Raw genomic sequence first — 1153433 nt, forward strand, 5'->3', positions numbered from 1 at the left:
TGCAGATAACTGAAATATGACTGTTTAGATAGCTGCTAAAATAAAACCAGTCTAGTTCCTCTGATTCTAAATCAATTTTTAATGCATTATAGGAAAATGATGAATATTTATATGTTTGGAACTGATTTGCACATATCTTTCAGTGGTTAGAAACTACATTTCAGCTGTACAGTCTTGACCCCCCTTTTTTCCAATATTAAACAATAGTGGGGTTTAATTGTGCTTTGATCCTCGTATATAATCCCTTTTGGTTAACATTAAGTTCGTACCAGAAAATTTAATTCTAAGTAATCTCTAAGAGTTTTTTCACTTCAAAAATATTTTGTTTGTCCAGAGGATTATTAGCTGCTACACAGCTTTTAGTTATGGTAGAGAACATCCAAGGCATGCTCATTTCACTGTCCTACAACTAAAATTATACTTAAAAAAGAAAAACCTATAAAACAGAATAAAGATCAAAGCAAACTTCTTTCCTCCCACCCTAAGGAGCAGGGAAGGGAAAGAGAAACAGAACAAAGTGGATAAAAATGGAATTAGGAAACAGGCAGAAAGAGACAGATAAAATATTAATTTTAAATATAAAGGCCTTCCTTTCACTATTTTACGGGATAAATGGTCACCACTCTCACATTAATTTTTCAGTGAAAAGACCTTTAAAATTATTTTGTGCAATTTTTGTAATAATTTAATTCCTTTTGAGACATTTTATAAAGAAAATATTACTGAAATTATTCTCAAAACAATTTTATTTCTGACAGCTCTTGTTATTGAGGTTTCTTAAAGTGTCACATAATTACATATTAATGTTAAGAAATATTTTAAGTAATAAATAATGTCATTTAGGCCAGTCATCTTTTAGTATTTTTATGGCCTCAAGCAAATATAACTTATCTTTGAAAATACTTCTTCTTTGCTACATGTTGCTTAAGACTAAAAGACAAAAGAACGCAGAGCAAAAGAGAAACATAAAATGTGAAAGTGAAGCTCTAAAATCTGTACATCACTTAAGGCAAAAAAACTGCAATGTTTTAAAAATGTCTATTATTGTTCCCATCTTTAAAAGGGTTCAAGAATGACTCCAGGTATCACAGGCTTGCAACTTCTTTTCAGTATTATAAGAAGGGATGCAGTATAATTAAGGAGAATGTAATGAAATGCTTGGATAAATATATGCTGATATGATCAACCTGGCCTAGCTGCCACAAGGGTAAATCACACATTCTTGACCAGCTAAATTCTTTGAGTCAACAGTACAGTGTATAAAGGGCATCTTGAGGAAGTAATTTACTGTGATTTTTCAAAAGGATTTCTGACAAAATCTCTCAGAAGAAATTGGGTAGAAAAATAAAGCAGCCAAGAGGTAAGGCTGAAATTCTGAGAAGGTTTAAAAGGAAGTAAGCAAGCCAAAATAAGCAACATTTTAATAAATATTTTCTTCACAGACTAGGGAGGAATTCTTATCAGGCAATACGAAACACTTAAGGAAAAAAGATTTTATACTAAAACTAGCTACTAATTTACCTTTTTTCAATAATTATGCTACCTAAATGGGTGTTTTCCAGGAAATCTCTCATGACTGCCTTTTCATCACAGTTAGCTAGGGCCACTGATGTATTATAAGGCACCATTTTATTTTAATCAGACTTTTGTAGTATCACAGCTTCAAAGCATTGAATTGACATTGCTGCAGTCCAGTCCTTCTGACTTTGGTGCTTTGTTTTTTTCAGTGTCCCTTGATGCAGTGAAGTATTTGTCTATTTAGTAAATTAGATCAGAAAACCAATCTGGATCAAAATAATCCCATATCCCCTCCAGCAAGGAGTTAGAGATTGTCCAGGTTACTTTGTTTATCCTGTTCACTGTTAGTCACATAAGTACATCTGGTGATGTAAGAGAGGGAATAGAGCAAGGGCAGGAATAGTGGCTGTAGGATATGCCCTGTTTTGATGGCAATACCTGTTTATTCTTCCTTCACATTATTTTTGAAGCTGTGTCTAACAGCTTCAGGTAGTAGAACAGGTAGTGAAGTCAACTATATTCAGTTCAAACTTGAACTCTAGTAGTTGCTAGCTCAGACAGAAATGCAAATGGTGAGACATTTCTGATAAATGCAATGATGAGAGGTACCATAAAAAGTCTGCAATAAAAATATGATACAAGCTATATATTGATTTTCACCAGACAGCTATGCTGGGATGCATTAACTTTTCTGAACCAACAGTCAAACTGGTAGTCACTGAGAAAAAATATTAAAATTCTTTTGAGTTGGGAGAGTCATGTCTGCATTATTATGAGAAATACTTAAAAATGTAACTGAATTTCACAGGAAGCTTGAAGATTTAAAAATTAAAATAAAAGCATATATGATGAACTGTATTAAATATGCTTACTAATATAGCATTTCACATATATTAAACAAATTGATTTTTTGTGTTTTTTCCAGTGTGTAGTAGGAATAGAGTCAGAAAAAGCTGATTAGTTAGTTTAAACACTAGGCTTAGAGTTTCCTGACATACAGAAGCCTTAAAAAAGCAGTAAAATTTCACCCTTAAACAAATAACTGAAAAAATAGCTTTATGCATTACCAAAATTAATGTAGAGATGAGAAAGATATAACAGAAAATTCCCTGGTTCCTTGGTATGTTGATTACATCTGAACATTTTGACCAAAGATTGTTGGTAATGGATATTGGAGAGGAGTTATTTCTGAGTTTTTCCCTGTTCAGGTACTTGTAGCAGATGATTGACAGCCAAAATATTATGAGCAGTATGGGCACAGTACCATTTCTGGCTACCTTGCAGGAAGATAAACAGCACATCATCTTATTTCAGCTGGCTGTACATGGACAAGAATGGCATGCAGAGCAGGATTTTAGCATGCATGGAAGGAGCCAAAGTTAGAGTTAATAGATTGATGTGGCTGCATAGGACAGTTTCTTCAGCACAGTGGATTTATAAAAAATTCTCTGGATTTATAAAAATCTCTAGCTACATCTACAATCTGTGAATCTTCTACTTAAATTTGGCAAAACTTGAGTTTGTGAACTCTCCAAGCGTAAGGTAGAAGTGGTTCTTGTTGAAACACCAGAGAGGTGCCAGTTCCTCAGAACACAATATGCTCCCTAAACAATGTGTCCTACCATTTATTCACATTAATCTTTAGGGAAACAAATTTCATCAGGTTTCATGCTGCAAAGAGTCTTTGAGAATGCAAGAAAGGAAGCAGCACAAACTCTTAAAAAGGTCTTACTTAACAGTATTATTAGTAATCTGAAAGAGAGGAGTGTTAAGATAGCAAGCAAATTAGAAGGTGTCGCAAAATTAGTGAAAACAGAAATAAAAGCCAAAAGGAGATTGCAAATACAGGAAGGAAATAAGTAAATCAAGGAAAGTTTGCTTAGAAAATTCAAAGTTAATTATACAGAGAAAAATAATATTAAAAAAGTTCAGCATTAGAAATATGGAAAGTAGTAAAAATAAAGAAGCTACGAGGACAATGATTGAAGAGCAAATAGTATATGATTGTGAATTGGAACATGGAACAAACCCAAACAATTTTATTTTGGAGGCAAACTCCCTTCTCAAGCTCTCTGATCTGCAGAGCATGTAAATAAACTGTATCATCTTTCAGAACAGTGCATCTTGTTCTCTCAAGTTTATCTCACCAATTTTGTGAGCTGGTTGCAAGAGAGGATGTATCACCACAATGAAGCATTTTTATCATGCACAAAGTTAATGGATGATGTGAGCTACATTGCTATAAGCAAAAGAACTATAATCCCTCGCTATCTTTGAGGCCAGAGGTAGGTGCAGTATAGCTGTTCATGGCAGAGGGAAAGGCTGTGTCCCATTTCCATAGTTTCAGGTCGTTCTCCTCAGGCTGGGTCATATGGTGGGGCATTCTGCCAACCAAAGAGCTGCAAAGCATATTTTTTGCACTCACATTTTCAGGTCCTGCACAGCACTGCAGTTTCTCTCCATCACTGGAGGAGCTGGAAAGAAACTGCAGTGCTTCACTCAAGACAAGTCTGAACAAATGAGTTGCTGTTGCAATGGTGGAGAATGAGAGAGCAGGTGGAACACTGTAATAATAATGCTGTCAAGTAATTATTATAATTATTTGCTCTAAGTATAATTATTTGCTCAGAGCTTTCTTTTCTCTGTAAGGAAGAGTCCAAATTGAAACACCTTTTGATATTGGAAGGATTGGCTTGTGGAAGAAGGTAAAAGAACTAGACATATGATCATTAATATGACTATGTCTGCATGGCACCTTAGGGGCTGGACCATGGAGCTCACTAAGGCTACTGCGCCCCTTGATGTGTCTTAGTGCTTTTCATGGTCAAATACAGGAGTCTTGTAGCATTCCCTACAGGCTAAGAAAGGCTTCTGGAGCTCACACAGCCTACAAATCCATCTGCCTTTGTATTTCACAACACTGAAACCTGAGACCCTCCTCTGAAGAGTCACATGGCTGACTTGTCACTGGCCATGTTATGGCACTGCAAGGCAGCTGATGCTTGTCCATGTGTGATTCAGTCAGGAGTATGCTCCAACTTGCTTGGACATGATCTAAGTTTGCAGTCTGCAGCACACCCCAAATCTATTTTATGTTCAGTTTTCTAGTACACAATAAATAACCCAAACAGTGGGCCTGGGACAACCACGGGCCTTAAGAAATGGGCTTTAAACACACATTCCACAAAAACAGAGGCAAAGCCTGTATAGCATGCCTGATAGCTAACTGAAGAGAACTTAATGAGCATTCCCTAATAAAACAGATCCTGTACAAGAAAATGGAAACTGGCATGTGTACAGCACTGTGCGGTTTAACATGAACAACAGTAAATGAAAAGACAATGTTAGGATGTTACTGTGCTAACTCTTAAAACACCCTGCATATGTATCCTGCATTCCAAAGCAAGCTGAATGTACTGGAAATCTCCATTGCCATTGTCACTAAACTATTCTGCAGCTGCTTGTCACTTTGTTGAGCCAAACACCAAAAGTTTGCACAGCTATCATCTTCCAAGGGTGCTGCCAGGTTTGAATAGCTTTATTTTATGCCATGATCACATTCATCCTTTCTGGCTGCAGGTATCTCAGGAAATGGTGGTTCAGTCTGTCTCCTTAGGCACTGGGTGTCCTTCATACCTTCTTCAGAATTGCACTTGACATTTCAATATCCCAAACTTAGTATATGTGATACATCGTGTTGATTTCCACTCTTGAGTTAGGCATCAGGAAGAGTTCAATGCTCCTGCCCTAAAGAGAGAAAATATTTCAAAAGATTGAGGATTTTAAAAAGTGCTTAAAGGAGACACAAAACAGAATAAATAATTTTAAAAATAGTGCCATATGAATATTTTGTAGAAGATATATATATACAGTGCAGTCCTATGATAAAGAAAAATAGTTCTAAAAGAGCAGAAAAATGTCGCCAGCTAGGCAGCTGTTAGGGGAAAAAACCTTATCCTAGTTCTAAACAATAAGCTGCAAAGAAGCAGGGATCCTAATGTAGCTGGGACATGGAGTATGAACATGAGATCAGTGGCAGTGAAATGTTTTCTCAGGACAGGGTCCTGTTTTGTCTCTGAGCCCTAACCTGAGCCAGTGTTAGTACAAATACGGCAAGTGGATGTATCTATTTTTGTCAGTCTTTCTCCAGATAGGCTAAGGTAAACCTAAAACTGATTCATTTACTTTGAGATTAAGTCTGGCAAAAGTGGAAAGTACTGTTTTACTGATCTCAGATTATTTCCATTGGCACCTGCTTTGGTATTTCTTACCTAGTTTAAAAGTCTTAAATTATATAACATGGTCTCTAATGTCAGAATTCATTTTCCTATAGCATCAATGCTTACTAATATTTATACTAATACCCAAGTGCCTATTAAAGTCTACCAGAATTATTAATCCCCCCCCTAGTCTTTATTTTTGTTCTTTGGAGTAGGAGTCATTGTTCTTTCTTTTCTCTTTTTCTTTTTTTTTTCCTGGTACAGCTCCTAGCACAATGGTATCCAGATCTGAGTCTGATTTTCTTAAAGTTCTAGAGGAGATGTATTGGAAGCAAAAGTTTCAAAATAGATCTATGCCATCTGAACTTCTGTGCTTCACTGCATGGTGTCCATTTTAAAGGCAGGGTCAGATTCAGGAGCAAAATAGTTGGAAAGATAAAGTGGGGGCTCTGTGAGACTTTAGCCAAAAATAAGATCCTCCATCCATAGTTCTGCAGCCTCTGAGACTGACCTGTAATGTTGTGAAATTATGAACCTCTTGCCAGCTTTCATTTGTGTATTGAGCAAACACAAGGACAGAAGGTTACAACTGCTTCCAAAAGAAAACAAAAAAAAAAATTAATACTAAAAATATGAAAGTTTCATGTGAGGCTTTGGTAATTGTTTTAGCAATTATTTGATTGACTAAGATTCTGCATCTTGTACTCAATAATATTTTGATTAAAAAGGGTAAATTCCAAAATATGTGAATCTTGTATTATTCAGTCAGATAATATAAACTGCAAGAGTGACTAAGTAAGACTGAGAAATAATTAACAAGAAATAGAGTTTACCATTATTAGCATAGTTCTTAAATTTCATTCTTCTTGGTTGTGGAGGGAATTTTCAAGAAACCCCTACTACAGAACAGAGAAGTATTATGGAGGCACATAAAGAGTACTTGCTGATAAGCAATCCTTTGAATCCTTGAAAATCTCTTCTCTTTAATAATTATACCAACTGCCACTTCAACCACAAAGCAAAGCTTAAATGGCACAGTGAGTTGAGAAATGCAGCAGTTGTCTAGGGAGGCTAAACAACATATTATTCTGCACTTATTTTAATAAAAATATACATGCATATACAATTTGAAAATGCATGTACTTTCTTAAGTATAAGCAATAAGAACAAAAATACCTCAGCAAACAATACTGTTGGTGATTTATGATTCCATAATCCCCTTTATAGCCCCCTAATAGGCATTACATGTAGCAAAAACAAAAAAGGAAATTTTCTGTTTTAACCAGGCCTCTTAATCCTGAGAAGTATTTAATCTTTTGGAAATGTCTCAGTGGCACATTGCTGATGGCATGCAATAAAGGTAGTTGACCTGTCCCCTGTGGAGCAAACCCAAGGCAATCTGCTTAATCTCATCCTGGGAAACACACACAGTATCACTGAATCTGATGAAATCACATGGATATTTTTTCAGATGCCTTGCAAATGCATACACAGAAATTATTAAGACAAGCTTTGTTCAGTTCACAATTCAGCCTTTTTGAAGCATCTCCCATGCCCTTGAAGAACAAAGCTGACAGCCGTATTTAAATTTTGTTTTTAAGATTGTCTGCAAAATTACTCTCATCCCCCTGAGAGGAAGTAACTCAATCCCCACAATGCCAGGGACAGTTAAAATCTAAAATAAACACATAAGAAATCCCCTTATTTAAGACACTGTCTTTTCCCATTATTAAGTGTCTTCAGATAAAATACAATTTTGCTAAATTTTAAATAGTCAACTCGAAGCTTTCCATGGCAGGTGTCTGCCTCAGGCTGAAATGAATGTAGTACTTTACTTGTCTTGGAAAGCTTAAGCAAGCAGGTCCATGCCTCACAATAGATTTCATAGGAAAATAATTTTGCTCCTATGAGAAATGTTTACAATTATCAAGGAAACTGTATTATCTTTATGTTCTGGAGCAGTGGCCTAAAGCTTGGCATGAGTTAGGCTGTGAAAATATGCCTACATTTGGCTTGCATTTATAACCTCATGGAAAAAAAAAGAAAAAAGGAAAAAACCTCCATGTTTTTAGCCACTAGGGTTTGGCAGTTACCTTCTCCAAAGCTCCATCTTCACTGGATCTGCTCCTTGTTTGGACTGAAGGGGCCAAGTGAGGCTTTGTGCAATTCCTCCTCTCTTTGACAAGCATTGTGGTTTGGAAAACAGAGTTTGTAGCAGGAGATTATCTCTCTTTTAGTGTCAAAGAACCCCTGCTGATGCCACAGCAATAGAAGGAAAACTGCCTAAGTGGAGCACTAGGAACTGGGCCTGAGTGTTACGAGGATGGGGAAAATGATGGAGCACAGGGCAAGAGAGAGTAACTGAAATTATTAGGGAAAAGAAATGAGGGCAGAAAAAAGTGGAATTAAAATGCAAAGTTAATAGAAAGGAGTGGGAACAGTCAGGATCTCAGAAAGAAATTACTTGACTGGGAAGGCCACCAAGGAATTTATAACTATGATATGGATGTAGAGGAAATAGCACCCTTGGAGGATTTCTGTTTAGGAAATGATAGATAGGTATTGCCTTTGTCTTCCCCTGAAACTAGTGTTTTGCTCCAGCCAGGCAATAATTCTGTAGGCCAGATGAAATGCATGTCTCACCTGCCTCTTGTGGCTGATTCACAGAAGAGGGAGAGTTTTTCACAACTCAAGTACTTTTCTAGGTTACATGTCAGAGGTCTGTACTGCACCCACCAACACAAACTGGTTCAGTGTGTGTACATGTTATGTAACACCCGTTTAGAATTTTTGCTTTTAGAAGCTAGGCAGCTGCACGAGCTTTCCAGACATAGTCCTGTTGTTCTTTGGTCTTTTATGAATAACATATACCTGTTTCCTCAAAAATTGATAGTTGCAAGTTTTTTTACTGAAACCTGACATGAATCAGTCATTCTTAGAATACCTTCAAGAGTCTACATTGTACTTTCTGTTGCCACATACCTCTGAGGAGGAAAAGTCTAAATTGGCATATCCAAGTAATGAAAGTATCTGAGACATATTTAAGCTTATGAAGTTAAAAGACAGGGGTGTATGTATAAGCTCAAAATACATCTGCCTGGAAAAATTCAGTGATGAGAAATTTGCAAGGTCAAAGGACAAAAATCCAGTAAATTATTTTCTGGTCATTTCAGCTATGTTGCCCAATTTACTAGAGCTCTGGAGACAGGAACTGACCCATTCCCACTCACTATGTGGTGCCCTTTATTTAAAAACTGATGGTGTTACTAAGCATTTAGGAGTTTCCTTTGCCTTTGTACAGTAGAACTAACTGGATTATTATGCAACCTTTATATTTTTCTTTTTTCTTACTATTTACCATTTCTTCCCTGCTGTCATTTTTAATAGCACTGATATTTACTTCTACATTAAATTACAAATGAAGCTTTGTTATGAAAGAGAAAAGAGTATTTTGACTGTAGTTCTGCTAAGCATGCAGTGCTTTGTCATGGTAAATGCTCCCCACAGATATCATGTCTTATGATCACTCTTGCTTAGAGTTAAAAAAAAAAAACAAACCCAAAATATGCAAGTGATAAAGTGTACTGCAAGATTGGTGGAACATACTGAAACTCCATTCTAGCTAGGAATATTGAGTCATTGGCATGATTAAGGGAAATGAGATGACTTACTCATAAATCCCTAGCAATCATCATCTCTCAAATACCACAGCTAATAAATAACCATTTGTTTACAAATAGGCTGTATCATCCTCTGGTGGCTGAGGCCTGTGAAGCTGGATCATATTTACCTTTTTCTGAAGCCTTCCATTAAAGTTTCTAAAAGGTTTCCCTTTAGATGATCTTATGTCTATAAAAACTGAATCCCCCTTAATCTCTTTGAATATTGTATTAAGTACAGCTTTTCTCAGCCCATGCAAAAATCTTGAAATATCACAGTGAGAATTTTTTAAAGATAGTTTAATTGTAAGTCATTATAAGTGATATACTGTAGCTGCCTTTCCTTTAGCCTCCAATTGTAATTAATGGGTTAATTATCTTTTGCATTTACAGTGGATATTTTTTTCCAAAAAGTTAGGCCTATTAGGCACCTGAACAGTTTTCAAGATAATGAACAATGTTGAGTGCATCCCAGTTATTACAATTGTTAAACAATAAGAAGGAAAACCAAAACTTGATTACCAATGAGCACCTGAATATTATGACAAAGCTGTTTTCTCTGAATTAAGTATTTCACAAGAATTTTTCAAAACTTCTCTCACCTTTGAACTGTTTTGTTTTGAAAACCCTATTTTTCAGTGCAGAGAAAAAGTTCATTGATGTAAAATTCCTTCTGAAGAAGAACAGGGATTTCACTCATCAAACCACCACCATCAGTCATAAAGGATGTTCATACCTCAGATTTCTTTCAGTTGCCTCCTGAAAACAAAACAGATTTAGCCAAGTATTAGAGAGATAACAAGGAGCTGTATTTTTACCAGTAGAGATAACTTGGTTGCTATGCCAAAGACTTAAGTTTTTATTTTTGAAAAAGAAATTACTCCAGAGAATTTTTTTCCCACAACTCTTAAAATATACACCAGCACCAAATAAGCAATCATGGATTCACTTGAAGACTTGAGCTGTGAAATTGCATCTCAAGCAATTAAGAATTCTTTGTACTATGACAAGTAATGCATACTAAACTTGTTACCCAGAACGGGCCAAATGAGATCTTCCAATATAATAGTAACTTTTTATCTTTTTAGTGAAATCAATACCTGTAATTTTAACTTTCCAGATTTTCTGAATTTCCACTTGAGAGCATGTACAGCCAATATAGTCCTACATCTTTTCAATTTATATCTCTTCTTTCTGCTGCTCTCGAATTATAAACTTGTTCTCCAGCCAGTCTTCTGCATCCATTTAATTTAGTTTTAGCTTTCTGCTTAATCTTTTGCTATTCTTTCAACACTTATCCATAATCAGCTACACCAATTAGCTAATTTCTATTCAGATTAATTTCTTTTCCCAACATTTTAGAATTGTTTAATCAATCAAGATTTTATTCTGGATTGTTTTGCGTTTTGTTTTCCTCCCTTGGAGACTGATTTCAATTGGCTTTTGTGTTTGAAAAGAGATTTTCAATTTCCATTGATAAACACAGTTTTATTTTATTTTATTTTATTTTATTTTATTTTATTTTATTTTATTTTATTTTATTTTATTTTAATTGGTTTTTTCCCAATACCTTAGAATTTCTTGCTTGTAAATGCTTTTCTAGTTCATTCTGAAATATGGCAAATGACAAGCAAGGGTGCTTTAGTTTACCATATACCCACTATTTCATGTCATATATGGGGGGGTAAGTGCATCCATATAATATGGAAATATATGCTTTATATATGTTTGTGCTTTATATAAAGGTACATACTCATATGCTTAAATGCACAAATGCACAAGATGGTTTCAGTGGATGTTCTAATGAAACATAGAGACTATTTCTAATATTTTCTTGTCCTCTTTATTTTTGTAAATTGCAGTTATACTTGAACCATATTGTTTCCTAAATGGAGAATAAGAAAGTTCTCACACTAAATGGCATTTGTGAAGTAAGTTTCTTCAGAAAGAATGGCCCAAAGGCAATATTATCTGCTTGTACCTATTTAATCTTCCCATCCCTCTGAATCATGTGCCAGAACACAGGTTTTATTTGTGGGAGGCAAATCTTAAATAAGAGCTCTTTAAATAGATTGTTATGTTGTTGTGACAGGTAGAAAAAAAGTTAATGAGCTATTAGATGTCACAGAACTGTAAAATCACCAGATTGTTTAGAGCTTCAATCTGACTGATAGCACTGCACTGCAAGATGCAGCTGTAGAAATAAAAATGCACATCTGAACAACGCTGAGTCATTACTCATGTTTGAGAATGTAATGTCTGCTGATTTGAATTTGCTTTGCTGTACCTTATTTTGGAATTTTAAAATGGCTTTGAAATTCTTAGAGTATTAGACCTTTATATGGGTAAAGAGAAAAACAGTTACAGGAGTTACAGCAAAAAATATTTTTACACTGTACATATAATTTGTTATTTTGGGCATAAATTAATGACAGTGTGGTGGTAATTAAGAGGAAAGTCTAGTACCCACTAGTTACTGCATATTTATTTGGCACTTTTGTCTACTTATTTTCCTTTGGAGTATATTTGACACTGGGCACTGTCAGGGTGGTGGAGTAGGAGGCCTGTTGGTCTTAGATAAGATATCAACTCCTAGTTTTCATCTAATTTTCTTTAGAAAAGACAGAAGTGCCTAATACAGTAAACACAATTATTCCAGAGCACTTAATAGAAGGCTAACAAAATAGATAACTTGACAAGCTTATAAAAGCTGTATGAACATAGCAAAGTATGTAAACTGCAATGTTTTTATTAGAAAGTAATAGAAATGCAAATTGATTTCAGAGAAGACACTCAAAATAGGGGTTTTTTCCTGTAAAATTGTTTTCTTATTGTGAGACACCAGTGTGGTAATGCCTCAAGAAACAACAGGCATTTTGCTGTTGGCTTAGATCTAAGAAAATAGGGATTTTCCCAGGACCAAACAGGTTATTAAACAGCTCTATTGTTTATAGTAAAAGCTGTTTAGTACTTTGACTGTCTTCCAGTCAGATTTCCAGTATTAAACCAGAAAACATTTGCTAGGTCTATTTCATATAGGCCTTCTCTTCACAGACACATCCTCTAGCTCTTGAACTTGAATTCCATTTTTAAGTATACTGCATTCTGCTATGGAGGGACACCATTTATCTTATCTGGAGGATGAGTTTCAATTGAAGTAGATATAGGTAGATCCAAGGAAAGTACCTTTTGGAAGTCAAGAATAAATTAATTGCTGATGAAGAAATAAGAACGTAATCTCTTGGGTTGCTGTTGAATTCTGACTTCAACTATTTTCTGGAGCTGTGAGTTCTTCTAGCGCTCCCATGAAATGAGATAAATAGCTGTATAGATAAACTCACAGACTATGAGTGAATGTGTTTTATTTTTTGAGGGCTAACATTGTCTCTTAGAGGCAAATGCAAGAACTAAACTGGACAGTGAACAGCTTTATAGTCCCACTCCTCTCCTCGGCAGCTGGGCCTTGTGTTTTGGAATCTAAGCACTTACGCTAAATAAATTTTATCTAGATCTTACTATAATACCCTGTGAAACATGAATAAATATAGAAACAATGTATATTAATGGCAAATACACAAAGGCCAATGGATCCCTGTGCACTGGGGAGAGCATGGACTGTGCTGATACAGAATTTGGTGAAGGGGCTAGCTCAATGCCAAAGATGGCACAGAGAGAGAGGTAAGCTGATTAATTCAGCCTCACACCTCTCCTGATCCAGGAATTTTGGCTCTGTTTACACGACTGGCACCATTGTAAAGAACAGACCTGCCATGAGTCTTCATGGAAGGATCAAACAAGAGTACTTAGAGTTATGAATTGTGTCTACTTGTAGCAAAGCACTAGAACCTTCTCTGAGGTAAAGAGACCTCTACAACTGTCAAAATTTTATGAACTACTTCATTGTAATTAAAGGGCACAAGAAAGGAAACAGACAAACACAGTCTTAACATCTGCATGATGTCTGGCATCTTGTTTGTTTGATTGTAACCTGTGTTATCTTATTTTGGTGTCATTGCTGGAAATAGATTAGATTCTGTCTGTATCGGGACATTTTGCTTTTTCTGAGCACTACTCAGAACCACAGTTTTGAAATCTGGCATCTATTTTTCAGGTACAATTTGAGCACTGCTTTTTCTGCAAGCAAATGATAAAATATACAGATATGCATACAAACCTCAGCTGTATGTGCTAACTGAATACAAACTAAGCACAAACAGGCTTTTACAGATGTAAATTCTATCATTTTCTTGTACAAGTGACAGTGATAAACAACCACACACACCAGTGATTTGCATACACAGGGCTGAAGTTTAGCTTTGAGTGCTTTTTGAGACCTTAAGTGTCATACCCTGTTGACAGAATATTTGACCTGAGAACTTCAGCTTTTAAATCAAAACATTTCCTTGCAACTTCAGTTTATTTTCTTTATATCCATTACCATGTATATTTATTTTTAATCTGTCATCAAAACATCTATCTGTGAATGGTTAGGCTGACTGGTGTCTTTTGCTGAGCTATTTCTAATATGCTGGGAGGCATTGCTGTTTAAGTACATTTGCTTAATTTTGGATCTAATTCTATTAATTTTGCAATGACTGGACATTTTTCCATAGGGTCTTTTGATTGTACATTCCTTGGGGCAGGGATGTGTCTTCCATTGTTATTTTGTGAGTGAACTGCCAGTGATGGTATCCAAGAAGTACAAGTAGACAATAACCTATTCTTTCAAGGAACAAAAAGATGTTCTTTCCAATGCATTCATCTTTCATCTCTCTTGAGTTTGCCATTCAGAGTCAGAAACTGTTTGCAGGGTTTTTAATTTTCATCAATTTCCTAGGTATTTTGCATCTTCTAGTCTTCTCATTTCCTCATTAATTTGCTTCACTATTATACTCATTAATACTCACTCCTTGTAATGTCTATTTTAAAATCTACAATTCTGAATAGAAAAATTAAAAATCAATTTTTCAGGTTGCTTTTTGAAGATATATGATATCCCACTCAGCAAAGCTTTCCTTCAAACTTACTCTGTGGGTTTTTTTTTCTCTATAACATCAAAAAAGCAGAAATAATGAAAACATGGTTTTTACAATTGAGGAGACATTGCTAGCTCCAAAGTATAGCTATATTGAAACTATTTATGGAATTTAAAATTATTTTGCAAAGGGAAAGTTCTGGATTTTGTGTTTCCCCTTCAGAACTATGTCCTATATTTCACCTTGTAGCTGTAAAACTGGCATCAAAACAGATTTATCATAGACAGCAAAGTCAGACTCTTTTCTAAATATTAAGGTGCTGAAGACTATACTACTTAAATACATACTCTCTGCCTCACTGGATTCAACCAGCTGCAGGTGAAGACCTGACTATAGTGGACAAAACTGGAAAACCCTGTACTCAAGTCCCGGTACTTGAATAGAAGAGTAATTGATAATATATACACTTATTATCAGTTCTTAGCCTTTAGAAGATGTGATGAATTGTGTTCAGTCTCATTTATGTGTAAGACTTTGCGTTTTTTTACTCCAAAGGTTGATGAGTTTGAATATATTTCCATTCTGCAGAAAGAACAAGGAGAGAATGGGGCATATCTCAGCAGGACCAGAGAGCCAGCAGAAGTTGAAAGAAGTAGTCAAATTGAGCAGTATGCATTAATTTAAAATCTAAAGAAATGTTTTAAGAAAGTGGGTTTGTGCATATTGTTTATACAGATACTACCAAACAGATTACTCATCTATTTTCGTCATCAAGAAAATCTTCCAGACTTCATTTTGATAGTTTTAAACAAAACCCATCATCCCAGCTCAAAACTGTATTTGCATATGTATATATGCAGTCTACTATGAAAAAAAAAAAAAGATGCTATTAGCACATTGAGTCCTTATGCTTCACCCTACTACAAGAGACAGAACTATGAAAAGAGATTGGGAAAGGAAAAAAAAGGAAAGAAAACCTAAGAAAAAAAGGGATTGCTGGACCTAAACACATAATTGTTCTGGGCTTCTTCCTTATCCCATGGCATGCTCCTGTTCTGATGATGTTTCCCTACAATTCCACTAGGAATTTCAGATATAAAGGCACATAGGAACACTCCATGGCATGGAAGATCAGAGGAATTGGTGCTCCTAACACCTGCACTTGTTCCTCCACAAATCTCCTCTGCACTTTACACAGCAGGACTGTGAGTGGCTTTCAGACCAGCTGGTGAAGCAGAAATGCTGAAGGGTTTAGCCCACACATCATCTTGTCTCCATCTCTCCCTGTTACTGTGACTCCAAACTTCTGTTCTTGCACACCAACCCTTGGCTGCCACTGAGGATGTTCTATCCCGTGTAGAACATTCTCATGCCTTTATCTACTTCTGTAAGTTTCTTCTCTAGCAATGAAGATGTAGCATCCATTAAGAAATTATCTAGATAAATTCTTTTTCTGTTGTTTTAAAACATTTCCCTTTTGTTTGTTTCTAAAAATTATTATAGTGACAAATTACTTTTTCTCCCAATTTCTAACTTAAGTGAATTCAGTGGAGATATTCCTTTCCCAGGTACTGAAAACTGTGTAAAACTTTTCAGTTTGACACAGATCCAGGCTTACCACAGGAACCAAGAAGACTGCAGCATCACCCAGTGATATACAGATGTTTTCAGTGTGTGAAACAAATGTGGTTTGCTGCCCACCCACATCCCTCAGAGCTTCATTTCTTCCCTTTGAGCCTCCCAGGTTAGGCCTTTCATCCCACCCAGTGATGTCTGACCAGCTATGAGTCCAGGCCAACTCTCAGAAAAGTCAGCACAAATAGCTGCTTCTTTTTCAACTTCATGTAGCAATTTTGAGGTGAATAAAAGCTTCCACACAAAAAAGAACAGATACTTGTGTGCTCAGATCATGATGCTGCTATGGAAAGTGAATGCATGCCCATTTCTCTCATTGTCTTGGGCAAGGAAGGATGAAACTTTGCCTATGGCCAGAGAATAGTTTTGTTTGTCACTCATGTAGAATTTAAACTACAAGGAGCTATGTTCATGTTTAAAACTCTTTAAGCCTATCAATTCTATTTTGATAGTTTTCCAGAAAAGGAGAAACAGGATTCTTTATTCCAAAAAAGGAATGGAGATAAATCTTTAAAAATGTCACAAATATCATTCAAGGCTTGAGTTGTGCAGCCATTCTTTGTGGTTTTGGGATTTGTGAGCAAAAATGTTAGAATGCAGGGGAGAATGAATTAAAATTGGGGTGGAAAGCTAGAAGACAAGATGTTTTTGAATATGTAGCTTGTAATGTATCAATTTTCATGTGGACTGTGCAGACAATGGTAAAATTCAAATAGTACATTCAGCTTTTACTCTCTATGAACATCCAGATCATGTTTTTATATCCCAGTGCAATGTAATTGTTTTAGGATAGCATTTATTAAGCACATAAAATTATAGACTTTTTGAGACAGAAAATACCTGCATAGATAGATCTCAAAAATTACAGAAGTCCCCAGGTTACCAAATATTTACTTACCTGCAGTAAAGTGCCTAAGAGGCAGAAGCAGAGATCGATGAGTGGGAAGATGACCCATTGGATATTTGTATTAGCCACTTTGAAGACACAGTATGGAGGGAATTATTGATAAAGTCACAGCCTTCATGAGAAAGCAACTCTGTTTGCAACTCTTAAGTGAGAAATGAAATTGCCTAGAATGCAAGTTGACAGATAAGACTGTTGAGTGAGGCCCCAAGGAGCTTGTGTTGACAACAGGAAACCTTTTATTTGAATTGTCTAAGGGTGGTAAAAGGTCAAAATTATTCAAATGCTGAGTGCAGCAGATAGATGAATCCTGAACCAACAGATTTGTGAGGCAGCAGAAAGCAAAATGCTCTGATAGCTGCATTTTTATAAAGATTATGTAAGTCTCTCTAATTTGTAATAGCCACCTTTTTATATTTTAAATGCAATGTCTTCAGTTCATCCACATTAATGTAAATGTAAATGTGCTTGAGAAAGACCTGAAAATATCTTTGAAGATTAATTCTTATGTAAGTAAATATCAATAAATGTTTTAGTTAGCTTCTGAGCAGTTATCCTAACTACTCACAAGAGGTGACAAATTGCTAAGTGAAACAAATGACCAAAAGAAGAGATTCTGGAAAAGGCATAAATGTTCTTTTTAATCTGCTGCTGAGCTACTTTATGATCTTAGGCAACTCATTTAATTTGTGCATGTCTTCCCACCATTTCTACCCTTATTTATTAGGACTACATAGAATCTCCCTGCCATGTTGGCTGCACAGTATGTTTTACTATCATCTGATCATAACCAAGAATAACAAGATAAAAATTACACTGGATTCTAGAAGAAGTCTTTGACCCTTTCCATTAAATTGTTCCAATTCTTGGCCTGTAATTAAATTCATATTGTCATCACTCCCCGAGTTTAATTTTTTGAGCTACGAAGAATGTACTTGGTCATGAAAGGTCTTCCTTTTGCATTTTAGAACATCAGTGTCTCTGTAGTCTATTTAGTCACCCACACCCAACTCACAACTGCAAAATATGCAAGAGCATGGAGTGTGTGTTAATGAGTCATAGTATTGATTTCACCAGCAATATTTTAATGCTGTTTCTCTTGAAAAATGTACAATAGATCTGGGCTCAGAAATCCTTAATATATGTTGTGTATGGTGATAGACAGTCCATATTCAGTAATGTACTTTATTATTCTATATAGAAGCTAAAATATACGCTGTTTTACCACAGTGCACATAAGCGAAAGATCCATGCTAATTTTTTTCAGTCTGTCAGGACATCTGAGAAGCATTCAACACAATGTTGTTTCCTTAGGAGCTCAGCTTATTTGGTGTGGATTGGCTTGCCCTCTAGTGAGACTCCCTGCTTTCTGCTTCTCAAATGCATGCTCTTCCAAGACTGCTGTTGTGTGGTAAAATGCTCTGGTTCACCATTATTCCACCTCAGCTCCAAATACAGTTCTGTGGTTTTAGTTCAGTGTAGGTACCAAGTAAGTTGGAGGTTCCAAAACCATTAGGCAATACTGATGAACTGCTCAGTTTTGTGGCTCATTGCTTTATCGTGGTCTGTAGTCCCATTCTTCAGAAGGACCACTGGAAGGAGGTCATGCTTCCTATCTCCCCAGGCTGCTGGTTCAGATCATGTTTTCCTGTCCAATTTGTTAGCATTTCTAGATTTGTAGTTACTGTTTCTAGCTCAAATTGTGCTTGGCCTGGAGATCTTTATTTCTCTCACTGAGATTTGCAATGATTATTCAGAACTTTACCTTAGCCTAAAAAAATATATTCTACCTAGAGTTCTCTAGAAATCCTTTGAATAACAGCAATCTGGTTTGTGCAGAGAAACTGAGAGCACACTGTTATGATGAATTGATTTTAATAATATTATTTTTGCAATAGAGTTGTAAATCTGTTGCAGCACAGAAAGGAAAGATAGGATAAAAAAGAGGAAGAAAGGGAAGTTTGAAATCAGCCAAAGGCAAAAATTTGTACTGACTTTTATATAGTCTAGGGCCTGCCCTTTTCTTCTTATGTATGATCATGTTCACTTGAACTATCTCAGAAGTTTCTTTTGGTTTTGGGGGTTAAACTCTCTAGGATTAGGAGCAGATCTTTTTGAGTCCAGGGCCCCCACCTTTGGAATTAGTTTTCCTTGGTTCTCTGCCAATGTCCAGCTCCAGTAATCTTCAGAGCACATGGACAAATATTTGTATTTGGGTAAGTTTTTCTGTATTTTTAGGCTTGGTTTTGCTTTGAATTTTACTTTACAGTCCTTGAGATGGTAGACTGGAAACTGTTATTTTCTAACAGGATTATTTAGTAATACCCACCATGGGAAGTTTTCTATGTAATTTATCAGTTGTTTTTAAAAATGAGCACTGTGGTGCCTGAGTGAACAATGTATTTATTTTCACTTTTATTTTGCCATTTTCCAACCTGTGATACTGGGAGTACTTTGACTGAAAAGCTCTAAGGACAGAAGTTTGTTCCTTGCATGACTTCTCTGAGCAAGGCAGGGGTGACTATGCAGGTGGACAGACAGTGGGATGGCTTATCAGCTGTGTGGGCTCACTGCTTTGTTCTGGGCAATTCTGCTGTCAAGTCCACCTTGGTACACGTTGTGCAGCCATTGTGGCTGTGCAGCTCTCCCCTCCAAAGTGCCTGTCCGCAATTGGTACTGCTTTCTGCTTATGAGACCAGAACTGCGAGAGTGTCCAGAAGGTGTAAAGCTTTCTACCCAAAATGTAGCCTTTCAATAAAGTCTATTGTAATGATTACAAATGGATGACTGTAAGTAGTCTGAAGTATTTGATTATAGAAGTTAATATATATGGCTTGATTGTCTTATTATTTACTTCAATATTAAACAATTGTGCTGGTAATTTCAGTAGAAATGCTCTTCATTTTCACCAATCTGAGAAAATAGCAGGGACTGTAAATACTTGACATGCTTTGAGAATAATACAAAAGGATCTTTTATTAGAGATCTTAGAGATGTGTATTTTAAAAATTCAGTTTTGGTGTGACAAAGACTTGTTTTCTCTTGTGCAAGGTTAGCTCTTGCCCTTTGTCTAAATATATTGTAACAATAAGAACTGTTCAGGTTCCCACAGTAACAACACTGTTGGGGGACAACCCAAGGCCAGGAATAAAAGGGTGTCATAAAGTACCTGATAGTCACCTGCTTCCCAAAATATCCTGGGAGAGGTTCTCTCTTGGCGTAAAACAGACCAGCTACCGAGGATGTGGCCCGGTATCTGGGCAGAGCGGGTAGTCGCTGTCGGAGAGGTCAGTACATGCATCAGCTGGATGATGTATAGATCAGATCTTTGCACTGCAGGCTCTTAGGAGATGTTTCCAGTTAACTTCCAGAGCAGCTGCTCCTCAGGACAATGGGGTGTTATATTTAGAAGTGCAGACTGGTCACCTGATGGTGTCCTGATTTAAGAACGATCAGGTCTGTGCTCACCACTCATCTCTTTGAAATGAAAAGAGGAATAGCTGAAGAGTTGGCTTGGCTCTGGCACCGCTAAGAAATTCTTGTTTTGGTATAAACCACTCTTAATGAGATTGCATTTTTTTCCCTATCACGTCTAACTTCAGTCTGACAAGGAAGATAACACAAAGAATAAAACAGTCGAGAGTGCACAGCGATCACAACTGATTTAGCAGCTTACACGCGATTTTTTTTTTTCTTTTTCTTTTCTCTTCTTTTATCTGTGTTGATAAAATCGGAGAGCCGGTGGCTAGCGCTGATTTAGATTTCCAGCCTGGATTTGTTCTTGTTTTTCTCCTTACTTCAGTTCTCCTTGTGCAGTGCTGCGTGGCGCTGGCAGCCTGAGAGAGAGGGAGCTCCAGTCACACGCATAGACTGAGACCGCTGAGAGGAGATTAACATCAAGGAGCCCACATTTGCAATAGCGGGTGGTGCTGGGGGGAGAGGCGAGGGGAAAATAAAATAAAAGCAACAATCGGGTAAATGCTCCTCTCTTCTCGCCACCAGCACCTTGCACAGGTCTGAAATCGCTTGTTTTGCTTTGCTGTATTGCGCTTGCCTGGGCTGTGGAGAGGGGAGGGGGAGGGGAGGAAGGGGGAGGTTTAACTTTTACTTGACATTACCGGGTTATTGTCACTTCCTCCGTGTTAAACCCCGGCGGTTTCCCCTCGCCCCCACCCCCTCCCCGGGCTCGGCTCCCTCCAGTTAACTTTGTTCAAAGGGCTGCAGCCGGGAGGGCTTGTCCGGGCCTGGGACACAGATAGCGTAAAGTAAATAACCACCACAATTAGGCTGGGGCCGCGAGTTGATCTTCGTGGCGAGAGATCTGCTTAGTTAGCGTTTGCCGTTTCGGGGCGATTGAAGGCCGCCGTGCCAAGGACACGCACACGCACACACACAGACACACACAGTCACTCTTACACACGCACGCTGGATACAAAAGTCTGGAGGATCTAGGGGAGAATTGCAGCCGCCGGATCGGTGCAGCAGCGGCGGCCAGAGCCATGCGTGTCACGGCCTCCTGAGGGGGGAAAAGGAAGGAAGGAAGGGAGGAAGGAGGAAAAAACAAAAGAGAGAAAGAAAGAAAGAAGGAAAAAAGAAAAGAGGGAGAAAGGAAAGCAGAAGAAAGACGCGGGGTGGTGGAAAGTGTTTGCCTGCTTTTGTCTCGCAATACAGTGAACTGGAAGATGGAGATGGATGTTAAGGGAGTTTCTCCGTGCCCGGAGCCCATCCCCCCGGCGGCGGGGTCTGGCGGCTGCCCGCACCAGCGCCCGCACCACCGCGATGGGCAGCCCGCGGAGCCGGCCCCCGCCGCCGACAGCGGCCACCCGGAGCGGAGGCACGGCACTGAGAAAGAGGACAAAAAGGTAGGTCCGCTCCGCCGCCGGCCGGCCGGCGCCGCGCCCGCCGGAGGGGCCGGCTGCCCGGGGCCGCGCTCGGCGGGGCGGGCGGGGCCGCTGCCGCTCCCGCTCCGTTCCGCTCCGCTCCGCTCCCCGCCGGCCCCGGCCGCGGGCAGCCCCGCGCCGCCCTTTGTCAGCGCGGCGGCGGCGGCGGCGGGAGGCGGGGGGCCGGCGGCCGAGGTTGTCTGAGGACACGGGGGTGGCGGGGCGGGGAGCGCGGGGCCGCCGCCGCCGGGCCCGGGGCGCCGGGCATTGTTCCGCCCGCACGCCCGGCGGGAGCGGCCCAGGTGCCGCCGCCAAAGTTTAACCTCACTCTTCGAGGGGCCGCGGCCGGCGGGGCCGCCGCTCCCGTTCCCTCCCCGCGCCTCGCCTCGACTCCCAGCCGGCGGCGAGGGGCGAGTCACTTGGGGGGAAGGAGCCCGGGCGCTGTGTCCCTCCAGCCCTGCTGTGTCATTGCGGACCGGGGGACGGCTGCTCGCTGCCGAGTGAGAACCTGCGGGTGACGGAGTTGAGCGAGAAATGGGTCAGATCGCACCCTTTGGTGCGGATGTGTCTGCTGCTGGGAGAATCGGAAAGTAGGGAGGATGGGATGGAAAAAGGTTGCCATTAAGATAATGTCAGCGGAGTGCATTGATCAGTGCTTTTGTCTGTGGGCACTGTCTTCATTCATTTTTCTCGGCATGGGTTTGCTAAACTGAAGCCGATGAATTCTGCTGTGTCTGTAGTCTGTGACAGGCAGAGACTGGTAAATGTGTAAGTTTCATCGTAATTCGGTGATGGTTGCAAGGTGTGATCCCTGTGTGCTAGACCGTAAAACACATCCGTTTATATTTTACTGAAATCCGAGTAATTGTCTGAATGCACAGATACTCCCAAACAGATTATAATCCTAGAGTAACATAAAAAAGAAATGTTGGCATGTACTGGATTTGAGCCGTGTTTCTTCAACTAGTTTTACTATAGTTTGGTTTTGTTACAAATGTGTAAGAGAACAGTAACACAATGAAGGAATGTAAGCGAGCAATGCAATAAATCAATGCAACAACTATGTCACACCACATATTTGCATGACTAGAGCTCCAGTTGTCATGAGAAAGATTTCTCATGTTGTATTTTTTAAAAATTGTATTTTTAAATGTAGACTCCGAGTTTTCAGCATTTGCCTCCTACACTTCTGGGTTTGTTACTGTTCGGTAAAATCTGTGCTATTGTTTTAATTAAAAGAGGGTATTGACGATGGATCATTTCAGTAGGGCCCGTACAGCTTAAGAGGGTGGATGCAAGGGCTTTATTTTTAAAATGGTAACTGGTGGTTTACATATTGTGATAGATGAGCACAGAATTCCATCTCCTTTGAGTTTATGAATATTTAATTCTGTCGTGACTGCATGTTACTGTACCTAGCTGAATGATTTGTGTGTGTGATTTGTTTCTAGGATCCCTTTCCTTGCACTGGGCTACTTACTAAACTTAAAATTATTTTATTTAAAAATAGTTAAAATGTAGAGCCAAGGTTGCCATTTACATGACTTCGTTTTGCCACTGCCTCAAGAATTTTAAAACCCTGCCATCAGCAGAAATCCATGCTCAATAATTACTTTCTGATGCACCACACAGTCTCATGTTTTACCAATCATGGACATGAGGAAGGCAAAGAAGGTGTGACTCAAGGTGAATGAACACCAAAGAAGGCCGGATTCTCTGTGGTGTGGCTATTTAATGTGTTTAGACGACTCAGGATTGCACTCTTTTATTCTGTATCTGCCAGCATTTTCTGGACGTATAAACAAAAGCACGACCTCCTTTTTTTGTTTTTTTGTTCTATCTATAGCCATGCTAAAGTACTGTGATATATTCATCCTTTTTAAATTCCACTATTAGCTTTTCTAAGTTTGCCATTGCCAAGGTTGTTGCAATGACTAGCTTGTATTTTTGGGATGTGCTGTGATATTTCAAACCTCCCCAAATGTATGTATCTTTTCTGGATGCTGTCCCAGGACAACCAGTACTTCTTATTAGTGCAGAACTATTTCAGATATCTGGTAAAGTACTGGCAACAGAAATATAATGAGAAGGGGAAAAACCATTCGAGTGATAGTAAAATCCAACACTATTGTGAAAAAAACTCAAGTCTACTAAAAACTCAAACTACAAAACTGAACTCAAGCATTTCTGGAAGTATCATCTAAGAACTTTCTAAATTGATTGAAATAACTGTACCACTGTTCTCTTGGCCCTTATACAAACTTCCAAGGCACACTGATACATGCTAGAAGTGTCAGCGCTCTACATGGAAATTGTAAAGGACATTAGAACCTGGACTCCTGACAATGTACAATTATGACTACCTAAATATTAAGATCTTGCCATGTCTCATGATTTCACTGTCAGATTTGCTTTTTGGGATCATGCTTCAATTATAAAAAAATCTCATATATAATCATTGAGCTCCATTACCAGTGGACATAAAAAAGTTCCATCTAAAAGGAACTGGGTCAAATTTATGTTCTAATAAAAGTATTTTTTGTCACTGTCTCCAAAAGGAACATTGAATTAACCAAAGCAAGCATTTTCCTAAGTCTATGGAATTTTAGTAGAAGATACTACCATAGTCTTACTTATACGGATACTAAAGGTTTTTCCTCTGCTGTATATTAGTTTATTTGTCATTGAGCTTCAATAAAATTTTGAAATGTTTGTAACTTGAAATATATCCCACTGTCTTCAGCTGGGATGCTGATGTGCTGAAGTGTGTGCTTAAGTGCTTTGTTGGAGGAAGACCTAGGCTACTTCTCTTATATCTTTCTGTTGAGACCATCTCTAACTGATGTATGAGAATAGAAATTATGAAGCTAGACTTTATAATTTATTAAGTATACTTGGTGCTTTAAAGCCTAGTTGCCATTTGGGTGGGAGAAAGCGAAGCACAAATAGTAGAGTGCAAGATTTAGAAAGCTAATAGGCTGACTCTATATGGATACTATTTTTTTTGTCTTAAAGCAAAACACATCAGAAAATATTTTTCAACACTCCTACAATGTTTTCTGTTATTTTAGTTAAAAGCATATAGGTCTTATATACAGAAGCATGTTGACATTCTCCAGTATGGCAAAGTGAGTGACTGGGGGAGAGAACAACCCGCAATCCTGGCTGTTCATTCCTGGCTGGAGGTGCAGCTGATGCCTGTGACAGGTTGTGTGGGTGGCTTGTCACACCATCTTGCCACTCCACGACTCGGTGCCAACAGATCCAGGCCCCTAAATTGTACTGAGAATTCTTTCCATCTTATGTTGGAATGATTGCATCTTTACAAGGATCAGTGTACGGAGCACTTTGGGAGTAGAAGGCAGCTTTGCAGTTCCTTTGCAAGCTGGTGACTGTAGGTGAGGTTTATGACAGCTCACAGCTCAGGATGGGTGGAGTTTTCCCAGAGGTGATACCCTGAGCAGGACTTTCAAGCCCTTGGCTACAGCCAATCTATTACAGTGTTTTCATTTTCCAAAGCCCCCAAGTTGTCCAGAAGTTTGTCTGAGGTATGGATTTGGTAATGTGTTTTATACTGAGGAAGACTTCTGCATCTCTCTGGTATGCACAAATCATTTAGCACAAATTATCTACAAGCACCTCCAGAGCTTTCACTTTATACCTGCATTCCAGATATAAAACCATCTGTGAAGTGGCTCCAAAGCGAAGAACTTTCTGTGTATTTATATGGAAGTGAGCACACCGAGGTTATAGCAAAACCAAGCTTATGTGGGCTGGCCACATTGTATTCGGCTTCACAACCAATTCACCCGTGCTTGATGCAGGAGTTCTGAGGTGTTTTGTGGGCTTTTTGTATGTTATTTCCCAGGATGCTCACTTGTGATAGTGCTGTGTGATAATGGCACCCAAGTGTGAGCTTCTAGAGGGGAAAAGCTGAGTGCTTTGGGAAAAGGCACTTGGTATTAACTTGGGAATTCTGTTCTGCTGTACACATGATCTGATCATCCGTCTCTTCTGCTAGCATATTTACAAGAATACTGCTATCAACTATGCAGTGCTTGTTCACTCATCCTCCACAAGCAGTAGGTCAGGAATAGTGGGAGACACTTCAGGGGAATTCTTTTTTAATAGTTTCTCTTATATATTTAGTTATGTTTGCTTTGGAAAGCCAAATGTTACTGTGTGTTTACATTTAGAGAGAGAAGGCTCAAGAAATTCAGTTTATGCTTGAAGCAGATGGTGGGGATTCTTTCAGGGGGTAGATCACTCCAATCTCAAATCAGATGTGCTTGTCTTACCTTAGGCAGTTCTGTTGTGAACAGAAGAGGAGTTGTAAACCACTGCCATGTTTCTTGGAGATTTGATTGAGTTTTCTTTTGCCAGATAATCCGGACTCATCCCATTGAGCAATCAGAAGTTGAGAACTAAAAACTGAAACTGAAATCAATAATGGCTATGAGGAACCAGTATAGGGTGTGTGGGACGAAGAAAGCAGAAATAGACAACACTACTGGTTGCTTATGGTAGCAGCTTCTCCTGATAATAGTGTAAAATGCACCACCTTGTATTAATTGGAGTTTCTAAGTGCTAAAGGCTTTGTGCCAAGTGTATCATGGGCTATGGTTCTGCCAAGATGTAATGCAGGCATGAATAGCCAAGGTCAGGCCATTGTATGGATAGATGGACAAATTCTTCACCACACAGATAGGGCAGAAAACTATACTTGTGGTTGTTGTTATTCTGAGCTTTTGATGTCAGACAAAAATTCAAGTGTATGCTTAAAGTGAGGACAGAGCCAGAGAATAACGTCTTTGTCTAAATCATTGGTAAGAAGATTTCAGAAATCATTCCCCAGCCCAGCAACATCAAGTCTGTCTTTTTCAGATCCACTCTTAAGCATCTGTTCTTTATTCTTAAGCTATTCCTATCTGTGCTGTGGACCATTGTGATATTGGTGTTGATCTGCATAGTTCAGTTTCTTCCTGATGAAGTGGTCTGAAAAAAAGTCAGCACCCTGTTCTTCCAGGGTTCCCAGAGCCTGGTGGCTGCCTGAGTGGTCAGCCTGACCCAAAGCCACAGATCCAGGGCATTCTGAGTCCCTCATATTCAGGTATTTATCCTGCACATTCCTAGATCACAGCTTTGGGCCAGGCTAACTCATGGCTGTATGGTGAGACTCCTGGACACCTGTTCCTGGAATGGCTGCCCAAAGCCAGAGTGCCTGGCAGGTGCCTCTGGAAGGGAGGTTTTAGTTCTTTGTATTGCTGATGTGGGCAGCAAAGCTATTAGCCCTGCCATTAACCTGTTTTGATGAGCAAGACCCAAGAGCTATCTGCTTTGAGGAGACTAAGTAAAAAATTTAGATTAAAAAAAAATAAAAAAGAGGAAATGCATTATGAACCGAAAGCCTTGCTTTGCAGGCAGGTCTACTTCTGCATTTTGATGCATTTCATGTATCTGCTTCACTCTTTTTTCTAGTGAGAGAATGAATCCTTAGATGAACCTAGGATTGTGCCTCTGTTACAAAATTAAGCAGATGCGAAGAAGAGAGAGAGAAAGAGAGAAACTGTTAGTATCTGAAGTCAAGAATAACAAACTCATGTTCTATTAGACATCAAAGAATCCAAAAGGAGATAAGATATTGGGAACAAGACCTCACCATTTTCATATCACCAAAATTACTTTTTCATTATATTTTGGCATTTCCTTTTACCGCGTGACCAGCATGCGGGTCAAGGGCAGCGATTCTCCCCCTCTGCTCCACTCTTGTGCACCCCACTTGGAGCACTGCATCCAGCTCTGGTGGCCCAACATAAGGAGGACATGGAGCTGCTGCCCCAACATAAGGAGGACATGGAGCTGCTGGAGTGAGTCCAGAAGAGGCCACAAAGATGATCAGAGGGCTTGGGCACCTCTCCAGTAGAGACAGGCTGAGGGAGCTGGGGCTGTTCGGCCTGGAGAAGAGAAAGCTCTGAAGACCCTAAGCAGCCTTCCAGCGTGTAAAGGGGACTTACAGGAGAACTGGAGAGGGACTTTTTACAAGGGCATGGAATGACAGGACAAGGGGAAGGGCTTTAAACTGGAAGAGATAATTCTTAATTAGGCATTAGGAATAAACTGTGTGGGTGGTGAGGCGCCTGGAAGAGGTTGCCCAGAGAAGTTGTGGATGCCCCATGCCTAGCTGGATGGGGTTTTAAGCAACCCAGTATAGTGGAAAGTGTCCCTACCCATGGCAAGGGGTTTGGAACTAGATGGTTTTTAAGATCCCTTCCAATACAAACCACTTTAAGATTCCATGATTATGATATGGGAAAAAATCTTACCTTAAGTAGATGTCGACAGTATGACAACATTATTCTTACACTAAATAAAAAATGCTGCACTCTCCCAGCTACTGATAAGATAATTAACTGAATCCCAGAATTTGGAGTGTGGAGAATGTGTGTTTTATATTAAAGCATAAAGTTGGAGAACGAGGAATTCACACCTGTGATTTGCCCGTGTCTGTGCTAAAATAACACACATGATAGTGCATGTGAATGATTCTTTAAAATTTTATCCAATACAAAGATTTCTGAAAAAAGAATATGCTATTTAAAATAGTTGTCCTCTCAAATAAATCATATGAGAAATGTTTTGGTGAAGTTTATCAGTCTTACAACTGTTAAAATTTTTCATCCCACTGATCAATAAGTGGATGAAGCTTGAAAAGGTGATCACACTCTGACTGGTTCCTGTAGTAAACATATTCATTGTAATAAAGAGATTTCATGAAAAGTAAATACTGCTTAGAGTTAGTACAAAGTGAAATTAAGTGCATATGTAGTTGATTGAATAACAAATCCAGCGACATAAACAATGAACATCATGGGTGGGAGCTGAACAATGCTCTTGAGTCATCGGCAACACAACCACAAGTTTTGTGTGCAGAAGACACAGAACTGACTCTCTGGTTAAAGGCAATTTTGTCTTGGCTGCAGAAGGGTTGTGAGGATTCCTACTTGGACGAAGATGCAGCACTGAAAAGGGCTTTGTTATCTCCTCTTGAGCAGTTGGGCCATTGCCTTGACTCAGATGTAGTGGTATGTGCTCATGCCTATGTGCTGAGACTGGAAAGCAGTCCTATTCAGGACTGCATATGACAGCTCAGAGCTTGGCCAGTGCATGGCATATCCTTCCCACTTAAGTAGAGCTTGTTCTCAAAAGCCCAGTATTCACAGGAGTGCCTGGCCAAGAGCTGAGTGCCAGCTTGTAACAAATCTGAGGCTTCAAACAATGGATAATCAATGAAGCTAGAGACGAACAATGCCCATGTTGTTGCATGCTATTCCCAGTGTTTTCCTAGATGCTCGTAGTGTTTTTAGACCATCTCCAGCTATGATAAAAACTTACTGTTCTGCTGAATCCTTACAGCACAGCAATTTATACTAGACTGAGGTTTCAGTTTACGTAATTGCCTAAGCTAAGAGAGATGTATAGTTACTGATGTGTGAAGTGGTTCAGTTTTTCTTTGGTTCCATATTTGGTTGTTCTCTGCCTGGCTGTAGCCATGCTGTTCATACGTGACTGGGATTATTTCCCAGCACCTTGTGCTAGGTGGATTTTTCTACTGACTCGCTGCCAGCAGTAATTGTCCGGCAATGGTATAAAAAGTTGCAGAGTCTCGGTAGAGTTATTGTTTTTTAACACCTTTTCTCTGAAAATACCCAAATAGTAAAGAAAATGGGACTACAGCTGCAAATGGGAAAAGTAACAACAGGACCACTGATAATAATTTCCATAAAAGTAGGGGTCAGATCAGGTTTTAGTGTGATGTTTAAATGTGTAGAAGGAAAAAAAAATGGATCTGAAAGGCAATGCAGATGTTAGTATTCTACAGTAGTTTCTTTGCTTCCTCACTGTCATCCTTTCTGCATGGTTCTGAAATCCTCCTCTGCCTATAACAAAATTTTCTGTTTTATTTCAGTTCCCTACATTGCATTCTGAGATACAGGGGCAGTATAAACTGTTTCAGGAACTCTAGTAACCAGCACATCTTAACTGGGATAAAACAAGACAACATTTGGCTCATAGTATGGACAAGGACAGTCATGTATAAAATTTGTTAGACAGCCATGATTTACTAGAAAAGGAGTAATTCTTCCATGCCTAATGGCTTCTGCCATGTGTTTAAATGCAGCTGTTATTTTTGTTATATATTATATGAAGACAAATCTTGTTACAGAAGCAGAATAGGAATAGTTTCGTTGACTGAAAAGCAAGTGTTGAGTGAATCAAAATTACAGACTCAAGCCACAAAGCTTGGTTAATGCACTTAGTGTTCCTGGGCTTTGGAGTTCATTCCATTGAACACCTTGTCCTATGGTTACAGGGTTTATTGTTTCCAAAAAGCTATTCGGCACAGGTTATTCAAAGTGATAATGTGATCAGAAGTGCAGGGAAAATAAAGGTAACATTCCCCCCTTTAGTTCTAAACCCTCTGCAAAAGATTCTTATAATTGATTGGAGAATTAAATGAAAATACTGTGGAACCCATGCCTGTTCCATCAGCACAGAGTGTGTTAATTGATTTCAACAAGTGCCTCAAGCACCACTGACATCTCTTTTTTGCTATTACCCAGTGATGGTTTTCTCACTGAGGTTATTACTGAGTCCGTACTGATTTTTAGGAGACCATAGCAGAAAATCTGGTTTTGGACCCATACTACTCAAGGTCTTTGTGGAAAGGGAGTTAAAGGGCTAGTATCTAGCAAAGATAACTTTTATGGCTATTATATTAGTAGCAATTTTGTATTCAACATAGTATAAATAAATAGGCATTGTGCTTTTCTGTGGATTCAAAAAGAGTAGTTTATTGCCTTGAGGTGTGAATCAGGCATGACACAGGAAGGGTGACTACAAGTCCTCAGAGATGGGCAGGTGAGCATGATGTGTGGGGGTAGGTTGTAAATAACTTCTGCTCTTCAGGTGAATTAAGAATGAGAGGGAGTGACGTGGAGGGGTGGAAAGGGAGTAGCTGGAAAACTAATCGAAAGCAGCAACTTTTGAGTAGGGCTAGCAGAGAGAGGTTTGTAATGTTTGTGTTTTGAGGCAAAAGAGCTTTATGAAGTGTGCACTGGGTCCATGTGGAGTTAAGGAAGCACACAACAGAATTCCACAGCATTCACAAAACGCCAACTGAGGCTTCACAGACGTACAGTGCCCTGGTTAGCCTTGTTAACTTTATTGAGTGTGCTTCGAGGACATGCAGACTTTCAAAGTATGTGAAAACCACTTTTAATAATTAATTGGCTTGCTTTCTCCCGCCTATTGTTTCATATCTAATAAAGGGCAACAGCAAGCCATTGCCAAAGAAAATAGATACAATAATATTTAGGTTAGTTTGGTTTGAGATATGACAGGCTAAAAAGGATCTCCCCAAAGATCTTGGAACTTAAATAATCCCCATTTTTTGTCCTGTCTTATTTCTCTCACCATCATAAGATATGCTCTTAAACTAAATTTTCCCCGATCTAGTAAGTGGTTTCGGGAAGATTGGTCCATTTATAGAGTGCTTCTATATGAACTAATTTATAACTGGAAGCATGTTTCAACTTTACTATGCCAGGGACATGCTGAAATTTCCAAGTGATAAAATGACTTTTTCCTTAAGCAGAGCAGCCAGCATCTGCATTATCATCTACATCCCTGCACACATGGTGTGGCACAGGAAATGACACACCATTATCAGATGGCTGTTAAGATGGATGCAGGGAAATGGTGAGGTTGCTGGCATGGCCTCAAAGACTGACATCCACAGATGTTCTGTAGTCACTTCAGTGCATGTAGTTAAAGGGTGCCTGCTGTGCGCTTGGGGAAATTTTTGCTTAAACAGATAACCTTAAAGTTTCGAGGAGGTCATGAATATCCTTCCAAAGGGAGAAGGGAGGAGTAGCAAGCTTAGGGGGAAGGAAAGCCATGCAGATTTTCAAGAGGAGCAAGGCAGCAACAAAGAGTCAGACTTACTTTGCCTACTACAGTAGGGAGGTGGCTACTGCGGTGTCATGTGCTGTTGTGGTCTTACGCAAAGCATAGCCTTGTTTGACCTTAAAGTGGGATCCACAAGGGTGCCACTTCTTGAAGTGGTCAAGAGAGCACACCCTATGCAGAAGATAAATAATTGATGGATCAATTAAGAGAGAGACCATGTGGAGGTTAGAGCATCAGAGGTGATCAAGGTCAGTGTGTCTCAGGGAATCTTTACGACAGGAGTGGCATGAGATAATCAGCCAGATCAACATCAAAACTGGGATCATCGTGTGCTGGGAAACACTGCTCAGAGCAGGGAAAAAGCTCTGGGCTCCCTGATCTGCTCTCTGCTCTACGTGTTCTGCCTGTTGGTAAGATTCAACAACTTTCTCTCTTCAGGCAGTTGTTTTGCAGTCATATGCTTTTGTATGCTGCTGCACACAAAACAGTCACTGAGGTCTTCCTAACCAATCAGGTGATGCAGTCACACTTGTACTTAATTGCTGCTGTTTTAGAGTCACACTTAGCTCCTCACAGCAGAGTATCAGTTTGGTCACACTGTCCTATTGACTGGCATTATTCCTGGTATCCTGAGTTCTCCATACTGCCCATGTTTGTCTGCAGATTCAAGCAAAGCCCGTGGAAAGGTGTCATTCTGCAATGTCAGTCTGCATTTCACAAGTGACTGTGCATGTTACCTGTGATCATAGTGTGACACCTCTTAGTCATACATCCACATCTGATGGTAGTAAGTGGAAGAGACTGGAGACAATAAAGTCAAAAAACCATAGATAACAGGTACTTAGGTACTTTTGTACTATGAACTGTGTGATAATAAGAACTAGGAGCAGGAAAACACAGTGACACAATAGTTAACAGCATTACTCTTTTATTTGCTGATAGAGATGACTTGTTTCTCACCTACACAAAGGAAAATTATAGATGAATCTGTCATAGGTAGGACTTTTGCCATTTTTAAGACTCAGGTCAGAGCAGTTACACCTGTTGACGCACAGTTCTGTGGTATCAATAATCTCAGTATGCAGTGTGGTCCTGTTTTGTCGTACATCTGTGACGGAGACTGTCACAGCTACCCAGAGCACTGTGAGAAGTACAGAAGTTCAGTAGCCAGGGTCAGGACCTCTGAAAGGTGGTGTGGAGATCACTGCAGAGAATTTAAAAGGTGAGCTACCAAATGAAAAGTACAGAAATGCACTGTGTGCATCAAGCCACTCTGTGCACAAACATAAGTGTATGTGTTGTGCAGAGTAAAGACAGAAAATGTTGAGCTCTTCTTCCAGCCAACACTTGTTATGTTATCATGGTGCATAAAATAATGGGGGAGAAGCATACGTACAGCAGTGAGGCAAAAATAATAAAACTCATATTTAAAAGCCAAACCAATGTAAAATGCATAAATGGGATCGAGTGATAAATTTCATAGGCTAAGTTACAGAAAAGAAGAATGAGGCAGTTCATCCTTTTCCCTCAGTTAGCAAGAATGAGGGAATGTGACCTGCTTATATGGCTGGCCACTGCTTGGTCTGTAGTATCTGGAGGCACATTCACCATAGGTAAAATACTATTCCCATATTCCATTTGTGCAGCTGGTGCTGGATGCCAATGCAATGCTGGCCACAGAGGGACAAAGTCTTACCTCACATCTGTAGTCTGTTACTGTCCTCTCTTCTGATCTCCTTCCAAACCAGTGCCAGGATGGCTGGCAGTGCTCCTGCAGACTCTGCAACAGAAAACAGAGACCACACCCTTGCCATGACTGTACCTCTCTGACAGCACTTCACGTCAGCCCAGAAGTGTAAGGATCAAAAGGACTAGTAAATTATTAAACTTAAAAAACACAGGGTTTGGAAAAGTGCTTCAGCATCTTTAAAGCTGAGATCTAATATTTGATTTCATGTAGGCTAAGGACAAATTTCGTGTCCTGCTAGCAAAGGAATTTCACCATGTTTTTCACAGGCATGTTATATTTTACTGACTTAAAATGATTTATGACCAAGTAAAACTTGTTATGAGTAGAAATTATGCATGAGAGAGTGGAGAAGTACAGACTGTTAAAAAATAATCCAGAGGAAGGTGTATTAGCAGGTTCAGATGGGGTTAGTTGGGCATTGTCAGTGCTCTAACGACTTTCAGAATTTTTACATATACACACTTAGGAGAATGACATTCTATAGTATCAATGGGAAATTGAAACTCACTTCTATTCTTCAGAGCTGTAAGAGGATTGTTTTGAGCAATATAATTTTGGGAGAAATTTTCAGATTTGGAAAATAAGAAAAAGGAAGGAACACGGACAGATCTCTTTTTGAAATAAATCTGAATATTTAAAGTTTACTAAAATTACAATTTTACTGAGCATGCATTGTTCAAATCTTTCTGTGTTCCACACAAAACTCTCTAGAAAGTCCCTTGATGAGATTTTGTTTGGGATTAGGAATTATCCTTCCTTGGAGCAGGAGAATGCTGTAAATCTTCCACGTAATTTCTGTATGGTTCTGTGCTGGAAAATGCTTTGATGGTTTTTAAAATGAAATGGCATCTACTGAGAGTTTTCAGATACATTTAAGCTCCAAAAGTTAATATGAATTACCTGACAGTTGTCTTAAGTGATTGCAACTATAAATAAAACTGCAGTCTTACATACTTGCATGATCAGATCTTGGAATTCTGAGGTTTTGAGTGAGAAGTGTCATCCTCCTTTATGTAATTAAACAGTGCTGCTACAATGAAACCTGTACACTTCCATGTCCATGTAGCACTAAGTGTAATATTTCAACAGTATAAAATTGCATACCCTACTCTATCAAAAACAGTCTTAGAACTAAGGAACACCAGTGTGCTGGGGATGTGATACCTAATCTGAATCTATTTTTGGTATTAGGCAGTTGATATAAAGTGTTAGTGTAATAACTGAACAGTGTTTTGAAGGACCTTAAAAAGGAAATGTATTTTGAAGTGGAAACTGTTGGCTAACTTGCATTTTCCAAGGCTGATATATTTAAAGAGGTATTTCATTACAATACAATATTTCAGATTCTAAGTAGTCTTTTCTAGAAGGGATGTGTAACAATGTCAAATATTGCAGTTGATAGTGTAGCCTTAGCCTGCACAACAAATTTATAAAAGTGGAATTCTTTGTCCTCTTGCCCATGCTGGATCACCAGTTTGAGGAGTAACACATCTGTAATAGAGTCAGGCTGCTTTTTTATCAGCAGCTGATGGTGACACTCTTAAGAAAGGGCCGAATTCATACCTACAAATAAATTTGTCAACAAAATATGAGCATGTGAGGCAACAGTTCAGTCACGTTTCACTTTCATTTTTTCTCTTTTGTGCTAGGGAGTAACTTTAAAGTGTCAGCTCTTTCAGCTGAGTGTCAGCTTTTTAATAATTTGCTGCAGTGTGTCAACCCCCTCAGAATTACCATATGTTAGCTGTTTACCATGTTACCAGGACTGAAAGCATGTGCATTGAGCTGCTCCCCTTTGCCTACCTGTGTTGCTCCCAGTGCTAGCCAGGTGATTATTTTAGCTGACAATTCAGGCACCATCAGAATGCCCCAGGTGTATTTGGTGTGGCTGTGCACAGTCTGGGAAGGTCAGTCAGTCACAGAGCCAGGCAGAGGGAGGAATGGGGCTGGGTGGTGGATGTGCTTGGCAGCCTGGATGGTGAGCAGGAAGACTTACAGGCCTAATCCCTTCCTTCCTTTTCTGAATAGTTGGGCAACCAGGAGACAATTACACTGTAGGTTGTGTGATCTCTGTGGGAATTTGCTTCTGAGAAGTCCTGGCAATGGAGGCAGGAGAATCTGTTTATCCTACTCTCTGCCTGTTTTTGACTAATGCTACCGCTATAGGATGTTATCACCCAGCAGATATTTGAAATACTGTAATAACTCTAATTTTCCCTGTCCTCACTGTCAAAAAGAAGAATGACAAAGGGTTTTACTCATAGCAAACCTTGTGTTAATAATGGTAATGTGCCAGTGTGTATCTAGTTTTGGACTGCATCCTGTGGCTGGTTCCTGACTGTGAACCGGAGCTTTTGCTGGCATTTTCCTGTGTCTGACATTCAATTTGGACCTGTACTGCAGAGGGAAACAGTAGTAAGCTACTAACAGAGTGCCAGATAGTAAGAGGATGACAAGTCTTTTCCAGTCTTGTGTGAATGCTATTGAATGAGCAGTCAGTGTGCTAGGGGCCAGTGAGCCAACAAATATGTTCAGCGTTCCCAGAAAATAGTCTTCAGAATAGTAGGAGGGGTGATTATGAAGAGGAAGCATTTGAAAGCTATAGATAGTGGAGTTAGGCAGGAGAAGTGAGCTGGCAGGAAGGCATTTTGAAGCAAAATGGGGCTCTTTGTAAGCCTTTCCCACAGCAGCTCTGCCCATCCAGCCTGCACGTCCCGCTAGTGTGGAGCTGATGGGGGCAGGAGACTGCCAGCACATTTCCCTGTGGGAAAAGAGGAATGAAGGTTATAGGGAAGTGTCAAGGGGACACACACATGGCATGGACACAAAGGGCCATCTCTGCCAGGACTGCAGCTGTAGCAGTGACCAGGACTGACTGTGTATTTCAGCTGCTTTTGCCAATTTTCCACATTCTGTGAAAGTGAGTTCTCTGAAGCTGAATTGTTTGACAGTCCCTCCTTTTATACTTAGCTGTATTATTTACCAATTTTGAAAGTGGTTCAGTAGGGGATAACTAGTGTTCTGAGATCATGATGGGTCTCGTCAGGTTTCCAGAGAGTAGAGCAATTACTGTGTGAATAGAGGTGAACGTGACGGACAGGCCGGGTGGCTGCTCTCTCTAACCTGAGCATGAGTTTTCTCTTGTTTATGTGCACACTTCTTCTCTGTGATTAGCCTCGGTGGAAATGCCATCGCCAGGGTCCTGCAGGCAGCAGCAACTTAATAGGCAAAATGGAAGGGGTTAGGTGTTCTTCTGTCTTTTTCATTTTTCATTAAGTAAGGCAAAATACACAATAAGTGAAGTCTGATTTGCATGGAAATTTGTATGCATGTATAATAGATCTGAATGTTCATGTGGGAAATTACTTTCTTTCAACTCAGTGGCCTGTATGTTTGATTTTTAGAATTATTTGCTTCTTTGTAACTTTCTCTAAGTTTCTGTTGCAAAATACTGCCTCTAAATTCCTTGAGATATACTCAAGCACTTGTGGCTTAGTAGATAAGGATGTTGTTGCCTTCTATTGGGAAGTATTTTTTATTAAAATCCATTGGCAGCTTTTCGATAAATTCCTCTTTTCTTCCTCTGTCAAATGTATTACTACAAGGATAACAATGAATACTGTCATTAAGAAATAGCATGCATTTAATAGCCATTATTTAAAACTTCTATTCCATAGGCAAATATCTGTGTGCCTGTATGTGTAAAAGCCAGTTTTCATTGGGTTTTGAGTGCAACTAAGTCTTGAAATGAACTAGCAAATGTCCTTTGTTTAAACTTAACAATGATTGTACTTGATATTTTCAGAATTAATTTTTAGACCAGTTTTCAATATATTGCTGTTGTGTTCTGAGTACAATAGGGCAGCTTACTTGCAGCTGAATTAAAATCTGTGGTTTAATAGCACTTTGCCTTGCCTAGGCAATAAACTATCTCCCACAAATGGAGGTGCTATCAAGGTAAAACATGTTAAGTTAATTCTGTAACAAATCCTTGTGTTGCTGATGGAAAATATTTCAGAAGAATTGCTCCCTGCTATGCGTGGGGGCTTCATGAATTTCAGGATAATGGAGATAACACTCTCTAAGAGGTCTGCTGAAATATACCCTTTCTGAAGAACTGTCTGAATTCTTCTTGGAAGTATTTGTGGATCAGAAACTGGCTATGGCCTAACTACACTTTCATTTGCTTTGCTTTAACAAAAGGTGTCATTTTAAACTGACTTCAGGAATTTGATGAAAAATCCTGTGTGGATACACTTAATTCAGTTAAACCTAGCTAATACAAATTTAATATGCATGGCTAATTTATAGATACAAGCTAAGCTAACAGAGTAAGTTTTTAACTGTTTACATAAATCAGTTTTTAAACAGACAAGGAAAAACTTTCATATAGCACAAGATTGAAGAGATTGGGGCTGTTTACCTTGGAGAGGAAATGAATCAGAAGTGAGATGATAAAAGGTTACAGACAACGAAGGTGTAGGCTTTACAGAGCAAGAAATGCTATTTCTACCATCAGGGAAGAACAAGGAGCATTGTGTGAAGGTTAAAAGTGACAAAGTCAAAAGTAAGTCAGAAGAAATGCTCTGCCATGCCGGGAACTCATTGCTGATGGAAGCTGAAGTCGCTGGATAACTCTGAGGGCAAGAGTTTAACAGGGTAGGCTTAGGGACATGATTTAAGGGTCAATTTGGCAGTGTTAACTGTTGGACTCCATGATCTTAGATGTCTTTTCCAACCTAAATGATTCTATGATTCTATCCAATTGCAATGGTAGGGATTAAAAAAATAAAAAGTGGTGGAAAGGTAAATGCCTGTTTGTTTGAAGCAGCTCTGTTATTGATGAGGTCAATTTTCCCCCATATTTAGCTGCTGGTTCAATCTCTCAATTGCAGTATTGTGTCTGGGTAGATCTCCAGTAGCAATTTCTTGTTACTGTACAGATTACCACAATTGTGCCCATTTCCTTCCAAAATCTCATCATGTCTGCTTATTTTCTAAAAGCCACAGCAGACTCTTTTGTGGTCTCATTAGGAATTTGAATCACTGCATTTCACTGTTTCTAAAGAGCAAATGCCACAAATTTGTCTCAAAAGGTGACTGTCTCTCCCACAGATGTGGATAATAGCAAGTACCTTTGTCTGGTTTCCAGAGTATGACATAGGACAGGTTTGGAAAACTTTCAGTGTTGCATAATGCTTGGTTCTTGGGAACGGGAGTGCATCATAGGCCAAGGTGGTTTGTTCATGGCTGTAGCTGCTAATCGAATGACTGGGATGACAGAGCTCTCCAGAGGGCTCCTGGCTAATATCACAGTCTAATGGATGGGCCCCTGAGAATTGCCATGGAGAAAGCAATGCAGACAGAGCAGGAAAATTAAGATTACCTGTTCTCACCTGCTGCCACATCCTGGTGACTTGGACATATCCTGGCACCTCTTGAACACGCTTCCTAAAGCCTAAAGGGGACTGTATTTTGCTGAGTAAACAGAAGAGACTAGAACCAGGCTTTTGAGTTGGATTTGTGGAGACCATGAGAAAGACTGCAGTGCAGAGTTAACCAGCATTTCTGGATTGGTCCCCATCAGCCTGGTGAGCTGTGTGCTACATGGATAAGAGATCTGGAGAGTGACATCTCGTTCACGTGGATTCCAGTCTTTTTGTTGCTTACTGCTCTGCAGCAGACTCTGAGAGTGTCTCTGCTGTCTCTTGGCTCTCCTTAATCAGCAGCTGCTGCTTTTTATCTCTGGAAGCAGCCTAATCATCTCCCCTGGTAGTTAGTGAGGTTGTTCTGGGACCCAGATGCTACCTGAGTCTTCTGTGTCTCTGGTGCAGACTGAGCATTGTGGCAGCCAAGAATGAGTGTGCTGTGCTATTTCTTTTGTCTCATGTGCTCAGCTAACCCTGCCAGGTTTTTGATCCATACAAGAGTTCTCTCACTTTTTGCCGTTTATGATAGAATGAGGTCACAAGTTAGGTCTGAGGCCATTTAATCATTCATTTTGTCTCTATCACTTACCCTCATATCCCACCATCCTTAGTCATGCCTACAGTATCAGTGGACTAATTGTACTATGGTGGAAAGACCTGACATGCAAATCTGCCATTGCTCATTATTGTGGCCTGCTTTGTGCGCCAAGTCTTCTGTCTCTCAAGCTATGTACTCTACAGAATCACAGCCTAGTGACAATGACCCAGTTGTACTCAAAGTCTGAGAAGTTCCCTCTGTTTTCCTCCCCTCCTCCTTCTTTTTTTCCTTGGTTTCATTTGGGTTTTTTTTGTTTGTTATTACTCTGTTTTTCTTCATTAGTGTAAGTGAGCATTAGGCACTGGACAAGAGTCAAGATTAATTTTTTGCCTACTACTTTCTTTTTCTCCTCTCCATTTCTTGCAGTCCCTCTTTGTGGATCTCTGAGGATGCAGCTTCAACAGATCCAGTAGACTGGATGGAAAGTTGATGTGTCAATGGGGGAGCTGAGCTGGTTAAAAGAATTTTTCAAAAATATTTCCTTAGAAGAATTTCAGATTTGATCCTATTTCAGGAACTCAGAGACATGTTCTCATGGCCAGATGTGGATTAATAGCAAGCTTAACAGGAGCCTGTTACATGAACATATTCCTTGTGGGAAAGTCTGATGGCCTTGCACTTTGGCACTTGGTGTGGAGCCAAGACTTTCAGAACTGTGTAAGTCCCAGCAGTAAATGGTGCTTACCTCTTAGATCCTCGGGAAAAAGCCTAGAGAGGTCAGATAGCTCTGGAGAGGCAGCAGAACCAAAGGTGTGAAAGCTCTGGTTTCGCAGTCCATGGCAGTGTGGCTGCCAGGAGGGAGCTCAGCCCTCCTGGAGCCCTGGCCCTGGCAGGGGTGACAGCTGCTTGGAGTAAATGACATGTTCCTCAGGCTCATGGCTACGGCTGACATCAATACCAGGTTCCCTCAGGCTCAGAGAAGTGGTGGGGATCACCTCCCTCCCAAAGCAGAAGCCTGCAGACTGTCCCAGCCATATGGCAGAGGCAGCTTTAAAAAATTTATTCCATTTGTTAAAATACTGCTTCAATCTAAAGGAAGATGAAAGCAAATAGAAAGTAATTCCTGGTGAACATGAACTGCTGTATTCTGGCTGGCTCCAAAGGGGAGCCTGAGAACAGCTTGCCAGCTGCACTGGGGAGCAACTTCTCCCATTAAAGGGATACAGCAGTGCATTTCTCTTCCCAGCTGGCATTCACTGCGGCTCATGTTTATGGCACTTTCCGGTGGAAGCAGAGCTCTCCAGAGGACTCCTGGCTAATAACACAATCTAATGGAAGCACCCCTGTGCTGAGTGATACTGAGGATGGAAACCTTACAGCCTGCACTGAGAAGTCAGGCCCTGTAAGTAAAAGCTGTAATGATTCATTTCCCTCGTGGATGGACTGTGGAGAGGCATGTGTAGTGTACAGTTACAGCTAGCACGACAGTAACACCAATATAAAACAAAACCGTGCCAGTAAAAGTAACACTGAAAAAATGTCAGTGAAGAACTAAAGCAAAGGTGATACATGGCTCGTTCTGCAACCAGGACGTGTTTGTCAGTTATTCTCATGGGAATATCAGGTTGTAATTCTGAGATAAGTAACGTTAATACTAAAATAGAGTTTTGTGCCTGTATACAAATACAGGGCTTAGGAGGGTGGTAGTTTTAAAAAAGCTCTTTTCTGATGCTTACCTATGGCTCCTTTTTGAAATATTGTTTGTACACTAAAATATACTGCAAGTATAAGTCTATGTCTTGCATTTAGATCTAATGTTACAATGACTGTAAAATAACCCATTTAGAATAATATGCAATCGAACTCCATTAATATTGTGTTGTAGCCCGAAATTTCTGCTGTAGTGAAGTTATTTTTATGTAAATAGAGAAGTTTGGATTGTAAAGTAAACAATTTCCATTCTGTATTCAGCAACTGAACTATATTTCTTTTTGACACTTTTGCAAAATGTGTTACACAGGATTAGTAAAAAAATCACTCACTGGAGCTTTTATATTTAATTTCACATGGCTGTGCTAACTGAAAGAGGCAGTACTATGTTAGAAATACAATATTTTCTTTGTTTGGAGAGCGGGATGTTACCTGTGATTTACTTACTTGTGGTTATTGGTTGTTACTGGGAACGCCAACATTTTGGAGCTGAAATTAATAAAGTTGAGGTACATTAAACAGAAAAAAAATGTAAAAGAGAAAAATGTGTATTCCTTTGAAAATCCTGATGTAGGTCATAGTACAGCTGTGTGTAATTCTTTTAGCTACTGAAATGTAAAGTAGGTGATTGGAAAATGCCTAGGTTTTCTGACTCCCTAGGATACTAATAATCATACTTAGGTACAAACTCTCCATGTCATGGTCTTACCAACTCAGCCTGCTGCTGTGATACTGGTACCATCAAATTTGAGGCCATACCAAATATGGTTAGATGCTGTCACAGTAAATTTAACCCTCATCCATTAGGGAAATAGTCCAGGTGAAAGGTTACTTCCAATATCAAAGTGGCCATTTAATGCTTTTATTTCCTTTAATTGGAAATGATAATCAATGAGAATCATTTATAAAACCTGTCCAGAGTAGTGATTCTCTACTTAAAATGACATCTTCTGCCCAAGGCACCGTAATTGCAATCAGGTTGATGCCATATGATCATAAAGGGATTCAGAACTTAATTATGTGTATGGTTAACCTGTTTGCAGTACTTGGCAAATAGACCTAAGCAGGTTTTTTTCTCTGATAGGAACTTCATTGCGTTTGACCTTTTGTCATCCAAGGATTTGCATAAAGTATTTCCTTCTCTTGAATTAGGTTCTTGAGCGAAATGTTTCACGGGCCTGCTTAACTATTCATCTGTGCTACAATAGCAATTAATGTCTGTGTAAGTAAACCTTCTGTTTTAAAGGTCATTAATTTTCTATACATGATACAGCTCAGAGATCCTGTTACTAAAATAATTGGGAGCTAGAGGTACTGATTTATGAAGGAGGATTAAAAATACTAAAAATCTAAAGATTAGCTAAGTGATGACTAGGAAAGGTTGTGATCCAAGTCTTCCTCTTGGTGGTTTTGTTTATATTGTATATTCATATATTTGTCTGAAGGACTTTGGCTTTTGTTTCAAGAAAGTCAAACTAGATGTTCCAGTCACCCTTTCTGGTCTTAAAGTCCATGCATCCTACCTGCCTACTTCTTTAAAACCTGAGGAGAAATATGTTTTTTCTTTTTGTGGAGAAATATTTTACCCTGCAGACAAACTAACGGGGCCGGTTGTGCTGTAAGACTTGAGGATGTAGAGAACTTTTGGGTGGTAATGCAGGTCCAGTGTGGCAGCTCTGCCTCTACATTTTATTTTTGGGTCAGTGTGGAATCTGTGCCAGGCAGTGTTTGTTCCACACACAGGCTGCTTTGCAGTGGTGTCACATCACTATCAGCATTAGCAGATCAGTCTTTGCCCTGATGGAAAATATCCTTAGTCCTGGCTCTCCTTTACATCAGTTCTAACTCACCTGTATGGGAGTTACTTTGGTTTTACAGCTGTAACAGGGATAGGCTGCATTTCATTAACTTTATGAAGATTATGCTAAGGTGAAAAAAGGTTTGTGTGGCAGAAGCTTTTCTCACTGATGAGGTTGGTTCAACATTAATTCCTCATATGGATTTGTTTTGGATTTGGCTGCTTCTGTTGGCAGCACAAGTAGTTCTGTAGCATCTGGAAAATGGCCGTGCATCATACATTGCCATTATAAGAATACTTACTGCAGTATATTATTTATTTGTAGCAATGCCCGCTCTTTATTGGGGCTTTCCAAAATGTAGGAATATATTTACTCTGAAGTAATCACAACCTAAATAATCACTAACGTACCAAAATTTAGAAATTAACCATTATTGCCAGCTAGATCCATAGAGAATATTTGATGGCATGGCTCAGAGTACTTCAATTAAGAATTGCTGATGAGAATCCAACACAGTAAGTAACAAATTAATGGAAGGGCAAGCAGTGGAGCTTCTTGCAATATTTCAGTGTTATAAAGCTCCATTTCTAAATTAGGAGAGTGCGCATTACCAGACTTTCAGCTTGTTACTGATCCAAAAATGAACGTTGTGCGTGAAACACTATTGGATAGTGTCATCTTTGCAAGGAAACCATGTGAAGAACTGTGCAGGAGAAAGCAATGTTTTCTTTGGCAATTAAAAAATAGGTAGCTGTTTGAACCTGTGCAGAAGCTGAAGTGTGAGGAAAGCAGAGGGAAACTGGTCAAAAGCAAAGGAGAATAAATGGAGCTGGGCCTCAATGCAAATGGAGTGAGGAGTTCAATGCCTGGCTTCTATGCCACAGTACTTCATAATTTTGCATCACATTTTCCTAAAAACTGATCAGCACTCTGAAGCATGATAAACAAATTCACAAAGAAAATGGAGCTGAAGAATTCTGTTAAACAATATTCTGCAGTACACAGATTCACTCCTGGTTTTTAGCAGAGCAGTTCAAAGCATCACGTGAAGCACATCTCCTGTTGGATTTCTTTTAGTTTTCTGTTAGATATTTCTGTCAATGAGTGTAAGTTCTCTTCCCCATACGACTTCTGTTGACTGGCAGAAACCATCTGGTTAGATATTTTTATGCCTGTTTAATTGATAATCAAGATTGAATCCTGTTGAAAAAATCTGACTTGCCTATTAGTAAATTCTATTTCCCCATTAAACTCTGAAGTCTAGAATACAGAGAGAAACTCATTCCTGACCTGTAATAAAACCGACAACTTCTACCTTCTGCTGGTTTCTGTAAGTACATCCTCTTTAATCATGGTCTAATTGAGGCTTTGGTATTAGAAAGGAAGAGGAGACTGTAAGAGCCTGAAGGGACAGTTTATCTTAAAATGCCAAGAAAAATTCCATAGCTTCCTAGCACACAGAGCAAAGTGAGTTATGTTCACCTGTCGGGAAAGGAAATTCAGTGGTTATGGTAGACATTGCAGTTCAAGTCATGAAACAGGATCCCAGTGATGAGTATGGCTTAGGACTGATGAATGATTTATGAATGGCTTTTGCTTTTTAGCTTCTGGAGGAATCTTCTTTTCAAGACTTTTCTTATGCTCTGCCCGCCACCTTTCTGTAAAGGGAAATTTGCAAGTATGACAAAATACCTTGATTATTAGAACTGAAGGTTTAGGAAAAAAAAATTGCTAAATACTGTAAAAGTAGGAATTTAATCATGAGAGCTAGCAGGAATGTGCCTAAGGCTTTTCTTTTTCTCCCCCCACCCCCATCTGCATATCTCTAAAGGGTGTGTACTGTGGAAAACTTACTGCTTTCTCCTCTATGCCTTCTATATGCCTTGAGTTCCTGTAATCTTCCCAGCCTGCTCCAGGTCTAATTGATGATAGCAGTAGTGCTTTCTACTGGAGAAATACTACTGTTCAAATCCTGTTCATAGTATTTTGGGCAGTAATTAAGTTCAGAATGAAAAGTAGGGGAAGGACAAGTTGTAGATTGGGAGGTATTGGGGATTTGAACACAGCAGTGGCCGATCACAGTTGTCTATTGCTGTCATGCTAGCAAAGCAATAACTTTTAGCTTTCAAACTCCCAGGTTCTTGTTGATAGCTTTTGCAGGTGGCCATTGCCTTCCCTCCACCACAGAAGGTAAATAAACTATGTAAAAGGCCATAAAGTTATCAGGGAGCCTGCATATAACCTGGAAAAGTTGTAGGAATCTGAAAGAGGGGGAAGGATAGATGCTGCATGGCTGGGCAGTCGAATAAACTTGGCCCAGGAAATTGCCAAGTAGTTAAAAGAAGGATCTGTGATCTAGTCCATGGTCAGAGCAATTGTCCTGGGCATGCATCTGTACACAGAAATGTGCATGAGGAAATCCTTGCAACTGTAAGCAAAATCCAAGTAATTCTCTGTGTTATTTTGTTTGGGACAAGGGGTTCCCTGTACCTGCATGTGAGCTACGTGGCACATTTCCCTCTGCCTGACTGGGAGCTGCAGTAAGTAATCACACAGCTTCTGGTTGTTCTGCTGCAATCACCCAGGTTTAGATTGCAGCTAAGCATTATCCTCACAAGGCTTAATGGTGAAAGACAGGTATTTCCAACCTCTGCAGCATAAGCACCAACATTCCTGTTTGAAATGGATTATGTTTGTGCATGTAAGAATTTTATTTATGGCTGTTGTCTGAAGTGTTGCATCTGCTGCTCTGTCTTCACAAATGTGGCATTTGTGTTTGTTTCAGGGCTGAGGGATGTATTTGTAAGGATGAGAATGGCTTCAGCTTGCTTTGGTGGTATAGAAGTTTTTGTAAAGCACAGCTAAGGTTTGAATTTAGAATGCAGTAGCCCTGTGCCAAATGGGTGATTCTGCCCCCAGAGTGACTGTGTAGTTCAGATTAGGTGGAAAACAGGGTCTTAGTGCAGAGTTAGAAAGCCCAGGTGAGAATTAATGTAGAATATCTATAAATTGCTCCTTTCCCAACTAGAAAAACACTAGACAAATTTACTCTTTAGCCATCAGGCAAACAGAGACTCTCTTTCCTTGGATTCCTCCTTATATTACAAACTATTTGTAAATATTTCTTTTGGCTTTAAATGCGCTATTTAATAGTCTGAGTATTTTTTTAATGTAAATGGACAGTTTCTTGTAGCTTGAATGGAACCAGTCATGATGCTGGCTTGTTGCTTGCTTTGTATAGGGAATTTGGTATGAGACATTTTCTTCATTGTGGTTTCTTTATTTCTTTAGTATTGGAATGTATTTTATTTTATTCTGAAGTCAGTGAGCATGGGGCAGAATATGTTCTCTTGAAACCCTGCTGGACTTGATGAGCAGTTTTTCTAGTTAATCCTCAAAGCTCTAGTGCCACTTTTCCCCCTGCCTTCATTATTTTGGTCCCAGTTTGGCCCACTGCATAACAAAAACAAGCTCGAAGGATGCTGTAAATTATATTGGCATGTGTGCTCCCTTGAGAGATAATGTGCTGCTTCATCCAAGTCCCAGGGTACCCTGACACCCATCTGCCAGGGAACTCCTCATCTGCCTAATGTGGGATTAGATGCTGTATGAAGCACTTGCTTTTTTTCCCTTTTAAATACATTTTCTGAATACAAAATATCTCTTTCTACACCCACATAGCTTACCTCTTTCATGTTGTTTTATAATAAGTGTCCATTATTAGCATAATAACTGCTCAAAGTGACATCTTACATTGCATTGTCAAAGATCCATGTATTAATATTTCCATAGTTCTGATGCTATGATACACTGTAGTACTGTAATTTTACCAGAGATTATTATTTTTATGTCAAAGACCTGCCTATTCCATTTACATACCATACAGTGACACCAAAGCTACTGATAGTGGGCTGTTGTGAAGGTTCTGTAAAGCAATGTGTCAAAAAAAGTATGTAAAGCATAGCAAACCTTGGAGTGCTTTGATTGCTTCTTGAATTGCTTGGAAAAGGAGAATGAGAAAATTCATTCATGCAACATTCCCCCGTTGTGTATGGATTTGTTTATTTTAAAATTGTTTAGGCCTGTCTTATATCCTTTCTTATAAGCAATGTGAGTTGGCAAAGGCCAGCACGCCCCTCTTAACTCTATTTTATTACTTATCAAAAAGCCTTTGTGCAAAGATTAACTGTTCTTGCTCTCCATTTGCTATTATTGCCCCCCCACTGTTCAGTAAGTACCCCAAGCAGTTTTTGATAAGATGACAGAAAGGTTGCCTGGTTTCATTGTTGCTCTTCTCAGAATCTCTTGTATCCTCTGGTGAAATGTTATCTTGTACTTTGTTACAGTAATAGTCCTCAGTGATTCAAAACAGGTATTCTTTTGTCTCCTGCCCTAACAATGCATGTATGGGAGAGCATTTGTTCTCTTTCACCAGCTCTGCTGCTGCTAACAAAAGCCACGCTGGATCAGAAGAGCAGCTGTCTTTACACCCAGTATCAATAGATCTCCCTCCTCCTCCTGCATGATGATAAGGGAGGGGGGGTGGCGAATGAGCAAAATCATTTTGACTCTTTCCTTGCTCTGTAGGCTACAGACTTCTCTCTCTGCTGCAAGGCATCTTTCACTGAGTGGTTAGACACGATAACAGTGTGGAACTCAAGTATCTGTGTGCTCTTGAGAGGTGTCCTTCTTGAGCTGCCCCAGTTCTCAGGCAGGGTCTATAAAAAAATGTAAAAAATGCTCACTTGAGGTGAGGATTTCCTTTGACAGTAATGTGCTTATAAGGTGGGTAGAACTGCTAAATTCATACTCTCTGTTTACACATAAAATCTGGAATCTAAGGGAAGTTCATCATCAAGCTATTCCATTTTTTACCATTGACAGCATCTTGAAAAGGATCTGAATATGTTTCAATATATAATGAAAATATCAGTGGATATGTTTTAGCCCTCTGCCTCTTTTGGGGTAGCAGGAAAGGGAGTTTGGGAGAGGGGTTTCTTTTCTGTGTTTGTTTGGGTTTTTTTTTTCTTTTCTGGGAACTTGGATGAAAGCATTTTACAGATATCATTTGTGGGTAACTGATGATCTCATCCCAAACTTCATCTTGAGGTTTTCTAAAGAAACCCAGAAGATGGGAAGAGAAGAAAGAAGGAAACAGTGCTTGTTGAAATCCCAACACTGGATATCCCTGAGACTTGGTCTGGGTTATGTCTGGCATTGACCCAGATCTTGACGTCGTGCAAAACCATCTCTCACCCTACTTTGGGAATGCTCACCAAAGAGCTGTAGGCTCTCCTGGGATGTTCTGTTATCCTGAAGTTCTTCTGTCATGAGAACAATAATGCTCATAGTCTTAAAGCCAGAAAGACAGTGAGAGTGACATGGAAGGGTTCTCATTTTGGCTCCCATGAGTGTTCTGTATAAAGTGATGCAAGCCCAGTTAGAAGTGCTGAAGAAAAATCTTCCTCAGAATAGCTTTCAATTTCATGATTGCATCTGTCTCCCCAGAAATGAAAGCGCTGGGTTAATGTTACTTCCCTACCTAAAACCTTAAAATAAGGACTCTGTCTCTGTTTGTTGTAAGTACTAACACCCCATAAACATGTGATTGCCACTGTAGAAATAACTTGTGAAGAGTGTATTTCAAGGTCTTTTAATATTTGAGTGGGTGTTGGCTGTTTCACTGAGCCATAGTTATTTGCCAAACACTACTTGAATTTCTCATGAGCAATATTAAGATCACAGTAAGTACAAAAAGCATGCAGTAAAACCAATGTCCCCATCATCTAAGCAGACTTTGACCCAGCCCTGATTGCAGTCTTTGCTAAAAGATAAAAAAAATTAGAAATGGTATTTTGGTGCACTGCAGCACCTACACAAGAGTTTGTCTTTCCGTCCTCTGGTCCACCAGGGATGGCAGGTTCTTATTTTAAGGAGTACATAATTCAAACAAATGCAACTCTAAATAAAAGAGAGGAACCAGTACATTCTGTAGTTATTGGAATGTATTTAGAGCTTGTAGAGTTAAATGATTTACAGCTTTAGATATTTGGATGTGATTTCCATCTGTATGGTGTTATTCATTCCAAAGGGTCAATGAAAAGTACAATATTTTCTGTACTTATTTCCAATCAACTAATGAGATTTCTTGTGATATTTAGCTGCAACAATACACTGCAAGATAGGAAGAGACTGTTCATGAAGATTTGGAGGCACTTCCCAGACAGGCAGTTTCTCTAATATGCCTCTTGGTCCTTTCATTTCTCTGATGAGAACATAATGTGCATTTATGATGAAAATTACAACTTCTCTACATCTTTAGTCACTCTAGCAAACTGCCCTGTTGAGAGTGGTTTGTTCCACAGAAATAAAATGTAAATGAGATCATTTATTTCTAATAGAATAGGTGTTGTGCACTATGATTCTCACAGTACCTGCCTGAACTCTTTCATGTACAGACCCAACTCTTACCTGATTTCTGCAGAAAGTTTGCTGGAACCTCATGGATAAGGACCATGCATGGAAATGTTCTTGTCCTGACTTACTTGTTGGTGAATACTCACTCACCAATTAATTTCAAAGACAGACAAACATTTTCATATTTTGTTTCCCTGTTCAATAATAAATTCAAAGGGGTAGATTGGACCGTGGTTGGTAGGCTTAGACTATGATACAGATGTTGGTTGTGTTTATTGACATTATGATGTCAATTTACGTTTTGCCTTTAACGTTCTAAAGTGGTTGGAAACAGTGGGTTACTCTGTTCTGTTGATGTAAATCTGAGTGGCTTTGGGGAGAACTGGTTCCCTCTTTCTCATCCTTTTGGGTAACTGATTTATTTGTTTGGGATTCTAGACTTGGAATTGATTTTGTTTATGTGCTTTAAGCTCCTGTGAGGCAGTGACAAACATTGCTGATGTCTCAGTAACTCTGCAGATCTGATTATCTGAAGTAATTGCATTATGTGACCTCTCACTTTCCAAATCTTCAATGTTGTTACCTGTTTTAAGACAGTCTCTAAGAGCAGCTCTGAAAGGAGGCTGAATTGCCCCTAAAGTGAAGCTCTGTAAGAATTTGAGGAAGGGGGAATTAGATTTCTTTTCTGCTAAATGTTTCTATGTCCATCTTCATTACACTAGATAAAATGAGAATGAGGTAAAAAGGCTCTGCAACCCTTTCCAACTAGCTTTGTGAAACACTGAATTTGGTGTGCTGCTGAAGACTGTACCAGAACAAGCTAAAAACTTGTGGAGATCAGCTAGTCCCAGGTTTACTGAAAAGTACAGTTTAATGAGAATTTTTGCTTTAATAATAAATAAGGCTGTTCTCCTTGAGTCACAGACTAATCAAATGGCATTTCCAATAGTACTGCTCCTTTGGGCTGCTGATGAGTAGGAGCTTCAGTTAATGTGAAAGGGTGTGCTGCATCCTCAGATACTTGACTGCTGTGACGTACAGAAGTGGGATGTCTGGCTTTTGGCAGTGTTAATCACCTGTGCTTGAGGGACATTTGTGCATGGATTAATGAAGCAAGAATCAGGGCAGACTAGATCATGAAAATACTTAGATCTAATTATCTATTTATTAATTCATGCTTTTATTGACTGTTACAAGACTTACCGACAGGTAGGATCAGAACCTAAACTTGCTGGACGACTGTATTTGGGGGAGTGGGGGAGAAGAACAGTATGGAGAAATGGAGCTAAGTTTTCTTCTTGAGACTGTTGCTTGGAAAAAATGAGTAATGTTGAAAACTACTGCTGGTGAGTTACTGCTGTCTTCCCTGCTCCTGCACCTTTGGAAGCAACAGAGTTGTCACAGCCAGTTCCCAACTGGTTCTTGGGTGTGACTCTGGAGCAACGCTGTTAGGGAGTTTTTTGCTAATATTTAACACACTGTTTTTCAATAGCTTATTATAGCTAATATTTAATATTTTACTAAGATCAATTTTATTTAAAAAATAAAGCTATAACAGGCTGTAAAACCATATCTTTTCAACTGTTCTTTCAGATTTTTTCCTATCTCTTTAGTTCTTATTGATTCTTATGCAAAACTTGAAGGGAAAATAACCCCAATAACCCCAGCTAGGTTAATTCATTGTCTTATCCCTTGTACTTTAGATACATGGGGGGTGTTTTTTTACCTCCTTCCCTTTCCCCCCACCCCAGTATTTTACTCACAATCTGCTCAGAGTGCTTGTTTCTGTGCCCTGCTAGAATTTGGGCTGAAGGAAGGCTGACCAGGGTGGCAGCAACACTTCTGCAAATGCCTGCTCACACCTGAACATGCCCTTTGCTCTTTGGGACTAAGATAAAATGGGAAAGCACTGGCCTCTGTCCAGTAACTTCCCATGCTGATCCCTGTGGAGCTGTGAGGATTAAGCCCAACACAAGTGTTTGCTTGGGAACGTGGCTGTAATGTTTTTCAAGTTTCAGATGCTGGCTCATGGCAGTAGACAGCTCTTTTCCATCCTGAATACAAGCCCCTTTTCTTCCTGTCTACTCCTATATAGTCAGCACATCTACCATATGTGCCCCACCTTGCAGATGTTTTCAAATTTGCACAATCCTTTTACTTGACCTGCTCTGTATTCTGAACATTTTCCCTCCTCTGGTAAATACTAGATATATTGAATTTGGAGTAAACCCCTTGTCTCAACACTGTCTGTATCTCAGGCTGAAATCCTGAGCTTGCTGCTTTTAAAATAGAGCCTCTAACATGGTTTGCTTAAGGTGAAGATGATTTCCCAGTTTGTTGTTTGCATTTTTTCCCTTTTTCTTTTTTGGCTAGGTTTTTCTTTTTTTTCCCCCTGTTTGTTTGTTTGTTTTCTCAGTTCCTCGAGGTGCTGGTGATCTAGAGAAACTTGTAGCTGCATAAAACATGCAGCATTACAATATGGATACTTTGTGGCACTGAACTTCAGAGGCTGGCTAATAGATGTGGAAAGGGTGGAAGCCTTTGGAGTGGTGTGTGCAATCTCAGCAGACAGCAGCACAGAGTCACTTCCAGCAGCCCTTTGCCAGAGCAGTGCTGTGTGTTTTGGAGGCAGGGTGTCTGCATGAGGGTCACAGCTGACAGTTCAGACAAGGAGCTCGATCTTTGTTGACCCGGACTTTTGTAATGATCCATGAGAGCTGTGTGAACCTGTTATGTGCCCATACTGCTGTAAAATAGCAGGATAAAAGGCACACACCAGAAATTCTCTGTCTTTCCACTGGCAGTGTTCTGTCTCTTTTATGGAGGTACATGATTGCAAAGCAGTGGAAAAATTGACTTTACTACAGATCATTATAAATGTCTCCTGTTTCTGCCTAGGTCATAGAAAGAGGGAGAAGGAGAGGACTTTAAATTTGGACTTTTTTGTCCCTCAAAAAGCCTAAAAGATCAATGTTATTTACTGTTTGTATTTAGCCCAAAAAAACCTCTCAAACTCTTGTTGGTTATTTTAAAAACCTTTCTGATTTTCAGTACCAATCAGTAGAGAAATTGCAGATATTTTTAATAATTGTTTTATTGTAGTTTGTTCCTATGTGGGCGCTGAAAGTCATACTTCAAGATGATTTCTGTCTGAACTTCTGCCTAGCATAAACATGGGTTCATTTGTTAAAATAGTGTTCAGTATATTGAAGAATTCAATTCGTACTTCTTTGCATATCTCTTAAGTAATATTTAGCCAAAATTTTCATATTTTGTTACTTGCTACATGGAGATGTCAGGCAGTGAGTTTCAAGAAGGCAATAATAACTGGATTCATGTGTTTAAGACCTGATGTATTGGTGGCTTCTGTGTCGTGATTTGGTACTATTGAATTTTATACTAGAGACTTTCTTTTTGCTGGCTCTGAACTTCCATTGCAAAGATGGGAATCAGTAAGTAATATCTTCCACTCCTGTCTTTAGTGAATTTTGCATGCTGAAGGCACTCCCTTAAATGTTGCTGGGGTTGAGCTGGGGTTGCTGAGCTCACCTGAAACTGTTTCTCCTCCCTTTTTTAAAAAGAGCCATGGTTGAAGAAAAAGTGTGTGTTATGATGACTTCAGGAAAAATGTGTAATATCTCAAATAACCTCACTGCTGTTTATATTCCTCAAACCCTAGGCACAAACTAGCAGTGGAATGCAGGCACTCCTTGGATCTCCTCCTGCGCAGGGTTAGGTGCTGGCTGGCTGAACCCCTCTGCCCTGGCTTTCCAGTAATGCTTCTGGACATCAGCTTCATGCTCTGTGTGTGTCAGGAGCAATGCAGGGAAAGGATTTGTTCTTGTGGCAGAAAGCGTTCTTGAGAGGCTCTTCACCGCACAGGGCCTCACACTTATGTTTTGACAGGATCTCTTCTCACACTGTCATGTTCTCAAAGCCTCTCTCACTTGAAGACTCTTATGTAAGGAGTATGGAACTGAAATAAATGCTGAGGGCCAAACAAGTCCTGACTTGATCAGTACACAAACACATTGTCTTGCTTGTCTGAGAATGGCCTTTTTTGCTTCCCGGGCTAAATAAATGATGTGTCTTTCTCCAATGGGAATACAAGGCTGAGTATGTCCACACCTTTTGTAAGCATGCTGTCTGGCAGTGCTGGCTGGCAGCAAGAAGGCCCTTGGCATATCATCTTTGATGGTGTCCTGGATACAGAGAAGCAGGAAGAGGGATTATTTTGCAAAGGTACAAGCTACTCTGATCCTCTTGGGGCTGGGTGACTTCCCACCGCACTTTCCTTGGGGATGTACTGAAATGCCATAGTCTAGCCCACATGCTTCTGCTTGGAAATCTGAACCTCCAGGCATGAATAACTTACTGGAATTAATCTTCAACTGTTGCCATCCACTATTCAAATATTAATGTGGCTGATCAGAGTGAGGCAGTGCAACCATGGTGGTCATGCAAAACAGCGCATCGCACAAGTGACATTTCCTAACGTGAGGCAATGTTTGTTCTTCTGTAAAAGGCATTCTAACATTTTTCTTCAAACTGCCAGGCTAAATGGCTTGTGCTGGCCCAACCTCTGCACAGAAAGCAGTGCATTTGTGGTGAACAGCAAATATCAAGAAGCAGCATTTGAAGGGGGAAGGAGTAGTAATGGAAATGCAAGAAGGTTCCCTGGAGGTGATGAAACTTCTGAGATGCTGCAAGTTTAACAAGAACTGCTCTTTCCTTTGTCAGCCATACAGGCAGTGTAGCACTGGGAAAGAAACAGCACCAGGATCTGAATGAAGTGATCCTTCCAGGGAACAAATGACCTGGTAGTTCTCAGAGTGGCAGGTGAGACATGCCATATGCCAGATTTATTGTGTGCTTTGAACTGTAAAGTTTGGTGTGAGTTCATGAGCTATGGCACTGATCAAGATATTTTTCAGCCTTTTTACTGAAAGGCAAGTGTCATCACAAGTTAAATAATCTTGGATCTAGTTTTTTTTTGGGTTGCCACAGAGGAGGCTTGTGTGGTAGGAAGTTATGTCTTCTTTTTAAAATCACCTCCTGGGTTGCATAGGGAGTTGGAGCAAGTACTATTCTCTCATGGGGCTCTGTTTTTCCCATCTGTAGTGATGCTTGCAGATTTTATTTAGCAAAGTTTCTCTGAGTAGCCAACAAAAAGTGGCACGTAAAACTTGAAATCACCATGTTTTAAGTAAATTCAGGAAAAGATTCCAGAAGAATACTCTATTTGTTCATGAGAAGGAATGCTGTCCTAAGTCAATGAAGCTGCTCAGATCAGATTTTACCTTAGTACCAAAGTTATCCCCTTGTATGATATTAGGATTAAAACACTCTTTGAGGGGAAGGAAGCTGCACTCTTCAATATGGCCATAACTATTTCTCAAGAATGAAAAATATCCCTTTCCTCATCTCCTCCACAGTATAAAGTCTTTATGCAATGACAAGGTGCACATTTCAAAACACAATTTCCTAACTCTCATTGAGCTTCAAGAAATAGAGGTGTGTAGATAAGTACAAGCTGAGACACCACATGAATGGATTCAGCTACAGGTTACAAAATCAAGCCTTTTAAAATAAAACTACATGAACAGACCAGGGAGTAGGAGAGACACAGGAGAAGAACTTGCTCCCTGCCAACTCACTTTTTGAAAACCCCAAATTAATTGTAGAGTGTGAAATGTGAACCTCTGTGAGTTGTTGGACAGACCAGAGATCTTCCTGTCCACCCCATCAAGCAGGGCCACTGTGGAATAACTGGTGGCCACCAAGCGTCTTTCCCACAGGCTGGCATGAAGCATCACCAATCCCATTTATGATTCACTTCATAGAGATTTGACAGAAATCTTAGCTTTTGTCTCAGCCATAAAAATTACCCTGGTCAAGTATTACAGCGACCTGAGGAGGTCGCTTGGGGTGAGAGAAGGACGAGAATCTTGTTTCTTGATCAGAAGGCTGGATTTATTGATATAAGATATATAATACATTATAACTATACTAAATAGAATAAAGAGAGAAGTTGCAGAGGCTTGCTAAGCTAAGAATAGAATAGAATCTATAACAAAGTTGTGTCCAGGGACTCTGTCCCCAGCTTGCTCCTGTGATTGGCTCTTAATTATAAACATGGGAACATGAACCAATCACAGGTGCATCCTATTGCATTTCACAGCAGCTGATAACAATTGTTTACATTCTTCTTCTGGGGCCCTTGCTTCCCAGAAGATGCAGAAATCTGAAAGAAAGGATTTCTATGAAAAAAATGTCTGTGACAGTCAAGGATCTTCCTCTGGTCCGTCTCTGCTTGGACTTTGGTATTTTCTGCCATGTTGGTTTGTTCCCACTGAACCTCAGGCCTGGACTCCTTTCCAAAGATTCTTCAGCTAGTTGGTTCCCCTTGGACATAGTCTCAGCATTTCTTCTGCATCCAAGATCATCAGAGCTGAGACTCACACCACATTGCCACACCTCTTTGTTGTGGTGGTTTTTTTGGTTTTTTGTTTTTTGTTTTTTTTTTGTTTTTTTTTTTTTTTTTGACAGATTTCAGTGCCAGACTTGTGAATTCTCTCAGTTTCCATGACTTTCAAATCCCATTTCTCATCCATGGTAATTTCAGCCTCTCCAGGCCAGTCATTAAGGGTTTAGGGAAAGAATTTTTCCTACCTACATACTTTTTTCCCCTCTATTTCTCCCTAAATGTTGCAAGCCTGACACTTTTGTCCCTACTATGTTTGTTTCTGAAAACTTTCTCTTCCATGTTCACCGGAGCAAATGAGGTGTTGGCTGGGGAGACACCAGTGGAGGGAGAGGGTATTCATGCTTTTATAGAGAACAGCATTCAGCACACTGAAATTGCAGTTTTAGGGAAAGTCCTGCTCAGCCCCAGCCTGGGGCAAACCTACTGGCTTGGGAGCCTTGAGGGAATGGCTGAAATTGCCTAAGCAGCTTATCAGCTAAAGCAGCTAAAAAACTAAAGCAGCTAAAAATTGAATATATCTTTATTGACTATTTTTTAACTGGTGGGGTTTTGTTTTTTTTTTTTTTTTTTTTCCCATCCTCTTTGAGGACTTGCAACCTGCTTAAATTCAGGCCGGTTTTTGTTTAGACACATGCCTGACACAATTAGGAAATTTTGGATCTGTGACATACTTATTGTCAGACCCAAGGCAGGGCCATAGTGGCGAGTCCTTACTGGAAAAGAGCTTTCCACATCCACACATTTCCCTGTAACCTCTTTCTCTAAACTACCTACAATATTATGTCTGAAAACATTTTCCTCCCTCCCAAATCAGGCTGCAGCACATATTTAATGCATTTCAACCCCAGTTTCCCATTGGAGGGGGTCAAACTTTTGCAGATTTATTGGTGATTGAAAATGAAATCTTATGTGGGGAAGTACCAGGTAACCTTGGTAACAAGCAGAGCTGTGCCCCACAGCTCTCTGAGCTGACACCCCCCACCTCCCTCCTGTGCCTTTTCTTGCCGCTTTATTTAGCTCAGGGTTTCCTATGATTGAGCCGGTTCCTGTTCTCAGCTGAAGTCAGTGACAAACTCCTTGCTGGCTTTGGGGCTGGAGTGTTCATTGCTGGATAAAATGGGAACACACTCAAGGGATCAATCCGAGGGTCACAGAGCCCAGCTGGCTGAGGCCACCGCAAGATATTCTGCTGCTGAAAAATACAGAGCAGAGTCGGATGCGCTCTTCTGTTTTGTTTTAACTTCATAAACATCAGTTCATTTTAAATAGCCTGCTTTTTTTGCCTTTTTTCTTTTTTTTTTTTTTTAACTTTGAAAAGAGTGCTATTGCTGGAGGTGCTGTAAGAAGGAAGAAGATAAGTTGTTTGATGCTGCACATGACACAAAGCTTGGGGTAATGAAGGAATGGGTATGTTTCAGGTCAGCCTGAGTTCAGGCAGTGAGGTCTAAATAGCTGCTGGAATGGCACAATTTATCATTGTGTGAGAGAGAAGATTTTGGTTGCTAGACCCATTTATCTATGATCTATGTGCCTTCTGAAATCACAGGGCTTTATTTACCATAACAGAAGTTTAGATATAAACTTAAATATATTTTTTAACATAGGGAGAATTTGTTAGCATCCAGATACTATGATAACATTATCTTAAAGTGTGAAGGTGTGGAAACACAGTAAATCAAGGTAAAGTATCTCAGACTAAAGCAATGCTTTAATGTGTAAATCTTTTCTGTGGCAATTTCCTTGTGGTTTTGAAGTGGCATAGAACCATATGGCATTCTTTCTATGAGGCAAGACTTTTTTGAAGCAATTGTAAGTTATCCTGGATTTGCCATAAGGCACAGAAAAACATACATGTAACTGGTTGATGTGAATCAACAGATGTGCAGCAACTCTTTGTAAGTCTAAGGCCTTACTAAAGTCACATGTCACTGGCTACTGGGCATGGGCTGATATGGAGAGTTTTGATAAATACAGTTAAAGACTGGAATTCATTGAATGTACAAAAATGTAGTGAGCTGGGGTACTTCAAGATCCAGATTAGGTGAGCCTTTTGGCATATTTAATTATTGATGTAAGTCTACCTCTGCAAATAAAAAAAAAAAAGAGGGAAAGCATATTCATAGAGCTAGACTCTAGACTTCTTTTTTTGATGGTGGTTTATGCCATGTGAAGTCATCATAAGGTAAAATTGAAGCACTTTCAATATCACATTGATTAGCAGAGGAATGAAAGATAGAGGTGGTGGGGGATGTTATTGATTAACATAGCAGAGTAAAGGAGGATTTAAACACAGAACAGTTAACAGAAGAAAGAAAGATAATTGTGATACAGTGATGAAAGAGGTGTGGTGCAGGGCAGAAGGTAGGAGTTGGAGTTACACGGCTGCAGAGACAGCTGCTGATGAAGAAAAGCTGAAGGAAAATACCATTGACATTCCTGAGTGGTTCTCAGGTTTGGTCTTGTTTTTAAAATGTGCTTTCCAAATAAGCTTTTAGCAATGCCACTGCATTATTTTATCGCTGTCATTTGTATGCACTATTCAGCTGCAGCTTTCCATACGTGCTAGAACTGTGAGCTGGGACTGGGGCTGGCACATGGGAGATTCCTGCAGGATTCAAAAGGAGAGGAGGCTGGAGGATTGAGTGACTACTGCAGCTGAGAAGAAGGAAAATGTATCAGTACCTTTGGGAAGTATTCCAGATGGGAGAATTTTTCCCTTTGTATCAACATCTGCCCAGCTTGAGGCTGGAAGAAGGGAGAGGGTACACTGATATATAACTGCAGGTGTTTCTTTGAGAAATTTCTGGAAAATTTAGGGGTTATGCCAGCTTTATTTAAAAAGAAAGAGACATGACTAATGTGGGAGGAGCCCTGCAACACAAAAAATTTTTCAAAAAATCCATAATTTTGATTACTGAGCGCCTGTCCTGAAATCCTACTAGGAGCAATATTTTGTATTGGATAAGGAAGTGTGTCAAAGTTTTTTGGGGGGAGAAAAGATATTCTTACACTACTGTAAAGGTAAATCAGTAAAAATACACGACATAGCAGAATTTCTAAGTTAAATCAATAACTCTACACACTAAAGTAGTGCTTTGTAAGCTAAAACTGCTCCACACATCATACTAATCCATTGAGAGTGTTGAGAGTTTAGGAGATTGGTTATACCGTCTGCAATATCAGTAAAATACAGTATTAGGTTACATATGCCTGCTAGGGCAGGCATCAGTAAATAAGTATGTGATATTAAAAATTTGATACTTCTAAGTCATTCTTTGATAGCAGAATGTGTTTATTGGCATGTTGCATTTACCTTTCTGTGTATGTGAGCTGAGTTAAAATCAGTCCTTTGGCAGAGTTAACAGGCTGCTTAAAGCATTGGCTGGTGTGGGGATAGACCTGAAGATTAGTGCTGTAATAGGAACAGGAGTTGGAGGGCTGACATTAGTTTTCAGAGGTCTCTGGGGTGCCTTACCTGCAGCTACAGAGGCTGCATTTGCCATTAATTTTTAAATGGTGAATGAGCTGGGCTGAATCCACTGCTTGCTCCCTGCTGCACTGGGTCTAAAGGAAGCAACATGTGCTGCAAGAGGTGCATCCTGGCCAGGATGGCAGGGGCTGACTGCTTTCTTCCCACAGTGTTTATATCCTTGAGAAAGGTAGACTGGGGTTTCACTGGTTACCTTGGGGAAATCTGGAGGGTAAGTGCATCCTTTAATTGCAGTGTTGACCAGTCTCTGGAGTAGTCTTCTCTGAGGAGAAAGTACCAGCTGCTTCTGTGCTTTAAGGCTGCAATGAGCAGAACTCTGCTGGAGAAGGCAGAATCAGAGTAATACCAGTATCTATTTCCTTCAGTTTTTTGGTTTTTTTTTTCAACTTTTCATTGCTTAGGAGCAATTATGTACTGCTTCTGGTGCAGGAAAGGGCCATGCAGGGTCTGAGCAGACACCTTTCAATCCACAGCACTGCTCTGTGAGGACCACCAGCCACTTCAGATCTGATGTTTGCCAGGGGCCTGTAGTTTCTATGGTGAAGATCCTGTTTCTAAAGAATCTACATGTTGTAGCACAGCATCCACTCAGTGTGTTGACCTAGCAATCCTGGAGTCGTGCTTAGCTGAGGTTGGATTGCTGTCTAAAAGTTACAGTTCTTTTGGTTTTCTACTTCACTGTAGCTGTGTGCTTTGCTTGCTGATTCGGGACAGACAGCTTTCTCCAAATCATTGGAATTAAAATTCTCCCACTGTGTTTTTGTTCTTAAAGTGTATGCATGCAGTAAGAATTGCCTCTTTTATTATTCTCAATGGTACTCACCAGCTCAAGTCCCTGAAGGGTTATTGGCATTATATTTGAGCCAATTATTTTTATTTAGAAAATTATACTTATTCATCTAGTATAATATTAAGTTACCAGGCTTGATGTTTTTCTCTTCCTCTAGCCTATATTTGCTGAGCTAGAACTGGGAACATATGCATCACATTCCTTTTTATTTGGTGGGCCTCAGAGTCTAAATTGGGACTTCTGAACTGCTCTTGAACACTGGGAAACCATATGTGGCATTGTGTTGTTTGAATGACGTTCAAAGCCAGAGGGTTTGTGTGAGCGAGGAACGTGCATCATTGTTCAACCTATGCATGTGCACAAGAAGGCTGAGAGTGGGGGAGAAGAGCTACAGCTTTTCCAAAATACAAAAGAACAGGAAAAAATGTCTTTCCAGATGGAAAAAAATCTCCAGAGCTGGTGTATTCTACTACATACCTTGGCTTAATGGTCCTGGAAGCAATGGGGCACTTGCAGCCCATAGCTGGGTGTGGACCTGGCCCTCATGTTAGCAGCTCCCTGGGATTCAAGAAAGCACAGTGAGAAAAGCTCTCTTTGAGGCATGTGACACATTCCTCACAGATGGGGCAACTCCTGTGGCTGGGGAGGAGTTGTTCCAGGCTGTAATGTATGCTGTCATTTCAAGAAGAAGCTAAAACCTCAGTGTGTGAAGGGTAAGGGTTACTTTAAAGAAGGGTTGGACAGAAGATTTTTGAGCTTCAGGATGTTTGTGCTTCTGTTATAATCACATAAACAAATTTCCCAAGTTTTGTTTGGTTGGTTATTTATACATCTTCAAAAACTTTCAATGGGCTAAGGCGCAAAGTCCTTAAGTGGATCAATAATAATTTCAGTTTAGGAAATAAAAATGAGGGGAAACTGGCCAACTTTTAGAGAAGGGATGGAAAGACCAGTGAGGTCATGCTGTTGAGTCTGGTGCTGCTCAGCATAGTCCTGAAAGAGGTGGAGAATGAGGCAAAAAAGCCTCCTGATGATACCAGATCAAACAGGATAGCTGAGGTGAGGATGTGCTATGGGTCTGCAGAACAGCCTCGCCATACAGAGTGACCAAAGGACCACCTGGCAGAACATGGAATAGTGCAGAGGAAGAGAAACAATTCTAAATTGAAATACACCATGATGGAATGTAAATTACTGTTTGGAAAGAAAGCTTGGTTTATAATGACTGTATAAAAATGCCTGCTGAATGTGCAATAGGAATGAGAAAAAGAAAAAAACCCAACCTGAATACTGGGACTGGTTGGTAAAAAAATTGTGAACAAAACCAAGAGTCTTTATGCTACAGCGTGAATGCATGGCATGCTTCAATATTGCATCCTTGCTCCATCATTTTAGAAAGGATGCAGAAGAAGGGGAGATGATACAGGAAATACTGATAAAAATGTGGAGTGACTCCCATATGGAAAACTATGCTTGGGTATCTATCTGAGCAGGAAGAAACAAAGATCTGTGAACTCTCAAGTGGCATGGAGAAAGCAAATAGAAAATGCCCATTCACTCTCTCATGCCATGGGAGCCAAGCAGCCTCAAGAGAATTGTTAGGTGACAGTTTTGAAACTAGCAAAAAGGACTTCCTGTAGCTGTGAAATTGCCCTGGGATATTATAGATGCCAAGAATTCCCATGTCAACAGGGGTGTTTGGACATACCCCTTAAAGAAAACTCTCCTGAAGGCTACTGTACTACAAAAATGTAGTTCTGATTCAGGGAATCGCCTCACCAGAGATTGCTGGGAGCTGGGGAGTCCCAGAGGCTGGGACAGTGGGACTGGGGAAGGAGCTGAGGCTGTTTGCATTTGCCTGAGGAGGAAAAAGGGCAAATTGTGAGTGTGATAGGATGCTCAACTTCCTCAGTCTCTGAGCCTATCACATCTGTCTCTTCCCATGTAATTACACCCACCCTGTGCCAGGGTATTGTTTAAATACATGACAAACAAGCTCCTGCCCTTAAAAAGCAATTTGAGCTTTTGTGGAAGGATTTCAGTGAGCGTTCTTGCAAAAAAGAATGGCAGAAGGATTTTTGAAAAGAGAAGTCTGGGATGGACAAAACCAGGTTCAGGGTGAAGTCCTAATTTGCAAAGATATTTTAATGATTTTGAAGGGTCTTTTTTGTCTTAATAGCTGTATACATTGTACCTTAGTGTGTCACCCACATGTGAATAACAGTGATGTTGATGTCTGGCAATAATCTCCAAATTGTGAACATCTTTCTATCCAGGCACTTGCTGTAGCTTTTCAGAGAGACTGAAATGCAGCTGACCCGAATAAAGCCTGTGTACTGAAACACCTGATTTTCTTTTCTTTGAGGGTATTGTAATGTGTGCAGTGTATGTGCTAAAAACGTTGCTTTCTAGTTGGCTCTCCACGTAATGTTGGATTGCAACAGACTGCTCTCTGTCACACCTGATGACTAAACCTGTCTCACCCACGCCATGGGAAAGTACTGGTGCATTGAGCCTTCTTAGAATCAAGCTGTAGGTTATCCTCAGATTTCAAATCTCCTGTGCACTTTTTTTAATATGGCCTCTAACTCAAGAAATACAAGCACAAATGGATTCCAGGCAACAATTAATCAGATAAGTATTTATTTATTTAACTCAACCTATAGAATTATGCTGGCAATAGTTCTTTTTTTTTTTTTTTTTTTTTTTTTTTTGGAGTTAGACTTTCATTGAGCAAAAGACTGTCTTTTAAACACTTTTCTCTCTTTTTCAGGCATCTACACAGAAGCATTCTGGATTTCATTTGGCATGGTAAGAAACTCCCACTTAATTACAGAAAAAAGAATAAGTTAAGAGCTGTCTGCTTTGTTTACCTCCTGATATGTTCAAAGTGAAAATATGGCTGAGGAAACTAGATGCATTTGATTCATGTTGTGCATTTTAAAAAAGGATGGAGACACAATTAAAGCAAACATACATTTCAACTGTGTGGTACAGCATTTACTACCACAATACCAAGAACTGGGTCAGAATTGGCTGTAAGCTGGGGATGAGAGTTCATCAGAAATTGCAGAATGTGTGTCTGCATGATGGAGGGAAATTTTTTAAACAATCAAAATTAAACTCCTTTTAAATGGCCCTAGGTGAGCCTGCAATTGCATACTTGATGCTGTAAGTGTTGTCTAGGAGATCCATGGTTACCAGAGTATGGGCAGGAAGCAATGCAAAGCCAGGTGACTGGGGAGGATGCACTGTGCTGTGAGGGGAAAAGCTGGTAACATAAATGTTGCTGAAATATGAAGCACTTCAACCTAATTGAGAGGAAGGCTTTAGTCTTGCTGCCATAGCTGTGTCAGGTAGGGATTTATTCTAGTTTTGTCATCATTACTATGCTAGCAAAAGCCCTAGAACGTATGAAGTTAGACTAGGGGAAAAAAGGATTTTTTTTTTGGTCAACTCAATATTTTCATGGAAATGTTGTTAAACTATACCTGCAAATGGCCTTTCTGTAAGTGTAAATTGTCTATGCTTGTGTAACTATACCAACACACCATTCCAAGAGTCTACAAGTAGTTGTTGAAAAGAAATCAACTGCACAAAGCTAAAGACAACAAATAATCCTTAGTATAAATTGACTAATTCTTACAACTGGACATGCTATATAAAAGGGAAATCCAATGACACCCCAAGTTTTTTTGGATTGTTTTTTGATTGGGTTTGGAGTTTTTTTAAGCCATTCCTCTCAACATGCAGTTCCTAAAGTTCAAACTAAGGAAAATTCAAGACATCATCATGCAGATGTTTTTACCTCCTTGGGCATTTATTGTCTCTGAGGGACTGGTGGGGCTTGAGCCAGCGCGTCCCAGCAAACCTCGCTGGCGGGCCGTGAGAAGTTCGGCTTTCTCGGGCAGCGCTGAGGGAGTCTCTCTTTGAAGACTCCCTCCTCCCACATATGTATACTGGGCTTGAAGCCAAGCCTCTCTTCTGTAAAGAAACCTTGCTAAAATTTCTCATTTCATGCCCCTTTATGGAGAGAGAGGGAGTGCGAGGGGGAGAGAGAAGGAGGTACGTGCCAAGAGTATTGAGAGAGCAGAGCAGAGTAGATCCTTCATTTTGCATTTTGTGTGTTTGGGGACAGCAGGGCAGCAAGGAAGGAGAAGGCTTTATATTAATTAGTATCATATTTGCCATCCCTTCCTCCCACCTCAAAAGTGATAAGTTGTCCTCCTTCTCTTCTCCCAACCACATCTGTGTTTTTTTTAGACAACGGTTTTTTGTTTGAGTCCTTTGAACTAGCAGAGACACTTGAAATAAATGCACTTGTAAATGTGCCTCCTGCCAGCCTCTGTCTAGTCTGCATATGGAGACTTAAAAGAGTTAAAGAATGTGTCTTACGTATCTTAGAAAAATGCTAAGTTCACAGTGGTGGCACCTGAAATGACTTTATTCTTGCCTCCCTCTTAGAGTACAGTGGAATTGCTAGTGTATTATTTGATAAACAATCACCAATTAGTTGTTCCAATCCTCACTAATTCAGCAACTGCTCTCCAGGGCCTCCAGGCAGCTTGTATGCCAGTTCATGTGCTCGCCCCAGGTAGCTCTGAACTGAAGGAGTTTCCTTAATTGCTTTTGCTGTTATGTCTGTTTTAAAGGTTTTACTGTTCCTGTTGATGAGCTGGGTGGTGTATTACAAATGTGTGTTTGCTGTCTTACCTTTCCCCAGCGTGCTGTTAGCAGCACAAGTGACATAAACCATAATGCTGCGTGGTGGGTAAAGACGCCCACTTTGTGCACCAAACGGAGGGTGGTCTTGCTGACTGGAGGCTTCACTTCCTCCATCTTTTATAGGTTTGGGTACTGCTGGGTGTCTCCATATACAGCCCTGCTGCCCCTGCTGTACACCTAGATCACAGATAAATCAGATATCACTCATCTGCTGATCACAGAATGGCACAGGACCAGGAGATGAATTAGTCACCCTTGATCTTAAAGATTCTTGCAAATTCTAATGAACTACAAGCTGTGGATGGGAAGAGTGTCTCTCTGTTAACACTTGTTCCTTATTCTTTTGTCTTACAGGTGCTTGTGACTGATTACAAAATCTGCTGCTGAAGCAACTTTAGAGGTGGTGGAAGACCTATGGTTGTGGATCCTTTGCACATATAAATGTTATTGTGTGTGTCTGTTTGACCATGGTAGGATATTTAATGTATCATAGAAACCAGTTTTGTATCTCCAGTTTCAGTGTCCTTCTCATCATAGAACCTTCCTTTCAAACATATTTGCCTTTGTTTGAGTCTTTAAAAAACCTTGAAAACCCGAAACCTTGAAAAATTGTAACGCTCTATGAGAAATGTACACTATTGTCATCTTCTGGGGAAAAGGGGAACTTTACTGTGTCCGCTGTTTTTGTAAGTGAAATGTGGTGTACAGCGTGCTAAGTAACTGCTCAGTCAAATGTCAGTGTAAATTCAGAAATCCTCAGAAGAGGAAAGAAATAAATATTTTTATTTTCTCTAAAAGCTTCCCTGTAACATTCTTCTAAAGATTTTCTTCATGAGACAACACAAACTAAGCATTTGAGTGCCCTTTCACTTCTCAGCTTGATGGCAGGCTTGACTTTTGGCCAAATGCTCTGAAGCCATTGTAAGCCTCCATAAAGATGTAGCCCATGTTGTTAACCAGGGATATGCCTCATCTGTGATGAGCAGGAGGCTTGAGTAATAGATTTTTCTGTTTTAAGTGACACTTACCCCTTTATCTGTACCTTGAAAGAAACTGCAGACAACTGACGTGAAATGCTGCTCACAATATCTGGGCAGAAAGTTGGGCAAAGCTGTTCCTTTAAAGTTGTTCAGCTAAACCCCTTCAGCTAGACCCCTTCCCTTCCCTTCCCTTCCCTTCCCTTCCCTTCCCTTCCCTTCCCTTCCCTTCCCTTCCCTTCCCTTCCCTTCCCTTCCCTTCCCTTCCCTTCCCTTCCCTTCCCTTCCCTTCCCTTCCCTTCCCTTCCCTTCCCTTCCCTCTACACTGTCTATACTTCAGCATTTTCATTCTGATTTGTACATTTTTTTTAAGTCCTAATTTTTAAACATACTTGCTCTTTTTCAATTCTCCAAATGGATTCTTTGGCCTCCACTTACATAATCCTCCAGACTTGTGGAAATTGTAGATTGTAGAGAAAAGCTGATACCACAGCATAGTATTTGCAGCATAGGGCATCTGTAACCAAACTAAATAGCAAGGCATTATTCACAAGGAGGTGAGGTTATATTTTGCTGCTGCTAAGCTCTTTGCTGTTCAGTTTTAACACTGGATGCCTGGGTTTCTTTTTCTGGAGTGCCTGTTTACTCTTGTATATTTTTATAGAGTGAAAGGGTGGTGGGGAGAATGAGGGTGTTATGTGCAGTAGAGTTATAAATAACGTTGGCTCTCAGGTTATTTGCATTATATCTACTTGCCTGAATGCGTAAAGTTAAACAGAAATGTCTTATAAGAAACCAAAAAAAGGGCAGAACAATGTCATGGATAAGAGGTCTAAAGGCAATGCTATAGAATGTATTGATTGGGGAGTATTTCCTACCTAGCTAATAAGCCAGACAGAAAATTGCTTACTCCTCCCTCAGCCTCAGAGATCAAACAGAATATTAAAGCCTTAAAGATGCTGATGCAAGGAAGAAGGAGGGTTACTCAGCACCCACTGCACTAAACTGATAGGCAAATGGGGAGCATGCTGGGAACAGAGCTATATTCCCAGCCCAGAGACAGTGATCCTGGGGTGGATGACATGATGAAATGCAGCTGTTATGGAGCAGGAGAAGCACACACATAGGGGGTTTTGTTGTTGTCTTTTTGCCCTGTATGCTGTTGACTTGGGGGCAAATAAAGAAGTGACCACTTTTGGGCTGCATTTCAGTCACTGTGGTGGCTTTTGATTCAATAATGAGACATTGATAATGTTGCAGACTCCTGAACAAACAAGCGTGGGACAAGGATCCAAGGGAGAGTGGCTGCACTTTCTTCACTGACCTGTGGATGCTTACATGGAACAAACATGCCAAGGTTTAGTCTTGCAGGGCTGAAACTGAAAAGAAGGCAGACTCTAATTTTGGGCAGTGAAGGACTGAGCCCTGAGGAAGCAATGCTGACATTGTGAGGGGTGTCTGGAAGATTTCAGAATATGTCTATGCCTTTGAGTTTTTCAGTGCTGGAATTTAGTTTCTGGAGTGTAATAACACCAGTGCATCCTTGTAATTTTATTGCATTTTTATTATGGATATCATCTGCAATAACCCTGCTGTCATATTGGCCTCTGCTATGGTTTCAGTAGTCTCTCCATCTAAGATGATGAAAGTGAAGTTGGGCCACATCATACACACTAGGTTTTCTTTCTTCCTTTGTTTCCTTTCTCCAAAATGCTGCTTGAGTTAGTGGAATCCTTCGGGCATGTTCTTTCTTGGTGTTCATCCTCAAAGGTACACAGCATCCAGTTGATCTTTTCTTGGAGAAGAAGGAGTAAAAATATATCCTTGACAGAGATGCTTCCTTGGTGCAGCAGAGATCATGGAAGACACTGTCCTACTCATTCCTCCTGTCCTTCCTGGATTGCTTAATTGCATCCCATATCAAAGTCTTGAATTCCTGCATGGCAGATGAGTCTTTGGAGCTCAGAATTCAAATTCTGGAGGACCTTGAGGCAAGAAGAACCCTTGACAGGCTTCTAGAATAGCTCTGGTTTCCAGAAGTGGTACAGAAACACCCGTGAATCTGCATGGCAGCCTGGCAAATCTGCAAAGGAGAGCAGTGCAATACTGAAGATAACAAAATACTGTGAGAAGAAATGGAATGGCTGAGAGCTGGGATTCAAGCAAGAGCTGCTGAGTGCTCCAGTAGCAAACTCCTGCTAGACCAATTGGTCCCATATGCCAAAGAGGACTTTGATTTGTGGCTGGGTTTCACAGTGATTTGAGCCTTGTGTCTCCTATAAATTCTATTGGAAACAGAGCTTCAGCTGTGAATCAGTTACAGGCGTAGTTTGTTAATTCAGTGATATATTTAAGTAACACTTTACATCTGGACTTGGCAATCAACTTGAAATCCTCATTTAAAAAACAATAGTAAAGTACCAGAGAGGCATGATGTAGTCCACCAGGGTTTTTTGGTTTTGTTTTTGGGTTGTTTTTTGGGGTTTTTTTTGGTTTTTTTTTTTTGTTTTTTTTTTTTATTTGGTGGGGGTTTTTTGCCATAAGAGCCAATGTTTCAGTGATGTTTCTTCTAGCATGGAGAATGTATTAGAAAAGTAATGAGTAATTGGAAACAAAATGCTGTTGAGTGACAGAGCTCTGGACAAAATTAACCTACAAAATCTCCAATGTTGTGGAGTAACAGGCAAAATACTATTATCAGACTGAAAGCTAGAGAGGAGAGGAAAAGCAGAGGGTTAGGCTAATGTGTTGGGGTAGAAAGAGACCAAAGCTGGGCTTTGGACATCTGCAAATTAAGTAAGATTTCTGTTGTTTATGTATTTATTGAGAGACAGCTGGAGCCACCATGTTGCAAAATCTGTGTGGAAATACTTACACAGTCTGTTCAGGAGGAGCAAGAAGTATTAATTCTAAAGTTTTCCACCAAGTGGGCAGAACAGTGCTGGATGAAGATCAGTGATGAATAAAGAATGACTGAGTGTGAACAGTCAGTCCTGACAGATCCAGAAGAAATGAGTGTGAGAGATCAGTGGGAACACTTGGTCAAATTACAGCAGCCAAAACCCAACTGTGATATTGGGTTGCACATCATTGAAGACTGCTAAGAAGTTGAGTAACTGAGAGGACATTGTACAGACTTTTGTAAAAAGCTGTGCCTGTGGTCTCAGCTAGAACACAGTGCAGTTTTGGCCTCCTGAGCTCAAAAAGGATGTGACTGAAATAGGGGGGTTGGAAAAAGGGTGGCAAGAGCATTCAAGAGCCTGAGAAAGCTCCTGCCATAAGAAGGACCAAAAATATAGCCTTAGGAGATGGAGAAGAGGAGAAATAATACAAGTATGGAGGATACTGCTTATGGTGGAGGTAAGAGGTCAGGAACTTGGTCTCTTCTCATCCCATAGCATAGGCCCACAGGGGTTCCGGATGAAACCCCACAGTGGTTCAAAAAGATAGTAATTATGACTCATTTGGGAGGTGATATTAACAGTTCAGCCTTAATGTCATGACCTCAACTTTAAGATTTTAAGAGGGTGAAGGATAGGTGACAGCTGTAGTCCTATAAAAGCGTAACTCCCAGCAAATGTGCCTTGTCAGAGGGTTTGTTACTTAGTTTCTTCATGCTCCAGTTTTCAAACTGTTATTTGAATTTTTTGTGATTAGTTCATCTTCTGAAATCCTGTTTACATTCTATAATAGAAGTTAATAATACAGTGTACTTTACTCATTAAAAAAAAAGAAAAAGCCTTTGATAGAGATGTCTAGTGCTTGTGCTGATACAGTGTAATTCAGCTACTGTGCTACTTTACAAAATCTCTTTTATAACATAAGGTATATAAGGTAGTAGTATATAAGTATATATAAGGTAGTAGTACCTTATTAGTCTAGTTGGCATGCTTTGGAAAAAACCAGTAGCCTAAAACCACTTGCTCAGGTGTACATGAAACAAATGCGTGTGTCTGGGTGTGTGCAGGCACAAATGAATTTATAGTGCAGAATGATAGGGGATCTCTTAATAGATGTAAACAATAATAACATGGTGTGATTTTTTTTTTCCTAGTGGCTTTCATAACTTCCTTCTTTCAGGGTTGTACACAGATGGCTCTTTCACAGTAGGTCCTAGTTCCTTCCACAGTGTCAGAAAGTTGCCTTTTGCTTTGAGAGATTGTTCCTTGAAGCAGAATCATAATTTTTAAACTTCCCTTCACTCTGCTGCTGCTCGGGGTCAACATGTTTGTTGTGCCACAGCAGTGTACTGGTTAAATTTTCCTGAAGGCATGATGCTGCTCTCAAGTAATATGTCTGTTGATGATGAACTTGCTGGTGAGCATAGAATGCATGGCCTTAGACATTTTTGCACTTCTTGGAGCATAGAAATTAATCTAAACATCCGTGTGCCCTTTGTATTGATTTGAAGCATATGGAGACATTTAACAGCTGATCTCCAAAACAATCTGTTATACAAAGCCATACCTTTGTTTAGCTTGCCTTGAACAACTCTCAAGAAATTATGTATTTTTTAACAATAAGATGAACAAATATTCTGAAGCCTGAGTCTTCCCTCTGACAGATTTATCTTTTTTTTTTCCTTAAAGAAACAAGAATAAATTGGTTAGATTTTGCAATATAAATATTGTTAAGGACTCTCTCAGGCTTATAAAGAGAGAAGTGTTTATTTTAGAATGGTATATTTCAAGATCAAGTAGTAAATTATTAATTTTTTCCCTTTCTCCATTTTATTACAGCTTTCATTTCTAGGCGGCTGGAATGATTAATGGGATATGCTGGGCTAATGCCTTGTATTTGGGTATACAAATGATAGAAGCAGCTTCCTGCAAAGCTTTTAGTGTTGGTGCAAGATTGGAAGATATTTTGAAGGCAGTGGGATGGCCATGGCAGTTCCACTTCTCTCAATTTAGCCATAAATCAATTGTGAATTATTCTCCCACAGCAATTTTTCATACAGTTTGAACCTGGGTAATGAACATCCCTGTCCTGGAGTGAAATTGTGATTTTTCTAGATCTTGTTGAAGACACAATCAAGATTTATGAAGGGTGACAATGTAAACCCATTACATTTGCCTCTCTCTCATTTGCCTCTCCACCTCATCCATCCATCCATCCTTCCCTTCCCTTCCCTTCCCTTCCCTTCCCTTCCCTTCCCTTCCCTTCCCTTCCCTTCCCTTCCCTTCCCTTCCCTTCCCTTCCCTTCCCTTCCCTTCCCTTCCCTTCCCTTCCCTTCCCTTCCCTTCCCTTCCCTTCCCTTCCCTTCCCTTCCCTTCCCTTCCCTTCCCTTCCCTTCCCTTCCCACATCTGCCAGCCCAAGGAGCTTTAAAATGTCCATTAGAGCACAGCTGTTGCATAGCAGTGGCTCTTACTGCATGGGCAGTAATTTATCTGTGACAGACAGAGGAAACAGCAATAACCTAGATGGATATGAGATGGTTCAGATCAAGTAACAGGAGGATGTGAGCAACCTCCTCAGTTCTGAACTCTTTTTTTCCCTCTGAATCTATTACATTCTCTTTTAATGTTGCTTGATATAAAAGTACAGGTTGCTTAAAAAGGAACCTTGCAGAAATTATGCTATCTCTTCCTCACTTTCAGTTTCAAATGCTCAAAAAATGTCTGAAAGCAAAAAGATGCTTTTTTGTTTGTTTGTTTGTTTTCCTGGCAGTCCCCAAATCTTCTCTGAACTCTGAAGCTCAAGGTATAGTAATTTCTTCCTTCTGTCCTCCTCCCTCTCCATCTTTGCCATTTACTGATTTGAAGCTGCCAGCACTGAGTAACCTCACTAATGCCTTGCTAATGATGCCCTTTGCACCAGATGGCAAACCTACATGACAATCACACTGGAATTCTGCATTTGCATACTCTGGAATAATCTGCAATGTTTATGCTTCTGTGTTGCTTGGTTGGTAGCTGTAATGTTGAGCTGCAGTTTATTAGCCCTGGGTAGGGGTCCTTTCCTTGAGAAGGACCCTCTAGGTCCCTTGGAGGCATTTGGCAAGTCATATGTCAATAAGTACTTTGGTTTTTCAGCCAATAATAAATACACACACACACAAAGTCATTTGGCTGCAGACTGCCTGAAATTCAAGTTGCAGATTGTATCTGGCCCTTGGGCCAGGAATTCCTTTTTCCTGTATTAGACAGTGCCTAATAGTAGTTGAAAGAGAGAATTTTTAGAAATCATTTTGTAAGTGGCTCTGGAGAGACAATGAATGTAAATCCTTGCAGACTCACAAAGACTGCAGTCAGAATACTGAGTGAAACTCAAAGTGCAACATAGCGGTTCCTCCCTCATCTCAGGCTTCAAAGATTTAGTATTCAGAAGAATGTGGGAAATTGGGTCATTTCTGTACAGTTTAGAAGAGATCTGAGGTTAGCAACTTTCTTGCTTTAGTCGTGTAGAAACTCTGAGTCTGGATTAGCAGGAATCCTGAACAGGATTTTCCTCTGCATTTAACATGAAAATCTAATAAATGTCATTTAACTCAGTGAGTGAAATTCTGTCACCATTGAAGTGGATATCAAAATTTCCATTGGCTTTTGTGATAATAGAATATCACCCTATAAGAATAAATCCAAAGTAAAATCTCTAGGTTTTTGAAGTAGTTATTTCTGTCAGGACACACCTGTGAGGCTTTTTGGATATGTTGTTTTAAGAAAAACAATTTAGCTTTCTTACTCAGAAGTAATTTTTCTGCCTTTTAGAAATGGCTAAAAGTTGCTTTTTATGAAGAGCATCATTTAGTGTGACACCTTAAAGATGTGAAGGAGGTGGTGTTAATTACTGTAAAATAAAAGCATATTTACTATCCTTCCTTCAAGAAGTTTGAATTTCTATTACTTGTTCCCCCCTGCTCTTGTTTTTGGTGAGAGTTTATGTGATGACTTTATGGTTCCCTAAATAGTTTTCAGAGTTTATGGGGTAGTATTTTATAACTGCATTCTGCAAGCAGTGGTGTCTTCTGGAATGGCCGTGAAATGTTATAGTAGAGATTTCAAAATGACAGGGTCTTGGCATGGGTTTCTGCAGAGAGGAAAAATGACTTTGGACTTGTTTAGAGTCTGTCTCAGTGCAGGATGGCCCCAGAGCTGCCTGGCTTTGTAGGCTGAGGGGTCTGTTTGATCAGGTGGGAATTAGTAAATGTAAGAAATGCCAGAAACAGACTCAGTGTGTAAGTCCAGGTAGTATCTCCAGCACAAGCAAGTAGCAGATGTCTTAGTGAGCTTATGGAGATACCTCTTGGTTATACTTTCCTAGATTTAGGAATCTCCTAAGCCAAAAAGCACAATAATAGAGGGGGCTGAGAAGGGGAAGCGACATCTGGTTTATCTTTCTCTGTGACAAGGCTCTGGAAGAAGGCTTCCTTTATCTATTTTTTCACAACACCTGTGTCTCAGTAATTGCCCTGCTAGAAACTAGAACAACCTGACACTATTTTTACACAGAGCATGAAAGTACTTAATATATGAGTTATATGAAAGAAGATCTGACTGGGAGGAAGCTGAAGAAAAAGCAGGAAGTTAAATAGGGTGTAAGATAAAAAGGTTGCATTGCTTTTTACTGTATTTTATTCTTAATTACTCTTTCAGGTACTTCTCCCTTCCAGTATCTCAACATGCAAGATAAATCTATTTTACCCTGTGTGAAAACCCACAAAGTTTGATATAAATTTCATTTTTATATACACCTGTTTCTCCAAACAACCCCAGGCTAACATTTTGTCTTAGTGTAGAATTTGTCCAAGAAAATAAAGTAAGCATTGGCAAGGAAAAAAATAGGAATTTAATGGTATAATAGAAGTGTAAGTTTAAAGGCATAAAGTGATGGTTCACATAAGGATTATGAGACATTTTGGTTGCAGGCTGTTAACCATGCTACCAGTACATTAGAGGAGCCTAGCTTGCAGTTGCCAGCATTCCAGAGTTTCACCCACTAAGTCATTAATTTGTTCTCATCTCTGGAAGATTTAACATGACACTGTAGTTTCTTGCATAATCATTTTATTATGCTAAAATGAAAAAAAGTAGCTAAAATGGGTTCTGATAATAGAAACCCAAATACATGAGACTCTGTTTGTTCTGTTGAATGCCAAAATCAGTTATGGTTGTGTTTGCATGGTTTAAAAGCAAAAATTGCATGCAGATTTGAAAGCCCAATGAAAAATCAAAGTGAAAAATATCATATATTGAACAACACAGGCCCCTTGTTTCCTGTGCAAGTCTGAAAAGGAACATAAAAGAAAGTATTGTTGATTGTCATATAGAAAATGGACTCTGCTGTATTATCACATAAAATACATTTTCCCAGTTTCTAAGAGGAACAGATTAAGACATTTGAGCACCTCAGCTAGACTTCTTAGAGATTGGATTGAAGTTATCGAACATATGGTGTTTTGGGTAAACAGAGAGCAACTAAAAAGATATTTGAAATCTTTTAGAATATATATGCCAATCAAATTCCCACCAGGATCTGACACTGTTGCATAGAGCTAGATCATGTAACCACTGCTAAGCCAGATCTAAAAAAGGAAGCAAATAGCCAGAGCTAATTCTCTGGGTTCCTTCTGTAGTCAAGGAGTTAAAGAGGTAAATTCATTGCACTTAATTTAGAAGCCCGTGTTGGAATTAAATGAATCTTCAGCTGCCTGAAGATTCTGATTATGATGGGAATTAGCTGGCTAGCCAAGGATATATGCTTGAACTCTGAAATAAAGTGAGTTAGGTGAGATGAATCTTATCCCAAAGATATTACTTTCCTACAGTATGGTCTGGGTGGAATTGTAGTCAAGGCAGCATTTTTGATGATTGACAAATGTGACCCAGAATGAACTGCAAAGAAAAGTCTTCAGGACAAGTGGGAAAAATACAGGACAGGGAATGGGTTCTGATGGTTTTCCAGGGAGTTGTGCTATTGAAGCATCTGAAAACTGCTGGAGAAGTTTGTGTGTTGGAACTGCCAGGCAGCAATTAAGCCCAGCAGCACAGGCTGTTTGTTGTCGAGACTGAAGCATATGAGTTGAGTACACCCTGTTCTAGAGGGAGTTCATGGGCTGGCTGTTTTGCTTTTGTTGGAAAAAAAATCCCAAGATGAAGAAAATACGCAGAGTTGTGCTTTCCTTTCTCTTTTGTGTTTGTCTCTAAGTGTTTGGCAGAGCTGGGGTTCCGCTCCAAGTGGTTTAAGGGCAGGCTGATCTGTGCTGTAAGGCTGCGTTGGCAGCAGTGGCTGACATTAGTCCTGCTAGAGAGGTGTTCTCACCAACTGCAGTGGCAGCAGATTTAGGCCTGTATTGAAGTTCACTGTTGACAGATATTAGGACAAAAGTAATGGATGTTCTGTTTGACTGGAGTGTTCAGGAAGACATGATCTGGGGAGGAGGAAGAAACTGAAAATGTTATCAGTACTTAGCATATCTTTCCCTTTCCCTCCTTCAAACCTAGCTGTTTTATCAGTGACCTACACTTAGGAGTTGTTCAGATAGAGGGATGAATGCTTGTGGGTTTTAAAACCTTCTCTTATCATCAGGTTTGAAGAAAACATATTCTCATTTAAGACAATACCTATGCTCTTCATCCATACAGGCACAATGGCAATGTATCAAATTAGATTATTTTTCTATGTCCCTCTCTTTCAAGTGTTCAGAATTTGATGCATATCAGCACTTTGTAGAGGATTTATGAGAGAGGATGTACATGAGGAAAAGATAATTGATATGCCTCAGATTATGAAGAGTGTCTACGTACATAATATAAAATATTTTTTTGTTTTATTTATCACCTTCCTGGAAAACACAATAATCCAATCAGGACTAATAGTTTTTTTTTTTATGTCATTGGTTTGGCAAGCTAGCACACTGCGTAATTCCTTGTTTCTTTTTGGGATGACTGAAAAAATGGCAAAAAGCCAAGCTCAGGAAGCAACTGATCTCAGGCAATGTGCTAGAACCTCTCAGTTGGTCTTTGGACTAGAATACAGCAGAGATTACTTTTGTGCTGCTGATGGATGATTTCTTAGTAATAGCTCATAGACAGATTTATTTCTGGCCTGTCTAGAATATTTGACATTGTGAATAACGCATTGCAGCTGATATGCCTTGAAGATCTTGTGAAGATGTAAGCAAATCATATGGATTGTATCCAGCTGCAGTGACTGAATTGTAATGCATAACTACAACTCTTCTCCTGGTATTCTTCTTTGTGCAAAGCCTGCAAAATGCTATCCTCACTCCTGTCTTGGTATGAGCACAAAGAGAAAATTAACTGCCCCTTAGCATGTATAAGCATCTGTCCTTTGCATTCAACTTGTAAAACATAAAACTTCTGACTATTCTTGTAACTAAACTGAAAAAAATAAAAAAGACTTCCCTGAAAAGCTTAGGCTTAAACCATACACTGGCAAAATGAAAGGAGCAAGGAAAAGCTAACATTTTCAAGACTAGATAATGCACAACATCATCAGTTGCCCATGAAACTATTCCAAATGCCATGTACTCTTCCAATGGGTCTTCACTTTTTTCCCTTAGATCATGGATGATCAAGTAGTGATGACTTCCAAAATGTTTCATCCCTCCGCTTAGCAGATGTTCTGTGGACAAATAATGTTTTCATAATGTTCCAACATACCTTTAGCTCAGGTTATATTCTGTTTTCAAATTGAAAATCTGGTCTCCAGAATGTCAAATTACCTTTTTAAGTTGCCTAGATAAAAGTTGGCCATCACTCTTATGCTCTACTCCCCTTCTTGGTTTCTCTTAAGTATGAGATTAGGTGGTAAATCAAGCTTTATAGGGCTTAAGGGCAGGAACCCTCCATTCTATATGTAACCAAAATCTACCATAGCATCAAGCATTCATCCATGGGAAGGAATTAATTTGGAGATAAAATATTCAGATATCCAACTCCTTGTTTCATAATTGTGTCTTAGAGATCAGGCATATTGTAAATCAAGTTGAAACTGATTTGAATAATTCACCTATACTTATCAATTATTAGCCAAGGAGGAGGCTACAGTTGTCATTAGCCAAGGAATAGAGGAAGAGAGATTCATGAAACTGCAAATGTGGCTGATAGGCAGATTATGGTGCAGGTCATAAATGTTATTTAGGCCAATATATTGTCCAGACTCTGGGTGGCATCACTTTGTTATCCTGTGTGGGCTGTAAGACTTATTGTCCTGTGCTCATCCTCCTCTTTCAGAACCAGGTGCTTAGCTGCATGCAGTTTATTGTCTTCAGAGAAAAATCTAAATCATAACAATGTACATAACAGTATCTGGATAGAGTAAAATCTCCCAAATATCAACAAAATTCCTGTTGGCTTCATAAGAGCTGCACATGAAATTACTTCAATATTTTATCTGATGAATCACTCTTTTTCCATTCCTTCATAACATTCAGAAGATTATATACTCCAAGGAACATTTTTTTACCCATTGCCTAAATGCATTTTTCACAGTAAAGATCAGAAGATCACATAAAGGTGTGGTTGTAGTTTACAATGATAATTTATTAGTGCTATCATTCATATTTTATTTCCTTGCCATACCCTTATGGCATGGAGTGATGCTATCAAAGCATAACGCATTCAACTAAGCAAACATTTTGAATACATTTGGGTAATTTTAAAAGCTAACTGTGTGGTTATACTGTGAATCCTATGTGAGTCTGAGATTGAAACCCTTGTCTGAGATTAATGAAAGGGGCCTGCCTTCCTCCCTTTCCCCTGCCCCAGTTTTGGCCTCTGAAGTTTAGTTTTGGGTCTAGTATAAAAAGACAAATATTGAAGAGCATGAAAAACCAATAAACTAGGTTATGTTAATTCTAAACTTTAATGGGTTGAAAGCAAACAAGTTCAAAACTGTGTTGATTTTCTGAATGGCTTTAACTGGAAGGTAGCTTATTTTTTTGCCCTTGTGGCATGAATTCACTGTATAAAAGAAGGGATTTACTAGGGGACTAAAATGAGATGTCCCTCATGTAGCAGTGTAGCAGCTATATTTTTTTCACTCTTGCATGATCTTTGCCCTACATTGTTCCTCTTGTTGCATCACAGATTTCCCAGGAGCAATGTGTGAAGTTTCCCTCCCCTTGCTCAAAACCTAAGCCTTTTTTCAATAATCTTGAGGTTTTATCCAGTGATATATAAGGAATTATTTCTATTACCACCAAATCCTCGAAGAGAACCATTGTGAAAAACCGTTCAAAGCCCAGGGTGAGCTTTTCAAAGGTATGTGCTTTTATAGGGAGTTGGTTTCATATCATCTCATGATGCGTCTTTGAAACTGTCCCCCATATGACTAAGACCATGTGTGAGACTCTGTGCCTAATTTGTGAGCAGTCATAATGATGGTACGGTAATAGGCATGCAACTGAGCCTGCGTTTTGTTCATAACTCCAAGTGCCTTTAGCTGAATTTTCAAAGAGGCTGAATTCTCACATCTCCTACTACTTCAGTGGAGCTGTAGGTGCTCCGGGACTGAAAATCAAGCTACTGACATACTGCAAAATTAAAGCTGAGGTATGAATGAGTCAATCAAATATCTACTGTTCATTCCTAAGTCAGACTTACCAACTGACTCTTTCTGAGTTAAATAGAGGCTGCTGCCTTCGTCTTTCAGGAGATTGTCAGTTCAAGAATTCCCTCTTTTTGTCACCTCACCTCCCAGACTCTAGCCTTACATAAGTGGTACTTTCTATTCACAGGTAACTGCCACATTTTATTTATTAGTTTGTGTATCTGGTAGCCACAGAGCTTGGTTGATGTGCTGTTTTTTCATCTTCATACTGTATGTCTACATGCAACACTTTTGATTTAGGCTTTGTTTTGGATGCTCCGTTGACTGAGCCGTGATCAATCATGTCATCAAGGCTGATATTCACTTTTAATACATAGAAACAAAAATAAATAATACTTTGTATCACATATTGTGAATATTAATACAAGTTTACACTTATGAATGTGTATAATTTCATTAATTTATTTAGCATACTGGTATATATAGTTAAGCAGGTATTTTCATGCTTGCAGGGGAAGACATTTTCTTTATTTTTTATTTTTCCCCTCCAGTTTCAACCTCTATAAATCATGTTTTACTTCAAGAACATCATGATGTTGGCTGAAAAAAAATGGGGCTTTAAAAAAATGCACACTCTTTTTACTTGCCTTTTGGTTTTTGATCTTTTATCTTCAGCTTGGAGATGTTTTCAAAACTCCTCTTTTCAACAATGAAGGCTAAGAGCATCTGGATTTTTATTTTAAAGGAAAAATGAAATCCTTACATAAACATATCATTGAAGGAGCTGGGCTTTAAAAAAACCACCAAATCAAAAGACAAAAAATAAAATTATGAGCCAGGGGTAGAGAAGCCTTAGAGAGAGCAACCTATAAACATAAAAGAATATCTTTTTATCAGTTCAAAGCTTAGAGGCACTGAAGTAAAGACTCTTGAAAGGTGTGAGTTTTTGAGACAATGGAGTTCTAGGAGTCTCTCCTCCTTGCAATGCTTAATTCAGACCCACTATCGAACAAGTCTGAACTTCACTTGGCCAAGAACTTAATGTCTGGATTCTTGCAGGTGCTAAAGGGTTACTGATGAGTAGGTGGAGGAATTTTGGTTATATATGTTGGTGTTTTTCACTGCAATAGCTGTAGCTGTTTGCAGTGTAACCACCTCACTTGAGGGTGAATTTTCCTGCCCTGCCCTTGCCTTTGATTGTGGTAAAGCACCCATGGACTGTGAAGAAAACAGCAGTGCTTAAGTGTAGTCTATTCAAGTATATTCAAAATACGTTATTTTTAGCATTATTGTTAATATGAAATGTTCCACCAACCAGCTGGAATTATGCAAATCCTAGCACATGCGTTCCTCACTAATCTGCACTCTTGGATGTACTCTTTACATTCATTTCATTTTATGAATGTCTTTCCAGCATACTTCCCTACAATAGGAGATTGAAAAGCCTGCAATTTTCTTCTTGCCTGATTCTCCCATTGGGTTTTGTTAGTATTTGAAAAAATAAATTGATGTCTTTTTTTATTATTTTTAGTTTTAAGCCCAGATTGAAGAAAAAAATCAACCTGCCAGCACAGATGAGTAGGGAGAAAAGGGAAGGCTCAGCAACTGCAAAATCTGAGTTCTTTATGTTGTTCTTTGTTGACTCACTGTTTGCAGTGGAGACACAAATTAGGGCAGTTATGGAAGGAGCTCTGAAAGTCTGCAAAGTTTTTCAATAACCTCTCATAACCTCTGTCACTTTCACTGATGTTACCACCAAAATATCATGGGCCAATTTCTAGATGGGAAGGAAGGTAAGAAGTGATGGGTCTGTGGTGTTGGCCTGTTTTACCTGTGCCATGTTTGTGGATCAGGAGGACATGGCCAAGGCCTTTGCCATCCTCATCATCCCAACACCCTTACTGTAGGGATAATGCACAGCCTCTGTTACACATTTCTCCTTCCTGCTTGGGGCCTGCTTTGGGTAGCCTGTGTGTGTCCTGCTCCTCATGTACCTTTGCATCCCTGTTGATTTATGGAACAGGCCTTCAGTGCCTTCTGGCATCATCGTAAGCACAGCTGTGGGAAAGGTTTCTGTGGGGCCCTGGTCCACCTGCTGCTGCAATAGTTATCATTTCCTTGCACTCTAGCAGATTTCCTGGGGAGCTGGAGGATTTGTCCCAGAGGTGAGCAGCCTTGTTCCCTGGTTTGAATTCCCATGGTTAAATGACATTCTAAATCTCTGTTATATCTTCACCTTGTAAGTTGTCTGTTTTAAAGCTTTCTTAGAAAACTCATTCAATTTTAAAATCTTATTTACACCTCTAGTTCACCTTGTTTTCCTATAGAGGTCTTTTCAAACCTGGTAACTTCAATAATTTGTTGTGTCTCTGTGTTTTTGCTGAACTTGTGATTTCCAAATTGAATTGGTACAAGGTTTATTTGCTGCTGCTGTTTTAGTTTTCCGCAATGGAAGATAAAACACACAGCAAGACAGGATTTTTCAGGCTTTTTTTCTGACTAAAATAATAAACCAGCTCCAATTGCTCCTAACCAAAAGCTGGTGATGCATTTCATATTAGCCCTTCTGGGCAGAAGTGATCCACCCTGTGTGCTTGCAGACTGCCTAGCACCTCTGGGTCCTGCACACAAATTCTGATGGATATTGGGATTTTTTCATTGCAAGATTCTTACCTTGCCTGAGGTAATCTCTTTTGTTAAGCAAGAAGGGACATTTAGAGTTGTCACTGTGCACAAGAGGTTTCTCACTTCTCTAACAAAAACAAACTTGCAGTTCTGGTGGCTTAGACACACAGTCTTCCATATTGACCTAGAGCTCCAAGAAGTGATAGGGGTTTATTTCTTAATTGCTTCAGTCAGTCCTGCTTCCCAGCTACTAGTTATGCTACTTGTTTTTATCTATTTAGGGCCTGATTCTGATCTGTGGTTACTAACACTGTTTCCTTAAACAAATGGAATATTCATTGAGCTACTGTTCAAAGAAGGTGAGAGGGAAGGGAAGATCACTCTGTTAACTAGTTTGAAAACTAAAAACTAAAGCTGACCTTTATTTTGCTAGTTCAATATTTATTAGCCTTTTGTAAACATTATGTGTGGGCAGCTCAGTCTCACCTAATTCAAATCAGATTGTTTGATTGAGATTTACTGATGAGCAGATCTGAATGCTGATTTTAAGTATTCTGGCACTGAAACTATTTCCTATGGTGTAATGGTAACCATAAATGTTAGCCCCATAGGTTAATAATATTATACCATGATTGCTTTACAACCACAACTAATTTTTTTAAATTAATTCCTTCTACTCAGGAGTTTGTATTGTAAAACAATCTGTCCTCTTAATTTGATATGGTTTCTGGTTTCCTAATATTTTGATAAAGTTGCAAAATGTTGTTCAGAATTATGGCTGTCCACATGACCTCTGTTTCATACTGAATAGCTTGATTTGAGTGCTGTTGCTCTGAATAGCTTTCAGACTTTCCTAGACCCAGAGTTTAACTAATATTGCCATAATTAGGAGTATCATATGAACATAATTAGGTGTATCAAACTCCAGATGAGTTGTGTGAAACAAAAAGGTGTATCAGATGATTTCTTAACTTTAGGAATTTAAGCATCCCAGACATAGTAAAGAGAATGAAAGAATGGCAATTGAGTTTAGCCAGATTTCTAGAACACTTTTGTCTCCCTTGGGTCAATCTGCTTTGGATCCCTTCATCGCATTCTGTAGGAAAGAAGTAATTTTGTGCCTGTATCCATTTAATGGCAGGTACCATGGAGTCCACGTCATCGATTAGAGCTTCTGTGTGGTATTTCTGTGCAAATGAGAAATACCTCACACAAAGCATGGACAGGATTTGCTTGGAATAGTGTAAAACTGGCAGCAGTACCTCTTTGCTGGCACTGATTTAATATTATGTAATGTTTTGTGTAATGTTTTTCACAAAGACACCTTCTGATAGCTGTTTTAAATAATTTTCGCAGACAACTCAAAAACCTGCAAGATGAATACTTTAGCATTTACCAATCAGGGCTTTAACCTTCCACTCAGTTGAATGGTGTGGGATTTCAGTTTTTTCTGGATGCATTCCAGTGGTAGTGATTTCCTCTGTGGGGTTTATATTGTCCTTGTAGTAAGGTAAATGCTGAGTTGCCAAAAGCATACTCTTTTCAAAACAGGAATACAGCTCATCCAGCATAAGGCAAGATTCAGCAACATTCCTGCCTGGTATAAACTTTCTACATGGAGAAAATTCCTTCATGCAGGAAAAGCTTTTTCCATAAGAATCTGTTGTACAAAGTATAATATTTTTTTTATTGAGCGGGTGAAATAGGGGCATAGCTCTTTCAGAAAACTTCATAATTCAAAGATCTGAATTGCCACAGGTTAATCATATATGATAAAAGAATATTTCCCATTGTCTTATTCCAACTGTAAAATGTAAGCAGCTTAAAAAGAAGCAACAGCACATGGAACTCTCTAGAAGTCAAGACAGATTCAGCAAATCTGACAGTAGGACTGGAGAAATCAAATATGTTTCTAAAACATATTTTTCTGATGGTGAGAGATTGTCAGAAAGTGGTGGCTAAGAGAGGTGGCTAAGAGTAAAATAACAGAAAAAGAGAGGAGGAAAAAAGGAGACTGAGGAGAGATTGTCTTTGAAACATCTCACATTTCACTTTGCAGAGCATGCACACATTCCTTTTCCCGATCTTGTTTGCACTATCTGGACTCTGAACCAGAGAAGACTTCCTAAAAAAGGAAGCAGTGGCTTCCCCCTTAGACACAGGCTGCAGCCTATAGGGTCTAAGGGGCTGAGTGATCTCTGCACCTCTCTGGCTTGCACACCTTCCCCTGAAGAGCTGGCCCATGCTCCAGGCCCAGGGCTTGTGCTGGTAGGGAGCTGGAGGGCACTGGGGGACTCAGGGCTCCAGCCTTCTCCACTGGCTGCAAACTTTTAAAGGACTTGTTCTTTTCCCACACAGTTTTTATTGCTGCTGTTGTACATGGAATGAGTATCAAAGGCTTTAGATGCCTTTAAAATGCAACTCAAATACTGTAAAAAAAAGTCTGGTACAGTCATGGATTAGAATTTCAATCCATTTCAATAGACAAGACTCCAGGCAATTACCAATTCGGTTTCAATACGAAGCAAATGGATGCTGAGACATTTAGAGGCAGTGAAGGAAAGCAATACCATGCTGCCACGGGGTCATGTAGAAATAAAACTGTTTGCCTCTGTCTTAAGAAATGTTGACAGATTTCAACACCCCTAGGGAAAGAGTGGTAGACGATGGATAGAACAGAAAGAAACTTGTCTTAAGCAATAAGTTGGAGCCCACCAAAAAGTGGTTGCCTAGTGATGGTGCTTTGTAAGATCCGACAAAATTATGCTGGGAACTTCAGAAGTGAATTGATGTAGTCTCCAAAGAGAGGAGGTTTTCGGTTGCAGGCAGCTTTTTACAATGTGTCTGTCTGTGACTGGACTAGTGTTCAGAGATGGAGGGCCAACATCATAGCAAATCAGATACTCATCCAAACCCAGACAGCACATGAAGATGTGAATAACTTTTTTTAAAAGTTGATCTGCTTTTCTACAGAAGGTTGTTTTGACACTCATGTTTTTGATGGATCCCTGGTTCCTAGCATTTGTTGTACTCCTTTACCTGTACAATTTATTCTGTCCTTTCATTGCCACAGCTGTGCTTGTTGGCACTGGTTTTTATTTAGAAAGTGGGAAAATGGCAGGGTCCATGGCTCAACCCGCTCCTTCTGTTCCTTTATTCCCCCACGTGGAAGCAGAGACAAAATTAAATTGCAGAGCATGAGAATTGCTGAAGAGCAAAGTGCTAAGGCAAGATTATAATTGATACAGAACAAAGTTACCGTATGGTGGAGTGATGTTATGCCAAATATTTTTGCAGCCTTACTAAAAGTGGGAGCATAACTTTGCAAACAACTAGGAAATGCCTACAAATTGCCTGATGTGAATTGCTTTTCTTCGTTTAGCAATTTTTTTAGGAGAACAGAATGGTTTTGCTCAATTTTAGCAGTTAATTTGATATAATGCAATTGATGTAAATCATGTAGTTAGCTTGATTTATGTAATTTGTACCAGCAAAAAATTGTTTATAAACCAGGCCCAAAGTGTCTTTCTTAACACGAAAAGTACTTTTCTGACAACTACTGCTGTGAAGTAGGATACATATTGCCAGGCAAACAACATTTCAATTGTATTTTTGATTTCTTTATGGTTGGGGTAGAGAAAAGACTTGAATTATTAATTACAGAACTGTGACATTTTGTGGTAATTTCTTAGCAGATTTGGGAATTTCATTTTCAGAAAAAAAAAAAGCTATTATGTTCAAAAGACATTTGGAGAAATAGAATGTTGTTTTCTCACTAATGTATTTCCAGTAAACATGGAGATTTAATGATTTTCAGAGATCTATAATTGTATGCTGACAGTTCCTCCACTGAGGGAAGACCACTTTACTGAGGAACAATTGTCCCACATGTGGATGATTCAGAATTCCTTTTGCAAGAGATTTTGTGGCTTCTGTGGGCATTTATTACAGCATTTTAAAATATCATGTCTTAAGACAGTGACATTCACCGGATAGTTCTTCTGTCTCAGGATTCTCTTGCAGTGAATCTGTAGCAATTTCTGTGGGATCAATGGCATTACACTGGTACAAAACTGCTGTAAGAGGAAAACCAGATTAGATGCATGAAGTTATTTTTACAGTATGCTCTGTATTGTCATCAGCACAGGCACAATAATTAATAAATTTAAGAGTTTAAAGTATTTGAAAAAGAATGGCTGTTTTTCTTCATACGGAATACTTTGAATAACACATCTAGCAAGTGGTAGTTTAAGAATCTCTGAAAACCAGTGTATGAACAAACAGCTTAGGGTTTCTGCTCTCTACTGCATGTATATAGGTCTTCTGAGGGGCTCCAATAGCAACAACATGCAGTATGCTCCCAGTCACACCTCTCCTTTCCATATGCACAGAGCTGCCATATGTTTCTTCAGTTTCTCTGTCAGCTTTGCTGTTCTTGTTCCTGTTAAATGCAGAGCCTGGAAGCTAGATGTGATTTGCCTCTGGAGCAGTAGTAAATGTGACCCTCTGGGAGGGAAACTCATTATGTGAAAAGGCTGCCCAGTGGCATAAATCAGCCCCCATGGAGTTTGGGAGAAGTGTTTCACACCCTTGAATCTCTGCCAACACTAGTTAAACTGAGAGTCAGTTGTAAGCTTGTTGCATACATGCTCTTCCTAAAGAAATGTTTTGGGTTTTTTACCCCAAGATTACTGTGTCCTTTCCCACTGAATAGACCAAATCCCATTCCACTATACGGACAAATTGAGTAATTTGGTTGCTTGCGTTCTTGAGACACTGTCTTCTTGCTGTGCTGCCTCAGCGCCTTTCTCTGGGGAGCTGTCACAAAACTCCAGCTAATGCAAGTTAGGAAAGCAAAGTTGCTGTCAGGGCTAGTTCCTAGGGTTGTTACTGTCCCCAGATTCTGACTCCATCCAAAATCCTGATGATGCAGTTCATTTGGCTCAGGGCAAACACGCACTTTGTTATACATAACACAGACATGATTACATTTTCCATTTGGTAAAGTCATAGAGTAGCTCCAAGTCTGCCAAAAATAGAGACATGATTCAAGTTGCAAACAAGATGGAAGGATTTCAGATGGCTCCATTACACGTAGAGCAAGCATAGTGAAATTAATAGGAAAAAGCTGGTTTGGGGACAAGGGCTGCACTCCCTTTTCCTAAGAAAATGCATAGTTGTGAGGCTGTGCAAATCAAGAGTTCCACTGTTGCAAGTAGAAAGAGTCTGATTTACTTAAAATGCAGGCTGTTGCAGGCTTTACCCTCCTGAAAAGAAACAATTTTTCCTAACTCACTGACCCATTTGTTTATCTGCTGAGTTGCCAAAAATGCATTTACAACAGATGTTTGCATGCATAGTGTGTCTATCTACTGCATGCTTTTGCATCTTTTCTTAGGAGAGACTGAGGCTATTTTAATTGCTAGTTTTCCACTCTCTGTCCCATTACCCATAGCAGCCTCACTGACCTCTGCAAAAAGAAATGTACAATTTAATTGCAGTTATCACTCTTTAAGCTAGGAGCATGTGAATAGGGTGTTCTTCTTGTCTTTTGGTGCAAGGGTCCAATATGCCAAATAGTATTTAATGGATAAATAGGGACTGCATCTGTCAGGCCTGGATATCAAAGCCTTTTAAAATGATGCCAGCATTAGTTTTACAGGGAGGGAAAGACATCACTGTTTGTTCAAAACTGCAAAACAAGGCCTGAAGAAGAATTGTGAGTGGCAAGTCCCAGGCTCATTAAAAAAGAAGAGATGCTCCTTAAAAGACACTCCTGGTTTGCATGTTCAGGTGCTAGGGCAATAGACTCTTGGCTCTCTGAAATTCCAAATCCCATTTGGGGATCTGTCTGGGCTATTTGTGTAAGTCATTCTGAGTCTCACACCCCTAAAATGATGATATTAGCCATGTCCTAGTCTAGAGGTCTGAGGAGGTTAAATTCAGGTAGGAAAGAAGAGGAGATGTCTACATCTTGTTATGGACATGAGGCTAGAATACGGGTTTGGTGGCCTGTTTGCACTAGAAAAACCACAAAATCACAGAATTATTTGTGTAAGAAGGTGCTTTAAAGATCATCTTATTTCAACCCCTTTGCTGTGGGCAGGGACATCTCCAGCTAAATCAGGTTGCTCAAAACCCCAGCAAACCTGATCTTGAACACTTCCAGGGATGGAGCATCCATAACTTCTCTAGGCATGGTTTCAGTGCACTGCTAGGCATTCTCTTTCATTGTCTCACCCTCATGATGAACAATTGCTTTTCAGTCTAAATTTATGCTCAATTTAAAGCCATCACTGCTTGTCTGACTGCTACATGTCCTTGTAAAAAGTCCCTCTCCAGATCTCTTGTAGGCCTTCTGTAGGTACTGGAAGGTGCTCTAAGGTCTCCCTTGAAGCATTCTCTTCTCCAGGCTGAAGTACAGTCTACTTTCTGCATAAGGCTTTGGAAGTTTTAAAATGAACTGGACAGAGATCTGGAATTTTCAGGATGAGAGGACATAGCCTCAAGTTGTACCAGGGGAGGTTCAGGTAGACACTGGAAGGAATTTCTTCATGGGAAGGGTTGTTAAACAATGGTATGGGGACACCCACCATCCCTGGAGCTGTTCAAGAAATGACTGGATGTGGCACTTGGTCTGGTTGTGTGCCATGGTCTGGTTGGCGTGGTGGTGATTGATCAAAGGTTGGACTAGATGGTCTCAGAGGTCTGTTCCAAACTTAATGATTCTGTGATTTTCCAGAGACTGAGAAGAAGGTTCCCTCCTCCTCTCACTGTCTCCAGTGTGCTGGTCTGCTTTGCTGTTATCTCCCCATAGGAACTGCAGATCCTGGTGAGGGAAATGATTCACTTAAAGTAAAATGAACCTTAGGTAAAGAGTAGCTTGTAAAATAGCATATTTATATAGATGTAATCATTGTATTCGATGATTAACAGTGAACATTATACTTTCTGCATAATAAATATTTTAAAATCAGGTATCTATTTCTATAGTACCAAACATTTGAGTTTTCAGAAAGATGAAATCCTGGGCTAAGATTTTAATACATCAAAATAATATTCATAGATGCTGCTGTTCATAAGCATTCAAGTATAATCAGTGTGCTTTTAGAGATGTTATGTATGTTAATTTCTTCACTCAGTTCACAGTAGTTTTGGTGTTGAAAGAAAACAATAAGAAAAGCAAAAATGTAAATATTCCAATTTAGATATCGGTTATTTATTTCCTCACTGATGCACATGAATAAAAACTACATGAACAAAATAAGAAAAAAAAAAAAGCCTGAAAACATAGAACAATATTCTGCAGCACACACAAGGTTTCCATTGGAACTTTAATGAGGTTTATTGGTTTCTGATTTGTGCCAAAGCTCAGGTTATGACCAACCCTGACTCCTTGCTGTTCCTGTGGCCCAGCAGTGCCTCACTCTGCCTGTGTAGTTATCCATTTTTTCTATCCTACTCATTCTCGTGACAACCTCTTGGGAGCCTCTGATCTACCTGGGGTACAATGCCTTGTTCTTTCAGTCTCACCTGCTTGCACAGGGGGTCTCCTGAGCATGGCTGACACAGCAGACACCACCAGACACCCCAACACACTTGTAAAAGACAGGCTGGTGTCAAACTAATCAATTTGCTCAGGGGCTAGACCCAGGTGTAAGTTGGTTGAGCACAAGGACACCAGCTGGGGAGTGCTAGTGTGGGGAGTCACACCAGTTTGAAACTGGACTTAAATGGATGCCAAAAGTTTGGTGGTTTGCAGGGCTGCATTTCTTCGTTCTCAAAGAACCTGCAGGAAAGCACAGTCTGTCTGCTCTGCTGCCACAGAGCCTTTGCCTTGCTGTGTGCTGCCTTTGGAGTTTGAATTGTTTGTTGACTTACAGGGATATAGCAAAATCCAGATTAAAATAAAGACCAAGTGTTGCTCCGTTTGATCTTGTCATTTCCTGTTGCTAGCAGTAGATAATGATGGAATAATTTGTTACTGTGTTCAAACTCTGCAGTATTGAGAATTCTCCTAATCTAGTTTAGCCCATAGTTTGTTCATGGGAAAAGAACAAGAAATTTTCCAATGATTCTCTCATTTCTCTTTTAAAGAATGTTGAACCTGTTTCTGTGCTTGAAAGCAATTAGTATTGAGACTGCTAAGAATAAATTGCTGATACCCTCGAATCCTCTTAATTGCTATGCTGATCAATGACACGCCTGCTTAATTGGGATGATTGTCAGGCAACTAATCCTGTGCAATGCATTTCAATTACTCTAAACAATATATTAATGGCCTACCTCTGTTTAAATGACACATCTCCTGTTGTCTTCTGCTGCTGTAAGCTTTTCATAAGAGCTATAGAGAGAAAGATGGAAGCTTGAGAGGAGACATGTCCTACTTATGCACCCCCTTGCTTTCTTTATGTTGTTCTCCCACTTCTATATCACTCAATTTTATCCCAAATATTTAATACAAAATTATTATGTGTACTTCAAACACAATTCACAAACTGCAGTGAAGTATTTTCCCTCATCTCTGATACCCAGAAGAACCACTTAATTAGTTGTTTTCTGTTTACACTGGGTTCTTTGTGCTAACCAGGGTGTGCTGTTACATGTAGCTTCTCGCTTTGTTTTCTAATGGTATAAAAATGTGTAATTGGACAAGCCAAGGTCTTAACTATTAGAAAAGAATACTAATCAAGTATATTAATGTTCTCCTGTTATTAGGGGAGCTCATTTAAAAAATGTCAGTGTTTTAATGATGAAAGAGAAAGTTGTCTAAAAAAAAGAGTAAAAATGCATTTCATTTTAATTAGCTCTAATTAGAAGATTAATAGATTTTAAGGACTAAAGGAGTCATTGTGATCTTTAGGGCTAGCTCCACAGGACACAGTGACATTAAAGAAACCAGATGCAGCCTCTGATGGTGCATCAGTGTGCATACAACAGATATCTGCTGCTTCCTGGTCATCTAGACCCATTCTTCTGTCAAGAGGGAGGATGTGACTTTCACCTCTTAAGTAAGATATCCAAACCAATTTAAATTGACTGTGTTCTAAAGGTACCTAAGCTAAAAAGAGCCATAGACTAAAAAGAGGATTGAGAATGACTAGGTCAATATGGTGGATAGCAAGCCATAGAATAGATTAATCCTACTGTGTGTCATATATCTCACAAATAATGAAATAAGGAGTGAGCCTTCAAGCCACTGCCATAGCCTGAAGGTGCCTGAAGTTACATACAGAGTATTTTCTCCCTGAGAACTCCCCATGCTGCTGTTCTCTCTAGTGTAAGTGGCCAGGGCTGCTTTTGTCTGACCAAACATTTTCATACTGACACAGTGGAAACATTCAGTGAAGGAAAGCCCCCTGACTGTGCAGGTGCCATGCCTGCTGCTGCAGGTCCTTTGATGGGAAGCAGAGTGACTTGGTGATGTGGGAGTGCATGCTGGTAGCTCCTCTGCTTGGGATTATATGGTTCACATTTCTTCAGGTAAGAGGCAGCTCCTTGGCTTTTACTTTATACCTAAACCATGTGCTCCTAAACCTCTTGTTGGTACCCACACTGTAGATTTGCTGACTTCCCTCTGACACAGGCTGGTACACCCAGGTCCTTCACAGAAGCACAGAATAGTTTGGGCTGGAAGGGACCTTTCAACTCATCCAAATCACCTGCAATGACCAGGGACATCTTGAACTACTTCAGGTTGCTCAGAGTCCTGCCCACCCTGACCTTGAATGTTTCCAGGGATGAGGCATCCACTATACCTCTGGGAAAATTCTTCCCTGTATCTAGTTCACCCAGAGGCAGAAATGGCCATTATCTTTTTAACTCACTGGAGGGAGAAAGGGAGCTATTTTCCATACAAATATATAATGATCAGGAGCAATTTAGTACTTTTTTTTTCAGTAGGAAAAACAAAGTCACCTGCTGTCCCAGTCTGGGTTCATTCAAACCTCAGTGCCCTGCATATAAAAAGACTTAAATTGAGGCTGCTGTAGGTGAAAATTCATCCCTGCTTTTCTTATTCTCTACTGTTACAAATCCTGAAGCACACAGTAGTTGTGTTTGTATGAGAGAGCAAAGGTACCTTTAGTGTTTCCCCTGCCATCCCTCCAGCTCAGCAGGGAAACCTCTCTCTGGTTCTCACCTTTCTCATGAGTTCATAGGAAGGACAGTGTCAGTGTCACATCTTTTTTCACAATGCTGTCCAGTTGCTTGCTCTAAATGTATGATAAGGGTATGGATTATTTTGGATTGCTTCTTTGAAGGGTTGTCCTGGTGCCAGCCAGGACAGGGTTGATTTTTACAAGGAGGAGGCATGGCTGGGACCTGGAGATTATTCTATATCACCTCATGTCATTGCTGGGGATGGGGGAAGGGCCTTCTTCTGGGTCACTGTAGCATAGCAGAGGAAGGGGTTGGGTATTTGGCCTCTTTCACCCTCTTCATTAGTATTCTTGCTGCAATTGTTTGTCTTATCTCACTGCTGTTTCCAGTAAATTGTTCTTATCTCAACCTGTGATCCTCAACTTTGGTGCCTCCAATTCCCCTGTCTATTCTGCTGAGGGAGAGGGCAGGGAGTAAGCAGCAAATGGTTTGGAGACTAAACTGGAGAGCACCATTCCCAAATCATTACATGTGTGTATTTCTTCACATGAAGACAGATTCCATACATAAATCTGGTGTTTGGATTCAGCCTAGCAAAAGGAAGGGACATCAGGTTTAGGATTGGAAGATCCTCATAGGAAGTCTTCATGTCTTTGGGTTTTTTTTGGCATCATTCTCAGTTTAACACTCCATCATGATTCTTGATAAACTTATAGCTAAATTATCTATGCCACACTTCCAGGCTTCACTTACCTAACTCTGTCTTTTCTGTTCAGCAAGGAATTTGACATAACCTAATTTGACTCAATTAAATTCTTCTTGTAGAAATCTTTATCCTACCTATTTGCTGATGTACCATGTGAAGTATGTAAAACAATAATAGAATGACTATTTAGCTTTGCTTTGTTAGGTCACAGATCACATAGCTTACATCTTCAGTTTTACAGTAACAGATAATAGCTCTGGTGTATATTGTTAAAAAAATGCAGTTTTAAAAAATGTAAATAGAAAAAAATGGGTTGATTCTTTATTAGGGATGTTCATTTCTGTGCATCCCTTTCATAAACATTTTATATGCCTATTTGTTTCTGTTTATCCTCTTACTGATGCATTTCTGTGTAATTTGTGATGAACAGGCAAATGCATTGTTTTCACAGCACTTACACGTGTAAAATAAGATTTTTTATTTTTTTTTTTTGCTATAGATTAAACCTCTGGAGAATTGTAAAGACAGACTTCAAGATTTCTACCTTTGCTACACAGCTTTGCAGCCCCCAGTCTTATTATTGTCTTTATATGTATAATCACTACCTCAGGGACAAGCTTCCTTCCAACTAAGAGAGTGTAGTTGCTGAATCTGTATTTTTAAAGAAATCTTTCTTTTCCTGACAGTTACTCCAGAGTAACTGGAGAGAAAAGAACAAGAAAGAGAAAAGGACAAGTGTTTTCTTAGATGTTGATTTGGTGACAAGGTCAGGAGACTGAGGAGGTTGGAGTATTTATGTGTTCTTTTAGGGGAACAGAGGAGAAAAGGGAATAGTGAGAGGTAAGAGGAATAAAAAAAAAAAACCCAAAAGACCAGAAGGATATTGTGTGGATGTGCAGAAGGTAAGACAAAAGGAACAGGGATGAAATTGCTGTGACACTTCAGGGAAGTTGACAGTGGGAGCCAGTATTGATTGGCCACTGCTGGGGCAGAAGGGCACTGAGACAAACTTCCATGCCATAGAGGAATAGGGTGGTCAGCTACCAAGATTTTTGATTCAGCTTTGGTTCTCTGTGATGTTGCTGTCACAAAAGCCCATTTCTTTTGCTTGAAGTGCTTCTCTGTATGCACAGCACTAGGCTGCGTGGGCTGGCCCTGAGCAGTGAGTGTAAGCCAGCAGGGCTGCAATTCATGTGCAACAGGAGATGGTCCTAGCAGGGAAGACAAGTGAGGGTGTCTGGGGAGAAGGAATGGGGGCCCGTGGACTCCCTGCATATGTGTGTGTGTATGCATTGTGTCCACCCAGTGCACAGGGAGGGCAATCTCCAGCCCTGTCTTTCAAAATTCTTCTCTCTGAGGAATGGGACAGTGCTTCAAGCAGACTTTTGATGGCTGTCTTCATGAATAATGCTAATTGCGTCATAATACAAAAAGTTTAAAACTTTAGCTTTTGTACAGTAGGAAACGGATGAACAGTGCATCAGAAACATCTGTCAGGTTATAGAATAAAGGCTTAATTAGCATTTTTGTATGGTGCAGAATAATTCATGCTGGGACATCAAAATTTGTCTTCTCAAATGCACAGGAAAACCACATTTTTTTGGTCTTGTTATTCTCAGGCTGGAGGGAGGGAGAAAACAGAGTTGTACCATGTTAGCACCAGTGAAAGTCTGCAGGGTGCAATGCAGTAGTATGTGCATCTTCAAAGTGCTTTAGAAACATGAATTAACACATTGATGTTGCACTCAGATTCTGTGGCAAGGGTAATGCTGCAGTCTTATCCAGAGTTCAAGGGTGTGATTTACAAAAGCACAATGGATGCTACAGAACTTTGTAGCACAAATTCAATTCAGAGACACTTAGGATTCTGTTGCCTAAACCCTGTCTTGAGTTGGCACTGAAATAAAGATAGCAGAAAAAAAAAAAGGAAGAAAGAAAGACCTCTCTGAATGATCTGTATTCTGGAAAATCTGTCTCACTGTCACATTGCAAATTCCATGTGGTTTAGTTATTACAGAATTGCATGTATGGCTATAGAGAAAGTAGCTGCCTATTCAGTCTGGGAAATGAAGTGTATTGCCAAAGACAATAGTTGGAAGGAGCAGCTATCAGTAGGAGGAGGATCTTGAGCAATTCAGAACAGAAGTCAGTGTAGGTATTTATTCTCCTAGTCTGCTTTTAGCTCCTTCAGCTGTCTCTGACTCAGTGTGCTGAAGCTGACTGACTGCCTCCTTTCATTGACTAGGCAGGGAACTCCAGTCCTTCGCTTTGATCTGTTGAATAATTCCTAAGCTAGATACCTAACATGGGCATGCATATATGATGTGAAAACCTGCCAGAATGTATACTTTTACCTGCAAGGCTATGTTACAAAATTGGAAGAAATAGATGGAAATCCCTAAATGAAGGTTGGATACTTGAAAAAAACCCAACTATTCCAGAAACCCTTAGCTTTATGAAAGAATCCTTGAGTGAAATACTATGGCTCATGCCTTGTGAATATTAGAGTCATATTAGAAGGACAAAATGGTCCCTTTGGCCTTAAAATGAATACGAAAATAATTTTAAGTTGCTCTCGGGTCTCTTATACTCCTTATGTTACATGCTGGGCCATAGGGTTTAAGGAACAGAATGCAACATATTCATGCTATGTCTTGTCTCCACTGTGGCAGAGAAGTTTAAAAAACTGTAAATAATCAAGAATTTATTAACCCCTTGGTCTCAGTTTTATTTTCCCTCCCCTTTATGTACTGTAGATGCACACAACATTTTAATTGAATCAATTATAAGTATGATGGGCTAGTTAATAGGATTTATATGCTTTGTATATCCTTCATAAATTCTGAAGCACCATAATGCATTAGAGTTACAGATAAACTATATGAAGAAGCTGGTGAATTGAATAATAGGAAGAATAATAGGAAAACAGTAATTGAAAAACCTATAAACTCCATTAATGTGCGCCCTTCCTTTATTAATTTGTAATAATAATGTAGTGGCTAAATCAATCAAAGATATTACAATAGCTGACTTAAAATGTTCTCTTCTAAAGAGATTTTTTGCAATTTTACTCTAATTCCCCATACTGAGTGAATTAAGGATGGAGTCAGTTAGATATTGTTCTGTGTTACACCCAACTGATTTTGAGTGGAGCCATATTAGTGTAATTGGTAGCAGAATTTGGCCCTGAACTCTCAATTCCCATGCGAGGAAGGAGAGGGGAGAGACCCTCCCCAGATTTGCCCGTAGTTTTTTTAATTTGAGACTTGCGCAGAAGGAAAGCCTGAGCCCAAGTACCTCTGTACCCACGGCAGCATCCATAATGCATAAGCTATTAAGTGTTGTGAAGAGTGCTCTGCTTGTTGGATAGCTGCAGAATAACATGGCTAACAGATGTTGTGCTTCTAAAGCAGTTGAACTCCTGAGTGTGTTTTTATCTTCTGATCTGCAGCGCACTGTGGCTCCCTCACTGGTGCGTACACAAGGCAGACAGATTAGCGTTAATTAGAGATAGGCTTTGCTCATTTTTCCTTGCCAGTTTCAGTTTTTTGGGAAAGAAAACGTTTCTCTCCTTTGCAATTTAAAATAAAGGCATTTTAGAGTATATGTGGAGGGGGAGGGGGATTAGGCATTACTCAGTGATGCTTATGCTTAAATTGGCTGGTCCAGGTCTGGGAGTCAGCTGTCAAAGTCCCAAAGTGGATGAAGGCTGGTGGGGAGGATGGGGAGGGCAGGGCCAGGCTTGGTGCTGACTTCAGCACAGGAGTCCCAGGAGGGGAGCCACAAGAGCCAAGGAGACGTGCCATTTTGCAGCATGGCTTCGTGAGGAGAAGCATTAGCTGATTATTCCTTCTAGGACATTGCTGAGCTTTATTAAAGCATTTTGCATTGCTGCCTATAATGAGAAAGGAAAGGGAGCTCTCTCCACCTTCTGACCCCCCTCCCTCCAGCACCAATGCAAGGGAGGATTTATTGCTTCATTAGCAGCATGATCACGCTTCACAATGAGTATTAAAGTATTGGCTTACTGAGTTATTTAGGGAATGAGTCTCCCCCCAGCTATTCCTCTCTCCCACTGCTACTGCACCCCCACTTTATTTCATGTGTTTTTGCCATTTACCCACCATGATCAAAATATCACTGTTTCCCTTTCAGTAGTGATAGGACACTGGCAATAGAACAAATATTTTTGGGTTGACAGTATGTTGCAGAATTGTAATGTGGGCTGGGTAAATTGAAATCAAAGCAAAACCAGATTCCACTCATTCTTCAGATTCCCAGGCAGACTGAGACAACTTTTGCAGTTCATTGATCTTTTAGCATGGGCTTAGTGATCATTCCCAGACAAAGGGGTGTAAGTTCCCAGATGGTGAAGGCTGTGCTGACTGCTTCAGTTGTACTTGTTTGTTTGGCTTTTTTTTCCCATCTCCACAACTCTCCAGTTGTGAGAATATGGCAGAGCCTCTGCAGTGCCTGCGTTTACCTTCCCCCCCTTTTTAATGACCCCTATGATGTGGTATTTAATCAAATCTCATAATTCACTCTATCTAGTGTCCTCCTGAATATATCAGTGACAGAAAAGAATTTCAGCTTTTGCAAAACAATTATTGTGGTAGGCTTGTGAATGTTGCCTTCTTCTCTCATTAATTTCAATTATGTTCTGTTAGATTTCCACAACAGCTGTCCAGCAGTGAGGCTCTGTAGGCCACCATACTTTGGCGCTTTAAATTGTGGTTATGTTTAGAAAAGTGAATTCTTATTCAGCCTGTCTGTTGCCTGTGTGCTTTTAGTCATATTTGCTTACTTTACTGACACAAACACATTGTTTATTACCACTACAATCACAGTGCCAATATACCTCCAAGCTGCAGGATGACCTGTAATCTGCTCTGTCTCATGTAGCCTCAACAACATTGTCAGCTTAAATTGTAGATGATATTTTGGCCCTGGTGCTTGGAACAGATGCAGCTTGGCCTCCATCCACAGAAAAAAATTGTAACAGTGTGTTTTTTTCTTTATCTGTAAGGAGGCAATTCACTACTTGGTACTTGTTGGTTTTGTCACAAGTGATCAGCCTTTGATACTACCAGAGCAGCAGTCAGAGCAGAGAGCGTGCAAGTCACTTTGGTGAACCTCAGGGGTGTTCAGCAGATGCATATGCTCGCTCTCTGAAGCCTCTTCAGAGGCAGCGTCCTTGTTGGACTTGCTGCATTTGTATGAACCAAATATTCTGAGCTGCATACCTGTTTTCCTATTGGTTTTTCCCTTGGACTTGTGAGACTGCTGTGCACGCAGAATTTTACTATCAAAGGGTACGATGCTTGTTTTGGCTCTGTAGTTGATACTTCTTTTGGCTGTGTAGTAGCGAATGGATTTATTTTTAACTTTCAGCCAGGCTAATCTGACAGTGCTATTTCAGTTTAACAAATTAACACTTTAATTTGTCATTCCTACCATCTCTTAGGGGAGGGTTTATTCTGAAGGGTAATGTAGTTACAGTGGCAGCAGGCACCACTGTCACTGGCAGCAACATTTTCTGACTCCTTGCAGTTTTGTAGTGGTGAAAAATCAGTACTGACACATTTTTCAGGCTATGGGGACACCTGCATTACAAGCACTCATGCCAGGATGCTTCCTTGCTGTGGAGGAAGGAATAACCAGGGCAGTGCAGAACCGGTCTGCTGCTAATATTCATACTGAGGATGACTACTGTTCTTGTCTCTATTTAAGTTTTTTTACCATGGGTGACACTGTGGCTGCCTCTCCTTTGAGTTTCAGTTCCTCCTTTATGCAGCCAAGTCTCTACACCTAGTTACACCAAAGATCCTTTGATATCCCTGAAGCAAAGGGCTCTGGCACAATGTGTGTGCATGCTGCTAAACTCTCTTGCCCCTCAAAACCTAGGGATGGAATTCAAGCATCCTGTGGGAAACGTGGGGCTAGTCCCACTAACTATTGTGGGAATTCACTATTTTAGCAGCACGGATGTGATCCTTGAGGCCAAATAATTTGCTCATCTCTTGTATGTTGACTTGTGTCTGGTATATCAACACCACTCTTGCGCTAAACGTTAAACAGAAAACTTAAGGGTCAACATGGCTGATGCCAGTGGTCTTTATTGTGTTCCTCCACTGAGTCTTAATGATGTCTGTCTGACACGTGTTCCCCATTTCTTGTCTGTGGTGTTGTGTCTTTTGGTCCACTGCTTTTCACAAGGTCCACAAAGTCCTCTAAAACCTGTGTACAAAAGTAGAAAATCCAAGAATGAGTTTTCCATTCCCCCCCTCCTTTTCCCCACCAAAACTGTCTCCAAGGGGAAGGCATCCAAATCCCTCTGTATTCTCTTGAGAAATGGTGAAAGCATCAGATGGGGCATGCTGGAGAGTCCTGCACAGAGGTGTTGAGCCCTGTTCCATGTACTGCACATGTGATGGAGCTTGTAGGTGCTCTCTGCTGCTTTGTCTGCCCCAGGGGGATGGATACAGGCCGGGCCCTGGCAAGATGGTGGTCCCCAGGCTAAGTTTGCCCACCCCCTCATCACATTTTTAATCTCAAAACTGTGAAAGTTGGTGGGTTTGGGTCTGGCATGGTTTGCCATGGGACAGCAGATTGAGCTCGGCCTGGGCGAAGGACTGGGGGGTTCTGTGGGAAACTGTAGGATGCTTATAATCAAAACACATGTGATTATCATGCAATCATTTTTTGTTGTTTCTGTGGTTGAGAACACTTGGCTTTGATTTAGCTAGGCCCTGAGCACAAGCTTATCATTAATAATCAGGAAACTCTTCTACTTTTTGTGTTTAGTTAAAAGGAAATTTTTTCACTATTCACCACATAACCTCATCCTTTAGTGTCACAGTTTTATTTTCTGGCTATCCCAAACTTTGAGAGTTAATACCTCAGAGCTCAGGCATTGGATGGGATAAATATTCCATTTTTAGTGTCAATGGTTGTCATAGATACTCATAATTAATATTTAGTGTCTAGAAGAGATCTCAGAATAACTTGAACATAAAAGGATGCTGTGAGATTTTGGCAAATCAGAAAGCAAGTACCTGTTACAGGAATGAAAACAAATCAATTTCAACACATTGTCACTGACAATGTTTATTTTATTGTCTTTGTTCCATAACCTTGTTTCATGGATTTTCAGTTTCTTACATTTTTTCCTCACAGTGTAAGTGGTATGTTGGGATTAAGGCATTAACTCTAAGACAAGGCTTTCCAGTTTCTACATTACCTCACTTGACAGTTACTATACATTAGGTTTCACATTACAGCTCTTTAATTTCCACAGTCTCCTAACTTGATCCTCTTACAGAAAAGGGTTTTCCAGAGTGTTACAGCTACATCCAGCTTCATTTTAGTTTCTGCCTTTAACAAACATTTGGCAAACTAAGGCATGAATGGTACAGGAAGAACCACTTGCTAAAGGCAATCACAATCATGTCCTTGCAACACATTAAATTACAGTTTATTTTGTAGTTTGCTAGTTCTCCTGTTGAAAAATGTTTCTGAAGTGTGTCAGGGTACTAATCTGTCAGCATGTGGTAGATTTTGTCTGACCTTTCACAAATTGTAATTTTGGATATGTAAATTTCTTTTCATTGGCACTCTATGGTAAGGATCATGATTTCTTAAATTTTTTCTAGGCAGCATACCTGAGATATTTTACTCCTTACTGGATAAAGTAAGATTCAAGAGTGTTCATAGGGTCATAGTGGTTTATCAAATTTTGTGTTGGCCAGAGATGAACAGCAAACCTCTGTTTTGATACAAGGTGAACCTCAAGTCTTTCACAGCAGTTGGGGTTTGTCTGCACAGCCCAGTGTCTTTCCCCCAGTATCTTCCCTCTCTTATGTCCAGGTGAGAAGATGACACAGTTACCAGCAATGCCTCCAGGTAAGAGGCTCTTGGGCAGTATCAAACTTTATTATCCCCAAGAGCTCGGATGGGAAAAGCAAGAAATAGCAGTGCTGTTCTCGGTGAAGGATTTTGATTTTCCTTCCTAAGCATTCAGCAGGAGGTCCGACTCTGGATTTGCCTCTTAGTTAACACCTATGTTAACCCCATTCAGAAAACTATCCTTGATTCTCCAGAAAGAAAACTATATCATCAGATCAGTTTTTTTCATTAATGTGAAACTACTCTCATTTAAAAAGTTCAGCTAAAACTGCAATCTAGTAATGCACTTCTGTAGACAGACAAATTTGTGTTCTCCTTTTTCTTACTTCCTTTTAAGTAGCCTTAAGAGTATAGATTAATTAATTTTTTTAATATAGAAATAATCCACAGTAATAACTTGATTCTTGCAATTTTTGTGCCCTTTCCCCAGTTGTTCCCTGATCACTATAATCTAAGTTCATTTGCTTCTATCAGTTACATCTTTTTGCTTGTACTGTCAGATTAATTCAGAAATATTTCCATTGTAGGAGGTATTTAAACCTTCTTTCTTTAGATCCATACCAGATAATCAGGGCAATTTGATTAAAATGGAAGGCTGACTTTTGATTCATGTTTCTTCTTTTTATGATGAGGGAAGAAAGTTTGGGTCATCTTTCAACCACACATAATACTAGTCAAAAAACAATATGATAATCCTGACTCCAGTGGTCTTCATCTCAGCAGGAACTTAATTCTCTTTATCTACGTGTAATTCCTATTTAAAATATGAATTAAAACAATGCAATTTAAAAAAATTACAACTGTTCACACAAAATGCAGAGACAATTATGCTGAAGAATCTGTAGAGACATAAATATTCTGCCAGTGCAGCAGAAATAAAATGTGTCCATAGTTCCCTTTAAGAAAAGAGAATGAAAAGTGATACAGCAAAATGGGCAGAGGACAAAGCACTATTTTGATGTGAGATTTTTAGAAGGTACTTAAAAATTCTAGTTGGGTGATCAGCATAGCAGCCAAGAATTTTTTGTCCTGAAAAATGTAGATTAAGGCATGGTCAAAGGTAGATTGCTTATTTCTAAGCACTTGGGAGGCAGAGCTGGACAGCACTGCAGGGAGTTCTGCATGCAGAAATGGTCAAAAGACGAACAAAAGACTTGCTTCAGTAGCTTTCTTACTGTCCCTGGAACTGGGATGTTTTTTTCTCAAACTGGATGGAAGCTTTTGGGTTTTACATTTTTATGAAACTGAAGTTGTTTTAAGGGACAATCAGTTCCTGCAGGTAATAACTTTAATATTCCTTTAATTTCTTCAACACATCAAGAAAGGAACTAATTGATGCCTGAAAATATGACTGACTTCTGCCTCTGAATTTCTGTGCATTTCAAAAATAACTTTTTTTAAAATTAATTTTAGTTGTGCATTATTCTAGATAACCAAGACTTAGGAAATACAAGTCAGTTTTTCAGAATTATGTTTATATATTCATTTTAGTTATAGTACAGTTCAGAAGAGGACTGCTGGGATGACGTTTCTCTTTGGTTTCTGTTTGGGTTAGATCTACTGGCTTACCAATATAAGTTGAATGCCTGCCTTCCCAGAAAGGGCCAGAAGACTTTTGGGGTTGTTGGATTGCAGTATCAGATGCTGTCAGATGAAGGGACACTTTCCTAATTCCCATCTATTGACGGAAGAGAATGGCCAAAGCAGTGTGGCCAAGAGGGCAAGGGAGGGGATTCTGCCCCTCTATTCCACTCTCCTGAGATCCCACCTGGAGCACTGCATCCAGCTCTGGGGCTCCCAGCATGAGAAGAATGTGGACCTGCTGAGGCAAGCCAGAGGAGGCCTACCAAGGTGATCAGAGGGCTGGAGCATCTCTCCTAAGAGGATAGAGATGAGGTTTTCCAGCCTGGAGAAGAGGAAGCTTTGGAGACACCTTAGAGAACCTTTCTGTACCTTAAGGGGCCTGGAGAGAGATTTTTTACAAGGGCATGCATTTATAGGTAGAGGGGAAATGGCTTTAAACTGAAAAAGGTAGGTTTAGATTAGATATTAGGAAGAAATTCTTTACTGTGAAGGTGGTGAGGCTTGAAACAGGCTGCCCAGAGAATCTGTGGATGTCCCATCCATGGAAGTGTTCAAGGTCAGCTTGGACAGGGCTTAGAATAACCTGGGCTAGTGGACAGTGTCCCTGACAGGAGGGTTGAACCAGGTGATATTTAAGGTTCCTTCAAACTCAAACCATGCTACAAAGCTATGATTTTATGACACTGGAGTAGTTACCTGATAAATAGGATTTCTTGTATTTCCCATTTTCAGGATTTTTGGGGGAATATTTTGTTGCTATAAGAGTGACTGACCGTGCGTTGCCAGTGCGGCATGGCAAGTGTTTGTGCCTACCCATGTTCAGCAAAGCAGTTAAGCGCATTCCTAAATTAAAATATGTGAGTAAAGTTAAGTATGTGCTTCACTGCTTTATAAAAAGTTATGGCTGTCTCAATCTTGGCCAGTGAAGACTAATTTTCTGACATCTGGGCAAGCTACAAAGGCCTGTCCAGCTGGGAGTTGCCGTCTCTCGTTTCTGCTGTGATTCAGACATGTCTGCAAGAGGTCAGTGTGGCTGAGGGACTGCAGATTGCAGATTTTCTAGCGATGCCTGCATTTTCTCCATTATACCTGGCACAAACAATCAAATAAATGCAAACCAGAGAAGCAAAATAAATCAGACAGAAGCCTCAGAGGTAAATGAAGAACCTTTGTTTTCCATTTAAAACGGCTGGAAGCAGTAGTCTGTATGCCAGACCTCGGATCTCTTGAAAATGACTTATTCTCAGCATAATTTGCCACCTACATTAGACTGAATGAAAATCCATCAGCAAAAAGCTTCCAGATAGAGACTCTGCAACACTTGGATTTAGTTCCAAATTTCAAAGGTCATTTAGAAAATCCAGGTCAGGATACAGAGTTGAATTTCAAATGTCCCTGAAGTTCATGTTTGTTCAGACCTAAGCCTAAAGATCTGAACCAACATGATAATGCAGATTTAAAACCTGAGCTTGTAGGTTTATGCGGAATCATTTATACAAACCCTTGGTTACTTTTTTTCTCTATGGTATTATTTACCACACACAAGGGCATGTAAAATAACTACTTAATAATTATGAACTGCTAAAACCTCTCATTATGCATGGAAAATGTGTGAGTGCAAATTCCCTAAACGATGTGGAAGTTGGACTGTTGGGAACATTCAGCTTGTACATTACTGGAGTGTAGGCTACTCTCTAGTACATTTGTCTGATATACAAGACAATTTCATCTCAGCTTGGATGAGATACAGAAGTGTAGGCTCTGTGGAATATGAAGTGGGCTTGGTGGAGCAGAGGGAAATTCGTGTTATGTTCAATGTGCCTTGTAAATAATGAGATATTAAATTATAATGTGTTCCAGGAGTTTTCAACTGTATTTTCTCTTTAATCATTTCATTACTCAGAGTCCTTTGTTTCTGACTTGTGTCTTTCATTAGTTTTTTAGTACTTGAGTGTGTGTGTGGGGAGCTCTGGGTCCCTGTGGCACCTTTGCTGTATTGATCCCTCAAGCAAGGAGATTTGTCCATAGCAGAATCACTTTTTTTGTTTCCGGAGCTACAGATTTCTGCTATGGGCATGGGCTAGCCCACGAGGAGAGGCTTCACCCACAGCAGCCACCATGTGTAGCCAAAGCTCCCTTGGACCATGTCCCGCTTCCATGGCCCTGCACTCTGAGTGGGCAGATGTGAGGCCTTTTCCAGAGACACTGGCAGCAGAAGTGACCTGGTGTGACTGCAGGTCTGGGAGCAATGGAAAGGGCTCTTGTAGCCTCATGTGAGCAAGCAATGACCTGCTCACTGTTCCTGTCCCTTGGCATCACTGCCTGAGCATTGGACCAGCAAAGGAGGATTGGTGCCTTCAAACAGATGGGCCTGGGCCAGTCTGAGCCAAGGGAAGCAAATATGTGAATCACTTGTGGATGTTAAGGGCAGGATTCCCATTCAATGTTCTCAGCATTGTAGCAGGTATTAGGGTCCAAGCATTTAAACATTAGAAGTGACTTGAGCTTATGAAAAATGCATGCTGGATAATTAGATTCCTCAAAGTAAGAAGGGGAAGGAAGTTTCTGCAGGTGTTCTCACCAAGGAGCAGAGGATTTAGGGATGTGCACTCTGGTTTGTACCAGTGAGTCAAAGAAGCCCTGGTATGTGAATTTGTAACCAAATTTGCCACAGGAATGCAAATAGGCATCTAATGCATGGCCTTAGTGAAATTCAATAGCAGATTTTTCAGGTATTCCCCTTTAATTACCAGGTGCTAAAGTGTCCATTACAGGAAAGCAAAAAAAGTGCCTTTATTATGTTTCCATAAACAAGGTCCTGATTTCTTGGACTGAAGCCTCAGGGAGCATTAGTGTGGCAATTGGTATGGGCTGGTGTACTGGTTGTTTTGCTTGACCTTTTGCTGTTCAGAGGAGCCTAAAGGTGTTGGATCCCTGGTTGCTCATAATTTTCTTATGTTTCTTTGAAAATCTCTTCTTTAATGTTTGCTGTAAAATAAAACCTGTTGACATTGGCTATGTTTATGGTACCAGTCTGCAAGAGCTCTCCTTTCTGTGCTTCACAGTCTGGACACACAAAGAATTTGTCCAAATATGGGAGCTTACTTAACTTACTGAGTAACCTGCCAGATTATTTGTGAGAACACTTACTTGGGGGCAGTTGTTTCATTTCCATTCACATGCCACTTTTATTTTTCTTAGTGTGAGTGAATGGGCCAGCATACTGGTATAGTTGTCAAAGCCAAAACTGGAACAATTTAATCAAGTGTAAATAAAAAGCCAGGAAATCTTTGCAGTCTTGTATTTTAGTGTGGGTCCAGGGTTGCCTCCAAATAAACTTATATAATGGCAGTGAGAATGCAGAAATGTTGCAGCGATTCCAAAACTGGAAATTTTAGACCATGTGCTGGCTGAGTGCTGTGATGCACAGTGGTGTTGTGTTGTCTTTAACATTAATATATAGGCACACATACACTGTCATTAGGAAAATGTGCCCATAGAAGGCACTCAGAAAAATGTAACTGTGCTTCTGACTTATGCAGGATCAATAAAGTTCATTGTTGTGCACTTCAAATGGCTCCCCTCGGTGCAGCTCTCTTTACAGCAGCTTTGAACAATAAAGCCCTTGTTGGATGGTTCTGAGAAACAATAATGAATTTTCAAAGATGCTCATATTTAGTTAAATATATATATATTTATATACCCACACATGTATACCCATACATATGTGTACACTTATGTATTTATATTTATATAAATATTAAGGTTTAAATGTATAATATATATTCATAATATATTATTATAAACATAATAGATTTTAATACATATTATCTATATGTTTACAATATAAATGTAATAATAATATATTAATATACCCACTCATATGTCCCCATACATATATATGTGTACACTTATGTATTTATATTTATATAATACAAAAATTTAAATATATGTATAAATGGAAACATTTGATAAATAAGTGAAAGCCAGGACAGAAAATGGTAAATGTCTTTTAATTTGGTTATTGTAATGCAGGGTGCTGTCAAATAAATATGCACCTTTATTTCAGAAGATCTGTTTTGCTTTGCTTAGGTAAAAAAATATATGCAGTACTGCTCTGAAAAGTAACTTGACACTTGAAAATGTAACCTAGAACTAGCAAAAGGAGTAAAAGAAAAAGCGTTGGCCTGCCAACCTCTTAGCTTAGCACCTGACTCAAAGATGCCCTACATTTAAAATATTTATTTTTTTTAAATGCAGACTCATGGATTTATTTATAACATGACTATCTCCATGTCTTCCTTCACATTTTGTTCCTTTTGTAGACAACTCCTAACTGTGCTCTTGCATACTATATGGTGGCTTGAATCTTTCACAAAGAGTGTACTCAAAACCTAATTGTATGAAGTTATCTGGGAGGCAGTGGTGTCAGTCTTTTAGAGGTAAAGACTCCTCTGTTTGGCAGAGGTTCTTTACTGTGGTTGTTGTCTCTTCTGCACCCCAAATCTGCAGTCTGGTGTCAGACAGTGTGTGCCCTGTTCATCCTGGGTAGATGGCCTGTGTCATCCAGACTCAGTGTCCTGCTTGCATGGCCCTGCATGTTCTGCAGAGAACAGAGAGGGAGTTTCCCCAAGAACTGCTGTTGATGGATGGGCTGGACAAGTGTCAGTACCTTTTCCTTGGCACATCAAACACAGCCTGTGCTGGGCTGTGAGTTCTATGAGGCAGTGTTACAGTCACCCCTCCCCACAGTTGAGTTGTGTGGTTGACAAATTCTCTCTGAACACATCATGCTGCAATACTCCATCCTTTTTCAGTATGGCAGGAAGTCAAATCTGTATGTGCTTACCTCTAAATACAAATGGATACAAATAATAGGTGAATATTTTCATTTGATATTCTGTTCAGTGAAAGAATCAGTCAATTGATTAACCTATTATTCAGTCCATTATTCAGGATTCTATCACCATGAAGTCACAATTATTTAGGAAACTTTGATAAATTTTAAATCTGTTCCTGGCTTAAGACTATCAATTAAGCTATATAAAAAGAAGCAATTAGTCACTTTACCTTTTAAGAATTTTTATTGAAGTCCACACAAAGATTTATTTCTGTTTTGAGAAGACTATAGCCATGTGCCACTGTGTTTGTCTCTCTTAGGTTTATTATTTCATGTACTGTTTTCATTTAATTCCATAAAATTGCTGAAAGCTGTGAGTACTCAGCACCTTCCCAAACTGGGCTACTTCAGTTTCATTGCCTAAGTTTGCATTCAGGCATTTCCTTTAGGTAGAAGTGTTTTGATAAGCTGGGCAGTGGTTTCTGGCAAGAATGTTAATCTTTGCAAGTGCCACCACTGAGATTTCAGTCTTTGAGGGCTACCCCTTGTGGTAATGAAAGAGCCTGTGTTTCAATAATCCTATCATCTCTGCTGGCTGGAGTTTTAACTCCTGGTACGGCCACTTAAGTCTAACAGGTCAAAGAGGGCAGATGAAATGAATTTCACTGTTTTGCTAGACTGGCAGGTGATTGATAGTTCTATAACATATACTCATTAGCAAAATAAAGTCAAGCATCAAAAGCATGCTAAGTTAGTCACACAAGAAAGGTAATGCACTCGGCAATTTTTCCATGAATTGTTGGGAAAGCCAGGTCTCTACAGCAGACTTTACTGAAGGTATGTATGAGAATTTCTAGAACATTCAGAGCTATAGTTGCAATAATGAAAGTTGATAGCGGCAATGAAAGAAATGGACAAATGCAAGCCCTAAATCCTTGTAGCACGCGAACATCACTGCTGACAAAAAGCATTTTAAAAATGAGGAAATCTGCAATATATCCAAGATAGTTACTATTCAGTGAGCATCACATTAATGCAGAAACAGCACCATCACTCGTAGGCTAAGAGCCAGTTATGACTGTGGAGTTACTCATCAGCATGCTCCGACTGACAACATTGCTAGGCCAGGATCTCTGCAATAATGGCAATAACAAAAGTTGAGGCAGTCAAAATATATTGAGAAATGCAATCAGCAAACACCATCCCTGTGTTTTAGATCAACATGAGGGAAAAAAATAATAATCAGTGCCCAATGTCAGAGTTCAGAGTGGGTGGAAATCATTGTTAAATCTGGCTGTCTACAAGTCATAGGAGTCATCCAAATAGAGTCACCAAGGATTGCTTAGATTGTTTTAACTTCTACTGAAAGGAAATTTGGGTCAAAACTCTTGAAGATGTGAGCTGATGTAGATGAGTTGATGCTAGAAGTTTTTTATTTTGGTAAGAACAAATTCATTAAAAAAGCACACTCTTTTATTATGATGATGCAAAAATATGAGAATGAAGCTGTGAGATGTTTAAACTTTTTTTTTCTCAGTGGCAGAAAATGTGCTCTGCTCCTCCTGAAACTGGTGTAACCGCAGCTGAAATATGGGTTTTGGTAGATGGGCTTAAGAGTAGACAGCCTGGATAGACCCCAGAGGAGAGTAACAGGAAAAGAGGATTAGAAAACCTGCTTATGGAAATCGGGTAAAGGAACTGATTTGTCTAATTTAGCAAAAAGAGGCCTGAGGGGAAACTTCATCTTCCAAAACATATATGAATGATGGGAAGGAACAGTGAGCAATTGTGGCGCTGGGACACTCATTCAGGGCTCCTTATTAAAGGTTTCAAAAAAAAGTGGTTAAAGGAAGCTCTGCCAGGGGTAGACTGGAAGGGCTTGATCCCAGCTCATAATCCAAAGAATGGGGCCAAAATTGCCTTGGAATTCTTTTCCAAGTCTTTTTTTTTTACAATCTTAGAAAGCGTAAGGAAAAGGCTTTTCAAGACACAAACCCCACATTTCAGGTTGTACCAATGAAAGGAGTCCAGGTGTATTGAGGCTCAGGCTTTAAGGACAGCGTAGTACAAGGCAACCTGAGTAGAAATGAAGGGAACAGCATGGATAATTTAATCAAGAAGGCCAAACTGTTGGTTAAGCTGCAGTAAAGGATTCTAACAGCTCAGCTATTAATGCTTTTAGACTTTGACTGCTCAGAAATTACTATTACTGCTCTTGCTTTACATGTACAATACAAAAAATATGACAAACATTCAGAAACTTGAGAAAACTTCAGATGAAGCTCATATCACTAGGGAAATGCTTGTGGGAACAAGATGGCTGATAAATTATGGAACTCTTCTGCAAAGCAGGGAAATAGGAAAAAATCCCAGAGAATAATGGGGAATGCAGCACTATAGCCAAAATATCAAAGAATACAGATGTAAAAAGTGATAACACTTAACAAAGTAAGCAACTATGTTACACTTCTGTTGACAGGCAAGCTCTTCCACATTGATATGTAAACCAAAATGAATTAATGGCAGTGCTGCAGCCTGGACTTTGACTTGGAAAATTAATCAGTCAACTCATTTTTCACACAAGCTTTAATCATCAAGAGAACATCCAACAGCTTCAAAAAAACCTTAATACATTTTCTGAAATCACGTGACAGATCTCTTTACAAATAACTCTGAAACATCTTGATGTGTCACAGTGTACCTGTAAAAATATTGAGGTGCTAAATCAGTGTAATCTTGAGCAAATGATTTGATAATAGATAAATTAAGCAAGCATTGTGGCATGATCTCACCTCTGGCATTTGACTAGCCATTAAATGAAAAAGTAGATGGACACAGCACAAGCACCATATGACTCAGAAACTCACTGGAATCAGATTTTGCTGGTTGCAGAAGTCCTTGAAATGGCAAAAAAAGCCCCAACATCCCCCCACCCATTCAAGACATCTTAGCATTGTAAATATGAGCTGGTTATCCAACAGGTGTGAGTAACCAACAGATATTGCAGCAAGAACCCCCCAGGTCCCACCTCACGTGTTACCTTAGGAGGCAGAGCTTACAAATGCTAATGCACATCCTTTGCAATAGATTATGGGTCAGTACAGATGTATAAAAGGATCTGCTGTCAAACAGCCAGAATGTGCCTCCACTTGAAAGGCAATTGAGTTTCAAGGGTCTACAAGTGGAAGGCTAACTGACAAATTTTCAGCTCAGAAGTTACTTTTGATAGATAGAGTGCCTTAAAAATTTGAGGCATTAGGTGGAATTAATTTATAACAAATAGTTGAATTCATCAGAGTTTTCAGATAATTGTGCTTTATCATTAATGCTATTCAGCAAGGAAAATGGGAAATTTTCTGGGAGTTGTGAATCAAAGCAGAGCATCAGCTGTGACAGCTCTGCCATGGGGTAGTTGAAGAAGCACAAGAAAAAGGCCCACAGAAAGAATGTTTCTAATTGAACTTTATGCAGTGTGGGAAATAGTGCAATATTTAACAATTCTGGGAATATGTAGAAAGCTGTCCAAATTAAAAAAACCCAAAAACCTGTCAAGGCCTCGTTCTGGCCTGAAGCTACTTTGGATGGTACAGGAAAGAATCATGGAGGAGTTTTAGAATCTCTTGTGTTTCTACAGTCCTCACAGCTGTAAGAGGTTTGTGTATGGAATGGAAGTATTTCATCACTGAATAATATATTACAGAGGACAACTGGTGTTACTAGTTCATTTAAGAAAATATTTTCAAAAGGCACTGTGTGCCAAAATTGCAAGAATAAATATATTGTATTGTAAAAAAAATACTAATAATTGCTTCCTGGAGATGAGCATTATAGGTTTCAATTTGTAGCTACAAAGCAATGACACTTTGAATGCACTCAGAAAATTGTACATTGTCTATTAAGTGAATTGAAGACTTAATGGATACGGGTGTTCAGTTTTTATCTCCACACAACTGTTGAAGAGTTAGGTAAAACCACTTGCTTTGACGTGATTCCGGAAGGAAAGTACTGATCCAAAATGGTTACTTACAAGCAAAAAAAATTCACACACATTCCCCCAAACTGCTCAAATATGTTCAGCACAGTCTTTCTATAAGCTAGCAGAATTACTCAAATACTTTTAAAAAGGAGTAGAAAACTGAGCAGAAGCTTTAAATCAGTATAGTCTGGGCAATCACAGACTCCCTTATCACTTCCAAAAATGACTTGCTTGGAGTAAATTGAAGAGCTTTGATAGTTCAGATAGCTGTACAATTCACATGTTCAGAGTGGTGATCACCTTCAAATTTAAGCACTTAATTTAAGAGCTTCAGTAATTTTAAATTGCTATGTTTCACTGAGTGGCAGGCAGAGACTCAAGTGCTACACTATTTTAAAAAAACTTTGGGTGTTCTGCTTAATATTTTTCTTTCAGGGAATCCAGAGAGGATTTCTATAGCCAAGCATGGAAAATGGAGCAGATTTCAAGATTACTGTAGAAAAGCAGGAGACTGTGCTTTTTAAAAAGCAGAGCAGAGGAGTTCTCTGGGGAGCGTGCAGCTCCGAAGCTGCGCTTGCCCTTTTCTGTGAACTGTTTGACCAGTCCTTGTGTGGGCTGCTGCAGGAGGTACAAGGAGAGGTAATGACGTTTACATGGGCATCAAGAGACTTCTCTGTCTATTTGCTCTCCTGAAAGAGCCTGCCCAGGTTAGGTTTGTTTCCATTAGGCATTTCTGCTTAACACTACTTGCACAGAAGCAGATAGGAATGAAAGTTTACTGCTGTTAGAACGCTTCCCCCCTTGTGGATTCAGATATTTTTACCTAGCTGTGGGTTTCTTCATTTGTTATTTTGGTTTTACTAGGCTTCAGTTTGATGTCACGATAAATTCTTCCTTTGTGCTTTTAACTAGCTTGGTACAACATTTACTGATTAAATACTTGGCTGAGGACTGAGCTGAGCACTGTAAGTGGTTGCCATGAACTTTGTCTCAGCAGCTAGGAGAGGTGCAGATGATACCACAAAAACCCTCACAGCCCCATATCCCTATCAGATGTGGGGAGCAGGATTTTGGAGTGTGTGAGAAAGTCAGGCTTCAGAGCTGGTTATTCAGGGGTGCCTGGGAGGAGGTGCAGCTCTTTGGAGCAGGAAGGTGGCACTGCAGCCTCCTGCAGCCTGGATCACCACGGGTACTGCTCTTCAGGCTGGAAGGGAACAGGGCTGGGAGCCACAAACTACAGCCTCAGAAAACTTGCAGATGAAATGTCAAGAATTAAATATTACCTGAAGAGCCTAGGAGAGATTCATTGGAGCTGATACCTTGTGACCTCTCATTTAGCGGGACAAGACCAAAATTAGTCTCCTGTGAGGTAAATGTAAAGAATATCTTTCACTTCCAGAAAATTACAATCCAGCTCAAAGACATTTTATTATTCAGGGTGCCACTTTAAATGTTAATCACTATTTGCAGGCTCATTGCAGCTTCAGACTGGCTTCTTCAAAGGAATGAAGGGGTATTTCACATTCATCTACCACTGAAATTTGAAAATCCCAGCTCCAAGGTGTATGAGGGGCACAGGCCAAATTGAGTGAATTTGTCAACTGTTATTTGGGACAGAGTTAGGTTGCTTCCTTGTTTTTATTTAAGGAAAATCAGTAATCTTTGCCTTGTCTCTGAACTTTCACTGGCTTCCTGTAATTTTTCAAAATGAATGTCTATCTCACTGCAAATGTTCACCTCTTGCGTTCTTTCTCTGTTAATAAACCTGCATGTGTTCATTTGCCTGTTCAATTTCTTTTTATTGATAGTTGCTGTCCATAGAAGAGTTCTTATTGCTCCAGTTGTTTACTTTATGAGTCCTGGAAGGACTCCGTGAGCTGTGATTACAGCTTGTCACGGAGTCAACTGAATTGTGTAAGAATGTGATATTAACTTTTTAAGTGGTATCAGACAGTTAAGTTACAGCTCACTTTTGATGCCACCTCTGTAATACTGAAGGGCAGTGGGCTTACCTGACTAGCCCTCTCACTAGCCTGAACCTGGAAAGACTTGCATGTGTGAAGAGACGAGTAATTTTATGTAGAGGAGGCTTATAATGCTTTCTGCAAAAACAATTTCTTAAATTTTATTCAAGTCCATTAGCCTTGCCTGTTACAAGAAAGATGCTGGAGCTATCTTGTCCAGCAGCCTTTTAATTTTAGGATCCTTGTTTGAGTTTTCCAATAAGTCACATCAGGTGCACAGCTGTGAGGGCAGAATTGTACCTCTGTATACCCACAGCTGGAAGGAATACTTAGGGTTTTCCCAGGGATGTGATTTTGTCATGGAAACTGCGCTCCTTACCAGTAAAATTGTGAACATTTTCATTTTTCTCATGGGAAAAAGTAGAATAAAATTAATTCCAAAGCTGAAAATGTTGAATGGCATTCCCAGACTCACCAGTGGCTTATATAACGGGATCTGTCACTTCAGAAAATTCATAACCCAATCTCTCTGCATAGTACATGCAGCCTTATGATTTAATGGCCTAAGAAAATTCAAGAATGCCAATGTGGACACCCCTGTGTTTCACTGCAGGAAAGAATTACAGCACAGTTCATAGGAATTCTATTGTGCCAGAACTAGCAATAGCATAAAAAATGCTGGTATTCAACTAATATGCCTTTCTTTTACCCTGTGTCTCAATTGAATGAAGGAAAAATACCCAAACAAAGCTGTACTGTGTTTTGATTATTAAAAAATTGTGGTTATATTTGACATTGAAAAAAATTTCCATTGAAATAATTTTAGTAAGTGTATACTACCAAATCACAGAAAATACTATTCCTATAAATAAAGATAGCAGCATGAGAGGTGGCTGAGTCAGTGTGAAGAATAACAGGGGTTTACTGGCAAAAGGGTGATATTTTGAATACTCATAATTTATTTACTCAGTCTGTCTTAAAATTTCAGCCCATCAATTATACATGAAACTGAATACCATAGCATAGGAGGGGACTAAAAGGCAAGTATTCATTTCCAGCTCTAACATCTCAGTCTTTAAAAAAGACCTACTCCTTAGCATAGTGGTAAGACAGATGGATAAGTGTTGGGAGATATGAGATTTATAGTTTGGCATTATTTAACTGCTCTGTAATTTGCTTGTACTAGCACCCTCGAGACACATTTTTTCAGAAAGTCTGAATTTTCTGCATTTATTCTAGTAATGGTATACTGAGAGTTGTTAAGGAAATTAAAGTCCCATTTCAGGCCTCAGTTCAGCAAAGCATTTAAGTAATTCTTAACTTAAAGTACATCTTAAACCAAATCCTATTTAACAAAGGGGAAAAAAAGGCCCACAAGTCTTCAGAGAGACTTCTTCACATGGTTAAAGTTAACAGCATGGGGTGTTTTTTAAAGTGAACTTGGAAATACTGCCTGTTTCACAGACTGAAGAGGCTGCCTGTGCAAAGGGACATGATAGATGAAATTACCTGTTGTCCAGAAAGCCTTTATGATGTGGTGAAGGAGGAATGAAACATGATACAAAATTTTGATCAGAACATAGAATGAATTAGACTTACCATGCTTTGAGACAAGATTAAAAAAAAAAAAAAAAAAAAAAGTTGTTTTGCAAGGAAAAGAGCAATCTTGCAGTGACAAACTTATTGGGCATTTAGGTGTGTTCTCCTGAGACATCATGACATTGGAGGCTTTACTGAAAAGCTAGAAAAAAGAGCTTTTCTAACGAATGGAGAGACTTTATCAAACTGGCAGCTAAATCCCTTTCTGTCTTAGGACCATCTTTTAGTAGAATTGTCTCTGCTCCCTGTTCTGGCGAACTTCAGTGGGCTATATTGAGAGTTAATGGCTGTTTTGTCTAATACAGTTCCAGGCCCTGGTAAAGGTCTTGAATAATGTGGATAGATAAGTATTAGATTTGGTCTTGTGGAGCATAATATGTATTTCGAGGTCTCCTCACAAGATTCTATGATACAGCTTTCAGTTTTCAAAGTAAAACACCAATAAAAAATATTTATGTCCACCTCACCTCCCCGGTAAATTGGAAACTGTTATTTACGGTCATTAACCCAAATACAGTTACTTACTTCATACAGGTGGTCTTCCTTATGAAAATTCTATGATATGCACCAGGAAAATACCTGGTGGTCTTGTGTTTTGCCACCTGGTGTGATGCAAGATTAAAATCCAAAATTTCACCTGTGAAGACACTCAGATGACAAATAGCAAGGAAAAAGAAAAAATTACTTTTTGTCTAAGTAGGCTGTTTTCTAGTTGTTCATGAATGAAATTAAAAATAGCCATCAAGTAGAAAGCACCAATCATGATGACAAAGACTTTTTTCCACTCACTAGTTTAGATCATTAGGGAGATCAAAACCTATCTAAACCCCAAGTTTTGTTAGAGGAAAAAAGGCAATTTTATCATGTTTAATGGAAATTTCCCTGTGACAGAAATTCAGTGCTGCAAAATGTGTTATTCTTCCATATGACAGCACAAAACATGACATAGGGAAAATTCAGACTCAATAGATTTCTTAATTAATTATGTGTCTATATTTCAGCATGTGACTTGAAGTATAGCACCCTTACAGAAACAGTATAAATGGGTCTGTTGTGAGTCTAAAAAACCACTCATTAATGTGTAGCTAATGACAAAAAATGCTTTCCTTTATGTGATAGCAAATTGTTATTAAGCAGAAGAAAGTTAATATGCTAATATTGCACTGCACAGTTAATTTCACCACATTCTTATTTTAACTTCAAGACATTCCGAACTTCTGTGTACCTTTTATTAAGTTTGTCTGAAGAGGGCAGCCTTTCCTAATACACTTGGAATTTTCTTAATTTGACAAGGTTACTGTATGCTGAACAAATTGACAAAGGACAAGCTCACAATCTGAAGTTTGCCTCTTATTAGTGCCTGTGTTTTCATTGAAGTTTCTCTCCATGTATATTTATCAACCAACTGCAAAGGATATTATTATTTTAAATATTTGACCCCTCTGGTAAAATACATTCCAATTTCACTTACTCTCAATGCTAAATGAAGGAAGACTTTCTGTGATATTTTTGAAAAGAAATTTTAGGAGAATGTTATTAGGAAATTTCTGGAAATATGGGTGTCGTTTATTCTTTCTGAAGTCTAAAAATAAGTGTTATTCACATGCATTTTTAAATGCTAAAACTGCATGTGAATAGAACAGGAAACTATCTGTCCCTTTGTGCTGACAGTCCTCCTAATCTTTCATGATTTTCATGCTGAACTCCTCTCCAGGCTTCAAAAAAAGCATTAGCCTCAAAGTAGACAGTGATGCTACATTTTCTTTTATTTTATAGCTTAATGATAAGGAAACATTAGAAGAAAAAATCTTACAGCAAATTTATGCATTGCCATGTTAGCAGGAAAGATGAATGGCTACTCTGCATTTAGCAATTAGTGTGATAGATTTAAGGGCTCTTAGAAGAATTTATTGCTCTGGTGTGCCTCGATCACGGAGCAGGGAGGGGCATTTGAAGAAGCTGGGATGATAAATTTTTGCAGTTACTGCTGCTCTCTCCACCGTGTTGCATCTCTTGCAGTGGCAGCCAGGTTTGAAATGCTGTCTCACCTTCTGTGCTGTTGGGGTTTAGATTGCACAATAGGAGAAGGAATGCTCCTGGACACAGGGAGTGAGCACAGGGGTTTGGAACAGGGAGCACCGGGCAGCTGCTGCTGGTAGAAGAGGAAGGTAGGTGGAGACAATAGGTGTAGGATTTCACAGGATTTACATAAACAAGCCTCCTGTTTGCAAAAGAGTATCACCAGCTTGATTAGAATCCCTATAAAAACCATGTTAAACACATTACTTGGGCAGTAAGAGTGGTGGTGTGAGTCCTGTGCAGGACAGTCAGCTAAGCAGTTCTCTCTAGAAATAGCTACAACAAAATCACTTCATGTACCCAGGAGCTCAGTAAGTTTGCTGTGGTGGTTGACAGCTAGCAAACTCTGTGCCACATCCCAGCCACAGCAGCTGTCACCCATGCCAGTTATATTGTGCTTGCACTGACTGCAGTCAAACTGCACTACAATGTCACCCCTTCCATTTCTCAGCTTTTCTCACCTGATGATTAGGTAATACCACTGCCAATCTAGTCAAGAGATCTCTTTTTTTAATTTGGTGACTTTTTAGGGTCTATTGTCGAAAGAAATTTTTCCTTCTGTCATTAGGTTCAAAGCAGCAAATAATTGAATTTATTCCTCCCATGAACTTCTACTATTATTTAAAGCCATCATCACCAAACTCATTGCAACCTCATTGCCTGACAGAAATCTTGCTCAAAATCTCATCATTACAAGACTATTTACCTGTTTTTGCAATCCTTGCATATCATTCCTGTTCACTGATCTAAACCTACCATTTTTTCTCACCTTGTCTTTCCTGCAGCAGTCAGTCAGAAGTTGAGGCAGATTGCTTCAGTGCCTTCCAAGCAATGACTGGACTGATCTGAAAAGTGTGAGGCTTCTTCATCTTCCCATTTTAGTATTGGATTGCTATGAAACAGCAGAAATTTCACTGTATCTCTACTTGAAAAGAGTCAAATTTCTTACATAATAGTCTCATACTTGTCCTGTGATGTTCCAAGATGTCAGATACTCTCCTAACAGGCCAAGGACCCACTAGATTATTGCTAAATCCTCTAAGAAATCACACTTTAATTGTTTTTATATCATCATTTTTCCTAGAGACAATGCCTAACTAAAAGTGATTGCTTGTTTTCATTTTTTGTGGCTAATCTTGGAAAGGAACTCTTTGTCAGACACCAATATTCACCATCACTCACTGTTTCCTGTGTTTAAAGAGTATGTGTCTGTAAAAGGTATGAAAGCTGGATTTTTGAGGTTGAAATGGGAAGAAACATAAAAACAACTTCTACGTTTCCAATACATCCTGGTTTTCAAATTGGAAATGTGACTTTCTCTTTCTGCTCTTAGGAAATATTATCAAAATTAGGTTGTAAAAAATTTGACTAAGCTTATTGTATCCGAGTCTTAATAATTTAGTAGGAATTGCCAGCATTTTTCCTGAATGTCTAATTGCCTTTAAAAATTTGATTCTTCTGGGAATGACTCCTTTATCTGGAAAATAACCATTTGTTTTTCACTTTTATCTCTCACCATTAAAGAGATCATTATAGTACCTCCTCCACCTTTCTATGATTGCATTGTTTGCAAATAAAGATTTTTATCTTTGTATTTTACTGAACCTTCATGATTCATGTCCTGGCCTCCTAGTACTGAAACACATGTAAAATATTCTGATTATTACATCTACTGTATGCCATATTTTACTTTAATTTTTTCATTGTCTTATCAAGGCTATTCTCTGTTCTGGCTTTATTATAATCTTCAATGTAAGCATAAATCTGAATTCTTATTTTCTTTGGTAAACATTAATAAAAAAAGAAAAAGTCCCCCCATGCCTTTATGAGAGCATCCATTGTCTTTATATTTGCATTTGTTCTTCTAATGTTTTTTAATACTCTCTATAGTGCATGTCTGATGGTTTCCTACTCAGTACCAGTTTTCAGTGTGGTCACTTTGCTGTCTTTTAATACCTCAGATCCAATATTACTCAAAGATTCTGGGTCACTTTTCATATTTCTTGTCTGCTATTAAAATGGAACAGATAATCTTTCTCAGATTAGCTGCTCAAATAGAACAGCTCTCATTACAATCAATTTATTTTACATTCTTGGTGTTATTCCTTTATCTCAAATCAACACAGACCTGTTAATTCCATTTTTACAGGCCTGTGCAGGCTTCTGAAGAAAGCTGAGTCTTTTGGTCCCACAAAACAAATCCCCTTTTGCTCTCTGCCATAGCCAAGACTGTCTGTGTCATGGAATCATAGAACCACAGAATATCCTGAGTTGGAAGGAACCCATCAGGATCATCAAGTCCAACTCCTGGCTCTGCACAGAACCATCCCCAAGAGTCCCACCATGTGCCCGAGAACATTGTCCAAACACTTCTTGAACTCTGTCAGGCTTGGTGCTGTGACTTCCCCTACATCTCCTATGACTTGCCCTACATCTCAATTTTCCTGAGTAAATGAAATGCTGGGGCATTCATTTACTCAGGAAAATGGTGAGAGTCTAAAGGACAGAAAAGATGTCAAATGTTCCAAGTTCTTCTGATAACACATCTTATACCTCCTTGAGCATTCTTTCAACAGGAGTGGGTATCCTGGTGATATCCAGGACTGTGGCATTCACTGACTCCTTGTTTAAGTTACTGATTGATGATAATAGAACATTGCTTGCCATAATACTACACTTAGTTGCACAAAAGCAGCTGCTTTAGAAAGCCACTTTATGACTAAATTTTCTTTCATATGGCTGTGTTGTGCTCCCCTACCTTCTCTGTAGCACTTGGGGGAGTTCTTGACCTCAAACCATTGAATGTCTCCATATTTTTCTTTTCTTTTTTTTTTTTTTCCCAGCTGATTTCTCCTCTTTATCTAATTACATGTTTCTATGTCTTGTGACTTTCTTACAATTTCTTAATTGTACATTTTATGGGAAAAGAATGCCAACTTTATGTCAACTCCATCTGGAAGACTTGAAGGTTGTTCCTCAATCTCTTTGCAGCTTATCTTCAACCTCTCTCTGGCCTTGGAAGAAAGTGCTAACTGCACAAGAAATCATGATGTCTATAGCATCTCCACAGATTTCTTTCCAGATAAAGGTCCTAAGAAATATGTTATTGCTTCTCACCAACAGTAATGGTTGTTCAGGTTGTTAGTGATTTCAAGGATGCTGCATTTTGTTTGATTGATACAAATAGGAAAGGAGAAGGAATTAGTGGTTACAGTATTGTTGGCTCGAGCTTGATCAGTCAGTTCTGCTAAGGTAGATGTGGTTTGAGATGGATTTCTTATACACAATTTTTAATATCAGTTCTTATTTGATTTGTGAGGTATAAAAGGCCTGTGGACTTCATTACCATTGAAATACATACTTTGAAACTTAAAATGCATTAATTATTACTTTTAACAATCAAATAGGATGTGGGAGGTCATGTAGGGAAAGTCTGGGGGTTTTTTTAGCACAAAGCTCCTGGTTGGTAAGTGTAAAGAGAGTTTATGAAGACATGATATTTTTATCTCTGGCTTTGTCTAGAAGGTTCCCTCGTTTCCTTCTTTAATGTCTTTATTAAATAAGTAAACAGGGGTGGACAAAGAGAAAAAAGAGAGGGAATCACAGTGTCATGAAAACCCCTGCACCATGGTTCAGAGCCCATGTCAAATCATTAGGTCAAGAATCCATGGATGGGGCTGGGTGATAGACATCTACTACTTTTGGCAATTTCACCTCAAAAATTATGAGTCACTATGTTGATGGTTGTGACCAGACAGTGGATATGAAATGTGAGTACTTTGACTGAGTGCCTGAGTTTCTATAAAAGTGTCTATGGAATGCATTTGCTTCATCAAAGCCCAAACCCACAGGTTCAGAGAGATGTACTCCTATGGTTGACAGCTCAGTCAATATCTCTCCTGCTCTGTCTCTTCCTGTCATAACATTGATTTCTGTAAGCTAGAGGAAGTAATCCCTAATGACATTGTGTAACAGCGTTAAGGAAAGATTGTTTTCCCACTACACACTTTTTCATACACAACTTATAAATACATTTCATTACTTGCAAACTTTACCTCTTGCAACTCTGTTACATTTTATGTTCTGCCATTCTATCCAGATTGGCTGATTTCTTAATGTTTTCTTCCTGATTTTACACTTTTATGGAGCAACATACTTGGTGATTCCCCTGCATCACCTCATCACTGCAAAACAATGATGTCACTCTGACATATGCTATTCTCTCAGCTGCCAGGTAAGCTAAGGGATGCATCATGCACCCTTTGCATGGAGGAGAAGACTGTATTGTCACCTCACCTACCATCCTTCCACTGCTGTCAACATCACTGCGCTTTGCTTTGTGTCCTAAGCCCGTGATCAGCAATGTTTGCTGTTGAGGGGTAAAAAATGCTGCATGGCTGCAATGAAATTACATTCCTGTTATTAATCTGATTATATAACCTTTTCCTGTCTTCTGTCTTCCTTTTTTCTAACCAAAAAAAAAAAAAAAAATTCATCACTCTGCAATTTTGTAGAGCTAGCATCACTAGGAAGCAGGCAGTTTTCCAGGAAATTTTGGAGGATTTTAAACTTGTATGGTTTTGAAGAAACCATGGATATTTAAAGTACTTGGAATTTGTCTAGTCTTATGTTCAGAGCACTAGCTATGAATTTCCAGCATGGTATTGGTATTGTTGAAAAATGGGCAGAGGTTTTGAAGGGTGCAAGGAATTGTGTGTATTTATTACACAGAAGTGAAAATGGTTTCATGGGTGAGCAGCACATTTGTAATGAACAGGCTTTACTGGGGCTTGTCTCCCTGTGGAGCCAGGTATGGCACCAGACTGGAAGCACAGAGCTACCCTTTCCACTGAGCTGACTTCTCTGATCCCTTGAGATGATGTTTGTGAGGAAGAGGCTGTAAAGGATTTAGTATTATCAAGTGTGTGAGGTCTTACCTCACACAGAGAATCAGCATGGCTTAAGGGTGTCTGGAGCCGACCAGAGGCAGGTATGGATTGATATGTAGGCATGAAGGCTGTGTTGTTTCATGAGATATTACTGGTTCAAATTTCAGACTGTAATTCCTCTAAGCAGCATTTTTGATCAGATAGTATCAGATAAATTGTCACCATTTCTATTTACCTTGTATGTAGAAATTAATAACTTGTCATTTTCTGTACTGCATTATTGTGGAATAAGCCCAACAAGTGAAAAGAAATAAAACTCAATACTTCAAAAAACCAGCTCCCACTGCTTCAGTCTGCTGTGGTTAATGTCAAAAGGACTTTGCTCATTATTTCTTCCTGGACAGTCATAAAGGATATTATAGCCCTTTATAGTATGAGAACTTAAAACTTTATTTTTCACTTGTGTTTTCTTCATAAATTCCTGCTGTGAAAAAAAAAAAATAAACACGTTAACCCAAAGGCCAAAGGCCTGTGTCTCACAAGAAGCACTCCCTGAATATTGTTTCTTTTTAACATAATATTGCTGGTTCCTCTTTGCAAAAGTCACAGATATATAAAACTCCATTAAAAAAAAGGAAACAAATTCAGAGAAAGATCTTCAGTGCCTTAACATGTTACAGAGTTGTTAGCTATCTCTGTAACTTTGTTCAGGAAATGACTTTTTTTTTTTTTTTAATTTAAGAGAAAATCAGGAAAATTCCATAGCAAATACAAGGAAAAAAGAATTCTAGATATTGGACAGTGCACAATATATCCTGAATTTCATATCCATCTATACATAAACAACTGGACTCTACATTCTTTAAAGAAGCAGCATCTTTTGTAAACCAGATGAACTAGAGACCAGCTGAATGCCATCAAGGTTTTAGGCCAGAAAGCCAAAGAGCCCAGGAATTGGTGGTAGATCAGGTGTTTCATATAACTGTAATTGTATTCTCAGAGTACTACAGGTGTATGTGTAAGTAGATTTTCTTTGAAGAAAAATGGTTTTGGTACGACTAAGTATTTAGTATACATTCCATTTCTTTTCATATTTTATTTTCTCTATTTATAAAGAAAATAATTTTCTCCTCTTCTTGCCCAGCCAAAAATTTCTAAGTCCTGCAAGTCAAGACAGTGTTTCATGTCTTTACCAATGAGCTGCATTTTGAAGAGTAACCCGGTTTGTGGGAGTTCACAAGGCAGTTCACAAGTACCCCAATTGCATAACAAATTTGCTACCATAATAACCCTTTGAGAAGTAGAAGAGGACAAATTGCCTAGGTCCCTTGGTAGCAAGGAGAACAGGGACTGTGGGTAGATTTAATTTCACCTAACATTAGCCATCCCCAGTTAGATGTCTCAATTAAACTGCCTGCTTAGCCTTTCTCTCCAGTGAGTGGATGGAAAGAGACAGGTACTTCCAGAGAGTAAATCATCCCATCTCAGGATGCTTTTCCAGAATAATGGGATGAATTGCCATGCTCATCACAAGACTTTATAAGTTTATTTGGGTGTAGAACAAGTTATAAACGTTGTCTTTGTTATCAGAATATATACTCCTTTTTTTGCTTTTAGAAATATTGTCAGAGTAATGACATTTGTCATTCCGGGCTCTGCTTTTTTTTCATAAATTTCAAGTGTGGCCTTATCTTGGAGCTCTCCTTGACTGACTGAGGAACTATTTAGGGCCTGTATATGCTCTTGGCTTGTATTGCATGCAGTCACTGCATGCAATAAGCTCATGGAGGAGCTTGTACAGCCTTATCTCAAGAATGAAATAGTAACATGTGTTTCCCTGAACTGTCCTGTTGAGCCATGCTCCATTGTATTGACTTCCATGTATTCTTTTTAAAGTTTTTATTTTCCTGGTTTTTTGCTATGTTATATACTGTGTTCAGTAGTAGGAATCTTCTGAGAAAACAGTTTTCTTGTGAACTGCATATAAAAAAAGCATCTTTGCACATATACTGCATAATTTGCTCATCTTTTATCTGTGCCACTTCAGGAGAGTGAGAAGTACTTTTTTTTCTTGGTCTCACTAGGATTTGCAGGCAGTCTGATGTTTCATTCAGGCTCAGGTTTGGCTAAGTGCTTGAAGCATTGCACCTGCATCTACATCAGATTTTCTCCTCTCACACTGACTGCTGCCTGGGCAGCAGTGTGCAGACCACCAGCTTCCCTCTCCATTTTTTCCACAATTTCTATCTCAGTTACAAAGCTCACACATCCAGTTTCCAGTCTTACTGCCTTTGGAAGTACAGTCTTCTGTGAGTCAGACCTTTCTAAAATTTTCAGCAAAACTTTGTGGTCTTTTAAAACAACAGGTGCTCATCTGCAGCTCAGTGAGTTTGACCTCTGTTCACCGGTGGAGGGAATGAGGAAAGGACCAGGACATAAGGAACAGCTTAGACAGCAGGTAATTAGGGCAGTCAGTCTTAATTAGTTTTTAATAGTTGGGGAGGAGCTTTTTGTGTCTGCATATGGCTGAGAGGCAGCTTAGGGAGCAGGAATGAGCTGGGGAAGCAGAATGGAAATAAAGGTAGCTAAGAGTGGGACTTGCTAGAGGCTCTGGAGGTGTTGATGGCTGTTTGGTTTAGGTTGTTTCAGTGATGCTGTTAGGGAGCTCTGCAAGACCAGGGAGGAAGTTTATGTCCAGGGCTTGTGCTAATTGTGCCAGAGGGAGCATTCTTAAATATCCTGTGTTTGTGCTCCTTCTTTCTCAAAAGAAGGAGTGATGTGGGAGGTGATTTTAACTGAAGAAAGGGATATGGCTTAAAGGGCTGAATGCAGCCTGTGTTCTCCCTGGTAAAATAGCTTGGGAAAATGCAACACCTTGAGGTCTTTGAGGTGCAAGCTGCATGCAAAAGCTGCTTATCCAGCAGTGAATATGGTCTGGCTTATGGCCTATTCTGCTAGATATCAAGAGACATTCTTAGAGGTATGTGGGTGTCTAATTTCTACTGGTTGCACCAAAATAGGCGTGGAGGTGTGTGCATTTGGAGTTTGCTCGTGCATGGCTTTTTCACTTGCTTTAAATATTTTAACCATTGAGATGAGCAGGATTTGTGATCTGGCCTTCAGAATTTTTCCTGTTGCCCTTTAGAACTGGGACAGAAGCTTAGATGAAAGTATTTTCCAGATATTTCAGAATCTACTCTGAATAGTCTGTGTGTGAGCAGTACAAGCCTTTGCTGTATAATCTGGCAATCTGGTTGCCTTGCAACATGCAAGTGAGCCTGTTTCTTGGTCTGTGAATGGAGAAGGGGGGAGGGAAAGCCTGGAAGGGTAGGGAAAATAAAACTCTTTTATACTACTATTTGCAGTTTTTTAAAAATGCCATCTTAATCATATTGGAAGATGAAAGTCATCTGATAAGTACTTCTGAAGTGCTAGTGTTTTCTTTTTTGTAATGTTAAAAAAAAAGAGAAATCATCTTCTGTCCTTGTCTTGGGAAGTATTTGTTTGCTGGATGTTTGTCCTGGAAAGGGTTTGCCTGTTTCTCTGTAATATTGCAGTACTGTTTCTCTGTGGGATATTTATCTTTCGGATGTCCTTGAAACTGAGACAGAAAAGTTCAAAAGAGTGATTGCTGTGTAGGAAATGTACCTACTAAAGGTATTGGAGTGAGTAATGAAACCGCAGACTGGTATTTATGAGTTTAGACAGGAGGAAGATGCAGCTTTATTGGATGATCCTAAAGGCAGATATCATTACATATATATTAATTAAGAAAGGTGTGTGGCGCTGGTGGAAAGGGATCTTGCTGGAAAACGATTTCCAGGTGCTTCTAGAAAAAACTCCAGCTATCCCATTATTCAACTTGTTCAGAGATTGGCTGGTCATTCTTCTGAAGCAGATGGAGATAGTTTTTCTCGAAGCTGAGACCAGCATAGTGTGCACTTTGTCTTTTCTGAAATACCTATAAAAAAAAAGTGTTATTCTGTTACATGGTGGATCTGTTTATTAAAAATGCCCATCCTTTTAGGGGTGTCTAGGAGAAGATAAATACACTATACATTAATGCTAATAATTAAATTTGTAAAATTACTGCTTTTTGATATACTAACACACAAATACAATTCCAGCAGTGGCTGTTTTTCATTAGTTAGAATGACATGCCAGCTTTAGAATATGTAATGATGTATAAGCCCTGGTGGTTATAATTGGCATAGAAATGTACTATATCCTTGGGTGTTAAAAGCCATAAGCTATTTATTTTCATACTTACAAAGACTGTACTACATTGTGGTATAAATCTCACATGGTTGTCACAATTACATTTTTTTTTAGTAATTTATGTCCATATGGTTCAAATATGAATCTGTCCCCCTTATTAGCATCCTGCTGGTCACATAATGTACTGATAAATTAGTATCTTATGTCTGAAAAGCCTGTAGTGACATGCTTGCAAGAAACTTGGTTATTTGCTGTGGTATCCAGTGGGTTTGTTTGGTTGTTTTTCTTTTTTTTTTTTTTTTTTTTTTTTTTTTTTTTTTTTTTTTTTTAAGCACCACATTCACATAAGTAAGGAGTGGACTGGAACTGGAAGCTCTTCTATTATACCAGACTCTAGCTTAAACTGGGTGTAGATGGTGTTGAAGTTGATGATATAAAATAATTTTGAAACCAGAGATAATGTGTAACAAAATAATTGATGTAGTTCTATTAGATGCCATAATGCATTGATTCTTCTTCAGTATCAAAGGCAGTTTGATTGTAAAGTCTGTATGTGACACACATGATATGGATGTGAAAGTATGGCCTTTGTTCTTAGGGTTTTGGGGGAAAAAATAGAGAAATGGGTGAAAGAAATATAGAGATAAATCATAAAGGCTGTTTTTCTTAAAAAGAAAGTTGGTATATAAATAATCCATTATGTATTCCAAAAATATAAAAAAATGAAACTTAGGTAAGGTGAAGTGATTCTGAAAGAACAAGTATTTTGTTTTGACACCCTCCTTTCAATCTTCCAACCCATAAGAAACACCATGTGTCCCTGTTCTCCACTTGAACAGTGAGCCATTGACCCCAGCTGAGTGAGACCTTGTTGCCAGTTCTTTATCTGCTGGTTGATCTGTCTGTCAAATCTGTGTCTCTCCAATTTAGAGCCAAGGGTCTGGTGTGGGACAGTGTCAGAGGCTTTTCACAAGCCCAGAGAGGTGATGTCAGTTGCTCTTCCTTTACAGCATGTTTGCTTAATCTGAGTGGATTCTCTGCCTGATGGGTAGTGCTTTGTAGCCTCAGTTTAGGTTGGGGTTTAGCATTTCAATATGCAGTCTAGGGGACAAAGTACAGATTGAAGTGTATATTGAGGTCCTGAGGTTCGAGGCTGAAAAGGGCATTGGTTGCAAATTCATCAAGCTTCCATCTATGTGATTTTAGTGCAACTGTCTCATATTTGTGGTTTCTGGGTCTCTTGCTTAGGGTTTTGGGGTTTTTTTTTTAATTATAGTTATTTACATGGTTGAGATTGGTGAAGTTGCCTGTGTGTACGACAGACGTGTGGGTGAATACTTGACATGTCCTTCTTTTATTTTGCAGAGACCTACAGCCAACAAGACTTCTGGTGCTCCTTCCTACAGCAGATGGTCCAGTTCACAGCCCCATCAGGTAATATGCCCTTGTCAAAAAGGATATGCAGCTCAGGTTGACACATGCATCCTTTGAAAGTGAATTTGTGAGGGGATCTGAGAGCGTTACCTACCTGCACCAGCCCAACTGGGTCACACTGCTCTCTGAGGTTGTTGCAGAATATCCTGTGTCAAACTCTTGGATGCAGCTGCTGCTCATGGAGGAGCTTGTACAGCTGTGCCTCCTCTAATGCAGTGGTGCCGCTCTGGTTTGTCAGGGGTGGTTATTGTGCCTGGATCCCCCTGTCCTTTGCATCCTGTCACTTAAGCTACAAGTGTGGGTGTTTGATGCCCTTTGACAATGCATGAAGTCTGTTCTCATATGCTAGCCCTCCTCTCCCACTGCCCTGGGGTTTCTTTGTGAAGTGGCTGCAATGATCAAAACTTCAGGAGAACTTGCCGAAGCCAGAAACTCTTAAGCGTTAGCCAGGAAACAATATTCTAATTAATGATTATTTATAAGAATTTGAATGGTATTCAGGGTTTCTGTTACTTATCAAAATTGAAAGACTTTTTTGACTATACACTAGGATATGACTTGCCTTTGTTATTAAAGAACTATGTATTTCAACTAAAGCAACTTTGTCTTCAAAAACTCTTCAGGTATCTTTTCAATAATGATTGCATTGGCTTTGCTTTCTTCCAGCCTCTACTTTTGTTTTTTCATACCTCTTCCTACATACACATTAAAAAAAAAACCCACAAAAACCCCAGTAACCCAGAAAAACCAAAACCACTACTCCCCCTTGACATCATGAAAAGTTTAAATTATCATGGTGAACAAACTCTTGATCTGACATGCTAGATTTTCTTCTTGAAGGACGTTTGTAGACTTAAGAGAGGAAACTTCCACTAAGTTGTGATTTAGCCTCAAAAACTAAAGCAAAAGAAACCATGAACTTAATTTGTGTTCAGATTAGGATGGGAAAAAATGTGCCTAAGTGCTTCATGGGCTGTTTTTCAGCCCATGATACTTTTTTCACTATCCTCCCAGTTTTAATAGTCCTGTTTTCACAAAGTATTGTGAGAGTTTTGTGCCTTCTCTTCATATAAAAATATGGTTATTTTGCTTGCAAAGTTTTCCAAATGTTCTGTCTTTCACTTTTTCAACACTGAATTTTTAGGGTAAAAGTGAAGGATGCATAGACAAAAGGTTAACTCTTTTTAATGGTTATTGCTTGCTCCATCCTAGGGCATTAGACAGTGAGCAAGAAAAAAGTTCATAACTAATGCATATGAGCACTGTTCCGCTCTTCCTGTGTGTGTCTGCAGTTGTCTGTTAATAGGAGATGAATTCCTGAGTCAGGAGGAGATCATCCTAACAAGTCATATGAGATGCACCTTATGCTCCGCACACTTGCTTTCCTTTTTGAGGAGGGAGGGAAACATAAGTGCATAATAAAGATTGTTTGTAGTGTTACAACCCTGTCAAACCACTAGCAGAGTTGAGGGATTAACTACCAGGAATGTTGCTTGAAAGTATGTCTAGACTATCCAACATCTGCAGGAAAAAAAAAAAATTGTTCTAATGTATTAAAGAGTGCTCGTGGTAGTTTCCCTCCACGTGTGTTGTACCCTTTGCGTTTGACTCTTGTTTTCCTTTGTCATTTCTACTCTACGCTTTTCTTTTTCTTCCTTGTTTATTGTCAGCTTTTGTCTTCTGTGTTTTGGGTTAATAAGCTTATAAACTTGCCTCATGGATATTATAAATGCCAGTACCAACTGTGAGGATGTATAGGCTTGCTGTGGTTCTGTTTGGGAGGCTGGAATACCGCTGTGCGCTCTCATGAGCTGAGTGGCAAAATATTTGTATTGGATAAGAGATTTGTATTCAGCCTTGCAACTTGCCAGCATCTATATATAGTTTATTTAACTTTTTTTTTTTTTAATATTTTTTTTAAAGATAGCTTTCCAGGAAAGAAAAAGATTAAAGTTCAAAACTCATAGTCTGCATTTTCTTTAGTCTCATGCAGTGAACCCAGCGAAGGCTTTTCCACATGCATCTTACAAGAATCCACACACAAACCTAATAGAACTACATAGCTGAGACCTTTGATGCATCTAAGAAATGTTAAAAGTTAAATTGATTTCTTCCTTCTTTCCCCAAAGTTTTTCTTTTTTCATTTCCTCTATCTATGTGAAGTTGGAAGGTTCATTAGGTGAGAGATTTGAAAGGGTGAGGTCAATGAGTCACAGAAAATAACACATTTTTTCCTGACTTGTTTTGCTTTGTGCTACCCAGACATGCTTATATTTTGTATTGGATAAACTGGAGCATGTTTATCTATCTCAAGTTTTTTAATAAGTTTCTATCAACTTATCACTGTCATGGACACATGGAATTTGTATGCTCAGGTTTTTTTTTATATAAAGCTGTTCAGAGAATAGTGTTGTCTTTCTTTTTTTTTTTTTTTTTCCACTGCCCCTTGAGCCTGAGAAAATGTCTTGTTGCAGGGGAGGCATCTTTGAAACTTGATTTAGAGGTTCCTTCTGACTGCCCTGGGAAAGAGGCATTAGTACCTGGTTCAAGCTAGGTTTGTTCAAGCATTCCTCTTTCTCAATGTCAGAATAAGAAGCCATTAGTCTAAGAGGTTGATTTTTTTGGATTTGAGGAACTTATCAGTTGAATTAAGGAATTTGAAGGAGTGGGCAGGAAAGCCAAACAAAATCTCAGCTTCTGAACTGGCATCCATGTAGCTCTGGGATCTTCCTGCCTTCAGATGTACTAAACCGGCTTGAGGGATGGAATCAAGGAGGGGATAAAGATGCTAATGAACCAAAATTGCATACACTGCGTTCTGGGCTACTGGCATTGCTTGATGTGTGAAGAAGTCTGCAGCAATTTTGTGAGAAGCTCTGAACTTAGTCCTTCTGTGGTACTCTGAAGGCTGCTGCCTGAAGTGCAAGTGGCTCTTAGAACTGATGAAAATGAGTGAGGAAGTGGCACTTTATCAGGGATGATGGTATAGCTCTTTCTAACATGATGCTGCTTTTGCTGAGTGGGATGGCATCCAAGGCAGAGCTTCTTGTAGTGATGGCAAATCCTTGTGTGGGACAGTCTGTCTGACATGAGGAATCAAAGGTACACAGGCAGGCTGGGACACAAGACACTCAGCTTTGCAGCTTGGTTGTCTCTGAAAGCAATTTTAACATGAATTCACTCATTACTGGTAATGACTTGAGAACTGTGTGCTAGTAAAAAATGAAGACAATTAAGAGAAAATCCCTCTTTTTTCCTTAGGGAAAAAAAGAAGAAACCATATATTTCAGATGCCAGCTTAAGGTCGAGGCATTGAAAAAAATCCATAGATAAAGCGTCCTAAAAGAAAGAATAATGGGACAATGATCCTCCTAATTTGCTATGTCCTAACTGTTAATGAGAGGCAAAAAGTCAGTAGTACCTACTCAGATCTCAGAAATACATCCACCTTGTCTGCAGGTAGAAGACAGTGTTAGGCTGACTTTTCTTGCTCATGAGCACACTAGGGAGCTGGTGAAATCTGACAATTCATTTGGTCTCCACTGTTGGCTGGCATCTTAGTGGCAAAATTCCAGGTCTCTTGCACAAAGGTTGTTAGCAAGACTATCTTTAGAAATGCCTAGATTATATTACTTTCTAGAACTATTCTAATGCCTCTTCAATATTAGGTGCTAAATGAGCCTGCAGAATAATTGGTGTGTATTAAATGCCATTAAAAATAATATAGAACATTTTAGCATCTTTCTCCTCCTCATATCTATTAGCAAGGCATTAGTTTATGAGCTAATGAAGTAAAAAATGCAGAAAGTGAAACTGTATCCAACGGGCCACAGGACAGGAGGGCTCTCAGCTGTGATTCCATAATGTTCCTCTGTCTGGTTCCACTGCTGCTTTGTTACAGAGTTATTGCTCTGACTTTCTGGTAGAGGCAAAGCAAGCTAGTTGCTTTCTTGCTGGTAGTCAGAGCTTTGTCCATTGTTGAACTTGACATCAGTGCCTTAAGGCCAGAATATGTTTTTTTCTCTTCAGTAAAGAAAGGCTCTTTAAAACTTAAACCTCTTTAAACACAGGGATAAGTACTATATTTTAGTACAAAGTGGTTAGCAGTTTCTCCTAGGAATCTGGATAGACAATGGATGTTGACAAACATTCAGTGTAGTGTCTATATTTCAAACAGCCAAAATAGTTTATCTTTCCATATGGTAGTTTATAATACCGCTGCTTTGTGATGGGCATGATGGAAATACCAGTATACCAGTCAGGAAGGCAGAAGCTGGGAAAGGTGATTTTCCAGCTATACTGTGGCAGCTGTTTTGTTGAATTTCAGGTCAGAGATTTCAGTATACATAATTTCTCTCTCTCTTTGTCCCTGTTGTGTGTGTGCCTGCTTCCCCCTTGCCTTGTTTTTGCCCTTGTATTCTTCCTGTGTATGTGTTGGAGCAGTAATGTGTTGGTAAGAAGATAATTAGACAGGTGTCTGTTCAGTAGGCTTTTTCACAGCGCACAAGGTCAAAATGAACCTTGTGATTAATTGTGCAGCATGAGAGTAGAGAAATGATTTAGTTTTAGGAAGCCAACTAGGTATGGCTTCTGGTAACAGTTGGGATTGTTGTAGTCTAAAACACCTCCAAGTGGAATTTCATGGCTTCGTGGAGCAGGAAGATGGGTAATAGTGAGCTTCCTTGATGGGTTCTGGCAGACTGCCTGAACACAAAGGTAATCAGAGAAATGGCTCAGAAGATCCATTCCTGTGAAGTGAGTTTTCTTTTAAACTGGTGGAAGATAGCTAGTTCTAAATACTAAATAAAGAGTAATAAATAGTAATGTACTCAACTGCTTTCAGTCTTATTTGTTTTCCTTCAGTGCCTCAAGTCTGACTTGGAAAAAGTCAGTATTGAGAAAGTCACTGTCTCCCTGATGACTCAGCTCTTTGCTTTTCTGCTGAGCACTGCACACTGTGGCAGTAAATTTTAGGTTATGTGCCTGTCTGCTAGAAAACTTACTGTGAACACCAACTGAAGAAGCCACTGAAGCCACTGAACAGCTGTCAAGTGGCAACAGAATTCCTTCACTCTTGACCTAGGTTTGAGCTGCAGTGTGCTCATCTAAATGACTGTGACTTAGTCCAGCTATTAGGGTTAAACCTTATTTTTAAGGGTCAGATGAGGTCTGGCAATTTTCCAAAGGCAAACCAGACAACCCATGCCACAGAAATATCTTCCTTCTTCCAGGCACTTGGTGTTTGCCCCAAAAAAGTAGCAAAAATCAATGGGCTCAATTAGACTTAATGAGGGAAATTTGCCAGTTTTGCAATAAATGGAGTGGAAATCCCTAAATACCTCCTTTCCATAATACATCTTTTCAGAGCTAGGCATTCCTCTTTACCATAGGTCATCAGTTTTGCAGCATTGCATTTTGATCTTTGTTACATTTGGATAAGCACATGGAAAAATCAAGTATGTACTGATAGAAACTGAATTTTTTAACATGTCAAAGGTACTCACTGAATTTCAACAAGCCTCTGTTAGGTTTACCTTGGATCACTCATTAAATTTGAATTTGAGGTGGAGACAGTGCCTTGCAAGAGCAAATTTAAGTAGTTAAACACTTAGAAGGATAATTATTATTTTATGCATCATGTGTTGCCCTAAGTTCACTGAAGGTTTGGAAAATATGAATATCTGTGATCAGCACTCCAGGTGTGCTCTTATTCCATGTATAAGCCATATTATGCACTTGAGAGCCTTTTGGGATTTTGTCAACTATTGATAAAGATAGACTCATGTGTTTGGTCAGTCTTTATTAGTAGCAGACAAAAAATTAGCCATTCTCTTTTTTTTTCTAGTGTGTCTCACCTCTCATACCCTTGTCCATCTTTTCTGCTGCTGCTTGTAAGGTTCAACTGGAAACCTGGTGTTAAAGGTTCTTTCTGCTTTCCAAAGTTTGATGATTCCTCAGTGAAATCTGGGAGCTGCTGCTTCTGGCATGATGCTTTTTGTAGGAGCGCGTAAGGGAAGATTGAACCTGGCATATGTTTCATAAAGCCACAGGAATCTGCACTGGCAGCCCCAGCTTCACCAAGGTCATGGGCAAAGGCAGAGTTGATCTCAGTGACTGCTTTGCAAGTAACAGGAGAGCAGGGCACACTGAGTTGGCTGCTCAGCTAAATGCATCAGTACACCAGGATGTGTAAGCTATTTTTATTGTGTGAAGATAACTCAGCCAAATGAGACTCAGGAGCAATTGTGTCTGTTGCCAACCAAAGTGCAACATAAACTTAGCTTTGTAAAGTTAAGGCTTTTGTAAATGAAATATGAGGGGAACTAAAAAAGGAAGCTGTTTGTTTTTTTTTTATTGGACAGTGGTAGAATATGAGTAAATGTAAATGTGTGCACTGTTATTCAAAGGTTGCTTTTCCAAGTATGTTACCTGTTGTCTGGACATAATTACCAGGCAGCTGTCTGAATTGAACATAAAGCTGATTCCTAAGCTCCAACAGGGTAAGAGCCTGAGCCTGGAGGGCAGCAATGGTGTTCATAAGATCCAACTCCATGCTTTCACTTAACTACTTGTGGAGAAACACTTTGTGTCTGACACAACTACTGACACAGCAGGATGAAGACTGGTGGTAATTTTAGAAAGAACCCCAAACCTATATTTAAAAGAAGGGCTTATGTTTTATAGTCACTGTAAATTATAAAATGCAGGCTCTATTCTGTAATCTGTGCATCTGGTACCTCTAGTCTACTCTATCGGTTGGATATATATATTCCTCACCAAGCATGGGATTTGGGCATTAGTTCCCAATACCAAAGTCTTGGTAAACCAGTTATGTTAAATTTCTCTGAATTATACTGTATAAATGTTAAACTTTAGCTGTAATGGTTATGAACACATAGGAGGACTCTTCCAAGACTCAGTACTGTGTATTTCTCTTCTGCAGGTGTGAGGAAGAAATAGCAGGTTTCCTTTCTCAGAAAGGGAAAGTTACTATTACTCTGTTAGATACCATTGTGTATCATGTTGCACTTTCAAGTAAGGGTTCAGAAGATTCCACCTATAGCTTGGCTGATCTTAAAAATCAGTATGCAGGGGAGAAAAACCCTTTTTTCCCAAATGATGTTTCTAAACAGCTGATTTTTTTTTAGTTTGTTTGGGTTTGGTTTTGGTTGTTTTTTTTTTTTTTTTTTGTTGTTTTTTTTTTGTTTTGTTTTTTTTTGGTTTTTTTTTGTTGTTTTTTTTTTTGTTTTTTTTTTTTTGTCTAGTAGGCCAGCAAACTTTTTAGTCCTTTCAATTGTTGTGTAATTACTTTTGATGACAAACACCAAATGTATGTGTTGTGCTAACCCTCTGCTCAGTGGGCTCAGGTTTGTGTAGAGAAATGTGTGTGCTGGGCATGAGGGAAAAGACTAGCTGCATTTGTAATGACTTCTGTAGATGTAAAACGTTTCCAAAAGCTATTTGTCATCTGCACTTTTGTTGCCTCTCAAAACTATTTTCTTCTAGAAGAAGAATTTAATAAGATTTAAAAAGACTGCAAATGCTATCATTTTATAAAATTTTTAACCATAAAGACAACATTCTCCCCGTGTCACATATTGTGTCATTGCTGGAAGATTCCCAGCCTCATTTGGAAGCCTCACTTCAAAACTGCAGACTCAATTTGAGAAATCCCAGGAATGTTCCTCCCATAAGTCTTTTTTGCCTCTTTGGCTTAGCAAGTTAAGTTTATTGGTATTTTTTTTGTGAATGCTGACTGCTCTCTCTTTGACTGAATTTGGTGAGGAAAAGGAAGGATGCAAGTTTTCTGAAACTTTTAGAGACAAAGAAAAGCATGAGATCACCCTTCAGTAGCCATTGGGCAGTTCATGGGGGAGAATCATAGAATGGCCTAGATTGGAAAGAATCTTAAAGATCATCTAGTTCCAAACCTCTGCTATGGTCAGGAACACCTTTCACTGGACCAGGTGGCTCAGAGTCCCATCCAACCTGGTCTTGAACACTTCCAGGGATGAGGCTTCCACCACTTCCTTTGACAACCTCTTCCAGTGCTCCACCACCCTCACAATTAAGAATTTCTTCCTGATAGCTAATCTAAACTTATTCTCTTTAAACCCATTTCCCCTTGTTCTCTCATTACATGCCCTTGCAAAAACTCTCATCTTTTTGTAGGCTCTGTTCAGATACTGGAAGGTCACAATTAGGTCACTCAAAACCTTCTCTTCTCCAGGCTGATAAATCCCATTTTTCTCAGTCTTTCCTCAAAGGAGAGGTGCTCCATCTCTCTAAATGTGGTGGCAGTCCTCCTCTGGACCTGCTCCAACAGGTTGCTGTCCTTTCTGTGCTGGGGAGCCTACAGCTGGATGCAGTGTTCCAGGTGGGGTTTCACCACATGGGAGAAGAGGGACAGAATCCTCTCGCTTGCCCTGCTGGATGCAGTCCAGGGTTGGATTGGATCAGCTGCATGTTGGCTGGAAGTGCACATTGACAAATAATGTCCAGCTCTCATCCACCAGCGTCCCTGGTCCTGAGCTGGGCTGCTCTTGATCTGTTTGTTCTCAGTCTGTGTTGATACTGACCCAGATGCAGCACCTTGTTATTGGTCTTGTTAAACTGTGAGATTCCCATGGGCCCATTTCTTGAGCTTGTCCAGGTCCCTCTGGATGGCATCTCCTCTTTCAGATGTGTCATCTGCAAGTTTGTTCGGGGTGCACCCTTTTTCTATGTCATTAATGGAGACATTAAATAACACTGGTCTCAGTATGGAATTCCAAAGGACGCTACTTGTTGCTGATGCCCTTTAGAACTCTGAGCCACTGACCACTACTTTGTGCAAGAGTCCAACCAATTCCTTATCCACTTATCAGTCCAGCCATTGAATCCACCTCAATCCAATTTTGAGAGACTGATGTTATAGGGGACCGTAGATGACATCTATGTCCCTTCCCTTGTCCACTGATGTAGTCACTTGTCATGGAAGGCCACTAGGTTAGTCAGGAAGGACTTGCCCTTGGTGAAGCTGTGCTGACTGTCCTCAATCACATCTTTGTCCTCCCTGTGTCTAAGCATAGTTTCTAGGAGGATCTGTTCCATGGTCTTGCCAGGCACAGAGGTGAGGCTAGTATGGGTCCCAGGTCCTCTTTTCTGCCTTTTTTATAGATGGGTGCAATGTTTCCCTTTTACTAGTCACCTGGGACTTTACCTGGCTGCCATGACTTTTCAAATATCACAGAGAGTGGTTTTACAATCAGCCAATTCCCTCAGGACTCTGGGATGCATTTCATTGGTCCCAATAGACTTATTTACATTCACGTTCCTCAGGTGGTGGTGAACCTGTTCTTTACTTGCAGTAGGGAACGTGGTCCCCAATGTGCTCTCCATCCACTTGAGAGGTGTAGGAAGAGGAGTTGCCATTGAAGACAGAGGCAAAAAAGTTGTTTAGTACTTCAGGCTTCCTTTCATCTGTTATTGCCAGTTTTCCAGTTTTGTTCATTGGGGAGAATACACCTTCTTTGACCTTCCTTCTCTGTTTAACATTCCTGTAGAAGCCCTTGTTATTCTTTGTATCCCTTAACAGGTTCACTTCCAGCTTCACCTTGGCCTTTCTCACCCCATCCCTATACATGAATGTCATCTCTGTATTCCTCCCAGATTACCTGTCCTTGTTTCCTCTGTGCATTTGCTTCTTCCCCTTTAGTTTGACCAGCAGTTCCCCACAGAGCCATGTGGGTCTCTTGTCTTCCTTGACCAGTTTCTTGCTTGCTATGATTGCTAGCTCTAGGACTCTATGGAAGACTTCCTTAAAGGTCTCCCAGCTCTGTTTTACTCCTGTATCCTGAGGGCAGTCTTCCAGGGATTCCTATTGATTATCTTTTTTAAGAGCTGGAAGTTTGCCTTCCTGAAGTTCAGGGGCCTAATTTTACTCTCTACCTGACTCATATCTCTTGGGACTGCAAACTCCAGCAATGTGGGATCACTGCAGCCCAGTCTGCCTCCAATCTTGATGTCCACAATCAGCTCTCTTACATTTGCCATGTTATGGATTTCCTAACATGGGGCAAAAAACTCAGTTTTTGGTGTCTGTGTTTTTTCAAGAATGAGGCTAAACTTTTGCTCCTGTGCAGATTTTCTGGTTAAGGGATGAGCTTACCCCAGAGCTCAAGGAATAATTCAGTTAAAGTCAATCATCTGCAAGATGTGTGTACATTCACTATCAGGCTTAATTAGTTTTGTTGTTCACACAGCTACACAGCTGAATTCTAACAAAATTCTATAGTGGATTGATTGAATTCAGAACTCTTTAAATCTGTGAGTCTTTTAAGGAAACTGTCTCCTTGCTGTGTATAGCAACATTATTCTTGACTCTTCCCAAGGTTCAGATCTTGTCATATAAACTTCAGATAATATTGTTTGAAGCTGCACATAATCTTACAATAGGGTCTTTTCATTATGTTATCTGTAGTATCCCTGATGTGTTGACTAATAGCAAAGATTGACAAAGCGTGTTACACGCAAACATCTTGCCTCATGTTCTATTAAATGTGTCATTTGATGTCTTCTGTCTTCGTTTTGACTTTGCTATGACATCTTAAAAGAAAGAGAAGATGCCAACAGATGATGTTTTAACACTTGTCAGCAATTCGTCATGTTTCTTCTTACTTTAAATTTAATTGTTCTTGGAATGAACAGTTCAGAGGGATTTTTTTTTTAAATTCTGCTTTCTGGTTAATGCAATCAATTTGATGCAGATGATAATTAGTATGATAATTGCAGCCTACACACACGCTACTGTAACCCCCCGATTTCTTCAGTGTTCCAATGTTTTTAAAGATTGCAAGATAGGTGGGAGCAGAAGAGTTTAAGTTATTTTTAGGGGCCTTTTGCCCCCTTGTTCTAGTATTTAAAAGTAACAGATGGACTTTGCTCTTTGTGCCTCTCATCTTTTATGCTCCTGAAGCCTTACACCTGGAAAGGAAATGCAATGAAGAGACATGGCTGGGTCTACCATCAGCTGCACTAACAAAGGAATTGATGGTTTTCCAGAGCAAACATCAGCTGAGGTGGAGGGTTTACCTTTGGAGGAGTAACACCTGGCATTGAGCTGCGTCCAGGGGCTGATCTGGGGATGGAAGCATGTCAAGGGAAGATGGTGAAATCAGGGCTGGTGGCATAGGACTGCTTCTCTGCCTTTCTAAACCAGGTCCAGACAAAAACTTCTTTAAGAGCCTTTCCCCTTTCCTGTCTTTTGCACGAAGGAAAACAAAGTGCGCTGATGGATTGTTTTAATAATCTAAGTGATGATCATTCTGTTTGATAATTAGCCATGCAAATCTGAAAGAAACAATTGGTGGATCAACAAAAATAAATCTGCAGGCTACATTTGGGGGAAGAGCTGAAAAAACTAATTTGGTTATAAAGATAGGTTATGCTTTGTAATGAGAAACGACAAGGCGTTTTGCTGCAACTGTCATGGCAACTTTACAGCTCCTTTATATAGTCTAATTTAAAATGTATTTACCCCGTAGCAATGAAATTGCAATCTATGTATGAATCATAAAAGCTGGGGATGGAAAATACCTCTTGAACATATGGACCAGTTCCTCAAAGGATACAATTTATTTTAACTCAAAGTGAGAGAATAAGATATTCTCTGTCTTCAAAGTCAGCTTTTTTGTCCGAGGTTTTCTGAGTGTGGACTCTAGAAAGGGTCTCTTTGTCTAATCTTGGAGCTGGACTTGGCTAAGAAACTTTTGTTAACTAGAGATCTCAGTATTTAAGTTTTGCTTCAACAGCTTGTGAGCTCTGCTGTCTACTACATGGCTCTACATAAGCTTAAATAGTCATTGAACACTGATAAAATTCACTTATATCAAGATGCTTGTTAGTCATGTTTCAAGGCAGAGATTAGTTGCCTACTGAGTTAAGATCTTAATTGTGTGAGTGCTCCATTTTTGTTCCATCAAGCTGTGTTGATATTTGAAATCAAACTGTAATCAGGAAATGAAAGCCTTTTTCCCCCCCGTTCGGTATTAACAGTGACTCAGTTAGTTGTTAATGCTAAGCATTGGTGGCAGTTATCTGAAAAGCAAGAATATGGTGCTAGAAAGAAAATGAGACTTTTATAGTGGTGATTTAAATCAATGTAAGGTTTAGGGTGCTGGTTCTCCCAGCATGTTTAGAGATCCTCTTTCATTCTGATGGTCAGCTTTTAGACTTAGAAGGAAATTCTTTGAGAATTTCATGATATCTTCCTAACAGAAGCTAGTTAACTTCCCCAAAGTCACCAAAGCTTGCATTACTCACTCTTATTCATAGTACAGTATGGAAAAAAATTATCTAAAAATTCCGTTTTCAAGATCCATGATCAATATCTTTATTTCTCCGTAGTTCTGCCACTGTCTGAGAGCCTTCTGTAGAGTGACCATTACCCTCCCTGTGAAGTGGGCTTTCAGCTTTGACTGGGATTATTTTTAAAAACACCAATGTTTCACACATTTTGGGGGATGGCATTGTTAAAAACACCAAGGGCCTACAAGTAACTTACAGTAATACCTCAAAGTCCACTGATGTGGGAGGCCAGGACCTTAATTCCATTCTAAATGAAATATCCAGGTTTTCTAAGGGAATTGAAATAGGGATAATGTAAGCAAAGAACTAGAAAGAACGATTCTGTAGAAACATGACTTACATATTGTCATAAAACCACTGTATTTCTTGCTTCAGCTGTATGTAGTGGATGTTCAAGACAATTAATGTATCAGGGCAACATTTGCATAGATGTAGAAACTTGAATTAAAACTTCAAAACCAAAAGCAACTAAGAAGTTATTGAAAAGACTGAAGTAGCCCAAGCAGAAATCCTACAGAAATCCAAATTTCTGACCGGCATTATAAGAAAAATGTGACTCTGGCAAAATGAAATGTTTTGTTGGTTTCTTTTTCTTTAATTGTGAATGGTGCTCAAATGGGGAAAGCATCTGGACTCCCAAGAATGAATGACAGTGCCTCAATGGATGAGATTGATTTGAATCCCTCTTCATGCACAGGTTAAAATGAGAATGTCAACTGGATTGTTGCAAAATTCAGAAGGGAAAACTAGAGTACTGTTCAGGATTGCAAATGTAACCATCAAAAACTTGTGGTGGGAGATGACAAGCTGGCAGAGTATGCTAATGAGTCTTAGATTTAATGCACATGAACTTTCATCCATGGTTTCCATTTATGGGCAGTGGAAGTGGTAAGCAAAATCATGCTGTGTGCCTTCATAACCGTGGCTGGACTATAAGAAGCAGGGGGGGAAATTGCTGTTAATCCTCCCAGTGACTTTTAGATGGACCTCCAAAGACTAGACAAAATTCTAAGCCTCTTATAACAACTGAGCTCTATTGTGTCCTGCAGTACAGAGCTTGCTTATCCTGCTAAAGATCAAGCTCTGTTTGTAGCCATCTAATAGGAATATATTGAATCTTGCATGGAGTGCAAGCAGGACTTTGATCAATATTGCACGCATTTTATGTGAGGACCTACAGCAGAGGCCCTACACTAGAAAAACAATTGAAGTAGGTCTTGGGAACACTTGACAGAATATATAAACATATGATGTTATGGTCTCTGTGGAAATCTAGCTGTATTGAACTGAAAATAGACCATACAAGGAGAAAATTGTGGAATTGTAGTCCTTGTATTAGGACACTATGCAGTAGGCCAGCAAGCTCTGTTTGGATTCCTTTGGAAAATAAAACTACAATAAAATATCTCCCTCAAAGAATTTAGCACATCTCTCCATACTCCACTATGAACTTCTGAAGGAGGAGTTTCTCTGTCTTACTGAGTGGCGTATACTCCAGGTATCTGATAATAAAAATCAAAAGCATGAGTTGTCCAGAGGAAGACATTGCAGGGGGTGCTCATGAGGTTCCATTTCTCCAAGGGGAAGCATGAATTCTACAGTCAATACACAGTTAGGTAAAATAAATATATTACACCAGGGCTTCCATCACTTGTGTTCTCTCTTCTCTGAGGCAATAGCACAATGCACATATCAAATGACTACATACTGACAAACTTCAGGTTGGGAAATGTTATCTGAGCTACTGTCATCTGTATGTTCACATAACTTTCTGTGTGTTGATTTTTATCTAGGAATGTTGTGTTTACACTTATTTTGAAAAGTAACTAAGGAAAACTAAGTGAAAGTGGGATTAAGTTCTGATTTTTGTGCCCTTTGGCTACTTGTTTTCAGTTCTAGTCATCGGGCCTAAGTCTTTTATCTCAGGGCAGTAGTCTGGTATGCTTTCATTTCAATCTGTTATTTAACTAAATTGCATTGTGAAGTAGGAACTTCTTAAGCTTTTTTTTTTAAAGTCCAGTTTTCTAACTTCTCCTTAATCTTGTTTCTTCTAGGATGTTATTTCCCAGATGTAGTATATGAGAAGTTTTATAGTTACTAAGCAATAGTGGTTGTAGTAGTCTTTGCAGTACAAATATTAATATGAAATCCTCCCTATAACAGTGGTTGTAAAACTGCTGATATATCTGCTTTAAGTATGAGGGGAAAAAAATGATAAAAGGCCATGTACTTTGACTGATAGGGGAAGTGTCCATGAACTAGAGTGTTTTCATGTCACAATTAAGTGGTATTCTTGTTCCAGAACAGCTTCATGTCCATGAATTCTTCATGTTTAAGGTTGCAGTGATTGTTTTTTGTTTTCAATGAGAAAGCTTTCATTTAGGGACACAGTCTGTAGCATTTTTTAACTCCTTGTGTACTTTGCCCCATTACAGAATTTTAGAAGCATCTGCAGAATCAATTTTGAGTATTTAAATCTTTCTCTCATATTGCCCTTGATATGATCTTTCTCAAGAACTACTCAGTTTTGGTCCCTGAACACAACAAAACGATCACTATTGAAGGGGCTTGTTGAAGAGCTGCAAACTAAAAGCACCAAACTTTCGGCTCTGGCTCATGCCTTGTCACTCAGAGTTGTGGAATGTGATGCCAGTTTCTCAAAGAGATGCTTGGGTCTTATTTTTTATATAAATATATACATTTACTGATATATATATGTTGAACTTGCAAGCAACATGGGTGCTGATTAAAACCTCATCTGTAATTTGGAAGTGCCACGAGGAAGGAGATCTGCCTGAACTCTACCAAGGAATTGGCAAAGTCGTAGGTAAGAGAGGCGTGGATCCAGCAACATGCTTGGGTTCCAGCATTAAAAGTCTGACTGAAGTTCTTCACTGAAGGTGCCTAAAACAAATGGAAAAAAGCTCATTAACTCCTCAGGAAAATAAGTCTACTGAGGTGTGTTCAACATAGCGATGCATATCTAACCCTTGGCTCTGAATGCCATCACTTCAGTAGGGCTCAGAAGACAAGAATTTTTCACTCTCCATACTTGAATCTTGTTTTGTACCTTTTCCTGGAGCAGTTGCTCATCTCAGGACTAGAGGAGTACAGGACCCATCTGGACATTTACTCTGAATTGTTACAGCTATTCTGTTTTTACTTAAATGTGTATTATTATGATCTAAAGGTGAACACAGTTCTTGGTTATAGAGAATATTTTTCACATGTAGGGCAGGTCAGCTTTTCCAGCTGACAAACACATTTGTCAGCTGAACTAGCTCTGGAGGGAGGTTCATGCCAGTATCAGCCACAAGGAGGCAGAAGCATTAAATCTTAAAATACTTGTAAACCACGTCCTTGATATGTATCTCAGTTTATTAAAACTATGCTTTGGAGTATCTATAGCTGCCTCTGATGTATACAGAAGCTTGGGGAGAGAGAAAATTTGCAGGGGAGAATCCAAAACATCAAAGAATTTCGTGCATGGTATGGTTTTACTTGGTGCTTTGATAAGGTGGAAAAAACTGTTATAAAAACATATAAGCAGCAATTAAAGCAAAGATAGGCCCCCCTTCCCCAGTGGCAACAGTTACATGACAGTTTCCCATCCATTGCATTTCATACTTATCACTCTTGGTCACTTACCCTTTGTGAAGGCACCCTTAAAGTCCAGCTCAGTGACAGTGACACATTAACATTGCAGTAATTGTATTTTCAAGCATGCCTGGTTTCCTGTTCAGCTAATAAGTTGCTTGCTCAGCTGCTTGCAGTAATTCAGAAACGCAGCATGGCATATTCGTGTTTCTGGACTACCTTTTTGGTCTGATTGCACTGTGATAATTCTCTTAGAGGTTAGCTAGAGAGAATTCTAAAAAGCATGAGTGGTTTAATTGAGTCTGATCCCTTCACAGCACTGCTGAATGTGAATGAAATCCCACTTGCATCCTGGTGAACAACTATTGAAAGCTTGGTGGTGGTTTGCTGTGGATGCTTTTTATACCTGGTAATGCACATGAAAGAAATGGAGAAGGGGAGGCAGAATTCAAAGTGAAAGCTTGTATTTTGTCCTTAATTTGTCCTCCTTTACTTAAGTATCAAAGCACATATGGAAGAAAGGTCACTCTGTTATCTGAAACTACTGCAGCTCAATACGTACCTGGGCATAATGGAATTTGTTTAAGGACATGGTATCATCTGTAATGTCAGATGTCCTACCTGTTACCATCTGTGTCAGACTTCATCTGACTGACTGTAAATACAGATCCTCTGCTGTGTGTCTTAGACTGCTGTCTTGGTTAATGTAGGTTGGTTTGTGTGTTGAAATCCACTTAAAAAAGAAATTTCTTCCTGACTTAAAAAGCATTTGTGTAAGGAACACCTCTTCTGCCTGTGAAGGGATATTGCAGTCCATTGTGTTAAGACGTATTACAGGTTTAAATTACAGATTATGACACTTCAAAGGTGCTCTCTGATACTCATGCAGCAATCAGACATGCAGTCACGATGCTCCTGTGGCTTAGAGGCTCACAACTGAAAAGGAAGGAAAAAGGCATTTGATACCAGAGATGCATTTCTGAAGAGCAGCCTGTTGTTTCACTCTCATCCTGTATGCCACCACAAATGCTCATTGCTGAGGGCAGGCATGTGCTCCCCCACTTCTGCTGCAGGGAGCTCTGCTAATGTGGTGCTTGTAACCTTCCTCTGCTCCAAGCACTGCCTTTATATTTCAATAGCCTGTTGAGCACACGTCTTTCCACAGCCCAGGGCTTGAATTTGGGATCACATCGTCTAGCTTCCACTCCAATTAGCTATTGAATACACTGGACATGTTCATGTGTTAATTAATACCCAGTGAGACGGTATACAAGGTGATGAGTAAATAATGCATCAATAGATGTACATTCTTTCTTGGGTACTGTGAATATCAAGGAGTAGCTATGCCTGCTTTTAAATAGGGGGAATTTTGATTTTATTTCTAAAATTATGGAAGCTTTGGATTGTAATTAATGATGCTGTTCTAGTAAAATAGACTTAGTTAGGTCAAGTTTTTGACCTAAAATTATTTTCCTCTTACATTTTGGAGTTAAATGTAGCTTTTATAATTGTTATTTCTAAATAACAATTTAGAAATTGTGCAGAAATTGTGCATTAAAAGTTAAAAGGGAGTTAGTGAAAGCAGTTTAGCATCCATGTTCTTTCCTTTGTGTTGCACTTTCTTGTGATTTTATAATGTGCTTGCTGGAAAAAAATAATCAGTGGTATGTGTTGTTCTGCCACAGGCCTGACATTCTGGTAAACACTTCTCCCGCAAAAGATGTGTCAGAACCACTGTGAGGAGCATAAAATAAATGTTTTATATAAGTAAGCTGTTTAATGTCCTGTTACAACCAGCAACATCTATGTTGTCCTGCTAATGCAAGTAATCACTTAACCTTTCTGGTAAGCGACCTTTCTTCCGCTGTGTTTAGAAGGTTGTTTGTGCATTTCAAGACTGCTCAAACGGCTGTGTGTGATTGTCACGTAGCAGAACGCATGTCTTAATGTCACACAGGACTGCCTAAACTCACTTCTGCTGCTTGAATGTTTTATCAGTTTCTTCCGTTCAGAATGGCCTGCCACAATTTTTCTATTTTTTTTCCTCTTGGCTAGACATAACAATTTTAACTGCTATTGAGTTTTACCATTTGATTGACTTCTCTGTTATGGAAATGGTGTGTGACATGCCTGGCTTCCTGTTTCCAGGTAAATCGCACAAAAAGAAAGGAGCCTGGTTTACTGTAATGATACTTCACATTTTCAGGTATCATGGCTGAGCAAATGGTTCATTGCTTTAATTACAGTGGTCACTGAGGTAATGTCTGACAGGTTTTTAAGTTCCCAGTTGTCTAGATAATAATCTGTGATAATGATGTTATTGTGGGCTCTTTTTTTTTTTTTTTTTCTGGTGAAATTGGTGATTTCTACTATTCTTGAAAGTCTGCTGTGCATTTCAGCACAACTGCAGCCTATTGCTGAAGCTGGATGTCCTAATGCGCATCACAGCTCTGTGCTGGGAGCAGTCATGGCTCTGGTGGGGAATGCACTGTATCCTTAGATCCTCCAGAGAAATGGTTCTATTTCAGAGTGACTCCCACATACTTCTCAGAAACTTCTAAAAAGAATTTTATATTACACAGCCAAAGTGTTTTCTCTCACTGTGTGTAACACTGAAGTATTTTTCAAAACACCTTGACAGTTAAAATGTGCTTGAGTATGAAGTTTTTTTTCCTGCAGTGTCTGATTATGCAGGTGCAGTTGATATAAATTTTTCCTTTTTAATTCCCTCTCCTCCACCCCCAGCTGTTACCTTGAAGTGGTCTGAAACAAGTTTAGTTTAACAGTTTATGTTCTTATTGAGATGTTATGCTTTTCTGTTGCAAGACTGTCTTACAGAAGTCACTGATATATCCCTTGATCATTTTTTTAACTTGTAGTTGTACTAGCAGTGACCTTACTATGAAGTCTTCTCTGTCTGTTGGTATCCTACTCTTGGATATTATTGCAATGGTATGGTCTAAGTTAAACTGTTTGTCAGACTTTAAAAATATTTTTTCCCCATTGAGGTGATAGTTTGTTCCCTCAGCAGAAGTGAACATGGAACAAAAGCTCTGAACACTGGGAACCTCGGAATTGTTATGAAAGGTCCTTTTTGCCTCACTGAATAATTTCAGGACTCAGATTTTTAATTTTTTTTTTTTTTTTTTTAAGTACAATTTCAGTGGGACCCAAATCTGACTACTCAATAACTACAGCACAACTTATGGGTTGAAAACTTCAAAAGACACTTTTACAACTTGTAAAGCTAAATAACCTTTGAGTTTACTTAATCTCTTCAGGAAAGATTTGTGTTGTAGTGCTCACACCTCTTCAGGTAACAGCATGATCTTTGGGTGGACAATAAGTACATGGTCTGGACATAGCTTTACTCTTAGAGATTCATTTTGATTTTCTTTTATCTTGTGTTTTACCTCCCTGTCTGTTTCTAGCAAAGAAGTGAAGATATAATTCTGATATTGGTTGCCGTCTCTGGAGCCATTTAGTTGTGTTATCTATTTTGTGCCTGCTACACACAAATATGTCCTTGATGTTGCTACTAGTCTGTGATTTAAAACTGCTCTCATTCTTTTTAGTTTTGTCATATGCATACAATATTTCATCTTTTGAGACTGCCTGATATCTTACTGCTGTGTGCTTTCCCTTTATTTACAAAGATAGGTAGAATCTTGTCATAGTTATTAGCTCTGATTCTGTCCACAAAGTCTTTCTTATAAACCTTGTTGTGGCTTTTCTCTACTGCACCTGTATGTTGCTTTTCTGTTTAACTTTTTTACCCTGTGTCTTGTGCAAAATCATATTTTTCCCTCTTTTATACACTTTTCCAGTTCTACTGAGTGAATTATTTGTATGTCTGCTTCCCCAGCTTCTTGGAGTTCATTCTGAACTTGATAGCTGACACTTCCCATGCATTGGTAGAGTTACTGTATTTTCTTCTGTCTTTGCAGATGTGTATCTCTTGTCCCTTTCCTGAAGGGTCTGTCATAATATGTTTTTATTGTGCAATGGCTTTGCAGGAGCTCTGAAAGCCAGAAAATGCTGCTATTAGCCACTATGTATAGAACCCCTCTCCTACAGATATTATAGGCTGTGCCTTTCCCTTATCAGTTCCTCTCAGCCTGTGGTGTAAATCATTCAGCTGTGCTTCCTTTGTTTGACTCTGGGTACAGCTCTGTGTCTTCTCTTTTTGCTGGTCTGAGAGGTTCCCACTTCAGAGCCCCCTCTTACCACTCCTGGGAGCAAAGCTCAAAGTCTTTGCTTTTTAACCAGGCCATCATTGTATGGCATTGGAGCTCCAGCTGGGTCTCTAACATAGCGTTCCTGTTGAGTTCCTTCTTAAATTCACATGTATGCTCTGGTTGCCTCCATTGCTTCCGGGAAGAATGCAATTCCTAGCAGGCATTTAAATCTTGGACTGAATAAGGTTGGCAGCATTACTTCCAGGATAATTTCAGGCAAACCTCTAAAAACATCTGCTAAAGCATCATTATCCCAAGGATAATGGCCACCTTCTATTTCCTACTCACCATTTGGAGGTAACCTGTCCCACCATGATTTCGAGCAAGAGATTAAACCAGTGTGGTGCCAGTTTTAGTGTTCGTTGTGGAAAACAAGATTTTAAAGCTTTGTGAAAATTCCTGTTTCTTGCACTCTTCATGGGAGGAGATAAATTCTCTAATGAGGCACTGTATAATTTTTTTGGACCTTCTCCTTTTACTCACTAGAGAAAACTAAGTTTAAAATGGAGGCCAATAAATTAGAAATTGTTTTGATACCATTTTTGTGTCTTCTCCTGCCAGTCCCTCATTTGCTCCTTTAGACAAGCTGTAATGAAACCTCAGATTCTGACACTCAGCAACCCACTTACTCAGTCTAAACCATGAGACAGGATGAGCAAAAGGGACAGCAGTTGTGTCTTTCTGGAGATATTTTTTGTTTTTTATCAGGTCTATTATATCCAAGTAGAATTATGTAAGAATTTGTCTTAACAGCCTAATTTATTCCTTCTTTTTTTTCCCCTTCTTCTCCCACAGTCCCCCAGCAGTAGGCATGAAAACTCCTGCCTGGCTTGCTGTCCTCTTTGGGAATTACCCATTAATAATTTTTCAGCATGCCCAAGGTTCTTATCCCTATAAAGCTTATGTTTCTTCATTGTGTCTCGGTTCCCTGTTAGGCACCTGCTACTGGTGACCTTGCAAAAGGGCCTGAGGACTCTTCCCCTCTTCCTCTTTCATCATTTCTCACTTCTGGCAAGTCATGCTCGTGGTATAAGCTGAGCCTGAAGCATGCCAGGAACAAACTGTGCGAAGTCCTTTGTGACCTGAACAGAGGCTGAGACTTCGGTGGAGAAAACAAGAGCTGATACCTGAGCTCAGATAGACTTTGTAGTGCCTCAGCTTCATCAGGGCACTGCCTCTAAGCTGTGTTCCTGCCATTTGGTGGCATCTGGATGCAGCAGCTCATCTCTGGGGAGCAATCAAGAAGCATGAGACTCTTTGAGGTGACACTGTTTTTCCTTTGATCTCTTGGGCCTTCTTGATCTGATGGTAGTTTGAGCTGCAGCATGGAGGAATCAGCCAAAAAAGTGCCTTTTCCAGGAAACTCTGAGCAGATACCTTCTGATGAGAAATTCAACTCTTTTCTGCTTGTGCAACTTGAGAAATTGCATGAACTCAAATAGGAGGCCCCACAAATAAACTTCTCATTTGAGGAGGGAGAGAAGTTCCATGGCAATAAGCATTGTTAGCAGATACCAGCTGACACTTGAGTTTCGGCCTTCCTTGTGTAATAATGGATGATGTTTGTAAAAAATACTGTCGTAGTCCTTTACCTTTCCCATTAAGTTCTAGTACAAAATGAAAGAGATTCTTTTAAGAAGAAATATCTTCAGCATGGGTACTGACAAAGTACTTGTGGGGAATACCTGGGCAGAACTTTTTTCTAGTTGCAAGTGAAGATGTACCTAGAGAGAAAAAGCAGCTCTTGGTCTTATTTCTCTCCAGGTAAATATGTTTTCAGTTGGAATTGCAGGGATTTTTTAAAATTTTTTTAAACTAAGCTAATAGTTGGATATGATTCTGTCATTGTGGTCCCTTTGGAAGCATGATTCACCTGAATGTCTGAGAAGGGATGTATGGTGAGTCATGTACTTGCATAGGGTTTCCAGGAATTACTGGTACCTTTCTGTACTGGTGAAATGTTTTTTTTTTCTTTTTTCTGATCAAAAATAGTCTGATGACAATATCTGCATGCATCAGTTTGCTCTAGGACAGATTTTGTGTGGCATCAGATTTTTGTCTTTTGTTGAAGGTTTGCAGCTTTTTCAGAAATCTTGATTTCTGATTTTGAGCATGCCTATAGGAGCTGCCTTGGCTTCCCCTTCCATTTTATGTTTAACATGCATTAGAGACAAGAGAGAGAAATACTCATTTTTATGAATGTTTTGCGGTCCCTTTTAAAATACCCTCTGACAGCACAGTTCCTGGAAACTGCAGTTTTCCCTGTTTAGAATCTGTATTATTTTAATGCATGTGATTCTGGTGATTGTAAACATAGGTATTAGTTTTATTCCTTTTTTTCCCAGGTTTCATGCTGCATACATGAAAGAGTGGATGTGTCTGTTCTGTGGTTTTTTTTTTTTTTTTTCTGTTGTCTGATGCACAACTTGGTTAGTTTTTTGGTTTTTACAGTGAGATGTCAGCATGACATCCCAACAATATGTGCATATGTGTTATATTGACCTCTCTGTAGCTGAGCTATCAAAGTCTCATCTTGAAATTATTTATATACTTAACCTTAAGGTCCTGAGCAAACATACAGGCTTGATGGATATTATTGGCAAACATTAAAATCAGTGCTCTTCCCAACATATGTTCCTGCTGAACAAAACCTCGTCGTTGTTGGATTTTTTTTTTCTCCCTGTACTGACTATTGCTCTTTCTAAGAATATGCAGACCACTCACTAGTTAAACAGTCTAGCTTTTTAAAGTAGACCAGTTTCACTTGAGGACTGAAATCATGACTCTACCATATGATCTAATTAAGAGTTTGCTGACTTGGAAGACAATATTTGCCACGTAATTTGTTATTTGTCATATGGTAACCTTGAAGTTAGTGGGGTGGTGTTGGAAGCTGTAGCATCAAGGAGCAAGCAGTCACAGTGCCCTACACTGTTCTTTTGGGATGATGATAAACTGCATTAGTCATAAATGCTGATACTTAGAAAATAGTATTTATTCCCAAGCCTCTCAGTTGCTCTTAAGTATTTACTTTTTGGGTATTATTGGCTTCAAGGAGCATTAACAAAATGATGATTATATGTTGGTTTAAAGGCTATGAATGTTTATTACTTCAAGCAGAAAGACTTTGATTTATTCTTGAAATCACTGGTAGTAATTTGGAACACCCCACTTAAACATATGCTAGAACTGAGGCTTCCCTTGATAGCTCAGTCAGAGATGGAATTTTTCTGTAGTTATGCATTTCTAGGGGTCCTGAGTGTGATCTACTTGCCAGGCTCCACCCATACCTTATGTGTGCACACAACAGACAGATATAATGCTTTACCTTTTATCTTTATTGAAGATAGGTTTTAATATGAATTGGCACAAGTGTTTTGAATTTGGACTATTATGCAAAGAACAGAGCAGTATGAATATCTTAAATAGTGCCTGAGTTCTGTTCTTAACACCTGCTGGCCTCCTCCATTGGCCTACTATTGTGAGTGTTGAATAAAAGGGAAAAAAGCTTTATGTTTTCAGATCTATTTTACAGCTGAATGACACATTTCTGAACAGATTAAAAGAAAAAAGTAGTGGGGAAACAGCATGGATTTACCAGAAGTAAAGCATTTGACCAATCTTTTGTGGTCAAAGGACTAGGCCTGTGGACAGTGGGGGAGTGGAGGGTATAATTTTCTTTGTCTTTAGCAACACTTCTGGTGTGGTCTCCTGCAATATTTGTGTGCCCATGTTAGGGGCAGGTGTTTAAATCGATGCATAAATAAAATCTGATTGGATGATCAGGCCTAGGAGCAATATGTAGGTAGGGCTGTACTCTGCCTGAGCTGACTCTGAGTGGAGTGGTACTCCTGAATTCTCCTGTGATTCCTATGACCTTTTGTGATGAAATCAAGGTCTACATGAAATATGTCTTTCCTGTAGAATATTTTAGAAAATGCTTTGCTTTATTTAGGAGCTTGACATATTTTGTTTTAAGATTCAGGAAGAGTTATTTCTTTGCTCCAAAGAAGTTAATAAATACACATTTCAAATTCAGGAAGACTAAAATTTAGTATATTGATAAGTACGAACAACAGAAGAGTGAATTTAATAACCTGATAGTAATCTTGCCAGTAACACAACAAGATGTGCATTATAATTCAGTCAGGTTCTTCTACAATAATCATCATCACACTGCAAACTGTACTTAAAGACATGAGCTCAGAAAGAATTTCCAAGTTTACCCAATTTCTTATGAGTTTAGAAGTTGACAACTGCTTTTGTGAATTTTTATACCTCTATCCCATTTTGCAAAATAGTCCTTCCTGTTAGGGTTAAATTGCTGATGGAGTGTCTCAACTGTTAACCAAGAGCATGCACTGTCTTGGTTAATGCACTTACCCTGCCACAGATCTAGGCTGTCATGCTTTACAACAATCCTCTTGCATATTACAGTAGAGAAAAATCAGAGGCATATCAAAGAACTGCATGTGAAATAATTCAGAAAGCTGCCATTTTTCATAGAAAGCTCCTAATATGCCTTGTTAGGTGATGGCAATCTCGTTCTTGAAAAATCTGTGTTGAAGAATCATAAAATGGCCTGGGTTGGAAGGAACCCTAAAAATCCTCTTGTTCCAACCTGCAGTGGGCAGGGATACTTTTCATCCACCTGGTTACTCAGGGCCCCATCCAACCTGACCTTGAACACTGCCAGGGATGGGGCATCCAGAACTTCTCTGGCTAACCTGTTGACTGTGTTTAGTGTAGCTGAGGGGGTTTAACTTGTGCTTTTCACTTTTCACTGTCTGAAGAACCTTACTGTCTTCTGGGAGAGTGTTTGGGTTGATGTGGTGCCACAGTTCAGCCATCAAGAACTGGAGGTACAAACTAGTTCTACATAGGGAAGTACTAAACATGTTGCCGTGCCTCGCCACCCTCACAGTAAAGAATTTCTTCCTGGCATCTAATCTAAATATCCCCTTTTTCAGTTTGAAGATGCTCTGCATTGTCTATAATCATTACACATCCTTGCAAAAAGTCTCTTCACATCTTTTTGTAGGCCCCCTTCAGTTACATGTGGTTACCTCTCATGTTACCCCAAGCCTTCATTTTTCCAGATGTCCAACTTGCTTTTAAAATTGCAAATTTAGTGACAGTACAATGATAAAAGCTTTAATCCCAGCATCCTTTTGCCGCTTCCTTTAGAGGCATCAACATTTGCTATCTTAGCAGTAGACTTGCTGCTAACTATCCCTGCCTGCAATGGCCTGGTCTATTAGCCTGGCTAAGGTTCTGATGGCTAAATCTGAGCTTAGTCTCGATGATGAGCACATTTTTGGGACATGGGTAATTATCCAGTATGAGCTAATTTGATCTTAAGGGCATGAGAGCAATAAAGATGATATTCATCAGGAAGGCATAATTCAGCTGCTCATAGCTGCTTTCTGTCTCTATGGGTGATAACACTAGTTTTATGTGGCAACATTATCTGGGAAATTTCCTATAAGCCTTAATCCTCTTCTGAATATATGTACAAGGGTGTTCTGTCTCCAGCATTTCAGCATGTCTGTTCTGGGTTAGAAATTCTACCTCTCTCATGGGAAGATGCTTGCTTCTTACCCAATAACAGTGTTATTTTGGCTCTGTCTTTCTGGCTGCCCCTGCACCCCAGAAGGTGCTGTACAGTATAGAAATGGCAATGTCTTACTACAGCAGGACATTGAGTAGTTGGTGGAAATAGCACTAAAATATCTTAGTATTGAAAGAGTTGATTGTCTTTCTTAGCCACTGCAATACCATTTCTTCAAAATATTGATAGTCTGTAGCACCAACTCATAAATTTAGAAGCAGCTATATTTTTTTTTTTGTTTTGGTTTGCTCACTGCATAAATCAAACAAAGCCTTTAAGGAAATATAACAAATAATGATGGTCTATTGTTATAAATTTTCTGCTACTAAATAAAAGGAGAGAAACTCAGTATGAAACCTATGAAAACACAAAATAATAAAAGCAGGTATTTGACTCTGTAAGTCGTTCCCAGTTATTCCCAGCACAGGGGGTTTATTTCTGGGTTGTTGTATTTCACCTTTAAATGTGTGACTGCTGTTTTTCTTGAAACTGAGATCTGCCCGCTGTCATCTGAGGACCGCTATGGTCCCTTCTGGGTTTTAGTGAGTATATGATGATCTGGTAGCTGAATTTTACACAGCTTCCTGTGATGAGCATTACAGGCTCCTGTGAGAAGAGACTTGAGCAGCTGAAGCTTGGCAAGCCCCAGTGGATCCTGTTAGAGATCAGAGGAGAAACCCACAAGCAAGGACAAGGAGTAAACAGCGATACATCTGTCAGCAGGCAGCTGATCAAATCTGTGCTCTTGGTACAGTTGGGCATGAAAGAAAATACTCAAATTGCTCTTTTACCTACCTTGTGCTCTGCAGCCTCTTGTAAAAGAATGGCCATCCTGTTGGATTTAGGCTGCCTTCTTAATGAGAAATCACACTATGAGTGAATGTGTGCTATGGAAATTGGCACATCGGATTGCTGTGTGTCTTCTTTGGCAGTCTCTGGAAGAAAAGGGACCAGTGCTCTCTTCCTTCAGCTGGGTTTTCTGTGCTATAATAAAGCCAAAGTCTAGAAGTAGAACTGTTTAATGAGAAGTATAGTAAAAGAGCTCAGTTCTCACTATTAGGACGTTGAATTTTTATTTGTTTTTAAAGAGAAGGATAGTATTCTGAGAGGAACGAAAAATATCTGATTAATATTTATTTTCTGAACTAGTCTCACTTACCCTTTTTTTAAGATATTGGAATTATGTCTGCTTTTTTAATTCCGAGTGGTGAAAATAGGAAAAGAGACCCGAGAGATTTTATGCTTACATAATTTACATAATTTTTTACAGTAATAGTTAGTCAACAACCACATAGTAACTTAACAAACTTAAGAATTGGCATTTCATTCTAGGCATTGCATTATGTGCAAATGTAATATCTTTTTATGATGATTTCTTTGGAGTCTAAACTAGAAGTGCTCCAAAGAGAACACAACAAAATGTGGAAAACAAGTAATGAGTCCTGCTGGTCCTTATGCCATCTGGAGGAAGGGAGCAGAGATCCTGGCACACAAGTGCCCCTTGGTAGGCTACACTGCTGAAAGAGGATAGGATGCTGCTCAGTTGCACTCCTGCAGCCAAAAGCACTTTTTTTTTTTTTTCTGCTGAGCAGAGCAGACATCAAGTGCATGCTAATTTGGTGCATGATACACAGGTTACTTGTAAATTGGGAAACTCATAAGACTGGACCTAGAAGCATTTCTAGTGGAAGTTGCATTTCCTTCTGATATTAGTCTTAGGTCAGAATTGCTTGGCAAAAAAGATGTGCTCCAACCTCATTTGAATGTAAAGGGTATCCCAGGTTGCACCTACATTGGGGGTTTGCACTGCTGCTCTGAAGCAAGTCTGCTCAGCCTGCCTGCTTGCAAGGCACTGGTTTGATTCACAGTGTGACTCTGGAGCACATGGGTTATACCTCTGATGGACAGCAGACTTGGAGGCCAAGAAAATAATGTTACAAAACTGATATTGCCACGCAGAGGATGGACCAAGCAAGACCCCAGCACTAATTGTCTTCTGTGTGAATACTGAAGTGTAACTCAAGAGCTGCCTGCCTGTGCCACACAGGGAAGAGCATTCCACTGTAGCTTTAATGCACTTGGGTGGTGAAAGCGGTGGTTGCTATGTAAGCATGTGTGTGCAAAATATTCATCATAGAACAGATGCATGAAGGACACTGTTTATGTTTTCCTCTTTAGTATCTGTGTATTTAGGTTATCTTACAGATGATGTAGTCCTTTAGCAAGAATCCCTAAGGGTGTTGAAGGATCAGAAGGATGGGGAAGAGGTCCCAACTGCTGTAAGAAGCTCAGAAGAGCCTTGCAGAAATGTGCAATGGGCTGTGGATAGAAATGGTACAAAGATTTGAAATTACCCTCCTCCTCCTGGTCCCAGCAAGTTTTTGGCCGTATACTTTGGTGGATGTTCAAAAAATCCCACTCTGGCTTGACTGTGTTTAGTGTAGCTGAGGGGGTTTAGTAACTTGTGCTTTTCACTGTCTGAAGAAACTTACTTGATTCCGGGAGAGTGTTTGGGCTCACGTGGTGCCACAGTTCAGCCACCAAGAACTGGAGGTACAAACTGGTTTCACACAGGGAAGTACTTAAACCTGAGATGGGGCTAACCTGTTATGGAGAGCAGGAGGCATCAGAGTTGGGTTTTGATGTGGCTCTTTCTTTGTGTCTTTCTGGATCTTCAGAACATGCTGAATCTAGCTGAGCTACTCTTGCTGGTGTAATTTGGCTGGGTTAGGAAAACCTTAAGAAAAAAAAATTGAAACATCAATCTGTGAGTGAAATATGCCAGGATAAGTAAGAAGTGTTGTAGTTAGAGCTGTAAACAAGATTATATTGCTTTTACTCCCAAATATTAATGCCTGACAAATCTCTATGGAGACTAATGTTCTGCAGGATATTATACATGAGAGCTAAAAGTAATGACAATGAAGAAATTAGTGAATTTTTCTGTAATGGGAAAATGAGGCTATAAAGATATTTTTTCAGTTACATTTGCACAGCTTCTACCTTTAAACAAAGGCAGCTTGTGCAAGAGCTTGAATGCAGTGTGTGGTCTTGTAGGGAGTGTGTGGCTTTGACCTCTGTCCTAACTTCTTATGCACTGGCAAATAAAATACTTACAGTAACTTTTTTTTTTTTTTTAACATAAACCACATTTTGAGGTTTTGGGTTTGGCCTCCCTTGTTCATGATGAAGATCTTTTGTTTGAGGTTTTGATCTTCTATGCCTATTGCTTTTCTCAGTTTAATCAGGAGCAGCAACAGATATGCACTACCTTGTTGAGATGCCATGAAATCAACACTTTGATATGGACAAGGAAATCTAAATTTCCTGAGCGATGCTTTTCTGTAATCTACATTTAGAAGACCTTGCCATGCAGTTCCCTGTTTCATATGTTTGATCACATCCAGGAAAGAATGGTAGAGCCTGGAAGTTGCCCTAGTGAGGCTTTCACCCATCTCCACATGGGTGGGACCACAGCTCCATGCAGCCATGGCCAGCACATCCAGTCATCCATCTGCCAGCTGAGCAATGGATGCTCTGTGCTGATGGGCTCTGAACAAGAAAGCTGCTGCTGTCAGTCTAAGCCCTTTCAAAATGGGTGCCTGCCTCCTAGGAAAGAAAATAACCACAGCTGGCTTTAACTGAGGTTCCCTTTTGGAAGTTTCTGTGGACAAAGTGCCAGATCAGCCCAGGTACTGAAAAAGTCACGAGAGATTAAATGCTGCTGGATCAGTGTGATGCAGTTAGTGATGCTCCTCTCTATGGGGATATGCTTTACTCTGTAGCAGTGTGAATAAAGGTTTGCTGAGTTTTTAAAGGAGTTCTGCAAGCATCTAGTTAAAAAGCTTGTTGCTGATAACATTGACGTGGATAAGGATTTGACTGGCCAGCTGTCCACATGACAATAAAAGACAATTGCCTCTCTCTAAGACTTTCTACACACCTGGAAGATAACTGCAAAGCAGGACTGAAGGTTTTCTATATGCCCACCTGAAACCTGAGATAATATTATATCAATATAATAATATTATCAGTATAATTTTATTTGGATAGAACTTTTTAATTAATATAAGAAATAGAAAATTAATAAAATTAATAGAAGAAATAGAAAATAGATGAAAAGCAAGCTTTTGGCACACGAAATAAGTTTTGGTTTGCAAAACTGTTGTAGTGAGTGCAGAAAGCTGCCAGACTGTCTGTTCTGTTAAAGAACCTTAATATTTTGGTGCAAGCTCAATGTGTCCAAACAGAGGTCTAATAGACCAGCAGCCAGAATAAGTCTAAAGATGAATTTGCTTACCATAGTGCCCCCTGTCCAGAGACCTTTCAGGAAAAAGACAGTCTTTAAAGTAGCAAGGATTTCAAATTGCATGGGATTTATGAGCTAAAGCCCATGTGTTGAATTATGCTTGAAAACAAACTGATAGCTACTGTGTTTAAGGACTGTGCTTTCTTCTCTGCAAACGGCTGTGCATCGCTGACATAGCACATCCTGAAACAATTAGCTTAGGAACTGTACTAATTGTGTTCTTGTACTGCAAGGGAACAGAGTAAAGGAATGTAATCCCATAAATTGTGCCCCAGAATTTAAAAAGGTTGTTAAGACATTTGAACAACTCTAGAGAAGGGCAGCAATGCTGGTGAAGGAGCTGGAAGGAATGTCCTCTGAGGAGTAGTTTAGGACACTGGGTGTGTCTAGTTTGGAGGGAAAAGGGTTAGGAAGCCACTTCACTGCTCTCTACAGCATCCTGAGAAGAAATGGAGAAGGGAATGTTGGCTGGTCTCTTCTTCCTAGGATCCTATACCAGGATGTACAGGAATGGCTGAAAGCTGCATCTGTCAGGGGAGGTTTGGACTTAATATGAGGAAACACTTTTTCACCAAGAGGGTGGTCAGATCCTGGAACATGGTTCTTGGAGATGTGATTGATCCCCATGCCAGTCAGCAGTTAAGAGGCATTTGGACAATGCCATTAGTACAATGCTTTAAGCTGTGGTAGGCCCCAATGCTGTCAGGCAGTCAGACTGGATCATTGTAGCACCCTTCCAGAGGAATTGTTCTATTCTGTTCTTCTTCCCCTTTTCCTTTTCCTAGAAGTACATGCAGAGGAAATCTCTGATGACATTTCTTCACTGCCCTGCAATAGCAGAAGACATTGAAGGGTAATCATGTCCCATTCTACAATTAGGTTCATTATTTTGTGGGCAAAAAGGAATGTGCCTTCTGATGGGGGTGACAATTGTGGATTTTCTTTAGGTAATTTGACCACTTGAAGAAATTTGATAAAAAGAAGGTGTGTGAAATGTGGGTTTTGTAAGACTTGTGTTCATCCAGTTTAGCTGTGATTTCACAGGGTGGCTTAGGGCAAATGTCTCAGCTCAGCCCGGGGCCTTCAGACCCTGCCTGAGCTACATTGTAGGATTGCACATCTCTGTCTCCTGGAGCAGCCTGGGACCTACAAGGGAGAGCTGCTCTTCTGGATGGACCCTTCAGGCCTAGGACACGGCTTGTCATGCCTAACTTTAGGGATAACACAACATTGCTGTCTTCCCTGTGAGTCAAATAATGAGACTCTTATTTGCCTGAAGTGCCAGGAGTTTTTCCGTTTCAAATCCACTTTCAGGGACGCATATCACAAAGGTTGCAAGCTTCAGCAGTGTTTTATTGTCTTTCTCAATCTGCTTCAGAGCTGATGTTCACAAATTAACAAAATGAACATATGTGGCCAGGAGCAGGCAGATACATTCTTCAGTTTAGCTTGGAAAAAAATCTTTGCTTCTTTTCAAAAATGAATGGCAAGTGCCCAGCTGTGGTTTCTGATGCTGACTCTGAGGATCATGCATCACACCTGTACCTTCTAGAAGCAGGAGAGGTTATAAAAAGCATGGAATCTTGTAGTAGGTGGGTTCTTCCAGTTGATACAAAGTTCTGGGACAAATGAAAAATTCTTTTTTAAGCAGACTAACAACAAAGCTTCAAAATCTTCTATGAAAGATCTATATGTTTTTCTTTCCCTTTAGGAAAAACCATTTCACATCTATTGTCTATTTTTTAACTTCATATAACACAACATGAAAGCTATAAATTGCATTTTAGAAAGGTCAAAGTTGTTCAGCTCTATAGGAATGTTTTGGTTTATTTTTCATGAATGAAATCTTGTTTGCTGAAGTGCTGTTTGCCATGGAAATGTTATTTTGGAAAATGCTTATCAACAGCTCTAATAGCTCTTGCTCCCTGCCTTAAACAGTTGGACTTTTCTCCCAAGTTGTATTATGAAAGTCTTGTATAATCTGGAAGTTTTACTCATTAGCAAGGCAAAAATTAAATGCAAATTACAGGAGAAAGCTAATCTATTATCTTTATTTTGGCTCAAAAACTCCTTTCAACTCAATCTAGCAGGTTTGTTGTTGTTGTGCTCTTGGGAGTGATCTTTATCCTTGCTGTTTTTGGTTTTAAGCTGCGGGTTTAGATAATATCAGGATAATGTACCATGTAAGTCAAGGAAATAATCTTAATCTTCTGTCTGGACTATGACAAGTGTTTCTAATTGTAATTAATAACTCATACATTAAACACTCAAATTAGCTTTGGTTGTTTAAGGTAGGAACTGGTTTCATGTCAATGACCTGAAATTGTTAGGCAGTCTTTCTGAGGATCGGATCATCAGATCTGCCATTAGATTCTCATTTCTTTGGTCAGACTGTTTTCACAGAATTTCCTCCCTGTATCTAAAATTAAATCCCACTAAATTTCTTGTCATCTTGAATTTAGTTTCTTGCATGATGTTAGAATTTTATCAAGGTTTTGATGTCTAGCTAAAATTTTGTTTTGAAGTGTTTTTTAACCCATTGTTTCAAAATACTTCCTATGGTATAGCCTTAAATACACACATTGCAGTTAAAAATATCTGTGACTGGCCCAGAATCCTGAAAACCCTGGGTTTGCAAACACCTGAACTTTCTCAGCTAGCATAGAATGACACCTTTGCCTACAAGTTTTCTGGTTTAAGAGCAAGCAAAGCCACTGCCTTGCCTCCTGCTCCTCCCTGGGCCGTGTCACGCAGTGGTGGTGCAGGCTGTGTCAGTAGGTAATGTGAGTCAAATGGAGCTCAGCAGCACCTCACCTTTCTGGTGTTGTGGTGGGGTTTGGCACAGTACTTGCTCTTGAGCAGAAGTTTGTTTTTGAAAGGCTGAACTGATGTCTGCGTCATTTATGTGAAAATACAGCTACTGACTGGCACCCAACCTTCCAGAGAGATGCCATAAAGATTTAATTAGGGAGCAGACTGGCAAGCCCCACCTATTTCTCATTTCCTTTGTTTTAGTATGGATGTTAGCAGCTCTTCTTGTGGAAATATTTCTCTTTCTTTCTCTGATTGCAGAACCTTGATTTTTTTTTTTTTTTTGTTCTCTGGAATATATTTATATAAGTTTCTTTCTCTTCTGACCAGCTGTAGAGATGTTACTGGGAAATTCCTGAGCAAAAGCTCAGTTTATTTCCCGTTGTATTCCACATTATGAGAACTCCTTTACTCCCAAACTATGATACTGCTGTGAATAGGCTTGTTGGATTGCCCTAGAACTAAATTTATAAATGGAGATGCTCCTCTATATGCTATGCTATGATAGATTCTGCTAATGAAGGGCTTGGGTGAGGTGCCTTCTCCTGTATGGCTTGAGGCAAGTGCTGTATGAGAAGGGGAAGAAGGAGAAAATGAGGAAAAACGTGCTGCAACTAATGTTTTGCTGTGAGCATGTTTGCAGTATTAAAGCAAATTCATTTTTATAGCCTTGTTAGTTTTGACTTTATGGCCTCCAATTCAATTCATAAACTTAGAATGTCTCATGTAAATGCAAACCTAAAAATGCCAGTAGTGAAGAGTTGGCAAAATAGAGAGTTATCTGTGTAATTTATTGAAAGAATGTAAACAGAGATGAACGAATAGACAGACTGCTCTCATGGGGACAAGGGGAAAGCAATGTCAAAAAATGTACACTGCATGAAGCCATGAAAAGTTAATACAGCATAATGCAACTAGGTCTGCAGAATATCAAGTGAAGCCAATTACTGCTTTTAGCCCAACATGCTTAATAGATTCAGTGTTTTGTCCCTGTCCTCTCAGCTAATTCCCTTGGGACAACACAAGTAGCTACAAGATGTGACTTACCTCAAACAATTTCTCATGCTATTATCAGTTAAAATGTTTGCATTAAGATCTGTGAAACTTGAAACTAATGTTTAAAAAAATTCACAGAACAGTTTTAATGGAGGTTATAACTAGAGCAGAGAGAGCCTGATGCTTCAGTAGATGCCTTGTCTGGGTTTGTGTTGAACTTACACTTGTTTGATCCTTTGAAGTTGTGTCCACAAAAGCTGTGGGGTGGAGGGATGGGGTGGATTTATTTCAGTAATTTTTAATTTATTGCCTGGCACTTTCCCAACTTGTCTTGCACATGCTTTTTCCCCTTGACTTGCACAAAACTGAAGCATCATTGCAGTTACTTTCCTGTATTGCCTCTGCTGTTCATCCTAACGTGACTAATTAATGATGAAAAACCATGCTCAGGACTGAGCAGGTATAGGGACAGTGCTGGTATTTAAAAAGTTGACAAGACTGATCTTGTTAAGTCTCTCACTAGTCACAGATAAGCCAGTTGCAGTGTGGAAGTGGTTTTACTGCTCAAATGTGATGCTGTGCTATGAAATCTGCCTCTTGCTTCTGCCAGGTGCTGCTTTCTCCAGCTTTGGGTGGTGACCATGGGGTATGAATAACAGGAAAGAAACTACAGCTTTTATGCAAGTCTTTCAATGTCAAGCTTCTCATGAAATCCATTTCATTTGTTCTTTAGTCCGTTTTATGTATTTTGGCTGGAGCTTTCATGGCTACCTTGATAAGGTATCATGGTGACAGTACGGTAGGAAGGAATATTCCTTCTTTTCCCAGGAAAATAATTTGAAGTCAGAGATGAACTCAGTCCCCTAAGTTAGGTGAAAAAATACAGCCAATCAGCAGCAGTGGTTTCAGCTTGCAAGCTTTATCCACTGGACTGATATAAAGACCATGTCCTTACCCTGCCTTGGTGTCCTTTATCTGTAAAATTGTGTATAGGACACAACCATACAAGGTTCTTCTGCTGTGGAAGTGAACTTGGAAATAGTCTGCATAGGGTTGGATGCACACTTCAGGTTGTGTGGGTTTAAAGTGTTTTGCTGGAATGAGTCAAGTGCTTAGTGGTTTGTAATGCTGGGGGCATTTATGGCTAAGTGCAGGACATCTCCAATATTCATGAGAGAACAGCAGCCCCATCATGGGACAGCGTAGCAATAAAGTGGTTTTTATTACAGCTTTATAGCCCTCTCGAGATAAAGCCCTGGTTACAGGATTTGTGATCGTACCCTCAAGTGTGTGCAGGAGGACATTTTGCTTCTGTTGTTTAATTTCATGCACCCCTGTGAATCTTCAGCTTAGAGAATGTAAAGATTTTCACAGACATGGGTAAATAAACAAACACCTCTATGTTCAGTAAAATGGGCAGCAAGCCCTACGCTTTCAACACACATGTGTTAGAGCTTTCATGTCTGCTCTAATTTTGGTAGGAAGCCTGAGGACAAAATTCCCATCAGCTTTAGCATGAACTGGTTCCATAGGTGCTTTCACTAAGAGAAAGCTCAACCTGGAAGGGGGGTCACTTACTACTATATCCACAGATGTAGTGAAGTGTACAGAAACAGGATGTGTTACAGCCAGTTGGAGCAAATTATATATATATCAGCATTTTAATGTTTTTAGTGTATGCATTATATATAGCTCAGAAATTATACTTGGGTAACCATAAAGTTATGACTTTGTGAAGGTTGACTCTTACCTTTTAAAATGTACTTTATTGATATCCAAATGAGCAATACAGCACAAGAGCTTTTGGCATACTGCAATAAAACTTTGAGCAAAATTAGAAAAAGTCAGAAGGCAAGAACAATTTTAAAACAATGAAGATGAAAATTTTTTAAATGGGCGTGAGGGAGGGAAGGAACTTGAATCTCTAAAGTAGTGGTGGAAATATTTTTAAAGTGTCAGTGGAATCCTGCCAAGGATACATACTACACTTTCTGATTGATATAGAAGTTGCCTACCAGCAAAATTTTTGGAAGTAGAAGCAGAAAGATGGACAAGAAGGACATTCAACTGCATGTGTAGTGTTACTTCCCACTTCTCTAAAAAAACCCATAAAAATCCTGGAGCCACCAGCCTTGATGCGCTTATGCAGTTGAAGTTTTTTAGCATGCACAGATGCTGTGGTGGGATTCTTGCAAGACAGTGTGTTCCATATTATCCCCAGCAGTTGCTTAGCATGAAAATTAAAAGCATCTACTTATTCAGCAAACCTGCACAGTGCTGCAAAATGAAAATCTTGGTCCTGATGTTTCTCTTGGATGCGGAATCAAGTCCTTCAGCAGCCTGAATGAGTGGTGCTTATACTGTCACTGTAATGCAGATGAACATATGAGAAGGTTGTGTGCTGTGTAGCATGATCACATAGAAAGGAAAATGTGATAAGTAGCAGATGACTGATGATTTTACAATAAAAAACAATAAATAAAGAAAAAGAAGATGCTGTATAGTTTATTGCAATTTTCTCAAGCAAGAGAAGCTATCGAATTACTTTCAAGAAGGATCTCGAGAGCCTTCCTTAATGCACATTCAATGCCAAGCTCTTGAAAGCCCCATGTATTGTATAATATGGCTAACAAAGAAAAAACTGTGCAACAAAGCAGGGGAGGGGCTCATATTGACTGAATGTGGACAGACTGTGATTGATAGTGTTGCCTTTTTTTCCCCTTTGTGCGCTGTGCACAATAATTACTGTAGGCAGAACCTCATGTTTTAATATATTGTACAATAGCCTCTCTTTTGATTGAAATTCATGTTCATTTGATCTTGACAGCAATGCAAAGTTAGTTTTTTCCGGTAACATTTTTAATAATTAAACAAGCTATTTAAAGCTTGGCATTTTCATTATATTTGCACCAGTGCTATCCATTATTCTGATGATCCAGTGATTCTTTATTAAAACGAAAAATATTACATTCAAATATAAATGTCAGGCATAATTCATAAGTGTAATGAAAGTCATATCTGGCTTGGAGATGCAGTCCCCTCATGCATCTCAGTGGCCAGAGATTGCAACATCCTTTTATGCTGGGCCACCTGGGTGACAATGGATGCACTCCTAAGCCTGATGTCTGTTAACCCTGGCATTCTCCCTCTGGAGAATATTCTGTATTGCTTTCAAAAGTATTATTTCTCTGGATGGAAACTAAAGAGCAGCGCTGTCTCACAGTATTGTTAAGTTGAAATACCTCAGTTTTAATAGTCTAGGCCTGTTATCCTGGAGAGGCAAGAATAAAAACTGAAAAGCCCATTTAAGGAGACTGAGATTTAGGTGAGGCTGTGATCAACCTTCTGTAAAATGCCATCATTCCAAGGGTTGTGTATGATATGGAAATACTACAGTTTAAGTTCAGGGCTTAGGTGTAGATTAACTCTACCCACTTCATGTCTTTGCCCTTACATTAGAAATATTTTCTAAAACAAAGGTAAAGAGTCAGAGAGTACTAATTTCCTATTGAGCAAGAAATATTGGTAATATAGGCCATTATGTCTGATTCTCTTCTGAGCAGCACATGCTTTTCTTAGAAAACCTCCTGTCTGGACTCCTGGTACAGTTCAGGACACCCTGTTACAGCACCCTGTGCATCTGTCCCTATGTGGCACAGTGTGACTGACAACCTGACAGCTCCTGAGTTAGCAACACGGATGAGCCACGAGCCTCTGCGCTGTCCTGATGTGCTCATGTGGCCTGGAAGGGATTTGTCCTGCTGATTCCCTTCAGTGACACAATCCCAGTTTGGTATGTCTGTGGCTGTTTTATCCCCTGTCATTAGGGGATGACATACTCGTTGCAGCTGACTGGGGGGATGTCACTGCTCCAGGTGAAGGACAGCATAGCATTTTTCCTGGTTGAGGACAATATAGCGTTTTCCCCCATTTACTTTTCACAAGCACACTGCTTTTGCCTGAGTTGCACCAGTCAGAGAGAAAATGTCAAACCTTGGCTTCTCTCTGAAGAAAACCATTCCAGATGGAAGCTCACCTGGGAGCAGGGCAAGAGGTGACCTCATGGGAAAGGAATACTGACTTTGCAAATACAGGTGTCATTGCTCCATCCTTGCATTGTTTTTCTCCCAAGGGGAAGGAAGGATTGAAATTAATGTGGTTTCAACTTATATGCAGTCCCAGAAGACTGGAATCAGAGTCGTGGTACGATCTGATATTTTTTACAAAGGGCAGCAGTTTTTGGGCTATTTCTTCATTTCCCCTAAATTATTTAGCATCTTCTGGTTTATTGAAATGACATGAAATGGCAGCTGTCTAAAACTCTGGATCCAAACTTAAAATAAAGAGTTGGTACTATTAGATACTATAACAGACTGACAGTATTTTTAGATTATTTAAATGATTTTTGAGAACTTTTTTGGAGCTTTTTCTCAGACAGCAATTTCTGGACCTCTTTTCCGGCCTGCTTTTCTGCAGACAGATGGATATAGCTGGAGAGAAATCTGGTGAGAATTGCTGAGAATTGTGAGAGAGAATCTGGTGTTGAAATGCTCCCTCTGAGACATGGTTCTTCCTGGGATTTCCCAGCTCTGGTCTGGTTTTACACCCAACTGTTTGCTCAAAGCACTGCCCACAATGAGAGCCTTCCCCTTAGCATGTGGCATGCCTGTTTGGAGTCTGTGTGAGGATGTCAGTGCCTGTGGATCAGAGAGACTTCTTCAGAGTCACAGGCAAACTTAAAACTCACAAGTATTTCCAGAGGGGGTTTAAAGAGGGGACAAGATTTTCTTTAGTACTTAGTTCATTTTGTTGCTTTTTATTATCAATCTGTTATTGCATTTAAAAAGAATCCCCAAAATTTAGTTATGCTTTTTTTTTAATACGGGTAAAGCCATTAAGACAGTATTCTGGGTTATTATTTGAGTATCAATGTTGTTGAAGCGCATTTTTCAATTTACTCTGACTTTGAAGCCATGGGAGCAACTTTGCATTTGAATCCAATCAAGGAACTCTTGATGTCATAAATGAAACACCAGGGAAAAATCAAGGGTAACAATTGTATTTTCTCCCTTTGACTTTGGATTTTTAATGGGAAGAATAATTTTTGAACATTTTGAGAAATATTAAGTCTTTCCAGGCGAGCGTGCTTTTGCCTATTTGTTTTTTATGTATTCTTGCCACATAACAGTGGGGGATTTTTAACATACAGCTGAGACTGAAATATAAGCTCCCCTAATGAGTAAGATATATTGTCAGTGTCAAGTCAAATACAATAAAAAATGACTGAATAATATGTGTACAAAAATGTACCATATGCCATTTCGTGATGATTTTTTATTATCATATTTATTCTTCAACTGATGCCACAGGCAGGCAAGCACTTTTTACCTTGTGTGATTCTTTTTCTTTGAAATCTGTATGTTCACTTTTATTTAGCTGATGCTAATCTGTTTCTAGTTGAATAATGTGTGTGTATTTATATATGCATGTCTATAACAGTATGTACATGCCTGTGTGTGGTGTGAAATTCTTGTGACAATATAATACTGCTTGGTGACAGCGAGTGTCTCTTCCTCTCCATGTTTTTGCCTTCTAACCCACGTGCTGGGGTTGAAATGCAGTCCACAACTCAGGCCAAAGGCTCAGTGCCTCACTGGGTGGCTATGCCACGCTCCAAACTCGATTACTTACTGCAGACTCTTCATGCCCCTGTACTAAGAACTGAGAATTAGTTATAGCAGCATCTGAGCCTGTATTTGGGTTTACTGGCAAAGCTTTTATTGTCATTGATGAGAACTATATCATGTGTTTAAAAAAGAAATAAATTCTGATTTTGGCCAAATTCTGTAATTTTATTAAACTTTCTGGTGCTCAGAATCTCATTGCACTCATAGGCAGCTTTTAGCTTGACTGTTTCTTCAGCTGAAATCTTTGCTGGTAGAGCAGGGCTGTGATTTATTATGAATTCTTCCCACCCCACCCACTTCTTCGCTCTGCTTTTCTACCCTTCCCACATATGTTTCTTCTCTTCGGGTCTTTTTTTTTTTCTCCACAGTTTGTTTATTTTCTTTCCAGTGTGCTTAAACATATTGGCCAATTTAGAAGTTCAGAAATCTGAGGAGCTTTATTTGAGTGTCAGATGCAAGATGCTTTAAGATGTTTCAGTTTTGAGAAGGTTATCTTGGTCTTTGGAAAAGAGGTTTGTAAGGACGTGGTAAAAAGTGTAGCCCGAGCTTCACATGACTTTAACAACTCTTTTTCAATTTAGTCAGTTTTGAATTTAGTTCATTCAGATACCAGGAGCAAAATAATTTCAAGCGCTTTTTATTCGCGTTGAGTTCAAAATATTGATGAAACTAGCACTAATACTTTCTGTATTTACAACCACACTCTGAGATTCAGATGGGGAAAAACTTCCCACCAATGAGAATGCTGAGGTTCAAGAATGTATGAAAATCTGATGGGGGCAGCAGAGGAGAATGCAAATTTACCGGATATTTCTGAAATGCTTTAGAATAACAATTGAGTAGAGTGAAGATTTTCTTTTTTTAACCTTGGTCTGTGTTATGTACACATACAAAACTTAAATTGGTTTCCTCTCTTTGAACAGTGGCTCTTAAAAAAATACAAAATGAATCCTGAGTTGAAAAAATGGTTACAGCATAGTGGGGCTGGTTCCCTGTCCTTTTTTCAAATTATGTTTATATTCAAATAGCATACTGTGTTCTAGACTTCAAGGTTATGTTATTAACCATGGATTTCTCTTTAAATGAAGGGATGCCTCTATTGTAATGATCCTGGCTCCTAAGGAAACTCCATTTTCTAATTCAGTTACCCTAATGACATACCAAGGGTAGTATTTGGTGTATTTAACTAAACCTAGAGCACAGGGGATATCAGAAAATTCTGTAATACAGACTTGAATTAAGCAGTAAAAAGTTGTATTATATTCACCTTCTTTCCACATATAAATAAATAATGTGCCCTGTTACCAGGCTGTGAGGCTTCATTGTCTGCAGTTATGGACTTTTCCTGGCCAGGGGGGAAATACAGAGGATGCAGCTATAGAAAAAAAAAGATAGGAACATGTGTGAATTATGTATTGAGGTTTCTAAGAGTTCTGCACTGTCCTGGGTTATTGTAGCTGTTCCTTCCCTTCTTGTGGGAATGATGATTCATTCAGGCACTGCAGGATGAGAAACGAAATAGTTTTCAGTGTGTTGATGAAATATTTGTAAGAGTTATGAAGTATGCCAGGGTTGGTGCAAGAATGAAATGGCTAACAAAAATTATTAAATAAAAGTGTAAAAATATGTAATTATCTGCCACTTTTACAGTATTCCCAGGGATTCTGCTCATCATTTGCTATGAGAGAGCAACTTTTATGACCTTAGGGCCTGGTTCTGTAAATGTAATATTGCTGGCATAATCCTACTGATTGCATTGCCATAACTTTGTGGAAATCTTTCCAACACCTGGTGCTTAATATCCCAATTCTGAAATGTTAGAGCAATACTAAAAAATGACTGTACATCCTATATAGAATGTCTTCATGTGCACATGCCTATATATGTGTGTGTATATGATATAAGAGACACAGGAAGCAAGAATTATTTTCAGTCCTAGATGAGCAAGTACTTTGTCCACCAGCTCCCTCCACTACTCTTTGCAGTCATCCCAAAATCTTGTGCCATGCATCTGTTGTATAAAAATACTTATATTGTACAAAACTTGTTAGTCTGCTTGTTGCCTCATTTCCTTGCTCAGTATTTTGCTCATGTTCGCATTCAGGAAAACACTTCCAGCTCCCAAGAGATGAGGTGGATTCAAAACTCCAGAAACTGTAAAGCATAAACTTTTCTGATCTTTTTTTACCATGTGGATTTCAGACCTTTAGGTTCACAAGTTTACATGATTCTTTACAACCTTCAAGGCTAGAACCTTAAATCTGCTTATATGGTGTTTATGTCAAATGCTGTGAATCTTGCTGGAGTTAAAACCCCAAACCAACTAACCAAAGAAAATACACAACCCAGTATAAATTCACAAGCTCATAAGGTTAAAAAAGAACTGGTTCAAGCACAGAAAATCCTTTCTGTGGAAATGTTAACATCTGAACTATTTCTTTCCAAACTGAAGATGTCTTGGGCTTTTGTCTTGTCAGCTGCTGCACTGCAGTTTTATTTCACTATTTAATATGGTGCCTGCTTGACCTTCTCAACAGAATTTGAAAGGGTGAGAACAGTTATGCAGATAAACTTTTTATCTCTAGAAAATAGCACTTCTCAAACAGAGAAAAGTTCAGTTAGATTACATAGAAATAAAATTACCTTGCTCTAGTGCTAGGACTTTGAGGGGGCTTGGTCAACCAACTAATTGACACATCCCAGGAAGGTGAAGTTTTTGTGAATTTATTTTAGCAAATAAATCAAGATTCAGTAGCCTTCATAAAACCAGCTGTCTAACTGGGGAAGACTGAGAATGTGGGCTCAGAAGAATAACATAGCTGTGTTGAGATTTTTAATGATAAAGGCTGCATTAGAATTCAACCTGCTGTTGCAATATATCCTATATTATATCAACAACACTGAAAATTTCACTATATGCTTCCTGTGATGTGGAGGATAAACTGTCCTTTGTACTGCAGATGAGGTCTGTGCATACCTCTGACCTTTCAAGTCTTGCTAATCAATTCTCATCCATCAGGCTCTCCACAAATTGCTGTATGAATAGCTAGAGAGGGGAAATTCTCCTCTCATTATACACACTACAAAAGGTTTGTCTCCCCCTGAAGCACGGAGGTACTGCTGGAGGCAGGTTACTGAACTAGATGTACAAGTGGACTTGATGTGTTCTGGCACGTCCTGTAGCTCCAGCACGAAGGCACCGAGAGAGCCCGCGCTGGGCCACAAAAATGAGTGGTGCCCAGCCTGACAATTCCGTAACTCCTGCTGTCAGAGTGGTTCTCTGCTGGGGAAAATTTGTGCAAGTCAGGGGAGCTATGCCAGTAAAAAGCTAGGAAAAGCTCGCAGTAAGTTATATCCATTGAAGAGTATTTTATTTGGCAGGGGCTGAATGCCTGTCTCTAAGTGCAGGATATCTCCTGGCACCCATGGGAGTGGTGGAAGTCCAGGAACTGTAGTAATCTGGCTGTGGGAATCTGACTCTGCAAAGTGCTGTGCATCCCTGTTAGGGTGAAAGGCACCTACATAATAGCAATAGGATGTGATGTTAGGATAAATTCAGGATCTTAGAGGAATCTGCTTTCAGTATGATGTCCATTGTTTGATATTCAGGGCTTTGACTTCAATGGCTTATGTTGCTCTAGCATGACATGCTTTTGGGAGGAAAAAGCCCTCATCCTTAAAACAAAATAACCCTCCAATCCTACAAGTTCTTAGTGCATAATCAATCAGAATACAGGAGCTTTTTCCTCATGAAGAATTCCTAGATCTGTTTGTTCACAATTTTTGCAGATGTTTATTTGAGTGCAAGCAACACAGTGTAATGAAACAAATGAGTTGGAAGTGTCAGAATGCCCAATTATCCAACTCACTGCCTGTCTATGGGGCTGAACAATGGGAACTACTAGGCATGCTTTACTCATTTAACTTCGTTTAAACTATTCTTGGCATCAAAGTTGCATTAATGTGATAACTTCTGTGTGGCAATTAACAAACTGTAACAATTGGAGACATTCATAGGGCCTGCTGGGGAAGGGCTGCAGAGTGGGCACTTTAGCTGTTCGGCTAATTTCCTGTTGAACCTGAAAGGAGGAAGGAAAAGATTCGATTCTGGCTTCCTTCTCACAAATCTGAAAAGGAAGAAAAAATCTACAGGAAATCTGAATAGGAGTTGCTGTATCTCCTCCCAAAAGGACCTAAATTCTTCTCTTTGCCAGTTTATCCCTTTAGCCACCATGGCAATTTCCTCTCCTACTCGCTCTCAATTCCTGTGTCACAAAAAAAGGATGGACAGGGGGAGGAGGATATCATTGTCAGGGAAAGGTAGAAGTGAACAGAAAGCAGGTGAGAATCAACTAGAAAAAGGCAGAAAAATCTCATTATATTCAGGAAAAGGACAGCTGGAGTAATAACTGCAGGTGGATCATCAGGGGAATGGAGAACCTGAAGATAAAAGAGCTATTCCTGAGTCCTGCACACTAAGGAATTTTGGAAAGAATAAACTTGATCTTATGCTCTGAAAGCAGCCAGGCAGGCCCTGTTTTCACAGACATTGTTCTCATTGACTTATATTTAAGTTTTCTTTGAACAGAGACCACAGGTTTGAACTCACCTTGTTCAAATAGATGTATCTTTTATACATGCAAAATGTCACTTGACTGTAAATTATTTCAGCCTGTGCTTTCTGTGCTAAGTGGTAGAATATAAAGTGGACTGAGACACACATTATGCGGAATTCTGTATGATTGTTAATAATAGCTGCCCAGCCATTCTCCTACAATTTTATGGCTTAAAAATATCGCTCAGCTGTTCTGGAACAAGAGGCCATTGGAAAGGGGTGAGGGCAGAATCTTTCATAACCTCTGAGTGGAAACAGTAGCCGCTGATCTGTTGGCACAGGAATTACCCGAGCCTATTATTATTCTATAAAAAGTAAATTGTTATTACCATACGTACAGACCTCCATTTGCTGGTGCAGAATCAGAACAGCTTTTTCCTGACAGCCCATGCTTCTCAGAGCTGTGCTCTGTGTGTCATGCAAAGGAGTTTCTTGGGGATGGAGGGTAGAAAAATCACTCATGAAAGGACGACCACCTACTGTGCATAACTACAAGGGCTTTTCCAGGGGATGTGACCTCCAAAATTCCTGTCAGCACTAAAACAATACAGCATCTTTCTCACCTTTTTGTAGTGGAGAACAATACATAGCCACTTTTGGTGGAAGCACATTTTTAGTGGCCAAGCCCACAATTCTCACTCCTCTTTAGCAACACATATTCATGTAGGAAATGAGCAAATAAAGGAGTAGAGAGCTGAGCTCTCTAGAGGGCATTTGAATTTTCTAGCTTCAGGAGAATTTTAAAATCTTTTCCATAATAAAACTTTGTAAGAGCATGCTTTTTGTTGACTTGAGGCTGAAAACCCAAACCCAAGTCTGTGCTAAAGCAACAGCAATTGTCTCCACATGGAATGATAGTGTGACTTGGCAATTTTTGTGTCAGATCAGTGAACAGTATTTTTTTTCTGTCAAACTGACTTCCAGCAAATGGTTTGCAGGAGTAAATACTAGTAATGAGTAACGCTTTCAAAATTGTGACCTGCCAAATTTTGACAGTTTCCTCTTTTAAAAAACTCAGATTTTCTAGAGATGTTCTTCTGAAAGATGCAGAGTGTAATCTGTGCCTGGCAACCCAGGGGTAAAAGCAGGCAGTGCAGTCAGCTCTTGAACAATGTTGCCGGAGTATCAGTTTGTGCAGGGGTGTCATGGCTTTCCTGTAGAATTTGTATGTCACACAAGATCATGGATGCAAAAGAGTAATTGTCTAATTCTGCAGCTTTTCCTTTTGCTGGTGTGAGGTGGGTTCACCTCACTGGGTTCTCAAATCAAATATATTTTAAGTGTGAGAAAATGGCTCTTTATGTTCACATACAGTATGAAGTGCTTAATCATTCATAGCTGAAGATTAGCTGAGTGTGATTATTCACCAAGGTACATTAACAGCAGCTGGTGTTTTACTGCACTCCCACAAGAGAAAAAAAATGTCAGTCCAAAATCCATGCAGAGCTTTTAAAATCATCTGGATAAATATCTAGTGTTAAATGGACCAGATCTTCCTGCCTGCACCTTTACTGACAGAGGTGGTCTTGTTTTCAAATCTCCTGCAGTAAAATTGGAGGATGAAAATGTTTCTTGGGCAGTGTGGCATAGAGGCCAGCTCCCACTCCTTCTGTCGTTGCTGTGTCTCTGTTTCTGGTCTGGATGGTGGAGAGCAAACACTGAACACCTGCTCCCTGGGGAGGAAGAGAGATTGCGCATGTGTCCTCTTTATTCCAGGACAGAAACCAAATATTGCTGGAAACCATATTCGGGTCTGCCTGTGAGTTCTGAGGCACTCCCCTCTACTGCCTTTATCTGTGTACCAAAACTCAGAGGAGGTGCTGTGATGACACCAAGCACCAGTCTAGTGACTGCTCATACATTTTCAAAGAGAGAGATGCTCTGCTAGAAACAGACATATTATACTCCAATCACTTATTTTTCATAGTTACAGTGGAAGGTGAAAGCAAAAAAATGTTGTAGAAGTCAGTCAGTCCATCCACCTGCCCCAAGACACTGCAGATAAAACCAATATGTTTCCGACAAGTGTCTGTATAGCTGTTCCTGAAAGGCCTAAATAATGGTGATCCAAGGTCTCTGTAGGCCAGCTCTTGCAGGACTTAGCTATTCTTACCACTAGAAGAAAGCACTTGCTGAAGTCTAACCTAAATCTCCCTTGCTGCCTTTTCAGCCTATTTCTAGACATACAAACCTTGGCCCATGTGGAAAAGGGCTTATTTCCTTTCTCTTTCTAGCAGTCCTTTTCTATGTTTGAAGATCGTTATCGCATCTCCCTTCAGACATCTTTATTTTTAGACTAAACAACTCTGCTTTTCCCAGACTTCCCTCCAAGGATAGGTTTTGAGACCTCTGGTGATAATTCTTTTCATCTGAAATCCTTCAAGTCGGCCTGCGTTGTTCTGGTATTAGAGACGGCACCCAAATCCGGCTGCAGTGCTCCAGCTGTGGGAGCCTCACTGCTTCTGAGCAAAGCAGAAGGTTTGCTTCAGCTGTCTTAGCAGCAGTGCTCCCCTTTATACATCCCACTTTGATATTTGCTTTCTCTCAAAAGCAAAATATTCTTGACTTGCATGCAGTTTACGACCCATTAAGATTTGCAAATCCTGTTCTGAAGAGCCACTGCCTCTCCAGTGGTTTCCTCTCTCGTGGCTTTTGTCAGCTGCACAGGTATATAGATGGGTGTATACATATATGTGTGTGTATATATATATATTTATAAATGTACATCCAGTCATCACATTTCTAGTCTGCAGCCTCACACTTGCTGAAGTGAATCCTCATTTGCTCAGACACTTTTCCCTCTGTCTCAGGATTACTTGGACACTAAATCTCTTCCTCTAAAGGATCTGTTGTACTTTCTCACCTTGATACTCTCTTTAGGCCTGGTGTTTTCTCCTTCATCATACCAAATTTTTAAAGAAAATACTGAAAACTCACAGAATGAAAACAGGTTCCTGCACTTAATTCAGCTTTCCTGTTTGGCAGTGAAGCAATGCTTGTATGATTTTTCAAATAGTCATGTATTAAACTGTAGTTTCACCTATACCTTGGTTGATTTCTTGTTTATGATAAATTGGTGAACAAGTGTTGGAATAGTTACTAAAATCAAACTTAGTACAGCTTCTGCTTTTTCATTCTTCATAAGAGCCATGATGCCATGGAATAAGTTGTTTGTAGGATATGTTATGTGTGTGAGCCATTTGTATGTTTGTTTATAACTTTCATTGTCTGCTTAATTGCTACTTGCAAATATTTTAATTTCATTCAATATCTTTCTGGGATTTGAAGTTACTTTGATTAATCTGAAAGTGTGCTGAAGGTATTTGGAAAAATGAAACACATTTTTTCGAGATTTCCTGAATATGGTTATCTGGATGCAAATATGTATTTGTCTACCCATCCACTTGAATTTTGTTGAGGAGATGCTTGTGGGCAGCACGACCTTGGCTTAACATGTACTTGATATCTAGTCCCAAGTTTCAATGTAGTTGTCAGCTAAAAATTTTCTGCAGACTGGCTGGCCTCCCTATTTGGCAGCCTCTTGAACCTAGTTTATTCAGGCCACAGGGAATGTGTTTGTTTTTCTGTGCTTTGGGACAATAGGCTTCTCCTCCTCAGTTAGGCAGGAGAACTTCTGTTCAGCCTAACTAGGATGAGAAATGGAATGTAGTTACAGCAGGCAGGTTTGTGCTTAGGTTTGTGAATCTATGACACATATTCTGCCTTGATTTTGCACTTTGTAAATATACAGAAGTGACTGAAACTTCAAAATTTACCTCACTATTGGAGCATGTATCAAACTACTGCTGGTTTGGTTTAGGGGGTTGAGCACATTTGTCACAGGTTTTTTCAAAGTTACTAATGTGTCAGGATCTTGCTATGGCAGAGTTTTGTTCCTGCAGTTTTGTTCTCATGGTGATAGAGCTGTCGCTTCAGCAACATTTTGACATCTAGAATTTTTTCACCAGTATCCTGAGTTGTACTAAGTGATTACATTCTATCTTCAGTGGCGAGCAGAGTTTAGATGTAATTCCTATTAGAACCCAGCCTCTGTCTCTCTGCCCTTCACACTGCTTCAAAATCACAAAAGCAAAACAACACAGTAGCAAACTTGGCTTTCCAGTTCCTATCAGGAGCAGTGCTTGTGTGAAATCAATGGCTCTTAGTTTAAATAGACCAGTTTGGAAACTTTTCCCTTTCCTGTTGGGTTTTTATACTTTTCCAGATTAACTGATTTGTCTTCCATGTTTAATGGAGGAGTCACTAGCAGTTCCTGCTTGTAAATTGCTTAAAATTTACAAAAAGATGGTTGCAGCCTTTCCTTTGAGAAGGTTCTTTTTCCTGTTTGCAGTGAGTGCTTATATGCAGCATTAAGGATGCCCTTTGGTTAAGGAAGTGCCTCTTTTTATTATTTTTTTAAATCCTCTTCCATAGAATGACATCCACCTTGTCCTGCAATATCAAATATTAAAAAATGCCACCTCACTCTGTTGCCTTGTGTGCTCCAAGAAGTGCTGGCAGCCCACCAAAATCACTATAAAGTCTAAAGCCAGGCTCTCACTTGTGCTACACCTGCAAAGGTGGAGAAAGGACTATGAGTGCTAGAAAGGTTATGTAAGAGTTATAATTAAGTGATTCAAAATTACTTCTTGCTTTCCAGGGAGAAGAGAGAAACTCCCTCTCGCAGTGCAGGTTTCAAGCAGCCTGTTGCTCATCCACCTCCAAGGTACCCTTGAGGGCTAGAACTTCTTTAGACATCAGTGACAGTGCCTTGCTCCTCCAACTGGTCCTCATCTCAGGGAAAAACCATGCCAAACGAGAATGTCCAGAACTCATCCCCCATTCAGCCCGTGCACTCTGAAAGAGAAGGTCCTGTGGTGCACAAGGCAATGGTCTGTATATCAGAACAGCTGATTGCACCTGGCCACCATAGAGCCATGAAGTGCAGGCCACCTTTACAGCCTGAGTAAGCATTTCCTGAATGCAGCAGAGCAAGATGGCAGGGTAGATGGATGTCTTGAACCTGATCCATGTTACCAAAGCAGAGGTACAAGCAAAGGTACCCTTGCTACCCTCTCCAGCAGGTTCTGGCTCTCTGCAATGGCTCAAAATTACCTTTTGAGTCACCTGGTGCCTCATGTGCCCCAAGAAACCATCTTGCTCCTGTTGTGCATCACCTGCCAAATCTAGTCCGGTGCTCCTAGATGAGCAAAAGCTGCTGCTAATTTTAAGAGATTCCCTGACTAAAACCTAGTGCTGCATGGCAATTGCAGAGGCAGGGGGTTCTGGTGCTTACTCTTGCCCTTTGGTACTGTCCTGTGTGCAAGGCAATATGCACTTCACTTCCACTACCTGTTCAGATATGTAAACCTTGTGCAAGTGAGTCTCTGAATAGTTCAACCAAATTGCAACCCTGAATCCAACCAAGCAGTTCAACTCTGAAGACTGCAGAATCAACCACAGGTGCAGCAAAAAAGTGTTGCTATTTAACTTTTTATTTCAGCTGAGATGGGAACATACAATCCATGGTGAATTCTGTCTCCTTCCACTCTCTGTCTATTCCCCAGGTATGTGTTTCTTGTTATTGTTGCAAGGAAGGAAAAAAGCTGCAGCATATTGAAATTGCCACACTTCAAGGCAGCATGTTTTGAGAAACTTCCAAAACAAAAAGCTACCACCAGTCTCCAAGCACTGTCTCACTGCACAGCTGGAGAGGACCATCAGGGCTTGAGGAGATGCCATCTGTGCAATTTCAGGGCCACTGAGGTCTTAGAAAGTGTTAATGACATTCCTTAAAATGTCTTCACTGTGGAAAACTTCAGAGCATCTGTCATTTGTCAGTTTTAACAGTGGGAATATCCTGCAGAAGAAAAAATAGAATCTTAACCTGATGTATTGGTTAAATATGGATTCTCTGGCACAAGTGACTGTTTTTTAGTATTTGTGTGCCCTGCTAGGGTTAAGAAATACAACAGCAATTAAAGTAGATGCACTCTGATAACTTGCTTCTGCATCAGTGCTATTAATATCCATCTATCTTTTTGGCTAGTTTCAAACAGGAGACCAAAAGAATACCCCACAAAATGCTGAGGCAATACCTTGCATCATAAACTGCTGTGACTGTAATGAAATAAGATTTACACAGCTTTATTTTATAAAGTGTATTTTGTCAGGCTCTTGACAACGTCCCCCTGTTATCAGGGGCTACCATGTGCCCTACAGTGTAAAACAGACATTGCCATTTGTGTCTCAACTTGTCCAGCATTCCCATGTCTTTGAATTTCCTGGCACTTTAACTCACTCGATAAATGCAGCTTTCTTTTCTCCTTGAGTCAGACACCGCTATTTCCCAGTGGCGATAAACCTGAAGAAACATCCTAAAAGCTAGATAGATACGTCTCTTTCACATTTATTGTGGAAGTAAAATACTCTGCAAAGAATATAAGCTGCTGTCAGGCATGTAGCCACAAGATGGGTGTTTTTCTCACATATGTATCCATTTCTTTTAATAATGAATAATGGACTTTATATTTAAAAGTGATGTTTCTATGAATGTGCTAGATTGTGCTATATTTCTTTCACATGAGTATATTCCCATCGTGGCAAACTTCTCACAGAGCTTGCCTTGGGGGCTTTTGTTTAAAGTAATGCACTTTAATGAAAAAGGGCTGCTGAAATTTGTCAGCTTCTTCCAGCATGATTGCATTTTGGTGGTGGTTTAAAAAAATCTTTACCCACTTTATGATCTTCATGCTTGTTCCAAAATCCCTGTTCATTTTTAAAAGTAAAAAGATATATCTACACACATATTACCAAAAGCCCTAAAACTGCCTTGGACCTTTTGCATGAATAGTCTCATTGAAGCCAATGAATAATAGAGGTAGACTTCAGCTGTGTGCAATTTTCAAGCTCAGGCTGTAGGGTAGATTTCAAATATTACCAGCAATTTAGAGACATACACTTTGTGTGTAGTTTTCAAAGCCAGCAATATATTTTAAGGGCTTATATCTAATGAGAAATGGATGAAACTGATACCTCATTGCCAAGAGACGATTTTGGAAATTATCAACCTTGACTCAGTGAAGTAGAGACATCTTTGGAAGAGTGAGGACATGTGAGTAAAGTACCCTTGGACGTGTAAAGGTGAGCGTGCAAGTTCTTGTAAGTTTTTTGGGTTTTGCATTTTTCTTGCTAGAAGTTCAAGTCCTTTGGCACCAGGCAGATGGGCATGGCAAACTGCATGGCTGCAGTGATCTGTGACCCACAGGTTCTTGGTTATTTGTTTTCTCTTCTCCAGGGGGCTGTAGGGCAGACTAACTGAAAAATAGTACTAATTCCTGTAAGACTGGCTCTCCTTTAACAGCGCCAGTAAGGGGCTGTGTGGCTGTACTGCTGAAAAGTGAGAAAGTATTTAAAGGAGACTGGCACGTCCTTCAAGCCATGCACTGTAAGCCCTGCTGGATGCAAGGTGGTCTCTGGGGGGCTGCTGTGGGCCATCCTGTGGGGCAGCAGCTGTGCTCCTGCAGCCCAGGCTGTGCAGGTGTGCTCCCACCAAGCAGCTCTGCACTGAGCCAGCACCAAAAGCAAAGGTGACCTGCAGCACAGTGTTCTGGGAGCAGCTGGGTTGTAACTTACAGGGGATAAGAACAGGGCGTGCCACACTTTGTTCTGAAAAATGCTTCCTAACTGCAGGCTGTGTGCTGGATTTACAGACAATTGGTTCCTGTGGTTTAGAGGAGCTACCTACTATTCAGGTCCTTTTCAAATCCAGCTAACCCTAGCTTCTCCTGTCTTCTGAGTATCTTGATGGACCCTGACAGCTACAAAGTAAATAAGGATCTCAGGAATCATAATTTTTGGAGATGAATGTTCGTTTATGAATGCTGGTGGGAATCTGAAACTAGAAAATTATACACACACATGTACTCAAGAAATAGAAATGCAAAGTAAAAATAATCCCTCAGAGACTTACTCTGCAAATGTTTCAGGCTGTGTCAGACTGGCCCATGCAAGAGAATTGTCACAGAACCACAGAATAGGCTGAAGTGGAACAGATCCATCAGGGCCATTGAGTCCTGGCCCAGGACGGGACACTCCAAGAATCACATCATGTGCCTGAGAGTGTTGTCTGAGTGCTTCTTGAACTCTGTCAGGCTTAGTGCTGTGACCACTTCCTTGGGGAGGTGGTTCCAGTGCTCATCCACCCTTTGTCATAAAAACCCTTTACATATCCAGCCTAGAACTTCCCTGACACAGCTCTATGTTTGAGCCAGCGTGAGCCTTGCAGGATTAAATTGTCCTTCCTGGCACAGAAGCAACAAAAATGAACAGCAAATGAAATGTACAGCTGTCATCTGATCACACACTTTTCCATAACAAATATCAGCATCTGTTTTCCAATGACAGGCCTTGGGTTATTGCTCAATGGTTCTCTTGATTGTTTGGCAACATTGTTAGGTGTCCCTAATGGTTGGCTATAAACCTGAAACTTGATCTCCCTTTCTTCCTCCATACTGTTCTAGACAGGAAAGCATTTTCTCCAGAGCCTGGACTCATTTCTCTGTAGAGATGTCCAAAATTTCACCAAGCAGCACTTAGATGGTGTCAATCTAATGGTTCAGCAAAGAAACACATTTTAGAGGTTATCAGATAAATATGAAGCCGGTAGGAACTCTGTAATCTATGTAAATTCTTCTTCAGTAGGAGGAAAATTCTTTCAATATGGGAGTGGGATTTCTTCAGATCAATACTTCCTTTTCCCTTAATAAATCTTTAATAGTATCTTTAAGAATTAAAAAAAAAAAAAATAGCATCTCAAAAAAAAAAAAAAAAAAAAAAAATCAGCTCCTATCAGAACATGCCCTGAAGGAGTAAATGAAGCTAGAAAGGGCCAATGTTTTTGTTATTGATTTATATCAGATGTTCCAGTGATGGGCAGAAGTAAATTAAGTGGAGTCTGGTCTTCAGTGGCATCTGTGCCTTTTTTAAAATTGGATTATGTTGTTTGAACTTGCTAGTAGCTCTTCAGAAACATTCTCAGCTTGTTGGGAAAATACTTTGTCATAGAGTAATTTCTGTTTTTTTCTTCTGCAGAGTGGTGTCCATGTTGTTATTCTGCTACCCATTTTAGAGTGTTACTCCATATGGGAACCAGGCAGGCAAATGCTTCCTTCCCACACAAAATGATATCTAGATTAGCTGGTTTTGTAGCTCATATATAAATGCCTAGTGGAGCTCTCAGGATTTTTTTGAATTGCAAGTAATACACAAACTGAGTTATTCGGTAGTTGAAGTGTGACTAATACTTGTTTTACATAGTTCAAGTTGATGATTACAAAGTTTGAAGCTTGGTTGAATAGAATTTAGTACCTAATACTCTGCAGAGCTTGTTTTCATTTTGCATTTAATCAATTGGTTTTTTCTTTAATGGATTCTCTTTGAAATTTTATGTTTGCACCAACGCAAAGACTTCAGTATTGCTGTGTTGCATTACCAAGGGCAATATCAGTTTAAATCACTTCATGATAAAACTTTGCATAATCTGCTCATACAAACTAATTAAATGTCAGGTCATTGTAATACAGAGCTCATATTATCACCATGGGTCACTAGAAACAGCAATTAGTAATTCATGTGTAATCCAGTTAAATTCAAATTACGAAAAAGAATGTCAAGTCAGAGTTTTGTTCCTAATTCCTAGTTTTTATAATTTTGTACAAGTTGATGGGGGCACTTAAACATACAAACAGAACTGGTTTGTAATTTAATTTGATTTATACTGCTCAAGCATGCTTTTAGGTTGTTCTAACCAGTGGTCATATGAGTGCTTGTACTTGGAAATTAATTAACTTTAGAACATGTACATATTTTGAATATGTTAATCCTTCACTAACTACACTGTTATTTTACTGATGGGTATTTAATGGTTTGAAGGACCTCTGCGTTCAGCTTTCGCAAGCAGAAATAAAAAGTGGCTGATTGTTAAGTGAACTATGCAACGCACAAATAAATGAAAGAGCACCATGGTGGAAAGTCATGGAGGTTGTGCAGCCTGGAAAGTGCTAGGTGCAGACAAGTGAGAAGGCAGGAGAGTGCTTTCTTCCACAGGTGGGGCAGGGGCTGTGTGCTGGGGCAGCCCCAGCTGGGGCTCTGTGCTGCCAGCTGTCCAGCTCAGCCTGCGCTTTGTATGGGCCGGTGCCTGCGGGACAATGTTCTGCAGGATGCATTGTCTGGGCTGCCACGTGAGATCCTGTCTCTGCAGCCAAGGACTGGGCAGCTGAGGTCAGTGTGTCCTTCCTGGAGCTTCTCTAAATGTACTGCAGCCAGAGCAAAATCTCCACTGCTACAGTCCTCCTGCTATGGCTCTTTTTGTTTGGAGCTCCAGATAGGGAGGGCATGCTCAGCATTAGGTACCATCAGCTTGCTCTCCATAAAGTTTTTATAAGATTTTCCTTTAATTTTCCTAGATATATTTGGATTCAGGCTTCTCAGCATTTGCCTTTCTGTGGTTAAAACCTCATTAGGCTCCTATCATATTTCAAACTAAATAGAATATCCTGACTAAAATGTCAGTGACATTCTTCTAATGGCTGTGTCTGAAAGAAGCTAAAGTACTGGTTGTAATTTATTTATATAGCATGCAAAGGTCTTAGGTGATTTAGAGAGAAGTCTAAAGACAAACAATCCTTCTGATCATGTAATGACATATTCTCAGATTATTTTAGCTTCCTCAGAAGACACTTAGTTGGTGCAAGCAGTGTCAGAGCTGGATTAAAAGTCACAGCGTGATGATACTCACTATTCCCAGCCCTGCTCTTAAGTACTGCTCAGATCCATACATACCCAGTTACTGGTTTCACTGGGTGATCTGTTGTACATTGTTTTCTCACTACAAGACTCTATCAAAATCTCTTCAAAAACATAAAAGGAGCAGCCTATTCCAGGGCACTTTTATTTAAATGAGTCTCAAGTTCAAATATCTACCTTCAGCTTCCAGGTTTAAAAGATATGACCTTTCTTTTTTTTTTTTTTTTTTTTTGGTTTTTTTTTTTTTGGGGGGGGGGGGTTTGCTTTTTTGTTTTTTTGTTTTTTCCTTAACAAAGTGAAAATTCAAATGCTAATCACAATCAGCCAAGCCCATCACTGCCAAATTAGGGATGACAAGTATACCCTGCTGTGTTAAGAGATGTTTTCAAATATGAATTTTCAAGAAAGGCATGATTTCTTTGTAGCTTTCCTGTCACATTCACTTTGTAATACAGTGATTACTGAGCATTCAAAAATAAGTGGCTACCCCAAAATATTTTTTGCACTCAGTTTATTGGTGTGTGCAGCACAGCTGTGAGCTGTTAACCTGTAACAGTGCAAAATACTGAAAACTTGAACAGCAGAACCAGATAAACACAGAAATTGATCAAGTGCTGTGCTAATCAATTTTTTATATTTAATTAAAGTATTTTGCTTTGGAAAGTTGCTATGAGAGCTGCAGAATTTCTATTCCCATCCCAGGAGATTGATACCAAACCCAGCCAACCCACGAGGCAATGGTACAGAGAGAGGGCTGGTGGGTGTCACAGGGAGCTGGAGCTGCCACAGCTGAGCATGGAGGAGGCTGGGATACACTCATGACTCTTCTTTTCTGAACTGATGAATTAGTAAATATCACACAAGGCTGCATCTTTCTATATCAGCTGAGATCCTGGCCTTGCATCTCTGAGAAAAGAGTGTTTTGAAAAGAGAGGGACGAAGTAATGAAGAACCTGGAGATGGGAATTTGGCACACTACCAAGAGCATCCTTGCTTTAGTGGAGCTGTATTTAAGTACTGCTGTGCTCTTTGCCATTGTTTCAAAAAGGCAATTATGCTGAGTTCATTAAGATGACATCAAAGGCAGAGAGCTCCCACCATTTATTATGCAAGCACTACAGCAAGTCTGCTGTTCATGCGTGTAGAGAAATGGTAGCGAGTATTTTGTTTTCCCACTTTAAAGAGTAAATTTAACATCATTTATAAGCAATGAAGTCAATAAGAAATTTGAAGAATGTCTCTGACAATAAGCCTGCTTTAGAGTAAATATCTCTTGGTGTCTTTAAAGGTTATTTTAGAGAGTGCATAGTTTACAGAATCCCAAATGGGAGAGTTTGCTATCTTTATGTACATTAAGAGACCATGACATCAACTCCCTTCACACTGATGTTGACAGAAAACTCTACCTGGTTTTGAATACTCGGATTTGTTTTCTAAACATAGTCTTAGATAGGTCTGCCCTGCAGAGCAGCAGGAATTCCCATTTACCTCACCTTGTGCTAGCCTAGTCACAGTAGCAGTGATGCTGCAGCTGTGTGCAACTTGTCCCAGGCAGTGAAAACACACAGAAAAAGGCAGCCACAGCAAGCAGGCACCACACTAGTTACAATAGATAAAATTTTAGCTTTTACTTAATAAAAGAAAAGAGTGGGGTTTTTCCCATGGAATTGCATGCTTCTGGAGTATGATGCTTTTTAAGTAAAGACCATGAATGTTAAAAAAAGTAGGTAGAGGTGATCACTATCTCAAGTGGGCATCATTTGAAAGCAAGGATGTTTTCTCATGGGGCATTTAAATGTTTGGCGATCTTTAGTTGTGAAAGAAGTCCTGTCAAAGGAAAGGAATTGAAGTGGCTTGGTCTACATGGAAATGTGGAAGTGAATGAGGATAAATTTAAACTTGAATTAGCTGTGAGGCTGGGATGCTTTCATCACTGGTAAAGGATGAGTCAAAATAAAGTGCAAGTATGCTTAAGAACTGATAGGTTAAGTTTGTCTTGACCTGTAGGTGTAACAGCTCAGAAGCAGCCTGGTCTCACTCGTGTTGCACGAGCTAATGGAAATGCCAGGATTAATTGCCTGTGCACCCGTATGATGACATGAAGCTGCTTGTATACACTCAGCAAATAAAAGCAGCACAGATGTTTCTTCTGAAAAAGCAGTGCATATCATTGTACCAACTTACACAATGAGATGGGCAAGGTTACTGATCTTGGTTTCTGGAGATGTTACAGCAGCCACATCACCAGTAAACTCCCTCAGTGTCTCCCCCAGGGTGATATTTGAAAAAGTTGTGTGCCATATGTTGTGGTCTATGTGGGTGCATTTAGAAAGGAAGCACCCACAGCCATGCAAAAATAAAGCACAAATTGGTGTTTTCTGACCAATTTGTCAGAATCTAGCACTACTGACAGAATAAATATGCTGCCATTTCAGTTGGGTTTTTGGGGGAAGATCTGTGGCTGTGTATGGAGACACTAGTGAAATAATACTAATTGATAAAAATATCCATTGCTTTTTGTGGACAGCCAGAGGAGCTGCCTTTGTGCAGACCAGTACTACTTCTGTGCCCATGGAAACAGCATCCATTAAAAAGAAAACTGGAAAATTCTTATGCGCATTAGCAGAGCATAGAGGGAATGGGATCGTGGCTGCAATAAATCCCTTACCTTTTTACATTCCTCCCTTTCACTTTGGTAACTGCAGCACTGAGAACTTTGCGTTCAACTTAATGCTACATCTGTTCACTTCTGTCTGCCTCTGTAGCTCTGAGGCATTGGGCTCAAATGTTTCCCAGGGCTCCTGCTAGGGAACTGCATTTCCAAATGTGCTTTACTCAAGCTTTCTTTATAACCACAAAATCCTACATGTTGGCTGGTGGACTCTGGGAACACAGACTTCTGCAGTGTAGGAAACACCGGGTTGCTTAGGTCTGAGAGGCAAAGCCACACCACGTGCAAAAAAGATACTGAAAATGCTTCTTTTCATGGCATGCAGCATCACTGCTTGTGCTTGCTCCTGAAAAGCAGTTCATTTAAACTGCCCTGCTTTGTTTCCATAAATGTAATCTATAGAGGTAATGATAAGCCAAGCAAGCTCTAAGGGTCCTGGCACCGTCAGGCTCTTTAGGATTCATTGTAGCAGGGGAGAACATCTGCAGTCTGAAGCTTCAGGAGTTTGGAACGAAAGATTATCCTGTGTGTTTAACCAGCAATGAACTATTTTTAAATAAATGCCTCTCCTATTTGTTAACACTGAGAAAGGACAATAAAAAAAGCAAAATGTGGTCTCACATAGCTTTAGAAGAGACCAGGCCATTAGTCCAAAATTCTTGTTTCTTCACTTATGGCTTTCCCCCTCATTCCTAAGTGTGTCTTGTTGATGACTGTGACATTTCTAGCAGTCAGGATATATTCATGCACTGAGGTCCACAGTCCTGAATGTGAGCTGAAATTGTTTGCGATTCAGAGAAGCTCATCATCCTGCTGTCTGCCTTAAGTACGTGGTGGTGGGCAACCTTTCATTATACGTTCCACCTGGGAAAAATCACACATCCCCTCCCAGTGACTGACAAGAGGCAGTGAAATCTCATCTCTTTCTGCTCTCCATCACCCTGCCTCAGCCCATCAGCTAACTGACAGATGGGACATGGTCCTGATGTATAGGTACTGGGAGATTAAAGAACAACTCTACAGCAAAATAAACCCACAGGACACAAGTAGCTTTTAAAATGGCCTCAGGAGACATGTCAGTCAGCACACAGTATGGGATTTTCTCAGGTAGGAATTGCATTTGCGGATTGTGTGTGTTGTTTAAACTGTAAAATGCCCTACTGCCAACCATTTGCCAAGCTGTTTCTTCCTGAGATGAAGGAGGGAGCTGGATCCAGGGCTCCCTGTGTTCATAAATAGAGATTATAGATCTGTATCTACTGTTATCTCTCCATTTACCTGTGTATGCCGAATATCTCTTTTTAAAATGACACTGGCTAAGTTTTGTGTACAGTGGAGCAGAATTCTCCTGTGATATTGATTACAACACACACTGTGCACATTTCTTGTTTCCGGGGGACAATGACTTAAAAAGTTGTTGAAGCAGAGAGAAGCACATGGGTCTTGGTTTAGTTTAGTGGCAAATCACATTTGTCAAAAGCACAGATAAGGGAGCCTCACCCCAAGCAATTTCTGTAACAAAAATTGGAACAAAACTTGACCCTGGAATCTGTGAATTCTGAGCTCAGTGTGGGAGTTGTGCTTGCAGGAGAGTGGTGGGCTCAGTCCTTTAATAATACAAAGGGCTTTGTCATGGTGTCTGTTTTTCATGCCCTTCCTCTGCACCTAAGGGGAGAATTTTAGCCTAGGATTATTTTTTTTTTCCTGTGGAGATGAGCAGTTTGTGAGCTTTTAAAACCCAGAAGCAGAGGCTCTCAGTAGCTAAGCAGTGATTTGTGCTGTGGTGAGCTGAGCTGGCGTGTGTGAAGCTGTTGGTGATCAGGAAAGCAGCAGTGTTCCATGAGGGCAGCTTCCCTAACTAGCATCACATAAAGTAACTTCTGTTTATCTAAGGATGGCTGATTTGTTGTGCCACTCAAATTTGTAGATATTTGAGGGACTGAGTCTTTCATGACAGGGTGGTTTCTTTGTCCCTTACAGGCAAAATCATTTGGGAAGTAAAAACTTCAGATTGGGGTATTTGACTGCCTCTAGTGCAGGAGATGTGGGAGAAAAGAGTTGAAATCAATGTCACACGTGAACTCTCAGGTGTTCACAGGGTGTTGCACAAAGCAGATCTGTATGGTTGTTTGAAAACCAAATATACCTTTTAATTGCTCTGAAGTGATTTACTCTCAAGAAGAAAACTTGACTAATTTTTTAGTAGTCAAAGGTAACAAAGACTTCTTTGGAATTTCCCATTTTAAATTTTTACATTTTTGATCTCTTTAATTACCTATGTACTCATAGGCTGTGTAACACAAGGCAGTTTTGAATGGTGAGACAAAGAGTAAAAGAGCTTTTGCAGCAGCTGGAGCCACTGAAGAAGTAGAGACAGAATTCTCTTTGGCTCTGGCAGGAAAAGCTGGGGAAGGTCTACTGAGGAAATTAAAAATGGAAATAAATTCTGGCCAAGCCCAGTATTTAGGTCTTAATCTTTCAGTCAAAGCAGCCAGTCTGCTGGTGTCAGATCTGCAAAGAACCACTGGAGCACCTTTTGGGGGATCCCAACTCTTCTGACAGCTAGGGGAGGTAAGGGGTTGCCCTTCAGGTCACTTTTTGAGTGGGGGGTGTGCCTTGGCTGAGCAATGATCCCTTGCAGCCTCCTGCCCCTTCTTGCTGCCCTGGGCTGGGCAGGAGAGAAGGTGTCAGAACAGGGACAGCCTTGTGGGGCAGCCAGGCTGAGGGCTGCCTCTCTCGTGCAGGAACCAAGCCCTTGGCTTTGGGCTAAGCAACACTGGCAAATTTATAAGCAACTGAAAGCACTCTGGAAAGGAAATATATATGATTTCATCTACCATGGCATGCTGTAGAGGGTTGAATTATTAAAATGCATGAGAGTTTCTCTTTCGAGCCAAATCAGGAGCTGTGGTTCTTCTCTGATCTGAGGCCTGGCAGTCGGTCAGATTTTTGCTTTCAGTGTACAGTAAGTACAAGATGTTGCTGCACCTATTTTGCCTTGGTTTTCTGAGATGAAGATTTGCCAGGTGCCTCCTCTTTGTGGCTGCCTCTAAGTGCTGTGGTCATGCACGCTGCAGCCTGAGACAACTCTGGCTCAGCGGGAGCAGTGCCCAGTGGTCACATGTCCTGGAAAAGTGGTTGAAAAGTGAGCTTGGGTGATTTTCATTGCAGGTTTTAGGCAGAGGAAAACAGACTGAAATGTCTGCTCTTCTCCAGACTGTGCTGGCTACTACTGAAGGGCAAATAATGCAGAAGATGACCAGGGAAGCTGCTGTGATTGGTGGCACAGAGTCGAGGGCACCTTTTTGGTACCTGTCAGGCTTTAGCATTGTGTAGAACCAGAGCTAAGACTTCAGTTAAATCAAGACCAGACCTCCTCCCTCAGGAAAAGACTTGAGGAAGCTGGTCAGTCATGAAGCTGTATTTCTTGGGGTTTCCAGCAGGTTCTTCTTACTAAGCAAATGCTCTCTTGCTGAGTGTGTGGGTGTTGAGTTCCAATGGAATCATGAGGAAATTAACAAAAAACATAGAAGGGCCAAGACATGAAAGGCCTGTGCTCCTGGCAGGCTGAGAGATCTTTTTTCCTTGATGTAAACACTCTGTCCCCTTCCACTACTCCTCATGCCGATTTTCTGGCAGTAAAAGTCCATAAAATTGTGCTGGCAAACAAGGCATCCCCGAGTACTGCCTTGGTGGCCATGTGTGACCATGAGGGACTTCATGTGTGGTCACCACATGAAAACATATCCTTTCAAAGAGCTGCAAGCATAATACTTTCACTGTAGCTGGAGCTTTGACAGCTCACTGGAGAGCCTCACATGCCGCTCCTGTACGCTTGCTGGAGAAACGCCGCCCCAGGCACCTCTCATCTGGCTCTTAATTTCCTCCTTGGGAGACAAGGTGTGCGTGTGTGTGAGGGGAGGTGTCAGGACAGCCTGGCTAAAGCTCGCTCAGAACTGAGGGCTGGGTGAAGCTTTCAGCAGGCTGCTGCAGAGTGGGTGTAGGGAAGGGGTAGTGTGGAGCGTGCACAAGGGCACACAAACCCTCGGTGGGCAGAGCAGCCCTGAGGGACCAGCAGAGCTTCTGGAGGCAGGAGCTGCCCAGCTCAGTGCTGCAGTGTGCAGCCTGCCCAGGTGGCTCTGGGAAGCTGATGCAGGTCATGACTCTGTGCATAACTTATGGTACACATGGAAGTGACCTTCCCTGCAAAATAGATGCGTGCTCTCATGCAGGGTGGGGTATCAGCAGGGCTTCTGTCTTTGTTACATCTCTGACACACAGAAAAATAATTAAAAAGAGGGTGTTTTACAAATATTTTTTTTTGCATTGAGGATTTTGGAACAAAAACGAAGCTTTTCCTGTCACATTGTTGTTTTCCCAGAAGCAGTGATTAGCAACTGCGATAAGCAGCGAAGGCTTTTCTGCAGAGATAGTGAGCTTGGATGCAAAGCACAGCAATTCCCACGTCTGTGCTGCATGCTCAGTCCCTGCTGCCCAGTGCTGGATCTGCAGCACCATTTTCACTGCATCCTTCCTAGAACAACAGAAGTAGGGACCTGGATGATTTTATTCTGTAACCTGTTATCAGAAGTAACTCCTTCCTTCTGGCATTAAGCTAATTGCCTTTATTCTGCATAAAGCGTTTCAGTGACTTGCTGAATTAATATTTGCTCCCAATGGAGAGTACATGAAGTATATTCTTTGTGAAGCAAAGTTGTAAACACACACTGTAAACTCCAAAGCACTGATGCAATATTTATGTTGTTCCATGTTCTACTGGCAGATTTAAGCATAATATTGTAGACTGGCAGGAGGCTGTTATGATCTAAACTCCATGATTATGTCAGTGTTTAATTTTAAGTTCTGTTGCACACAGCACAGTATCCAGCTACGTTTTTTTGTGTATGAGTTTCCTTCTGGAAGCAGAGCTATCACTGGCCATGACCTAGACTGAAAAGCATAGAGTTTTCTTCTCACTCAGAGTAAACCATGAATAGTTTGGGTTCTATAATCTCAGTAATTTATCTAGAAGATGTATTTTTGGGTGCAAAGGCAGATGACATATCTCTCACTGATCCTATGTTATCTCTATGTCCCATACTGACACCCCATTATCACCTTTCATCTTCATGTACAAATACTGTAAGAAGGATCCAAATGTAGAAGACCTTTCCTCAAAATGCCTTCAGTTTTATGCAAGGCTCATTTTTTAATTGCATTATGCTGGCAGAACAGATTAGTTGCTCCCTCTCCATTCCCTTTTCTTCCCCATGAGAAAGGTCCATCAGAGCTAACATGCACTCTCTGTGTCAGTCTTGTCTCCTAATATTTAATTGGTTCATTTTTGCATTTAGAGAACTTGACTTCCTCAGCCCACAGTCCTAAGAGAATGCCATAAGCTTATGGTGATCAGCACCCATTAAACCATTAATTTTTGTGAAGGACTCAGCTCCCACTTAAGCAAGAAAACATCTCTCATTTGAAAATTTGCATAGCCAGCATGCTTAGCAATTAGAAGGAGTTTCATGGATAGTTTCAATTTCAGAACTGTGTTTCTTGGAAACTGTGGGGCTTTAGATCTGAGTCTTTAGGTGCTGCAGCTGTGAGCAGTTGCCCTTTCCTGTTTATGGTGGCTGTCAGACTGATGGTTGTTTTGCATGCCTGAAGGTTATTTGTCTGGTAACTAAAAATAGGCTGCCCCAAATAGTTGGCCTCATCCTATGAACTGATGAATTCCTGCAGAAGATACTTTATCTTGGTTCCATCAGTACAGATTGCAAGAGAAGTTGGATTGTATATATTTTTCCATCACATGTGATGCTCAAATAGGTGGTGCAGTCACAGGAGTCAGAAAGTGAATTTTAGTTTTCAATTTGAAAGACAAATAGAAGTTTTTACTTCAATCCTTTATGCTAAGAACATTCTTGAAAACTTAATTGTATTTGTGGTAATGTAAGCCCACTCCATAAAAGGCATTTCATCATTTTACTTCACTATAAACTCAAATTTGTTCTTGGCAGTTAAATATGGAGGCTGAAATTTATCATCTGACTGAGGAACTGTAGCTTCCCTGTGTGGCCAAGGAGGAGAGGTCAACCTAATCACGTCTTAAGTGGGGTGTAGCACCTTTGCAAGCATCTCTCTCCACTGATTGCATCAGCAGCTCTCCTAACTTAAGTACTTTGGTTCTTAAAGTTAAGGATGAACGTAGGCCTGAGGAAGACTCAGTTTTTGTTGATGAACAGAGGTAAAATGCTTACAATTCAGCCAAACATTTTTCATTCTGTTATTCGTTGCTGTGGCTGACTGTGAATGTCTCTCTTCCTTTCTATTAATGAATACAGATGTGCAGCTGCCTGCACCCATCTGGCTTTGTTCAATAAATGTGCAGGCACAGACGTTTAAATCAAATATTGATAAATACAGCTTTTAATATGTAAATTCTTGTGAAGAAAACTATGTCTGTCTGCCTGTTTTGTTTTGGTTTTTTTTGGTTTTTTTGGTTTTTTTTTCTCATGGAGAGGCATTTCTGCTATACTGATACTTTTTTTAATTGCCATTGTATTCTGCCTACAGTGGTACATGCATTGATGCTTGAGAGTCAGAGGGACAGGACTAGTTCCTGGAATAGATTTGGGGAGTGAATAAAAGAAGGTAGAAGGAATTCTTTGGGCATAATAATTATTCTGTTGCAGTTGCAACATGTTCCTCATCCAAACACCTTTTCAGAGATCAGAGACACAATGTGTGAGCTGCACTAGTGAAGTCTTGAAAGGTCCCAAATAACATCTACAGGAGTGTCAGACTGGATAGTGTTGAAATGTGCACTGGTGTGTGTATACTCAGAAAAAGTGAGCAATTATAACCCCTAGCTTTCAAAATTTGTGGCCCTCCTGAAAGTAGTGAACTAAGGCCCTGCTAATATGTTTGACAGGTGCTTAGTGGGGTTATAAAATACCATAAGGAGAGTGGCAGTAGTGGAGAGCCTAGCTAAAGGTCAGCAGTCATTTCTCAGGGTAATTTGTGATCAATTATCACACTTGCTGTTAATTCTAAGATCTTAAGGATCTGTGATTTCAAGGGATTTTTTTCTTCTTTCCTCCCCTTTTTTTTTGTGACAGGAAGTTATTAATCAGAAAAAGTCTGTTGAAAAGACAGGAAAGAGGAATATCCAAAATATCAGGATTGATCTTTTCACAAGAGAAAGCTGCAACTAAGTGTGACTTTAAAGGAGGCAACACTGTTGTATGGGTGTTCAAGGAGCACATGGTGAACTCACAGCATGGCTGAGTGTGCCTTTCTCCCCATTTTAATTTTTTTTTCCCCGCCTTTCCAGAAAATCAGATATAAAATGCTCTTACAATAAATAAGTGGCCTAGTTATATATATATGTATATATATCATTTTTTCCATAGGTTCATAAATACACTTAACTGCACTTTCTGGTTTTCTCTGGTTTAGAAAAGTTTGTCTTGGTTTGGACTGCTCGGAATAGAAAGGACTCTTTGTTATCTTGAAATATGAGACATTTGCCTTCCCACTCCCCACTTTCCTTGGGATTTTTTTTCTCCTTGGAAGCTGGATATAATGAATTATCAGGTCTTTGACTTGCTTGCAGATTGTATGATGCCCTTTGCTACATAAGAAAGACTTCTCCATCTTGTCTTCTTTACTGGACAAGCAGTTGAAATTGCAGCTTTTGTTGGACATTGAGTTGAAGATTTAAGGTACAGGATGAGAATAAGAAGTGAGACTTTTTTATTGTTTTGTTTTAACATATGTTACAGTCTCAGCATAATTTATTTTGAGGCAAAAGGAGTAGAAGCAGCTTCTGTGTCCTTCAGCATCTCCCACCCTGTGACTTGCTTCCTGCTTTGCTGTCTAAGGAAGTCATATGTGAAGTTAGTTCCTGAAATGGAAGAGGTGCATTCTTAGAGCTGTGACTGATGGGTTTCTGTCAGCACTCTCAGGACCAGCCCTGCCATAGCAGACATACAGCATTTATTATGCTGCTAAGGAGACTTTTAAGAGGAATTAAGGTAGACATGTAAAACTGCTGGGTGTGTATCGTTACTCAGTGTCATAAAATGCAAACTTAAGCTATTCAGTCTGTTGAAATACTTGGGTTTCCTCGTCTGACCTCAGAACTTTCTATGGAGAATACTTGTGTGTCACTTATGGCTTTTTTAGTATCTTCAGAAATGTCAGAAATTTTGTTAGTTTTTCCAGAGACACATATGCAGAAATAGATGGCATTGTTTCAGTGGTTTATAGAGAGATTATTGGATTAAACAACCGTTTTTGTCTAGACTAAACTGCCCTTTTTGCGCTCTGGTACAAAAAGTAAAACCAGAAATATATTTTAAAGCATCAACATTTTATTTAAGGCTGTAAATTGTACTTCAAAACATTTTAGATGACATTGCCATTATGTATGCAAATGCAAGGAGCAATGTCAATAAATTGCTCTGTGGGTTGTATTTTATGCTTTGTACTGCGGTAAAGGAATGTATCAAAGAAACCTTTCAAATATACACACATGTTGTAAAAAGTAACACTATAAAACATCAGGATTTGAAATGCTTGCAGTAAGTGCTCTGTGGGATTATGCTGCCTTCATAAAAAGGTTGTCAGCACAAAGAGACCAATTCTAATCTTAAATTAACCAGCTCAGGGGAGCATGTTTTGGTACCAAGTGGCAGGGCTTGTGAATCACTCCTGGAGTATTTGCCCTGTGGATGGAGGGAGAACATGGTCCATAAAGTTCACAATGGTTTTGAAAGGCAGAAATGTGTGTTGGAATCCTGTTGCGCTGTTGGCTAAACTCAGTGGTGGGGAGCTTGTGCTTCATCAGCTCTGCCTTCATCTAGGAAAAAAAAAGAAAAGAAAAAGCACAAAGAAAAAAGCCCCCAGAAGCCATGCATGGGGAAGTTCCTCTCACCCTGAGCCTTCTTTTATTCTATTTTTGCACAGGTTTTATTGTTGGCCTGGGCAGAGTCTTAAGCTTTGAATTTTATGTAAATGTTTTCTAAAGAGCAGTGCCCAGATAGAACAGGATGGAGTACACTTTTCAGCCCTCAGGTTCAACATGTTCTGGATGCCAGGGCACTCACCCATCCTTCTGCAGGCTCCCAGTTTCTCCAGGCAGGAATGGAATCTCCTGCCTTCCCCCTTGTCCCCACCCTGTGCATGTTCTGGGTTGGTTAAAGTATTCCTGGGTCCTTCTCTGAGAAAGGGCATATCTTGATGCTCCCAGTGGCATGTCTCCAAGTGCACTATAGGAACCAGAAATGTGAAACAACTGAGTTGTTACTATTCTATAAAAAATGAGGGTTTTTTCCTTAATTCCCTCTAAAGTTAGATCATTCCTGCATGTAGGGAACCAGAGAACAGTATTTGATCAGTGTTACCTTGCTTCAGTAAAACCCCAAGACAAGACACTCTCCTGGAAGGCCATTGGCATTCTGTGCTTTGTCCTGGGAAATAAACACCTGCCTTTACTGTGCCATTCTAACACTGCTTTTAACAACCTTTGCACACACAAATACATCTGAAGCAATCTAATGTATGTTAACCAGGTGTTCATGAGCTGTGATAGATTACTATTAATGGCTGGCATTTACCTACTCCATCAAACCTTCCTTGGTAGGCTGCTGCTGTGGGAGGATGGAGCTGAACTTTGTGGGCATGGAAAGCCCAGCCCCTGGCCTGAGGAGTTTGAGAGACACTGGACTCTCTGTCCCTGTTGCTTTCCATGTCTATCTCACTGGTCTCTTGCCATTTTCATGCCAGTCTCCATGGAAACTTCTTTCAGGATAACATAACAGAAATGTGAGTTAGCTCCCTGCCTGCAGGGAAGCTGCCATGGTCCCAATGCCAGAGCCCTGGTGAAACACGGCCCCAGCACGTGCATTCCAGTGGGGTTAGGTGGGTTACAGCAGCTGCTTCCAGATAAAGGTGAAAGCTCTCCTTTCCTGCTTGCCTTGCCAGGCCAGGTCTCCTCAGCCCTTCCCTCTCACGTTTGGAAATGTCCCTGTGTAATTATCCAATGGATTACTTTTCCCCTCCTGTTTGCAGGTTTGCATGATTCATTTTACATTTTAAATGGCTTTGTCAATAAAAGCTTCAGTTTTCAAATGAAACATTAGCTGGTAACTGGGGAAATGTTACAGGAAAATGTTTACTAACAGTTGTTGGTAAATTAATGAGTTTGCTGTGCCACAGTGTACTTAGGAAATGGCAATATAAAAAATGATTTAGAGAGTCAGGCAGTTTATTAGGAATAAAGCACCTGAGTTCTGTCCTTCCCTTGGCTGTTCCGGTTGTTTGTCCTTGTGCGAAGTCACTGTTGAGTCCTGTGCTTTTCCTTCTCTAAATATGAAAAAAGCAAATGCTTATACACATTCTTCAAGGATTGATTTTGAAGATTGCACATGAATGCTACCTAAGTGGGAGCCACAGTGGGCTTAGGAGCCACTTGGGGTCCTCAAAAACAGATGTTCGGTTTTTTGGTGTGACTTTAGGAAGTGACCTGTAACTGAGTCCCCAGATAGTCTAGAAGTAGATACTTTAGATGTTTAAAACACTTTTATTTCTTTTTAAATAAGGCCTTGTAGACTTCTTGCAAATGTATTGCTTTGCATTACCCTTTCTTCACAAGAAGTGTCAACTGGAATCACAACTCTGTTGTTCCAAGCTCCCTATGCAAACCTCAAGAGAGACTTCCAGGAACCACTCAGTTCAATTAGACAAGACAGAGGCATGTTGGAAATGTTAACCCATTCTGAAATGGCCTGTATGAAATGTGATAGACCTGCAAGGTGAGTTTTAGATATTTCAACTGGAAAACAATGTCCTCTTTTGGGCTTGTGGGAGATGAGGGAACTCTGGGGACAGCAAAATTAGTAATTTCTTTTAGTTTCATATGAAATCTATGTCTTTAAAATACCAATTTCCCAGTTTGCATTTAGGGCTGGAATTCTCAGCTACACTTACCTCCTCCCCAACATGAACTGAACTTCAGGTTCAATTCAGAAAAGTCAATAAAATTAAATAGCTGGTTTGAAAATGTTGATTTTGAGAACATTTTGTTCAAGGCACCTTTTGTCCTTCGTTCTTGTAGTGTCAAGTGGGAAAGAAGGCAGAGCTTGAATTGCGTGTGTTCCTGAGCTGTAACCCTCTGCACAGCCTGGGCGTGGAGCCTTGGAAAGTGCTGCCTCTGGCATTGGATGAGAGGGCATGTAACAGGTTATCATAATTCCACTCCTCATCCCCAGTGCCCTTCATAGTAGCTATTAGTGAAATGAGGAAAAGAGGCAGTGAAGTGGTCCTTCACAGTCCCTTTTGTATGCCTTCTTTTCCACAAGGTAGGAAGCTAAGCCTTTGAAGTGACCCCAACAAATGAGAGCATGCACAAACTCCTGCAGGGAACTTAAACAGCCTTTCTGCCAGCTGCTGTCCTCTTTTTGCATGGGATGCTTTCTGCTAAATCTCATTAGAATGGGTAGATATTTCCAATAGGGATGGTGTAAAAATTCTGGTGGTTTAGCAGATGCTGGCTTTACTCACTCTTCCCTCTTGTGCTGAGTAGAGAGCATTTATTTAAAATGTTGTTGAGGCATTTGGTATTATTGCATCTCAGTGAAATAATTCATGGTATCATTAATTGTGGGTTGTTGACAAGATTTTGTGGAAGCAGTGAAGAGATACATTCTGCTGTGTGGAAAAAATTAATGTATAAATAGAAAACAGAGAAAGTGGAAGCATTCATTTTGCAACTCATGAACACAGGTGACAACAGATTTTGAATGCAAATATGTATAAAAATAAGGTGTTCTGAATGAGTAATTTGATTTCCTGTGGGAGTGTATGAAATTGACCATTTACTCAACATCCCCAGTCTGAAAATTGAAGCTGCGTGTTGTATCAGCTTGACAACCACATTGCATTCTCCTCTTACATTGGCGTTAAGAGGTCAGAGATCATTAATATTTATGTGTGCAGACCAAAATGTAACATTTGTTTTTTGAATTGACTTCTTCATAGTAACTCTGGCCAGATTACCTGCTTGGGGTGAGCTATACAGAAGGGAGTTGTGGCAGGGGGAATCTCTCCATTCACCATATTGCCCATTAGAAAAATCAGGTTCATTCAACAGCAAAAACCTGGATCCACTCTCAAAGCTGTTGCTCACACAGAAGGGAGTCTTCTGCTGTCACTCTGATCCCCTGCTGTGATAATTTTTCTTCTAAAAGAGCCATTTCCTTGGAGCTGTACCATGGAAATGCAGTGTGGCTCTATTCTGGCAGGTCTCTATGGTGCCCAAACAGATTAATGAAGTCTCTGGGCTTGGCCTTTCATGGCTCAGTTCTCACTGTAGCGTGTCCAGACTGCCAGAGCACTGAGTCTTGAAGAGATCTGTTAGTTTCTGACAGAAAAGTCCTAATAACATTGTTGTAAACACAGCTGTCTCCCACCCCCGGGTGGGAGTCCCTTTCTTGCAGATTTCTGAAACAGCGTGATTATTTGTTAATTTAAAAATATAAACAAAAGGGATACTGCTATCAACAAGGGTGATAAGAAATTAAATTAAAAAGCCTGCAAAAGTTAAGCCTCATGTTATTGTCCTTCATAATCAGGACAGTTGGTCTTTTAAAAACACAGAGAAAGGGGCTTATTGTTCCTTTGCTTGTTTCAGAAATATATCAACATTTTTTACACCTGTGCTGAAAGTAGTAAAGCCTTCTGTTTCTCAGTATATTTGCATTTGATCCAGTGTTCATGTTAGGGAGACAAATTTATTGATGAGCTAAGTGTTTGAGGCAGTATTATGTCTGAGCATTTTGTATCTCCCTCTTGTGCATGATCCTTTTGCTAGTGAGAAGTTCTTGTCATGTTCTTCTTCTCCAGGTATCTGCCTTGGAGGTGCTCTTGCTTCTCCTTGCCCGTAATTAATGGCACACAGTACTGTGTTTGCAAAACAAAAGGACTCTGAGTTCACCTCAGCAGTTATTTACTGTCACCCAGTTGCTTTACTTCATTATCTATTTTGCCAAGTAATGTCTGTGGGTGTGATCAAGTGGAAAAATCTACTTGCCGCCTTTTTATGGTTGGTGTGGGAATTCCTGTGCACAATAGTCACTTGTCCTTGTCCTTCAGCTTGTAAATATTTACTGGACACAGAAGAAAAGTGGATAAACCCTGTTGGGATGTTTTCCCTGGGAAAATCGAAGGATCATTTGGGTTGGAAAAGACCTCCAAAATCACGAAGTCAAACATTTGACTGACCATGGCACTATGTGTCCAGTCATTTCTTGAACACCTCTAGGGATGGTGATTCTACCATCTCCCTGGGCAGCCTGTTACAGGGCTTGACAACCTTTTCATGTAGAAATTCTTCCTGATGCCCAACCTGAACCTTCCCTGGAACAGACTGAGATAGTTCTCTTGTCTTTGTCACTAGTAGCCTGGTAGAAGAGGTTGACCCCTACCTTGCTTCAAACTCCTTTCAGGAGTCAGTTGGTGGGTGCTGCTGAAATTTTCTGCTAAACCCTGTTAACCCAGCTTCCATTCCTGCTTTCCTGCTGCTGATGCTTCTGCCACTATGGGAGATGTTGCTGCTTTCTACTTCTTTATAATTCAGGGCCTTCCTTACTGTCTTGGTACCATCAAGGGTCCTCAGCAGCCTCCCAGCAGGAAAACAAGTAAGTAAAAGGAAGAAAAAAGATTCTCTTCTTCAGTGATCTAGAAGTGTTTGGTTAAAATAGCACCATGTGACACCATTCTTCTCCAAAATCTCCAAAGTCATTGAGGGATCTGGTGAGAAGATAATGGTGTAGAGCAGGACCTCCATTAACTTCCCACTGAAAGTGAAAGATGAGAAGGTTCAACGAAGCTCTTCAAAGACCTGAGACAAATGGTTATACCACTTCATCCTGTATTTAAGTGGCCAAGGATTCTGTGTCTTCATGCCAAATGTGTGAGTTGAAGAGAAAAGCACTGAGAAGCACCGTAGTCTTAGATTTAGGGCCTTGGGGGATTGAAGATTATTTTCTGTTCTAACTCAAGATCATACAGCTCCATAACAATTTGTTCAAACTTTCTCCAACCTTGTTTCTCCACTAAGGATGAGGATGGTTGGGCAAATTATGGCTCATGTTCCTCAGATGTTCTAAAACATGTGTCTTGGTTGAAGGTAAGTATTCCCTTTCATAGTTAAATTATTGATTTTCTTAGTGCAAATTTAGTACATAATGTATTTTTAAAAGTTTCAAATAGATAGAAACTCTACATTAAAAAGGATTTACATACAACTCTCAAATCTCTGTTGTAAATGACAGAATTTGAGATTTTAGAAATTAAAGGTAAAGGAGATTTCATTCCTGATTCAGTACAAGAACCTGACAATGAGGAATACTTATTGTCCGGTTTGTAGAGAATTTTATGTTTTTCCTCTACTGTAGTCAGTCAGTTTGCCAACATTCTTTAATGCTTCTGCATAATCTTGATTTTGATTTTAACCCCAATGTGTTTTGTCAGGAAGAGTCTGCAATGGCACTGTGTTGGGAATTTAGCTGACTAGAGACTGGAAAAGTACAAAGCCATGGCTAATTCCAAGTTTTGCACCTGCTAGATAGTGTGTCCTTGGGCCTAACTGTAGTATGATAACAAATAGTGAAAGAGACATGAGAAAAGAGAGCTGTAGGCCCAAATGAATGAGGAAGAGTCAATGGTATCGTTTAACCAATAGATTGCTTGGCTTACAGAATATTCATAAACTTATTATTTGCTGTATAAGTGTTTGATGCTTTTTTCAATTAACTGGACCTGTGATGAACCATCTGGTGTCCTGGTCTCCTTCCTTCAACAGCACTGCTCACAACCAAAAGAACCTGAATAGTTTTTTAAGATTTCACAATGTCATTTGACAAATGTGGCACTATAATTTACGTCTGCAGAGTTTCTGTCAGCCCATTTTGGAGGCGGGGGAGAAGAAGATCTGTTGAATGTAAGAGTAATTGTTATGTTTTCTTTCTCAGTGATACAGCTGCATTTAGTTGTCAGTTATTTTCCTTCGCGATTTTAGTGTGATTTTCTTCCCTTTTTTTGACTATTCCCTGGTTTGTTTTATAAAGAAATTACTTTTGTCCTGAAAGTGTGTGTTTCATAAATATCATCTGATTAGTTTTAGTGTCTTTTGTTTTAACTTTGTTCCTTTGACATATCCTCATGACTTTATAATCAGAGTAATCTTTGATGCATGCTCAAAACTCATTCCCTCCACTTGACTTATATTTAAGTAGATGTTTTAAAGTCTTTGCTGCAGCAAGATCTCAGTCACCAGTGTCTTGCAAGATTCATTAGTTAAGTTCTGTAAATACCATAAAATGCATGTCAGAAAGACTATCCATAATCTGTGGTTTGGCTAGGAGAAGGTTTCTGCTTTCAGTTTAAGGGGATTTCTTTATTTTCTTTTCTTCTCTTTGCTGCTTTGAAAATGCTTGGTATTTCTAAATGGAGCATAGTCCTAAAAATTCCACTGTCCTTGAAAGGAATTTTCTAAATTCCCTTGTGTTTCCATAGCATAGACGCCCCCTTTATTGCCGGTTAGGTGGCACTTCAAAGCTTTGGTTTGAGAAATTGCTGGTTGGAAGTCACACAAGAATTTTGTTTTAAATTAATAGGAATCTGAATCAGATTTGGGTTTTGTCAGATTTTAAAATTGAAAAACCCCATACCAGCAAGACCACAAGCACTTGTTTCATGCCAGCCTGTTTTATGATGGTGTTTCATCTTTTACTTAGGAGTGGGGATATGATCTACCACCCTATAAGCAGCTACACAGTAAAATCCAAGAAGGCAGTATTTCCTCTCTTTGATGCTCTGCTCTTACTTACCTTCCTGCTCCCAACACTAACTTCAGTGGGAGTTTTATTGTGACAAAAGATTTGTGATTTGTCTCACTGACTTTTAGTAATATTGTTTGAGAGAGAACTATTGCACTCACTCCCAGTTAGTATCCTCCTGTACTTTTTATGGTGAAGCATAAACTTTAGTGAACCCTTTATGTAAAATTCCTGCTGTGGTAGTTTTACTCATCTTAAGCAGATCTACCTTAGTCTGAAGACAACGGTGCACTTGGATGACTTTGTGGTCAGCATCATTAGAAAAACAGGTTGTCTTGGAAAAATATATTTGCCAGTGTTATGCGTTGGAATGTGGGTTTTCCATCCTACCACTCATATTCCAGTGCTGATGAAAATTACAGTTATTAAGTTATTCTGCTTTGTCTCAGCCCAACTAGCATTTTACTGCTCGTTTGTCACCAGCTCAGGATGAAAACTTCTGCTTGCCTTTTTTTTTTCCCCCAAGGCAAAATACAAGTAGAATCTATTGACATTTTGCTTTAACAAGAAGCCAGGATGCTTTTCCTTTAAAAGTGATCTTTGCATGTTGCTATGCACTTGATCATAGTTTCCTACAAAAATGAATATATTTTGGAAGCCAGGTATGGGTTTCATTCTCCCTCCTTGCATTGTCTGGAGAAATCACCATTGTTTGGATTTGGATAGAGAAACCACTGTAGTCAGAAACTGAATTGGTCTTTATTTGGAGGGGAGGGTGTTAAGAAATGCTGGATTTCCCGGGTTTGCATAATGCAACCAAGACAAAGCATGTGAAAGCAAAAGAACTGTAAGAATGTTAATATGACTCCAATTGCTGAAACATATGGAGCCAATCGCTGGCACTGCCTCAGCACAACTGGGAATGGAAATTAGCATTTTTCTCTGAAAAATATGGGATATTTCTCTTCCTGCAGTTTGTCTAATTTTTATAGCATTTCTCTTGTATAAAAGCAGGGATACTTTCAAGATCAAGGTAAGCTATTTTGCCATCAATATTAATTTCTGGTCTTGTTTTTAGTACATTAAAATAGGAGAATTATGTGCAAGGAAAGAAAAAATATGAGGAGGACTTAGTATGCTGTTGAGCATATTCCCTTAACTTTGACACATTCTTGCTGATCTCACTATGGCTCACACTGAGGAACTCCTAATAGTTTTGCAAAAAAATCTGCTCATATCTTGGAGGTGGTACACTGACAAACTGTAAGTTTAAATTGTATTTGAGTTGTGATGTGTCTTCTTTGATCTTAGACATAGATCTGTATTTCAGCTCATTGATGTGATGAGTCACCGTTAAAAATAAGATCTAAAAGCTTTTAAAATCTTAGATGTTGATCTTAAGAATCCTTTAATATTAAGAAAAACTATAAGGTAACTTCAAAAATAACTGTGCTCCAAAGGAATGATTGCTTGATTTGTCCTCTCTGGTGAACTTTCCTCATTCTTCCTCCTTCATTCCTTCTTTTCTGATTTTAGAATTGTTCCAAGTTGAGAAAGCAAGGCTTATTAACCCTGTGGCATCTGGAATTTTTAAAGGACACTTTTTGCTGTTTTCTGTTCATAAAGATTTTTTTCAAAAACTTTACTTTCTTTTTATTGCAGCTGTTATTAATTTATTTATTGTTATTATTCCTTAGTGGCCCAAGAAACGCTATATTTAATTTTATGCCTAGAGATTTAAACATACATAGAGCTGTTTACTGGAATATCACCAGCTGTTTAAGGACATTATATATATACATATATATATATAAAACATTATATATATATATATATATATATACACACACACACATATATATATATGTGTATGTGTGGTGTGTGGAAATTAGTATTTCTTGAAACCTCTGCCTTAATTTGGCAAATTCCCTCTGTTTCTAATAAAGCAGGTCAACTGCTGTTGTGGATGACAGCAGGACTGAAAAATGGTTCTTAAGCTACTTTGTGTAAAACAATGAAAATTCTAACACAGTATCTTTTCTTTCTCTTGTGTTTGTTTTGCCACTGTGTCAGTGGGGAAAACTAAGGCAGGCAAAGAGGATGACCTTTGTTTTTGAAGTAATTTAGATTAAACTTCTTCTAAAAATCTATTTCAGTACAAGCTGCACGTTCACCTCATTATTTAAAATTACCAACCCAAGATGCAATGTGTTTTGGTCAGCAGGAGACAGAACTGAGTGCTCACCTTATACATAGCTCCCATGCACACAGTGACTCAGTGGGGAGCTTCTTTTATGAATTCTGCAGTATCTTCTATGGTTTAACTGGAATGCTTCCTGGTTTGAAGTAGCTCAGGAGAAAATTGCCACTGGGCTCACTTACATGGAGTGTAAGAACTGGTTGGCTGTTCTTTTTTTTTTTTTTTTCCCCTAGTGGAAAGAGCCAGTTTTGTCAAAACTAAAGTGTTTATAGGAACATAACCTTTTTCGATGAACTTTTCCTGGGAAAGAACTAGGTAGAATTTCTAGTGAAAATTCCCTTAAAAGAACAGTGCTGTTACATGTATAAACTTGAATACATATTGAATATGAAAAGCACCAGTCTAGAGCAGTCCTGCTGGGCTGCTTATTTGCCCAGTTCTTGGCAATAAATGGCTTAGTGGCTCTGAGATCAAGGTTGCATCTATGCTATTAACCTTCACAGCCATCACTGGATCCTTCCTCTGTGATCTATTTTGCAGCTGTTCATACTTCTGGCTACCAAATTGTTGGGTGGTGTGAGCTGCACAGCTCAGCTGGGCTTTTCCTGAGAAAGCTCTTTCTTCTGCTGCCTTTAAGACTGATAAGGAGCTTCTCTGGGCATCCCATCCTTGTATTCCTCGCCACTTGTCCAAATTAATTTTGATTTCTTTCATACACTTTTATTGCCCTCTTCTCCAGGTTTTGTCTCTTTCCCAAAGTGGAAGGAATGTCACACCTCTGATCTCTTTTGTACCTCCTCCTGTAGCTTCTCAATTTCCTGTATGTGGTTATTGTGAGATGAGGTGCCCAGAGAGTCAAGCGCTATTTCAGATGCAGTTGGTGCAGAGCATAACAGGGCCCCTTCTGCTTGCATCCTTAAATAAGTGACATTTGTGAAGTCCTGTCACTCTGGATGTCATCTCTCTTTCTATGGCTCAGCCCTTGCAGCCTGGGGCCCCTGTGCCTCTGGGCTTGGAAAGGATGGTCCCAAGGCGCTGCTGTTTGCTGGTGACAGAATTCTGATTTGGCATGAAATAGCCACCCACTTTTCCATGGTGGAGCTCATTAAAAATTGTAAATTTGCAGTCTCATGTTCCTCACTTTTTATGTATTTCTTACTCTAATAACACTGATAATCTGAGCCCTTCTGAAGAGTGGAGTATTGCTGATACCAATTCCTTTATTTCTTCCCCAAAACCAGACCCTTCTTTTAATGACATATAAAAAGGGAAACCATTTCACATAAATGGTCAGATTTTGGAGAGAAAAATAGGTTTGGAGTTTGTGGTTGTTTTTTTAAATTTTGTTTTCTTTAAACATGGATCATCCTGACTACTGAGGTGTGAGGAGCACAGCTGTGTCCTGCAGCCACTTCTACACTCTTCCTCTAGTTACAAAGTGCCTGATTTTCCTGTCTGGAGATAGCAGCCCCACTTATCCAAATTGTTGTATCAGTCAGAGTGAAAATTAGAGTCAAACTTGTTGGGTTCTCCAGCATGTCTCTGCATTTTACAGCATGTTAACATAAATTAAAGCAATGTTTTTGTTACCCGAATAGTCCTGTCATTGCTCTAGGAGGTTTAGATTTGACTAATTATAATGTCAGAGTGGTTTTCTGCCTATAATGAAAGTTTTTCCTTCAATCTGGTTCTATTGTTACGTTTGGTCTCCTGGCAAGAAGGTACAATGTTGAAGAAGGGTTTTCTTTTCTTTTTATAAAATGATTACTAAAAGTGAAACATTTACATCCCTCCAAAATTTTCAGTAAGTATAGGCAATTCTAGGGAAGGAAAGTCTAGAAATTAAGTTGAAAATACAATCTTTTAGTAGTGGTAGGTTGTTCCACAAAAAATGGCAGGGAAATAAGTAGAGGTTTAAAAAATGAAGTAACCTAACCTCCAAATTACTCTTTACATTCAAATTCTCAGCTTGAGTAAATCAAAACTGCTGTGCAAAGTGATATGATCTATTTTCACTTAAAACTATTTATCTAAGTCAGTGGAAATATGCTATTTGCACAAGCTGGCTACTGGGGTATTACAAAGATTGTCCTAAGAAAAACAGCTGCCTTTTTGATTCAACAATGGGGCTTAAATACTTGAAAACTAAAATTAGGCAAATAGTTGATGTTATCATTGCCCAATTTATTCCTCCTTGCTATGAAGAATGACACGTCCCAGACACTGGCAAAATCTGAATCCGGACTTTTAAATTCAAGTATTTTGGATCCAGATCTCTGGGTTGGAATGATGAGTAGTTTTCTTTCTGTTTAAGGCATGTTGAAGCTATTTCCTGCAAAAGGAGGAGAAGGATGATGGAATCCTCTGAAGTTCTTCTGCAAATGGCATCTGACCTTAACGTGGGAACTTCAGTGGGTTGGTTGTCGGTTCAAATGCAGAGGAGCATTCCAATCTGCTGTAAATAAACAACAAAGCTTCAAAGGAGACAAGTTACAGCAATACAAACTGCATGCCCTATACCTCTTGTATTGATTAAATCATTCTCTAAACCTGGGGACATTTGACACCTCAATCAGCTTTCCCAAGTTGTACATCAATTTTCTTTGGTGCTAACAGCTCGACTTCTAGCATAGGTACATTGCAAATATAGAAAGATGGTAGAGAAAAAATACTAGGAAGGCTTTACAATTTACTTTTGGATCAAGGGTCACTAACTCCTTTGATATTTTCTTTTCCTCCTTCTGCATGGTTCATTAAATTCCCTGAAAGAATGGTGTGTGTTGTGCACATAAATGAACTAGCAATAACAAGGTTCCATCACTTACGTCTAGTAACTAGCTTAAAAAAACCAAACAAACCCCAAATCCTTCTACTATTGAATGGGGCTATCTTTACACAAGGAGTGTCCAAGTGCTTTTAAATCTCTGTTAGTCAAACTTGTAAGAATATATTGCACTCATGAGTTGCAAGGCACTTTTTCAGGTAATTAGTGTATTTATTATGAATTACTGTGATAATAATTGGAAGGTAATGTAGGTCACATTGTCAGGTATTGTCTGGTGCTAAGTCTCATGGTTGTGTTCATCATGCAAAGTGAACTGCAGGCCACTGCACTTCAAGGACAGTTGTTGCATCTGGCAGGAAGAGGTGTATAGGAGAAACCTTTTGAATTTGGCATCTGTGACCAAGAGTTTTTACCAAGATTGCTAATTACTATACACTTTTTGTGACAGAAATTATAAATCCACATGATCAGTGTCTACAGCTTCATTCACATTATTTAATGCAAATTAATGTAAAAATACCATATTGCAAAATGTTACAATAGTTTCTGATTTATAGGTTGCAACACACTTTATTCCCTCCCCTCATCTGCAGAATTTTTCACGTTTTTTATTTCAAGGATTTGCATGATAACATTATTGTTCTTTTTATTAGATGTATTGAAAAAAATAATTTTATTATAAATGCTTCAATAAAGAAGGTATTTTTTCTTCTTTGTGAACATGTTCCTGAAAAAATCCATTTTCAGGAATTTGGTTCAGCTGTTTTGTAAATAGTTTTTTCATGAGAATTTGTCCCCTGAGCTATTACTGATTTAGTTAATGGTGTACATTAGCTATTAAAATTGCTATGCTTTTTCAAAGATTGCATTTGCCTAAAACAAGCCTTGGCCATCTCGCCTTCTCTTGCTTCTCAGGCCTTGAAGGAAGTGCAACTAACCCAAGAACATTAGCAAGGTCACTAAATCTGAATTTAGGAAGGATCAGAGCCAATGCAGTGTGTGTTTATTCCTTCCCTTTAGGATTACAGATGCTCCTTGCACAGCTAGAGTTCATAGGATAGGGGAGCTGATAAGGAAGGGAAAGACAGCTGAGCAATATTTGCTGCAGTAACATAATCCCCAGTAAAATCCTTAATGATATCAATGGGCTTTAAAGCCAACTTGTTTTCTCTATGCACACTGAGATCCTTACATATTACCACACAGTGTTCCAGCTGTCTAGAAATCTAGCTCTCACTGTCTAGAAATCACAGGAGGAGTCGGTGCAAGCATCAGGAAAAGTCACTGAGTCTTGTTCTTCTCTCTGGTCTTATGTGACGATTTTATATGACCTTAGAATTTGTCTGGGTGTAAATAAATGAAACAATAAATGAAAAGTAATAAATGAAACTGGACTAGTAATGCTAGTAATGCAAGTCCATTTTAGCTCAATTTTCTGCTGTGAAAGAAGCTTTTGAGGTCTGTTGCCCTGAAAAACACTTCAAGGTGAACTGGATTATCTAGTGAAAATGCTTGACTCAAGGAAATAACAAGAAAGGGGAGAAAATCAGAAGTGAAAACATTTTTTTTGTGTTTCCTGCAGTCCAAACTTATTTTTCATTCTGTGCCTCTTGCTGTTTCTTCCAACCAAATTTTTTATTTGACTTCTTTATTTTTAAAATTCTCTCCCTTTTTTATACTCATTGTGTTTTCTTTATTTGATTACTGATGGCATCAATTCAGCTGGACAAGGAATAAAAAAATAAGTGTGTGTAAGAGGGCTGAAGGAGGAAAGACCTTCAAGCAATTAGGCTAATAAATATTCATTATTATTTGTGTTGCATTCACAATAAAGGAAAGAGAAGAAACAAGGAATTCTGCATTTTAATGTTTGCCAAGAAAAAAGTGTGCTCTGAGGCATCTCTTGCTGTTAATGAATGCTTAGTTTTGTCTGTCTTCTTGCATACTGATGGTACTTGTTAAAACAATGACCTTTTCCTCATTGTCCCTCTGATCCAAATATATTTTGCCCAGATGGTTAGCGTAGGTGTTGATCTGGTAGTTTGGAAATCAGTGAAGTTATCTGCTGGTTTATTTATTGTGATATTTCTGTATGAGAGCCTTAGTTGACACAGATTTTATTTCAGTGCTGATCAATGAGTGTGGATTTCAGCTGCCTCGCTGGCTGCAGAGCTCTCTGTTGCCTTTGGTAGTGTCTGTGAGTTTGAGGGGTTTGAGGTGAGCTCACTGTGCACACAGATGTCTCCCATACCCAGACACGACCCCATGGCAGGGAGCTCCTACAAGGAGCTTCCCTCAAGCGTTTCCTTTCAATAACTGCTTGGGATCTAATGAAATGTAGAATTAATAGCCAGGACTGAGCTTTATATATGAGTTGGTTCTGTAATCCAAGCACTATCTAATGAGATGACTAATTAGCACTTTTTTGAGCATCTCCACTGTTAAGGTGAATTGAATGAAGTAGATGAGCTCCCAGAAATATTTCCCTTCAGAGTCAAAAGAGGCGCCCATCTGCCCCATAAAGTATCCTTCAGAAAATTTTCAGATTTGAATTTTGAGCAATGTTTAACTTGTAGCAAGCCTTTGCAAGCATCTGTGAAAGAGATAGGCACTGAGATATGAGCTTTCACCATTAGATTGCTTTAGCCCATTAAATTTCCTCTACTCCATTAAATGTTTCCATTACCCATTTCTTCCTGAATCATGGAGCTTTGTTCTCCATGGCAGGTTGTTTCTGACAAACCTGATGGCAGCTGTGGAAGACTGGAAGTGATAACGTCCAAATAATGCAGCCAGAGAAGAGTTGGCAGAAGGATACTGAGGCCAGAGATTTTAGCACCCCTGGTAAACCATGATTCAGGGAAACCCCCTTTCAGCAGAGATAGCTGGGATATCAGGCAGCTGTCATGAATAATCAAAGTACATGCATTTTCTTGCTGCCTTGGCTACTAGTTTCTTGTTATGGCTCTTTTTTGGTCTTGAGACTTCAGCAAGCAAAAAAGATCAGTTCCAGTTATATCTCTGCAAGAATTCTGCTTTGGATCACACAGGTAGGAAGACCTGTGATTACAAGCTAGAGAGGAGTCCTACAGAGAATGCCCTTACACTTTTTATTCAGACTGTCTTAATAGAAAAGCTTAAGCAGCAGGGATAGACTAGTTATGTTGTTTAGGCTATTGGATAGGAAATGCAGCATGGAAAATCTGTCTGTTTATGGACAAGAATTCCCACTGGCCACATTTACCTGAAAATCAGGTCCAAGGGGTGGTGGAGCTTTTTAAAGTGGTGAATGAAGGCTGCATTTAATTAAAAGAAAGATGTTAATATGAAAGGATTTTTCTTTTATATAAGCATGGATAGGGATGCTCTGAAATACATAAGAGTCAAAGGTACTTATTGAAAAAGGTCAAATTTGTAGAATGAACAGTTGAAGTGACCAGATATATGCTTGCTTTACAATGCTTTTTTGTGAGGTAGGCTCTCTAATTAAGAGCTGTTTCAATTGAGGAAGGCATAGGGAAAACTGTGGACTTCCTTGACAAAAATTGAATTTTTCCTATGTTAAAAAAAAAAAAAAAGTGGAATGCTTTTGGGCCATTTTATCTATATATATAGCAAATAAAGATTATATTAGTAATTTTTTAAATGGTGAATAATGTGTAGTGCTCAACAAATATTTGTAACTGTGTGTGCCTGTGGAATGTAGCCAGGTGAGCCCAAATGATCTGGTGGTAGTGGTAAGAGTGGAGTGAGTTTGCAAGACTTCTGGCAATATTTGATTATCTAGAATAATATTAGCCTGTATGATTGACTGACTTGTGATTTTTTTTCTTTGTCTGAAGTATATTTGTATTGTTTTTCAAAAGAAATTAGGCAATTTCTCCTGTTTCAAGTATTAATGGAGTGTATGAGTTGTTCAATATTCTGGCAGCCTTCAGAAGACTTTGCTAAAACTGTCTGGTACAGGGTGTGTGCTCTTTGCACATTACTAACAGCATATTGATGCATTCATTTTGAATTGCAGTGATCTATAGACTATCAAAAAATCTGAAACAAGGGGGTATATTGTGGTAGGAGCCCCTAGGATTACTATTTTTTTTTTACATGAGCTTAACATTTATGTGCTTATGTGTAAAGTAACACATCTTACATGATGCAAGATACATCCAAAACAAATCTGGCCCTATTTGTGAATGCTCTTGATCAGTTTTTTCCAGGGTTTCCAAGCTCAGTCTTCAGAATTTTTTTTCCTTTGCAACTCCAGTAAACTCCATTAATCTGTTTTAGTTGTGAGGGTTACAGGTGTTTTCTGCTCAGAAAACTCACCCTGAACTGTGCTTTCTGTTACTTCCTCCAAGTTTGCTCTTTGCTCTACATTATCTGGTGGAGAAATCAGAATCTTTGACAGTTAAGCTCTTTAATGTATTCATTATTCTAATTAGTTGAAACAATTCTATGTGAATTGTTCTTGAGGTTATCATATAAATGCTTCCCAAAAGGGTACATGGTCCATGTCAGCACATGGGCGTTCCGTGCATGGTGGGAAACAGCGGAACGTTTAACAAAGACAGTCTTTAGCATGACTTCCTTCTCTACATTGCCCAGGGCAAGCTATGTCTGTTCATTGGCTCTGGTGGGAACACAGTCTCACTAGATTAAACTCTGCTTTTGTACATACCCTCTCAGCAGTACAGAGCACTTCCATTAAATCAATCAGAATCAGTCAGTTGTTCATTGACGAGTTCTTAAACATTTGCAAGTCAGCTTTCTCCAGTGTCTCTCAGGAGGGTCCTCACACTCCCATTTCAAGAAGAAATGTTTAGCCATCTCCCGTGAAGCATTGTGGCATTTTGGCACCTAGCAGCAGTGCACAAAGCTTGTTTGTTAGGAGGCATTTTGGGGATGAAGTGGGAAATATCTCTCATGAAGGTGTCAGAGTTGATGACATGAACCCACTATTGCTGTTATATATTCAGGCAGAATCCCAGAGCCTGAGAGCTAGGATTTAGGGAAAATAGCTAAAAAATCTGGTGCTTTGCCCGGCTATAGCACTTTTAATTGCTGCTTTTTCTCCTTTTTTTTTCCCTTCATCTTAAGTTCTCTTATTAGAATCAATTGGCAGCAGTATTTCTCCTCCTCCCCCTGCTTCCCACTGCTCTGTGAAGAAAAATGTGTCTCTTAGGGATTGCAGGGAACAGCACAGTCAAGAAAATTCTTTGTATTTTTAAGAAGTGGGATGATGGCTCTTTTGCCCGAAGGTAAAACTCGGTTTGAGCAGTAGGGGGCATGGAGAGTGTTTGTAAGCATAACTGCAGGCTGAAACACTTTTGTCTTCCTTCTACACCTTGTTCTGGAGGGCCAGAGGGGAGGTCGAAAGTCAGCTTCAAGTGTGCTGCATTGCTCTTTTCGAAATCTCCCAGCTCCTGGGGGTCCGATTTTTCAATGAGAAGTGGGCAGTGCTAGGATGAAACTCCTACCCTTTTGTGAGTTACAATGTCTTGTGCTTTAAAAGAACTCTTCCTATAATTACACCTATATCCAGATGTTATTCAGACATTTTAGCTTAAGTAGCCTGGAGTTCTGCAGCTTAGCCTGTGGTCTCAGGGCAGGCCAGTGCTTTAGAAGGAGGACTTGCACCCTCTCTCACCCTCCTGTTCTCTTCTCCAGCATTCTTTTGTACTCCTAATATTTGAATTGCTATTACCCCCAAACAGAGGCTCGTAGGAAAGGATTTTGGCACAAGAGGCTGCTGGCATATTATTTCCTCCTTTGTACTTCCCAAAGGATGGGATCCCTTAATCTCCTGATTGATTTGGAGCCAGCCTCCCTGCTGCTGAGGGAAGGATGTGAAGCTTTTCTGCCATCATCCCTTTCAGATACACTGCTGGAATGTGCCACTAATCACGAGGAAGAATTTCCCCTTCCTGCTGGCTGTTGCTCAATGCTCTTTGGCTTGCCCTGGGTTGTGCTTCTGACTGGTATCATTGAGGCCTTCAAATTGGAGCTGTTCCTTCATTTCCTTGTGTCTGGAGACAGTTTTGGAAATAATCCTGTTCTGCCTTGCTTCCATTATCTCGGTAAGGCTGCTGGCATGGCCTGTAGTCTGTCACCAATTTGCCTTCATCCAGAGCTCCTGGTTCTTCCCTGGCTTCTGAAATCACCTGAAACGCATTGCAAAATGGGGTGGGTCGCTGGAATGTTCTGTACCTTCCTTTGCTTCACTGCTGATGTGGATGGCTGAAGATGTGGATTCCTGACCCTGTGACGGTATTTGTTGTATATGTTTTAATTTCCCTTTTCTAGCGGAGAATCTGAGTTCTCAAGTTTACTCTCTATCTATAGGAAGGCAGCAAAGTTGTTGTAGACATGCACCTTCTGTCACAAATATGCTGTGTGTCCCTTCAGCCTTGCATCATGAACTCAAGAGGAGAAATAACTCAGAGTTTCTCATAGAGGGCTGATACACTGCAACCAGGTCCCTGATTTCTGTTTGTGTGCCTTTGTCCTTGAAAAAAGTGTCACCTTCTGCCCATAGCTGCTGGCCCCAGGAAGCCTAGGTTGGGACTGGAACCACTTTTTTTGGGTCAATATGATGAGCACAACAAAGTACTCAAATCAGTTTTGGGAGATTTTTAAGATACAAATTAATCTGAAATGCTGACTCCAGGCACTACCAGTAACATCATGCAGATGTGAATGGGGATCTGGGGAGCTGGCAGAGTTGTAGTTCCTCACTCTTTCTCCAATGAATGTGGTCACCTAGGAGGAGAAACTCCATCAAAGCACCTGTCCAGTTTTGGGGGGTTTACCTAGAATGCTCGGAGGGATTATTACAAATATATGCTAGTAATTTCACAGTGGTTGCAGTAATAAAGCAAATTTTTGTCTAAAAAAATGCTTCTGTGTGTAGTGTTGCATGTGAATGTTATTAGGTGAGCAGCTACACTAAAGTCAGTCAAGTTCCAATTTATCACTGTTCTGGAACCTACCATGAGTAGTGTTCTGGTGAGGTGTAATGGAATGATTGGGTATTTAAATTGCACAGCAACAGCATAGCTGCTTACAGTACCAAAGGATGATAATGAATTTTCAGTTATTCCTTGTTGCTATAAGTGATGAAACAAAACAGTAATCTGAGGCTTTTCTTCTTTCCTCTATATTTTATTTCAAGGAATAGGATCATTTCAATTACAATAGAATTTGCTTACTCTGACTAATACTAAATGCAGCTAACTAACATCATCTACTCCATGCTATAGAAACCTTTTGACACAGTTTCATTGCTGCCTCATAATCAGTAAGATTTGCTATTTACTTGAGAGTGGGAACCAGAGTTTACTTCTATTTAGCAGATTTTATTAAAATCAGAACTTTCAGGAACACAATAAATTAAGGGTGTGTGCAGGGAATTTGTACAAAGATATATAACCCTGCATGTTATTAACTACTAATAAAAGTTAATTAGTTACTTAATTAAGAACTAATAAAACTTTTGGCTCTCTAAACTGTGATTTGTTATTGGTGGTCAGTTTGCAGGGGGCTTCAGGGTTTAGCTATAGTGAGGACTTTGAATGAGGAGTATAAAATTAGGGCACATTATGGAAAGCCCTGAAGTTGCCTCACATCTTCTGAGCTAACCAGGGGTTTTGTGGCACCCTTCAGTGAAGCACATATTATTTCTTATGCAGCCTTGCTGAGAAGTAAAATTCAGCGAAATTCTGCTTACAGCATTGTGTAAGATGAACTGCTATTTCAAGTAGCTGTTTGGAATAATTCTGTGGTGGTCAGTGATCAATGGCAGAGACTTTCAGCAGAGCGTTGGCCCAAAGGTTTGGGACTTTGTGATCTGAAAGCTACTGTGCAGAACACAGCCTTGTTCTGAATAAATATTAGGAATGCAGATTGTGGTGAGGGAACCGAAGATGTAGTCTAGAATATCATGTAACTCTTTAGAGTTTTTCTTTGCTTATTTATCTTGTAAATGTATACTTCAATTGCCGTCCACTGTTGAGAATAAAAAAATTGCTTGAGGAAACTCTTGAGTGCAATTTTATTTCTCAGCTTTGGAATATGTGAAGCCTGTATATTTAAATAAGAAGCTGTGTTTCATAAAGATATATGGGTACTATACATCAGCAAATTAGGTATGATTTCCTGTCTTTTGCTTGGCTTAATTTTTCTGTGTTAAACCTGAGAATCTTCTTATTTTATTATCCATTCAGAAAGAAAACTCTTTGAATAGAGAATTTCCAGTCTTTTGGGGGAACTCAAGAGACTTATGTAAAACTGTTGTCATGCTGATGATGTTGCTTTCTAGGATTTGCAGAGAGAAGTGTCTTGTTTATCCTAACTCAAATTGGAACAAGTTCTTCCCAATAGATTTCTAACAGGAAGTGTTGGACTACTGTGTCACAACAACTGTCAGATGCTCTGTAAAGAAAGTTACCCCCATACACTTGGTTGACCTTGTAAATAAAATTTGGTTATACCTTTGAAGTGATTGGCCACACTATAGTTAACTTTTTTCCCAGTAAAATGCAATGTTTTTGACAGGTGCAGGATAGAGGAGGAAGCAATAAGGGGGGTAATGGGGGGAATGGAATTGATTATAGGTGGTATAAATTTCAGGACAAGTATCAGCTCCTTGCACAGGGAAACCAGTGATTAAAGACCTGGATAGTTCTACACAATTGACTGCTCTGGAGTAGTGTTCTCCAAATTACAAAACCAATCAAGCACCCTAATTGCCTTCATTCAAAACCAGTCACCAATTTGATTCTGTTACCAGCCAAATAAGACAGCATAAATCAGGCAGTGTGGGTGTCAAGGAATGCACAACTGGGACCCAGCCAGATCTTATGTAAACCTAACAATAATGTATTAAATCCACAGGCAGGGGAGACTTGCAATTCTCACTTCAGAGCAGCATCTCCTTTTGGCTTTCTGTGACGTGGCAAGTGTAGGACTGCAAAGCTCCAGCTCTGAATGCCAGCCCCAGATATGATGGTGTGGCTTTACAATGGCTGTGGTGTAAGCGAGGCCTGAACGGGGCCTTTGCTTTGTAGTGTCTGCTTTTATTAGGATTTTTTTGTAAAAGGCTCTAATGGGATTTACTTTGCTCCCATTGAATCAAACTGTTACTGACATTAGTGAGAGCAAGTTCAGACCCCAGTTAGCTTTTCACTGTTGTTGTAAAAGCATTTATTGCTTTCTTTTAGTGGAGTGGAGCGAATTCTTTTTTCATCTTCAGCATGCATTCTCTTTGTCTGCTTTTGTGTGCATATTCTATTTTTGGGGGAAAAAAAATCCTTTACTTGAAAATCTCACCCTATTTCAGCATGCTTTTAAATGGGAAGTGGAGCTGTATGACAACTTTTGGATCTTGAACACACTGGAATGACTATGGAAACAATTAAATGTTGCACTGCCTGAGAAGTCTTTCCTTGGAAGGAGGGATGAACTTCTCTGTAGCTATCCCTAGGACAGAATACCCATTAAAAATTCTCCAAGCCCAATTTGACTGTCAGTTTAGGAGGTGCAGTCACAGATAGGCAGTGAAAGATCTTGTTGGTCAAACAACCGGAGTTAAAAGCAAATGGTTTAAATAGATGCTTGAAGCAGAAAAATAAATGTCTGACACTGATGGGGTCATGTAAGAAGTAACAAATTGTGACTGCTATACACAGGAATCTAATGTGAAACGTAAGGATTGAATTGTGTAATATGAAAAAAGGGTAAATTTAACAGAATTTAGAAAACTTCCAGATCTTTCAAATGTGAACAAGAGGATAGTGCAGAAAACTGACAAAATGACAGAATAAACCTAAAAAGGAGGTACAGAACATTTCACTGATACATGAAAAACGGAGAATGTCACACGGAAGATTTGACCCATCTCTCTAATTCTGCTAGTAATAAAAGAACATGGACATCTGATTTCTGACAAAATATAAAGGCATTTAATAAAAATAAATTAATACTTTTTTGGAGGAAATATTGAACCTGTGATATTTTTATAGGAGAAAAAGCTGTGTTTATTATGACCAGTACCTACTGCCTTTATAAAGATGTAAATACAAAAATAATTCATTCTTATGTTTCAATATATAAATGTAGCTTAAAAAAATTCCTGTGCTGATGAATAGCGTTATTCAGCTTTATAGGTCTGTGGTAGTGTTTGTTTTCTGAGTTCTCTAATAGATTACCTCTAAACTGGTGAACAGGATGCCAGATTCTAAAATAATGGCAAAGATTTACTGTAAGTATCTGAAAAAATATATTTCCTGTTTCTAAATATTTTCTGAAATAGCTGGAAGATACACTCTTTGACTTCCTTTCGCTGTTAAGTAGAGACAAAACTCACTATTTTAAAATAGCAAGAAGACTTGCAACCAGTTTCAAGTAGGTGAACATTGTCATAACCCACGAATTCTGGTTAATTTTGTGAAATTGGTGTATTCAGTTCAAGGCTTCATATCTGTAGGTATGTCATTTCTGCGCTTGGACAGAGGAGAGAAACAGAGTGGCATGCCTGTGTTGGGCACAATTGTATGTGCAGGACTTGGTCCAGGAGGCAGAAAGCTGGTTGCAAAGAAGTTATGCACAAGGTACAGAAGTCAAAGGAAGGCCAATAAAGACTTCTTTAGGAAGGTCTGACCTAAGCAAAGACAACACTTAAGACTGTTTGGAAAACTGAAACAATTTCTTGGCTTTCTGTACAGTTGTTTCTCAAGCTTGTGGGCCTGCCAGTTGGCCGCCAAAGAGGTGAACTGAGGGAAAAAAAAAAAAAGAAATTATGAGTAGGAGATAACCTCATGCTCTTAGTGGATGAACAGGAGGAAAACTGCCCGCTGGAACCTGGTGGTGATTGGAGAATGTACAGACAAGTGAGGTGCTACTTGTGTAAAGAAACATAGAACTGCTGAGCTGAAAGTGAGCTAAGGAAGGCAAGGAAAGAAACTGGAGCTTCTTTTGCCAAGAGTATGGTGAGGGCCTGCCCAGAAAACCCCTAGACTGGGGGTTGGCTCTGCTCAAACGGAAGTATCTCATTCACTCCTGCAAGTTTCTCATCCAAACCCCAAAATATACTGATCTAATGGGAGAACCTGGTAAAGAGCAGTGGATTCTGAGGAGTATGAAGAAGCCCTTCCCCCCACCAAGCCTCCCCCTTCATGTGCTGAGGGGAGTGTGGAGAATTTCTTCTGAAAAGTGGTATTGTAAGCTGGACAGAGGAAGGAATTGAGTGCATCTCCCTATGAAATCTAATTGCATAGTAAATACTTTTTCTTTCTCTTTTCACTTGTACCCTTTCTGCTATTTTCTCTTCCCATGTCCTGATTTTCATTCCTTCATAGTCTCTCACTTCTCTTCTATTGTGATTTCATGTAATTTCATCATTACTATCTTCTTTTGCTCAGATTTTTGGAACATTTGAATATTTTAGCTAAATATACCAGTACTATAGTCTCTTTGCCTTTCTCCTCTAAATGACCATATTCTGGACCCTGTGTTCCACTCCTTGGCCCAAATTCTCCATCTAGCCATGCTGAGGTGACTCCTTCCCTTTCCACATCCCCAGACGTGTAGAGCACTCAATCTTGGGTGGGATTTAAAGAAAAAAGCTGTAGGTGCCTGTATCCATTTCCTTCTTGCAGCAGGCAGCCAATTCTCTGGAGGCAACATTACTACAGGTCAGACTGTGTCCTCCAAACCCTGAGATGGTCTCAAGCTACTCCTCTTTTTAGAGGAACAAATGTATGCAACGTATTGATCTTTCATACCCTTCAGAAAAATCTCTGTGTTTTTATGGTGAGTGGCCTGAAAGATCTGGTTTTGCAAGATGCAAACAAAGAATCCCAGATTTCAGTCTGCAGGCAGATGGACCTTTAAACAAAACTCCCTGCACAGCAGGGACATCTGTTACAATTTGTGATCCACAAACTTTAAGGATACTCAAAATTCAGCTATGGGGCTCAATCCTTAGCTAGACCCAGCAGGAGAAGTAAAAGGCAAGGTCTTTGTGCTGTGAGATTTGCTGAGAGCTGAAATAGCTCCTGCAGCAAACTGGAACTATGTGGTTTTAACCTCATGTTGTCTGGAGCATTGTTTGGACATCTTTTCTTCCACTTTTTTATCCTAGAAGACCTGACTAAGGAGTTGGGGACAGTGACAAACAGCTTGGTGGGGCCATTAGAGGGGTACTGTACATTAGGATGATATTTTTGGAAATACATCCTGCCTGAAACAGTGCCAATGGCAATTTTTCTCTTACCCTGTGGAAGCAGGAGCCAGCCCAATTGTGTTTACATCTAACACTTTCTGCATCTTCTGGAGATGGGAGTTGGGAGTTAAAGAGTACCAAATAATTTTTGTCTCTGGTGTTACGTGTTGGAGAATATAGAACTGCTTCCACCCTACTTTTTGTAAATTTTTCATAAATTCAGATTGAATTTTCCAAACTTATGAAAAAATAATAATTTTCTATTAAGTACTGGGAAATTTATTCAATGCCTCTTTTCTTTAAAATTTTCAGGGTTTTCTAGAAAGGTCATATGACTCTTCATTGCAGTGGCCATTTCTGATGGCACTGCTAGTGTTTGTGCAGACATTACATGAGGTTTTAAAACGTTAATTACTAGTTGGGATGTTTTTCCCCATGAATGGTTAATAATAAGGGTCATTTAAGACAGGACTTAAGTACTTTGCCTTTTCTGTCACTCATTAAATGTGTATGCTGTCTTTTCTTCAACTTAATTGTTTCAGCAAATACTCCTTCAACTGGATTCCTTGCAAACATTAAGCGAGGAATTCAAGGAGCTTTGCTTAGATGCTCACAGTGTGTTTTACTTGGACAGATAGGACAAACATGAAATTCATAGGACTGTGTGGCTGGCACACCACATGCTATGTTTTAGAAGAATTCTATCTTTAGCCTCCCTGTTCCTGATGCTTTTAGACGTGAATTAGTATTATGTTTATAGAAGTTCTGAACTAGTATCTGTGAATATTTAAAAAAAATAAATCCAGAAGGTGCAAATTTATAGGCAAGCAGAGCCAAAGCCATTTCTATTTCTTCTTTTGGCAAATATTTAGGAGAAATATTTAGATATTTTAAGTTCTGCTTGACAAGTTTCCCTTAATATCTCAGGTTCTTCTATCCCTAATTGCTGGTGTCACAGCTTTTCCACACTTGTGCTCCTGCCAGCAATGGCTTGAAAAAGCCGTCTGTAATCTAAAACTCCGTTTTGAAATTCATTTCACAGGGTATACCTGGCAAGAAGTCAAAGTGCTTCATTGTGTGATCTTTCCACTTTCTGCACTACACAACATGCCTATAGCTCTCCTAACTGTTCTTTCAGGGGTTGGCTCTCCCCACCTCCCAGATCTGTCTCCACATGATCTGACCTTTCTCATTCTGGGGTAGAAATGTGGAAATACAGTGTGAATATTAATTTAGCAACTGAACTGTGTTCTCCAGAAACAACCTTCTCTCTTACATACAGTTGGAAAAAAAATTGATTTAGCATCTGCTGGTGTCAGACTGATGCTTCATTGTGCCCCTTTGGAAGAAAAAGTAAAAAGCAGGTCTTCTAATCACCTTCTCCTGTTTCTCCCTAGTTTGGGGTAACATTAATTAAAAGGAAGAAATTCATGTTTTGTTGAAAATACTGTCCAACCTTTGTCTAAGCTTTAGGGAATATTCAATAGAAGAAGCTTACTGTTTTTCACAGTGACCTATAGTGTTTTTTATCTATTGAATAGTTAATATCAGGTGGAGTGTCCCGTGACTGTGCAGCTCTGCTAATTACCTAATGTTATTTGTAGAAATCATTAAGCCAATTTATTATTTCTCTTTTTGCATAACCAAGTCTGTGTGGAGGTGTTCCCAGCTGGTTCTCTGCCATTTTTAAAATTTTTACCATGTTTAATCCTCTGTAGATTTTTTTCAGATTATCATCTTTTTCTTTGTGGATACTTGAAAACAAACACATTGCTCTTCATAGACTTTAAATTGTACTGGTAAGATGGAAAAACCTGGATTGTGCATTCATTGGGAAAGTTGTCAATTATCAAGTAGAAAGAGGGCTACCCCTGGGGGTTTCCATTTGCCAAATTGCCATAAGAGATCTTTTGCTTGGAAAATACTAAACTCATATAAGATGCTAATAGAGTGTACTTACAAGAACATGCCAGTATCTTTCTCTTTGAAAATTTCTCTTTTAAACTCTTTTTATGTTGCTGCTGCTCGGTTTGGGACTTTAGCATAAATTCTCATTTCCCAGCTAACATCTGTGGTCAGTCTAACTGGGACATGCTTATGACTGTTTTGTTTTATATTTAATATCAATAAGAATAATCTATTAAAATGCAAAGTCTACCTTAGAGAAACTACTCTTCAACCTCTACATTCAAGTTTCAAGAGTTAAAAAAAAAGTTCACTATCTCTCTTAAAAATGTTATAAATTCATGGATATCAATCTTATCATAACTCAGTGAAACCCAGAAGAAAGGAAAAAGATAAGTAAAGACCAGTAAAGTTTATATCAACTCTTAGAATCAGTGGAGATGCCATGCTTCTTATCAGAAGTAATTAATAATAGATTTTTTTCATGTCAGTCATTTGGCTACTGAGGCTTTGTTGGCCATTATAAACCTCAAATTCTTTAATTGCCCATTTAGTCTTGTGCTTTAAATTGTTGTTTGTTTCCTGAGAGTCAGATGAGAATACAAATTATCAGGTGAGGATTCTACATATATTTACCTAACTCTAAACTGCTAGCAATATCTAGAGGGAAAGAAGTGAAAACAGTTTCACAAGAATGTGCTGAAATAAGAGAGGAATGGAAGAGTCATCAGGACAATGAAATGGATACCGAAGAATACTCTGAAGCTGGTGATAATTGAAAATCTAGATGCTAGTTGCTTACTTAGTTTGTCTGCAAATTCTTGTGCTTCTCTAGTCAAATGTAAGTATTTAAATACAGATTACACAACCAGTTCTTTCTGTTCTGTCATCTTTTCTTCATGCAAAAATGTGAGTTTTTTAAAAAAGGTACAGTGGATGACTCACCTTTTGAAAAAATTAGCCCTTTAATAGAAAGTAAATAGAAGCAGGAAGAATACTGAGGGAAGAAGCAAGACAGTGAAATATTTCAGTCGTTTGTTCCTGTTATTGAGTCTTCTGTTTCCAGACCTTAGCTGCACCAATATTTCCTCCAGGAAGTAAGGGACATAATGAATGTGTGTGTTTTTTCCAAAAATGAGTTTATTAAAAGAAAAAGGTCAATAGGGCTCCTTGCAATTTGCAACCCTGTTACCACAGAGGTAGCATTCTGCCAAGAACCTACAAACACTATTGACTTCCCTTAAGTTCAGAAATTTTGCATCATAGCGGTATTGATTGATTGATTTATTTTCAAGCAAAGAAAAGCACAAGGGAGGGAAATGCATAATCTGATGCTATGTTTTAGAGATTAGCATAGTGGAATTCTCATGTAAAGATCAAATGGGGCCATATGCACCCTCTGGTTTTGATTGCTTTATCACAGTGATCGATGCAGCAAGGCCGTATCAGACCATTAAACATCTCTTGTTCCATGAGCCATTGCTAAATGCTTCAGAACAAGGTGCAGGATATACTGTGCATAATAAGAGTAGAACATCCTGCCCAGAGAGTATTAATCTTTCTAGCTTTCTTGTATACCCTGCATCATGAAGATTTATATCCTTTTAAAGTAAACAACAATGTCCCCCCTTTCCTATCTAATCCTCCATCTTTTTGTTCTTGCAGAGAAATAAAGTTTTTATCTTCAGCACAGGATCAGTTCTGTTAGATATTTGTCTTTCAAATGAAAATCTTTTCTATTATTCTAGTATTGTAACAAACCCTCTGAGCTCCTGTAGACTCCTTCCTGTGTTTGTAGCTGTGCATATTCTTAAGGGTTCTTGCTGCACTGGGACCTTGGCATCCAGAACAAAGCTGACATCCAGGGCTTAAATGACACTTGCTAAAGTTATCAAATTTTTGCAGAGTGAATGGTTATCAGAATCTTGTCAAAATGCATGATTCTGATGTTAAAGAGACAGATAAACACTATATCTTCTGCTTCATCGAACAAATTTGCCTTTCTTTGATCAGCTGAATGTGATCCGTGAAAGCAAAGAACTTATTAAAATTTGTCTTACTAAATCTGAATTCTATTGTTTTTATAGTATCTATATTCCTGCATATTTTTTCTGGAATTTGAGGATAGAAGAAAATATTTACTTTTTTAGAGTAAAATTTTCTGCTTCTTTAAAATATTTTTAAACTAAAAATGGTTTTCCATCAACTAATTAAATTATTTTGCATTAATTGATATTTTCTCTAGTGAGTTTTGTAACAATTACAATGTTTCTGACTAAAATCAGAATTTTAGGCAGCAGCAAAAAACCCCTTATGTATGTTCTATCAATTTGATCTATCCATCTAAGTAACAATTCTTATTAGGAAAGTCAGTGTAGAAAATATGCATTTTTCTGTATCATGGCCTAAGTAAAAGAGACCTGTAAAAATGTTGGATAACCTCAAATCATGGTGTGACTTGCATCTATTCAGCATCCACTTGATGTTTTTTTTTTTACTTTGTTAAAAGGTTGACAATGCCATCAAATATTTGAACGGTTTGGCTATTTCATTGCGCAGCAGTATCTGCAAACAATTTGGGAATAATGACAGTCTACAGCAGATATTTCTAAAATTACAGGAGATAGGGACATATATTTGGATTTTCTTCCATATTTAAGCTGTAGACTGTAATTTTTTTCCTGTGTCTTTCTGCATTAGTGTTACATAAAATCTTAGCAGCAGACAGTTAAAAAAAATTATATTAACCCTTTCCTCCTAAATAAATGTTTCTAGATATTTCTCTTGAAATATATAAGTTTAAAAGAATGTTCAAAATGTTGTAACAAGGTGTTTTTAATTTCAAAATTTTCCCCTTATGTAATATAGACATAGATGAATACATGTAAATATGCATAGCTGAATGAGATGGAGTAAGGCTCTATTATAATGATTCAGCTCCTCAAATTTAATTCCCTCATCTTTGCTCTTTTATGCTGTTTGCTGTCTTAAACTCACCTAATTCATGTTCCCGCTTTTTGCTTCATTAAAAAATTAGTCTGCCATCATATTTAAACAAAATTGGAAACATCCTCTGTGTTGTTCTGCCTGTGTTGTTATTTATTGCACTTAATTGTACTTACATTATATATGTGAATTACTGGAGGCCTTTCTGTGTCTTTTGTTGTGGCTGTTCCCAATCATGCAAGCTTTCATACTCATTATATACCTGAACATTGACCAAAAACCTGATTCAGTGATTAGATGATTGGTGACTGATTTGGGACTTTGCTGTTAAAATTTGAATGGACAAAAGATGTCACACATTCTCCCAAAGGGTGCAAAAGAGGAAGCAGTAAATTCTTTTACAGAGGCTGGGAAAGAGCTGTGCAATGTTTAAGTCACATAAGAAGCCTGATTCAGAGGTAATGCTGATTTTTGATCTTCCAAATAATAGTTTTCCTCCTTAGGTGAAAAACCATCTTTTTATTCCAGATATAGTAGGTAAGATTCCTTTCTTTTCTATCTATAGTTATTAACTTACCCTCTCAGTATCTATGTAACAGTTCACTAGATATTGAAAGTTGCACTTAAATAATCATGAAACTACTTATAGGTGATTGGAACTTTAAAAATTTATTTTAAGCTGAACAAATAATGTGCCTCCAAAAATATCTCTTGACAATCTTCAAAAGTTCTGAACTGTTCTGGTAGAATAATGTAACTAGTGTTGTAAGCTTCTGTACAAATCTTTTATTGTTTTTTCCTGTTTCTCCTATAAGGTTATGGCACCTGTATATATTGGAATACAAAAGATATGACTAAATATACTGTATGGGTAATTTTTCTGAAATGTATATTCTAAGCACAGAGCTGCAGAGGTAATCTACTGGCATAGAAACATAAGATTCAAAATGAGACTTTAAAAGGAATTTCTAGGGTATTATTTTTCTGTTAATTCTTTAGCATTTTAAGACCAGCGTCCTTACAGAGGGGTAAGAAATTCTACTCATCTTCAGGCTTTGGAAATATAGTTATCAACTCTAGAAAGGCTTTGACTTGAGAAGCAGAGGTTTTAGAACAACTGGGAACAATGTGACAGGAGAGTGTCTGTTTATCCTCAGAGCCCTCTGCTGTGGTTTCTGGTTGTCTTCTATCTTCTGCTCAATCTCTGTTAATTTCTCTTCTGATTTTTGCAGCCTGGACATGATTGCTGTACTTATATTTTAAAATCTGGATTTTTACATTTCAACAAACATTTGGGAATATGAAAGGAGGCTCTGGTTGCATCAGGGAGAAACACAGAAGTAGAGGTTTCCATCTCCCCATTTACCTGTCAAGTTTATGATGTTGAAGTTCAATAGGAAGGATCTGAATCTTACTCATCCCATTGGGCACTAGGGGGAAAAAAATCCCTGAGGCTGAGTTGCACTGAGTTATTCCCCTAGCTGTCAGTGTTTCATAAGTGAAGAAGTACAGCTCCACATGCCAGGCTCTGAGGAGCTTCAGCTGGATTTCCTCTCTTGAGGCTCAATGACTTCTCTTATTTGAGCACCCTCCAACAGGATTCAAAAGATCTCTGCTTTCCACTTAGAGCCCCTCAATGTGTAGTATGTTTGGCTTATTTTTTCTCAGCAGTGTAATTTCATGACAACTGAAGCTATTTTCAGACCTGCCTGGGTTTTTCTTACTGCAGTAACCTTTCTAAAATGTAAGTAATTGGCATTTTGCTGTTGTTATTTTGGTTTATCAATTCATAAAGTATAAAATGCCAATCTGAAACACTTGTGGCTTGGCCAAAAGCAAGTCAGCCCTGTATCTTTAGCTGGTAAGAATAAAAGGAGTGGCTTATAGTTTGAAGGAAAAGGACTATTATGGGGAGGTTGCTTGTATGCATTCAGATTGATACCTGATAGGAAAAGTGATTTAGTATTTAGAAGCATTTGACTGATATTATCGTTACATGCAGTAGACAGTGATGCACGAGACAACTGAGTTTAACTCAAGAAGTAGTTTTGACAAAGCTTTGTCAGGGATCTGTCTGCTTAAACTCATGGTTTACTCTGAGGTCGTGAGTAGTCCCATTGTTCTGAATGCTGTGCAGACCAAAGCCAGAGCAGCTTTGCTTGGTCAGATGTTCAGCATGAGTGCCTCATGTGTACCTCATGCTGCTCTGCTCCTTCAGATTCACTAAGTGCTCCATTAACTTAATGTATTTTTGTTTGTTTGTTGATGCCTGTGTCTCCTTCATACTAGTTTAGACCACAGGATTGTCAATAATCTGCAGAATTATTTGGATTTTAATAGCCTTTCATTGCCTTTTTTTTTTTTCCTTCAGGGGAATTAAAGCAAAACTAAGCAAATCTTATAAGCTCTGATCCTGTAGTATACTATATTTTAGGCATTTCTATTGTCTTTTATTTTGGGAATTTTAATGTCATTTTTCATTGAGATTTACTTATTTTTTAATGAAGTCTGTAACTGTATATTGATGTATCCTGGAAGTCCTCACTACACTGAAATCATACAGTTTATGGTCAACTTCCCAGTTATAATTTGCTCATCCTTTTTTATAAGTTAATAATTTCTCTCTTCTCCAGTATGAGTGCCCGAAGCTTAAGGGAAGAAAAAGCAGCTTTTCTTGACAACTCAGTAGCCCTGTGTGCATGTTCCTCTGTTCTGTATTTGATACTCAACAGATATCTGAGGCAGTTGAAATTGATTTGGAATACCCTGAGAGATGGTCTTGAGAATGTCTTCTTATTTTCTTTTTCTCTTTGTAGTGCATTCTGCTTTCTCTTTTGTTTTTTGTCTGTCCTACTGAAGTCATGGAATTGTTAGATTGTCTATTATATTTCTAATGGATCAGTTGAGTACTGGAAAAGAAAGAGGATATTAGCCTTTTCACATTCAAATGTGTCATTTACAATATATATGATTCTATGAATAATTAATTTGAGTGAAAGGCCTGTCTGAGTATGATTTCACTAAGCAAGAAATAGCTTTTGATTCCTGGATTTCCTGGCTATCCAGTTTGCTCCTTGTTTTTTATAATGTTCATGGAGCATTTTCAGCCCAACAGAAACCTTTGGCAAGTTCTGATTCAAGTAGCAAAATTCTTATTAGGTTTAAATTTCATTTTAAAAAGATTATTTTCTCTGTTCTATTTATCTGCCTTTTGCTTCATCCTCCTGTGTTCCCTTAGTTGGATCTTTAGGGCTGTGTTGTCTGTAATGTCCCTCAAGTGATAAAATGTGTTGGTGCTTAACAGATAATGAGAGCTCAGGCGTGATATTGAAAAGTGAGCCATAATTTTCCCTATATTCCTTAATTCCATAAGAAATGGTGCTGAGCTTCAGATTGTTGTCCTGAAAATTATAACTCCATGGTCAGAGGAACCAAGCTGTTTTATTGTCAAGGGAGCAGGAGCCTGTTCACCAATCAGCAGTAAAACAATTTATGGGAGGAGTATTTGTTTCTCCAGCAGAAAATAAAAACTGTTTGCAGGGTATTGTAGCTAATGACAGGATGGATAAATCATGCACCTGCAGAACTCCTGGTATACAATAGATATAATATTATGGGAAGGAAATCATAGCTTTGATAAATGTCCTAATCCCACAGTGAGGTTTACAAAAGCATGCAAGCCCATCCACAGGAGTTAGCAGGAGAATGGTACACTGGTTAGTTTTGTACGATTTATAGAATTCCTACCAGTGGCCAAATGAGTTTCATAGCTGCACTCATTCAGTAAAGTAAGCATTTTCTGTACGTGAAGGCTTGTAATATGCATATGATGCTGAAATCAACACTTGCCCTACTGTGGCCAAGGAAAGAAATTTGGCTATATTTGGTAGAATTGCAGAAGTGATGTTGTGCTACAAACATTTTTCAGTTGTTCATAAGCATCCCTCTTCCCTGGTATCTCAGTCCAGATTACATTCACTGGTTAATGTTTCAGATTTGCTTAAATTGTCAGCCAGTTGTTACTCTTGGGGTTGTCTAAAAAAAGCTGTGTATTGCAGATCTAGTGTGAGGAAAATGCATTTTGTATCCAAGACAGTGGGTGATTTATTGTTCATGGAGTAATTCAATATACATGAAGTAAACAGATACATCAGAAAAAATGTTAAGATCTTGTAGAACATAATGAAAAATACCTTTGGGTACTGTAAAAGGGGAAGCAATTCAAGTGTTAATAAAATAATTATTTTTCTCCCCAAACTATCAAAAAATAATGAGCTTCACAAAAGATGTTAGCTCTCTGTAAAAAGTCCCAACTTGGCACACAGGTAAATGCTAACATCAGTCATTAATCTGTAAAGCTCCTGAACTTGTGTTGCAGTTAGTGTAACACAGAAAAATAAGATGTAGGTATAAGTGGTTTGTTGACTTACAGAAGAATTGATAGAAGAGCCCTGTGTACTTGGAAATGTGATCCTAAGGAAATACATTTATAACATTTTTGTTTTTCAATTTTTACAGCACCCTGTTTTGTTCTGTGGTTTACCAAGCGAATGCTATAGCAGTCCCAAATACTGCTCTGTATTTCACAGAAAATTCATTTAAGAGTGGCAACAGGCACATATGAGTCAGGGATTCTTAGATGTTGTAAAAATATTACTCTGGAGATCTGTCAGCAATACGTTTTGTATGTTATCAACAAATATCCTTAATAATAGTGTTCACCAATAGACTTTCTGATCTAGAGCAAATTTTTTGCCTCTGTGACTTATGTGCTTAACAGCTGCTGGTGGAAGAACATTGTTTTCTCCACTCACTCTGTACAGATGGGCTGTATATGCATTTGTAGGAATATTGCATTGAGTGGTTTATGTGGGTGACTTCTTTAGAAATCAAAAGTATTCAGGTCATCTGTGAAAGAGTCTTAGCCAGTTCTGTCTTACCAGAGTTTACTAGAAACACTCAGTTCATGCTGATCTTGTGTTAACAGAATGCTTCACTGCTTTAAATTGCAACTGCGATGTTTTGAAAAAGGCTGGAGTAAATTTAACAAATACCAATGTGATTTATTTTCAGAAAATAATTACTTAATGACCTACCATTACAAGGTCATACAAGTCAGTGTCCTTCTGAGGTTGTTATGATTTAAATTTATCACAATGCATTGACTAAATAATATTTGGAACAGAAGAAACTTTGACATGGCCTTACATGGAGTCAAGATATTCACTGTGTTTAAAAGTAAATCAAAGGTTTAAACCAGACCAAAAAGAATCTAGCAGAAATACATTTTAATACCAGTTTGCTTTTTACAAAGAGGATAACAAAGTTAAACAAATAAAATATGTACGTTTTGGAAAGTCACCTTTCATTTTCCTTTCTGTGAAAGGAAGACATACAAAAGTGTGGCCCAGAAGCATGAATGTCCCCATTCCCTATGGCTTGGTACTACATGGGTATCAAAACCATTAAAGGCGTCTCTTATGCATGCAAAATTCCTTTTCTTATTCTGGAGAAATTAGTTTGAAGTAGAGGAGCATTTCTTGAGACTCTTGGCTTTGCACCGACTGTCCCTGCTGAGAACTGGTGGTGGTAGTGCTTTTGGAGATGGATGTGTGTGCAGAAGTTGACTGAAACCCAGTAATCTCTTGCTTAGAGAATCATCAGGTAACAGCAACTTTTTTGGTGCGTCCCACACAGGTTGCCAAGAGGTTTTAAGGCTTTAATCTGGATTACCACTGGCCTATCTCCTATTACTAATTCTTTGCCCCTGGTGCAGATGCTAAGATGGCAGAAAACCAGCCTCTTCATGGCCTCTTCCTCAAGCTGTGAAGGCCTTCATTTTTTCAGCTCCTCTGCTCACTCTCTTGTAACTACAAGAGCAATGTTTCATATTTTGCCCAGGAAAAAAATGCTCTTGGGATTCAAGCAACAGTTAAAAGTACAACATGAATTACAGTGTTGTCACTGGAAATGACAGCAATTCTAACCAGAAAGTGTGAAAGCCATATATATTTTGTTTTCAAGGCATAATAACTCTGGGGGAAAATAATGAATGGCAAAATCTTTTTCTGGGCTACATTCCTTGAGTTATTTGAGACCTATCCTAAAAAGTCTCCCAAGTTAGCATTTGTACAGGGCCCCAGCTGAAAGTATTCCAGCTGTGCAGACCTGGGTCCCTTTCACCTGGCTGGCAGGGATTCTGCCTGCCAAGCAAGGCAATCCCAAGGAGAGCATTCCTCTCTCACTTCCTGGGAGGGGGCAGATGGGCTGCACGTCCTGGCTTTTGACATGACATGGGGCAAGTGCTCAGTGCTTTTGGACCCACTGGATGAGCTGCAATCTTACATGTATGCCGAGGTATGAAATACAGCCTCATCATTTCTCTGTGGTTTCAGTGGAATGCTATTTCTCTCAGTTGATCCTGTTTTTCCAGGTAGAGCATATTGAGTTTCAATCCCATGTCTGGAAAAACAATTTTTCTCTCAAATTTGGTCATGTCTACAAAGTTTTGTTTTTAAAGGTTATGAGAAAAACTTGATAAACTTGCAATCTTCAATGGCCAAATATTAAAAACTCATTTCTTACTGAAACAGATGGAATCTGGTCCTAGACAGTAAAAGATTTGCAAGCTATGGTGAATGATTATGTTGGGAAAAGTAGCAGCACAAAATTCCTCTTTTTGCCATTAACAAAAACCCCAAAACCAATCTGCAATACCTTCCACGTTTAGTTTTCATAACAACCCCAAAAGAAAAAAAACCTTTGCTCTTCAGTTTCCCAAACCTTTAAGGTCTCTCAGGGGGATTTTGTGATGAACTAACTTCAGATTTGGTTTGCCAGTTTCATATTTTCTCTGAGCATAAGAAAACCCCTCAACATTTTAGCCCATGCAATAATGTTTCAAGGAAGCTATTTTCATTTCTTTCTTTTACAGGTTATAGGAAACCTTTGATTTCTAGTATGGGAACAGTAGTATTTTGTAAAGCATCCAAACTTTTAAGAGCACAGGACTGTGCTTTGCATCATGGCCGGATCCATCCACAGGCATATAGAGTTTCTGGAAGCAGTACCTCCAGAATGGCAGTTTCTCTCCTTGGCTTTTCCAATCTTCTTAAATCATTTTAGCATGCAAAATAGGGGATATCAAATCCCTTGAAGGGATATGGGAAGAGGGTGGATACCCTTTCAATCACAATTCCTTTCAGGAAAAAAAACCAAAAAAACTCAGAAGATGCAGCTGAAGGCAGAACCATTCCATAATGAAAATCCAGGGGACTGAAAACAGCTCAAATTGTGTGGGCTAAGAAAATGACATCATAGCTCTGTAAAGTTGCTTTTAAAAATGAGGAAATGGGAGGCTGAATTCAGATGTTTACACCTCTTTAATCCCATTTGTTTGTTGGTTTTGCTTTTTTTAAAGTCAATGTTAGTCAAGAGGTAGCGTGGAGGAGAACATTTGAGCCTCTCCCTTCTTTTGGACTGCCAAAGCCAATAATAATCATGGCATCTTGTCATGTTTGGCAGAAAGGTGTCTGATAGATGTAGTAAATCTTGCATTTGACGTGGTGTAGAAATTCAGAAGTTAGCACATAGTTTTCCTGTTACTTTACTGCATGATGACCCTGAAATGCAAAAGAGTGGAGGCCAAGGGTGTGATGACACAAAAACTAAGGCTGTGTCAGAAATATCAGATTTGTTTAATGTCCTAGTCAAAGGACATTATTTATCTTGACCCATGAGCTTCATTCACATTTGAATAGGAAGGAGAGGCTGCTAGTTCTGACATCAACTATAAACTTCTTTAAAACTTGGAAACGTTGCACCAGTCAAAAATATTACCACCATTTAAAATGTGCACAGTGCTTTGATGATAAAAAGTGTTCCATAAATACTATATTCTATTTTTTCCACTGTTGGACTTCACACATCAGCTATTACAAGAACTAAGAACCGAAAGCAGTTAAGCTCAAGAAGTACTAATAATACTAATAACACTTTCCACTTCACTCATGCTTATGTCCAAAACTATTCCAATCTTTTACAAACACAAGGAAAAGGTTACTCTAAAAGTTTTAAAGTAAGATTATCCATACTTATAAACCAGAGAAATTAAGGCACAGGAAAAAGAAAAAAGGTTACACTTTAAATTATGCTTAGACATTTAAATTTTACTGCTCTCAATTTTACATTGCATTAGGCGTTTGGGGTATAAAGGGACTGGACTGGCTTGCTCAAGGAAAAGAAAATTCTCCTCTTGCTTTATAATGTTTCTTGTTTCTGGCCAGACATAACAAGGAGGGCAAAAGTTTTTGTGGGTTTTTTTGGGTTGGTTTTGGGTTTGGTGGTGGGTTTTGTTTGTTTTGATCTGATAATTTTCTGCAGAGGTTTTCTGAAAGAAGCTGACTGGGTTGTCCCGAAAGTGGCAGAAGTGGTCTACCATTGGCAACCTAAGAGCTATAAATAAGACATTAGGATTATGGGGAGAGGTGATTCCTTTTCTTGATGGAATCAGTAGTTAAGGGGAAAGAGATACACTTCTAAATCCTGAGTAAAAGCTCATGTGCAACAAGACCTGCCAGTTTGTGGTGAGTTTACCTTTGCTGGCCACCATATGCTCATCCACAGGGTCTTTTACTCCCCCTCCTCAACACAAACAGGGTGGAAAATAAGGTGGAAAAGCTCATGGGTCAAGATGAAGACAGGGTGATCATTTAGCAATTACCTTCACAGGTAAAACCAGACTCCACATGGGAAAAATAACTTAACTACCAGTTAAAATAAGTTGGCATAGTGAGAAAGAAGGGGAAATTATTACAATACTCACGCCTTCTTCCCTCTGCCTTTTTCCCAGGCTCACTTTCACTCTTCTGTTCCTGAGTCTGCTTCCCTGCTGGCACAGGGAGGTTGGGTGTTCTCCCTCTCCAGCTCCTCATGCTCATCCTCTGCTCCAGTGTAGGCCACAGTTCCTTCAGGACATCTCCACCTCCTCCAGCTTGGCTTTCTTCACAGATCCTGTCCCACCCTTGCTCCAGGTGGGCTCTCCAGGGGCTAAGGGGAGCCTCCTCACCCGCCTCCTGCTCTCCCCCAGTGCTCACAGGCAATTTCTCACTTTTCCCCCTCACTCCCAGGCAGCCTTTTGCTCTTTCCAAGGTCCATTTTCCCAGAGGCAGCGCCGCCTTGGCTGCAGGGCCCGGCTGGGCCCTGAAGCATGTGGGTGGCTGGGAGCCAGCTGGGAATGGCAGAATATGGCTGAGTATGGCAGGGTACGGCCCCAGCCTCACCTGGCAGGGGCTCCCTGCACTACCAGCACCTGGGCACCTGCCCCAGGCACCATTGTCCCCTTCCAGCTCTCCCAGTTGGTCCAGTGTCTTTCCCAGAGCTGCCTCTTCACTCTGCTGAGAAGGCTGCAGAGGTATGCAGCATTTTGTTTAAAGCTGAGAAAATCAAACCATCAACTTTTGGAGTCCCTGGACTCATATCCCTGCTCCCTGACCACCTGAGGGGACCAGGCCGTTCTGGGACTTTGTGGCTGGTGGTGCAGAGATCCCTATTTTCTGGCAGACAAGCTGTATTTCTTCAATATTTCAAAGCCAATTATCCTGTGTCTCCACTGACTTTGACTTTGTTTTGCTATGTGTTTTGGGTTTTTTCTGGAGGGGATCCAGCAGCAAGAGAGCAGCTTTTATGGCTTCAGACTTGGTGGTCCCTGACCAGAGCTATTCACAGCAGAAGGGTCTCCTCTCAGGGACCTTTCACCCATGGCTCCTGGCCACCCTGAGGGGTCTGTGGGGTCTCATTTTGTGCCTCTGCATCCTGAGAGATCTTCATGGGAAGGACACCCTCTGCATCCTTGGTGCTCTGAAAGCCTCACTGTTCCTAATGCACCCCATGTGGAGGAATAGAAACAGGGCAGAGTGGCTCAGCTCTGTGCCTGGATTTAGCACTGGGGCTGAACTGTGCCTCCTGCATGGGGACAGAACAGGGAGAACATTTTGTGTAGCACACAAACAAAAGCCAGGCAGAAGGCTGTCCAGCAGCCCAGGGAGTCTGTGTGAAAAACAGGCTCATTTTTGGACCTGTTCTCTCAGAAGTGAACAGGGATAGTGCACATCTGTGTAGTGCCAGGGGCAGATCTCTCCTTACTGTAGTGGAGTTGGCTGCTGTTGTGAAAATAATCAGTTAACAAATATCACAGCTGACAATGCACTTTTACATCCCATCAGCCACAGATACCTTCCACTGGTCCATACAATGAAAACCCCTCAGAAAAAATAGGAAGGAGCAAAGTTATTATTGGGATAAAATAGCTCAGTGTTCACAGAATATTCAATGAGGGATCAACTTCTCAAGAGGAGTTAATAAGCAGCCACACTTAAATATCTGATGTTTATGAAGGGGAGAAATGTACACGGTACATGTAAATGTACATTAGTCAAATGTTCATTATGGCTAAAAACCTACTTGATCTGGTCGAAACAAAATCTAGCCTTCATCTCTTATGTAGAAGCAAGTGTACCAGAGCCCAGAAAGAAAGACTTGTTTTGAGGAGTGATCTGAAAGATAAGTAATATGTCAAATGAAAGAAAATGCAATTTCTGCTCTTTGGGGAAAGAGGGTAAAAGGGGGAAGAAATAAAAAGAAAAACCTCACATTAAAACTCCTCAGTTGTTTTTTTTTTTAGTTTTGGTTTTTTTTTTTTTTTTTCCTAGCTGTAGCTATAGCCTCTTTCCTTTGATTTGTCATGATTTAAATTCATACAAAAAGATTTATTTCAAATAAGCCCCTTTAACTGTAGGGGCAGATATTTTTTTCTCCTAAAGCCTTTTGTAAGAACAAAGTAACCACTTGTCACACACGGTGACTAATGAGAGTTTAGTGTGGGTTTTAGTGTTCATTCATACGCTTTGTGTTCAGCTAGTCGTAAGTTAAATCTTTAGAAATCACACCGCAGGAATCCTTCTCTTAGGAGTGGGGGCGGGAGGCGAATCTGTCGAGATATTGAGAGCTGGTGAGCGGAAACTGCTCTTTTCAGGCTTCCTAATCGGCGGCACAGGAAATAAACACATGCAGGAAGTCGTTTGGCCTTTTCTTGAACTTAAAGTTTATGCAGCAATTGATAACTGAGGCAAACTTTGTGTACTTAAACTTTTGAAAATTAAATTAAATGAAGAGGGCATGTTCAGCGCATGCCAGCATGGACTGTAGTTTCTGCAAGCAGCTGGTCTAAATACAGTACTAAAAGTTGGAAAGACTACAGAGTATATATTTTTGCAGCTAGAATGTGTCCTTGAAACCTTTTTGTATGTCTTCTCTCTGTCCTCTTTTGCTTCAATTTCTCTAATTCTCTCCCAATGAAACTGAGCTGAAGCATTGAAATCAAATTGAAAGTCATGTTTATGAAGCTGTTTTCCATGCTTCTACACCAGACTCTGCTCTTTCATCCTTTCCCTGACCTTCTCATTTATCTTGTAAGCACTTCAGGGTAAGAATGGTCTTGGATCATGTGAAACACCTTGTTTGATGGTGGTCCATATTGATATTTGGTTAATGCTACACGTATGATGTATAAAAGTTGTCTTTGAAAGGAGGGTAAAAATAAATGAAGTGTCATTCTTGGGTATAGCTTTTGAAATTGATAGCATCAATTTGCTCACAGGGACGTTTATAAGCATTTCTAAGAAATATTATTTGTGTTCATATTTCTCGAGCTTTCACCGTATAAACAAGGTCATTGTAAATTTAATGCTCTAAAAAGAATAGGTTTAGTTTTATAATAACCACAATTAGCTGGGGTAAATTTGCATGGGAAATTTAGAACACCTTTGCCAATAAAAAGAAAGCAAGCAAAACCCAAATCAAGAGCAGAATATGGAAAAAAAAGTACATTTGCATGTCTTTGAAGACCAACCTAAATACCTGCTAAAAATGCATCCACTCCTATGCATCTTCTACTCTTTTGAAAATTGATTCTTTTTTGCTGCCCTAATAAACCACCCCTAACAGTGCAGATGTTTATTAAGAATATTTTTCATAAACAAGGATAGAAGCAGAAAGCTGCAATTAAAATAAAATGAGAGAAAGACAGAAAGAATGCAAGTGACTTACATATCTGTAGTCCAGGTTACTTTCAGATTAAATAATTGAATTTTTTAAAAAAATTTCAAGATTTTTGATTTTTTTTCCCTAAGTAATTAGAATGTCATTAAATTTTATAGTGTGCTTAGAAGGTTGCACATTTTATATGTAGTTTTGTGAAGGCTCAACTTTGGCTAGCCCCTAGATGGATTTCAGGTCTTCAAGAAATAGATCTAAACATTGGCCCCAAACTGCCATTTACTGTAAAATGGCCATAACTGATCAGTTGTTCAATAAATGTCAATATAATAAAAATATATGGAAGTTTCTACAATTAATCTTGGGATTGTACCTTCTACACATTTTCAGAACATCCCCTTACTTCTATCACTTATTGATTGTCCATTTGATTTATATCCCAGCCTGAAGTCTAACAGTCATCAATTTTGGGCATTACAGTGACATAGCTCTTTCACTGATATCTTTGATGGAATCCATTTTTTTGCTTTTCCCAGCTCCTTACAGGAAACATTCAACTTAATTCCAGACCATGTGGCATTATATGTATGCACAATGATGATTTATAGCTGCATTATTTGTATTCTACGCTAAAAGCTATTTTTACGTTGCATTTCTTTCTTTTTTGATAGTCCAGCTCCACAGTGAGAACGTACCAAAACAGTAAATCGAGAGTGACCATGAGCCCTGGCTTTAGCTCCCAGTGGAATAGCAGCCAACCTGCTTGGAATACATACACCTTTCCAAGAGCAAGCTTGCACTACCAGTCTCATGCTAGCTACACCTACTGTGCTGGACATCCTGCTGTAAGTAATGAAAACCTTTTCTGCAGTTACCTGAATGAGCTCTGTGATTCCCTAGGAGGTGGAGGCACTCAGGGGCTGATGATTCAGCACCCTTCTCCAGCAGTCTATATGTCCCATGCCAGACAGAACAGCTCACATATACAAACCCAAACTCTAAAAAAAAAATATTAGAATTAGTCTTAGACATAAGCAAATGTGAAAGTTTTATGCCTCAGTAAAAATATATACTTTCTTGTGCATTTAGCATTCTTTCTCCTTGCATGAAATTACTGTTGTTTGTCTGGGTTTTGGTGTCAGAAACATAGTCTGAAAAGCAGTGTTACAGATGGCCTCGTTTCTGTTTCTTGTGAGCCTGTAAGATGAATCAATTATTCTTTCTATTTCAGACATTTTAAATTGTGTGGATTAGTCAGAGAAGAAGAGCATCTCTTCTCATCATTAGATTTGTTTTGACTCACTACTTTATCATTAATGTGATCAGTGGTGAACATGCAATCTTGTTGCTAAGCAAAGACTACTGGTCTTCCATAATTGCGTGAACTGGTGGCCAAAAAGAATGTGGAAGGGTGGCTCAGTGTTTTTGTGTGTTTTAATTTGACAGTCATGAAAGGGTCACAACTATAGGCTAATGGTGAATTTTGTCATATTGGTATTGTTGACTGCTTACAGCAGAGCCCTTTCGTTCATGTAGTTTCTGGTTTTGAAAGACCCCAAGAGAGTTAATGGGGGAAAATCTCATTAGTGTAAGCAATCTTCCTTTCTTCCCCACTCCACACTTTGTTGTTTTAATGTTTGGATTTGAACTTAGCTTTGGACATTTGGTGATAGAATTTCTTAAAAGACATAGCATCTTAACCTCCTGCTGTGTGTACGTAATGAAGTTTTGCCATCCTATAGTGAATTCCAGTGGGGAAATGCAAAAGTGCAGCTTTTGGTACAGAATGGAAATTGTGCTGTGCAGCTTTATTGCAAGATCTTTGTCATTTGATTTAGATTTGCTATCTTACCTGCCAGCAGACTTCTGGCCAGAAGTTTGGGTTAGAAATTGTCTCAAACATTAACATGGTAATTGAAATAAAGTAGAGGAATATATTTGTAAAATCTTACTGTTTTTTTCTGGGATGATGAGTTCTCAGAATAAATTAAACATCTCTATGGACTCTTCTGTTTTCTCACTTCCATTATGGTGTCATGATAAAAACTATTGTGAAGAAATAAAAAGTATTTGACATCACAAGGGCACAGATATTTTCCTTGTTTAGAATGATGGCTCAAAAAGAATCCCATGACAGCTTAATTTATCTTAAACTGTGGGTATTCAAATCATTAACTGCTCCTTAACTTTGATCAGCTAGAATAAACACTATCCCCTCTGTGACTCAAGCTTTGACTCTGCTTAGCAAAAGAGCATATGAGAAGAATGCTGTGCCTTCTGGAAGAGAGCTTAAAATTTGAATTGAAATTTCAGTCTTTTCAAGCTAATTCCACAGTTCCTTTTTTTTTTGTTCAGACTAAAGTTGAGGGTAGCTCCGCTAGAATTGTAGTACAATATTTATACGTTATACACATACAATCTGTACGATATTTGTTTTCATTGAGCATCTTAATATGTAGTCACTGGAAGTGATACACCAGTCTGGAAGTTGATTTATCTGATTTCTGGAAAGCAGAGATTTTAGAATGTTCAGAATTGCATAAACCTTTGTGCAGATTGGTTGATTAGCCCTGCTCTCAGTGTCTCTGGGTTCAAACATTTGCAAAACCTGGCACATTTTTTGGTTCTGGCTCATCTGAGCAGCTATTGCAGGGCTACTCAGCAGAGATTGGACAGATTTCTTAAGCTGGTGGTGAGAAGATGTAGCAGGTTAGCTGCCATTGCAGTGCCTACCACTGTGATCACATGCTTTTTCCATACCTTCCCTACTTCTGTATTCTCTAAGGAAGTCCATAAGCAGGGCCTGGGCAAGGCACTCCAGGAAATTCAGCTGCAGCATCAAATGAATTTCAAGTTTCCAAGAGAAAAAAAAAGCCTTAATATTTGGTTGGATATCTGTTTCATTGTATATTATGAAGTTAGACTTAGTCTGGTTCCCGTTCCTCACGGGGATTGTTTTAATTTCGGCTCAAACCAACCTTTTTATGGTAAATGACAATAATAAAGCTGGATATGGACGAGCTCCTTTATTTGTGAATCTTCCAGTATTACATGCTCAACTGGATACCTGCTTTACTTCAGAGGATTTTATTTGCCCTCATCTGACACAGGTTCAGCTGAACAAGTTGTAGGTTGTAGAGCTGTATGAAGCTGTTTCTGCAAAACCTCCCACATGGAATATGTCTAAAGATCATTGCAGTTCCTTGACACTTTGGAGGCTAACAAACTTACAAGCACTGTGCAAGTTCAAGGCAGACAAATGTCAGGGAGTTGGATCTACCCTTGCAGTACTTAAAGATATTAGTCCCTGAAGACAGTGCCAAGAGAAAAGCTTTGGATTTCTCTACTGTTTGGAGAAAAGCTGAAGGAGACAAAAAAAGATTAATTTTAATTGGGCCAAATGTAACTGAATAAGAAAAAAAATCAATTCTCTAATTCTTTTTTTTTTTTTTTTTTAATCTAAATGAAAGAAAAAATATCTTACCCAGCGCAGTGTTAAGAGACCCTTATGACTCTGGCTGGTCCTGAGTATGTCAGAGCCAAAGGTGGGGTTTTTATTTTGTTTTAACAGAGAGCACCCTTGGCATGTCTCTTCCATAGTGCTGCAACCATTGATTAAAAACAGTTTTTCCACCCTAGGAGAGAAAGGAACAGGAAGTTTGTTTAAACAGGGTTATTTTTCAGCTCTTGAATTATCTAAGGGAAAAACAGACTGCATATCAACCCAGTCAACAGTGCAATGCAGTTTTTGAACAAACAAGAAGGTGCTAATTTCTAGCTATACTGGGAAGCAGGATACCCCGCAGGATCTGTGTATACTAATATAAATGATAATGTGGTAGATGGTCCTTACATAGTAAATTATTTTTGATATTGGGAGCTTGAAATTCTTCTGGCATTCACACTCAGAGGCTTACAGCCAGAAAAATACAGCATGTATTGCTCAGAATAGGAGAAGACACCTAGTCATGTTTTCCTCTTGAACTTTCTTCACACAGGAAGATAAAAAATAGACAAAGTAATTCTGATTATCCCTGCTGGGCAAGAACCTTTGAATAGGAACCTTTGAATGATAGTGTCCTTTGAGCGCTTTCACATCTACACAGGCTTCCTACCCATGCTTTTTCAAAAGTCTTAAAGACTCACTTCATTTCCTTTTCTCCACATTTTGCTGGAAGGATGATAGAATTTCACAGATCTTCAGAAATCTTGTTCACTGAATTAACTCTAACAAATGAACTACTTAGACTGTACTGTTGTTTTAAAGGAATTAATCTGTAAAGTGAGAAAACAAACACAGATCTCATCAGCTTTGGAGTATTCCAGCTGAAATTGTAAGGGAGTCTGTTATGCCTTTCTTGGATATTCATGTAGCAGTCTCAGATACCTGCCATGCTCACCTTTGTAAAAGTCAGTCCTTACTTAAGAAGGAATTTGGCCATGTGATCCCCTCTGATGAAGCAGACAGATCTGCTACAGAGTGTTTTGCCCTGCAGGGTTTGAAACCTTTGTTGTATGCCCATGGGGTGGTGAATTTAGCTGTGTGTATTAATTTCCCCATGTGCATACATCTCTGTAGCATGCACAGTGTCTTTGAAATCCTTATCGAGATACCCAACCCAGCGTGTGTAAGACTTTCCGCTAGAATCCATTCTTCACTCTAACAGGATTTGGTCATGCTCCACTGGATCAGTGACAGCCTTCAAAGCATGATTGGTTAAATCTGTAGAGTTATTATTTGGAGCTCTACACATAATGTTTACAAGCTGTTACATCTGAGATGTCATAGATGGATCAGACAATCAGTTTGCTTAGCAGTCCCCATTGCAACAGTCTGTCCCCAGACTTCTTTCTACGGCTTCTTTAAATGCGTGATTGCTTCTGAAATTATGCTGTTAGTTGAAATGTGAAAAGCAGAATTTAAAAAAAATGTGATGCAGAGTGCTATGAGACACAACTGGCATTCTTCCACTCAATTCTGCAAGCCCTAGTAGGATCTCAAATCTTTAATCTTAGAAACCTTAAGACCCAGTAGAAGGAGCTGTAGCTCCTTTTACATGTTTCTGCTGGCAATCCTGGGATAGAAAAGCAGAAAGGGAGCAAGGCTGTCACTGTGGACAAGTCTAATGGAAGGGCTTACTCACTGTCAGCATGACTATGCAGAGTCCATCGGAAAAATTTCCAGTTCCAGGTAGGTAAGCCTCATTGCTGATGACAGAACTGCCGGACTGCAGCATTGCACAGCTGTAATGCTTTATGTAAACTGACTGTTCTGATCATTACCACACAAATTGGATTAACATCTGTAGTGAGCTCTCGGTGATTGACTGCTTAAGCAACTTATTTTGTATACATTTACAAAATTAGAAAACCTGCCATTTTTATGGGATTAGATAATACAATGTTTAGGAACCACCTGGGGTTGTGAGATAAAATTATCAATTTGTATGTATACATGTATATAATGGCTAAGTAATTAGTTTTAAATGTATATATATATTTAAAAAACCCACAGACCAGGTTTTTGGCTAAAATCTTTGCAGAATGATGTAGGAAGGTTCTCAGTGCAGGGCTGGAGTTGGTTATCAATCTCTAGTTTGCTGATATGATCCTATTCTCTGAAATGTAAACTTAATTAGGGAACACATTTTTGTAAGTGAAATATTCCACTCAAAGTTGGTTCTTTAACAGCAAAATAAGACTGACAGAAGCAATTTACTGGTGCATACCAAATTCACACATCATACCAAATATGATATGACCATACATTATAATGCAAAGATAATGTTTTAAGAAGCACCTTTCTTTAAATTCAGGAAGCGTGCAATACATAGCATGAGTGTCCTATACCAAACAGACCTTTATTTCTCTAGAAATAAAAGTAGAAAAGATCAGCGATGAAGTTTGGTTTGTGTTTTTTTTTAATACTAAGATCTTTCCAGTGAGTAATTCTGTTGCACCTCTCCTTAGAGAAAAAGTGCAAAGAGTGAAATGCTTATGCAGTATAATCCTGTCATCACTAATTTCCGAGATATCTGTTTAAACAAAAGCTGTCACTTTCTGATCTGACTTGAGCCTCCTGCCTGATTCATTTTGTAATGTCACGAACAGTGGATTGTGGATTCGTGGAGTAGAGCTGGTCTGATTAGAGAGGAAGAAACTCCTTTTTACACATGCACATCCTTATAATCAGCAGTGATGGGAAAGGAAATAAATAGTACAGTAGGCATGAATTGGAAGTGTCTCTCTAAGAACCTCTCAATTACACTTGCAGTTCTGAAGTCTTGGCTTTCTCTGTCCTTTGTGTTAACCCTTTCTTACCTTCCTAGGCCTTTCATGTGAGATTGCTCCCTACCATTCTCTAGCCAGTATTTCTTTGGTGCTATTGGCCCTTGTCATTATAATGGCCACAGATGAAAAAAAGTGGAAATGGATTCCAGAAATTATACACTGCTGAAGGACCATTGAGCAAAATACCTGCCAGATGTCACTTTGGTCACAGTCTTACAGTAAATAAAGTGTAAAGAATGTGTTTTGATCTTCTAAAGTTGGTGACAGCCCCAGCTTTCCCCCATTAATAAATCTGGGGAAAGGTCAAGCACTGGCTGGAAAGAAGTAGGAAAGGGCTCTCCAACCAGAATTAAAAGAGTAATGTATCACCAGAAACTATTTTATGTAGTTGTTGACATGTTCCTCATGAAATCCTGCAAGAACAAGTGAGAGTATAAAATGAAGAGGTAGTCATTAAAGTGAGAATCAAAAGGCTGACATCTCCATTGCTAGGTACAGTTGTGCTATAAGAGAGAAGCTGTGCCAGTTAGGAGAAAAGTAATGAAAGATTGTGGAGAAAGGAATATTTTTGATTGACAAGATATTGTAGCTATCAGGTGCAATGAGTAGCTTAGCAATCAGCTGCAAATCCATATGCTAACGGAGACATAAATTATTTATTCTGTTTATCTATTACCTCCATCTACAGGAACAGAGCCTCAAAAACATGAACTTATTAGGCCACTAACGTAAAACACATTTTCACTGTGGCTTGGCTTCTTTGGAGAAGAGAGGGTGGAAATTTCAAACCCCCAAACAAATATGTCTCTTAATTAACTTTTCTCACCATCTGTGCTTACTTATAGCTGAGGCAAGCGGTACCAGTGACTTGTGAGATTGCTTTCAATGCTGCCTCTTTAGGCCAGCTTTTCAAAGCAGCAATCACATGCAGTTAATTCTGATCAGATCAGCTTATCAGCTCAGTTCATTGTGGTGCTTTCATAATAATTCGTGTGTGACAGCCCATTAAAACTTGGCCAGGCCTTAAAAAAAAAAATCACAAAATCCACCAATGGGTTTTACATTCCGCCTTTGAGTTACCCAGCATATTCGTTTTGTGTGTTAAGCTTTGAAATGGAACTTTAGTGAAGGGTTGTAGGGAAAAGTCACCAGCAATATAGAACCCTAGCCAAAGTAGTTAAACTGTATTTTGCCTCAAAGAGTAGTTTTATTCAAAAACGTGTACATGATGCTGTAATAATTGTGTTAAATGCTGCCTGTGCCTCTGCTTGGCTCCTGCAAAGGGACAGTGCTGTGCCTGGTGCCCACCAGATCTGTGGAGTGTGTGAAAGGCCACTGCCCATGGGTGGCTCAGGTTGGCCAAGTGAGTTTTTCTGTTCTGGAGTACTTTTGATGGATGGCAATTACAATTTGAAGTTGAATGCCCTGCTCCAAAAGGGCAGTGCTTCTCAGAGGGGAGGGAGAGCACTGATAACACAAAACCCTTCAACTGACTCGCAACAAATATTTTTCAGAAAGTCTGGGGAAATGGAGAATTTCCACGTAAGTGAGTTCAGAAATGTTTTGTTACAGAATTCTGGTTTTTTTTAATTGTAAGTGGTGTTTTAATGTTATTTTTTCTGGCATCCTCTACTCATTTACACATCACACATATTGTGTTTTGTCATTGTTTCTCCTAATCTTAACAGATTAAGAATTCTGTAGATTGATGTTTGTTCATGCCTTTTATTGATCTGTTTCCTGTGTGTTATTTAACAGAAAAAAAGTTAAATTTTATGCAAAAACTACAGGACAATTTTTTTTTCAACAATTAATGCTAGCAGGATTAGGAAAAAATCCCCTGTAAATAACTAGTGCCTTATTTTGAAGAAGAAAGATTTCTTCATGGGAAATATAATTGAGATCTTCAAAATTACCAAAAGTCCTTACACAGATATATCCACAGCACTTATTTATTGGTAAAATTACTACTGCTGGAAAGTTTCTCATCACCTCCAAATAGTAATAAAGTCAACCACTTTGGAGATGGGAAGTTTTTGTTTTTAAACAGACTCTATGGGAAGCAAGAATTTTCTTGCTGATTCTACATTTTTTTATTCTTGCATACTCAAGAGGAAGAAGACAGAAAGATGGTATTTTTAATAGACTTTAAAAACCCAAACCAGATGCTGCTATTTTTTTTTCTTTCTTTCTTCTTTTCTTTTTTTTTTTTTTAGGAAAAGAAAATTCCCTAAATTTAGACTGTAAAATAGGCTTGTAGGAGGCAGTAAATACAGATCTTAGTAAATGTCTGTAATTTACAGCTACAGATATATATCTACCTATACATATTTCTATATGCATTTCTGTCTGTGTTCATGAATCTGTGTCTATATATATGTGTATACACGCTTCCAGTGTTTGTTTTGGTTTTCTGCTTTAATTTAGCAAATAGGAGATGCATGGTTCTAATTTAGCTTCTCCATCTCATTTTCAGTAAGCCAGACAGGTTGTCTTTAGGATTTGTTAGTTAAGGTGATGGGTTCCTTCAGGCTCCAGAGAAAATCCTGGTATTTGGGCTTGACAGTAGATGCTACAAACTGCCAACCTGTCACATGTTTTGGAGACCCCTGACACTTTTTGAAAGATTGATTATCGCAAAAGGCCAGCAACTGTGTTGCTTTCATTTTAAATAATTAACACGCTCAGGCAACTTCCTTGTATTGCAGCCTCCAAGGGTGAAGAGGTTTGGACTAGTCTGAGCAAATACTGCTTCAAATCATTTTGCTGATGGACTCGTCTCTCTTAATTTTAATTTGGGTTATTGATTTAATATAAACCCACCCAATTCAGTGAAGGCATAAGGGATGAAACTTTCCTTTTGCCCTTAGACCTTGCCTTGAGGATTTATTTACACCAGGGATGCTATTCAGCAGCACTGTTGACAGGGAGTTCTGTTTACAAAGGGAGATGGAAGAAATGCATGTCGGTGGGAAATATTGATTTGTCAAAATTGAAATGTTCTTTTGATGACATTTCAGTTTTTTTACCCTTGATAAATTTCAAATGTTGCTTTACTGTAAACCCAAATGCTGACCAAAGATCATTTGTCCCTTGCTGATTTCTGACATGTGTTCCAGCAGTGATTTAAACCCTCTGTTAGAGCACATGATCTAAAAAAGATCAAAATCCTAGGGTTCTTTGCATGCCTAATTTTTAAAGCAATCTAAATTTTCATCTATGTCACCATTTTCATCTTTGTCACCTTTGTTGAAATGTTTGATCTTGCTTTTATTAGCTGGGTTTCCTCTAAAAGAAACACCTGAGAGACATTGTGATCCGTATTTCAGTCTTGGGCAAGTTTTTCATTAATTTATCTACTTTTGTCCAGTTTTAAGGTTTCTGTGGGAGAACTTAATTTTGAGGAGACTGGAGGTGTTGTGTAGGAGGTATTTCTGCATCACTCTTGAAGGAGGGAGTTGGAGTTTTTGAGAGGAAAAACAGAGATCCACAAAATAACAGGCTTCATTTCTGAAATCCAGGAAACAATTCATCACAGTGCTGTGTTGACTTTTTCCTTAATAAGGACTCTATTGACCTCAGATTTGGATCAAAAATACTGTAAAAGAAAGTCCCTATCACAAGGCATGTAACTAGATGGGACAGAAAATAGGAAGGGAAGCAATGGCACTGAAAGAGATCCTACCCTAAGTTGTTTGAGGGAAAGAATGGCAGTAAGCTTTGGTTTTCATTCATTCCAAGTTGGTACCTTATCTGTCAAACCTGGCTCTTTTCTGTATTTTTTCCAAGTATACAACTAGGCAGTGTTTGCTTTTGTTCTAAACCCTGTAACTATAAGGTGATGGAGGTGTTTTAGTGAAACCCAAAGGTTCTAGCTGAAAGGAGGTATGGTTAGTTATGTCCTCTGCTTTCCACCAGTGTCTCTCTTCTAAGCTGTATCAGGTTCTCATTAAGGATGTCAAATACAGGCGTTTGTGCTTTTGGGAAAAGAGACTTGCTTTCTGCAAGGGTATCTCCCCTCAAGGCATCACTCTTTTGTTTCCTTTTTTCTGCTTTTTTTTTATTTGGGGGCTGTCAATATTTTAATGTAGTTTTCCTTTTAGCTGTAAGATGGACTGCCTGGATTTTTGCTGAAGAGATTGACAACCTTTAGGTTTCACAAGGAGCAGAATATTTTTCCATTTATGTACAAATACCTTTCTTTCTTGTGTATACAGTCAGCTTCAATGCAAGAGGAAAAAGATTGTAAGGGTCTGGAAATATCACAAAGGTCTTTGCAGAGATTCTCTTCAGTATTTTCACCTTTCATGCTTTTTTCTCGTCTTTTTGAGCATTAGCCTTCTGGCATGGTCAGGTGCTAGGAATTTCCTGGCACCAAAGGCAAATACTCTGTTGAGGCTCTGTCCTTCTGCCCTGGTGACCTGTCCCTGGATGCCTGCCAGCATGGCTTGCTCTGCTGAAACCAGAGCTGCGGCAGATCTCTCTGCCAGCTGCTTGCAAGTCAGGGAGAGCAAAACTCAGCCTTTATGTTCAGCATGGTCACCAATTCTTTACAGTTGGACTCTGTCTTAAAGGTCTTTCCCAACCTAAATGATACCATGAACCTGTGACACAGTGTCAAGGTTGTCAGGAAGTTCCAGCATCTTCACTTCTGCTCTGTGCTAGGTTCTCCTCCTGCATCTCTGTGTGGTCTTGGAAAAGCCATGTGGTTTTGTTTGCTCCCCTATCCTACTTTATTTCTTTGTTTGTATCCTGTAAATGAGAACATTTGCCCACAAACACTTAGATGTGTCATTGAGCTTTTTCTTTATTTTTTTTTCTTTTTGTATTGTCAATGATTTATTTCAAAAGTAGGATCTTTTAAACTCCTAGAAAGCACCTCAATTTTTTGCTTTGTTATTAGGGTAGTCTCTTTTTGAAGACTTCATTTTCTTTAGAAGCTGCACTTGTAGAAATCCTCATATTGTATACAGCTGGGTGAAAGGTTGGATTGAGTTGTTTTCCTGCCAAACTATAAAGTGATTTTCTTTTTAAATCTTTCTTTCCATTTGGCTGCTACTTAATGTCTTTTGTCTGCTTAAGGAGGACAGGTGCAATTATTCACCTCTGAGTCCTGGGAAAGAAATAGTAATTCAGCATGGTCTCTTAGAAAGGAATGTAATTCACTGCCCCACATACGGTACATTATGCAAGACAAACAGAACTGTGAAAGCTGTAGCATTGTAAAGGAGAGCATAGGATGAACAATGCCTGATACCAAGTCAAGCTGTTTATCTTAATATTTTGTTTGGGAGTTGGAAAGTAAAAGAATTAATTGTATATTGAAGCTTGATAGAATTGCCTTTTCAGTCTTTTAAAAATCTCTTGGCACTGCTATGTGAAGAAAAGGATATGTTAGCATTTTCCAACTAGTTCATTGGGATGTAGATTTTAAAGCAGTGATTGTGGATCCATTGTTACTTAGATAATTTAATATTTTTTTCTTTCATTGTGATGAAAATGGGGACCAAGATTTCAGGAGTGTAGCTCAGAATCTATTTCTGAAGAGTGAAAGTTCTCACCCTCTCCTAAAAGAGCAAACCTGTCCACCTCTGAGTTAAGATATTCAGGCTACGTAGAGGTTTCAGCCCACAGTGAATATATTCAATATATAATTAATAACTTAATAACTAGAAGAGATCTGCTTACAGAACAAAATTCTGCATTGGGTAAACAGTTTCTAGCTGTGGTCACATAGAACTGCAGAGCAGCCTTGTCCCATTATACTTGTTGCATGACAATTACACAAAAGGAACAGATTTATTTTAAAGCTATTTAATTCAAATTTAAAAAAAAAAATCCCACTCGTGGGCAAATAAGTCAGGTTACTGCTCGTACATAGTAAAGTCTTTTAATTTCAGTCCCTATTTTTACTTGCTGATAAGTTTATGACACTTGTACCTTCCCAGAAAAATCTATGAGGTCTGGTGTGATGCTAGAGGGATGGTGTTGTGTAATTTTGAACAGAGTCCTTTTTGCTCCTCATATTCAAATAATTCAGATGCACTTATTCATCAGATCTTTTTCTCCCTTTAAATGCAAAACAATGGTGTATGGAATAGATACCAGTCTCTTCTGGCAGTTAAATGTTCATGCTTCCCCACTTCCTCCTGCATGCTCAGTTACATCAGGAACAGAGACATAAACTTGATGCTTTCCAATAGAGAGTGTCTGAAGCAGAAGTTTGGTCATCTTGCTCTTCTGAAATGTAAAATGGAGTAATTCTGTGATTCTCTGCCAAGGCTTTTTTTGGTCCCCCTCCACATCCCGCTCTATACCTTCCCTCCCCACCTTTTCTTTTTTCTGCCAGAGGGGTTAACTCAAGGTAAAAGGAGCAACAGAAGGAGGACAAGCATTCAATTTGTTGTTCTTACAGCCAAGTATCATACAATAGGCAAACTGACTATGGAAAATTTCTCTGCTTATGGTTAGATGTACAATTCCCTTCAGAGAAAATACAGGCTACTGTATTTTCTAAATCTAAAAAAATCTCAGAATATGGGAATAAAAGGCTGTGCTGCCATTGCAGAACTGACTGTACCACATGGCAATCACTTTGTTTTTCTTGAAATATTAGTGAAGCAGAAAACAAAAAAAAAATTGCATAACATTAATAAAAGAAACTAAGCATGTTAGTGCTTTTGTGATAGCTAAGTTGTATGGCTTCATGAGTAACTGCTTTTTAAAGGGCAACCAGCACTGAAATCTTGTTAACTGACTAAAACCAAATTAAATTATTTGAATGACTACATCCAATTTTGATATTTTATTGTAAGACGTTCCATGTGAATAAACACCTTTTTCTAGTCTTGTTAACCTCATAAGGGGCATCTGTGTTGGTCGTGGTCGCTCTAGATAGAGTAACTGGCATGGTTGAAAACATTTTTCCTTTTTTAAGGCCAAAAAAAAGAAAGGGGGGGGGAGTGTAAAGATCTTTTTCCTCTATAAAAGGAAGAATAAACCCACACAGAAAGAAGAATGCCAGTCAGATTATGTTTTGGGGAAAACAGCTAAACTGTCTGTAAACAACATGTCAAATATAAAGAAGGAGGGAAAAAAAATAAACATAATCTCTTTCAGCAAAAGAGCGAAAGTGAACTTACATTGTTAGCTATAACATTCTTAAGGACTTTTCCATATTGAAATTTGTTCTAAAAAACTCAGTACCTTGTCTCTCTTGCTCACTGAAAACCTAAAACCCAACAGAAATGTCATTCCCACTCAATGAATGCTTTTTAAACCAACCCTATACATTTTTAGGAATCACATGTCTGGAAGAATAAAACCATCTAATTTTACTACATCCAAAATAAAAATAGTTCATTCTGTTTTAAATGACAGTGAATAAAATGGAATTGAAAAGCAGAAGTAAACAAGGCTAGTGATCACAAAGTATTAGTTGCTGGTCCAAACAGGGGAGTGAAGGAGAAACTTGAGAGTCAGTCTGTGCAAATTACACACTGTAAGGAGAAGCTTTTTTCCTGCTTTATACAATTCCTAAATTTCACGAGGAAGGGAAGGTTTCTTCCATGAAGTCTCTAACTAGAGGGATGTTCAGTGATGTTGTTGGTACCAGCAGATCTGCAGCTGAGTGTGAATGTCCTTGCTATTGGACATTCATAATGCAGATTCCAGTCTTTATTGTTGTGCAGAATGTCTCCCACAGGTATTTCACTTTTGCTTTTCCCTCTCTAAAAGCCCCAAAATATACACTTGCAGTTTCTGTCTGGAGAATACAATCAGCCAAGCTCTCACATGATCAGAGGTGATGAAGGCCCACTGGCCTCCACCAAGACATTCCAGTTTGTATTCACTGATGATCAGAAGTAGAAGGTGTTTGGTGCCAACACGGACTTCTTTGTCTTTGTGTCTTTATTATCTATTGTATCAGTTCACTGAACAAGGTTCAGGTGGTTCTAAAGAGGCAAAATGGCTCTGACCTTGTTGCTTGACCACATGTGTACATACTGTTATTTTCTGTCCTCATCTGGCTTTTCTTGAGATCATGGCAGAAAGGAAAATACCTTTTCTACATGAGGTAAAGAGATTTTTTTGTTTTGCTTCCCACTATTTTCTTGGCTATGTTTCTGTTCTTTTGCAGGTGCAAGAATCCCCTGCCTACCTGTGGGGATTTTAAGAAAATAATCCTTTAATATGGAAGTGTTTATGTTCTCATTAAGGGGTGAACATAACATTGATTTCCTGTACCCTCACCCAAAATCTAATTGCAAACTGTAGTGACTGGAGATAAGTCTGCCCACCAGGTTTAGTGCTGTTTTACTAGTTTAATTACTTTTGGGTTTAAGGTGTTTCATGAGAAGAAAAGGGCTTCTCAACAGTTGGGTTAAAAAGGCAGAGAGAAACTACAGCTGTAAGGGCACTTTCCCATGTACTTGAGCATGATTAAATGTAGCAGGGGGTTCTTCCTTCACTGAGTAAATTACCTTTGTCCCACGTGTATATTGATATAAACTTTAAACATTTGCCTTTGCAATATATCTCTTGCTGCTCAGGGTCAAGAGAGAAATTCATGAATGCTGACAGGAAATCTCTCTCCAAGTATAAGGAATAGGTGTACAGTTTCTCAGATAAACAGAAGATTCAGATTGTCAAATTCTTTGTGTGCTTACTTTTAAACAACACACATAGCAAATAAAGCGACATTTTCACCAGATTTATATTAGTGATTTAGATGCCACATCATTTCTCTAGTGTCATACATAAAAAATTTCTTGAAAAATCTGCTTCCCTGTACAGATTGTTTAATCCTGCTGTGATGATTCAGAAAAAAAGACTGGTTTGGGTTATTTGTTACTATTTTAGAAGCCAAAGATCTGAGTCTTCATGAAACTCTACCTGATGCTGCCAGATGCTACTCAAGTGATAGTTGCATCAAGGTGCCACAGGGTTTTAATAAGAAGTGTGTATTTTTTTTTCTCATAGGAATATGAGATCAGTTCATAAACTTTTAATTTTCTCTCCAAACTGTCCCATCTCTATCCATCTTAAAATATTTTTCTTCTCTGTAGCATTATGACAGATTTATGATCCCAGCTGAAGGCTAAGACATAAATAAATTATATATGATCTACTTAATCCAAATGTAATTTGTTAAAATTTGTTCAAAATATTGTCTAACAGACTAGCCTATATTTTAAAATTCTCCAGATCTTATCTCTTCTATCTAGAATTACTTTAAACTATTTAGGACTGCTAAATGTTTGATATTTATTAAATAGAGTATTAATATATTTCTATACTTTATAATTATCTAATATTGAAACAAATACAAGATTTTCTTGGTTTAACATTAAGATGACATAAATTTGTGATGTGCTTTTCAGTCAAGCTGAAGATATTTTCTTGGACCTTGTTTTCATAAAAACATGAATAACAGGTGTAAAGGAAATATAATGGTTCAAACATTTAGCCATCAAAACTTTTAGATACTAAAATGAGACCAAACCAACTCTAACAAAACACCTCTGGATATATTCATTCAGCCCATGCCTTAGTAACAGTGCTTTCCAGACTTCACAGAATGGGTCAGGTTGGGAGGGACCACAGTGGGGTCACCTGGTCCAACCTCCCTGCTCAAGCAGGGGCCATCCCAGAGCACATGGCACGGGATTGTGTCCAGGTGGTTCTGGAATATCTCCAGTGAGGAGGCTCCACACCCTCTGAGCTTCTCTATGGAAGCAAGAACGAGGTGGCATTTAGGCCTGTGGGGCTGTGCCATGTGGTGACAATTCACCCCACACAAGTCACCAACTGCCAGGAGCTCCTGGCATGGCTCTCATTCCACCACCAACCTACATTGGGTCCTGAAATATCTTAAATGATCTTTACTCAACAGCAAGCTTTTATCTCCGTTTCTGACTGCGAAGTACGTCAATGAATATCCTTGTTCATTAACTACACACTAGTTTTAAACATTTGTTCCATTTAGCCACTCTTTAGGCATGCTATTTCTAGCTCATGCTCTGAATGCACTATTTGATAATGATGGTGAGCAAATAACTTCAGCCATATCACTAATAATCATCTTAACCAATCCATTGTGCAGCTGAACCGGTTGAGTTAATGCAGAAGGCGGAGGGGTTTAGAACCAGTTTCCCTATCAGAGAAGTGTAAGGCCAATGTATATTGATTCAGATTTTATTAAAAAAAAGCAAATTGCTGATCTGAACAGAAATATACGCCAGTCAGAATCAATATTGGCCTCGATGAGATTTATTTTGTTGGAGAAAAGGATCTAATATTCAGGAGACACTTGAGCTGTGGTAGTTGTTGAGTGTTGTTTATTCAGGCAGTTGAATTGTTGGGCTGAAGTAGGGAAGGTTTATTAGCTCTGCCTTGGGCATCAAACTATTAGATTTCATGTAATTTCAGCAGGTTTCTAGGAAATATTTTACACCTTCATGAGTAAATTTGAAATTTTGGCCACTGGGAAACTACATGAGCATTGCATTTTTCATACCATTTTCCAGATAGCGCTTACTTCCTTGAGACCATAATGTTTTTATTATGATAAGCATTATTTGTCCCTCTGTACTGTTGGTGCTCATTTTCTTTTTAAGGAGAATATAAGAATGAGTGCTATACGAGGTGCTGCATAACTATGTTAAAAATAAAAAGGGGAGGGAATGGTGGAGAGCTGCCTCAGATGAAAAATGCCCAGTATGTCAAGGAAAATATATTCCCCCTGTGTCATTTCATGCTTTGCAGGGGTCTGTTTTCTTGAGTCCAGTGCAAATGCATAATCTCAAGAAAGCTATTTTCTGCTTAATGTGAAAAAGAAGAATAAAGCATTTTTTTATTCTACTTTTATACAATCTTGTCAGAAAAGAGAGGTGGATGAAGAATTACAATCTTTAGAGATGCCATCAGGACTCCCTAAACACAAACCTTATCAACCCCAGTCTGCAATCATGTCAAATTTCACAAATTAGGCAGGACTGGAGATTCTGCTTTGGACACCTCCAAGGAAAACCCATGACACAATAGGCACTAACGTGAACAATTCCTTAAGCAGGTCTCTTTTTTTCCTCTGAGTAAACAGGGATGAGATGAATATGGAGAAAGTATGCAAGTCCTCCCTTTGATTCCCTGGAAGAAGTTCTCTACCAACCCTTCCACCCCTCCAAAATTAACGCTTGCTCTGACCTATTTTCATATTTTTTATTCCTTGTGCTCTGTGCCAGAGAGCAGGCACAGAGCAACAGTGAGAGTTCATGCAGCCGCCTGCAAAGACATGGAATGTGATGCAAGAACAAGCTAAGACAGGAGAATTGATCTCTTCAATATCCCAGTGGCAAGCACATAGTGTTCAGCTCCTAAATGAGTCTAAACAAAAGGTCCTGTGCCCTTTGAAATGTGGGATTATCCTTCCTTGCCTACAGCTCCTGCTCTGGAGGAGCACAGGTCTCCTGTAGGTTTTGTGTGGTACCTGCCAGGTCTCTGTGGTTGCTGAGGGCACTCCAGGGCATCTCAAATGGCACCAGGCAGCTATAATTAGGCAACTTGATCAAGCCCTTAGTTCCTAGGACTGCTTTGCCAAATATCTAATTTTAGCTGTCAGTGATGCCATGAGTGGACATTTCAGATGCTGCAGAAAATGAGAATTGTCACCATATGACTCACTGAACCTGCCAACCCAAATGAAGTGCTCAGCAAAGCATGAAAAATCCAAAGACCAGAACCTGCAAATGGGATGTGTACCCCTGCAAATGAACTTATTTTTGGCTACTCGCTTTGCTTGCATTGGATTTTGTGTATCGAAAGGGGGAGTGATGTGCAGTAGTAAAAACAAATGAACCCAAGGAGACAAAGAAATCCCCAAACCCCAAGAACAACAAAGAGCTTTCCTGAGATTAATTACTGTAGACATTAAAATCACTGAATATTTTGGTAAATCCTAAAAGGACTCCAAATCTCCCTAAATGAAGTCCTACAAATTATTTGCGTTTATTATAGGTCAATCTAAATCTAAAACTTTGTAGAAAAAAATTCTTCAGCTTGGTAGTGTTTTATTAAATAAAGTCTATATAAAATTGTAACATAACAGTAATTTTCCTGCAGTATTGCATGATAGTAAACTAACTTTCCAGGATGGGTGGAAGTAAACTAACTTTCCAGGATGGGATTGAGGTAGTCACACTATTCATTTTAAGAAGCTGCCCTGATAGTACTCTGCAGCATCACTTCCAGACTGGACAAGTAGTAATGCTTGGAATAATTCTCAATATGATTAGAAAAATTCACCTTTCACATCTTTATCTTCCCCTAAATTCCATGAATGTAAAAATCATAGTATTCCTGCAACTGGAAAAGAAGAAAAATGCAGTCTCTAAGAAATGGCATCTAAGAAAAATCCTCACGCTTTCCTATTGATGTAACAGTTAAAATACTTTCATGCTATACTCCATCCCCATATGGTTTTCTTCAGTGTTGTTTTCTTAGTTGATGGAGGGAAATTCCCTAGACACATTTTTACATAATTGCTTGTACGGTTGCTGTTGCTTACATTTGTTCTGTCAGTTGTGGATAGTTCATATTTCGAACTATTTTGTTAGAAGTATTCAGAATGCTTAAAAATGCTGGAATAAAGTATATTTAATACAACCACCCACTTACAGAGCTGTACAAAGCTGGAATTCATCCCTCAACTCTGTCTCATGGAAATAGCTTTGCTGTTTTCTTTTGCTTACTTTTTCAGTTTATGGGGTTTGTTGGTGGGTATTTTTGGTAATTATTGGAAATTATTTTGATAGCTGCTGAAAATACATGTTCACCACTCCTTTTGTTTGAAAATTGCTTTTTTCCTCTTTGAGGCAACACAGGCTGCTGAAAGAAGCCAAGGCTCTAGACCCAGGCAATGTAACGTTCCCCTGCACTTCTGTTGATGATATTTTTCAGATTAGTTAATAAAAGGATTCTGTAGCATCACACAAGTATTAGTAGTTAATCTCAGGGTTTCAATGGGAGAACATTTCCTTTACAGTTTAGGAGAACTAGGGTGGAATGAAACTAGATGGGGAGCTGTACTGGCATTGGCACTCATGTTTATTCTTACCTTCCACCTCGCTAAATGGATCAGAGGATATTACTCACCCATTTTTTTTCTGTAGCATTTTACCCCCTAATCAGAATGATGCAGTAATACTTGCCATTGCCCTTCCTGATGTTTTGAAAGTTTTGTCAGTTCCAAGACAGCATTAAGTCCATGTGCACAGAGACAATTGCCTGAGGTAGAGATGAGGGTGACTTCCCATGTGGATCACCTTGCGGCATTTGGGATGTTTTTCTCCCAACATCTTGGTTCTCTCACTTTGAAAGTCAAAGTCCAAAATCAAATTAAATCTGACCTAGTCAGTGAAGTATTTTTTCTGTAGATCTGTAGAGGCCTCCACAAGTTTGATCTATGACTAAAAGGAGTTACACAGGATTTTTGTTTTATTTCTTTGTTTATTTGTTTTTTAATTCCAAAAGACTGATGTTGGACATATTAGAGGTGACATGAGGATGAGTATTTCTTAAGCATATGCTCTGCAAAGATCTATTCAAAACATTAATCTTTTAAAAACCTAAGTATCCTGTCTTGTAATAAAATAAGATGCCAAATCTCATCAGGAAAGTTCTTTTATTTAGACTTTCTTCACTTGCTGAAAAATTACTTGGGGAAAACTTCCTGAAAGTCAAACCAAAAGCAATAGATTGTGCCTGTAAGAAATCATAAAGTTCATTATGTACACAATGATGTGGGAGAGGAGGAGAGCTGAATTTTTAGTAGCACTGGATGAAAATTAAAGTAATCCTGGGTAAGTAATATGTTGCAAAGTGATAGTTCAGTATGTTTGAAACTCATTTGAATTCAGCTCTGATGATAAGTGAGATCTTAACAGAACATTTTAGAGTGTCTTTTCAAGTCTGTAGTCTGTAGGAGAAAAAGATTTTTATTTTATACCTGCATAATACAAACAAAAAAGTTTGGTTTTTTTTTTTTTCCTAGGATGAATTTAGAATACTTGTCCAGTTTTATGTGTTCCCATAATAACCCTTTGCTGGGGAAATAGTCTATCAATTATTCCTGTTTTTCAATTCAGACGTTTTGCATTTTTTAACACAAAGAAGGTGAGAAATAAAACTAATTTCCCAAGTGACTTTGTTTTTCCTCATAATGAGAAATGCAATTTATAGTATTTCAGATGATACAGAAATCAGCTGCTGATTTAAATGGCAAATTTCCATTTTCCATTAATATGACAGTTCATTCCAGTTGAAGAGACACCTTTCCCTGCATATTTGGACATCCTGCCATACAAGGAGATGCTGCATTTGGGAGGGTAGTGGGGATTTTTTTTTATTTTGTTTTTTTTTAGTTTTTAGACTACTTATAATGAGCATCTATCAGGATTAATTTCAAGGTACAGAAGGAGAAGCCCTTTCTATTTGAGCTCTGTTTGCTGTAAATAAACAGCACACTGAGAGAGATACATAAGCCACCCAAAAACACAATTGTAGTTTCAAATCTAAGTAAGCAGGTAAAGGGAATAGCCCTGAGAATTTGATGCCTTGGGAAACTTAACTTTCTAAATGTTTCTGATAGTGGTTTACCATCCTAAAACCAGCAAATTATCTTCCTGAATTTCTAATAGACATAGGAAAAAAAAAAGGGAAGAATTTTTGTTTTGTGAAGGGGGGTTCAAAAATTGATCCTTAGTTGTGCCTGCTGTTCATTAATAATGCCATGACAGAGTAACAATTTTAACCATCTTTTAAAATAAAGGTCTCTAATATAACTCCCCAAATATGTACATTAACATTGTATCTACCCTTCACTTTCATGCAAGTAGTATGGGTCTGCCAGTTTATGCTTCTGACTTTTCTTTCCATTTTGAGGCTTTTCCCCACGATTTTCTTCAAAGTGCAGTTCAAGGAGTGGATTTGGCTTGGGTAATCTGGACAGGATTGGAAGTTTGTGCCACTGAAGGGACAGGAACAATTTGTTTGCTGATGTGGTGACTTTGTCTGTCATTCACTGTGCTTGGACTCCCCAGTTCTCTCCAAAAGTTTGAGGTTTGTAAAGAAGATTGTGCCTGTATCTCAAAATATTACCTCCAAGATAGCCTGCTGATCAGGTGAGAAATCACCCTGAGGCTGCTGTTGTGGTTTGTTTTCATAAATTCAGAGCAGGGGTGCCAGTGCCCTTGCCAGGCTGAAGGAGAAAAGAGCAGAAGAGGTGATGCAGCCCACAAGGAGATGATGGGCTGGCAGTAAACGCAGCATGCAGGCAGGACCAGAGGAGCCATGCAAAGAAGCCATGCAAAGTGTTTGTTGAGGTTACAGGCAACTTGTGATACAGGAATGTAAAATGAGAAAAACTAAGATCTGTCTTACCCAGTCATCTCTTCTCACACGTTGTCTTAGGACATGGTAGGGAGCAAGGCAAACTTGAAGGGCCAGACACTGCTGCTCTCCCAGCCTCCAAGAGCTTGCAGCTCATGTGCTTTCTTTTTGTTTCTGGAGGAATCACAGCAATTCTGAGGAAAAATAGGAAAAACTGTTTTTCTCAGTGGTTTTTAGGGAGAACTCCTCCCTCAGGCAGTTCTTGGGAGGGACAGTCTGAGAAACATTTATTTTTGATAATTTAATACACGATTAGTGGGGACCAAGATTAGAATTCCAAGTAGGAGTTGACTTACTGATGCAAAATGAGAAAGAATATTTAATTGTTGCATGTGAGAGTGAGGATATCCTTAAAAAGAAAGATTACTGTTGTTTCTGGTGGAAATGTCATTATTCCCTTGCTGTGTTCAGATGCCTTTTTTCCCCTGTAGGGTTTGAAGTGGAAGAGACACTGCCCCAAGGACTAAAGGCTGTAATACCCATTTCAGTTGCACTGAAACTGAAGTCAAGATACACATGGGCTGAAGGGTTAAGAGTTGAGTAGCTAAGATGGTAGAAGGGCTCAAGTGCTTTCTGAGGTTTTACTGAAGTGCAGCCAACTGACTTGAAACTTCTCATCTGAGCAAACACTTGAACTGAAAATATTTCTGTATTTTCCCAGAGAAGTATTTCATTAGTCATCAATAACTCTTGGGGCTATGTACAACCACCTTCACAGGTGTTAACAAATAGCTTGAAATCCGAGAAGACATTATTTAAAAATAAAAGAAAAAAAGAAAGTAGAATTTGATTAAAAAAAACAAAACAAAACAAAACAGAATAACTGCTCATTGCCTTGTTATTTTCTGAATAAAATTGAAATACAGCAAAGTCCTTGGTTTTTGAATGAAGAGTTAGGTGTAATTTTGATTATGTCATCAGAACCCCTGACTGAGTTGTCAAAGTATGAAGAGCTCTGTCCCATTAAGTAAACATTTCCCAGTATATCTGTTATCTTCCTTCTCTTTCTTTCTGGGGCAATGTAATATGTTGTGAGATGGACAACTGTCCATGCTGGTGGACATGTAAGGGAAAATAATTTTAAAAATTTAAATGGTAGGGAAAATATTTCATAAATTTCAAAATTAGAATTATATATAAAATAGATAATAGTAAACTTTTCTATTAATTATAGAATATAGTTACTTTACATGGGGCAAATTTGGGTTGTCGCTTTTGCAAAGCAGGCCTTAAATTCTTGTCATAATTTTGCTCCTTGGCAGATAATAATCTTTCCTTCTTGGACACTGTCAAGTTCTGTATTTCCATCAGTTCCAAAATGCTGACTGCTAGTGCTCCATTAGCTCTTTTCACAATCTGGATATCCTGAGGCCTCAGGGGCAAGCAAGGTCAATTCAACCATAGTGACCCAATCCAGGAGCTGTGCAGGGAAGTTCTTGGCCCTGCCTGAGGATGTGCAGGCGCACCTGGACAGGCTCGGGCCAGGCCAGAGGCTCAGGCCGGGCTGTTAACAGGAGCTGTGGAGTGACATTTCCACTGACACAGTTTTCAGCCTTTGGCAGTGTCTGACTTCCTTATCCCAATTACATGTAAATCAGAGTATTTCGTAACTGTTAACAGCCTGAAGATTTTTCTCATTTCCCATGCTTCTGGTCTATTAAACTGTCTTCTAGCAATGCTTATTTATGCTGGCTAAGAAAAAACAATTAAATATTTTTGGTGGGTTTAAACCTGAATTGGAAGTTAGATATTTTTGATGTCTTGCAGTTGTCTGACTGCTGTTAAAATGGGCAGAGGATGTGTTTTCACACACCAGAGAGAACTGTTTTGCTCTTTTTTGCAAGTAAAATGTAGATTTCTTCTAGTAACTATGTAATTGTGAGCTATCTCTGCTCTCTCTCTAACCAGCTTTGCTGGGTGGGGGGAATCCCAGAGCCTTAGCTCACACTTTAGGAGATTTAATAAAATATTTCAATAGAATAGTAGCAGGATCATTTATTTTTAGCACAGTGTAGCTACTGCATTTTATTATGAGATACAATTTATAGACTGTTTAATTTTTTTTCTGTGAGACACAGCTTGAATTTATACTCATTGCTCTTTAGCAATTATTAAAGTTTGTTTTGTATAATCTTAGCTATAAGCTTATAATCAGCTAAAAGAACCAATGAATTTCTATAGCCTCTGAAGTTTCAAATGATTTTTTTTTTGCTAGTGGCTGTCTGCTGTTAAATCACTTCAAAGTTTGGTATGATCCTTAGGTATGACAGATACGGGATTTTTTTGGAAAAGAGATTGTTTGGAGAGTGGCTAGAAGGTTGACTATACAGAAATATAGCTTGCATGAAATTTGTGATTAAATAAAATCAATTAGTGTCTTCAGGAAAGATGAAAACAGCATTACTCTTGGTGGTCCATTTAAATTACCATTTCTGAGCAATGCCTTCTGTTTGAAATTTTTTAGGGACAAGAGCAATGGGAGTAGTTGAGGAACATGAAATACTATCTCTGAGAAGAATTGGTTACTTTAGCAGCTACCCAGGAGGAAAGATGGAAACTATGGTTCATAGGTGATCAGGTTTCTGTGAATTTATTGGCTTAAACTGTGGAAGGGGGAGATGGAGATTTACATCATGTAGCTTCTCCAAAATGGAAGCTAAAGTTTTGAAATACAAATCAAAAGGACACACAAGTTCTCAATTCTGCCATATTACTGAGAGTTAAAGAGAATCCTTTTACCAAGGAAACCTTTGTACAATAGAGATATATTGCCCTTAAATTTGAGCAATCTATGCATGAGGCAGGAGCCAGTCACTGTCAATCAGCTGATTTGCACTTTCCCTCTGCTGTGCAAGGCAGCCAGCAGGAATTTAGCAAGATCTGGCTGCTCAGCATCTGACCTTGCCTTGCATGAGGCAGGCTTGGAGGATTTCATTTCAGACTCCAGCTCCTGCTAGCTCAGTGCTTATAAATGGGTTGGGAGGGAGACCATTTCAAGAGCCATGATCATGAGTTGGGAAATCAGGCAAGGATCTGATAGAACATCTGATAGGATGTAGGAAGGACAGATCTCTCTTTTATGGGATGTAAGCATGTTGAGTCTCCTTAAATTTAAATACTTGGCCTCAAAAAATAGCTGTGTACACATGAGAAAAATAAATAACTGTCTCCTTATATCAGGGTGGATTTTGGAATTTCTCTTTTAGTCAATAATTTGGAACAGCTCTTCTGGTTTTGGTAGAGTGGCTCTGTACTAATACATCTGAGTTCAGAACTTGACCCCAGCAGCATAATGAAAAGATCTCCCTGTTGAAGCATGGCATATATCACCACCTGGTGATTTCTGGCTTTTGGTGAGAAGGAAATTGGGCCAACACTGTGCCTGCAGTGAGAGGGATGCTAGTTGGACTGACCCAATATTGATGTAGTCTTTTCAAGTTTAGCTTCTGTGTTACCTTGAAATCTTTGGAGAGTTTTCAGCCCTTGTTTCCAGTTAGAAATCCTTTGGATAGCTATTATGTGCCATCTTAAGGGATAAGCAAACAAATCTAACTTCCAGTCTTACCTTTGCCTGTGTTTCACAAAAGCTGTGGCCTTCATTCCACTGAAAGGCACACATGCAGAGTCATTATTTCCTCACTTGAAAGATGAACTACATATTACTGCCTTATGGAAAGTTTTTTATTTTTCCTTAATTTTCAGTTCACATGCACATCTTCTGTTTTGATCAGTCTGACAAGTTAAAATGTAAACTGAAGAGTGGTGCTTATTTCAGATTTGAATAGACCAGAGTACTTATTTAAATATTCCTTCATTACACACATATTCAAACCTTTTACCTGACTCAGGTGCTTATTGCTTTTATAGCCTTCCCAGCCAGTCTTTACAAGGACCTGGTAATTTTATATATTCCTTTTCTACATGATTGAAGTAATCCTCCATTGATGCAAAAAATGTCAACATTTATCGATGAGAGAGACTTGGAGAAAAGTAACTTAAAATGCAATCAGAAAGGGGCTTTTTGTGGAAATAGTTGTGGTTGTAGCATTATACCTGCCCAGTGGTCCAATTACCTCGTCAATGAGTGAAATACACTCTGAGAAAAATAGTGGAGATTAATATACACAGCCAGTGTCTGAAGATCAATATAGTCTTGGATCCAGCTCAGATTTATTAGAAGTGTGGATAGCTCTATAGATGTAAAAGGAATTTGAGAGAGAGAGAGTAATCTCTCCATAGTTTTAAAACTGATAAGCAAATTTGATCCTCAAAGCTTAACAAGAAACAATTCAAAATGGGTTAATTTTCTAAAAGTGCCAAGATGCCAAAGGTTAAAGATTTGCTGTCTTTGGGGGATTTCTAATTGAACATTTCTCCATAATGGAGGAAGAACCAAAACCAGTCAATTTTTATGTCCTAGTAAAGTTCTTAGTCTCAGGAGCTTCCACATTAGATATACTGTGATGTCAAGAAATAAATGAGAACTATCAGCTGATGGTAAGGTAAAACAGACTACAAAATCTCACAATAGGGCTCTGCATTTTTGCAGCACGTGTAACAGTGATATGGAAAAGAGAATCTAGTAACAGTTGCCACCCTGACTAAGGTATTCTATCTGTATTCTGAGATAAACAGACATGAAAATGTTTCAGAGGCTGAGGCTAATAATGCAGTTCTATTATGCCCTGCCTTTAACACTGTGCATTGGCTTTTACATAGTTCAGCATAATGAAAGCACCAACAAAACAATATGTGTTGGCTGTCCAGTGTGAAAACAGAGCTGACACTTTAGTCAGACACCTTGCAAAGGAAAAACAGCCCCAAAGGTTTAGCAAAAATCTCAGAAGATGTCGCTGCTAATTTACACAAAGCAAAGCAGCAACAAAATGTCTTCCTCAGGGAAGATGTCCCAGGACAACAGCAGAGAATCTGTTGTCTTTGAAAAACAGATGCTATGCAGGGAAGATGAAAGACAACTGGGAAGGCTGACCAGACTGAAAGATTATGCAACCATTCATTGCTGCAATATGGAAGTCAAATGCATTTACATTTTCTGGCTAATAGGGGAAGCTTTACAGTAAACAGGAAAGTCATGGAAAAGGATAAGAAGCACTCTTTTCTTCCTTGGTAATTCTGTGCATTAGGCAGAGCAGACTATTCCACTGTTTGCACTGAGATGACGACAACAAGGGCAGTCCAGTCAAGATGATTACTGATTTGTGCAGGGTTGCAAAAATAATGGCAAGTCTGAAATTGAGCTGGAATTTGTGTGGCTTGAATTCATGTCTAGTTTCAGTCAACAGAGACTGTGCCCTTCTCAGCATCATTCAGCCTGCAATGATTCCAAGTTTGTGTTATTTTCCTCTCCCTGTCATTTTAGGATTTTGCAACCATGGTTCTGTTCTGTGCTAATGTTCATTAACTCTCCTCTTGGATAATATGAGTTCTCAAAAGGTGAAGCTTGTTACACATTTAGACAGATCCTAACTATTGATTAACACACTTGTGTACTTGAGGAAGTCTGTCACATTGCAAGCATACTGCAGGCTGTATAATCTTTCTGAGTGACCCCTTCATCCTCTGCCTTTGTTATTTACCAGACATCTTAATTTTCTGTTAAGGTAGGACTGTTGACTGCCTTTAAACCTGGAAGAGCATAGGATCCTGCAGAAAAGCTGGCAGGAAGAAACAGGAAAATTTGGTACCTTTTCCCTTTCCAGCGCTTAGGGTTTTCAGTTCAACATAGATTAATATAGAGTCAAAACCTCTGCAGATCTGTCTCTTCCCAAGCCAGATCCTTGCCAGCATCTCCATTTGAACCATTAAACATTGGCTCTATATTTCTTCCTGATCACTATCATGTTAGCTAGGAGAACTAAACATTCTTCTCTGTTCAGTTTAAAAAATGGTTTCTTCAAAACCGCCCCTGGAAAATATTGCCTAAGACCATCTTTCCTCTCTTGCCCTAGTAGGAAAATGTTCATCTTACGTTTCATCCTGGCACAAAATATACACAAGTTCTTTTATCTGGATTAAAGTGAAGTTAGTTTACAGATGAAGTAACATCTCTTCATTCAGGTGAACTGTAAATTTTGCCAAGTTTACCAAAGCTAAGTTACCAAAGTAACTGAGAGTAGTTACCAGTTTTTAACTTTAGTTCCTCTAATTTCTTGATTTCAAGGCTCTTTTGGAGACCTGGTCTTGATGGAGACTATGATGCACTTGCAGGGAATACTATCTAATGCAAAGCCAAAGGACTATGGAAGCTGTAACCGCATAGACAAAGCCTTGCCCAGTGCCAGACAAATGGCATCACTGTTTGGGCTGGTGTTGACTATTATGGTGTCATATAGTGTGTGTTTGAGCAGTTGGACCACAGCTGACCTCACTGACATGTTAAGCTCAGCTTTCTCCAATTGATGCACAGGAAGGAGGTCACCTAAATCAAAAGCAAATTTAAGTTAGTTCTGTCTGGTCTGTGTCCAGAGCTGTGAAAAGCACAAAGAATGTACAGTGCATATTCACTGAGACAGGCAGAATTTCTGGAGCTCTTTTCTGGCCAGCCTAGACACCTTTCCGGCATAATGTGGCCTCAAAATGGGAGGCAAAAAGTGGGCCTTGGGCTTCTGATGTCTGAATACAAATGTTTCTTCTTAACATCATACAATACATGAAAGGAAGCATCAGGAAGGAAATATACCCTGTAGCATCATTCTCAAGGGAAGGTATACTTTCACAAAATGAGAATAAATGAGTTGGTATTATGGTAGTCTAATACTGTGATGTTATGTACAACAGATGCATTTTTCTGCTAAGGGTTTAATCCCTTCAGGCCCATTAAGCAAGGGGAAAAGTTTAGAAGGGATGCTGTTAAAAGGAGACATTAATGCACCTTTAAAAGAAACTAGTTGGAGCACAAATCCCAGGAGAAATACAGAACAAAATAGTGAATGAAATATTTATACTTTCCACTGAAGCTGAGTTTATGCACTTGAGGGAGAAGCCCTGATGAGATGGTCTTCCCCTTTGTTCTGTATCTATTTTTCCGATTGCTCAGACACAGCTGCTGCTTTCACAGTCACTCTGAGGCTGATTAGATTAGAAATCATAGGCCTGTCTGCTCAGCATGGCCAATGACACACAGGAAGTTTGGAATGCATTCGAAGCATGTCGTTTGGGTAAAGGAGAATTTCTTTTTCTGTGCTTCCAGACATAAATTGGTTCTTCAGGATTTAGTGTGATTGGATCAACTTTTCTGTCTTATTCTGAGCAAAACAATTTAATACATGATCTAAAGCTTGTATATGTTCATGTGAAATCTCACTTAAGGGCTAAATATGCTGCAAGGTTGACTGGCTTTTCCAAGGCTCATGACTCTCACATTTATATACCATTGCTTTTAATTGTATTTGTTCACTGTGAAGCAAAAGTGCATAATAAAAAAGCTGTGAATGGTTTTAGGGGGAGATTCTCTAAAACAGATGGAGGCAAAAAGTGCCTGGCTGGAAAGAGAATTGGACTTTGTACTTTCTAGAACCCTTTCTTTCTCTTTAGACCTTGACACTGAGATTTCTTGTACAGGATCATTGTCCTTTTAAAGAAATTATTTATGGTTACTCGAAGAACATTTTTTATTTTCAAATAGCTTCTGAAAGAAGAGCAAAACTCAAATGCAATTTAGTGCCTTGTATTTTGCAGAAGGGTTGTCATGTTTCCTCTACATGGCTCATTTCTTTCTAGAGGGTCTTTTCCAAATGCTGCCCTCCTATTCAGTCTCATTCAAATTACCTACTGCATCAATTGCCAAAGTGCAAAAAGTGAAGAAAAGGTGGTGCTGTGTTGTTTGGTTTTGGTATTAGTTTATTTTTGGGTTGGTTAGCTGGTTGGGGTTTTTTGTTTATCTGAGTTTTTTTTTTCTTTGCTTTTTTTTTTTTTGGGGGGGGGGGCTGGTTGAGTTTCTTTAAAGTATTATGTACTGCAATTTGTAAATATGTCATTTGATATAAAGGGCAAAATGACCTCACCAATGTCCCTCTTGTGTTTCTGCTTTCTGAACTTTTTTAAGCTCACAGTTCCACGATCTGATATAATACCTCCACCTGCATTTTCCATAGCTTTGCATTCAATTCACAGAGCTATTGGGGATTCACATTAGGTATTGTATACAGAACATTTAATACTGTTGGGATTGGTTTTTATTTTTCTTTTTTCTTTTTGCTTAGAAATAGCCTTTGTTTTTCTGGGGTTTTATATTTATTTCAATAAATATAAATAGATTTTCTAAAAGTTTAGATAAATCTGAAGGTGCAAAGCATATTTCAAAATCTCTGAAATTATTAAGTATCTAAAAAATTGTTTAAAAATATTTTTACAAGAAGCAGCAGTAGCAATCTTTGTGCATGCTATTTCTCAAGTACATATAAGTATGTAAGAATAAGCTGGAATGGACATTAGAGAAGATAATTTGCACAGAAAGTCTTAAAATTGTGGCTCTCAGGAGTAGTTTTAGAAGATGATTGGGGTCTACTGAATAACATTTTTATTTGTAGTGTCAAATCAAGAGCATATGTAAGAGTGAAAACCATTCCTTGAGAACTGTCAAATCTGATCTTTCTCAGTTTTGCTGCATTAATGAGTAATCGATACATAAGGAAAGGAAATGTAGTAATTTCCCCTTGAAAAGAACTTCTACTCAGTATTTCAATAATATTTAGTTCTTATGGAGCCTTTTGCTTCCTCAAAATATGTTAAAGATATGAACTTATTCAATCCATCCCTGTTAATTTTCCCAGCCCTTCACTGAGACTGGCAGTTACACACTCCTGTTTCTGTCCAGGGGGGAGGATAGGGCGGGTTGCTTAGGCTGCTTCATTAACTTTTTTGTGGACAGGAAAAAGGGGCACAGTTGGATCCCATTTTAGAACTAAGGATTTCCTGATTTTCAGCCTTCTGTTTACACAACTGCATTGTGCTGCTCTGACTTGAACTAAGTATTCCCTGGCTTAAGGGACTGAGGTGTGGTAGATGTAATCAAGATATCCAAGCTTGCCTATCTCCAGTAGGCACACTGGGGCTTTGTGAGCTGTTACCTTGTGCTTCCTGCACATCATTTGGTGTTGTCCAAATGGATCTCCTAGTCATGCATCCATTGCCTACTTGGTAATTTAGGACACTGGATTTTCCCTGTAATTTTAAAGCCAAATGCCATTCAACACCGAGCTTTGGTATTTCTTTTACTGTATTGAACTAAAAGGTGCTTTGAGATATTTGCCAGTGATGTATTTTAAGGACAAGGTAGCAATTTTTTTTTTGTTTACTTCTTAGAACTTTTTATTTTCTGGTATTAAGGATGCTTTTTCAGGGCGGAACACAGGGAATTTATTGTGTAACACCTGTTAACAAAAGAGGAACCTGATTAATTTCCTACTCATGGTGCTGAGACTGTTCCCCTTTGTTGTCATTTTCTCAGGGTTATTACTCATTACCCTTATTCATTCTGCTTTGATAGAGGTAAATAGCTTTTAATTCCCCCTGCCCCCAAACATTCTTAAAGTTTCCTTTGACAGCTTGTTGTAATTATGCCCCTCATTGAAGACACATTCATTATTCTCTGTTGCCCTGAACAAGATTATTTAAGGCTCATTTTGGATTTACTCTGTGCATGTGTCTTGAATGTATTTCCCTGAAAAATAGAAAATAGCAATATAAGGGCAGTGTGAGATGCTGGTAGATGTGTTACTGGTCACAGCTTGTATAGTTGGAGGTATTTCAATGAACATGAGCAATGTCCTTGTCATTCCATGACAAAAAAAAAAAAAAAAAGAGAAAAAAAAAAGCCCAAAGGATACAAGCAAGAAGCTATTGAAGCCTTCTATACAATGTGTTATTGAGTAATTGTTACATACAGTTTACTGTTGAGCTGTCGCTGTATCCTCAGCTTTAATAAAATATGAGCCAATATTAGGGGCATTTTTTTGCTGTATCAGGAATCTTCTTTTGGAAAGTATCCAATGGCATTATGAATGTTATTCATAATGTTATGATACTGCCATGTGACAATTAGTACATCCTCACTTTCTTCACTTCATCTCCCCAGACAGAATTTATTTGCCAGAATTCACAAGTTCTTGGGAGTGTCAAGATTCTTGATTTGCCACAGCCTTATTGTTACTGGGACATCTCAGTGCTGAGGCATTTAACAAATAGCTCAGGCCATTCCTGAGAGGCCCTGGTTCTTAATTCCATGTCTTCTTTCCTTTCCCTTAGAAAAGCATCCTGCTTGGTAAGGCTTCTGTTCCTAACTGCTAAGGCTGTTAATTCTTTGACAGATCAGACAGCAGGAGTAGCTCCAGAAACATACCTTTGCCCTTAAATGAACTTGAATTCACTTGAATTCACAATTTCCTATGCAGGGAAAAAAAATTAATATCCCCCTGTAACTCTCAAACTATCCCAGTAGTTATGCACTAGCTTTTATAGATTATATGTAAGTGATCACATTTGAATTATCAGCTCTTATAAAACCTGCAGTCACAGGTTTTTTAGCTGCATTGCACCTTGATGCTTTTTATTTGGAGACAGCAGGTCTCTTTTGCTTGTGTCCTTGATTTTGTCTTATTGCCTGCTCCCTTTTATATTAGGAATTGCAATTTTTTTGGGTTTTTTTTTGTTTTGTTTTGTTTTTGTTTTTTTGGTTTTGTTTTTTTTTTTGTATTGTAACAATCTTAGAGTGTTTTGTAGTAATCTGATTCATTAAGGTATTGGCATTTCTAGTTATTTGAAAACAGTAACATGATACAAGGAATGCTATAGAGATTTAAGGGCGACAGTAGTTACTTTACAAATTAATAATGAACACTAGTTCCTGGCTTATCATCAAGAGTATCTTCTGTTATACTTCCATAATATTAAACTCTTTGGTTTATGGCAGACATACTCCTGATGGGGTGAATTTTCAGACTTGGACTCTGTTTTGCCCATAAATGATCCATAGAGAAATGACTGCATATGCATAGCTTTTTAACTGGATATGTTAAATTTTTATAAAAAGAAAAAAGAGGTTTCTATGATGACCCATCCCAAGTAAGGAATGTCTACTTTGGAAAGCAAATAGTTGTATTTTTACAAAGTCATGGGCAGTAGGTGCAGATGATAGACTTAAAATCTTTACTTTCATAATTTGCTTTTTCCCTGGTACCTTATGTTTTGTCTAAGCCACAGAGGGTCAACAATTGCAAAGCTACATGTTGGAGGAGATAATTGTTGTTGAAAAGGAAGTGGTTAAATAAGGATTCACAAACAAAACTGGGAGCACTGGTGGTCTAACCTTTACACAGTTTGTGTTTGCTGGCTGGTCATGGGGTCCAGGGTGCATTGCATTTGCTGCCCACCTGAATCAAACTGGCTGTGAGCAGCAGTTTTTTTACCTGCTGGCATTTCTGGATGTCTGTAACAGAGGCTGCCAAAGCACCAAAACCCCCCCTGAAACAGTAAATGCATGACAAATGGTGAAATATCACACTGGTTAGCAGATTTGGCAGGTCTGCCTTTGCTCTAGGACCACCCTTCCTGTAGAAATTTACTTGTGAATTGTGCAGCTCTGCATATTGTGTGTGGGGAGATGTGTAGCTTCCAGATGTACGAATGAATCTGTGATTTACAGTGCAGTCTATGTGAATAATCACAACTGTTGTGCATGCACACAGATTTTTACAGGATGTTTCCAAGAATTTTGTATAAAAACGACATGGAGCCAGTACATATTTCAAAGATATCATCATCTATACATGTGTCTCTCCTTGCTTCATACAGTCTGCGTTCCTATAAATAGGAACAATCCCAGTCTGAGAAGGAAAATGAGAAATAGTGCAAATAATACAGACTTTTTTTTTTATCATAAACGTCTGCATGTGCCAAATCTAAATGTGCACACAGATGCCACTGAAATAGAGATGGCTCCAAACCAGTCTCATGCCTTTAGCCTAGAAAACACTTTTTCATTTCCCAGAAGAATATGAAATCCCTCACTGAGTATGAGAGATTGTACCTTAAAAATTATTTCAAGTGATTATATTTATAGGGTGTTTATGAGGCTCATTACTATGTACATGAGCACATAAATGAAATTAGCCTCACAAGAGGCATTTATCCAAGGACACACAGGATGTCTGCAGCAGAGCCAGGAACCAGAAGATAGCTTCCAAGTTTAGTCCATTATCTTAACCACACTGCTATTTTTGCCTACTTGTGTCCTACCGTACTCCATTAGTGACCAGAAATCTTCATGTGAAGACCTCTGCTCTTTCTTTCCAAAGATCATGTTGGCTTCCCATTCTATTAAGATATCTCAACAAGAATATGCACTTGTGTCATCAGTCAAGATCACAACTTCTAAATGACTGAAGGAAGTAGCAAAAGAAAACACAAAACCTATGTAAAGTAAGATATTACAGATCTTTTTTTGAAAGAATATCTCATGCTTCTGCTATAAAGAAATATCCTATTCAGAGAAATCCATTACCCAATTTAGTATGGAGGGGATAATCTACTGTGGATGTTAATCCTTTGGAGTCTATTTTAACTCTCTATTTCATAAAATTATTGCTTCATTCTCTGATAATTTTACAATTCAGTATCATTAATTTTATATATAGAAAAGGATTGATGGAACTACTTATTGTTAAGATTTCCATCCTTTCCCATTAGGAATCTTTCTTTTCAGTTGCTGTAAGAGTAGGATTAAGTTTACTGAGCAAGAAGATTGAGATTAGCATGCACGTCTGGGCCTTGGAGCAGCACCTGCCTGCCAAGGTCTCTCTGCTGCCAGGATGTACATGAGGCTCACTGCTGCAGTTTGGTGGGCTGATCCCATAGGGGAGGACAGGAAGGTTTTGTCCCTGCTGGTCACTCTGTTTGTGGCTGACAACTGGCATAAGATTGACCTTTGAGCAGAACTGTGCCATATGATACACAGAATTCTGAAAATGTAGCCTCTTCCTTAAAATGTGCACTGAAATCCAGCACTGACTTTTTGGTGAATTTTGTATGTGCCTGTGCTGCCTACCTGTTAACTGGAGATGAACATGGTTCTCCATCTCCTGAGGCATTAGGAAGATAAATTTACATGTGTTACAAAGCACACTGTCACTACAGTGAAAAAAAAACCTGCTTGAGAGTCTATGCAAACATTAATAATTCTGTCTTCAGAGCAGAATTTGAGTGCTGTACAGGAAATATGGTATGGCATTAAAAAGTGATGAGAAAATAAAATATGAAATATTTTGTCGTACAGCTAGCAGTGCCCATTCAACACTGAGAATAAGGCAAGGGGCCTCCCATTAGAGTTAGATGCAATTCTGCAGATTTTTTTTCTAATGAAGAGACTCAAGGATGTAGTTAAGGTGGAATAAGCAGTCATAATTCCAGTGCTCCAGGAATTTTAGCTGTTCACTTTGCAACTTGTCTTTTAATATACTTTCTGTTGTGTTATATAAAGTGGCTAAGGTGGAAATTCAGAGGCTCCATCAGGCTAATGTAGAAATCCTAGTATCATATTCCAGAAATCCCAGGCTTGGTATGACACCTCTTCCCCGGCCAAAAGCTGCTGGTATTCGTGCTGGCAGACGTGCAACAACCACCAGCTCTAAGGAGGAGGCCAGAGTTGGGGACTGAGTGCTGAAGGTATTCCAGAGCCACATGCAAGCAGAGCCACAGGCACTGCAGGGCTCCTGGGGGAGCTGCACTGAGTGGCAGGGTGTGCAGCTTGCAAAGTCTGCTGCTGCAAGGGGGTTTTAGTAGCTGGTTCAGGAAATTATTGTGATGTTTAAGAGGGAGCTCTGCTGGATCAGGTCCAACTGCTTCCAAGCAATCCTGTGGGACCAAGTGTGCCATGGCACCCTGTCATCTACCAGCCTACTTGGATCATGGGTTACATGTGTGTGTAAGTGTTTGTACATAGGGAGCCATCCACCATTTCAGTTTAGAGATGGTCCTTTTCAATGCAGCATGTTGGAAATTAGAGGATCTGTTTTCATTCATCTTTGTAGGAGTTGTACAACTAAGTATCCATACATCACCTGATTTCTTTTTTTTCTTTTTCTTTTTCTTTTTCTTTTTTTTTTTTAATTGTCTTGCTGGTTAGCGCTGTTACAAGACTAGTTCTTGAATTAGGTGTTACTGTGTTTCCTATATGCAAGGAGGCAGCAACTAAATTACTGCATAAAACAGATACATAAATCTGGTCAAGTTCGTATACTGCTCTTTGTGATGCTGAAGAACAAGAGAATGACTTGCTGTGACAGTGAGAGCATAGGATCCATCACCTTTCTTATAGCCAAGAACTTAATAATAGAAAAGAGCAATTCAGAGAGGCATGCAGAGAGGGTCTTTCATTTGCCCTATCATTCTTCACGACTGTTACCTCCTACTTGATCTTTCACTTTACACCTAAGACATATTTCTCTTGCTGTTTGAAGAGTGCTGACTAGAGATTGACTCTTATCTAATATTATTTAGTGTTAACTCCCCTTCTCCACTCAGATTGCAATGACTGCTTCAGGGTCATGCGGCTGGAAATGAGAATGTTGTGCTCCACAGGTAGTCAGCTCACTGAGCTGGCCCCCCAAAGTGTCTGCTCTTTACTACAAACAGTTTTTTTTTTCTTTTATTGCAAACAGAAATCTCAGCTGCCAAGAGAACCACCTGCATATAAGCATGCAGGTAGTGCAGCAGTGGTTGCTATACAGTACACATTAGGATTCTAGTCTGAATAATGCAGATGTTCAGGGACTTGCAGTGGCTTTAAGGTGACCCAGAGTTACTTGAGTGACCAGGATTTGGGACAGTCCTATGGGTCATTTATTATTATAATTATAATACTTTGGAAAGAAGAGCTAAGAGCTTGCTAAAAGCTGACATTTGCAGCTAAAATATGTAATGCCTGAAGAAATGCAAACCAGCCCTTATTAATATTGGCTTTTCCTAGCAGTAAACTTGAAATATGATGATAGTCTGTAAGCATGCAATGCCTCTTTCCAATTAAAAAATGTTCCTAGTACCGTGTCTAAGCAGGAGTCCAGCAGTGAAGGACAGCACATAAAACTAAGGTAAATCAGTACAGTGTCAGATGGAAAGGAGGGAAGGAAATGGTTGATGCCTTGCTCTCAGCCACAACCCTAACTGAATAAACCTTGTTAATTTGGCTTCCCCTGTTAAAACAATGGGAGAAACGAACTGTAGAATCAGAAAATTTTTACAAAACTGTAAAAACAGAAGCATTAAAAAGATGAGAGTTTGTAACATGGGCCCATGGTCCCAAGCCCAAGAGTTTGTAACATGGTCCCAGCTGTTGAGATAGGAACTATGAGTGTGCAGAGAGGCAACAACCAAATGCACCCCCCACTATCTCCTGGCTGTTGCTCAGTAAGATAATCACTGGCCTCTTCTCATATTCAGTATAAAAATTTGTTTGAAAGGTATCAAGCAAATAGGAAGACTGCAGATGGTGTCTGGAGATTGTTATATATCATTACACAGGCAAAAAACAATGTTAAAAAAACATTAAGGTTGCAAAGTCAAGTGTTCAAAAGGCATAAAATTACAGACTAATGGTTGTCTATGCAGTTATAATGGGCTTCTCTGTGAACACTCGTTATCATTTTATTGTTCATTATAATTATGCCATTACTCATTAACCTTAAATGTGGGATCATATGGAATTTTCCCACTTGTTCTTTTAATTTAATTTATGTGTGAAAAAGGTTTTAGCTTTAAAAAATAAAGGAGCCTGAAAATGCCATCCCATGGCATATTGACAAATGGATTGTCAGCAAGGTTGAAATCTTTCTATTTATCACAGAGACATGGAGAGTCTGGAAGCATTAGATTTTAATAGTCTGTGTGGACCAGTGCTAGAAGGGGCTGGATCTCTTTGCAGCTGGGTGTGGATGATTTTTGTTGACAATGGAGGAGTAGTCAATGTCAGGAATTTGGGAGTTACAGTCAGGATGCAGAGGGAAAAGGGCTGTCCTCGTTTTTGTGTTGTGTGTCTCTGTGCCCTTCTGTTCTCACCCATTTTGGCTCCTCTCATGTCCTGCCTAGCCCTCCCAATCAATTTGGATCGTCTTGTCTACCTGGTTGCCATCACTACTGCTTTTTCAGTCTCAATTTTAGTTGATTCTTAACCTCAGGTCCCATTTTCTACAGGTATTTTGAGATCCCTATTTCATTCTTTTCCTCCTCAGACGATAATACTTACTCACCCTGGGGTCCTTTTATAACACTAGTGACTTGATGTACTGTCTTCACTCCCCCTGTAACCAAGGCACATCCCTCTTTTACTCCTCAGTCTACTTTTGTGCTCCCTCCTCCACACCTCCTCATCTCAGTGAGTGATGGGCAGCAGCCCAAGAGCCCAGCAGAGACAGTGCAATACCTCCCAGTACTGCTGGAGTTATGCGCCAGCATCTCCTGCTATGCCCATCATCCCAGCCTCCTGCTCTGTGCAGCTCCTGTTCCTGGGAGGAAGGTGCCGTTCCCTGTCTGTCTGCAGAGGTCGGTGCAAGCTGGGAGGGAAGCAAATATAGGGGCTTCAGGGAAATGTATGCTGAGGATGCAGGCACTTTGCCTTTTCAAGTTTCTCATGTGGCCACATCTGGAAAGTTTTCACAAAAAGGTAGCAGGTACATCCCTAGTAGAATGAGTCACCCATTTGGGCAAATATCTGGTCCCTCTGCCACATGTTCTAAGGAACTTTGCCTTCCTTCTCGTTCCTTCCAGCCACTATCCAAGAGAAGAAGATAAGCTTGGCTATTTTTCCTTCATTTGGCACCACCTTATTCCAACACAGGTTAAAAAAATGGCATCTCTCTTGGGAAACAGGAAAAGGACAAATGGTTTGACTGAAATTTCTCACCATGAGCTCGAAGGGAGGATGTGATCTGCAGGATGGAAATACTTGGCTGCAATGCTAGAGTTCTGACAAACCAGTGTTTCACTCCAATGAATGTCTGAGACCATGGGAAATGTCAAGGCCCCATAGTGACAGAACACTCCTGGCCCTTCTGATAAAACATTCAAGTAATTGACTAGCACAAAGAATTATTTATTGCAAAAATACAATTAAATGAAATAAAGTTATTGTTTAGGGGTTTTTTTTTCTCCTACAAGCTCTTAACAGTACAGAAACATCTACCTTTGCTTGGTGGGAATGTACCAAATGACCAAAATGCAAATTATCTGCAAGCTGAATTTGTGTCAGTATTTAATCTAAAAAAACTATATCGAAAGATTAATATTTAACTCCTACTCACTTTCAGTGGTTTCTGCTTGTAATTCTTACCCTGCTGTACGAGGTGAGAATTCTTTGGCAAAGATTGCTCTTAAGGTTTTAAGCTGATATATGTCTTGCTGCCATAGGATCCTGAAAAGACAAGCATGGTGAATGTCAGGGGTGTACAACTTGCAGTTGTGAGGAGAAGGGAATCTGTGTTCATCTGTACGTACCAGAAATGTCTTTAAAGCCCTTTATTGAAAAGAAGTCAGTAAGAGGTGAGATTGATTGGATCCTCAGTTTGTGAGACCCAATTCTTCCTCTGTTAATGAACTTAATATTCTCACCTTCTACTTTATTTTAACTCTGTCCACAACCCTGCCAAGGCACCTCAGCTGACATGAATTTAGATGTTTATGGCACATTGCTCTCTCTTTCCATCTAGAAGGATGGATTTCCAAGTTAAAAAGAATAGCGCAGCGGTATCTTTTTCCCCCCGTGAATATTTTTGTTCTATATTCAAAGAACTGCAACATAAGTAAGAAAGTGGAGCCTAAAGCATCTGTGGCTGAGGAATAGGGGCAAGAGAAAAAAATAATGGAGAGAGAAATCAAGAAAAAGAAAGTGCTTGTGCTGGCAAGACAGGCAGTTAGGCAGGGACAGAAATAAAGAGGAAACAAAACAGATGAAGGATTACAGAGTGAAAACTATTTGGGAATAGGATGTTGGGAGTGGTAAATAGGCTAGAACAATAGGGATGCACATTTGCTGGATGTGAATAGAAATCACTATAAAGTTTCCACCATTTCCTAATAAAAATACAGTAGCCTTGAGTCCTTGTGCTTTTATTAAAAATTCCAGCTGGAATACATAAAAGAAGGCAGGAAAATTATTCTCAAGTCAGATAACTTTCAGATGAATGAGAGTGTAGAGATTTGATGGGATTTTTTGAAGGCAAAAAATATTTGATGAACAAGACTGAAGAAAAGATGCACAAAGGAGGGGAGGAAGCAAAAGAAAAAAGAAATTGTAGAGAAAAAAGAGGGAAGATTTGAGCTATAATTAGCATGTCTGTTTGCAGGAAATAAATGATCTCTTACCCAAAGAATTTTTCTGGTACAGCAAAGTGTCAGTCCTAACCCTGTTTTTGTTAGATGTCAGGTATTACTCTCCTTTTTGCTCTGGCAAGTGTACAAGTGCAGGATTAGGAGGTGAAACATTTCTACAGTGTGCTCTGTTCAGAATGGGATTGGTACTGTTTAGTGGACAATGAGCTATACTGCAGCTGACAAAATACAGGTTTCCTGAACCAAATATATTCAGTTCAATGCATTTTCTTTGGTTATGATGGACAGTAATCTAGTGTGACATAAGGTTTCATTTTGCACGGCAGGCTGCATTGGTCCTGTGGTAAATGGAAGCTGTCCATTACAAAAAAATGCCATTATTCCTATAAAAGAGTGAGCTGATTTGAAAAACGGAGAATTGGTTCAAGTCTGCAGCTTACCTGCACATGGAACTTTTTACCCAACTCCCAGTACTGTACTTCACCATTTGCTATGCATTCTCTCCCTATCTTGGTGAGACAGAATTTGAGAGGCAGAAATTCCCCCTCTGTTGGGAATCGTTGCACACAATCTTTTGATTCCATATTTAGTGGACACTTACAATGTTTCTTGTAATGCTTTCGGGGAAGCTTTGCATGTTGATAAGAAGGCACTAGCAGTCCTGGTACGTGTTTTTATGTGCTTTCCACTTCAGTTCCCGGTTGTGTTTAGGTGAGAAGGAAAAGAATAGCATTTTCTTGTGGCTGAAGATTACAGTTCCTCTCAGCCTGTGATTTTTCTTTATTTATAAAATGCTTTGGACTGAACAGACTCAGAATTACTGTAGGGCTTACTGGCGCAAGCTAAAGTGCAGATTGCTTTTCCCAGTCATGAATTTCAGTTAAAAACAAACAACTGGTGAACACATTTCCCTAGAGACTGATTTAAATAGGGGTATTTCATTTGTATATTTCCTAAATAATGTTTTCCTGCATGTGTAGAGATAAAAGAGTTTTTGCTTAAGATAGTTTTGCTTAAGATAGTTTTGAAAATATGTTAGACACTTTTTTTTAGACTTTGATTTTTCCTTTTTCAGGGGGACTAAGTAGGAAAATATTTATTGCAGTTAAGCCAAGGAAGAATTTTTATGGAAAAATTAAAAATAATTCAAATTTGAACTAAATTAAAAGAAAATTAGGTAATATTTTGAGATTTCATCAAAACCATAAAATTTCCAGAAGCTGTAATGAAAGGTTATTTTTAAATACTTTTGAATGAAATTTTGGACAAAATTGCAAGAGTAGCACCATAACTGTACCATGTTTTACAAGGGGGCCTATTAGGAGATGAAACAGAAATTGTTAGCAAAGGCTCCTTCAGACCTTATTTACAGCCAGCATTAGATAAAGTGTTACTTAGTGGGCAAATTAGCCTGCCAGATATGAAAGAGACAAAAAGAAATGTGTCTTGGCATGCTGAGGAGGATATAAGTATGGAGAAAGCAGAATCTATTATATTTGATAGCGATGGAATGTCGCCTGAAATGACCCTCCATTCTTTCCTATTGTTAACTTTTTCTCATGGAAAAAAAAAAAAAAGGAAAAAAAAAAAAAGCCACAGCCAGTGAATTCTCTAATAGCAGCCGTCTGGATGGTAGAACAACAAACTGTTTGCATACATTATTACAGATTTCTGCTGTGTTGTTTTGGTGCCCAACCAAAATTGAGGTTCCCCTGTGGCACTGTAAAAACATAGAGACTGTTCTCACCAGAAAGAGTTCCAGTTGACACTCGTGAGACACAGACAGAGAGGAGGGAGCAGGAGAAGTGGTTTGGCCAAGGTCATGGTATAGGTCAGTTTCATCAGCACCAGCAGGAAAACAGGACCCAGAAGTCTGTGTTTGTGTAAATAGGGGCATTTACCAGCATAATTATTCCCAGGGATAAATGCCCATATGAGGCATTACGTGGGTATAACTGCTGTTGAGGATGCTGGTGCAATTACATCAGTAAACTTTCCCAGGCAGATGAGCCCCTGCTCATGGGCTTTAAGCACAAAATCCCATTGCAAGGAGACCTTCTGCCAAAGAGTGTTGTTGGAAATCTAGCAAGAGGAAGGAAAGAAAAAACAAAACAAAACAGTCCTCACTTCAATTAGAGGAAAAGATAATTCCTTTCAAGTCGAGAGGCTCAGCTCCTGCTGGCCTTTGTTCTTAAGCTTACCCTTTCTGTAATTTCACAGAGTAACTTGAATAATGCCAGTTTGTTCTGTGATTACCCTCAGCTGGAGCACAAAATTAATATCTCACTAAGTAATTCAGTACATGATGGGTGAACAGTTATTCAAACATGCCCTAAAAAGCTAGGATTTTCAATGTTTGCTGGAACTCCTTCAGTGACAATTAATTGCCTATGTTCGTATATGTTTATGAGCCTCAGTAAACAGGCAGCATATTTACATCTCCCCATTACCTTCAGAAATAAACTTCCTGAAGAGAAAAAAACTCATGTTCCCTGATTACAATCTAATTTTAAGTAAACAAGGGGTGGGGAAAATGACTAGTAAGCAGGACTTTGGAGGGAGGAAGGTGGGAGGTGAAGAATTTTCTCCCTCTGGAACCATACCACATCTAATGCTGGTAGTATTAAGTTAATATGCTGCAAGAGAGAAATGGCCTTGGCTAGTCCTGTTAGTGTTTGTGGGGGGGTTGTTTGCCTTTTTATCCTAAGAGTTTAGACTCAAGACCAGATGCAGTATTTACTAACTTGTGATGTGGAGTTGCTGTGGAATATGGCACTTTTGAATGGCATGTCTTCTAACCTGTGCACAATCTTGGCATTTTATGAAATCCCTAAACTACTGCTGTGTGATCCTCTGATATGCTACAGCCAATGTCTCTCTCCCATTTCTTCACATTTTCCTCACTGAAGTTGCACTGCTTTCTGTCTATGTGAATCCCTTCCAGAACTGAAAGTACCAAGCTTTTGCCCCATTGGTCTTATTTGCTGTGTCTTTTGCCATGCAATGAGGGTTTGTGGGGTGACAGGAATCCTCCATTTTTTGTCACAACTGGGGCATTGCCATTGACTGGTCGTGTTACTTAATCCTCTTCCACATTGCAGGATGAATTAACTCTTGCAAGGTGTTCCTACAGAGATGTGTAAGAAGCAGACTGTAGACAAAGACTAAGTATTATTTACTTTGGTTGTATCTATTAACATCTGCAGAAAGACGACATTAGTGCATAATTTCAGTCTGTCTGTACAACTGACTGCTAGTTTCATTGGTTTGTGCTTTTAAGGAATTATATCAGGTGGAAAACACAAACAATTTAGTGAATGTTCATTGTTGTTCACTTTTCATCTAAAATTTTTCACTCTGCTGCTATCCAAAGATTTCCTTTTGGACTGGGTGTTCAGGTAAAAGTATACTAATGGAAATCCCTGAGCCATAATATAAAGACAGAAGATGATAAAGTGAAAAATAATGAAGTATGATGATAGATGGCAACTCTCTGCTGTTGTCCAAAATCTTATCCATTAACTTTTTCAGATTTACTTTAAGGCCATCTGTAGCTCTGCCTAAATCTAGACTTTGTGCTGTTGTGATGGTTAGTGCTGAAGGGTGGAGAGCAAACCTGATGGGTTTTTTCTTGCAGGCAGGGAAGGGGGGTGTGTGGGTAAAGCCATCTCGAGTGGTGTTTGGTCTCGTAGGAAAGAAAAGCACCTGAAAACAGTGGCATCCCCCAACTCAGAGAGGTTCTGTCAATCCCAGACACTTAATGCTGTCATTGTTAAGCTAAGTGGTTTGATCTTCTGTGTCTTTTTCACCTTCTCCGTGGCTATCACATGCTTTACTGATGGGTGCGCCAGAGTGTGTCCTTTCTTAGAAATTTGGTTAGCTCTCCTTAGGTAAATCAGCTCCATAAATGATCCATTAAATAGTAAAGTTCTGTGTTCATTGATGAAGTTTTAAGGTAGCTGGACTGAGGGAGCTGACAGATCTAAAAACAAAGTCAGTGCTCTTCTTGTAATCCATTGTAAATAAGCTGTCAAGTATCACTATGGTCTCCTTTGTAATAGCTTTAATGAGTAAATAAAGAGAATAAACGTAGAGAGACAGGGTAAAAACTGTAAGCCAAATATAATTGTTCTTCTTTTTTTTTTTAACCTATTAGATTGCCTTAGGTGGTGGTATCTCTATTTCTCTAGTCCTGACTTAGAAAATTTTGACATAATTTTGCCAGTTAAAACTTCTAGAATACGCATGGCTGCTTTTCAAGAACAAGGAGCTAGAAAATGTTTGAATTGCCCCCTGACTCTGATATCTGACTTTAGAAGGTTTTATTTGGATAGGTAAGCTTATTTAAAAAAAAAAAAAAAGTGTATGGAGAATTGTATTTTATCAAATAAAAGCCTCTGAATTTTCTACTAGGTATCTGCTTTTTTCTTTAAAATCAGTTTTTGTGAATGAAGAAATCTGCTTTCTATGACAGGTAAAAATACATCCAAACATATGTAATTTTTCTGTACTTCAGGCTGCCAGGAAAATGAGTCTCTTCTTTCTTTCTTTTTCTTTTTTTTTTTTCCTTCTGTTGGTTAACTTCAGATTTCTTATCCACAGCATTGGTTGTTGCAGGGTTAATATCCTTTGGTGCATGTCTTTGAATGCACTTGGCTGTCAAGTTTACAGATGATGTGCTCCCATTTATCTAATTTCATTTCTAAACTTTCCATTCAAGGGGTCCTTACTGCTCACCTGGCTCTTGAATCTGCCCTCAGGTCAGTGACAGCAGTGGCAGCAGTGCCTTTGCAGATGCTCTGGGATCTGGCTCACTCCCTGGGCTCCCGAGGCTGGGACTGGCTGGGGCTTCATAATCAGCCCTCCCATAGGAAGAAAAAAAAAGTTGTGAAGTTGCTCACTGTTGCTCACTGGGATCGAACAGCTTGTCTTTTCTTTTGAGGAACATTTATACTTAACACTCGGTAGGCAAACTGCTATTTCAGTTTGCAAGTGGATTCAGTTATTCAAATGCACAGGCCAGAAAATGAAGGGGATTCTATTTAAACAGTGTGCTCCCAAGTCACAGATGATCTTTTTGATGTCTGTATTTTGCAAATGGAAATTTTCCATTTTCCAGAAGTAGCATTTGTTCAGAGGCTGTATGCTATCTAAATCTGCTTTTGTGGCTGTTCATTTGCATTTTTGCTATGGTATATTGCCTCCTGTCTTCTCCCCTTGGCCCCCCACTCATTTATATTGAATTCCTATTTCTGCTGCCTCCACTCTGTCTTGCATCTCTGAAGACTCAATCATGCAAGATGCTGAGCACTCAGGGCAAACAGCAGAGGCTGCTCAGCACCTGGTCAGGATTACAGGTGAAAAGGGAAATCCAAAGCATCTGCATATTGAAGATTTTTGCTGAGAGAGAGCAGATGAAAGGTGGAGCTGTCCCCCACTCACATAATAGTCCCACTTCTGTAGCTTCCCACCTTTTCTCAGTTGCTAGAACTGATGGAGCTACTAGCCAGTGCATCTGATGGAAGAAGTGTGTGTAAATCTTGGGTTGAAATTTTATGGCATGATTTGAAATACTCACAGTAGTCAGATGATGTAGAGAAAACAGCCCTTCCCAGATTTAAATTAATGACCACGGAAAACCTTGCATGTTCATGTAGCTTTCTTGGTCAGAATGCAGAGTTTTCTACTTCCTTTAGTATTTATCTTTTATTTCACCCTGTACACATAGGTTCTTTCTTCTCCCAAATCTGGTTACATCCACGTCTACAAGCCAACCACTTAGCTAGAAAAACTGCGTTAATATCCTGAGGGAAAATTGAGAAGGTGAGGAGAGAAGCACAACAACTTAATTCTGGCAGTTGAAAGAACAATCTGAAAGTTGTCTCGGCTCAAAGTATCACATACAGTCAAGTAATCACTATTCACTTCTGCAGATCCCAACCCTCAAAAAGTCTATTTCGCCCTTAGGGAAAGCCGGGCGGGGGGAAGAAGAAAGTGTAAGCAAGAGTATCATGCACTACGATGAGAGACAGAGTATTTAAAGCTGAGCACTGATACAGACCGTGGGGCTGGGAGGCGGGGATTGCAGGCTTCTCCTCCCATTCTTATCTTTTTTCTAAATTCACTTCTCAGAAGAGAAGATGAATGAAAAAGAGGGACCCTCAGAAGAGAGACTGAATGGTCCTGGCCAGGTTGGAATGATAATACTAAAGATAGGGAATGAAAATACTCAATATTTTACCCCACCAGGCTCTCCCTCTGAGTCTGTTGGAAACTGGGGCAATGGCAGTGCTCCACAGGCTCGTCCAGGTGTGCAAGAACCTGCCGAATGCCTGCACAGTGCTCTGGGAAAAGGGCACTCGTTTCCCAAAAGTTTATCTCCTGCCACAGGAGGCAAATACGTGTGTGAGCATGGCATGGTGTTCCCACTGTATGGCAGAGAGCTGGTACCTCAGTACCCACGATTATGAGTGCCTGGTGATGAAAGCACAGTGCATAGGTGATATTATAAACCTGTGTATGGTTTCCCGCACTGCCCTTTTGGACTGGCTATGGGGCAGTTATGGGAATCCATAACAAAACCCTCTGCTTATGAGAACAGCAAACTGCCAGAGTAAAGCGTGATATTTCCATGTTCCTGTCATGTGCAAGCACGTGCCCACAAACCAAAACACAGCTGGCAAGTCTAATTTTAGCTCTACCAGCCTTGAGAAATGTCCCTTTAAAGACATTCTTTTTATAATTCCTTTTTTTTTTTTTTTAAGCAATTTGGTTGATAATGCAGCAGCTGACAATCCCACTGCCATACTATTGATGATTTAAATAAAAACAAAAAGAAACTGCTGCCCCACATTTTTTTCCCCAAAAATTTATAAATAGGCAAAACCACTGTAGAAAGGCCTAGCAATCTGATGACATGTTCAAGAAATAAGTTATTATAAAAAAAGAGAAACGCTAGGATTTGTGTACAAGAGGAAACATTTTGTTATTCACGCACTTTTTTCCCCCTGATGATTTATAGCCGTGTTGTAAAACAGACTCTTCCTTCGAGTCTTTCGGAGAATAAATATTTGGGATGGCGGTGCTGACACAGGTCCTGCACGCCTGGGATCCGTGGCAGGTGTGGGGCTCTCGGCCGGACGCGGGGGCCACACCTGGCCCTCACCTGGGCCCGGGCTGCGGCAGCTGCGTGCGGGGGAGCCGGGTCGGGGGAAACGCAGCCGCGGGTAACTTTTGTGGCACCGTGGTATTTTCACACGTCTGGGGGAAGGCACCCGCACGTCAGGCCGGCCGAATTTCCTCTTTACCCTCTTCCTCCATTTTGTTCCAACTTTAAATAAACCAAGTCTTATATAAGCGGTTTAACAAAGTATGTATTTAATATGTCTGGCCCGGGGTCGCCTCTCCGCGAAGTGCCGGATGACGGTGCGGAGCGGTTTTCTGAAGGGGGAGGACGGCGACCCGGCTCCGTCACCTTCCCCCTCCCGTTTGTTAAAACACATATATACATATATTTAAGATTAAAACAATAAATGTAAAGCCGCGTTTCGGGGCTGCTCTCCCCGTCCCCCGCCCCGCGGCGTTGGCGTTTCCCGGGTCCCAGGGCCGCTTTCCGGAGCTGCCGGTCCGGCGCGGGCGCGGAGCGGGCGGGGGCGCGGAGGCGGCCGCGCGGCCTGCGCCGACCTCCCGGGGGAGCGGCGCGCCGAGGTCCCTCCCACCGGCGGCGCGGCGCGGAGGGGGTTTGAATGAAAGACAGGACGAGCCCTGAACACCATGTCACTCCGTGAAGGAGGCAGCGGCAACTAGGCTGGGGAAGGCTCTTCCCTCCCCCCCCCTTTTTTTTTATTTTCTTTTTTTTTCTTTATTTTTCTTTTCTTTTTATTTTTTCCTTTTTTTGTCCTTTTTTTTTTTTTTTTTATTTGGTTGGAAGGGGGGTGGGTGGGGAAGCGAGAGGGGAGGGCTCGAGAGCGGGGCGAGCCGAGGAGAGGACGAGGAGAGCGAGCGAGCGAGCAAGCAAGCAAGCAAGCAAGCAAGGGAGCGAGCGGCTCTGCGGAGATTTGGAGTTGCACTGTCTTCCCGGCTCCTCTCGCAGGACGCTTCCCTCCCGAGCCGGGCAGCGGGCACCGTCGGAGGCACGCTGCTGCCAGCGGGGGAGGCGGGCTGCTCCCCGCGGGCTCCCGGGCACGGGGCTTCCCCCCACGCACGCACCCCCGGCCGCACACACCCCTCCGCGCACACACACACGGACACACACGTATATGTTCGTGCGGGCGCGTTTTCGGCTGCGCTGGAAGTAGCGCGCGGTAGACGGCGAGGAAGTCTCGGCAGCCTCCTCTGTCGCCCGCGCTGTCAGGAATAGCGGCGTGAGAGGAAGAAAGGCCCTGGGGCACTACACCCTGCCAACGAGTTCCCCGCACCAGCCAGAAGGACTCCAGCTACATGGGCAAACGCCTGGACCAGCAGCCAATGTACCCTCAGTACACCTACTACTACCCCCACTATCTCCAAACCAAGGTAAGGGCTGGCGGGGCCGGCGCCTGGCGGGGGATGGAGAGCGGAGCCGCGCGAATTGCGGACTCGCCTCTTCTCTTTGGCGATTTTTCTGTCTCTTTCTCGGGTTTGGTATCACACAGAGCAGAGCTGGTAGGCAGAAAGCAGGCGTGAGAGAGGCAGGAAGGTTACTGTCTGCCCTCCCATTTATTTCTTTATTTCTTTTAATTTATTTTTTTTTTCCCAAGGGCTGCTGGCGTCGGCTAATTCCTTTTATTGTTTGGGGAGAACAGTGCGGTTAACGCTATCGTAACAGCGGGCAGGTAGTGTGTTTGTTGTAGCATGGGATAAAGATTGCTCTGGACAGCATCGGACATAAAGCACTTTTGGTGGATTTTCCAGGGATCTCTACGGTTTATTCACAGCTTAAAAGCATTTTGCTGTTAGAAAAGCCGTCTGTGGCAACTCAAACTTTTAATCAGCTGAGGAGGAGATGCTGTGGAGCTCGGAGGAGAGCTCGGAGCTGAGGTCGGAGCTAACCGTCTGTAAACCTGGTGGAGTTTGTTTCAATGCATTGCACTGGTTTTAATATTTCATTAAATATTGAGGATGATATGGTTGTACTCTGTTGCATTTAAAAAGGTCTAGAAATAGAGGCTAACTACTTTTGGAGAGAGTATCCAAGCGTGGACGCTTCCGTTTTCTTTCTTCTTTTCTTAATAATTTTTAAAATGCCAGCAGACTGGAAAGCAGGCCGGCCTCTCCCAGAGAGGCTGGGTGAAGTCTATGCTACCTGGCCATGAGTTAGTTAATTAAAGCCTTATTTTTATAAAGCCATTGTATAATAGTCTGCTCTCTGAAAAGATTTCCTGTGACCAAAGGACAGTAACAAAAGAAAGCCCTAAACCGAAAGTTTGCAAACCCTGTCAGGACGCTGTATTTGGAGGGAAGAAAAAGGAAAAAATACACACTCCACGAGGTGAAGTGTGACCTCCCAGCCACAGATTAGCAGTTTCAGTAAATAAACGAGCATCCTTTAGGAGGGAAAAGCCAAGGCAGGGCACACACACGTGCATATGGTACTGCGTGCAAACATACACATTGTGCTCCTGTGGCAAATTTAACACATGGGACATCTGATGTGTGCAACTGTGTGTGGTGAAGTGCCATAAGGGAGGCTGACTTCTCCACACTTTTGGTTTGAAGCATGTTAATCTGGCTGCGGTTGGCAAAGGATAAGTTATATTCCTTGTTAATAAAAATTACTTTCCCGTTAACGTTTATAGCCTGACTACTGCATTATATAAATTAACTAATTGTAAAAACTGTGATTCAGGCTGGTTGGAGTTGTGATGACACCAGAAGCACTCAGTATGATTACAGCCTTGTAATTCATGGCAGGGTTACCTCTCACTTCTTTGCTCTGCTGTTTCCTTCACTGCATCGTGCAGATATTTTTTTGGTATGAAATTCATCCTTTTTTAAATTTTGTATTTTGGCGTGAAATTTATCATTTCTCCACCCCTTCCTTTCAAGGTCAATCCAAATAGCATTTTACCTTTGTGACCATTTAGTGTGTAATGTTGCTGTTGCAGCAGCAGCCCCGTCACTAGCTTGACTGCAATATTGCCTATAGCTTTAACTGTTTGGGGGATTGGGGGACGCAGGCTGATGCTATTCCTCAAAACCTGGCAAACCAAGGACATGAAACAATTGATGGTGTTTTTTTGAAAGAACAATAGCCTCGAGTATTGGAGGAGAAATATTGGACATTCCATCCCTTTTACTCACGTAGCTTATATTTTGCCAGTTGTCCATTTTCTTTCTTTTTTCTTTATTTTTTTGACTTTGTAAAATAAGCTTTTTTTGTGAAAATTAGCCTTATATTTGGGCTTAAAGTAGAAAAATAGCTTTTCTGTACCATGACTTTTTTTTTAACCCCTTGCTTTAAAAAACAACTTATATGCATTTTTATAGCCGGTATAACAAATTATCAACCCCGTGAAAAGTCATGTGCATCAGTCTTGGCACACTTGCACTATTACAGTAAGGACAGGTAAAATTTCAAATTGGTGATACGTTTTATATGCCTTTAGTTTTTTTCCTTTTCCTTGGTCCACAGTCAAGGGCGTACATAAACTCTAAATAATAAACACACATACACGTGCGTGTGTGTATATATATATATATATTTGTGTGTGTATGCACAGATGCAAGTATTTCTCTTCTATAGACTATAAGACTTTAAAGTAGTGCAGACAGGCAGCATCTGGATTTTGTTACCTTTAAGCTAGCCATCAGCTTCTGGGACGTTTTAAAGCAGTTAGATCCATTGTATGTCTAAAGCTAATAGTCGGGTAATCAAATAATCTTGTGGTGGAGAGCCGTATCTTTTATCATCCCTATTGGAGCAACACATAAATAAACCTTTGTATGATTCCAGCCGGCCTGAGAACTTCAGCTTCTTATTTTCCAAAAACTGCTTTTTGTACCAAGCATGGTAGGATTCAGCTCTACAGAAAGAATGTGTTTTTATGCTCATAGTCATGCATGCTGGGGCTGGGGGGGGTGTACATTCATTTGTAATTAAGGAGGAAATTCTAGGCTTTCTTATGGCATGGTACAGCTTCTGAAATTCAGAGTGGCAGCGTGTTCAACAGGCAAAGTTTGGGAATTCACGTTCCCCAGCGTGTTTGGGTGAAGTGCTGCTTTTCTTTGCTTGTTTGGTGAAGTTGCCTTGGCTCTCCGTTGAGAAGTACCGCATTACTGTACATCACGTCCCTCTCACGGGGGAGCTCGGAGCTGCGCAGGATTCCAGCCTACAGACACTGTGTGTGTGTGTGTCTTCTAACGTGGCTAGCACGTTGTTGTGCAGAAGGGGTGTAAATGAATAGCTATATGGGTAATGGGATTATAAATAGAAAAAATGGATTCCATATGTTTGTCTGATTCCTTTAACTTTTTAGAGTTTTGTGGCCATTTGTGGAACACAAAGCATGCACTCGTTCCATTTATTTGTGCTCCTTCATTATCAAATGCCACCACTGAAGCTAAAACTTTAATTTCAGGTTTAGGAAAAGCCATTGTCATCCAAAAAAGAGAAGAAGGGGAGGGTGCCAGTCCTTATGAGACAATTGCAAGGAATTTAATATGTCTCTTAAGGACAAGCACTGACTTTGAGGCACGACATAACCTTATTTCTGTTTTTGTGTGACGCTGTCTGACAACTTCAGTTTGAACATACAGTTTTGGAACTTTTTTAGGCAGATGCTGAGAGTGTGGCAAGAGTCCAATTGTCCTAGGAGTGGAGTTTATTTCAAAGTGTTTCTGATTACTGCTGTAAGCGAAGCATAGTCTTGTGTTCTTGTTGCAAAAAATATTGCAGGGAAGTGGTTCAGCTCATGTATATCTGATGAGAATCTGTGGTACTTTTTCATTTTATTTTGAGACGTTAAGAGAATTTCCTTAGCTGCATCCTTGCTGATAGTGTAACAACTGGTTTAGAGGAGTACGTTGCAAATTGTCACGTAGAATGTTAATGATGCCAAATCTTGCGTTATGGTCTGAATTTCTTTCTTTTGTTTCTTGCTTGCCAAAGCAAATTCTTTTCTCTTTGCCATTTAGCACAGAAGGAAACAAAAATAAGCACTATGAAATATCATGTAATGAGAAAAAGGGGAGAAAAATACTAACTCTGAATATATTTGAAGAGTCTCCTTGATTTAGTAGGTGATGTGTTTTATCTTTGCCCTCTGCAGCTTATGATTAGACCTCTTGCTGGGGTCAGCTTTCTTTGCAAACAGGCTAGTGAAAAAACCTGAATCACTTGGTTAGAAAGGAGGAGGTGCCACAGTTACCTGTCGACAGGAATTGTTTGGTTTACGATCTCTCTACCTGCACTCAGGGTAGAAATATGCCAGTTAAGCAGCTATTTCCGTGCGGTTTGCTTTCATGCATTCTCCAGATATTTCCTACTTATTAGTCATGGTTTGGGTCTGGTAATTTAACTCTCATAGTGTTGACTCTGTAACCCAGTCAGATGGCAGAAACACCCCAAAACAAGAGGCAGTGTTTACAGTACCTACTGTACCTCTTCATCTCTGTATGCCTGATGCATGCGTGTACATGAGCAAAAGGAAAAAGTGTGATTTCCCAACACCTGCCTGAATCAAATCTCATCTCTGTGGCTGTGAAAGGGATGCAGACTAACCTGCAAGCAAGAGGGCTTAATGAGCTTGTTCCTGATACGACAGATCCATGCCCCAGCTGAGTGAAAAACAATTTGAGAGTTCCAACAGGTGTACTCAGAAGAGATTAAGTTTGATATAGTGATTTTATGGGCACACACTTAGGTGTGTGTTATATCTCCTTTTTTACATTTTTTAGGACATCTTTTGGTGTGAGGGAATTGAGGACTTCCTTCGATTGTGTGGCATGAACATACCTTCCTCCTTGCTCCATCAGGCTCTTTCAGAAAGTGTGCATTTGGAATTGGTGCAAAGCTCTTGCCTCTCTTCACCTCTTACCTACCAATCCTGTGCTCTTTAGCCACTCACGTTTCTGTTTAGCGGGTTTACGGCATTCCCCACTTTTGGCCATCTGGCCATACAGAAGGCCTTGAAGAAAGCGTTCCAGATACGGAGATGCCTGACAGGGCTTCTCTGGCTGGTAGTGTTCAGATTGTGTTTGGTGCCTGGTGTGAAGCAGGGGTCAGGTGTAAGGAGTAATTCATCAACCACACACTGATTTCAGGCTGCATTTCCAACCATCTGCAGCTTGGATCGCTGCCAGAGCTCAAAAGTCTAGCTGGAGCCCATGTGATCATGCCAAAGTAAAGGCAAACACTTGCAAATAGAGAAATGCATTTCTAGGAATGAAGTTTGTTCGCACTTAGCCCCGTTTGATTCAGTATGGCACAGCATGTTTTAAATGCCTCAGAGAGCTGCCCAAAAGGAACACAAATTCATTTAAATGCCATTTAAAAGTATTTCAGCCTGGCTATGATTTTGATGGTAATATTAATATCTAGCTCTAGTATTTGCCAATTGGCTTAAGCAATAAGGAAGATAAAAGTGTTCCTCTGGAAAATGAAGGAATATATGAACTCATTTGCTTTCCATTTGTCCTTGCATTCCTGGATAAAAATAGTTTTGTTGTTTTAAGGGACACGATGATATGTATTGTTAAAATGGTGTTAAATTTCTTGATTGATCTTCCTTTCATATGCTGCCTCAATGGAAGTTTGTTTAAATTAAAAACTAACCAATTCACAAATACCCACAAATGAAAGCACCAAATAAAAAAGAGGAAAAAAACAAACCAACAAACAAAAAACCCCAGACCAAACCTGTGGAAAAAGAACATTGAGATTTTTACTACTTCACTTACATATTATGATATTCTATGACTATTTATTTTATCTTTGTAATAAAAGATGGAAGCTGCAAGTATTTGCCAGATGAGGCTACAAAGATCTTGCTGTGGTGAGTGTGTTAATAGTTATAATTTAGAATGCCTTTTACAAGGTGCCCTTTCAAAATAAAGTGCAGTGGTTCAGAAATGAACTGGTTTGGTTTTTAATGCATGAAGTCCTTTCTAAGAAAGCATGATGGTATGCTTGCACTTTAATTCAAGTATCTTGGTAAAAATCATCAGACTGTCAGTTCTTAAATTTCCATGAATTAAAAAACAGATAAGAAAGGCTGCATTTCAAGTAGGATGTCTGAGTTCATTTCAGGTCTTGCTGTGAGTAGTTTGTATAGTATTCCCTTTGCATGTAATTGTAAGCAGTGTTTTCAAATTAAATTTAATTTTCATTTATTTATTTATTTATTTAGGGGTGGGAAGTAAATTTTCCACTGTCTGTACTCCAGGCAGGGACTGAGTTTGCTTGCAAACAATGACATACTGGATTGTCCAGGAAGAGGACCAGACTTTTTAAAAACACAAATAGTCTAATTGTATTTTTTTCCTTGAAGAAAAGAATTTTAGTGCTAGAAATTTTATGTAGAAGAAAATAGTTAATATGGCTCAAGAATTTGCTTCTAGTGCTGCATTAAAATTGTGTTTTGTAACAGTCTCATCAGCTACAGCTGTATGTGATTAAATAGTGTAATATCAAAAGCATGTGTGAATAAGAGCTTTTATGATATAGTTGTTCCATACCAAAGACTGCAGATGGGCAGAGAAGGGAGGCAGAGAACAGTGATTTACTCAGATATTGTCAGAGCCTATACTCCGAGTATTCCTGTTTGCAATTGCTTTCCCACTCATATGGGCAAGATCGAGTAACAAAGGGAAGGTTAGAAGTAAATAGTTTTACAAAGAGAGCTAGTCTAAACAAGCAGGTATCAGCCCAAGGATGGTGTCTACTGATGCAGAATGATGTACCAATATTTTAAGTAGAGGATTAACAATAATATTATTGAATAGAAGTTATAGTGAGAGGGATCTGTTCTGCTACCTTTGAAAAATCAATGAAAAAGATTCAGTTGTCTTCAGCAAGACAGAATCAGGCCCACAAAGCACATACCTATCACCATGGCAAAACCAGGACAGCTGAACAATATGCAGGTTAAGAAAAAAACCAAACAACCAAACAACAGTCACAAAAGAAATAAAAACAGTAAATCAAAATGATCCTGCTTTGTGCAAGGGGCTGAGGACGTAGCTCATCTGATACTTAACATCATTTTGTGTTTGCTGTGGCTGTTATTTCTATTTAACATTATTTCTCGTGATTTATAATTTTAGAGAATGAGCAGCATAAACCAGATGCTTTGTCTTTCTGTCGGTTTCTCTGTCTGTCAGTTCAGATACAATTTATACAGAGGGGAAGTCTAATTGCCATAGGAGATGTGTCACATGGAGCCCAGTGCCTATAATGAAGATTAACAATTTCAGTAATAGGCTAAGTGCACTTAATCCACAAAAAAGTATCAGAGAACTGTTTTTGCTTTTAGTTATGTAATTCTTAAGATAAAAATACTGTAGCCTCTTTGAAATTTGAAACAAGTCAGTTTTCTGTGTTGGTCTTTTCTGAAGATACAGTGTTTCTAAATGGAGAATATAAGCAGAGGTTGCTTGTCCTATCTGTAGCTGATTGGAAGTTCCTGTTGAATTCCTCATACTGTTTTTTTATATTTTGTTGGTTTATAGCAAAGTCCAAACTGGAAGTTTTTTATTAGCTGAAAGACTTCAGGTCTGACATTGTCAAATAAGAGAAAGAGGTTATTTTCCCTGCTTTTTTGGATGGAAAGACTTTTTTTCTCTCCCCTTCCTTCCTTCTTTCTTTCTTTCTTATTTGTCTTGTTTGTTTTTGGGCTTGCTTGCAACCATGGTGGAAATAAATTGCTTATTTGTTGTAAAGTTAACTTCAGTATCAAATGTGATAGTTTATTAAAAAGTAAATATTTACATTTTTAAGTGCTTCATTTGTGGTATATTTATGCAGATGAAATTGTTTGGACAGATTTTCTATGAGGGTTCCTCTGTTATTTGTATTGACTTCATTCAGATGCAAATGAATGAAATAAACCACCTGACGTATATAGATCATAGTAGAAGCCAGAAGACACATAAGATTGCATGTTTACAATGTAAAGCACTCTGATATTTTGTTCCTTGTTGGTGTCTTCCTGACACATGTTTTATGGTTAGTACCATGTGGTTGTTGATGATTTATGTGCTGTCATGTTGTGGAAGTGATGTCACTCCTGTGTGATTCAAATTCATTCAAGAAGATAAGTTGTTGAACAGATTTGTGTTCTCCCCTCCCCAAGTATAAATCAACCAGCGTATTTTTTTTTTTTTATTCTGTGAGTTTGCATTCATAGATTTAATCCTGAAGCTGTGCTTAAATACTCTGCTGCAGAACGTGGCATAGTAGAGAGGGCAAGTCTTACTGGTCGACCAACATGGTATTGTTGATTTAACTGATTTCTCATTTGGCTTCTGTTCCACTCCCTTCCCCACCCACTTTCACGGCCCTTCCTCTGCCCAGCTATATTTAGAGAGCAGCCAGGCTGAGCCATTCAGAGTTCAGCCTGGATGCTGTGCAGGAGCCTGACCTTTCCTCCTGCCGGTGGGAGACGGCAGAGCTGGATCTGCCATCAAGTCTCGCTTGTGTGTCTTGCCTGTGAGAGACTCTGGTGATTTGGAACAACATCTGAGGAAGTCTGGTTGTCTTCCCTGTTGAGAATCTGGCCACATTTGTGCCAGGGTTATGGGAGGGTGAAAGGCAGCCCGAAGACGCAGTGGATAGGGCAGAGAGCTGATTTGGATGTGCAGTCCCAGAGCTGGCAAAACCTTGCAGTGCTGCATTGGTGACTTGTAAGATGAAGGGACATTAGGGAACTTCAGATGGAGGCGTTTCACCAGAGGATGAAATAAGGGAGCCTGGTGTACCGCTACATCACAAAAGGTTTTTAAAGCTAGGTATCCATAGTTACAACAGGAGAGTTAAAATCTGGATTTCAGGGACTCACCTGGTGTAATGTCCTCCTTCCCTTTAAAGAAGAAAGTGTTTGGCAGTTCTTAAAGCTGGAATGATGTGCCTGTGTGAATTCCCTGATGCTCAGAGAGCTGCCTGTTTAAAGTTTGCTCTATTTTCCCCTCTTGCTCTAATTTTTCTGTGGAAAAAAAATGGCATTGCAATTCTTAGCCATATAAGGGACTTGTTAGTTTCTTTATGTGGTTGGGAATTGTTTCTTCTTTTGGTCTTCAAAGGCTGTTGCTGATGAGTATGCTTTAAAGGGAAGGAACTACTTGCTCAGACAAAGGCACAATCCTTATTTCTTCTCTTTCTCACTTCTCTCTGACCTTTTATTGGGGACATGCATATAAATAAATTCTGCTTTTGGAGTCGTGCAAGTTGATGGATACTCTTACAAAGAGAGAAGCATAATGGGAAATGCAGTCTTCATTTCTGTTCTCTCATTTTGTAGTGATGAATTTGGTTTGGTGCCAGTTAGTAAGTACATGACCTTTTCCCTACATCTTTTGATTCACGACAGGGAGTGTCAGAGCCGTGTTAGTGATCTCTTGTTACAGCTTTTAACAAACTATGAAATATTAAAAATGAATTAGGTCACTTGGAGCTCGGCTAATATGTCAGTGATGCAGGGTGGTGATTTCATATTAACACGGCGTAACACACAGCTTAAAATACAAAATTCAAATTTTTGTGAACACGGACAGCAGGGACATATCGCTTTTAAGTCAGGCCATTTTTATCTTGAAAATGTAATCCTGTAAAGACAAACCAAACAAGATATTTTGCAAAGATGGTGTTATCGGCCACATTCATTTAGTGTTCATTCCAGAAAATCGTATCAGCCTCAGCCTAATTGGAGCTAAGTTTTTCAGTGTATTTACTTTAAGATCAGAACTACCGACAAGATTTCTTTTAGTATCAGCTGAGATGTGTCTACACAGCTGTCGATGTTCTGCTTAGCTGCTATGCACAACCTGATAATCTGCCACATGTAACTGAACGGTGCAATATACACTCGTTTGGTGTGCAAATGACACTTCTGGAATTGTTTAGTGCAAGGGAGACTGGTGATAAAAATGTGCTGTGAACAGTACAATGGATAAGGTAAAAAATAGGACTGATATCTCTCAGAAAAGCCTCTGCCTGGTTTTGCATTCATGAAAACTACCTTTAATACCACTCTATACTTGCAAGACATCAGAAAAAAGTCAGAGGCACTGCAGTCCTTCAGATGTTTGACAAAGCGTGCAGCAGGACTTGGTAAGTTGAAAGCTTTACCTAGGCTGTGTTAAGATGACGTTTACTGTGTCAATGTGGAGCTGCACTAAGTGTACTGTTAAACAATCCTTCATGAAAACAAGCACAAAGCAGACATATTGCTGTGGCCTTTAGCAAAGCAGCTGGGAACTTTCTGCCTGGGGGAGCATCGCACTCGTTGCGTTTCATGTTTGTGCTCTTTGTGTCTCTTTGGAGCTTTTGCCTCCTAAAGAAACACATTGGTTGGTCCAAATATTTCCATGTCCTTCTTAATGTTGCTTTTACTGTGTGTGTCAGCTGGTGGTGCAAGATGGGATAATAATAAAGCTGGCTGATGTATGGTGACTCCACGATGACAGTAATAGTACATGCCGATCAATGATGTGACTGCCATTGCCTCACCGATACAGGTGTGCAATGCACTGAGTTGTCTTGAATTTTGAGATTATGGATATAATTCCTGTCTCTAGGAACAGCTGTGAGAAAGATACAGACTCCTGGCCCACCAGGAAATACTTGTTATCTGTGTGATTTAGAAGCCTTGCCGGCCACTCAGTTTCTGCTTTATATCTCTGCCATTTTATGAAATCACTGTAATTGTATACAGTTGTCCCTGTGCAACATGCAATTTCCTCTAGTTTGAAAAGCTTTCAGCTTAAGATTGTCTAAACTTAATAGCATAAACATTAATTTACTGTGTTAGATGGGTTATTGGGTGTTTTTAGCATGCATAAGTCTGGCAGTAATTGTGTTGGACAGAAAAAATAAGTTTTGTTTCCTTCACTGTCTGCCCTGCTTTGACTTAAATGGATCCCTGGTGATGGTAGTATTTAGCATGTAGCAGTCATTTCAATTTTCAGTGGGCTGTATAAACATTAACTAATCTTCAGAGCCCATTCTGAGAGGTGCCTTAAACACCTTATTTGCTCATGCAATGGCTGCATGCAATTAATGACCTCAGAAGCCTGTACTGGATTATCAAGAGTTGGGGAATAGACTTGTGTAGCATCCACACCTTCTCTCTCTGGGCAGAATCTGGAGGTGGGGAATGCTGTTGCTGCTTTATGAGAAAATATGGTGCATGAGTAGTCTAAGAGTGAAGAAAAAGCTAGAAAAAATAATGGGAAAGAATTTTTAGGAGGGGATATGTTCATCTATAGTTATCCCAAAGTGTTGAGTGCCCACAGCTTTTGCTGATGGAGTTCTCAAAGACATTTGACACTAAGCCCAATGTGACTCACGGAATTGCAGGGCACTTTGCAAGACCACTTACCTGAGGCTAGTGGCTGAACCTGCCTGCTGGTTCAACATTTCACCTTCCTCTTGAGCCTTCTTTCTGCCAAGGAAGAGGACAAATGGAGCAGGGTGAGAGGATGGACTTTCTGGAGGAGAGGAAATCCCTGTTGTGTCCCCTGTGTTGGGGAAGGAGGTTGACTGCAGTCCTGCTAAGGTGGCTGAAAAAGATCTTTGTGGTGTTTGGGCAGTGCTGTGAGGGGCAGATCAGGGCCCAGCTTGCAGTGTTTTAGAAATTTGAACAGTGCTTGGCCCAAAAGTTTCCAGGAGACAAAAACTTAGCAGACACCTGGACAAGGATGCAAAGGACTTCCTCATTCTTCCAAAGAGAAGAGAAAAACGCTTTCAAACAGTGCATATGCACAGCCCACAGTCCCACTGGCCCTTGCCAGCTTTGTCAGGCACTGATGGGGAAGGTAATAGAAAAACAACTGTCACAATTCCACCAACATTGTGTAAGGAAATTGGTCTGTGTTTGAGTCCTTCAGGTTAATATTTCAAATCTCCAGCACCCTTTTAGTCACCAAGGCAATAGCAAAGAAGTTATTTATGGGTGGGTGTTAGCTAAGTAGTAGTTGATAGGTACAGAACTGTCTCAGCCAACTGGCTTTGGTCTTTTCATGCCTGATGTTGTGTGCCTTGCCAGGACTTATTTTAGATTTTCTCTTGTCATTACTCTTTTTATTCCTCTCACCTCGGCTTGTAACAGTATCATATTTGCTTCCCTCTCTGTTTTGTTGGAAATAGTTGCATTTTTAAAAATCACAGCTTGTTTAGCTCAAAGGTACTTCATGGATGGGAGAGAAATGATGATATTCTTGGTGCTGATAACTTCTTGTGTCCCAAGGGTTTTGTTTTAAATATGTGAAAACACTACCAACAAGCGTTGATTATTGGTGTTTTAAAACTGAACAAGGAACTGTGCCAATGGCCACACAGATGTAGATTGTGATTTTACAATGTGTGTTGAGGAATGAAGTAGGACTGCCATGCTCCAGCAACAGCCGATGAAGTAGGCGTTTATGCTTCATCTCTCCTGGTCTTTTAGCACAGGAGTAAATTATTAGTTGTTTATTATTTCTTAACCTTCAGTGGGTGACTTCCTTTCTGCATTAGTCAGCTATTTTGAGGTAGAGATAGGTGGATTTTATTTCCCTCCTCCTCGTTCCCACATTCTCATTTGCTCTCAGGATAGATTGTCAGGTAAGTTCATGCCTTCTTTTTTACCAGCCTGAGGGTCAAAGAGGTGATCTGAAGCTTAGGTGACAAGGACAGACCTTGAAAAAGCTGAGGCATAAGGGTGTCATTGACATGACATGAATGTAAGGAAAGCCAGAAGCCTTATTTCTATTCTACAATTTGTCCATCATTTCTGATTTAGCAAATCTACTTCTTTACCAATGTCTTTGCTTTGATTTCCCCCCTCCCCCCGTTTTGATGTTCTTCTTAGCTTTATAAGAGCTCTGCTGATTTTCATTTTTTTCTTTCACCTAATTCTAATGTGTATGCCGTGGTGTTTGTTCTACCATTTGACCATCAAAACTTTTTTGTTATATATAGATATTGCTGTTGTATTACCTAAGCAGTCATATTCTTCCCCTCTTTTTCTTTACCTTTTCTTTTTTTAAATGGTATTTTACTGTTTGCAGACTGCTTCTGCCTGTGCAGTTAGGTTGTGCTGAGCTGCATACAAAGCCAGGGTAAGAGACAGTCCCTGCCTGCAAGAGTTTATGAGCAATGTAAATAAGGCAGCCTGACAAAGGTGGGCAGGAGCAGCAAAGGAGAGAAGTTAAATGCCTGGTAGATTTCACTGCAAAGCAGTGCCAGGACCTGGATGGTAGATGGCAAGCAGTGTTTACTGTTTACCCATATACTGTACACTACTCCTTCACCTTGAGAACGAGTCAATCTGCCTTCCCAGTTCTTGCATTGCTGATTTTCTTTAGAATTTTCTTCCCTAATACTCAGGGTTTTAGTTGCACAGAATCATTCCTCCTTTTCTAATTTGTGCACTACCTTTGTGCTTACTGGCCTTTAATTTCTCCATCTTTGGTGTTTGGTGGCCAGTCTCCCATGCATCATCTGGCAGATTTTGGTGTTGCAAAGTGAAGAAAGCCATGGTGTGGATTTCTGGAGTTGCCCGTGCCGGTAAACTGGCACTGAGCAAACCTGGTCTGAGCTGATGTTGCTGGCTGACTTCAAGGAGAACATAATGGAGCTGGACAAAAGAGCAAAGCAGTTGAGGTCACTGTGAGACAAGAAGTCTATTCCCAGCAGATGAGAGCTCTGGAAATATCCTGGTGTGCAGTGGCTGGCGGCTCGTGCTCGGTGAGGATTAGAGCTGGTATGTTTTCATGCTTGCTTCCTGTTCCACCAGGGCTGTAGTGCTGCAGGAGAGCCATGCTGCCCACAACTGTTCTGTGCTTTTGAAAAGTAAATACTGTGGGGAAAGGGGTGCATGTGTCTTGCACTTCAGCAAGCTGGCTGCTGGTAAATGCTGAAATTTCAAAGGGACAGTGCTCTGTACAGTAGCTTGGGGCCTCAGAGCCAGAAGTGCTGGTCACCTGCAGCTCCTTTTAATTTCAACTAGAACCGTATGTACTTTGCACTTTTGAAGACCAAGAGCTCCTTAGGGCCTAAATGTTACCTTTTTTTTTTTTTTAAATAGTGCTTGCAAGCTGGCAGGGTAACCTCTTACTTTTACTGTATTTTTTGTAGGGGAAGAAAAGAGTGTTCAGAGACAAAAGGAAGAAGTTTGGGTCTTTTGGGGTAGTTTTGTTTGTTTGTATTTTCTTTTTTTTACAGCCATGAATAGAACATATTTCCAAAAGCGGGTATTTCTCTTAACAGGTAACTCTTCATTTTGTCAGTGGTATGATGTTAATGATTCAAATAACTTTGCTGTTTATTTAGCTTCCACAACTTAGATTGAATAATGAAGAAGGATGTGATTTCTTCCCTTATTTCGTTTTAATTTTTAAAAATGTTGTTCTGTTTGGGATGCATGGACTGCCACAAAATGATTATTTGCTTAGATAGAAAAAATGCAACAGAAGCTTCTCTAGCAGTTATGCGAAGTTTATTTTTATTAAACATGCATTCTGAGAAATTCTCACTGCTTTGGTCTGTTACCAGCTCTTTCAGTTATACTAGTTGGCAGGAATTTATTTTTCCTAAGGTACTTTAGTTCAAAAGGATCTAAATTGTCAAAATGTGTATTTGTTTATGTATCAGTTCTAATCTCCCTCTAGATTGCAGGGAAAAGCTTGAATGCCTAATCCAGATATACCTAAAAGGCTCAAAAGTCACACAATGCAAAGCAGAAGGAAGTCTTCTAAAAAGCTTGGGATGTAACATCCAGCCTCACCGGAGCTCCCTCTGTTCAGGTGTAGGTTGCAGTGCTGAGTATTTCTTGAGTTTACAGACTCAAGTAATTTTAAGTAGCAGTTTTAACATTCAGCTGATGATTGAATTTTTTTTAATTAGACATATATTTTGAAATTCTGGGTTTTTGTTTCATGTCGATGCCAAGTGCTGCTGTATCTGTTGCTTACTCAGCATTTACAGTGGGAATATCCAAAGCAGACAACTAGAGGGGAAAAAAACCCCATGCCTGATTTAATTGTATTAATTTTCTTCCCACTGAGGTTGGTAGAAGTGATTTATTGGGACAGATGGAGTGCTGGTGTTGGGAGCCTGGTAACCCGTGAGGTGTTTTCCCTTTGGGCCCCATCCTGTGGTCCAGGTGTGCTCCCAGCTGAACACTGCCTTGTCAGCAACTCTGCTGAAACTGCAGCACTGCATACAGGATAAGGAATTATTCAGTGGGAAAAGGACTGTCAGAATTTGGCCTTTAGGATAGAAATTTCATTTTGTGAGTGTATTACAAACAAGAGAGAGTTAAAAGATGAAAAACTGCTTCTACATAGAAAAATAATACTGTTTCAATTTAAGCCTCGGTTTAGTAAGCTTTCTTGGAAAGAAACTTGTTCCTGAGGGCATTTTATCTATTTCTCTCTCTCTCTCTCTTTGGGTTTTATACTGCTGCCCATCACGGTGGTATCTGAATGCTTTCCATGTAGAGATTGATAGCAACTTTGAAGTCCTCAGTGAACTGTGCAATCTTTGACACATCTTTCTTTAGGGGGTGAGAAAATACACCAGGTGGGATTTTTTTTAAAAACATATTTGTATTATGTAATTTTACATTCTAATAGTATTTTTTTAGATTGTTGTTTTGGAAGATGTTAAGTGTTTTTTTTTTTTTCCTTTTCATGATTTGACTGAGGTTATGGGTACAATAAGTGTCATATTCAGAATACATTACTGACTTTTAAAAATGTGTTTTCCTAAATGTCACATCAAGCAGATAAGGGATAAGTTATCAAATATCCAGTGTTACAGAGATTTTCTTTGTTGTTCAATGTTATTTAAATTGTTTGAAAAACATTCAAATAATATTTGCACTTTTACAGGTGATGCATACCAGATCTATATCAGCTAATGTAAATTGTTAGATGCAATCTTCTAGCTTTTAAAATTATTCTACTAAGAGTAAATATTTAAATTAGTATATAGAACTAAGTTCCTAAAGCTAGAAAGATTACAGTGAGAGGATTTACTTACTGGTTTAGATATTCAGTTCTGAACCATTTCAATATTAGTCTTATGTGGCTACTCTGTCTATCTAGCTATGTAGTCTGTTTAAACAAGGTACTTGGCTCTTCCCAAACAATTTCAAAGAGAAATAAAAATAACATTGTTTTCTCTCTTTCTTTCTAGTCTGTCAGAGAAACACCTTGATTAGTTTATATTTAGTTTATACGCGTGGGTGTCTTCCTTGGATGTGAATAGTAAGAAATTTCTGAAGAAACTCAAATTGTAGTAATGACTCCTGTGGTTAATTCAGAAGATGAGTGATCCTGTCATCATTAGTTAGTTGTTTTTCTAGAGCAACATAGACCTGCCCTAATGCCAACATTTATGAGTGCTTCCAGAAGTGTCCTAGTGAAGATGGAAGTCTGTGGTAACTTTTGACTGAAAAATTACTGGTGGTCATTTCATAGCTAGAGAAAATCAAAGGTAAACCACTCATTATTAAGGCATGGATTTGAACTAGGCTGTGCATTGAGTAGGCAGTTTTTGGAGAAGGAGAAATTCTGATAGAGTTCAGGAGAAATGGGGAAAGCAGGGAGGATAATCTTGCAGTGTGAAATTTCATTTCCTCAATATGCTGATAGCATTTTGTTAGAAGGTGTGCAGTATTAGAAGAGACCTCATCCAGACCATGCTCCCTTCTTCAGAAGTGAAATCAAATGGATTTACAGTACCTCTACCAGACATTTCTCAGTGGCTTGTATTATAAAGAGGTGCAAGGAATTCCTACCTCATGGTGAGAGATGTGGCTGAGGAAGCTGCTGAATTCCTCACCCTTGGTTAGAGAGGGCTCCTAGTGAGAGAGCTTTAGGTGTGTTAGTAATTATATGGTGAAGTGGAAAAAATAAAGGCAATTTTGTCTGGTTCTTTAATTTTTTCCTTCAAGGAGAGCCTGCTGTCCCTCCCCCATAAGACACCTAATTTTAAACATGTGAAGGTGAAGGAGCACAATCAACTCAGGTGTGACAGGTCCATCTGAAATGTCTTTTTTAAAATACTTTTATTACCTTTTTCTACAGCTTCTATTTTAACTTAACATGCTCTTCAAAGGTGTCAAACATGCGTTATCACATGAGTTAAATCAGTTTTTACCCATGGATTCAAGAAGTCAGCCTGTATATTCTTGTTTGAAAAGCTGTGTAGCCTTATCATATTTTTCACTGTCGAGTGCCCATTAGGTTTGGTGGGAGCTACTATTACTACATAATATTTTTGGAAATCAGGCCATTGAGGTATACTTTGGTTATAAATATCTATAAGCTAATTAGGCTTTAAAACTCTAAAGATTCACAAATGAGACACATCTTCCTTCCCTTTCCCTAGTAAAAACCCTGGGTCAGCTTGGATGAGTTCCTCGCTGGCACGGACGGCGTACCCACGTCTCAGTACGTTCTTTGAGCAAGTTTCCTTTTTGAGGCCTGTGAGTCAGCAGGGTTTTGAAGTGGATGAGTCATAGACAAACTAGCTGAATGATGGTTACCAAGTGGGTGGGGGAAGCAAGGATTTTATTCTGGGAAGGTGTAAATGCAGACAGAGGCCAAGCCTGGAGGTGAGGGAGGCCACAGGATGAAAGGCATTTGCAGATAGGAAGCGCTGAACCGATGTTTGATGCTGGCTGCTCTCTGCAGTTCGCTGCAGCCATGTGCTTCCTCCTGGCTCTGTTTGATGCTCCTGTGCAAAGTCTGTCCCCCTCTTGGGGAGCAGATGTTCCAAATGAGCAGCAGAGAATCCTGACAGATAATAAAGCAATGTTAACTTTGCCGAGAGCCAGTTAGTTTCCATCCAAGAGTTACATTATTGACCAGAAGAGAAACTGACCTACTCTGTGCTTCATCCCTTTCAGTCATCTGAGGTTGGCAATAAGGCCTATGGAATCTTATGAAACATGTTCAGAGATACAATTGGTATATATATATATATATTTTAATATTCTCAGGTGGTGGGAGCTGTATAAATGCAAACTACCCATATTATTTCCCATAATATAAGATTTTCAATCGTGCTTCTCCTCCAGAATCCCTGTGTTCTCTTGAATGATGGAACTGCAAATGTTCCATGAAGTCATGAGCTAGTTCCATGAGCTAGTCAGAGCATAGCCCTTTAACATCTCTCTGAGTGGGACAGGTAGCATCAACCATGCCTGTGCAGAGCAGACTAGTGTGCCAGCCTCTGAAATCAGAACCCACAGAGGCATATATTGAACTGTCTGAGAAATCTTCTTGGAGGGCTTGGAAACAAAAATGCAAACAATGTGAAAACATCCTGTTCTGGCCAATCCCATTTGTGGGTTGATAGAAAACGAGAATGCCGCTCCAGAGCACCCCTTTATGTGTTTCTCACGTGTTCCTGCAACTCCTTATGTTGTAATGTAATTTATAATAAGGTTTCCCTTAAGATGGGAGGATTTTTTGTTACACACTATTTTGTAGTTCAGCAGGAAACCAGAAAATATGACCATATATCATTGCCACTAGAGCTACTGCTGACCACATATCTCTGTATATTAGCAGATGGTGATAAAATCAGAATTTTTTTGTGGGATGGAGTGTTCACTTAGAGTGGGATAGCAGAATAAGTGTCAGTCAGAGAGCTGTGGAAGGAGCTGAAGAGCAGTGGTTTAACAATCAAGCCTCTTGCAACCCTGGCTCTCATTCTGTTCTTCCCAGTATGTTCAGATAGAGCAGAGAGAGTAAATACTGCAATTGATAATATCCTGGAGTGCTCAGATACTGAAGGAAGAGACTGTGGTGACCAGATTCCAGCTGTCCTGTTTCCTCTCCCAAATGAAAAAGCTTTTATCAGGATAACATATATAAATACTTTTCATTGCAAGCTCAACTCATTGTAAAACTATTTTGAGTACAAAGTTTATGTTCTTTTGCGTCCGGATGTAGAAAATGTGAGACAGTGAACTGAAGGGTGAGAGGCAATTGAATATATACTCTATAAGAAATATACAGAGAAATTCAGTAGAACAAAGAAAGAGGCAATGGTTGAAAGCTGAAGCCATAAAATTCAGCAGATGACCCAGTGCATGTTTTGAAAGTCAATGGTAGTTTACCACCATTGCTGAGGGATGTATTGCTGAGGGATGTAGCAGATTCCTCTATCACCTCAAGTCTTTAAGCTGACATTGGGTCTTTCTCATTCATCCTTGCTGTGTTCAGTCCAGGGGTTTCTGGGTTGTATTTATTTCTAGCTTCTGTTGGGCAGAAGGTCAAACTAGACCCTTGTAATGTTTCTCCTGACCCTAAATTGAGGGTCTATGAGCTGTGACTGCTTGTATCATTTGAGTAACAAATTCAATTGCCAGTGGTAATGGAGGATATGCAGAGCCAAATCTCAAATTGAATCCAAGCACTGGGAAGAGTGGATGTGCATGTGAGAGACACCTGGCTTCCCTAACTTCTGTGTTGCATCTATTTAGATTTCCTTTGAGTCATGCTGATTTACCTACACTCTGACTCTCACTTGGCCCATTGCATTTCAGGGATTGTTGATGGCATAAATCACAGGATGAGACAGTGAAGAGAGCAAGGGTTCAGGACAGATTAATGAAGAGAACAATATGTAGGAAAGCATGACTTTAAGTGCCCCAGACTTAGGGGCCTTACAGCATTTCTGACTCTTTGATATATAAATTACATCAATTTAGATTCCCTCATGCACCAATAGAGTGGGTAGAACAAGTTCTAAGGGAATCTGAGTGAGCATAAGTGGGTATAAATTACATTACCTTACAGATTGCCTCTGAATTTGGCCCAGGTTCTTTCCTTTATTTTCATTATGTCAACTTTGTGCATTGGCATTATAGTCTTTTCAGCAAGTGGCCTGACAGCTAATGAGTTCTTTCTACCAACAATAAATCAACCAAGACAGACAATGCTGCTCCGTGTAAATACTTCTCTTTATGTTCAGAGTATTCAGAATCCCATTAAATTTGTAACAGTGTGCTAGTAGAAATGCATGTGAAGAAATGCTATAAAAAAGTGCTAATTATTCATAAGCCACCTGGTTTCCTCTTTGCTCCCCAGCTAACCATGTTCTCAGGCTAGGGGAAGATTAGAAGGGGACTAGGCAGCACTATAATGCTGAAATATAAACTGCTGTATTGAAAACAATTAAGTCCAAGTGGTTTTAGGAAGTTTCCTCAATTTATGGCTGTTTGTACTCCCCAATATTCCTGCAACAAACAAGGTTAAAAGAAAAAGTCAAGAAATGAACTAGTAACATTTCCATCCTGGAGAGCTGAAATGAAGGAAATTTTAACTTTACTTCATTAGGGAATAGAATGGATTTTTCCTTCTATTATTGAATAGAAGAAAAATTGTATTTGTATGTTAATTAAGTTACAGTAGAATTTGCTTTAGGAATAAGTTACATGCTATGCAACTTATTTCATCTCTCAGTTCAGAGTATATTGCTAAAAGGCTAAACTCTATTCCAGATTGCAGCATTGATAAATGTTTCTGTGCCACTTCATTTTGTTTTAGAGAATTTTTTCTTTTTCTGATGTCAGCACTTAAGCATTTAGGAAGCCATGGGGTATGTAGAGCAAGGAATTCCTGACTGGTTTCTTCTTTGGCCTTTTACCCTGCTGTATGAACTGAAGAAAAACTCACTGTTTTGTCTTCCTTTTCTGATCTGAGGTTGGCAAGAAGGCCTATAGGATCTTATGAAATATGTTTAGAGATACAGTTGGTATCTTTTTTTTTTTTTAATATTCTCAGATGGTGGGAGCTATATAAATGCAAACTACCCATATTATTTCCTATCATATAAGATTTTCAATCGCGCTTCTCCTCCAGAATCCCTGTGTTCTCTTGAATGATGAAATTGCGAATGTTCCATGAATGTCAGTGCAATTTATTATCATCCTTCATTCAGAGCATTACAAAATGATTTGCAGATGCAGGTGTTGCTAATGATTTTCAGCCACCCTCCTTAAAGATTGGAGAACATAATTGTCCCTGTTTCTATAACAAGAATGAAACTCCCTAACTAAAATGAAAAGGCCAGTTTGGAAGGTGAGCTTGTGTTGCCTACTACATCTTCTTGGGGTTCTTTTATTCTTCTGCTTTTTCTGTTATTTTTGCTTAGTGGAATCCATTGGCTACATGGGAAGCAGAATTTTAAATAAAAAAATTAACGTACAGAAGGATTCTTTAGATGAAAAGGAGGAGGTAAGGGGGAAAAAGAAATGCTGCTTGGCAGTCCTAAAAAAGTAGAGTGCAATATTTAACTGTGGACATAATGGCTCTTTCTTTGTTATCTAAAGACTCTTAAACCTCTGTTTTATTCCTAAAACATACTTCAGTGGCTTCACTTGCAGTATCATACAGATTGTTTCTGATTTTAATGTCCAAGAGTCCTTTGTTAATAGGACGCATCATATATGACTTTTATAAAGGAAGTTTTTAAGGGAATATGTGGGGAAATCTATTTCTGGCTGTATCTCAAAACAGTCCTTTGTTAAGTTTCCTGGTGAAGAAATCACTGAGAAATCAAAGGTATAAATGGAGGCATACTAGATGTACTAAATGTTTGAGAATGCATAAGTCTATAGACTTGACCTCTTGGATCCAAGATCCTGGTGATAGGACTGACCCTTATCAGTAGAAAAAGGACAAGATTCCTTCTCTCTGAAGGACTGAGCAGGTGTAGTTGGTCCTGGTTGCACAGAGATGCAGAGATCCAGCCTTCTTTCTCTGCAGCCTCAAATGGAGAAAGTACTCTTAAGCATTAGCTGCAAATTAAAGGGTTTTTTTCCATAGGAAACCCTGGGTGAAGGTTTATGCAGTCATGACAGCTCTCTCTTGAGGCAAATCCTCTTAGGCATTTCTGTATAAAGGGATGTAATTTGAAGCCACATGCCAGTGGGAATAAGTCTACTGGGATGGTTCATGTGGCCAATGTCAAAGGTATTTTAGCACAGATGAGGCTATGATATTTTTGTTGTTATTGTCTTTTAAAGTGAAGCTGTACATACTTTGCTTGTGGCATCTCTCTGAAGGTTCAGTGGCTCACTTTTTATTTGATTTTGATTAAAATCGATGTTTCTGCCAGCCTGAGCGATCTCGTGAGTGAGGTACCTGAGTTTGATTCCTGGATTTGATTTTTCACTCTTGTATGGTGAGGGGAATCCCTGCCTCCCTCTAGAAGGGAAGCAGAGCTTCAGATCTCTGTGCAGCAGCCCTGTTAGGGGTGGGGTGGCTTTGATGGACTCCACAGGAGGGGTCTTGGCCGCTAATTAGCTGTGGATACACACCATGTAGGCATTCCCAGCAACCTAAGCTTCCCAAACACAGAACAGCCAGGGTCGGTGGAAGTCTCCAATCTCTCCCTGATAATCCTATTTAATGTTAACAGGGAAAAATCACATCTTGTGGAGAATTGAGTACTCAGCCTTAGGTTTACATAGACCTTTGTGTTTCTCCAAGGGCTGAGAACAAGGGGTAGTTCTTTTTTGGCTCAGCAGATATGAAGATGGCAGGTTGTGAAGTTTTTGTGAAATTAGGCTGGGCTCTGTACAGCACTTTGTTGCTAAAATGTGTTCTCTATTACAAAAGCTGAGCCAGGCTTACTGGCTTAGATAAACTATCCAAGAGTTGGTGAAGTAATTAGCAAATGTGCACTGTCAGACCAACTAATTTGTTTAATTTTGAACAGGCAGTGTTTATAGATACTTAAATCATCTTAAGAAGTGGCTGTTCAGAGCCATGGCAGGATCGTGATCTATGCAGTGCTGCAGACAAGCAGACCTGTTCCCTCCCTTTGCTGCAACACCACTGAGCTCCGTAGAGGACAAGCACAGCCCTGCTACACTGCTGTTTCATGGTTATTAAATTCAGTTCTAGTGGTAGGAGGTAATTCTGTCCTTGCTGGAAGCTGCTCCTTCCCTGGTGCAGACATTTGCATTTGTGTGGCTACCAGGTGAATCAGGCTAGGGAGAAGATATGTCTGAAAGCTAAGACATTCTGGTTTCTGTTTCTGTTGCTTTTTTTCTTTTTTTTTTCTTTTTTTTTTTTTTTCTCTCTCCTTTGTCCTTGGGCTCTCAGAGCCAGCTGAGCACATGGCCAAACAAGCACTACAACAAGCCTCCAAGAGGAAGTACAAATACCCAGCCAAGGGAGGTAGAGAGGGCAGAGACAACTTGCATTTTAGGCAACTTAATTGGTAACAAAACTGCAACCTGAGTTTACATGCCTGTTTGTGTAAATTGAATAGTTTACTGACTTCTGGCTCGAGTTGTGTTTGGGTTCTCCAGGGTCCAGGCACAAAAATGTCAGAAGCTTCACTGTAGTGACTGAGTCTTTCAGCTTCCTGTGTGGTTCTTTGCCAAATTAAACAGAGCCAGAAATCTCAGCACCAGCAGCTGTAGGGAGTTAATCCCACCCAGATCCAGATTAGCCATGGCACATTCTTGTAACCATAGGCACGACAGTTTAGTGTAGACAGCTGTTCTGATGAACTGATCTGGGAATCCTGCCCTCTTAGGAATGTTTGATGTGTACTGGTCACAGAAGTTGTTTCAAAGTTATGGTAAGACAAACTGGTAGCCTGGATAACAATTGCATGTTTTTGTTGGTGTTGTGATGGCAATACTACATGGGTATCAAAAATGAAATTAATGATTCAGCTTTAGAAGTAGAATGAATTTAACTCCTTGCCTGAAATGATATAGGTGCAATGCCAGCACTCTTCTCTTGTGTTGTGGGGATGATGCCTATTTGCTTATCCAACAGAGACTTGGTACAGGGTGACAACAGGTGTAGAGGGGGACAGCCTGCTTCCCACCCTGAGCAATATCCTATTTTCAAAGAGGATTTTCTTCCCTTCTGGTTTTGCTCTTGTGGCATCATTGTGGATGGTACTGGCTGGATATTTTGTGGAAAAGAAGCACAGGGATAATTGAAAAATAGGATAATGTGGTGATTGTAGACAATGACAACTTTTGACTGGGTGAATGGTGGTAAAATGTTTGAAATTGTTTGGAGCCATTGTGAAGAGTTACCATGGGTAGTTGCTTGAGCACCAGAATTTGAATCTCAGGACAGGGGATTGGGTCACAGAAAAAGAACATATTTTGCCATAGAATAATGGCATTCTAAAAGTTCACCTAGGTTCCAAATGAGAATTGATAATTTCATTGCATAGAAATCACTGAGGAATTGCTTCCAAAAGGCTGTGCATGCAATGTAAAACACACAAACTGTTAAAGGCTGGGAGTATGGTCAAAGGTAGTTATTTGTATGTTTCCTGTGCTCCTGTCCTCTCCCTTTGCCATGTACTTCTGGTTATTGAAGATTAGACAAGATTTGGGGCTAGATGGAAAAGGACTGACATAGTAAGTAGAGTATTGTAACCATAGGCACAAGAGTTTAGTTCAGACTGCTGTTCTGGTAACTCAGTCTGGGGATGCTGCCCTCAGAGGGTGTTTGTGAACTGGTCATAGAAGCTCCCAAGGTCATGGTGAGCAGGTTTGAAAGCTTCCCTGATAGGGTTGGTAGTCTATAAGGGAGCTCATTGTCTTCTCAGCTGCGCCCTTAGTGTGCTGTTCAGCTCAGGACCAGAGATCTCAGCTGTTTGGCTCAGCTCTCCTATTCTCCTGACACACACCCTTTTACTGTGTTGCCATTTCAGTTGTCATCTCTGTCAGCTGAGGACTTTCTTAGGCTGTGCTTGCAGAGTCACAAGTGAGGCAAAGCCTTCCAAAGACTTGGCTCTGCAGTGCTGGAAGTTCTGCCTCTCAGCAGAATTTCATTGTTGCTGCACATTAAAGCAGGTTAAACTATCCTGAATCATTGCCATTAAAATAGATTACACTAACTTTGACATTGTCATAGTTGAGGAGCACACGTGTCAAGTGAGATGGGGTAGTGTCCCAAGGTGTCCTCTGTCACCAGCTTCCCCTTGTGCCACTGGGGTCCCCATGTTCTGCTTGGTGCTTTGCCCAAAGGAGCTCTCAGTCTGTTTTTTGTTGCTACTCACTACTCTAGTAATAATAATAATAATAATGATAAATCTGAACATCTGAGCAGAATCGTTTTGCTATTCAACCTCTGCTGCTCCTTTGATTAAGGAAAGATTTAATGCTTTAATTTGAGACATGTTTTGTTAAAGAATACAGGGCCTTTGATTCACATGTTTATAAAGGGGTGCACTTCCTCAGCAGAATGGAAAACATTCTTTGGTAGGAAAGGATGTTGAAAGTACAGGCACTCCCTGCAGCTGATGGATTTGTTCTGGGCTCGTATTTTATCAGTACCTGTTAACACAAAAGAAAATATTGAGGTATTGTTCCATAAACAAGGTAAATGATAGTTTTTCCCACATTTTTGCTGAGATTGATGCAAAACCTTAAGCTCCATCTGAGTAACTTCTTGATGTTAGGACACCTTAGTGGCAGGATTTCTTTCTTTCTTTCTTTTTGTTTGTTTGTTTTTCTTTTTAATTTTTGTTACTATATGTTAATTCCCTTCCTTCTCGAGTGATTGTATTTAATGTCAGCAATTATTTTAGAATGATGTTTGCAAATAACGTGCAACTTATATAAAATGATATTTTACTGTGTTAGATAATTTGAATTGCAAATATAAAACTCTCACAACAAACACCAGCGAACTCCCTTGGTGATTTGATTTTCTGGTCTTTTTGAAAGACTGGTGGCTGTTTCTGATAGCAAAGATAGATATTTTTCTCAATTTTTTTTTTTTTTCTGAGGGAATAAAGTTAAGTGCCTATTCTAGAGTAGAGAAAGAACGTTTATTACCTTAAATAGTGGTCTTCTAGCTACAGTTTGGCATTATGATTTTATCAGCACTCCACAGTGTCACTAATATGACCCAGAGCTTAAACTTGCTACTGTCACTCTAACATGTGGTTCTTCTAAGACTGTTACTGTCAGCCAGTTCCTGCAAGTCCAATACCACATTCCAGCATCCTCTCTGAGAGCTAGGCTCAGCCTCTCTGAAGCAAGGCTTAGCTTATCATCCTCCTGGTGCAGAAAGGGATGTGGTTTTGAGCTCTGTGGGGTGCAATCAGAGCTGAGAAGTGCTGTTCTCCAGGAGCAGTACACAATAAGTACTGAGTTTTAATCTGCTTTCTCTTGAAAACCTACATGAGCATCTCTGGCTTGGCCAGAACTCAAAGAATTTTCAGGGTTCTTTAAAGTAGGGGTGAGATTAGTACAATTTGAAAGACCTGAAGACCATTATGGCTTGAGCAGAAGGAAAACTTGCAGCTGTTCTCTAGAAGCCTTGCTGTTATTGCCCCTTTTGAGAAGGTGCACCATGTCTGTCCTTTTTTTCTTGTGCAAGACAAGTCAATTGCTGCAGGCAGAACCCTCCACGAGTGCTTTTGAGAGTCTAGCACTGGCCTCTGCTCCATAAATTGGAAGGTTGTGAATCCTGGCTTGCAATGCAGAAAATATATTGTGTATTGTAGGCTCTTTGAGATCTTTTCCCCTTTGCACACCTTCACAGAGCCAGGCACAATCCAGGCCATTATCTCCATGTGAGAATTTTCACTATTGCAGACTTGTAAAAGTTTCTATTAGCAATTCTGATTTGGAAAGGACAATTGGAGGCTGAAAGAATGGCAAATGCAACCTGGATATAACTTTTTGATCCCAGAACCCAATTAAACTTCTAGTTTTAAAGTGCATGTGACTCCTGAGTTCAGCTGTAATACTGGATTTATATTATTTCCTGGAATGAAAGTCACTGCAGACAATATCCAGAAGAGCATAATAATGATCCAGTGAAAAATGAACCCAGCTTTTGACTTTTCTTCCCCAACAGAAATAAGATAGGGAAGCAATTTAGTTTTATATAGGCTATTCTTTTAATGCTCAGTAAGTTTCCTACCACCAGTGACTTTTTTTCCCAAAGACACCCAAAGATATCTACTTCATTAGTGCTGCTGCTTCTAGACAGTGCTAGTGTGCATTTGTCTTGACATGGCTAGTGCTGTAGTACTAGCATATATTTGGGAATAAAACCCACAGAATGTTGGTTGAAATATATTATTTAATATCCTATTCATAAGCTCACTTACAGTGAATAATTAGCATTCTGTGAGCCATGTGTTTCTTTCTAAATCCTGTCAAGGTCCTCTGCCTAAAATGATGCTTCAGCCTGATCAGTTTAGGTAAGGGGGAACTTTAGACAGCAGTAATCATGGATGCTCTGTACTGAGCTTCTGTCTGGCTCAAAACAGCCTTCGTGCTTCTGAATTATTATTAGAGACACTTGAGTTTTGGACTAGCAGTACTCTCTCTGTGTCTCATTTTCAGTTATATCACAGGACAGCTTTTGTCTCATAAGGAGACATCTTAGTTCTGCTGCTTCTTGGAGTTTGTGGCCCCTTTTTGCTCTTAGAGATCTCTAGGAAGGAGACCTGAGCTATGTCAAAGATGAAAGCAAGTGTCCTTGCCATCCTCTTTACTCTCTTTCCTAATCTCTTTGCTATGGAGCATGGCAGGTTCTGCATGTGGTATGAGGTTTTCTGTTCTGAAAAGTGAGAGCTTTGGAGCAAAACATAAATTATTCTTAGGGAGAAAGAGCCTACAAATTCTCTTTTCCATGGAAGTAAATGAAGGTATGAAGGTGTGTGAGAAGTGAGAACTCTTCTATGGAGTTGAGCTTTTTTTTTTTTCCCCCCACCTTTGCTGCCTAGCTCTTAATTTTGAGGATACCAGCTACATTTTATCATAATGATATTTTTGTCCAGCAAGGATGTGCTCTGGAAATAAGCAAGAATCAAAGTGCAAATGTGCTTTCTTGATGTTATCAATGGACTTGCACAGACATGAATGAAGTTGTCTATTTCAGCTTCCTGAGGTTGGAACAGTGCAACCCATTTGACCTCCTCCTCTAACTTCAGATTGAGCAAAGCTCTGTCTGGTGTATCTGACACCTGGTATCTAGGTAGATTCCAAAAATAGGTGCATCTTCATATTCTCTCTTTAGTTTGAAAATGAATGGCAGCCTTTGTTTTCAGCCTTTGGTTGCTGCTGTTCAAATGCTTTCCCAGATAAGGCCGACCTGTCTGTAAAGTAGAAGCGTATTCATTTTTACTTCTGAGAATTTTTCTTCTACCTGATCTGAGTTCTGTCCAGAGACAGAGCAGAGGGAAGCATAGATGATAATTTAGTTCCTGGATTACCCTGGATTTGCTGTAACCACAAACACAAGGGGATGAATGCTGTCAAGAATGACTTTCAGCTCAGATGAATGTTAACTGAAGATGAAAATCACTATGAAAAAATAGAGCTGTTGCTGCTAAATCAAAACAGTACATCCTTTTTTAACCCTCTGGGAAAGCCCTTTTTCCACAAAAGATCTTCTGTGAATCAAAAGGATATCGATTAATTCCTGTTATCTCTTCCCTGTTTCACATTAGAAGATGCCTTGGCTATGATGATCATCATCTTTTATTCTTTCTCTGCTGTCTTGACTGAATACAGAATATGACTCTGTGGTCAGTTTAATCCTCATATCAGATGCTGAGAGGAGGGGTGCTTATTTATGTCCAAAATGAAAAAGCAAAAACAACCATCCAGCTGAACTTGGTGATACACCAAGATCTTGGAGCAATGCTTTTTCTGTGAGCCGCTCACTTATTCAAACTGATGCTGATTTACTGAAAAACCTCTCTTGGATGATACAGAGCTTATTGCATCTCTCACCATTGCCCAATAGAGGAAAAATTCAATAGAATTAAGAATTTACCCCTGTGCAACTTTTTTTCCCTCCCTTTCTTTCTCTTTTTCCTTATTTTCACTCTAAGACAGTTTGGTAGTTGACCACTTTGCATCTTGATAGACAAGCCCTGTACCTTGAGCTATCTCCATTTGGCGCAGCATGAAACTGGGCTGTGTCTCTCAATCTATTTTTTCTTTCAGACTCTGGAGAACAGCATTGTGCTGTTGGTACTGGTTTTGAGCTGAAGTTCCTATCTGGATAATGTATCCCTGGATGTGGCATACTGAGCTTGCAGAGCTGGTCTGCAATGCAGTCTGGGACCAGATGAGGAAATGGATACTTGAATGAAATCATTATTACTCTCACAGATGCAGAAAAGTAGACATACAGTAATGGCTTAGACAAAACGTATTGTTTAAAGACCATGTTAAATGGATTCCTTCAGGAGGGCTTGTGTTTTTATGGAGAGTGCTGTCCAAGCAAGAAGGATCTGTTCTTCCTTAGCCCAGCAGAGTAATTGAAAATGATTTGGAAACTTCAGTCTGCTTCATATATTTCTCTCCAGGCCAAATACCTGCAAAAATAAACATTCTACTACTTTTTCCATCAAGATAGACATGTTTAGAGGCCCTGTTTCTAATCAGACAATTTTTGAAGCCTAGTATTATACTCTGAAATCAGAGCAGTAGTCTTCTCCACTGATTCACATGTTTTTCCAAAGTAAATGTAAGAGATTTTCTTTCTTCTGTTGAACTTCAAAATGTAGTCCTGAGAAACTTTTTTAGGATTTCAAGGCAGGGAAATCACCTTGCCTGGAGTGACACAGGCCAAGTGGCCTCAGGGTTAGGATATAGAAATTCACCCATTGTGCCTCTTTGTCACCAGTCTTTTAAGTGTGTGTTCCCAGGTCTGTTCTATGCATTGGTGTGTATTGAGAAAAAAAATTTTATACAACTTGTCTCATTCTCTATATTTATATTCTAAGGAATGCATCTGGGAGGAAGAGGTGGAAATTCTTTTTACAAAAGATCTTTGATCCCTAGGATCATGATTGATAGGAAGAGATGTGTCTGTATTTACTTTAAAATCCTTTCTTTGAACAAGATGATCCACAAGCACAACTTTGCTAGAAATAAACAGATCAGGGAGGAAGGAGTCGGAAAGTCACTTGGTTGCTGTTACTGAGAGCGTGCTCTGCAGTTCATATATTTAGAATATATATTGTAATAATTTCAAAAGTTGTTTATTAGCTTTTTTCTCTAGCTTGTACTTGGGAACCAGTGTGTATTTCTGTGTATAGGAAATGACCAAGAGATAAATTAGCATGTCTAAATTTTTAGTAAGCAAATAATTAACATCTTTTAATTCTGGTTTCATACAAGATGCTGAATATTTCACTCATTTGCACATGCACAGACAGGCACACACATATGCATTGCTTGTCAGGCTATCCATTTATAGAGATGAAAGCTGGGTTTGCAGTCTATGATGTGCCTTTAACCTCTTTATTACCAAGATGTAGTTATAAATAAAGTATCAGATTTCCTGTTATCCATGTTGCTTCTCAATATGTGAGCAAGTCTATGCACTAGTTGTGATTTGGAGGCTTTCTTACGTGTAGAAGGGATTTTTGGCATGAGTGTTTCTCTGAAGGGGTCCAGTGTAATAATAGACTGCTTTGCTTTATTCAGAAGTGTTTATTTTCAATGTCTGCTTTTGCTGCTCAGAAAGTGGTAGGTATTTGGTGCATTGTGTCTGCCTGAGAAGAGTGGGCTCAATGCACTATTTCAAGGTTTAGTTGCTTTTGAGATACTTGATACTGAAGAAGTGCCTGGTGTGAACCTCGGTTTTCCTCTCAAGTGTGTAATGATGTTGTGTAAGCAGAGTAGCACACAAGCACAACTGCCTCTTGCTATGCTAGTGTAGTATTCCAATTTTAGCTTAGCCTGAACTGATCTGAAATCTTTATCTTGTGTTTGGTGCAAAGATCTGTATCAAAAGGCACAGCTGAGCAGCGTGAGGAAGCTTGTGTTGCTGTCTCCAGCATGGTTGAATCTCATTATGATGGGTAAGAATTGTCACAAGAGCAAAAACTTGAGGCTCAGAAGGCAATGTTTGAAGGCTTGCTAAAAATGATGAGACATCACTGACCTGGCATCTTGTTACAAACATCTCATTGTGCTGGTGAGGAAAGCCTTCATATCACTAGCCATCTCCTGAACAGTTTTCTCTTCCTTCCCCTCACCCATTGGCTGTGATCCTTATGAAATGATACAGGGCTGGACTGTGGGGTTTTTGTTTTCTTCTTTTCCCTATGGGATCCTAAAGGAGTATGGTGTCCAACTAATATTGGAACCTCAACAGAGATTGGTGGTCTGATTTTCATTCCAGCATAGTATATCATGAATATTAAAACTGCTAAAATATGCAGCTGTGTGTGCATTTCTGCAAGTACTACAACCCTTGCAAAAGCAAAGCAGTAATTTGCTGAGCTCTAAACAAAATGCTTTCTTCCTTAGGAGATGTTTCACAGTTCAGGTATCAGGAACAGGTGGGGACAAGGGTTCAGCAGCTTGATATTGCTGATGGTGATGCTGGTACTGGGTTGTGATGCTGGCACTGGGAGCATCATTCAGACTTGCACAAGAGGAGATGTTTGGGCAGGAATTTCATATTGCTCTGCAGAACTGGGTGCAACAGTTGGAAAAAGTCTTGATTCCTTTTTCAGCAAAGGCAGAGTGGTTACAAATGTCCAGGCATTTGCTAAGGGCCTGTGTGCTCTGTTTGGGTGGTAAATTGCATTTGAGCCAAACATAGAAGCCCAGCAGTTTCTGCAGAGCTGCCTGTGGAGTGGGATGCCACACAAGTAGCCCCAGCAATTTCTGGTCTTCATTGCAAAGAATGGAACCGGAAACAAATGTTCAATTTTTAGTTTTCTACATGCATCATCTTCTATTAGTAAACACAAATGTAGTCATGGAAATCTGTATGTCTTCCATGTGAAGTCTCTGCTTTTATATCCATTTCCTCAGAATGTAGAGCAAAGCTAAAAAAAAAAGTGGTTTTATGATGCCAACAATGTTTTTCCTATTTAGCTTTCTGAAAGCAAACCTGAAATAAATAGTTGTGCAGCCAGAGTACAATTTGCAAGCAGTATTTGAATAAAGATAATAAAGAAGAATTACAGTTCACTGTAAGAACTGTTTAGTTGCATCAGTCTTAATGCAGTATTACATATTCTGCATTTATAAAAGTAAAAGAAATAAAATTATAGTGGCCCTAAAACCTCAATACTGCAATATAGACAGCTGCCAGTAGAATCCAGTCTTCATTAAAAAAATAACTTTTAGTATTGCAATAGATTTTTTTTAAAATTAAGACATCTCTGTATCTTTATCCTTCTTGTCCCCAAGGACTTGATAAGTTAGTGGTTCTAAATTCAGGGCATATGAATGATGCAGCTCTACAAATGAGGTATATGTGCAAGAAAAATCATTCCACTGTCAGTCTGTTAATTTATCCAAGTAGACATTGTTCTATCCATTTGTTTTGCATTCATAGTGTTTTAGTTTGTAAACCTTTTGGAGCAGAAACATCTGACTTTAGGTTGTGCAGGGAGCGGGGTTTTGGCTTGGACTTGTCAGTGCTGCTAGGAAAAAAACCTTAAAAATATGTTCCTGGAGGGAGGGGAAATATCTAAAAGTGTGATAAGTAATGCAATGTAGAAGTGTAAACTTGCACATACCACGTTTCAATTCTGTTTGGGCTTTGTTGTATACATATCAAATGGTAGGTGAAAACTAGTGAATAACAGCTAAGAAGAACTTTTATGTACTTTTCCTAAGTGCATTATAAATGCACAAATACATTGAATGTGGCAAAATAAGACAACATGATTTCACATATGTTTGTAAGAAAATATCAAATGGGATTACTCCACGGCTTTTATTAGACAATTGTTAGTATAATTTTTAACTGCCTATCAGTGTGATTTGATCAAGAGTTTCTTAGTGAATGTACTCATTTGATTAATAAAGTTGTATATAATATCAAAGTGCTTGTAATTTAGGCAGAGAGTTGTTATTTTTATTGGGAAAAAAGAGATAAAATCCTATTGATTTGCTGAAGTAAGCTTTGATGTTCAGTAATATATATTGTTTCTCATGTTTTAGGGCCAGGTTTTCCTTTCCTGAGAATTCCTTGTAGAAATAAAATAATTACCAGAGGATGGCATGTCTTCTGTGCTTTGTCACAGCAGGAGCAGAATTCCTGCCTTACCCTGTTGCAGTCTTTACGCTGCCCTCAAAGGGATTTAGATCAGACCCATAAATCTCAGCTCAAGTCCGTAGGCTATTTGAAGGCATTTCTATAGAGTCAGGTTTCTTCCATTCCTGTTCTATTCACATGATTCACGGTATTTGACTGAGGAAAATGTTCAGGGATACCTTCTGGCAAAATCACTCATCAGGGGGTTGGGTTTTACTTCTCGTAATTAGAGAGAACAGGGGAGGGGAAGTTGTGAGTGCCAGTGGTGGTACTCAGAGCAAATCTGTTCACACCTTTGCTGTGGCTGTGGGGGCTGGTGTCAATTCCAGACACCCTGTCCCAAAGCAGGATCCTTCAGGCCTGTGAAAGGCAGGAATTTTCTCTCCATCACTGCTGCATCCTTGAAGCTTTGCTTCTGCAAAAGCTCCCAGCTCCATATTAGGCATGACTAAGCTCATCTAAACAAAGGGCAGGATTACCAAGCATGTTAATAGAGGTTCTTTTTACCTATTTTGGAAGTTCTTTCCTTAATGGTACCTTGTTTTTCCTTCATGTGTTTTCCTGATGATAGAGAAGTTGTGGTCTGAAAACAAAGGAGTCTGAGTATTCATGCCAGGTACTTTGTTCTGTCTTTTTGCTGATACATCCTTTTTCAATGCAAGTGAGAGAGAAGGATGTCATTGCCATCCTATGCTTAGATTTGGAATGGCTTAGTAAAAACATTTCTCAATTTTAAAAGTATATTGCTGACTCCATGTAATGTACTGTCTTTAATGAAGATCTGGGTTTTCAAAATTGGAGGTGCCTGACTGCTGCTCTTCACGCTGGCCAGTACCTGGTCACAAGTGATACCCTGAGAAACAGGTGTTTTGGTACAGTTGGCCAGATACCAAGGAAATTGGAGGTGTATAAATATAGAATTTAAGAAATATATTGGTTCATGGTCCAGTTGTCAGCATCTGGCTTTAATTCTCCTGTAGGAAGTGTTCTGCTGTCCTTGTAAAGGGGAGCTAAAGAGAGAATGGGGCTAGTACTTAAAAACTAACTAGAAGTTGGCTGCTGAATGAAAGAAATGTGTTTTTAATAAAATTTAAGGGAAATATTGTCAAAGATTTTAAAGATGACTGCTCATCTTCCACCTCTCTAGCCCTACCAAACAGTAGTTTGGAGAGATTTTGTTTGGAGTGAATACTCAATGAGAATTGGTGGGGTGGACTGGTACTTTTGTCTCCTGTAATGCTTCTCCTCTTACTACCTTAAATTATTCTTTTTGTATTTATACCACAGTGGGAAAGATTTTCCTTACATTACAATAGGGCTCTTTCTTTAACTCTTCACTTCCACTGATACTTCATCACTGATACTTTTATTTCTAACCATCAGTGATGATGTCTCAAAGCATTGATGCTTTGAGAGCATTTTTTGAGGGCTGCCTTAAAACACAGGTTGATGCTGTTCAGAAATGCTGTGACATGTGTTTGGGGTTATGCATCACATAACTGAAGTTATAATGAGATTTTACCATGGATTAATGAAGGCTTCTGTGGTCTCTTGTAATTGCTGAATTTGTCTAATCAGTGTTGCAAACATCTTACTGGTGATGGGTCTACAGCACACTTGATTGAAATATTAGTAACTCTAGAAAAGAAAATCATCTCTTCTTCCAAATATCAATCAATTTGTATGTCTTGTGATTAGGATATTTTTTTAGTTTGTTGTTTTAAACAAACTAAAAAAAAAAATTTAGTTTAAAAATTTTAGGTCTTTTTGAAACATGAGACTATACAAATGCAGGGAACTCTGTTCTCAGCCTTAATATAAAAGCAGTTTTATTGGATAGGAATGTTAAATTTGCCACTGTAATCACTTTGGGGAAAAGTTTCAAGATAAGTGTATGGATAGTGAGTGTGCAAATCCTGTTTGCAGGATTATAGAGCTTGAATGAGAAACTAATTCAGTATGGCATGTTGCTTTTTCGTTTGTGAGTCTTGAAAAGTCAGACAGCACCAAAATCAGCACTGTTATACTAATTGTGAAACACTTTAGATTTGCAATGAAATAGGCATGGAAAATGTACATGTCGTGACTCACTGGAAGGGATAGGAGCCTTAGTCCTCCAAAATTAAATTTGTTTTGCAGTAAGAGGTAATACAAGAGGTAGAAAGCAGTTTTTCTTTTTTATTTTTTTCCTTTGACACCTTTTGATTGGAAATGTGAAGTGCCACAACATCTGTTACTTTCCTATAATTGCTCCTTTTACACATTTATCATGTATGTCCCATCAGATTTGATTTTTCTTTTACATACTGTATCCTCTCTTCTAAAATTCCTTTGAATTTAGGTGTGTTACTGGGACTGCACCAGGGCAGAGGGGAGGAGAACAAAGCCAAAAGCGTCCCTGACTGGTATTTCTGAGTTGAAGTTGCTTTGTGTGTGATGATTTCTCTCTTTCCTGGCAAACTCTTCTATTCTTTGAGCTGCTATTCTTCTTAAAATCCCATGATGGTGAATATACTGACTGCTGAACTGAAGCTCCAGTTTCCCTTGGGGATGTTTTCCCTCCTGGCTGGTCTGTTACCAAAGATTTTAAGCAGAGTCAATCTGTGTGCAGGTTGCTGGTCTTGCAGCATCAAACGGCAGCTGGATGGGAGCTGTCAGCACCAGGCTGGTGATGTGTTCAGCCAGTGCCACACAAATAACTGGTGACTGACCTTCCCCCACATCCAGCCCAGCTAGAAATTCTCCTCATCTCTCTGGGGTCTCTTCTGGGAGGATGAGGGCTTTCTAACCCTTAGGGAGTCTGAGCATGTTACAGCCCACAGCAAATGGGATGGAGGTAGGTGGAGGGAGCTGTTTCTTCATCTCAGGCCTCAGGGTAATTGCAGAAGAGTTACCAAACCCCTCTGCTGTGTAGGATTAGCTGGGTCCTTCCTTCGAGTGAGTGTGAGAGTTGGGTTTGGAATTCTACAGTAACTCAGGGATGTCTTTAAATAGGACCACAGAGCCTTGTAAATTTAGGATTTGTTTAGTCTTTCATTGTTCTAAGGAATCTTCAATTATAGCATTGGTTTATGCATGAATGTATATTACTAACCAGTTTTTTAAATGCAAAATCCTGGGAGAGTGGCCTTTTGCAAAGTTGAATCTTGGCATGATAAATTCATTCTTCTGCATTTGAGTGAAATATGAGGAAAGAGTGCAGGTCAGTCAGAAATTAACTCCATGTGGTCCTTGTTTTGGTTAAGCAATTGGGTGCCCTCCATTCTTTCTCTGATAACTTAAAGTATTTTCTTGCCTTAAACATTTCTGTTAAAATCCTCAGGACATCCCTTCCAACCAATCAGTCCATCCCTGAGACCCTGTACAGGTTCAAGTAAAAACTCCAAACAAATCCACTTTACACTGAAGTATTCAGACAGCTCATAAACGCTAAGCCAGAGTCAATATGGAGTCCTCCATCTCTTGGGATTAATGAGCAGCCACCAAGACCAGGGGAAAGGGTGGGAAGAGAAAGAGAAGAAAAAAGTCCAAACTACTCTTTGTTCAAACTTGTTTAGTACACCTGTGCCTTTTAAACAGTTCTTACTGTAAGCAAATTTTTCATTGAAATTCAAAGTACATTTTCTAGCTAGTCACATTGAATTTCAGGAAAAAATCCTAATCTTAGTGGAAAGGATTACTAAAATGATGATATGTAAGTGCACATTGTGTTTTTTCATTTTGCTTTGAATTTTTGAGACATCAAGGTACATTTGGTTCCTGTTCTCAGGCTTTTATGTACAACATGAGGGCTGAAAGTATGCTTTGGGAAATGAAAGCTGACATTCCTAGAGGATCATTTGTTTGGAGCAGCTGGGGTTTTAAATAAAACATCAAATATGAGAAAATCAGAAGAACTGTCAATGTTGTCGTTACCCAAATGCAGTTCAGATCAGCAGTGCTGAAAAGTTGTCATCTGATGGTTACAAGATGGCCTGTGACACAGAGCAGTTTGCCCAGAGACAGGTGTGTATTAGGTTGATGTAACAAAATTACAACCTGCAGAAAGATGGGCAGAGCTGCACTTCCACTCCTCACGTTAACTTCATCTGCAGTGAGGGCTGGGAGACCATGCTAATTGGGAGGGCAAGAAATACTGAGCAATTCCTCTGGGGAGAAAAGAGTCTGCATGAACTGAGAACAAACCAAGTCCATAACTGTCCTGGATTCTAGCATTGTTATAAATTAAAAACACATTTAAGTATGGTTTTGCTGGGGTTTCCTTCTGAGGCTTCATTCCCTTTTCATTCTGTTACGTTAGTTCAATCAGAAAATGTAATTCCAGCTTTTTCTTTATTTTTTATTTTTTGTATGTGTGTGTGCCTTGATTGTAAAACACAAGTTTGACCTGCCAGTGTGAGTGCAAAGAAGCTTTGACATGTGCTTAGGCAGAAGGGTGTCTAGCACTTGCCTGAGAGTGACTTGACAGAAGAGCTTTTAATTCCCCTGTAAGTGTATGGAGACCTGGCACCCACTTCTGAGGGCAGCTGGGGTCAGTGTTACCACACACATGCTCTCGCAGATTGTTCCTTTCCTTGCAGCACAAGAATATTTGCAATCTGTTCAAAACTTACTGATTTCTGGTTTTAATTGTGGAATGTGCTCAGGGATGTATGTGCTCCTAAACTCCACTCCTTTTGTGGGTGAAGGCCTCATGGAAGTGTAAGCCATGCAAATAATCCCCTCAGAAATGACAGGCAAAGAGGGTGAAATGTCTCAAATCCAACAGTCAGCCTGGCAGAATCCTGAATTTGAACTCAAAACTCGTGAGATGCAGTCTGGAGCTTCTATCACAGAATAGTCCTTTTTTTTCTCTTGCAGTCATTTTTTTTCAAAGACGTTCCTGTTTAAATGTCTTGACCGTGTACAGATGACCTGTAAGGAGCAGTCAATAACCAGAAAGCCTTGAGAGGCTCAGTTATGCTTTATTTCAAAGCCCTGCCCTGTGCAGGATACCTTCTGAACGTGTCTGACAGTTCCCTCTGATTTCTAAGCCCTCTGTGGCAGAAATTTGTCATGAGCTGCCATGAGTTAGAGCAGAGAGGCCATTGGCAAATGTAATGTCCTTTCAATATCTGCTTGAAAACATCTAAAGCAAATCAGGGAAACAATGTTTACGTAGCATGGTCATGAAATCATTAGCAAGCTGGCTGGCAAATTATTTAATTAAATTTTCCTTTTCAAAAAATTCTAATGACATAGTTGTAGTGCAGTTTCATGTCCTCCTCCTAGACAAGCATTCATTATGAGCTTGAGTAAATATTAGATATTTATCACATAAGATGTTAAATATTTAATTTTTTCTGTAACAGATATATGTTCCTACCTGGTAGGCTGCTGCTCAATATTGAATTAGAAGGACAAGTTTCTCTTAAGTTGTTTTCTTGTTTAGGTGCACAAGCATTGAACTATAAGTCGATTGAAAATAAGATTTTTCTGTAGTGATTGTGTGCTACTCCAGGCATTAAGGCTTTTATTTCCAAAGGATATCATTGCAGCCTGGGCCAGAAGAGTCTTGTCATCTTGTCAGTGGCAACCAGCACCTGTAGCTGGTAGTGTAGGGTAAAGTTATGGAAATTTTTATGTTGGCTTTCATGGGACTTCTCCCATACTGGAATTTCTTTTTTTCTTTTTCTTTTTCTTTTTCTTTTTTTTTTTTTTTTGTGTGTGGTGGTGTTGTTTTTTGTGGGTGTTTGAACTCTCTTTGGCCAAACCTGCCATGGTCTTTTCCATGAGTATTTGTGCATCCCAGCTGCCATAGAGTTACATGGCAAGCTTATATAACACATAAGTACATGAGTACTTGGGTTTCAGGTGTAGGTTCAGCTCCAGTCTGGAAGTAAATTTTGCTTGGGTAAGCCTTCTAATGTTCCAATATGTTGTTTTTTCCTCTGTTTATATTCCATTATTCCTCTCATCATTTTCTAGTCTCTGGGAAAGAAGCTGCAAGGGGTTGTTATAGTTTAGCCCTGAAGAAGTTGGTCCAGGGAAACTGGAATCATTGCATTGCTTCTTGATCAGCAGATCTTCATAGAAACTTAGATCTAGATCTGGGATTTGTGACTCCAAGTATGCTTGAAACAGCAAAATGCTATGGAGCTAGAAGGAAATGTATTATTACACTTTGTGTCTGGTTTGTCACTGTGCCACCAGCTGAAAGGGAGTTTGAGGTATGTGGCATGAGGAACATTATGCTGAAACCAGACTGGCAAAGTGGAATCAGTTATGTTGCATGTGATGTCTTCAGCAAAGGTATTCTTGTGTTATTGCCTTGTTATTTTTTTTTTTTTTTTATTTCAGAAAAGATACGTCAGCTGTTTGTAATTTTGAAGCATTAGGAAGCAGTCAAAACAGTGACAGCTAGATCAGAAAAACAGAGGCATTCCTTTGTCATAATTGCATATGATAACCCTAAGCATTGTTGTTATTTTAGAGGAAATTGTACTGATTTTAAATTAGTCTTTGATTCGAGTTCTGTGCAAGAAGCACAGCAGAGTTATCTTTGCTTTGGAATTGACAAAACTGCACCGTTTGTCATTCAGTCGTTTAATAGCAACTGGCAAATGCAAAACTGCAAAACTATAAATCAAAAACAAATGTTTGCTACTGCCTTTAAAAAAAGTTGCTGACATATTAGAGGGATGCTAAATGAACCTTATTGATGTTTCATTCAAATTAAATACAAGGTAAATGTTCAGTAATTGCACCTTTCATTAAAATGTGAATGGGTGATTTGCAAGCTTCCCAGCACTGCCCTTTAAAAATCAGCAAGTATTTCGGCCTGGTGGCATTAAGTCACTATAGCTTAGCAATGTATTGGTAACTTAATAAGCTGTTGGCATTTGTTTTGGAGAAATTGTCCTTCACAGGCAAAGTTGTCAGACTGCTTGACTATACAATCTTTCTTCATGTGAAATAATATGATCAGGTTCTTGGTATTGAATTGAATGCTTTACCATGACCTGTGCTTGCGATCTTTGTGCATGGACTGGAATTGCTTGACAGCAGTAGGATCACTTGGTGACAAACATGCTGATTTCATTACATCCATCTATCTCATTTACATGGTAGATCACCTACTGCTGCTGTGTGCTTAGGTCTGACCAGCTTCATGTTACAAAATGGAGCTGTCAACTTCATTTTTTTTTTAATGTTGTTGTAATTAATAATTGTCGGACTTGGTCATTAGTACTGCAGGTGAGTTTATGCCTCCCATGATAGTTTGGCATATGTCTTTCTGTGAAAGAGGATAGGGAAAATTTACATTTTTGCCTGCTTTAAATTAGGATCTGTATTAACGATTTAGGCTATTGTGTTATGAGAGCATCGATTTCATCTTTTCCAATGATTCCTTTTAATGAAATTGTTCAAGGCTCAGTTCACCACAGAGGAGAGGCTGCTCTCTGCATTATTGGAGCCAAGTTTAGGTCACAGATCTTGGCCCTTCTATCATGAGAATCGTTCAATAGAAAACACGGACAGGCCAGAGAACAATTTTCAGCTAATTCCGTGATTGCTTTGAAAGCAGTGGTGAAAAGCACAGGAGTTAATGAGTCTCTCCATTACTTACCCATTCCAACTAACTCAGAAAGCCAAATAGAAAAAGCCCCTGATTTTCAACTGAAGCTATTTTTTGTAACTGTCCCCAAAATAGACCTGTTTCAGCTGAGGAGGAGACCTCTCTCTAGTAAAAGATCAAATGTTTGAAAGGCTGATTCTGCTTCTTTCTGTTCTCCTGTCTGTCACTGGCCTTGGAAAAGTCACTTCATCTTGATTTCTGTCTTCACATTTGAAAAGATAATATTTTCCTACTTCATTAGGATTGTGACTTTGCAGTGTTTGAGCTGCTTGAGGAAACACAAGTGCAATTAACTACAAAGTATCACTGAATACAATTAAAATACAGTGTTTCCTTTATCTTACTGTGTACTTGCTCTATGTTAAAAATACTAACAAACCCCGATAAAACCAACGAAAAAAGAGCCAGTTGAGATCTTCTCTGTTTCCTTATATGATGTATCTGGCATGGTGTCCTTTAAAAAGAAGGATAGGCACTCAAAGAAGAGTACACAAGTGCAGGAATTATATTGATAAACCAGCACCTCAGTTCTTAAGGAAATAATTACCATCACATTATGCATATGTGGATATTGAATTGGAAATGTGGTTTTGTATATAATATAATTTTATATGTACCTTATACAAATATAAATATTTAATTAAATATAATCAGTATTTATAACAACTATAATAATATGTAATCATGCATGCTTGAGTACTAATATATAGATAGCATTTAGTAAATAGACTAATAATTGGGTTGGTAAATAATATGTTTCATATTCAGAATGTCCTTGACTGGCAGTTCCCACTTTAAACATGTTTTTATAGATTCCTGCCCTAAAGTATCTTTATTGTGGCAAACTCTGAAAGCCTTTCTTCTAGGGCATCGTTTTTGCATTCCCTGGATAGCACTAGGGAAATAGAAAGCTAATTTCCTTGTTTTCATGTAAACAAGGAAAGCTGCAATTCAGAATGCTTCGTCTGGCACAGAAGAGACAAATTATAGTAATAATACCTATCTCTTATATAGCACATTTCAGACCATTTGGTCTAACTAGGGGTCAGGTGCTCTCAGGAAATACCAATTCCTGGTGTGTAATCTGTGGCCTGACTCCTGAATGCTCCCTGGATCCTGGAGTACTGCTGCATTGTGTCCAGCGTTGAAAACAGAGACACCCAAAATTTAGGGCTTTCATAAAGGAAAGTCAAGACAAGAGAATAATCCAGGATTACAGGTTTTGAGAAATGTGCTTTCAGCAGATGCAATGCATGTTGGAATGCACCTGAGTTGTGATTTTACTACAGATGTGGGTAGAGTTTAAAGAGCCCTTTCTGTATAGACAGCAGGACTGTTATCCAGACTTATATTTCCAGCCCCAGTGCTGTCAGGAAAAGGGGCAGCAGTAGCTGCTTCACCTCTTACAGATCATGGCTCTGTGGCACAGGAGCCCAGGGGCTCACCCAGTGGTCCTCTCTTCCCTTCTCTGACTGTTTTTGCAGTAGCTTAGTGCTTTCTTGTGATTTGTCTGTATCTTGATCTATTCTCATTAAAAAAGGGTCTCTCAAATAATTCCTCTGGGAAATACACAAAAATATTGGGAAAGCCCCCAAAAGAAGTGTGCTTCACTTTCAGGAATGTGCAACTTTTACAGTTGAGTAGGAATGACCAGGGGGAAGAAGTGCCGGGAAGGAGGGATAGAACTCCTGGACTTGATTTTGTGTTCTAACTGAAGCATCACCAATATGAATGTGATTTTGAGTCTGTCTGGTCTCTGTAAGTGATGAATGACTTCTGCTGAAGCTGCTCTGCCTTTTTTCTCCTGATGCTTCCAGGCTCTGACTTGCAAAGAGGTCAGCTCTGCAAGGAGAAGCAGACATGATGAGATGCAATTCTTGAAAGTCCTTTCTAGTGATAGTAGGTAGGGGGAAAAACCCCCCACCTTTAGTCAGGGTCAAGGTAAAACACTAGGACTGCAGTGTATGTGGGTTCACAGTTACTAAGTGCCTCTTAGAAATAACTTAAACCCAGCATTGCAGAGAAAAAAAGCCTTTCTGATCTGGATCACCTCTCTACCTTAAACTTCGTTTATTGAAATAGGGCAAAAAAGACCACCTAAACTTTATGGATGATCATACAGTGCTTGGTTATGTAGTCTGACTTTTGAGTCAGCCTGAAATGTTAGTGAATGAACGAGGCAAATATAAAGTATTTTGCAGAATTTGCAGGCAAGTCTTCAGTTCTTGATGCTTAAAGAGGAGTTGAATGCCATATCCTTGTTTTAATTAGACCTGCTGAACTGTAAGAAGTGTTTCACTGCTCTTCAGTTTTTGGAGGAAGTTACCCTAGGTAATAGTAGTTTTCCTTATAACAAAACAGGTCAACCAACATCATTTTGATGTGGACACACACATCAAAATATTCTCAAGCTAACAGTGGACATAGACTAGAGATAACAATAAAAACCTGTGAGTGTCTGCATAGGAATTTCTGTATTAAATACATAAGGAACAGTTTGCTTAAGATTGCTGAAAATTAAGATAGATATGACCATAGGATTCATACTTACCCTCCTTGTTGGTAATTTAATAGTTGTAACAAGACTTGCTTCTAACAGTGCATACCATAAATAAATTGAATAACCTAGGTATGTACTGCAGAGATTGCTGCATTTATGTATGTGTATATATATACATATATATTATTTTTAATTTGTGACTTGCATGGCATAAATCCAAAAGCTTCATAATGTTAAATTATCCGAGAAAAAAAAATCATTAAGGTCAAAGTAACTGGAAACTGGGAGGTGAGGGGAGCCCCAAACAGTGGAGATAAAGGAGCAAGCAAAGTGTGCTTGATAATTGGGAAGTAATCTGTTTCAGTAAAAGTTTCCACCATGGGAATAGAGTTGCCTTGTTCAAAGCCAGTAACTGAAACTCATTCAATTAAACTTTTACCTGTACACAGAGGTGTGCATGTGATGGGGAGCATGAAGTGCAGGAATCTACAGTACAAACTGCACATGTGCAGGCTCAGGATATGACAAGCATAATTGGGCAGAAACCAATTTCAGAAACTTTTTTTTTTTTGAGTGAACTGAATTGGTTTTTAGGATCTGATTTCTCAGGTCCAATTTTTAGCTAAAAACTACTTTCCAGGTGGTAGTATGAGGCTGCTTGGGTTTTGCACATATTGGTTTTGTTTCTGGGGTGGTTGTTTTTTTTTTTATATTTACGTAAAGATTGTGGCATGCAGAGATACTTGGAGAAAGGTTTTTGAGGTGAAAATTCATTACTAATAAATTTTGCTCTATTTGCAAAACTGGCTCTATTAATTTCTTTGCTTAGAAATACGAATTTTTGAATTAGTCCTCTTTATCTGGTACTACTAGAGCTGGAAGGGAAGCTCCTTCATTTAAGTATCTAGATCTTTGTTATCTACATTTCCTTGCTGAGACCCAAATTTTAACTGGAAATTTTTTTTTCCTATTATTATAGCCTTGTAAAATAGCCAAATATTTCAGGGTTTTTTCAGTGGGCAAATATTTAATTCTTCCTAAGACATGAAGAGTTGATTTATGGGGGAGTGAAATGATATTAACAGGACTTACATCATCATCAAAGACAAACTTTTTTTGTTCAAATCCTGATTTATTTAAACTACCTTGCACTGAAAAAACTGTTCATTGATACATACATTTAGTTCCCTTTTTCAATCTCTTATTTATTGCCTTTCCTTTGCTAGCCTGTGTTATGTTCTCAGCAGCCCTGCTTTCTTATTGTACTTTTTTGATGTTCTTCCACCAGCTCAAAAAATCATATAGTTCATCCAAAACAGTAATTAGGAAAGAAAAGTCTGTGATCAGCATTACTTGAACATGAAATGGTAAAATTAGAAACAGCATGAAAGTCTTCTGATTCATTATAGCAGGTAGCTTTTTTTTTCCCCTGTTGTTGAGAGGGGAGAGCTGCCCAGCCTGGCTAACTGCAGCATTTGCATGTGAAGGATATTTCAAAGCAGAAAGCAATCCTGGCAATTACTGTAGGGGAAAAGAAGGAGGAAATAGAAGCTAGTGAAACCTTGATATGTCAAAATTGAAATAGAAGAGGTATGTAAGCTGTTGCTGTAATTCATCTTCCATTAAAGACAGTTGCAATGGAAATTCATGGCGGGAAAAGTGGTTTGATGACATAAAAAGCAAGAGTTGTTTTCTTTCAGGGGGATTATCAGTGGAGTAAAATACATTTACTCAGAGCTGCCTGCTTTAAACCAGGACAGGACCTGTCCTTTGAGCTTGTATCTCTGATATTAAGAGAAAAATTATTTTCCCTCACTGAAAAATCCCCAAAGGAAAAATTAACTACATTATGGGAAAAGTGAAAAGACTTCAATATTTTGCTGGCAAATATTTTAGCAATGTTTGTAAACTATATTTAGATTCTTGAGTCATATTTCTTAAATAATTGCTAGGCACAATTTCAGTCTACAAGAATTTATTAAAGATATGATGAAATTGGAGCAGGGATGAATTCCGTACACATCAAGTTGCCAAAATAATGCTTAGACCATTTTACAGTTTGCATTTAAATGGAAGTTTACCTCAGAACCTTGCTATAAAGCACAACATACCATCCTTCATAAAACGTTTTGTTTGATAATAAGCTTTTAAGAATACATCTTATAAATCTGTTGGATTACACCAGTAATGTTCATGTAGAAAGTATGTTCCAATACAGCTCAGACTTTTAGGAGATAGAATCTGTCTGTGTGTTATACTTCGCCTGGATAATGTTTTGACTTTATTATTAGCTGGCTGATGATACTGGTGTTCTCAAACTGCTAAATGGATTCAGTGCATTATAAAATGCCTTCCTGTGGGATATTTAAAAAACTTAGATAATTGTTTTCATTGTTTGTTCTATGAATGAAAATAGTTATTGCAAATGTGTGTAAAAGTTGTAGAAATCCCTAGAATTTGACCTTAGGTATGTTTCCCCCTTTTAATTGCCCAATACCATTCAGGCACTGTCTTATTTTACATATCAGCATTGTCAAGCATCAGGTATAGCTATTTGTATAAGCCATCAGAAATTTGGTGACAAATATGACCTGCCTCTTGCTTTGCAAACACCAAATTCTTGATATTTTCACGAGAGAGCTGCTTTCTGAGTGTCAGGCTGTCCTTTCCTGTGCGTGTTATTTTCAGTTCTGAAGCAGCTGTAATACACACAGAGCAACACAATGTACAAGGGCAACTGGACACTGCTTTTGAAGCTCCAGGTGGGGCTTCTCGTGTGACTGCAAATGCCTTGCTCGGTATGGAGGAATTTTCCAGTGCCTTGAGACCCTCTGAGCTCACCTGTTCCCTGGAGCACAGACAGGGCACAGCAGCACCGTGATCTGTCAGGAGTGCTGTCACAGGGTTCCAGTTGTTACTGATGGCCAAACAGCAGGAATTACATTGAGGAATGCTTTTTTGTATACTGGGGCTAGGATTTTAGTTAAGACCTTTGGGAAGCAACGTTTTTATAACACAACTTTCTTATGATCCAGCATAGAGCCTAAGCAATAGTGCTCTAGCCCTTACATCTTCCTGTAAGATGGATACATATTTTTCATTTCCACACAGCTAATTCATGATGGTTCTACTTGGTTTCATTTCTTTTTTCCCTGGCACCTGCCATGCAGCAGCAGTTCTGTGGAGTAGCAGCTCTGCATTCACCTCTTCCACTGCCCATGCAGTTTTGGTAGACTTTGCTCTTATTAGTGCCCATCCTGCTCTCCATATTCAAATGTGTCAGCCTTTTTTAGCCCCTCAATGTAAGGGGCAGGCTGCTGGACCAAAGTTTAGGCAAAAAACCTTTGGCTTAAGGCTGCTTTGTTTAAAAATGGCTGTGTAAAATTAGGCATCCCAAGCTCTGGTCCTAGGGGACTCAAATAAGTGGCCTGTTTTTCAAACTGCTAACACCCCATTAGTTCCCGTGCAATGATTAGAAACTGCTGAATCTTCAGCAATTTTGAAAATTAGGCCAAGGATTTAGTTGCCCGAGGGTGGTGTTTTCAAAAGAGTGTGGGTTAGGCCAACACAAAGTGCTTATAAGCACCTTGCTTCAGTGGCAGCTTTAAACGTGTGACTTTACAAAAGCTAATACTTTTCTTTAAAGGATAGTTATTCCGCCTCCGAGAGGGGCAGATGGGATTTATGGAAGCTGTAGCCAGGAAAGAAAATGCGAGGTATGCATACTTTCAGGTGCTGTGCTGTTAGAAATGTTAGCTTTTGAGAAATATTCTGAGAAGACGTGGAGAGTGGCCAGTCTGTGAGTTTAATAACATGTTTTTGATCTGTAAATGCTACTGTGCCGTGGTTAAAAGGTAACTATATTTTTCTTGTCCAGTAATCACTACTGGTTTAACTGCAGCGCATTTCCTTTCAGAACTGTGTGGTTATAGCAGAAATGAGCTATTGACTGGAATCTTATCATTTATCTAGACTTCTTTTGGTTATTTGAAATGTGCCTGAGAGGTAATAGGTGGCAATTTGCATTCTTTTGTTCTGTGAATTTTACCTGACAGTCCTGTCTACAGGCTCTTTTGTGAGGTTTAAAGGAACACCAGGGAGGGGAGGAAAAAAGCTAAGCAAAATCTCGACCTTGCCAGTACATATTTTTGTTGCATTAAAATTCTGCCAATTTAGGAAGGCTTCACTGAAGCACATGCAGAAACAGGAAGGATCACAGCTCATCACAAACTAGAAAGGAAAGGATTATTATCTTCCTTCTCTGCTACACTTCCATTTAAACCGATTTCCCCCCTATTACTTTTATGAGAATTCGAATGAGGGACAAAAATTCCTGAATTCCTGAGACAAGAGTTTCAGGAGGTTGGGTTTTTTAATATGTGCATATCAAAATTCAGAGGAGCGTGTTCTTTAAATTGTCTATATGAAGACCTGCCTATAATGGAATATCCTAACATGTAGTTTAGCAATTTAAAAGAGTATTGGGTAAAAAGCGTAGGGCAACAGGATCTCATTAACAAAACAGATTTGATTTGAAGCCCTGATGCAGCTGTTGACAGCATAATTAAAATGATTAATTTGGAGTAGAAGAAGTACTTTGAACTAATTTGAAAAAATGGTTATGATCTTGACCATACATCTGACCAGTGTTAGGCAGGTACATAGAAATGCTTAAAGGGGAAAAAAAAATCTTGAAGTGTTTTAGCTGAAGGAGAGAAGGCTTTGTCTCAGATCCCTGTTTTTTTCAGACATCAGTTGTTTCCTAATGAAAAAATGAAGGTAAAAAAGTGAAACAAAACCTGACCTAAACACATGAATAAAAGCAGTAATATGTGATTTCTTTCCTAAACGTCTTGGGATTTCTGCATGTGCCACTTTGTCACAGAGAATCATATTCAACATCATAATTAGGAGTATAAATATTCCAAATTACTAATTCCATCTATTTCCTCATCTGAAATGCAACTGACGACATATTGTTACATATTGTTTGCATATATAGATAATTTTACCTTTATATATATATATATATATATATATATATATATATATATATATATATATTTAAAAGTAAAAGTATATATACATATATACTTTAAAAAATACATGGTTTCTTTTCCTCTTTCTCTATCTTGATCATGGTGGGAATTTCAGTTAATGCCTGGGGCAAAGTGCCCTGCAAGGATGTTTGGAATTCCTTTGCTCCCCATAAAGGAGATCTTTGGAATCTGTAAGAGGGTTAGAAAATACATGGCTTTTCTGTAACAATTGGCTTAACTTCTGCAGGTTTCTCTTGTTTTCTTGCTATAATAAATAAATATGCTTGATATGCTTCAGTTATACACTAAAAGAAGAGCTGGGTTGTGTTTTGTAGTTATTTTAACAGGCTGAATTAGAATGTCCCTTTCTTAATGTCAGCTATGTCACATGCTGTATTTTCATGGGTATTGTAATATGTGTGCATTTAAGCATATATATGTAAGCTTTCCTTTTGATTGGACATCTTATATCTCAGCATTTAATAACTGAGGTTTTTAACATGAGTAATATGAATTGCTCCCCCAAACTGGAGTTTGCAGTTTATGTGATATTAACTTGTTCAAGCATCTCTTTTCATACTACTTGACTCATTTGTGTAGATGGGGCTACAGGGCTGTGAGGTGCAGAGAGAGCATGAAAACTGGGCAGAAGTTTTAGCTAGAGCAAGCAATCAATTACATAGTATTTGTTTATTAAAAGTGCATGTATGTTAAAAGTAGATGTTTTATGTTAGAATGACAGTTTTGTCTGAAATGTGGAGCTTAAGGACTACTTTATTTCTCTCCTCTGGGCTTCTAGATTCATAATTGCTTTTCCTTACTTCTTATTATAGTAAAGATTAAACGTTTTTCTTTTGGTGGAACCAAATGGTTTGCTTTGTAAACACAAAGCCACACACGCACTCTTCCTGCAGAAGTATTTTTGTTACCGACGCTCACCCCTTCTGCCCAGGAGTCAAGGCAGGTCTGCATCAAATATGTGACATCCTTTTCTTTTACAGCGGGCAAAGGAGTTGCCAAAGTGAGTGTGCAATGCTGTGGGACATGCTCCCACTTTTTCTAGTTCTTCTGCTTGAAATTGAGGCCTGATTTACCACACAAACAAGCAGTTCTCTGCTAAAGATTCTGCATCCTAAATCTAGGCAGTGATACATCGTGTTAGCGATGGTAACACGAGTTTTCTGGAAGCCTGAGTGCCTGCTTAGGACATGTAAGGTTTTTTTCTTTACACATTTAATACCTCCCCCCACTTCCAAAACCCAAAGCCCAACCAAAATTTAAAAAGTCAAGAAACAACCAAGAACCCCAAACCACCCAGATTTCTTGAATAAATGGTCTGCTTTTTTTTTAATCTTGGACTGACCTTTGGAGTTAAGCTGCTCTGTGGTGTATAAATAAGTGGTGACCAATTACTCTTGGGAAGAAGGAAGTTTGATGAATCACAGGAAATAGTAAATTATGTGGATTCCACATGATTCCCAAGGTTGAGACTTTTTTTTTTCTTCCCCCCCTTGCACAGGGGCCTTAACATGTCACTGATTTGATGGGATGGTAGGCTCGGGTTACTTCTGGAGGGCACTGTGGGGGGAGTGAGGAGCGGAAAGCAGAAGATTTCACAGTTGTTATCACACCGAGTAGGTTACATTTGCTCTCCTTTGTTTCCACCCTGGAGGGTGGAGGGAAATAATTGTGGTGTGCTAAAACTGTTCAAAAGCATACCAGCTATTTGGGGACAGCAAGTGATGAAAGTGGGGCTTTTAAAGGGAAAAAAAAAGGTGTGTGAGGCAAGGCTGTGGTGCTGATAACCTATTAAGTTTTACTCTTACATGGTCTCCCATGATTTAAAGTTTCAACATATCCATGAAGTGGTAGTAATATAAATAGTTAGGGTGGGGAAGGCTGCAAGTACTAATAGCAAATAGACTCCAGGATGTGAGAGCAAATGGGGAAACAGAGCCTTTCCTGGTCTACTCTGTCTCTGTCTCTTTGCTGCTATTCTCTTGGCTTCCTTGTCAATTAAAATAATTGCTGCTGAAGATATTTCCCTAAAGGAGATCGCATACTAGGACTTTTCAGGCAAAATCATTTGCGAGACTTTTAATCTAGTCAGGATATATTAACAGTATGCAGGGGTTTTTATGCGTGAAGGGAATGCTTTGAAATTGTTACACTGTTCATGAGCCCATATAGCTAGACAAAACACTCCCTACTTACTGTCTCCAGCAAACAAAAGTTAATTTATACAGTGTAGCAGCATACTATGTTGTGGAGCCACATTCATATAATATAGTTTGAATCACAAGAATTTTTACTATTTGATTTAGTCTTTTTCATAGCAAAAGTAACTTTTCAATGCAAAAGAAAGATTTTTTCCTTCCAATTTCTTTCCCATCTTTTTTGCTCTCTTCACATTTACATGGGGAGGTCTGAGACCTAAAATCTGCATTGTGCCACTAAATGTTTCTATTCTCTCTACAATCCCTCTTTCATTCACTCTACAATAGAATTTATTTGTAGTGTGTGTTAATAAAATGCGTTAAAAGAAGCATGAAAGAATGGTACTGAAAAGTGGTGTATCTATCTGGAATTTAGCACAACTTTGGGGGAATTAATGAAAAATAAAACAACCCAAACTCAAACCTTTAAATTACAAGTAGGTGACTTTTTTAGGTGAGCTTTTGTGAGGTCTGATTTGGTCACAGAACTTCATTGTTTGTGTATCCTCAAATGTATATATAGGTATTTTCTACTAAGAGCATTAGCTTGCAAATGACTGTGCTTGCCAGAGGTAAACTCTGCTCTGAAAGGCCCCTGTGCCTAGGAGAGCACCTCACTGTGATCAGAAACCTGTAGGATGAATGTTATTTCTTCATTTTAAGTCCTCCTTGCTGTTAGTGCGCATTCCTTAATCCCAAGGATGTGTGTGATGCTTTGTAAAGCAGCGAGATGGAGTCCCTGTCCCGTGGAGCGTAGGGTGGCTGTGCTCATGCAAAGCTGTCACACGTTTGCTGTCAGGTTTTCCCATGTGCAGAGCTCCAGAAAAGGCTTTTAGCATCGACCACGTGGTTGGAACCTGGGTAAGTGGTCTGTAGTCGCTGCATGAGTGGTGTTGTGAGAGTATTGCAGCTTTCCATGGGATAAATGCTGGGGATAAATGTGGCACTTACAGTAGCCTTAAAATTGTTCTCAGTTCAGGCTTCTTTGGTGCATCTTCTGCAGGTCAGCTGCAAGGCTTTCATGCTGCCACAGCTCAGGGATGTGGCAGAAAGGAGCTGATGTGGAGATTGGGGTCTTGGTCTAAAACATGAAAAACATCTCAGTTGTAACTTGATCTTAGAGCACCTTGATTTCAGACTGTTTGGATGTGGCTCTTGGGGGAAGACTGCAATTTCCACCTGGATGACTTCCCAAGAGCACTGAAGTGTTGACCTGACAAAACAGTACTTTTATTTTTAGATATGTGGTACTTAGGTTCCTCCTGGTTCGGGCACTCTGTCCTGGGCACTCACCCATTGCAAGTTACCCTCCAGAAACTTGAGCAGTTGAATTCCAAGAAGTAAGAGAGATGTAGGATTGCCATAATTACCCACTGGCTTTTCAGCAGCTCATTTGTACTTGAGTGCTACCACTTTTTGGGGACATTCATCTCAAGTCATGTAGGAAGCAACCCAAAATAGAGCAGGGGGACTGGAGCAAGGTGGGAGATACATCCAGCTCCACAAGTAATGTATAAAGGGCTTTCAAGTCTGACAATTAATTGGAAAGTTGGCTAAGTGTTGATTTGCATCAAACCAAAGAAATCTAAAATTTTCCATCTTAGTTAATGATGCTTTGTCCTTTAGGGTAAGAGTGTTTAGATCAAAACAGCTCATCTTTTTCTGCTTGGAACATCCTGTGCATTGCTCACTTCTGGGTTTGTTTGGGGTTTTAATATTTAAACAATGTCAGCTTCAAGTGATTTAGTGAAAAAATGTGGAGAAAAACCTTACTATTTTTATAAATCAAATTTCTCAGTTAATATAGGAGCTGAAACCTTCCTTTCTCTGAAACTATTATCTGAGTTTTAACCATGGATAGGTTCTGTTCATATTTCAAAACACAAAATAAAATTTGCAGTGTATTTAGTATTGATTTCTTCCCTTTCCCCTGATCTAGCTGAAAGTGTTATGTGCTTATTTTTATTTGGACTTGCAGGTACCTGATTAGCTTTCTACAAACTGTGGCTCAGTCCAAGGTCAGTTCAGTTTTCAGGCTTGCTGGGGCTCTCAGTAAACATTTAAACCAATTTTCACTGTGACTGACCACTTGGAGAGATTTGCAGGCAAAGCTGGGCAGGAAGTTACAGAATACCACTTCTTCCAGATTTATTCATTGCTCAAGTATCTACCAACTTCAGCAAGACTCTAGGTAAATATTTCTGAGGTGTATGGTGAGTTTTCAGTTGAGAGAGAGGAAGAGTGTCCAGTGCAGTCACTGGGGCATTTTTTTGGGATAGTCCCACACAAAGAACATGATCACAGTGCAGTTTCCAGCTGCTTTCTAAGTTGTATGTGAGCCCTGGTTTCTGGGTTTCCCACACCCAAAACAATGTTTCCCTTCTCTTAGATTGGTTCAGTTTTGTAGAATTAAATATAGATTCATTCAAGAAGGGCTGGCTCTCTAGCTGCATGGATCAGGCACTTACTATGGCACACACATCAGAACAACTTCTTTTGAATCCTTCCATCTGTTTGAGGTGTCTGGAAAAGAGCTTTATTCCAGGTGGAATGTCAAGTTGGTGACTGAGAGGGAAAGGATCTGGTGGAGGAAAGATATGAATTATATTTTCATACTAAAAGCCCCCAAAGTATATCTGTGTACTAGCAATGCCTCTTTTCTTCAAATGTGAATAGAAGAAATATCTGGTGAGGGAAGAGGGAAGGACTGGAAACAGAGGCCGAGAGCTGAGCACGGATGCCACTGACCCACTGCCCTGTGATGGGTCAGTGACTGAGGTGCAGGGCTGGCAGTGCATGCAGAGAGCTCTGAACTGGGCTGGGCTTCAGTTTTTGATGCTGTTGGGTACAAGTAGCTCTCAAATGCTCTCCATCCAGTGATCATCTGCTCCTTGTGAAGGCAAATTCTGCTGGCTGTGACTGAGCAGAACCCATTGGTGCTATTATTGGTGGACTTTCAGGCCAGGCAACATAGTTTTACTGAAGAGTGTTCCTAATAGTCTGAGTTTTTTTGAAATGCAAGATTTTCACCCTGTAAAGAAACAAGATTAATTGTAGGAAGGGAAGTGCATGTGTATATAAGTAAGGAAATTTTTCTTTTTGTTTCCCAGAAAAGCACTAGCTGAAAATACTTTCCTTTGTTTCTTCATCTCTGGAGGCTGTTGTCTCATGAAATCTGAGGTTTCAGAAACCTCCCAGTAGAATGAGAGTTGGCAAAGAAATTCCCTTTTATTATATCATCTTCTTGTAACAGGAAAAAGTGTGGTTGCCAGCAGACAATTTCTTGGTGTCATTTATTCTAATCAAAATGTTCTATCATTGGGCTGCTTTCACAAGTAGTCTCATTTGGCTCTCTTTCCCCTGTTGGAGTAATGACAGCATCTTTTCATTCCCAAATGACACCCAGAAGTCCCCTGCTATTGAGAGTCAGACAGCAGTGTGATGCCTGTGACTTTCACACAATCTGATAAGTATTCATAACTCTCAGGTAGTTTCTGCTTAGCTGGCGCGTATGAAAAGTGGCCACTTACAGCAGTGAACTGACAAAATGTCTTTGTAACTAGAATCTCACAGTCAGTTTCTGGGAGGGGGGAGGAAATAGTGAATGTTCTTGTCAAATGGTTTAACATGATCTCTACCTCTGGGCATGCCTCGTAAAACAGAAGTCATGCGGTGAAGGGGAAGAGAGCACTTTTGATGTATGTATTATCCACTCTTCTGCCATGGGGTGAGAAAGGCTTGAGCCAGCCTGTCTGTTTATCCAGCTAAAAAGCAAATCAAGGTTACCCATAATTAGAGATGGTTGAAGAAGAGGGTGTTCAGATCTGAGTCTGGATTACAGGCAGGCTGCAGTTCGTGTTTGAGGCTGAATGATCTTGTCCAGCTTCAAGGGCACTGACACTGGAGATGGGCAATTTTCAGGCCTCGGATCTTTCCCTCAAATAGCAGAAACACACCGTGTGTTTTTTACAACTTCTTTATGAGGAGAAGAGAAGTTTTTGACTTAGAGTTTGGCCCTGGTAGAAATGCTTGAGAATTTCATGCTCTTGCCCTCCCTGTGAAACTTGTATTTAATATTCAGTGCCATGATACATGAATTCCAAGGAGGCAATGAAGTGCCATTTATGAAAAGGGCAGAGAGCTGTGGCACCAACCCTGATGTTTTGTTACCTGTGGGATGTTCTTGTGGGAAAAAAATTATGTGGCTTAATTGGAACTCTGTTTTGTGCCATTGGCTCTCTTCATTCTCTGCTACTGGAAGATTTATGGGAAGTGTGGGAATGTTTCTTCTCAATTCTCACATCCCCAAAGAACTAGGATTTCATCAGTAAGGAAAGGAGATATAACAATCTTTTTTTAAACGCATTTGTGTATCAGATCTCTGCCAGATTTCCAAAAATCTAGTGCTGGGATCATTAGTTATGTTTGTGAGCTACCAACATCATAGTAATAGGACAGCATATTTGTCATGAACGTGCTGTTTAGGTCTCAAGAGAAAAGGAGAAGAACATGAAGACTTCCTGCCTCTCCCTCCCTCCCTTCCTTGCCCCCCCTGCTGCAGTTATTTGAATGATTACATCTTCACATCTAAATATGTGAGCATGGTCTTGGAATGCTAAAAGTGGATTCTTTTCAGGTTTATAGATTAATCTAACAAAGAGGGGTTAACAGTCAAAGAGATTTGATGGTATCTATCTAATTGCCTTTTTACATAATTTATACTTTGCCAGCTATAAAAAGATGCTTTGGAAATGATTCGGAAAGTCCTTCAGGAATAGTCCCAATCTCTGCAGCCTTATTAAATGCATACAGGCATGTCTCCCAGTGAGAATCTCAAGCTGTGAAAGTCATTAGAATAATAAATTAAACTTCTATGTATACAGGCATTTTAAACTTCAGGTGAAAATTCCTTATATGCCATGTTCTAATTTTCAACTCAAGGGCTAAAGAAACAAGACTTTGGAAAGGATTGGTGATCTTCTGCAATATTTCACAAGCATAAGAAGTCACTGGGCTGTGCTGGCCCCTGAAACATGCTGCAGAGCTTGAGATGTTATTGCTTTGAAGGGTTCTTTCCCTTTCTTGACTTCTAGGACTGCTAAAATCTAATTAAGCTTTTTTAGACTATTTAATGGTGGAAACTACACTGCTAATAACAGAGTGCATGTTGCTATTTTGGATTGGTTCCTGTCAACACTTCCTATTAATATTTTAGTCAATATTATATTGTAAAATGGATTCATTGAATACATTGTGTAATCAGGATGACAAATTAACTTCATCAGGTTTTGCAACTGGAACAACATAGCTTAGAAGAATAACTCTAAGAATGCAAAAGTCAAGGGGCCAATGGAAACATTCTTTCATGGAACAGTCTGTAAGAATAGTGTCTGTACAAATCTGCAGAGTCAACTCTGTAAGAATCAATTTTTGTTTCCAAAGCCGTCTTGCTTGCGTTAAATTGCTTCATTTGATGAGTGTGTTTGCTTGGATGTTTCAAGGTACTTATCAGCCAGTTAGTGAAGTGGGCCAGAACCAAAGAGTGTTCTTCATGTTTTGACAAAAACTGTCTCTTGAACCACTAGAATTGCCTACTTGACCTGGAACATTTTACCTTTAGCTATTTTGCACTACTTAAATGCATGGCAGAGTATTCACCCATGCCCTGCATGTGAGTAAGGGGAGGAGCATGGTATGTGTCAAGGAAGACAAATACATGAGGAAAATAGTAGTAGAGTTGGAGACAGATTGGCAAGGGGGCTGTAATCTTTATCTTCCAATTAAGAATTTGGTGTCTATCTTGATTAATTGATATGGAATACTCCTTCATAAGTTTCACTAGAGAGAAAAAAGATACTTGTATTTAGGCAAAAGTTGCAATTTCTTCTATTTGTAAAATTCTGAATTTTTTCAGAGAGAGTGGGAGAATTCAATTAATGAAATGGATTGTTGTGAGTTGAAAGCTGCTGCCTAAAAGCTAGGGAATGGAAACACCAGAGTCTTACTTGATTGTGTGGGGCTGTTTTTTAAATGTCTGGAGGTTATGATTGTGGAGGATGCTGGATTCTCTAATTGAAATTTTAGTTCTTAGTTGATACCTTAGGCTGTGATTGCCTAATAAAGTAGTTTAGTCAGAAAGTCTAAGAAACAAAAATTAGAAAGGGATACATTTTTAACAGGAATTAAATTTGTCTTATTGGCTTCAACCATAGCCAGAACGATGTTTTCGCATTATAAGTGTGGTCTCTCACTATGGTTGGGTTGGGGAACTTAATCAAGAGCATTTTTTTTCCTCTTATAGAAACTGCAGAAACCACTAGAAACAAATGTATATGCAGGGCAGTTTTTAGAGGGGAAAAAAAAGGTTCAAATACTTTCCAAATAATAACATTGAATCCAACTCTTGCTCATTCTGCCACAAAGTAGTCTGTGGCAACAACTGCTGCTCAAACAGCTAAAAACACTGAAGCATGTATTTCAATACAAATAAAAATAGACCTAAAAATGCTTAGTCTGAACCTAGTTCAGAAACTAATCCAAAATGATTGTATTCTGGGAATTGGCTGTATTCAACAACTGATCATTTTTAGCAATTCATCAGGCAATAGTGTGAAAGAAATATCTACTTTAAAAGTACTGAAAATCCTAGTCAATCACAGGCCAGAATTGGACAGAACAAATGGTAACAAGTGGTAGTGTTTCCATCTGCTTTGGTGGACTCTCAATTCATCATGTGGTGACTGTTTGCCCAGAGTGCTGGGCTCGTTTTGGCCTGGGTGAGTAACAGCAATAATGACCTTATCCTGCATTTGTTTTCCCTGACATAAGTCTTTTAGGATTTATATATGTAGCCTTTTTTCACATCTTCCTCAAATCTGGATGAAAACCAGCCTCTGTAGCATTCTATTTTTCTTCTACAAACTCCTAGGGAAACGTCCCTCTTTTAAGATAACTTCCAAGAAATATAGAGACCACTTACACATTGTCTGAATTCCAGATGTGTACAAATCCAGCTCCTCAGGCTTTCAAGGTGTAAGAGAAAATTCTTCCTCCTTTTTTTCCCCTGTTCCTGTCAAGAGGACATGACATCATTTCTTAAAGAATGTTTATTGAGTCTCCAATTAAGAATATTCTCAAACATTTCCCATAATGGAATTAATGCCTGTAATTGTTATGGCAGAAGAGAAACATCATCTCATCTCACATTGCTACCCTGATTGTATCGTGGTGGCCTGACATAAAGGCAAAGGAAGTATTTTTCCCAGACATGCATTTCTTGAAAGACCTGCTTTGCTGTGCTCCTCTGAGCCAGCAGAGCTACGTGGATTGCTGGTCCTGAGACTGCCCATCCAGTCTGAAATTCAAACTCAAATGGGCAGTTGAGAAGCCAAGGGATGATGCCCATGTTGGTGCCTGGCCCAAACCAAGCCCTGGACAGGAGGAAGGTGTCAGCAGCACTACAGTGGTTTTAAGGGCTGCACTCAGATGCTGTGCTAAGTGCCACTCCTCTCTTTGGGTAAAAGTCTTCCCTCCCTGCTTGTCAGCTGCTCCGTTTGCAGGAAGGACAGAGAAGAGGTTTTCCTAAAGCTGTTTAACAGGACAAAATAATGTTTTCTCTAAATGACTGGAACCACTCCTTAAGCAAGAGAGAACCTGCAGGCGGAGGAAGTGCCCCTGCATTCCTTCTGTATTTCAGCAAGAGGACAGGCACAGGCTTTTGACAGGTAGTAAGCAAAGTTTGATTAATTGACTTATCTATGGGAGATAGAAGGAACTGTAGCAGTCAGCACTCTGCTGGTTTACACCTCCCTAATACAGTTCTTTGCAGAACAGAGCAGTCAAATAATGACCACATTTCTCCGCCCTGCACACACACACTTTCTAATGAGTTTTTGCTGAGCTTGTAGTTCTGCTAGGGATGTACTTCTGGTTTGATAATTGATGCACAGAGCCTAACCTTCCTTGGGACAGGTTTGCAAAAAAACAAACAAACAAACTAAAAATAGTAGTTTATGAGTAGGAGCAGGCTGGCTTAGTGTTTTCACCATATGTAGCATCCCTTCTGAATTGTAGACTCTTTATTGCTGCTATTACAGTAGGGAGCTCTTCTCATAGTTCTGTCTTTTGCTTGTCTTTAGTGCACAATATGTGAATTTCTAAATCCAAGTTTTACATCTGAGTGGCCTGAAAACTGAACTGCTGTTGTATCGTGAGATAAACCTAGCTCCTCTTCTCTTTTGGCTAACAGATGGATGCATCCACTATGTCACATTAAAGGAATAATTAAAAGCTTCATTTACATGCAATATGAAATGTCCAGAAATAACTGCACTCTGCTTTGAGATGTGCTGTGATATGTACTGTAACTTTGGATTGTTTTGGTTTTCTAAAAATAATAAATGACCCTCCAAATAGTGGTTGGCCGGAGGCATGCAAGAAGCAATCCATAGTATATGGATTTGCTCAATGGCATTTAAAGGACCCTGATTAAAATTCAGCCCAGGCTGGAGTGATGAGAAGACTGTTTACTGAGGGCTGTTTGAAGTCGTCCATTGCACTGCAGCCAGACCAGAGGGATGCACAGATTGAAACGTTTTACCTTGCCTGTCTGCATCTGCCTGTCAGGAGCTGATGACACTCTGAGAGAGAGGTATCAACATGCTCGAGAGGCCTGACTGCTCCTGCTTATGAGTCTTAATTTTCATTGTTTTCAGGCAGCACAAGCTCAGCATCAGAGATCACGGCAATAATAAAAACCTTTTTAGCTGGATCTGTGCTTTTTTGTTTACTGCTACAGATGCTACATTTAGATATTTGATTTTAATGTAGTATGCATTTGAAAGTTCACACTGTAAAAAAGACATCACTTCTATTCCTTTTTTCCCTTAGCCTTATCCAAGTACATCTTCATGTGACTCTGAAGAAAGATGAATATATTATATTCTCCTATTTTTCTGTCTCCTGCTCTGACTAGAGTATATAAGTACTTAGGGATAAAAAAACCCAACAAAGAACCCACCAGGCACTGTGTCTAAGCTCTGTATTATTTTATATTGTGGGTTCTTTTGTTTTGTTTGGGCTTTTTTCTGTTTGAAAAGAACAAAAAAAAAAAAAAAAAAAAAAAAAAAAAAAAAAAAAAAAAAGTGGACTTGTTTTAAAAAGAAAAGGAAAAACAATTAAAAAAAAAAACAAAAAAAGGGAGTTGAACATGCAATTGAAAGATTTTCATTTTATTTTTTCTTGGGTCTGCCACTTGACTAGGTTTCAGGATAATAATTGTGAAAGGACTGCTCTTACTCTGCTTCCATATGTATGCTTTGCCACAAGCTGTGTAACCTTGGGAAGGAGAGATGCAGGTGGTACAAAAGGGTTTTAAAAAAAAAGTCAGTTTAAAAAGTTTGAAGAGTAGGGTTTTCCTTCTAGAATGAATCCTAAAGAAAAGGAATGTAAACAGGGTTCATTATTCACTCTTAACACATGGAATGTTTGCACTGTCTTTAAATTACTCCTTGGAGTACCTGTCCACTACTTTTTTCACAATCTTTCCATGGATTCGTTGAAATATCTACTTGGTATATAAAACTGGTTAACAGAAATTATGAGAGTCAAACCATCATTAATTAATGAATAAAGTAGAATGCAAAGTGCCATGCTCTTCAGGGTAAAAGGATAGAGGGAAAAAAATCTAGATAACAAAGGAAATATTTTAAAAGTGTGTTGATAAAGACTTTGAAACTCCTGACATTGTATTTTATCACTCAGGGTAATTCAGCTGGTCTCTGGTGCTGAGAGCTCTGTGCCTTCTGCTCGCTCTTGCTGTGATGTGAAATTAGAGTCTCGCTGCCACCATCAGCTCGCACACCTCTGCTGGAAGTTTTCTGGGTTTTCCTTTTTGCAGGTTGTCAGACATTTGGATGTTGTGTCAACATCCAGAGTGTGTTATCAGGCTCTGGTTTGGCTTATCAGTTTCTGAGTGTGCTGGGACAGGTCCTGTTTCCTTTGGGGTGTTTTGTGTTGTTTCCCGTCTCACATGGGTGTGTGTGCAGCTAATAGCTGAGTGTAGGAGCAGGGAAGCTGCACAAGAGTGGTCACAGGAATGTGAAAGAGACAGTTAAATAACCCATGATAAATCATTATGTGATACTGATTCCTTCCACTATCTCCTAGAATGATGTTGGCATGCTAAGCTCAATTATAGAGAAGGCATAGAAGTTTGTTTCAGAAAAGGTGGGGCTCTGAGAACTTATTCAGCCTGGTTTGTCTGCTGTACTTGGATATAAGCAGATATTCTGAACTAACATGGTCTCATCCAAAGTCAATCACCATTCTTGGATCTATGCTATGGAGAAAAATTCATCTGTATCAATACTGTCAGTATCAGTTATTGATACTGATTGTTACAGGCCAGGGATTTTCAATAAACATCTAGATGTATGTCGTGAAAAATAGTGATTCAGTAAAATATGTGGGAAATGGATAATACTGAGATAATTATCTAGGAAATTGGAATAAATAAGTAAAGCTTGGTCCCAGTTTTGAGAGAAGTCGTTGGTATTGGTTTAAAACTCTTAATTGCTGCTTGTAAATGGTTATCAGTAGTTATTACCCATTTAGAAGAGTAGGGCTGCTAACATCTGAAATGGAGCAAAAAGTGGCAAATAATTGAGCCTTGAGGGACTCCTTCACTTAGGGAATCACAGATGAAGTTCATATTGCAGCTTATGGGTGTGTGCCTGTAATGAATACACTTATGGTTAATTACTTTTTTGTCTAACGTTGGCTGAGCTAGAATCAAAACTCATCCAGAAGTATAAATGATCACAAAATGCAGGGGAGGAGCTGAAAGGGTTCATGATGCAGCTCAGCTAGTGGTGAGTTTCTGAGTTGCAGTCTTGTTTGAGATATTCCTTTACTGGGTAATGCAGAAAGCTCCTAGACAGAGGCTTATTTTTCAGTGACCTACTGGCACAGCTAAGTTTTGATAAATTGAGTCCAAGAAATTGGCATAATTGTGAGCAGAATGGGTTTAATGCTTTTTAAAGAAGTTGAAGCATCAGTTTCAAACAATAGCTTAGAACTAAGTAACCAAAAAAACATGGGTATTACCCTGATGTCTGGAGGGAAGTAGAAAAATAGTTTTAAAATTTTTTCCCCCCTCAAAGAAACAAAATTTGATGTGAATCTAGTAGCTTCTTAGATGTCCTGCCTAACATTTTAAGTATATGCTGATAAATATTTTTTCCTGTGTTAGTGGCAGGCTTTAAAATTTCAATAAATTCAGCGGAACATTGCTAAATGACAGTGGAGAACTGTTGGACAAACAGTTGAACAAATGCTTTTGCCAATCTAGATTAAGAGTTCAAAAAAAAAAAAATCAATGTTATTTGTACTGGAGGTAAAGTAGGGAACAGACCAACAAGGAGTGAGATGTGGAGGAGATTAAGGGTAGCTGGCAAACAAGAGCAGAATAAGTAGTCTGGGTGAAAGCTAAACTGCCTTCACATCCCGTGGTAGTAACTGTGCATTTAGCTTTGCATGGGTTGTGTGACCTAATGTACTGAGGAACCATTTCCCAAAATGCTGTTGCAGACAATAAAAAGAACTGTGTCACTTGACAGCTCATTAGGAAGCAGAAAAATTTCCTCCTCCCCCTGATGCTCTACTGAGTCCTCAGCTGTACAATGGAAACACTTATGAATGGCACAGATTCACGATACCTTTGCATTGCAGTGTTCATGGTAGTGTCAGCTGCTTCATGCTAATAAGATAAATACAGATAGAATGTCTTCAGACTGTCTTACAAAATGTGAATTTGTTTTCTCTAAGGTCTTTGTTAGTCTTTTCAGCCAGGTGTCATTTGTAAGGTCCTTGCTAATACTCTATGTCATCGAAACCTTTTAAGAGCTCTGTGCTTCATTTTTAAACATGTGCTGTCTAAACTATTTTTTCTACACAAAAAGAATGAAATAAGAAGAAATAATAAAAAAACACCCACTTGAAATGTCAAATTAGCATCTTTGCATTTTTAAGTGCCTCAAGAGTGAAGGCCGGTGAAGATTCGCTCTTCCTTCCTTGCTCAGTGTGTTTCATAGTCCAGAGCCCCAACACATTTTTTTTGGTGGAAAATCTTCCCCTTTTTTGTTCCCTTGGCTTTCCATCCTGATCTCTTACATGAAAATAAATTGTGATGTGTTTCTGTAGGTAGTGAAAGCAGCAGTGCCTTTGGACAGGTACCTTTTCCCTGTTGTTGTGCTTAAGGTCATGATGAAGGTTTGACTGATCCTGAGTGCATGTTGGGTGCCCAGCAGTGAATACTTGCCAGCAAAGCTCCAGAGGGGGTACTTGTGGGGCAGCTGCTGCTTCCTGTGAGCTGGGACTGCCTTTCCTTTCTGTGGATCAGTCTACCCACCAGTGATGAGAATGGGAATCAAACAGCGCCTAAAATCTGTGTGAAATGCAGCTGAACTCTGTTTCACAAGGTAGAAAAAAGGATTTTCAGGGACAGTCTGAGTAGAGGACATGTACAAGAATGCTTGTCTCATTCCCCTAGAAAGCTGGTAGTTAATCATGCATGCAACATCTGGCCTGCTAGGACACAATCTGTGTGTTGGATGTGGGCTGTAATTTCACTTCCTAGGGTCTAATGCAACATGACTTGCATCTCTGTGTGGGTGCTGCTGAGGTCTAGCTTTGTGTGTGGCTTTCAGGGGTGTTTAGAAATCATGTTTGGCTTGAAGCAAGCAAAAATTTTCATAGCCCTTTGTTAGACCAATGTATGCTAATCCTGTAAAAATTGTCTTGTACTGGAGCAAGTAATTAATCCAGGCACAATATAGGAATTCTCTTACAATGTATAATTTTAGGCACAGGGGTACATTACCTTCTGCTCTAGTTTTCATACCTGTATAGATGTTCATTTTTGTCTCTGAGATCTTGTAAACTTTATAGGGATGGTTGGAGTAGTTGTGTGGAGAATGATTTGGTATTGAAGCTGTGCTTGGTGAGTACACAATCTGTGATGCTAGAGAGAAGCTGGATGAAGCTGTTTGACCTAAATTGTCATCTACAGTATGGCTGATCCTTAACAAAGATGCATGTAATTTTTTTTTTTTTTTAACAAGGGTTGCCTAAGAAATAGAAGGGGTAAATGATAAATCTTTGGATGTTTATCTGTTCCATGTGTGATTTGTGTGATTTTCAAAACTAATTTTTGAGTCTCAGATCATCCAGAGCAAGGTCCTGTGTGTTTCCAATGGCAAAGCTGATTTCACTGGAAGAGCTCCTTCAGGTCCTACAGGGTAGCTGCATGGCAGAAGATTGTTCCTGTGTCTGTGACCTTAGTGCCATGATGGTCATGTAAATTGATCTGTAGAGGAGGATTCCTCTTTGTGGGCAGATTTTAAAAATCAGTGCAAGCTAGAAGTTAAAGCTCTCTGGTTCAGCACTTCAAATGCGATGCAGTGTGTTGGGACAGAGACTAACAGAGGCAGAAATGGGTAACAGCTTTTACAAAATGTCATATGGTCCTCAGTGAAACTACTGCATCTAAATTGTATTGAAAGTATGGGGACAGGAAAAACCCAGCTCTGCTTACCCTTCCGAAAAGCCATCAGCTTTTCACAGCACTAGGATTTACAAAAGCAAGAGCTTATTCAGGCACAGTTTGATCTGGTTTGATTTGGGGCACGGGGTAAAGCTCACACCCTTCGGTTCTTGTCTTGCCCAGAATTATTCATCTACCAGTTGCTGTTTGTTTTTGTTGTGGAGAAGCTGTATTCCATTACAAATTACAGTAGTGTTGGTGCTGTGACTGAGGCTCTGGCTCCATTGTGGTCACTGAAGGGATGATGTGTGGAAGGCTGCTCGTGCCCAGCTACACAAAGCTCCGAAACAGGTACCAAGCATTTCTTGCTGTTCCAAAGGCCACTTTGAGTGAGGCTTGTGCTCACATGTGTTGCCAGGAGTCTTCAGCACTATTAACAAGAAAATAAAAGAATGGCTTTCTAGTTAGATCAAATTACCTTGTTCAGACTAAATGAAGATTAAAAAAAAAAAAAAAAAAAGAGAGAAAAAAAAATCTGTTTCCTCCTTGTTATGACAGGTCTGGCTGTCAAAGCCTGTACTGTTGCAGTGCTGCCCTGCAAGGCAGTTGCAAAGTCACCTGAGCTGTTTGGCTGCTTTGCTAACAAATAAGTGTGGCCAGAGTGTTGCAACACTCGCTCAGGTGAGCAGTGTTTCAAACACACCAGCAGCCAGAGTAAGCTCAGCAGCCCCAGATATTACACTAAAAAACCCCACTCCTTTCATTCTGTGTGTCAGCTGTAGTGCTGGAGGGGTGCAGGCAAGGGTGAGGGAATATAACTCTAAACAACAGCACATACAATGCACAGTTGCACTTGTTGTTACATCTGGGGGCTTTAGGAGGGTGACAGGCAGGGCTGGATTTGCTTCCCAGGTGAGGCCCCGAGTGTTTTGGCCATGAGAGCTGTGTTAGCATTTCTGTGCAGGCTGGTGAGGGATGGTGTCTGTGTGCCTGTGGAAAGGGAGTGGGTCAGTAAGTGGAAGCACATGGTGTGGCTGGCATTGCTGCTGCCTGTGTTTGCAGTAGGATAGAGTTTCTGAAGGATTAGATAACACGCCAGAGCTCCATGGCGTGCAGTTTTTAAACTGTGTTTACAGTTCAGGAGGTACTGTGAGTAGAGATGATTATGTCCTTTAAGTGCTGTTTTTGTTGCAGCTTCTGTGATAAAAGGAGGCTCTGATGAAGACATTTTTTGCTGGCAGATATGTATTCTCAGAGTTGTTGCTGTGCAAACTTTTGGGGGATGGGAGCAACCTGCAGAGATACCTCAGCACTTCCCTTTAATAAAGGCACATCATTAAACCATTTCCTGCACATCTGAGAGGCTGTTGGAAGAACAAGATGGTATTGAAATGAAATTAAAGAACTGCTTGATTTTTTTTTTCTTTTAGAGTATTATTTAATTTAATCTTTTTGTAGTATTATGGTTTCTGGGGGAAAAATAATGTAATGAAGACAGCAGAATTACATTGATTCTGTGGTCTGAGTAACTAGAGGGAGAAATTTCAGTCTCTTCTCTCCTTTCCCCTTCTGAAAATATAAAATATGGAAGAGAGTACAAATTGTAAAATTGTTTTACTGTGTCAGCTATTAGATTGACTGAAGCAATCCCTGCAATAAAAGAGGCCTTTTGCTGATGTATGTTCCCTGCAATGTATATGTGTATATATTGTATAGATTATGCAGGCACAAATATGCATGATCTATATAATGTATACATTGTATTTATATGTAAAGCACCATGAGATACCATAATGGAAATAAAAGAGATTAAGAGGGAAACCTCCTTGTGTCCCAGGCTAGTGATGGGTGTTGGGTAGTGGGCAGCAGCACATGGGCCAGGCAGGTGCTGAGTGGCTGTCAGGACCTGTCAGATGGGCAGGGCTCTTTCTGTACATCTGTCCTTACAGGGCTGTTTCTGTACATCTGTCCTTACAGGGCTCTTTCTGTACATCTGGCCTCCACCACCAACTGCTGTGGTGGGGATAGGTGGGGTAGAGATGCTTCTGATAACCAGCACACTCCCTGAAAAAGAGCAGTTTGCTCTTTTTTCAGGGCAAGAATGACACCTCTGTGTCCCCATTGTGTGTTAGGGATCATGAAAAGCTCTTCAAGCTATTATGAGCCAAACAGCTAATAAGATTTCGATGGTAAAAATGAAACAAATAATTTAGGTTTTTGGTGATGTTTGGAATTTGAAGATCTTATTCACCTACACAGAATTTCTGTTAGTATGTGAAGAGTCCAAAATTCATAGTGGAAAGATGCATAAAAATTATAACTTGGAAGATGCAGACATAGCAATACAGCTCAGAGTATTCAACAGAGTTCTTGCATGACCTTTATTCAGCATGGAGGTGGTCTTGCAGCACTTTACTGCAATAGCTCTTTGCAGCATATTGCTCAATATCATAATGGCTGCAGAAGAGCCAAAACATCATACTCTTTCTGTCATCTTCAATATTTTTCCAGAGTTGTGAGCCAGCTGCATCTAGCTGCTGCTTTTTTTTTTTTTTTTTGTAAAGAAGCTGACAATCCCACTGACTTCCATAACAATGAGTTGTCCTCAGTTTGTTTGTGTATAAAAACTACAGAGCAAAGGCAAGTCATGTCTTTGTAAGTCAATAACTGAGACATGGATGAAATTATTATTTAGCATCCTAAGGATATGAGAGGGATTTTTTTTATTGCTGGTCTTTGAATTGAAAGGTTGAAAATATCTTTTTATATGTGAATATGGACATGGTATGTGCTGGATTTTTATCTGTCACACTGCATTTTGATACTTTCCTCAGAGAAGAGAACCTTTAAACATGTTTCAGCTACGAAAAGGTATTATTTTTTCACATAAAAGCCTTGCACTTTGAATAAATATTAATGCTTCATGTTCAAAACCCCATGTTGAGTCTATGCTGTGCTCTGTTTACAATTTATGTATGTTTAACCTTCAAAATGTGGATATTTTAAAGACTAATCGTTAAAATGCATGGCTAAGACATATTTCTGGAAGTATAAAATCAGAAGTAATGACTTTGGGCTCAATCCTCCAGTTCTTTGTCTCTCACATACTTGTTTGGATTACAAATCAGAGCAAACAGCTTTTTAAGTTATTGATCCCAAAGCGGCTCTGTGCTTTTGCTGGTATTGAGCTGAAAGGATGGGTCAGATTTAGCTTGACACCAATGACAGCTTTCCATCAGAGGACTGGTTTTGTTCCAGGTGCCAGATGGAGCAGACCAAAAGTTGCTGCAGTTTATACCTCACTGCTGTCAGCCTGCTGCTGATGCTCAGGCTTTGCTGTGAGGCACCCACACTGTCTGGCTGTGGGGAACGTAAGCAAGGGGATGGTAAGGTGTCTTAACATAAATACTGCTTGGGAAAAGTGAGGATGGAACAATTTTCAAAAATAATAAGGAACTACCTGAATACATTCAGTAGTGAGAGGGATTTTCTTAATTTCCTTACATTACAAATGTCTCAGTGAAGTCTGTGTGAGGAAAACAGCCCAACCCACAATCGTGTTAAGTTAGGTATGCCTGCACCTATAGAGGGAAGATTATTGTTACAGCACCCCATCCCATGAGAAATGTAAAGCATTCAGCAAAACCAAATCCGCGTTCTTTACTGGTGGGTTCTGAATCCTCTGAATTAATCTCTAGAATTTCATGTAATACAGATTTTAATTGAAAATTAATTCCTTGGTAAACACCAACTTGCTGGTAGATATCTTCTAAAGGAGGTTTTCAGCCTTCGCTGTGTTTTCCCATAATGTAATGATTTAGTGTGTCAGGACCAACATTCAGTAGAAGGGTGAAGTAAATTTTGAGAAATTTCTCCTTTACCTGTAATCTTTCTTAGTCAAAAAAGAAGCTTTATGTTTGTTGCTTCCCAATTTAAATAATGTCAACCAGGTTTGACAAGTGGCACCAGTAAAACCCTGTGCTGAAAAGCAAACATCAAAGATATTATGGAAATCTTATTTATAGTTCTTCAATGGTTTGTAATTATTACTGATTTTTTAATAGATTTAATTGATGGGCTGTCCTATAACTTCACCATTAAAAGCTATGGCAATCTCTTTTTTTCTTTTACATTGCCTTCAGTCACAGAAAGAATATTGCTTATGATGACATACATGGTGAGAAAAGCCTTGCTGCTTTTCTGTTTTCTGGGATGGAAGAAAACTGTGTTTTCTTAACTTGGAGTGAAACATTATTTTTAGAGGCTCCACAAATGCAAAATGAACAATCAGCTAATGAAGAAGATTCCATTTTTCCCTAATTCTTTTTCCTGTTGGCCAAAATAAGAGTATGGGATATATGCAATTGTTGTTAACATGTTTTAAAAGCAGTTCCAGTATTTGAAACAAAAAATAATGGTTGAAAAGCTTAAAAGCTTACCTGCCTGTATGTGCAAGTTTTACATATACAAAAGATGACTTGGGAGGGGAATCTCAAGAAACAAAAGTTAAGCAAAAGCAGAAAAAGTGCTTGTTTTTGGGAGGACTGATCCAAAGACACCTGTTTATGAGTTTTAGTAAAATGCCTAGTATATGTTTCTCAAGTTTTTTGTGCATTTTATCTTTTATGTGCTATAACTAGAACAAACATAATAGAACATATTTTTGTGATGACGCTTAACATTTATTATTTTGTATCCCCTGCTATATGATCGCTTTTTAAAAAAAATTATAGTAATTTTCTTTCTACTGGAATTTGATATTAAAAAAAGTAGATAAGAAAGTGAGGATATAAATAAATATACTAGAATTAGATATTAAAAAAAAGACAAAAACTCAATGGTTCAGATAAGTGATAAGAAAGGACTGATCTTGTTCTTTCTGTCAGTTGCCTGTTGCTGTTGACGAATGCTGATAAAACCAATGTGATGGGACCAAAAATAGATTTTAAGTCTTTTAAAAAGTAGTGGGATTTTATTGCCTCTGCTTCAAACAAAACTCCAACACCTGAACTCTCTTCCCTCCTTGCTAAAAGTACATTCTCTTCATTTTTCCCCTTCTCCTTTTCTTTGCTTAGGGCTATGGTTACAGTAATTAATTTTTAAAACAGGAAAATAGAGATTTAAATAGAATTAGAGAAAGACGCCTTTGTACTAGGTACTGTACAGTATAGTGTTTTAAAAGTCAGAAAATATATTAGCAGAAAATGCCTAGACTGTAATTTAGATAACAACCCAGACAATGAGCTAGCTTGTTAATTGTAAAGGCTGGTGGAGACCTGCCAGTTAGAGAACTTGTCTTTTTGTATGGCACTGCTCCTCACAGCTCTCCTAGATGGTGAATGAGAGGACATGAACTTTTCTAGTTTAGGCTTTACTTCTTTTAACATTATTATTTTCCCCCTCTTTATTTCTAAAAAAGAAAAAAGAAACAAAACCAAACCCTCCCAAAAAACCCCCAAAACCAAACCCAAAAAAGTCGTTGTGTCAGAAGAGCCAATAGTGGAAGTTTTACAAGAGTAAGAAATAATCAGCACTGTGAGGGAGCAGGCAGATTGGGTGGTCTGAAAAGCAGGGTAAACAGAGATCTGTGGCCTGAACATTGGTGCTGCAGACATCACTGAAAATGCTCTTTAGACCAAGTATGCAGTTTGCAAACAGTGAATCTCGCCAAATTGCTCATCTGAAAACTGTTTCTGAAATAGCAGCCATGAGGTATGCAAAATTACATGCTAACAGCCCTCAGACACTTTTTTTTTTTCTTTTTTTTGCATCTGCATTAGAGTAACTGCAGTGATGGAGAGGCAATCCGGGAGTCTCTCTTTGGTCAGGCTGTTCTGTAGCTCTTGGGGACAGTTTGCTGGGGAGAGATGGGTCAGGCAGCACTCCAGCCCTCCTCACTGCATTTTGAGAGGGCACTGGATGATGGGAAGATGACCTAGCAGGCTGGTCTCCAACCCACAGATCCTCACCAAAGCCTGAGTGCTCTTCAATGGCAGATTTTGAGGAGCAGAGATACTGTACCTGATTCAGAAGTGACCAAAACTAATTTCTGAGGTCCAAGCAAAGAATTGAGCGCAACTTGTCCATAAACACCTGAGTAACTCTCCTGCACCTCTGCAAAACATTAAGGATATGGTTACAGTATTCTGTTATGCAAAGAGTGGTAAGAAAACAGCTCTGGTGGAGATGGGAGCTGCCTGCTTCATCTCAGAAGAGTTTTGGTATGATTGCTTCCTGCTCACAGTTTAGGCTAGGATTTCCTAAGGAATTCTAGGGAATTAAGCACAAGAATGTCACAGCATTTCAATGGGGTTGAGGTGTCTGATGCTGCAAGGGCTAAGCTTATGCAGAATGACACTAGTCCAATGTATGGTGTAATTTCAAACTGATGTAATTAAACTGATGCTAAAGACTGTATGCATAAGCCTAAGTCCACATTCTGTTGGCTTTATAACAGTTTGGTTTAAATAAATTAGGACGAAGACTTAAACTGAGGTAGAGTATGTCACTCTTAAACTGAAATGTGGGTATATTTGATAAAATAACTTTGCAGGTGGGCATACTGAAGCTGTATAGATATGGATATGCATTTCCTGGTCAAACTCACCTAAATTGCCTTACTTTTCTTTGCCAGAACAATAGTTCCACAAAAATCTCTCTTTGGGTGTTTGCATAAGCTGTTAAATTATTTAGTGGTTTCCTTTAAAGATTGATAGAAGTAAATTTTCTCTTTCATCTACTCTTCAACTTAATATGTCCAACCACTGTGTCTCTGCAGACTGCAAAATAACAGGACAGCCACTCTTGTCTTAGAGGAAACTCAACCATCAGAAGCACTGGAGCTTCGTGTGGTTATGTTTTACTCTCTTCTTGACTTTTTCTATTAACTCATCCTAAAGTTTGGTAACACTTGAAAATTTATGCCTGTGGTTTTGGAAGATAAGTGGAAAAGTCAGGATGAGTATGGCCCCACTGCAGCACAGATTTTGGTGGAGGGTGGGGGAAGGTATGTGAGAGAGCTAGTGCTAGGCTGCCTACTTGTGGAATGAATTTATTTGAGAAGGGATTGCTTCAGCAGCTGGTGGTTTCCTCTTTTGACCTGTGCCACTTCCAAAGAGGGCTCAAGATGGTTTAGTGGTGATGAATTGGCAGACTTGTCACTAAGCTGTAAATTTTGAATCTGCCTTGCTGGGTTGAGGTGTGAACCCAAGATCCAGAGGAGGTCAGCATTTCAGATTGCTGCTGTGTATATAAAACTCTGCAACCTTCTTTAGTGAAGGAAGTATTGTTAATAATAATGATATATTTCTTTCACTTTTACATTCTCTGCTATTCCAAAATTATTTGATGGATATCTGTCTTACTGATTAAATGCAATTGAATTAAAAATGAACAAACCCCCCCAAGACCAAGCTACCCAACCCCATCCCCCCCAACCTGAAACCAAGAAAAGGCCATCAAAATTGAGCTCCAAATAATTTTTTTCTGATATGACTTTAATTTTTCCTAGTTCCAGGACAGGTGTAGAAGAAACAAAAAATCTCCCTTGTTTAATTGTCCCTTATGATACTGATACTTTTGAGTGTTATTCTGATGTTTCCATTAGAAAGATAGGTTTCCACATAGGCTCTAGATTTTTAGACATTGGATATTGTGGGACTGCATATTGTTTATGCATATTTCGTTTTTTACATTCTATTGTTTTTTACATTGTGTAAGGAACTGTCTGCCTGGCATAATGCAACCTTAAATTAATTCAGCTCACTGTGAATGAGCTGCTGGGTCTTATGCTTGCCACTCCAGAGCAACCAACTCAGGTGCAAAAAGCAGTTTATCTCTACTGTTAGGCTTAGCCTTACTTTGACTAAGCCTTAGCCTTACTATTTCTGGTTCTGTTATACTGACCTTTTTGCTGCTGGTCATCCAGTTTCTGTCTACAAAAGGTGAAAAGACAAAGGGATGTAATGCTGTATTGTATTGGTTAACATGTTAAAAAAACTGAACTTATTTATTTTAAATGACCACAAAGTTTTCACCTAATTTGTAGAAATCAAATTATTTACAGCTTCAGTAGATAACATATTTCTAATAAAATTGAAAGTCTTAAAATCAAGTGATGTGACAGTATTTACAACTCCCTATCATTAGCTACTGGGTAGATACATGCATGCTCCTATGTAATTGAACTGAATGAGGAGCTTAAATTGCAATGCTTATTTGTCACACCAAGAGTGAATCTTCTCTTCACAATAAAAGTCCAGGAGTGAGAAAGGGTTGGTCTCTGCAAGAAAGAAAATTTGAGAGACTATCAACACAATTTCACCGCAGAAAGCTTTGCTTCCATGAAATCCCATTATTTCAAGTACAATCTACTCCATCTAAAATTAGCATATATAATTGAATAGTGCCAAAGGCTCAAATAATTTACACTTAAGCTCATAGCATTTTTTGTAATGCTAAACAAACACATTACCCAAACAGAAACACCCTCTGGGCTTTATCCCTCTCCATCCACCCTAATTAAATGGACTTGAGAACCGGGCTTGAGATATTATGATGACTGAAGATGCTCATCTGGAAATCCTGCAGCTTTTTAACACATAAAGTGGTGACCTATGTCATAACCTAGATTTGCAGATAGCTGTTAGAAAGCTCTTTTGTGCACTACTGTTGGTTTTGGTTTTGAATAACTATGGAAGTGGTAGAAGAGTATTGCTGACAGTAATAACGTTCATTTATAGAGCTTTTCTATCCTATGACCTCAGAAGTGCCTAAAATAAAGTTAGTGTTCCCATTTCACTTAGAAGCAATGGGAGTCCCTAGTGACAGCTTAGTCAAAATCACGCAGCCAGCTAATGACAAAATCAAAAATAGCACTGAGGTAGCTATACACCCAAAACCAGGACCGAACTTCTTGGTCCCTCCTCTGTTCTCAAGATAGATAATCACTCACCACAAGCAGGAGGTTCATAAACAAATCTCAAATCTGCAAACAGCTCTTCTTTGCTGAAGGTCTCCAGTTTTTCATAGCATCACACAGGGGTGTATTCACTCATTGTTGATGTATTATGGCTCAGCTGGGTTAAATCCTAACCCTTTTTGGTGTGGGTTTTGTTTCTGTCAAAAATACTGTTTGCCACTTGCTGTGGTATGTTTTATGCTATGTGCAGAGTTTAGTTGCTAGAGCTGAATCTTTCCTCAGGGAAGCCTCTGTTTGCGTGCTTAATTTTTAATCTGATCTCTGCTAAATGGCAAAGAATTAGTTTAAGCACTGGCAGACCCTCCATTGTGCATTAGAACAAGCTGTAAGGAACAAGTCTGAAGAAGAAGGCAAAACAACAAAATTCAGTGATTCTGTGCAGGGGTTCTTTTTGCACAAGTTGCAGCTCAGCCCCACTTTTCAATCACAGCTTATTGTCTGGTGTCTGGTGGTTATTCTAATGTGGCTGGGAGCAGAATTTGGCCAGGAGGTTGTGGTGATTGCCAAGCAAGTATGGAGTACACGTGCTTTTCCCTGGAGTGCACGAGGGCTGCAGCAACTCAGCAGGTAATTCAGCCACCCTCAGGGCTTGACCTTATATTTTACATAAAGATATAAATTTTTGTTATGAGTCCAATTTGAATTTTTTCATTCTTCTTCCTAGTTTGTTAGGACGCAGCCATGTGTAGTGCTAGGAGAAATGAAAGATCTGGACTTAGGCCTGAGAAAACTTAGCCTTTGGTTTAGCTCTTGAACAGAACTGCAGCAGCTGGGCTCTTGTACCTGCATATAGAGGGGATATTTTAGATTGTTTCAGGTGCAGGAATCAGCTTTACATGCTTTCTTTGAGGGTTTGGGATCAAAATAGATCACCAATATAGACAGGCTTTGGGAGACTCTAAAAAAGTCTTGCTTTAAAAAAAGCAAGTAGCTAGTAATTGTCTGTACAGTGCTTTTGTTTTTCCATTTTGCAAGAAAAGTGTCTTGTTGCTTCAGCCCATTCCCCAAAGCAGGAACTTGGTGCCTCACAACTGGCTTTCAGCTTCTTTTTCTCTTTTCTTCTTTCCTCCCCCTGGGGGTTAAAAATAGCAAGCAGTAAGAAGTGATATTGTATACAAGGCTATTACACTTTTGTCTTGGCCTGCTTAATGTCCTTGACACGTACCCATTTCACCCAGGGACAGGCACTATGCAAATTGGCTAAAAGCTCCATTAGGTTGTTCAAGGCTGGGGAAACCCATCTGTCAGTGTCTGTGACACAGCCGGGCTGGAGTCTCACGTGGGAATCTGTCCTTGAGATACCCAGGCAGCTGAGTTTCTTTTAGCCTCTAGTGTTCCCACAATCAAAGGAGATTGTTGTACGCTCTCCTTCTTGCTGTTTGTGCTTTTTATCATTCCTTTTGTACCTTGATCCCCTTTTCAGAAAAGCACAGGCACAGACTGAGAATTAAGAGGGAAAGATGTGTTTTACTTCTTTTTCACTTGCTTTGCCATAAGTGAACAATTATGCATATTACTTGTGGAAAAATAGAACAGTAGCTATTTGTTGTCCTGAAAGAAGAACAGCTTTATAATCCTTTTCCATATTTTCCTGTGTGATCTGCTGATGGAACACATGGGGTGGATATTTTAAAAAGTCTTGCTAGGGCTCAGCTGCAGTAGATATGTTCTCTGTGAGTGGACCAGAAGTGCATGATAAGCTGACAAAATACCAAAGAATGCACCTATGAAAGACTTTGATTGAGAGAATTTGAATGTGTAGCCTGATACTGGGAGTTGTCTCTGCAGAGACAGAACAGCCCAGCTCCTGCACATCAGTTTGGGAGCAGGCTCGAGTCTTTTCTGCTTGGCATCCCCAGGGAAAAGCTCCTGCAACAGCACTTACTGTACATCTGTTGAGGGAAACCACTTGCTTTTTCTGCTGGGTGTTGGTAAGGTGGCAGAGTGGCAATTTTGCTGGTTTTTTGCTTTCTTTCTGCCGAGGACTCCATTAAAATGCCTAACCAGTGAAGCACACTGTGATGGACGGTACACAAGTAGTTGTTAACCTGTGAGTGCTACAGTTAGCAATGTTACAGTGTTTTGTAATATGAGACAGTGGCAGAAAATAGTTCAGATTTTCATCCCCTTAGAGCAAGAAGAGTCGGCATATGACATCAAAAGTAGTGCCCTTCGAAGTGTGTAAGGTCTATATAGACAGGCATCTCAAGCTCTTGATTATTTCCAGCTGGTTTCAAGTAAGAGCCCTGAACACAGAGTGTCTGGCAAAATAGCTTGAGTAACTTCAATGCCCAGTGGTGTTCAGATGTATGAGATAATTATAGCCTTCTCTATAACAGATGTTCTGTTCTTCAGTTTGGCATTTTCTTTCTTCGGCATGCAAAAAAATTTCTCTACCTAAGCTGATGGCCATTTTGATCATGCAGATACAGTTTTTTCTACCTAAAAGTAAGCAGTGTGGTTTTCATGGAAACGCTTGTATAGCTACAAGAGTGGGATTTCCCTTTATTATCCTGTTGAGGAAGAAGAAAAGCACTTTTGATAGCACTGTGTGGAAACTGATGACACAAAGAGTTAATGTGTTGGTATAGCCAGAATCAGTATAAACTTCATCTTTCCAGAAATAGAAGCCAGTGATTCAGCAGTTCTCCTTCATATTGCCAAGTGCAACTTATTCAAATCATGTCATATTCTGCTTTCTGTGTTCCAAACCCAGTCACGTTGTAAGGAAGCTTTTAGATTAGCATATTAGTTTAGATTTTAGACATGCCATTTTGGTTCTCTCTCTTAGGCTCTCAAGGCTTCTTTTTTCTTTTTTTGTCTCTGGTGGTAACATAGACCTTGCATGTAACTTCCACTAAAAAAAAAAATTAAATATTGTGGTAAGAGGGATGGTATATGCATTTTTCTAGAAGTTAGTTGTGTCTGGCTTTACACAACTTTTGTTCTCACAGTTGAGTATATTTTCATACTGCCCCAATTCTTTCAGTGCCTGTGTGAGTAGCTCAGATTTGCCAAGGGGAGCAGAGGGCTTGCAGTCTTGCTCAAAGCCATTTCTGCATTTATGTTTTTCTGGCTGTCTGGTCAGACTGCCACTTCCTAATGGGAGCCAAAATGCAATTAAACATTGGTGAGTTGTGAAAAGGCATAAGTGTTTGGCCTTCCTTGTGCAAGGGGTTCCTGTGCATAGGCAAAGTAGAAGATGAAGCAGAATTTTTACCCGCGTTTTAAGAAATTGGATGCCCAAAGCTGTTGCGAGCAAAGAACCTCATAAAAATTTTTTGTCCTCACAAAAATTTTGGATTTAATGCTGAAGTCCTGTTTGAGAAATGAATACTCCTTAGGGCAAACTCTTGCTGCAACTGGCCCTATGTGCAAGAGGGACGAGAGTGTGCCATAAGGAATATCTTCTTTGGCAGAGGAGGAGGGAAGGGCAGAGACTTTCTCTCAGCAGGTCCAGGGCACAAGGGCCATTGCAAAGCATAAGCTGAAACGCTTTCTAAATGAATGTAAAAAATTATGGGACTGCATAAAAAGCAAAACAAAACCTGCGATGTGTTAAGTTTTTGTGGCCTATTTACAAGTGTCTGAGAAACAGATTTTAATTTTAGTCGATACTCACAAGCCCATCAGTGGAGCAGCACAGGGGGACACCATTCTAAAATAGCTCTAGCAGATGCCACAATAATGTGAGTTTTCCCCGCATCTCTCATTTATTTCTTGCTGTGTGTAGTTTCTTGCTAAATCTGTTCCCTTGATAAAGCAAAGATGTTCTTGCCATTGGACAGAATGGCTAAGTGCAATTGTCACAAACACTAACTGGCTTAACCTTCTTGTTGCATAGCTACTGCTGCTGTTAAATATTTCCTGGGCTAACAGAGATCTCTGAAATGAGTTTTAATGGGTTTTCTTTTCATGTACACAGGCCATGGCTGCTAAACAATGGCAGCTTGAAGAAAAGCTATTCTAATGATAGCAGCAATAGTGTCAGTTATTTGTATAAACTGTCAGAGGGAGGCTGGCCAGCGGTGGATCACTGCAAGGGAGCTTAGAAAATTGACAAAATTAACCTGCTAATATAACCAATACTCCAGATCTTCAGAAAGGATAATTGTCCTATACCTCACGTAGTGTGCAAGTGTTAATATTGGTACTAGATGTCAAGAGACCTCCTATCCTGCCAGTTTTACCTTCCTTTAAAAAAGGCTCTCCTTTCACAGCTTTGATTGCTTTAAATTCAAAATATGCAAGTTGATACTGATTTATGAGGCATCTTGGTAATCACTTCCCAGCCTTGTCGCACAATTTGTATTATTTATTTTAAAATTTATTAATTGACAGAAAGTGCCAGCAGCACTGTCTGCATCCATTTCTGAGAGCTTCCGCTCCGTCGCAGAGTGATGAATGTGAATAAGGGGTCAAGTGCTGCTGCAAGGCAGTGGCCTTCTGCTGAATGGTGCTGCCTGAGATCCTGAGGGTTTGCATCCTCTTCCTGGTGGGACTTCTGTGCTCTTATGCCCAGCATCTCCCCCCTGCTTAAGAAACCTGTCTGCCCTGGGGGACTGTGGTGGTCCTTGAGTGTCAATGTTGTCTCTCCTCCCTGGTGATGACAAGAGCATGACCAAGCTCTTGGACCATAACCTTGTGGGAGAGGTGTCTGTCTCAGCCTATGTGGGATGGCAAAGGGAGCTGATCTCCTGATGCCACCCTGTTGCTAATAAATGCAGCTGAGGCACTTTTAAGCCCGCGGATGCAGAATACAAAAATTGCAGGCTTATAGTGGACAAAGTGTTGAGAATTCTTCCTAGGTGGTGGTTTTTCTTTTTGGTAGGACTTTATTTTTCTTTTGTTTTTAAAAAAAAAAAGCTGAGCTCACTTTAAAAACCTGTAAATATGAATGATAGTCTGGGAACATAGGCAGCAAAAATAAGCTAATTTGGGTGTTTGTTTGAGTAAGACCAGCTACTGCTAATGAATATGAAAGTGATTTGTCCTGTCCTGATATCATTAATGAATGTTGTATGTATATTTTAAAAAATTCTGATCAATAATGAAATATTTCAGGAACCAATTGAAAGTTGAAGCTATGAAACATAACCAGAAACAGCCACATAATTTTGTTAGTCCTTTTGTTGCTAATTCTGAAGTGCAGTGAAAAAAGCCTAGTGCCTGGACTATTGACAAAAAAATATATTGCAAAAAATATTCTTAAACTTTTCTATTGTCTATGAGTATTTCTTCCTCAACATTTTTTTCTTTATTATTCTGTTTGTAATGAAGCTGGACCTTATTTTTTCTTTCCAGTAGTTTGATAAATGGCTTGAGAGGAATCGATAGTGATGGCCTTGTTTGCTCCTTAGCAATTGTGTCAGGGGAGGGGATTTTGTGCTTGTTTGTTTTTAATTCCCTTTTATTGGCATAAATGATTTTATTAAACATCAAGGTCAGTTCACAAACTTGGGATGTTGGGTGAGAACTGCTAATCGAGAGGTCTGTTTTTTTAAAAGATGTCTTTAAATTTGGACTCAAGTGTAAACTGACAAATATGATTGTGATCAAGTGAGTAGCTGATAAATGCTAGTTTAGCAAGTAGTCTGTGGAACTGCCCTCTGCCAGGGCATCTTCAAGTAAAATGCTGCAGCTAATTTTATGAAAGCTCAAAACATTTTAGGCCCAAAATAACAGTGTTTGTAATTAGAGATACTAAAACAGAAGCAGTCAGACCCCTGAGGATTTAAAAAAAAAACAAACCCTCAAACATCTCAGTCTCTCCCTACCTCAGGTCTGCTGACATGGCTGTGGCTCCAGCACATCCCGGGTGCTGCCTTGGGAATTTGTGGCCAAGCCAGGACCTTGCTTCAGGGAGAAGCCACTTTTCCTCTGCCACAGGCATGCTGCACAAGAAGAGGAGTACGTGGGGCAGTTGATTGAGCTGTGCTAGAGCTGAGGTGATGATAAGCTTTAGAAGCAGGTGGTCAGAGCTCTGTGTAAGTTGAATCACATTAGCTCTATGTCATCCTGTTGTATGCTGTGTCATGTAACACTGTGATATATATCTGGGTTTTGTATATGTGCAAAGGACTATTTATGCTTCCCTTATGCAGGAGATATAAAGCTCCTAAATGAGTTAATAATTTGGTTACACTTTCTTTATGTGTGCAGACTGTGATGCAACTTTAGAAGATTTAATTCTGCCTTATGTTATGTTTGAATCTGCAAATCGACTTCAATACACCTAATTTTTTGTGAGTTCTCTGGACAAGGTTTTGAAATAAAAGAACTGTAGCTTCTTTGCATGGCTGTTATGACCTGCATGGCACTGTTTAGGAAAAGGGAGAAGAAAAGATAAATATGACCCGGTCCTTTATCTTTCAAGTCTGTCATTCAGCCTTCAATTAGCTGCACCTCAGTGGTGCAGGAGGGAGGGATGTGGCCTGCAGAGGAGTTTGGGATGGTCCAGGGTGAAATGTGCAACAGCTGCCAAGGAGATGAATCCACTGCAAGGTTGGTGTTTATCCATGTAGAAGGGTTCAAGAATAAATAGGCATCTGATAACATAGTGGTGCTCCAATAAAACAATTTGTCTGTAACATAGATATTAAGTAGTTTGATGCAGGCCAGAAATGGTTCTGAAAGAGCACATTTAGAGGTGGTTGTCTTTAGCACCACGCAGAAAGCAAATGACAGTGCAACTAAGGGATGACACATAATGAGAAGCTGCTTGTATAAGTGTTCTTTACCAAACTGTTACAGAGATGAAAGTATTCCGACTCCACCTTTAGGAACATATTGTATTTCCCTATTTCTGTTTGTTTCCTACCATGTGATGAGGTGCAAGGGAAGGTGCTGCTTGCTAAGTTTAGCCCTGCAGACTGTGGCTGCAGAAACCTGGCAGTTCAGGCTCTGAGAGGGTGGCAGTGCTTTGAGGGAAACCGGGCTGTGCTGTGCCATCGTTCTCCATGGCACCCCTCACAGGGGGCCACGGGGGGAGTATTGCAAAGTCCTGCTTTCCTGGCTGGTGTTAATGTACCAACAGCTTCCTGCAGAAGAGTTACTGCAGACTGTAAAAAGCATTAATGAGAAAAGAAGAGCTGTTACTTCGGTGAATAAATAGGAGCACTGAAAAATGCAGGGAATGCATTTATGCAACTTCACAGCCATTGCTGTATTTTTTCAGAGCTCTGGTACTGAATTGCAGGAATTATTCTGCAGATTGACTCTCACCTATACTCACTCATTTTGCCATCAGAGTCTGAACAAACCCTGTCTTTCCAGATATTCTGAGTCATCTTTATGCAGCATCTTTATGTTTAGAAGGGGAAACGGAAAGAAAGGATAGAAGATGTCAGGAGACCACTTGTGGCTCAGAAACCCTCAGTATACAGCCTGCAAAGGAACTTTTAAATTGTCCTCCTTGTCAGACCAGTGGATCATCAAAGGTCTGCTGGCTATAGGGGCTGTTCCAGATGTGTTTGGAGCAGGGTAAGGTCTCAAGATCTGAGATGGGAACATGGAAACCTGGGCTATGGTTTGGCAGCCGAAAGCTGTGGCTGGTCCTTCCCAGAGGTGCCATGATGTTGTATCTATTTCCTTTTCTGCAGCAGCATTTTATCTGTTGGGTTTGGTAGGATGGGGGAATTGTAATGGTAAGTGGACCTCAGTGAAACATATAATAGCCTGATAACAGGTTGTTTCTGTCCTTGAAGGACTTCTTGCCTGGCAAGAACTCAATAGCCCAGGGTTCACAAAAGGAAATTTAGTGGCAAGCCATTGCAAAAAAAATATTAGGCATATGAGGGATAACACAAATATTTAACACCAGCAGAATTAAGAGTATCAATATACTTTTTGTGTAGGATTCCCTGTTATTTTCTTTTAAGATAAATTCTTGTGAAAAGATATTTATAAATATAGACATTTGTTTTTAAAAGTGTGTTAAAAACATCCAGTGCTTTTAATAGTCTGTCTCTGTATTGTGTCAAATGCATCATCATGTTAACAGTGCAACTTATTTACTTGCAAAAGATGTGATAGCATTCCCACTGACTATGTGGCTGCCACCTCCTCGTGTTTTTGAGGATTGTCCATGTAAGACATGGGATAAAATGTTTCACATAAAATGTTCTGAATGGAAGGAAGAAGGGGGAAAAAAGAACCCACTGTAAAACAAGAGTGCAGACAAGCAGCATCAATTACACTTTCTTGGTGGCAGATTTAAAACACAGATTGTTTTTTCTTTAATATGAAATCTAATTCTAAAACTGATTCCCACTAGGAGGTTTTTAGAGGACTAAAGTCTGATGGGTCAAATCACAGAAGATGTAGGATGATGATCTGTGTACAACATCTGGTAGAAAAGTGAAAAGTGTTCTGGGGATATTTACTCTCTGCTTGCATTTCTCTTGCCATTTCCTAAGATGTTCCCACCTGTTATTAGCAACCCAAATGTAAGTCCTTTTGCTAGGTAGGTCGTCTGTTTTCCCAAATGGGTTGTTTCTTACAGAAACTAAGTCTCAGTTCCTTTTATCATGCTCTGCTAATTCTGTCAGGGGAAGTTAAGGTTTTATCGCCAAAGAGTCAGAATTCAGGAAATACTGGAATTCTTCATGAGCCTGAATTTGGATCCTGTGTGAGCAGTCATTGGCATGTGGTCATTTAAACACTTGATTGGAATGTTGTGCTTTCCACAAGATCCCAGGCTTTGCTGTTTTTAGGGATAGTTTGGTTCATTGTAACTAGGACTCAATCCTGCAGCTGTCCTCAGACCCACCTGGAAGACCTGCAGTATTTTGCTGCTGTCTTTCAGTGTCCGGTTGCGGATGTTTTTCAAGTTTTCTTGGATCAAATTCCCCAAACCTGAGGTTTAAATTGAAGTTAGCCCTTTAGATGGACTATGTGTGACACTTTATATCTGACATTGAGCCTAGATACTCTGTGCCTGGATCAACCATGCTGCCCATTTGGATCGATGCCTTGATATGACTGAGAGAGTCAGATTCCCTTCACCATTTTAAGATGATGAAAAAAAAAGAAGAAAAAGAATCAATTTGTTATAACTATGGATACATGTAATTTAACACCTTACCCAGACTGAACTTTGATTATCTGTTGGCAACTGGTAGTGTCATTAATTGTGTAACTTTTAGTCTCAGAGATTTTTAAAAACTTTTCAGTTTATTTAATTTCAAATGATTGAAAACCAGACTGCCCTTAAATTAGTGCTGCTTTTTCTTAGAGAGTCTTTCCTTAGTCTACACTGTAGATCTTCAAAGAAGCTGAGGAATAGGATATTCAGTATTTCTAATTCCTTTAATCCAGGGATATTGCATTAATGTAAATACTACTGCTGTTGAAATCTGTGAGGAACATTGTTGTTTAATAATGACTTTAGCAAATGAACTAAATTTGAGGTCAAAGCATAGCAAAGGAATAAAGTTCAGATGTCTCAGTTTTAGTAAATCCTTTTTGTGCAGTAGAATTTGATTATAGGATGTACCTGCACAAATCACTTAGTAGTCATTTGTTCTGTAAGTAAACTTAGAGAGCTTTTAGCATACATAATGCATGAGGTGAAGGAGTTTTGTACTGAGTAGTTCTTTCTTATAGCATTGGATATAAAAATACTGGATATTGGATACAATAACATTTTCAGACAGCCCTTATCTGTAGTTGTCCAACCACTCCCCCCACCTTGGTGTTACTTGCAGTGCTGGTGAGGGTGCAGTCCCTCCTGTCCTCCAGCTTGTTGTGACAGTGCCACATTGGAAGCCTTGCTAAAGTCAAGGTGAGCAACACCCCCTGGTCTGTGGAGCTGCTTGTCCCAGCACAGAAGTTGAGCCAGGTGGCCAAGTGTAGTTTTTCCTTGCTCATCCTTGTGGATGCTCTAGTCCCTCACATGCTTTGACACAGCACCTATGAGGTTTTTCTCTTTAGTTAGGCTAGATTGTGGCCAGCCTGATTATCCCCCCATCCTCCCTCTTCTGAAGAGTTGCTATGGCCTTTCAGAGAGAGGAGAGAGCAGCCTCTGGCTGACCCTGGCTGGCTCCCTTACAGTTTGTGTTCAGTAACCCCTCCCTGGCTTCCTGGAGTAGTTTCTAATGTAATGCTCCTCTTCCTCAGCAGCACTTCTCGCCCCAGGCCCTACTGCTAGGGGAAGACAGCCAAGAGGACTGGCAGCAGACCTTGCCAGTGGAGACTGAGGCAAAGAAAGCACCAAGTACTTTCTTCTGTCCTTTGTCACTTGTCCCCTGTCCTATTGAGCAGTGGCCTATCTTTTCTTCCGTTTCCCTTTTGCTACCAACACTCTGGTAGACAAGCTGGTATTCCTAATGAATTTATCTTTCTGCTCCAGCTGGTAGCACTGTGTGTTATTATTACAAAAGTTGTAATACTTGCTAAAAGTATTGTAGTTGCCACTCTTCCCCATTCTGGTTTGGTCTTTCTAATGTAAATAATTTTTCATTTTAGACTTGAACCTTTTTTTTTTTTCCACAACATTTTGTGCATATGAGCCTATGACAGAGGCATTAAGTGGTATTAAGACTTATAATATTTATATGTATCTGATTTGAAATATAAACCTTATTATTACACCCTGTAATTCTTCAAGCTTCTATTCTAAAGCATGGTACAATATTTATTAAGAAACTGTATTAAGGAGATTTTCTTTCTTCCTTTGCTTATCCTGATTTAACATTTGAAATTACTTCCAATACATATTCTTTGCAGAGGAAAAAAATGCCGACTTAAAAAATAAATCATGCGTGAATGAAGAATATTAAAAGGTCAAAAAGCCAGAAAGCTAACAGAAGAGATTGGAGGCAATGCTGCAGTGCAGAAGGAAATTTAAGCTTTTGTTTATCAGGAAATATATTATTTGGATGAAAAACAGTAAATAGAAATGGTGACTTGTTTCAGGAATTTAACATATGTACCCTGTTACTCTGAATTCCTATTGCTTGCACCAGGAGTAGCTCGTTATCCCAATTAGTGGTGCGTTGGTTTTACAGGGATGCGTGACGAAGCAGCTGCATCCCCACACTGCAAAGCCCCTCACCTCTGAGCGCGGGAGTTCAGCATCTTCGTATTGTCACTTCGCGTGGTATGGAAAAAGCACATGGCACAGAGCCCAAAATGGTTTAGGCAGAGCATCTTCAGCTGAGTCTGTGTCTGTTAGCAAGACACTTGGCTCATTGTGCCACAACATTTAGCAGAAAATAGTGATGATTTTGGGGAAATGAGAAAAAGCAAGTTGTTGCGTTGAAGTCAAATTTCTGCACTATGAGACATCCTAAGCATATTGGAAAAAAGCAAGCAGGTTGCCTTTAGCAAACTGAAAGTTAGTTTTGTGTGGATATTTTAATTGAGTCAACATTTGTGAGTGCATGAGTCAAATGACATTTGAAACTTTGGACAAGCACAGTGGCACACTCTGTTGTTGAAGAAATGGGAAAGGGTTGAGAAGTTGCCCCATAGTAAATGTAGAGCTTTTAAATTTCTTTCCCCCTGCTCTGAAAACTGCTTAAAATCAGAGGTAGGGGAAACATTGAAGAAAAAAGTAGGAATTAGATGGGAAAGGACTTACTGAATAATATTGGATAGCAATTTTAGAGGTGATGGGTCCTTTGCACATCTGAGCAGCTGGTCAGGTGTATCTATATTCAGATTCACTGTTTTTGAAGCCAAATCGGCATTCTGAAATTAATTTTACTTTTCAAAAAAAAGCTTTGTAGTTTTTATTTGCCATATAGGAAAAACAAGCTAGAATCTCACTCGCTGCAAAAAACTTAGTCGACATTTTTCAGTGACTCTGAGTATTACAAAATGTCCATCATTCAGCAACCCTGTGGTTCCAGGACCTCAAGTCTTGGCAACAAAGAGCATGCTGGGCATTAACTGCTGTGGCATCTACTCAGACAGGTGGCCAAATACCCCTGTGAGCGGGTGGATCAATTAGCACCTTTGCCTCAGTCTGCATTTGGTGTGAATATAGATACACCCCTTGAATATAGGGTGTATCTTGAGAGTGCAGTGCTCAGGCTCCAATTCAACCTAAGGTACATGTGACTTCCTTATAAGAGTATGAGTGGAAACAAAAGTATGGCAATATTTTGTTTCATAGATCCCAAAAGACACTAGTGTTGGGGTTTTGTACTCACTCTCAGCATGCTTAAGTAAGTTAATTCTCAAAATCAATAAAATCTACAGAAAACTGAGTTTTAAGGGAAAAAAAAAGTCTGTCAATAAATTGTATTTAATTCTGAAAATTCCAAAGATAGAATAAAGAAGTTCTCTAATTTTTGCATTAATTATTCAGTTTATTTAGTAGATTTTGCCTCAAGTGGATTTGATTGATGTCTGGAAGATGTTTTAATTGTAAGTTATATTAGATACTTGTTAAATCAAATAAAATTAAACAGCTTTTCCCATACTACCTCCCAAGTCTGCCACATGAAATCTAAAGAAAATGGAGATTTGATAAGGTATCAGAATCCGCAGTAACAAAGTTGAGAGATCTTATTCATCTTCTGTAGCAAATAATTTAAAGCTCATAGTTGACATCCCAGAATGTTCCTGGCATATCTTGCTCACTTTGCCATGTTCATAATGTTTTTTGTGCTCCTGAGATGCCTGTGATGTGATGCTCAAGCACATTTTGACCTGAAGGAGGTCTGGAATTTACCTTCCCACCAAGTTAAAGCTTGCAGAGTCCTGGTCCTTTAGTCTTTCCATGGTCTTAAACAGTATCTCAAGTCATGCGTAATGGTGACTTCATTATGAAGTTCTCTCTCTTACACAGTGGACTGTCTTTAAGAAGGTAGAGGAGTATCTGGAATGGGACAGAGCAGTTCTTAACATGGGGTTTCACACCTGCAGTGAGCCCTACCCCAGCTTTCCTGTCTCCCTTAGCCTTTTTTTGGTACAGTATTCAGGGCTGTCAGAAGCATGAAGGTGACTGGCACCACCTTTGCCAGCTATGTTCATCGGCTGACACTTTAATTTTAACCTAGACTTAAATTCTTACCCCTACTATATCAGCTTACTCCTAGGAAGATTTTCTAGCTCTCCTATAAATGACATTACTTACACTGGTCTCACAAGCTTGGTTGTGTATTCTTCTTCCTAAGTGAGGAATTATGTATGAACTGTAATGACTTGTGTGGGCAATTTTTTAAAAGCTGTTTTCTGTGATGAATGTGCTGGATGAGTTTGCACTGGAAGCAAAAATGTGGTGAGGTTTGTGATGGCTCATATCTTCTGTGGGCATCCTCTGGCATCCTGCCTAGGACCAGAGTGTTACTGTAGCTCGAGGGGTCTCAAAGAAAACATGAACTCTGGCTATTGTGAAACGCCCCAAGTTCTGTGGTGATGATGCCACGCTGCTGTGGAAAGGAAAAGCCTTTCCCAAACTCTGCGTTCCGTGGATTCTTTTGGCCACAGGACGGAAGGCACAACTCATCTTTATATATACTGGGTGGAGGAGGCAGAGCTTCCCCATGCACATCCAGAAAAGATCATTGTGGTAACATGGGGAGATGATGAGCAACATTCCTGGGGAGCTCTGCCATCCCTGAATCCTCCATCCCAACAGTGCTTATGTCAACAGTGGCAGATTTCCTGCTTAATTCTTCCATAAGAAAGATAAACTTAGGAAGCTTGGTTGGATCTTGAGAAACCTTTTTGGTTGGGCTTTTTTTCTGCAGAATGAAAACACATCTGCTTCTGATCTCAGCTCGCCAGATTCTCCACTGGAGAGCAAAGAGTGATATCGACATTTAGTTTTGTTCTGTCCTCTAAATTCAGGTTTATGTGGGGGCTTTTTTTGTAGCCAGGTTCTCACAGCAGTGTTGATGCCAGGGTATGTGTGGACTGTGTGCAGAAAAGCAATGCAGTGCAGCACGTGCCTGCTGCATCTCATTTCCAAGATGCTCTTAGGCTGCCACATGTAAACAAATATCCAGAGAGTAAATTTAGTTTCTCAGAACCAAATATGTGTTTGTTCTTGCAAACATTTGGAAAGTTAAGTATCAGCCTTTTGGTCTGCATTTTTGTTCTTGACCTTCAAATGGACTAACAGCTCATTGAAGCCCCAAAACTGGATTTGTGGAAATGTAACAATAACTTCTTGAATTTATTTCCCCCCCTCCCTTTTTTTTTTAAACCACAGAGTTGTTGCATCACAAACAGTAACTGCCATCAAAGTTTGATCTGTGCTCTAAAATATTCTTATTAGAGGAATTGCAATGTTTTATTGTCCAGATTGCCCAGATTTAGTAATTTCAAGATCTAAAGTCTGTTCACATTTAGTCTCAGTGCATCAATAAAATATGAATGGATTGGATAATGAAGCAATAACAGTAATTTATGTTAAAGAATATAGGCTATTGTTTACGAGTTTGCCAAAGTGCCAAAATACTTTATCTATAGAAAGAATTCTTCTTCTCCCTTGTGAGGAAATAAATAATGCCTCAGGAATATTCTGCCATGGGAGCTTCCTGCCACGAAATAAATGGGAGGAGACAAAGCTGTGAAGGTTATTTTCCACTCTGGAAAATATTTATTTGATGACACAGCTCTTATTGCTAATTTTTGGCTTTTTAATGGTAGGAACTAAATTTTGCCCTCCTGACTGGACATAAGAAGGCCCAAGTTCAAAGAAGTCACCATGTTGTAGACCCAAACTACAGGTAGTCTGTGGATAAGCAGAAAATTGCTTATGAGGGATGAGTAGCTCCATCTGTGGTATAACAATATGTGGGCAGGAGAAGGTGAAGAGCTGGAGCTGGCAGCTCTGCAGCATCTATTACATGTATTCAGTGTCCAAAACCCAGGCAGGCAGTGATGGCCAGGGTATTCTGCATCTGAAAACAATGTTTCTGATTTCTGTGCCATTCTCCTGTCTTGGGCTGGTTTTTGCTAGAGCCCATTCGTCCTCAGGTGAGATCATCTTCAGACTCTCCAAATGAAATGCTCCCTAATCCACTTTATTATTTCGACTTCGTCATACTTCAAAATAAGCTACTTTACACCTGACCAATTAGCTTTTCAAATTTCCTGTTGATAATGTGGTGTGCAGACTATTTCAGTCGGTCTTACTGGAAATAGGAGATACTGTGATTAGTGAGAAGATTTTCAGGCTTCTAGTGTATGTCACCCTGGCTAATGACTGCTAAACTCAGTGCTCTTGAAGACAGTCAGAACAGTGAATTCCTGGAGCTTTTTCTTTGCTTTATTGGTTGGTTTTAATTCAGAAAACTATAAAATAAGACCTACTTTGTGGGTAATGTTCATTAAAGAACTTCCTCTTCCTGTGGATGCCTCGATTTCTATGTATTGTCTAGCTGTAAAATATTTATAAAATTCTAAAATCTGCACAGTCATGACTTGGAAGAGAATTATTTTGGAATAGAGAAAATTGAGCCAAATTTTGCTTGTGATTTCATACTATAGATCTTGAATGCTTTGTGCTAGGTTCAAGGGAATTGTAGGCCTCCGGAGTATTTAGCCTACTGATTTCTACAGCTTTGTCAGTGAAGCAAAGATCTCAAAGTATTTTATTGATCCATCAAATCCCACTTTCAGTCTGACTGTTGAATGACTACTGTGTCTGTTGGAGGACTAAGTTGGGGCTTTTTCTTAATTTCCGCTTTCCCCAAGTGACTTTTTTTTTTCCCCTGTGTGAAGTGAAAGGGTAAGCAAAACACAATTACACCTTTTTCCCATGTAATAAAGATATCACTTGGAAAAAAGTGAGTTCAGTACATATTTTACAATCACAATAGTCCTGTGAACACATAATTCTAAGTTTGCTTTTAAATTAGAAAAATATTATTAATGAGAAAATGAATTTTATTGGTATTTTAGTATGTTAAATTATTTCATTCATTCAGTTTAGATACAGAATAGCAAAATCATTGTATGCAGAAATCATTTTTATCTGCAAAAGAATTAGGTTTAGTTATTAGGTTAGACTTTAATAACATTTTCCCCATCTTTAAATAATATTGCAATCCTTGTATGTCTTTCATCCAGTAATCACAGAGCATTATATATGCCTTAGGAAGGTATAATGAAGAATCATTACAGATTAGTAAACTGAGATGTAAGGAACTTAAATTACTTGCTTGGAGTAGTGCAGTGATTTTGTGGTACAGAGAGTATAACCCGGCAGCTATCGCTCACTGGGCTTCTTGTATCCAGCAAATCACTTTTAAAGGCCTTGGAAGGAATTCAGAGAAATCAAAATCCTCTTGAGGTGTGTTCTGGTTTTCTTGATTGAAAGAACTGTGAGGGAATAGACTTTGAACTTTATTGTCAGTGTTCATCTTCTGAGTTTACTCACGTTTTCACATGCCATTCCTTTACAAATTGAAAATGCTGCCAAGAGGCGAGCTGGTACTTCTACAGAAACAGTCTAGGAAGCTTTGCTGCTGTGCAGAGGGCTTAGAAAACTCAGACCCTTTTACATCTGTTTATTTTCTCTTATATATGTAGAGAAGAATCCAAAAGAAGCTCTGTCTTCCAGGCCTTCATTGGCCAGACGGGAGATAGGGGATAGTCATGGCTGGATTCTGCAAGAGCACTGAATACCCCACAGACTTGGGAAGAAAATTATAGCTGGAGTTCCCTTGGCTGCAGCCTTTCTAAAATGCATGAGGTGTCTGTGTAGCCTGCTTAGATGTTCATTTTTTATTCACTGTTCTGCTCCACCTGTCTATGGATGGGAAATACAGCTTTAACTTCTGGTGCTGTTTGTCACTGAGGAAGCAAACCAAAGGCAGGAGAGCTGCTGCTATTTTGACCTATGTTTCTTTTCCCCTGTATTTCCCTTACTGCTCTGCTTTCTCTTCAACTGTGATGATTGTCTTTTGCTTAATAGGAGATTTTCTGTTCACTCAGCTCCAAAATCCCATCAACAGACTAAAAGTTGGTGGCATCCTCTCATCTTCTCTGTAATTGACTAGTAAGAACTCTCCAGCACACGAAAATTACTCCTTCGTACAGTAGGGTACAGAGAGAACTGTGTGTTCCTAATGTGAGCTGTAAAGTGGTATTTGCACAATTTATTTGTATTTACTTTGTCTTATTTTATTTTTCTCAATTGGGAGAGAAGGGAATTGTGTTGTAATTGGGCACTTAGATGAATCTAGCAGCTGGAAAACACTCCATTCAGAGTGAAATGGATAGTGTATGTTCACAATTGCTTAAATAACACATGTTTTAATGTAGGACTGTGTGTTGTACTCATTTTTTCATATAAAATATGGACTATGATAGGAAAAGTCAACATATCGGTGTTAATAGGGAATCTTTCCAAGACCTCCCTTTCAAGTGGATAAAAGAGTACAAATCTGGGATAGCCAAAGGTGACTACAAACAAATTGGCCAGCCCATTAGCATAGCTGTCCAGCTGCATCCTAGGCTCTGAGGCCACTCCAAAACCACAAGCCCGACCGCCTCAGAAGCCTGCCAAGGAGCCAGCTGCTGCTAATAAAGCAGACTCTACAACTTGGCATCTGGGGCCTGTGATTCCCATCCAAAAGGAATTGTATGTGAAAAATATTTGAAATTTGTCTTTTTAAGTAGTGTTTTGCTTTGGAAAGAAAATACTTTAGTCTAAGCTTGCAACTAGTGAAAAACTACCTAAGAGTACTTGGTTGCCGTGGAAAGATAAATACTGTTCTTGTGTAAGGAGGTTGGATGTTAGAAGGAGGAGCGTGGTTCATTTAATATCTGAGAGGCTTCTGGTTCAACATTTCTGGGTTATTTACTTAGAAAGACCAAGGTGTATCTCATTATTCATGCTTAGTTGTGTGCAGTTTCACGGGAAACTGTCTCAAAGAATTGAACTGTAGGGTTTAAGCAGAAGGGTGCATTCCTGAGAATGGATAAGAATTAGCACATTAATTTTTTCACTTTTAAATAATGAAAAAGGAGAAATTTTATTCATTTTTCAAAGATGAAAACAAATCCTATTAGCCATCCATGCTAAATTAATAAGCTGCTTGGAATGATCTACAAACCAGTTCATTCCCCACACACTCTCCACTGAATAATGAAGCATGAGAATTGAAAAATGAGTTGGTTGCATTGGTTATGTGAAAAATTAATGGCAATACCAGCTCTGAATTCCAGCTCTCTCTTGAAGTGAAACATTTAGATTTTACCTTTTTTTTTTTTTTTTTTTTTTTTCCTTTTCTAGAGGTGTAGGTCCTGTACTTGGTTGCTGTGGCAAAACCTCTTTTGCAGGTTTCTGCAGCTGGTGTCAGGGTGTTTCGAACCAGTCTTGACAGTGGTGCTCCTTCTGGCTCTTGAGGCAGAGAAGTTAAGTGCTTTTCCCCCAGCCACGGAGGGGTCCGACATCAGAGCAAGGCACAGATTTCCTGCTGCCAGGTGTGCAGGTGGTTCCCCAGACAGTGCCCACTTTGGCATCATCCAGGATCCTGTACCTAGTGGTCCATATCTGGGATCATCGTTAGGTTGCCAGTCATTTCTTTCACTCCAGTTATTACTTGGAGATTACCAAACCAGATCTTTTGCTCATTTAGAGGCACAGTGCATACTTCTGCCATCAGTCATACATTCAGCAGCTCAGGAAACAAGAACGGGAAGCTTTCTTCTGACCTGAGGCTTTTAGTCTGGCAACCAGCCAGAAGATGTCATCAGCCTCAGTACAGGCAATTTTGTAATCTTTCTGCAGATGGTATTCTGGGGTATTGGATATGCATGGAAATTACTGTAGGCTGCTGTGGCTGAGATTTATTAGTGAAGAGGGTTTGGAGTGTAGCAGTGTTTGCTGGGCTGAGAAGATCAGCATCCCCTAAAGTGCAGTGTGGCTGCCTCTCTGCCCATCCTTAAAGCATCTCTGAGGATACTGCTGGGAACCCAGGCATCCATGTGTGCCTGTTGTCTGAGCAGTTCTTACTTGAGGAACAGCCTGTCATATGCCCTCATTCTTTGTATACTGAGGACTTTTTTCATTTTTTTTTTAATAGCTGTGGCCTCAAAATTGGTGTAAATGTATTTTGTGTTTGCTTTCACATCCCCTTTCAGCTGGCTGAGAGGGATAAAATGTCTTAAGCTTAAATTAGAATTAGGCCCCCAGTGTTTTCTTCTGTGTGAGGATAAAGATCTTATAATAGAATGAAAATTGCTCTTTGTATTTCAAAGGTAAATTTCCACTTTTTTTTTTTCCTTGTTTATTAGGTTGGTGTGAGGATAGGACATTTACTCATTATCCCCTGCTAAGACATATATAATAGTAACAATTAATAATTAAAGTACATAGCACTTCATTGGCTTATGGGAAGATATTTCACTGCTTTACGTCATTTACGTGCATTCAGTGTGCATGGTAATCTGGGAGGTGTAGGGCAAAGCAGAAAGAATGTAACCTCGATCTCTGTTGTCTTTTTATTTAACCTTAGCAATGCTCAAAATGTGCAAGATTACCACGGGATATTTCCTGAGCTTTTGATATGTTAAAGCCCAATGTGTTATACACAGTCATACCTGTTTCTTCCGTGGCCATGCAGTGCACAGAGATTAAAATATGCTTTCAGATAGGATTTGATAATATATCTGAATAGGTGCCTACGTATTTAATATAGGTTAGTGTTGCCTGTAGTGTCATCCAGCTGGGCCACAGCCATGGCATAGAGCTGATTTCCAAGATGTGTCCCCCGTGTTGGAGCTCAGTTGAGGTGGTGCCTGTGCTGGTACTCAAGGCTGCTGCTTCAGCTCTCTATTTCTGGGAATGACATTGAAGCCTGAGTGGGTGGGGATTACCCAGTGATAAAATGCATGTGCAGAGAAATATGATCCGTATGCATTAAGTGCTTTTGATTGTCAGCAAAAGTATCTGTGCAGAGACTTGGGGAAGGGAGCTCATTGCCCTTTCTCTTTTACTGGAGATGAGAGTGAATGTCATTACTTGATAGCATGGTGATCACATTAAAAACCAGTATTTTTTCCTTTAATGGCTCCTGCTTGAGTCACATTACAACCAGGTGAGATTGCAGAGGAATTCTGATGTCTTGACACTTGGAGCTATGTTCCCTCTCTCCTGGTTTAAATGGGAGAAACTGGGAAGATGGAAGGAAGAGTCCAGGAGGAAAGGCATCAGTGCAAGTGTGGTGTTTCGTTTCATTGAAACATCTGATCATCACCTGTCATTGATGCCCTCCTTATAGTCTCCAACTTTTTTCCTGCTAAATAAGGGACTCTTTCCTGCTAACAAAGGGACTTGTTTGAAACAGTTTAGAGCTGCTAATTTAGAAACATCCATCTACCAAGACTGTGATTTAGTGTATGCATAATTATAAGCACTAAAGTAGAGCCACTGACATTAAAGGGGCAGTTGATTAGCATGATCAGAATTACTCACAGACTTAAATATTTTCTCTGTCCAAGGCCTAAAAGTAGAACAAGCATATTAGAAGTCACTAAAGTGTCATTGCTGCTGTAATGAAAATTGCAGATATTTTGCTTTTATTAGTCCATTAGCTTAGCACGGTTAACTTAGCATTGGTCCAACATTTACCTGCTGTTGTCACTAGACATACAGCTAGCAGAGTGTGCTGGTTGCGTTGTGGAAATGGCATTTTCTCCCTCTCAGCAGGCAGTTCCATTCCAGGAGCTCTGACTCCAGTTCCCCTGGCTGCCCATCTGGATCTTGGTCCTCAGGATACTCCAGCTCCTGCAAGTTCTTCCCTAGATTTCAGCTTTTCTGCGTAGGTCGCAATGGTGACAGGATGGTCTCCTCTTTCCAATCACTCCTTTGTTCTCCTGGCAAGCACCCTGTGCTGTGAGTAAATACTCCAGTGGTCAGAGAGCCAGGGATAGTTGCAGCAATTGAAATTCTCTGTTGTTGCCTCAGATCAGAGATGTTTAGGTAATTTTTCTAGCATGTGGGTGTCTTTTTTCACAGCATGTATTCACCAGTGAGTTAGGAGAGAATACTGTTTTTCCCTGTGAGAATGCCTCCCTTCTTAAGCAATATTTCCCAGTTGCTGTGCGTGGTTTGTGGTTGTTCAGAAGTGGGTATGATTTTGAGAGCAGAAGGTCTTGGCCTGATCGTCTTTTCCAAACCCTGTTTCTCTATTGCGAAAGACATCCGTAACAACAGAGTGTTTTCAGGCTGCTTTGGAATTTTTCTCCTCTCCCAGCCTAGCCAGCCCTCTGCCACCTGTACTGGGTGCTCCTCATGTTTAGAAAAGACTAACTCGGCTTCTGGCACCAGCTTCTGTACCTTTGGCTAGATACTCTTATTTGTGTTTTAGCATACTCTTAGAGCAGATTGTGTTTAATTTCTTTCTGTAGTGCTAGTTACTCCTTGAGTATCTGTCATTTCAGAGCTTTGTTTTGTGATCTAGCTACTTTAATTCCAAATTAAAGAGTAGAGTAGAATAATGCATTTCATAGCTATGGCATTTGCAAGGCATTGCTGGCTTGGAGTGTGTGCAGGTGCCATAGGGGAGGGCAGCTGGAAGTGGTCAGGGAGGGCAGGACAAGCATAGCACAGTTCTGCATTTCCAGGTAACGCACACGATTCTGCCGCGCTATTTTGCCTTTTCCAGTAACAGCCTTTCTGTTTTGCTCTGTTTGCAGCAGTCCTATGCACCAGCTCCCCACCCCATGGCTCCTCCCAGCCCCAGCACAAACAGCAGCAACAACAGCAGCAACAACAGCAGCGGAGAGCAGTTGAGTAAAACCAACCTGTACATTCGAGGCCTTCCACCCGGCACCACCGACCAGGACCTTATCAAGCTGTGCCAGCCGTAAGTGCCCTTCCCATACTCGGTGTCTTTTGTAGGAAGATGTCAGAGCTGGCCTTCCTGCTCACACTTGTGTGGCCCCTAAAAGGCATCGGAAGCCTTCTGCACTTGAAGGTTGAGTGTTTTTCCTTTAGTTTGGATGACTAATTAATGCCTGCTAAAAACCTTCAGGTAAAGAGTTTAGGGGAAGAGAGCTGAGGGCCTTCACATTGACTTTTGTTTGCTCTAATGTGGTTGATTTCTTGTGTTAAAAGGAGAATTTGCATGGCAGGAAAACCTCCCTAATGACAGATTTTATAGTTATAATGATCTGTGAATCACAACCCAGTGCACAACACAACATGGGTGTTCCTCCCTCAATCATTTATCACATTTTATGATTGCTGTGTCACATTGCTGGGCTCAAAGACTGAGAAGTATGAAACCCACTGAAGGTGGCCTTGTAGCCATGTAATTAACATCTAATTAACTGCAGTGCCACTGAAAAATGATGCTGTAGAAAGTGGCACCTTCTACCTCCCTGATTGTCTTGAGAGTCATATTTGACGACTGTACTGATAAAGATTGGTTTTATTGTGTATTATTTCTGTTGAAACCAAAGAGGTGGCATAAAGGAGCTTTTTGCTTCTCATGTATCGTCAAAAGAACTACTTCCTAAAACGTTGCACTCTTCTACCCTTCCCTTGACTAAATGTAGTGGACAATATGGAATGACAACCTGATTGGAATTCCAAAGTCTTGATTATTATTGTTGACATGTGGAAGGGAAATAATCCAATTTGAGATTCCAGCCAGAGATCACCATGGTGGAACTTAGCATAACACTTTTTTTTTGCATTGGAATAAGCACAAGGAGAAATTTGAAAAATAAAAGTCCACTCTTGTTATGATGCAGAACTGCAGTGGTTTTCCCATAGAATCATCTATTCCAAAAGACAAGATCATCTCTGTATTTTGTAATCAAAAATCAGCCTTTCAAAGAGATATCAATAAATGAAATCTGGTAAAGTAAGGAGCAGTCTGGGGCTGATCTACAGACCTGAATCCAAATGACTGTTGTTTTGAAGCTTGCAATAGGAGTAGCAATTCAGTGGGCTTCTACAATTTTGACATTCTGCCTTTCCTGATTTTGATTTAAAATCCTGAAAGACTTCCCTGAGTACTCTTTATGAGGGCATGAGTGGCCAGGACTGGAGCTAGCAGCCTCGCTGAAGTGATACCTGAACTTGAGTGAGCTTGAAACTCTTCCCTGTGACTTTCTGCCATTAAAGCTTCTGTGGGTAGAACTGACTGCTCACAGGAGAATAGCCTGCTGGCGATGTTTTGTATTTCATGCAAGCTGAAATGTGAATGTACCTGTCCAACATTTGTACAAACTACATGCACTGACACTTTCCACACGTGACAGTCACAGATAATCCCAGTTCAAGGGCCAGATCCTCAGTAGGTATAAATTGACTGTAGTCTACTGATGTTCAAAAGGCTGGTTTGCTTTCAAAAAGCTGTTTTGCGATACATCTTCTTGCAGTCTGACCCTTCTCCAGTTCACATAAACCCTTTCAGCTGATCAGGACTGAACTAACTATTCCTAAAGGAGTCTCAAGCTTTGGGGCTTAAGTGCTGCAGTCGTGGTGCGGGGCTGTGGTGTGAGCAGTGATGCTTGAATCATGAAGTTCAGGCAGTGTGTCCCTAACCCTTGTCTGCGTATGGGAAGTGCAAATCAAGTATCTCAGAGCTTCCTTTTAGCGCTGTGGCAACTTTTTTAATGTGCTCCACTAAACTTAATCTGATACAAGATTAGAGGGCTTTGTCTTGCTGTCAGGAGGTTCCTGTGTGAACAGATGCTCTTTAAGGAAAATGCTGACACTCATTTTGCTGATTTTTCTGTCCTTTGGCTGAATGTCAGTGAGGAGAAATCAGATAGTTTTTCTGACTCTTTTTTTCAGAAAATTAAAAGAATTTATTGAGGCAGAAGAGAAAGACAACGTAGGGAAACTTAAACATATGAAAATACAAGAATTTGTGCTGGCCACTGTGGTGGTGCCTTCCCCCCCACTGTTCTCCAGGCTGTAGTGTGATCTGACAAATGCTTAAATCTGACTTTTGCTCATACTCTTGCCAGTGATGTTTTAAGCAATCTCAGACACTCTTGCTCACGACAGCAATATGTAGATTTTAAGTAATATATTGCAAGATATTTTCTTTACCTTTGCAGGTGGTTACACAGTAGAAGTAGATAAAGGTCCAAAGCTCCTATCTCTTCACCTGTCCCCACTCCCAAAAAAAACCCTCAAACCCAACCCTTCTCCCCAAAAATCCCACTAAAACCAAACCAAACAGTCTGCTGCTATATAAACAAAAAGGATTTTTCTGCTCAGAAGTGTTGTCCTCTGTAGAGCTCTTTTGTAGCTTACATGGCTGAGGCTTCACCAGGCATTGAATTCTTCATGTGAACAGGTATTTACAAATGCGCAGAAGGTGCTGGCTCCTAGGCCTCCTGCATAGCCTAATATTAGCATCATTTGCTGCAAGATGTGAAGTAAAAACCTTAATTCCAATCTATGAGCCATGTTATTATTTTGAAGTACAATATTTTTGAAGAGCTGTACTTAAGGGAAGTGTTCACCAAAGCTGGCTTATGTCCAGCCCACTGGTTCCCATAGGCTAGCTGCCAGTGCCTAAAATGAGTCCTTCTGAACCCATTTCCTCTGCTCTAGCATGGGACAAGGCTGCTAGCAGTACAACTATCATTTCTAATGTCTCAATGTCTCACATTTGCCAGGCTGAAGAATAATGTTCTAAACCCACAATATTTCCCTGTCAGAAGTACAGGAAATGCTGTAAACACTAATGTTTATGTACATTATCATAACCCATCCCATTTTCAGGTTTAGTCCCATATGGAGGCCACTCTTCAAGTCATGTGTAAAGTTTTTAATTTAATTTCATTTTGTGAGGCGCATTAAAAAGCGAAACCCCTTTAATCAGAATTGTTTGATAAAGTAAGGGGCTGTTTTGATGAATCCTGCCTTCTTTTCTTTCTTTCTGCTGTGTGTTTTTGTTGGTGTGCATTGCACACTAAACAGAAAACAGCAGACTGGAGTACCATTGATGCTTGAAGTGCAGAGTCCATTACACGTGATGTGAGACATTTCTGACAAATGTTCCGACACTATCAAACCTTTTATCAATTTGAGAGTAACCTTGTCACAGTAATCTGTCAAACTGTTCATATAACTAAAGAAAAACAAGTCATCATAGGCTGTACAGTAGCTGAGTAAATGAAAAAAAAATTGCTACTGGAAGATTTTTCTTTTTTTGTGGTTCTGATCCTCAATAGTTGGTATAACATGTGTCCAGCAGAATTTCATCAAATTTGCTTTTGCAGGAGGGAGCTGTTAGGTTGCACTGTATCTCTTGGGACTCTATACAATAACTCTTTCAAAGGTTACTTCAAAAAAGAGTAAAAGTGTTAAAGCAAGCAAGAATCTATTGTTCTTTTGTATGCATAATCTTCTGGATTTTCATAAACACTGAGTAAAGGACCTTGGCCTCTCTCAACCTTTTCTGAGGTTCTTAAAAAAAGAAGCTTTATACGTATCTGTGATTACATTGATATCAGAACTTATTAGTCTAAAACTTAAATACTTACATACTTCATAATGTTAATAGTAAGTATCACATAGTTCTCATTTATTTCTCAGAGGTACACACTCTGCTGGTGCAGTGGTATACACTATTGTATGTGTATCTATCATTGAATGTGTGTCCAGTAAAAATACGCTTTTCATCAAAAGGGAAGATAATCAGCCTTAAAATGTAACATTATAGACAGGAAAATTTGCAGGGTGTGTCATTTTATAAGCAAAATATAAATTATTATCTTTGAAATAGTCATAATCTGTCACTTTAATTTTCATGCCTTGCCTTATATTTCACCCAGAAGAATTCTAAGATCTTCTTAAAAACATACACAGATGAATTAGTGCCTTATTATTATACTAGACTCATCCTGTTCTTCCTAACTGCATCCTGGTGAAGATAAGTTTAAAGAAATCTGACACACAGACTAAATATCTGAGGTTTATTATTTAAAAACATATTTAATTTAAAGAAGTCAGTCTGCTTCTCAAGATTTTAATTTTTCTGTTTGTTCTTATATTTTTGTACTGAAGAAGATTTAGGCCCAAAATTTTTTAAAAGATAAGATTTGCAGAAGGGAAAGAAAATTTGGGAAAAGAGTTGTTTTGTATCTCTTCTTCCCCCCTCAAGTAATTTTGAAAAGTTGGCTTACAGTTCCAGCATTTGGCTAAAGCCTAAGCCTTCCTCATTGCACAGTTAAGGCATTGACACGTATTCAAAAGATGACCTCTGTCCATCTTGATTCAGTCAACTTGAGTTCTTTGTGTACCAGGCTAAAATTAAAGGGCCTGTTTAATTAATTAAAGCAACAACAACAATAGAAATAACTAGAGAGAGTAAGTCTGTCTAGAAATATCTAAAGAGGGTAAGTCTGTATGCTGCTCAGACTAACTCTTGAGGAAGATAGGACAGAATTCTCTGAGGTTTTCCAGGTATGGGAAATCCCTGCTGCATGATTTCCATGAGTATTGCTTTCTTTAAATAACTTCTAGATTGATACTGTTGAGCAGATTATTCAATGTTTTGTAGTTGTTTTGGGTTAGTGGGGTTCGTTGTTTTAATGATTTTGGTTTTTTTTAAATTTCTCTTTTGTCTGAAGGTATCCTGATTGACTCCTTAACGATTCATTAAGTGTGAGATTTTAGCCTCTCGGTTAATTTTGAATGTCCTTGCTTTTGTCTCGTGGAATGCCTAAATAAATATTCAGGCTGTCACTGTTTAGGTTCTACTGAAGGGTTAGTCCCAAGGCTAATGTGACTGAGGTTATCAATTGAAAACTCACACATTAATTTACTTAAATTCTAGACTATTTTTGAAATGAACTGTGTGCATTCCTTTTGCCCTCACAGAAAAAGGTTGAGTTCATTGAGGTTTCAGAGGGGTTCAAGGTGCCTTTCAGGATAGGTTATCTTGTTAATAGCTGCAACAAGTGCAACATTTCCATTAGACCAAGCCTTATAGCAAGTTCATAATCATAATTCCTGCCATGTGTTAAGGCAGCTAGAGTTATACATTCCTGACTATTTTTATTTTCTTTTTATTTTGTTTAAATAACAAGACTATATTATATTAATAATAATATATTATCAGTTCATATATTTCATATATTATAATATATTTTCATATAATATCAGTTATTATATGAAAACTGATGGAATGAAGGGGTGGGGAAAGCAAATTCTCTTTCTTTCCATTTTCTTACTGCATTAACAAGTTAAATAAAAGTAATTGAAAATACTCTGAACTATAGATAAAATAAAGGCTAACCAAAATACAATTTCCATAGTGAGCTCAGGACCAAAATACCAAAACAATCTCAGCAGTAAATCTGTTCCACAATGAAGTCAGACAAATTTGTACCCAGTGTAAACTGATGTTCTCATCCCGACCCTTGTGAAAACAAAACCCAAACTATTTGAGACTTACAGACTTACAGAGCATTAGGCTGTGTCTGCTCCTCAATTTTTAAGAAGTAACCTTTGGAGTGGTAAAGGAATTTACTGCATTCTCTAACATTCTGTATGTTAAAGCAATGTGCACTCTGTCTTCCATATTAATTCAAACAGAACCACAACCTCCGTCTCTCCTGTAATTAATATCAGCTGACACCATTGCTCTGTGATATAGCAGAGACTGAGAGGGCATGAAGGTGAGAGCACTCATTCAGTGGGATTAGCTCATATAGGAACCATGTGGCATCACAGGGAATAGTTCCTGCTTAAAGTCTTGGTGGATATTTTGGTTCAGTATATCCTGGTAATATGAGAGCTAGGAATGGCTGTGAAATCTGCTGAAGAGATCAGTCGTCATGGGGGCTAAAGAAATGCCCACATCTAAGGGGAAAAAAAGAAAAAAACCCCAAACCTCCCCCTTTCCCCTCCCCTGGATTTTCTTTGTAATTCCAAGTAAAATCAGGAAAGCAAAGGCAGTCCTAAGAATGGTGCACTGCTGGACCAAGCAGCCTGCTGGATTAATGTGCTGATAGAAAGTAAGGAGGGAACTACATGAGCATATTCCTCTCATTTGTAAATGTTTGTGTTTGCAGACCAGAGAAAAACACACTGATGCATTACATTAAAGAAATCTGCATGCTTCTCAAGTTCTTTGTATCCTGGACTTCTCCTAAAAGTTTAGTGAGAGGGGCAGGATGGGGAAGGAAGGGTAATTTTTTTAAGTCAAATTGCTTTTGATCAGTAGCCAAATGGTGAATGCTAAGGGTGCATAATGTAGGCATAAAAGCAGAGAAAACTGATACTGTGGACATGTTTTGTTAATTCTTGCATTGAAGACATCTTTAGTGATGATGCTTATCAGTGCTGTGAGAAACATTGTGGGACTCTTTAGGCCTGAAGTGATGCAAGGCAGTGACCTTGTATTTCCTTTGAATGACATCTTCGTTTCCAAAATCAGTTGTTTTGCAGTTTTGCAGTCAGTTATATTAATATTATATTTTTGCAGTGTGTAAATATGACATGGATGTGTACAGATTTTTTCTCCTTTACCTGATATAGTTGAAAAATTATTTGTACACTCGTTGCCATTGAAATAATCCCCAAATGTCTTCCATTGTTAGAAACAAACATTAAAGCTGCCTCAGTAGGCAACGAACCAATCCCCTTCTTACCTTGCCTCTTTCATCAGGGAAAACAAAACTTTAGGTCAGCAAATGCCCACAGCATACAGAGAGCTCCATCTGGGATGTGAACGTTCCCATTGTCAGGAAGAGAGGCAGAAAAATCTGCGTAAAGTAATAAATGAGCACCTGCACTCTCCTCTGTTTTGAATGTGCCTGTCTTTTCACTGGTGTGTGACAGAGTGTCAGTGAAAGTTTCTCATCTCCTTTCAAGTTGGATGAACCTGATTTAATGGAAGATATGGGACGAGGAGAGCATTTTCAGACACTGCTGCTGAAAATATTTCTTTTGATGAATTTTAATTAAAGTCCTTGTGGAATAAAAAAGAAAGAAAAAGTAAAAAAAACCAACCCAACAAAAAACCACCCCACAACTAAAAAGAGAACTCAGAAATATTGAGTTTTCTGTAGCAATGTGAAGGGCATGACCATAAAAGTCACTTGTTCTGCTGACTGTGCAGGAGGGATGTTGAGATAGGAGGGCAACACAGTTAATGAGCTTCTTCTAACCTATGCTGAAATATGTTTCCAGTCTTTCCTTGTCCTCCTTCTTTCTCCACTTCTCCAGTATATTTTTTGTGCAGCCAGTCAGCTGTGGCATCACCATCCATTCATGAGGCTATTCATGTCTCCATTTGAGTCTGAAAGTGCTCATGGCCAGAAACTGTCTAAAGGACAGACAGACAGGTTCTCCACCATGTGGGACATGTCTATTTTTGTAATGTGGATGTTCTCTGTGAAAGGGCTTTCATAGCCATGGATCTCTCAACAGTCTGAATTTTTCAGCCCCTTAAGGTGTCTTGTGAAACTCTGATGTTTGGTTTCTGTTTTCCAATGAGGGGGCTGGCTGAAATGCTGTTGGTTTGATAAAGGTTGCTTCATTGCTGTCCTTTAAGTCATAGCAGTGTTTTGTTGGTTTTTTTTTTAGTGCAAGTTCTGGTTATCTTTATTTCTTCTGTTTTGAAGCTTATCCACGTGTTTTAGATTTGTCTGCATTTTTGGTGTTTGTTCTCCTAAATTCCATGGTGTCAGGTTCAGTGTGTCTTTCTGATCTCATATCCTTTGAGAGCTGATGGCAGCAGTGGGAGAGCAGAGCCAGTTGCTGTCTTGCATGCACAGAGAGTGGAGACAGAAGTTCTGTGACTGGCATGTGTTTTACTCCTTAGGAGCCACCAGCTTTTGAGAGGAGATGGAGACATGCTGTTCACACTCTGACATTTGTGTAGCAGAAATGTTTCTTTAACCTTTTCCTTGAAGGTATGACGCAGATAATGTTCTGCTCTGTTTGAGAACTACATTGTCCTAAAGCTTTGCTGAAGGAAAACAATACCAGCTATGCTTAACAACCCCCCTCCCCAAACCAAGAATAACCTGGGCACTGCTTCCAGCTAATGGCAAAAACCTTAGTGCATGCCTGCAATTTCTATGTGAGGGGAAGTGGCAGGCCAACTTTGGTGGCAAAGCTATTGAATATTATCAGCACGAGAACAAAAATGTCATTGTGTTCAACCGCTAGACTTTCTCATACCATTCCAAACAAGCATCGACAAGAGCTCTGTGCTATGTAGCATGCAATGTCCTTCATTCCAAGTATTTGGTAACTTCCCAGAATTATTTGTGTGACAAGTGTTACTACTAGATTTGTGTTAAAAACTGCAAAGGCTTTAATTTGTTCTAAAGATGTTCACCAGAGGAGGAATTTCTTAGAATTGTTGCAACTATGTAAGAGGTTTTTCTATTTGCCTCGTTATAAACAGAGACAGGAACAACAGAATGTTTTCAGCCTAATTTTTAAAAGATGTTGAACTGACAGAGATCTAAAAAGGTTTTCTTTGTCTTGGGCATGTATTTTCTGTGTCCCCATCAGGAGCTCTAGGGAATGTGGAGACAACTAGATTCTGGTTCTCTTGGAAGGTATCTAGTCACACTCTGGGGGCAACCCTGGATAAAACAAGGAAGGCAATAGCAACGTGGAATTATAGGACCTAGTCTGAAATAAGATTTCTGCCAACAGACACCCAAGTCCATGGAAGCTTCATAGAAGCACAGCAGTCTGTTCAAATAGCAGTTATTGCAGGATCACAGGCATGTTATTGTTTCAGTGTGATGCAGGTAATAAGTGAAGCATTTATGGCTATTACTGCCTGGTGATCACATAAAAAAAAAGAAAACAGACATGCTTTCCTTACTTCAGCTTCCCAGTTGAGCATTTCCACATTCTCCTGGGGTTATAATCCAATTATAAAACTTCAATTATTTTCTGTAATTCATTGATTCCAGAAGAACATTAACTTTTTAAGCTTTTTTTATAGTAGGGAACTAATAATTAAAAGGGATAAAATTATTCACAAAGTCATAGAATTTAAGATCCAGAAGAGACCAAGGGACAGTCTACCATAATTTTCTGGTTGATTAAGATCTTCAAATTTCCCTTCTTTGTTCCTGGAATAAGCATAGAAATTTATTTTGATGTAAAGAATGTGTTCCAGAACAGCACCCACTCTGGAACTGAAGATATGAAAACAACAGCAAGCCTACCACTGTTACTAAGAATTTGTTCCTGTTAAACATGTTCCCTGGTCAGAATTTCTAACCCACTTGCAAATCAAGTTTCTGGTCTTAATTTTTCACTGTTTCCTCTCAATGTAATGAGATTAAGGATCTCTCTGAATTTTCTTGCCCCATCTTCTCCCAGATGCACTTACACAGTCACATCTCAGATTGTTTTTCTTTAAGAATCCAAAAAGATGGAGCAGTTTAAGTATCTGATTTTAAGACAGTTTTCTCCAGCCTTCAGATAACTTCATCAAGGACTGCAGGCATCATTCAAATGTTTTCAAAACTAATTATTTCATGTTTATGGACATTTGTTATTATATTTAGCTTATGTATGTTTGCATATGTCCTTAAGTGGATGAAATGTGTTACTGGAACATCTGTGGTTTTAAGCAGAAGAAATGATACTCAAAAGCTGCTGTAGTGTCTTAGTAGGAGTGTCAGGAGGTGCCACATGTACTCTGTGAGATCACAGAACACTGGTACTGGCATTATGTCAGAAGCAGAAGCTCATCTCTAAACCTCTGAGGTTTTGATTACCTTTAATGTTTAGTCATGTGTCTGTTCATCCTTGGCTGTGAGCAACAAAACCCCAGAGAATGAGAAAACTGCAGCACCCATCTAAGCCATACCTAACAATTTTTCTACTCATCTTTAATGTATTGGGTCTCCTCTGCTTTACTTTAATCAACACCAAATTTAGAATTGCCAATTAAATGGACTATGGCTAGGAAGTTTTTTTAATGATAACAATGTAACACAAGTATTTCAATATAAAGTTTATTAAGTGACCTAGGAACAAGTGAAGTGCCTTATAACAAATAATTCCTATCACATATGAACATACAGCCAGTTCAAGGACCTGAAGGATTCATATAGAATAATCTCTTGGCTCAGAATAAAATAAAGTCAAGGCTAGTGCTTCTAGATAGAAAGGAAAAATGATGCCTATGGTGGGAAAAATGGAAAGTGACCAAGTCCTTGGTGGGGTTTAAATGAAGGCAGGGCACTATACTCATGCTGTGATTTTGGTCATTGCCTAAGATAAGAATTGGACTACAGACGTAACTGTTAGCAGGTCTTATAGACATGGGAGGCAGGTTGTAATGATACAGCTGGTAAATGCTATCAGCACTTTCCAGAATTGTAGTTGTTCCGTCTCTGTTTTCATGGAGTGGTAAGAAAAAACTCTCTTTTTTGTAATATGGGATTTGCAAGTGGTAATTCTTATTAGATTCCTGTGTTTGTTGGTTCTTACTGAACTTACATATAGAGAAACAAGAATTGCTCTCAATAACAGGACCACATTTCTTGTCCCTCCTGTGTCCCTGCCATGCTGTTCCCATAGTCCATTGAGGACATAGGGCTGCTGTTACTTCATTGCTAGGAGCTGCTAGCAATCCCACTGTTTTTGTTCAAGTATAGCTACATAGGCAGCAGAGAGACATTTTTTGATGAGGAAGAGGTGGATTAGAGAGGCAGGAAGTGTAACTACAGCTCATTGCAACTGCTTGGATGATTTCGTCTGTCAGTGTGTAGTGAGCCAACCATGTGTAAACTCCTTATTCTCCCTCATTCTTTTTTCCATTGCTCCTCATCTCTCCCTCTCTTCTCTGATACAATCCTCCTCTAAAGAGGGGTGTGTCTGCAGAGTAGTCAGCTCATATTTGCTTAGGAGGTGCTGGTTAGCAGGGCAAGGGTATTGATGAGAAACTGGTGTTGAATCTCCCTTTGGAGGCTGCTGTGGGGTTTTTGCAATTCACGTACGTATGGCATTTTAATCTCTCCACAAAGACTTGGGAAAGAGATTTTTAAAGCACTGTGCCACTAGTTAGTAGCTGTCACCAACCAGTGTGTGAAGCATGCTCTCAGTGGACAGTTTAGCAGCCCTCTGTTGCACCTGGAGCCAAAAGGTCTCCAAGTAAATACATCTCTATCTTTTCAAGCTGCCAAGTCACGGCAGCATCGCGTGGGACTCGGGATGTGGAGCCTGTGAGAGAGATCTCTGCATGTGAGAGAGATCTCTGCATCTCAGCAGACTTACAGGCCTGGGGACCTTTTCTGGCTGAGGGATATGCTGTGGCAGGCTGCCTGGTGGGGACATCAGGGCAAATTGGACGTGCTGAGGGCTCTTGGGATTCAGGCTGTGTGCCAGCAGTAAAGTGCTTGTCCCCTCCTAACGAGGTAGCCCTCCAGTCCTGCTATCAGGAGGGTTGCAGCTGCTCTGCTTAATGGTATTTAGTAACAGTATGAGCAGTAAAGTGTGCTCTCCTGTTACACAGAAATCCATAATGCTGGCATCAGGAGTGGCGGGTAATTCAATCACACCCCCAGAAATGATATTAACGTAGCATTAAAGGGCTGCGTAGACCAGCAAAAGACAGGAAATTATGGAGTTCAGGCTTGAAACTTTATCCTTAACTCACCCGTATTGTGTCGAGGTATTTGGAAATTTCCACAGAGCGTGTGATTGTATGAGACATACAGTGGGGTGGATTGTCCTGTTTGCATGCAGAGGATTTCCTTGGTTAATATCAGCCAGCATTATTGAGAGTTATATAAAGAAATTGCGGCACAATATACAAAGTGTAGCTGGACAATGTGAGATTTAAATATGAACATCTTGGTCTGGGCACTTCCCCACCCCAGCTTTTCTGAGGTGCTGCATCAGGCATTCACTGTGTTGACATTGTTCAGATCAAGTTACAGTTCAGTAGCTAAGGCCCTCTTCCAGTTTCAGGGCTAATTTTTAGAGTTGGGTTTTTTTCTGATCACAGTCATTAAAAAGGTTTTCTTTTATTTAAAATTTGCCTTTTGATTTAAAGACATTGCTCCTTTTTATTTAATGTAAATTCATGGGAACCAAGCTGAATATTAAACAGAAAGCACAAAAGCCAGCTCTATATCCATCTTTAAGCTTTATGAAAAATTTTCCTTATATTTGGTCCTGCTGAAACTAGTAATGTAGCTTGTGACTTTGAGTCCTCCATTGTACCTCCCTGTAGCAGCAGGGACAAAGGGAAGTTCTTACAAGAACCTCAGGAGGAGATGAGTCAATTTAGAGCCCATCCACAAGATGTTTCTAGAGAAGGCTTAAGCAATTTATGCCAATTTTGTGCTACCCATTGGCATCAGAGACACCAAGAGTCGAGGGGAGAATTCCCTGTCACTCCAAGGATGGGATGTTGCTGCAGTCAGATGTAAAATGGCAGATCTCCACCTTACATGTAAGATGGTGAAGCCAGCAGGTACACTACTTGCAAAGCAGCTGGAATGGCAAGAAGTGCAGCACCCAGGTATTTTCTCACATCTTCAGGCAGGTTGTGCAGTCTGTGCTGAAATGCATTCTGCCCTTGGATAGCCTGATGCCAGCCCCCAAGTAAAAACCTGTATGAGTCCAAGTAACATCTGATTAGAGTTTGTTTCCATGTGGGGGAAGAAGGGAACTAGCTCCCCTGGGAGAGAGGAAACTACATAATGGTTGTTACCTGGGAGAGATTAAAAAAAATTCAATCTAATGCAGTGGAAGTTAAGAGTGACAGAAACCAGCAAGAATCATTTTATTCTTGTAATAGCTCATTTGGGGATTTTGTATGGTGTTTTCTGGGGACGATGAACTCTTGGTATGGTTGAGCTCTGAGGCTGTTACAATTTTTCCCCGTGTGCTTTCTGTGCTAAGGAGCAGGGGAGGAGTGCCACCGTGTCTGTCTGTCTCTGTGGTGAACAGGATGGTCATTAATGACCATGCATAGAACAGGAGGATGGCTGTATCCTAGGGGAAATCAATTTTCTGCAGAGAGACAGGCTTGTAAAGAGTAGAAAATTTCCACTGAAGAGGAGGAGGGGAATAGGGGACAAAATTGGTAGAGCAGGGATTAAAAAATACAAAGGCTTCAAAAGTAAGGGAAGACTCAAAAGGCTTTCTGTTCAAGGTGGTTTTTTTCTTCCCCTGTCAAAATTGAGCTGGTCTTGAACATACTAATCTTAGAGGTGGGCAAGAAATTGGCCTCTGGGAGAAGGTTGGGGGTGGGGGACATGGGGAGGTTGGTGAGAACCCTGCCTGGGGTTTAAACAAATGATGCCTCTTTTTTCTCTTTTTAAGTGCTTTCTTTTAGATAGGGAAAAGCATGCAGAACTGAGTCAGTAGCGTGCATTTCACATTCACAGCATGCAGTTCCTGAAGGAGCCTCTATTGAAGATGCTTCTGGGTTTTAGAGCCCTGCAGTGAAACCTGGGTCAAAGCCAGCTGAGAACACAGCCGTGTTCTCCTGCAAAACTGGCATGGCTGTGGTGTGTGCAGGTCCTTGTGTTCCTCACCATGGGCAGGTGCAGTTTGGGAATTCAGACTAGGGCCTGGATTTTTCTGCCATTCTCCACTGTTATGCTTTTGTGTCTCTTCTCTGAATCAGTTTCACTGGGACATTGAGTGTCTCTCTCAACTTTGGATGGCCTCCGGGCTATGAAAATTCTCCCGCCCTCTCCCACCGCTGTAATAGTTTGCTTGACACTCAATTCTGTGAATTTCTTTCTAATTCAACTTTGCTGTTCCCTTTGCAGAGCTGGGGAAAGTTTTTTCAGACTCTGATATGAGACTTACATGGCAGCATCCTAGCGAAACAAAAGCTATTTCACAGGCGAGATAAGGGAACTAAGCTGCAACTGGGGTTAAATATCATTGTTCAGATAACAGCATTAATAAGAGTATATTTTCTTAGACTTTTTAAAGTATGTTTGTGTATCTTAAAAATGTAAGCAGACATAAACCTTTGCATCTAAAACAAGAGGATGATTCTTTTCTGACTCTGCTCAATATTAAAGGCTAAACCAGAGATAAGATAACATACTATAAACATGGAAGCTTGAACAAAGAAACTGTTGTCCTGAGAATGTGGGAAACACAAAGAAACTGAAGTCTGAACATAGGAAATTGTCTTAAAAAATGGAATGTTGCATGTAGAGTAACATTTAATGGCTCTCAGAAATTGCAAAACAAGGCAAATCCACAGGTTTTTCTCTTGATCTCTGTGGTCTCTGGAACAAGCCCAAGTAAAGCAAAGGGCAAAGGCATATGGGAAATGAGTAGCTAGAGCAGACCTTTTCTTTTGCCTTGGCTTCTTACTCAAGATGTTGGTCTTTTGAGGACTTCCTTTCTTGAACAGCAGTAATGGAAAGGGTCAGAAACTCCCAAAGTCTGAGTCAGTGGGAGGAAAGGGTACAAATGCTGTTGATGAATAAGATGTTTCAGGAATGCCTAAATACATGGTTGGATACTGCAAGTGCTAGGTTGATGAAAGCTGACCATTGGGTGCATTCAAGACTGTCCAGGATATTAATTTAGTCATTCACAGTTGTAAATATTTGCAGAATATTTGCCTGTTTCTTGTAGGATGTGTGTTTGACTCCATGAAGAATGACTGTGACCCTTTTACATAGGTTTTGTGTTTGCACTGCTTCTGATGGCATGTTCAAAAAGCAGACAGCTTGCTGCTATAGGTGATCATTGTGTTACTAATTTTCAAACCCAGCACCTCTGGGAGATTATATTTGGCAGAATAGCTATGCTGGAATATAATTTGTCTGTATATGATATAGACTTGTTATTTATGTGTGAGATAGCATTAGGTGAGGAGTGTCAGCACTGCAGTTTTGATCTGTCTTTAAATCCAGCTCTTTTTATAAAGTAGGGAATAGATCACAGGCTGGATTTGTTCCTTGCTATAATTTTTTTTTCCTTGGGATTGTTTTCTGGGACCCAAACCATGCAACTGTCAAGCAGTGTTCTTACCCTAGCTGAAGTTGTTCACTAATATTTGATGAAGACGTAGCCCTTGGTGTTGCCATGCCTCAAAATTTTATTTCTAGGTTCACAGTATTTGTTTCTTAAACCCTTAGTTCCTTAGGCATGTGATAAGGTAGAAAACTCAGCTTTCAATTCTTATAAAAATGTAGGTTTCTTTCCCTCATGACTCTAAAGAGAAACATGAAAATACAGCCTGAGTCTATAACAGGGGCTTGAAATATATAAGAAAAAGAAAAGGATATCTCATATTTATTTATTTGTAATTTTTTAAATATCAAAATTAACTTCATAACCTTTTCTTGTGCATTAAAGAGCAATTGACAGTGAGCTCCTTGACGAGCTTTGGGAAGACATGGATTTATCCCAGTGAATCACAGTTCTCTCTCTCTCAAAGTATGTCCAATACTCGGAATGAGGTCTCAGATTTTCCATGTGTATCTTTATATGGTTTGAGGATTGTATCTTATTTAATTAGTTTATTTGAAGATGCCTGAAGCCAGTAATATACAAAAGTCTTTTCTTGAGGGCTCCCAAGCAATTGAAGCTAAATTGCTTCCAAATTCAGCATTACTGGTCGTATTTCAAAATGGACTCACTGTGTTTTTTCAGTGAGTCTTATGTTCCTGGGGTAAAAATCTTCAGCAGAAATATAAAGTATTTAAATTCTTGTGTCTTTCTGTAGATCTGCCCATGGATATTTCAGAAAGGATGGGCTACAATGCATCTCTTTATTGCTTTCCTTCTAGGGTTCTGCCTAGCGGGACCAACCATGTGTCCTTTTAAGGACAGAAGACTCTATGGCTATAAAGAGTTTATTTCTTTAGTGAATCCCGTGGCTTGTCTCATCCCTTCCTGGTCCCTGTTGGTGTTTTTGGGCACAAAATGAACCACAGCAGAGCACAGCAATTGCCAGTGTTGGCTTTTCTTCTGTAGAAGACTCAGGGCCAAGGTGCCCAGTGCACAAGATTTTCATTAACTAAAATTTTGTTTTTCTTAGGCTCAGGAGTGTTGACTGATGAGCAGAGTGCTACAGGGTGTGCCAGTTGAGCTGCACAACCCACCCCTTGATGTTTTCTCAAAGTAGATCTTCAACACTTCAAGACAAGGGCAATCGCTCCATCATTGTAAATTAGGGCAGTCATTGGAGCCAGCAGAAGGGTGCCACCTTTCTGGAAAGCAAGAGTCTGATCCAAAGGGAAGTTTTCAATAAGCTTTCCCCCTCCAAAGATATTTATCCATCTGACATAGTGAGGCTCACATGTTCAAATATGTCCATCTGTCTTTGGATAGTAAAGAGTGAATAATTATTTATACAGTAGACAAAGACTCTAAACGAATTATCTTTTTAAACCCATAAATGTGTTTTCATATCAGGTGACTTCATTTAATGCTACATTCACTTGCAAGTTTTTAGTGGATTTGGAAACATAAAAAACATTATTACATTATTCATAATTGTGTATCTATATTGTGTGGGGGGCAGCTTCACCTAGTTTGAATTTAATTGTTTACATAACTATCACTCAAGAGAAGGTTTTGGTGAATACCTGGGAGTTGTGGTGAGTTACCAGCCACAGCAGATTTGTCTCCTTCAAGCTAATTTCTGTGGTGGATATAGGCCTGGCACTGGGGAAAGCAAAGCCCTGGCTGACAGGGAACATGCACTTGTATGTCCCGTGTATGTCTGTTTGCTGTGTCGAGGCTGTAGGGAGGACTTTCCACACCAGACAAGCACAATAATTTATGAGCCTACAAACATAATTTAACCTTGAGAAATGTCGTTCATCCTGTTTAAGTTCAACATGCCTGAAATTGTACATGTGTATGAGTATTCAAAAGTATCACGGACAAATAGCTTATCAAATCTGCTTTCACACACTCTCCCCAAGCCTGTCATTATGTTAGAGTTGTACAAATAAATGGACTAAAAAATCTTTGCTTTTATAAATATACTAGATGGAATTAAAATTCAAAGGAACTCAAAACCAGAGGTATTCTGTCCCAGTTCTGAGTGAGCAGTGTGAACTTTTGCCCGCATAATTGTAAAAATCCAAATCCAAGCTCTTGCTGTTTCTTCTTGAAAATTTCAGACAGAAAAAAAATATGTGCCTCTGTGCCACTTTTTTCAAAGTTCAGCCTTTGGAAAGTGAATACAACTGTGACATTCCAGCTCAGGAAATAAAAGGATTAAACTAAATATATTGAAGAAAAAGAATATTTTCTATGATGTAGTTCCCAAATGATGTATTTTGCAATGTAAAATACTCAAGAAACAGTTCCTCTCAAAACTATATTATTTCTAAAGACAACCCAGGTACCTGGATTTTTCTTACTTGTAAATAATGAAATGGGAGCTGTGTGAACTCAAGAAGTCTCACTCACACATTTGACTCAAGTGGCCTCTGTGTGAACCCTATAAAATGCTTTAGCTTTAAATTATCAGTTTGAGTTCACGGTCCCTGGTGGTGGCTGGAGTTCTTGCTTTTATCTGTAATTCCTTTTCTTTTCAATTCCTCTTCTTTTTCTTGTCTATTATTAGAGAGCAACCATCTGATTGAGGCATGTATATATACATAGATATATTACAATATATTGCAGTCATTGAATTAAGAGTAAATTGTTTTAGTGAAATGTCAGAAAATCTTCGCAAACTGAATTCTCAGAGTTCCCTTGAATAATGAGGCTATTGTTAAATGATTGAACACTTCAGAGATTAATATCATGGTATGCTGGCATGCTGCTTCATACCAACTGTAATTTAACAATGAATCTTCCGTAAGTAAGCAAGACTGTGAATGAGAAATTGGATTCAAGACAGCACAGCATGCTAGAACATACAAAGCAAACAAATTCTACATTTTGGAATGATATGTTAGGGAGAGGGGAGGTATTTCCACAAATATCTAAAATAATTGAATTGTTGGGTAGAGGAAATTTTTTAAGTTTGAAGAACTGATTCATTTTTTTATTTCCAGTGCTGCTGAGCAATGTCTTTATCCTAGAAAAGATTTAGACTTTTAATAAATCCACTGCCTTTTGAAAATTAGGGTATGCCTGGCATTATCATTTGTGACAGGCTACAGTGAACCAGATCTCTTTCTCTTAAGGGTTTCAGTTCCCTAAACTGTCTTCCCAATAGTGCCTGCTATCATACAGAAAATTTAGAGGCACTGCTAAGTGTCTGCAAACAAAAGTTGCATTTTATTTTTTAAAACATCTGAATTCTTGAAAATGTGGAATAATTAGTAATTGAAGATTTAATGATGGCCCAGCAAAAGAACTGAACTGTACTGCATGAAATCATAGTTAGTAATTTGTGCATGAATTTAGTTTTCCATACTTAATTTAGCAACTGTAGAATATTTTGCTAATTAATTATTAACAGTGGTTATTTGTCATGGCAGAACTGCGAGGGAAAAACATAATTTTCTGTCAGAGTCAAAACATAAATGTAATAATTTTGATATGATATACAATAATGTAATTAATTTTTAAATAGTCTTAAATAGCTTCAATATTTAAATATACAGATTTAATATGAATATAATGCATAGCACTAATTAAGAATAAACAGCATTTAGACTAGAAACTGCAGCTAATAGCCAAGTGTCTTATTTGCAACAAGCTAAGGAAAAACTCTGTAAAATGTCAGGCTATTGTGGGGAGTGCCACATTACTAAGTGGTGTTTTATTCTGTCCAGGGTGACAAGGGTGTGATAGCCTTATTGTAAACTCTGTCTATAGCATTTGAGGTTGAACCTACTGAAGGCAATGAAAAAACTGTCTTTGATGTCTAAAAGTGTTAGATTAAGCCACTAAATTTAATTTATATGCTGAAAAAATTCTTATTCTGATTTTGGCAAAGAAAGGGACAAGGTTACAGGAAAAGCTACCTGGAAACTACTAAAATTATATACATCTTGCAGGTCTGAAAATTCAAGGTCTTACTGTTTCAACAAATGTTGTGTCTGTTTATATTTCATTTACTTCAGCTTCTGTTTTACTTGGTTTAATTTCCCAAATACTTAAAAGAATTGCAATAAGCCTTCAAGCCTGTACGCTCTTATGTGAAATTGTTTTTCCAGAGGTGAAGGTTCATATATAGATATATAAATGCAGATTAGTTTGAATATGAAGTATGACCTTCTCTTTCCTGGTAAATATGTGTTGTCTTGTAAATACATTTCTAACTTTAATGTGAGACAAGCCTTTCAGTTAATGAGGGTGAAGGCAAGACACATTCCTGGGCTTTAATAGCAGTAGATTTTCTTTTGGAAAGGAAAGCTAGAATTTTAACAGCAAAGGGATTTTTTAGTTATAAGTGTTTCTTTACATGCTTGTTTATTTACAGGATTATCTTTCTGAAGTTGTTGACATTTTACAAGAAGCAAACTTCACTAAAACTTCTAAGTTTTCCCTATTCTTCAATAAAAGAGCACCAAAGGACCTAACACAGCCTTCCAGGGCTCTATTAGAGCCCTGTGATTTGACATAAATGGTGCTTGTAGCTTCTGAAAAGTGGGATTTCTGAATATGATCTGTAATCTAAAATAGCTTTTTAGGTTCTTTCTTCCTAACATGGAACCATTCTTCAATAGAATGGTAAGATCTTGGATTTCATTTGTCTAAAGCAATAATAGTGTTTATAGACATATTATATAATGTAGCTATTTTATGGATTTCATAGCTTTTTCTCTCTCCAAGTTCCAAAAAATATATTTTCAGTGGATGTGGGACAATGGTGCGTAATTGGCCCATGTATGAGTGAAATGACTACACCCTTAGTAGTAAATATCTGTACCAGAAGATACTATTGAATATGTATATGTTGTTTTAGTGATTCATCAGCTTGTATTCTCTTGAAAATTCACTCTTCCCACATACTATAATGTTCATTACTGTCTGCTTAAAGCTAGGCTTCTCATTGTGCTGCTAGGATCAGAAATAGAAAGTCTCAGTTTCAAAATTGCTGAGCTGCCCTTTCAGAATTTGGTGCTAACGACTCAGGGCTGGTTTAGATGTACAAACAAAAGATTTAAGAGGCCCCTCTCACTTTTTTGGTGACATTCCAGAAACTCTTGGACAAGTTGTCAGTCTAGATTGTTTACTGACTTCACAGAATATTCTGTGCAGAATTGGGAGAGACTCACTAGGATCATCAAAATCACCCTCTGGGTGGAGAACCTTTATTTAAACCACCCCTGACACAACTTCAGGCCATTCCCTTGGGTCCTGTCACTGGTCACCACAGGGAAGAGACCAGTGCCTGCCCCTCCTCTTCCTCATGAGGAAGTTGCAGACTGCAATGAGGTCTCCCCTCAGTCTCCTCCAGACTGAACAGACCAAGAGACCTCAGCTGCTACTCATATGGCTTCCTTTCTCGACCCCTCACCATCTTCACAGCCCTCCTTTGGATACTCTCTGTTAGCTTTGTACTTTTCTTAGATTGCAGCACACAAAACTCCATGCAGGACTTGAGGTGAGGCTGCCCCAGCTCAGAGCAGAGCAGGACAATCCCCTTCCTTCCTGGCTGGTGATGCTGTGCCTGATGCCCCCAGGACAGGGCTGGCCCTCCTGGCTGCCAGGGCACTGCTGGCTCTCATTCCACTTGCCATCAAGCAGGACCCCCAGGTCTGTTTGTGCAGTGCTGCTCTCCAGCCTCTCTTTCCCCAGTCTGTCCATACACCCAGAGTTGCCCTGTCCCAAGCACAGAATCTGTCACTTCCCCTTGTTAGACTTCATACTGTTGGTGATTCACAGTCTGGGGATTTGTCAAGGTCTCTCTGCCCTTGAGAGAAACAGCAGCTCCTCCCGCTTTTCTATTCTCTGCAAAGTTAGCATCCCTTCCAGTCCTGTGCCCAAGCCATTTATGAAGATTCTGAGCCCTGGGCTGAGGATGGAACCCTGTGGAACCCCACTAGTGGGGTTTTTCAATCCCATATAGTGGAACCCAAGTATGTGTCCCCTCATTCACTGTGACCCTTTGTGCCCAACCCATGAGCCAGTTGCTCACCCACTGCAAGATGTGTTTATCCAGCTGTGTGCTGGACGTTTTGTCCCGTGGGATACTGTGAGAGACAGTGTGAAGAGCTTGTATTTTACTGAGTGAAAGAATGATTTTTTGTAAACATGACAGCCAGACCAAAGTAATTAGAGAAGACAGAGCATCTAAATGTTAAATTCTTACAGAAGCATGGTCTTGTCAGTCCAGTCCACCATCAGTTTCCTGCAAGTAGCTCCTTTTGTTTGTTCCCCAAGCCATGCACTGCTCTGTGTGAGGTGGTGTGAGTGGCATGTATTTTGTTGTTGTATTTTTGTGTGAATATGAGAATTTTATGTTGAATTTTCGGTTGTTTTTTTTTTAATTAAAAATAATATGCAGAGAAAGGGCAACAAAGCAACTCAGTCTTTAAGGGACAGAATGTCATATATTTTGGGAAAAAAATGTAAGCATTTAAAATGTCATGTAGTACATGAAATACCCAGAAATTATAATGCAAATATATTATTTTTTAAAGTGAATTTCCCCTTTGTATGTGTTTGGACATTGTAAGTTCACGTCACAGTGTATTATAGGAAAAATGTCTCTCCAAGAAATTCAACAGCAGTTCTTTCCATACTTTAGGTCTTCATAATGTGGGCTTTATTTTCTCCCAAAACCCATGAATTGCCTAATAGAGTCTGCTTTAAACAAAATAAACCTGGTTATGCTATTTAGATATTAATTCACAAGAATGAAAGAGCCTCAGAGTTGCTTATCTAAATCCAATTACTGCTGGTCAAATTCATCCCAGTACAAAAGTTCCCAAGATAAAAGTGTACATTACCTAAATGCCCAGAAACGCAGACAGTTTTCAGTTGGGTGGATTGTGCTCGGAGCAATGCTTGAGGCCTTGAGTGAACTCAAATGCTGGGCATGTAATTATTAAGCTCTGAACTCAGAAATTACTCAATAACTCCATTGGTTTTTACTAAGCAAAGGAGAGTTCTGTATGCTGGTAACTTGAGTTTCAATTCCAAGCTTCCCGTTTTTTGAAGCATGCAAGCAGTGGTTGCAATTGGGTAAAAGCTGTGTTTTGTTCATGCCTGTGCACCCAGTGCCTACAAGGAGGAGGATGGCAGCACTAGTACAGCACAGAGTGGGGTGAGTGGTGAGAGATTTATCCTGTCTGCTCCTACAGACATCTTGTGTTACAGGACTAGCTATGGCCAGCCTCAGGGTTGGCTTGAAAGGTGGAATATGCTGTGCCTGTCCCAGAGTTTTTTTTTCCTATAACGACATGGAAAAATTGAAAAGTTTGCATGACCCCCACCAGCCTGGCCTCCTAGGAAATCCATTTTTTGATGCAGCAACTCCTGGTCACAGCTGTTGCTCAGCCAGCTGCTTCTCTTGGCATGTTGCCTGCCAGCAGTGGGGTGGGTGACACCTGGCACCTCTGCCTTGAGCTAGTCCTTAGCTGAATGTCACTTGTCCCCTAACCCTAGCTGTCCACTTCTCTTCCCTGCACCCCAGCTTCCCACAGGCAGGAGGAGAAATGGCTCAAATTCTTCGTGTGCTTTGAGACAGCAGATTCTCCTCTGTTTGGGGTTGGCTGTGGTTAAGGTTCATGCATCTTACAAGGGGTATCACTCACAGCTGAATGGTTTCCTTCAGGAACTATCTCCATTTTAACAGCAGTTATCAAATAACTTCCTGGAAATGAGCGGGCTGAGATTTGTCTGCAGTGTAAGTGCTGATCGACCGCCTGCCTGAAAGCTCTTAAAGTGATCTGCTTTGATGTACATACATTAAGGGCTTATTTTGCAGTGCTTGCATCTTTCCTGAGTCTGCTGAGTAGTCTGAAAACGTGGGGTGCAATGGGATGGGGCTCTCCAGAGAGATTTTCGACATAGCTCTATAGCCAGGACTGAACAGGGAGAGAGTTTCTTTGTGCAGAGCTCTTCCCTTAGTTCTGCCTTTTGTGTGACATGGTGTCAGTTACTGCTGTTGGTAAGTGAAGAGTTTTTAACTGACTTTTGTAATTTTAATAGTGTATGTGAGATGACTTCAGCAGTTTCACTGATATATACAAGATAAAGTGGAATTGGTTATGTTTCTAAGAAGGTATTTCCACCCTTAACTGAGTGTTTTCTTGGAATATGAGTGGCTGGGCTGGGCCAGATAGGAATTTGTTTCAGCAGCTGGGGAGCTCCCTGAGGTTAAAACACGGACAACATGTGATGATGCTACTCTGGCATCCTCTCGCAGTTTCTGGTGGTATGTGACTTCCAGGACACAAATGTGTCTTTGCTTTTAATTTCATAGTAGATTTTCCCTCCTAGAAGCTGTCCAATAACATTTTGTAGTGATGTCTCTGTTGGGGCATCAGTGTGGGCTGTGGCAGTATTTCACCAGTGTAGCTCTCTATTCTGGGACCTGCAGATTTTAAGCTTTATAGTTTTCTGGACAATCCTTATATGTCATGAGAAACTGTAACAAAGACAACTAGTCACTATTTCACTGCATGGGTTCTTCATTATTGTGGTGAAGTCCTAGTTTGTGCAGTTGCTCCTGAAGCTCTTCCAAAATCTGACCACCTGGTTTTCCAGGAAAATTATTACATAAGAAAGAAATAAAAGCATAATTGAATATAAATATTTACAATGATTTTTAAAAGCACTTGAACAATCTTGTTAGTGGTTACTGTACATTTAGATAACACTTCAGGAAGAGTGCCTGGAAACCTTTTGAACAGCAATTTCAATTCAGATGCTCCACATACACATTCTTTGAGGTAGCCAGCTCAGATTCATGATATCTATTTCCTTGGATAGTGTGATACAGTAGGTTATCATTAATGATACAGCCATTGTTTTGAAGGGTTGAGGCATTGACGTGGACACAATTCAGTCATCCTTTTATTACCGGAATTTTTGATTCAATATCTTTGAAAGAGTACTTCCATGAACTGTACTCAAGAGAAAATAAAATAGTGCTCACACTTTCTCACAAAAAGGAGACCATACCTGTTATTTCTTTACATTAATGATATCGGTAATTTGTAGAACACAGGTGTGCAGGCTTGTGAATTTCGTAATAATTTATATTTAAATATAAGAGAACAAGGGGTAAACTCTTGTGATGTATTTTATCCTTATTTTTGTGAACATCCCCATTGAATACATTTATTTTTTTTTACTTCTGGGTGAATCAAATTACAATTACAATTAAAGAGAAAACAAGCAGAAAGCCAAACAACTCTGGAGATGAGCTATAGCTTAATACCACACTTCACACATGAGAGAAAGAAATATGACTGCATTTGTAGGAACAAAATACCCTCCTGATTTCATGCAGCACACAAACTAACATTCTTCATCAGAACTGATGTTCTGATTACTGTAGAATAATTACTTGAAATATTTAGTAAAACAGTGTCCAAATTAATTCCAATTACTTTCTTGTGGTAACACTCAGGGTTTATAGCAGTGGATTAAATCGCCGACATATGGCTAATTGCCTATAACAGTGTTTGTTATTGTGGTGCCTCTTACCACTCTGATGTCTGTTTTTGCAAACCTGAAGGTGTGCACATAACTTTGAATGTGGGGAGAAAGCATTTCCTGACCAAAACAGAATTCTGTGAGTAAAATCTCCAGTGCAATGAAATGTTTGCAGGATCGCAGTACGCAGCAAATAACTCTGTGAAATCTGTAATAAATGCAGTGGAACCACAAATGCCTGTCTCTGCTGGCAAGAAATGTAAACTTCTTGCTCTCACGTGACTTGGATGGAACAACATATCAATTCATTAGGAGTGGCTGGACTGAAATGGAGGCTGGGTGTCAGTTTTTATTGGCGGAAGTTTAGGTAGGAGTTGTGTTTTATTTGAGGTTGTTGTGGGTTAGCCACTGATTTTTGTTGGATTCTTTTCCCATATATCTGTCAGAGGTGCATTACTGTACAAGATAGGTGTGTTTTTGCATGTTTTTCATGTACTTGATATTAAATCTAAGTAAATCAAATAAATGAAGATGCACTGCAAAGGCCAAATTTCCTGCCGGGTAGGTTGACCCACTGAACAGCCATAAATTACTGAACTGAATTTTTCTTTGCCTTCTAAAGACGTGCTCTAATATCTAAAAGGCCAAAGTCAACTTCAGGTACTACCATGAAGAATTATAAAATTAAGTGGAACATGAGTGAGTATTAAGGCCCCAGTTCTTGAAACACCTGAGGTTAGAAAAGCATGTGATCTCATGGTTGACATTAAATTTCTTATATATTTGGTCAGAGTGGAGCTAGCTATGGCAAAATAGATTCTCAACTACCTACCCATCATAGTGCAGTGAACAGTGGATTGCGCCTGCCTCCAGAGCCCAAAATCCTTCTGGTCTACAGAGTCAGCAAAAAAAAAGGGGGAGAGAGGTGAAGGGAAGGAAGACTTGTTTGACTTTTTTGGTTCCTAAAAGATATCTGAATTGGGGCTTGACTTAGTTTACACAAATTATTAATACCCTTAAGTCAGTTTTTTCCTCCTTCTCCTGACTAGTTTCAGACTGAAACAAAATGAAGCAAAGCATGCTTTTCCTCCTCAAATGAAAGTCAAATGGAAACAAATGCTTTTGTGTTTTCTTAGGCAAAGGAAAAACAGTGAAATGGGAAGTCTCACTTTCCATCGCTCTTTACTCTGCTTTCATGAGTGATGCAGGGACAGTGCCCTTTATCTTAAGCTGAATGGCTACAGGTCACTTGCAGTATGGAAACTTCAGCGGAGAACTTTGTCTCAAATTTTGCTGGTATCAAAGAATATGTTTAGTTAGGCCATTCCCAGTCTTTCCTGTATGTGCTACTCCCCTTCATGAGGTATTCAAGTGTTTTCTTGATTCCAGACTGAAATCCAAGGGTCTCTTTTTTACTCTGAGTTATGGTACCATTCCCTTTTTGTCTCCCCCAGTTTTTTTGACTGGTTTTCTCCGGATGTTTACAGACCCATAGGACAAAGAAGAAAGTGTTGTTGAATATGTGGTACAGTGCTCTAGCTGCCCTTAGAATTCTTGGGTTCTTTTCTGTATAGTGGTAGACATGGATTTCATGCTGAGGCAGAGAAGGGAATAGCAGCAAGGTTTTTTCCACATTCTGGTTTCTGGATTGCAAGTAGAAGTCACTAACACCAATTTTATATTGCTGTTAATAGAGATTAACCCGATAAGCATTTGTCTGCCATACGTTTCAATGGTTTATAATTGATGTTGGTTATTTTCCATGGGTGTTGCTTTGCCATTAGAAGACGTAATTTTCTTAAATCTTTCTTAGTAATATGTCCTTTGTGGATGTAGAAACTTTTGTTTCATGGAAAAGCCCTCCAAATGAAAGCCCAATATAACAGAGTATCAGTAATACAATTTAAAAAAAATGTAGGAAAGGGCATTTTAAGGGAAGTTCTCTTCAGCAAAGACCAAAATGTATCAGTGATTTGAGAAATAAAGTTATTTTACTTATTCTTCTGATGTCTTATACTCATCCATAAATGTCATCTTCTGTGATCTTTTACCTGGATTTTGTGATACTATTAAGTCTGCATTTTTAGTCAACCACTGGAAGGTAAACACAGATACCTATTTTATGGTTTAGTTGCTTTATATAACAAGTTGTAGCTGCCCAAATTCCCTCTTCACTGTGTTTAGTCTATCAAATTGCACTGCAGTGCCATGCTATCTGTGGGAGGGGATATAAATTCAAATGAGTGTTAACATTCATCTTGGCAAGAGCTGGGAGCTGCACACAAACCTCAAAGGTTCTGTTTATCCAAACTAGATGGAGTGTGTGCACACATAGACATGGATGCACACATGAGCACAGCTGTTGGTCCCTGTGTATAAAAAGTGACCATAATTCCTGCATTTTCATTAATCCTGAAGAAATGTGGTCCATCTGTATTTAACCTAAACAAACTTAAAATAATTTACTCAAAGAAGCCTCTTTACTAGTGTCCTAAATTCCTTCCTATGATTGGTATTTACGTTGGCAGTGCATGGAACAGAGATGGACAGGTTGTGGCAAGTGCTCTTGGGGAACTCTAAAGGTGTTTGAGCTAGTGGCATAAGGGATCTCTCCAGGATATCAGATGAACATTTTTCAAGAGCTCTAGACTTCTTCCTAGGATATGTGTTATATATGCATGCAAAAATCACTATGTACTTTACTAAAATATAGTAACTTGTACCTCTGATTTTTGTTTTCTCCATAGGTATGGGAAAATTGTATCCACAAAGGCAATTCTTGACAAAAACACAAATCAGTGCAAAGGTACGTGCAAAGTGTCCACCCTGTGAGTTCATTATCAGTTTGAATGATTGACTGGTGGCTTGACTGCCAAAGCTCTGGCTCCAACTGTGCAATCAACATAATGCACAGTATATTACAAACATATTTAATAATGCCAAAGCTTTGAGTTGTGCTTCCAGTAACATTGCTCATTAATTTTTTTCATTAACAAACAAAATGAAAATCACAAATCAGAACAAGTATCAAATTGCTTCGGCAGAAGAGTAAATTGCCTTCTAACCACATAGTGCTGTCTGATTTGAATGATATCATCAGTGATGCAAATTGATTTCCTATATAAAACTGAGAAACCTTTGGGAAAAGTTTCCCAAGGAAAACCTGGTCTAATTTTTATATTTTTGTGAAGTCTTGGCATATGCTAATAGAAGAATAAAATATTCTTTATTACATAATTAGATATACAAGTTGCAATACTGAGATATAGAAGTAATTCCTCTTCCAGTTTTATGTTCCTAATTTTTTTGCTAATGTATGAAAATATTTTTAAATGAAATATAGCATGTTGTGTGTGTAGCTATATTTGCTGAGGAAAATATTGACTAACGGTTGTAGCACTATCTCAGGACTAGAATTGTTACTCATTTATGAGTCTGCAGTGTCACTGAGTCTGTGGCAGAGAAACTGTGCCTTAAAATGATTCTGTAGCTTTCCACTAGTGGTATACAGAGTGCTTTTAGAGTAATAGGATCTGCTAGGGTGGGTTCTCCTGAAAAGAAACACATCCTGGAGAGCATTTTGGTATGTGTTAGTAAAAAGAAAAGGCATTGCAGTTTAGGACTGTCTTGTGAGTGGCCGGACATGGGGTGAAGAGAAGCAGCAGAGAAGCATTCTGGGGAGATTATGAGATGGGAGAAAAATTCTGCCACCTGTGCCAAAGATGTTTTTGAGATTTGTAGAACTGTGTGACCTTATCTATTGCTTGCCAGAGACAACATTTATTAGCTACTCAGGAGAAAAGCAAGTTGGAAGGCTGCAGTTCTAGACTTAGGAAACTCTACCAACCCAGTTGGTCATGGGCCATTGTCATAAGCTTGCACTGCTGTGCCTTTGCTTTTGCCTGAACGTGTGTTTGATTTCCTTGGGGCACTCTCTTCTGGCAGAATTCTGATACCATCACTCAGTATTTCTTTGAATATCACACCAGGAACAAGACCTCATTGTGTTTGGGGTTTGGTGTTGTTTTTTCTTTTTTTGAGATGACATTAGAAGGGAATACCCTTGTGAGCAGAACTTCCTTTGCTCCCATTGCCAGTGGTAAACAGGGAAAGGAGTGGATCTGTTTGTAATACGCAAAATGTGAAGTGAAAATATTGTAGAGAATATGAATGCTAAAATTTTGAGAAAGAAAAATGTCTGGGTTTAGTGTTTTTTATGTTACAGTTAGCTTTAAGATTATTTTAATAGGATCCATATAACAATGAGTTTGTATTTTCTGTTAGTTTGCTTTCATACTGTTGTATTACACTGTAGGGCAGAGATATCTATTTCTATTTTCAAAGACGGATCTTTATGACATAAGCAGTGCCATTAAAAGATCATAAACATAATTGGATTTATTAACAGTATGCTTTATGGCATAAAAATAATAGATGTTTTACTGCTTTAAATGCTGGGTACAATTTTCTTTCTCTTCAGTAAGGCTGCCAAAAAAAGCCAAAAACCTTCCCAGGAATCAGAAGTGGAAGGGACCTGAAGAGGTCAGGACCTGCCTTGGGGCAGGATCAGCTCTAACCCACTGCTGAGGAGTATTTCTGTAACCTTCACTCAAAGGCCTCCAGTGGTGGAGATTCCTCGAGCTCCTCAGGCAATCTGTGATAACGCTCCCTCTCCTCACTATAATGAAGCATTTCCTAATGTCCAACCCAAATCTCTCTTGATGTAATTTAAGTCTATTGCTTCTTTTCTTATCCCCAGTGGACATGTAGAACAGTTTATTCCTTTCCTTTTTGCATCAAACATACACATTTGAAGACTGATCTGCATCTGCCTTATCTTTTCCTTAGACTAAACACTAGTCCTTTAACTTTTTCCTTTAGGGCAATTTGTTTTAAATTTCTCAATATATTGCTCTTTGCTGGTCTCTCTAATTAGCTCATTCCTTACCTGAAGAACTTGGAGCTGGGCATAGGATTTTAGATGGCCTAAATTTGATCATTTTAAATAGTATAGAGGGGTTTCATTTGTCTTCTCTGTGATCATGTTTCTCCTCTTTATTGATGTATACATATAAATAATTTTATTTGTATTTAAAATATAGATGCATCTCTGAGGCAGAGGGTGTTGCATGAGAGAAATGATGCTGGTTTATGCTGTGAGATTCTGTGCAGCCCCTGGTTTTGTTACTCTATTCCAGTGCTGCTGCCAGCCAGGTGTTCCTTATTGCATACTCTGGTCTGGGCTGTTGATTATTCCCTCCTAGAGCTAGAACTTTTCATTTGTCTGTATTGAATTTTATCCTATTTTTTTCCTGTGGTCTCCTTAATTTACTAAGATTTGAGTATAATCTTAAGCCTCCAGAGTGCTTGCAGCACTTACATCTTTAGTATCGTCTTCACAGTTAATAAATGGTTTCTCTAATCCACTGGACAAGATAATGTGGAAAAGAGTGAATAATGACAGACCTGGGGAAGACTTTTGAGGAAACCCTCTCAGCACACTAGGTAGTGCAATACTGAGCCATTGAGAACTTATTTTTTAAATTGGATCTGCTAATCAGTTTGACACCTACTTCACAGCATTTTCAGCTAGACCTTTTTTCTCCTATCTGCTGAAATCTGAAGTTTAAACTGTCTCTAAAACAGTGGAGTCTACATCTATTCCCTAGAAAAACCCAGCAAAAATCAACAGACAACAACAACCACCAACTTCCCCCCCCCACCCCACAACCCAATCCGTCTTTCCCCCCAAACCCAAAAAAAATCCCAAATAAAACCCAGTATTCAAACATCAAAAAAAGAGAAAACCCACACTACCTGTCTGCTCCTTCCCAGTCTTTTGGGTCTCGCTCACTTTCTGCCAAGTAAGAGATTATCTTGTTAAATAAGCACATCGTCCTGTGATGGGTATCCAATGAAGTAGGATGGATTAAATTCAATGATAAAAATTATCACATGATTAGTGATTTCAGAATTTATTGCAGTGTCATTTGTGTGTTGATGAACGTATAGAGTAAAGCTGAAAGTAGAAAGATTTAATTTAGCAAAGAAATTATTTCAAACCTCCATGTAACAGCAGATCTGTTAAAACAGGTTACTGTTTAGCAAGAAGTGTTAGCTTTCCTTTTGGAGAAATGAGAAAGACATTCAGTGATGTATTTTAAGTCATTCTCCATTATTTCTCAGATTTTTAAAAAGAGACCCACAGCATTCCTGTCACGATAAGAAGCAGTGTTATCTAAGGATTTCTCCCTGGTCTGAATTAAGCAGTCAGATCTAAAGTAATCATATAGCAAGGGAGTTTGCTAGGGACACCTTTTGACACATAACCTCTCATTTTCAGATTGCTCTTTGTTGGTGGTTTAGCTGCTAAGTGAGGCAGAGGAGAAGTAACCATCACCCTGTAACAGAACAATATATAACAAATAAGCACAGTCATGACAACATGGCCAGAAATCTCTGAACAAAGCAAAGAACAAATACATATGGAGAATAATGAAAAACAGACACATGATTCATTCAGATGTTCAAACACAAAACCCCTAATGAACAAGTTGGAGAATTTTGGCTGCTTTTGCTTTTTCCCTTTCCCTCCCCTCTGTCCTTCTTCCCCATGCACATTTCCCCTTCTGGGCCTACTGTATTTGCTAATTTAAAAAGTGGGGGAAATGAAATAAAAGAAGCCATTGAAGACAAGCATTAATCTGAAATGTGTAGACTCTTCTCTTTCCAGCCCTCTCCCCCCACCCTCTGCAGCCTGGCTTGCCTTTGGTGGACCCACGTGCTCAGAGCTGAGGGAATGAGTAATGGTTGTTTCACAGTACAGTTTCCATACCTCATAGCAATGGAATACAGAACAGTTAATCTGCCAAATACACAAGCCCATTTCTTAGAGTATGAATTACTGTCATCTGCGTCTGCCCTTGCAGACACTGTAATTGCATGCATGCAGATTTGCTTCCTGGTTTAATCAGGGACTTGCATGATTTTGAGTATTTTGCTAGTACCTTAGAAGATGAGCACAGGAGAATGACTCAAAGTCTGAAATTCCACCTGTGGGATTTTTTTTTTTTTTTAAGAAAAAAGCTTAGTAAATTTGTAATTTGTAGGAGATAAACACTTCGGTGGTATATTCTTCATTTCATGTCTCTTTTTACAAACTATGAGTGACTTGATATGTTGAATAACAGTGTTTGTCTTAGGAGGGAAATGTGCCTAACATGATGAGGAGAGCTACAGTGATTCTGTTTATAATTTTAGTATTTGATTATGACATTTTCCTGGTTGAGAAATGTTAGCAATGGTCTATTTATTTTTAAAATATTAAAAGTGTGGGTGCAGATATGCACTCATTAGGACTGGGGTAGGTTTATGGTAAGAAAAAAATGCCATGAGGTCATCTGTGTTAACCCGCCATATATCACATACAATTTTATTTCTCCACTTACCTTGCTGTTTTTAGACCAGGACGTAAAATTTACCATGACCTATTTTATAACTTGAGAGTTTATTTGTGTAACAAAAATGGAATAACTGGAGGCTTGCTGTAAGTGCTAGAGATAATTGGAATGGCATGATAAAGTGATGTTTCATATCTCCCAAAAGGAGTCTGTCCTGCCTTGTGTCAGTGTTGCTACTCATATGCTTAAGCTCACCAGCATCCCTAAATACTCTAATGCATTGGAGCTTAATGAGCTGGAGGCTTCTGCTCTGGTGTTCTGATAAACAAAACTTATATTTGTATAGTAGATATACCTTGGTATGTGCGTTAGATAAAATACTTTCAAAGCTTCAAATTTTAAAAGTGTTCTCTGGACATATTCTATAAGGAGTGAAGGTTATTTGTGATTATATGAAATTATGCATTTTTACTTTATATTTTTAAATTCATATTTTTAAGATGGCACAATTTGGTTGTGACTAGGAATGTGAAGCAAGTCTATGTAAAATAATAAGCTGGTGGGAAAGAGCTAAGCTACACAGAAAGCTATTTAGTTAATAAATTTTATTTATTGGGAATAAGCTCGAATTACAATAACTGTGCTGTGTAATTTATGATTCTCAGAATTGCCATTTTGAAAGGGAAAAAAATCCAGACAAGTAGGTCTGTGCCTGATCACAGACTGTAAACTGTTCACACTAGGAGGGCATGCACAGTGTGCTTCAAGGGGAAATGGATCTTGTAGAAAGTAAATAATTTGTAAAACAGACTTATTTAATTTTGAAACCCTAGACTTGTGTAGCTAATAAATCAGTCCTGTTTTCGATGCCAGAGTAGCAATAGATGTGCTGGTTTTTTTGAACATTAATTTTGTCTGTTCCCTTTTTTCTTTTCTTTTTGATCCACTCCAAAGCATTATGTAATCAGTGGCGTAATAGTTCTCAAGTTATGAAAAGTGTAGCAGTATGGAATATTTTAATTCAGCAGGATTTCTGACAGTGAGGGGCTTGTGAAACCTGGGCAGTGCCGAGTGTCTGAGTGTGGGGCACGCGTTCAGTGAGTTCTGTCTGTCCCTCTCACCACTGACCTGCAGCAGCCCCAGCTCACCTGCTCCTTCTGTTCCTGGGTATCCTGAACAGAGTGCACAAACTATGCTGAGTTGTACCACTTTTGGTTAGCAAGCCAGCTGACAAAATCAAATCTCCAGAGATAAAAGGACAAAGTCTTCAACAGTGTCACTGAGTCCCCATTTTCAAACAGTTGAAAGGAAAAAAGCAAACTTGCAGTGCTGTATGTTTTGATAAGATACATTAAACAACATGAGGCTAGCTGTTTAAAATTTGTGAATATTTGAAGGATTTTTGTCTGTTTTGTCTGTTTTTTTTTTAAACTTCAGGGTTTTTTTTTTTTTACTTTCACTCCTGTGGTTTTTACAAGTAAAGGTTGAGATAATTTTCTTTTGTTTAAATTAAAAAGTGATATTACTATGGAACCACATGAGACTAAGAGTTCAAGTCTTAAGAAAAAAATGCCTAAAGGAGGCATCTGAACACCATGATGGCAGGCATACATCAAAATGAAGTAAAAGGAATTGCCAGTAAAAACACACGAGGTTGTTCCCTCACAAATGAAGTCCAAATTCACACCCTAGCTTAGCAAATAAAAGCTTGTTTGATCTCTGGCCTCATGAGCTATAATGCCTTGTAAATCTGACCACTTTAAGAAGTTACCAGGAACTATATGGGGGTGGGAAAGCTGCATATATATATTAAAAATAACTACATAGTTGTCTCCTTTAATTTACAGATTGTGTTCATAGGTGTTTAGGTATCATAACAAAGCTATTTTCCTGGCACCTGTTGGGTTGGCCAGCAGGCATTATTATGTCTTGCCAAATGTGCAAGTGTTTTGCAAAAATCTCATTTTAGCTTGGAGGTAGAGATTCTCCTGTCTGTATATTTTTGAATGCTTTTCGCATCTGCTGAAGTGAAATAGGAAAGGATTCAATGAGTTGTGCCCAACAAGTCATCATAGCTGGAGCACACCAGCACTGGGCAGGGCATCACCATGGTGAGGACTGAGACATCCCCACCCCAATGCCTGCAAAATGCACCTCAGCAAACATTGTTGTCCGCCTCTAGACAGTGCTCTGTCTCTAGCAAGACCTCTAAAAGTTGTTTAGTGAGTTTAAAGCCAGGTCCTCTACAGAGAAAACTCCTTCCTAATTAGTTCCCCAGACACTTTCTTAAATGGCTTCTTTGCAATTAAGGAAAAAATTTCCTGGGTCATTATCTTTTCATAAATGAACTCATGGCCTAGCATATATTTTATGTAGGGAGACCCAAGATGCTCAAGTATTCCGTGACATATCTAATCTGTGATTATTCTTAATTGACTGCTTCCAAAATCTGCAGGCCCATGTCGCTGACAAATAATTGGTTTAACTTTGTTTCCTTCCAGACAAATAAAAAAGTAAAATTTCCATTTGTACACAGTGATTAATGTTTTGATTCATTGGTCTGTATAAAACTTTGCCAATAGCTTGGCATGCACTTGAAGTGCATTTTGGGACTGGGTAATGCTAGTAGGCTCTTAGTGGTCTCAGCAGACTTGAAAATATCTATTTCATAGCACAGAAATGAACAGAAGAGATTTTTTTTTTATCTGAACAGCGGCTCATAATCATCTTTGTTGAAAGCTTCCTTACAATGCCTTGGCTTTTTCAAATGTCTTGAAGAATCACTTTGCTTAATTTTTTTTTTTTTTCTGATGCCATGATATAGCATCCTATACACCAGTAAATCTTTTCGGTCTCTGCTTGAAGGCTTGTCATCTCTTCCAAAAGTGATGGTTCTCTGTTCAGAAGTTACTTTCTCAAACGTCTCAAGACCTTCAGCACAGCAGCTGCCCTGGGGCAGAGGCAGGAGGAGGCCAGTGCTCAGCTCTTCAGTTTTGCTAGAGCCTACTCTGTTGAGCTCTTTGAGTATACAGCATATGCAAAGCATATGCTGCCTTGATATAGTGACAATTTGCTAATGAATCCAACTGACAGGCTCTTATTGAGCGTGGGTACTCAACAGGAACCATTCTGAATCAGATCTGTGAATTACAACGTGACTTCATTTCTGTGGTTTGCCAGCAGAGAGGTCACTGCTCGCTTCTCCCCTATTACTGCACACCCCCTGCTTTTGTGTCAGAGTTGTGTTCACTTACCCAAGTGAATTAAGTAGATGTTCTCTTTCTTGGTAGAGGGTATGAAGCTGTAAAACACTAAGAGGCTGGGCCATCCTTTTTATTTAATCTGTCTTTCCGGGTGTCTGTCAGTCAGGGCTGCCTGTCTGGAGATGGTGCAGGATTGCTTGAGCAGGAATAGATGGGCAACACTGGAGAAAAATCATAACTGCTGGCAATAAAGATGTAGTTCCCTCAATGCTGATCGAAATACCCACCCACACCCCTTCTGGGAAAGGCATTAATGATATTGCTCCATCTATTTAGGCTGTGGTAGCCATATACAGGTATGTGAGCACTAAAGCTCTAGGTGCTAATCAACAGTACAGAAAACAATGGTACTCCACAAAAAAAAAAAACTAAAAGGCAGCCTTGTCCTATGGACTTTGCAGCCCAGGTCTTTGAAAAAGAGCAAGGTTCACAATCAATTTAGGTACTGTAAGTAGTGTTAGGATTTTGAATGCAGTTACATGGCATTTCTTTAAATTACTGAATTCTCCATAAAAAAAAAAAAAAAAAAAAAACAAAACCCAAAGCCCAAAAAAACCCTAACCAAACCAATCTTTCAGCTCTCCTGAGAATTGTCATACATTTGGATAACATTTAGTGTGTTTTTTCAACCCAGAATGTTTTGAGAAAAGCTAAATTTATAGATGAGAAAAGGAGGTGCTGGAAATTACTCTCCTACTTGATAAAATAGTTTTTGTCTGACTGGGTCTTCCCCAGGGCCAATAATTGGCTGATGTTTTCTTCCATTAGATGGCAGTGGTGTGATACGTGGCTTCTCTGGACCCCCAAACTACAAGTTTTAATAAAAAATTACAAATGGTTAAATTTTTCTTAGTTTGGTTTCCAGTTTCAAAGTCTCCAAGCTGTCAATTTTTTATTCACATAGAAGTTTACAACTTATTGTCCAATTTAAAGCAAAAGAGGGCTGGGACTTTCAAACAGAACCAAGTTAAATATTTTCAGAAAATGGCCTGTTATGTAGAATGGATAGACACTCAGTTGTCCTGCTACAAGAAATGTGGGATAGATTTAGTTTTGGTCCACCTGCAGTAACTACAGTAATTCACTAGTTGTTCCTCTATGGTGGAACCAGAGCTTGTACTAGTTTTGGCCAACAAGGTGTTTGGGAGAGAGGTATAGGTATGAGAATAGAGGGTGGAGACAGTAAGGAATGTTTGGAGAGAGGGATGGGAGTCACTGCAGCAAATTGTAGCATCACACATGGGATAGAACGTGGGCAGAGGCAAGAAAGAAGGGACTCAAATGGATTAAACAACAGGCTTGCTTTATTTCATTGTATAGAACGTTCTGTTTTATTCTAAACAAAGGAGAAAAAGGGTTGGATATTTTTATATGATCTTTATAAAGATTTTCAGCCGCATTCCTTTGCTGCTTGTGATATTAGTTCTGCTGTTGTTTTTTATTAACTTATTAAATATGGAGCAGTAAACACTATTTATTTTTAAATTAATTGAAATGGAGTTGTTGCCCTTCATGGCTTTTTATTAATTGAATATTTTTGCTAAGCTGTCTGCTTTCAGAGCAAAGGTTGCAGTCAGGAGATGGGGGTCAATGGGACCTCCATTTAAATGCATGTTATCTCTGTGTTAATTGCCTGCATATTTAAGCAACCAAGCATGTCATTCTGCAGAACTAAAGGGTTTTGTGGTCAGCCTTTAATCACAAAACAGCAAGAAAAAGTCTGAGTGACCTGGTTTGCCTGAGGTATCTTGGTTGCTCTTGTCAGTCACTTCAGCTCACAGTAAATTGCAGGGTAAATTCCACATTATCAATGGAAGGTATCTTTAGAAAGAGCCCCAAAACTAAGGGGAAAAAAAACCCCAAACATCTGTGCTCAATATTTTAGTGTTTAATTTTTTTGTTCATTTATTGGACATTGTTTTAGTAATTTCATTTTTAAATAGAAACAAGTTTTATTGCTATTATAGACAGTTATTAGAGAAGAAAGTCATGGAACAGACAGTAAATATGCTTCGAGTTTTGGAGACACATACATATTTATCAAGTTGGGAGAATTTGAGTTCTTACATCAGAAAGAATTGCACAATTCTGCCTGCCATGCTCTGTTATCTTGGGTTTTTACTGCAGAAGTGGTAAAATTGTTACACTTAAAGGGAGGGGGGTGTATGATGTGTAAAAAATTCTTCTGAGACTGCTGGGATTAACAAACTTCTGCTGTGTTTTCACCAGTGTCTAGTAATGAGATTGAGGTTTTGGAACTTAAAAGTGTTTGAGATTGCTACCACTATCAAATTTGCTTGAATGGAGTCAGTCAGTTCAAAAATTATGGGAAAGGAGGGCCTGACAGGGAAATATATGTAGATATTTCTGCTGAATGTTCTTTGCCTTGCTTTCTGCTTCTTTTGTAATAATTCCTGGAATTCAATTTGCCTTTCTGAGCAAATAGGAAGCTGACACTTTTATGGACATTTCAAAGGGCATCATAATGTAAAGCCAGAATTTTCTCCCATGTGCATCACTGCATCTATCTCCATTTAATTTCTTCTTCTGGTTTATTACCCAGTTGCTTAATTTAATAAGGTTCTTCTGCAGCTCTTCACAGATGCATCTCCTGTTTTGTCTCCTAAATTATCTTGTCACCTCACTGCTTAGCCTCTTCCCGTCATTTAGAAATGAAATCTGCAGTAAGGGTCCTGGCAAAGTTCCTTGTGGAAGTCCACTGGTCCTACTCCCCCCTTGTAGGAAAGATCATGCCCTCTACCCTCTGTTTTTATCTCTTAACCAATTGTTTACCCAAGAACTTTCCCTCTTAAGCTGTGGCTGCTTAGTTTCCTAAGAAGTCTTTTGTGAGGGTCTTGTCAAACGTCTTTTGGAGATCTGAGCAGACTGTATTAGCCAGATCAGCCTTATCCACAGGCTTGTTGACCTTTTCAAAGTAGTCCAATAGGTCTGTGAGACAAACCTACAAAAGTCAGGTTAACTCTTGCAACACATTTTATTTCCATTGATTTTACTCTATTTCTGTAATTTCTGGTGATATGACATCAAGTTTACAGATCTTTATGTACCCGGATCTTACCCGGGGTGTTTTTAGAATGTTGGGACAATGTGTGCCACCTCCCAGTCCTCAGGTACAAAGTCAGTTTTAGGAAAACAAACCCTGTATATAACTTCTTAGTGTGTGTAGTCAGTTATTGTGTCCTGGAGCTCTTTTCAAACTGGGAGGGCGAATACCATCTGTTGTTGCAATTTGGTAGTGTTCACTTTTGTCAATTTGTCCTATAACCTTCTCTGTGGTCATTTAAAATTAAGAGTTGCATCTGTTCTGGGCTTCCTAAGCAGCTGCTCTCTGAAACAGCACCTAAAAATGTGATCTTTGCATTACATCTCATTTTGCCCAATCTATGTAGGGATGATAAAAGTCCTCTATGAGCACTCCACTTACTGCTTTTCTCTATAGTTCTGCATTTCAGCTCCTGCAGGTTATGTGTTGCTCTCTGCCATGCTTTGTTTGATCATTTCTACCCCTCCAGCACCCCTGCTCTGTCTTTTTTACATCTTGGTGTTGAGATGATCCACTCATTGCCTTGCTTTCACAGTTTTTCTGTGACTGTGTTCTGACTGTAGTATGTAGTTAAGTTACCCATCTTATTTCTTAAGGCTTAAGACACTTAGAGATCCCCTGATATTTCAGTTGTGTTGTCAGCACTGCATTTGAGTGACTCTATGGTTACCTTGCATTACAGTATGTCCATTTATCTTCTTGGGCCTGGTGTTTTATTTGCAAAAGGGATAGATCTAGATCACCTTATGATTTTCTCAATTTGTCATCACTCTAACCTGCTCCTTCCTTCTGGCTAGCTCCAAGTTCTAGAGGGACACTTTCAATGCAAGAAGATGCAATGTCAGCAGCTCTCAGTGGGAAAGATGCAGCACTGGATTAAATCCTGCTTTACCACCTGAGTCCTGCCTTGAACTGCCAGCTGCCCTAATAGACCTGGACCTGCTGCCCTTGTGTGCAGCTCTCCCACGGGCAAAACATGGAAATGATGATTGGCATAATAAATTGGTTAATTCCTACTTTAATTTCTTCTCCTCAACTATTTGATAGGGTTGTTCCTACCACTTCTTTCTATCCAGGTAATCTAATTGACCTTCCCCTCCTCTTGCCTGCCCTAAAGCCAAAAGCCACAGTTTGTTCCTATTCTTCCACGCAGTCAAACTCACGCTCCCATGGTCTCAGTTTTGCTCTAAGAAATGCTGAGGCTCTTCTTACTCGAAAGAGTATGGAGAAGGATTGGTGAGGAATGGAAGACATAGCATTTAAAAGAACATCCAAAAAACCAGAACAAAATGGGAATGTCTATGAAGAAATCAGTGTCTGGTATTAGGCAAGGGAAAAAAAATGTGTGCACAATGCTGGCAGCAAGAATAAGTGAGAGTAAACAGGCCATGATTAAATATGGGTGAGAGTTTCTGACCACCAGAGCAGCCAAGTTTTGGTCCAGAGGGTGGAGCAAACTCAGTTTTTATGACAGCAGGAGCTGTGGCATGAGCCTGCTTGAGAGTGGGGTCAGGATTCTTGCCCCAGTGCATGCACTTATTTCAAAGAGTTCCCCCAATATTCTGAGTCTGGAGTCAGGCAAATGTTGTGAGATATGTTTCCATACAACTGCTTTAATAGTCTCAGTAGCTGCACCCCTGTCCAGGAGCAGTGGGGAGGGAGCTGGGAGACACATTCCCTGTAGGGCTGCTCTCCTTGGGGCCAGGGTGGCTGGGCGCTGGCTCAGGGCTCTTGGGATTGTGGCACCACACTATCTACAGCCCTTCTGAGCACATCTTTACCTGGAAGACAGCTGCTAGGGCAGCTCTTGGAAGTTAAAATAGAGGGCAACTGTCTCACTCATCCTGAGCCAGCCTGACTGGCTGTGTTAGGGTGCATGGGAGTGTGTGGGGGAAGCTGTGATGGTTGGCTGAAATGCTTGGGAGCAGGAGCTGGAGGAGTGAAGTGTGGCTCTGTTACAGTTCATCTCCTTGCAAATTACCTGTGTGTGTTTGCCAGTGTGAGGCCTAGGAAATGTCTGCAGGTTTGGACATTAAAGAAAAAAAACCCAGCTCCAAAATGGACTTTGTCAAATTAACCTTCAAAAGCCCAGCAAGGTGAACTTTCAGTGCTTTGGAAGGGAGGGAAAAGCAGAGGACTGGCTATGAAATGTTCTTCTGTTATTTTAAATGGAAGTTTTGACTGTTACCGAGTCATTTCATATTAATAAGGCTTGTAAGAAAATTGGATTTTCCGATTACAATTTTAATGCCTCATGTTCCCACTGTGTTTTAGGGAAGAGTAGAAGTACATTGCCTATAGGACTAGGTGAAACCAGAAATTTTGTTTTAATTTGGACAGTCTTTACTGACACTCAACTCCTGTGTTTGGCATTCCTGAAAGGGAGAAGAAGAGTGGAATGTAAAAGGGGAAAAATTTTCCAGTCAACATTTGGTTTGAATTTACATACAGCTTTAGAAAAGAATGGGGAAAAGGAAAAAGGTACCATTACAATTACAGTCTAGGTCTGCTGTATTCTTAGAAAAATTATCTGTTCTGTAAATCTCCACTATGACTTTCTTTCTATATACTTCATCAGTATCTTGGCACTGTTATTTTATCCTGGTAAATAATGATTTAAATAGAGGGAACTTTGCAATACAGAAATATTTGGATTGGCATATAGAAAATTGTGCCTCATTGTTTATTTTACTTTTTAAATTTATTTTATAAATTGAATAGACAACCCCCCACCCCCCACCAATTCCTTCAGAAAACAGAAATAAGATCTAATATTGTAGATTATCTCCTCCCTGGTAGAGATCCACAGATTGAAGGTCTAGTCTGTGCTGTTGAAGACATTGTAAGAAAACATCTCAGACTAAAGAAGGCCTTCAGTTCTAAGGCCTCAGTTTGCTTTGCAGAGCAGTGATATCAAGGAGCTTGGGATATATATGGAGATACATGTAAATATGAGTGTGTGTTGAACTACTTTATGAGGAGTTGATGTCTCAGTGTATCTCATATAACATCTTGAATCATTATAATGCAGGAAGAAACAATTCTGAGCATTTAAGTATAAGTTATATGAGGCTCAATCAATAAATCCTAACTAAAACTGTAATTTTAATCAGGTGATAAACTTTCTTAGAAAGAGTAGTTTATCAAGATTGGCACTGACATTTGAAGTTGACAGTAGGGTTCAACTCATTAATGTTTCCATTTTGCATGTGTCATTTACTCTGCTTTCTGAATTTTCTGAACATAAGATGGGGCCACCACAGGATGTGTATGCTTAATATTAGATGCAGGCTGAAGCAAAGTAGCAAAGCACTGAAGAAGGCTTTGAGTTTCACTAAAATCAATCTTCTTGATGAAACACGTGTCAGCTCCTAGGCATCCTGGTGCTTCAAAGTTCATTTTAGGACAAAGGATGCGTAAACTCGCTATTACAGAACCCACAAATGCTGCTGTTTATACTGAGCCCTGCACCTCAGTATTTTGTTTTATAGGACTCTTAGAAATATCACAGGCCTGAGGATATATTTGAAAAGCTTCCTGTCCCTTTCATGATGATGTAAAGCTAGCGTTCACGGATCTGACGCGCTTGGAATGAATTTGATCATTACAGCTAGATTGCGTGACAAAAATTTTATCTCCATTATTTCATTGAAACCCTGACTACCTGCATAAGATGGTGGCAGCCTCATGGAGTATGTATCCTACTCGCTTGGAGGGCGCATTATACTCCTGGTATTTAAGTTGGCTGGCCTGCATGCTTGTTTTAAATAGATACTGTTTGGACCATTTGGATCACTTTTCAGATTTGGGGCTGAATCTTCAAATGTTTGTCAGCCACTCTCAAAACCGAGGGGCTTACAAGGTCTCAAAGTCTATGATACTTGTGGGAAATACATTGCTGCACTTGATAAGTGCTTGCTTGTTGTGCTTGCACTACTGCCTCTGAAGCTGCACGTGCATCAATCTCTGTGATTAAAATACATTTAATGGATTATTTTGATGCACAGATCTGTAAACTCATATATTTGTGTGTATGAGTGTGAATAACTCCTTTAATTATTAAATGGGGACTGCTAGATGAGTAAAAACTTCTGGAAAGCTCAGAGTTAATGTAGAAGTGAAGAGGACATTTTTCTTTGCAAACTTCTCGGAGCAAAGAAGGTATTTTACACCAACTGGCAAAGAGCTTATAGGGCACACTTCCAAACCTTCAGAAAAAGTTTCCCACAAAGACTTTTCTTCTTTTTTTTTCAAGTCATGCTGCAGGAATTAAGTTGGAGATATCACTGACCGAAAGGACATTTTTTCTGAATGAGCCGAGAACCAAAGGAAATGACTCCGGGGTTTGAAATCCTTTTATTTCCTCTGTGGAAGATATCTGTGCAGCTGAAACGAACCATTCTGGCTGGCTCCAAGCCAAACTTTATGGGAACTGAGATTAGGAAGTTCTATGGTCAAAATAGCCATTGAACAAATTGCTTCCAGTGTAAAGCCTCAAATTTCCTGATAAAGCTGCAGTGTTTAACCCTTCTTTTTCACTTGGGTGAACAGCCTGCCTGTTATTAGGCACAAACTGTTTATCCAGTTGTGGTCCTGGCAGTGCTCTCAGAATTGCCTGCAAGGGTTTTGCTGCTTTTTACTTTTATGTGAGGTAGACAAAGAAAACCCCAGAAAAAAAAAATGTTAGAACAGTTTTGGGTGATGCTTCCCACTTAAGATAGCAGGAAAAGTGCTATAAACAAGACATCAGATTGCCAGCTGCAGTGTATGGCATTTTTGTCTTGCAGCCCTTTCTGAAAGGGATGTTTTATTTTGTTTTGTGATGGTGCTAGCTGGCTTGCTTGGCCTTCATGAACTAAATGAAGAGGCAGGAGGAATAGCAGCTGTTCCTCTGAACTGCACTATTGACTCCAGAGAGTGCTCAAAGGCAGAGTGCTGTGCCTGGAGCACACAGCCTCTGAATGCTGTGGCATGGGCTCACTAATGGCCAAACAAAATTACCTGAGGTACAGAAACAAAGTGCTACAGTTTTGGTTATGGATGTCTTTTGCTGCTACCATCAAGGTAACAGCAAGGAAGGCCTGCAAGGGTGGAAAATAGAGCTGATGCTGGAATTGGGAGCAAAGACCAGGTGAGCTGGTGTGTCCTCACCCCACTGTGCCTGGAGCTACACTGGGCCAGGAGCTCCTGCCAACAACCTACTTGTGCCCATGCCCATGTCTTTTCCACGTGGGCAGTGCTTCCAAGCAGAGCTTGTGCCACGTGTGTGTAGGCTGTGTTTTGGGCAGTTCTTGGAGAGGATGTTGGTAATTGCACTGTGGCCATGGAGCTGAAACAGGATGTGGTTGCATCCTCTCCTTCTGTCCCTACCAGCACTATTCTGTTCTCCAAAGGGTGTCTGTGCACATTTTGTGGTTCATGCATTAACACCTTTGTGCAACCTAAATTTAAAAGTCCTAAATCGTAGACAGGTGTTTCCATCATTTCACCTGAGAGACTAATTCCCGAAATAATAAAACTCATTATTAGTAAGTTTTTTTTCTTTATACTCAGCCTAAATTTTGCTTTTCCTAATTTAATCCCACTACTCTTCATTATCCTTCCTCCCATACCTCTGGGCACCACACTAATTAATTCATCTCCCTCTTTGGTTTTTGCTTCTTATCCTTCAATATTATAGTTCAATGTTAAAATGCACTCCTCTTTTCTTGTATTTACTCAGCTCAACTGATATATTTGAACTCCAGCAATGTTCCCTTGTAAAACTTTCTGCTGACCTCTATTCAATGTTATTGTTCATCAGTGAACAAACCCTCTGGTTTGTTTACAAATTGCTGGTATGAAACTGATCAGAACAAGGTGCATTACCCCAGGTAAGTGTGTGAGTGAACTTGTAAACTGGGATTTTATATATCGGTGCCTTTAAATAATTTTTGTTTGCTTTTTCTTGGGCTTTTTTTGTTGTTGCTGGTTTTTTTTTTATTTAAAGGCAGACTGATTGTAGTTTTTATGATCAGGTATGAAATCAAACCAGTTTGACAGTTCTTAGATGTACTTAGGAAGTCCTATTTAAGAAGTATTTAGGGCATTGGTGATTTTAATAATTTGATGATTTTTGCCATGTGATATATATGTGGGTGTCCTGGCATGAACCTTTCAAAAGTCTCAGCTTGCATGTCTCTTCTTTTCCATCAGCGCTATTTCTAGAATGATTTCTTAACATTTTGAGGCCCCTTCTTTACTATTCTGCCCTTTGTTGGGTAAATAAGTAATTAGACTCTCTGTTCTTTAATGACATTCTAGCTTATATTTGTACGCAGCTATCACATCTGCCCTCCCTCATTTTTTTCCCCTGCTATTATCATCAGCATCCTAGATATTCCATGTCAGTTTTAGGTAAACTTTAACAACTCAGTAATGAAACAAATGCTTACTCTGCCATTACTCATCTGAACCTTGACAAAACCATCATTTCTTCTCTTCCTCCCATGGGTATTAATAGACAGGCTTGGACCCTACAAATTAATCTTTTGGCCTTAAAAACAAGACTTTACACCCTAATAATATGTCTTTGAATGTGCCAAATGAGGTATTAAAAATGAAGAACATGAGGCTTTGAATTGTTAAGTGAGGAGATTTTACCCTGAAATGAGGCTTTGTCCATTCACAGGAGGCTTTTAAGGCGAGGAGCAAAGCTTTGGGCTCTAAAAATTAGGATCTTGGCTGTAGCAGAGAGCTTTTGAGGCTCAGAGGAGGCTTTATAACTCTCAAAAACTACCTGAAAGGAGGTTGTAGCAAGGTGAAGTCAAGTGTTTCCTCCCAGGTAACAAGCAACAGGATGAGAGAAACTGCCTCAAGTTGTGACAGAGGAGGTTTAGATTGAATGTTTGGAGAAAAATTCTTCACTGAAAGAGTTTTCAGGTATTGGAAAAGGCTGCCCAGGGCAGTGGTTGAGTCACCATCTCTCGAGTTGTTAAAAAAACTGAGTGGATTTGGCACTTGGGGACATGATCTAGTGATGAATATTATGGTGCTGGGTTAATGATGATCTCAGAGGATTTTTTCAATCTTTATGATTCTGTGAAAAAGGGTACTTCGAATAATTTTTTCATTTAATAGTCTGCTCTCCTGTTTCAAAGGGATCACAGTACCATCACATATTACCAATCACCTTAAAAATAAGAAAAAAAGACCCAACCAAACCTAAGTAGGAAAAAAAAAACAAACAAAACCAAGCCCATGTCCCAACTGATAAGCAAATAAAGGCTGGAAAGAGCATGTCCTTGTCACTTGGCAAATATGGTACACTCCACTTCAAAAAGAAGGAACAGTATGAGCTTTCCCTGAAAAGAATAAATCCTTTATTAGAGATGGTGTCTGTTAGGAAATATTGGCCAACACCTTCTGCTAGAAGTCCTGTAAATTATCATCTGAAAGTTCTCCAAGACTTAATATTTTAGTAGAATGAAAAATAGAAAAATAATCTGTTTTTCTGTCGCCTGACAATGAGGAGACCCTCTCTGGACCATGTTTCTATGATTGATTAGGAAGAAGGGCCGAGATGTGTAAAAGCACTGGTGATAGTACTTGGCCTGAGGAAAATTGTTGTAGGCCACTAATAAATGCTAAGCAGGAGAGGTAAGAATAAGGAATACTCTGAAAGAATGCTCTGAATTCATGTATTTTAAGTCTTTACCTTAGAGATTATGGAAGAGTCCTAATGGATGTAACAGGAAGATCAAGTAAGCTCAAACTGGAGAACTGTCACAAGAACTGGGCTACTGGTCACTTCAGAGTTAATAGACATGTGAAGTGGTTTTTGCAGTGTTTCTGTTTAAATGGATCAGCAGTAGCACTAAATTGTAGTGAGAAATTGTATTCTGTGTAAGTGTTTAATGAATTGAAGATCTCCTCACAGGTGGTCTATTTTGAGATCCTTTCAAGGAAACCGAAGCTACTGATGGAGGGAGGGTGAGGTTGTCTTTTATCTACAGTCTCAGGGGGAAGTGTTGGCAAAGCTAGGATGAAACATTCTGACTTTTCTTTGCTCTCTTGCGTGCATCTCACAAAACTCCTTACAACTGGCTCCAGGAGGCAAAGAATTCGTAAAACCCATTTAGACCAGAAAAAATCTGCATTAATTGGTGTAGTTAAGAAAACTAAAACAGAGAATCCTGGCAAGTGAAATAAAATTATTGAATGATAAAAATGAAGTCTGCATTTTAAAATGCTGTGTAGTAAAGCTGAGTTTCAAAAAGGAGATTCCCCCTTTTTCATGTTGCACAGTTGAGGGAAACATAATGATTTCTGGCCATGCAAACTATGAGAAGTGCTATGAAAATTCCAAATTTATCCACTAAAAACATGTAGCAGTACACCTCATGCAAATTACAGCTACAGTGACTGATGAAAACAAAAATACAGCAGTAGAGATGGATAAACAGTTGCAGATATGTTCCCACACATATGCTCTTGAATTGATAATGAGTTTATTGTGGCCATACCTCCTTGTGGACCTTCTCCATTACTATCTGAATGCAGTGAGTTTCACAGTTGTCATTGTTTATGGAAGTACTGTTTAGATTAGTGTGAGACACATTGTAGTCTTGGGGGGAGGACAGTATTCCATCTGCATTTGCCATCAGAAAGCAATGTCATGGTGTGTCATGGTACTTTGCTGTTTTAAGTTTAAACCTGATGGGCTCAGCACTTTGTTTTATTTCTAGAGAGAATCGAGAGAACTGCTGAATGCAGTGTTGCACAATGAAAGGCTTTTGATAGCTAAATAAAAAACAGACACTTGTATTTCCTTTTAAATGATTAAATGGAATGTTGATTTTGTTCCTGGAAAAGCTTAAGGACAGACATAAAATTTCATATTTAAGTAATCTGCTTTCTTGTGTAATTGTATAATTGAATTCTGAAGTAGTGTTGCTGTAGCAAATTGCTATACATTCTTTGCTAATATTATAATTATATGTTTTTTATAGCTCTAATCATTCTAAAAAGATACATTGTTTTAAACTGGACATTTCTGGAGGTCTGAGCTTGACAAAATTTGTACTAAAATATCTGGTGAAATATTGGTGCTTATTCTTTCAGAGACATGGCAGTACATTTATCTGATTTGTAAACACTTTTGAAAAACATGGAATTTTCACGTGTACATTTGTTAGCAAAACAATAATTCTTTAAAGTGCTGATTTCATGAGTAGTTTAAATCACTACATGTGACTGATTTGCACATGGAAAATACAGCAGGTGTGTAACTGTTGTGAATGAACACGTGGGAAGTATAAACTCTCTTTACCATTAATATCTTCTTATTAGACCTATATTTCAAAAGTGCAGAGTTTGCAGTAATTCTTATCAGTCCATCTTTAGTTTCTTGCCTTTTTTTTTTTTTTTTTTTTTTTTTTTTGGTAACTCTCAATCTGATTTTCTAATCTATTGTTACAAGCAAAGCTAACACACAAATCCCATGGGTGTCTCTGTCCCCACATTAATGGCTTCTAAATCACTGCTCCTTAACTGATAACTCTTTTCTCTAAACCACCCAGGCAGAAGTAATGCCAGTGGAAATCAAGAGTCATTCTTCCAGTGTCATTAGTTAAAACATTGCCATGAAAGTTGTTTGGTAATGGCAAGCCCTGGATGCTCAGAGCTGTAAGATCCTGCAGAAGGATTGAGGCAGAGCTGGTGCTGCCACCTTTCAAACAAAAGGATTAGAAGTGACAGCCAGCTCTTCTCTTGACTGACTTAAACAATCACTATCAAAATGATTATAGTCATGCTGCATTCAGTCATTTTGTGCTCTATATGCTAATACCAGTGATGGGATGGAGGAGAGGGTGTTTCATATGCACTGGGCTATGTAGTTAGGAATCTGCTAGTCACTTATCTCCTGTGCTGTTATTCCCAGTAATATTCTTCATCTTGAAGCTTGTTCCAAATGTCTGAAGTACTGGGGAAAGGGGATGAAATTCTCTTGTGGCACTCTCCACGTATTTTTTTTTGAGTGACAGGTTGCTTAACTTCTCTCTGCTTCAGTGTTTCCCCATGTGGTATAAATGAGGATTATCTGTCTGTCTTGGATTCTTCCATAGCTTGCATCACTGAAGTATCTGAGTGCCTCCTAGTCTTGGATGCATTTGATCTCCCAGCACCCCAGGATGTGGGAGATGTACTGTTAATACCCTTTTAGAGAATTTTAAAGAAAGTGTGTGGTAGAGCAGATTTTGCAGGTCAGTGGTTGTTATGAGATGTTTTTTCCCTCTAACAGTATATAATACCCAGAGAAGGTGGAGGATCCTGAGAGTAACATTTACTTTTTTTATTATCCTCCTGGGTGAATTGGGTAGTTGAGTTGGCTAAATAACTATTGTCTCTCTTGGCCAAGGTAGGCCCTGCTTACATTATAACCAGGACAATCTTTCAGGAAATATGCTGTGACACTGGCTACACCTCTGGTATTTCTCAGTTAAATGTAGTTGCTCCTGATCAAATTAGAGCTGGGTGGCCAAAACTGCTCTTCACAGAATCACAGAATGGGTCAGGTTGGGAGCACAGTGGGGTCACCTGTCCAACCTCCCTGCTCAAGCAGAGCCATCCCAGAGCACATGGCATGGGATTGTGTCCAGGCAGTTCTTGAATATCTCCAGTGAGGGAGACTCCACAACCTCTCTGGACAATCTGTTCTTTACTTGCATGGTAGAGAAATTTTTCCTCATGTTCAGGTGGAACTTCTGTGCATCAGATTCTGCTCATTGACTCTTGTCCTATTGCTCAGCACCACTGAGGAGAGCCTAGCTCCACCCTCTTGGCACATATCCTTTAGATATTTATATACATTGGTGAGGTCCTCTCTCAGTCATCTGCTCTCAAAACTCAACAGGCCCAGCTCCCTCAGACTAGTTTTATAAGGCAGATGCTGCAGTCCCAAGTAGCTCCAGTGATGTAGCCACTGTATATCCTGGGCTAAAGTAGAACAAGACCAGGGTATGAACATAACCTTTCTTTCTATCTGGGAAACACTGCCCAGTGTGAGGATGGGAATATGACCAGGTTTTTGGTAAAATTTAAAACATAGTCTTGTGCTCAACATGAATTTAATAATAACATATACCACAAATAGAATAAAATAAGTGTCTTGAATTTCTTATGCAATACTGACATGTTCTGCTGTACCAGAGGGTGTTGCAAACTTACAGGAAAGATTTCTGTCTTTGTGGTTGAAGGTGATGCCTTTCTTTCCCAAACAAATTATCTTGGGTATGTGTACATGAGAATAATCTTGCCCTAATTCTCATAGCAAGCTGTGAAGCAGCTGGGGGGAAGGACCCCCAAGGAAAGCAAGGATTGTCCTGAGAACTGTTGGAGATGCTCCCAGTTTTGTGGGGAAACAGGATCCAACTCAAGCTCAGCCTTGCAGTGCTATTTTTTTCCTTTAATCAGCAGATTACCAGGGCAAACACATTTGTTTCAGGGACACAGGAAAAAATTCCAGTGCTAGCTGTGATAAAATGGCTTCCCAAACACTATGTACAAAACTGTCATTGGGAAGCAGACATCTCAATTCAGTATCGCCAATGCCTTTTCTTTCCTTAAATCATGGGAATATTTCAGAACAACAGCCCTCCACTTTTGTTCCTGTTTTCTCCAGCTCTCTCCTCTGCCAGTTGTCTCATCAGGCAATAGGTTCTATCACTTGCTCTTTTTAGGACATGTGTGCTTTTTGAAGATACTTTTCTTTCCATGGTTCAGCTTTACCCACAAAACTGAAACTGGGCATACCATTTGGCTGCTTAGGGTATGCCTACATTTGCAGGGGCTATTTGATTTGTGTTAGTGCAGAGCATTCTGGAATATGTGTTTGCATAAACAAACTTCTTTTGTTTTTTTTTTTTCAAAGCCTAGTGGAGATGTGGAATTGCCCAGCATGTATGGGCTATTCCACATCTACCTGAGGTTTATGTCTATTACTGTTGCACCGCTCAAAGCGCATCCAGAAAACAGTTCAGGGATTGCTATTTTTGTCCTTGCTCTGGGTGACATGCACACACATCTGTGCCTCCTGTGGTGTCTGTGTGGGGTGATCCCAGGCCGTGAAAGGATGAGGTTTTTCAAGGCCCCAGTTTGGTTTGCAGGCTTTTCAGTATGTGTGCTGTGAACTGGTGCTCAGCCGTCATTTCCTCCCTCCTGCTAGCGCCAAGGACAAGCTCCTATCTCTCAATACATTAAACCTGTCAATGCTTGACATAAGCAACCAAAAGATTGATGAATGGAATGTGAAACAGCTGGTTTTGAGGGTGTGTTATTTTGATATTGATAGGCCAACACTTTTTTAACAATGAAACCTGTTTCAAAGGTGTCTGTTCAGCGGTTATTTAAGGCGTTTTAAAAAAGAAAAGCAAGTTCCATCATGAACATCCATAATGACTTGTCCTGAAAGTGACCAGTTCTCTGCAAACACATACATTCCCATCATTAATTACTTCTCATGGAGGTATTAGAAGGAGATTTGATACATGCATTTCCAGTAGTTTTATAAAAACATTTTCTCGGCAGCAGTAGAGCATTTGAAGGTCAGGTATCCAGTGTTCTGCTCTGAAGCATGACAGCACACTTGTCAGTATTTACCTGGGATTATGGCCAGAGCTCTGGGCATGGAAGGATCATTCTCAGATACCAGAGAGTTTCTCTGTTGATCTCGATCCTACCCCTTCGTCTGCTGAAACAAGTACTCTGCCACCTTCTAGGTATCTGCAGCTGGTTCCCCTCTTTCTAACATCTGCCCTTGTGAAATGAAATTCTGCAAAATCTCCTTCATAAAAGGCCTTCTTAAATCATAGCCTAGAGTTGGGCTTTTTTTTTGTACCTGGAATGATCTTTTCAGCCATCTGCCTTTGTAAAAGCCTTATATTTTCTAATCATTTTATGTTCTATTTTTATCTGAAACAGTGCAAAGGGCTGAAATTGTGGGACTACTGATGAACATTTTATAGGAGGCTGTTCTTGACTATCAAGTCTCTTTAAATATCTTCTCTTACAAGCAGCAATAATTAATAATTAGGAAGGGGAAAATCTATTTTCTAATTATTTATTTGGCAGGAAGCTTTTTCTAGGAAGATAAGTAAATACCAAAGGAACAGTGGGTTGAAAAATATTGTGCAAAGTTTATGTAAACAAATTATGTTAAGATAAACAAAAAAATCCAGAATGTGGGCTTTTGGCTCTTGATTAATGTGCTTTTCCGGTGTTTTGCTGGACAGGATCACTCAGTTACACCATGCTGAGTATAAAACTCTTCTAAGGCTTTGTGCATCTGTTTCTGGAACTCTCTCACCCAAGATATGTTTTTATTTAAAAATCCTGATGTGTATCAGTAAGTGCAATGGGCAAGTAGGTCTTGATGTAACCTTGAGGTCACTGGAAATATACCAGGGAAGACTTTGGTCCCAGCGTCTCTTCTCTTGCCGATGGCCACCCAAGTGCAGTAGCAGTGTAATCATAAGCATGGATGTTTGTTTTTGTCTGTTTTTTAGGGTAAGCTTAACACTTGTTGAACTCACATATCTATTGTGTGACAGACAGGCCAAAAGCTCTGTGTTCAAAGGTGGTGTAGGACATGAGGAAGGATCCCATCCTGGTTCATAGCATAGGGCAAACCAATTCCTGCTTTATTTAGCATTTAAAGAGAAAGTCAGTTGTTTTCTTAAAGCTTCAGAACTTACACATACTCGTGGCCTTTAGAATCATCAGACATGGAGTACATATGGAAGGATTTTTATTTTGCTTTAATCCACAGACTTAGTATTTTGTCTCTAGATTCTAGAGTGCAATAAGAACCCACATTGTGTCAAAAATAAACAGGATTAAACCTCAGTGAAAGAAGAGACTCCAGTGACTAAATCAGAATGCCATAATTACATATGGCAAGTACATATGTTTAGTAGGTTTTTGGTTTTGGGATCCAGAATCTGGTGGCAAGGATAATATAGTGGTTATTTATCAGCACTAGCCCCAAATACTCTGTTAGACTTACATCCCACATTAAAGTCACTTGTGGATTTGCATTTTCAGCGTGTTTTGAGTGTTTGTTTCAGTTATTTAACAGTGCAGTGTTTCAGCTATCCTGAAATAACACATGGATAACAGCTGTAGGAAATCATGCAAAAATTTTATTAAGCACTAGACTCTGAAATTGCCTTTTTCCACTACAAATGCCCTACATCTGGGTCATATCTTCTGGTTAATTCCAATGTGCCTGACAGTGTAACACACGAACAAATGAGGAAAACAACAGAGAATGCAAAAAAGAATGAAATAACAAATCAGTGTTCCTTGTGTTTTAGATATTGTATTCCAGAATATCTTTCAGATTTTCCTAATAAATCAGTCTGAAGCTCTGAATTCTAGAGGGGACAACTATGGAAAATCCCTATGACAGAGCTGGCCACCACTATAATGAAGTTTTGAGGTTTATTATTTCCTACCAGTCAAGATTGCAGAAAATTATGTCCAAAAGGTAGAAGCAGGTGTCCTCCACAGGTTTTGTTACTGAGCAGTGATAATATAAAAAGGTATCAGAAACCATTGTCAAGTTTTCTGCAAGCTTTACAGTGAGAGATGGTTGTAATTTCAAACAGATTGTAGCAGGCAACAACAGAAATGCCAGCTGTGTAGTAATTGACTGTCTGGATAGCCTAAAATTTATACCTATGCAATTTTTTTCCTTTTTAAAACTGAAATTTGTATATCCACATCATACATAAGCTTTTGAACACTAGTCTATCTTTTAATTCACAGAGGTTAACATGAGAAAAATGCTGGTATCCTTAGAAGTGAAAAAATGCTACAGTGAAATATACAATCTTTCTTCAGTTGGTAGTTTAATATGTATAACTTTTCATTAGTTACAAAGCATATTTATTACAGGCTTCAAATTATCAACGACTGCTTGGTAGTATAAACCTGTTCTGAGACATACTCCTTGTAATATTAGCATAAATTCTGCAGTTCCAAGTGAGATTAAAATGAGGCTAGATAAAAATAATACTTGTAGAAGATAGGGCTGGGGAGAATTTATCTAGTCCCTCCACCTGGTCTTAAGGGAGGCTGAGCTGTTTTCTAGTTATTCTTACATCCTGTCTGCAGAAAGTTCCATGATTGGGATTCCTAAATATTACTAGGCAATGCATGCTGTGCTTACCCATAGGGTTTGGAGTCTTTTTCTGACACCCAAACTATTTTCCTTGCTGTGTTTCAGGCTACTGTTCTAAATGAACAAGGAAACATAGTTTTACCTTTATACATTGCAGCGACTGTTAATTTACCAGCTTACAGTCATCTCTGCTCTGCCTTGTCCAGCAGCTGGACCCTGAGTTTTTCAGTCTTTCCTCGTAGCTCATATTATCTAACTTTGTAATAAATTTTTTTTTTCTACTCTGGACTTTACCAGTAGGTCATGAAATGTGGCTTTCAGAAAAGGGCACAAACCTCCAAACTAAACAGTGGAAAGGTTATTGTAGTTGGTGTTAGCACCACCTTCCTGTTCTTTCATTGCAGTAAAATCAGCTTTTCAGTGCTCTGATGGCATTGGTCACTTTGCCAGCACTATTAACTCCAGCATATATTTTTCAAAGCTATTGTCAGGCAGTCATTCCCCTCCTTAGTTAAAAGTATGTCCCTGGTATGACTTAAGCATCATATTAGATTACTTTTGTTACAAAATCTCTTCTTACCACTTTTTTTTTGTTCTTGCTATTTATATGGTGAAGTCAACAAAGGAAGGAGAGAGGGAGTGATTGAAGACTCATATGTGCAGATTACTGTGAAGCAGCAAGTTCTTGCATGCTCCTCAGGGACTGTTCAGGTCCACACACAGCTCAGGACATTGGGGTAAAAGCACATTATTTACCAGAGAGATTACTTTCAGCAAAGGAGCAACAAGCTGCTTTGCATTTTTTATGGAGTGAGAAAGGGGGTAGCAAAACAGATGATGGATAGTAATTTGTTCCTGCATTGCTACTTTAGTTTCATCCTGAACTATAAGAAAAAATAATTAACCACATTTTAAATATGAAGGGCTTTATAAGCATAACTTAAAATGTAGTAGAAAAGTCTACTAATTGAAACTAGAAATTGTATTGCTGGATTTAAAATTGTGAATTATTTTTATTCTTTCTATTTATTAGTGATACTTTTTGAGCCAACTGACTTCAGAGCACTCAGAAATTTTCTGGCAGTAAGGAAATAGAATCTTTCTATTTTTAATAATTCAATTGAAATTTTTAGTCATCCAGTTAAAATTACTTGGAGAGGAATACACAGTCCTGTTCTAGAAAGTCATATTTGAGCTAAATCTCATTTTAAGGATATTTTTCCTTATGTGCAAAAGAAATTAATAAGCTTTTTTTAAAAAGGGTGAGAGGGGAGAGGAAGAAGGGACATCCACTTGACTCCCCAAAGCTGCACACAGTAAAATTGCAGGGATGGCTATGGACAGATATTCCCACACAAGACACATTTACATGTTCTTTGTATACACAAAGGGCTATTTCAAGTGAGAAAAGGGATTTGATTTTGAGCACTTGATGTGATCTCTAAAGAGCCTTCCTATCTCGGCTCAAAGTCCTGCTTTGGAGATTTTTCAGTGAAAAACGTCTTCTGGTACTTGCACTGCCACCAGGTTCAGCTGCCTGCAAGCTTCTCCTTCTCACAGCAGTTAACTCAGAAGAGCTCATGGATCTCATCAGTTCTACTCATACTTAGTATTTCATAGTGTCCGTGCACATACAGACATTCTGGAAACGCCATTATTTTCTATCCATGTGTGGGTTTAATGGGATTTCCAAATAGTTCAAGAGCTTATTTTTCCAAGATGCTGAGAGAAACATGAACCAGTTCACACAGTGGCTCTGGATTGCTTTACCTGAGCTATTTGCATTGGTTCATCATCTATTGATGTGCAGTATGAAGCAGTGGACAGTATCTAAGGAGAGAATAAGAATATCCTTTAATCGAGTAAAAAGTCAATAAAACACAATTTAAATGAGCCTGAAGGCACGAGCTATTTTTCATAAGTTTAGCTCTTTCTTTTTCAGTCCTCTTTTCTCCCCAGTCCGGTTTTGTTATTAAGCACAGTGGCTTTTTAATCAAAGCCCACAGTTACCCAGAGTACATTTTTATGCTGGCTCTGCCCCAAGTGCAGGCTGCGAGGCTGCACATCGACAGAGAGCCCAGAGAAGCGTTCCTCAACTTGGACCTTTTGTCCCAGCTTACTTCCTGTTGACCGGCGAGTGGCCCTTTGCCTGGCTTCTTGTCAGGTTGTTCACACAGAAGAGAGTTCAGTGTTTCTAAGGGCAGGGAAATCTTGAAGCAGATTAAAACTTGTATGTGATGCTCTTGGACAGGAATACCAGCTTTTCCCTTCGTGGGTTTGCTAAAGGACAAAGGTCACAAGGACGAGATAGAGAGCTTTGGTATGCTGGGGTGTAATTACACTCCTGCTAGGGAAGAACAGCACAAGATATTTACTGGCTGACTGTTCTCCTTAATGGCAGTGTTGAATCTCTGACCATGTGTAAAGCCTCGTGAAAATGTGCTATTACTTGTCAGAAAACAATTTTAATACAGTTGCTACAGCTCTGTTGCAGTATGTCCAGCCTAAGCACAGCCTTCAGGAGCTGGAGGAAAGAGCTGTATTTGGACATGTCCTTTAATGCAAAGCCTGTAGTAGGATGTGTTTGTCATATTACCTGCAATATCTCATTGTCTGGCTCTTTTCCTCTGCTACATCCATGTATCAATATATGCTTATGTGCACATATAAATACATATAAAAACTTCAGTGTTTATCACAGGAATAAATATATAGCTGTAGCTGCAGCAGTGCAGTGATCAAACTGGGAGCCCTGAAAAAGTCATTGGTGCCCCAGAGCTTTTTAGCTGTCTGAGCTGGACTGCAGAAAGTCACTGCTACTCCCTGGGAGCATTATAGGATTTGCCTTGCCTTTTTAGTGCTAGTGGCAGGGAGGTAGGAAAAGTGTTGCTGTGAAACCTTCTCTGCTCAGGTAATCCTCCTGGCACACCAGCATTTTACTGCTGTCCTGAGCTACAGGGGATTGATATAAATAGGAGATTCCTTAACTACCTGGCCTGGAGGATGATTCAAGAGCATAAGATAAAGGCTTACAGAACTAAATAAAGAAAGATGAGGCTGAACATCCAAACCCCATTTTCAGAGAGCAGGCTTGTGTCACAGGCTTGTGTCACAGGCTTGCGAGGGCAGTGGCTGGGCATTGCTGTGAGTCACCTCACTGAACACGACAGGGCATGGGACACAAATGCCTGTTTATACAGGCAGGGGTGGGAAGAATTAAGCCTGCATTTTCCATGCCAAGAGCTCAGTGTGCTGAATAAGGATCAATCTAGGTCCAAAAAATGTTGAAGAGCTTTTTGTGTATCTGTTCATGTGATTTTGAAGATTGAAAGCTTAGCTTTTTCTGTGTTTTTTGAGGATACATCCAGGTTAAAATTGATAGGAAGGAGCTTGCTTGTATGAGGTTTTAATAGGAAGCTGGCTCAAAGCAATACAGAAGTAGGTTATGAGTCCTAGTGTGTGTCTCTCTCTCATTCCTCATTTCTGTGTCTGCATTCCTGAGGGACTCCTTCATATCACGAAGCCCATTTGACTTATGACCTAAGACAGATTTCATTTCCCAGCTCAACAGAGGTGAAAGGCTAGGGCAGTGTCCCACAACCAACCTAGCTTCCACATTGTTTTCCAATCTGAAACATTTCAGTACTTGGAGATAATTTTTTAGTGTCAACATGCTGCCTCCGGTGGCTGAAAGACAGGGGGAAGTTAGGAGGCTAATTAAACATTTCCAAAAAAATGTGAAAAAAACCCCAAAAAACCCTAATACTAAACATTTTAGAAAATTAGGGGGAAAAAATCTGGCCATATTTCTAATTGTAGAATGCCATTATTTTTCCTATCATTTATCAGTACATTTAATTTATTGCTGCATTTTTCCCTTCTGTGCATTCCTGGTGTTTTGGTACTCTTAATAGCATACCCTTTAAATTATCATAAAGGAAGAGAAGGATTGCTTTATACTTATGGGAACAAACATTGTTAAATATGGAAAACTAAAATTTCTTAATTTTTTTTCTTTTGTTCTTTTTAACTTTGTGTTTGTTCCAAAAAAACTTTTCCCCTTTGTGAAGTGCTTTTATGTTAATAATTAGCTGAGCTTATTACACGTGGAAAATTATCCCACTCCCATATGTTAGAACTCAAGAACCATCAATTTTTGGAGCCAGACCACCTATCCATGCATTTATGTCTCTGATTTTCATGTCATCTTTATGGTTTTGGCATAGGAAACCAGACAAATTAGCCTCCTTTAATTCATTTTTTTCCCTCAGCTTCCAAGGTTTTAGGTGCCTGAGAATCCTTTTGATGCTCAGGCACCTACATTTTGGTCTGTGAAGTTATGCAGCTAATGGATCACATATAGTAAAAAGGACCAAATTGCCCTAGAAATACACAGAGGTTAAAAAAAAAAAGAAAAAAAAAGGGGATTGGATGTGAAACAGGAGACAAAAGAAGGCAATGTATGTGTTTGCTGGAAAAGACCAGTGGGCACCAGTGATGGCTGCAAACGGAGAATGTGGAGAGGCTGTTCAGAGTTTGAGCATTAGAGGGCTTCTTTGACATTTGTCCTTGTTTGAAGGACTACAAAGGAAGCACAATGATATCATAAGTGCATGCAGCTAAGAGGCAGCCTTCAGCTCAGCCCCAGTGTCACAGCACTGAAAGGCTGGTAAGAAATGGATGAGCAAAGCATGCTCACGCTGCTGGCATCAGGGGCACCAGGAGCACAAAGCCACTGGCTCCCAAGTGGCTGAAAGAAAGGATAAACACTCAATTTGCACACACTAAGAGAACGCTTCCTTGACAAGGCAAGCTGAATTACACCCAGGGAAAATTCCACATGCCCTTAGAAAAGAAATAAAAATCAATATAGTGTTTCAAAATACATTTTTATTCCCCGCTTTCAGTGACTTCTGTAAGCTGCATGTCTGCTGCCTGGTTTCCAAGTCCAAGCAGCAATAATGATACATTAAATAGCTGTGTTTTTCTAAAAACAATCTGTTTTCTTTTTGACTTAAGTGGAATATTGAAGAATCCACTGGCAATTGTGTTAAATTAGTTGTTTTTTATTGGATGTCATTGGTGAAAGAAGAAATATGAAGTACAGATGTGTGTACTTGAGTGCTCAGGGAGGCAACTTTAGGTGATAGGATGTTGATCACATAGCTTGGCCTTTTGGGCCAGTTCAAAACATCTGTGCAGCTCAGCTGAGTTGCGTTTTTTACTGTTTGGATAGCAATATGTGTGTCAATACAGAGTTTGAACAAATGAAAGGACTATTTTCTTGGCTGTCATGAAAAAGCCAAGAATGTGGACCCATCCCCAAGCATAAATGTAGTTGTCTGAAAATATTTTAGTTAAAAGTAGGTGTAGTTACAGATAGCCATCACAAAGATAAGACCCTTAGACTTAAGTCCCCAAATCTCTGCAGCATTTTTTAAAATCCAAATAATCACTTTTATTGCCAGTTACTGTATTAGCAGGCAGTGTCAACTGGAACAACACTTCCATGATTTTTTTTTAAAGTTAGAAATAAGCTTTTTGTCTAAACGACTTTCCTATGTCGTTTTGGAGTGCTGTTTCAGTAGGTTTTTTCCCCTTTGAGATCCAACTTTTCTGTCAGCTGCAGTCAGCTGTGAATTAATACTCTTGGATGAAACAGGGGTTCCCATCTGTTAAGTCTTCTTGAGGATTTCTTCACCTACTCTGGATTGGGATGAATGCAAGATTTTAAAAAAATGGAGGCATGGGAGAAGAGATTGAGGGAAGAAATAGAAGCTTTTTTGAATTGGAAGGAAAGTTTATATGTGCACAAGTATGTTTCCCAGCTGTCTGTTGGTCTAGTAAAATGTATTTTGTCTGTACCTGTGTTTGTCCTGTTCTTAGCTTGGCACTGTTAATAGTAATCATGGAAAGGAACACCCTATCCAGAGAGCTGGCTGAGGGGTGAAAAGCTCAGGCTGGAGCTCTGGGTCTGAATCAGCACCCAGCCTGACCCCTTCCACCCCCACTGAGGGTGTCCTGACCTTCAGGCTGCTCAGCCTCCCTTAGCTCTGTCACAACTTTTAGTAGAAATTATGACATGGAGGTGAAAGGTCTATGGAAACCACGACATTGTTTTGTGTTAATTTGAATAGATTGGAGTATTTTCCAGAGGAGAACTATTTCTTTGGCAACACCCCAGCTCATTCTGCTGTTGAGGCTGCAGTATTTGTGTCTGCCTTAGGAACAAGTTGCAGAGAAAAGCATTAATGGCTTGGAGAGTCAGAGTGTTGGGTTATGTAGCCCAGGAGAGTGACACGCCTGTGTCCAGGACTGCTTGCAGACTGTGCTTGGTCACAGAAAAGCCTGAAGCAGTTTGGCATAGTTTGTACGGCCACTAAGCTGTAAGACTAGGAGTAATCAGAGCAGTGAGGAGTTCGCTAGTCTGGCCTAGAATCCTAGAAGTTAAATTTAATCAGAAGAAGTAAGCACCCAACTTACAGACATGAATTGACCACTAGCACACAGCTGTAACTGTGTGTCAAGATATTGACTTGTATGTGGGAAGTAGAATTGAAAACCTTGCAGGCAGGAGCATGTAGGAAGACATCATGGTAAAATGTGGAACAGTCTTTGATTTAAAAATTAAATAGCTGCAGTAAATAGTATAAACACTGTAAGACATAAGGTTTATGACTTATGAGAGGATTAAAACATTGCTCTGACATTAGATGTTATGCACCTCCCATCCTTCTCCCTCAGATGAAAGTCCCTCTCTAAACTGAGACATTTTGGTGGTTACCAGATGAACATTAAGAGGAACATGCTGCCAAATGTTAACTCTAAATTAAGATGTTTGTATATTTAAGTGATTATCTCTTTAGGCGTGTGCCCCCAAATGAATATCTATAGAGAATCTTTTATAAATAATTCTTTCAGAAAATTATAATGATAAAGTGACTTGTAAGGAAGAGAGGACAAGGAGTAATTCCCTGTTGTGATGCCTTATTTATTCTGAAGCATATAAACAAATGTTATTATAATAAATTCTCTGGCATATCAACATACAACAGGCAGATTCTACCTTCAACTTACAGATTTGACCAAGATTTTCTTTCTTTCTATTTTTGCTCTATATAAAAAGCCTGTGAATTCTTCCTGCTTATCTAGAAAAGTCATCACAGGATCATAGTTAAAGCTGTATATAAATGGATCATTAACTGGGGTTTCTAGAGACTGGCTTTTAAAAATGTTATTCTAAGTTGTCTTTCATATCCTTCTGTGCAAAGCAGAATGCCATGTTGTGATTGATCTGTCTCTGTAAACCACTGCATATTGTGCAATACCTCTGCTTTCTTTGGTTTTAAGTCATTAGGCTTTCTGAGAATACCTTGGATGAAATGTTGAAGTGAAACATTCACACAGCCTGTAGGAGTGCTACATGTGTCCCTGGGGGGAAGGTATGGTAGCAGTTGTTATCTGTCCAGCAGTCCCCTCAAAACTGATTCAGTTCTTTTGCAGTATTTATGTCAATGCTGTCAGAGACACCTCCTTTCTGATACAAAAGAGCTATCAAAGGTCTCCTGTCTGACTTCTAGCCTGACAGGACGTAGCCATAAGGTTCTGTGAGGAGCTATTTCTCCATTTTAATTTTCTATAAATAAGTGGGAACATAAAGTTATCCTTAAGATTGAGATAAAGCTACTTTTTCTAACAATATCTTAGATGTGCATTTCTAAAAGCCCTGGTTTCTAGAGCTAGAAGACACAAACCCTCAGAATCCAATTTTAGCTGCATCACTCTAAATTAGAATAATCTCTCATATTGTCAGTGTTCTCCAGGTATATATTAAGACCAGAATCTGGTCAGTAGATTTCAATTTGCAATCTTTAGCCTGGTGACAATTTAATTGCAAGTAGATAAGTTCTGATTACCCATCAAGCTTCAAGCAGAGACCCATAGTTTTCATCACTTTTGCTAAGATATCTGCTGACGCTCTGTGTCATTTTCTAGATTCTGTGAACAGTTACAATGCAAATAACGTGTTAATTAATACTGTTAAAAAAAAAGAAGAGATGACAAATTTGCTGCCTCAAATGAAAATAATTTAAAGGGCATAAGAGGACAAAACTGTCATCAAAGCTAAATGCATAGATAACCGTAACAGTGGTGTTTAGATAACCTTAGTTATGAAATTTCAAAGCTAAACGTGGCAGGTTAATGCAGTCTACTTAAATGGTAAAATAATGTCATATTTTACACCTATAGTAGATGCTAATGCATGAATTTTGGCAATTTCCAGAATGCATTTTACGATCAGAAAATGTGTTTTGCCTGTCTTACTAGTTGCACAAGATGACTTTAAAGTGCTTCTAGTCTGGTGCAATAACATTAGTCCTTTGTGTAGCACAATGTCCTACAGCGAGCGTAATGACAGTGTAGTTATCATAGCTGTTAACAAATGGGCCTTAATGGTTGCTTCAGTCTTTATGACTCAGGCGAGACCCTTTAAAAATTGTACTGTAAACTCATTAGATGTAATTTGAATTTGGAAGTTCTAGAAATAGATGCTAGCGGATAGACTTTGTTGATGGTCACAGAGCAAAACAATTAATCCCTAGTTTATATATCCTGCTGGGTTGGTTCTTTGTTTGTTGATACCTGGCTAGTTGGAATTTCTTTCTCTGAAGACTGGTTATGATGTTGTGGGTTTGTTTTGTTGTTTTGTTTGTTTGGCATTTTTTTAAGGGAGGCAGTAAAAAAAATCTACTTTTTTGGTGTCAGTTCAGGTTTGGAGAGTTGAAAACCTGGTTTTCAGTACTGCTCCCTACATCCCTCAGCTGTCTGATAAGTTGTGCTCTTTCACAGATGTGAGGCAGACTGGTATAAACAGCTGTCCTCCTAGTGAAAAATCGAAGCATTAGATCAGTGTTGATGTCATTTTTATTTATTTTTTTCTCTTGAATGCTAGTAAATAGTGGTTGAAGTTCATGTGAACAAGGATGTTTAGAACAGTATGTCTTAACTGCCTGACTCTCAACATGAGGCAATGTGTAATTCACATAAGCCTTCTGCAGAAGTTTCTGGATCACATACCAAGTGAAGTACTGGCCTTGTAGCACAGAGACCCTGATTGAAGTCCAGCTTGCAGTTCCACAGGCTCCTTTTTTTTTTCCAGGGTAGAGCTCTTTCCAAAATCACAAATGAGTAGTTAGATGATGTTTGGATCATCAGCTGTTCAGTCTTATGACAGAAAAATAGTTCCTTTCCAGCATTAGTTGTTCTTCTGAATGGAGTGGCTCAGCAGAGTCACCCAGCTTTGATAGCAACCAAAAGCATTCCTTGGCCAAGGCCATGAAAATGTTCTTTTGTGCAGTACACAGGGTATCGCTGGATGAGCCGGGTACAGGCACTTGAGCCAAGGGCTGGGCGTGAGCGACTAACCTGGCAAAACAAAATCAAATTCAGATTTGGAGCACTATATGGGGGAAAGCCAGCAATGTCTCCTGCTCCAGCAGTGATTTATGATGCTTCCTCAAATATGAAACATCTGGGAAGAGGGATCAATAAAGTCCCTTCGAGAAAGTGCATGCAACCGGGTGGCAGAGAAAGGCAGTACCTATGAAAACTGCCATAATCTTGTATGAGTTCATTTCAGCTCTAAAAAAGCAAACAAATAAATAAAGGTTTCTTCCTCTCTCCTTAGCCAAGCATAGGGTAATGCTCCTGATGGATAAGTTCGTTATTTTATTTTTCCCAGATAATGAGTCTCATTTGGGTTAATCCTATGGCAAAGCAACATGCCAAATTAGAGCCTCAGCTCCTGCCTGTTCTGTGGTGTCATTATTTCTACACACCCATTGTTTTACCACATAGTAGATTTTTATTTGGTGTAGTGAGCCTTTCTGTTATGATACTTGCTGATATGGAACATATGATATTGTGACTAGTCCACGTTTTCTGTCATATTTCGCTAGCATAACCTTGCAAGCGGTATGAAAGGCTTTTACACCTGTCAGAAAGGCTTACTTAACTCATATGTTAGAGCTGCTGCAAAACCGTCTTGCAGAAATGAGCTGCAAATTCAAAGCAGCATATTGAATTTTTTAATTTATTTATTCGCAGCACAGGTCAATTAATTTATTTCACAGTGATGTAATATTTAGTGTTTGGAAAAAAATAGATAAAACATGGGTGAGAAGCTGTTCTCTGTTCAGCTGAGCAAAACAGCAAATGTTTTTCCTGTTTGCAGCAAATACAATGCATGTCATATGCATAATGCTATCCAGTGAATAATAGGCATTCTTGCTGAAATGGTTTGGACTGTATTGTTTTTCCTGTCAACAGAAGATTCCTTAACATTCCTTATTAAAAGGCACAGTACAATTAAACAAACAAATAACTCTTTCCCAGACAGGAAAAATAAATAATCTTTCTGGGCCTCCCAAGCTGAAATTGTCATGCATATTTTATCCATAGTTGATTGAGACATGAAATATATCTCCTGTTTTGCTCTACAGGGCTTTGCAACATGGGCCCCAAGGGTAGTGCAAGCCTTTCTTCTACAATATAATGCAAATAATCAATGATTATCACAGTGTCATATTTTTTTGTCATCTTTTAAAATGGCACTCAAAGAGGTAGCATTATGTGCTTAGTCAGGTTTGTTTATTCCTGTTCCTCAAGCCTCATCTTTTGCTGAACCCAAACACTGAAAAAGAAAACCACCAACAAATCAAAAATTATTAGGAAAATAAACTCTTGAGTTTGACTTTGAGATGAGTCACCGAGAAATCTCAGATCAAAGAACTACCAACAGTAGAAACCTAGGGTTTGTTTTTATAGCAAGAAAGCCCCAGAAATGCTTGTAGGTCCAGTGATATATCCTGTGGAGTATAGAAAATAATGGAGTAAGGGCAATAAATGTATGTATATGATGTACTTTAACTGGAATACATCCTGTGATCTCAAATAATAACTCACTCTTGGACACCTCTGGCCTGGTCTCAGTACATTTTCTCTATCAGGACCCATAGATTATCCCTTCCTGAAGAAAAGAAATGCCTAAGGAGAGATACCCTTATATGTTCCCCAGCTGCCTGGTGGTTGATGGTAAGGCTTTGTTCTTAGCAAATGAACTAGGTATTTTCTTCCTGTTTTCAAGATAAATTACAGAGACTATTACCATAAATCTATCTTTCAAGGGTATTGTTCTATGCTAATTTGTTAAGGGGAAGAGGACATATATTGCAGTCTTAAGTGTTGGATTTGACAGCCAGATTTTGAGTTTGTTTGAATGAGTAAGTGCTTAACACCTTGCTGATAGGTCTTTGTGAATATCCCTCTTAACGTGCCTGCCAGTGCCAGTATGTATGAATTCTGCTGTGTTTTCTGCTTTAGAAATTCATTTGTGATCTGTGTTTTTTGTTAATTTATCATTTGCAGCATTGTTTGTGTTATTGTTACTGGGTATGAAGTTTTGAGGCATGTATGTGATAGTTGAACTGTGACTTTGCTATTTTGGCACTGAATGCCAAACTTTGGCCTCGTGCTAAAAGGGTACACTGATTTTAGACAGTATCCATTTGTCCATTCCTCATGTCAAAATCTGTGGCAGTGTCCTGCAGAAGACAAACAACATATTTTGCTCCCATGCCTTTATTGTTTCACTTTGATATCTCATCTTGTGGCTTGTCATTATTTTTAAAGGAATCCATGGCATATAAAGATGCAGAGATGCTACAAGTGAGCAAATTTAACAACAGCCTGGATGATAATAGTGCTGGCCACAATATCTATGCCACCCATGGCAGAGTCCTAGGAACCTAAATTTTTTGGTGCTGTGACCAACAAGGTGTTGGGATGGGCTGGAAGGCGGCTACTACTGGGGTAGGGCAAAGTGTAAGGGGACTCTTTTCACATTGTCTTTCAAGACCTGAAAACCAAATTGTTTCTTCTGTTCTTCTCTGGTGAAAAGAACAATCCAGCCATGGCCCCCTGTGTCTGCAACAACAAAGGTCTGTTTTGCTTCTGATCAACCTTCAGATGCCTCTGTTAGTGTTTAAGTGAGCAGTGATGGAGGCTGTCAGATGCCATCAAAAACTGATTAGGTTAATGAGCTTGTTTTGCCACTTGATGTGCTTCTCAGTAACTGTTCTGAAGGTGAAAATGTGGTAGGCACACAATATCTTCTGGATTCTGAAATCCAGTCTGCTCTTCTCTTAAACATGCTAATATGGGTCATCTATTTTCCCTGTCACCAATAATCAGACTCATTTAGATCACCTTTGATTTGCACTCTGTGTTTTCCTGCCTTTTCCTTTGAGGCCATATTTTGGAGAAATTAACATTTGTTTTGACTTGATTTCTTTCTCGTGCTGGTACCCCACCTCTGCAGGCTTTCAGATGAGCCTCCCTGGAGCTGTTTGCAGCTGTAGCTGCTGCATTGCCTTTCAGCTGTCATGCAGACAGAACTGAGGTGGGTCAGTTCCTGAGATCTGATCTGAGATCTCTGAACCCTGCTCTTCTGGTCAGCCTGGATTTCTCCAGTGGGATATCAAATCTCTTGGATCCTCCAGCTGTGTGCTAGCTGTTGCTTTTCCTAAAATAGTGAGAGCAACAGTTTTTTCCAAGCTGGATTTACAGTTTTACCTATCAGGAATGACATTGCTCATGATGTTAGTTTCTCTAACATCCTGGTGAGATGGTCTAATACATGGATAGGTTTCAGGACATATGGTGGCACTGATTTGGGGAAACTGGTGATATGCTCTCTGGTGATCACCTTGGTTTTCTACTGAGTAGGCAATGGCTATCAGTGTCTGACTTGCCTGTAGTTTTCTCTACTCAGTTGTCAATGTCTCTGTTATGCTGAAGTTTCCCATTTTCCCATTCTCTTTTGTGGGAATGTACCAATAAAAAACCTGAAGATTTAATCTTTGACCTCATCATCTTAGTCATCTTCTAGCTAGTAACATTCTATAATTGTTATTTTTGCATGTTTTGAAACCTGCCTTGGAGCAATCAGTTGCTAATAAGTTCCTTCAAGATGAGAAATCTTCTTTTAGAAGTCCTAATTAATGATGCTTCCTGTGTGTGGTAACTATCTTCTCTCTTCGACTAAATTGTGTTTTTATTTTCATTTTTCAGTGGTTGTCTGCTTCTCATTATTAACTATTGCTTATTCCAGGAAGAGTAATTACTCCAGGAGGAGATTCTATTTGTTGATTCTTCTCATAGCCTCCTTTTTTACCTTTTTTGCAGCCATGCTCCAAATGCTCCAAACTTCTATTTCAAAAGTACATCCTCACAGATTCTGTTATTTTTCAGCTTTCAACAAGAGTCCATGTTTGCTAGTATAGACACTGTTACCTTGGTGTGTTCTGTGCCACACATCCATCTTCCTGTGTCCCTGACCTCGTCACTTTTCTTAGACAGCCAGAAAGGACCTTTTAAATTGGAATATATCCCTTAGATCTGGGTAATTCAGATATCTGAAACAGGAGTGAGTGAAAGCCTAGCAGAGTCTTACAATCTTTTTGCCACACAAGACCCAAGCCCCAAAGAAAACGTTTATTTAAAAGAAAGATGTATGATATGTGTTATACATGTTTGTGTGTGTATATATTTTTATATATATATATGCATATACTCTATGCAAATGCAAGTTTCGGAGATGAGTTTTATTAAGATAAATTTTGGCAATAGATACTCTAATATGTGTGTATATTTGTGAGGAAAAACCTTCTTATTTTCTTGCATTGTGGAGGTTTTTTATTGTGAGTCTGATTAACTAGAGCACCTAAATGCTGTTTTTACACTAAGCATGTGCTTAAGGACTTCTGCTTTTGGGAATCCTGGATCCATGAAAAGAAGCTGATCAGACAGTATTTTGAGCCACAAGGAACTTGGTGTGAAATAAGCTGACAACAGCTCCTTAACCAGTTGAAGACTGGAAGTACAAGTTTGCATAATCAGCAATGGTCCTGCTGCCAATAAGTGAGACTGGATATTCAATTTGCCAGCTGGCATCTTCCCTTTCCCTCTGAATTTTGATTATTTTTACAACAATAACAATAAAACTTAGTGTTACTGTAATGCTTTGCTTCTGAGGAGCTTGAGTTCTTTACAAATGCATGATAACTGGTTAATTGGATTAGTGGATCTAGTTGCCAAAAGGTGAATATAAATGTATTACTCCCATTTTACAGAAGAAGAAATTGAGGCAGCAAGAGGTTAAGTTACAGGAAGGTCTGCAGACCTTAGCCTTGGTGTAGTAAAGGCAATAAGGAGGACAAGTTCAACAGATAAACAGAAGGGGAGATAAAGCAAAGTAACATTCCCCCTTTGATGATCTAGGAGAATAAATGAGAACTCTGTATTTCATGTTACCCTTTTAGTTGTAGCTCTGTGAGCCGGACCAACTCATCCTTCCTTTCTGAGAGGAAAGAGTAACCCCTGCAAAGATGAAACTGAGATAGAACCATAGAATCATGTAGTTTGGAAAAGACCTTTAAGATCATTGGATCCAACCATTAACCCAGCACTTTTAAGGCCATCACTAAGCTGTATCCCCAAGCCACATCTACACATCCTTTAAATACCTCCAGGAGCGGAGACTCAACCACTTCCCTTGGATGCCTGTTGCAATCCCTGACAACCCTTTCAGTGAAGAAAATTTTCCTAATATCCAATCTAAACTTCCCCTGGCGCAACTTGAGGCCGTTTCCTCTTGTTCTATCTCTTGTTATTTGGGCTAAGACACCACCATTCACCTCCCTATAACTTCCTTTCAGCTAGTTGTAGAGAGTGATAAGATCTTTCCTGAGCCTCTCGCTATTCTCCAGGCTAAACAACCCCTGATTCCCCAGCTGCTCCTCATAAGACTTGTGCTTTACATTTTTTTTAGAATTATTGTTTTTGTTAGGGAAATGGAGGTAGCCAGTAAAGCTGTGATGTGTGAGGCCAAAAGAAGTAAAAATAGTCCTACTTAAGCTGTGGAAGAAGTGAAGATGTTTGTGAGGCAATTGCTGTGCTAACCTGGGTCTGCACTGACCATTTTCCCTGGGTCCTGCAGCTCTGTTGCTTCCAGCAAGCAGGCTGGCTTGTTGTTGGGAGCTCTTTCAGGGACCTCTGCACCTTTCTGCCCTGGGCATGGGCCTCATCAGGCTCAGTTGCACCAAGGGTGTTGGTGACCTCCAGCAGCAGAGCAGCAAAGCTGCTGCTGCTTTCTCTGCCCGTAATGCAGTCAGCTGTTATTGATCCCCTGCTAGGAAACAGGCTTTGCACAGCTGAAGTTACTGTCCTCGTCCTTCTCTCAATTTACTGCCCTTGCCTGGCATGGGGAGATTTGGAAATTTATGTGTGTTGTGTATGAAGCAGGTTATTGTATTTTAGATTAAAAACAGTGGAACTGTCCTTGAAAGGTACAGCCTGGGGAAGTAACAATGAAAATGGGCTTAATTTTTTTTAGTTAAGAAGAGATTAAGAAAAATGCTTTGATCTCCCATGGTAATGATGAACTTCAGCAGATGTACCTGAAGTCTGTAATGTGTTTTTCCACTTTCAGTTAAGCAAAAACCCACCATAGTCTTGTTTATTTCTTTTTTAATTTTTATTTCAAAGAGAATCTTACTGAGGGTGAATGAAATGCTCATTAAATTGAGCCAGCGTGGTAGATAGTTGTCTCCACTAGCTGGCTAATCTTTTGGGCATCAGCCATAATCAGAGAATGATTATTATTGTAGTCTGTGCCTATGCAGTGAGTTGTTTGTTGCTTGAGATGTCTGCATCAATCCACATTTGGATTTGAGTGATAGTGCACACATATCATGCAAATTTAAGGGAGCACTTCAGGATTTATTAGGGTGCTGTATACTTGGTGGGGGTATGCTGTCAGTCTAGTGAATCATACCAAAGTTGACCTCTTATTTTTATGTAGAAATTTTGCATACACGTAATAATATTATGTAGCTTGTATGCTCTGTTTACTTTGTAAGGAAAAAAAGAATTCAAGAAGAAAGGATTTGTTGGTTTAATTGATTCAGCTCCTTAAAAATACACATAGTAGCACATTGCTTTAAAATTATATAAGAGAGCAGAACAATTCGAGGAAAAAATTTTAAAAATCCTGCTTTCCAGCTAAAACTTGCTTTTCATTGTATCAGCTCGCTGTGGTTTGTCTGCATGACCCAGCTGCAATGAAAGGAATTGAGCAAGAGCCTTTTGCTGGAGCTTTTGCTGTGTGCTAACAGGAAGAAGTAGTGGTGACAGTCATACCCTTCATCATCACTGGGAGAGAACAGAGAGGGGCGGGAAAGGGAGACCAAGACCAAATGAGAACAATATTTGGCCCAAATTACTTTTCCTGACCAAACACTTGGTATTTCTGTTCCAAAGGCCTCTGGCTCACAATGAAAATGAGCTAATCCCTGTTAGGAAGTCTTTCTGGATTTTGACTGGGAAGTGTTTGGTGTTGAATGAAAAAGCTTTGAGAGAAGCTTTTGTCCATGTTGTGTTCTCATTAGCAGTGTTCTCATTAGTGAAGCCTTGAGATAAAAATGGGTGTATTGCTCTAGTTTTTATTTATTAGAACTAAAATCCAGTGTGCACGTATCCCTGATTTTTTTTTTTTTTTGTTTCCTTATCCACCTATGCTGTGCCTTGCACGAGTGCCTCGCTACCCTATCCCTTCCTCTGTGTGCAATCGCAGCGTGAGAGTCTCACCCTTCTTTCCCTTCCTTTCTTCTCCTTTTGGCACATGCCATGAGCTGGCAAGATCTCACCCCATGCTGTAAGCTTGATAAAGGCTGAATAGTGACACTCGCAGAGGGAAATGTCTGCCCTGCCCAGTTTTAGAAACAAACACAAAACTCTCAGTTTTAAACTGGTTTTCTTAGAATCTGTATCACTCTGCAGAGAGAAGCTCCTTCAGAGGTGGTTCAGAAAATGAGTTTACTTTTGGGGCTCTGAAGTGCCCTACAAAGGAGCTGCTCTCCATTTCCTCCGACACATAAATAATGTGGTGCTCCTGTCTCCTATATTAGTCAACATTACCTGAAGCTGGGCAAAACTGAGGTTCAGAATCTGAGCTGTCTTCTGAATTGTCCTTGGCGAACAAGTTTTTGGTCTACTTCTCCACCATACTTGGAGAAGTAAAATAATAATCTTCTAATACATGTTCCTTCGATAAAAAGATAGTTCTATTAAGTGTGTTCAGAAACTTTCCAAGGCCCCAAGTTCATCTTGAATGTTTTCTAGGTGTGTTTATAGGACAGAAGCAAGTGTCTGTGAAGCAAGTTGCAGCAGAGAATCCCTGCAGCAGGCATCCAAAAGCTGTGACAGCAGCAGAGTACTGCCTTTCTCAAACTTTCTCAAAGGAATGTGCTGCAACCTCAGGCTGCAACATCCATCAAGAAAAGGTTTTGGGTTCTCTGTTCTGTGCCCTTTGCCTTTCAGCCAGGACAAAACTGTCCTGCCTATTGCAGGGTGTGGATAACAAAGCCCCTCCTGGGGCAGCTAGACTGAATCTTAGAAAGTTGATTAACATGGCAGACTATTAAACGTATAAGTACAGCATTTTGTGGGGCTGGTTTTGTTTGAGATACAGGGCTGCTCTCCTTCATGAGAGAAATTTTCCATTAAGTACTTAGTACTTTCTGTTTCTGATTTATCTAGAAACTCTGGCATTTTCTCTGTCTAAAAGTCTCATTACTAGTAAGACTCTCATGATATTTTGGCAAGTCTACTCCTCATTATGGATAAAGTCAGTAAGTACAGAAACATATTGGACAAGAACTTTTTTTTTAACTGCAAGAAAAGAAAACTTGGATTCATTTTTCACTTTACTTTTTTCCCTAATTGCTTCCTTTGTTGCACTATCATTTCAAAACAGACCTTTGTCCTTACTTTTCACCTTTTTTCAAAGTCCAGTTTTCTTGTTTCTACTGTAAAAGCTGAGGTGGGTTTTTTTCTTTTTCTTTTCCTTTTTTTTTTTTTTTTTGAAAACTACCATTTCCATCTTAATTGCTGAAATTAGCAGACAAAGGAAATCGGAAGCTGAAGAAGCTAGAAAAACACTAGGAAAGAGGAGATGATGGAAGAAAAGAACAGAAATATATCAAACACAGTAAAGGAAAGATAAAAACATGGGAAGTGTGGGAAAACCAGAAAGTATAGTGAGAAAAAGCAAATAGAAAAGGAAAAGAATTGCGTTGCTAGAGAATGAGATCTTCACTCTCTCCTTGCCTGCACCGGAATGCTTATGTGTTTGCAGGAAGCATACTGGGGTTTATGGAAACATCTTCCCTGTTGTCATCCCTGGATAGAATGATTCCTTTGAAATTACTTACAGGAGTGGAAAAGTCATTAATCAAGTCATCTTCCCAGCCTATTCCGTGAGTCTTTCTCTTTTTAAGTCACCTTAGAGGAACAGGGAGAGGAGGAAAATGAAGAACAGGAGTGATTGTCTCAGAACTGGAAAAAATGGACTAGGCTGTCTGGAAAAAAGAAACAAAAAGTCTACAACAGAGCTTTCTACTACCAGTGTATCTTAAAAAAAAAAAAAAAAGGGAGAATGTGGTTGTGAGTGATTGGCTAGAGGAAGTAGAGGAAGGTCAATAAAATAAAAAAAAGCCAGCAACTTTAAAAATATTATTTTCTACTTTATATATTTGAAAAAAAAAAAGGGGAAAGCTTAAATGAAAAAATTTTATTTGTGCTTGTTTGGATGGTATGATGGCCAGGAATTGTTTGTTTCAAGGGGGTCTGCTTCACCTCTTTGTTCTACTATGGGAACAAGTCTCTCACACTGTTTATGTCTCAAGACCCATGCCAGAAGTCTGCAGTTCTTGTCTTCCTGTGCAGAACCGTTTTGCTTGGCTGTGAGCATAAAAGCTCTAGGGAGGCACTGTCTATTAAGGCTAATTCTGTTTCAGCCTTATCCAATACTTTTGTCTTTTGTGTGGCTCTCTCACACTGTGTAGTTTGGCTATAGTTATAATCTGTGTGCCTCTGGCCTATGAAATGTTGTGCTGGTTCAGTTGCTTTCCAGTGGCTATGTTCCACACACTCTTTCTCAGAAATTTGCAGAGCTGAAATGTATCCACCGATCAGTCTGACCTTCTGCACAGAACCAGGTCAAGAACCTTTTGCAGCAGACCCAGCAAATCCAGGCTGCATCTTAGCACAGCTGGTATGGCCTGGAAGACAGGACCAGTGGAGATCTCAAAACAAGTTGTTCAGGAACTGGGGTTTTCAAAAGTGCAGTGCTTTACTGAGTAGGCCTGTCCAAATTAGTACTGAAACCAGTGACACAGTGGTGCTCTGCTAGTTCTTTTTGTACTCGATGAGAAACAGTCCTAAATATTCTGGGAGGACCACACTGTTCAGGCACTGCTCTTTGCCATGTAGGCAGTAGTTCTTTGTTCAATGCTGGTGGGAAGGTCTCTGATGGATGCTGGTGAGATGCACAGTGGATGTGCCTGTTGCATTTCAGGGACAAATAATCCCACTGACCTCCAGTGGAAGTTCTAGAAGCACTGCTGATTTTTTACAGTGTTTCTGATAATCCCTCTCTAACTGGCTTTTGTGATCCACATGGGTGGTTGCTGTTGCTACTGCTGCAGAGAGGTGATTAGTATTTTGTGAAATCCTGGAGAACCCAAACAAATCTAAAGTGCTGTGGTTCTGTGTGATCTCCACACAAATAGCAAAGAGATCTTATTCCAACATGTATGTTTTTGTGATGTCCTGCAGAGAAGCAACATATACTGGGGGAATGATCTTAGTCAAATTCTTAAGAGGATACTGTGATGAAGAGTTTTGGTGCTACACACAGCGTCTGGGATAATATCCAAAAAGCCCAGATGTTTGGTCTTCAGTGGCTTCATTTTAAGCTATTAAATGCGGAGTTTGTTTTGGGGTTGGAAGATGGCTTTTTCCTAATTTTCCTAGCGTGCACTAAAATGTTGACTTTCCTGAGAGAAGCTTGAGTCTGTTGGTTGGCCATTAAACAAGTGCAATGCACTTGTGCCACATATGTGAATTAGGATTGGAATAATGTAATTTGCTGGACTTTTTTTTAAATTTCTTTTTTTTTAAAAGATCTTAGGTTTTATTATCCAGGACAACAATGCCTTGATGCAATAAATGCAGGCTTCCTAAGTGAAAAAATCCATGATAGAAAGGTGAAATGGGCATCCTAATTAGATGTAGTGTAGACTTAGGGAGGGAAATGTCTAATACTGTAGTCTGTCTCACATTGTGTCACGCCATCATGCTTTGCATGAGATCCTTCATCTGCTCCATGTGCTTGTTTCTAGATACAGGCAAGGAAAGGCTACTCTTCTTCTTCATGTGAAATGTTTGTCCCAACCATCTGGGAAGAAAAAAGAAAAAATAAGTAATAAAATGACATGACAGAATGGTATGATTTCTGGAAGATGAGGGAGGTTTTCTCTTTCCAAATGTTTTCCCTGTCTGTTGCTGGAACCTCATATTGTCTCCTAGTGTAGGAGAGAGCATTAGGGAGGCTGAATTTTCCACCTCATGAATAGATGAGAATAAATGGCAATCCCCATTTCTGTCAAAGGTTCCAAGCCTGGCACATGAGGGAATTTGCACCTCAGCTCCATGTTACCCCCTACTCTTGCCCTTAAGAAGTGAAATATTTACCTGCTCTCAGGGTCATATAGCACAATATCACTCAATGTAATAGAAGTAGCCAGTGCAGGATCTTTTGGTTGCATTATATACAGAAATACGTGGACATGCCATCTTCTGATTGATGCACCACCTGCCTGTGTCACCTCTGGAAGAAAGAGTCCAGGTCTGCCCCAGAAATACAAAGCGGTGCCTAGGATGGTGTAGAGGTAGAGTAGCAAGTTGCTGCCATTTCTGTGTAATGGAAATGAGATGGGTTTCCTTTTGTGGACACCCTTTTTGTCATGGGACCTCACTAACTCTGTGTTCATTTTTTCAGCCAGCTACTACCTCACCATCTTCCTCCACAGACCCCCCTCACTGCTTTCAGGGTCTGGTGGTGGTGTGGGAAGGTGCTTCCCTTTGCATTTGGTCACAGAAACAGCTTTGAGAGCTACAGGCCAGCAATGAAGCAAGCAGCGCATTTTGTAGCACAGCATTTACACTCTTACGAAAGCACAGCCGTGCCTGCCGGATATTTGCCTGGCTAATTCTTGCTGTTGACAGGAAGCAGACATTCAGGCTCAAAACATTTACATATCTCTGCATTGACAACACCAACATGAGTTTGGCGTCTGCGCGAGGGATGCGCGGCAGTGCCTGTGTCTATTCCCTGTCTCGCCTGCTGCAGCAAGCGAAGGCTCAGGGACTGACCAAGAGCACACACACAAAACTGTGGCAGATTTCGCTCTCTTTTGTGAAAGCCCCCAAAATAATTTTTGATTATTGTTTCTTTATTTCTTTGATGTGGTATATGAGGATCCTGCTGGGCATTTCAAATGTCTTTTTCTCTTTCTGTGCATTTTGGCTTCCTAGGCAAAATAATGTTTGCTGGGTTTGTGCATCCCAGCTAAACTCCTTGCTGCTTTCTTTTTTGTTTTTGTTTATTTGTTGTACTACAGTGATGCACAACCACTCTCTGCAAACTACTGCAGACCTGGACATCCCAGTAATTCTCTGTATAATTTATAAAAATGGGGATTATTTTAATAATAAAGTATCCTCATTAATAACAGCATACGATTATATCTGACTTGTCCTCGCTTTCATTTTTAAAAAAGAATATTTTTGCATATCTGCCTTCCTCACATTTACCTTTTTTTAAGCTTTGAAGTTCATACCTTAAACTGGCTTAATGTGGTCAAAGTTGTATATTTGGCCTTTCACTGGCAATATATATCAATGAATTTGCTTCTTAGTTAAATCCTTAAGGGACTCTGGGGACCCAAAACTTATCAGCTTTATGTTCAGAGGATGCCTGAGCATTTAGGAAAAGCTACTGAACCATAGTCCTTGCTGATATTCTTATGATCTGAATTCAGGATGGAACACAGCAGTTACCACCATCAGCAATGCCCACCCACACCCTCTTTCTAAGGCATGTATCAGATTTCTCATTTACTCTTCAATCATATTGCTGCCAAAGCTCCCTCAATACCTGCTTGTTACACAAGGCAATTACATGGAGAGGTAATTAGATGATCCTGAGGACTGGATTTTGAGAGAAAGAGAAAAAATCCAATAGTAAACCATTTACTTAGCCAGTAATAGAAGAAATCCTGAATGGAAAGTTGGAAAATTATTTTTAGGGAAGGTATCAGATGATTTTCTAAGTGCCCAAGCCATAAATGGCCACAGTTGTGAAGCCAATATATCTGGTACAAGGATGTATCAGGCGAGATCCTTCCAGTAATTAAAGGGTAATATTAAAAGAACTTTGTAAGTCACTGATGTAATCCCATGTGGTCATCTAATGTTGAGTTTTCATCATCCACATTCCAGAAAGACCCAGGATGTCTCTTCCAATCCCATAGTTGTGCCTTTTTTTTCTTTACAAGCTCTGTGAAGGTTGGTTGTAACCATGAATTTCAGTGTGCAAGAGGCTTCCTACATATTGGCATGTGCACACAGGAGATTGCCCTCCTGCTGGCTTGACCTCCTGATGCCTCACAGTCATCATCCAGGTGGCTTCAGCATGGGCTTCAGAGAGCACCTTCATCAGACCTTTGTGGTGTGGTGGGACCCCCATGTTCTGTACCAGCAGGGAATGTTACATGCTGAATGTTACATGAAGAGCTACCTTAAATTCAAGATAGGAATGAAGGTGTTTGCTTCAGATTCAAATGTTATATTATCCACTTGATTATTTTTCATGTATTAGAGATACGGGATTTCTAGTGATAGGAAACTTCTACTAGTTCAAAATTCAGATTTGATGAAAAGCCTGTATTTTACCCACTTTATCTGTGTCTTCCACTTACCTACATTGCAGAACTTTCTCAAATCTGAAGAAAATGGATTAGAGATCTTGAAAAGAGATTTTCGGATGTGGTTATTTCTTCTCTTCTCCATTCCTTTTTTTTCCTTTCTTTTTTCTTTCTTTTTTTTTTTTCATTTTTCTTTTTTCTTTTTTTTTTTTTTTTTTCCTTTTTCTTTTTTTGTTTTTTCCTTTCTTTTTTTTCATTTTGTCTCAGCCTGGAAAACTAATAGCCATTTCTGGCTACCATAATAATAGCATTTTGGAACTTCAGGCTACAGATAAATGTGGTAGATACACGAAAAAAGAAGGTACAACTGGTACTTAATCACAAAAGAAAAAAGAACACTCTGGGCAATATAACCATAAAGCTTTAAGGATGCTTGCATTCTGATTGTCTGAAATACTGTCGAAGTCCAAAATCATTGGGCAAAAATGTACACTGTGTTTTTAAAATGGATTTTGTTCTCACCTTTGTATTGTGGCTTATCCTGCTCTTTGCTGTCCAACTCTGCTGTACTTCTCCTCCATAGCACAGGTGGAATGCTGGTTGTTACCACCAATCATTTCTTGAAAGGACATTGACCTCTTGCATTTTAGTATTTTAGCATGATGGCGATGGTGGTGGTATCATGATCCTTTTCTTTGAAATATGAAATATTCAGAAGGTACTGCTCATCTCTGCCTAAACTCCAAGAAATCATGAGCGTTGATGGGTTGGAATGGGAGCTCTTTGCATTTTATCCAAAATGTTTATCACAGCAAAGGTTGGCATGCTAGAATTGGGCAACTGGCACGAAAAAAACATTTCACTTTCTTGGGAAAGTGTTATCATTTTGCTGCCTTTTAGAAACTATAGTTGTTTTCTGAATTACAAGTGGTTTGCATAAAGAACATAAATTGCTGTGCTCTTTATCACTGCTTACTGTGTGACAAATATACAGTCCAATTTTTCAAGTGTGGTGTCTTGAAAGTGAATGTGCATTTGAAATGAAAACCATTTCAGTACTTGAGCATCCTCCCTCTGGAACAGACTGGATAATAGCACGTTCATCACCTTGGGTTATTTTAATATTTCCTGAAGCCTGCACAAGATGCTTTCTATTTTCTTGTCAAAACATACTGAAAAGAAAATTATTTTTAATAAAGTACAGTAATCACAGTGTGATCACCAAGTGCATCTTCTCTTGTCAGATTGTTTCTTCCTGCTTGCAAGGATTTGCAGTTACTTAATGTTAAGGTTGCTGAGCAATCCAGTGTTGGGAAAAAGAGAATGGAATATTTCATTTCTGACAAAGATCCCTGGGTGATACAAAACATCCTCCTTTGCCTCCTAGAATAGTATCACTGTTTAAAATGAGTGCTGGTAGAGTTGGCTGCTGAGAGATTTCATTTCCCTCCTCCCAGGATTTCATTGCTGTCTTCCATGGGTGTGGTGCACTAGAAGTAAAGAACCCATAGATTCTGTTTTGTCTGTCCATAAATTCCTGCTGGAATGCCATGCCAGATTCCAACCCTGAGAGATGCAGGACAATATTAATGTTCATTTCTCACTAGCCCTCAGGAGCTGGAATTAGTCTCATAATTTCTTAGGTTATGTGCCTTTTTGGTGAACAGCTGGTGGATAACTTGCTTAGCTTTGGGTAAACTAAGGTCCAAAATTTAGAAGAGAAAATCAGTTGTTTTACACAGGCACTGGGAGCTTTCAGAAGTAATGGCTGAATGACTTTTTCCTAAACTGTTTCTCTACACCAGGTTTTTTACTCAAGTCGCTCAGGTCTAAAATAAGTGATGGACAAATCTCAGGAGATTTGGTTTCATATCTTACCCAAACATTATCCAAGCTAAGTAAAGCTCTGGAGTCTGCATAACTGAGCATGAAACCTCAGAAGAGCAGACTTTCTCATGAGAGTGTCAGTGTTTCCTGCTGTCTGGAAATATGGAGAAAATAGTCTTTCTTGTGGTATTTTGAAACTTCGGCATCTGGACGTCACTGTAATCAGAGGAAAGTGAATATGAAAAATAGTGGTTTAAAAAGCAAACCCTTTTCCAGTCTTGGGTGTAAGGGTTCCTTTCAAGTTTTTCAGGGAAACTATTAATTGATACTGTAACTCTGGATCTCAAAGCAGGTGATGTAAATCTGAAACTGCAAATTCGGGTTATTTTGTTCTGGATATTGCAAAATATTGTGAGGCACTGAGTGTTTCTCCAGTCAAGGAAAGAAACAGCTATTGTATCCTTCCCTCCCTTTTATATAAATATGTAACTAAGCACTCCTCTTGTTGGGAGAACATTCTGCCTTCTTCAATCACGGCTTCAAGTGTGAAATTTAGCTCAGCTGCAGAACCACAATGACTGTCTCATGCTATAGAAGTCTAGTGAAAATAATCTTAATGATTACATTATGCAACTAATGTATTGATAAAAATGGTATGGTGGTACATAACTGTAATGCTGAATCATATATAGATTTATGTGGCAATTGTAGATGTAAGATATCCCTGTATTTAAAAATAGTTACTCTTAATTTTGAATTTTGATTGTGAATCAATGGGACTTGCAGAGAAATTTACTTTGAAAGTTAAAGACTGAAAAGTCTGTTTATGTCTTGTTCTTCTGGCACTGTGAGATATACAATATTTTTTCTTTAGTCAGTCCATATTTAGTAACTTGAGAAATGAATTTTCCATCATTGGTTTTGTATGATTAATCAAAGTTCATGCTGTTAGCAAATACTAGGAAACAGTTCTCAACTTCCCTCTTTCACCAAGATTTTTGCTCTTTGACACGTCCTCACAAAGTCTTAGCTCTCTCTCTTTCTATTGGTGATGTGCTGCAGTTAGGGTTATCCATAAGTATTCACGCACGCGTAGGTTTTAAGGCCCCAAACATTTGTCATATTGTTAGGGATAAACAAATTGTGTTCTGCCATTTGCAAAATCTGGATTTTTATGGCTATGTTTGCAGTTTGCCAGTCTTTGGGGTTCTGAATTGCCAGGAAGGCAGTGGAAATTGAGAAATTGCACTCAAGTGCAATACTGTTTTCTTGATAGGTGTATTTGCTAAATTCGTAACTTCTTATGCCTCTCTCCCTCACAGTTGTTATTGTAACCATCTTTCACAAAGAGTTTTTGTCAGTTTTGAGATCTGCTTCTGTTCCTTCAGAGACTAAGATTTTGGAAGCATGAAGTTCCAGAAAAACAGACATGAATATGCATATACATATAGTTACTTGTTGTATAAGTACTTCTTTCCTGCATAGCAAAATTTTGTAGGTGTCTTTGTACTGTTTCCTTTACTTATCAGAGATTGACAAAAATAATTTAGAAGCAGTTTAAAATACATTTAAAGATCATCATGAGTTTCATACTTCAGTTTTGCATTAAAATATTATCATTAGTTACTCAATGCAATTAATAATAACCTATATTCGTATGTGCTCTGCTTAATTCAAAGTAATTGAATGTTCAAATTAAGAATGTGTTTGCAAAGAGATCTCTAAAAATTCTGTTAGTTAGTGCTGCTTTTCTGCAGTTTTCTTGTTATAAAGGGGATTCAAATAATGCAAGAAGCAAAAGAAATCACTGCATAAACATAATCAAAGTGACAGTTTTGTGCTGTATTTCCATATCAAGCTAAAGCAAACAAAACAAATCAGCTATATATGCATACTTAACAATGTAGGTGCATCTCTGGGGAGGGATCTGAAATGAAGGGATTATCTTTTCTTTCTTGCATTTAAGAGTCTTCACTTCCAATTATTTTTCTAACTATATATTAGCTGTTTTAATTAAAAGGTGATGACTCACCACTTTCTAACCACTGAGAAGATTTTTATAAAGTAGAGATTTAAAAATAGTAATGATGTAGACTATTTTACTATTACTCTGAGCATTTGAAGCTGTAGGAATATTTTAGCACAATTTGAACAATGAAAGAAAAAGCTGTTTTTGGTAATTTTGTGTTCAAGGGTGATTCAACCTCTCTGCTTGCTAACTCTAATTTTCCAAGGCTTATAAAACTTTTATTTGATTCTTTATCTGAGAATAAAACAATGTCTGAAAATTGCATAGTAAATTACTAGATAATCACTTCTTTTACAGACTGATTGTCAGAACAAATACTGCCTTTTAAGAGGCACTCTAAATAAGTGCTGGGCCAAAGTGAACTTGAAAACTCAAATTAACTTAGGCTTTTATGAAATCCTAGAGGTTTCTTCTAAGTGTGAAGGAGGAACATCTGTGATAATTATATTATCTTTGATTATACTATTTGCTTAGCTGTGTACTTATACTAGTGTTAGGATCAAAACTTCATGCTTGTGTCTTCAAATGTATGCATATATATGTAGAGCTATGTGGAAGTCATATCATGAAGTTAAATTAAGGTATTTGTGGTAAATATATTCTATTTAATGGCTTCTTAATTCATCAAGCAATTTTGAGTGCTGCCTCTTCCCTAGGCTGGTATTCCTCTCCCTCATCACATTTCCTTTTGGGGGTGGTTCTTAATTTCCAGTCTATAAGTAACATTAGCAGAAATTGATGAAAAAAGCAAGCACTCTCTTGAAATTACTTTATCCTCCTTTTTGTCCAAATATTTATGCTCCTTGAAGACCCAACCTGTATGATATATTCAGTCTTCTCTGTTCTGGATTTCAGATCTGATATATTGAATTCTAGATGGTCAGAAACAAGGACTGGGAACTTTTTTTACATTAAAAAACTTCGTATGCTTGTGGCAAGCATAGTTCCAAATGTTCTGATACATCAGACCTAGGAAAAAAGTTTAGGTATAATGGAATTGTAATTACACATGACCAAATCTGTGTTCATCTTTTAAAAGTTTCTGCACTATTATGTAATATTATGCAAAATTTACATGTCTTATGTTGCCAAAAGGAGTTGATGTGACCAAGTCAAGCTCTCCAATGTGGGAAAATGTCAGAGCTGGAGTTCCTGCTTTGCCACAACTTCCCTTAAACGCCCACATCAGCCCCTAGTACACAGAGCCTGGCAGGAGTAGGGGCTGCCTGGGATATTTGGCCTTTTCCATCTGTCAGGAAGGAAGCAAAGATATTAACTTACAGAAGCCAACCATTAACTCTTTTGATGAAGTGAGTTTGTTGGCATCAGTGGAACCAGAAGAGCTCCTCGGTATGTGTGAGCTCCCCATCAATGTATTTAGGTGCTTTCAAGGTCAGTGAGCCAGGAACACTGGCTGCATTAGTGCCCAGACTCCATGCCAGTCTCCTGGCTGGATGGGCCAGGTCTCCATCTCTTCTCTCTGCTTGTGTGGATGTGTGAGAGGCAGAAAACAGAGAGTACTGGTTGACTCGCATTCAAGTGATTCAAAGCAGCACCTGGTCAGAGGTGAGATGTGATGTTTGTCCTTGTGTCAGGGACAGGCTCAGAGCTCACCATCCCTGACCTATCTTCCCTCATTTGTCATGGCTCCTCTTTCTCAGCCCTCTGCCAGAGGTTCCTGTCTGCAGAGCTCCAGCTCAGCAGCGTACCAGCGAGCTCCACTCCTCACCTCTAGGAAACCACACTTCTCCTGCTCTTTGGCCTCTTTTCTCATTTTATTTTGACCCAGGGTGAGCAGGTGGCTGCCGAGCTGTGGCTTGGCTGCATGTTGCCCTTTCAAACCCATTGGTGGCTGTGGGGCCGTGGGCGGGCTGGCTCTGGGGGCAGTGCCAGCAGGAAGGATGGAGCCTCTGCAGGGTTCTGAGGCTGTGGAGCAGGACAGGAAGGAGGGCAGGGCAGGCTGGTGTGGTGCAGGGCAGCCTAGTGTGGTGCAGATTGGTTCAGCAGCCGTGGCAGCTCCCTTTCCCACGGCGACAGCAATGACGACTGTCAACAGAGCATCCTCCGTGCAAAAAAGCACCTTGGTGTGCTAGCTGTAAGCACTGACTGGGGGACCAAGCTGCTAGGATACCTCAAAACTGCTGTTCACACACACTGTGAGTAACTAATGCTGCTTTCAGCAGTGACTGAGGGACTGCCTCAATGCTCCAAAAAGGCAGCAAGGCTCTCATTCCTGTCACTACACCAGCGGAGCTCCCTGGAGGTGAAGTGTAAAGCCCATGTGTGCCAGGGGAAGCTCACCTTTGCTCTGTGCCACCGTCCAGCACTTCACAAGAATTACGGGAACCTCAAGTGGCAGGCAGGTCCTTAAATTATTTGGCATTGCCCCTAAGTACCCAATCCATCAGGGCAATTCAGAGTTTGATGTCTAAGAGCCCTACACACCTGTAATTACTTAAATCCACAAAATTGCACCCGTAGGTATTTGCAGGCACAAAAATGTTGGCGTCAAATTAGAGGCCATTTCCTAAAACCTGTGCCGAAATTTTGATGATATACTATATGAGGGGTTGTTATTTTGAAATGGATTTGTGGAAAGCAATTGAAAATCTCCAGGCATCCCATTTGTGTTTAAAGTAACAACAATAACAAAACTTTAAATTAGCATAGGAGATTTAAGACATTTCAGGAAAACATTGATTAAATCTGCCAATGAAATGAACGTGTTTGGCGAGTGACCTAATTAGTGTATGCTTGGTTCTTTTTCACTGCACTGCTTACCACTAATTGCTGTTCTGCTGGTCTTCTCCTGACAAGTAAGAAAAAACAAGGATGAGGGATTTGTTGAGGAAATAGTGACATTCAGTTTTAATTCATTTGAACCTGCTGCCAAGCTTAATTATGGAACTGAGAAACTGAGACCGGGAGGCCCCCAGCCATTTAGGTTATAGGAGACGGAGATGTTTAGTGTCTGCCAGTGTATTTGGGTAGCACTTATTGCAGCTAGCTATAAACTTGAGTTTGCTGATGCTTAGCTGTTTTCTTTCCCCCACAGGTAAAAAAACCCCTTATACTGGTTTTATTTTTAAAATTTAATTATTTAGCCCTAATGGCATCAGGCCAGTACAAAATAACAGGCACTGTATTTCTTAAAGGAAGGGTTTAACAATTATTCTAGATAGTCTTGTACTGGGTTTCTTTGTGCGTTTACTTGCATGTAGGAACTTGTAATATGTCATTCTACAAAAAAACCTCAGGATCCTGGAGGACTTGTAGCACTGGAGTACCAAAGTCACCCTCAGTCCACGTACACTTGAGGTGAGGGGGTTCATGTTTGTGATAAGTGCAATTCCCATCTCTCAAAGCAGGAGGGGACAACACAGCTTTCCTTATTTGTGTTTGGAGTTCTTAAAGGAAAATGTCAGGATGCTTCAGGAAAAAAGGGGAAATAGTTTTGGTTTTGGTTTTTCCTGTGGTGGTGATGGATTCTTGTAAGCATAGTCTGAAGGTCCTGGTTTAGAATCTGAGTTCATTTTTCATTATGTTCTGCATAAAAACTGGGGGAAAAAAAGTATAATCAATTGACCAGAATGTTTACAAGGCAGTGAACACACAATAAAAATGCAGGGGAAAGAGAAGAAAAAAAAAGCTGTGGAATTTGAGTCTAGCAGAGGGACAGTCTGGTGGGGCTTGCACTTGTTTTTAAAGGAGGAAAAAGAAATGTGTTTTCTTAGAGCAGTGTTTGATTGGCAGATCCTGATCTGAATTTCATCCCAGGGGATGATTCCAGCCATTTTCCTACCTTTTCCTGGGAGGAACCAGGGAAGAGAGCAGGGATAGATGCTGGAGCAGCCAAACCCAGCCACGGTGCACCTGCCAGGGGCAGCCACAGCAGCCCAGTTCTGCTGGCAGGGAGCACAACCCACTTCAGCCCCAGCCTGGACAAGAGGGAAGGGCTCTCAGCACAGGGAATTTGGGGCTTCTTTTACACTTTGGAGAACACTGGAGAGGATGTTCCAAGACCCAGTTTTAGCTTTTGTAGGGGCCAAACTTCATCCACCCAGACAAGTATATATTAAAAAAAAACAAACTAGAAAAACCCAACACACAAAATCCTGAAACCCAAACAGAAAAACCAACGCTATTAGTTAGTGCCCGAGACACAAAAAATGAAGTGAGATTATAAACAAATGAAATATTTTAGTGTAGGTCACTAACATAGACTATAAACATCTACGTGGAAGAATGGGAACTGTACAAGAAGGCATCATGCCTGGTTTTCTGTTATATAGCATTGCAGGGTTCTTGTAAGGATACTTGAATGCTGAAACAGCCTGGGAACTTGGCTTCCCTTGCGGCAGATTGATGTTCTTTGGACGGGTTTTCAGCCATGGAGTGATTTTGTCCTGATGTTCTGTGTGTGGTGCAGAGATGTGTCAGGAGGGGGGAGGGCTAGAAAAAGATACTTGGAATGGAAATGAGCTTGAGGGAAGGAAAAAGAGCAGCTTTGCAGTGAGACTGGGAGTAGTAATACTAGAATGCATAATGGGCAGCTAAAGATGTGGAGTTTTTTGTCTTGAGACTCCACTGGATCTCTGATATGGTCATAGAGCCTTTTGTGTCCACTGAAAAAATTATTAAAATATATTAATGGTTTTAGATATTATGGACTAATGTTACTCCTCAATGATTTATTATGCTAGATATACCTGATATCTATGATACAACACTGGAATATTCTTACACATTCTAGTTTTTATTTATAAGCAAAACTAACATAGCTGTGAATAATTACTGTGCTGTCTAGAAAGTCAGATTAAAAATAAATTCCTTTCTATTCCTTCATGCATGAAACCTGCACTGTACACTGGTGCTAAATATAAAAATCTAACTCCATAATCTGTTTTTAATGACAATGTTAAAATTACCTTTTGCACTTTTACCTCTTAATTGTTGGGCATGGAAATGATGAGAAATAAAAAACAATTTCAGTTTCCTGAGAAGACCACCTCACTGTCCTAAAAAGTAATTTTCTCGTTGTTTGATCCAAGCCATCTCATCACTTCCCAAGATGTTTCAGATTTCCCATTTGACTGCTCTGGCTTCTTGTCAGGATCTCTCATATAGGAAACTGGAAGTTGCATCTAATTGTGTCTCCTTCTTCCTCCCAGAAGTTTCTCTTCCAGAGGGCAAAGGCTTCCAGGGAGGACTCTTGCTCTCCTGTAGTATGTTTTTTAGTTCAAAGCAGCATCAGCTTTACTGCTGCTCTGCAGTGAGAAGAGGGCTTGCATAGCACTGCAAAGGAAAATGCGATGTAGGACAAGCTGATTTAAAAATGGCTTGCAGTAAAAAAGGAAAATCAAATGAGAGAATCAGAGAAGGTCAAGCACTCCTCACATCCCCAAGCTGATCAAACTCTAGTGTTTATTAGATTTGTTATCACAGTGTCCCTCAACCTGTCAGTGTCTGTATCGCAGTGTCCCTCAATCTGTAGTGATGCCGTATCAAAAAAACCTCCCCAGTCCTCCCCACGACAAGAAACCCTGCACCAAACAAACCAAAATAGAAAACTGAGCAAAGAAAAGAGAGGTTCAGATCTTGACTTTGCTACAGAATAGTGCTTTTCACGCTCCTTAAGTTAGCAATTTCTTTAATAATTTTTTTTTTTTTTTTTTTTTTTTTTTTTTTTTTTTTTTTTTTTTTGGTTTTCTTAAAACTTTGTGGATGAGATTTAAGCCAAGAAACAAAAACATCCATGTGCACAAAATCTTTCATGGCTGGACATTGAGCAATGTATGCATACCAAAATAATAATAGCGATGTTTGTAATTTGGGGGGCAAGGTGATAAGTATATAATCTTATACCTAGATTTGGTGCAGAGAGGATGGCAATGAAGTCTCCTAGGAGTAGGAAGAAAGGCTGGGAAAAGAAATACAAATGGATACAGCAGGAAATCATATCTGTGGTTGCCTCCTGTAGGATGTGTATTGACCTAGTAAATGGAGATGTCTGCAAAGAAGCTATAAATGTGCTTGTGCTAATATTATTAAAGCTTTCAGGCAGTTCAGTTTCATCCATATGGCTTTCCAGGGAGAAGCCAAAGATGTGGCCCTTGGCCACAGCTTGTCTGAGCAGCACATGCCTACCTGCACTGTAATTGCTTAATAAGATGTAAGGGTTTTCCCTGGATGGATTGTGAAATATATGCAGCTGCCTAAATAGGTGCTTGGTGAGATTTTTGGATCTCCCTAATTCAGTTGAAATCTTGATGAGCAAGGCATTTGAATGCTGTTGAAGGTCAGAGAGAGCTCAGTACTTTAAAAGTTGTGAAAAGTCGATTCCTTGCCTTCTTACCCCTGCTTTATGTCTTTAGGAAAATAAAAATACTTTCAGAGTTTTTGCTATCCATTAGGGGCATAACAGCACTGGGCTTGCTTGAACATACCAGTGTTGCTGGCTAAAGGAAGAAAAAAATGGAGAGGGAGGAAAAGAAGATAGGAAGTGACTGTCTGATTAATATACTAAACTAATGCAAATACTGGGAGTAAGAAAGCCACTTAAAAGCAGATGATTATCCCTTGCCAATCCCTAACATCTAACCTCTAAGCTGTTGTTCAGATGATACCCCAAAGCAATTCCTGGCAGAGATCTGTCCCTTCTTCTAGCAGAGAGAGCAGGGAGATGAAGGGGATGTGGTTTAACCAAAGCTAAGACTTGGCTATCTCACCATCTTCTAGAGCTGTCTGGCAGTTGCCTGTAGAGCACACATTGGGATTTCTCCCTGAACTGGTCCCGCCTGCTGGAAGGCTGCTGTCCCTGCCCCTGCACACATGGCCCCAGCCTGCCACACAGACTTGTTGCCCTCCTCATCTGAAGCTTAATCTTTGTATGGCTTTAAAGGACAGGAGAAGGAGGGTTTTCTCGTGAAACCAGCCACTGCAAGCTTTGTATCCCAGGAAGGTCCATAATGTTACCCGCTCTTGTGGAAGAGATGGGGCAGGACTCCAGAGCACTGAGTATGTGTGCCCTCCTGCTGCCAGGGACCTTTAATCTGTTAGGACAGACAAAGACCTGCCCACACTCCCCCTCTGCTTCATATTTTCTGGCACTTTGAAGCTTTGGGCCACTGCATTCCCTTAAACCCCACTAGGTTCAGGAGAAAAGATGTGACAAATAGAGGTGTGGTGGCAGTGCTACTGCAAGATTATGAGACTGTGTGAGAGAATGGAAAGATTTTCCTCCTTTATGAAAATAAAATCTTTATCTGTGCTCATACACATGGATAATACTGAAAATCTATATTTATCTGTTTATTTTCCAGGTTATGGTTTTGTAGATTTTGACAGTCCTGCAGCAGCACAGAAAGCAGTAGCATCTCTCAAAGCAAATGGCGTGCAGGCGCAGATGGCAAAGGTAAGAAGAACTCTGTCATTGCAGGTTTATTTCAGCTGTTGGGTTAAATTTACAAAGGTTTGTTTTGCTCCTGTTTTTCTTAAGGTTTTGGATTACTTATTCCAAAGATTCTTTCATCCTTTGGCTCCAGTGCCTTGTTCATGGTTTGTCTGTATTCTTGAGAGCTGTGTCTCGTGTAACGGGCTCTGCTCTGATTCTCTCTCTGTCCCCCTGTTTGGAGAGGGCTGTAAGACAGAGCAATGAAGTGGAAGAGCATTGGAAATGCCTTTTGCTAAGTACTGGGTTAAAGAGTTGCCTTTTCTTCACCTTGAAGAAATGAAGTTGTCTTCATTTGGTTCCTTTTCTTTGGAAAGTTACTCTTTTCTGATGTGGCTGGTGGGCTTCTCCGAAGGAGTGATTGACTGAGCATAAGGAAAGTCTGGTTGATCTGCCTAGCTTTGGCTTCTCCTGCTTGTTGAGGTTTTTTGTTTTTTTTTTTTTTTTTTTTTATTTTGAGGACATAAATGAGAGTGTAGAAGGTTGCTGAAAGAAAAGTTGCTAAAGGCTGTCTGGAGATGATTGGCATCTGCTCACAGAGGCTGCAGGAGCCATAGCAAGAACAGTGAGCTCAGTTACTCTGGTCTTGGAATTGTCCCTTGTCCCTGGGCAAAGGGGCTGATGGTGACACAGGGGTTATAGTCATGACCATCGTGTCCAGCTGTTGCCTTTCTGAAGGTGGAATAATCTGTCTTTGGGCTCTAGGCTGTGTCAGCCAGCAAAAATAGCTGTTGCTTTCTACTTTAAAAATGCCTTGCCTGAGAATCACAAAAAGCACTTAATAATGCCTGATTTAGTCTCTCTAGAAATGATGCTGTCCTAGAATCTAAAACAGTGAAAGCAAACAGGTAATTACAAAGAAAGACGGAAATCAACTGATAACCATCAAATTTGAAGATTTCCACTTAAAGTAATGTTGGTGGTTTAAACCTTTGTTTTTCAATGATGTCTTAGTAAAAACATAGTTTTGTTTTGGTGTATGAGTTTTTTATTAATATTTTATTTTAGGGAGAAAAGTAATTGCTGGTAAATGAGGTTAGCCTTCTACTGAATTACACTCACTGTGCCTGAAAGAAGCTGGATGTCAATGATGTATTTCTTTTTAAAAGCATCCCACAATGCAAGCTAGGCTGTTTTATTGGTTCTTAGTTTTTATTGACACATGGTGATAAAAAATATTTGCTTCAAATGGGTAAAAGATGGCAAGCAGAAGAATGTGAACTTCTGCTAAGGACTGTGCTATTTTATTTCTCAGACATACAGCAGCTCCTTGTTAAAATATAGGCAATTTGATGCATTAGTCAAGCTGTGGAAAAGAAACCAAAGACAGGAGATAGGTTTTGTCCTAATGATTGATATCAAATAGCCCTTTCCAGAAAGGAGTAAATCTATATAAATCTGTAAAAAATCTAAATCCATATAAAACTATACAGTTATGGATTTAAAATTACAGATTTAAAGATAGGATTGAAAGATAAATCTATGCTTGGGGTTGTCTATTGAATGAATGAACTATTGCAGTACTTATGTTCATGGAAACACCAGAAAAGATGGTGGCTTAAAACATTGTTGTTTGGATTGTCCAATATTTAGGGACTAAAAGCAAAGTCTGATGTTTTCAGAGTGGGAAGAGCTGTACCAGCCCTTGGTGGGTTTGTTTTTTGGGGAACCTGTGGCAGGAGCAGTTTTTGCCCTGTGAGATTTTGAGGCGGCTGGTGTGTACAGATTTGTTTGCATAAGATTGACTGTATTTTTATTATTTAGCCATGGTGCCTGGAATCTCAGATAGATTCCTTTTACTGTGTTTGATAGCTCAAGATAAATATACAACTAACTTTTCTTATCTCAGAAAAAAATCTAAGTATTTAGAAAAATTAGGTTTCAAAGGAAATTGAGATGACTCCACACAAAGTACCTCACATTGCCGAGAAGGCAGGAGCCTGGGAAAGCAAATCCATTGGAGAAACATGTTAGTTCTTGCATGTGTTGGAAGCCAAGTTGCATAACAGGACTGAAAGACAGCATTACCTGCCAGTGTCGGAATTAACAGTGAGGGCTCAAAGAGGTTTGAGGAAAGGGGCAGAATAATAATCTAACCTGCGTTTCTGGAAGTTTAGCCAGAGCAGCTTTATTTCAAGAGCTGCTTTAATTAGTGGTGAATGGTGGCTCTCAAACCAAAAAGGAAAAGTTAAGTCTGAAGAAATTCCCTATACCTTTTGTGTGCCATGCTTTCATAGTATCAGTGTCCTCTTTTACTCTGCATTGCAAAGCAGTGAAACTGCCCTGTGTAGAGGCCAGAGAGGAGACAGACTGTAACCTGTGTTCAGCAGGTGTCAAAAAATCTCAGTCCAGCTGTGGATGCTTTTGAGTAAAGGTGAAAGAGGCATTGGCCAACACTTTCTATGAGCTGGCCTTCTTCAGTAGTGAGAGAAAATATGCTGAAGTCTCAGTATTGTCTGTGATGTTTTCCTGGAGAGAGCTCTTGCTTGGAAAGAGTGGTTCTTTCTCAGTTTTAACACAATATAATTTTTCTCATAGAAATCCAGGAATCTTCTTTGAAAAACAAAAAGCAGAACTGAACCCCAGTTCGTGTTGGCTAGCAGAAGTATCTTGTGGATACTTGAGTAAAATATACTCATTTTATCCATGTTAAAATACAGCCGCCTCCCTCTTTTTTTATAGAATTTGGACAGCATTTTGGCTGATTTTGTTTCAGAGTGCTGCCTCTGGAAGAAGGTTAAACTCTGGTGGATTGATGCTCCAAGTCCCATCAGTATTGGAAGACTTGTTCTGTTGAGGCTAATACACCCCATAAACCCACAAAGGGAAAAAACCTGAACTGTTAAAGACGTCTGAATTTCTTTTTTTGCTCTGATTTGAAGCAGGCGGGTGAGGATTCGGCTGAGGGAGAGGAACAGCAGTAGTATGCCTAGAGAGGTAGTGGAGGCAGCTGAGGAGATGAGGTCTCATGTGGCCCACTTGGGGGGACAAGAACCCAGAGGAGGACCCGCACAAGCTCCCACCCACAGGAGAGCTGTGTGAGGCTCTCTTGCACTCAGGAGTTGTCACCTGGCTTCTTTTGCATTTCTCTCTCAGAGTTACATGAACCTGGAGTTCTGACCACTTCTCCTGTCTTATGTCCATCTTTTTCAAAAGTGCTTATCAAGCATTTCATTTATTGATCCCTCGGCTATGCAGCTGCCGAGGGATGTTTTCCTAGCTGGCCTGGCTTGTTTTGCTGTGTGCTTCCTGTGTGCCTTTGGACATGCAGATTCATTTGTGTATATGTAGTGCCTACTTGGTCAGGCTCGTAGAGTCCAGGTGGATTTTTGGGTTTGTCTTCCACTAAAAATGGAACAACTGATAGGCCTCTGGGTAATCTCACAGGAATTACTGATTTGGTTGTTTCTTTATGCTAGGGACTACAGAAACATGGCAGAAAAAACCCCATTGCTTATGTGCATATATATCAGTTTAGGTTTTTTCCAGATGCTCCTTTCCTGCATTTCCTAGAAAAATATTATAGACAGAATATGGAAAATTAATAAGGAGAATCTTAGTAATATGGGAGTTGGCTCAGACAAGTAGGCAAAGAAGCCTAGTACACATGAAAAATGTATCAGTGTTCTAATAAAATCTGTAGACACATCTATTCTTGGGATAGTCCTTCACCCAGAATTGCACATTCATGAAGACACTTCTTAAGCTACTTTATATGTAAGTTTTAATGATGCCAAGGAGTCTAAATCACCTGAAAAATCAATAGAAGTCTGCTGTCTAAATAAATTTGAGCTTCTGAGCTTGTGTCAGCCTGCAGTTGAACTGTGCAATCAGTTTATCCCTTCACAGACATTTGGGGTCCTCTCTGCCATTTTTTATTTCCAGTTCTAGTCTGCTGTAAGATTGCATAATGTGAAAGTTCAGGTGAAGGCAGGTTCTTGCAGAGTATCTAATAGCTTCTTTAATACCTAGCAGCCCATCAAGAGTGTTCAAACAAATGCATTCACAAAGAAAGGATTTTATAAGGATTAAAAATGTATTTGATCTTGTGTATCTTCTCTGGGTTTTCCTTTTGTGCATATAATGCATTTAGACATCCTCAAGACCTGCGTGAAAAATGTGGATATTGAAGGAATATTTAATTAGCACTGGCAGTTGTCTAAGTCCAAGGAATCATTTCTGGACTACTCTGCTGCAGTAATTGCCATCCAGAGAGTACACTGCAGGAACTGGTTCTGAGAAAGGGTTGTGCCAGTAGGCTCTGATGTGTTTTCCTCCACAAGGGAATTGCAGTAAGTGATTTTCCTTCTTGTGTGATATTTTTCTCATCTTTCCATCATGCAGAAGCTTAAATACAGGGAGTAGTCACCATCTAGGTGAAAGATAAAAGGGAGCTATTTCCCACAGACCAGAGCCAAGCACAAGAGCTTCTAAAGAGGAACAGAGAGCTGGTTGCTGTATAGTTAAATAGACAGATTTTCTCCAGGAACCAAGGAAAAGGAAATCTCACAGAAGAAAATCTTATTTATTTTCCAGACTTTTGCGTAGGTTTTAAGCATTGCTCTGCTATGAGTCAGCTGACCAAATAAGTTCTTTCTGTCTGCTTATTTTTCAGCTTCCTATTCTCTTATTTTTAAATTACTTACCTTTTTTTTTCTCTGTCAGACACTAATTCTCTAAAGGGCTGGTCCTTAAAATGGAAAAACTCTGATGAAAACTCTTATTTCCAATATTTTTAACCTATTTTAATGAAATGTTTTGTTTGTTTTTGCCATTTAAAAATTAATGTAAATAATTAGAATGCTGTCCGAACAAAATATGAAATATGGCCTGTATACATGATACACTGGTTTCCTAACTCATGATTGAAATGTCTGCAAATTTTAGCTAACAAAACCTCAGGATATTGAGTTTTTTGATAATATTTTTGGTTAACAGCCCTTCTGACTGAGCTAACCTTCCTTTTGAAACCAAAGTGGGATTCTAGGAGTTTTAGAGCTCAATATTGAAATTGTCAGGCTTTGCTTTACTCCTGTGCTTTAATTATCAGACATCCCATCCCCACCAAACTGTTCTATGCAGTCTAGTATTTGTATTGGTGATTTATTAAGCACTGTTTTCGTTTGCTGCTGGGGCAGGAGCTGGTGCCTCTGGAAGGCTCCCCATGCTCAGCAGTGTAGGAGAAGCTGAGAACATGGCTGTGCTGGCCACCTTCCACATGGTTTCTGAATGAATTGCACAGCCAGGCGTGGGCTGCTGCTGCTGCAACACTTGTCAGAGACGTTTGGCACAACTCTTGTACGGGTGTGGAGCACTCTCCAGTGAGCTCTCATCTTCTAAAAATGTGCACCCTCTCTCCCTGTGCTTTCGCACAGCCCCTACTGGCTGACCAATATTGACCTGAATTGATAACACTCCTGGGTTCAATGAAAATGGAAAGCTACAGCTGGAAAGAAATGAGAGGCAGTTCAGTTTAGATTTGGAAATTACACATCCAGGTGTTTCTCTCTTCTTTGATTTCTTTTGCCAAGTCAGCCATACCAAAGGTGTCCTGCAGAAGCCCTAACTGGAAGTTCCAAGTTTCATGTACTGCTGCTTATCAAAGTCATGCTGTCCTCATCCTCTCTTGCCTTCTTGCCTGCTTACCTCTGGTTTTCATAAATTATCTTTAACTCTTGGGATAAGGAATCATAGTTTCCCAGATGGAGCTGGCCTTTATGTGCAGGTTTTGAAAATATAGGATATTTTTCCATTTCTTAAAGGATAATAATTGACAAAGCAAGAACATTACGAAGATGCCAAATTATTTGTTGGTATTAGATTTAATATCAAAATTTCTTAGGGCGATATACCTGGAAGGTTTTCTTGGTCAATTTTTGGGGTTTTTTTTGGTGGGGCTTTTTTTTTTTTTTTTTTTTTTTTTTTTTTTTTTTTTTTTTTTGTGGTGGGTGTTTTTTTTTTTGTGGGTTTTTTTGTGTGTATGTGGGGTTTTTTTTTCCTCCAGATGAAACACTGTCTAAATTCAGGATTCAAATCACAGATATGATAGCAAAGGGCTAACTTTAAATTTCAGAAAATCTGCATTAGCAGACGACAGTGTCCTAGACAATCAAGACTAAAGCAATGAGTGTCTTTGCACAAACAGTGACAGACTGGGGTGATAGCAAAGATACCTGACATTAATGGAAGGACTTCCTAGTCTTATCCAGCCTTGTGAATTTTATGCTTGTATCTGAGAACTATATGGTAGCTGGTGTGAAATGACCTTAAAATCCTTTTCCTACTTTTAGACTGCATTCACAAGCCAATATAGAATGCATTAGCTTGAGCCATTCTTGAAAGAACATTAAGTTATCCTGGGGGTACTAAAATCCAGCAGTCCTTTCACACTTGCATGTGTAGCTCCTGAAAACATGTAGATCAGCATGAAGGAGGGTATGCACATCAACAGTGTTCGAACCACACCTGCCAGATTTATAAACAATAATTTCTTTGGGGGTTTTCAGAAGTGCTTAACTTGACATAATTCTACTCTCTGAAAGTGCATGGAACTTTACTGTTGGCCAGTTGAGAGGAATTAGGTCAGTACTATGTTCCTTTGTTCCCAAAAACTGTAGCTCAGCATCTTTCTTCACCACTAAGTTAGCTTAGAAAATCTTACAGCACACACAATCATGTTTATTCTCTAGCTGTCACCTCAGATAGACCTAGCCATGGTATTTTCCTTCCCTTTTCAAGTGCTGCTTTAGTTTCTAGATTTACTCTATTTTTTTTTCATACTGTAATTTCATCTAACATTAAAACATTCCTCTGCCTTTGAAAATTTAAATACAAACAATCAGTAAATATATCTACCTCCATGCTATTAGTGCCTTGCACCACAGAACAGATGCTGAAAGTGAAAAATGTAGCCAACTTTTAGGCTGAAGAATAGTGGAATCACTGGGTTCTTTTCGGGTTATGAACTTCAGCCAAACAAGACTTGGCCTTTTTTCATAAATACACATTGTTCTTGACTTTCCTCTGACTTGGAACACATTTGAATTGGTAATAATACAGCTGAAATCCACAGAGCTTTGGCAATCTAAGCTGGGGAGAAGAATGGGGCTCCCTATCTTTAGCACTCACATAGCTATACATCTTGGAAGCTCTTACTCACTCTTTGCAAACCCTTTATGTTTGCAGAACAGGAAATCTGAGTCCTGCAAATGAGTTAAACACTGGAGTCAGATTAATTCTTTTTTGCCTCCATACTCAGGAAACTCCAAACGCCCCACAGAGGAGTTATCCGACCACAACTATGCAGCTTGGGAATCTGCAGCTCAGACTGAGCAGAACTATGTTCTAAATTCAGTAAGCACAGCTTTACTCACCAGGAAAAAGCCAGCACATGCTGAAATGATCAAAAAACTGTGGTTTTAGAAAATATTACTGTGGTAGAAAATGGACATAGCCTTTCTTTCAGTGACATATCATTTAATTATGTTCTTCTGTAGATCAGCCTGAGGACAATGCTCTTGTAAGGTGAGAAACAAAAATTCATTGTATCTAACATGATGATTCATGTGACCACCAGCAGGAGGATACGTGCATGCTTTTTGGGGTACCACTTAGTCTGGACTGAGACACAGCTTCAAAAGCAATGCAATTTTGTGTGAAAACCAGGCCACTTTCAGATTATTTGGTTTGATTTGGAAAGCAGCTGTGCAAACTTCAGTGGCATTTCTTCTGAGTTGATGTGAGTGCCTGTATAACAGCTCATCAGCCTGGAAATACACAGGTGCACACTCTACCAGTAAACACAAATCTACCAGTAATATGCATAGATATTCCCTGTGCAGCTATGCATCCCCCTCTGAATATCTAAATGTTACTGTATTAGTGAATACTCTGCTTGTTATTAATGACTGTCTCCCATTCAACTGACATGACTGAGTAGTCTGGCTGTAATCTAAATAAATTTTAGTTTAGATGCAGTTTTGTTCACTAATGAATGATAATTTTTGCCACTATATTAGGAAACTATTTTTCTTTTGTATAAAAATATGAAATTAGGCTCTGCTCATGCTATATGCAACACACTGAGTCATAATGGAAGCTCACTGAATTTTTTAGTCCTTTCTCTTTACATATTTGTGCTCAAGAAGGGAGATAATGATAACACGAACAGTTGAATTCTATTTGTAGTCATGATAAATTAGCTTTGATGTGATCAAAATAAATGTAAGAGATATAAGGTTGTAAAATCCATTCTGGCCATATCAGACCAGAATAAAGTTCCTTCTGATATCAGATTCTCTTTCAGATAATGCACTATAGCATGTGCCAACAGAGGAGTACAAGAACCAGACAAGCATCTGAGGATACTTCCCCAGAGTAGTCTCTTAGCCTCTAGCAATTTGCAATTTGGGATTTCTTCAGCTTGCATTGAATAGTCATTTGTAGAACTGCCTCCCCATCCCCAAATAAACAATTTATGCTGCCTGTTTTGCATTTAAAATTTTGCCAGCCCAACATCTAGCTTTAAGAAATTCTTCAGTTTAACTTCATGCTCTTCAAAGATCCATCTCCTTTGCTTGCTCTAGACCTGCAAAGTAGATTTCATTGATTGCTTGCTAATTCTTGTATCAGGAGAGACAGAAGGCTCTTGTTCCCTATGAATCCTTTTCACTGCACTTATGATTTTATAAAATGCAATCATAACTTCCTTTAATCCCTGTTCTGTTTTCAGTTTTAAGAAAGATGTGCCAGGATGTGCGTGCGTCAATAAGGATGTGGTTCTTAGAAGCAAAGAGCAGTTGCTAAGTAATGAACGTGAAGCCTGTTAAAGTGGCTTTGTAATATGAGAGCAGAGCTGACAGGAAGCTTAGAGGGTCATTTTATATCAATATGTTGGACATGAGGCAAGTATTGCTAATGCTGTGTAGTGCTGCAGCCTGGGAAATGGGAAAATGGACACAGAGAGGAACAGTACATTTGGCGGGTATCAGGTACTTTGTAAGGCAGTCCTCATTTTGCACAAGGATAAATGCACATATATGATTAAGCCTAGGAAGATCAATTTTTAAAATAAGAACTGTCAGCTTTAGAAAAATGTACCCCAGAAATAATTGAAGTGTTAAAAAAATGTAACAGAGCTATTCCTTTAAAGCAGCAGGTGAAGAGAAGTATAACCCCAAGTACGAGGACATGTGTTCAGTGTGCCAAAAGGAAATATACCCAACTTCCCCCATCTCTGTATAAATAAGGCATTATAAATAATTGCCTTAAAGTCTGGAAATGTTTGGTCACAGCTTTCCTTAAATATTAGATCAAATTAATATCCGTCACGTTGACGAACAATACCTGAAACTGATGCCACCAATGGATCAATACCTGGCCAATTCTGTCAGCGGGCTTGAGGACTTTATCTTTGCCAGGGGCTGCTGAAGCACCCCTGTGCATTTTGTCTTGCACCCACTGCTTGGGCATGATGTGGCCAGCAATGCTGCAGCACGTGCCTTCATATCTAAACCCAGGAAAGGGCAGCAGCAGATGTCATGCTGTGCAATGAATCCTTATTTAGGAGAGATTTATATTCATATTCTTCTTTCTTCAGAGCTCATGGCAGAAAATGTTAGTCATCATATTAATCATAGCTCAAAATGGTGGACATGTGGAAGAACCTAGGGGCTCTAAATTGCCAACTCCTCCACTGGAGGAACAGATGGAGTCTTTCTGTGATTCCCAAAGGAATGTACTGAGTACATCTGGGAGATGTACAACTACCAAAGACACCCCTTACACTGCCTTAATGGAGGTGCAATGGCTATTTCCTCTATTGCTCCTCACAACTTTGTGCTGTCCAAAACCACAGAGAACAATGAAAATTTTGATGAAAGCAGCTGTAAAGGCATTTTTTGTAATGGAAAAATTGGTCCTTCCGGTGTGAACACATGGTTAGAATATGGATATGGTATTTGGTTGGAGGTATATTTTTGCCTTGTTAAAATGGATATACGTTTGTTTATCTGGGTGCCTGTAAGTAGCAAAGTGGGAAGTGTTCAATGATTACCACTTGTCAGTCATCTTCTATCCTGATATTCTTACCACAATTCAAAAAGGAAAACAGATAGTGAAAAAAGATCTTAGTTTCTAGCAAAAAACTTTGGAGTTGAGGTAATTAAGGCTTGTGCTAGAAAGCTTGGCTTTGAATTCCTCAGAACAAGTGAACATACCTTTCTAGTAGTTGAGACTGAAGTCTGTGTCTCAGACGTCACTTCATGCAATTGAATCATTTTTGGTCTTTAAATTCAGTTGGTAGACAGGTAAAGAAAGAGAAGACACCTTGAATAAAGGCTTCCCCATCTTCAAAGCTATCTTTGGCACCTTACTACCCCACTTAAGTGATAGATGATGCTGTTCCAGTGCAGTATCACAGTTCTGTCTCTCTGTGTATGGACATATGGGGTTTTACTCTGTGCATGCCTAGTTGATAAGTATGCAAGCAACTATATTTATATCAATGTATGCCCACATTTAGAGATGATAATTTAGAAATATTCATGAGAAAATTTTATAATGAGATTCTCATGAGTAGCGAAAAGTATTGCAGTGGTATTTTCATAATATGTACTGTTGGAGTATGACTATTTGCTAGTAATAGCTCTAAGCCCTGAAAATAAAATAGTATGTGGGTTTTTTAGGCATGTGCTGTAGAAATAGGAAGGAAATTGGAGGTAAATTAAATCTTGGTCATAATCAGCCAGTATTTTTCCATCTGTCAGCAAAACCTGGCAAAAAACTCCAAAACAACAACAAAACTGTAAACTCTGAGACGAGATTTAGTGATTTACTGTCTGCTTTAACTGTGCCTATAGCTTGCAGTAGAGCTACACAGCCTCAGGGTTTCCCACATATTTCCATAACTTATTTGTCCATTTTGCATAAAAGGTTATGATCCCACCATTTATCTAAACATTTTCCTAGTCACCTACTCCAATTATAGCTTGTTACGGAAAGCCAGGACTATCATTTATATGTCTGTGTTGCTATATTATAGGGATGCAGCATAAAGCAGCATGTGGAGTGAGTGAAGGGAGGCTTTTTGCACTGTCTTAGCTTCCAAAAAATCTTTTCCCTTGTTTAAAAACTGTTCATCAGTGAAAGGTCACCACTCCTAATAGCATGACCTAACTCACTTCAGCCTGCCTTCCCACTGCACAGCACATTGCACATGGTTTGGTAAAGGAGACAGAACTGATCCAAAGCAGGTTGAAGTCTGGCTGTAATAGGGTCACAGTGGTCTCGCTGCCCTGCCCTCTCTCCTGGGACTGCTGAGCCTAGAGTAATGGAAATGCTTCCCTTTCAGAATAAAATTTAATTAGCTGAAATACATAATAGCTGTCTTTTGTATGATCAATCTTCTGAGTCTGCTTGAACTCAGGCTTTCTATGTTAAAAAGGAGTGTTGGATGCAGACTTTGCTTTGCTTTCCTTGGAGTTCAAATAAATAGTTTCGTCTTGCATGATTACATTGTTGCATGCTGTTTACTTCTCTTGAGTATATAAGAAATTTCAAGATTGACTTACAGAGGTACCTTGAAGAGGCTCAACATTTTATGTCAGCGAGCAATTAGATTGGTTTCAGGGGTATCTCTCTGCTCTCCTCTAAGTGACTCTTGTGCTGGTTCTCTTTGATCCTAAGACATCTGGGAAGCCTGGTGCAGACTTATCTAAAGGACATGGTCTAAAAATTGTAGCAACTTAGGCACTGTCCTCCTGGGAGGATCATCTAGTACTTTATCTGTTATTGTGGGTTTTATTAAAAGTTTCTCCATTTCTTTGTTGAGAGGTCCTTTGAATCAGTGTAGCAGCTGAGACCTGAAACACTTTGAATCAGTGATGGAAACCTCTCACAAACCACAGCACTCTCAATCACCTGGTCTTAGCAATCCATAGATCAGATCAGACATTGAATAATAGCTATAAATACTATTTATTGCCTGTTTGCTGGGGTTTTTTTGATAACCCATTGTGTTGGTCTTTAACTTAATATTTTAGAAGCTTTTAATATGGTATTTGACTTGACAAATGTTTTTGCTTCTTTAATTTTGCCCTTTGTTCCCATGTTAGTGGAGTCCTTTCACTTTAGTTTTTCCGCTCTACTCAATCCACACAAAGCATTGGAAAAGCAGAATGATACCACATTTGCATCCTTCATTTTGCTACTTTGAATATAATACATTCTTTTTAGGATGTTCCTACACACTTATCACAATCCTGTTGCAGTTTTGGATCTGAGCTGAGTGGTGCTGTTGCAACAGGCAGACAAAGTCTCTCTTCTGGGATATTCACAGTTCTTCTTGGGTTATTCCACTGACTGACAGTGTTTTTCTATACCTTTTCTATTCAAAATCCATCTTTCTTAAATCTTGTTGAATGGAGCTGTATGCTATTTTCAGAGAGTCTGCAGTGCTGTAGTATGTATATTTTATTGCCTTTTAGTCAATTGATGGGCACTGTAGAGTTTGCATCAGAGATTCTAATTTTTAGCAGATGTATAACTACATTATTTTGCGTGTTCAATTGTAAAATTTCATTTGCTCAGTTAAATCTCTGAATGCCTTACCATGTCTAGATTCAAATGCAGATTTTATATTTTATAAACACAAGTTTTAAAATTATGCCAGAAGTGTTTACAAGCCTTCACAACTAAAGATCTGTTCTTTGGCTTGTCTTTAGTGAGTGCACCAACTGGTTGGCTGTTTACCACCATAAATTTGACACCCCAAGTATCTTGAGTTGTGCTAAGAGAGGCTAAGTGTCCCAGAGCTTAATTTCTAGCTGTGTATATTTCCAAAACTATATTAAGCCAACTAGGAGATATAGAAAGTAAGTTATATTTATGAGTTTCTAAACTTGAAATGCTGCATTTCACAAAGGAAAGTGAATGTGAGAAATTAGCAATAGGAAATAGATGGGTTTCTAACATATTAAATCCTGGAATTTTTGCCCCATGGGAACATTTGCTTCAGTTATGATAAAATCTCACATTTTAAGAAATGAGGATTAGGTTCCATGATATTGGCAGGTTTTTATTACCTTAAAGATTGCCTTTAAAAAAAAACAACCAAACAACCACCACAAACTCTATTATCTATGCAGATACTTTACTGCTAAAAGGTTTAACATGAAGATAGAATGGTGAAAAATACAGGGGTAAGTTAGAGAGCTATAAGAAGTAAATGAGTTCTAGTTCTCCTTTCATGTTTTTGGTTGTGTTGTGGTCCTTTATTTTGGTCAGAATTACTGTCCACATAAATATTATGTAGAGGAAAACCTTGAGATGTACAAAACTTTTGCTAAGAGAATTATCTACTCTGTTCAAATTGCTACTCCTGAGAGATGCACTCTTGAGATATATGTCTCTAATCTTTGTTTTAGACAACTTTGAAATCCTGCTGTCCCAATATAAATATCCAGATGACAGATACATGTACAGATATTTTTCAGGGAATCACGTTTTGTTGTTTCAAGGCAGAACTTGATTTTTGTGAGTAGGAGCTCCAATCTGGAAGTTTGGATGACTCAGATGACCCTCAGCCTTGTTGTACTGCCACTTCTAATCATGTTTAAAAACAAGATTGCTCAGAGTCATGATGCAGTCATTTGTGGTTCTGAATTTAGTTGCTTTAAAATATAGACCTATATTTTGGACCCAAAGTTAACACGAATATTCAGCTGGCAATAATGAGTGCAAAGTCTTTTGTTAGAAAGATTTGCTGGATTTTTTCAAGATTTTTGACAGTCTGGGTCCCTAGCTAATATTCACCTATGTTAAATGCTTCACTGTGTTATCTCTGCTTCTTATTTTATCTTGCAGCAGAAATTGAATATATTGAAGGGTTTTGTTCAACAAATGATCTTTGTTGATCTTTTAAATTTTAATTCCATCCACACTTTTTCTTAGTTTTTGTTTTAGAAAAAATTATTCAAGGTAGTATGTATTTTGCAAAAAAAAACTCTCAAATATTTGATTTTGTTCTTCTTGGTCAACAATAATGTAACTGCCCTTCCTTAACATATTAGTAAGAACAAAAACAACCAATAACTTGTTTCTTTGAGAATAAGCAACAAACTTTGTTTTTCAACTTTAGTGATGTGGTGCAAGATTTTATTCTGGAAGAATTTAGGAATGGGGTCAGGTTTGCCTTTCAAACTCAAGTCCCAAGTAGAGGAAAATATCCATATTAAATGATTCCACAAAACTTTTGTGTCTCAGTGTGGGTCCTCTGTGCCTGCTGTGGATAGTTTGAAGCCTGAAGGCAAAGCTGAGATAACAGAATTTTCCCCAGATGTCAGCTTGGCCCATCAAGCTGAAACCAAAATCTAAGCATCTGGCCTTCTGGGCAACTCTGTTTTTATCAGCCACAGTCAGTGATGTGCACTTTCACCTGCTGAATCCATGAACCCTCTCCTCCCTCACAAATCTAAAGAGCTGAAAGGAGGTGCAACTGAGGCATGTTGGGACCTAAATCATAGCTGGGGTTCCAGCAGTTTATTCTAAAGCTCCTTCCAAAAGAGGACTGCAACTGACTTGTATAAGCAGTATACATTAAGGCCACTATTTTAGCTGTTTGAAGACAGGTTAGAATTTTCAAAACCAGTCCTAACAAAGTAAAAAGGCACAATTAATGGGCTTTCTTAAAATTAGCAGTCAATAGCTTCTTACATTATGCAGAATGTAAGAAAGAAGCCATTGTTTCTGAAGCTTTCCATCCAGTGCCATTATTATATACCATTACATTTTGCCCTGTTACACCAATGCAGTTTGCTATGTCCTGTGTTTGTTAAGATGAAACTGTAGCATCACAAGTGTTATTAACTTCTGCTGTTCACTGTATGTGTAAAGATTTTATTTCTAGATGCTGAATGACAGATTGGATCAAGGTCCAACTGTGTAAAACTTGCAAGGTCAAGACACATAAACAAGTTACGTCAGTAATACATTGCTGATTTATCCTTCCTTTAGTGAAAGATAAACTGACCTGAAATTGTTACATGTATTTTCAGAGAACAATATTCATCTGGATGGACTCTGAAAAGTGGTTGATGTGTAATAACCTGGTTTTGCATGAAAGCCCTGCAATATGCACAGGCCTGGGATGAATAGGTCATGAATCTGGCTTAATAATATGAATTAGTAAATAAGCAATTTACTAAATATGTGGTTTCAGTTAAAGGTAATACACTTATTTAAGAAATGTGAGGGTTCTTTTATTTATTGCCTTCTTCTAATTTCATTAAATGCTCATTACCTGAGCACCAACACTGTGCATAGCTCTGTGGATGTTACAAATTAAAACTCAGTGCTTGAAGTGAATAAAATAACTACCATAGGAGAAACTATCAGGATGCCTTGGGCAGGAGTTGATTTCAGGCATTATCTCTGGTTTCTGCTGGTGTGCCTGTGCACGCCTGCCTGCCTGACGCGTGCATTCAGGGAGGGAGCGATGGAAAGGTCAGATGGGGGCTATGGATATGATCTCTGTTCATCTCGCTGTGCTGATGAAGTTTTGTTGATTGAATGTAAATATGCCTCAACTCTTCCACAGCATGTGCATCAAAGAGAGCATTATTAGAGCGGAGACAGGCATTTGTTGGGACAATGAAAGTAATACTGTCTGTGAGATACTGTTTAGAGGTGGCGTGCAGTGGCATCCGGATGTATTTGCATCTAAATGAGATGAGCGTTTCTTTTCATTCGCCTTTGATTTACCTTGATCGCTACAGGTTTTTATTCCTTCTGGGATTTGGGGAACCATATTCCCATTATGTGCTCATCTTGCCTACACATACTGTCTGCCACCTTCAGTCAGTGCCGCCAGATAAGTATATATAATAAAGATCTTTTACATCAGATCTGGTTACCATGCTGTCAGGCCAGTTACTGGAGTCTGGGACTCAGAAGGAGCAAGGAGTGATGAGTACAGCATTTATTTAACTACTGCTTTTTTTTTTCCCCCTCTTGTTTTTATGTTTAGTATTGACTGTATCTCAAAATGCTTCAGCATGATTAATTTTTCTGAGAATAGCTGGATGATAATGCATAGTTCCAAATTTTTGTTTCAAAATTGTTTTGAAATCTATTTTCCTTTTTTATTTATTTTGGTCTCTGAAGAGCCTCCAGTAGCTCATTAACCAGCATCCTAAAGGTTTTTGTCTGACTCCCCACTCAGTGAGTTTGTAGATTGCTGTTGGATATGTCAATATGCTCTATTTGTTCTATGTGTCACTTAGCATGGGTTAGCTTAGCAAAAGTATTTCTTGGCCCACCTCTTCTCTTGGTTGTATCAAGTTGTATTTTAAAGCAAAGTCATAGTAAATCAATTTAAATCTCGGTATTGTGCTACATGTAGCCATAGCTATGGCACTTAATGGTAATTATGTAGAAAAACACTTGGGAAGTAAAATTTGTAAATCAGCATACATGGGTGAGCCTCTTGTGTTGCACATTATAAACTTTTGCTTTGAATTAATGCAAGATTTCAAATCCTCCTTTGCACGGCATAATCATTCACTGAAGTTTTCTTTCCTATATTCTGCAAAATGTAAAAAGATTTCAGAACTCTTTCAGCATTGGAAAAGGGGAAACTATCACTTGTTGGTCGTTTTTGTTGGGATTGTGCAACCTTACAGGGAGCAATGGACACTTACCAAAGGCAGAGGAAGGTCCATCTCATGCCCCAAGGACTGTGTGGTTTGAAAAGGCAAAGGCAATTACACAAGGTAGTGACAGAGTAGTGTATACTCTTCTAATGAGAGAATTATCCCCTCGTTAACAAGACTTATCCTCACTGTCTTCACTTTTTCTGTCCCTTTTCTCATTTCAGAGAGAGATTTCTGGTTTCTTACCTATTTGCCCAGGTTCTTTATGTTCATGACTTATGATGTTAAGTACATTTCCCTTTCAGTGGAATATCTCCAACATTTCCCTTTTCGTTCCCACTCCAAGTCACTGGGGCAGTCCTGTCCTTCTGACATACTAAATGGGATTTGTCAAGCCCATGGTGTAACCATGTTTTATTTCCATGAGTAATGAGACATTGTGATAGGGCATCTTGTCCTGCCCTAAACGAGACATGCCAAGCCAAACATGAAATGGAATGCCAAACCCTATGTCCTATATGTTTGTCAAGTGTGTGATCTATTTTTTAGAGACCCAACTCAGTACACTGAAATATTTTACTACTTGTGAACTTTAGCTTCTGTTAATATGATTGAAGCAAGTGGAAATGGAAATTGTCAGGGCAATTTAACAAAGCGAGTCTGTAAAACTCATTACATCCCAGGTAGTAAAATCACTTTAGAAGGCACATTCTTCAAACTTGAGCTTTATTCAGTAAACTGCATTGGTGCCTGACCTTTTAAGAGCTTTCCCTTGCTTGAGAGGGAGGAGGGGAAAAGGCCCTGTTGTTCAGAGCTACCTATCTTAAATTACAAACAGCAGCCAGACTTGACTCTGTGCTTTAGATCACACAGGATGACAAAGTGTGCAACTGCTCCAAACAGACAGTTAAATGGCCAGCTATTTAGATGAGTTTGATGTGTATTTCATGTAATTGTATACTCCATAAAGCAGTAAAAAACCAATGTTGTGTGCTGGCTGTATTTTAGCACAAAGTAAATCAAAGTACCAATCTCATGTTTGTAATTCAAGCTAATCTTATCAAGAGCTGATGCTTTAAAGAAGCTTTAGATTGATACTAGGTGGTGGGTGTGTGAGGGTTAAAGATGCTCTGGAGAAAATAATTCCTGCTAGGTCTGTATCTAATTTTCATAGCAAGATAAATTAGTTTCTTGAGAACTCTCTAAGACCATGGCTGGGTTCCTCCTGCACTGCAGTGTAAACATGCCCCTAAGTATGCCTCTCTCTGCGCTGTCTCTGTGCATGTCTCCAAATAGATGACAGGCTTTTCCTGCCAAAGTTATGAATGAGCTGTCAACCCACCCTAGATAACAAATTTAGGCTCTCTTTCTCTTTCTATTTTTTTAAAATACTTTATTCTTCCAATGGTGCACCACAAATTTTGATTAGTGGCATACATGAAAACCAAATGTGTCATGGGCTGTGTCTCTACCAGTTCATTATTTTCATTTTCCAGCATCTAAACAATTATGAGCTGTAGAGATTGCATTTTCTTGGAGCTATCCTTTACCAGGCTCATGAGCACAAGTCAGGTTGCTCATTAGTGAGCTCACACAGAGTTTAGTCCAGTAACCTTTGAAGTAAATGGAAAGCCTCCCACATATTTATTCGGTGTCAGGTAGACATTTGGTGCACTCTGTGGAATTGAAAGATTTTGCCTAATTACATAATGAGGGTTTTGCCTTATCTGTGTTGTTTGTGAAGTTATGGGGAGCATGTTAGAGCTGATTGTGGAAAACTTTGAAAAGAGAAAGTGTTATCCTTCTTTGCAATTTTCACGTGGTTCACGTAATTTTTTTTTGCCATTGATGATATGCAATTTTTTTTCTTCCCTACTGGATCTGTTCCCATCTTGCCTAGAGGTTTTCTGAACACCTTTAGAGATGGTTGGTAAAAACCATAAGTGGAAATAAAAGATCATTTAGAAAGGATTGAGAGTGGGGAATAGAAACTAAAAAGGGAGTTTGCAAAAATTGGTATGAAACAAAGAAAAATATTTTTCCTTTTTTATTTTCTATGGGCAGTAGGATTTGCAAATGCATGAATGGTACTGAGTCCTACATGCAGTGAGAATAGTCAGGTTCCATAGGTGACAGATAAAAAGCTGTGTAAATTCATAGCACTCCTGGTAAGACTCTTCCTTGTGTATGCAAAGCGCAAAAAGTTTGCAAGCATAAAGAAATTATGTGAGATGATATAGGTAATGGAACTCTGCAGTAGCTGTGTTTTTTTTACCACAGAGAAGTACTGATCTTTGTGTATAAATTGTTTCACATCAAGGGGAACTTGGTGCCAAGCCAGATGTAAAGCTTAGGATGATGCCTCTTAAAAAATTTGGCCTTTAGTCACACAGAAAAGAAATGCCCCTTGCTTTCCAAGAGGTGAAATTTATTCCATTATTGTTCTACATTGGTAGCATTTCTTCTTTCCTGTTTAAATTCCATTTTCCAGTGTGTGGCACTGCCTTGGGTTTGAATCATCATAAGGGGAGCAATTATAGAAAAAACATTAATGTTTCAGGAGGTGTTAGAATGTAAATGATCTACCATCCTGAGGAACAGGAATGCAGATGAGCTCTTGATTGTTGGTATATGTGGCATGCTTTATGGCTTTCTTTCATACATACTGTCCTTTGTAGAAAACAGAAATAGGGATAGCTGGGACCATGCTCTGTCCTACTAATCAACCTGCAGACTGTGTGCTGTAATGACACTGGCACAATACCTTTTTAATGCCTAGTTGCTATGTCCAGCATTTAAAAAAACATACTTTAATACAACACAGTGTGTTTGCTATCCATAGCTGGGTAATCTGTACCTGTTGTTGAGGTAAGAGGCAGTTTTGAAGGTTTGCATTTCTGGAAGGAAGGTTGACATTCACTGAAGTCATTTAATTTGATGGTGAAAGAAAGTGTTTGTTTAAATACTCAGCTTGCCTTCATTTATTAGAGTTGTTTATGTCGTCCACTCTGGGGCTCATAGAAATGATCACGAATTGCCTTGCCTTAGTCAAACATTTTCAACCAGCAGTACTTTCTCTTTATTTCTGAAATTTCAGATTTTAAGGCAAATTATTTTTCTTTGAATATAACAGATAATGCAGCAATCACTCCCTCCCTCCATAGTCCTCTACTTGAAATGCAGGTGAAATGTCGATGAGAAAGGGAAAAAAAAAAAGAAAATATTGGATTTTGCAAATAGAATTGTGATTGATTAATAAACCTCAATCTCTATTCACGTATCTTGTCACTATTTTCTCAGCTTTTGCAATGCTGTGGTTACGTTTCAATTTTTTGGCCTTTTTTCCTCCATTTGCATTATTTTGCATGTGCTCTCTTTAGTGTCATCATCTTTTAAAGTGCTTTATTATAGGTAGCAAATGAATTACAAATAATTTACATTAACACATCTGCACAGCCTTAGCAAATGTGTTAATGTAGATCCCTTCCCTCTTTTTACCAAATTCTATGAGAAAATGCAACCTGGCCTTAGTTCAGAAAAATATTTTAAAATATGGTGCAGTTCTAGCATTGTAATTGATCATATTAGTTTTTGTTCACAAGGTGAGCATAACTATGTTAAAAATAAATATATTAACTGCTCAGACAGGTTTTCTGTCTGTAGCTCAGATGTCAGCTCTAATGTCATCTCTCTGATTTTCATTTTGCTCAGAACATGGGTAGAATGAGTTCCTGGGGAAGTCCCTACAGAATTTCCCTACAAACACAGCCTCCTTGCTGAGGAAAAGAACTGACACTGCCCTTGGAGCACAGGGTCATTTGCAATGAGTTTAGTCAGAGGTTTCCAATAAACTGTCTTAGCTGGAATTGTAGTTTTGCCTGGTGACTTTGATGTCACTCTCTGTGAGCAGGAGATGGTCACACCCTCACATATGTTTAGGCTGACTGTGGTTCCTCCACAACTCATGTGAGGGAAAATATGTTGGCCTGCATTTAACTACCTGGAGTAAAAGGAAAAGATCTATTTTTACAAAGATGGTCAGAAAATCACATTACCCAGGGCTTTTAGAACCCAACATAAATAGCACTAATCATAATTATTGGAACATTTTTCCCAGGAATATGGTAGCAATGTTTGAAGGCATAAGAGTCAGACCTGTTTGTCTTCTTGAAAAGTGTGTGTATTGGAAAAGAGATGCAGCTGTTTAATATATACACCATTTTCCTGGTAATCTGAGTCTATCAGTAGCAAAATGAAATGATGCATAAATTTATTGTTGAAATGATGGGAGAACATGGAGAACACTACAGTGATTCCTTGTTTGTCATAATTTCCCCCCTAAAAAGATAGATGTAGGCAGTAAGCATAACCCCATGTTCAACCATTTGGGTTTTTTTAACAAATCATCATATTTTTGTTAGTAACTGCAATTATTTCTTTTGACCTAGTTTTTATTCTTCCAAGTCATAGAATTCCGGGATACAATTAATTTCCAGCAATTCTCACCAATTTTAGTGGGATTTTCAAGCTATCAGTTCTTTTCCAGATTGCAGCATGGAAATATCTATACTCTGTATATGTATGTGTATATGGGAGGCTGGAGCTGTATTAGATAGTAACCATTACTGAGCATATTATGTACAATCTGTTGAATATCAATTTGCTTTCTGCACTACAGTTTCTATTTTGAATAACTAGTTTTTCTTTTTCTCAGCATTGCACATAATATTTTTCCTGCAATTAAGCAAAAAGGCAGGCAGCAGGAAAGGCACATTAAGAAAATATAATAGCTAGGTGCATTTTTGTAGGCCTTTGTCTTTTTTTCATGCAGTGATATATAAATGATTTGTTTAAATTTTAGGCTACACAAAGATGAAGAATTAAATACAGAGAAAGGACATTTAGGAGTCCTCGTAGCAAACACAGTGATGCCTAGAAACAATACTAGTGCTTTCTAGAGATTTGGGGCGAAGACATTTTAACTCATTGTAATTGTGATCAGTGATCCCTTTCTCATCTCCTAGAAAAAAAAAAAGCCAAATTTTAAAAAAAAAATTATCAGTGACAGATAGAAGATTTGTAAAAAGTTGGGGTTTTTTTTGTTTTGTTTGATTTTACAATTACTTGATCCAATAACTATTTCTGAAGTAGCAGTATTTTGAAAAAAAAAATCAGATCAATATTAAAGCAACTTAACTGGCTACATGGTGTGTCTGCACTGTGCTTGCTGCTTTCTGATGGAGGTTTCCCTGTCTAAAACATTGCTGTGTAAGGGCTTGAGTAAGGTAGAGGAGTTTCTGTCTGGTAGGGTGTACTTGATACAAACAGACACTGTGCAAAGCAAAGTAGGCCTTACAGTAGCACTGGCTTAAAATATTCAACCTGTACTATTCAGGGAAAAATTTCCAGTCTGGTAGCTGTGTCATATTTTCTCTCAAAACACTATTTGTTTTCTATAGACAAAGAGCAGCTTTTGTATAGGTAGTTGAAAGTACAAAGAGGTCTCTTGGCAAATCATTAATCTTGCTTATAATTGCTAGTCAGCAGTGTAGCTCTTTTCCATAAATTAAAAGAGGAGGGTTAGCCAAACATCTTGTGTTTCCTGAGGCAGGGAGCAAGAAGAGCTGATTGTCAGGGGCAAGGACTCCATTTGAGACTTATATTAATGTGCTATACCATTCAGTAGGGGAGAAGGGAGGGAAGACAAAGATAGGGAAAAAAAGTATTAACTTTGTTTACATCATTAGAAAGATGGAAGACAGACTTAACTTATCCTTGGCTTCCATTGTTTGAATGGCTTTCCTTTTGCTCATGAGTAAATGACATAACTGCCCCTGTTTGCCTCATGTTTTGTTTCTTGTGAGTGTATTTGCACATGTGTGTCAGTTGAGGAGGGACCCTGGTGTCACACCCCAGAGGGGACATTCACACTGGGGGCTGGCAGGACAAGGACCCTGAGGAACAATGGTTTAGCCATATCCAGAGGAGATGATCTATTAACACCTCCCCTGAAAAGAGTTGAACTGCTCTTCCTCCTTGATGATGTTCGCCTAATTATTATTTTCTCGGGGGCATGGTTGCATCACCAAGGTGCAGTTTATGGTATGGGGTGAAAGCTGAGGGACCTTTTGAGAGAGGATTCTTCTCATTCTTCCCTATGTCTGCTGTTTTATTCTTTCAGGGGAGTGTCTGAGTTGTCCCAGTGTGACAGTCTAGACAGGGAAGGAGTAGGCTCTCACTGTGTTCTGAGGGCAAGCTGCTTGCTCATGGGATCAGAGCAGGTACAGAGAGATGGTGGGATCCCCACACCCTGCGGCCCTACAAAGATCATGCAGGTGGTGAGCTGGGCTTCTCATGTCCCTCTGTCTTCCCTTTTTGTACTTCTGTCATTTCCTCCTAACTTTTCACAAGAGAAAGCTCTTAATTAGCCTTTTCTTAGTCGGACTCTGAGTCCAACTCAGCTGCTCGTGAAGAGCTCTTTAGGTAAGTCAAGTGTGGGGTGTTCTTCTGTTCTGTGTTCTAACAGAGCTTGTAGCTCAGGGATTTCACACACTGGCATGGCAAACACTTTTCTTTGTATGTATCTCAGGACTACTACTCTTACAAAGCGCTTTAAATGCATTTAAAAAAATCCCACACAAGGCAAAATACTTGTCTGGGAGAGCTTGCACAGTCCTGTGCTTGTGGATTAAATATGTACAGCATGCAGCTATACTGCACTAGCAGCTCTTAGTACTGAACCATTCAGCCTCCTCTGATAAAGGCTGGCATATTTCCCACTTCCTTATAAGTTTCTGGATACAGCATAATGGTATTGAGGATGTGACCAAGAAAGCATGCAGCTCCAAACAATCACACTGGTGCCTTGCATGCCAGGCAATATGGTGCTCATGGCACGGGGTGTTTCCCTTTCCCAACATTTTTCTGCCTTGTTTAGATTGAAACCTATTCTGGGAGTTTCCTTATGTTTTATTTTTAAACTGTCTGTCAAATTCCAATGCTTAACTATCATCACAGAAGAAAATAAACAACATCAATTACTCTCTAAAAATAATGGACATTGTACTGAAAGTTGCACGTGCAAATTCATAGTATTACTCAGACTTTTTTAAACATTGTACAAAATTCTTCTTTAGCAAAAAAAGGCAAAAAGTACTGCTGTCTTCTGGGCAGTAGCACTGTGACATTCCTGCACAGCAGATTTTCCCAACTTCCCAACTGGGAGTACAAAGTTGCATGCCCCAGGGGGACTGCAAAACAGTATCACAAAATGCCTAAAAGCTTGGGAGGCCACGTTTTGTATAGGAGCAGAAATGCTAATAATCCTGTCCCCTTGATAACCTCTCAAGGGCCACTAAAATGGCCATGCTCTATCTCCAGTTTGAAAGCTGCTGCTCTCCAGGCGAGGGATTAACTCAAGCTTCCCAGTACACAAAGGAAAGGTACTGTTAATATTGAATTCTTAGGCAATATAGAAACTTGATTACATGAAGGTAAATGCAAAGACAATGTTTGTTGTCAGAGAAGTTAGTTCTCTGCCAACAAACAGTTAGTAAATGAGATAATTAGAAACATAAAAAGCAGAAAAATATGAACATGGAATGGAGGAGAAGTCAGAGCTTGAAGAACAGTATTTGCATACTGCTCAGATCCCTGTTGTTTTTCTTGTTCATGTAAATTCTCTTTCCTGTTTTATACTGTTCAGCTCTTTGGTTAGTTTTCTGTTAAAATTTCAGTTCGAAGTATATGAAGAAGGACCAGATGGTTATACAGTCAGGATTGGTGGCAGAGAGGTAGCAATTGATTTTATAATATGAACAAACCAGGTTCTAGCTGTTTGATCTCAGTAATTTCTTCCTAGGTCAGAAACCCATCTATTACATTTCTGTTTCCCATATGGACACTCATAGACTGAGACCAAGCCACCTCTAAACCATCTCTTTGATGAGTTAAATAAATTGATCATCTTGCATCTCACACTGTGAAGCAAATGCTTTGATCCTTTCATCATTCTTCTTGTTTTTTTCCCCTGCAACTGCTCTAGTTTTTCCAAGTCCTTACTGTGAAAATGAGAACTTGGACCTCGCTTTCAGTTCCTGGATGGCAAGCACTAGAGCCAAGGTGTTTCACTTACTCATCCTGCACCCCCCTTTCATCACATCATACCTTAGAGTAGCAGTGCTACTCTAAGAATTCATGTTCATCTTCTCATTTAGCCTGACCTCAAGACTTTATCAGAGGTACAGCTCAGGGCTGAACTCACCACCTAGAAAAATGCTATTTCTTATTCCTAGATGAAAGCCTTTATGCTTTTAAACAGTGCATTGTTTGGTTATGTTGATGCATGAGAGGGCACACTGATGTCAGCTTTTGAATCAGTGTGATCTGGGGCTGTAGTGAGAATAAATAGTTTTGCTATTTCCTTTGAAAATAGCATGATTGTAAGATGAATGACTGTATATCTGGAAAAAAGAAAAAAGGCTTCAAAATGCAGATGAAACATGAAAAGAATCATGCATAGGATTGGTTTGGTTTTGTGTGGGGTTTTTAAAACTGATCCAGTAATTCTATTAGCCTAATTTAGCATCTTAGTTTCAAAAGTTAGAATTTGTGCACTATTTAAGATGGTCGTTTTGCATTCCCATGTTTATATAAAAGACCTCATAACTGAGTATAGAGAGGGGGGAAGAAAATCCTTTGATCCTTCAGCAAAATGTTTTTATGTAAGTAGCCTTTTCGTGGTGAGCTCTGGAAGTCTGGACAGATCATTGTCCATCTGTTTTTACAACTTTCTGTGATCACTGTCCAGCAAATGCTGTTTAATCTACAGAGAATAAACACTTCCAGAGTTGACAATGTGCTTCCCAGGTGCTGAGGGGGAGGGTCACACAGCAAGGCCATTTGCTGAAATATAGGGAAACAGTCATCCAGAGAAAACAAATATCTATGGAGACTTTAGGGAAGAATCACATCTCTTTCATTTTCTTTTTCTTTTAGAAACCAGACACTCTTTTGGAAAGAAATATAAAGGTACTGGTAACTTGTCTTGTGCTGGACGGATTAGTGCACAAGAAGGAAGAGATGCCAAGATCTTTAAAATCAGTAGCTCTTTTTTTAAAGATTAAAGGAGTGTGAAGGAAAAATGTAATGTTGGTGCAGAAGGCTAATGAAACAAATTCCTATAACTGTGTTTCCATCTGGGCCACTGTTGATTGCTGGAAGAGGGATTGGAGGCCCACAAGAGCAGCATGGAAACGAGCCGCTGTGTCTGGATCTTGTCATGGCAAGGAGCTTTAGTAGCTCTGAGGCGCTGCCCTCATTTGTGCTGGAGCTTAACATCCCCTCCAAAATGTTCTGCAGCAGGGAGACAACCAGCCCTCATTGCTGTTCATCCCAAGGACTGTCCAGGTCCTACATTCAGATCAGAAATTCTGGGCTGATTTTCCCACCCCAAGAGAAGGTTGCAGGGCTTAGGCTCCCTGGCACAGGATAGAAGTATTGTACATATGTTCTCATGTTATGGTAACAAAAAGGCATGTGCCACTGACACTGGTGCTGCTCTAACTCCAGCACTGCTAGCTTCTTTTTATCTCAATCTCACCTTTGTGAATTCTTGTATTTCTATTCACAGGATATTCCTTCATGGAAATCCAAAGAGCATTACAGAACTCATATACCAAACTTTCTCTGCTGTAAAACCTGGCTTCAAGTACCCTACACCTCTGAAATACCCAGAATATTCCGGGTTCTTTCCTTATCTTTCTTAATAGTTCATCACTCTGAACAAGACCCTGTAGTCCAGGAAGTTTGTTCCCCAAAATATTTAGGGTACCTCAGCTCCAGGCCTCTCTTGGGATTTTTAAATTTGTTTTTTTTGGGTTCCTCTCTTTTACTAGGTGGTTAGTCAGATGGATAATATGTGTATGAACCTAATTTGGGGGCCTAACTAACTTTCCTGGCATCTCTCCATCAGGTGCATCACCTGTGTGTGGCAGGGTTTCAGAGGGGGGAACAGGAGAGGAAATGAAGCAATTTGGCTTTTTGGCTACTTCTCCATGAGCTGTTTGGAAGGGGTGTGACAGGGCTTTGCTCTTCATCAGTCCCCAAGTACATAAAAATAAATCTTGTCCAAACACATGCCTTTGTCTAGCTGCAGTGGTTTTAAAAGCAAGTTGCCCTCTGAGCTGGGATTCCTTCTGTGTTTTCTCATCCCAGATTTAAGGATTGGTGGTTTTAAAATGTAAGTAAGTGTTTCCTAACTTTGCCTCTAATCCATTAATATCACATATCATGTAAGCTGCTGAAATTAATAAGTGTAGTGAAGAAACCACATCCACACCCCAACTGGCCTTCTTGTGTGGCTGGACTAGGCCAACAGCACTGCCTGCCAGCAGTATCCATCACTGCCAAATGCAAGTCTACTGGATGTGCAACAGTAGGTTCATGAAATATTTTTGCCACTACAGGTCAAGCAATTGAATATGAATATTGGCAGGATCACATTGAGAGTGTTATTTAATAGAGCTGTTCCTTCTTACAAAATAGGTTTTTAAATGGACTGTGGAGCTAGCTCATGATGGAAAGGTCTTGTGTCGAACTGAAAGGCTGTATAAACTAACGGCAGCCAAGACAAGGTGTAAAAGCTGGGAAAACTCCATGCCCTGAATGTGGCTGAGTCACATTCAGGGTCAGCACACTTCTATTCTGGACAAGAAAAGTCAAACCCAATCCTTGCCACCTGGGAACACCAAACAACTGAGGTTACTGGGAGTTTGTTTGCTAATCTAAGTGGGACCTTTTTGTTTGTCATGACTTAGGCTACTTCAAATAGCATCAACAATTTCCATCTTGCTAATTATCTCTAGTTAGGAAGGCTAATGAAAATTTAGGAATAGCTTCTGCTCTCACTTTGTTACCTGCAAGTGTTTTTCCAGCCTGTTACAGTTTTCTGTTAATCTATTCACCACTATGAAGTTTAAAAACAGTAATGAAGAAAAATAATTTGTGGATGACATCATTTCAGAACAAACCTTTGAGGTTTAACTGCAAGGTCAAAGTCACAAGGCACTGGTTTTGACACAAGGTGCTTTATCATCTGCAGAGTTTAAGTTCAGTGGTTATTTGAAAGCTGGGGAGATGCCTGCTGAGAACTGGTTTATGTCAGGTTGACCTTACCAGCAATGGACACTGTGAGCAAAGATCTTAAAAGGGGGTGTGCATGACACATTTATTTATTTACCTATCTGTCACTGATGGTGCTTTGAGACATAACAGCCTTGCAGAGCCTCATTAGATTCACGTAAAGGAAAGAATAGGGGAAAACGACTTTGTCTTGTCAGTACATATTAGATTTAATATGTACATATGTGTGCATATATACACACACAGACCTCTAAAAAGGGAGTGAACTGTTTTTTTAACAGATAATTTAAAATGGCAAAAGTACTTGCTGGGATTCAGGGCTTTGGCACAGGATATGTTGTCCCCAGAGTACTCTAAGCATTGCACGTAGTACTGATTATAAAAAAAAAAATCTACATCTGCTACTTCAGATTTTGGTCCTTCATTCTGGGTTGCCAGAGCATGGATGACACAATAGATAGTACCAACCCTCAAGATTAAGAGGCAACAAATTCAGGGCAGTGTGGATACTCTTCCATGCTCTGCTGGTGGTTTGCTGTGTGACACTGGTCAACTCAGTTTTCTCACCATCTTGGTACTCTCCCTAGCTTTTTTGTTTTTGATACCTGTTGCTCTTGGACACTTTCTTACTTTCTACTGTGCAGAACATAGCACAGAGGAGCCCTGTTCTTGTCACTGTAGCATAAATATTAGAGGAAAGAGGGAGAGAAGCATTTTTCTCTGTTGTTGTTCAGTGTTTCCATTGCACTCTAGGGAATACTGTGGCCAGGTTGACATAAAATTTGGAAATGGATAGTAGGAAAAAGAGCTCTTCTCAAAGTGATCCTCCCACTCCCTCAGGATGGTGTGGAAACTGGATGTCTGCTTCCTGTGTGTGATGGAGCTGGTGGCTCTGCTGGTAATACACCTGCTTAAGTGGTTTTGGCTGGATCACAGCCTGAACAAATTGTGAATTCCTTATCCTCTCCTATCTCCATTACTGCATGCTTCAGAGCTGTAGCAAGGCATTTTAGTGTCCAGGGTAACACCTTGGACTTGGCAGCTCTCCTGCTCCCCCCACGTGGTCTCCTGGGTGTCAGCACCTGGGCTGGGGTGGGCTCAGGCAGCGAGTCCCAGCCGGCTGCAGCCCACCTGGTGACCAGCCCCACTGCCACCGCCGTGACACTGCCCTCCCTGCCACCGCCGTGGCACTGCCCTCCCTGCCACCACTGTGACACTGCCCTCCCTGCCCATGGCACTGCCCTCCCTGCCACCGCTGTGACACTGCCCTCCCTGCCACCACCGTGGCACTGCCCTCCCTGCCACCGCCATGGCGCTGCCCTCCCTGCCACCGCCGTGACACTGCCCTCCCTGCCCATGGCACTGCCCTCCCTGCCACCGCTGTGGCACTGCCCTCCCTGCCACTGCCATGGCACTGCCCTTCCTGCCCATGGCACTGCCCTCCCTGCCACCACTGTGGCACTGCCCTCCCTGCCACCGCCTGGCACTGCCCTCCCTGCCATCTTCATTTGGAGACAGTGCTGAGGGAGGGCACTGCTTCTCACCTTGACAAGGCACTCTCTAGCTACCTATGTTAAAAAGTTTGGGCAGTGGCCAGAGGCAGGCTGCTGGGTTATTCCCACCATTCAGTTTGGATGCTTCTTCTGTCCCTGGCCTTATCTTCTCCCTGAAGGTTTCCCTGTCCTTCCCCAAGCCGTGCTTCTGTCAGCATCAAAAACTCTCAATCTGCTTGTACGCAGTCCCTGCTTCTGAAGTTTTACGTGGCATGATCTTATTTATTTAGACTGGTCCCAAATCCACCGTTACAGTTGATCCATTTATGCAGCAGCCCTGTAACTCCTATAGTTTTGACAGTAAGCCCTTGTAGGTAGGTCTACCTCCAGGAAAGCCTTTGAGATGACTGAAATGTAATTAAAAAGTGAAGACCAGATGTTTCTTCCCAGATTATGTTTTCAAGATCACAACAGTCCTTTCAAAAGGGAGGGGAGAAAATGGAAACAAGAGAAAACCTCTACTGCTCTGCTTTAGCAAGGGAATTTCCTGAAGCATATGCAAGAAAAATCTGGATTTTGTTAAATCTTTTTTTTTTTTTCATTCCACACTGAAGGCTGTAAGCAGCTTGAAATGGTAATAAAACAAAGTGGACTTTCCATTCCATTGTGCAAAGCCAGCAGATTTGTTTTTTCCCCAGTGCACCTGCTTTGTTGCTCAGCCTTTCCAGAGGGGAAAAAAAAAAAAAAAAAAACCTAATTTTTTTTTTTTTTCTGGAACAGTGCTTTACTAGTATTTTTTTCTGTAATTTACCACAATAAAAATGTTTTCTTGGATATACTTTCGAAAGCCCTTCATTCCATTCTGTGAAGGCAAATAAAGATGTGGAGTAGTTGGGGGAGAAAAATCCATTCATTAAAAGGGAGTATTTGAATAGCTGCAAATCTTTATAGTAAACCTGCCAGGAAACACACAACATTAATATAATTATGATGTTGAACTGGCAAATTAGAGGAGATATACTTCTGCCATTTTTAAACAAGACACTTCTTATACAGACAGAATGGTTATTTGATAGGTTAAGGTTTCTTCTAAGTATTTAATTTCATTCTGTGATCTATGTATTATGTTGTCTTTGTGCTGTCCTTGACAAGAAAAAGTCCTGTCAAAAAAAGTAGGTGTTTCCCCAGGAGAGTATGATGATGCTTTTTGTCTTGTAGACAGCAAATATGTGGGTAAACTTTACAGGTATTTGCTTATTATCTTTATAGAAAGTTAGATATGGATATGTTATTTAACTTACCAATTTAAGCTGACTTTTAAAATTCAAGTGCTAGTAAATATGCCACAAACCTCTTCAGGACATACTAAATCTACTTTTTATCTGGGGAATATGTTTTTCCTTGTCCTAGGCAGCATACACATTTACCATGCCCATGAAAAGAGATCTTGTTTAATGGTCACTAAGACTATATTGCTGTAAGTTTTGTTTCAAAGTGGGACTTTTTTTTCCCCCCCACTTGTTTTGACACTTTTCATGATGTGTTCATTGCAAAAATTATGTCCGCATTAATAAGACCAATATATATGAATTTATGAAATTATATATATGAAATTATGAAATTTCAGTTTCACACTACCAGAAGAATATATATATACTTGACCAATATTTATATGAAAGTAGCATTTTTACTCCCACAGAAACCATGAAGGAGTTTTTAGGTGTTTTCTTAAATTGATGCTGCTAAGAATTCATCATTGCTGTCCAGACCTGGGGACAGCAGTGGGCAGTCAACCTTCCTGTCCTTAACTAGAGTCAGTGAGGACTGAAAGGTGTTACTGTGTGTTGCTTTCTTGGGCGTTGCTGCTAAGGACAATGCTGGAGTGACACAAGGGGACCAAAATGATGTCTGATTCTGAGCTCCTCACTCACTTGTTTTATCTTTAGACCTGCATAATCTGGGTATATTATTTAACGGAGAGCAAAGTGGGTTTGTGTTTTCCAGCCAGGCAGTTTGCTGAGCTAAGCTGAGAGCTGTAGCCCAAGTCCAGCATTCAGGTTGTGCCTACTGTAAGGAGCAGTTTGGACTAAAGGGAGCAGATCTGGGGAGACAAACAGTGCTGCAGAGCTGGCATCCACAATGTGCAGTTCATCTCTGAAATAAAACTGAGGTTTTATCTCACACAAGTTCTCCTCAGGCCCTGGAGGCACCAGGCTTGGTCGTGGTGGAAGTACATCAAGTGGAGTCCTGAACTGAACTTCTGGGTAAATTTGATCTGAAAGTACCTGAGTTCCCTGTGCTCCACAATGGCTCTGTGATATGAACCAGCACATGTCAAGTGGGAATAATTAGGAAATTTGCATAAAAGATACATGCCTGAGTCACACTGAAATGCAAATGTGGATGCAACCTCGATGAGCTTTGTGCCTGTTTATATTCAAGGTACTTTGTACCTCTTGGAAAATGTGAAGGAAATAAGTGAGAGCAGATGAGGATATGGGAATAATTATAGACTGGGTAAGTGGGAATCAAGGCTAGTAATTGTCTTAATTTATGTTGTAAATAGCTTCATACAGCCATTATTGGGAAAAGAGCCTAATAGAGCAAGTAGATTGCTTTATAAGGTTAAAAAGATATACTGGATTGTCTTTTGCCCATATTGTTATCTGTTCATAACAGTGCAGACTGTGTTTTTCAGTTACCAGTTTAGTCCCTTGAGCCTTTGTAACAAAATTTCTGCTCAGTATAGAATATTGCAACGTGTACTGTCAAGAATAACAGTTATCTAAAAGCATGGAGGAAAAAAAAATGCAATGCCTGCTATCATGTTTCTTCAAATAGAGTCTGTGCTGAGGAGCCAGAGTTCAAAAAGCATATTGTGGTACAGCCTGAGCTAAGGCACTGAGTGCTCACACTGAAGAGGATTGCAGGCTCGGGGACTCAGGCATGCAGGGGATTTAGTCCACATTTACCAGAGGATTGCTCTAAGGGTTTTGTACCTTAGGTTTTAAGCATTTGGGGAGTTTTATAAAGATGGGTATTTCCAGGTACTCAAAGGCTGGATCATGAAGTGCATTGACGTGACCTGAGTTAAGATGCCCTTTTGCTCTGGCCTCTTTTCTTAAATAGACTAAGTTGCGAGTTGTAGCTATTTATAAAAGATTTTCATCAGAACTGTCTCTCCTTAGATTTTTATAATGGCAATCCCCTGGCTCCTAAAAACCTTGCTCTAATCAACCTCATTGACACCTCTATAATTAAATGGAGAGACAAGAGGCTGAAGAAGTGGAAAAGAGATGATAGAATAAAAAGGAAGCATTAAAAACTGTGCTCAGAAGTCTCTGGAGCCACTCCTGACAAAAGATTTGCAATTCTTGAATTTTCAGGATCTAAAAATGAGGACAAAAGGAAAAAAAAAAAAGACTGGCTATTTGTTTGTTTTATAATGTTTGTCTGTTACATCTATTCTTCCCCTGATATTTTATATCAGTGCTGTAGATTACTGTAGAGGAGAATATCTCTGTAGAGCTCTGTGTCATCTGGAGCTTCACAGTCCTATCTTTAAATGTAAAATATTTTGAAATGTGCAAAACCAATCTGAATCTCCCCCCTCTCAACTCCGGTTATTTCTGCTCTACCTCCTTATCTCTCTCAGCTTGTTCCTTCCTCTGCAGCCTCTTTGAATGCCAGATGCTAAAATACCTGCTGAATAAATGTTGATTATGGTTTGGAAAAATAAATATTTTGCGAAGAGTTGAGGGAGGGGAGAAGGGGTGCCCTTTGGTAAATTTCTGGATGCTTTGAGGAATTTCTGGATGTTTTGTAGCGAGTCCCAGATATTTAATGAAGAAAAACCTGAGAGCTTCCAAATGTCCTCAGAGCCACTGGTTTCACTGTACAGGACAGTGCTGGTGTTGTGTGCATTTTCAGTCCTCTGGATGTCTTAACCTGCAGCAAGAAACCTAAAAGAAATCAGAGTTGTAAGAAGATCCCTATTGGCCTTAACAGTAATAGCTTATTTATTTGCAGTAGATCCCTCAGAGGGAAGCTCTGGAATCCTCTTTGTACAGAACATGTTGGGAGGTGAGGGACAGAAGGTGTCATGGGAGGGATGCTGGGTGCAGGTCCTACCCTTTGGTGCTGTTGATGAAGTCCATGGTGTTGCTGTGGCTTCTTGTCTCTGGCTTGCCCTGGGACTGGGACAGCTGAATCTCCTTCTCCTACATCACTGCACAGGAGATGTGGCTCCCATGGACCTGCCCATAGGCCAGCAGCTCTGCTTCATGGCAGCTGCAAAATCCTTCACTGGTACCATATGAAAAAATAGGATTGTGTCTGACTTATTGGTCTGATTTGTTTGTTGAAATTTCTTTTCCTAATGCTATTTCTGCAAATTTGAGAAATCTTCAGCAGCTCTCCTATGAGAGCTTACCAGTAAAGGGCACAGGTGCATGGATGTGGAAGATGCTGCAGAGACCACCTGGCTTTCCCACCCTGTTCCTGAGGGATTTTTAGGTGCAGCTCCAGCTATTTTTAACTGTGTAGCTGCACAGCCTATCCTCCTGGGATGGGATGCTGACTTGAACTTGCCCAGGGTGGGCCTGTGTTCATACCTCTCACCAAAAGCTTGCTGAAGCTTTGGCTTCATGAATGTATAAGCACTATCTTACTATTGCTACTTGAAAGTTGATAGAGGTTATTTAGGACAAGAGGATTTGTTCCCTAATTTTAAAATCAGGATTTTGATAGTCTGTGCTACAGGTTGACTTTTGTTACTTCCTGATTTTTCTTAGAGTCCTTTCCAGCCTTCAGCATCCTGGTTACTGCAAGGCTTGGGACAGGGTTGTGAAAGTTTTCTATATTTTATTTGAATACCCTGAGCAGGAAGACATGTTGGGGATTATCTCAGCAGGTCTAGCTTTAATTCAGAATGTGCAGCTCCCTGACCTCTGTAACCACCATCAATGGCAAACCCCTTGCTTACATCCAGGTAGTATTCTCTGGCTACCAAAACACCAGAGAAAGCAGAGATCTAAACAAAAAGTGCATGCACATGTCTTCACCTTTATGTTTTATGAGAAGGCCAGATTCCTTCAGACTTTCTGTAGTCTCTGCCATGCATGGTCTTGAACAACACCTGAAAAGTGGCTTCCTGCTTCCTCTCTCCATTCTACAAAACTTTTAAAATGCTATTCTTTCTTTGGTCCCTGAACTTTCAGTAGTCACTTTTGTGAACTTGTGCTTGCCCTGGAGATGAGATGCAGTCCCACAGAGCTGGTCACACTCCACCATGTATCTGAAGATGGCTGGTTTGAACCCTGCCTTGTGTTAAGCTTAATCAAGGCAGTCAGGAGGTAATTTTCAACCATTTACTCTGATTTTATGGTTGTCACTGCCCATATTATGTATGCTGTTCTCAGCCTTTTCCTCCCATGTCTCTGTGCCTATCATGGACCCAAGGCTTTGCCTCCCAGAGCTGTGTACTAATTAGCAGATTTTTTTTCCGATGAGATCCACGTAGTGGATCCACGTAGTTGGGCTAAACCAGTGATGAGGTTGGTGACTGCCATCCTGAGAGCTGCTAAAGGAGGTTTGTAAAATGAGCATGACATAATGAATGTACAGCTCTTTTTCATGGCTGGATTTTCAGTGTGCTGAAACACAGAACATTTTTTGTTTATTTTCATGTGCTGTGTTCGTTACCTGTGTAATACCGATCACAAAACACTTCACAGAGCTTTCAGAGAAGTAAATTTTGCCAGAACAATGACTCAAAGCTTTAATCTGCTAAAAATCTTTAATGATTGGATATTTGTTTACTGTGTTAAATTATTATTCAGTAATGGAAGAAAATAGGAAGTGACTCAGACTGTAATAAAAATTATTTTTTTCCCAATCACAGCAAATGCATTGCATAGCAGTTGGTGGTTAATAGTAAATAAATAATGAAAGATGCTATTCCAAACAGACCTGCTTTATTTCATGTTGTTTTCAAAATGTCAGTGGATATGCATTAATAGGTAGAAGTACATACAGAGACCTTACAGAGGTGAAACACAGGCAAGCTTTGATAGTCTTACATTTTGTTTCTGATTTGTTTTCTTCCTGTGTTTTGCAATTCTCCTTGTTTAAGAGGGGATTTTTTTGTTTTGTTTTGTTTTTGATTGTCTTGTGGTTGCCTGCAAAACATTGCCGGTAAGCAGAAACTGATTGTCTGCACTGCACAGCTCTCCTGGGATTTTGAGCTCCATAAGGTTCACTTGGTTATATTGCTGGGTTTCTTTCCATTTTTCAGAAAATTTGACTGTGATTGCAAAGGATTTGTGTAGTAGCCATAATGCAATTTATACTAAGGTCTCAAAGCAATGGAAAAGACTAAATGGTTACAGAGGACAATGAGTGGCTACTTTCTGAGGTGAAAAATAGGAGTGTTATGATGAATAGCAGGTGCTGCTGTGTTAGCAATTATGTCTGACTTCAGTTCAACTGAAGATAATCAGCCTGCTTGATTTATTTTGCAGTGTGTTGTGGGAACAAATTATCCTGATTGCATATGGTAAATATCCATGGTATGACCTGACTACTTGCTGTATTCTTGGTTGAACTAGGTTAAGTGACTTTATTTTTCATGAAGAAATTCTATTTATCAAGACCTCAAAGATTCTAATTCTTTGATGCAGTCCTAAAGTCCTTCCAAGTGCAATTTTCTGAATGCAATGAAACTTCAATTTATGTAGGTTGTTTATCAGTTTTCAATATTTCTACCTTCTTCCTTCTTGACTTAAACACTTGTACATCTCTTATTTTTGTGTAGTGCCTTTCATCATGAGTCTCAGTGGACCACTTAACCTCACTTTGCTTTGCCACTTACAACAGTAGATAAATATGATGGTGAAAAAGGCAAGATCTTTTTTGACCTTACCCACCAAAAGAAGAAAAAAGAAAAGAGCTGCAGAAGTTTAATGGTGAAAGAATCTCTTTTTTCAGAACAGTTAATAATTCAGAGCTCAGGGAACTCGCTTAGGTTTTGGTGGTTGGCCTCGGCCCTGAGTCAGTATAATTTGCAGCAGGGGCTCTCGGGAGGATCTCTTATGGCTCTAAGGAGGGGCTCTTACATGCCAGGTGATTTCCCCTCCATCAGATTATTGGCTGTCTTGAAAGAAGACATTCTCATTCTCTCTCACCCAGACCTTTCTCACCTTGCATGAATAATTGAATAATCATTGGGGCAGGGCAAGAGACTAAAGCTGTAGCCTGCTAGGTATCAGGGATGTAGGGCCTTGAACTCAGAGCTCTCACATCCTGCTGGAGAAGCCTGGAGTCCCTGTGGGGCCTTGTGCTGTCAGATTGTGTGCAGCGCTTTAATGTTCTTTTCTGATTTGGGAAAAGGCAGGATAATCCGCCAGCTATTCTTCCTGACCTGCATTCTCCTCAGTCCCTCAAAGCCCAGCAATGGACTTGTGGCCATCTCAGTATAGGTTTTCCTACTAATATTTTGTGTGCTGTAAGATACACTACTTAATCCATAGAGATACCCTGTTGCTCTCCCAGCTCTCAGGTTTCCTTGTTTTGTACAAAGCAAAAAACAATGTATTCCCGTGGAAAATGATTTTTGTTGTTTATCAGTAGCTTTGATTGTCTAAGACTTGTGCAAAAGCCTACCATCAGGCCCATTTTGTTTACAATTAAACCTAAGCTCACTTGTTGGCCAGGGAGTCTGAGGTTTTGGGTTTCTTTTGCTTTTATTTTTTTGTACTAACTTAGTGATAATGATAGTAATAGCAATAATGAGAATTAATCTGTGCCTTCCTCCCTGAAATTCACTTAACCATTGTAGAATGCAGCCACGGAGGTTTCAATGATACAAATCAGAAATGCTAGAAAGGGGGAATCTGTGCCCCCAAAATGAAAGGCAGGTGCCAGAGGCCCAGTGCAGACTTCTTGCTACTCACCTTGCAACATGGGTTGTGGACTTTCTGGGTTAAGTGATAGCTTCACTAAAGATAATGACAAAACTCCCCTAAGTTTTGTTGCCCTTTTCAGAAAAGCTCCCTTCACTAGTTTGTGTCATTTGATCCTGATCATTACATGGACACCATGAGACTTTGTGTTAGAGCTGTCATGGATTGGGCCCATCACTCTACAAATCAAGAGAAGAGCAGTCCTTGCCTCATGAGTGGAAGAGATCCACGTGGAAGGCAGCAGGTGATGAAAGATGCAGGATAATACAGTGCATTAGAGGGTGGCCATGTACCTGGATGTTGTGGCATCTCTGTATCTGTAGAGAGATAGGGTTACACAAATCTGAGGCCATGCAAGGTTTAGGCAGGATTTTTTTTTTCCCCACTTGAGGAAATGTTTTGCCTGGAGGTCATTGCATTCTAAGAAATGAAGCTAATGAATAGTTTAGTAGGAAGAGAAAACCCTGGGTTTTAGGCTTTGTTAACTAGTGCTTTCACATGACTGTGGCAAATTACTCAGCACAAAGGCACGAAGGGAAAATGTCAGTAGTTTGATGCTTGTTTACACAGCATGTCCCTGCCAACTCTATTCCTTCCTATACATCCATTAATAAATAAATGCCTCTCAAAGCTGAGGACAAAATAGAGATCAAACCTGTAAGACAAAACCTGCTGATCTCAGCCCGCTTCAATTCTGCTCTGCCTTCTCTGCCCTGTAGCTGGCAAGTGAAGTTACAACCCAAAATGTAAAATGAGAAAGCAAAGGGGCTGTAAAAGAGGCACTGTGAGATCATACCTACTGCAACACTCTAGCTTGGACATGCACCCAAGTTCGGTGTATGGCAAGATTCAGGTTCCAGTTGGAGGTGGGTCTGAGTGTGGGTGGCTCAGGCTGCCCTACAGCACTTCCCTGAGCCCAGCCTAGCCTGGTCCTCCAGTTCTCACATCAGGACAGCCTCACTGCACTCATTTGTTCTTACATTATGGAAAGGGCTATTTATTACCACCAGCTCAGGAAATGACCTAATGTGGCCTTGTAAGGCAGAATTAATTTGCAATGACTCCAGCTGAAAGTTGGCCATCTTTTAACTTAATAACTGCAGAACTGTCAGCTTCCTTTGAACTTAATAGCAGTCGTGATGTTGAAATAGGAATTTTCATACAGGAAAGCAAACTTGACTTGATTTGAATTGCAGTATGTAGTGTTTTTCTCAGTGGAATAGAGGGAGAGGAGTGTTCAGCTGTAAAACAAAAAGCATTCCTTTTGCGTTTAAATAGAACTCTTACTATGCTGTGTCTTTTGAATACAAACTTAGCAATGATGTTTTGCAGTGAATATTCAAGCTGGAAATATTTAAAATGTGAGTGATTCTTGTAAGTTGTGTGTTTTTTCACAGCAGGGACCACACACTGCAAGTAAATGCGAGCCTACTTTGGCTCTACCACATTTCACCCTGGGATGCAATTTCTGCAAAGGTGTTTTAATTAATTTTTCCTTAATGAGCAGAGGAGCAGTTCAGATGTAGGATGAATAAAGGATTTATTACTGTAAATGCAGAGGTTGCTGATTATTATTTTTCATCTCTAAGTAACTTAAACTTTAATAAATTGGTAATTTTGGGTTATCAACAAACAGATCATGTATACACATGTGAATGTGCAAAATGTAGCTGTTTCTAATTTAAACTACAGTTTATTACTGCCACTGGATCTGCTTCATTGCTGCTAATGAGATTTTAGGGGTTCTCATAATGTAACAGCATGAATAACCTTTTGTTAAGGAAGGCCACCCAAAGTATGTGAAGTGGTGGATACTATTCACATTAATGGTTTACTGCGTTGAGTTCTCACAAAGGGCTGGATGATAGCCTTTCAAAATGGACAGCACTCCCTCCCCAGTGCATGTAAGAATGTGATTAAAACACTCCTACTCCTACCATGCTGGCTTTAATCATAGTCCCACTCCTTAATAGCCAAGATGTATTAACATCTGAGAGTTGTTAGACACCGTGAAGGGTGTCAGGGGTTTCTGTTCAGCTCATGCTGCACAGGTGTCCAGGGAAGACCTCCATCACAGTGAGCATAAACACACCTGCTCCTGAGCAAGCCTGAGGGTGAAAACCCAGGAAAATGGAGTTCCTCTCTCACAACTGCATGGGAAGGTTTCCTGCATTATCAAAGCAGCCTCAGTGCATGAAGAGCTAGAGTGCAATTAGGCAAAAGCAAAGTATTTCAAATATTAGGCAAGGTTTTATGAGTGCATGACTGCATGGACATGTATCTATCAATCTCATAAACAGCACAGACAGGTGAATAATGTATTTGTACTTGTGGCAGGATTAACTTTATATTAATCCATCTCTCCCAGGTCATTTTCTGCTGTTCCAAGTCCCCGAGCAACCCTAAACAAGTGCCATTTTACTTCTGTCAAGTAGTCAAAGACATTTTTCTTTCCCTTACTCAGACAAAGAATTCTTTATTAAAAAATTACTCCAAACCCCTTTCTGTATTGATTTTAATTCCAGTCCCCTGAGTAGTGATCAGAACACATTTGTACCCAGTAGCCCAAAATCATCCACCCAAAGCTCTGACTCATCAGCAATTTTCTTATGCATAGTTTTTTAAGAAATGTCACCGATTTGGGTTTGAAAATGGGTGAGGGTATGTGATAAATCATGGATACATATCAGCCTAGCTCCATTTAAGCCAATGGACTTCTGAAGTTTTACACAAGTTCTCTGTAAGGCACACAAAGGCCCTAATTGTTGGGAATGTCAGTTTTCTGTGGGAACTTAGTTTTTTATAGCATTCAGACGACATATGCAAATGTCAAGATTTCTTCAAGGCACCGTGTTTCTAATCTCATTTCTCAAGATAATAATTCCGCCTGTATTCACAAATAGAGTTTGTTAATACAAATATCTAAGCATTCCCTTTTTATTGTACTTTGATGGAGACAATCTGTCAATTTTTACTGTTCATCTCAGTCTGTGAGAGTGGAAAGAGTTAATTTGAATGTTTTCATCAAATTCTAGTTCAAGAAGTTCATTGTAATCCCTTTTCTGTTTTCCTTAGGTAAAGTGTCAGTCACTTCTTATCCAAACTTGCTATTTGATGGTGCTGGGCACTGTAGATCAGCCAGTTCATTTTCCCCACAAGATGGTTCTGTTTCAGCCATAAGTGAAAAAGACAAATGATTCTAATCTAGTTTTATAAAAAACAGAACCTGTGGGTGGAAAAAAAAGGTTCTCTAGATAAGTATCTCCATATAGTTAACGTAATTAGTTTTGTTATTCTAACTCTTGCTGCAAGTCCTTGGAACTATTATTCATATTGAATATGATAAACATATATTAGTGTTGTAAATGCAAGCCATATAACAGTGATATATTTTTTAATGTTAGCTTGTGCTCTTTACATTTATAGTTTACTGTTTTAGTTGCTGATCTACCCTTACTTTATTGCCATTGTTGTTTATAATTCTGCCCCTTCCCCATTTCATTCCAGATAATCTTGTACAAAAGTGTAATCAACTTTTTCAGTTAAAAATAAACAAATAAACCCAAAAGCCTTTAGAAGGCAGGGGGAAAAAAAAGAAATGCAGGTATAGATTTACACTTGTAATGTTTTTGATATTCTGGTGTACTTTATCAGAGATGTTTCACCTTTTTGGCTTCAATACTCTCTTTCTTGTGCAAACTTCAAAAGATAAAATTTTCATCACATTGCATAAATTTACCAGTGCAACCAGGTGAACAGAAAATTTTGCCTTTATTAATTAGCAGTGGCAATACTTCAAATAAGGCAGTATTATGTAATTTAAAACAAGAATTGAAAATACTGGAATATCAAGCTTCATGCCTTGTTCCAAATAGCAGCCTTCTCAAAATCTGCAGGAGCAAGACTGCAGTGGTGCTGTGAGCTCGTGGGTGCCTCAGTGGGGAGAGTTGGTTTGATTTTGGGGTAGGGTTACAATGGGACAGCAAAGCTCCCTGTGTTAGGAACCCTTTTTTCCAAGGGCTGTTACTCTGTGCTCTTCAGGATGATGGGAAGCTCAGCACTGTTTTCAGCTGAGTTAAGATACTGGCTCAGGTTTGGCATGTGTCTGTTCTTATCTTTTACAAGGCTTTCCCAACCTGCTGATTACTTCAGGAAGAAATACCAAACTTATTGATCCTCGTGAGATTCAAATGTGTGGGTTTGAAAATGGTAGAGTAATTTGTGTATTTTGGGAACTGGTAACTGAACGTTACGTTCCGGTAAAATCACAGACTTCATATCAAGCTCTGTCAAGGTCTTCATGGAAGGAAGAGAGGAGCCAAATACCATAAATATACTGATTATTGTTTTAACATCATGTGGTGCAGTACCAGTTATGGGACTTGAGGAATACAAAAACTTTTACTTCCCACGTTAAGCAGTTGTGGAAGATCCAAATATACCTGCTGGCTCCTTTCTTGGACTGAACAAATCCCCATAAGGAGCATGTGAATGAGAGACTTGTTTCTCTGTAAGCAGGACTTTGAAATGTTCCTTCTTTATCCCCCATTAAAGTATAATTTGATTTTGCCCTCCCATTAAGTAATCTGCCAGATGAGTATTCAAAGCCCTGTGATTCCCATTTATCAAGTCAAATTAAATGTTTCTGACCAGGTTCATCAACTAGGTATGTTTTAATCAAATTTAATGACATTTTCAATGAAATAGTAAGTGCATTGAGCATTTTTCTGTTTGGATGTGTGGGGGTAGAGGAGGCATTTGCTTCCTTTGAACACGAAGAGACTTGGTGTCAGTCTCTGTTTATTATTGTGAAACATGACAGTTATCTGAAGAAAACCAGCAGGATTTAATCTGACAGCCCAGTAAGGGAAGAGTGCCACCAATCTAATTATCCAGTAATCTAGTCAGAATGGGAGTAATTCTGGGCCTTTCTCAAGTCAGTTAATCACATTTCCCATGCATTAGCAGCTGCACATGCAGAGCTTTTAGGGATGAGCTCTTAGCCCAGTGTAGCCCATGGAAGACACAAGAGAGGCATCATGTCATTGTCTTTGTTTGTTGTCAGGTTGTTTTTTCTGAATTATGATAAAGCATTTCTGTTCAGACTTGCTTTCACTCTTTGAGATAGCTTCTTTTGATACTTTCTCAGTTCACCATCCATCATTAAATATAAAAAATACTTACTAATTTTGGATGCCCCAAGATGTAGGAAAAGGAGTGTCACCCTAAGGGTGACATTGATAACATTGTCAAAAGTCATCATTCCTCCTTCCTTTTTTTCCTTTTTTCTAATGTCCTATGGTAAACTGAGGAACGTAACAACAAATCAAAACCAAACAAAACCTTCGTGCTTAGCCAACAATTATCAAGTTATCTTCAGGCCAGATGTCAAACAATGTGACATATATGTGGTATAGACGGTGGGTTGGGGGGGATTTTTCATGGAGAAAAATTAATTCAGTTTGTGGCAAAAGTTCAGATGTTTGGGTTTTCTGCTTTTGTTGTTCTTTTTTTATTTAACAGTGCTTAAGGCTTGATTCTCCTATTTGCTAGTTGTGTGAAAGGCACATTTATCCTGCCTGTCATTTCTTCCCCCCCATTTTATTGTCAAGCCAGGGGAGAAATTATTTCATAACTCTGTCCTCAGAGGTATAACTTGCCAGGCTGAAATATCTACTTTGGATTGTAAGTAGTTGGGGCGAAAAATGCTGATCCCTGAATGTTTCATCATTTTTTGCAAGGGCAGCAGACCTCGTGCTGTCATATATTTATTTCTGCTGTCCAACCCACTGTTCTTGTAAGTGGGCAAGATATGTCTTGCTCTTACTTCAGAGAAAAAGAAAGATATGTTCTAAATACGGGCCTTTCCTACACTTGCATTTAAAAGAGAATTCTTGTGGGCTGCCAGATGATATTTAAATGCTTGCTTCTCAAGTTTTCCTGTGAAAGCAGAGGGCTTGAACTCGCTGAAGGTTTAGATATCATCAGGTACCTTTTGGCTTGGTTAACTCCCTGCAATGGGGCTGCAATTTTGTCTCTGGACAGCACCCTTGTACATGAAAACGTTACCCCTACATAAAGCAGAAATAAATTTCAAATAGAAGAATTTAAAAATAGAAAAAAAAAAAAAATCCCATTCAGTTCCCCTCTCTAAGCCTTTGCTTAATTGAAGGAGTGCTAAATTAGCTGGCCTGCCTGAAAGACTGCTTGCTCTTACATCAGGCCAGAACATCAAGTCCGCCTGGAAAGATGGGAATGGAGTTTTCTCCTATCTCTAGAAAACAACTGATTAATAAAATATTTGAAATTTGGTGGTCTTCCTATTCAGTGTGCTTTAAATTGCGTCTTTGCTCCATCCTGGCACTCCTTGTCTCTCCCTCCAGCACTCACATAAGTATAACACTTTGGATCCAGATGTTGCAGTTCAATTTGATTTTTGCTATATCTAAATTCCTTTCATCTTTCTCACCTTGCTCAGATTAAGGGAGTTGAACTGAGTGAAGACAGCTTGTGCAGCAGCAGTAGAGATTGGTTGTGCATTTTTTTCAGCTTTAACTTTACTTGTGTAACTCTGGGTGTTGTCACTGACAGCAGGAGCTGATTTAAATGGAAGAGCTGGTTGTTTTCCATTCCAATTTGACAGGGAGGTGGTGGAGGTCAGAAACAGAAGAGCTGCCATTAGTGCTGTGGATTTCTCAGAAGGGCAAATGGCTCCAATTAAAAATAACAATAATTCCTTAAGAAGATATACCAATGTCTCCTGTGAGACCCTAGTGACTAAATAGAACTCACCAAGGAGGCATTATGCACCAGAAGGGAGAATGGAAAGAAGTGACCCTGTGAGAAGAATTGAGCTAAACTTCATGCCAAGTTCAGCATTTCACTTGCAAATGAGTACCAGATCTGAGCTGATCTCCAAAAATGCATTTGTAAAGTTTGACAGAAAAAGTCTGTAAGAGCCAGCTTTGCAAAAGCATGGCTCCTTTTTTTAATTTTGACTTAGTGGGAAAAGCAGTTCCAGAACACTTCTAAGAACTGAAGGTGCTGCATTCCATACCAGGGTCCAGTAGAGTCATGTAAGCAATTGTTAGTATGCCCAATGTAGTTTCATTTTTTTCTATCAAGTAGCAAGGAACAGCAATGTATTTCATATATAAGTATAGTTCTTCTAAACACTGTTTTGTATTCAGGAGCTTCAGATCCTCCTTTTCTAGTATTTTTTTTTTTTTTTCTTGGCCATACTTTTGGAAATATTAGTGAGATTCTCCTGAAGTTCTTCAGGCATCCTCTTTGATTATTATTCCTTAAAAAAGCACAAATAATTAAATTTGTACTCTTGGATGTGCTGCCTATGTGCAAAATTTACTTATGTGGTTGACTTTTTGAGACTACGAAACCAGTGTCTTGAAACAAGCAGGACTTGTTAATGTGTTTAGAAATTTGTGTTTTAAATACTCCCTATGTGGCTAAATAAGAGACACATGCTTTGCTTGGCTTTTTTCTTAAAAGAATTTTTTAAGTGAAATTACCTCAATCTGCAGATAGGGGCCTGTGGAATCAACTTTATTAAGCAGAAAAAAAACCATCATCAAACTTCTGCTCCAAAAGACATAGGATAGCTGAAAGGCTTCCTTGTCTTTTGAGGTCCATTTAAATTAATTATTTAAATTGTGGTTAATGATTGAGATGTTGAGACTCAGACCAGCAGTTTAACAACTCCTGCTGGGCGGGGCAGTGGCAATGCATAGGTATGCACAAATCTGAAGGCCCACTCACAGCTTTACATCATGGGTCTTGCATTTCTCCAGTGATGTTGAGCTGTCAGCAGACACTTTGATTTCAGTATTCAAATTAATATCTGCTGAATGAGCAGTGCTTTGCAGAAGTTGAGCTTTGTGTCTTGTTCATTCTTAGCAAGAGAGCCTGCTGCTGTCTAAGGAATTTCCCAGTGACAAGAAGGGCTTTGTGTAAGGAGTAAGGGGGGGAAAAAGACCTTAACTGACGTAAGGGAATTATCAGTCTGCCTTTCTGTACAAGGAAATAACTGTGGACTTTGAACTCTGGGTAATGATGACGGAGTTATCATTTCAAATCTTCATGTAATATATAGGGCCTTCAATTTTTATCCAATTTTCCCCTTGTTTGTTTCTCTTCACTTTTTTTGTGTTAATAAACTGTGGTCAGGTTCCTGACTGATTTTATCCATGTTGCTGCTATTCTTTCAATCTCTTTATGCCATCAAATGAAATACTCTGGACTGGAAGTACAGCATTTGTATTTAACCAGACCATGAATTTCAACCTTATTTGAGTTTAGGTTTTGTCAGTCTTGCTTAATCCTACTGCCAGACCAGAAATACCATTGCTGATATGTGAAAAATGGTATCATGCTACTGATACCATTGCTGTGTGTAAAAAATTAATTTTCCCTTCTTCTTCAACACCAGCATTGGACCACTGTTTGGCAGCCTGTGTGTCCCTGAAGTGGAACAGCGTGAGCAGACAATGTTGAGAGACAAAAGCCTTTGTGGTCTGTGTAGTATTTATAAGACCATAGGAGGAGAAAGAGGTCTGAAGAGCTTAAATCACTTGGTTGAGGCCATTATGTCAGAGCTTGGCATTATAACCCATCGTTTTGCTCCCAGCGTAATACTCAGGAGCCACATCAGTCACAGGCTCACACTTTGCTACATCAATCCTTAAGCTTTTAGTGTCCTAAGAGATGGTGCATATAAAAGTGTTTGTACCAGGCAGCTTTTCCACACAACACTGAAGAGACCCCAGTAAAGCTCTCAGGTTAGCCCTGAGGAGGAGGTCTTACACCCATGTCCAGAGACAAAGCTGGAAATGTTCTGGGGGGTTATTTTTCAGGGGATTTTTTTTTTTTGTTCTGTGTGTAGGGGTTTATTTTTACTAGTGCTCTACCTAACAAGACATTAAATCATTGATTCAAAATGTTTAAAGAAAAAATATTGAAGTAAAAGAAAATACTACAGTAGACAAACCTAAAAGGTCAGCACATACCACAGAAAATGCTGTGAGTGTTGGAAATGTGTGGCAAAGTCAAACTTCTGCATTGAATAGAAAGAATGACCTTTTAAGGGTACCTTTCCTCTGTGTTCCATGTTCTTCATTTAGATGTCTTCTCATCTTGAGGCTGTCCCCTGCCTATGGTTTCCTCTGATATTTATATTATTTTTCATTCTTCTAAAATGCATTACATTCATTTCCACCCTGTTTAATACTATGGAGATTTTAATGGAGTGCTTCATTTATTTGGGGGTTTTCTCCTTTCTTCTTTTCCAATTTTAATAAATAGCTTTCTCCCTGATGTTTCTAAGTTTTCAAATCTGTAATCAACTTATATCCTTTTCTTCATTTCACTCTACTTCTCCCATCTATAAAAATGCTTTTTTTCTTTTGTTCTTGTCCTATCTTAACTCATTCTGAATCTAGAATGAAGGTCGTGCTTGAATTAAAATGCAAATAATGAAAATTTATGAAGTTGAGAGATTGAGAAAATGAATTGGCCTCTAAACCTTCCAAGACTGAATGAATAAAGACCTAAGAATTTAGAAATTTGATACTCATAGGCTGGTGGAAAATGACTTTGCTAAATGTACCCATCTGTGCAGTCCTCCTTTATAAACCTACATATTTTAGTTTGTCAGGTTTCCATTGGTTGTCTACCATTATTTTAAGCAGGACAAATATGTGGAGTGCAGAGCTGTCACATTGTGTTTGTGAGGGAAAATATTTTATCCTGGTCAAAAACTCAGTAAAAGAAGTTGGAAGTTTAAAGAAACTGAATCTCTCAGTGATATGATATCCATGACTTCAAAACTTTATAAATGAACAAACCACAATAAGAATGCAATGATGTAAAAATACATGGTCTTTTATGAATAATAAATAGAATATCTTATTTATAAAGGAGAACTAAGTATTTATTTTCCTTAAATGTATTACATTCATTATTATCCTAATGTGAATTACTCAAATATGTTAAAAATTTAATATGAACACAATTAGTAATCCCAGTGTTTATCACCCCAAGTTATCTAAATTATGTAAATACCATTTTCAATGCAAAGCAAGGTGGAGGAACAATACCCTGCAGTCCTGCAGTATTTTAGGGGAAATGCTGTCAGCCAAGCTTTGCTGGAATCTCCCAGTGATCACTTAACCAAAGCTCATGTAACATGCATTTGGTAGAGATGCTTCTGGGGGGAAAGAGTTCTGCCCTGGCTCTCCCTCACTTTCCTCTCAATGAGCTTCTTCAGAAAATTGCAAGAAACTGATGTGATAAGCTGAAGCCTGATTTTCCCATGGGACAGTACTAATAATGTAGCTTGGGAAGAAGAAAGATGGAAACTGTGTTGACCCTTGAGACTGTCCTGAATACATCAGTGGTCAAAATAAATGGAGCATTTCCTATTAAGGATTAAGTGTTGTAAATGTGATGAAAGACTAGACGTGGGTCATAAAGGCAAACAATGACTCTGATCTGACTTAATCATCCTTATTTTACTAGACAGTCAGTCTCCCGTGCTGCTCTTTGAGCTCCTGGGGCGTATGAAACTCCTGGAATTACTCAGTGAATCCAGGCAAGAGGGGAGGGTGTGGGCTGTTATTGTGGCTTTTCAGCCATTTATTCATCTGGCAATCCCCAGTAGATTGCTGAAATATCAGAGATCTTTGGGCATCTCTGAATTATGGGGGAAAAAATAAAAGGAAGGAAGAAAGAAATGTCATGGGTTTGGAAGTCCATAAGAGACTTATTTGGCATCTTGCACACGGCAGCCTCAGGGATCAGCTTTGATCCCTTATTGCTCATCACAAGAGAGCTGGTGCACTGCAGCCCTACACATATTTATGGCAAGTGGTTCTCTTCATCTCTGTTCAGAGGCCTGCCAAATGGGGAGAGGTCCAGTTTGCATAGTAATGCTCCCTCAAACCATCTCCTTAACCTTGGTTTCTCCTCCAGCTCATCCATGTTGCTTATCCAGCACTTGAAATCAATCCTGTGCCGTATAAAGGACAGTGAGTGAATGTACTTAGCCTTGTGTTGGGTTGGTAGCTGGGAGACCTCTTGAAGACTTTGCTGTACCTCTTTTAGCCTTCCTGCCACTGGTTTCACATGCTGGCTCATTACTGGGCATCTCTGTGCTAGCTGCAGGGTAAGGGGGTAAAAGCTGTCCTTCCGCAGACTTCTTTAGCTATAGCACTTGACAAAAAATGTATAAATCTTCATTACCAAGCTGGTTTTAATCCAATATATGCCTGGAATATTGAACTGAATATACTGGACCTCTCCAGATCCTTGTTTTAAACAGAAAAGAGCAATCTTGATTTCTGTTTGAAAATGTTTATTACTGCATCAAAGAAAGTGTTATCAATCTGTCAACCTCACTCAGTAACAACTTATTTGGACCAAGTACAAATGTTTCTTTTGCCACAGGTTTATATCCCACGTCAGACTAGGAAAAGAGAGAGACTTTAAAATTTTTTTTCTGCTGTCATTAGCACAGCCTCCTACAGGACAAATTGATTTAATATGTGGAGCAGTGGGGTTGTTCTCATTTTGGAGCTATTTATCTGCCTTCAGAGAGCACAGGGCTACCTGGAAACAGGCACAATGGATCAGTACCCACACACAGGTCCTGTGCCCCCCTGCACTGCAAGGCAAGCCATGCCTTCCACAGGCAAATTTTTTCGTTACTGGCATGGATGCTGGCTTTGCCTATGGAGGCACCTCTTGGAACACATTAGTGCAATGTATCAGACTATACCATAAACAGAGTTATAGCACACGGTCACATCCAACTGATAGTTTTCTTAGGACTGAAGAGAGAGATCTCTATTTTCAGGCAGAGCGCATAAAAATATTCTTATCCAAGCCTTGTCAACTCTCCCATCTAATTAAAAAGCACACCTCTCTAGGTATAGGAATTTAAATGCCTTCAGTTCTTTCTCTTTTTTTCAGTGCCATCAGCATTCAAATTGTAATTTACAGCCCAGTTCTTCCAGCAGATGTCTTTTTCTTGCAGATCTCATTTAAGAAGATGTTCTGCTGGAGGAGATCTAATGGGACCCAGTTCTAATACAAGGATTTAATTGCTCTTGCTTTCAAAGTGATGAGTTGGCTGATTAACTTACGGAGGCTGGATGGGAGAAAATGGGCCACTATTGGTCAGAATTTCAAATTTATTTTAGATATCTAAAGATGCACTTATGCTTGAAGACAGATTTTTAAAAGCAGATAGATACTTAACTCCTAAACACGGAAATTCCATAAAAAACTAACCCAGAGTGCTTTTTTGGAAAGTCTTAGGCTAATGGTATGCTTTGAATAGCTTTCTCAGACAATTCAGCCTCTCGTGGGAAGAAAAGGTGTCCAAAACTACAAGTTTTAGTTGTCTTTCTTGGCTCTGTTCGTGAGAGCTGTGGGTGTTTTGTTAGGTTCTTAACACCCTTAAGAGCAGTATCTAATCTTGTGTAAGATTTATAATGTACATATGTATGTTTTCAGCATCTGTCCAGGCTGTCTTTACTGTTGTGGCTTTACAGAGGAATTACTAGTCTGTAATCCAGCCCCAAACTATTGAAAACCAGTTTTTATCTAAGTCTGCTCTTATCTGCATCTGTGTTTAAAATAATTTTCCCAAGAGGAGTCTAAAAGCAAAATTGAAATCCACAGGAGGTATTTTTATACTAAGAGTTTAATATTCATTTCTACGTGTGTTTCAGACACTTTGTCTCAAGGTAGTTGTTTACTTATGAGATTAGCAGGTTAAATCTAAAAATAGTTTTAGTTCATTTTAGTTCATTTCTTAATTAAAAAAGTTAAAATCGGAGTTTATTTTTTTCAAAGCTAGGTTTGCAAGAAGGCTCAGAAACATGGTGGCAGAACAGTGGTTTTGGGTTTTGTTCTTTTTGGAGCCTTTGGGTGTTGTTTTTTTTTAATCAGTATCACCTCAGTGGTACTGAGTTTTAGAAGGGGAATATCAGGCTAACAGTTTTCAAAGCTTTCTTAATATCTGTGGGGGCATTTCACAATTTAACTTCCGCCACAGATGAGATTTGGGGTCTAAGATGCTTGGGTAAAACCCCCTCTGGTGGATTTAAGAAACTTGCCTAGTGTTTCTGAGAAAGAAGGGTAGCCTATGATTTACAATTTTATTTTAATATTAATTTTATTTTATTTTATGCTTCAATCATGCAGAAAGAATATTGTAAGGCTTTGAAGGCAGCACTTGGAAAAGGTCTGGGATGCTCAGCCTCAGAGTAGCGCTGTGGAGTGAGAAACTAAAGGCTTATTGTTTGCATTTCCTCCCTTTCAGCCCCAGTGGGCTTCCACACTTGGCACAATCTAAGCATTGCATTATTTTTCCTGACATGAAGGCACATTGCTCAGCTTCTTTGCCTTTGGTCAGATATCAGCAACACAAAATGATGTCTTTGTGTAGCAGTTTTGTGAGGAGTAGCAGCTCTGGTCAGTATTTCATACATTCATTTTATTGGTCAAGATCGAAAACCTTCCCCTTTCTCTCCCCATATGAGGGAGGGACACTTGTTCCACAAAAGACTGGTTCTCACAAGACAGTGGGACATTTATTTAAAAGCCAGATTTGAATCTCTGAGAACTTTTCTTCCTTCCTTGTTTTGTCTGGGACTGGAAACAAAAGGAGCAAAATTCCACTAACCGCCCCCCCCCCCCCCCAAAAAAAAAAAAAAAAAAAAAAAAGTACAGAGGCTTGGTGGCCATACCTCTCTCAAAAGCTTTCTACTTCAAACTACATCTTGGATTTTCCTTAAATCCTTGGAAACCTTACTGTCTTTCCATGGATATGAATCAATGTCATTCACGAAGAACTGGCTCAGTGCTGATGCTACAGAGTCCTTGCACTGGCACATTGACTTCTTCAGCCCTTCAGCTTTGTGGTGAGATTGTTTCACATGTTTTCTGTGATCTTCCCATCTGCAGCACTTCAGAATTACTCCTGGGCTGGCTCGTGACCCACCCAATCCAAAGCACAGTGTCAGAAAACTTTAGCAAAGTAGTCTCTTCTCAGCATTTCTCCCATCCACTTCCAAAAAGTTTGCAATTGTTGTTGGACTTTAAATTCTCTTTTCAGGCTTGTGTATCTAAATAAATTCTGGGCAGAATGGTTTTAAAATATTTGTCTAAATTAGATGTGGCTGCAGTAGATAGCAATTGGAATAATTATTTATAGCTAAAAGAATGCTGTGTAAACATTTGAAGGTCTTTCTTAAGATTTGGAGAGAATTGCAATTGGTCTTCAGCAGGCCTTTCTCTGGAGTTTTGTTTTCATATCCCAAGGTAAAATAAATGTGTTTCCTGAGCTGGTTATAGCAGATTTGTAGGAATTCTGCAAGTTTTGACCCAAATTCCTATATGAGTTTTCAGAGGTAAACCTCAGGCTCTTTGATTGGAACTTAGAGGATGAATTTCTCCCACACTGAAGCCAAGGGAAGTTTCACCCCAAGGGTCAAATATGCTTTGGCCACTGGTCTTCATGGATTCCTGTAGTGGGATCTATTTTGCTAGCACAGTCTTTATAGAGCAAAGGAGAAGATAAAGAATTGAAAGGTGTTACCAGTCACCAGCAATGAAACAACACTAGGAAGAAAACTGGACTTTTTTTCTTGCCTTTGGGACTTATTTGCAGCATACCTAAAAATCCATCTGCACGTGTGGCTGAGAGAATTGCTGCCAGTCTGTGCTCTGGCTGCCAGCCTCTGTAATACCCTGGGGCTCCAAAGCAGATCCACATGGTAGCCAGCTTTCTGTGTAAGCTCTCCTGTAATCAGAGTCCTGCTGAGGTCATTACATGATTGACCATTGATTTCTGTTGCCAATATTTTGACCCTTTAGAGGCGTAGTGAGATTAATCATCGGCTGATCTGACTTCATGTGTATTCATTTTGAGGGGAGATGAGGGCTCCTGAGGGAGATGCTGGTCAACTTGAGAATTGGTGAAGGAAGGTGTGTTAGGAAACTAAAAGCAGGCAAGCTGCTTAGGTGAAAGAAAAGGGTCAATAATATGGTAAAGCTCTGAAAATATACTTATTGCAAACTTCCTTTAATGCCTCAGACCTCAGATCACTTTGTGTCTGGCTTGACATGGGTCTCTGTCTGGGTGACGTGCATCTGTGTCTGTACAGGTGCACCACTCAGTGCTTTCAGCAGGTTGGGAAACAGTATTCAAATGTAAGGTGTGCAGGGATCCAAACTAGGAAAACTGAAATTTAGCCATGAGATCAGTTTAGATAGATGTCTGCTTCTCAGAAAATTTTCTTTGGAATATCAGTGGCACAGTATAAACTTGGCTTCACTAGTCTCAATGTTGCACTTGAATCTTCCCAACAGATGGAAAGATAAGACAAAATCACAGCCTGGGGCATTCAAAACTCTGTTGTAGGGGTTTTTTCCAAGGTAGACAAGGAGCTCAACCTCCCAAGCAACAATAGGGTAGTGACTGCAGAAAACAAAACCCAGAAAGAGTAAGGCACTGTGACATGTGAGCAGAAAAGAGGAGCAGAGCTGAGAGTGTGCTGGCTGCAGGCTTGATGTGCTGGGGCTGTGCTTAATGCGAGTTGCCTTCCTTGTGAGAACGGTGTGCAGGGACAATGGGAGCCGGGGATTAGTAGAACAAAGATGGAAATGAGGAGGAAATTCCTTTTTAGCACATTTTGCATGCTCAGCCACCTTGCAAGGTAGGACTGCCGGAGACAGTAGCTGGATATTAATAGGTGGCATTAAATAATTGCGAAATGTAAATGCAATTGAATGCTTCTCTCTGCAGCTATCTAAGTGTTCATTATGCCATAAAAACTAGTTGGTTTTCCACCCCTGTGTGTACAGAAAGAGCTCGCAGTAGCAAAATTCAATTTGCATGAAAGATGAGGAAAGATGAAATATTCTTTAAGTCGTTTTTATTCTGTGTAATTTTATTGTGAGCAGATAAACTGTGTATATCTCATTGGTTTTGTTAAAGTTTACAGTAGATGTTACATTATTTCAGAAGATGAAAGAGTCAAGGGTAATAATGCAAGTCCCTGTTTATAAATCTGTTTTGTTGAAGTCTCTGACATAAGTACATGAAAGTGAAAAATCAGAAAATGAAGAAAACAGCACAGACATTCTCATAATAATTGTGATTCACATAAAAATTAATCACTGAAGCTTGGTCACTGGCTGTATCCAAAGTTAAGCATAGCCTGTAGCTTGTCTGTAAAATCAAATACTCTTTCAGAGTGTTAATGGAAATCTGTTACTCACGGCTGAGGGTGCACAAGTGATGCTTGTAAATAAGCTTCAGGTTTTCTTCTTTGAGTTGTTTGGGATTTTGAGAAAGCAAAGCACTCATTCCTGTTTGATAATATTCTGCTTCAGTGAGAGGCATCCTTGGGGCCTCAGCAGCAAATTTATTCTGAAAAGCAAAGTTAGTGCATAAATTATCCTGTATCTAAAAAACATTTTGATTTTTTGCCTCCTGCATAGGAAGTGATTTCTGGCTTTACCCAATTCTTCCTTCACGGCAGGCTTTTTTCCCCCAGCAGCTTATGTCATTAGCTTATCAAAAAAACTGAGGAGAGGTTAGGGGTATTAGCAAAGAATAATGGATACCTTTTGAAGTAACTTTTTATTTCTCTAATGTAGTTTGGTGTGTCCCTGCTTAATGTTAACAGCTACTGGGTTTCCAGTGGAATAATTAATTTGGGTCATTGCACTGCAGCATTTTGCTTCTCCTGTATCCTAATGCCTGGAAATTTCTGGAGTCTTTGACACATTTGTTTCATGTATTCCTGTACTTTAAATCGGATGTCAAGATTTTAATAGATCCTGAGCTTAATTATCCACCCTTGTCCAAAGTAAGTTTAATGTATGCCCTGTCTGAAACAGGAGAAGTGGTTTCAGGTGCTTTTGTCTAGAGGCTGATATATGGAGAAGGATTCAGTGTAAATGGCTGTGTTTGCTTATTTTCCAACATAGTAGCTCTGACTACTTTCCACTTGGTACAAATTGTGCTAAGGCTCCATTCATTCTTGCTTCTTTTTTAATTTATTAAACTGGCTAAAACTCTTGTAGAAATTTAGTGGGCTCTTCTGGCAGGTAATAGGGAAAACCTAGAGACAACTGGACAAAATGGAAGGAAGTACTCAGAGATAATAATCTTTGATCAGCAATTTAATGAGACTGGGTGCATTTCAGAGTAGAATAGGCAGAGAACAGGCTGAATATCTCTGCTGTTCGGTACATTGGTTCTATGCATCTCCATTTGGCAGCATAAATTGTTTTATCCTGTGTGCTGGTGTGGAGCTGAAGACCATTAGGAGGAAGCTGTTGGTGCAGCAGTGGAGCAGGTGGGCTTGGAGTGTGGGGACAATACCTGCTGAGAGCAGGGGTGAGCCATGCCTCCCCACAGGGCTCAGCAGCCCTCCTTCCTGCACCAGGGTCTCCCTGAAGATTAGGACTTAAACTGCTACAAGGCTCTCTTCTGGGGCAAGGAAGAGGCAGGAAATGGCCATGCAGAGAGATGGAGGCTGTGTGAGAGGGGTCAAAGGTGGCAGGCATCATCCCACCCCCTCTGCAAGCAAGGCTGGAGCACATGGCTCAGGTTTGCAGCCTTTGGGTGCTTTGGAGTCAGCAGCAGTAGGTGTGATGGGAGCTGCTCTTTGTGGAGCACTGGGCTCTCAGAGCTGTATAAACTTTCTCACAGATGGGGTCTGTGGGAGGGTAAGGGGGCTCAGAATTGGAGCCTCACTCCCTGCTTGGGTCTGGTTTTGCACTCAAGAATCTGCTGCAGTATAAATATTAATATAACCAAGGTGGAGAGTCCAAAAATACAGAGTTTAAATTTGTCACATGTATATTTTGTTGAGTGAGATGATTATCAGGAAAACTTCCATAAACATATTTAAATTATTTAATATCTTAAACTGTGAAAGAGAGTTTCTTAAGGTTTCTCAGAAATTGCTGTGTGGCTCTCAAGGCATTGGCATCTGCCTGTATTGCCATCATTTTGGTCTAGTTTTAGAGTGGTAAAAGGCACATAACAATCAAGTGGCCCATACATTTCCATCACATTGGTAGTATTCTTGTTGATAAGTGGAATCCAAAAATATAAGATTGAGGCAAGTCCATTCCTTTCCAGGGAGGCATTTTTCAAGGTCAGGTTTGAAGGGCAGTTTAGAACTGATAGGTGATTTTGATCTATCTCTACCTGTATTATAGATGTTCTGCAGTGACATTAGGTTTGTTCTGCAAGCCTTTACCTGAGCTCCTGGCCTTTTATATCACCCACCTCCGTGGGTGTCATGGACAGGCCAAGTCTTCTGGTGGAAATTTGCTACCCCATCTCTGCTATCCACTGAGGTTTTGTGTTTCTTTGGAGAAAAGCCTAAACTTGATCAGCAGGTTAAAATTTAAACTCTTGATAGAGGTCCCATAAGGGATGTCAAAGCAGGTCTGATCTGTAAACCAGGGCATCAGGACCAGTGTATCATCAAAGAGAGACAGAATTTACATGACAGGCAGAAGATTCTCCCTAAATTCTCTGCCCAATGGCCTCACAGCATAGTTCTGGATCCAAAATATGAGCTGTTGAATTCACATGCCTTTGAGCTTTGTGCAGTCAATTATGTCTCCAAGATCCTGGGAGAAGCTCCCCATCCTTCTCTTAGTCTCTGAGGCGGGTGAGGAGGAGGAGAAGAGCTGTTTCACTCCCTCCTTGCTTTCTGGCAGAAGGACACAGCAGAGCAGCAGGAACATGCTGTGCCTATAACACTATTGGGGAGCCTTTGCTGGCCCATGTTGTCCCCTCTGCCCCATGCACAGGGAGCAGTGCCTGCTGCACAGGCTGCCCTGTGTTCCCTGTGTTGCACCACCCAACTCAGGCTTCCCTTTACCTGCCTCTTTATTATCCACTTTTCCTTTTATTATCCGGCTTTGTCTTATTTATGTCCCTTGTTAAAAGTCGATTTATTCATTTTAGAGTCCCTGTCTTTTCTTTGTCCTGGCGTTCATTTATTAGTGAGCCTCTTCCATCTTTTCCCTGCCTGACATGAAGTATTTGTAAAAGCCTCTCTTACTCCCCTTAATCCCTTTGGCTAGCGTGAACTCCCCTTGCTATTCTGTTACTCTTACTTTCTCTGCAAGTCTTTACTGATCCTCTGTAGTCTTGTGTGGATCCTCTCTATTTCCAGTATGCCTGCTTTTCTTCTCTAAACCCTCAGAGCAGTCCCTTGTGAAGCCCCACTGGCTGCTCCTTCCTTTTCTTTGAATTTTTCTCTATCACAGGGACTACAACAGGCTGCGTTTTCATTAGAGCGCCTGTCAGGATTTTTTTGCTGCCTTTTGCACTCATGGCTGCTCAGAAGAGGGGCTGGATTTTAAGCACCCCTTTGGGAGGAACAAGCTACATCCCTCCTGCCCACAGCTCCCCCTTTCAATTTGCAAATGAAAACTAGTAATAAGGGACAGATTAAACAGCATCATGCCTGGGTGCACTGCTGAGAGAGGCTTTCAATGGGCTTGTGTCCTGCTTCTGCAGCATGTAGGGGCATGGTGTGCAAATACAGACATATTTAGGTGTACCCTGACATCCCTGGGCTGGGTTGCTTCACACAGATGGGATCTTTTTTCCATACTTATCGCTTTGTGGATGCATAGTCACCTAAAACATCCTGTGCCAGTGAGTTCTACAGTTTTATTAAATCTGCGTATCTGTTTTAGACCTCTGACAGTTTCACATGATGTTCTCTACTTCTTTAGAAAGAAACAGAGCACTACCCTTCTGTAATCACTCTCACTGTGCTGTTTAAGATTGAATTGAATTTTATCCTAGAGGCCATTTGGTCTGACTACTTTAGATAAACAATATCTTTAAAAAACCCAGCATGGGGTAGTTTGGTGTACACACATTTTACCTAAGCATTTTTTAAGGTAGGCTAGCAACATTCCTGTCTTTAATTGATTTCATACAGATGGGTGTAACATATATGGAAAGATACATAGACATTTTTTCCTTCTGATAGCAACAGGTATTTTAGAAAAAAAGAAGGACATAATCTGTCTAAGGCTGAAAGTGAAAAACATATTCAGCATTAACTTGGCTAGCATCCACACAAATATCTACTGCAAATGAAGTAATAGGTGAATATTTCGGTGACCCTTGGTGATGACTAATTCAGTATCCACCCAGTAATGTAGCAATATAGAGGTATGTGAATAAGGCATGAGGCTGTGGCCGTCACTAGAGTGTCTGTAAGCCCTAGAGCAATGCAGAACAACAGTTGGGAAACCAGAAACACCTTCCAAAAAGAACATGTGTCAGGCCCAGGGTCCCAGCCCCAGAGAGCGATTCCAGATGACTTTCAGAAATGAGGTTATTGCATAAGTGCATAAAATGAGATGCCTGTGAATGCCTGTGATCACCAGAGCTGTGTGGCCAGTCATTTTGAATCTGTCTGCTGCTAGAGGCAGAGCAATGCTTCTAAAATCCTTTTCCCTCACTGTAATTTTAAGCAGTAGGTAGGCAGAGTCAAGTCACGCTCTGGATTCCAGTAATAAGGAAGCAGAGTGTCACAACCCATGTTCCCTTTTTATTCCCTCTTTTTCTGAAAACCCCGTGAGTTTATTAGTGGTGCTGTTTTGAAGGTAAAAGTGAGCACCGGGATCAAAACTTCCTTGTCGTATCCTTGTACGTGGTGGGAGCCAAGCTGTGCTGTGGGCTTGACAGCAAGACCTGCTGAGCTGCACTGGTGCCTGTTAGGCTGCTTGTGTGTTAAGAAATTGGTAGCACCAAGTGCCTTGTTGAAATTCATCCTTTGCTCCACATGAGGTACTCTCTTAGCACATAAAGGAATAATTCATGCTCAAGACTTTTTTGGACACAGGTATTACTGTCATGATATTGAGTAAGAGTGAACATGTAGGTGGAGGCACTGGGGTAATAAAATAGTTTTACCAAAATAATGAGGAGAAACAGGAATCCTTGCATGGATTTTATTTGTTAAGAACCCAGAAATGGTGTACGTGAGATAGCAATATAGTGGCATGCAGGGGAGCTGCCTCAAGTGCAAGCAGTGCAGCTACAGTCCTGGTACTATCTGGAAAGGAGGAGATCATTTCTGTTGAAAAAAAGTGGCTGAATAAGGATCCACAAACAGAATTGGAAGCACTATGGTGGTCTAACCTTGTGAAAGCACTTCTGGCTGCAAACAGAGTTGAAAATGCTTAGTGGGTAAAAAATTTTAAGCATAAATAAAAATAGGCTTACGTTTGGACTTTTAGTAATAATTATATTAAAATGACACCATTCATTAAATAATGCAATACATTCACATCTCTAAATACACAGCAGCTGTTCACTTCTGTCAAACACGATTCCTTTAGGGACTGAATAGGGAAGAGTAACATGCTGGCTTGCATGGTAATGTTCCGATGAGCTCTGGGCTGCAGCCTGCCCCCCACACTGATTAACAAAGGGTGTCTCTGCCAGTGCCAGGTCCTGAAGGTGCCCCTCGGGCTGGGCAGGAGGTGCCAGCTGGGCAGAGTAGGGTAGGGAAAGAGTGGATACAACACAGACTTTGGAATTGTCCTTCTCAGGCTTTGTAGAAACTGAGCATTAAAAGATGTTTCAGCCTAGGGCTATAAGCAGATGAATTTGGCAGGCTGTGATGTGCTGGAGTTGAAGCTCAGAAAAAGATTTTATTTTAAATTTTTTTTTAAAAATCATTATATAAAAAAAGAGCTATCCTCTTGATGGATAGCCACTTGAGAGAGGGAATTTTCTGGATGTGGTGTCATCCTTGCCAGACCTTTGGTTGTGGAAGTCCTTGGCCAAGCTTCTAATTCATAATAATTGATATAAAAATGCATTGATGCACCAACTAGTTAGGCAGTAGCTATATTTTTATTGCTTTCAAAGCAGAGGGTTTTATCCTTCACACCAAAACTGAGGTAATATTCTGAAGGTGCAGAAAATAGAAAAGTCTTACCAGCAGATGATAGGCACCTGTGAAGAGCCCAGCTTAGAACAGGATTTGAGTTTTTGTATTGTTGGCTTCATATGGTTTCTTATCAAGGGCAGTGAGCTGCATGTCTCCCTTACACGCCCATGCTTCATTTAGAGAAATCCCTGGGCATCCACACGTATAATTCAGACCTTTATTTCTAATCACAGTGAGAAAGTCTTTGCATCTTGTAGCAGTCTTTACTAAATAAGGACATTCTACAGACAAACATCCGCTTGCTAATAGAATGCTGATCCTGAAGATATTATATGACTTCTATGTTTTACCCTTTCAATAGATTTATACATGACATTTTACTTTTACTTCTGCCAAATTTAATTTTCATATTATGTTGAATCTAGTATCAGGAGGCTTATAGTCCCTCATTTATGCAAGAAGAGAATTCAGAGTTAAAGTTGTCTCTCTGTACCAACATTTGTAGAGAAAATGACAATACTCTACAAAATTAGGAGCTCAGAGCTTGTAATTTCCCCATGAATTATTCTTTTCTTGTTCCTTTCATATCACTATACTCGTATAAATAGATCATAGTTTATTTTTCTTTCCTGGTGATGTATTTGGAGTGTTTGTCACCTGTGCTCTAATATGATTTGTTGTGATATATTGAAGGTTTTTATCTTGGTAAGGATTTTTCTCTCTTGTGCTTCATTTGGGATTTTTTCCCCCCTCTTCACTGCAGTATTTTTCAGGCACTAGGTTTTTATTCAGTAACATAACAAACTTCCTAACAGAAGTTTGATAAGAACACTCCAGAGAATAAAATTCTGTCATGAGAAGAGACTTTAAAAAGAATACCCCAATTTTATTAACTGGTACACTAAGTTGTGTGGCCCAATATTCGAAGTTCAAAAAGGCTTTATGTGCTATTGGTGAAACTGAGCATAAGCATAATGACATGGCATTGGCAGGCTTATTGTTTGGGCACTATATCTTTATCCACTGCTGGTTTGTACTGAACAGATGAGCTCACTCACTCTGTATCCCTGCATGCTAGCAAAGGTATGTGCAGAACTTTCTCCTTTCAGCTTAAATCCCCAAGAGTCCAGTCCCTCGCCTTTAGGGACAGGAAGAGGCAGCTACAACATTAATACAGCTTCCCAAGAGTTAGTGTCTCCCCTCTTTTAATTCTTGATATAATCTAGGTATTCTCTCTTGGTCTTCTATTATCTGTTTTCTTTGTGCCTTTACCTCTCACTGAGCCCACAATGTAATGTGATGGTGAAATTGCAATTGAGTGCACCTAAATCAATGTATGGCTTTTAAATTCTTCACCTTTATGATCTGCATAAAGTCAGGCCTCTGGAATGTAGTGGGGAAAAGCAGCAAAATCTATCTACAGGTGACTTCTGGCTTAAAGGAGAAAAAACAGGGCATGTGCATTCCCTTTGTTTATCCTCTCAGGATCACAGAGGTTATCTTTTCTGTTTTGGTGAGATTAGGCGTTTGCAGAGGTTCCGGGAATAGGGATACTCTGGGTTAGATATTAGCATATTTCCTGTCTGACATCAAGTTGGCCTTGCTGTAAGATTTTAACTCTTTCTTTTATAGGGTCACTGATAAGCACTGTATGAATTTTGAACTTCTATATTTATCAATATTTTCTACACATTTTTGTAGCAGTAAACTAGTAGTAAAATAATTAACAATAAATGGTTAACATTTTGTTACTTTCGCTCAGTTTTGTTTTTCCTGTAGGGCTTCTTTTAATTTCTGTTCTCTCCTGACTCTGTGCTCATCAAGTTGCCGTTGCTTTTCCTCACACTGTTTTTGCAGAGAAAAGGACACGGTGCTGCTCTCCATGCTCAGACAGTTCCTCTCTGACTAAGGAGGTACTTTACCTCCTGCTGTCTCATGTCTGTCTTCTCAGATGAAAAAAATCCACCCAAAACCTCCAGAGAAGAGCTCAGGTTCTGTGATACTTTTTCAGTAGGTAATACAATCCTGTGCAGTAAAGGCTAAGCAGCTAAATTAAAGCAACTTTGCTGAAAATGTCCATCGAGCATCTTTCCTGCTGCAAAAGTGACAGCCCTTCACATTTTCCTCTTAATTTGTACCCTTTGGTTGACTATAGTATTGATTTGTGCATTAAGGATGATTTAATCTTTCTTCCACCCTCTTATTAAGAGGGTTTGAAACCCTACCTGGAGTCTTTATTAGCTTTTGACATCACAAAGGGAAATGTCAACACATAATGAGATAAATTTCAACATCACAGAAGACTGGAATACAACTTTCATGAAAGATGGATATAGGCAACACTTACCAAGAGAAAAAAAAATGCCCAAAAGACAGAACCCTTCCTTTTCAGCATCCATCCATCTTTCTGTTTGTCTGTTGCTGCATTATAGTATTTATTAGAGTTTGTCTTGCTATACAATGGATTGCCAGAATCATGATTAAGAAGCTTATTCAAATGAATTAAAAATGTTTAAATGAAAAAGACCCGGAGAAGTAATTGCCAAAATTTAATCAAGGATTTAATTTGTAGCACAGACCAGCCAAATGGATTTTGCCGTTTTTCACTGCACTGTTTGTACAAGGAAATTAAAAAGTATAAAGAGTCAAAGACTCAGCAGTGTAACCCTTTAAGAATATTGCAGTATGCTCACTTATTCTCATTAGCTGCATTATATCAAACTTGCTCCTGAGGGCTTGTAGTTTGCAAAGCCAGACCACAGACTGGGGAAAAAAGATGATAGCATTTTTTCCAATGTCATAAATTACTGCCAGCACACATTAGATGATTTCTCCATGCATTGCTGTAAGCAATGGTAGGTTAAATATCCCCCTTCTTAATGCCACTTAGTAATAAATGCCCTCATTTTAGCATGTCATCTTTAGCTGAACTGAAATAACTGAGACTAAAGAGCTGTCGGGGTTTGAAACAGAAACATTTCCCTTGCATTTACTGCGGAGAAATACATACATGGCACCATTATGCTGTCTCTGTTTCATTGATGATAATAAGGTATCATCAAGCCTGGCATATCTGTTTGAACATGTTTTGCAGAAGTCTAATCATTAAGTAATATGTATCCCATTTCATCCGTCATTTCCACACAAAGAGCCATACAGTGCAATTGAGAGAACAATACTTTATGAGCCATGAATAGCTGGAGCAATGATAACTTCCAAGTAGCATATCACAGGCCCAGAACTGTGCTCTAAATTACAGCTCTGAAGAGGTAGGAGGAGAGATAAGAAGCCCCTGCTTGTGAGGAGGAGGCCGAGATCAAGTGTGCATTTCTTTCCCATTTGTTGTGTTTGAAATAAACATTCAGCAGAGTGCTGAATGCTCAGCCTCTTGCTCAGGCAGAGAGGGAACTGGTGCTGCCGTGCTGCACTGCCTTGCAGAGCCTGAGGCAGCTGGCAGGGTGGGGTGAAAGGGTTTTGGGTCATTCAGGAGCTCTGAAGTCCCTTTCTTCCAAAACTGCTGACAAGGATGTCTAAAGAAGCCAAACGAGGAAAACATGCAAACCACAAATGGTGAATGGCTTCTAGGTAGCCCGGAAGAGTTTACAGGTTCTCTCCATAGCTTAAAATTACATCAATTATTTTAAAAATGAGAAGAAATAAAAAGGCTTCACATTTAGCACATACCTGAGGTGAATCATACCGACTGTAATAGCAGAGAATGGCAGAGCAGTGTGTAGCACTGGCACAGGGTGCAGTGCACTAAGGCTGTTCCCCTACTGCAGGAGGAAGGATTTTGGTGTTTGTTTTCAAGTTTAAAGGAAATGGTGTACAGTCAGTGATTCCCACCCCTCTGTGTGTCAGAGAGACAAAGTTGATATTTACTATTTCTTCTTTATTTTACTGCTGTAGCCCCTGGTGAGTATTAGCTTTATAGCAGAGAGGCAGGCTATGTCTCTCCCAGCAAGAGGTAGTGTTGGACACAATAAGGTGTTTCTAAAGGTAAGGAGCCTTTCTGTGAGCAGACACAAGAACCAGCTGTGGCTTTCCCTGTTTCCCTGCCCCTGCAATCCCTGGGAAGTCCTGCTCCCTTCACATTTCTCCTGTCCTGTATGTTGGAAAATGAGGGAGGTAGGGCTTTTGGAAAATGGCAACTTTCTCCTCTTGAGATCCTTGGGCTCATGGACTTGCTTAGCTTGCTTCTGCTCTTAGTCATTTTTGGTTTGCATGATGCCTTTACACAGTTGCTCTCTTCACAGAGCATTTTTAATTTAAGGCATCTCTTGCTTGCTCAGTTAAGTGGTTATAATTTTATTTGCACAGCAGAAGAGTTTCTGATAAACAAAGTTAAGACATTGGAAAAGGAAGGAGTCCAAAATTCAGTGGTTGAGTTCCAAATATTTGAATTTTGTTCCTTATCCAGCCTTCTGAGCATTCTAAAGATTGTGGCAGAGTAAATTATGCAGCTGCTTCTAAGCAGAACTTTAAAAGGTCATTTTGTTTCATGAGATCCGAGTTAAATTCATGCATGTTTTTACTTCTTGTCTCCCTTTTAGAGACTTACATTTTTATAAACCATGGTGGCTACACCATGTTTTTGCCAAAGTTCTTGCCTTTAAAACAACAACTAAATACTTCTGAAAAGAACGAGCAAAAGCATTATAGCAGGAGAAATCAGTGGCTATTCTCATTCCACACACACATTATTTTCACAATTTATTCTAAATCCAGTTTTATTTGCCGTTGAATTTCACCTATCACAGATCTTAACATCCGCACTGCAGAATATGGCTGTGTGTTCATACTGTTTTCAGCTGATGGGGCCCAACTCAGTTTAGGTGCTTTCCTTGGTCATAAAGAAAAACATTTTAGGTCACTTTTAGATTGTGACTAAATGTGTACTTTTTAAATTGTATGTAAACCCATATTTTCCTTTGATATTTTTACATCTTTTTTTGAGTTGTAAAACCAGCAATTAATTTTTTCCCCCTTCCTGGAGTATTTTTGGAAATCTCTCCTTTACTGGGATGTTTAAGAAATGCAGTTATTTTTCCAGGATTATTCTGAATCTCTGGATTTGAAAATGAGAATGAATAAATGTGTCCCATACTTCTTCACGGGATTTCCTGAGCAGAAGTAACTCTGTGTGAGCTGTTAAGCTGATGTGTTGCACATCTAAGACATCCAGGAAAATCATGAAAAAAGGGTCTTTTTTTCTTTATTGCCAGAAAAAAAGTCACTGAACAAAACAAGCAAGTCCTGAGAAAGAGGAATCCATGGTAGTTGGTAGTCCTTGTCATTCTGCTCTTAACATGAGAGTCTTTCAAGAAAAGAATATGGTGACTTCTGTGTCAATTTTGTATCTCCCAAAATATGTTTATTTTAATTGGTTATTACAGAGGTAAAAAAATGTGTATATAGCTTTGAAAAAAAAAGAATTGTGGTTGTTTGCTTTGGGGGTTTTTAGTATTGAAATTTGGATTTGCTTCATTTTGGTTCTGTTTTTGTTTTTTTTTTCTGGTGATACTGTGACAGAAGAGCATTGTACAAAACCTTCTCAGCTACAGCATGGCTTTAGCTTCTCCAGGGACCCTGCTCAGATTGCTGTTGATTTCCCATCCTTGCCAGTTCCTCAGCAGGAAATAAAACAGGGAGTTGCTGCCTCGATCCAAATAGACTCACACAGCATTTCAACAGGGAAACAGAGCTGAAGAGGAATGTTTAGACTGATAAGCTTTTAGAAAATATTTCTGGGAGTGCACTTTTTGAACTGGTGAGCAGAGACAGTCTGTCTGTGTTGGGCACTTCTCCTTCTCCTTATCATGGAATTTACTATGAAAAAAAAGCTACCACCACCTCCTTGAGCACAGAAAGAACCTTTCAAAATGCTGTTTCTCTGAGCTGCTGATACTCTGGAGTCATGCTGGAGGTAGTAAATGAATAAAGCTGTTTAAAAAAAAGTGAATAAAGCTATAGCATCTCAACTATGTTGGAGAATCAATCATAGGCTTGAGCTCATTTGTTCCACTAGAGTGTAGTCTTATAAGAAGAGAACGGCTTGTTCCAGAAAAAAGTGTGAATAATGTGATAAAACAAAATGAACTGCAGAATATATTCTAGCCAGCAGCCAAGAAATTATTCACACTGACAGATATTACAGGTAGAGTACATTTTCTGTCTAGAATACCACCTTCTACTTTCTCTTAGCATATGCATTATGATTGCTGTTTTCCTACCTGCTCTGTAGAAGTGCACCCAGCTGTATATGTGTGATTGTGATGCACTTTCTTCTTGTATATCATACAAAGAAATCGTTATCTAGTTAGAGCAACTGCCCTTACTTGTACAATTATTCAAATATTTTTAGCTGTTTTGAGAACTTAAATATTTAGTGTTGAAACAGAGCATTGTTTCTCTTCTGTTTTTACCTTGAACTGATGCACATACATGCACATTTATGTCTAAAGAAAGATGAATAGAACCTTAGACCAAAAGAGTAGATTTGCTATAGTCTGAAGTAATAATTCTATGGGCCAAAGTTTTGCTTTAGCCGAGGTAAGGAATTCATGGATTTTTGACCTATTACTTGAGGTGGTTTCCACTATATCCCTCTATATAGCATGCATTATAAAATGCATCTAGATAAATAAATCCCTGTATTTCTTTATCCATATCTTGCATTTTCTTAAACTCATCCTTACAGAGCTAAGGTGGTCATGCTGATGTCAAATGAGCTTTGTTAGGTACTGCAGCCTTTAGTACAAACTCATTAGTATTGCTCTATGCAAGACTTGCCTAAATTAGGTGGCATCAAATATTAGCAGTGCAGCCCACAACAATAGGCCAAAAATTTACCTGGAGGAGGGAGAACAAGAAGGATTTTGAAAGGAAAAAGTAGCCTGGAACTGGACAGACCTAGGGGAAGAAGTTAAAGGAAGGGGGAAGAAATAAAAGGTGATAACATACATCTAAATATTCTTCAGCATATGAATGATGTGTTTAAAAAATGTCATGCTCTTTCTACTTTTCTTATTGTATTTACAACCTGGAACTTCATTCATATGATTATGTGACATGTGGTAGGTGTTTTACTGTTGACACAGATACCTTCAGGCTTTTTTCCTAGTGAGATTTTTTGTTCACCCTATGGAACATATGTATTACACATGAACAGCTGCCAATCTTTTATGAAAATACATCTGAAGCCATATACGAAAACTAGGGAGTTTGTCTTACATGAATTGAACTGATTACAAGAGTCTGTTAGAGAAAACATTAGAGAAAACATTGCAAATAGATTTTAATTTTTTTTTAACTCATGGACAAGATTAGTTCTAGCACTGCAAACCAGTGATCAGGTTTGAATGAGTACACCTTTATAGGTCAATTGTTTGCTTTTGACCCAAGTGCACCATGGTGGCAAAATCTTTCAGGATGCTGGGAAAATGGATTTATACCTGTAGTAAGTGGACAAAAGCACTGTTACATTGATTACACATCTGCAATTTGCCTTTCACTCTTGGAAGTGACCTAGCCGACACTGGTTTCATATTTCACTTCACAAAATGTTTTGTTTGGGTCTGTTTTCCTTTGAGAGCCTGACTGGGGAAGAATGAGGTCATGCGTTTTGAAAGTACATCACTGTGTGAGGATTTTCTTTATGCATAGCTTCTTTCTGAGTCAGAAGCTTATTCTGGCATGAGTAGCTGCTTATGCCATGTCCTATAAACTGTGTCAACTGAGGACATACCTATGAGTAGTGGAAAACAGAGAGTAGTAACAAAGGACTGCAGCAGGTTTAGCTTAGGGTATGGATAAGCCTCTGCTTAAACTCTGACGTGTATGAAAACAAAGCCAGTGCCTTAACTCATCAATGCTGGGTGTAAAATGAAGAAGTCTGTGAAAATCAGGTTCTTCAAAGTAACCAAGAGGCAGCCAGTGTGTGCCATTGACTTTATACTGGCAGTGCCATCCGCAGGGCCCCTGTGCCAGCCCTGTGCTCCCGATCACACGGAGCTGCACGGGAGTTCGCTTCCAAATGGCAAGGTAGTTGACATATTGTGTCTCAATTTAAGCCCCATTACCATTCATTAGACATGCTCCCAGTTAATTATTTTAAAAAATAAATGTAAATAACAAGTTTTAATTATACCCTCGAGGCCATTGATGTGTACAATGTTGGCATTTCATGTTAGAGAGGCTGCCTGAAAATAGAATAAGGAGCAGTATAATGCAAGGAAGAGGTTTTGGGAAATATTATTGCTAACATAATATTTTATAATAGTAATTTAATCAATTATAAGTCTTAATATTTAAATAATGTTCTACCGAGAATCTGTTGAGAACAGCATTTAGGTGATTTCTTGGCTGTTATATTTCCCTGTGCATTTGAAAGGTTTATTTCATTAGAAAGGGTTTTCAACCACTTATAACATCACAGGGTGTTTTCGGAGTGGTCATTGTACATGTTCAGTTGTAGGTTTGCGTCCTGTCACTTTTGAGCACTGACAACTTTCTAGAGAAATGTCATAATGGTCTGCACCTCACCACTGTCATTTCTTCTTGCTGTCTGGTGATTTCACTATATTCCCCAAGAAAGTTGTTTGGTTTGTTTTTTTTTTTTTTTTTTTTTTTTTTAACTCTTAGACAAAAATTTCTTCTTGCCTCATTGCATAGTCAAATAAAGTGGGTTTTCTATGGTGAATCCAAAAGTTTGGATTCTTATCCAGGTACCTTATTTTCTGGCATGAAATATCTGAAAAAAAATGTCTGTTTTTTCCCAATGAAAAGCAAAATTAGATGTGCATTTTGGGTCAATTTGTCTCTCTTAAGATCCTGTACTATGATATATGCATCTGATTTCATTCCTTTTCCTTACAAAAGTGATCTTCTCTGTAGGGATGACCAGTTGTATACTTTCAGATTATTCTCAATAATCATTCACTGTGAAATTACATTAGACCTGTTCTGAGTAATAGCCAAGGCAGGCTTTTCTTGGATGAAGAATTTATCCACGGAAGGATAAAACTCAACACGTAGATCTGACTCAAGAGCAAAGGAGCAGTCTGGGGTTTGCTCCAAAACTTCTGGTGGCAACTGCTGGAACTAAGCCCCCAACCTGCTGTGCCTTCCCAGTATTCTTGGGCCATGCTGCCAGCTGTGGCTGCCTGTACACCAGGGTTCCAGCCAGGCAGTTGTCTGTCTCCAGCCAGTTTGCACTGTGTCAATAGTTTTTATAAAGTCAGGAGACAGATATTCACCACTGACTTCTTCATACAGAGAATTCCTGATAGTACTGGGCAGTTGTACTCACACAGAAGTCACTGGCATTGGAACCTTCTGTCTGTCGAAGCTTCTGCTCCTGCCTTCAAGCAGAAGTAAAAGAAAATGAAAACTAATGTCTGTTTTTAGGAGACACATTGATGAGAGGGACAGGGAAGAGGGACAGGGGAGAAGAGAAAGGGAAAAGGGAAAAGGGAAAAGGGAAAAGGAAAAGGGAAAAGGGAAAAGGGAAAAGGGAAAAGGGAAAAGGGAAAAGGGAAAAGGAAAGGAAAGGAAAGGAAAGGAAAGGAAAGGAAAGGAAAGGAAAGGAAAGGAAAGGAAAGGAAAGGAAAGGAAAGGAAAGGAAAGGAAAGGAAAGGAAAGGAAAGGAAAGGAAAGGAAAGAAAGGAAAGGAAAGGAAAGGAAAGGAAAGGAAAGGAAAGGAAAGGAAAGGAAAGGAAAGGAAAGGAAAGGAGGGAAAGGAAGCTTTTTTATGTGCTTGAGGTGGCTGTTCAGAGTGACTTCCACTCTCCTGGTGGAACACACAGACCTGCAGCAATACAAGCTGGGCAGAGTGCAGTTCAAATCAGAGTGCATTCTGTGGAGCTGCCTGGCTTGTACTGAGTATTGTCCCTGATGCTTGCAGGCTCTTGAGGATAAATCTGAGGTGTCATATCCCCTGCTGATCCTGCTAGCAGCAGCTTGCAGCTTCTCTTTTCCCAGTGCTGCCAGGTTCCCTGCACAGCCTCCCACCTTCCTCTACCTCTTTTTCAGCCTTGTTTTTACATTCAGACCTAGCAAAAAACTTGGGAGGGGTTGCAAGGCTGTCCTCTGTGATTTAGCATGGGTCTAGCATCTTCTGATTCTTGGGGTGAACACGAGGGCACCCTTCTCCCAATTACTGCAGATAATGCATCCTTTATCTCCTGAAATTATCTAGTTATCTGTGTCATATCACAAGCTGTCTTGGCTTCCTTAAGAGGGAAAAAACATTTAAAAAAAAACAAATAAAACCAACCAAACAAAACCACAAGAAACTGAAACAAAACTAATCAAAAACAACAACCAAAAAACCCAAAACAAAATAAAAAAGTAGCAACCACAAAAAATACCCTTTCTATTCAAATCACATTGTTACTTTCCTGTGCATAGGGCTGCAGTGATACCCTACATCTGCAAGAAAGTAGACATGAACTTTTCCTTTTGCATTTTGTGATCAGGGTAATAACATGATAAATTGTAGCCTGAGATGTATGTGTCTAAACTACATGGAAGCCCATTTTTCTAGTCGACTGCTCAGATTTTATATTGTCCTGTGATCTTTCCATGAAAAATAATCACAGGTCACCATGTCTGACTCTTGACTGTGTTATTGTTTGTCATATATTCAGTAATAATATAAGGAAATTCCAAGTAATTTTATCTTGTATTTGTAAGGAAGGGAATGTGGGGGCTGCTCTAGAAATTTGAAGCATTATATAAACTGCTTCAGGCTTTTAAATACATTCCTTTTCCTACCATAAACCAACCTAAAATTAACAATCTTAGGAGGGGCTATCAAGGTTTACCCCCATCACTACTGCTGCTGGTTGTGTCTGCATTAAGGTTGAGATTAAAATTATTTAGTTTTTAAATCTATTTTAAAACATGCACAAATGAACTTATGAGAAAATGTTGCCCTAAGCATAATTTTATGACCCATACATTTTGAATATTTAAAGCAGTACTAATAAAAATAAAGCAGTGAATATTCTCAGGGGTTTAATTTTGCTGGTGTGTGTTGATCTGATGGTTTGTGAGTTTTACTACATTTCATTAGGGAAATTTTACCAGAGAAATGGAGTTGAATACACAAAATAGTTTATCCTAAATTGGCAGCATGAATCCTCAGTAGAGCTTGTTTACACGTACTGATTCACTTGAACACTTACTTTATGAAGAAACGTTTTGGAAATAATTTTATTTCATGCAGCACTTAAACAAGAAAGGTAGAAAAAGACTTGCTGAAACAATTACTTTTGGATGGAAGTCTTTCAGATCCTTACAAATGTTTTATGCATTTATTTGTGTTGAACATTATTTTCCTATCCATCAGTAGAGTTTTAGGTAAGTTCAATAAGGCTATTTTCAGATAACTGCATTGAATTTTTATTGATATTGAAGTTTGAAGTTAAATAAATTCCATGAAGTCAACAGCATTGAAATTTTACTAGATCTCAAGCTCAAAGGAGAAAATTCTTCCAAGCTTAAAAATGTTGGAGGTAAGCACAGTCTTTCCTGCAAAGCTTGAAAGTTTGACTAGACATGCCTCTCTGAAATTAAACCCTCTCAATATTACTTAACTTTCTGTTTATAATGCTGTAATAGTAATTAGCTAGAGGAACAGCTCACACATACATGCTTAATATGCTTTAAGAGAAATAACAGATAAAGTGTATTTGAAAGAAAATTGTCATAGTGCTGAAAACAGTAAAGAGAAAAGTGCTTTTCCTTTCAAAATCAATTTGCAGTGTCCCTGATTTGTCATTTATACTTTCCCTTTTTTTTTTTTTTTAATTTGGTTTTCATTTTGTTTGGAGCTGCTTTTAATGTTTACTGAATGCTTTGTCCCCCAGCCCTCACTCTTAAAATTCAGCAGCAAGTTAGATTAGTGTTTACTCTCCCCTGGAGAATACTCGCTTCATATTTCCTTTTAAAGATAATGGAGGAATTCTTTGAAGTGAAGAGTTTCATTGGAATTAATTCTGTGGGGTGAAAGAATGATTTCAGCTGGTGAGAGGTGAAAAGGAAAAGATACGGTTGTTTTTATTCCAACATTATATTTTTTTCCTTGATACTCCTAGTCTTTTTTTTCTTGGTATTTGAAGCCTGACTGCAAACAGGTATTGGAGAAAAAACATTTCTGTGTTCACACAAGACTTCTCTTCTTGATTCCAAGTCCACGGAGATTTGGAGAGACATTTAAACTCCAGACATTTCAGGGCTGACTTAGCTTTAATACTTCTGTCACGTTTCTCTACCTCTTGTACAGTGTTGACTGGTATTTAAATGGTGCTATTAGAGGGTGTTATGCACTGCACTCCTGCAGTCATGTTTTACAAGTTTAATGAGGACCAGGCAGGATATATTTCTATTGTGGCCTATTGTATTGAATGGAAGCTTCAATTTCTCTCTTAGTCCCAACATGAGATAACTTTACGACGTGCTGAAACTGAGCGGTGCTTGCTGAGGTTGGACCCGCTCCTCACAATGCTCAAGTGAGCTACAAAGCAATCCCAGTTTGCCATCTATTACAGTTTTTTCTTATTCTTTTTTTAGAGATTAGTTGCATTGCATTTATAATATTATGGAGCTAGTAAAGTGAGGTGTTTCCTGTTTTTTGTTTGATAAAGGGATTGGACAAGTAAGAATACAGTAGCATTTAGGTAAAAATCTGGATTCAAATAAACAAAAGAACAGCAACCATAAATATTTAAAGAGGTATAATTTGTGCAAGTATACCTTATAGTATACCAGTTACCAGTGAAGGGAATATAATCTCTACATTTCTCTCTATACATATGATGGCAGAAATGGCAGAATATGACAGCTACTTATGAAGTTGCATTTATAAGGTATATAAATATAACCAAAAAAAAAAAATAGTATTGAGTATACCAGCTTGTACAAGATGAAATTTGGATATTTTGACCTGCATACTGCTCTAGTTCACCTTTCTTGAAATTTATTTTTCACATTTGAAAGTTTTGAACAGCTTAAAGCACACATCACTGATTGTCTGAAAAGGTGAGGGTAATCTTTCTGCTATGATGTCATTTTCACTTTTAAAAGTGTGAAAGTTGCAGCTTTGGACCAGTCAAGGTAAAAGCAGTTGTGCTGAACCTGGCCAAATGCAGTGTGGCTCTCAGCAGAAGTGACAGGCTGAAGCATTGTGAAAGTATAGTAGGATCTTTCTCTAAACTGCACAATAATACATTTTTTTGGTAGTTAGGAGGGGAACTCATTTCCGTAAAATGAAACTAGAAACACCCAATATCTCAGTGATCTAATATTTGTTTTTATCCCTGAATGACTTTAAACTTTTAAATCCTAATATTATTGCCAGGGAAATACCAATTTTCTGTAAGACTTGAAAACATCTTCAATTGTTCTTATTCTGTGCACTTCTTTTACTGGACACTTTTTAACAAGGAAAGCTTATCCGCACAGGAAAACAGTGAGCAATAAAAAAGACACACGATATGATTGTTGGAAACGCTAACACATTCCTAAAAGAGTCACCCCTATTTTTGATGCTAAAGTCTACATCCTTGTATTTGCTCCAGATGTGAGGCAAGCACTAAAGAAAAAGAAACCTATTAATAAGTACAAAGGATATGTGGAAAGATATCAATGTCTGTGGACAGCTACCTCTCTTCACAGCTGGTCTTTCATATCATTCATAGATACTGGTCCAACAGGATTTTCTGCACAAAACTGACCTTAGAAACTCAACTAATTAGTCAGCATTAACCTTGAAACATCCAGCTGGGTGTAGGGTTTGGCTCACCTCATAGCAAGTGATGGAAGCAGGGAGAGAGTATATCACCAAAGTGCAAAGAAGGGCTGCTAATACCAGCAAGTACAGTCTGTAGACCATCAGTATGTTCCAAAATGGGCATAAAGTCACAGTTTGCATGTTGAGTGTGCTTACAAAGAGAAAAAAATTGTTTTCCCACAAGTTTTCATGTTGAACTCAAAGCTGTGATTGTTGATGTAGCATCCACAGTGCATCAGGCACTTTCAGATGCAGTGTCCTGAAGTTTTCACATGGGCACCACCATTATGAAGTCCAGCATTATCATTGCCATTGAAACAATGCTTCTTTATAAGCAATAGCTGTGGGAATTTAAGTGAAGCAATAATGTTTCCTTAGGTTTTGAACTGTGGAAATAGTGACTGTCAATATTCTTCGGAGTGTGTCCCACTGCTAACAGCAGTGGGAGCTGGGTAAAGAGTGCATTGAACTTCCCAGGTCTTGGCACTCTTAAAATCACACCTTGCTCACCTGTGATGTTGCTTATCTTTCAACTTCATCTTTGGAGGAGTGTTACAAATAATTTCTTCACCTAGTCTTCTGCTGGTGGGATGACCTGTTTGTGCCCTCTTAAGAATGGGCACATTTAAGGCAGGTGCATTTTCTTTCTTGGTAGTACATTAAAAGCAACAATGCTAAAGCTCTGAATTCAAGAAGTTTCTGTGGCTTCTCAGAAGGCAGTGGGACCAGCCTGGTGCTACTCTCACTCAGCTGTTGACTTTGTGGAAAGTTTAGGGACTATTAAAGGACTATTTAGGAAAGTTTAGACACTATTAAAGTAAGAATTGCTCTTTTTTGTTTTCTTTAGCTAAAATAATATTGTAGCATTGCATTATGCTACATCATACATATGTGATGCATAAACACTGAAGAAAGTAAGAGGGACCTGAGAGGGGTTTTGGTGGAACATTCAGCAGCAAAGTATCCAATGAATTTGACCACTATGATGGTATAGAATTTAACAGAAACTCCTTGTCAACTAGCTGATGTCCTGAATTCACAGCATGAATTGGCATGCACATTTTGGTTACTTCCACACCATCTTTTACTACTGTTCATTGAGGTCTCAGCCTGTAGGAGAGGCCTTTTCTCCCCCTTTCCTCTCTGCTTTACACAAAGGAGATGCTAATAAATACAATTAAGGAATCTCTAGAAGACTTTCTTGCTGCCATTTAGCACCTCACTTTTCAGAAGAGAGCTGCACAGGGCAGTGAGTGTTTTGGTTTGGTTTTTTTTGGTTGGGTTTTTTTTTCGTTTTTTTCTTTAGCCTATCCTTTAAAGCCTGCCCTTAAAAAGAAGCTGATGGCAATGGCAGCCTTCCTGATGAAATCTTCATTAGGGAATGGGTTGAGGCCATCCATCATTTCACAGGAATAACTGAAATGGTTCCTGGCAGCAACAGCTCTGGCACTCTGGAGCTGGACTGAAACTGCAGCCTCAGGGAAAATGTACTCTCATCTTTTTTGCCCAACAGCTCCCCCAGCCCCCCAGTTTCCACATAGCTGCATCAAGCAGCCAATTCACACAGAGGGGAGTGGATGCTTTATGTGTAGTTGCACATCAAGTCTCCCAGGGCTCTGAAGCATTTAACTCATTTTTTTCTTTGGGAAGAAAGAAAAGTAAAGCTCCAGATGTTTTGAGTTTTCTTTTCTGAAATGAGTGCATTGCAGACAGCTCCTGTGCCTCCCTGGGAAACAAGTACCTGCCCAAGCAGTCCTGCTAGTGCAGTGATCATCTCTTGATAACCAAGGTACAGAGGGGAGTTTCATAAAAGGATCAGCACCCACTTTTTACCATTAATATCTTTCTTTTACAAACAGAATTGTTGGGGGGGATTTTCAAGGCTTTTTATTTGAGCAGTATATGAGATCTTTGTTTAACTCAACTCAACTCCACTTTCACTGCCAACTATCTTAGGGATCCCTGGGGCAGCCTGGTGCTCTGTGGCCATGTCCACAGTGTGCAGATGTTCTGCAGTGTGGCTGAAGTCACTGCTCATGCACGCTGTGCTGTGTCGCAATGCACAGCGAATCCAGAGCATTGAGCCATGAATGTGTCACCCGGTGATTTGTGGGAAACAATAATCCCAGCATTTGTTGCATTGGGATTTACATGTGGACGTTTTTGACTGTTTGTAAAAAAACATATAGAGTATGATATTGAGTTTACCAAATATGTGCAATAGTTGTAGGCATAGATTTCTCTCAAAAAAAAAAATTCTGGGTAAAAATTGTTGGAGTTCACACAGGAGAATAGTTTCCTAAGGCGTGGGTAAAAAAGTTAGTGTGGATGTTGATATTGTATACTGCATACTTTTTTTTTTTAAAAAAGAAATGTTTCATTTGTTTTATTAATCTTTTCATCAATAACTTAAAAAATGGTTGTCTTTCAAGGCTAAATACTTGCCCTAGCACCAAAAATTTCCTGTAGGTAAAACTGTGCTTCATGGGAAGCATATTCATTTGCAGTAAACTTTTTTTTCTGAGAAAGAAGTCACTTGCTGTCATGCATTCTTATACATTTTCAAAAATTGCTTTCAGTTGCAGATAGCACATTTTTCCACAGCCTAACATATTTGATTATACTTGTGGAAACATTTCAGGTGTTTTCCTCAAAATTAATAACAATTGTATATGACAAAATAAAATTCCATGCCACTGGAGTTTGTTATGTAGCCCTCAGGAAGGGAAGAAACACTCTGGCTTTGCCTGAATCCCTGTGAAATTAAACCTCTTTCATTGGACATAGCAATTACTTTAATTATAGCGCTGGGGATTTGGAGAGAAGCTGGTCTGCAGGGCTCTGCCTCACACCCAGCAGCCTGCTAACTTCAGCTTCAGCTGAAATACAGCCAGAGAGAAACGCAGCAGCTATAAAGTGACCTTCCTAATGATAATTCTCGTCCTCTGGGAGAAAAGAACTGGGTGGAGGAAGGAGGGAAAGCGCAGAAGACTGGGAAATATTCCTCCATGTCTAGCTTAGAAGCAAGGAGGAGGATTGTGCCTGGTGCTGAGCCATCCCTGCACTTTTCCTTGCTCGGTGGTCAGACAGATGTCCTTTGCTTGTCCTTCACCTTGCCTGGCTTCAGGCTGGTGAGGTGGCAAGGAGAGCTGCATAAAGAGGAATGAAAGAGTGCCTTTGCAAAATGGTAATGGTGCTATTGGCATTGCATTCAGCTGCCCTCTGTTTCATCATAGTGTAGATTTCTCTTTCCTTTTCATTTTGACTGGTAAAGGAGGAAAGTGAAGTCTGGTCACAGTCCATGTCTGGTTACTGTCCACGTCTGCCACTCATCTCTGCCTTTCTCAAGCATGAAAACAGAAAGTGAGGGTGTCAGTACTAGTAAACCAAGAGGCCAAACAGTCCAAACTGGATACCATGTAGTCATCAGAAATGTTTGTGATTAGTATTCATAATTAAATTTTAAAGTAAATTGACCTTTTAGCTTTTCTTTTTTTTTTTTTTTTTTTTTTTTAATTGTAGAAAGGCAGGTCTAAAAGCTTTGCTTTTTCTATGTGTTCAAACCTAAATGGGGATGTATTTTCTTTTCTTTTTTTTTTCTTTTTTTTTAATTATTAGCTTTTCCTGGGAAGAAGGTGTGCACATACACTGTGATTTCTAAAGAATGCATAACAGCCTCTCTGCTTGTCTCTGAAAGCCAGGTCCTAATTTTTCTGAGATGTAGGCTTCAGCCGTGCTGAGCAGGTGGGATCTGCACAGCTATATTGTCACCTAGTGAGTTGCCAGTTTCCCCCACCGCACTGAGTCCCTCCTTGCACTTCAGGGAGGGGAAGGCAGGGTGCTTGTTCCTGCAGCAAATTACAGGTGTAATGCCCATAGTAGAAAATGAGACTGGCAGACTGGTGTGATGGTCTGTACCTGAAATCTCTGAGGTTTTATGTGGTGTTCCTGTGTTACAAGGAATCCAGGAAATGGGATATTTGAGGCTGAATTGCTGTTTTTACTGCCCTTGGCTTCCCAAAGGAGCAGCAGGTGTGTTAGTGTGGACTCTGCCTTCTTCCCCATCGTCTGTTGTCCTTTTTATCTGGCTGGTCAGTGCTAGTGAGCTACAGATGTGCCCATGGCCTCATAGCATGGCTGCCAGGCTGCCAGGTTGTTGTGACAGCATGATTATGTGGCAAGTGGCATCAGTTCTGCAGTTTCTGCCACTCAATGTCAAGAACCAAATTGCATGAAGACCATAGTATGATTGAAATTGTCAGGAACATTTAAATTACAGAATGACTGTGCTCCCAGGCTGTAAAATTAAATGTTACTGCTCACTGAAGTAATTGAGTTGAAATGGCTTGCAAGAAAGCACTCCAGTAATTGTCATTTGAATAAAGTGTTGTCTGTGCTCAAGCCTCCCACTTTCTGAATGGGGAAGCCAGCCAAGTGCCTCCAGGATGTCCATCAGGAGTGATGCAGCAGCGAGGCTGCAGTGCCCAGCCCCACCTAGGACATGCCACAGTCCGTGGGAGGGAGGGATGTTAGGAGGAGCAGTTTCACATGCTGTGTGCAAATGAAGTGAAGCATTTGGCTGCATGGGTGCAGGTCAATGGGGGTGCAAATACAGAGGTAACTCAGGCCGCCTGAATGTTCCTGCAATGCAGCCACCCACAGTGCAGGCCTGTCACAGAGTGGAGCCAACAGAGTATGCTGCAGTTATCTGCAACAGCATTCTTAACACATCATTCCCTTTTACACAGTCTTTACACTTCATTTTTTTTCCTTACAGTTGGAGGGACTTGCTTGATCTCTTATCTTCCTTTATGACAAAAGACACGTAGAACTACAGTTTTTCTTTGAAAACCTTATCTTTCTCTTGGGTTTAGCAGCTATTAGGTTAAAAACTATGAACACAAGCAGCATGTTTGGTCATGGCACCAAGCCTACCAGAGTTCAGGTGTTTGGACAATGCTGTCAGACAAGTGGTGTGGTTTTTTGGGGTTGTCCTGTTTGGGACCTGGAGCTCGGGTTCATGGTTCTTGTGGGTCCCTTCCAACTCAGGATATTCTGTAATCCTATGTTTGCCTCATTTCCCTAGGAACTTGGATAAAACAGCAACTGTTTACTGATAGGAGATGGTAATAAAATCTACTTTTGTTTTTCTAGTCATTTTTCAAACATGGCAAAGTAAAAGAAGACAACAGTAAGCAAATTAGTGTGTGTGTGTGTCCATGCATATGTGGAGCGGAGCACATGTTGACAGGGGATGCCATTCCCATGGCATTATTCCCCCATTCTCTATGGCATTCAGGTAGGAAAAAATGCTTGCTCCTAACTGCAGGTTGCCTGAAAATATATGGAAAATTAGTGGTTGTGATTGTTAAGAGCTTAGCCAAACAGGAGCAATTGCTCCATCCGCTTGAGAAACGAAGCAATAGCCAGGTGAAAAAAGAATAGTGTAGGGCGTAGTTAATTGCTCAGCTAATCAGGCTGCAGTCCAGCTCATGAACAGAGGAAGCCTTGAACAGACATGAGACTGAAAGCAAGTGGAAAAAGCATTGCAGTCACCTTGTGGAAGATACCACACTTCCACTTACCTTGCATTAGGTGAGCAGGAGGGGTTTGAGAGTGATATTTTTCTTCCTATTTCATATTCACCCAAAGCGCTTATCTGTCTTTATTGTCTTTAATCTGAGAATCGATATCTCCATTCTCCAAGCCCTGAGTAACAGTGAGTCTGCCCTTCTAACTTGTGTGGAAGCATTATATTGCAACCTGTCTAAAATCAGGTTTGAAAATGAACTGTTTCAAACAGTTTTCTCCCACCATTTACACTGAGGAGACTTACATGTTCTTGCTAGCCAAAGGAGAGAAAAGTGTACGAATTCTCCCTCAAAATTGTTTTCAAAGATTTTCTCTAGTACCCTTTTTTCCTCTTAACTAGATTGCTCTGTGCTCTCAGTTAAGCAGTAGTCACTGATGGAGAGAAAAACCTTTTCTCTTGTTTTGTAAAGTGCCTTGAAAGATTAGGGGTTAGACTGAAGTGCTTGCTGCTTTATGGTGCTCCACTGATGTCAAGCAGCTGCTAACTCACTGTAACCATTCCCCTGAACTGGATTTACAATGCTTTGCATTGCTGTGATGATGCAAGGCAGCTGGAAAAGACCAGTGAATCTGTTCCTTTAAAAGAAATAAAATACTTTGATAATTAAATGTACAATAGTACTTTTATCTCTTTGATGTTTGTTTTCTCTTCAACTCCCTGTTTATAAGGACCAGATTGTGCTTGTGATTGCCATAATCTGAAATTAAAAGGAATGTTTATGGAAAAGGGTTCTCAAACTGAGGGAGGGCAACAGAATTAAGGCCTGGGAGACATGTGAGGAATAGAAACCTTCAAATGACAAACATGTTTGAGTTGGGATGCAAACCTATTTAACTCTTGCCACAGGCCAAGCACACCCATATTAAACAGGTATTCTGTTCATACTCTTTCTTGGCCAGCAGTTGATTGATACCGTTTGCTATTATTAAAATCCTCTCTTTTTCACCAAATCTGTGCAACTCTATCGGAAGCCAGGATGCTAATCAAGGGCCTAATCGTGTTGAATTTGTTTGGAGCTCATTGCATCTCCTGCATTGGTACAGGACATTGAGGTTGCAGTCCCTTTGAGCCTCCTTGCAGAATCCATCCTCACAGGACAGCAGGGCCTGGCTGGGTTGAACCATGGCTAAGTCAGCATGTGTATCTCTGTGCACAGATGAGAAAGTTTTTTTTTTTTTTATTTTTTCCCTTTTCTTTTAACTGCTCAGTCTTCCATGTGAGATAAATGTGCTGCATTTGGGGAGGTTTGGCATTTGAAGAAGAGGTGAATAAATTTTTCTCCCTTTACTTATGCAGCCTGTTTGTTTACTGTAAGAGAGGAGGAGACAAGCTAATGCAGGCCAACATATAATTTCATATTGCCACGGATGAGTGAAAATATAAGCATTTTCTTCTTGATTTTCAAAACATCCCCAATAATCCTGTTTGCTAGTGAGGCATGGTGATGGTGGAACACACACTGAGAACGTATCGGGAAAGGCAGACCGAAGTGAGCTGCTGTTTAACAGAAAAACCTAAATATATGCCAAAAGGGAAGGCAGTGATGTTGTGTAGCTGCACAAAGAGGTTTGTGTTGTGTTGTTTTGTTTCCCTGCTGGTGTGGTTTTGCCCCTTGGTTTGCCTGGAAGGGGAGTTGGAATGTGCTGTAATGTTCTGCCCTCCGTGCTGGCGGCATGGCGCAGGAGTGCCTAGCAGCAGGTCTGGCATAGGGTGATTGATCTCTCCATTTAGGAGGCATAATGCCTTCTGAAGAAACGAGCAGATCAAAGACTTTAATGATTGACAGCGATTTATGCTGCTTTTGTTTTTAATTCCTTGACTCCTGACACTTTAAGATGGGACTTTATAAAAGAAGGATGCCATATCCTAGGGTTACACCTCCTTCCATAGCAGGGAAAGCTGAAGGAGACTGATATCCAGATTTCAGATATATTAATTTTTATTTAAATCTGAGGTTCAGAGGTTTGTGGGCATGCTGTTTCTGTTATTAAATCATTATGCACCTACCTGGGGGGAAAAAAGCCAACAATCTTACCAGGAGTGCCTCTATAAACATTTCTTACTCTCCATAGCGTAAGGCTTGTATATTAAAAATTCTTTGAATAGCTGACCTCAACAGGTGTTTTATTTGAGCAAACAAAACAATAAATAGTAATATAATCCCTGTGGAGCTGGCATTAGGCTTTGTGGGAAATGCATAATTTCCTTTACTAAGTGTAGGAAGCAGCACAAATGTAATTTCTGCATTTTTGTCATTAATACCAAACCATCCTGGAGCTCTTTTCTCCTTGAGGCAGAGGTCCAAAACCTGTTGCATAGGCTACACGGAGGGATTTTCTGTGCTTTGTGTTAGGTTTTTCACTCCTTTGTCAGTGCGGGTGCCCTTGGGGGGTATGTGCCAGCCGGGGTGCAGCAGGGATGAGGGCATCCCAGCAGCCCTTTTGCTTGGGAGAGGCTGTTTCTCCATCCTGCTCACTGGGAACAGGGAGCGCTCTCCCCTCTGAGTGGCACTGGATGTGCTGCTCTGCTGGCAGTCCCTGCCGTGCTCTCTCTATAAAGCAATTACTGTGCTTTTGGCTTCTTGCTCCTGGAAGGCCTCATAATTTAAGGGCTGGTTTGTTTGTTTGTTAGTTTTAATCTAAACCATATGTAGGTTGGAGTTTTAGTGGCTGTATTTGACATGTTCTGGAAGGATGATGTCAACTTTAAAGATGTGCTTTGCTGAAAACATTTTGTTGTTTCTCCATGCGGCAGACACTGTGGTGTTGTTCTGGGGTCTCCAAAGACAGGGACATGGATTTCCTAAACCATTGCCGCTGCCATGACAGGCATTAGAAGGTCCAGGCAGGATCATGTAGTCTTGCAATTTTCTAACCTAGCCTTTCATTTTAATGGCAAACAAAGACAAGTCGTGAAAAAAGTTTATAGCTGAAATCTATCTTGATTTAGGCTATTTTCTAAGTACTGTATAAAGCAGTAGCGACTTCTATTTTCATTTTCCCATATACATGACTAAGCTTCACTGTTATATTAGTAAAAGCTGCTGTTAGTTTTGCATTTTGATGACAAAACTGGTGTAAAGGGATGTAATCTCCAGGTTAGGTAGGCCAGCAACCTCACCAAGACGGCAAATGCTGCCTTTTTATGCTTACTATAAAGCCTGAGGTCCTACCCCTTTAGAGAGAATGGCTCAACTGTGGAAACCATTAGAAAAGCCCATCGCTATATTTTATTATTCCCATAAAGTTCATGAATTAACGTCCACATTTTAAGCATCATTAACTGTTAACTCCTCTATTAACTATTTAGGTATTTTCAGAAAGAAAGTGCTCTGGTAGCCGTTCTCAGGGGATTTGAACTATGCTTAACTTTTAACTTGTGAACTCTATTCAGCTTGCTAGGTACACAAATCTGTTCCCAGCTTTGAGCACATTTCCATAAGAAGATTTGAACTAATTTTTGTCCTCTTTGTGTTGGCAAACTAAAGAATTTGTTTAAAACCATGTGAACATGGAAGTTTAGTTTTTTAACATGTCAAACTACAAGTCTGACATGTTAAAAAAATGAAAAAAAAATTAAATTATTATTTCAATTATTTCTTTTTAATAGAGTGGGCCCAAGTGTAGAAGAGTCAAAATGCAAACTTAAACCCAGAGGATAGCATTTGCAAAAGTAATTCAAAAGAACACTTGGTATATGCTGATGCTGGTTAACAATCTTCCTTACGTTTAGGTATTTTTACCTCATGAGTTTACTGATATGCACTCTTTTATTGTTTCTCTAGCCTTTGATCTTGGGATTTGCAAACAAGTATTGTGCTTTTGCTTGTGCACAGCCCTTGCCATTCAGAATAATTTGTGTTGAGCCTGCTTGGCCAAATTAATATTTAGTCTCTGTTTTTTTATTTTTGGTTACTTGGGCAATTGAGAAACTGCTTCACTGAAGTTGAACAAAAGCTTAGCTACTTTATATCAAAAATACAGGAAGTCTTTCACCTCCAGATTTTCTTATGCATATAGTATTTAGAGAGAAAGACGAGGAAAGATATTCCCTGATAACTTAATTTTGTTTCTGTGGTTCTGTTGCTGCTAGAGATTTTATAATAACTAGTGTCAGTTAGATCAGCAAAATGCTTGGCAGAATAAGGCCTCATTGACTCATATACTAGAAACAGCTGAAAGGGAAATCCTTTTTTGTTTGTTTGGTTTTGCTTCTTTGCTGAGGATTTTTGTTGTTGGTATGATTTTGGTTGGATTTTTTTTTTTTTTTTTTTTTTTTTGTGGTTTGATGCTTTTGGGTTTTATTTCTGTTTAGCGTTGTTTGTTTTAGAAATGGTTCTGATGTTCCATGTCTTTCCAGGCCATATTTGCACATAAGGTGTTGCTGAGGAAAATGAGCTGCTCATTTGCCCCACTCTGAGCCTTTACACTCATCCTCTGAATGTTACCTGGCAAGGAAAGGCCAGATGCTCAAAACCACAGGGGATTGCAGGAGAGAGCACTGAGATCTGTATGAGGATAGACCTGAAAGGATGGCACCATTTTTATCTGCCACAGGCAGCTTCTGGAATCAAACTGGAACTCAGGAGTAAAAGGAAACACAACCCAAACTCTTAACCAAAAATTCTTGGTCTCACCTTAGATACCAAAGTTAAATTTAGTCATTTAGAATGGCTTGTTCCTCTCATTTCCTCTCTAAACCGGTAATCATAGGCAGAGCATAGAAAAAACTTTTAAAATCAGGCATAGTCCTTGGGTCTGCAATTTACACAGGCTTTGCCTGGATGTGAATCTTGGCGCCAGATTCTTGCTAAAGCAGGGCAGTTTTGGATTAGTGCAGTTGAGATCCCTTATGACAACAGCCCAAGCTAAAATGTCTCTTAAATGTCTCTTACATAGGTCAGAGGGAAACTTTCTGTGAGGAGGTACCTAGTCCCAGCTGCAAAGCCAGATACTCTAAATACTGCAGATAAATATTAGTATTTCATTTGTGAGCCTAAAACTTTAGTAAATGCTTTTCTTTCCACTATGTGCAATCTGGACAATGCCTGGAAGCTATTCAGATTATTTTTCTGGAAAGAACTTCCCACGTTGAGGGTCAAAGTAATATTAATGAAGAAAGCAAATAATTCAAACTGTTCTCAAAAGTTGGTTTGAAAAATAGAAAATATTTCATGCTTGGAGGCACTGTGTTTGAAATCAAACAAGTCTTTTTCCCAGAGCCAGAGTAGGATACAAAAAGCCAGGTGTATAATGCACATCCAAGTTTCCATGATGGTCATGGAGATGTTTGAGCTCTTACTTCTGCCTTGGTGAGAGGTTCAGTCACTATTAGCAGCCATATGCTTTCAGCTCCAAATGCCCAGTATTATTCAAGTGCAATGATTTGAGACGTAGAATAGAAAGTTTTGATTTGTGGTTTTTAAAATAATTCTGGCCAAGATCTTCTCTCCTGATGGGAACTTACTGTGTAAAAATACTGGCCCATACTTAAAATTAGTAAGATTATATAGCTCTTAAGGTGTACTTGGTCACACTGCATAAGGAGAGATGCTTAATTGTACTGCTTGGATGCAAGCATAGTTGTGTTATTTTCCAAGAGAACAAAAGCTTTGGCTAAATAAATTAAGGTAGTTGATAAGACTGTGATAGAAGGTTGGCATCCTATTATAAGTTTGCAAAACACAAGATTGCAAAGTTCAATTACTCTAAATTATAGGACAAGGAAAGCCCTGAGCTGTCAGCATAGGACAACTTTTACAGTGGGATTTCAAGGTGGAAGCTTGAGTTCTGTTTGACTCAGCAAAGGGAATGGATTCCACAGTGGCCCTTTCCCTTTTGTTGTAATGAAATGATCCAATAGAAAGTGTAAGATGGATTCAGGAGGGAAAGCCAAAACACTTCAAGGATAAAAAGCTGTTGAAAAATCTTATTTTTCTGCTGGGCACTGTTTTCCTGTTCAGATGGGGGAAAAAAAAAGACTATCAGCTATGTTTTGAAAAGCTTAAAGGTCTCCTTTCCTTTTTATTGACCCCATGCAAAATCAATCAGACCCCGAACAACTGGCCAGAGGAAACTGGTAAGCCCTTTTCTTACTGGGTTTTTTCAGGAAGAAGGTGGGATTTGCCACTGCTGTGCCTCTTGCAGCATTTGACATGGAGGCAGACACCGCCTTTGCCCACAGTGCTGATGGCCATGCCCACAGTGCCTGGTCCCAAGTCTCCATGGCTGGGAAGCAGTTGAGGAACGTGATCCTGGAGGGGGTAGGCAGGGGATACACTTGTGTGTGTTCCTGTGGCAGTCAGCAGGCAAGTTTTCTTGCTCTCCTCACTTGGCATGCATTAGGTATCCCCAGCTGAACATATGGAGCCAGAGCCATGTGCCAGTGGTGGTGTGCTTTGTCAAGAACTGTAGGGCTGGGGTAGTACTCTTTAGCTGAGCTTTCAAAGCTACATTTTTTTGTTGCCGGTAACAAAACCATCTCGGCTTGTACACTATCAAAGCATCTTTTGCTTTAACCACATGCCTTGTTTTTGTCATACTGTAATCTTCCCTCAGAATGTTGCTTTCTCTGAGTCTGTTTGATGTAGACTGGAACTCCCACGCAGAACCCTACCCCCTCTTCTTCTGTAATTAATTCTGTGATCTTTCTTGTGAATATCTCTTGTTGAATCTTTCAAGCCCACTTCTGAAATAGATAATCTTTTCACCAGTTTGGCATTGTACTTTCCTTTAGTTTAGAGGAGAAAAGGGAGAAACTTGCCCCTCTCAGGGAGACAGTCCATTTGTTGCTTTGGGGAATAGTTTGAAATAAACAGAGTTTGCACATAGAATTTAATGAGCTAAATAATAGTCCCAAGACTGTTTCTTTCAGTTTTGTCCAGCATCAAGATTATGATGACTCTTGTGAAATGTCTAGAGTAGTCACTATTTCCACAGTTGTTACTCTCACTTAATTTTTGGTTGGTTACTGACTCTTTTCCCTTCTGTTTTTCAAATACCAAAGGAAGCGCGGTAGGTGGCCCAATGGAAATTTACTTTGAAACAAATCCTTCAGCTGAAGAAATCAGACTGGTGCACACTAGTTTTGATAAGACTTGGATTTCTTTGCCCTGGGGTTGGTGAGACCTGTAGATATGAGAGGTGCAGTTGTGACCCTCCTGATGAGGAGAAGGCAGAACATACCGTTCCCAGGCCAAAGGGAGGGATTGGTTTTAAGTGCTGTTTGCAGCCACTTGGTGTACAGAGTGGCTGGCTGGGAAGGGTTGGGCACTATTTACTTTGATGCAGTTGGAGAAAGACGGAATTGTGTTGAATCTCAGAAATGTCTTCTGGTCATCAGGACCAGCACTGTGCATCTGCTGGAGAATGTGTCAGAAATATTTATGGGGTGACCACAAGTTTCCTGAGGACTTGGGCTGTTTGTTCTGGTACCGCTTTGGAGGCACAAAATCCAGCCCTTCAGTGATCAGGGCAGGAGGACATTTTGGCATGCAGAGCGACCTTTGCAGATAGTGTTAGTGAAAACACCCACCCAAATGCTGAGTCCTGAGCTTTGGGTTCAGAAAAGTGACACCCAAACAAACAAAGTCTACTTGGCATGGTTTGATGGGTGACTTGAGAGAAAAACATGGATTGTTTTCCGCCTCTGAAGATGGTTTGTTTCTTTTTGATGGAGAAAATTGAATTACATTCTAACAAAGACTCAGCGATAGCTGAGGGTTTTTGCTGGGGGAGGGTTAGTACAGTATGCTTGTACATTTTTCTTTTCTGTTCAGAATATTAGTGTTATTGTGGCTTTTGTTTCTTACTTTCAATGGAAGAGGTTGACGGGGAGGTTAGATACCAGTTCTGCCTCAGTGATTCATTAAAGCGGAGCTGAAGGAACGGAAGTCGCCCTGTTCAAAGGTGTGGGGAGTGTTTTATTGTTCTGCACGGTGCTGTGAATGCCAACGATTTTGCAGCTGTGAAAAGGGCTCTTAATGAGTTTCAGCATTTTAATGTACTTCAAGTTCCCAATTGTACAAATTTAAGAAGCTTAGCAATTCAGTATCTCCTGAATAATAGCATTTATTTTATACTCTAAATACACTTGGGGAAGTCTCAACAATATTGCAGGAAGTCTTGGTAATATTGTGGCTCCTTCCCGATGTAATAGCTTTAGAGGACCTAATTGACTTGAACAGTGGAATTGGTCCTTTAAAAAACACGCACACACAATTTTTGATTAATGAGCCCCATAATAAATCATTAATCTTTTTTGGCTCAGCAATTGTCTGAATAGTTTTCAAAGTAGAAGTTGTGTATGTGTTCCTAAACTGTCTTTGTGATACGGTGCTTGCATTTCAAATCTATCATCTTCAATTAACAAAAAAAATAATCTACCATAATGTAATTTTTAGAAAAACAAGTCTAAACTCTGAACTGCTTGGTTACTAAGAGGCCTGTGAAGAAATATCTAGATAGGAGTACTTCCTCTTAGAATAATAAAAGCACTGTAAAATGACCATGCAATAAGTGTCCTTCTTCCTGAAGGATCCTAAAGTGCTTTTACACATTTTCTATAGTCAATGTGGGTTATTCACCCATCACTTGAATGAAACCAGTCTTTACTGGCTGTGCTAAACAACACTTTTTATAGGAAGGAAATCACAAATAACTCTTGCATTTGAAACTCTGGGGAGAATTTGAGGTAGGCAGATTGTAATTGCCCAATTTGGAAATGGGCCAGAAGACTGTGATTAATATACCCAGGCTGCACTTTAATTGTCCCAGAGAACTCAGGGCCTTGGTTTCAAGTGGGCTTTGTCTCTGAATAGTATTTCTCTTTCTTCATGTTAATTTTGGAGCTTATAGAATATAGGACGAAAGGTTTAGCAGAATTGAAAAGTGGGGAAATTTGTTACTTACATGGGGATTAGCAACACTGGGACAGTACAGCGCAATTTTCTAGGTGTATCACAAGTGGTAGAACCTGGTTGTGTATTTTGTTTTTTCTTGTTTCACTGCATGACCTGTGATTTGGTTGAGTACCTCAAAATATTTTTTTGTCATACTTCACTATTTTTAACTCTTTCAATTTTGTCATTGAAGGTCTTAAAATTAATAGCACAGTAAATGAAAATAGCTCTACTCCTTAGCTGTTCACTTTCCAAGGAATTGCTTGGATCTTTTGAAATATGTAATATCTCAAGAACCTGTGAAAGGCAGCCTAGCAAGTTAAGTTTATTGATCTTTAAAAATAGGGTAATGTAACTCGAAACTATTTCCCATAAAAAACAAACAAGCTGCAGAAGTTGTTGATGCTTTTCCCAGCAGAGACAGCCTCATCCGCTCCCTGGCGTGGAAAGGCTGGGAAACCTCTGAGTGTCAGATCCCATCCTGAGGCTGCTGGATGTGCAATCCATCTGTGGCTGTCACCAATCTGCAGGTCCACAACTGAGTCAACATCAGACTGAGACATTACTCAGTGGGATTCAGTGGATATTTATTTTTATCTTGGAGAACCTGAGCATTTTTAAGGGTTTTTTTGCTAGATTTGGGGTTTTGTGACCAATTTCATATTTAGCACATAGATGTGGGGTGTTTTTGTGATTTTTTTTTTTTTTCTTTTTAAATGGTGCACTGAATACAAGTAACGTTAGCTTGATCTGTTGACAAAGTTGAGCTGGACGCAGATTTCTCAGGACTGCATAATATCAGGTTTGCTCCCTTAGGTTTAAAGTGTTTACACAGCTAGTAAAGAAAGCTCACACATCCACAGCAGTATGTTTTACCATGTGCCACCAGGAATTGTTACAGTCATGACAGGACCCTCACAAACAAACTCTGGAATTTCACAGGTATCTTTTTCATCTTACCTCCTTTAGAAACAACTCATTTTACCTTCAGAAAAAAATGGGTGAGGTTTGTTTTGGTTTTTGGTTTTGGGGTTTTTTATTTTTTTATGTCATCAACTGATGATCAGTATCAGCAAGGATAAGCACTGGCGTAGCAAGTGCACCTCAGATAAAGCATTCCTAATTTGCATGATAAAATGGCTCTCTCTCATTCTACTTCTTTGCTCTAGTGGTGTAACATTAGAGAGCTGAGAGTTTATGTTCCACTTCTAAGCCTTCAGCTTTTCTTTCCACTAAAACTGTTTTGAAAACAAGTTATGAATACAGCACCTGAGAGAGGTAATCCAGAAGCCTAAATTCTTCAGTAGTTCAAGTTCTCTTCTTTAATGCTGTCTTTTACATTATTGAAAAAGAAAAGGATTCTGAATCTGGAATAAAGTCATAGAATCATAGAATGGTTGGGGTTGGAAGGGACCTTAAGGATAATCTAGTCCCAACCCTCCTGCCTGTGTGCAGCGACACCTCCCACTAGACCAGGTTGCTCGGAACTCCCCCTCAGGGCCCCAACCTGGCCTTGAGCACTGCCAGGGATGGGGCATCCAGAACTTCTCTGGGCAACCTGTTCCAATGCCTCACCACCCTCACAGTAAAGAATTTCTTCCTGGTATCTAATCTAAACCTACCCTCTTTCAGTTTGAACCCATTCCCTTTGTCCTGATGACTCAAATCATTTAAGGACCAGCACAAGAACCAGGTCCAGCTTTCAGCATCCTAGGAGGACACCATACCACTCCCTCTATACCCTGCAGAAGATTTTCCTTTGTCTCTAATTCCCAGCCATCCACTACATCCAGAATGCCCAACTGCAATTCCTTTCCAGTCTGGGACTCAAGGACTGCCTGTACATCTTGTCTTACAGTTTTATTACTGCAGAAATTCTCAGAGCTGGTTATGATTTACAAGTGAGAAAGAGAATAATAACATCCTTCATTTGTTGGATTGATGCAGCCATCACTTTTTATATGAACAGTTTATACACATATACAAGTAAATGTAAAATATGATCACATGCAGATATATTTAATCACACACAAGCAGACCACCAGCTAAGCACATTAAATGGCTATGCATGGGAATACCTACTTTTCATACACAGTCTTTTACACATATGATGCTTAATTGCAAATGTGCATCCTTTTTTTGGAAGTCTGGATGTAGTTTTGTATGTTTTTACACGTAGGCATCTGTTTAGCCAGATCTTCAAAACTGAAAGCATATGTAAACTGGAATGCACTTTTATGTGTATATTTTGTTGTAATATATATGATACAGCACTATACTTATGTACTCAAACATATTATTCCATTATTGATGGAGAGAGGCTTTTTACAGGAGCATGCAGTGACAGGACAAAAGGAAATTACTTACATTTGAGAGAGAGTAGATTCAGATTAGATATTAGGAAGAAATTTTTCACCATGGGGTGGCAAGGCACAGGAACAGGTTACTCAGAGAAGTTGATACCCCATCCCTGGAAGTGTTCAAGGCCAGGCTGGATGGAGCTCTGAGGAACCTGATCTAGTGGAAGGCATCCCTGCCCATGGTCAGGGAGGTTGTAACTAGAAGACCTCTAAGATCCCTTCCAACCCAGGGCATTCTATGATTCCCATGAATGTACACATACATACAGGCTCACACACATGCATACACACCTTACCCACAGCTGAAATACTTTATAGACATAAGAACAGATATGCATGGATCTCAGAGAGCTTAATATTGGAATGCTAGTGCATTTTCTCACAGGCCACTTTAGTACAGCACAGCAAGTCATTGACATGTGAAGTCACAGCCAGCCAAGTCCAGATTTCTGGAAACAAAAGGAAGGATGGGCTTATAAGGCTCGGACCATTTCCTTCTTCCATTTCTCTTTCTTGTAGGGACTGGTCATGTGCACTCAGGCTCAAGTATTGTGCTTTGTTTGAATTCAACTTGCAGTATCTTTCAATCTCTTCTGTGCTGTTCTCTTGTATCATCTTGTGCCATCCTTGTACAGTTTGCCTCCTGGTCTCTGGGTTACAAAAGTAATGAACTGCATGAGCTTCATGCAGCAGCACCTCTGAGCTTGTCCTTCCCACCCTGCACAGTCCTGTGCTGCACAGCCCCTGTCCAGCCACCCCAGTCCTGATGCATCTGTCCTGCTGACAGCTGAATCTTATTTCATGTAGATTGCCAGATATTTTTGCTTAATGGCTTTCTCAAAACTCTGTTTCTGCCACAAGAACAGCACATGTGCCCTTTCACACGAGTTTCTTGAGCAGAGGGAAATTCTTTTTCCTCTCCACAATAGGACCAGGTTATGGCCCTTCATGGCTCCACAAAATCTGCTTTATAATTCTGTCTTGACCTTTGATAGCAGGATAGAACTGGCCACATTGTCCACCTTGCTATACCTGTTTTAATTTCAGAGTGGTTTTCTGCTTACTTCTGCAGATAATTGTTGACTTTGTGTTTTTACTCTGTGAATATGCAACTGGAAACATTCATTGGCTTGGAAAACTCGAGTCAGTGTTTATTGCTGAGAAAACAGGATTCTTCTAGCTGATATGAAATGTGGAGGGAACTAATGAAAGGTTTGCAGGAAAACTCATTAAGAACTTGTGCTTACCTTGGTTTTTTGATGTAAGAGAGTTCATAGACTACTTTTTGTTTCACTGCTTCCCCCCACCACCATCTTGCACTATGTTCTTTGGAGATTGAAAAGTACAATAAAATCCCCTTTCTTCTCCATTTTCATTGCATGGCAAGAGGAGAACCTTGTTTCTCATACTGCTCTTTCTATCCTTCCTTTCTCCCCCAGTATAGTAGATATATAGGAGTGCTTACTACTCTCTCCTGACTTTCCCCAAACATCTAGCAATGCACAGAACCACTCAGATATCTATTTTCTGCCTACACAAAGCATAAAATGCCCTTAAATAATGCTCTCTTCCCCAGTGGCACTTTGTTTCTGTGTCAGGGAAGGTAAGATGTGACACTTAGCTCATCTGCAGCATCAGGATCACTATGTGATCCTTTTGTGAGTTAACTTCCCTACACATCTGTGCCCATGATTGACTAAGTACATGGTATTTCTGAAGGATTGTGAAGGGATATAGAAAGATTACTTTCTTTACCACTCTTCTAGTGAAGTTTCATGTGTTTGAACAGTGTATAATTGACCACCATGGGTTATCAATTTGTTTCCTGTCATTGCTGTGCATGGGCATGACATTGACTGCAGCTGTGGAGCAGGGGACTTCCCTGGTAGGAAAAATCCAGAGAGGCAGTCCCAGCAGTGCTGAGACTCCAGCCTGGACACCATGGGACCATCCATGCCTGCTCCATTTGGCAAAGAGGCAGGATGTTAACCCCATCATTAACCCTTGCATGTTTCTTTCTTGATGTTGGCCACTAATCTCAACTTCATTTACCAAGGCAATCTCATCACATAGAGCAAGAGCTGCTCTGATAGTGCTGAGGAAAGCACAGACAGCTCAGAGGTTCAGGACTGTGTCATGCAATGGGATTCAGCAGTGTTAATCACAGCAATTCGACCCTGCTTTTTTGTTCTATTTTTAGTATATTGTGCTTTAAATAAAGGAAAGTTTCGCTTTCCTCCCTTATCATAATATTTCCTCATTTTCATCTGTGGGAGTGGAAACTGATTATTTCAAGGCCTTCTTGCTAACCCTCTGCTGGGACATGCTGACTCAGCTTTGGAAATTCCACAAATAGGGGAAATGTGGTAGTGTTGCATCTGTCGTGCTTCTGAGTGATAACCATCCCTTGTCACATTTGAAACATGACTTGGTTGCCTTTTTATATCTGATGCATTTAGATACAGTAGAAGTATTTCTGCAGTGTGTATTTTGTGAAGTGAGCCTGAACTTAAATGGAAATGGTATTTTTGTCTGTGTTAAATACAGATTTCTCAAAATAAAGCTGTCAAGGCAGTGTTTTACGATGGATTTTGGTTTCCCTAAGCAGTGTCTATGTAGATTTTTTTTTCCTTAGGTTTCTGTAGTAGTTAAAAGTATCCAGACTCCCTGAAAATTGATGCATCCTCAAGGACTAGTAGGTTTCTATTTCTGGCATGTGCATCAAGATGAATAACTATTCTCTAGCAGTTTGCATGGACTCAGGCTAAGTAGGCCTCAACCTTTATCCCAACAGGAATTCCCAGACTAGAAAATTCTGACTTCATTTATGGTTTATAGGAAGTAACACAAAACATGACAAAAGAAAGCCTTCCGTTTTCCTCACAGGCAATCACATGGGACCTGTGCACTGCTTGAATTCACCTTTGGGTCAGTAGGTCAAATATTAAAAAGCCTTTTACTGTCCCAAAAAGTCCTCTTAAGGACTTTTAAAGCTTTTAATGCGGTCCCACTGCTGATAATTTACTACTGTTAATAGCTATGGTCTTTTTCCAGTCCAACTGTAGATAGTTAAATGTTAAGTCTTTGAATTTTAAATGAAGAAATCTGAGTTTCCTTAGATTCCTCAGACTTAGCCTCAAATCTAGAGAAGTTTCTCAAGAGAAACACCAGTTCCTACTGCTCTACAGGTGGATGCAACATTGACAATAATTTAACCCTGTGTGCAAATCTGTTTTGTCTTTATATTTCTGGCATCTTTGAAATGAAATATTAAAGGTAAATGCATGATAATCATCAGAAGAAATGTATTCACCGAGCTATTTGCATCTTTATTAAACTGAATGCAGTTCTGAAAATATTTTCCAAGCACAGATCCTGATGCTGCCAACTAAACCAAAGTGAATTTTTCTGTGGCATTCAGTTAGAGAAGGATCAGGCCATGACAGAGCAAATACTCTGTCCTTGGAAAGAACAGCTGCTGAGAATAGTTGACAGAAACTCCTAAAGCTCCTTGGCTCCGTGGCCAAGTATGGGTTATGTGTGCACAACCACATTTGTAACTTGTGGCTCTGCTGCTCCACTATGCCATCCTATAGCCTCTGGAAGATCAGACAGCAAAGCCCTCACCTTTGCCATGCTCCTGTTGTCTAAGAAGTCCCATTGCTTCCTTTGCCAAGGAAGGAGCATCCAACCTCTGCTCTAACACCTGCTGCACAGGAGGGGCCAATGCACAGGTTGACCTGAACACTTTTTATCTGCGGTTTGAGGAGCCCAGTTTTGTCCTCTGCAATGACACTGCACTCTAACCTCTGCACTGAGCAAGTGGTACTGTATCCTGAGACAGATTAGGGAGAAAACCATTTGTTTTCACTGCTATCTGCAACCCTTTTGGTCTAATGTTACTCTCATGAGAGCGCAGACATTCTGCTTCAAGCTTTGAGGTAAGGAAGTGGAACAGCCCAGTCAGCTCCAGGACTCACCACTCTTCAGAGTTGCCATCTTGACCAATGTAGACTGAAAAACAAGATCAAGAAATTCTGTAATAGTTTGAACTATTTACTCTGGAATCTGCATTGCTGTGTGCACAAATCTGGCTTCTGAGTATTGGTTATCATAACTCTTGATATTTCAGCTTAAGCGGAATAGAACTGTAGAATTCTTTTAAGAGTTATATTGCCTCAACATAACAAGAGTTTTGTCTGGAAATACTTGGTGTTTATGTCAGGTGTTTGGAAGTATGATTTTAATTAGAGCAAAAATAATTGTGAATTTCTTTTTCACATATTATCGCAATCAGATTTTTTTTTTCACTGAGCATTTTACATACATACAAAAAAGCATTTCAACTAATTAGTGTCACTGGCCCTGCAGATATTTTTTGAAGAATTGAAGTAAGCAGTGCTACTAAATACTTATTATTTGCTGTATCATGTTTTTCAAAATTACAAATAATAATCACAAGAATCAATTAAAATGGGATGTTTCAGTGCATACTTCTGAGGGTTTTTTTAAAGAGCACTTTAAATTAAGCTGTTAATTTAATGTTATTGATTTAGTGCATATGGAAATTCAGGTCAAATTAGTTTTCTTTCCTCCCTTATTGATAGCAGAAAGTTTATCCTGTGGTCTGATTCATGCTGTGTCCTCTGCAAAGCAAGTAATCTCTTCCATGACCTCTTTGCTCTCTGTTGCACATCACAAACTCACCCTTTCTGTTGGACAGCATCATGTAAAACACAGTTCTGGGAGAAAGTGAATAGCAGAATTAAATTACAAGATTCATTGACTCTCTGTGGGGAAAAAGGACTTGAGTCTTGTCTAAATATCAGTAAGAGAATCCTGAAAAATATACATCAATCAGCATGTCATTAGCTCAGTATAGCATAAATGAAGCAAGCATACTTGAGGCAATTTTGTCCAGTGGGCAATAGAAAAACTGTCAGAAATTCACCAGCGTAATATTGATGAAAAATCAAAATAAAGAGATAAGGGGTTCAACTTAGGTTGCTGCTCATCTGGCAAAAAAGCCTTTTGGTTCCAGAGGTTATAAGTGAATTTCTGATTTCAAGCCCATAGGTAGGGGTTAGTGTAGAATTTTCAGAAATTGCTATAACAGTTATCAGATCATCTGAGGTTATTAATTGATTCTTACTTAACAGCAATAGAAACAGCAAACCAGTCACTGAAACAGTGTGAAATTGAATGTGGAGACAACTGAACATACTCAGAGTTAGAATGACACAATGATTTTTCTGAGTTGATCTGACTTTTTGGCTCTACTGTATTGTGGAAGATGGAAGCTAGATATTTGTTTCTAGGAAGACTAAGAAATAACGAGTTTTGAAAATTTCACTTTGTAATAGCAAAAGTATGAATAAGAGGTGTCTACATCAGTATTTGATAGTTCTGGTTACAAGTGTATTCTGTGGAAGTGAAGGGAGGTACCATGTATCTTGTAGAATCTGAAGGCAGCAACCATAGTGACTCAAGCCCATATTTCCCACAGAAGACAAAAGGCAAATCAGATCACCACTGGCAGGTGAATTGCATGATGGAAGGTTCTGCAGCAGCTCTGTGCTGGACTGACCAATAACAATTCAGTTCCAGCAATATTTAGCTTTAGCAAATGCTCTGCTGTCCATGAACAAACTTAATTAAAAGAAAGCTGAGTCCAGCTTACACAGCAGACACAGCACTCTGATAGTTTGCACAGAGAGAAGAAATCCTGGGCATATATAAACTGTGAACTCTTTTAAAGTTCATGGTTTTAATTAAAACAGTAGTTATAAATAATACTCCACTGTGCAGCTGATACAGGCATTTGCGACAAATAATTTCCTACATTAATTTCCTACAAACTTTTTTGGTTTTGCTCTTCGTAGGTTTGGGTTGGTTTTGCTCTTCATAGATTTGGTGTTTAGGAATTTGCTTGTTTGCAATTTTTGGACAAAATTTGGTAGAGCAATCTTTAGTCTATGCCTTGTTTAAGCAGTAACTGCAAAGAGTGTTTCAGTGATGGCAAAGAGTGTTTCAGTAATGCTGGGTACCTAGGTCACATCTTTTCTGATTACATGACTCCAGGAAAAGGATTTCAAACAGCAGAAGTTCTTTTCTTGGGTCATTATAAAGTTCAGTTGTGCTTAAACTTATGTATATGAATAACAAAAAAATATTTTTCAAAAGCATTGGGAAAATGCTTTTCTTCAGAATAGCACTTATGAGTGTTTTCTGTGTCCATGTGCAGAACCACTGTGTCTTTTTAGAAAGTCACCTTGTTAACAGACTTTTGACATGACTTAATGACAATCAAGCTTGTGCAGAAAATGGATGCTGCAGGTTTAGTTCTAGCTGTATTTATAACGTTTAATGGATTCAGCCTAATTATTATTAAATAGTGGTTGCATAATTATACTGGGGCCAAATCTCCTGTGACATTTTGGAAGCATCACACTTAATAAATTTTGAGCCATCATAGTGTTACCATCAGGTAGGGCTGGGCACAGAAGAAGGATAATTTATGAAACATGTTGTCAGCACTAAGTAAAAAGACACAGCAACTACTGTGAAGTCGTTATGTCAGTGTGTGAGATTTAACATCTCAGGATGTCAAATCTTTGTGTATTGGAGCCTTTGGAAGGCCATCAAACAACACAGAGATTCTTTTGAAGGTATCTAAGACAAAATAAGCTGCTTTGAATAACCAAATGTCCTCTGTTCTTCGGTATTTTCCCTGTGAAACCATCCATGTTTAGACGGTCTTGGTTGAGGAGATAGCTCATGCTTCCAACAGTGTTTAATGCAAAAAAATTTAAAGTGGAAAAGGGATAAAACCAGGCTCAGTAGAGATAAGCTTGGGGGCATCATGCCAGTGTGTGAGGGATAGTGTGCTAGTGAGATCTGCTGTCTCAGTGGAGATAGGGGATGGACATCCATGCAGGAGCAAGAGTACAGGGGTTATTGATGTGTTGGAAACCTCAGAAGCACCTGAGAGTGTAATAAGTAGGGCTTCTTCCCAAAAAAACATGTTGGGATTGACAACCCAACTAGAAGGTAATCTGACTACTGCCATGAAAGAAAATGAAAATTGCTTCTATAAATACATCAGCAATAAAGAGAGAGCTAAGGAAAATGTCTATACATTATTGGATGTAGAGGGAAACAGTGACAAAGAATGAGGAAAAGGATGATGTACTTAATGCCTTCTTTGTCTCAGTCCTCAATAGTAAGACCAGCAGTTGTTCAGGTGAGTTGAAAGATGGGAATGGGATCAGAATGAGGCCTATATATTCCCAGGGGAAATGGTTAGTGTTCTGTTACACAAATTCATGGTGCCAGATGAGATCCATCCAAGGATACTGAGGGAGCTGACATAGTGCTCATGGAGCCACTGTCAATCATTTCCCAGCAGAAAGGTTGTGGTTGACTGGAAGTTAGCAAATGTGACACCCATCTGTAGGGACAGGAATATCTGGGGATTTACAGGTCTGTCAGCCTGACCTTGGTGCCAGGAAAGGTTATGGAGCAGATAATCCTGAGCCCAGTCACACAGCACATCCAGGATAGCCAGGGCATTAGGCCCAGTCAGGATAGGTTTGTGAAAGGCAGGTCCTGGTTGACCAACCTGGTCTCCTTTATGACAAAGTGACACACTTAGTGGACGAGGAAAAGACTGTGGATGCTGTTTACCTAGACTCTACTGAAGCCTTTGACACTGTTTCCCACAGCCTCTGTCAGAAACTGGCTGCTCATGGTTTGGATGCATTTTCACTCCATAAAAACTGTCTGGATGGCCAGGACCAGGGCAAGGTGATGGATGGAGTTGCATCCAGTTGGCAGCTGGTCACAAGTGGTGCTCCCCAGGGATCAGTGTTGGGGCCAGGCCAGTTCAATTTCTTTATCGATGATCTGGATGAGGGGATCGACTGCACCCTCAGTCAGTTTGCAGATGACACTAAGTGGGGCAGGAGTGTTGATCTGCAGTAGGGTAGGGAGGCTCTACGGAGGGATCTGAACAGTCTGGAATGATGGGAAAAGGCCAATTGTGTGAGGTTCAACAAGGTGAAGTTCCTGGTCCTGCACTTGGGTCACAATAACACCACTGAACACTGCAGGCTTGTTGAGGAGTGGCTGGAAAGCTGAATGGTGGAAAAGGACCTGGGGGTGCTGGTTGACATTCAGCTGAACATGAACCTGTGTGTGTCCAGGTGGCCAAGAAGGCCAATGACATCCTGGCCTGTATCAGCAGTAGTGTGGCCAGCAGGACCAGGGCAGGGATTGTCCCCCTGTGCTCAGCACTGGTGAGGCCACACCTCAAATACTGTGTTCAGTTTTGGGCCCCTCACTGCAAGAAAGACAAGGGAGGGCTTGAAGTGGGTTCAGTGAAGGGCCATGAAGCTGGTGAAGGTTCTGGAACACAAGTCCTGTGAGAATCAACTGAAGGAGCAGGGGTTATTCTGCCTGGAGAAAGGGAGGCTCAGCTGAGACCTTGTCATTCTCCACAACTGCCTGCAAGGAGGTCGTAGCCAGGTCAGTTGCACCAGGGGAGGTTCAGATTGAATATTAGTTAAAAATTTTTCACCATTAGGATTGTCAAACATTGGAACAAACTGCCCAGGGAAGCGGTGGAGCTGCCATCTCTGGAGGGATTTAAAAGACAAGTACGTGTCAGGTAGGGACATGGTTTAATGACAGACCTGGCAGTGCTGGGTTAAGGGATGGACTCAGTGATCATAAAGGTCTTTTCCAACTTAAACAATTTCAAGATTCTGTAAAAGAACTTCAGAAATATTCTTGACAAGGAGACCTGCATTACTTTTAGCAGTTTCCTTCAACTGTATTTGTTATATTATTAATACATTGTGCATTTATAAAATCCATGTGAAGTTTAGGCTTTCTCTACAGCATTGTAAACCTTTTGGTGTGGTCCTGAACAAGAGAGTGAAACTAGCCAGGGATCAATAGTTAACTGGCCATTGATTTAGCTTTCTATATTGTTAAAAATGTGCCCAGACAAAAGAAAGCAAATAAGCAAGGAAAAAGTCAAAGGGAACCCTGTCAGCTACCCTTTATGCATTTTGCTCACTGCAATGATGGTTTAAAATATGTCATTGGCAAATCTGGAAAGCTGCATTGTCTGGACCATTGTTATAGCAAAAGTTTCATGAGAGTTTTTTTAGTTTGTTCCTTCTTTTTATAAAACAAATATGTAATGTAAAAAATCTTTGGAAGCAGGTCTCTTAATTCATATCAGTGTATCTTCATTGATTGGGAAGGCACCACATGCAGGTACACAGGCACATCCCCAATCCCTACACCACACCCTTCCTTCCCATCCTTTCTGAGAAGGAGGAAAAGGATTTCCTGCTGTCACTTCTCTGATACCAGGAGGTGGTGGAGTTTGGGGTAACTTTCTTTTAACTTTCACATTACTAGCCCATATTCATCCTATCTAGCAGTGATTAAGTAAGTTAGGAGCATCCTGCCATGCCTGAATAGGTCAGTGACGAGAGAACATCTCTAAATGTTCCTTAAAGACATTAGGTATTAGAGTGGAAGTTAAACACCAGGATTATAAATTCAATGTCTTACTCTGCCTGAAACCAGGCATCTTTTGCACATGTGAAAAAATATGCTATATTAATATGAGAAAGCAGCTGGACTAAATGGAGCAACAATAGAAAACTGGGGGTAAGGTCTTTTCATTCTGAATTTTGGTCTGTGAATCCAACCAAATGTGCATAAGATCAGCTTTTAAATTAATGTCTGTTTCAGATGTCCTGAAAGTTCTCATGATCTGCAGTACTAAAAATGTGAATATTAAAAATATAAAAAATGAAACAAGAGGAATTATTGAATGTGAATCTTCTGAGGGTAAATATTGCATGCTTCCTCTAAATTTAATTTAGGCTTAGTGGCTATAAAGGCTCCAGTTTAGAAATAATTTAATAAACTGAAGATGAGACTGATGCTGCCATACAACTGCAGTTTTCAAAATGGTGAGCAAACGCTGGAAAACGTGTGAAATACAACATAAATGTTTCCGTATAGATGATCTTGTTTCACATATATGGATCCATAAATGGCTTTTTCTATAAAAAACATTACTATTTTTGTCTTGAGGGGATACAGAAGTTCAACCTAGATCTTTAAAGGAAACAAGGAGTTCAATGCATAGGCTGAAGATCTGGGCAGTAGCCATAAGGCAGAGATGAACTAATTGTAGGAAAAAACTGCTTAAAGAGTGTTTTGAACCTGCATCTAAAAAGACAGAACTGTTTTTCTAAAGGTGAGCTGTAATATTGACCTGTGTCAAAATGAGTATAACAAAGACTCAATTTATTAAAGACAAGCAAATAAATAAATATTGATATATTGATAGTACTATTGATCAATAGTATAAATATTGATTATATCTTTTAAAGGAGGAGTTCAGAATCTCATATTGATCCACATGCAAAGTTAAATACCCAGAATAAGTTTGGAAGATGGAAAAAGAAATAATTCGAACTCATAATCAGTGCTTGGTTTCCTAGAGCAAGTTGCTCTAAGGAGAAATAAATTAGGTTCAGTAAAAGGAATTGGTACATAAGGTTTCCAGATAAACCAAACATACTCAGTTTCCAGTCCTACTGAGATCACAGATTAGAAGAGTTTTGAGTTCCTTTTGGGAAAAAAATAACATTGCCAAAAGCTGTCTGCCCCTCCCTACACGTGTCTTTCAGGAATGCATTACTAAATGTACTGCGTAAGGAGCTTTAGCCTCAGCTCACACAAGAAGGAATTGTTCTTTCAGCTTTTCACGCGTTGCTTCCAAAGATTATCTCAAGATGGGAGGGAAAATCCCATCTGAACGTTGTCCTTCCTTTCAAAAGTGTCTGGGAGGGCCCAGCAAAGCAAACAGCAAACTTGGAGTTGTAGCACATGCCCCACTTGGCTGGGTTTGGTTTTGTTTCTTCTTTTTTTTTGTTTGAAATGCTGTTGGTGTAGTGTGCTTCAAACCCTCTGCTTTATAAACTTCTTTTGCTTCCTTGGCACAGGCCTTGGGAGCTGAGCGACTGGCCCAGTTCTTGCTTAAAGGCAGTAACAGAATTTCTGGCTGTTTCCCAGTACAACTGCTCCAGAGCCTTGCAGCAGGACGCCTGCTCTGCTGACCACTGGAGTTGGTCTGAGCCAATCAAAAACATGGGCTTGACCTTCTGCTGGTTTGTAGTATTCACAATTTTAAACCCTCCAATTTTAAGATTGGATTTTTTTTCAAATTATAATTAAAAAAAAATCTTCACAATTTTAAGCCTTTCTAGGAGTGGTTTTGACCAGTTTGAGAGTGTCTATCATACACATCCCAAGCCAGAATATGCATGCAGCTAAAGCTGCTGGAATACAAGGGCCAGAGGAGCTGAGGTATTATGCTCATACAATGATGGTGAAACAGGCTGCAGTGGGAGCAAAGGGAATTGCAAAAAGCCATGCACTTCTCTGGAGAGGAGCTTAAATCGACTTAATTTCTTTTTTCTTGTTGTTGTTGGCTCATTCTCTGGCACTCAGTGTACCCACACAGACTGGCACACACAAGGGTCCCAGAATGAGCTTAGCCTAAGGTGGGAGGCTGTGCCAGGATTTCCTAGGGTTGGGACTGACTGGCTGAGTTTATCCCTGCTTCGTTGGGGCTGCAGTGCAAGTGCAAACTGTATGTGGAAAATCCTTGGGCTGTCAAATGGGAGACGTTGGCTAAAATGAACATCTGTGAGGACAGCCAGGAGCAGGCTTTTGATCGTCCCTTGAGACTGCACCTGCAAGTTTGCATGTCTTGAGCATGGTTCTTCTGCAGTCGGAGCACTCAGCAGGCTGCACAGTTGCTTCACTGCTGTCTTCATGAAGCAGCAACTTGGCCTGGTGTTGTTCTCATTATTTATCTGTGTTTGGCATAGAGCCTGGGAAAGGCAGGGGAAATGTGCTGCCTCACTGCAGAGAGCCTGCAGAGACCCCTGCTCCTGTGAGCCTCCAGGACAGTGGTCCTGCAGAGGCTGGCCCTGGTCCCCCTGGGAGGCCCTTCTCACTCGTGGGGGATTAGATCCAAGGGACAGGTGTGCTTTGGGAAGGCTGCATCCACAGGTGTGTCCCTCCACCACAGTGCAGGGCCAGCATGGTGTCTCTTGTGTGGCCCATAAGGGTAAATTCCTTCACTGCAAGAATAGTCAAGGATTGGAACAGGCTGCCCAGGGAGGCAGTAGAATCACTGTCCCTGGAAGTTTTTAAGTAGTGCTTAGAGACACAGTTTAGTGGTAGACCTGGCAGTGTTGGGTTACTGGTTGGACTTGATCATGGAGATCTCTTCCAACCTTAGTGATTCTAGGATTCTGTGAACTCCCTAGCAAAGCCCAGGCTCTGCTTGGCTGGTGCCCCACAGCACTGGCTCCCAGTCTCCAGCTGTGGGGCATCCAAGTCACAGTGCTGTTGGAGTTGTTTGTGGTGAGCGTGTGGCTTTCTGCCACCCACCCTTTTGGTTCCTGCCCAGACTATTGGGGTCATAGGATGAAGATGCAGTTCTGAAGTGACCTTCAGTATCAAACAGAAGAGTTTCAGCTCTCTCACTGATGACTGGTCAGTCAGTGCATTTTGGGACTGGAGACAATAATAAATGAGATTTTAGTGGCCCAAGATGGAAAGTAGCATTTTAAAGTCTAATGAAAAGTCTTAGAGAGCATTGAATGAACCACAGGGAGCCTGATCCAGACACTAACAGCACCATCAGTCCTGCAACCCCGGGAGCTGTTCCTTCACTGAAGGCAGAAACTGAGCTGTCAGCTGTGAGGATTATGAAAGACAAGTAGTTCATGGGGTGCTTGGACTTATGGTTCTGGTTAGGCTTATCTTGTCAACAAATAGGCACATTTTGAACAGCAGGACACTTACCTTTGTCAGTGAAAAGCTCAGCAGTGTCACGGGGATAGGGAAGAGAATATCTCACACAGGAGCTTGGGGAATCTGGGAGGGAAAGGCTTGGGCAAAATGAGAGGTTTTTGTTTGGACCTCCACACTGAACATCAGAGATCTCTGCACAACTGAAAAAGATCACAAGGAGCCTCAGTGCCAGAGACTGGGAGTGGGACCAAGACTGAGAAATAGGGACTCATGAGGGTAGGTGGCAGTGGGGCCTGGCTGCACAGTGACAGGGCAGCTGGGTTCCACATCACCCCTGTAAAGCCTTCTCAGCTCCTGGCTGCATTACTGTAAAGGCATTTCATCTTGTTTCAGTTGGTTGTGTGATATATGGCTTCTGTGGGCTGATAATTCTCTCTAAAGGAAAGGGGTATTTCTCTAAATGCTATATTTGTATAGTAAGAAAAAATAATGTGAATTTTTTCATTTCTTAGAAAACACTGTTGTGTTGCAGAGGTAGCGTGAGTGGCCTCATCTGTCTCTCTCTGTTTGCAGTATTTATTTATCACATTGATAAAAGATAGACTTGGCAAATCCCTGTGAAAGAGTGACTATGGTCTGCTAGTCTTTCATTCATCCTCAGAGTGTAGCTAACTTTCCACGGATATTTAAAACAACGACATTTAATCTCTAGCAGAGTTAAAAGGTTTATGTGTTCCTGGTTCAGAAGTGAAACACATTGGCAACGGTTCTTATTTATTTTGTTTGTATGACCCAGCTTGAAAACTGAGTAGTCAAAGGAGGAGTTCTCATTTTAATGTGCTGTGGGACTGAGTTGCTTCAGTGAAAGCAGAGGCTGTCGGGAAGTTACTGATGCATAACTCCACTTTTCCACGTTAGTCTGGTCTTTGGCTACAGGGATTTCATCAGCATATTTTTTTCTAAATATTAGCAAGAGATGTTAGTCCTTGAGCATTGATTGGTGGATTAATCAAAGCCCTTAACCAATCAATAGGTAGAGGTTTGCATAATAATGGAATTATTTCTGAAGAACTGAGCCAATTGGAATTGCAAAACTTTCTGCTTCAATTTGCTTTTGAATGCCTCTGCTTACCTGCCTCTATTGCTTATCCTTTCAAAGTACTTAGTAACAATGAAGATGCTTCCAAATTCCTACATGTTTCATTTTTTATATGGTTTTGGGGTGTGGAGGGTGGATAAGGGGGGAAGTAACAATAAAACTTACATAGCTTGCATACAGAAAAGGGGGAAAACATAAAGAAAAGGGAAAAAAGAGACAGAGAAAGAAAATTATTTGCATTCTTGTCTCCTTGCTTTTCCCAAAGCTAAAAGTGTGATCTGAAGCTCATATTCCTCTTCTTTTCTTGTCTACCTTCCCTCCAGGACTGTTTGCATGATTTTCCTTCCATTGTTGGTACTGTAGCAATTCTGACCCCTCACTAGCATCTTTTGGTTACTGGAGAGGAACTAGCTTTGGATGTGTATAAATGTAAATTGATGTGAGAGCAAGGAAGATAACTGCAGGGAAAGATAATTGGAAAGGGAAATAAGATTTTTCTATATTTGAGGTTTGTCACTTCAGTTGAATTTGCAGTAAGTTCAGCGTTCCCATGTATGGTGCTCCTCTCCTCTCTTCTGCCCCTTACTTAAAGACGTGGTAATAACTGGGTATATTTTTATGGAGAGCAGCTTGAAAACATGACTGCTTTAGTCTTTTATTTCTGTTTTGTAAAACAAAAGAATTCATCATGCACAGTAATGTGTTGTTTTGCGGGGTAGTGAGTCGGGAGATGCAAAGCTAGAATGCAGTGGTCATTAGCCAGTCCATCCAAAGACAAGCATCCATAACCCTGAGATCAGAATCCACATTAAACAGCATAACAGTATTACATGCCCCCTGATTTTGGACCTTTTAGGGTCTCTATTTACAGGTTTTTTTGTCTCATCCAAAAGGGTTAAAATTTCCCTAGAGTCTGAGGTAAGAGAAGCTAAAAACTTTCTTCAGCTTCCGATTCTGGTACTTAGCTACCTTAGATTTGCCTTAGTCATTCTTGCCACTGCAAAGATGGTGTGTGTGAATCACAGCTTGAAGCAATTTCTCTTTCCAATATTGAGGCCTTGAATGTAAAAGGCAGTGATGAAGCAGATATCTTGGTTCTGTCCTGTCTTCATACATCATCTTGAAACAGAATGCATGATTGTGTTTGACAAGGCACATCCTCACTGATTTTAATGGAGTGAAATTTGAAACTAGTTTAGTTAAACCAGGGCAGATGGCTGCAGGACTGTGTGTAATTTCATAACAGTGCAAGGTTGCAGTGCTGCTGCAAGGTTATTAATCTGATTTTAGGACAACTCAGCAAAAAAAGAGTATTGCTGTTGTCAACTCAATGTTGAACAGGTAAAAATTAATTCTGCCTATTAAAATGTGTAATAAAAAGAATTAAAAACTCTGTCTCAGAGAACTTTCTCAGAGAAGGTGTTGTCTGGATTACTGCACAATATAATGATTGCATCTTATATTTTTGGTTATTTAACATTAGCTGCAATTATGTAGTAATGCCTGATCCGAGTCAGGCTTGTGCTGGCAGGTGATCAGATATTATGTAAAGCTTATATCAATAAAAATGGACAGAGCCATGAAAATTTGCAAGGGCATAACTAAATTGATTTAATGCAATCAAGACCTGGTTGTCTGTAGACAAGGGGTTTTTTTATTGCTTCAATACAGTTATTTTACATATGGCATCTATGTCTCTTTCATGTTTCTATGCAAGAGTTCAGTGAGCAAGAATAGGAGTTGGAGCGGTTACCAAAATGGAAAGTTTAGCCTGAAGAGCTGAAATAGAACAAGAAACTGCTTTCAAATTTGTTTTTTCAATTATTCATGCTACAGGCTTTGTTTTATAAGATGTTTTCATTTAGTCTCAGAATAAACATGTGACCTGTGTCACCCAGGACCACAGGTTGAACTGCAGAACTCCCCCCTCCTCTCCCAGCCCAGTTAGATCTTGTTGCTTATTATTAAGGAAGGCATTTTAGATGGGGAAAGAACAGGAGAAGATACTATGAAAAGTATTCTGTGTTTTCAACCAACCTTTTTCATGATGAACAGGCTGAATGGGAAGTGTTCAGGCTGGAAAGCACATCTGCTTAAAATACATGTTGAATTTTTTTTCTTTATTTATGTTAACATTAGCACATTTGGAGAAATCACGTTTTCTTCACAATCTCTTTGCTAAATTAGGACACAAATCCAAGAACACTTGTTCATGAGAGTAATTTTCTATAAATGAGTAGTGTCACTGAGTTCAATAAGAGCAATCACGCACAGAATTAAGCACATGCATGAGAGTTTGCAGAAATTTGGCAAATATGTTGCCTTCATGAAAAGATTACCCAGCTTTTCTTCTAATGCAGCTATGAATTCTTGGCTTGGTCCTATTTTGAGCAGCCCTTCTTCTACAAGTCATAAGCTATTCTACTGTGTTAAGCCTAACTGAGGATATTTCTCTTATTTTGTCACAGCAACAAGAGCAAGATCCCACAAATCTATACATCTCAAATTTACCCGTGTCCATGGATGAGCAGGAACTGGAGAATATGCTGAAACCCTTTGGACATGTCATTTCCACCAGAATATTAAGAGATGCAAATGGAGTCAGCAGAGGAGTCGGCTTTGCCAGGTGAAACCTTTGCTCTTACTTCTCATGCACATTTTTTCGCCTTTGGTCCTTTGCAGTTGCTGTCTGTTCTGTAGCTTTGAAATCTCACAGCTATGGAAGATGCAGAGTGGCACCTTTATCAGGTTGTATCCATTCTTTCCACCAGAAAATGCCAGTGTAGAAGGATGTTCATTTCATTGCTCTAAAAACTGGTTCATTCTGTTTTGGTATATGTAAATAAAAATGGCTGGGAATAGTGAGCTATCCATTCAGGATTAAGCTTGGGTAATAATAAATGTCCTACAGCAAAAAGCACACATTTGGTAAAGAAACCAAGGCCTGTGCTTAGGAGATCCTGGAGTGAATTTATTGCAGCCATTCAGTACCTGAAGGGGTCCTGTAAGAAATCTGGAGAGAGACGAGACAGTCTTTAGGGTCCCTTCCAACCCAAACCATTCTATGAAACTGTTTAAATATTTGACAATATTTTTGCAACAGGAGAAAGTAAACTTAGCAGCTGGAAGAGCAAAGGGTAGGAACTGTGACTGAAGAAACGTGTCTTCCTTGAAGCTTCCTTCAAGCTTCCTTGAACTGCAGCTATGAAAAGAGCTTAAGGAGAAATATTTGCATAGAAAAAGCCCTGATGGAGTAGTCAGACATTTTAGACAGAATGGGCAACATATTATTACCATGTATTTCATTGTTAGTACAGATAGACAAGGCTTCATGTTTACTCTCAGGGAATATTTACATAGAATCTCTTCAGCTTGAAACATTCTCAAATCAAATAGTTTTCTTTTCAAAAGCCAAGAAATAGAGTGCTATATATAGAAAGGTATTGAAAAAACAAATCAGAAGAGAAATTTGCAATTCTGCTGCAAATCGGTCTTCTGCTTCGAAAGAAAAGGGGAATAAAAATCCCAGATCATTGTTTCTACAGAATATTCATAACACTATGCTTTGTAAGGGAAGCAAAATAACTTCTTCATACATAAAATTTCTTTGAAATCCATCATATCTTGGTATATCATGGCACTTCTGTTAGTTCCATAATACCACTGAGTGAAATGAGGCACTGTGTGATGAAACATTAGCTTTCAAGAAAAGTGACATTGTAGTGTTACCTCAGCCCTTGATGTGAAAGGTCATTGTGCACAAAAAATGTTTAGATAATATTGTCTGAGTTCAATGAGAAAAGGCAAAACATTTATGCTGAAAGATGGCACACTGCATTCTTGCAAATTATAACATGATTTTTTTTAGCTCACTAAATATAGATTAGTTTAAGTCATGGATAAACTTGCATTTTTTGAAAATTGACTTACTTTTTGAAAATGTATTTAATTATGGAACATATTTCAGGGATCTTTAATGATCTAACTTGTAGGTTGTGTAATTCACCATGCCAATGACAGTGGGGTAAAACCTTCGCTCCATCAAAGTGTGCAGGAGATCTCCCTCTGATTTGAGTGAGGCTAATGTTTATCCAGGAATTTAGAACCATAGTTGAATGCTGACTCCTGGCTTTGCAGAATTATCAATACAACATTTAATTACATAACCAGCTGACTTTCTTTTTGTAAAGAAGTGCTATATGGTATCTTTTTCCTGTATGTCAAAGCAAGCAGGTTGTTAATTTGTTTAGTTGTGCTTGTAGTCATGAAGGCTTCATTCTAGTGTGCCTATGGCGTGGGCACCAAGGCAGTATAGGTAGGGGATGGAAGCTGGATTTCCAGTCCAAATAAGATTTTAGAAGTTCAAAGCAGCACCCCAGGTGAGAATCCTGGCTATTCTGATTGGGACCTTTTATCACAGTATATCTTGCCTGCCTGTGGAATATACCATGATGCTTAGCATAGCTCTAAACAGAGCCACAGAAGCACCAGAGAAAAAAATTAAATTTGCATATGCTGAAATGATGCAGCATCCAGCAATTTTGAAATATGATGTTTCAAAGTTATTAATTACATTTTATGATGATTAAAAGTAATTTTCTGAGTCTGCCCAATCATGGAAATAGTCAGTCTCAAAATAAGCGTATTCATTCAAAAACAGTGAGAAGTAAAGACTGAAGGTAGGCAGCTATTGTCAGATTTTTCTTCTAAATGGGTATGACTAGCAGTTTTATAGTACTGCAGGTGGCTACTCAATCATTTATAACCTGGAGAACTTCAAATGTTCTTGGATCAAAATTATCTTAGTTATGTCTGGTGACATTAACAGCCTCCCTTAGAGTATGTGTGTACAAAATTAACTCTGAGTGAAAGTCAAGCCATGAAACAATTTCCTCTCTTTTGCATCCTTCAAAAGCAACTGAACAGATTTTCCTGAATCTTTCCAGAGCATTTCAGTGTGGCCTGAGCCAACAATGCCTGGGTACACCCCAGGGGAGATTTTTGGGAGGAGAGTTATGAGCAAGGGGCCAGAGAAAGGAAACTTTAGATTTCGACTGTGGCTTCATAAAAGCCAATCCATGCTATAAACTCTACACATCTGCCTCTGCCTCACCCCTGGCCCATGATTTTTATTTCCAGGCCATTTTACCTGCCTTCAGACTCTCCTTGGGAGCTGACCTTCCACAGGGCTCACACTGCTGTGGTCTTTGGCAGGGCTGTTTCTGTTGACACCGGCAAGAAGCTGAGACTAAACACAGCCTATCCTAGAGCAGAGAGAGAAATGAGAAATAGGAGGGGACAGAAATGCTTACTAGAAGTAGGATATTGGAAAAAAAGGAGGCACTTCTTTGGATGTGAAGCTTTGAGTTCAGTCTTTTGTAAGATTGCCTGTTAAAAGAGGGAATGACACTGTGGTGCCATTGCTCAGAATGTTGTCACAATGCTTAAATTTGTAGGTGTTTCTCTTAAATACCTATTGCTGGGAGTTGTCTAATAATTTCCGCAGCTGATCTTTCATTTCAAAAGTGTAAGTGTATTCTTCAGAGCTTAGAACAAAAACATGGTTCTTCATCCAGAAAAAAAAAATCAGCAAGATGAAAGAGAGCAAAACAATACCAAACAAAACAAACAAAAAAAAAATTGAAAGAAATCCACAGAAACTGGATTTGTAATTTCAAGATATAATTTTAAAGTTAATATTTTATGAGTTTGGCAGACAACATTTGTAGTGATGTTGATGGTATGAGTAAAAAGCAGATCAGAGATAGTAAGAAGGTCTTTGAGGGACTCTGGAATTACTGGAGAGGAGAAGGTATTGAGAGCATGGAGGGAAATATTTATCTTCATCCCAAAGAAGTGTTGCCACTTAAAAAGAGGAACTGTATGTGCTGGAAGACTTGGATTTCCACAGGCCCACAGAGGATAAATTCCAGATGTTAAGGTGACAGAAGATAAAGGAATGACAAAATCACAGTGGAGGCAAAGCAGTGGTGCTGTTTGCTAGGAGGAATATTTAGAGAGAGAGATTTCTGAGGATCAGCGATGATGCTACTTTGGAGACGGAAGTGTCAGCAGCACCAGGGGATAAAGAACATTCAGGCAGTTTAGGGATGCATTTGTGAAGAGGAAAACTGCTTTGTTCTTCCTTATTCAAGGGTTTAATTGAAGGTGGTTGAAAAGGTGCTATAATTTAGCTTGAATAAATCCATCATCTGGGATGGTAGTTCAGGCTTAGATATTATAAGGATCATTCTTACTTTCAGTCAGAAGAATGATCTGTCATATCCTGCATCTTACACAGGAAATTGCTTTATAATTTAATATCTCAGGTGAAACTGAGATATTAAACTGATTTCCAAACTAATTTGGAAGTCCCAAACATGCTCCAAAGACTTTGTGTGATATCTGTAAAATATGTCTGTGGTGATATTTTTCCACTGAAAGGCCTCCCTGGAAAAGCCTCAGAGCAACACTGCAGGGTGGTGGGGAGGTCTGTGTGGGGATGTATCTCTGAGACCCTCAGATATCCATCTGCTGTGGCACCTGAAAAACTCCAGGGAAGGACATATGGATCATACATACGGATCCCTAGACAAAAATCAATGGGACTCCATAAGATGAAAATGAATATGCAGCTCTGAAAGGTGATGAGGGAGGAAGCTGGAAAATTGGGAGCCATCAGATAATTTGGCTGAGTAATTTGCGTAATCCAAGCCTGAGGTACTGTGAGTTTAATTGAAGAACTTTTAGGACTTTGGAAAAGGGAGTAAGGAGATATTGGTGTATATCTTGGGGAGGGACTTTACTGGTACCACTGAATCAATGAAATAAAAATTGCTTTTTATAACCCCACAATAAAATACCATTCAAGTATTATTTAAGTATCTTCCCTAAAGAGATAGTATTGTTAATAATACCGTACACAGGTTTGTCACACTCAGCTGAGCAGCAGAACAAGCATTTTATAGGTCTTTTTAAATGATAAAGTGCAAAGAAAGAGGTAGAAACCACTAACTTTTTTATTTTGTTTGCTGTCTTGTAACTTAAAACGACCTTGCAAGATTCCTCCCACAAGCGACATTTTACAACGAAGTCATAAGCTTCTGAAAACAGAAATTTATGATGGAAATGCTGACAGTCAGACAGTCAAGTATTGCACTGCTGGCAGGCACCAGTATAATACTTAACCTGAGACTGTGAAGACAGTAGCATAAATCAGCCTAGGTCTAGGTGGAAATGGCTGTGTGCTCGTGCTGTTCTTTTCCAGTAACACGAGAAAACCTGTACAACACAAATGGTCATAAAAAAATGTTATGATGCTGTTCCCAGCAAATAACCAAAGTCAAGAGATTCTCAATTAGCTGTCACCTCAGAGCAAAGGTACACATCAGGGAGATGCTTCCATCCCTTTGTGACCTAGCTGGGGGTCTGAAGTGAGGCATTTAAACACTGCTCTTGGGAGTTTGGGCTTCATCCTCATCTTTTCCCTACCTTATTCTAGGAAAGCTTCTAATGGGTTGCTTTTCTTTGCTTTTTCTATCTTTTTTACTAAACTTATCTCCTGCTTGTCCCCATTTTACATGTCTTAAATTTAGTCTTTGGAAACAATATTCAACACGGCAACTAAAAGGGAGCAACAAAAACTAGGAAACGAGATTTTGAGCCATCACAGGATCATTATTCTATTTATAGAAGCTCTGCATGGATTTCAGTAGAAATGGTTACGCTCCAGTTTCCACTGATGTAAAACTAGAGAGATGAGCCTTTAATTTCTATGGTTTTGGGTTTTTTTTTTTTTTCCTTAAAGGAGGCTGTGCATCTTTCAGAGGTTATCAGGATAATGTATATGTAATGAAATTATTTCTTCTGACCCAAACAGGTTTCTCTGTGGAGAGCAGACCCAAAGAAGTTTTGGGTCTCTAGAGTTTTTTTTATCTCTAAAAAAAGATAATGTAGTGCAGAAATGCTCAGGCAGCTCACCTTGGCATAATGGGTGATGCCGCAAGGTACAGAATGAACCACATCTCCAGAGGAAAAGAGTGGTTTCTGTAGATTTTTTATATTTATCTGAGAAAGTAAACAACCTCCTGTTGTTCAAGCAGACAGTTGAAGAATATACAGGGAAGACATGTTGGGAAAAGATATAATTTGTGAGCCATGAGGAGAACTTGTCAAAATACATGTCTTCTTAGGCTGTGAGTGGCAAAGGGAATAGCATTTTTCCAACATAAAATGGATTCAAACCAAAAAGCACAAACATCTTGAAGCAATCTCTTACTGACTGAAAAGTTGGGGAGATAAGATACCTAAATCTGTTACAGGGAAGGAGGAAGTCAGGTTGCAGCCACATCAGGGTCTTAGAATGCCTGGAATTAAATTAGCAAAATAAATTTAAAAACTAGTGAATGTATTTCCATGGAAGGATGAAAAACACAGGAAACCTCGTGCTAATCAAAACTATCTTGTTTAGAGATACTCTTTAGAGTATTTGAGACCTGTAGATAATTTTGCCTCACATCTTTTATATCCTAGCAGTTGAAATGCTACCTGTTACCTAATATTGAGATAATGCTCATGTCTTACTAAAATAAGACTTTCAGAAATTATTCAGAGACATCAACCAGAAAAAAAGGACCACCATTTTTCTATCTAATGTTTGCCGGTGGATCATCTTCCTTGCAGTTAAGTGTTTCTGCCTAATTTCTCTTTTGAATTTATCTGGTTCTTGCCACAACTTTCTCAGGAAGAGTAAAGAAGTCCTCACAAAGGTATTTATAAAGTGCTATCAGACTGCCCCTCTGGTCATCTTCTTGATGTGCTAAAGAAAGTCAGTTCTCTGGTGTGTATTCTAACTATGGTCTCCATTCTTTAGGCTCCCCTCACTGTGGAATACTGTTGCTACCTACCTGCTTCCATCTTTGCAAAATGCCTTAAATAGTAAGGAAACATTGTTCTTGAAGATTTATTATTCCCCTCTTCTAAATGTAAACAATATTATTTTGTTGATCATAACATTAATGTGGGAGTAACAATTTAATCTTTAAATATTTATTTTACATATTAAAAAAATAGTCCTAATTCTCATTTACATTATTATTATTAAGTAAAGTGACTATAGGATATATGCAAACCAAACCCACACTTTTCCACTAAGTGGTAATTACATGGTACTGAATATTTCTCAGGTAATAATTATGTAATTACCATGGTATTCCTTATATAAAAATTTTATTTAGCTGTTTCTTGACACTGCATCAATCTTTATAATAACCATGTATAAGAGCTTTAGGTAGGCAGTTTAAATAATATTTATTTTCTCTTCTCTTCTCTTCTCTTCTCTTCTCTTCTCTTCTCTTCTCTTCTCTTCTCTTCTCTTTTCATTTTCATTTTCATTTTCATTTTCATTTTATTTTCATGTTAAATGTTCCCTATTACTTCTAACAGCACATAATGACTACTTTGGTGCCATTGGTGTCTGAGAGATAGATAATACAATTTTAATATTATAAAATAAATAATTTTAATTTTATTTCTATAATATAATAATAGAATATAAATATAATAAGTATTTAATAACAAGATCTAAACATCAAATTATTTGGTTTTGATATTTGTTTAAGCATCCACTGTTTAAGTTTGTTTGGATTTTCTTTTCTTTTACTTTTCATGTTGAAGTATCTTTAGTTTACAAAGTATAGCTAGAAAAAAATCATAAAAACATTCTTCAGATTTAAAAAAAAATTACTTCTTTTCAAATTGGACAGAATATGGACAGTCTCATTACTTATTTTGTATTTGGGATCCCTACAACTTAGTTTCCAGAATTGGGAGATATACAGACACAGGTAAAAATAAATTATCGTAGTTTTATTAGTTCTTCTGGGTTTATATAATTATCTGTATCTTTTAAAAAATTACAAAAACCTATGACTTTGATAATAATTTTTTTTTCTGCGGTGCACTCCTGGTTCAAAATAATATTTAGTTGCATTATGATTATCTCCAAATTTCATTTAAAGATGAATTATTGTTTTATATCCTCTTAGGATAAACACCAAAAATATGCAGTTGAAAGGAATTTGAAAGTGACACTTCACAAATTAGCTAATGAGACCAAATTTCTATTATCACATGAAGCTGTTTTCCTTTCCTTTCCAGCAAGTATTGAATATCTATCTCTTTCAGTAGAAAGTTTTGAAGCATCGAGGATCTTTATCTTTTATCCGGAATATTATATTTTGTCATATTTTTGTTCTATCATTATGAAAAGAATGCCAATATTAAAAAATGTATTAAATTAAAAAATATATTTAAGTGTGTTCTTCTCCCAAGTTTACCCGTGCTCAGCTGACATTCTTTTACTGAAAACCTTTTAGCATATAACGATTCCATTAGTGATATTTTTATTAAATCCCAGTCTCAAGCAACATTTTGAAACATTGCTAGCTCGTATAAGAAGAATAATTCAAAGCACATTCTACAATAGAGGAGTGCTGCAGCTTTCTGAAGGAAAAGTGGGAGGAATTTATTAATGTGGACCTTAAGAAAGTGTATTTTTGGGATCTCTGCCCAGATACAGCTCATCTTTATGGATAAAACAAGAAGAGGAGTAATGTGTGAATCTGTGTGTGTGGATAGATTAAACTCGTGTGTAAGTGCCTGCCATAGACATTGACACATAAATGGCTAATATTGGTCAGAATTTTAACTAAACTAAACCCAGGGTCTTGTTAAGGCAAGAACCAGAATTTTGCTAATATATCTGGTTGCTCTGTACCCCTAATTTTTCCCAGTCAATCAGTGAGCTAATCATCCTGAAGAACTCACTTTGAAAGGTTTCTTTCCAAGCAGAGGGGTGTTGTGGACAATTACAATTCATGTTTTGGTGGCCCTGGGCTGGAAGCGTTCCTGATGAGTGTGTGGCTGCCTGGCCAGCCTCTGCCACCCCCACGGGCAGAATTGCAGAAAGCACACGAGGGCTCAGGTGGGGCGGGCAAAGGATGGATGCAGTTGTTACTCAGCAACACATCTGAGGGGAGCATGTATAGAGGGCTTTGTCTATTGTGCTGCCTTTTCAGGCTGAGTCGATAATGCCAGTGTCGGTTTCAAGCGAAGCGTGTGCCAGATTACAGATAGCCAGCAATGGCATTTGAGAGCCGTTAATTGTGAAACTTGAGAGGAAAATGTGCACATTCTTTTTCAGAGTGCTATTCGAATTATGGGCTTTTTATCCCAGAACACTGTGGGTTTCACTTTTATTCTCTTCCCACATAAAACGCATGAAGTGCACTGAGTCTCTTTCATTTGGCAGCTTATATATTGCATTCTTTGCAGGGATTGCTTTGGCTTGTTAAAATGTACCCCATGTATTAAAATGAAATTGTCACTGCTGTGTGGTGCAACATAACATGGTTTGACACCAAGTGCCTGCAGCTACAGAAAACAGACTTTTATTGCATTTATTCTTTCAGAGACAAGAGTCTCTAAAGGCTCAGCGCAGACATTCGCTTAGTTAAGCCTGAATGAAGCCAAAGCGAACAATCTAACTCACTGTCTTTGTGCTTGTAGAAATGGCCCAGCCCACATGATACACGGTGATACAACCTGGAAGGGGAAAGTTTTAATTTCATCTGAAACAATTGCACAATAGACTGACTTGCTCAAAAAATTAAATGGAAAGGCAGGATTTTTAGGGCTTTTTTTTTGTTTTCTTTGTGGTATGTTGTGGTGTGGTTTTTTGGACTCGAGAAGAATTGTATCCTGGGAGACAAACTGCTGCTGTGTGTGAACCACTCTTTCCCCAAACTGTGTGACAGAAAGAGTAGTGGAAAAATTAATTTTAAAATGATCTAGACTGCTGAGAAGTAAGCAATATATATGTCAGCAGAGTTATTTTGTGGACAATACCTGGAGGTACATACTGGTGCAATGAAGGAGCATTGAACATGATTTTTAAATACAACTTTTCTAGGAAATTACCAGCTTTCCATTTCTCTCTTTCCTCTTTTCAAAGTTTCTAAACCCCCTCTGTAGCAAAGTTAACGCTTTTTCTGGACTTGTATGCAGTTAATTTAGCAGATCTGAAGCAATAGTGAGTTTCCAGATGTGGTATAACCATGGCTTGAGGTTTGAGTAGTAACTCTGTATTTTTACAATTGTTAAAAAATACATTTACCAATTCACTGTTAATATTTTAATATCTCAATGCTGAAAGTTATCCTGAACTTATAGAAGATGAACAGTAAGGCATTTCCTCAGCTGGTGTTGCACATAAATTACTTTCTTTGCCCAGAACTTGGCTTTATGTTGTAATCGTCATATATGCATTGTCTTTGGTTTTACTATAAAGCCTGTCTTTGCAGGTTGCTTTCTTAACATTGTAATCCTTTATAATTGTTGTTTAATTCTCCGTGTTCTTCTCCAAATCCTGCAATTCATTTCTTTAAGCCATTTGAAGTTATTTTGGGTGCACAAGGAGTCTAGAAACGTGTCCATTGCTTTTCCAAGCAGCACGTGAGAGCATAAAGGATGTCCTTGTTGTGGGTGATGCCCTGGAGCCAGAAGGGGTCTGTTCATTTACAGGGCTGTGCTCAAACACAGCTGGGAGTGCAGCTGCAGGCAGGGAGGGTGGCAGGTCCTCCTCAGGAGCCACACTCTGACCGAATGGGCTCAGCCAGTTTCTCTGCAAAAATCAGCAACAACAGCTTTGAAGGTTTCTCTCAGCATCTGTGCTTATCCTTTTTTTCTCCTTCTGCTTTTTGGGGTTTTTTTGCTGACTGAGTGCTCTCATAGCAGTCTAGTAACACATATTGCCTCTACCCATATCCCACTCTCTTCTCTTTTCCAGAATGGAGTCTACAGAAAAATGTGAAGTAGTAATTCAACATTTTAATGGCAAATATCTGAAAACCCCACCCGGTCTACCAGGTAAGTCTAGCGATCATTGTGAAATTTAAAATTCACTGAAGAGTTTAGAATACAGAAATACTGGAATTTATCTTGAGAGTGGCTTAAATTACTGCCCCTGCTAAGAGGGCATATAACCTCCCTGGCTGAATCCTATCTTTTATGACCCATAGCAACTTTTTCTTACCCTGGTTTGTATGTTTTAAGCATTTGTGCCTGACAGCAGCAAATTTAAGAACATGAAATTCATGTTGTCTTGCTGTGGTTTTTTCCTTTTGAATGTGGTTTTCTTGATGTTTTTTTTTGGGTTTGGTTTGGTTGGTTGGTTTTGTTTGGGTTTTTTTACCAGTTAGTATAGCGGCCACATAACTAAATGCCAATGTTTTTCTAACTAGGAATATAACTTATATAAAAGCTTAATTATCAATTCATTATTGATTATAGCTTTATTATTGATTATTAATATCCAGGATTTCAGGTTGTTAAAGCTGTATATTCATCACAGTTACCACTTAGTATTGCTTGCTACTATTACCTGTATTGACAGCAGTAGCTGTTAATACTGAGGATATTTCAAATATTGGTATTTTTTCTTGCCATAACTTAATGAAGTCCTGACACTTTCTCACAATACCCTCAGAACACATTCACTGGTGTGTCTGTGCCACATTGAAAGTCAAGTTCCAGCTATTATTTTGCTCTCCAAATCTTTAGCTATCATCCATGCATTCATCAGCTGTGCAAAGTTTAGTGATCAGTTGCTCGATACTTACTGCTTGACAAGACCTCTCTAAGGCCGCAAATTTTCAAGGATTTCTCCTGAAGGGCTGCATTAAATGAGCAGGAAATGCTTTCAAGAATTGTGTCCTAAGTTATCTCCACCTTTTTTTTCCCCCTAGCTTCCTTTAAACTATTTCCTTTTTTAGTTACTTTCATTAAATTTCTTCTTATTCATTGCCTGGTTCTTTATGCAGAAGATGTACTGAATACTCTAATTAAAAGAAAGCCATCTGCACAGCTACAGTGTACAGTAATTGAATGCTGCAATGTACATATAAATTTTAGTCAGATCACCTTCATGAAAGAAGATAAAGCTTTTAGTACAAGCTGCAAGACTCCATATTAAGACTGCTTTTTCAAAAGTAGTCACTGACTATTTTTCTCAGCACTAGCTAGTGAATTACACCACCAACTTTGTCAAGTACAACAAACTTGGGCTGTGTAGAGCAATGGGCTGAGCAACATAGGCAGAGAACTTTAACCTTTGCCTTGCCTTTCTGTATGCACGCTTGGAGTCCCAGCAGTAATCTGTTTAATATCATAGCAACACCCAATGGAAAGAGTGTGAATAGCAAGGAGTCAGTAAAGGCTGGCTTTGTCAGTATAAGTCTGTGTGCTCCATGGTCACATTCCCAGTTGTCTCAGAGAGGACACATCATTAAATCCAATATTAAAGCAGAATATTCTTAGAGAGCCTGCTAGAGACAGAAAGCTACATGGTAAAGAATGACAGCTATAAAACAAAAATAATTTTCTTTTTTTAATTTTTAAATAATCAGAAATGTACTGGGTATTCATGAACAATGTCGTACATCGAAACAGGGGTTTTGATAAGACAGCTTATTTTACTACTTGATTATTTACTTCTCATTATCTCATTTCAAGAGATACACTGAAATTGGATTTTAATGGCTATAACTTTTGATGCTTTCTTCAAGGACATGAATCAGTTCTTAGTTTCTTGAGGAAGAAAAGATGCCTGTGTGAAAAGATTGTCTGCTCTGTTTCTCTCATGATTGTTGTTGTCAGATGGAATTTAGTTGCAAGGATTATTTGTGAAGTGACTATATTAAGGGTTTTAATTTACCTGAGTGCTGTTCAGATGCAGATATAGCATAATGCAGCTTGGGAAAATAATCACTGAACCATTAACTGAACTCACTCAGCTATGCAGGAGGTATCTGTAAGATCCCATTTTGTCCTCGAGTTTTGGGAGGCAGATTTTGTATCTCTGAACACAGGTAGTTAGAACTTGTCACAGGGTATTTGGTCCACTAAAAGAGGCTGTTTGTGCCTTGTTATTAGAGTAGGTCACTCTTTAAATCCATAATTAAAAGATTTTTTGTATTCGTTCCTCTTCTTAAGAAGCCAGGGCATAAACATGATCACCTTAGCAGTGAGGTTGATTCAAGGGATCATTTACATTTTATCCAGTGCAAAAAATTATTCACTCCTAGTTTCTTCTTGTTGTAGATTCCTGTTAAGCTTGTACTCAGTTTCATCTGTGCTATGAACCTGTACTTAAGCCTCTCAGCAAAGACAGAAGTGTCTTGCATGAAGCAGGAAGGAAAATCAAGTCTCTTAATGTACTTGGAAAATCACAATTATAGTCTGAAAAGGATTCTCCCAGCATCTCAGTAATTGGCATGGAGGGAGAATCGTCTTCAGTTTATTTATGTGACCTCTTCATGGATATCAGTTAAAAAACAAAGAGAGCATTACTGGAGATATGCAACACTGTCTGGTACTAACTCTGCTGCTCAAAGGCCTGGTCTTAATGACAGCAAAAATGGATCAATACTTTTAGGGTTAAATTACATTGATTTTGGATTTCCAAATGGATTTCTTTCAGGTGTGGCAGTGAACTGAAAGGGTTTTTTGCATTTATGTCCACATCTCTTATCCAAGCTCTAATGTTCTGGTTCAGCTTTACCAGCTAATAGAAGGTTGCATGAGGCCCATCAAGAAGGAAATCAACCTGGCTGTTGGCCATGTGCTACTGGCCTGAGGCAATGGGATTATGGACCAGACAAATCATTTTGGCAGCTCTCCTCCATCCCTGCTGTCTTCCCCTGCTGAGTTCCCTGAGATGTGATCCTGGTGATGTGTCACCATACATTCTGTGGGACATATGTTTGTGACATCAGCATATTTAGAGGATAAAATGCTCGTGTGCTGCAGGGGTAGTTTTGTCTGGTCACCCAGTCATGATGGAAGATCTGGAGTAGGTAGCTTTCACATGATGTTGAACTGCCCATTAGAAAGACTGGGCACCATAGCTCTGGCTTTCATGCCAGAATAAAGTTATACCTTACCTGACTTAGTTATACATTCCCAAAGAGTTATCTCAAACATTAATTTTGAATAGAAAGCTCTTTTCCAATTAGTTTTTTTTTTCTTGGCAAATGAGATGTAAACACAGTTAAATTTTTCTTAATTTGGTTTTTCTTGTTGTCAGGTTTGGGGTTTTATTATTGTTCTTGTAAGTCAGAAAAAAGTTGCAAGAGAGTAAGTCCTGTGTACCTGGATGTTTGAGCCTAGCCAAGAGTCACACATCAAAGCTAGCCCAGGCCAACAATGCAGCAGGAAAGCAGTGTTACAATGGAAGGGAAGGAGAGCACACAGGGCACCTTGGAGGCTCTGTCCTTTGTACCTTCTGAAAGCAAAACCACAACCACCCTCCTTGACTTTTTAACTTCAATCACTGTTGTTTCTTAAAAATTGTTGAACTGAGCACTTGTAGCTCCAGACCGCTCAGCTTCAACCCAGTGACAATGTAAAGGTTATTTTCTGTCTCTTGAAACATTTTGATGGTCAGTTGTGCAGTGCCTAGGTAAATTGAGCATCGCTGTGTCTGTGTTAGTGAATAATTCTCATTAAGGGGCCTTCTTCATTCAACTCCTTGGCTGCATTCCACTCCAGAAGGAATTGCTCCACTCTCTTGCTTGCTCAACTAATAAGCATTTCATGATGTTCAGTCTTAGATTTACAGTACAAAATAATTGGTTGTTCCATAAATAATTAGTTAATGTCTTAGCATTTCTTTCAGACTGAGAAAGCACAGTCATCTGCAGAAATCTGCAAAATCTCAATTCTTGGCAGATTTCATGTCAACTTCATAAATATTCTGAGTAGCTTTGAGTGATTATTATTTTAGTGGGTTTTATTTGTGAGAGGTTTTTTTGTTTTCCCTTTATTAGCATTGCTTCTCTGATATAAATAGACCTGCACAGCCCAGTGGGTGTATTTTCATCCTATAGAGAATTCAGCCTCATGTGAAACTAATGCTATAGACCCTGTATGGCCATGCTGAAAGTCAGCAAATGAATTCTGTATTGCTCTAAATCTCCATTGAATTGTGAAGAGCACTACTAATAATGCAGGTAGCTCTCTCCCAGTCTTTCTGTACTGCATCTATTTTTGATGGTGAATAGGAGACTTCATATCAAATCCTGCTAATTTATTACATTTTGCAATCACTGAATTAAATTAAAATTTCCTAGTTCGTCTCTCAGTAACAAGTTGGCTTCAGTTTCGATGGGGAAGTTTAGGGAATGATATTTACACAGTTTTTTGTTCAGTATCCTTGGATGTTTTAAAGTAATTAATTTTCTCTTTCTGAATGACTGCAAAAACGCAAACATTCCTTACTTTTCTCTGGAATTTCACAGAAACATGTCTCAATTGTGGTAACTGTCTTCTGCTGATATGTCCATTATACTCCCTCACAACGTTTTCTGGTTGTTACAGTACATGGTAGATTTAATTTTCTTTGCATTGTCAGAGGTCATTGGGGCAGTTACTTTCTCAGAGAAAACTTAAAGCAAGTGAGACACATAGATGCTACATTACATGGTCAAGAATCCTCCTTATCTTATTGCTAATTTAATTACAGATATCTAACAAAAAAAAAAAGAAGACGGAACTATGATCCTTGTGTACATTAAGAACCCCACAAGTAACCAGTGACTATCATTTTTATGCTGACTTTTACTTGAGTAAAAATTCTTAAATAGAAAGAAATTATCTGCAACAATACAGATGTATTTGCAAATATCTCATATCTTGCTTTGATCATTACTGGATGTGCTTCTTTTTTTATTATTTTTGAAAGTGTTCAAAGCACTGCATTTTTATGGACTCATTTCACCAAAATCAATTGATATTTTCTGCCTCTCTACTTAGTTTAAATATTTCTGTTAGGACATCTCTTATGCTCTTGCACCACAGAGAGTAAATTGAAATAATTAACCTTTGCTTCAGAGAAGTAGACTTAGAACTTGGAATACTGTCTTGAGAGCAACATGTTTTCTAGGATATTATGCCTTAAATGGTGATGAAGGAACAGTATTCTAGTTGAGAGTTAACTGTGTACTGGATATTAACAACATTTTCCACTGTTTTTCTCTTAGTATATGAACAAATACTATCATGTTTGTCATTAGCGATGCTCTAAATTGCTTTTCTGAGTGAATGAACTTAAAATGTTTTATTTCATAGCTTTTTAGACCCTGTCTCCTGGTGTTTTTTAAAAATCTTTTTTTATTTAATTCTCTGTTCATTTATATAGATAAAACACTGATAAACTCTTCCAAATATTTCTTCTTGGGGCATTTGCATAGCTGTCTGTATATATGTATGTTTTTGACATTTTAAACTAGATAAGACAGCAGCCAAAACTATAAACCAGGTATTGGTTTGTAGATATCTCAAAACATTTGTTGAATGCTACAGAGAACTCAAAATAAAGAGGATTCTACTAGATTTTCTGCTGGTAATACTCAGTGAAACTAGTTTAAAAAGAGGGTTATCTTTTACATATTGTTATCATCAAAAATTTTATTTTCCAGATTTTCTCACTTGTATTCTCAGTTCCTTTCATGTATATGATATTCATGTTATCTGAATCTTTTATATTGTCTAACTGAATTCTAAGAATTCAGGTTTGTAAATACTTCCATTGTTATCTGCTGACTGCACTATATAAATTATTCCTCATTGTATCATAAAATATGATCCTTCTAAAGACCTTCATAAAAAGTAACAGTTTAACAAATTTTCTTTTTATTTTTCCCATTTCCAATTTCTGGCTGTCATTTTTTATGGAATTGCTGTTGTCTTTCACTTTCTGTGCTCCATAAATACACAAACTCAGCTCATTGTTAGCAGAAATTTCTTTTACATCGCCAACCCTCTGAATATTCTTTTAACTTCTGTTGGTTTCATCTTCTTTGCAAGTCTTCATCTCTGACAAACAGCTAAAATCTTTAACTCCTGTTTGAGTCTTGGTGGTGACCACGAGGACTGTGTAACACCTGTCCTGCTTTGGGCCCCACGTGCTTCCCATGCCCTCAGCAATGTGCAGGCCCTGTCCCAAGCTCAGTTCTCTCTGACAAACAGTTCTGTGCAGAATGGGCTCTCTGGACCTTTTGCTGGGGTTGTGTTGGATGTTAAAAGGTGCCTGGGTGGTGTGTACAGAAGAGAGGGTCCCTGAGGAAATAATTTCATTTTTCAGATATCACATAATGTTTAAGATCACATAGACTTTGCAGAAGATGGTCATAATGAAGGACTTTCTAACAAAAAATCTGCAGAATGGGTACTGAGTTATTGGAAAATATAAAACCTTTTACTTAGAAAGCAGTTCCCTGTTTAGATGTCAGTGACTTCAGTTTTTGGCTCGTGCAGGCTTCTATGATGTTGACAAAACCTCATCACAAACTCCGAGTTTGCCCTCCCTTTTAGACTCACAGCTGTCAAACACAACCAGCACAGGCTCCTGGCTTCACCCTCCTTCCAGTACTTGAGCAAACATCATTTGTAGTTAATCCAAGGTGTACCAGCTCTTCAGCAATAGATTTCCAATAGCTTTTGACTTCACCCGGAATCAAGTGTTTCTTGGACTTTCAAAGTTCCCTTCCTTTTAAAGACAGCCTTTAAAATCTGATGATACTTGTTTTGCTTCATGGCATTCTTAAGAATTTCAAATGTGAAGTGTATCATTTTGTGCCGCTGAACAAGATGGGGCTCTCTTTCTTTAGCTCCTTTGGGGTTTTTTATGTAACCTTCAGTTGTCCTTACTGTGCTGATATTGCTGTAGATGTTTTTGGTTCCATATCACATATTTTCATGTCATGATGCAAAGATACATTCCATTTTACTAGGTCTCTTGGATCTTAAAGATTGTATATTCTTTAGATTCTTTAAAGGCAAGGGTTATTTTTTCTAAAAAAAATTCCTACCTAGTCAAGATTTTATGTCATTTCCATTTGATTAGGAGGATATGGACATATTTATTTCCTCAGTAAACCCCAGTAGTTGGTACACACTAATGTCCTGGAGGAATGAGGGCTGAGCCAATTTGTATTTTAGATATTAAGAAATATGTGTCTATGTATCAGTGCTAATCCATATAATTTGAGCTCATGAGGAAAGCTGTGTGAGGAAAGACAGAATGTTACCATCATCTAAAGCCTGCTTTTCCAAAAATACATAAAGTTGTTGATGATGGGGACAGTGTCAAGATCTGAAGTGCTTTATATTTATGTTTGGTTTCATTTGATCTTGTACTGGTCTGTCAGTTCCCAGGAAAAGAAGGTATCTTTTTGTATTTCAAAAAGCTATATGATCAAATACTGAGTTTTGTAATCTAGCTGTATAATTAGGGAGAAAGTATTTTACAGGGTTGGGGTTTTTGTATTACTTTGTAACAAGAAATGCATAAAATCAGTTTGTTTGTGATATCACAGTAATTCAGGTCATGATCTATAAAATAGCATTACTGCAGTTTGGATTAAAGTCTTCCACATGGTTTATAAGAATGAAAGTTAGAAAACAATATGGCATATAAATGAGAAAAGATTATTCCTTTTTTTTTTTCTTCCTGCCACAGTAGCACCTGCCGTATCTTTCCTAAGATTTCTAAAGGTCTGCAGCATAAGCAGAAACTGAATCCTTTCTGATTCATATTATCTGGTGACAATGAAGTCTGCCACAGTTTATCTAAACTAATTTCAACATATACTTTTCTTTCTTCTTTTAACACAGGGGCATTATTTGCTGTTAAGAGTGACTATGTAAATCTTCTAATTCCGAAAATCCACTCCCTTTATGGGAAATGGTAGATATATTTGCTTAAGCATAAAGAAGTCCCTTCTGTATGCTCCTGCTGCATACCCAGCACAGCTGAGAGTGTGTGCACTGAATTCTGTCTTGCCTCATACATCAGCAGGAGAAGTGTCGACAAGTTCCTGGTGCAGGGACAGTTCCTCGGATGCGCCTGTAAAATCCGAGACAAGACAGACGAGTTGCGCAGGTGTTCTGGCAGGCAGAATTTATGAGCCAGAAAGATTCACAGCTTGAATTTCAGATTGTTTAGGTCTAAAGGGCTGGCAATTTAAAACAAACAAAGCAAATAAATAAAAAACATGCAAATCAGAGCATGAAACAATGTGGAACATTGCAAAGTTATTTGTGCATGATTCAGATTTCAGGGAGCATTTCAGCTTTTGCATCAGCTGTGGCCAGCAGTGGCACAACTCCTCCTGTTTCCTCCTCTCCTGCATTACTTTATTAGTCCCTTCAGGACACTTGAAATGATGGAGTACATCTGCTTTGCAGACCTTACTGCTGCAGTATGGTGTTGTCACACCTGAGCCAACTAGTTTAAAAGTCATTTAAAAAGCCAACTTGAGCAAGGCTGAGCACAGACTAACCACTTGAGCTCATAGTGTGTTATGCTCAATAATAATACCCAGCAAGTGGTTTGCATGATCTCATGGTTTTTTTTTTTTTTTTTAACCGAGGAAAATTATTTCCCTTTCAGGCCTTTCACAGAAGAAATCTTCCTTTCCTCCTCCCTCCCTCACACTTTTCCACTTGCTTACACATTGAACACTTTTAAATTCAAAGTGTAGAGAAATTTATGTCAGAAGCTTCAATCTTCTTTACCTATACCCTGTAAATTCCAATTAAGCTGAACAAAAAAAGTTTTATTGAAGCTTAACAATGTGCAAATAGATATTTTTTGACGCACTCCTTTGTGCACCTGTATTTCTACCAGAAGTGGAAGCCTCTGGGAATGGACCTTTCAGGTGTCCCAATAAAATCGGAGTATTGAATTTTCATGTTTTGGAACACCACTGTCACTCAACAAACATCCAGGAGAGGTACCGTGAAGTGCCCTTGGGTGGCAGACAGCCTTATGGAGGCTTTCAGCTGGGTTTGTCCCATCAGGGCTGGTACAGAGAGTTTTCTGCAAAGACATTTTCATTGGCAGAGCATGTGAAAAACTTGGTAGCTGGAAAGAGAGGATTCGTATCCAAGCTGCTGAGTACTTGTCTGAACAGAAGTCATCCTGCAGGTGCATGGTGTGTCCTTAAGCATTCTGGGAAAAATTTGGCCCTGATGCCTTTAGGAAGGTCTTGGTAGTGAGAAAGGGGGCGTCACTGGAAGGGGAAGACACATATAAGGGGAAAAATTACACAGGGCCTGTTGTCCCTTTGTAGTCTTGTCTTTCTGCCACACTGTGCCACACCTTTCCTCCAAAAGTAAAACTGTCCCTGGCACCAGAGGAGCATTAAGGACTCTTCTGCAAGCCTTTCCCCAAGCATGAAGTGACATGAAGTGTCTGAAGTAGCGAGTGAAGACATTTCCCTTTGAGATTCATCCTGACAAAGATCAGGGGTACCACAATAGCAGTTTCCATATGTTTTGAATACCAGAACCTTCTCTCTCCCTTCCCCATATGTTTTGAATACCTCAAGGTACTCAAATAAGTATGCAAGGAGCCTCTTGAAGTCTCCCTTTCACCCTTCTCCTGGAATGGTGCTGCAAAACACAGAGAAAAGCAATCCAGCCTTGAAAGTAATGGAGGAGCAGAAGGCTAAGATTCTATTTGATTTTTTATTTGTTTGTCCCAGCAACAATGTCATTGTGCTGGTCAGCAGTCCTGAGGAGCTGTAAAAGCCCCATTTCTTAGTCATTTCTCTGAGACTTTCTTTTTTGAATGGCAGCATTTGATCACAAGATCATAGAAAGGTCTTTCCCAGGTTCAATCACAGGAACTTGAAAGAAGGGCAAAGCAGCCTACATTTTACTTGGGCTGCCTCCGTGTCTATGATGTGTCTGCCATTTATCTTCTACAATGTAAGAAACATCAAGAGGGAGGGGAAAGGTGATGGATATCTGATTTTACATTTGTCCTTTTTGTTAAAGCTCATTAAAGCAGCATTTTATATGTAGCCTTTACCCTACCACCCAGTATATAATCTTTCTGTATATAGTATTTTTGGAACTGCTGCTGTTCAGCAAAAAAAAAAAAAAAAAAAAAAAAAAAGAGAGAGAGAGAAAAAGGGCAAAGGAGTAATTTAACTTTTAGATTGCACAGATATGGTAGGAAAAATAACTGTCAAACACCAAGTTTAACAATCCTTACTTCACATAAGACTTTTACATTTCAAAAAATGCAAATTTTAATGTCAAAAGAAATCCCCTCAAAACAACTAAAAAGGTATATATCCCAGTTGTCATGGGTGGCTCTTCAGTTACAGTATTACATTACTGAATATAATCAGCATCCTTCTCAATTAGGTTACTGATTGCACAATGAATTATGAGCCTTCTTCTAATTCTGAGCCTTTTTTCCTATTTTTCCTTCCCTTTCCCTCTTCATTTTCTTTTTTCCATTTTTTCCCTCACTCTTCCCTCTCTCCCATCTTCCCCTCCTTCTCCTTCTATCTCACTTTCAGTAAATACTGTAACTTTGTGATCATATGAGAAGCTTTTTAGTTCAAAGCTTACACTATTAAAATATGAAATATGCATTCAAATTAAGAAAATATGACCCAGCAGCTTCCTAACTGTATTCTTGTCTGGATTTCCCTTTCCAACCTCACCCATGGTAACAGCATCATGAATGAGCACCTGCCCTACAAAGAAATTCTTCATCAGCTGAATTTTACATTACAGTGTAATGAAAATCTCAGCATTTGGAATTTTCAAAAGAAGCTTGGTAGCACAGGAGTAAATATATTGCAAGAACCTGCATTTCACTAATGTAGGAGTTGCTGTCATTGGTTATTTTCATCTGTAATTTATCTTATTTCAGACTAGCCTCAAGGGTGGCTCTAATAGAAAGCAGGGGAAACTGAGCTGGATTCTTGGAAAGCATTCTTGAATGTGAGCAGTAGCACCAAGAAATTTACCTTTGCCTTAGGAGGCTTTAATTCCAGCAGGTGTGTGGTGGATACAAGTTTAGGTTAAGCAGTTCATTTTCCATATAAGTTATCTTTACTTTAGCATAGTGCATGCAATGTAAGAGGAAATAATAATTAAAAATTATTAATTTTTTAAAAATGCAACTTTTTGTGCGGTTAATGGCTTGGTAGGCAATTTTTAATTTTTATATGTTTTGCCTGCCTGTAATTTCAACCAAATAGTTCTTTTGTGTATAACATGACCCAGATTATTGATACAGCATTAGGAGCTGCATCCAAAGTGGATTTAGTTTCAGTGCTAATAAAATAAGAGCTGTAGATAGGAAATTATAGTTGAAGGTGGGAAATATGGAAGATATTGGGATTGGGGTATGCCTTGAATTTAAAGGGTTTTTTTTTTTTCCCAAGACATTGCTTATTTGCTGGCTTTGGAAGAGTAAAAAATATTCAGCACCGCTAAGAATATACATAAGGGGTGGTCTGAATCAAGATTCTGCTGTTCTGATCATTTTGTGTGATCATTGACTCCAGAAGGTTTTTCTGAATGCCAGAGTAGTGACATAAAGGAGGTTTATTCTGTAAGCGTGTTGCGTATTACTTCTCTGATATCTGTTACTAATTTAACATTTTGGGCATTTTTTGAATTAGTTTGAGTGAGAGCTATGTCAGTCCCAATAATTTTCAGGGATACTTAAGTATTGAAGTCTTTTAGGGTTAATTGAAACTATTGACTATTAATCAACATTAATGTAACCAAGTGTATGAAAATTAATAGATAGAGCCAGACTGTCAGACCTAGGAAATAAAACTGTATCTTCATCCAACAAAAACAACTTGGAAGCTGAAAGCTTCTATTTGTCACACAAGAAAGATCAGCTCAGGGTCAGGAAAAAGATCCACCCTTCCTTTAACTCAAGAGTTTCAAAAAGATGCTAATTATATTGATTTTGATAGTGTTTTTTGTTCAACAGATGTTCTTCTCCTAGGAAATACATAGAGACCACCAACATACTTCAAACAGATCCCCAGAAAAGAGCAGTTACCACATAATGGCTTTCAGTCATCACTGATGTGTCTGAATCAATGGCTAATTTGTTATCTCATTACCATTTCTCATGCATCAGGTCCTGTACCTAGCAGTGATCATGAAAACATTTCTTCCTGATTGCTGCATATCTTCTAATAACAAACACAGATTCTATTTATTTTCATGTTCTAACCTTTTGCAGAGGGAAAGCAATATAGGCAGAGACTAGTGGCAAGATTGCCATTGTAATTAGCCCATTTCCCAGGAACACAGTGATTCCCAAGCAGTCCAGTCTCAATCTGAAACCTGTAATAGTGCCCTAAGGAGGTATTGGGAAAGGCTTTAGCCAGCACAAGTACATTTAATAAAACCAAGTGTGGCTGTCAGAACTTACAAACACTAGAAAGAAATCAAAGTAACTCTGTGGTCTAACACAGCTGATGGATTCCAGACTGGGGTGGTTTATGTGCAGCATCTAAGAGGGATGTGGCAGGGGAAGATTAGGCAGGGGAAGACACAGTGCTAAGTTCATTGGGATGTCAGTCCTACTACAACTATGAGCAGAGACCTTTGGAAACCAGACATCATGCTTTCTGTGAGGGAGTTCAGCTGTTAGGAATATAGTATGTTTGGTCTTTGCTTTAATCTACATTTTAAATGTTTTTTAGTGTTTCTTAAACTGCAGCTTTATTGGTAAGAACTGGTTTGACCTGTGCAAGCAACTACTCGGGAGACAGCTGCCTGCATCTCACTTTGCTTGCACCTTGCAGAGAATATCTCGATTAATCAAAAGGTTGTCCATCACTCTTCCCTGTTCCCAGCAGGCTTAGTGCAGTGTGTCTTCCCTGCAGCTAGCATTGCCTTGCTGTCACCATCTCTTTTATGCCAGCATTTCAAAAATTTCCTCCATGGGTTTTGAGCAGCCTCAGCTGCACAGAACTTCTTGTAAATACAATGCTGCATCTCCATGTGCTGTGCCTGCAGCACTAGATCAGACACTGTCTGCATCTTGTCACTTATCCTCTCCTGAAGGAAGAGTTTTGCTGGATGATGACACAGCACAGATTCCTCCACTCTTGGTAGGCAGACTGGGCACCAATGACCTTAACCTACAGCCTGTCTGTTGTGTCCTTTTCTCAATGCAGAGTCAACACTGCTTAATGTTTTAGCCTGTGACAAGTTAGACAGCAGAAACCTTCTGTTTTCTGATAACCTCTTTTGATAACAAGTTTTTGTCATTGGAGCTAAATCTGTGTTACAGTTACCTGTGTTGGTATATCCCTTTTGCTTGGGCTTTTCAAGTTCTGATACATATGAAATATGCTGACTTGAATGTGCCTTGTAGATGTTGCTTTTTGTAGATGAAGATACAGTCCAACAGCCTAGGAAAATCTGAGTTGTGCTCCCACCTGTCATGCCAGAATTGTTGGCAAGGCCATTTTTCCATTAAAGCTGATTCTCTCAGGATTGTGTGTATGTATAAATATATATATGGAGTTTATTTTCCCCCTGAAATCTCACTGATGACCTTGATTGAGAAAGGTTTCTTAGCACATACTTAAATAACCCCTATTCAAATTTTAAATAAATGCTTGATTTTTTTTATCTGAATAGCAGTGGTCTCCCGAGTTGGAACCTTCTGTATATAGATTAAAAGAGTGTTTGGGTAAGAGCAAAGTTCATTCTCTAACATCTGCCAAGATTTTGAATGACAGTTTTTATCTTTCTCTTAAAGACAAATGAAAATTAAAAAAATTTGGGTAGATCAAAATCAATTTGCCTGAATTGGTTGAGCAAGCCAAGAACTCCTCTGAATCGCCAAATCTTTAGATGCATATTGACATTCACTTACAGTAAAAACAGTTCTGTTCTTTTTATACTCAGAATGCTTTGGACATTTTTGTTTGTTCAATATGCATCTCTATTTCCATTCTGTTCAATGTCTCTAATATTTTACCATCTTAAAAATTAATTAGCTCGCAGAATAAAATACAGAAAATCTTTGGCCATTCTTTGGCAGCAAAGGTGAGACCAAACAAGAGAAGATATTATGCAGGAAGTTTGGAGCGCTAAGAATAATAATTAATGCATAGCTTTTTTGTGTACTTTTTCACTAATGGAGCTCAAAAGAAATCTGGTTTTAAATCCTACATCTTAGTTCAAGCTCATTAACTCTTCTTAAAGTTAGATTGTGTTCATTTTGATGGTTTTGATGGATTTTATTTTGGGTTTAGTGATTATAAATCTGTTTTCCTAGGTAATCCATTTTAAGGAATTAATTTTCCTGATATTTTACCATTGTGTTCTGATTTTTTTGAGAGAGCTGCTGCCTGCATCTTCATTCTGCATACTGCTTTTAATTTGTTGGCATATGCTTTTGTGCTGAAATACCTGTCTTTTAGAATTAGATCTTAACTGAGCTGGATAGAGAATTGAGCCATGAATGTTAGCATTCACTTGTCTTAGTTCATTTTTACAAGCTTCTGCAATTGAGCTTAGCTCTTAGCAAAGGCCTTGTGTTCCTTTCAAGAGGATATCCTTTTGCTCCTGTGGCACTTTAAAGGTCTGTCCCTAGTATCTGCCAAAACCAAAATAACAATTCCTAAGGTATTTCCTGTTTTCTCGTGTTAAGAGCTCAAAAGCATCTATCAACTTAAAACAGTTCCTTCTCTTCCGTGCTAGCTTTTAAAAGTTGTGTCAGTCTTAGAAACATCCAGTTTTCAGAAAGTCCCCTTGACTTTGACATCCGGATAGATTTTTCTTTTAATATTCAGTCTTTAGTTTCATACTTTTTGCAGTGCATTGAAATGTTTTCACTCCTTGTTGCCTAGTTGGAAATCACAAAGCTCTATTCCAGACAAAAAGACAATCTTTAGGATGCTCAGTCTCCTCATTTGCCAAAATTAGAAACATGCTTAAGACTTTTGCCAGATCCTGGATTTAATTTCCTGGTTAAAGGACTACACCTTCCTTTTTTTCCAAATTTTTTATTTTTTACCTTTATTTGCCTTTAAATAGTTTGCTTCTTTCCCTGTGCAGTGAGATGGCAGTTCAGAGAATGTCTTTGGGCTTGTGAGCTCACAGGAAGAGGATGCTGGGGAATAAGCACTTTGTGGCATCATCACTGCTTTCCCATGGCTCTTACTGCTTGGTTCAGAGAAAAGATTCTTATCTACTCTATTTATATTCTTCATTATAATTATTGTTTTTTTTCACTGTATAAAAATAAAAAGGGGTAAGTTTGGAATCTCTGACCCCTAGATTCTAAGTAGTATCATTTTAACAGCCCACAAAAAAAAAATTTTTCCTCCTGAGACTCTGCTTGTCAGAGTCCAGTACTCTCTGATCTAGTTCCTTCAGACTTTTCACATGAGAAGAGTTCGCATGAGATTTGTTTAAAGATACTTGACATTATGTGGGGTTGTGATTTAGAAGAGTAATACACTAAAACTACAACACAAGCATGATATGGCAATCGTTTTACACAACAGAATCAGAATAGAGGCATGATTCCCAGGGCCAGTCTTATGCTGCACTGTCATGATGCCAAACATTCCCAATCACTGCAGAGGAGCATGTGGCTCAAAGCCAACTCAAACCTATTGCTTTTTTTTTTTTTTTCCCCAAATTTCTCTTATTAACTGCCTGTATGTTACACTTTACGTGGGCCTAAAATTTGTAGACATTTGCTGCATGGTTCAGAAAGACATTTACACCCTTTGGATTGAGTCAGGGAATTCCATTTACACAAACAGGTGATCTACTCAACTGATAATGCTCTTTGTCTAAAGCAAAGGGCTCTTTACCTTGTGGGTGTCATTTGTGTTGTGTTCAGTTTAGCTTTCTTAACAAGACTGCGCTTGCCTGTATATTCTTCACTCGACTTCATGAGGACATTCCTCACCTGTGCCCATCTCCTAGCCCAAGGATGATGAGCTCTCGGTCAATGATTTTCTGCTCCCATCTCAGGCATACATAGAACCACAGAACCCTCTTGCTGGCACAGAACTCACCAAGCTCCTCATCCTTGTAGCACTAAGAAAACTTGGTAAGTGCCAGTCCTGGCCTACAAACTGTGGCCAAACAAACTGTTAAATCTCTTCAACGGGTTTGAGGCAGCAGGAGTGTTCAATGTTCTAATGCAAATGTAGGGTTTTGAAAACATTTGATGTTACATTGGATTTTGATTTGTAAGATTCATGTTGCAATATGTGGAAATCAAAACACAAGCATGATACAGCAATACACAGTATTGCTGTAATATGCAATATTGAACTACAATACAAACCTGATTCCAAGTGCCCATGGTTTTTTGCTCCACCATCATAAAGAGAGACATTTTGTCTTCATTAAAGAATTCCCAAACACAGAATAAAAAAGAAGCCTGGAAATCTTCAGATGGCCTGCAGTCTGCAGGTAATAGTAAGACTTGAGGCAGTCTTACTATTTGTTTCCTAACAGTTTGCATTCTTCTGCTTCTTTGTAAGAATCAGTGTTGCAATGTTTTTTTTTTTTTCCTCTACTAAGACATAGGTCTCATTTCAGCCACTACTTCTGAAAGAAAATTCTTTAAATTTCACTAAAATCAAGTCCTGAAGTTGTTGGGGGAAGAGGAGAGCCTGCATAATGCCTGGAGTTATTTGCAGATTCAGAGTCAAAGACTCTAGGGTAATTGTGCGTGACATTTCGGATCTGAGATCTGTCTGCTTCGGGAAGGGGGACAGCTCACTTGAAACATTTCCCAGGATCAAAGCTTTTTCTGGCTCCATCAGGAGTTTCAGGTTTAAATGGCAATTCAGTCAGATGTATTTTGTGCCATCAGCATGTGGATGCCAGCTCAGCCGTGCAGGGACAGGGTGGCTTTGTGTGCTCTGGTGGGAAGTTACACCGCTATGTAAGGCTGCATTTGGTTAATAGAATATAAAATACCATATGCACTGTTGATTTCTTAGGCATCGTGATTGAAGTGAGGCAAAAGCAAAGCCATGAAAGTTAATTTTCAATTTGCCATGCTAGAAAAGGAGAGAGGGGAAGTAACCTGGATAAGATGTGGGAAATACAAACCGTATCTGCATGAAGCTACCCTAACCTTTGCTGTACTTGTGAACAGTTTCTGTAGTCAGCTTTTAAGCTGGCTGGTTTCATGGTCAGCTTTTAAGCTGCAGCCAAAATGTGGAGAGCAGTGAGCATTGTGCATTCCATTTTCTGTGCCATTATGTTGGAGCCAGGGGTGTCTGATGAAATCTCATAATGAAACATGTGAATGCTTTGAGCAGTTGAACACAGTTCAGCAGAGCAGAGCTGAACTAATGTGGACTGCCTGTTTGCCAGTAAACAGATAATTGCACTCTCTTGTTTAATTGAATTTTCATGAAAGTAAAATAGATTTTGGTAAAGTCCACCATGAAAATGTGTTCTACATGTTGATCCTCTATATAGGAGATCAAGATACATGGAGAGAGGGAGGGTGTCTATTAGATACACAGATAAGGCTTGAGGTTAAATTGTTAATACAATTTCCACATCTCATGCAATTTACGTTTTTACACAGAGGGTTTTCCATTGCTGCTGGTGCTGTTATCGGTAGCAATCTCTTGACAGATGGATTAGAGTCAAGGAGCATTATTAGGCCACAAAAAGTTCTTTTGTTTTGCAGAACAACCTTGACATGTACCATTCATACGTGGTTAGTTTGCGTTTCTTGGCTACCAGCCATTCTAAATGGTAAAGAGCATAGTACTGGACAATAGGAGGGTTTGGGGTCTTATTTTAAAAAGGAAAAATCAAAGAATCCTTTTGATTCATGTTATTTCTCATGAGGCTATCATTTCAAAGGCTTGGCATTGCAAGTTATGTCATCATAACCTTCTCTGTTCCCCTTTACTTGCCTCAAGAACAATTTTCTTATGGAGGAGAGGCTGGAATATTCTCAGCAACATGCCTTCTTTTTGAAAAAACTAAAAGTTTTCTAATTTCCTGAGGTGCTGTTGGCAAAATTAACAATTCCAGTTTGTTGCTTCATTCACAGTCACTTTCCATTGGTCATTACAGCTCAACTCTTACTTAAAATTTTGGAATTTGACTTTGGACTCAGAAATCAAAAGCTTGGTACTTGCTGCTTCTCTATGTGCTGTACAGACTGCACTGAGGAATCAGGCAGACATATGTGATCCCCTCTCAGCTGTTGCCAATGAAAGCTGAAGAGCTGAGGCAGAGAACCCATTGTCTGGTTTTTGGACGTCCTTTTGGTGTAGATGCCTACATTTTAAATACCTGAACATGGTTTTCAAATCTAAAAACCACTGAAAATTTCACTGCTTAACATAAACTTTGGAAAATCCCACTCTAGACAAGAAAACAAACACTGTAATAACAGAAATACGGGATGAAGGGAGTTCTCATTTTCTAATTCCCTCATTTGGTAAAGTATGTGAAAAGAAGGCAATTAGATGTTAATGAAGTGTTTAGAATTATTACTGTAATTATTTGGTATAGGTAAAAGCAGTGTTCCAGATTTTTTTGTACCAGTGGACAGCCTTGATCTTCTATCAGCTTGTGAAAGTTTTTAAAAGTTATCATGTCACCACCTCTCAAATTGAAAACACCACCTGTAAGTTTGCTGCGAAGACTTTGTTCTCTGATCTTATGGTCCACAAGAGGTGGTATACAATGGTTTGAAAGCACACTGTCTGTAAGGCATTCCTAAAATACCTGGTTTATTTTAATGGTTGTTCATAGAGTCCTGATTCAAATGCTAGCAGCATATTTTCCTTAATAAAACACTGTCCTTGTAAGGAAGCAATCCATCCCCCAAGTTAATTTGAAAGTTTCTTATTCACTTTAAATATTTCATTACATTAATTTTTCAAAGCAACAAAACAAACATTCATCAAGTGAAACTAAGCATGTCACCCTTGGATCTGTACATCTGTTGCTCTTCTACTGCTTTTCTGCATAATTTATTTTAATACATTTAAAGTGTACATCTCATTAGAATTCCTTACACACATTTATGTACACAATTCATACTTAAAAAGGAAAAAAGGTGGGAAAGTTTCATGGCAAGGAGGTTCATCAACATGACTCTCCCTTAGTCTTTTGTCAATTGAATGTATGCCAATGAACTGCCTTTAACCCCCTACCTCAGCAGACACTGTCATTTGCCTCTCTGAGTCTCTCTAACTCGCCTCTTTAGTGCCTTTAGAAATCTCCTACAGGATATTTTCACTCTACTCCTAAAGTCTTTGTTCCTCTTTAAATGCATATGTCCTCCTCTTTGTCCTCTTGTCATCACTTCATATAATTTATATATACAATGAATTCTGCGTCAGCCCTGCTATCAGCCAAGAGAATACCCATCAGATGCCCTAAGGAGTTCTTGTGGGCACATTGGAGTGCTGGAAAGGATTTTTATTCTATTCATCCTTTCTTTTTCATTCATCATTTCCTTGTCAGTATTTTCACCCATTGCACTATTTGATTTGATTTGATTTCATTTAATTTAGCATTGTGGAGTTATTGTATCTTTTAAACCAGGTGTAGCAAACAAGTCAGTCTGGTAGCTTGAGGTGGTAACCTTTTGAAGTTGGTGATTTGTTATTTCAGTCACTGCTAAAATTTGTTCCCTGAAATCCCTCATAGGTGTTTTGGATTATGTGTCATGGTTAAAAGCAATCATAAAATGTTATCATAACACTTGAAAAACCTTAAGAAAAGCTTATAACTGCATAAGAGGACTCAAAATGCTTTGTCAGGGAAAGGAGGACCATATTTGAAAAGAAGAAAGTATAAAATGGTCATTTAAGGATTTACCTTCCAGAACCATTATTTGGCAATAAATGACATTTTAGGTAAGTGGTTGAAAATTTCTTTGGATTTTCACATTAAGCTTTTGACATGTATCACTTAGAAACCTCATGAGAGGTATATGCTAAATGAAATTCAGAAGTAGCAATTGTCTACTTAAATAACCTTTGTCCTTCTTAGAAATAAGAGTTAAAATACACTGACTGGAAAAGTTTATTCAGAGTTTACAAGGGAAGCATCTCTTTGCTTCCTGGATGTGATACGTCAGTCAGCGAGGAAGAGAGATTGAAAGCCATATTTGAGCCCTTTAAAAAGATTAGGTCAGGTGCATTCAGCCACTTTGGTTTCCTTGAAATTGAGTAACAGAAAGTGCAGCTGTGAAGGGAAAATTGAGAGGGTTCCCTTCTGAGGAAAAGTTATTTCATTTTATCCCAATTACCTAGTTCCAAATAAGCAGCCCAGGTTTAGATTCGGCAGTGTCGAATATAGGTTACGAACGAAGGGAGATGAGCTCAGCCCTGTGAGGTGATGGGTCTGGAGGCAGCTGAGCTCCTGTGTTCTGGAAGGCCTCTCCTTGCACCCAGTGAGCATTTGAACTCTTTAGTAGCAGGCAACCACAATTTTCAGGGGCTGACTGTTGTGACATTAATTCATCTGTGTTCAACATCAAGAGGAAAAGAGTTTCATGTGGACTCTGTTGTCTGGGTTGCCCCTATGTATACAGGGGTATATGTTCCTGGACTTTGGGCTAGTGCACTTCTGTTATGCTGGGATTTTATCTGGTCAATTATCTACTCCAAGTTTTATCACAAAGACAACCAACATTGCATGCTACAGAACAGAAATGGTGGAGATTTTAGAACAGACTGGGAGAACAGTGGACTACAATAATTTATCTTCAAAAGATTTAAGTGTTAGGAATGACTGATGCAAATTTCCTCATTTGTGCTTTTCCTTGGTGGTTGTATGTGCAGCAGAGTTTTGCATTAGGGATGGGGGCCATGCCATTTGTTTCAAGATATTTCAGCTACTGGAAGCATAAGAAATTTAAAAGACTGGAGTGAAGTTCACAGGTTGATTTTTCCCAAGTAGTGCTAGGTAATTTCATATGTATCTCACTGAGATTAATGAGTGAGAATCCTGCAATATATTTTAAGAGACTCAGGATGACAGGGCAAATAATGTTTTCTTACCGTCCATTTGTTTCACAGATGTTTACAGTTTGCTTCCTGGAATTTTCCTTATATGTGTTTGATGTGGAGCACTGTCTGTGGCAGATGGGGCATTGGTCTGATCAGAACATTTCTGGTTTGCCCCAACAAGAACTCTCCTGTCTGGCAGCTGTGTTCATTTTGCTGTTCCATTTTGGCTTGCATAGCACTGCATACAAGGAAAGTGGGACAAAAGCTGCCAAAACTCTTTCTTACTATTTTTATAAGCTAAAAAATCTAAACCAAAAATGTTTCTTATTCTGAACTCCTAATTGAAGTCCTAATTAGTCTATGAACCCAAGTGATTTTATGCTTTCTGCCCTCTCACTACTCATACTTCTATTTGTTCTGCTGCACCAGCTTTATTTAATTTCATCTTAAACTATCTAATACTTTAATCTCTTGATGTCAGTGACTGGATTTGTCTATGCCGTGGAAAGCTCCCAGAAAAATGAGTCTGGGAACTATCAAATGCTACTGCACTGCAAGAAATGGTTGATTAGGCTACGGTCAGGTCAGGGGCTTACTCCTGATCAAGAGAGAATTTCATGTCCCCTTTTATTAAACTTCAATGATGTGTAGCATACTTTGGTCAATAAATAGCATTTTGCTGTTCATGCCCGCTGGAAATAATACATGATGCTGCAAGTATTGATCAAAGAGCTTTACTCTGTTAATCCCCCTGCTTGTAGCAACGTTAAATATTTAGGGATTCTCCCTCAGTCCTCTGAAAAGTGTTTCAGCCCTGCAGAGCACACTCAGCCTTTCTGCTTTATACACGTTTTACCTGTTACTCCTTTTACTTTTCTTCTTTTCTAAGAACACATGCATGATAAAGGATTATAAGATGCTTGCACCAGTTTTTAAGGTTTATTACATAAGCATGTTGTGAATGTAAACATTGATTGGGATGGTGTACTGATTCAAAATTAAAAAGGAGAATGCCTCAGAGAGAAAATCTGTCAGTGCCTCATCTACAAGTGGCTGAGTTACATTAAGGACTGAGAGGCTTACACTGTGCAGCACATTACTGTATTGTGGGAAGACAGATAACAAAGAACACATATTCATATCAGGTTAATTCATCCAAATTATCTGAAAAGTATCAGAGTACTAAAAAAATGAGTTATTTCTCTGCTATGTGCTTGCTTATTGTATCTGTATTCTCATCAAAAAGTCTGAGAGTTTTGTAGCAGAAGATACAATGAATCATGTAGGCTTCTTGTCTCCTGTACTTGCTCATTGACCTCATGTAATCATTTATCCTCGATTTTTATACTAATATATTGAAGGCAAACTTGATATTGTCAGGCATGCAATGGAATATGCGCCAGGACGCCTTCCTTCCAGTGGTGAGGTGACAAATGAAAAAGAAAATAAAAATGGATTTTGCAATTTAAAACATAGTGTGCTCTGGGAAGAATGCATGGCAAGCTATAACGTGATATGATTCATTTCTATATATGCAGAGAAGAATTTTACACAAAAGCTTTATAGGAATTGTATGGGATATTTAAAGTAACATGAAACCTATGCTACATAATGGTGCTTGCTTTATGTGTCACAAGCTAGAAGAAAAGTTTAAATACTTTGCTTGCTCTCTTATCTTTCAGTAAGATGTCACATTATGCTTTGTCCCATTACTTATTTAATCATCCTTTGGACCTGGTTATGTGTTTGGAAGGGAAGGCTAGTAAAGAGAGTAAAACAAAATGCACACATGCTTCTCTCACTAAATTGATGAAGATCTTGTTGATACGATGTAAAGAAATTGCATTTTAGATATCTTCAAAGCTGGTGCAAAAGAAGTCAATGCTTTATGTTGAAAATTTTACATGACTTTGAAGGATATTCTCTTCTTCTAGGTGATCAATGCTGAGTGGATTTTAATGGTTTGAGCTTCTCTGATGCTCATTAAAGATAAAACATCCAGTGTTTCAGATCCTTAAAGTGTTCAGTCTTAAATGCCAAAATGGATGTTAGAAGGGACAGGGTACTTTTTAAAAAGCTAAGCTTTGTTTAAGTGGTTTTGCAGGGTGAAACTATGAAAATCTGTCCATTACTGGTGATAGATTCACTGGTTGATGGTGCCACCACAGAGTGGGAAAGAATGACTACACCTGCCCCTTTCTTTCATCATGCCCCAGGATACAATGTTGTTCATATTTAGGGCCAGCACAGGGATACTATCTTCTTTCTTCTGTAAGCAGTATTCTTAATCAACAGATTAAGAAATCTGGTGTCTGTCAACAGTATTCAAAGTAATGTTTTCCAAATACCTCTTATTTTAGCTTGATTCTATTCCTGTATGTGAGGAAAACATCCCAGTTTTCCCAGTAAAGATGCAGCAAGATGATCTTTTGGAGTTCTTGATACCTTTTTTACTTAAAAGCATCCTGCTCAGATGAGTTGACTTCACTTTCCAAGGACTCCTGCTTTTCCTGTACAGTGAGTGAGTCTCTGATGCCTAGGAAGAAACAGAGCCTAGATCTTTTGCTTTCTATACCTGGGTCTTAATTTTGAGACCAGAACATATGTTTGTAATCCTCCTAATCTTTACTGACTGCCTTCAAAACAGAGTATAGATCTTGGAATTAGTGAGAGGTAATTTTGGTGTAAATGGTTGGGCCCTATGTTTTTGGAGCAGTTCTGCTGAATTTATATTCACTGATTTCTATTGGTATGTTTTCATTTGTGGCAGACAGGTATATCTGAATACGTGATTTATTGTTTTCTGTTACATTTTTGAGCTGATTTTTTATCATCTGTATGTAAATAAATTGTGCTGCCAAAGTCGGGAACTGAACAAAGTTTGCACAGCAGTCATAACCAGAGGTATCCTCAGGTGAAACATTTAGTTTTTAAGGTTCAGGTGGGATGGTGCTTTGAGCAGCCTGATCTACTGAAAGGTGCCCCTGGCCATGGCAGGGGAGCTGGATCTGGATGACCTTTAAGGTCCCTTCCAACCCAGGCTCTTCTATGGTTCTGTGATTGTGTTCTTAGGACTCTCCATGCAGGGTGGGAGTTTATGGGAGGTACAACCACCTTTTGTATCCTCCACAGCTGCTCATGACCATGCCTCAGCTGAGGTGGGCATCCCTAAGTGAGGAAACCTGTCTTTGCTCTGAATACAATGATTCTTTTTTCTGCACAAAGGATTTGAGTCTTGAAATTTTTCTTGAAATATCTCCTAATACTCCAGAGTTTGACACAAGGAAAGGCCCCCTGCCATACTGTGCTAGGGGTTCCAGGTTTCCACTTTTCACACATTTTATGGACAAATGATGAAATGCTGGCTGCTGTGCCACTAACCTGGATGGGATAGAAATACAGCACAAACCAATGCATTTATTTGCGCTGATTGGTTGGCATTTGTTCTAAGTTTCAGCAGTTTATCAGTAGCATGTGATTACTCTTGGAATTTAGTGGATTGCTGGAACAGTTGCAGACTGGTTTCACTATGATGAAGTTGAACTGGTAACAGAGGAGGCCCTGTAGTGGATGGCAGCTTGTGTACTTCACCATGCACAGAACAGGCAATGGTTCCTGAATTCTGGAGGGAGAAGATCGCTTCATTAAAATAGGAAAAAAAATGTAAGGAACATGCTAAATCATAACATTAGGGAAAAATATAGAGCTGAGTGGATGTACGCTGCACTGGAATGGACTAACAATTTATGAAAACATGCTGCAGAGATTAAAATACAAGAGCATAATATTTTTTTACTTAGAGAACACTTGTATGATCAGAACTGTGTGATGAAGAGCTTTAACTTTTGTAGGTAGATGTTTAGCAGAGTGTGTTTGCTGAAATATCTGTCCTTCACAGCCAAAAGCTCTTTTGTGCCTTGTAAGCCCATGTGGCCTGACAGAGGTAGTTTTGTGTCAATGCTGAGTGATTGCATGCTTTCTGGGTCATTCATGTTAACATTTTGATTATAGTGATGAGTTACAAGGGATGAGCTGCAGAGACTGTGATGTTGCATTGGAATGTACTAACTCAGATGAAAAAAAAAAAAAAAGACGTTTTTCAAACTGCAAAGCTTTGAGACAAAGTGAATCACATAAACAGATGATCTTTAAGCAAATTTTCTGCTCTGTGTTGTGTTATCAGCTGTTGTCCTAAAATCTTGGTGTCCTTCAGAGTTTGCTGTGTTTTACAGCAGCAGTGATCCCAGGAAGTCTGTATGAAATACTAGGATGGGCTCATTTGTGGTAAGGTATGAATCCTTATGAGAGCTCAACTTCCCCCATAATTCTGTCTTGTGTTGGGAAAATATGTGTGACCTGGAAAGCACAAAAATGGAAATTGTGAGGAAGAGAGAGGGGCATAGTCCTGCATGAATGAAAGCACTTTGCATTGTAACCAGCTCTGTTCTGCCACTTAACCACCACCAGGAGACAAAAGACAAGACTAAGTGCTCTGCTGTTAAGCCTAAGTGTTATATCTTGATTCTTTTCTGCCCAAAGCACTTCAGACTAAGTGCACAGCTATACATTAGGTTTGAGAATCCCACTTGATTTGGAATTTTTTTCTCAATTTTGAATTTTTTTTCTCCTCAGTGCATCTGTTCTCTGTGTCTGTGCTGGATGTCATAGTCACTTCTCTTTGTTGGTCAGTGTACAGACCTGCATGATCTGCCTCCAAATAAAATGAATTCAGTGTTCCTTTAAAAGCAATGACAGGTAAAACCCCAGACCTATCTTTGGCTTTCAGTGAATTGTATAAAACCTGAAATAAATCTGCTACCAGTCACACAGGGCAAATTCACCTTCCATGAACTTGATTTTAAAGGCTTGTCTACCTCGGGGATCTCTGTTGCTCATTCCCTGTCCCTTCTATGCATAGAAGTTTCATTGATCTCAACAGGATTTCTGTGCACTAGGCACTTACAGGATATGCAGCAGAGACCTGTGGTGCAGAGAAGAAATGCACAATACTGATTGGAATGAAAATATGCATCAGAACATGTAGTTCTACCAGAACATGTAGTTAGCTTTTCATAGGGAGAATGGCACTGAGCTGAACTTATGTGCAGTGTAATTTATGTTTCACACCATTTTCAAGCTTCATTCATCTAATACCTCTGTGAATGCTCCAGGTCCCCCCCGATGCCTTCAGGTGGAGGCTCCCTGTTTAAACATTTGCTAAAATGGGTATCCTGTGGCTATGAAGCATACATGTATATAGTGCAGTATAGGGCATCCTGTGTATGTTTTTGTAGTTATGACAAGTATTTCTTTGAGGTAGAACTATTTTTCAAAGGTAGTGTGAGGTGCTGGATTGACCCACAATCTTCTGTATACTCTTGCATTATCCCACTAGTGCTTTGTGCAATCTTGGAGGATTAGCTTTGCCACAGAAAGGCATAAGAAAAATTAAAATAAGTATACAGCTGTCTAGTTTGCAAACTGGAAAAGAATGAATGGCTCTCTATTATTATTTCAGCCAAATGTGTCCTCTCATACTGTGCAAGGCCTCAAGTGTTTTGACCTGATTATTTTATCTCAGCAGGTCAAATTTAGGGGAGAAGCCATTCTCTTTCCATTGTCTTTGTCCATGCACTGAAAATTTTAATAAAGCAAGGTTAGAAGAGCTGTTAAAAATCTTTTCCTTGTTTTAGTGTTAGTGTCTCACTCTTCTCTCAAATAAGCTTTAGCTCTCATTAAGCTCTTTTTTTTTTTTTTAATTTAAATTGTTTTTATCTCATGTTGCCAACGAATCAATCAGAGGAGCCATCCCTATGAATGCAGAACATCCATGGAGGCCAACATTGATTTCTCCTCAGCTGCGTCTTATTATAAAGTTCCCTGGTGTGAGGAAGACGCTAAATAGAAGCTAATAGACATTACATCTCACATACATTTTCACATTCTCAAAAATACAGCTTGGGAATTTTTTTTTTTATTGAGAATTTAGCTTTTCTTTCTTGAGAAAGGCAAAAAACCTTTTCTCCAATTCTTCTTTCTTTTTTTTTTCCCCCCAGTGCTGGAGAATAGAAACTTGCTCAGGTATTGGGTGTTATTCACCCTGACCAACAGAGTGTAATTGCCTTGAAATAATCACTTTTGTGGTAGAAATGTTTATATTTCCTGCTGTGTTAATTGGTGGTCCTAGTTAAGCCTGCAAGATAGGAATTTCTCAGCTACCAAGAAGTCACTTTCCAGGCAGTCTGATTAATAAAGAAAATGGAAGACAGCCAAGTTATTTTAATAGAATTTTTAACTTTTCCAGGAAAAAAATTGTAGAAACAAAAATAGACCACCTTCCCCTTTTTTTTACTGACACCAGCCTGTTGTGCATAAATTTGTAAACTGTCATGACATGAAAGGCCAGTGTTGGGAAAGGCAGTTGCATGAAGATAAGAAAACCCAGGATAACATAAGTAGATCTGACATTCCCTTGTTGACAGACACGGTGGGCTACTACTCTAACATCATTGTAAAAAAGTGTCCCAAGTCAAACCTCAAGAAATCCAGTTTATCCCTCTGCCCAAGGAGTGCTCCTTGGCTGGGTGCTCTGCATATGGTGATTGTTACTGGGGGCTGTAAGGGTTAAGCATCTCCTTCCACTCTCACAGTTAACTTTCCCATTGCCTCCTCTGACAGCTGAAGGCCAGAGACCCCTTACATGACAGAAGAGTCCCAATGGGCACAGTTGTTCCTCCTAGTTCAGATTTTGTGAAAATAGGAAAAAAACCCTGTCCTCCATGGAGCAGAGCTCTTGACTCACAACCTTTGCCCACCACAGCTGGAATGTTTGCTGCAACTTCCTCTCCAGCATCTTCTTTATTCAAAGAGTTAGAGTAGGCTTGTGAATGTGAAGACAGCTTTTACAGAATCACAGAATGGGTCAGGTTGGGAGTTGGGAGGGACCACAGTGGGGTCACCTTGTCCAACCTCCCTGCTCAAGCAGGGCCATCCCAGAGCACATGGCACGGGATTGTGTCCAGGCAGTTCTTGAATATGTCCAGTGAGGGAGACTCCATAGTGTCTCAGGGCAACCTGTTCCAGTGCATAGTCACCTGCACAGTAAAGCTGTTCTTCCTCACATTCCAGCAGAGCTTCTGTGCATCACTCTCTGGCTGTTGCCTCTTGTCCTATTGCTGGGCACCACCAAGAAGAGCCTGGCTCCATTGGTACCCACCTTTACATGCTGGCAGACATTGATGAGGTCCCCTCTCAGTCATCTCTTCTGGAGGCTGGACAGGCCCAGCTCCCTCAGCCTTTCCTTGTGAGGGAGATGCTCCTGTCCCTTTGTTACCCACACTGGACTTGCTCCAGGAACTCCATGTCTCTTTTGTCCTGAGGAGCCCAGAACTGGACACAGCTTTAGATGCTGCCTGAAAGAGGTCGCTTCACTTTTTTTCCTCTCTCAATTCTTATGCTGAAGGTAATTAGTTGTGTTGGTTAAACACAAGATTCGAGCCTGCTGGCTCTAAAAATCTATTTGGAAGTTTTTAGAGGGATTTTATTTTGTTTTTTACTCTCACCTTACTGCTATCAAGTGGCTACTTCTCAAAACAGACTCTCTATAGGCTGTTGTCTTCTTTTAATCCCTGTATGTGGTGCTTTACCATGATTAAGAGAACCTAAGCATTCTTCAGATGTCTACAGCTTTGGAATTAAAATTTAAATTACTTCTACCAGAAACAAATCAAACTTGCATTGCAGACCTACCAAAAATACATTAATATATATTAAACTGAAAGTTCTTGGTGGAATAAATTGAGAGATTCAGTAATGTTTCTCTCAGCAGTGTCATATCCAGAGACATTTAAATTCATTTTGATCTTAAATTGAGTTTCTTTCTGAATTCCAGGCCAGACCAGCATTTCTCAGCATACTTAAAGAAAGCATCTGCTATGCTGGACTGGTGTTATATGTAAGTAAGTGAATAGCTAAGTGAAACAAGGAGCTGAAGACAATAACTGAGCCCAGGATTTGGATCAAATATTAGTGCTCTGTAGAGTCTACAGTGTCTTCTGTAGGTAGAGGAAATGGGGTGATGGTAATTTCTGTCATTATTTTTGTCTTTCACCCATCCATATGGTGAGGACAGTTTTCACAGACAAGACAAAAAGAGAAAGAGACTGGATTCTTAATCAAATTCTTCATAATTAGGTTCCCTTTTTTTTTTTTTTCCACACAAGAAAGAAGGCTGAAAGGAATCCTTCTCCCTGACCTCTCATTCACATTTCTGCATCACTGTGTCAGAAATAAGACCTGTTAAGCTAAAGGATAAATTAATCTAACCGTAGCATAACACAAACAAAGAAGAAAATGTCCTTGTGCATAGGCAGCTTCAGTTGATATTAAAGAGAGCTGATACAAATACAGACTCTCACCAACACATATGCACATTTGAATTTAATGTATAAGATCAAGTTCATTTTCCTTTTGGCTTTGGAGAAGGAATTCTGTTTACAGTAGGGCAGTGACATAATACTGCAGCATAAGTTACCCTTTGCATTGATATAAATCAATGACTTCAACTTTTGCCATGTCATCAACAAGCAGCCAAGAAATTTTGTCTTTTTTTAATCCGACTCACTAACTTCCATATGTAAAGAGCTATTGCCCACTTTCTTAGCCAATTTTATGATTTAACTGTCCTTTTTTTAAATCCTTTCTGCATATTTTTACCATGATCAGTATATTAAGTGTATTGTTGTTTTTATAGTATTGCTAGTCAGATTAGAAAAGATCAAATCTCACTCCATTTTGGTAAGCACTTCTGTGAGTAGGAATTCTAATCTTCAGGCTCAAGAGCCTAAATTTACCCACTAGAAGCTGGCTATAGAAGCTTGCATGTCACTACATCACTTGGTCTCTTCTCACATCTAACAGAAGGAAATAGACATTTTCAATTCATGTTTCATCTTGTTCTGAAATTGGCTATATGTCCCAAGTCCCAGCTCTGCTTTTTCATCTCCTAATTGCTTATAGAGGAATCTCAGGAGGGGCAGCTCACATGTAGAGATCTGTTATGCCCCAATCTGTTTTAAGGAGAAACAATTCCTTCTGAAAAGTTCAATAACATGAGGAGATCTTGCTTAGAAACCATAGGGTTGATGTCAAATTGTTTCTTCTTTTGTGATGTGGCTCCACCATTTGCTATGTGTGTGCTCAGATCCTTGTGCTGCATTTCCCAACCTCAGGAGAGAGGACACGTACCCTGAGCAGGGTTTTTGCCCAGCCAGTGAGTATATAAACTTCACAGGAAATGTGACATTGCTAGGAGGAAATTAGAGCAGTTGTCCCCAGTAAAACCTGCTGAGTTTGTTTTATTCAGGCAGGCTGCTGCAGAAGCAGATAGCCACCATCTCTGATGTGTTAGGTGATGCTTTGGGAAATCATCCTGAGAAGGCACCCCCATGAATTCTACTTCATAGACAATGAGCTCTGATTCTACCTACAGGAAGTATTGGGCTGGAGGCTTAACTGTGTTTCTCTTCAATGTGAGCAAGGGGAAGAGCAGTGCAGGTTTTGCCAGGTCTCTTAAAAAGAGATTTGTAAAGGTCTTAACCTGTCAGCAAGAGAGAACAGTAACTTGCTCAAGGTTAAAGCTAAATACTGAATGCAGCAAAATATAAAAAATTACATGGACTGTGGATGGCACTGCACAATCTTTTATTATGGACTTGGATGTAATGACTCTCTCTTACAGTTCACTTTGGCAGAGAAATGAGACTCCCCCATCTCCTCCCTCAGAAAGCCAGTTTGCAGATCAGCACACTGAGCACAGTCTGGTATCACAAGTTATAATAAAACATGTGATAGCACAGCATACTTGGCTGGAAGTTGGTAGTTTATCTGTAATAAACTTTCTTTACTTTGTGCTGTGGACACAAAACCCCCGGACTGAGCTGCAGTGTGCCACTGTGGTGGTAGTGGTTGATTCACCAGATGCTGTACTCTAGATAGTGCCAGTTACCAGTGGCAAATCAATACATACAGGGTTACCCCTCTTGCAGAAGGTGAAGTAAAGGAATAGTCAGGGTTATTATAACATATGCAAGTTTTCATCATTTAAGTAGAAAACTAAAACAGTATTTAGCAGCTCGGCTTAAAACGGAAAGGACAATTGCAGATATCAGCCTCATTCTTAAACAGTTTTTAATAATAACATTGGATGTATAGGCTTCAATGAATTTTGGATCTAGCCTCATTGTTCTTTTGCAGCTCTTGAACACATGCTACAAGCAGAAATAAACACCTCTACACAGACTTTTTTGGTGTCAATATCTTTGCAAACATAGCAGTCATGCTGTAGTGTGATAAGACATGTCAATTTAAAGGAATTAAAAAAAGAAAACCAGGAAGTGTTTATATGGGATATGTGTTATTTTCAATTAATTTATGTGCAAATGTGCTACTCAAAGATTCTAGGCATTTCTCATTGTCTCCCTAATTTAGAGTGTATTCTGTGTGGCATGGATATTATATTGGTATTTTCCAAGGCAGTATGCACACACTGCTACCACCACCACTTTTAGTGATAATTGAATAATCACCTACCGAGTCTTTTCTTATTCCTGTGATTCTTTCTATACAGAGGTTACACAAGTAGTAGTTGACTACTGAATAATTCTGAATTTTGGTATAAATGTATTTAAATATGTGCAATGAATGTGTGTACTTACTTTGCATTTGTTGTCTCCAGAGGGAAATAGCAATTAGTTGTTTGTTCAACTTTAAAATTAAAGTTAGTCCCAAAGTGCCAAAAGAATGGAAAAAAACATTTTGTAAAATGTTTCATAACTTACTTTTACTTCATATGGTCAGTTAAAACACAGATTCAGTGTTTTCATATCCAAAAGCTGTACAGCCCAATGTATCACAGATACATAAAAGTGAAATGTTTTGATAAAAAAAAAAAAAAGGAAACAAGTAAAAAAACTATCTTGGGTGAAAATGGGAAGAGAAAGAATTCACAAAGAAAGTGTCAACAACAACAATTCTGAACTCCAGCTACATTGATCTAATTTTTATTTTGTCACTCAAAGCAGGAGAAGTTGAAGTCAAAGTTTAATATCTCTAGACAAGGGCACAAGTTGCAGAACTCAGGAAGAGTTGCCAGCCTCTAAAAGAAGTGCTGATTTTTTTCCCCCTTTAAAAATGAGAAGAAAACTTTTATATTGAAATAACAAAGAGAACTTAAAACAAGGACAGAAAATTTGAAAACAAATAGAAAACTTGGAACAAGAAAAAAGTACAGTATTTTATTTTATTCCAAAGTATTTGTTTTTCTGTCCAAAGTGATGTGATTTTGTAGCATTTCTCTCTTGAATGAAAATCACAAAAATTTCCTTCCTCAAGGATCAAGCAATGAAACCTCATGTATTTCAATGGTTCTGAAAGTGAGTTTGGACTAACTTTCATTAGGGTTTTAACATCTTTTCCTTGATCTCTTTCTCCTGTAAAATGTGCATTGTTTTTCTTTTTCTTTTAGTTTGTCTTGTATATATATATATATATATATCTAGAATGTAGGAGCATCTGAAAGTCCCTATTACAGTTCTTCTCCTGGTGACCCATTCTAAAAATTCTGTTTCCAAAGTCCCTACCTACTACCAGAAAAGTGATGAGTTACATTATTTGTGCATTAAGAACAATGTCAAATATTGTCTTATGTGTCCTCTGTTTCTAGTTTTGTACTTCAGCATTAAATGCTTTGTTTGTTCCCTGTAGGCAAGTTAATACCATAAACTACCTTGTGTTCTGGTAATTCAAGCCTATAATAATGGTGAGGATGATGACAGGATGTTCATAGATTTATAGGAATTAAATGGTCCATTTTGGCCTTTAGGGTGGTTTTCTTCTTTTCCTTGTTTTTCCTTTGCATTATTCTGTGAGTGTAATTGACGTTATTGAAACATGAAGAAATTTTTGCTCAAGTTTTTTTTACTTTTGACTCATTGAGTGTTGTAATACTCAAGTATTAGGTAGTCAAGAAGTGTAATGGAAAATACAGTGTGACCAAGTATGGAGTCATTCAGTGCAATACAGAAAACTGGATTGGTAAGGAATTTGATCAGAGGAATACACAGTGAGAACTGATATGAAATGCAGTTGAGCAAGGTTGTAAGGATAAAGGATGATTTTGTTAATTTGCCATGTGAAAGAGAGTTGAAGAGCCCAGAATCTTCAAATACTTAACTCAGGAGAAATGGAGGAGGGAGTCAGAAAAGAGCATTGAGATGAATATCTCAATTTTTTGCTTTATGCTTTGAGTTTTGTAAAATATATACATTTTCATGGCACACCAAAAATGGGAAGTTTTATTGTATCTAGATCTGCATTTATGTTCTGGCTATATCTGAAATGAAGTATTCATAAGTCAGAGAGCGTGTACTTTGGAAATGACACCAGTACTGGCAAATATCCTAAGCTGTATTCTTAATTCCTTGCTTATTCTCAGTCCTGTGTTTGCATCCTTACTAAATAAGTAGGAAAAAATTAAAATGTCAACAATTGGAGGTGAGGAACAGTGGAACTGTTGTACAAGTTGCCTTACACACACCTTATTTTTGAAATACAATTTGTAAATGAAATAGCAGATGACATTATGTAAATTCATTCCTCTATCAGCAATTTTTGCCAAGTAATGAAAATATAGTCAGAATGGTGCTTGGTGGATTTGCATAATTACACATCTAAAAGTCTTAAGTGGTAATAACCATTGTTAAATTACTTAGTGATATCATTTTTTCTAATTCAAACTAAAGTTTCAACAACTACTAATTGAAGGGAATTAACTAGGCATGACTATTAAAAACAAACACAACCCATGTCAATTTGATCTTAAAGCTTAAATTGTAAGATTTTTCCTTTTTTTAATTTTGCTGGCTCCATGCTTGTCACCCTTACCTTATGGAGTTTCTGGGGCCAATGTTCTCATGTTCATGTTGATATCAGGAAAGCCACATTAACTCTTATGAGATCTGATGAGATCCAGCATTCAGAAAAAAAATTTTAGCCATGTGTTTTGATGGGTTGGAAAATGAAATTGCATTGTAATGATAGTACAGCAAGTTTGTTTTCAGCAGGGGTTCTCTCCTATGGACTGAGTGGGAACACTTCACATAATGTGATAGTGCTGTACCTCTGAACATATATTTTATTCAGGATGACTCCTTAGATTTGAAGGAATGGGGATGACTGTAGAATAAAAGAAGGTAGGTTAAGAGGAAGGGGTCACTATGCCTGAATCATGTGTCAGACACCTGGCACAGTAAATTGAAGCACCCTCCCTTGGGGTGGACCCTATGTAATTTTCCTCATTTTCTTTAATGCAAGAATGGCAAATACTGAGAATGTTGCTACTGGTGGTTCATTGAGATTGATGTCATGGAAGTCCATTCATATAAATGAGTTCAGTCCACTTCAAATGCTGGAGTTCAGATAGGCCAGAAGCCATAGCAATTGCATTATTTATGGAGAGGCCTTGCAGACAAATAAACCTTCTGCATGTTGTATGCTAACAAAAAGAGCTGATGTTGCATTTGGGAAAGGGAGGACCAAGAAGCAGATTAATAATGGAAAAAAAGCAGCTAGATAAATTTTAAGCTCTTTGAAAAGCACATTTGCAGCAGGATTTTCTTTCTCACAATATTTTCACTCAAATCCTGAAGTTTTCTTTCTGACAGGAATATTCCGGTTCTGAGTATAACTTGCATATATTCTGTAGAATGGTCTATACAGACACTAGAGAAGAACTGTAGCCATCCCAGCATGTGGAAAATAAATGTTTTTGGAAATCTGGATTCCTTCAGAACCTCAGGCAGGAGGTTCTGAAGGAATGCAGAGACAGGAGCTGTGTGAGTGCACCATGAATGCATGCAAAGGAGGAGAAATCACTCCATGCCCTTTTGCCAGCATTTGTTATTGTAAGAAGATGAGAGGATAAAGCAGAAGATGGTAAAAGTTTTAAAGTTGTGTGCTCTGTGATTCTAGTTAATTATTCTGATCACATGGCATGGGTTATGTATTTTTGAATTATCCTAGCAGACACAGCAACTGAGTTAAAGCTATTAACAGTGAATCTCCAAAGAATCCCTACAGCTTCCCATCACTCAGTATCAGGCATTAAGATTGAATATAGGCATCAACATAGAAGATTCTCCCAGAGAATGGAGACAGGCAAGTCATCATCAGGCGCAGAATTCTCCTGCTCAGAATAATTGCCTATTTGCTCTGCATTCGAGCCCTATTCCTTGAGCTTAGATCTCCTGCACATCTAGTTAGAACTTGCAGAATTAATATCAGGTTTCCTGTCACCTCACTTATTACTTTTGTCAGTGGAATTCAAGGAGAAGAGTCAAAAACATGTTTTTTAGAGGCTATTTCTTAAGGACTTCTGTTTTTTCTTTTTTGTTTAAATAGAAACCTGTCCGTTAGCATGTCAGGTTATTTTTTGTGGCTACACTGGAAAGGACATCTGAATAAATTGCCATTTTACAATACAGGTATTGTTGCTTGGAGATCATTATTGTGTTATCCTTTCTAACCAGAGCCACACCTTGGGAAAAAAAAAAAAAAAGTCCTTAGAATGGGAAAAATAGGTTAAATAGCAGATCGGATGTGTTCTCTTTAGACTTCTCTTTCTGAAGGCTTCTTCTATTCTGAGTCTTAGTGTAGAGGAGCAATCTTTTGAATAGGACAGCAATACAAAAATGCGTTTAATTTGTTTAATGCAGTGCTAGGAAATCTCAGTGAGTCTTTGTAAAGAATGATGATATACAGATGGCATATTGAGAATCTTCACTGGAAAAAAAAATTATGTCTCCTTCCTAGTCACGTAGGATTCCAGCAAAGGACACAAAAGACTATTGTCCTTTAAACTTTTAAGTAGTCTTCTTTTGAAAGATGACCTGCATTTTCATGCATTAATGAATGGAGTGGTGGGTGGACCTGCAGTGCTGTAAGACCAATAATCACAAGGTCCCGCTGACTTCAAATTATATTGGCTGAGGAAAACTAAAAAAACCCAGTGCAATTCTTCATACAGATAAAATTTGAGTAAATTAGTACAATCCCATACACTCAGAGCAATTGCTACCACAACCTGCTTTGTTCCAAAGAGTGTAAATGCTGTTATAGCAAATAAATTACTGGACTTTGTTAGTCACTGCCACTTCAATTAGTGAGTGTGCTGGAATTCTTACTCACTACTTCTCTCTTAACACTGAGACTTTTTCATTGGTTTGTGCACACTCATTTATATCCCTGAAGTTTTAGCTGTTATTTCCTCTTCTGTGTTATAAAAATGTAAAATACATCATCTTCCTTTCATAATGATTATCTCTGTGATCTCCCTAATCAATAATTAGCTAATATATTTTTGCAATACAGTAACAATGCTAGCTAGTAGCTTAACAGCAAAACATCTGCTCTTATGCTGAACTCTCTCATATGGTCTTCACTTAATGTTTTTATGTAGCAGATTTTTTTTAAAGGTTAACATGCACAAAAATTTTATTAATTGCCAACATCATTTTGGAACCTTCTTGGAGAGAATGCATGTGAAGGAGTTCACCATGACAAAGAAAAGTTAAAAATGTGGGTTGATTTTACTTCTCTGCTGTCATTTATCTTGGCTTTGTCATTGTTTTAAAGTATCATTCTGTATATTATTTAAGTGAGGAAGTTTCAGATCATGCAAAAACCTTCAGTAAAACAGATTTTATATCAGAATATGAAATAAAATTAAAAGTAATGAAAAAAGAAATTAGGTTAAAAGGCCAAAAAACCCATTAGAAACTCTATGTTTGTGTATTATCTAGCAAATCAAATGTCAGGGGAAGACATTTGTGAAATAATTATCAATAATTTAAAACAAAAAGGAAGCAAACAACAGAAGCCTCCTATTTTTATATTTCAGAGGGTAAATCCAGGCTGCTAAATCCATCAATAAAGCAATTATATGGCATTATTCTGATTTTAAAAGACAGTTGCACTGTCAGAAGGTTTGCTGGAAAACTTCCCCACCCAAACATCATTTTCTGTTCAGAGGTAGAAGATTGTTGCTCAAGTGAGGGGTTTTGTTCCACACATGAATAAGAGAGCATTGAAATGGTGCCCACCGGGGTTGGCAGCACAGCTGAACAATGCAAGTTGTGCAATGTTGAGAGTAAACGTGGATTGAGACCTGGGGATAGACACAGGCCTTGCCAGCAGGAAAATTGGCTTTCCAGAAAGTATATTAGTTGAGAAGCATCAAGACAGTAAATTCAGGGAAGGAAATGAATGTTGTTTCCCCTTCAAGTTTCTCTAGTGGTTTGGTTTTCTGTGTGCTGGTCTCTAAGACCCCAGTGAATTTTCTCTTTACTTGTGCGTTACACTGTTTGACATTGGGATATAGCAGGAAAATCCCAGAGGTTTGTGAAGGTAGGTGAATTTGGGATAATCAACTATACTTTGCCATTCTTGAAATCAGCCTTCAAAACTTCTTGAGTATAAACAGGGACAAGTTAATTACAGCAAATTTTATTTAGTACAGACTTACTTGTGTCTGTCTTTGCAATAGCGTCATCTTTGGCTTCACATGAAGATGACAGGGACATGAGCACAACCTCCTAGGTGACATTGCCCTCTAGGGATATAGATATGAGTGTGAGCCTGGAATAGCTAAATATTGCAGTGAATAAATAGGTTTGTTTGAAACTTTGGGTAACTGCACATTTACTGTTCTCATGTTCTGTATTTGATAACTTTCTACAGTTCCAGATAATATAGGTGTGTACGTGTACATATGTTATATGCAGCATATATAGAGAAAGGTGTGTGTCTGTAATTGCATCCAGTCCTTATTACAAGCTCAGTTTGGATGAGCACTGCAGATCAGGTTGCCTTCTGATAAAGAACTTAGTGAGTTGATGATGGCATTGCAAACTTGTATTGGTGAATGAGATTTTTCCTGACCTCGATTGAAGTGGGAAATGAGGCTGAGAAAATGGTGCAGCTAAGCAGAGCTGTTTGAGAAGGGTTAACTTGTGAATAAATACTACACAGCAAGTCAGGAGATCTGTACTCAGTGTCTGTGTGACACTGGACAACTTTCATTATCCCCGTGCTGCATCTCATCCCTTTGTGAAACGAAGGAAATACTTCACTGCCTACTGGGAAAATGAAATCATTAGTGCTTGTAAGGTGTTTGCAAACAAAGTCAGTGATAAGCTCTGTAAAAACCCCCACCTTATTTAGAATGCAAAATGTGGCAGCAGAAGTTACCTTGGAGGAGCCTGGCCTGACATAGCTTGAGAACTGCATAGGCATGCTCATACCCTAATCCTGCAGCACTAGAACATGTTGCATAATGTAAATATTAATAGTTCAGTTTGTATGAGAAGACTCTCCTACAAGGGTATTACAAAGAAGGAATAAGAGATACAGGATTAAACCTGGATTAATTCTGTGCTCACTTTATATACTATGTAAACACATAGTAAAAACTGATAATAAAAGTAAGCTAGTTTGGTCTAGGTTGACCATTTCAAATAAATACATTTTTCTTCTGGTACTATAAAGCAGGTCTTCTTGCAGTGTTTATTCTGGTTTGGCACAAAGGCACCCTTAAAGCAAAAGCTTTTGCCTAAATGTATTTTCATCTTTGTTTATCCACTAGCAAGAGCAGTCTGTTACAAACAGGCTGTGCTGAGGTCTGGGTCACCATGATTTCATCTCATGTCAGATGTGCTTGTATTTCAATCTAGGTACTATATTCTGTCCAGGCCAGTTAAAAATCCCATGCATATACCATGTAGCCAAGCAGTAATTTTCCAGAGATCTCATACGATTCTGTCCCTCTGAATTCACAGTTTGACAGATCTACATTAATAATATGGCACATGTTCCAGAAATCCAGTTCTTAGGGCACCTCAGACAGAAGTGGAGACAAAGAAATCTTACATTTTTCATCTCCTGCCCCACCACCAAGTCCATGCTGGCCTTTTCAGTACAGCTGCTTCCACCCTTGCCATAGAGTTTAGGAGTCACTGGTTATCAGTTTATCCTTCTCCATTCAGAGCTGAGCTTTAGAGCCTGAGACATTGTTCTCCCCACTGGTAACAACCCAAGAAGCAGAACTGCACTGAATAGAAATAACAAATGTGGCTTAATGGCAGCTCTTTTAACCATTGGTTGTCACTCCTTTTAAGATCAACAATCAAACAGAATCCCAATGCTAAATAAAATCTAGGGTTCCATTTTTCCTCTCCTCAACACTTCTGTTAAAGATATGAAAGCACTTTCTGCCATGGTTTATTGTTACAACTGAGTCACATAGAGCTGTACAGTATTCTAGTATTGTGGTAATTCAGTGGAATTAATACTGACATCAGTCTGTTGTGGTTCATTAGCTGGAAATTTTCTTTGTGTGCAGATCCTAGCTGAAGTATTTGGAGGACATTTGATAATTCAGGTAATATTAATATTTTCATTACTCGGTCTTTACCTCACCCTTCATTTAAAACTCCTTGTTCATCTTCTTGCCATACTCAGGACTAGGATTTTTCCTCTGTTTCTAGTTCTGTATTAGAAGGCATTCTCAAAAAGGTTTTTTCCCTCTCACTTCAGTTTGCTTGTCTCTCACCAGGTTGCAAGGTTCAGTACTCACCTGCCTTTTCATGACAGGAGAAAGCCATGAGGTGTCTGCTAGGCCTGCCACATTCCTTGAAGTAGAAAAGTTGTTGCCCTTTAATTCTTACTTTCCTGTGTTGTCTTCAAGTTTTATTAGCAACCTGTTCTAGACTTTGTTTTCTGTCTCCAGGGAAATACTACATTGTAAGCAATAAACTGGTAAAAAGGAAAAAAGAAAAAAAAATAAAAAGAAAGAAAGGAAACCAAGAGCCAGATTAGCATCTCTCTTAACAGTAACGTGAAAAATAAGCTCATGTTTGCAATGAACTCTTCTTAAGATTGTGGAAATTACAACCCAGAGGTCATACACTTAGCCACTGGCAGCAGAATGTTGTCACTCCCTGCTGGCTGATTCATGAAATAATTTGCTGTGAAGAAAATTGCTGTTTCACATCAGCTGGAAATGGCTTTTGCCAGACTTGGATACTGCTGTTGAGTTACAATCATGCTTTTAACAGAGTTGCCCACAGACCCATCATGCCAGCAGGGCTGCATCCATGTGCCTGTAAACCAAAGAAGGATCCCACTCAAATGGGGACAAAACATTAAAAAATAATGTGTTTTGGTGCAGGCAACTATTAGTATTTCTCATAATGCAATTTATCTGGAAGAGAGGTCCTTGCTTTTTCATTCTTCACATAGTCATCTGTAATTTTATTTTCTGTGGCATGTTAGTGTTGGCTCATCTATAGAATTTTGAGATAAGCTTTGAATTTACTTTAATAACAGAACCTTGGTATTTTTGTATAGAGGAGACTCAATAGTCTCTCCCAGTTTCTTTAGTGATTTGATGCCAAACAATTGCCCCTGAGACCATCCACAGCCTCACAATGCAATAGAATAGGTGTTCCTTTCCTCTTTTCAGGTAAAACTACATCTTTTATAAACTTCTGTCATTCTGTTTGCTATAGGCAGTGACATTTAAGCAGCCATTTCTGCTAGAATTTTCTTTTTCTGCAGTCTCTGTGAAGTGTTTGTGAAGGCCCCTGTTGTCATTCAGAAATGGAGGACATGAGTTGCATTTGCTTTTCTGTAAAGCTAGGACATTTTCAAGGGCAATTCAGAAGCATTTCTTTCCCTCCTTTTCCAATTTTTCCATTCATTCTGTTAAAGTGTTTTTCTTTGCATATTTCTATACCTTTCTTTCCTTTTCACGTATTCTTCCTTGTGCTTGGCTCTCTCATGTTCTGATTATTCCAGTATTTTTAACTGAAGGAGTAGAGGGTTGATTTTTTTTATTTTGCCAATCTTAGCGTTGAAATCCTACTCTCTTTGTAGTTTTTGGGTGCATGGCAAAGTAGAATCTAGTATGACCTTCATAAAACCTTTAAGCAATGCATTACAACATTAAAGATTAGTCCATCACTCAGTCTGTAATATGTAGGTTTGCTTCCTTTTCTACTCTCAACTGAGAGCTCTGCAGTTGAAAATTTCAGAAGGTTTTAGTGTTATCTGTTTAATATTCTAGGATATTGTCTCAGATGATAATAAAAGCTTTTTAAGCTGCAAGGGATCGAATTTTCCTTATGTCATAGCACATTAGATTTAGTGTTGGTATCATCAACACATTTTGAAAAGAGCTAAGAAGTATGAGTAAGGTCTTCCATTGTCTTGGGAGAAGATTATAATTTCACTTTTTTTGTCTTTTCCTTGGATAAAGTGTCATCATAAATAGGTGACTTAGTGGAAAATTCCCAGTGACTCCACTGTGCAGTTCTCTGTCATGGAAACCACAGGTACAGTTGTGCCTTGAAGGCAGAGCTTACTTCAAGCTGGTGCAAAGCCTGATGTCCTGACAGGAGCTCCAGGTGGTCGTGTGCTACAGGGCCTTTCTGCCTTCTTGCCCTTCAAGGAATTGGGAGTTCATGTGAATTTTTTTCCCAAGGTCTTATCTTCCTTTTCTAGCACATAAATGCCTGTGCCACATCTGCTCCCTACCTTCAGGTACTTGGTGAGGGGGGCAGGAGCCATTCAGCACAGTTGCTACCCAAAAAAAGTCTGTCTTTCAGACTCAGGGCTTGGAAGTTGCCAGGAGGGGCAGATAGTGCGTCAGGCTGGAGCTGCAAGGGGTGTTGATGTGTCCCATGGGTGCTGTATAGTTTGCAGAGCTTGTTCTGAGCTGCTTCTTGCCCCTTCTTCTGGGGAGAAAAAGGTAAAGGGTATCAGCATCCTTACTTATGTATTGTTTCCAAAGTATTCCCTTCCTCCCTTTGGGCTCATTTACAGAAGAAGATGGTGAGAGCACACAGTGAGGTTTTGTGGTACACAAATTATGCTGTCCAAGGCATTTAGTGTGACTTGGTTATTCTCTACCCAGCAAAATGAACTCCGGCCTTTAAGAATCAGTCAGTCACTGTTTTTCAAGTGCTTCCTGCTTTGGAACCTATATCCAGCCCTGGTTTTGTCACAGTCAGGGTCAAATTCACTTTTTAAAATTATTCCTGCATTGAAGTGAGAAAGCTGGTAATGCTATCTGTTAGCTCCTAGTAAACTCCTTCATTTTAGGGCATACATAATATAACTTTCAGTGAATGCAGAAAAATAAAATGAAAGAAGGGCAACAAATTAAAAAAAAGATTCCCTTCAGATTTTCCTTCTTTCTCAGACTAATGGCAAAATGATATGGCTGAGCTATGTTTTAGATTATCAGTGCTTGGAGTTTTTGCTGCTGCACCCAGCAGTTGTTATTAGAATGTGTGTTAATTACAACTGATTTAAATAAAAGGGTTTTCACAAGGAGGTATGAGAAAAAAAGGTCTGAATATTTCTGAATATTTTAAAACTTTTTAACAGATTGATAGCCAGTTAAAAATTAACTTTATTTTACATTTACACTGGAATATTTCATGCATCTGCAGTAATCAGTGCTTTTAGAGATAGAATTTTTCAGCTCAGATGTCAAGGTCATGTTACTACTTTGACAACACACACATCTCTACCCAAACCTAATATTTGTTGATTGTATATAATTTCTACTGGTGCTTTTTAACAGACTGTAGCAGAGCTGCAAATAGTGTTATATATATATATATAAACATATAGCCACTTTTTAAAATTTGAGTGGCATTCACAAAGAATAAATGCGACTTTTCCTAACTGAGAAAAAGAAAAAAAATATTATTATAGCACATACATGTGAATTGAATAAGCTAATGGTCATAACTGAAGGGGTTTTTTTCCTCATGTAGTATAACCCTGGGTTGCATAAGCTCCTCTGGACATTAATAGTATACATGTGTTGGAGTGTAAGCAGGGAATCCCAAAAGTCAACTTCAATTATTAAACAATGAATGTGCATGTGCAGGAATAGTCATTATGCTGGTGGAAAGAAATAATTTCATTGACATGAGACATTGTTCTGGTTTCCTTGTTTATATTGAAAACATGTTTGAAGAGGTTTTTTTTGTCTCTCTAGTGTTAGTTCTAGCAGTGTCATAAAGAGGAATATATGATGATAATGTTCTGACTTATCTAAATAAATACAAAGTAAAAACTAATACAGAACATAATAAAATTAAATTTAAAATAAATAGATTCCACATTAGATATTGGAGTAACACTTAAACAGCTACATGAAATAACCTTTTATGAACAGAACCAGAATTAATTATTTGTACAGCATAAATTCTAATAATTTTATCTCTGGACTGTCAGTGCAAGTAAGTTTTTCTCAGTGGGAATAGCAAAGTCTCTGTGATCAATAATATTTGTTTCTGAGAATAGTAAAAATAGATTTTATAGCAGAAGCATAGAGCTATTGTTTTGCAAAGCAGCTTTGGATAAAAGGTTTGCATTTGTTCTTTTCTCCTGAGACTACTAAAGAGAACACTGAAAAAGTAAAAGGGGTGACCACAGAAGCAAGTAGGGTCACCCATTACCAGGGATTCATTTTATTTCCATTAGAGAGGAACTAGAAAGCATATCACACTATTTGTACCTGATTTTCCATTATAAATTATGGTACATGAGATAATTTAAAAATCACTCAGCCTTTCAGATGAAGCCGCCTCTGTTGCCATTCCTTAATAATTGAACAGTAAGAAATACAAGATCTCCATTTTCATCCAACTAAAGTGACTCGTGAGATGGGAGAAGAGAAAAAGGTATATGAAGTACAATCTTCTTGAAAGCTCACAGGGCAGCTTCAGGGGGGGATTTAAAGAGTGGTTTTGTATTCACATTTAGAGGGTCAGGTTTCCTCAGTGAGCTTCTACCTACAGATTGGAGTCCTGGGGCCCCACACAGCTGATGTATCAACCACGGTTGGTTCAGGAGCACCAGTATGGAGTACTGGCACGAAAATCAGGGTGCTACTGGTTTAAAAATGTGACACAACTCAGGCCTCTCCTCCAGTTCACTGCCTCAGTGTATGAATTTTCAGATTTAATTCTTCTCTGGGATGATGAACAACACTGTGTAACTTTTTTTTCCCCCTGAAAACTGGTTCTGATGACAGGTTAGCCATTGTCTTCACTCTTGTGGCATATTGCCAATGTGAAGGGATTGCAGCTTTAAGTTTAAAGACCAAATAAAACACAAAAACAAAGTTTGTAAGTATATTCCAGCGTAACTGCTGTCATATTTGCTTCCAGTGAAAGTGTTCTCATCAACTTCACTGGATCCTGGGTTTTTGGGTTGGACATTGTTTGCCTGATCTCTATTAGTTCTTTGTCACACTCAGCAGAAGTGTGTGTCTATGTGGCAAATCATGCATGGTCCAGAAATTTACAGTGAAAAAACACAAAAATATTTTAAAATTATTTTTTAATACAGGAATCTATTTTCATTTTGGCATTTTAAAAATTTTATTTGGAGGACTCAGCTCCTGCCCATCTTGTAGTCCAATGAGCATCTGATGCAGTAAGTCAATAGCATTAAAGTGGTACAGGCAACTTCTAGTTTTTTTCCTCTTTTTTCCTTTTAACTATGTAAGTCAGAATCCCAGAGAATAATTAGTATTTGCAAAAATCTATAAAAAAAAATTGAAATATAATTTTCGTTGTTTTGTTTGGTTTGTTTTGAAGAAATGTTCACAGCTGTCAGCTCTTGTCAACGGGAAGAAACTCTTGACAGGGGACCATTGTATTACCATAAATCTTTATTCCATTGATTATTTACATCATTTCCAGAATAGTAACATAGACTCTTCTTTCTTCAGTGTCTTGCTTAGTTACTCTGGCATGATAGGAAACCAGGGAAGTTAGAGCACCCAAGTTCCACACAAAAATTCTTCACATAGGATGAGTGGGTTTCTTAAGCATTCACCTTTTAACAGTGATGATTGAGCAAGACAGAGACTTTTCTTACTTAACATAAATTAACAGTTCAATACTTATTTGTTGTTTGTCTCACAGATAACATGTGAAGTGATTCCAATGACTTTTAACAAATGGTCCTTTCAAAACATGATACCGTCTCACTTCTTTTGTACATGGCTTTCCCAGTGAGGAAGAAATCCAAGGGATTTTTTTGGAGGAGATATTTACCCAACTGCATTACATGTTTTGCAGTTAGAATTGGCACATTAAAAGCATGTGCCCTAAATTTCAGTTTGTAACAGATACTGTTAGAAAGTCATAGAACAAAACCCTCTGTGTTTAAGCATAGGTGTGTGAAATTATTTGTGCAAACTGATGCACATGTTTAGTTGGTTTCGTTGCATAGTCATTCAGTAAGAGGATCTAGTGTTTTGCTGGAAAGGTTCCTGGAGAAATTATAAAATTGCAAAATAAATCACTCCTTCCACTTCCTTCTCATCCAGTGGTTAAAGATTGTGAGAAGCTGTCACAGCACTGGTTACAAAGGATGAACCACAGCTGGAATTTTTCAGCATTATTCTAGGGACCTCTAATAGGGCAGAACTTTGCCGTATCATCAAGTTTGAGGAAACTGATTTCTGTGGCAAAACCCATGGGCCTGAGTCTGCTGTTGCTTATGCTTACCTCAAATTTAAATTTGGGTTCAGTAGAGAGGCTTTGGGATCAGTGTGAATGTCTAATTTCTGTGAGCTCAGCCTTTTGTTTAAAAAAAAGGCAGAATCCAATGTTAAAATGCTGAGTATTTTATAATGATTTAATAGTTAATAAAATTAAGTAATCAAATTCCAAATTCTGTTCTGTATTTGCTCACCATGCATTCATTCTCTCCAACAGAGACCAGCACTAGAGTTGGATGAGAAATGGAGTTTGGTGAAATAAAAATAAACCATCATATTGCAACGTTTCATCAAGATTTTAATACTATATCTCAGTTTTTCTATTTTGATTGATTTAACTTTTCATACCATATTGAAGCATCTGTTTCTATAACCTTTACAACAGTTCCTCCTTATCAGCAGATTGGAGTGGAGCACTTTAATAGGCCTGAATCAGGCACTCCCAGTTTGCTGTTCCATTCAAAATTTAAAAAGGAAAATAGTTTTAAAAAAACCAAACAGACTGTAAAGTGAACGTTGCAGTTTCTTATAGAAAGGTTTCTGGTCTGCTCTAACAAATATTTAGGGACATTTCAGCGAAAATAAGACTAAGCAGAAGTTTTCCATGTAGTTGCTTAAGTGTTGAGATTGATTGCAACAAGATCTGCTCCACACTTCCATGTTGGCCTGTTGTTTCTCCACACCTGTTCCACCTGCTCTAAGTAATTTCTGTTTCACAGGGTAGAAGTCCTAACTTTCTGCTTGATACGTTTTTTCTTTCTGAAATTTATTTTTCTTTTCTAAGATGTTCTTGGTCTTTAGACGCAATTATTATACAAAAAGATGAAAGGATTGCTTCCCATTTCTTAAGACAAAGAGGAGAACAAGAGATAATTACTTAAGCTCTGATACAATTTATCAAAAGTAGATCAGTTCCTTTTTCTTGTTTACCCAAATAGATGTTGCTCTATATTTTTTCACTTTGGTGTCCTTTTCTATTAACTGTTCCCCCAATTTCTATAATTATGTTGTGAAAGTGAAGTTTTATAGAAACTAAAATGCAGTGATAACTAACTCATTGTTTTGCTTTCATAATCATCTGTACAAATCCAATTAATATCATGTAGTTAAGTTTAACTAAAATACTGGTAAATCTGCAAAGATGGAGAAGGGCCTTGAGGGGAAGCTGGATGAGGAGTGGCTGAGGTCACTTGGTCGGTTCAGCCTGGAGAAGAGGAGACTGAGGGGAAACCTCATCACAGTCCACAACTTCCCCATGAAGGAATGTGGAGGGGCAGGCACTGAGCTCTCCTCTGTGGTGACCAGTGACAAGACCCAAGGGAATGCCCTGAAGTTGTGTCAGGGGAGGCCTAGGCTGGGTGTCAGGAAAAGACTTTTCACCCCAAAGGTGTTTGGGCACTGGAGGAGGCTCCTCAGGGAAGTGATCACAGCACCAAGCCTGACTGAGCTCAAGAAGCATTTGAACACTCTCAGGTCCATGGTGTGACTCTTGAGGCTGTTCCATGCAGGACCGGCCTGGAGATGGAATTTGATGATCTTAGTGGATCATGGTATTCTGTGATTCCAAATCAGGATATTCTATGATTCCATGATATATGCTGTATATGGCTCAACCTCTGTTAAAAGCTAACTCTTGTAAACATTAAGAGTCTCTTCTGTGCCATCACATCTTGTATCATGGACTTCTGGGACAAAATCTATTACTCTGTCCTTTAACAGCTCCATGCAGGATAGAATGAAGTGGTTATTTGCCATATTATTTATGGTTTTCCTTACTCAGGTAACACTTTGTCATTACACATCCTATTCTGTCACGTACCATCTCTTGTAATTCTTCATCTTCATTTCCCAAGAGCAGAATAGCTATGGTTGTGTTTTATAATCTTCCTTGAAGTTCAAGTTTTCTTTGTGTATGACTTTGAGATGAAAAAGTAATGCGTGGCAGGACTTTCCTAGAAGCCAGTGGACTCACTAGAGCAGAGAGTGACTCTATTGATGGCATCCTGGAACTTGTACATTTTCAAAGCTTACAACAGCAACATTCATTTTGTAAATAAACTCTGCAGGCTCTGTAAATACCGTAGTCCTCCTGAGTACATCCGTCTGAGCCCAGATATTAAATCAAAACTTAAACTTGCTCTGTCCTGCCTTGCTGTACAGCTTTTGTGTCTCTCATGTCTCCCTGTGAAATACTGCCTCCTTACAAAATGGATTTGCTGTTAGCATAAGGTGAAGTTTTTCCTAAAGACTACAAATGTTTGATCTATAACAGACAAAGAGTTTGGTTCTTACATGGGTGTTTCAATCAGATGTTCTATGTGATTTGCACATGAAAATGTTACCAAACTACTTAAAATTTGGAAGGCAGTTAGGAATTAAAATAGTTATCAGAGCTTGGTCAGTATGACTGCTTGATCTAATTGTGAACCCAGTTATTACTGTGCACAGTTTTTTATTGTGGAGGAGGATTTGCCAAGGCTGAAAAAGAAATTAATCCAACTTTCTCATTAAAACATACTTTGAAAAAGATCATTAATTATGCAGTGACCATTCATTGTCATACCAATGACTTTTTAATTATTTTTCTTCACATTAACAAAATAGAGGTGGCTAAAGACATACATGAATGTTCACAATGCACATAGCTGTTTTTACTGTAAACGCTACTTTCATTGTTGCAAAAAATGAGAAGAGACTAAACTCTTCCTCACATGCTGAAAAATACTCTGTCTTCAAAAATATTCACAGTAAAAGCAGCTAAAATGCATAAAAATGTCCTGTTACTGCTTTTTGTATATGTAATTCTTGCTGTTGCTGGACAGATGATGCTAAATGACAGTGGGGAACAAGCTTTCCTCAGTAACTCTCAAGACAGTAGAAGTTTCAGAGCACCTGAAATAATGAAAAAGTCTCACCAAATGCAAATGACAGCTTTCATCTTCCTTTATGAAGCACATGCTCATGAATATATACATTTTTGCACATGTAGGAGCTCGAGTGTATCTGCCTTCCGATGAATGAAAGAATACGGAAATTATGTATTCAGAATTAGTTAGGGGTTTGCTTTATTTTGTTGAATTCTCCAATTTAATTGAAATTCCCTTCCTGAGCTGGAACATTTCTTAGAGACTGCCAGATTTGAGAAGGGGGCACTGTTACCCCTTCTCCTTCCTTCAGAAGTTTTTGTGCTATTTAAGTAGCAGTGTTGCTTTTGGTGATGCTAACAGCCTTTTGGCAGTTCCGTGCTGTTTGTCTGCACAATCTGTCCATCTAAAGTAGCAGAGCATGAGAAGCTGATCTCCTGAGGGAACTCCAACAATATCGACAGGCTTGATTGACATAAAACCAGTCTCTCTCTTTCACCTCCACTGAACTCTCTGAGTAAATTCAGGGTCTGACTGAAGTGAGATAGGGTTTTAGCCATTGACTTCCATGGGAACTGAATTTGAACACTAGCAGCTACTGCACTCTCCTAAGGCAGCCCTGAATTTCTTGGCAAATGCTGTTTAGAAGCACTATCAATTTGATCCCACTTCCTTCTCAAGACTGAAAGCCAAGTTCAGGACTATTTATGTCTTATTAACTAGAGAAGGCTTTGGATGGGAACTGCAGCAAGCATTTAAATCTTCGCCTTGAAAAATGGGTTATGGCTTAATGAACCTTGTTCAGGTTAAAGCAGTTATTTATTCTTGATATTTGTGTTTGTTGCTGTCAGATAGAAGTCAATGAAAGAGCAGTGCCTTCTATCTTGAAGAGTTTATCAGGATGGAATAGCCTGAAATTTGTTTCAAGTGAATCAATTCTCACTTTTTAAACAGGAAAATAGCAACAGTAGATTTTCCAGATATGCTTCAAAATACCACATATGCTTAAAACTTAGAGGATGTCAAGAACCATATAAAAAGATCTGCTTATCACTTCAAAATGTGAACATCTACAGATATCCAAATTACATTTTCTATTAAGTCAGAAGTACAAAAGGTGAAAGAAGAGGCAGAGAGACAGGCATTTATTTTCAGTCCATGTGTTCATATAGAGGAAAAAGAGAAAAGTAAAAATGCAGGCCATAAATTGAAGACTGTCTACATGGAATGAAAAAGAAAAGAAGCTGAAAAGTTTTAAATATTCCCTTTTTTCTTTCCTCCCCTTCTGAAGTATTTGGGGTGAAATATACCACTTCTACTGCAACCCATGGATATTATTTATCTAATGTTGATATTGCTTGTCTAGTTCCTAAATATTTTCTTTTTTTAATTGATAACCATGCTACCTAATTGTGATCCTTTTCTTGGCTTAAGTAAATTTATTATTTTTAAAACATGTTGAAAATTTAATGAAACCATTAAAAAAGAATTCTACCTAGAAAGAATTATGCTCACATGGTGGAATGGAATGTTGTCTTTCTAGTATCGTCTGTTGCTCTGTATTTGACCAGTAAGAATGATGGTACTAATATCTGGGTGTATCTGATGTTAGAAAGCCTAGAGGACCTTTCTTAAAAAGAATTTCTAAAGGGCTGAAGTAAGCCAAGGTTTGAGTTCTTCTGTGTACTTAGGGCAACATCTTTGAGCTCCCAAGACTGTTACATACTACTTTACGCCCTGAAAAAAGAGAGATTATTATTACTTAATTTGGTTATATATATATATATATATATATATATGTTACCATAATTGTTTCCAGGAGTAAACCACCATTAGGACCTACACCGCTTCAGATTTAGGATAATCTTCTGTCTTGTTTGATGCTGCATCCCTGTGTTTAGGGGGAAAAAAAACAACAAAACCCAGAAAATCCTCAATCCAAACCATCCTATATGGGCTCTGTCTTCTTGTCAGAACATTTTGTTTTGAAATTTTTACTTCTTTTAAAGTTGGTCAATACAGACTGACTTTATCCACAGAATTAGCCTCAGTTTATTATAGAGGAATATAATTTCCCATGCAGAAATTTGCCTGTATAGAGCATTGTCCTTTTCCACCTTCTTGCCAACCTCCTGAAAAGTCTATGCAATATTTTTTTTAATATTTTTTCTAGATGGGGTTAGTAAAGTTGTTTGGTAGCTCTGTTCAATCTCAATCAACCTTAGTAAGCCACTAATTAACAAATATGAGGTTGTCAGATGGCAATGCTGGAGAGGAGAATTCTGGAAATGGTAACAGCTTCCTATTTGTGGTTGGCCAAATAGAGAGAGGATGTGTAGATTTCCTAGCTTGTTAAACCACATCACAGTACATGGGCTGATACCAGATGTGTTCATTAGCAGATGATCGGGGCGTGTGTAAAAATCCACTGTGCAGATGAGTTTTGCATGGTCCTCCTGACGGTATCATATGTTACTTAGTAGTTGTTCAGTGCTTAAAACAAAAAGCTTTTGAAGCTTCAGATGTGATGTTTAATAGGCCTTTCTCTAATGCTGGCTTAGCACCTGCTCCTCCCTCACCATCACATCAAAGTGAACTCTAAGTAACCACTCTGAAATCATGCAGCATCAGGCCATGGAGCAAAACCAGTGAAAGCACAGGGCAATCAGCCCTGTAAAGTCTCTCCATCTGCAGAAAGAATCTCCATAGCCACCTGGATGCTTTTAAACCTTCATTATTTTAAATTTAAAGTGGTTGGCTGAGCATTGCTTCTAGAAAAATCTGATACAGTAATCAAAGTTGGAGGTGGGGAAAGACCTCTGGGGTCACACAGTCGAGCTTTCTGCCAATAATGGATTGTTTCCTGCAGTTCAGTTTCTAGTGACCTTGAAAATTACTAGCCTGTATAAAATGGTAATGAAAAAACAAAGCTGTTGTAGCTTCAGAAGTAGCCAAAGTGATGCTGTCCCAATGTGAAATTGAGGTTTTGATGTGAGATTCTCTCTGTGTATTGTTTCTTGGTTACAGTTTTCAGGTGATCACAGTTTTAATTTATACTTTCTGGCCCATTTTGAATTGGCTATAATCAGGAGGTTGATGGAGGTCAACTTGTTTCAATACCACATGAGCTTGTCCCTTAACCAAATAATAATTTTTATTACAAATAAATAAGTCAACAACTTGATTAGCTCCCCCTACCCAAAAATTTTCTTCACATCTCTGCAGTTGTATTGTTTCAACATTTCTAGCCTCCCAGAAACAGGAAATGGGAAGGAAAAAAACAGATTTCTTACTTTTTCCATGAAAACTCTTGTTTAATTAACTACAGACTTATCATGCCTGGGAAGTCAAAGATTCCTGAAGAGACTCAGATGTGACACATGATTTTTAGGTTTCTTTCAAACAGACAAATATTGGTTTACTTCTCTGCTGATGTAGGCAATAAAGCACAACCCTAACAGACACCTACTGTATGTGAGTGGGTAGAATTTGGCCCTCCTTTTAAGCATTAAGCAAGAGAGACAAGCTCCCACCAGCAGAGTAATTAAAGTTTTGGCTAAAAAAAATATTTTAGGAGGCTTTGAAAAGCAGAGTAGATGGGAAAGAGATCCCAAGACACCAAGTTCCTTTCCTGCTGTGCCCGTTTGATGTGTGTTAATTTCTTCTCTAGGGGTCCCTATTATGGGCTGCCTTTTGGGGTGTGCAGTGCTCTGATTATCCTTTCTTCCTGGGACTCTGGCCCCTCCTGACTATTGTATTCACACACTCCAGGTCTCACTTGGAGAGGAAAAGGGTTTTCTCAGCTGCCAACTTGCTTAAAAGAGGGACTTAAGAGGAAAAAGAAAGCTGATTGGACTGGGCTTGGCAAAAGTCTCCATTTTATTCTGTTTAGTCAGATTTTTAAAGGACTGGATGTTGAGGAACACCAAAATAGTGAGAACACTTATTCCTTAAGCAGGTTCTTGCAAAGGTTTTACAATTAAAAACAGAAATCTACTTTAGTAAAGCAGTGTTTATCCTTGCACTAATGCTGGTCATGAATACGTGTCTAACTTAGCTGGAACTAATGCCTGACTATACTGTTCCACTACAGCAACTTAACATTCTGCGTAGGCTGATTATTTTTTCAACAATATTTGCTAAATTCTTTTAAGGGCTGCCAGTATATATTTTTTGAAGCTTAGTTAATAAGAACAGCTGCCAGTGGAGTCAAGGCTAAAAGAGGCAAAAAATATCTGCAGAAGGCAAGATTTTACTTCAAAAGATCAGTATTACAAAGCACTACTGTTGCTGGTATAATCACTTTCTTTGGGGGGGATGCTAATATAGACTGGGTTTCTTGTCTTCACAGCCCCCACTGAGCCTTTGCTGTGCAAATTTGCTGATGGAGGGCAAAAGAAGCGCCAGAATCAAAGCAAATACACACAGAATGGAAGGCCGTGGCCCAGAGAAGGAGAGGTAAGTGCCACGTAGCAATTATTTTCCTGGGGTTTGGCAGAAGTCAGCGACAGACCTGGAAGTCTACCTTTCAGACTGTGAAGAAATCAGATTGCACACAAAATGCAATCGTTTCATACAGAAAAAGCTATGTAAGCAGTGGGGAGATGGAGGTTTATGATAATGTGCAGAGTGTAAAGTTACAGGAAAGGAGAATTTCTGAGTTTAGTGAGGAACTGTGCACAGCCTGGTCCCAGTGTGAGTGCTCTGCAGGCAGACCTGAGCTGAGGATTCTCTTACTGGTGAGCCATCAGCAACCAAGGTGTGCCTTTTACAAACCACATCAATTTGCACTGAAGCAACTCGACAATGTTATTTCCTCTGTCTAGTTTCTGGTGGTAAAATATCCTTAGGGAATATGAGAGCTGTTTCAAAAGAGAGATGTGCATCCAGATGTAGTGTCCATGTAAAAGTTTTCTGAAAGCTTATCTGAGCTGAGCTCTTCATTCTCTTCAAGACAAAGCAATTTACAGTAGCCTCAGCTGCATCATGTATACAACATTTTAAAATAATCTAATGGTTGCTCTCTGCCCTGCTGCAAGGAGTCTGTTACTGGAGTTTCTTTTCTGTGTGAAGTGACTCCAAATGAAGGTGAAATAAGAAAGGCATTTTTTTGATTCTTCAAGAGGTTTTTTACTGTTTTTGAATTTTATTACCGAGAAAAGGCTTGAACAAATAAGGTAGATCTGCTCACAGTGCCTGCTTATACAAGGTGTTAAGTATGAAGGCTGAAGGACTTCCAAGTATTTCTGTCCTAAGCAACTATTCCTTGTGTTTATGATTGAGCCTTCAAGGAAAAAAAGTATTGGTCTCAGTTGTGCTCCACTAGAATATAAGTTATAGGGGGAGTGGGGGCAAGGTGTCTCTTTTTGGGTGGAGGGTGAGTGTTGCTGTGTTTACTTCAATTTTACAAGGCAAACTAAAAAAAAAAAATAAAAATTATTTGCTGTTTCTAGTTACATGTTTCTAGAGTATTTCTGCTTTTTTGTAACTTCTAGATTTTTCTAGCTGATACTTTTCAGACCGTTAGTTTATGACATATATACTCTAGCACTATTGGTGAGCTCCCAAAACAAACAGAAAGGCCTTTTGAAAGTGTAGAAATTTCTCCCACTATCCCATGGTTGTTCTACACTCTTCCAACAGCAAAGGGTCCCTTTTTAGCTCTGTGGGATGAAAATCCCTGTGTGGCAGACATGAGGACATTGCAGAAGTCTCCAAAGGCTCATGCAGTATTTTACATTGTGTGTCTCAAAAAATTGAGTTATTTTCTCAGGAGCCATTATGGTTTGTCATGTTCCTCAGGGATCTGCTGAGGAACAAGTGCCCAAGAAGTACTTCAAGCAGTGGACTCAGCTCAGCCTATATATAGCTTGAAAAACAAAGATTTATGTATAGAAGACACCAATAAATTCAGCAATCCATATTTTAAAGACCTCTAAATCCTTGTTTAAAAAGTGAATGCCATCACAGCTATTATCTCCGCTGTTTTATACTTCCTTCAGTTCAAATCAATAATAAAAGAGAATATAAAGTTAAAGCCAGCAAGTCACCATTATGCCTGTGGCCTCAGGGCATCAGCTTATTGCATCTTGTGTAGTTCATTTGTTGCTAGTGGAGTGGTGCCTATTAAGCACAGTGATATCCTGGTGACCTGGAGGCAGGGTGTGGCTGGTGTGTTTGTAGTATCAACACTTAAAAACTGATTTTCAGTGCTGGAAGACATCATTCCTTGTTGTTGATTGCAGTCGAGTACAGAGCTGTGTCATGGTATAATGTACAAACATGAAAAGATGGTAAAGACACAAACTCAGAAATATTTCAGGCTAGATTTTCTCAGATTTCCTCTGTTTACTAACATCTGGTTAATACCTTGCTGCACATTGGACATTTACTACCCAGACCATCAAAGACAAGAATGCATGTTCTCTTTTAAGGTCCCTCATTTATTGAATTTCTTCCCCACTGTTTATTTTCTTATTTCCAAGGTAAAATCTTTCTGTATAATTACTCTTGAATTTCATATGCAATAAGGTTTTTCAAACTCTTTGTCCTTTAACAATTTTATTCTAAAAACAGTTGTTTTTAGAATTCAGTTGTGCTTCAGGATGCAGCACTTGAGTAACCCTCCTACCGTTATTTCTGTAGGTTTTTATTTCTTTTAATTTCTTTTTAAAAGAACAGGCGGTGTGAGTAGTGAAAAACAACTGATCTAGGACAAGTGTCATAGTTCTGATGACAAATGGGATCTGGAAACATTCCCTTCACCTCTGGTCTTTCTTGGTTTCTTCCCCAAAGAAAAGTATTGAAACAGCATCCAAGAGATTACTCCCTTAGTGTTCCCACCCTGGCCAAATCCTGTGGTATCTAGACCAAGATGTATTTTGGCTATTGTTCAGACAAGCCTTTGCATTCTTGAACACTTTAGTGAAGAGCATTTCTAAAACAGCTGAGGTTTAACCAGCCTTAGCACTGAGCGTGCAGAAGGATTATTTCTCGGAAGGGCAAATCCCAGAGAAACGACGGCAACAGTTCTGTCTCTGGCCTCAGACTTGAGCTGTGCCAGTACTCTGCTGCAGGGAGGGAATGGCAGGACATTTAGTGAGGAGGAGCAGGTTTGCTGTAGTCCTGCTGTTCTCAGAGGTTTTGCTCTCTTTTATGAAGAGTTTCTATGGAATTTTATAAGACAGGATTTCTCTTGGTTTTTTGTGAAGTTGTCAGGTCATGCTGCAGAACGCAGTAGAAATTCCTATCTTACATCTTTGTAGATTGCTTCATAACCATACATAATTGGCTGTTAAATTGCCTGCCCTTTTAAAGTCAAATATTTAGGAATACATTGAATATCTCTTGGGATTTTTGGGAGGTCTGGGTGGGGGTGGGTTTGGTGCTTGGTTATTTGGCCAATTGTAACCAGGGAAGATTGGCAGATCTTGAGTAGTGCTTTCTAGTCTTTGCCCTTACACTCTTGTTTGGAGTCTCAGGAAATGTTCAGCAGATTTACTGAGACATTTAACTGAGTGTTTGTGATGGTTGACCAGTTTTGGACTACAGAGCTGAGAGGTTATATTAGTGATGGCTTTATATAAGGCTGTCAAATTAGGCATCTAATAGACAGGTGCAATAAATGTACAGTGAAACCTGCAAGTGTTGGAAATATTTGCAGTGAAATTCTGACCCAGCAACTGACATAATTTCTGCACAAAGTTCAGTCATTTCTTTTTTGGGCTAGCTTCTCCTCAACTGGTTTAATTAAGCACTCTGTTTTGAAACTTAACCTGACAAGATTATATTGAGATCGTGATAGAGGATAATCATATTCAAACTCTGTCTGTAAAATATTTGATTCAATTTACCTTTAAATTGTAATTGACAAGTCTAGAGGTGGGTGACATAAATCTCCAAAAATGTTTTAGTCAAAAATGCACCCAGGGAATCAAGTGTAGTCACAAAATGAGATCAGATTGGATTAAAAACTGCAACATAAATTTTGCAACATAATCTTCTATTGCAGATTTAATGAAACCTTGTTTTGGTTATTCAGAAATAAAGTCTTTTGATACATGTATTTAAGAGCAGGTTTATTTGAAAATTACGTGATAGACAGGGAAAATTCTACCTAAAGTTTATTACTGTTTTCTAGAAATTGTAGCTTTTCTACATCTGGTCAGCCCAGTATGATTAAGGTTTTTTAATGGTCACAGTATTTTGAACTGTTTGATATTTCATTTGCAAGTTCCTGTAAAATTTGTTCTATTTTAATAGTTGCATTGTCTTGTAAGAAAGTACCACCCTTACAGTATTGTTGCATGTATCACAACAGTGAGATGCAGCATTGAATGCATTGAATTTGGTCTGATGTCTATAATGACATTCAATAATTGCCATTGAATTTGATCTGATGTCTGTATTGATATTCAATAATTGTCACTAATAATTCTTCCATTGATTGCTTTTTTACTTCCATAATCTAAGTTACATTATTTTATTTCTAAACATCCAATAGGTTACCTTCTTTTCCTTCCCTTTCTTCTCTTCCTCCCTACTCTTTTCTACTTTATTTTCTTTCAAGCTCAGTTCATGGAATATCCAAAGAATTAAGCATGTTCTTAATTCTTTCTTAAAAAAATAAAATGACCGGGTAGTTTGGGAATGTTGCTTTTGTAACAGTTTCTCTTTTTATCCACCGTTCATTACAACTTTGCCTAGTGCAAACAGCAGTTTAGAGAGAAAAATATACAATAGGTAAGACACTTGCCAAATTTTTTGTAAAGTCAGTACCAGTGAAGGGCTGAAGCAATTGATCCTGGTGCCAGTGGTCTCTTCTTTACCAGCAGATGCATTTAGAAATGATTAGTAGTTCTATTGCAGGCCTATTTATAACTCAGGCATGGATTCTTTTTTTTATGCTTCCAAGGAGATAGGTACTATTTAGTTGTATTCTGTAATCCTGAGTGTGTAGACAAGTAACTTTTCTTATACCTAGACAAACAACTTTTCTTTGCTGTGAGAATCAATTCCCAATTCTGTTGAGATAAGCACTAGTACCCTTACATGAAAACCACTCACAAGGACATTTACTATATATATTTAACATATTTATATATGTGTATATATGCCTGTTAGTTAAGCATTGGCACTTTGCATGCTTATTTTCAACAAAAACTCAGTTTAACAGAGACAGACATTGAACCTGAGAAGAAGCCCTTTCTCCAGAGAGAGGAAGAGAAGGGCAAATGATAACTGACCAGTAGGTGAAAAGATCTAGAATAGTGACACAAGATGCTGTTGCTGTGGGCAGCATTTTGAAAAGATGCCTCAGTGGCTCAAATACCAAAGATCAGTTTGGATTTCGAGCTTATAAAGTTGATAGAAATATTTTAAAAGTACATGGACATATCTTAAACCAATAGCCTACATGAAATCACTGTCAATGCAATCAGTATTTTAAAAGGGACATGGTTTGGTTAAAATAGAATCAGCAATGTACCTTTCCTTAGAGATCAGTTTTCTTTGTTTTCATTTTAGCTTTGAATTTCCTTCTCTGGTGAAAAATGTCATGCCATTTGCCCTGGAGATTTTCCTACAGTTGCGTTTTCCTCCAAGTTCTGCTGCTATAACAGTGTTTTCTTAGGCAGAATAAACAAATGTTGGAAATGTGGAAAGGACATACCTTTTTCTGTTGTATCCCCAACAGATATCAGGAGTGCTGCCAGCCACCGCTAGAATTCTTCCCAATTCACTACAGCACATACATCTAGTGTGCAAATGTGAGTGTAATACACAGCTGGTACTGGATCACACTCAGGCAGAATGGGGATACCAGATCCCCAAAAGCAGATCATTCATAGACCTGAAGATGACATGGTGGAATGTATTGTGGCTGTGGAAACAGAATAATTGTGTTATATTATATATGTTCTATTTTGGTTTGTTTTTTTTTTTTTCTTTTCTATTTTGTAGTCTTCGGCACTTGTATTTTAACAAATAAGATGAGTTGAAGTGGGAGGAAGGTGACTCAATCCCAAGAACAGAAGCTGTGTATGTCAGACTTGCATTCCAGTTCTGTAGGACAAAAGGGTTTCTTGTCATTCATTTGGGTATCTGAACTTGTTATTGTGTTCGTCAGCAGAGTCTCTGATGTCTGAGGTTCATGAATCACTTCCCAAGTTTGACAACAATAGTGTATACTTTCCTCTCCACAGCACTTTTCCCCTCAGAATCTGCAGCTTCTTAAGGAGCACACATCACTAAGAAATGCTCCATTCCTTTCATATGCATCTAGACTAAGAGGCATCACATTTATATTCTAGATTTCTCCTTCTCTAAAAAGGAAAGGTGTGGGTAGTTATTCAGAATTAAATTCAGAAGTCTTTCTAATAATGTTGAATATTTCTGTCAGAACTGTTTAAATAATCAAAGAAAGGAATTCTGCCAAGTTAACTTCACTGGTGACTGAACTTATTTTATAAAATCAGTATTTTGCATTAATCTCATCTGGGTTGATGATTTCTTTTCCCTACTCTCTTCTTTCTTCAAAGCATTTCAATAAGGGTATCTTCTGTCAGGGCACAAGAGATCCTTGTGTTGTGATGCCTGGCAGATACTAGTGATGGAAAAGAAGCAAGTTCAGGAATCTGAGTGTTGAAATTTCAATTGATTCCACTGCAGTAGCCAAGAGCATGCCTTGGGATGGCAGTCCTGCAGTGGGAAAGGGGGAAGCTCTGAGTCCGTGAAGATTGGGAGGACAGACTTATCTTTTAGTCTAACTCCCACGTCAGTTCACGACTGAAATCCCTTAAGTGCAAGTGTACAACCTTACCTTTCCAAATCTCACCTTAAGGAAGAGAAATCCAGGGGAGCTTCTGCTTGGAAAGCCCACCACATCCATGGATTTCACCCCTTTTTAATTTCCAGGCCTCTCCATTTTTTCCAATGGCCTGTGGCCTCCTGCACAGCCCCAGATCCTGCGTGGCAGCAGCCTGCCCTGGCAGAGGTGCTCCAGCTCAAGGCAGAAGCTGGCCAGGGCAGGTTTGAGGAGAGGATGTGGAAGTCTCACCTCTGAGGAGGAAATGTAGCACATCTGTAGCAGGTCAATATTGTGGTGAATTTTTGCACAGTGTTGGGAAGACATGTACACTGAGAGTAGGTATGGGATATGATGGTGAAGATGTGCATAAAAGGAGCTTCCCAGCAATACAGAAGATGCTGGGCTGCGCTGAAGATGCACAGAATAAATTGGTCATTTATAGACATTTATGTTTGCTGGAAGACTGATACTGCACTGCTAAGTTTTTTTCTTGTGACACATCACAGGGGTTGGGTAGAGAAATAATAAATCTACTTCATTTCACATGATATTGAAGATCAGATATCTTATTTTCAAGTCATAAAAAGAAGGGAAAAAAATCAAATCAGAAACAGAACAGCTTGTCTTTGCCCATGGAAAAATTTTCACAGTAAAGTGTTGAACAAAAGGCCTTCAAACTTCCTGGGGAAACCCTTGTTTTCCAGATGCTTTTTGATATTTCCTGCTCTCTATTGAATGAAAGAGCTTAGATTTAAAGACAGGTGCAGACTGAATCTCTTGTTCTTAGAATCTCTTTCACTGATGTCAACAGTTAGAAAACTGCAGCAAAAAGTAACAAAAATTTTCATTCTTTCCACAAGTCCTTTAAGTTCCAACACTTTGTTAAAAATAAGATAAATAAACTCATATGGTTTAAGTAATATTTTTTTAAAAATCACTATTTTTAACAAGCTGAGTTAATTCCTTTGTCACCTGACTTTCTGAACAGACCAGTAGTCATTAAGAATAACCTTTATTTCTATTAGTGTGTTTTCATTCAGTAGCTGAGTCTAGGGCCATTATCTGGCTGAGTGGCATGAAAATTATGTGGTTCAGCTGTTCCTTAATAGAAGATGTATCTGACAAATACTTTCCTAAAGTAGCATTCCATCATCCGTGCCACTCCCTCTGGTGCCATTTTATCAGAAGTGTCACTGTGAGAAAAAAGAATAAGACCCTCTCCTTCTGCTGAGACATGAGCAAACCAGTGGGTGAAAAGGCCCAGAAGAAAAGAGTCTCAGCACAGCAGAGGGCTTCTATAGGGGCATCAGCCAGTGCTTGCTGTAGTTCAGCCTGTATTAGCACTAGGATGGCTATATTCAATTCTGATTTTACCAGAATTGAATATAGCTCTCACACAGAAGTCAGAGGCCAATTCTAATATTCTGCATTTGGTATTTTTGGAATTTCTGTTTGTCTGCTATGGAGGAAAGTTCAGACAATTTTCCAGTAAGTTATTATTGCTCATCAGTTTTTATTCCTGATGAATGAGGATGCTTCAGACCATAAATCTTTGGCCGGTCCAGGCTAAGTGTTGCCACTCCTGGGCTTCCAGCCAGCATAATTTTGTGGGGAGAAATTATACAACTTGATGAGAAAGAAGTAAATAGTCCTGTGTTAGCAGCTATTTGATATAGCAGCTGTTTAAGGCTATGCAGCAACGGGGGATATTAGCAATGTTACTGGGCCAGCTGTAGGTGGTTACCATATGCACACATGGCCACACGCTGTGTCCTATTTGTCCAATGTGAGACTTTCCATTTACTGGTAAATGTGATGGTGATATTTATAGTGGTCACTGCTGAAGTACTTGAACAGATTCTCAGAATCTGTCTCCACACAGTAGAGATATGGGACGTGGATAAAGAGGAGAGGAATGTCTAGCCTATCATATTTCATACTTTTCAGGATCACAGCTCTGTCCCCTGTTCTTAATGCCAATATAGAGAACTGAGTTTGTGCAGTTTGTCTGCATGGACCCACACACAGGTCTGGGTGTGATGGGATTGGAGGGCGAGCTTAGTGTCCATGCCATGACCATGTGCTCAAATATCCATGAGAAAAGTAAATTAAAGTGGCACAAACATATTTGCAGGTCTCACATGGACAGCAAGTGAAAGAGCTGCTGTAGGTTTTCATTCCTGCACCTTCATTCTTATTTATGTCAAAGAAACTAAAATAAGACCAGTAGTTTATTTTCACTTTTCCTCCTAGACCCACATACTTTGTTGTATTTTTTCCCCCAGTCACTAATGCAAGCTGCATTAGTGAGCCCTGATCCAGCAGTTCTAAGGACAACTAGATCTAGAAAACCCTAATTTAGAAAACTTGGATTTGTCCTTTTCCAAGAAATTATAAATTTTTTTTGTTAGTCTGTGTAGACATGAGATGAGAGGTAAAATGTAAACACCTCAATTTAAAGGGAACATCTTAAGTTATTTTAAAAAGTATTTTAAAAAAATGCTAGAGGTAATTTTTCTGTTCCTCTAGGGCTTGTACGTAATATTTGTCTTCACTGGTGCAGGAGTAGAAAAAGAGAGCAATAACAAATTTTATACATGTTGAAAAGAGAAAGGAAAACAAGACAATGTGTTTCCTCAAAAATGTATTGCAGCCAAAAAGTTTTCTTTTCTCTTTTGTTTGTAAATTTCTACATTTCCTTTAGTAATTAATGCAACCTTACTAAACAATGTAATGTGCTGAGCATGCATAAGACATAAGAATATAAAGCCAAGTAAGGGATTATGATTTTCAAAGCGAATTTTTTTTTTTACATCAAAATCATTAGTGGTTTGAGTCTCTCTAAATTCAGTTCTCTGACATTTAAAACTTGCAGAAATAGCCATTTTATTTCTCTTTGTATTAAATCAATACTCCCTTCAAAAAATAGCCCCATGTACTTGGACTTAGTCTCCTGAATTATCCTTTGCTTGGGAGAGACTACATATTTTATTAAAACAGTGGCATTTTCATAAAGCAAAACATTTGCCCTAGCATCTGCTTAAAATAATAATGAGAGAAATGTACAAATTTAATAAGGACATGAGCCTTTTTTTGGCAGCACAAAGTAGCATGAAACCTGGTCTTTCACAGCAGAAATTATTTTTGGCCTCTGGAAATTTGGACCACCTCCTCTTAGACCGGTTTGCAGCTGCTGGGGTAACCCAGCTCTTCCAGGAGTGCTGCCCACCCTCTGCCTGCTCGTCACCAGTGCCTTTACCCTGGCTGCTCACCTGCCTGCCTGGGAACCAGCCAAGCCCCGGCGCTTTCCTGACCTGTCTGTGCAGCCATCTGGAAGGGGGCAGGTGCCATTACTCAGAAGTGCTTTGGTAGATGGCTTTAGGGGCACGAGAAGCTCCCAGCAGGAGCACAGACCATGCCACGTGGTTGGTAAAGCATCTGTCCTTGAAGAAAATGCTGCTGTTGTGACCGTGGTTACAGGGGTTTTCAGGCTGAGAGAGGTGAGAATGTTGACTTCATGATCAGAAGGCTTGATTTATTGTTTTATGATATATATATATAACATTATGACTATTCTAAAAAGAAATAGCAAGGAAAAGGTTCCTCAGAAGTCTAGCTAAGAATAGAATGAAAAATAGCAAAGGAACTCTCTCAGACTCTGTCCGAGATAGCTCAGTCCTTGATTGGCCATTAATTGTAAACATCCAAGAGGGGCCAGTCACAGGTGCACCTGTTGCATTCCACAGCAGCAGATAACAATTGTTTACATTTGTTGCTGAAACTTCCCAGCTCCAGCAGGAAAAATCCTAAGAAAGGATTTTTCACAAGAGATGTCTGTGACAGCCTGTCTCAGGCAACAGGCATAGGAAATGTATGAAAAATGAAGAGGAATACAGTGTCTTGGGGTGGGAGGGTGCTGTGGCGTTTTTTCAGCTGCTCCCACAAGGACAGAGCAGCACCTTGAGCAATTGAGTTTCTCTCTGTTGTGCTTCTTACCCTGCACAAAGGACAACTCATCTCTTGGTAGTCTTACGCTGGAAAGCATTTCACAAAGGGAGGGATAAAAATCTATAAGGAAGGCAAGAAGTCAAAGCAAATGCAGTATATGGGAGGAGAGATTGTCAGTTCCATGTCTTTAAGTAAATGCTGGGGGGAAAAAAGGTCTTTCCTGAATGACCTTGATTGCTATGTTGGAGCATAAGGTAGAGTGCTAATACTGTCTGCAGCCCTGCTCTCTCTCTGCCTTTCCTGTGGTACCTGTGGATATGTCTGCTAAGGGTGGCAGGGATGACAGTTGTTAGCCGGACAATGTTTTGACGCTGCCAAATCCTTTTGCACAGGTCACGGTCTGCCTGGTGGCAAATGGCAGTTGAAAAGCTCTGTGTAACACATTAACAAATTCTTTTGCTGTCCAGACCTCTAAGTATTTTAAAAGCTTTGTTTGAAAGCTCAAGCTTTTCTGCTTCACAGCCCATTTTTTGTTTCTTGTCTCATGGTAATGAATTAACTCTTAACTACGATTTGCCCCTCACAGAAACTGTAGGCAGGGGTCATACAGGGTGTGACCTTTGTAGGAAAGATGAGACTCCTTCCTGTGAAGCTCTCATGAAGTTGGCTTTGGAGTATTGCCCAACTACCCATCTCACAGGCAGCAGCAGGAATTGGGCCTGTCTTGTTATAGTGAATAATCAGCTGTAAGTCATTAATTTCAGTGGAGTTATTAATTGATACTGGTGCAAAAACCCCCCACCATTTTCCCTAAATGTTGTGGAAAGATGGCAACCAACAGACTGAACAGATCTGTTTCTCAGTGATCTCTCAGGCTGGGGAGGTACTCAATCTGTCCATGCTGCTTTTGGCCATCTGAGCTTCCCTTGAGAATTTAGATTTCTATTTAAGTTGCATACAGTTTTTATTCATATTGGCTTTGAATATGTTTCATGTCTTTTTTTTTTTTTTTTCTTTTTCCCCTTTTCCTTCAGTAATAGTAAAAATCTGTTTTTCTTCCCTAACTATGTGCAGGCTGGCATGGCTTTGACTTACGATCCAACAGCTGCTATACAGAATGGGTAAGAAATGCATGTTTTCTTATGTCTTTTTAAAAATTATTTTGAATGTCATCTTCTGTTTTCTCTTTCTGCAGTGAAACTTTTTGAAAAGCAAATCCACTCAGTCATATTTTTTCTGAAGCATATAATGCTATATTGTCAAGTTCTTCTTTAGTTTTCCTTTTCTTTTTATGCCTTCTTGTTTGTAATATCCATTTGAATGGGAAGTTGTTTTTTTCTAATAGTTTCCATCTCTATTTGGCAAATGTTAGTAGATGTCTTTTTAATCCCTCTCTGTCATGAAGTGGAAACCAGTAAAGTTTCCCTTTACTGACTTGGCTTTTGTTAAAATAATCATTGAAGATTGCAACGTATTTTGAATAATAGAGCTGTTACTTCATCTGGGGTTCTTTCTGCAGGCTGGCTTCCTTCCATGTCATTGTCTGAATAAAAATGCCAGATAGGGAGAAAGCCTTAAATTAGTGTGTAAGCAGATGGGATTTAAGGTTAATATTCTGAGCAACACTCTTCTTTACTTCTCAGCTACCATTTGTTGACACGAGGAATTGCAATTTTTTCTTAAACCAAGCAGTGAAAATTACATCACCATATTATTTACCTGCATGATTACTTTTCCAATTATTTCATAAACTAGAAAAACATATCCTCTTTATCTAGCTCTCTTTTCAGCTAGGTTAACAACAATTTGAAAAGAGGCAGGAAGTTCATCCCTGAACTCTTTGACAGTCACTCTCTGATCAGAGAGATGCATGAGGTGATTATCAAATGCCATGCATACTCTCACCTGTGTTCTTCAGCTGAAGGGGAGAATGTATTGATATAGATAAGAATGGGTTTATTTGTTAAATATTTGTTAGTCACTGCTAGTTGAAGGAAAAAAACCCTAACATTCCCAGTAGTTTAAAAAATCAATCGTAATATTAGTCTATTTTGCTTAATTTTCCTTTACAAGGAGTAATTTTGTAGGACTTGTGATATTCCTGTGTTGTGGAGGAAGAGGCCAAACTCAGAAGAATAAAGAGCTTGTTTGTAATTGTGATTTCAGAATTCTCTGCTTCTGTTTTCCTGTTCTGACCTCCACATGAGTCATTCTTCTCTATTGTCATACTTTTCAGCTGCTAAAACATTTTAATCTATAAATAAAAACATCACTGGTTCATAGTACACCAGTGTTGCATGTGGACTAACTGGCTTTTTTTTTTTTTCATATAAGTTCCTGCATGTCAGTTGTGTGAGTGTTTTGGAAACCGTAGTTTGAATGACCCATTGAGACTAATATGATTTTAATCCAAGAAGAATTCTTTTGAAGTTATGAAAGTTATCTCAGAATCAGACATTATTTATATCAAAGAACACCTATGGTATTCAGGCTGCTCAGGTGGTTTGGTCATTTGATTGCTTGAACATGCTGTCACTGATCACGGGTAAAGAAATTGTACCCAATGGAGAATTTCAGTTCTGCAGTTTTTAAAACATTCTTTTATTTTTAAGGCAAGAAATAAATTACATTACAGTACCAGATATCTCTCTAAGAGGGACAATTAATTACCGCTTTGGCATACGTCTTTTTTGTGAAGTGTCAAAATATTTTCAGTTTTATCAGGACTAAACCATCATTCAAAATGCTCTTGTGGTGAGATCTTGACTGTGTGCAGGATCATGACGATCACCAGGACCCTTTTGGTCCAACAGGATTTTTTTATCTCCCCAGACATTCACTCAGTAATCTCTACGTATCCTGTAGTTTCAAGTTTTTTCTCTTTTTCTCTATAAGCCTCTTTACTTGCAAGTACAGTGGAAATCTAGCTCAGGAGTTTTATTTTAACAAAGTCTGGGAGCACCCTGGTGCTTTGCTTGTGAAATGTGTACATTTGATCTGTTGCTTGCTGACACATGACACAGGCATCGGTGTGTGGCCATGGGGAAAGAAACTTTAAGGCCCTTTAAGCTCTGGGAAGTAACAGGGTTAACTCAGCAAAGGGGCATCTTCCTCATGGGAGGGCAGTGTGGCACACCCACCCTGTGCTTAGAAGGCTGCAGAATTCTTTGCCTGTAATGCAGGCCGAGCCACCAAGGTTTGCATGGAGCAATGTCACCCAAAGATCTGTAAAACAAAGGTCTTTTCCTTGTGGCATTCAGCTGGGGTCACCAGTGCAGAACGTACTGAACTGAGTCTGAGCATGAGAAATGTAAAGATACCAAGTCAAGGTGATGATTCAGAAGAGTTATAAATCACAAAAAAAATTTGAAAAGAAAGATTAACTGCACATGCTGATGTTTACTGGAGTTCTTTATAGGGTTGATAGATGCATTTGGATGCATCTAAGTTGCTAAATCCACACAGGATTATGTGGAGGATGGAAGCCTACTAGGCAACCATGTCTCTGCAGCAGGTGTCATGGGGTGGTATTTAAAATTCACAGTTCCTTAAAAGGCATGGATTATATTAGGTTTTAAGTTGAGCCATAACCAAACCTCAGGGAAGAATCTGGACTCTTGTTTCCAGATGAAAAGGTAGGTTCTTATTGTTCATGGTGTCGTACTATCACTTTTATTGCCATATAACTGCATATTTGCCTTGAAAATCTACAGCAGAAATAAAACAGAGTGTGAGAAAGGCTCTCACTAAAAATGACTATGATTTTTTCCTCTGCTAAGAAATAGATGATTTTCTTCTGAGTCTATTACATTATAAAGCTCGATTCTCCATTTCATTATATTGTTTTTATGCCCGTGTAGCTCTGTTTAAGCATCCAGTGGAGTTACATCAGCATAAAACTAGTATAATGGAGTAGAGAATCCAGCCCATAGTGTACCATAGCATTGCAGTATGAGGTACTGAGGATATGGTAAGCACACACTTCAGTAGATAAGATCTTTTTACTTGGCAACCACTTCGCCTTTTTTTGTTTTATAATAAGCCTTTTCTGAATTGTGTTTATAAAGGTACTCAGGTTTTATTTTGGGGAGTAGTGTGCCTGTTGTAATATGCTATTGATTTTTCAATTTGTGGCATTAACATTGTTTTAGTAGTTTTATGCAGTCATACAAGCAGCAGGATAGAGCTCTTGTACTTGCACTGTAAGGAAGCTCATTTAGAATGTTCCTGAGGCTGGAGTCCTCCTGGCCATTTGACTAGATTGCGATGTGCTTTATCAGTTTAGTGCCTCATATCTGGGGGACAATTTTGTGCGTTTGCTGGCCAATGGGCTCAATATTCAGATAGGTCTTTTCCAACTCCAACATCTGACTGTGTGCCTTGTTGCAACGGAAAATTGCTGCCTTGATAATGCTTGGTAATACTCTTACATTATGTGAGCCCCAGGATGCTATTTATGAATCTAACTTTTTCAGTACTGCCCGCAGGCACGAGGCATGAGCAAATGGTGTTTATTGCAGTGCAAATGGGATCTTGCTCTTGTGCAGATTCTGTCTGGAAGCTTGCACATTCCCCAATAGAATGGGAACCATATGGATTTTTTTTTCCACTTTTTGGCAGGGAAATAGTGACCAGACACTGCAGATAATGCAGTCCCCAAATGCAAAGGGAGGGTTGGTGTAGCAGAAGAGTATGTGCTTTGTCTGTTAAGCAACAGAAACTGTTGTTAAAGTGCTGCCTCTGTGTGCCTGATGAGGCACTGGAAATTTGCTCCTTTTTAACATCGCTCAGAAATGTGTTCTTTTGAGCCCCTTATAAACCCCCTTTCAGGAACTTCCAGGAGCATCTTTTTGCCTACAAGTGATGAGTTTCCCCTTAGCTTATGGAATCTAGGCATGCTGAAAAAGTCTATTTTTAATACAAGGGTGACGTCCATTTTGCCTTGCCCTTGCCACCTGCACGCTTGTGCTCCTAGCATTGCAACTGCAGCTGAGGAGCAGGGACATTGTCTTGCACCTGCAAAAAACTTCTCAGATCAATGTAAGGATGCAAACTGCATCTGCAGAAAATGCAGCTGAGCCTTCTGGAAAGCTCTCCTTAGAGCTCACAGGTCAACTACACCACAAAGCCTACAGCTCTCATAATGCCTGGTGCACTGTACTAGATACACTGCATGCATTTTAATGCCAGGAAACTTGGAGGCATAATTTAATATATTTAAGAGAAATCAAAGCCAGTATAATTCATATCTCTTTCCACTCCTCTTTTTGATGTAGATATTTTGATGACTGAGAATCATGTATTCCCTTGAATGAACTTATAACATACATCTTCCACCTCATTTCACCTCTCCCTAAGCCTAAAGAAAAAAAAGAAGGGAAAGCCTAAGACTGAATATAGGAAGGTCCTCAGCTGCAAATCTCGTTGTCTTGCTGTAGGGTTTGTGCCAGAGCAGGCCACTCTTGTGTTTTTGTTCCCCTTGTCCCCCTATTAGATCCCCAGCATGCCACTTGTGCAAGTTACGTATGAGGATTTTAGCCCATTTGTATGTAGAGGAATTTAGAGAGATGCCTCAGTGTCCCATGGGGGAGGATGTGTTGAGCCCTCTTTGTCAATGAGCCCTGCCCTGGCAGCAGTGACTCCAGCAGTGTGGTAGGTTGAGCATCCCATACCTCAGGGTGGCTCTGCTTGAGCCCATCCCCAGCAAGGACACCTCCATCCTCACCACACCACTGTTCTTCACTTATGCCAGAGACATCCACATCCTTTATTATTAGATCCTTTTGGCCACAATTGGCCCTGAGGAAAGAAGACAAGCCTTTGTCTCTTGATGTAAGAAATTCCTGACTGCAAAATCATTTCTTTGCAGCCTGTTGCAGTGGCTGAGATTGTAACACTTGATTTTTTATTACTATTATTAAAATTGAAATATATGAACTGGACTTTCCTGCATTGTCATTTGCAGCATCAGAGTTTCTTCCTTTCTCTTCCTTAATGCCCTTGTGCAGGAATTTTCCCAATACAGCTGAATGTCCTGGTGGTATGTTTTATTTGATCCTTATTTGAGAGCATTCCAAATGGTGACAGATAAATGGTATTGGCAGGGCTGTGGGAAGGGCTTTATTTTCCACATTACTGTAGTATATATTCTACAGGCTTGTGTACTATTCAGATAAATGCATCTCTAAGCTGAAACTGAAATGGCAAGCTGTCTGTCAAATTCTTGGCTTAGCACACATTTTCTGTAAATTTGTTAGTATTTGCTGGGATTTATTGGAGAGTTTATTCCAAAGAGTCAGCACTATTTCCAAATGGAAAGTTGTTTCTTCCCTGTACTTGTCTTTGTCCAAGTGGTTCATATGTGGTTAAGGGTATGAGCCCAGCATCAATGCCAGGTTTATGAACAGAATGAGAAAAGAATAAACAAAAATGTGTGGTTTTATCAAAAGATATTTGGTTTTATATTATTTTTAGTTTACAAGATTTATATATATTTCTATACATTACACATTTTACCCATAGGTCAGTCTGCTATTGAGTATTTTCATTTGCTGCACACAAAATTTCTTAGTTGACCCACTTAGCAAGATCATAGCCCAAGTGATTTCTGGTTAACATTGATCAGAGAGACCCCTGTGAAAGGGGTTAGATAATATGCAACATGCTAGTGCCAGAGATGACTCTGCCTAGTGGATAAAAATCCCTTCTCCCTCGATGTTGTGTGAAGCTAATATTTGGTGTAAGCGTGGGGATACAATTGCCTCTAAGTTCTCATAATAGGATATATATAAAATTGGGCAAAGGCACAATTTTAAAATAGTCTCTGTGTGAGCATTGTGAGGGCTGATAAATGGTCCTAAAATAGCATTATATTTCTATTAAACAAAAAATCACTCAGATGCCACCTGCTGCTTTTGGCATTTTAAAATCTGATTTGGAATAGAAAGAACAAATGATTGCTTCTCTGTCTCCCTCTCCCCTCCTAACTTTGAATGTTTCCGCCCAGCGTTCAAAGAGAGCAGCCTGTTTTTCCAAGGCTATTGGTTGAAGTCAGTAGTTATTTGAGCCTGCAACCAGAATGAATGCATCCAGTCTGAACTAGACTGATTAGTACTAAATCTGTGATGCCAGCGCGATCAGGAAATAGAGCACTTGTTTAAACACCAGTAATGATTTTTTTTTTAGGTTTTTTTTGTTGTTGTTGTTGCATAGCTCTCAGGGAAAGCTACTGTTGATTGCCTCAGAGTAGGGAGGGGAAAAATATAAAAAGAGAGGGAATGCAATTCGCTTCACTGTGCAGAATCTTCTGTTACTTACTGGTGCATCCTCTGTGAGGGGTTTGAATTGTACAAAAGAGCACTGCACGTGAGTGTTTCTCTATGAGTCCAAAATATAGGCATTTAGACATCAGTAAAACCACAAACATTCTTTGTAAAGCAATTTTATTGTTCTGGCTTGCAGTTAAAACTGCAAAAAGGTCAAATGCAAAAATCTATACAAGCATACACGTATTAAGTACTAATACAGTCCAGCAGTAGTGATGATATTTTCCAAGTGATAATTTTATCAATAATCATTAACGCACAGGGAAGTAGAAAGAATATAGCATTTATTACCATCAAGCAAGAAATGGTGCAGGTTCTGTTCATAGCATGCAACAGTGGAAATAAAACTGGCTAAATCTGAGATTTTTAGTGCTGCCTGGGGCATTTAGCCTCATAATTCCTGATACATTTCATCAGAAAAAAGGGGTTTTGCTCTCTGCATAGATGAATATAAAAATTTCAGCAAGAGTTTTTGTAGCCACCCCTTAATAAAATAATTCAGGCATGTATACAGAATGTGTTATTTTCAGCACTGAAGCACTAGGATATGAAAAGAAAACAGTACCCTGTGTAAAAATGAAATCAGTAATGTTGTCTTCGATATCGTGTAAGAAATTTCCTTTCACTAGCTAGCGCCCTGGAAAATCAGCTGCCTTTGCATCTCAGATAATTGCTTCTTGTATTGTGAAGTTCTATATTTGTGCTAGTTGAACTGAAAAAAAATATGCTTTGTGTAAATATTCCTCCTCCTTTCTATTTTCAAGATCTGCTCAATGGAGCCATCACATCTTTTTTATTGTGGTTTTGGAAATAGATGGACATAATTATCTGGATAGACTCTTTTTGTCTTTGCCCAGGAGGTAGTGAATTATGTAGTCAGAGCCTAAGTAGTCAAAAGGTTCAAAAACCTCTTGCCTTTTTCTTTGTTTGCAGATTTTATTCCTCACCGTACAGTATTCCAACAAACCGCATGATTCCACAGACATCAATCACGCCATTCATTGCTGCTTCCCCTGTCTCTACATATCAGGTACGTCAGATATGCTCTTGTCTACTGTGTTTCCCAGTTAATGATGTTTTGGATGTGGATGAAGGCTGAGTGTATACCAGAGAAAACTGTGAGTGCTTGCACTCTTGAGTCACTCTTGAAACAAAGGGCTCTCTAGGAATATTCAGGTATCATTGCATAGTTTTAAGTGTTTCCTGCATTATTTACAGAAGTAATGAAAGCCACTGTAGTTCTTAATTTCAGTCAGCTTCTCTAATAAAAAACATTTTGCTTAATTTCCAATTGGCAACACCAGAAGCTTATCATTCTTATTGAACTGTTTCCTCATTTTGGCTCCCCTTCATTAGCCAAAAGTTTTTTAAGTGTTTGTTTTTCATAATTTATGTTGACTGCAATATACTTTGACCTTTTGACCCCAACTATATTTTTTCCAGTAACAACATCCTTTAAAAGTACTCATTTTTGTCCAATAATCCCTGACAAAACAAATTACTTGGGGATAAGTGTCCTCAAATCGTTCTTTAGCCTGCTACATGCCAAGTCATTCAGAGTTTCTCTTTTCAGCATATCCCTCTCAGATTTCCACTGGGAAATATTGTCTTGTTTTGGCTTTCTGAGATGGAAGTCAAAACCAGATTGTATATTTTTATTATTAGCCATTGTCTGGGAACTTATCACTTCACAGAAGCTGGTCATTTACTATACATTTTCCAATTTTAGTTATTTCTCTCCTGTGCCATCAGTGCTCTTCCAACCCTGAGTCTTACCTGAAATAAGCTACCCAAACTTTCAAAGCTGCATGGTGGGCTGTTCCTAATGCTAGGGTTGGCTTGTTGGGGCTAGGGGATTGTAGATGGTATGGTACTGCTTACAGGTAGTTCTGAGATGTTACTCTGCTTTAAACTTGATCTTCAAAGATAAATGATTCTTGTAATTCTCTTTGACTTTTGTGTTATTTTATTTGAGATGGCTATGTAGCACTTGCAAAACAAAAGTTATTTTGATGAGGTAAATTCAGTAAATTTCAGTAATGGCAGCACCAAAGAAGAGTCAGTGCCAGAGATACACGCTGCATTGTGTGCAGCTCATACAGTTTTCTTGTTAGCAAAGCTGGCTTAAGAGCCATTCTACTTCCCATTCAGGCCACTGAGTTCAGGCCCCCAGGCACCCCAGCCACTTACTTTCATCACTGCTCCACAGTTCACAGTTGCTCCCCTTTTCCCATTCTGGTTTGAACCATTGCATCAGTTTGTGGTTTCATGCATTTGCACCAAAACCATTCTTTTTTTTTTTTTTTTTTTTTTTTTAACTTGTATCATTTTCCTTAGATGGTTTGCAATGAGCAGCAGCAAGCTGTGGCAGCTCTAGAGTGTTTTAGCTCATGGGGATTCCCAGCAGAAAATGTTGTAGTAGAGGTGTGTTCACATGTGAGTGTGCTGGTTTTGGTTCTCAATATGTTTTGCTGAACTTGCTTTTCAACAAAAAAAATAGACTTTGATAAACATATACAAATGTTGGAGAAATAATTATTGTTATAGAATTAATTCTTGACACTTTATCCATTAACAAAATCACTAGGCATCTGGAGAAGTGGGACCTTGTAGCTTTCTCCTTGTTATTCCTGGTCATGCTCAGTCTGAGGTGCTGCACACCCATCTCTGGGACAGCAAGTGAGGTGTCCTCTGATTGCTCTAGCACTGCTACATCTTTTGTGTACTTGTGTGTTGTGGTGTCCAGACTGATGCAAAAGGAAACTAAAATACAAAATTCTATAGTATGTGGGACATTCACACATAGCACAAAAGGTAGATGTGGCTTAGAGATGCCACACATATATACAAACACCCTATAATGTGTCTAATTCTTAGTAAACTTGTTATATCCTTGAAGTATATTACATGGCAGTCATAAGGCAGAACAACAAAGGAAGTCTTTGATGATTCATATGGAGTTCTGGTGGGAACAGTCCCCAGGATGCTCAAGCTAAGAATGATCCTGGAGGGGCAGACTTCTTAAGCCAGCTTTGCTATGAAAGCTTTCAATTAGAATAATTTTCAAAAATTCTGAATTAGATCTGCAGTTCTTACTGGGAACAGAATAAGTGATCCTGGGATTTCTAAAAATGTTATACCTTTAAAAGTTCATTCAGATACTTTTGAAAATAAACTTTGAACATATTCTGTCTCCTGCACTGTCGGTTGGATGACATGTTCATGATTATATTGATGGATGAAAGCAAACAATGCAAGTGAAAAAATAGGACAACATGGAATATTGAAGGCTACTTTACGAGATAAAATGTTGTGATTCATAGAAGTGGTGCAATCACTCAGACTTCTGACTTTGGTGGAAAACATTATCAAATGAAATTTGAAAGCTTTTTCCTTTGTCAATAACCTTATGAAGCATAAATTAATTTTGTGTTGAGTTATAAGACTTAAGTCTTTTGTCAAAATTAGCATCTTAGTTATAATAGAGAGAATATTTTTAAGTAAATCTTTAGGTTTTAAACTTTTCTATGCTAATTAAAAGTATTTGATGTGCAGGTCCAGAGTACTTCATGGATGCCTCATCCGCCATATGTTATGCAACCAACAGTAAGTGGATACTTGGTTCTATCTGGCTAAAAGTGCTTCCATTGTAGCCGTGCTCTGCTCTTCCAGCCACACTGAAGTCTTGGGTCATGTAAGAGCAGCCAGCTGCTCCCTGAGACAACAGCCCTCTGCCGTAAAGATTCTCTTTCTTTAAGGAGCACAATTTGATTTAGTGGAAAGGGGAGGATGGGTGATGTGTTATCTAATTGCACTGATTGTAAGAGAGTAACAAGTTCTGAAGTGTTGCTTCTGAAGCTGTGCTTCAGGGACTGCAAGATAACCACATATCTGTGTACTTTGAATTGCCAGGATCAACACGTGACCTTTCCCTTACATGCTTATCCATCAAAAAAGTCCTGTGCAGCTTTAGATCAAGGACCCTCAGTGCCTCAGTAATGCATTTCAACGTGGTGGAACAGGGTGAAGCACAACTGTCTTAATCTGCTTCATGATTTGGCCAGTCAACTCTTTCTCCCTCTGCCCCAAGAAATTGTCATCTTTATCAATTTACAACTACTTAAAGGTGCACTGTGTTTCTAATCAACATTCTTTAGAACTAGTGCAACTGATTTTTGTTTATCTCACAGAAGAGTTTTGATGCTGTTTACCTAAATATTAGCAGTATATCAGGAGAAAACACCATACTGAATTCCACTATAGACAGATCACTTTAGTTACATTTCTACCTTTTTTGAGTTTCTCAGGTATAGATCCACTTGACAGTGCCATTAATAAAAAATTTAAATGCATGCTCCACATAATCATCAATATATTGATTTTTAGAAGAGGAGTAATATTAAAATGAAGGTCTGTAGTTTAGGATTGTTTGTTATTTATATTTTTATTCAAATATTTTGACGTCATAGTGGTGTAACTTCTGGTGAGTTAGCGGTACAGCAACATGAATATATCTACATATCTTTTTAGTTGCAAAAACATATGTAGATATATATATATATTCATATATATATCTATATATATATCTATATAATATATATAGATATATATAATTTGCAGCCCCCTTTCCACACCCCTCAGTTCTTTGGAGGCAAGTTCTTCAGTTCTCTCACAAGGCAGGGAGCATAGTGTGGGACTGACTGGGGACCCAATTCCTGCTGCTGCCCCTCTCTGCAGACTCTGGGAGAACTTTCCATCTCAGTGGAGTAAAGCTGTTGCTGTATTCCTTGTGGGGAGATGAAATGTGTTGAAATTCACAGTTAACATCAGTCCTGTATTCAAATATTTGGATTTAATAGCATACCACAAGAAGTCTTAGATGTGTGTGTTTGATGAGTTATGAAACTTGTGGAAGCCAAAGAAGTTCCAATCCTTGCAGAAAGACTCCCTTTCTAAAAGAAAAACCTAAGCACTCTACCAATCCAGATTTGTGATTTGTGTGTTTGAGTTTTATTTGACAATATTGAGCAAAGCATTTTTTTGCAGTGATAGTAGAGGTATTATTATGAAGCAATTAGATGTATTTACCCCTTAGTAAGGACATGAAGAAAAAATTGTCTTTTATAGTGAGTAGCACCCTCAAAATGCTGAGTTAAATTGGTGTTCACTGTGAACCAGAGGGTCATGTCAAAAAAGGGAAGTCTGATTCTAGATGGAAAAGCAGAGAGACTGTGGATAAGTGGTGTACCATTTCTGTTCCAGTCTCATTGCTGTTGTGGGTTACTTCCATGTGTTTTCTGTAGCAATCCTGGACTCTTCACTGACAGATTTTTCCCATATGTTTCCAAAGATTATGTTCTTAAGAGGACGTGAGGCATTTAGTACCAAGGAAGCATAAAAACCAAAAAGGCAGAACTACCATTCCCCAGGTTTCATTCAGAGATGAATTCTTTATTAGAAATGTCTGAAAACTTGTCAGAGTATTGCCACGCAGAGAATTCAGGAGACTTCAGAATTAATGGTCTGTTTTGAAAGAAAATAAAGAATCTGTGTTAATTTTAAGTTTCTGTAGTTCCATGCCTAACTTTATATAGACTCTATTATAGGCACCTCCATAGCCAGAAAAAAAAAAAAAAAAAAAAAAAAAAAAAAAAAAAACCAGAAAAGAAAAGATTACAATAAAGTTGGCAGAATTAAGGGTGTGAGTTTTGGTAATCCTGTGAGCTGATGAAACTGGGAACTTTCCAATTTGGTTAGCTTTCTGTTTCTTCTTATAAGCTAGTTTTCCATGCTATTATCTAAATTGCCACCACTTTACTTCATAATATTTTATGAGGTGATTGATTGTGGCATGTGATGTCCCAATGGACACCACTGCAGAAAAATGTTACATTCCCCTTGCCCCAGGAAGGAGAACATTTTGTTAAGCCTCTATTATTCTTTGTCAGTAGAGATGAACTCATACAGAAAGCACAGTTTGAATTGCTCAAACAGTGGTGGCTAATTCTTTGTTTTGATTATAAGTATCCACTAAATCATGTTACTGGATGATTAGCTTTTCATTTCCAACAGAAAGTCCTACTTGATATTTATGTATAATTTAACAGCACGTAGTGTCCCTCCTGACAAAAAGACGGGCAGAGCCATGCTGTGGAGGAGACAAAGGGGGTTTTTCACTCAGCGTGCTGAGCACAGGCAGGGCAGTGTTCTCCCAGACTGGTAGCCTTGCTGACAGGAGGGAAGAGCTGTGCTGCACAGCACTACCATCCTGTGTCTGTCTGTCTGTCTGTCCCTCCTCTGCCTGCCCATCTCATCTCCCTTCCCACCTGCCAACCTGTGCAGCAAATACAAAGCTCTTTCTTCAGAGATATTCCCTGCAGTAGCTTGGCCTGTCAGACATTTTTGTCCTTTATTTCCCTTTGTATATAAATTTCTGCCACATTTTCCTGATACGTGCATGTGTGCATTCTGTATCCATTTACTTGGTGGATTAAAAAGCCCACTAGAAAAAAAGATTGTATCTCCACTTCCTCTATAGCTTTTAAACTACAACCAGATAAACCTCTGACCCTAACAAACAAAAATGACACATATATTAACTCAAAATGTTTGAGTATACTGGTCTCCCTCCTTAGCCTTATTTGTCTTCTTACTTCTGTGATACCCTTAAAAATAGAAAACAACCAAAGTTACATTTTGTAAGAAAACAATAGTCAGAACATTTTTGTCCTAAAAGGAGAAAGACAGATGAACAGTCAAGGACACTGCAGGTATAGAACTGATATTGTAGAATGTTGCTAATAAACAACTGCAGATACAATTTTTAGAGGGGTTTTATTTTTGCTTATCAGTGGTTTTTTGCTGGTCTTATTCCAAGAGCCATGGAAAAATAGTATCAAATAGATTGAGGTAGCATTGCTATTTCTCAATAAGTATTATTGAAAATAAACTTCTGCTGGCATAGTAGGGTCGTGCATGAAAATTTCTCACATCTTAATGCTTACACAACCTTCAGGGTTTTGGAAAGAAGTATTCCTGAATCATGTAGACATGATGAAAATCTACCTGGAGGATCATGTGTGATTCAGACACTTTTGAAATATGCATCTTTTGTGAATTGAACCTTCACCACTTTTTCCCATATTGCTTTCACTGTGTCAAAGTAAGAATACCTAAAATTTGGCAGTTTCATTGCTTTGCCACGTGCCCTGGTTGGTCTCCACAGTTTTAATGGAAGACAAGCTTCAAAAGAGTTACAGCAGTGTGAGTTTGGATTAAAATTGGCAAAACATTTAATGCACTGATGATAGTCCAGGCTCAGTTTAGTTAACTATATCTTTCAAAGTACAGTGCTTACTCTTCTGTGTTTGAAACAAAAGTCATATTTTTCATTACTGCCTCAGGATAAGGATAGACAGATAGTGATGACAGAATGAAAACATAAATGGGATAAGAGTTATTCTGAGGCTTATAACATTTGCCATATTACCGTGTTTTTCCTGTAGTCCCTGAAGGCTGTTTGAAAGTTATGGGGATACTTTGAAAAACATGTTTACACGTCAATTCACATGTAGACAGTCTCATTTTTTACTGATAGGGGCATTTTTAAAAAACATTTTTATTCAAATCTTTATTACAAAAAATACATGTATTCTTCTTCTTTAAAGGCAATTTTTTTAGTGAACCAACAGAAATACGCTACCTTAAGGCTCAATGTACAGACTGGTTTTACACTTATCCTCTTTTATTTCCAAGTAAAACTGTGTGTGCAATCACTGGGTATGCGCAGATAGATGTTCTTGTCAGTCTGGAATAGTTTCTACATAATAGCTGGAGAAGGAGTATGCCAGTGTCAGCAGGAAGGCTGTAAGCAGAGCAGCATATGGAAAAATGTACCACTATAAAGATATAGATAAATTGTAATGATAAAGTATGTTGGGGAGAACTTCTGTTCTGGAAGTTTCTCAAGCCCTTAGCGTCCTTCTAGAGCAGTCAGTGTCTTAACAAACACCCTTATTATTTTTTTCTGTCATCCTTCCTGTGGCTCATGGCTGAATGGAATCCGTCTGTCTTTAAAAGCACCAACAAAAACGTGTCTTTTTTCATAAGCAGTGTAAAACCCCAGCTTGGTGAGAAGCAAGGCTGAATAAGGGCTCCAGATTCTTGCCTCTTGATTGTTGTGCATGAGTGTAGTAGCATAAAAGGTACAAACTGTTCAACTGGAATGGATCAGTTTTCATTTTCTCACTAGTGACTCTGCTGCTTTGGATAATACCCAAAATACCACAGCAGTTTCAGTGTTTTGATTCCTACACTCTGGAACAAAGAAGTTCCTTGTGCTCCAATCCACATCCCTCTCCCAAGACAGCTTTCTCTACCTCACGTTTATTGCTCTACCTTTTTAGTAAACAGAGCCAGGAATCTATCTTGATTTTGCCTGGTTGAGTGTAAGAAAACAAAATATATCCTCTGCAGACAGTTGAGTCCTGCCTCCAAGATGAAATGTGAGAATTCATCTAGCTGGTATGAAAAGTAAACAGGAAATAATCCTTAGAAATTGGAATCTTTAGCAAGTCTTTCAACTTTTAGCTGTGTGTTTTTAAGAGATCCTTTGAACATGAACTTACTTGAACTCTTAAGGCTAAAGTGTTTAGAGGTTGAAATAACTAACCAAATGCCAATGACAAAGTTCTGCTGAGCAATTTTAATTCCAGTGTTTCCCAAGGCAGAAAATCAAGGACTGCAAATTCTATAACTCTGATAATCAAGGCAGTAATTGGCAATGTTCCTTTGGGGCAGGCAGGCTCACAGGAGGTCAGTTCTGCCTCCCCCTCACCCAGCACCCAGTGTACACAGATGTTGTCTCAGTGCTACCTAAACAGGTTTTTCAGAGGCTGGTGAGCATGTGCTTGCTGATCTCCTTTAGTGCCAGGTGTTGTTGTTCTGAGGAGAGTACCCAGGACAGAAAAGCAGTGTCTGAGTTCAACTAACTTAGACCTCTAAAAGAAAACAGGTGTAAGAGATTCAGCCAAGTTGCATCTCCTACTCAAGTGTAGCAGTTTTTAAGTCCGATTATACAATGCTTCTGGAATCATATCAAAGTATTGCTCCAGTCCTTTGTTCTGCTGTTGTAGAAATTAATATGAATGCCAGAAAAAGATACATTTAAGTTTGATTGCCAACATTTTTTGACACTCTGTTAGAGCCCCCTAGTGAAATGGAGCATTTTTTTGTGATGGCAGCAAGACACACCGCATATGGATTCACTTAAAAAACATGGACAGGAGAACCACAAATGTTTCCAGTAGACAAGCCCTTGCATTTGAGGAACTTGTGGTGTGCTGTTTTACCCTAAAAAGACTTCAGAGCTCTAGTCAAATTTTCTTTTCTTTCCAATATTCTACAGATAGCATGAACACTAAATGTATAAACCATCAGTTTGTTTAAAGACATTTACATTAGTGGAAAAAAACATAATGTCTATGTTTATATAAATCTATAAACATAAGTGAAAAAGATATTTGGAAAAGAATGCAGCTGACACTAAATTTGAAAGGTTCCCCAGAGTTTCTTGAAGCCAGGAAATTCTGGTTGAGGTTATGGAATATTGATTTCTTTTTAACAGAAAAGATGCAACCTTACCCGTCAACCTTCATTGTCAAGAAAAACCTTAATACAACAGCTGTTTAAAAGCAGTTTTATCAAAGGGGCCTATTTTTTAAAAAGATAGTTATTAATCAATAGACATTAGAGTACCTTCTGTGGAAGAATGTAGTGCATTTTAAAAAAAATCAATGCCTAATTTTGTACAAAACCTGCATTCTGCTTTCACTTTTCCCAGTCTGTGTACATCATCTAAGAATATCAGCAATACTTAATTTATCTCCTATTAATATATGTAACAACTCTGTTTTCATGGAGATTTGCATTTTCATCAAGTTTTAGACTTACACAATGTGAAAATCCTGAACACAAATCTGTAAGATTCATATGTTTTATTTGCCGTTTTGAGCAAAAATTCCTAATGTGGTGAGCACTGGTCAAGTTACTTATTTACCAGGTGGAGGATTAGTAAGTAGGCAGATTGTGATAGGATCAGGAGAGAGTGGTGGACTGTGTAAATGTATGCTATTAATGATAGGCCAAGAATTAGATGAATCAGTTTGCAGAGAGTAACAGGCTCAGCAGAGTGGTGAATTTAGCTCACCATCAGGTATTTTGCCCTATGTGATGCATTCTGGTTATGTGCGCAGTGAACAGGCTGAGGTGTGTGACATGTGTGTGTTACAGTCCTCTCAAATTTACCCTCCATCATGAACCTTTCTCTTATTTTGTGCCTAGCATTGTCTGCTGTCTTGCAGTTGGTGCTGATGTTACCCACCTTCCACAGAGAGCGCTCTCCTCTGCTGGCTTACAACAAATCAGATGACGTGCACGTCGTAAGCCGGACCCCAGCCTGCTTTTAGCAAAGGTGGTCGTGTGGTGCAATTGCCAAACGTGCAAGTTCTGTGATGGTGGAAGGGAAAGGCAACAATTTTCATCTGCCACAGACAGCAAAGGGCTTTGAATGTGCTCTGTGGTCTGAGAGCACAGAGGTTTCACACTAGTTGGTGGCAAGGCTGGGAATAATCTCTGGGTGCCTTTCCCATGATGGAGATGTGGTTCTCATTTCCATAGTGCAGTTAAGAATACAAGATGTTACCAGAGGACTGTTCACCAGTAGAAGGGGACCTGAATCTCCTTTCTGCCTCCCAAACTCCATCCCTACAACTGCAGGAAATCTGCATTTCCATTTACAGAAGAAGCATTGGGCAGCTTTGGAGAAGGAAACAGGTTCTGGGGTTCTGCAAACCCAGAAGAGGATTTTTGAGGAAAGCCTGTGATTTACAAGTAGAGTAATGCCAGGGCAGCACCTTAACTGTGATAACTCCAAAATAGGATTTATAAAGACTGGCACAACCTGTAAAAGCTGTAAAGGTGAATTCTTGTTAGTGAAGGATCAAGTCAAGTTTTAGGCTGTTGACAAGATGTCCTTTTATAAACAATTGAATAGGAAGAAAATCATGTATGAATCAAAGTGTAATCTTCAAGGTTAATTAATTTACTATTTTTTTAAAATATGGTATTCATTTGAGGTTTTGTTCCAGAGGCTTCAACTGGTTTTGAAAGAAAATTCCAAATGGAAATCATGCATATTTGTTTAGCTACAGATGTATTTTATAGCTGTATTTTTCCTTGCTGTAGTACCTTTTTTACCTGAGCCTGCCTTTCCTCACACTGGTTTCAAAGAATACATGTAGGCTTAGAGCACTTAGTGACAGACACTTTTTCATCTGCCACTGATCAGCTTTTTGACCTTGGAGAAAACATCTTTCTCTTAGGCTCAGTTTCAGATTTTTCTTTTTTCAAATCCCAATCTATTTGAATTACAAAACTGTCATAGTGCTAAATAGTTTTTAGTAGAAGTTTGTGAAAAGTCTGGTGGAACAAGGGCCTATATTGACTGATGCCTCTAAACACATCCTCACAGTGATACTATTAGGGTTCAAGATTTTCATGTTAATTTTTAAAATGCTACAAAAGGAAATATTGGATCTGATTTTTACCAGTATAAATCAAGAGTTAACTTCACTTAAGAAAATTGAATTGCACAGGTGTGAAACAGCAAGAATTAGAAGAGAATCATGCCTGCAGCAATAAGCTGATGAAGGAGACTCTGGCACCTTCTTAATCCTTGGAACAACAGCACTTCCATAAATTACCATTATGTTACAGCCAAGTGTATTCAAGGACCAATTTACATAAGTAGGGAAAACTAGCTAATCTATGTATTACTTACAAGTGCATCATGATTTTTTCTAGTGCAGGACTTGTGTAAAAAAATTATAATAATGTACTCTAAGGACTTAGTGACCAGTTTATAAGATTCAAAATTCCTGTATCCAGGAACCATAGAGTCACAGAATATTCTGAGTTGGAAGAGACCCACAAGGATCATCAAGTCCAACTCTTCAGTGAATGGCCCAAACAGGGATTGAAACCAAAACCTTGGCATTATTAACACCGTGCTCTAACCAACTGAGCTAATCTCAGTGGCATGTTACATAATCCCTTGCAAAACCTGATTAAATACTTTGATTTTATGCCTCTTGATAATCCTATCAGGAGGTTTGTTTCAAAACACCTTTGCTCTGAGGCTTAGCATTCAGTTTTTAATTTCCAACTTAAAGGTGCTCCAATTCATTTTGCCTCCATCTGTTCTTGGTCAAACATTCTTCCTACATTCAGTAACTGTTGTCCTATCTCAATGTTCACCACATTAATTTATAGACAAAAATGTTACCTGCATTTTCATTTTAGGTTAACTATGTTAACATCACTTCATTTGCAGTAATCTAAGGATTTTATACCTCTGGCTGCAACAATGACCCTTCTTTGGATCTATTCCACTTTGAATTCATTTTTCTGGGGCAGCCAATGCTCACAGGATTCAAGCCTTTTGTGCAAATAGCTTTAATACATCCTTCTCTTCTCTGGGACGACTTTGCTGCATTGTAAAATACCTTTCTTCCCTTGTGCTCATGACTGGTAATGCTGTCGTCCTAAATTCACTGAGATACCCAAGTTTTCTCCTTCTTCCACGTTTCCAGCAGATGCTACTACATGATAAAGGAAACCACATGTTAGCCTGATTGACTTGATGAATTTGTGCCTTGCTCTGTTTAGTCCAGCCCTTACTGTATGGTATTCTAATTTGCCACTTTACTTAATGTGCCTTACAACTTTGCAATTTCCCCAAATATTATTCAAGGGAATTATTAAAAGCATTGGATGAGAGCAATCCCGAGGGAGATGTTAGTGACCCTCCCACTGAAGTAGTATAGCTTGTCTTTTAGCACAAGTAATTTCTTTTAGTTTAGTAATTTCTGGCTGTAGCACTGCCTGAAATACTTTATTGACCTTCAGAGAGTTTAGATCTGCTGCATGTCCTTTGTTGAGAAAATAGGTTATTTTATTTTAAAAAATGAGGTTAGCTAGATCTATCTTTGATTTATCTATGTTCTATCTTCATTAATATCCTTTAGTCCTGGCCACTGGACTTGTGCTCATATGTTCCAGCTCTGCAATAGAGATGATCCAGTCCTGCTTCCTCAATTCACCTTGAGTTCAGTGACTTCTCTGGGGTTTTCATCTCCTTTGTCTGTATTCATTTTTCTGCCCAAACACTCACTCTCTGAGTGCTGCCTCTGCTGTCTGCTGGTTCATGTAGGAAATTGAGAGAGTGAGAGAGTGTCCTTATTCATCTGGGGCTCCTTCTGAAGTGTGTCCCCCATCTGCCCTGCATGGGGAGCCAACCTCTGGGTTCTCTCCTTGGTTTTCACTTATCTACGTAAGAAACCTTTTGTTATGTGTTTGAATATCATTTGCAAAGTCTCAGGTAGACTTTTAGTGAATTTTATTTCTGCCCTCCAAATGTAGCATTTTCTTGCCCTTTTTTTCCTCCCTTCTGTGTTCATTTCTGATATACTTGTTGAAGGGTCTGAGTAAGTAGCTGATTAATTAGCACCTTCTCAACTGTAACTGCTGAAACATCTTACTAACATAATTATTTTAAAATCGTTTTTGCAGAGGCAATGCTAATAATTTATTTTTTTTTATCTCAGTGTATAAATGTAGGCTGTGGTCTGACATTCTGGAAGTTAGAAACATTCAAGATACCATAAGTAGTAACTTACTATTGAAAGTATTGAATGTTAGTCAAGTCTAACAGTATTTTACATTCATTTCTAACTGGTAAAATGCTTTCTTTTAATTTCCAATGTCCTTAGAAAGAATATAATATCGACTTAAACTTTGCAGTACAGAGGCAAATAATGTGTATCTTTCCTAAACTGATTTTAGTCCCATTGAAGTGGAGTAATTGCTTAATTACAGTTTTCAGGTTGTAACCTTGTGGCCTTGTTTTCCTCTCAAGGTGGTGTGCATTAGGATTAAGTCCATGCATGCAGCAGTGTTTGCCACAAAGCCTCTTGTGAGTCAGTGGTATCTGCAGTGCTGTTGAGAGGACGGTTTCAACCTCTTTCTTACAGGATTGAGAAAACAAATAGTGAAATGTAATAGCATAGACACTGAACATTCTTTGGCTGTTTCATAGTGGATTGATGAAGAATGAGTTGTGTAACACAGTGATCAACAGAATCTGAAGAATTTTGAAGGAGTGCCAAGTTGTTGTTTAGTGAAATCACTACCTTTAGACTACCTGTCAAAGAGATGCACTTCCAGCAGAGTAGGTTCTCTTATCAAATGACCTATTGTTAACAAGAAATTGGAAATTAGGGGCTGAAATCTCACTTCTTCTTTTTATGGTTTAAATGCAATTTTTCATTTCTTGTTACTGACTACAAGCTCTTGTTAAAGGATATCTGCTGGACAGACTTTCCCAATCTGTGCCTTTTACATAAGCTACCTGAGATATTTGTAATGTCACTGCAGGTCTTGTTGCTGAGGAGGGACCCTGTCTGTAACATCCACCCCAAAGCCCAGGTGTAGCCTTTCACCATTGTGCTTTTCTGAGTGAGCAATTGAGTGGAAGTTATCTTTTCTCTATGCATGGCAAACCATACGTGCACATCCCAAAGCAGGAACACAATTGCATTCCTCATTATCAGTTGTCTGTTTCTGCCTCCTAAAAATGCTGTAAACTCACAGAGTGTGGAGTCCTCATGGGGGGTTCTGTCTGGGATAACTTGGATGATTACTTCAACTTCAAGCTTAGGATCACAGGATTGACACCCTGCTACTGATCACTGTGGTGGGACAAGAGGGCTGCATGTGATTCACAGAGCACAGAGCCTGCTTTCAAACAGCCTTTGTACTTTTACCGTACAGCAATCTGCAAATCATTATGCACCCCCTCTTTGCCCAATCCACACAGGATGTGAGTCTGTGTCAGCTCCCAGCTTGGTAGCTTTCCTCTTTAGCACTATCAATAAAAAACCTCCTTTTTGCAGCTTTGGAAATTACTGGTCTACTGCCTGCCTCTAGCCAAGAAGGTGGGGGTGGGTGTCACATTCACAGATGTCCCACATCTGACAGGGCTGTGGCTAGAAGAGTATTTTCCGTAGGCAGGTAGGGGAAGAGACCCACCACTGCAAAGCTGGTTCATCTGCACTGCTACAGCTGCTCCTGGCTAAGCCAGAGTGCAGTGGTCCAGGAGGACAAGCAGTGTTCCAGGAAAAGCATGGTTGTTGTATGCATTCCACCACTGACGTTTCTTCCTGCTGGCAGGCCATGTCATTTTTGTGGAAAGGAGAGGATTGCTCTAGATGTACTTATTTTAAATGAGGATGAAGTGTTTGATGCAATGATTGTTTCCTGGTGCTTGTCACAGTTCTTTCTTTAGGGAGAGAAAGGGGTGGACATTTGTCAGGAGCAGTTTGAGTGTTTCTGATAGACAAGCAGATGCAGAACCCCAGCTCACTGATTTGTGTCTGTGGAAGTAGCTAAGCTGTATTAGCTCCCTTGCTAACTCCCCTCCAAGTGCAGCAAGCAAAGACACTCATCATGACAGCTAAAGCTGTGACAGGCCACATCTTGCCTCAGGAACAGCACAGGAATAAGAAAAATTTGAAGTGAAAGACCTGTGCAATTCCCCTGGTTTCATGCTGCTTTCTGCAGACAGTAACACCCTATTCACATCATCAGCTTTCGCTTGATACCCAATTTTATAACATTTCAACCTAAGTCTTCACAGGCATTCAACACCTTGGGCTATTGGTTCTACCAGGAGATGACTATAAAGCAAATTTTAGGCAGCTGGTTAGAGCATGGTAATGGTGGGAGAATCTGGTCTTTGGAAGGGAGTCCTGGTACTGCTGCTGCTGCCCAGAGAAGAGTTATGGCTCAGAGCTCAGATTTGGACTCACACAGCAAACATACCTTCAATCCATGCCAGTGTTAAAAGCATGGACCTGGAGTAGGTCCTGGGAACTCCATACTAGTTTGGCTCTTTCCTTTGCTTTGCCTCCACTGTCCAGGATAGAAAAGCAAGATAATTTATCCTTGGATGGCACCATTCAGGTTTGGCTACAACCCTGAGAAACATTTCACTTGGCCCACACAGATGATGTGCATGTCTTTGAGATTCTGGACTTCACACTTCAGTGGTAGTAACCATGGATGTTTTCACTGGGATAATAGAAATATACCAATGTGTGTAACTGCATCCATTCAGGAAAAAAGAAAAAATTGGACATGTGTGTAAGCCAGGTGAACTCATTATAAACATCTTGTAATAGAGCTTGGGACGTTTCAAGTACCACCATTGAAGAGAACTTCCTCACAATATTTAAAATGTCTACATTTTTTATTCTTCCTAGAGTTTTACATGCCATTCAAATCTGTCTTTCAGATAAAAATCAGTGATACAGGTCATGGCTCTGAGAGTGTGGGCTGTGGTCATTAGCAGTGATCTGTTTGTGGTGATATTTGCCTGCTTCCACAATATGCAATGTATTTGAATCCTGTGTGAGCTTCTTTTCATTATTTTGTTCAACAGACAAGTGGAGGAGTAAGTAGAAACGTGCCATGAGTGCTGTTGTATCAAGTGAAGTATGAGACTGTGCTTTGCTGTTTCCTTTCATCTGCTTGGCCAAGCTGGGACAATATGTAACCAGGCATTATGCAATATTTGTTCTGCTTCTCACAGCATAAAAAGCCATGTTAATTCTTTGGTGCTGGTTAAAGTCTTGTGGATAAATACAAGGGACAGAACTCTTTGACGTTGACAATTCCAATATCCAGTATAAGTCATAGGAGCATCACAGGCATTACTTTTGTATGTTATATGTGCTGAAGGACAATAGTTTTACTCAAATGTGGTGGTTTCCCTCTGAGAAGTATTTTCTCTATTTCAAAGAGTGCTATCTATCATTCTGACATGCTCCAAAGTGGAAGCTCAAGCCAAACAAACTAAGCAACAGCAAAATCAGCTGAAGGCTAGAATATGTGACAAAGACTAAAATCCCAAAAGAGTCTTCTGTCAGGCACCCAGTTGTACCCTAGGTATTTCCATTTAATGAGTTACTGTGAAGTGAGTGAAAATTAATGTGAAATTCTTTAGTATCGCTGTGAGTGAGCCCATTTTGTTGACCTCTGAGTTAGGAACTACAGAAAATGTCACGAGCTGCAGCCAGCTGTTCATGCCTTCTGCATGATCTGCTTAGACCTTAAAGCAGCTGACCCCTAGATATACCCAAATAGCAAGTTTATTATAAATACACCTGAGCTGAAGTGAGAAGATGAATTACCATCTTTGAAATATAGGACAGTTGCCAGAAAGTTTTAACATTTTCTCTGTAGAATACGGGGCTTGGGAGTGCAACTTCCTGAAAGTGATGAATTGGTTCTGATGATTGATGTAAGGCTCTAATTTTCCTGAAGGTTTTTAAAGGCTTCTGAAATGTTTCTGAAATATTCTAGTAATTGGTGTTGTACAATATTAAAAATCCTTCCAAGCTGTCTAATTAACTACAGCCATAGTTGCTTCTCAAAACCAAAATTAACTACTTGGTTTGACGTATTGTGAGCACTCTTACACAGGTGGATAATTCTAGCTCCACAAGGAGTTTTGGTCACCGAGTTTCTCAGTTCAGTGGATCTGCAATTGAATCATTTCCTCTTAATAGGTGACTTGACTAAGTGGTTTGAAAGTAATTAGCAAATACAGTGGACCCAGTATTGAAGTGTATGATCAGCATCTTATCAGGAACTACTTATTTCCTGTGGTAAACTGCAGTCAGCTTCTCAAGAAATTCAGAAAGCAACTTGTTGCTCCTGCTTCCAAGGAAGCTAATCAAGGAATGCTTGCACCATCCCAGGCATGTTTTGACTTGTGATGAAGTGATCCCAACTGATTTTAAAGGCATTTTCAGAAAGTCTGTTCTTTATTGCTATTGGATGTTTTATTTGGTCACTTTTAAGAAAGCAGTAATTGTCTTCATACAGACGCAAACTATTTTTTATCCGCTAATACATTTTAGTCTTGGTGCACAGCTGTTAATGGGATATGCTTCCACTCCAGAGCAATTCAGATTGATTTTGTTTCTACTTCAGAAATATATTACAGTAGAACCACAGTATATAAAAGGGCTCAGTGTGTTGAGATGAAGTAGCCTCATGATATTTGCAGCTTCTAATGGGAGCTCAGTACATTTAGAGCAGAAGTGGTGATTGATTGTCTGGTGCTCAGGCTAATTGATAATGGCACTGAGTTAGTCAGAAGCTCTCAGCTCCATCAAAATCACACCTGACATTGGTCTTGTGCCTCTTAATATTGACTGGGTAGTTCATATGATAAAAGCAACATGTTTTGGAGGAGATTTCCAGAGCTGAGTGACTCTTCCTTCAGCTTCAGTTACATTCTTTCCAGAAAGGCTTCCTGCCTAGAGTAGCAGTACTCCTCCGCTGGAAAATTTTTAAAAGGATGTTCTCAGGTCTGTTTATTTTTAATGGGTTTGGATGCGGTCACTGAGATCCTGTGAGGTCAGAAGAATGGAATGAAAGTGGTCACAGATGACACTTGAGCTATTTCCACAGCTGGATGCACACCAGCCAGAGTAGGCGGTCCTCTGCAGATGAATTAGTTCATTGAAGTACATGATACAAAACATCTGTTACAATGAGAACAAACAAAAACAATGTGCCTTTGAAGACTGGGATTTGTTGGGAGCTGCTTGCAAGGGTGCTGAATGAGGCAGTTGTCAGAAAGTCAGAAACATTTTTAGGCTTGCCCTTCTGTGAACTAAAGCAAAACTACATAGTAGAAACAATTAATTAAATTAAGCAAAAGACCGTTTTACCCAAATTTTGTTGCACTGATTCCTCATACAGCAATGGGGAGGGAGAGAACCCCTCTGTATCAAATGTTTTTTATACCCTAAACCACTTTTAATGCAATGATATAACTCCAGCTGAGTGGCTGTAAAAACTTAGAAGCTACAGTGGTATAGTTATTCTGTCAGTCGTTCCCCGTGCAGCTTTATTACCAGCTGTCTTGAAGTGCAATAGACGTTTTTCATTGTCACTGCCACCTGATGACAAATAAAACCTTCAAAATGCTTTTGCTTGAAGGAATAACTCACAGCTCCTAGCCAGAAGTAGACCTTTCACGTCACCTTAATGAGCCAGAGCAATCCAAACATTCCCACCCCATTTTACTCTTACAAGGCAGATGCTTTTGGCTGTCTTTGATTTTTTTTTTTTTTCCTCAAGTCGAGCGGGTGAGGAAGTAGGAATACTAAGATATTTATGGAGTAAACAAACATGCTGTGTGTATTAAGACTGAAGACAAATCAATCAAAGCTAGGTGTTTATCAGTTATTATAGGGCAGCATTGTTCTCATGGACAGTTTAAAGAAAATGTAACACTCCTAAAATAATGTGTTCATTATTTAAGCCATGGTAATGATGAATTAGATGCAGGTATACATCAAAGCATTGGTTCCCCTCTTTTTTTTTTCTTTTTTCCTAAATTGAGCGTGCTGTCACACGGATTTGATGGATGAGAATCGTGTCCTAGATACATAATAGAAAAAGTTTGCACTACCACAAAATGCTCCCAAAGAGGTTTGGATGCCCAGTCTGTGTAAGCACACTAGGTAGACAATGCTAGTAAAAAAGTAAAAAACCTAAACAGAAATGAATCCTTTAGATCAAGCATGTGGTAGGGATATGTGATTTTGGACCTGGAAATCTTTTCGTTCATCCCCTGCTGGTGACCTGCCATGTCTGCACAAGGCTGCTGTTTTTTTAAGGCTCAACAACTGAAACAGGAGCTTCTGTGAATCTCATGAGTTTCAGATAGGCCACTGGGATGGGAGCCTCTTTTGTGGCTTTCCATCTGGGATCCAGTGGTGGGTGTCAAAAGAGGTGAGAAACTGCAGAGGAAACAAAATTAAACAAGGTTCTTGTATAGTTCAATTGATTCCAGTTTATGCCTTCCCGATGAGTGGGGTGTCTGACTGTATATGTAGTCATAATTTATTATAGCTGTACAAGACAATTATGTTAATCTTACTTTTATTTCCTAATATTCTTTGATCTCGTACACATCAAAGATGTAAAATTTTAGTCTTGTTGATAATTAGCTAGAAAGCAAATATGTTGTCTGTCAGTACAGAGGATACAAAGCACAAGAAATTGTCCTGGGGGAGTCTAGATTCTAAACTAATTTTTTTTTTCTCCTCATCAGATTTTTATTTCCCTTTCATCAGTTCCCTCAGCCATTAAATAAATGTACTGGAAGTAAACTTTGCCATTTTGAAATTCATTCAGCTTATTAAACCACCTAGTCAGTCAGTATGAATCCTCAATTGAGGAAAAGCAGTTTGGTACATCAAACAAAAATGAACATCAGTGTTTCCCAAAGTTGCAACAACCCCTTGCGATCTGTACTGACGAAGGTTTCACGCTTGCTTGCTGCTAGTTTTAAGCAGGCACAGGCTAATGCTGTGCACAGTTCTCATTTGATTCACCCATTATAGTCCAAAGACTTTGATTTCTAACTTGTGATTACTGCTCTGGTCAAGAACAGCAAATGAGGATACACTAAATTATTTGGCTCTGCAGTTGCTCTTCAAAGCTGTCTTTCTGGAAGGAGAAAACACACAGGGATTATTTTACAATTTCTGCAGTGAATCTCTGCATCAGTACTTTATGCCTCCAGCTGGTGGATTTATACATCGCAGTTTATTCTGGGATTGACCCCTCCCTCCACTTTTGTTCATGAATTGCAAAGAGATCATTATCTTCATAAATTTGTTTACAGTCCAAAACTTCCATATGAATAATTTATGGCAACATTTCAGCCTAAGGATCCTTCTCAGTGTGCATAACAAGTATTTATTAGATGGTTTCTTACTGGAAATTTTTATTAGACTTGATTCTTTCCTGTTCCAAGGCTGGTTGTCCTTATCTTTATTAATTACTTCAGCTTCTTGAAAAGATGGCTGTTTTGCCAGAAAACAAATTTTGTTTCTAGGTTAAACAAGTTTACAGGCAGCATAGGGCCACAAAATTTACAATTGGATTACTGAAAAAAACCCAAAAATCACTGAATTACAATCTGAATCTGAAAACAAGAGCAGAATCATCTCTGCTAGACATAACTAATTAATGAAAATCTGTCTGTGCTATAAAAATCTTTTGTATACCTGCATAGTGATGTACAGCTTGGCATCTGTCTCAGAGGATTAAAACAATGTGAAATACTGGTAGTTGATGACAAACCATAATTAATTTCAGAAGGTTCAGGATTTCAAGCCAAATTTTTTGAATTCACTAAGATCTGTATGTTACTGTGATTGTTGGATTACAGAAATTTGAACCACTGAAATTGCAATTAGCTTCTGCTAAAATTTTTGCCTCGTCTAGTTCCCTCTTCAAGCTGTGCACTTCTGCATTACTTCCCTGAATCCATAATCATCCGCAGTGACCCTGAACTGAAACACCAGAAGATGGTCCTTCATGATGCTGCAGTTCCTTGATAGTAACAGAAAATACCACAGGAAATACTAGCAGAAAACCATTTTATGTATTTTTCAGTCCCACAAGTGGATTTTCTGTGTGAATGGAAAAGTCACTGCAGAACAGAAATGTGGCTGCCAAGAGGTTGGTTTCTACTGGAGTTTATCAGAACATCTGTTGTTAGTTACTATGCATCTTTTGATGTCAAAGACAAAACAAGAGTTTGTTTGGTTTTTGGAGGAAGGGGTTTCACATATAATGAAGATTCACAAGCATGCAGTGCACAGAACCCGGCTCTCGAGTCCCTGTCACTCTGGAATTAATTAGAGGACTATTTTTTTCTATCCACAGCTCTCAACAAAAGATGGGAGTATTAGCCATTTGCCTATCATCTCATTCCTATTTATCTTCCTTTGGATGTTTCTTGTTTCCTTTACCTCTGAGGCTACCCTTTGCCTCTGGCTATGACTGACAGGACTATTACATATATAATACTCTGTGGATAATAAAATTTGGCTTTGTGGGCAGAATCAAATAATAGCTCTAAAACTTGTCTTCAAGTGAAAATGTGCAGACGGAGAGAGTAGTGACATGGAAAAAGTTGTGAAAATGTTGTTTTGACTCCACTCCCAGGGAGAACTTAGGGAGTGAGGAAAGGGTGAGAAGAAGAACAAAGACCAAATATCTATAATCTCCTTGTTTTCATTTCTGGGTTGTTGAACTAATTTTAAGCTTTTTTTTCCCCTTCAAATTTAGATAAATTCTGAAATTATATGTCATTTTGAAATATGGTGGAAACATTCCTTTTGACAGCTCAAATTTTTTATTCTTTTGGTCACAACTATGTGCCAAATGTGACCTGGATTCACAGGATGTTTTATTCTCTTTCAGAGTTGTGTTTTTTTTTCTTTTTCCAAATACCTTACTGTTCATCTCAGCAATATGTGTGTACTATCCAGCTGGCCTTCTTTTCTCTAGCTTCCTCTATGATTTGTTCCTCCAAAGCATCCTCTTACCATCACGTGAAAGACATCTTCCTGAACTCATGGCAGACTCAGCTGTCTGATCAGTGCTTCATGGAAGGCTGGTCATCCACTTTGGGTCAAAGACTCACTCTGGTACATTTACCACAACAGTGACTCACCAGCTCATTCCTCTCTGGCTCCAGAGCAAGGTGCTCTCTGTTGTCTGAGGCATTTTCAGAGCATTTGGTAGTAGACAACTCCCATCAACTGCCTTGTAACCTGGAGAGTTTACTTCAGGTAGGATTTAGAAAATCACTTTGAAAAAAACTTGAACTGCTCTTTCTTGGCTCATTCGTGGAACCTCTGAAATTACTGTTGACCACAATAGTAGTTAATTTTTAGATGCCACAGAAAATAAACATAAAGATTTTTTTTTTTCCTGAGAAAACGGAACACCTCTACAATACTCAAATAGCTGAAAGAAATTCAGGAAAGCTGCCCAAAAAAAATTTATTTCAGCCTAAACTTCTGCAAATCAGACAGTGTGTGGAAACCACAAAGTCACAAAGAAGTAAAAACATCTTTGGGGTATGTCAGGATCTGACTGCTTGCTGTACATTCCCATGGACTAGTACACAGTGGGTGGTGGGAAATGGTGGTGTACAAAATAAAAGCTGTAATAAATAAAACCTTTTTGTACAGATTACTGCAGCATGGATATGGATAAGAGTAAAACAGAGTAACTGACCTGATTTACTCTGGTAAATTCATTTAGAGAAAAACTGAAGCAGCAGACTTTGACTTCATTTGCCCATGTTGCTTTGGCAATTCCTCTGAAACTGGCAGTGTGATAGCATGGATGTGGTCCATTCACTAATCTGGAAAAAGGAACAGTCTTTGGTGGTTGCCATCCTTCTGATAAAACTGAGTGCCCTGAGAAGACCCAGTGTCAAACACCCTCTGTAGGCAGAACAGCATGCCGGCCAAGGACCATGCAATCCTCTCCCTGATCAGTAACCTGTGGAGATGCAGCTCCCTACCTTTCCCAACCCTTGGGAAGGCTGTTGGACATCCCCAGTCACAGTGGTGTATCTCTGTGCTGGAGAGTTTCTCTGTGGGTAGCTGATACCTGAACAGAACTGAGCAGCTGTTGCTTGATAAAACTTTCAGTCCCAGCAATGACCAAACCTGGTGACCCAGCACTGAGGCTCTCTGTTCCCCCCATGTCCTTTCAGCATATTTAACATGTTACAGCTGTGCTCACTGCTATACAATAGTTAAGAGGGCTGCCAGCATTTCCAGTATGAACTCGTATTTTAAGGATAATAATTCAGCTGTAAAAATGTGCTCTAGGCTGAAACTTTATAAGGAAGATTTCTGCCCAAGAGTGACTTTATCTGGACAGAAAACAAAAGGGAAAATATATCAATTTAGTCATTCTTAATCGGTAAAGATATATTTTTAAAAAGTAGAATAATCCTTGCTGGATTGCTTACTTTCTCTTCTTTCTAGCCTTAATAATAGCCAAAATCTGCATCTTTCTGAACTTTTCATGTCTCCTTCTTAGACTATTTGAACCATTTTTGCACTGAATATTTACTCCCATGGGTTTCTTTTAAATTTCTTTTCCTCAATATTTTCATTTGCTTTTAAGAGACAATGGAGTGTAGAGCAAAGTAGACTCAGAAGCCATTTTCTCTTATTTATTTCAAATCTGCTCAGCATGAATCAAGAGTTAAAATGTATAGTTTTCTTGATCAATTTGGACTAGTGTGTGTAAATGGAACCACCTGTTCTCTTTGGGCCTGCAATGGTGACGACCCAAGATGTACCCCCCAGTCTGAACACTCAATGGCTCGGGAAAGGTCAGACGTAGATCCAGACTCATCCCAGAACCCTGATAATAGACCACCTCCTGAGTTCTCTTTATGTCACACAGGATTTAAAACACTTTGACATCTTTGGTAGAAGGGAGACTTACAAATGTTAATTGTTTATTCTAACACACAGACTGGTTTCACTGGAAGTACCTTAAAGTAAAGGAGAACTTAAAATATCCGATTTTTAGTTGAAAAAATCTGTTTACCCTGTCTAGGCTCCATTTTTTTCTGACTGGTGACACGTAGCTGAGGACTTGAATTTGATTTTATCTATACGATTTGTACCTTCCCAGATTTAGATATAGTTACCTTTGAAGGACCTGCTCTGTGTACTTGCTGCCATCACCTTTACTGGCCTCTTGAGGTCTCATGCGTCTGGGAGAGAAGTTTTAGGCTGGGACACTTCTGCAGCCACAGTTTGCCCAGATTGTGCCAATAGTCTCAGTTGTTCAAAACAGTGTACAAACTGGAATGGTGTCTCATCCAGAGCAGGGTGGATTGTCCAGGAGCAGCAAAATCCAGGTGCTGGTGACATTTTGCTTGCAGAGAGTCCAAGGAGGAGCTGCTCTGGAGTTTTTAAAGTCAGAAAAATCGCGCTTAAAATTTGTAGAGGCGTGAGTGAGGCATAGTCTTGGGTTACTTTTAATGATGGAATAGAAGGTAAGAAGGCACTCTTGGAAATACATGCCTGAGTCTTGGATTTGAGGACTGTCACAGAGCTGGCAGTGCCAGTAGATAGTTTTAACCTGTCAAAGGATAAACCTCAATACAGAATGGAGTGTATTCCATCCATAGCCTCCCCTAAGGAGTTACAAGTCCAGAAAATGAAATGCCATTTGGGATCTGGACCAGGACAAACAGGCTGTGAAAATTTTGGGGTTTAAATGAAAGGAAAGGCCGGCTAGAATGGCTGTCTTTCCATTACTGTGTGGGAAAGGGCTTTGTTTAACATTACAGGTTACAAATCTAACAGAACATGACAGAGAGACAGATTTCTGTATTTGACCTTTCTAATAAGGTGCACTTTTAGTTTTAAAGATAGGTATGAATCACTGTGATCTAGAATTGAATTGATACAAAACATGAACAGTGGCTTAGTACAAGATTTCCCAGTCTATCATCTTCAAGTCTAAAATCTATTATTGAACAGAAGCACATCGTTAGAAAAGCATCCTTACTCACCCAGAGTTTCATTTATAGCATCTTCTGCTACCTGTCTTTCCTAATAGGTAGGATAAGAAGGATTCCTGTGAAGATTATGTGCATATGACTGGTCCTCATCAGCTTTCCAGAATTTTTAAATTTGAAAAATGGTATGAGGAGGGAAAGGACATAATTTTTAGACCCTTCATACCTTTAGTCTTCCTTTGTGCAGGAGCTGCCAACAAGGAGTTGAGACATAGGCAGCAGATGGCAGTGCACCATAGTGCATCCTCATGGAGGATGGACATTTTGTTTGTAGCTGAGTTCAGGAATGACACAGCAACATTAATCTCAGCATTTCAAGGTGGCTTCCTACCCACCCCATACAGCCGTGTACCTGGGCTCCATGACAGCCCTTCCATCAGCATGGCTCTGAGAGTGCAGCCTAGATTTGAGCCTCACCTAGGAATTAGCTCTGATGTTGAAGAGTTCCCTTTGGCTTGACATTGGAAGGGCTGACCTGAAGTCCAGGAGCAACTGTGTGAGGCTGCCTTATTTGTAGTGTCCAGCACTTATAAATTCTGGTTTACAAGAGCCTTTCTGATCTCAGAATTGCAGGGAAACATCCTGATACTAACCATTTCTTAACTGTTGTTCCCATACTTGTCCTCTCAAGTACTTGGGGTCTCACAGAGGAGCACTCTGCTGTCTCCCACCCTAGCACCTCAGTATGTGTCCTTGGAACTTCATTTAGTGATATCACCTCACTGTTTTGAATGCTGAAGTTATTTCAGATATTTCTGCCTAAGTCTGGTTGTGTTAAGTCCTTTTAGTGTTGTGGAGTTAACACCACACACAGCCATACCATTTTCTTCACTGTGTAGAGTGTTATTTTTGTCATCTTACCTCTAATATGACCTTAATACATAGGATTATATTACCAGCCCACTTTTCTGCTTGGTTTTGGGTTTGTTTATTTTTTTTCCCTTGTTGATAGCCAGTTCCTAATAATTTCTGATGTCTCTCAGTGTCAGTGTTTGTCCTTCTAATCAGTGAATATTTTCATCCAGCTCAGCTGTTAGATTACAGCTTACACAGTGCAAGTCCCTCCAGGTTTTGGGGCAGGAGACAAAACACAGCACATCTGTTACTGTCACAGCTTCTGCCCTGTCACTGGCCGTGGTAGTGTCAAGGCTAGAAGTGCACACAGGAGAAGTGTCACTGGACTTTCCTCCCCAAACCCAGTTAAGCACTTTCTGTGCCTGGCAAATGACCTATGCACTGAATCTTGCCAGAAAAGCAGAGATCAGCAGCCCTGTGTGTCAGACACTGGGTCACATCTGTTGCCATGCCTTTGGGGAGCACCCAGACAGGTGGGACTGCCTCACCTTGCATGGAAAACTGGAGGCCCAGGGGGAGAAAGGGCCCCACTACATTAAACATCTTACATGCTCTCTTGTCACCAACCTTCTCTGTACCTCCACTTAAAAGCACAAGCCTCTGGAGGCAAAATTTTCTGTCAAGCATTTTTCTTGTTCTAGGAACATGTTTGCCTGAGTAAAATAAAATTAGCAACCATTTTCAGCTAATAACAGAAGTTTGTACTCATTGCTCATTAAATGTTCCTCGTGAACAGGAAGTTTAAAAACCAGTCACTGTTACTCTTAGTTATATTTGCCATAATAAATCCTGCACTGAGAGTTTCAAATGTTAGAAAAAACCTATCCACATACTGAAAAAACATTGTGGCCTGAGTGGGTGTAATAGAATTGGCAATACAATTTGTCTTCCCATGTGTAATTTTTTGTGTGTATATATGTATATGGAAAATCAAACTATTGAGGATACAAATATGACATCCTTTTTGAAAGTTTCATTTGAACTCACTAAGACAAAGAAGTGAAAACGTTAGCTAGAAACTGGTTCTGGCTTGTATTTTAATGTACAGTTTGATAATATCCATTTATCACCTAGGATGAGCCATTAAGTGAATTTTCACACCTGGTTATAGGCAAGAAGGGATAGAATAGAAAAGAGCTGTTTGAAGAGAAGTATTATTTGGATTTAACTTTAATAGATGAAATTCCATTCTGATATTAAGAAAAACTAGTCCACAGGAAAGAAACTCCTGATTCCCATTTACTAGGATGGCACATCAGCTGCTGGGAGACAGTGAAGGAAGGAAAAATTTCATACACGTCAGAATATATATAAGAATATATACAGAATGGAATTGCTTGTTTTGACATGGATTGAAATCTTTCTTTTGTGAAATCTGATAGTGAAAAGGGCAGGAGAAAATTTGATCTGTGCATTACAGTAGTTATGTCCTAGGCAAATTACCACCTTTGTGTTTCTTTTTTTGTCTTCCAGGGATGCTAAACCCTCTTTGAGTTGTGAGGATTCTTTGTTTGTGGTGACTGTTCTTGGCTTAACAAAAGCACATATGTGGAGTGGCTACATAAAGCCATCAGCCAAGTGCATACTCATAAGCTGAAGAGTAGGGAAAAAAGCAAATGAGATTTCCCATTCCCTTCTAGAATAGGTCACATGAGGGATCAAGACCTGCCTATGGCCTCTCTGCCTTCTCCAGAAATTTTTGGAATGAATACCCCACTGCAACAGGTCATTTCCTAATTGCTGTGGGCTCCTTCCTGATGGCAGATCCCAGCTAAAATACGCACATTTATTCCTGCATATAATACCAGTAATTTTATTTTATTTCTTGCTGAAGAAAGTTGAAGAAAGGTATGAAAACTTCAGATTTTGAGTCTATTGAGAAGCACATGGGTTTATGGTCCAACCTGCATGGGCAGACAGTAAGGGCAAAGGTCTAACACAGGGCTCACAAAATGTGCTTCAGAGTCCCTGTAGGAACTCAGATGTATTTTCCATTCATAAATATTTGTAATATTGTCACTTTCTTGAATAGACTTTCTCTTTAGATCTTACTTTGGGTGGGAAGATACAAGTCACCATGCAAAAGTCAGCTTAGGCACTGAGTGACATGGGCAGCTTTTTGTGTGCAGAATAAATGCTATTTGTTTTTGTTAGGTCCTTTTAGATTAACAGACAGATATATGGTCTGATATTTACTGATTTTTTATGATCTATTAGAAGCATAAACTACTGACATATGGTACTGCCTGATATAATACATTTATTAACTGATACAATATCTTTTCAAGTATTGCTTTATTTGTACACATAGTTACCAATATAAAACTCTTCCTATTGCATCAGTTGTCTTCTCCTTATATCTTGATGTTCCCATTTCTACATCCTTTTAATCTGCATTTGTACATGTAGGGTACAAATGTATCTGTACATTATCAAAAGCTGTATTTCAGACTAGGAGACAGGAAATACAAGGCAAGAAGGACAATGGGAAAGAAACCATCAAAAAAAACGTGGCTATCGTTGTAAGAAAGGTGAAGCCTACACAAGGGTCACCTTTGTTCTTTATTTACCACTCTATATTTGGATTCTTAATCCTTTAAAACCAGGTACTTCTGGGCAGTAACTCTCTTGGACGTATGATGTATGTTTTCAGCCAAAGAAAGAGGTTCACAAACATAGAGCAAAAACAAAGAAAGGGAAAGCAAATGTGCCCATTGCTCCTCAGAGGTTCAACTAAGTTATGAAGGTGATGTCAGATAAGAATTTCAATTAATGTCCAATATTCAAAATATGGGGATATGTTTACATGGTAATGTGAACTCAGGTTTAGTGCTCAGTGCAGAAGCAGGGCTCAGCATTGATGGTTTGCATCAGGTTTGCCTATTCCAAAGTTAAAGCTACTTTAACTTAGAGGAGTGTTTGGGCTTCTTGCTCGCTTTACCACATTTTTAGCAAGCTTTTGAAATCAACAATGTAATGAAACGAAATGAAATCCTAAGATTTGCAGAATATACATTTTTAGCTGATTTTTGCTGATCTTCTTCACTATACTCAAATCATGATTTAACTTCTGATAAACTGGCAAATGCCTCAGCAGTTGCTATCATTTCACTGAGAAAGGGAAAATAAGTTTTCCTTTGTTTTGAAATATCAACAAATATTCCCAGCAGAGGTGATGACAAGGACAGAGAGGATTTCAAAGCTACCTTTACTCTTCCTGCAACAGTCATAGGAGTTTGACCCTTACCAACCAGTTTGGAGTAGTTCAGTAGACTCAGTTCTGACAAGGGGACCTGGTTTTTCTGCTGCCTGTGAGAGGCAGCCCAAGGAGATCAGACAAGTCAGACTAGACAGAACAGTAAATCAATTGAAATATGGCCATCATTTGTTCAGTGTGCAGAGAAAGTGTATTTCTCTGCAAAAAAAGCTTGCATGTTGATTTTTTTTCATATTAATTCTTGATAGATCTGTCTGTCTGATAAGTATAAGGAAAGTCATCCTTTCACTCAATTTAATAAACCTCAAGGAACAACATGTTCTTGATAGCATAAAGGCATTCACTTGGTAGTAGGATAATAAATTTTCAGATGGAATGGCCTGGTGCTCATATGTCTGCACAAGATATCTGTAAACAAATTTGAAAAGTAAGTTTTCTGCTGTAAAGTTTATTGGCTTTACATTGACCAGTATTTACAAAGCAGAATTTGTGAGTATGGTTAAATTATTTAAACTTCCTAAATAAAGGAAAAGTAAATTCTAAAATAAACAGATGCTTACTGTAAGCTTTAAAAAAATATTTATTCAGCTGGTATTTTCCCCTTAAGTCCAGTATCAGTATTAGAACATTGAAATAAAATAGAAGCCTTTAATGCAGTTCATTATTGTAGAAATCTGTGACCAACTAATCCATCCTCCCACTGGCCCCAAAGTGCATCTCTCAACTAGTGAACTCTCCATTTCTAAAGCCTCCTAATACACTTTTTATTTCTGATGTCACTTTCCCACCCTTCAACAGACAAAAGGTGGCATTTGTCTTTACACCAACATGGAATTGTTCTACTGATGCCTTTTGATATTGACAAATATTTAAAGATATTTTACCTCATACACCAAACTGTATTTGGTGTCCTTCCTGTAATTTGAGTTTTTTTGCTATATAGAGGATCTGCAGTGTTCATAAATTCCAGCTTCTCTCTTTGTAAGTGATAGACTATATTCTGAAATATATACATTTACTTTCTTATAGGAAAAGTATGTTCATAAAGCTTAAAGCATTCTAAAACAGCAAGGTCTTTCAAATAAAGTGAAGAGGAAATCAAATGTGTATGTCAGCTTATCTCAGGTTTATCAAAATGTTACAAAAACCATACTTGTCTGTATCATTATTCCTTACCATTTGCCCTATTAATTTCTTTTAAAGCCACTCTAGCATCAACAAAATTGTATGAAAAATCATATGCTAAGAATATCTTGCCAAATTTAAAAGTCATTATTATCAGTTTCTTGTGGGAACTAAAAAAAAAAATAAAAATAAATGTAATCCTAATGAGGCAACAGGGCAACAGGACAGATCTAAATAATTGACAGGACAACTGCATTTTTGCCACTGTCTTTGCCAAAAATCTCATTATAATTTCTTCTACAGGTTTTTTGCCATTAAAAAGGGCTTTAAGTAATAGTTTGCAATGCTAAGATGCCTTTCTATATATTTACAACCTCAGTAAAATGAGACATCCAAACAGATGAAGAAGAAACAATACGTTTGATATAACATTTGCCAGTAGCCAACTGGATGTTTATCAGCAATTGCATATTATAGGCTGAAAAGAATCAAATTACTTTTAATATGATGGCAACATCTGAGGCAAGACATTTTTTTGTCTTCTACAGCTAAATAAATTGAATATGAATGGACTTGACAGCATGTAATATGAAATGCATTATGGTCTGGAGACTGAGGGTCGCCCTAACAACCAGACAATATTTCCTTAATTAAGTATAATTTCTTTCCTACGTGATCACAAGAAGATTGTGAACTGGTGAATTAATGATCTGGGAAATGCATGTAATTCTCTGCTCTAGGTAACTGTCAGCTTAAAACATGTTAAGCTGTCTTAGGAAAGCTGCAAATATTTGATTTGTTTTTCCAGCTTCTTTTTCTAGTGTATTAAATGGTGTATATTTAGGGACAGGAATATATATATTTTCAATTTGAAAATTATATGTTTTCTGTATCTGAGCAATATTTTTGTCCTTGATATATTTTCTCTCTCATCCATATATTTTTAATAGTTTGTTTGCAATACCTGTTGTGCTTACTTATTTGCTGAAAGACAATTGCTCTCAGATTTTTCCATTCTATGTCTGGTAGTTACATTTGTTACACTAAACCATAAGACTTCCTTCACCATTGCCCCTTCTTTATTTCCAGGTTCCTGAATTAAACCCAGAAATAATTATCAGTCTGTCACATATGTAATCACAGCAAGTTCCTCCAGCTGTATTTTTGCAATAAGCATCTTTACACAGGATTGCATCCAGAGGGTTCTTGAGTATCTCCAGTGAAGGAGACTCCACAGCCTCTCTAGACAATCTGTTCCAGTGCAGGATCACCTGCACAGTAAAGAAGTTCTTCCCCAGGAACTTCCTTGGCATCAATCTCTGCCTGTTGCCTCTTGCCTCATTGCTTGGCAACACTGAGAAGAGCCTGGTTCTGTGCTCCTAACACCTTCCCTTCAGATGCTTACATACATTGATGCCCTCTGATCATCCTCATGGCCCCCCTCTGGACCCTCTCAAACAGGTCCACATTCACTTTATGCTGGGGCACCCAGAGCTGGGTGCATCTCTCCAAGTGGGATACCATGAACATGGAGAAGAGAGGGAGAATCACCTTCCTTGGCATCACAAGTGGGAGCCCAGCTTGTCTGTCATGGAAAGGCCTGAGGCAATTCTCCACCTTTGAGCCAAAGGAGAGCACTGCTTGTAGAGGGAATTGAGAACTGTTTATCAGTTGACAGATTTAATTTGAGCACATATGGTTTGATAGAGTAAAAATGCTGAGCAGAGCTTACAATGTCCTATCATAACCAAAAAGTGCAGTTGCAGCCCAAACCCTAGAAACTCATCTGGCTGCATGGTGTCTGAGGCCACTGATTTCAAAGGCAAAACAAGATTATTTTTGTTGTGCATGGCTCTTCTTCAGACTCTTGCATTGATTCTGCTATGCAGGAACTGCTTAATGGGGTGAATGAGTGTGTGCCTAGCAGACTTGCTTTTAGACCCTTGTACCCGAAGGGAAGACTTCACTGTGTGGTGGTTCATTAAATGAGTTAATCCATAAATTAATCAATGTAAGCCAGTGCAAATTAATAATAGCCAATAAAGTGGCAAAAAGTGGGAAGTGTTGCAGGTTTGATCGGCTTGTTTCCTAAGCATTTATTTGGAATCATGACAGATACTCCACAGAGGCTAGCTTCTGTAATTTGTCAGATTTCTTTAGGGACTCTTGTCAATGCAATGTAAATCCACACTGTGACATAAAACAACTGTGTATGTATTTCATATGCTGAGGATATTGCAAAAATTACTGACCAAAATGAGCCTACCTTCTTCTTACCCCACTTCATGCAAGGAATGAGATGCAGGGGCTGCAGACTCTATACTTCTCAGATAGGATGTGCATAGAAAAAATATTGCTGGAAAGTGAGGCACAATTGAATTGATATTTCTCTAGAATTTTGTATTTTTATTTATTTCTATTTGCAAATGAAAATTTGAAATCCTTAGCTTCTAATGAGATCCTTGGCAAAACAGCTCTATGTAAATGTGAGATAAACATGTAAGAACAGATATGCTATGAGTTTTGAAACAAGTTTGTTTTACAAGTTGGTTAAACAAGTTTGTTTATAGATAGATTTTTCCAGTATTCTCAAAGGGGGAAAAAAAGTCGAATTATTTTAACAGATATATTCATCTATGTGATGTGTGCACGCAAAGATGCATACGGAGTAAAAGTATTATTTCTTATGAAGAAATGACTGGAAATACTGCCTTATGTCAGTATCTGCAAGAAAAAGAGCAGACCACACTTTCTGACTGACTTTCTCTAACCAACATAGGAAATAGCATTTTACAACATAGAACTGAAGAGATTTTGCCAGCATAGGACGGTGGGGAGTGGGAGAGCAAAAACCAAGCAATATGAATGGCAAAGGAGCTCTCTCTCTCTTAAGCTCCTTTGGCATGTCTTTTGTTTCATTTTTTGGTCAAAGTCTGAGTCTTGCTTTAGTACATATGGTCTTTGTTATTAATGTCTTTGTTTTTCATGCAGAGAAGAAAAATGCTTTTAAACACTGTGTATGTGTTTTAAATGGGTGTCACTACCAAACTCACTGTCAATAGCTAGTCTTACTTAACCAGCTATAAAATACCATGAGTTAGGGTTCTTAGTTGAGACTGGAAAAATCCAAGATAATTACCATAATAGGCTGAAGATCTCTGAGACTGAGGGCTTTAGAAGGCAGAGAAAATTGGGGACATATGTGTTCTGTCTGTAAGATTGTTCTATATAGGATATGGAGAAACGGAAATGACAGGCGTTTTGCAATGTACAGTAGCATTCATCATAGAAAGAACATATGCATTTGTTTGTCAGAAGCAATGAAGTAAAAAATGACACTTAATTGGAGCTGACATAAAATGGCCTCATTAGCAGTACAAATAATATATGTGTGTAGCTTGGTTGTCAATAGGAGCAAAACATATTTTTTCTGACAGATGTATTAGTGTCTTTTAAGATTCATGTCAAGTTTTCAGTCAGGTTCACTCATTTAAAGAATGCCTTTTTTTTCTTCTTTTTTTTTTTTTTTTTTTTTGGAATACGAGAGGTTGAACTGTAAATAATGTGTGTTTCCAGGGTGCTGTGATAACACCAACAATGGACCACACTATGTCAATGCAGCCAGCAAGCATGATGGGCCCTCTGACCCAACAGATGAACCACCTTTCCTTGGGCACAACAGGAACGGTAAGATCACTCTTTTTTTCTCTATTGCACAGCATCTCTTGCTTACTGATTTTCCTAAGGTAATTGGCTACTCTTTTCAGTGCTTTTGGTGGTGAAATGAGGGCTTCATCATCATAGAGTAAGCATTAGCTATTACAGAACAGAAATGACAAAATAACATGAGCAGTGAAATGGTAGGCCAACAAAACCTGATCGATAATTAAAAAGAATTATCTGTACTAGTTCTCATGTAGTTATGGAAGTACTGCTCTATCAATTTATTTTTAAATTGTTTGCTTGTCAGTCGAGAAAGTTTCATACCACTGGGATCAGGAGTTCTGTCTTTGTGGTAGGACCCACTGCTCACTTCAAACCATAGCAGCCAACCATATGTATTTTGTTCCAGGCTTAGAAATGGGATTTTTGGTCAAGGCCAGCTGTGTTTCTAGTATATCATATTTAAATATGCATATTTCAACAACTGTTTTCAAATTTTCCTTTTCAACTGTGTCAGTCATACTCAGTTAACTCCCCCAGAGTCAGAGAAAGGCAAAAAACCATTCTTAATTAAAATCCTTTAAGCTCTCTGAAAAGTTCCTAAAATACAGCAACTGCAGACCATAAATGGTGGTTTGGTATGTGAATGTCGGCACATTGCATGTAATGTAAATTTTTGCAAAAGTCAGGCATACATATTACACTTCTGTTACTTTAGCACACATGCCATTTATGTAAGAATGACATGAAACATGTAATTACAGAACATGCTCTGTTATGCACTTACCCTTTTTTTCACCACTGTTCTACTTGATACTAATCTATAGGAACACATTTTCCCAACTTTTTTTTTAGTTGAATAAGATATTTAACGCAGTTGCATCTGTACAAAGTTATTTAACTCACTGTGTTGGCTCTCTTCCTGATCTCTTATCTTCTGCTGCTTCGTCCTTATCTGTTGAATTTAATTCTAGCTCCAGTGTCTCTCCCCACTTCTTTAAAAAATCTCAGTTAAGATCTAAGAGTTCTGTATTTTTTTCCTGACAAAACTTAAATATGATGGTTCATTGTTTATTCCTGGCATTTTACATGTTGCATTCAATGATCAAAAGAAGTAGGAATTGCATGACAAAGTTAATCTCAGCATTTTCCCCTTCATGAAATTGAAGGAAATACTTGGTCTAGTGAGAATTTCTGCATGTGTAATTATTGTGGTTCCAAAGCTTGTTTAAAAGTTAAGGCAAGGAAATGGAAAATGAATTCTGATTATGCTGTTGGGCAACTCCTATGAATTTCTTCCTCTGCCTGTCATTTTCAATTCCATAACATTTAACAGACAGTGTCTTCTGCATCGTTGTCTCACAATCTTAATGCAAACTAGAAAATTCCCAGTTAATGTTCTCTTCTTGCTTGAGACCACTGTTACAGTGCTTACAGTAACAAATCCATCTGGGGAGTCGGGCAAAGGGAGGCAGTGGGTCATCTAGTGAGTGAAAATGAGGCTCTGAACTCATGGTACTGCAACCAAATGAAAGTCTTTCCTTTCTTTTCCAAGCTCTTTACACAGTTTTATCTTTCAAGGTCGCAGCATTCCCTGTGATAATTTGTTAAAATTCATTCAGAGGTATACCATAAAGGTTTATGTCTGCTATCTGTAAAACTCCTAAGTCATTTGCAGAAAACTTAAAGAGCAAGAAAGAGTAAAAAATTGATGAGTGCTACAATATCCATAGGCTTTCTAAATATCTCAAATGACACCCTATTTTATCACATACAAGATTTCTCTTAGATAAAAACAGCATCAGCACCATATTCAGTTTAAATGCTCATGCAAGCAGTATAATCATGGATGTCATAGAGAGTTTCTTCTGTTGGGAATTCCTCCTATCAGAAATTACAATTTGGGCTGCCAGTAGCAGTTTTGCTGGATGTATCCATCCAGATGTGAAATTCATTCTTCAGCATGTATTCTGTTACAGAAAAAAAAAAAAAAAGAAAAAAAAAGAAAAAAAAAAAAAGGGGGAACATGAGCTATTTAGAAATTTGATTTATTTATTTTTACTTCATTTATTTGGAATTCTGAGTTTTGGTCCAGAGAGAGGAGCATTGAGAGCATAAAGCATGAAGAATTGTGCCAAGTCCAGGCCATACTACTGTGAGTAGCTCAGCAGGACTAGGTTTTATGGGAGATAAAAGATATAAATTATACATTTCTGTTATGAATATATTTTTCAATTTTATCCTTAAAACTGTGCAACAGAGTGCAATAAAGAGCCACCAGCTACCTTTCAAGAAACCAGCCAGATTTTTTTAGGAAAACAAGACAAAAAGTCAAAATAATTCTACTCAAATAATTCTACTCACTCTTGGCAGTAACTCTGTCCCAATTTAATGTAGAAGCTTGCAGTATGCAAAGCAGTTTTTATTGGAAGGGTTTCATATGTTCATTTCCTTAGACAAAGCATTTTGCTAATTAACATAACATATTTTTCAGCCGAAACAGACCCCTGTGGTCACTTAAGTGAGAGTTGACTTCAAAACCACCTCCACACTTGCCTGATTCAGGATGAACACTGGGTTCCTAAAACATTGCTTCAACAGAAAATCTATTCTCTAGTGAGTGAGCTAAAGAAATAGCATAAAGGTCTATGCATCTTCGTATCTTGTGGGAATTACTCAGCCTTTTGATGTTCCTTAAAACATTGAAGTACTCTGTCCAGTACTCATTCCATCTCCCTTCACAGAGGGAGCCATTCCATCTCCCTTCACTCTTTAGCTCTGTGGTGAGGCAAGTGACCTGAGTAAAAGCAGCCTCTGCCATTTTGTGCCTTGACTCCAAAAACTGGATTTGAGTTTTGATCTCTCAGCCCTGAAGCACACATTAAAGCCCTTGGGAATCCAGGGGGCAGCTGCCTCCATCCACTTTTTTATTTGGTCACCAGCCCAGGTCGGGCTTCATGCTGCTGGGGGTGTTCACTTCCATCTGGGAGCTTCCAATTCAGCAGTCAAAGCAAAGCAATTTTCCTATAGAGTCACTCATGGTCAGCTGCATTTCCCTTGTGCTGGGTAAAGCCTTCCCCCCAAAACCCCAATAACTTTGTTTAGGAAACTGTTTGCCATGAATAGCGGCAAGAAGTTTTCTTTCTATCCAAATTCCCAAAGAATGCTTATTTAATTTCATTTTATTATATTTTTAACATTCTTAATTCTTATCTATTATTGAATTGTCCACATAAAATTAGACATATCTGCTATACCAAGCTCTCCCCAGTCAGGAGGATGTCTAAGCAGGCTATCAAGATGCCTGGAAAAGCTGCAAATCCATCTTTGCTTGCTTCCAATGCCAAAAAATGATACAGGGCACTGGAGGGACAGAGGAGGTGCAGGTGTGCCATTTATGGCATCTCGACCCTATGTTCCTGTGTTGTGAGAGAAACTGGTACAGCATTTGCATGTCCCAGTTACTGTGCTTTGTGCCTTATCCACCAAGAACATAATTCTTTTTTGCCTTAATGAAAATCAAATTGATTTCTGCCGGTGAAAATACAGTTTTGTTGCTGATGAATTGAGAGGCACATGTGCTGCTCTGATCACTTCCCCATTCTGCTTGAAATCTGGAGTTAAGCAGACAATCTGCCAGAGGGGTGATTTCTGTCGTATTTATATGTATTTTTCATAGATACCTCTTCACTCAAAAAGAGCAAAAAGCATTTACATGGCTGTGCTAGCTGTGGGCAAATACATAAAGAAAACCCAAGCTTAAATTATGTCAAGATTACAGCAAGAAAGCAATAGCTCTGAATATTCTGATTAAGGCTGACAACCCAGTCTCAGCTCCTACAATTGTATTAAAATGAAATTTTAATGCCAGAAGGCATAATGTGAAGATAGACAAGAGTTTTATGGCTTGATTTTTTTTCCTAGTTTATTATTATTTATTATAGTAAGTCTTGTTTTTGCTATGTGATATTCACCTACAATTAGGTCTGCTATTAAAAAAGGTACTGTAGAGAGAGAATAGAGTGTGTGTCTGTAAGGGCAACACTGAAAGAGCAGCATTAGTATGTGTTTAATAATGTATAGAGGCTGGAATTGTTCCATCATCAGCCTATCACTCAAAATGTTTCCAATACAGCCATTGATCTGACATCTCTTTCGTGGTTTAATAACATTGTGATTGATGCCTGAGTGGATATAATACAAAAACCTTTAGAAATGTAAAAACTGAGCAGTTTGATCACTGCTTTCAGTTATTGCTCCTTGGCACTTCCAAGTTTGGCCATCAGCAGCAATAATCTGCCTTTTCGGTGGGAAGAAGATTTGCTTTATTCTTTTTCCTCTACTTGTCATTCCTGAAGGAAGTTTGCTGTTTTGCACTTTCTTGGTTGGGGTTTCACTCCCCTCCCTGGTGTTAGCATCCATTTCAGACACTGCTTGGGTTCCAGTTTTATTCAATGGCTTGAGGCAGCCTTTGTTAGTCCTCATAGGCAGAGGGGTAACTCCAGCTTTTTTTCCCTCTCCTTTGGAACTGCCTTAGTGTAGCCTTGTTTCATTTTAAACCTTTGAGGCCAATGGAAGAGTGAGTAGAAGCCAGGCTTTTACTCAAGCTGGTAGTTCAACTGGGCTCCTTAATTGTTCTTCACACTTGATGTTCACTCTATTTTCAGCTTCTAACTTAAAAACTTGATAGGCAACTTACAAAATAAACCCTCCATTGCACTTTTTAAACAGCAACAAGAACAAACAAAAAAAAAAGTTTAATTGTTCCAGATACTCTGTATTAAAAATGCAGTTAGGTGAAAGAATTGCAGTGACATAATGTGGGATCCTGTTGAAACTGCAAACTACCTTAACTCAGCTTTCCTGGTTTATAGTATCACCAGAATTTCTCAGTGGAATAGCAGGCTTGTTATGCAGGTACATCAGTCTTATCTTTCACTTTGTTAGTTCTTTTTGTTGCCAGCAAGACTTGATGATATCTCCAGAACCCTTCAATGGAACAACAAGCTTGTTATAGGTTTTTTATCTATTATTTCCTTTGGATACTCCATGGTCACTGGTGGTTTAAAATGTCACCTGAAGGCCTCAGCAGAATAACTGCTTTGTTAGATAGGGTTGCTTTTTTTCCCTGTTTAATCTCCCATTCTATTTGCAGATACTACAGCTACATGGAGCTGAAACATCATCACATTCCCCTCATGTTCAGATTCTTGTTCAAGAAGTACTCTCTGTTATTCTAATTGTATGTCACAAGGTCCTTGGAGAGCTACAGGAGCAAAGTTTCTTTGCAGTCTTGTGCCTTTCACGTTATCAGGTGTTAATCTTAGAGCTCTTTTATTTTATTTATTGACTGACAGTTTCAGTTACTGTTTGTGTGGAAAACATAGGATTGAACCCATTTCAAATGAAATAGCCTAGTTCAGGCTGAAACTAAGACCTTCCTTATGCTTTTACTCAGCCAAAGTCCAGGGAAAATGGAAGTGATTAACAACATGGAGCTGTCTGGGGTAGGACATCCATTTAAGGAGAATTGATTCTGGTTAGAAGGGAGAAGATCAGCATAAATTCTTGTGAGATTTATAAAAAACAAGTAACTCCTCCTGCATCTTTTTTCCCAAACATTCTCTTGAAAGGCAGTTCCAATTTACCTCATGTAATTTGAGATAAAAAGGAGCACTCAGTGAAAAGCACCAGATTCTAAGCAGTCAATAGCAGTCAGCTCTTTCGGAGACTCTTTCTGCTCATCTGTTTCAACAGGGGTTCCACACTCTATGCTTTACCATAGCTGTGGCTAGATGGTATTTTTGAATGAATAGAGTTTATAAAATCATATCTCTGTAGTGTTCCCCCTTCTCTTCAGAATTCAGCTCTACCTTCCTGCCATTTGTTAGTACTGGCTTTCTGTTTGCCATTATATGCAGGTGTTCCAATCTTGAAAGCCACTACCTCTCATAGGCAGGGAGGGAAAATGTAAAAGGTGAATAAACATAGATGGAGGGAATTCCATTTTTGGCCCATGCACCACTTCATCTGAGCCCAGCAGGTCAGTAGCTTTTATTCTGTGTTAAATTTTACCTTCACACAACACTTCCACAAATGAACAAAGAGTTTTTGCTGCCTCTCTTTGAGGTATCAGCTACTGACTCAAAGTGACATTAGCCCAGATTCCCTTTTAGAGAAGGAATCACTCCCTGATTGTGGTGATAAAAATACACATCAACACAAAGCAACAGCGATGGATCAGCAAAGCAAAAAGTATCAGAAGTATCAGCCAGAGAAGCCCTAACTAATATAACTTCATTTTCATCATAAAACTGACCTCATTCATATAATTGATTTGCAGATGACTTTACGTAACTGTAAACTAGAACATTTAGAGGCTTGTTTCTCATATATTTTCTTAAATATGGGTGCTGCAGTTCTTTTTGGGATTTCTAGAAGTGCCACCTGGTGAATGAGAGTGCAGTTCAAAGCCACCTCTTCCAAGCATGTTGTATTTTTGTTTAGTGATAGCCATGCAGTGCATATAAAATGAAATTTTTTATTTTGTAGTAATGAATAGGAGCTAAAAGCCATAAAACTAGTAGTATCTGACATAAATTTAGTGATCTGCAGAATATCCCCCCCAAAAAGGCTCATCTGTAGTCATACCCCCAGAAATTTTTGTTGATATCTCTCCTCCAGATGAACCAAGATTGCAAACTCATTTTTTTAACTGCTAGTAGGTCATTTACCTAAATACTTGGAATTTCAAAAGGAAAAATAAAATGTTCACACATTTTCTTGTGAAATTGTGCTGATGCTGTAAATGGCAGAGCAAGTTTTGGGGAGAGAAAGAATCTCTTTATTTAGCAGATAGGGAGGTAGAAGAGAGGAACAAATAATAAGTTTAAAAAATCCTGGACATTATTCTAGGTTTGAAACATCCCACCACACCTACAGCTGACAAACTCAATAAGAGGTGGAAAACAAGAGTACTGTAAATGTCAGGTCTGTCATCTCTATTTTCTTGATATGATTCTCTTTTGTAAATGTGTTCCATTTTTCAATCAAGAAGAGAACTCTTTGCCTTATTAAAATGTTGTTTTTATTGTACTGCCTGTGTTTAAACAAGGCTTGGGTAATTCTGACTGAAATGAGGAATATGCTTTCCAGAGAATAATAAATCCAAATATAAGAGGTGAAGACAAGCTCTGTGTGGGATCTGCAATACAGGACAAGTTTGAGGATCTTAGAGAGGTGAAGGGTGCTTTTCAAAACTGCGGCCATGTGAAAAGCAAGTGTCTCCCAGAGATGCTGCTTCCACAGCTCCTCTCTGCCAAGAGCTGGGAAGCAGATCTGTGGTCATTTCTCTTCATATGCAAGTGCACACAAACACATCAAGAAGTCTTGAAATCCTTGAAGAAAAGAACAACATGATAAATTATATGAGGAACCAGCTGATTTATCCTAAGTACTGGTGCAATCCTTCCCACAATATCTTTTAGGTCTAAGGTGAAGCACTGGAACTGTATCAGCTGTCTCAGTGTGAGAGCTAAACTTTAGCTGAAAGAAAAGGGTGTGAAGGTGACAGACAACCGTGGTTTACAACACAACTTAGGTGCATGAAGGGTATCCCTGGAAAGGAAAAGAAATTTTAGTGGTGCTAACAAAAAGGCTATGAAAGTAGAATAGGGAAAGCATAACTTTAATATGTTGCAGAAGACATTGAGAGCTAGACTAGTGTTTGGAATGAAGCATAGAAAGTTCAATGTTTGGGATGTCTAGAAGTCAACTGGACTTTAAAATCCACAGGAGGAATTTCCAGGTGTTGACACAAATCCAGAGCAGTCTAATAGCCTTTTTTCATCTCCAACCTCTGTTTTTCATTACAAAAAGACATTGTTATTTCCGTTCAAAGCAAGTAACACTTATTTAAGTACCAAGACTTCAGGGTATTATAAAAACTTTCAAAAATGTTTACTGAGCATGATGTACCAAGATTCAGAAAAGAGTTGTGCATCAAAATAACATTTTATTTGCAATGTCTGAGGTTTACAGTCAAAGAGTAAACATATGTTGCAACTGAACATTCACAGTATTGTCTTACTAAAAATCATTTGGAACCAAGAGGTAAGATTGATTAATTTCAACATGTTTTGTGTGATTAGTAAGTATACTGAACTCTTTAGATTATTTTTTTTTTCTTTCCAATAAGATGGTTAAATTTCGTTAAGCAAAATGTTTCTACTCTGAGCAGCAACCTTTGAATTATATTTCCCATGTTCTTTCATAAGGGAATTTTTTTTTAATTCAAGAGGTATTGGGACTTCACAGAAACACTAGATTGCAGGTGTTGCAGTGTTTTGGAAGGTGACCTGTTGCCATGTTACTGAAAACACATATAATGGAGTTGAAAGTGAATTTAATCTGAAAGATGTTCAGTATTTTACATATTTTAATCACAGTGGAAGAGATAACATAACCTGTGTATTGGACAAAGTCCTGGGCCTACAGCTGCTCACAAAAATAAAATTCCATTGAATTTCACTGCCTTTTCCTATATCATATCCCACTGAATCTCAGCTCACAGTGCATTTCACAGTTAATCCGCATGGCTTATCAGATGGTTGGCAAACTGGTACCCCAAAGGTTTAAACTTCCTGTAAGACAAATTACCACTGCTTTTGAGGTATCTTTCTTATTTTCTTCTGGAAAGAGCAGCCTGTTCAGGGTTCACTCATTTGTGAAGCAAGGTTAAATGAAGGAGCTAAAGGTGCAGGCTTCATACATTGTGCGGGACACTGGTATCCTGTATATACAATGATTTCAGCCTGAAGTTCTCAGAAAAGGATAAGCTTGGTTCAAATTATTTACAAATCTATAGGGAGCTGCTGATGGCAATCACCTCTATGCCCTCTGATGGTATTTTGTTATCTGTGAGTTATAGGTGTTTCTGTGTCAGAGCTCGGAGGCTGTAGAATCCTCTTGCTCCTGAAAGACTCAATTTGGGAGGAGATTTCTGCTATACCTAATATTTACTATGAAACATCTCAGTCAGCACTTTTCATTGAGCTGTGGCAAGGGGTTTGAGAGCAGCTGTGTTGAGTGAATTTGGGAGTTTGCTGAATTGAATTGTTTTTCTAGCAAGGTGATGAACTGTTGAACTCAGCAGATTTCTACTGTGTGGCGGAGGTGAGCAACACCTCATCGGGATGGGTCCAGGGAGCGCTCATATCCAGAGGCACATCCTTGTCTGGTCCCATGAGGGACTCCTCTATCCTTTGTGACATTTTATGACTTTTGAATGTGATATAATCACCTGTATGACTCTAATTTTGCCTTTTTAGTATTAGTAGTTTGCCTTTTTAATATCAGTAGTTGTAACAGAAAATTTAGGACTTTAGTATCTAAGTGTCCAAATTATTGCGCATTTGCCAACCTCAGCTCCCGGTTTTCCTTTGCTGTGTTTCCCTCGGGGGTTCCTCTTAAATCAATATAATATTTATATGACACAAACTGATTTCACTGATGCAAGAGCTTCATGCTGTTTGTGTTCTCTGGCTTGTGAAGCACAGCTGTGTGCAGTGTTTGCAGAATAGACCAAAGGTGCTATGATTTCCAATGTGATTTTTTTTTCCCAACTGCTCAGGCACCTGACTTCTCCCTTCCTCCTGTTTACTGTAATTTTGCTCTGCTGCCAGCTTTTTCCACCTGAATCACCTGCATTTGACTGAAAAATGAGTTGTATTTGTTCTTTTCTCAATTGCTGTTTTTGATAGTGCAAACCAGAGTGACAAAAATACAAGGGGATGTGAATTGGGCTATGATGATATTCCCACAGATAACCTTGCCTAGTTTATCCACAGAATCAAAATTAGTGCTCAAAATTTTAGTGTTCAAAGATAACTTTTTAACAAAAGCTATTTTGCTAACTTTCTTTTAACATACAAATGCTCCTAACTAGCTTTAGTACAATTGATTTCCTCTGAAGACAATGGACTTATCTCAGAGCCTTTAGTTTTCTGAAAATAAATGGCTATTCTAACAAAATAGCCATAATTTGATTGATTGATATTATTTTCCTACACACATTCTATAAGATTATTGTATTACATGAAGTTTATCCATAACTAAAAAATGCAACTAGCAACAATTTCGGATTTCCTTGATGTCTTAGGGGACATAAGGAAATAGTAGCAAAAAAATTCCACTCAGTGTGTGGCCATTGGTTGAAGAAGTAGGTTTCCTTATTTTATTTGCACCTGAACAGTATTGAGAGCAGAAGACCACTGACCTTGCTGAAATCTTTATCCTTTGTTTAAAACTGAGTGTAACAGAATTAGAAATCCGAAAATGATTGATGGAACAATTTACAGTAATTAATCTGCGACAGAAGGCAAAGAAAATAATACATTTCAAGGCTTATAAATCCACTTTTGTATTTCATTAGTTTTCATACAAATGTCAGCAGTCTTATATTTTTTTGCATTTCAAAACAGAAAAATATGGCTTAAGTACCATGGCATCATCTTGAGCTTATTTTTAATATTAGATTTTTACTTTATTGCATACACTATTGGATATGTGTTCCAAGGACTCTTAATTATATGATTGCAATTACAAGTTTGGCACAGAAGTGTAAAGTATTAATGTCTCTTGTCTATAATTGTTATACAGAGATCTTTGCAGGCAGAGTTGATCCTATTGTAAGCTAAGAAATTTCAGTACTTACTGATAGTTTGAAGCACTTATTTTTTAGGCAGTTCAGTTAGTTCAGTTTATGAAGCCATGGCATTTCTATGGAAGTATTTTAACTCCATCTGCACACATCCTGCAGATTTATGGTAAACATTTCTTCTTTTTCTTTTTCTTTTTTTTTTCCCTAAGGTGCAAATTATACAGGAGGGAGTCTGTAGCATTTGCTTTTCCTCCCAAACACAACAGGACTCCAGTCTTTTCAGAGACATCCTGAGGCAGAGAACAACTGACAAATAGCAACAGCAGCACCTATAAAGCATTTTATATCATCAAGGTGTTTTAAAAATATTAATTAAACCTTATAGCATCATTTGAATAAATAATCATATTAACGCAAGTTCTTCAATTCCCTCTGAGGTAAATTACCTCTGTACAGTGTAGCCTTTCTTAGAGTATGGACAGCAGCTCCTGTTCCAAACCCAGGGATGCTCAGCCGTACATTTGAGGCAAAGCCCAAAATCTCAGTGTGATGGACTGCCATAAGCTGTTCTGGTTAAGGCAGCTGAACTAATTGGCCCATTCTTCTCAGTAAGAAAAGAGAAGATTTTGCCAGTTGAAGTTAGATTTGGCTTTACTGCCTAGCAGTGAATCTTAATTGCTTCTTGCTGAATAGTGTGTAATAATCTGTCCTCTATATTAATAATAATGAAAAAATATTTTAAAATAGAATTTTGCAGTTAACTCAGTGTTCTAAATTCCCATACCAAATTATATCATGAATGTCAAATTTTGGCATTTGTATTTCCCTGAGTTCACTAGCAGTATGGACAGCTGTGTCTTGGTGGTTGTATTTAATGTTTTTAATCTTGCTCTGTTTTCATCTTCATGCTCCATGTAGTGTTTCTCATGATCTTCACAACAAACAAAAAAAGTCCCAGTCCTGAGGCAAGGATGACAGTTAAGCAGATGCTGTTTCAGTTCACAATTACCATTCCTTCCAGGCTGTTAGGGGATATTACAGCTGGGCAGGCTGGCAAACCATCCCCCGCACACACCCTCCCATCTTAAGATTAAATTCGTTGTCCCTGACTTCAGCCACTAAGTGTGAGGAATCTGCAAATGCCCTTATTCAGCTTCAGGAATAGCCAATTTTATACTTTCTAAGTGTTAATGCTGCTAATTTGTATTTCAGCAGCGTGGCCTGTGAGTTCGGTGTAGCACTTGTATGTCAGCAGCGATCCTTCTCTGTAAGGTGAATCATGCAAAGTCCTGTGGCTTTAAAGTGTTGATATAAATTTATTTGACAGAAAAATGGCCACTTTGTCATCTCTGTCATATTCTTGGACAAGGAAATCTGTGGTGCAGTTAGGACTTTGTGCAAATATTTGTACAGCACCTAATCTTTTTTTTTCACATATATTGTGTATAAAAGGAAAGGAGAAAGGAAACATTATGCTGATCAGTGCGTGCCAGTGCAGAATGAAGATGTCTGAGCTTTCCAGTCAGTCCATGTGCCAGAGCCAGAAGTGCATCAAAGAACCAGAATGGATAACCTAGCCTAGAAATAGATACTCTGCAAGATCCTCCTGAGAAGAGCAATTCCCTGACTAGGCTGGCATTTAGGAGAGGCCAGAATTGCTTGCCTGTACAGGCTGGGGTGCATTTGTGCAGCATTTGTTCCTTTTCGCATGATTGGAACCGAGGGATCAGAAGAGCTCACTGAGGACTCCTGTTAGGGCCTGTGTGGAATATTTTAAATATATGCCTTTAAGGAAAGCTGAAGATGATTGAATTTCAGTTTGATAAATGTAGATGGGCTTTCTCAGCTGTGGTTCTTATTTTTTTCTGGCACTGTATGTTTCATCCATGCCTTGTCACCAATAATATTTAAGAGAAATAACATCTCTCACCTTTGCCTCCTGATCTCATGATGAAGAGAGGGGTTGAAAATGTTCTTTAAAAGCACATGGAGGGGAAAGTGTTACAGCCTTTCTTTCTATTTCCAAGTGGCAGTGTCTGAAGCATTCCCAAGTGTCTGTAAAGAACCAGTGGTGTCCTATAGAGGAAAGCTAAATGCCCTAATGCAGATTTGGGAGAGTACAGGACGCTCTCTCCTGCTGACCTTATCAGTTATTGTAGTTTTGCTGTCGTTGACAGTAATGTTCCATGAATCTGGAATTCCATTTGAGGGGATGTAGTGTGGTAGATTTTTTGTCAGTTTTAATGTTCCACAGTGATTTATTATGTGAAATTAATATATTATTTACAGTATATCTACACCTCTGACTGTGCATTGTGACACAGTCAAGGAATCTTGTTCTCTCTTAGAACATCCATCTCCAAGCTCTATTCATTTATTTGCCATCTGGAGCATCTATCTTGTACCGTTTTCAAGCTGTTACTATGCAGCCACTGAAAAAGGAATGAAAAACTGTCTCTAAACTTTGTATTTCATTCAGATATAAATTTGAAAAATTCTATGACAACAGGATTAAACATGTAGGAATTGCATATTGAAACATCTTAGAGGATATTCCAGACCATCCTTCTGTAAATGGAGCAGTGCATCTCTTGGTACATTTTTTTGTTTCCTCTCCTTTATGACAAGTAGCTCATCAGTCTACAGCATTTCCTTTCTCTCTCTCTGGAAATGGTTTTTAAATGTGCACTGCTGAAAAACCTTCCTTAGAGCCAGTCATGACTGGGAATTTTCTATTTTCCCCTCTGCCCAGCCTTATCTTTCTTTATCTTGAATTTGCCTTTGGGGCCAGACCTAGCCACGTTTCTGAGCTGGATGCAAAGTTTCTCAATCCCTCACTCCCAGGTCTGCTCCCACCCCGGGGAGGCACAACCTCGCAGCGCTTGTGAGTGACACCGTAATACATTGCCTGGATGAGAGCTGACAGTGCCCTGAGAAATATGACAGTACCTCTGCCCTTGATCAGGCTTCCCATTTGAAAGTTTTCATTTTGGTAATTACATCCTTCCCAGATAGTAGCCCTAGTCATTGATCACACTAATATCATTATAACTGATTCCTGTAAGTCACCTTTTAAAGACACTTTCTATGGTTTCTTTTCCCCCTATATCTTCTTCCTCTGCTGTCACAGGATAAGACTTTTTCTGTCTACCCTTCATCTGATTGATTGGAAATGCCAAATACTTCCTTTAGGTATGGCCTGGTGATATACACATCACATTTCTTCCCTTAGGATCTTAATCAGAACAAGTAATGGCCTTTAGCTTTTCTCATTAGCAAAATGGAAAAGCACCATACCCAATCCATTAGAAATACAGCACTGTAATATGAATTTATAGGAAAATGGCTGCATGCCAGCAGACAGGGAGTGAGTTTACCTTAAAGGATTTTCAGGGAAAAAAAAAAAAAAAGAAAGAAAAAGTCACCCTTTCTGTCTGACTTGCAAACATTTTGAGCCATTACTTATCATGCCTGTCTGTCAGGCATTTTGCTGTTGCTCCTTAAGTGCTGTTTGGACATCTCTGTCATAGAAAGGGCATTCTTAAGGAGGAAATATGGGTGTTTGAACATGTATCTGTATTTTCTCCAATCTTGGTTCCCTTCCTGGATTATTGTCCTCATAATCTCTATCAGAATTAGAGAGAGGGGAGGAAATTGTGAAGATGTTGTTATTTAGCTTTGCTTCTCATTTTTCACAGAATGTGCTAACTGAAAAAATGTATCGAGAGCAACCATTTCAGCATACTCGTCTATCAAGCTGAGACTGCTGCTACACTTTTTTTAGCCCTGTCTAAAACTATTTACATTTAGTACAGTGAGGGCAAGGACAAGACTGATTAAGAGATTTTTTTTCTCCAATGATGGGAATTGCTTTATATTTGGCCAGGTCTCTATTAGCCATAGAAATTATTAAAATTCATACATCAGCACTGAAAACTTTCAGTGCTTGTATTTTCCAGAACTGTAAGAAGGTATTAAAGCACAAATCCATACCAAATGATAATTGTATAAAATTTGAATGCATATGAGGTGATTCTGTCTCCTTTGGAAAGCTAGCAGTGAAAGAACCCAAAGAACAGGCTTGGAATGTTGCTATTCTGCCAGCACTAAGACGCATCTGTTTTACTGGCCCCTTCAAGCATTGCTCACGTTATTCCTGGTAAAATAACTACTAAGCATACTCATAAAGCTCTATTTAATAGTGTCTTTTGAAAAATGAGTACTTGTACTTTTTTATTTTTCAAACAAACCTCATGTTTGCTATGTGTTAAGTTGCTCACCTGTACAAAGTGAGAGTTAAAGCTGAAGCATCAGGCTTGTGATTTTGGCTACTTTGCTTATGGTTCATCAGCTGTGTTGATCACACTTCCCCAACAAAACAGTATAGGTTTAGAAAAATAATAGGTAATAGTGATAGGTTAAGAAAAAAATGTAATAGGTTAAGAAAAAATACTATACTATAGGGAAATAGTATGAAAGACCTTCAAGAGTCAAGAATGGGAGGCATTCTAAAGGGACCTCTCTCTAGGAGATGAATTACTAAGTAGATTATAAAACAGGAGGGCTTATGGCAAGGAGGGATGGCTATTTTTTGAAGTATTGGGATTTTTTTTTCCTTCTTGCATTTTCTGTTTTGTTCTTTTGGTTTTCATTGTTTTATCTGTTTCATTGTTTGTTTCAATATTTAAAAAAAATTTTGGTATCTTCTTTACCTCTTCCCCTTATCTTTTAGATTAAACAATGACAAATTAGGAGAGATTCTGTGTAAATTTTATCACGCAAGTTTAGGAATTCAACGTTATTAGCAAATCATTACATGGTAGATAAGCTGATGACATAGCAGTATAGTTCAGTCCACTCTGCTAAAAGTCAAGGTTTCTCCTTTGTTTTTGTAGCCCTATTGCTGATATGATCCAATGTGTCTCAGAGTTCCTCCCACAGCTGATAGTTAACATACCGAGGGGCAGACTGTAATATTCTTACAGTCACATTCTATCAGTAGGGCATTGACTTTAATTTTAAGGTGATCCTTCTTCCACAAGAATCTCAAGAGTTTGTGGAAGTGGAAAGGGAAGATTTCCCCAGAAATGCTCACTACTACCACTTTTCACAGCCCTGCCATGTAAGCAAAGCTAGTGATCATGTAAATACATTTCAAGATTTTGACACAATTTTTATGCCAATGCGAAGCAATATTTTGTACTGCATCACTTTAAAATACTTTAGGTGCACTGAAGTTGGCACCAGCCATTAAAGGTTAGTATTCTCTAGTATCCCCACCCTATCCAAATACGCATATGGCTTATCCTTTTGCTGAAGTTGCAGATAGATGAAGAGTTGGCCAAGCAACACTCATGGTTTCCAGTTTGTGGGAAATCAGTCTTGTGAAATTTGGTTTCATTCTGATTCATCTTCTAAAAACTCAGAACAAACCAGAAAGATTGTCCCTTGAGCCAGAAATTCCAAACAGAATTTAATTTTCAGAAACAATGCCTCATGTTGTTCCCAATACAAAATCTAGTCTGCAAGACCTTGGCAGCTGCCAACTGGCTTAAATGTCCATCTTGGTTTCTGTCAGTTTTCAGGCAGCAGCTGCAAAACACTCCCAGGATTTCATGTTCCAGAGCAGCCTCAGCATGTCCAATGCTGTGGGCAGGCTTCCAGACTTCCTATTGGGTCAGCTTACAGGTCTGCTTTCTGAGGGCCAGATTAGTCTGGCAGCCAAGTGAGAAAACCCCAGGAATGTTACTTTGGTGAGGCAACTTGGTGGGATTGTCCTGGAAAAAAAAGCAGGGCACTGGCTTGAAGACTGAAGAGGTACTGCCAGTTTCCAGATGTGTGGGAAGAGGTAAGGGCATCCCAGAGCTTCACATGAGGGCTGAGATGAAGCAGGGCTCTTGGGTCTTGTAAACTCCCTACTCAACCATATCATCTCTGTGTTGGGCTGCCTGGAAGGCCTGAGTGCATGATTTGGGGGATGTTTATCCACACATACCCATGAGCAGGCTGATTTTCCTTGTATCCTTAGGCACAAGGCCCAGCATTTCCCAGTGGGAATGTGTTTCCCCCTGCCTAAGCCTGGACTGGGCGTGTTCACCATCCATTCAGGAAGGGCAGCTTGCAAGGCATCCCTAATGCCACTGCTGGCTTCCAGAAGGTGCCTTGCCCTGGAAGTGGTGTTTCAGGTGTCTGCAAGATGTTTCAGGCTCACTGAACCGACAGCTTCTCCTCCATCTCTGCATGCAGGGTACTGGTGAACAGCAGTGTTTTTTATTAAGTATTGAAATGGTCCCTGCCCTGCCCTCCCTTCCCACAGTGATATCTTTCATACTTGACCAAATATTTTGGATTCTAAGGATCTTTTAGAGATAAAGGACTGAAGAATATCATGCTTTAGCTGCTATTAACAATGTCCAAGGTGTACACTGGTGGTATAATTCTGTTATCTTACTACCTTTCCTCTGCCAGGCATGACTGCCTTTTCACGAAGGAGATGTTGAAATTCTTCCTGTTTCTAGGAAAACTGGAAATACTAACATTCATGTGCCCTTTTGTCTGTTTTTACTGTTCTTTTTGGTTTGGTTTAGCTTCCAGCTAATTGTCCTGGCTTTCATCTGTTTCATTCTTGGACAGCTGGCCCATGAGCTGTCCACTTTTATCCCTGGTCTGAAAGAGCAGTGGAAAGTGCATGTGATGATTGATGAGCAACTGTTATTTAAAGAGTCTAAGCAGTTCTCCTTTTGTTTCAACCATACAGCACGTTTGCACACAGCAGTCTGCTTCTCTTTAGACTCTTCAAATTCATGGAGATTTAATAGCATCTAGAAGACATGTTTCCCTCTAGAAAACAATTATTTCTTCATATATATGGATGTGTTATTAATAATAGCTCAGCGTGCTTATATGTTGAGAGATTCACCAACACATTTTTTTTTTTTTACTTATGTTGAAAATATGAAAATGTACAGATCAGTTTTCCTTCATCTTACTAGCAGCCATTCATCAGGGACTAATTGGCAGAATTGCAGTTAAATGGAAATGTCTAAGAGTTTCCAACTAAAGGGGTGCATAGGGAATTTTTAAGTATCAGAAGCCACAGTTATAATTCTGTTGCACCACCCTTTTATTCTTCAGTATACAGGATCTGAAAGAAGAATATAAATGTGTGAATTTCACATAGAATCTCAGTGATTGCCACCTCTGGTTGACCAAAAATGATGCAGTATGATTATGGTACAGTCACTACACCCTGATTTTATATGGGGCACTGCAGACAGGACTGTAATAAATCAGGCACTAACCCGTGCTCAGAAACTTGCCCCAGAGAGCTCATAATGTGCATTCATAGGACAGGTACATAGAGGGTATTAAAAAAAAAAACCTCTCTTCTAGCGAAACATGTAAGAACTGAACGATTATGAAAATACAGCAAATTGCCAGAGTCTTGTTCTTTGTTTTAAGCACAGAAGTCTTCCTCTCTTGCAAATGCATCCATCAGACATATGGCATTATTCAAATGATACAAAAAAGCATTTTTCACATCTTGGGGCTGTTCATATATGCAGTCATACATGGGGGATCAGTTTACATTTCTGTACAGTCTGCATGGATCCCCACCTACAATGTCACAAGGAAGAGTGAAACTATCATGGGCCTTGGTACACCCACATGGACTGCAAGGATCTTTGGCACCCTCAGGTCAAGTTCCTAAAGGAAGTTTCCAATTAATGAAAGATGCAATCAGAATGGAAATTTGTTTTCACATCCTGATGAGTTTTCCTCTGTTTTTGCCCTTTTTACATATTGATGAGATATCTGGAGGTGGTTTGAGAGTTACTGAGTTCTTTTCTAGTGTCAGCCTTTAGACTAAAAAGTGGTTAAAGTGAATGAGCCAGGTTTTTTTATTTATCTGTTTATACTGCTTGCATTCACTACGGTTGTTACAAAGTGTATGCTAGTGAGAGCTGGTGCACAGCTGTATGTGGGTATCTGACTGTTCTCATATTTATTTACTCTAAATAGTCTTTATCTGATTAGTCCTGATCACTGTGCTTTAGTAGCAGGACTGAATTTCAGACAGAAGAAAAGACCTGTTAGCTATGGGGGGGGGGGGGGGGGGGGTTAGCTCATCTGCACTTTTTCTTCTATACCTTTGTATTACTCTGATTTCCACAGATAGGGATTTGTGAAGGATGTTTAGAACTCCTGAAGAGAAAAGGAGATTAGCTTGCAAATATAGTTCTTGAAGTTATTATTCTCTCTACCTTCATTTAACTTGCTCAGAGAATTAGGTAACATCTCATTAAGAAGGTTGAAAGGGAATTGATAGCCAGCATTCCTAAATACATTTGTATTACTGAGCAGCAGGGAAGGAATGTTAAATCCGGTGAAGATTTCTATTCTCTGCCTGAACAATGAGTGCAGTGGCCCAGCGATGGTATTCTGTTGAATGACAGAGCTGCTCTTGATAGGACTATGGTAATTGTGTGGTAAAATGGAATTATATTATTATATTTTAGGCCTGGCTGATAATTATTAGCAAAATTATTGTAATATATGCAAAAACTTCATATCATTTATTCTCCCATTCTTTAATTGGGAGAAAGTGAAATTAATAACAGCCATTGAATAAGTACAGGATTGAGCTGGAAAATGAGAATGCTTCTGGGTAGCAAAAGATATTTTAAGTTTAAAGTGAAAACTGTGGCAGCTGGATATTGTGTTTCATTGAACTGCCACTGGCACTGATGAACTAGATGGTCCTTTTCTCTTCCTGAGTTCCCGTATCTCCATGCCAGACTATGGGATAAGAGGGCACAGCAAGACAATGTTCTTTTCTATTGGAGAACAGAGTATTTTCAAATGAGAAGGTGGAACCAGAGAGAAAAAAGCAGTGGTTTTATTCCATATTTCATTAAAGTTATAACCACCTGACAATGGTCAAAGAGAGACGCAGTTTTTGTTCTTTGCAGGGAAAGAGATTTGAAAGTGGAAGGGCACGTTTCCTTCATGGGGTTAAAAAAAAAAGGATAAAAAAAAGGTAAAAATAAATTCAGCCAACAGACTCATTTCCTTCAGTTTTCCAGCAATGCAAATGTTTTCACATAATTCTGTTAGTGATGCAGTGTCTAGACTTCTCAGACCGTTTAAAAGATTAAAAAAAAAAAAAAAAAGAAAAAAAAAAGGCAGAAACAAACCCTGGCATTAATTCTGGGAATCCTGAAAAGCTAAGTCATTATCACTGTACTATAGCTCCTGTGGTAATAGGAAGCCACAAATAGTCATTGAAGACCAGATTCTGGAATCCTAGCTTATTTCAGATACATGATTTAGCATTTGCTCACATTAGACATCCTGTTTAATCTCCCTTTAGCAGGCTGTGTTGGTTGGTGTAAGGGCTTACCAGCATAGTCTGGTACAAGGCTTCTGTATTTTGGCTTTCACTGTGAGTGAAAAGGCTCCCTGTCTTCTCAGGAACATCAAGGCTGATGATAGAAGGAAAGAGATCTTTGATTCTTGCAACAGATACACATTGGCATAAAACAAAGCAAAACCCCAGAAAAAAGCATTTGCACATGGAATATATAAAAGGCTTCTTAAACATTTTTTCCTTGCTCATTGTCATTTGTCCTTAGCAAGTCTATTGATTCTGAGTGTTGTTTGAGGTTTCCAGATTTACTGCAACATATCTGTTACTATCTCATTTTGTTAGTTCTTTTTTGTTTTCTTTATACCAGGAAACTTATTCAACATTGATCAGATTATTAACTGTTGTCAGTCTCTAAAATCCCACAGTACTCATAGTGACCAAGAGAGTTCATGCATCTGCAGCAGCCTCTGTCTAATCACAGCTGTGTTATTTTATAGGCAACTAGGCCTATAAATAGAACTGAACTTTAGCGTGGTTTCTTATACATTCTGTTAATGATGGCCTTCAGAATTTAAACAGAATGTGCAGCCAAACTCTTCTGGTGATGTAAATGAAATAGTTTGGTCTTGCAAGAGGCACTCTTTCAGGCAGTGTCTCAGCTCAAACTCAGTAACTAATGGCTGGTGTAAGGGGTGTTTGCTATGTACCTCAGCTGTTAGGCAGATGCCTGACTCTGCATTAACCTGGGCCTGAGAAAAGCAGGCTGAGAGCTTATTAGGGCAGATGAATAAATGGACATTACCTGTGCCACAGTCTCAACGTAAAAGCTCCTGCAAATTCCCTGCAGGTGATTCAGCTCCACCTTTGATGGGTAAATCCTATTATCCTACTGCAGCATGCTCCCTCACTCTGTTGGGTACAGGCAGCTGTCTTCCTCCTGTGTTTTTATTTCCCAGTGCCTGTCACCTTTATGGGTTTGGTGTTTGCTGCAGGCTTAACAGGATCCTTGCTGGAGCCAGGCTGGGACACCCTGCTGTTTGCAGATCTCGAAGAAGTGATGTTGCTCTCTGAATTAAACATGATCCTTCTTGAGGGATCTCATTTTGTCCCCTCAACCCACCTCCTCATTTGTTACCTCCTGGCATTTAACTCTTTGTAGTCACAGAGGGCAGTATCTGAAAGAACAGAGGTGTAAGTGTGCATCAACACTCTTGTTTTCTAGCTAGGTATTTTTTCCACACATTTAAGTTGTTTCAAAGTGGTAAAAAACAAAAACCCCATCGGAAAAGACATGAGTAGAATTCTTAATGTAGCATATAGACTAAATTGGTACCTGATCAGTGCAGTCTGAATTAAGCAGTTGGGCATCATAAAGCATGAATCATATTATAATACTGCACATCTTCAGTGCTGAGAACATTCATTCTCTGTGCCGTATGAAGAAAACAATAGTTTACAAGCAAATTAGGAGCCTGTTGCCACCAGCAATGTAGTCGTTTTCTGTAGTAGAAATTACTGGCTTTTAAAGGATCAGACTGCTGAGAAAAGCTCCCTTATAACCTCTAGATCCATCATCTCTGCCTGTAGAGTCACTATTCATTTTACTGTCAGAAATGAGCAGCTTCTACTTTTAGACCCACAAAGCCTGTACAGCTGTGGAAGAATGAACAGTGGTTTCCTCTGCCTTGCACATAGCTTGTTGAATGACTGATCACATCACAGCACAAGAATCTTTAATCCTGATGGAAACACATGACAATGAAAGGATGCATTTGGGTTCTTCAGATTCTCTCATTTCAATGCTCATAATATTGATATTTAGTGGATGTAGCTGGGTGCTGGGTGCTGCTGAGCTGAGCATATGAGTCATGCTGTCTCTGTCTCACACATATGTGTGGATAAAGAATTATCCAAGTACTGAGTGTGGTTCACAGAGAAAATAAATGTCAGTGGTGGCCTTATGACATAGATGTCTTCTGTGTTTGCCATCTGCCTACTACCAAGTTACATGATGTTCTTGAGGTAGATGGGAAGCCATGTGCAGAGTATGTATATTTACAGGAGCTGTAATCCAAATTGAGCTGCATTACAACAGAGTTCCTAAGCTCAAGGATATCCTTAGACTAGAATTTTCATCCTGTGTGGTCTTAAACTGAGTACATATAAAATATTTAACTTTTCTTTAAATCTCAGAATAATTTCTGAATACCTTTTCCACCTCCTAGCCTGGACTCTACTCACTTTAAAAGATCCAGAGCACATTTTTTAATAGAATAGCTAGACAGAGTGTCTGGGGGACCCAGGAAGAGACATAGATTCCAGTGGGCTCATTGTGTGCTGAATATGGAAGCTGCTGAGCAGCAGTGTTCAGGAAGCATTTTGCTAAACAACCAACCATGAATATTCATGACAAGGAATTCAACTCTTGCATTATCCAAACCCATTGTTGTAAGTATCAACACTGACATTGTGCCTTAGCACTGTGTAATCTTTATTTATCCTGTGAGATCAGAGAATTAGGATTATGTAGTTCACAAAGGAAAGAAATACATGTAAACTTGCTTGAGCCAGTGTCAGTTATAAAAAAAATTAATCTGTCTCCTTTTTCATTACACTGTTAGTAAACAAACTAAGCTGAAGCAGCTTCCCAGCACTACTTCCCATGGTAGAAACTGATCCAGCAGGGCAGACACCTCCAAATTCATGTGGTCTCAGCTGGGACTCCCTTGTGCTGCATGTGAGGGGGACTTCAGACACTAGACACCAAATATGTGTCTCTGAGAACAAAGTCGTACTTGTCCTTTATAGGTTGGTAAAGATTTTTACAGAACCTCAGTGAACCCTTCAGTGAGACCCTGGAGACAGAGAACCAGTTCCAACCCTCATAACATGTTTAATTGCTGGCCCAATAACTCTTGCCTGAAATGGTGAGTGTATCTTTACATTTGTAAAGAGGAAGGCATTAAATATGTTTGGACATTCCACTGAAGGGCACCATGTGTGTACCAGTGATACAGACCACTGCTGCTGTGTGATCCAGGGCCATTTATAAAGCACCAGTATTCTGAAGCACTGAAACTTGGCTAAATTTTCCTGTGACCAAAATCTTTGCCACAAGTACTTTGACTTCATTCGTGCCATTGGTGGAACTAATTTGGTCAACAACATTTTTCTTTTTAATTATAGAACTCTAAGGATTTTTCAGAAAAACTGATCCACTATTAGTACAGATATTTAGACATGCAGAGTGTTATATACAGGGGAGTAGTCACTCTCCTACAGTTCTCCAGGGAGTCTGGCAAGTAACTCCATAACTTTGGTCTCCAGTGCTTTAAATCATCGCTGTTTGGATGAATGCAGTTTAAACTTCTGCAAAAAAAATGAAACCAGGAGGTGTGAGTATCTGAAAAGACCAGGGCAAGCAGGCTTTGGCCAGGGCCACCAGTGGCACTCAAGTTAACAGTACAGTTTTCCCTAGAGAAAACTGTCTGGTAGTGAAAGAAGCAACATGAAGGAGGCTGAAAAGTAAGATCAGGATCTGCCTCAAGAGATAAAAAATAATAGAGTAAGAAACTGCGCACCTACTGAGAGCAGTGCTTTTAGAGACAGCAAAGACATCAGTAATTCCCAGACAGTTTCCATTGTTGTGATACAGAACACAGTGCCAAAGGATTTTGCAAAAATTGAGTGATCTGAATTAACAGGCAGTTGAGTAGTTTATTGTTTGTATATTAAGTCAGATGGGTTTGTGTGTAAGGTAGGGAATGGCAGACAACTGCATTTTATAGGAGTCTGAATGTTGCTCTTCTGCCAGGTCCAAGGAAGACAACAGAAGAAGTTCAAGTTGAATGATACCACTTTATTATTTAAATTAACACTTTCAAATAAACTCTCTATATATTTGTACAAGTGAAGTTAGACTGCATGGGTGTTAGAACCCTTGCAGGTCTTTGCAGAGCACTAAGAATGTGTGCTTTAGGTTAATGTTAAATATTGACACATTTAGAACAATGCTACACAACAGATGTCTTCCCAACATGCGAGGGCATGTTACAAGGCAGAATGAATGGAGCAGAAGGAGCTCTGCAACACTCTACTGTAGCACTCTCATTAGCTGTTGATCTGTGAGGCAGGAGAACAGCCCAACTGCACCGAGTACAATAGGGAGAGTTGGCCTAATGCTTTTGGGGGGTTAACCTTCATATAAAACACTATTGAATTCAATTCTCTTCCTGAAGAACAAGGAAAAAGAGCTGCAGAAAGACATGGCCTGATACAGGCACACAGACACTGAGGGCACTCCTCTCTCTTTGCTCAAGTTCAGGAAAACACTGTGAGTTTGGGAAAAAATACTGTGGTGGTTCTCAACACCATATGCTGCTCATATTGCAAGCATGCCTTCTATGTCACATATGATCCTCACTTAGTTTTTTAATAGAAAACAATTTCACTTAAATACTTTTTATTTTCTTCTACTTGAAAGAATATTTCAGAGTTTAGCTGTAAGATTCTTACATATGCTGTTGTCATTCCCTTAGGCGTTTCTCCAGCATTGCTGCAGTCTTCACCCCACTTTGCAATTTCACAATGCATGTTTGTGACAGGCATATCAAACCATCCAGTTAGTTTAGAATTGAGGTGGGAGAGTGCTTTAAATGTAAATTTTACTATAAACAGCGGAATAAATCTTGCAAGCACTTCCTAGCTCTGCCAGGAAGCAAAGCTATATTTAACTCATTTTAAAATTCATCAAATACATTGTGGGCTGATTCAGATCTTTGGTGTGTCTTTGAAGATAACATGTAGTGGAAGTGTCATACAGTCAGTTGGGGGATTGGGCACATTCTGAGATTCTCGTCAGTGAAGATATGTAGTTAGGACTGGATTTTAGAAAGAAAAGTACATATAGATCTAAGGACTTAATATCAATACTTTATTTGAAAATTTGAACAATGACTGCTGCATTCAGTTCAAGAGGTTTTTGAGAAGTGCTGTATATAAAGAAATCAGTGCCATAGCAATGACAAAATTCACATGCATACATGAATTTTAAAAAAGATTGTCTTGTAGTACTTGGGAGAGACCATCTTTCAGAGAAGCTAATACAAATTGTTGCTATAATAGTTTGCACAAGTTTCAAAATAGAAAAGATCCCTGCATAGTAAGAATAAGCCATAAGAATTTAGCTAAGGTACCTGTGTACAAAAGGAGAAACTCCAGACGGATCTTGCTCTTGCTCTATTTCTCCTGTCTTGGATTGCACCTATCAGCAGCTTTGTATCCCTGTAAACCCAACTTCTGCTGTTGATGGGGTAAATATAGATTGGAATAAACCTCTCAAATTTTATGCATCATTTTTTGTAGATGTTGTAGGTGTCATTAGATAAGATATATATACATATATAGATATATATAGATATATATAGATATATATTTATGTATGTATACTGCTATCATGTCTCCACCAATTTTTGTAAGTGCAAATAGGATTCTCTTAATTTTAGAGAACAATCTGCTTTTGTTAGTGAGATGTTTATTTGCCTATATTTAGACATGACCTGAGTTTGAAGTTCAAGATTACAATTTTTTATAGCTGGGTAAGTTGTACCCAAAGTCCTTACTTAAAAGAAATAATATGCTACAGTCTTATTAAAAGCTCTCTATGGGAAATTGAAAGAATGTCATTTTTCTAACATGGTTTTATGCATCTTAATTGTGGTTTTCTACTGTTCATTTGCTTTTGATTTGTTCTAGTATATGACTGCTGCTGCACCTATGCAAGGGACCTACATTCCCCAGTACACTCCTGTGCCTCCAACAGCTGTCCCTATTGAAGTAAGTTTATCTCCATCCATTAAAGCAGAGTGAAGGGGGAACAGAACTCTTACTTATTATGTCTTTGTGCACCTGTTGTTTGAAAGGGGCCTAAAGGTTCTTTATGGAGTGGTAGCTGGAAGCTTCCAGCTTATTAAATGAGGACTGCTCTTCTCTTTCTCTTTTTGTTTTCTTTCTTTCCTTTTCCTTCTTTTTTCTAACCCCTCTTTTTTTATTTTTTAAATTATTTGCAAGGGCTCTTGTTTTGCATTTGTTTTGTTGTACAGCAGGACATGGAATAAAAACATCAGTGATTATGACTATTTTTTCCCCATGTACTTGGGAGGGAGATGGGAAGAGACAGGAAAACAAACCCAGCAGGCAGACCACGAAACCAAAGAGATTTCAAGAAGAGAAGATTGCAAGAGGGTTTGATGCGGTCCTTAGCAAGCATAGGTAATTGCTGAAACATTTAGCCACCAGAAAAAGTGATTGAGCAATGGAAACCTTCCTCTTGTATATACAGACGTGGAGGATGCTGCACTGACTGAGTGCTTTTCATCCTTGAGGAAGGATTCGCTCCCTCCCTCCTTGGGGCTGAGTCATGCTGATGACAGTCTAATGAGTAAGTATTTACTCAACCCTGTAGACCACAAGCTGCTGGGAGAGCGTCAGCTTGGCCTCCACTTCTGTGAAGCTTCATAAGGGCAGCTGAGCACAGCGAGAGGAGGGAGCCTTGGCATCCTCTTCCCTGTGTGTTTCTCTTTGGCACTACCCTCTCTTATTAACAACTTCTGCCCTACTCTGGGGTAAGGCAAGGAGTGCCAGGGTCTCTGTACTTCTGTCTTCATCTGTGTGACCTTTGGATTTTGTGCTATTACTACTCTGTGCTTTGAGGATGTGAGTTAGTGGTACTGCTGGCGTGGCTTCGCCAGCAGTCAAGTGGGCTTATCCTGTTTCCTCCTGGTTCTTTGCAATTATTCCCAGATAAGGTCCCACAGGAAAGGCTACTGCTGTTCTGTTGTACTGAGCTGGTTATGTTTCAGTCTTTTTTGCCTCGGTATGATTTTGCCTTAAACCTCATTTGTTTGCAAATGCACTGTGAGTGCCTCTTTTCAATTGCCATTCTTAAGTCTAAATCAGGCAGATGCAAATCTGAATTAAAGGAGATGGTGGGAGAGAGAGTGGTTCATATCATGGGGTTGTCTGCACACCATGCTGACCTGTCCAAATGAGAATTAAGGTTAATTTAAATTACTTGTCAAGCCCTCTTCCCTATCCCTTGCTAGTGCAGTCATGCCTTCTAAAGTAACTCAATGTCATAATTATCTACTATAATAATCAAAATGTTATCTGAATCTATAGCCTGTTTTGCTCTTATCCAGTGATGATTATTATTGTTAATGTTTATCTGTATTCATGTAGCATCATGAACCAGGACCCTACCATGCTGGATGCTTCACAAGCAGAGACCAAAAAATACAGTCTCTGCCCCAGAGAGCTTACAATCTCAAGATGAGGTGGACAAAAGGAGAAGGATAAAGACAAGGAAGTAGACAGAAAAAAATAATACTGGCAGTCTGCTAAGCAATAGATACAAAGAATTTCTGAAAAATGAAACTGATATTTTAACAGATGCTTTAAAATAAACTACCTGTTGTTTACACGAGGCTCAAATAAAAACAAAGCAAGTGCTTTGTGCTCCCTCTTCTGGCTCTGTTGTGTGCAATAGAGTAATAAAGTATGTTCCCTGAAGATACTTGCTATTCATGAGACCAACACACCAAGCATGAGAGTAGAGGAAAGAAAATGTATCTTGCTTTGAAAGCATACAAAAAACTTAAACCAAGTTCAGACTGTCTAAATAGGATAAGAAATTGTGCATAATGTTACATTCATGAATATAATCTTTTATGTATTTACTTATCTACTTTTTACAAATATATAAACAAAACAAAACTTCATTGGAGCTTTTACTTACCAGATTAAAGTCTTTAGTGTAAGGAAAATTTATTTTTGAAGGGAACATGCATAGAGACCGTATGTAGAAGAGGGCATTCTTCTAAGGTGACTCAAATTCTTTTGGATGTGTAGTAAAGTGGAAAGTGGTAGGTCTAGATTCTGCCTTTATTGCATTTTAAACCAAACAAAATAAATGTGAACTCACTGTGAAGTTGGGCTAGGTAATCAAGAATTAGAAGAGGTATGTATACATTGTGAAAAAGCCAAGTAAAACTCAGAATCCACCAAAATCAGAAGATTTGCCTCTAGCTTTGAATGGGCAGGGAACTGCCCTTGAGGAGGGTGTTTTTTGCTACAACCTGTGAGAGCAAAGTTCTGCTGGTAGGCTGAGAAATCTTCTTGTTGCTGAATTAGCTTTCTAAAACTGATGGAGTTTGTTGTGTTAGCATGTGGTTCTGCTACCTCAAACTCTCTCGATCTCTAGAGAAATGTGTGAAAGGTGAGCTGGTGCTGAACTCTTGTACGTAATTCACTGCCATGAGCAAAATTTTTAAGTTTTTCATCTTCTCATTTGGTTCCCTAGGGTGTTGTTGCTGATACTTCTCCACAGACAGTAGCATCTTCATCACAGGAAGCCAGTGGTCAACAGCAACAGATGACAGTGGAAACATCCAGTGAACACGCGCCTGCATATTCTTACCAACAGTCTAAGTAAGTAGGCATAGGCTTTGGAGTCAGAAGGGTTTGCTTCTTGATTATAGCAGGCCAAATTTGACTCCCTCTTTCAGAAATATAAATTCTGAATAGCTTTGTTAAGTTCTGATGAATTCTGGATATATAGCACTGTAATTAGCAAAAGGTTTTGGCTGACGTCCTCAATTTGGCAAAATGTCCTTGAGCTCCTGCCCACAGTGATATGCTCTTTAACTGTCTGCTGCTTTTCTGGACTCAGAAGGATCTCAACAACTGTGTTAACAATCATCATGCTGGGCTAAAGCAGCATCTGGCATCAGAGGTTAAAAAGGGCTTAAATTTTGCAGGGGTGAAAATATTGGCACAGCGCACATTGGCACATGTAAAGGTTTCTTTCTGAAAGTGTAGTTAATGAAGCAGTATAAATTACCCCAAGTTGGTATTTGTGATTGTGCAAAAATGCCATGCAGATACGGAATAGGCAAAACCTGGAAATGGAAGAAGAGGGATAAGAAGGAGGTGGGTAGAAGCACTGCTCAATCTGTCTCCATTCTTCTGCTCCCTTTGTTTACTTCCCACGGAATACCTTGGAAAGTTCAAACTTTATAAACTGACAGCTGTATTTAGAACTTCTAAAGAGTCCCTTCATCTTCAGAATAATCTCTTCAAACACAACTTCTCTTTGCTACAATAAAAATCTTCACAAAGGGAAGGTTTCATATTGACAGGATGCTCACTGGGACTGATAAATGTTGGTCAGATTCTAGGAAGAAGCACAAATCCAGTCTTTCATTAATACATGTATATTGAACACCAGCATCACTTTGAAAATAGAATTATACATGTTTTATCTTGGGGAAGAAAGTAGAGAAATAGCCAGACAAGAAATACGATAGATATGTCAGTCAATGCATCATGACTCTCTACTTACAGAGGCATCAGATACAACCTGGTATAGAAAAGATTAGAATTATAACAATTTGTCAATTGCTTTACTTCATTTTTGACCTCTGGAAGTGAAAGATGCATTTGTTTTTCTACCATATGAGTATCAAATGGTTTCAGATTTATGTGGTTTTGACCACAATAAAAGAGAAGACTATTTATTGTCATGCCTATATCTGTATGTACATATTGCAAAAACAATCAATCACAAGCTACCCAATTGGAGACACAGACTATGCAGGCTTATCCTTTCTAGCTGCCAGTCTCTCTAGCACCTATAAATAAATTATTGCAAAATACTTACAACATATAAAAGGCAAAGAGAGAAATATGTGTCTGTACCATCCTGTTGACTTGTTTTAATGAGTGTGTTCTGTAGCACTTGGATCTGATGATTTTTGTGTCTCAGTTCCCTTTCTCTTACATCTCAAAGAAAAAGGACTTAGGTCTAGAAGCCCTTATAACATAGCTGTGAGCTGCAGATTCTGGCATTTTTCCAGCATAGGAGAAAACTACATTGCAATTCTTTATTGAAATGGATGCTGTGTTTCTTGCTCATGTGGTGAATTCCCTGAAAATGAGATCCCTCATCTTTCCTTGTCAGCTACAGCCTTTTTGCAGCGATGAATATACTTGTAATGGCACTGGCATTTATATTCAGAGGACTTTCTTTCTTTTTTAATCAGACAGGCAGATCCACCACAGATTTTTTTTTTATTGTGCTTATTTCAGTATTTTTTTTAGTCTGAAATTGGCCCTCTATTTATAACTGCCAGTTGCAGACAGAAATGCAGTGTGGGAAGCTGTAGAAAAAAACAAAAATATACACAATCTTTGTCTTTAAAAATTAACTTCTGATGGAATATTCCAGTGACTCTTAATATAAAACCAAGTGAATTTGTTTTATAATTAAAATATTATTTTATTACTCTGCTTTTCAAAGGGCATATTTATTAATAACAAACATCATGCCAGATACAAAATGATGATTGTCAGCGTGAGGTATAAGAAAATAATTTACATGACTAGATAATGATTTTGGCAGATATAGGCAAAAGAACAGGCAGACTATATAAAATTATTTCTTGGGAGCTGATCAGTCAGGAGAAAGTTATAATGGTATATTTCCTTACATTTATTTTCTTTGCAACAATCATGAAATTGCAGGCAACGAAGGAGAGAAAATGTACTAAGAATGAACTGGGTGGTATAAGGACTCTGTACTCTCTTTGTAAGTAAAAATAAACCATGAAACTTGGAATTTAAATTCCACTTTCTAATCAGCATACGTGTTCTTTTATTTAATATGCTGAATGCTGTACTTGAGGATCCCACCCACAGAGTTCAGAAATGGCAACTTCATGGCAAAAACCTGGCTACATATTGTGTAGATAAAAAAAGCCCTTGATTCTGAGCAGAGGAATCTACTTTATGAGGAAATCACCTTAATTATTTTAGACCCTACTCCCGTTTTTCCTTGTAAATATTTAATTTTGCACATTAAAGCATGAAGACTATGAAGTGGAGATCAGTGGATATCCTTGCAACCAAAAAGTATATCCTCTTACCTCCAAGCAAAACTCTGCTGGACAACATACTCTGATTTTAAATGTGGAAAGAAATATGTTTTTCTAGAGCCTTTTGTAGGCAAACTCAATGCCAGGTTAGATTAGAGGGCTTGTGCTGTGTTGGTGATATTGGACTTTCACACCTATGGCAGCCACTCGACCCCTAGGGGCAGTAGAATCTCAGGAGGTGAGCTTCCAACTTGAGTAGTCCTACCAGAAATTATGCATAGAAAATCAGAAGAAAATAGTTAATTGTTGCATTCCACAGAAATCTGTTCTTAACTTCCAAAATATTAATGAATGCAATGAAAAAGCCCTTTGGCAAATTTAATATTTAAATTGTAGTTCTGTATTTACGCTCCCAGACAAAAAGTTCTGTGGCAAATGTTAGGTCGTCAACTTTCTTCAAATTTAACTCCTAATTTTAAAATTTATTTTAAACTAGGCAAGGCAAATGCATTAATATTTGCAAAAGGAAAGGTGCTGGACTTTCTTGTGTTGAACTTTGATCAGGAAAGGATTTTTTCCATGTAAGCTTTAAAGACTCTGGGAAAGGTAACAGCTGACCCTTACAAATAGCCCCAGACACAGAATATAATTTTTATGTAGGTTTTGGGCCTCTCCTAAAGATCTCATACAGTCTTTTTCTAATAAGCTAGATGTGACAGATCTTTAAGTGACATGAAACATCAAAAACACAAAATGAGAGGTATCTTCTGTAGGAAGAAGATTGATTATTTTCCTTATTCTCTGTGATAAATTAAGAAATATGTTAACACTAGATGATAAAAAATATATATTTTTCTAATTAATATTGCTTTGAAGGTTTCTGCTAAGTTAGCCTTAACTGGCTCATTAAGCAGACTGCTCCACAGTGTAATTGTTCTTGCCATCAGAAAATGTGCTTTTTCTAGCAAACTGGTTGTATTCTTTTATTGTAATTTTATCTTTCATTTTATTATTAATACCCAAAATAAATAGTGGCACTTATTATTATGAAAATATTCACCCTCCTACTGAATTACCTGTGAAAGATTTACACACTGTTAAGCCATGTATTCATCTCATTTTGGTGCAGTTAGACTGCCTATTAATGCCTAGCATTCCAAGAGTAAATTCATCTGCTTAAGATGTGTTAATGTCCCCAAAGTAGGAGTTCCCTATTTTTGCCTCACTATTTTCAGCTTAGTGGTGGTATCATATTTAAACAGCTGCAAAGTCAGTTTAGCTTGGATAACTTTTAAAGGGAATTGGGTGGAAAAAAAGGAGAAGAGGCTATTTCAAAGTTGTTTTGACTTAATGACCACTTTAATTCAATTGTTTTTACAGACAATAAACAGGACTGAAGAATGTCGGTCTGAAATCTTTGCCTTGAATGGAGAAACTTCACTGAACAAGAAGTTGGCTTCCAGTTTGCACAGGCGTCAAATGAATGCTTTTTTTTTTCTACCTTTCCCAACGAAAACAAAACAGTGTTTTTATGTGCTGTGCAAATGGTTCCGTCATGTAGTCTGACAATTTTATTTTTGCTATTTTTTTTTTCAACTAAAAGAAAAACCCAGAGGAAAAATGCTGGGTTGACATTTCATCTGGATGAACATTTGAATTCAGAATTTACGTGGAGGTGTAGCTAGATTTTTTTTTTTTAAGCAGAAAAACTGATGATGTCAAGAGGGAGCAAGTTGCGATGAAAACCAATTGTCTTCCTCAAAAATTAAGCTACTCTTTTTCTCTCATTTTCTTTTTCTTCTTGTTTTAATCTAGAGTATTTTTTGGTTTTTTGTTTTTTGGTTTTTTTTAAAAGAAATGTTTAGGTAAGGTTTATCTTGAATCTTAATTGCCTTAATTTTAAGGACGTCAAAGGCTCTCAAGGCAAGCTGTCAACGTCTTGTTAGAAAACCCGAGAATGAATTGAAACTGCTCACACCGGTGCTGGTGCAGAAGTTTAATAGACTGAGTTTTTGGGGTGAACAAAAAATAAACTGTACAGTTTAAAAGAAAATGATTTTCTTCTTTTGAAGAAAAGTTGATGATAAAAGGAACTGTGGCAACTGAAAGGATTGGAAAAATGCTGGGACTTTTATGAACTTTGTCTTAAGTGTTGACAGAAAAAAAAATCTAGAAGGCTAAAGCATTTTACAGTAAAGTTATTGAATTGAGAAAAAAACTTGCTGCATTATAGAGAATGCAGGGTTTTTTTCTTGCAGAATGCAGATTTTTTTATTTACGAAGCGTGATCGCTAGCAAAAGCATTAGTGCTTTTTATCTGCAGTCTTTTTTATGAGCTTTAAGAAGTTTTTAGTCTGCTTTGCTTGTCACATTGCAAAAACCTAGCTTAAGAGCATTAAAAAAACTTAAGTAGATAGGAGCTTATGGTCAAAAAAAGTGCAAAAAAAGCAATAGATAGAAGAAATTGTTGACAATTTCTGTAGTCTTTCCTAGTTGTGAACAAATGCAGCCTATGGATGGCCTATTTTATACCAAAGATGAAGTGACACCCTAACGCAGTCCAGAAGATAGAGGGTTTTTTTCTTTTTTTTTTTATCTTTATTTGACCTACATGGCCGGACCAGTTCTTACTTTCTTGTTTGTTTAAACTATCTTCCACTGGTGTTTTACATACTGCATATGTTTGTAGTGGAAATTTCAGAATAGTTGGTATCAGAAGCTGTCCAAGTTTTTGATTATGTGCTTTGGAGAACATTCCAAAGCAAGGGGGATTGGGCTACCAACTAATCTGTCCAGGCAGGCTTTAATTTTGGGGAGTTTTTCTCTTTAATTACCTGATCTTTGGTATTTCTACTGAAACAACAGTCTTCCTTCTGAATTCTAACATACCAATTCATTTCTTCACCTCAGTCTTTGTCATCGTCCAGCATGCATAGCCACCTTAATTGTGCATTTATTTCTCAGTGTTGCATTTGAGTTGCCAGGTAGATATAAGAGAAAGCAAACTTGATATCTGTTCTCATTTTAGCTTTCCCATAAAAGCAGAAATTTTGAAAATTACGTTGTATTGTCATGCAGGCGGGAAGTTAAAAATTGTTCTTCTCTGCTATGATTTCTGTTGTCTTAATACGTTGGCTGACAATCACTAATTAGTATGATCAGGCAAAAAAAAAATTAAATTTAATCCACCAAAACCTGTTTTAGGAATGACAATTACTTTCCATATATAAATCTTTATTATGGCCCTTACTTCTTCTAAACAGACAAATGAAAAAGGTGAGAAGGAAGTCAAAAGATGATTTTTTTCCTTAAGGAGGCAGAAGTAAAGCAGCATTTCATATATACATACATACACACATATCTATGTGTAAATATTAAACCAAACATTTTAAAACTTTCCTCCATCCAGAAGAGAGGGGAAGGCTCATCACATTTACTGTGGTGGATTAGACACAGGGTATCCATTAAAAATAAGGAAAACGAAAACATATGTTTTGGATCAATCTGATTCAGCTGCCCAATCTTAAAAAGAGGTCTGTGTTTCCCTAACCTGACTTTTCTGGGGAAAAGAACACAATTATTTTTTTAAATTGATAAAACAAGATCGTATTTTTTAACATAATGGGAGGGGGGAGGGGGTTTCCCAAGTAAATGCTGCTAGGTATGCAACATAGAAAAGAGAGAAATGGGAGTTCACGTGGTTCTTCACCATAGGAAGAGGGCCTGATTTTCAGAAGTGCTAAAACTTCTGCTTCCTCCAAAGTAGTTGTTGGTATTCAGCACTTCTGAAAACCAGATGATGCCAAAGTAAAAGAACAACATCATCCTCAACATGTTTTTAATTCAGAAACAAACCCCAAACCTCTCTTTCTGTTTCATGTGCTGTCTCATTACTTGTTGCTTTTTGAGAGGGGCACTTGAATTTTGTCCTTGGATAAAGGTTCCCTCTTTCTTTAGAGGGCATATGAGGGAAAAAATCAATCTAGCCTTATTTTCTTCCTTTCTACACATACTCTCTTTCTGTCTCTCTCTGAATTATTTGTACAAATGGAGATAACCCCAGGCACAAGTCAGTTAAATATGAAATAAAGACATTTGTTTCTGTGTTAGTTCTAATGTGACACACAAAAAGTCTCATTTACTATCAACAATGAGGCTACAAGGTAGCTACCATGTGGCTGATGAATATGCTGAGGTACCTTCTTGTTTCTATTCAAAACTCTGCTGCTTTATTTATACATTCAGAAACATTTTTCTTATTTTTTTCAGCAAAGTTAAACAATCTCAGTGTTTTTTATTAAGCTAGGCAGGCAACATGATATCACAGTGCCTGTCACTTTAAAGTGTTTCAAGTGCATTCTGTATTAGAATTGTTTCCTTTCTTTTCCATGCTATAATGTTCAATAGTGTTTGAAATCAAAAGAAACAAAGCAAAGAAGTAGAGGAAGAAGAAGAGGAAAGAAAATGGACCCCTTAACTATAATTCATCACTTTACTGATCCCAAAACAAAAAGTGAACTGGTACTTGAAATCTATGAATTGTAAACACTGTGAGCCTTGATTATAAACAGTCATAGATCATAAGGTAAGAAAAAAGCTTATTGGGAACTTACAAAATGCTCAGAACGTTGTAACTCGTTTCTAAAAGTTAAAAATGAGATAAAAGTGAACAGTGAAATAGCAGCACACTTGCTGCATGGGTGTTGTCACTTGGTGGCCTCTGAAACCTTAAACTGGTTTTCTTTATGTCTGTTCTGGCTAATATGGTTTTTTGAAGGTTTGTAGTTATGCTCTGTTTAGTTTCTGGTTTCCATTTTTTTTTTTTTTTTTAAGACCTGAATTTGTAAAGTCAATATCTTTGTCTGTCTTGCCAAATTAGCTTTAAATATCAGGAGAGTTCCTGAAAGATTGCAGAAGCAAGTCTAGATGTCTAAGGCAATGGTGCCTGGCCCAGAGGTCTAGAAGTAATATCAAATCCATAAACTGAACTGCGTACGTACTTTCCATCACACCTGAATTCTTATAAATAATCAAATCTGGATGTTCAGGTTTGGTAAATTTTTTTTACCTTAAAAGAGAAATACAAAAGGGGTGTCAGAAAACTATGAATTATGGCTAGAAAATTCTGAATACCTGGACTTGTCACTTATCATTGAGGGAAAAAAGAAAAAAAAAAAGACACAGTGGAACTGAAGAGAGTGTTATATTTGCAGGTGCTGACCCGAGTGTAGATCAGGGCACTGAAAAAATCTCACTGTTCCCGCTGAGATTGCAGAGGGACTCTTCTTCCTATCTGGCTCTACTGCTGGTTTTGTAAGCACTTTTCACCTGTGACAGTCAGGCCTCAAGTTGTGAATGTCCTCTTTTTGCCTTCTGGTGAAACAGACTCTTGAAATGTCCTTAGCCTGTGCTTACTTGTGTAGTTCTGTTTACCAAGAGACTGCCTTGGTTGTGTTGGTCAAGAAATCCACCGTAATGCAGAATGAGGCATATCTGAGAGCAATTGCATCACATTGTATCATCTTCTGCTATGGATGCATGCCCAAACCTGGAAGATAAAGGCTGGTCATTAGAGAAGTGAGGGCTTAAACTTTCAACGGGCAATTGGACTGTAGCATTCGAATGGATTTTTACTCGAGTAAAAATCAAATGAAGGGTATTATTTATGTATGTATGTGTACCAAAACTCAGCAAATTTGAGGAAGCCTGCATTGTAATAAAGTTTATTTTTAATATGTCATAGTATTTGGATCTATATTATGTTGTTTATGGTACTGAAGATTGAGACTGATCCTAAGTGTTTAAAAAATTGCCATGCTTCATGGTTTTAAGCTTGATGGTGCTCCTCATGCCACTTCATTTTAATGCTGAGGTTGACATGAGCAAAACAGGTTTAGGCAGACTCACTTAACTCCACCTATAGCAAGAGTCATGCTAAAGAGTGATAATGTGCTTAAAGTAATGAATCAATCCATTTTTAGTGATGAGACCAAATGTGGTAGTTGAAGATAGTAATGTTTGATACACGCGTGGTCAACATTTCCTTTCAAAACTTTATTTAACATGAAATTGGTCTGGATATAAAAGAAGTGCCCTAGGCTAGGGGATTTTCCTGGTCTTTCCCAGTAGCCCACGTGAACCAAGAAAACAGTCACGGTGTGATGGAAATGCAAAACAGAAAACAACAAAACTGCTGACATTTGGTGCATTGGTCTTTTCTGTTTAATGACAATTGACTCTAGTAACGAGGACTCCTTTCATTTCCAATACCCATACCCACAGTCATGCACGCACACGTTCTCAGAAGGAGGGCTGAGTGAGCAGCAGAATTCTCCTCCCCTTCAGTGGAGCAGATTTCCAGAATCTCAGCAAGCAGCAAAGATGCAGAGTAAGGAGAGTTATTTTCCTCTCAAAAAGAGCACCAACTTTTTCTATCTTGCTCCTGTCACCCAAATAGGCTAGAGCTCTGTATTTACCCCAGAGATTTATTCACCTTTGTGCCTCAAAGCAGGCAGAAGAGACCCTTTCTTCTCCCCCTTATTAACATGCTCTTTGTTAAAATTGAACAAAAAATTATGACAGTAAAGCTGTAAAAGAAATTAATCCCAGCACTGATTCAGGTTTCCATGATAAGAAAAAATTCTTGTGTTTATTGAAGTTGTTCAGTTCAACTGTTAATTCCCCAACAGTGACAGCTGAGTTCTTTCACCTTAATAAAAATGTGTAACGAAGTGGAAAATGTCAGCCCTTGACAGGTTCACAAATCCATTTTTCCTTGTAGGTCCAAAGCCTGCAAGGTGTAAGCACCTTCCAAGATCTGGATCTGTTGTCCTTAAAAGAGTACCTGCCCAACATTAATTTTCTGCCTTTAAGTGTCTTTCTCTTGGATAATAATTTTATGAATTTGGTGAAATTTACAGTCAGTTATATTTTTAAAAGCCCAAAAATACAGCCTAAAGAAGAGAACATGATGTTTATGTAATTGAAGTATTATTAAATATGATGTATTTCAGAGTAGAAGAAAATTCTACTATCTTTTTGAGGCAAAACAATTTTATGTAAAACCAGGAAGTGTACAGAATTAATTTAGGAATTTTTAATTGTTTTCCTTTTTAAAGGAGAATGAATAGATTCTATCTGTAAGAAAAATCAAAGCAGCTTTGAAAGCAGATGAACTTCCTATCAAGAAAACATGTATCACAAAAATGGGTCAGAGGTTCTTTACAGCCCTTACAGACTTCACTGCAGCCAAAATGTAGAATACAGAACCTCTGTGATACATTTAAATTATGAATCTTATTTATATGGGCATCTGTGTGCTGATGTCTCAGAATGTCTCTGAAAGATCTGTACTGCTATGATTTTTTTTTACGTTTTCCATTTGTAACACAGTCCTAAATAGCTGCCATTTTCCCACTTCTGGGGCTTTCTGTAGATCAGTGGATGTTAGGTTTAAACTTCTGTTTTCTTTGATGAAGCTTTCAATAAAAAAATAAAGAAAGAAAAGAGCTGGGTGACTCTGTGTTCTTGTGGCACCTTTCTGGAGAGGCTTCCCAAGGCTCTGACTCTTGTGGCTGAGCACAGAGGGAGGAGAAAGGCTTTGCAGCAAAGTCTGCCTCTTCTGCACCTTCACCAAATGGAAGGGAGGAATCAGAGAGACAGGACAGCTCTGCTGCACAGCCACCCCCGTGCCAGGAGGTGAAATCCAGGAGGAAGTGCTTCTCCCACCAGGACTGAATGTACACTGCTGGTGGGGATCTGCTCTCCAGGCTCTCAGCTGTGCACCTGCTAGAAGAACATTGCCTCTGCTTCTGAGGTTTATTTTAAAGAGTGACTTCAGGGCAAAAGTTGCCACATGGAAGACAGAAAATCTTTACTTGTGGAATAAGTACAGCCTAAGCATGGTAGAGTGAGCATACTTCATCTTGAAAGGAAAGTGGAAAGTAAACTGCCTCCTGAGCCATATCTCACAGGGAGCAAGGTATTTGGTGCATTCCCCGTGGCTGCTTCACTCAGCAGCTCTCTTGCTGCCATGTGCATTTCTTCCCACCAGGCAGTTTCTGTGGGAAAGGTGAGAATGGGGTGGAAGGGTCCAGCTCCAGTCTCCTCCCCAACTAAACAAAGTGGCTTTGTTCACAGGTTGGGAATCACTGAGTGCTCCTTTTTACCTACCAGGAATGTGCCTGTCTCCCTCAGCCCTATACATGTTTTGTGGGATCACCTGCACACTTTCTTTTCTCTTTATTTTGCCCAATGAAATACGCATTGACGATCTTCTAATTCCCTTCAGCTTTATCAGGAAAGAACAAAGAAATCCTTAGAGGAATAAGATGAGGAAGCAGCTGAGAGGGGATTTTGCAAGTGCACCAGTACTGAAATGTGCATTAGTTCTGGCTGTGATGATGGTGAGAAAAGGAGGAAGGCAGGAGGCTGAAGGTGCAGCCTGCCTGGAACTCTGAGTGGTGGCTGAGGAGCCTGGGGAGATCAGCAGAAAGTGGGACACTGTGTTCCACTAACACAGATGGGGCAAAGGTGGTTTATAGCTGATGTTCTGGGGTCAGGTTTGTCACTGCCAGGACTGCTCCATTTCCAAGATCATTCCACTGCAAGCTCTACTAAAATGAAATTGCTAACAACTGTGGCACTAGTGGGTTTGATTTTATTGTCTGTCTCCATTTCTGTGTGCATATGGAGCCAGTCTAAGGGCAGTTTGCATCAGCTTCCACAGAAGTTCCGGTAAGAAGGCTTTCTCTTCTCATCTTCCTGGCCCCACTGTCAGTGTCCAAAAAAAAAAAAAAAAGTTAATTGGCAAATTAATTCTAAGGCTAAGACAGATACAATGATATAAAGAATAAGGACAAATGGGGCATTGTTATGTGTGAGGTATATTTATTCCAGAGGACAGAACCCGTTTTTATCAGGAGTCTGCATCTGGAATGGATGTCCATGACTTCCATGTGGAGAAAGCAATGTCCTTTGATTGTCACTCCTTGAGATTTCAAGTAGAGGGGAAGAGAGAAAACAAATCAATAGCTGTTATAGCATAAAATCAGGACAATTCCACAATCAGCAAGTTTACATAAATTTTAATTTTAATATTTTGGATGACCAGAGTTTGCTCATTAAGACCAAGGTCTCAGAGTGCCAATAATGATAAGCAAACGCAGAATCAAAGGGCCAGGAGCAGACAGGACTGCAGCAGAAGTTACTGAAAGCAGCAAGCAAGCCATGATTCAAACCAAAGTGTCCATCTGACTGTTGGCAAACTTGCTGTGGCATTTTTCTGTGCCTCAGCTCCTTGCCCCATTCTTGTCAATCTGATCTTCAGCAGAGCACCGTGCACTGGGCAAAGGTCTCCCTATGGCTTAGGCCAGCACCAGCATTAGCATGGTGCTAATTAATGGCTTACAGAAGTGCTCCTGAGGCTGCAGGCAATGGGAGGATTTCTGCCAGGCAGATAACAAGCCTGCCTGGAGGGGAACGTGCTGCCCAGCACATCCAGGAGGCTGCAGCTGCCCATTTCTGCACACAGGGCAGGCATGGGATGACTCCCATCTCCGCAGATGGGAGGCAGGCAGGACACAGCACATCCCTCCACTGAAGCCCTCCCAGGGCCTGTCAGTTTGGGGAAACACATGCATGGTCATCAAGGTTTGTTTACCAATGTTACAATGTTCCTGAAAAAAATCCACTTTTTGGCCAGGTCCTGTAACCAAACCACTTCCTTCCTTTTCAAAATTTGTGTATAGACCTCTAGCAAAGGTGTGCTCACTTTTAGCAGATGCTTTGCACAGGTACCTCACTGAACTTACTTGAAGGAGTATAAATTATTGCTAAATAATCTACTAGATATGTGCACTGCTTTAAATGGAGGAGCTGAGAGTCGATGCAGTTAAAATGATGCAGGTATTTTTAAAAGTTGAATGGGCTTATGTTTATAGTGTGGCTAGCTGAGGCCCTAGGTTCTGCTGCATGGAAATGCTGCTGAAAAATAGAACTGTGTGAGAAAAAGATAGAAACCTTTATTTACACTTATTATTTGATTTATTTCACCATTTTTTACCAGTCAGTACATTCTCTATCTTTTGTGGAATTCAGCCATTGACATGCAGCCAACTGAAAATTGTGTAAGCTCCTCGAGCATAATTCCTGTGGGATTGAGTTCCATGTTTTTCACTCAGAAATCATTTCCTCCTTATTAACAGTTGTGCTACATCACACGGCTGCTGACTAGGATGGTCTCTTCCTCAGGTAGAGCAACTTCTGCCTGGTGTTAATCTTGTATGAAATACTCTTTAGTGGAGCTCCTCTGAGCTTTTCACACATCATCTTGCTTTTTTCTAGTCTTGGTGACATGCAAAGTTGCACTGCCACCACTGAGTCTCTTTAGTACAGAGGAAGGAGCAGAAGCAGGCAAGTAGACACATCTCCTCAGCTGATACCAAGACCCAGCAATCCTTAGCTGAAGAAAAGAACAACCATTGCACAACAAGCTGAGTAAGCCATCAGGAGAAGTGGAGAGCTGACCCAGGGCTTCCTTTCTTTGTTTGTGCTGCAAGTTCCAGGTTCTCAGCCTGGCTTTCTTGCTCTAAAGGTGAGTCTTTGAGAGGCACAGAAAGTTATCAAAAAAAAAAAAAAAATACAAAAAAAAATCAGTTTTGCAATGTTTCACCCCTGTTTCTCAGCTGTGACCCTTCAGTACTATGTCCCATGCATGCTTCCAAATGAATAAGTAAATATTTATTACAGTAACACACAGTGGCCTCAGTCTCCATTGGATGCCATGTAAACACAGAAGAAAAGACATGTTCTGCTAGGCTTATGAGGGAGGGAAAAAATGATCTGCCTAATCTATTCAGTGATTCAGATTTCTGCTAGACCCTCTGACACACCTGAGTTTAGTGGGATTTGGTATTTCGTGTTACTTTTCACAGCAATAGCTGGCTATAACACAGAGTTCAAGGACTGCTTTCCAAAATCTGTTATCCTTTTCACGTACTGATTGTGCTGTGAGGACTTTGGGATATAAACAGCTGTTTGCAGATGCTGATTTTTGGAGAACATCCAATTCTTTTTTTTTTCCCAGAAGAAAAAATTTTCATAAGAAACATCTACTACTGCTTAAAAACATAGAGTTACCCAGTAGTTTCAGTGCCACCAAAATCATCTTGAGGTGCATGATTCACCCCTGTGCAGACCTGTATGGCAAGGATGAAATATTTCTTCAATCCAAAAAGACGGCCAGACTGACCTTTACAAGGTACTAAAGCTTTGAGCGTGCTCTGGGTAGTGATGAGTGTTGTCTGCAGCAATGACTGAGACAGGATGCTCACAGCAGGGCTGTTTCTACCACACAAGGGAACTGGTTTGTCTTTGTAGAAGAGCACCTCACCCGAACATAACTTTAATGTCTTATACAGTGAGCTGGCCATAAAATTGGCCCTTCTTTTGCCTTTTGCACCGGGGACAGGGCTTGCATCAGAAGTGTTTTCTGAAAATGACACTTTTTCCTTGCTTTCCCTTTGAAAGTGACCCTTTCCATGCTCACAGCGTGCTGGGAACTGTGTCTGTATTTCTAGTGGGGATGATGCCTTGAGAAGGCTGACCTAGAACAGAGGCTGGACAAAGTTAAACAATAAAGTAGGTATTTATTAAAAGGCCTCAATGGATACACCTTGGGCAGCACAAGACCCCAGCCAGGGCTACACCCAAGATAAACCCAAAATGGTCACAAAAATGGACAACCAGTCACAACATATCTTGCTTTTATAAGTTCTGGTCCATTTGCATATTGGAGTTAATTGTCCAGTCATAGTTTTAGGTTATGAAGTCCCATCCTTGTTTTTCTCTCTTCAGTCCACCATTGTTTATGCTCTTGGGCCTGAAATTTGGATCATTTGTCCCTGGTCCCAAGCTAGAGAAGAAATTGTTTTGTCTAGCTGCTCTGTGAAGAGAGCTTACCATCCCTTAATATGAAGCTCAGAACTGCCCACTAAAGCAGTACAGAATTTGAAAAATGTAAAAGCTAAAACGTGAGGCATCAAGGACTCTGCCCCTGCAGAGAGACATGAGAGGCCCCTGGACAATGAAGGTTTTCTTTCACATCAAGGCTTTCCCTGGACTGCAGCTAATAGACCATTTGCCAGTCCTGCCTGTGTGAAATATGTTTATTACTGAAACATGTTTCAGCTCTTGCAGCCAGCTCTTCTTGACAGGAAGTCCTGAGAACAAGTCCTTCGTGTCTCCTCTCCACAAAAAAAAAAAAAAAAAAAGTGTCAGAAACTTCCTCCAGCTGTGGAGACCCAGAATCAGGGAATTGCAACAGCAAAAACCTCTGCTCTTTGGCTAAATTATAGTTGGTTTTATTAGAACTTCCTGCTCCTCCCAATCCACTTCAAGCTGATTTATCTCTCCCTTCCCTATGACACATCCTGTCTGACATGCAGAGTTTAACTTTCTGAGGCGATTTCTATTACTTGCCTACACAGCACTGAAGAGAAGCCTTCAAAAAGTATAGCTTCAACAAGCTAAACCACACTGGATTCTCTGCTGGGAATTCTTCAATTATTTTTTCCCAAAGCATATAAATTTTTGTTAAGCTTGGAAAGAATTCTAATTAAAAAGCAGAGACTTGAGCATCAAAGCTCACTGTGGTAGTGTGGACTGTTTACCTGAGAGAAGCAGTTTGTCTGTTGTGTAGGAGTATTAGATGTTCTAGATAATTGGACAAAAATGTGAAAAACTAAACAAACTTCCCAAAGAGAAGAGGTAGGAAAGAATCTTCCTAGGCTTGGCAGGCTAGTAAGTCTCTATCCAATTTTTCCTCTCCTTTGGAGGCTGCTACAAAGGTTTAGATATGTGACCAAGAGCTACCCTGGTGAGTGAATTAACAAATAATTCTGATTAATTCTGTGCACAGATTAAAGGGAAGCATGGACGGCTGAGGTGCACACAGGCTGTGAGGGAACAAGGACACTTGAATGTTAAATAGCAAGACATCAGCATCTGGCTCAGAAAATTGTCTCCTCCTCACTGTGGCACAAGCAAGCTTTCACTTTATTGGTAAAAAGGGCTCAGAAACACAGGATAAAAAGTTTGATAGCAGGATTACTTTTTCCAGTACTGATATCTACAATCATCCAAAATAAATTATTTACCAAAAAAAAAAAAAAAGGCCCCAGTCACTTTGCTTTTTCAGGTCCCTGTTGCCTGCCCTCAAACCCAGCACATAGAGACGTTTAATCAGCACAGCTACACCTGCCAACAGACCTTATCAAAAGTGCAGGAAGAGACACTGAGTATTTCAGACTTGTTTCAAAAACAGTTACAGAAGATTCACATTTGTGTGATAACTTTTTTTGCAGGCTAAAGTGCTGACCAGAGTCAAGAAAGATGTCTGCTTTCCATCCTTTGCAAAGTTCTGCTTTTCTCTGCCCCTTTATGAAGTGCCATTTAGGAAAGTTGTGCTGTGGATATGAATGTATGTACCTCTGCATGAACAGATCTGGGATAGTTTTATATGATAAAAATACATGGTGCATTATACTCAGTCTTCTTTAACCCAAACCCCATCCTCAGATCTCAAATGAAAGAGCAAGCTACAGAGCTGACAACCTGTTTCTTTCTTCCAGAAGAGTTTCAGCAGTAAATCTGCTTGGTAGAAAGGCACACGTGCAAAACGTGCCTGTCCGTTTGATCCACACCACTGCGTGACAGTGCCAACTTGGGCTTTTGCCACCCTCCCTTTAGTGGCTGCAGATGCCATTAGGTGCCACAGACACAGCAGAGATGTAGTCTGTAGAGAATATAAAGCAGGGAGGTCCATGACTCTAGACAGGGAAAATTATCTCCGTGCAGAGGTCAGAGAAAGACCTAAGCAGGGGAATCTTTTCAACCATAATGAGCAACAAAAACCCCTCTCAGTCCTCTTCCATAGCTTTACTTAAGAAGCCTTCAATCCTCCTTTTCTTGCAATAGAATTCATTGCTTCTTCTGTCCCCACTTCCCACCCAGTGCAGATCTATTCAAAATGCTTAGTGTTCCTGTAAGTACTGAGCACTCCAAATGCAGAATGCCAGTGGGAGCTGAGTGCGTGCTGGTGGGGCTTGGTCCGACACGGCGCGATTCCACCGTGGCAGCTGGCTGCTCCAGCGAAACTCTCAGGGGCCTCGTGAAATTACTGACATGAAAGTAGCGTTTGGGGCAAGAAACGGAACTCATTTTTCAATTGACATTAAAGAGGAAATCATTTTAGTGTCAGCTGATACTGCCCAGACACATTTTCAGTAATTAAGGCCCAGAAAAAGCAGTGGAAATACCTATGAGGTGTTCTAAGAATGAAGCCAGAGGCAGCGTGTGAGAGGTGCCAGCTGAAGGAGCTCCTGGGCTGAACATGATATGAAATGGGAAACCTCATGGAATATGACCATGGAGAGAACAAGAGCAGCCCAGAAGAATCAAGCATGGAAGGAGCCTAAATTGTGCTTTTGAATACAGTATGAGAACAAGAAAGACAGAGGAGATTTCAGAACTGTGATGCATGTGTTTATGTAAGGAATTCTTGTGACATTGAGGTAAGGAGGAAAAACCAATCCTGTGCCCTCTTTCCTCAGCTTTGAAATACATGTGAACCCATTCCTTCCCTACAAATTGCCAATACAACATCCATATGTCACTTGGTTTCCCATTTTTGTGCTCTTTCATTATACTAGATTTCACCTCTACATCCAAATACAAACTTTGGAGGTTTTTACAAGTGCTTAGGTCTTACTGTTTCCATATTATTTCTTTTTAAAATCAGAATCACTTCAGAGATGCATTCTATTACGCACAAAAATAGGTGATATTCCTACCATTTTAGGACCAAAAACCACTGAAAGTGAGCTTGACCTGCAGTATGAGAATACTTTCTTTTAACACGGAACTCACAATTCCCTGATGGGTTTTTTGCTGTATCTCTCTGGTAGCTCTTGAGGCCTCAGATGAAATTACTCTGGCTTCCCTGTGTTGGCCCAAGGTAGAGGTAGATAGCTAAACAAGGCAGATAGCGAATCCCAGGGTGTAAATTTTTGGCTGTTGATTACCTAAATAATTTGCAGATTACCAGACACTATCAGCCCCTACTTTCCACACAATTTTGTGTCACTACCTGCGCAGAGAGTTTATTGTTGAGTGAGGATGTGCAGCAGCACCCCAGAGAAAAGAGCACCTTGAGACCACAGGGGATAATGACCATTTTGAACCTGCATTTTGAAGAAATCACTGGGGCTGAAAAGGGGGTCTCTTTCCTGCTCCTCAAAATTGTGGCACCATCCCATTTACTGTCAGTTTCTTCACTCAGACATCAGTTTGGGTGTGAGTCTGTAAACAAATTGTCTTCAAATAACTTTTTCAAGGTTTTATGAGGAAATGAATAAGCTCCCTCGTTAAATTCAAATTCTTTTTTGTGTTCTGCTTTTCTTATATCTACTAAGAGCCCAGTCTGCCTCCCATCTCAGAGAAAAGATAATATTCCAAGAATGACAAAGGGAGCATATCATGTTCACAGTTTGGTTATATCTTTGTTTATCTGTTAAGATTTGCTTTTTATGAATCTTAGCTATTTTCCTGGTGCAACTCTTTATAGCAGAACACATTGCACTCTTACTTATTCTAGACAGATCCTGTATAAATTTATGGTTCTGCATCAATAATAAGAGTCATTAATCATAGTAACAATGCACATCACAGGGTCTTCCAGGCATTCACCACTGAACTTGCTGAACTGTCCTACAAATGAAACCTTCCCCTTCCCAGTAATTATTTACGAGCTTACACAGAAACCAAGAAAACTTGTTAGAAAAACTGTGAGAAAAAAAGATATAATTTTTTCCCAATGGATTTGTTGAATGATGGTAGTGAGGAAAAATCTCAGCTACAGGAAGGAAGAAAGGGGGTTTATAGATATTAGGAAATGCTTCATTTCTGTAGTAAATGGAAGATTGTTTTTAAACAACTCACAATCAAAACTTGTGGACAAATATTTTGTTTAAAAAATAGTGTGAATATTATTCACAAAACTAGCCATTTCTTTAGTTTAGTTTCCAATCTTCCAACAACCACATTAGCCAATAAGTACAACTTCTCTATATTCATTGTTTATTTACATACAGGAAAGAAATAGCAGGAGAAAAGTAATCTAGCAGATTAGAGCAATGGACAGTAAATCCAATTCTATACCAAGTAAAGTCAATACAAATTATTCTGCTGAGTTCACTGGATACAAGAAGCAGCCTGTGATTCAGACACCATAATATAAGCAGTGAGAAACAAAAGAACATAAGACCAAAAAGCAAGAATTGCAGAAATAAGGAAACAGCTGAAAGAGGAGTCATACATTTTAACTCTTCTTTTTTGAGTGAGCTTTAAGAACACATTTTGACAATGCTGACTTTTGAAGGTCATGGAATATATTTAATTTGGCAGCTATAAAGATGGTTCAACCACAACTCAAGTTCTGAAATCTTATCCAAGATTTTTCTCCTTCTTTATCAAGAAAGACTGCCAATGGATTAGGATGCTATCTCAGCAGGGATGGGATTTTTATTTAGTCATATCACCTCTCTTCCCCACTGCATTTCCATCTACTTTTTTGAGAGGGTTTGATGGCTGTCAGAGAGGTGAACGGAGCCTTAAGAGAGCCTGAGAACTAAGTGGAGAAGTGATATACCACTGAATGGGCAAAGGAAAAAGGGAGCCTGGGGAAAGAAACTGCAGGAAGAAGTGGAGGGGGCTCATTTGCCTCAGCTGCAGAAATGGATTAGAGCTGGTATATGGACATGCATTTGTGGTTGCTCAGCTATGTACTTAAAGTCTCTGCTTTCCAGAGTATTTTCTTTATGAGACACAGTACATTTGACAAACTTTCCAGCCTTTAAAGAAACAACCCTGATCATTTTTTTAATTCACTGATTCATTTCAGGATCTTAATCTGAAAAAAGGAAAGATTATATTTGTCAGGTAAATTTTATTATTTAAATCTACTTTATAAGAATATGAACACAATGTAATGTCCCCACCCTTACCAATGAACACTTCAACTCTTTTTTGTTTTTCTACAGTATTGGTTTTGCTGCATGTATTTCTGCCATGGAAGCCTTAACAATGTTATGCCTATCCCTAGTCCTCAGTGTAATTGTGAGCACACAGTTAGAAGTATATCATAACTCTGTATAAAAGAACATTCCCAAATGACCAAATTTTGCATAACCTAGTGAAGAATTAGACCTTACTCATATTAGGCAAGCTCCCTCAGGCCTTGATCTGTTCTGATGTGAGTGCTGTCCTTGAGGATAATGTATTTCTCTAAAAAAGTAACCAATCCTTTTTTTTTTTCTTCAAAACAAAACAAAACAAAAAAAAAATAATTTCGAGAAAACAAACCCAGATCCTTCATATAAAACATGACTGCCTTTCTCTGACTATATGGCAAGCATTACTCCAAGAAATACTTAAAACAAATGATTGTTCTTATTGTCTAGAAGTTATGGCATGTAATTTGTTCCCAAGAATTGCATCTACTGATAGAAATTGAGACAACTCATGCCAGGTAAAGTTGACAGGGCATCGGGGGAAAAAAACCCCAAACCTTGTATTCATGTAAATATTTGCTCACTGTTAAAGGTTCTCTATGAGATGCAGAGGCTGAAGACATTGAAGATGTCTTCTGTTCCATGAAGTCTGCAGGACTCCAACCCTTCTAACACAGACAGAATCGGGAGAGGAGACAGCTAGAAATGTGAGGGAGTATTTCTCTTTTTTCCATTACATATTCAAGCTTTTTGTGGTTTTAAATGCTCATCAATGATTGCTGCTCCGTATCAATGAGTGTGACAGTCTGACAGTCAAGGCAAGAAGCTTTCAGTGTAGAGACAGACTGGAACTGATTGTGTTTTGATGAGCGCTGTGGCTTCCATTAATCGTGTGATCAGACCTTCCTTCTTTTGGCGTTGCATTCCTTCCTTCCTTCCTTGTTTTAAGGCCCCTGGCACGTTTATTTTCCCGGCGGTAGGGCCGCTGCTGACTTCTTTCCACCAGATGGCACCACAGACTGCGAGCCATAGCCGCGATCCATACGTGTGTGTGTGTACATATTTGTATAAGTGCATGTGCACATGAGCGCAGCCACGCACATGTATGTGCTGGTGAAAACACACGAGTACTAGACACCTAAAAAACTCATTTTCCTTGCCTCTTATCCTACCTAACGAGGCAGAAGGAGGAGCAACACCAACCAACACCATGCATTGAGACCAAGCTAGAAATAATGCTTCTGTATTTGACACTTTCAGGGTACAGGCACCCCAGACTATTTAAAATAAAAGTTATTAAAGAGGTAGTGCATTGTATGAATTTTACTTCCTAGCACAATTCAAAGCAGGCACTTTCTTCTAAACTGAAAGGCCTACTGCATGGTCATTCTCATATACAGTTCAGTTTTAGAAGGATTATTTTATGGAATCCAAATGTGAAATCTTTTCAATCCAACTTTCCATATCCAATGTGGGCTGCCTATCCAATGTTTCTGTAGGAAATGGCAAGGGAATGCTGTCTATCTTAACTGGTTACCTCCCTTATCTTAGTTTGACTCTTCAGTAGTTTCATCTAACAGGTTCCCTGTAAGAAAACTGTAGAAATCTGAAAGATGAACAGAATTTGATAATGGACACAGAAAAACAGTTTTAGAAGAAACTGGCAAATAATACTCATAAAATTTTCCTTATCTAGCAGGTTAGTATTTAAAACACAGGTGGCAAATTTGGTTGTTAATTAGTATCCCCTTTTTTTTCCTTAATTAATCCTCAGTTGTTTCAGTTTATTTTAGAAACAAAACCTCTCCTTTTATCTGAAAAGTCTTCAATGGGGATTTTCAGCTGACTACTTAAATGTCTGAGGTCTTGCTTTTGTAGAGATGAGAAATAATAGTAATTGTTTTGAGGACAATTATATTTAATTGCTACTGTAAAGTTGTTGCTGAAAAGGTGGTATTTCATTCTGCAATGTAGACTAAAGATATATGGTTATTGTTTACAAAGAGCTTATCAGATGCATAAAGGTTTTTGGTTTGTAATTAATTTCCAAGTTTTTTTAATTTCTGACATTTTCATAATCCTGATGGCTTTCCCTCCATGCTTTTAATGAGCTATCTTCACTTGTGCTGTTATCTTTACTTTGTGGCAATTGTCATAATCGATCACAACAGTAAAAGACACAACAGAAGCTATATCATTTTAGTGCATATGGAAGAAAAAAAGGTTTGTTGCATTTTTCCTCCATCTGTTCATGTCCAGCTGTTCCTTCCCTCCCTCCTGATTAGGTGTCACAAAGGTGAAACTGCCCTTTTCTCACCCTATGCCTCTAAGACATTAATTTGCAGCCCTTTCTGAAATGGGCCGGCATCTGCTGCCTCCTGTTCCTGCAGAAGAATCTTCAGCCTGTCTTAGCCTCCAGTCTTAGCTAGGAGCCTAAGCAATCCTGAATGTATTGGGAACTTGCATGGGAACCACCAGGGGGAAAATGCATCACTGATTTATGATGTGTGCCAGAACCAGCAGCAAAGAGGAGCAGTGACTGACCAGCAAACTCATAGCACCAAAAAGCAAGTTGAGATTCCCCACTTGGGTACCCTCTCTGAGAGCCCAGAGACAGGGAGAAGTATTGAAATTCCGAGGATCATTAAATCTGGATGAGGCTTTTATGAGACAGGAAAGCTGCTCTGCATGCAGAAGGCTGCAGTTTCATCTCACAGCATACCAGAGCCTTTGCTCCACATGGTATCCTGCAAAACAGGTTCTGTGTGTGAGACCCTGAGCTCTGCATCCACGCTGCAGATGTTAAGCTCCAGGCTGAGCTTGCCTCGCATGACAGGCGTGCTATATAAGCTGCAACATGTGTGGGAGACAATAAATCATGCTCTTTGGAAATAGTGCAATAATCAATGACCAGGGAAGATAGATAGCTGGTGAGGGAAGATGGATAGTTGACATGGGAGACATGCAGAAATAGGTCTTAGCTTCACAGGACGGATAGAAACAGACTGAGATGCTTGTTAATTGTTTCTTCAGTCATGAATGTAATTTCTTAAAAGCATACTGTAAAATACATTTTTAATGCCTCATCCTTTAAATCTCTTCTATTTCCCTTTCTTCATTCCTCATAGATGCATTGGCTTGTGTGCTTGATGGCACCTAATTTATACATTTTTACTTAATTTGATGAACAACTGTAAGCACTCTTTTAACTTCTGTGAGCATTCAATAATCCAAAGTGTCTGCGAAGTATATAAGCCCTGTTGCTGCTTTATAGGGCCTGATTAAAACAGAAATAATTATAAAATCCTCACTCAAACATCTTTATTCATCATAACTCAGGGGTAAAAAACTGCCTTGGCTTGCTGATCTATTTTTACCCCCTCATTATGACTCTACATTAGAAATTGCAATGAAGTTAAAGAAGTAGACTCCTCATGGTCCTCTGGGTATTTTCTATTAACAAGCAATTTTACATTTCATTTTAATGGCAATGTCCCCACCCCTTCAGCTGTGGCTGGTCAGTCCAGAGCTGTCTCATGCTACCTTTTGGGAAAGGTTCCTCAGTTTCCCCATGCACAGAAATGAGAGTAAAAGTCTTTCCTCAGCACTTCAGCATCTATTTGAAAGCATAAATGATTGTGTTTGCAAAGAATCTGGGATCTTTAAGACACTCATTTTCTTTAAGAATACACCACAGATTATTTTCTAGATTTGCCTGTATGAACTGTAAGTGACAATATTTTTTCTACCCTCTCTTCTTCAGTCTCTCCCCCACCAAGCCCAGATGCAGAAGTAAGTGTGGTTAGACTTGTGACAGCTCAGATCTGACTCTGGTAAATAAAAAAGTCACACTTGGAAACTCTTGAGCCAAACATAATAATCCCCTCCTTTATACTGTGCATCAGGAAGGAATTCTATGTGCATTACCTGCAAGGACATTTTTCCTATTCAAAAGCTCCTTTCTCCTCCTCCTTCCCCTCTCTATGCTTTTTTTTTTTTTTTTCATTTTTCCCTTTCACATAGTCCTTAATATCAGCATGCTCTAACCTACTTTTATTGAGAGGTTAAATGGAGCCAGAAAGCTCCAGAAGAATGTTCTGTCCCATCGGCCTCCCCTCCAGGCTGCGTTCCGTAATTTCCCCGCTGTGCTGGATGGCTGTTCCTCTCTGGGAGCGAAACAAGCGCTGGCTCCCTGAGAAGGAGACCTGCTGCCTTCTCGAGTGCCCCACTCAGCGCCACCGAGGACAAACTGGCAACAGGAATGCGATTCAAGGGCTGCCATGTGTCGGTTTCTCGGCTGTTTAGGTGACCTGGAAAAGCCCGAGGTGGCCTTGGGCAGCCCGGCGCTTCAAAGGACAAGCAGAAACTTCAGATCTTTTCTTGGTCTCGGTGTTTATTAATTGTTTATCTAAAAGATTTTCTCTCGGCCCAACAGAGGTCTGCACAGCAAGTCAGCCATGGGCACACTGAGAGCCCCCGGGGCGGTCACCTATCTTTATACTCGAAGTTACGTATACAATATTTATACTTTTTCCCCAATACCTTTTACCCTTATTAACTGGTGCACTTTTAATAATAACCAATCCCAAAGTGCCAACATCACCACAGAAGATGGAGGCCAAGAAGAAGAAGATGAATAGGACACGCCCCAATTCCTCCATCTTACTTCTTTAGACCCCCCTGTACAGAAATCCTAAACCCTGTGTCTTACACTCTAATTAACCTATCCCTTCACCATTCACCCAGTGAAATCCTCCCATCCTCATACAGGTGTAGGATCGTCTCCAGTGTAGCATCAAAGTCCAGCCACCAGACCCTTCTGGCAACGTTCCAGGACTCCCGAGTCCCCCAAGGGTGATCCCGATCACTCTGCACATCAGTCCTGAGGTGCTGAGATCCCACAGCCATGCACAGAAACAAACAAGGAAGGAGGTACTGGAATAGAGGAGGAGGTAAACAGAAGAAAGGTGGGAGAGCCCTAGCTTAGGGAACAAAGGCTAGAGAGCCATGAATATAAAAATTGTTGGTATAATGATGAAACACCCAAAACAAAGCAGATTTTTTCAGACTGACAGAATATGACACGTGGGCTCACTCATGCCAGGTAGCACTCTGCTGTGAAAGTAGGTCCCCTGAAAACAGTAATACATCGCACTGGCACATATATTTTAAGTGAAGTTTGGTTCTATTTCATGATAGAATACCTGAAAGAAAAAGCTAGAAAAACAGGAAGTTTTCTTTTTCAATGTATTTAAAATCTGAAGTTTTTTCCCACAAAATTCTTTTATTTTCATTTTACATAATATTAAAACATATTAACATTAAGACTTTCTGCTATCTTAAAACATAAATTCCAAGTTTTCCTGGCCACTAAGATCAATGCTGAATATCCATTTGCCAGCTCATCTTTCTGACTCCATTAAGTCCCATCAGGAGAATATTTTTGAGAGTCAAATTGTATCGACCCCACAGCCGGGCACGTATGAGGGGACTGTGGTTGGGCAGGCCATGGGAATGTTGCATAAAACATGGGACAGAAAGTCTGGAGAGACTGGAGGAAAAGCTTGATGCTGTTACAAGTCATCCTTTTCACATCAGAGTGACTGAAGAGCATGCATGTGTCTGAGTGCAAGGGCCAGCACAGGCCGCCCATGAGCTGTGTGAGGGAGCAGCACCCTGAGTGGCCATGCTGGCCGTGGGTACATCTCTTTTCCATCATCTATTCAGAAGCCTTGGCCTTTCACAACATAAATACCTTTGTCTTCTCACAAGGGTTAGTGAGCTTGGGCAGGACCAGGTTTTGCCCTTGCTGCTTCTACATTCATCTACAGCTCCTCTGTCTCAAACCACTAATCTCTGATCCCAGGGTAGACTCTTTGCTGAGATAATCAAACTCAAGTAGGAAACTGCTTTATAAACTGAGATTTTATGAAGCTATTTGGGACTTATCTTTTGATGTAGGGTGAAAAAACCTCCAAGGCCCTGTCTGCTCTGTGTCTTTTGAAACGGTGTCATTTCCAATAATCTAAGTAAAGGAAAGATCTGTGGTTAGGAAGAAAGGTTAGCCTCCAAAAAAAAACCACCTAAAAATTATGAAAAAATGTCCAGGGAAATACCAGAGGCACAATAACATATACCTGGCTTTGGGATTTATTACCAAAACTAACACCTGAATGCCCTGCAAACCAGGCTATGCTGTGGGCAGGAAGGTGAGGAAGGGCACACACTTCCACCTTCAGGGCTGTGCAGAAGGGGGCAGCCATCCCATGCTGTCCCCTTTGACCACCTCGCACTGGAAGCAGATAATAGAGCTAGACTGAGTTTCACCTGGGGATGAGTGCCTAAACCAGGAAAATTGAGTCAACCCTAGCTGCATCCACTTTTTCCAGGGAATCATGGAATCATTGGAAAGACCTACAAGATTGACCCCAACCATCAATGCGGCACTGCCAAGCCCGCTTCAGACTGTGTCCCCAAGTGCCACATCTGCAGACCCTTTAAATGCCTCCAGGGATGGTGATACAACCACTTCCTTTAGCAACCTGTTCCAATGCTTGACAAGCCTTTCAATAAAGAATTTTTTTGTAATATCTGATCTAAATTTCTCTTGATGCAACTTGAAGCCATTTCCTCCTCCTAACAGTTGTCACTTGGAAGAAGGAACTGGCCCACACCTGGCTACAACCCCCTTTCAAATATTTTCCTAATTAGCTCTTTCAGAGAGCTAAATAGAAGTGCTTGCAGCTGATGAAGGAAGCAACCAGGCAGTTGAAATCATGTGTGGTTTCTTTTACCTAGCCCTTGATGCTGACCCAGCAGAGCTGACTGTATGATGCTCTCTCCCATGGTTATTGTTTGAGTCCAAGGAGTGCAGCAAGGCAGCTGAGAAAGTGAACTGTGAGTAATAATTAAGTTGCTTTGAGGGCTAATGTGTGATCCAACTCTCTTGGCAAGGTGGAATAAGGTTGTGATTTTTCCAAGGTAGTTCATTATCATAGTCAGCAGTTTCTTCAGTTTTCTTGACATGTGGTCTCATTTTGCTGTTGCTGCAATTTTGCTGGTGGTTTTAGGCTCTGCATGTGCCCTTTACTTACTTATGAAATTCTTACTTTTAGTTCCTTTAAATTAAACTTTGTTAGCACAGAGCTTTTGGGTTGCAGTGCGCAGTAGTGCTCTGACTGCAGCCCGTAGACATACAACAGCTGATTGCATGTGACATTTTCCCTTTCTCTCCCAAAAGCTGTGGAGTGGTTTTGCTGTTCATCTTGCCCTTTTTCATTGCTCCTGAGCTCTGGAGTGTCTCTGTAAGGAGCACATTTACTGGCGATTTGTATGGATTTCAGTGCAAACTGAAATCAAGGGGAAAATGATCAAGAGACATCTGGGAAATCATTGCCCATCATCTTAGCATGCTAGGCTGCTTTGTGAGTGCTAATACCTGTAAGCAAGCCAGCCCAATAGCTAAGTAATTTCTGTTAATCTCCATTAAAATTCAGGATTCTTCTTTGCAAGGGTAGGAGACTTAGATCAGGAAGGACATGTTCTGTCTTTGTGGTTAACTCTTTGAGGGTCTTCTTTTTATGTTTTGGTGCATTTATGTGGCTTAGATTTCCCATTTCTAAAGTGCCTTGCATCTGTTGGTCCCCTCAAAACGTATGGCACAGGCTGAATTCAACAAAAAAAAGCCTTATCTTTGCATGTGCATTAAGAGATTCCTCAGCAGACCTGCAAGCCAGGTGATCTACGCAATTTGCACTGCATATTTCTTTGGTTGACTGTAGCCTTGGCTTTTTGTGTACCACTTACACTGTGTAACTACTCATGAGACATGAGCCCTTCAGAGCCTCTGCACAGCCCCTTTGAAACTGCAGCCCACTGTGTTTGCCTTGAGCACTTTCAAGACTCTTTATTTCCTAAATGATTTGATGCTGCTCAGCCATTTGAAGTGAAAAGTGCTTTCAAGCACAAAAGACTTTATGTTGATTTTTCTTTTGTTTTAACTAAATTCTTTGAGAAGAACAGGAAGGAGGCAGCTTTGTGAGGTGAGTTAATGATAGCTAGCCCAGTTGTGGGTAGAGAAACAAGGCTGTATGCACAAACACACGCAGGGTAATAGTCTACTTCAACAGTAGGTTCCCTTGCTAATTTGGGAAGCCATTCCAGCTCTGGCTTGATTCCATTTCAACCTCAAGCTGTGAATAAGGAGGGCTTTTAAGCTGTCATTTTCTTAAAGACAGCTTTAAAACACAAGAGGAAGAGACATCAATTACCAAAGCAAACAAACCTATGGAAATAAAAATCTTTTTCTTGATAAGTAATTCAACACCGACAGTGAATGCTACCAGATTTTGCCTTTTCCTTCGGTTATTTTGGTTGGTTGTTTTTTTGTTTGCTTTGCTTTGTTTTCTCAGAGTTTATTCATAGGTTGTTTTGAGGCTGAGGACTTAATGACCAGAAAGCTTGTTTTGGCAGGTGAACACATTAACAAATGAGTATGCAGCACAGGATTTGATTTCAAGTGAAGTCAAAATGAAGATAGTGGGTTAATTAACCATAAAATGTATTATTACTGAATTTGCACTTACATTTTTTTTGTACCTGAGAGAAGCATTTCTGGACCTAGAATAAGGTGTGATTTAGCCCTTTTCTTTCATGGTATTTTCTCCAATCATAGAACGAAATCTGGCACATCCTTTTAATTTTAGGTAACAGATTCTGTCTGTTGTGCAAGACAGAGAGACGTGTCCTGGACATTCTTGAGTGTATGTATTGAATAAATATTAAAGCAGTGTATTTCAACTCTTCGTATGAATGAATCCCTGATGCATTAAGAAACCTGGCAGAAAGGTGAACGCCATTTTTAACCAAAACCATAAAACCAAATGAAACCCTTTTTTTAACCTATTCTAAAGAATTTTCTCTAGGTAGCTACAGGTTACAATCTGAAATGTAACTTTCTCAGAAAAAACAAATTAATTAATAAATTAATGATAAATAATAATAAATAGACCCTGTATTTAATTACCAAGTCACAGAACACCAAGGTTGGAAGGGACCACCAGTGGGTGTTCTGGTCCAATCCCCCTCCTCAGGCAGGGTTTTCCTAGAGCACACAGCACAGGATTTTGCCCAGACAAATCTTGAGTATTTCCAGTGAATATGTCCAGGCTCCACACCCTCTCTGGGCAGCCTGTTCCAGTGCATGGTCACCTGAACAGTATAAAGATCTTCCTCCCATGCAGGTGGAACTTCCTGCAACAAGGAACAAGTTTCTGCCTGCTTCTTGTTAGAGACACCAACAGGTGACAGGTTCCAGGTAAGCCCTGTGTCACAGATGATGACCCTCTGGGATGTGTCATTCTGCCAGTTCTCAGTCCACTTCACCCTTTGCTCTTCCTGTGTTTGCCTATGAGGGTATTGTGGTAGGCGTAGTCAAAAGAATTGCTCAAGTCCAGGCAGACAGTATGGACTGCTCTTCCCTCATTCATCCAGGTAGTTTTGCCATTGTAGGAGGCAATCAGGTTGGCAAGCAGGATTTCTCCTCAGTGAACCCATGCTTATTGCTTCTGAGCACATTCTTGTCTGCCAGCTCCCTCAGCACTTGTGGACACATCCTTTCAGGCTCCGTGGAGCTGCAGATGCCAGGTTTGATGAGGTGATCTCTAACCCTATCCTCCTTGACCATGGGAAACTCTTCCTTGCACCTCTGGCTTTCCCTGGACCTAGGCCTGAGATTCCTGAGGGCTGGTCCTGTCAGTGAAGCCTGATGCAAAGAAGGCATTCAGGATCTCTGCCTCCTTATTCTACATTCCTTCTCCTTCCATAAAAGTACAAGGGCAAGGCCAGTTATTTCTCTGCGATAACAGAAACCATGTGTTCAGCTGGTATCAACTGCTGTTGCTTCATTAACAATAGCAGAAGTGTGCCAGATCATCCACTGAGATTCTTGGCCTGTAATTAACTAAACTAGTGGTTGCATGGTTATATTTTAGTATCTCTTAATGAATGAACTGAAAACTAAGCACATACAGTGAAATTATAGCCTATCCTTTTATTTCTGGCAGAGCAGCCTTATTTTGTCTCTGCTTTATTGCTTATAGACTTTCAATGTTTCATTTGAATTTGCACTGAAAACAGAGGTCCAGGCCTGCCTTGTGTAGTCCCTGAAGTGAGTGGAAGCTGTACACCCATGTCAGAGGAGAAATAATTACCTGAGCTTACTTAATATGTGTGTACTGTATTGTGGTGTTATTTCCAGGGTGTGTTTCCTAGAAATAAAACACATGGTAAAACACAGTTGGTACGCATTCTAAGATGAAATTATGATATATGACTGCTTTTGAATCTTGAGGTTGCTGCATTTTTATAGGACTGTAATTTTAAAATAAAATCAGTTTTATACAAAATAGCTGCAGCACAATTGCCAGCCTACTTTGGAGCTATTAAGGAAGATGAAGATATTGACAAATATGCCCTCTTAACTGAAATCTAGTATCTCTCCCACTAAGATTAATTTTAAGCCATCTTTTATTCTTCTTATGAGTGCAAGCATATCAGAGTGTTGTGCCAGAATTTGAGAGCAACTACACAGATATCACACTTCCACAGACCCATGTGAAGTAACAGGTTTTAGCTCTCTCAGCCCTTCTTCAATTGTGTACTTCTGAGGGTGTGGGAGAAGGTGGAAGAAGGATTTTGGGTCTGTGTGAGTGCAATTGTAAAAAGCTTAATTCATTGCTGTTGTACTTGTTTTTATTGGAGTCTTTCCTGCAGAAATAATGAGCAAAGCAGGAAGAACAAATGAAGCTGTCTTTTGTAATTCCAAACAGGAATACTGAGAAAAATAAATTGGTTGCAGTTGAATTGCTACAAATTTAGATATTGCATCTTCACTTCCCTACCTCCCTGTGAGTTTCCTGTTGCATGTCTTCGTGTTTTCCCCATTGTGCTCTTATTCTCTCATTGTAAAACCTCTAATCTATCCCCTGTCAAGGCTTCCAGATCTGGAAGTCCATCATACCATAACTGGGTCACAGCTAAATGTGGCCTGACTGGCTGCCTGGTTGATGCGTGCCAAAAGGCAAGCCTGTCTAGGCTAACCAGCCCTTCAGTGCTTCATCTGTTTCGTGTTGGACCTTCCCTTCTGCCCCTTTTATGGAAAAAACATGTATTAAAAAAATACACTGTTACTTTGAGATCTGTCTCACTCTCAGATTTGGTAAAGTTAACCAATAGGTTCAGAAATTATGGGCTGTAGTGAATTAAACAACAGGAATAACTTGTTCCCCTGAAAAAGATCCAAAAAGGTAGAAAACAATAGGAAAATATAAAAATCTCCATAGTTAAAACAAAACCCTCCCCCCAAAAAATTCCCACACCAAACCACGTGGATTATTTATGTTCACTCACCCTTGTGGCTTGAGATATGGGGTGGTGGATTAGTTATGTGCATCTTGTTTTTTGCTTTCTTTGGTATTTTGTGCTTGAGGAGGTTTTTGCTTTGAAAGGGTTGGTTGGCATTGTTGTTGTTGGGTTAGGTTTGTTTTTTGGAGTTTTTTTTCAAACTGAAAATATTTACTTACAGCAGATTGTAAGGAAGCAGCTCATGTGAGTGCATGGTGTATTCCTAGTGTCCCAGTAAAAAAGTGAGACCTCTTCAACAGGGTGATATAAGAAAGCTGGTGAGGGCAGAGGACAAGGCATAACTGAGGCCAAGGAGCTCATATTGAGCTCACTGATATTGATACTGCAGCAGCATTGTAGGAAGATGGAGCATCAGGGGGCCAGCTGGGGAACCAGCAGTTGTGGCTCTGCACTCTGGCTAAGGGAGGAAGCAGGACTCTACATCTTTGAAATTTTAACTTAAAGCTACTGCCTTTGTTTCAGCAACACAGTTACACCAGAGAAAGAATACCTGCCATGAATCTGGCACATCCTTTGAATTTTAGGTAACAGATTCTGTCTGTAGTGCAAGACAGAGAAGCATGTCCTGGACATTCTTGAGTGTATGTATTGAATAAATGCTCCTTTGCCCCCTCCAAGGATTCCTGTTGAGCAGGACTGGTGGGCACACACAATATACTTATGCATGACCTGTACATACTTAAACTTTAGGTATTAGGTGTCTGCTTGGGGAGGAAGGAGACAACAATGGGATTTGAAGTAACCTTCACGTGTTTCAGAGGTCATGAGAGCAAATCTTGAGAGATGCTTCAGTGCTGTACAAGTATGAGGTGTGAACACTGAAACAAGCTGGAAAGCATCAGCATCAGTCAGAGTGAAGTGTGATAAGTGAGAGATACTAATTAAAAAAGTCATGTTAGAGTGTTGATTACAACACCCCACTAACTCTGTGGGGCTTATGATTAAAAAAAATAAATAATCCCTACCCACAAACACACAGCAAGGTCTTCCATCAGATCAGTGTCTGTTATGACTCTAAACCACTCTTAGGAGCAGTTTGTAGATGAGAGCCAGTCATGTACTGTGCACTGCATAGCTGCAGGCTTCTCTCTTTCTTTCAACTGTCAGTCTGTCTCCTGAGATTTATCTGGAAATTACAACTGGCTTTGTGCTAGGCAGGAGCTGAAGGATAAATAGTTCCCACAAGCGAAAAATGACTCATTCAAACTACCCCAGTTCCAACAAAAAACGTGGTGTGGTGGAGGTCATCTATGTGGACTGCATTAAGACACTTAAAATGTGTCTAATTTAAAATAATATGTATAGTTAGGTAGTCTGAAATGGATTTTTTAAGACCATATCTAAATGAAAGTATGGCTTAGTTTGATTATATCCAAACTGAAGCTTAGGGGCCCCACCCCTAAGTACCAGTCTAAATCAGAACCTCTTGGAGATTCAGGGAGCTCAAATACAGACTATGGGGTTTAAAAAACAAGTTTGTATAGACAGTAATTTTTTATCTGGAGTTCCTACTTTTGCAAACTGCTCCTTATTTGCAGAAAATTACTTTGAAATCTATGTTTCATATGGATTTCCTTCTAATAAGTGGTGGAGTATAAGCTTAATGTGGTACTGTATTTAATTGTCTGCTCAAGCAGAGAGCTGAAGTAAAACATTGAACAATGAAATTACACTGCACCAGAAATACAAGGTGTGTGGTGATGAGGAATCAGCCTCTGAAAGTCCCAATCACTACAATGTGAAATTGCTTCAGCAGAGTGAAATAGCTTAGGACAGAGTGGGCAGGAGCAGAGCCAGTGAGAATCAGGCTTTGTGCTGGTGAGCATTTTCTCCCCTTTCTTCTCCCCCACCACCCAAGTAATTCACTAACTGTAGCCAGGGATTTATTTTTTTTTTACTTATTTCTCACTTCTGCTTGTATTTTTGCCTGCAATTACCTTTTAAAGAGATTTCACTGACAGCTTCATTATTTCAGTCCCCTGAGCACTATAGAAGAGCACAATCAAAAAAATCTTCTGGTTCATACTGACTATTAATGACCTTTGCCAGGTCTGCAGACCAAGCAGTGCAAATAGCTGTCATTTATAACACCAACATATTGTCTTTGCTAGTGGAAATGTGTTACACAAATGCATGATTGCCTTTGACTGCAACATATAACTTGTGTATCTAAGCAATATGAAGCAATCCTTGCAGAAAAGCAAAAGGAAACAAAATGCCTTTTCCCCCCTTAATTAACTCAGAGAATATTAAAACCATCTTCAAAAAGTAAAGGGAAAATACTCTCATGCTTGCAAAAGTAACAATCATTTTTGCAGAGCCAGCGAAGAGCTGTACTGCCCTTCCATCTCACCTTTAGGATAGCAGCAAATCTTGCTTGGCTGGTGAACCAGTATGGTCTAAAAATAGCCTCTGTCTGAGTGGGAAATGCAAACAGCTCTCGTTTTTTCAGTCTGTCTGTGGGACTTCTGTCAACCTGTACCAGATTCCAAATATTTGGGTAATTTCTTAGCTGAAAGTGTGAATGTCCTTGCTTATATTTGGGATGTCTTCTTCTAGGGGCAGAAGTTCAACATTTAACAAAGTAGATTTCATCCAAAGCACAAGTTTTTTGAGTGACAGGTCAAAGAATCCATTTTCTGCTCAGATAATGCTATTAGAACAATTCACAAAGCTCACAGTGCGCAGGTATTTCTAGACTCTGTTTGAAATGCAATTGCAAATTCTTCCTGAAAGGCTGTGAATTTCTTGAAAGAGACATCCTATTCTATCTCTCAGTACTATTGATCTGTGTCTCTATCCCTTTGGTCAGATAGAGAGAACTTAAATTGGAGACTGCTAGTGAGGGATTTAACAAAGGAGCTGCTTCAAGATTTCCACCATGGGTCTTCACAGCATAGAAAAGGAGATTTAGCAATGTCAGCTATTATACATCATTGGGTTGCTGTTATCCTTGACTGAAAAGGGAGATGCTAAGATAGACTGAGGAGAGAAAAGCAGTGTGACTAGCAATTTTATCATGTTAGCATGTTACAGTAATCTTGCCACACTGTAGAAAAATACTGTCAGTAATGCAGTGCTGAAATAATACCACATCCTATTTTGGCTGAAAAGGGTGTTCTGACCCTCTACTGGTTTGTGAAAACAAGCAGAATATGCTGCTTTCCCTTCAATTTGTCACAGAAAAGTATACTAAACGAACTCTAAAAGGTGGTGAATGAATCATGCAGTAGATATCTCTAAGTAATAAGCTTGTTCAGAGAAGCAGAGTGAAAGCTGTAGAAGCCATGGGCTTTTTCCAAGCTATCAGAGGTAGGCTGAAGAAGTTGTTCTTGAAGATGTACGATACAAAAATCACATTACTAATGTGTGCTACTATATCATACACTACTATAGTGATATACATTATGAACTACCATTACTAATTAGAAAAGGAGAAAAGTCTATTAATTTAAAGTTAGGTGCTAAGCTGCTGGGTGTCAGTTCTTCCTAAATTGCTTTAAACTTGCAATGTTTCATGGCTGTGCAAGTATGTGTTCAATACTTTTCACTGCTTGAACAGAAGAGTGAAAGTAGGTCAGTAATTCTTAAAATATATTGTTCAGGAAGTGCCTTCCTCTGAGAAACCTCTGGTATTGTAACTCTGAAAGGACATTTAGAGTTATTAAACAACTATTTCAGATTAATCTTAGATAACATAAATGATAATATTTTCCTATAGTCCAGCCTTTCATGCTGATGACTCGTTGATGAAGATAGTTACATATAAACTGAATATTCTCAGTGTAAATGTTACAGCAATCCCCAAACAAATACAAAAATTTTCCTCCCATCTCCTATAGCATTAGAAACCATAAAAAATAGCCTATTATTCCTGATGTATGGGATGTAGGGGGTTGTTATTGGGATTTTGCAGGTTTAGGGATTTTTTTGCCCATTGAATTTTGTCATTTTCCTGTGATGTTGAAAATCCTGAAATCAAAATGGTTCTCTTAGGTTCTGTTTATGACTGTCATTGATGTAAAAAGATCTGCAAAAACACTTAAATGCAGATTTAAATCAACATCTAATCAGGAAATTTCTTAAGCATGTGCTTAAACGAAAGGGCAAGCAAAAATATCATTTAACTCAAACCAACCCTGTGTGTTCTCCACAACCAAAACCAGGGGTTTAGTAACTGTAATTATTTTACAAAGTTCATTCTGCTTGGAGAATTTGACTCTAGTCTGGCTCTCTTCTTTGTAGATGCAAGCACATTGAATCCATTTGCTTTTTAGAACATGTGCCAAGATATACTTTTAGATGGGCCTGGATGTATTGGACATCAAGAACGAAGGAAGGTTTTTCTGTTGTTTCTCATTACCAGAAAGATGATTGAGATGCTTTTTTCTGAACTACGCCTCTTATGACACAGTAGGCAAGGGTCTGTCATCTCTGAACAAATCTGAGTATGTCAATAAGCAGTGGTGGCTGCTGAGCCAGATTATTTGTGCAATACCTCAGAATTCTCTGAAATTAGCCTTTAGAAAGTGGTAAAATGTAGCTCAGCATTTCCTCTGTTTCTTGTTTCTTAATTTTGTGAAACTTAGAGCCAGTTAGCTTACATGGCTAGCTGATGGGGGAGGTAAATATGAACAGAAAACTCTCTTCTGTCCCTATCCTATTTTGAAATAGTGAAAAATATGCTGACTGGACGTATGATCTTGAAAACAAAGTGCTCACTGGGAGCCTTGATCACTCAGAGAGAGGCCTGAGAGGTCAGTGCCTCTTCAGGTTGAAAAGTAAAGCATGTAACTTTTAAAACTTCCCATCCTACTATGCTAGGTACCAATCTTCTACTCTACTTTAGCACCTCCTATTAGAAATGGTTTGATTCTGAGCTAATTTTCCTAGGAGGTCTCTTCTGAAGAGATGAGCATTGCAGGAGCCAGTGCAGCTCCCACTGAGCCAAGCTCTGAGAGAGGCCAGAGGATTCACTCTTGGCAGGCACCTGCTCATCTCCCGGGGTTGTGAAGAAAGCCCTGGGGAACCACACTGCATGCACAAGTCTACCTTGAGGTGCCCAGGCTTGGGTGAGGTCCTACTTTAAAGTAATCAGAGAAAAAACTGTTTTCCTCCCTTTTTGGGTTGCTCTATTTATGGCAGTCAGGAAAACTTGCCCACAGTGAGCTTTAGAAGCACAAATGTAAGAAAAATAGTTCCTTTGCATTTCTTCCTGTCACGTTGCTCAGCATCTGGACAGCTCTCAGTGTCACAATAGCTGGCTTCTCTGTTTGCACTATGCCTTTTCCATGGAAAAAACAAGAATTTTGAACCTCTTGGGACCTTATTCCAACAGCTTTTATTGAGGGCAAAACCCATGTACTTTGATTTGCCTGAAAAGGCAAATATGCTTTTATTGAGGATGAGGGAAGAGGAAAAATTTGTCAGTTTTTTCAATACAAGTAGCCCACTAGGTATTAGTGAATCAGTGGATTTATCTTTTATCCTTTGTACTGTTATTTTATTTTTTATTTTGCCTTTTTTACCTTAGGGTGCTAGTATTGCACAGGATATTAGCCTTGTGTTTTAGCCACTAGGTGGAGAAAGCAAGCCTTCTGTAATCTAACAGCATTTGTTGTATTATGCTATTCTGACCTAAATTCCATAGATATTTTGAAGCAGAAAGGTCCCTTCTTTCCTGCAGTATTTCAGAAGGCAGAATAGCAATGGAGAGTGGAGAGTGGCTAGCTACAATCCTGCTAGAATATATTTTAAGAAAATATGGTGGAAAATCAGTTCTTAAAGGTAAAAGCAAGTATATCACAGGCAGCCTTGTATAGTCTTCTGAACTGGAATTTTGATCATCATTCCTTCTGATATATGTGTTACTGGAGCAAGGAGTTGTGCTGCCACTGCAAAAATATTTTACAGAGAGAGTGGGCCTCTTCTCTTAGAGCTAAATCACCTGTCACATCTTCATTAGGATAGAAAGAAAAACAGTGTACAGACAGCTTGTGATGGCAACCTCCCATTTTAGAGCCATTGGGAGCCTTTGTTCCAACACATCAGAACACATAGGTGAAGTTTAAGTTCTTAGCTGGGAATGTTGAAAGACATCGATTTTGGAAGTTTGAAAGATGTTCATTTTGGTACAGCTCAATCAGAAGAGGTCTCTCACTGAGGCCCTACCCCAAGCTGCTATGGGTGGAAATTGACCCCCATTCTCTTATCTTTTAAAGCAGGATTAGAAGGGAGATGGTAGCACTGCATCCTATTGCAAATGATATCGTGAAGGAATAATAATTGGTTTTGTTTGTATTTGCCAAAAGGGATCACTGCAGCATTCTTTTCTTTAAGTATGTGCTGAATTTTATCCAAATATGCTAATAATTCCTCCAACCTGCCCTGTTGTCCTGATCCTACTAAAACTATTTTTTCTGTACTATGGAGACCTCCCTTGGTCTAATTATGAAGGAATTTCAAATGTCTGTGTTGACAGCATGTTCTCATTTTTAGGCAGCATATATTCTCACTAAAGACAGTTTCTAACACTAAAATTCCTGGAACACATCTCTGGGCAGCAGTTTCTGTCATGAGGATTGACAGAGTAATTCTTCATTCAAAGCCAGTGTGAAAACCTGATAAATCTGTTCCTTCCCTGTCCATCTTGATCCTATCCTGGCCTTGCTGCCCAGTCTGGGAAATGAGTTTTTTGCCAGCATGTTCTGCTTCAGAAGAAGGAGTGGTTTAGATGTTCTATATGCTTGTAGCCCATCCTTTTTACACCTGTTTAGTTATAGAAACCTAACATAGCACTTTGTGTTGAGTTCTGCAGGAAATAACTTTGGCCAATTGTCCTCTTAAACTGCATTCAGGACTGCAGCACCTTCCACCATGAATCATGAAAATACACTTAAGTTTGATCCTGGACTGCACTCACTATTGGCTAGAACCAGTTTCTAACAAATTGTCCTGTCCCATGTATCAAAAAGCTGCATAGAAATGGTTCAAAAGAGAATACACAGATGGAGGATCTTGACCAGTGAAGTCAGAACTCTTTTTCCAAGTAATTTAAAGACTTTTCACCTATTTTGATCTGTCACTCCAGCTGAAATGAGACAATTTTCCTGTCTCAGGTGCAGTATGGGTAACTTATTTTGCAGCATGCAGTATGTGATGAATTCTGCAGGTGAAAAACAACATTGAGGCATAAAAATACATAGAGAAAGTACATAATAAATGAACAGGGGAAGTGTTTATAAACACCTTTCAAGCTAAGAAAAGGGTCTCATTAGACTCTGTTGGTTCCTTGATTATTGCAGTTATTTGCTGCTTTCTATTTCCACCAAATTCTTCCACTACAGATTTGGATAAAACCATATAAAGCCATGAGGATGATATTCTAAGATTCTTCATTCGTGTAGCTTACCAAATGGCATCTGAAAATTGTTTCGCTTCGGTGTTCATTCATGGTCACTACTAAATGATTTTTTTTCATTCAGTTTGGTATTTTAGGATTTCATGCTACTGCTTTTGTTTGTTTGTTGTTTTGGTGTTTGTTTAATTAACCTTTGTATGCAGGTAAAGGGATGAGTTTCATTTTCATGTGCATTATCAAAGTTAAAGCTTATAGCTCTGTTCCACTTTTTTTTTTCTCTGCTATCCTGTCCATATCTTATCTTTGGTTTTCTTTCTGGCTTTCACATGTATTTATGAAGAAATAGGGAGAAAAACACTGATATTTTGATTAGTACAAAGTCTTTAAAGTAGGTTGATTGAGCTTTTCCTAAATTATTTTTCATCTTCAACCCTAAATATACTATACTGATAGATGTTAAGCCTTATCAGAAGGCTACAATGATAGTAAGTAATTTTTTTGACTTCATGGATTGTGTAAACTAGGTTTTTATCAGCTAAAGAACTCTTATATATACTGCTGGACAAACTGCAAATCAGATCTCCAAGCAGGTTTGATTTGTGAGTTGATGACTTGTCTGAGCCTCGCTGATAGAGAGGCAGCAGCGCTGGTGAAACACTGCTCAGAGAGAAAAGGAACATTGAAGGGTAGCACAAAGAGCAAAGCCAGAATGTGCCTGAGCCGAGATTACTGCTTTGTTCTCGTGGGTTATCTCAGCTCTAAGGGGAATTACAGAATGAGTGTGATCCTTTTTCAGAAAAGAACCTTGGCCTTCTCATATCTTTCAGAATACCTGTAGTAATCAAGCTGAATGCATGAGCTGCTGTGAATGGGATCTGACGCTGCCCCTGTTGAAGGCAATGTGAGGAGTCCCAAAATCTTCAAAACAAGACAAATAGGGCTCTAAATGCCTGTCAGACTCAGGTGAATGCATGTCAAGCTCCCCACAGCAGCTACTCTGATACAGAGGCAAACACAAGTTGCAAAGGGATGTGGAGAAGTCATCAGTCTTGAGAAAGCGATTGGACACCTGGGAAATTTGATCTGGGAAGGTTTTCCATCAGATGAGTGGGAGGACACAATGTAGAGACCTTCAAAAATACAAAAGGGTGCTGTGTAAAGGAAGGAAGGAGTCTTTGCTTTCCCTGTCAATGATAGATGAGACAAGAAGTGCACCTAGAGAGATTTGTGAGATCTGTGAGATTTCTTCTTTTCTGTGAGATTTCCTTTCCAACTCAGGAGAATGCTGATTTTAACAGCTGGTGACTACCCAGTCAGGCAAAGGAAAGTTTGTTTCTAAGTACAGGTTAAAGAAGCATTTTGTGGGAATGATTTCAACTAAATATTAGGTTTTCTGTTAACTTAGTAGTCTGTGATCTCTGCAACTGCAGAAATTTTAAATAAATATCTAAAGAAGAATATTTATATCTATTAAGTCTAATTTGATTGATAACAGCCTACTAAATCTTCTCTCTTGTATCTCCCAAAAAACTTCCACAAAACAACAATTCAGACCCATTCCATTTGCAAAAATCCAGATTCAGATTGTGGCGACAAATATATATATGTAAGGATACAAATGTTTATATACATAGGGGAGAGGGAGAGATTCCAAGGGCCCACATTTTCTGGGTATTCCTTCTAAAAGAAATAAAGAAAAATTGCAATTCATTTTTATACCACCACTCTTCCCAGTGACAAAGTAAGAATTTTAGCTAAAAGGTTTCACCCTTCAAAAGTTAAAATAATTAGAAAATATGATGGTCCTTGAAGCTGAAGATGAAAGTTGAGTCTGAAGTACAATCTACAACTGATGCCTATTGCTTTCAGAGGTGTGGGTTTTGACCACACCTGTGATGAAATGGCAATCTGGCTTTTCCAGGAACATGTTGTCAGGTCTGTGGGCTACATTGATAGTGACTATAGACACACTGATAATGACTATAGACACATCGACAGTGAGGTTAACTGAGAGGAGCTGGAGTGGCTGACAATTATTAAGTATATTATTGAGGTTAGTAAGCTCAGTCCTATATCTTTAGTAACTGTAAGATGAAGCCCAGTAGGTCAGTAGAAGAATCCTGGACATTTCTAGAGTGTTAGACTATTCCTCTTTTCTATAATTTACATCTCTGTAGTATGAGATTTTTTTTATACTGAATGAAATTTCATGTTTATAGATGCTAGAAGATGACTTCTGCACCAATTTATTTAGTGTTGCATCTTAGATAGCCAGTTGTAAATGCAAATTAGGGCAAGGATGGCAAGCATGGATGGTGAGGTAAAAGTCAGCTTTTCCACTGTGAATAACAGGTACATTGAAGTTAGGCTGTGGCCCATGTAAAAAGGGAAGAGAAGCATCTTGGATTACATTGAGTAGAGTAAGAAAATCAGGGAGGGAATTAGAAAAGGTATGGACCATAAGATGAACAGGAAGGTGAGATAAGAAAATTATCTTTGAATGGCTAAGTGTAGGGCATGTTTGTATTTGCCTAGGTTGCAGAGAGTGTGGTGAGGAGAACCTTGGCTAGCATTTTAAGTAGGTGACCAAAACAGGGACTATCACATCCTAGGTTCTGCAGAGAGAAGACCTAATTATTGGTCACCCTTTTAAAATGAGGTTCAAACAGATGAACTTCGAATATTAATAGGCGTGTGTCCAATTTTAAACATCTACATTTTCAGTTTAGTCTTTTGGTACTTGTCCCTTTAAAGAAGAAAGAACAAAATCCAGGCTGTTGGTTGATACTGCTAAGGGATTCTACCTCAGTTGTGTTTGCAGTGGAGAGTGTTCCAGTTAAATCTGTATCTTTGTGCAGGAAACAGCAGCCAATTTGCTTGTCTAGATTACAAGTGTAGCTTTGTATCCTCGCATGATTGCAGGCTAGCCTGGACAATCGGGCAGTGTTTCAGACCGGCTGGCAGTAGGCAGTCAGAATTCTGATTTTGAAGCCTGCTTGCTTTCTTTATCCAGACCAGCTCCTTTTTCAAGTCCTTTTGGGGACTCTTTCCCAACAGGGCAATGTTAGGCAAGATTGCAGAGAAATAAACTTTGGTACTGGCAATACTGTCATCACCTGGATTCAGCAGAATCTCAGAGTAATGGCGTGGTAATGGAAGTCTGTGCTCTGAAATAATTTTCAATTAAAAAAAAGAGAGGCATGCTTCTCATTTATTCAAAGATATGGCACAGCATCCAGGATTGTCAGGAGAGCCTTACACAGGCCAGATAAACTAAATTACACTTGTAAGCATTTCCTATTCTGTGTGGATCGTCCGGGTGAGCTAGAATAGAGAGCTGTGTATTTTGTACTGCTACAGGAACTGGGGCAGTGCCAGGGCAGAGCTAGACAGACTTTATGTTCCCAATAGGTGGGTGTAAAATTATAGCTGTGGTGATTTTTTTCACATTTTGCCTCTATTTCCACTGAGATTAAAGCTTACCTTTAAGGAGAGATAATTTCTTAGATCAAACATCTTCTCCTTCCAACAGACAGCTGCCACAGGTATTGCCATACTGCAGTTGGAAATAGTTTATGTTGTTCTGCAAGATTCTTACGGCTTTTTTTTTTTTTAAAGTATTTCTCTCCTTTGGGCCATATAAATTACTTTATTGCAATATTGAAACTGGCATTCATGATGAAATTGTTTGATTTAAGGAGGGGAAGTGAATCAATTTAAAACCCTACGCCAGAAAGCTTGGCCTGCCTTTGCTTTCTATACCCAGCCAAACTTTTAGGGCTATGGGAAGGAGATATTCTTCATTCCTTTAACTGACTAGTCAAAAAACTGCCATTTATGACAGAGTGACAGGGAGAAAGTCAGTGCAGATTAAGCAAATTTAGTTTAGTCCTAGGTGAAAAGGGGATCTGTAACAGAGCTTCACAAAAGTTACATGTTGAAGATTATTTCCTAGGAGATCATATTTGTGGTAAACAGTTCATACTACACACCAAAGAATTGCTTATTGTCCATGAAGTCCAAGACATCACAAATACCATTTTCTCAAACTCCTTTTGGCTACTTTTCATTTCAATATTCAATGGGAGATTTCCTAGAATTAGAGCAAGTAATGAAGTGACCAATAACACTTCAGAGGTCCAGACAGCTTTGCAGGGGCCTCATGACACACAGATATGTCAGCAGCAGATTTGTTTAGGAGTAACTCTAATGCGTAGGAAGTTTCTTTAAATGACTTCCACTACCTTCTTTTCATTTTAACATGAGGCATGGATTCCTTAAACTATATGCTTTATTAAACCAGTTTTTGACTTGTGCTGTTGTTTACCCTGGATGGTCAAAGCACTCATTAGAGCACTGAACTCCCACCACCTGCCACAAGTGTAACCCTGTACCTTATGTCTTGTTACCAAGAAAAGCAAAACAGAAATGCAGACCAGAAACGCAATTTTTGTAAACACTATAGTTAGATCAAGATTCCCAGTTTCTGGTAAACATACCATTTGAAGCACAGAAGTGTTTGTCTGCTTAAACTCCTGTGGAGTCCTAGCACAAACATCTAAAAGGCACAGAGGAGAGTTCTTGTGGAGCTGTTCAGCTCTGAGCACATTTATACGTGAGCACTGTACTAAAACTTTGTTGTCATAAAGAATCAATTTAGGTGTAATTTTAAGAGTATACGGGTAGGAGGGACTTCAGAGACTGTGGATGAGAACTTCCCCTACTGTGATGGAGGACTAATAAGCTAGCAGCCTCTCTTGGAGCAACCTAAAAAAAAAATAATTCAGATAGAAAATATTTCTAAATAATTACTTTTTTCTATTTATTTTGTAGTTGTAATTCTTGATTACACTCAGAAGCTCAGAATTTTTCTTAGGCTTCCTATAGTAGCTTTTGATTTTTCTCCCTTATATGTACTGGAAAAGTGTTGCACTGTGTATCTTCAACTCTGCTTTTACTCATTCTCTTCTTTTCAGAGAAGACTAATTCATCAAATCAATCTGCTTTTCTTAATTGATGAGTGTGTTAGCTCTCACACCATTCTTGTTGATATTTTCTTCCTTTCTTCAATTTTTCATGTCCCAAATTGAAAAGTGCACCAGGCAAATTTCACCAGTACTAAATACAGCACACTGAGGAAAAGTGATGCCATGCTCTGGCTTCAAAATTTATTTATTACTTACTTCAATTCCCTAGCTTCTCTTTTGCAGTAAAACAGCTTACATATTTTATCCCATGTCTTATATTTGATCTGTCCTTTCAGCTTGTAGTACTTTACATTTGTTTTGAAGTTTTTGACTTTTGTTATTTTAACCATATTCAGTTTTCAACACTGTGATGAACTTTCTCCTTTGCAGTCTCAATTATTATCATTACTGAATTATGAGAGTATAAACATATGCTCTCATACCTCATTCTGGTCATTAAGAAAGCATTGAGTGGAGTCAGGCCCAGAGTGCATCCTTTAAAACCCATTTGGAAGCCAAAGCTACTTTTTTTTTTTCACCCACTGTATTGTAATGGAGTCATTACTTAGTTTCATAGACTGCTGATAGAAATTCTATATCAAAATCAAGATACACTTTTTCTAGTGAGTTTTTAACCCTCACCCCCCATTCCAGCCACAAGGCAGTCACTGTAGCATAGAAGGAAATGTAGATGACAGGACATATTTTAACTGGACAATTTTAGGATCTCTAAATAGTTATACATAATTTAAGAGCATGTTTTTATAATAAAGATAATGCCACAATCTCAAGAACAAGAAATTGCCTTTTTTTTTTATTTTGTGACTACGTGCCATGATTCAGATTGTCCTTGGAGGACATGTTACAAGACAAAAGGTTCGTAGTGGTATTTATGAATTAGCATAATCCACAAACTGTTGTTTACTTTGTCACTTTCCCTACTCTATAGAGCAACATTTTGCTTTGGGTAGTGAAGCAAAATGTTGGTCATGGAACAGTATCAGGCATTACCAACACCCTCTGCCACCTCCCAAACACTAGACATGTCTGCCATGCCTTTTTCCCCAGCTGTTTCTGCTGCTGATTTTTTATATTTCATTAGTGCTCATGAATATGCTCCCTCAAATGCAGCACAAGATGGATATCAAATTTTGTAGACTGCATCAATGTAGCTTTTTCTGCCTTCATCTGGGAATCAAAGGGGGGTAGCTGAGTTTTTGTAATCTTATTTCTATTACCTCTGCATTCTTTCTTCTGTGCTCCTCTGAAGCAGGAGTCTGTGAATGCAGAGTGCCACTGATCCTCACTGAGAGGTTAGGAGGGATGTTGTATGTTGTATGCTGAATTTTGACTTCTATCCTGCTATCCATGCAGAATGCTTTTCCATTTCCTTTACCTTTCTTATCTCTATTAGCACAGTTTTTTTTATTGCAAATAATAAAGTCACAAGCCAGTAATGGAGTTTTTCAAATCCATTGCACAATCTTTGATAATAATTAGGGGGAGGCAAAGGTGACTTCTCTCATTCTCAGCTGTTGTATTGTACAAACTCAATGTGTTTGACAAACAAATACAAGGAGATCTGTCACAATACAATGCTGGATGCATTTCCTTTTTTCTGTGAAGTTCTGATTTATTTTTTTTTCTCTCAAGTTATGTCCCTCACCATCAAATGTGTCTTCTTTTAGTAACTGGGGAGGGCACAGGGAGAAAGAGATATTTATAGCCTCTTCCTAGGACAGTTCTCTTAGCACTAAGCACACTGCTAGGATGGAAATGAAATTAACTTTAGCAAGCTTTTCAACTGAAGGCTATTTTATTTTGATGTCTAAGAAATATGTACTGAGTAGTGCCAATATTCACATGTTCTGTCCACCACTACTCCTGGGATACAGAAATACCTTCTAAATGTAATTCTATTTATTTTGAAACTATACAGTTGAGTTTGTAAATGTGCATGCTTCAAGAAAAGGAGCTCAGACAGCACTCATGCTGGATCCTGGATTGTCAGTATTAGTGCCCAGTCTGCACTCCTCCCCATGCCAGCTCTGCTTTGGGTCACACAGCTTGGCTTTCTAAGCAACCACAGCTTTCAATATACCACAGCTTTTAAGCTGTGGGTACAGCTGTGTGAAAGAGCACACTCAATGGGCTTTCCCCAGAAAGATGAGTGTCTAAGGCTGCCATGTGTCTGGTGGTGTTTTCTCTTATGATTTGTCAAGGTAAAGCCAGCAGTTTACCCCTCAAGCATCCTCATAATGTGCTCAGGCAACACCCAGCTTCAGCTTAAAGCTGCAAACCGTGATAGATTACAGCAGTGTCAGTAATCACATTGGTCAGTCTGAATCCAGAGACTGAAATAAAACCACTCACGGGTAATTTTGTCTTGGTGCTGTGTAGGGACTACAGGGCACTCAGTAAGAAATGATTTGCAGTTTTCACATAAGCAGTTTGTCACAGGGGGGACTACCTGTGGTCAGAGTGGCTGTGCCTCACTTATCAAGAACAGGGAATGGTCACTTGGATCTTTTTATTTCCTTTTTCTTAAACTATTGTTCCAGTGCTCTTTTTGTTTCACAACCTATGCACTGCTGTAGGTGTCTTCTGCTAGTTATGATTTTGTCAGGCTCTAACAGAAGCTGCCTTTTACTTACTGACACATGACTGAAAACATTCTGGTAAGGGGAAACAGTCGTGAACACTAATTCCTAGGCACAGGATTGAGATGCAGGAGGGGTCGATCTGAATGAGCTCTGGGCTCTGCCACATGCTTTCTGTGTGATTCTGAACTTATTTGTAATCAACACTCAGTTGTCTGTGGATGCTTTAACCAGTTTGAGGTTAATCATACCATGGAAGCAGAAATACTTGAGCTCTCCCCTTACCCAGCCAGCACTGTGCTGCCCATATTTAATGGTTCAGGCCCAATGCCAGAGAGAGGCAGCTGTGCTGCCTTCCCAGCCAGCCTGGCTCTGCGAGCAGTTCAGCCACACTGTGTCTCAGAACACAAACTAATAGCCCCAAAGACTCAGTCTCATTTTGTGGAGTCATCAGGAAGACTTCAGTGCTGTGCTCCTATTTCCCACAAGGAATGGGGCTGCACAGAGGCAGTTCAAAGCCAGCCAGGCTTATTGAGTGCCACCTGAACATCTCTGTACAACTCTGGAGGTTCCAAGATTTATTTGCTCAGGTTCAATGCCAGCCTAATAAATTCACTTGTCATCTTGTCAGCATGCCTGCTTGTGCTGTGGCTGGAGCTAGCACCTTATTCAGCAAGAACCTTTTGAACTCAGCATTAGGTTTCTGGTGAAAAGTATTGCAGTTTAGCCAATGGTGTCTGTGTGCTTCAGATCCCAGCTTTGCTGACTTTTCTTATGCTTCATGCACGCACTGCAATAGGACACAGTAGCTTTTTCAATGAGATTTATTCTGCCAAGGTTCTTAGAGGAAGTGAGAAGTCACCTGAGTTGTGGGATGAAGTAGAAGAAATAACCACGTGGCAGCACTACCTGGTGCAAGCTCAGGGAATGCACACAGCATTAGCAGATCTATGACAGCTGCTCTAGAGGATCTACCCTCTGAGACAGATTGCTGCTGCTCTGTGAAAGGATAAGCCACCACAGACCATACAGAGGGGCACTTTTTGTGGAGTAGCTCATAAACTGTAAACTCATATCCTGGATTCTTAGGTTTAAGGCAAAAAACTTAACTATACATTTCTTTTCTATGAAATGAGAGGCAAGTAACCCTTCTTTTGTATGGCTGTTGACCAAAAGTCTTAAGAATTTTGTAAGGAAATGGTCATTACAGCTATCTGATTATTTTTGAACCAGTGCAAAGAGAAAGGGCAAATTTTGTCTGTTTTTCCAATACTTCCTAATGATATCTAAGTCAGTGATATTCTACAAAGAATGTCTCAGAAAAAGCTAAGGGGAAAGTCTATAGTGGAGGTTAATAAAATGATGTTAAAGATTCCCAGGTGTGACACAAACCCACCAAATAATATTCCCCTTTGCATTCTCAGGAATTAGTTGAAATAATCGGACATGATACCCTATGCTAAAACCTTTGTATGTTTATATTTATAGGAATAAAAAGAACATGCTGTTCAACTACTATCCAGTGTCAATCACAACCTATGCAGCTGATCCAAAACCTTGCAGAAAGCTGTGTAACTCAGAAAGTTTGGCTCAGACCCTTAAGCCTGAAAGCTCCACTCATTGGCTTGGGAACATAAGCGAGTAGAACTCTACATATTACGACACTATATAGATTGTCATGCCTCATTCAGCCAGACACAAGCAATGATAATAAACAAACATACTTAAGGGAGCATGAGTGAATCATGAAGACAAAGTAACTCATTCAGGTCTATGGGCAGGTCAGACTTATTTATAGAAATGTGATTTACTTCTGTGTGGATCTATAGAAAGAGTCCATGATGGAAGGCATGTGTCCTGACAGCATTATAAAGACACTGGTAGAACTTTGGATACACAGTACTTATCTTTGTCTTTGAGCAAGCTGCACTGGTGTTGTGATACTGCTTCCAGGTCCTGAGGTAGCTGATATCTCTATGGTGGTGCATTCACCAATGCAGATGTGTCCTACGAGGGCCATGTTCCCTTGTTCTGCTGTGTTCCCCTGTGGTGCTTTTTTGGGTTCTGCAGTAGGAAGCACAGCCAAAATAGTCACAGCCTTAAGTCTACACTTTTATTTCAGAATCAATTTTTCAGTTTTATTTAAGTTTCTAAATATAGTTTGAGTGTTTCTAGTGGGATCTGTGCTGCTAGCTGAGGCAGGGCTTTCTGAAAATTCACTCCTAGAAAATTAATTTTATGCATTGAAATGTTGGATGCTGAGTAAAATGGGACCTGTTAAGCAAGACAGTGTCTGTTTTCCCAGGAAGAAAATGAAAAAGAGAAACTTGTCTATCTTTTAGATTGCTTGATTTAATCTAGGAAGAAATATTTGGTTGAGTTCAACACCCAAGAAATCCAAAGTCATCCATCTTGCTCATCCAATAAATGCATACAAATGAGAACTATATATAGATTTCTATAGGAATTAAAACTCTCCTGGTTTACCCAGGCTGAACAAGTTTTGATTTCATTTGTCTACGTTTAATAAACCAAAACAAATGAGTCTGAATATCAGCTGCAGATTTCTGGGAAGGGAAAAAAAAACAACCAGTGGGCACTAGGTGGGAAGGCAAGAGCTGACTCCAGAAGAGAGGAAGGCAAGAGAAAGGAAATACAGGGAAGGAATCTCTGAGATATACAACAGGGAAATGTGTGGAGGGAATATAGGGTTATGGGGTGCTGAGCCAGAGCCTCCTTTCATCTGTGGAAGTCTTTCCATTGACTTATGCAGATACTGAAAAGGCCCTACCAGAGTAAGTTTGCGCCTCTGTAGAAATATCTGAAGCCAAAACAAAAATAATTACAGCACTGAATGGATTGCATTGGCTGACTTCTTTAGTGTCTAATGTTCTTTGGCAGGGCTTCATCCCGATTATTCCATCTGGAGATAATTGTGTGATATCATCCATAAAATTAAAACATAAATCAATCCAACTAGTGATCAGCCTCATGAGCTGCTGTTTAAAAACACACATGGAAACCTAGCGCTCCCTGCCGCCTTAGCAGGATGTGCAAAAAAAACCAGTGAAGTGACAGGACAAAACAAAATCTTTCATGAAACCTACAAATCTTTCATGAGCTGTAAGTGTTGTCAACAAAATACATAGAAAATAATGGAGGAACTCTGTTTTACCTTATATTTTACCTAAACTATTACAATAGGCAATATTTGAACCTAAAAACTTTTCGTATTTGTTGGAATAATGTCTTCAACTTTAACAGTTGCAGTGCAGCAATAAATTGGTGACTTAAAGCAAGAAATCAATTATTAGCAACTGAGAAAAGATATTCCTTATGGAAGAACAATTTTCTCCTCTAGGCCTGTAAAGTAGTACCCCTACACCAATAATGTCCTTATGCCCCCTTTCTGTCGGGGAAGGCCATTATATCACTTTCTGTGATATTAACTTCTACCAAGTAGTCTTTGAACCATGAAGAACTAATTCAGCTTCTATATTTCACAGTTTTGAGAAAAGATTCTTTTCAACAAAGATTAACAACCATTCATTTTGACTGTTAGCAATTTACTTTTGTTAAGAGAAATATAAGGGGTTAACCTAGGAAAGGCTCATTTAGGAGATTAATTTATGCCTTATTACTCTTGTCTTACTTTGGAAGTTTTAGGAAAAATGATAAATGGAATCACTTCAAGAGTCTAGACATCTCTAAAAATAACTGCGGTATTTTAAATATGATATAACAATGCAAATTAAATATACATATATTTATACACACACATACATGGTGCTCATAAGTGAGTGCTTATGGAAAGCACCCTTAGCTCTCTTTTGGGAGATAAGTTCTATTTTACTTGCTATCCCTGTTGGTAACATCTCACAGTTGTGCAAAACTTTGCAGAAAGCAGGCAGGACACTGTGAATGAAGTAGTTGTCCATAAATGTTCAACTGGATCTCCATGGCAAGATGTACATGCAGGACTCAATCAGATATGTTTACTGCAATTCTGAATAGAAACCTATTGAGAGACCAAAAAATTTACTCCAAGTTTCTTTCAAAGTTAGAAAAAGGCAAGATATTACTAACCTTTGATAAGGATTGTACACTTTTACATCTTATCCATAGCAACCATGTATTAGAAATAAAACAGAAAAATATAAAACATCAATATTAAAATCAATCAATATAATATTCTGGGTTAAATTTTAATGCTTTATACCTTGTTTGATCTAGATATTAGTCCCAGTCAGACTTGCACTAATGTTTTTTCAGTAGGTACCAGTGTACAGGGCTTCTAGCAAACCTAGAATGAATTGAATTATAGTATTTCATCAGAAAAGATATATGCCATATCTGGGATGTGCTGGTTTTGAGTTCTTTCTTAAAAAGAAATTAAATTAGAATGACATTTAAAATTTCTAATATTACACATATTTGATATACATATCTATGTTGATACTTGCTTTATATCTCTTTATATATTTATGTGTATTCAATGTATTTATATATTGCCTTTATACTTTTTATATATATACACACTTTAATTGATTAATAATTTGATAAGATACTAATCTAAAGAGCAATTGCCAATGATAAGATCATCCCCTCTGGAAAAGAGGAGGAAGAATAAACTTGATTCTTAAGTTACCCTGAAAGTCCTGCAAGGCATCCTGTTTAATCTGGTAGAGGAAAAAAATAGAATAAATATATCTTACTGCTTTTAATTAAAGGTTTGGATGCTTCTTTACCAATCTTCTCTGACTACCTTTTGATTGGGATTCAAAGATTGATCTTTTCTTTCAAAGAAAGTTAAAAGATGGGAGAGAGATTTTCTGTCAACCCCAGAATAAATTTCCATAAAAACAGATAAGAGGCCACAAGAATTGGTAGCTGGAGAAACAGTGACATCAGTTCAAATGTGCTGGAAATGCATTTGATGTTTGCAATTTTGCTTAGAAGTCAGTATCTAATTGTCAATATTTCAACCATATCCATCACTCTGGCAGCATATTGTCTGCACTGGGAGTTTGTTAACACAAAATAGAGAATAGGCACAGCATTCAGCTCACTGGGTAACTGCAGAACAAAAGCTTTTGTTCTCCTAATACTTAGATAGCGACTCAAGATTAGAAGACATAGCATTTTTGAAATTAGAACTGGCAAATTTCATTATTACAGCAAGAAAGAAAGAAGAGTAGTTGACATGAGATGACATCTGCTTTTTAGAGTTATTAGACTATACCCTGAAGAAAGCAAACAAAATAGGAGGAACAATATCTCATCATTTTGCAATGTATCTTCATCATATGGCTTGTTTTTCATTTAAAATTTGGCTCAGGTAGGTCCTGAAACAGAGAAGCAAGTCCAACTGCTGCATGCAATTCTGCAGTTGAAATCTCTGGGGGCTCTAGTGCTGCCCCTGTGACTAACTAGCTGTATTGCAGAGCTATCAGGCTTCACCTGTGAGACTTGGGAGAAGGCAGCTGATGTATATGACTTCACTTCATTACATGCTCAGGCTTATGACTCATTTAAAAACAGGAAAATTAAGAAGGAAAAGCAGTTCTGTGCCATCCACTTCATCCTCCTATGAATGCCAGCTTCCCCTTAATAGAAGATTACTTGGAGTTTTGAACAGTTTCAATGCTCTGGCTAGTTGAACCCATCTTAATTTCCTACAGGGAACTAATTTTAAAATCTCATTCAGAACATGACTTTAACTTCATTCCAAGTTGCTTACTAGTAATAACACTGTTCTGCTGCTTAACTAGTTCTCTTTCTGGTTCTTCCAGTTACCACATATTCTATCATCTAGTCCATCATCTCTCAGCCTACCCTGGTAGGTAGTGAGGTAGGATATGACTCCTTACAGATTAGATGCTCCTGCCAGATTTATTCTGTCCTGAATTTTGGCAATGGTTACAGTGCAGTTTTATACTAACCTACTAGGGTGAGTTGATTTCTATGGACACTGAGTGAGACTCATACCAAGGAATTTTTGCTGCCAATTTTGTGCTTTCTGCAACTTGTATTGTTGTGGCCTTTGGTGGTATGCACTTGAATTAGAGTGTGGTGACCAAACCCACAGCTTAATGCTCCCCTCCTGTAACATGCAATTATAGTCCGCCAGTTGGCCACAAGTCACTGCTTTATTTTTATTTGTGACTTTTGTTAAAGTTTCTGAAAGCCATTAAAGTGTAAGGCATTATATTTGGGGCTGTATGAGCATCTGAGAAGGGCTCCTGCTTACCCTAAAGAGTCTGACATACATACATAGGTGGGAAAGGATTGGAGAGAGAAAAGGGAAACAAAAAGCTGTGAGGAAGCAAGATTTGCCTGATGTGCATGAGATGTGTAGTTAAAATATATTTTGCCAAGTGTGTATATGTCTTTTACTGAAGGCATGCATGAAATTTTTATGCAAGGAGAAAATTAGCTTTGTAGTAAATGCAAAAAAACCCAACAAACCACAAACCAAGACACAAAGAGAATATTAAGTTCCTAGTGAATTGCACTGTGCTACATAATTGGATGAACTCTATCCATGGATAAACCCTGTCATGGAGTGAGTAGTGCCTATTTCTCTTCAATGTTTTCTCTGCCAGAGCCTTGAAACTGAGCCTCTTTTGGGGGAATGGAGAGAGCAGAAGTGCTGACACCACAGCTTCCTCCTTGCCTTCTCTACGTTCAGATGGAAATTACATTCTGTTCTCCTAATAGCTCTGTTTCTTACTATGCAGTGTAACCAAATAAGCTGGGAAATTTGTTTACTGAATTTCAGTGTGTACATTTGTAAAAGTTTGAATAATCAGTGGGATCCTAGCCTAAAACCATCTGATTTTCTCAGTGGTCCAACACTGCCTGTCCTTTCACAAACACACTTTAATTGAAACAGGCCACACCAGGGTGTGCATTAATGGGCGGCTGTTGTACTGCTTGGGTGGTAGAAGGTAATTGGTCTTTGGTCCAGTGCTTCACAATGCTCCAAAGGCATGTGCCAATGCTGTGTTAATGCACACCCTGTTGTGACAGTGCTTAATTAAAATCTTAGGATATCAAAGGCAGAGAGCGCTAATGAAGAAGTTTCTTTCAAGCTGGTAAATACAGTGGTATGACATATTAACCAGTGGAATGTATGCTGCCTGGTCCTGGCCTGCAGAAGGCTCAGCTGAGTCTGTGAATAGGAAAGGAGCCCAGTCCAGGGCTGTACCCACCCTTGCTGAACTGTGCAGGGCTGTAACCAGACTTCTGCAGGCGGGTCCAAATTGTTTTGTGCTTTTTTTCTGTCGATCTGTTTTTCTATGGACCTGATGAATCTGAGCTTTATGCTATCAAATGATAATCAACTGTGTAATGAAGCATTTTCTAATGTGTAGATAGATTTTAGATAAAGATAAATTCAAATTTGGTTATGTAAAGATACCCTTTTCTCCCTCATTTTCATTGAGTTAAATGAGATAAAGTACTTATAAATAAATTATGTTTACAGATTTCTACCAGGAATGCTGGTTTTTGCATACTATATAAGCTACTATGCATGTTATACTGCCAGTTTATGATCACACCCATGCCATCTACAAAATGAAAATAAAATTATGGGCCATTTTTTATGCATTTTGCAAAGGAGACATACACTATTTGTCAGTTTTTGTTTAGTTTTTGAGAAGAGACAAGTGCAACCTGCTTAAGGTTTTACTGTGAATATAAAAGGAGATATGTATTTTATGAGCTGGCCTACCAAATGTGAGTGTGTTTTCTCTAGGTATAAAAAGTATGGAATAAACTAGTCATCTGCTTCTGATGGCCTGACAGAGGATAGAGAGAGGGGTTTTGGAACCCCCAGTCTGCCAGTTTAATGTGAGCCTCAAGGATACCAACCTGTTGTTGCCCCAAACCAAGTTCCAAGTCTGTGGAACACTTAAACATTGCAACTATTGAGGTGAGTGTGGAAGCCTTGTGTGTCCTTCAGCTGCCTGTGCAGGTACAGATGTGCAATCAAAAGCAGGTACACTGCACTCAAAGACATCAATGAAATAATTTGTCTTGTTAATTCTTCTGATTCTTCAGGAAGTTTTTAAGATTCACTGTCAAGGTACTTCCTCATCTTCTCTCTTGTGCATTCAAATATAGTCTAGCAGTCTTAAATCCAGGGCAGTCTTAAATTCTGTAGGGACAGCCTTCAGATATGGAAGCTGAAATATGACATACAGAGCAACACTGAAACCTTAGACATAGGCTTTAACCTCTCTTAGTATTAACTTCATATGATTTTCCTTGTGAGGTATGTGCAATTATCTATTCCCTTCTCTAAAGCAGCCAAAGAGCTATGGTATCTTCCCAAAACTTTCCAAGGAAACAGTGTTTGAACATTCTGCAGTTATAATAGGCCTGTATGGATGCTCTGCTGTAGGTTAAGTTACAACAGTTAAGTTTTGTGTGGTATTGAGTAAGTCAGTTTAAATAAAAAAGAAATGTCATTAGCTCACAGTTTTCTTCAGCCCAGATCTACTCTAAGGAGCTCTTCAGGGGGAAAAAAAAAGTGTTTCAGAAGGTTGTTTATAATGTTTATAAAACAGATAATCACGTCAGTTCTGCTGTTACTTTTTTTTATGGAGAACTAAACTCTTTAGCCTTAAAGAGCTTAAAATTGTTAAAACCTCAAGAATACCCAAGAAGATCCAGGGGAGAATGAAATGGAGGCTTCATTTCAATTAGAGAATAGGGACTCAGAGAATTTGTTGTCTGCTTTATTACTTGGGAGCATTATCTCTGTCCTCTGCTGATATCTGCCTTCCTTCCGGTGTAATTCAGTAACGCGTAGTGCGGCTTTAATCTCCTGCTCTGTCCTGCCTGTATGCTGTGAGACAAGAGAGACAGATGAGCTGGGAAGTCAGGGGGCAGTGGAGCTGCAGCACACAGCTGTGTGCCTGTCAGGTCTCTTCAGCCATGCATTTGATCATGCTGCTTTCAAGGCCTGTGGAGACCAGAAAACAACCCCGTACACGCCACCGTCCCCAGGGAAACAGCAGTTGAACCTCGTCACAGAGACAGGCAGCAGAAGAGAAAAGGTCTTCTGAGAAAAACAATTTTAGGCATTCTGCTGGTGAAATAACGTCCTGTCTGATTTGAAGGGGGTTGCTGGTGCAGTTACACTGGTATAACTACAGCAGCAAGTTCTGCTGTGGGCATTGTGGCCTATGCTAGAAAGCATCTTAAAGCAGTTCTTAAATTCAGTGATCTGTCCTTTTATGTTCCTATAACTGAATTTCTTCAAAAGAACTTGCTGATCTCTATAGATGTTCTAGCACATAAATTTAGATGTGACATAAGCGTTAATAAGTAGGGAAATTACTGTGCTATGGATGTGCTATCTGTAAATACAGAATTTTCCAGCAGAATGCCTCTTCCTGTTGCCTTTTGTAGAGCTAGGCAGCATGGAGACATTGGACAGATATACAGACTCAGGAAGGAAAGGGAAATTTTACAGAGCTTTGTACCATGACCAGCTGAAGTGCAAGGACTGCCCTTTCCAGTCATGGTCTTACCCTGCAGCTAGATTGTCACCTAAACATACATTTCCCCCATCCTGTTTTGTCCAAGCAGCAAGGGCACGTTTTGTGCCTTCAGGAAAAGGTGTACTCCTCTGTCCACAGTAGTTCTGCAGGATATTATATAAAGTGTGTGCCAGATCTTGTGGTGCTATTTGAAACTTGCTGACATGGAGATGTTAGACATTGCAGCCCAGCCTGGACTTTTTATGCTTCTCCTTTTCTCCCCAAGGAATTTCATTCTTTAATGTTATACATGTGCTATGGGGACACAGCATAATTCTTTTCTGCTTTCAGTGTTGTAAGGTGGTTTCTGTTAAATTTTAATGTGTTGGTTTTGATGGTCCACCTTTTCTTTAGTTACCCTTGATGCTGTCCTGACCTTTCTTGAGCCCTTATCCTAATTTTTAAAACATATCCCAACAAAAGATCTCAGACAAGATCCAGCTTCTACAAATTCAGGGCTTGTGCATGCTTGCATGTGTACATAGACACAGGCTGAGACATAAAACTAAAATAACTGTCTCTTCATTCTTTATAGCATTTCTATCAAAACTGTCTCACAAAACTGCAGATGGCACACTTATGAAGTTTTGTGTTAGACTTCACAGGCTGAAAAAGAGTATGATTCTTCAACTGGAGAATCCTTAAAGCAACACAGTCCTCCTCCAGTGGTGATTCCAGAAGCTCCTTGTTTAGTTAAGATCTCTAAAAGGAGCTGGTCATAGCGTGATATACTAAACACCAGCTCCCAAAGGAATAGTCTGAATTAGTACTTGGACAGAGGATATTTAAAAATGATGTTGCAATTACCCCCCAAAAGTAGTGCTGAATCAATAAGTAATTATTTTAGAGATTTTTTTTTTCTTTAACTGTTTCTGTTGAGAAAATTAGTATAGCTAATCTTGCTGCGGATGGCTACTGAAGATCCACAGGGTACTTCATGTCATAGTTATCTGCCCAAAATCTTGACTTTATTCTGATTACTTACACTCCTTCTACAATTTCAGCAACACTCTGCGGATTCTGTTGTGATTCTTCACAAACTAATTTGTGTATTCCAGATGTGAGTGATTCAGAAATAACATATGGAATTTCATCTCAGCCTCACTGAGTTGGTGCAAAGAAAAGGCATGTTTGTACAGGACTTGAGGCCTCCCAATAGGAAGGGCTGTTGAACAACAGTTCTTCAAATATGAGCATTGTATAATTTGTCATGTTGCTTTTGATGCTCAGACATCTGCTTTGCTTAGTTCAGAAGTAACTTCAATTGTATCCACACTGGGAAGTTGCAGCAGGATAAAATTTTCCCTGGTCATCAAGCCATCAGAAGAATACCCAGAACGTATCTGGGGGCTCATCAGCTTTACTTTATTAATGGAGAAAACTTTGACAATGGTTGCAAGATTCTGTCTTCCTTTAAGGGGTGGATTAACTTTGTAGCTATGTTTGAGAAAGATAAACTAGGAGTTCTCTGTTGTTTAAGGCCCGCTGCTTTTGACACAGACTTCGTTTGGAGTAGAGGCATTTTTGGGGGTCTGCAGCCAGAGAAGATTCTCCTAATACTGAATTCTTTTGCATATCTGGATATTGCTAAGTTAACATGTTTTGTTTCAGGCTGGCTTCAGGGCCTGCTCCTGTTCTCTAAATGAAAAGGGTAAAGTTATTTTGCCCAACAGTAACTTTGTGTTGCTAGGACTAGAAGAAACCTGTTAATTGTTGCTTCCTTAAAGCTCTCTTTCCACGTGTTGTATGGTTTGTGGTGTTGGTGAATTCATAATATTCTATCAGGCTTCTTGACTGTTTCTTCAGGCCCTCGATCCCATACCAAAGAAATGGGAGCAGGAAACCACAGGCTGTGTGTCTGTGGCTACAAGGCTGAGTCTTGGAGCTGGGAAGGGGAGTTGCTTGTTGGCATGGTCAAGCCCCTGTGGTTGAGCACTTGCTGTCTTGTCCTGTGGCGCTGGGAGATTCAGACAGACAGACAGACATGGAAGAAGGGTTGGGAATGCTTACAGGCCAAAGGTCTAAGTGAAACCTCTGGTCCAAGCGGCTTCTCCCCTGGCCTTTTGTCCTGCTGCACTTGCTGTGGGATGCAGGGGCTGCACATTCTGCTGCAGAACTGCTAGATGGGGTCCAGTGTGTGTGCCTGAGCTAAACAAATCATGGGCAAAAGGAATGATGAAGGCCTTATCTTTCCTGATCTTCAAGGGTGTTCAAGATGCAGAGACAGTCTCCAGTGCTCTGGAGAAGCCTGAGAACTCTGCTGAGTAGGCAGGATATTTTTGCCTAGAACACCCTCTCTAGAGCAGTTGGGAGAATGTTCAAGTAAAACAATACCTGGTTAAAATTCTAACCAGAAATCTGAAGGTGAAGTCAAGAAACTTAATGAGAGAATTAAAAAACACATGGGCTTGGGAGTAGACCAAGTGGACTACACTTCTCTGTGTGTATGCAAAAACAATTTCTTTAGTGGTTTTTGCTATAGTATCAGAAATTTTGACTGGTACATTTGTACTTGACTTCTTCCTCCCTCCCCTGTTCTATGTTCCTTTCCCCCACCACCTGAGTGTCACTGTCACTTCACAATGGGGTTTCCTTTGATAATAACTTTCCCTTGTTGCTGGAGCACACAATAGCCATCTAAATAGTGAAGGAACATAATGGGGTACACTTTTAGTGTGGGCAATTAGATGTGCAATTCTCATTAAGAATAACAGGATTTGCAGTGAAAATTTTCCTCTATAAATCTACCGGCACAAAGCCTTTCCCCTTATGAGCAACAGATGGATTTTCCATAATGGCTCATTACCTCCTTGCTTTGTCATGCTGCCAGAAATAAAATATAAAGTTATTTATGGATTGAGAAAGATGCACAAGTCACTGTAGATCATTCCTTGCCATATTTTATAGTTTATCTGGTTAGTACTCTAAGTCTCTCAGGACTAGCAAGTTTCAGAAGATGACAGAGCATTATATGAAAATTAAGATGAGTGTCCTTCTGTCTGGTTATTTATCCTGATGGTCTTGCATCTCCAGGGTGATGCTATGGTCTCCACTGGGACTGGTAATTTGGGTTCTTCAGTAGAAAGGAGGCCATTTCTCAAAAGAAATTTTGTCAGCTGTGACAACCCATTTCTTTGAAATTTTACTGTTAAGGGCAGAAGGTAGCACTGTTTTACCATGCATCATACATTTGAAAAGTTAGACAATTTACTTGATAATATTCCTTATTTGAAATTGGCATGGGGGATGGGATCATTGCTTTGCACATCAGTGGGAAATGTTATTGCTTTGACAGCTGATGGTGGAGGCCAAGAAGGAAGGCAATTCTGATGTGGGGAGTTCTTTCACTTATAGTCATTCCACATTATTAAACTCTTTACATTGGAATTTATAGCCTGGGTGTACCACAGATTCACTATTATTTCCACAAATCCTTGATACAGAACAGTTTCTACTGCAAGTGTGTTAATCTGTCACCTTTCATAAGTGATATCTTTATGGTGACTTACATGGCCATCAAGGTTAGGAACCTGAGGGCAAAATTTAAAATATTGTTTTAACACTACTTAAAGCAAGAGTTTTTCTCAAAAGGATCAGCAGGTGGGTAAATCCCAGTACAGCTGGAAATCCTCTCAGAAATGTGGAGGTCTCCCACTAGTTTGAGAGATGTTCTTACCAGGAGTTCTTCCTGCCTGAAGTTCTTCCTCCCACGTTTAGGATGGCATTTTACGTTTTTTTTTAATGTACTTGAGATTGGTCTGACCTCAGTAAATGTTTAAGTATTAACCTGAATTTGGATAGTTGCAACCATGTGCTTCTGGACTGAAGCTCTAAACAATAAACCAAATATTTTGCTTATCTTTGAGCTCAGGTTTTGTTCTTATTAAGTAATTATGCAATTTGAGGAAGTTCACTGAATTAGTACAAGTGGCAGGAAAAGAAAAGCAGGATCTTCTTTCTCTAAAGTGAATAAAAGTATGTTGGAGTGGGCTGATGTTTGTGTGACCTAGCAAGACTATGGATCCCAAGTGTTTCAGTTTTCAAAAGCTTGCCTATTTCATAGCTTGGCAAATTCAGTGGCCTATTCATAGATGCAGTAAGAGATCTTTCTCCTTTTGTAACCAGCCATGCTTTCTGCATGTACTCCTTTGGAATGCTGCTGTTGGGTCCCAGTCTGTGGGAAATGCCTCTGTGCAGTTCATTTAAGGTATAATATAGAGATGGTCACAGGGCAGTCGTTACATCTTCTCTCAGTGGTGTTAAGCAAAGAACATAAAACATGGGTGGAAGGTTCGTAATGGAAATACTCTGGCTGAACACACACTCCCTGTTATTTACACAAATGGTCTCTCGAGGTCACATTCTGACAAAGGTTCTGGCCCATGGACAAAGAGGGGGATGTAAAACTGGATGCCAGCTAAAAAGGGTTGTGTCTATTCTAAATGACTCATCAGGGGCTGATCTATGCCAACCTGTTTACCAGCTAATATCCAGTGGCAATGAAAGGTACTACTAATACAAGAAATGTGAAAGAAAGGATAAAGTGATGCTTGTAAAAACAAATCCTCTTATTACTTTATTGTGATGGAATTACAATTTATTGTATGTAATCAGTTAAATTTCTGGAATCAAAATTTGCATCAGTTTTCAATGTCCATTTTTGTATTTTTTCAGTTGGTTCTCTTTATTACACTTTTTAAAAAATTGTTTCCTATAATCAATGTACTTTTTAGTTCAAGACTTTTTTTCTCCTCAAGCTGATGAAAACCACCAACAAAATGTTTACAAGATTTCATCTTTTATTATTCTAGAAAAAAATTAAGTACTGTACAACATTTTTTTGACTATCAATATTAAAGCAATTGGGATCCACCTTTGTCTTGCCAAACTATCGAGGCTACCCTATCTAACCTTTTTATATATGCAAGATACATAACTTGCTTGAAACGACTATCTTCTTATTGTTGAAATATCTATTTTGATCACCCCAGAGCATATTTTCTTATCTTCACTCCTATCTCATGGCTTGGAACATGTTCTTGTTCCACAGTTTAGCAAAGAAAAAAAACCAAACAAAAAACAAAAGTAGGCTTATCTTTCAACTTCTCCAAGAGTTTTGTCTGCAGCATTCCTCAGCCTCAGTTACCTTGTGTCACCGCAGATTGGGAAGCACACTGAAGTGTGATCAAAGCCCTCTTAGGCTTTTGGATTATACCAGTAATTCATTATGAAAGACCATTTCACAATGAGATTTAAATGCTGTTCCACACAGAAGGGAGACTATTTGTATATTAATATATTCCCCCTTCTTCACTGCAGAATTATACTGACTTTGAAAATGCCAAGTCTGTTTAACATTCAAAGAGCATGTCAAACTGTTTGAAAAAATAATAATATAAAAAAGTGTGCCTTCCCCAGTGCATATTTAAAATGTTTGAAACTATCCCAAGAAAAGGCCACTGATTTTTTTCCCCTCAGTTTTACTTCACAAAGCCTGTTTATTAGCCACCTGGTGAGCATTTCTGCACCTACAGCTTGTCTTAATAAATCACTGACCATTTCATGCTGCTGAGGCTACTCAACCTCAAGTTTCCAAAATCTGCTTGCCTGAGCAAAATAAAGGAAGGAAATTTCCAGGGGAGGCAGCTAATAATTGTGCATGGTATTTTAAATCCAGATGCAGTAAAGTGGAAGCTTGTAATGCTTCCCCCATTCTTGCTGCTGCAGTTATAGAAGAAGCAGACGCTGACTTTGGATGACTTTGAAGTATTGAGTATAAGGCAAAAAATAAATGCCTAGGGAGGATTTTCTTCTAGCAAGTGACCTGATGCCATATTTTAGGACAAGAACAGTAATGTAGAACTGTTAAAATGATGAGATTTTCTAGGCCCTTAGAGGTATCCTGGGAAAACAGCTTAATCCTGACTCTCAGAACTGAACACACAGGCAAGGGAGGGTTCAAATAAAAGGCCTGTTTATTAAGTAAAGAACGAGGATATCAAGCAATTGAGATGGATTCCCTTTGTCATACTGGACATGAATGTTGTTAAGAGTTGATTGTAGGACTGCACCCAACACACACTCCTGTTTTAGCCTGAATGGTAGCAAGGGATTCAGCAAAGCCTTCTCCTGCACCAAGTTCTCTGCAGAAAGAGGCAAGGCATCACTGATCTCATCACATCTTTTACCCCTCAGTCTCATGCTTGATGACCTTGTCAGGATGAATCTAGATAATGTACTCACAGAGAACACCGGCAATAATTTTAGGGAAGCTTAAGCCATTGCTCTGCCTTCCTTCCTCCCCCTGCTATTTTCTTTGAGTAATGAAGTCAGTTGAACCCCATTATCTTAGTGGGAAAGGTTAGCAAGGCTGATTTGGCTGGGATTCATTCCCTTAGGATAAACCCCCAGGGGGATTGCACTTGAGAGGTAAATGCCTGGCTACAGATATCTGCTTTCATGTAGGGAAATTCATGTGAATGAGACAGACTGTTATGAAGCTATGTTTCCTATTATTGATAGCAGCTGCCTTTTGGAGGGGAGAAGTGGGTGAGCAAGGCTTGATTTCAGGGGAAATCTCTGATGCTACAGTTTGATACTGCCAGGAGCCTTTCTGACCAGTTATAAGTTTGAGCTTTGAATCTGAAAATATTTCATCTTTGGATTTGATGTGCCTAATGTATCAGTTTTGTGCATCATCATCATCATCTTTCTGGGTTAAAAAAAAACCAAAACAAAACCAAATTCCTTTTGAGTTTGTGGCAGCTAGCGCTTTCTGTAGTAGCTGTGAAATACATACTCCTGGAGAGCTGTAACAAAGCAAACCCTAAGCTTGATTTGTAGAAGAAAAAGTGTTGTTAGAGCTGTCTCTGCAGATGCACTGGGCTTTTCATTTCTCTGCACATTGCTCTAATCTTGCTGTTTGTCTCATTCCACCCTGTTCTCGTTGCTCAACCCTGCAAGCTCCATACTCCTTACAAATTAAGCCAAGTCACAAGAGATGACTTCAATGTGAGTTGCAGGTAACTAGCACTTGCTAAAATTTGACAGCTGGGTAGCACATGTAATGCCTCAGGTCATAATATAGTTGTGTATCAGATAATTCTCTTCTCTCTTACTTCTACTGGGCACAACGCTGCCAAACTGCAATAGGTTCATAATAATAATAATGATGTCACTGGCATAGCTATTGATTGTTGCTCCAAGTATCTCACAGGGCTTTATTAATTTGTCACGAGTTTCCTGACCAGATCAGCCATGCATTTAAAGGTCCAGGATGCTAAAGGTGCTTGGGCTTATGTAACTGATAGAAAACTATTTGGATTTGTGCTCTTTCCAGTCCAATGGGAAATGGTACTGGTGTGTACCATTGGCCAAGATCAGAACCACAGGCTGAACAGCCTCAGTACTCATAACTTAGCCATGTTTCCTCCTGACATCACTGTTCAGCAGTGAAGCCCGTTCAGCAGAATTAATTTAATGCACAAAGTAAATTGATTTGAGGGAGAGGGTGGGAGAGAAAGATTTTGAAATATTTATTGAGTAGTTTTTATGGGATAAGATGGTGAAACAGTTGGAGGAAAAAGAGAATGAAAGAGTCAAACTTATTTTCACTAGCTGCTGAAGGAAGAAGATGGAGCGTTCAGCTTTTACACTCAACATTCTGGTCTTACCTTCAATATGAGAGTATGATTAATAGTATAGACCTATTTCAGTCATATATCTCTATGTCTAAAAAGGAGGAAGTCTGGGATACTTTATGAGCAGGGCTGGTTATAATGATGAAGCTGGAAGAAGAAAACAGTGCAGGAGTACACTTATTTTCTGTTTATTTTTCTATCTTTTATTTAAACACGGTTATTTGCCACAGACTTCATGCCACACACCCAGCAAAGGTTACTAGAAAAGTGGGAGCAGAGGCTAATGTTCCCCTTTATTTCTCTGTAAAATCAGTGCATGCTTGTATTCCATGCCCTACTTAATGCACGCATTTTAGCTTTTTAAATATTAAAATTCTGTGTTTGGTTTTGGCTTAAAAAGCAATTCAAGGGTGGTTGTTTACTTTGTTTACAGAGCACAAAAAAAACCTCTCAAACAGTCTGTGTTGTATATATATAAAACTATAAAACCCTTTGAGCTCCTCCAAATGTGCCAGGAAAAAAAAAAAGTATATATAAAGTATATATAACTGTGTACCTGTATGCATGCATGGATTAAATCCAGAAGTAAATTTTCTACATTGTGTAAGACAGATATCTTTGCTATTGTTAAATAAGGATTTGCTATCCTTTCATATGTTATAGTTTCTTATTTAACCTCTCAAAAGTGTGACATACTTGAAGACTTTGACGAAGAGTAAATTCCCTCAAATTGTTTGCCTGGGGTCAGCTGTTTAATTGCAGTGGGTGCCCTGCAATGCAAAAATAAATCTCTTACATTAACTCATGCAAACCTCAGGCCAGTATCTGATATTTTACAATAACAGTGCATAATAGCATGTGAAGTTACCTTAACCTGCAAGACTAAGTATTCTAAAAGTGGTTACGTGATTTTCCATGGTTAGGAAATCATGTTGTTTGGGATAGAATTCCTGTCCTTGACTGTAGCATTCACTGGCAGGATTTTGGTAGTTCCCTTACAGTCATTTCTCAGTTTAGGATTGTTCAGGTCAGCAGGCTTATCTTCACTCTTGGTTCCATTACTCTGTTGCCAGCTCCTCTCGATTGCTTTAAAATTACTGAACTCCAGTACCCTCTTAACATTCTGCATTGGAAGGAGATGAAAAATTCTCTGTGTGTCTCGAATTAGACCAAGAATTTGAAAGGGGATGGACGCTGAGCTGTCTTCTCATAAGTGCAGATGGTCTACCCAGATGAGGGTTGGATTGCTTGAAATTTGTGGAGAAAAATGAAAAGAGAAGAAAAGGAAAGAAAAAGGAAGCAAACTCTGCTTTTCCTTGCTTTCAAACTGCTCTCTAGTGAAAGGAGGTCAGCAGCCAGGACAGTCCCCCTGACTCTTTGCAGGTGCGCTAAATATGCTTGGATAAAAGTTAAAGGGGAAAAAAATGCACTTTTAAAGGTGTTGCCTTTTAAAGAGTATAGACTGTATTTAATTTCCTCAGTTGCAGTCAGACTTTACACCACAACTTGCCTCCAGAGGCCTCAAAGCTGGGTTAATCATTTTTCTGACACTTTTTTTTTCTCTCCTGTTTGGAAAAAGCAACTTTGTTGAATCAGAACCTTCTGTCAAAGTTTTCAATGACACTTCATTTTGGAAAATTTCTACCTCGCACTTTCAATGGTGCTGACATTGCCGGGAGTGAAATAATTTAATATTTCTTTTCAGATCAGTATTTCAATTTTTAATACAAATATTTCAAAGGTTATGCAAAATGAAACTTTTTAAATAGGAAAGACATGTTGGATCAGAACCTAATTTTCTCAGGAAAATTCTATCCTCTTAGGAGAAATCCTCTGGTTTTGTGTTAGCTCAGTTTTTTTGCTTGTTTTTTATTCAAATAGAAATATGAGCAAATATTTTACTACTAAAATCGTTTCCATAATAGAAAATCTGGGGATGTTTATAGCTGTAGTGCAAATTTTGATGTTTATCACATTGGTATGAATTCACAATGGGGTCTGGTGTGCATTGGGGTGACATCAGTTACCTCAATGTGATGGCATTCCAGCCACAGTGAGTGGGAACACTCTTTCTGGTCTCCTAAGGATGGTTGTGGCAGCAGATGTGCACTGTGCATGTCCTCCAGTTGCCTGCTTTTCTTATGGCAGCACAAACAGTTTTCCAAATGTAAAGTGATCAATACATTCATTTGCACATCCCAAGGCAGTTCAGCCCAATGTTTTACTGCATCCCAAACCTTCTGGAGCAGCAGGAGCACGTAACTTAAACCACTCGTCTACTTCATTTAAAGATGGCAGACAGACAATGGAAAAGTCACCTCATTGTTAAATAGGGATTTGATTGTTTTTTCCAACATAAAATGTCTAGCTTTAATTTTCACACGCTCTATTTTGTGCATCTTCATAATGAAATTTTTTTCTGTATATTATAAACCACAGACCACTAAGTCCCTCTCCTCTGAAAAGGGACATACATTCTTTCATTGTATGGTTTATTTTCCATTCTGTAATGCTGTTTTCTGGAACATTGTCAATTTTTTAATAGGCATTAACAAGCAGTGGGAAAATTGTGGTACTCAGCATATGTTTGCTTATTGCTACAATTACCATACAATACAATACCCCATTACAATAACATCAATACCCCATTACATTAACATCAGGCTGTCTGTGAGTCTCTTTTGATTACAACTGAGCTGTGATGTCCCACACCACGTAAGGGATTTGGCCTTTCTCTTTTTCCTACTTCTGCACCTAGCTCCATTCCTTGCAAGGTGTTTGTAGCATTATGAGCAGACAGAAAGATGCTTTTCAGAAGTATTCAGCACAGCTGTTGAGTCTAAGTCCTTAGCTAGCCAGGTGTTTAACAGAAAAGCTCTTCCTCCTGATATTACATGGAAAATATAATCTAATAATAATCTACTTCTTCCATAACAAACCAAGTCAGAGAAAATAAGGCTTCCCCTAACTTTGAGTAGCTCTCTGCACCACTTCTGCAGGTCTTTTTGTAGCCAGCTGTGAATTGTTTGGGCAGAAATTGGACAGGAACAGCTGCTTAAACACCTGCTACAAGGCCTTTGATCTCTCCTATTACAACAATAACTTTTGAGCCTTTGAAAGTTTGCTCATCTGGAGAAGAAGATACAGTTTAAATTTCACTGCTGTCAGAGCAGCTGCAAGGGTGTACATGCTAGAGTGGTGATAGAGTTTCCAGGTGATTCTTTTATGTGGGTGCATAAATTGACTTTCAAACTGTTTATGATTATGTGGAAGTAAATATCCCTGAATGTTTTCCTGTAGTGAAATGTGGAGTAGAAGGTAATTGTTATATTCTGGATATAATACTGTCCCAGCCTGCCCAGTACCATACTTCTAGGCTGCTTTGCTCTAAGGACACCACTGGATGATTGTTTTGCTCTTCCCCATAGTTAAACTGTTCTTATCACAGGGTCAGCAATGTGGACACACAGAGGGTTGTTGCTCTCCATGTTGCTGCTAAGGAGGGATTGGATTGTTAATTTTGCTTTAGACAATGTATGGTGCTGTTTAAGGGATGCTGTGTGCTCTCTGAGCTTGCATTTAATTTCACTTATACAACCACTTCCATGGAAGTATGAGAAAGAGAGGTATGATCCCCAGCACAGAAGTTTAACAGCTGCTTTGATTTTCTTGAGCCTCATGGGGTGAATAGGTGGCCCAATTACCCTGGTATAAATGGAAGAGTTGTAGTGGGACACTAGATCTTGTCTGCAATTAATATTTCTATCATGTATGGGAGCAATTTCTTGCTTGATTTTTCCTAATCTGGAACTAATGAAATATTGATGACAGCATTTGGCATACACACTACCAAACTTCACACTGTTCTTCATTATATATATTGCTGCAGCACTGATGCTTTGAAACCTCCAACTCACATTATTATGAGGCAATGGCTAAAATTTCGGGTTTTGTCATAGTTTCTAAAGGTAAAACAAAACTTAAAAGGGAAGCAATACTTCAGGTCAATAAAGAAAAACTGGAACCAGTCGAACTCCTCATGTTTTTATCTGTTCCTGGGTAGCTTGGTGTCTCAGGTGGCAAAACCAAGATAAGATTGAGTGTGCAGTTTCTGAAACTGAAACTCCCTATGGCTTTCCTCTCTCTACTAATAAATAAATATATTATCAGCTGTTAATTAATCATTCCAACAGTAAATAACCTTTTAACAGAGTAGTTAATCTGTATGAATAATTGAGGTTGCAATTATGTGGGTTCCACATTGGTTTTATAACACCCAGCTGGGAGAAAGCAGTTTTGGGGAGGCTAATAAAATGTCTCTATTACAAACTTTTGGAATTCCAAGAATACTGGAGAGTTTTCTTCACCATCCTTAGTCATTCAGTGGAATTCAGGTCTACTTTGAATTAGAGGCACACCCATGGAGAAACATATTAATTTTTGAAACCTACATGATAAAGCTCATCCACATCTCCAGCAATAAAAACTAAATGGCTTCCTTAGATAGATATTTTAATTACATAATTTTAATTTTAGGAGATCAGAGTCAGAAACTTATTTGCTTTTGAAGAGTGGTGTTATTGCAGGTTGTTTTTAGGTTTGTCTGAAATTTATAGAAAACTGAAATTGGCTGATTTTATTTACCCTGGTGTTTATTTACCCTGGCATTTCTTCCCCTTCACTTCCAAAGCAGATCTTTCTCAGATACGCTCAGTGGTACAGGCAAAACTGAATTTTATTGTTTTAAAGATGACAGGCACACTTTTCAGTCATAGCCAAGGACATGTGATAAGATGAACTGGAGATACAAATAGGAAAATAAGTTTATTTTTCCAGCTGTTGATAAAGTGTAATGGATTCATAGGAGACAGTTCCTGCTGCTGGGGTGGGATATTAACTCCCTGCAGTAGCTGCTACATCACTCATTCTAAATTCTTTGACAGAAGGAACAGCCTTAGTTCTGCTTTTTGTGATCCTGTCTAGGTGAGGCAGAGGACAAGGCTTTTCCTGTGGTGCTGCCTCTGTGCCCAAGCCATCCTTTCAATCCTTCTCTAGCTGTGTATCCACAGCTAGATGGTTTCCCTATTGCTTAGATAGTAACAGGCAGAGACAAAATGCAGAACTATCTTTGCCAAGAGCAGGCAAAGCTATAGTAGGAGTCCTAGTAAAATGTATGTATTGAATAAGTGGCCTTGCCCCAATCCTAGTTGTTCTAAATGGGCTGCAGCTGTGATGACCTTAATTGGGTGGCAGCTGTGGCTAATGAAGATAACTGGAATGAAAGGGGGTGGGCTGGCCAGTCAGGGAGAGCCTTGGAGGAGCCCTGGTGAAGAAGCAGGAACAACACTGCTGTGAAGAGATGCTCGTGAGAAAACCACCCAGAAGGTATGGGACTCTAGAAATATGATAACAACAATATGAATACAACAAGTGGTGATCCTGATGAGATAGAAGATAGGACAGCTGAGAGCTGTGGAGGAAATATGACCTTTCAGTGGAGGAGCTGTGATAGCCAGGAGCTGTGAAATATGGCCTTTGAGCAAGGAGCTGTGTGCGTTGTACGTGGCCTTTGAGTCATGGGGAAATGCATGTATTGTGCTGGGGAAATATAGGTGGCCTTTGAGTCACAGTGAAAGATATGTATTGTGGAATATGTAAATATGTCTATATAAAACCTGTTTCTGTAAGTAAATGAAAAGGGGGAAATATAGTAGGAGTCCTAGTAAAATCTATGTATTGTATAAGTGGCCTTGCCCCAATCCTAGTTGTTCTAAATGGGCTGCAGCTGTGATGACCTTAATTGGGCTGCAGCTGTGGCTAATGATGATAACTGGGATAAAAGGGGGTGGGTTGGCTGGTCAGGGAGAGCCTTGGAGGAGCCCTGATGAAGAAGCAGGAACAACACTGCTGTGAAGAACTGCTTGTGAAAAAACCACCCAGAAGGTATGGGACTCTAGAAATAAGATAACAACAATATGAATACAACACAAAGCGAGGCTTTCATCAAGGGAAAAACAGCAGTACAAGAAGCAGTCTTTACAACTTGGTTAAGAGAACTTACCAAAAGTTAGCTGTAACAGAAAATATGGTCTTGTGCTGTCTTATCACACCAAAGTTTTCTGGTAGTGTCATTCACCAGGAGGAAGGCTGCTCCTAGCAACAGCAAAAAAAAAAAAAAAAAAAAAGAAACACTTGGACTACTTAATTTTATAAATTATCCTCAAACAATGCACTGTCCTAGCAGCTATTATGCCTCTAGAGCCCTCCAGACTGTGCAGTTTGAGTATAGGCTCAGAAGACATCTGCAATGAATTTTCAGGCTTTCTTAGCAGTTCTGAGGCTAATTTTTAAGGTCAAGGCCTGGCATAGCTAAAATGTTCTGTTAGAATCTGTGTCTGTAGAGTTGGAGATGTCTGAAGACTGGGTGGGAATCCCTAGGGACCCTGGAGAGCTGCCATCCACTGTCAGCTCTTAAGAGCAGGTGGGAAATGAATCTCAGGCTTGGGCAAGCACACTTATTCTAATCTTTAGGATAGCATAAAACGCCTCTAAGAAACCATCCAGTTCTAGCTGGAGTATCACAAGAATCTGAGTTTTTGGTGCTCTGTCCATACAAAACTTTTCTTACCATTTTGGCAGTATTTTTCCCATCTGATGCTTTTATTGTAAGCAGAACTATGTCTATGTGGCACAGTCACAAGTCTTTCTGATAATCAAAGGAAGGTTTTTTCCTGTGGTCTAACACTTAACTCCACTCCTGTCACACCAACCTCCCCCCTGCAGTTTTTTACTAACCCTCTAATTGAGAGAGACACTAATTTCAAAACTAGGAGTCATTTTCACCAAGAAAATGAACTGCTTTTGAAAATGTCAAAAAGTAAGATAATTTTGCAACTGTGTAACATAGGTTAAACTTGATCTTTCATTACAAACTGACTTTCCCATTACTTGTTTAGTTTATTCTCAATATTTCCCAGGTTAAAAAAAAAATCACAATTACTTGTTTAGTTTATTCTCAATATTTCCCAGGTAAAAAAATCACATAAGATTCCCAACCAAGTCTAACAGTGATATGAATTTCTGAAAGAGTGTGTGCTAGTATCTAGCAATGTCTAGCACCCAGGAAAAAGGATGTCAAGGAAGATCCATGTGCAGTTGAGTAGGGGGAGAGGAGGATGAAACAGCTGAGTCAGATCAGTCTATGCCAAAATATTACCTGATGGTTTCTTAAATTGCCATCCAGCAATTCATGAAATTCAGCATATCTGTGAGAGGTCAGGGTACTGTGAAAGCCAGAAACTCTTTGTGGCATTTATATCTTGCATTGGCAGCTTCTTGAGGCACTGGGGAAGGGTGAGACAAGAAAAGGAGGAATCTTTTCTTGTAAATCAATCAGATTTATTTTCAGCCTACACATGATGATATGATGCCCTATTATGCAGAGTTCTGTATCTTTACACACACCAGCCTGGCCAGACTAATTTTCTTCAATCTTGATTCACATTAGCTGAATACCTGGCACTTCATATTTTTCACCAAATTGAGTTGTTTCCCCAAATGCTTAAACTATTGGTACCTATAAGAAAATATTAATGAGTGATAACCAGAACCAGCCCAACATGTTTGACAAAGTGCAATGTCAGCAATCTTATGGTCACATCAAGCAATGTAAGCAAGATTTTTTGTAGCATGAAGACCATTCTAAGGTTTAACTGTACCTATGATCCAAATACTCCCAGTAATTTGAGTAAATAGTAATCTGAATGCCTGTAAAAATTCATTATGGCCCTACGAACAAGAATTTTGGAGGACACCACACTTAAATCCCTAATTGTTTGGTGCTACTTTAGGCACTTGTTATGTGATAAGGTAAATCAGTTGTGTTTATCATTATGTGAATTACTATTATACTTTCAGAGAAGGTAACCATTCTACTCTTCTTACACACAGAGTTTAGGTATAATAATTTAATTCTTTATTCATATACAGTAGCATCTATGATTCTTAAATGGGACTTGAAGTTGAAATAGCTCTTTGTTTTGAAAGTATTGGGTCAATTTATGGACAAACTCTTGAGTCTTAGAATTGACTGTAATTAACTATATCATGTTACTCAACACTTTTGAATGCTGCTTTGCTCTAGGATGTCATGAACAGCAGCTGTCATCAAATGCCCATGAGACGTGGAATCTATTCTGGTGTTACAGACAGTAAACAGAAATGAGGCTGCATAGGTACTTTTACTTGGTTCTATTTGCAGTAGGAAAAACAGCTTTCTGAAGTCAATGATACAATTTTGTGGCCTAGCCAGGAATGGCCAGATCTTCTTGATAGTCCTATGACCCCTTAGCCAGACATCCCTACAAGAGACCTAATTGTTATACTACCTTGCCAAGTTCCCTATTAAAGCTTTATTATAAACCTCACTCAACTACAAGACAACTGTGCTGAGGGTCCATTTTTTTCTAGTTTGAGTTTTGATATTAAAACACTCAAGACATACAGGAAGCTTTGTGCATCCTCTATGTCTTTTCAAATGTTATAAATTCCATGTAAACCACACAACTTCCCCAGCATAATGATAGGATAAATTGTGAACTTTACCTTTATTCATTCTCAAAGACTATTTTAAAACAGGCACACATAAATGAACTAATCAAATTTTTAATCTTATCTGACTCCCACTTCACTTAGCAAAAGCAAGATCTTTGTTATGCCTCACTTGTTGCATAGTAACCAGCCCTCTCTGAGAAATGCAACTATGCAAGCTGAGAATTAGGGCTCATTACGCCTTTGCTGAGGGCTCATTAGGATTGCTTGCTGAGGGTGCCATCTTAATTAGGAATGAACCTGACCACCTGAAAGTAATTCACACTGGCAGCCAACTGTAGTATTTTCCAATTTTGGATTTGTCTGGCTTCCATCTGCCAGCTTTGTTTTAGCCCTGACTTTCTGTTGACATCAACAGTGATGTTTCTAATATCATGAATTGCATCCTGTCTCCTGGGTGCCATCAAGTTGGACAGTTCCCTTCACAGCATGGTTCTGGGAGGAGGCAGGCTATAGCAGAGCCGTGGTCAAGAAGATGAAATGGAAAATATCAAGTATCAGACAAGACATGAAGTGTATGACCTTGAAAAGTAAAAATTCAAAGCAAAAGCTCCTGCTTCTTCTAAAAAATTTAAGCTAACAAAGCATGCCCTTGCTCTCTCTGCCATCTCTGAATGTACTGAACTGATGCATGAGTGGGGCACAGTGTTGTACTTCACTATGTTTCCTAGAACCAATTTCACCTATTTCAAAGATATCTTAAGGAGTCTGTGTTGATGTAACCTACCAACCAAGCAACTGGAGCTTTATTTCTATGCTTGCTATATCCTAGAGCAGCCACAGGACAAAACAAGGTCAATGTGTGCAGATGCTGTGTAATTATGTTTTGATGACAGCACAGTGACATAAGCAAGTCTACATAAGAAAACCCACAGACGCTCAGGAGCATGAACAAATTTAATTGACTTAGAATCTGTGTGAGATGCAAAAAGCTAAAAGGGTTGGAAATTCCCTACTTTATTTCAAATACAACATGGAACCATAGGTGTGCTGCTAGTCTGTTAAATATAGGGGGAAAAAAAAGAGTTAATTTAAAGTATAGCAACAGGCTTGTGTACTGCAGGCAGGCACATACCCCTCAGCAGCCAGGCTAATAGGAAGTGGAAATTGCAACATATTCAGCTCCACTGAGGTTTGTTTAGTTTTAGCTCTGACACAAACATTTACTGCTATCATGGAGCCACATTTCCTCAAAGTTAGGGATTAAAAATTGAGACAGGTTGTGCCATGTTATGTGAGGTTAATGGAATGGTTTCCCCAGGAGATTACTTTTCCAATTGCTTCTGTAACTCAGACTAATAGGTGAATTCAGTACACTGTACTTCTTGATATGTTGATTTTTCCTATTGAATAATAGTACTTAATAATGTATTTAACATTTTACCTTTCACTCAGGGACTTCCAGCATGGCTTGCTGCCTTTCTATTTTCAAGGTGAAGCAGAGTGATTTTTTAAAAATATCTCCTCTAAGAATGGATAGATGCTAAGTGGACAAATGGCTCTAGAAAAAAAATTGGTTGGATTTCAGATCTGCAGAGAGGTTTTACAACATTTCCACCTGCACAGAATTTTTTGACAATTGAAACCTAAACCTCAGGGAAAAAAAAAAAAAAAAGAAAAAAAAAGTGATTTGTAATGGTCCCAAGGAATGCAGACTTTACTAACATTCTGAGATTCTGAGATTGAAGCCAGGAAAAGTAGAAACCAATAATATTTATCATATCTTTGTGCATTTAGTGTCCCTCTCCAGCTCGCACTCAAGCACTCAATGCTCAGCTCATTTTGCACTGTATTTATGGGGGAAACTCATGGAAAGTAGGGGCCCCTGTAATAATGAATAACCCTGTAATGATGAAGTACACTTTAAGATTCTGTACTCCATACTCCACAAAGTTTCCAGGTGACATCCATATCTCCACAGAAATCAGGTATCTTTAGACTCTCATCTTCTCCATTGGTTCCATAGCACACCTTACTCTGGCAAGACAAGTGTTTCTCACTCAAGCTTCTTGGCCTTTGAGCTGTTTAATGCAGAGATATCACACTTAGAAAATTCTAGATTTCAAAGAGTTGTGTGACTGCTTACAGAAATCGACACAAAGCCATTTTCCTTACTGTTCTCACATCTAGTGGCTGGTGCACTGTAGGAAAGTCAAATAATTTAGGGCATTGAATTCCCTGGCACATATATTTCGTATTGGTAAAAAAACAAATCCCAAGTCTAAGGAATTTAAGTCAGAGTATTGTGGTTAAAGGTTGACCACACTGTAGTTAGCATTGTTTATTTTCTGGATTTGTTCTGAATTTGGATAGAGTTGAATTCCTAAGGCTGGCTTTGTGTACACCTATAGATTCACTGAGTTTTTAATTGCTGTTTTGCTTAAAACAGCAGCACCTATGTCATTTGGTAGTCTGAGCTATTTGCCTTGGATAGGTTTTTCAATATCTCTGGGAGAAATGTTCACTTCAACATCATCCTTCACTTGAACACAATCCTCTGTAACACACTCCTGTCTGTTTTGATTAATTAATTCATATGCAATGGTCTAATTTCATCCTCTTACCAGTTACACCTCATCTCTCTTTGAGTGGGATAAACAACAGAACAGTGCAGACAAATGTTTATATAGAGACTTAGTTTGGCTGGAATTCCTGACTCTTAGAAAGAAAAATTCTTGTACATTATGTACTAGTGGAACAGAGCACACAAATACTCTATTTTGTTGAAAGAAAGCCAGTTATGAATAAGTGTGAACACTATTAATATAAAAGATCACCTCACTTAAGCTTAAAAATGAATACCATCTGCAAAACTGTTCACAAGCTGGAATAGAAAACCACAAGTGACCAAAAAAACATCTCAAAAGAGTATTCAATATTTAAACATGACTGTTTATGGTAAAAAGAATTAGAAAATGGCAAGAAGCTTTTTAACATTTAAAAAAGAACTGAAATATGTAAAACACTGAAAGAGTTTCTGTGGATTTTCAGTTAAGAGGAGCATTTGGGGATTAATATAAATAAAGAAGTATCAAGGTGCAAGGCATGAGGCAATTTTACTTTAGTACATTTTTTTACAAGTTTACTGTTGGGAAAAACATAGATAATCTTTTAAAATGTAGCATTTAATAAGAACCACAGGCAAATTTTAAGACAGTTCTCTACAGTGGGTCTCCTTGTCCAGGATAAAATCACCCAAGAGGTAATTATAACGTTAATGCTAATAGACAGATCTTGTTGTTATTTGTTGCCCATTAAGAGCCCCTAGAAGGAGCTTTAAAGAGCACAGATTTAGAAGTCAAGGCCTCTTTGTAATCAAGAAGGTACCTAAGGACATTGAGCCAAAATCACTTTGATTTGTGGATAAAAATCACTTTGATTGTTGGATATCTGATGGCTAATGGAGCTGCCCTAATGCATCTCTTTTTCCATGCACTCAAAATTTCTGAGGAAGAGAAATATGAAGCAGGTCTAGACTGAAAAAGCAAGAGATCCTTGTGCCCAAAGTGTTTAGCACTAGAACAGCTGCCCTATTTACCATGAGGGTGTGTTCTGCTACTCCATGACTGTCTGTCTGCTGCTAGTAATTTGTTCTTTCTGCTTTAATTCTTTCATCTGCTGGCAGCTATGTCATTTTTACAATTGAAGGGATTGTGCAAAACTTTTCTTTTGAATTATTTTGGCATGTGAATATAGCCTTGTGTGGAAAAGAGGTTTATTCTCTACTGGGATTGGGAGGGATTATGGGAAGTAAAATTTCTAAAGATTTTTTCATCTTTCTTCTGCAAAGCAGTTGTTGGTACTTAGTTTTGCATTGTTTGCTGCTTTCTGTTCTAGCAGTGTGCTGAGCCACTGGCAGTGTGTCAGGAAGAACAGTTGTATCAATTTAGCTTGGTTAATGTACAAAGCTAATGAAATTTGCAAGTGTTAAATACGTTGCATATGATACTCTATGACTGAAGTCATCATCTCTTTTGATGCAGTTCTCTCCAAATCTAAATGTGGGGTTGATCATCAACATTGTGTCCTTCTTTGGTCATGTTCTTCAAGGAATTCTCCTTAACTTCAGATTGTCATATATATAAAATCTATATCTTAGATTGGGCATTTTTGACTGGCATTTTTGACTGCCCATAAGGAATGCAAGGGCAGAAATTCCTCAAATATGTTGATGGGGTCCCTTGACCAGGTACTTTCTTTTGCATGTTTAGTTTTAGTCTTTGAATCTCTGCAGTGTACAGTCTCATAAGCCTCTGCATCTTATTGCTGTGTTGTTGATTGTTTTGGATTTTTATGAACTGATCTTCACCTGTCTTCAGTCTCCTCATGCATTATACCTCCCAAAATGGCAGTACTGGTATTAGAGCAGTCTCAACAAGCAGTACCCCAGGTGGGTGGTTGTTTAGCTCATGTTTAGAGTGACATCTTCTATTTTAGTGTTCCTTTGATAAAATATTCACCTGAAAATAGTGTAGTTTATAATCAGAATTAACTTAAATAAATATTCAGAGTTCCATGCTTCTTCAGTAAAAATAATTTTTTGACTTTCACTGAAGAGCTTCATTCTGGGTAAGATTAGTCAAAAGTTGCCCTTTGTTTCACCAAGATAATCTGAGTGCCTGCTGAAAATCTTTACAAGAGTCATGCTCTTGGAGATGCTCAGCTCATTGGGGTTAATTTTGGAAATCTCCAGCTGTCAGTCAACACTTTGTTACAGTAACCTGAGGTGGGAGGTGGAGAAGACAATTCTCACATAGAAGTGATAATAATAAAAGCTATAGTGATGAAATAAATATGAACAAAAGCGAATAAACATAGAGAGCAGTGTGGAATTTCTTTCTGTTTCTTCAACTTTTTTTTTATGAGACTCCAGTAGACTCCAGTGAAGTGTACACAATGCAATGGTTTTGCTAGGCAGTATAGAAACCTTCTGAAAGCAAGATAAAGTGTTTGATGTTGTTTCCATTTGGAAGAATTCAAGCCATAATTATTCAGTATTACAAAACCAGAAACCAACAATATTTGGTAGTGTCTGCTTGAGGCTCTGGTCTAGGGCACAGTCTTTCACTGGCTTAGGACTTGTCTAGTGTCCTTCAAACTATAGCCTCTTCTTCATCCTGAACAAAAACCTTATTTAGGCATCCTGTAAATGCTGCTCTTCTGAGAGCTGCAGAAATGACACTTTGGTAACACCAAAATGGATTAATTATTAGCAGCTGTTTTCTACAGAGAGCACAATAAACAATGCAGTGGAGATTTGTGATATACTCTCTTTGACATTCGGCTTTTAGATCTGAGTATGAGACGTGTAAAGACTCAAAGAGGGGGGGTTTTTGTGTGATTGTAGCTGTTGTTCACAAGGCATAAAAATAAAAGAAGACCATTCCCCATGCAATTCTGCCTGTGAGTGCCTGGCACAGCTTACATTCAAGCTGATGTGAGCCATTTAAATCCATTCCTAAAAGCAGACTATGCCTTTTATGACAACATTTATGTAACTGATTCATATACATAGGCTTTTAAACTTAGGAGAATATTGATTGCTTAATCTTCACTCTTTTTACACAAAAAAGTTAGCATGAACACAGATTATTTCATCAAACTCTCTTTGAAATTATCATTTCAGGGGGATTTTAAGTATTTTAAAGTGGATTCTCTCTCTGCCATTTCTGAATCAGCATTTGGTCAAGTATAGAATTGTATTTCCTGAATATGAAGTGACATGGAGATGCGTAATCCCAAAAAGCTAAAGCATCCATAAACTAATGAAATCTTGTAAATTGTATTTTTCCAATTTTACAAGCCCCATGCTTCTTTAAGCTAGAGTTGTAAAAAAATCTTATGAATGGTAGACAGTATTGTCATTGTTCATATGTTTTATAAATGTAGTGCAACAACCTCATTCAAATCCTATTGAATTCACTGGAGTTACAGAAGGTTTTGGAAATTAATTTCAGCTATAGAACCACACCTCAAAGTGCCACAGCCATTTTAAATGGTCATAACTTTCAATTTTTTTGTTAGTGGTTCTGACAATGGTAACACTTGACAACTGCTTCAGTTTTTCTATTCCATTCCATTCAATTCTATTCAATTTTTTTTTAATAATTCCTTAATTTATTTTTGCTTCCATAATATCAAAAAATTGGGAGGGTTAAGGGAGAGGTGATTATTCATTTTGTAAGTATGGAGGAAGAGGAATTTGGCAGCTCTCTTAGACCTCCCTGTCGGACCACATATTGCAAATGTAGTCTGAAATGTATCCAAAAAAGACAAACATAGGAACTGAAATTTTAACTCTCATTGGCAGTGACATTAGTAGACTCAACACAGACTCTGGGGTTTGGATATATTTTTCTTGTTTTTAACTACAGGGATAAAACAACTAATACAGCTTCAATCCTTTGTGGTATTTTGCTTTCATGGTGGAATATTTTGCTCTTGCCATCAGACCTCTCTGATGTAAACTGGAACTTGTACCTATTTAAAAAGAGCAGAGTAAGTCCACAACACTGCACACATAAGCATTTGTGTACATATTCCAGAGTGCACTCTCTACATTCAGTTATTGGGAACTTGAGAAATCTCTATGTGTTTATACTCTACCACCTTCTGCAGGGTGCCTAAGTAAAGCAAGGTATTTTTTTCTTCAAAATTATTATCTCAAGAGCTCTTAAAACTGTTTACTTTGACTGACCTTTAGGATGGAATTGGAATATTCTGTGCAGTGAATTTGTAAACAAGCTGGGAAAAAACAAGTAGTAAAATCTGTAAAAGCTATGATTATCCAACATATCACTGGTCGGTGGCTTTCTCTCTAATTCTGCCACATAAGAGCTGAAAAGTCAAATCTGCCCCTCTAATCTCTTCCCCAAACCTGTTGAGCTGGTGATTGGCATGTTTTCCTTCTGGGCAGTGCGAAGCAGCAGCAAAGGCCAGGAGAAAGAAGGGACAGGGACAAACTAGTGAGTGGGCAACAGGAGATGGCTAAACAGCTGTAGTGGGTGGAATGGTGGCAGCAGTTAATGAAAGCAGAAAGAACAGCAAGAGCCAGGCTGCCAAGAAGGTTTCAGGATGACAGAAGGGATTTGCATAGACCAATGGTTCCTGTCTTTTCTGTGGCTTAGACGTACCTTAGAAATTTGGATTGTGTTTTGTTTGACTGACCTCAGCTCCTCCTCTCTCCTCTGTGTGGAAATTCCTGCTGTCTCTGTGTCCCCAGCCCACCCTGTGGCTGCTGTTTCCATCCTCAAAAAGGCCAGGAGGCACTGGACATGCTGCACATAGAGAGAGTGTAGCTCTGGCAAACTTTATTCCCTTGAGCTCTGTTGCTTGTCAATTCTGTGTTCTCGCCTCAGCAAGAAGAACAACATATCTCATTGGGGGCTGCTGGGAGAGACCACACTCTGTGGCTTTTTCTTTTCTATCAATAGAGTCTTCTGAGTGGATGAAGATGGTACTGTCCTACTTTACTGAGGACACATCCTGTTGAGAAGCCAAATTGTTTCTTTTTGTCTCAGACACCAGAATCCCACGAGAAGAATGTACTTCTACAAACACTAGGTGCCTTGCCACAGGCAGGGTAATGACAGAAATGGAATATATCTCAGCCAATGTTGGGAAATTGAGAAACATGGTCATAAACTAGGGATGTCAATGACAACTGGAAGAGATAATGTTATCACTGCTGCCTCTAATAACAGAGGCACTGGCAACAGAACTGGGATTAGCCTGCCTCTTCTTTTCCACAGCTGTACTTTTCTGCAATTTCACCATATCAGCTTTTTTGTTTCTCTCTCAATAAATGTAAATAGTTTCAGTGTGTGAGCTGAAAGCCTGGATCTCACTATAATGGTATTTCCCTTAATTTACAAGCACTCAGAGGGCTTCAGGTACCACTAGATCAGGTGAGAGGATCTGCAGCCCCTAAAGTTTGATTTGATTTATTTTTATGTGTCACATCTCCTCCTCTCTAGTCCACCTTTGTTGTCTTCTCCTAAATCCCACACTACTATCTAATATGGATGGTGTGTAGTGCATTATCACTGTTCACTCATTGCTTACTCCTTCAACATGCAGCAATGTAGACCTTGGAACTGGACATACCCTAGAGAGGCACATCTGCCTTCCACAGCTTCAGCTCAAACTCAGTCAGTAGTAAATCTGTACTGATTTTTCTTGGTCTCACAGAAATACTGTAATTTATCTCTGTCTCTTTTCATCTGACATAAACAAGAATACTATTTCTTGGGAAATGTCATCGTTTTTGTTGTCTGGATTTTCACCCAGGCTGTAGTTCTCCCTTGTAACACATGATCCAGTCTCTATCAGTCAGCCCCAACTATCCAAATTAAACTAGGCAAAATGGTGGACAAATTCTCTTCTTTGAAATATGACATTCAACCTTCTTTTGTCTTCATTTGAAAAAGCACAAGAACCTACTGACAGAAGGGGAGAGAAGGAAAGAAAACTTGTTTGGCTCAGTTTTTCTCTTTCTCAGTCAAGCATTGAAAACTGTTGTTCAAAGTACGCTGAGAATTAGGGAACAGCAAATTTGTGCAATTGAAAACAGTTATGTAAATTGAAATGCCAAATTTCCTGTGCCAGATGCAATATGAATTCACTGTAGGGCAAGAACTATCATTAGAGCTCCCTAGGAAAGGAACTAGAATAGCAAAGTAATGATTTTAGGGTAATATGCTGATGTTATTTGAAAGCTGGGATTGGGATGCAAACATTTGTGCAGCATTTTGTTTTATGCAGTCCCTTGTTAATGCATCTGGTATTCATTTTAACACCACTAATCCTAATGGATTCATTTAGTACTTGTGGATGTCAGAGGCATTTCCTGTAGGTGTTGTGCTGTGATGAAATACTCGATACTGGACACTTAAGGTGTTAGCACATTTCCTTTGATTATGTAATTTTTTTTTCACAAGCTGTGACAATAAAAATCCTAATGGTATGTGTGAGCAGGAGCAGCTGTATGCAGAGACCATTGTATCAGCAGTATTTGATTAATGCCATGGTCATGGGGATTCAAACCTAATAGGTAAAACATTCAGTAATCCTGGCAGTAAGGAAAATTTGAAAGTGTTTCAGAAAAGCAGTCTTGGTTGCAGATAGAGATAGAGCAAATGAGCAGGTTTTGTCTAGGTGGCAAACTTATTTAAAAAAAAAAAAGAAACCAACCAACCTGAAGTCAGTCAGCATTCACTTTATCCAGATGAAATTTGTTTTCTGGCTTTTGTGTGGAGAAAAAGGATATGAATGGGACAAGGGGGCAGTGTGGTTTGTTCAGCTGGATGCTTGCTCGTTCTCTCTCCAGAAATTGGTCTGCCTATCCTATACATTTGCAGTTTGTAGTGGCATTTATTCAAGAATTAGCATTGTCTTGAAAGCTTTCCAAAAGCTTAACTTTATGACAAAATAAAAAAGCTTGCAAAGTGATTCCCCTCAGATTTCTTGGTGGGGTTTTTTGAGCTTTTTGTTTTGTGGTTTTAGTTGTTTTGGGTGGGATTTACAATATGGCTTAGGAATGTGTGATGGAACTAGATCAAAATGGACTGTAACATTTGGTTATATGGTTTGAATTATTACTAGACTTTGAAAAATACTTTTATAGTAGAGTTGTAGCTTTTAATATGTGGGTTTGTCTCACTGCATGTGATCCATAGCATAGTACCTTCAAATTAATTCTATAAAAAAGCCTGCTACTTCTTTTCTCCACTGCAGTAAAATAAATGCAAGAGAATGTTTCACAACTCTGTCCTTGTCTAGTATGTCAGTATTGTAATATCCAGCTCAATAAAATGTCTCACCAACACTAAATGTGAAAAGTAAGCCTTCAGATCATTATTGGGATAACACAGACTCAGAATACTGCAGGTGAAGCTGGGTCTTAAAACATTTTATTCTGATTCAGCTGCATCCAATTTTTCAGAATGTGTTTGCATCCATCTCTTCCTGTCAGAAAAGTAAGGGAGTTACTTTTTAAGTATTGGTCATATATAAAAGCCTATTGAAAGCTCACAGCAAGACCAAGTCCTCTAAAAGGGTCAGAGAAGATAGAAGTCTGTTTTCACAGCTCTCTATCTTTCAACAGTTGTACTAGCTTGTGGTGAAGACAGGAACAGAAGGGTGGACATAAAGGAAAGTTATTCTGACCTTGTGTCCTTAGCCAGGGCAAGGGGAAAATCCAGTATATCCAGTGGCCGGAAAAATCATTGTTACAGATGAGGTATTTTTGGTGGCTTAGTTTGTCATATAGCAGGTGGTATAACTTTGTGGGTAGCAAAACTCTGTCAGTACCTACCATGAGTCCAGCAGGAGTGTCTGGGAGCACATCTGCCAGCAGCAGCCTGCAGCTTCTCAAGGCACCCTGCCTGCCAAGCAGATCAAATCACCATGAAAGAGACTCATTCTCTTTAAATGTCCACGATATTGCTTATATAAAATAATCCTAAATGTGAATTCTACTGCTTTTGTCACTGTGACTGCTGAGAGCTGAACTAATTTATCATCCCTGCAGTCACTCATTTATCTGTTCAGGAGGGGGAGTTAAGTGGACTCTTGCAGGATTGAAATGAGCAGTTTTTGCTCTCTCTGGTTCATGTCAGTGTTCCGAGTTTGTTTTTCCAGAAGCTCATAGAAAGGTGGTCCCCTTGAAATTTAGGTCTCACTGTTTTACTTCCAAAATCATAAAACTCCAACTACCTTCATTCATGTCTTTTTTGCTAAACCCGTACTGTGAAAAAAGATCTATAATAGTGCAGATACAGCAGCTGATGACCAAACCAACCATATAATCCACAGCCAATTCATCCCTGTTGATATGAAATAATGGCTTTTCTGAATATGTTATGCCTTTCTTGCAGAATTCTTCTTTGGGATAAAGGTTAAGTTTCACTCATCATTTTCTATCTATCTTTACTGTCCCTCTCCAACTCCTGTCTTTCTTTTAATGCATGTTGAAATATCAGAAAGCAAATCTAATGTAAACAAATATCTATTGATATCTATGGTTTTGTATAACTGTTTTATGACTGTGACTCCCACCACCTTTCCCCAACTCCTTGATTGAAGACTACAGTGTACATGGTTGCATTTTCACATGAAGGAGTATTATTTCCCATTGCACTTTACCTTATTGTAGCATTGAGATAATGAGATGTTATTGCCTGCTAAAAATCCCTTTTTACTTATAGGCTACTTTTCATTTTCTTGATCCCCTGGAAAATAGCTCAAGTTGTAGAAAGAAATATTTCATATCTCACATGGCTTACACTGACAGAGAAGAAACATTGGAAAGTAGCTATTTTGTTTTTTCCTTTCTATTTTTACTGAGTTACAACTCAGGTCGCCCATTAATAGGCTGTTGCAAATGTCAGCTCTGACTTAAAATATGTGAAGTAATTAAAATAATTTCTTAACACTGAATTTCGTCAAAATTATTTGGAGAGAAGGGACCTCTTTTTGCCTCTTACATTTTTCTTTCTGTTCCAATCCATCTATTAAAGTGGTACAAAATAAAGGATCTTCCACCTTCATTTACTTGGGAAACCCTATACAGGATTTCCACACAGTAATTTTAACAACCCAGCATGGATTGGTTTCCATGTATGAAGTCTCATGGATATTTTTGCCACCTTTGAGGCCATGTCATAGGAATGTAGGGCCTAGGCTTGTAGGTTTTCCTTGCAGGGTTCTGTTTCAGTATTATGTCCCAAAACATGCAGATAGAAGTAAAGCTGATGCTGTCAAGGAACTCTTTACTTTATAAAGCACTGCTTCTCTATTGAGGTATATTGCTCTTCCGTAGAAAACACATTACCACAGAGCTAAATAAAAACACTTTATGTGTTATATATTAAAAAATGGTTATTAGCCAAATATGTTTTAGACACTCACAGTATCATTCTTTTTATAGCACTTCTAATGCTAACAATCAATTTCCAGTATTTGGGCAGTTAAAAATATATGACTTTTCTCATAGAATGCATTCCATTTAATTCTTTGTATAATCAACTTTTCTTACTCAGACTTCCAAAAGATCTCTTTGGATGCTCAGTTAAAAGGTAAATTTCCTTGCTTCCACCACAGTAGAATGGACCCAAGAACATTATTAACTATCTGTAAGACTGATTACATGCTGTGTTCTGGACCTGCAGCGTGGATTAGGCCTGATAGTTTTTTACTGCATAATTCTTTTCTAGGTATGTTTTTGCTTTCTTTGGCCTCCATATCATTAAACAGCATGACAAGTGATTATCCAGAGTTTGTCAGAAGAGAGATTCTCAAAGGAATTCTGGCTGCTTCAAAGGAACAACATTACAGCTTGCTGCAAAATAATTAATGGTGTTCCTTTAAATAAGCTGCTGTGGGAAAGTTCTTTAGGAAATATGGTCTGTCCATGATCATCAAAAGCCACAAGCAAAAGCTCAGGCAAAGGCTGGACAACTTCTTTGTATTCTAGCTTGGCCATGAAGGTCATACCACATACATGAGTCTTTTGGCTGATGTACCATTGGCTGATGTTCCCTTTTTAGTACTTCAAACATAAAATAGCATCTGTGTATCTATTTCATTAACTCAGGTGTCTGTTTAAGTTGTTAGAGTTTGTGGCATATACTAATAGCCTTTGCCTATAGATGACTTTAGAAAAGCTTTATTTTAATCACAGGAAAAGCATTGACAGTCTTCAGAAAATAATGTATTGTTATTGTTGCTTCATCTAATCCGGAGGTGAATCTCTGGCTTTATCTGTTAAATACAGCAGAAGTAGCTTCACTTCTCTAGGTAGAAAATCCTGTCAGAGTAGTGAGCTGAAGCTGAAAACTGCTAATCATGTATCAGCTGTCTGTACTAAACCAGCTGAGAAAGGTAGAAAAGAGACTAATCTTGTGTGTGCCTCATTCTGTATACTCAGATATTCAGTTCTCCTGATAGTTATCATGGTCTAAGGAAGATACAAATAGGTATGATGTCAAATAGCATGAAATATTATGAAATATCCAAGAACTTTTTCTCCCAAACAACAAAATAATCTCACTCTTATCTATTCTGGTGGCATTGGGATATCTGGACCTGGTTGTCCTCACTGGGATATCAATTGAAACATTTGTGAAGTATAATTTCAGAAAGCTTTTAAATTCCTAGGATCTGAATTATATCCAGAATATGTTGTGGACAGTAAAATATAATTATATGTTCATCATGCCATTGATTGGACTTCTATGTGACCAAGGCAGGATGTCACACTCAGAGATGGTTTGTCATATAATTTTCATGTATTTGTCATTGATGTCATTCTGAATTTCTTCTTTGTAGAAGGAATGCACACACACATATATGTCCCTGTACACATGCATTTCCAGTTTCACCTTCACAAAGCACACTACAAAGGTAGCTCCACAAACGTGGATTGAGAAAGGATATTAACAACTGCACTTTAAAGCAGGCTGCTAACTTTCATTATGGGTCAATTGGGAAATTATAAGAATTGATTCATTGCAAACAGCTGTGTTTGTGAAGGAAAAAACCTAACAAAACAAAACTAGCTGTGCTGGCATATATCCACTGCATGTCAGTAAAAGCATAAACATGTGCTAGTCACCAGATCTTAATTAGCTTTGTGTTCCTAGTTTGAGCATGCAAGCATTTACTATAGCTTAGATTATTTTTCTTCACAATTTTGAAGCTATGTCTCAGCCCAATAAATCAATACAGAATGTGGAAATAAATATTAATCTTATAAATTTAATGAATAATAGCTGTTGTTAATGTAGTTGGTAGTGATAAATTGTTGAAAGAACCAAAATGCTTGCATTTATCATTTTTCAGTCCTTAGTTAAGAAGATACAAATAATTAACATTTCACAAATCAAACTTTTCTTTCCAGTCTTATTAGCAACTTGAATTAAATAGATATTAATTTAAAATGTGAAGGTGAGGCAGGATTAATTTAAAATGTGAAGGTGAGGCAGGAAAGAAAACAAGGATATGACCCCAGCATGAGACGCAGCATCATGTGGAGGTTATTACAGTCGCACTGACACTGGTAGTAAGCACATGTTTCAACCTTACTCTGAACCTGGCTGGATAATTTTGACCAATTAATTTAGATACAGGATTAAACATAAATAGCCATGCTATTGAGACTCATGTGGATTGTAAGTGACCTCTGAAGGGCAGAGAGCTTAAAACCTTGCTCAAAGAAGGTCAAACTTCAGGTTGCACATGGACCTGTTCAGTCAAACTTTTTGAGAGTCATAATATTAATTGAGAAAGAAAATAAAAGTATTTTCATGTACATAACTTTATTAGGTCATGTTTGTTATTCCATCTGAAATTGTCTGGTTTCTTTGACAAAAAAAATTACAAGCATTAGGTCATTAAATTTTCTTTATATTTTTATGTAAAAATTGAAAAATAAATACCTCAGTAAAACTCTGATATTTTGTATAAAAAAATCGCTTGTATTTTGCCATCTTAATTTAAACAGAACTACATATCTTGTTTTCCAGTTAGTTTTTCTGCCATCTTGAGATTTGCCAAATAAAACCAAAAAATGAAGAAAATTTATATCTCAAAAGCAGCAGTAAACACTGTAAACACTGTACTTTATATATCATATATTTTCTTTGCTTCCATTTGTAAAGAATGGTAAATTATGTATATTGGATGGTAAATAGTTCTCAGTAGCATGAGTATGGTTTTTGAGCATAGGTTCATAACTCTTATCTTGAGTAGTCCTATCCAGCACAGTCTGTGCTTTGTAGTGTTGGTTTTTATTTTAGTATAGAAAATAATGTATACGTAGGAAAATTATCCTGATTGATATTAATCACAGGAGATGGATATGGTGATAGGGAAACAAATCCTTGGAAGTGTTTTCATAATCTTGCCATTCTCTGCTGCTTGAAGGTGTGGGAGTGGTGGATTATGGTGGAATACGTTCTTGTTAAAGGAAGTGTGGAAAACAAAACAACCTCTGTCTTCCATAACAAACAGTAGGCTAGCAGGTATTTGCTTATACTAATTCACAGCACTGGAGGCAGAATTAGGAGCCTGAAAAACCTCCAAAGCTAACTTCCAGGTCAGAACCCCTTCCTAGCACTTGGGGAGTCGCAAACTGGAATGACTTTTGATGATTCCCTGGGATGGGAGTAAGGATGGGAAGCATCCTCTGCTGAGTTCACTCATGTAAGTGAAGAACAGATTTTGTTCTGCCTGGTTTCAAAACACTCAAGAGCTATTTTAAATTTCTGTGTTTAGGCATGTGGTCTCTGCACAATGGTGTGAGTGTTGAACCTGTTGTTCTGTATTCGAGACACGTTCAGCTGCATCCTGCACTGTCAGAGCACAGGTCACTGGAGCCTGCCAATTAAAACACATCTCTTGTGTTTACACACTGCACTGAAACATCCTGGGATGAGATTCTGAAGTTTCTTCAGTCCTGAACTGTAAACTGTAAGGAATTAGCATGCAGGGGGAGCAGGTAGAGAGACTCCTGAATGCTCAGGTATGCAAAGTCTTTTCATAGACACAGAAGACACAGTGCTGTTGCCGTTCCCTCTCTGCCACAGCCTTTCTTAAAGCACAGGGTCACCTGCTGAACTATGAAGACAGATATTTTCTACAATAGTTTTCCTAGAGTAGCCACTTTTTTTTGCTTAATCTTGCTTCTTTCCCACATTGTACAAACATGTCTTGAACGCACAAGCTCTCACCACAGAAAGACTTTAGAAAGTCTGCCACAGTTTCCTCTGGTTTTGAGGAAACTGTTCTCCTCCTCTGAGTTTTATGAGCTGGTAGTCAAGGTTCAGGAATTTGCTTGATATTTTTTCCTTGTTGTTTGACGTGAGTTAGAAGAATTTTTTTTTCTAGGAAAAGTACTTTGCCTTGGATAGGTTTCCCTGGAAAATAAACTTATGCTAATATTTGGCAAAAATGGAAATAAAATGGCTTTGTTCTGAGAACTTTTGATCTTCTGATATGAATAGAGATTTCTTTATTGGTTGGTATTTGGCAGAAACCAGGGGTCTCTCTTTCAGGAATACAGTCATTTTTCTTAGAAACTTAAAAGCTATTGAAAGAGTTATTTGATGTTTGGTTTGGAGTTTCTTTTTTTCTGGTTGGAGAGACTATTTTTTCCTTACATTGTTGTGAAAATAGTTGGCCAGATTTATCTCTCACATTTCTCCACTGAGACCAAACTCTCTTTCTTCCCTCTATTCCTTCTAGCAGGTTGTACAGAATTATATCTAACACTAAGTTTATGGTGCTCTTTTCCCAGTTCAGGACATTTGGGCAAACTTAAAACATTCTTTTTCCCAGTTTAGCCAACCAGCACAAGGAAAGATGATATGCTACTTAGTAAAGCACTGGCTTCCTCACAGATTTTCTGACAGGAAGATGGAGTTGAGAAGTGCTCCTTTCTGGGAATCTATTACAATTTAGATGAGTCTGCTACTGCGGAGAACTTTGTCTTCTTACTATATCACAGGAAATAGTAGGGCCAAAATGGTGAGGAAGAAAGTTAAATAGCTGTATGGCTTTTTTACACCAAGTACAGTTGCATTTGTAGCATTTCATTTCATAACAATAGCCCTTTTTTGGTGTAATTTTTAACAAGCATAAGGAACATAGTGACGGTTTTGACCGCTTTAAAATAAATTGGAGATTTTGGGCTTCTGCATCCTTCATTATTTAGTCCTACTGGACAGATTTGTAAATTTGTCTGTGATTCAAAGAGTACACCAAATCCTCTTATTTAATTTTATTTGGAAGGAGCACGATTAGATTATTAACCATTAGCAAAGTAATTGCTATGCCCACAGTGTTACTTTATTTTAAATTCCTCCTATTTGAATTCCATGTCAGTCTATTCCATGCTAATCTATTGCATTAAAAAACACGCAGGAGAAAGGAGTGAGGGAAGCCAGCCAAGAAATATTGGGCCTGAATATTATCTTTTGAATCTACTTATTATTATGGAGTGGCATAAAGTAAGATTGCATAACTCTACATGCTAGCTCTAACGTTTTATCCTAGCTAGTAGGTATTCTATGTGAAAGTTCAAATTTTTCTTTACCTCAAGGAGGGAGGACATCAGTTTCTTTTTTAAGACAGTCACACAACTCAGCAGCTATGACCTCTCACCTGCAAAACTGTTCCCTTTCCACAGAGATGGTCTGGTCCCCCTCCACAGAAGATGTAACTGACTCATAAGCCACAGATGCCAAAATCATTGCTGCAATGCACAGGTAACCATCATCTTACTTCTCTACTGATACTACAGAAACAGGAGTGGTGGAGAAATGTTTGCCCATTAAGTAACAATAGAGGAAAAAACCACTCTGTAGTAGGCCCAAGAATATTTGATAACAGTTGACCAGAAAGAATTGACTTTAAGTAGTTCAAAGAATTGTAAGCTTCTGCACATACACAGGACAGACACAAAGTTGTGCTTACCTGATGACAATTTTAATTTTTTTGATTAAGAAAGAGTGATAACTGGCTTTTTAAAAATAGTTTAATAAAAGCCTACAAAGTTTTCCTTATGTCATGTGGATCAGTTACCAAATCCCTCTTAAAAAGTTGTGTGTGTCAACTCTATGCCCCCAAAGTGTTCAATTTATACAGTAAAAGTTCATTTCTTTGTTCGCTCTCTCATACTACTTGGCTTCCAGTCATCTGAGAGATTTCATTGATCACTGTTTGCTCGTAATACTTAGCCTTTTTATAATTTTAGTGGTTGCATGCATTGATGTGGCTTTCTCTCTACTTAGAAAATCCTCCCCTTCTTGAACTGTAGATTTTGCTTGTTAGCCAACCAAGCTGTTCAAAACAAGACTGATTATCTGGTGTCTAATGACCATTTTCAAGACACTGCCAAATAGTTTTCTTTGATTCTTTTAATGCTATTATTTGATTACAAAGGAAATTTGATTAGTCCCAAAGCCTTACAAAACATCAGTTTTAAGAAAATTGTTATTAATTTTTCTCAACTCTTCAAAGATGTTGTCTTGCAAGGCAACAATTACTGTTACATAACTGGACCTAAGAGTACCTTTGGAGAGATTACAAGGCAAAATATCTGAACTGCTGTGTCTTATATTCTCTGTGATAGAAATCATGAGGAGTCTGCAGCAGATAACAATATGAAGGGTATAAATGTATTTTTACATGAGGGGGGGGGGGAAAGTGGGATTTAACCACAGATAAAAAGCTTGAACTGTGGTATTTCATGCATCTCTTCCTTTCAAAGAAATCAGAAGATTAGACCCTCTACACTCTCTCCATAGCCCTCCTCATAAGGCTAAGCCAGTGTACAAAGCTAAACAAAAGGATTTTTCTGAATAAGTATATATAGAGCTAAACAAAAAAAATCTGACTTCCTTTGAGAAAGTGTTATAAAATCAAACATAAAGTAGCAAGAAAATAAAAATCTCCCTCTAGCACAATCCAAAGTTGACATGAGATTATAAAAATACTCACGTATTTAGTCCAAGATTTTTTACTCTGGTAATAAAATAGCTTTCTTGGTCCATGTCAAAAGTTGAGCATGAAATTTTATTTACTTGTACCTACAGCTTATTAGTTGAATGGGCAAAAATAAATTGAAATAAATAGAATTCCAAAGAAACATTCTGCCTGTGTTTTGCTTTGGTTTGGGTTTTGGTTTCTTTTGTTGGCAGGTATAGGGGATTCTTTTACAGATATTGGCAATGCTGTAAGACATAGGTGATAAAACTAAATGTGGAAAATTGCTGCAAGTACAAAAAAAGTAAAATTGGAAATTGTCTCTGTGGTATTATGCTTCCAGTAGAGTAATGTTCCACATGAGCTTATTTGAAAGCTTTATTCTCATTGCACAGCTTTTTAAAATGAGTTACATACACACACAGCAAAAAACCCTCACTTTTTGTGAACAAACAAAGGTGTGAACTTATTTAAAATTGCTTCATGCTGGAGGAAATCAGTAAAAGCATTGGTGATGGTAAGAATAAAAAGTACAAAAGAATGAGAGGAATAAAAACTGCCAGGAAAATTTGTTGATGCAAGGCTCTTTTTACCTTTTCAATGAGATATTGCAAAACATTTGACTGTTCTGATGTTTTTGCTGTTCTTAAGTGGCAGAATTACTTTCTCAATGCTAGTCATGGGCTGCACATTGCTCAGCTCTTTCCACCTCGTGGCTGAAGAAGTACACTTGGCTATGAGGGGCCTTGGAAGAGACAGGGGAGGGGTTCTTCACTTGTGCAAGAGCTTTTCTCGGTGTCAGCAGCACAGGGGAGCAGTTCCCATGGCAAATGTGAGCACCACTGCTGGCAAAATGCTCCCACAGCTGTGTCCTGCTTCCAACACAATGCGTGCACCTCAGTGTGCAAACAGCCTGCCCCGGAGTGAAGCAGCTCTCTGCACTTCTGCACATAGAAAGAACTCAGAAGCCCTGCTTGCTTTCACCTTCCCTGGCATCAGAGCAGCCTGATTTCACAGCCAAGCTATGGTTTTGTTTGTTTGCCTTATTATTATTATTATTATTTTGAATGCCCCAAATACCAATTTTTGTAAAGGAGCGCTTCAGAGTTCTTCAAACCCCCACCCCACGAATTCAGCGTTCTCATCCCTCAGTGCTGATGCTGACTGGCAGAGCAGCCTCCTGCCACTGTGGTGTCTGAAGTTAGTCTTGGCAGGAGTTGTTATAAATTCCTAAGTGAAAATGCAGCATGTAAGTTTCTGAGGAAGCACTAAAGGCAGGCTGAAAAATGTCATGCCCAGATTAAAAGGGAGTTGTGCAACCCCACATACCAACAGGTGGAACCCCACTGGGAATCGCCAAGAAAAAAATATTGGCAAGATTATGGTGGAATTTACCATGATCATTGCCTAAGCCTAAATACGAAACCTTTGAAAAAAATAGGCTGGTGTTACAGAAATTATAAGACTTTATAGGAATTATAAATATCAGAGGGGGGAAAAAAGTTTATTTAATAAACAGAACGAAGTTTGTCAGCTTCTTTAATCAAAGAGTTGTGTTAGAAACTCAGCAGTCTGTGAAATTTGTAAGTCTAGTTTGATGGAATTGGCATAAATTAATCAATGTTGGCTGGTTTTTTAACATATTTTTAATATTTAAATAGTTTTGTTTATGTTGTTCCAAATCTCTTTTTCATGACACATCTGGAAGAAATATAAATTATGAAGTGTAAGGAAATTTGAAGATAATTTTCGTACCAAGCTGGACTTGTCCTGTGTAAAAGTTGAGAAGTGAGAGTTCAAGTACTTGAAACGTAGGCAGAGGATGCTGGAACAATGAATGTGGGTTTGAAGTGAGAGTTCATAAGTGTGTGTGGGAAATTGTAAGTGTTTTGTAAGAAATATAATATACCTTCCAATTTTCATTTAACACATTCATTCATTTTATGAATACTTGAGGGTGGAAGAGTGTAAGGAAGCAGTGATGGTTGTTTGGGGCTTTTTAATACCAGTCTGCTATGTCTTTCAGCCAGTCAAATCTTTTCAGTGTGGTTTAGTTTCACTACCCATTAACAAAGTCCCACTCACAGCTTATCTTTTTTCTGATGTTCCAGAGAATCAAAGAGAGGTTTGTGTTGGCAGTGTAAGCAAAACTAAATACACACTATGCAACACAATGAGGGATTGAGAAGAGTGCTGCTACAGTGGGCATGAGAAATAACACTAGGACACCTCTAGCCATCATTTTGTGGCTAAAATCACACTAATTTATCTGGAAAGGTGCTCTAAAAAGTGAAACTTCCAACATTGGAAGTCTCCCAGCTATGGGAGACTTTCATCATCACTGTTGAAGTAGCAGTATTTTTCTGAGGGAGTTTGTAGTCTATTAATTAGAGTGTTATTGAATCAATAAGAATTAGCCTTTATTTGTCTTGAGGAGAGATTTTTGTCTGTCTTTATAGCTGAACAATGAATAGATTTTATTTTTACAATTACTATGAACAGCAGAAGTGGTATTTTATTGGTATTAGAATTAGACAAGCTTGTGGGACTATAAGCAGACCATCTACCGACTGTAGCTTTTGTAACTGTTTTCTCCTTGACTGTGGGAAGTGTCTGTCTTTGACCCATGAGGCCTGAATCATTCACCATTCTCTTTAGGTTAAATCCCAAGTAGGCATTAGTCATAGAATTATGGTATGGGTTTAGAAGAGTAATGAAAAACAGTGATGGTATTTATAGAATGGTTTGGGTGGGAAAGGACTTCAGGGATCATTTAATTGTAACTCCCCACTTCCACTAGACCACGTTGCTCAGAGTCCCATCCAACTTGGACTTCAACACTTAGAAGAATGGGAGAACCACAGCTTTTCTGGTCAACCTGTGCCATTGTTTCTCCACCTTCAGAGTAAGGAATTTCTTCCTAATTTCTAGTCTAACCCAGCCCTTTTTCAGTTTGAAGCCATGCCCATGTGTCCTGTCACTACAGGCCATTGTAAAAAGTCCCTCTCCAGCTCTCTTTTAGGTCTCCTTTAGATACTGAAAGGACAACTAACGGGTGAAAGAAAAGTGTTTCTAATAGCTTATTTGAAAACCTTCTGGAGACCTTGAGAGATCATTCTAGAAGTAACAGGGTCATTGCAAAGACCACAGCAGCAGTGCTACAATAATATCAGCCAGTTTTTGTACGTTTCACCATTGTTCTTAAGCGATGGTGATGGACTGAAGACTACAAAGGGTAAAATTTTGCCACAAAGCAGCAAGAACAGGGGTGAACATCAGTTAACTCTCAGTTCTCTAGAAGTATAAATCAGCTCCATTTTGAGGTTTTCTATCCCATTCAGGATTCAAACACCTCTATGGAGAATGCTTCCAGTTGGCAGCAGTGTCTACTGATCCTGCTATTGTTAATAATGCTGTTGATGGTTAAAAAGATATGTGTGCTTACAAAGGTGTGCTCCCAGAGGTCATGGAGCTGAAAAATTTTAGAAAATGTATATTTGGGTGAACTTTTGGTGTCAATCAAAAACATGTGTCTTTCAAACCCTTACATTCAGATTGGATAAATTTTATTATCTTTTGAGGACTTCCATTTAGATGATGTACTGTAGAATTAAAAGTAGAAAGCATGGACTATAGTTACTTCCAGATCTGCTGGTCTTTGCTTTAATAAATAATCAGTGCTCTGAAAATTAAAAATATGGTAAGAAATTAACAGTTGCACTGAAAAAGCAGTTAAAAAAACTTTTTTAAAGGGCCCTTTTTATGTAAGGATGTGGTGGCTCAAAAAGCACTATATAAAACAGAACCTGGACAGCATTGACTGTGTACTGGCAGCCATATTCAGTCTTGTCTAAGATGTAGTTCAACTGCTACAGAAAAGTAAAATATTTTTCTTCTCCTTTTTAAAAATTTTTTCCTTTCAAATCAGCAATGTCACTCTGATCCCTAGGGTTACTATTCTCACTAATATGGTGAGAAGAGCAAATTTGGTAATGTACAAGGATGGAGAAGTTAATAGTCTGTCCTGGACAAAAGGAGAGAAATAACTCGGGCTTTGAAGCATCCATTCCCCTAGAGGAACAATCTTTTATATGGGTCATAAAAAGAGAGCAGTACCATCCAAAGAGTGTTACTGGTCTTATGGAGTTTTAAGGGGTTTCTGAAGCAGAGACAGAAAACCAGGGAGAATTCAGAAAGGGCAATTTTGAAGCAGCAACTCATGATTTAAATGACTTGGAGGAGAAGGCTTGGGCTGAACTTGATCTTACTGTAAATATCTTTGATCATGCACCAAAACCTCAGAAAAAATGGAGGCCTGAATTAGCTTAGCATGTTGACAAGGTTTTTCAAAGGAGGTGAAAGCTAATTGTTCACAGATGGCACAGTGACCTGTGATAACTGGAATTGTAGTACCTGCTTCAGGGAAAAAAAATTCAACTCTCTTTAAATGTAAGATTTCTGATAATTCACAAGGCACTATATGCTTCCCAGAAACAGACTCCAAATTTTTTAAAGTCTTGAATTCCAGGTAAATTCCATACTTCCACATCACACTTATTGTGATTGTTGACTTAAAACTGTTAAATGTTTTAATTAAGCCCTTGAAAACAATCCCAGATAATACCACATACTAATGCAACCCCAAGACCACTGTTGTAGCTCACTTCAAGGTGGAAGGGGAAAGAAGGAATGGGGATACTCTGGAAATAAGGCTTTCTTAATGCTTTTTTCCTGAAAAGGAATTCTGCTGTTTTAACACAGAGTATCAAAGTGTTCTATTTGCATGGCATAGTATTGGTGGCTGGGGGTGGTCAGACCTTGGAGGGCTGCTTTGAGTGACTCTTCAGGAAGCTGCTTTGAATAGTGGAGATGGTGATGGTCCATGGCCATGAAAGGAAACATTCAGTGCTACAACTCCTTGGCACTTTTGCCTTGCTGCCTCTCTGGCCAGCAGCCTCACAGTTTGGGCCACTGCATCCAAATCTGCTGCCTCTCAAAGCAACAGATACTGCACAAAGTGCAGATGGTGCTGGCTGTCCTGAGATGCATGAAGTAAGAGTGTTGAGATAAACTTGCTACAGGACTTGTGATTTATAGCTGTACGCACTTAATAATGCCCAAAGCATTTTGTGAATTAGGTGGAAAAAATAAACCAACAACTTGCATTTTGCAGAGTGGGCAAAACTGCTTCAACAACAAATGGTTTCAAAGCTTATTAAGAGAGAAAACTGCAACTTAAAGGGACAAGCAAGTGGAGACAAGAGTGAGTGTCTTTATCTTTAAACAATAAAATGATAGTGGGAGTAAAAAATGACTAAATAAATAAAATGCCATGATAAGGGTCAAACTTCTCATAAGTAACACCTACAAATCATGTGTTTGAACTCTTCTGCATATCTGAATTCATGAATAAAATGTTGTAATTCAAAAGTACTAGGATTAAAAAAAAAAAAAAAACAAACCAACTAATAAAGCATAGTTTGAATCTCATAGTTTAAAACTTTGGACTGGAGGGAGACAAATTTATCCTTCCGACTTTTAATCGCTTCCTGCCCCCATCATTTCATTCTCAACGTATGATGGCAAATGCAGAATGAATACATTCAGCTTTTAGAAAACACAGCTCAATCAATCCTATGCAGAAACACCTACTGCTGTGTATTAACAGGGAAATGTCTTCTATTAAGCATTTAGGAAATTTTCCTGAACTAGAGAGCCTACACAAAATCTAAATATTTCCTCTAATTTCTGACAGATGGGCAAGACCTCACCCAGACCTCTTTTAAATCTGTTTTGATTCTCTTTCCCGTAGATTATTTTTTAGACTAGCATCTGCTCGATTGTTATTGGTCTGTCAGCATGGACTTTATAAATTTTTGCAGGGCTTTGTAGTTCATTTGTGTGAAAACTCATATCAGTACAAAATGTGACTCAGTACAGTTGAGCCTTTGGCTTTGCACTGCCCTGCTGCTGATGTCAACATTTATTCTTGGAGCCTCCTAGGTTCTGTTGGCATCAAGGAGTTAAGCTCCACATTCAGCCTGGTTAGAAAAATGAATTTTGTCAAAAATACATATTTGTTTTAGTAAGCAGCTTTAATGCTTTGCTAGATGCGTGCCCTTTTAAAATTAGTGAATTAGCATGAATTTTCATTCTGTGATAATTTTATTTAGGGCTTTCTTATTTCTCTGAAGTGCTGAAATCTCTCTGCTTTTCTGAAAAGTTTAAGTCATTTTATAGAATAGTACAATAGAACAAGAATAATTTACTGTAGATATCTGCATATTTGTAGTTTACAGTAACTTTTATTATCTACATTCATGGATGAAGTCATTAATGTTTGAGGATATCATTGAGGAATCTCTCAGGAATTTCACACATTCAGAATTAAACCATCACTGCCATTTCTTTAGTTCCCAATTTTGTGTACGTTCCAGCTTTTTAATAACACCTAGTATTTGTGCCAGGGACTAAACAAAAATTTTAGGGGATTCAGAAGGAAATTTATATCTTGGCAATGTTGCTTCTTATATTTTCTATCCCACTGCTGGGGGGAAAGAGGAATTATCTATTTTTATAGTAAGGCAGCTTTCCCAAGCCATTTCTAGTTCAATGCACAGGCCACTGTTCAAATTACAGCCCTGAAGATTCTTTATATACAAAAGCTACCATGGTTTATATTCTGGTGTGCAAGGTGATGTCCAGAGCCTCCTACTTACCACTGCCAATTTGGTCAGTGTACAAGCCGTAGGAGAAACTAATTTTTAAAAGGGTGTGACATACAAGTCAGAAAGAGAGGAGACTGAGATGAGCTATCTTCCCCACTTTCAAAAAGAGCTGGCATTTGGTTGCTGCAAAATGTGGTGCAGCTATCTTCTGTTTCACTCCCTACCCCTCCTAGATTTTCAGTTTTTGCCATTTGTCTGCCTGTGCCAGTGGATTCAGCAGGGTGGTGCACCAAACTAAAAACCACCTCCAAGACATGGAGGCAATTCCTGGCTCAGGGCAGTGAATGCACAACCTCAGCTCTCTAGACCAAGGGCTATAAAACAGGAAAGAGCTTCCATGTAAAGTACAAACGATATAATAAATCAAAATGCAACACTGCTCAGTGGTATTCCTCACTATCTCTTTCTGGCTATCTGGAACCTCCTTCTGCTGCCACTGACAAGAAGGAATTTTGCCAGTGGCATTGGTAGGAGACAGTTTGCTTCCTTTCTGGTGTGGATATCAGTCCAACAGTATTTTGAGTTTTGTATAGTGCTTTGTCCTGAAAATGCCTTTGAGGATTTCACAAACTATGAATGCAGCCACAGTTTTGCCACAAGCCTTGGGCAAAGCACAGCCCATTGTGTTCATTGACTCCAACACAACTCAAGCTGAGAGTTACAAACTGGTGCTTAGGTTCCTCCTAGCACCCAACAAACACTGCCTGGGAAAGACTGGATGCCTTGAGAGATTTAGGAACCAGAATGGTCAACAGAGAGTCACCTGCTTGGTCTAACAGGGCTATGCACTGCACTGCTGTGTTGCAACTTAAAACCTACCCCCTCCATCCAAATAACTCCACAAAGACAAAAGACTCACTCCTGGGAATTGCAGCCCACAGTATCTTCTTTTCAAGGCAGCTTGCCTGCAGCCTGTCAGGCAATAAAGAGAGAGCCAATGTTTCCTCTCAAGTGCAGCTTGGTATCTGTTGCAGTAGGGCAATGTCAGTGGCTGGAACACTGATCTAGGACAGAGGAGACAGCAGCTGATTCTTCTCTTCTCCTGACTGGTGAAGACATCTTGCAAAAGTGAGCATTCCATATGGCTGCTGGCTAGTGAGACCTCCATATGGCTGGTGCTTTCTTTTCCTGAAGCTGTTCCACTTAAGGGGAATATGTTGCACGTTCACTGGGCCAGTGAGGGGAAATGTGATACTCGGCACAATTTTTGGATACTTATGAGGGAAAAGGAAAGGACTGGGTTTAAGTTACTGCTTTGCAGAGGGTTTGCATTTGACATAAACCAGCTATGAAGTATGTGCTGACTTTGGAGCAAGACCTGGAACTTGGAACATTGTCTTGCCTAATTTATTGTCATCATTACCTAGAGAAACAAAATTCTAGTTTTTCTCCACAGGCAGCTTTAAAATTGGTGTTCTCTGTAGTGTGTTATGTATTTGAGGGTCTTCTGAGAATTAGCCTTTTCAGACAGATGGGCCTGGTGGAGATCATGGATTTAAGAATTACAGTTTTGACATGATCAATGTTTAGGCATGAAACACCTCATTTGAATGTATACCTAAGCAAAAGAAGTTTGATCTTCTCACTTCAGAACTCAAACCTAGGTGTTTCAAGCCTCTGACCAATACTGAAGCATGAGCTCACCCTTCCTCTGCTGCTGTTCCTATTCACTGTTGAAATGTTACTTCCCCAGTAGGATTTGCAGATTTTTAGCTATTAGGGCAACATTAAACAGGAGGCAGGATATTGTATCTGTTTGCTTTAGGGGTGCAAACATCATAGATACCTGTGTGAAAAGTACAGTGGGCTGTCCCATCTTTAAAACTGTTTTGGTCCTAAATTTATGCTTATATTCAAAAGACACCACAAGAAAACAACAAAAACTGCCTGTGGCCTCTGAGCCCCTCTCATTGTGTTGGGCAGTGACTCAGCACTGACTCAGACCTTTCTACTGAGACAGTTGGGCTGTTTCCTGTGTGGGAAAGAACCTGCAGCAGGAAATGGGAACCCTACAATTCCAGGCACAAAATAGTGGCCTTAGTACCCCTTTGTGCATTTGCAGAAGGTCCTATCAACATTAATCAGGGCTAGGGACAAAGTAGCTGTGAAACAGTTCAGCAAAATGCTACTCTTTGTTGGTTTTGATGCCTGCTTTGAAGTTTTTTTTCTGGTGCATTTTTTTATGGTCATGGGGATTTTCTGTAGCAGAGCAATCTATAAGCTGTTGCCAAAGGAAAGGGAAGGGATGACAGTGCTTGTAGATCAATTTGAAACATGAGTATCTGCAAAGCAGTCACTGAATTGCACAAAGAGGGGGTGGGCCTATGCATCCATGGCTAAGGGATTTGGCTGATTGTGGGCAGTCCCAGACCCTTCTTCAAAGACTGGCCTTTTCCTACAGTTTTAACATACTTGGGAGGCAGGGCAGCAGCTTAACAGAGCCCTATGCTTCTCTCCTGGCCCTGGGATCATTATTAAACCCTGCACAGGGACACGGTACCCCTGAAAGGGGGAAGTAAGCATTCCTCTCTCTCCCACACTTTGTTGGGCTAGGTGCTTTTCTATAAGCCCAGAAGTTTTCTTTGAGTTCTCTAATTTCTATAAAATCTGTTTAAAATCTGACAGCTCATACTATTTATTTACTTCAGAAGCTGAATCTTCAAAAGTGAACCTTGCTCACTTGCTTGAGAAAAACACAGCTTTATAAGCACCTACTCACAGGAGATTTAATCCTGAGGAAATCCAGACATCTGCCCAAACTCTAGCTCAAGCCTTAAAGCTCCTAAGAGATTCAGGATTTCAGACAGATCCTGGGTCTGGTGGTTTTTGCTGACTGTCCAGAAAGCCCCATGTGCATCTCGATGCCCGGGGCTATAATTCTGACTGCACATCACTTACAAGGGTCCCAGTGCTCAAGCAGGAGCCTGGTGGATTTTTTGGAAGGAGCAGGCATCTAAGCATGAGGTGTTTTACTTGCATGCTACTACATCCCTTATTTGATCTACCACCCTCAATATATCTGTTTAGAGCAGGTAGATGAGACAGAACTTTTGCCAAATGATGTCACATGTGACTCTCAGAACATATGACATAAATCCTTTCAATACATCAGTCTGTCATCTGCTTTCTTGGATGCCCTGCTGCTATCACACCTAGCTTCCATTTCGAATTTTTCAGTCTGAATTGAAAGTTTTTTTAGAAAGAGACCGTCTTTTCTGTGTTTTACACTTGATACACAGTGACTGTCTATTCTCAGATCTTAACTAGTAGCAGTACTAATTGTCCACAGGCATATCCTGAGGACATAAATGCCACAGAGCTTCTCATTTGACTTTGACATTTTCTTTAATAGTAACAGAAAGCACTCTACATTTTGGAGGAACAAATTCACTTTCTAGAATCACTGTTAAAAAAATATGTGCCAGAGGATAAATAGTTGGAATTTCATGTTGCCAGCAGTCATACTAAGCTGCTGGTTCTGGTTAGCACATGTAAATCCAGCAGAGCACTGCAGTTCCAGTGCCTTTCCTTGATGGCTTGTCATTTTCTGTAGCAAATCAGCCTGGCTAATTCACTTTCTCTGCAGTCTTATCTTAAGGAGCTGTTGATGCATCACCTGTGATAACCTCCAACCATTCCAGGGAAGAGCTGTCAAGATCTTGTTTTCACCTTCTTCTGACTAACTGCAACTTCAGGGCATTTTACGGAACTTCCCTGTTTATTTTCCTGATTAGCATCAGGGTTCACATTGAGTCATTCATCAGTGCAGCCGCTCAATAGGCTTTTCCTGGGTCTGCCTTAGTGTTAGTCAGAAAAGCATGAGTGCAGAGCAGCTAGTCACCTTATCTGAGAAATGATCGCCTTATTCTTTGAGTAGAGGATTAGTTTTGTTTTGTATGTGCAAAATGAATATCTGCAGTACATAGTTTGTGGCATTTTGAAGTGATAAAATTTTACTACTCTTTTTTCTGGTCAGCTTGCATCAGTTCACCTTGTTTTACAAAAAGAAAAAAAAAAAACCAGAATAGCCATCTGGAATTGAATAATATAAATGGCCTACTGTGCTGTCTTTATGGTAAAGATATTAACTGTTTAGTTTTTCCTATTCTCCAGTGCTTTCCAGACTTAACATCTTACTGCAGCTTTGCTTTATTTTCTCACTGTGTTCCCAATACATTTGTAAAGTGTGCTGGGGGATTAATTCTTCTCAAATACTCTAATTTTGTCTTGAATACTCCCATGTTTTCAGGCTAATGAATCTCTTTTCCACTGATCTCTTTCTTCTTTCTCTAATTTCTACTGCCAATGCTGTGAAAATGTGGTTTTCTCTGAATAGAATTTGAGGCACAGAGTTGAAGCAGAATATAAGTGTAAATCTTTTGGCAATGTTTCCACTTCCTTCAACACAAATTTTGTTTAGGTAAGGAATGATAGACTAAAACCCTACATTGTGCCTAATCTGCACCAGTGTCATGTAAACTGACCTGTAGCTGTCATGTAAGGTTTCAACATACTTTTGATTGGTCTTATATAATAATAAAGTGCAATTAGGAGCCAGTTATGGCAAAACTGCAAAGTTAAGTAGAAAAACAAAACAGTGTCATGTAGTGCAAACAAACTGAAAAAGTATAAAAAATAGCATTAGAAAGACTACAAGGCTGTTGAGATTTGAATTGGACAGATATTCAAAGACATGAAAGTCATGTGTCTATTGTGCAAATTTTAGAGGCTAAAACCTATCCTTATCCAAGAGTGCCTGTTAGCAGACAATTATTTCTCTATTACCCATGTGTACTTTCTGAAGACTGTAAAAAAAGTTACAAGAACTTATGAGCAAGATCATTTTGATAAAAATTTTTAAATGGAAGCCTCAGTTAAAGACAAAAGTATTAAACCTGCTCCTTTTGTCCTATAAAAAAATGGTGTCTTATGGTTTTACTGCCAAAGAATGATGTGTTCTGCAGTTAAGCTGACACAAATTTATTTTCCAAACCTTAGTTCCTGCTTCAGATTTTTTAAAAGGAAAACGTCAATTTAACAGCAATTAGTATAAAGCGTTAATGGAAGAAGATGAGCATGTAAGGGAACAAACAGCAGCTTACTCAAGCTTAAGCTGTCTTTAACAAGCACATGAGAAAGATGGGGTATGTGTTCTGTGCAGCTGGGCTTAGCCTGCAATTTGTCTGCCTTTTTTCACTTAGGCTAAATATTAATAGTGTTAGCCATGTAATTCCCCATAAAATAATAAACTTGGAAGCGGAGCCTGAGATATTATTAGCAGTGCCTTATTTTTTCTTTCTGTTAATGTTTCCCAGACTCTCCCCTGCCTACATTCTCATTAGTCAAAACTGCAAGAAAAGCAATGGCAACTTGCATTTTGTGAATTTGTAGTTCCATGCACTTTCCTGCACAACTCTCTTTGCTTACTTCAGAACTCTCAAATTACTTCAGCACAAGTGAATCTGCCATTTCTCTATTTATTTAACATTGGTTTGCTGAGTTGTGGGTGGAATGAATGATATCAAAATGTGTAGCTTGTGCTGGTTGGAGGCATTTTCATAATATTTTCCTAGTTTTATGATGCTTGCGCTTTTTGTTTGTTTGTTTGTTTTGCTTGAAGCAAATGTGAATAGTCCTAAACTTCTGAGTTATTTGCAAATTAGGCAGATGTTCCACTTTTAGTACATTTAGGAATCATTTAGATCATTTTAGGTTTTAATTACGTTTCAGGAGTTGTGTGCTTGGACAGAAATTAAAGACAAAGTGCAGGAAGAACTGATTTACAGTTGCTGTTAACATTTCTTAGAGTGCAGACTTTTCCTTTTCATAAGGCCCATAAGGGCCAGTGTAGAAAGCAAACTGCAAAAGTACAAGACCAACTACTTGCATGCTGTGCCACAGTAAATTTCTCACCTAGGTATTTTTCATGAGGACATAGCTGGGAATAGCTAACAGAGTTACCTAAATTGATGGCAGTGCTGCTCAGGAATTCACTCCCGAGGCAGCAGCAGTTCTCCACAGAGCATTTTCAAGCAAACCAGGGTACAAGTTTCTGTTTTGACTCAGCAGCCCAAAAAGGAGTGAGCAGAGTGTGGGAGCCTCAGTAGCTGCCTTGAACTGAAACAATGCTGTACATGAATCAGAGCTGCTAGAAGCACTGTTATTCTGGAAATGTATCAGAGAAACAAGGGATTAAATGACTGGGACAGATCTTTTCAGACAGCATTCCTGTTGGTGATTAGGCCTCCTTGGAAAATCTTCTGACCAACTCTACTTATCAGGGAGCAAAGTGTAGAAAAGGAAGTGTTGAACATGGATGGAATTTATATGAATACCATCCTAACAATTTCTTTTCCATATTATGTGCACTGAGGTAATACATCAAGGGTTCAGAAAGGGAGGAAAAGGCCACGTAGACAAATAGAACATTCTGGTTTTTTGGAATTTTTTTTTTCCAAAACACAGGTATTTAAATGTGAAAAATTTTAGGTAGTTGTGCTGAGTTGTCAGATCATCAGAGAAGAACAGTGAGGAACTGGAGCAGGAATAGAAGAATGAAATGGAATCTCAAGAGGAATGAAAAGGATATTAGATGTCTTAGACATCAATAGAAGTGAGCTGTTCAGCAGCAGGGATGGAGAGGACAAGCAGCTTTTAGTAATGCAAATAATGAGGTAGGAGGGCTGTGCAGCCAGCCAGATAGATCTGAGAAAATGCCCTGTTTAGAGGAATGTGTGTTGGTACTCGGTTAAGAGCTCTTTGATTATTAGAAATGGTGCAGACTGTGTCTGGAGTTTTCACTTCTAGCTTCAAAGGACATTCTTCTTGGCACAGAGGAAAAAGAGGTTTATTTTCAAATCAAACCAAACAGACTTTGTAGCAAAAGAAACCACAATTTGCTTATTTACTAAGAAGGCATACATAAATCTATTCAATTTGAAAATGGAGATAGCCTCCTGACTATACTTTTACAGGCCACCTATTGCTGCCTTAATTGCTGCTACCAGTCAGCTTAATTGGGAAATCAACTGTTGATTTACACAGCTGATATTCCTAACACACTTGCATAAATAAACACACAACCTCGAGTGATTTTTTTTAAAAAAAGATATCAGAAAAGTATCCAGCCATTTTGTCTGGTGGTTTGGATTAACTCTACAAAAAGAAAATAACCTTCTTCAAACAAAAAGTGAAGTTGGATTAACTCATTAAAGAAAATTACTTCGGGGTATAGGATTGACAAACACAGGAAGAACTTACGTTTTCATAGTTCACCTAAACTGTTTTTTCACTGACTAACTGTTACTGTTTTTAGGCTTGTGCAAAGCCTCTAGAGCCCTCACCTGCTTCTTCCATGAATTTATGGCTACTCAGACAAAGCCACCCATCCAGCTGAGCAATCTGACCATGTGTTCCCTCCCAGAGGTTGCTTTTACTACCATTTGTCTTTCAATCAGACTTGCTTCAATCAAAGGGGGTTACCTCATTCCTAAATTTTTGGAGTATGGCTGCAGGCTTGGATGAATGTGGACAGCACTTTTTTTAGTCCCAGTAGAGTACAAATACAGAGCATCATTGCTTTTCCCATGTGCAAAAGTAGTGTGTGCACAGGGAAAGGAAAAACATTGGTGAGAATGAAGGTTAAATGTCTCTAGAGCCTGCATTTGAACTAGCTGCTCTTTTTTTTTTGTGCATTTCTGAGACAGTGTAAATCAAAGTGCTGGACTGAGGACACAAGACGTGCTTCAGGACTTCTTTGTGTCTGTACAGGATTAGACAGATTGTTCAAAAGACCAAAGTCTTGGTCAGAGAGGCTCAGTAGGAGGATTTACATGCTGATAGAAAAGGGACAGTGTTGCTAGCTGTAGTCTCAGGACTGAAAAAGCAAACTGGTCACTGCATTCACCAAATTTGTTTGGGATGTTTGAACGTGGTAGTGACATGGGAGAATTTTGGGAATTGCAGATTTATTTGAAATGTGTGTCGAAAGGAAAACACTGCCCTCAGAAGCTTAGATTTCATCTACTTCACTTTAATTGCACACAAGTATATCACTCTCATGGAGGGTTTGATGGTAGCTCTAAAAACACTAGATTACTGCACAAGAAAACTGGATTACAAGTTTCCACAGTAGGAATTCTTTGGCTGATGTTGGTATTTGTTCAAGTCCATCATTATTCAATTGAAGGTCTTGATGCTCCTGAAGAGAGACGAATTACTGCTTTGAAGAGCAGTGCTGGCAATGAAGAAAACATCAATGCTGCTGCTGGCTAATTATTTTCAAGTCATTGGTAGGGCTGTGTTATTACTGCAGAGAGTGAAATACAGTGTTGAAGATGTTCCATTTACTGATGAGAAGCTCTTCATTCTGACAAAGAACTGGCTTGCTGGCAGGCAAACTTGTCCTGCTGCTAAAAGAAAATTGGTAGTGCAGAGAGATTGTTTTTGAGACCTTCAAGAGGTCTAGAAACCATTTAAGAGATTTTCTCTAAGGCAAACTTGAAAAATAAAACCACAATAAAGAAGACTGCTCCAATAAATAAAACAATAAACATCCCTATTAAAACCCACTCTTGCAGGAGTTTTTAGAAAGGTGGAGACCCTTGAACACCAGTGGAAATTTTGGATGATTTTAGGGTTTATTCTTCAACCTTAAATTTAGGTTTGATTTATTTTCAGGAACGTTCATTCTATGAGATCTGCAATATAACATCTTTGTCATTTTGTGAGAGGGGAGGACAAAAAAAGGAAAATGAGAATACAAAAAAATAATATTGCAGGTAATGTTTTAAGGGAGACACTGACAAAGGAGAAATAGAGCAGACAACAAAAGGACAATAAGGATTAAAATGTTACATGATGAATGGTTTGCAGGTTGAGAAAGTTTGAGGTAAAAGGAGGGGAAGTAACAGCAATTCAGAACAGTAGTGATAAGCTGGAGAACAGTCACCCTTGTAGAGGATTTGTTGTCATGTTGTGTAGTGGATTTTAACAGATCCTTTTTCTCCTAACACACACTGAAACTTTTTGTTTCTGGTTTTAAGCATGAGGCTGTGCCTGCCAGTGGGTTTTTTTTTTTTTGCTGAGCTTTCTGGGGTTACTGAAGCACATAGTAAAAAAAACTTCCAAGGAAGCCCACACATGGATCAGTATTTATTGTTATAACTCAGGAAAACTGAAGCACATGAAGAAAGGAGGAATTGTGCAAAACACCTTGTAGAAGTGATCATTCTGGCTTACATATTATTTGCTGACTATCCCACTTCAACAAGAATTTGCAGAGTGGCATACTTTGACTAAACCACTATGCATTTATCCAAAGTGTTCAATTTGTGATAATGCCAGAGCCTCCAAGCGTATGCAGAGGAAAACCCCAGAACTGCCCTTTGTTGAATTTTCATTACTTTCTCCATTCTTCACGTTTCACAGAATTTGAGCTGGCTTTAATGTCTAAACATATCTTTAAACATAATCAAACTTATCCTGGTGTAAAGGAACTGCCAGAGAACAATAAATAACTGTGGTTTCCTTGGCTAATTCAGTGTAATACCCCTTTTTGCTTTGAATATGAGCATGGAAAGGAATTGTAGATCTCCTTTAGGTATGAGAGGATAAAACAGTTTGCCCATGATGGCATGGGCAGGTTGAGTATCTCTTGCTATTTTCCTAAGAACTGTATATTCAGTAAATACTTCATTTCTGAAGCAGATTACATTTATTATACTAACCCACACAACCAGGATGTCTTCTAGTGAGTCAAAATGCCTCTGTGATGTGGCTTGCTGCCCTTATTTAAATTACTATTTAAAATAGAAATGAAAACTTTATTTCCATGTATTTTGCCATTTTTTATTGTCATAAATGGTTGAAGTTAAAATCTTATGCTTTTCTCCTGCATACTTTACTGCTTAGAATTTGAATTCCTTTTATCAAGCTATGTTGGCTTTAATATTTACATGTATTGTATTATATGATTCTCCATTGCCAAAGGCTAAGCTTCTAGGTGAATTGATAAATTGATAGATAAATAAATAGTGCACTTCTGGAATAAAGTGTTATTCTGTGGCTCAGTTCCATCCCAGTGTTCAAAATCTGAATTAATTGAAACAGCATAAATTTTACAATCCATTTTCCAGCCTGTGGTAAAATGGAAACTTTGCCTACCATTACTAGTACGTTGCCTTTCTACCATTATTTTGTTAAATAGAGTAATAAAAGTAGCAGAAATTGCTTCACGAATAATGCAATAAACTGTTTATAGATTATCATTATTTTTTATTTCTTTTGGGTCTTAGACCTAAGACTGACAAAGTAATAAACATATGTGGTTTCCTTTCATCACAGCATCTATCTTCCCTTCATTAGGTGGTTTCTGTTCTCTGGCTTGCAGGCATGTTGTTTGTGAGGTGTTCCAATGCCAACAACACATCCACATCCACTTTACTGCTATTACTGGGTCCATCAAATACTCATGCTTGCTGTACTGAGCTGTAAATTTACTGTGAGTTTCAGTCACCAGAGGGCACTTGAATGGTTTTCACACAAACCATCTTGCAAATGACAAAAGTGCAGACCAAGCTGTCTGTGGAGGGTGCAGAGTGGGCACATAACTGTAGCCTGTGATGCACCAAGCTTTATGTGAAAAGGAAAACACAAGTGAAGAGAAGTTAGTAGAAAGTAAAATCTTTGAGAATTTATCAGGAAGGCACTGATTTCCTAGCTAAAGATGATGGAGTGACTTTTTTTTTTTTTAATTAAAAAGATGAGTCAGATTTATCTGCTGCGAGAAGGAAGTGGAGTTAGGTTTTGTAATGACTCCACTTGAGGATTTTTAGTTTCTTGTCAGTCTGCCTGTAAAGCTCATACTGTGTTTCCTCTCTGAAATGCCTTTAATAGCACAAAGTTTTGTGTTATAGAAGCCTTCTTAAGTTGATTGAAGAATTTTTTTTCTTTTTGAGCTAATTCCTGCTGAGAAATTTAATTAAGCTCTTGAAGGTGATGTATACTTTGGTTTAAGTTAAAAGACATGTTTACTTCTTTTTTTTTTTCATAATAATTATTAGTCCCTTTCAGAGCTATTTCAGTCATATACCTATATGCCAAAAGACCCAGTCAAAGTCATGGTTCACTCACCTCTAATATTTTTTTTTCTTTATTAGAAATAGGGTTTTGGTTTCTCACTTATTTTAGTTTGCCCGAAAGCAGGGAAATAAACCTAACATCTGTGAGTTTAGGGATTTCTTTAACAAACTGAAAAACAAGATCACGTTGTGGCCTTTCAGGTCAGTTCTGAGCAAGAGGGGATCTGAAGTGCACTGTCTGAGAAATACCCACTCCTGTCCATGTTTCTTGGTTCAGGTGTGCTCCAGGATGGTCTGTAATAGCAGTTAAGCATAATGAGGGCTCCAGACCACATCAAATATGACAGTCAGCTAGTGGGGCTTCCTGCCTCTCATAATGCAGGGTATAAGGGAGAAACACAACCACACTGCCTGTGCACAGCACACAAAGCTGAGGGTTGGAAGAAATTCTCCTCCAGCCTGCATGCAGCCAGTCAAACTCATCATCCACTGATTCTCCTACCACAGAACCATTTAGGCTGGAATGAGGCTGGAATAAGGCTTTAGACCTTAAAGATCATCAAGTCCAACTGTAAATTTGCCCAGACGCTAAAATTTTTGGAGATGCTACCTTTTTGCCACTCATGGAAATCTGGAGCTCGCCTAACAAGCTGAAAACCAGTATTCTTTTTGGCTAGACTCGATATAGGCAGACTTTTCAGTTTTGCTAAAAGATGTCTTGGGTTTCTTGAGTTCCCTTTCTAAAATAACTTGTTCTCTATTGACTCTGAGTCTTAGAATAGCCACAGACAATGAGTGCAACACAAACAAGTAAAGGAAATTAGAAATGTGTGAAATTTTCCCAGAGTTTCATGCTTAACAAAAGATGGTGGCAAAACAATTTTCAAAACCAGAGCATCTATATAAGGCTCTCCCCATATCTGTTGGTATTTGAGAGACCCCTGGGAAAGTGACCAACACTTTCTTTCTGAAGACCTTAGAAAGGGAATAACAGGTGAACATACTTTAAGCTATGCTCTATATAAATCAGTGATATGGCTTCAAGTTTTGCTGTACTTTTCCAATTATGCTTTCCACCTAACAGTCACTTTTTCCATTAGGGAAATGCTAGATATTCCCTTTGGCAGCTCTGCCTAAATAATTTGGGATTCACATTTCTATTTTCCTAGTGTGACACATTCCACTTCCAACACTGATACTGAAACTTGGTTTGCATCTCTAATCACTCCCTTATTTATGCTGTAACCCCAGGATATAAAAGCTGAGACATGGAGCTGATAGCACAGAGATGAGTTGGAGTAACTCCACCAAATTTAGAGAAAACTCTTCTCAGTGATGTAAATGGACAATTTGTCCTTGACTTAAAAAACCTCAGGATGCTACCCAGCGAATTTATTTGGACTGACAGCAGAGTAAATGAAATTAAAATATGGCTAGTTTTAGACTGTGGAATAATAAAGAATTCACTGGAGTCACTAGTTTTACAAATTTTACAAGGTGGATTGTGCAGGAAGGCAAACCATATGAACTGCAAGAGAGCATGACAGCTTAGAGCCTCAGACTTTTTCAACTAATTCTTGGGTTACTTTACTTTTCCTTGGAAACCATGTCTTTCTCTAGTGGGAACTGGATTCTTAATGATGCTTCCCAAATGAACTAATTAGTTGCATTAGTATGTGTTCAACAAATTTAAAACAAAAATCAATCTAAGGTAGTACCAAGGCTGGACTTGTTGCTTTCTATGTTTGGAAGTTGCTGCTTCCAGAATACTGCTAAGTTGTCTTGGGGAAGCTCTACCTGATTAAAATCCATCTCTGTATTGATTTTCTTCAGCCATGGGATTAACTCTAAGTCTTGATTTCAAGTCCCAGTTTGTGAATTTCTGTGTTATAAGTCTTACTTGTCTAATTCATTTAGGCTTTACCACTGGCACAGCATCATATTCCAAGAAAAATGTAGGGAGAGACCTCAAGTTACATTTCTGGTCTTCGAATCTGAAATCTGTCCACAAAATTTGCTAAAGTACTTGAAACTTCAACAAAAAAAGTATGTTTTAGATTTTTACCTCACGCCTCCATTTAATTTGGCTTGCTCATTATGGAGAAAGATTTTAATCAGAGAAGTTAGTGAACTGGCTAATCTGTCATTATTTTGCTTTTCATTACCCTCCAAGATCATTCCTGTGCAGCTACAGTATATTTAACTAAAATGAGGATTTAGCATTCTAAGGCATCAGCTTGTAATGATTCATTATTTCTAATATATTCAGTTCATACCAGATAATTTAAAAGTAAATCCTTTTAACTAGTTCCCTCCAGTGGTCCTTATGTGAGCATTGTGCTCAGATGGACTTCTGGAATCACAATCCATTACAATGTCTTGTGGAACTGGGATTTTGCCTTAAAAAGAAAAAGCAAATTATTGCTGTTTAATGAGGTCTGCTCTAAGTTCATTGACACTGAGTTCTCAACAATACATAACATCCCTGTCAGTCCCTATATTAACTGCATATTATGCCATTAAATGTCCTGCTGTTTTTTATATAATGGGAATTTGTGCCTCTGGATTGCCTTTATTCAAATATTACAATGAAGTGATAGAAAATCGATGATGAATATTTGATTCTAAAAAAAAAAAAAGTAAGTTATAAATGTAGGACTCAACAGTAGGTTCCTAACATTTCCAAAATATTCATATATCATTGGATTTGTGCAATTTGGGATGCAGGGGGAGTTATCCAGCAAAACTCTAGAATGATAAAATTACAGGTCAAAGTCATCCCAAGGTCACACCTGTGCAATTGGAATGAATTCAGGGAGAATGTGTGCCTCTAGTTTTCCTTCCCTAGTTGGACATTTCCAAGATATTCAGAGATGAACTTCATCTTCAAAAGAAAAAAAGGAAAATATAACTTGTTTTTTTCTTTAAGGTAGCATCATGGGGATTTGTTTTGAGGTGTTAAGTTTTTCTGAATATTCAACATTTTAAGCAGGTTCTGTAGCTGAGAGCCATTTTTAGTTAATGTTTCTTGTCATCAAATGTAGGAAATTGAGAAAGCTCATTAGAGAAAGGGCAAATTCTGTGCCTGCTGGACACAGCAGATAAATTGTCGCCTCCCTAAATGTCCTCTCAGCTCAGAGTTTGCCTAAATCCTCTAACACAAGTAACCTGCCTTTGTTTGGTCTCACCTTTCCCTTACTTGATGCCAGCACTACTTATCAGAGTAAAATCTGTAGCTGAGTTAGGTCTAATTAAGATATTTAAGTTCATAAATGATAGATTTTTGGTTTGGGGGGGTATCCATTCCACTCCTATGGAAGGGGCAGTGATCTCCTATGGAAGTCAGTGACAAGCCTACCTTAGCATTCTTTGGTTTAGGACTGGGCCCACAAATGGGATGGTTATATCTATCCTATTCAGTGAACCAGGTTCCAGTGAAATCAGCTTATGGATTGGTCCAAAGTGCAAAGGAATCTTAGAGGTGAAAAAATAAAAGTCTTCAGTGTGCAAAGGACTAGCATGTAAACAATTTTTATTATGTAAATTTTATTATTTTCTTTTCCTCATCCATATTATGGAGTATTTTACTCAAGCTGACTTGGAAACAAAAGTACCATGTTATGAGTATTTCTCCATAAAACCATACGGTTTGAGGATTTTTCCCCATGAAAAATGCCAGTATCTAGATGGCTCTGGCAACTAGCTGGAATATGGGAACTGCCCATCAAGTATTTTCTCTACAAGAGTTGGGAGAGGAGCAGCCACATACACTTTCTGTGTCAGCTGTGTGACTCTTGTGGTTTAACCCCAGCCAGCAGCCAAGCCCTATGCAGCTGCTCCATCTCTCCCCTTACAATGAGATTGCAGTGAGAACTGGAGGTGTAGAGCTAGAAACTTCTGGGATGAGACAAAGGCAGTTTAATAGGGAAAGCAAAAGCTGTGCATGGAAGCAAAGAAAAACAAGGAATTAATTCACTGCTTCCCATGGTCAGGGAGGTGTTCAGCCATCTCTAGGACAGCAGGGCCCCATTACAGTTACTCATGTAGACAAACGCCATTGCTCCAAACGTTCCACACTTCCCCCTTCTTCCCCCCATTTTCTATACTGATCATGATGTCCTAAGGTCTGGAATATCCCTTTGGTCAGCCTGGGTCACCTGTCCCAGCTTTGTCTCCTCCCAGTTTCCCATGCTCCCCCAGCCTCCTCGTCAGTGTGGCAGTACAAAAAGCAGAAAAGGCATTGGCTCAGCATGAGCCCGGCCCAGGAACAACAAAAACATCTCTGTATTGCCAGTTCTGTGTTCAGCACAAACCCAAAACATAAGCCTGTACTAGATACTGTGAAGAAAAACCCCAGCCAAAGTTTTATCGGTAGTGTTCAGCTCTTTTAAACCTCTCTTGTGGATGGCACTTTTCATCTGGGTGAATGAATCTAAGGACTCATTGGGTAAAATTACAGAATTCTCTTCAGCCTGCATAATAGACCACTCACTCAGGAGACTGTCTTTAAAACATGGATCTTGGTTGACATCTCATCCAAGTACCAAATAATTAATTACATCAATCTTTGTTTATCTTGAAATTTGTTTCTGATTTCTGCTGTTGCCAGCAGAGCTTCACTAGAACCATTACATTCTATTGGCCACGGAGTTTGCTTAACTGACATTTTCCAAAATAGAAGTCTTTTGCTGAAAATAACTTGTGAAGGGCATTACTTATAGAATGGAAGTGTGAGCCAGCTACAAAAACAATTCCTTTAGCTCTGCAAAACATTTTAGAATCAAATTTAAAACTTGGTTTTGAACCACAGGTAATATATAGTATAAATATTGATTAGAGGAAAGAGAATATCTTTGAATTAACTCTAATTAAAATGTTGAAAGCAATAGACATTTTATAAGTGAAGCTTTTCTGTTGTTGTTTTTTAATCGTTACCTCTGGCCCTCTAACCTTCCCAGTAATCCAAATTAAATCATTCCCAAAAGACCTAATTAGGTCTTTTCCAATAAAACACAGTACAAAAATGTCAAGAATAACTTCTGCAACATGTTGGGTAAAGGACAAACACCCTTGTCAAAACAGGATACCTGGTCACAGCCACAGATCACTCAGCACTCTCCTTTCACACACATTGCTGCCCAGATTAGAGATAGCCAGGAAGTGCGTGTTGTTTACTTGGAAGCTGGCATGAGAATTGCACTGGTGTTCCAGCTCGCCAGGATGGAGAGGGGACGTAATAAAGAAGGCAGCAATCATCCACAACTTCCCTCCCTCATCCTCCATGGCTTTTTTGCCATTAATTTAGTTTACATTTAACAATGGGGGGAAAAAATAATCATGTCATCCTAATCTTTTCTTTGTAATAGGCTTCAGTTTTGCTATGCTTGCTTGGGTGGATTTTTTGTTGTTTGGTGGGGTTTTTTCTTCATTTAAATTCTGCTTCTTTAGACTACTTTCCTCTGCCTCATAAAATGTTGTTCATTGGTGCTGCATTGTCAGGGGATCAGCATCCTGTGTTTTTTTAATTGGGTACAATGGCAGTGACAATGTGTGTCCTCCGTGAAATTATGGCAAATTTCTATGTGAATTGTTTCATATATTCGCACACATGGCCTGTGAAATTACTGTGTAGAAAATGCTGCAGGCAGGGAAAAAAACAGCCCTACAATAGCCATGAAAATAGCATAGTCTACAGGGCTGGAAATCAAAGATTTTGAAAGGCAAAGCTGCTCTTGATGGTCACTGCTGTGTGGTCTATTACTGTTCTGGATTCTGGAACCTCGAGGGGAGCACAACGCCCTGGGCAAGCAGCCTTCACAAACATTTTCTAACACCACAGAACTGGGCCTAAAATTAGTGTGCTTTTATCTCCTTGTGCCTCTGGGTTCTGTCTTTTTGATATGTCACCAAAATCACTCAACTGGGCATAAAAAAACTGTCAGAAACATTTTCTTAGTTGTTACATCTGCATGGAATAGACCCAAAAGTTTGATGGTTGATCTATATAAATACTTGGAGAGGCACTAATTTTTCTACAGTGGTCACTTTCAACAAACTTGGAGGGAAAAATTCTACCTCATGTCAAAATGCCAGTAACAACAACACAACTTTGTGCTTTGAATGACTAAAATTACTGAATCTTCTAGAAGCTGCCACATAATGATGCAAATGATCTGATTACAAATTTTCAGCTCTGACATCCATGACTGGAGCAGGAAAATACATTTAAAAGCCTTCACTCCACTGTTTCACTGACTGAACTCAAGCAGGACTCATGACCCAAAGTCCTTGGGTAAGAGTTTCAGAGAGTTTTAGCCCAATATCTTGTGATGGCAGCAGAAAAGAGTCTGCTTTCGAAATCCCATCCTACTTCTCTTTTGCCCAGAGTTAAATAACAGAGAGAGTTATTGCAATACTTCATTTCTAATTTTCTGCTACTACACTATTAACATACAGAGACAGGGATGCAGTATGTCTAATATGTCATGTAAAGCTTCAGCAGAAGAGAAAATATTGAACGCAGAATGTTCAAAACCTGTTTTTATTTTCATTTTCAAACCAGAATTTGAAGTATTAACTCTTTCTTTCAGTGAAGAAACTCAAGGAAAATACTAAAAAATTACAAATTTTGGGCTATAACTCACAGGACCAAAAATGTATGCATAGCATTTGGTTTTCTTTGGGTGGAAAAATACTAACCCAAAACTCATTAAATCTATTAAAAAACATCTATAGCAAAGAGTTGCCTTTATACCCTAAAACGCTACTCATAATGAAATATATTCAAGTCACCATGACACAATGAGTTCTTCAAATCATCTCTTGTGAAGATAAAAATTTTCAAATGTGCAAAACACCCTGTGTATTTCAGATTGTGCAGTGCACATTCTTGGTTAGGCAAGCAAAGTGCCATGGTAGCTTAATGTACATTAATATGGAAATACTGTAGAGGACAATCTCAAAGTTGAGTTTTAGCCTCATCCAAAGTAAGGCATTGATGGGATTTCCCTGCTTTGAACTTGTACATCAAGGGACATAAAGGAAAATAAAGGAATGTACATGTATTAACTGTTCTCTGGGCAGTTTGAGTAAAACTGAAGATGGAATTTCAAAGCCAGCTCAAGTCTCCAAAAGTGTGTCTACACAAGAGATTATTGTTCCTTTAAAAGGAATTCAGATTAACTGTGAGAACAGAATCTGATTCCCAAACTGGTGATCTAAGTACTTACTCTTAGTGCAGGAAGCATGGCCATGTTACTTCTCTTAGTCTGTGATTAATGGGATTTATTAACCTGGCTTAATAAAAATTGTTCATGTAAAGGCTGACCCTTTTTTGTTTCTTTTAACCGCTGATTTGAAGACAAATTTCTGAAAGTTTAGAATGTCTTATTTTTGAGGAGGTTAAAGTGAGATATTTCATGTCCCCATTATTTGAAATGTACATGTTCTTGCCTATATTACCAAGTATAACCTACTCAGGTTCTTCTTTCTACTTGAAAAGCTGTAAGGCATCATAATAGGTGGAAGAAATTTGGGATTGCAGGACCAAAGTTAGAAAATATTAGTTCTCTGCTTTCTGTCTTCTCTTAATGAGATGATGGAAAAGCAGGTTCTTGGGAAGCATCAGGTTCAGAAAATTACAAAGCCATTCCTCAAGTCACATTTACTCACCAAATAGAGAATATTTAGAACTGTGAATTATTTCCACTCAAATTCTGAAGTATTGTTGAGACAATAAATCAACTCTATTTTTCATATCACTGCAGAATTTTCTCCCTTAGTAAAGATACTAATGCCTATCTTGGTTTTTTTGATGGGTTTGGGTTTCTTTGGTTTTATCTTTTATTATAAAATCTAAACAGAATGAAATATCATAATGATTTCCACACTAGTACTACTTGTAGTTTGTTTTATGCTGATAACAAAGATTTCTTTTTTGTAAGAGCATTTTATAGCTCCTTTTCAAAAATCAAAAATAGTATTTCCCTCCAAACCAGTTGTGTAAATTAACTTGAATAATGTGTAGGAAGGGAGCTGTTTTTGATAAATAAACCAAATAATTCTTCTCACAAAAAAAAGTCTCTCTACTATCAATATATCCTACCTAATACCAAATAACAATTCCTGGAACAAGGAACACTGATTCTCTTATTTAATTAGAAGACTTGTTTCTCATGGGCACTTGTGCTGATTTATGAATACCTATTGTTCTTAATTTAACTACACATTCAGTTTTGCACAATGGAAGACATATATGCTCTGGCCTTGGTTCATTCAGTATCCACACAAAACCCAAGCTTCTCTGTGTTTTACTTATAAGCAGCTACAAGGTTCTTAATTCTAGAAACCCTTAGGCCACACTAAATATCATTTATCCAGTAATTTACCCAGGAAATCTGTGAAGAATGAAGGGGGAAACATTTTGTTCTTTAAGTTGCTGAATGTCATAAAGTCTAATGAAGAGAGGGGTTTGTTTCAAGTGTTTTAATCAGAGAAAATTTAAATAAGCTTCTGAAACTCAGAGGCCAAATTCTCCCATTATTAGCAATTATATGAACTTATTGAATGTAAGAGTAGCAGCAATTTTCAGCATGATTTGAATTTATTTATACACCTTAGGTCTGTGACACAAAGTCTCCTAAAAATAAAGATGAGGTACTGGGGTTAGGATTGTTCTTCACCCTCTCCCTCTCCTCTTTTTGCTCTCCCCTGATCTCTTCTTCCCCCTCCTCCTCTCCTCATCTTCCCTCACTGTTACTCTGTCTCTGGTCTGTATGGGTGAAGGCTTACAAAAATAAAAAGCAATTCTGAAGTAATAAATACACTTTGATTATTTCAAAAAAAGGTGGACTTTGGCAGTTGAGGATGTATTTGCAGTAAGCTTTTATAATTCTATATAATGAATGCCAGGATTCATTATATATTCATTGTTACAGCTGTAACAAAATATACACATCTTTCAAACCATATGCCTATTTCTTCAAGGCAAATAAGGGAGAACAATAGTTGTAAGATTATTTAAATATCTCAACTTAGTTTAAACTTTGGGGTAAAACATTTTTCAGGCAAAGTTGCAAGAAACAGCAAAGCAAAAATAATTTTGAAGCAGTATAGGCTTGAGCGCACCAATCAAAATGTTTCTGATGCATCACATGCATGATCAAAGCCAGGTATGATTTATCTGTTAAAACACTCTTCAACTGCATTTGGGTGTTTCTGTCAACACAGCTTACAATGTTTGGTCTTCTTTGTGCATGAGATGGCTCCAGACCATGATTTTCTCTTTGCCACCCTAGTTAGCTCTGAGCAAAACTAAGTGTCAAATTTGATCAGCTTCAAACTCATTCTTGCTGGTTTTGATTGCAGCATCCACAACTGAAACTTAGAGCCCTTCTGAGAGTAGTGTCTGCTTCAGATTTCCCATTTGCCTACTGGCACTGTGTTAATTGAGAAGTGATTTGTGGACTGGGCTCTGATGGTTAGAGCCATTTGGTCCTCTTAGATCCTCTCCATCTTTGTCTGAGTGGAAGCTTAGATCAAGGGATGAAATCAAGCATGCTTGATCACGAAAAAGATATTAATGCTGATATTTCTCTGAAATATTGAAGAAATGTAACTTAGCAGAACAGGATCAGAGTCCCAGGGAAATAATCTACACATCTCGTGTCAGTGTCATTCCTGATAGTTATGTATCTCACCACTGGTGAGAAGATTGTAGAGCTTCCTGCAACTTACTGCAGGATTTTCCTTTCCTGCTGTTAGAAAGCTCCTCCCAATGCCCATCCTGAGTCCTTCCTATGGAACTTTAGGCTGTATTAGGCACAGGGAATGCATTTTCCTTCTTTTTTAGTAGCCCTCTCTGTGTTTGACAGATGATCAACTCTGCCTTCTTCCCTACCCCACCCCCCTTCACTATTTATTGAATCTTTCCTTTAAGGTTGTGTTCTGAGAATCTCTTTCCTTTTTCCCTCTCTTATTTTTCGTGGCTCCTGAGTTGAGATTTGGGCACAGGTCTACCACTTCACTCAGCACTCATATGTCAACAGCTGACAGAAACTGAGGGATAGCTTCCTATGTATTGAAAATTGCTTTACATATGTCCCCTGGTTTCATATTTATAATTTTTCTTCCAAACATGACACTGTTAACACAGTTTTTGAGGGATTATAAACCCCAAACCCTAAAGAAGCCCCATCTAATGAGCTACTCTTCCTATGACTATTATATAGTTATGCAGTTAATCAGTCTTACTTAACTGTATGTCCTCTTAGACTTACATCCTATGATTTTTAGGTAATTTCTCCGACTGGCAGGATCACTGGATCCTAATCCTGTCCTCCAAAAAGCTCACAATTTGTCCTAGCTCCATGCCACTTGGAAATTTAATAAGCATGTTCCTGTAATACATATTGGCTATAAAAGAAAAAACGATGATTTTTCATAGTTGTAAATTATTCATGACGTACCTATTCATATGGATATTGCTGTTTTTTTTCTATAATTGCTGGATTTTCACTAATTAAAAAAATGCTAAACAGGATTTCTTGTGGGTGGCATGTTGGTCTAGAATTCCAGAAGTCCTGAAATACAAGTTCATATTTTACATCAAGTTTTTGTGAAAAGTACTGTATAACAGATTCTTAAATGGAGTAGCATTTTAGTTCCATTTTCCTTCAACTGTCATTACCTGAGGTATTCAAAATTGAAATTGGTTTTAGCTGAATCTTCTTCTTGTCCAGGTTCCAAATGGACATCAGTTTCTTTGCATGGAAACGAAATGTAATAATTCCTATCCTCCACAAAGAACCATTTTAGGCATTTGCAGTATTGCAGTTTCAGCAGGGACTTTGCTATTAAATGTAATATGGTGCAGGAGTAATAACTGTTACTGAAAAACACTCTAAAAATTCTTCCTGCATTTTGCTGATTATTCTTTCCAAAACAACAGCCTACCCATGAGTTATGATCCACTTCTCTGAGTGAATGCTGCTATTTGTTTTAGAAATCTACATCTATTTAAAACAAGCCTTAGCTCACTTTGATTTACTGAGCATTTAAGCCCCAAAGGATGCATAGTCAATGCATTCCATTAAAGAACAGATACACAAATCTACTGACAATGACCAGAATTTGTTTATTGCTTGTTACATTTACAGCACAGGTCTGGGCATTTGGGCCTTTGGTTTCTGCTGCTAACTGTGTGTGTCAGTAAAATTATTTAACCTTTCTGTACTCAAGTTCCCTTAGCTGGGCATTTTACCAGCCTCAGAAGGGTATTACAAAATTGAACTAAGAACTGGCCTTTTGAGTTCCTCAGATAAAAAGTGTTGTCTAAGTGCCAAGCAGTACAGAAAATCTGGAGGGACCGTGCTGACATTTAGGATGTGGTTCTCATTTTCATTACTGTTGAGCTTCACTAACTTCAGCAGTTATTTCTGCCATTCATTTGCAGACAAGAATCACATCCTTTGTATTTTAAGGGGCAAAGAAGAGCTGTTCTTCCAACAGGCCCATTCTGTCAGAGGGTAAAAAATGGGCAAGCCTTTTCTATTTGGTTTCCCAGTGAGGAAGAAACAGCTGTAACAAAATATACACATATTTCAAACTTATTCCTGTTTAGTTTAGAAGTTAATGTGCTTCTTGAATTACTTCATTTTGCATAGCAATACCTTCACTCCTCTGCATTACCTTAGGCATAGGAACAGACTGCTAGAAGCAGCTGCTGAGGGCAAATTTAGGTACACTTCCATTTGACTCCTCTTGCTTTCTTCAGGGCATTGAGCAGCAGAAATGAAGGGCATGGCAGGCTGCTCTCCTTCACAGCTCCATGCTCTCATGGAGAATTCTTTAAGAACTATACTCAGGAAGAGATTACCCCTTGGCAACACTTGCAGTGTTACCAGTTATAGCAATCAAGGCCTTATTTGAAATAAACTTACAGTATTTTTTTCTTCCAAGATCATATTTCTATTAACTTCAGTCTCCTAGTAAGATTTCACTTTTTATCTTCCACACCAGGCTAAAGGTACTTTTTCTGTTAAGCCCTTTGTGATACTTTTGTAGTTTCTCCCCTCTTCTTCTACTTGTGTACAAACATCTTTTAACTTTCTCCTGTAGAATTGTCCAGCCACGTTTTAGGAGAATCCAGTCATGCATTCACAACAGGAAGATGTGCTGAACAATTGCAAGGGTGTTTGGTTTTGTTGCTTTTTTTTATAACACAATTTGGGAAACAGTGTGTCGCCTTCATTCCTCAGAAACTCCTGGATAAATTAGTATAATTTTTAATTTTATATTATTTTATTCTTCTTATAGTTCCATGATTTTTTTTTAACTTGGAGGGGAAGAGAAAAAACCTACAAACATGAAACCAGGGATTTTATTAAGCAAATCTGGAAATACTTGGAAGTTAACATTATAATTGCTAAATTTGACAGGGATTTGTTCTTCTCAAAGACTTCTCCAGTCAACTCAAGACATGAACCCTTTCACTCTTTACTGTACACCAAATCAGTGAACATTTATTAGCATTTTTTCAGTCATACCACTCAAAGCTATAGTGTTTCTGCCTCACACGTTATCACAAAAGTGTTGTTGACCATATCCAGATAGATCATAGGTTACTTAACTTCCTTATAAATGAATGTGATCCTGGACATGTTACTGCAATTCAGAACCAAGAATAGCAGCAACATGCCTTCTTGTGTACTAGATATGAAAGAAGCTGAGGGCAGGGAAGTCGACAAATGTTTCCATCAATTAGGGAGAAATTTTTCAATAACTTACATTCTGTTTAACTGTAATGATTTGTGTGTGTTATTTGATCCATGTCAGTGCCATTTCCTGTAGCAATTGAAATGCAAGATTGATTGGATCGAGGCTAATAATATACTCAGCATTGTTCAGTGTCATTTTTAAATGGTTCTGAGCCAAACCAGGAGCTTTTAGAGGCAATAAAATACATGGCTTGTCTAAATAATGCAGTCCTTTCAAAAGAGTGGACTAAAAATTAATTTATTTATTTTGTTTACAGTGATAAACAAAGATAAAGATATCAGACCAGTTATTTTTGGCAGCTGACATTCAGATACTCAGAGACATTAGCATTGACAAAGAGCTAAAACTTAGCTTAAATATAAGTTTAAATTATACAGTAGAAAAGATTTTATGTTCTTCTCCACAGCTCCAAATAGATCAATCAGCTTTTTTACCATGATGTCATGTACTATTTAGCAACCAACTGCAGTATCCTTGAGGAATGGCAATATCTTAGACAACAGAATAATCATGAATCCTGTCACCACGACAGGATTCTCTATGTACATTCTTTACTACTGGGACACAATCTGTGCATTTCTTCAGTACTGACTATGTTTTCTACCTGCTTACAATTTACTTCTATGTTGTTCTCTGTTAAATTGACCTAACATCAGAATTTTTTTTAACACAGTACTCGCCAGGAAAAAAAATCAAAGTATTCTTACTTCATGTGGAAAATCTTCTTACTTCACATGAATACACACCAGTAAATTGAACTATAGAAATAATCTGTGTCCCTGCAGATTGTACGATTACCAGACAGAAAAAACCAAAAAGTATTAAATCATTTCAGCTTCATTTTTTTGACCTCAACCTTCAGAAATATTTCTCTCTTCAAAAACTGCTAATAAATGCAGGTAATGTCCTTGCTTCAAATTACTTTACAGGGAGTCCTGGTTCAAAACTCTGGCTCATTTTTGTCACATGGGGTATCAGTGACTAGATTGGTCCTTGATAAAACTTTTTAGAATTTAGAAAAGATGAGCTGGGTGATACAAAGGAGAAGCAGATGAGTTAAACAGCAGCTCAAATGGGAGAACTGTCACAGGCAGTATTAGAGGAGTCTGTGCAGGCTGTGAAAAAGGCTTACAAACCTGCATCCACTGTGCTGATTCTCCCATCCACTGAGCTGTGATTAACACAGTTCCATATGAATCTGGGGGAAAAAAAACAGGATTTAGTAATATCTGTAAAACATATTGTTGTGAAGGAAAAATAGTCTAGTTTGGCTGATGGGTCTAGGCTAGGTGCCAAGGCAGCTAAATCATCAGTTCTCAGGCACTCCTGGGAAAGAGTGTGGAAAGTCCCCTGATTTTACACAGTGTGTTAAAATAGTTCTTTTGTTTGCATGATGGTAAGGTTGAATAAGATACCATCTGTGCTGAGTTTTACATCTTATGACACGAATAATGACCATAATTGGTCTGATATCAGCTACTTCTACTCATAAAAGAGATATAAAGATGGGTATAACAGCAAAGCAGTCCTGGATAGGTGCCCAGTTTTGGGTCTTGCCTGTAAAGGTTCAAAAAATGCCATAGGACTCTGCACAGATTGGAGGAAAGAAGCAATTGTCTCTAATAATTACTTCAAACCTTTCTAATTAAAAAATAATTAGAAATACTTTAGAATAGTAGTACTTGTTTCTCATGGTAAGAAGGCACAAACAATCAGATAATGTACGTATGAGTCAATTAAATGTCCCCAGGATTGGCTTTAAGACCAAATAGCATGGAAGAACCTGTCCGTATTATCAATTCTCCGATTCTCCAAATCAGGTGTCTGCATCCAAACTGCCATTGGGAATTTTCCCTGGCCAGTGTCAACATCTGAACAGGGCCCAGGACTTTTTCAGGATGGGCTATCAGCCTTGGGCCAAAACTGTGCCTGGAAACATGTCAAGTTAACAGCATGGATGATTGAGACAGAGTGTCCAGGACTGTTCCTGGCCCTGCTGCATTTATTGCTGTAGATGAAATCTCTGTGCTTAGGTGCCACCCTGCTTATATGTCCTCTATGTGTGACATAGGAACCCCATCAATTTAGAATTTGATGCAGAGGTAGAAAGATTGACCACAACAGGTACCACAAGGATGGCGATGAACAGGTAAAATAAAGATTCTTTAAGAGACAAAACTCATAATGTGAGTTACACCTCATATACATTCTAGTACTCTTTCTCTCTCTGTCTCTCTAGTTTGGGCTTTTTCATTATTATTGGCTGTACTGCTAAGAGTGTTCATGAGCATATATTTGTCATTCTGAAGGTTCTTTCACTTATGCCAAAAATGCAATAAGTGAAAATCTCACTCTTAGTGCACATTTCACCCCCTACAAAATTTGTTACTATAAACATCTCACCTTGTTTCTGCCTTTGAGATCCCTGACTACTTAGAAACTGAGTTCACCAAGCTGTAGCTTAGTCCACATATCAGTATGCTTGAAATCAGTATGTATGATATCAATATGTAGAAATCATGATAAGACACCACTATTAGCCTCTGATGTTCCTTTTGCAGTTGTTGGATTTTCTGTTGGTTTAAGTAGTTTGATTTCAGCGAATGACTTGAACATGGCTGAAAAAGGCAGGGTCACAACAAGCCAGAGCCTGCTTAGGACTCTGAGTAGAAAGCTACGTTCACATGGCAGTGGTATAGGGAAGAAATAGCCAAAACTGTGGGAGGGGGATCGGGTGATTTGGTGATAGGATATTACTGCAATAGGCATATGGGCTTTTATTGGTACCTGTCAGTTTTGCCTGAAATGGGGCTGTCCTTAGAAAGTTACCCCATGTTACTTTATGTTTCAAAGTTGTATGAAAGCGCTGGCAGGGAGCTGTATCAGGGAACACATTTTCAAATACCCTCTGTGCTGGCAGGTGGGTGGTGCTGGAGCTCCAAGTATTGCAGAGGAGTGGAGGCTGCCCAGCCACTATGCCCTGCCTCCTCTAGGCGTCTGAGCAACCTGAACAGCAAAAGTGAAGTGCATTGTTCAAGAGACAAATGTGTGTTCCATGCCAATGCAGACAGGAATCCTTCTGTTGTAGGTAATTCCATGTCATCCCCAGACTACAGCAGTATCAGTTCCATCTCAGCTCTGAATCCTAATACATGGCACTCTTTTCCAAATGGGAGGCAGAGGAACAGGAAGCCCATGATTTGTCTGAGTAGTATGGACCATCTGTACCAAAACAGGAAATGAACTGGGTCTTCAGAGCTCCAGAACAAGGCTGTCATCATAGGGTCATCTATTTTCCCTGTGCCACTATGCTTCTTGTGAAATAAAATGCCTTTCTCTACTCCCCTGGGAATCTGATTCTGTGTACTGAATAAATAAAACAGTGAAAGCAGGAACAGGAATAATTTCCTTTCCCTTTTAAGAGTTTGCAGACTAATTTATTCTGTGTTCGTATTTCACTTTTCTCTATCGACCTCGCACATTTTCTGTATTTTCATCCGTGTTTAAAACTGTCTGTTTCACATGTCATTCTTTCTTAACAACATAATACTTGACATAATCTGCCCTCTGGATCCTTTCTGTGGTGTAATTATATTATCTTTGTTGTTATTGATTTCTGTTGCTAGGGGATGAGGTCATGCCACTTCTGGACAGTTCTTTGCAGTTCAGCTGTATACTTTTAACTCTTAAAGATTTTCCTCCTTAGAACACCGATTACCAAGTTTCTGAAGTCCTAAAAAATGCCAGCAATCCCAGAGGATGATTTCGTCTGAGGAAAGATTGCAAGATTTAATTATAAAATAGGAAAACAGATAGCAGTTAGGAGAGATTCTGACCTTAGCTGTTCTTTTCTGAGTGCTGAATTTGGCCAATGAACTTTGATTTATTTCTTCAGCCTTGCAATGTTATTTTTCAACAGTTTGAATGCTTCCAAGTTAAAGTACTATAGGATTTCTTTATCAGTTGCACACTTTCAATTGAATTTTTGGAAGGGGCACGTCCTTTTGAAATACTTAAACTACTTTTGCTCTTCACTGAATTTCTGCTTTTTTGTTGAACCTACATTCCCCTTTCCTTGCAAAATAAAAAATTGGTTCCATAAGATTAAAGAACTGATGCAGAATTTTAAAGATTTGAACAATACTTGAAACCAAAGGGAAGGGTGAAATAGCTGAAGGAGGCTTTTTAAAACAAAATTGTTACTTTCAGTATAAACTGGGATTTATTTTTTGTGTAGTTGGTTGGTTTCTTAATGCAACTTCAGACTGTGCTGTGCTCTGCTCCTGGGTGAGACTTTTATATGGTCTGGGGATAAAATCTAAGGCTTCAGACTTCCCAGTTAATCTCTCACAATCCCACTGCAGTATTTCCCTGTGTACTTTGACTTCTGCCTGCATCTCTTAGAGCCTGCAGTACCACCCAAGGATTTTTGGAAGTTGGCACCTCAGCTACTGTAGCTTACAAATGGTGGCTTGCTTATCTGTGATCTGCCAAGTGGGTTAAGACAGGGTGTGCCAGATCCTTGTCCCTGGTCTACTTCAGCCTGCTCTGGGCTTTGCAGCTGGACAAACTGCTGAGCTCCAGTTGAGGAGTTTCATGGTTGGACAGATATGCCATACCATCCTGGCAGACTCTGCAATACCTAAAATTTTTTATCTGACAGCTTCAGAAAATATTGACTTATAATAGGAGACTATTTTGGAGGATTTTTGACACACTATTTCACTGTATTTTGTCTATTGTTTGCTTTCTTTGTGTGAGGCTGCCAGATTCCACCCAGTATGCAGTAATTTTAACACTTGAGATTCTGTAATTAAAAACAACTCATTTGGTATGTAGCAGAACATGGAAGATCCTATTTCCAACCTTTTATTTCTGTTTGCCCTTAAAATTTGGATTTTACAGAGCTGTCTCTTGGACATGTTCTCAGAATTATGTTCTCTTGTACAAAATAAATGTCCAGCTTATAATGAATCTGGTAACAGAATCTGCAGTTACAATGAGGTCTGTATCTGTGTTCCTGGCTTGAGCAGGGAAATATCCATCTCTTCCCTTTACCTAAGACCACTTCTCTTGTAAGAAATACCCTTGTGCTTTCATTTTAGTATGTTTTTCAGCTTGCTCTTCTCGCTTTGGTAATGAACATGTAGGTGAAAACGGCAAATCTATCTGCCATTAAACTGCATACTGCCAGGGGGAGTAATGTCAGAAAGTGACTTTCGAACTTTGAAACCCAAAGTGTTTACAGCCGATACTTTTTCTTATTCTAACCTAGCCTGGAATATGTCCTAAGCTGAATGCAGTTGTGCTAGGGCAAAATGCACTACTTGCAGCTTGTGGGGTTCTTGAGTGTGTCAGGAGCATTGTGTCCTTCAGTGCAGAATCCTGCACTGTACACAGATATATGCACACACGGCTTTCCCGTAAAGAGACACTGGTTTCTGCAGCAAGTCCCAGCACGGCCCAGGTTTGAAAGCTGGGTAACAATGACATGGCTGGGTACGTGAAGGATTAGTGTATGAACACCAGCACTTCATTGCTGGCAACCCAGAAACAACAAGCCAAATGGATACCTTTTCTTTTGCCCCTCTGGTTTTGCTGTTCCCAAATCCTTTCTGTCTGTCTGCTGTATGTGGTGTCGACCTCATATTTAGTCAGACAGCCAGCGAGGGAGGTCATGCATTTTGGATGCTTTTCCTCTTCCAGGTACATGTAGAACATGTATGGGCTACATGAGGTAGAAGCAAAGTATTAGTGAAAAAATTATTTATTATGACATCTCCTAAAAGCATGGCACAAAGGAATTGGTGGGCAAGTTTTATGTGAGCAAAAATATGTCAAATGCTTGTGAGAGGAGCAAAAGAAAGCATTAACGTCTGCAGAGGGCTCTGTCTTTTTCAAATGCAAAGAGTTGCATAGTAAGTAGCACTTCTTTTAAACCTTACTTTCTGTTAGGTCTCTGTGGTGTTGCCAGCCATCCTCTATGAGCACTGCAGGAACACCATGTTTAGTTACAGATGTCAGAGACAGACTCTTCTCTGCCTTCTCCTGCTGGCAGAGTTCCCAGACTGGGCTGTCTCCTATAAATTTGTTTGCTTAACTCAGCCAGTGGTGTGTGAAGGCATCCCAGAGGACTTGGCTCCCATCTTCCTCAAGGTGAGAGTAGCTCTGTGACAGACACTCAGCACTCAGAGTCTCTCAGCACCAGGGGGTGTGAGCCTGAGATTCCCCTTCACACTGTGCCCAGGCACACACAGCTCCTGACACAAGCTGCAGTGAGGATCCCTCCAGCTGCCTCCCTGGTGCTGGAACCAGCCAAACCACTGAGCACTTACCTCAGCAATTTCTGTTCCTTGTGAGCTTAATCCTAAGCAACTGAACATTTCTTTCCTACCTGTAATATAATAAATGCAAATAAGTGATGTGCATGGGAGGAAATGGGGTGAAGCAGAACTGTATACATATTTGTACAATGCTTATTTAATCTGCTTAAGTTATCTCCTGTTTAGAATGATCTTGTTTGCTTCAGATCAACAGTATAAGTATAAATCCTCACTGGTGCTGTGATCTGAGTCTCCAAGCAAGCCCTTTGAAGGACTTACACCCTGAGCATCTTGGTTATATATTCATTACCTTTTACACCATAATTTACACCATAATTTACATAGTTTATACCACAATAAGAACATTTTATAATATGAAATTTACATCCTTGGGTAATCCACTAAAAACACTTATTTACAGTGAGAGCAATACAGAAGGGGATTACTAATAGCTTTCCTTTTCCTACTACTGCTGCAGGCAGCAAAACAATGGAATTAAATTTAGCTTTTTGTGCTGTCTAATCAGATGATTCCAGGATTACTGACTCTCTCTGGCTGCTATGGCTATGAATACATAAAACTGGTCAGTTCTGCAGTATTGCATTTGTACTCCTGCCACTGAATTAGCTCAAGGCAAGCTTTGTGAGGTGGGAAGAATAGGACTGCAAAGGGTTAGGAGTCAAGGGAAGGATGTTGGACAGCTGGGGTTGATTTGGATTGGTACAATTCCATGGGAGTCCATAAGACTGAGTAATGACTCAATACAAAATTTGGCCATAACATTTAGATCCAAGAAAAACGGTGTCCGCAGTTCTACGGAGACCAAGCAGGGTCATATATTGGTTACTTTCTGGAACACTATCATTCTATTTCTGGGAGAACTTTTGGCATGATATTATGTGTTAGTAGAACCAATCTGCTTTGTACATGTCCTATATCTGTAAGGAAAAGTCATCTGTTTTATTGTAATTGCATAGTGTACAATAGTTTCAATGAAAGCTTTGCAAACCCAGTCCTTGGACTTAATGAATCAGGCATTGAATTCACTGATGTAGGTGATGTAGGCATTTGGATTACATCCTTGGACAATTGCTTTGCAGAGTGTATCTCTAGTCTGATTTGGAATCCTGTGGCGTGCTCAGAGGAGATGTATGTGTACAGCCTTGTGCTTCACAGTGATTTTGAAGAGAGGAGTCTGTCAAATTTATAAATGGCTCTATTTTAACTTTGCAGCCACATGCCTGCAACTGCCCAGCCCCAGTGTTTTTTCTCATTTCCATGGGGTTTTAACAGCTCTGTTGTAGAATCCCAATTCTACGAGCACCAAAGTCCTCCTGCTTGAGCTGGCAATGGGAAGTGCTAAGGGGTAGTTTTCTTTTTTTTCTCTGTGTCTTTTTGGTCACTTGGGATTACACGGAAGGCATTGACCTAATCATCAAAGACCCAGGCTTCAAGCCCTTCCTTAATTTCTGCTCATTACTTACTCAGGCAAGGATCCAGTTGACTTCCTTGAGTTCAGCCTCAGCAAAAAAACAAATTAAGGACTTGGCCTCAGGTCTGATGTCATACTCCATTTCCTTTCACTTTAACTCTTCCTTTTACCAGGTGCGGAATCTGAACTAGAGAAGGCAGAGAGGGATTGTTTTGTTTACAAATTCTTCAAGTTGCCAAGCATTTCTGCTGGGTTTTTTTTCATAACACAGGGTAGATTTCAGGTCTTGAGGGATCTCTGAGAAAATGTCAATGGTGTCGCTGGCAAGAAACAAGTAGGGAAATCAATACTAGTTTCTCTGAATACACAGCATATAAGCAGTTGAACTGATTTCACATAAAGGCTCTGATTACTCATAAAGACTCTGCAGCCCTCTTTAGAGCTCTTTATCTTATCTGCTGCAGGTCATGATGGCATTTCCTGGCTCAAAGAGGACCCCAAAATGTCACAGGATAAGATAAGTGCTGTTTCCTGCCCTGGCACACCCAATGCTGCCTGCCATGCCCCCAAGGGTGGGCAGACTTTGTCTCTCCATTCCATATATAGATATAGATATATATACATGTAAACACACACACATATATACATGTGTATATTATTTTTGTGGTAGACAAGAGATCACTTCTTTACCACTCTTTGTTGATTCAGTTTATTCCCCGTTTGAGAATGAAATTGTAATGCAAATAAATTAATAATGTGGAGTGCCAACTCCATTTCCCCTCCCCTTTGTTGTCAGGGAGACTTAGCTGACTCCAAGTTTTCCATTTTGAGGTCAGGGGCTTAGGCATGAGCAAAGCCTCCCTCAGGGCTGTGCTCTGTTCTTGCATATTTAGGCTCCAAAGAACAAGACAGAAAAAAAAAGTCTTCTAGATCTCCTGCTCCCAACTGCTTCATGAGTGCTCGAAAAGGGCCTTGCCCTTTCCAATTCAAGTTAGCATTTCAGATTCAAAAGACCAGACAAATGCATGATTGTTCCATAGATATGTCTGCCTCAGTTCAATGTCATTACTGGAATGCTGTCAGGGTAGATATCCTGTAGTTTCTTTGAGACAGATGCATTCTGTCTGTGCCAAATATATTGGCAAACACACAAGCACACCCAAGTACGCCCTCACGCCAATGCATTTGTGGAGGGTTCCCAAGCAGCATAGCTACATGCAAATATGAAAGATAGCTGGGCAAGCAGGGTACTCAATAATCCTGGGCAGCCCCCCGAGATGATGTTATGTAGATCCTGACAAAGAGTGGATGGCAGTGACAGTCTCTGGGTCCCTCCACAGAAGCGGCACTGGCCTCGGTGAGAAATTAATTTACAGCTGTAGAACTCTGTGAGGCGAGTGAGGTTTGGAGCAATGTGAAACTTGCACCTTCCCTTCAGCTAACAGGTTTCAGAGTGTTTTCAAGCTGAGTAAAATATTCACAGTCACAGATCTTTCAAGTTTCTTCTGTGCATAAAAAGCACTTTGGTAATTTCCAGTAGGAGTAAACCAAAATTTATGAAGAACAATCATGTGCTCTGAAGTGAGTTTCTGCAGCTCTATTTTTGCATGTGTTTGAATTTTGATAGGAAGTGCTCTAAATGGCCTTGGTTGCCTCATTGGTATTTGCCACGTGAGTTTTTTGCATCCTGTTTCACATTTTTCAGCTAATAATTAACTGTACTGAGGGACCAAACATCATGGGCTTCCTCCCACCCCAACTGCCTCATGCTATTTCATTATTCTTCAATTTTTCACAGCTCTTTCTTCCTTCAGCACAATCATTCATTTGACTGTTAGCTTCTCTTCTCTTTTCCCCTGAGTAGCTGCATATTCCCTGGGTACAAAGGAAAAGCATCTCAAACATTCTGAGCCTGCTCTGTGGTATATGGGTTCTGCCTTTCCTTCCAGTTTATGAGAAGCAGCTCAGCAGAAGAGCTTCAGCTGGTCTGAACTGCTGAAACTCCATTGCCCTTCAGTGGAGCTGCAATGCTGTATTCCAGCAGAAGACCTGGTGGCCTTTAGCTTCTGATTGTTTCTTCAGCTACTAAATGATCTGGAGACCTGTACTAAGACACAGATGAAACAAGGAGCACTATATAGCAAAAAATTCAAGATCCATTTTAATGAAACAGGCTGAAGCATCACCGTGCCGTTGTTATTAATCACGCTGTCTATTTGGAGGTCAGTCCCACTCACCCCCAGGTCAATCAGAGAAGTCACCTGTAAACCAGGAGACTGGAAACAACAGACATGTCTGAGAATGGGAATAAATACCAGTCTAATTCTTTAGTCAGTCTTCAGCTCATGGATTCTAAGTAGTTTCAGTGATGTCAATGGTAATGATTGTACAGTCCAGAACTCCATCTGCAATGAACACAGCTACCACTAAGTATGGGGGAGTTCACTGAAAACTAATTAATCTTCCTCACCAGAATTTTGCCTTTAAGTAGATGACTCAGCTTTTTAGCAATGCTGTGCAAATAATAACTTTCATTTGTATTCAAAGGAAATCTGAAACCTGCTTGATCCAGGGTTTTTTTTATACCCTACCATGTTCCTTAGCAAACCCTTCCAAAGAAACAAATACGCTACATAAATCACTTTTATGCTACTCATGTCCCTAACTGGGGATAGGAGTTATTTATATATCTCTATTTATCTCTCTCTCTCTCTCTCTCTCTCTCTCTCTCTCTATATATATATATATATATATATATAAATATATGTATATGTTTGTGTATATATATTGTTATATTTATCTATTTATGTTTATGGATAGTGCACACACACCAGCCCACAAAGAAAGGAAATGGATGGATCACAGAAAAGGAAGGCATCGTTTCCATCAGCAATGCAATGTAGATGTAAAATCTGGTGGACTTCAGAGTATTTCAGGAAAAAAAGGACAGGCCAAAACTTTTTGAAAGCACATGTTTGGAGAAAGCTTAAAATTGTTATTTGTTATATTTTAAAATACTTTGCAGCCATTGAGAAAATACTGTATATTCCTTCTATAGCTCCAACAAAGGCAGGAATGGTATAACCTAACTCCAGAGAAAAGGAAGAGTTTATTGAAAGAGCTCCTTTTTCTAAAGTGTCAGACCTCTGGCCATAATTTAATTTAAGTGGTACTTACAGACTGGATCTTTCTTGCTGATGCCTTTATGTAATACTTTGTTGACTCTGACAGTGCTTGGGCACAGATTAGGGGGACATGGTTGTGGATAAGCTGGTTCTGTGCTGTGTGCTGATCACCACCATATCTGAATATCCACCTCTGCTCTTTAGCAAAGTGACTGACACAAGTGACTGCAGCACCAAGTTAGTCAAAAATCACAGGGTCTGTTGCCTTACCACAGGCAGTGATGGACAGGAACAAATGCATTCTAAAATAACCTCAGGAATGCACAACTTTGTTATTTTGTTTTCTTTTCTGTGCAAAAGAATGGGTTTTTTTCTTAATTACTTGGCCACAATTGAAACTAAACTTCTCTGTTAAGGTTTTTGCAAAGTATGCCTCATGGATAGTGCAGCATAGAGGCAGGATCAAGTGCTTTATCTATAGGAATACTTTTAGAAACAAAAAAAAAGCACAAAAATTTTATAGGTTCTTCAGTTTGCAAGCAGCATCCTGTAGAGCTATATTGCTCTGCCTTGTTTGCAGCAAACAATAGAACATCAGAAATACTCTGGGAAGGAAAGAGTGTTCAGTTTCTCAAACATCAGTGTTGCTTTGACTAAGCAGTGGCAGGGCTCCTTTCAGTGGTTCTGTGCTGGAGTTCATATTGTATGGATTTCCATTTGTCATAAGCATTCTACCAGTGTTATAAAGGAAATTTTATACTACACATAGGTGGTTTAGTTTGTTTAAGAAGCGTTTGCTTCCCTAAATAATACCATGTTCAGTGTCTAGCTTCCACTCCACATTCCTGACTCTTAGTGTTGCAAGCTTCATAGCTGAGCATCCCTGCCTTATCTTCTAGAGGTCTTTTTCAGTGGGAAGGGTAACTAGAGAGGCTGGGTTCTTGTCTGAGAGTGAATACTCAGGTCCTTCTTCATGGCTTTCAATTGTTCTCTGCCTTACAGTCAACGTTTGGAGAAGTACAAGTGTTTCAGAATGTTGCCTAACTTCAACATAATTGAGAAGAAAAATATTTTGGTATCTGAGAGTCTGGAGATTGCAGAGACCACTAACTAAGAGTTGCCAATAGCCCAGGCCACTTAGTGTGTATGTTTTAGACTAAAAAAAGGTGAAGCTGCAAATAGGAAAACAAGGCTTGAATTTTTCAAGTTAGTCTAAATAACTGTAAGAACTAGAATGCTCAGCCTTAGTGAATATAGCAAATCAATTTCCACAAACCTCTGCTTTTACAGACAATCCTGTTTATTACATCCAAACCCACAAGTTCTTTGTTATTTAAATCATAACTATCAAATTGTTTTCCACTTTTTTGATAAAACCACAATAAAATACATGATCCTAACAAAGGGAAAAGCAGGTGGAGAATGAAGATAGAGCTAATTTTTACCAGCTGGAATCCCAGAACTTTTTCCTTATGAGATTTTTATGTGAATCAGGGCCACTGAAGAAGTAACAGTCCATAAAATTGAATCAACACTCATTAAATCCAGAAGGTGAAGTTAGTTTACATGTAAAATAATCTAAAAAATCAACTATCTACCCAGTTTCTCTCTGGCTGTTTATGTTAACTGCATTAATGTTTAGAGGAAAATTTATCTCTGGGTAGGTCAGTATAATTTCTTAGAAGTTGACTGAGCTATTCCCACACTGAAATTGGTCCTTTATGTTTTGAATGTTAGTGGTTCAAACTACAGTTTGGAAAGTATTGGTAGCTACAACAAGGGTTTTCCATTTGCACGTTGCTGCTGTATCTCCTGGCCCACACAACTGATAAGAATAGCATCTGATAGGACCCATGTGTGGCTCTGAGGTCTGAGCTTGCTGAGGAGTTGTAGTGCAGGAAAAGCCCCGGGGAGAGCTCTGGCTGACTCAGGCAGGAAATCAGCAGTGTGTGCTACCATGCTGGCCCTGCATCCAGCACGTACACCGTGGACACCACACAACCCCCTGCAAGCCAGGAGCCCACACTCACTCTGCTGCAAGGTGGGGAAATCCCAAAGCTGTCCTTCCTCAGCTCACAGAGAAAATCCTCACAAGCTGGCAGAGGCTGTTCAGCAGTTCAGCCTTACACTTTCACAGGGAAAGTATCTGTAAAAACAGTGGATGAAATGGACTGTTTTGTGATACTATGGCAGACCAATATTTTTTAGAGTATCACTCATCTATATTGGTATTTTTCAGATGTGGACTGCAGAAGAAAAAAATATTAAACTGATTATATGAAAGCTTCTTCATTAACACATCTCTATGTTTCCACTGTCACCACTGTGCAATCTCCTAAGCTTCTAAATGCTTTCTGTGCCCTCTTTTCTTTTATCACTCTTTAGGTGATCCAAAGTATCAGGGTAATAGTCTGTAGTGACCTGTGGTGATAAGGAGGTACCTATATCTGTAGCTTCATGATCTCTTCCTAAAGCAGAAATTACTACAAACCAATCCACACCAATGGTTTAGATGTCAGTATGGAACAAAACGACTTGGGTCAAATTTTTCTTCACTTGTCATTGTGAGGAATGTCTATAAGGAAGAAAGCCCTTTGAAGGAAATGAGCAAAATCATCAGCACTGGTGAATATAGACCATGCAAACACATTCTCTCATGAGAATTTATTTTTAAGATGAAATTCCCAACATTCATCAAAGCTGATGTCAATTAATCTAATCACAGCGTACAAAATATTTCAGTTATTAACTGTATTGGCACATATGATTATGTGTGATTATTTTCTGCTGCCTCAGCACTGTGGCATCGTTTTTTATGCATCCTTCCCCAACTTGCTTTTCTTTTCATTGCTACTTGCAAATTGTTTTAAACATATTTCATCAGGTACCTCCCCTCCAGAGGAATTAATGTGCAGTTGGAGCAGCTGAGGCAATATAGTGACAAGTAGAACTCAACAAAAGAATACATTGCAACCAACAAGAAGCCTATATTGACAGGTTGCTCAGGGCTTTGGCCTACCAGATATGCTCCTTCTCTACTGCTTATCCTCATGAAAAATCACTTTTTTTATATTAAAGAAAAAATGCTTAATTCTGATTTATGGTTGCTGTCTCTTTTTCTGCCACTATTCACCTCAGCAGAGCCTGAGCCTCTGCAGGTTCCTGAAGGCATCCCACCTCCAGGCTGAGCCAGCCCCACTCCCACAGCCTCTCCTCACAAGAGGCTTCGGCCTCAGCCACCTCAGGGACTCTGCTGAGCTCCAGTTCACTGAAACCTACGTGTACTGAGTGGCCCAGAGATGAACCCAGTGTTCCAGAGACAGCCAAACCAATGCCCAGCAAGAAGGAATGACTGCTTTCCCCTTTTTCTGGCTGTGTTCCTGCTGGCACAGCCCAGGGCACTCAGCCTTCACCTCATGCCTGCCAGGATCCTGCTGGCTCAGGTTCAGCCAGGTGTGTGCGCCCCAGGACCTCGGTCCCTGCTCCACAGAGCTGCTCCCCAGCCAGGCATCCCAGCCTGTTTCCTCTTGGATGATAGCCTGTTCCAGAGATGGCAGGGCAGGTGTCCTGACTGAATTTCATGAAGTTTCTGACAGTTCATTTCTCCCATCTGGCTCATTCTAAATGCAGCCCTGTCCTTGAGCATATCAGCTGCATCCCCCCACGTGCCTTTCTCCTACACGTGGTTACAAACTTGATGAGAATAATTCTGTTCTCCTTCTCAGACCTAGGGCTGAGCAAGGCCCCTTGTAACTATTTACAAACCCTTGCGTGTAATTTTTTTCCATCCGTTCTTAATTACAAGCTAAAATTGTTGCAAGTATTGCACAAAAAAACCCCCTTGGATAGTAAATCTGTCAAAACATAATGTTTCCAGCAAACTTGTTGCAAGATGGTCTGAAGAAAATAAAATTAGCCTGCCAAGATATTTTGTAAGGCAACGGGAATTGATGGAGTAATTTTACACATTATTTTGGCATTTTCCTATCTGACAAATTTATGGGGCTGGTGAGAAGTGACTTAGACTTCACTTGTGGCTTAGCTCTAAAGTACCTCCAGAAATAAATGTGGAGGAGTGTCAGCATGCCCAAAAGTGAATTGAAGGCAAAAAGGATAACATGTGAGTGGCAGGACACTCTTTGGGGAGAAAAAATCACTCTGGTGTAATTGTATTTTTTTTAAGTTTGATCCCAACTCTCTGATGCTCATGCGGCCCTGACTTCAGAGGTTGTTAGCAGGGTCCTTAATTGGAAAAAAGCAGAATAAGAGGTTCTATAAAGTTAAGATCTCTTTACACTACTAAAACACACACACACAAAGAGGCAAAATGCCAAAAATGTCATATTTAAAGCACAAAAGATGCAGAGCCAGAAATTCCCTGGCTTCATTAGAGGTGTGAATATTGCTATGTAGTTTTTACTCTGAGTTTTGGCTCGGTTCTCAGTTGTCATCTTTATTCATAAGCTCAGAAATTCTGCTGAGTGTGTCAACTGACTCTTTGCTGCTGTGGCCAAATGTGTTTTCTTCTGGTTTGGAATATTTCTTCCAGCTCCTCTCTCTGGCAATATGTTCTTGTTCATTTGTTGGCTTGATTTTGCTAAAAGGATGGGACAGTAGGCTTGAGAAAGTTGAGAATTCTTCCTCTTAACCCTTACATAGGCATTTGCCATCTTGCATGCATGATTAACAGGTTAGCAGATATGAGAGGTTTTTGGTTTTTAATGGATCCAGTGAGAATTTTGTGATTTTGTCCAACTATTCCCACTTGAGTGTATGTCATCTTCAATGCAGCTCTCTGGGTTTGAATTCCATGAGATAAAGAGCTGTGTAAGAGATACCTGGCTGCCCTGAGTAACTTGCTTTGTACACATAACACAGCTTAAAATGCAGCAGACACTAGCTTCAGAAATGGAAGCAGCAGAGCTGCATCAACCCAGCACTAAACTCAGGCTAGTTAACCTCCCTGTAAAACTCAGCACACCACCTAAAACTTTACAGCATCTGAGGTCACGCCTTGTTTTTCCTCCTCTTGAATACATGGTGAGGCTGCTTGATGTCTGAGCAGCACTCTTGAGCATCCCTCCAGTGTGCCCCCACCAATTGTACAGAACTGGGAATTAATTCATGACCGTTGTAATAAAGTTTCCCATTCCCAAAGCCATTTTCCTTTTGGCTTGAATGAGTCAGTGTACTTAGGCAGCAGGATAGAGACACTGAAGCCATTTTCAGAAGCAAAACAGGAACAGCTCTGTAATCTGTAGACTTGAGTGGGAAAAGTACAGCAACTCTTAGGGAGAGAGGCACGACACAGCATGGCAAAACTGCCTCTGAAGATGCTATCAGCACAAGTTCTTCAGTTTTTACTCTCTGTCTACAGGCATAATAATGATGGTTGAGCCCAGGAAACTTTTAAAATCCACCTGAAAAGATGGCTCATATTGCAGCCTTTGTTCTCATGTTTTGAGGGCTGTCATTGAATTTTGATATCCACCAGGGCAGAGGTAACTCCAGGTCACAGCACCCAGACAGGGTCCAAGAGGCCTCCCTTGCTCTGAGCACAACTGGTCCATCTCCCAAAGCAGCCATGTGAGTTCACAGTTGTCCAAGCTGCTCTCAGTCCTGTTCCAGGGGTTCTTCCATGTGGAAATAAACATATTTATTTTGCTATCATAAAATATTGAGTGAATAGCCTTAGCCAATGTCAATAATTCCTGGTTAATGCATATTTTTCCAGTTGTAGAGCAAAATACAGCCATATACAACTAAGCCATTTTGATTGTTTACCTAAGGAGGCTCAGCTTTGAGACAAAAATCTTGCTCCCATGTTTATGCATCTTTCCATATAAAGCATGTGAGGTCCCAAGAAGTCTTGAGATTTTTTTGAAGACAAAGGTTGGTGTAGGTTTATATCATTCATTTAAATCAGTGGAGCTAATGTGATACTTGCTAGCTCAGGATCAAGCCTCCAGACTCAGGGAAAGATATTACTAAAAATTAAAAACACTAGCTGTGTTACTGATGTATTTCAAATTTGCTTGTAAATAGGGGGCAGAAGTTAAAACATTCATGATTTGCAGTGTCTGAGCTTAAGGTCCAGATACAACCATAATGTCAAAAGTAGGATAGGAGGAAGACAAAACTGGGGCATGAAGCATGCTTATTGAAAAGGAAAATATTACCAAGGAAAGGATTGAGGGAAAAGTGCAAAAGTGAAACACAGAAATGGCATAAGAATTTTGTGACCTTTGAGGTGAGAGAGACTCATCTTTGAAACAAGGCATTTAGCTCACTTAGCGAGTACAGTGCTGCAGTGGCAGAGGCAGCCTCCAGTTTTAACTGATTGTCACCTCTTTAAAAATGTTTAGGGTGAGCAGACACAGTACTTCCTTAAATACTGCATAAGATACCATTTATCAAAAAGAAATAGGTGCCATTTGGCACCTGCTGTAATTGCTGTGATGGAAATAGTAATACATAAGTATCAGAAGAATGGGTGCCACATTTTTTAACAGCTCACAGCTATTTTATGTATTTCTAATGGCCAATGAATAAATGATGCAACATACATTTTACATATCTGTGAAGTAATGAATCTGAGATTAAATCATACATAATGATTTTTAGGTGCCAGAAACATTTAATATATTGAAGGGGAAATTTATTTGATGTGAAGCATGAATATAATTACAAGTATGTTGGAGAGTTTGTGGGAATACTTTCTAGGCAGTAGAAAATTATTTGGCTCTAGCAGTAGACCCACCATAATACATGAATCACAGACCCACAGACCTCACCCCAGCTGCTTAGGTCATCTTCTAAACCTCCAGTGTTTAATATCAAGTGCTAAATATTCTTGTTTTAACTGATCTTGCCCCTGCTTGCTACTGTAGTCAAAGTGAACCACTTAACGACATATGGACACAGCTGAGCATAAATGAGTGGTGAGGAATTTAAAAATTAATCATAATGAAAAAATTACATGACCTTCCTGCAAAAGATCCCCCCTCTCTTAATCAGTAAAAAGTGTTGTTCAAATAGTAAGAGAGAAAATTCATTTTTTATTCCAAACAAAATGTCTGATTTTTTTTTAACTCACTGGAAGGAAATGAGATAATCTTTAAATAATGGAATTTTTTAGTCATTTTTTGACTCTTAAGGAGAAAGTACATTGTCTGCCAGGCAGACGAATCTTTCATCAAAGAATTTCAGATGTGATTTTTTTTTCTTAATGTAATAAGACACTATGCATTTTGTCCTCAGTTCTCTGGAAGAGATCTCAAAGAAGCAATTAATATCAAACTGAATGACTGACCAACCATCTGCCAATTCCAGCACATTCAATACAACTGATGCTTTATTCAAATACAGAGTACAGACTCTGCTACCAGAAGAATTGATTTAGGTCAGATGGGAAGGGAAGAATAATATGTAATTATACATACAGTCAGATTTGATCCTATAACACTTTGATGCAGGAAAAGGAGAAAAGATAACAGGAAACTTTCAGTATATTGCAATGTGTAAGATTCAAGTCAAGTCATACTGAATCTTTACTTGTCATGAAGTTGTCTGGTGAAGGGGAGGAGTTACCTCATTACAGAAGGCTTTGCTGTTTAAACCCACATATTTAGAGATGTTAAAAGGATTAAATGCTCAAATCTGATTTATTTTGGTGGACTTGGGCAACATAATCCTCAGGCAGCACTTAACTCTCATGTTTTGACATCACAGAAGGCAGCTGCAGGAACAGGAAGCCATCCAACAAAGGGAGAGGAAATCCTGGGTTGTTTGGTTCAATAGAATATAAATGAAGAAGACTTTCTGAATAAGGATTCAAAGCTTGCAGAAGACATTTTGTGTCAGCTTCTGACCACTGATTTGGTGACAGGCTATAAATCAACTCCAAAGTTAGCTACAAAGTCATGTGAGGTTTTCTACAACCTTAGGATCGGTGGGTCTGCACTATATTTTTCCTCAGTTGATTTGCTTATCTGTGGAGAGACGTGTTAGAATCTTTTCTGGAAACAAGGACAAAAAGTCCTCACATGTGTTAGCATTTCTGTATTTACACAGAAAATATCCTCAAGTCACTCTGCAGGATGTGAGGGGAAGCTAGAGGAAATGTGATTTCTGAAAGTAGGATTTTCATGGCTGGTTCTGCAGATCCTAGGTTTTTGTAGAGAAAAACAAATTATAACAGTGGTCAAAATTAAAAATAGTTCAGAGAATGCCTAACTTTTACTTTCTTTTTAAAAATTATTCTTTGTTGAAATAATGCTATTCTGGTATGTGACATGGACAGAAATCAGGAAGAATCATATCAATCAGGCTTATCTATACAGCATGGAGTTCTGAAAACAGGCAAAAGGCACTACAACTTACACTAGGCACTTTCACAGAAGTGAAAGTGCTAGCTTATTTATTCTTGAGACTCTTAGAACCTCTGCTTTGATATTGCACAGAGTCAGTCAGTCAGAAGAAGTGCTTTGTGAGTCATCAACAGCTCTATGAAGTTGCAGCTCAGGAGTTTTATGAGTGAACTTTGAAAACAGAACTTGATTCTTGACCCAGACACATGGGCCTTAGGATTAGCTAAGTGCTTTCATTGTTCACCTGTTGATTCCTATGTGAAGCACCTGTAGGAAACACATATCTGCACAGTTCAGGTATCACAGATAGTCAGTGCTTTCTCCTGAAAAATACTTCTGAACTCAGCTATTCACACAGTGCATCCTTTGCCTTTAATAACAATTGGAATTAATTAGCAGCATGTGAAAATAAGTGCTAACAATTAAATCCCTGTTCATATAGCCAGGCCCTTTGTAAAGCCAGGATAGCATGTTTTCTGCGGTTGCCTGTAGAAAGATTCTGATTTCATTTTTAATTACTGGTAGTGCTTAAATCACACCTTTTCCTGTTATGCTCTGTATTTCAAAGGTCAGTGAGGATTTATTTGTTTGTTTAAAATAAGGCAAATTAATTTACTTTAATTTTCATTCTCATTGAGTTAATTTGGTGTGAAGGAAAGAGACTTTCTGCTTCTAAGGAAATATTAACTGCTTTTTTGTAATCTGACACTCTTGCTCTATCTGCCATCTCTTAAAATATTGCTGCTGACATTTGTCACCCTAGTGAGTGTGAGGAAGTGAAACTTAGTGAACTTAATTCAGATTCTTTAGCAAAAATTATGCCTGCTGCTTTTTTCTGACATGGCTGGGGGAAAGGGTAGAAGGCCTCTAGCCTGGAGTCAAGCTTGTCTGAAGCCAAACTTTCTTCTTGTTAGATGTTCTCCCTCTGTGCATTCCATCAAGCTGCACCTCCAAGCTGGCCTGCAGATAATGACACTGTGGGAAAGTTGATTGGGTTCTTGGCATTGAGCTTTGCTAACCCTGGTGTGCAGCAGCCACAGAGAGAGAGAAGCTCTGCTTTGCCTTCCTCAGCAGCTCCCAGGGGCAGCTGTAGGCCCTGTGGCCATGAAGGCCTCATGGCTTGCAGTGCTGTCAGAGTGATGGCTGCGATGGCTGCTTACTGGTGCTGAGGCAATTCTGTATCCCTGCATTTCTAGACACCATTTCCTTCTTCCTGTTGTTGTACATTTTATCTCAACAACACAGAGCATCAAAAAGACCAGGTTTTAGCCCAGTGTGCTGGTTATTTAGGCTGCTTTGCTTGGCTCTGCTCTGACACTGAGACCTCTCTTGACTGAAGAACGGCCCCTGTCCAAGCCAACCCACAGCAAATTCATCCCAGAAGGATTTGCTCTCTTGGAGGGAAACAAGGACACAGGCACACCTTCTGACTACTTTCACTTATATACTCACTTCTTAAAGTGAGCTGAAATGCAAACAGATTTCTCTGCACCAGTTTCTTTTCAGCAGCAGAGGGTTCTACGAAGCCTCACTGATTCAGCTCCCTGCTGAGGCATAATGCATGCAACTGTCTTCCAATAGATTTCTGCCCTAAAATGTATCTTTTCCATTTCATTCTTTTCTTTGCTATGGCATCTAACATGAAAGTAGAAAGGACAAAAGTAATTCTTTTTAGAAGCATTTCTTACTGCAGATGTGAAACTCTTAGTGGCCCTTGTAAGTTAATACACAATAAAATAGATGATCAGGCCATCAGACCCTGAGTATCCCAGGAACAGATGGTGTATTGACTGCTAAGGGCTAATGTTCATTTTAGGCACTCTGATTGCAACTGAATCTAATGAAAAGGTATGATTCTCAAACCCCCTGCTGCTTAAAATGCTCTGTTTTATTCCTGCTACTATACTTCTTTTTTCGAGATTGGGAAGATTAAAAGATGAATGAGATCTCAAAATTGGAAGACAACGTGTAGCCTCATGAAAATTAGATTTTTATTTCTTCCTGATAGCGCTAAAGTAAAAAATTATTAACCTTGTATTCCAATTCTCTTCCCTGGGTTTCCAAATCTGTGTTATGTCTTATGAATCTTTGCTTAATAAAATATGAAAATCCTGTAACTCCTTCATCTACAGTGGTGCTTAGTGTTTCCTAATAATAAAAAATAGAAACCATTTTTACAGGATGAATAACTAAATACCACTGTATTAATGCAGACCAAATTTCATTGTATATTTCTTAGAGCTGTGAGCTATAAGATACATATTTTTATTTTAAAATACATAATTTATTTTTAAAAATAGGATCATTAACAATGGTATTTATTTTATACTTAACAATTGTATTTAAGTAACACTCTGACTACTACTTCCTTTTATGGGCATTTCCTCAGGATGTATTCTTATATTAGTATTTCCTATGCTTATAGGGTAGGTCTGTAAATGTTTTTAATGTTTTTTAATCCCTTTTTAGTTCTTCTACTTTACTTTGTTCTCTAATTTTTAAATAAGTCTTTTAAATGGAACTTTTAACTATTTTTGATGCCTCTGTAAGGATTTGATCAAAATCCAATTTGGCAAACTTTGTGACTAGTAGAATAGTTTCTGTAGTGTCGTTGCTATTTTTCTTTGATAAATTAATTATTCACAAGAAAAAAAAATGTCATACTTGGGACTGTCCTGTGCAGGGCCAGAAGCTGGACTTTGATGATTCTTGTAGGTCCCTTCCAACTCAAGATATTCTATGATTCTTTGATAAAAAAGATGTTTCTTAGTTCTTTACAAAGACTTCCTTGTATTTAATACAACAGAAATGCAGAGAATGACTTGGGTGAACTTGGTGATCCTGAATGTTCACCAACAAGGGAACATAAAAACCAGAATTGTTTCTATGGTTTATATGTAAAATGGATCTCTAGGTTACAGTGAGAAAATAATAGGAGTATTATTTCATCACAAAAGGAAATACCACAGTAGGAAATGAGAAACCACGCAGACAAATTATAAAGTCAGTGCAGTTTTACTGTAATGCAATTATGAGGCTGAATACATTTTAAAACATTACCTTTTTTTATTTAATTGGATGTTGTGGTTACTGTTTCATAGTCAATACCACAGAAATGATTGTGCAGGCTGTACCTGTATATGATTTGAAATAGCAAACTTTCACCACTTTTCAGACTTGGAAAAAAAAACTATGAAAAAAAATCAGGTATCTTCCAAAGAAATAGGTAAATATAAAAAATCTAATACAACCTCTTTGCTGGTTCAGACTCAGTGTAAATTTAAAAAAAATTATGGATGCACTTTCCAGTGAAGTTGTGTGTTCAGTCTCTTCTGTATTTAGATCAATAGCATCTGAGAAATGGGGAGAGAAGAAAACTAATTGCCCTTTAGTCTTACCTCAGCCCCCTAGTCCATGTCTGAAACACAGTCTGCTGCTCTAGTAGCATTTTCAGGACTTCATGCAGTACTTGGCACTAGAGTAGCTGAGTTTGGATTGCAGTGTTCAGGGGTTTGTTGTAAGAGCTGTGAAAAGTAATGCTTGGACTCGTCTATCTTTGAGGTCTTTTCCAGCCATAATGGTTCTATGGATCTGTAACAGATCCCAGTGGACTGCTCTGTACAGTGAACTCCTCTGCTAATTGCTCCACAGATCATGTGCAGCAGCTGATACGAGCTCTCTGCACTTCAGAAGCACCAACCTGCAGAGCTGCCTGGGGGAGAAGGAGGAAGAATCTCATTTCTCTGCCGGTACCACCGCTGGGATTAAAGGTATTGACAGTCACCCTTGTGTTAAAGCCTTCTGTGTGCATAAAAGGAGAGCAAAGTACTGAAGCAAAGGTACTAGAAATGATCTATGCCTTAGCAGAGGTGCTTTTTAAGTGAAAGCAATTTGGCTTCAGAGTGAACACAGTGTAAATTACAGCACAACACCCTGCAAGAATGTTATAGTTAGCAGAAAGGTATTTATACATGGATTTTTTTAAAGCCTAGGGAATTCACAGTTAAGATTAAATTCACAAGCCATCAAACACCTGAAAGTTTAAAATTTCATAGTTAGGTCCACAAATTTATTTGGCTTGCTCCCATGGATGATAGCTGTCTTCCCAAACTCCTTTTTATCTCTCTTGTAGATCAAGGGTTTTTAAAATATTTTAAGTCAGTAAATTTGAAGATATTGTACTTTACTTGCACAGAAAATTGGGGAAGGGATCAAAGTGTGTGTATGGTTTTGGTTTTGGCTTTGGCTTTGGCTGTCCCTTCTCTGTCCCTGAGTTGCTGATGAGCTAATATTGGAACATCAGGATGGATTGCTAGGAAATCACTAATCAGCTCTGGATATGTGACCTTAACTCTGACTAATATATCCATTGGATCATGGATCTTGATTTTTTTCATGTTTTTGCCATGTGAGGAAGTGTTGGGTTTTGGTTTTGTCTCATAAATGATGAAAAATCTGGAAAAAATATCTAAATCTAAGAAAAGTCTTTGAATTCCTGGAAGTTTACAAACATTGTAATGATTATTACATTCTCTTTTCTATAAAAAAACAAGCTGAGGGGAAATTATATTTCAATCCTTGCTTTGAAACTTGACTTGTGGATGTGAGGGAATTGTGGGGGGTGAATTTTAGAATTAGGATAAAATTACTGATAACTATGAAATCTGTAGATGAGGCATCATTAATGTATGGTATTGAGGAGTATACAGGAGCGAGGAATCCATTAAGTGTGTTGAAAACACAACTGTTATCCTTGCATAAATATTTCATGCAGTTTAGTGGTGAGCTTTTCAGCTCCAGTACCTGTGAGTTGTTTGAGAGTTACTAAGCCTGCATCTTTTGTACAAATCCCAAAGTAACAGAGGCACTGCAGAGTTCAGAGCAGAAGCTTAACCCGTGTCAGACTTCACTGATGCCCTTTCCAGTCATGTGCATCCTGCCAGCTTTGCTTCTGAATACAAGTCAAATATAGCGGTCTGTAGAAGTAATGAAGAAATACATTGGCAGTGTTTGTTTTTAATTCTCCTTGTGACCTGGACAGCTTATGAACAAATGTGGAAGCCTAATTAAAATAATGCATTGAAAGCTGTCATTAGATATGAACAGAGTGAAGAAGTAGTTACACCTTTTTGATTTAAAAACAAAGCAAGTTGGGAATCAGATAGAAAAATAAAACCTCCTTTGTTTGATGGCTCTCAGGGATTAAAATGAGTAAACAGTGGAGATGTTTGGAGAAGTCTCAGCTTTTCCATTCCTCCTCTTTGTGTATTGCAAATACTGTTACAAGAGAACCATAGGTAATTTTGGCTCTATGAAACAAATGGCTGGCAGTTTTTCAGGCTAGAAGCAGAGAATCCCTTGCACTGATCTTGGCTGATGAAGAAGACCAAAGTGTTTTCAGTAGCTCACAGAGATAGCAATGTTTTGATTTAGAATCAGCGCAGAGTATACCATTCCCTGCTTATCTACAAAAAGCATCTGTTTAAAGATTACAGTACTTTCTATAGAGCTGCAAAAAAGTGTTGACATGTTGTAAGTTGAAGGGAGATGGAGCCCACAGTGTAATCACACAGGATACTGCCACCACTGGAGCCAAAAGCAAAGCTTGCTGCGACTTCATCCAGTTGAAGGATTCGCTCCCAGCTTCTGAAACAAATGCAGTGGAAAGACAAGGCAGAGAGTAAAAGGGCTGTTTGGCAGCTGAGTACTGAGTCAAGTACTTAAGAACAGCCAGCCAACCTCTGACCCTGGCCAGCTAGCAGGTCTGAACAGGCAACAGGTTTCCACTACTTCTGAAGAAAAGGAAATATGGATGTCAGAGTTTGGCTCGGTAGTCTCCCTAGAGGTGTGAAAGCAGGTACATCATGATGCAGTTTGTTTGGCTGTGGGAGGACCTCTACAAACTATGATGTCCCACAACCATCAACCTCTTGTCATTTTCTCACAGATGTGTCTATGTATTCATACTTCATTTTTTCTGAAACAGAGATTTCTTATTTAACATCATCAAAATAATGCACAGAAACATGCATGCACACAAATATGCTGAGGAAGGAAATGTTCAGTGTGTGTTCTGTAACATCCAAGATTAACTATTGTCTTCTACTGGAGTTATAAACACCAATTAAGGTTTTCCGTTGTCTGATACTAGGATCTCCCATGCTTATATTTCTACAGACATATTGCAAAGCAATTTGTGTTTCTCTTCTGGTACTTTAACAGAATTAAGGCTTTGTATTGATTAAAAGTAATCTTAAGGAAAAATTTAATAGCCTTTTTTTTTTCTTAAAGCACCAGGTTTAATTTAATGGCAATTAAGAGTTTGGTGTTTCATATGTTTTATTCCTTTAGAAATATCCATTGTCTTATAATTCCCTATTTCATCAGCTTTATATTTTACATTTATTTTGGTTTTGTAACCTTGCTTACCAAGAAGATTACTGGGAATGCAGGGAAAAATTCTCAGCAAAAGAGTGTTCATGTCTTTTGAAGGGTTGTAGGAATGTTGGGCAGATTTAGTAACGCCTTTCAATCAATGCAGACACAATCTTCTTAGTGTGCGCCAATTTGATTATGTGCATTTGTATTCTTGTGTGCTTTGAGAACACCTGTAGAGGTGCTTCTGCAGGAGGTAAAGGTAAGCAGCAATGAGACCTTTGTGAAGAGCCCATGTAATTTACATGGATTAGTTTAAATAGGGAGCTCCTACCAGATACTACATGTTAGTTGTAGTTTGTTACATAAATATTCATAGGACAGAGATAATAAAAAGGAAATCTCCCATATATTTCTTTCTTTATTCTTTATGCCTAAAGACATTGAAAGTAAAACCTATAAAAAATTGCACTGTACCCTTTTTCCAATTCACAACTGAATAATTTGTTATCATTCCAGACCTAGACATGCTCCCTAGTCATTTGTTATCTCTTGAACTGAATTCCATGTGAGCAGTAGGACTCTCTTCTCTTTTTCCTCTTGTGTCTGTGGGTCTGTGAAGGCTGATGCAACTTCAGGAGCAGAGCTGACAAAGGAGTACCTGCTGTTAGCTTTGTAGGGTGCTGCTGAGCCCCTCCCTGCCTCAGACATCAGTGTCCCACCCAGGGATTGCCTCTCTTGTGATTCCCCTCTTGCTGGGGGAATGTTGGAGTAGTGGCTGCTCCTCAGGGTTCAGTATCTCCAGTGTGGCGCATCTGGCCTGCTGTGAATGAGTGTGGGGAGACCAAAGCTATGGCTGATGGTAGTCACAGGTGAAGTGGTTTCACTGGTGATCATGATCCCAGTCATGGGTTCTGAAATACCTGACACAAATTAAGTATCCTTGTTATTTTCCTCCACAGCAAACAAGACATTTTTCCTCCATGCTTGCTAGAGGGGAACATAACTGAGAGAGATTAGCATATTTATTGGCTGAAGTAACAGAAATTTGGGCGGGGGGTAAATGTTGTGAATAAGAGTCAATTATTACTTTCTTGACTGAAAATTGGTGTAAGAATATACCTTGACTTTGTTAAGACTTGTAAAATAGCAGATGCTCTTACTGAGGCTGCCACAAATGTTTTGTGAGACTTGCTTGTTCTGATCAAGCAGTACAGATGTGAGGAAAGCAGACCATGTCCATCAGAAAGACAAAAGAAAAAGTAAGGGGCCCTTCCCACTATTAATTTCACTGTATTTGGTTCCTTGAGGCTTGTTTCATTTCACTTTGGGGTTTCCACTCCTGATGTGTCTGTCATGACTAATCTCATAATTTAAAGTTTTAAGCCACTCAGGGTATGGAATGGCAAAGCTCTTACAAAAGGATGACCAGCAATATGTTAAACCCATCTTAATTACATTGTTGGAATAAAAACCACTTGCATGTAAGCATTAGCTGGATAAGACAGCAAATTGCAACTCTCTGTAAGTGTTAAACCAACCCTAGGAAATCTTGCACTGTTATGAAATTTTGTGATTTATATCTGCTATTAAGAAATATTAAAAGTCTTCAACTATGCAGAAGTGCACTATAGCTCGAGGGGATCTGGAGATGCTTGTATTGTGAAGTGATCCCTTATGAGAAAAGCTCTTCTTTATTTGACAGCTGCATTGTTCACCCCATGATCTGCTTCCAAAATATTTCAAGTTGTGGATTAGCTGCACTGTTTTAATTACTAAATACAGGCTTTTTTAATCAACCATGCTTCTAATGCCTGAGGAATTTGCCTGATCCTCTGGTAAATGTTAAGTCTTTGTTAGCAAGAGGCATTTGAAGAATAGCTCAGTAGTCTGAAGGCTAAAGAAAATCCATAAAAAACAAAGATATATTTTCATTTTTCTAGTTCTGTATATGAAAAAAATGCTGATATGCTATAAACTATGTAGCCTTCTGCTATTTTTCTAACCCTTGGGGAATGCAGTGCAGAATGGACACTTGTTCACTTACTAAAATTTCTTTTCAGCCTCACAAAGACTTGGCTTCCCAGCTTGATGAAAACATTCTTAGGAGTTTATATATAGCACTGACTCTTTGAGCAGTATTGTTTAGTGACAATAATAACATTATTGTTTTAGTTTCTCAAAAGCTCCCTTCACAGCAGTAGTTGAATAGTAGCAGACTAAATGCCACAGTATGCTCCTATGTGTTATACCATTTTCTTCTGTACCCACACTCATAGAAGATGCAGGTGTTTGCTTCTCTCACCAAATATTTTATATTGTTTAATAATGTCTATGGCCATAAAAGTATTACTGCATGAACCACACCTTCACAAAATGTGAATACAGCTTCATGATTTGTAAAATAGAATGAAAACAGAGATTTTTTTGAACGTGCCTGCCGCAGATGGTATCGATTAAACCAGCTTTGTTGAAGTAATCTTTTTTTTTTTTTTTCAAATGCCCCTATATAGTTTAAGGGAAATATTTTGTCACAGTCATTTTATCCTGGCTCGGGATTTGTCTGCCTAGAGAATTTGACAGCCCTTCCAGTGAAATGAAGTCAACACAGAGGTTGAGCACTTTTTTGCCCACTCCATCAGGATGCTTTCATTTAGAAGTAGACCTTTTTTCACTCCAGTTTGCACAATAGAATATTTGAAATGCTTTTAAGGATTTTTTTTTCAACTTCAAACATTAAGCCTAAGCTTCCAGAGCACCTCTAGACAGATAAAAGAGCCCTTGACTTGCTCAAGCAGTTTAACTGCATATTTTCTTGGTATGTATTCGTGGTAACATAACTCATTTTTGTAAAAGTAATTTATAAATCAGGGGATTTCTAGGTTTCTAATTTACTGTTGAGCATCCATTCTTGTAAAACTGCTGTTTTGCTTAGCCAGAGCTGTGAGAAAACACCATTGTCCCAACCCCAGTTTTACATTATGCTCACAGATGTAGCATAACCTCATGTAATTGAGACAATCCCTTGTGACATGCTATAATATAATATAATAGGCCAGCTGGTAAAAGTGGAATAATGAAGAAATGTAAGTAACTGTTGATGTCAAGATAGGGCTGATGTGAATGTTGTGCTCTGGCCAAATCCCAAATTAGGGCAGAAAACAGTCAGCTGAAATAGGTATGGCTTGAAGCAGCATTCAAAATGTTAGAACACTGTAGCAATGTGCAAAAAGCTCACTCACTCACTTATTTTCAGAGGAACTGAGGATTATCAGCACCTCTGAAAGAGGCCCCTTCCTAAAGAATATTTCAGGGTGAAGTCAGAATGCATGAGAAAAAGAACTTTGCAGAAATTCTTCAGCAAGAACAGTGGTGCCATTTGCATCAGTCACAGCCGTACTTTTACTATATATTTGGTAAAACTCAGGATGTTGAGGATGCAGGCACATTCTTACAACATTGCTCCAGAAACATGCAACCAAATCATATCAATAAAAAATGAATTGTACTTGTTTGATTGTGCTCAAAGATACAGGATGTGCATTGGCTAAAAAAATCACTGTGAGATCCTTATCTGACTTGACTTCTTGGGAACAGAGATATACTTGTATGTACAGACAGTCAAAATTCCCTTTTTTATAAATGTTGACTTGAGCACGAAAATATTTGAGTTTCTTGTCCAGAATATTCTTGAAAGAAGAAAGGGAGAGTTCATTATCTAGAAAAAAATGTTTTAAGAAAACTTTAAAAGAAAGAACCATGCTCCACAAAATGCAGATTTTTTTTTCCCGTTCCTCCACTCCAGCCCTTTTTGCAAATATTTCTGATTAATTAGAAATTTACATTTTGATTTTTCTTTTGCATTTTTTTTTTGATATTCAGGCTTGGAACACACCAAGTCCTTGATAATATTACCAACACTGGAAGTTAGAGCAGCCCTCTGGGGACAGTAATTTCTGCTGGTTTTCACTCAGTGTTTAGAAACAACACTGACACCCAAAATGTTTGAAGTTTTGCAGCTTCTTTGGACTCACTCCTGTGCTAGTCTTCTAAGGGAGTAGCTTGTGGTTTCGCATTTAAGTTAAGCATCAATCTTGCAATATGAAAAATTCTCTAAGAGGCTAGTAAACTTCTCTCACGTTGTTGAACAAGCTCAAAATCTGACCCATAATATTTGATGATATTTCCAGTATGAATGAGGTCAGGAATGTTATTCAGAGTTTAGAATTTTTTCACTTTGAGTTCAGCAAATACAAGCTCTAGCTCTTCAACACTCATTTTGTTCAAACTGCTGAAGGTTAGATGGTTTCCAATTTGGTACCAAATTGATCTTGTCAGTGGAAATAACCAAGTGCTTAACATGTTCAAATAGGCTCTAGCTGCAAGAGATAAGGCTTTGTAAGCATTGAAAAATTGAAACTTTTGTTCAGCTATAACATATTCAAAGCATAACTTGATGAGATAAATTTGCCACATCCCTCTATTTCCAAGTGGACTGAAATGGCCAGCAAAGGAAAGAAATATCTTTAAAAGGGGAAGTTGGAACACAAATTTTTCAGGTGGAAAAGACAAGTTTATGGTCAGACACCCAAAGCTGTTTTTTTGTTTCAGGAAGGGAGAATACAAAGACACCTTAGAGGAAAGAGCAGTCTGCAATTATTATAAAGCTGAACATGAGTTCAGCCTCTGTTCATGTCAGTCATAACCAAGCAAGTTGTTCTTGGTCAGTTCTGTGGAGCAGACAAGGAGAAAGTGGAAGGAGATGTTGTCCAAGTACAAAAGCATGGAGATGACTGCGTGTTCTTTTCCCTACTTGTCATATAAAATCAAAAATTTCTGGAAGTCCAGGAACAGACTGAGATGGGAAGGGGAAGAAAGAATGCAACAGCACACATATTTAAAGAGAATTGAGACATTGAAGACAAGGTGATTTGAGAAAATTAAGTTGCAATAGATGTCAAAGTCTTGATTTGCATTTTTTCATGGCCATCAAGCATTTGCTTGGACATCCTTGTTTGACAGCTATAAAAGCCACTCAAGTTTATGAGTTGAGACAGAAAAGAATCAAGAAAGAAAATAAAAAACTTCTCCCTCAAATTTTCTTATTGTCCACATGTGACCTAGTGTAAATCCTCAGTGAATACTGGTTTGAAGTACAATGTGGTAGAGAAATGAATGAAACAAAATACAGGAATTCTCTAGTTCCAAATACATGTCTGTAAGGGAAAATCACTTAACTTAAACAACTCATTACTTTTTCTGTGTAATTGAAGAAATATTTACCTACCTCAAAGGAATTTATGGATTGGATCCGGACTCTGGTTTTATAGTCACATAAATGAAAATTTTAGCAATGAACATTTTGTCTGGTAAAAAGACCGATTAAAAAAAGAAACTTTTTTCAAAAGAGCCTTTTGCAGGTGCAAAGCAGTAAGCATTAGTATTTCCTTAATAGAATTTGACACCACATAAAATTGTAAATAGTTGCCCATCTCTTCAAATTCCAAAGCCAGTGATAACAGTGATGATACCAATAAAAGCTGGTTTATTTGGTGTCATGTTTAGACTGTTAGCTCCATATGGAAATTTTAGAAAAATTATAACCTTAGCTATATTTTCACTACCTGGAAAATAGTGTCTGGATTTGTAAAGAAATGCAACATAAAGGAAGTTTGCATTCAAATCAGAATTAATGTGATGAGGTTCTGAGTTCCTTATCTTCTGAAATTTGATGTCAGAAGTACTGCTGACTCGAAGGTGCTTCAAACATCTGTCCATACCTGGTAAATTATTAAAAAAATCATAATTTATCACACCCTCAAGCTTTAGGAGTCTAAACTATCATACCCTTGTCCATTTGCTGCTTCCTCTCTTTCCTGCAAACCTTTACCCTTATGTTTCTTTGTCACAGGCCATGCTTGCTTTGCCGTGCTTTTAGACATTTTGGACCGGATAAACAGAGACAGCCACTCTGTGCTTGGGGTAGATAGTTGTGTGCCTCAAAATGGTTGGCTTCAGATATATGGAATCCTAGAATGGTTTGGGTTGGAAAGGACTTTAGAGATTATCTAGCTCCAAGCTCCCTGCTATAGGCAGGAACGCCTCCCACTAGATCAGGTTGCTCAAATCTCCATCCAGCCTGATCTTTAATACCTCCAGGAATGGAATCATAGTCACTGCTCTGCCTCAAAGATGCTGGTTTATGAGTTGCTTTCTCCCTGATGTCTTGTTGAATTCCCTTTTCATGAAAAAAGTTAAAAACTGAAATGTAAAATGCTTCCTTGCCCCAGACTTTATGCTATTGGCAAAGGAGGGAAAACTGCCAGTAACCTTAAAGATGTTTTCAGTCAGACTTTTGAGCAAATCCCAACAAAATCACATAGGTCTCAACATAAAAAGCTTTATTGCCAATTCCCTCACAGGCCTGATGCTATAGTAAATTATTTGATTGCTTTGCACATTATAAATTATTGGGAAGGATATTTGCAAAAGTTCCTAACTTCAGATGTATTTAGTTGTATCAGTCATGACCATAGCTCCCCTCCCTCCATTTATCCCCTAAAATATAATCTAGTGCCACCAGGCTGTTCTGTGCCAGCAGTTCTGTTACCACAGTGGTACAAGCAGCTGTGCTGCAGCTTTGAGGAGGTTGAAGAACTAACCAGAATCTGCTCTAAAAATTTTCTTCATTAAGAAGCCCAAAATGCAGATGAAAATAGCAGAATCCCTTGCTCATATAAGCAATGCAAATGAAGCTGATGGTTCTTCACTTTCCGAGTTCTTAATCTTTTACACTGCTGTACTTAATTGGAGATGTGAAAGCTTCAGCACCTTTGAAACAGCTGCAGTTTGTCCTTACGTCAGGAGATAAAAATATTCCACTCTAAATATCTAATTCTGTTCAGTTACAGTAACACTGGTGCCACATTTAGGAATTCTGACTTTCAGGTTACTTAAAATAAAAATTTAAAAAAAAATCTGATAAAGTTACATCAAGTATGACTTTTCTAGAGTCAAAATTAACATACTTGAATGGCAGAAAGTGACACATTTTCCTTTAAAAGGTTTTTCTGGAATTCACCTTCTGTTCACACAGTCTGCCACACAGCATATACATCTCTTCCTGTTCATGACTTCTGTGGTTTACATGTGCATTGGTTAAAGGAGCATCTTAAATAGCTTTTTATTTGTGTACTGAACTCCATGTGGGACCATATGCAGCAAATCGTACATGAAATAATGGCAAAGTTTGTATACACTTTCCTTCTGCCTTTCTGTCTCTGTTATAAAACAGCTTATTTTTGCTCAGGTTTACATGGCTACCATTAAAATCATCATGTAAAAATCAATTTTCTAAGAATTTACAAAATACTAACCATTTGTAAAAGCAGACTCTAAGGATTCACTAATTATACCTCTAATTAAAAAGAAATCTCTCTCATGGAGCTGTAAATAATTCATTTTATGTAATACACCTGGGAAGAGTAGACTCTCCTTTTTAGGGAAAAGGATTCAGAGTTTTCTCTAAATGTTACCAAGTCAAGGGTAGAAAATACAATTAAAAATGACATTTTGATCATAATCCTTCTTTCTGATATGATATATAAAAGAAAAGATATATTTAGTAATGGATCATTTCACAGAAAGGCTTAAAATGTCAATGCTGCTCATATTTTATACCTTTGCTCTGTGTGTGTTGATAAGCACTTGTTCCATTTGCTACCTACACAGTGATAAAGCTTTAAGCCCCCTTCTCTGGGTGAAAGGATAATCCAGTGGTAAGACTGAAATTTGAATTTGATGAGCAGCTTGCCATGAACCCATATCTGGTCACCTGCTGCAAATCCCTTATTGCCATATGGTAACAAAAGCAGTAAATTTTGCAGGTTTAGCTTTTTTCTAGTGCTGTCTGGCAGACTTATCAGGCCTCGTTGGGTTGGTGAGACACCTTGGCTGGAGAGAGCCACCTTGAAAGGTGGGACCACTCAGTCTGGGGAACCAGGCTAACTCAAGAATGAGCTAAAACACATTAAATGACTTGCACAGGATCCTTTGCAGCACCTGACTGATCTTCTATCATTTCACTATGCTCATTAGTGGGACTCCTGAATGTTTCAGCATCTCACTTTCTTTACTGTACCATACTGTCTGCTTGCTAGACCAGTCCTGAGATTTTAGCTGGAATGGGATAACTAGGTCTCTGTCTGGATAAAATTAGCATCTATGTAGAATTTGAACAAAGATTATTCCACTGGGCAGGAGGGTTTTCTGGTACTGGTCCTCCAACCAGTCCGGTCAGTCACTCACTGCCATTCCAGAAAACAACAGATGGGGACATGACCTCCTGCAACAGCATGCAGAGACTCCTGCTTAGAGAATCTTTAAAATGCATTTAAGATGTCTCAGCCCAAAAGTGGGACCACAAGGGACCTGGAGGAAATAGGATATTTACACCAATATTCCTAAAGCTATATCCCATGAGTTGGGAGAGTTCACAACTATGATATTGATCACCTACAGGGGTGTGGAGTGGCTTCATCAGGAGGGGTTTAAAACCAGCATCGAAATTATCAACTAACTGTATAGTGATCTATCCTGAGGTTCAAGGAAGGAAACTGACATACTGAGCACAGGACAGGCAAATGCTTTGCATGCAGTGAGCCATGGGCTAGAAATGCCTTTGACAGAGGAAAAATGGAGGTGTGTGGGACAGCTGTGGAGCCAGGATTTGCGGTAAGGGGTGTGCATTGTGGAATTGTCTGGGTGATGCTGGGTGTGGATAGGCATAGCAGTGACAACATGGGCTACTATGGACACCTTGGCTAAGGCAAAGCACCCACCCATGGGTGGAAATGGCAAAATGACACACTTCAGTTCCCAGGGTCAGAATGAATATTTCACTGACATGTGTGTTGTGAAATGAATATTTCAGAGATGATTGGTCATTATTAATGAGATTTGTGTAAGCAAGAACTAGATATACAGTGGATAACCATTGGCCCTTGAGTTAGCAACATTTATACATTCTGCTAAACCAGGAAGGATTTAAACAACAGCACAAGGTCAGAGTCCCCCTTATGTTACTTTTTTCTCTTGGATTTAGACCTAACAGCATCTGCTGCACTGCATCATCCTGCTAAACACATCAAAATAGTCAAGAAACACTTCTGAAAAGCTGGTTGTCATTTCATACTAATTTCCTGACAGGAATAAGGCTAAATTGGTTAGACCTTTTTTTTTAAGGAGCATCAGCATTTGGCAAATAAGGACGCATAAAACTAATTGAATACACTATACATTTCAGTAGAACAGGCTTGAATAGTTCCTGCACTAAATTACATATGTGGATCCCACTGTTTCATCTGAGATCATCTCAGCAGGGATGACTATGGAAATGCAAATTTACACTGCTGCCGAGCCCTTGCAGATTTTACACTGTGTGTCAATGATTCACTTAAGGATCTTGGTATGGTTTTTATTCTTTCTTAACATTCAGCAACTCAAACATTCTGCTCTCCAAATTAGATAAAATTATTTAAAAAATATTGGTATTTTCAATATATGATCTGGGCCTCTTTTTGCTTGAAGCAAGAAGTTCCACATTTCCCTACCTCTCCTTTGTGCAAGGTATGAGTATGTCCATCACTTCATCTAAAGTATAGAGGGGACTTCATGACAATGATATTTCATAAAATTTCAAAACATTACTTTTTATTATGATTTTCTAGTTTCCCAAAACCAGAGTCAACATGGTCAACAATTTTGCTTTTTGCACCAAATCCTGCACTTATTCTGCCATCTATTGTTTTTACAAAGTTTCCTTCAAATTCACTACGCCAAGCTACGCCAAGGTAATGACTGATGGAGACTCCCTGTATGGAGGTGTTAGGTATGTTGTTGGACTGGCTGCTAGAATTGTTAAAAGATATCCCAGTTCTTGCCTGCACAAGCTGTTTTCACATAGTCTCACACAGACTATCACAGCCAGTCTGACTCCACGTCTGTAACTATGCAAAACTGGCAAACTCCTAATTGCATCAACCTTTGTACTAATGAAGGAACAATGACCAAGTAAATGACCAAGTAAATGACCAAGACTGGCTTGCTGAAGTTAGGAAAGAAAATACATCTCCTAATGACATCATCTTGCTTTCCTCCATTAGGAAAAAACTATCTGTACTGTGAGCATCAAAAGGAAGAAAACTTACTTTACTATGAATTTCTTTGGTCCTTAACTTCTCAGCCGAAGTTAGGAGGTTTTGCTTAAGCCTTACCAACAGTGGAGTCATTAAGAGAGGTTTTTGATGTTGCAGACTTTCTGGTACCCTATAAAGACTGCACTTGTTTCCCTCGTGGGAGGCACTGATAGCCTGGCTCTGCCCAGCCTTGATGGAAGTGGTAGGAGCTCCATGTCTCTGAAGCTGCCGTGGCTCTGCCGCGCTCACTCAACCGTATTACTGGGGACTGAATGGGCAGGTAGACACAGCACTTAACAAGCCACAGGAGGGTAGGTACCTTACTAACAAGTGTAGAAAACTGTCTGGAGAACTTGTAGCTAGGATAGTCAAACTCACATTTTGGGATGTACCTGATCGTCAGGGGATTGTTGACTTTCTTCCTGGTTACAATAAGACTCTGATACATGCTTCTCCTGCTGCTAAAATTCACTTGTGGGACAAATTTAGGGATGTTTAAAACAACGAAAACCCAGACATTCTGAAAAGTAAACTGCATTTGGAAGAATTCTCAGTATAAACTGGTCTTTCTGTTACCTGGGCTCTTTGGTGCTGTTTATGAGAGCAAAGATTTTTAGCAGACACAGTGAAAGGAATAGCACGCTTTTGTGGCAGTGCTGAAGGTGCTTTTACCTTGAAACTACTGGTATTCCTTGACATGAGAGATTTGTGGAAAGTGTGCTTGGAGGCCTCACTGACTGGAGCATGCTGCTCTGGTCTCCTTAGCTCAAGGGCTGTGTTTTCTTGTAGGTCAAAGAACAGGTGTCTAGCACGAGACAACTAGCCATCCCAAGAATTGAATGGGTTGGATATTCTCCAGTCAAACCACCCTTTTTCCCTTTTTTTTTTTTTTCTTGTTCAGAAAATGGTGACTCATCACATCTGCAATGATTTGTGGAGCTCTGTCAGTTTAGCAAACTGACAGAGAACTGTAAGGAGGTTTTCATCATTGCACGCTGTTTCCTGGCAGGAGGTTGTAGAGCCCAGCAAGTCACTTCTTCGGCCCCACAGGGCTTCTCTGGGTTTTTATAGCTGTCAGGATCTCTCACAGGCATTTGGAGGCCAGAAACCCAAGGAACCTAAGGTCCCACTTGGAGTTTGGCCCACTGTTGTGCAGCAGCTGAGAGATCATGCTGGGAAACCCTCTCAGCGCTTTCATGCAGACACTGCTGAAATTTCCCAGAAATAAACTGCCTTTTTTTTTTCCTAAAGAAAAAAATAGCTGTATTTTTCTATACAAGAAACTTACAGATAATTTGGATGGAAAAGAGAGTCAATACATTTGTTTCTTAACATGACCTAAAATTAAATGTTTAGAAGACCAAAACCCACCAAAAATCCTTAAACTACAGCATTTCATTCTGCCCAGAACAGTCTTGCTTTCGTGTTTTGAAGAAAGAGAGGCTGAGACATTGTTTTCTGGTTTTTGATGCTGGTTCTTGTAGAAAGCAGGACTTAAATAAGCCAACTTAAAATCCTGCTCTGTGTGAGAATCCTGCTCTGGGCATCTTAGCCAGTGAGCTGGAATGTTGATTCCTGTATTCCTCATCTGCTGCCTCATTTGTGGAGTCTTGTGGCCTTGACTCCCTGTTGCTACACAAGGAGCTGGGCATTAAGCAAGAGTCTGTCACAGTCTCCAGTTTCACTGTCATTTTAGCTATTTGGAAACAAAATATTTGGGAATTTCTCACTTCCGTAGGAAACTCTTGACAAATGTCTGTATTTTTGTTCCAAAGAGGGAAAAAAGAAGTCTAGAATTTCCTACAGAGAAGAAATTCCAGCTCTTAATGTGTTCTCTTCAGGAATATCAATGCTAGAGGCCACAGTATTGCAGATTTAGGAGCAATAGAAGCTGGGCAAACTAGCTGGAGGCAATCTGAAGTGTCCATTTTGTGTGATGTCATTTTATATATATCCAGGAACAGCAGAGTGCTAATGCTTTGACACATTCACCATAAGCTATAGCTCTAATGAGTGTAGGGATGCAGGCTTTGTGGGCTTGCCTGCAAATCATAAGAGGTGTGAGTTTTGGATGCAGTCATCTGTACTGCCAAACCTTACCCACGTGTTGTTATATTCTCTTACTGGGATTTTTCTACTGTTGCTTCTATTAAGAAATGGCATTGCTCTCAGAAATTGCAGAAAGTGGTGCCTGCTGCCCCCTCTCCAGCATCCCATTGTCACCTTTTCCTTTTATAAATGTCTTGGAATAATTAGAGCTTTTTAAACAAATCTCTTTGTCAGTGAGTGATGCTAGAGCCCTTCAAAAGCAATTATTAGCAGAGGGACATTGATTAGCCAATCACCCAGAGATTTCTTTCCTTTCTCAAGCTTGGAAAATGTCCATGGAGAGATTAAAATTTCATTCAGTATGCTGTTTGCTAAAGAACAGCCTTTTGGCTCCATGGAATGAGAGATGCCTCTTAGACTGTGCTGTCAAAGCTTGTCCTCTACACTCCCAAATTAGTATGAGTCATTTCTGAGAGCATTGAATATTTGTCTGCTAGTGAGGCTGCAGGTGCTGGGTGTTATTCCCAAAGTGCTCTTCACATTCCATGCTTGCTGTTGTGCTCCCCAGCACTGCCCTTCACTCTGCTTGTTTAACTGAAACATCCATTCAGTTCCTTGCTTGGCCTTTGTTGCAGGGAAACATTGATCCAGGCCTTTTACAGTAACTTCTGACACCAGAGGTGTCTGCATGCTCTTTTTAAAAGCAACCACAAACTTGAAGGGAGAGGCTATTGTGTGCATTAGACCAGCTGAAACACTGGGAAAACAGAGACAAGTCTTCACACATGCAAATGTTTCCTCTCGCCTGAAGGAAAAGCATCAGGCAGACTCAAACTAAATAGTATTGCTCATGGCTACAAAAACACCATATTTTCATATTGCAATGTTGTTTGTAAAGATGCCAGAGAAACAGAAAATTGAAAGCTGGGGAGGGGTACTTTAAATTTTTTGTGTTCTGCATGAGAAACTGTTCCCCAAACTGAAATAATTTTGTTTGGCATTTTTCCTAGGTTTGTACTGACTCTTGAGTGAATATAATCACTTAACAGAGTCACAGCAATATTTATTGGCTGGCATCTTTAAGATTGTCTTCCTCTCTTTTGCCTTCTTTCAGTCATTAGGACACTCCCTCAGCCCTGCAGTGCTTCGTTTTCCTTCCAGCCTGAAGGATGGCTCTCAGGTGTTTATTCACATGCATCATAATGTCATAGTCTCAAAATATCAGGACCAAGCAGGAGACTTTTCAGTCTGTAAATAAGAGCAAAATCTATTAGGTACACAAGGAAGGAAGAATTTATCATTTAAACAATGGATTAGAAACAGTGGGCACAAAAAGATGCTTGAAACTGTATCCTGCATTTAAAAGAAAATAGACCCTGTAATTTACTGACCAGAATTTACTCTTCTTTTTTTCTCTCATGCAAGGAGTGGGCTTCAGCACAAGGATCATACTAATTATATCTTAAACTTGTCTATCTTAAATATCACCCTTTAATCTATGTGAATTATCATAGTCCTCTCTGGAGATGGAGGAACAGAGACAGGCAGCTCCTGAGACTCATTCAACCCAACCCCCTTAAGGGAGAATGAGTAGTCCTGTGTTGGCTTGGATTGCCAGTCTTCAAGACAGCTAAAGCTAGCTGAGATGAGCCTAATTTCCCAAAATGGAACCCTAGATTTTCCCCCATCCCCTCATCCTACTAATTGCTATGTTTGTCTCAGAAGCACTAAAGGAAAAAAAGAGTAGATATCGAGTCAGCTGGCAGGATCCCCACAGGATGATGCTTCTCTTCTAATCATATATATATTAAAAAAAAACAAAAAAAAAAAAAAACAAAAAAAACTGCTGTTAATATTGTACAATCTATAAAGAGTTCTCTACATTTAGCAGAAATAAAATGTAAAGCATTCATCCTTATATTGAAAAGGCCCCTGGAGCTGCAGCAATCCACACTTTGAACAGCTGAAGTGGTGTTGTAGATGTGCTCTAAAGCAGAGCCAGACTCTGTGGCAGTGCAATCCCCTGTCTGTGGTGACTTTGATAAAGAAGGAAAAGTGGAGATCATTGTTAGCCAAGGAGGTTTGGAGAGCTTAATCCTTGGAATCCAAGTGGTAAATGCAACATGGTTGGAGAAATTTGGATTTGTATTAAAGCCTAGAGAGCGCTCCCCATGCTGATGGAACTAGTGGGACACAAGGAAGCTTGTATTTTGCAGAATCAAACACTCATTTAGAGTTCTACTTTGTAAAGAAAGTGTTATGAGAGAAACTTTATTTTCAATACCAGTGGAAATGAGCAGAACAGTCCACTTTGAGGGGCATCTTTAAGTTCCCAAAAGCAATTACCACAGTGTGGCCTGACTGCAAAGTGATCTGCGGGGCAGCAGCCCTTCAAAGTGTGTGGGGATCTCCCCTGTAGGGCTCCTGCGTGATCTCTCCCAAGTGGATCTCATTGCCACCTATCCGTGGGACTCTGCAAAAATGTTTCCAGTCAATGCACAATAACAACACTTGTTGGAGACAGGTGAAGTTTTCTGGATTCCATCAGAAGGCTCTTTCCTTTCTCAAAACTGGGGACTGACTCATTTCAGTACTTGAGTGGAGCCTACTCTGCCATCCCACAGGTATTTAACCACTTTCCAGGAGCCTCAGAACCCCCCAAAGTGATTTCTGGGTAAACCTTAATCTAGAGGTTTTGAAACAGCTGAACTTTTTTTGGGGGGGGGGGGGGGGGAATTAAAACCAAATTTTAAAAAATTGGTTATTCTACTCCACCTTTGCATTTCTCTTTTCATTAGAAAAGTCTGTAACCTCAACAATTACACTGGGGCTTTTAAGAATAAATTCATCTAAAGCCATTTCTACAAATAGGAAGTAATTAGACTGTGGCCTTTGCTTCAGACTTTGCTAGACAGCCACTTCTTACAGTCATCTCCAGGCAGGCAAACCCAAAACTGTCATATAGACATGTTCTGCAGCTGGATGGAGTGCTTGAACCATTTATGACTTTTGGGCCAAATCTCATATTTAGTGGTTACCCCATGTCCCTCTATTCACTCTAATGACTTTGATGTGGAAAGAAATGGAATTGATAGAAACTCAACCTAGGCTTTCAAGCCAAGACTGCAGGCAACAAATCCAAAGCACATTGATTTAATGTATACTGATAAAGCAAATATCTTTGTCCCAAAAATAAGTAGTGTGCTTAAATGACCAAGACTAGTAGGCTGAAGTCTGTGTGGTTCATTACAAACAATTGCACCTTATACTGACAAAGCATGACTTGTAGGAATAAGAAATTCAAAGTCTGGTAAGTGGACACCAATTTTATACTCTGTGATTATATAGCAATGGAAAAGGAAGAAAAATGCTACCCCCTGATATGTTCAGCACTAGTCCTGCTAAATTTCAAGCACTCTGATCCCACAAAATAGAGAAATAAAATTAGTTCCAAGTCTGTGGGTAGTCACATGGAATTAATTACCACCATTACATTTCTTTCAAATGGATAATCAAACCAAAAGTTGCAGTTTCTTTTCTGAGACATTGCACCTACTTAAGGGTCAGCCTGTGGAGGTGCTCAAGGTCTTCCAAAAGGCCAGTCACCTAATACAGGTGGTGAATATGCTTCTGATTCTGATCTTCACTTAAATGCTTGGATTTCAGTGGAAATAAAACCAGCTATAGCCTTTTCAGGAGGATGTCAAAAGCCAACTGTATGTATATATATATATATATATATATGTGTGTATATATATATATGTATATATATATATATATATTTTTTTTTTTTTTCAAGAGGCAAATCTCGTGGTGTCCAAAGTAGGTGTAGAAAGCGCAGTGACAGTTCATGAGTGTATGTGACATGCCCTTGAAATTTCTCATCCAGAAACATGATCTGTTTCTGAAGAGGGGAATGGTGCTGGGCAGCAAGGCTGCAAAACTACGTGGCTGAAAGGAGCAGTTAAGTTGTCGTGTTGACTGAAAGGCATTTGGGAAAGAATGAAATGGGGATGCCTGAGTGTTAAGTGTGAAGTTTTACAATTGTAAGAGGAAGGAAAATAGACTCTGTAAATCTCTCCACTATGATGGAAACACATGTAAGAGGAGGTCAGTTTTCTGGAAGATGGTCATTTGAAACTCATTCTCATTTGAACTTTACTTCCCCTTTGCTTCCTGAAATGAGTGAAGATAGTTTCCAAAATTAAAGATGGGGATAAAAGACTCTGAAAATCTCATGTCACTTGCGTCTTTTCACTGGTAGATCTATTGTTATATAATCACTACAGGAACAGAGAAAAAAAATCAAATGGGGAAGACTCCCTTGGAAGTATTCTGATTAAACTATTGCTCCTAAAAGGCTAGAGAAAAAATTCAGAATTTCTAACTTCAGAATCTTTGTTGGCAGTAGTGTAAACTGTGTTCTTTGATTTTGGTCACTGTGGTTAGTGTAGAAACTGAAGAAAGAGAGAGATTTTTTAAAAAACTCTTTGATTTTTCTGTATTTTTGTGCTCTTAGGTCTGACTGGCTCCCACTGTAAATTGAGACCTCTCTAAAGTGTGTTTTGTTAATGGGCCATGGGAAAGAAAATACAGATTTATCACTCTCTCCTCTGCCTGTGCCTTTTGTTCCCATTTTAGAGGACTGACATTTCAGAGGGAGCTGAGGAAAGAGCTGTAATAGGGTCATCCCCATAACCCGTGCTGATGGGGGAGGCTCCTTCGCCTGGTCCTGCGGTACCTTTCATGCTGAAAGATAAAATGTAAACCTTTTTCATGTCTTTTGCTGTACTCCATGAGAAATACAAAGGACCCATATGTTTAGGTTTCAAGTTACTGTGTTTGCTAACACACAGGGCCCAGCTGCATACAAACCTCTGATCTTTGGGGAGAGTTGGAATATACCCACTTCTACTGATTTTCAAATTGGCACTTCGTTTATCTCTCAGAAGAGCAATAATAGGAACATAAAGAAGTGAGATATATGTTCCACATCAGAATTTCCCTGTAATTAGGAATATTTCAAGTCCTCTTTTTCTGTATCACTTATATAGAGTGGAAAAACTCATCATAAGCAAAAGGCAAGAGATTTTCTATCTGCATGCAAGACATTTATCATTAGGAGCTATGAGAGCATGAACATTAATTTTTTCTCAAGTCTTTCATATCTTGTGATTTCTAACTCACTTTTGTATTACATTTTTGGATGATAGTGTTCAATTCACTACTTAGGGATTGTTCTCAAACTCTTTAATATAATCCACATCCATACAGTATTGAAGGATCTGACTTATATTAAATCTGCAGAAGAAGGGATATTCAAAGTTCTCTATTTTTTGAGTATATCATTCATCTGTTGCATCAATGTTGCTCAGTACTGTAAGATTGTGCACTTGTTGTGTCCATTCTGAATTACTTACATGTCCTTGAAAAGCAAGAAGAAAAGATCAGAAGCAGTGAGCATTTTGTCATAAACTTCATGGAACCCAGAATTCAGCTTTTAAAAAACAGAGTCCTACTTTTCGGGAAATCTTTGCTCAGTCACCAGGGAAGATTAAGCATCACTTGAGAGAAGGTATGGAAATGATGCTTTCATTAGTTACACAAATGTTGATCAAAACTATTTTGATTTAATGGATGACTTAACTCCCTGGATTTAAATGGAGGTGCAGCAAGGTCAACCAGCTGCCAGACAAGAACCAGGTTCATTAATCTTAAGGGAGTCACTTCCACCAATTTTCCAGACATTGAGTTCTCCCATATCATTGCAGGGTGAATGAAAATCTATAGGCAACAGTAAATAATAGAAGAGAATATGATAAAGTAGAGGGAAGGTTAAGGGTAACCTTCCTGTGAGTTGTCTTCCTGCCATGCATTGCTTTACCCCATTGGTTTGCCAGTCCCAGAATGTCAAGCTGTTGCAAGGCTGTTTCAGGCACTTCTGACAATTCTCCCAACCGTGTTTGCTCGATCCATGGTGTATGTGCAACCTGGCTCCCAGGTACTGTCTAACAAGGCACAACTGCATATGAACCTGGAATGTTGTGCATAGAGACCTTCAGTGGTGTGGCACCCTTGGGAGCCCAGTAAATCATCTGATATCCATGCACCACTTGTGTAGGAATTTGCTTCTGAGAAGACTTTTGTTGCTGGAGTTTCAGTTTTAAAATTTATGCCTGATCAGAAGTAGGTTGTGCAGTGCATATGCTCCAGAGAACATTTGCATGCTTTTGGTGTAGTTTAAAAACAGATTTGCAGGACAAAATACGATCCAGTATAACTCAGCAGAAGCAACCTGGCTAATTTTTAGAACTTAAATACTTTTTCTATTTCTTAAAGTGAAAAGGGTTGACTTGCTTCTCTATGCCTTCTCTCATGGAGAAATGCTATCATGCGTAGGTGATGATGTCTCTTAAGAGCTCTTTTAAATTTATTTATTACTATTTTTCATAGGCATTGCAATTAGTATTCTATTGAGCATTTTTTTACTTTTTACTAATTTAAATAAGAAGACAGAATTTTCTTCTTGTTTGTGCTGCTGTAGCTCCATTGTTTTTAGTGCTTCAGGATGGAGTACAATCTAGAGGATAATTGGACTTTTTTATACATATAAGTTCATAATGAAGTTAATATAAAATTTCATTTCCATTTCCCTTATTCCCAAATAAGCTGTCATAAGAAAATGCACTTCAGAGGAATATCATTTGGTCATGGCATATCTTAGTAATTCAAAATCTTGGCTTTAAAGTGAAAAATAGTAACTGGAGGTGAGGTCTTTTTACTATTCCCCAGTATGTCGCTGTTCTGCACTGGACACATGTGGGTTTTTAACATTCTAGTCTGGACACCTGCAGCTATTTTCTCTGTTAACAACTTTGAAGGCTCCAAAGCCTCAGCAAGCAGAAATGCCTGGCTGCAGAGCGGTGTCCTTGCTGCCCAGCTGGGAAAAGCTCTGCTTGACTTTCCCATCTGCCTCCCCCCAGCACTTCTGAGAGCACTGTTCCATGGGGTGGAGCGCTCTTCTGGGAAGAGTTAGCACAAAATACAAGGAACCTGAAAAGAATGAACTCACTGTGTGGCTGGGGGAATGTGTGTGCATGAAATTCAAACCAAATGTCTTAAGGAATTAAGACTGGTTTGCAGAGAGACCTCCTGTGTTAAGATTGTAAGCTGAGTGTGTTCTGCCAACAGAAAGAGAGGAAAAATGAATGTCATGGACCCTGCAGATTTGCAGTCACCTGGGAACTTGGGCATGTGTGAATCTTCTGACACATAAGCAGCCACATTGAAGTCAGTGCCCACGATTAAACTTCTTCCTGAACTGGGACATGGTTATGAATTATTGGGTTAGTTTTCATTTTTTTTCCCCATAGGACTGCTTTTAATTCTGAATTCATTCATTAATGTTTATAAGGTGCACTGAGATCTTCAAACGTGCATGGCACTATTGAAATGTTAAGTGTTGTTACAACTTATGCTTGCAAAAGCAGCTGAAGATGAATTTACTTTAGGTGGCAGTCAGTAATGGCTCACTTGGAACAGTTACACATTCTATGGGGTAAATAACAGGACTGTTATAAATTGGAGCAGTGCTATGTTTACATAATAGACAGTAACCACTCCAGAGGTACCATGACAGTCAGCTTGATAATAGGCATTTTGGAAATTATGTAAATACATCTATATGTGAGGAAGCAAAATGGCTGTAGGAGATAGAAAGTTGACAGTTACTAGTAAATACTGCATGCTTGCAATGTTTTCAACATTTTAATCTTTTTATGCAAACATGTCCATCTGTTAACCAAACATGATGGCAGAGCAGAAAAGGGGTTGAGTTCCACAGGCTGCCCTTAATGTACACACCAGAGCTATTAGATGCACTAGAGATGGACTGAACAGTGTGCTGCTGAGTTTGCAAGCCAGGCAGTGCTGCTAAAAGCTTTCAGGCACATTTTTTCCTCAGGAAACTTCCTCCATCTTCTCATTCCCCTTTTGGCTGTGTACCTTCACGTAAGCTTCCTCCCACACTTTAAAAAATGCAGTCACTTCTTTTCTGCCAAGCACGTTGCCTGTCCTCCATCTGCGCTGTGCATCTGGGAAAAGTCCTCCCAGCTTTGTTCCCTGTCTCTACAGCAGTTACCTGGTTGCTTCTCCCTTGTCTTGCCTTATCTCTAATCTTCTGGGTAGTAGTGTTCTGGTAAGGAATGCTGCTTTATGAGGCAGTGTGAAACTGTGTCTGCCATATGCCATAACCACGCTGTTAAAGGTTGTGCTCACTAAGTGTACTCACTATGGAAATAACACCACAGTACCAGCTGTAAGGAGTGAAACTGTTCTTGACTGGAACTGTTCTGTGGGTGATTGCAAAACCCTTTTTCAACAAAAACATTGGGAAAGCAGATTTTGATATAGATCACTCATTTTGGAAAAGGAGAAGAGGGACCATATGAAAAGGCATAATTTAAAAAATTACTAGAAAAATTATTATACAACTTTTTATTCCCCAAAATACCCTGTCCAAAATGGTCATCTCTATCTGTGTTATTCCATAGCCTTGATGATACCCCTACCATTACATGTTTCATATCAGATATTTCCCCATAATTCTCCTACCATTTAAAGAAAAATCACTCTGTATCACTCTCTTTAGTTTCCCTGACTGTTAACAAAAATCTCTAATAAATTTTTAAGGATTGACTATTAAGGATAAGCTAAAAACATCTAAAATCTTTTTTTTTATTAAAATAATTTTTAGTATCCAAAAATAACAAGCTTAAAGGCAGGAAAATTTGTCATCTAGGAATTCTGTTGATCCTGTGCTGCAATGGTTGTATGACAGTCCAGGAGAACTGTATTCTTAGTAAGAATCATTCTAGTCTTTCCATATTTATCTGGCTTCTGTTTCTTCATAAGGCTGTGCAATTTGTAGCCTCATGACAGGTTTCCAGTGGGACAAGCCACATGAGGTGCAGAAATCAAGCTGCCTTTTCAAATCTGAGCAGCACTCTGCAGGGACACAGCCTGCTTGGTGTGTGCCCACCCTTCAGCCCAGCTCCTGCTGGGGGGGCACAGCAGGAAATCCTGTCACTGGCAGAGGTCCCTGGCCTCTGGTCCTCCTTGCCCTGGCTGACACAGAGAATGTGATTCCTGCCATTGGGTCATCTGGGGTGACACCTGAGGGGAAAGAAATCTGGTGGAGCTGGAGTAAGGCACTTTGGAAGTGTAGCCCGCTGACAAACTGGGATAAGTGTGTTAATTTTTATTTTTTTTAGCAGTAAAATATTGAAACATTTTATTGGGGAGGTTGGGCTGGGGAAATGCTTCACTCCACCAGAGCTCTTATACATCCAGTTTATTCATTAGGCATCCAATCAGAGAATGAACCTGGACTGCAGTTTCAATACACTCTTGCAGCTCAGTCTCATGATATGCTCCTTGCTTGCTCCTCTCTGCCACAAAGCTCTCAAGACTCTTTCACTGCATCTAGAAGCCAGAAAAGCTCTGGAACACAAAGATCTGGGCATAACCCCAGTGTCAGAGCTGAGCAAGTGGAGAAGCGTTGGAGATGATATGGCTTTCCATGTTCCTAATAAGGATTATTCAGATTTAGACTAAAACTTACTGTAGGGATTTGATTTGTTTTTTAACTTATCATCCTGCAATAGTGTCTATCAGCTAAAAAAAAAATTCTACTATTACCTAACTCAGTTGACTGTTTTAAAATCTGAGATAATACTTTTATCCACATTTATCCATGGTTTTATAAATATTTTACATCCTTGAGAATTCTGTTACCAATTTACAAGTAATATCTCTGCGTTAGAGTACATGGCAGATCTAGAGGTTTACAGTCAATAAGATGAAGCCCAGGGGAGGTGGGAAGTCTGGATTTCATTCTTATCTGTGTGCACAGAAACTGGGTTAAAATGAGGACATGCTCATAAGATTGATTTTCTTTTCCTGTAAATACAATGGAGGGATGAGTCTTTACAACTGCAGAGAAACACACCCTGCCATAACAGGATCCCCACCCTGTCTCTGCTCAGTCCTTTTGATAAAAGCCCCATGCTGTGGGCAGTCCAGATTAGTTTTAGATGAAGCAAATTGGAAAGGTTAAGGGGGATGGGGATGTGTGTGTCCAGACTTACAAAGCTGTCCATTCTGGTTTTCTAGGAAAATGCCTAGGACCCACATCTCATCCCATCCCAGCAACTGCTAAAATCTCTGTGTCTCATCAATATCCAGTCCAGCTGTGGGACTGGGACAGTTTCGCTTTTCATTTGGAATGGTCCATCTCTTCTCAGAAACATGATTTTAACTGAAATGTGGTGTTTACGGTATGTCATTTTCTCATTTATTTTGCAACACCAACTATCATTAAAAGAAGACATTTACGGGAAACATTAGGGGAAAAGGCAAAAGTGCAAGAATTTCCATCAGCAAGACACTCACTGGGAAAGTGAGAGACACACAGGCCAAAAAAAACCAAAGAGATATTACCAAGCAAACCTAGATAACAGGGGCTGACATTATTCTTTCTAAAGTCAAAATGTCATGGGAGTAGAAAGGAATGATATGTATAGCATGATATTTTGACTGGTCTGATTTATGGTTGGCTCACAAGTGTTGCACAGAAACAACCCCAGTGACAGATAAATTTTGATCAAGATATAGGTCTTTCTCTTCCCTCTTTATCCTTAAGTCACATCATTAGCCCAAAGAGTGACTTTTGCTTTCTTTTTCATCTTCAAACAGTAAGAGAAGCTGAAGAGGAGGAAAAATATCTATCTATAGAACAGGTAAAGTTCTTAAAATTTAGATTTTGGAAAACATATTTGGAAGCGCTAACTGTGGGACAAACTGTTAAGAGTTTTTTCTTGCAAATCCTTTAAGGTCCAATCCAGCAGCTCCAATCAGGTTGTTCTGAAGAAGAGCTTCTCATAACCAGAGAGTCTCAGTATCCAGTAAGGAGTGGAATTGGCTCATCCACATTGTTTTAAATTTCCTGTGAATTAAAAAAAATTAAATTTCTCTTTACTCTCTCTCTCTAATACCCTTTGTGTGATGATGACCTGACTGTAGCCCAAATTTTGCTTGTACCATTTTAAGTTGGGAGTTTCAAACAGCCCAGGCAAGTCTGATATTTCTTGCTACTGCAGAGCAGGGTTAACTGGGAATCATAACTATTTTTATTAGCTTCAAAAATCTGGTCTTTTATTTTTCCATCTGTTATTAATTTTTTTAAGGGATTTCATTTTTTTGAGGTGTGAAAAAGGCAAACAGATTTTATTGGCTTTTTTTTCTCCCTGCAAAACCTGATAAAAAAATATCTTTCTGCACAGAATACACTCAGCCTTTGACACTGTGGGTGTGGAACTCTTCTGAATCATGATGCGACAGGAGATAGATTTAGTACCTAATTCACATTTTAGTAGGGAATATACTTTTCTTTCCAAACTGCAGCTTCTTTTGATAATTTTGGTGAAAGCATTTGTCATCAAAAGTAGTGTATCCATACATGTATGTAATTCTGCTGTGCTAGGGAGTGTGGTGCTTTATACTGTTTAAAGGTACTGATGTCTGCATTGTAAAATCTAAAAGGAAAGTGAGTTAGCCATTGTGACACGGAGGGGGCAGCTGAGTAACAAATGTATTATTTTTTTGCCTGCCAACCTGCATAAAGGCAGCAGGGCTGGTGTGCTGTGAGGCTGGGTAGGACCCTGTGGTGGTGCTGCTTAGTTCCTCAGGTATCCCCATCTCTCATTCCCTTCGCCTCTTTCTGTGTTGAGTACATCAGTTTCAAGTTTGGATATTTTTTCATCTTCCTTGCAATTTTAGAGGCATTGAAATAAGTGCCTTTTGAAGAGGCTCTTTGGCCTGGCTGCAGGAATTGTTCCTTAGAGGAAGACAGCCAGTAAAATAACACTAGAAACAAAAGCAGAAAATGAGAAAACCAGCCCTGATGGGAATGATTTACAGGCAATCTTGGTGAGATTAGTAAAAGGAATAAAAGCCAAGTCCACAAAAGGAGAAATGAGATACTGATCTCTTTGCAAGAAACACTGTCCCAGAATTTAGGTCAGTTCAACTGAGCAGCAATAAACAAACAAACAAAAGCCAAGAGAGCTTACAATATTTGGGATCACAAAAAGCTTAAAACCGTTCTGAAAGTCATATTAATACTAAGCCAACAGGAGAAACAGAAAAACTCTTGAGTGAGCTACAGCACACCTCTTAAAAAAATTGCCTTGCATCCCCCTGAAGATCCAACATGAATATACATTATCGCATTTACTAAGCACTAGTTGACCATGTCTTGGTATTTTGCAAAGTACTTTACATGCTGTGCCTTGTTTCTGTTAGATTATTTCTACTAGTCAGTGCCTGTATCTGCTCACCATCCTCATCCCTTCCTGAGAAATTTGTCCTCCAAATCCACACACTCAGTTCTGTTCTTGCAAGGTAGTTTGGAATCTTCCACCACTTTTTTTTTCTTTTTGGTAAAATTAAAACTTCTAAGGACAATTTGTCATTTATGACAAAATTTGAATTGGAAAATATTTTTCAGTTCCAGGAGCTTGTGGTCCAAGTGTGAGAATAACATTGTTTCAGGCTAGGTTTCAGTATCTCCCACTAGAAAGAGATCCCTGGTCTTCCACAATTCAGGCATGGCATCAATTTTGTTGTCCTGATCTGTTAAAAGAACCTGACAATGGCATAGGAATAACAGGGAATATACTTTAGGTCTCTTTATGTAAACTGTGAACATGAATGAATTACATATTAACAAAATGCAGTCAAGTAATCTAAAGCAGTATTTGGTGCAGCACCGTGATGGATATTTCTGAACTGCCTTGTTCTGCTCCAGATCTGGGCCCTCTTTGCTGCAGCAGACATATGACAAGTTCAGGCTTTGAGATTTTTCCAGGGTCCACATCTATTATGATCCAGATCAGATTTCTGGATCAGATTTCCACACTAATAGCCACTGCCCACTGATTAGTGCTGCAGCCAACTCTTGAAGCGTTCTAGCAGTTTGCCTGGTCCCTATTCATATCATGTAGGCAAATGCTCCTTAGTTATGTGCAAATAAAACAGATCCCCACTTTACAATCAGCACATCCATTTTATGTTTTAAGAACAGATTGTTCAGTGCAGCAAAGTGCTATTCATCATGGAGGCATTTCCCACACTACAAGCCAGAATCTTTTAATTAGACTCCAGGGATTGTTGCTCCCTGGCCTGCATTTCTAGCTCAAGGGTATGGTGCAGAGAAATTCAGCCTGAGAAACCTTTGTGGCACCTCACGTTCACTGGCAGATCTGAAAGCTTCACCTTCAGGGCCAAAACCTGCACTGTCTTTGAGGCAGTTCTTACTCCTCAGTTGTCTGCATGCTTGAGTTAGTTCAAAGGGAGTTACAACATAAGGCATAAACGGACTCAAAATCCAGCTTTTTCTGGTCAAGCTGGAAAGGACTTTAGAGAACATCTGGTTCCAACTCGCCTTTCATGGGTAGGGAAAGCTCTTCCATGCAGTGGGGGAGAAAAAACCAGAAATGCATAAAGGTTAATTAAAAATTACTTGCAGTTATATAATGTCCTAAAATATAATATGGATAAAAAATCAAGACATAGAGTTCTTTTATGTTCAGAATGAAACACTTACTGCTCTCCAGTAGCTGGAATTGCTGTGAATCCATTTTGGGTTGAGATTATTTAAAAACAATGGGAAAAGGATGAAAATCAATGTAATACAACAGTTTGGAAAGATTTTTCCTGAAGGAGAGACACACCTTTGTGGAAGTCTCAATTGCAAAATCAACACAACCTTTTAGGGTATTCATGACCCAGTGTTAATTCTGCTGCTCTGACAAATGACCTTTTTTTGCTGCTTCAGAGTCAAAGAGAGAGCCACTTTCTGGAGTGAATGGAGCTGGGTGAATCACATGGTCTATGGCAAGCTCTGGAGTGCTTAGCAAATGAAGTCATCCAGACAGGATTAAACACAGTTATGTCTCCCTAGCAGAGCCTTGTTTATGGAAAATGAGTTTGGGCAATTGGCTTAGCCTAAGCACATACTGTTCTTTTTTACCTAGGCACATAAGACTTTCTTCTGTCCCAGGCAGAAAATGTTCCTGAGTTTAATTCATAGAGATGGAGCTTGGAAGAAGAAGGCTGGCCTATCTGCTCCTCTGATTTCTCATAGGCTTGGCAAGCTCCTCAATGTATACAACAGCCTGTGCTGCTTTTTTTTCCTAATGAAATCCTACACTTTTTGAGGTTCCTGTGTCTTTTCCAAATGAAGCCGCCAAGAAACACATGAAACATATATCAGCTGCAATTAGAAAATGGTGGTTTAAAATTATGTTGGTATTTTAAAGCATAAATATTCCTATTCATATGCATCTCAAATGCAAAAATGCACCAGCTGTGAGGTCTTTCCTTTACTTCAGCTTATGAAAAACTCCAGGGGATCAGGAAATTTAGAGCACAAGAATGGTTTATTTTTATACCTATTTCCCTTGTCATTTCCTTTTCCCATTCCAGTCCCTCTGAGAGGAACCAATTAACTTGAGACATTTTCCACATTCATTAGTATCTTCATTAAAAAAAGGGCAGAATTGTTTCAAGACTTGTATCTTGTGCCCACTAAACTGTGATAACATTGCCTGACAGAGTGTAGAGAATAGCAAAACTGTTAGAGATATAAAATCTGTGAATTAATAAAACTGTTACATTTTGCATCTGTTCTTGTATCAAAATGGAACAGAGACCACTACAAAACAGCAAGTTAGTAAATAAAATGAACTTTAAGAAAGCAGGGTAGTGGCCATAAATTAAAAGGGGATTGTCAATGCAGTTGGAGTTAGTTGCTGGCAAATAACCTCATTAGCACTTTTCAATAGAAGAACAAGGTGTTCTGGCTCCAGCAAAAGGCTTTAACACTATCAGGCAAATAAAGAGTCACCAGAATATCACCTGGGCTACATGCCACAGTCAGAGAGATGGGGCAGCCCCATCTGGATGCTTCCTGGGCAGTCCTGGACCCACAGATCCCCTGCTGCTGATGCATGTTTACTCTCCTCTCTTCCTCTCCTCTCTCTTCTCCTGCCATATAGTGGCACCACAGCTGCCCTGCCATGATCACAACCAGGAGCACAGGCAGGGGATGGGGAGAAGCACAGTACCTGGAGGGGCAGGGAGAGCTGGTCCCTTAATATGTGTGGTCTTCTCACCTGATCTGGCTGGTTGGGGGTATTGCTCTTGTCCCAGAAGGCTTCTTACGTGTCTGCTCTGATTTGGCCTGGTGCTGTTCCCTTGCTTCTTGGCCTCAATAGAAAAACAAGAGGTTAGTAATAGAGCAGAAGAAAATTACTTTTGCTGGTATATATCATTCCCTGCTGTTTATCACTGTATTTCTATGGCCATACCATTCCTTTTTGCATACCACCACATCGTTGCATACCACTTCTTTATTATTGTTATTTCTAGGGAATACACTAGCAGGTTCTTTTCTGCTGCTCTTTTTTATTTTTTACTACTGAGGGAGCTGGAATTGGCTCAAGCTGTCCAGCCAAAATTGCATATAATATTCAGAAGTCCTCAGATTTCATAAGACCAAGGTAGACGGTTCTTATAACCACTTTACTTCTTTGCTATGGAGACATAAAATCCAGTGCAGATTTTTCCCATCCTTCAAAAATCAAATGTTGTAGGGTCAACATTAGGCACTGAACAATAGCATACCTTAGAGCAACTACAACAAATTTTCATTTTAGGATTAGGAATTCCTGTGTATCCACAACACTTCACGCTACTCTCCATAATCTCTTCTTTTTGCCATGCTGACCAAGTTGTCACAGAGTTATCAGTTCTCACTAGCAACCCTTCTCTGACCCATTTACCACAAAGAACTCCAGTCTCTTGCAGTGACAGTTGCCCAGCACACACACATCTGACACTATTTTTGGTGAATTTCCAGCAACTTGCTCTGTAATTCCTAGCTGAATCTCTTTTTCTATTGCTAGGGTTTTAAAGTTGCCAAGCACAGCCAGCATTTAAGGCCTAGGTTTTGTGGCTAAAGGCAAATACAGTAAATTCTGAAAGCAGCTAGGGTCTAGTTGCTGCTTGAATGAAATGACTGAGTCTTTGTAGCTCCATCTCAACTATTAAAATTAGAGAGAGAAAGAAGATGGAAGGAAAATCAAAGGATTTCCCATGAAGCGAAACTGTCAACTCCAAAATAAAATGAAGGAACTTTTCATAGTTCTTAATCTGATCCCCCCAAACCTATGGTAAGATTAGAGAGGCTTTTTGGTTAGAAGTCCTTAGTCCTCAAGCTCCTGTATCTTCAAGACTTTACTCCAAATTTTAGTGTGCTGCTGTGGGAAGAATAAAAGTTTTCCTGAATAAATTGTCAGCTGCATTCAGCAACTGCTTGCAAATTATTGTTTCTCTAGGGGAAAAAAGACCCTCAGTTTTAGGGAAAGGGCTTGCAAATGCATGGCAGTCTGTAGGTTCAGACATAGAAAAGATATTTCTAAAAGCAAAATTTAATATAGGAAATATAATAACCAGGTTGTTGATAAACACAATATGACATCACAAACAGCCCTGAATATAACCTCCACCTCTCACTCATATCTGCTGCTGTAATTTAGTATCTGTTATCATGTTGCTTTATAGGCTTCATTATACATAGAAGATAAAATCTCAAGCATCTTTCAGAGTATGCAAGCACAATGCCTTGTAATAGAAAGTATTTCAGTTTCAGAGTGCTGAAAAATTCTCATGTTTAAAAATGTTATGTATAGGACAGTTCACCTCAGAAATTATGTTTAGCTTTTTAAAATAACATTTTTCTGATTTTAATCAGCTTAATTCTTCAGTCTCCTGTACTTAAAATACAGGAAGCAAGAATTAGACAATGGATAAAAGAGCTCATAATAACTAAAACAAAATTTCCTCCCATGAAGTCGGAGATCTGGACCTTGCAGGAGTATCAAAGTGCTGCATTTATTTTCTGTGCACTCAACATTTTTAAATACCATAAGGCTTTTAAAAATAAACACCTTAGAGCACTATTCCTCCTAAAAATATTTTTAACAAATACAATTTTGATTTTGGTTTCTATATTTTTGAAAAGAAGAAAATTAATTCTGATGTAGGGGAAACTGGGAAACAAAGCAAATGCTGCAACATTCCTGTAGAAAAGTAAACAAACAAACAAAAAACACTGTAGGCAAAGATGTACTGAGCTATCAGATTGTAATGGCAGTGAAGGGAATCACAGCATACTGGAAAAGGGAAAATACATATAAAGCCAAGTCAATCTCACTACAGAAAACAGAAAAGATAACTGAAGCATGTGCATTGGCTTTACTTGTCCCTGCCACACATCTATGGATTTCAGTTGTTGATTAGGGATATGGGAGGTTTTTACATTTCATGTGTCTGCTACTGGCTTGAGGATATAGACTCTCTCCTTGACAGCAAACTGCACATGAGACATGGAATCTTGCAAAAACAAATGCTAAGTGTCCTCAAGCCAAGCTCAGAGCTGTGCATTTCAGAGTTTTCCGTGGAGCTGGTTGTGCAGTACTCAGCCTGCCCTAGTCATTAGGGATACCTCTGCCTTTTCCACAGGTTAAGATGGAGTGATAGAGCCAGAGCACTTTATGTGATGAAAAGTTGGATAATAATATTTGTGAATGTTTTCTAAACTGTTGAATAACAGCTGGGACTGTTCTGACAGCACAGGTGCCTTTGCAGGTGAAAGGTCAGCAAAATTTTTATCCCCTGATTACTGACAGAGTAGCTGCAGCTAAATTTTGTGAGCCTTTTGTCTAATGAATTATGGTTTCAGTGATATGATCATTGGTCCAGCTCCTACTGAAGTCAACAAGAATCTTTCCATTGATATTCAAGAGAAGCTGGATATAAATAGTCCTACAAAGTCAGTAGTCTTTGGGAAATGCTTCTTTGGCTTCAGACGGAGAAAGATGCAGCCCAGTAAGGCTGTAAATATTTCAGGATAGAGTTATATACTTCTGCTGGCACAGCAGACACTTTCTTTTTATCTGGACATAAAGAGCACTTCAGACAGCTTCTTGATTTTAGCTGGTTAGAACAGTTTTAAAGTTCACAAAATATTGCATTTTAAGTGGCAGATGTAATCCTCACTGCTGTGGGTTAACAGTGGGAAATTTTTTGAGAGAGCTTGAAAGAACTCGCTGTTTGCCATGTTGATGGACATTCATTGATTTGCTGCATATTCTTGGGGGTTAATTGCAACTTTAGATGTAAGCATTTTGACACATCCATGGATCAGCAAAATCTCTGATGCAGCCCTTCTTGGAGTTATTGCAGGACTAAACTTGCATAGTGTGGATGATCGAGTCAGAGAGGCTGAGCCTGCTCCTTGTGCCTAAGATGATCCTTTAGAAAGACATTTACCATGCTTGCTGAAGTTCCCTGAAGAGATTAAATTTATGGACTAAGACTATTACTAGAGGTAGTGAAAGTGGGGTGGAAGAACCTTAGAGACCTTCACATACAGGAAGTTGCTATTGGATTCAAGTTCTCCATCACAAGGACTTGTTAGGAGTGGGCCAAGAAGAAAGACGTGAACAAATCTCTGAAATCCTAAAAGAGACCAAAGAGAATTTAATTAAATGGACACTGAGCTACCTACATCTGCAAATAAACACACTGTATGGAGAAATAGAAGTATGTGCATAGTGGGGATGGAAGGAAATTCGGTTTCCTCCATTATAAGTTCTGTCAATATGTCTTGCACTGACCAATGTTAACGAAGTAGACTGTATTTTCATCACTATCTGATAACTCTGGCCATGGCAGTGTGTTTGTGTGCATGCTAAGTCTGTGTGTGTGTGGAAAAGGACATTTTTTCTGCTTGTCTGCACCTCCTCTTCCCTTCAGTAGACAAATCTGGCAAGGGGCTACTCTCTTTACCTCTGTTTCTGCATGACCTCCCCTGAGAACAAACGGCATACACTAAAGCTTTGCCCTGAAAATTTTTATACCTCCTCTAAAAATATTGTACACACACTTAAAAAGACATCTTATCAGAAAACAATTACATGGAAGCCCTTTTAGAGTAAATTACTGTAGGAAAAACATATCCTTCCTCTCCTCACACAGCATCAACACATACCATTATTACGTACGTGTTCCTGTCAGGAATCCAACCATGTATACAGCTGCATATTGAAATGTCTGTACATTAGACAGCTACATACTTTGAGCAGCTTCAGAAACTGCAAGCAGATTTTAAGCACGTTCTGTGCTTCATCCTTATGGCCCAGTTCCTGTTATCCATCAAGCCTGTTTTAAAATAGGACGCGTTTTTGGTACTGCAAAGTCAACAGTGCTGGAAAGTTGGCAGGTAGGCTTGTTTAAACAACATTCCCAAGTAGTCTCCTGGCAGGTGTTTCCAGAGTACTTTGAGCACAATTCTTTGGATGGGAGATCTGCCAAAGTACATAGCAACAGGGAAAGAAGTGTTTTCCTTTTACCACAGTTGGGACAGTGCAGTGTTTTAGATGCTGCACCATGCATCCATTTCAGGAGCTTATTTTGGCACTGAGTCAGAACCTATACAATGGCAAAATACACAGCATCTTCCTGCCTGTTTAATGCAAGTGACTTCCAGAATATCGACTGGTGGGTTATCTTCCTGGCAATGGGCCAGCCTCTGACATGCCTCTTGCACCAATCTAGTCTGTCCAGCTATATGGAAAGCTTTCACCTTGGAACTCCTTTTCATAGAGCATCATGCTGCAAGGGTTTGTGCAAGTTCAGAGCAAATGTTCATCTCACAGCTGGCCAAAAGCACAAAATGGGAAGGGTGGATCAGAGAAGCCTTTTCTACCTGGCACTGATTTCTGTTACAGCCAAACCTAGCTTTGCTTAATTGAAACCTGTCCTTTGGATTTGAAAAACACACGAGTGGTTTTATAATCCTTCTGGCAGCCTGCCCACTTCTCAGTATGTGTCCTGGACCTAAAATTACCTTCTATAATATCCCTGCAGAAATAGTCTGTTAGATATGTGTACTCTTACCTACATACAAATGCCCTCTGACCTAAAATAGAAACAGGTATGGGGAAGAGTAAACAGACATCAAAGGCTAAAGGAAACATTAACTGAGGATATGCTGGTTTGAAATTTAACCTTTAATGTACTGAAATAAGCCATGTTCAAAGGCATGGCCACAGCATGTTTGGTTGTTAAGCAAGTTCTTAGTAGTCTAATACCAGAGCTGCAGCTACAGGTGACCTGCACTCATGCAGCCTTGATACAGGCTGTGGAGTGAGCTCTATAGCACAAATCTGTTTTCCAAAGTAAAGGCTTAAATCTAAAATCCAATTCTAGTTCTTAGTTGTAAAGGAAAAAAAAAAAAAGAAAAATCTGGGTCAAATCAAAACACCAGTATTTTCCTGGATATGTAGACAGCCTAATGAAAAATTTCAGATGTGACCTATTCCCATCACTTGAGAACCTTCCACCATTGAGGCAACTGTGTCAGCACCCATACTGCCAGTAATTTCACTTGAGCCGTTGCTGGGCATGTGACACCACTCCATTCTGGCTCTGTGCCCACCCCCTCACCCTTCCACATGCTCACCCACCCCACTGGCTGTACAGTGAGCAAATAACACCTTCACCTCTCTCATTCCTAACTCTGCAAGCTGTCACAGGGACAGAAACCTGCTGTACTCTGTAAGCTGCAAATGACAATACTGTGTGCTAAAGTCTGCAGGAGGACAAGCAGAGTGGGCGGTAACTATTTTTCTGTTTCATTTTGTAAAAATCTTCATTTCCCGATTGAAATTGTCTGGCACAAAGTTTTCAGGTTTGGAGCAGTCTGCATCAAATCCAGCTGGCCTGGCTACAAAATATGTGGACTAGCCAGGACCTTTCTTTGTCCTCTGCAACTGTCAACCTTCCTGTTTCACTGAGGCTGTTTCCCACCCAAAATTCACTTTGGCCTGAGCTAGCAGCGGGCTCTTCTCTAGGGACTTGGCTTCTCCAGTGCATTGTGACTCCTCCTGTCTTCAAAACTAACTTCAAAGCTCTCCTCTTATTGATATTTTCTATGTGACTACTTCCATTATTTTTCTTTGTATTTTATGTGTAAGTAAAAGGGAGATTTTTTTTTAATATTGTATCTTATATAAGTTAGAGGTATGTGCTTACAGACAGGGACTCTGTGGGATCAGGCCCTTGCAAATACAGCACAAACAGAGGCAGCCTGGCATCAGACACCTCCTTGTCCAGAGATAGAGGGTGGATGAACAGGAGAACATGAGGACACAACTAAACACTGCATGGTGACATGGTAGATCTGAGCAGCCCTGCTCTTACTGCACTGTGACATGATGAGCATTGCAGCAAATGGAAATTTTCTGCAGAATTCATGATAAAAACTGTCCAAAACAAAGCACAAGGGATTACTTCAAGGAAGCCCAGCCCAGCAGTATAGTTAAATGCTATATTGTAGGGGAGAGCCTGCAGTATCTTCTCCCTAATAAGTTCTTAATAAATAGTTTTCCATTACTTTGTGTAGTAACTGTTTTAATTAATCAAACCATGAAACAAAGAAAATGTGCAATGGATCCAGGGGAATCAGCTATTCTATTCCTAGTTTTGGTGTCTGACTTACAAAACTACTTCTCAGTGGTACACATTGATACTAGAGTAATACTGAGGCATTACAGTGAGAATAGCTAAGTTTTCTTTTATCTTGTTTTTTAGAATAACTTAGTTATCAATCATTTAATATTCTCAGGGGGTGACATTTACTCTGACGTTGGCTCTGTCCCCAGGGAAGAGAGTAATCCAAGAAAATAAATGCCAATGCTTTAAGTCTGGATGAAGCAAAATTTGAGTGACTATTTCCAGAAATGTTTATATTACTTGCCAGTCTACGTTGCTCAGATAAAAAATAGAATGAATAATACTAGTATGGTTTGTAGGAAAAAAAAAAGCTATATTCTGAGATGTTATTGGAATCCTAAGCATTTCCAGGTGTTGTGCATGGCTTACAATGGTAAGGATATAAATTTTCCCGGCCTCTTTTTCCTTTTTGTTTTGACTTTTTCTAATGTTGTGAAGGATACTAGACTCACAAGCCTAGAGGATATTCATGTGTCCTGACACAGATTATGTATGCTCCTGATGATTGGGCTTTTCCATTCTGATCTATGATCATCTTTCTTTTTTGACTTCATTCTTTTATGTTGGAGCTGTCTACCTTCTCCAGATAACAGAGAAAGACCATCACCATTTTCTAACCAAAAAAAAAAAAAAAAAAAAAAAAAAAAAAAAAAGACACCAATGTGAACACAACACCACTTGCAGTGATGCTAACACTTTTTAGTCATTACCAAAGTAGGACAGATGTAGTCTAATGACCTAAAAACCTCAGATTTATTTTATAAATCCTATAAATCTCTGGATTCCTTAACAAGAATTTGGATCTGTTGCATCTGATTGTCAGATTGATAGACATGCTTGTTCACAGGAATAAAGAAATTTTAGTTCCCTAACAATTGTGAGTGGGCATATATTTTCAAACAACTTGCCTTTAATTTCTGGAGTTTGCTGATAATTGCTACTCTTAGCTAGGAAATGCTCCTCTTGAGGAATGTGCAGTATGCCTATCACTTTTTAAAGGAAAATATTTAAATCTATGTGATCTCAGAGATGTGCATCAGTCAAGCAGGCTCTTGGAAATGGAGCTTTGGAAACAGAAAAAGAAATTTTCAGAGCTTTTCTAAAACTCAGGGGACATTGCCCGTCATTCTCACCAGTAGCTTTTGAAAGAGGAATGTTCCTGGATGTTTTACTTCCCTTACAGTTCTGGCTGTAATTTTACTCCAATGCTGGCATAGCTTTCGCTAGTGTGGGCAAAGGTCTTGCAACCAAATGGAATTTCTGTGAGTGTGGTTGCAAAATGCTTCTTCTAGAGAACCTGACAAATAAAACACAGAAGAATGTGCTGAGTTATCAGTGTGGGGGTTTTTTTGCAAAGCATTCTAATGCCTGTCACCCTCTTTGAACAGTCACTTCTGACATTTTTGAGAGTTTGTCTGTACCAATGCCAAATTACCAACTAGAATTCTGTATTAAATCAACCTTTCAGAATGCAAAGAAATCACATATTTTCCTCTGTTGGGTGAAAGGTGCATAACTGTAATTCAATGGAGATTTTCCTGCAGAAAATAGTGAGCACTTAAAGCCTTGGAAGAAAATGTGTTTTAAGACTAGCTGAATGGTTACCAGGCCGTTGATTTGTAGCCAGCTTTCAGATCCTTGTTTGTTTGGACCTGTATCTAGGCACAGCTGCTAAATCAGCTTACCAGCACACCTCTGTGGAACAGATCCTCCATCTAGTAACTCTCAGCAGTGTGTGCTGCTGTAGCATTTAGCTGCCAGAGACCAGAGTATCAGTTCTGACACATCGCATTTCCTTTACTCACCTCAATAACTGAAATGTGTCCAATGCTCTACTCTTTGGATTTTGTGGCCAATTAATAAAGGGGATAGAGAAGGTTAGCTGGCTGATTAGTTTGTTCCATTGCAAAGACAGTTTAGGAAATCCCAGCCCATGCAGGAGAGGAATATGGAATAACAAAATTTAAATATAGAAGAACAAGAAAGAAGTAGCACATTAGAATTGCCTGTTGGAAGGCAACTCACCTTCTAGCAAGACATGAGGACAGGGCAAGGAAGGCAAAAGAGATTCCAGATTCTTTGTAAGGGTGATACCAGAACTCTTGGGGAAGGATTCTCAGTCGAGACACCCAGAGAAGATCATGGATGTAGCACAGGCTGTTTTCTTACAGGGTGTTGTCTGCTGAGCTTTGTCAATATGACATCTCACTTTAAACAGCTATTGTGTATGTGTTCTGTTCTGTGACACCACCCAGTTCCAGCTATCCCAGGCCTGTTTTAATATAAAAATAACTGTCAGAACCCAAGGATCTGTTTCCCAAATAGAAATCTGAGATTATCTTCAGATTTCAATATGCAAGTGAGAATGGCTGTATTTGAAATGACCATTCCCTTATAATATCTTTTATACCAGAGACAACCAAACAATTTTCAACATTTTATTTGAGCAGAAATACAATGAGAATAGCAATTCAACATTTTCTTTTTATTTTTTTAACCTGTTGTTAGCTCTGTGCCAATGCTCAGCTTCTAACTTGCTGAACAAAAGTAGTGACTGTATTTCAAATACATCATTCTGTTCTACATCATTTTTTCAGGAATATTGCAGCAAATAAATTCACTAATAGTATTCCTAGAAGCTATGAATTTTAAATGCTTATTAGGATTCATCTGCAGAAAATATATTTTCAACTCATAAAGCCTAATTTTTAGACAAGATAATTTCCATAATATTTCAGCATCTTAAATAATTCCATCTCAGCTCAAAATGAATGCCATGCAACTGAGTCATTGTAACAGACCACTGCCATGCTTTTAAACCTGTACCAAGCAGAGTCAAATTAGTTATTGCAAATAACCTCTAGTTGGATTCTGCCACAGAACAGGTGAAATACTCTGTGAATGAATACAAACCAGACTAACTCTCAACCTTGGAATTTTAATTATTGAATATTCTTACCCAACTGTCTGTAAAAGATGCAGTCACTAAATTTTGAAAAGCATATGCATTGAAAGAAAACTGGGAGGTGTTCACTATTTATTTCCAAAATTTTCATTTCATTGAAGTACATGATTTGTTGCAAATTATTTACCAGTTCCATTAATGAGAGAGAGAAAAAAAAGTCATACAACAGCTCCAAAATAGAAAATGTACTGTCTTAAACTGAAGGATAAAGAAGACATTTCTCCTTCAGAGCAGGCTTCAACTGGTGCAGAAAACCATGTACAATGGAATTCATGTCATATCACTTCAGTCATCTGGAAAGTAGATGTTTAATTTAGTAGCTGCTTCAGTATGCTCTGTAGCCAGAGGCAAGTAGGCACCTCCTGAAAATCCTCATGCACCTCAGATGGGTTGGGTACTCCTCCCCAGTGATTACAGAGGAAGCATCAGTAACCTAATAGCTCAGACAGCTGCCTTTCAGTAGGTCAATGTCAAGTGAGATGAATCCTCCTCAGGGAAAGGCTAAAATTACAGGTCAAAGTTTATTGTGCGCACGTTTGTATTTTGTCACAAGGGCCTTTGGCTGGTGAGGGACAAATGTATCCATGACATTGTTGTCCTGCTCCTGGAGTGGTTCTCACTCTGAAGCACAGCAGCCCTGGGGCTGGCAGCACTGGGAAAGAGCAGCTCAAGGAACAATGGACTCGCAGCTGAGCTGTGCGCAAATGAGGAAAGGAAGCCATTTGTCATCCATAGGCCTTAATGGAGAGCCACTTCCTATTAATTAGAGAAACACAGAAATTGAAAAAAAAGAAAACAAGAAACTTACGTAATATGATCTCAGAGCTGGCTGATTCGCTAATGTAAAACACAGGGTGGAAAAAAAAAGGCTGATAATGTGGAACAGTAGGGCATGACTGCTGATCTCATAGAAAAAACATGCGGAAAATACTATTCAAAACACTGGCAAAATGACTTCATGTGAAAGGCAGATTTCTTCTCTTCCAGTGGGCAGAATGTTCCAAAGGAACCTGCATGCATCTGCATGTGTGCTTTTTCCATTAGCAGGCGTGCAGGAGGCTTGGGTATGGCAGAGTCAAATGGGCAGTGTTCACATAGTGAGGGTGTTTTTGCCCTGGATTAGGGCAAAGGGATTAATTAGATTGTATCTGAGACCTTTCCCACTTCAGCCCCGCATGTAAGACTAGGAGAATTTTCTGAGGTTTCAATGGGTTGGGGAGCAAAAGAAAGTTTCTTACCAGATGCAGTCATTCAGCTCTAGCTCTCCAGACTCAAATGGTTAGGAAAGCAGAATTAGCAACAGGACGTGCCCAGTCCCTGCTTTTCAAAACTGGAGTCTGGAGCATGGGCAAATGACCCAAGACACTCTCTACTACTCTCATTTAAACATGTAACAGGTACACTTTTTATTTTATTATTTTGTCAGTCAGGAATGACTGAAGAAATGGGCATTTGCTCACACAGAGCAAAAAGAAAACCTAACACCCTCCCTTCATGATACTTTTAAAAATTAAAATTTGCCAGGCAAAACTTCCCTTGTATTTCACATACTGCAAAAAGGGTTTAATAGTGACTGCTTTAGGAAGAGAGAGCTCGCTGTGCTAAAAATAGATCATCCAGTATTTTGCATGAAATGTGATGTTCAAAATCATTAGTATTTACTAGAAACTTAGGAGGGATTTCTCTAAACGTTTATGAATTCTGACTCCCACTATTACACACTCAAGCACTACACTCTTTTGCTTTTATTGGCAGGAAAAGGAGTTTGACAGGGGCTGATCAGAGACTTGAGAGACAAAATTGTTGGCCTCTGTTTCTCATGCTGTTTTTCCTTCCGTCACAAAATCTATAATAAGCCTGGGCATTGAATGAGATTCCACACATGCTGAAAAATGAACCCAGATGTCCCTTTGGAGTTGAGCATGGTCCTCTCCTGAGCAGACATCTCTCCATCACTTCCCTGGAGGTAAATGTGCCATATCAGCACTACTTGTGTGAGCACAATCTCTGTCACCCCCTTCCTTCCTAGCCAACCTATGTTTCTCATCTGTGTATTTTTGGAAATATCTAGGCGAGGACAAAACTGAAGTTTTAACCCATGCCCAATAACCAAAAAAAAAAAAAAAAAAGCACTCAAGTCCTGAACCCTGGGTATTAGGTGCTTGTCTGTGCATTGTGTATTATTTTGTCTTCTCTGACACCTGGTGTTATGACACCTTTTAATTCTTTGACAAGTGCAGTGGCAAAATTAGTCATTTTATTGCTCATAGCTGTTGCATGCACTGTCTTGCCTTAGTAGTGTTATTGTCTGAATTAAACTAGTCTGCTTCAGGTAAAATCTACTAGGAGTGCCCATTTTTAGGCAACAGTATTTTTGTTAGGTGAGGCACTGATCTGACTCAGATGTAACTTACACTGGCTTTGGGTTCTTTTTAGAGTTGTGCAGATGCCATGGCAACTGACCCAGGCTAAGAGAGGCAGGCGGGGCATTTCTAAATGGGGCTTTGAGATTTTCAGCACAGTTCACTGGAGAATAACCTGAAATCCATATATATATATATATATATATGTGGCACTCAACTGGGATTTTGAAGTATTTTTTTCATTTAGAATATGTTTTTGATAATTTCTGACCTTAGGCAAAATAGCCTTGGCATTTGCAAAGGCTCTGCAGATTGTTAATATTTGACTAGCCCCTATAACTTCAGCAAATCAAGCATCAAGTGGCATAAGGGAGCGTGACAGGAGTTTGTCTTTTTGTTATTCAGGTAGGAAACACACATTATTCTGAGTCATTGTATTTCCCAATGATCTAAGAGCTGCAGTAGTCCACAACAGAGGGTAAGAAGAAGGGTAGGAAACCCAAAGTTGGCACACAGGTATTCTGTCATGCTGTGTTGTCTAGAGGTAGAAGCAACATCATAGAGGAAAGAGAGATCTGTAAAAGGTAACACCACCCTGCTTCTGTTTAAATTTAAACTGCAGTGGAAACCATTGTCTCATAAAGAATTGAAATAACCATCAGTAAAACATTCTATCTTGGAGGTGCAACATGTCCTGGATTTCTGGTGATCTTTTACTAGACAGGTTTTAATCTCTGTTTCAGGGGAAGAAAATTGCATCCTGATGCAACCCTTTCAGATAGGCTGCTGCCACTGGGCAAAAGACTATATTACCTAGATAAGGGGAGTTTTGTAATGTAAATTGTGTCCCACATTTTCTTTTAAAAAATTTCCTTCACTCTCTCTCTCTCTTTCATTTTCAAAACAGCTGAAAATTTGTCATGTGCCTTAACATAGAGCTGAAATCTTAATCCCAGTTTTATGAGGTCTATTAAACTGATATGTACTGTGCTATTTGGGAATTAATCCCAGGTGGCCTCCAGGAAAGCCTGGTGTCTCCAGTTCTCAAGTGATTGTCTCCTGTGCGTGTGATCTGTGTGTTTTCCAGTGTGTACAGTGCATTGTGTATTACAATTTAATGAGATAAAGACAAGTGGAACGTGCACACTTAATCAGTTCAAATGATAGTATTTCCTAACCCATATCACCAAGAAAGGCTCACAGCTGTTCAGGCTCATTCCAGTGAGTAATAGCTTTCAAAAAAAATGAACCATAAAAAACAATAGAAATCAAAATGTAATTAGAGTTAACTAGTAATCTTTCTGTCTTAATTACAGCATTGTAATTGTCCTTACTTCAGAGAGAAAACTCCTGAGAGAATTTTGCCCACTGGATTGTTTAGAGAAAAAAATCAAAACCTTGTAATTTTTTCTCTCTTGTGTGGTTTCTTCCTTTATCCTATAAACTGTTAGGCTCATGTATTTTTAATTTCATTGCCTGGGAACATGCTAGCTGTGGTATGGAAGTGACAAAGAAAAACTGAGTGTTTCTGAAGTCTTATGGAAAAATTGGGCAAAGTTTAAAAAGATCATCATCCACATTGCTGCAGAAATTAGTGATTGTTCTTCTTCAAGGAAAACTGCTGAAAAAGTACTGGAAACTACTTACATGAAACAGGGTTATTACTTCGTGTATTTTGAACTTGGTGGATTGTACACATTCCTCCAAATTAGTTCTACCTCCCTCTTTGCTCCTAACCCTTCATATCCCCTTGGCAGGACATGTTTCTCTAATGCCTGTTTTTGCCCCTTTTAGACTGACCATATTCTGAAAGTTCTTCCTTTAGTTCTTCTTTTAGTTCCCTTTTCATCTTCTCCCCTCTTATCTTGTCTTTCCTATAATGAGCGGTCTAATCCCATAGATTTTCTAGAAGAGAATGTTGTGGGTATACTCTGACTGTCTTCTCAAGGCCTTGTCCTCCCACCTCAGATGTCTCTCTGCTCACCAGAGCCCTTCTGCTGCTTCATTTGATTGTCAGGGTGGGATTCACTCACATAAACATCAATGTCCAGAGACCTTCCAATGCTTAGGGTATTCCATAAGGCTTTCAGTTGTCTGTCTTGAAATCTATTACAGGGCCTGTGTCATTTGAGGCTGTCACAACTATGTTTAGGTAGCTGAATTGTTCTCTCTTAAACCCTCTTGCTCTTCTCTGGCACTGCAACTTGTTCTCTGTGACAAATGCACAGTGTGTAGGCACAAGACAGCTCATCGAATATCTCCTCTCTGGCATATCTATTTCCTGGGAAGCTCCAGCTGTTGCTCCTCTTGAAACTTTTTTCATAGTATCAACTTCCAATACTGAAAGAGTTCTAGAAAATGGGGAAGTCACTCAGTCACGTCAAGGTTTATCCCTTGATAAGCCACATTTGCCAGCAGGATATTGAAGAAAGACAGACAAATTATCACCCATACTTGAATCTACATCCTGATTTATATCACTATATATTATCATAGGAGGTTTGGCAGAAGGAAATGCATTCAGGATTTTATCCCACTTGTAGCACTAAATCCTTATTTCCCAGATTATGATTTTCCCTTGCTAGTCTCTGATAACCCTTCTTTTTATGCCTTCCACATGAGTTCCTGTGAAAATGTAGCTCAGTCAGGTGTTTTGGGTGAAAATCTGGAAGACTCAACAAGTGTAACATGGAACCAGAGTCTGATACTCTTTTATTTTCCCAAACCATTGCTCCATGCAGAGCCTGAAGAGTAACTATGAAGCTCAGCAATGCTTCAGACAAATAGAGCCTTGAAAATGGTGGCAATGGCTTCCTTTTCCACCCACTAATCTTTTAAAACCCCACTTAACATAATTCTTCCACGAATTTGGCTAAATATTTGACCTTATGTGTCAAATTATGAAACAAATTACAGAAAATGCAATGTTTTTCTAAGAAATTAATGAAATGTAATCATAGAGTGTGTCTACTCAGTCTAGAATCTTGTCATCCTGGGATTTTATTACATGTGCAAGTATTACTGGAAGAAGTCTAAAGAACTGGCCCTTTGGGAACACTTTTTTATGGGGAAAATAAAAAGCCAGATAACATCAGTTTGCTGATAGGGCTGAATGATTTTTCTTAAAGACATTCTTCTGTGAGGTGGGAAAGCATCTATCTGCAAATCAGTTCTTTCGCCAAATTTTGAATCTCCTCCTCAACATCTTTGTAATAACAGGCTGGGAAATCTGTGGGCAGTTGTTACCAGCAGTAGTTTTGCCTTATTTCCTCTCAAAAAAAAAGAAAAACCACCAACCAAAAAAACCTCACCCCTGTGTCCATTTTAGCCTTTCTTGCTTTCAGACACAGTCAACAATTTGATGCAAGTTAAGATAATGAACACTGATAGGTATTTAATGTTGTTAGCCAGCTATGTACACTTGGCCAGGTATGTAACATTGTCCTTGTACTCGCATGTGTGACAGGATTCCCTCTTGATCTCTCCTGAAGCCTGACTGAAGTAACATTTAGAGGTCACAGTGTGATCTCAAGGAGCAGTATCATAAGATGGTACAAATCACTTGGCTGTGGACAATCCCTTGTATCAGTACAGGCTGGGAATGAGCAGATGGAGAGCAGCCCTGGAGAGAAGGACTCAGAGGTGCTGGTGGGTGACAGGACATGACCCAGCCATGGGCACTCACAGCACAGAAACCCAAATGGCTCGTGGGCTCCAAAGCAGCGTGGGCAGCAGGGCAAGGGAGGGGATTCTGCCCCTCTGCTTCACTCTGGTGAGACCCCACCTGGAACCCTGCATCCAGCTCTGGGGTCCCAGCACAGGGAAAACACAGACCTGTTGGAGCAAGTCCAGAAGAGGCCACCAAGACAATCAGAGGGATGGAGCACCTCTCCTGTGAGGAAAGGCTGAGAGAATTGGGTTTATTCAGGCCGGAGAGGAGAAAGTTTCAGGGGAACCTAACTGAGATCTTTTAGTACCTGAAGGGACCTCACAAGAAAGGCTGGAGAGAGAGTATCTACAAAGACTTAGATCAGATATTAGGGAAAAATTCTTTATTGTGAGGTTGGTGAGCCTCCCTCCCTCTATCCCTCACCCTCCTGCAGATCACTGGCTTTACTTGGCAGCTCAGTGACACTTACTATTATGGAGCATCTCCCCACTTTGTGAGGTGGCCAGCAGTCAGTCAGCCCTGTCTGAGAAGTGGCAGAATTGTGTCTCTGCAGGGGCTTGATAACTGAGACGTTTTGCAATAGTACCCAGAACCATCAGGGGAAGTATTTATAAAGCAATTGGAATAACTTCCCTGTAGTGCTTTCCCAGACTTTTCCAGCCTCACAGCTCTCTTAGATAACTTTTCCCCCTCGTCCATTTTCATTTTCTCGGATACTTGGGTAGCCACTTCTAAAGTCTATTGCGCAAAAAAATTCTTTCTGATTTGCAGGGGGTTTATCCCTGCACATAGTTCAGAGTCAGAAATCAGCCTCCAGTGGCAGATAAAGTCTCTCCCTTAAATGCCTTTTAACCCTTTCCTTAACTTGGGCTTAAGTGAGAAGAGGAGATATGAAGAACCAAGTTGAAAACTCTTAAAAGAGTAAGGAATGCAACTTTTCTGGGAAAATACATTCCAAACACATCAGCTCCAAATACAATGATTAAGAACCAACAATATTTTTTTTAATTCACTCTGACACCGAGTTAGCTAATACAATTTAGTAGGAACTTCTATGTTATTGATTGTTGAGTCAAAATATTTTCTGTGACAGGTCACAAAATGGTTTTGCAGCATTTCCACACAGCTGGAGAAATAATCATACAAGCAAAAGGGCAGCAGCTGTGACATTTCAAAGTCTTACCAGGAATGGAATTCTGGAAATGTAACAGATGTTTAAAAGTCCCCATCATCTGCCCAGTCCCTCCCAACCTCTTTCTCTTTCTTGCCTACATATGTATTAAATAACAAGTAAAAGAAATTACTGATACAGTATAGTTCTGGTTGTTTCCAATTTATAATATCTGATATTTTAAAGAAAATATATCCATATTAAAAAAAAGTAGAGATTTTTAGGGGTCTTAGGGGTTGGATGTCTCAGCTTTAAGTATTAAATTGTGCTTTAAGAATGAATGAATTGTTGACATCCATTTGAATCCAGTAATTCAAGGCTCTGCTGTGAAAGAAAGGCTGAAATGAAACCTCCAAAACTGTAAGTTCACAGCAGTAATTGACTAACTTTCAGCCCACCAGACAACTGAACAGACAGCTTGCTTTTTCCAGCATTTATCTGAGTCTCACTCACTATACTGCTTGCAACCACTGTGAAAATTATTATCCTGAGATTGGAAGTTTGAAGACTATGGATGAATTGCAGGAAGAGAAAATTACATAGTAAGCAAGTGTAATCAGCATAGTGATTTTTAGAGCAAGTTTTTTAGTGACTTACTCTCTGCCTTTGGGAATAGTTTGTGTTTGCACAGATTTTCTTGAAAAATTCTATTTTTTTCCTCATGCAAAAGGAACATTATTTTCGGTTTACAATTCTTCAGCTAAAGCAAAAGATCAATTTATTTAGCATTCTTAAATATTGATATATGTATTTCATGTAACAGAATTTGTATTTCACCTGTATTTCTTCCTCTCAGTATATTGCAGCATATTTTTAGCTGTTTTTAAAGATTTATTTTCTTCTTTGATTCATTATGAAACATCTTTGCACTATGGGTATTCATTTACCAACTTCTGCAGGTAGTTTCTCCATGGTCACCTTTAACAAGAATCTCTTCTTGATTTCAGTGGCACCAAGAATGTGTGTTAGGCAGAACCAAAAAAGAGCACACAAGCACTCAGAAAGCAGGAACACTGAGCAGATGGCAGGTTCAGATTTGCAACTCAGAGTCATTAATATAATCTAAAAATAGCTGAAGGCATTTATTGGTGATTTTTCTATACCAAAGTATGAAGCTGCAACAATGAAGGATGTATTCCGAAGGACTTGGCAGCCCTGTGCAGAGCTCCTGGTCCTGGAGTTCAGATCCTTTGGGCCATCTCAGTCACAGACTGTCCAAGGTTCCCATTGCTCTCATTTGCATCAGAGTGGGTTTTGGTTTATTCAGTTTAGAAAACTTCTTTCTGGTTCCTGTGTGAGTGTTTTTGAAACTATGGTCATTTATTTGAGATGTTCAGCCCTTCTGAATGGCAAGCCTGTACTTGCATGCAGTGATTTGCATGCATGTTTATAAAGGGACAGAAGAGTGTGTGGGGAATCTCTCTTGGCCGGCACAGCCTGTTTATAACCTACTGACAACACAGGGTAGGTACAGCTATGCTGAAGTAAAGGGAGCCTTCTGATGTACCTTGTGTCACAAGGCCTTGTCCAGAAGGGCTCCAGTAGGAGGCTCTGCCAGCTGATCCCAATTAGCACAACTCTGTCCAGTCTGGACCAGTGAACTCCTACCAGAAGACAGCAGTTGGCACCTTTTCCAAAGTGCTCAGAGTGCATGGTGAGGCTGTTGATGCTGCTAAGGTGTTAGTGAAATATCTAGAAGTGAATTCTGCCTTAATATAAGTTATCTCACAGTTACCATGTCCACTCAAACTTAATTTGTCTTCATTGCCCTCCTGTACACCCCCTGTTGAACAATGCAACCACCGCCACTTGTACCAATTCAAAATGCCCTTCGGGAAGTGTGTAGATGAAGCACAGTCAGCTCAGGCTGAACCCAAGCAAGACTGAAGTGTGTCTGGCTGAAAGGAGAAACACTTTGAAGAGCTGGCCAAAACAATGTCACCACCTTTCCTCGAAGATGCATAGCCTTTATTCATCAAAGTTATGGCTGACTCCTCATTAGAAGAGGTGATCAAATTTGCAGGAATTCCCAGAAATACTTTCTCTCACTTTGAGCTCACTAGGAAGCTTCATCATTTCCTTGTCGATGGACATGTCGTCCCAGTGATTCATGCAGTTGTCACCTCCATCCTGAGCTCTTGTCGCAGAAGTGGAGTCAGAAAACTGTGAATAGATCCAGAAAGTAACTGCTGACTTTTTCCATAGTGTAAGGTGATTTAGCACTGAATGTCTGAACTCAAGTACCTCAGCTGGCTTCCGCTTTCTCTCAGTGCCTGTTTACAGCCTGGGCCATAATTTTCCAAGGAATTGAAGAAATGTCAGAGTAAACCAGGTACTTCTGATGTGCTTTAGATCACGGGGTTCAGGAAAAAAATGTGGGAGAACTATTTGCAAAATCAACCTAGTTTTGTTTTGTGATACCTCTTGCCAAGGTAATGCTGCTGTGGAATGCTCTTCTGGATTCTGATCATCTTGATGAAATTTTGGTGTTTTCCCTATGTGATTGGGTGGGTGAGGAAAGGAGCTTATTACAACCTATGACACAATTCAACAGCTGTTTTTATCCCATAATCCCCTCTTCCTTTTGCTCCCAAAAAACAAAACAAAACCAACCTCCCAAAAGCACTGATACTTAGTAAATATTGATCCCACAGACCATATGCAGAGGTAACCCAGGACTTTACTATTGCTTTTGATTGTTCTGTGAAAGAAATTCAGATAGTGCCTTGTTCTGTTTAGGATTTTAGGCTTAGAAGCTCATTTTTTTTTTTTTACCTTCAGGCTCTTTCAGTTACATTTATTTCAAGGGAGGCCATAAAGCTTTTCAAATACTCTGGGGTTTAAAAAAATTTGAATTCCAAAGTTCATGAGTGAGACCTTCTGAGTGCAAAAGCCAGTTCATGTGATTTATTCTCATGGAACAGAATTTGTTTCTGCTTAAATACTGAGAAGTTCTCTGCTGCTTCATACTCAATTTGAGGTTGTTAAGACTGTGTACTTCTTAAGCAATAAGAAAAATGTTGGAATTAGTCAAGTAAATCAACAGTTTCATTCAGAATGAAAACACAGGAGGGTGGAAGGAGGTTGTATTTAGAAACTGCTTTTAGAACAGTGAAACAGTTTAATGTTTAGGTTTATTTTGACAAGTGAATAAATACAGGGAATACAGGTTAAACCACTGTAGAAAGGGTGGTTTTCATATGATAGTAAAGAATGTGAATAATAGTAAATTAAACTGAAAGGAATACTCCATCAAAATGCATGTCTTTCTTTGGAAAAGCAGAATAATAAAGGTTGACACAGAAAGCTTAGGTGAAAGTGGGGATACACAGACTGTTACTGCACTGAGGCCAAAAGGCTTGGAAGAGTAAGTAAATTGCATAGGAAAAATGCTTTCAGTCTTCAAAATATAAATCACCCTTGAGTTAGTATACGTGTCACAAGGAGAATTCATGGGCAAACTGGCTTGCCTGCAACCTTTTTCATTCTAGAACATCTTACAGAGCTAAGAGGCCAATGACCATATGTTTTACCTAGCTGTAAGGACCAGACTCAGGTCTCAGAGATGTGCTTGATCCTAAGTTGTGAAGCACCAGCTGGGAAACAGGCTGCTGCTTTGAATTAAACAGAGCAGCAGACCTGACTGGAATTCATGACAGAAAGACAGCTGTAAATCTGTGGCTATCACACATTTCTGTGGAGAAGAAGATTGAAAGTTCATTTGCACCAATCATGGGTTGTTCTCTTGGTTGCTCATATGACCAAGAGAGCAGTTGTGTGTCTATAAAGTTCTTTCCCAATTCTCTTTTCCACCACCATTCTGGCTGCATGCATTGCTGACTGAGAGATATACATTGGCCAAACAAATCCTTGCTGTCCTTTGAGACAATCTTGCAGCCTAAACTGCACATCTGATGAATGCAACTAGTTCACTGAACTGAAGAAAAAAGGCTGATAGAAAATATGTATTTATGTATGACTGTCAATCTTTTGGGAATAGAGGCTGCTTTTTGCCTCTGTGCATTCAGCGAGTTGGGCTAGATGATCTTTCAAGGTCCCTTCCAGCCCAGGATGTTCTGTGATTCTATAATGAAATGAATGGTTTGCTCTATCTCCTGTATGCAACAACAGCAAAAAAAGGGAGAAATTATCATTCCAAACTGCCATTCTTGTAGCAAAACTAGGGAGGCAGGCAGGCAGAAACATGTAACGCAGATGTTACTGGTGGGAGCCACTCATGGGAAGAGCCATTTTCCCATTCATTGTGACCACTGCTGGGGAAAATGGGCACCCCAGAGTGTGTAGACAAGGCATTAGATGTGCAGTTAATAAAATTCACACAAATACTTCAGCATAAATTTCCACATTCCTGTCAGACTGAAGGCAGGGATGCTTGTCCCCAGTAGACCCCATGAAGCTGAAGCCATGGCTCTTCCCTTCTGCCATACATGGAGGAACTTCTACAAGAAATCCAAATTTATTCATGTAAAAAGAGCCTGGTAGAAACAGCAAAGAAGCTCAAAGAGAAAGACAGATTAGTTCAAAACAAAAAGGCTAAAGGATCTCACTTTCCTAGTTTCCATGGATTAGAGGTTTTCTGTCCTGAGCCCGTAGCCAGTGAGAGGAAGCAGCTGGAACTAGACAGAGAGAGCTGCTGCCCACACTTTTCCTATGATTTTCGTACTTTTTTGGAGATTGCTGTAATTTATGGTCAGAAAATAAGATTAGTTAACTTAGTCTGGCCCATGTTTTCTTTAATTCTGACTTAGTCCAGTAACTTGTCCTTAGTTGCAACACATTTCCCCAATCTGAAGACCTCAAGAAATGCAGAATCAACCATCATCTGGACCAGGGTTCTTTTTCCAATGATCAGTCATCCTCCCAAGTTTCAAAGGAATGTATGCCATTTCACAAGCATCTTCCTTAAGCTTCTGGTCATTTATTACATATTATTTTTTTCTGGTATTTTCTCTAGATAAGCATAATTAATGGAGACATCTCAGTCTTATTCTTCCCAGCTGAATTAATCTCTGGCAACATAAACCAGGAGTAAATCTGTCTAACAGTGTCCATGGAGAAACAGCATTGTTTTAACGCAAATAATTCATTTTAGTGTTGCACTTTACTAAGCACAGGAGACTCTCTACCACCACCACCCTTCTTCAGGGACCTGAGGCAGTTGTCATAATTGTTGCCAGTGCTAAGACCCAAAAAGGTAATAAAAAAATAGATTGCATATTTCCTTTAATTATAAATTTGCATTATTTTGAAGATTATATTTTTTTATTATTGTTCATACCTGGAGAAGATTCATCAGAATAGTCTGAAATTAAAATTTAGTGTTTTTCTAATTATCCCTTAATTTGATCATTTTAGTGGCAAACTGGGGTGTACCAGGGGAAGAGGAGTGGCAGTAAAAACAGCAAGATAAACACTTGTGAAAATTATAAATATTTTTGAAATATTTTAACAGAATTGGCTTAGGGAATGAAATGTCATTCCCTTTCAAAGCTTACAAAACATGTATTTCTTTAGATTTCCTGAGAAGACTTCACCAAATCTTAGTCCTTTCTACTGTCATGAATAAGGAGAACTCCTCGGGAATATGGAACTAAGCTGGTTTACCCAGCAGATCCTCTTAGGGATATCATAAAGAATGTTTCTTTATGTGCAATTTCCTCAGATCAGGGAAAGCTGCTATATTTGCTGCTTCCCTCTTTTCCCTCCTTTGTGGGGCAGTAACACAGTGGAGTCGTTTCTCAGGGGTATCACAAAAAATGAATACATGGATCTAATGGCTATACCTCACACTGAAGAAAAACAACATTCCTGATCAATGGAGCAATATGAATTGTTTAAGCTCAGCATGGGAAGAGTTCTTACTCCCCAATAAGACTTCAGTAGTTTCGGAACAGTTACATTAGAAATTAGAAAAGCACTCAGAGTAAATAGCAGTAATATAATTATAGCCCCTGGGGAAGGGTTTAGAATTTTGCCTTAATCTTAAAAACAGGACCTTGTTAGGTGAGCAAAAGGAATACTAATGCCTTCATCCTTTCCAGATGATTCACACTGAATCCTGATTGTCCAATGTTGTTTGACATTAATGAAGGTAAATAAATCCACAGATATCTCTCTCACTGATTTAATCTAATTGGTTCTGATTGCAAATCAAGAACTTCTGAGAATGTCATCATTTGTTTAAGGAAGAAGATTGGACACCTTTGAATTTGACTGCCTATATTTTATTCTTGGCCACAGCTCAGAGGTAGACCCAGACACCTGTGCTAACTATTTTGCAAAAGTGTTTGGTCTTGAACATTAACCCCATGACAAATATCAGTCAGCTTTAAACAAGGCATTTGTGCAGTGCTCCACCTGAACAAGGGGTATGTGTGCTGCACTCCTTTCCTTCAAAGGAAGGCCAGGTGGCACTGTTGCAAAAATACTTGCTCACTCTGTCAACCTATGTGTAAACTGATAGGCCTTGAAGAGCTGCTTCTTGTCACTTGTGAGGCATTGTTTTATAAATCTCCTCAGTAAAAATTGCTTTCCTTGCTTTAATCTCTCCACAAAACCCTTGTAGGTAGGTTTGCTGTCACAGCAATCACACAAAGTACTGTACAATGCCAAGACACTATGCTACACATGAGTTCTTACCACATTATTCTCCAAGAACTTCTTTCCACCCAGTTAAAAAGGGGTGTCACTTTTTCCTTTTATTTCCCTTCAACAGTCTCTTCAACAACTACTTAAAATAATTCCATTGTGGATTGTTTTGCCTAAAATGACTTTACGGAAAATCTTAAATCTCTGGCTTATACTCATACAGTAAGAGCGGTAACAGAACAGAGACGGGACCATAAGTGACCACAGGAATTTATCCCTCTTTCCTTCCTTACACAGCCTAACCTACATGAATAGTAGCTTGACATGACAGGTGCTGCTGCAACTGTAGATTTTCCCAGGGCTCTGCTCTGACCTCTAATGTCTGACAGAGTCTTTTTGCTCTTGCTGGTTTTCTAAGCACTTTAAAAACAGCTGCCAGTATCAGCTGAAATGAAATTCAGATAGACGAAGATTTCCTTCATCCAGCACAATGAAGTTTCACACAGAGACTGAGCTGGTGTGTTTGAGAGGCTGACAAGAGCCATGGGGCGATGCAGTGCTAGGTTAGTAATCTAAGGTCACTGAGACTGCTTAGCTGCGACCACAACCACCCCCTGCTACTGTTTCTTTGTACACTGCTGGAGAAGCAGTTGTTTATACAAATAAACTTTATCACACTTTTACAAGAAAATTGCCCAACATATCAGAAGATGAAGGTTTTCAACTCCAGCTCATTTCGTTTCAAGCCAACTGCTGTTTCTGTGCTGCTCAGTGAGCACAGCCCATTCAATTTTAATTTTGTTACAAACAAACAAACAAAGATAACTAGTAACATACGCTTTAGAAAGACTCTTTTTCCTAGGGCAAGATGTTTGCCAAAACCCTTTGCAACAAAGAGCTAAGAGCAAAAACTGTTCTAAAAACTCATGGGTGTCCCTGAGGAGTGTTTCTGAACCACTCAGCTCACCATCACCTCTCACCTACCCGGCTCCAACCTGGGTTTTATACAATAGCAGGAATATAACAATCATTTCATTAGAATGGCTTGATAGTCCACTCCAATCTGTTATCCTATCTCTGCACTAAATCCCTTAGAGGAAACAGCCCACCCCTCCAGAAGCAATGATTGCAAGGTATAAGGTCAAACTAAACAAGGACTATCTTTTGGACATGCTTCTTGAGTTAATATTAAATAGATGTGTCTATGCATGTAATGTAATAAAATGAGATCACAAAATGGAGAATTCTACACACCTAGGGTGGCTGATTCCTAACCAAATGTTAGGCCTGTCAGAAAAAATTTTTAACATTCTAGTTTAATATTAATCTTATGTATATGACCTAAGTGCCCTTTTTCAATCTGTTCCAAGAAAGCAAGACTCTGCTGACTTCAGTGGGACAAATGTCTGGCTTTAAATTTCATACACATAGAGTTTTCTAAATTAGGTAAAATTGGAGCTAAACCAGAGCTGCAACCCCAGACCCCAAAACTTGGAGGAAGCTTTGGTTGGAATACAAGTTTTGCAGCTGGTCTCTGATCTGAAAGGAGCAAGCCCAAACCTCCTGTGAATGCTGAAGAAAATTGTGTTTGGATCCAGATTCAGACTTCACAAAGTGGGGCCCATCTCCTAATGGTGCAGATGAAGGCCAGAAATGGCTGCCTGCTGCAGAGGTAGGCAGGAAGCCCCCAGCAGCTGCATGCTCTGAACAGTATAGCTGCCTGTGTGCAAGAGCACCAGCACAGCAGGGGTGAGCCCACAAAGAAGTGTCTACGATAAACGGCTTTGCAAAAGCTGAAAGTGGTGTGCACCCTTTGTAGAGCAACAGCAGAAGGTTATTCTGTGGGTGCTGCAAAACAACCTCTAATTCCTGTCAAGGGCTGCAAATGCTGCCTTTGCAAAATGTGTGTTAGTCTTTGAAACCAAAGTTCACACTGGTGGCTGCTTATCACATATTGACTTGCACACTCTATCAACGCCTGCAGTTCTCACTTGTCACCACTCCTTTCACACCTGGAAGCTCATGTTGCTAGTCTATAATTGGTACTCAGCTATAAGTAGTAAGTGGTGATGTTAGCAAGCCTTAGATGGATCCCTTTTCATACTACAGATGTCTTGTTAAGAGTCATCAACATGAACACTGGAAAGAGATGGATGCTTGCACCTAAAAAATGTAGAAGAAGCCACATTAGAGTTATGAAGTACATATATCATTTATGGTATTTTACACTTGTGAAGAATTCTGCCCTATAAATCCTAATAGATAAACCCTATCCACACTGTGGGGTAGTAGTTATTACTTGAGTGTTGCACAGAAAAAAAACCATGTCCACAGAGTTATGAGTTATCCAAAATTTGTCTGCTCATGTCCCATACACAAAAGTAAACAACAGAAATAAGAATAAATATACTTTGTTTAAAAACCCATTCAGTGCTGTAAGCAAAGCAATTATTTTTTTAGGTCATAATGTGCACTCATGAGAAAGGAAACGTGCTCATTCTTCCCAGGAGCCTCTTTCTCCATGCATTCCAGCTGAGCATCCTTGAGCACTTTGTTGGAAGCAGTGTATCTCCTCATGTATAAAAATTAGTGTGTTTCCTCTGAGTCTTAGAAAACTTTTATGGCTCCCTGAAGAGAGGAAGAGACTGTGGTCATGAATGGTGCAATTGTGATAATTTGCACCTTGAATGGTTTATTCCAATGCAAAAAAAAAAAAAATGCTTTTTACAAAAATTAGTCATGAAAAGAAATTACTCAGGTTCTTCTAGTGATTACCTCCAGTGGAAGGCTAAGTCATATTTACATTTGCTTCACCAGCAGTTTGAAGGAGGTTTACATTTCCATGTAGAAGAATCAAAATGATACCTTGCTCCCTTCATCACCTCCATGACCCGCCTGCCTTCAAAGGTGTGGCTTCCTTTGCCCTGACATGGGTGTACAATGAGCAGAAAACAGGAAGGCCATGGGGCTTGGCTCTATGCTCCAAGCATCATGCAATACGAACTGGCACCATTTGTCATGGCACATGGAAGGGATTGTGACTTTCAGGGGAGGTTCTGTGGGACTGGAGACTTTTGGAGCCTGTGTTCTAAATGATTGGGCTGACAGCCCTGTCTGGCTTAGTGTGGGCAAGGAAAGGAACAATACCTGAAATGCCTGTGTAAAATTTGGTCCTTGACAGATTCTTATTGTTCTCATCAACACCCAAGAGGACGAGCAACATCAAAACTAATCAATAAGCAACAGCTAGATATCCAAGTTCTTAAAGAGTCTAAGATAGCACTTACTCCACATTTTTATGGGTAGAAATTCAGAGATGAAAACCGCCTTGTCAATCATTATTGACTGTATGACTCTGACACCAGCAAATCACACCATTGAAGTGCTAAAAATCCTGTTTGCCCTTTAAATTCTCTTGCCCACTGCAGCTAAGTAAGGAAAGAAATTAAGCAGTGACGTAGTAGGTGTTTCAGATAGCATTTTTCCTTTAATCTTTATTGGGTTTAAGAAACTTTACAGGAAATACCATGTAATATCTTTGACAAGAGCCATGGAGTGTGACCCACACAGGGTAGACAAAGGCGTGTACCGCAGCATTTCTTTGAAGGGCACAACAACCCAAAGCAACAATGTCAAACCATGCCAGCCCTGGGGGCTGCTGCCTAGCAAACCATGCAGTGTGCTGAGTGGGCTGAGCAGGAAATGGCAGCTGGCCGGAACTCAGAGGGGCTAGAAATAGCTGCAGGGAGACTGTGAGAGGGGACTCAGCAACTGGAAGGACCAGGTGAGAGAATGCAGTTTGTGTGATCACTGCAAATTAGACACCTCTTTACAATGAAAATAGGAACTGTACTCCCCAACATGCCACTAGGATCCATAAGTAGATCAGACAGGAGTGGAAACGGGTTCTGTACAGGAGGCCAAGCTCATTCTGCTAACCCAGCCCCAGGTCATGTCCTAGCACCACATGCACATATAGGATTGCACTGCTAGAAAAGGTGGGACCTCGTGACATGGTGTTTTTACAGGACATTACATATCAGCTTATCAGCACATCTGAAAATAGCTAGAAATTTTTGAGGGTGGTAATGAAATGGAGACCAGCCTGGGCTGGGACTCTTTATTGTGGTTAAGAGGGCAAGTAAATGAGCTGTGAAGTCTGTTATACCACTCTCATTTCTCTGTGCCCTTTATTCAGGGTTTCACTAAAAAACTCTAGGTGAGGCCCAGAGGTTTTACCGCTGTTTAATTAAGAGAGTGTGGTAGTTGCTAATTGTGAAACTAATAGTCGTGATTTTTTTAGATGAAATATAAATGTGCAAAGACAGTTTTGAAAAAGTAGTTTGTAAGTCTAACTCTAGCATTGTTTGACAGACATAGTAGTAATAGCAAAAATGTTAAAAAATTTAATTTTACATAGTAGTCTGTCATTGACACCCAAAGGAAACATCAGTGGGGATGGATTATAACACTCAGAACAAATAAACTGAAAGAAACAGAGGAAAGATTTGATAGAGAATAGGAGAAATGGGAGAAAGGAACCGAAAGAATGGAGGCAAAAATAGGCAAAAAAATGAAGACATGCCAATTCAGAACAGCATGCCCTTTAAAGGAAAAACACTGAAATCATATAAGAGCAATGTCATGCAGACAGCTGTATATTATTTTTCATTTGTGATGGAGATTATTGAAGTTGATTTTTCCATCTTTTCTTATTTCTGAAACATTAGTATGTTTCAGAAATCATGAAAGAAAGGTAGAGATGAAAACCAGGCTAGTATTTATGGCAAGCACATGCATGCATCAAATAAATAGCAAGAACTACAAAAGCTCTTCAGAAAATTCAGTCTGACTTCAACGGGATATTTCTCTCCCTAAGGAGCATCACTACACTTCTCTGCACAACATCCCACTCTGCTGCCTGGCTGTCTTGTTTTACTCACCATAAAGCCTACAAACTCCTCAATTTCTGAGCATTGTTTTGATATAAGATTGGCAGAGGTCCCTCAGGACAGGAAGGCTCCAAGTGCTGCATGATTCAGAGATCAAACTATGGTAGCACCGGACAAGATGTCTCCTTATCTATACTTCAAAGCATGTGAAGAGACATCAAATATTCACTAACACTCTCATCCTTCATCGTTGTCAATTGCACCTCCATTTGTAGGAGGCAGAAGAATTACCAAACTGCTTTCTCCAAAGACAGAAATATCCTTCCAGACAGGGCTAAGTTGAGCAAGAAATGTGGTACATGATTTTATAGAAGGGAAAACTGACTTTGAGCCAGCAATGTGCATTTGTTCCCTCACTGAAGTCAATATCTGGGCATAGAATTTGGGAAATTGACACTCCAGAATTGCCAAATTGACAGAAAATACTGTGTTATTTCTCCATAGACAGTGGAGTCAATATGAATCGTTTATTAACTTCAAAGCATTTAATTCTCAGTTAAGGATTATCTATAACACTTTAATATTGAAAAAGGTAACAAAATGGGTGCAAATTACATTAAAGCTTTCTCTAATACTCCATGTGTTGTTCTAGTGATGCAGGGAATGTTGAGTATCACTGAAGCTGTTGTTTAACAATCTTTGCCTCATCCTTGCAGAGGCCTTTAATGCCCCAATGTTTGTCCCAGCTTAGGAGACAGAGTAGGTATCCTTCACATCTGAGAGTTTGAGGTGAGCATGGTGTAATTTTCACTGCTCAGTGTTAGACTGCTACAGCCAGGAGTTGAAACCACTGGTGGCAGCCTGGCCACTCTGGCCTGAGATGTGACTGGAAATGCTTGCCCAACATTCAAGGCTGGTAGGATTGTATGGAGATAATAATACAACTGGGGAGATGTCACACCAGTTGGAAGATGTGGGAGACTGTGTGCACAGCCTGAAAATGGAGCTTGCAGACTACTTTCATGAAGCTCTTAATCACAGATGAGGAAAATAGCAAAAGTGAATTTTATTAGCTAAGTTATTTGCAAGCCACAGTTAGCTTATTTGTTATGGGGTCAGCTCTGTTGGAACAACATCCAACTCCCAAGGCATTCTGGATCCTCCTGAACTGCTTGCTTTTGACCTCTAAAGCACAGTAGCCACCTCCTGTGACCACAGATCATAAAGTTGCCTTGCAGATAAGAATTATGGAAGCGTGCATTTCCTTCCTGAGAGGAGCAGCTGTGCTATCGCAAATAAATTTGTTTAAAGATCGCGGTCAAATGAGCCACTTTAACATCATCAGTGTGCTGCATTCCTGAACAACACAGACATGATCTTCTGCTTGGTGGGGTGGGAGGAGGCTTTCCTCAGTTCTGGGGCTTTGTGGTTGAAGTACTGAGATTCTTTCTGATTAGATTTAGGGATATATTTTATGATAGATACACAACTCCCTTTTGTTCCTGTGGGAAAAATGAAACAGAAGGGCCTCTGTGTTTTACTACTGAGGTTCTTTGATAGTTTCAGATATTTTCTGAGGCTTGGCATCCAATGTTCAGATTCTTTTTAATGAAGAGCCTATAAAAACAAGCTTTAATGATAGTAAATACTACAAATTATGCAGTAATGAAAACAGGTTCCATGGGTAACCATATTTTTGAGCAACTTAAATTATATGCAGAGTACATCTGTAATAATTTGTTTTCATGGCTTTTAAGAGTGCCACATCACAGAGTTATTTTTACAAGTTCTTTTTCCATGTAGAAGATTCCACTCAAAAATACAACACACTTACGGAAGTGTGTAAGTTTCCCTCCAGCTCAGATACTCATTGTAGGAGATGAAGAAAACAATATAAAGTGTCCAAATGTCCTTTGTTTTTGGAAAAATAAGATGGAAGTTTTAGTTTAAAGGTTGTGTGGTGACATTAATGGTGTTTCCTGCCAGAAGCACTGCAGAAAGATGTCTCTTCTGACACCAACATAGTTCTGCTTTCACTGTTGCAGGGTATTTACACAGCCACAGTAAACACAGAGCAAGCCAATTCGGTGAAGCTTAGAAATGGTTGATTTGCATTCTAGCTAAAAGTCAGAGATCATATGAACAGCAGTTCTCTGAGAATAGAGTCCTAATTTAAATAATATTTCAAAACCTCATTTTGATAAGTGTCATTCAGAAGATTTGTGCAGAAAGCTTTACTAAGATAAATCTTGAAGATAACATTATTGTTGTTGCCTCTGATGTATGCAGGAGTTGATAACAAGCTGATTTCCTTTTTCTGACGGATGATTACACACAACAGATGTTTTAATTTGATTATATCTATGAGATAAGCATAAATGCTGTGTTAAGTCCAAACATTTTTTATAAGTTTTGAAAAACATTTTCCAATGAATGTAACCTTTTGTAAATGTCCTTGCTGGAGGGTGTATGTGTTCTCATAATGGTGCAAATTATCAATAACAAGTTGAAACCAGTGATTATACAAAATAAGAGAACTGCGTTTAACAGTAGCTGTAATTCTGTGTTCTACGATAACCTAAATTAAAAGAGAAATATTATTCAAATGGTGATACAGAGCACAAGAGTTTCACACTGCTCCAAAGAGGACAATGTGTTCTTCAGCCAATGATACACAAGACAGGCAAAGCTTTTATCAAGGATGCTGAAAGGCTAATGCTGCATGCCAAGCACCCTCAATTTGAAAATTAGCAGGCAAATGTCAGTTTTGTGAACAGAGTGCTGCAGTGAATGGAGGTTTTGAGTTTCAAATAATACAGGCTTACAAAATTTGACTTTGATTTGAACTGAAATTCCAAAATTTCTCTGAAAAATAAACTTCTTGCCTAACTGTAGTGAAATCAGTGTCAGATATTGTTCCCATGTTCTTTCTTCATATGTAACATGGAGAGAACAAAAAAAAAAAATCAAAACTAATAGCCTCCTTCAAAACAAAAGCCAATCTGTATCACTATGAAAACATCAAAATGGGGCATGCCAGTTTTTCAAGCAGATTTGCTATTTTTATTTTGAAAGTAGTTATAACAAAACTTGTCCAGAGTCATCAATGGTTTTATTTGGGCCAAGCTACTTCTTCTAGTTACTTCATAAATCGTTTCAGTAAGGCAATATCAGCATACTGTGTACCTGGTTGCCTCGTGTCATTCCAAACAAAAATCACAGGCATTAACTCCAATGACTGCCAATGGGTAAAGCATCATGTAGCTTACTTTATGTGATGTATACAATTCAAAGGGCATTTTCTTTAGGATTCATGTCTTTAACGTCAGATACCTACCAAGTAGATGTCTGGGCTAATTATGCTCCCTATCATCAGCTCTTTGTGTTTAGAAGGGTTTTAAAATATCTAGATTCCTTTCTCTCCTTGGATGATCAAGGAAATGTGGGTGACCTAATAACCTGCTGCCACCAAAATGGCAGTTCTGTTCATCCAGCATTTGTCCTCCATCCTTTGGTTCTTGAACCTGATCTGGGACTATCCCATCACAGTGAAACATCAGACCAAGGCTAAATTTTAGGCAGCTAAAGTAAGTTGAGATGTCTCACCCCACACCACATATATCAGCTCTACACAGGCATGAATATTATGTTGTGTTAGTGCAACTGTATAGGCCTTACTTAAGTCTGCATCTGGGAACTATCTTGTTCTGGGATTGTTACATAAAGCAACACTGCAGTTAATAAACTAATCGAAATAATTGCTTTATTGTGGACATCAGCAGCTTGTGGCTGTGAGCAGAATGGTTCTGAGTGTATGTTAAGTACAGTGAAACAACAGCTTTTTTGTAACAATGAATGTTTTGTAGGAGCTTGAAAGTGTTTTTCTACAAGGATAATGCTGTAGTTCATGTGGTATCTTGACAGAAATAATATACTGAAAGCTAGAAAATAGAATAACAAAGAGATCATTTATACTCGGTATTTTATGGACTGTTTTAAAAGCTATACTTAAAACATGCAGCAAGGAGCAGTTAGCATGTTTTCTCTAGGAGACCCTGAGATACAAGAGGTACTAAATTGTTTGCATTCTCAGTATATATTTCCAAGGCTCAGAAAGAAAACACAATATTCAGTGCTTTGATATTTTGCCTTTTCAAATGAGGAACTGAAAATAGCTGTCTTCCCTTACCCTGTCAGGCTGGAGATTATTATTTACACCATTAATCTCCCACTTTTGAAGAGGACTCTTCCTCTACCTCAGTCAGGCTGAGGTTAAATACTCACAGTTTCAATTTAGAAGAAACTGCTATCTGAAAACAGGGAACTGGGAGCTATGAACAAGGAAATGGAAAGAAATTACCAGCTTAGTCTTGTTTCATATATTTTGGTTGTCCAGGGAATCCTGATTAAGCTGCATTTGGGCCCTAAAAGGGAGGTTTGTAGTGCTCAAAAAGGCAAAATATGAGTTTTCACTAATGAGCCTGTCTGGGATAAATCTGTGACCCAAAGTTGGCTTTACTTTGACTTCCACACAGACTATTGGTGACAAAGATACACTACCCTTCCCCTGAGGATATCCAGGTAAGATTTCCTTCCACACAAAAACATTCTAGTTAACATCTCTCACTGGGGTTCTCTGAACAGTCAAAGCTCACCTGTAGCACAATCCTCACTGCATGATGATCTGTAAAAATAAAGGCAGTTCTTACATGGAAATATCAAATTCCTGAAGTCTACCTGTAGTAGACTCCTCACTTGCTGGGTAACAGGTGCTGTATCACCTCATGTGAGAGAAGGGCAGGGATGCCTGGCTGCACTCGAGGATTTGAGACCACTGGAAACCCGAATACAGCCCTTCCCAAAGGCAGCATCTCCTGCCAGTCTCCATCACTTACTGCCAGACCCTTGATGAAAGAGACTGGGCAGAATATGCCTATATTGGAAAAGAGCCACAGCACTCCTGTGAGGGAGAGAGATGCGAGTGAGACAGTGTCAGGCTTGCCAAGTCATGCCTGGATTGTGACAGGTTTGAACAGTAATATTAAATCTGTACTTGTTTGCTTTTAAACTTCTTTTTCATCTTGGAAGGTAGTCGCCAGAAACTAATAGGAGAGTTCAGCACACACAGCCAACTTTCTAAGCAAACTGCAACTCTTTGGCACCTGCAACTTGACAGCTCTGAGGAGAGAGCAGTGTACAGCACACAGTATATACTTGTGGGAGTTGAGAAATGCTTTTGTTTAAGTGGATACTGCAAACACAGCCACCTTCTAGCACAGAGCTGGTGCACAGGAACTGATAAGAACACCCCAGTCTATGCTCAAAGGGGGGTCTGCAACTTTTCTTACCTCTGGAGGGTGGTGACCACCACATGTTTGAGTGAATCTTGACTATATTAAAAGAGGGTGAGGGAGAGGGAAATGCTCTTGGAGAGAGGTTTATGAGAGTTTGTACAGTAAACTGAGACTTCATGGTGAAAATATGCATTTAGGGAGTGTTTAAAACTAAATTTACATAAAAGCACAATTATTTTTTTTTAATGTCTGTTATAGGCCAATTAAATTCTTTATGCAAACATTTCCAAATTCAGACAGAGGTGATCTGGGACATTCAGAGCATGAATTACATATATTGCCCCGAGGGCTTAGCCCTCCTTCTGAAATACCCAGATCTGTACCTCTAACTAATGTTGTAACTGAGACAAAAGCGAATCAACAACGTTGGAACAATCGTCCTCAAATTATCCCCATGTACATCAGTTTACCCTTCAATCAATGCCCAGCCATTTAAATCAGAGAGGAAGGAAGACTGTGAGCTGAAAATGGGTCTCAATACAACTGCTGTCTATGCAGTGACTGGATTTATACTGGCAGAGAGCTCAAGCCTTATTCAGGTTCAAAACTGAATGATTCTTACAATCTCTAACAGGGCCGTGAAAAGCTGGCATCACCAGTGTGCTCCTACTCTCTGAATCCTGGGTGCAACTTCCCCTTGTAGAGAAGACAAAATCTCTGGTAGAAGTTCCTTTGGAGAGGGATGGAGACATTTGTGTCACATGCACAGCATTTGAGGTAAAGTAGTGCACAACCAGCCTATTTGGGAGCAAAACAAGCAGCAGGTGGCAAGTTGTTCCAGTCAGCTTCAACATCTGCAAGCTGAGTGCCCAGTTAGTCTGCGTGAATATTTCCTGCTGTTACCCCGACTTCAACCTTCCCTGCTCCCTGCTTTAGTTCATCTGCAGGCTACGTCCTTCTTTCCGATACCCCTTCTGCCAGAGGAGGAAACAAGCTGCTGCAGCAGCATCGCTAAGGTCAGGGATACGGATGCGGGGAGGAGCTCTGCAAAGTCCCCATGTCCCAAATGACTCGACTGGGTCCTTTTCAACTCGCAGGGAGGGAGCAGTAGCCCTCCGAGCTGGCGGTTTCCTGTCGACCTTGAGGCTCCCCGCACGGCACGGTGCAGCTCCGGGCGGGTGCCCGGGCCCGGTCCCCGCCTCGGAGGGAGGCAGGCGCAGCCATCCGGGCTGCACGTCGGGGCTGGCCCCGGCGCGCTTGTGGTGGGAGAGCCAGACCTGAGAGGGGCTGGCCTCTGGCAGATGATTGACACCAAACTGGGTGAGGTTTCATGTTAAAAGGAAAAAAAAAAAGGAAAAAGGAAAGAAAAAGGGCGAGAGCAGGGGAGGGGGTGACTGTGGGAAGGGGGAGAAGGAACTACTGTAAGAGTAAGAAAGTCCTGCCCAGCTGTTTGCGAAGTTTAAGATTTCCTGTTTCCCCTGCAGCGCCGAAGTGAAGTTTCAGTGAGTCACCCGCGGTCCCGAGCAGCGGAGCGGCGCAGCCCCGCTCCCCGCCAGCCCCGCCACCGCCGCCGCGGCCTCCCCGCCGCCCCCGCGCCCCGCCCGCGGCTCGCCGGCCGCGCCGATCCGGCTCCGCGATGACTCCCCGGCTGCCGAGGAGCCTGCGGCGGCTGCTGCTGCTCCTTTCCCTCTGGGCGCTCATGGGCAGCTCGCTCCCCGCTCTGCTCCGGGGTAAGTGCGCGCCGGCCCGCGCTGCCGCTTGACAGCTGCCGGGGCCGGAGCGGGGCGGGAGGGGACGGGGGCAGGCGGCGAGGGACAGGCGTCCGCCGCGGGAGGCGGGGGACACGGTTGCTAAGAAAGTTTTGAGGCTGGAAACATTTCGGGAGGGGGTGAGCGTGTTTGTTGATGGCTCTGCGGGAGAGTAAGCGGGGAAGAAAGGACTGGGAGTCTCGGGGTTTCGCGGCCAAAGCTGAGGTCCGTCCGTGGAGGGAATAGCGGGGAGAAAGGAGCGGATTTGGCAGGAAATCAGCCGGGTCTGCTCGGGCCGGAGGAGCCCGGAGAGGGCATGTGGGGGCTGCCTGCAGTGGCCGGGGAAAGGGCTGCAGGGCCTGCCCGCAGCTGATGCGGCGGCTCCCGCACCTGGTGCGGCCCCGTGTGCAGGGCCGGGCCGGGGGAGCCGCGGCGCCTTGGCAGCGCCCTCCGGGCCGGCCCCGCCGCTCGGCCGGGCACCGGGTGTGTGTGTGTGTGTGCTGCACCGCCGCTCGGCCGGGCACCGGGTGTGTGTGTGCTGCACAGCCCCGGCCACACGGCCGGAGTGCCTCGGGTGCTCTCAGAGGAGGGCCTGTGCGCGGCCACAGAGCCCGCTGCTGCGCGGGTCTGCACTTGGTTACCAACACTTGGGTTTCGTGAGAGTTTCTGCTAAGAGCGGAGTCCAGCCGTGGCTGTGAGCAGTTGGACTGAAAAGCACTCATTTCTCCGGCACTGACTGTGCATGTTGTTTGGCTCACTTTAAAAGTGACACTTTACAATCCTTACCCTGCTTCTACCAAGACATCCTTAGGTAGGTTTTTGGGGTCTGCAACTTGCAGTATTCTTCATATCATAATTTATTATATACTATGAGCCAAAGTTCTGCTGCAAAAACAAGATTCCTGCCCTGAGCAGCCTTCTGTCTCTGTCCTACCAGTAGTTACCCACATCTGTGAATTAACATCTGTAAAATCAAGGTTAGGCCCTAAATCACATTGCAGAACAAGTGGTGAACCTAAAAGGAGAACCAAGAGATTGCAGCAAACTGCATCTGAAACACTGGTGAAGAATTAAGAAGCTTTCTAAGATGTCTTGTAATGGCACATCTGGATTTAGTCTTCAGGTAAGGTGTGCACACCTGGGCTTCTACAAACTTTGCCCTGGGCCCTCTGATTCTCCTGTCTGGTCCATTCATGGTCAGCAGTTGATCTCAAATTTTGGCAGAAACATAATAATATATAGTAGATAACTCTTGAATAGCTACTGCCTCTAGCTATGTGCAGTTTTGACTAACTTCATGCTTCATTAACAGCCCTGTCAAAGTCAACAGGTTTTGCATACCTGCAAAGTTACTCATGAAAACTTAGGGCAGAAGAAAAGAACAGTGTAAGAATAAGAGACTATGGTGTCCCACAACTCAAAGTTATATTAAATTTGAGGTGTGTAGCTTCTTGTTAATATTATATATTTTCTCTATAATTTTTCATTATCGTAAATCATAATCAACTAGTGATGGCCTTTATTTTGACCCCCAGCCTCAAACTTTTGCAGATTCCTATCACAAAATACTTTAAATGGAGAAGCTCAGCTTTTGTTAATCTTGTGTTATTTATTATTATACTTTGTTTTTTCCCACTCAGTCAGTTATAGACAGTCTCAAACTATGGGTCGATTTTTAAAGGCAGGCATGGTTCAAGAGTTTGTTCACCTTTCTTGTCATAGGTCCAGTGAGGAAAAAGAACATAAACTAGCTACAATTCCAGCATTTTTCGTACTCATCTTCATCTACAGCCTACAATAACCAAAACTGAGTAGGCCTGTTGTCAGATAATCTATCCCATAGCTTCAAAAGCTGTTTTGATAACCACCATAGGATTCTATTGTGCCATAGAATTCTATTATGACAGAAGAGTTGATCAGAAAGCAACAGTTCTGTGGAGCAGAAAGTGTGAGGTTTGGATGTTGGTAGTTATCTGGCACCAGAATGAAAATTAGAGCTGCCAAATGCTTGGGGGAAAACAAAACAGAAAAAAGAAAACAAAAAGCTACTTATTTTGTAATATTTCATCACTATAGTGAGGCTGAAAAAAAAAAAGGAGATATATTAGTCTCAGAAGACCTCAGTTCCCAGGTATGCCTAGTAACTAACCAGATGGCTAGTTAACAAAGCAGCAGCTAATATTTCATTTTAACATTCTTCACAGCAAAATGTTAGACAAGAATGACACATTCCCGTAAGGATTTTGAAAAAACCCACAAATTCATGAACAGGTTCAACAAGAATTTTCTCCTTTGAAAAAGATACTCTCATGTCCTGTACTACGTAGAAGTAATTGACTTTTTTGCATAGAGTAAAGGAGCAAGGTGTAATTTTTTTTGAATGATTTTGAATGATTTATTGAGCACTTTATCAATTAATGGCAGTGCAACACAGCAGTTGCCCATGTAAGAAATTGGTGTTAGTGTGTTCAAGTGAATATGAATTTGTAGTTTGTCTTTGGGTGATCAGAACCAGAAATTTGTTCCTTGGAATCATCCATGTAATAATTGTTCATCTCTGAACATCAGGAACTTAATATCTCCATTCAGCCAAACTCTATTTCCATTATTGTCTATTTTTTTGAAAGTCATATCAGAGTTAGTTAATTTTATAGTATGAAAATCAAATTTAGAGCTTCAGATGTTTGCAAAAGGAAAGTAGGAGAGCAAAATCTCGTAACGGGATGGAACATGTTTGTGACAGGATTGAGTCTAAAATGCATTCCTGCCCCCCATTAAAACTGGCATTTTTCCAGGTATTTCAGGAGGGAAGTAGGGATGTATCAGAGATGATATTGCATTTTCTTCTATTTATGGGGTATCCTTGAATTGTGAGACTTTTATACCTAAGACTTTGAAAAACACTTTTGTTTACTTGCTATTTTTAGTTCATTGGCATTAACAAGCTTCTCTAATAATCAGGTGGTGAATTCCATATCAGAATGGTTTCTATTAAAAAATTATGAGCCAGATCTTAAACTTCTGCAAATTAATATAGTTCCATTAGCATTAGTAGAGTTATACAGAGTTACAGCAGGTTTCCTGAGACAGTTTCAAAAGTAATTTCAAAAAAAAGGGCAATGGAGTAATTCAGAGTTTTTCATATTCATAGTATTTTTTCACTCATATTTTATAAACACTTACTATTATATGACCTATATTTAGTCAAACAACATTGCTTCAAAATGAAATTCTCCTTTCTGGGATGAATTGTTACAGTTTGAAAGATGTAGCATCCTATAATGGGGCCTAATAAAAGTTGTCATTGTGACAAGGTTAACTCTGAACATGGGAGGAAATATGGTATCAGGCTCTTACCAGAAGGAACATTCCTCGTGGTTTGGTTTGTGGGGGTTTTTGCAAGTTTTTTTTTAAAGGCTTTTAGAAAGCATTTGCTCTTTTGAGGGGAAAAAAAAAAAACAGCCAAATATCACTGTAGCACCCGTTGTTGGAGTTTCCGATGCTTATATTTCCTCTGCAAGATATTTTTAAAGTGATACATTATTGGTTTTTTGGGTTTTTATTTTTTTGCATTTGTGGCACAGGAACTCTTTTCTCAGTAATGTATGTGTGTGCTACATGCACTTTGCTTACATTCACTGCCACTCCTGCGACCTCAGAAGAGCTGTGCCTTACTTCCAGTACTGCCAAAATGAGCAAAACCAACAGGTTGTGCCCAATCTGGTACTCTTGGATCTTGCATAACAGGGTGCATTTATTTCAGCTAGGTATGCTGAAACATGCTCACTCGTGCTGTGACAGATCCTGATGAAAGTGATCGTGCAATCTCCACCCTGGCTGGCATGGCCACAGTCCAGCCCACAGTGAGAGGCAGAGCTTCCAGCCACCTCTGTGGTCCCAGGATCAGCAGGGGGAACAGCTGATTTGCTACAGCCCTGATCTGCCCATGGTTCCCACAGCCCTTCTGGCACCTGACAAGCAGAGGAATGAAAGGGTGCCCTGAGGCAGGTGGGAGACAGCAGCGTTATTTCCTTTGCCACAGAGGAGCCTGTTGACTCAGGGGAAATACCTAGGTAGGCACATCCCAGGAACATTAGATATTTTGTATGGCCAGAGCATTGCAAACTCAGTAAAATTGACTGAGGTATCAACCAGTCTCTAAAGATGTTGTAGAGTACAAGGGGTTCCCAGTGGAAGTAGTGGAGAGCCTGTCCTTGATATGAAAAAGACAGTTGGCTGAATCCTAGTCTAAGAGAGTAAGTGCTGAGATTTGGGTTACTTAATTGATCTTTAGCCTTAAATTTTGTTGGTATTAGAGAGGTCTTTTGTTTTGTGGGGTTTTTTTCCCTTCCCATAGGATAATGGGAAGTGATTTTTAAACCCTTATAAAATGGTTTCAAGAATAAAATAAAAGGCGATGAAAAACTACTTGTGCTTTTCTATGAACTCTTGTTCTGGAAGGTCAAAATAGACTAAAATAAATCAGAAAGAGTATGTCTTGGCTTTGACAGCCAAAGTCCTTTGGAAGTTTAATTTCACTGGCAGGTGTTGTATTAAGAAACAGCAGAGAAGCTTCTTACTACTGGGGATAGATTGCTTTTACAGCAAGGAGTGGGAGTACACACTGAGACAGGGCAAATGCCACTGTAAGCAATGGGTTGGCACTAAAAATCTGCAGAATTGGGTTCTCAGTGACCCAGCTAAATCTTCAACAGTTGTTTTTCATATTATGTCTGCACTCTGGCATAGCAACAGAGCAGCAGCACTGGCACTTGTTGAGTACAACATTTTATATCCTACTGCCTGAAAGAACATGGTTTCAGTGGTGTACAGATGTTTAGGGTAAGATATGTAAAGAGAGCAAATTGCTTCAAACGCCATCCACTGATGGAATCTCATCCAGAGGAGTAGTTAGAACTAACAAATCTCACCAGGAATTGTTTAATTCCATTTTTTCCTGGTGACAGCATGCTCATCATTTGTATGTGTACATTAGCTTCTAGAGATTTTAGCAGAATTGAAATTGAAGCATATTTTAAAGATCCTGCCCAGCAGTTCGTATAGGCTAATGTCAGCTTGTTTGCATTGCTGCACAGCTTTAGCAACTGTTCTAGATTTTAAGAAATGATAACATTAGCAGTGTCAGGGGAAGTACTAGTTGCTGATTTGTCCATGTTCATGCATTTTTTTTTTTAATATGCCATTTCCTTGCTCTTTCTCTTGCTGTGAATGCCATTGTAGTTGTTACAGCTGGAACTACCTGTCCTTTTTTTCGCATGGGTTTTAAAGCCTTTTCACCTCTGGGAAGATCGTCTCAGGAAGAAATAGTTTTCCCTTGCTCAAACAAGTGGTATTTAGCAAGAACTTCCTGCTGGCATTCATCCCTGAGTTAATCTGGTTGAAATTACAGTTGGTTGAGAGGTTTTGACACTGTTTTTCATGGGAAAATGCTGATTTGTCAAAACTGAGACAATTTGTGGAAATGTACCAGTTTCCATTAAACTTTCATCAGGAAACATTTCCTTTTTTTTTTTTTTTTTTTTTTTTTTTTTTTTTTTTTTTTTTTTGTTTCTTCCCTAGTCCACAGTGGAATTTCTGATATAGAAAGATAAAAAAATAATCATTAATCAATAATTAGACTAAACACTGGTCAATGGAAGAAAGGTGGGATTAAGTGCATGGCCTGACTCACAAAATGCACATTTGAAACTGCAGCTCCCCCTATCCACTCTCCCCAGGATATTGGAGGGCTGTCACTCTCACTGGGCATGCATATATAGACATCCCCATATCTAACACCTCCAATGATTTTGGTTTCACTCTGTTGTGTGTATGAGAATGTATGAAATGTTGAAGCACTTTGTGTGGCAGGAAAAATATTCCCCTGACAGCGTTTTTCACGTTGACGTGTAGCCTTGTGTTCATTTGCTCCTTGTTGGGTGGGAATGGAAGGGCTCTGAATGGCTTGAGTCCTCTAGTCTTTGTTTCATATCGTAATAACAAGCTGTATTCAGAAATCTGTGTCATGCAAAGGAACCAAAATTTGTATTATTAACAGTCCTGTTAGTCTGACTCTAGGATTCCAATTCTCTGCTCACCCAGAGCAGTGTTTTGGCAAAAATTGGACTGAAATGAATAGATTTCAGGAGCAGATAGAGGAGTCTGCTTCCTCACACTTAAAGCATGCTTCAGTTGACTACCCAGTAGTTACATCCCTACAGTGACACCTGGGATTAACACTGTGCCTTTCCAATGGCAATTTGAAACCAGAGGTATTAGAAAGCTGTCTTCTATTCCTACTCTCTTCTGTTTGTACCCAAGCACTTCAGCCCACACCCTCAAATGAGCTGTTTCCCTGTTCTCTTAAGTAGATACCTGAGGTTTTAAGATAAAAAAAGAAAGATTTATCAAGCAGCCAAAGCTATACGTTTAGCAAGTGATTTGCAAGTCACACTACATTCTTTATTGTGTGTTTATAGTTACCAGTAACACAAGTTTTGAAAGGTCAGTTCTGCCCTCTCTGCAGCTGATCAGTTCTTCCAAAACATTGCATTGGTATTCCCATGGGCTTTGTTTAATGCAGCATTAAAGCCCAGTTAAAAAAACTGGTCTACGCAGGGGACATTAGAAAATGCAGATTTGTTCCCAAGGTCATGGTGGTTCTGTCAGGGCTTAGAGACTTTTTTCTGTGAATCTGAACAGTACACCCAGAGAGCAGCAGGAAGGTCTCACAGTTCTATTCCTCGGAGCAACATTTTCCAAGTAAAGACCCGAGCGTGGTTCTTACGTGCCTGGGGCACTTTAACAGGTCCCTTTAAAAACTAGCATTGTGCAAGTGGAGCGCGTGCAGCCAGGCTGTCAGCTGGCATAAATCAGCTTCCTCTGTTCAAGCCGAGGAACCTGCCCTGATTTATACCAGCTGGCAGAATCTGGCCACAGAATAAATAATAGGCAACTGTATGTTATGAGGCTGTAATTCCCTCGAGGGGGCTTTTGTGGTATCAGTCTTACAGGAGCCAGAGTGATCTGGTTCTCTTTCTTGGAGCTAGAGAGTAATTTGACTGCAGTTTTTTGAAGTCCTCAGAACATTAAGAATGGGAGATTTCAGAAGGAGAATGCTTCCAAACTTCTTGTAAGGTATCATTAAGAATTTTTGCCCAGGAGAAGTCATGGTAGGGGAATTTGGGAGGATGCAGATGAATTGATGTGGGATAAGCAGTCCCAAAAAGATAAATATGTAAGAATGATGATTTCTTATCATGACCAGGACTTTCCTTTAAAAACACTTGTGTGCATTTCCTAAGATGTATGAAAACTGAAGCTCCCTCATCACTGATAAGCTTCTTGTGCTGGTGTAGTTAATAAGGAAGAAGAGTGGAGAATGTGAAATGAGGACTAAAGAACAAATGCCTTCTCAGAATGTGGATGTGGTTTTTAATTTTGTTTAACATTTTACCCAGAAGGATCATAAGTGAGCTGGTACTCAATTTATTGACTTAGCAAGAAAAGGGGTTTCAGTTAGATTTATCAAGTGTTGACCTGTAATTCTACTGGATCTAAATATTTTAGATGTGAGATGCAGGTGAGCCATCTCCCTCCAGTTTTAATCCTGCTATGGATTCTGCAGCTCAGAATGGGATTAAGTTCATCATGCCTATACATCACCTGTTGGCATGGTTCGATGGTGCCTGGGGCTTTTTGGATGATAATGTGGCAATTTTGTAGATTTCATCTCACTAACTAATATAAGCACATCTTTAATGTTGCTGTACAAGGGGCCGAACTTTGAAGCAGACCACAGGTGATTAGTAATGGGTTATCTCTTCTGGTTATTTTCAGAGAAGAAAGCAGAAGCAGCTATCCAGGATTCTTGTGTGTCTTGAGATACTGATCTGGTCTGATCCTGAGCCTAATTAGCAGCTTAGATACTGCTGAAAACTTGTTACATAAAGTTGTAGTACATCTGTGGTTTGGATAGCACCTCTTCGGCAACAATTTAAGTCAGGTCTTAGTTCTCAAAGGAAGATTAAATTTCTTACCATTTTGGCTGCCCTCCTGATTTTAGCATTACCAGGCTGTCCTGAACAACTTCCGTATGCTTTGGGAGCTCTGTGGCTGGAGCAAATGTGAAGTCATAGTTACATCGGGACTCGGTGTACCTTAAAGTACTGCAGCCAGCAGTGTATGTGAATAACTTCTAGCCACTGAAGTCCATGCTTGGGGAAGTAGGATAGATGTAACTACATCTTTTTTCTTTCTCAGCTTTTTTCCTCCACCTGTCTAGTCTCTTAAAATATTCCTTCTTTATGCAGTTAGTATCCGCTGTGCAAATTCAGGCTGCACTTGGGGTGCTCTGCTCTCAGCTTAAGCTTTCCTTTAACGTGACTGGGTAGTGATTTCAGAGTGTTCCATTCTTCTTGAGAAACTTACAGAAAGGGTGCAGGAAGTAAGGAGTAAATCTTTGTGTTTCACTAACGGGAAACATTTAATGAGATTTTTAAAAATTTTGAACAATCTGCAGTCAGGAACCAATGGAGAAGAGCTGTCATTTGCAGGTGCTGGTTGATCTTTTATTCCCTTTGATCAGTCCTGCCCACCAGCATGCAGCAATTACCCTTCTCATTTGTCTCTGGCATACAAGGGGATCTGTGATTCTGCAGTGACCGTGCTGTGGCAGTAGGCCAGCTGCCCTGCTGTGTACCTTCTACCTCTCAACAGCTCCTATTACCAATTTTCACGGTTGCCTTGCCTCCTTTTCCTACAGTGGTTAGAGCTTTTGCCCTGAAAGTGGGAGACCCATGGTCATGTCACTCCTCAGCCTGAGAGTATCTAAACTCCATCAATGAAAGGCTCTAGGATGAAGGATCCTTGCTGGCTGAGACAGGGGAAGGCTTTAGAGGCAGCACTTTGCAGAAAAAGGGTTGACATGTGTGTGGGTGGTCCCCCAAAGCATGTCACAGGAGAAGAAAGCCTGTTCCCTGATGGATTCATTCATTATTCCAGCCCCTGCAGGGTGACTGATATTCTCTCCGGGGAGTTCACAGCACAACAAAGAGACACTCAACATACAGAATCTTTTTTCCTTTCTAAACTGAAAACAACCATTTCTCATCCTCATGAAAAGATCAGAGGGGACCATGTAATAGTCATGACTTCGTAAGCTTCTTTATTTAAGCCTTCGCAAAGTAACTAGGTCAGCAATACATGCCTCTGGGCTATTGAATTTCCCTTCTTCCCCTCAGTCTATTCTTCCATTTCCTCACCCAGCTTTACCACAAGGGAATGCCTTAAGTCAAAAATCTGGGAAGCTGATCCTTTTATTGCATTTGTAGTATTCTCATCTGGTAAGTACAGTGCCAGGCCATGAGGCTTTCAGAGCTATCATAACCCAAGTTTGCTTGTAAACAGGAACACCACACTGTCTGGTTGTAACTAAAGCCATATCTGCTTTCTCCTTGCTCTGGATAATAGATATAGGAAGATATTCAGCAGGAAGAGTAACTCTTCTGGAAAAGAAAATACAACCAAAATGTGTTTCCTTTTTTTGTTTTTCTTTCTCCATCAGCTTCTTGCTCACACATTCCTTACTTCTCACATTTTATACTTTTGCCTTAAGGTTTCTGGCTGGCTGGGGGCTTTGCTGTTCTCACTTTTTCCTGACACCCCACTGGCATGATGAATATTTATTAGTGCAGGAGCAGCCTAGGAATTCTTATACATATATGTCCTCTGATTTTAATGTTTGTGAAGGAAAATAAAAATGTGATCCCAGCTAAATCACCAATATTCAGGAACTGGGGTTCAGAATGAAGAATCAGGCATATCCTGTTATTTAAAAAAATATGCACTTGACCCTAAACAATTTCAAAGTACCTGTATTAGACATGAAAGTTCATCCTGTACAGACTGAAAAGGATTAGAGGCTCCTTATTTCATATGGGAGAAGGAGACAAGATCTGTTGGTGACTTACAGCTAAGAACAACTTTTGCATCTAAGCCTATGGTTAAAGCAGTGAACTAGGAAATGAGAAGCCTCTTAGTCTTTAGAGACTCAAACACAGATTTCCAGCTTCCCATAATCTCATCCATTGTATTTTCGAGGCCACCATTAAACTTCAGTACAGTCATTTATATTAGTATTTCCACAGTTTCAACTTGTGTTGCTCAATATATGAGAAAAAGTAATGCAATGATGTGTTAATTACAGTTTCTATAGACAATTCTAGAAGTTGTGGGAAATGAACAGAGATTGTTTCAACACTTGCCTATTGTTATTGGGAAACTGAGGTTCAAAGAGAGTCATAACCTCTGTTCTTTCTCTACAGAAATTCTGGATTAAAGCCTTTAGAGCATCCAGAAATTCTCAACAATCTCAAGCACCCTGTCAAGTCCAATACTATATAAGCACTTTTTTCCTCCCCTATTTTTCTCTGGTTAAGAGGCTGTGTGCCAGGAGCTTGGTGAGGCACATGGAAGCTTTGGTGACTTTCTTCTGTTTGACAGCTGAGGGCCTAACTTTTCCCTCAGTTGTCCACATATATATTATTCATGGTTCAACCAATTTGCACATTCCCAAACCAGGCTTTTTTCTTCTGGTGGCTCATAGTGTGATTATCAGGCATGTACCTACTGGTGGTTTGAAGGCAGAAACTTACTGGCCTTCTCATGGGTGAAGGTGGGTAGCAAATGCTAGAAGCAAACAACTAATTATTTGAAGTATCTCACTCTTGAAAGCTAACGACAAGGCACATTTACCACTATCATAACCACATGCCTAGAAATAGAAAGCACTGACACCTGCTTTTCCAAGCTGTTGCTTGGCCTGAGTACTTAGACTGCTCATACAATCATCACTTTTCCCTTTAAAAAGTGGATTTTGATTTAAGTTTCCACTGTGCTTTTGGAAATGAGATGTAGTTTGCTTTTACCAGGGCATCAATTTCTACTCTATTGTCCTTAGCCTGCAGTGGGTAAGGAAGGAGGAGGTACTGTTTGTTTGGAATCATGCTGTCTCTTTTGCATTTTCAGGTGAGAGTTTAATGTTAATAATTTCCTGCTTTTTCAACATGATGGATTGTTGTGGTTTTGGATAAAGGAAGAGCTAAAGAATTAGGAATAGTACCCACAGCTGCTGTTCTCTGGCTGGATATGAGATATGGTTGGTTAGATTGGTCAGATATGCAGGCACTTTGCCATGCCTTGTTAAGTTACCATAAATAACATAAACACCACTAACTGGGATAATTTGCCTTAAGGCACAGTTAAGATTGTGCAGCCTAGCTGAATCTGCTCTGCCAGAATGCTTAGCTGTAGGTAGCAGAGCTCAAGTGGAAGTTTGCCACAGTTAGTTGGTGGAAAATAGGGTTTTAAGCTGTGCTAACTTGATGTTTTAGACTCCATGGGGGACAATATTTTGAAAGGTGAAAAAGCATCTGTTTTGAAAAATGGAAGATGTAGGTGAATGAAACCACCCCAGACACAAGGGTTGCATTTTTAGCAAACAGGATACTTTCATTATCAGAGTATGGCCAAGGCATGTGATAGACTTTCCAATGTGAATCTCTAAATTAAGGCAGGGTTTGGCTTGTTAAACTCATAACCAGGTACGTTAGGGCTTTGCAAAATTAGCTGGGTGGAATGGCTTCACTTTCAGAAGGCCAGACTGGGAATACCATCCATAGAGTCATAGGGCTCTTGTAACCTTTGAATCTTTGATGCAGCAGGTTTCCACCACCAGGCTGGTATCACTTGCATCCCTGTCAGAGTTAAGACTAGCATCTCCAGGAGTAACAAAACAGTTAAACTGCTCTGCTAACTAATGTTGTACAGGGATATTTCAAATATGCATGAGTTATAAAATTTTACATCCAAGGAATTTAAAAAATGTCTCCATTGCTATGGAACACTTTCCTCTGGTATAGTCTAAGCTATTACTGTGTTGGGAAAGCTTGGAATAGTTTTGCCTTATGAGAGCACTTTTAAAAACAAACTGTGTTGTACATGAGTGCAGTGTTTGTGAGAAATGCCAAAGTGACAGGTTTAGAGAATGAGCTGCCCATGTCACTGAGCAGTTTTGCCAGAAACCGTAACAAAGCATGTAACTGGCTCGTGGTGTTTGAGGGATGCTGAGTGGCTCGGCTGCTAGACCGTGTTATGCACAGCTTCCTCAAGGACAGTTGTTGAAATAGTATTTTCATGATGTAATTATTAATCCACTTGGCATTTGATTAAAAAGATCAAGGCATTTCATAGAAGCCCTTAGACATCCTGCAGACTCCTATTGATTTGTACAGTTGAATAAGTGCCCTCCAGATTAAGGATGATGATGACCAATATCCAGAAACACTTGATGGCTCTAAAATATTAAACATCAATGAGTATAAGTTGACATAGCAACACTCAAAAATCACAGCATCTGGTGAAGATCTTATCCTATTAAATTTAACTCATATGTGTGACAATAAACATCTTCTGTCCTGCAGTGGCAGGAGCATTATGTAGTAGCAGAGGAACATAATGCCAGAAATGAACTGCACTGGTTAAAAATTTATCAAGTGTCATTATATCTTGCTTTTCATAGTTCTTAGTTGTTAGGAAAAAAAATGATTGAAGTAACTGGATGAAATTTGATGTATTCAGATGAAAATTGAGAGGTAGTGGTAGGTTCTGAGCTGCTGCTTGGCACACTTGCTCTTGTGATTCTGTCTTACCTCTTCCCAGCTTTCACTTCAATAGAAGCAATTGTTTCTTAGAGACTTAAATTAGTCTTTTCTTTGCAATGTTTCTTTTAAACAAGCTTGCAAGTGTATATGCTGTCTTGGAGTCCTGGTGAAAGATTATGGTCTTAAGAATTACTGAAGAGATAGCTGGAGGACTGAAATAGTGGATTTAGAGTAAACAACTATTACATAAAGCAACTGGGAGGGGAAAACCCTGGAAATCCAACTTGATGTGTACATTTCAAATTTACAATTATATTCTACCTCATAATAAATGAAGTGTAAGGACCTGCAGTCCCTCACATATCTTCAGGCAGGTAGACTAAACATTTTAGATTGGCAAGTCCCTTCCTGCTGAGCAGCACCTAATGTGGGAATGTCTTCCCCTTACATTGTAATGCAAGCCCTGGTAGGGGCTGGGTGCTGCAAGCAGTGAGTAATGTGTTGTTGTATGGAATGAGGAGTGTTGTGTTCCTACATGCAGGTCCTTTAGCGTCCACAGTTAATTTCTTTTAATGTGGGTGGACCATGCACTCATATAGATTCAAGTGTCCTTAAAATACTCAGTTTTGTGATATACTGAATGAATTATCTTTGCATGTGATTTAGAAATAATGGCAAAGATAAGGACCTTTCAGTGAAAATTAAAGAGAGGTATTTATGGGTGAAAAACCTATTTATTTCAGAATGGGCAGGTTATAGTCATGGCCTTTATTTTCCTTTAAGCCCAGTAAAATTTCAACCTCAGATAGAAATGAAGGAGTCCTTATTTTGTGCCCTTATTTCAGCAGGCTGTTATTGCCAGCTAGTGATTCACAGTCTCAGAGGTAACGGGGAGAGTAATTTGCAAATGCATGAAAAGGAGCAGCTAACGCCTGGGAGATATGTTAGCAAATTTACCTCTGGCAGACAAAGGAGATGCTGCTTTGTTGAGAGAGATAGTTCTTTACCAAGAAATCTGGTAACTCACTAAGAGTGTGCCACAGCAGTAGGGTCTTTGCAACAGAAGTCTGAAAAAGAAAGTTTTCCTAAGGTTGAATATCATTAGCAGTGTGTAGTTTTATGCATATGCCCTTTTCTCAATACGCAGTATATAATTCCCATTAATAGTTGTGGAAGTTAGATGCCTCTATCAAGATAGCATGTCCCCAGGGTATTGAATTCTATTATTCTGCTTCTTTGCATTAACTTGACAGAGACAAATATAACCATCCAAGCTACTGAATTTGAGAAGGATGTGTATTTTTCTTCAAATCTATTCAAAGTGATTCTACTCCTAGGGGATTACATTTGTGTCTAACTTTTCTCTGATTTACTATTTTAGCTGAGCTGATGGATTATGAAAGAAAGTAATTTCTTTTTAATACTGTTTTCCTGAATCTGTCATTCAAAACTTGCTGTGTGGGGACAGAATGGTTCATAAGCACCATTTTCCTGAAGGAAAATGGCTTCTCACAGTAAAAAGGAGCTCTGAACAGAGCTTCCGCATAAACATGTTTGCCCATCAGTAGCTGACAGAGGAGCCTCTGTGTGTGTGCTAAGGATGTAGACTTGTTAAATGAGTCTTCTTATTTGGAAACAGTTTTTCAAATAGACTAGCAATGATGGATTATATTCAGTTCTAGAGAAAGAAATTGCATAATCGGTATATTATATTGTAAACTAGTACCATAATAGTATCCTCTAGGCATGGGCTGTGCCTTAACTTAAATTCCAGATCTCTCAAATATTCCTCAAGATCAGAGGTCTTCAAAAACCTAAATAAAATCAGGTCTTTCATGCTGCTTACATTAGTAAGTTGTCTTTTTATATTAAGCTTAAACCAAAATCCCCAGGTAACAATTTTAGAATTGTTACTACAATTTTTGCATGCATAACATCCTTGTTTTTGTTTTGTTTTCTTGTTTGTTCATTAATGGCTGGAGGAACAGATAGTGGCAGTGAATTCACTTAAAAAAACCCCACTAATATCCTCCTTTTATCTGGAAAAACAAATATTTATAAATCCCTCTGATTTATGTAGCTGTGTAACGTAACGATTGCAAGTTTGAAAGAACAGTTGTCTGGTTAATCCATTTAAATGCTTATTTTGATTGGGCAGCTGTGAGCCTTTGTGTGCACACAGCTTCTCCCCACACGTACTGGAGTGTTACAAAACACCACAGAAATTCTCGTTTGTTTCAGCAGCAACCAGTGCACACAGAGAGTTTTCTGTTGTGCAGATAGAGATTCTTGCCATGCAGACCTCATCCTTGTTTAAGGTGGCCTCAGGAGCTGTGGCCGAAGCCAGTTTGCTCTGTCAGCTCCAATCCTGGCTGTCCAGGTTGCTGAGATCATGCCTGAAGAATGTGGGTTCTGGTTGGAGGCACAAAGCACCCCCTGACTCACAGCTGGCACAAAAGGTGCACTTGTGAATGCCAGTGCGGAGGCTCACTACGGAGCTGGGCATGGAAAAGAGTGAGAAACTTCTGTTCAAATATCTCTGCCTAGGTGAGATTAGAACACTGCATGGCAGGCCTGCTATTTATGTGCTCCAAACCATGCCATTGGACATAAAATCCTTTTATGTCTTACTCATGCTGTTTCTGCCCCTTGTGCTTCATAATTCTGCAGTATTTCCTGCTTGTAAATGTGATGCTTAAACTGATATTTGAACAGATGCAACCCATTCCAATTACTGTATTATATTTTAAGATTGCTTTTGATTTGCTTTTTTTTTCTTAAATCCCAAATCCATTATTTGGGTTTGGCTTTGTTTGACTAAAGTTTTGTTCGTTGGTCTACAGGCTCTTGATTCCAGTTTAGAGAAAGGAATTGTAGTCAGAAGCAGGATATTTGAAATCAGAGATACAAGTTGCAATTCAGCAGAAGTTTCAGAAAAGAAGGTAAAACTTTTGTCTGGGTTTACAGAGTGTTTTCCCAGACTTGTGTTAGTTTCAGGTAAATATTCATCACACTTTTCCCCTGAAACAAAGCAGAATTGGGGTGAGACTGGTTGAAGTTTTTTATTTTGTGTTCACATTACAGAACTGCAGCAAAATCAATTACTTCACGTCAGACAGAGGATATATGTGTTTCACATGCTCTCTGTCCCTTTAATATCCTTCCTCTTTAAAAAATTGTATTCTAAAGGCAAGACTGTTCTGACTCTTCCAGCATCCTGTGAAGAGGAGGCTTCTGGTAGGTCTCTGTACTGCTGAAGAAATAGTCACAGAGAGTAGTACCTGTCTTCTCAAATGCCTCCTGTACAATGTTAACTTGAAACACCAAAAGTCCTTTTTCTATACTTCAAAATCCAAATAACCTTGAATCCACTTTTACAGTGGATTTAAACAACTATGAGGCCTGAGGTGCTTCTGCAGATGTGTCTGGGAAGAAACATCAGTCCTTGGAATGCTCCCCAAAGCATCATAAGCCATGCTGATGAGTCCTAAGCAAATCCCATCTGCCCTTGCAGTGCTGATGCCTGGCAGAAAAGACTAAGTGCAGAGCCCCTGTTTCCTCTCCTGGAAGGACTGTGACATCTGTCTCAGAGTATGTAACATTTGAAAGCAGACTGTGGGTTGGAGACAGCAGCAGAAGGCAGGTCCCCCATGTCCCTGGCATGCTGGGCAGCCTAACCTTTCCCCAGAAGTAGCTCCAGCCGTAGATCCACAGAGACTTTGCTCTTGCTGCTGCAGCTGAAATATGCAGTTTTGCCTTTCCCCAGCTGTGGGTTGCCACTCCTCATACCACATTCTTCATTGTATTTGTGCTGTCAGATAGATGTCTGGACTGGAGAGCTCTTCTGGGTCAGGCTGGCCTTTGGAGGGGGAGGGAGGTGTGGTAAGGTGCGGTCTGATTCCTCTGGGAGGCAGAAGAAAGTGCAATGGGGAGTGTGAACAAATAACAAGCAGGGGAGCATGGCTGATGTTTTTTTCAAAATTCTTTGTGCAGATATTCCTCTATAGCCTCACTAGAGAGACAGGAAAAAAGGGAAAAAGGGAAGATCTGATGTGTTCACAATGCTTTAGAAACAAATTTGTCATTTTTCTGAAAATGGTCTGAAGATTTCTCCATGAGGCAGACAATTGTTGTTCTCAAAATATGCTGTTTCTGTACATCAGAAAGGAACATTAAAATGAAGATGTCAGACGTGTGTGTGAGCAGGCCTTTGCAGTGGCATCCCCAAAGGAGGGATCTGATGAGGTCTCTGTACAGCTGCATGTGGCAGGAGCCTTTCAAATGGGAAGATGGGTATGTATTTCTGGCTTCTAAACCTGTCAGGAAAGTGCGTGTCAGTAGTTTTTAGGGCATACTAGTAAAGCTAATAAAAATGAGAATTAAAAGTATAAAATAGCAAATACAGGAGGGATACTTTTTAGATTCACAGAGCAACCTGGCTGTATCAAAGAGAACCTGTGGGAGTCAGACGTAGCTTTGAATTTCCTGTTTTGTGTGATTTGTCACAGTCTTTATGTCTGTGCTTCATTTTCACTACTTTAAAAAGCAAGCAGAAGTCTTCCCCCAAAGTAACATATTCTCATAACCTTTCCTGGAGGTAGGTCTGAGACCAGAGAGGATTGGGAAGTTCCTGCCAGTCTTCTGAGTGAACAAACAGTATTAATAAATATCTACCCACCTGTATTAACTCTTGGCAAGCCATGGCAGCTTCTAGTTAGTATTTGCACAGTTTCCTCTATTTTTTAATCTTAGTGTGCTCTTTTGAATACAGTAGAGGATATGCATTTGGCAGGAGTTTAGCTGTAGCAAGGGTTAACTAGAGAGAGTTAATTGTAGTTTCAGCAGAAAGATATTTTCTTTTTGCCACCTGAGTTTCTGTATGCTGCCAATGCAGAGAACAGTCTTCAAATAATTTCCATTTTGCATTTGGAAGAGATTATTTTCTGCTATCTATCCAGCCTTCCTTATTACTGCTGAAAATGCTGCAGATAGATAATCAAGTTACACAAAAGCTTTTTTCACACACGGAATTCAGACCTCTTGAGCTTATAGCTGATTTTAAAGGAATTGAATAAACCACAACTACTTTATGCGTGGTAAGTCTCAATTTTGAGTCTGACTAGGCTTGTTCCTAATACAACCTGTACTGAGGAAACTTAACAGGATCCAGCTTTAGCAGGATTTGATAAAAACCTTAAAACCTTCACCCTTTTAATTAATTGCGATGAACTCATGTGATGGTGTGTGTCTGCCAGGCCAGTGCTTAGTTACTTGTAGCTATTCAGAAAGTTAGGCAGGATGAGGTCTTATACTGAGTCAAGTCCCGTAGGAGTGTCATTTGTGAGTGTTTGGCCAGGCAAGTATGTTACCATATTTGATTTCTATGTGTCTTTGGTGGTGCATGGTCTATGGGAGTTGAGGGCAGGGCTCCCTCTGCACAGCAGCTCTGTGCAGCAGTTGTCATTGTAAGGGAAAAATAGAAACTGTACCAATGTGCCCACCAACTCTGTCCATCAGAAGAGCCACAGCTGCAATTCCCCATGGGAAGGATGATAGGGTTTGGCAATGCCATACAGCAGGAAGCTCCTAGCACTTTTGAAATTTGCCTCTTTGCCTGTACCGTGGATCCTAATGTGTTCTAGTGCCCAGAAGTTTAGCAGATGATGCAGTCCCTTGACCTGAGACATAGACTTCAAAACTTCTCTGCTTTCCTCCCACCTGTAGCCTGTCCAGTGAGGATGCACCTAAAAAGGCAGACAAGATTGCCTTTGCCTTAAGCAGATATCCCAAGACAGGCATTTAGAACTGCTTGTAAGTAAGAAAGTGATGCCTCCCAATAAGCAGCACTGTTACCTTAAGAATATGATCAGTTTCTTTTATGGTCTCATGGGCCTTTCAGTTCACATGTGAAATTGAGCACATTCAGTGGCCTTGCAGATAAACTGAAGTGCCAGGGTGTGTCTCTATGGAATACTTCATGGCTGATAGAAATAGCTTAGCCATAACATTTTTAGCAAATAAATTCTGTTCCACCTGTACTGGGTGGGCTTCTGAATTTCCCTGTTGGAAACTGGGAGTTTAATAAATAGACCCTTGAAAACAGAGTAAATGGCTCTTTAAGATGGATGTTCCTCATTACTTTTGTCATAAGAGACATAAGGGGAAGAAATATAAATTAAGCTTTCAGAGGCAATATGTGCCTCCATCAGGACAAATGATTCACCTTCCCCATTGCTATTATGAAGAATTAAGAGCTCTATCATAGTTTGAAGCAGGCAGGCAGTGGTGTGACTACTGAGGGAACAGGAGTGGAGAGAAGCATGTTACTATAAACAGGCTTTCTGGACTGACTGAGGAAGAGATGCAGTTCAGAAACTCCATTCAATCTACATAGAAGGTACAACTTCATGGGTTTTTGGAACCTTGCATGGGCAGAAACTTGCATGGGCAAGGTTCTTCTGTAGCAGAGACTAGAGGCATATTTGTGTTTTTCTAAGTCAGAATTGTTCCTAATTATGTATGTTCAAAATGTTAGGGGGTTTTCCACAGAGCCTCATCTGTCATGAAAAAATATTACAGAAATAACTGTATTATGCTTGAATGACTGCTGTCTATTTTCAGACCATATAAGTTGGAAAAATAATATTTGTACAAAGCTGAAGTGTTTATACTCTTTCAGCTCTGTTTCAAGTGAAGTAATGACAGCTTTCACTGAGCAGAGGAGAATACAAAAGGAGGTTTAGATGCAGAATATGCTTCTTAGTGCACAGGTCAGAGTTAGTTATACAAATGTCAGTTCTGAACCATGCTTATTCCAACAAAGCAGGAAAGCCGGTTTTGCTAATCTTGAGAACCAGATGAACATTGCTGTGTTCAATGTCCATTGTGTATTTGAAGTCCCAGGAGGGGTTAACCACTGAAGACAACTTCCAGTAAATTCCAAACTCAATGCATTATGCAGGAAAAAACCTAGACCCTGTAGTCATAATTGAGTAAATTGAAATTGCTGTTATATCACATATGGTTCCCCATTCCTGTGTGCTTTGTTAGGGAGGCTGTGGGTTAAAGTCAGGAGAAGATGAAATGTCCATTTAAGTGCCCTATGGGAAGCCATCATTTAGATTTTTTTCAGCCTCTTTGCTTGGAGACAGTATTCTTTTGTTCCCCCAGCCATGGAGTGCTAAATAGTGGCCCGAAAATGCCTGCAAGTTAAGGATCTGCAGGTGAAAATCTATCTCATTATTGGAGGCATCACAATAATGTTTTCAGAATGCTTTCACACTTCTATTTTAAGTGCTGAGCTGGAGTCTCCTCTCACCTGCACTGCTGTCAGTCAGAGTCACGACAGCGAGCTCTGTTCTTGGGCATGTTTGAGGCACTGCCCTGCCCTGTACCAGAGAAAAGAGCCTAGGCCATGATTAAAACTGCTAATGATCACTCATTTTGGAAATAGTGGATAAAAATAGTGGTATTTTAATCCTTTAAATACAAAAATTATCTTCATCTTTAGGATCTCCAGTGTGCTGTTCCTTCTCTTTTTTTCTCTGGTTGTGTCCCTTCCCCCAGCTCCTGTCAGATTTGATTCTGTGTCTGTGTCAATGCCTGCAGCAATCCCTACAGCAAAGTTTTGCCAGTTCCACTTGCTGTTAAAAGCCAGGCACTTCTACTGCAGAGGCAAGTTAAATGAAATTTTCCAACTCCTGCTCCTTTTCCTTTTGTCTTCTCCCTCTGCATGTACCTTGCCCTATACCTTGCCTGCTGGTAGGTGAGAAATGGTGGTTTCCCAAATTCCGTGCATGTCATCTGTCTTTCCTTTCTTCTGCCTTGGCCTTCCTTCAGCTGGGGGGGGCCAAACTACTCTTGCCTAGGTCTAGCTGGTCAACATGGCTTACCCAGTCTGCTCTCTCGTTTCCTAGCATGCTTCTCATGGCTGAAGAGCCAGTCACACAAACCTCAAAAAACCTGTGGGTCCCACCAAATCATTCTTTGGTGTGATAGGTGAGACTTGCATTTTTTTCATACAGTGGGCAAAAGCCATGAGGTGCATCTCCTCCAAGTAGTTCACAAAGTACTGTGTTCAAACAGGACATTATTTTGGCTTTTATCCATTGCTGAGCCTCTGAAATTTGGAAAAGTGCAATCAGTACACTCAAAGGCACAACTTTAAGTACTGACTAAGGCAGCTGTTGTGCTCTGTGGTAGTCAGTGATCTGTGACTGTGTATGATAAAGATCGAGGCTGAGAGATTCTGCAGACCAATCCATAGGAATGTGGTTTCCTGGAGTCCTGCCACAGGGGTAGTTAAACATTCATGGAACCTGTTTTCCTCTGACATATTTTAGTTGTACGTAAAAGATAGCACATGTTTGGCTTTACAGAGGCTGTCTCAGCACTCTTGATAATCATTGTTGTTAATCTTAATAGAAACAGTCACAAAAGCATGAAAGTCCTGTACCCATGGTAATCCTGCTGGAGTAGCTCATGGTTGAGATAAAGGACTGCACCTGAAGCTGTGTCCAAGATAGTGTGAGCACTGTGAGCTCATACTCACATAGTGAAAATATGTACCAGTGACACTCCATTTCAGCTCAGAGGACATTAAGCTTAGAAATGGCAGCTGCAACTGAAAAACTGAAAATACATATTTCATAGGGTTACCCTGAAGTAACCTTATGAAACCCTCCCTGTTGTGATGGGAGTTACTAGGTGATCTGCAGTGTTGCCAGCTCCTGTGACTTTGTGATGAGTAATAGGAATACAGCTATTTTTCTTGAAGATCCACCTCCTGGATCCCAATGATTTATTTTCATTTTATTGTGTCTTTTTTTCTAGTTAGATGGTAATTCCAACCCTCCTGCTCATGGCCAAAGTTTTAAAACATGTCTCAAAAAGCACTCTTAAGAGTACAGACAGCAATGGCAAGTAAGGAAGAACCCAGCAGTTGTGTTTTTTTGGTTGCTTGGGGTTTGTTTTTTTGTTTTTCAGGGGTTTTTTTGGTTGTGTTTTTTCCCTTCCTTTATTTCCATTATCTGTCTGACAAGTCTTGTGATTTTGTAACTCATGATTTTTTTTTTCTTTAGGATTGATTATGTTTCCATCTTCACTTCCTTGTATTACCACACTGGACACAATCAGTATATTTAAGAGTACCCATCAGGATATACATCCAGGTCTTGAAAGCAAACCTCAGATCATGCATTTTCCTTGACTCTCTCTCTCACTCCTGCAATTAATTCATCAATTTGTGTAAGGCAAATTTAATGAAGCTGGCAGTGTCTCCATAACTGTCGAAGTTCCACTAGGGCTGTAGATCATGTGCTGGGGATAGTAGTCAAAACAGAAGTCATGCTGTGTTTAGTACAGTTCCTGGCAAAACTTGATGTCTTTCTGTTGGATGAGAAGGCAATACAGTTTGGATGCTCTTCATAGCTGCTACTGTGCTTTCCAAACACAGATATATGATGTCATGGAGCTGTGCTCTTTGGGAGAACAATCTGCTTCAAGGCTCTCTGATGCAGACATTGTCCGCCTGGCAGATTTCCATGATGTAGTGGAGTGAAATCTGCAAGTCTCTCCCATCAGGTGGAATTATCTCACAGCAGCTGAGTAGTTGACTTCCCATCCCAATGTCTCTCTCAGCATTTTTTTGGGCGGGGAGGATGGGATTTGCCTGCTGCTTTATAAGTATACATGTGCCAAAGACACTGGATGAGAGAACAGAAGTGCTGTGACAAGATTTTACAAGATAGGAGCAAGAGGAATTGGCTGCTGCTTCTGAAATGCATCTGAAGACATAAAAAGTTTTCCAGTGTAGATATTTCCAAAAAGACAGCATGTTCGTTTGGGCTTTATTTAATGTTGTTAGCTTGTGAGAATTCTGTAATGATTTTAAAAATAGGAGAAAAGTAAAGTACGACATTAGCCCTCAATAGAATTTACATATCCACAGACAACAGATGCAAAGCAAACCACTTCAAGCAAAGTCAATAGACTTTGGCTGAGGTGTCCTGTTTATGATGTCCTAGAAAATCATAAATAAAGATGTGAACCACAGAAGAGTAGTGATATTCTGCAAGCCTGGCTCCACCGGAATCCATGGAGTGGACATTTCTAATGTGACTGCTCTAGTGTCTCTTCCATAATGTCCAGTCCACTTGCTGGCTTGCATGTTCCATACATTTTAACCACAGTGGCTGATCTCTGCTGAACTGGTTGGCTGAAAGTTTCATAGCCAAGACAGCACAGTCTTTTATTTGGAGCCCTTTCCATGGACAAAGAAGCAAGGAAAGCTAGAATTAGGCTTCCTGTAGAAGTCAAAATAAGAAATTTAACATTAGACAGTGAGTGGCAAATTCAAATTTTAGGGGACAAGCACACACTTTAGGAGGGCTTCATTCACCTTTGCAAATCTGTGATTTCTCTGTTAACTTTTTCATTATTTTTTTTCTTGCAAAATCAAAGGTTGGTTATGTCCATAGTATTCAAGTGACTTTGGTTTTCTCAACAGGAGAAAATCTTGAGATGGCTCATGTGGTATGAGGTGTGCAGCAGGATAGTCAAATATTTTTAGAGGTGAACATTTAAGTGACTACAAGAAGAGGAGCAGTCTGCTGGTCCTGAACCACTCCTTGCTTATGAGTCCCTCAGGGAATGAGTGAAAACACTTTCCTAGGGAATAATCCTACCAATTTGTCATTCTCCAGGCAGGACTTTATTGATTAAAGATAGGTATCAGTTCATGTGACTTGGAAGAAGACCCATCTTTTGAGGATTTCTGAGTTCTCAGAGTCTAGTAGCAGTCTGTAATCAAAGAGTGACATCAAAGTTCCTATCTAACTCCAGATTTCCTCTCAGGCAATCTGCAGGGTGTGATTTCAGCATCAGATAGAAAAAATCAAATGTGCCTTTAGTTTGGAACTGGATGGGTTATCACAGGAGACAAGGCCAAGGAGTAATAACAAACAGACCAACATCTGCTAGAGCATTGTGACAGTCTTAGGGAAAGTAAACTGCAGTCTCACTTTAAACCAAATGTTGAACCAAACGTGGAATAAAATTTGTCCACCTGGACAATTTGAACTGCCAGAGGCATGAAAGAGTCACTGATCTGTCAGCCTCTGTTAGAAGAATTTTGGGGAGAAAATGCAAGTGTAGTCAGTTCTGGAAGTCCCAAAACCCCATTAGCTTTTGATAGTAATTAAACCTGATCAGAAATTACCTGGTCCTAACTGGCCAACCTTTTGCTACTGTTGCTAGTGATTAAACTAATGCCTACCTTAGAAACTTAAGGTTTGTGACTTTAGAGGGGATTGCTGCTTTCCAGATGGCTTTTTTTACTTTCTTTTTTTTTTCTTTCTTTTTTTTTTTTTTTTTTTTTTTTTTTTTTTTTTTTTTTAATCAAGTAGTTTGGGTTGGATATCCCTCCTTGAAAGAGGTCCAAACATAATTATTTTCATCCATTTGTTCCAGTGGGTGAGCCTTGGTAGAACCTGGCACAGCCAGGGATGGCGTAGGCACCAAACCCTTTCTCTCATCAAATATAATGTGCTTGAAACAGTTTACCTAAGGACCCACCTTCCTGTGGCTCTTGGCTCCAGTGCTGTGGCCACTGGAGGGGACTGAGTCATGTTCATGGCACAGGCAACCATCGTGCCACAGCTGCCATGTGAGCTCAGAGCTGAAAGCAGCATAGATGCAGCTGATGCCTTTCCCCCGTGCTCAGTTGCAGGCACCCCTGCCACAAGTTTCCTGTGTACATTTGGGTGAGTCACTTCACCTCTCCCTCAGTATTTGTCTCTATTTTCGTTCCAGGCTTTTAGCACCATGGATTGGGTTTTTTTCTGGGTAGAGGGACAGTCCCTCACTATCAGGTTGTTTCAATCCTTACTGCAACCTAGATAAGTTGTGACAGCTATTAGTTTCTCTTCAGCGTGTGGTAAGGAAGAAGAGATGTACACCATCCAGAAGAGATGTACCATTTGCTATAGAGAGGATTATGTTGACATGTATTTCATAGAATACTACATTCAAGACCTTCTGAGTTCCTACCACACCTGCTTCAATGAGGCTTTTTTCCTCTACATGGCTACTGGGAGTTGTTGCAACACAACAGAACAAGAAATGTTTACCTGGGGCTTAAAATTCCGCCAGCCCATAATATCCTGCCAGCGTTCTCCACCCATGTAAGAGCTCCCAGTGTTGCAAATGGGGTGGCACACCTCCCTTGGAAAAGTAGCAATGTTTATTTTGACAAAGCTTGATAGTAAACATGACAGCTTTGATGGCGACATACACTTGGTTATTTACTGCATAGAGGACAAGGTGGGACAAATTGTCAGAGACACCCTCATGTTGAGTCAGGAGGTTCAGAAAGGACCCCCTCGCATTCTAAACCCCTTTCTCAGGTGGTTTCCATGTGTGGCTGGATCCAGACCTAGTTCCAGGCTAGGAACTGAGGTCTAAAGGATTATATGTGCACAGCAGTCCTTTATCTCACTTAGCTAAGATTTCAAAGTTTCAGCTTGCTTATTCCCCTTTCACTTACTGAGCATTTAGTGCAATAAGTATTCTCACAACCTCAAGAGGCATCCCTGTTCAAGGGAAGATCCTGGCATGCAGCCCACAGCTGTGCAGGAGAGCTCAGCAGACCCTGGGCTGTTCCCTATTTATGGAGTAAGATGATTGACTTATAGTAGTATTTGCATGCCAGCTGTATTTTGCTTGGCGCATGCTCAACTAGACCTCAGCTGCTGAGTAAGTTTTATGGCCCTCAGCTATTGTGCTGTTATCTGTCTTCCCAGAGTCCAGCTTTAAGCCAGGTGCAGCCCTCACAGCCACCACTGCTAGCTCTTGCTTGAGCCAAAAGCAGGGAGGAGCACAATGCCGCACCCAGTGAGCTCATCCTAACCACCCCTCTGCACAGCATCCTCTTCTATACCATAAAACCATTGGAAGTTTTGCCGCTGAGTATAGTGGCTGTTAGATCAGAGACCTTAGGTCAGTACCAGAGCATGCTAGTGATAAGAAAGAAGTGTTGTTTGGATGGAGAGAAAACCTTCCTCTCCATCTTTCACAATGGTTCAGAACTCAATTGAAAATGTTAGCAGGAGGCTCTTTTATTTCCTCCTGGGAAAATCATGTGTATTTATTTCCTGTAGTAAAATAGTCTAATGGTAGTAAAAAGTGAAGTTCTAGAAGGAAAAAATTGATTTCTCAGCTAATTGAGTAGAGAGAGGGGGAAATTATAAATCCCTGGTTGGCTATTACGGGTTGACTAGCAACATTTGGCTACAGAAAGCAATATGAACACAGTTTTAACATGCAGGTGGCTACAAGAGAAGGGCTGTGCTGCATGTAAGCCCAGTATCTCCTCAAAGTGGTTCACCCTACTTTTCCAATTACATTGCAAAGTGAGTCAGACTGAAACTGTTGTTGATGGTCTGCTCCACTTCAGATAGTTGCATGTTCGTTTTAGCTTCAGGAAGAATTTTGTGTCAGCGTTTTCTGTTCCTTGTAGTTACATTGTCTTTTCAAAATAGTTTTTGAGCTAAAAGTATCTTTCCTGAAGTTCAAACACTGGCACAAAAATATCTTTCCTTACTGCTGCCACACTGAAGCAGATGGCAAGTACTGAGACTCAGAACCAGTAAGCATGCAATTCTTCAATTTCTTGGTGCAGAAAAGTAGCTGTTGGGTCAAAGCAGGCATCTACAAGACAGGCTGTCATTGCAAGTTAGTTTGAGTTCAAGTCCCCTGCAGCAGTTGGCCCAGTTAGACTCCTGCAGTAGATCACATGAGCTGCACAGATGCCCTCTGCATTTCTGGCTTGAGTTTTACCCACATCCTCTGGCAGGCCATCTACCTTAAGCTCAAAGTCTTTTCCAGCTCTGTGATTTTTATGTGTGAACAGTAATCAGATTAGGGATGACACCTAGGTTATGCCTCAGGTTAGTAAAGACAAAATTACAAAATTCATGCTGATCCATGTTATAATGATATGACACAGCTAATGTGCATTCTCAGTGTGGAACCCACAGTTACTGTGGCACATAGACCATAACGCAGTGTTATACATGGGGGACAGATACACTGCCTGTGAGTAATGCAAATGGGTGAGTGCAGAGGAGCTATTTCAGTGCAAACTGGTTTTGGAAAATGCATAACTCTGCAAATTACAGAGCAACTTTTGCCCCCTCTGAAGTCAATAGAAATTCATTTCACTTTTCAAATTCACTTTGATTAACCTGGTCTTGACATCGTGGCACTTACCTTGTTGTAAAGAAAATTGGTAGCTGTGAAAGATCAAAGATTTTCTAATTTAAGGTAAGAGGAAATGTTTGCTGCTGGTGAAAACCTTATCTTCATAATAAGCAATAATGCAATCTGATCACCTACCATTATTGAGTTTCTTTTTTTTTTTTTTTTCTTAAGCTGAATTTACATCACCTCAGGAAAGTGGACTGAAAATGTCAAACTTATGCAAGTTTTGTGATATTAAAGCAACAACCTGCTCAAACCAACATCGGTGCAGGAGTAACTGCAACATCACTTCTATCTGTGAGAAGAGTAGTGAAGTCTGTGTTGCTATATGGTAAGTTATTTCTTCATACAGGTGGGAACAGGAGCACACCCTCGTTCATCACTGCTTAGTACTTTCCTTGATTGCTCTGATATTCACAATGTCCCTGCTCCCTCACCAGGCTTTGCTCTCCTGCTTCCAGCTCATATCTCTGCACAGCATACCAAGAGTTGCTTGAGGTTAACAATTCTGATATGAAATGTTCTGGAGACTTGTTTTTTTCTAAAACAGTTCTGTTCCAGCTTACACTTATTGGAAAAGAGGCATGGTTTTGCGCAAGCCATTAAGTTGTATCCACCCACAGCACTCAAGAGTAGAAACAGATTTGAGGCTCAAGAGAGGATTGTAGTGACAGTTGCTGAACAAAGACAATTCTCTCTCAGGGTTCAAGGGAACTAGATTATGTAGGTTTATCACAAGAGGCTTATTGCCATGTATAGGTAGAAATATTTCCTCTTAATGGGAAAAAACTTCTGTGTCTGTGGAGACTTTGATGTAGGCATGATGCTTTGTTTGTTGCCCCTGTCTTGGTTCAAAGAAATCAAGAGTTTATGAAAACGAATTGTAAATATTTTTTTTATTTACTTGCTTTAATCTTGTGTTCCAGTCTAAAAACTGGGGCATCCCTTGCCCTTTCATAAATGGGAATCCAGTCCTACCAAGGAAAGCCAGAACCACTCTTAATGAGTTAATAACTGGACTGAAGGAACACAACAGAGTGTTTGCAGGATTGCTGCTGATTTAGTAAAATAATTAGAACCACTTACAGAGGGACATAACTAATTAATGTACTGAGGGATTAGTTGTGTCCATTGAATTGAGATGTTCAGCATAATTGGAAGTAGGGATTTCAGTTCAGGATCAGTCCAGTGTGGTTTTCCTTATTTCTCCTGTGATTCTTTAGTAAGTCATCAGTGTCTATTATTGCCATAAAAAGGAGCTGTTGTACAATTTAAGATACATGTTGGATTTTTCATTACCATTTATCCAAAAGGCAAGTAAGTTGAGAACTGTAAAGTGCTTTTTTGCCAACAAGTCTTTTGTCAATGATATTAAATCTGTGGACCAGGACAAAACGCAGGAATATGGTCCAGATTATCAGCTATAAATATTTCCCTGACTGTGAGGCAACTCTAACTTGCATCAGTTTTTATGATTGATATTTTGCTGGAGTGTTTTTAGTTGGTTGAGGGGGGTTTTTTGTATATAACTCCTTTGGTGCACAAACTGTGCTGATTGTAGGCTTCAAAAGCAAAATGAAAAGACCAACTCGCTAGAAATTCTCTGATTTTGAGGAAATAATTCAGTTTTTCTCATAATTTCCCACAGATTTTTACTGTCTACTTAGTGACCACAAAAACCAAAAGTATGTTCTGAAGTTCACAGCAGTTCATCAAGCATTAGCTTGAATAATTCTAACTGAGATTTTCAGAGACACTCTTGTGAGCTTAGCAGGAATATGATACAGGAATAGCTGTGCCATTGTACAGCTGTGAGGAGCCCAGACGGTGCCAAATTTGCCCCATTCAACAAAGACAGAGAAAAACATAGGATGCTCTTTTAAATGCCGTTTATGTTCTCAAAAGAGGTAAATTTTGGCCAGGTGTGGTCCTGTCTGCTCCCTTTATAAAATATTTCTTTTTTGATTTCAGTTTTCTCCTTTTCATTTTTAGGAGACAGAATGATGAAAATGTGACATTAGAAACAATATGCCACGACCCCCAGGAAAAACTGTATGGTCACATTTTGGATGACTATACCTCAGAGCAGTGTTTAATGAGGGAAAAGAAGGATGATGGGGGATTGATGTTCATGTGTTCCTGCAAAGGTGAAGAATGCAATGATATGCTCATTTTTACATCAGGTAGGTTTAATAATTTACCTGGCATTCCTACACTCCTTGCAAGTAATATTAACTGGGTCAATATTAACTGTGTTATACTGATGTCCTTTGGAATTGCATTTTGTGGGGGAGAACTTCTAATGGCAGGTGCTATTTTAGTCTTTCTTGAATCTTGAAAAATCTCAATCTTTCTTTTCTGTGTTCTGAGGGTACTTCTTCCTGCCAGGCTGTCCTCATTTTGAAGTAAGTCTCATATTCAGCTCAAGATATTGCACTTAAAAGCTGATGGAAGATGAAAGCAAGATGTTTACAGTTGTTCTGTGGGCACACCAAAATGCAACGCATGCTAATTACATTATAAAATCCAAACTAAAGGCAAATGCTATTTTTAAGGTCCTACCTCTTCTAAAAGGCTGTATTGCCTGAGTGTGTTATCTGCATATAGAGATGTTACTGATAACCTGATAGGCTGTGAATTTTAAGTCAGCTTCTCTGGTGTAACTGACCATCTGCACCTCCCTTGTGGTGGGTGTGAAGAAGCTAGGCTCCTTCTCTGGGGAATATATTCCCCCACACCTACATGGCTCAAGGCAGTGTATGTGAGTTCAGGTAAACCAGGGAAATGTGAGTGCAGACCAAACAACAAGTGCAAAACCCATCCCCATTCCACTTCTGAGCTCTGATGGGGCCACTGCAGACACAGTGAAGGCAGTGCAGGTGTGTGCATTGCTGCTGGACCTACTGCTGCACACACAGATGTGTGTGGGTGCACACACCCCTTTTGCTTTATTTTGTGCTACCTGCTGTGATTATTTTACTGAGACAAAGTCAGGTTTCTCACAGGGAAGGGTGAGGTCTCCTATGGAGAAATTTATGTATTCACACTTCTGAAGGGGTGTGGCACACCACACCCATCCCCATCACCCATAAATTCCTCAGAAAAGGATATAATTAGGTCCTTGTTAACTCAGATAACGAAGGCTTGGGATGCTGTTTCCACTCCTGGGAAATATGGTGTGGCACTGCACTGAGGTGAATGACTGTGTGAGCAATTGTAGCTCTCACTTCCTAACCTCCAAGAAGGCCAACTAGTTTAGGTCTCAAAACCACACCAAATTAGCCAAGAGCAAGCTAGCATGTTTTTGCTTCCCTTGGCCCAGGCTATCCCTTTCTGGTGCCAGTCCTAATCCCCGTCTTCCTCATCCCCTCATCAAGCTTGATTTGAAACCAGACAACCTGACTGCTCATGCTTGGTTGTGTGACCAACCCTTACTTGGGTGATCTTTAAAGGATTTGGAGCATATACTGGTATTGATATGAGCACAGTGGTAGACCCAGGTAGACAGATTGCTTGGTTTTATTGAAGAGAATGTGTCCCCAGAGAAGAGATCTTACTCTGTGTCAGCTGCCTAGTGTTTTTGTACAATATGTACCACACCCTTGTGGATTTTGGCTAAATTGTATGTTAGCCATGTTATAGCTGTTTTTCCTGGAGCTATGTAGCTGAATGAAATCACTGATAAATATGTGTCTTTGGTGTGTATGTATAGTTATGAAAACCTTTCTAAAATTCAGCACCAAGTGCCTTGATTCCTATGAACTCTGCAGCTCACTCACTCTTCCAGATCAACCCACAAGGAGTAGTAGAAGTCTAAACCCGGTCTTTTTACCTAAATTCCTTTCACTCTTCCAGTGGAGTCTTTCCTTCTAGGTCACGTGCTGTGAGCACTTCAGGTGACTCATGAAAACCATGTGCTGCATTCATATATATTAAGTGAATAACTACAGATAAAAATTAAAGTAATGTAAAACTTCACTCCGTAACATTTCCAGTTCATTCATAAACACAGGCATTAACTCCAGTCAGGAGGGGGGAGAATTGAGGCTTTGTCATTCCTTTTTTATTGTTGTGGATTAGTGTTTCTTTTAAATGAAAACAGCCCCTTTGGGTTGCTTGCCTGGTTAGCCATGGCAGGAAGACAAACGATTTTTACAGTATCAGACATGCGGTTTCCTGTCTGTGTTTAACTTTGAGCAGAACATCACAGCCAGCTGGTCCATGGCTCCTCCAGACAACTAGATAATGGCCTGTAATAATTTTGCCTTTGGAATGACTGTCATCCAGATCTATTCTGTACATTGTTCTTGCAGGATTTTTTTTCTCTACATTTCTTAAAGAGCAGAACAAGAACTTTTTTGCAATGGTTTTGCACATTCTAGTTTTGGAGAGCAAGATGAGAGCTACTCTAAAAAAGCCTGATCAAACACTGATTTTAATAATTTATTAGCACAAATAGAGATAAAAAGATTACAATTTTTCACCTGTTGATCACAGCATTTCCTTTCAAGCAATTGTTATAAATAACAAGTATTTTACCTCTTCTTCCTGTATGCACTTAAGACAGACCAGGTTTAGTTTGTTTCTGCTGTTTCTGAGGTAAGAAAGAAAACCCTGGTTAAGGCAACAAGTTCTAATATCCACCAAAGGTTAGACACTGAATTCCAGTGATTCACAGCTGAGCTGTTATTGCTTATGGAAGAATTGGTTTATAGCACTACTGGCTTGCATGAGTCTTGACTGTGAAGGGCAAGCCTCCTGACTCCATTTTTAGACACAAGCATCTAAAGGTTTTGGTTATTGGAGGTGTTGTGACTCACTCAAGAGTGACTTTAGAAATGTTTTAAGTAGATACATGAAAATCAAATGCCTGTTTTTTTAATGGATTTTCATTCAAATTGCCAGTCTGCAGGATAAGCAAGACACGGTCAAAAATGTGCCTAAATATGCCTGTAGTTCTGCTGTGTCAGGGGGCTGACCCTGATTCAGATCCCTGGCACTCCAGGCCACAGGCAGCTGGTGGAAAATACTGAGTGCAAAATCACTCCAAATAATGTTCTGTACTTCTTGGAGAAATAACATGCAGGAGACAGGTAACCATTGTAAATCTGACTACTCTGTGTTTATTTTTTAATTGCTCTCTTTTTTTTGCCAAACAAAATTGTGGGTGACTGGCAAGCAGCTTTCACCCCTGCCATGGGAAAATGCTTCTCACAGCAAATCTCAATGCCAGTGTTTTGTAATTATTATTTATTCAAAAGTCTAATGTTAGTGTTACCAGAAGGCAAAGCTAGGGAGCAAAACCACTGGAAAAGATTAGCCAGAATTGGGGTAAAAGGCCTTGGGTGGCTAGAAGCTGGCTAGGTAGCAGACAGAGGCCTGGTCTTTCTGTTGTGGAAAAAATGAGAGCAGGACTAGACTATGAGGGCTTTTTGCACCCTGATGTCTGGTTGTGTCTGGCAGATCTTGTCAATCTTGCTTTACCTTCTTCTGCTTTGATCTGCTGGGATGAATCAGGTCTGTCTGTAGTTGTTTGCACAGTCCCAGTTCTCCTGTGATGATTGGGCAGCTTTGTTCCTCTGCTTTCCCTTCACCACACCTCCCACCCATCAGCCAGTGCGAGCATGTCAGCTGCCGAACAAAGCTGAGCTTTGTTAACAATCCCAAGTTCTTTGACTGAAGTTAAGCCTGGTTTACCTAACGGACCAAGCAGTACCAAGTGCCCTTTCCAGCCCCACATTTAACCTGTTCTTCATGGGCAGAAATGACCAGGTACTCATTGTAGACAAGAAGATGGAATTCCTGAATGTTACTTGGTGCATGACCTGCCTACCTGCAGTGCAATGGAACTCCTTCCTCTTGTGCAGTTCATTTAGGCACAGTCATTTATTAATATGCAAATCAGCAGTGGAGACTGCAAACAAGAAAACAAATCCTTTAAATACTGTTACCAATATATATGCAGTTGTTATCCTGGGCATCACGTTCAAATCCAAGCAACGGTGCAGAGAACTCAAAAGTTGGAACCAGGATTTCAACACAGTTCTGTTTTGTTTATAGTTGTTTCATCCTAATAACTGACATGGTGGTAATTTTTTTATCCTCACCTGTCTCTTGCCATGCTATGCATATCTCCATGAAGCTTGCAACCGAGGTGTCTGTGAGATTGTTTTGGTAACTGTGTTTAGTGCTCACCTACTGCAAGATGAAGTCATTATTTTGGGCATTCCCACCACACCCAGATATGGGAGAAACCTTAAGCAGCAACTCTGAACCATCCAGACAGTTGCCTTGAAATACCAAAACCTCAGTGACAGAGATGACTGACAGGTCAAAAAGAGTTTATGAGAATAATGAAGCTAATTGGGGAAGTGTGTCAAGGGAGGGAGGGTGTTGTGCTACTTTTAGCCAGTTTTTTTGACTTCATATTGATCCTGGTTTTACAGAGTTGGCTAATTGAGAGTGTAAGAAACATGCCTATTTGATTAATCAATTGTGGCTGAGTCATTTGCCTGAACAAATTACAGCCTGTGGATTTGCAGTGCTCCAAGTGTTGTGATTGCTCACTGTGTACAGTTGTTACCTGGGAGAGCTGGTGCTGCCCTGCTGCCTGAATCACCACAAGCATGCCTGTGTGATGTCCTGTGCCCAGACTGCAGGAAATATGGATAATGTTTCAGAATGTCCTTAACTTTGTACCTCTCATTTGTCTCTAACATGTTGATCCTGTCTTTTCCTTTCTTTCTCTCCTCTTCCTCTCCTTACTAGAGTCAAAGTGTTAGTGATTTTACTTGACAACATAGGAGGATCTCAGACTTAAGATCTGTGTGCATACAGTCACCAGTCCATAAATACTTGTGTGATGAGTTGTCCGGTGCTCAAGGAACATCAGAAGGGAGATGATTACAGCTGGACTGCTTCCAAGTGAATTTTAACAAAGGCTTTCATTAATCTCTCTTTCTGTTATCCAACTAACATGTTCAGAAGGTAACTGTATTCCAGCTGCCCCATAAAAGAGGTCAGTAACATTACATAACATTGCACAGAGCCTCTCACTGCTTGTATATTGGCTTTGTTCTCTATGTTTCCTCTTAGGTATTTGCAGGCGCTGGAGTCCCACCCAGTGCCTGCAGCTGTGTGTAACCAAAGGAGAGGCTGTGTAATGCTGAACATCTGATTCACTTAATGGGATAGAAAGGAAATAGAATGAAAAGAGGCTAAAGGAGCCAAAATTTTGGTTTGCTCTGTATTATTTATATTGTTTGCTTCTCAGGAAAATAACCGTGCTCAGTTACAGATTTGTGTAAAAACAAACTAGGCAGTGCTCTTCCAGTCTGGTTGGCATATTTGTTATAATTTGCATCACTTGAGAGCTTAATAAGTATGGGAATGTGGCCAACCTTTTATCAGGTTGTCATGGAAGAGACTTTAATAATTACAGACAGAAACAAACTGTAACTAACACTGGCAACATAATATTTTGGGAAAGGTTGGAGGGGTGAAACTCAGGCTCAGAATAAAAATAGTCGTTAATGTGTGGCATCTGTTGAAACATATTGAAACTGGAGAGATTGATTTATTCCAGAAATCCACCAGCAAACAGCAGCAGACACCCAAGCTCTATAACTGAGCCATGTATCACAGAAACTCAGTCACGTCATGTAAAGTTAAAATATGTTGGCTTTCATATTGCTGAGTAGGAAAGCTCAGCTAAAATGTCGAAGTGTGTGAGATGCCATGTACACACAGTGAAGGGACCTATTAGAAGGGAAGAGATAAGAAGGGAATGCTTTAGTGGGGTGGAAGATTTTAATCAAATGGGTGCTGTGCCAGCAAACCAAGGAAATACTTTCTAGCCAGCAGTGGGGGAATAAAAGCAGCAACAAACTATGTGTTCTGTCTTAGAACTTAAGAGTTTCTTAGACCTCCTGGGTGCTGAATAGCATACTTGGCAATCAGCTGAAAAATGAAATCCTGCTTACAATAGATGAGATATCCATTAGGTCATTGCTGCCCAGCCTTTTTGCTGAAGTAAGCCACCCAGAGGCAATGAAGTTGCCTCCCTCCCACCCTTGTGACTAAGATGCAGCCATTCCCATCAGGTGACAGATGCATATGCATAACTCTTCCAACATGTAACACATGTAACTGGGTCATGTAACTGGGGATTTTCCCTGGGTGTTAAAGAGAAGTCATGAGTCCTGATCCCCCTAGGTGGTTGTGTGCCAAGGCCAAAACTGCAGGTCTGCAGGGGAGGGCAGCAGTGGGTGTGCCATTGGTCTTTAAAGTAGCTCATACTTACTACCTTTCAGGAAAAGAGATAAGTGGTGGCAGTGGGCAGTGACATGCATTAAGAGAGCTAGGCCTGGTTTGCCAACCATTTGTTGACTGCAGCACAACATTTAGGCAGTAAATACCCAAAAGAGCAGATGAATGAGTTCCCATACCTTTAAGTAAACCCTTAGGGCACAAAGTGCTGGAACCTGTGCTTGGGTCACAGCAACTCCATGCGATGCTGCAGGCTGAAGGAGGAGTGGCAGCAGAGCTGCCTGGAGGGAAAGGACCTGGGGGTGCTGGTCAGCAGTGGCTGAGCACGAGCCAGCAGTGAGAGCTGGTGGCCAAGAGGGCCCGTGGCATCCTGGCCTGTTTCAGAAAGAGTGGAGCCAGCACAACCAGTGCAGTGATTATCCCCCTGAGCTCAGCACTGCTGAGGGCACATCAAATCCTGTGGGCCCCTCACTACAAGAAGGACATTGAGGTGCTGGAGCATGTCCAGAGAAGGGCAGCAAAGCTGGGAAAGGATCTCAAGCACAAGTCCTGTGAAGAGCGTCTGAGGGAGTTGAGGTTGTCTAGCCAAGAGAACAGGAGGTTAAGGGGAAACCTTTTTTGGCTTTCAACTACCATTTGAAAGGAGGTTGTAGCAAGATGGGAGTCAACATCTTCCCCCAAATAAGAAGCAATGGAAAAAGAGGAAATGGCCTCAAGTTGTACAAAGGATGTTTAGATTGGATAGCTGGGGAAATTTCTTCACCAAAAGTGTTGTTAAGAACTGGAACAGGTTCTCGAGGGAAGTGGTTGAATGAGCATCCCTGGAGGTATTTAAAAGATCTGTAGATGTGGCACTTAGAGACATGGTTTAGTGGTAGACTTGGCAGTACTGGGTTTACAGTTGGACTGGATGATCTTAGAGGTCTTTTCCAACCTAAACAATTCCATGATTCTACAGCAGGCCAGGCAGACCTGCCAACTACCGGAGGTAGTGCCTCTCCAGGAGAGAGATCCTCTTTTGGATACCCTGGTAATATCCTTTTCAGACTAAAAGATGAAGACATACAGCTCAAGCACAACTTACTGGCCTTTGACAGACTTGGATTACCTAGTCCAAAAAAAGATCCTGTCAAATACAGGAACTTGTTGAAGGAATTCTACCTTCAGGAAAGTCTGCAAGAAATGCCAGGGTTTATTTTCCACTGGATGGTAAGATAGAGCCCACTCTGTTTTTAGTAATCTCTCTCTTCTGCCATGAGTTGGCTCAGCATAGAGCTGAAGGAGGGGTGAAACTGATTTCCTGCACAGCAAAACTATTAAATTGAAAAAAAAAATCATCTCCAGCAAGTATGAAAATTTAAAATATTTCCAAGAAGCTATCATGATAAAAAAAAATGCAGGTTAATTTGTTGGAGTGTGGCATTTGAATTTGATTATTAGCAAGTATTTTGTGTTAGGATCAACCATTTTCCTAAGGAAACACCCTCCACCCTGAGTGAAAAAGCTCCCCACCCTCTGTCTTCAAACTCCCCAAAACAATGCCTGTAAAAACTCCCCAAAACAATGCCTGTAAAACTAGCAGAAATTTTTAAAAGTTGGATCCACTTTCAGGCCACTTTTGTCCTCAAGACAGGGGTTTCGGGGAAAGTATAGAAGTGTCAGAAGCAGAGTTTTTGTTTTGAAAATCAATATTTCCCACCAAAAAATGTTTTGCTGAAGATTTCCAAGCCATTTTAATTCTAAAAAGGCCAAAATTTTTGGCCAAAAGGCCATCACGAATGTACATGAAACACTGAGCTACAGAATTTCATTTCCACTTTAGAGCTCTTCAGTAGAGGTAAACTAAATTACTCCAAACAGCTGTTCAGAGTAAATTTCATTTCACTGAAAGTGAAGCATTTTATGGAGCTAGTTTTCATCCAGACAGTACTAAAGAGGTGGGCAGGCTTTTCCATATTTTGTTGCCTAGTGCCTTGCTCAGAAATCACTACACGTGCAAGTTTCAAACTCCCATTTTGTAAAAAGCTCTCCCTTGATTCAGAGCAGGTCTTGAACTGAAAGCTGCTGTACCCCACCCATACCAGTCCACTCATTGCTGGGGATTCAGCACTTCACATACTTCTCTTGCCAAACTGCAACATTTGAACAGAAATTCTGTTCAGGCAAAAGCATTCAAAAAGTGTTGGTTTTCATTCCAGTGTGGAATTCAAATCAAACTTTGAAACCTCAGAATTTCTACAAAATGGAGTTTTCCTCCAGTCAGCTCAAAGGGCTGCTTTGTGTCTTGGGATCTTGTAAAATAACTTGATCTCAGTTCTGTGTCTGAGACCATGTTTTGTGACTTTGTGTTTCTGGGAATTTTTAAGACACTGCACAAGCTTGCAATGCATTGGTGTCGATATATTTAACTTGAGTTCTGCTAACATCAAATATATTTTTTCTCTGCTCTGTGGCTTTGACTAGCAGTTAAATAGGCAGCAGCTTTAGAGCTCACAGGAGCAGCAGACAGCAAGGAAGTAGTTCTGTCAGTACTGGCTGGGCATTCTGCTGCCCTGCCATTCAAGTGTGTCCTCATTTCACTGCCATTGTTTTACTTATTCCTTCCAAAGTTCACTGACACTAAAGTTGTATCAAAGGCATGAAAACCAACCTAAAGAATTTGCAAGCTCTAGGGCTTTGAAGCTCCCTGACTGAACAGGGGCTGTACAGTGTTTCCATTTTCCTTGGCACCTGAGCCCTATTCCCTCAAGGCTTAGGCAGTGTTAAGGGTTATGCAGATGGTTTGTGCTTAGTTTAAACCACATACAGGAAGCTTTCTTTTAGCTCAACTTCTCCATTGTTGTGCTATATTAATAGGCTCTTTTGAAGCTTAAGAAAGGACTGATCCACCCAAATAATAGTTGTGGGTGGGGAAAGTTATTTAGGAGCACGTTTGCAAAACATGAAAGGCTGTTTCATTTAACCATTTCCTTGCCTGCCTGTACAGCCAGATTTTGCTCATTCCAATGCTCAGAAAGAGGAAACTGCACTCCCATTTTTTAAATTACGAGGTTTCAGTCATAGGTATTTATTTATAAGTGAACATATTTATTCTTAGATTCCTGTAGTCAAGCCATAAAATGTTGGCAAGCCACTATGCAAACATACAGCTATGCTCTGAATTTTGATCCTGTCTTGATTTTGTACACAGATTTTGCAGAGAAGTTCCCTGTCCTAAGTTTGTGCTGGAATGGGTGATTTGATTCTGCTCATATCATCAGGCAAAACAAAGACAGTTCCAGAAATTACTTGCTTGGGACACACCTCAGTGCCACCAGCTCTTTGCTCTTGCTAGCCCCTTTAATTCTCCTGTCAGGCAGCTTGGTCCCCTCCTAAGATTAGAGTTCAGCCTTGTCAGTCCTGACACTCAGTTCTCCCTGATGTGTGTGCATTCTTGCACTTCCCAGACATTGAGTGGGATTTGCCTAGTGTCTTAAATACTGAAAATTAGCAAGCCTTTGTCCCTGCTGCTTTAGGTGGGGTTGTGCAGCTGTACGCTTTTCACCCCCTGCTTCTCTGCTTCCTCCAAGCGAGCATGCCAAAGCGGATGTGTCACTTTGCAGCAGGGCTGCAGGATGATACAGTGCTCAGGGGGAAGTGGCCAAACTCCTCAGCTTCTGCTTTGATTAACTTTTTTTTACATTCTTTTTCAAGTAACATTTGCAACATTGACAGTTTTTTTCTCTTCTACCCAGAAATTCCCCTGCACCGCAAGCAGAGCTTTCTCTTGTGCAAAAAGAGGAAGAGCTGAAGGAGCTGAGAACTCTGCTGGAGAGTTCTCAGCTGTAGAGCAAAATAATACAGCCTGCTCTAGGACATTGTAGGAATGATTGGAGATCCTCACACAGTCCATAACAGTAAAGGAACAGGGTGTGTTTCTCCTCAGTTAGAGCTGAACATGCACCCAGCTGCCTCTGACTGCTTGAAAGACAACTAATACATCTTAGGGCTTTTGTCACTCATTTTGAAAGATATTTGTATTTCAGATATCTTGTCTACATGCTGCAGCTCTGTGGCAAAGAAAAATTACTTAAAATGCCCTAAAGAAACATTTTCATCATTGTGAAAGAGTATACCCTATGATACGGATGACATGTTACTCATTTCCAAGGGCAGAGTCCAGACTTAAGCATGCTTTTCTGTGGTCAAGAAAAAGCACCAAAAAAACAAAACCAGCAAAACCGAACCCCAAATATTCAACAAAATTACTTTCTCTGATTGTTACAGGTCATAGTTGTGTCACGTAGTTGTGACCTGCTAGCAGTCAAAACTCCAAAACAGCCATCCCACAATGCAGTCAGTTCTCCTCCACCAGGGTGTTTCCCAAGTTCTTAATAAAGCAGATTTTCTAGAAGCAAAGAATGCACAAGGGAATAAGCCATGCAAATCTATTTACTGACAGTGACATTTGACTTTCTAAATATATTCCTCCCATAAAAGCCATACAAACACAGCAGGTTTTTTCTCCTCTTCAATATGTTTAAAAGCAGAAGAGTTGGCTTTATTCTGTAATTAATTTTTAGGTATTGTTTTTATTTAAAATGTAATAATTTTAAAATTTACTAACATGTTGTTGTCAAGAGAAACTACTGGAGAACAAGGATTTGTGGTATGCATAGGTCTGGAAGGAGGGATTACCTCAAGTTCTTTTGCATAAATGAAGGATATATATTTTTGTAGGTACTGCTAGTGCATGTCATTGACCTGTGCTAGGCTGGGAATGACAGGCTATAAAGGCACTTCTTCCTTGAAACCCTCTGAGAGGCTAGGATTTAATTACTCGCTTGCATCTGGTTGATGAACCTTTTAAAGAGAGGAAGCACATCCTGTTTCAGGATGCAAGCCTTTTTCCAAATAAAAAGAATATACTTTTCAGATGTCCTATCACCTGCCTTTGAACAGCTGGTGGCTCCTGCTAATTGCCAGCTGAGTTTACATTGGAATAGTGATTACAAGTGAAATTGGAGGGTCAGAGGTACTGCTTGTTCTAATTGTAGACTTTTTACCCTTGTCCATTTTAGCATTGCTCACCTTTGTTTTGAAAGGCACAGAGTAGGGGAAACAGAGACTTGTGGCTAATGTAGATAGTGACAGCTTCCCTTCAGACCTTATTAAACTTTTCCTTTTCATATTGACTTATTTGGCCTGGTGCACAGAGCCTGAGTCAATGACATGACTGTGAGCATCCGCCAGAGCATCATGCTGCCCCCACAAGCCACTTGCTTAACTGTAGCTGCAGCTTCATTTGTTTCAGCCCATTCAGGTTAGGCTCCCAGGGCTTCTTCCTAACAATTCCCTCCCTCATGCAAAAATGATACAGTACATTTTATGTGACTCGAAGGAAGAAAGAGACTGAGAGTAAATTTCCATTTGTTCGATCAAATCAGTTTCAGATATAAACTCTGGCCCTCCTTTAATCTCTTCTTGGAACAAAACTGTTCCCTTTTAAACTGGTTGTCTTCCCTAAGAAATTCTGAACTAACTAGAAGGTAGTTTTTAGAGGTGACAGGGCAGCTCTTACCTGTAGGATAATAGTCTGTACTCTTCCCAGAACACATCCCTATTCTAGAATAGGTCCCTGTTGTTCTTCTATTCCCTGTATGTTCCACCTAAGAATATGATGGTGTGTGCAGTGCACCAGGTATGGAGTTTGGAGTGAACATCTTCTTTACAGCAGAAAACCAGTGTACAACCAGCAAGGAACCCACAGAAGAAGTTTTCCAATACAAAAATCCATATAGAAGTACCTGGAGGGTGGTGGTGGTGACTGTTCTGAGCCTGTTAACATGCAGGTGTTTAAATTAGTTCTAGCAACACTCACATACATCAAAGCATGAGAATGAGTTCTGTTTTTTGGGTCTATATGGAAGCATACACATTTGTGCCTAAATATTTTTGTATAATGTGTGAACAGACCTCCTGAAGATGGCTTTGCAGGGATCGTAGTAAAATGTACTGGATCTGGAGTAATAACTGGGCAAGTGGGAGTTCACAGGCTTCATTGTCTGTTTACTTATAAAAAATGAATATGTTCTAGTAATTAGTGGTTAAAGGAGCAGTTCTGTCAAGAATACATTGACAGATTAAGTACAGGAGACCTTGGCTATTGTATTCAGGAAAGTGAAGATTTAATCCATTATGTATTAAAAGCCTGAGAGAAGAACAAAGCGAATAAATTACATTAGGTTCTTACTTGTTCAATTTTGGCTTTTTATAAAGTAAGCAGACAGGGAAGTCGTGGTAAGCAGAGGCCTACATACAAAACAACATTTTGAAGCAAAAAAGCAGTGACAATTTTTATTTGCTATTAGGGGAGAAGATAATGTATTGCATTCTGGATAAAAATTATAATTATTGACTGCCATCTGTACATATCAAACTATGATATAACTTCATGCATGCCCTCCTTCTGTTCTTTATAGATGACCCCCATAAGCCAGAGGAGAAAGATGAAATTTCCAAAGTCACAATCATAAGTCTTGTCCCGTTACTGGTGATTTCTGTTGCTGTGATTGTTATCTTTTATGCCTACCGCACTCACAAGAAGAGGAAGCTCAGCAAGGCATGGGAGAAGAATGTTAAGCCCAAGAAGCATAAGGACTGCAGTGATGGCTGTGCCATTATGTTAGACGATGACCGCTCAGACATTAGCTCCACGTGTGCCAACAACATCAACCACAACACTGAGCTGCTGCCCATTGAGTTGGACGTTGTTGTTGGCAAAGGAAGGTTTGCTGAAGTGTATAAAGCCAAATTGAAGCAAAACACATCAGAACAGTATGAAACTGTGGCAGTCAAGATTTTCTCCTATGAAGAATATGCTTCCTGGAAAACTGAGAAAGACATATTTTCAGATGTAAACCTCAAGCATGAGAACATACTTCAGTTCTTGACAGCAGAGGAACGTAAGACAGACCTTGGCAAACAGTATTGGTTGATCACTGCCTTCCATGCTAAAGGAAACTTGCAGGAGTATCTCACACGGCACATTATCAGCTGGGAGGACCTCTGGAAACTTGGCGGGTCCTTGGCCCGAGGGATTGCCCATCTGCACAGTGATCACACACCCTGTGGTCGTCCCAAAACACCTATTGTACACAGGGACCTAAAGAGTTCCAACATCCTGGTGAAAAATGATTTAACCTGCTGTCTCTGTGACTTTGGGTTATCCCTGAGGCTGGACCCTTCCCTGTCTGTGGATGACTTGGCTAACAGTGGGCAGGTAAGTTAGAAGATTGAAAGGGAAGCAGGTAATGTACCAGTTTGTCAGTTCCTGGGCTGAAAAGATGGAAAAACTGTAAGCTTCTGTGGCAGCTTTGACTTAAAATAATTTAAAATTAAGGTGAATGTGTTTATAAACAAAGCAGCTCTAAACATTAAAGCAACAACGAGAGGAGTGCAATGTAGGTTTTGTTATGGTTGGAGATCTGCATGTGTGTGTGATGCAACCATCCTTTCACTTATACCAAAAATGTATGAGCTTGTTAGCAACTGTTCATGGTGCTGCTGCAATGCACACACACAAATACAATAAGGATCTGCTTCATGTTGTGAGGTTTTGGTCCAGTTTTCATGCCTGATGGCATTACACTTCTGTGTGACTTGGCCCAATCCTGGTCTGCTCCAGTGTACATGAAGTCAGTCTTGCATCCTCAAAACTGTAAGCACGTAATTACTGATACAATTTTAAAATTCAAAAAAGACCTCTTTAATGAATGGTACATTCTCCACATGTAGGCAAATACAAGGATGTCAAATAAAAATAATTGCCCTGTTGTGATTTTTCAACTGAGGACTATGGATAATACTCATCTACTTGACAGGGATGTTTATGAAGGCGTTGAAGATTACCTATATCTACATATTGTCTCTTTTAATGAAAACTCCCATAGTATAAATTCAGATAATTTGTTAACTTAATTCCTAATAGTTTAATTATACATATATTTGTGTGGTTTTATATTTATCTTTTTATACATGGGTCACTCAAATCTTGTCAATTTAAACTGACTTTTACGTCACATGGAACTAATATTTTAGCTTAGAATATTTTCAGGGACAAATCTTCAGTCTGTGACATGCTGTTGAGTTCACAGGAGTTTTACTGTGCTTTATCAAATGTGGATATGCCTTTGGAAGTCTCCTTATTGAAAAGCAACTGTCCTGATCTCATTTTTAGAAGATCTATTAACCAGAGCCAGGAGTGAATGTTAATTAGTGGAGTCATATTTAAAATGCTACAAACATTACTCTGTTACATATAATTTCTCTCCAGCATGCCAGATCTTTTTAGAGTTCAATGAAGTCATTCATACCAGATTGTCAGTCATAAGACTGGTCCCATTTGAAGCAAGATGAGGACTCTGAAAGTCATTACTCACAGACACTTTGCTTAAAGCAGACCCTTATTGCAAGCTGATTTCATTGCTCAGAGTCACTTGGAAGTAGGAGGATACTGTCACTTCCACAGTCCACACCAGCACTGATGACAAAGTACAGGGCTGCCCAGATCAGGTTATGGTTTTGGAGTTGGTGTCCTTGGGCACTGATGTTGAAGCTGACTGTTTTATTTTGTTTAGCTTCAGTGAATCTGTTTAGGGGTGACCCAGCTGTTGTTCTTCTCTTTGACAAGGGGTATGAGTCAATTGATTTGGTTCCCAATTCTGCCTTGTTCTTTTTGGGCACACGTGAGCAACCCACTTTAATTCCCCAACATGTCAGCTTCAATGCTCTAGCTTTTATTAAAGAAGTCTTGCACCAAGATTTGCTTTCTGCATAATTTCTAGAATTTCCCCTTTGACTCAAACCCTTGCCACTAGGAGATTCAATTTTATAGCTGTTATAATGGAGCTGACCCAATTTTTAATTCAATAAAAACTTGAGCTTTCGATGAAATAAATAAGAGTGCAAGTATTTAACTGTTTTACTGGTCATCCTTAGACACCAATATTGAAGGCAAATTGTTGGGATTACAAAGCCATCTTCTTTCCAATCTATCCAAATACCTTCCATATCATGCAGATACAGCCATTATTGACTGCAATACCAGGCTGGAAACCACCTTTCTACCCTATAGAACCTTTGCACTCTTTTGAGTTTGGTCATCCATGATGGTTAATATTTGCAGACATTACTTTATGTGACCATATAAATCTGGACCTTCTTCCCACTGTGTTCAGAGAAGTGGTAGGTGACTGCAAGGACAGCAGTTCTGTACCTCAGCAGCATCAGCACCCTTGTAATAGATGGTTTCCCATAAGAGCTAAAGAGAAATACATACTGCCTCTCTGACTGATGCAGCTCAGGGCATGAAACATCTCTCAAAAGGTTGAAAGAAATGTAAGATCTCCAGTAAAAAAAGATTCAAACATCACAAAAATGAAGTGAGATGGTCCCTCTCTAGAAGTTTTGGAAAATCAAGAACTGAAAGCAGACTGGTATTTGCAAAGAAGAAGCATATCCAGACTCTAGAGGGACAATCAGCTTGGAATTTCCAGAGTTCAGATACCTAAATACGCCTTTGAGGCTCAGGAGTCACTTGTTTTCAAGATACAGAAAAAGTGGTTTTGGCCAAAAGACCTAATAATCTAGATGCAGATAAAGGGACATATGCAGAATGGAATATATGATAAATTCTAAGCAGGATGGATTTAAGATTGGCTTGATAGCATTCTTCAAGTCAATTTTTGTCTGCGCTTTCTTTTGTGCATTTTAGTTGTAGGCCTTCATCCTCCACTGTCCTGCAAAAGTGCAGAATCCTTTTTATTGCTGCAAAGAGCATGTTAAATGCCAGACCAGGACAGAACTTTGTGGCAATGTGAGGGACCTGTGTTTAGGCATCATTAATCTTGTTAAAATCTGCAAGGTTTGCGGATGTTTGCCCATGTGCACAGGTAACCTTTTCAAGTTTTGGATGGGGTGTGCTTGGAGAAGAAATCCTGTGCTAGACAGTTAATGGTGGGTAGCAGCAACCTCTGCTCCAGTGTTTCCATATGTACATTTTATGTAGGGAAGGGAGTCGGTGCTCACCTTGGTGGTGCTGAGACATGACTGTCCCAAGTTCTTCTTCAGTGTATAGCTGCTATTCACATGCTTGGCCTTAAATTCATCAGTGTCAATGTAGCAGGGAACTTAAATTTGGGACTGCTCACACTGAATTTTTTTTCTGTCCTCTCTTTATAAAGACTTTGATCTTACAACTATTCAAGTATTTTTGACACAGAGATTGTTTGCTGTTGCAAGGTCCTATGACAAAGCCATGTTCTTGATCTTTCCTTCTTCATATGATACTTTCCACTTTTGTGGAACATCTTCCCATTTGCCCTGAGCCTGAGGTGATAAGACATGTTTACAGAAGCTTGTAAAAAGAGTATCATAGGGCTCTGTCAAGACTGTACATTTACTATGTGGCTGTCTGCAAGTGCAGACCCAGTAACTGAAATGATCTTTTGCAGCCCTGCTTGCCTCTGGGCTCTGGAGTGATTGCTGTGGTGTAAACAGCTCGTTTAAATCATATGTCCTACTGCATCACCCACTTATGTTTGTTCATCTCTGCCATTAACCAGTCTTCAACTTGAAGCTGTCTTTGCCTGATGAAAGACTTCTGTTTGCAGTTTTTCAAGGGGGATACTTTATTTATACCCTGTGAAGAGTTTGTCATTTGAGAGCAACTGTTGAGTGATCCAAGAATTCTTCCTTAAATCTTTTCTTGTGATAAAAACAGACTTTTAAACTCTACTTTCTGTAATGCAAAATCATAATCCAGATCTCAGCAAAGCTGCTAAAGTCATTGCTGAAAATTGCTCAGTATGAATAAAGTTTATGAGAATGTTTTTTTCAAAGGGGCAGATTTTTGGTTTCGATTCAAATGTGTGGTTCTGCATTCAGTATTTGTGTGTTTGCTTTCTTCTCCCAGGCCTGCATTTACTCTCCTTTTAAGCCTGCCATGAAAAGAAACAGCTAACACTGTAATATGCTGTGCAATATAATCCAATGTGTTTCTTGCTCATCTGAAAGACACTTGCTCTGCAGCAATTGCTTCAGGCCCAAAGGTTGGAGTTTATCTGTGAATGGCCAAAGAGTGAGAAAATTTATCAGTGTCAAAATGATTTGCTTAAGGAACTAAAAAAGGCCATTTTTTTTCCTCACCAGGAGAGGTGCAAGTAAGTTGGTAGTCAGGACAATGCCAGATTCCCCTGGCAGCAGAAAATATGGCCTGCGCCAAGTATAGCCTGAATTTTTGGATACATGTCAAATGGCACTGTTTCTGTGAAAGCTGGAGTTAAATCACAGTGGAATCCAAAACATGAATTGCAATTTCAGCTCATGAGCTCTCCCCCAATCTCTTCTCCTGTAGGTTGGCACAGCAAGATATATGGCCCCTGAGGTTTTGGAGTCCAGAATGAACCTGGAGAACATGGAGTCCTTCAAACAAACAGATGTGTACTCCATGGCTTTGGTCCTCTGGGAAATGACATCTCGCTGTAACGCTGTCGGAGGTAAGTGCCATCTGTTTTCTTCTCTCTAAGAGTATGTTGAGACAGACATGCTCTCATGGTTGTCTGGAGAGAGGGCGATTCTTTTTACCTATCATAAGCTTTTCTGGTGTATCTGGATGCTGTAAATTAACAGTCCTTCAGTAGTGTGAGATGCACATGTGCATGAGCAGGCTTGAACACGAAGCACTGAGCGCACGAGTAAACTGATCCTCAGTTGGTGTAAGGATAAGTTTGCTGTTAGGTAGGTCACTTCTATTAAAGTCTGGTTTCCCTATGACATCTTGGGTAGCCATGGATTAACTCAGTCTGGTTGATCTCATCCAAAATAATTGGAAACATAAGTCAATTTGAAATATTAAACTGAAGAAGTGATAACTGCTTCCCATTTACTTTCATGGAATGTCAATTCTCAAACCTAGTAAGGGCCAGTTAAGTGTCACATTTGCTAATTGGTAATTTCCGTAAGAGGCATCATAGTGGGATGGAAAGTTTCCTGTTTTCCCAAAGTCACCAGCTGCTGCACATCATGCTTGGTGATTTTGCAAGAGATCATCCATATGAGAAATCAAGGGATGTTTGCGGTATAAAGTGTAGTAACAAAATAAAAATGATTGGAACTGACTATCAGAACAGCTCCATGAAAAGCTGCTGTGCTTGTTCATATTCAGAGTGTCTTCTGAAACCAAACTCTCCCTTTCTGCTTTGACTAAAGTTGACCCAAAATTCCCAGTGTGCAACACTGGTATGTGCTAGAAATCAGAAAAGTTGCTGTTGGGATATCTACAATACATGTTGCCATGTTTAAAGTTTTTTACCTTTCTTCAGGAACTAAAATAAGACAAAGTTACATGTCAAATTCTTCAGCCTTCTGGAATTGTCTAAGAGTCATTCTAAAAAATATTGCTGCACAGTTCAGGGATCACACAGGCAGTCTAAGGAGCAGGGTAATACTAATGTGGATATTATAGTAGATATGCAACTGTGATTTGATTTGTTATCCTTCTTCCAAAACCACAGAAGCTCCCTTTTCACTGGACTTGGCACAGTTCCACCTTGAAGGGCTGCCATAGACACAGAGACAGGGCAGTCTTGCAAGCTAGAGCACTATGCTATGAGGAACATAGTGTACAGGAGGGAAACCAAGGTCCCAGGGGAAGATGTGCATAGCTGCTCCTTGTTTCTCTACCAGCATCTGTGGGATACCACAAGGGAGGTCTCTGAAGCCACTCTGCACAGTGACTGTGTGGCTGCACCACGATGTCCATGGGCAGGAGGGAGGAATTGCCTCCATCTCAGTCTCCTGCTCTGTCTGACCAGCATTTGGTCTTGCTGGGTGGGCTGTATTGTGGGCAACAGATTTGCCCCTGTTTGCACCCTGCCAGGAAAGCTACAAAGTGAGTATGTGTGGTGAATATGCTAGCATAAAAGCATGAAAAGAACACCAAATTCTTTTCTAGTCAAACATTTAAGGGTAAAACACTTGGTGGTTCAGGAACTGAACCTCAGTCTGACATATTACAAGGCAAACCTATCCATATTTAATGGATCATGGTCATGCCTGTTTCTAAGTGCATTGGCCTCAGCCTTTCATTAGCACTTTTGTAAATGTGGCAGAGGAGATTTAAAACCTGAAATAAAGGAACTATGCCCTGTCTCATGATCTGTCTCTGATTCTTGCATTTAGGAACTCACCTGATTAGTATAAATATGAGCTGTTCACTGTGGAGTCTTTCATCTTTGATGATGCCTGAGTCCCTTCCTGTTCAGATTTGCTGAGTAGGGCAAAACGAAGATTGCAGCAAAAGCAAACCTTATTGCTGCTGTTCTCAGAAGGCAACTGCTAAAAGAGGATACAAAGGGAGTTTCATAAGGAAGGAAAATCACCAGCATGTTTAGCTAGAAGAGACTGACCCACAATAACCTTGAGAAGAAGAGCTGAAGTTATTTCAGTAAAGGGAAATATTTTTCTGTCCCGGCATCCCCTTTCAAGTGATGCTTAACCCCCACCCACATCCTGGTTTTCCCTATTCATTTCATCCCTCACTCATTCTCATCACCAGAAACACATTTCTTGAATTTTATTTCTCTATTTCAGTCATCTTTCCTGAGATGTGGTCCCCAGCAAAACCCCAGGAGCACTAGGGCAGATCTGTAGGGGTTGGAACTTGCTCTTAGCATCTCTGACTAAAGCAGTTAAACACAACTCCCAGGATGTAGATCCCTTAACTTGTCACTGGCACTGAGCTGCAACAGCAGTGCACCATTACTCTCATTTCCTTCTCAGATTTTCCCCTGTTTCGAGCAGTCTGGTTATCTTTGCAGCCAGCTGGTGAAATACCCTTACAGTGATTCATGACTGCAGCTCCCCCTCTGCTTTTCTTCTCCATCTGTCACTTGTGAGACTCCCTCCTCTCCTCACAGCCTTCCTGAGGAGCTGCCTCTGCTCACGCAAACCTCTCTTTTACTCCTAGACTGTTTGGCAATGAGAAAAATGTCTTTGCATGTGAGGCAGAGTAGGCTGACCTGATTGCAGACAGCCTTTTCAAAGGAGCCTAAAAGATCTAGGCTCTGTCTTTGCAGGGCAGGCTTGGCTGTGGTGTCAGCTCAGGGCAGTTTTGAGGCACAGAGTGGGGAGTCTTAGCCAAGACAACGGCATTAACAACTTTATTTAGGGAGGGAAGCATGCAAGGAAGGGGGACTAATTGCCATTCAGCCACACAGAGGTACAGGGGCTTGTTTCTTTTTCAAAGGGAGCTCTTGGGATTCATTTGTCAGCGTGCAGGTGTTCGGTGAGTGTGGGAGGTGATGCAGGCAGGTCCTTTCACTACAGACGCTTTGTCAAACACAACCTCCACGCTATGCCAGGCCTCTTCAGTCAGCAGACATTTAAACAAAAATACCCAGCAGCACAATCCATACTGTGAAGCTGCTGTAGTAAATAAGCAGGTGGGGATTGGCTTTTGTGAAAGGCCACGCTATTCGTTGTTACTTTATTGTGCTAAATATGGAGAAGCAGAAATGGGGCACAAGGGAAAGGGAGACAGAGGCAAAGATCGAGGTTGACTGATTTTTCACCAGAGTATAATTTAAGAGGCATATTTAGAAACTCAGCAATACTACTTTGGGGAGAACTTCAACTGTTCCACACTGCTGTTAACTTGGTATTTCATTCAGCACAACAGCTGTGCACCAGATGCTGCACGTTGCAAGAAATACAATTTTCATCTCAACCACTTGCTTTCAGAGTGACACAGCTTTGGTGACTGAGACAAGTGTAATTTCTCTGACAGCCTCCTAGAAAGAAAAGAAAACCATCTGGTTTGAATTGCAACTGCTATGGGTGAGGGACTATTGGAGGGGGCAGGGGAGAAGGAGGGGAAAGGGAACTTTTGGATACATAGGTTTGGTGAAGAGGGAGAAAAGAAAGCCCTCATAAAATGGCAGCGTTGGTCGAGCAGTATTTTACTCCTGGAGTGGTGGCTGGCTTCAGTGTGGTAGCAGAGCTTTGTTTAAAATGGCGGCCTTGCTTTACCCGAGCTGTGTTTCATGTGAATAAAATCAGGAGTAATCTTATGCTTACTTGGAAAGTCAGCCAAGAGTCACATTTTGGCAACTAAACATTTGTGCATCCTGTACCTCATGAAATGCTCAGCTTCCATCACACTGACGTGGAGCGGTGACGTTCCTGGCAGCAGGGAGCAGTCAGATGGCCTGTGCAGCAGGGCTGGGCCTGCACAGTGGGCCCTGAGGTGGCTGCAGCTGGGGGCTGATTTAAATTTCTCCTTCTGTGAAGCAGAGCTCAATCAGGACATGTCTGCACTGCACTGGCTTGTAGTGGCATACAGGCCAGCTTGGAAGATCCACACAGTGCAGTGTCACCTCATGACAGGCACTCCTGCCCTGGAAATTCTCCCAGTGTCACCACAGTGCTACATGTAAGGCAGCAAGTACTGTCCTTCAACAAGCCCATGTGGGAGTGGATAAGGTCACTGCACCACACCCCGTGCTGAGCACTGATGTGTTTGCCACTTTTCCACCTCAAGATTCACTGAGCAGCCCCTAGGCCTGGTGGCAGGGTTCATGCACTCCCAAATCTTTAGAAGGGGGACTGTGTCTTAGATCATCACTTAGGAGGTATGTGTGCACAATGAGTTCACTCATCCCAATGCATCCTTCCCTCAACAAGGAAACCTAGGGAAATTTATGAAGTAAGCATTTGACAGCATCTTAAACTTGTCCTGAAACAGCTTTTGGGCCTCTGTTTTGGGCATTATTTTCCCTTTGTGAAACTAGTGCAAGTTAGCAGATTCAATACCCAAATTCCTCTAGCATGAAGAAGGACACCATCTGAACTATCTGCACACACTACCTGTGTTTGCATGAGCTGTCACAGCAGCTCCACCATCAATTGATTTATCCCTTCTTCCCCCTCATAAGCTCTAAATAAAGGGGCATTTCAAAGGAACCTAGAAGTTCCAAAACACAAGCTCACTGCTGCAGACTCTGCCTCACAGTTGACTTCTGCTGGCCTTTCACCTCACTCCTGCTTTGATCCTGCATATAAAACATCATCCAACATGAGAAGTTGTCCCATGGAAATCAGTAAGATAGATCACATAAGGGAGTGTCAACAGGGTTTGTGGTATGCTCTTCTGACCCAAAGAAAACTTCACTGCAAAAAGCTTAGAGTAGAAAAAGATCACAAGTGAGCCAAATTTTCAAAGCTTTCATCACACTGAACAAATAGATTTTCAGTAATGTCTCTGTTTGGGGCTAAAAATCCTATCCCTGCCTTTCTGAAAACTGTAGCTAGGCCGATGTCAAAAGAAACTAGAGGTTCAGCAGTTAGTAGTGCAAGTCAGCTCTCATCCATAAAGATTAAATGCTGGAGGTTAAAGTTGAAGGAAGTCTGCCATTTTTGAATGCTAAAGGTTCTGTAGTTCGTGGTTCCTGATATATTTATGGTACTTCATCCAGTTGTCATTTTTGGTGCCCAGCTGGTCTAAAACCAATGAAAAGAAATATATAAGGCATGAGAAATAGAATCAGCATCTGTATACAGCCACACACAGGCATCTAGCCACAAACATCTTAACCTACCTCAAATTGACATCTGTTATATCTACTGCAGCACGTAAACATGATCCATGAATAACACCAGCTATTACTGCAAAACATGTCTGACACTTGAGATTCCACAGCATTAGGATGACTTACTGCATGAGGATTTAGTGGGCTTTTTTTTATTTTCCAAGGGAAAGAGAAGCATGGTAATAAATAGCAAAGAGATGCCACATGCTTTTCAACCTGAGGGAAGGCATGACTGTATTGGTAGAAAGTCATTACAGTGAATTGGCATCTGGCCTAAATTTCTCTTTCTTTACCATAAACAAAAACAAAGCAACAACAAAAAATACAAATCTGAAAAATTTATTCAATCTTTATATTTGGAAGAGGAATGGTCATAACTTACAAACATTTCTCAAACAGAAAAAATATATTATGAACCTATCAATTGCCAGGAAGAGTTTTCCCTTCTCCTGCTTGAACCATCTCATTAACTTGAGCAACGTTGAGATTAAATTAGTGAGAGGGAACAACAAGTCAGCATCACAGCACCAGCTTCCCTCTGTTGGCCATTGAGACTCTTCTAACTCCTCACCCTGCAGGATCTCAGAATCTTGGCTGGTGTCCATGACCACTACCACAACTGAACCATGACTGATGGAGATGGTGCAGGAAATGGCCATCTAGGTCATGTGATTTAAATTCTCCTGGTGAACTTTAATACTTTTGTTGGCTTTGAACATATAGGTATGTGCAGTATAATCATTGTGCATCCACTGCATGCTAACCCATGTCTGACTAGCAACATGGCAACTTCCCAATTCATTTCTAGGGCTGAGTCATCTCAGACTCAGATTAATGCGGGTGAAACTGGTTTGCATTCTTGCACAGGAAAGAGAGTGAGGCAGACTTTGGCCTTTGGGTCCTAGAAGATGGAAGTTTTGTTTCTGGGCTATAGCCATTCTCCAGAGCATCTTGTGGAAAGTGGCCAGCAGCAGATGGCTAGGGAGAAGGAAGAAGGGCTCTGCAGGAGGCATCTATGGGTGATCTGCTGCACTGCACACAGTTGTTTGCAGCTGAATCTCTAAATGCTAAGCATTCGAAGCATGAGGTTTAATATCCCTTCCAAAATGTTTGTTATTTTAACTTGGCCATTCCTTTTAAGCATCAGCCTGATAAAGTCTTTGTCTCATGGCCATCACATGCAAGTGAGATCTACAGCCTGACTTCAATGCTTTGGAGAAAAATCCAAAGATAGTTGTCTTCAATACTACCTTGTTTTTATCATGAGACATGGCAGAAGGGTCTGACCTGTGTCATCTTGATCCTTAGTTATTTTCAGTAGCATATCATCCTTACCTTTCTCTCCCAAAGTAAACAAACCCAAGTGTTAGAGGTTCTTCCCATTTCTTCTGGGTCTTTAATCCCTATTCATGCATTCTCAGCAATTTTTAGCCCTTTAGAGGAGTGAGCAACACTGGGTACTGCAGTTGAACTTGGTTGTAGCATCATGCAGCAGTGGTTTGTCTCTCTGTTCGTTTGTCTCTGTTCACACATCATCTGGGCATTCACATGCATTCTCCAGACTGCTTTGTAGATTATACTTCAGTTTTTCTTGCCCCCAATTAATTCCTAGAAAGAAATAAGAGGCAGCAGAACAGGCCAACTTCATAAATCTTTATCTGATAGCAGCAAGTCATTAGGCCTGTGAGTAAAGTCTCCATCTGTTCCCAAAGAAACCACAGCATTTTCTACACTGTGTCAGCATCTACTATAATATTTCCGCTCTCAGAGATTTCTTGAGTTTTCTCCAAGAGTCCCATATGTCTGCCTCTTCCTTTCTCTCTCCAAAGAAAAGCAAAGAAAATATGCAACATGCAAACAAAAACTAGAGTGGCAGCAACCCCTTCAGAAAGCTGTGCCCCTGTATCACAGGCCAAAACTGATCCATTTTGGGAAGGAAATCTAAAATAAGAGCAGACTACTACTTTCTACAAAAGAATGCAGCTTAGGAGTAAACAAGGGCGGTATGGCAGCTTCCAGCATTGCTCCTTAACTGTATCTTTGCCCTTTCCTAGCAATTCACACATTCCCATCTACCATGACCTAGATAGATTTCAGTTTATATTTCACCTGATAAGTGTGTGTGGACTCCAGGAGAGCTAAGGGTGACTAACTGTTCAAAAGCTTGGCTCATGCAAAACTCACCTTAAACCTCCTGTGCGTTTTACCTCAGCAGAGATTAAAAGGCTCACAAACCAGTATAGATTACTCTGCTTCTTGGACTGTTGCTAATATTATTATGTACTAAAGGGTTTAAATGAGAATTGTTTTGTTGGCTAGGAAACAAAAGGGGAGGGAGGGAGTGTGTGTGAGAAACACATTTGAAACATTTTTGAAAATGCCAACTGGCTTTGCTTTGTTTGGAGCTGGTCAAGCAGAACAGTGGCAGCGAGCGGCTAATCAGTAGCTCCTACTCCTCAGAGAACAACCAGCTCCCTCCACTCTTGGCACCAGCACAGCCCAGCTAAATTCCCTGTGTTTGCTTCTTTCCCAGAAGTGAAAGAGTACGAGCCCCCCTTCGGCTCCAAAGTGCGAGAGCACCCTTGTGTGGAAAGCATGAAGGACAATGTCCTGAGAGACAGAGGGCGGCCCGAGATCCCCAGCTCCTGGCTTAACCATCAGGTAAGAGCACCACACGTGGGCAGTGGGAGCTGCACTGTACATTTAGCTGCTGCCTGAAGCCTGAGCCTTACCTCAGTGCCCTGCCCAACAGGCTGCACCTCTCTTTGCATGGAGAGGTCTGTCACACATGGAGAAACTCCATCACAGAGTGGCACCGGTGCTGACGTGGTTCAGGCACCACAGTTCTCTGCACCATGCCTGCCCCAATGCCCTGGTATTCCTGCTGCACACCAGTGTAATCTAAAAGCAGTCAAAACAGAAACATTGGAAGCCTGAGATCCAAAAATCACCCAGAGAGCTGCAGAATAGTTGGGCCCTTAAAGCACACTGTGTGTAGGCTCTGAAAGGGCAAAGAAAACAACTTCACGCATGGGCCTCTGTGGCAGGCAGAATGAGAGCTTCAGACAAAATTTATTAGAGAAGCCCTCCTGTTGAGTCATGAGGTACAGAAAGGATCCCCTTGCTTTCTAAATGCCTTCTCAGAGAGGTGTCTACATGTGGCTGGGTTGTCTTAGCCCCAGATTTTGTCAACAGTTTACATTTTAAGGACTATATAGGTGCGATTGAACCATTATACAACTTTGTCCCACATGATTAAGGTTGTCAAACCAGATATAAAAATATATATTATTTATTATGATAATAACTAGACAAAAAGGTCTTAGAGTTATGTACTACACAGTGTAGGAGCTGTAACTACTCATATAGTGTGCACTATGAAGCAATATTGAAGCAATCATATTAAAGCAACTGTACTAAAGGTAGAAAACCAATTATTAACTTAAGATTGATGTCAGACACCCATGCCAACAACCTTAGGCACATCTCTTCTGCTCAGCATCGAGGAGTAACCTTGAGGTATTCTAACATAACTCCTCAAGGGAGTTATGTTAGAAGATGCTGTTGTTGAAAAGTGGGACTGGGCTTTCATAATGTAAAGCAACTGACTGTCAGTCAGATGTCTCCAGGCCAGCTCAGTCAGCTCAGCAGTTTTAGATAAGTTATTAATAGTATCACTTGTTTGTTCCTTTGTTGTGTAGTTCACCAGGTCTGCCTCATCTTCACCTCACTATCAAGATGTTTAACTTTGAGTCAGGCTGGTTTCAGCATTATTCAACACCAAAAGCAGCACGATGCCCTTCTCCATTCACCACTGGGAGCTTTGCAAACAGGGCACTCTTCAAATTTGTTTTACTCCATTTCCAGGGAGACCATCCTACTACAGAGGATCTTCAGCAGAAAAAGCAAAATCTGAGTACTTTACCGTGGAAACCAGTCATAGTTGTATCCCAACTGTTGACAGATTTAATGAAACAGGAAATTAGTCTTCAGCAAGCCAGTCTGGTTTTATTCAGGTTGTGCATTAGCAGTCCATTTCCCTTGCATATCACAAAGCACTTTGTCAGCTTCCTCTATTCACGAGCACCATGGTTGCACTTCCTAGGCAATGGTAGATTTTTTAGTGGAGAAAACTGAATGGAAACAAGCCAAACACATGCATTTCTTCACCTTTGCTCTCAGTAGTTTTATCAGTAGAAATAAAATGTGAATCATATTAGAGAAGTGAGGCTTGTTCATTCCACTTCTTAATGAAATATGCTGAGTGGTCTTCAGCGACAAAAGGAAAGTATCACAAACTTTTATAAAAGCCCAGGCAACCAAGAATATCATCTACTATTTCCATCAGGAGCAATGTAACACTCCCTTTTTAATTCCATTTGGGAAGTGAAAATCAGTCTGACAGCTACATAAAAAAGACCAAGTGAGTGGCTAAAATCAATCATCTTTCCAGCCAGGAACACCTGCCACCTGCTGACTATGGCAGAAGGCAGCCCCTTCCCGGACTGCAGGAACTTGCTCCTTATGTACTCAGCTGTGAGGAGTAGGCTATTGAGGAGGGGCTTTCAACAAGGGAAGAAAGTTGAATTTTGAGGGAAACCTGGATATCTGATACTACCTGGGTATCTGATACTACCAGCACTAAAAGCCCTTGAGAACAAGGCTGAGCATGCAGAAAGTTGCAGCTTGAGGTACTGGCATAGAGCTGTAGGATACATTGTGGATTTCATCACCTCTGGCTTTATAAAGCAAGTAAAATGATCGTGATTTGGACCTAGGTGTCCTGCATTTGACTTCAGAGGTTTCTTCCATGTATAAAACCCACATCTCAAACTGCCCCAGCACACAGAACCCCACCAACTGGGAGGGCCATGCACTTGTGCTTGTGTCACCAGAATGGGCACAGCTGGCCCCAACAGGGTTCAGCTAAGAGTCTAAGGAAGGAGATGCCTGATAACATGCTTAGAGGACATTTAATGAAGGTGGTTTTAATTCCCTTTGCCTGAATCCCTTCAGTGTTTCACGTTGTGCTGTTTAAGATGCAGTGATGCATCAGTTTCCGCAGTGCTGTGACAGTTTGCAGCAGCTGAGGATCTGCTTTGAGCTCCATAGAAGTTGTTCTTACTGTAATGGCTCTTCCATATTCATTTCCTTCCTCTGCAGTTGTGTTTTTGTAATGAACTCATTATTCATCATGATAAAATTCTGGAATAGATTTACATATTACAATTACCCCACACCCCCCTTAATGAGATTTGTTGCACTATTGATTTCAAGTTAATGTTTAATATTTAATTTAATTTACTGCTTGTAATTTCAATGCCAGCAGAAAACTAATGTTATTTGTATACAGACAGTAACATTCTGCTATTAGCATTGACATCAGTCAACATCACCAATTAGGTAAATTATACAATTAATGCAGTGTTGTGAAATGTTATTTTTTAAAATAAGTTTAAGATAAATCCTACTTAATGGGCTTTTAGTATCATAAAACAAAACACAGTTTCCTGTGGCAAATACTTCATGTTTATAAAAATCATTACAGAGATGCAACTGTTTTTTTGCTCCTGAAAACATTTGCATTGGAATTGAAATGAAGGTTAAACAGTTACAACTGTGAGTGATGTGCTTAAGTGTTTGTGGGACTGTGGCCCATATTTGCACATAGATTTAGGTAATCTACAAGGAATTCATAAAGAGCTGATGTACAGCCCAATATTGCTGGCAATCAGAATTCTGTTTGAAAAACCCAAGCAGAATTCAGCATTCAGAGGCATGGGTTGAGCAGGAGGTCATATTATCCAAGAATTTTGATCATATTTATTAAAAAAAAACCCTGCTTGATTCTATATCACTAGTCTGAAGCATCGCTGTTCTTGTTAGATCAGACCACATGCCCAGAAATGACAGTTCCAACTAAAGCGCTGAAAATATTGTAGTAGGGTTTCTTAAAAAAAAAAAATAAAAAAACAAAAAAACAAACAAAAAAAAAATAATAAAATAATGCCCCATGACAGAAGCAGCAGATCCCATAAAGAACCCCCAGGACGCACGTGGAATAACCCCCGAGTTTCTGAGGGCCTGAAGCAGCTCTGTGCGCGAAGCGTTGCTGGTGGCTGCGCCGTCACGGGCGCTGTGTCTGTGCTCCCTGCAGGGCATCCAGATGGTGTGCGAGACGCTCATCGAGTGCTGGGACCACGACCCCGAGGCGCGGCTGACGGCGCAGTGCGTGGCCGAGCGCTTCAGCGAGCTCCGGCACCACGACAGGCTCTCGGGGAGGAGCTGCTCCGAGGAGAAGATCCCCGAGGACGGCTCCGTGACCACCGCCAAGTAGCGCACGCCCGGGAGCTCCGGGACGGAGGGAAGTCGCTCCTAGACGTGCTCACCTTGGCAAAGGAAGAGGTCTTGATCGGTGCCTTGACTTGCTTCCTGGAGGACTGAGGCTGTCACTACTCCCTTTGGGCTCCAGCTCTGGACAGGGAGATGTATTCTGGGAATTACAAGCTGGGGGAGTAGCAGTCATACCCTAGCACTGGCGGCCAGCATCATGTCGTAGGAGGAGCTATATATGGTAGCACTTCCTCAGGAAAAGGATTTGAAAATAGCCAATAACATTATGCACTTTATTAATGCCTGTATATAACTATGAAATTGCTATTTTTATATATATATATATACATATATATATATATATATATATATAAAATGTGTGTGTATGTGTATATATATATATATGTATCTATATATCTATAAACAGCCATGTCCTGGGAAAAGAAAAGTTATTAAAAGAAAGTGCTTCCAGGAAATTACCAGTACATTAGAAATCCCACCCCTTAGGGAAGGAGCCTGGGGGGACTGGTATAGCACCACACCAGCAATTCTGCACTAAGCGTTCTGCCAAAAAATAGGAATAATATGCAATAAGAAGATGACTTTCCAAGCATGTGCTGTGACCACCTGGCTGTCATCCTGCTGTTCACAGGAGCAGGAACAGTCTCACAGCAGACAGGCAAAGTTGACTTTGCAGTTACTTGCATGGTCCTGTCTGCAGCACATTGTGGAAAATTCAGGAATGCCTTTTCCCTCTCACCTTAACCCCAAAGTCCTCAAAGTGTTCCAGAACAGACATGTCAGGAGGGTTGGTCCTTCCCACATGTGTGTTTTGTGAGTTCATTAATGTTATATTTTTATTGCTTTGAATTTGTGCTGCTTGCAAACAGGTTGCAAAATATCAGCAGGATAAGTTTTCCCCTCCTCCCGTCCCCACCCTCAAACCATACAGAACAGGACAGGGCCAGGAACAATCCAAGCAGATGTTTTATATTTGCTGAGCATTCTGAGTGTGGGCAGTCCTATTATTTTCTCCCTGTCTTTCACCTTGATTGTGTTGCTATAAGAACAAACTTTTTTTTTCTCTTTTCCCTGTACAGTGTGTCTAATTGCTGGGCAAACCACAGTGTGACTGTTCCACACTTTCTAAAGAAAGAGGCAGCAGCTGTTGCCTTTATTTTTGCAAAAAGACCTTGGAGGTGAGGGAAAGCTCCATAGCAATAGGTTAATGGCATATCCTGCCCTCAGCATTGCTTGCATTTCGGGCTGCCTCAGCAAGTCAGCAATTCACAGAATTTAAAAAAAAAAAAAAAAAAAAAAAAACCAGAAACAAAGAAAGACTTTTTCAACAGGATCTTTCAGACTTTGCTTGCATTCTTTCAGTTACCCAAAATGCTTGAGAGAGTTGACATCACATTGGGCCTCTATACATGACAGCAATTTGTTTAAGAAGTGCTAAAAATTTTGTCTTTAGGTGTTTTTCAGTGATTTATCCACTTTTCTCTTCCTCACGGCATGTCAGCAGGCCTTGCAATTTAGAAATTCAACCAGCACAAACCAATCCTGGACACATGAATCTGGTGTTGTTTATTAAACACCTTTGACAGATAAATATCAATATTCCTCTCAAAAATGTTGCCATGCAAGTCAATAGGAATCATGCTTATTCAAATAGGAGTAAAGATTTATGATGGCAAATACTTTATTTGAAATGGTTTTGTAACTGCTTTTTTTTTTTATTTTAACCAAACTGCTCAGAGATTTTAAAACAGAGTGGGGCAAAACCTCCACAGCTACAGTGGAACTTCGAGGATACTATGGCATTTTTTTAGGGATGGAATGTTGTAAATTCACAGGGCCATAGGCAGAGGTAGGAGATGTGGGTGGGGAGTGCATCCAGGCAGGTAGAAAGTCATTACAGTGGTAATGACTCAGTCTCAGCCCATTTCTCTTCCTCCATCCACACAGAAGGTCAAGAAATGGCAAGCAGTAGTTCCTGACAGTACTGACGTTTTTATGGGGTTTTTTAACACTACATGTAAAGGAAAATTTTTATTCTTTTAAGGAATACTTCACCATGTACATCATGTATGAAATAGGAATGTGAGCAATATATACTCTTGTATATCAAAAGTTTCAAACACTTAACTTGCTTTGTAAACTGTTTTGAGGGGGTTTTTGTCGTGTTTTGTTTTGTATAAGTCAAATGTTTATTGAAGCAAATAAAATAACACCAATTCAAGTTCGTCTCTGGATCATTCAGGATAGGGAGAGGGCTCTTCCTAAAATGAGCCCTATCCTAAATTGATTCAAGTCCATTTCTTCCTACCAGGGGCCTGAATGTCACTCTCAGTCTGTGCAGTGTGCTTTGCTAATGACTCCTTCCCCTAGTCTCCAGCCTGCCCTTCAGCAGAGCAGCACCAGCAGATGGGCAAACTTGCTGGCCCCTTAGCCCCTGCCCTGTTATACCTTCACTAGTCTCAAAGGAAGGGAGGGAGAAAGGGCTTACAGCTGGTGCTTTCCTACTGCTGCCTTGCTCAGGTCTCAGGTGGATGTGACTCTTACAGACATGGTTCTGTCAGGGACTGGGCAGTTTTGGGTTAGCAGTTGGACTCTGTGATCTTAAAGGTCTTTCCAGCCTAATGCATTCTATGGTTCTATAGTTAGAACCATAGCTAGACCTCAGTTGTTTTGGTGCTGATGTGCAGGTGAGCCTGAAGACAGCCCACTAAATCTGTGTCACTGAGAAGTGTGTGATTAATGTGCTTGTGCCTTACAGCTACTGCTGTCCACAAAGAGCTTTCACCTTTTTAAGGTGATACCCCTCCCATGGAAGGCATGCAGAACACAGGTTAAAAAAAAAAATAGAGCCAGATACCTCCCTCTGCCCTCTTTAAATTGTCTTGAATGTTACTTGGGTTGAATCTAAGCTTTTGCACAGGGTGCCTTCCACCAGCATCTGATACCGGCATCTGAGATGCTCCAGACATCACCATTTTTTTCATAGATTGTATTTTCATGCTAAAACCTCCACTGACCCTCACACTTGGCTGCACTATCTTCTTTTGAACCTTCAAATGTGGATACCTCAAAGAGGAATCCACATCTTCATTCATGAGTCAAGAAAAATCACAGAATAACTGAGGCCGGCAGGGGCATCTCATTCTGTTATGTGCTTGTTTGTCATCTGTCCAGGGTACATGTCATCTGGTCATGTTCAAAACAGGCACTTAAATCAGGTTGCTGAAGGCCTTGTTGAGTTTTGAGCATGTCAGCGAATTCAGTCTCTTTGGGCACCCCATGCTCTGAACAGAGCAGCACACACAGGCAGTGTCAGGTGCACAAAGGACAGTGGCCACATCTACTCTGAAGCTGGCAAAAGGAGGGCTTTGTGAAGGAGGCCCTGCCTAGGTGCCCCCCAAGCAGACAGCCACAGGTGAGCAGCTCTTCCTCCAAGCCAGCTGCCCTCTGCCAAGCACAAGAACAGCTCTCAGCTTCCAGACAGGATGCAAGGGCTCACTGCCCACACCTCTGTGGTTTCCAGCAGTGCCCTGCTGAGCCTTGGCAAGCCCAGCACCCCTGTGGCTGGCCCTAGCGTGTGCCAGTGCGCTCAGTGGCCACCCCTCAGCAGTCCCCACCACTGGCCGCATATTGGCAAAGACCTTCAGGCCCCACATCCTGTTTATGCTGGCTCAAAGTCTGAGTCCTTTTGGCATAACACAGCAAGCAAGCGTTGCAAATGCATTTTAAAAATGTAGCAGGCAAATTCCACAGATCTTTTAGTCTTGAAGTACACGATATCCTTGAAATAAAGTACTCTATATACTTCTAATATTTTTTTTTCAGTTAAGGTATTGCCCATCTGTCTTATCCTAAATATTGTATTGTACATCCTACTGTGAGCAGGTCCTAATTAGCGTGTTGGTCAGCATTTCATCACCAGGGTGCACAGCAAGGAGGGTTCAGCTGTGCAGCACAGAAAGCAGTCCTTGGCTTTTCTGCTGAACCTTGCAGTGGTCTCTACTGGATAAGGAAGTTTCCCAGTGCAGCCTGCCTGTGTCACCAGTTCACATAATTTCCAGCACAGTGGGGATTTCATCCCCTTCTAGGATATTCTAAATTGCTACTGGAATAGACGAATGATAAAAGAAGGAAAAAATAATGACCCAGCTTCTGAGGAGAAAAAAAAGAAATAGAAAAGCATTAAGACATCATTATTCCGAATGCACCTGGAAACAAACTGGGCCACATGTAGAGCACCTGCAATATTGTCCTCTTGTCAAGCCAGCTGTACTGTGGCCCAAGGGCTTCCTTTACTCCCAGAGGAACATTGATTAATTTATTTCCCAATCCTTATTTCCTTATTTCTTTCTCTCTCTACTGCTTGCTTTTTTTTTTTTTTTTTTTTTTTTTTTTTTTGGCATTATGTTTTTAATAAAATTCTGCCCCTGGCAATTTTTCCCTCTGGCCACAAAAAAGATGGAGTGAGTTCAGTTCCAGACTGTCTGCCTGTTCCTGAATGCAGCTTGGCTGCCTTCATGCTGCTTATTACTTGGCAAACACTGCTGCAATTCGGTGCACACCATGTGGGTGTTGAGAAGGCTCTTGCTTTGGGGGGGATGGCAAAAATTCGAGCCTCAGCCTAGGTCAATGTAAATGATGCACCTCATTGCAGGATTTTGGTGCTTGGTTATTTTTTTTCTTTCAGACACCTGTGTCCTGCTGGGTTACATTTCCCAGCACAACCCACAAGACTCAGTTGGCCTGAGTCCATGGTGCCCCAGCCAGGTTGTCTGGACCCCATTTCCTCTCCATGCTTTGACCTACTGGCTGCTCTCACCTACTTTTGACCTCTGGATGCTGAATGGTGTTGCTCATGGGCAGAAAGCTGGAGACAGTGGTTTGTTGAAATACAGCCAAATTGTGAGTCTCCTGAGGGGACCAAGCCCAGGAAATAGATTTACAATTCTTGACTAATGAATGCTTTGAGCACCATCTAATCACTTCATGAAGAGGCAAAGGCAAAAGGCAGCTCATAAATTATGTGTTGTGAATTATTTGGTCAGCTGTAATGGTGATAAAACAATCTCTTCAGATAGTTTCATTTAGGTAGCTAAACTCTTAAAAAGATTAGACAGTCACCTGATCAAGTTTGGCATGATTAAACCCTCACTGCTAAAATGTCTCTCTTGCAAAACATTGTCATGTGAAACCAGGGAGAGCAAAGATCCCTGGCATTTCTTCCCGGGCTGGCCCTGTCCTGTGTCACAGGGGGGAGCACTCACAGCTGAAAACACTTGTTCTCTTTCTCCTCTGCTGCAGCAAGGATTTTCTGCGGAAGAAACAAAAAGCAATTCACTTTGCTCTTTGTTCTTTCATCCATGGCCTCAAGCCAGGCTGCCAGCAGCCCCTGCCAACCACTCCTCTTCCCCAGCACCTTCAGATGCCCAGCAAGGCCTGCACAGTGACCTCCCTCTCCCCCCAGTTTTGGATCAGGTGCTGGTCTTCCTCTCACAAAAATTCTCCTCTGTGTCTGTGTTTCAGAAAATAGACCTGCAGCAGAGACTGCACGACCTCCCAAAGGGCCCCTCACCATTGTTTCTGATCGGTCTGGAGCTGTGCCCTTCCTCCTCCCATCTTTACCCCAGCAGAGGCTGCCCTGACCACCAGGATCTGTCCTGCAGAAACAGCACCTGAGCAAGCAAGCCCACTGCACACACCTGTTTAACACAGTGCCCCTTGGCTCTCTTAGGGCAGAAATGATGCAGAGGAAGCAAAGCCCAAGAGAACCACACATCACATGTGCATCTAACGGGCTTGCACAGACGTGGTGATCAGGTTTCTCGCCAGGTTTGCTGTCTTTCTGCTCCCATGAGTGGTTGCATGAGGCTCCCTGGACCATAGTTGTCTTCTCTTTCTGAAGGAGCAGACAACCACATAATCTGCTCCTGGTACCTCTGGGGTGAAGCTTCCATCGGTTTGTAACACACATGAGCAACTTGCATTAGGCCCCCCAACCTCACCCTCGACTCTCAGCCCCCTCCACATGAATCCCAGGTGCTGAGCCAGAATGAAAACAGTCCTACAATGCTTCCAGCCCTGCTGGAGCAGGGGTTTCTGTATTTTACAGCTCAGCCACCTGCCAGTGTAACATAAGGCTCTCTGAAACGTCCCAGTTTTTACAGAGTGCTTCAGCCACCAGCTGGCAGTGTGTGGGGCACAGGCAAGTGCTTTATTTTGGTATTTTGGATGAACTGAACCAGCTTGAGGTGCAGGACCTGTTATCAGAGCTGTATGCTGAGCTACAGAAATGGAGCTTCCCCCCCTCCCCACCTCAATAAAGCCTGTGCCACACAAAGAGCTCCAAAAAGTGATTCCTTTCTGTTAAAAGTATGCCAGAGTCTTCATGATTCAACCTTTCAGGACACCATTTAAGGCTATAATTTTTTTTTACAGAATCTATTGACTGCATCTAATTCCTGATTTTGCTTGAAGGTGAAAATTGTCTTTCTAGTTCTCAAACTGAAGCCAGTATAAAGTTCTCCTCAGATAAACATCTGTCTCTCTGTGGCTGCAAATGTTCAGCTCTTAAGGCTGGGCTTTATCTGACTTCCTTATACATGTATGTGAGTGCTCTGCACTCACTGATCAAGGCTGTCTATGCTAAGACTACTCAGTAAGAAAGGTTTTGAAAGATATCCATGTTAAATTGGAATACATTGTTTGGCAGCATGTAAGAAATGCTTCCCCAGAACCAGAAGTGCCGAGGGTTGCTGCTGCAGTGATTGAGATGGAAATACAAGGCCTGTTCTGGGGTCTCTCAGAGCATTCTCACGTGACTTTTTGAGGACCATTTAAAGTAAAGCACAATTTTTTGAAAGAGCAAGGCTTTTGTATGCCTAGAATGACAAAAACTAGTGTTTCATGTTTGATCCAACAAAACTGAAATAAAGGCTGTCAGGGAAAGGATCCAGTGAGAGAAAATACAAAGCCCATCTGCTCAAAACTGCTGCCACCAAGGAGAATTACAATTTGCAGCACATGGGTTAGCAGACAGCGTATTCGGGAGCAGACCATCAATAAGACAGGCACTAAGCAAGTTAAAAATAATAACTGCTGATAGTTGAATTCAGACATTTGTGGAAAGATGAGGTTTCCTCCTTTCATCAAATTAAAGTCAAGCTACTGATTCTCTTCAACAAAAATACTTGCTTCCATAAGCCATCTGGTGTTTCTGGAGGCAGAAGAAAATAGGGTATACCTTTAATTAGCTAAAAAAATTTAGACAGGACATAAATCTCATACTAAGACTTTCAATTTTCCAGTTGGTAAGTCCTGTACAGTTCTACACAGACTCACTCTGTACTTTGGCTACCACCCCTTTTGCTCATCTAATCTCCATGTGAGCAGCAGGAGCAGTGTTTCTTTGACATGACATCACTGACACTGCAGCCCCAACACTGAGGAAGAGTCTGCAAAAGCAACTTGCAGGGGATTGGAGAACAGGAAAAAGTTCTTCACCCACAGGGTGATTGGGCACTGGAAGAGGCTCCCCAGGGATGTGGTGACAGCACCAAGCCTGACAGAGTTCAAAAAGTGTTTGGACAATGCTCTCAGGCACATGGTGTGACTCTTGGGGCGGTTCTGTGCAGGGCCAGGAGCTGGACTTGATGATCCTCATGGGTCCCTTCCAACTCAGCTTATTCTGTGATTCTATGATTCCAAGTATGTCTTGTAATGCTTAGAATGCCATAGTGGAATGCTCCTGTGTTTTGAGCATAAGGAGATCTCCCATTAAGCAGCAGGTGGTTTGGCTTGTGTACATCTGGAAAAGACATGTAAGCCTTATTAAATAAGGAGGGTGAGGGGGGGAACTGCCCTAATTTCATTTTAATGTAAGAATGTTAACATTAATTTTCTTGCCTTGAAATAATTTTTGGAACAGTTGCTTTAAGAACCTCACCTTATGAAAGCTGTAGGAAATGGAAGAAAGAATTTAAATTAACTTGTTTCAACATTTCTCAATTGTTTAGGTTAATCACAGTAAACCAAACAGGATCCAGCCACACTTAAACACAGCCTTTGCCCAAGTATAAACTGTTTACTCTACCCATGACACACAACCAGACAAAATTAATTCCTGATCTGGGGAAGAGACTCATTTGCTTTTATTAGGTCTAGATGAAAACATTTTGGCAGAGTAAGGTTTGCTTTTCAATGTGAAAGAGTCTCAAAATGTCCTGAGAGCAAGCAGGCGATGCAGCAGTGTCACCATCAGTGTCACCATCCCCGCCACGTCCACAGCTTGGCCCAAATGTGGCTCCTGTGGCCAGGGTGGAGCAGGGCTGTGCAGGGAGCCAGGGGCAGCCTGAGCATGGGCAGCAAATGGAAGGGACCACAGCTGAAGCCTGGAGAGGAGGAGCCTGCTCTCTGTGCTTTCATGGATGGGCTTTGGGACCATCCCTTCGCTTCACCAACACTGCTCAGGTCAGTAGATTTGACTTCAGCAATTTGACTTCTCGTGTCCATGGATTGCAGGCAGGTTTTCAGCACTGACACCTTGCTTTGCTCCACACGTGGAGAGTGCTGACAAAATAGCTTAAAGACTGGCTGTTCTATCCTTTAGGGGCCTTCACATTAGTGCTAAGAATAGAAAATGGCTCAAAAATACAAGCAAGAAATACAATGGGTTTTTACAAAAAACTTTTGCCTTTCAATTTTCCAATGTGCATTTTGACAGTGCTTGCTGAGACCTGATTGCCATGTGGGATGGCTATGCTGGAGTTCTCTATTTTTACACTACTTGTCCTAATGCTCAAAATGAATCATATTAGTTTCTGGAAGAGATAGAAATTTTTTCCATGGACAAATGCATGGAATAAACTTTGGCTACAGGGTCAGAAAGGTCAAATGCTGATGTTCATCTTTTTCATCTCCTTTTCCATGTGCACAGCCAACACATTAGCATTAGGGATATATGAATGCTATGAAGTGAATGCCTTCTCTTTACCATCACAGCAACACACTTACTGCTTGAGCCACATATCTTGTCAATCATAAAATTATTAACTTGAGGTTATGTGCTGGGTTTGGCTGAGGAAATTTTCTTCAGAGTGGCCCATGTGGAGCTGTGTTTTGGAGTTGGTTGATAATATGGAGATGTGTTTGTTGTTGCTGAGCAGGGCTTGTGCAGATCCAAGGCCTTTTCTGCTTTCCATAGTGCCACACTGGCTGGGAATTGGGGACTGCAGTTTGGGAGGTTGGGAGGAGACACAGCTGGGACAGGTGACCCAGACTGACCAAAGGAATATTCCAGAGCTTATGACATCATGCTCACTTTATAATGTAGGCAGAGAAGGAGGAAGCAGGGGACATTTGGAGTGATGATGTTTGTCTTTTTAAGTCACTATTACATGTGATGGGGCCCTGCTCTCCTGGGGATGGCTGAAGAGCTGCCTGCCCATGGGAAGCAGTGAATTAATTCCTTGGTTTGCTTTGTTTGTGTGTGCAGCTTTCGCTTTCCCTATTAAACTGTCCTGGATGATGCTGGCTGGATGCCAGGCACCCACCAGAGCTGCTCAATCACTCCCCTTGTCAGCTGGACAGGGGAGAGAAAATACAGTGAAAGGTTCATGAGCTGAGATAAGGACCAGGAGAGAACATTCATCAATTATCATCACAGGTGAAAGAGACTCGCATTGGGGAAATTAACTTAATTTATTACTAATAAAAATCAGAGCAGCATAATGAGAAGTAAACCAAATCTTAAGACACCTTCTGCTACTCCTCCCTCCTTCACAGGATTTACCTCATCCCCCACAGTGGCTCAGGGAGACAGGGAATGGGGGTTGCAGTCAGTTCACCACAGGCTGTTCTTGCCATTGCCTAGGGAGAGGAGTCCTTCCCTGCTCCAACCTGAGTCCCTCCCACGGGCTGCAGCTCTTCACAAACTGCTCCAGCATGAATCCCATCCATGGTGTGCAGAATTGCATTTTTAAATGACTGCTTTAATTGTCTTCCAATAGTAATTAAAATGAAATCATAGGTATTGTGAGCCTCATGTTGTGCTTTCATTAAGATAGTAATTATGGGGAAAGAGCTCTTAATTGGGAAGGGGAATAGCTTTTTATTTTTTAATGCCCTATCTCCTACATGATTGTCTCATCAGATTCAACACTCTGGGTTCAGAGCAACATCTTTGTCCTCCAGTTCTAAAGAAACCTAGCAAACTAAATGTGGAGGGTATGCTTTATGAAGAAAACATTAAAAAAAAAAACAAAACAAAGCAAAAAAAAAAAACCACAGAAAACCCATGAAAGAACTGAAAAAGAGAAAAGTATCTGGAAAGGCCAAACTGTTTTGCACTTGTTTGGCTATATTATTCTTCTCTCTACCTACAATCAGACAACAAAAGATTAATTTTCAAAATAGCACAGGATAACAAGAAGGTGAAGAATGCTTAATGTATTTCATTGTTTCAGCCAGACTGATCTGGGTGAAATGCATTCTCACAGTCTCATACCTAGCCACTCTTCTCTTTGAGTACTCTGACTTTCCTGAGTAAAATGAGAGTACATGTCTGGCTCCAAATCCAGATGCAAGTCCCAACCACATTGTGACTCTGTACCAAGGCAAGATTCCCGTGTTCCCTCATCTTCCCCTTTCCATGTTCTTGCTTTCCATGGAGTCAGCAGCCAGGCACATGGCCTGGATAGGCCTTCCTGCACCTGCCAGCCTCAGCTCCATCCACATCCAACCTGAGGTTCAACCACTTCAGGAACAAATTCTCCAAGCTGCAACATGCCCCCAGATGTGCAGCTGCAGGTCTTGCCCCCATGTTGTCCAAGAGCTAGCACTTGTCATTTGAAAGGGTGCAAGAGGAGCTGGGGAACCCATGCAGTCCCTTGTATCTCAGATAATTACGAGGGGTGGGAAGTATCAAAGTATTTATAGACAACTGGAAATCAATGAAAGAAGAATAGGAGACAACATGGATTTAGGCAGCACTTTAATATGGTTCCACAATGACCCTATTTCCTATCCATTGTTTTAGTAATAGCCTAGGTGATGGACAAAAATACCAGCTTATTAAATCTGCAAACTGCATCATGCTGGGAGAGGCTGCAATTGTGCTGCAGGACAGACTGACTGACAATTCAAATTGTTCTTGGCAGATTAAATAAATATTTTGAAAAAAAAATATTCTCTTTAGTGGAAACACTTACTAACACTTACTAAAGACTAATTAAATGTACAGATATCTAATGGGGAAAAGCCACTTAGAGCAGTTGGCCAAAGAAGCTCTAATGCCCAGGGAGGATCACAAACCTGGTAAGAATCAATCATGTCTTGTTGTTACAAAAGAAGGTGAACAACCCACTGTGATGGATAAAGAGCAGTGGTGGCTGACAGATGTACAGAGTGATCCTGCCACTCTTGTAAAACCTGGTAAGGTTCCAGAGGGCTCCTCTGTCTTGTTTTGGACAGAATAATCAGAAGATTTTAAAACATGGCCCCTAAGGAAACATGAGAGCAATTACTGCAATGCAGAACTAGATAAGAAGACAATTAAGGGTTAATAAGATTAGAATCTTTGAAGATGTAGAAAACACAAAGGGGGAAAATACTTGTTGGCCGTAATTGTGGCGGTTTTCAAGGACGTAAGAATAAATCTGAAACATCCATTACAAAAACCTCAAGGGAGGGCTGCAGGTTTTCCAGAATTTTTGGTCATGAATTATAGACTAGAAAAAGGTTGGACACTGGTTCTCTGATATCACTGATCCTGTTTCAGGATGGAGGTCATATTTTCTCAATGAGATCTTGAGATCTTTTCCTGCCACAGAAGTTCCAGAGCTGTGTTCAATCAATGCCTTCAAATGTCTGAGTTCAGAGTGGCCAAGAAGCTGGAAATTTTCTTCTGTGGGAAATTGCAAAATGTTCTGGACCATGGCGGCAGGACATCCTCTTTTGCAACTCCCTATAAAACACTGATATTTCTCACGGAAAGGAAAATATAAAAACCCCCTGACATTTGGATTGCTTCAGAGTAAAGGTCTTGCACTTCTCTGGACTGGTGCAGACTCTTCTGGAGTCATGGGTGCAGTTTTGGGCACCACAACATAAAGACATTAAGCTATTAGATAGTGTCCAAAGGAGAGCCACAAGGATGGTGAAGGGTTTGTAGGGGAAGCCTGGTGAGGAGTGGCTGAGGTCACTTGGTCTGTTCAGACTAGAGAAGAGAAGCCTGAGCAGAGACCTCATTGTGGTCTTCAGCATCCTCAAGAGAAAAGGGGAGGGGCAGATACAGATCTCTTCACTCTCATGACCTGTGGATGGAACTCAAGAAAACGGCATGTAGCTGGCTCAGGAGAGGTTTAGGTCAGATGTCAGGAAAAGTTTTTTCACCCAGAGGGTGGTTGGGCACTGGAGCAGGCTCCCCAGGGAAGTGGTCACAGCACCACGCCTGACAGAGTGCAAGAAGTGCTTGGGCAATGCTCTCAGGTACATGGTGTGACACTTGGGGTGTCCCGTGACGGTCCAGGAGTAGGACTTGATGATCCTGATGACCCTTCCAACTCAGCTTATTCTATGATAAAATCAAGCCTGGTAACTGAGCATTTCTATGACAAAAGCAAGCCTGGAGACTGAGCATTCTGAAGCCATACAACTTAAAAGTGGTTTATACACTCCTGAACTCCTTTTTTTGACCTTGATAAAAAGCAAGGGAAAGGAATTACTGCTTGGCCGGGTAGCTCAAAATAACAGAAATTAATTTTTCATGTTGCCATGAGTTCTCCATTGTTAATCTTGGATGCCTCAAATACACCACTGTCATAAGGGATTACACGGCATTCTGGTCACTACTTAGGCAGGATAAAGGCAAATAATCACAGGTCTGCATATTTTTCCCCAAAGTCCATCAAAATTCAATGTTTTTAAAGGAGATTGCCAAAATCAAAGCAACATTTTCTGACAATGCATTTTTGCAAAAAAAAAAATGCTAAGATCCTTCAGTTCCATTCCCTCCCCTGCCACATGCGAGCGGTCCAGCAGTGCTCGTTGGAAAAGACCTCCTGGTTGTGGTACAAGTGGGATACCAGAGGATACACCAGCAGATGGAGCACATGACTCTGCAGAGCTATGCTTTGGCTCTGTAGCACCAATCAGTATTTTCACTGTTCACTGCTCACAGCTTGAGGTACAACAGAGCTGGACCAGGCACTGAGCCTGCTGCCCAACTCGAGTTTCCTTGCTGCTGTTCTCCAGATGAGAGGCTAGGTCTGCTTTGATGACCACTGAATTTCTTGGCTGGGTAACTTTATTTACATATAATTTAGACTTAACTCATGATTGCTTTAACACTGCTTTTTATGCCATCATTATACTTATCTTCATAATTTTCTGTTTTGCAGGTGTTTTGTTTGTCCTACATTAAATTAAAAAGTGCTTGCTGCCTTTTGCAAGTCCTCAAAGATTTTCCACTTTCTTTTTACTGTCTCCTCTGCCACACATTCTTAGAAATCACCTAGTTCTCCATGCACATTGAACTCTAAAATTTCCACGAAAACTTCATCAGCAAATTTTGTCAACATATGTTTGATCTTTCTGGGAAGGTTAGTGATGACAGTATGAAGTTAGATTAGCTCAGAATCAACACCCAAGTATCATCCAGTCCCCATTACTCATCTTTCACTGGTAGTCCTATTCACTTAATGTTTCCAGTCCTGCTTCCCATCTTATGTAAATTGTCCCAAATGATGAAACAGCAAATACCTAAAGAGTCTAGTCTAGAAAATCAAGTTTTTACTCCCATAAAACTCTCTGGCTATTCTAGCAACACTCCCTCTGCTAAGCCCATATCAGAGTATGCCCCATTTTTCACTCACTGCTGGCTTCTGTTAGTGACTTCTTCCACAATTTTTCTAACGCTACGGTACAAGTTTTTACAAAAATAGAAGTTTTAAGTTTCTTGTGTATCATTCATCTGTAAAAGAGGACAAGTAACATTTCTCTCTGCTACTCTTTGTCTTACTCAGTTTCTCAAGGCCAAACTGGTCTCCCATGTGAAGTCTTAATTTTGGTGTTACCATGGTTTCAGCAGAGGCTGTGGCTGCTCATCATCTGAGCATCTGGACAAATCCATTACTGGAAAAAGGAAGGCAAACACCCCATCAGGATAACCTGAGCACTACTTCAAATTTCAATCTTAGCCCTTATGCTACTCCGACATTTTTTCTATAGCTCCAAATACTGAAAATACTCCTCTGGAAAATAAATTTACAGGCATGAGAGAGGGTACAGAAACAAAGAAAGAATAAAAATCCATATCAACTGGCATGCAAAGAAAGGATGGATCAAGCTGCCAGTGTCAGTGCCTGACAGATTTAAGGAGCCACTTCCCAGAATGACAAGCTGGGTGAGAGTTTCTTGGAAGAACGGTGTTATGCACAGTCCTACAGAAAAATGTTACTTTCCATGGGTCTATGCTGTTTCATGGCAAGTGTTTTCATCATACTTTCCATTTTTAAATAGCTTTGTACAAGTTATTAATTTAAGAAGTAAATTACTTCATCAAAACAGACTATCTGTGTTTGACAGAAATATTGAGTCCACATCTTTCACCTTCCACTATTTGCCTTCATCCTTGTTAAAATTAAAGATTTTACAAGTTTTCTTTCATGAATTTTAGAAATGTGTTCTATTGTTCTTTATTTGTACATGAGCTACCAAGGCTGAAAGTGGTCTTCTCTCTTGGACTTTTTAAAGATTATCCTTTCAGTGTCACTTTTCTTACTAATAAAAAACTTTACCATAAAACATACAAAAATCATCAATGTATGACAAAGTGTCCACTGCAGTGCCAGGACATGCACAGTTCTTTGATGACTCCATGACTGGAACAGCTTCCCTGCTCCACTCCTGCAGCACAGGCACACAGCAGAGGTTAATCATTCACACAGCCATTCTGTGGGCTTGCCTTGAAACCTTTGACATTCTCTTTTTTGTTCCTCTTGCAGAGTGAATTTCCTGGTTTTGTTTTATTTCTCAAAGTAATTTTTTGGTTGATTATTGTGCAGTTACAGAATTAGAGTAATAACATCTAATTGTACATCTGAAGAAAAAACATGTAATTGTGGGAGACTAGATTCAATTTAAAGAAAAAAAAACCCTCCACCAGGTTCTCTTGTGGTGTGCAGAGTGCATTTGCCAGGCAGCGCGGCTTTGATTGCATCTAATCTGCAATTAGTGTAAGCAATTAAGACAAAATTAACCTGTGCAGTTGTATTATTTCAGGATTTAACAGTAGCAATATTTAGCAGTTACTGCACTAGATACAGTGCTCATAAGCTCAAATAATTACCAGCATTTACCAGTTGCACCACAGAAAGGAAGACAGGAATGAGTGGGCTGTACCTGCAACATCTGATTTCCAACAACTGATTTTCCACATGTTACTCAGCCACTGGAAAACCAGGAAAGGAGCCAATGGGGAAGAGAGGCTGGGCAGATTTGGCGCAATAGAAAATGTGGGACTCAAATCTCACTTTTAGCTCACTTTTGGCTTGTCACACAACTCCTCCGTGACCTAACAGAAGAGATCAAACTCAACATTTAGTAACTCTGAATTACTCTCCTCTGCCTTCAACATTTCGTATCAGTTTTGTAAGCCCTATCACAACACTTGGAGATTTAAAAATAAAAATCCCTTGAGCATGAATCAGTACAGTGGGCTGTGTGTATGAGGAAGCCACAAGCACCTAACAGGTTTTTACATACCTTTACTTGGCATTCTGGGAATGTAACTCAACCAGTTCTATTAGACTTTTCTTAAAGAACATTTCTTGTTCTTTAAGGATGGGCCAAATGATATTTGAAAAGCATCTTAATGCATCACTGAAGGATACAAATGAAAGTATGCTTCAATTCAGTCTCACAAAAATAAAGATAAATCTGAATCTCTAGGCACAAACAGAACAGATAAACTGAGGTGTTCAGAGGGCCAAACTGGTGTTGAAATGAGAGATCCCAGTGATATGACTCAGAGTCCAATCCAGCAAGAGTTTCCAGTTAAATCAGTGGGAGTTAGAAGAATGAAAATCATATGTAACCAGACTGTGATGATCAGTGCTCATTTATCACAGAAAATCATAATAGAAATCCTGAGAAATCCTGAGACTGGGACTGCCGGCTCTAGGCACAATGACTTATGTGGGTGATTTTGCACATGGACCCATCACAAAATGCTCAAAGTTTTCACAAGATGAAGCCACGTAACTAAGAGTAAAATCTACCTCTGTATCCCTTCTAAATATTTCTTTCCTTTTCTGTTGAAAAAATTATTAGAGGTAGAACAAAGAAATTACAGACAACAAATGGATAAGCTTCTATAGTGATTTATGCATGTACCTCACTACTTCCAGAACTTTGTTTAGCATCCTGATTGATGGAGCTTGCCAGTAACTATGAGAGGGAGCTCATGGGTCAATCCCAACAAGTTAGTATGGCAAAAATATAATAAAAATCAAACATCTTTTTGCACAGACAATTTAGCTTCTGCATTTGAAAGCAGGAGTAAGATAAATCATGACATGTTTTCACCCAAAATGTTTATCAAAGATGATGTGGGCACAGCACACAGATAAACCACATCCTGAAGCAGGGTTAAACTAGGTTTCACATTTTAAAGCTGAAGTGCTATTTATGTGGAGTGCTTAGAGGTACCTTCCATGTTTGTATATGCAGCTTTAGATTGACAAATGACAAAGACAGCCTGTATTTATAAGGGTGTCATTTACTTCACTTTTTATTAAAATCATCAGCTACAAAATAGACATTTTGTACATACTACTCCAACATAAGTAATTATGAGAAAATTACATTAGTCCTGAAGTGAAACCATCATATTGTGCACCTGGGACATGGTAAAGGGTCAGAAACAATGGAAAATACATGGAGATTGGATAAGGTACTCACATCACACTGGAAGGTTAACCTATAGCTTCAAAGAAATCAGTGCACATGATGATCAGAGACTTATTTTCTGCAACTATGAAAAAAAATTCCAGTTTACTCTCACTTAAAAATACTATAGCCACTACTGCTACAGAAAGGAACTGTGTTACTTCTGCCTGACATGTGCAATTAGTGCCACAGTGTCTGGAGAACACGAAGAGAAACAAGACAGTAACACTTTTTTGATCGTGGTGGTGCCACAAAACACCACAGACCAAATTCTCAGCTGATGAAAGGTGTTATAACTTCTCCATGAATCAAAAAATCAGGTACTCACCAAGAATCTGGACCATAAACAAAACATCCTGACACTGTATTCTGTCTTTCCCTTCAAGGTCAAAAAAAGAGAAGGAGAAGGGGTAATGGTCCTGTCTAACTCAAGATGAAAGAGCAAAGGTCTCCCCTTCATGCAGCGTTCCTTGAGCACTCTGCACTCCACCCTGAGTGACTGGGAGGCAAAAAAAGCCTTATGGGCCCTGAATTTAGGCCTTCCAAGATCAGGATAACTGGTACAGCCAGAAGCACGCTCTGTCAAAAAATGATGGAGTGATTTATGGGTATTGAAGAGCAAAACCCAGGGGCCATGTTGTGATATTCATTTTATTATCAACATGGGTTCTGCTTAAAGTCTGTGTATCAGTATGATAGCACAAGTATATCCATTCCAGGACACTGTTAAGGGCACCTGCCAAGGGCTGCAGGTGACCCTTGCTTTTAACCACTGCTCTGGCTATGTGACCCCCCTGGTTATCATGACCTTGTTCAGCTTTGCACACCATCATCCTGGAGACTGGAAGTAGGAATTTCATGCAATGTTGGATCCTAGTACAATGTAGGAAATGAAAACGGGAAGCTTTGTGTTTAAAAACAGCTTTCAGAAGGACAGAAAACATCATAGCAGGAAGGTTCATAGTGGCCAGTGCTACCTCAAATACAGAATAAGGAGCAAACAGCAAAACATTAACATTTAGCAGATGTTGATTACAAGGTGAAAGACATGGCTATTTCCATTGGTTTGCTGCAACAGCTTCATCACAAGAAATACATTTCTATCTTTATAAAATGGATTATTTTTATGGAATAAAAAACAGATGAAAAGTATAGTCTAAATCTCACCACAAAGACAAAGCACAGAACTTAATTTTGTCATTTAAGATTGACCAAAAATGTTCAAACTGTTTATATCCTAAAATCACAGGAAGACCTTCTCTGATCACCCTATGGTAACAGCAGAGTAAAATTATAAATTATACACTGATAACATTAGATCAAGTCATCTCAAGTCTGTAGGAAAATACAAACAAACAATGACAAATAAGCAATTTTGCTATATTATTAATATAAAGTAATCATGCATAAAAAATATATATCTTCCAGGTAAATATATATTTTTTTCTCTGTTAAAATTTTAAAGAGCATCTAAAAGCTTCTAAATAAATCTTTACACTTTAAAAATAAATGAAGGTGAACGGCAATTCAGAAATTATAGGTAACTCCTGTTGACAAAGAAGTAAGAAGTTCTAAATGTTATTCCAATATTTTCAGCTCTCCTAAAGTGGTGACATTTTGTATGGGCAACACTGGCAAACACTGACTGGACCAAATGACTGTGTTTCATAGAATCACAAAATTCTATGGTTTGCAAGGGACCTTAAAAAGTCATCTGGTTCAATATTGGTTACTCAGGGCTTTGTGCAGTAGGTTCCTCCTGGTGTGATAACTACACTGAGCCTCACTGCACTGTCTGCCTGTGCTCCCAGTGGAAAACCTGGGCAATGCACCTAGTTAGGTGGCCTTGAGGAACTCATTTCACATAAGTTCACAATTTCCAGTCTTATCATGTTAATTACCAAACTAAAATATTGACAGAGTAGATAAGAGAATTAACTAGCATATTAAGGCTCGCTGACAAATCCACTCGTAATAGCAACTTCAGAGGAATTTTGCCTGCATGCATAAGTGACCAGTTGGAGCTACGCTGTGCACAGGCACCCAGTAAATAGCTGCCTTTCCTGGGGCACAGACACCATTCTCAGAGGAAACACTACCTAGAATGGCAGCAATGGTGCTGGAAGCATCAGCCTGCCCCCCAGCCCCTGTCAGCAAATTCTTTCCTGTGAAGGGGTGCTCTACCTGCAGAATTCTCAACACCAATCTATAAAATGACAGTTTCCAAACTATCTGTCAAGCTTTTTACTAGTTTCCACAAAATAGCACCAGAATGCTGCTGCCACTCTCTCTCCATGAATATCACACGTGAGCAGCACCTGATGCTGTGGAGCTCCAGCTACAAGTCCTTAGCGAGAAGCTCGATTTCAGCCAGCAGGAAGTCCATGTCCTCTCGGCTAACCTGCGGGCTGATAACCACCTGCCGGAAGAAGTTGACTTTGCCCCTGTGAGGCTGGTACCCAAGCATCATGCTGCCCTTCTTCATCATCCTCTCCTTGATTAGAGGAGCAACCTGAAAGTAGAGAACAAAGAAAAAGTTTGATGTCACATTCAGAAATACAGCAAGTTCCTGAAAGAATTGCAGCAAGATCTAAACCCAGGTGCTTGAGGCATTGATCAGTGACATGGGAAAGGCTGGGTAAAGGTCTCTAGTCTTCCTGCTTTAGATTAAAGGTCTGAACTCAGGAAGAACATCAGCTGCAGCTGGTTAAAGGCAGGGTTTGTCTCCTTGTGCTAACCAGGCTAAGCATGACTTGTTGTCCTTGATGACCCTTCTCCACCACATCTGCAAAGCAGCTGTCCCTAGAGGACATTCTGCATTGAACCACTGTGAAACTCAAGTTGCCAAAAAACTCAGTGTGATGTCAATAAAGACAAGGCCTGATCCTGGCGTGTGAGATTTCATCTCGTAGATTTACAATGTGAGTAGCTTTTGGCTACACCAGTCTTGTGTTGCATGGGATGAAATCTTACTGCAGAAAAAAATCCATGAGTGAGACTGGCAGAGTCAGGTCCTTATAGCAGAGCATTTGATCTCATCCCAGCAGGGCTCTTAACTTGGGCCAATCAATCTCATGCATAGCTTAAAGCGTGTGAGTAGTTCTGCATTGTCATGCTTGAAATAGGTCATAAGCTTAAATGCTTTTCTGGACTATTCCTTGGAAGGCAGAACTAAGTATTTTGACAGGAGTATTTTTTAAAAGACCTTGCATTTTAATATATTAGTAATAACACCAAGGTATTTCAGAAGAGTGAGTTCCTCTCTTTCTCTTTGTGATGGTTTGACTTTGAACTAAGAAAATAGGTGTGTGACCTAACCTTGCTTTCTGCATGAATTTATTTCAGCTCTAAAATTTTGTGCCTGATTTGCAAAAGAAAAACAACGATGCTGAACCTACCTAATAGCCTTATTTTTACATTACATATTTCAGTAGTCTTTTTTGCTTAGATTGAAACAGATAAAGTTCTCAACACTAACAGCCTAGCTTTGCTGTGTTTCTTTAGTGGCCAAGCCCCCTGAGAATGGGTCACAGCAGCAGAGGAGCAGCTGCCATTTCCTCAAAACAACGTCCCAACTGCATAGACGTGAACAGCAATTAGTTACTTCTAAATGCATCCACCTAGTTTGCTTGTGGGAGTAGTGTGCAAATTAATAACAAATTTAATTTAATTTATTTCTTTAAAAATAAAATAAAATCCTCTCCACTTCAGAGCAAACATATTCCAAACTGCACCGACACCGGCTGTGTCCTGACATTACCTTGACACTATGACGTTGTGCCCCAGAGGGCTGTGCTGGGCACCATGTACACAGAGTAAAGAAAAAACTCCTCCACCTCTGTCCTTGACAGAGCCCCCAGGTGACTTCTGCTCATGGAATAAAGACACTACAAGTGCAAGGGGAGAAGTGAATTCTTCTTAATACACTTTCTCAGGCTCTTCTTTAAGATTCAAATCCCTATGGCAGCTTTTAGCCTTTATTGATGTTCCATCACAGTTATTTCATCTTTTGTATCACACTATTGATTCTTTTCATCCCAACACCTGGTGCTCCATAATCCATCATCCCAAAATGTGCAGTAGTGCAAACAGAGGCCATGAAAGCAAAAACATTTACAGCTTTAGTAATTTGAGGACTGTAAATACACTGCATTTCGGTAGGTCTTCTCTCATGGAAAGGAAAGGTAGAAAAACCTCACTTTCATGCGCTCCGTTATTATCTCATTCATCCTCCATGCTAATGAACCTGTCCTCTTAATTTGAAATGTGTTCATCCCTTTTTGAAAGCAAAACAAACTCTTCCTAAATAAATAAAACAAAACAAAAAATTGATTTATAAGCTTTTGATGGGACTGGTTTTGGAAAGACTTTCCATCACATATTTGGCATGTTCTTTTTGCTAAAGTGGTGCAGTCAGTGTAACAAAACTTTCAAGGATCCTACCCACAGAAAACAATAAGGAACATAATCTGTGTTCAAATGTTTAAGCACATGTCTCACAAAAGAACCATTAAATGATACCTGCATGCTGAGGCTTGGGCTTGAGTGGCACAGGGTATGACTGCTAACAGAAGGGAAAGGCAGTTACCACTTTGCAGCAGAAAAAATACACCTGTAAGAAACTAATTGCCTAGTGAGGAGTTCAATGAGTTTAATTCTCACTGAAGTCAATGAGAAATGAAGATGCTCAAATATCAGAAAGAGCTGCCCAGCCCCATTCAGGATAGGGTCCTTGGAAAGCAATTTAGTGAGAGTGAGATTGCTTCACCAGTCCAATTACTTTCCTACAGAACTTTGTTCAAATTGCAAATCTAATTCTTTATGTGGCCCATCTGTGGAGCAGTCTCAGAATTTTAAGTGTAATATATCCTAAGCCTGAAGGTCTCTTCTTTCCTTTGCTCCCCTCACCTCTTCCTTCCCACTGCTAGTCTCCCCTGCCAATTTTCCCTGGGGATTAGTGTTTCAAACACTCACTACAGCAGAATAAAAGCTATCAGACAGGTTCTTCTTCCACCTCAGAATGTGGGCAGGAGGTGCCATGTGTGCAAGGCCATTCTACACCAGAGTTTCCCACACTGCACTGTGCAGCCAGAGCCCAGGGAGCTTTGCCTAAGGATTGATGGGTGCATCACAATCTGTGTGTGCAGAGCTACACAGTGGCTGGAACAGTTCATGCCTCCCTTACTCCTGATAGCAGAGCTTTTTAAAACAGGACAAAGATTGCAGAGTAGTTTAGTTCCTTCTCTACCTACTTGAGTGACAGAGTGATCTCTTTTCCCACTCTCAGCCAGCACTCAGCCACACTACCAACAACAAAAACTTTTAGCCCTAAACTTTAAGCTGTTTCTATCAAGAGTCCAGACCACAGCTGATCCCCATGCATATTTACATGGAAGATGCCAATGCTTCTTCTCAGCACATATACACACAGAGCAGTATAATAAGTTGCTGGGGTCAGCTTAGACACAACAGCTGAAGTATCTAGTGCTCCACAGGGACCAGAAGAGCAACAGATGTCCTTCTCCATATCTCAAGTATCCTTGAGAAAAGTGATTCCGCACAGTCACACCGCAGCACAACATTTTTTTTTACTTTTAAACCACTGTGTCCCACTAATTGATCCATCAATGACATTTAATCTGAATTTCTCCAACACTTTAAGAATCTCCATCAGGCTCAGGTTATAACAGCACAGCAAACTTCAGCAACCATCATTACAGTCTGACTCAACAAAAGGATTGAGCACATTCTCAGCAGGAGAATCCCATACCCAGTGTCTCCAAGAGTTAGTTCCCAAATTTGGACCACAAATATCTATTCAGAGGACTTGACAAAAGTCCTATTTGAGAAAATTTCTTCTTCCAAATAGCAAGGCCTCCAAAACCATTCTCACCTTGGTGAAGCTACACAAGCCTTATTCTTGGGCCAAGAAGAGCCTTCTAGCACATGGGTTTGTTGCGCAAAGGGAAACAGGCAGAGCAGCTCTGTTAAATAGGTTATGTTCTCCACTGAATAGGTAATTACTCCATTAGTCATGGCACAGTATTATGCTTTGGAATTCAATCACCATTAGCTGCCTTTTGGTGACCATTATGGACATTTGTAAGCACTGGTTTGTAGATTTTATTCTAATAACAAAACAAAAGAGAAAAATCACAACAAGATAACAAAGTGCTTAGTTTGTTCAAAGCACATAATCTCGTTGACTTCTAAAATACATACCCCACTACAACCAGTTTGTAGTCCAAGCTGTACACTTGGTCCAAAATAGCAGATACCTTCTGATGTGAAAGAACAGAACAGAGTTATCTGGCTCCTTTGTTCATACGAGGTAAATACACCGAGCCCCCAGCCCCAACTGCACTGGTGCTGCTGGGTATGGACAGCTAAATAACTTGCCCTAAAGAGAAGCAGAATTCCCCAAAATCCAAAATATGCTATCTTGGTTTTCTTTTTTTTTTTTTTTTTTTTTTTTTTTTTTTTTTTGGAAGACCATGTCAACCTTGATTATAAATTTCTTTCTCTAGTACCTTCCTTTAATCTGTAAGTGACCTCATTTTAGACCTAATTGAGTATTTTCAAGCTGTCCCATCACAAATTATATTCCCTGCCCCTGACACATCTGTTACCTGGATGCCACCGGGTACTGCCCTCATTCTCACAGACTCCAGCTGGATCTCTCCAGTCATGCCTCATGTTACATATCACAACAGTTTTTCCCAAACTGTAGGCTAGAGGCTATAAGCTTTAAAAGCAACATTATGTTGTTTTTTGGGGTTTTTTTTTTTTTGTTTTTTTTTTTTTATTTTATTTAAACACTAAGAAAAAAGGAGCGAGTTGCAAAATTGCTCACAATGCTGGGTAAAAATATTCTGCTAAGCAATGATTTTATGAAAATATATTGCTTCAGGGGAAGAAAAAAAATGTGAATTTGAAAAATAGCCTAAGATAGAATCAGCCAGAAAAATAGAGAAACCAGGAAAGACTAAACTTTTTCTAAACTTTGGAAACAAACATATTTTGAGTATTTGTTTCAAAACACTGTTTTCAATTAAAGCCTAAATTCAATTGAAAATTGACCCATTTTTATTAAACCCGTAGAAAAGGACTGAGAAAATTTAAACTATGCAAATTGCTTCATTTTAGTGTGCCTGAAAACAACTTTCTGATCAACTGGACCCAAGAATTTCTTTCAGTTTCTCAATTCAATGGCCAAGCAAAAAAGAAATTCATTATTTGCAAAACCATAAGTATGTGAGATTAAATGTTTTATTTAAGCTGACACTGCTTAAATAAAACATCTGTAGAATTGCTGTCCCTTGGAAAAGAGAAGAAAGCATGAGAAAACTCATGGGACTGCCCATTCTGTTGGCCAAACCTGTCTGGACTTCCCATGTGAACAGCTTTGAGTAGCGTGGATGAGTCTAAATGTGCTGACCCAGCAAGGACTACAAAGACACAATGCCTACAAAAACTAGTGTTAATATTGGCAACTGCTATCAGAATCATTTTTCCAAATCTTTTGAACAGTTCCCAGGTGGTTGAGCATCTCTGCAACACGAAGTTGAAGAGTTATTCCAGTTGCTGGCAGCAGTAACTCCCAGTCACGGGACCCCATTCTGCTTCCCCTGATATTAATTTCCAAAATGCCACAGACTTCAATGGAAGCAGAATGCAATTATCTAAATTTCCTACTTAAGCCTCTGCTTCAGGTGGCAGTTTGCAAACAGCTTTCAGCTTTTTCTACAGAAAGCCACATTCCCAGTAAATCAACAACCTTTCTAGGGATCCATAAAAGCAGGCTAGACAGCTTTGGAAGAACAGGAGCATATTAGCAGCTCAAACTATTTCTCTTCCTCAAATACAGCCTTGATTAAATTTTCCAAGGTACAGAACACCACATGAGGAACTGGCTGAAGATTCGTAGCTAAAAGACAAAAAAGCTGCCCTTTTGACAAAATGGAAAGATCACATTCTCACGATTTCACAGATATGGGAAACACATTTTGTGTTCCTGTCTAAATTGTCTAAATTGTTCCTCGCAATGGAAGACAAGTTTATACAGAACAGTCCCTTTCATCTGACCACAAAAATCTATTTTGTCTCCCCCAGAAGGGGCAAATTTTCATTTGGAAGTTCATGATTTTTACTTAAAAGGCAACTATTGGCTGTTCAAAGTCTAACAAGTTATTCTTCCTGCTAGAAATGATCCGTTTGAATTCAAGCATTTTCATAACAAAACAACCACTGTACAGCAATTGCTACCAAAAAAAAAAAATAATAAAAAAAAATAAATAAAAGAGTCAATACAATAAAACCCCAATTTATAAAGTATTTGGACACAATCTTAAATTTTTACATAATGACTATCAATTTCAGGGGTTTTTAACAGTACAGTTTCTTATCATGCTTAAATGATAGAATAGGGGTTTGAAGTACTGGATACAGACTCCACAAACAGGACTGGTCCCAAACCCTGCCAGAGGCTGTTTGGACAAAAGACTACATCTCTTTTGGGTAAGACACTTCTTTTTTCCTATATAACCCTTCAGAACACTGAAGTCTTTATCTGGTCATACATTGGTGAGGGTTGGTCTCTTCTCTCAACTAACAAGCAATAGGACAAGATTAAATGATCTCAAGTTTTACCAGAGGAGGTTTAGATGGGATATATTGGAAAATTTCTTCACTGAAAGGATTGTCAGGCACTGGAGGAGTCTGCCCAGGGAAGTGATTGAATCAGCATCCCTGGGTGGGTATTTAAAAGTCATGTCAATGGTTTAGTGATGGACTTGGCAGTGCTGGGTTAATGGTTGAACTCAATGACCTAAAAGGCCTTTTCCAACCTAAATGATCCCATGATTCTGTGATTCTATCTATTGCAATTGGCCAACCCACTACACCCTGATACAAGTGGGCAGAGCATTCACAAGGTATGATATATGCATTTTATAATTTCTGTGTTGAGCAGGTTTCACAAAGACCAGCCACAACATGCCTGCTGCATTTCCCAGCATGGCTGCACAAGATAAGCTTGATATCAATTATACCAGTCAGTATCAAGTAAGAACAGTAGCTGACATTTTAATATCCATCACTGGATGCAATACAAATGAACAAAACACTTTTCTTGGTTGGCTGTAATCACAAAACTAGCTAAATACTATAAATATTTGGAAATAATTGTGCTTTCATCATACTTTAACACCGAGAAAGTATATTCCCTACTGTTAAATATCTTTTCTTGACTTTTGCTGCAACATCAGTTGCTGGCTTTAAAACAGGCTTTTCCCCTCCTGGTGATAATTAAAAACAAACTCAGACCATTTTTCAGCTGTCACAGCAACCAGGACAATCGAAATACCAAATATTTGCACACCCAATCACAGCTTTGTTCCTGTAGCCAAGGCTCTCTGTAAAACCCAAACATGTTTTTCTTTTGTCTAGAATTTGTTCTGGGCCCACATCCCTAAACCACTAATAAATTATTGCCTTACACTATTGCGCCAGTGTTCCCTTGTGCCACACCACGCAACAAAAGCAGAAATAAGTGCATTTGTCAAAATAGCAGTAACCACTTCCACGTTCTTTGGGCAACTAACATACCAAAGAACAGATGCTGCTGCATTTTTGTCCCAGAACCAACATTCTCTGTGCACCTTCGACTCACACTCAGGGCTGCACACTATGTCCACACTACCACATATTGCACATCATCTTCCCATCCACTGCTTTTTGCCAGAGGACTTGTTATGAATCCCAAAAATCCCTGAAAACTACCTGAATAATAGGAGATGGTGGGCTGGTTTCAGATTTTTATTGTCTTCAACAACTTCTTTAGGCTAGTCATTTATAAAGACACTTATATACAAAGAGGCGAGAGAAAATAGCCTTCAGACAAAGTATTGGCCTCTGAAAAGGAGGAGTCAGGACAAACAGCCCCCAGAACAGAATCGGCACTTGAACAAGTTTGTATGTGTTTTTTACTTACAGCTAAAAAGTACACTGGTGAACAACATGGTTTTCCAGGTGCACAGTCCCATGTCTGCTTCTGTCTGAGCACAAATGGTTTTTCAAGACAATTCACATGGAATTCTTCTTATTTTTCTGTAACTTCTGTGTTGCTTTACCAAGATCTCATTAACAAGCCATGTTGAAAGTGCAGGTATTAAGGAAAACTCCAGAGGCTAGCACACAACACTATGATTCCAGTGTTCTCATCTGTTCAAAAGAGTTGAGCACTACTGGTTTTATAAAAGTAATTATTTTAAAAGCTTTCACAGCTTACACGAGGCTCTTTGTGCACCATTTTATTAAGTTCCCATTTTAGTGACTAGGATTTCCAGTCTTTCAACCCTGCCAAAGCTCCTCTTCTCCATTCAGGATGAAAGGGTAGCATGTTGTCTGGAAAGCAAGAGTTAAAAAAAAAAAAAAATCTACCCTTTTGGTTTACACACACAGGACTGAGATTCCCTTCCACTCCATTGAGGGAATAAAGAAATCATAGTGCAATGTGAATGTCTGGGGCTGAGAGAGACACCTTATAAAAGGACTCAGTTGCATTTGGTGGTGACACATGTCACCACCCAAAATTCAACATGCTTCTAGTGTAGAAAAAGTTATGTCACTTCAGAAACTTGGAATTATTCCCCACTGTTAAGATCTTATTTACTATTTGCACAAGTCAGCTTCTGGTATAAGATACCAGCACCTTTATTTTCAGTACAGTAAGAATTACAGACCAGCAATACATATTCTTTAACAAGACCTAAAGAAAAATGGGTATTTTAACAAAATTAGGTAACTTTCATACTTTCTTTTTTTCTCCTTAAAGTCATCATACTGACTTTCTCAGAGGCTGCATACAATTCCTTGGGGAGCATGAAGGGATGGTGTCTACCATGACCCAAAATGCTAACACAAAAGCAAGGTAGTTGTCTAAATTAACAATTAGGTAGTCACCTAATTTAACATCATTTGCCCCTCCACACAGTGAAATACAAGACCAATAATTGTCAGTTATCGAAATTAATTTTTTACCTGAGACTCCTTTTTGTGAAGCCTGATATGGCTATGAAATAAAAACCACTGAGCCCTATTAAAGTCAACACATTTTTCCCATGTACATCTTGCCCCCAGACAATGTTCACTCCAGCTCAGCCTTGCCCCTCTCCTTGTTCCCAGTGAGCTGTTTTATCTTTTTTTGGTTTGTTTTTTTTTTTTTAATCTCAAACTGAAACCCAACATATGTTACAAACCTCTGTGATTAATGCCTGGACAACCAGGAAACTGAAAGAACAAAGCAGGATCTCTAGGGTGTCAAAAATGTGCAATTCTATTGCAGTCTGAAAGGGTGAAAAATGAAAGGAAAAATAATGAGTTGCACCTATGAGTATTTGCAAACTAAAGAGTCAGAGTATAGGTAATGATGATTAATAACAGTCTGAGGTAAGTAGAACTAGACTGCAGTCAATCCCTAGATAATTTAAGGTCAGTTGAAGGGGGAACAGCAGACTGGGCACAAAATTTAGAAACCATTTTCCAAGGATTTGTTACCTCAAAGGAAAACACGAAATAAAAGATCTGCTAACCTTGGGCCTAAACCCTTAGAGATATAGATACAGCTCAGTACTCAGAGGCATAGATGAAATTTTCTAGTCCTGTACACCAAATTGCTCTGAGGACCTTATTCTTTCACCAGCCTGACCAGGTATTCCCTATTTACCATGGTAAATGACACAATTTCCCACATCTGCCTATAAATCACACACAATCAGAAAGAAAATAAAAGCAGGGTAAAGTACTTGCATGTTTTTGTCAGGGTTCTGCACCAGCATAGATAATCTTACAGAGAAGGAGAGAGAGCAAGAACAGTGTTTTGAGCTTTGAAAGCAATTATGATCTGCTACACAAAACTTATCCATTAAAGTCTGACAGACTCCACTTCCTATATTGAAAAAGTCCTGCAGAACTCCATAAATGCAAATAATCATCCTACAAAAATTTAGAAGTTTTCTGATTGGTCAGTGTGTCTGGAAAAGGTTCTCCACATTAATCAACATTCACCTACAGAACTCTGCCATTGAAATCACAGGGATTTTTATAGCTAAATTCACCTGTGATGGAGTTAGACTAACCCATGTTTCCCTATAAATATCACCCATTAAATTATCTATTAAATTTGAAAGGAAGGTCTGGATATATGCTGAATGGACATCAGTCTCAAGGATTTTCAACTAGTTTAGAGAAATGCTTCTCAGTTATAATTTTCTTAGACTTGTAGATATTTCTAACCATATTGACCCCTTTGGAGAGTAACAAGAAATCCTTCCCTTGTATGTATGAAAAAGAAACATATTCCATCTCTTTACTCTTGAAACTTACAGCTAAAAAGGAATCTGTACTTAAATATCTGAAGCACAAAATGAAATCCAAAGTCCTATAAACAACTTTGTATCTCACTACACATGAAGGGGCAGGATTTCCTCCCACTAATCGCCAAAAACATTTTTGACACCCCTCACATCACACAAGTATAAAGACTGTTTAATCACACAGATGATGCAAGCTGTGCACCTTCTCTGTGGCATTAATAGTAATTGATTTTTTCTCAAACATTTCTGAAATTTCTTATGAAGCAACAGCAAGGAAAGACAGTTTTATGTGAAGAAAGGACAGTTTAGGGCCCAGACCTTTTTTCCTTCTATCTGCAAATTCAATGTTTACCTTCAGTTCCTGAAAGAAGTGCTTGATGCAGCAGGAGAGAAGTGCAGCTCCCCTCTCCTCCTAGTGAAGTTGGTGATAGGAAACAGAAGAGTGCTAATGTAATAAGTAGATACTAATTTAAGTGGACACAAGTTTAAGATTTATTGACCTGAAAGCAAGAGGTCAATATTTATTCAGAGAACAATAAATCTTTGTATTTCCTTCTAACAGATGTTAATCCAATGTATGATTAAATCCATCCTATTAAAGTTAATTAGACCGTGTGTCCTCTTGAGCCTTGTTGCCAATAGTCATTAGTATTGCATAGGTCATTATTACTGTGCTTTGATAATTAAATCATATAATATTGGATAAAATTAAATATATGGGGGTAGAAATATTTATTTTCCTGTATCATGACTATATTGTCGCCAATTTCATTAGGTTCTCCTTCATGCTGCTATAGACCTTTCTTACATTGTTCTGCCAGGACAAGCACAGCTAAGGAATCAAAGGTTCTGTTTAACTATGCCATGTTTCAAACTTTTCATTTGTCTTAAAAACCTGATGCTCTTAAGGCCACAACAATCTACCTGTCATGCTCTAGGCAGGTAAGAAGGAGAGACACAAATCAGTAAGTAGCTACTGCTAGGGAAAAGAAAAAGAGAAAAGGAGCCATACTCCTAAGTATAAGTGAAAAATTCTTTATATTTTGGAGTTTTGCAGTGCTTTCCATCCTCACATTTCAATGTACTTCTCAGATAAGAAGAAATACTATTATCTCCACTTTAATCTCTGAAAGGAACTGAGTCACACAGAAAGGAAATAATGACTGAGATCTTAATCACAACTCTATGCCCAAGCTTGACGACTCTCAGGTACACTAGTGAGCAGGACAGGGTATTTTTAGTGCAAATTGGCCTTGCAAATATTCTTGCAGAATGCACATAAACTCATCCAATTTGGGTCAAAGAGGTTTCCTTCCTGGAGGAGCCTCAGCTGAGCAGCAGCAGCAGGATGCAATGCAGAGTGCCTCCCTTGCAGTGCAGATGCCAGCTCTGCCACAGTGCACACCCAGGGCTGCTGACTGCTGAGAGCTTCACTCTTGGTGAAGGCTCAGTGAGGGATCACAGAAAATCAAATCCTGGTCAGTCCATCTTCTTTATACCACACTCATCACTAACACAGACTACTATTTCCCAAGTTCCACCTCTGTCTATTGACTTAGATTGATCTTTGACAGTATTTTTCCTTCAGGACCCACACTGTTTACAGACTGCAGCTGGTTATTTTTGTAAGAGCCTCGCACATAAGGGGAGCAACAGCTTGAGAGGAAGTGTTAGATACATTGAACTTTACAACATGTTACCCAGAGACACAGCCTTCAGCACTGAGTATAAAATGTGCAAGTAGGATTCTATTCCCATCATTTTGGCAGTGTAAAGGTTAGACATCTAGCCTATGCTAGCCATCTAGGCTTTGCCTTTAGTTAAGGGAGAAAAAGAGGCAGTGCTAGGGAGTGATTCCTCTCATCCTAGGATAAGACAGGCCTTAAGACAGATGGGCTCAGTTTGGAAAAGCTTTTCTCCTCCTACATGGGCTTCAGAGGATGACCTCTGCCTAAGTTTTAGGTGGCTAAAGCAAGGTGAGATGAAATCCATGCAGATATTTCATCTGGAATCAAAGCTATCTAAAACCCATGTTCCTTTGCTGTTTCTAATCTAAGGTGGACTGCCCCAAAAGCTGCACTGGATGAAATACAGAGGGAGGATATCCAGAGTATAAGAAGATTCAAGGGGAACCAAGTGTGAAAAATGCATTATGCGATGCTTAGGTGAAGAACCGAAGGTGTGAGCAGAGAGAGGTCAGGAGGTCTTTTCCAACCTAAGTGATTTTGCACATTAAAATACAGGGAAAATAAGACTAACAGGGCAGATACAAACAGACAGATGGTCAGCACCCTTACCTATCTCAATCCCACACTTAATCACTGCAGACTATCCTTAATTCTTATTGAATCAAATTTCTTTCTTCTGTCTGGGTGTGTGAACATTAATAAACTCCAAGATGGACAAGCCAGATGGCAGGACAGGAGGTCTGAATACCTGCAACCAAGGTGTCAGCAACTGGAGAGACTCAATTTCCAAAACCAGCTACTAGAGAGAAAGGAACGTACATACATTTCAAGACGTTGGTCCTTACCAGCTGAAGAGAATATGACTGTTTGCAGTGCCCATGTCTGTATGACATGATTTTAGATGTGTTCATGGGGATGTTCATGCCAGTAAAGACACTGCTCTCTATGCTGATCTCTGCAGTCAGCTGAGTGTTTATCACATATTTTGTGTGTCTGTGTGTCTGTGTGTCTGTGTGCATGCACACACGTGTGCACATGGGCATCTCTTGGAATTTGTGTACTCACTGGAGAACAGGGAACCACAGTGCTCTCACACCTGTTGGGCTAAAAAAGGAGGAATGTTGCTGGGCCCCAAGGCCAGCCACCTTTTGACGTTGTACTGAATTGCCTCTGCTCTGAAGTCTTTTCCATGGTTGATAACCCAACTCAAACCATTCTGAGTCTGTGGTTTTCACTGAAATGGTAGGGATCTGTGCTTTGAATAATTTTCTGTATATAAGAAATAATTCACATTTCATCCCAGGGGCATCCCATTGGTCCCAAAAACGCACACTGATCATTAGAAAACTCCGGGGTGGAGCTCCATTTGGCATGAACTTGAAATGCAACTTCAGACTAGGATCAAATATACATATGTTTTTACCTCATTATCTTTTCATATGTTAAGCTCTCTAAGATCAAAAACTTAAATTGCAGAGAATGAGGCAATGTGAGGTTTACATTTCTGATGCTGTTTGAGAAAGAGCCCTCTTTAACCAAGAACAGTTGTGAGAATACGTGCAAAATCATCCTAAGGGTGTGCCTCAACTCTCTTGACGCTATTTCCTTCTATGTTTGGAGCCAGTTTTTATAAATTTAGCACATACAAATTCTTTTGGTGCACTGCTGCCAAGCTGGCCATGTGCACATGCAAAGATGATTTTTTCCTGAAAGCACAGATTATGTGCATGCATATGTTACATATATGTATACATGCAGCTGTGTAGGACCAATTTAGAATGAAAGTCAGGGTTGCAGTGGACACCTCCAAAAAACACAAACACAAAAAGCAAGCCAAAGGAAAAGCTCCATCTTGTACATGACACAGCTCTCCAACAGGCTATAGAGTAAATGACTCTCACATCTAGCATGGCTATAGGCTACTGCCTCCTACAAGCTCCAAACTGTGGTTATTTTACTCCACTCAGATGATTCTCATTATAACTGGGATGAGTGCTGAGTGAAAAACTCAGTGTATGAATCATATAATCAATTCAGTTGTCTGGAATTTTGCTTTTCCATGCATTTCCTCATTGCTACACAGATCACCAGTGTAAAACATGTTGTAGCTGCATCAAATTTCCTTTTGCTCTTTTAACCCTAAAATTACCTGTGAGCAGATATGCATTTGCTGCTATCCAGCTTCCTAACCACTGATGATCTGTGCCTTCACTGCCCGCCTCACAGAAGTCACAAAGAGTTACAAATATTTACACTGAGGTTAAATCTAAGGGGGATCTCTTTATTCAGCTTCTGGGATAAAGACTCTGCACTCAGTGTCTGTGTTCTGCTCAGGAGAAAAAAAAAAAAAAAGAAAAGACAACCCAGACGTTCAGTTTAAGCCTAATTTAAGCCATGCCATTGCTCCATGCACCATCAGATCTCATCCATCTTTCCATACATGGAGGTGGCTCCAGAGCACTGCATCTTTTGCCACAGCCCTCATCCATGGCACCTCCTCCCACACAGGAGCAGAATTAGGGTTCTTTCCAGCAGCTTTTAACCTTGCCAGAGGAAGGATGTATGCATGTGAGTGGCTCTGAGCTCTAGTCACAAGACAGGCTTCTGCTTTCTTACAGATTTATACAGAGAACAAAAAAGAACTTTTCCCTGCTATTAACATTTACTGTTCATGTGATGCTCTCCCTCTTTTAGCTGTTTATTTGAACTATATTTTTTTGGCCCATAAGAGCTGTAGTGCATTCCAGTGTGTGTTGTACATCATCATCTTACAGTCCTGCGTTTTGGACATTTCCCTCTTGCTATCTAAACACTGCACCATTGATATTTTCTACCTACAGTCACTCTGCACTGTACTGTACAAGATTTCCCCTTGTCCCAGATCTGTCTGGGCCCACCCATCAGCGTCCATTCCTGAATATCATACCTTGCCTTTTTCAGTACAAGAATATTTTTGACTGATTCTCTTCAGTGGAATGCATTTTTTCCAGCTACAGAATCCAAAACACATCTTGCAATCTTCCCTTGAAGTCAGTAGCAATCTGAAAGTGCAGGACTAGAGCAGGTTTTATCGTTTCAGGGTGGGTAGTACAGAAATGGTTTTCCATTGGTTTGTTTTTAATCTTATAAAAAACTGTAATCATGTTTTCAGAGTAATGCCCCACTGCTTTTTCATTACCACCTTATCTTAGCCAATGGTAATCAGTCTGTACATTCAGACACTTAAGTTTCAATCCACAGCAATTATTTCAAGAACTTGTATATATTAATTCCTTTATTATGGAAACAACACTAACCCCAGCTTGAAGTTATGGAATGTTTGATGAATGTTTTACGATCTGACAGAGAGAAGCACTTCCTACACTTTTATCCAACAGCTGATTTAAAAAATCACAGTTAGAACAGGATATATGAATTTAGCAGCACCTCTAACGTAATCTCGAAGATTATTATACTAAATAAATTTATCATTACTGGACAGTGAGAAAAGTTTAAAAGCTTGGCAGTAAAAACTGTCAGTCTTGTGCTTTCATTTTCCAATGTCAGCTGTGATTTTGGAAGGAGAGAACACAACTTGGGCTGCTTTTGATCACCATCTAGTGCATGAATTAAAGAATTGCACAGGTTTAAGGACTGACTTACTGATTTAAAGTTAAGCAGCAGCAGGATTAACAATTCTTTTCATCATTTCTAGAAGACCTCAGATAGGCTTAGTGAACTTGAAAAAGCAGGAATTTCCTGATGCCCCTAGCTGCCTGATGAAAGTCAATTGTTTCATGAAAGTTCTGTTTTCTAGTAGTCTTGACTATGATGGTCTAGGGAAATAAAGAAAGCAAGACCTGCATGGTGAAATAGGGTCTTTTTCAGTCCAACTTACTTGGTGAGAAGGAGCAACATGGTTTCAAGCAAGGAATCCTTCACCAAGCCTCTTCCATGTGCTTAAATGCTACATTCATTTCATTGTTTTCTGTTGTCAAGTCAGACACATTTGCAAAATTCTTCACTTACAAAAATTAACTGTGTGCATTGTTACAACTAAAGCCCACGTTCTGGTTGTACTTCAACATTTATCCATGCAATGGGGAGGACTTCAAGCCTGGTAAAGCAGGAGGGTGACTGGACAGAGGAAGACTATCAGTACCACTGGGGATAAAAGCCCCTGGCAGCTTTAGGTGTTGACCATTGTAGATGACTCAGGACAACTTGGACTATGCTTTTCAACAGTGCTGGCCAACCAAGGCCAATTCTTGGATAAGAGACTCGCTTTTCACAAGTCATACTGTGGCTCCACCCACAGAAACTCAATATTTTCACCCTCAGGAACACACTTAAAAGACCAAAACAGAAAATATGTCTCTACTAAAACAGGCTTATACCTTCAATATTAAATGTTAATAGTGTGAATTTCCATAAAAAATTAGCAGGAGTTTTAGGAGACACTGGGAAGAAGACCTGGCCTGCAGAGAGCAGAATAGCCTTCTTTTTAAGGGAAAAAATGTTTCCTTTCCCCAATTTTCTTATGAGGCCAGGTGAAGGAGCAGTAAAAGATGCTTCAACACCATGATTTACCAGTAGCCTATAGACACTAGTAGTTATAGAATATCTACCCATGCTAATAACCTCATACAGCAACAAAACAGAAATAATGTCTACAGTTATCCTTTTACATCTGAAATTCAGACCATCAGCTGAACTCTCAGGGAAAAAGCAAAAACAAAACAAAAAACCCCACAAAACAAAACAAAACAAAACAAAACGGCACTCAACTACTGTTAAAAATGTATACTAACTCCTCAAGTATTACAGTGTTCAGACTCCATATAAGGCACTCCAATGCCTAGGAAGAACTGTAAAATCCTCACAGGTTTCACATTTTATTAGACACTGATGTCTCAATGGTGATTATTCAATACATCTTATTCAAGGTAAATTTTTAGTCTAAATCTTGCAAATCACAATATAACTTTAAACAAAGGATTGAAGGGGAGGGGAGAGGGGAGAGGGGAGAGGGGAGAGGGGAGAGGGGAGGGGAGGGGAGGGGAGGGGAGGGGAGGGGAGGAGAGGAGAGGAGAGGAGAGGAGAGGAGAGGAGAGGAGAGGAGAGGAGAGGAGAGGAGAGGAGAGGAGAGGAGAGGAGAGGAGAGGAGAGGAGAGGAGAGGAGAGGAGAGGAGAGGAGAGGAGAGGAGAGGAGAGGAGAGGAGAGGAGAGGAGAGGAGAGGAGAGGAGAGGAGAGGAGAGGAGAGGAGAGGAGAGGAGAGGAGAGGAGAGGAGAGGAGAGGAGAGGAGAGGAGAGGAGAGGAGAGGAGAGGAGAGGAGAGGAGAGGAGAGGAGAGGAGAGGAGAGGAGAGGAGAGGAGAGGAGAGGAGAGGAGAGGAGAGGAGAGGAGAGGAGAGGAGAGGAGAGGAGAGGAGAGGAGAGGAGAGGAGAGGAGAGGAGAGGAGAGGAGAGGAGAGGAGAGGAGAGGAGAGGAGAGGAGAGGAGAGGAGAGGAGAGGAGAGGGAAAAAGAAAAGAGAAAAGGAGCCAGTGCTGCCGAGAAAGTGGGAGATGCTTGCTAGTTTATTCTTTAACAGCTCATGCTTTCAAAACAGAACTTGCAGTATTGCTGAGGAAATTATGTTGATTTGAGAAGTGGAAGGAATTTCATGCCCCCCCCAAACACGGGTTTTTTTCCGTGACAGCACCAAAGGGACGTGAGCAGCCAGAGCGCTAATGAGCAGCCCGAGCCCATTGCTGTCGTTCTGGTGCCCCCCGATGGACACCGCGCTCCAGCACTGCCTGCGGATGGGAATCCTCCTGGAAAAGCCGCGCTCCAGAGGGGTCCCCCAACTGCTCGTGCCGCTCTTCAGCCGGACACGAGCCCTGAGCCCCGACACAGCTACGGACACAGCAGAATTCCCATCCTTGGGATCCAGAGCGGGGCATCCAGGGCAGGTCCTCCAGCCAGGTCCTAACCACCAGCCCTAACCACTTCCAGCAGAGCACCTTGGCAGCTTGGGCAGCGTGCTCAACACAACCAGCTCATAGCTATTGTGGATTGTGAAAAACAGCCTGATTCACAAGCACAAATACAGCTACACAGAATAGTCTGAGTTGACCTTTCAAGGTCATCTGGTCCAACAACCCTGCAGCAAGCAGGGAAACCTTCAACTACATCAAGGCTGTTCAAAGCCCCATCCAGCCTGACCCTGAATCTTTCCAGGGATGGGATAGCTGTACAAATCTACATTATATTAATCAAATTAAGGCATCATTCAAGCAACCAAGACACATGGATACCCAGCACTGGCCTTGTCTCACCTTCCTTCCCCAGCAGTCACCACATCCCGTTACAACACATCGACCCACCACATCCACAGACTCAAATTCATGCAACAATCAGTTTTGCACACCCTGTCCCAATTCACACATCGACCCATCACCTCCACAGAATCTAATTCATACAACAATCAGTTTTGCACACTCTGTCCCAACTCACACATCGACCCATCACATCCACAGACTCGAATTCATACAACAATCAGTTTTGCACACCCTGTCCCAACTCACCAGCAGACCCAGTGTGATATATCTTCATTTCCAACCATATTGTGGCTCAAAGAAATTACTCACTGGTCTATAAATCAGCTCTTCCCCCTGTGAACTCATCACAACTTAACTATACTCAGTGATGCCTCAGGAAAAAGATGGTCACAATCACAAAGACTGCTTTAAAAGACTTAATTTCCAAAAAACTTCAGGTGGAAAAGATAGATGAAAGCTTAAAGCTCTTTAAGAAGAGATTAGATGGCCAAAAGCTGCAATCCTTCAATCAAGAAAGAAGACAGCTTTATCTGAAAGCCCATCCCGATTTATTGGCAAAGGGAAGATAGCAAAGCAATATTTAACAAGCTGAAAGAGGGAAGCAGATCAGATAGCAATCAATACAGATGTGACATGAAGAAAATTTATCAGAAGGAAAAGAAAACCTTGATCGACAAGACCAAGGAAAGAAGAAGTGGTTTAGTATGTACATTAGGGATGGCTGAAGCCCTATGCATGGTTAAATCATTAAAAATGCAGGCAAGGCAGAGATGTTCAATAAGCTTTCTTTTTCTGCTGGGAAGGATTCCTACCGCAACTCTGATGAGCTTTCCAAGCCATCAGCAGCCATCAGGATGTTAAAGATCAACTGAAGAGAAATTTTTAGGTCTAGGCCTGGATGGCTAAGATTAAAAACAGCTCACTGAAATTGTGGGCAATTTTTGAGGATAATGTGGCAATTTCAGAAAACAAGTACTACTATTAGAAGTGGTAAGGAGACAGACCTAGTGAAATAAGATTGCTTAAGTCAAGGTGAACCTGAAGTTAAAAAAGAAAAGCTCATGGTGGATTTAATTTATAATGAGTTAAAGGTAGGAATACATAGAAAGTATAAAAATTTATGGAAACAGATTCAAAATGTAGTCTTTCGTGTTCAGTTATATTTTATATCTTTGCCAAGCACCATTTTTTTGGGTCAGCCCACCTTCATTATTTTGCTGATATTCCAAGTTTTCTTGATGATTTATTTGCACTGAGAGCATTAATGGGAAAGCCTTACACAAGCCATTTAAATGAAAAATAGCAGGAACAATTCACACAGGAACAGCACAAAAAAATTAGGACCACACAATAGGAATGAAGTAGAACCAAGCAAGATTTGAATAACTAGCATATCTCCCCACACAGGAAAAACAAAATGTCAATCAAGCATTACTGCTAGTGAGGCTCCACAGAGATCAGGATTAACCTTGATGCTGATCCTCACTGTTGGTTTTCTGAAAGTCAATAAATGACAGCTGATACCATTTGCAAGTGAGAGATTCACAAAGGGAGAAAAACGAGGAAGACAAGCCATTGCACAGACCTGGACTGCTCAAATTCACTCAAAAGGTAAGTTAAGCACACAAAGAAAAAAGCAGAGACAGCTCAAAATGGATGACTACCCCAAAAACAGGGACTCTGAAAGGACTGTAGCAGTCAACAATAAAATAAAATCCATATGAGCTTCCAGGTCACACATCAGAAGCCAAAAATTCTTCCTGGTAAGAAACTGACTTCTCTGCAATTGCTTCCACTCTACACCCAAGCCAAAATCAGCTTTCAAAAGTTCTGTCAAGAGGCGGATGACAAAGTTTTGTAATTAGGTCATTTATGTGAGTGCTTTAAAACAGTCAAGACTGCTCTTAAACAAAGATTCACAGATCATAGGACCACTGGTTTTTCTGGGATGTCAGTTTGTTTTCCACAGGCCAATGGGAAAAATAACCCAAACCACCCAAGATGTGCTGACAATTTATTTTGTTCTCAAATTAGTAATTTATACACACAAGAAAACTTTTCATTTCAGATTTCAGCATTAATCTTTTTTTTTTGTTTTTTTTTTTTGGTTTTTTTTTTTTTTTACAGAGCCTCCAAAAGAAATACAGTAGAAGAAAAAAGGTAATATAATCCACAATTTTATAAGCAAGTGCACAGATATTAGGGAGACAATTTTATCTCCTAATAGAATAGTGGAAACAGAGGTGCTGGCATAGTTCAGAAATTTGTTGGGGTTTTTTACGATAATGAAAAACGGGAAGGATGATGATGACAGCCACAGAAATAACTCAATGTCTAATGAAGACCTAAAGATATGAATCTATTTAGTTTATAAATAGAAGAATGAGAGGTGACTTGATTATAACTTATGAGCAAAAGGGAAAAACACATTAGAGAAGGCTATTTTAGTGTGGATAAGTATTTTTTCACCACCATTTTGTACAGGAAGGCTAATTAGCTATTGAAAGGAGGGACCAAAGAATGTGTTAGTTTTACCATTCCTTGATGTTTTCCTGTCAAGAACAGATGCCTTTCTAGAAGATGTGCTTATACAAAAGTCACTGGTCTACCCAGAGAAGTCTCCAAAATACAGAGCTGGCCAAGTAGAAAATGACAGTACTCTAAAGCAACTTCTAAACCATTCTTTTATTGAATATTTGTGAACTATAAATCAATAAAAGAATTGCAATTCTTTTTTAAAGATGCTGCACTTGCCCAATTGTCCACATCCTTTGAAACTCCACTGACATGAGAGTTCCCCACTTTTGCCTTATATAACAAATAGAGTGAATATTTCCCCAGATAGGCTAAGCCAGTGGTGAAGTTGTCACCCATGTTTCAGACTACAGTGCAAGTTTACCTTTACTGTGAGGCAAAATAAAATTCTGTTCAGCAGCTGCTCCTTTCCAGCTGATGAAACAGGAAAAAAAATCTTATTTTCCATCAAACACATAGTAACCCATGTTGTAGCAGTCAATTAATTAAGGGTGAAACTCTAAGATTTTATTTTCCTTCTGTCCAACTCATGGGAAAATGACTAAAAAAAAAATCACTATGCTATTTATCTTATGATCACTATTATTGCACTGTGGTCAATTCACTGCTGTTATTTATTGAACATGTCAAACCCAACAGAATGCTAGAAGACACTTGTTTCATTCAGAAACCACAGCAGGTACCAGCTGGCAGGACTGGCACCCCCACCAATACCACCAGAAAGATTTGTAACCAGAAGGAACTTTAATGAGTAGTGTAGAAATGGTTCATTTAAAAAATCACCACTAACAGACCACACTACTACTCACTGTTCATTCATCCACCTGCAACTCCTGATATTCAAGTACCTTTATATCTAAAGCACTCAGAGAAGGTCCTGTTACCACACCCTTGAAGAGCAAAAGGCAGCACTTAAGAAGGTGCCAAGAAATGGTGCCTTCCATTCCTCACTGCAGTTTAATTAGCGCAAAAGCAAGACAAATCATGCATTAACAATTAAACAACTGCTCAGAATGATTTTTGCTTGGCCATGCTCTTTACTTTCACTCTCAGTGAGATTCCTCCTATGCACAGGAGCAAGGGGAGGGGTAGATATCGCTGTTATCTTGCATGTACCCTTCAGCATTGAAATACCAGTTATTAGTAAGGTTAATGAGTATATATAACCATCATAAAGGAATATATATAGCCATCATGTATCAAGCCAGTGGCTCTGGTGGGCAGTTCCCTTACCAGTCCCTAGTGCACCCCAAAATGCTCACCTAAAAATCACTTCAGTCTCAACCCCATTCAGTTCAAATTCCCACTGTAATTCAGATCCTCTGAACTGCACACCAAAACCCTCCCCAGACCACATCCCAAGTTTTTTTTTCTCTGCCAGGGTGCTAGAAAAGTGCTAGAAAAGTCAACCTTCCTTCTACCACGTTTAAATAGGAAAAGAATTTATCCCTTGTGCAAACCACAGAGCAGCAAGTCCACAAAACCCTTCTGTTACTGCTGTTTTTCTGAGACAAAACTATACATCCTCACCATACCCACACAGTACCACCTGCGCAGCTTCAGGCTTGCAAATTATTGCTTGCTTCCCCGTCACCAGGAGACCAGTTAGGATCCTTCAGAGAGCCCCTGAGGCTTCTCATATGAATGGAGTAAATTCAGAGCTGGCAGACAGATGGATCAGCTTCACAGACCCAGAGAACATGTTCAGTGCTCCTGAGGGACCGTTCTGCAGACACCCAGGACAGAGATGAGATAGCCATGAGTCAAGTGTACTGGAGATACTCTGAAATGCTAATGCCTCTCAAGGACTGTTTTTCTCATTTGCAGAAAATTAGGAGTTGGAAGGGGCTAAAAAAGGAGTTTATTGTTCCCCTGAATGTCAGATAAAATAATTTAAGTCAGTGCATTAAAATATTATTAAAATTTGTTATGAAAAAATAGATGATAGGGCTTTTATTCAGGTAAAAACAGCACAGAATGAAGCTTCTAGGGACCTCAGCACTCCAGTACTTAGACATTCCCAGAATGCTTCAATTATTGAGTTCCCCTGTGATATATGCTGGGTTTCATTTTGATCCACAGGCTATTAAACATGATCTATGATACTTTCAGAAAAGCAGTAGTTTGGAGTTCAACCTGTAACTCGAACTTTTTTTTTCTTCTATCACAGGTTATTAATGTGCATATGGCACCAAGAGAGCAGAATGAAGGGGTGCACAGATATTCAGGAGCACAGTGCTGCTTTAGGAGAACAAAGTGCATAAGGTCAGGCAGAACAAAATGTGCCAAGTGTCTTCACACTCTGCTTTCTTGCTAAAAGCAGTTCTCTTCACAGAGAGGCACAAAAGGCCATTTAAAATATTAGCCAATATGTTCTAACTCCAAAATGAAGCAAAGGAAGTGTAATTAGTCCCATTTAAGCAGAGGAAAATACATGTTGATTGGGCAAACAAGTCCTATGTAGTCAGGAATCTGAATGTACTTTTTCATTGTCAGGGTGATGAAACACCTGCCCAGGGAGGTTATGGAGTGTCTCATCCTTGGAGATATTAAAAAGCCACCTGGACATTGTCCTGGACATCTGACTGTAGGTGTCAGGACCTCAAAGACCTGCAATGCTCCTTCAAATATCAACTATTCTGTGATTCATTTTACAAGTTTTTTTTACAATGAAGTTACTTGAGTAACATTTTATGTTATTCCATCCTCTCCCTTTCAATAACAATCTTCTTTTATATGATCCCAGGAGGTAAATACATACCCATATACATGTGTATGCATAGGAACACACATGCATTTACATTGAAACACTGCATATGGACTGTTCTAAAGAGTTTCACAGTGTTGCATTACAAAATATGAAATTTTTTTTCATTTCTGTAGCAGTAATGAACAAAAATGCAATACTGTTCTGTGGAGCAACATGACTCCAAGTAAGAAGTACTTATTTTTTTGTTATGCTATTGGGAAATGATGAAAGGCACAAACAAGGATGACATTGAAGTGCTCTTAATGCTAACAAACAAACAAAGAGACATGAAAAACCCTTATATTCATCACAAATTCCCTTCTCTTTTCTATACTCAAAAAAAAGTTTAATATTTGCTTTCAAAAAATTGTCATAATTGACATAGCTCTCAGATTAGCTTTTTCAATTGTGCCCAAACACAGATAAAACAATTTTCTGTTGCCAACTAGCTGCTTAATTTCTACTAATTGCACCATTTTCACATAGTCCCCAAAAACATTCACCTTTCTGGAAAAGAAATGGGGTTGTTTTACCCTCTTGGTCTTTCCACAGTTTAAGAGATGCTTAACAATGGGTGCAAAGCACCTGCTGCTCTGGGTAACAGGTTCTATCTATTTGAAAGCCATAGAAATTAAAAAGTACTGTCTCTGTTCACACAAAAATAGGAAGGAGCTCTTATGTGTGCTTAAGTGTCCTTTAGTAAATTGAGTCTGCAATAAAGCAGAGAATGCTCTTCCACTGAATCCCCACCACCTCTGTCGACCTATCAGTCCCAAAATAAGACTTTTTAGAAGCTTCCTGTATACAAACAGAAAGATTAATTATATGTGAAGCTGTTGACAATGCAAAGATTTGAAAACAGGTTCTTTTCAATATCTGAACTGAAAGCTAGAGTGACACTCAGGTCTAAGCCTGCAAAACTTGTAAGATATTGGACAAGTGGAACCCATGCTTTCCCTGTAGGAAAGGACTACACCTACACAAAACATATACCACCACCATAGGTGATTTGCTATGGTCCTCAAAGAATGGTTGTGTCAACTGTTCCTTTTTTAACCTGAATAAAGTACCATGTTTAGCCTGTGGCCATGGCGCTCCTGGTACTTGAGCCAGCTAAGGTATCATCACAGAGCATTTCATACTGCGATGGAAACACATCTTGCAGTCACCTCCTTGGAAGGTTTGGTCCTTTACTTTGAATCTGTGGGTCTCTTGTGATTTTATTTCGTAACAATACTTCTCTCCACTTCGTCTACTGCCCCCAGCTTCATTTCATGCCATTATGTGTATTACCACATGGAGAAATTATTGGACCTTCCATTATCCTTAAAAGGATTTCAAGCAAGAAACGACTAATGTGAAACCTACTTCATCTCTGGAGATCTGAGCAATCTTACTCTGCAGGTGGCTTGGGGAAGATGAAAGCCTTGTTCAGCTTGAATGCAACATATGGAGCTGCAGCAGACTCCCTCCCACCAGCTCTGATTGTTTCAGCAGGCTGAGCACCAGGGATCAATAGACCCCAGTCCCCAGTGTGCCTTGAACATGCACAGCTCAATGTTAAGTCCCTGACAAAAGTTGCCCTGCACTCTCATCTAGTAAACCATTCAGCATCAAAATCATTTGGGTTCCTTCTCTTTTTTTTTTTCCTCCCAAGGACTGAGGTGTAGTTTTAGCAGCTGTGCAGCAATGCTTTTAGAATAGAGTTGTTTTGCTGCCAGATGTATTATTTAGTGACATAGATTGTTGCCTATTTGCATCAACTGAGACAAGCACCACTGGCCTAACATATGTAAAGATTTCTGCATGAATGAGACTGTCACTGGAACCCAACTGATACTACACATCCCTGAAAAGTCACTCTGCAATAAGGGACAAAGTAGAAAGCTAGAGCAGAAATGTGACTGTCATGTCATGAGTTGCTGCAGTATCACTTAGGACTATTACAGAAAGCAGAGGCTGGAAGCAGTTCACAGCCTTGTCTTATCTTACTACATCTACTGTAGTTACAATAGAATCATAGAAATATACCTCTGTTCTAGCCCCATACACACACTTGATATGCCAGATATCCCATGAAAGAGCAAGTGTGAGATCAGGTCACTCTCACACACCATTTTATGTGGCTGAAAGTTAGGCAGGTGTACAACCTCACCAATTAAAATATAAACTGAAATATAAAATATAAACTGAAGTGCCCCTAACACCTGGGTAGAGTCCTAAGGTGAAATGGGCACTGTCAAGTGCATTGACTCCTACTTCTGATGAAGACTTCACCAGTCAATTCAGAACTTTAGACTAACACTACTACTTCAGTAATCATGCAAGAATAAATACAAAAGAGAAAAAAACCCCATAAATTCCAGTTATAATCAGATACACACTCAGAAACCAAAATATTTTACTCTGAATTAACAATTTTTTTTAAAAGCATGTTATTTTTGTATTCTTATAGCCCAATTCTATGGAGAATACATTTAAAACAAAGTAATGTTAAATACCCTGTTTAATTAACAGCTACAGTCACTTTTGTACTGATGAGTCATATAAAACTGCAGAAGAAGACACATATTAAAAGGGAAAGTGTGCAAATCCCTCATTAACGAGGTACTGAAACACTGCTATAATTTTTCTCTGCTATTATATTATACTGTACTGTTTTGTCTCATTTATCAAATCTTAGACCTTTCTTCTTAACAATATGAGTCATTTATATGCAGCCAAGCTACAAAAATTTTATTCATCTGCTACAGTATATTATGCAGTATTAGGTGCAAAATAAGAGATGTTGCTGCTTTAAAAATAATGCCTATTTTATTATTAAACTTCTAAGCATCACCTTATGCTGAGGAATGGTCACCCTGATTATTATCTTGTTACTCATTCTGTGGCTCCAGTGCTTGTTGAGCCTCTCTCCCCTAAGGTCCTTGCCTGCAGCCCTGCCTCCACAGGGCCCCCTGATCTCACCTCTCCCGGAATGCTGCATTTCTGCCCCTCTGGAACACAACACTGAGAATGCAGCTTGGTCCAATCAGTCAGGAGGAGATTCTGCAGCCCTTCTCTCCAGAAGCCTGAGAAATGAAAATCTAAAACAGCACACAGCATGCTGAGGATTTAGTGTTAGGTTCTTTTTACCTGTATTTAGAAAGAATGCAGCCAGTCAAGGGTCATGGCACCTCTTAGGTTCCCCTTCTGAATAACGAAGCCTTTCCCAAGGGTGCTTCTGACTGCAGGTTGCCTAAGTCATGATCTGGGAGCTCCCTTTCTTCTTTTCCATGTTAAAGATGGTGGGAAACCAGCCAGTTCCTCAAGCAGCTTCCCTGGGTAAGTGCCTTAAGTTTTACAGGGTGAATCTGAAGCTTTTGTTGACCTTGATTCTCCTGACAAATAAAATTTCTTCAAAGAGGCCCTCCAGAGGTCCCAACTGATATGCTGAAATGACAATCCACCAATCCTCTGTCTAAAAGAAAGATTGCCAAAGCAATCTCTTCCACCTGTGGATTTTTGTTTCTTGAAGTCCACAAAAGATTTGAAGGGTGCTTTAAGAGAAAGCAAAGACCTTGAGGGAGGCACTTGTGAAGTCTAGATGGACAACACCCACAGCCTTTTCTTCCTCACTAAGCTGGTCACCCTGTCATGGAAGCCAATGATTTGGCCAATCTAACTCCTGTATATTTCTGTGCAAATCTTACCTTTTTTTTCTTGTCATTTCTTGTGGTCCTCCACCAAAACTGGTGTCAAACTGAACTAGATGCTAGAGGTAGTAAGCTACTTGCTACCATAAAAGTTACTTATGTAAGGAAAGTTCACAGAACCCTGTCTCTGCCATTACTCTTCAAACACACACATTAAACTATCATTTAATTGTTTCCCTCTTCAAGAGTAAGAAAAACACAGGGATGCCAGCAAATCAAATAACATTTTGCACACAAATCTATTTCAAGTAGAAATACACTTGCACTGAAATATTTAGGACCTTTCTTATGCATAAACCTGATTTCACTGCATTTAATACTGTGTTTTTAACTCATGTAATTTTTCTCTTGTTCTTCCAAAATGTGGAGAACAAACTTTGTCAATATAACCAACTGGAGGTCTTGTTTTCCCTTCCCATTCAAATCTTGTACCATAATCAATAGGTATTTTAAACACATAAGTACTGCTGAATGTGGTCCTTGATTAGTTTTTTTTTTTTAATTTATACTACAAAGATCACAAGATTCAGGAGTTGCCAAGGCAACACCTCTTCAACCTCCTTACATTTATGCTTTGAGATGAAATCTCTCATTACGCAAATGTATCACAACACCATTCAGGATGACAGGCTATTTTACAAATATGCCTTCAGATAACAGATATATTCTCCCAAATAGGACAGAAAGGCTGGAATAAGGTTACCTTTTACTACGGTGAAGAGAGGAGGGGCAAAACGGCATTATTCCAATTCCAAGCTATACAGGCTTTAGTAGGACATTCCTACTTTAACATGACTTGGCATCCTGAGCCTTCTATTACAGCCAATAAATTTTGTATTACTTGGCCAAAAATCCTCAAAAGGAAAGGAAGGAAACAAAACCAAAAAACACCAACTGCATTACAGAAGTGGAGTCTGAGCCTGAGATTCCAGAGTTTGGAGTTACTGAATCTAACAGCTGTGTATAAAAGCTTTACTGAACCATTGGAAATCTAATACTCCAGCATATGTTTTTTTATAACTACAGAGCAGGCAAAGTTTAGTAAACCACAAAAGGCTTACTAGGAACCTACTGCTGCTTTTTTAACCTAGATTTTGAGGTCTAAAGTGGTACTTAGCAATAAACCACTAGCCTTCTTTATTGAGCAGTATTCATTACACAGTACTCTACCTACAGTCGTGCTCCAGGATCATTTGGCAAGGCCAGGGTGCTGCAGGAGGGGGGGTCTGTTAAAACAGTTACTTCTGTGCTGTCTTTTTGTCTGCAAGACCAATGTCTGAGTTTCACCAGATTACAAACTGATCCAGAATGAGTAAGACACAGCTAGCTGACTGTGATAGCAGCAGGACGGCAACAGGACAGTTCCAAATGCATCCCTCCAAACTCCTCCTTGTGCCCTAGCGTCCTCTGTGCTGCCAGGAGGCTTTCCAGAGATGCTATCATTAACAATCAGCTAGTTCTACATCATCTGCATGCATTTCAGTATAAGCTGAGAAAGCTGACTTTTCTAAAGAGAAGATTGTTGCAAGAACGTGTAGAGATATTTGTAGGTACGAAGAAAATACGTAAACTTAAATTATATCTGCTTATGTGCTTTTACTTCTTCCCTCACTCCCATTTCTGCCTTGCAATTTCCAGTTCAGCTTTTCTCACCGCGACCCCGTTATACGTCGACCATTCTCAGCAGTAAGCAAAATAAATCCCACTGTGTCACCAAAGGAAAAGGAGCGAAATTCCCACTTGGGGGCGCATACAGCACTGGCAAAGCCATCGCTCCTTCCTCCCGACAATTATGTCAGCTCCAGGTCAGAGACAGCAGCCCCCAGTCTGCAATGACAAAATAACACCTCTGACAGATAATTCCAGTTGGCTCTACCAGCAACTCCTCTATTACCACAGAGGGCCCGTTTGCAGGGTTTCCACAAGAAAAAAATCTCTCCTCGTTTGTGAAGAATGGCACTGGGAAACGCTTTACACCGGGTCGTTAAAGGGCTACACCGCGTGCAGCGCAGGGCATGGACCACCTTGGACCGTCTGACTGCACCCAAAGCCTTGCTGCTCTCTTTATACAACTAGCTTCACTGCACAGCCAACTGCTGCTGTAATCCCAAAAGATCAAAGCGGTGTCAGACTGTGGATGTGCACAGAATTCCCAATTTCACACATAACAGAGGAATGTGCCATTCATGCTGTTCTTTACTTCCCCCATCATCATGTTGTTTTCTCACTCCCTAAATTGTTCAGGTGATGAATCAAATGACCAGTTAGTGACTGTTCCAAATCCTTCAGGCTTCTATCACCTCTCTGTTTTGAATGTAGGAGATTCTGAAGAGCCCAAATTTCACAGCTGAAGTTGAAGGCTCAAGAATTTAAAAGAAACAAACAAACAAACAAACAGCCTACCAAAAAAAGAAAAAAAAATTAAGCTTCTGAGAGACATTCTATGTAGGACAAGAAGAAGGCTGACATCAGAATCAGGTATCACACCACAATGCAGTCAGTCCTGACACATTTCCATATAAAATGGGCCATGGAAACTGGAGAAGAGCCAGTACAGCAGAAAACCTCCAAGGTTATTTTGCATAGGACTATGCAAATTCTTCACAAAGCTGAGGACTTTAGATCTGAACAATTTGCTTATCAACTTTCACCAGCACTAAAACTCATATAACTAGCTTTAGAAGACAACATGTTATTCTGAATAATATTGCTGAACAAGTAGTTTAATAAAATAAATTACTTACCCTAGGGATTTTTAAGACATATGTTTTCTTAATTATTGTCAGTTATGCAGGTCAACAAAAAGGAAGATTGATTTCTGGATAAACAGAATAACTGAGATGTTAAAATGTAGTGAAAAGAGAAATTGTGAATGAAAGCATTTTAATGCTCATTTAGTGATATTATGGGAACATTCAGGAACTGCTTGCAATCAAGAAACTGTCACAGCCCCATCTGTCAATCAACAGTACCATGTAACAACCTCTCCAGCCTTAATGCTCTTATCATTTACACCTTGCTGATCAGGATGGATTCTTTCTTGTCCAGCAATATATTTGTATTGATTAATGTAATATAATAACCATGATGGTTGCATCAGCAATGTTAAAATAAATTGATCTTAGCTGAAAAAGTCAAGTCAGTCTTATTTTTTCTGACCCAGTGTTGTCATCTCATCTGCTCACGGATACATGTTGTGCCCCAAACTGGCCCTCAGCATCCAAAAAGCAGAGTAACCCAGACCTATCCATGCAGAGAATCAGGAAGGTGAAATAACATGTTTTCACTGTGAAACAGGCTCACTTCTGTAGTGTCAAACTACTTCCCAGCAGTGCCTAAAATAACACAACTAACCATAATCATTTGTTGTTTCCTCCAGGAGAGAAATTTGTGCCACTTCCTTGGGAGTTTTTCTCTCTTTTGCACTAGATTTTTTTTTCCAGGCTTTTATGGGGAAGAGTGAAATAGTTTATGTCTTAGAATTTGGGATTTCTTAGGTTTTCATCAGAGGAGATATAAGAATCAAGAAAATGTCACCTTGCCCATGAAAAGAGCAGTTGTGATCTGCAGCAGTGGTCAGTTCTTGGAAGAAATTGCACACAAGCTTCTTTCCCTCCAAATTATTTTCCAAAAACACTGGCTAGGAAATCTGTATTTCCAGAATTAATCTATCTATATTGGTACATAAAATAAAGGCAGGTATCTATTCCCTACCCTGACTAGAAGCACCACAGAGTAACAGAGCAAAGAGACAGTAAGTTACACTCCATGAGCCACTCAAATATACGCGCTCAAAGCCATTTGTCGTGCTTCATCCTTTCCCTCCTTGGTCCCATATGTAGCCACATAAATCAAACAGTGACACTTGCAGCAGTTTTTCTTCTATGCCTTCCAGTTGCTCATTCCCAAATCCTCTCTCCCCCATGAGTAGATGAGCTGTTATACAGCTCGGTATACACACATACATGCACACACACACACACATACATATATATACATACACACGCACATATAAGGCTTCTACTCTAAGGAGAGGACAGGAAGCTCCAAACAAAAGGAACGCAACTTTGTGAAAGGATGGTAAATGCCAAGCCCTTGCATCCATACTGTGGCTATGCATGCATCTAGACTACAAAAATATACTTTCCAAAACAATACAGATGGGGTTAAGGAAGATCTCTCTCCTAAAGACACTCCAACAAAAATTGAAAGTGATTCCCGTGAAAGCTGTTGAAATGAGGGAAGATGTTACAGGAAGCATGTATATAAAGTATATATGGCTGTTTACATAGATGTGTATATTATCTGCATACTATCTTCTAGTTTAAACTTCTAGTAGCAAATTCTCTGAAAAAATAAACACAGAACACCACAGCTCTTCCAGAGATGAGCAAACAATGAATTAAATTCAATTGCTCACAGAATAACTTATTCAGTAAAACATAATACCACAATGTCTAGTGGTTTCTTAATTAAGTCTCAACTAATGATTCTCCACTAGTAAATTCAAAATTTTACTGCTGCTTTTTTTCCAAGATGTTCATGATTTTCTATCAGCATGGCAAAGAGTTACCAAGACACTCATCTGTGAAGCTTTTCCCACAGCATTTTCCCATTGTATTCCTGTTGCCATTTATGTTTAACATCAGAAATATATTCTTAAGCACTTCCTTACTTGCATTATCATAGATTATCACAGATAATGCAAGCCAATTTCCAAGGACAGCACTAAGTATATGAAACAGGTAATGAATGAATAATCTGTCTAGACAAGATATGTGCCAACACTGTTCCTGTTCCTCTTCTCTCAGTTCTGCCAGCTGCTAACAGCTTGGATGGCAAACTGAATACTTGTTAATGCTTACATCTCTTATAGTAAGAAAAAAAATGATTAGATTTTTTTAAACTAATAAAAAACTTAGATCTTACCAACATCTATTTAAGGATTAAATCCCCAGTCAACTGACTGGTTCTAATGGTGAGCAAAGCTGAGGGCTATTACCCATTTTTATCTGGCACACAGATTAATCAGTAAGGCTCAGGTAACATATGACACTCACCTGGTGCAGCTTTTGCCAAAATTCAGGTCCATCCTCCATTTTTCTTAAGCTTGGTGGAATGTACCAAAAGCAGACATTTGCATACTCCGGCTAAACAAGAGAACGAGTGATTGTTTATAAGATGTAATAGGACACATATCACAGCTTTTCAAAGAGTTCTGCTTTACTGTTTGTGAGGGTGAATTCTTTGAGTTTATACTCTTTCCTTTAAAGCTTCCTCCTCCAAGTCACCTTTGGTTTCCTTGTTTTCGAAACTAGAAATAATTTCTCAAATCATCCATTCCTCTTCCTGCTGCCAGGGGCTGCTTTTCAATTTCTTCTTCCTATATCCATCTTTAACTCTCTTTTACTCAGTAAAAAACCTTGGCTAGAAAAAGTATTAGAGAAGTGCAGAAAGTAAGTTACAGAATTCATATTTGAAGCAACTTTAAAGAATACATTTTCTTTTTAGTGTTTTGGGGTTTTTAAATGGAAATTTCCAATTATGCCTTTTATACAAAACACAAAAACTCAGTTTTTGTGACCATTTAACACTTTCACACCTCATAATTTTTCTACTGAACAATGCCAATCTGCTCTCATATCACAGAGCACACTATGCAGTGCTGGAGTTAATGCTGAATTTCTCAATTGCCACATTTTATAAGAATCTCAAGATCCCTTGCCGGGTGTGCACCATATCCTGAATATATCCTGTCTAATATCTAAGCAGGCCTTTTGAGCAAAGACTGAGACTTCACATGTCTGCTTCTCTCCAGGGAAATTTTGCCTTTAAACTCAGCAGAGTTTGCTGCAAGGCTCCCAGCCATGGCTGTTCACCATGCATTATAAAATAAGGCATTTTGTGCTTATGTTTCTCTATCATATATGATTGAGAAAATGTTCCCAGCAGGCCAGTCCAATGTCTATACATTTCCTGCTAATTTGGAACATTTTTTTTGTTTATCTGTATAGAGAACAATAATATGAGGAATAGATACACTTTGTGATGCCATCCCACACAACCCTTAAATCACTAAGTCAAATCTTGACCTCCACCATTTGCAGCACAGCATTCAGATGGCAACTAGATTTTAATATGGATTATGATAATTTGGATTGTGAACTCACACACCCCACTCCTCTCCCACATGCCATCCTCATCAGTACCGGAGGAAAGAAAGAAACTCTGTTAAAAGGGAGCTTTACTGACCCCATCCTGTGCTGCTGACCTAAAATTCTTCAACTGATCAGCAGTTTTCAAAGTTAAAGAGAAAATTTTATATTGTATGAATAGTATAAAATATTTTTCACGTTTTGTATTTTGTCTAGCCTAACCTGGAATGCTCATGGTGGCACTTACTCCACCTCCCATCCTCCTCCATGTGCTCTCTTCCTCCTGACCCCACACAGCTGCCTGTCTTTCATACAAGCACACCTCCAACAACGCAAAAAGGTTTTCATTAAAATGACAGGTCTTTGCAACATCCCCCAATATCAGCCTCATTAACCAAAGAGCTGAGGACAGGTGGAAAAGCAGTACTCAAGCTCTATTCCCTACTTCCCCCAAGCAAGCTCTCCAAACAGGAAATAAGCTGACAGGTTTAGCAAAACAAGTGAAACACACAACTTTTGGGTAGCTCTTAGGAAGATGGGAGTCAAAGTAGAACTAGGGGAAAAACTATGGACTTTAACAATGAAAAGTCCATCTTTAGGATCAAACTATTTTTCCATCCAGCACACAGTCTTATTTGTAGGTCTGGCAAGCATTGCTTTTTTTACAGCCAGCCTCTTTGCTCTCACAGAAAAGTGCTCTCTATGTCTCCTGAGGCAATACAGGACCAGAAGATAAGAAATTAGTTAGAATGATGGTAAGGAGCACAGCCCATGTTATGTGTGTTCAATCATATCTGTGGACCTCCAATACATAAACTGACTAGATTAGATACTTTAAATACAAGTTGGTAATTGACTAAAAATAACAAAATCAAACAACTGAGGCTTCCTAACAATAACAACAGTTCAGTTCTCATTTTACTTACCTCTAAAAGAAGCTGGAATCCCTCTCTTTTTTTAATTTCCTCTACTAGATACCTGTAATTAAAAAATTAGGGATTTAAAGCATAGAACAATACACACAGAAACAGCAAAAAAACCCAGGGTCTTAAACAAGTATTGCTTTTTGTGTTGTTTTTTTTTTTTCTACACTTAGAAAACAACAGAGTCAAACCTCATTTCTACCTGCTGTGAAAATGCAATAGCTATTAGTTCCTGGAAACAAAAGAAGGCTACAGCCAGCCAAGGAGCACTAAGGAGAAGCCAAATTCTGTCCTCAGGCACAGATTTTCAGCAGAGCCACATGGCACAAATTGATCCTATTTGCATCAGGTTGTGAACTTTCCCACTGCAAATTAATACCTCCATCCCTTGTTCACAAGTGCCAGTGCTGGGCTGCCATGTTATTTCATTGTCACTCTGACACCTCTTGCATTCTACTATCACCAGAATCTCTTAGCTCAGCCCAGAATTTAAAAATTTGAACATACTTCAAGCTCAGCAATTTTCCCAGTGCTGCCCACATTCCACATGGTACAACAATGTAACTTTCCATTTCCATTTCCAACTTTCCATTCAGTGTGCCACTGCTTATGTACAACAATCCCTGGACCTCCTGTGCTAACAGGGTATTAAAATGGGAATTTCTTTCTCACCTGCCACGTGTGAAAAACCTTCAATGGAGAGGTGGGTTTGAATCAAAATTTCGGATACAAACTGCTCCAATTTACAGAAATTTTTTAAAACATGACCACAGCTTTGCCATGGCACATATCACACAGGAATTCTGAAGCAAAGGGGAGGTAGATGGGAATTCTCTTTTCTTCTCCCCCCCTCAAGGCCTCACAAAGAAATATTTCAACAAATTCACTGCAAATTCACACTGCTTTTCCATTCCAACAAAATTTCAGTTCTTTTACATGAAGATATTGCTGTTTAACATTAATAAATGTTAGTTTAACTGACACAGTTGAACTAACATTAATAAATGTTAGTTTAACTGACACAGTTGAACTACTGATTGTGCACAAATCTGTTCTTCTCTTGCATTCACTGTTTGGCATTTTCCTGTCTGAAGCTGCATTACTGGTCGTCACACCAGTAACTCTTTTTGATGAGAAATACTGTGAGAATAACCTCCCTTAGTCTTACCCATACACCTGAAATTTGCTGCCAGCAGGGACACCCCTAGCACAGCTGACTCTGCACTGCCCCTCCTCAGCAGACATGCTGCAGAAACGGGCTGGCTGGGTGAGCAGTAAGCAATACCCTGGATGGCACACACTTTTCCAAACAGCGCCTGGGGAGTTGTCACGCTGTTTATCATTACCAAGAGCTGTGACTCACTGCCTCCCAGCACACACCCCAGCACAGCACTGCTGCAGTGCAGGGCCAGAGCCTGTGGCACACAGCTCAGGAGTTGTGTGTGCACTGGGGAGGGGTTTCCTCTCCCTGGAACTAGGTTCTGGTTGTTTCTGCCATCACTGCTCAGATCCTCCTGTGTGCACTGGTTTGTTATCTGGCTGTTAATGTCCACACTGCTGCTTAGGTTGAGCGACATGATTATCTGTAAGGTAATTATCTTATGTCAAACAAGCTTGCTGCTTCTTGCTTGTCCTGTTTATTACAAGATGCTTGTCTGTGCCATAAAACCAATTTCAACAACGTCAGCAGGCTATTCATATGGTAGTGGCCTTCAATTAATTTTTTTCTTTTAATAAATTATGAAAGCAAAACCTATCCATAATCACTTTCCTTTTTCTTTTTTTTTTAGGTCTTGAATTGTTAGAGCAATTTTGCAATGCTAATATCTTTCCCTCTTACCTCAAGTGCCTTTATTTTATATCACCTAGGTATAAAATCTGACATAGGCTACCTGGTGTCAGTCAGGTTCACAGCACTGTTAATCATGTTCTTAACTACGCTGCCAATAACCTAAGAAGGCAGCTGTTAGAAAATCCATTGCCCATGATTTATCTTGCCAGGATCATTTGATGGCAGTGGAGCAATTTACTTTGTGCATCTCTCCACAGTTGACAGTGAAGTTTTATTATCATGTCACAATTGTAGTATGTTAGAGGGGCTTGAGTCTTAGTGAAGACCAAAGTACACAGAGAAATGTCATTTGCTGTGATTAAGCCTTGCAGAAAATGAGGGGTGGAGATCTGCCATGGAAGTAGACATATGTCTGCTAACAGTGGGTGTCAGAAGAGGAAACAGGCAGAAAATTTCCAAAGAAGATGAAGCATAAGATGCAGAGTTGTTTATGTAGTAACTGTAGCTGTATTGTAAAAGCAGTTTATGTCTCCTTTCTTTTTAGTAGTGCTTTATAAAGCAACATCCCTACATCAAAGATAATTGGGGGAAGAAAATACACAAAAAAAATCTGAAGCAATCAGTGGGATGCTCTACATATTTAAAAACCAAGCCTTTCCAAAGAGACAGCATCACAATCTTCCTGGGATATTTAATACCCTGAAAGCATGATTCATCTCCAGAACAAGAAGATACTATTGGAATAGCCAATAGGCAAAGTTTGCTGCAGAAATACATGCTTGCAATTACTCTAAAACCTTTGCAGCTCTGCTTGGCAACAAGAAAAAAAAAAAAAAAAAAAAAAAAAAAAAGAAAAAAGCAATGTTGCCCTTAAAGCCCTAAAGTCAGTGGACTAATTCCAGAATTAATCCAGGTCTTTGTTCAGGAACACTGAAATAATACCCTTGCAACTGAAGTAACATCTAATGTAACAAATAAAGAGAAAGGCTCTGAATGTCTGCACGGCGAGTAGTTGGTAAACCTGGTATCCATACAAATTCAAGATGGCAATCCCACCACTGTGAAGAATCTATTTCATCAGATAATGTCTAAAAATTAAATTTCTTCCTAATAGAAAAACAAACCAAACCCCAGAAGAGACAAGCCAGTCACTCCTTATAAGAGTTACCATCTGAATCCTAATGTTGAACAGAAATATCGATCCCAGAAAGGTCATTAATCACTACACAGTCAGTCAAATGACCCTGGCCAGTGACCTTGATAAGGCTGAATTCTCCTACTGATAGTGGAAAGAATTACTTACTCTGAACAGACAAAGAACAGAACAATGCTTTGCAACAAAAACAAGGTGCAATTTAACCAGAACATATTAAAAAAGATATAACCAGCCAAAAACCCGAGTGGCTTTAAAGAAATAAAGTCACTTTTTTTTTTTTGGTTCCACTGGTTTTGGTTCTTTCTTTTTATTCCTTTCAAATCCACTCTGGGTTTAGGTCAGGGGCATTTTTATATTTTTATTTTCTCTTTAGGTAACTTCATTAGAGTCAGACTACTCCTTGAATTTTGATTGAGGTAAACATTCAATACTTTTCTACTTGTTATTTCATATAAAAAGTAAAATGTCAATACCAATTATTTGACTTAAAGCAGTGTGTAGCTAGCTTGGTGTAGTTTTCATTGTGCTTTTTTTTTGTATAAAGTCTGAACAAATATTTTACTTAAAGTGAACTTTTTTTAGTGGGCCATTATTTCAAAATTATTTATTCTAAGAGAAGAGAAAACCACCTGTACATGGAGTCTCTTCCCAGAAACAAGGACATCACCATCACTTTATAAACACCTTCTACCAAGAATTTTGCTGAATCCACTTGTGAAATTCAGTTGTGCAAGACCAAAACTTAATGAAACTGAAGAGGACAGGTGTGGGGAAGATCACAAGAAAAAGCTGTTTCAGTCCCTAACAGAAATGTAATACTATAAATGTAATACTGCAAGCATTAAGAACTTCAGCAAACTTGAGAAAAACCACTCAGTATGTCAGAACAATATTGTTTGCATACACCCTGATACATACATTGTTTATATACACCCTAATATTAACACAGTGTCCTCATATGAGTTTTCCATGATCGGTTTTTTGCGTTTCCTCTTTCACAAGGAATGATGTGAGCAGGAAGCTTTGATTCTTGCCAGACACAGCTTGGATTCTGGCACATAGAACTTCTTTTACACCAAAATCAGAAGACACAGTTGAACAGAAAGTGTTGAAAGAAAGTGTTTTAGTAACTCTGTCCTATGTGTGTAGTTCAGGTAACACAAATGTTCCCCAATACAGACCGATAGCCTAATTTTGACTTCTATGTTTCCCAACATTTATGCTTATTGCTAAAAGCAATCACTACTATTAAATATTGTATCAAATGTAATAACACTAATTATTATTGTTATTACTTCCACCTATTATACACAAACAAAAGGATAGAGGCAAAATGTAACAATGAGGTCTGTGGACATGGAGTATGAGCAGTGACAACACTTCAGCCAATCAAACAGACTAGACATACTCAAAACTGTGAGGGCGTACCTTGCCAAAGCCAGTGCCCTGTTCACTCTCTCCTCAAGGCCTGTAGTTCCCAGTGCTTTCCACATCAGCCAGAATTTGAATGCGTCTGGACGCCTGCTGCACTGAATGGACTTGTCCCCAGTGTCGTAGCTGACGTCGTAGAACTTGTCCTGCTGGAACAGGTAGGCAGCCTCAGCAGAGTAGCACTTCTTCAGGAGGCCCTGTGAGGAAACACGATAGAGACTTCCATTGGTGATGAGCATTTTCAAACCTCCTCACCAAAGCCTTTCTTTTCTTGTCTGTATCAAATTCTTATCAAACAGATCCGGATATGCAGGATAGCATCCAAAGCTAATGATGTGGTTTAAGAAGCCTGGATGAGCCTAAAGTCAGTGAATTCACACTGACAACCAATATTTATTTATAAATATAAATAAATATTTTCTTCATAATGTCATGAAAGAGCAGTGATATAGATCAGCAGGTTGAAGAGGAATTTTGACTCAGATCTCAAGAAATCATGGGAGTGGGTACCACAGAAACAGTTGCCCTAAAACATATATGGATGTGAAAGAGACAGAACAAGGAGACACCTGCACCAGGCTTTAGATCACAGAATCGCAGAGTATTTAAAGTTGGAAGGAAACCACAAGGATCACTGAGTCCAATCCAGTGAATGGCTCATACAGGAACTGCACCCACAGTCTTGGCTTTATAAGCACCACCATGTTCAAGAATAACCCCTGAGGAACTTCCTACATGTTCACAAATGGAACTTCCTACATGTTCACAAATGGCTCAATCCATTCCTGCTTTGGTTAGTTGCAGGTAGGGAAGATTTTAGCCCAAAGAAATAAATGCTTAGCCCTTACTGCCAAATAGTCACTGTGGATTTAGCACAGGCTGGCTGTTTGAACAGAAAAACCACAAGGAGGTTAGTACAACCCATTTTTTTTTCTCTTTCACATTTCAGATAAATGTAACATTTGAAAATAAACTTAAGAAAATATGCTTTCATATATGCTAATCATGATTTCTAAATAAAATTATTTTTATTCAGGAATCTCCAGCCTACAGCTTCTGAGGGAGAACCTGGGCAGAGATGAGCAGCACAAAACAGACAAAGATTAATGAGTGATGTGGCAGGCTCCAGCAGAGAACAAGGCTGGGAAACAGAAAGCACAGAGGCTGCTACAGATTTAAAGGTGCAGAGGAAGAGAAGAAAAATAGAACTGGCTGTTGGTTGAAGAATGATATACCAAAATATACTCTGTAAAACTATGAAGTAGAGAGAAGGGCTGGCAGAAAGCAGGTCACAAGAACAGAGATGAGGGTGGCCCTGTGAGGGGCCCAGGAGACAGAAAACCTGGATCTGTCAGTGCTAAGAAGAGCACAACTCATCTTCCAACTCAATCTCACTCTTCAATTTGAGCAAACAAAAAAAGCATTTCTCATTTTGCCCTTTTCTTTGCATCTGCTGCAATTCTGATTTTAAAATGGCACAGTGTCTGATATTACTCTTGATCAAAGTGTCATATTCCCACAACAGAGGTACAATTCTTGTTCTACATTCCAATATCCTACTTATGACTTTGGGACTGGCAATAAAATGGAGTAAAAAGGTCAAGACAAAAAAAAAATTAATGAAGTGACATACACAGAATAACTCTGCCTCTCTCCTAGACTTTCTAATTCCCTCCAAAAAAGCAAAGCAAATAAAAAACTCCACCTGCACACCAATTAATAGTGCACTAAAGGAGAACACCACCAAAGTTTCTCCACAACTTCCGTGAGGGTTTGACAATCCCATTGTAATATTTGATAACAGTACAGCAAATTTGGTCTGAACTCTTAAGTCACAGGAGCAGCATGTTCAGCCTGGTGAAAAGGCAGCTTTTATGACAGCTTGGGGGAAAAAAGGGTTGGGTGTCTGCTCTCCCTTTGCAGAGTGATAATGTGCAGCTGCAGCACAGGGTAGCCACAGCTGGAAAGCCAATGATGGATGCAGTGTTTTGCAGCATATAGGATTCTAACACCTACTTGGCAATTTTCTCAAATAAAGAAAGGCAAGAAGATGACATTAGAAATGACAGAATAGCCAAGCACTGAGGCATCCGTATTTTTGAAGGTTTTTTTGCAGCTTTTTTTCCCTCTGGTTAGCAGCTGCACAACAAGAAACAGGAGTCATTCTGTCAAGACATTGTCCTTCATTCATTTAGACCTTCATACCTTTACTTCCAGGAGAATAACAAGTTTACTAGACATAGTGTTTAAAAAAAGAAAAAAACAAGCAAAAAAGCAGCAACATCCACAAATTTAAGCTAATTGCTTTGTCTCTTACTGATTTAAAATGTTGAATGATGTATCTGCAGTGTGTGTACAGCAGGGTTGATAAATGAGGCACTATCTTCTGCCTTATCAGAATGCAATGCAGCTGCACAATAGAGGATGTCACAGAATAGAAGTTCCCTTCATGCCTGTCATCTGATAAATAGTAACCATTGTTTATCACAAGAAACCTAAATGCAGTTGACAATATTACAAAAGACTGAGAAGTTCACTTAAGATCACAGGACAGTTGCAGAGTTACATAGTTTTTAGAAAATGCTCTAGAGTGAAAATGCAACAAATATTTTGACGGCCCTGAGTCAGCTTGTATTGTTGGTAGTGTAGTTCATTATTAATAAAAAAACTGGCTGGTACTGTCTTCATCTCCTGGTGCATCTGAAGCTGACAATACATGTGGCTTTATGATCTTTTTCCACCTGCTTATCCTACTAAGAATGCAACACGCTGAAGAAATCCTGCTGAAGATACTGATGCTATCAATCTCCAGAGGCAAGTATAGTGACATCCTCCTGCCTGTCACTAGAGCAGAGAGGAAAAGAAATGAAAATCATCCTTTGTGAGAAAGAGAGAAATATCAAAAAGAAAGGTGGAGGAGAAAGAGAAGGGAAAAGAAAGAGAACAGAAGACAAAAAAGTCACCTCAATTTTCCAAGTCAAACAATGGAAATGTAGAAGGAAAAATAAAGGACAGAAATATGCTTTAAATATGCTTTCTAACTCAGGGTTCTCAGTCCCAACAGTTTTCCACACAGTAACCGAGCTGCTACATCTGCTCAGAAGAATTGCAAAAGTTTCATTAGAACTGCCCCATTGGACAACTTGGAGTTTCTTTCTTCAGCATCTTTTCTCTTTCCACCCTTTTTAATGCAAGTTCTTAGCCTTATTGTCAGTCTGTTAAAGTTTAGGAAATGGAAATACTATTTTCATAGAGGCTCCAGTCCACTATGAAGTTTCAAAGAGTTTTTGATTTTGATGAAGTCTATGAAGAGCTTTTGTGTGTTCTAATTAATAGAAAATTGATGAAAAAATATTGATACTGAAGGCAAGAGCTCCAGTTTCATAATTCAATATATTTTTCTCATTGAAGAGACTTACCTACAGCAAGTCTTCTGATCTCTTTCCATTTCCATTGCTAGTTAAAAGTGAATTTCAATTTCATTAATAAAATATCTTTTTCCCCAAGACAAGCCTCTCCCTGATTTGCCTTTTCTGAGGCAATAAGGACAGCCTTTTGAATAGCATACTTGAAAATTGTCAAAAGCAATGTAGTGTTAAAGGACACTACAGCAACGTGTTTTGAGAGGTGAGAAGGAGCTCTCAGTTGTATTAAACCCAAGCAAAAGCGATGAGAACAGAGCATTTCCTGCAGCTGCTCTGGAGGGGAATCAAGGAGGTAGATATCTCTATATTGCTAATGATGAGGAAGAGACTACATGTGGATGGCTGCCATCATCACCTTAATCAATTATATTCTGCACTAAAATGAGATTTCATTAGCTACATTGAGACGTTATTCTTAACTAAGAAGTAAAAATTCTGTTTATTACCTAGAACTGATGCTGAATTACCTAAACCAGTGCTTCACTCTCACGAGTCACAGAACTTTGGCAGTCGTGATAAACAGTTCTCTGTTAATATGTAGATAATATTCACACAGATATGGATGACAGCAAGGACAAACTGGAGTAACTCTGTGGTTTTTAAGGGAGTATGTACAACCCAACACTAATTCTTAGCGTTTTGAGAATATATAAGACCAAAACTGGGTTCACCAATGTTTTTAGATTATTGGTCCATCTAGGTTTGCATTTAAACAGTCACTGCAATTCATGATTCAGCAATACCAGTGTTTTCTGACTAAGACGATCTTGGAGAAGTGATGAAAGTTACTCAGGGCATGGCAGTGAAAAATGAATTGATGAGCACTTCTTGAGTACTTTAAGCACTGAAGAACTACAGCCATTGATCTGAGCTTTTACAAAGGATTAGCCAGTCTTTCTTTCCCTTTGGTGAAATTGCTTTTCTCTTCTAATCAAGGCAAACACTTACATCTCTTTTCTATGTCTACCTTCCTTGGAAATATTCCAATTTTGTTTCACTAAAGCTGGAAAATACTCTTTTATCAGCATTTCACTGTAGTTAATCTTTTTTTATCAGTTTTTGGTTTTTTTTTTAATCTGTACAGGAAAATATTTAATTACAATGTTTCATTCTAACAAGTCAGTTGCAGTGTCTTAAATATAATAACACTGCTAAAGCCCATTGAAGAAATATGGCAAAAGAAAAACCCAAACCAAAAAAAGCCACTATTACCTATGTTAACGGGAAATTACAGCGTTACCAGAACAACTGAAATGTGATGACATCTTCTAAAGATTAACTTTCATACAGAAAATATGAAGGAGAAGAAGAAAAACTGAAGGGGATTAATTTGCTCACTTATAATCAACTAAGCCTAATTCTGAAGTATTCAAAATTTCCAAATGGACTTCAATGCAAATGGGAAGATGGGCTAACAAAACATTCTTAATCAGTCTTTCAAAGGGAAATAGGGTAATCCATAAATGGGACTTAACATTCATAATTAACATTTTGCTGCTTTGATTTCTTGGAGAATTCAGAACTTCAGAATCTACCTTAGGTTCCTTGAACACTCACTCACAGAGCAGCGTGTGCCAGAGTCTTCCAGCTCACATCTCAGCATCCAGTTCCCACTGATGCATCCTAACCACAGTGTGAAGGAATTATGTTCACATACAAACATGTGCTTCATCTTAGCCATAGGTATTTATGTGCTTCAGAAGTGGAACAAGCTCCCAAGTGAGAAACTGATACATGTACTTTTCCCTTCTCTTACTGGTGCAAAAATAGCATTTTTAATGGGAAACTGGATTCAGCTGCCTCTTCTTGTATGGAGAGGATCAAAGTGAAGCAACACTTCTCTGTCAAAGTGTCTCAAATATGCATTTGATCTTTTTTTCTTAAGGATTTATATTCCAGCTAGTTAATAAGAAAGTACTCAAATCTGTATGTGTCTGTTTGCATATAAAGACTTCACTGGCACATACACAGAATGAGTAAGAGCCAATTTCCCTGGAAGCAGACAGAGTAAAACAACCTTTCTTCCCAATGCTGCCAAATCTTCTGCATTCCAAACATTTCTCACTGTACAACATGGATCTGATGCTGCAATCCATAGTACTTCTGTTTTCACCCCTCAAAGACCTAAGACTCAAATTTACAAGTATTTCTAACACAATATTGCCTGGCTGTCGTTTAAAAGGGGAATGGGATCACTCTACCAGACCTTACACTGCACAGAAGGGAACCACTAAAAGGCTGCCAGAGCCCTGAAGTTGGAACAGTGTTCATAAAGTGACTTGAAAGGCTAGAGCAGCTAGAACAGTTCAATCCTCTACATTTCTTACCTTTATCTTCCTGAGAAATTTCCACAATTCAGTCAAAGTAGCCTAATCATTACCTGGGGCAATATCAATGTACTAGGCCTAATTAGTTAAAAATTCAGCATTGAAATCTTCCCAAGCTTGCAATTAAGACACTGCATTAATCTTAGTCAATAACATTATTCTGTTTGTTTTTCAGCTCAGAATAAAGTGATGGATGGTAACACTGAAATATAATCCTATTCAATCTCACAGGCTCTAATGTAAGGAAATGAGGTGGCACAGTTCTCCTTACTGTCCTGCCAGGTCTCACCCCTGACCTAGAGCAATCAGCTACAAGAGAGTGCTGATTAGCAAGTACACTCTTTGGTCCTCATCAGCTCTTACCAAAAGAAGTTCATAACAAATTACATGGATAGGTAACCCCAGCAGCTGAATAGAAAATATCAGTTGTTTTGACAGAGATTTATAAAAGCAATTTACAAACCACGGCCACAAAACAGCAATGCAAACCTTAGGGGCTCAATGTCATCGTGAGGTTCAGTCTGTTATAACCTATGGAGTATAAGGTAAAATTCACTCATAACGATGGCCAGTTGGCATAAATTTTACCAGGTCTGATTTTTAAATGAAGGTTGAAATAATGAACCTCTTACTGTTTGTTTGGGGGTTTTTTTGAGATAAAAGAATGCCACAAAGACACAAGAAGGGACTTTCGCTACGTTGCAAAGTCATCTTGAGATCAGAGCTCTGCTGTTTTCCTGCTGGACCTCTAAATTAGTCATGGCTTTTGGGAAGTCTAAATCACCCTGCTGATGAGGAAAAACTGGTAGAGTGTGGGCAGAAGGCTCAGCACCTTTACCTGGATGTGCTCTGACTGCCAGTCTGCTGCTTCCTCCCGTGCAAGGGGAGGCGCAGATGAGCTCTGCCTGCCTTAAGCAGACACAGCACTGCTGCAGTCCCCATGGATGGCAGCTATTCTGAGGGCTTTGATGAGCTCAGTGGCTGAGTGTGCCAGGCCCAGGTGACAAAATACTCCATTCTGAATGCAAATTATGTGCAGAAGTTAACTAGCAAGGGCACCAGCTGCAAAATTTGACCACTAGTGAGTACAGTGATTTGGATTGTTTTTACCTTTCTCTTTTATTCACCCTTTATTAATTAAGTGGTGAAATTCAAAATAATATAATTCAGCCTTTGTACTGCAGTATAGTAAAACTGACTTTCAGCTGTTTCCTAATTATTTCCACTTTTATTTTACAGCAATGACAGCTTATTAGAATACAAAAAAAAAAAAAGGAAAAAATGAAAAGAAAATAAAAAAAGGTCAGGAGGGCTTACAGAATTATCTTTCACCAGAAGAGCACAGCACTGGATTCCTGCCAACAGCATTTTATGGGGATTCCAGGCAACAGAATCAGCTCTGCAAAAATCATAAATAGAGAAAGGGAGGTGAAAATTGCATCTATAATCACGGGTACTTAAGAATCAAAAAAGACCAAACACAATCCAAGCAGACAAATCAGATTTCCCATGCACCCACACCCACCACAGGTTCGGAAATCTCTTCAACTATTTTTAAAAATGCAGCACTTATGGAAGCCAACAGGGCACCTAACTTCCACCTCAATCCCTAGTAAATAGATTCAATTGACTTACCTGTGGATACCATGAAGAAGTCTGCGATGCTTCCTTGATATCAAAGCTGAGCCACCCCAAGAAGCCTGTTGGAACATTTACAGAGCAAGAAAATATTATTTTTGATAATACTTCAACTAATAATTTCTAAAGGTGTCTTATCTCATTTAAAACTTTGTTTACTACACGGTCAGTGGGCTACATTTTGCCTTTAGTTACACCTCCTGAAATAAAGACAGCAGCCTGGGGCTATGCCTGAAATAGAGGAGGTTGTGATCTGTGCCAGAACATGAGCCACAAACCAGAGTGGTCCTTCTGAGTAAGCAAAGGGAATGAACTGAAATGTCCTTGCATAACCAGACTCACTCCTGATACCAAAAATACCTAATACCTGTTGTTGCTTCCTTTCCCCCAGCCTTAAACTCTCAGTGACAGCAGAAAGCCCCACTTTGCACATCTTCCTCCTGCTAGCCAATTCCTTTCTGAGAATTTCACAGGGGAAACAGTGGGCAGAGATAATCTCTGGCAATTGCAAAGGCCAGGCTCAGATTTTGCAGAGATATGAAAAGCAAAGTATGTCAGTGAGCAATAGCAGCATTTCTGTCACCAGCAACCCAAATGAGCTTAAAATTACTGAGAACTCTCTCAGCTCACCTAAGAACTAAGTGTGTGCTCTAAGACTCACTTAGACCTTCTCTGTAGTGAGGAGCTCTTCACTGAAACTCCTTTTTTACTTCCATCTAACCTAGACATTCATCTTTGGGTGATACATTTGGCAGATGTGTCTCTCCAGGGACTATAGAAGGAACGCAGACAACTAGTTTTTTATTACATATGTTTAATTTCTGGACAATTTGAATTAGGGAATGTGATACTTTTTCATGAATTCTGCAAGGATCAGGTCTGTGAACCTTCAGCTCCCAAACAATAACATTTATCCACAATGGAAAGGTGAGGAGACCATGCAAACATTAAACATGTCACACAGAGCATTTGAGAAGTTACTGCTAGATAAATAAATATATAAAAGTATTTTCAATACCCATGAAGGCAGAATGTACTTAAGCGAACTACCTGTGAAGCAAGCAAAGCTCTTCAGAGACACACAAAAACATCAGTCCACAAAACTGACTCAGTTCATTAATTTGGACTCAGTTTATTAAAAAAAATTGTAAAGAAAAAGAAAGTTGCTGATGTAAAGATTCCTGACCTAAGCATAGAAAATATATGCTTGTTTGGTTTTGGGGTTTTTATTCTTTCATTGAAATAAAAATATGTGATAGCTGATATATGAGTTCATCATTGGTATTTGCTTCACAGGCCATACATTAGGAATGAGATCAGTTATCTCTGGGAGACAGGATGGCAAAGGCTCACAAGGGAGATGAAAGTTATTAACTTGTCTTAAAAAGTCATCCTCATTAATGCCACACATTAATAAATCAAATCATATTTTACATTGTCATGCTCACAGCATCCTTGCTGAGACAAGGGCTGCTGTACAAGACTACAGGTGGGACCTGAGGTAGGAAATTATTTTGCCTCAAACTTCATGGTAATCCTGCAGTACCATGACTTGCAACTTTTTTTCTCCAGGTAGTCCAAATTTGCCCTGCTATGGGATGACAATCAAACTAATACAAGAGACAAATACTACTCCTCTCATTCTATGATTCCATTAAGTCAAAACAGTCACTAAGTTATTCCCTGATTCTCAGAAATTATAAACAACTCTTTAAAATATAATACATTGTTAAAAATTTGCATCCAAAATTTCCGTGTTTGAAAAAGTTGACATTCTCACACTGTTTGTGGAAAACAAGACTAAAAATGCAGTTGAGAGGTCATCTCAACAGTGCCACCCCAAAGCCCTACTCCTCTCATTTCTCTCAACTACATCTTTTTAGAGATTATTAATCATGGACCAACTACACATGTAATTAGCACTGAAGTGAAAAATAAAATACAGACAGAGACCAGCAATTCCTGCCTCCACAGCATTGTTGGCCCTACTTTCTGCCTTTTTTTAAAAGAATATCACTGTAGATCTAGATGACAGAAATAACATTAATCTACTTGAGCCACAGTAATACTAGATGAATTTGTGATCCATGATTCTTTACCCTATTCAAAGAGAAAGTGCTTAAGGATCCAGGGCTGGAAAAAAAAAAACAAACAAAACAAAACAAGAAAAAACAAGAAAACAAACAAACAAACACACAAAACCACAAAAAACCCAACAGCAACAATAATAACTAACAAAAATACCTAAAAACCACAAAATCAACCAAAAAAATAAAAACCACAAAACACCGTGAAGGAGAAGGCATTTAAGGAGACTGAAAATCACTGGCTTTGTCTGGTTTTAAAGGCCTCTCTAATGATGGAGGCTGCACAATTTAACCACATAATTTGTGTGTAACAGGAATAACACCATTTTAATTTAAAGTGTCAGTCCTAAACAATGTTACCATTTGTCACACCTCCAGTGGTCGGGGAACAGATTAGTCCCTTTCTTTTAGCAGCACCTTTTGAAGCTTCTGTAGACTGTTATATTCTGCTTATTTTGTTTTTCTAGTTTAAATAACATCAGTGCTTTCCATCTTTTCTCATTGGTCATAATTTGTAAATATGATTATGTTTATTTACATTGTTTCCCATTTTCTAATCTTTCTCCTGTAGAGCCTTCTTGAACTGCATCTTTTTATTTGGCCAAAATTTAGATAAAGCAGATGGCGTGTGAAGCAGAAAGAAAGAATCCTTTTATGTACCTCCTTTATTCAATTCTGAAAGGTATTTAACTCTATTTGAAAATATCACTGATTTGTGAACTAGGAAAATATCTGGGCTTTACAGTAAAGATCTGCTATCTAGTCAACACTTCCCAGCCTGTCTGTGTACTTGATTACTGCAGCTGAGAATTCTATCTCTATTGAACTGTAGCCTAGTTTTTCCACTTTTTTCTGAAATTGTCAAAATCCCTTTGATTTCTAATCCTGTCCTCCCACTGCCTTTGTCAGAAGTCTTATGTCATTTTCAAATTTGTCAGCACATTCTTTTTCATCCAAGTGATTTAACAAAAATACCAGATAATTTCTACCCTAAGACAGACCTTTGTGGAATCCTGCTCAAATGTTTTTCTCCTTTCAAAGAACGACTGGTAACTGCTCTGTGGGAAAGGTTTTCCAACCAGGTTTTCACTCACTACCAGAACTGCTTCTTGGCAGGTTTCTCTGGCTTTTTGATGAGATATTGCAAAGTCAACAAGTGAAGTTGACTGCCTCTCTTCCATCCAAGGGACTACAGAAGGAGGGCAGATTGATCAAACTAGAATGACACATTTTAAGACAAATGCAGCTGAGATCCCCACAGGGGAGGTCAAAACACAGCCCTTATCAACCCCTGTCCCTCACAATGTAATTGGCAACAAGGTACGAGAAAATTTCTGTTTCATAGGCAACAAATCATTTACAGCTAAATGATGGAAATCACAGTGTGCACTGCCTGATTAAGCTAATTACCTAAGCATGGGCGAATAGGTCAAGCCTGATTTTCTCTACAGGCCTAATAATAGGAGAAAAAAAAATAGTCAAGTCAGGACCACCAGGGAAAAAATACTCACACATAGCATTTAAAGCTATGTGAAGACAATACATGGCATACACAAATGCTGGAGGCATATTGATGATACAAAACAAGTTATTAAGAAAGGCACCAGAGATGGAGGTTAAAATACAATAAGCTACTGGAGTGCTGCACTGTGAACAAAATAAGCTTGGTACAGCCTTTGCTCTTAGGCTTGACTGAACAGCTTGACTGCCAGGGCAGTTTGGACCTACTGGTATTATCTTCTTAAAACATTTTCCTTAACTCACTTTTCCTCTCTGGTTTGTCTTCATGTCAGAGCTTAACTACTATTTCTGGCTTTATTGAAATTTATCTTCCTGAAGCTCAGTGAATTTCTGTTGACATTCTCCCTTTTGCCCTTCCTAAGAATCACAAGCTTTATCATTTCATATTTAATGAAAAGAGTGTCCCTAAGGCAAACACATCAATTTATGGGATCAGAAAATATTCTGAAATTAAATAAATCAGTGTAAATCTGGAAAAAACACCACTGACATTCATATAAGATATCCTTAGTAACAGCTTGTGAGAGCACTTACAGTAGATAATCCTGATGCCTATTAATGACACACAAAAAGTTCTACATTAGACATCACTTAACCTGGGTTTTACTCTGTTTTAATTGCACTGTACTCTTTTTTTTTCCTTCAAAGTTACAGCAGGCCTAAACAGCAGAATACTTTGTAGACTGCATAATGTGTAAATCATTCCACATGAAGCCAGGCCTTTCAGCAGATTGTAGATTCTCAAAGATTTCAAAAATTTTACATTCTATCCTATAGTGGTAAGAGGTATTCTTGCTAAAAAAAAAAAAAAAAAAAAAAAAGAAAAAGAAAAAGTAAAAAGAAAAAAACAATCCTTCTCTGTGTTTCTTATAGTCTTTCTGAATGGTAGAGACTCAGTCTCACTGTACCTGCTCACATACAATTTCAGTAAATCTCTTTCTAGTGGTGCTGTGAGGGAAAAAATGTTACACTAAGAATCACAGTCTGCTCATTTTACCATAGCACACTTGTACATACATGTATGCCAGATGTCACCTCTGGGGAAAGCTTTCAGTCTTTCCCTATAACTTGTCCTCTTATAAATACAGCTAGAAACTTTAAACAAAAAAAAATTAGAGAAACAGCCATCCACCCAATCCTTTATATAGTGTGAAAAATAGAGAAAATACTGATAGAACTTCTGAGAACCACTGAGAGGTTCATAACATGAATCACATCTTAAGAGAACAATTGATATTCCAGACTGCAAACCCAATTTATCACTGGACATTTGTCCTTCTACTGGGAAACAATTAACATCTGACAACTACAGTCATTTCAAAACAGAAAATAACGTAAAGATATTCCTGGACACTTTTAACTTAGCTTAACATGAGGCAAATTCAGAAGAATAAAGCTAGTTCTTTTCAAAAGACTAACAACTCACTAAGGTTCAGAACAGGACCCAGGCTCATCCCACCATATTTGAGTTCAGCTGCAGGGAGACTGCTCATTGCTCTCCTACAGCCACTGGAGATGGCTCCAGCCACATCTGTCTGACCCACCTAAGGTCCAACACAGATTCCAACCACATCCCTCCCTCCACCAGCCATACAAAGACACACAAGAGAGTTGTGTAACAGCAGTGTTGCCCTCCTGCTGAAAATCTGATGAGTTCTTCCCAGCAGCACACAGCCATGAGGCTTGGCAGACATTTTAAATATTTGGCCTAAATTCTGCATTTTTGTCTCCAAGAATATAAGAAAATTCTTTTGACTCATACCTACAGTGACTTTATTTATTAATGTCTGTGAGACATTTATTTGAAACATGTATCACTGCCTACGTGATCCTTCTTTAGATACTCAACATTATACAAACATTTCAGAAATTTAGAGCAGGTTTGGAAATCTCCACAAATATTGCTCCAGATTCTCTTATTGCTCCATGACTTTTAATCTAGCCAACTATAATTCTGGATTTGTGGCATTGCAATTATAAAGAGAATGCAATTTTAGAAAAAATGAAGTGGCCTATCTTTAGAAAAATACATTTAGAGCTAAATCTTTCAAATCATAAAAAGGCACAGTAAATATTCATAAAAGATTCATTACAGGATTTTAATATCCAAACCTAAAATTACAAAGAATTTTTTTAAAAGAGAAAAATTTCTGAACCATTTAGGAAAATGTAAGGATATATACAGGAAATTCAAATCTGTAAATATGAAACAGACTAATTTATGACTGATTGAGTCAGAAAGCATATCTTTATTTTAACCTGTATGAACCTCACACATAATTCTAATGGGTCTCTTCCCCAACAGAATGTGGGGACAATCAAAACTTATGTTTGTATATCACTATTGAAGCATTTTTAGGAGGTAGCAAGAAGAAGAAATTGATTATAAAATAATTTTGAACTATAACCTGACAATAACAGAACGGTTTTGGCTGCTTGTCAGAACCAAGTTATTTGCTGTTTTGCAGCATATGTAACAGAGTCAAATCAGAACATATTTCTGGTCTCTATGTAAGGAAAAAGAAATGTTATTAGAACCCAGCTTCTAAAAAAGAAGTATCAACAGTCAAAGAGCAATTATAAAAAAGCAGTGCTAAACTAAACCATGCAGTATACAAACTCACATCAACATGAAGCCAGAGGCCATGCTTTTCACAGATATCAGCAATTTTATCCAGAGGATCAAATGCTCCCAGCACAGTTGTGCCTGCTGTAGCACAGACAAGAAATGGTGCTGACCCCTGCAATAGGATTCAAAACAAAAAAAAGTTATCATTTGCACTGTTCATCTCTTCCTTGTATACTTGCAGAGCTGAAGTATAAAAAGATCTAGGAAAGTAGGACAAAGATGTGACAATCCACATTTTAGTTTCCCAGCAGAAGGTACTGCATTTAATAGTGCTGGATCTCTTTTTCTTTTTTTTTTTTTTTCATTTAAAAAAAGAAAAGGCATTTTCCATTTCTACTTAACACCATCCCAGGGCAGACTTCTGCAGCTTCAGACTGTTTTGACATATGCTACTTTTGTCAAAATCAAAACATACCAGATATATGACATGTCTCTTTATACACTGATTTTCAATTCTCAGTCTTTCACATCTCACTACCATATATGCTGTCATTCTGACTGATAAAATAAAGCAATTAGCTCAGCCAGCAGACTACCCATGCAAGGAAAGGGCTCATCCCTTTAGGGTTTCCACCTGCACTGTCTCTACAAGACCCCTGTTCTCTGCCTGGTGAAGAGGAAACTGCAGCTAGGGAAGGTGATTTGCCTTCAGCCATTGGTGCACTCCCTGACAGGGACAGTCACTGCTGTCTGATCCCACGCCTGACCTGCAGCTCAGTGCTATTCCCTTGCTCCCACTCCTGTCTGGGAAAGAAGAAGGGCTGAAGACAGTAACTGAATGTTAGGAGAGAGACTGCTGGAAATCTCAGATGGTGTTCAGGTCAGTCAGGTGGGATAAGGAAAGCTTTTGTCAGGCTGGGGTCTCAGACAGCCACTGACAGCCATCCATCTTTGCTTCCCTTCAGCTAGCAGCATTCTGGCTCACAGATCCTTGCAGATCTGTGTTGGCTCTGCTTAGGAGCAGAAACTGCAGCAACTCCATGAAAGTAGTCCATGAGACTCTGTAGCAGCTCCATGAAATTGAGGGTGTATGCCCCAGCAGTGACTGTGCAGTCTCACTGCTGGGAAGTGCCTGCTGAAAGAGCTGCTCTGCACAGTTCAGCACCTGGCCTGCAGAATGACAACACACCTACTGCAGGGGCTCCCAGGGTGTCATTGGATTGTGCAAGCTGGGATCACTCAAGTTCATTGGCAGTGAATTAGATCTCTCAGATGATGTAAGTGTGTAACTCAATGGAGCCTTAGTGAAATCAGACATCAGCTGAAAAATCAAACTCCACACAAGTCTTCCATGTATCTTCACCCAGCTGAAATATGATTTCTTTTTTTCTTTTTTTTTTTTTTTAATATTGCCATTTTAAGCATCTACAGAGACAGACAGGCTTATATCACATTTACACTCTGACAGTTTTATCCTTCTTTACAGTGTAGAAGACTGTTAGAATGGTACGTAATTATGATTTATTTGTATTTTAGATTTTCTTTACAAATGGCTAAAGCAGTGAAAAGTAACATTGGAATGAACTTAAATAAATCCCATACATTCACAAAGACTTACCAGCCTTTAATTCACTTCTTGGTCATTTATTCTGAGTACAAGGTCCCACAATATTTAATCAAACTTACAAATCAGCCTGAATCTTGAGCACAGAACTCTTGCAAGTGAGGCAAAGATGTATCCAACACATCTATTTTCTATTAGTGTTCCCAGCAATTTTGTCTCACAGCTACATCAAAGTCAAAGGCTCTCAAGCAGCCAATTGGTAGCACAACTGCATACAGGGAAAAGTCTCAGATATCTACAAATTCCAGTAATTGCTACCATTATACTTTTTCCCACAAAGAAGGGAATTACATTTTTATTACTCTTGACAATATAGTTAATCTAGTCTTCCTGCCTAAGTTCTCTAAAAAGAGAAGACTCTTGCCTTTCATATTTAGTGATCATTTTGTGCTTCAGTCATCAGCAAACACATCTTCTGTTGTCTAGAGTCATTAGAATATTTACTGTTATTTACTGAGGCATCCTTCCGTAAAAGTTGTAACAGACACAGCTGGACAGACACACTGAAGCTCTGATTAAATGAAAACCTTCCAGTACACCTGTAACTTCCTTTAAAATGCAAGTGAAATCGTGTTTTCCTGCAAGCAAAGCATTTTGTTTTTATTTGTGAGGTACCATACTGAGGTAGACCTTTTAAAAAAAATCACAAATGCCAGTTGATTTCTTTCAAATGACCATTACATATTGTTACAAGAACAAACAAGATACTGTTTTTGCAAAAGCAAAGAGATGATTCTCCTGCAAGCCTGCTTCCCATTACTTTATTTCATTTCAGTCCCTTTTTCCCCCCCAGCTTGCTCAAATGAGTAAAGTATAGGTTGTATTTCTCAGAAAATGCAAAGTAGGGAAGGAGGCAAAGAAGAGAGTTTGCTAGGTCATCAGGGCCCCCATGTATCAATAGCTATGCTATCAGCATGAAACTCAAATAAGAGATGGTTTTTTGGCAGAAAATGTATCCAAATCAGAACTTACTGTAAGCTGTTGTGGCCATGCCAGTGCAGGACAGGACGGGGCTGCCTTGGCTTTTCTATCAGCCACAAAAGCAGATTTCCAAGACAGAATTCCATGGAAGTATCATCTATGCCATGAACATTGCACTAGCTGCTTTGTATTCACTCATCATGGACTAAGAGCTGAGCTTTGAATTTTACTGCTCTGATGCACAAACTGGAAATGAGAAATAGGGTGAGCTAACCAAGCCAAAAGAAGATCCTCTTGGAAGTCACATTCAGTCCTTCAAGCTCTCTAAAATAAATTATGTTGACTATAGGTAAGGACTGCCTTAGAGATTGTGGGAATGTGTGTTAATGTTGTCCAAATACACATCAGTGCCCTTCCAAATCCTTGCCTTTGACTTCCTACTTGGCAAAGTCCCTAGGGGAAAAGAGGCACTTCTCTGCACCCTCAGTAGAATAATAGAAAGGACAGAATTTAGCATTTGAAGCTTGTAAGACAGTTTTAGAGACTAAGCCACATGTTACAGTTGCTGCTCACTGCAGAGGCAACAGAGCAATAGCTGCTGTAATTAACTGAAAAACCGTTTTAGGAAAACATACTGCATCCATTTAAAAAAGGATCAAGGGCAAAGGAAATCCTATAAGAAATGTGCTAAATACTTCAGAGCAGCATTGTACTCAGGACTTTCATTAGCAGTAAACACCCTGTGGAATTTTCCTCCCTTTTAAGAGTGTAGAACCCATAAGCCTTGGCTTGTTCCACAAGTTTGTGGCAAACCGATTGTACCTGTGAGAAAGACATTGTTACATTAACTGCCCTACTTTTAAGATTTTGGTCACTCTTAGTTTTCCTTCCTTTCACTCAGACACAAGCACACAGTCTGCACACACTCCTCTCTCCTTCACACTCTCTCTCCCCCTCTCACCTCTTTCCTGGCCCGCTGGACTTGTTTCTCCAGTTCCTCAGGTATCATCTTACCTCTAAGGGACACAGATTTAAAACTTTTTCAGTTACATTCAAACAGGTTAGTTACGTACAGCACTACTGCATTTTACAAAGGCTCAGAGATCAGTCATGGCTTTTGCATTCTTACCTTTCATCTGTTTTGATGAAGTACACATTCTCTGTACCAATTCCCAGGAAGGAGGCTGCCTTTTTCATGGAGTAATGGCACTGTAAAAGAGAGAGGCACAAACAAAAGGTACACACACAATTAAACAAGAGAAACAAATTCCTTAACATAGGGAACAGTGGCAAGTAGAAAAGCACCTAACAGCCATGACAACAGCATACTGTAACACAAAAAGCAAAATGATAAGTTGCATATTACAAAGCCCATAATGTACTTAATACACACAGAAAACTGGAGAAAATAAGACAAAAAAGTTGTGCACCATGTTTGAAATGCAGGGTTAAGAAAAAAATGGGAAGCTCTACTTCATACAATTTTTCTTAGAGTTCATTCTGCATGAGAATGAAAAGTAGAAACTTTGAAGTGTCATCAGAGAAGAATTATTAATTGTTTCAAAATGTTTTAATAGAACTAAGTCAAAAATATCAATGAGTGTAAGAGCTAGGAAATGCCTGAGGAAAAGGGTCTAAAGTCTGTTTAACTCAACAGCCTGGAAACAATTAATTAGGTCTGAAAGTCCAAAAGCACCACTCCTTGGAAACTGAACCCTTAGTTAGGATGTGTATTTGAAGCTTCTACTACTTTATATTTGTAATGATTCTGTATGCTTTCTCTAATCCCCAGCTGATGGCCACTGCCAGAGACAGGATACTCTGCTAAATTGACCTGTGCCCTCAAAACAGCAACCCATGTTCACAGGATCAAGGAGCTCAACCTACCAAAGCTTCTGATGTGGTAAAATGGGGATTTGCAAGGCTTTCAACATCCTATTCTGCAAAAGGATCTGGAAATCCTGATGGTGTGTAGTTCATATGATTGTGAACCTTAGAAACTACTGTGAAAGCAAGCAGACCTTAGACAGGACTCAGCACATCTTCATAATTTACTGTGGATTTTGCGTAAGGTTCCAGTGTGGACCAGTCTGCATTTTTCAGAAAATCAGGTTACTATTTTAGCAAAGAATTTTAGCTAAGTCTCATCACAGAGACATATCTGGATGAGTACAAAGACACATGCAGCCCACTTCTCACTCTGCACTGAATAAAGGGCATCAGACTATGAAGCCTGTGGAATGCAAAAGAGGATTTTAGAAATGGGTGTTTATTTAATCAGAATGTGGTAAAATGACTAAGGTGAAAATTCTATTCAAGCCCACAGACCACTATATACTTTTTACAAACTTTTTTCTTTTCAACAAATAGTAATGGTTTATCTAACCATATTTCCAACGTTCGCCTTTATAAGGACCTGCTCTGCTATGGATACTCTTATTCCAGCACAAGAGCACTTTGGCTTATTCCAGAACAAGAGCACACTGATCTCTGCTTAATTTGTGTTCAAGATTAGCCTGGGAATTCAAGATACAGTAACCTCCTTAACCCAAAGGTATTTAGACATCAAAACTACCCACTTATAGCAGTGGAGTCACCTTTGAGGGTTCACCCCATCCCGTAGGACTAGAAAGTTCTCAGAACCAAGACCATCCAACCCTTGGATTATCACTGCCCTCCTCACAAAAATAAAATTGTCTCTTTTACACATTATTACTGAAGGGTTAAAATGAAGCATACTCCAGCAAACACAAAGATGTCTGAAATTGCTGCTTTTCATACAGGAGGTGAAGCCAGGTGGTTAATTAATTCCATTTTCTTCCTGAGAGTTCACACAAATGCAGTTACTGCAGAACATAATTAAGAAAAATGTACAACATTTTAATGTGTGGGCATGAATATATTAAGGATATTAAAGCCTGTCACGCTTATTTTGATGAGATGGATGATCTCAAAGGGCTCTTTTTCTTTATGACAAAGAGGTTTCCCCCACCATCACCCACTTTTTAAACAAAGGCATAGAATGACATGAAGCTACTGAGTAGTTTTAAGAAAGCTTAATTTGTAACATGACACATCCACAAGGCCTTTAGGGCTCAGTCATTTAGACTGTTGCAAGAATAATAACATACATAGGTGGATAATTAGTCTTACATTACTTCAATAAAGGTAATAATGATTGTAAGTGGCTGTGTGTTGTTCAGCAGAAGTTTGAAGATGTTTTTGACTGACGAGTGAATCACTTCAAATACAAGTTGCCAGAAATCACTGATTTCTAGCCATTACTTTCAAATGAAAGGTATGAATCACCAAGAATAATCAGATCCTTCCAAACTGAATAAGACCTGCAAACTCAGAATACTAGTAAGCAGACAATCGGCAAAATATATATTTTATTATAAACAATGGTATGAGATACTGGAAGAAAGATAAAAGAGGCTTGAGTACCTGAGAGATTATACCAAAAAGCTGAGGAAAAGAGAAGGAAGAACAGAGGGAATACAAAAACAAACAGGCTGCAAGAGAAATTATTTTTCCTTCAGAAGAACCTCTGTACTTCTTGGAAAATTCTGTCTTTCACTAGGACAGAAAAAGAACAAGACCCATAATACTGCATAGACTTAGGATATGCTTTCTTTGGTGAAAAAAGAGGTCTTTCAGTTATAGTGATTGAAAACATGTAAGAATTTCTTCCCCCTTCTTAGAAGCCATTATGCTAAACTGCATTGCATCATTTTAAGAAAAAATATACCAAAGAGCATTTAGCAGCTATAGTCACAAGAACACCAACTAATTCACTTTTCATAGTTCCCTTTCCAAAAAAAGGAGAAAGAAATATCCAGATTAAAAGTATTATTTTAAATACTGTGAGTTCAGGTTACTCTTGGCATGTCTTTCACAGTTTCTTTGGACAAATTATTGAATCTGTAGCCATTTTGTAGCAAGAAATTACCATCTCAGAGCACAAGATCAAATCGGAACATTGGTGCATTTAAGATGTGCTGCTGTACTATTTTACCTATATCTAGACATAGTTTTCATCTCCTAATGATGTTTGCAAAGACAAGGTACTTTCTAGCTTTGCTCATTAAAACAGAAGACAAATTTGTATTTTCTTGATTTTAAAGTTTCCTAGAAACATGATTGCATAAAGCAATTACCTTATTATGAGATTGTTTTATTACCTTATTACCCGTTTTTGTCTGTTATAATTTCAACAGGGGACAACATGACAAGTTAATGTTGTGTTCTCTCGCTTTATTACTTTCATGATCAAGTTGCACTGGGGAGGAATTTAGTTTCATTTAATCTAAAAAACTGCTCACATCAGCATGTACATTTCAACTGTTTACAGATCCTCTTCTACCCTTACTTGCCTCAAATTTACCAGATTTCTACCTTTCAGACCAATGTAGCACATACTTGTGCCAGAATAAAGTTTAGATGGGAGTCAGATAGCAAAAGGGAATAAAAAGGTGGGCTGATATCTATAACTAGAACAGCATTTATCTCCTACAGAACCACAAATTATGCCTCCAGAAAGTGGAATATAACAATTACTCTTCTGCTGCTCCTGTCTCAAGGGGAATCACACTGCTATGGTCCAGCAAAAAGTATTACAGAGTAGCAGCATAAACAGTGTTCACTGCATATCACCACAGCTTTGAATATCTAAGCATTTGCTCACAGGAACAAGGAGCCTTTTTATTACTGAAGGTCAAGCAGAATATGTGAGGACCTTGGGTGGGCCATGCATTAAATATACATCTTTATATTATCCAAGAACATACAAAAATACATAGCCTCAGATCACATAAGTCATTGAAAGTCTGTGCATCCCCCTGCTTTGCAGCAGGGCAACTCTTTCAACTTGACAAGTGCCAAACTGAAACTTAGAGACTTAGAAAATCAAGGCAAAAATCATTTTATTTCAGCCAAGGCCTAAAATGGCACAAGGGCCTTGAATGAACAGTCATGTCTTTTGACTCTTTATCAATACTGTGTTCATTATACCCTCATGGCTTCTCCATGCCAATGCTCATGCCTGATTCTTGATGAAGATAAACTCAGGTTGTTAATTTCTCCAAGTTTTGTTTTACTTTTCCAAGTTTGTTTTGTTGGGAGGGTTGACAATTTGCTTCTCCAGGAACCTCTTCAGTTAAAACAAACAAAAAAATCCAACAAAAATGGAGGATGTTTGGATGAGGGGATTGAGTGTACCCTCAGGCAGCTCACAGATGACACCAAGCAGGGTGGGAAATTGATCTGTTGAAGGATAGGAAAGGATTTGCAGAGGAATCTGAACAAGCTGGATTGATGGGCAATGCCAAGGGTGTGACACTCAACAAGTCAAAGTGCCCAGTCCTGCACTTGGGTCACAACAACCCCAGGCAGCACTACAGGCATGGGGAAGAATTGCTGGAAAGGGGCCCAGTGGACAAGGACCTAGGGGTGCTGGTTGACATCCAGATGAACACAAGCCAGCGTGTGCTAAAGTAGCCAAGTAGGCCCATGGCATCCTGGCCTGTATCAGCAGTAGTGTGGCCAGCAGGGCCAGGGCAGTGATTGTTCCCCTGTGATCAGCACTGGTAAGGCCACATCTCAAATCCTGTGCTCAGTTTTGGGCCCTTCACTACAAGAAAGACATTGAGGGGCTGGAGCATGTCCAGAGAAGGGCAACAGAGCTGGTGGAGGATCTAGACAGTGAGCCCTGTGAGGAGTGGGTGAGAGAGCTGGGGGTGTTTAGCCTGGGAAAAGGCTGAACAGAGGTAATTGCTCTCTACAACTGCCTGAGAGTGTAGCCTGGGAGGAGTCAGGCTCTTCTCCAAGGCAACCACTGACAGGACACAGCCTCAAACTGTGCCAGGGGAGTTTCAAGCGGGGCAATAAGAATTTCATCACAGGAAAGGTTAAGCATTGGAAGTTTGCCCAGGGAGGAGTTGGAGTCACCATCCCGGGAGGTGTTCAAGAAACAACCAGACATGGCATTTAGTGACCTGACCACAAGGTGGTGGTCAGTCAAATGTTGAACCTGATGATCTTAGAGGTCTTGCCCAACCTAAATGATTCCTTGGTTTTGTGATTCAAAAGTGCAAAATGTTAAATAAGACTCAAAATAAAAGCAATAATAAAAGAACTAGGTTTGTATGACACCAGTGCTTCCGTACTTTTCTCAAGCGTGGGCTACTGATTACATATATTATCAACATGGCTTATCTGAACAAAAGTTTCCAAAAAGTCATCTAGCTCAGACTCAGCACAGGTGGATTCAAAATAATTATAAATGAATATGCCCATTTCCTCCCTCATAACACTGAATAAACACTAGTGATCTTAGAAAATAGTCACACTATCTGGCTATTAAAAGCATCAGTTTTACAGTAAATGATTATTGAGTACTAAAGACTATGTAGTTGTTTGAAGCAAACAAAGTATTAGAGATCAAAAGCATGGCCTTACAAATAATTTACCAATTTATTTTTCCTTGTCAAGTTTATGTTCTATGGTTTTGGTCTTCCTGGTGAAGCAAAGACATAAAAATAAATTTATTCTGGCAGACAATTAAAATTTCTTTTGACATGAATTTAAATGTTTGCTTATTTCAGAGTAAGAAAATATGTTGTAGTGAAACCATGCAATGAAATAAAACATTACTTCATGATGAAAGTTTCATGGGCTTTACTTCAAAAGCATTTATGGAACTTGCTTCAAACTCATTTTTTCCTCCTTAACTATTTTGAAGATGTAACATGAGGGATTAAGTATGAACTGGCATGTATTTCCATACACACACTTTTCAGAAAAAGAAAAGAAAGCAAACAAGAAAAAATATTTTTGGAGGGGGGAAAAACAAACAAACTACCTTTACTTAGAATACATGGGCTCAGTTCCAAAAGACATGTTATCTTGGAAAACTTACACAATGCTTTCATCCCTCAGGCTTCTTCAAAATAAGCCTCTCATCTAGTTGCACTGCAAACTGTTTGGAGCATAAATGTCTGAGCTAAAATTATCCTAGTAAGTCCATATTTTCTAATACAACAAGGTTCTGTGCAGGCTTCCACTGGGGCTTTTATATAGTAGAGTCAGAATTAATAACAACTCTACACTAATCAAATGATAAATTCTGAAAACTGAAGGGACAGGGAAGAGAAAAAAGGCTCCAAAATCTACCTTCAGAATAAATGTATGAATGTAACTCAATTTCCCACAGGCATTTTGGATTGATATTATTCAAAAACTTTAAAAACTGGCCAGGTATTTTCAATTATTTAAAGAAAAAATGTCTAAAGGTCCAGAATTTTTGTTCTGAGAGGCATATGGTAGGTTTGACTCTGTACCACATCCAATCTGTATATTCAGACATAGGGCAAAATGGGAGCTGCAGAGAGCCATCTCACAGGCCCACAAGTACTGAGTTTAGTACAAATTAAACATGCAGAAAAAAACCTTTGACATCCAAAACCCACCTACAGTTCCTGCTAGACTTTATGCTGTGGGAAATCAAATGCTGCAGACCTCCACAACACAGCACATGCATTCTGCTTCAGGTTTGCCCCATGTACAACCTGTTCTTGTATCAGCAGTTTTCAAAGCAGCAACATCTGTGTTTGTTTTCTGAAAGCAAGAAAGCTTCTGCAGGGAAATTTACCATCAGACTTCTCCACTTGGCTCCAATATTCCACATCATACATTGATGTCAGAATTATTCTACCAGTGCCCCATCAGATATGCAAATGATATCATTTTGCAGCTACTGAAAAAATAAAGTTTAAAAAGCTTTTCTTTGTTTTCATTTTACCTCTTCTGAAGCGAACAGAACTAGTCTTGGCAGACCTGAGAGCCCTTTCTCCTTTATCTCAGGGCAAAATCTGTACCTTGCTAAGTTCATAGCATACATATTAGAAATAGAGCCACCTGCAAAAAGAGACATACAAATATTGTATTAGCCACAGTATGAGTACCTTTCCTGCATCTGAGAGCTTGACCCATTAAGGGAAAAACAAACCCCACAGGCATCCTAGTGATGCATCCATCACAGTTTATTTCCTCCCCTGAAGGCTACATCCATAAAATGAACCTTGGGCTCTGCAGCAGGCATGGAAGCAGAGCCTGTTTGGATGCTCTTTGGGGATATTTTCCTCTTTGAGGAGCAAGAGCTGTGCCCAAGCAGTCCTTCCCAACAGAGAAAACCCTGGCACAGCACCAAGCTCAGAGCCTTGGAGATCTCTTGGGCAACCAGGCCTCAGAGGACCAAGGGAGAAAAAAGATCTTTGGGAAAAAAAAAAAAAAAAAAAACAACTCAAAAATAAACACAGTGAGTGGGAACTGAAAGATCTGCAAGGTAAGATCTGGACAAGTTTTATTCACTTGGGACAGGTTTTATTCACCTAGAAGAACAAAACCAAAGCAGTAAGAAAAACCCTTACATAAAACTAGAACCAAAACAAGGGCAATTAATTTGTCTTCTCTCAGTAGATCGCTAAGTATTAAGCCAGAAATTCTTCTGTAAAAGCAAGGCTTCTACCAAAAATACACATCCAATTTGATGTGAAAAAGAAAACCGTACCAGTAATATATTAAAAAATAGGGATTTTTATCTTGTTTATTTTTCTACTACTCATGTGTAGGCTAGAATTACTGACTTTCTTTCAGTTTGGGAGAGGGAGTTTAAACTCATGTACTCATTTAATTTCTCTTCTCACCCCAAAATAGATCTAAAACCTTCGCAACTATCCCAATTATTTGTTACCTGAATAATCTGTGAAATATCACCATTATGCTTCATTATTTCAGTGTTGTGGGCTTACAGAACATTTGAAACATATGGTTTATCAAGCAGCTTAAGAAGTATCTGTTTGGCCTGCCTTATCATAATATTTAACAAAATTATAAAAATTCAAAGGAGTTAAGAACATGTAAATTCTTGCTCCCACAGTTCATAAGCAGGATACAAAGATCTCAGGCACCATGGATTGGCATCTAGCACATAAATCAGATCCCTGTCTGTCAGCTCAGTTGACTTCTTCTCATGAGGCTGTTGGTATTGTTAATAAGGTCAGGAAGGGCATCAGCTACAAACAATTAATTTCAAATAATTCCATATAATTATGTTTAATGTAGAAGTGTTTTCATTCTTTTACTAGTCAAAATTGCCAAATTATTACTAGAAACACATAAGATAAGCCTAGAAATAAAAATAAAATAGTTTTGTCTATCACTACACTTTTGTATGCATTTTCAAATATGCAATTTGTATTATTCCAATGTTTATAGAATTAATGGTATTAGGCAGTTTATAGGCAGCTTGAGGTCTGAACTGTTCCTACCTGGATTAAATATACCATCCCCTTCTTCCCAGCCTATGAATTCAATCATTTTCTTGATGACTGCTTCTTCCACCAACAGAAACACAGGGGATACTTCATATGTGTATCTGAAGAGAAATTACAGTATGATAATTGGTGATAAAACTACATAACTCATGGCACAGAGCATTGCTAAAACTAGATAAAGGCTTCTTGCACCTTTCTCTAATCTATCAGCAGGTGATCACCACCAGCAGTAGGACTCTAAACTAAAAACATTATGGATCTGATAGAATAGACCAATTGATTCGTTTCTGGCAGGATCTCATTGACACTTTCACTCTCCAAGTAATACACCAGAGTTTTCTATTAATATAGGTCACATGCTTAAATTTCAGCTTTACATTTGCAAGTTAACAGTAGATAGGTAACCATTTGTAGTCAACTGTGTGCAGAATACCTCAAAGGAATGAACAACTAAGTTAAGTCTGATTAATTTATTTTTATGTACCATGTGAGATAAAACTCTAGGTTTATTAACTTTGAAAAAAACTCTCTCCTCATAAACCCCAACTTCAGCCAATCTAAATCAGAGGGTTTCCTCTCCCAAAGTCTTGTACAATTCCTGCCTCTTCTATAACACTGAAAACAGAAATCAGAAGCAAGGAAGCAAAAAAGCTGTTATTTCAAAAAGCATACTAATTCATCATCAAAAGGACAAAGAACCACACTTACACACTGGGGTTCAGTGCTTCTGTAATGAAACGAGCCACTAACGAGTAATAATCTATCCCAGCATACAGCTGATTGAAAAATCTCGGGTGATCTGCAAAAACAGATGAAAAGTAAGTGACAGGATATACCAGAAAAGAGAATACATCACACTCCCCCTCAGCTGAATGCTGGCCGTTGCAAACCACAATTGACTCCATTCTCCCAGTATTCTCTGGATTTGCTGTCCTTCCCTAAAGTTAGACATTCCTTTGAAAGTAAATGTAATAAGCACTTTCAAGCTTCAAAATATGTCTTGAGAAATGCAAGTGGTGCACAGAATAATTGTGAGTTGTTCACAAGTTTTATAAAGCAAAAATAAAAGGGATTGACAATTGAGTATACATAGTGCCTTTAAACAGTGGTTTTGAGATGCCACAGTCGATGCTCAGCCAAATTTTGCTAAGCCATAGAATACAGGATCACAAGCAGCTGTGCCTTTTCCCCCACCAGAGTTTCAACACAGAAAGATAGAGAGGCAGTCTAACAGCTTGGAACATTTTGCTGCACACTTAAAATGAATGAGAAGAGAATTTATTTACCCTCCTTTAAACACTGAGATATAAGTAATTTTGACAAAATTCTATGCTATTGCTGACTGTAAAAACAACTCTGTTCAACAGTGGGGTCACCACCTAAATTTTAATCCACAGCACACAGCATTTTTACATGCAAAACTACGTAAACAGTATGGCTCCATTTATATTTATATTATATTATAGGGCTTCAATAAATGTCTATACTCAAATTAAAGACTATTTGCACAGCATATTTTTATATACCACATCCTTTCTAAGGTGACATATTATAATCTAAAGGCAATTTGCAAAAGTAATATAAATAGAATGTCTTTAACTAATTCAGTAATTATATCTGCATATTATTAGTACACTACCCCTGCAGATCAGTATCACTACTCTGATGTGGTTTTCAAATCATAAGCTCCCTCTCAAAATTATTTTACAGTTTTACTCTGCAGCAACAGAGATTGTAGCAGGGAATGCAGCCCAGAAATGCACAACAAACTATATCAAATGTCTTTCTTACTTAACAAAATACAGCCTAAGCCGTACAACATCTGAAATCCTGAGCTACAGATTCACAGTGCCATTTCCTGAACAGATGTTGTTCATCCCTTTTCACCAAGATTGAATTACCCTGCACACGCTGCAGAAAGGTTAGCTATAGAGAACTAATCCTGCAGAGCTGTGGTGTACTGTCTCTGAAACACTGCAGGCTCTCCTCTCATGGTGTCTGGAACAGGAATTACTGCCTATCAGCAAATTAACAACCTGCAAGACTATTGCTCAAATAGAACAATAATAAATCGAGGGTCTTCATCACTAAGAACATATGAGGGCAATGATGGTGACTCCAAATCTCATCACTCAGACAGCAGGAAATCACACAAAAAGGTCCTTCTCCTGCCTGTTTTGCTAGATAGACTGCTATATCATTTGTCTAGATGACTTTCCCAAGACTTCAAAATGACAGAATCTACTATTAATGCAAAGGACATTACGTTAATTACTTTTGATAAGTTTGCCATTACGACATATATTAGTCAAGCCTATGGTGACCAGAATTCAGTAAAGCGACTGTTTGCACACTTGTATAGGCAGAAGGGAAACAAACACTCACATTCCCAGTTCCCTAAAATGTGACAGAGGTTTGTAAAGATTATCCCATCAAAGTTAGCATGCAGAGCAACAGTGCTTAAACCCCATTCCTACTGGTTTTGACGCTGTATTTTATAACATCACGGCAGAGCTGCAGGATCTTCTGATGACATTCTCCAGTGTCCCTCATCTCCAGGTCAAGAATCTGCTTAAGCTTCTCGGGGGCTTGCCACTCACAGACCTAGTGATGGGGAGCAGGGCAGACACCATCAGTGAACAGCTTAGCCAGGAGCAGGAGGTTATAGAGTACAAAGTAATCACCCCATTCAGCTCTGCTTTCACAAAACTTCCCATGGCAGGGCAGTGTGCCATCAGAAAATAGATCCAGTAAGCTGGCCTCACGGGATGTTGGTTTTATCATGTCTCAGGCAACACTCAAGCATAAACATTAGAGTGGGAAATGCTGAAAGGCAGAAAAGAAATAAGCCTGCAGCTCAAATTCTGTTGCTAGCTAAGGATTTGTAATCACAGCATTTCAGATGCTGCTCTGCCAAGGGGTGGGAGCAAGCAGTGCATGCCCAAAGGCAAGCACAGTTTATTTGCAGGACCTCTTCCCATACAGCCTCTTAAGCAGGTTCTGCAAAACCCACAGCAATCTTATAACATTGTCCTTTCACGGTGGTACCACACCCACTATCCTCCTTCTCCAACGCCTGTGCCTCTGAGGAGAAAACAAATAACCCCACTCCAAACATGAAAAACACTACAGTCATTTGTGATCTCAAAGAAAATGACCTTTGCATTCTGAGATTAAAAAAAAAATCATTTGCTGGCAGATATGTATGCTAATTTATGTTATTGGAAGGCTTTATTATATATTCCTTATTAATTTGTAAGGCTATATTTTATTTTGGAGCCAAGCACAGACTAGAAACGATTTTGAGGCTACTTAGAGTGCAATAAAATAGAGCTTATAAAAAATAGATTTATTGTTCATTACCTTCACTACAAAGTCTCAACAACACTCTACGGCTTTACCTTTTCTGTTACATCATCTGCTTTCTGGACAACTTCTTCCATTATAATCTTACACGCCTCTTCCACAAACTTCTCTCCTGCTTTTGAGTCCATTATTGGACCATTTAGGATGACCCCATCCACCAAAACAGCATTCTTCTTCTGAAGCATCTCCTGCTTGCAAACACCAACTGTAAGAGAAATAACTCATAATTAAAGCAAGGATAAATAAATAATAAACTAAAAAAAAATATTCTTTCCCTGCTGGAGATTTAGTCAACTTAAGAAAAGCCTCACATGGACTTTTTATCCGTACAAAAATCCCAGATTTTGGTGGAAGAATCTTTACAGACAAAAAAACCCAAACAGATTACTTCAAACATAGACTGTTATTCTGCAGGCAATAACAGTCTACTTGTATTATACCTACTGCTTCTTCTAACATACAAAAGCATGCAAGGGACTTTCCAAACACAGAGGAAAATACAGTTCTGGCTTAGAACATGTTACAGCTGTACAAATAGAAATACAGATAAAGATAATGGGCATTTTTCTTAATTGAAAATGTTTCCCGCCACAAGCCATCCCTCTGCTCCCAATTTTTCATGAAATAACTTTCAACTTTGTGTCCTGTATCTTTATGCTGCTCCTTCCCATCAGCCAGTCCCCTTGCTCAGAGTCTTCTGCATTCTTTGCAGAGCGCTTCACTGACCCACACTCCCTGGAAAAAAACCCTTTCAATGCCACATACCTGTACTTCTTTCTGCCCCTATCCCATTAAGTGCCCTCAGTCACTAATTACAATAATCTGCTAGGCAAATTATCTTGTTTATTTTGTTGATTCCTTTCTCCAGTGATGATCTCTTTCCCCTCCCTCACCTTTACCCAGGAGGCATACTCTCCTCCATTTACACATTTTTACTTCCACCTTTGCATTACCCCGGAGAGCTCATCCAAGATGCTTGTGAGACACTGGCCAACAGCGGCAACTACGTATCTCTTTCATGTATTGATTTCGTATGGCAAGATCAGGACTCTGTTTTTCACCAGCATGAGGATGAAGATGAAATTGAGACATTTGGAGATATGGAGGGAATAGATATTTGAAACAGTATCGCACTGAAAGGAGAAGCGGTAACTACTGTAACCAAATTATCTGGGTTACAGGCAGGATCTGTTCACTGATCCTGCTTTAGAATAGCTGAGGTCTATGGAGCCAGACAGCACTGCCACCATGGTTGTCTTCATTTACAGTGAGGATGGGGCAAGGTTGGGGTGTATGGAGAAATAAGTGTATGTTCTGTGTCCAAAACAGCTTTATCTTATTGCTTTACTTTTTGCTCCACTTGCAAAGCAGAGAACACAGGCGGCTCTTTCACAGGTTTAAACAACTGAATTTCCAGAGGACTGCCAGGCACTGCAGTCCGACACATTCATCATGTTTATCATAATTACAGCTCCTCATGCACAGGAGGATTTAGAAGAACAACAGTGATGCTTAGAAATGTACATCACTTCAAGGTCCATTGATTGAAAGAAACCCTGCTAATCCCATGAGCTTTTATTTTCTGGTGACTCAGAGAAGCTATTCAGTTCACTTTAACTTATCAGGGGAGATATGACAAACAAGACAAAATTCTAACATGAGATGGGACCTCACACTTCTCATAATGCTGCAAACAAAAACAGCACACACACACACCCTCCCCTTGCCTTTCTGAAATTACTTCTATTTTTAATCCAAATGGGCAGCATACTAAATTTTTCTGAACAGAGTAGCCTTCAGCCCATTGTTATAGTAAAGGCATAAATGTTCCTACTGGACAGATGGAGAACAAGCAGGCAAACAGTATTAAATCTTCAACAGGCAAAGAGGGAAAATCACAGACATCAAAAACGTCAGTTCTCATCATGCTTTCCAGCACACCACAGCAGAGGCACTGTAAAGAAACCACAGCTTTGAAAAAGTCTTAGATGCTTATCTCTGGAAACATAAGCTAGTAGGTCAACTTTATAAGATTTAAAACCCTGGGTAATACCAGGAAATTGAAGGCATCAGGGCTTTGGGCAGAGAGAACAGAGACTAATTTTGTGTTGAGTTATTTGATGCATAAATAGCTGCCATAAGTACTATTCAGAGTTTAACATAAATATAAAAAAGAATTTCAACCTTAACGTCACCTGGAGGGTCTATGATCTCTATGTATGCCAAAGGTGTTTTGTTTCTATGAAAAATAGGACAGGATCTAAAAAAGAACTCCGTGGGAGACTAATATCTATTGCAGAGCACAGATATTGATACCTCCTTTGGTTACAAGCAGAATTGATGGCAGAGCAAGAGAACTCACTAATTCTTTAACTCCTTTTTTTTGTTGGTTTGGGGTATTTTTGTTGTTGTTGTTTGGTGGATTGGTTTGGGGTTTTTTTGTTCTCCATAAACTCTCTGCTAGAAGCAGAGTTGTGAAAAAGATTTCTATTGGTAACTCCCTATTCCTGTCACTTTTGCACAGAGATAAGATACTAATATTTCCATGACTTTACAATGATCTTTTTACAGGAATTCTGCAACAGCAGAACTTTACATTACTTTTCCTACCAGGTCTTTAGGGAACCGAGTCATAGGTCTAACAGCTTCCTGTTTGAAGCAGGTCTGTTCATCTCTACACACAGTTTTACAGTCTCCCTAGGATCCTTTGTGGATCCTGAGGAAGATATGATCTGGAAAATGGGTAATGGTCTATCCCTAATCTCCATATCTGCTTCAGAACTTGAGCACAGCCTATGAAAGAAAGGCAAAGCAGAGAGGTTAGAAGGAAGAGATGGAAGACAGACTTCATTTCAACAGCATTTCACCTGTATAAAGCTCCAGCAAAGAGTTTGTAACTCTGCCCATACTTTAATTCATCGAATAATACTCCTTGCAATTATTTACCACTTCCTCAATAACTTTTTTCATTATCACTTATAATTTCAACCTGAATTTGTAGCAAATTTGTAGCAAATTATGCCCCAGAATATACCATAAAACCATTACCTGAAATTAGCAGAGACTTCATAATTTAGCACTTCACAATCACGTGTTAAATCAAGTCCCAAGCACACACATTTTTCTAAGATTTCACACATTTTTCAGGTTTCAGAAACCACTACTGGATACATACACTCTTCTCATCCCTCATGATCTTTCTGCAATTGATGATACCTAATCTTCTACTTGTACTTATCTGACTTCTTGAATCCTTATAAGATGATCAAACTCTTCCCTATCAAAAAATTATTGTGTGTCCTCTTGGTTGCAGTAAAGCCCTGAAGAGGATAACTAAGTAGATGATAAACATCTGAAATTCCATAATATTTTTTCTTTTTATCACATTTTTAAAAGAGGCCAATGATCTATTTATTATGCTTTAGATAGATTAACCTCCAGAAAGATTCCAGTTCACTTTCTATGTCACAATTAAATAGATGCCTTTAACACATTCTCAGAGCTCAGCATCCAAGCTAAGAAACACACACTATGTTGATGATACATATTGGGTCTTATAAAAAAAATCATTCATCAAATGGTCACATTAATTTCCAAAAATTTTGGGCCTTTTATATATCTGTGTCAGACACATCAGATTGCACTAAAGGAACATGACTTTTTTCGAAGTGGGAGAGCCCACTTCATAGAAAGAGCATCTTGTCACATATACCTCTTTTGTTTTCAGATAAGATAGGGAAACCATCTAGAGATGTGACTGTAATAAATATGTTCTTTCCTATTTGAGAATACAGAAACATACTCTGAAGCAGACTCAGTAAACAGACTTCCAGAAAATACATCAAATACCATTTCAGCCAAATGGCTCCAGGCTTGAAACAGAACTAAAAATTTAGCAAATTGAAGTGCTTTAACAGAGAGATTAAGAATTACTGACTGTTAAAGATATTTTTCTGCAAAAGAGAAGACTCAATTCTGCTCCAGTTGAAGGCAATTGGGCATTTAGCCACTGGCTTCAGCAGCAGCAAAATCAAGCACATAATTCTCATATTTCATCATGAAAGAAATATTCTATTACAGAAGCCTAAGTATTTCCAACCAGCATTTCATTTTTATGATCAATATTATTTTCCCAGCAGCAAACATAAATTAATTGGAGTTGGAATAATATACAGGAAAAAATAAACATTTTTTCAGATGTTTCTATGTCTTTATGTAAGTACTACATATATTTTAAAAGCTTCATCTGTTTCTATATTTGACTGCTCAATCCTTGCACTATAAAAAGAAACTGAAGCATTGTACTTGGCCCATTCTAACAATATTTGGGAGAGTAGCATGAAATTATCAAAAATATTTACTGCTCACAAGGTGAATGAGGAAACAAAAGGGAGCTCTTGTGAAAGAGTAGCTTATGTTTGAATGCCAGAGCCAAATCCTGTTCAGTTTATACTGTATTAGCCCCACTGACTATTTGGGGGAATGCAAAAATCTGGCTTTGACCAATGGCCTATTTCTACTTTGCAACAAATGCAGTAGTAATTGCCAGCATTAATCAGAAAAAAAAAATAAATTTCTCATTCTGTATGATCTAGTCATGGGTCTTCTTTCAGTGTGTCCAGCAAAAGAAAATAAGTGCTTTCAGTATCAAAACTCCACCATGTTTAATGAATTACTGTGGTGCCAGATCATGTATCAAAGCATTAAAACATACTTGTCCCACACTATGCAGCTATTTGAGTCCCTTGCTATAAACAATATTTAAAGCCACTTCTGTTTCTTTAATCACTGCTTTCTGTACATATGAATAAAGTAAAACCACTCTAGCCTTAGGGCAAAAATATATTGTTTCTTCATAAACTGTTTTCCCAGGCCTGTCACCAAGTAAAGGAGATGCAGTTTTCTTAAAATCCAGTATATAAAATTACTTGTTGTCCTGGAAAAGCTATCCATATGAAAAAAAGGAATGGGCATGTGTATGGTAGGGCTTATGCAATTCCCCCTATATTACATATTCTTGTTTTGCAGATTTATGGACCAGGCCTGTGGATAGAGAACAAGTTGGGTACTTCCCCTCAGAAGGTCAGCAGCAGCCACCCCCACACAGGAATCCTCTGACTGTGAAAAGGCAAATGTGACCTTTCTAGAGAAGGACCCAAGGAAAACAAAGTGCTTGTGTCTGGGCTCCAAAACCCCTGAATAGGCTCATTGAGCTCACTGCTAGCACTGAACAGCAACAGCACTACAAATGGATCCTATTCTCCATCCCACACCTGAATTTCCCTTTCCTAAAGAAAGGGTTGGGAGAACGAAATGAGGAGAGGAGACACAGAGAGGAATATCTGACAGGAAAGGTAAGGACCATGCTAGGACAGAGGTCCTGCTTTCAGAGGTATTTCCTGAGCTCTGAGGAGGGACTCTTTCGAGCTGAATGCTCACAACATGTCATGTTGTGCTGTCCTAGGCAGGATTTGCTTAAAAAAAAAAAAAAAAAAAGGGCAAGTAAAAGTTAAAATATAGGATTCAGACATTTTTATGCAGCCAGTCCTTGGGAACTGATGTTAATTTTTCATAACAACCCAACCAATAAGTGCAGGAATGATTTGTGCTGTAACATTTCCAATTAGGAAGAAAGGCTGAGGAGAATTGGAATTCACCTTGCTGCAAAACTGAGAAATAGCAAATGCCAACTATGAAATGGAAATCCCAACTCCCTGACCCCAGTGAGATTCTTTCTCACATGTTCTAACACTTAACACCTGCTAACAGTGTAGGCAGTATCTGAGAAACAGAACTCTTTTCATTTTAATTAAAAGTTGTGCATTGATGGTGAACATCTAATGGGCATTCCTTTTTCAGTGGAAAAGTGACTGAATCTACAACATTAAATCAAACCACTGTGTATGGTATAGAAGAGTTAACTTCAGGAGGCTGAGTTCAAACAGAAATGATGAATACAGGTGTGACCCACATAGAACATACAGAATCCCTGAGAATTTTACGGTCCAGTGGAAAAAAAAAAAGATTAAACGAAAACACAAATAGTTTTTTTATCCAAATGGGAGTTCTACATCTTGTTTTAAAAGGGTTCCTGACAGCCTGCAATTTCATGCAAGAACTATATTTTTAATCATAATATAAAATCAACTTTTAGCTCCAGTCTTTCAAAAATCAACTAAGAAGGCAGTAATTTATAAAACTGAGTTTAATGGGATTCAGTGCAAGTTAAAATGTAGAAATAGATGAAAAGTCTAAATTTCATTTTCGGAAGTTTTACCTGCACATTCAAGTTACAGTCAAAACAAGTATTTTCTTCTCACTTTTTCATATCATAAACACTTCCATATTTTATGCTTCCTACAAAGGATTTCCAGTTGCTGTTCAATAACTCATGCCCACAACACAACTCTGAGATATGCCCTTATTTACTAACATGGGGAAGCTAGTGCATAGCAAATCAGAATGTAACTTTCCAGACCACTAGGTTCTCTGAACTAGTTCCTACACAGATATTCATCATTTATTAGCCTATCACTTCAATGTAAAAGTAATTTAAAGTAGCTCAATGCACTTTCAAAATGGAGCAAGTTGCCCTGCCCAGGCTGTTATAACGCCACTGGTCACATCAGCAGAGATTGGTCACACAGATGAGGGACCCAGCAGGGCTCTGGACACACCATTTCAGGTCGTGCCCACCATGGGTTTACTACCAGATTTTGGGAAAGCACTCCTGAGCTGCAAGAGGCCAGGCTGCTGCATGGCACTGGCAGGGGCCAGCAGAAGACCCTAGCAGTCCTTTTCTAGAGCATCAGTCTGGATGGTGCCTGGTGGAAGCCCAGATGTGATCCTGCTGTGCACACTAGGGCTCAGCAATGGCAAGCTGAAAGAAACCCACACAGAGCCACCACACTGCCTGTAGCCTGACTGCACCCAGAAAATGGATACCTTATTTTGCTTGGGGTTTGTTTGTTTGGACCATGTCAAAACTTAAATCAGTCATTTGACCTCAGCATTAGCACTGCAACCAAATACTAGGTACATACAGCATTTGTCACGTGCTCTTTCCCCTTCAGGCTGGTGCCAGAGCTTTTTAACATGATATATTGGCCCCAAAAGGGCCTCAGTAATCCCTGAACAATGGAGTAGGGCTACTTGCAAAAAATTTGTTTAAGCAGCTCAATGAGACCCTGAAAGCTGTCTTGCAGTGTAACCAGCAGAGGGATGCCAAGCCACTTTAAGACAAGATTTCCTGTTGAAACCCTGACATTTGCCAATGGACAAGATCATATTTGTAAGGCTTTTCAGCATACATAAGATGTGACAAAGGGCAGAGATAGCTAAGCTTCAGAGACACAAGCATTTTCAAATTATCTAGATTTAACCAACTACTTTGTAGTCATTGCTACTTTGCTGACAAAAGACTGTGGTCACTAAGAACCACCTTTCTCATGACATTCATGAGACTGAAAAGCTTCTGGTCCAGTGGCTTTTACTTTGAAAGACAATTCTATTTGCTGACACTTGACAAATTTTTCATTAAAAAAATAAAGATCACATATACTCAAGAAATGGTAACAGAGATGGACATTCATACATTTGAATCACGTCAAAGACACCTTTTATTACCCTTAGATGAGGTCTGACAATAATTATTAACAGAAATAACCACTAGTGATGCGCTACAAGGCAACAACAATTTGCCTTTTCAATTTATTATTCCATCATTACATATGTATAAAGCCCAGTAATGCCAAAATAAGATTACTTGTGTGCACAGATGGGAGAACAAAAGGGAGGAAGTGGCCCAAAATTAGCCATGTCCTGATGAGTATCCTGGACTTATCAATGCTTTCAACAATTGCCTCCTACAACCTCTGCAGTTTGTGGCACAAGACAAAGCAAAAAAGGCCGTAAGAAATCTAACTTCTGATTTCTGCAAAGCTTGAAGAGGTAAACATCTGGGATGAGCATAAAAAACCATCTCAAATTGGATCACCGAGTAGGAGGAAGTCAGAAATACAGACATCTACTTCAGTGTGTCCATTTTTTCTGTCTTGAATACGTAATAAATGCTTATGCAAATAGAAATGATCTTTAAAGAAGCAGGCAGCTTAAAATAGTCAAGAGCAGGGAAATTAAGGCAAACGAAATCTAAACTGTTTAATAGGCAATAATAGCTGAATCAGTATGCAACAAGATCTCATAATGCATTAAAAAGTGACAATTCCTGGTTGTATAAGTGACAGTTTAAAAGACACCTTAATCAAGATAGAAAAGTTATTTACTGAACTTCTCAAATGTCAAATTAAGCTTCTTCACTAAATGTTCATTAACCGCCAAGAAAATTCTTATTAATTTTAAAGCACCACGAATGCACTCACTCAGAATGGCTTTATTTGATGCAAGCTTCATTTCTTGCAAAATGATGTCTCCCTTCCTTTGATGAAGTGATATTAGGAAAGATCCAAGTACCTCTTTTATCAGATCAGATTTTAAAACACAGAAGAGATCCTATCCCTCTGCTCTGACCAAAATACTAACCTGAGTGTCACATTACCAGCGCCTTAAAGTCTCCCTAACTCCCAGGGTGTTTCACCACGCTTCACATTACAGATGCTTGACATGGCAACATGGCAACACCTTATACAAAATGTTTGCCAGCTCACCTCCCCAGTCTGCTGGTGGCATAAAACCACATAACTCCCCATTCATACCAAATACAGGCTGAGACACCAACAATTCAGAAGTTTAAAGGCAGAATATAGCAAAAATGCTGGCTGCTCTCTTCCTCTTGTGATTGCCAGCTCTGACTGTTGATGAGCTAGCAACTTGCTTGAAACTCTGCTTAGCACACTCAGATACATGCCCCACCCAGAGAAAACAGCCTACCTATTTTTTTTTCGCCAAATACAGAATTTGCCAAGCTTTCTCCATGCCAAATCAACCTTGGAAAACTACCCTGATGCCAAATGACTGAAGTATATATGCAGTGAAGATCCCTTTCTGCAGCCAGGAGTAGGAATTTACAACTTGGTCCCCTCTCATTAATAGGATTTTGTGTGAATGAAAGCATAGCCAAAAAAAAAATCCTTTTACTCATCCATGCATAGTCATTAAGGCTTCCCTTGTGGACTGTGGTGATATCTGAGAGAAATAAGGCTCAATTAGCAATCAGCAAGATGAAATTCAAATGGTCACTTTCAAATTGAGGGGGTTTAAAAAGGGAAAAAAAAATACAACAGGGAAAAGAACCCAGTATCACCCCTCAGAGGGCTCCCACTGCGCTCACCCCAGCAGCTTCTGCAGGTGTTAACTCTCTGCACGTTCAAGTCTCCACTCCACTTTTCCAGCTGTGCAAAGCAAACACAATGCTAGTGCTGCAACAGGCAGGTGCCTTCAGCCTCTCTCCCAGCTGCTTTCCAATAGGACTTTAAAAGCTAAGAGCCCATAGTATCAGTACTGAAAGGAGAACTGCAATTGATCAGCTCAGAAGGTCTAGTTTTAACAACGGACTCACATTTGCTTATGAAAAAAAAAAAAATTCAGCAGGCAGCAAAGTTGTACAACCGCAAGAACCACAGAGCCAAATTTCTACAATAATTTGAGCTTCTAGAGAAGTCTACAATGTAGCCTAACCTCATTCACCATCCCACTTGGGAGAAGCTCATTCACCAGATAGAACTTGGCAGAAAACACAGCAAATCACCGAAGACAAAAGAAAGAGAGGTCTGTGAGAGCAAAGGATTCCTCATGAGAGGGAAAGTGCAAAGAAATAACAGATGCTACTCATGAATAAGGTGAGACTGGAAAACCTGCAGCAACAAGGGTGGAGATCACATTACTATCAGACACATTCTCTCTTACCAGCCAAAGCCAATAGTTTTGGAAGGAAACTAGGAAAGAAATTAGTACTTTTGGTAGCATACAACAGGCAAAATTTGAACAAGAATATTACTACCCAGCTAAACCACCAGGATCTCAGTCTTAGTGACTGCTGGCAGCATATCTTTGGGGTTGTTTAGGCAGAGGATACAAATATAAGCTGCATCTGAAGCAAACGATTTTGGGAGCTGCTGTCACTCATACAGTACTACCCCTGCTACTCAGGTAGAACAGCTGTCCTTACAGTACAGCCTGAAACTACTACAGGCACCAGGACATATTTACTACACACCAGAACTGTCATGTAACCTTACAATGCTCCTTCAATTTACATCAAGTAAAGAAAAAAGGGATCCACTGTTTTTAAAATATTAAGTTTATGCAGTTTTCTTTCAAAAATATGATTTTGTTCAGAGATTTTTTTAACTAATATAATGCCAATAATTTGGATGACCCACAAATGCAAGAGATTTCTCAATCTGGGAATAAAAGCTTTTTTCACTGTTTCATCCATGTTTAGGGTAAAATATAAAAGAAATTTATTAGGTCTCAAGTCTATTTTAATGGTTTTCATAAGAGAGTCACAACTTGAGATAAGTTAAGAAATTCTTATCAAGAATATTGATCTTGTGGGAGGGGGGAGAGCCATCTGCAAACACTTTTACTATTTTCTGACTTAGCAATCAGCTTCCATTCACAAAACCAAGGACTTCCTCCTTTCTTAACCTTGCAAATTTAATCTCTGCATTTTCTAAGCTCCTCCGGCAGTGTTTTGTATTAGCCATACTTCATCCACAGTCCCAGCTTTTATAAATATATGGTCAACGTTCACTTTTCATTAATGATGCAAGTCCTTCCTCTTCATGCGGGCAAAGAACTTGATAACACCTTTACAAAACAGGATTAACTTCTCCCTTACTGAGACCTTTTGTTCCAAAGCAAATCCCTATATTGCTATATATCACTATGTTATTCTGGTGCCTGATGAAAAAAAAAAAAAAAAATTAAAAATTTAAACTAAAGGCACCGCTCTTTAAAGATCACTTATTTCAACAAAAAAAAAAAAAAAAAAAAAAAAAAAAGAAAAAAGAAAAAAAAGAAAAAAAAAAAGAAAAAAAAACCCCACTGCTCTGCAACGTTTTTATGACAACTGTTGCAAAGTCTGCACCTTATTAAGCCATGCTGGCCACGCTGCTGCCGCGCTGTAACAGAAGAAGATGCCCCGCAGGCAGGCAGCCCTCCACCTGCGCTGCGAACCGACCCTGCCTTTTCCCCCTGCCCCGAGGCGCCTCTCCCCGCCAAGCCCGGGGTTACCGGCTATGGGGAGGCTGCAGGAGCCCCGCAGGACGAGGAAAGTGTTAAACGCGCCGAGGGGGCAGAGAGCGCTCCGCTTCCGTCCCCGCAGCCTGTGCCGAGCCCTCCGCCCGCAGCCCGGCCGAAGCGGGGCCACAGGAGGGACAAGGGCAGTGTCCCCCGCCTTTACCCTCCATCCCGGCGTCGCGCTGGCCCCGGAGAGGAGCGGGGGCGGCCCCGCTGTGCCCCGGCCGCTGCCGCAGCCTCCGCTGTGCCCGGGCTGCCGGGGCCGCTATAAATACCCTCGGAGCGCCGCGCCAGGCCGGGCCCGGCCGGGCCGCCCCTCCCGCGGGGCAGGGCGAGCGCACGGCCGGCCACGGCCCCGGGCTGCCTTCACTGCCAAAGCGAGGGGTTGTGGCAGCCGCTGCTTGTGACAACGGGATCGTTTCGCCGCCTCTAAAGCCTGAGCGGTGCCTCAAAGCCCCGCCGGGGCTGCGGGCTCCTCGGCAGGCCGGCAGCCCTGAGCAGGGCGCGTCCTGCCCACCGCCGGCAGCCCGGCCGGGCACCGCCGCCTGCCCAGGGGATTTGCCACACAGTCACAGAAGATTCTGAGTTGGAAAGGATCCACAGGGATCATCAAGTCCAACTCTTACCGCTCACTGCACAGAACATTCCCAAAAGTCACACCATGTGCCCAGGAGTACTGTCCAAATACTTCTTGAACTCTGTCAGGCTGGTGACCACTTCCCTGGGAAGCCTGTTCAGCGCCTGACAACACTCTGGTGAAGAACCTTTCTCCAATATCCAACCTAAGCCTCCCCTGACACATCTTCAGGCCATTCCCTCACAACCCTCTGGTGAAGAACCTTTCTCCAGTATCCAACCTAAGCCTCCCCTGACACTACTTCAGGCCATTCCCTCGGGCTCTGTTGCTGGTCACCACAGAGAAGAGATCAGTGCCTTCTCCTCTGCTTCCCCACACAAGTAAGCTGTAGGCTGTAGTGAGGTCCCCTCTCATTCTACTTCTCCAGACTCAACAGACCAAGTTTTATAAGGGCTCTGGATGAGTTGTGTTCAATGAGCTGTTCCAGTTCATTCCAGGACACGTGCCCTGCACAGCATGACATAGGCCTTCTTAATCCTCGTCCCTTGATTTCCTCCTAATTACTGCCTCTTAAAATAAATTTCTTCCTAATTGCTTCCTTTTAAAATAAAAAGGTAAACAAGCTTTGGTTTTGAGCACTGTTGTAACAGGAAGGCCTGAAAGTGTCCAAAAATTAACGACCAACATCCCCAAAATGTTATGCCTCCCCTTAAAATTGGATCATGATTAATATTTGACAGAGATGTTTGGAAGTAGTGAAATATTCACATGTGAATTGAACATCTATTCACAGTAGTATCCTAATTTTTTTTATTTGCTGGGAAAAAAGTGTAGCTCTTTTGTAGCTTAACAGCAGATTCTACCAAGCCATTAATAACTTACACAATTGGAGAAGATAATTTTGAAGCCAAATAGATATCCTACACTGCAAGAGGTAAGTATTTGAACTTCATTTTGATAAACAAAAGGTATTGGTATCGCTAAATTAAGAGTTTGTAGTTGCCTGGGAACAAGCAATTGTGGTCTGATTGTATTCATCATGGGTAAAAGAAATACAGCCCCAATCAAAACTATGCATTTCTGCTGCTTCAAAAAGCTAATTTCCCCAAACTGAGAATAACAGTAGGGACAGCTGACAAGGAAAAACATATTTAGTGTGAATGGCAAAAGAGGGGCTCTCATAAAGTACCCATTAAATGGCCAAAAGACTGACTTTTCAATCACAGAGAGCAGTAACTTTACCATAAAACCTCAAAGGTGGCAATCAGAAAGCAAATGGAAAACAAGAGAAATTATATAAATTGCAGTTGCTATAAATTGCAAGTTACCATATCAGAAAATAATAATTTCATAGGGAAGAAAAAATATCCATGGTTGTGACAGCTGAAGACAAATAGGAAATTTAAAGTGTGTTAGGAACAAAAGAAAACCTAGTGATGGTACTAGCCCACATAAGTGGTTTTGTGCTGATGTGTTTGATGAAATGCAAACATGTTCTATAAGTACTTCTGTGCTACAAAAGAAACAAGTAGATGTATCTCAAGGGGATTATGAAGAACTGCTCCAACCCACTAGTAATTAAGAAAGTTGAAAATCATGATTTGTGAAATTACATAGGGGTGTTAATCTTATACTGGTAGTCAAAAAATGGGCAGGTGCAATGAGAAGAAAATACAGGCCAACACTGGCACCCTAAATAATAAAGGGATAATAATTTCATTTAAAAATATTTCAAAGTAATTAATAGAAATAATTCCAGTCTTTTTTATGAAGACCAGGTCTAATCAAACTTCTCTAAATTCATTCTTCAACGAGATTGCTTGTTTGGTTATGTGCATACTGATGGTTCAGATTTTAAGTCTGAAAGAAAACATGGTACCCCATGACACCATTAAAGCAGATGTTAAATGGACCAGGCCTTGCCTAGTCAATTTAACTGATGACAAAAAGCAACAAAAAGTAAAGGAACCTTCTTTCAATGGGTATTTTTCTCTGAAAATTACCCCAAAAAGAAAAAAAATTGGCAAAGGTGCCAAGCAACCAAGTGAAGCAGTCTGAATTGAGTGGCAAACTGGATCTTGTCAAACAAAATACATCTTCTGTAGCTAAATCCCTGTAATAATCCCTGCAATAAACCTGAAGGATTGTAGATGTTGTGCTCTGAGAGGGTGATGGCACTCACTGGAAGCAATTTAGGGGCCGTAGTCACCAGCTCATCCTAAACACTGACTGTGATGTTGCTAAAAGGAAGGATTGACCTGCATCAAGGGAGTAGGAAATAGGGAATGTAGGGAACTCTCTGGATATATCACTGATTATACCAATCTTGCATACTGTGTTCCTGCCCGTGTTTTGAAAAAAAAGTCGAAAAATACTAGAGGGGGCAGATTAAGAGCTGAAAATGTGATTTGAGAGTTGAAGAAAAATGCTGCTAAGTGAGATGTAAAGAGCACAATCTGTTTATCGTATCAAAAAGATTGACTTGATTACAGCATATAAGTACCTCGATGCAGAAAAAAAATACTGGATTCTGAAGGGCTCTTTAGTCTAGTGGAGAATGGCATAACAAGAAGCTGTGGTAGAAACTGAAGTCAGGAAAATTCAAATGTAGCACAAAATATTTCTTTTTAAGGTGACAACACATCAATGGAGCAGCTAATAAAGTCACCAAGAATTTTTAAATGGTTTTATGTCCCTCAACCAGCCCAAGATGCCTTTCTGGAAGACAGGTTTTAGCCAAATGCAGGCTACTGCTACTGCTCTCACTGCTTGTACATGTGTGAAATTTAATGACACGGAATACAGAGGACATCAGACCATATGACTAAATGGTCCTCTGTGTCTTATTTAATTTTTTCTTCTTATGCTAAGTAATTATAAGAAGGGTTGGCTACTGGTGAGCATCTGCTCAAGATGATATTCTTTGTCAATTGACTGCAATCAGTCTGAAAAAAATTACTACCCCGAGTGTGTAGGATTCTAAATGACCGCAGTATATAAGTTGGCAAGCAGCATGAAATACCAAAAGACAATCAACATTAGTCACCTATTTTCATTTATTTTCATTTGTCATTGCACTAAGCTGACAAGATTTCAATTCATTTGTGTCAAAAAGGAACTCAGAAGAGCTTAAGGAGAAGCTGAAGGAAAGGGCAGCGGTATGAATTCATTAAACAGACTGGCCATCAGACTTAGGTAACATGGTAATTAAACACAAACTTTGAAATGCTGGCAGGCAAACCAGACAACTAATTCAATATGCAATATTGCACTGGTAAATATACATTTTCAGTTTTAAATATTTATGGATTTCTTGCCCAGTTTCTGCATAAATGAATCAAGTTACCTCACCTGAAGCTATGATCCCCCATAATGAGCTGTGGTATGCAGTGGAGACTAAAAGGTTTGACACAGCTAGTAATGCCTACCTCTCTGAAAGCAGCCAGGACCACACAACTGAATTGTGTTGCACATAAACTATTGAGAACTGCATTAAAATATTAATGAACTAATGTTCTTCTTAAATTGTTTTATTTGCCAGGATGTGAACTTGCATCTTCTCTCTGCTGCTTACCAAGCTGATATGGCAAAGTTACAACATACACTTGCTGATGTTACAAAGCTGAAAGCTCTCAGTGGCCTTTCTGATTTCATTAGCTGTCCCCTTGCCTGAAGTTTATTCTCTGAGTATAAAACCTTTTCAACAAGTCAGGAACCTCCTCTAAACAATGTAGAACCCAAATGTTGTAAACAAGTAGTTAACACAGAAGATTAGAATAACAATTTATTCTTTACTGAAGGAAGAATGAATTGTGTTGAAGAGGGAAAGTTCATTTTGGAGATCAGACATAAATTTTTTTCAAATCTACTAGTCCAAAATTCAGAACAAGGGTGCTTTCCAAACAAAAAACTTAATTTTATCCAAAAGAGGCTCAAAGATCTTGTAATATTTAATACTGATATGCAAATTCTAATACCATGTGATTGGTTCTGACTTGTAGAAATTACTTAGAAAAATGCCAGGGTCCTTAGATGGTCTTAAAGACGGAAACTTTTTAAATTACCATATACTCCACAAATCTAACCTGAAAGGTGCATAAATCAGCACTTCCTCTGTCTTTTCCCCAGAAGATGATGTGGGCTTCATTTTTAGAATGAAAAAGAATTCACAACCACAAATGGAGGAAAAAAAAAAAACTGCAGGATCCCTGAGTTTGTGAAAATCAGATCCAGATCCAAGGTCATTAATAATTGAAGTGTCATGGTTACCTCCATTGGTGTCAACATCACCTACAGAACTCAAACAGTAGTAGCCTGGTGCAGGTAACTGAGACAGGGACGAAAAAGCATTAAGGAGCTGAAGGGCATTCATTACCTTTTTGATGCCTAGAGGAATAATGTTGCTGTGCTAGTGGAGGCCAACCAAAGGTGAAGACTGATCATTCTACACAGTAAAATGAAGAAGTAGTAGGTTCTCCAGTTGCAGTATCTGATGCCTTCAAAGGAACAATATGGCATGAGATGGCTGGTAAAACACATAGTTCAGAACATCAAAGCAACAAAACATCAGCTGCCAAGGCTTGGACCCTCAAGGCATCAGCAAAGACAACAAAGCCCTAAGGAATCTGAGAGTACTGAATTCAAACTGCAGGACAGGACTCTTTCTGGAGATGATATTTTGCAAATTGGAGATTAACAGATGTCATTCCCTTGACACAAAAATAGGCCACATGTTCTTTTGGACAGCACATCTGCAGCTGCCCAGAGGTCACGGTCACATGTATAATAAAGACTGGATGGAGGGAAGATGGGAAGCAGTTCACAAACAGCAAAACTTCCTGGATCATTACGAGGCAGGGCAAGGGCATGACAAACGCCAGGACTCAGTGCTGTCCCTGCTGGTGATGCCAGGGGCAGGATGAGCAGGAAACAGCAGCCTAAAGGAGTCAGAGGACTAGAGAGACTGACTGGAAGGCACTTCCAGAGGCACTGGAGGGACTTCTCAGCATTCCACTGCAGGCCTGGGCTGGACATCCAGCTCAGGCCTGTGACCACCTCATGCTGCTAGCTTGATCCCAACTTGCTGCTCAAATGGAAACTTACTCCACCTCTTGGCAAGTCTTTTGTGGTTTCACAGACCCAGCTTAGATACTCATGTTGTGCATTTAAATCTGTTAAATCACATCTGTATTTTCTTGAGAAAAAAAGTAAGGTAATCCAAATAGGTCTGTTTATAACCTTTCAAGGCTGACTGCTGTTCATTCAAGTCCATAATGAGAATTAGAGATCTGTTATTATTCCCATGTTTAATAAAAGCAGCCATGCAACATATATTATTAAAGAGTAGACTGCCTACAGTGCCTGATCTCAAAATTGAAATACTATTTTTGAATAACTGGTATGTCTTGTACACTGTCCTTTAATCAATCTTGGCAAACCAGGTCATGTCATATTCCTTCTCTTATGTTTTTGGTGGGAGGTAAAAGAATTTAAAATATCTTAGGAGGAGGAACCTCTCAAGGTTTGGGAATCAGCATACAGTTTCACATCTTCATGGTGAAAAAATGCTTAACAAATCTCATTACTCAAGTTTATGGAATTGCTTGCCCCTTCTGTAATTCAGAAAGATTAAAATGCTCCTGCAAATTAAAAATAGGATGAACAACCGATTAGAGCAAGGTTTCTGTTTGCCATTTGAATCAGACAAAGAGGGAACAGGCACAATAAGGAAATCACAGTTGAAAATTTTGAAAAGTGAGGATATAGAAATAAGACCCTAATTTTATCTGAAGATCTTATAGATTACAAAGAAAATGTCAAGATAAGCTTCATTGCTATGAGTTACAATATTACCAAAATCTTTTCACAGATATATAACCCATTTTTGCCTGTTTCACTGTGTTTCACTAGACAGCAAAGCATAGGGGAAAATAGCTTAAAAAAGCAAGGTAGTTTCACCCTAATTATGTGTTTGTATTTCATTTATTTTAATAAACGAAAATATACAGACATGCACATAGCTTTTGTATTTCTATTTTTAAAGCAAGAATCCTAATCTATTTAAAGCCAAGGGGATCACAGAGAGGGATCGAAAAAATTAGAGAAACAGTAGATACCACTCTACTGTGGTCACTGCAGCTAGTGTGGGCATGCATGAGCCATCTCTAAATTAGCAGGGTTAGGTATTTCTGAAGAAGTACCAAAAGTAACACAATGCTCAGGGCAAGCTGCAGACTCTTGCTCAAAGCTGGGTATTTGGCTTGTGGCCCACTTGGAGCCCCACATTGCTGCAGCTGGAGTGCTGCTTTGCACAGGAGGGTGGCAAAGGATTGTATGGGCTGGCTGAACAGATATAAGGTCAGTCCTTGGGTTATCTTGGAAGTTAGGAGACAAAAGCTGTATATGAGTATTGCAAAAGTTGAAGATGAAATTAGTAAACAGACAGGATTTCTCTCCTCAGTCAGCTACATCATAATTAGACTCTCCCACCATGTCTCTTTTCCTAAAATTTTATAGATAGTGTTGAATCAGGCCTCACTAGATATTCCTGAGACAATAAACTCTGAAGGGCACAGAAGTAGAGATGATGAAGGAGAAAATGGGCAACTCTCCCATCTTGTCAAAAATGTCAAAAAGTTTGACATTTTGAAGTGTCAATAATCTTAAGAAAACCCTATATACCTTGGGTTTTTTTCTCGTAAAGTAACTTACATGTTTATTCCACACCTAAAAAATTTAATCCTTTGTTGTTTTCAAAAAAAATGAAACTGGAAAATTTTGAGAAGGCTAAGTACATGCCACCCTGAAATACCTTTGCAGCAAAGGCTGTAATTTTCACATTAGCAAGCCATAAAATAAAAGGCATGAGTATTGTTTCTAGAATCAAGATTTATGTCCTTTGTAACACACAGCCCCCAGAAGGTAACACAAGTCCAAGAAATGCACTCAAACAGGTCTAGCACTCCATCCAGTGCAGCTCATGGTGTGAAACCATTTGGAAGCAGATAGAGACACCAGACTGTAAGTGAAAGACATCTCCATTGTCTTCCAGAGCATGTAACCATGCTAAGGAGGGTTAATGCTTCAGCTTCCCATCTCCGTAATCTCCAGGAAAAAATGAAGTTTGTATCAATTCAAGACAGATTTTACATGAATTCTCTCCTGTTGCAAAACAAGAGTCACAGACCACATAACATTTAAAAAGGATGCAAAGCAGCAGGCAATTTCAGAACCACACTGAGCAATGTTATTTAGCAAAAAACTAGCCTGTGGGTTCTGCAAATGAAATTACTCCCAACTCTCACTTCCATGGAAAATGTAGAATTTTGCGTACAAAAAATGTACACCAAGCAGCATGAAACTGCATTTGAGGACAAAAAACAAGCTTATTTGAGCCATCTTCAAACCTGATCTGACCTTTGACAATTTCACTGCAATGAGCACCATTTCTTCCCTTCATGTTATGGATAAAGAAGTCTGAGGTAAAATGAAGTTGCTGCATGCAGGGATTATAACAGTTGATATCATGGCTGGGATACAAAGACTAGGAACAGACAAGAAGCAAACAGCTGTCACCATCCCACACCCAGAACAAAGGGGTTTTTTAATGGTGGAATGTTTCAGATAATGGAAATACTGCATGCAGATTAGAGAGGCGGTTTCAGTTAAGTGGCTTACTGCTTTTCAGTCTTCAGGAGAAATGAAGCAGCAACAGGGAAAGGCATAACTCCAGCATAGCATTAGCTATGTGAAACCAGAAGGCACTTCTGGTCTATGTCTGCTCCCTCACGCTAGCACAGGCAGAAGTTAAGTATTTTAATGGCTCCTTTTTATCTATGTATACACTTAGTTAAAAAGCACAGCTACACCAAACACCATGATTGCGACAACTAAAAGTGGTTCTCATATCTAAGTCCGCCATGCAGAAAGAGAAGTGACCACTTATTTCCAGTGGGCAGATGTTCAACTGTGATTTAGGTCTATCCTGTTGCATCTGGTTTTCACACAGCTTTCACAACACCGAGCTGTACCCCTGGTGCAAATAGGTAGCATATGCAACAAGCTGACCTTGAAAAAACAGGCTTAAGACCAGGAAAGAAATGACTGGAAGCTGGACACTGTACGTATTACTGCATATCAGTAATATTTGGAATTTTTTTTTTTGTTGTTATTTCTACAGCAGCTTTTTACTAGCAAAGGAAAAGGTTAGTTGGTGACAAAGCATCTTTTCTGAGATCAAAGGAGATAAACAAGAAATAAAAGCACCTCTCAGGCCAAGAATTATGCTAAGCAGCTCACTCCTCTTAGATTCTAAGCTCTTATATAACTTTAAAAGTCCCCTTTGTTAGATTAAAGAAAACAGCTTTTCATGCAGCCAATATAGGGGACAGGAGAGTCAAAGCAACACCAGTGTGCTGCTGAAAGTTAATTACTATACTCCTGAGCAGTCAAAGATCTGAACTCCCATCTCCTGCATCCCTGCACAGGGAGCACATTTCCCACTTTGAGCATGGGAATGAGCCAGTGAATTTACACGATGGCAGGGCAAAAATGAAATGGAAATGTCATCTTCTCACTAGGAGAAAAGCCAAATTCCTGTTGCTGAAACATTATATTCCCTCTTTCTGCTTCTCAAGGACTCAGAAGACCACTTCTTCCAAAGAAAACACCATGGAAAGTGCCAGATGATTCTGCTGATAGAGTTGACACAATCCTGAGGCAGGTTTACCTGAGGAAGATGCTAATACAAGATGTGGCACCTAATAAGTATAGCACAACTTTATTCCTGGACTGAATCCTTCTGACAGGGATACCTTTGGAGACCTTTTGTAATATGACCATTATATAAATAAAAAAAGAAACTGGAGTTTCTAGGTAGAAATGGCAGTGTAAACATGAGAAAATAGAAAAATACTGAATAAAAGGTTGTTTTCACATTTTTCAGCTACATTTTCAATTTGGCAAAGACACAGCTGAAGGGCTGAACTGGAGCCCATGTGCTGTCATTTCTTTCACCATCAAATGCTTTTGGAGCACTATTAGATATCAGGATTTTGTGAATTGGTCTCCTGAAAACAGAAACTCATACAGTGGTTTTGAGAAATTTTAGGGAGAAAAATAGAAAAAACTTAGCTTAAAACCAACAACTGCAAGTTGACGAAAGTGTTTTAAAATCCTGGATCTTTCAGATATGTAGACTCCTTCATGGGATGTGCTGATATTAGGCTGCTCAGGCAGGAAAGTGGAATCACTATTCACAATACTTTTTTTTTAATTTGATCATTTAGAACAGATTTTTTCCTGAGACATAATCCATTCAAACTTTAGTTGCATTCTTTGCCAAGACATCTTTTCTCTTGGGATCTCTCTGGATTGAACAGGTAAAGGAATGCCAACAGCGATTGCTCACTCAACCAGTTGTACTAAAAATAGTAGAGATGACAACACTGCACAGTCTTCTGTGCTTGATAAAATGGAAGAATACAAAGACTTACTCTACAAGCACATCAGAAGGAATGGAGACAAATTAGTCACAAAATACAAGGCTTGTCAGCAGTGAAATGGAAAGAAAATAAAATGAACTTCCACCTTGTTTTAGAAAATACCCCAGTAATATTTTACAAATAAACTGAACTACAGGGAATATCTGACAAATATATAAACCAAGATGTATGAACACACTATGAAGAATTAAATAAAGAGAAAATCCATCATTTTAACATATTCTTTCAGTATCTATTTACATGAAGCAGTACAGAGAAATATATAACACATTTAGACAGAAAGGCACCATTAAATTCTATATTTCACAACCAACTATAGGACATTAAACCCATTGCATTCCCTTCTGCATCATAACCATCCTCAAACATTTAATACCAAGAGCAACTTAAAACCAAAATATGTGATTTTACATTCTGTGTGTTGCATCCTGCACCTAAGCAACCCATTTTGAAAGGTTTGTCTAGATACACTTCTGGTATCAGTGCAGCAGTTCAGACACAGAAAAACAAACAGCACAACAAACAGATTCTTTTATCACTGGTATTTAAGAGTGTTAAATCACTAGATTAGGCCAGCACATTTTAAAATAATGTCTTTTAAAATAGAGCTACATATATTGACACAGATAATTCTTCTTAATCATGTAGATATTTGATTTCATTTCAAAGGTCAATCCCTATAGTTTAAAACTTCTCAATAAACAGTATAGCTCCCTAATATAAATTGACTTACTGCAGCAAAATTAGATATCTCAGATTACTCCCACTTTTACAAGATGACTGTTCAGGCCATTTACTTTTTATTACAGTGTTTGGCCATCATAAGACAACACTGCTACTATTTTTGACCCTTCTCTGTAAATGCATGAATATACTCTAATCCTCGCCTATTGAAGTTCAGTTCATTTACAGGGGCAGAGTGACAATAAGTGCTTTTGTTGTATTCTGGATCCCTTTATTTCTTTACAGATGTCAAACAAATTCTGAGTATTCTTAGTACTAGAATGGATGTAGCAATGTGCCATTAGAGTTTTCAAGAAAAACCTCTGTTAACAGCAAACAGGACTTTTTGCTTGACAATTCCAGCCCTGAGTAGATTGCACACTTAATTGTTCTCATTTTCTCAGAGGCTAATTTTAAGAACTGGTTTAATGAAAAAAATACCCCAAAGAGTACTCTCTTTTCCTTTCCAAAGCATATATAAGTTTGTTGGAAGAAATACCTAAATATCTGACCCAGTCCAGAATCATTAGGAAAAACCCATATTTATCGTTTTGTTACTCTAAGGCTTTTATAAGTATTCTAATCCTCACAACAATAAAAATTAGACACTAATTTGTTTCATAATTAGGCAAGCTATCAAAAATTGAGAGAGTTAATTAGTATTTCTCCCTTACCAGTGCAAGAAAAAATTCTATTCAACAAAAATGTTGCAGCAAAATGATAAATAACAGAATGCCATTCAGGGAGTTTCCAGATTCTAGCCAGCACTAAAAGGAATAGGGAACTTTTGGTATATTGAGGCATTAAAAACCAAATCATTCCCACCTGTTGGGAACTATGCATGAGACTTTTCATAGGTTTGCAACTCAGAGTTGAGTTTGTCTTTTTGGGAACTACCTGGTGATTTGTGTGCTGCAGTGCCATTTTCTGTCTAAGAACAGCATAACTACTAATGCCTCTTTGACAGTCTCCTCTGAGTCCTGCTCCAGAGTGCAATATACAACTCTTGGTGTAAAGAATGTGCTGAAGCTTTCACTTGATTTCTTGTTTACAATGTCAACACTTCTGCTTTCTTCTCTTTTGTTTAAAGGATAGAAGCATATGGCCTTTAGTGGCCCTGAAACCCCAAAGGGTAATTTTAACAGACACTGTGTATGAGAGAGACTCTAAAAGTTAACCTAGTTTGACAGCAGCTCTACCTGAAGGAGCTTAATTTATAAAAAATGTATAGGAAAGGACAGATTTTCCATCTGATCTGTGCTACAACAACAGAGAAAAATAAGACAGACGCATAGAGTGACAACATAGGGAAACAAGCCTACAAGACTCCTGTGCTAGTCTCTAATGAGCTCCTTCTCCCTCACCCTGCAGAAAGATCTAACAGAAAAACAAGCAAACATTTAAAAAAAAGGTTAGCTTATCTTCAGAATATTGTTTTTACAAGGTTTGACACAACTTCTCTAACAGTGGGTTAACGGTCAGCATCAGATGCATCTGAAAGTCTGCATCCAGTTTCTTGTGTGTCTCCCTCTCACTGTATCCAGGACCATCAATACTAACACAGAATCTAATTAGCTGTCTCAGAAGATAGAGGCCACTAAAAACCAGAATGGACATGGAGGATGAACAATTGTCCAAATCAAGATGCATCTTGCTCAGGCATCAAGGGTTAAGCTGGTCCCCAGGAATGAAGCCAAAAACTCCTTCCAAATTAGATTGGAAAGAAAGGCTTGGAAGGTTTTGGTCTCTATCAATAACGTGATGGATTGTTTACTTTGTAGGACCTTCTAGGCTTCTTTAAAGGACAAATTCTCCTGGTACTTTAGAGTCTGAACACACTGGTATTGCCCCAATCTCTTCTGCTTTTTTCCTGTCATGTGGTGTGCTTTTGTGTTTCTGCCTTTTATATTATGGCCTTTTGTTATAACGAGTTTGGGGGAAGTTCTGTGGCTCCTGGGATATACACAGAGTAGCATTTCTGTTCACTCACTTGTATTAAACATTTATCCCAGGGCTGCCTGCTACTGCAAAGGACTATATTTGATGGCTGAGGTGATTCCTTCAAGAGTCTTCTTCCTTCAAGGTGGTCTTTACCAACCATACATTAGGCAACTTACTGTGCAGCTCAAAGGGAGCATACTCCAAGCCCACCCTGCCCAGCCAGCAAAAAGAAAGCTAGACAGTCTCCAGAGCCATCAGCACAACATAAACTCAATATTGCTGTTAAAATAAACAGCAAAAGCAGAGATTTCTCGGTCTGACTGCAGCTGCTGCTGCTTCCACCATCTCCTTCCTTACCCCAGGGAATCAAACTTCGCACTGCAGATATTTCCACAAAATGTCCTCCTGCCCAGCTCCCTGGTATGTTAACACCAGGCTCAAAACAACACATAGTCTCCATCTACCTTTTGCATTGGGTGATTGTAACTCTTTGGCTGCAGATTTTAATCCCTTCCCTCCTGAAATTTGCTATCTTATTTTAGACATTTTTTCACCTCAAGCTGTCATTGTCACATGTACAATTCCAGAGCCAGTGCTGAAGGCAAACAGCATAATCAACGTGCTACCTAGATCCTGCCCTCAACCTGTTCAGGAATTACAAGGAGAAATGCTGTCCCCTTATGAGTCAAGAAAATGAATTACTACCAACTCTAACAGTGAGATTTTTCAGTCTTGGTTACTGAAGCTCCAAATAAAGCACTTTATACTGAAAGCTTCCCCTGTGGCTGCCATCAGAGGACCTGAATCAATTAGCAAGGTATATGTAGGAAAATACAAAGGCAAAAGTGGATCCACATTCATACAGACCCTCCTTCAGCCACTCTCCTTCTCCAAATCATCAATATACCTGACCCACTTTCTAACTCCCTGTTGTTGCAGATGTTGCTGACGCAAAACCTACTTCAGCTTATTGGGAAGATACATTCATCAGAGAAATAATGCAGTGCAGCAGTGTCTTCTTTTGTCAGGAGCAGCTGGAATTATTGCTTATTTGGTGTCACCCCAAGGCATTCATAATTGGGAGCAGAAGATGTGTGTGCCAAGATAAGCTATAAAAGACACATTTTATGCCAAAAGCAGCTTGGGAATGTCCTTGTAAGTATGGCAAATGGTTTCATTTCTACCTTAATGAAGGCAGTTTTCTTGGATTTCATTTTTTGCCATTTGCATACAAGAATTTGATCTGCTGCAATAAAGATTCAAGTAGCATGCATCTATGATGGCAAATTACCAAAGTCCATTATTTCAGACTGCAACAAATTCATAATTCTATGATTAAGAAAAAAAATCTCCACAACTGCTCACATTTCCGAGTATTTAGATATGAATCTGAGGATTTAATTTGACAATGAAAGAGCATTATTTTACATGATTTTAAACTAATTTAAAATTAATTTCAGCATGAGGTTTGTTAGTTTCAACCCTACTCAAAAAGTTTAAAACAAAATCCCATGATGTCCCAACGCACTTGATAGTTGGCAATGCCAAAGGACAAGTGTTTCCACTAAGATGATTGACTGTGGATGGAAATGACAGAAGCATGGGTATATTTCTTTTTGTCAGGTTTCCCACTGCACTGGCAGAGTAGCAATCAGCAAGAAAACAATAAGATCTTAAACCTCTGCAGCTGTTTTCTTAGCAGCCCACTTAGCCTTAACTGCAAACACACAGTTCCATCAGCCCCACCAAATGGGTGATAACCTGTTGTCCCCTGTCACATTTCCTTGCTTGGCCACGGTCTGAGTAGAGGTATCTGTGACAAAAAGCTGCATCCAGCTCAGGCTCACCACCAGGACTGTGCTGTGTGTTTCCCAGTGGGACACCTTCCTGTCCCCTGCTCTCCTGGGGACAGGCTGAGTAAACCAATTCCTCAGTCTCTGAACAAGCCTGTCAGGAGCCTCCCTATTGTCAGAAGGGATTATTGCTACTTATTACTAAACAACTCCTGCCAAACCTCTGTGCAGGACTATCCCCATGCATCTGACAACACCAGCCATTCCTGTGAGCAACTCAGCTGGGAATGATTGCGTTACAAAAGTCTTCAGCGTGACACATTGCAGACTACTGACTACCAATCTTTCTAGTCCAAGCCTCACTCCAGTGAATCCTTTGTCCACCAGTCATAGCCAGGAGCTCTTTGGCACAGTGGCTTGGTGGAGGGCTCTGCAGAACACTGAGTGAGCATCTCTGCATCATCTGCATGTGTGAGAGCACACCAGTCATACCCCAGAGGTCTGAGTGTTGAGTTTCATTACTTAATACACAAATATCCCCCATGACCTCAAGTGCCTTTGTACAGTACTCAGATAAATCCCTCTGACAAGATCAAGTTGCAGGGCCCAGAGACAATCACATACTACACAATGCCATAAAAAGCACTTTTCTCATATCTCTTCCTGGATAAATAAAACTTAATCTCCAAATGATAAAATATTTTTTTAAAAATTTAAATAAAACAAATAAACAAACTATATATTTCAAATATATTCTCAATTTTATTCTTTATCAGAAAGCCTTTTAACTGGAGTTTTTCAGAAAAAAAAATTACCTGGGATTTCCAGATGACTTTATATTTTAACCCAACTGAGTGGATTACCATTATTCTTCTAAAAGCAGAAAAATAAATTAACATTCACAACACAGAGGAAGAAAACACTGATACATTTTGACACTTATGACTTGCAGATCAGAGACCTATGAAAACAGTACTGCCCTGTCAAGATTTAAAAAAATGATCTGGACGAAAATCACCTACAGAATTCTAATTAGACCTATGCTTCTCTGTCCATCCCTGACATGGCACATGTTGAACTTCTGCTTCTTCCCTCTGCAACTCTAAGTCAAAGAGTGAAAGGTCTCACATTTGTTGCTGGGTTGTTCTGACCATTAAGCAAATAAATGACGTGACAGGAGATGTATTTGTTGGGTCGCCTTATGACTGAGATGTAACCCATGCATTTTTAGGGATGAAAGGGAAAGCATGTACTGAAGCACAGGATTATGACCACATGATCAGGATTGTACAGGACAGAGAACCTCGAGACAAAAGCCTGAAAGGACTTGGCTCAGAGCAGCAATGTGCAAATGCAGAGTTTCCATGGGAATAAACTATTTTGGCCCAAAAAGAAGCTACTTGGAATTCAAATTGGGGCAGCACTTCTAAGGCCAAAGGACCATGTGGTCATAGTTTTTCTCCCTTGAAGGAACAAATGTTTTCCAATCTTACTCCACTTACACTTGCATAGTCGCAGAATATGTAACCATTTCAAAGACCATGGACATTATAAGTGGACTAAGTATTACCATTTTCACAAAGTTTCCTTACTATTGCTGGAAATTGTTAGGCTTTGATAGGAAAGATTCTTTTCCTTGTAGTCAGCCTTGTTGCTAACTGGCCTCATTATGGCACTACCATCGCAGTGCTCATCATTACAATGTGTTGCAGTGGAACATAAAACCCTCAAGAAGTTCAATCATAATAACTAAATACTGTAATATATAGACAGAGGAAACTCTTTACTGTTGAAGCTGGCCTGGTGCTGGACACATTGCCCAGAGAAACTGTGGATGCCCCATTCCTGGAAATGTTCAAGGCCAGGTTGGATGGGACAGTGACCAAACTGATCTAGTGGGCAGTGTCCCTGCCAATGGCAAGGGGTTGGAACAAGATGATCCTTGAGGTCCTTTCCAACCACACTGTAGGGATTTTTAGCCATGTGAAAATAAGCTAAGCTACACTATCTGGCCCCAGCTTTGTTGAGTTTTAGAGACACTGCCCCGACACAATATTCACAGTACTGTGCAGCAGAGGCCCATCTTAAGACCAAATTGCTGAACAAATTGCCACCTGGAAAGACCTCTGCTTTTGTTGATGTTGAATCCAGTGACAGTCAGAGAGGGAAGCTGACCTCAGATGCATCTTAGGCTTTGCAGTACTCTTACAGGTGTGCTTAACTATTGGATGAAGGGCTCTGATCTCACTCTGAGCTCAGTCTCACTGAGTCTCCTCAGTGAGACTGAAGCAATTTTAATCATTGACATGTGGCCAAGAGGGGCTATTTTTAAAAAAAGTTTTCTGAAATAGAATAGGTATATATTTAGGTGGGATAAAACTAGAACATGTTCCCAACAATAGAAATCACATGACACTGCTCAGAGAATCTGTAAAACTTTCACTGGAAGAGTTCAGATCATCAAAGTTTAGTCACCAATTATTTTTTTTTAGGAGGCAGAGAAATAAAAATAGCTGTTGTATTTTGGAACCATTAAAGATCTCATGTAAATTTTTTCCACAATGTTTACTCCAACAAAGACAATTTCAGCTTCAGCAGTCTAAGCCCAAGTGCAATGGATGTGAATATATAGTGGTTTTAAAAGTAATAATAAGACAGCATCTCACTATCTTGTTTTGATTCATCTTCAGGAGATGTTCTCCATACAGATATTTTTCCTAATGTTACAAGTGAATCAAGGGCCTGCAAGACATTTTAAATTGTTTCAACGTCGTCAAGTAGATAAAATGCTGTTGAAGTTGGCAAAGTGTAAAGTTGCATGAGATGATAAATTAAGGCTAAGAGGAAAAGGAAGATGCCGAGTACTTGGAAAAGGAAATGGAAAAAAGAAATCAAGACCAAAATTTCTCAGGAATCACCAAAATTTCTCATTCTCTGCAATATCAGTGACTAGGTCAGAGTCCCTGCAAAACTAGAGGACAAAAGATGAGAAAAATCACAGAGTTCTCACAGGTTGCTGAGCTAAAGGCAAGTCTCAGGAAAGAAGAACATACCCCTACAAAGGCTAAAGGCCAAAATAATAAAGCAGAAGGACAGCTTCAGGTCTCTCTGCCAAGAAACTAAAAGAGCAAATTCCAAGTCCCAGAAATATTAGACAGCAATCCCTAAACAGAGATACCAGTTCAGAGCATATAAGGACATTGGGTATGTGCACACAGGTGGAGAGGCCAAGATCACGAAATTCAGAATCAAATTTCCAGAATTCAGTGTTTAGGGTATCAGTGCTCAGGTATAATAGGAAAGAGACATGGTCATGAATCAAAGAGCCTGGATTTAATTTCCGGCAGCTAACTGGAGGAACTCAGGGCCTCAGCACTACAGTCTCTGGACCTGACAAAAAAAGTCTTTTTTGAACTCTCATACATCAAATAAGTTTGCAGGATGGAAATATAAACTATATTGTCTACAACAGGGATAATTAGCAGGGATCTGTACAAATAAAATTAAGGAAAGACCCTGGCAAAAGGCTCCTGAATATGGGATCTCATGGGAGGGTGTAGATGTGCTCCATGTAGTGCTGTGGCCTTGCCTCTCTACCAACCCACACATCAGGTGCCACAACAGGCACAGTGCAGGTCACACTGGTCATGCACATCCTCCATCACCAGCCTCTACAAAGCAGGAGAAAGGACAGGGTGTTTCTAGTGGATGGCTAAGGCAAAGGACAGTCAGGGGAGAAAAATGAGATGCAGTGCCATGGCAGGAGCAGGCAGGAGCCTTTGAGCAATTGCAAGATGTGACAGTTCTGTGATTTCCTTAATGTAAAATAAAAAGAACATGTTATCCTTTTAGGAGGAAAAAAGCTTGGGGTCCTCAATCACAGTGACAATCATCCTAATAACATCCTAAAAATAATCCTAATAACAACCCACAATAACTGAAAGGTCAAAGAAGGATTGCTGCTTGGTTTAGCTAAGGAAATTCACTTGTGGTTTTAATTAATCATATCCAACTGGCTTAAAAACTGTTCTTTGGGCTCTTTTCAGCATTCCCAACACATTCACTGAGCTTCTCCATCCTAAGCTGCAGGAAAGGAATTGATGATTGTCACTGAAGAGCTAAAGGTGCAAACACCGACATAATGAGTCTGCCTGCGCTGCCTAAACTTGACTGTACCCCTCATGTATGTGCAGCTATGGGTATTGTGGGGGCTGGTTCTCAGTTTCTCAGACCACTTGCCAAGCAGGACATGGACTCAATGAAGCATATAAACCAGGACAAGAGGCTTCCTTGATGGAAAATATCTGATCAGATTTCTCCAGTATCAAAAGCATACAAACAGATCTTTCCGTATTCATCTTGTCAATAATTTACAATTAAATTAGCATATATTTAAAATCTCCTGCACACAGATGGACTGGAAAACTTCCATGAAGCATTACACAATCGAGAGGACAAGTGGATGTCAGATTCAAGAGACCAGAGATCAAAAGCAGGAAGCTGCAGCCAGTACAGACAGAAGGGTCTAATAAGAGACTCACACTAACATTGACTGAAGCTTCAGCTTGCAGCAGAGAGCAGCACAAAGCCACTCCTTTCTTTCTGATGTTCAGCTAAGAACAGAGACAGCTGAAGGAGGACTGAAATGGGCTCTGTCACAGTTAAGGGACCAACTTTATTCTCCCACTGGTGCTATAAATATTCCCTTGATTTAACTGTTTTCCAGCAGTTAGTGCACAGACATGTCAAGAGAGAGATAATGCTTATTTTTTAGCAGGATTTCAAAATTGCAGTCTCAGTGACTTTTAGGGGGGCACATAAGTGCCAATCCAGATTGGAAAATCATGTTTCTAAATGGCCTCCTTTGAAGCCCCACACTCAAAAGCAGCACATCTTGACAAGCAGAAGAGAATTATGGTATTTACCAATGTGCAAAAATTCACAGTTGCTAGAAATATGTATTCCAACATTTTTGCTTTATAGTGTATGGATGGAAAGTGAAAAATACTAGGCAGTGCTCAGTTAGCCTTCTGCACTGTGAAGTGCACCGTGGCCTGTTCTGTTTTCTTGTGCATAGCAGGATAACAGCTCCTCCCCAGGCAAAGCACGGGGGATGCTCAGCGCTGCCTCTGACATTCTCACCCACCTTGTACATTTGAGTATGCATTGTACTGACCCTGCTACAACTACTCAAGATTATGGTAAAGGTTGTGTAGATTTCTATAGTGACAAATTCAAAAATAAATCTGATGTAAGAACTGTGTGAAGAGAAGGAAGTCAAATGTGAAACTTTCTGGCCTGCAACAAAATGAGTTCCAATATCCAAAGCACTGTGCATGAGCTGGAGATGTCTGAAGAAGTGCTGCTGGATATTTCCACAATTTTATATAATTGTTGAAATATCCAGCACTATAACATCAAAACTTGCATCCCATCAAAAAAAAACACCTGTCTCAATGCAATCCAACATGTTTTCAAGCACTGCACTGTTACAATCTGGAATCCTACTAATTAAGCCTTGCAGGTGAAAAAAATAATCCCCTGCAGAAATCATTCAGATCTTCTAAACTTTCTTCTACCTAGTTTTCTTTGTGTAACTTGTAGAGCTGGCACCAAACATATATTACTGCGGTTTTCTTGGCACGAGGCTGCAATGGCAGAAGGCCATGTTGTTCAAGTGAAATAGATACTCAGTACCAGATGCACAGAAGGGCTGGGGCATATACATTTCACTTCTGTCTGTATTTACCTCCCTACCCTGAAGCCTGGATACATAAAACTGCTGCCTGTCTCCTTCCCCTCGTGGCATATAAACCCTGAATTCCCTCAGGGGACTCAAGTGTAAATGTGAGCGCTCCCTGAGTCTCTGGAAAACTTCTGGCCATGCACACAGAGGCTTAACATCACTTGGAGTGCCAAGCCCTGCTGGGTTCCACCAGTTGTTGTTCCATCTGAGGGGTGATCCAGCTGGTGGACTATCAGCGTGTCTAAAGGAGGAGTGTTATTGCTCCTTTGGAGGCACAGCTAGCAGAGAAACCCTGCTCCCCTTTCTGTACCACAATCTAGTGGTAAATTCAGCAAGTGAAGATACACACTTACAGCCATCCTCTGCCTGATGGGATTCAACTTGCCCCTCAAAAAACTTCTCTTACCACAAGTGCTTGCCTGTTTTATGGGGCAGAATCCTTACAATCTCTGTGGCTGAGTTGGCTTCAATTTGCATGAAAAATTAAAAGCTCATTGAGTGAAGGAAAGTAACTTAACTCTGTCACCTAGTGGTCAGGATTCTCTCCATGGAGTTTGCAGCCCCAGGTCAACAGAAGTGATTGCAAATTTTGCAATGAAAAGTTACAATAAACAGTCAACACTGGTGAAAGGATGATGTCCCAGAACTTCACATGGGGGAATCATTAAATACAAAGCATACCCCTAACATCCTTCATTATAAAAAAAAACCCAAAAAAAACAAAAAAAAAAAAAAAAAAAAAAAACACATCAAAAAAACCCAAACAAAACAAAACAAAACAAACCCCAACAACAAAACAAAACAAATTAGGGAGTGTCAAACAAGTACCATCCCTTATCCTCAGATAAGGGCAGTTTGAGTGAGAAAGATGGGTTACATTCCACTCATCAGAGCAGAACAAAGTGCCCCAGTGTCTGTGTGCTGGTTATTGCCTCTGAGCTGTTTTGCTGCTGCCTCATTCTTCAAACATAAAGGATCAACACAAATCTAGGCTTAAGAAAAAATGCATCCTGAAAGCTGAAGGGTGGCTGAAACACAGCAAATCTCACACTCTCACAATGTACGAATTTGTATTCTAGCACTCGTACCCAGGGACACTGGGAGCCTCTGAGCTTGGTTAGTTTGCCATCCAGCAACCATTTTACAGGTGCAAAGGACACCTGGAGAGTCACTGTGCTGCTCTGTTTAGACAATCATCTTCTGCTTGTTTTCTTCCACACGGAGAAATCTCTGAGTCATCAGCATCATTACTGCCTCCTTTTTGCTTACCTAGCCTCATTAAGAGGATTAGACAGATCAGCAAGGGGGAGCAATTTAACCAGCACATGCTTTACAAACAAAGCTACACCAATTTCTTCCACCTCCTCTGATATTTTTTTTGCCACATGAAGAAACACTGTGGCCTGATATTCCCTATGCAGGGCTTCTGTTCTTGAAAAGGCAGTGATTTTTATCTGCTGTCTCAAAGACAAAATGCCCATGTATTTCAATTCTTCCCATCAGTCTAACATCTCTATCTATATTAAGTTGAAGATGCTTATCATTCTATTGTCCAAGCAATTACCCCATACACAGTAGAGAGCATTAAATGCTCCTTAAATCCCATTACAGCCAGAGGAAGATGAGTCACTGATGGCAACTAAAATAACCATGGCATTGAAGTTGTTTTCAGTGACTGTTGCACAAAGGCTATGGAAAAAGTCAGGATGAGTGACATCAGGAGTCTACTGGTAAAATCTCTCTCTTTTCAAAATAAGATAAAAGTGGTTGAGATTAATGTCTAAAAGATCCCAAAATATATATATGCTCACACCAAAGTACACTGCAAATATCTGAAATGCAGGGAAAGCCACTTTGCAAAGCTGTCACAGAGTCCAGAGCAGTGTTAGGGGACACGAGTCAAGTCTTCCATAGCTGAAGGATAGATTTGGCCAGGAAGCACTAAAGGTGAGGCCTATTCTGCCTTAGCAACAAAACTGATGTAACAGCTATGGGAAACAACAGCCCTTCCCTTCCCTTCAGTAGGGAATTCAGTCTAATTCTCTTTCTTATTCTGCTAGGGTAGCATTTGGTGCTGACCAGGAAAGGGGAGTATCACCTACTGCCCTTAAAAGCCCTGTTCGTTTTCAGAGGAAAATTACTTTCTTGCCAGTTTGCTGTATGAGCAGGCACCCTGCCTGTCTTGCCAATCTACCCATAAGCAGCTTGTAAGCCTGATGTGATACCAATGTTTATAGTCGAGGATAGGAGCAGAGAATTCTTTATCTGTGGGTTCTGACTAAGCTGATACCTGCTACTCTCAAGTGAATGCTGAAGTCCTTATTCTTCTCATCTCAACAGGATTTCTGCCAGTGAGGTATGAAGGCATAAGGATGCAGTTCTTGGGGTTTCTGCAGCTCTCAGCTGCATCTTAATATTCTACAGCTATTGTTAGAGAAAAACTACTGAATAGGACTTGGCACAAAGTAACAGAGCAAGCTTTAGATCTTCTGTTTATTGCATTTCATTTAGTGAACTTCCTTGCATGGGATTAAAGATTTGGCTTTCTACAGCAGCAGCAAATATTTTGATTTCTAATAAAAAAATCATGTTGATTATTCAGGCCAATGGATCCACAGCAACCGTGACATTACTTGTGACAAGTGATGGGAACAGTGGATATTTTTTGCTAGAGACAGTAAATTGGAAGACAGCTGAAAAATGGAACCAGCACTGGAAGAGATTAATGAGGAACTAAATGATTTACAAGTACCATGTCCTCATTTGACTGGGAATTAGATAAATTAACCAAAAAAAAAAAATCAATGCATTAATGAAGCCGAAGGGCAACTCCACAAATACATTACAAATGGACTTGGAGACAAAGAGGGGGGAAAGACAGGAGGGAAAAAGCAAGCAAAGGAAAAAATGACAGCCTACATGTAAAATGTGCTTAGCAACCCAATGGAAATGGTAACAATTCAAGCAGAAGCCTTTAGTGTTGCTTCCTGAGGGTGACAGACAGGGAAGGAAAAGCTGGTATGAGACAGTTGAAACATCTCTTAAAAAGAGGTAACTTCGTATCTGGGGAAATCTTAAAAGATAACTGAGTCATGCTACCAAAATGATAGAAGTTTAATTTTAAACATAATAAACTGGATGGATATAGTGTTATAAATGCCAGAGGTAGAGGGAAATTTAGCCAATATTAAGGAACACACTTTCGAGGACCTTTCAGAATTCATTCCTCTGGCAACAAAAAAATGCAAAAGCCATGTAACTTGTCCTACTTCAGCAGACTTCCATAGCCACAAGATGAAAAATATTGATTCTGTGCCAAAAATAAATTCTATATGGAAAGGAATACTTCTTGGGAACCCAAAAAACATTACCACATAGCAGGATTGTTACAAAGGAAACAGCAATGCTGTTTTTCAATAATTATCACCACCAGTTCCATTACTTGGGCACTGAATTCAATCTTATCCTTGACAAACTAGAAAAGGGGCTACAGCTCAACAGGGAATGACCAGTTATTTACATATTAATGGTCATCCTTCCAGCCTGTTGTTTCAGTAACACAATTTTCACTGACTCTTGAGCTGAGGGCTGTTCATACTTAGCCAGCTTAAGCATTCTAACAGGCCTAATTATTGGTTTATTTCCAGCATTTTTCAGGTCCCTGGAAACTGGGAAAGGATTCACAGAAAAATTTTACAGGCCAGGTTACCCCTGCAATTCATTAAGGTGATCCAGCTATATATTGGTAATAAAACATCTGTAAGATTTTACTCCCTCTCCTTTGGTGGGAGTTTGCAACTGCAACAGCCGTGTTTGCATAATTCAGTCTATACTGTTTAACCTGCTTAAAGCTTCCTGCTCTAATGCTTAACAGTGCACATAATTATTAAAATAAACATTACTAAAAGTATATTCTTCTGAAGCTTTTCCCAGTTACGAATAAAACCGAAAGAAAATCCAATTTTTCCAGTTCAGACTCCAAACCAAGAAATGGGAAAAATATTTTAACACTAACCTATTTGTTTTCAATTTTAATATTATCTTTAGCATAGACCATATCCAAATATTTGGTTGACCAGAGAGGGACAGTGAGAATCACTCTGAATGGCTTCAGGCTTTTTTGTAAAGGAAGTTATCGGACCTGTCTCATCTTCTGCAATAAATGTTTCTATATTATGCACACTAAAATTATTATGTCAGGAAGAGACAATACACACCATCCTAGAGATGGATAACAAGTGCTGTTTCAAGAGATGAAAACCACTGTTGTAATTTGGGTTGAGCCTAGATTTAACACTTCCTCATACAAAGTCCAAGCAAGAACCACTGGATTTTGGGCTATTAATGGAGAATGGGATGATACCTTCCCTTTCTTTATTGTTGTAAGCTCCCTTCCGAATGAAATCTCTGATTAACGTTGGGCTTGATGATCTTGGAGGTTTTTTTCCAATCTTAATGATTCTCTGATTCTGTGATTCTAATCCTGGAAATACTTATGTTTGGAAAATATTAGAACTGTTCTTGTCAATATTTCCATCTCTTCTTTTTAGGCTTTTTGTTGTTGTTGCAGCCAACAGAATTTGCTGAATTAATCTCAAATTCAAATATTGTTCTGACCAACCAAATACGACCTATTTATTATTGAAGGAAGGAAAGTAGGAAGCAGCCAGGATGCAATTTTGCTCTGGGTAAAGATATTTTATAGGTTGTGTGTGTGTAAAAAAAAAGGTTAAGGACAGGGACCATAAGATGAGCTGTCCTTTTAGTGTGACATATAGCAAATTTTAACTGCATCCTTAGAACTACTGGAGAATGAAATTCATCTCTGTGTAGAAAATTGCACTTAAGCCATCAAAACAAGGCTATAAGTGAGAGATAATGGTTGTATATACCTTTTCCTGGCTCATTAATGGAGCTGAATTTCCTCCCAAAAGTTTAGGATAAATATGAATAACTCTTCTGAAAAACTGCAGAAATGCCACAGGTAAGCACAAAAAGTTTGTTTTCATGAAGGCTTTTAGTGAAAGAGAGAGGTGTTGTGAATTCCTTGCAGAAGTGCCCTTAGTGTACATGATACTTCCTGGTAAGTGTGCTCCTGCTGTCCCACTTCACTGCTTGGTAGGCACAGCCATGTGGATTTTTTAGTATTTACTCTTGAGGACTTTCCTTTCTATTCCATTTCACTGCTTAGGTGGTACAACGCATCAAAAGTATCATGTGTTACTAGTGCTATTTCAAAAAAAGGGCAGTTAAAGAGAGAATCCTCATTTGGTTAAAAGGTTATGTTAATTTTGCTGGACATACAAACATTATCCTTTCAGTGGGGAATTCTTAAAAGATTCATAGATCCTCTAAAAGTAAGATCCAGTCTTTGATCGAATCAGCATGCAAGCACACTTTTTTCAAGGATTCAAATATCAAAATAATGTTATCATGGAGCAGCCCAAAGGAATATTTTCCCAATATGACCTCAAGTACCCATTAAAATCCAGTTTTGCAAGGCAATGAGTAATCTGATGAGAGCCTAAGTTGTCTCCATGCTTTGCATAAAGGTTCTCACACTGCAGCAGCAGGATCAAATTGAAGGAAAAACAATACAAAGATGATAAGAAGAGAAGAAGAAATACATTACCCTTCTGTTCTGCCTTCAAGATATTTGCTATCAATATTGATAATGTTGCAGTGAAATTAAATCTATTCTACGATGTTGTATTCTCAAAACAAGCATGTTTCTCAAAACGAACACATATTTATTTATCCTCTTCATACAAACAGTCATGCCTATCTGGAAGAATCAGAGTTGTAAAAGGAATAAATTCCAAAGCACAGGGAATGCTCTTCCCACATCTCCCTGAAAGTACACAATAATCTGAACTCTTGGTCTCAGCAGGCAGGCAGTGAAGGAGCGCCAAAGCCATGGCTGCTGAGGTAAGGAAATTACTGATCTCTGTGTGCAGGGACAGCAGTGCCTCCTCACCGGCCTCTGGAGAAGGAGCTCCACCTGCCAGGACACACCTCGGAGAGCAAACGCCTCAGACACGAACCACCCCTAGGTGGGCACTTCCTGCATGTCAGGCATCCCTGGGAACGCTGGGGAGAGGAAACACCCCAAGAGAACGTGAGTGTGTGAAAAGGTGGCAGGAGGAGGAAGAGAAGAAAGGACAAGATCATCTACCAGGTCAGAGGTGTAAATAGAGAGATGCTTGTAGCTTCACTTGGAATGCTTTTGTGATTCTTCCCACCAAAACCAGCAGGACCAAAATGTTTCCTGGTGTAACAAATTGGAAGATGTGAGAGAAACCTCAACATGAAATCGCTCTGATAGACTTGTGAGCTGTACAAGAAGGAAAATCATGTTCTGAATGAGGGAAAAACTCCAGTTGCCCTACCATCAATATGCTAAATGAGCCATCCTTACTCTCCACTGGCCCTGGGACAAATGACAGACATGCTGGCAGATTCAGAGGAGTGCCAGCCACACATAACACACACCTGTGACTCCTCATCCTGTGGGGGACTTGGGACTAATCTCTACACTGCTGGGTGACACTGCTGAAACTTCATAAACCATTCCACCACATGACAACAATTTTTAAAACAAAAACAAAGATCAAGAGAAGGAGACCCCAAGGACAAATTATTTGAAGTATTTCAGCACCCCACTGTATTCATACTCTAATGAAGATCACACAAAATATTTGATGGAGCAACAAAAGTGCCAAAGTGTAAAACATTCACTTCACTATTTAATTTTAAAGCTTCAATTATAAAAATCTCTGACCAACTCTAACTGGCACCTTTACATTTATGGTAATGAGAACAAAAGCAATGGAACTTGAGAGAATGAACTGTTCTTTCATTTCTTTGGATAAAAGCAAAGGCATAAATCTTGTAATTAAGAGAGAGTTTGAACTGCCAGTGTTTGAGCCAGACAAACTAGATCTGTCTTGCCCGTAAGCAGGGGCTTATAACCTTGGCATGATAGTTAGGACACACACTCATTAATGTCTGTCTAGAGCTATAATATGAGTATTCCTTTACACATCTGTGCCTTTCATTCTCCATTCACAGGCTTTAAACTAGTTTTTTTTTGGCTTGCCACCTGCCTTCTCATCTATTCAAGAAACCAGCTCACTTTGTGGACTCAATGCCAACTTCACGCCGAGGGCTGGCACATGGTCTGTGGACTATTTGAAGCAGAAAAGGAGCTCAGATCATACAGAGTCCTTGTACTATTTCTCCAAACACACACAACATCAATCCCTTGTAACTACACCTGAGAGAACACTAAGAAATGTTGCATGTAGGTGGAGCTCAGTAGTAGCAGCTGATGGCAGGTGTGTCCCAAGGTCCTTCCTGCTGGAATCCTCTCTCTGACAGGGGCCAGAACTGGATATTTAAGGAAGAAAACAGAGATCACATGTAGAGAAACCACCCAAAAGTGGATGGGAAGCATTAGCATTATGCAACTTCCCAAACTATTGATGATGTATTTTTATTTTTTAGTCCATGCATTTGTCCTGTCAGTTTTGAAACCTGCACAGACTTGTCAGGTACAGAATGACACTTTGCCCAGGCAGACCTAATTTTTACCTAACTTTTGTTGTATAAGTCTTGAATGTCTGCTCTAGACCATTTTCTGCAGTTTCTCTATCAGCTGGGAGAAGCAGGGCTTTCAGAGGGAAATTCCACTCATCATTAGCTTAGTTGTTGCAGATGCTGGGGATGAGTTACTGCATGGAGATGTTTTTTCCTCCATTAACCTAGAAGGGAGCCTGACGAAAGCCTCACTTCTGACAGCTCCAGCTAGGTGACACAGATGCATTGCCAAAAGCATGCTTCTGGAATGCAAAGACACCTTTGCTCTAAATGGGTGATCCAAGGAACACAGAAAATAGAGTTAAAAGGAATCTTGAGAGGGTCCCTTTAACTGTACAGGGATTCTCTCAACATCTCAACTGAGTGATTCCATTGTTCTTTAGGATGGAGTTACTGGAATGACCTACTCACAGAATGTGTTTTCTTAATAAAGTCCAGGGCTCTGACACAATGAAAACTGAAATTAGTACAATATTTGACAACATACTTGACCTTTCCAAGAGAATGCACTACATAACAATAACAAAAACAACAATAAGATGTTTCAGAAAAGCTGAATCTGATCATGCAGTGAACTGCTAAACAGGAATCTGACCAGAATCTTTAAAGGGGGGAGATAATTAGGCAAATGTTCAAGATACAGAGCCTCATAAGAATGTCAAATGTCACAATTATCCATTTACTTGATAAAACAAGTGCTCTGTTGATTAAATTTTATTGCTCTCACTGCTTCCTGCTTTAAAGATTAAAACATCAGAATCAATTCTAAGACACCATTTTTTTGGGAAGGGAAAGATGTCCTCAGAGGTTAGCAGAGGTCCTCAGACAAATTCTGACCCACTCCTGAGGGCCTGTAACACCTGCTGCCTATCACAATCACAAAACCCTGAGTTCTGTGGCCTGTGCTGGTGAGACAGACAGGGAGGACCCACAGTTTTGGTTTCATCAGACCTTCTTTTGGGAAATCTCATCCACCCACCAACACCAACTATTCAATGTAGCAGTCCTCACCAGCCATAAAAGCTGGCCACTGCAGGAAGCCAGGTGAAGAACATGGCACTTGTACTCTGCTTTTCTGGTCACCAGCAATCACCTGGCTTTAGGCAAACATGAAAAACTCACAACCATTTGTGTTCCAGTCTGGTTCACCATGGTATTTCCATCCCAGTGTAATTTTATGCATCAGCACAAACCTGGAGTGACACAGGAGTTATTTCAGCCTGGCTATTTAAAGTTTCACAGAGATGAGCTGTTACAGTAGGTCTGTTTACATGAGAAGAGGGACATTGTGATTTACAGCTCATGACAGAATTTGGAAAGGCCAGCTGCTTTCACTCTGTATTACACTATCGCTGGCTCTAGCACGAACCTGACCCATCAGTTTTGGAAATCCCTCTGTTTCTACATGAGGCTATTTTCACATCTTGCTAATCATGTGTAGCAACAACAGCTACTGCCTCTGCCACCAAATCCAGATGTGTCAACTCCAGGCTTCTCTTCTGCTTATTCAGCATTGCCACTGAGCTATGCCCTGCATGGTGTGGATGGTGCTGTCCTACTATGCTGCTCTGAGCTTCTTGGCTCAAGCTTTCAGTGGACTAGAAGCAACTTTAGGCTTGCTCTATCTCTACAGTGGAAAAGAAGAATGGGAACAGTGCAGCAATAGCAGCTGAGCAGTAGCAGCTGCAGTCATAATATCTGTGAGGATTCCTGGAGAGATAAAGCAAGTACAAGGAAGGGGAAGCAAAAAGTAGGAGCTCCTTTAATGGAATTATCTTTTGATATACACAGATGCCCAGGAGCTGAAGGATGCTCAGCCTGACATATTGATATTCCAAAGTTGATCTGCCAAAGGACAGTGAATACCATTACCTCTGCTGTGCTAGGTCTTGTCCTTAGCAGCACCATTATAAACTCCCCAAGACTTAGGCCAGTTTTCAGAAATAGAAACCCGAAGTTGGAGCTACATTTAGACACTGGCATCAAATGGTGAGTGGCAGCTCTTGCAGGCTCAGAACTTTTCACAGTTAACCCACCCATGTCTCAACATACACTTAGCTGCTCAGGTCTGTGCTTCTGTTCCTAAAATCCTTGTGTGGTGAATCCACTTTCACCTCACCCCAAATCCCAGCCCTGCCTGCTCATTAGCTTCTGATTCAGTAACCTGCCAACTAGCCTTATGTTCACAATTCCATCAGAGCCTGCTATCACCTCTCACTTTGATTTCAACTGCTGAGCAGATTAACATTCAGAAGACACAAACAATAAACATTTTGCTTCATTACTTCTAACGAATAAATAAAATGGATTCCAGAAGTCCTCCCAGCCTCTTCCTCATTCTTTATTGGTTTTGATGTACTAAGCCACAGTGTCCCAACCATGGCATATTTCTCTTTACATTCTACTTACTTCACCGTGAAATGACTCAATTCAGCCAAGAAGATTTGAAATACACACTAAAGGCAGTGTAGAACAGCACCCTTACCAAGTGTGAAAAAAGAAATATAGTTCATAAACAGAGTAGAAAGCATATTTAAAACAACTTCTAATGAACTCCAGAGGCAGCAGAGCTTGAACCAGACAACATATCCCTGACATCAGCATTGGCTTTCAAAAAAATCACATTGTCCACAGGTCATATATTTCACTGCATCTCTGAAGAAATGCTAAATCAATAAAATAGATAAAGGTTGCCAATGAATCAGGCAGTGTTCTATAAAAAGCCAAGCATTATTGCTGCGGGGCAACTTAAGAGCTGACGAAATATTTGCAAGGAAAAGGCCATCCCTCCCACTGGAGCCCATTCATATTCAGTTGCTTGACACATTCCAGCGGACACCAGTGAGCAGTACCAGGAGCTGGAGTCGTGTTGGCCTGCTGGCTCTGCTGCAGCAGCTTTTCTTGATGATGTGGGGTTTCTAACACACTGTCAGTTTGAGTGCTCCCCCTCCCTGAGCCTGGATATTAGCATCCTTATGAAAACTCAAGCTTGCATTGGCAACACGTTCACTAATTAATGTCTGTGCCACCTTGGCACCCTTATATTCAGATTGCACATTCCACACTCAGCCTTCTCAAAGGGTCACAAAATTATCCATACCTGGTAATTGTGAAATCAGAGCTGGGAACTTTTTAACAATTCACAGTACATCATTGGTTTAGTTGTTTCTGTATACACCACAGGATACAAGCCATCTTCTTGCTGAGGGGAATATACAGAGGAGAATAAAATATTAGGTGAAAGCAACTTTGATATTCTACTGCAAATCCACAAACTAAGCTTACTGGTGTCATAGACTACTTTTAAGTTTTGTTTCCTTCATGTGCTGACATCCATCTTATGGAGTGGAGTCCTTAGAAAATCAGACTATCATACTCATCCGACTCAGTTTTCAGAGAAGTAAAAATAAAGGTCTGTGTCCATTTCCTGAACTCATGCAGAACACTTTGATCTTTTTAGGCTATCAATTTTAAAAGAGAGAACAGCAGTCTGAAAGCCAAATCAGTGTTGATGGGGAGGCTAAGAACTACTGGAACTAAGATTATCTTAATTTCATGCAAAAGCTGGGACTAGAACTTTTATCTCTCAGTGTAAACATTCTAAAAAGTGCTCTCTTTTCAGTCATGGGAACATACCATTTCTGCAGTAGTTTCAGAAAATAATAATCCATTCCAGAAATATATAATACATGTTTCATGTTTTGGTGACACAGGTCTCTATTCTGCTTTCCTGTTGTTAAAAATAAAGGTTTTTCACAACCATACTTTCAATATGCATTTAATATTTACATATAGGCTGGTTTTGACAAAACAGGCTTTTGGTTAAGCTTCAGTGAGCAGTGTGTTCAGCTCCATTACCATCACAGCCCTCTGCAGATATATCCTCCCACTGTTACCACCAACACTGACACAAAAAAAGGGGTCTTATTCTCCTCACAGTCACTCTCCTGAAAGCTTCACAGTTGGAAAAGGCCAATCTCACCTACATTTCATTACTCACTTCAAAGAATTTGAAAGTGCAGCGCAATGTCAGAGAGAATTTAGGCTTTATGCATGTTTTACTCATAAATGTTTTTCAAGTTTGACCCTGCATCTATACCTATCTACCTCTACATGCTTCCATGCTAGATTCACTTCTCATAGGCACTTGGCAATGGCAAAGACAACATTTTCAAGCAGATGACTTTGTGGGTGACCAAATGCTCACCAGCTAAATACACATCAAAATTGTTTTCCTTATTTTTTAGGAAGGCAGCCCAGAAAGACTTATGGATTCCAAAATGTTTACCACCATGTGTATTTCAATATTGTGCTTGTTGGCAGATGGTGATTAAAAACTTCTTTTCAGCTACCAGTTCTGTGGAATACTTACTTATAATACATCAGTTTGTTCTTTCTCCTGTGATAGACCCACTGGATTCTCACAATGTACGGGTTACAAATACTTTCCATTTCTTCATACCTTTCTGATGTCATACTCTGAGATACTGGGCAGTGAGAAGCAATGTCAAACAGTATATGCCTAATTAGTCTCCTTGTAAATTCAGCAGGCATTTCCATTTATCATTGCTGTGATTTTTATTCCCTTGAAATTATCTGTTTGATCCCAATTGCTTTTTATCATTTTCCTGAGCAGAGTATTTTTCTTGTAATAATTTTAAATGCATTTCTGCAAAACAGTTGTCCTTTTAGCCCTAATATTAAAAAAATAAATTCTCTGCACAGTATTTTTTGTCATTATGCTGTATTCCTTTCCTACAACACTGATTTCTTTTTCATATTCAAACCTGACACAAGTGGCATAAGTGGGTGGGATGATGAGCAAAATTCAGTCTATGTATCTTCAAGCACAGAAAGACTAAACCAAAATTTAATTAGGCCTAAGTAAGAAAAGCTGTACTGCAGCAATGACAAAGCAGAGCATGTCAAATGTTGAATGTGTTTCTTATAAGTGAACATTTACAGATGCAGAAGGTACAGATACAGATCTTTTCCACAAATTCTGATTCACAGAATGTCATTAACAACACCAACTCACTAAGTTTAATAAAGATAGGTGTTCTTGTAAAATTCTCATCAAATGCAACATTTATATCCTTCACGTATACAAATCTTTAGTATTAACACAATAACTATTCCCACAAAATAACTGCAGATTGGTTTGCATTGTTCAGCATTTATCAGGCTCTAAAATGAGCACAGAACATACCTAGAGTGGGACATTTACCCCTCCAAATTTCTGTGGAGTGAATCTTGTAGGTTTTATTGTGGTAGAAGGAGAAATCTATGGTAAGCACCTTTAATATTGTATTTTAGATGAGCTATCTATATATGTACAAGCTCCTAACATCAGGGTGAATCTCGCCACTGATTTCCAAAGCTGTTAGGCAAACCCTAAAAAGTGCACTGAATATATTCCCATTTCTTTCTCATGAGTGCAAATAATGCTGGGCACAGCATGACTCCCCCTGCTCGGGTGTTAAATGGAGGCTGGAAAAAGCAGATGGCTTTTTGTTACTGGGATGCTGAAGGTACCACAGGGAAAAGACAGTTAAGGATCTAACTAAATCAACATTTCTGCAGTAAAAAAAATGAGCCAGTGGTAGAATGTGTGCAACTTTTATAGCATTATTTGTGTTTCTTTAGGCTTGGGACATGGTATTGTAGTGCTATCACCTCTCTGGCTGAAGTGTGTCAAATCTTAAGTGTACAGGTTCTGAAAGAAGCAGACTGTTTATAATGATATATGAATGGTGAAATCTTTAAACAGTTGATGACTATGCCTACAAGACCTTTTCAGATGATATATTATGGCATGTATCTCCCTCTTTTTCTCCCCATACTATTCAAAATGTTAAAACTGTCTCTGATTATGATTTGTGCCTGAGCTAAGAATACAGACTCTGATCAGCTACAGCCGCTTTATCATACTTCTCAGTAGGTGTAAACTGAGATATTTCTACTGTATTTCTCAGGTTTTTCACCTCCACACGAACACTGGCTTTGCAGCTGGTGACTTGGAAACCTGGTATCAGGATCAAGGAAAACAGTTCACAATTGCCAACCACCAAGGACTGTCAAACTTTGGACCCTACTCCAGGAATGAGCAGCCCAAGCTCACACACTGCTCTAGTGGACAGGCCACTGAAGGCTTGGCTACCACTGGGCTCCCCCATTAGCTCCACCTGATGTGAGCATGAAGAATTAAGTGCTCCAGCACGTTCAGTCAAGCAAGGTCACAAAGAAGAAAATTAATGTCACGTTACATTTGATCTGGTGTCAGCAAGGTCCATTTTCAATAGAGGTTGTGTCAGTAGGGCTCAAGTTATTGAACTCTTCCAGCCACTCCTCTTATCTGATTAATCTTGTTTATTATTTGATAGCTTTCAGGTGTGGTGGAGCTTGCTGAAATCCTCTGGCCACCATGGACTAGAATAATGCACTGTAATTTTGCCATTTCATTTTAAATCTCAGCTGAAAAACAGCTGTTCCCCAAGTCTATAATTTGCTGTGGCTTACTACTCCTTCTACTGTTATTTATCCAGGTAGCTATATCATTTAACTCTGTGAAGCACGTTGGAATGCAGCTTATCTGGGGAACACTAGTAAGCAGAGAATGAAGTGAGACTCTTAAATCAGACTTCACTGATGGCTTTGAAGAGCTTCTAAAAATTCTCACCTGGTGCTTCCCAATAAAGTCATTCTTTATACATCTATTCCATAATGTGACATGAAAGGAATTTTTGGCTTCAGTCCTTCTACTTTCTGATTCCAGCAGCTCCTGAAAATCTTTCAGATCAAAGAACCAATGGCAGTTTGTCATCTTTGCAATGATGCATTTTTAAAAGGTATAGCTGGTGCAAGAAGTAACATGTACCTTTTCTGCATCAGTGCATTTTTCTAATTAAGTAAGATTCCCTGTTTCTGCAGGCTTGACTGGCCAGATAATGGAGTGCAGTGAGATTTGTCCTGAGCTGAATGCTGCAACAGGGACAAAATTAATGCTGGGAGAAAAATGACATGAGAGGTAAAATTAAGTGGAATGATGGCAGTGCAACTGTATAATTCACTTCTAAATTATTAGGAAAATTACAAAAGTGTTAATCTTTTAGCAATTAATGTGCCAAATTAATTCCCAGTTTTTTATAGTCCATTCGAATCTAATAGAAAAGCGGAAAAAATCTTGTGAAGAACCTTTCTTTAAGCAAGCTGCAGAACTTGGTTGAAAATTATATCCTTACTACTCAACACCACAGGATTTTTTATTCTTAGGGTATAAAAAAGGGATACACTTGATAATGACATTCTGTTTTTGCAAGGCTTTCATATTTAGGGATTTCTAGCCAACCCATTCCTGTCTGGTGGAGTTGGGATCTTTATTTGGACCCTGCCTGCTGGGTAACATGCAACTAATTTTGTCACTGTCTGCAATGTTTTCCTTGCTATCCTTCAGATACCTGGTCAATTCAAATTGAAAATGAGCCCAGGACTGTCACTTACTGCATGCATTTACAGTAACAAGGCAAGTGGTGTGCTCATTGCAACTTGTTCTTTAGTTAATTTTCAGCGGGGATATAAAAAAAAAAAAAAAAAAGAGAGAAATGTGAAAAACTGTCTTTGTTTGACTTTTACTTCAGCAGTGTGGGTTCATGATGAGTAAATTGACAGAGGAGTAGGTCTTGGGCAAGGAGATGCAGAGTAACCAGTGGCCACAGAATCCCACAAGCGTGCTACAGAAAGGCAGGCTGCACAAAAACCCTGGTCAGCTTTCAAGCTGGGTTTCAAAGTGCTGCACATGCCCTTGTGGTAGCAGAGCTTCTGATCAACCATGGGGATCAGTAGCTTCTCAGATATGTAGCTAGACACATTTAGAGACCTTATAAGGAGCAAAGGGTCTTACTTAAATATTCTTTGTGGGAAGGGAAAATGCAAATGAATGAGTCACGGCTTCAATTAACATCAAGTGCACTCTAATGGCCAGCTTCATTCTGGCTGATTCATCGTGTAAAGCTGCATGTACCCCTGCAGAATGTGTAACTAGGGGTTTACTAGTGCAGTCACCAGCTTGCAGAGTTCCTCTGCTGGTGCAGGACATGAAAGCACTCTCAGCCCATGGCTGCCATGACACACTGAGATTCAGGGTTTATACTTACACAGGGCAGCACTGCACCCCCAAAAAGTCCTGTCCAGAAAGATGTGGTCATGATAAAGGTAGTCTGAAAAAACAGGCCTCTTTGCAAGAGTCATGGAGCAGTGAAATGCTCTAAATAGAAAGAGAACATAATCTACATGGAGAAAGGTTCTCATTTAAAAAGTATAGAATTAATCAATACATCTCTGATCCTGTTATCCCCTTATAGTAAGGTTTTGGCCTTGAGAGGCAAGGTCCTTACTCTGACACTGTTATTAGACTAGTTCCTCTTTGCAATAAGCCAATTATTTTTGATAAATGATTAATGAAATTCAAAATATTAAAAGCCATAAGATTTCCATTTACTAGTTACTGCATCAAGACCAGTGATTGTGTGCAGTTGAAATTGAAGAAATATTTCAAAATAAAACATTGAATTCTGATTTTCTACATTAGAAATTTTCAAGAACCCAACACTATTCTACATAAATGATTTCCAGTGATTAATTATTCTCCTTGTTAGAAAGACATACCTTATTTCTCTGAATCCCAATATCCACAATCATGAATAAGTACTACAAAATTCTCTTTTTTTGTATTATTCCAGGACCAAAAATAAAGTTAGAAAAACAACTGATATCTGGTACTGGACAAAAGAGAGCCCTACACAGCTTATAACTTGTACTTATACCTAATGTCTGAACTGGAGATGTGAAATCAGTTGCTACAATATTTTTCTTTCAGGAAGGAAGATATTTTTCTGCTCTAAGGAGCAAAACATAGTGACTGAAAACCTCAGGTACGATTTTATTTTTAACCAACAATTACTCACAAAATGGGACAAAGCTGAGCACAACACTTGAGTACCAAGGAAGGGCTAACAAGCAAAAGTGTACAGATCCACCACAAAGAGAAGGTCTGCTTCAAGTGATGGGGACAGATGGGAATGGATTTTGAGTACGCTGCTTTTGAGGAATGCTCTTATGAGCCAAAACACAACACTAAGAAACAATGTGCATGTGTATATTACATCACATTGCAACAGTTTGCAGAGCTATTCAACCAAATTATCTGCCAATTTTAATTCCCAGCATAGACTGCAGCAAAGATATGCAAGCTTCCACCAGTTGATGCCATAGCCCATCTTCTAGAAACAAATAGAAATGAAAATGTTTTCAGGTACTGCACTAACACTGAAAATTACCATCCTACCTTTCACCAGACTTGAAATTCTTGAGCATTATTTGTCTTTCTGGTTTTAAAACCTGAAAGACAAAAAAACTTTCCTTAGAAGTAAAAGCCATCATGGAGAAAGATCAAATCTGAGAAAAAGAATGTTCAATGGTGAGCTAAAAACTTCCCTGTTCATCCTTGGCTGATGCTATAGTAATAGGGAATATTGAATGTATTGGAAAACTGCAGGGTTCACTTCCCCTTTGCTGAACCTCTTCTCACTCAATGGCCAGCTAAAGGGATTCTGTCATTCCTTCATTAACACTGCTGATAATCACCCTCTGCTTTGGATCAAAGAGGCACAGGGTTGTGCTAAGGGGGAAAAAAGCCATTTGGATCAGGTTTCCAAATCAGGAAAATCATAAAAATCACTGATTTTATCCCAGGCAGACATAGTATTCATAAACTCCAACACTCACATTTATTCATCCAGTTTCCTCATGGACTTCTCAAGGATTCATGTGATAGGAAATCAGCAAGTAGTCACAATGACATTTACTTTTAAGCCAAACATTGCTCCTCCTCAGCTCCTTCCCACTTATCAGCATTTTTAACCTGCTCAGATACTCAGAATTCAGAGCAATCTGTTTTAAAAACAATATTAATTCCTTTATTTCATATTAGAAAAAAGATGAGTTGTCAAGCACAATAAAAATAGTCTTCATTTTCCAGGAACAATAAAGCCAGCCTACCTAGGTTTCCATTGTTTTGCTTGTCTGAGATCCAGAGGGGCTGTCTTCCACCTTTGGCATGGAAATTCCAATGCATCCTAAATTTTATTCACACATGAGACAGCAAGACATTGTTTGTGGCTAAATTCTGCTAAGATCTCTGCTGCTAGGCAACCTGCCTTAAGCACAGTGTGAATAAGGTCAGTCAAGTTTCTAGGTCAGCAGGATGCATTTTATGCGAGCAAAATTTGGTGGCAGACTTGATCTCAGTCTTGAATCCAAGTTATCCCTTACTCTGCATCCCTCCCTGTCTTGCATTTGGTCAGCTCCTTATCAGCTTTGAAACACTGCAAGGATGAGGCACCTCCTCACACAGGCTGGTGCTCTGACCAACACAGACATCTTGGGGAGGCCAGTAATTGCAATGCACCTTAGCCTGGAAACCTGCTGAATGTTCTGTCATGCTGCAAACACACACTGCAGACCCTGGGCAGGTGCTGGGACAGGTACTTAGGAAAATATGCTAAGTGCAAATAGAATAGCTGCAACTCCTATGAGATTACACCTGCCACACCAGGTCATGTCTGAGGACAGGCTGGAGCCACTCCAAGCCAACAAAAAGCCTCTCTGCTTTTTCTCCAGCTCCCCAGAGCCTCAGAATCTGCAGGAATCCATAACTCAGTGCAGGGAACACGTGCAGTGCCCCTGCCACAGCAGAGACACACTGGCAACAAAGAAATTAAGGCTTTAGTGCTAGAGGCTCAAGGGCCAAGGGCCAAATGACTTCATGTTATGGGCCCAGATTCACCACAGCTAAATTCAGGTCCTCCACTGAGGCATCCCATCCCCAGGCTTCCTCTGTACCTTCAGGGACCAGCTCAGATAGTGTCTGCAGGTAAGTTAGATGTTTAGCCCACGTGCTTCAGCTGAGTGTCTCTGATGAAATGGGGTGAACAAGGAGCACAGATCCCTTTCCTGGTAACTGACCAGCTGCTGGGGATGCACTACAGCTCACTGCAGCCTCATCAGTGGTAACATGATGTCCCCTGACTCCAGCTAGCAACAGCTGTAGGTCTGAATCACTGGAATAGCTAAGAACCATGCCCTGCACCATATTAGAAAAAAACTCAAACAGCAGTTTCCGGTTTATATGTCATATTTTCCAAAACACATTTGTCTTGAAGATATGGAGGGTTAAGAAAAATTGATTGCCTGCCAAAATCACCCAAATTCTTCTTTATTTTGACAGTTGATCTAGACAAAAATTAAGCAATGAATATACACCATATGAGCATATATATGGTTGAATACTAATCCTTGCTACTGTGTGGCAAAATTCATCAAGGAGAGTTTTGATCTAGCTTTAAAACACTGCAAGCAGTGAACGGTGTCTATGCATTTTAAATAGCCTGAATGCATAATAGAGTGATTTTTTTTCCCAATATTTCTTACATGAAAGACAGGTGAGGGGAACACACATGTAATACACATGGTGTGGGGGCTTTTGCCTCATGTCATATTATGCTATGAAAAATATGTCTGAAGTTTTATTCAGAGTTTTTGCCACTCCAAACAGAATTGTCATATTCACGTTTAAAATAAGTTTGGCCATTAAATCTTCAAATAAAAGCAAACCATTAGCTACCCTCACTATAAAGCTGCACCTGGTAGACTTGCATATGAGAAGTGCTTCCTGAAAGACAATGGACCAAATGGTGAAAATGTTTTGCAGAACAAGAACAAAAAGTAACGCACATAAAATCCCCGTTTTGATGATCAATACAGTCACTGTTACAGTGGGGGTACCCAAAATCTTCATGAAGTCAAACAAAACACTTTGAGCCAGTGACTATGCGCTGTCTAAATTACATCATTCCAGGGCAGAGGGGTTTTTCTACTACCAGATGGTTGTTGCTCCAGTTGTGGTAGCCTAGATATGTGCTGACATCTAGTGGGCCTTTACAGAATAAATACAGCCCAAACACTTATTAATTAGCAATAAAGAATAATAATCTTAGATTCACAAACATATTTTCTCGTTTTTCTTCCTTTCCCCCCACAGCGCATGGAATTGCATTCTAGATAACTGAATTTTAGTGATTATTATGTTTTTCAATATTTGTTCAAGCTGATGTTTTCTAAAGCACTGTTCCCATTGACACCATGCTGTGTCCTTTGGGAAAATCCACCTGGAGGCATTTCTTGAGTGACAATCACCATGTGTTTAAGCAGAGACTGTAAAATTGAAAAGGAAATAGATGGGAGTGCAGTTCTGCATGTCTGGAGCCACAGTAGGATCTGTATTACACCTGATTTGATCAGAGGCTCCTTAAGCTATTCGTACTAAATTCAGATCAAAATTTGACTTTAAGCAGTTATTTACCAATTATTGTAAGTAAATGGCTACAAAAAGCCTTTAAATGATCATTTAGTTTACTACTATCTTGAAAACACCTTGCTATATTGTAGACATCAATGAATATTTATGAGATAATAGTCAAAACTCTACTTAGAAACCCACTTTCCATAGTATTTACTCCATCTTCATTCAGCACATATTTCTGTTCTTTTGCAAAACCATGCTTGCAATGCACTCCTCATTTAGGATAACTAAACTAAGGAGAAACTACTAGAACCTTAACTACTGATTTCAAAGAAAACCGAAAGAGGAAACATGACCAGAAAATCAACCGCCTTTAGGAAGAACTGATTCAGGATACCAAAAACTCCTACTTAGGTTTCAGTTGATTTTAGAGTCCCTGCCAATGAGAAATGCTTTTATTACTTGAGAAATAAGACGCCTGGAGGTTTTACAGTGATGTATGTGGTGAGAGAACCTCAGTCATATTCAAACCCTGAAAAGAAGGTCTATACCCCCTCCAAGGGGTCCCTGAGGCTGCCTTTTAACCAGCTTTGATTTCCAGGACATTGTCTTTTAGGCTAAAGGAATAGGCTGCTCCAGAAGACCCCAGGTCACAGAAAGGGAGAGGAATAATATGCTGAACTAGCACTGAAGAGATTTATTCTGAAGGAAGAAAATGGAAAACACCCTCATAGCAGGCATATATGTGTTGTTACTCTTTCACACAATCACTGGGGCACCTGACATGTATCCACCAGTATCCCAATAACCCAGCATGGTCAGCTCCTCATGAACAGGTCATTACTTACCACTTGCATGACATTCATTTTGGGGGTATTACAATTCAAGTGGCTGCTCAGCTGGTACCCAATAAAGAGTCTTGCCACATAATGCTATTTTTCATTTTTCGCCTCAATGTAAGACCTGCTTGTGATTTATCAGCTGTAGCAAAGCACAAAGCCATAATTTTCTTTTATTGAACTCGCTCTGGGTAGCCATCACTCTGCAGAAATGCAGATGGTCATCTTATTCTTATTCTTAGCAACGGAATGAATGCCACAACTCTGCTGACAAAGACAGCAAAGCAGCCATTTATAATAGTAAGAGAAGCATTCCATTTAATATCTGTGTTAGCTGCACATAGTTGTTATAGGATTCTACTCTGCTAATACTTCAGGACTTTACAGCATTTAGGCAAATTTGCATAGCATGTGTACTGGCATCCAGGTGAGACTTCTGTGCTTATGGCAAATGAAACTGAGCTATACCCCACTATATATACAGCTGGCCTCCAACTGAACTCTAAACATAATCAGGCTTTGTGATGTGTGTTTGAGGTAGTGCCATTTTGTAATTTGTCCACCTCTCTCTTCTCTTACTTCAATTTTCAGGGGCTTCCACACAGTGCAGATGAAATTCTGGTTCTGGATCAGAACCAATGAACTTGAGTGAATTAAATGTATTTAACTATTTCATTGTCAATGGAATTAAGGAGATGACATGCAGCTTCCCTTTTGTTTCAAAAAACATGGATTTAGGGAATTTCTGGTGCCAGCAAAAATCACAGTTCCTCTGTTCTAGGGTGAGAAGAGTGGCAGTGAATTATTCACGGCAACTAGTGGAGTGCCCAGAGAGTCGCCCTCTGATAACCAGCGAGTTTGTGGAGAACAAAAATATGGTGTTGAATATTAAGCGGAAAGGGGCAGGTGTTTTCTAATAAGCACCCTGCTGGATCCTGCCAAAGGGCCCCCATACAGACCTTAACAGCTGAATCTGGAATGTGCTTCATTTCATCACAGAACCGGCTATTGCCACAGCAACGACTCTTGACTAATAATTCAAAGAAACAAAACAGAGATGCAAGTCAAATCCAGAAATTAGAGTATTTAATCGTTTAGAATAAGGGGAGATTTTACCTAGCATTTTCAGTGGATGGATTCAGAGCAAAAATTCATCCAACATCTGCTAATGCCACATTTTAGTATTGCCTCTTCAATCAGAGTAAATTATATAGCTTAAGTGTTCATATCACCAATTAATCTCTTCTGAATCAGATCTGCATATTAGTTGCTTGAAATAGGCTTAATATAGCCATAATTGTACAAAACACGAATACCATTTTTCATAATAATTAGGTAGTCACTTTGCCCTTTTTCCCAATTTGTCTAAATGTTCATATTTACATTAGAAGTTAGCAGTTAATTTTATCTATACAACCCTTCTCAATTACTGCATTGGTCTGTCAATAGAACCTTCAGCTTAAGGCACCAAACGTGTGCAAAGTACAAGTACTCAGTGTTCACTGTATCAATTTCCTAAGAGGTCCATTTGAGAGGACTGGAACTCTGCTTGAACAAGCACGGGTCAAGGAAGCAAATGAGATATTTCCCACTTTGGAAAAGGCTCAGTGGAGGAACCAGGCACACTGACCATCAGATCCTTTTCTCCTAAGCTGAGAGCAGTCCAGGAGCCTGCTGTGAGAGGGCCATGGGGCCTTGCAGAGCAACTGCCTTGTGCCAAAACTACCCAAGCATTGCAGTGCTCTTCCACAGCACAATCTGAGCGCCTTATTTGCTACAAAGACCCCAAATGAGACAAGGAGATAATTACTCTGACCTCTGCTTGTTGAACGTTGATAGAGAGAGAATTGATAGCAGCACCACGAACTGTCCTCATGTTTCATTTCTTGATGTGCTGTAAACCTTTGACTTGCTGCCAAAATTTAAGGTTGCTTTATGAGATAATCCCAGCTAAGAAGTTCAGTTTCTATGCATCTTCCTGCCCTTCTGCTGGAGACAGGGGCATGATGTAGTTAGCTAAGAAAAGAAACACAAAAGCTTAAGGACTATGAATAATGATCTTGAATAAGTTCTTGCATTTGCAAAACAGAGATAATACTATTTACCCTAGTATATTAAATTTATAAAATACTTTTCCCCTGCTGGAGTCTCTAAATCCCTTATTAGACCACCAAGAATTCTCTTATACATTTCCTGCTGGTTTTAATCGCCTACTCTCAATTTCAAGGATATTTTCCTAAAAAAAGAAACAACAAAACCAAACAAACAAAAATCTGCATTTCAGAAACAAACACAGCAGCACTCAGGAAGAGCATGAGACTTGGCTTGCAATAATAACTTAAAAGATACTCTAAATGCTTTATTAATCCATGGTGTTGACAGCTCGGAATGCCAAATTATCTGTGTTGCACTGAGCCATGAAACTATCCCATGAGATACTAAAGTCCACCTTGAGACAGCATTGAAGGCAAAGCTTTGATCCTCAAGGCTGACTTGAGTAAATCATTATTTTTAAACTCTTTAATCCCTCATGCATCCGTAGCACATAATTTTAGTAATGCATTTGACTTAAAGTTCTTATTGCTTCAGAATTCAATCCAACTTCTACTGCAAATAAAGTCAGAGCTCCCAGGGGCTCCAGAGAGAAGAATTACTCCTGCTCTACTGACAATTCTCCATTGAACTGATGAGACAACAAAAACTAGTAGTCATCAGGAACCATCATTTTACATTCTTTAGGTGTTTTGTACTCTTTTACTATATTTCAGTGCAGCATTTTCTGCAGAGGAGGAGCACAAGAATTAGAAATCCAGAGGTCTTTAATTTGAGTTCTTGCTCCCACACAGGATCATGAGATGACTGCTAGAAAATAACCACCACAGATATCACCCTTAGTAGCAGACAGCACCTTCCATCAGCTCAGATACACCAAGCTATGGTTTGGGACCTTACCCACACTGCCAAATAAAGTTCAAGCTGTGTGGCATTGCCTCATCACTCTGCATAATGTTTGGCCAAGAGTTCCCCTTTAGGTCTCCTGCGGTTGCCCCATAGCCTGATTTCATAAACATTATTTAATTGTGTATTATTCTCAATTCAGAGCATTTCAAATAATGCTATGGCAGTGTCACAACTCATCAAAACAACACTTTATCAGTACAAAATGCAGGCTATAGGTTGCATTATCTGTGGTTTAACAGAACCCTTGAAGGTGCAAAACATCTTAGGATATCATTAGGGAGAGGAGAAAACAAAACTGGTCCTGACAACACAAAACAGTGCCAGACTGCAAAACAAGCATTAGCAGCCCCAAGGGTACATTCCCTGTCCCCAGTCTCTCCTGCAGCAGAGACACAGCCCTGGATCCCTACACACTCCAGCTGAATTGGCCCATTCTGTGGGCTCTGCCCTGTACAGGGCTGCCTCAGGCTGCCCCTCCCTGTAGGCATACGTCTTGTGCAGCCAAATGCAAGCTCAGTTTCTGCCTGTAATGCAATGATAATAACGTTTACTCAATTTCTCTCCATAAAGTTCACCTTATCAGTGCCAATATACCGTTCATTGTATTGAAAAAATATATCTTCTTTGTGAATACATATCTTCAATAAAGAGAATAAACAGAGAGATGTTTTATATCACTGCAATTGCAAGCTGTACCTGTGATTTAGGCAGTCATTTGCCGAATGCTGTAAAACACACCCACTTCTGAAACTGCCCTATCTATTAACTGTCAGCTCAAAATCAAAGGCCAAAATGAGCTCCTGCTGGCAAAAATAATTAGTGCCCAAATATTGCTGCAGCATTCTGCTCTCTCTGCAGTTCCTGGAAGGACAGGTTGGAGAGGGAACCCGGGGTGTCCACATGCAGGATAATCCCTCAAACAAAAGCTGCCTATGCAAAGTATCACCAGCAAAGGTGAGAGGAGCTGTCTGTGCATGATCAGAAATCCTGCACACTTACTGCTTGGCTGATCTATGTGTCTGTTAATTTTCATGGTGGTGGTGCTGTAACTCAGACATCATTGCAGTTGAAGAAAGCTTATTTTGTACGATACGCAGTGTCCTGAAATAAAGCCTGTCACTGCTGTCTCAAGCTTACATTGCTACCAGGAGTCAGTGAATCTCAGTGAACTTGACAATGTCTTTGGAAAACAAATTTCTTGCTTCTCAGAAAAACATCACGTGCTGAGTGTGAAAGGGATGGATAATACAATCCCTTGCTTTGCCTGCTCTGCTCTTTTCAACTCAATAAGTCTCCAAAAATCTCCTTGCTGGAAAAAATGAGCTGAAATGTGGATGATCTGGTTCTGTTTACCAGAAGTATATAATTGCACATATGTGTCAGGGAACCTGCTTTCTAGATAGCATTTTTAAAAATCACAATCAGCTAAATGTTTCAGGTTTTTGCTCTTGCTTTCAGGGGATGAAAAATACAGATTTAGGTAGAGAAAAAGAATAATTTAAAAATAATCAAACTTTACTAGCTTAAAGCATCATTATTATTTAGGAAACACTGTTTTCATTTAGTGCTGCACACATGGCAAGGGCAACAAATCCACTTAGATCAAGCAAGGGAAAGGATGCTTTCACCTGCCATCCTGAAAAAAAAGATGAATGCTTGTGCTCTGGGTTATGTCCAGCAGACACCATCCCCTTAAAACAAACTTGTTTATATCAGCTGCAGAAAATTATAGTTCTTCTTTCACCACCACCACATAGTGGTGAAAAAATGACCCTCAACAGAGGGTCAACCAACCATGCAGTAAGTTCTCAGTGAGCAGGTCAGTGTGCCTGCTTTTAGGTGTTTTAGATGTTGTACATCTCCCTGTTTGCTTGAGAAGGACCTCATTTTTACCATAAGGGACACTTAAGTATAATTAAATGTTTTTCATGGACTGCCTCTCAGTTGCTCCTTCTGTCACTAACTTCTCCTGTGGAAAATGCAGAAATCAGTGCTAAGAAAAATTCTGACATCATTTCAGTACATTGTAAACCTCCCTGCTTAGACATGTGTAGCTTAGCAGCACCTTTCAGTCTAGTTTTGCAACAGCAGGTTAAAAATATGACCTCTGAATCCCATTTGGTTGGCTAACAGACTGAAGGCTAAGAGGGAGACAAAAATCAGAGCTCTCCAGAAGTTTGACATGCTGAATTTCCATATTGGTGGTATTGAAAAGATAGAAATAGGAAGGTAAAGAAAATGTAGTGAGACTGTCCTTTCACAGCTAAAATGAGCCATAAAATAATTGTTAATGAAGAAATTCACTTCCTATGAATACAGAATTAACAACTGTAATTCTCATATGAGAATCAATTAAGATCAGAATAATGGTAGTAATATATAAGTTTATATGACAAAAGAATTATCTTCAGCAGTCCATTAATATTAAATAGTGTTATTAATATTACTTTAGAAAACGTTCTTGACATGTTTGTAGGTATATATTTTCATGTTTTCTGTGTAGTTATAAGTATTTACACTATAGAATTTGAGCACCTTACAACTTCCAAAGGAAGTCCATTGTTTTTTACTTACCTTTCTTCAAGGATGGCAGAGTGTAAAGATCATGAAAAACAGTCAAAATGCTCTATATTTTGTCTATAGCTTTACATATTCACTGTAAACACAGTCCTAGTCTTCCTAGCATAATAATGTCAGTCAAAAGCTTTGTTATTTCACAAAAATAAATCCGCAACCAACAACTTCCAAAGCCAACTGAGAGAAATAAATGTGGCTCTAGATTCCATTTCCACCCATAAATACTGCCACTAAGGCAGCGAGGAGCAAGCCGAGCACGACCCAGAAATGATCGCGCTATTTGTACAGGGAGGTGCTCACCAGTCAACACACAGCAGAAGCTTCATGCTCTGCATTCTGTGCAGCAAGGGGATGCTGCAACCTGCCATTCAAAGCAGTCCTTGGAACTGCAGGCAGCTGTGGGATTTGGGGAAAGCAGCGAGGTTGTACAGGCCAGTTTATTAGCAGAGGCAAAGAAAGAGTGTGTGCAATTGTCTTAACAAACTGTGGGCTCACACCCATGTCAGACCCAATTGCAGCCACAAGCTGAATGGAAGAGAACTGAAGGCTGGTGAGACATTTCTTCTGCTGTTGGAAAAATGTCAGTGACTATCCAAGAGGCCTGAAGGAACAGGGCTGAATATCAACCAGAACAGGAAGACTAAGCTGGAAAGAAGTGAAAAAATTTCATAACGAAAAAGTGTGAACATGGGCATCAGGGAAAGAGATTTATAAAATTTCTCTTTTTTATCATCTCCATCATCCCTACTTCCCTCACAGTTTTGCTTATTTGAAATACCCTCTCCCTCCAGTCATTGTCCTTCACCATTCTCTTAAAAATGCTTCAATCTTTTAAAGTCCACAGAATCTAACCTGAGCTAAGATATTAAATACATGCATCTTGAAGATGAAAGAACAAGTGAGAAGCCAGAGACAGAATAAATTAAATAATGGGAAAAATTCTGGCCATGAAAGCAAAAGGTGAGTGAGCTTATCCCACTCTTAAAAATTCATGCACTTTTCCAACATCCTCTCTAACGCAGATTGTGTTTTGTGTCTGTTCTGTGCATATAATAAGCTAAAAGATCACTCTAAAAAATGTTGTCATCACTCCCATAACCGTCTCAAATCTACAGTAGCTTCTGCATTCTTTGTAGGATGCTGCTCAGAAAACAGATGTGCTACATCATGTTACTTGGGAAATCTGAAAGATAGGGTGTATAGGGACATTCTTCACATTAATACTTGGTCAGCTGAAGCTAAGAAATGTACATGCAGAAATGCAAAAAAAATTTTTTGAAACACTGACTTTTGAATTTAAATCATTCAAAAGGAAGGGATGTGGGACTGTAGATTTTCTCCACTGACTTGGATACATAGATACATAAATCACACTGTTCTTTAAGAACCACTCCATTAAAAAATCAGACTTAGACTCACATGTGCATCAATGTGCCTTATTCAGAGTCAATAAGTTATTTAGTAATAGTACATTCTGAGGTGTGTGAACTCTACAATAAACAATATACAGAAAAAGGGTAATATCCTTTAAAGCAGTCCATGAGTTATTTAACAGCCTCCACTCTTGTTCTGTGTCCAGAAGGCTCATGAGAGCAGCTGCACACAAAAGGAGCTAGCCTTCACTTGCTCTGTGTGATTAATAAATGCATTTAGTGGATATTAATATAATTATCCATATAGGCAAAAAACTGTTCTGTTTGTGCAAGTCCTTATCAGGATTATATATAAAAAGAGATTTAAATCATACTAATATAGCAGAATATAGCTAGTATGACTATTAATATATGCTAAGTTAATTCAATTTAATTATATTATAAAATTACATTATTTATATAATTATATGATAAGCATATATTGTATTGCAGCTATGCCTATAAATAGAATATTACCCAGTTCCAGACATCAGTGTTTGCTTTGAGCTGCTCATGTTTGCTTGGAAAGGATGGTCCTGAGGCTGCTTTAAACTACAATCTTAATTTTGCTTCTTGTTCTTTGGACTCCTCACAGACCTTTGAATCTCGAGCAGACCACAGGATTCCACACTCTGAGAAGATTTACCACTTATAGTTAAAAGGCATCTCAAGATAAACTGGACTTTCTGCTTAATTATAGTGCAGCATGGATGAATAATTCCACACACTGTGCAAGTACAGACAAGTACAGTGGAATATGTTGTCATCTTCTAACTACAAAATAATAATATAATGGAGGATGGTACAGTCTCTAGTTCTTTTTTAGATGGATGGAAACAAAGTAAGGCATCTTTTGACACATTGGAGGAACACATCTAGAAGTGCCTTGATATAACATGAGAAAACGTGAGAATTGTGGTCAGAATGCATTTAGGTGAGTAGATAGAGGAAAAAAGCAAAGTTGGGGTTTTAATGGTGTTCGTGGCATCTTGGAGCCCCATTCTATGAACTGTGTATTTGAACTTGAACTTCCAAAGCTTTATTAGTGCGCTTCTCATCTCAAAACAAGGGCTGACCTGTAACAAATAACATTCAGAAGACATTTATACACCCACTTGCAGTATGCACAGATAAAACTGATATAAATATAATACCATTTTTAAGATTCTAATACACACATATCTCAAAGTTGAGTTGTGTAGAAAAGAGACATATGGATAAGAGCATAATTTCTTTCAAATGACATAAATTCTTATATTGGAATGAAAACATGGCATGCTGTCTGGGCTAGATACTAAATTAATTCTATTTTTTATATACACAAATATTTCATAACTTTGCTAATTTAAAAGGTTTCTACCTTTCCAAGTTTCCCAGTTATTAAAGTAAATCAATTACTTTTGAAAGGTCATACACTGCCAAGACTGTTCGCAAAGGACCTGGGACTGTGTTGTTTATTATATTAAGCATCAACCATTTTTATGTGGGCCTGGGTGGCCTGAAAATAACAATTCCTGGGGCTAGATCTGAATTAGAGAACCTCTTCACAAGCTGAGGTATCTCTGTGGCGCATCCTGGCAGTAAGTCTGAGTCTGCAGTAGAGGTGGAGGCCACACATACTTTGTCCTCCCTTTTCCTATGGAGGTAGCTGGTGCAGTACAGATTCCAGCCCTGATCTGGTACAGATGTTTGACCAGCAGAGTAAAACACACTGCCCCAACAGCTATTGCACATCTCTTCCAAGGGAGAATTGGCCAGCCTCATGGAAATAGCTCACAACCCCCACAAATCTTACACTCCACAAACCCAGCAGCACTATACTGCAGGTTTTGGACTGGAAGCATCAAAATACACAAGGAATTTTAAGCATGTGAACTAATGACACCTATGCATAGCTCTCTTCTGGGTGAAATATCAGAAAGATACTTACAGTGTATCAAAAAATTCCCAAATCTTCTCATGGACATGCAGAAATTTTGGCATAGAGACACTAACATAAGAGAGTTATTCAAACTCCAGCTGTGTTCAACTTTCAGCTGCTTTGTTTACAGTTTTCACAAAACTCTTAGTCTTATTAGCATTTCTTTTTTATTATTAACTTGATTGACACCATATCAATCACTACCAGACACCAAAAAATTACAATCTCTATTCCTAGAGACTGGCAGGAGTCACCCTTTCACTGGCTTTAATATGAATGTCTCAGGTTATTCTGTACAGCAGCAAATACTTCATTAGACCCCAAACTGTTCACCAAAGATTCATTTGGAATCACAGAAAAAACTGCAGCTGCTTCAGAAACAGAAGATACATTGCCATGGTAGGAATTGCAATACAGACAATGCTGAAAGAGGAAAAAAAAAAAAGCCAGTAGGGTTAAATTAAAAGTTCAGTCCAAACACTGCTTAGCAGTGTGAATACAACTGTCTGTCAGAAAAGGAGCATAATTTCCAACACTGTCAGTCATTTACCACAGAAAACTACAAAGTTGCGTTTTGAACTGGTCAGAGCCCAGGAGACTTCACATGAAATGAAAAGCAGAATGAAGAAATGCCAAGGAGGCAGCGAACTGTTTAAAGATCTTTCTCTTCAAGGAAAGGGGGAAAAAAGGCAGATTGAGAGATATTTAAAGGTAAAAATAAGAAAAAATCAGAAAATAAATATAATTCTCAATAATTTCTTATGTACAAACATTCCAAGTGGCCTTGTGCACATAGTAATCTCATAAGTGCTGTCAAATAATGTTCACCATTCAAAGCACTTTCCCAAGTTTTATTGCAATTCCTTAAATTTTATAGAGGCAGTTAAAAGGGATGTGAAGCAAAGGCAGCATTCTCTTAGCCTTTTATGACAGACCTCACAAATTGCTTTATTCTAAGAAAATAGCTCTACCCATTTCCTACTGTACACAATAATGGTGCTTAGGAAATAGTTACTTGAGTAAAATCAATTGTAAACCAGTATTCTTTTTATTTTATATCTGAATTGAACTCCAAAGACACAATGAGCATTAAATCCTCAACATTTCTTGGCCATGTAGAAAATTAGTAATGGGTAGGAGTATCGTGTAGTAATGGGTAGGAGTAGCTGTTTTACTTCTAGAATTACTGCAAAAGACTTAGTAGGACTGGGAAACAAAAATTAAATTCTAAGGGAAAAAAAACTATTTAATCCAGAAATATAATCAGAGATAGAGCTTGGGGTTTAGATGAATGATTCAAGATTTAGTCTTTCTTTATACTTAGCTAGTCATTAGAAAGAAAAATGCTTCTGGAATGCCTTTACAGAACATAAAATCGAAGCACAGGTGAACGGCAAATACAAACAAAAGGAGAAAGTGTTTTCTATTCAGATCTGCATCTCTGTGAGGAAGAGGCACTCACTATTCCAGGATGTGTGTGTCAGATGAATGTTAATCTGCCTTGTTAAGATACCTGGCCAGGTTTTCTTACATGTGACCCAAATAATACGGCTCTAATTTGCAGATGCAGCACCGTGCACAGGCATTCAGTCAAGGATTTCTAGAAGGTCAAACAAAAGGAGGCCAACTTCTGCAGAACCTTAGCAAGAGGGGGATGCCTAACTCATCCAGGTGCCTTGGCAGACCCAGACCAGGACAGAGGCAGCCCTGAATGCTGATGTTTCAGTTGTACATGGCAACAAAATATTTGAAAGGACACGTTTGAAAAAAAAAAAGTTAGCCTTTTAAACTTTTGCCGTAATTTATTCTGCAATCATTCAACAGCTACCTAATTTGCTATAAAAAAATGCATCTGTCCTCATGAATATATTTTTTTTTTTAGAAAATTGAGTTTTTTATCGAGATAGAACTTTTCATCTCAGAAACAGTAAATTTCTCATTTCTAGCAGTGATATTGATTCCAGGACACAGGAATGGAAAGAACAGCTGCACCATGCTGGATCTCTGCCACATCATCAACTCAGCCACTGGCCAGTACCACTCTGCCTAGACCTGAGTGTATGAAAATAAACATTTACCCACAATGCTGCCCCAGCTTCCCGCAGTTTATTGAGGCAGATGTAAGAATTTTCTTTAGGCAGCCTTGCTTAATTTTCTTTCATGAATCTATCAACTGCTCTATAAAACCTTAACATTTTTCAGCATCTTGTGTTGATAGCTTTCCTGGCTGAATTACCCATTATATTCAGAAATGCTTCTTTTTGCTGTGAAACTAACACCTTCTAATTTCATTTCAGGTCTCTATGTTTTGCACTGGAAAGGATAATGAACTCTACTCACCTTCTTTATGTCAAGCTTCAGGGACTTCAAGCTTGTTGTCCCTTAGCCAGCTTTTCTCCAGACTAAACAGTGTTAGCATACTTAACTTCATATTATGGAAATTTTTCAATACCCACGATTATCTTTGTTATTCATCTCACTAACTTTTTAAGCTATTTTACATTTTATTTGAGACAGGGAAACTAGAATTGTTTAAAGCATTCAAGATCCAAGCCTAATGCGGATTTATACAGTGGTATAATAGCATTTCCTTAAAATTGTGAAGACAGCTTGCTTTCATCATATCAAAATATAGAGATAAAGCATCAGAGCTTAGAATTCAGTATCTGTAAATAGATTTAGACAATATTCTTAAATATCCTTGCTGTCCTTAGGGCAATCTTATTTTCATATATATCCAAGAGAACCTACAAATCACTCCAATCCAATAACTAACAGAGAATGACCTGCATTACTCCCTGGTTTTTTAATAAGGCAAGAATCCTGGTCCTTCTGCTAACATCCATATTGTAGTTGCTGCTAATCTTTTCAAATTATTAAGTGATGAGATAAAACAACAATCAGCACATTAGAAGAACCATAAAATCAGGCAGAAGACAGTAATAACTCAACTTGTTTTTCACCCAGCTGGTGCTGAGGTCCAACATGGGGCTGGCATGGAACAAATTCTTCTCCTGTCAAGAAAAGTCAGTCAAGCTGATCAAAGACCACAAAGTCCATGAGTAAATTTCCCTTGCAAAGCCCTCCACCCAACAGGTGGCAAAAAAAAAAAAAAAAAATGCGTTTCAGTTCTCATTTTAGTTCTTCCAGTTATTTGCATAACAGAAACAAATGTTGTAGGGCTGTTCTAGGCTGGGCTCTGTAGCAGCTCTGGCAAATGGCAGAGCAGGTAATGCTCCACGCTGAGGTGCTCTGGCTGTGACATTCCTCATGAAAACCTGATGGGAATTGTTTTATCTGCTCTATCAAGGCTGGCAGCAGCAGACTACATCTTCCACTTTGAATGTTGTAAAAGTGTTATTAGGTTGAATGGAGTATTTCATTTCATAAAAAAAATATGTTTGTGATAATACACTGAATCATAATGCAGCTTCTCTTCCATGCATCCCCTCCTCACAGCAAACTGCTGAGTTCCGTGTGGACAGGCCTCTTCAGACTGAAACTTTAACATCATCCTTCAGTTATCAAGCCCTCAGCAAACCACAGAAGGAATAATCAAAAGCCTTAATGCTTTGTGCTAGAGGGAGAAGACAAAAGAGCTGCACCAAAATACACATACAGATGGTGTTCACATATTTATAGCACAGCCAAACTGAGGTTGTCAACTGGTCTGCAAGATATAAAACCAGACTGTGATGTTCCAGGTTGCAAGGTCAGCCAACAAATACCCTGGGAACTCAGGGTATCCCTAAGTACCCTGGGTACTCCTCAACACTGGAGAAAATCAACCGGAAAATCAGCCAGCATTTCTCAGTTTTTGTGAGTGGTTCAAAATTGTTTTATGGAGGGACATACATCATTCCTTCTTGTAAAGAGTATCTATGGTACCAATTTCTTACCAACACTATACAAACTGAGACAAGAAGCAAATACCTGGAACTATTTATATATTACTTGGCTGAGCCAACTAAATGCAATAAAACTGAATCCCAAGAGTAGTTTAGTTATTGTGTATACATCACCTTTAACCACTTCTCAGTCCTTCTTCCAATAATTTAATATAAGTTTAAAGATTTGTGGGTCTTAAAAGAAATAAAAAAAAAGTTAAAATTAAACCTAGCACTATGAGAATGTTTTCTAGAGAAAGAATAGTCAGGATATCTATCAGGATGTTCTTACTCAGATGTCTAACAAATAAGGATTTATTTTTGGATGAATCCCTGCACTGGAACTGAGAATGCCTACATTTAATCAGCAGCACTGCCATCAGCTCCTTGCATGGCCTAGGGCCACTCTGTAAATTACTCTTTTATTCAATACTTGTCAGTGAAGACAATAATAGCTAATTTTTCCTACTTGTGTTTATTTAGCAAGTCATTTGAGGCAGAGACCCTTTCCACCCTCATATATATCAAGCACATATTGCAGAAGAACTCTGATAATTTGTGCTGCTGTAATAGGAGTAATTGTACGTATTATTTCCTCCAGGTATTCCCCTGTTCTTTGAAAGTAAACTCCTGGATCTATAGGACCACTGTGCAGTCACCAGTAGAGGCAGGGTAAAACTGAGCACAAAGGAAGAAGCCCTGAGGCAATACGAGTACTGAGTAACATTCACAGTGTCTATGACTGAAGCACATCTTGGCAAGGTACTCCAGTTCATTTAAGCACCACATTAGCCTTGATTAACAGTCAACTTTTGCTATCAAATACCACCTATTTAATTAAGTTATCCTGTAAATTACCCATAATAAGAAATGTTGTGGCTTAGATACAAGATGTAGCAGCTGTAGAGAAAGAATCTCTTAGACTGGTGATTGCAGTAAAAAGACTTGATGTGTGAAGATACCACAGTTACATGGTGGTCTTTATATTATTTTTATCCATTAAAAACAGAAAACAGGTCCTAAAATTTACCTGCTGTTTAAATTATTGTTCTTGCCCTATAGTATTTCCTTTTTCCAAAATACAGTCAATAAATGGCTTCAGGGGTATTTTCTAGATCCTAAACAAAATTTAAGAAAATGCTATTCTGAATGGCAACTACTATAAAATATACTCTTGACAGTCAACACAAAAGAGAAGAGAAAATTGTTCAAGAAACTGCCCTATCACTGTCTTCTCTATCTGGAAAATGAGATAAATGTGGCCAAATGTCTTAGACAAAAGACTGGGAAGTAAAGGAATATGGATTCTTAAAATATATCAGCATGATTCTGACTCAACTTCCTTTAATTTCTGCCCCCCCCCCCCCTTCCCCCAGTAAGGCTGATCCCCTTCAAATCTCTGAAAATCATGTGGTCAAGTAGTTTAAAATCCTGTCATCTATATTTAGAGTGCTCAAAAAATTTCCTGTATAGACTTTCTGTTGTCATCAGCACAAACGTATGCTCTGGAATGTTACTGCAACATCAGTCAAAATTAAAAAAGAAAAAGAAAGGTGAAGTTAAAATAGAAAAAGAAAAAAAGAAAATTTTTAAACTATGTAAAATATGGTATGATTTAATCTTATCAAAAGTTTGCAAGACTTTCATGAGCATTTTTACCTTGACTCATAAAAAAAAAGTATTTTGGTTAAACCTGCATCCTAAGAGTTTTGTTCCATTGCTTCAGTGGATTTTCAACCTCTGTTTGTGATTGACTCTTTGTCAGAATTTATGTAACCTAAAAATTGGATCTAAAATGTGTGATATTGCACCATATTTTCTGAAACTATTCCTAAAATAACCCTTCACTAGGATATTCTATGTGATGAGAGTTTATGATACTATTTTAGATTGTAAGTTGTGAAATGAACTTCAGCATTCAAGCATTGCTTCTATATCCTATAAAGGGCAATGTTTGGAATATGAACCAAATTATGGTCTGTCACTACAAAATGACATTGTGTTATCAAGTAATATCTGGTAAGATGAAACAGTTGGATGGGGATCTAAACACTTTTGATATTCATCCAAAGTGAAGAAAATCATATCTGTTCTGACTGGTTGAAAATTGTTTTGAGCAATTTATCAGACTATCAGTGTCAAAGTTAGTGTTGTGAAGTACAGATTGAGACAGTAATTTTGGTCTCAAAGACAAACTTTAATTCCAGCTATAAGAAAATATAATATTAACACACATTGTTGTAATTTAGACAGCTGTCAAATCAGTTGTGCCATGAAATGAGCTTTGAGAGTCGTTAACATGCGAAGATACTTTGTTAATTACATCAATGGTAAATGATGCACTGAGTATGCCTACCAATGAAAGCATCCTTAATGGAAAGCTGTAACATGTAAGCTAATGCTGTTTGTTTCATCTGAATGGCCCTCTCACTGGAAATAGCTGACATATAAAATCACAATTTGCCATCAGAAAAGTTGCTTCAGCTGTTACTTATCCAGCTCATCACAGGCCTTTTTTAGGACATAGAATTCTGGTATTTTATAAATTTGTGTTTATTTAAGAAAGTAGAGCAATAACCTATGGGCAAACCAGATTTTGGTACAAGTGGTGACCTGGTATCCAACAAAACAAAAGAATTGCATGACCCTAAAGGATTAATGGTAGTAATCCTAAAAGACACCAATTTTTACACTTTTCTCTAGATCTGTCCTAGCTATATACAAACTGAAATAGGTTTAAATCAGAAGATTTAGTGTTACAAGCTTGGTAGAAAAAATGAACTGTAGCTCATGTGATGATCACAATCACAGAATGTTTCACATAGCTATGCTTTCTACAAGCTCCTTTGGCATTGATCAAGCTTTCCTTGGTACTGTTGAATTAAATTCTCTGCTTTGCTCTCCATTTGTGCTTACCACCCCTTGTGAGTTCCTCAGACAGTCCCATTCTACAACTAGATCAAATTTTATAATTTTCAGACAGTTTAAGTTTGCTTTACCTGCCTGTATCATGGTTTTCACTATATCATCCTTTAAAATTTCTTTAAATTTAGTGCACTTCTGTGCATTCAGAAAATCCTGTAATTCAGGATATTTTTTCATGTTTGTCCTTCTCTGTGAACCCACAATCTCTGGGCCATTTGTCCTAATGGTTCCTCATGCCCAGAATGTTAAATCTGTTCTATCATGCCAAAGGGCACCATTTGTTCTTCCTAATCCTACTGCAAATATCCCTTCTACGGCCACCATCCACCCATCTCATCTGCTGTTTTCTCTCTGCACCACTTAAAATTACAATCACACACAGAAGACAAGAAAACTAAAATACTGCCTCAAAATTAGCAGGATGTGTCCATTCACCTGCATGAATTATTATTACTTTTTTATTTCACCCCCCAAAGCTGCTTTTTATTACCCCTTTCTGTTCTGCCACACAAAAAGGCCAAGTTCAACCAGAATTCCTCTGTCACCACTAGTAGCTCACTTTTCACATACTAATTCACACTGCAAGCCCACTGAAGCAAGGATTGTTCTATTTAAACACCTTTCACAGGCGTTTGGGGCTTAGTTCCTCTCTGCCATGCCCTGATTCTCTACCCTAACATCACACAGCCTTTCTTTTACCCGTGAGAAGCCACAGCACTGTTTCTACCATTGTCTCCCTCTTCCTTCTCAGAAGCAATTGAAAGCATAATATTTGTTTATTCCATGAACAAAGGTGAAAGAGGATGTCTGTCTAGAATAAGGGCGAGGAGAAAAGACTTCAAAACTGAAAGACCAAAAGGGAAGGCATCTCATTTAAAAGTGAGGGCTCATTTCAAAGCAATATAGGTCTCAGTTATAACCCTGTAAGATTTTTTTAATTGACAGGGACCTAAGGAGCTTGGGAAGAAACCCCTCCCTTCAGAGAAACTGAAGTATCTAAAGGTGCTTGCTTATTTCTGTTATCCACCCAGTAGGATGGAGGCCGAGCACCACAACATAAAAGAGCTGCAGTATTAGAATTACATAAAACAAACTATTATAATGCTCCACTAAGTTATTTATGATCCAAAGATTAAAAATTATGTACAGGCTCACACACACACTCCTGCACAAAGTTGGCCAGATTTGTGAGGTTAGATTGGACTAGTGGAATCAGCTATATAATTCAAGGCTCTCTGGGATGAAATTCTGGCCAACTTAAATATGCAAATTTACATCAGAGTTGGAGATTGGGTTCAATTTTTATCACTAATGAACAATGAGATGAAGCGCAATAGATTAAAATCATCTCACACTGAATGAGGTGTTCTCATTCTTGTGTTTTGCCCTCCACATTTGCACAGGAAACACCTCACAAATTAACAGTTACAGATATAATGATAAAAACATACACAGGAAAAACAAACAGAATGGGGTCACTATACAGAGAAATGTACTGCACTCGATGTCTCCTATTTTAGTGCTATATCTTACCTTTCACATCTTTTATCCACCATTGCATTCTTTATCTCATAAATGGAGTGAGACCTAGTTCTATGTCTGAATAAATTTCCTAGAAATTATTGTGAAGCATAAATCATAACATACTTTTTGTTCAGACTTGCTCACTATGTCTTTTAATTTTTATTAAAATAAAACAGTCCCAAATGAAGTTTATTCAGCCTGGAAGAAAACTGAATTCTACCAAGCCTGATGAGCATATGAGACCTATAACCTTTACCTGTTCTAATCTCAATTTCTGATCTATAAAATATTGTACTCATGAATTCCTATTGATTGCTAACAATGTTTTTTTTCAAAGGAGTTTATTTTCATCATGCCTTTAATGGCAGTATTCATACACACTGCAAGGACATGGAGTAAGGACACTCTGAAATCCCCAATTGCTTTTTCCTTTCTAGGCCAGTCCTGTAGTGATGTTATCCAGAAAAGCTGAAGAGGGGTTTAAAAGAGAGAACATTTCTCTCTGTTGTTCAGGCTTTGATTTTTGTCTGCTCAGTAGAATCACTAATATGCCTTGTTTCTCGTATGTTTTGAGGAGCTGAACATCAGAGTTCAGATTTCCAAGCACAAAAGATTAACACAGACCATTCCTATTGAACTCTTTCTGTAGACACCAGGCACAGAAGCACAGCAGGATGATTTGTTCTCAGAGCCTGTTTATAGACATATGTCTACAGATTGGTTTCAAAATATCTAGTGCTTTTAGATGTTTTGCTAACCTTCCATTTCATGGGGGACTATCCTTTTCCTTTTTCCCCAGAATGAAGAAAAGCCCCAACATAATATTTTATATATGTATAAGAATTTACTGCAAGATGTAGGAGGATCTTGCATGAGAATTTAACTGAATTAGTCTTCAGTCTTGCACCTCATGTCTCCAATTGTCCTGTATATATGACTACCCAAAGGGATGCCAAGGGGCAACTGATGAACCATCACCAGATCTAGAGGATCTAGTAATGCATGTCTTCTTCTGTTCTGTTCTGAGTGTGCAAAAGTGAGTTCACTTCTCAAACTGGAGAAGATTTATAGAGTATTGCCTCAAAATAATACAGGGAATTAATTTGTTTCCTCTCTTGCCCACTGTGCAGCCTGATATTCAACATTGGACTAAACCCAAAACTTTGAAATAGACAGCTACCTTTAGCAAAAGAAAATGCTCAGATCACTAGATGTAGAGTAGATTATAGACTAGCAATCCAAGATCAGAAGGAAGAAACCAATAAAATAACTTATTATTCTGTACTACTTTCCAATTTATGTCTGCAATCCAATACAGCTAATTTATCAAAGCATACAGAGTTGTGACAGATGGGGCAAAATGCCATCAGCTACAGACTTTGTTGACAGACTCATAGCTAGGAGTTCTTAGAAAAATAACATCTGAGAAGCAGGACAAAAATCAAGCAGTGGCAATTGGATTTCTTTTTCATAGGAGAGATGCTGAAGAGAAGTGTCATGGGAGAAACAGGAGATTACAAACCATGTACTCTGCATAACAAAGTCCTTTTTTTCCCTGGAGTAAAGACACCAGTCAAAGCTCATTCGCCAATGACATATGGTAAGCCGACTGTGTGACTTTATTTCTTCTGTCAATAGAGGAAATATAGGCAAGAAAGAGAAATTTACAGATAAATATACCACAGGATAGCTCCTCTGAGCGAAATCACCAGAAGGAAATGTAGATGTATTACCAAAACACAATGTGAGAGGAATGACTCTGTTTGCAAATCTTCCTTCCATCTCCCACACCTGCAAAGTTCTGGGACAGGAAGAAATTTGTGGAGTCAGTGGAACAGAAGAACTCCAGTGTCATTGTCAGCTCTTCCTTGACCTCTCCAGTACTTTTCTTTATTGTGAGGGAAACCCTCTGCAATCCTTGTTATCTTCTTCAGTACAGCCAACCTCCTGCCAAGAAAGCTCCAGGGACAAGGACAGGACCTCTGCCTGAATGCAATAAAGAACAACAGGAAAAGTTTTATCCTGTAGACTGAAAACTCATCCAGGGGAAAAAATCCACTGCTCTCCCAGATAATGAGCTCTCCCAGTGTCCCAGACTGAACCAACTTGTTTCCTCAAAAAAATTCTCAGTAGAGTTCATTTCAGGAGCTACTTTGTGTAAGCAATGCTGACAAGTCCGTACACATTTGGCTCCCTTTATCCACTCATGTCATATTAAGGGCATGCAACACAAATTCTTTGTGCCATCATACAAATTGAGAATTGCAATGGGCTGTAAGGCTTATTATGCAGTTCTTACATTGCTTCATGGTATCTGAATCAGGGAGAAAATATCAGGATATTTCCTGGAATTTTCCTTGGAGAGACCAAGACCAAGTGCCCAGCAGGATTAGGTAACCCTGAGGGGAGCATACTCAAGATACTCTGCACAATATGCTAGACCTTCTAAAATGCTGAAGAAACACAGGGCAGTGCTTTCCACAGTTTTGGGAGAGACTTGGCATGTATACATGATTCCCTGAAAGGCTGGAGCAGACTGTGCTGTCTTGTCCACTGCCCTTTCCTGCCAAAGCCTCTCACAGTGCTCACATAACCCACAGCCTACCAGTACTCCAGGCAGCACCTGGTTGTAAAACATAAACAGGATTTAGGAAGCAGAAAAACTACCTGGATGTTCCCCATTGTTGTTACACATCTCTGCAAGGTCAGGCAAGCACAGTACAACCTACAGACATTAACTTTGTGCCAGCTGTTCTCTTACTCCCGGAAAATAACGTTGCTTTAATCTCATTTGCCATAGTCTGATAAAAGAGGACCATTTATCATCCAGTTTAAATGAATAAATCTCATTTAAAAATCATTGTGATGCAGCTTATATGTGATCTATATTGCTAACTTATCACTGCAAAAGCTGACAGGCCTAAAATAAGATCTTCCAGATGCATATGGATATGGGGAAGTAAGATTGAATGCCACCCTATCCCTTTGCTTCACTCTGCTCTGTGGTGGACTGAAGTCAGGAACAACAGCTCTGAAAAGCAGAGAGCAGGATCCTTGCATATTTCAGTCCTTTGAAAGGTGTTTCAGGGCCTTCCTGAAACAAAAGGAAAAGATGATGTGGAAAGCCAAATATCACTGAAGAGGTCAGTAGCATGTTTGAGTGTGTGTGTGTTAGTGGTGATGGTGAGTTGTCTGTCTGAGAAGCTAAAAATGTTACATGTTACAGCCTTGTTTCATTTGTGTACCCAGCTCCCACGCTCATTAGGAGCTACAGGATGAATATTGTTGGTCAGTTTTTAGAGGGTCACAGGAGTTTTAGGATTGCCTACATATTGGACATGCAATGATGCCAGTCAAAGCTCATTTATGATGTGGTAAGCCAACCTGGTGACTTCATATTTCTTATGTAAATAGAGGTAACGTGGGTAAGAAACAGAAAGCTACAGACACATATACTACAGGATATTCAGCCATGAAAACATTGCTGTAAAGTGGCATGGGAAACAAATTATGTATCAGGACCTCAAGACTAATGAACCCATGGACTGCTAAATGTAAGGGTTCAGAATAGATAAAATCATCAATTTCCTATTAACCAGACACTTTATTCAGAGATCACATCTTGTTTTCAGACTTGGTAGAAATAATACAATAAAATATGACCTGTAAAACCCAGGGACCTTTCCTGAGAATATGATGGTAAGGATTAAAATACCTTGAGTTCCTAGCAATTTGTGTTCTCTGTGCCCTGACCCTCCCTCATTTTATCTTGGGTGCACACACAAGCACAGAGTGGTTGAAGCTGGCATGGGTGTGTAAGTCCATTACAGCAAGTGTGCGTACAGGCACCCTCTGTGTAAAGGAAATTAGACAAACAAGGATGCCAGGATGTCAAAGTGTCCATAAAAGCATTCTGTATCCCTGTTTTGACCACTACACTTGTAAAGGCTGCTAATAATTCCATGTTCAGAAACATCTAAGAAATATTACAACAAAAAAGAGAAAAAGAGAAAAAGGAGGGGGAAAAAATCCAAACAAACAAACAAGGAAAAAAAAATCCCAAACCATTGAGGATCTATCTGAAAAATCCAAGGATAACAGTCTATGCAGTGTTTTGAACCAAGTGCAAAGACAAGCACTGCTTCATGAAAGGCTTCTGTGTCTTTATGTATTTCTCCCTACTGAGGAAACTAATGGAGGATGCTTAATGCTGTACTTATCTGTCTGTAAGATGGGAATTGTGTGCAGTGAAAAGTTACCAGAGAAACCAAAGGAGGTTTGTAATGTAAGAAGAGAGAGCTCTGGGAAGGAGATAAGAGAGGAACATTCTTTTCTAGCAGGAATGCTGGTCTAGCTCCAGGAATAACTGAGGTTAAAGAGGAGTTAAACTGGGAAGATTCAGCAGCTTGGGAGACCAGTCACAGACTACAAAAAGCAATTCTGGACCATCCCAGAGGGACAGATCCAAGGGTCCAAAACACATTTCAGAGTAGTAAGAAAATTGAAGTATAGAAACATATCCAAGATTTATTGTTTTCTGGCTCTTTTTTAACCCCTAAGCAATCAAGGGCACTGTCACTTCCAAAAGGCACAAACATAGCACTTACCTCAGCTTCCCAGAGGAGTTATGGTCCAACTACATCTGCAGTTGAAATTGTGAGAAGGGGTGCTAGATGTACACAAATGTTTGGAGGTACTGTGGCAAATTTTAGACCTAAGCTCGGAAGTCATCAGAAGCACAAGGGAAGAAACAACACTACGGTCCATTTGTAGAGATAAAAGCTTTCAGCAGGTGAGCTCCATAAAACAGGATCCAGCAGTCTCCCAAGTGTCAGTACTGCAAAGACTTGATTAGATCCCTGACAATCATTAGATACCTCTTTTCAAAAGAAAGATGCTCTGGATTATTCAACTACACAGTTAGCCAAGACTCAGAAACATCCTTAATTAACTTTCAAGGACATTGCATGTACTTGAACCACTTAACAATGCCTCCTGTTCAACTTCTGACATGAATATTTTCTGTAAGTGTTATGAGAATATTAGGAACAAAATAAAATTATGCAAATGTGTTTCTGTGTCTTTCTATCAGTATCTGTGTCACCAATTTCCATTATACAGTGGAAACAATACAGCTTCATTGTTTTGGTATTACTTCTCATGCAGTCCCTGCAAGTCATTTTGCTTTTCACCAAATATCTGCACCACCCCATACAACAGTGTATTCTAAAAATCTAGAGTACCAAAGCATTCAGTCACTCTAATTTTACACACAAATACAGCATACAGTACAGATACAATCTCAGCTCCATTTTCTTAGGTGTTTCGTCTTGCTCTGTGCTGATGACAATGAAGTTTCTAACTGAGTTCACACCAAATAAAATGCTTGTCAGTAAAGTGGGGCTTTTCTGAGTGGATGCAGCACAATGGGTACAAATTCTCAGCACAGTAGCCACTCAGGTTAATTGCCTCTAGAGACACTCTGCACAAAGCAGGAGGTAACCTTCTCCACCTCACATAAACCAGCCCGTATGAGCTGTGCTGTTAGTGCACACTGGAGTGGTCTCACAGCGACAGCATGGCATGCCTATAGCACTTTTCACTCAATCTTCACACCAGCTCCTCATATGGGTAATCTCTAAGAGACACCTGGTACAGACTAGGAGTAAGAGAAATAACACGACAGCAGATTATCCACAGTCTAGGCAAGAACAGGTCCGTAGAGAACTTGAGAGATCTACTGTAGGACTACTCTAATCTGCTTAGAGCAAGCTAAATAGCTGTTAGTAAATCTCTAGACAAAAGCTGACCAAAAAGAATGTTTTTAAATGTAGGATAGGGACTTGTTTATAGCCCACATCCATCATTTTAAAAGTGGAGGAAGACAAAAAGAACAGTATGTCTGCCTTTGTCTTCCTTTCCTTTAACAGAGAACAAATGTTATTAACTTCCTTATTATGTTCACTGTTTGAATCTAAGTTCAAAAACAGCTCTTCTGAGATAAGGTCAAGGTCATGCTCCACCTTATTGTTATGGAAACAGCACACAGGGTCAGGACTCATGTCTTGTTGAGATTTTGCTTTCTCATTGCAAGGTCCCTATTACCACAGCTTCTGATAGCTTAATGCTTCATAAAGAAACTACTGGAATGATTGCACACTGAAATCAATAATATTTTTCTCACCACTGATAGAGATGTTGAAGTAGATTTCATAGAACTAATTGATTGGAGGGAATGTGGAGCAGTAAAGATTAGAGAGAAAGCAAAAATTTTATAAAGTGCCACAATCTTGGCATGTACAAGAAAGATCATTAACTATTCCACACCGTTCGCTCTAATCAAAAACTGAGGTCAGAAATGCAACAAAAAGTAGAACAAAAAGTGCCCAAGCATCCCAGCCCTCTGCAGCGATATTGAAGACACAATAACAAATACTTTTGCTCTTATTTTGTTTTCACTTTTAATTAGTGACTGTTTACTGTTATCATCCAAAATGAATTGAAACTTTTACTAGATACAAGTTTAAAGTTTAAGAACCTGATCGACTTAGAGGCGTAAATGAAAACAAAAACCACTTTCAGGAAATCTTTCTTAGGTGATCTTTTAATGATGCATTAAATTTCTGCATACTGCTGAAAACTGGCAATTAGTCAATTTTAGATATGAACAGATAAAAATGGGGTTGTCACGATGCCAAGCAGCACTGACACTGAGAACACAAATACCAGCATGACAAGCTTTATAGTTCTGTTATTCTTCTTATTATTATTCCACTCAGTTTTTCTGGTCTATTGCACCTAGGCATGCAGGTCAGCTTTACATGATCATGTGTAAAATGAGAAAGAATTCTTATAAATCAAAACCATAATAATTTACAAGTGTTTGGCGAAAAGGCAGACATGTTTTTCTTCTTCTGAGCAAGACCACTTAAATGAGCTCCAGATTTTTCTACACTCTAAATATAAACTACTCTGCTCCCAACTCTTAGTTTTAATAAACTTTTACTGTAGGACAAAACCAGCAACCACGGGAAAGAAAAGGCACAAACTGAAGTGATGAACTAGATCTCCTAAAGCAGAAATTTGCTGCAGTTTTTGCAGACATGCTCATGCAGCCCTAAGCAAGGCTGTGAGTGAATATATGAGTTCTTTTTGTTTAGATACACCAGCAAAGCTAAACAGCTCTTGGCAAGTTTATACCCCAAGGTTGCTATATTGCTTCCAGTAGCCCACTAACTCGTGATCCCACAGACACATCCTTATGATATCCTCAGTGATCTCATTAGAAAAATGCCTCATTCTGTGTGTTAAATAATATTCAGGCTGCCGTGCCTTAGGCCTGCACTACACCACTTGTCTTGTTCTCGAAGTCAGAAACAGAAACGTGCACTAGTCCCTCATTATAAGTGGGCAAGGTTTCCTTTGATAAATAAGAACCTTTTACTTCTGCTGGGACCACCTAATTCACGTGCCAGATGGTTCTAATCACCACACAGCAAGTAAAAATCTAAATATTGGGGGAAGGAAAGGCAGCACACAGGCAGGATATAGCAGTGATCCAAAAGGATTGACAGCCACTATACTAAATAATGTTCCAATTGGTACAGAGAGGCAAAATTTAAGTAAAATCCAGATTCCAGTTAGCCTCACGGCAACATTTTCAGAAAAGATCTCATCTTAAAAAGAAAATGTTGAAAGCACAACTAGTTCAAACCTGTCACAAAAATCCTGTGGAAGAAATAAGTTATATGTAAGAATAACCAATAGAACTGGAATAATTTGGACTCTGAGCCTGCACTCTGTTCCCTGTTCTTAAGGCTTTAAGTGAGGACCTCCCTTGAAAAGAAATGGTTCTCCCAAAAGGCAGGTGTCTTCCCATGTGACTATAAGACTGAAAAAAAATATTATAAAATGCAAGTGATCTGAAATTTGATACTGGGGAAAGTAAAAGGTCTTTTTTGAGGGGAGAGAGAACCTGTTTATTTCCTTCTAACTCACATGGTTTACAGAATGATCCGTGACTAAGGAACCTAATGTAATTAGGGAACTGAATAACCTAGTAGCAAATGCATCTTAAGTGGAGTTGAATGCTGAATAATGGAAGGAACAGGACGAGCTCCTTGCATGCTCTGAGGGCTTGTGCCCATAATCATTTAGAAAAAGAATTAGACATCTTTCTGAATAGCACAAAGTCCAATGGCAGTATGAAAATCACAAATAACCTCTTAGCCTTCATTTAGAAACAGCTAACAAGCAATCTGGAAAACATCAAAGTGCCATTATATGAAATCAACAGCACAATCACATTTGCTTTCTGGTCATCCAAATCTCCAAAACCAAAGCACAAGTAGTACAGAATAGGGAAGGGCAATAAAAACAACTAAATACACAGAAATATCTCCATTTTGGAACAGATTGAAAACAAAGAAAAAGAAATACAGTTTTTGTTTGAAAAGCAAAAGAACTCAAAACCTGGGAATATAACATATCTATGAAATAAGTAATGTAGAAAAAATGCAATAACTGGATCCTAGCTAATAAGGAAACATTGTAAAACAGAAGAGATTTTTAAAACTGATAAAACAGGTGAAATTCAGTTCCATGAGATACTATTGAAATAAAGATTTCACTTGGATCAAAAAGAAGCTACCTGAAAAAAATACATTTCAGTAACACCAATATGTTTGCTTTCAGATATCAGTGTGCACTGAGATATAACTGCAAATCTTCCAATAAAAGATTAGATTTTAATCTTTCTCTAAAAGATGCAGTATTGGATACTGCTGGTCTTAGAAAATATAGCTCTAAATGGATCTTGAGGCTGGTCAAGATCCCAGTGCTACTTAGGAAATTTAAGTGTAATGTGTCCACTAATAAATTAGAATAATTTGGAAATAATAATTTGGAAATTACCCATTTGCTTCAGAGGAAAAAAAAAAAGCTAAATGCAAAATATAACATCCCAGTGAGTTGTTTGTCAAAAAGGAAATTAGCAAAACCAAACAAATAAATCTCCCACAAAGAAAATATGGGGAGCATGATTCATATCAATGAAGTCTTGTTGCTTTGAGTTGCTTTGCACAAATAACTTTTGCCAATATGTTCAAGACTCACAAATGATGAAAACTTCTGAAAAATATGATTTATAAAAACTCAAAATGCAGTGCTTTAGCTAACTGCTAAAAAGGTTAATAGTTTCTCATGTCTCCCCCACCAAGGTTAGCAGTTGATCTCACCTGTAATTGAGCTACTACTTCATGTAGTGAAGCACATTCTCAAGGTATTCAACTTTTTTATGAAAGATCAGAACAAGGTTTAATGATTCCAGTTTTTCTACCCCCTTCGGCTTAATGTAGGAAGCTTCACACAGTATAATTGAAATAAATGAGATATTAAACCCTAAAAGTCAAGGTACACATAATTAAAAAGTAATCACTGCTCACTTCAGCTACCTGCTAGGACATCATCTTATAAGTATCAAAAGACACATCATTTTAAGTGACTCATTTCTGCCTGCCCTTTATTTACAAATTACCAGCACTACTGAAGTTTGTCTACTTTGATTATTCCACAGGCACCACCTAATAGAGAGGTTTGAGCTTCCCAAGCTCATTTGACAGAGGTTCACAGATCAGACTCAAACCAAGGACTCAGAGATAAAATGCTGTAAAGCCACCTACTGGAAAATCAATATCTCAGATGTAATGAGTTGTAAGACAAGTAAATTAGAGTACAGATTACTCTATCAATTGGAACACATAACTTTTCTCTGTAATTAAGTATTTCATATGTGATGCACTGCATTTGGCACTGGTTGCTTTGTCTAATTACTGTACATTTTATTTTAAATGAACCAGAAACTTCCTAAAATACCTTGGCTTCCAACTCCAAAGGTGCATGAGCCAAAAGAGGCTGTGGAGTAACGAGAAACATTTCCTGCCCTAGCAGGAGCTGGCATTGGAAATAAAGTGTGCTGTATAATTAATGTGCCTGTCCTTTCTCACTTCAGCCCTGCTACTGATATGAAAACAGTTACTTTTAGAATAGCTCTAATCATAACTTACCCAAATCACAGAAACAGCATGCATATGGAAGGCAACATGAAAAATTACAGCTCAAATCCATAACTCAAGGAAATATTTCTATTTAAAAGTACAGCTAAGAGGAATACACAATTCCTTAATGTTATTCTTAAAGCACTCATTGATTAAGAGCTTGCAAATCCTATTCCAGTTTGCAGTTGATTAAGGCACCTAAAATCTGTTACACCTGTACTGGCATGGGAATATGCTGTGAGCTCAGGACATGCACAGGCAATTACACCAACTTTATAAGAGGAAGATCTTGGGGTGGGATGGGATTCTGGACAAACAGAGACTACTCTGAACACTTGAGATACCTATACCATAGCTAGAGCTTCCATACTGTTGAAGATGAAGAAGGAGTTTGGAATTTGTCCATGTTACAACAGAAGCATGAAGGACCAGAAATAATCTGAGACTGAGAGTTCTCATGTTGCGCAAACCTCTGGTCTCAGAATGGAGACACCAGAGATTATATGGTGTTTGCATGCCAGGAGGTTCTCTGAAGACTTGTGGATATGAGTAATGTCTGAAATCTTAGATCTAAGAGTCTGAAATATTTTAACTATCTCTAATCAGATTTAAATGCAGAAGAATGATAGATAGGATGCTGGCATTTGAACAGATTTGCAACTTGCATCTGTTTTTTAAGAGCAGGCTATGAGACTGCAGATGCATGGGTGTGGAGGGTTATATACCAGGAGGAACTACTGGAAATACCCTATCACCATGTATGCATTGATACATACTTTTTACAAAAGATATTTCGTATTATTCTGTGACTTTTAGGTACTGTATAGGTACTGTATTTGCTCACTCTAAGAATAAAAAAGAACTGAATATCTGCAGTTCTAAAGAACATCTTTGTGGACACAGATGAAAAGTTCACCTTTTTTTGTTGTTCATTTATTCTTTATCTCCTTCCCTCTGACTGCTGCATCTGATCCACTACCCAGAGAAATCAAAGTGAGATTTTTCTGATCAGTGCTCCGCTGTTGGTGACAGATGTAATCAAAGACTGGGAGTTTATGGCATTACAAAGTGTTGGGATTTAGTAACAGATCAGATCAAACCAGTTAGGGGGAAGTGCCATAGATCAAGACTTAAAGTTCATTGCCTTCTTCTTGAGTAAAACCTGGCCACTTGTCAAGGAAAAAAAAATTCCATATTTTGATACCCACTTTGTCCTTTCAAACAAAGTCATGTAAAAAAAACCACAGGTGCATGAGAAAATAGTTTGTGGACTGTCTGTTAAGAGAGAATTATTATGATTTTATTTAACATGCACTGTAGAGAAGATTTTTTTTGTCTAGGAACCAAAAAATATTCTAGACCAAAGCCCTCCTGTACCACCAGTAATAGAGAAGAGAATCTGTGTACTTTTGAGCTACACTTACCTTCATTCTAAGTTCATTCTACATTACTTGAGTGATGTAAAGAGGTCATGGTGTTAATTAAGATAGGGTCATTTCCCATCTTCAAAAATCTTTACTCAAACATTTTCTAGACACCTAATTGGGAGCTGGTGTGTCTCCTTCAGGCCTAGCTACACCATGCAATGAGGTTTCTGGGAAGAAAATCTAAAAGCACGACACAGAGCTGTGTGTAGTAACTAGCTCAGGTCAAGAAGATGTGTCTGATGAGCTCAGGCACCACCCTGGAACAATGTGCCCATCTTGCTTCTGAGACTGACTGCTCAAACATAGCATGACACATTCTCTCAAACATTTCACAAGGCACGTGTCTTTCTTATTCTTTCAAACCTCCTTAAAATCAAAAATAATCTGTTTCCAGCAACAGAGACTTAAGTCAATAAAGCAAGGACAGCTTTAGGATGATTTTGAGAATCATGGTTTAACAGATCTAAAAAAGCAGCAGCATAATTTTGCATTATAATTCAGTGACGGGAATCACGACTTCTTCACATGACAAGTCTCACCAAAATCAGAAAGATCATAAGGATTTTAAGTACTGATATCCCACACAAGAGCACATGGACCAACTGCTGAGTCTACACACTGTCACACTAAAAATCAATAGATGTGCTTTCACAGCCCCCTTTCTACTCTGGTGCTACCAGTTGCTGAATTTGAGCTACATATCGCAGTCTTGTAGTAGGATATTCAAACAAGAGCAAATACACTGAGAAAGAAAATAACTTATCTGCTCATGCTTTTAAAAATGCTTTTTTTCTGTGATCTTAAATAGTGGTTATGATTTTCTGCAATCCTGACCTTTAGTCAGTAAGCTGCATTGCACACCAGTTTTCAACAATAAGCATTTTATAGTTACATACACACTGTGCTAAAGAGCTGATAGTGTAATTTTCAACTTTATACTGAATATATATATGTCTTCTTTTCAAAGTGAGAAAACTAGTTTTTTGTTACTAACCTGAGGAAACAAACAAATACAAAATAAAATGAAAACAGCACTGTATTTTTTCTTTTAACCACAGCATTGCTAAGCAAAGTCAGATTTGCCACAAACTGGCCAGATCAAATGCAGAAGTTCCCAGTACTTTGTCTCCATTGGGATTAGACCTATAAAAAGTGGAACAAGCCACACTCCTTAGAGTGAAACTGCAGGAGACAAAGGTTCTGCCACACTCATGCAAAAGCCAGGGAGCTGGGCACACAGAGTGATCTCTCCACCTGAGCAGACACCAGCTCAAAGTCAAGATACATAATAGAGAAGAACTTCAAAACTTTCCCAGTCATTCAGCACTCAGCATGACTTAATGTACAGCTCACCTGCTAACCTTGGATAGCAGAAAATCAGATTACATAAGGAGGATCATGACACCTTCGAGTACTCTGATCCTAGAACAGTAAGAATTCAGGTGATTCAACCTGCCCACCCCTTATGCTACTTCCATCCAGTCTGCTGCTAAAATTAGATGCCTTTGTCACTCTGCACATAAGCTTCCACAGTACAAACACTGTTAAAAAAGGGAAGATGGAATGTTCTAATTTTGCACATCAAACTTCATAAAAATCTATTCACTTTATTCCTAGCAGCCATGTAGATATTTTACTGAGTATTAATCATAGGATCTAATCTTTGTGTCAGGTTCAACCAAGCCCTGAAACCCTGAAGAAGGCACAGGTAAAGTCATTTATGCTTTAATGCAAAGGAACTAGCAAGACTATTCAGGAAAAGTAATCCTAATTCACTTTTTAATAAGATTAGTTAAACTGCATTAAGTTGGCAAGTGGATGCTTTTACTCAGAATGAAAGTGGCCTTAACTTGGTTTAGTTTAATTGTCTTTGGAAGAAGTTCAGGAATTAATCTGTTTTAACTAATCCACCTATTAAATCCATTAATTACTTCCAATTCTTGAGTTTTCCAGTGCAGACAAAACCACTTTCACCTTAATTGTCAGAGTCTGAGCTTGAAGATCTAGTTGGAACAGCTTAAGGAGCACATTCCAGATACAGATTAGTATCTCCATGGCTAAACCTCATTAAATAATTCTGTGATCTTAATACAATTCTATTGCAGAAAAAAGGAGATTAATCACCTTCAGTGGTCTACAGAAAAGGTCATGTGTACTCCAAACACAAGAGACTCACTTCAGGCGGGCAACAGATATTCTGTTGCTCAAAGTCCATTTCAGCCAACAATGGTTGGAGTTTTTATGGGTGAGATTGTTCTATCAGATGAACTGGTACATTGAAAATATTGAAAACAGACCTCAAAGGAAGAAAATATAGAACCTTTCTCTCTGACTTTACACTCACCTCCTTTATATTGGCCTCCTGTCAGGTTTCTAAGAGTTTCTCCTCGAGCAGTTGATATGCAAACAGGATAGATAGTCTGAGGCAGAAACTTCCAGGTGGCCCTGGGGCAGCAATACATCACCTGGTGCAGGTATGAGCCTTGCTCAGTATTTTCAAAGCTTTTCCATCGATCACCTGAAGGAAGGTCAAATAGATTGATTATTTTGCCGTTCTTCAGAGGATGGAAATTACCATTAGATTAGGGGAAATCTGAACAAGTGACACAAATGCAAATGGAAATTCACTCAAGGAAAGGCATGCTGAATTCAAGCCTGCTGCAGTTACTCATTTGGGTTTTGTGACACTTGTCAGCCAGGTATCACAAGCTTGCTGCAGGGAACATGCAGACAACAGCCTTACTCTAGCCAACTCAGCCTAAATACTACCTGTAGTTTTCACCTGAAAATGCTTCAAGGAGCACTCATATCTCCACATTTCTCATTTTCCCAGCCCTCTTAGGGAAGGGCTTCTACTCTCACTGCCTTACATCTTCACTGACCCCAGAAGGCAGGACTGGGTGCAGCTGGGGCCAAGCCACTTTACTTCCCAGAGGATTTGTTTAACCTGGATATGGAACAGAATTGTGGGGCAGGATATACTGAATCCATGCTTGTGTTCCTGAGCAGAAAGGGGGACTGGGTGGTGCAGATTCCAGCACAAAACTTAGAAAAACACGAGGATATGGGAAAGACACAAAACCAGATCCACTTTTAGCAGGAAAATTGTCTCAAACCCATTCATGGCATGATGGTCTCAGCCTGCCTACCATGCCACAGAGTCAATGAGCTGATGCCCAAAACACAACTAATGACACATTTCACTACTCAGAGGGGTGTGGGACCTATTCAACCAGAGACTGAACAGTGTCTGTCCTATCTGAACATTGCCAGATAAAAACATCACCATGCAGTCTGTCTGGTTGTGACAGACTGAATGGGAGAAATCCTCTAACCCCACTATGAGTTCCTACATCACCATGAGGCCAGGGAGATGCCTTGTTCCTCATTTGCTGAATATGCACAGCACCTTCTTCTTTCACTGCAGAGTCTGCCTAGGTGCCCTCTGAAGGTGCAGAACTGATGCAACTGATCGACTTTTGGCTACATTCAATTGCCACAGAACTAAAGCCATCCTGACATAGTCCCAACCAATGAAAATAAACTCCCTTATTCATCTAGGAAGTTAATTCTAGAAGGTTGTATCAGGCCTGGAAAACAATTAGTTTGGTGTGGTTAGCCTTCTCCAACACTGTTAAACTTCTACAACAGCAAAATCCTGAATTTAGCACTGAAAAGACTTTCTATTTTAAAGAATATTTGTGACAACAAAGACTACTATCTTACACACACACAAGCAAGTGCTGTTGCTGGGGTTTCTTAGAAGAGACACATTTTCTGCTAGCCTGACATTAAAGCAACAAAATAAAAGCCTTGCCTACCCTGTAAACAAAATATATTGACCATAAAAGCCAAACTCTGTGATTAATAGAGAAATAAAATCTTATGTCTTAATCATATTATTACCTGACTGTCA

At 39.3% G+C, this 1153433-nt stretch overlaps 3 protein-coding genes across 5 annotated transcripts; 2 read left to right on the forward strand and 1 right to left on the reverse strand.

Annotated features, from left to right (window-relative positions):
- The first annotated feature begins 21126 nt into the window (after positions 1–21126).
- RBMS3 (RNA binding motif single stranded interacting protein 3) lies at positions 21127–724714 on the forward strand. 2 transcript variants are annotated; one of them, XM_058028549.1, is made up of 16 exons: positions 21127–21774; positions 126242–126310; positions 234626–234799; positions 376697–376866; positions 404225–404283; positions 464435–464526; positions 570863–571020; positions 581242–581321; positions 634134–634240; positions 645612–645658; positions 652796–652892; positions 655418–655468; positions 686194–686304; positions 712065–712145; positions 714670–714797; positions 718622–724714. In XM_058028549.1, exons 1-16 carry the CDS (start codon positions 21595–21597, stop codon positions 718626–718628), a joined length of 1611 nt encoding a protein of 536 aa, XP_057884532.1. In that variant the 5' UTR covers positions 21127–21594; the 3' UTR covers positions 718629–724714. The 2 variants fall into 2 exon arrangements, with proteins under 2 accessions (XP_057884532.1, XP_057884542.1); XM_058028559.1 differs by lacking the exons at positions 21127–21774; positions 126242–126310; positions 234626–234799; positions 718622–724714 and adding an exon at positions 282324–282542 and having other exon boundaries at positions 714670–714801.
- Positions 724715–923679: 198965 nt separating this feature from the next.
- TGFBR2 (transforming growth factor beta receptor 2) lies at positions 923680–982313 on the forward strand. The gene is made up of 7 exons (XM_058023737.1): positions 923680–923802; positions 950913–951072; positions 952734–952924; positions 965471–966270; positions 970405–970546; positions 978171–978298; positions 981795–982313. The coding sequence occupies exons 1-7, from the start codon at positions 923709–923711 to the stop codon at positions 981972–981974; spliced, it is 1695 nt and encodes a 564-aa protein (XP_057879720.1). The 5' UTR covers positions 923680–923708; the 3' UTR covers positions 981975–982313.
- Positions 982314–998764: 16451 nt separating this feature from the next.
- GADL1 (glutamate decarboxylase like 1) lies at positions 998765–1117008 on the reverse strand. Of its 2 annotated transcripts, XM_058022593.1 has the most exons (16): positions 1116975–1117008; positions 1110732–1110833; positions 1068583–1068752; positions 1067659–1067785; positions 1065890–1065980; positions 1065176–1065282; positions 1063648–1063763; positions 1056976–1057055; positions 1056808–1056862; positions 1053357–1053473; positions 1047122–1047186; positions 1046804–1046885; positions 1039732–1039931; positions 1035359–1035410; positions 1033338–1033427; positions 998765–1001447 (listed from the first exon to the last, which is right to left on the reverse strand). In XM_058022593.1, the coding sequence occupies exons 3-16, from the start codon at positions 1068730–1068732 to the stop codon at positions 1001274–1001276; spliced, it is 1506 nt and encodes a 501-aa protein (XP_057878576.1). In that variant the 5' UTR covers positions 1068733–1068752; positions 1110732–1110833; positions 1116975–1117008; the 3' UTR covers positions 998765–1001273. The 2 variants fall into 2 exon arrangements, with proteins under 2 accessions (XP_057878576.1, XP_057878565.1); XM_058022582.1 differs by lacking the exons at positions 1110732–1110833; positions 1116975–1117008 and adding an exon at positions 1079913–1079996.
- Positions 1117009–1153433: the final 36425 nt, after the last annotated feature.

This window comes from Melospiza georgiana, chromosome 1 (genome assembly GCF_028018845.1).
Source record: "Melospiza georgiana isolate bMelGeo1 chromosome 1, bMelGeo1.pri, whole genome shotgun sequence".
Lineage (NCBI taxonomy): Eukaryota > Metazoa > Chordata > Aves > Passeriformes > Passerellidae > Melospiza > Melospiza georgiana.

Coding starts and splice junctions, on each gene's coding strand:
- GADL1 (XM_058022582.1), bottom strand. Junction 1,053,474..1,056,807: donor TCCAGCGGGCCAGGAAAGAG/GTGAGAGGGGGA, acceptor ATCCTATTGCAG/GGGTCAGCACCATTTCTTGT. Junction 1,039,932..1,046,803: donor TTCTGGTGAAAGATAATTCT/GTAAGCCCTCCT, acceptor GTTTCCTCACAG/GGCCTCCTGAAGAAGTGCTA.
- TGFBR2 (XM_058023737.1), top strand. CDS start 923,709: ATGACTCCCCGGCTGCCGAGGAGCCTGCGGCGGCTGCTGCTGCTCCTT. Junction 966,271..970,404: donor ACTTGGCTAACAGTGGGCAG/GTAAGTTAGAAG, acceptor CTTCTCCTGTAG/GTTGGCACAGCAAGATATAT. Junction 970,547..978,170: donor TCGCTGTAACGCTGTCGGAG/GTAAGTGCCATC, acceptor CTTCTTTCCCAG/AAGTGAAAGAGTACGAGCCC.
- RBMS3 (XM_058028549.1), top strand. CDS start 21,595: ATGGAGATGGATGTTAAGGGAGTTTCTCCGTGCCCGGAGCCCATCCCC. Junction 126,311..234,625: donor CCAGTTCACAGCCCCATCAG/GTAATATGCCCT, acceptor CTTTTTTGATAG/TCCAGCTCCACAGTGAGAAC. Junction 404,284..464,434: donor AAACACAAATCAGTGCAAAG/GTACGTGCAAAG, acceptor TTTATTTTCCAG/GTTATGGTTTTGTAGATTTT.